Consider the following 807,689-nt stretch of genomic DNA (forward strand, 5'->3'; position numbering starts at 1 on the left):
GAAGAAAAACTATGCCATCACACATCCAGACATTCTCAGGCTACTCGTAATCAACACAATACTTAAAAAATGTGCAACTTTTCCAAGGAAAACGGGCACCTTCAAAACAGATGCTCCCAAACAATAATTAATAAAGAGACAATCTTCGATATTCTATAAGTAATCAGGAGACACGGGACACTTACATAAATACCACGTTAACTTCACAACCATTTACATTGAACTAAAAACTCGTACAGACTAGGAATGTTAACATTTTCGGTAACAGAACATTAGTAATTGGGTTATTTTGACCTGAACTTTAAACCACAGATTAGATTAATCCAAATATTTAATTCAATTAAAATGTAACTAGATATTACAACACTTACTAATATACCTATTCAGTGCTACGTACTGGTACTCGATTCTACACATAAAACATTTCTGAAACAAAGGGAAAATAAGTCTGCCTAGGAAACTAACGCCTCTACTTAAGAGTACAAGATCTTTACGTACACTATTGTCAGTTCAACATTTAATATACAACTGAACTGACATGACTATTGATTATATGGACCAGATTCAGAAGTGGGCAACATTGGACTAGAAATATGGTAAAAGGCTACAAAGAGCTGATAATTTCATACGTAAAATAAGTCTTTGTGATACACATCGGATGAAAAGCCCGGATGGGATATAATTACCTTTTTATGGTGGCTACTACTTATCATGGCATTACTGACATGACACGGCATTTCCTGTCACTTATCGGTTTAAGGTCCCATGAAACTTAAATTTCGACTTTGCTGGAAGTTATTTGATGGAACTGTTTCGAACAGTTTAGCTAATGTTGAAGTGCAATGGGTCAGACAAGATTACATTTCCTTAAATTATTCTTAAGATGATAGAGTTGCGTCATATTGTGAAAATATATATTTAATTAATTAATCTTGTCCGTCTAATCACAATTTAAAATTTAAAATTAAGATAGTTAAAATACCATGTGATGCTCCTTATCGAAACATTAAATCGAATGTTTCGATAAGAAGCATCACATGGTATTTTAACTATCTTAATTTTAAATTTTAAATTGTGATTAGACGGACAAGATTAATTAATTAAATTATTCTGCATTTGACTTATTTCGTCTGTCAAATACGACAATACTTGCAGCGATTAGTAACAGAAAGTAGCTAGGTTTAAAATCTCGCTCGTCTGTTACCATTTATCCTACAAATTGAAACAATAAAACTAGTTCAGAAAACAAAATGGCTGATTCAGGACTCCAAAAATATTACATGAATCAACTAGTCGCTCTACATACCTCACATTCCCATAACTTAGATAGAAGTCAAAACAAATCTAAATCTAAAGATGCGATTACATTTAATGTACATAGCAACAGTTTCCATGAAGATTCAACGATTTTGAAGCCCTGTCCAGGATAACAAATATAAAATTAACAAAGCTTCCATTTATACAAATATGGCTGAGAATCTGAATGTTTCACATTAATAACTCTAAGATAATTCCTCTGGAAACTAGGAGCTTTGTCCGTTTTGAGCTTTCCCGACGAATGGTTCGAAAGACGCTTATGAGTCAAGTTGACGTCGTACAGCCACGCTTGGAGTACGTAAGCATTGAAAGGAACTACATAGTCATGATTCATTGTCAGCTAAATAAAATGGACCCGCAACAGACACGAGTTAATAACGCTGTATTCAGACGTCATGCTTGACTTTAATACTGGAAAATATTGAAGTTTCAGCATGGTGCTTGAAGGAATAACACAAATCATTTATGTTCGTGCCTGAAACCAAAACATTGGAATTTATAAAATGTCAAGAAATTTAAAAAAGAAACACACAACAACCAAAATAATGGAATGCCATGAAGAGGAAATTATGGAATTTTAGAACACAGAAGAGAAGAAGAAAATGGAAAAATTCATTTACAAGTGGCCGTTCATAATCCTTCTGCGTCGAGGTGAAGGGAAACCAATAGAAAGTTTTCAAAATTAACAGAACATCAACAGAGCGAAACATTTGACGTCTTTCAAAGGCGAATCCATCAGTTCTGATAAGCAACTTGGCCCGCTTTTATTTAAATGAAGCATCTAACAGCACTGGAATCAAAGCAATCTACAGTAAACTCAATAACTTTTCAGGCCTTCAGAGGTTCGTTACACCACTTTGCTCCGAGACTGCATTCCATTAGCCCACTTCAATAAGTGTCATAACATTGATAACAATCCTGCAAAGATTTTATAGTTTCAAGAAACATACTTCATTTCTAAGGCTAATTAAAATACTTCGAGACATTCTGAACTTTTGACTCAAGAATTCCCGGATCACTACAAACAAAAACTGTTAGAGATTCGGAGCTATCATTTAAGCTAGTCGTTCGAATAAAACATTTATTTTTCAGCAACCGCATTGCATCATAGCCATTGAGTGAATTCAGTTTCTTCATAGCAGAGACGAAAAATGCTTATACACGTCTGGAAAAGCACATGCTTAAGCAGAAACACAGTCTAGGAGCAGATTTTGTAAAATCTACTTTAGAGTTCAATGCATACTTTTTCATATTTTCAGAAAGTTTATGAGGTATACTGCCTATAAGCACATTGTGTTCACTGATAAGTTGATTGAAACTGTCACTTCTCGGCACATCTCGGCTGGAACTCCATGACCCCCTCCAAGCGCTAAGAATATTTTCCCGATACAAGTCAAATATCACTCCACGAAAACAATAAAAACAACTTGTTTATTTATAGCAGTTCCTACCGGAAGCAGGCAAGTGACAGTTGCGTTCAAATATCAGTATTATTAAAAACTAAATTCTAGTGGATTAATAATTTTTCTCCTGCTAATATCAGAATATGTTTGAACAGCTCAAGATATTACGTTGATAGACAAGCCTACGTTCTTAACTGCCTTAGAAACAAACTGGCAAATAATATTGATATAATTAAGACTAATTCTTCAAAATAATGAAATGATCTACATAAACAAAATTTTGCCTACAAAATTCTTTCGGGGCCATACGTTATAAATTATCTTACCACGTCTTCCAGTCAATATGTTAGTAATTTAATCGTTATCAGAACAGTGTCAGTCTCTTCATTCTCCATCTTTCCCGATTTCGGTTTGGAACAAACAAGTACCGTCTGCCGGCAAACAGAGTGACGGCAATGTTAACTGGGGGCAGCCATCCAGATCTGCAGCTTGGCTTCTCCTCCTCCACCCCTTCAGATAACTTTCTCTCTTCTAAGACGGTTTCAGTGGGAGAGAGGGATTTTGCCCCTTCCCGAAGTTGAGGATTAATAAGGGAGTCATCCACACAGAAGGAAACTGAGTTGACATCCCTTTAAGTCCAAGTTTTAAGGCCGAATCATAACAGAATGTGACTTCTAGGCGTGTCAGAGCGAGTCATTATACTCTGTGTGCCAAGAGACGTGATTAACACTGGAACGAATACCTCACGGAGAGAATTAGAAATCTCATTTGAAATTACCATAGATTTAAACCTTCAAAGCTGAAGCTCGCCTAAATTATATTTAAGAATTCGGACCACACCTCAAAGAAAACAACACTTATCAACTACTACCAGTTAAAGCCTTGAAGATGGAGGCAGCATGATTCTTCGAAACGATTAATATACACGGCGTTACAACTCAGAACAACATCAGTCGAGATTAAGAACTTCTTCCATAGAAAATTTGAGATATTTACACGTACGACTTCGAGTGAACGCGTTCTGTTACAAAGATTTCCGGCTAAAGACAATTCAAATCCATTGCTAAACTAACTGAAATCTAAACACTACGATCTGAAGTCCATAACTTGGCGCAGAATTCGATAATAATCATACCGGTGCACGCGATGTTCCTTGCCATGACTCAAAAACGACAGATCACATAAGTGACCAAGCACGACGAAGTCAGACGTGTTGCTACGAGGCAGACAATTCGCCTTCTAGACACTGCAAGCGGATTTAAGGAAATATGTATAATTCTATAGCCTAAAACGTCTTTCAGATGTAGATAACGGTTGTCTGACGAGGGACGGAGTACGATACAATACACACGCGTGTATGGAACGCGTTTAAACAGAAGCAAAGGTTTCTCTATGACTAGTTTTGAACTCAATCTGCGTCGACAGTGTAACAAAATTGGTAACCCGTACACCAATTTGCGTTATACATAATTTATAAATACATTTTTTTTCTATTTTCTATAGCCTACACCAACGATCTTGACATCCATTTGGTGCAGAAACAACCCTTTTGCTAAAAATATCACGCTAAAGAATTCTGCGTGAGCAGTAACTTTTGATTTGAGATTACAGCTCCGGAGCGAACATTACTTTCATAAAAATTCGTTTTAGTAGACTAGGAGATTAAACGTGCGGACGAAAAAGAAATCTTACAATTTGGCGTTACTCCTATTCACTATATGCGAAGAACGCATGAAACATCGAGCATTATAACCACCGCAGGCAACAACAGACTGAGATCTGAACTTTCACGTGAATTCTACAATGCCAAACGATGCAGAAATTTCACTTTCAGCGGCAAGCCCGAGAAATACGTTACAGTGTAAATATTAGCACATCTACTCCGGAGTAGGCATGTTACTATATTCTAACTGCTGGCAAGTAGAAAATTCTAACGTATAATGTACTGATACTAGCAGAAGATAATACACCTAGATAAAATTCGTATTATTATAGAACGCAAGTATATGAAAATATTCTGAAAAATCTGAATGTGTCATTTCTTAAACAAAACTGTAATTACGTTAAAACCAGAATATTTTTCAGTGTGACGGAATCACCAGTTGCTTATAAAGTATAGAGAATATAACTCACGTACGAAATAGAACATCCAAGTCATTCAATTACGCTGATGAAAAATGTAAGATTTTCCTCCAAAAATGTCATCCAAGCAAACCTATTCATATTTCAATATTAGTCTATTACATTCCCTTTATTATTTGGGTAAAATCGGACGTAAAGTTAGTAGTTGATTGGACACAGAAAAAAGAAGCCTCCGGCCGTTGCAAATCGATTAAAACTGAGCATCAACCATCCAGAAGTAAACACGAAGAACATCTGTGGCTGACGTTGGTCGACGTTTCTTCCACCTCGTGGCTGTCCTAGTCGACGTTTTTGTCTGCAGGGCAGAGTGAAGTATCTGACTAAGGTTTTTCATAATCTCGACGTCTGATGACTGCGAAGTGAGTCATCTGGAAGGAGTTGCTTTTCTTGCTGCCTCGCTCCAGGGTTCCTGTCATGCTATACCCCATGTTGAAATCAGAAGTGGACACATTCGAGGTCAGGTACAGCTGTTTGCAGTGGAAAAACAGCATCAACATTATACCCTCAAGTATAATACACAGATTTCTCGATTCAAGATAACTAAACTCTGACACATGTATCACAAGCTGTTAGTTTAATTCTTTAACATTTTAAAAAATATTTCAATTCCAGCATGACAGATGGCGTTTTTTTAAAAACGGTGAAAAATTGACGGTTCATCGAATTTAAATTAAACTCATATAAGTTGCGTTGAGCATAAATAAGTTTTCCTGGAAGGACTGAGGAAAACCACCAAAAACGAAGTAGAAATGTTAATATTCAACTATGACGTTCGGTGACAACAACTGTGAATCGTCGAGTTTTGCGTTTTGTTTTCAGAAGATCATAGCGATCGTGGTGTTAAGTAATTTTATCCACTACTTGCTTTGGCTTAATGTTATGATGGGACTTTTTATAAGTACTAGATCCAAAATTTACAATGCATTTAATACATGTGTGAGTTAATCTTATAATGAAGTATATTTAATATAATCTGACACATGAAGATAAGAAAAATAAATTGTACAAAAACGTATTTATGGAAACAGTCACAATTATTTCAATTATAAACTGTCCTGAGTAAAATAATCACTAAAAGTTTCTAATTTTGTACCTTACATAACGATATACTGAAGTCATTAAACATAATATGATTTTAATAACAATATTAACTAAACATTTTACATAGAAAAATACACTGTTCAAAAATACATACAAAATTAAGTGGACTATAAAATATTTAGATTTTTCCTACTATTTACAAATATTTCTGTGATGTTAAGTCTATTTACTATAAGTAACATCGAATAGTAAACATTTTCATGCAAAAATGGTGGCTATAAACAGACGCAAATACACAAACATTACAGATGCACAAAACATTCTTAAAATTATACAGGAGTAGAAAACACTGCTCTTGAGGATAAGTACTACAATTTATTAGACGGCATCAATGTGTAACAACACAAATGAAGCGAAACAGTGACATGCAGCAGCACAAATAAGAAAATACAACAAACTGCAACATTCCACAAACATTCTTTAAATATAAAACGTTCATATGCACAAGTGCACTTAAATCAGTACATAGTTATATAGAATCTTTCTAGATACTAATTCCTTATTTTATAAAAGGAACGTCGTTAGTTTGGAGAAAATTCGTCAACAGAATGATTTTCCCGTTATTTAAACACAATAATTAGAGATACGATAATCTGTGTTCGCCTGCATAAGTGGATGCGTGCGATGCGTGAGTTTAGAGACGCTATCAGCATCTAGGGCGATTTGAGCTTCGATTGCCCAAAGCTGCAGAAAAGGTCCTGTTTCTGGGTGTTAGCAACATGTATATATTTGGGCTGTAGGCCTATTTCTTCCAGCTTAATGTATTTATCAGCATTTCATTTAGCGATGCTGCCAGCAACTCGGAGTATAAAGGACTGAAAGACAGGATGATTAAGGATTAGTGAATTAGAATGTATGTAAAAAGAAGCAACCTTAATTCAATTACCGGTACTGGACAGGTATTTGCCTGGAGGGAAGCAGGAAAAACTAAAAAACGCAGGCAGGACAACCGGTCTCTGGGCCGAGATGCGACGTTCGAGGTGAACACATTTCTCCATACGTTCATAATAAAATTATTCACGTTACGCTCCGTTTGATTCACTTCTCCCTCAGGAAGGCAGCCGTAAGTATCTCCGAAACGTCGGAAACACAGCCTACATCTACACGGTTACAATATACAAAGACAGTACACACAACACCACTGAACCGCGGAAAAAATTATATCTGCTGTGTACATATATATAATGTACAGCAATTAATATGAAATACGCAGTACTAATTAAAACGAGTATACATTATGCAGAAAGAGAGAAAGAAAGAAAAGAATACGTGACTTGAAGAGGTAAAAAGGTACATACGTTTCGAAATGTTTTCGTTCTAGGGAAAATTAGGTGCACATTTCATAAAAGGAACACTGATTTAATGAGAACTTGTGTGTAAGTCCATGAAACGAAGGGTTAGTATTTGCAGACAATTGAGAAAAGACTTTACAATTAAGCAACATTAATTATACGGGCAAAAACGTTATCAAACCATCTTCCAAATCAGCGAGACAGAAGCATTAATCACTGCAATGTTGCATTAAACAGATGCCACTGAACACTGTGTGAGACAATACGTAATTGAACATTAAGTTCTATATGGCATGGGCTTCGTATTAAAAGTTAGACAACAGTGGAATATACGTACAAGGATACAGAAGTCTTCAAATACAAACTTTCATTACGAGAGATTTTATCAGTTTCATAACTTTCCTTGTCATTTTACTCGACCACAAAAAAAATCAGTTTCAATGCCGAGAAGAAAACGCGAGCCTACTGTCAGTGCTTCAAATGAACTTTATTAGTGGTATTCAAATTATTTTTGAAAATAAAGGAATTTACGTCACATATAGCAACCTTCATTCATTCACCAAAACTCGTATATACAGATTATTACTTACTGAATATTTCCCAATGCAGAAGACAATAAATGAAATCTGTAAAACGATCAAAAATTTTATAGGCATTTATCACTTAGGTCTCTTTTCCTTCTTGCAGTAATTTTACAATGGATGAAATAATCTAATTATAAAATTTTAATGACATTGTGAATTTCATACACTGAGATTCTAATGGCGGCAAAGAAGCCGATGTTGATCTGCTGTGTTGTAAGGCTGTGTGGAATTTTAGAAACATACTGTTTCCATCTTCAGACACTTCAGCTCTAAAGGAAAAGGGAATGTGTTCCTCTGTAAAGTTGATTTCTACCTACAACTCCACGCGGATGTTAAAACCTCTTAAGACCTACTTCACATGCTAAAACGAAGAATTCCTAAGATATATTGAAATAATTTGAAGTAGCATAACCCGATTTATGAACAGTAGATTCATTGAATTGTATACAACTGACGTACTGTCCCATTGCACTCACATTCCTGTTCAATACATGACGAATGCAATATATCACGTCTAAATCCACACCGATGACCACAGTGAAGTTAATTTTGAAGAAGGAAGTTGAAAAATTATTGTATATAGCTGACAATAATGATTTTGATCGAGAATTATTACAATAAATTTTATCATCCTTCTTATAAATAGATCCAATAGATTCCTTCCACTGTTGTGGTAATTTTTCCTTATTGAAAATCGGATTTATGTTAGTCGATCTCAGAACGTAATACATTACCTCCATCCTTAATTCGCCTAAATGTGATCAATACCTGGTGACTTACAACCTAGCTGTATTTCAGTCCGCTTAAAATAGCTAATTCAATGAACATTCAGTACCTAGCAAAAGTAATTCTTACATATACTCAAAGCACTGTGGGAGTCTACAAGCAGATAGCCTTTCTTATACGTTGCCAAATCGATAATACAGACATTAAAACTTGTTACCTTTGAAATCCGTTATCGTCTCTCGTTTCCCCGAGATCGTCAGTTACAATGCTCCTCACAGACCTATTTAATTCTACGTTTACTTACCTCTGAAATTTACAGAGTGTCATTTAAAAAAACTAATTCAATGCGTGGTACCTTGATTACGGAACAAAATTCCAACAGTTGAAGGAATGTTTGGGTCCCTCAGCAGCAACTGCATTTACCCAACTGAATTTTCTACTTTGTCGTGCTTCTGAATGAATAGTCAAGGTCTAAAGATTTATCGATCCTGAGGGCGGTTTCTTGGCCAACACATTCCTTCGCCTAGTTCCACCCACGCTACCCGGGGAGATGCCACTGAAAGCCGTCGGCAAACAGGAAGACAGATGAAAGAAAGGAAGATGAAGCGATAGATATCTGCAGCTTACGTTCCGCGGTGAAGCAATGAACAGTCAATTGCTTAATCACTTTTTAAGACAGTGCAGAAATCATATAAACAACTTAATAATGGTGTATATATATATATATATATATATATATATATATATATATATATCTCCGGTCTCTCACTCTTATGGAATAAAACAGATTTAATATATACTCGTGTAATAATGAGAAATATCTACCAACATTGATGAAAGACTCTCGGGTTACAAGCCACGTCAGATGGCTGAATGGTAAATAAACCATATCTTCTGCCAACGTTTCGAGAACGATCTCTGCTCTCATCCTCAGGGCTGGTGCGCTACAAAGGATCAGATTTGTTACGCAGTAGCCCTGAGGATGAGAGCAGAGATTGCTCTCGAAACGTTGGCAGAAGATATGGTTTATTTACCATACAGCCACCTGACGTGGCTTGTAGCCCGAGAATTTTTCATCAACTTCAGTCGCCGCGAAACCTTCACTTTATACATCTACCAAAATGTCTGTTTCCGATCTATCTACCTAAAGAACAAACGAATGAAAAAGAACCAAACAACTAACCACGAAAACAAATAATTAAATTGATATACCAATTAATTGGTGATACGTGTACTGTGATCGTAATTCTGAGAGCCCAGAATAAAGCGGGTTACAGCCAATACATTTATCTCAATGATTTGTAATTATATTAAGTTATAAACCTTGATCGGATACGGTAATACTTCTGGATCACCTCCAGACACAACTGTGTTGTCTACTATTTCATCTCTGACCGATGTAAACATCAAAAGCATCACTTCAAACAATAAAGTTGATCCATTATATGAAAATATCTGGACACGACCTCCAAAAAACTACACTACGAAAAATTGTAATTAAGTTTTAAATTTAATATAATTTTACACCTGATGATGGTTTAATAAAACCGAAACATGTTGTAACTGTTCCAATTGTAAATCGATTATTCGATATGGAACACAGAATGATATTTTAATTATTTTAATTATCTTATTTTAAATACATTGTGATTTGACGGAATAACCAAATAATTTAATTTTAATTTATATTAAGTTATAAAAATACGTTTTTGGCGTTATAACTTAAACGCCAGATAGTTAGTATGTAATCTGTTATTTAATGTTGCTTTTAATACACTAAATAGAATGTCAAATAGAACGAAATGCATTCAGATTTTTAATTTACGACTTCGTCAGAATCATTTCCTGAGTGCATTTTTGAATATTTTGAAGAAAACAGTACTAATGCGCCACTGGCATAAGAACGGAGCTAACGTTTCACACAAGCACAGTATTAATACGCTTTCTATACAGAGTCCACGAAACTAAATGTGTGTAAAATTAACAACGGAATAAATGAACCTAACAGTGCAGAGATACAGACGCGGAATGGAATGGACAAATAGTGGACGAATGAAAGGGTAATGAATTGATACAGCATGTGCACATAAATGGACGAGCGGAACGTGGAAATGATGAAGCCGTTATCTGACATCATAACAAGGTTGAAATAACTGATGTCGCCGCATGCATGGAAATCACAGTACAATATTGGTGTTAACCAGCAAGTTCAACTGATACTTTTATGCGGATTATAAATTAGTGCACATTGAAATAATAATTATATTACCCAGTGATACGTGTATTTTACTATAATAGAAATTAATATTCTGTCATCCAGCATCATGCATGTCAAACCCGCTACGCTCTTCGATGTTTCATGCGTTCTAAATGGGCTCCAGAATTACGCATGGTGTGTAGCCCCAAGTTTCCAGACTTTTATAAATTTTAAGTTTAAAATGCTCTTCAAATAGCTGATTGTGTAATTAATTAAAAAGGATGGAAACATTTTTCAATGACATTCATATTTTTACGCGCTATGGACAAGAACAGGTGAATGAAAAATGCATCCTAAAAGTTAAAAATTAATTAGTAAAGATTGGCTCTCATAATTTTGCCCACACTTTAATAGTCCCTGGAAACGTCACCCTAATGCCTTCGGTGGGCATTGAAATTGACATGCAATGATCGAAATTAACGCAGTAAAACGGGCCCTTGAAATTAAGTTCCCATTACCTAAAGAATAAAACCATATAGGTTTCCGAACGAAGGATTTTGAGAAAACCACAATGATGGATAAAAATAAGACTTGAGCGTATAATTTACTTCTGACAGTCATAATGAATCAAAGACGTAAACAGAAGAAATGTGTTAACACACAACATTTTCTTCGATATTACAACAAATACGTTGGACGCAAATATGTTAGCTTATACGATTCCTTAACGTTGAACTTCAACAAGCAGATAATTTTGATTTCCTCGGAAAACTATGTCGTAAGATTTATTCACCAACAAGGTGCCTCCTAAGTTGTTGTGCAGTCTACTTACAATAAAGCATACATAAACAATTTATCTCACAAATGCAAAACAAGTTTCATATTAGACAACATATTTATTATTATTTTGACAAACATTTATAAGTAACAGAAATAAAAATAGTTATCAGGACATGGTGAAATCACTATTCATTATTCTTAAAACCACGCGAAAGAAGGAAATTCTAATTGGAACTGGAACAAGTACAACATGCATGTAAAGAACAGTCACAAATGAAGTTTGCAAGACATATATATTGTTATATTTCTACTTCCAAAGTAAAATGGACCTAAATCGAAGTTTAAGAGTCAAAGTACCCATGAGTATTTAGACTTCGTTTATGTTGTGCGTGGGACATAACCCTAAAATGGACGTGAAATTCAGAAACAATCTGTATGTCTTAAAGTGAGTCATTCTCCCTTCTTCTTTAACATCGATTTCTATTAAGTACTTCTTCTGTTTTATTTATTTGCACTTTAATGTGGCCTTTCATCAACAATTTATGTGTTATAAGTGAGCTATTAGCTGCCAGAAAAAGAAAAATGTTCACGGCCCCCTAGAGGCCGCGGCTTCAATTTTGGTGAACACAGGTTTAAAGAACACGGGGAAATAGTAACAGGAGTCATAAGAAATTAATTATAAATTACAGCAAGTGTGAAATGACAACGGTGACTACGTGTAGAAATTATGTACTTCATGATTCATCAAGCTGTACGTATGTGGTTTCGATACGACGCGGAATTTTGTCAATAAGTCGTATTCCCTGTTTTATGTAACGTATTTTCCCCCACCCCCACCAATAGACACCTGCCCCATCCAAAGAAACTACTGGAAATATCACGTTAAGCCTAAGAAATGAAATCGTTATTATTATTATAGTTATTCCTGCTTAAATTAATAAATTTGTAAAAGTAATTCAATCCACATAATGTTTTACTGGACTCTATGAAATATCTTGGTCAAATTGTGACACATCAAAGATCCAATGTGCCATTTAAAAATATCTGTGCCTTGTACACTCATTTCTTGACTGCCCCCGTAACACAGCAATCCACATCTTCTCAGACAGATAATTCAATCATGCATACAGACAAACATTTCATTCTAAAGTGTGTAGAAATCTAGCATGTTACCTTGAAATCAGGGTCAGGAGACATACGTTTAAAGGACCCAACAATATAAAGGTTTCCCGTACCCGTATCCACCATCTTGGCTTGTGTACTGTACCTGAAACAAAGACACATTAACCATCAGTTTGCGTCTTTAAAGGTTCATTCAAAATCCTTCTATTATCAGTTACCTATATTAGGATGTTATTGCCGTGACCCAGTCATGACGTTAATCTATCCGTGACCTCAAACTGACATGAGTGACCCCCAGATTTCTACAGATCGGCAGAAATACGCGTTTGAAACAAATACTTTCAAATGAACTTTAAAATTTCAAAGGTATTTATTCGGGAAAGCATCGTACTGATATCGTCGTGACTTTGTCATGACGTTGACCTGTCCGTGACCTCAAACTGACATGAGTGTTGTGACTCAGGTCACTACAGATCGGCAGATATATTTGTTTGAAATAATGACTTTAGAAAAATCTTTAAAATATACTTGTTTAATTTTATCAGTCCAATCACAATAAAATATTATTATTAAATATTAAAATATTAAAATATTACAATTAACATTTAAATATTTAAAATATATTAAAATGATGCTCTCTATCGAAATGTTCGATTTACATTAGAGCATCATCTTTTACACTACATGTTTCAGTTCCAATGAACCATCTTCAGGTGTATAATACATATAAACTCAAATGTAATATCCTATGTGAAATTCTTCGTCAGATGTCCATCAAATATCAGAAAGTTTTTCAAACACGGCAATACTTCCAAACAGTCGAACCTCCTCCACTCTTCATTTATGACCGATACAAAAACCCCTACAAAACGTTTCACCCATACAAGAACATGTTAAGCGCGACATACATTACGAAACGACCTTGAATGCGATATTAAAATACAATAGTCTGGAAGAGAAAAACTTTCTGATATTTGATGGACATCTGACGAAGAATTGCACATAGGATATTACATTTGAGTTTATATGGATTATACACCTGAAGATGGTTCATTGGAACTGAAACATGTAGTGTAAAAGATGATGCTCTAATGTAAATCGAACATTTCGATAGAGAGCATCATTTTAATATATTTTAAATATTTAAATGTTAATTGTAATATTTTAATATTTAATAATAATATTTTATTGTGATTGGACTGATAAAATTGAACAAGTATATATTCAACACAATATGACGCAACATTATCATCTCAATCTTTAAAATATAAAAGGCCTCTATTCGGCAATTCGATGGACGGATATTGTAGTGAATGTTAGATGACCGTAACCTTAATATTTTACGCATGACTATTTTTTAAGACGGGCTGATATTAGAAAGGGATTGTAATGCGCCATAACATTTGAAGAGGCCGGAATAAATCCAAGCTATATTTATACGTAAACCTATTTTTTCACATCACCATTTGACGCTAAAGCGCTACTAATCAGAAGAACCAAACCTCAACCAATTAAATTACAATGTTAAATGCAACTACAAGCTCTTCTACGTGTTAACTTGAACCCCTGCATCGGAAGTTGAAGTACGAATGGAAAATATCTAGCTTCTTTGCCCAGTGTCACGTGAAACAATGTGATGCTTCATCTCCGCGAAGCGAGGGGAAATATGCGACGTGACATTCTAATTTATCTCCTGTCAGATCCGTATACTTCCTGCACACACGCAGATTTTACAAAATCTCGATAAAACATTCATCCTGAAATTTACAGTTTCCGCCCAGATTGTTCACTACGTACTGGGTGAGAATACAGAAAACAATGCGTCAAATAATTTACAAGCATCTAGCAACAGATTAAATGTTCATCAGGAAGAACTTTAATTAGAACTCGAATTCGTGACCCGTGCGAAATTGCCTTTACTGAGGCACTAACAGAACTATGTTTTCTGCCAGAGGCAATGGCAGGGCTTTGGACATTTTGAAACTATTACCTTATACAAGCTAAACATTTAAAATAATATTTAAATATTTTGTTATCTACTCGTATATGATATTGAGACTTACTCATAATATCATTTTAAATCATTCCCTTTATATTCTTCCTGCTATCTTCCTATAACATATAATTCGTCTTCAGTATCATTCATTCCATTGTCATCTCCTTTGGTTTGCGTCTCCAATTTCAATTAATTTTCGTTTCCTATAGCGACTTATTTTATTTTTTTTCATTTTAAGTCTATTCGCTACACTTGTTTCATTTTTGCTTCCATTTTTTGTAATTATTTCCTTTCCTACAAGCTTATTCATTATCATTCCTTAAAATTTCATACAATTTCATTTTTTCTCACATTTCTCCCTGTATTTTGGCTTCTTTTACAATTTTTCCCCTTTCACCTCTTCTATATGATTAGTTATTCTAAATATAAAAATGCGTATATTCCATTTGTATTCATTCCGCTTAAAAATAAAAAATGGCAGTCTATTTATTATATTGATATTTACACAGGAACATTCACTCATATATTTGTTTCTTAACACATTCAGTTTTGAATAAATCGTGTGATCTTGCGTAGGTAATGAAGACGAAACAATTGCATGCGAAACTAATATTTCCTAAGTCCATAGACTGTCCTGAGTAACTTCTTCCCATGCATCTACAATCTCTATCCTCCTTACACTAGAGTTAATTTCAAACTTCAAGTTTCAAGCCCATACATAAAACCAGGCCAAAAGCTGTTTCCTTTTTAATAAAATGCTTAAACAGAAAATGAGCAATATAAGACTGAATGAAATCTGTGCAAGGTGTAGGAACATGCATACTTCTTCTGGGTTCTTTGCTCAATGAAAACTGGTAGACGTCTACCGACGTTTCAGAGGTCCTTGCTGCTTCCAGGATGATCTTCTTGGTGATGTAGGCAGCAAGCACCTCTGAATTGTCGGAAAACTTCTATCAGACTACACGGGACAACAACCCAGCAGGCAACCACTTTCAGCTTCTGGACAATTCTGATTAATGTATGACTTGAGGTTTTCACAAGCGGTGAGTATAAAGATATCTGTCTTCTGGGTTGTTGTTGATTCATCGTCCTGATGATGGAGGCAGTATGACCTCTAAAACGTTGGTTAAGACTACACAGCACAACAACCCAGAAGACAGAAATCTTCATACTCTGATGACGGAGGCAGTATGACCTCTGAAACGTTGGTAAACATCGACCAGACTACACAGCGCAACAACCCAGAAGACAGAAATCTTCATACTCTGATGACGGTGGCAATATGACCTCTGAAACGTTGGTAAACATCGACCAGACTACACAGCGCAACAACCCAGAAGACAGAAATCTTCATACTCTGATGACGGAGGCAGTATGACCTCTGAAACGTTGGTAAACATCGACCAGACTACACAGCGCAACAACCCAGAAGACAGAAATCTTCATACTTATCGCCCTGATGACGGAGGCAGTATGACCTCAGAAACGTTGTTTAACATCGACCAGACTACACAGCGCAACAACCCAGAAGACAGAAATCTTCATACTCATCGCCCTGATGATGGAGGCAGTATGACCTCTGAAACGTGTGTTAACATCGACCAGACTACACAGCGCAACAACCCAGAAGACGGAAATCTTCATACTCTGATGACGGAGGCAGTATGACCTCTGAAACGTTGGTAAACATCGACCAGACTACACAGCGCAACAACCCAGAAGACAGAAATCTTCATACTCATCGCCCTGATGATGGAGGCAGTATGACCTCTGAAACGTTGGTAAACATCAACCAGTCTACACAACGCAACAACCCAGAAGACAGAAATCTTCAATTCTGATTAAGTGTGAAGGTAGACAAATGTATAGTTTTGAGGAAAGACACATCTGAAGAGGTTAAAGTGGAAACTGAAGAAGCAATCAATCAAAAATAGAAGAGGAAAATACATAGCGGACTGAACCATGCTTCAGAAAGCTAGCACGTTTAGAATGATAACTGAATCGAAGCGAAAACATGTTTTATATTGATTAAAAGAAAGAGATAACACGATCTATTATTGGGGTATTAAACGATAGTGCAACGACAAATGGGATGGTTACGTGATCATGAATGATTAATTAAGAACTGGCTCAGGGAAAGTTCTGTCATATATGAATGTAGCATCGCAGATTTAGCCTTGAAAATCTGAGGAAAACACGAAAAATGTGTCAAAACGGTAGTTAACCGCGACATATACAGCGAAAAAGCGAAGCGAATACAAGTCACGATTAAATCAATGTGTCCCAATGCATATGAGAAAATGTTACGTAACAAATATGCACAAGATTATCTAAGGAACTTGATTAATATTATAAAGTCTACAACATGTTTGATTATAAAGAGTTACCCTATAGTAAGCACTCTGCTTTGCAGATACATGCTGAAATATCGGCCTCCTTCACTGAAATTCACCGTGGGTTTGCTAAGTCGATACAAGCAAATTCTTAGAGCCACGTAATACCTTCCATGTTATTTCGATTAATCATTCACGGACCAGCCTACCAGATGACTGACTCTACATAACCATTATTCTTAAATAAATAAAGAAGTAATTGAGAGTTATGTAAATTTATAGCCAGCTACATTTCCTCCGAGACTTTCAAACGATGGCAAATTTTAAGCCAGTGTGGATTAGGGATTAAAACAGTTCGTTTAAATGTTATCTATAAATGGAAGGTAATACTACCGCTACACACAAGAACAGCGTTATAAACGGCTGTAAGATACCTGTGCTACTAAGGCTTCATACATCTTAAGAATTACTCAGATCAGTTCTACGTTCATACACTTTTATCCTAGTATAAAAAAGCCTGCGTTCATCGATTAGGATTCTAAGTCTACTTCAATGTCAGGATATGGCGGTGAAAAAGATTCTCACTACTGGTAAAAAAGTGTTATCCAGTCCGTACAGACTAATCTATGTCCAAGACGTCCACACAAATTCATTTAAAACTCCTTTCGATAACCGACTGCAATGTTACATTAGTTTCACTGGTCGCTTGAATGAGGTGTTCTGAAATGATCCTTATTCCACTTTACATTTAAATGCACATAGTTTCGGAAGAGTGAACATAAATCCCACTGTCATCATGGTCACGTCCAACCGTGGACAGCGAAGTGATTTACGACTGGATTGTGTGCATTTCCAGCAGAGAATTTGATTCAAGAAACTGCAAAACAAAACGAACAGAAAATACGAAAAACGTGGCACAGGAATTATTCTTCTTCATTGGCTCGATAACAAAATAGGTCGCTAAGCAGCGCCATGATTGAAGTAATCGAACGCCAGCTATGTCTTTGTCAGACATGTTAAGGTCGGCGGAAAGCACTAGGATGATATTGCAGTAAAACTGTAACAAATAAAAAATAAAATATTTGACGAAACAATTTCTTACACTGCTCACTGTCTTCCTTCTATGAAGCCGTCTCCAGAAACCGACGTTTCGGCTCTATCTACTTTCACAAACTTCTGTGTTTTCTCTGTCTTCGTCTATTTATGGCTGCTCACTACCCCCATTTTAGTTTCATTTTCTCCTTACTTGTCGTCTTCAAATGCAGGTATTTCTAAGAATTTCTGTCTATTTTTTATATTTCTCTCGGCTTAGGTGCTTATATAGTTTTCCGGTAGAGTGTTCAATTGCATGACCTAGAGTTACGCAAAGTGGGGTTCTTGAGCCACCAATTCACCGCAATATTCACTTACATTATTCATAAACGCAAGTTAGAGTTCCATTTTCGTTTATTCAGCTTCGTGGTGTTACAAAAACCTCTGTCAAATGGGTGCAGTCCTTCTTGCCCGTAAGTTATCATGATTATTACTTTCATAATTAATCGTCATCAACAGTCTCAGTGACAATCAAATCCGAGATTAACTAAATAAGAACCGAAACTACAGAGCTTTCACGTAATGTTACAAATTAAGTGGACTTTTTATCGTAAATTACTTAGATATGTGTATTATGGTTTCGTGTCTTGTGTATTCAAATAATTATATCAAAACGGCAACTGTCGAGGTAAAAACTCCTCATTTAAGGCAGGGAAAGAAGTTTTAAACATTACCTAGGCAAGCGTCTGGCTTTGAAGGATTTAAACCCTTACCTTCTCTGACTCCAAAAGTGGATGAAACCTAAGAAATGAGAACTGTCTTCTACAGAAACTACCCAATATCACCAGTACCACCACGTTTCACACTCACTCGCTATGTAATCTGCACTCTCTCTGTCAGAACTTGGAAGAAACTCTGGGTTCGTAAACCGTCATAAACGTATTTCTTCACTATTCATATATCACCACTGCTTCCGAACGCAGCTGAACGCTGATTATGCATTTCTTTGCATAAGCAACATCTAGAGGGCAGTGAATGACAGGGGGAGGGGGGAATTAGACTGAGGGGTGGAGAGAGCTCGTGAAAAACAGCAAGCAGCCCGGAGTGTGTATGGGGCAAGGCTGTCCACACAGCCACGCGTCAAATGCTCCTTGCTTAGATTATTTAATGACGCTGTTTAAACCGCAAGTGTTACATGATGTTTCACGAACCGCGAGTTTGAAAGGATTTGGAATGAGGAGAGTGTCTCAGCTGCAGAGTATTTAATGATTCATTCTCGACATTGTCTCCCGAACATCACGGCTGAGTGGTTAGCACTGTAGCCATCATATTCAGGAAGGTCTCCGGTTCAAATATCGGTCTGAAGATCGACTTTCTTGAGTTTCCTTAGTCTTTCCAGGCAAATTATGGGATGGATGGTACCTGTAATTAAGCCAAGACCGTCTCCTTCTACTCCTTTCCAATTCACTAATTATCATTAATGTTCCTTCGAACGAACTATCTGCACCCATCAGAACTTCAATGGTTTTACTGCCATAGCAATACTGGGATACCTGTACAAATTGCGAAGTTGCTCGTTAATTTGAACGATGCAAAACAATTTTTAATTTGACTGGTTTATAGGAGATTGTGAAATTCGGCGTGGTCCTTACATACTACGTCATACTGGTACATTTTAACTTTTTGTTATGAAAACAGTAATAGAACATCTATGCTAATTTATGATAAACAGCAGAAGGACCATGCAACTCGTCGCCTCGATTTGAAATTTTATATGTTAATAGATCGATAACAAATCACACATTACGTTACTAAGCTTATTTGAAAAACTAAGTAGGTTTTAACTTGTATGATCTGAAGCTTTCACGATGACGAAGTATAATTAATTATTCTCGGGCTACCAGCCGTGTAAGGTGGCTTTGTGAAGAAAACACCGTTTGACGAAATATCTTTAGTACCCTGAGGACGAGGATGAATATGTAGGATTTCAGGTTTTCACGGTGATGAATTTCTGGGTTGTATGTCCATGTAGTCTGATAGAAATTTACCAACGTTTCGGAGGTCCCTGCTGCCTCCATCATCGTCCTGATGATAAGTTCTTTAAACGCTGTTACAAAATTCCCAGTTCTTTGATAAAATGTCAGAAGCACGTCGCAAAGAAACATCTGCAAATTTTATGAACTAATTTAAATTTATCAAAGGGAAAGAATCAACGGAATGGTAATATTTCTTTTCGTTATAAGTTCGTGTTTGATTTCTCCAGTAATTAAATGTTTCATGTAGGAAGGAAAGGCCCTTTCCATAAGTAACTCCTCTGCTCCTATTTTACGTTGATAGAAATTAGAACTTCTTCTTGTAGGTAATGAAGGTTTTTCAAAAAATGTTAATTATCCGTGTTTATAATCTTACAGTGAACCCACAAATTTCATACTCAAAACAGATCAGAGCAAAATTGTTATTCGCCACCCCATTTTATTGAAGAATTGGGAAAATTAATATTTAAATTAACAGATCTTCTATATAATATTTGTAAATTCATCTTCTGCCAACACAATGCGTCAGGATTCAGTTTTTAAGTGCGTTTGTTGAGTCGACTTAAATCCATTGTCATCAGCAACCATACACCGTAGTTAGAAACCGCTCAAGAAGTCGCGAGGAAAAACTTGTACGAACAAAGATCTTTACTGAAAGCAACAGAAACATGTTATGCCCAACTCTTGACGCAGATGGTAACTTTAGATACAATAATAAATCAGTCCAGCAAGGACCAGGGTCTCCTGAGTACTGCAATTACGTCTAGCTGCTTCGCTGGTCAGACGCCAGAAAGCTGCCTGTTTGACCTTCGTCGTCCAGGAATAGACGCTCCGTCGGGCCAAGACAATCGAGTTTCAACTGAGTTAACGAGGTTTCAGTTTCCGTAAGTGAAGGAAAAATTACATCTTCTTCTTCTTCTTCTTCTTCTTTCCGTTCCCCTCAACTTTCAACCTTCTCTCCAACTACCACCCCTCTACCTCTGCTTCACTTTAGCTTTTTCAATATTAGAGGCTAGTCTGTTTCACTTACTATAGAGCAACAACACACCAAGACGCAGTGATGATGTAGGACCTCGAATAACACAGTAGTTCAGACTGCATTCACGTACGATTCCAAACGCGTGAAAAAGTACCCTATGAAACACGATAATTATCACATAGAGTAGCAGTCACAAAAACCTTAATGTCAAATTTTCGACCCTAATGTCGTTTCAGATACCTTGTGTCTATATGACGAGACCCAAATAAGTATAAATTTAGTGATAAATTTTATGCAAAATGTTTACTTTAAATTATCGAAAAATTGTAAGATTTGGGGTTTTTATGGCGGTGAGTTGTAGCGCCGTATAATCTGGTAGAAGTTTGTCAACGTAAGATTTCGATCTATCATGACAAATCCTGTACATAAAACAATCACTGGACCCATTTTCTGCAATTTAAATTTCCACGTATTTTGCTAATTTTGAGATGCAATGCGATGTACAAGGCTACATAAGCCTATGGCTTTATGTACAAAGCACATTAGGGACAAGCATTATTTCTGCTCGTATATATACTGAAGTTAATCGACCAGAAATGCATACGCAGCCAGTAGGTGAATATTTGCAGGGGTCTGTGCACAATTTCATACTCTCCGTTGAATTCAACGGGCTGTTTACTACTAGTCTTCGGACTCTGTTCTCAACGCTGAGTCTACTGCGTTATTATCATCTTTTCACTAACCCGTATTGAATAAACCAACATGAAAGCTTATGAGGTAAAAGCTTACAAACAGCATAAATTTAAAAATGACCTCGTGAAATATACCTAATTGTTGGAGTAAAAGTAAAGTAAAGTTTGTCCCACTATACGCCATGTAGGCGTTTGGGGTGAGTGGAGGTATAGCTCCTCTCTTCCTTGACCTCGGCACTAGATGGGGGTGAGTGGTCAGCATCACGCCCCGGCCGGCTTTACCCCCGGGAAAGGACCCCGGTACCCATTGTAGAGAAGGCTGGGTGGGCCCCAGAGCCGGTCTGGACGCAGAGGCTAGAGGAAAAATCCTCTGCCCCCGTCGGGGAACGAACCCCGGTCGTCCAGCCCGTAGCTAGTCACTATACTGACTGAGCTATCCCGGCTCATAATTGTTGGAGTACGAAACAAAATATTAAGAAAACTATTATATTCTTTACCGTGTGAGGTTTTAATGAGTCCAGATAGCACGAATTAATTCAAAAATGTAACAAGTAAATCGCTAGTGGTCGGCCTTCAGACCAGTCTTCTGAAAACACCATCTCACGTCCGGAAATAATATTTCAGAGACCTCTGTATTGAAAATATTCGAATGTAACATTACTGCAGACACGCCGAGATTCAATTGGTATTTTGACGGTACAAACAAATTTCACTTCCAAAAATATTTGATGAAAGAATAAAAATTCTCATCGTCTTTTATTTGATAATTCTAATAACATTTAGCGATTAAAACAAATTACTGTGTTTCTCATTATCCTTTCCAATGTTAACTACGAGAGTGCAGGCTTTAGCAGAAGGAAACGTCTATAAATAATGGTTAACAAGGGTTAATGAGTATCTGGGTGTCTTAATCGTCTTCCACAGTGCTGAAAGTTTGAAATAAACTATTGCAGTTGTATGCAAGTGATATGTGTGTTAACGACGCGCGTTTTCCCAGAGGTTGTTAAGAGAATCTGAATGTTGTTATTATTGTTACAGTTATTGACGTAACGTTACAAGCATTGTATATGCAACCCAGCACACCTCTTCCGGGCTCAACAGGCAGGAGATTCTAATGCAGAAGCTCATATGCAGTCTTTGCCTCCATATGAAATGAATCGATTATTTTGCGGAATGACGGGAAAGTTTACAGATTGACTCAGAACAGCGTAACAACTACTACGGTACCTTTTCGAGTAGCAGTTGTTACCAAAATGGGAACATCCGAGTCAGAATATATTTATTCTCAAGAAAGACAATAATAAACCCCAATGGTGGATTCATATTTCACGGTAATATTATTGTACTACTGTCTTCTTTAATTTACGTTTTACAAATCTACTTTACGTAATACTAAAACGTTTCACTTTAAAAACAATAAACTGTCGAATTAAAACGCTCTTAAACGTCAAAGGCGATCTATTTTCTGAAAATATGATAACAACATGTTAAAGAAAAGGATTTAAGAATTATCATATGTATATCTACCATTCATCTAGCCCCCCCCCCCCCATTTGAACCAATCCTTTAACATTCGGAACACCAAACATTTCCCAGTAATTTATTCTGTAACTGTATGGGATTTGCAGTTCATCTCAAACGTTAGAAACCACCATGACGTCGATGTGACGTCACAAGCCAGACGTTAACAGACGAATACGTCTGACAAAATGAGAACTTTGGGTGAGACTGTACCGACATTATATTTCAAACAATTTATCTGCAAGTGTGTGCCACCTGGGATACGGAACGTGTATAAGGAAGGAGAACAGAAATATAAGTGTGTTCTTGTGCACTGTATTCCCAGAAGAAGGCAATTAAATTGACCACACACACAAAATAATATTAGGAGGAAAAATGAAGGATGGAATGCGCACAAAACCTTGAAGGAAAGAGACCAATCAGAAGATCTAAGCATTAAAATTTATCTTAGCGAAATAGGATGAAAGTGTGTGGAACAGATACGTCAGGCTCGAGATAAGAACCAGTAAGCACGGTAATGGACCTTTGATGATTATCTTCAATAGCTGAGCAACTATCAGCATCTTAAAAAGGACTCTGTTAGTACATGCTTCTTCAGTCAAAAGGGTAATCAGATATCTTACAGCCAATGTGTTTTGTATTTTCATGATTATGACTCCTGTCATAAAATATGCGACTACACGCATTCCTTAGTTTTCACCGCGGATCCTGACAACTTCATGAAGATTCATCTTAATACATGAGAATAACTACTGATTGTGCATTATGGTGTCTGCTGTGAGAAGAGATTATCAACAGTACATTTGTACTTACATAAGCGAATATACAGAACACAAAATTGCAACGCGTTTGCAAAATGTACATATTCACTGGATCACCCTTTCCGAAACAGAGAGATGTAACCCCCAGGCCCATATATTTTTTGTAGTAGAAGATTAAGAGCCCAAATTACGCCACATTAAATTGCAGACATACGATCTACAAGAAAAACCACTTCAAGATATAATTTTGGTTTAGTAGTATGTACTAACTTTTTGAAAATGCTAAACCACACGTTTAGAAAATTGATATGTTTAGAGGGACGGCGCGAACATTGTTACTTACATTATGGCCTCAAACTTAACGAATTTGAGAATCAGTGCACTGGACTACACATTTCTACGCTTGTCAGAATCTCCTAACAGCATATTCATTTGTTACCATACTTTTGCGAGGGACTATCCTGTACCGGGGTCGAGAGGCATGCAGAGGCTTGACAGGTTGATGTGTAACCAGGGGCAACGCAAGCAGAGAGAAGTGAGAGAGAGTCTAAAACGCTACCCACGTGGAGGGCCCATTTCATTCCATCAATGGCGAATCCAACACCAGTGTCTCTGTTAATGGAACGGGCTTTAAAACCACACCATCAGTCTGTTGATGTTATAAGTGAGAATAGGTTACCATTATTTATAGAAAGGTTACATTCACAACACGGTGATTCGCCTTTGTTTCCCTTCATGATATTCAATTTACGTGTAAGTTTGTAGCCTGACTAGCTTGAAGCGTTCTAGATAAGCTGGAGGAAACTGTAGAAGGGACACTTGAAGGAGACCACTAGAAAATAAACACATCTGGTTTATATAAATACGAATAAGTGGGATTTTAGGTTCTCACGGCGGTTAGTAAGATAGGAGTCCGTAAGTTTCAGACTGCTCATGCGCAATGTAGGTAACACGAAGTTCCATAATCCATCCACTCTTTTCATATGAACGCATGTAACACCGAAACCCTAAACAAATACCCGATTTCATCAAATATGAGTATTAAATTGTTGATAACCTGAGGATCTTTCACAAATTAATCAAATTAATTAAGGCACCTGTTAATAATGAATGATTCCTACATATTTTGACAAAATGAGTGGTTAATATGAAGCAATGGCTCACGTTAGCATACATAATTTCAGGGCATGTATTATAGCTGCTAATGTCGCTCCCACCTCACAATTTCGCGTTTACACCACATTATTACTGATTGGCTGTATGAAATCAAAATGTATGTTGTCGGAATTTTTCCAGTGATGTAACGTTCTTAACACACTTACGAAAATCGGCGAACTTGTTAAAAATGATGAAGTGTTATACACACAGACAGCTTGGTAGAATCATACGTTAGTTATTTAATATTCACAATAAGCTTTTTCTCACACCACAAAAATTATGACGAAAACTGACGAGCTCTGGAATATATATCACTAATTAAATAAATAAGCACATATTCTTGAGGAACACAAAAGTAAATCAATAATAACTGCATTTGAAATCATCATCTAGAGGGAAATTTACAGTATAAAATTAAGGAAAAAATATTTACGACTGTTTTTTGTTTGTTTGTCATCAGTCTTTCGACTGGTTTGATGTGGTCCTCCATTTTCGCCTATCTTGCGCCAATCTCTTCATTTCCACATATTATTTTCCAGCCCACATCCTCAAAAATTTGCGTCATATATTCCAATCTTTGTCTCCCCCTACAATTCTTCCGTTCAACTCTTCCTTCCATTGCCAAATTAACCAATCCTAGGTGCATCAGAATGTGTCCCACCATCCTATTTCTTCTTCTCGTAAGACTTCTTCCTTCGCCTATCTTGTCTAAGACCAGCTCATTTCGTGAAGACTGAAAACTGGCGGTTACATTTAGAATAACTTATTAAAAAAATATATTCCATTTTGGGAGAGGGTATGTATTATTACTCAAAAATTTATTCCCCTGTGCAACGTCTCCAGCTACCACATCAATCTTTTGACGTTGTTGACATTCACTACTAACCACACAGATAGAACGAGGATACTAAAAACTGTAGTTTAAAATAAGACATGAGAAAAATTGCGAAGTCAGAATTTATACCACTGGGGGTGAGGCTTACAAGAGAGATGTGTGGTTTTATTTACAACCCTGGTCCTCCAGGGTATAGATGGAGTTAGGTGAGGGATAAAGTACCTAGTGGGGCAGCACACTTTGCTAAATGCTGAATTGATATCAGGTATTAAGAGTGGTCCATGTAACAACGAACGATGTTCTTGCACAGACATTATTCATCTAAACTGTTAGGGCTATTCCGTAATTACACATGTACAAATAATTTATAGTAAGAACATTACATTATTTTTAAAACCAGCTGAGAGAGCTGCAGATGCAAACTACTTCCACGCCATTTGCAATTACGTGAGAGTTATGTGGTTCGCGACTACAGGAGAATGTTAACGAATTAAAGTAGGCTTTATAAAAATAAAAAAGATTGGACAAACTTTCTCATATGAGTAGCACGCGGTGCGATACATAACGAAGCTATGAACATGCTGTTAAATTGTGGGAAATCTGAACGAAGGCCAATTAATTACTACTGAAACTCAAGAAATGTCTAAACCTAAATAAAAATGTTCATAATGATTTATAAACGAATCACAATTGTTTCATACTTCAGGTAACACTTTACATGTTTATTAATTTTCAGATAAACGTTTGCGTATTTAATGACGCTTTACATACTGCGCAAGTTAATCAATGTTTGAAACGAGAATAACGGGGAATAATGAATTGTGTGTGGAAAGAATTGGTCATGGCCAATTATAAAGTACTACCCTAATATCTGCTCGTCAGGACTGAACAAAATACAATCTCAGCCAGGTTAAGTAACGTCTGCACGAGAAATAAATCTAGATCTACTAAATATGAAGCTTGAGGGGCACCAATTCAACTACACCTTATTAACAGAACACCGATGACTTCTTTCATCTTAGGATAATAGATGGAGGGACAGGATAAATAAGCCGGTGATTTTCCATCGTTGGTGAAATCCTCAAATTACCATTAAATATACGGTTAATGGCCTTTCTTTTTAAATGACAGAAAATTGCAAAATTAGCAGGTTATACTTATAACCATTAATCATTAAATATATTATAAATGGCAAGGTTACAGGAATACGGCAGAATATTTAAATGAAGGGAAAGAAACTTATTTGAGTCCCATCCCTTCCTTTCTCATTCGTCTCAGACCCTAACCAAGGCTCAGTATTTAAAACTGGATTGTGCTCCAGAGGGATATTGGCTCTTCGGGGGTGGCTTTTAAATAAACAAGAAGGGTGACTATAAAATATAGAATATAAATTATAAGATAGCTGGGCTGTAGCGCCGCGTAGTCTGGAAGAAGTTTATCAACGCTTCAGAAGCCCATGCTGTCTTCATCAATAGGTCTCATCGTCCTGTTGAGAGAGGCATCAAGCACCTCTGAAACGTCGGTAAATTTTCACGAGACTACACAGCGCAACATACCATAAAACAGGTCATTTTCAAGCTTAAAAATGTTGTCGACATGCGACATATACATATATGGCTAGTGGGATGACAAGGTTGCAGTGGGTGATGGGGTAATATATGGGCGACGGTAAATCTTGGTGGCGAGACCCCGGTTCAGTGGCTCTGGATTCAGATCCCTTGAGGCCCAGCAACTTCACACACATACGCTGACGGTATTGATCATGCCAGCAGACACTTGGTCCACGGAACGGACAGAAGAGAACAAGATGAAGAATTTTATGGGAATGTAGAAGAGGTAGAAGATGGGATAATATAAAGTTTAAGAAGATGAAAGAGGGCTTTCTTAGAACTCGTGTATGGCTGCTATACAGCTGCTGACGTTGCAAGGAAAGTTGGAGGGTGAAGCACATTGTACAGGAGGAGAGGACAAATGAAAGAAACAAAGAATACTACTAGAATATAAACCTAAAATTAGGTGAGGCATGAATATAGACAAAATTGAAATAAATAAAAGAGTAAATAACAGAGCAGGTAAATATAATAAATAATACGTACCATAAATTTTAAAACAAAAATAGATCTTGCATCAAATCTTACATAATAATTAAAAATAACAGCGGTATGGACTATTAATATGTGCCCTAATGAAGTTTCAATGGTGTAGATATCACAGTGATTTATTATCAATGAAATGAATGACATTCAATTAATATCTAACCGCATTCATGAACCCTAAATTGATATGATTAATTAAATGTTAAGCTCTCCTTGGCGCGTAAGTAAGTGACACGCATTGCAGACGGATAGGGGTGGAGGCATTCTTAACCTCGGCACTAGATGGGGGTGAGTGGTTATCTTCAAGTCCCTGCCGCTTTAACCCCCGAAGAATGAACTGGGGTGCGCAGTGGAGAGAAGATTTGATGGGCCCCAAAGCCGGTGCGGACGTTGCCGTAAAGAGAACAATCCTCCCAGCAGGGAATCAAACCCTGATAGTGCAGCCAGCAGCGTAGTCACTATACTGACTGAACTTCAGATGCCGCGCGAAAGGAAACAAAAGAGAAACACCAAAAGTTAAGAAGTAGAGAAAACGACGAGGAAATTACAAAGAAACACCCAAGAAGTAATAGAATTTCGTACATGAAACATAAAAACCAAAGACGGAAAAAATAAACGGAAGACAAGGATAATTTAGTAGGGAATGAGAAGAGTAAAAGGGCGAAAACAATTAAAGAGGAGATGGAAGGATATAAACATGACAAAGAGAAAATATTAAAAGTAAATATAAAGTATGACGATGGCAAAAAAAGGACGTAAGAGTAGCCCTTGGGATTACAGAGGGAAAGAGACCACGGCATGAGATAACTCTCTCGGAGACTCTTACAGCCTATTTAAACTGCCCACAAACGTCCGAGCGCCTTTCAGATAACGATAAAGTCCTTTGGAGAGACAAGAGCGTGGCAGGGAACGTTTACAGCGCGATTTAGTATTGCATTGTGCCTTTTAGAAACGACGCTGCTTTAGATGATGAACCCTGGAGACCCATAAAGAGATGTTCTCTTTATTATACTATGTACGAACACACACAAAAGCACTTTCCCTATAAAGAATGTACAAAACCTGTTCCTTACACAGTCACAGGTTGATATATATTTATGTCTTAACGCCTCTTCGCGGCGTCTCACTAAGCACGCGGCCAGTCTTCTCGCAGGCATGAAATATCTTAGTTCCCGAGAATAAGGCACCCATCTCAAGATACCCACGGCCATAAACTTTCCTCCCTTCCTGTTTCATTTTGCGAATACGTTCCATAACCTTTAAAGGTACACTGAACTCCAAAAGTGATGTAAAGGTTGGATGCAAATTGTCTTATCTTCATCTTTTAATCACCAATATCCTATATATCGACACGTAAATTTCTATCATCGATTGCATACGTCGAAGTTGAGAGTCTGGTTTAAGAATGATCACATCTACACCTCGAGAAAATAACGATTATGACCTCCGTCAAAATGGTACCCAAATTTGGTCTAAAATCAAACCTTCTCCAACTATCCGAATAGCTACAAACGAGAAGCCAACTCGTAAAAAACAAGCCAGACTGTCTACAGATCAGTAAAAGTCTTCGTTCCCTTCAGATTCTACGGATCTAATTTAAAGATATGCAGGGGCACAAAACACCAAGCGATATAAAATAATTCATTATACTGCAACTCGATATTTTGTATCATAATTATCGATACAAAATTATTTCTTGAGAACCTTCGATTCCATGTTAATATAATTCGGAGGACACAATTTTTAATGCATATCAAATCTAAAACTTCTTGACGATGGTGAAGAATCAATTGAATAAAAATTTCCTTGGATATTAACCATCGTCTAGTAAATATGAAAAGTAAAAACGACGTTTCGGAGATGGGACTCTATCTCCGTCTTGAGGGATTAGCTCTATCTCCGGAGATAGGGATTAGCTCTATCTAGTGGGCCCAACTGTATAGGAACCTGAAGACGGAGATAGAGTCCCATCTCAGAAACGTCGTTTTTACGTTTTATATTTACTAGACGATGGATAATATCCAAGGAAATTTTTATTCAATTAATTTTTAATGCGTTCGTTACGGAGTAATGAGCTGAATTTGAATTCACATTCCCTTACACAGCATCTCAGTGATAAACCTATTTTTTAACAGCACGAAACCAATTTAAACGTAGTGAGAAAGTTCTTTATTTCTCACACAAAACACGTGGAAATGCTCTGTCACCAATGTTGTAACTCAATTTGGCGATGTCTGAGGGGCAGAGGTTGCTGAATGTCAGAAAAGCAACTCCTCCTTTGCTTTTAGTTTCTTTTGAAGCGCGGTACCAAACTCATGTATGTATTCATGACGAATCTAACATTGGATTACCATAGTAAGTATGAGGTTTGTCGTGTTACTGTCTCTCTTCATCTCAGTTACCTTTTTTGCGTTACTTCTCCTCATGAATTATAAAACTTTGTGTTTCGATCTCTTCAAACGCTTCTCGTTTCCACTCTCGATATTTTTGCCTTCTCGTCGTGTACGTTTCCGTGTCCTCCCCTCATACACAGTGTGGCCTTATACATTCAGCAATCCAGAAGCCATTAGCGTTATTGCTAACTTTCTTACAGGCTTGAGTGTTTCTTCAGTTTGAATTTCCTTACTCGGACAAATCTGTGACCAGTCGTGATATTACATCTCAACTTCTGTAAATTACGAGCCCGTGCAAGTTGGTTTAGTGGTAGGCTACAAGGAGTTTCCCTCCGGGGGCTTCCCCGGTTTCTCCGTGGCATCCCATTCACACACAGAAGAAGGCAATGGCAAACCACTTCTGGATCATCTGCCAAGAACGTATATGAACAGGTCCCAGTCCGAGAAAAGGATGGAAGGATCCTGTTCATATGGATCTGTCGTCAGACAGAACACTAAATAAAAATATACATACTTTTTGTCGAAGGTTCATGTTCAAATCTTAAGAGAATCATATATCATAATATGGTGCGTAATTTTCCTCAGTTATTACAGTACAGTTTCCAAGGCGCCAGAAATTGTTGATTCTATGGGGTACATTGGTGTGTCACGGTAGCGCCCTGTATTTTCATTCATGAAGCACCAGGTTTGAATCTCTGCTACATTATCGACTATCCTAACGTGCTTGGTGGATTTCCTCAGTCACTCCTGAAGAGTACCTTTCCACAAACCATACCCGTCTCCCTTATAATCCTTACCACTGAGTAGATAAATTCATCCGATGATATAACGCCACAAAACAATCCAATAACGAAATAGCATGTCTGGAGATCTGTTGAAAATGACGCAGACATCGCCGAAAAGGAAAATGTCATAGAAGGATGTTCAACTTCATGTCGCTTTCTCTGCTGCACCATTTTGTGACACAAAACAATGACGTATTACATCTGTGTGGACCACGCACAAAAAAAATGGGAATGAAAAGTCGCTAATTACGAATCCAAATGTCATGACGAACAAACAAGAAGAATTGGGAAAGCGAGATGTCTATTTGCTTGCGAAATAAAACACCTGTGCCCATTTTTTGACATTTCAGAGAAGACAAAGCTGGCAAGGTGCTACTTCACTTCAAATACATGATTCCTGCATTAGTTAGTACGTCGATGAGTCAATTTAAACTCCGAAGAAGCAGAGAATTTCTGTTTTATCGGTGGATACAAAACTGTGGGAGAAACAGGAAACAAGGAAGAGTGGAATAAAATACGGAAGTCTCTGCAATGGCAGTAAATAATAATGAACGAAACAAAATGAATATCCGAAAGATACGACTCATGAAGTATTGACAGAGGTATGAATTACAAGTGAAACAGATTACAACAATTATTAACAATGAAAAGATGCAGAAGGAAACGAAAGACTAAACTAACCGAAGAAACAAAAATAGATAAAAGTAAGGAAGGAAACAAGAAAAATCAGAAATAACGAGCCAAATGTTCAGGTGATTAATAGAATATCGAATATTGGTATAGACAGTAAGCAATTTTAAAGGTCGGCCAATTTATATCAGGTGGTTACCGTCCCTGCTTCGTAATTGGGGATTCTTAGGTTAGAATATCGGTCCAGATGCCCGATAACCTGACAGATTTTTCGTTGCTATTCTCAGTCACTCCTTCTGGTACTTTAAAATAGGCCACTACTGCTGTTCTCTGCCTCCAGATTCATCATTCGTAATCACGCCACTATTATATAAAGCTAAATCAGCATCGTGTTATAAACAACGAATGGAATTAGCTTCTAACCATATGAGGAAAAAGCAAATATAAAGTTGACCAGAGAGAAGCAAATTTCATTACAGACTTCACAAATAAGAATACAAACCGACCACAGACTCTTTTGGCTTCGTATTGCCTCACTTTGTATGTGTGAAGCGCTCAAATGGAGCAAACATTTGTCTGTTGCAAAAGTTTCTAATCTGGACCTAGCATGATCCGGTCTCAGTGGGATAATACTGCCCACGACTTGCCTTCCGGGATGTGTGTAAACTGTATCTTTCTCCTCTTCCCACCAGCTCCCTCTTGGTACAATTCGTTCCGAACACAATTTCGCAGTCTTGGCGATTTCTGTCATAAATCTCGTTGCAAGCATTTTATTTATTCTGTGGCCTGTAAATAGCACAGGCGATTAATGAATTAGAAAAGATGCTAAAGAAAAGCGGTCGTAGCCTATTTTAGAATATTGTTCCGTAATTTTCCAGACCGGGCTGAGGAAACCCGCGAAATCCTTAGTCAGTACAACCGGTCTTCAGATTTCAACATGGGGCCTCCGAAGCACGAAGTAATAGTCGGTCGCAAATTTCGGAAGTAAATCGCTGAATTATTTAGCAATAAATAAAACATATCTGAGCAAAGCTTCGTGACTTTGAAGATCACGATCATTCTTAAAACGCTGACAAACCGCTTTAACGTAAACCAAATTTAATTGACGTGTTCACGAAATACCGCATTAGACCTTACCTCCAGTCAATTAAAATTACTCTAAATGTCCAATCACTATTCCTTTAATCTGTATTTTAGTACTATCCTTCCATCTATACCTAGGTCTTGCAACACTCCGTAAGACAGTTGCGTAGGTATTTTTCTGACGTTACCATGCGTGCTACAATTCCTGTCCATCTTATCCTGCTAGAATTAATTACCGCTTTAATACCAGGATAAGAGAACGAGTTATAAAGCTCAATACATCTTACAACGCTATACGTGTTGAAATTAAACACCACCTCTTCTTCTGATCTTCATGCATAAAGTATAAATTAATCAGTGTACCAGCTTCAAAATCTCCTTCTCAGCGAAATCGAATGCCGGTTTTACAGTCAGTAGTGAGTTACTTTATCTACTGACGTACCCCGGCAAACAGGCAACCGAATTTAGTGTTACATAATGTAATAAAAGGCAAACAAGAGCAACCAGGGCCTGAGCTTTCGGTGTTCATGGATAAATTACAGATGCTATGAAGAAAGTTACACCTCCCTCACGTTGCTTAGCGCTCTAAAATTATTCATGAAATAACAAGCACATTATTTAGGTCTGCACTAATTCATAACCTCTCACAGACGCCCATCGCTAAAATAAAATACGTGCAAAAAGCTATTCATACAGCGCAGAATTGGTAAGACTGTTTTTCTTCCTTGTAAGCAAGTATACGACATTGTTTTCCTTGGAGATGTAGAATGCCATTTAACATATACGAGTTCTTGTCATTTTACATTTTATGGTTAAATAATTATAAAACAAGTTATGCTTGTAGAACCTGAGCCAGCCATATCAGTATTTATAAATTCTACGTATTTTAGGAAATACATAAATGAACAATCACACAATCACGTATCTTAAATTATTTATATCATGACAATAGGTGCCACGGTGGTCTAGCGGTTAGAAGGCTGGCCTTGTAATCCTGGGGTCTCGGGTTCGATTCCCGGCGGTGCCCGAATTTATAACTTGTGTTGGGCAAGGCCGTGGTCTAGGCAACACGGAGTTTTCCTCCGTGGCATCCCAACAATTACTCCATTCACACACAGAAGAAGGCAATGGCAAACCACTTCTGGATCATCTGCCAAGAACGTATATGAACAGGTCCCAGTCCGAGAAAAGGATGGAAGGATCCTGTTCATATGGACCTATCGTCAGACAGAACACTAAATAAAATAAATAAATAAATTATTCAGAAATAGCCACGGTGGTCTAGCGGTTAGAACGCTGGCTTTGTAATCCTGGGGTCTCGGGTTCGATTCCCGGCGGTGCCAGAATTTATAACTTGTGTTGGGCAAGGCCGTGGTCTAGGCAACACGGAGTTTTCCTCCGGGGGCTTCCCCGATTTCTCCGTGGCATTCCAACAATTACTCCGTTCACACACAGAAGAAGGCAATGGCAAATCACTTCTGGATCATCTGCCAAGAACGTATATGAACAGGTCCCAGTCCGAGAAAAGGATGGAAGGATCCTGTTCATATGGACCTGTCGGCAGACAGAACACTACAAATAAAAAAAATCATGACAATCTGACGCTAAAAGGAGAAACATAATAACGAAATTATAAACGTAGAATGAAGCATTTGTGAAAATTCAGGCTCTAAAACTTTTGTTTAGATTTTGTATTTCACTGATATGTTTCTAGACACATTTACTAACACAGGTAGCATTCAACTTGTAACTCCTACACTCCAATTCTCAGAAAACATAAATGAAGAAAACTTTTACAGTCCTCAGATTTTGAACAGATGCAGACATTACACGATCGGAATTTTTGTCACGTGCTGAACTTCTGGCATGATTTCAGGCCCCAGCTGTTATTCAGTCAAATGTTTACACAACTGCAATACAATACTAGCCTTACTTCTTTCTCTGTTTCGCCTGTCCTTCCCTGATTTATAATTAATTTTGATATTTTTGGATATTTCAAGCATTAATTAAGATTTCTTGAACAGAGAACATTCTACTGAAGACCTGCATCAATAAACCTTCAATCCCAGTATTGTAAAATGCCCAATACCGTGCACGTCTTATATCAAGCAATACAACAAATGTAACACAATAGTTTAATATGGCAGTACAAAGAGAATTATACAAAAATCAGAACACACTAGCCACCCCAGGTTCAAAAGTAATACGAACGTTGAATGAGGCTATTAGAACACTTACTCTGGTTTCGATATATTTTGGGTTATTCGTTCGAACAGAAGCTGTAAATAAATTCTAGTTTGTACTGCGCAATGAAACATTTTCATTTTACCCCTCGAATGTCCTACATTACTTTCGATGTTTTAAAGCATAAATATTTTGTTGTTTATTGGGGGTAATGGATCTAACGGGGAAAAAAAAATCAGCAGGGAGCAACAGAAATCTCCCTTCGGAAGATACATTTTACGTTGCCGTTCCACGTAAAAAATATTTTTGCACTTAACTGGGATGAAACACACGAGCTAGGAATACTCGAAAATATTCTAACAACATATCACAGTGATATTTGTTAAACATTGTATTATTTTAGTTGACTCTGTCCACATTTAAATAAAGATTCTTAAGCTTTATTTCAATTTGGGAAATTCTTGATAGACTGAATGACTGTGAGAAATCTGTATCATGAAGTTAATCGGTTTTTTAGCCAGTTTGTGGCCTTCTCACATTTATTAAGCGCGCAAAGTTTGTCTTGTCTTTAAACAAATGGGCAAAAATTATATCTACAAATGAAATATAAATTCGCTCTGTTGCTTTCGAGGCCAGTTTTGTAATTCAGTGACTACTCACGTCAACAAGGGTATATTACATTGCAGTAAATGTAGCTGGAACATTTGGGAAAGGATTTCCCTGGTCTTTCAAGGAGCAAAGAACGAGTTCCAACGTAGTGTTCTATTAAGCTTGATGTTTTCCAAACACACTGCCATAGGCCTTTCATGCGAGATAGGGCACACTGCAAAACAATGACCTTGTTAATCTTTTAACATGGATCATATATAAACAGACGATGTTAAGTACTTACATTCCAGTCTCTCTTCACCGTATCTAATCTGACGTCTTGTAGTCTGTTGCTGACAACAATTTACGTGTTTCATTACATCATGTAACAATGTTATATTCATTTCCTTTGTCCTTCTTTATCCTGTTGTCTTTTCTGTGTGTCTCTTTCTTCTCTTCAAGAGACACATTGTGTCCTGGGTTTATGTGCACTCCATTTTCCAGTGTTTATCTGGCTCTCACGTTTTGTCTATTGGGAAATGTTCCATCATTTCTCTTTCATTTCCCTTGTGACCCCATTATCTTTACCTCTAATTTTTCCTGTCTCTTTCTGTTAACTTTCTTTCTCTTTAAAGTGAGAAAAATTCAACCACCAACTAGTAACTTCTAGGAAAATAATCTGATTTTAAGGTGGATAGTGTGCAGAGTCAACAACATTGAGTAAAATTGCTAAATCGATTGAAGAATACTTCGCAGAGAGTTCAAAAGCATTCTGAACTGGAGACAGCGAACTTCGTGGCTTTCACAAGAGTTTCCTTTAAATAAAACGACCGGCACAGCCATCTGTTCGATTTTCTCTTCGAACATGCATTACCATTTAAGCAATTTAAAGAAATTTGTTTAAATGGGTACATTTGGCTCCAGATAACTAATGGTGGTACTCCGTCTACCATGCAACAAAAGTAAATATATATTACTCTGACACCAGTTTTATTATTAAGACAGTGTTGAAATAATTTCAGTGTCTACTACACGTTTCTGCCATGAAGGCAATCTTCAAGTGATTAGTGATAGACTAATACCATCATTAGTTATCATGTTCGATATCAGGATCCCATCTTATAATATGTACTGGCTGTAGGAGTTCGTTCAATTTTAATATCTTCCCTGGATAATGCTACGGTTCATAATTTAGACACAAAAATACGTTCAACAAAGAATAAGACATGTGCACCTTTTCTGAAAAACGCAGGTTTGTTAACGGTTTCTGATTGCAATGGATGTACAAGGTCGAACGGGACATTATTTGTTTGTATGTGTACACAGCCTCCGCTAATAAAACAGATATATTTTTTTACTTATTATTTTCTCCAGAAATTTAGATTTTTTAATTATAGCGATAAAAATAAATCAAATACGAATACCAGTTACACGTTTTTATAACTAAGACACGATGTAGGCCTATTTTTCATTATAAAGAAAAAAACCGTACGGGATTTAGAGGGTTTTAGGTTTTCACGGCGTCGAGTATGAAGATGGCTGTCTTCTGAGTTGTAACGCCGTCCACTAAAGATTTACCGACATTTCACAGTTTCTTTCTGCCACCATCATCAGAGTGATGTTTTTATCACCCTGATGACGGAGGCAGAAAACACCTCTGAAACGTCAGTAAACTTCCTACCACTTGACACGGTCCTACAACCAAGAAGACAGTTAAGTGAGAAGACATGTTACAAATTTCACGGCAAAGTTAAACATACGAAAAACACAACCATTTATCCCACTTTTTAAACCACCCTTTTTTTGAATCACCGCTCCCAAATGTGACTAGGACCTGCTAGTATTCATTTTGCATCCTTCTTATTCAACACCATAAAACATTTTCACTCCCTTTTGTCGCCTACCTCCCGTCGTCTGTGCCATTCCCTGTGACCAGCGCACAAGCAGAACAACTGGCAGGTCCTCTTACGGAACATAAAATTCCCTACGTCTTGCGCTCGCCAGCGCACGGCTTCTATTGTAGATGGTCTTATCTCTTCCACCCCTTCCCGACGTCACTCCCTCTAAAGGAAGGTCTTGGCGTCGCACAACCCACACCCCTTAGGGTCTATTTCCCCGACGACTCCGTCCCCTTCCATATCCTCGTCTCTCATTTCCTATTTCCCAAAATTCCCGATATTCAGTGTTCCTGTGGTTCTCTCTCTCTCTCTCTCTCGCTCTCTCTCCCCCTCTCTTCAGCTTCAACTGCCCTCAGTAGCTGCAAGCAGAGATTGAATACGCAACAAAAACACCTATGGTCCCGCAAAATTATGATGTGAGGATGTACAGAGTACAATTTGTATCCGGAAAACACACCGTCTTTGATGTCAGGTTAAAATTCAGTGTTGTGGCGGTTTCTTATAAATACATGTAAAAAATAAATTGTAGTCTTACTTTAAAAAAACCTCACTACTTTGTTTTTTTACAGTTCTAAATCTTTTATTTTCTTAGTTCTTTGTTAAATTTTTAATTTTTGAATAATTTATTTATTCTTGCTTCCTGGTTTCCGTTGTTGTACTTTTTTTAATTTCAATCTCTTTGTTTTGGTCCTTTGATTTCATCTCTTGGCCTTGTCTTTCGGTTAGTTTTTCTTGGTTTATCTTTACTTTTAAGTTTTATTTCCGTGGCTTTAGTTATTTGGGTTTATGTTTTTGGTTTTACATTTCTGGATTTCGTTTTGTGACGTTTTCATTTTTCTTTTGATTATTGTTGCTAGTTTGTTGTTATACACGTTTTGTTCCAATTTTTTAGTTTTATGGTTTCTTTAGTTTACTTTAGTCAGTTTTGATTAGCAATCATAAACAGAAATTGTATTATTAATGTAAATATCATACTTTGAAATACTTAGCTTCTTTTATACAGGTTACCGACTTCATTACCCATCTCAACAACCCAGCAAACCGGACACTTAACAACACTTTCTCTGTCGTCATGTGCGAACTATCTCAAAGAACGCTTCCTACACGTGGTATACTGTGTGCTGTAAGTCCTATTTGCGAAGCGCTCGATAAGAAGAAGGAATCCTACCTTCTGGTTCCAGCTACTTCTACGACTTTGCAGCGACTACGACTCCACCAAGCTGGCGTCAGGGTCCAGTAAGAGGAGGAAGCACTTCGAGCCCACCCCTCCTCTGGGAACAGCAGCACCTGCACAAAGAACAATGTCATATGAGCACCTTCATAAAAATGATAGCATGAAATTAACAAGTCGAAACGGATGGCTCTCAGACGTCAAAAGTGCAATTCAATCAGGTACGCAAAACGGTGCCGTCTCAGCAAGCATTTAAGTTGTGTGTCAAACAGAACCTGACCCAGAAGCCCTGTAAATTTGTTCCTATTATCAGTTTTCTACAGCCCCACAGTGAAGAGACGAAAAATTATCTAAAGTACGCTGCCCTATTAAAACCACAATTCTGTGTTCAGATATTCTCGTCTGTCTTTCCTCATGTGATATTTTTACAATCGCTAAGCTTAAGCTTTAGTAACAATATTCATGTTAATAAAGTCAAGGAATTATAAGCATTTGTACATATTATTCAAAGACGACTTTAAATCCGTAAGATTTGAGATTTTCACAGCGGTGAATACGAAGATTTCTGTCTTCTGGGTTGTTGCGCTGTGTAGTCTGGTCGATGTTTACCAACGTTTCAGAGGTCATACTGCCTCCATCATCAGGGCGATGAGTATGAAGATTTCTGTCTTCTGGGTTGTTGCGCTGTGTAGTCTGGTCGATGTTTACCAACGTTTCAGAGGTCATACTGCCTCCATCATCAGGGCGATGAGTATGAAGATATCCGTCTTCTGGGTTGTTGCGCTGTGTAGTCTGGTCGATGTTTACCAACGTTTCAGAGGTCATACTGCTTCCGTCATCAGAGTATGAAGATTTCTGTCTTCTGGGTTGTTGCGCTGTGTAGTCTGGTCGATGTTTACCAACGTTTCAGAGGTCATACTGCCTCCATCATCAGAGTATGAAGATTTCTGTCTTCTGGGTTTTTGCGCTGTGTAGTCTGGTCGATGTTTACCAACTTTCAGAGGTCATACTGCCTCCGTCATCAGTATGACCTCTGAAACTTTTGGTTAACATCGACCAGACTACACAGCTCAACAACCGAGAAGACAGAAATATTTGACTTTAAATCCTTTCAAAACAAGCTAACTCATTTGTTTTACAATCCATTCAGGTTTTTAAAACCAATATATCTGTATAATTAAGCACAGACAAATACAGAATGTAAAAAGAACAGTACCTACACCAACACTTTCATTTCGTATTTAGGGGAATGAATGCTGACATTGGAATGCACTTTAGTAAGCGTGTAGTGAGATGTAGGGCGGCAGGCACTGATGCTACAACGCCACTAACGAGTCCATGTTTTGACTCATCCCCCACGGAATACAACACGCTAATATCTCTGAAACTCACATGCATCGTACTGAGACCACTAGCATATGAATACCAACACGACAAGATTTGCATGGTTGACTTATGAAGATCGAAAAAAATAAGTATAATTTACAATCTTATCCAATATTTATACTATAATAATAATAATAATGTGTAATAACTACACTAAATGCCATTACGGTAAATAACGGTGCCATGTTACGCAATAATAAATGAATAAACAATTTTAGCCGATAAATCTGAAAAGTAGAGGCCACTGGGAGACTTGGGAGTAGATGTGGGAATAATATTAAAATGGGACTTAAAGTAATATACTGTGACGGCATGGACTGGTTTAATCTCGTCTAATACGGGGACTAGTGACAGGCTTTTGTGAATACGGCATTAAACACTCGGGTTCCATAAAGCGCGGGGCATTTACTGAATAGCTAAGCGACCATCAGGTTTCAAAAAAGGACACTCCTCCATGGAGTTTATAAAATTACAAACACGATTAAAATTTTGAGGCTACGATTTAAAACCATCTGGAAGTGAGATTTTAAACATCTAGAAATTAAACATATAAGTACATAAATAATATACGATTATTGATCTATAACATCTATAATTTCTGCTAGACTCTATATATAAATTGCAATATGTGAATGGAAGTAGAAAATGTATTTCCTCAGCGTCTTGTTATTTAATGTGAGGCAAGCAACGTCACTATACAGCTTCTTACTTTCAAGCTGAACCTGGTTCTCCAACCAGTACACATTCGAGGCACACTATGTATGTGCTCTCCGTTTCTTCGAGAGTGCCTCCTGGCGGAATTCTGTACTCCCCTCGACAAGATCAAAGCCCTGCTGTTCACATCTGACAAAAGACCACAGCAAAGACATCGGATATGAGATTTATCTGAAGAATTCAGCAGAGATGTCTGCGAAGTGTGTGATAATGAGGTGTATCAGGGGTAGACAACATGCGAGACAGAAAAGAAGACGTGCACCGACATTCAGCCACCATCAGGTCTGCAGGGCGGCAAGCAGTCTTGTAGAAGTTTACCGACGTTTCAGAGGTACTTGCTGCCTCCAAAATAAGGGCAACAAGACTACACAGCACAACAACCCAGAGAATAGCCATCTTCGTTCTACATTCTTCAAACTCACCGCTCATAATAATCAAGCTACTTTTTACTCGACGCTATAAACTAACAGACTTGACAAGCGTCGTTCAATAAACACATATTCTTCTACTGACATACTGTACTTTGTAATGTATACCACAGATGATAATTTCATAACAAATTATGCGTCGTTGATCTAAGTTAATATAAATTAACAATTTGTATAAAAGATTAAGTACGCGAAGGCCTTCACTTCTATATAATAGCAATAATTCTTGTTAGCAGTTATAATGTATAATCACTGTGCTTGCGTAGAGACTCATTACATAAATCACAGATACTCTTAAAGACGCTGTGGTTGGCCACAGAGTCACTTGCAATATACAGTAGATCACCACAGTAAATTAAAGTAGCACAGTAATGAACCCCACAAATATAATAAGGCAGCATATTTAACTTCCTTTTCCAAGCACTAGGGTTAATAATACAAAATGTTACGCAATAAAGGGAGAAAAATACAAATAAAACGTTAAATGCATAATAATAAAAAATCTTCCACATTACAATCCGGCTACGAAATGACACAGAAAAGTATCTTCTACAGGCAGCAAACTGTTTTTAAAATTCTTAATGTGCTGCTTCTTAATTAAGAACGCAGCGAAACTCCAAAACTCTTATCATAGAGATCCACTGTCTACTATATGTATAAACGATCTTTAATTTAACACAGAACTAAGTCTCATACCAGGCTCGTACTTCACATTTCTCGATACCAAGCAAATGCTCTGAACCAGTTACACTCTCGACTCGTGTTTAGAAGGTTACCCATTCGAATCTGGACCGAGACGCTGACTAAGGTCTCTGGTGATTTTCTTTAGTTACCCCTGAGTATTCTTCAAATGTTAAAATTATGACTGGAAAGATGAATTCCGTACTGGGGAACGCAGTTTCCGCGTGTTATTTATATTTCGGCGTTCTGAATGCTCTTATATCTCTGAATTTATGCAGTGTTATTTTATGAAATTATAACCCTATAATATGAAGGTTTATAAAAATCGAAGTGGCCGTACAAACTCTGTAAGGATATCTAACGCAAATTTAATCAAAATTCGTTCATTGTTCCTCCAGTTTAAACACGCGGGCGGGCGGGTGAACATACTTGGTCTCCCCTAAATGGATTCAGTTTACACATTTGATGTAAAGAAAACATTATAAGTTAATTTGGCTAAACATTATAGAATTTAATGAAGAGTTGTGTATTTTGCACTAAGTAGGTTACGGTGTGCTACTTTCGAGAAAATCGATAACGATTTTAAGGTTCCGGAATGATTCAGAACAAAACAAATTTTATCTATACGGCTTTTAGTCCAAAGACCCAGGTAAAAATTTCATCGTAATTCGCTGATTACAACCAACGAATAAACACGCAAACTAAGCTGTGTACCCTTTCTCATAAGAACCTTGTACCCCAAAATTCCAACTGTAATTGCAGTTAACTTTAAAATTAAAATTGTGTGACGTACAGAATTTCCTGACGTGGCAATCCGAATTGGATTTCATTAAGTCTAACTGAACTGTTGCAATTCTTAATGAACGGAGAATGCAGACCTGGTCGATTTGAAGTTAAATCCAGCGAAATAGACCCTTCTAAAATTAACGAACAAACGGCAGCGGAAAAAGATAAATGAAGGTAGCTGCAAAAATCGAGCTATCAGAAGACTTTAACCAAAAGACTTAAATTCAAAGAAAGAAAGCAAGATCATAATGAAGTACAGAGCAAATAAATCACTACGCGTATAAAATGGGAAATATAGGCTGCCCCAAAAGCCTCGCAACTCAAGTTGAAGGCCATCTTTATCATACAAATTAGACTAAAATTATATTGAAGATTTCTGTCTTCTGAGTTGTTGCGCTGTGTAGTCTGGTCGATGTTAACCAACGTTTCAGAGGTCATACTGCCTCCATCATCAGGGCGATGAGTCTGAAGATTTCTGTCTTCTGAGTTGTTGCGCTGTGTAGTCTGGTCGATGTTTACCAACGTTTCAGAGGTCATACTGCCTCCATCATCAGGGGGATGAAGATTTCTGTCTTCTGGGTTGTTGCGCTGTGTAGTCTGGTTGATGTTAACCAACGTTTCAGAGGTCATACTGCCTCCGTCATCAGAGTATGAAGATTTCTGTCTTCTGAGTTGTTGCGCTGTGTAGTCTGGTCGATGTTTGCCAACGTTTCAGAGGTCATATTGCCTCCATCATCAGGGCGATGAGTATGAAGATTTCTGTCTTCTGGGTTGTTGCGCTGTGTGGTCTGGTCGATGTTTACCAACGTTTCTGAGGTCATACTGCCTCCGTCATCAGGAATGCATTAAGTCGGTAGCTTTAAAGGCAGACGCTATCTTTCCCCCTTCCTCCTTCACCCCACTTCCTCACCCCGCAAGTCTCAAGGTTACAGTCGTGGACTGTAGTGATGACAGTAGTAGCAGCCCCAGTAGTGAAGATGGAGGCAGTATTTTCCTCTGAAACACTTATATCAGCCTGCAGGTCCACACGGTGTCCAGGGGTAAGAACTGTGTAGCCTCAGTGGCAAATGGAACATTCCGCTTGAAATAAAATTCTAATTACAGCCCTTTATTTCTGCAGTCCCCTTGATATCATGTAAAGACAACCTTGCAATTATAACCTGAAAGCTCTATAAATGGACCTCAAGCAAGCAAAAGTACCGGAAATGAAGACAATTATTGGAAAAAATATCTTGAAGCCAAAAGAAGTTGAACGGAGAGGAGCAAATGTGCGAGGAAATCAGAAAGTTGCAGCAATAGAGATGGAATGAGCAACAGAAAAGGCTGAGATGAAAGTCAACGAGAAGTGAAACAGGGGAAAAATGAATGAAATTTCTCTCATGAAGCATTTGTCTGTACTGCGTCTTTCTCCCTTTTGGATGGATGCGGTACTTCCCCGGTAACTCATTTCCTCCGTCCCACGTCAAATGACGTGACTTCCCCCTAGATGGATAGACTTCCTGCCGCGTGACTCTACGATCCAGCGCTTGATTGGAGCGCTAAGACAGAAACACAAAGATCTCAGAAAAAGACGACGAAGATCGAAACGAAGATCAGATGCCAACGATCTGGCACCGAAGCCTCTAAACGACTTGGTTTGTTCTCGTCAACTGACGTGTGAATTTGCAAGTCTTCTCTTTTTCCATCTCCTCCTTTCCTTTGTACCACAATTTACCCCGCTGTGATTTCTCTCCTCATTTGTCTATGGCTTCGTACATCTTCACCTTTCTTTCTTATATTATTTTTGAAAAATGCATTTGTAATCTTCAGCCCTACACAAAGTTCACCTTCTTTGTTCTCATAACTACTTTTCTTAAGAACAAAATAAAAAAAAAATCACTGGCGTCATCTTTAATCAGGAAAACAAAGAAATTACGTCGCATTGCAAGACTTCCGAATGCCAATGCGAATAAACGAGAACAAATTGAATTACTATCATCTAGAAATTAAAATGTTTCCATAAAGTATAGCGCAATAAATATTATTATATTCTATTGCTCACATAAAATCTTTCCATAGAAAATATAAAATAATCCTCGGTACTGGTATAAGGTTTAAAAGTATTGCTCGCATTATTTATCTTCCTACCAATCCGCTCTTAATGTTAGATTCGACTGGCTCATGATAGAATCTAATAACGTACTTTTGTAAATACGGCAATGAACAGTCATGTTTCGATTTTAAATGCGTTCTACGCTGTCTTAAACACTCACACGGCTTGTTCATTAATAGTGGGTACCAAATAGAAGTGTAAAACTTTATGAGAATGATATTAATGTCAGGTAGCGAACTATTTTCTGTTCGATTAAACTATTTTAAAGTGATTAAATTTCGATTTGACCTCAATATAAAGTAAGGACTAGCTACAGGAAATTAATTTTCCAGGAAAAAACATTTGTTGCAGGCATTATAGAATCAATTTTCATGGACATACATTCTCCACTTTTGGAAATAAAACATGTAGAAGCATATGTATGATTTCTGGTTGATGAATCTCCCTGATGACGGAGGCAGTATGGCCTCTGAAACGTTGGTAAACATCTACCAGACTACACAGCGCAACAACCCAGAAGACAGAAATCTTCATACTCTGATGACGGAGGCTGTATGACCCTGAAACGTTGGTAAACATCGACCAGACTACACAGCGCGACAACCCAGAAGACAGAAATCTTCATATTCTGATGACGGAGGCTGTATGACCTCTGAAACGTTGGTAAACATCGACCAGACTACACGACGCAACAACCCAGAAGACAGCGATCTTCAGACTCTGATGACGGAGGCAGTATGACCTCTGAAACGTTGGTAAACATCGACCAGACTACACAGCGCAACAACCCAGAAGACAGGATCTTCATACTCATCGCCCTGATGACGGAGGCAGTATGACCTCTGAAACGTTGGTTAACATCGACCAGACTATATGGCACAACAACCCAGAAGACAGACATCTTCATACTCATCGCCCTGATGACGGAGGCAGTATGACCTCTGAAACGTTGGTAAACATCGACCAGACTACACAGCGCAACAACCCAGAAGACAGAAATCTTCATACTCATCGTCCTGATGACGGAGGCAGTATGACCTCTGAAACGTTGGTAAACATCGACCAGACTACACAGCGCAACAACCCAGAAGACAGAAATCTTCATACTCATCGCCCTGATGAAGGAGGCAGTATGACCTCTGAAACGTTGGTTAATATCGACCAGACTACACAGCGCAACAACCCAGAAGACAGAAATCTTCATAATCATCGCCCTGATGACGGAGGCAGTATGACCTCTGAATCGTTGGTAAACATCTACCAGACTACACAGCGCAAAAACCCAGAAGACAGAAATCTTCATACTCAAGCATAGATAGTTGGAGACAGGAACTACAAATTATGCGTTACTTCTTATGCTCTACATGTAAAGAAAGACTTAAATAATGACGATGTGCACAATAGGGAGTTGTCACACTTTTCCTGTGATTCTATGTTTGTTTTTCCTCTCGGCAAACTAACATTCCGCTCAGAGCAACCGATCTTGAAAACCTATCACGTAAAACGGGCTTCAGAATCAACAATCTAGTCTTTGAGATTAATCTCTTCGTCTTCTAGAAGGAACTTTAGTCACTGCTCGACCCCATTTTGGCTCGTTTATATTGTAAAGTCAAAGAGTTGGCAGCGCGCACGCATTGTAATGTCAGTTGGTTAGATCGAATTTCAAAAACATTTCGACGCTGCTGACATTGAAGCACGAAGAGAGAGTTTAAATTTGGAGCGCAGGGGCGTATTTATTTTGAAGAACACAAATGTCAGGGTCGCTCCTTAGGAAAATTTGCAGAAGTGAAGAACTTGTCGCTTATATATTATACCTTCTACATGTCACTTCCACATACAGGTCAGAAAAAATTAGCTTCAAGGAAACAGAAATAAAACAGAAAAGATTAAATAAACACCGGGAGTAAAATTTAAAGTTTTCACAACCTTTACGATGTCGAAGTTGGACCTCTGGTTTGCAACGCTTTGTGGACTTGCAGGTAGATACAAACGTTTCGGAGGAAAGTATTCTTTCCCCGAAGATGGAAACAGTGTGTTCTTCGGAAACCTTGGTATCTACCTACAAGTCCACACGGAGTTGTAAACTAGAAGACCAACATCAACACCAAACGTTTTGTGTCTCAAAGACAGGCTAATCCACTTCTTAGTCGGCCCGCATACAAGGGTGTCTGAATGCGCTCTATTCAGTAATTTTGAAATATATGTGAGTGGGTGTACTTTAAGTTGCAGGTCCCATTGTGCGAAGGAGTAGTATTCCAGCCACAACGCTGGTTGTGTGCCAACGGAACAAAGCAGCAGAAGTAAGCTGTTTCTCTATACGTCGTTCAATAAATCCTCAGAGTCTTTGAACGAGACTTGGTTCTGCTATATTCAGTTTCGTGGTGGACTCGAAATAAGAAAGGGTGAAGAAAATAGGGGTGCAGATGGATGGAAGCCAAATCAGTATTACATGTCCCAACAAAACACAACTCTTGACATGGGGTTGTATAAACCAGAGTAGTTTCGTGCTTCTGCAGACGAAATTTTATCATCTCTTTTAGCTATATAAGTAATATATTGCTCGAATTTGTAATCATATTTCACAGAAATCTCATTGTATCCGTGGAAAATTTAATGTGGAAAGTGGAAATCTCTCTTGTCAACTAGGCAGAGGTGGCAATTGTGCTTCAAAGTCATGAGACGAGGAGGAGAGGGAAACTGTAAATATCTTCCGAAGAAAGATGAAAAAAGCACCAAACTTATTAAAACGTGTTTGAAAATCACGTTTACAACAACTTATGTAAACACGTGAGACATGAATTGGGCGCTTAGTAATACAAGCGAGGTCTCACATATTAAAAACCTCTTTCATATGGGCACATTCCTAAGCATTGCAAAACGCAAAATTTAATTTCTTCGAATATTATTGCTAGTTTCATTTCAGACACAAACATTCGCTACGCGTGTGCAGCGAGAAATTCAATTTGGTTGATCTTTCTGCAAAAAACCCATTTGCGTGCTTACGATTCATGGAAACCTAAATGTAATATTGTGTGGATAGAAAAGCATTCAACATTGTCTTTCAACAATACTCATCATAAATCCACGAAAATTACTAATGTTCATTATGTAACTCTTTGTTGTTGATTTAACGACGCGTTATTAATTGCACAGGCATTTTGACAACAAATGACAGCATTATTACGATGACCGTTTATAACCTGAAATATTATCCTATCATTTGTATGTAGAGACTAAAAAAAAATCTTGAAAAAATCACAATCTGCGCAGATAGCATGCGAAACAAAAGTTACAGTTTCATTTAATCAAACTTTCATCAAAATTCCTTTTCTGCTACTGCTACTCCATTATATTTAAGTTTAACTTGGTTCTACTTCAGTTACAGTCATTATAACAAGCACAATATTAGCTAAATAGCGAAACCGCTAAGTCACAGCGTAAAGTAACGAAGAATACTTAAAGCTCGGTTATATAATGAAGCCGCGAGACAGAGTCTGTTAACATTTCAAAGTACTTTCTCATTACTCAGTAAACACGCAAGTAAATACAGTGGACGTGTGTGAGCGTCATTCTTTGAGTAGGACAGAGAGAGAATTCTCCATTTTCCTTGTCAGTAGTAGCTTATAAACCGGCTAAGATCTGGATTACTACGATTCAATTCTTGACAGAGGTATGACATTTATCTTCGCCACCTCGTGGCTCACCCAGTCTCCTAACCAACGAGTACATAGATTATTTACCAAGGGTTTAAGCTGTCCGGGTATGACCATCTAGTGCTGAGATCATGAACGTGTAGAGATATACCTTCAATGCCAGAAAAATCTTCATGACGTGCTGCTTAATTGTTTCTACATGTCGAATAAACCTCGTTAGTTACGACATTCTAACCGAACTGCGACAAAAATTGCTTACAAGTTAATTATAACAACAATAAAGCTATGACTAGGCTCGTCTGATACTAAAGTAATGACATTTTATCCAACACAGATAAAATGACGCCAGTTGGCGGGTGTTAGTTTAGTACACTAGGTAATAATCAAAACTTAATCATCACTAATGAGTGAATCAGTAATTTAATTCTGACTTCATTTCAAACTCCTTCAACTGATATGTCATACTAATACTGACAGAATAAGTTAGTTATTATTTGCTGATAATTAGTTTAACGCTCATTAGTACAGTCATACAGGCAATGGAAATGTTTTTGTTCCGCTGTGAGATACTCCAGTACACCATCGGGGTCGCTTTCCTCCCACTAACTAATTACCTAAACCACTAAGTTGTCCCATAAACTTCTCATATTTACAGCCAGTTTCCGTAAGAAATATCCAGTGTTATCGCGTTAGTGTTATTGGCGTTCCTATCTCTTTCATTTTCCAAATAGCCACCTTCCGAAATAGCAAATTCAATATGCATTGTCCTACCCACATCGAATCAAACTAAATTTAAAGATTATTTACTAACCGGTTATGGGCCCCACCCAGCCTCCTATCCAATGGGTACCGGGTTCATTTCCCGGGAGTAAGGCGCGGGGTGACGCTGACCACTCCCCCTCATCTAGTGTCGGAGTCAAGAATGAGTAGGAGCTATACCTGCTCTCCCCCCCAAGCGCCTACATGGCGTATAGTAGGACAGATTTACTTTTAATTTACCTTCTTTTGCAGTTCAGAATCTTTCGTCTCCTAAGAACTGCCTTTTTTATAAGAGACAAACTGGTCTCTCATGTTAAAGGAAAACATAGACTGAAGATGTTTGATAACAGAATAGTGAGGATAACATTTTGACCAAAGAAGAATGATGTGACAAGAGACTGGAGAAAATTGCTTAACACAAAGTCTATAGTTTCTACTCTTCACGAAGTATTATTATAAATATCAAATCAAGGATGGGGTTGATATTGCTTACAGCGCGCGTATAGATTTGAGAAATTGGTACAACATTTCGCTTGGACAGCCTGAAGGGAAAATACCATTTGGAAAATCTAGGCTAGACGGGAGTACAATATTATAATGAATCTTAGGTTTGGATGATGTGGATTGGATTAAACTTGCTCTGAATAGGGGCCGATAGCGGAATCTTGTGAACACGGTAATGAACCTTCGGGTTTGAAGCTGGGATCTCCTAAACACGGATTGTTCGTCCGTAATTGAATTCGGAATGCAATTAAAATGCATTACCGTCAAGATAACCTGAAAATGATTAAAAAAAACAATAGAAGACAAAGCAATTTTATTTTCCTTCTGACGAGTTATATTACAGGACGGATAGGATTAACCAAACTTCTGCAGTGGGAATGAAAATCCAATCAAAGTAGCTAAAACTGCGTTAGAAGTTTAATTAGTCAGCAGTTTGTAGCGCAGTTTAAGCCATGATTACTTTGCATGTTATTACCAGAGTTCTTTTTAAATTAGACAAAGGGATCTGCAGTTACCAGAAGCCACACATGAAACATAGGCAAACTGATCTTCCTGTAACTTCAACTTCCTTTAATTTCATCCATTTCCTCTACCTTCGAACACATTAGATCGTGATACTGCACTTAGTAACAATTCTGGAACGTTTTCACTGTCACCAAGGATCATGTCACGTGTCTATTTTATGTATCCTGAGTGATTATTAACATGTGTACAGAATTCAGAGGTTCCGTTATGCACAATATATTTTTTTAATCACTAACAAATATACTTGCTCAGGCGACATGTTTCACCCCACCGGATTATCTTCATGGCCTTACAGATAGATTTTGTCTCAGATTATATAAGTTTATCTGTAAGGCCCCAATGAGACTGAAACATGTCGCCCTAGTAAATATTTGTTATTTGGGATAAACAATATATTGTGTTATAGGATTTGAGACTTTCGCGTACAATCAATAAAATCTTCTCGGGCAATCAACCGCGTTAACTTCCGAGGTATACAGTCGCATCAGAACCCTGATGATGGGGACAGAGTTGGTTCCCGAAACGTCGGTTTACTAAGGTAACAAGTTAAGGCGGCTAATTGCCCGAGAAGATTTTATTGAATATATTTTGTATGATGGAACCCCTATCTATTTGTTTAATAATCACGTCAAAAGCATTACAGTAAAGAAACTTTACGGTACTCAAATTCGGCGACATTCTATACTCTTGTAAAACGGAGACCAAAAAACCAAGTAGAGTGTGGGTTAGCTTTAGCCTATTGGAGGCAATAAATATAAGGGCGCCGGTTTGGGGGAATGTGCTACTTTGCCTCAGTTTCTTCTTTTGCAAACTGACTCTCCTGAAAGTATAACTAACCCGATAAAAGAAAGAAACAAACAAACAAACACGAAACGTTTTTATGTTTTATTCTCCATTACGCGCCATACTGGGAAGTTCTTCCATAAATGTTCGCCAGGAGAAAGTCCGGGTGGGGGTGGGGAGGAAGAGGCAGGAGAGAGAGAGAAGAGAGAGAGAGGTGGGGGCGGGAGAAGGGGGCGGGAGAGGGGGGCGGAGAAGTTTACAACGACGCGGCGCCTACTTTATGTGTTTGTCTCTCGTTCGATATATACGCCAAAGAATTGCTTTTTAGCTTCCGGAAAATTGATGGTTTCCAATGCAGTAAAAGAACAGTAGTGAAGAAATAAAAAAAGAATTGAAAACTGGAATAAATTTTTAAATTCTAATATATTTATACGACTTCTAAATACAGATTATTTAATCTTTCAGTTTTACGCTTAATAACGTCGTGGAATTGAAGTGGTTTTCATTCAGTTTTTCTTTTCTGATCTGTGGCTTCTGGAATTAAGTTTCTACCAAAGCAATGAGATCGATATAAAATCCATTTGTCGGTTGAACGATGAAATCGATAATTAAACTCGTCCAGGTCGCTAAATAGAGCAAAAACTTCCATACCCTTAAAAGATACATATTATTTTGTTCCACCGGAATCTCACTATTCTGAGATAATAATACACGGTGGAGAGAGTGCAGCATAATGCATATGATGGGTTAATTTAAAAACCCCTCTCCGTTACAAAACGAATCTAAATCCCACCTTGCGGTCCAGTTACAGTAGCTTCAAACGGTTATGGTCTGATTCTGATCGCCAACATCCAACCAGAGCTGGTTTCGGTAAGTTTTAGTTAATTTAATGATGTTTTTTGTTGGCATATGTTATATACAGTTCAGTGGGAGAATTAATGTGTAAGGATGTGGAAGGAAGCTTTTAAGGCACTACCTTACCAATTGGTTACAATGGGGTTTCGTAGATTAATAAAGGTCATCAGAATCGAGTTTCAACGGGAGTCCAAGAGCATTTCGCTACATTCAATGGATGTATTTACATCCATTTCACGATGCAGTTACATAGTTTGATTCTGTATCCTTGAATTCTATCTGAAATATTATTAATATCAAATAAATTCAAGCATCCGTGGTGCACAGATTGAAACTCCTGTTACAACGCACGAGAAGCAAATTTAAGCTGAGATTTCAGGTTCTCAAAGCGGCGAATATGAATATGACTGTCTTCTCGTACGTTGCGTTTTGTAGCCTGGTAGAAATTTATCAACGTTTCAGAGGTGCCTGCCATCTTATTTTATCAGGGCGATGGGCCTCTATCATTGCCCTGATGATTGAGACAGTAAGCACTTCTGAAAAGTCAGCAAACTTCTACCAGTCTACAAGCCGCAACATACCCAGCAACTGTTGTCTTGGCAGAGTTAAATTACGATTTCTGTATCAATTTCACATTTAAGTATGATTGAACAATGAATATATTAACATTATATGGATGTAATTATAAATTTATCTTCTGCTCATCTCCGTCGTCCTTTCATTCCTCGACATTCTCAATCTGCAATTTCATTCTTATTTTACAAATTAATCTTCTCATTACCAATTTTTCACCTCCATCGTCTATTCTTATTCTTCTATTTGCCATTCCTACTTGTCTTCTTCTTCTCCTTCTGACGCCTACACGGTCACAGGGTAAGGAAATCAAACTCATGGACATTAAGGTGTGACATTATAAAATGATCAGTCCCTCATACACTGAGGATATAAAATATGAAAACGAAATGCATTCAAGGAACACACACTGAGGCCAATGTGCCATATTCTCGGCACAGGCTTTCTGAAACTGAATTTAACAGATCTTGTGGTAGGCAGAGCGGGCTGTAATTTATACTTTACATATTACTAGGTATTCTATTTTAACCCGCATTAACGCTCGAAAATTCGTTACCATGGAAACTCACAAACACAAACATGTTCAAGCGTTTTATACACGTTGATTCGCATAATTCTCATATGAATAATTTTCTTCGCTTGAGCGATTACAGCGCTTTTGTCCCAAACAATTTAACAGTATGGGTGGGAATCCAGTCTTGTCTCTCGTGAATTCTTTAGAAGCCAGAAGTTATAATTTTGATCGGTAGAGACCATCTAGCTTCACCGTCATACGATTAGCCAGTTTAAAACACCACGAAGCAAACCATTATTTTTTCGGCGTAATTAGTGGACCATTTTAAACAGGACTTTTTCATTTCCTTTAAATCCAGATACAACCCACGCCGTCTAGGCTGTATCTCCCCAAACTAAAATCCATTTATATACTTCTCAGATAGCCGGGGGATTTCTTTTTTCTTTAGCCCAAGTTGTGATCAAAAGAGTCCATAAGTCTACGACCCAAATACACTCGGTTACAAAGTAAAGTGAGCGATCCAAGAATTTATTAATTAATTTAATTTTAAATTAAATCTACTGTTAAGTGTAATTGTTCCAAATCATTACGTCTGGACCATAGAGTCACAATAACAAGGATTAATATCAGTCATTAAAATGTCCAAGAGAAAAATTCGCTTGTGCTTGACAGCCGATCTATTTCTAGATCTACAATTTACGTGCTTTCTATGTTTTAACGATACAACATGAGATAAATAATCATCTCACTGAATATGTAGATTGAACCGGTATTAAAAGTCATTCACAAAGATTCTGATATTAAAAGAATTTTTGTCAGGAAAGATATACAACTTGAAACTCTTGTGTCTGGCACATACAATATCAGCATCCTCTTCACAATATTGCGCTTTAATATAATCTGAAAGTCAGAATTTCTCAGGTATAGTAACCAGAACGATAAAAACAGAAATTATTTTGTTGCATTATACGTTTGACGTCCACACAGTGGTACCTCCGAAAGATAGAACGATCACACAGATTTTCATGGACTTTACGTCTAAACTATAAAAAAATATTCAATGCTTTATGTAAAAGTGGATTTCATTACAGTGCCAAAAGTGTCATTAAAACCCTCTTAGCAGCTTAACAGGCGTACACGACAGATTGAGAGGAGGATCCCCGTGTTTTAAATTCAGTTCCCTACCAGTTTAACACTAGTATTTAAAAGTTTCATTCTTGTCCCACATTTTTCCGAAGAGTTGAGGATGGACATGACTCTGACATTCAAACCATGCTTTATCCAAACTGATTGTTTCTCATATTTCATGAAAAGTTATTTCAAGATCTTTCAATCAAAACGAAAATAAACTTCAAGCTGTAGTTCCATGAACAATGGTAATTTCAGTGATTCCTGGCGAATTAAAATGTACGATTTAGACCACAACTGAAAATGTTACGGCAATATATCAATATATTCTATAATTTAATATCTCTTTTGGTCTACTGAGAAGTGGGCAATATTTCCTTAAAGCTGGCATTAAGGGTGATAATCAATTCTGATTATTACCAAATCAATTTCAAAATGCATTATTATTTAAAACAAATTTTAAGACAAATATGAATTCCAATCCCCTATTCAATCAAATAAAGTTTAACATCAACCCGTAAAAGATTGTTCCTGTCTATCTGTGTGTTTTGAAGAAACATTACAACAAAGTGAATTTTGAGCATTTAAATTAAACAAGGTCGTCTCTGAGAAGTTCAGAGACGGCCTAAAATTAAACAGGCTACTTCCGAGATAAAGGACGAAGGCAAAAGTAATATTTTACAATTCTCAGTCTATAACATAGAAACTATCACGTAGATATGTCACTTGCAAAATTAGAGCTTTTAAAAATCGAGGTTAAAAACAAGAGACAGGGGATATGGAACAAGGGCAGACAGACAGACAGACAGCAAGCCTCGTCACATGTTTAACTACCGAAGCGATATATTGTCGGCCTGACGCACTCAGCACGGATGTGCACGGGATGTCAGTCACTCAGTCGGATGTTCCCTGGGAGGACATCGATCACGCTCATGACTTAGCAGCAGTTTGATGCGTCCCGTCATCCAGCCAACAAAAAGCATTTCATCATTCCGACACCAGCAACACTCAAGACATTGACGACAACTTCAATGTGGTCAGAGTACCCAATAAAACACCCTGCAAACGGCTATATATCGTGTGACAGAACGTAGGCCCTACATAAACAAGATAATCACGCAGTAGATACATATGAATTATTCATCGTCGTAATTTCCTTACTTGTAAACACGTTCTGTCTACACGTTTCCAGGCTCCACAAAAATGAACGGTATTCGATCAGACCAGAAAGTATTCTTACTCCACCGCTTTTATCGATACGAACACATGATCGATCATACAGAATGCTTGTTTACAGTTAAACTATTATAATTACCACAGTCACCACACGAATAATCACGCGATAATACAGAGGCTGGCTCTTCTGAGATTTTTTGTAGTTCCCGTTGCACCCTGGTACTAGTCAACTTTCGTTACCTTTAAGAATACTTATCCAGAAATATCGTATTACCGTAGAATATGATCACATATCAGTTTCATAGTACTGTACATAAATTAATATACAGATACATATTATTTTAAATTTTATCGTGTAAAAGCTTGTATCTAACACAATTTTACCCGAAAAACTTTAATCTTAAGGTAGGGTCTTAAAGACAATAGTATATGACATTTGAAGATTTCTGTCTCCTGGGTTGTTGCGCTGTGTAGTCTGGTCGATGTTTACCAACGTTTCAGAGGTCATACTGCCTCCGTCATCAGGGCGATGAGTTTGAAGATTTCTGTCTTCTGGGTTGTTGCGCTGTGTAGTCTGGTCGATGTTTACCAACGTTTCAGAGGTCATACTGCCTCCGTCATCAGGGCGATGAGTATGAAGATTTCCGTCTTCTGGGTTGTTGCGCTGTGTAGTCTGATCGATGTTAACCAACGCTTCAGAGGTCATACTGCCTCCGTCATCAGGGCGATGAAGATTTCTGTCTTCTGGGTTGTTGAGCTGTGTAGTCTGGTCGATGTTTACCAACGTTTCAGAGGTCATACTGCCTCCATCATCAGAGTATGAAGATTTCTGTCTTCTGGGTTGTTGAGCTGTGTAGTCTGGTCGATGTTTACCAACGTTTCAGAGGTCATACTGCCTCCATCATCAGGGCGCCCTGATGACGGAGCCAATATGACCTCTGAAACGTTGGTTAACATCGACCAGTCTACACGGCGCAATAACCCAGAAGACGGAAATATTCATACTCACCTCTATGAAAACCTCAAATCTTACATATATGGCATTTGTACGTGAAGTAGCAGATAAAAATCAGAATCTCCTCAGATCCTTCGGAGCAAAAAATAAATGAGCCCGTAGTAATTAAATAATTTGGACGACCAATATACAAGTGGTCTCGGGTCGGAAGTGGCCCGATGGCTGCCAGGAAGACCACGCTGTACTAGCCTAAGAAACAAGCAGGGTGTTTTCCAAAAGGAAAATAGCCCATTAATGTACGATACAACTACTACAAATATTGGGAAGTGGGTAAGGGGGGACAAGACATCCAACACACAAAAAAATACCCCACGAAGATCTCAGGGGTACACGTCACCAAGGTCGAATGTTTATCTTGTACTGGGTTATTCATCAGAAAATGCCATGTTAACGGTTAGCAGAGCAAACTAAACGGGAGTATATGAGTAAAGTTTGCCTTAAAACACGACGCATAAGCCAGTCTGTCTTGCTCCATCATTTACCTCCACATTCTGTCCGTCACATCAGGCTCCAGGCGCTAGTAACTTGTTTTAGGGGCGGATATTGAGTAGGGGAGGTTCTTAGCCGCATTTGTGGTGCTCATTGACGTCACAGCAATATGTAAGTTGGAGTCAGCAACCGATCCATCATGCAAAATGACTTACCCCCAATATGGGATACACTTGAAGGTTAATTTACCCTCGTCAAGGGGGTAGAATCTGAAACACTGGTTACTATGTAAATGGGCTGTCCATCTTAAGCGAGGGGGCGGTAAAGTTTACGTTACACCCACAGTTAACCTTCATACTTCAGAAAGCACTGGATGCAGGCCGTACGTTATAGCATATGGCTCAAGAGAACACGTAACACAATGAACCGTTGTCACAGATACACGGCTGGTAACGTAAATGAAGTTACGTTTGCAGATGTGAGTCATATCCGTTAATACAACGTCAAAACGACTTTGGAATGTTGAGAATAATAAGTTAATTATCCCTTTCTTTGTTTTGGCCTTATTTCTAAAGTTCTCTCTTTTTGTCGAAAGAGGTCCTTGTTGCCTCAGAAACGTTGGTAAACATCGACCAGACTACACAGCGCAACAACCCAGAAGACAGAAATCTTCATACTCTGATGATGGAGGCAGTATGACCTCTGAAACGTTGGTTAACATCGACCAGACTACACAGCGCAACAACTTAGAAGACAGAAATCTTCATACTCTTCACCCTGATGACGGAGGCAGTATGACCTCTGAAACGTTGGTAAACATCGACCAGACTACACAGCGCAACAACCCAGAAGACATAAATCTTCATACTCTGATGACGGAGGCAGTATGACCTCTGAAACGTTGGTAAACATCGACCAGACTACACAGCGCAACAACCCAGAAGACAGAAGTCTTCATACTCTGATGACGGAGGCAGTATGACCTCTGAAACGTTGGTTAACATCGACCAGACTACACAGCGCAACAACCCAGAAGACAGAAATCTTCATACTCATCGCCCTGATGATGGACGCAGTATGACCTCTGAAACGTTGGTAAACATCGACCAGACTACACGGCGCAACAACCCAGAAGACAGAAATCTTCATATTCATCGCCCTGATAATGGAGGCAGTACGACCTCAGAAATGTTGGTAAACATCGACCAGACTACACAGCGCAACAATCCAGAAGACAGAAATCTTCATACTCATCGCCCTGATGATGGACGCAGTATGACCTCTGAAACGTTGGTAAACATCGACCAGACTACACGGCGCAACAACCCAGAAGACAGAAATCTTCATATTCATCGCCCTGATAATGGAGGCAGTACGACCTCAGAAATGTTGGTTAACATCGACCAGACTACACAGCGCAACAACTTAGAAGACAGAAATCTTCATACTCTTCACCCTGATGACGGAGGCAGTATGACCTCTGAAACGTTGGTAAACATCGACCAGACTACACAGCGTAACAACCCAGAAGACGGTAATCTTCATACTCTGATGACGGAGGCAGTATGACCTCTAAAACGTTGGTAAACATCGACCAGACTACACAGCGCAACAACCCAGAAGACAGAAATCTTCATACTCACCGCTGTGAAAACCTCAAATCTTACATCTTTGTATTTCTCATCGTATTCTTCTGTTTCCTTCCTTCCTTCCTTCCTTATTTACATTCTTCGGTGCGGTACTTTCCTTACTTCTCATTCACTTCCTTCGTACTAAATGAGTTACTTTTATACTCTTATACTTTAATTCCTTTTTTTTATGCTTGTGTGTTTCGCTCTTTCGTTCTCTTTGGTTCTTCCTTCATTCCTTCCTTCTGTCTAGCTCTTTTTTATTTACCCTTCTCTGTTATAATTCATACTGTCGGGACAAAATGCGTTAGTATTTCTCTCTTCATACACCGTTCGTATAACAAAGGCAGTGAGCGAGTTATCAACTAAATATCCCATAAAGGAAATCGAATACGGAGCAGAAACTGGGTTACGAGCTGCAGATGTGTATATTTGATAATATTTTGCAATAATCCCACTCTCCTCTGATAGGTTAATTCAGACTGAGTTTTTGAAAACGACAGTGAGAGATAATTGAACATTCAATCACTGTGTGTATCAATATATGCTTACATACATCGGACATGCATTCATTTAAATAATTTACAATCCGCTTGCCATAAATATACAGCGTCGGTATTAATCTGTAGAGTTGACCCGTCGTTTTATATTGAGATACACCAATCAATGTCAACGTGTTTTTTCTCGAATACTGCATTACCTCTATCGCCGGAACAAAGCCTGGAACTGTACGCTGGGTTCCATCCAATTAAAACGCCCGTCTGACTGTCTATTCAATGGCATAACCTGGAATTATTGTTCGTTAACTTCGCACACACATTTTCTTTCCTATTCTGCCCTGAAAATTTACGCGATAAGGATTCCTGTATTTCACACATATTCACGTCTAAAACGCCATCATACTGAACATGGAGGAACGTGTGTACTAATACATTCTTTGGCCTGCATGATATCAAGAAATTTAATCCTTTAAATTTGCTTTACAAGAAAATTGTCATACAAACTACGGGTTAAGCAATATGTGTTTATAATAACTACTGTTTAAATACGTAATTAAATTATGGCAGCCAACAGAAAAGCATAGAAAATGTGCGAATAATTAATTTCAGCCTTATCACTTGAGTTGAGCTAATTACAATTAAAGTCGAGGAAATTTCTTGATCAATTCCTATTGATAGTTAATGCCCTATGCTATCCCTTATTTCCACATTGTCAAAGGAAATAGTAGTATTTTAAAGACTACAATAAAATACATCCAAGGACTCAATGCAAAGCAAAGAGATTATCTTTCGGAGGCATTCCGCTGAACTAGACATCTAATCTAATTAAATGTTAAGCTAAAATGAAGACAGATTTAAGACGTGGAACTATTTCGGTTAAATTGCTGACGAAATGGATGACACATTAATTCTAAAATCCCGGATTAAATAAACGACAGCATGGAATTAGATCCCTCTATCTGTTAAATTTCGAGGTTAATACCAGTCTGAAACCCAGAGGGACAAGACCAAATGATTGTGAGGAGAATAAATCCCTGGCAGGTAATTTGGCAGTGATAAAACGTCACATCAGGACAGGGCCTAATCCTTGCTCTCAGAGCCACAACCACACTGCCTTCTCTAGGCAACTCAAGGATGGATATTCCACAATCCTGAGAATATAAAAGGCGCCTGATTGTGTTTCACTGGAACCCTGTTTGTGCCTGAAACAACATTTTATCGACAAATTATTACATTTTTTTGAATATGGATTATGAAGTGTAAAGATGTGCTTCGGCTGTTTAAGATAATTTTTAGAGAGATTGCCATAAAAAGAAAGTCTGGTATCAACAGTTTACTAACCACAGCAACTGAAAAATCTGTAATTATGAAAAAATCTTATGTACGCAGGCTAAGTCACATGTTATTTGTTACCTTTAAATTTTTGTCTGTCAAAATCCTACAACGTACAATTTAAGTTAATTAATTATGTACGTGCAAAAAACTACAGATTCACTGCCTTTCCATAATGTAAACTTCATATGTAAAGTATTTTGTTCTTTGACACTATAAATAAACAGACTGGTAGGCTTGGAAACATTAATGGAATATGCTATACATTTTCAACCGACACACAAAACATTCTGGAAAAGCATAAAAAGTACACTCTTTTCCGTCGCTAGCCTTAACGCTACGTTAAACATGAGCCATTTATTTTAAACTATATTCCCTTTGTTACAGTCACGGATACAAGGGGAAAGCTGTACGAACTGATTTTGTGACTAACTAAATGTCGGTGAAACGACGAAAAACTGGATTCAATGACAAAAGAGGTGCAATGCAGAGGGTTGTTTTGTGTTCGCTGTTTTTCAAAAGGCCTTTCTGTGGAAGTGTTGTGTAAATTATAATAGTAATATTTATAATAATTTACATTATATAAAATTTAGTCTCATATTTCTTTGATTGTGCTCACAGAGGCCTGGACTTTCTCAGTAATAACTGTAATTAACAAAATGTTCTATTTTACATATGTTGCTTCCATTAGGGAACTTTTAGATGTACTTTTATTATGGGGTACGGATAACTTGAAAGAGACGGGGAAGGAAAAAGAGAAGGAAATTACTTCAGGGAAAACGTAAATGATGAGAAGGGGTAAAGACGAATGTACAAAGAAAATTATTGACCTTTAATTATTAACAAGTTATTCAAGATGATGGTGACGACGATAACAACATACGACAAATTTGTATTTTGTGCAGTGATATAAGTTATATTTTACTAATTCTGGTATGGTGATTTTGAAAAAGTCAAAAAATTCGTAACACGCACAGTTTTTGTTGTCCCCTAATTTTTATTTTCGTTTAAGATAAGTGAACTTACGTATCACCTGTTATGCAGTTTGAAATATGGACGTTTCTTATCTGAGATTAAACTTGGAATTACTATTAGACCACATGCTCACATTGCGGTTATAAATGTAACAAAAACATTGAGAAAAATACAAAAACGAAAAGTACGTGTTATGATATTCTGACTCTAAATTCATTACACAGAACGTTATTTTTCCCTCACATAAACAATATTATCGTCCTTTCAATTAATGTGTATTTCATAAGCAGTGATGTGATTAAACATTTTATGCGCAGTTCTGCAGACCATGCAGAATGAATATAAAAAGGTAGTTTTCAATCATGTTATCAAAATCTCGTTGACTAATTTAATAATAATACCAATAACAAAATAAAAAGAAATAAATAGTTTTGTTTCAGGAAAAAACAGTGAACTACAGAGTTGATACACATTTTATAACTAGGAACTTTAATTTGTACTCATAACCTAATATTTACAAGCAGTTGTCACACCAGGGAAGGCGAGATGGGCGGAACGTGTAGAAATAGTGTAAGATACGAGAAATACTTACAAAATTTTATTCGAAAGCCTGACAGGGAAGGATCGCTTAGGAGAACTAGTCGTCGAAGGGAGTATAATATTAAAACATATTTTAAATAAATCGAATATGGATGTGTGAACAGGATTCAACTGACTCAGTAAAGGGATTGCTGTCGAGCTCTTGTGACTACGGTAATGAAATTTCGGGTTCCATACAAACCAGGGGATTTCTGGATCAGGTAATGACTAATAGTTTCTCAAGAAGATTACCGTTAACTATAACAACAATGCAGTATAAATCCATCAATTGCAAACAATGAGAGCAAAGGGGCAGTCGTTTCCCGTGGCACGGAGTCGCGGAAATATTTTATGTCACTGGACATTTTCCACTTAATCGGCTATTCATAATTTGTTTCAGGACCTGGAATGTTACGAGTCTATTGATTTCATACGATCAGTGACGAATACAAACAAAACTGTAAACAATGTCAGCAGGCAGCCAAAATATTTACATTTCACTATGATACTTGCAGCTGTATTTTTACAACTCATCACACGAGTGTCGAATTCAATTACCTAACCTGCATTTTTATTTCATATGAATGTAAAATTATGTTTCTATCACCAAGAGCATGGGACAAAATATATGGACTTCTGAATATTTGCTCAGCTACATTTAATGCTCTACATTGATTAGAATTTTTAGAAACGATTTGTGGTATCAAATAATATGTCAACAAAATAAGAACTTTATATAAAATATTACAGAAATAATTTATAAAACTCTGGCTTGTATTCCATACCGTATTATAGCGTCCGATGAATGTTTCTTGTGATGAAGACTATAAGCTTTTGGTTTATTGTAACAACAAATAAATTATTTAAATTGCTAAATATAAAAATAAAAGATATGACTACGTACCAAACAAACATATTACGTTTGTTTAGGTAAGATTCATGATTAAACACTTTAAAGTCCAATAGCAACAATATGCAGCACCTGGTTTAACATTGTTATTCTTAATTTTGTATTTGTTGGGTGTTTCTGTTATAAACGAGTGTCGTGTAATTAATTCCCAAGCCGATAAGATTTAACTGAAATCCTTTGATACATTAATTTAATCTGATTGTGTAAGCTAAAGCAGAAGTAATGTCTTTTGATCATATTAAACATATTATGGCGTTGTTTACAGAAAGGCTTTTAAGTCACATTTCAGGAAGGATGACAAGCGGTCCTGGAGGAAAAGTCAACTTTCAGTCTGCTCAAACAGTCACGAAACGTCCAAACATGTTATCATTACTGTAGATAATTTCACCTGAAGCTTACGGAGGTGAAGTTACTGGCATGTTTCAAAACAGAAAAAACTGTATATATCGATGTTATTTTTCTTGGTTGTAAAGACCAGTTTCCAAGAAACACGTTTCTGTATTCAGCCTTGTAGACATAAACAGCTGTTTCTCCGAATCTGTTCTTTTGTAATTATGAATCCACACATCATCACAATGCAAGGCAATATCGACATCTTCACAGCCCTGAGAAAATCCAGTCTCACAAACAAGACGCAGGCTTACTTGTAACTTCAGTATTGAAAGGTAATAAGTTATACGACGTGAGAGTCTAATTTAACTTACTTATTGAGACGATATTAATTCACATAGCAAACAAAAGTAAGTTAGGAACAAATCTGCGTTTACCCTCCTGACAAAATAATAAGACAGTTTATAAACATGTTTCGGATTTCCTGAGAATAATATTGTCATAGTTCTTAGTGTAGTTGGTATTTGTTTCTATGGCGAACCGATGTTTGAACGATTAAATTAAACATGAACACTTGCTTTCTTCATATTATAAGATTTGGAGTTGAAAATTTTACAAGGATGTTAACTGCTTCCAAATCTTTTTGCTAAATGCTCCATGTTTGCTTTTGAAAAAGGCAGTGAGAATGCACATACAATCTAAGACAAGCTGACCAATAACGTCCATCTATTTACGGGGCCTATAATGAGTGAGACTTTACCTCCACGCACCTATACGCTTCCTTAAAATGGTGCTTAGTCACAGGGGTAAGGTTAAGTTCATATCGGGTGCTCATGTAGTTAACATAGAAAAAGAGTTATTTGTGAAATTTATAAAATTTCAGTTAATATCACCTTTAAAAACCTATTTAAATGATCGATACTTAATCGAACACTGTTTTTCCGTATCGCAGCCTTACATTCAACCGACAACACGCGAAATCGGAAATCGCATGCCTTTTCCGAGGAAACTTCACATCCAGATCTACTACGTAATGGCACTATTAAATATAAAACAATAGAAAACTCGTTATCCATCACGGGGTGCCCGGAATCCATTCTGTGCCTTTCCCCGTTATTCAAATCGTCCGTTAAAATTCCAACCTCTATGCGTGTGTCTCCAGTTGAGTTTCCCTGATACCACAGAAAGCTTGCCCGCACATAATAGCACTCCATAAAACAATGGGAACATGTACTCCCCCTTCTTGTTTTATTATTCAAAAGTCTATTTGCTTTCTCTGTAAACCGAATAAACCTCTTCCAAGTGGACGCAGCACTCCACAGAGGAACTGCACTAACAAATTAACAACACAGAAGAAACAAGCGAGTAAGTAATTAAAAATTTACGAGTACAGCTAAACCAGAAACCAAATATTATTTTGTTTTATACAAATGATATATCCGAATTTGTAGCAGCTCCTAACAGAGCTGTGGACAAATTCATCGCCGTACCATTAAAAAGCATCTGTAAAAATATAACGAGAATTTACACTGGGGTCATAAAATATACTTTACAGCCTCGAAATATGCGACTTGATGGCTCAAAGTATCAAACTTTATTATTTATGAAAGTTACTGTAAAAAAAACCAAGGCTTAGAATTGAACTTTGTCCTGAATAACGTTATATGACATCTAATGAAATATTTCATATTAGAAAGTCACAGAATGAAGAAGGGTTCTCAGCTAAAAGTATTCATTGCCAGGACTTTTCCATCGTCTGTTCTTTAAAACTACGACGTTTCGGAGGCTGGTTCTGTCTCCGTCTTCAGGTTAGAGATACCCACTCTGTACAGTGACAGAGATTAGCTCTATCTAAGGGGCCCAAGAGAGTAGGTACCTCTCACCTGAAGACGAAAACAGAACCAGCCTCCGAAACGTCATGATTTTAAAGAACAGACGATAGAAAAAGTCCTGACAATGAATAATTTCAAGTGTAAACTACCGTCGTCAAAGTCCTTTAGAATTGAAGGGTTTTCAGATTCGCACTGCAAACAGTATTTGAAGCGAACGTCTGGTAGCCTATTGTTTCTATTACACGATTACACATGCAAAACAGAAAATTCCCTAAGACTCTTAAGTTATTCAATGACCCTATCAACTGCAAACAATACCTGAAAAGTGTTCTCTCAGGAATACACTGGCATTCCAAATGTGTACTTCACGCCACACCACGTTAAAGTAATGTGCTCCGAGATCACTGTTGCGTCTTGTGACAATGTTGTACGAATGCGATCCAACAATGGGAATCCCACTGTTCAGCAACAATAACGACAGACCATGCAAGTTGTCTAGCTCGGAAGGAAGAAGGCAGACTGAATTCCTAAATGCTATTTAGAAGAGCCTCACGTACAAAGGCTGAAAGTACAGCCTAGAATCTAATAAAACTGTCCACGGTTCTCAGGTGTAAAGTTTTCATATTAAAACGAGGTAATACGTATAACAACTCCGGTATGAATTAACGTGCAGGGCAGAATAAAACAGAGTTAGGGAACAAAGACTTGGAGAAGTCGTTTGGAATCCGCTCCTTGGGGTGTCGTCTTGGTTATGAACAGAAACTTTATTCAACGTAATGGGAAAAGTAAGAAGCAAGTTTAGGATTTTTCTTATCCTATAAAACCGTACGTGTAAGCCAAAACGTAAAAGAAAATAAAACATGCTACTACATGTGAGAAAACTTAATTTTAACGCAGAGTTTGTGTTATCGGACTTAGTTCACGGAACAGAATCTTACTGAGTACCTGATAGTAGCTCAGTCAGAGAGTAAATTTCAATTTGATACAGATGCTATACAGTCACTGATAAAACTTTCAAATGATTCTCGTTTTAGAATGAAACCTGCCCTACAGAAAAAGAACCATAACCCTACTAAACAATCAATTCATCGCTCAAAAATAAAATATGAAATAGCAAATAAAGCTATTATCGAAAGATAATTAATCAAATCGGTGTATTCCCGACCTGTAATCAATACAAAGTAGCTAGTGGTTTGGGGAGTGTCGGAACAATCAATCGCAAGTTTTTAAATGCCTATAATTACTGTTCTTAATTAATAGCCGAGTATGTATTTCTCGCATTCGGATTAATATCAGTTTTATGATATATTTAAAACCATTAAGCGTGCTATGTCTATGCGTTTATGATTGGTTTGAATGCATGTTCAAACTAATTCGATAGCGGAACTCATTACAAACATATATCACGTAGTCTACTAATTGCTGGCTCATACTTTGTCATGTGGTTTGACTTCCAACATGATGGAAACGTAATTTTCACGTGGTCAGACTACTAATGATCGCGTCTATGATATATACAAAAAAAAACACTCTCACGTCCGGTTGCAATGCCTGTGGCGTGTAGCACACGTCACACCATTTCGACACAAAATCACAGCAACGCTTCTGGTAGCAGACACTGAAATCCAACACTCAACACCAGTGCTTTTGAACTACGGAGCCGGATGGTGAAATATTTTGGACTCGTGAGAACACCCGTTCTTCGTCATCGCTTTTCTTAAAATAAACTCTACTAAAATTATTTATTCGTTTGTTTACTGAACGAGATGTCAATTAGCTCAGACAAAATATTACTGACGATATAATGATTAATGAATAAAGCACTGGAAAGCGCATAGAAAGAAGCAGTTTTGACCTAATAAAGGGCACTGTACCAACATTTGTCTGAAGGAACTGTGGAAAACCACGATTTATTATGTTTTTAATATGCACAAGTGTGATTATACAATTCAGACACAAAATCTAAGGCTGAAGTTCTATTTTTACTAAATTGCATGAAGATACAATACAAAATACTGTCCTTAAAGCAGAAAAAAAATGTTTCTTCAGCTTTTAATGACTGTATTTTCCCGTCTACCATTATTCTATTACATCTCGCGGTAAAGTAAAGTTTGTCCCACTATACGCCATGTAGGCGTTTGGGGTGAAAGGAGGTATAGCTCCTCTCTTCCTTGACCTCGGCACTAGATGGGAGTGAGTGGTCAGCATCACGCCCCGGCCGGCTTTACCCCCGGGAAAGGACCCCGGTACCCATTGTAGAGGAGGCTGGGTGGGCCCCAGAGCCGGTCTGGACGCAGAGGCTAGAGGAAAAATCCTCCACCCCCGTCGGGGATCGAACCCCGGCCGTCCAGCCCGTAGCTAGTCACTCTACTGACTGAGCTATCCCGGCTCATACATCTCGCGGTAGTATTGCATATTTAATGATGCATTAAAGGGTTGTCAAGCTATGAAACAGTTTTATAGCATTTATACAAACATATTTGTTCATGTATTTATATCTTTGTCTTTAAATAATCAAGGAATTTAATTTTTGTAACGATGCTATAAACCTTCCTTGCAAGTTTGTTGTTAGATATCCAGTCTGCAGAAGCATGGTTTGATGACGAGTCTGGCACCTTCATTCGACCTTTGTACTTAGCATCTTCCACTCTTATAACCGCAGATTTGCCCGTAGCTATAGTGAAGCAAGCATCCACCTTCACCACGTAAAGTAGGCCATATTTCGATGTTAAAATCATTATACAACGAATTACAGAGAAAATTACATATTCAAATACGTTTATTTGGAAATTGTAGGACTACGTGCCAGTACTCAGAAACTGAGTACACATTTCACGTCATTATATCAAGAATGACTTTGATGTATCGAACATCGATATTGGGATAAATTTTACTCCTACCGTCAAGTGTGTTTTACATTTCAACTTCAAATTATTGTGGTACGCAGATATGAAATCTAAATTAAAGCCAACATTCGGAAAACCCCATCATGGATACGGTTGCCAGGCAACAACTTGCCTCGGTAAACGACAAGTTTATTAATAATAAAACTACCAACAAACCTTTGTACCAGGTAGTTATTAATTAGTCACAAACCGGAGTGTTTACAAAGTACTGTAGCTATCAGACGTTATAATAAGCTCATAGACCTAACAAATTGAACATTTCCCATGCAAATATAAACATACTTCCCCATTTTTTCCCCTCTGCGTGTATGTTCAGTGTAACATACATTTGTATTTTCAGCTAATAACATTCAAAGTAATTAATATTCTCTGTATTAATCACGAGAGTCTAAATTTCATACACAAGTACGCCCCTTTCGATAAGCATCTACGTTCAATACATCACTGCAATTGAAATTAACTTATTAAAATGCGAGTGCAAGACCATGAAGCAGTCTGCTATAGTGCAGACAGCCTGAATTTCGTCATTAAACGTAAGTTATATAGAACACAGCTATAAATATTTATTCAGATCGGTTGGTTCCTAAAACAAATAAATACTTTAAAGTTTTAATATTAAAAAAGGTATTTTTTTAATTCAATCATTTTTTTATCTAAATCGAATTTGAACAGAACTCATATTTTTGATTTATTCTGGCATGGCTCGAATCCGTGTTTTCCACCAGCCGATCCTTGATTGGATACAATCTAACTACATGAACTTACACAGCTAGTTTACAAGAACCAGACAGAATTGTTTCAGTCTCAGTATTAACTGCAAGAAAATTGACAATACGTGGTCTCTGGTGTCACAAAATAACGCAGGATCAGTCTTCGGATCCAAGTAGTAATTCAGGTAGACGGTGGGGTTATTCAACATAGACACCTCAAATATGACTGAATTGTAAATAAATACCTAAGTATGATATTCAGAATGGAAAATCGAACTCTGTGAATTTATAGCATGCGTTACTGTGTTTATGATTGCATTTTTAATGGGTATACCGCAAACACGTAAAATATCGTGGGTCTAACAAATCGCCTTAGAAGTCAATTTAAATGTTACAGGAATATCCCGTACTACAGGCAGAAAACGATCGAATGCACACAATCGCTTTGAGATTTGTCAGTCGCAAGCAATCTGCGATATTTTATACCGATGATCTGGATTAGTCGTACTGCCATATTTTAATGTTTAAGCGGTAGATTTCTGTCAGAAATAAGATGGGGTCACATCACGAACACTTGTGTGCCAACAACATAATGGGTAGACCACACAGAGGTCACGCAATCTGCATGATCAGATGAAACGATCACGACAATTATCTGAAGCAGAATAAAGTAGCACTTCAAATACGAAAGAAGCGAAACATTCTGCCTGTACTGAACTACAAACTGTTTTATACACACAAGAGAACGCAAATAGTAAAATGAACTTAGAATAAAACTAGTAACTTACGACAAAAGTAACTCCAACACGTAAGAAGTAATAGTAACGAAAAAGTTAAAGTTTTTCGAAATATGATTCGAAAGGGACAAGAGGTTCAGGAAGATCGCGAGTAACATAATTCGCAATTGGAAAGGCTCACATTACGTGGAAAAACTTTGAAATGGTTTATTATTTAATGAGAGGATAGCATTAACAAAATTCTTAAAAACTGACCAAGAAAATATGAACAGGTATAAATAGGATCAGTACAGTCAGTCTATTTTATGTTATATCCCAGCATTTTCAATGATGAATGTACGAAAATCATCAGATATCTGGAGAAAAAAAAAACACTCTGTCACCGCCAACCTTGTTATGTGATATCGGTGGCAGTTGATATACTTTTATATTACATCAGCTCGTTTACGAGTCCAAGGGAATATTTTTCACGTCACTTCAATAACAGCTATAGTCTATTCGAGATGCCCTATCAGCGGGAAATCGATGTCTCCCAATCAGAGATATTCCAGCTGGAGGTTGAACAGAGTCGGGTATGACATCGGGGAGCAGTGAGACGGTGTGCGGTCTGAAACCCAGTGGTCACGCCAGGAGCTGCTGTAAACCGGTGGGATCAATCTGAACTAGCAAACTCGACCGGATACGGAACACAGCACGGCTTGTAACCATATTGCGTGCGGGCGTGAAGGAGACGTACTATGGAAACGACACAGCTGAACCACAACACGACGATAGCTGTGATTAACCTTGCATTCAAAGCCATTAGAGTAAAGAAATGTATACAAGGGCTTTGCTAGATGTGTAAATTACATGTTTGACTGAACAAATGACAGAAACAGAATTTGATCAGCTAAGAAAAATCACGTTAAAATAGCAAATTGCATATTTTTTCATAATAGAAGAACGAACCATGACACAAACCAAAGACTTCAATCGATATCTTCAAAGCCAATAGAACTTGAAGTATATCAGAATAACGAACCAAAATTACACTAGTTTAATACCGAGAATGTGTCTACGTAGACCTGCGTCTCCAGTGCCACCACATACTTCCGAGGAAAGTGCTTAGATGCAAGGACAAATTCAATTCTTCCTTGTAACTTGTATATCTTAAGAAGACATTACATTTCGGCTGGACGTGTCACGGGGCTTAATGATTAAGACAGTTAACAGTTATCTCCTGTATAATGAAAGTACTAGCGGATACTGGCTGAAACTGTTCAATACCAATTAAACTTAGAAGTTTGTATAGAATTATAAGTACCAACATAGAATGAACAACTGAGGGCCATAGGAGGTATTCGTAGTTCGATAAACCAACGATTCAAGAACCGAAGATCTTATTACAAGAAAGTATTATTTTCTTCTGAACCGGAACGAGCCCGGGACCCTCACTTTACGTCCTGAATCACGGTGTTTCGTTGGTGTCATTTCTTTACTTTGCCACGGAAACGTTGTTGAGCAATGTAGTTTTGCCAATAGAAGAAATTACATATAATTAAAACCACTACTTTATTAACCTCGCCATAATATTTAATAACGCTTTGCCTACAGAAGTTTATATTACTGAAGTGACATATACGATCATAATTGTTATGTACTTAATAGCATGAAAGGAGAAGCCAGGCAATATTTCAAATTACAGAAACTGAAATCTCTAAAAATAAATACTTAAAACACACGACGAACTCAATTACTTTCATGGGTGACCCGGATGAGGATGGAAGCGTTACCTCCCACGTCCATGCCTGGTGCATTACCGCTGCACCGAACTGTTCGGACCAGAATTCTGTTGCTGTGTTCGTCTGACTTCACAGTTTGAAAATTCTTTCTTCGAAGCTCCCACTATATCGCAGAAAAACTACTGAAGTTACTCAGCGGTGCAGAATCCATTATGATCAGCCAGTGAAAAAGAAATCACTCGCATTTTGTATAACCTGAAGGTTTATTAACGTGTTCACAAAAAACCCGACACTGGTTCCCATCCTGAGCCAGATTAATCCAGTCCAGATCCTCGTATCCTATTATTTTTTTCCATTTTAATATTATTTAAACATCTATGTCTCGGTTTCCAAAACGGAGTCTTTCCTTCCCAACAACTAAGCTGGAGGAGCTCCCTTGTCGGCTATCCGCCAAATGTTTTCGAAAAAATTAGTACCTACACTCCGTATATGAAAGCTGTTTCCTGTGAGTGCGCCATGTCGCTGTTGTAAGACGCCCACTTGTTACAATCACAACGGAATTGAAGTACAATATAAATATACATATATATATATATATATAGGTAATTACATTTGTATTTGGTACGAGTTCATCAAATACTTTTCTTCTGAGATAATTTCATCAGTGCGTTTGTCACAGGGGTTGGTTACACAATATTGAAATGCCTGTCAGATACAAAGTTACATGTCATAAACAACTGAAGTGGTTATCATATACAAGTCTGCGTGTTACATATTCTCTGATTTCGCCTATAACAGACCGCATGCACCCCAAGCCGATAACGCGTACGATCAGACCAAAACCTTGGGACATTTAGGGAGGAACAGAGTGAGAATTTAGCAAGGAATTGTGTATAACGATCAATAAATTGGGTTTGTATGAAGTTGTGCAAGCATAGTCGTGTATTAAAAGGGATGGGGTGCGTGGTTACAGAAAGGGTAGATAAAGCAAATTGGACTAAGGAAGGGATGGGGTTGGATTTGGCAGGAGGAGAAGCTAGGGAGTGATGACATCTACATTGTATTACAACGCTTATGGAATGACAAAATTATAATCAAACAACGTCACAATTAATATGTGTCAGCTGTACAAAGAATACACATTTTTTTTATATACACGGTATTAGAGAAATGTGGGAGGCGGGGGTGGATAAGGGTCATGCATAGTCGTGCATTATTAAAACTTTCACTGTAAAGTGTTAAATAAAATGTCAAGAAGATAAATTTATTAAAAGTTCAAAAGTTAAACTTGTATCTAAGTAAAATAGTGTACGGTGTCCAAAAAATCTAAAATTATAAAGTTTCATAAGGGTACTGACTCTCATCTTGCCTTCATGGGTTAAACGATTTAATGTCTGTACCGACCTCAAAATTATATTTCCAGCGTCTACCTCGTCTGTATTCCACTTTCCTACTTACAATGCTAGGTAATATTCGGCCACCAGTTTTCAATCATTCTATCCACATGGCCTCTCCAACTCCTTTTATGTTTACTAACTGGAAGTAAACCACGGCTTTTCAGCATTTACATTTTTGGCTTCCGTTATGAGTCTTGATATTTCTCATTTCTGCTAATTGTATTACTTTGTCTTTGCCTCGTATTTCATAGATATTTTAGCAGTCAGCATAATTAAGTATGATTTGAGGTTTTCACAGCGGTGAGTATGAAGATTTCTGTCTTCTGGGTTGTTGCGCTGTGTAGTCTGGTCGATGTTTACCAACGTTTCAGAGGTCATACTGCCTCCGTCATCGGAGTATGAAGATTTCTGTCTTCTGGGTTATTGCGCTGTGTAGTCTGGTAGATGTTTACCAACGTTTCAGAGGTCATACTGCCTCCATCATCAGGGGGATGAAGATTTCTGTCTTCTGGGTTGTTGCGCTCTGTAGTCTGGTCGATGTTTACCAACGTTTCAGAGGTCATACTGCCTCCATCATCAGGGGGATGAAGATTTCTGTCTTCTGGGTTGTTGCGCTCTGTAGTCTGGTCGATGTTTACCAACGTTTCAGAGGTCATACTGCCTCCATCATCAGGGGGATAAAGATTTCTGTCTTCTGGGTTGTTGCGCTGTGTAGTCTGGTAGATGTTTACCAACGTTTCAGAGGTCATACTGCCTCCATCATCAGGGGGATAAAGATTTCTGTCTTCTGGGTTGTTGCGCTGTGTAGTCTGGTCGATGTTTACCAACGTTTCAGAGGTCATACTGCCTCCATCATCAGGGGGATGAAGATTTCTGTCTTCTGGGTTGTTGCGCTCTGTAGTCTGGTCGATGTTAACCAACGTTTCAGAGGTCATACTGCCTCCGTCATCAGAGTATGAAGATTTCTGTCTTCTGGGTTGTTGCGCTGTGTAGTCTGGTAGATGTTTACCAACGTTTCAGAGGTCATACTGCCTCCGTCATCAGGGCGATGAATTTACCAGACTACACAGCGCAACAACCCACAAGACAGAAATCTTCAGCATAGTTAACTTAATGCTTATTAATGTGTCTATTTTTTCAAGAGAGAACATATGTCATTAAATACTGGTATATTGTCACTGTGTCTGTTGTGTTTGAGTTAGCATACTCAACTCTGGTCATACGTATAGAACAATCAGCTCAGCGGGTCGGTTGAAGCACTAACAACGCTGTGTAGCAAAACGCAGAGACGTGATAAATATCTTACTGGAACGAAATAAATTGATAACGAAGTAAGTTTCATTGAGAAGTGCGAATCATAATACACAGTTATAGATTAATTACTAAATGTTTAAATATCACGCCTTAAACACAAATTATTTAAGAGTTTCTTTAATAATATTGTTAAAATTTCAACTCGTTTCATTTACATGTCCTGTTAAGTATATTTTTAATTATGCGGGAAATAAATCTTAATTTCCTAAACACAAGATATATGTAATAAATTAACGGAAGGTGAGTCACGTAAAATAGTGAAGAACGCATCTACAAAATGCACCCGCTCAAAATTTGGTGTAAAAAGATTTCAGGTTTGTTATTGCAGACAAGAGGCTAGAACATTTAAAAGATATCTTTGTTAAAAGTAAATAGTTGTCATTGAACTGATAATTATGAGATTAATCAGTTATGTTAGCAAAGAGGAACACGGTGGGATTTAATCTGCCAATATAATTTTTTTAACTTCGATGTAATACACTGTGCCTCACAGTACCGTTACACCCAAACTGCGTAGACCGAACACAATATTGCACTGATGGATTCGGACGCCCTAGGGACGTTTAGATAAGCTATGGTGGAAGAGTGGGATAGAGTGGGTACAACAGGGAAATGTATGACGGTCACATGCATATTACATGGTTAGCTGTTCGCTCCCATCGCTCGCCCCTTTGCTACAGCAGTGATTCTGAATGGACCCTACACGGTAACATATGCTGAAGAAATATGACGCACCGTCAACACGGTAATTGTGTGGCCACTTGTACGCCATAGATTGCGTCGTGGATATACTCACTGTAATAGACGCCGTCGCCAATGCCGGAATACGTTCTAATGTAAACAGAGCTTTAAAATTGTTTTTCTTCTTCTTTATTTCTTATGAGAATGGGAGATTGTGATAAAAATGTATGAGAGAAAAGGTTTGCTCTGTTTCATCCCAGGAATCTCTGAAATTGATGACATTTATATTTGTTTTCGTTAGGGAAAAGATATTACTTTTTGTGGTCACGTAAATAAATTCAACAGAAACGTTCTGCAACACTTTTCCACCTGCGACACATCTTTATTTGCCAAACACACAACTAAAAAACCACAAATTATCGTGTCATTAAAGGGGGCACAAAATTATGTACAACTATAACGTTCGAAAATACAATTTCTTATAAAAATTTGCGGCACACCAGTTACGAATTCTAGGAAACAATTATGATGATGGTTTTTTTCAGGTTCAAATGGAAGCATGTATAAAGATGACATCCTTCTGAATATTGCAAAATGTAGTCTTGTAAAGGTTGACCGACGTTTCAGAGGCGTATGCTGCCTCCATCATCAGGACTGCCAACGCTCTGATGATGGAAACAACAAGCAGGAAGGAATTTTTTTAAAAATTTAATCTGTTCTAACATTATCATACTTGCTTCCTTGGGTAATAAGTAAAATGTTCTATTTGTTTATGCAACGTGATTAGAAGAAACAATTCAGTCAATAAATTACAATTCAAAAATTCTTAAAATTCTTAACAAATTTGATGTAAGTTCATTCTGACGTATATCAAGAAAGTGCATAGTAACTGAAGGGTTTAAAAATTTCTACATGTCTGATTAGAATTCTTCTACTGTGAAAGCGTCACTTAGAACGTTATTGACACTGCTTCATATTTTTTGCTCTTTTAAACGTTCTGCTGCAATGAAGGAATGAGGGTGTAGAAAGAGAGCAAAATAAAAACAAGATCCTGAAGTGGAGTGCAGGAAGAATTTTTCCCGCATTTTAAAAGTTCCTGTTTTCTTGAAAAAGTATGTGCTGGATTCTGAAGACGTAAAGCTGTATTTGTGCGTACGCTACTTGAGATTTTATCTTAAAACAGAAAATAGGAAGTAAAAAGTTTCCCGGAGACAAAAAAATAGAGTAAAATTAGGAAAGACGAGTGCAGTGTGTATATATAACACTTCTATTTATACGCGCACACTCACATTTAAGAGTCTGTTTTCCATAATCTTCTTACGGAGACAATTGTTTGAGAGGGTAAATCCCCTCTCTGCAAGTTCTGCTCATTCGTCTTATGGACTACTGCAGAAGAAACAAACACTGTATAAGAGTGTGGAAAGAATCCAAGGGCAAAGAGAAGCAGACAAAGTTTGTTCCTTTATTTCGAAAGTACAATGAAAATTCAGGTGTATTTGAAAATTAATCTTGCTACTGCGAGCAGCTACCGACATTACTGTGGATCTATTTTGATTGCACACATTACAACACTCCTTTCTAATGAAATAAATGTAAATCTCTTTCTAAGACACGGAAGGGTATGTGAGTGGCCCGGTGGTTATGTCAGTTTACTACTAAATATTCGCGGGTTTGCAGAGTTGCAATTATTTAAATCATTTAAGATATCAAAATGCTATAGAGAAAATAAAAATATTATTAAATCAGCAATAAGTCATTTTGCTGACATGCAGCTCAGAATCTCTTGCTTGATTGTTTCAAACTGAAAAATATAAAGTTTAAAATTACAGAAATATATCGATTACTTTGTACGCTTGTAAACCCTGGCGCATGACAGTATAATACTTTAAAATAGGCCACGACAGCTTCTTACAAATTATTTTCAATTAATAACTCACATATAATTCTATCTTTTGATGAAACAGAATCTATTACATGTAGCTGTCAAGCGTCGGTGAATAATAGAAAGTAAATCAATCATCTTGAATCAGCCACGCGATATTGTGCACTTAGTTCTATTTCGTCCATTCCTCGATACCCGCACACTATCGATCGCAGTATTGCCCCGCTGCCCGGAAAATCCCACGTTTTCCCATTTCTCTTGTAACTACGTCAGCTTTTTTCTGTTAGCATCACATTCTAACTCAACCCTCTTCACTGATCTTCTTCACCACCCTTACTTTAAGTAGGAAGTGACCTAATATCTCCCCCCGGGTCTCGTGTCCCATCATCAATACATCAATAACAGCTATCGTTCTATTCTTAGAAGTGTTATCCTATATAAGATTTCGATCACAATAAATTCTTACTTCGGTACAGGTTATGTTTCGCAGTGTTGTCAAGTTCATAAATGTTAACGCATAAACAATTTTTTATAAATAATCTGTAGATTATTATAAACATAATTTTATATACCAATGCGTTTATAATCAATCACCCAAAAAACTGAATACTCCTAGCATCAGTAATTTATTAGTTACCACTCCTGAATTGTGGGCCAAAATATATTTTCTAACTGCCGCCGTATTGTTAAGATATCAGATTCTCAAGGCTACTAATGTGGGATGTTGCACCGTGTGATCTGGTATAAACTGACCGACGTTTCAGAGATGATTGCTGCCTCCATCATCACAGCGATCGCTTTATTCATGTTTTCCGATTCATTATTTATTTATAATCCTTCGGTGGAAACTATACAGTCTGACCTACTGAGCAATGTTAAATAGACCATTAATAAATAAATTAATTAATTAACTATATTGTAACAATGTCCGTGATATCCCTCATGGTATTTATCTCGCAATAGATTAACATTAACATGCACATCCAACGAATCTGTTAACTCACATAATTAGAAGTAAATACATTACATAATGACTGCGAAGTAAATGTAGTGCATGTTGTGGTATATATATTGCAGCCCAGTCGCTCAGCCGTTAATCTATGCTTGGAATAATCCTCCCTACCCCACTCCTCACTTTTTACCCTGGTGTCTATTTCAGCAACCTCGGCATGTTCTGTTCTGCTACCACGCAGTATTATTCCGCAAGCAACAGCATTTGAACTCTTGGCGTAACTTGTTTGTCCCTAAACCCAAAACAGGCTAAATAAACTCACTCCTGAGAGTGTTCGTGGAAGTGTTTCTTAACTGGGAACGTGCGAAATCGGCGGGAAAACCGAGCATTTCTCAGAGTCAAGGCGTCATTCCTCTGTGATCAGCACAAATTTGCAATGAAAATAGAAATGTTTTAAACTCCGTATAAACGGATAATTACCACTGTCATAATTACCTTTGTTTTTAAGCAGCGAAAAGCCTATGAATGATACACAATTAAATACATATAATACAGCCAAAAGTTAAAACTGAATACACATAATGAATGTGAACTACGTCTCGTATGGAGAAAGTGTCCTCAAAGCAGACATGGTCTTTGCTGGAGAGAACCAAAAATCTGCATAAATTACTTTAAGCAATGAAGGACTGTGTCATAGCGCACGATTCATACTGAAAGAAACATCACGTCACAACCCAGAATACGACCATTAAAACTTATGTTAAATTGCCTTATTTAATTTAAACAGATTCTACAATTGTACTCTTCTTGGAGAACGAACCTAGCACCACAGATGTTGAGCACTGAAGGTCTCGGGCATTTATCTACTCGTCTTACAGCAAGGCAGGAAAGCCTATTTTAAAGGCTTTGTTTTTATTCCTGCCCGATAAAGCTTGTTCCATTGTCCTCTGAATCTTTTGTTTTTGTTTCTGAAGAGTTGGAACTACTGAGTGCATGAACAGGCGTGAAATGTATACACTAAACTTTGGATGGCATGGTGAGAATTATCACGCTTGACGTGTGTTCAGTGAGAAAATAGCGTCGGAAGAGAGAAAAACATTGGCAATTAAAGTTTTAAGACCGAAGAACGTGAAGTATATTCTGCTCTGTTCAGCATTACCTCACTTTGAAGAGACGGGGTTGGGGTAAAGACGGAGGCCTTGTCTGGAACGCTGTGCATGTACCACCAACAACCCCTAACACGGCCCACCCTAAATACACCCTCATTTCATATCACATTTTGAATGAGGAAAGGGGGGGTTGCAAAATTATAATGTACTAGCACTTACTAAAGAATTATTGGAATGACTTAATATAAAACAAAGAGTCAGTCGGTGAAGTGGGGATTGCTATTTATGCTTGACATATTTTATGACATAAGTAAAATTTATTTATTTATTTATTTATTATTGACTGAAAATGGGTTTATACCCGGTGGCAGTGACCTACAATAAGATACAAAACAATAAGACACAGCAAAACAATGAGACACAACAGAACAGTGAGATACATCAACACAATGAGACAGAACAAAACTAAAAAAAGGACACAACAAAAAAACAATAAGACACAACAAAACAATGAGATACATCAACACAATGAGACGGAACAAAACAATAAAAAAGGACAGAACAAAAAACAATAAGACACAACAAAACAATGAGACACAACAGAACAGTGAGATACATCAACACAATGAGACAGAACAAAACTAAAAAAAGGACACAACAAAAAAACAATAAGACACAACAAAACAATGAGATACATCAACACAATGAGACGGAACAAAACAATAAAAAAGGACAGAACAAAAAACAATAAGACACAACAAAACAATGAGACACAACAGAACAGTGAGATACATCAACACAATGAGACAGAACAAAACTAAAAAAAGGACACAACAAAAAAAACAATAAGACACAACAAAACAATGAGATACATCAACACAATGAGACAGAACAAAACAATAAAAAAGGACACAACAAAAAACAATAAGACACAACAAAACAATGAGATACATCAACACAATGAGACAAAATAAAACAATAAAAAAGACACACAAAAAACAATAAGACACAACAAAACAATGAGACACAACAAAACAACATATCCCACTCAAAATCAACCAACTCTTAGATTAGCAAGAATCAGATAAACAATAAGAATACAGAATAAATATATTTGCTTATTAATGATAATGTCGTTACATTCATTATAAGATGTAATTTAGCGCCACTTTTGAAGGCGTAAGGGGACTATAGAAGAACAACTCTACACATTCTTAACCACTGCACTAGATTAAAGGTAAATGGCCAACCAGTTAAAATCAGTTTCAAATACCTGATATAGTTCGAAATAATAATTTATTATACGTAGATTTTCGTTGAATAAATAGGGAGTCAAATATGTGCTACAACGAAGTTAATTTGTTAACATTTTACTCAACGGCCTGATAATGGAGGCAGTAAACGTCGTCCATTTCTATGAGACTACACGGCGCAGCACCCCAGAAGACATTCTTCTTTCCTGACATATTTGACCTTGCACAGGAACAGACACATTGGCTTCAGACAACAGCGACAACGGCACTTGTAGAAATACAATGGCTTTGGGACCTCAGTGCATTTCTAGATAACTTCATATATTACCCTTTGGAACACTTTTCATTCCACTAAACCTAGGTTCTGGAGGGTTTTATTTTATGTTAGCTCCAAGAGATTTGAAGCCCTGTATTTTTTCTACACACAGTCCTCAGCCTCCTTTCACCAAGACAACCCAGTACTAAACAACTTTCGCTGTATTTTGTCTTAGATTTTGAAATTGCGCGTTTCTCTTGCTGCTCCGTAAGTGTTTTTAGACTGTGAGAATGGTTATCTAAGACCCAGGGGCATACTTTAATAAATAACAGACGAAATTGTGATAAGTCCTCTTGTCCTCACGTGCCGTGAGGACACGGTGAGGAAATGCGGCTTATATCTACCACCATTAGACGGGCCCCACTACCGTACACCGGGGGGGGGGGGAGACAAAATCCTGGATATAGGAACGGTAACGAGAACCTGCGTGGGGGTTGAAATATAGACCATCAGCGTCGCCCCAGTAATGTTTCACTTTGAAGGGCCTAGTGAAATATGAGGCGTAACTTATCAGTTGCACTACTCCCCCCCCCACCCAACTCCTTCGTCTTTTTTTACTCCAACCATTTTTCCAACGTTATGTTATATTTTTAGATTACAGAAGCTCGGACTGTGGGCGTATATATATATAGCTAAAATATAAAATAAATAAAATCTTCTCTTGTAATTTTCTGCCCGTCTAGGTACCCACACTGCAGACAGAGCACATAAAATAGATTGTGTAAACGCTGTGGATTTTTATTTTCAACATGTCTCTTCTGTAAATAAGATAAGCGAGAAGAAATCGCCCTGGAAGTGAAGTTGTAGAGGAATTTTGTCGGCAGAAACCCACAGCAACATTATGCTCAGACATTTCTCAGATTTTATGGAGTCTTCAATCTGTATTTTATACCTTTTTATTTTGTACTCAGTCGCTGTAAATTAAATGACTAATAATGTTTCCCTTCTGTCCTATGTGTTTATATATTATTAGTCTCAACTTTTGTATTGACGTTTAAATTGTAATGTTAGAAGTGAAATGTACGAAATTTATAAACAATAACAACATACAGAGTGTCCCAAAAATCTGTGTACACACCAACAACTTTAGCGACCGCTTGTCATCAGTTGCTCAATTGTGCCACGGTGGTCATTTTGAACACCTACACTAGATCCGCTGATTCCGGAAGTGCAAAATGCTGACGTGTGTGTAATGGTTTAATTTATTAAAATTCCCTTATTTCAATTACTGAATGTGAGCGTACATCTTTTCGGGACAGCCTGTAGTTTATGTTACAAAAGATGAGACTCTCTGTCGAATTTTCAAAGGTAATCACGGTAATATAGGCCTACAAGATAACATTTTGTAAGCAATCGTTTTAAAGTAACGTCATAAACGCTGTGAAATTTATAAGAAACTCCAGGTAAGACGTAAAGCCTGTGATTAACATAGAGAGATTCTCGTTGGTAAAGTTTTCTTGGCGAATATCCCAACCTCAAGAGACGCGTAATAACCATGGTTCTGTTTGCAGCTGAACGAGCAACAAGGCAATAAACACAGGGTCTCATATAAAAGTGCGGCCAGACGGAAGGCCCAAGTTGTTTGCTTTCTTCAATACGTGACAGTCATATCTCGTCTTGTGGCCGCCGCATTGCACCATTAGATGCGTCTCGACGCCGTAAGAACGTTCCGACAGACGGCACTGACAGAAGGAAGACAGCCTAACGAGCGTCTGCAGTGTTCGACGGCGGAGACGCGATCTACAGATAACACAGCTATAATTAGAAAGCGGAAATTGTTATCATCAGAGCGAAGAAGTCAGGAATAGTCCGAAATGAGAGGTAAGGGGATGAAAGAAAGTATCTTTGTTTAATGTTTTGCACCATAATACTTTACTTGGACGATCCAATTTAAAGAAATTCATACAATTAATTTTATTAACATCTTTTATCTACGTTTTGATCTTCCAAGTGCTCACTGTCTAACAGTAAAACCCACACGTCTTTGCTTCCCCACGTCTATAACACATTCACGACTTCCTTGATCAGTAACAGTAGCTGGAAAAAGTTCCAAATTCAAATTTCCCACAATATATTCGTGGTAAGTACAGCCTATACTAAGCTTTGGAACTGCGTAGAAAGCAAATTCGTTAAAGGGTTTTAACATAATAGAATTACCACAAAAAGATAAGTAGGTTGTGATTGTTCAGGAAATCCTGCTTCACCACTTTGTACGATCTGAAAAATAACGAAGGAATCCAATCAGGATTATCAGACATGGGAAGAACACGGGCGGAGTCCACCGAGACACGAGTACAAGCAGACACTTTGAGTGTTCTGACGGTACGGCGTTTTGCTGTAACGTAATATAATAATGGGTAGACAGACGCTGCAGGAAGGATAATAAAATTATTCCATAGAGGGAAGAACTCTTGATATGACCTAACACTGAACAGGAGAAAGACTTAGGGGACTTTCCTGAATAAGCAAAAGCTCCTTTACTACATTTGTGAATTAAAATTTTCTGTTTAAATGGGCTAAAATATACAGAATAACAGAGAACGCTACATTTTACCTGTTCGTTACAATACCACATTATAAGAATAGGAGAAAGGAAAAGAAACATTGCAAAGCAAACCAATGAGTTCTATAATTAGAATTAATTTAACTATGAACATAAAAACATTTTCAGAATAAGACGAATTTTATTACACAACCAAAGCAGTTGAAAGACTTCCATAATTCCGCCTTACAGATCGACAAGCCTGTGTCTCTAAAAGAGATGTAGTTAGTTCATTTTGACGCCAACGTCGTACTGGTCTCGAGTTTGACGGATTCCTATAATATAAAACCACGCGGATATTACCCGAAAGCAGATATTTCACTACAGGATAATCGAAAGACGCCACAGGGCATTATAATCATGTCCGAATTGTTTAAACTGTCCCTGCGCTACAACACACTTTAATTTACTGACTTCATCCTAACCTAAATTACCTTCATTAACTACAAATGCACTTCGGCTTAAAATACAGAGGGTAAAATGGTCAAAGGATGGAGACAGAAAAGCGGAATGTGCATGATACTTCCTAATCCACAGTAAAATTAACTTAATCGAGGGATTAAGCATGTAAACGAAGAGAAAATGACATGGATTCAGGTCTTCAAAGCTGCGAGTATTAAGATGGCCGACTTTTGGGATCTTGCACCAATGAAGTCACATTATCGCCCTGATGGTTGAGGCAGCAAGGACCTCTGAAACGTCGGTAAACTTCTACCAGACTACAGGGCGTAACAACCCAGAAGACAGCCATCTTATCAGCACGTTCCATTTCGAGGCTGGTCCACGATATATCCAAAGAGCAGACAACAGACAGATGAATGTATCGACTACAAATGTAGACATTACTTCCACATGGCATGTAGGATGCACGGTATAAAAGTGCAGACGAGGTCTCAGAAATCACTGAAATGGGTTTTATTGAAGTTTCACAAAGAAATTCAGAGTTCTGTTCTTAGAATGCAAATCAATTCAGCGACCTTTTTCTGCATTTGCTCGCAGTGTTCCAAGAGATAAAGGGATGACAGAAATGCGAAAAAGTACGAAGAACGGATTCAGGACGTTTTCGCTTCGTTTTTATAGAGCATGTAAAATGATATCTATTTAAAATAAAAGGTTAGAATGTCCATTCGCTTAAACGAAGAACACATTTTACGGTTTATAAGAAACTTTACACACATTATTTTTAGGTGAATGTGAAATATCTGTCTCAAGTTCTCAGGAAGGAATGTCATAATCTTAAAGGTGATTTTTTTATAAGTTTGGACCTGGTCTTCAGATACAGCGTCCGACTTACGAGCACAACTCATTTTCAACTTCTGCGCACACAACGTCACATGCATTCTTACAATGAAACACCTCTAAGAGACCTATTGTCAGTTTGATGAAATCAACGAAAATATGATGGGTATAACATGCAACACATTTAATAAAATGAAATAAACTAGTTAAATAACTAGCAGCTTCTCCAGGAAGACACTGCATTATGGATGAACTCATTTAGTTATTTAGTAAGCAAATAAATTAGAATTTATTCCCTTCCGGATCTATCTCACGCATTAACATCCGTTTACATGAAGCAAACATTCAAAATGAAACAGCGTAACATTAACAGAATGATGAAGCTGCGCTGTCCAGGAAAACGAGAAACTACCAATGTTGATCAGGATGTAAAAAACTGAATCACTGGGCACTCCGTTATGAAACCATGATTATTTTTAAAACCCAATTCTTTCTGCAGGGATGAGTGTCGATCTTTTACACAAGTTTTAATTAAAATTCATCAGGGAGGGTAGGGATGCCGCCCTCATATTTACGAATCTATAATCCCCTACATGGGAGAAAGCTCTGAAATTGCCTGTAGGGATCTGTAAAATATTATTATTAGGTTTCTAAACACGACACAATTACATGACTGACGTAGAAAACAATATTTCATTTTTTTATAGTTTACGTGACAAATTCTAACTAATACATTCTTCCACAAACTTAGTAATTTGAAATGTTCCCAAATTAAGATTTGTGTTCAATTGAACTTTCTCGTTCATGTAGTGCCGAGAAAACATTGATCGTGAAACGAATACAATTTTCTAACTGTCTTATATACAGGTCTTTTCTAGATTATACAATTATTTTCGTATTATTAGCCAGGTCATACCAAGTCCGTCAGTACAGAGACCAGGGTTACCTAATCTTAGGACATTTATGTCTGGAGATTTTCTGCGCGACACTATCCTGAAGTCCAGAATAAAAGTGTTGAGAATGGCTGCGTTCCGCCGAAAGGTTTTAGGTGTGTCGCGAATTTTTATAAGAAACTTCATACTCGCAAATTATAGCTAAAAAGGCAGTATCTTATCTGTTGTAATTATAATTCATAATATATGAAAATATATCCACACTCACACACACTGGTTCATTATCGATAGTTTTATTTAATTTGTGTTATATTTTGTTTTCATATGCCTGCATTTGAAAGAAAATGTGAATATGTATTATTATCATATATACTTTGTATCTCCCTTTCGTGGGGTGAAATTCTGTGGTGTAACGTTGCGAGACTTTGTAAAGTTACACTGTGCCACAGGTCTGAAAAGATTGCAGAATTCTCTCTGGGTAAGAGACCAATTTTCACACATACAAAACAGGCAAATTCGTATTTTACAGGTAAAAAGAGAGAAGAAAAGGTGTAAAGTTCGAAGGAATAAAAGATCATTAGTGCAGACAAAAGCTGAATTTAAACATTTCCTTCCGCATTGCAAGCATTTTCTAAGCAGTTTATAAATTCTATCGATATTTAATGTAGATTGTGTTGGAGAATTTCAATACTTCTCTTTCCCTCAACGGAAGCTTCAGAACAACACATTCTTAGCACCCTCCCCCCCAAAGTAATAAAACGTTCGAGATTCACTGGCGCTCTGTAAACATGGTCCATGCCACTTCATAATGAAGTTGCTATTACAAGCGCCCGCTGTTATAAGGCCTCTTGTATCGACCATCGGGGTTTGCAATCTCAAGTAGCGTAAGAACACAGATCCAATCGCAGCTCGCAGCGACGAGCATCCAGCGCTTTGTCATAGAACGCGAGGGCGTGGGGAACAGAGGAGGCCAATTTCATACCTGAAAGATCCTTTAGATCTTGTGACGTTGTCTGTCCCCTGGTACCATCTCTCTTTCGCTCTTTTGAAAGCGTATTATTATATATAGAGAAACAGGGCGAGATAAGAAGTATGTAAGACAGACAGACAGACAGACACCGGAAGTCCTGATTAATTATTTTTTGACGCCATAAAAGGAATGAGCACAAAGGCTTTATTTAAACTGGTGCAATTACACATCCTACAAATTAGCATTGAATTCGAAAATGGTAATAGATTTTGGAAATAAACACATCTGTAACGTATTTTTATGTAATTTATAAATATAATTTACTCCAAACGGAGTGGATGCGTGGTCTAAGACGTTGGACATCTTGAAATGGACCACGACCGCTCATTATGAGTGATTACCTTAAATAAAACACTTATTTTTGTAAAATTACACGTTTAATTTATAGACTGAAAACGTAACTCTAAAAACAGTTTAATTGCAGCTTTGAGACATACTTTCTCTGGAATCAGTTAAGTACAGAGATTCGCTAGGTTTGGATGTCCGGCGTCTGAATCTGACTTCCGCAACAGACTGATTTTTTTCAATTCACCACCAAGTGCAGGCCAAATTTGGGGACTATCAACCCCCATATGCGATACTTATCTGGGGTCTTTCTTCCCAAGAATAAAGCACCTTCTAGTGCCAAGGTAAGCGACTTTTGAAGCCTTAACTCCACGGCCCCTATATGCCTTCATGGCTCTTTGCCTTGGAACAAAATTAAATTTGCTTTTCGCTTAAAAGTTTTATAATGCATAATTACTGAATCTCGTTATTTTTTCGGACGTTCATGTTTGAGAGTTATTTCACACGGATTTCTTGAGATCGCACTATCACATCTAATTTGTATTAGAAGCTTTCAGGTACTGTATGTGTCGAAACAAAACTCGATAAAAGCCTCACGATTAGTTTGGATATTTAAAATTTGTATTGTGTAAATATTTATCCACATTTTTAGTCATGAGGGCAGCGCACAATGGCTTTTAGCGGGTTTTGTTTCGATAAAGCTTCTAATGCAAATTAGATGTGAAAGTGCGATCTTAAGAAATCCCTACTACACTACGGAGCTAATGTATTTTAACAACGAAGCTGAGGGTAAAGGAGATTCTCTCCTTCAGTCTTGCGCGTGCCGCAGACAGACAAAGCACAGTGCCTCGAGCTGTCCAGATTTATTTTGTGGATTAGTGTGAGGACGAGACGAGCTACTGGATTCTAAGTCAGGCCTACAGCAAGAGTGTACTAAACCTCTCTATGTGCCCATACTTGTTAACACAATTTTAATATATTACTTATATTTAATAGAGTAATTCATTTAGTGTATATTTTATAGGCCTACTTATCTGTTAATATTTTTTAAATATATTATGAATGTATCCAATCATTTGTTTATTCCTTAAATTATTTACAAATAGTAATAAATATGTCGCGTGCTAAGCAAGACATTAAACTTAGCTAGTACTAACTTGAACCTTGTCAAGAGAGAAATATATAACGAAATACCCATACGTATCGACATTAAAATACAACATTTTGTTTTATGCCATAAGAATATGACAAAACTGCAATGATGAGGTCTCGGGTTCAAAATCAGCATCCTGGTAAATTTTAGGTGCTTTTCCTTAGTTACTTCAGACAAATGCTGGGTTAGTACCTTAAATTAGGCCACGACGCCTTCCTATTATTTCCTTTCTGATTCAATATTTATTAATTGTTCTATCATTTACGCTGCATAATCTGAGCGTCGTTAAATAAACAACAAACATTACAATCATATCTGGGGCACCCTATAACAAGTAGCTAGGTAACTAACTGTTCAACTAACTCCATGGAACAAGAAAGATTAATATTCACTCAGCTGGACAATCATTTCGTATCTTTATGATCTTCGAATGTTCACTGCCACAGGCCGTTATCATGGACCATAAGAACCCCGAACAAATTCTCATATCCTATTCGATAAGATCCATTTATTTTCGCATCTACTTCTAGGTTTCCAAAAAAGCGTGCTATATGAAAGGTACATCTTGTCGAAAATAATAATATATACAGTATTTAAATTATGAAGAAAATGTACCTTTATTCCACTTAAAGTTTAACCGCGTAGAATTTACCAGAAGGGACTGTCGAAATTCAGTAAACTGATGCCCTAATCCTCCACTGAAATCTATGTGAAAATAAGGAAAGGGGGGAGATATACGGATGGGCGTGATGCACGGGGGAGGGGGCAACTCAGAAAAGAGAAAGAAATTTTGAAAAATTACATACAAGCACTAAGCAATATACGGCAAAAAAAATTCTGCATGTTCCAAACCCTAGGGGAACGACGAGGGTTGAAATCTAAGTGGCACTAGGGTGAAACGAGTCTGCATAAGGGTTGGAAGGGAGTAAACTGCAAAGCAGGGAGAAGAGTTGAAAGAGATTTTAAGGAACCATTTATATGCGGGACAAGGTTTTCTTACCTAAATCAATAAAGAATGATGGATATCACTTGTGAATTCGGTATGTTTACTTTACGTATTCTTTATTCTGGCAGCTTTAGATGCAACGCACTTGACAGAAGAGAAGCAATTCTCGTCTAAAATTTAAAACTTCAACATGTGTAACAAAATACAGTGTGCTTCATTTGTCACGGTATTTTCACCTTCTCGCAAAACGAAGTACTGTGTTAAAAATTAGACCACCAAGATTTCAAACGGTAGGTATACACGCGAAATATTTGCGAGACAAAAAAATTGCTCAAGATTTCTGTTGTTGTGTAGTCTGGTCGATGTTTACCAACGTTTCTGATATCATACTGCCTCCGTCATCAGGGCGATTCATCGCTACTTGAAATCGGCTAAGAGAGGAACTGAGGAAAACCATATAGATCTTATATAAATAAACAGCAAGAAAGTGAAATTGCTATTTAATCACGCTTTTCCACCTGTAGAGAATATAAATCTACAAATTAAAGAGACAAATGTGAAGAGAGAGCAGATGAAGATTTCCAAGAAGACACCGTGGTATCTTTTAAATATCTCGATATTAGTCTGAGGAGAGAAAATAGAACACGAGAAATTCAAATAAAAGTACTTGATAGAAATGGATACAAATGTAGAGCGCACCACATATTCCAACCAATATTCTCGGTCTGACTGCGGTGTTGATTGGGACCCCTCAACAGAACTCTGCTAGCGATGACGTCAAAGGCACGCCACGTCCGAAGCAGGGTTTTTCGTATAACACGCAAGAAAATTGAACACAAGACGGAAGAACAGAAGTTAGAAAGTAAAGGAGGCTACAGATGTTTCTCTAGTAAAGAAGCTGTACAGAAGCAATGGAGCCTATTAAAGAAGAAGAGAGACAAAGCCGAATTTCAAATCAAGATGCAAGAAATCAGGGTACAGGATGACACTATCAGAACTCCCCCAGGAAGACCGCGATTTCAACACCTACCACAATTGAAAGATGCGTGGTAAGAAAACTTAAAAATTATCACGCCTTTTACAGTCTTAAAGAAAATCTTTTACACTATTCGGAAGCCAAGTTGATTTTGCTTTATGCAAAATATGATTAGCTAAAACTGAGTAATCTTTCTTTCCCTTGCTGCGTACAGAGCCGGCCGGCTTATAAGGGGACGTCCCTCCCAGGCGAATGTCAGGATGTATCCCCACTGTTTTCATGCACATAGCCACGTATTTTCTGTGCTCACAGGCTCAGTAAACCGTGTCATTTCATCAGTCGTGACGCACAATGACCATTCATTTCCCTACACATTAAAAAACTACAGTACAAAGAATGAACAACTCTCATTTGCATGCTTTGCAACACTTTAACTTAATAAAAATACAGGGAGTAGTGAGATTTTCCTAATTTTATTTTTATATACAAGTCTCCATGAAGCACGTGTTCAAGCATTTCTATGCTACAGTATATTATGCGTTTCTATTTCATATGTCGTAATTGGAAACAGAATAATAAAAGAAATACAATTAACATAGTCACGATATTCCGCAATAAAAATAAAGAAATGCAATTTCGACTCGTTTATTATAGGGGGCGGTATGAAGAAGTGACAGTGACCAGACAGGACTTGCAAATGTGTTGGGGTTACTGACGTAATAACCACGTATTGTCGGTGGATGATTATAGTTATTTTTACGATGGTTCAGACCCTTAATCCCCGAAGAAAGAATCTAATGTTGAGTACTCCTACTCTGCCTTTTAAATTCCGGATTAATATACACGACAATACAATAATAGACAAAACAGTTGCTTATTCTGCATAAACTTTAGTTCTGTCGAAAGTATATAGATGTTGGATGGATGTGCTTACTGCCTCCATCATCAGGGCGATGATCCCTGATGATGGATGTTGTAAGAACTTCTGAAACTTTGTTGAAATTCTACCAGACTATAAAGCAACAACTCAGAAGACATCCTCATATCTGACTGACGTTGTTAATACATTGACTTAATATATTCTATCACTGTATGGCCGTTTTTTCCCCGAAAATTGGCCGTCTTGACTGTGTACAGACACATGAATATCATTTTGTAAAGAATCACACAAATAAACTAAAAGCAGTAACGCAAGTGATATAACAAAACATGCGAACGTTCTCAAAAACAGTTTACACTTTCATACAGGAAACTTAGACATGTATGATATTTGGGTTATAAGAATGACCTATAACCATATTTTCTATTCAAAATACTCAAATACAGCCATATTTTTGCAAGTAGAATATTACGAACCTCTGAATTCAATTTTATATACTAATTAAGCATTTTTAATAATACTTTATTCTTTGAATAATAAATGCAGAAAATGTTTAGAGTCCACTAAGTTTGGTGCCTAAATGTATCTTTAATGTCTAAAAAATATGACTCGCATTTCAAACTTTATCTTCTACATTTGTAGGTTACTAAAAATATTTAGAAGCAACGCTCGTAAGAAACTGTCATGGACTTTAAAAACAATGAACGCCTGAGGTACGTGGATACAATTTCACCAAAACACAAGAACATGTTAACATATGTTCTGGCTAGTACTCTGGATATTTCTAAATATTGAATAATATTGGCCAAAGATTACAAATATTTAATTATAATCAATGTACATTAATAAAAGTAATTTTACACTAAAACCAACCTATTTTAAGCGTGTTAATTTAGTTCTTACTCAGTGAAATCTGAATAAATTAATTTACTTAAAAATAATTAATCACTGGTTAATTCCGTTCTGATATTGAAACTAAAGTCCAAATAATGTCGTAAATGCGGTCAATACAGAACATATTTTTCTGTTTAATTCTTAGTATAGTAACCGCAGAAAATGTACACGTAATGTATGAATGCCTCAAGAGTGTAACACACATATTCACGCTTTATAATCCGTTGGAAATATTCGGATGAAACGTTTGTGAGAACTATAAATTTTGTTTCTTTTCATGAAACGACACGCCAGTGGCCTCCACGACTCTCGAGTACAACGTGCGATAAGGGATGGTGGCAGGCGAGACTGAAGCAGCATGCTACACACAGAGGACACCACGTGTCGAGCCGTCATGCCTCTCACCTTGCTGGGGTACCCGTTGTATCTAAGGAGCTTCTTACAACATTTGCCTCTGTTCTCGTAGTAGAACATCTGGACCATGCTGGTGGTTGCAGCGTTGTTCGGGGACGCCGTCGCCAGGGGTTGCTGAGGCGATGGATGGCGTTGCTGCTGCTGCTGTTGTTGTTGTTGTTGTTGTTGCTGCTGCTGTTGTCTTCTGATCGGAATACAAAGACAGGAACAACAACCACCTCCCGGTAGGAACCAGAAGGAAGAACTAGGAGCTTCGTTCGAGCAACGGTCCTCAGGCGTTGCAGTCGCCTGTGTTGTCTGCCTCATACCCTCAACCTTTGACCCTAGGCCTTAGCCTCTGGGACGCTACTTATACTTTACAGGAACGGTAAGAGAAAGAGAGGAATAAAAAAAGACAAAGGCCAAGAATCTCCTACCACGACAAGAAGAAATCCTCTCCCTAATATCACTACTCCTACTTTCGTTAATTGTGTTTTGTCTTCCGGGACTCTTAACACCAATGATCCCAAAAAAATCTTCTTTCCCCCCCACTTTATATTCCCGTCTGTTACAGCCACATTTATAAGATTAATTTTACCTCGCCCTACCCCTTACGCGATCTACTCACTTTCCTTTTATAAACAAAAAACCATAACGTTGACGCGAAAGAAGGTGTTGTCGTTCTCTAGTGGACACGTCTGGAGTCGATCCCTGCTACCCAGCTACTGAAAATGTCTCCGCTTGTTTGAGCAGTTGCTGGCGACGCCAGCCGTCAGTGCGCTCACAGCTCCACTCACTGGTGATGCTGCTGCTGCTGAATTTGCACCACCGCCACTAGAATCATACGAATCACCTACCCAGCAGCATCCATCCCCTCCCCCCACTCACCCAGCTCCTTCTGGACCCTGTACTGCAACAGTGACCTAAGTGCAAACATATTTTCTTCTTCTTTCAACATTTTACAACTATTAATAAAGTCTTCTCGGGCTATCAGCTGTATTAGAAGGTGATTAATCACCGACGTTTCGAGGACCATCTCTGTCTTCGAAACGTCGGCGATTAATCACCATCTAACACGGATGATAACCCGAGAAGACTTTATTAATGAAATCCTTCGTGAAAGCTTCACATAATATTTTACAACTGTTTGCTACGCAAAATAAATTACAATAAGCATCAGTCGACTTAGTGTTATTCTTCTAAATTTAAAGAGTCTGTAGTTGGGATTACAGATTAAAGAGGGCGTGGGGTCTCCAAAACAAATGACAAATAGCCTACATTACGACAAAATGCACTTAACTTTAATTAAACAATATGCGAAGTAGGAGTGTGAAATTATTTACGTAAATGTGAAGTGTAAGCAATTCATAATCATAAAACCAAAGCGTCGTATCACCGTCTTACTGTCTTCGAGTGCTGTCGATTACCATAAAATACACCTACAATTTCCTGTCAGTTTCATCCACGTTGCTGATAATATGATTTAGTGATTAGTTATATTATTTAAAAGGGATAGTTGTACAATGCTCAAAAGATAAACTACATCAAGGTACTACCTTTGCAATCGCCTAGAGAAATTGAAGAAAACCGCGTTCACCATGTTAAGATTCGAACCGGGGATCTTCAGAATACTGGTCTACATCACGAACCTACTGTTGGTATTGTTAGTATAAAGAATACATGGAAACAAAAATAGATACGAGGCATTTGAAACGCACGATGATCTCCTTTAAATCTGACAGCGGGAATTTTAAAAGAGCAGAAATTCCTGGGGCATCCGTGCAAGGTGTTATGACTTTGGAACACGAAGTAAATTGTTTCAGTCGTAGTACTGAACTACAACTGGTCGGCGGTAAAAAGCTATAATTAATTGAACTCCTCTTCATGTTAAGAATTCATCCAACATGCATTTAGCTTTATGTTACATTGAAATAAATTGTTTATCAGATATTACTGTCAAGTATTCACTTATTCACCTCCTTAATGTAGATAACATTTCAAATTAAATTACATTACAAATCCCCAGCAAAACTTACAACCATTAATATTACTCTTAGTGTTCATTACGTTTTGTTCGCAATGTAAATTAAATTAAATTAAATTAAATTGGCTGTTCGAGCAGAAAAGGAAAAACACTATTTTTCACCTTAAGAGATTAACCTGCTAATGGTGGTTGGTCCACTTTTGCTTACATACTGTGTGAATCTTTCGTCTCATTCTAACACCCACACGTAACATATCATCTGTCTTTATCTAGAAGCCGACTGGATCAGAAGAGGGATGCTGTATGACGCAGGCGCGGAAAAGACGAATACGTGACAACAGCTTGTGAAAAAGAGAGAAAGAGGGCGAACGGATAACAGCAAAAAGGGAAAAGGTAACAGATAAAAGAGATGGAGACAGCAGAAGAATTCCACGCTGATACCATGGGGTAGAAGAGTGGAGACCGAGATACGCCTGAAGAGGAATAAAGTGGAAGGAGAGATGAAAACAGTGGCGTATCGGAGAGAGATTGTGATGAAGTTCGGACTTTGGGAACCCATAAAAACCAGGAAGTTCTTGACTAGCTGGGTGACTATCAGCTTTTCAAGAGGGTATCTGCTGCAAAAAATGTAAGTTCATTTGCAAGTAGAATATGAGGTTTTCATGCCGTAAAGCCGATAGCCATTCAACTAAAGCATGCTCCAAAGAAAGCTAATTGTAATTCAAAATGCAGATTATAAAATGATACGCATTTTTACACACTGCACATAACATGACTAATTCATAAAGATGATGGAAAATCTTATTTAAGGCGAAATAACAAAAACCTTTAAATTTTAAATTCGAACGTGGAATTGTGCGTTCCGTATTACACTCTTTAAACTTATTATAACTAGGCCGGTGCCAAAGGTGTTTCCTAAGTCCAAAAATTTTAATATATTGACGGACTTCTGGAAGACGATCTGGTACAGGTCTTGAATTAATAACCCACGTACAGAGTTTACAAACAGCGTGTGTTAAAATGTTCACCACATAATCTTCGTAATTAAAGATTATTAGAAAACTGGAAATTACTATTATACGCCACTGATTCGTAAGAAAAAATCATGTGAAAACGAGAGGAATTTTGAAGGTTGGATGAAGAAGATGTACGAATAACGGACATAGAAGGAGCAGAATGATATAAATGAGCGAATGATAGTAGCGTGTAGCATAACCACCTCTGTGGTTGTCCAAGAGCCGGCTAGGGGGTGATTCCCCTTCAAGAAGCAGGAACGGCGAGCGTCAGAGACAAAAGAGACGCGACCATCGATAGCGACGAAAAACATATATATCGAAAAGTAGAACACTGAATGAGGGAAAATCACCAAAATAGGAAATAAAATAAATGAAACGACGAATAGACGTGTATTACGAATAAAACTGGAAATGAAATACGAGTTTTATTTTTAGAAGGCGAGGAAATGAAAATAAATGGTTCAAACGGGATAAGAAAAATTGTTTTGTACTTCTTCCAAACCCTTCAACTCTATCAATCGATTCATTCTCGAATCCGTCTAGATAATTGGTGGGTTTTTATTGAAGTATCTGGCCGAATATAAACTCGCATTTAAAACGAGACGAAGTTGAGAAATGTGAGTAGACAGGATAGACAAAATAATGAACGGCCGATGACGGGAAGAATAACTCACAGTCACAGTGATGTATTCTTGGTGTGTACAGGGGTCAAGGGTACTACGCTTATATTAAAATAACAAGAGTGAAGTATGGAGTTTTAGTTTCTTTAGTAAAAAAAATATATAGTACTGCAGAAATGTATGCGTATGGATCAAGGTGTACGACGGTATTACATTAAAAAGGCGAGATCATAGTAGGGATTTTTAGTTCGAGGATGATCAGAACATTCGATGTTTCACTAAGCTCCAAGTCGAATTTACAAAGCGATAGTAAATTAAATTGCGGTGTTTGACCCAAAATGAAAGAAAATTATGTCTGAAACAGACGAATTTGCATACTTGATAAATGTTCCGAAAATTTATATTTTTAGGTATCATTAGTTTATATATATGTACATATCACAATCCTCTGCCATATTGCGCTTTTAAGTCAGGAAATATTCTTCCGAAACGTGGGTATGTTCATACAAGTTCACACAACATTCATCATAGAATCCCAACACTGACATTACAGACTTGCAGTCTCCCATTAAAATTGTCATAAAATGAATTATTCGTTAACTTACGTTTTGCGAAAACCCAAAGTTCCGGAAAACGGTACTGTTTCCGTCACCAAAAACACAATAACGACAGGTAAACAATAGTTCCACCTGAGAGAAATTAGCCCTTTATAGCCGAATTGTAACTACACAGTTACCAGCTGCTTTAAACATAAGTTAATTTGCATTTATGTATTTACGTGTTTCATTCAATTCTACGAGTAAAAAGATGCTACTTCCTTAAACGGCATTAACCAGTTCACCTTTGTAGTCTAGAAGTGCTGTACGTTCTTTGCGGCCGGGAAACACACGGTCAAAGGCCTAACTTATGTAAAAATACGAAGTCTGTGTATTACTTTTTACCGACACACCTTCACCACATTCCCCATTACCTAAAATTTTTGCAATACTTTATACTATTGTGACAGACGGATGTTTACAAAATACTGAAAATATATCACAAAGAAAATAAAGCAAAGAATTCATATTGAAAGTTTTCTTATTACGTTCCTGAAAGAAACACATGAGAGGGGCCCTGCAAAGTGTAATAAACTTTAACTCGAAATTGCGGTTGTTCCATTTTCTTTGCCAAGTTCAAAACTCTTTCTCATAAATAAAGCAAGCTTTGTTCAGACACTTTTTACAAACAGCCTGTCTGTAATATAACACATATAGACCGATGTTTGCTTTCCTTTCATTAGAGTTTTGTTGTCTTAATGTTACCCGTAAATATGTACTTTTCTTACCCGAATAAAAAAGATGAAGATCCATAACACAAAGCAACACGGAACACTGGTGCTATAAAGGCTACAGAAACAAATACTACAGAAATTCAATTCAAATCTCCACGTTTCTTAAGTGAATATATTCATATCAGCATAAAGCAGAACTTGTTCTTCAGAATTTTACAACTTTTGCATTTCATACTTGCAGTCTTCTGGACAAAATAGCGTGATGATATCAAGACAGCCGAAGCAACTGTCCTTCCGTCTTCAACACTCAGCAAGGAGGCAGCAAGTTCCTTAAAAAATAACGTCAATGTCTGCATCATTGGAAGATTCAGAACATACACATGTATTTATTTGTGTATTCGTATCATAGGTTATTTAAATACAATTCTCTGGCCAACATCTAGAACGACGGACGTATATTGGAGTTTTTATTAAAATTTACCTTGAAGAATAAGAATTTATCCAATTACGACGAGACAGAGTGGGACTCAGTGGCACACTAGCGGTTAAAAGTATTATTCAAGGCAACATCTCTCAGAATTTGTTTGGGGTGTCTGAATAAAACCAATATAAAGCTCAATATAGCCAACCTCGGGCCGACCAATCAACACGGAACCCCCCCCCCCCCTGAATAATTGAAGGAGGGGTGACGAATCGACCGCTAGGTTATCCGAACTAGACGTTAGTATCGTATTCATGGTGCTGTAATTTGTCAAGTTTAATTTTTGTAGCTAACACACGGAGAGATCCCGTTACACACAGCAGGATGCAATCAGCTTGGATCCTCGAAGCAATATGAAGGTCCCACATAATAACGCTGGTGGTGGTTAAGCCGCGGAATATTTACACCTAATAAAATGCCTAACGAATCGTATAGCGCCGCCAGCGGTATGATCCGTGAACTGAACACATAGCACAGCGGTACCTCGCAATGCAAACATTCGCATCTACAAAGGTCAGTACACACTGATTACACTGACTATTCAAGTTGAGTCATAGGCACTCGATGACTCCTTTTCGAAAACTCCTGAGTGTCGTTTCTAGTCCGGAAGCGACAACCAAGACTAAGGTTTCTTATATTTTTCTCGCGACTTACTTTTCGCTGAATGTGGTTCTAGACTAGCCACCTTACAGCATCTAATAGAGATCGTAAGTTTTCACACAATAAATTAATATTAGCATAAACCAAAAGCTGATGTGTCACATTAAATTTCAGTCCTGCTTGGTTTTCTTGGACATTCCTAATGGTGTATTCTAAAGCAAAGTACAAAAACAATGGCAACAAATAATTTTCTTGCATTAGATAATTTCTAACACGAAATGCATCGGAGGAACTACCTAAACGGACTTTACTGTAAGTTTTATTTAAACATATGTTAACTACCCTAACTAGGTTCATTGTTTTACAAAATTCAAAGGGAATTTTGCACAGTGGTTCGAACCTAACTAAATTATAGGTTTCTTGAAGCCTATAAACAGCTGATGTACAATCATTTATACTCTTATTTTCTCTGCATATATGATGAATGCAAAACATTCAGGGTGAGGTGTAAAAAATGACGTATCTGAAATCGCTAGCCTACGGTCTCATTCTGTATAAGCAGTTGACAGATTACGTCAAAATCCACACTGATGTTGCCAATAACTTTGTCTGTATTTGGTGTTAACCTTGACAAAAGGATAAATTTTGTGGGCAAAAGAAAATGGTGATATATCTTGATAATTGCCAGTTACGAGGTGCGATCGGAAAGTTTCAAGACTGTGTCAATAGCGGGCGAACCGGATGTAGTACGAGCTTCTGCCGCTAGGGGGTGCGGCCTACATTCATAGTGAATCAGTGTGCCAGCCGGCATCATCGAATTAGCATTTGTTTCTTAGTTACGGGCGTTTTGGTAGTGCATTACACCGACCTTCCTGCGATTTCGGAATGGCGTGTGCATCAAATTTTTCCAAAGACTCGCCAAAACGGCTACGGAAACCTATGAAATGCTAAAGAAAGCATTTGGGGAGTCCGCAATGGGTCGTGCACAAACTTTTGTGTGGCATTCACGTTTTAAAAATGGCCGAACCTCTGTCGATGATGACGAGCGTTCTGGACGACCATCTTCGAGCACAACGCCCGAAAATGTTATGAAGATTCGGCAGGCCATTCACGAAGATCGACGTCGTACCATCAACGACTTGTGCGACATTGTTGGGATAGGCTATGGGACCTGTCAGCTGATTCTAAAGGAAGAACTCCACGTGCGACGCATCATGACAACGCGCTAGCGCACACCGCCCTCAAAGTTCGGCAGTTTTTGGCCTCAAACACCATGGCCGTTATCCCGCACCCTCCTTATTCGCCGTGTGACTTCTTCCTCTTCCCAAAGATGAAAATTCAGCTAAAGGGAAGGAGATTTGAGACGATAGAAGAGATTCAGGCAGAATCGCAGATGGTGCTTGACAGGCTGACAAAGAAAGATTTCCAGGGATGCTTCCAGGCTTGGCAGCGGCGTTGGGATCGTTGTGTTCACTCCCAGGGGAACTACTTCGAGGGTGATGGATGAATTTAATACCTGAGATAAGTGTACGGGTTTTTATACGCGCAGTCTGGAAACCTTTCGAGCGCACCTCGTATATCCTTTTTCTTATAAATGGGGAGAACAACACATTCCTTCCTCTGTTCTAGAAATTTTTCTTATTTCGAATATAATTAAAAAATTATGATATCTGATCGTATTTTATTGCTTCCTGACTGGTTTAATTCTGCTGTAAAATGGTCAATACCCCGTGTTTATACAATAAACGTCTCAACAAGTCTTAATAACGGACTGACATAAAAGAAAATGAGGCCTTCTGCAATGACCCCGCGTCGTCTACGATGAGAATGGCAACTGTGATGTTTGCTGAAACGTCGGTTAACACGAAACTTTGACTCTGCTCTGACCCGAAAGCCAAAAATATACACTGAACTGCAGCCTTGAAATCCAAAGACATGAAGCATTTCAGTATGCAAAAGAAATTAGATTCCACTTATGAATATTCGGTAGCAGACCGGACAGCCGGCACACTGTTATAATGCTACAGCGGTTTTCTCTTAGTGCCAGGGAGGGGGGGGGGCTACTGCAACAAAAGAATTCAAATTTCATTCTAAATTTTTTACGTTTCCGAATAATGAAATGACTATTCACTGCATATCGAAAATGACATACACACAAATTGAATCCATGCAGCATTTTCATATTTCCTCTCCCCCTTCTGCCAAAGCGTAACCAGTTCTCTCAGGGAAAATGAGAGGTTGATTACATGTAAAATAACAAAACTCCATTTATTTTCAATCTCTCAACGTCGAAATTTTTTTATTGTTTCATGTACCTGGCCGACACACTCCGGCTGGTGTGAGAGGGAATCTATGATTACACTTCAGTTTCATTTTTACATGACAGTTTTTTAATTATTAAGCCATCGATGTTTCATTCGGATTTCACATTCATGCCCTGAAAGCGCACGCAAACACGATCGATATTTTTTTAATAAATTTCGCGTAATTTCTTCTTTATTTCTGGATGTGTGCCTACTAACAAAACAGCCATATTTTGAACGGTTTTTGAAACGAATTGTATTAAAATCATGAAACTGCCTGTTTACTGTTACAATGTTATGAGCATATAGTTACATTAATCAATATTACACCGCCGTGCCGTGGCGCTGCATAATTATAATTCTATTCATTAAACGGTATCCAAGCAACGAAACGTCTGTGGATTTAGGTCTCTTTTGCATGCGGTTATGATCTCCTAGTAACTAGACCAGAGATGCAGAAACTCAGGACGAAAAGATTTTACACACAAGACAGAAGGATGTGACGTCCTTCAACTGAAAATTCGGAAAATGTTTCTCAAGCTTTACAGAGCGTTAAATATTATTTGGGTTTCTGAGTTTTTGGATTTTTTCCATCGTCTGATGTTATAAAATACATTAATATTACCTCTGTATGAGGTATCATATTATTTCAGTAACAAAACGTGGATGAATGAGTTGATTCGTGTCATCTAGCGTGAAAAAGTTTGCCGAAATGTTTTGTACACATATTTTTAAATGCGTTCTTAGCCGTCTAGTGAAAATAACTTTCTATAGATGACGAAACAAAGTCGACTGTCTTCTGGGATGTTGCGCCGTTAATCTGGTCGAAACTGACCGACTCATAGCTTTCTTTTTCTACTGAATCTCCTTCCTTTCCAATATATTTTTTTTCAATGGTCCACAAGGTTCCTTATTTCTTCAAAATTAAATGTTTTTGACTGGACTTTAAGCCACTCTTACACCGCATATCCACATAGCTAGCGATCATTTTACATGCAATTGTATCAGTGGTTATTCTTTCGGCTGATGATGGAGTCACTGATGATGGAGGCAGTGCATATCTCTGAAACGTCGATCAGTATCTATGAGACTAGACGGTACAATACCTCCCAAGGCGTTATCCACAATATCCCTTCCATTGAACGCTATATAAACCAGACATATAAATGCGTTGTTAAATAAACTAAGAAACGCATAGACGTTAAACTAACAAGCATGACGCGCATCGTGGTCTGAAAACCGTTCATCTAAAACAAAGTCCCAGTTTTACTGCAACGTGTTTATACGATATTATTCCAAGCTGGTTTTCTATAGAGCAAGATTCTTGTTCAAAGAACTGGAGTTTAAATGAGCCCGAGGTACCTTACTTGGGTAGGAAATACAGCAATAAAAAAGGAAGACGAGGACGTCGGTTTGTACACAGAATGAAGGAAAACGGAAAGGAGACAACCAGGCGAGAGAGACAAAAGCCAGAGGCAGTTAGCAAAACACAAAGAGAAGTTTTGGGGACGGCAAGAGAAGGGAGACTTTTTGGAAAACGGGTCACAGTAATGCATAGTGACTAGGTGTAATTACGTTGAGCCGATAGGTGGCAGTGGCGGTGGTGACGGCGGTTTTCGGTGAAGGGGTTGAGTAGCTGTTCGTTACGAGAGTGATCAACCGAGCGGAAATTAGGCTCTTTTTGACGGCGCTCAGGCCGCAGCGTGACTTCTGAGCGGACCCTCGCCTACCCCACCGACGATACACGTACCCAGATTCTCAAAGTTGCAATTATACTTTCTGGGTGTGAAGACATAAATTTTTGTACACGGTTTATGAATGTCATTTGGAAATATTTGTAGCACAAAGCTACGGGTTTGTTCAGCGCTAGGAGCCTTCTTCTTTCAGCTTGGCAAAGAGGAGGTGATAGTTCAACGGTGATCATCTCTGTTTTATTGAATTTGTCTTTTTCCTTAGTTCTTTGGTGTCTTCGAATATTCTTACTGTGCCATACGTACTCAGTTGTTCTTTCATTTTCTCCGATCCTCCTGTATTCCTCTTTTGTTATAAGCTTCTTCATCTTTTTATTCTCACTTTCATTTACTCCTTTCAAGTGCCGTATTTTCCTTTCCATAAGTTTGCATCCTCTTCCAAAATTACGATCTCCTATGGCATCTGCAGTGATACAATACTTAGAAAGATAAACTTATGACAGTATTTCTCATTTGTCTCTGAATGTTTACCGAATGGACGAAGCAGGGAACCAGACACGTTTTATGAATTTTGAACTAAATGCATAATACTAATGCATTACAGGACATTCATATGTCTGTCCGTCCTGATGTTTCATCTCTAAAAATACTATTAACGAGTTCTGATTAAGTTTTTTTTCACTACAATTTCGTATAGTAAAATAAGGCGTTCGTCATTTACTAGACTCTAAATTTCTCCAATTTCTATCTCTGAAGTCAAAGTTAAACGCACAGAGCAAATATTAATCCAAATCAAATGTCACAGACGCCATCGCAGATTCCCTGTTGTCTGTTTCACTTCATTTCTAATTTGGTTACCATGACGACGTCGGTATGGAGTTGTATTACTGGTGTCTGGTTCCCCTGCCAAGAACACAATGCAACACGCTAAGACAATGAACACAGTAAACCACGGAAATTGTAGGAAACTGTCTTCTTGCGGGTCTGTCCGGAACTGCAGAGAGACGACAGAGTGTGTGTGTGTGTGTGTGTGTGTGTGTGTGTGTGTGTGTGTGTGTGAGTGTGTGTGTGAGATAGAGAGACAGAGACAGAGACAGAGAGCCGAGAGAACGTGTTAGTTGAGAGATCTGCTTCAATACGTATCCTACTCACATTCGATCAACAGCTTTAATATAGGCATAAAATAATCCCAAGATGGTAGTTATTAAGTGAATTAAGGCATTTCATTGTGTCTACCAGGATCATCTTTTCTTCGTCACTTCTTCTGGAATGGCTCTGGTCCCAAACCTGCATTATAGCCAAGGGTGCACATGTTCCCTTTTTGCGGGTTACGTTATCTTAGTATTAGCTTATTGTTTATCACCACCTATGGTCGAATTCTAGGAAACGTAAATAATCCACTCTTCATGATATGGTAACTATTTCAAAACACAATTTTGCATTTTATATGACCTACATAGTCTGATGTCAAATTTCAAAGATTTCAGTTTTCAATGATTAAAACTGAAAAAATAATATTATTCATTTATTAGTGGTTTATTTAACGACGCTTTCAGCAACAAACTACACAGAGTCGAATGACAGCATTATTAACGAACTGGAAGGGATATGGAAGGAAACGGACGTGGTATAATTGTAGGTACCATCCCAGAATTTGCCTGGAGGGACTGAGGAAAATTTCGAACAATTCAGTCATGGAAGTGGGTCTCCGCTCTGATACGTGAACCCGGGATATCCAGAATACAAAGCAGAAATGTTAAACGCTTCGTCGCGAAGTTATTTCCAAACGACTGAGAAAGAGAGGAATGAAAGAAGGAAAGAAAGAAATGTTTCACAGGGTCTCCACGAATAGGTCTAACGCGGCCGACAATCATGCCAATTAGGACACTGTAAGGATTCATTGTATTCGTCATGCTGCTCAAAGGACCGCATTTCTTCCCTGTAACTGATTGGAAGAAAAGCCTCTGCCAGCTATAATTAAATTGCAAGAGTGTTTAAATTCATTCGGCTTGTATTTTCTCTTTCGACCCACTCAGAATAATATCTCCAATTCAACGTATCATACAAAAGCTTTAAGGGAAAAAAATTGGTCACGTTTCACAATAATTAAAATTAAATTAAAAGTAGGTACAATAAAATGTCTAATACTTCTAGTCTCTACTGCTTACATATGCCTCAATTTCTCTAAGAGTACATAAGTACCAACGCAATTCCACTGAGAATTGAAGGGAAAATCTCGTCTGTTATATAAATCAGAGCCCCTTTGTTACTGTACGTTCATTAAATACAGTTTAGTTACATCATTAAGCGTTCAAATGTCAGCACAAGGGAACAAAAATTCCATCCCTCTTTATACACGCTTCATAAAATGACCTTGACGTCTTGGCCTTTGAGTCGGTCAGCATTTGGAAAAGAAATTGCATGCACTGGCTCCTTAAAAAGTGTTTAAACTTATAAATTCTAAGATAACTATCTTCTGGGTTGTAGCGACGTGTAGTCTAGCAGAAGTTTGCCGACGTTTCAGGGGTACTTGCTGCCTCCATCATCAAGACTATAAATAACCCATTCGCAATCATGGGAACATCAAATCCTACTGTTTTTGGCGTGTTGAAATTCGCTTACAATTCACCTACTTTTGATTATTTAATGGCGCTGTATCGACTGGAGGGTTTACAAATATTGACTGAGCGGGAAATATGATCGTGTACGGTGAAATAGAAACGAATCGGAAGTGAGTGAAGATAGCAATTTCAGTTTACTCTCTACCATTCGTTTTGAAGTACTGTGTAAATTCAAGGGGAAAAGAAGACAGCCAAGACAGGATATATCGAGACTCGAGCAGTGGACGCCCCGACTCAAAGGCGAGCGCGCTACCACGCGAGAAGTAACAGCCAGCATATCCGTTATTTGCTTTAGGGGACTAAGGAAAACCACCAAAAACCTCACAATAGCTGGTCTCCGTATTCGAGAGCTCTCAGGCAGGAATCGCAAATTTTCGGTGGACTTCACAGACCCGAAGCTCCCAGGAAGGCGTCAGTTGCCCGTAGTATGGAGCTGATGGTTGCGTAGTCATTACGGAGAGAGATGCTGGCAGATGTGAGGGCGGTAGGGATGTACGAAGCGGGAAATAACTCTGTTAACGAGGGATTTCATCAGAAGGGGACGTGCGCTGATTGCCGAGTGCTTGTCTGCAGGGATGGCCAACATAGTCGTTGCCGCCTCAGATCTGTAAGCTTCGTAGGTCATTTGCATCCTCGATAACTTTACTGGCGAATACTAGATCACGGAGTCTTCATCCAGTCACCTCACGAAATTCAACGCAGCACATGCATCGCACTGCGCCAAATTTCCTCTGCCATTCAATCCACGTTTCCATGAAGCACGTTAACATGTAGCGTCTGACTTGCATTCGGGAGTGTCCTAGCTCGAATCTCAACCCTGCTGCCAACTAATAGTCACTCAGACAGTCACGAGATTCCCAGAACTTTATCGAACAAGAAGATGAATTGTCATATTCACATAAATCTGCCAACGGTACATATTCTGAGTCAGATTAATCTAGTCCACACCTTGCAAACCTATTTAGTTAAGCTACACTTTAATATTATCGTCTCACCTAATATTAAAAAAGGTTGGTTTTAGTTCAGATTACCTTATCTATAACTACTTAGCCGATGCACAGAATGTCCCAAAAATATTTACACATATTATAATACGGAATATTAACCTTGTTATCAATCTCCGTGTTGCAATGGACGGTGGTCATTTTGAAAACCTAAGCTGCAATCGCTAATTCACTAAATGCAATGCTGACGACGTATATAATGGTTTACTTTATTAAATGTCTTCATTTCATTCACTGAATGTGAATCTTTTTAGGACATTCTATATATAACTTACAATTATTTTGACTTATTTAACTAGAACAAATTTTACAATATTAATTCCCACAATGAAGTGCAAGACAACAACCTGTAATTTTTAGTTTGTAATTCTTAATTTTTGTAATACATAATTCTAGACAATGGAAAGACACATATAATACTGCTTCAGAAAACAAAATGTATCCATGAGGGCACAACGATGATTCTTGGTGGCTGGAACATGTCACATGGAATTTAATTTCACACTTTTAACAATATTAGTATATTGTAAGTGACGAAAACTTTGTTCCTTTTTATATGAGAAAAGCTGTCATTTGGGCACCCCTCACAACACACTACAGTCCTATAAGACAGCTTAGCTAGGCGTAATGAATTCCTATAATAGTGTTATAGTTGGAAAACCTTCTGTGAAGAAGTCAGAAACAACAGTCAGAAGTTAAAGATTGAACCATACAATTCACACAGACTCTTCTCACCTTAGACTGAGGACCAGTGATTCTGTTTATCTGTGAAGAGACCAGGAGAAAGGACTACAAGTAAATAGGTCACCCCTGAGAACATTGAGGACATATATAACATACTGTCCCTCAGCTCAACAATCTAAATTAGGTCCCTTTATCTATGCTCATGCATTGCTGCCACTGGCTTCATGCAATACAGAAGGGCTGGAACGTTAGTGTCCGTCAGTTTGTGCATAAAAGAAGCTCGAACACATTTCAATTACATATGGCCAATATTCTTATTTCCTTGTTTGGTCTACATTGTCACGACACCCACTGTATCAGCTGAGTTTAAGCCGGAGACCTTCGTAGTTTTCCCGGCCCTGAGATCAGATCCAATAAAATCAAGGTTCGACACACGAACAAATGATAATGTAGTTCTGTTCTGTCGTCATTAAAAGTCTATCTTTAATAACAAGGAAGAAATAATTCTTTAAAATTAGGTAATACCATTCGGAGCACGTCTTGCTACTCCATATTCCACCCCATCCCTTGTTCTCCATCAGTTCCACCCTCTTCTTATATTCCATGTTAATTCTTAACTATTCCCCTTGCTTCCACTTTATAAGATAACAAAAATCAATGCTTTATTTTAATATGAAAACGCATAAAATGAAAAAAATATTCTGTCTTACTACCGACAGAAAAAGGGGCGACAAAAAGGGAAACACGAAGACGACAAAAAAAAGCGCTAATAAGAAAAGTGTTCGACCTACGTCTCTCTTCAGAATAGAAACGTTTTCTTAGTTCACCCTTCCCCTCACGACACTCCATTCCAGTTTTATATTTTCAATTTGTGGGAAAGGTGTGTGGGAGTGGCTCCTACTAAGTGGAAAAGGCACTTCACGACATCTCAGTGTAGTACGTAATGAAGGAGAATTTGTCCAACAGCAAGAAAAGACGATCTTAAATTAGCTGTGCATGCTGAGTCCCGAATATGCCCTAACCGGAAATTTAAGAACTTACAAACGATAACTTACATTCTGTTGCTGTATCCAGTGTCATCTGGGACTACCAGATTTTAGAGCCAAAATTCAGGCTGCTCCCATTGGCTTGGGGCAGGCTACACCTTTCACTTTCCGGCCTATAAACCTAACACCTCACACCCTATTGGCATATTCATCACCCTGATGACGGAGGCAGTATGACCTCTGAAACGTTGGTAAACATCTACCAGACTACACAGCGCAACAACCCAGAAGACAGAAATCTTCATACTCATCGCCCTGATGATGGAGGCAGTATGACCTCTGAAACGTTGGTAAACATCCACCAGACTACACAGCGCAAAAACCCAGAAGACGGAAATCTTCATACTCTGATGACGGAGGCAGTATGACCTCTGAAACGTTGGTTAACATCGACCAGACTACACAGCGCAACAACCCAGAAGACAGAAATCTTCATACTCTGATGACGGAGGCAGTATGACCTCTGAAACGTTGGTAAACATCAACCAGACCACACAGCGCAACAAACCAGAAGACAGAAATCTTCATACTCATCGCCCTGATGACGGAGGCAGTATGACCTCTGAAACGTTGGTAAACATCCACCAGACTACACAGCGCAAAAACCCAGAAGACGGAAATCTTCATACTCATCGCCCTGATGACGGAGGCAGCATGACCTCTGAAACGTTGGTAAACATCTACCAGACTACACAGCGCAACAACCCAGAAGACGGAAATCTTCATACTCTGATGACGGAGGCAGTATGACCTCTGAAACGTTGGTTAACATCCACCAGACTACACAGCGCAACAACCCAGAAGACAGAAATCTTCATACTCTGATGACGGAGGCAGCATGACCTCTGAAACGTTGGTTAACATCCACCAGACTACACAGCGCAACAACCCAGAAGACAGAAATCTTCATACTCTGATGACGGAGGCAGTATGACCTCTGAAACGTTGGTAAACATCAACCAGACCACACAGCGCAACAACCCAGAAGACAGAAATCTTCATACTCATCGCCCTGATGATGGAGGCAGTATGACCTCTGAAACGTTGGTTAACATCGACCAGACTACACAGCGCAACAACCCAGAAGACAGAAATCTTCATACTCTGATGACGGAGGCAGCATGACCTCTGAAACGTTGGTTAACATCCACCAGACTACACAGCGCAACAACCCAGAAGACAGAAATCTTCATACTCTGATGACGGAGGCAGCATGACCTCTGAAACGTTGGTTAACATCCACCAGACTACACAGCGCAACAACCCAGAAGACAGAAATCTTCATACTCTGATGACGGAGGCAGTATGACCTCTGAAACGTTGGTAAACATCTACCAGACTACACAGCGCAACAACCCAGAAGACAGAAATCTTCATACTCATCGCCCTGATGATGGAGGCAGTATGACCTCTGAAACGTTGGTTAACATCGACCAGACTACACAGCGCAACAACCCAGAAGACGGAAATCTTCATACTCTGATGACGGAGGCAGCATGACCTCTGAAACGTTGGTTAACATCCACCAGACTACACAGCGCAACAACCCAGAAGACAGAAATCTTCATACTCTGATGACGGAGGCAGTATGACCTCTGAAACGTTGGTAAACATCAACCAGACCACACAGCGCAACAAACCAGAAGACAGAAATCTTCATACTCATCGCCCTGATGACGGAGGCAGTATGACCTCTGAAACGTTGGTAAACATCCACCAGACTACACAGCGCAAAAACCCAGAAGACGGAAATCTTCATACTCATCGCCCTGATGACGGAGGCAGCATGACCTCTGAAACGTTGGTAAACATCTACCAGACTACACAGCGCAACAACCCAGAAGACGGAAATCTTCATATTCATCGCCCTGATGATGGAGGCAGCATGACCTCTGAAACGTTGGTAAACATCGACCAGACTACACAGCGCAACAACCCAGAAGACGGAAATCTTCATACTCACCGCTGTGAGAACCTCAAGTCTTACACATACTTTTCGATTTTCGATCAGACTCGAGTACATGTATCAGTAGTGTGAATGTTTTGTACGTAACTACACACTACACAGTTACTGGCAATTTTATTTAAAACTAATAATAATACAATCTAGCCAGAGGATGCCTATCATATCAATCATAACATAAAAATACAAATCTTCGTCTTCCATCTTCCGATTCTAGTGATAAATTCCTCATAATTACTTCTCTGTTATTTTCTCTTATATCTTCTCATTTTATGATTGTTTCCTCGCCAGTGTTACTCTTAGAGTCATTAGTCTACTTTCTCGTTAATTTTATAGTTCCCTCGATGTTTTCATCGATTTTATTGCCATCACCGAGTGTAGAGAATAAGCTACTTGGAATGAACGAAAATTTGAAACATTCCTGCGTTCTGCACTTGTGTCGTCAAGAATCTTAGCAAATTTTGGCACAATAAGAGGTTGTTAAAGACGAACATGAAGTCTGAACGTGAGAGGAAAGGCGATCAAAACACTCGAGTCGCCATTGTCTCAGGGACTTTCCTTCTTGATGATCGTCCACTTGGACACTGTCTGTCGTGTGTAGTCTTCAAATGGCAGTTTCAGACTCCCGCCGTTAAGCTATTCTTACTGCAGTTCTCGAACAGAATGATCAAGATTGGTTAGATTTTCTCGAAGTCTGTCTTTTTGTCTCGCCTGGCAAAACCCCTGAATGAAAACTCGAATACATACAACAAACTCCAGAAATGTCGTGTATGATAAATAAACTAGGGGCAATACCTAAAATAAAAGCAATTAAAATATCCCTTTACAAGATTTGGGGTTGTTGTTTAACGACTCTGAACCAACAGAAATGTTTATCATCGAATAGGCTTGGTAGATGTTGAGTGTAGAGTGTAGAGTAGAAAGACGAAAAACGAATATCGAATAGTAGTAAAAGGCTTCGACGTCGAAAGGTAAAGGAAAGTCCGAAGAAACAGAAAACGTCGCGTGCTGTGTCAAGATGTGCGAATCTTTAAAGAACTCCAGGAGAAAGGAGAGACAAGAATGGATGCTGCAGATTCGCGAACTTTTGCTTGAAGGAACTATCCCTGAATTCGAATGTTGCGACGTGAGGGGAGATAAAAATAAACCACCGCGAGCACACTAGACTCCGAAATTTTGATCATGTGCGAGATCCTGAAAAGCAACACAATCACAACATTTGCCTCTGCTGCAGAAACAGTCTCTGCATTAAATCCAGGAAACAAACAGTCGATTTCCTCTGTATTTGCAATTCAACGCGAGGCGTCGTGCTTTGTGGGTACGTATTTCACGGGAACTGTAGAATTCTACAGGGAAAGTTGCTGATGCTTAACGGCAGCAACCAAGAACCAGAGTCTACGTTCCCTTACTCTCTAACTAGATCTAGAGCGCCAATGACTCATTCTTTTTCATTAATAAATTCTGTATTGAATGCGACAAAGTACACTCTAAGTCTTTCAATATTCTGAGATCTGAGGCTTTCACAGCACCTGTGGAGATGCAAATTGTGGTCTTCTACGATTTTATGCCGCGTAGTTTCGTACGTGGTTACCAACGTTTCGGAGAAATGTACCGCCTCCATTATCTAGGTTGAAAACCTGTCTCTTAACTGTGTTGTTGTATGCTTTGTTTTCGTTTTTAATGTATATGGAACATAGGTTGTACAAAATTGTTAAACTGATTAATATTTCTGTCTTCCGAGTTGTTTTACCGTTTAATCTAGTTCACCGATCTTTCAGAGGTGCTTGCCGCCTCCATCATCAAGGAGACCCTGAAATCTTAGCCAATAAACTGTTATCGATTGTGGTCTTCCAGTTCGTAACGCTGTGACGTCTTGTGTGTGATTGCTAACTTCTCGGAGGAAAGTTATAACGTCACCCTGACGATGGAGGTGGAAACTTCGTCCGAAACGTTGGTACTAAAACAACAAACTAGATTACAAGGCATAAGATATTATCTACGATCAATACGTATGATACTCTTCCGCAGAAAATACACTGTACATTAATAGAAAGAAATGTCATTTAGCTTCATAGGCTAATGTAATCATTACATCTGCTTCAGGTATGTCCAAACCTTCCTTTCTGACAGAAATGTCTCATTCTACTGCGCCTCAATGGTATATTATTTACCCTCATAGCATCAGTTTGACAACATTCGTGGACATCCAATCCCAAAGCTCGATCTTTGTGAGGGGGGGAAGCCAACAGCCTAATAGGTGTTATTAACGATGATGTTTATAATAACTATTAAAACAGAAATTTACATGGAGCATAAGAAACATTTTCCATGTACGTGCAACTTTAGATCCCTAGAACGGAATCTCTACGCGTCCTTGATGTCTGAATCTCCACTATGGGTAGGCATAAAGTGTTTTTTTCACACATCATTAACCAGATTAGAGGCAATATTATTATCTGACGTCGTTAGCTTTGATGAAGGCCACAATATGTTGACTGAGATGAAAATTCACAAAAAGCCATTCCCTTAAGACTTCATCAATCATCCAGACACTGGCAACCATCGGCAAATCGACTTACTTTCATAATCTTAGTAGAATCAGCGTCAGGGCATGACAACAATTAAAGAACTAAACTGAATTGATCCCTTGATCAAATTAGTTGCTGATCATTCAGTTTAAGTTTCTCCTGTATCTTTTGTCCCACCAAATATCATATTTTCTTGGTATACTTAACGACGCTTTAGTAATCAAACAAATTATAAGATCAAATGAGGGAACATTTAAGGTGGTGGTCCTGGCATTTTTAAGGCATTTACCTGGAAGAACTGAAGAAAAACACAAATCCCTTAGAATATTCAGTCTCAACATAGATACAATCACAGGATGTCCGAAATCAAAAAACAGTGCCAACGATTGTGTCATAAGTTCAACTGAATTTCCAGTTTCGCCCTTACCATAACTGTCATTGTTCAGATCGTCTTTCGATAGTGTTATCAGCTTCAGTTGCGAATAAACGAAATACAGATTAAATTCGTCGCAGATAAAATTAAATAATAGCAAATGTCACCTACCGCGAAACATTACAAGTTTTATAGCACATTACTGCAGATAAGACGTACACTTTTCAAATTTTAAATATGAAAACAATTCCAAAGCTTTTCGACGGATAAACAATAGGTGTAAAGACAAATCCAGTGATACAGCAGTAGAGTTTACTTGGTAAACCTCAATGAGAGAAACCGTTTGGTAGATCTAGACATAGACGAAAAAATAATATTACAACGAATCTTGGATAAACACTATGTAAATGGGATTGAATAGGTTTTAAACAGAAAACAGTTGAGGGCTTTTGTAAACATGTTCATGGAAATTAATCTTCCAGAGGTCGAAGGAGTTGATAGAGAAGCTATTCCAAAAACTCAGTTTTCGGATTTAAGTTCATGTAAAATGTACTACCTCTACCAGTCTTTCACGTGACTTACATTTCGAATTCCGTCTATTCGGTGGCGGTATCTACTGAACTTTCACGTTAATATTTCGCTTTCTTATTTATCGATTTGAAATGTAACGTATTTAGTGACAATTTTTATCCCGAGAGAGCGTTAGAAACTCTCAGTACAACTGCTGCTGCATTCTGGTGGCTTCGTAAGATAACTTCTCTAAAATTAAGCTCGAGAGATGTCGGGATCTGGCACGAAGCTCATGTAAGTTTACGCAACTTTGTTGCTTAATTGCACGTGAAACATAATTATGCATATGTAATTAAAAAGTTTGTTTTTATTAAGCTTGTGTTACATGGCACTCACTGTCATTTCAATTGTTTCTGAAATTCTAAAATAATTCGTTTTAAAACGCTGAATTACAGAATAGAGAATTTTAAAGGGAAAATCCTAAAGTGTCCTTGGGGTTCAAGCTGGGTATTTCGAAAGTGGAAATGTATAAAAATACTTATTTACCTTGACTAACGTCACTTTCATTCAGAAAATCACGTCTCGGAGCATTTTTAAAATCTATCACACCACGACCAATAACTACTGTGGCCAGACATGGCACTAAACTCCCTGACGGGAAAAAGTCTGAATAAATTATCTACATGGTGTTCATACACTATATATAATTTATATGAGCCATACGAACAGAATGACAGATTACTTTGATCAGGGCACTGATGAAGGAGGCAGTATGACCTCTGAAACGTTGGTAAACATCGACCAGACTACACAGCGCAACAACCCAGAAGACAGAAATCTTCATACTCTGATGACGGAGGCAGTATGACCTCTGAAACGTTGGTAAACATCGACCAGACTACACAGCGCAACAACCCAGAAGACAGAAATCTTCATACTCTGATGACGGAGGCAGTATGACCTCTGAAACGTTGGTAAACATCGACCAGACTACACAGCGCAACAACCCAGAAGACAGAAATCTTCATACTCTGATGACGGAGGCAGTATGACCTCTGAAACGTTGGTAAACATCGACCAGACTACACAGCGCAACAACCCAGAAGACAGAAATCTTCATACTCTGATGACGGAGGCAGTATGACCTCTGAAACGTTGGTAAACATCGACCAGACTACACGGCGCAACAACCCAGAAGACAGAAATCTTCATACTCTGATGACGGAGGCAGTATGACCTCTGAAACGTTGGTAAACATCGACCAGACTACACGGCGCAACAACCCAGAAGACAGAAATCTTCATACTCTGATGACGGAGGCAGTATGACCTCTGAAACGTTGGTAAACATCGACCAGACTACGCAGCGCAACAACCCAGAAGACAGAAATCTTCATACTCTGATGACGGAGGCAGTATGACCTCTGAAACGTTGGGTAACATCGACCAGACTACACAGCGCAACAACCCAGAAGACGGATATCTTCATACTCATCGCCCTGATGATGGAGGCAGTATGACCTCTGAAACGTTGGTAAACATCGACCAGACTACACAGCGCAACAACCCAGAAGACAGAAATCTTCATACTCTGATGACGGAGGCAGTATGACCTCTGAAACGTTGGTAAACATCGACCAGACTACACGGCGCAACAACCCAGAAGACAGAAATCTTCATACTCACCGCTGTGAAAACTCAAATCATATACGTGCATAATGTTACTAACGTTAGAATTAATTCGATATTTCCATGACATTAAAATTGTCGGCACACTTCAGTTTAATCTGTAATTTCCTTACCGTAAAATGTCATGTAAAGAGAAAAACATAAATTGAAAACGCTTTTTTTCACAGAAATTTTGTTCTTCAACGAAAACTCTTTAATGGGCCGACTGTGATCTTCTTCGGGCCATTTAGAAGTAAAGTAACGGTGACAAATAAGTACTGCATTTTAATAATAATTTACATTAGTAGAACAATATTATTATATACCAAAAACGGTTCTTTAGATTATTTGGACGGAGAAGCTGGAGGTCAAATGTACATATAGGGAGTACAATCAGCAACAAGGCTTCCCCTGTTTCCTGTGAAAACGGGTAATTTATGACTCAACTGAGTTCCCCAATGTATTTGCATATATTCATCCTTATTTTATGAAATGCGATTAATTACCTTACCTTCGTGCTAAATATATTCTGCATTTTAATCCTTGCTATATATAGCATTGTTCAGATTAATAATATTGTGTTTCTACCCTATCCTAGCCTCAGTATCGCTAGTGACAGCTGACAGTAGTTAAATAATTAAACCAAATGTATTTCTGTCTAAAGCAGAAATCGGATGTGCCACCACGTCTCCTCACCCGAGACTATATTTATGTCTTCCAATCGATAAGATTGCAATTCCGTGTCGTATTGCCTAGTCTGTCGTTTTGTTTCGAGTGCCCCTTGAAATCCTCTAGCCTGTAATTAATGAATAATGTTCATTCTTTTATTTCCAGTGCAGTGCAAACACTTCGGTTCCTAGTTTCATGAAGGGCGTATTTTTTAGCATTCCGCGTGAGGTTAACTGTTTAATTTTCTGGAGAGCAGAGTCCTTCTTGGTGCATAAGTCAGCACCGGACGTCGCCTCGTAAGAATCTTAATTCTGTAAATACATATGTTGACTGTCTCAGTCATTGTCATTCACTTCAAATGCTCGGGAACCTTCTGTCGTAATATGTGTCTCAGTGTTAACCTGCAATGTGATCGGTAATCCTCCCACAAAAACATAATCTGAGTGGGACTATTTTCCTGTTGAACAAACTACTTAACGTGTCCGATTGTTCGGGAGGGGGAGACGGTAGTTTACTAATGTAATTGATACATCTATGTTAAACACACAGAGAAAGAATCACATGGCATAATTTGGGTCAAAGTTGGACACGGTGTTTGACCCAGGAAACTCTACGATTATAAGAAAATTGTGAAATAATAGGCAAGGATTTGGAAGGACTGAAGTAGGGCCTATTTTAATGTAGTACCCCGCAATTCGCCTGAAAAGGAAAGTAAATAGTATTATACAGTAATTCGGTGAAAAATAGAATATTTCGGACTGGTCCTCTTTGAGGTAAGTCGAGTTAAATACCAAAGCAGTTCTTGTGGCATTTACTGTGGACAAACTGGATTTGAGAGATGTACCATTTTGGCGAAGGTTAAGGAAGTTCTACTTTAATTCCTAAGTAAACATAAACTATATGAAACAGCAGCAAAGTGAAATGAAATATGAAATACAGCCCATCTAATACCTTTTTAATTATATGCATCGTCATTTAATATAGTGTGGTAAGACTGTTACTGTTCAAGTATCAAGATAAAGTGTCAGCCCCTAATCATTATGCGTGACCTGCATTGTTACGTTACCAAGTATAGTTGCATGCATATTAGAACGTGCCATGTTCAGCCTGTAGAGGGCACTGAATATCAGAACAGACCCCTTACCGATTAAAAAAAATGGCCACAATGCAATACTACCAACATTTTAAGCTCAAATATTCAACAAATAAAGAAGACGGTCTAAAATCTCCACTTAGGGTGTAGATAAATGGCCTTTTAAGCTGCAATAAATACAAGAATGTAATAAGAGTTAAAATCATGTAGCCTGCTTCAATGTTTACACATAGAATTATTTTGCAAACTATGATTTGCAATTTTGAATATCTGGTAGGATTTCAGGTTCTCACGGCGGTGGGTAAGAAAATGGTTGTCATCTGGATTATAGCGCGTGTAGATTGCTATAAGTTTATCAGCGGTTCAGAGGTCCCTGCTTTCTCCATCATAAATTATGTATTATCATATTCCATTATATAATGACTATATCTAAAATTCTATCGGATAAAGTTAAATCTGTTGTTGTATTTCATGTACCAATACCCTAGTTTCCTAAGATGTAAAAACAGTGCATTTCTTCGTCAGCGTATAACCAAGAAGTGAATTTACAGACTCTACACGATTCCTCAAATTCATCTCTTATCAGACTAATGAGCAGGACGACATAGAAACGGTAAATGTTTTATCTCTCATGACTTCATAACCGAGTAAAATCTTTGTACGTATTGTCCACGTTCAAATGTAATTTATCAGAACATTCGTTTGGTTAACGTATTGGAAACATTTTCTGGGCCCATGTTTTTCATTCCGTTGCTCATACTAGTTGGATTCCTAATGTTCAGGATTTAAAAAATCTGATTTTCTCTCTTGTGCGTGGCATTTTGAGAAGGCAATTAATAACATCTGTTACTCAAACTGTTATATGAAACAGCCAATTTGTATCCCTCCGAAAAGAGTGTTGCCAGAAAATTCGCTAAACAGTCGCGAATGCAGAACACCAAACGACACTCGATATCGATTCTAACTTCCACCGCACTACGTAGTAGGCGACCTGGGATGAAGACAGTGAACTCTGACGAAAATATGACAGCATCCCCGCAAGAGTAAGAAAATATTCTCGAATTCGGAGAAGAGTACGTAATTAAACTTGTTATAATTTGTCATTTTTGCTACAGTGATCAAACTGCAAAGAATGATAAAGGCGAAACAAGTAGCACTCTTGAGCAAGGTACATATAGATTTTTTAATTAGAGAAATTGAAGGCAAGGAAAATCATATAAAACATGGGGAATTATATAAAGGTGCATATAAAAGCGAATATTAAGTTGCAGAATTTGAGGTTTTCACAGCTGTGAGTCTGAAGATTGCCCTGATGATGGAGGCAGCATGACCTCTGAAACTTTGGTGGACATCTACCAGACTACACAGCGCAACAATCCAGAAGAAAGCAATCTTCGAATATAAAATTGTTGAATGAATACAGTTGGCTCATATGAGGGCCCAATGGCGGGCTCTTTTTAAATCGGTAATGAACTTTTGGGCCCTTAAATGCGTCACTTGTTAAATGAGAGACTACCAGCTTATAAATAATAAAGAGCAATTTTGATCCAAAGAGTCAGCCACGGAGACCAACGCTTCGCTTTATACTCAGCAAGCAAGAACGAGTTCAACGATTGGGCTCTCAGTCTTTAGGTTCGGAAACACAAATCCCACAGATGTCGCTACTGCTTCTGTTGCTGATCTTCCTGTAACTGAATGGTTTATTTAGTCTATCCACTGTTTTCTTCGAAATTATATCCCTGAGGGGAAGTTTTGCAAAGTTTGAACAATAGAGCCACTAGATATGTATAATTCCACTCTACTGTCCTCATTGCAATATTCCGCATTTTCGTATCCACTAAGAACACTTGGTATGCATAATGCACGTCTGTACATTAAAATTCAAATAAAAGGAGGTCGAGATGAAACTGCATCTGGTAAAAACTAGTTTTAGAAGCTGTCTACTGAACTCGCCATCAAAGAGTCTGTAATCCCGAAGTACACATAAAAGAGATTTCTTGTGAAATTTATACTAACTTATAGTTTCTTTACTCATATCCATTTACAGACGTGTAGCAATAATTGCTTTAAACAACCAACTAACAAACCTGCAACTTTGTTAATGTGCCCAAAATTTTATAACAGTTAAAACAATATTTATCTCCAAATCGTATTTACCTTGAGCCAACACCTATTAATATCTTGGCACCTAATTTTTTTAATATCCAGCCGTATAAGCAAAGTGTCTTATTCCTATTTTACGCTCCTTATTAAAATTAATGTAGATGATGATCAATCTAATGTACGTATAGTTACAATGTGCTCATAATAGTTTTTTAGAGGTGCGAAAGATAAGAAATAAGCAATGTCATTATTTAAATACAATTTGTTTAAAGTAACTGGCGAAAAACGGGCATTTTAGCTGCATATGACACAGGGTTTCCTATATCATAAGCCTCTTAGTTACCAAGAAGATGAGAGAAGGGTTTTCACATGCGACAGGATGCAAGACACGTGACAGATATTCCGAAATCAACAGTCAGATGGATAGAAAATGGACCAGATTTGGCTATCACAAGAATACATTCGTCTTTCATAACACTGGAAGGTCGCAAGCCAAACAAAACAGACATACGTCGTGTGACGTCAGGCATTATCCCTTTTGTCTTCCATAATACATGTGTTTCGATTTAACGTCAAAACAAACACACTGAAAGAAAACAAACGGTTAAGGTCAGCGATTTTAAAGGAATCAAGAATGGCAGACTTGAACTACGTAACGTTCATACACTTTTACTCTTTTTCTTAGGTTACGCCTTCAAGACAATTTGCACAGACTGAAGCTTAGAATTTTTATTAAAAGGAGCAAAATTTATAAACGCTATTTTACTTAAGTAAATATTACTTCTGCCTCTATCGTATACTTCCTTCAGTCTCCATGTGCGAGACAAGTAACTTTGCACCCATTTAAAAAAAAAGTTAAATAAATATAAAATTTTGATCTGAAATTCGCAAGAGAACATTTTGGAGACTTAGGCATAAATGGAAAGACAATATTAAAAGTGATCCTACATCCTGCGCTGGACTGATACTTGCGTGCTAATCATGTCGAAAGCGTTGCGCCGAGCATGGTAGATATTCCAACCAGCTTTGCTGTATAGCGTGCTACAATCACATTCACTTAGGACGAGCAGGACGAAATGCGTGGCGTTGTTGCTTGGCTCTTCTGTTTAGCAGTAAAAGCTAGCTCTACCAACATCTCGATCAAGTTAACGTTCAATAGAACAGTTTAAATATAATTCGAGATACCAATAAAAAACGCTGAAAATCAGGCTACGTTATTTATGAACAAAGATCAATCAGCATAGTACCTATTTTATGGGCCGGACGACAAGTGTTCAGTTCCCTGCAGGGAACGATTTCTCTCTTTACCACGACGTTGAGACCAGCTCTGATTCCCATCCAATTTGTTATCCAATAGAAACGTACAAGCAACATGCAACAGCAAATTTATTTTGGTGTCTGAAGGAATAAAAGGGACAGACATCTCTCGACAATTGGCTACCAAGTACGGACATTTCTTTTCCCACAATTAAATAAAATCATGAGATGATAAAGTTGTGTCATATTGTGATAAATATATATTTGTTTAAATCTTGTTAGTCTAATCACAATAAAATTCCTATTAAATATTAAAATATTACTATAATTAACATTTAAATATTTAAAATATATTAAATGATGTTCTCTATCGAAATGTTCGATTTGCATTAGATCATCACTTTTTACACGACATGTTTCAGTTCTAAAAGAACCATCTTCAGGTGTATAAAATTATATAAACTTAAATATAATTTCTTAAATGCAACTTTTAGTCAAACAAATATAAATAAAATCAGCTAAATCAATGTTACTGACGCAGACATATAAGGACGCCCATCCACAACGACGCGCGAACAAAATATGTAACATGCTCCAACAAAGACTCCTGGGAAATGCGAAATAACTACTGAGGAAACTGCTCCAAGACCGGGCATTAATGTTCCTCGTTCTCGGTGTAAGTCTCTGGTGCAGCAACCGTTTTTGCGTTACATTCACTTAGCACAAATGTAGTAAACACAAACGACGCCCACAGGAGGCCACTGCCTGACCTTGACCTAGCATACAACCAGGCCTTAGCGGTCTTGCCAATCACGCAACAAAAATATTTCAATGTTGCCCTACTTTCGAATACCCTTTCATGTTTTTTAAATTACATGCCATACGTAAAAATTTGTAATAACACCACAGAAATGGGATTGATATATTAGACAAGAAGAAAGTTACTAGGTGTCTTGTCCAAAAATGGCACGTAGATTACTCAATTAAACACGCCGTTTCCTTAAAGGCTGAGCATTTCTTTTGGCGTACTGTACATGGGTACGACTTCACATGCTGGAATCTCTTGACGTTAATCCAAATGCTAACAGCGAAATTGTCGGTCTGCTGGTTATGTGTCATAACGTCACATTCCCCGGTAACCTGACAGAAGACAGTCATTGTGTTGTTGGAGTATGAGATGATGAATAAAATGGATACGTCTATGTGCCCAGTAACTATTACATTAATATCTGTTATAACTGAACAAAGACTTGCACGATCTACAAGTTTTTTGTGTTTTATGATAATAAATGTGGATAATTTATTTTCCATTAAATTGCGCGAGGATCTGCAGTGTAAACAATATTATTTGGACTGGAGCCAGTTTTTTAATGGTGAGGTAATTCCAAGAATATTCCCAAAACACGACCCTCGTCATCTCACGACGCTTGGTGTTAATCGTTACAAATTTTATTTTATTCTTCAAAACGCAAAGATGAATCTTCACAGTCAGCAACACCTCTGTAATAACTTTGTTACACCCTTGTGAGGTTTTAGGCTCTGATTAAAACAAATGCATCTTTCAATTTCTCCCTCCATTACAAACCAAAAATTCACATCACAGATGCAGTCGCTTCAAAATGTGAATAAGAATCCCTTAAAGCTGAGGTTATAAAAAGAGCCTTAGAATAATAAAGCCCTTAAACCTGGATAAAACTGCCACAACTTTCAAAGTAATTGGAATTTAATTGAACTGCTCATAACTGAGATAATTAAAGGCTTGTGTTCAATAAACACACTACATGAAACATTGATCTGCACAGGCCTACGTAAGACAGTGTAATTAAAAACTGAACTAGCAGCTGTTTCTTCAAACGTGACTTAAAAAATCTAAAACTAAGTAGTAAAAGTGACACGAGAAGCATGGCTGTGTTATGGGATGTTGAGCCGTGAATTTTATGGGCGTTTCAGATGTACTTGCTGCCTCCATCATCAGAGCCTCGCAATCTCCCTATATTTACACACGCCGATACTTGGAACAAGAGATATACCGACGAAGTACTCTTGAACTGAAGTTTCGTTTCAAACACGTTTTACAATATCTGACAAAATTACTACAAGCAAAGAAGCATTAATTGTTTCCCCTGTAATGAATCGCACAAGTCCTATAGACGAGATTGATTGTTTGCTTTTATTCCATTTAGCTCGAGGGTCGACGTTAACATTTGCGGGCAGTAATATATCCAGACTCAGTAGCAAGGGTGGCCGATTGGAAGGGCTCTGTCCAGTTTCAAATCATACTAACGGCAAAGGTCATTTGTTTATTGCCTTTTTGTTTGCTTATACCCACACAACGAAGTTCATCTGTTTATCCACTGTGCGTCAACATTGCCAACCATATGATGATAAAGCGGGCACACATGGCATTATACACTAAAATCTAATTTACCTTTCTTCGTCGTAGTTGGCGTTTGGAAATATTTCTTGTTTGTCCGTCCTTCAGTCTTATAACCAATAATCTACAAACTCTGCTTTACTTCAATGTCAGAATATGTGAAATATTTACATCTTCACAAGGCTATAAATTTCGTAATTACAGAAATTTAATAATTTAATAATTTAAATTTAATAATTTTGTTGTGTGTAACGGTAGGATTTACATTTAATTAAAGAAAATGCGACACAATGCTAACCTACAAACTGACGTAACAAAAATTAACCAAACTTTTATAAGTGGCATCCTTGTGTAGTAGATTCTTACATAAGTAGTAATTTGTGGTTTATTAACTTAGTATTTGGCCAGTGTGATATGTAAGAAGACGATTGTATCACAGGATTTACCCGGAGAGAATTAATAAACGCACAAATGAACCCGTTGCATCGTTAAACACCTTGACACTCGGGAGTGCCTGGGATTCGGCGGACGAAGAGGACAACGAAATGGCGAGATAAATTCCGACGGGTTGCATACGTAAGTAAGGACACGGAAATGCTATTCCCCAAATATGAGGGAGGCACGCAACTTTGCAGTCTGACTGGGACATCACTTCTGACGGGAAACCACGCCCTGTGTCCATCACTTCGATTAAACGTCGCTGCATGACGTCACTACAGTCAAAAACCTTGTGTGTGGGAGCAAGATTTACTATTCTGTGCAGTGACACCAGAGTGTAATCAACTGTCTCGCCCGGGCCAAACTCTCAATCCTGCTAGGAACAGTGTGCGTTTAGATACGCAAGCTTGCATCCTAGCCGACTCTATACGGAAATATGTTGTTCCCGAAATGGATGTTGTCTGTCCTAAGCACTAACCCAGCATTCCCCTGTGAAAACTGAGTAAAACAGCGGATTATGGACAATTTTTTGCCTACTCAGAAGTGCCCTAAGACAAAAGTTTTATAATTAAAAAATTGAAAATGGCTGTCTTCTGGTTTATTACGCCGTGCAGTCTGGTAGAGGTTTACCGACATTTCAGAGACACCTGCTTCCTCATCATCAGGGATATTATGAAGACAGCAAGTACCCTTGGAAAGTCGGTAAAGGTCTTCCAGACTTCAAGGCGCAAAAACCCGAAATCTCAAAGAATTGTTAAAAACTATCAAAGAGGTGATCTGCCTGAACTGTTACCTGAAACAGCCTACTAACTCCCCTGCCACAGCCTTCCTTAGGACGAGAATGGTCGCCCGGGTGGTCAACATATTCATTCTCCATCATGAAATCCAAGTATACATTATCACATTTGTAAAATCATGCCACTGTAATCTACTCTGGAATCAGTTGAGTTCAATAACGTTCCCAGTCCATATTTATTTAAAACACATTTTGACAGTGTTCTGATATCCACGTCCAAGCCTCCCGGAATATCAACCAATATCAAATGTAACTAATTTCTATCCTTATATTCCACTGAAACATGACACTTACAGTCTGATTAACAATCAACCTGTAAATGGACGTTTCCTGAATTTATTTCTAGTCTATTCTATTCCGTCCACAATTCACCTCAGTTTCCTATATTTCTCTGTCCTAACAATGACAGATGTTCTATATAAATCACTCAGAATACTCTAGAGATAGGAAAATAGTTTTATTGACGTCCATACGATTGTACACAGACAAATAAGTTGTATAAGACAATTGAATAAAAATTTACTTGGATATTATCCATCGTCTAGTAAATATAAAACGTAAAAACGACGTTTCGGAGATGGGACTCTAATCTCCGTCTTCAGGTTTCTACACAGTTGGGCCCACTAGAAAGAGCTAATCCCTATCTCCGGACAAAGTAAAAAAGTGAAAGTCCCGGAATAAAAAGGCTACTTTGTCCGGAGATAGGGATTAGCTCTATCTAGTGGGCCCAACTGTGTAGGAACCTGAAGACGGAGATAGAGTCCCATCTCCGAAACGTCGTTTTTACATTTTATATTTACTAGACGATGGATAATATTCAAGTAAATTTTTATTCAATTGACTCTTCACCATCGTCAAGAAGTTTTAGATTTGATGTATAAGACACGGCTGAATTACAAGTCTACGGCATTTTCCATACTGACTTCAGTTTCCCCGGCTACAGGATTAAGCTACTATCCTTAATGCCGTTCGTTCAGTATATTGGCCTACTCGCTGTATGTGACAAATCCGATAAAAGCCTGCCCATGGCCAGTATAAATTAAACTTGTCTAGTGAACGTAATGTAACACAAGGAGGATTAATGAAGAGAATCCACTTTCACTCATTAAGCGATAAGGTACGAATATTACAGCCACTCAAACTGCAACATCTCTGAAGAGAAGCATCAAATTTTGTTTCCAATTATTTAACCTATCACAACGGTATCCATCAACACTCATCACTGTTATTTAGGCCAATTTCCGGCATCCTAGGTCATCTTCAGTGTCATTATAGATCGTGCTCACTGAACAGCATATAACACAAATGTACTATATTATAGCCTTTACTTGTAATGAATAACACGGTCTTAATTGCTATTATTTCTTTAGATTTCGTCATTTAAATTATATATTAAATAAAATACTGGATACGTTTCTTGGTCATATTCGCATGATACGTAATTAAAACACAAAACTGTTTCAATATAAATGTGAGTAATAGTTATTTTATTTAGGATTTGAGGTTTTCGCGGTGTGAGTCTGAAGATGGCTGTCTTCTGGGTTGTTGCACCGTGTAGTTTGGTAGAATTTTACCTACGTTTCAGAAGTCCTTACTGCCTCCATCATCAGGGCGATCCAGAATACACGGTGCAACAACGCAAAATACATCCATCTTCAGTTATTTTATTGTTTTACGTAATATTTTGTTCAAATCACAGACCGAATTAATCGTAGCAACTGAACAAAATGGCATTTACTGACGTAATTCGAAAAATGTAGCTACTGGTACGTTGGCCTGGTGATAGGTAATTTTTCTATCGAAATATGAAGCCAAAAACAGTGACATAAATTTGTGATATCTGTGTAATTTATGATACTCAATTCCGATTCCAAAATTTAAAATAAAAAGCCATCTACTATTGGACTTTTAGCTTGGAACACGCACAATTAACAACAAAAATTTGTAGTGCCAGAAATATGCACAACAGAAGAGTAGGATTTGAATGAGTTCTGCCCGAAATTGCTTGTTTATTTAACAGCTCAAGTTTTTGAAAGGGCATCAAATCATGTAATAAATATGGTTATGTTCCATATAATCGTCACCTGCATGACATCGACTGCAAAATTTCTAACCCCCCATTAATATGTTCTTCTTGTCTGCCGAGTATTACGACCAGTTTCCAAGAATGTGGAAAAGCGAACAATGCCCCCAGTTCACCGACTGAGCTGCCAATAATTGCAAACAAATGCTTTTACTGGGAATCAAAGTTATCCAGGAAGCAGTGAAATTTATAAGGGGTATTGTCTTCTAGAACAAGAAGGACGTTGCATTGCCAAGCACTAATAATAGAAGAGTTCAAAGGTCACTGAAGCCTACGTGTGCCGTAACAAAGTTTACTTTAAGCGGTGGCAAAGGTTTAGGTGTTTGGATATTGTCATTTTACATTCATACCACGTGTTCAAGAAAGATATTTGATATGTTTTATCCGTATTTTTATTCTTTAGAAAGAAACACTCATTAAAATTCATGTAGTTCTTTAATACTTGGGAATTTGTGGGACATCTAACTTGAAGCATTCTTTACGGAAAATCAAATAACTCTTTCTGAAAAAAGATACGTAAATAGTCAAAATTGTCACTTTTCCTTACAACCGTTGCAAATATAACTTGAATATATTCAAATCTCACCTAGAGTAAAATATCCGCAATGACCATGAATCGAATATTTTCACCAACTACTCTGAATTTCTTTGCAAGTTTCCTTGTCCTTCCATAATAATTATGATATAATTTATACAAAATGACTTATATAATGGCTGTCTCTTCATATCTTTTTGGGACATTCTGTATCTTGGCCTAAGAGTACAATGCCAGTTACTGAAAGCATACGTAGTATCAACAGATAACAACACAACAATTCACTAGTTAGGACATCTGTGCACACCTTAACAGTTTTGGGGGCGTTCTTTTCGCTTTTGGTTTTAGCATTTCAATTCGTTAATGATAACTCTTCTGTTCTCACTAATAAATAGCGTAATATTAGCGGCTTTAACCAGCAACAACATCCAATAAGAAATTTTCCTCATAATCAATCCAGCAATCTCTAATTTTAGGCGACATAAAACAAAACTTTTTTCCTTCCACCATCTCGAAAGTTGTAAAAGAACATTGAAAACTTTTACAACTTTTAGTATAAAAAGAGTTCGTTATTTACTAAAAGCTGCAAGCAAGTTACGCTGGAGAATAAGCATGACCGTCTTCGTGCAAAGTGAGCCGATTTTAACCCAAACTAAAATACACCAACACATTTTAGAAAACTTACCAAATACAGAATTTCATTGAAATCTGTTCTGCGACTATCAGGCCATAAAATGGGGACATAAATGTCGGAGCCAATTTTGTGAGTTGTTCCAGAAGTGCTTGCTACTTCCATTCGACAGGGTGCCCTGATGATTTGGGCAGCAAGCATCACTAAAACGTCAGTAAACTTCTACCAGCTTACAGGTCACAATAACCCAGAAGACAGCCATCCTAATGGCTAAAACCATTCATGTAAACCAGAGCAGTCTCCTCTAGCTGCAATGAATACGACGTTTTGCCAACTACTTTCTCACGAGCAACGAAATGATTCCACCTCACCTTCTCTGCTCGAGCCAAAGCTGGAAGGGTTCAACTCCAGATTAGCCGAGATCAATCTGTTCACATTCTTTTCCTCTCGTGTGCTCCCACTGTCTTTGTTTTGTCATTATTCATCTCCTTCTCTCATGTACCTTCCTATCTTGGTACACACAACTGAACGAAAAACGAGTGGCACGTCTCCGTTTGTAATCTAGTGAGATTCTTCGTCCCCCAAGAGATGATATATGCCACGCAGCCCCACCGTCTCCTCAAGACTGATTGAGCTGTCGTACGTGATACACAGAATACCCCCTCAGAAGTTTAAAATACACACCATTTTACGTACGAAACAAAGTCCCCAATTGTCTATCAATTGTGTTTTCTACACTCAAATGCGTCAACCCTTTCCTCAGTTTTATTAAAATATATATTATATTCTGTTATTTCACTTCTAAAATAATGCGGCATAATTAACTAAAATTTATCCATTTGAAAAACTGTATTTTTTTCTGAAAGGTTTTAGGATTCGGCCTTATGACCTCTTCCAGTTTAGAAATACTTTGGAATTATAAAACCGTTTAAACAATTTTTAGTACTCCTTGGACGGAGATCAGCCAGACGCAAGGCACCCACATGAGCAGGACAACAGAACACAGAAAATCGCCCACAGTATTCATGTCCTGAGTGGGATTCGAACCCACAATCCCACTGCATTTATGATTCACTACAGCATCAGACAAGAGAGAGAAATGTCAAATCCTTGCATTCTAATTGCAAATCGTCTTGCCTTTAAATCGAATTATATGAACATGAATTTACAACAAATTTGGGATTTCACATTTCCATGTCGGTGAAAATTTAGATTGTGGTCTTCTGTGTTGTGACGTTGTACAAACTAGGAGATAATTAGGTTCTACCTACACGGTGTTATAACCCAGAAGTAAAGTATAAATAATTCAAGTGTGTTCCTTTTAAACATAATTCATTATAGTAATCATACGAAACTAATTACATTCGTAGGAACATATGACATTTTGGAATAAATGTCTTCTCTTTTAAAAACTGTTCATACATCATGCGACATACCAGTCGTGGGAGCAGATATTTACAAGCCTAATTAAATCACGTAACATTATACAGGTATACGCCCTTTCAAATGCCAACGACGGGACAAATCAGCTGAATTAGTTCCACTCACCCTCTTTTTTTCAATTACACAAAGTCAGTTTCTTCAAAAATTAACAGTATCTATTCCCAGGAATTGTAATTACTAACAGCTGCCTCGCTGTGGGTATCACACGCATACAACGCTGCACTTCCTGCACCATCACTCATCCACCGAGGATGTCCTGGAATCAACGCATAAGGATAAGCTCAGCTTCCTGAGATTAACTAGCGTGCATATAAATTCACACAGAATTGTGAAAGTGCGTAAGCTGTACTAAGAGGCAGTTCGCATTTTATAATTCAGAAAGGAATAAAATATTTTTGTCGGGAAACCCGGAAGAAAAATAAAATTTTATTACAGCTAACCTTCAATGGTCATTTTACCAGTGGTTAATTTTTTAATTTAAAACAAATATTTCTGTCAAGCAATTGAATGTCTGGCTTACAAAACAGTCCTTGTAATCCACGTATAATACAACAGTGAATGAGGGTATTATCCTTAAACTTGATATAAAACATTTCAGATGTTTAAACATTTATCTGCATTTATTAAACTATGACATACATGTGTCAGTACTTGAAAATAATACATTCCATTTTTGATCAAAATCATTCAGTAAAAAAATACATGTGTAGGAGAAATTATGATAAATTATAGTCTATACTTGGAAAGTACATTACTATGCAAAAATATACCATTAATATGCTTGTAGCCCGGACGTGGTACATGTTCTGAAACACACGGTCGAAATAATTACACAGAACATTAATCAGCAACACGCCAGCGCCTATACGCTATGCCGCCAGGCATATTTAGCTAAAAAAACCTAGGATTCTTCATACGTAAATAGAATTAGATTCAAATGTGTCAAACAAGCCTAGGTCCGTGTTATTAACCTCAAAACGTTATATTATTGTATCATAAAGTTGCTTCAGAACAAATATGTATTTCCCTCCACTTATCAAGGACTTTACTGGACATTTATGAATCCGAATTAATTCTGAAATCACAAATATGTAATACACATAAGACAAAATATATATGACGTAGCAGAGGCCGATTCCACGGTTCCAAAAACCCGTACGCTGAGAACATCACAGCCAATAAAATGCATGCCTACATCTATCGAACTGGATTTGAACCCCTGACCCGTTACTTTATAATTTTTTATTTTTTTAAATACGTTTGTCAAGTTAAAAGTTCAGAACTACTTCATTGTCATCAATATCAGGTCCTTCCTCCATATTTAATACTTTAGTTGTTCAGAAATCAGGAGTCGCAATTTCGACCATCGCTCTGGTGGCCCATTACAGTTTTTGAATACCTGGATAATACATTTTGGGGAGGAAAAGGCTTAAATTTTATCGAAACACTTTAAGATAATTTCCCCTTAAATATTTATCGCATTTTATAGCGAAAAATTACATCGGTACCAATATACGATCTGATGCAGTTTCTTTAAAATCACTTGTTGGAAATTAACAATTACCACCATCTTTGTGGTAATCGTATATGCGATCTGGAAATATCTGCATGGATTATTCCGGTTCCATATTGTTACAGTACGTTTCATATCAAATATCAGCATAAACAGTGTTACTCGTAAGTCCATACTTTAGTATCAGTATTTATATTAAACTAAAATATTCCGTCATACATGCATGCATTAAAACAAGTTAAGGATATAAGAACCATTATATTTTCGTCAAAATGTAGCATTTAACTTTACTAATAGCGCTATGTCAGTAATTTATTTACTGTATTTTCTAAATTTTAAGACGCTATCGACTGTAAGATTTAGTAATAGATTTTCAGGAGAAAAAATGCTATATCGATTCTTAGACGTCACCAGATGTAAGACGCGCCCTGATTTAAGAAATTGTCAGATGTGAAAAAGTGTCAAGAAAATGGCGTAGCTAAATTATAAAATCAAATTAACCGCCATCGTACCTTTATTTAAATGTCATCAAGACACAGCCCAAACGACCTTGACCTGGTATATCAAAATCCGTGCCTGTCGGAAGAACATAAAATGAAAGAAAATAAAGGATACACTTTCAGTAACTACACTGATATGAAATATTGCTGACGGTACAGGTTAGGGAAGCGTGGACAAGGAACGCAAGGAAGAAGGCAGAACAAGATGAATGTTGTAACAAATGAGAACAGAACACGCGAGAAGGAAGGGAACTAAAGTCTGTCCCTGATTGAGTCTTACCAGAACAAAGGGAATCCATACAAATAAAGGCTTTCTTGATATAACTCTCTCTTAATTTACCTGCTGATGCTACAACTGGGAATATCCGACTTCTGTGTGTATCATACAAAAATGTCACACTTCAATTCTACAGGGCATTTCTTAGCCAACTAAGCGACTATCAGTTCCTCGAGGACGACTCTGCTACGTGGATTTAATTAAATCGCTGTAAGTATAAAACATTGCTTTAATAGATAAATAAAATCAGGCACTGATAATATAAGATAAGCCTTGTCTTTCCTTTATAAAAGTAATTTAATTAGGAACTTCAGTAACTGAGGTACGAACTTCGTCTTAATAATATTTAAACACTGAGATATTACCTCAAAAAGTACAAGTCTCCATTACAGGGATCATTTGGTTAATGTCGATTAGGGAAATGTCTGTTTACTCATAAATACACTCTGTGGGCAAAATACAAAGCTACTGGTTTTTAAAGCTGGTAGTGTACATAATTACAAGAGGGTTTAACGACGTAATTAAACTCCCACATATCTGGTACCTTTACCATAGACTCGTTCTGCATAAAAATTAGGACAGAGATTAAATTCGTTTAACGGGCCAGACAGAATAGGATTCAGTCTCCTACTGCTAAGGGAAGCAGAACCTGGATTCCAAAACGATGTTTTGGCAAAACAAAAGGCGAAAGAACAATTAAAAATATGTATCGTTTTAATAACATTCCCTAGACACTTATAAGACCCGCATGATTAAGTTAGCAAAGAACCCATTTCTGAGTGAAATGAGGTTTTCACGAAGATAGCCGTCTTCTAGGTTTCAGCGCCATTTCACGTTATCTGTTCTTCCGTTACAGCCACCTTCCCTCCATCTCCCCTGGTTCTCTATTTTTTTCCCTTTCCGATTACTAAAATTTGAAGCAAGTAATTTTCATCACAGAGCTATGGATAGACAAGCCATCAATCGCGCACCGCATTAAAAGATATGACAGCATTCAGAGAATTTTCACTTCTATAAAGACTTTTACAAGTTGAAAGATTAATGATTCTTTCAACGTTCTGAATTTTATATGACAATCGTAAATGGGTCACGGGGTAAAAATTATTTCCTTGGTCAGCAGACAAAAGTTTTACATTTCTATTTCCTAACCTAATACAATAATAAAAAGATAAATGGCTGTCATGAAAAGCTCGTGTCATTACATAGTCCAAAATAAACTTAGTAAGTAATTAAAAGTTCTTTACTGAGGTTGATACAATGTGTTAGGGTGGGAAAACCACACAACCAGGTCTCATTTCTCTGTCAGACTTTCTTATTACCATGTTTGACATTCATAACGCAAATTTTTTGACAGCAGTTTCATACGAAATGTGAAGTCTGCTAGAAAGGAATAACCTGATAGTACAAAACTTTTAAAGGCCATTAAATGCAAAATAATACTAAAACGTCTCTGCCTCCATCATCACGGTTGATGTGACAAGTGGCACAACTGGACGCGTATTTTTTCTTATTGCTGTCTTCACGTCATAGGATCTTACAGTAATGAACGAGGATTTGGACGACGTTCATCTGGCACGAGATAAGTTTCAATGCCAGGTTCTTAACATACAAATGAACAGTCCAACTCTACAATAGCCGAAACTTCCTTGACTAGCAAAACAACTATTAGCTTCTCAAGAGTGACTCTGCTCGAAGCAATTACTACTATATCTATACTGTATCGTAATGAATTAATTACGTGGTACTGTGTACAATTAAAAAAAGTAAACGTATAAATCTCACGTTTTGAAAATAATCCTAGACTGCTGTGAAGAAGGAACAATTTCATGTAATAAAAAAGAATTAAAATATTTATGAAATCTCTACTCACCTGTTGCTCGATTCCACCGTAGATTTCCTTCCGCTGTGTCCATCGATTTACTGGGCAATATTGTCTACACTCATGTAGACACAAAAATGATACAACTGATTCACGAACACAGTATCACTACTACACTGCACTGGGAAGCATCCGATCAACGGTGGCTACATAAAATACGAACAAAGAATTCCGTACGCGACATAACAGACAGAAAAGAATTCTAGATCCACGAACTAAAATAATTTTTAAATTTATAACTTTTTCTCGGTAAAATCACTTTCCGAGCCCTCACATTCCAACACTTTTAACTCTGATATTGTAACTACACTGCACTAGGATTTGCTTTGGGACATTCTTACGTAGCTATTATTCTTATTTGGCATGTTATGAATTGTACACCGCCTTGGAAGTCACACAGCTCTACACAACTACGTTGCCTCTTGGAGTCCACTTTTACTACACACGTCTCCAAATTTTATTTATTGAAACTTGGTATCTTTGTCTTGGCATATCCTCAGCAAGCAACCTTATCACCTGTAATAAAAAATAACAAGGGTTACTAAAACTTCCAGACACACTGTAGTCTACAAACCGCAGATATAAATCCTTTTTCATCGATTGTCAATGACCAGAGAGTTAGCATGTAATTGAATTAGCGTATCATCATTATCATTATTAAACTTCTGTTCACTTTTAAAGACTCAGAGTAAATAATTTGATATTGTGAATTAAAATTTTGAAGAGTTTTATCTATCATAATTGATGTATGAACATTTCAATTATCGATTCATATATCTTTCTGCAATTGGAAATACTACAATTTTAATCTATCTGTAAAAGAGTACCACAGAAATGTTCATAACTCCATAGAGCACAGTCCTTAAAGCATTAATATATGATGAGTTAGACAAAAAAAAAATTCGCGTATTTTAAAACCCAGTTACTTCAGTAAATGAAAAGAATTCCTGTCTAATCTCTCATTAGTTATGTATGTATTGAAGTACTCTGAAATATACATTGGCACTTCGTGACAGTCCGCTATGTCAACTTCAGACACAAATAAAATTTCAGTAGTAAATTTTAGCAAAAACAATGTCGTATGCCATTAATATATATCTCTTCAGAGTGACAGTACTGTATGTGCACAGACAGATGGACGAACGCGATGCGGGAAAAAATAAACGTCTCTCAATATCTACCAGACTCCACGAAACAACACCAAAAAGGGCACAAATGCATTTACAACATGCTCCTTTGTATTTTAAGCTACAAATATTTTCGAGGGAAAATTTCAGCAAGCAAGTATTATCCAGTTTTAATAAAAAATTTATTCCAAACCTGACACTAATTATTAATTAATTTCAGTAACTAAATTGTTGTTAGCAAAGCCTTCAATACACGCCTATCTGTGCACGCTGAATAAACAGCAAGAAACACGCAGACTTGCTTTTACTGTAGTTTTATTCGAAAACTAATAGCGCTTCGAACGCAATGCCAAAATTCTGTCACTGTTGTTGACGCTCTGTAATGAAATAGGTCTCGCGTACTCAATTGCACGCCTGGGGGGCACATGTTTAGACCTGCAAAGCTTGGACCTTGAAATTCATTCTGGGGCAGCAGTTAGTTCAAAGTAACTTGTAATAGTAACGTTACTCCCGAAATGAAATGTTCCTTGGGATGATAATCCGAGAGATTCGATCCGACTTTCAGGTCACGATATGTGAATACCATCCGAACTCATATCCTGCTGCCTATTAACCTTTCACAGAATCTTCTAGAAATGCACATTTAACACAGTTTCCTTTCTTAATGAAACAAAAACAAAATACGCTTACGTGATAACCATGTTCTGCATATGTTTCTGGTATCCCTGTATTTAATTCCCTTTCAACTTCTGAAGCAACTAACCGAATTTCACGAGACTTCACTAGACGCTGCACCACTGGGAGGCGATCCTGAACTAGAAATGAACGACCTTGTAAAGTACCAGCGACAATAGCTCCATTTAACACAAGAATCTAACGTAATGAATGGTAACAGAATAATAAACCTTTGTTCCTTTTTGTTTACGTAAAATGGCGCAAAAGATTTCTTTAACTTGCAGTCTGAGAGCGGTGACTAACAATAAATCATTGGCGCTTCGCATGCAAAGTACAGAGATACATGGAGACATCACAAACTTGCCCACGAATCATTTAGGGATATTGACTGCATGTCAACAGTTACAAACTGTCATATATTACAGTTTTAACTTAAAGAGAATCTGTGCATAAGAAAGACGTTATTCCCAAAAACATAATAGAATTACCAAAAGGCCAGGATGATTAAACAAACCCAAACGTCCGCAATCTAAATTTTCTACGTACACATGTTTGTAATGAGCCGGGATAGCTCAGTCAGTATAGTGACTAGGTACGGGCTGGACGACCGGGGTTCGATCCCCGACGGGGGCAGAGGATTTTTCCTCTAGCCTCTGCGTCCAGACCGGCTCTGGGGCCCACCCAGCCTCCTATCCAATGGGTACCGGGGTTCTTTCCCGGGGGTAAAGCCGGCCGGGGCGTGATGCTGACCACTCACCCCCATCTAGTGCCGAGGTCAAGGAAGAGAGGAGCTATACCTCCACTCACCCCAAACGCCTACATGGCGTATAGTGGGACAAACTTTACTTTTGACACATGTTTGTAAGCGATACATTTATTTTAATCTATCCCGGAAACTATTTACTTTCGATGGCACCAGACTTTGCAAACTTCCTATGAATATCATACGAAGTTATTGTCTGAGTGTTGTCTCGAAAATGTACATGTTAATGAGAAATGTGGTGCAGCACCTGTTGGCAGGCAATGTAATCGTACTTTATGTAACGCTGTGCCACTGATAAAACATAGATTATCCCCTCCCCGCCCCAATCTCTCACAGCACACAATACAAACATGCATCTGTTTTACGAGAAAACAATGATCCTACCACTCCCACAGGACAAACAGAAATATCACTCTTGCATTGCATGGAAGTGGCCAATTTACTATTGTCTTTCAACTACACTCACCTTTTATTATAATTCTCATGGCCCCAAAATAACGTCAAAATTCACAATTTTGTCATGGCCCATTTAGACAATAACATACAACCTCGAGATGTTGGTAATAAACAATTTGGTAGATACTATTGAAACGTCTAATTTTGAAAAATGGAAAAATCTGCTTCTTCACGAAACCCCACTTTAGACTTTATCCTCATCTGCTTGAATCAAGGTAATACTTCCACATCATACTTCTCTACAATAAACTTCTAATATTATTCTCTTAGCTAATTATCTCCCAAGTGGGTATCATTCAAGATTTGTGACCAAATTTCTGTACGCATTTCGTATTTCTCTCAAACCTACTACATGCCCCACTAATCTACTTCATTTACGTTCTCTATTAACTTTAAACAGAACGGTGAAAATTTAGAAGCAAGTCATTAATTAATTTTATTCTTCCCTTCCCTTCCAGTGTGTTCCGAAACAATTCGTATTCAAATTGTTCTCTGAATTTTGCATGAAGTTCCACGCTGTTTTACCACCAACAGCTTCTTCTAACGTGACACAATTCGGTACTGAATGTTGTTGGTGTTCACAAACACAGCATAAAAGTTACTGATACCGTGATTTATGATACGAGACAGTTCCAAATTCTCGTAAACCATTAACCCACTAAATTATTTTACATTTCAAAACAGAAATAACCCACACAATAAAACATTCAGTAATTATACTGTTAAGCAGATTTATGCCCTGCAGTCACGTTTCATTTTGTTTGTCTGAGGCTCAAATCAAGCAGAATTCATGAGTTCCCTTTAGATTTATGATCAACGGTCCTATGCAGATGGCACCACAACAAACGCTTACGTCAACTGCACAACATCTGCAATGAAATCGGATCCCAATCAGGCCGTTATTTGGTGCAATAATATACAAAGTCTAGCCACGTGGCGCAGACGGGTTTCCTTTTAAAGAAATTTCACGGATCCTCTCGTTTGTATCCGTTAAGTATTAAATTCTGAAATTATAAATCTTTTAGACATTTTTTATTACTCTTTAGTTGTAGTATCGCCCAATTACAAGGCCTGCACCTACACATAATACTAATTATTATATCATTCGATTCTATATAGTCTGACCTAACAAAAGTGTCACATAAATAAAAATGTTTCGGAAAGTTTGATTTGCTAATTTTTTAACACGACGTTTCGGAGCTATCTTTACTTCCATCACCAGGTAATGCTATAAAACTTGTCTTTTGGGTCAAATAGAGGTAGCTATCTGTCCTCCAGGGATAAAGATTAGTTAAATTCTATAAAATAGTTTACTAAGTATGCTCACCTTTTTAATATTTAAAAAGTCAGTTCTTACTTCAAAGAAAACGTACCATATATCCAATATTAGAATCACCTGATGATTACTGTTTAGTGAAGTAATCGATGCTTATACTGAGATTTGTACAAAACCCATAAATACACTCTGTGGGAAAATTATAGAGTTAAAGTACAAAGGTACCACTGTGCTTTAAATGGTTAAAGTGATCAGGTTTTATAGGGTTATTTATCAGTCAGGCTCTACGTAACGTTCAGAGACCGCAAGGAGTTCTTCCTTTTTTTCACCGTAACGGGCGTGTTGAGGGAGACACTGCAAACCCCTACAAATGTACAGAGGGTTCCTATTACTTCAGGACCAACTGCGCTCTGCATACTCAGGGGTGGAACTTTGCTACACATTAGCTACGTTCATACTGTACCTTACATCATCAGGACCACCAAACATACATATGTAGCTGGATTTGAGGTTTTTATGGCGGTGAGTTTGGAGAAGGCGGTCTTCTGGGTTATTCTGGTAGAAGTTTACCGATGTTTCAGAGGTCCTTGCTTCCCCCATCATCAGGGCACTCAATGCAAGGGTGAGAACGTCAAATCGTACCGAGTCAACCGATGTTGGTAAAAATTTAACTTCACACGAAAATCGACAAGCCTATCTACAATAAACAAAGGAAATTTTTACATCGTCATTTCACACTCCTCGTACTAGATTGGCGTAGAATTCGCATTTTCTAAAGACCTGTCTTAAATCCTAGAAGAGACATTTCCCCAGCCATTCCAAGAAAATCATAGAAAATGCCATGTAATACGTAAACTTCTACTGCTCCTTTCCCTGAAATATTATCATCGCTTTAACTACATAAGATATATGAACTGTAAGACTAGTTTATGACTACCATCAGTTTATCACCCGCGCTACAACCACTCATAAGTCTACCGACTCTCTTCTGTTTCTACGTAACAGAATGTTGGTGAAATATGTCTGTCCAACTGAAATTACGCCAAACACGGGAGAGAGCGAAGAGGATTCTATGCTTTCTGCACACACGCATTGCAATAATTCTAGCTTCGTATCTCAAATGACTTACGAGTTTCAAATACCCGGTTCGGTGTGACATTTCCTGAATGTAGAATAAAGACAGAAGGTTTTTGAGATAAACGCGCATTTGTGAAGATGTCTGAACTCAGACGAGATCATTGGCGAGCTGGGGAGTCCATGAGACCTAGATAAAATGATAGGACAGTCCACGCACAATGTCGCCTCACGACCACAAGTCACTTGTTTACACAAATCGATTACACAAATGTCGACAGAGCCTGACGCGAGGGTGTCATAAAGACGACAAGTCATAATTACACGTTATGTCATCGCCATAATTTTGAGACACTGCATTCTTTATGCCCAGAAGAAAAATAGTTCTGCAGGCATTGTGAGCTATTGCCCTATATCGGTCATAAATGAGACGCCTCATAAAATATGGTAGCAACATATATTTACTTACAACTTATGGCACTATAAAGTTCTTCTACCTCACAAAAGTGCTTCCTAAAATAACATCATTAATAAATTACTTTTCAATTAACAAAGTAATAATTCCAAAGACTAATATTTATATTAAATTATTCTTGCAGATCACACACTCACTGGTAAGTGTAAAATTGATTACGGTTTACTACTTCAACTATATTTTTTTATAGTATTTAAATAATATATGTTCTAAATAAAACTCACATCTAAGACATTTAGGGCAGAATAAATATTATAATATTAATTACAAACTATTATAATAAAATAATTATTATATTTGTTTACCGTCAAATCACAATAAAATAGTAAGATAAGATAATTAAAATGATTAAAATATCATCTTATGTTCCATATCGAGCATTCGATTTACATCGGAACATTCACAACATGTTTCGGTTTATCAAACCGTCATCAGGTGTAAATTATAAACTTTTAAACTCAAATTACAATTATTTATAGTTTTACAATTTTATACTATTATCATCTTTCTCAGTATATTTTTTTGGAAGTTGTGTTTAGATATTATTAATATAACATTATTGTTGAGGTGGTGTTTTGATGTTTTACCAGTCATATATGAAATAGCAATCGGTTCAGATGTGTTCAGAGGAGAGATCCAGAAGTGTTACCATCTCAGAACGAGGTTCGTTATTGATATTAATAATATCTAAACACAACTTCCAAAAAAAATATACTGAGAAAGATGATAAAAGTATAAAATTGTAAAACTATAAATAATTGTAATTTGAGTTTAAAAGTTTATAATTTACACCTGATGACGGTTTGATAAACCGAAACATGTTGTGAATGTTCCGATGTAAATCGAATGCTCGATATGGAACATAAGATGATATTTTAATCATTTTAATTATCTTATCTTACTATTTTATTGTGATTTGACGGTAAACAAATATAATAATTATTTTAATTAATATCACAATATGACGCAACTATACTATCTCACTATTATAATAAGTTAATAGTAGTGGCATTTGTGGTTCTGACGACAGTGAGGATAAACATGGCTGTCTTCTGGGTGGCTACGCCACGTAGTTCAGTAGAAATTTACCGACGTTTCAGACGTGATTGCTGTTTCCACCATCGATAGTCCTCATTATGGAGACAGCAAGATTTTCTGTAACGGCGGTGACCTTTTACTACAATGAGCGGCCACTTACGTTTGTTTAGAATGGTTTTAATCAGTCAGGAGTTCAAGTAAGAAAGGCTAAAATAAGTTGCATTAACATAATCATCAACCTTCGACAGACAATTTATAAAACAACTATAAAATAAAACCAAATTTTGTGTATACGGTCTGATTTTTAATTCGTATGGGAGGAACAAGAGAATGCTATAATATCTTGACAGGATAAACGCTTAGAAAACCAGAGAGCAGATGGAAAAATAATTTAGAAATCAATACGAGAGACATGCATAGTTAAGACATGCTTTGTCCTTTAAGCTGAAGACAGTGGGGTGAAGGCTTGTTCTCGCGGGTTTCAGTGCTAATTCGAGTCATTGGGGCGATTTTCCCGTGTTTAATTACTCGACTCGTGTACACAAATACCCGAGTACCTACTGGCATCTTCACTCTTAGTTAGTAAAACGGTTACTTAGAGTATTTAGGTAGTAGTTTTCCTAATATCTTTTGTTAACAGATTAATAATTAAGGTTACAGAAATAATTTGTTACTTACCGTATCGCGTACTTTGTTATTTTCTTTATGAATTCCTTAATATGTTGGATAGTTATTTACTTAATTACTCAGACGACTTTTAGTGTGTCAGTAGGTTACTTAATCAAGTTTTATGTGACTTTGGTGGTCCTCAATTGCATACCCCTGACGTACACACTTCTAAGCGGATAAACACAACTGCCTTCAGGACAAAGTCTATTTAAACAAGCAAGTATAAATTTCCCTTTAATACGTTCTATGTATATTTACCTCTTGATGGTTGAACAAAATTGCAAACTACTCTCTGCTGATTGGTAGAGTAGCAATAAAATTAACCCACGAAATTAACTCGTCCTCTCAACATAGGTAACACACATCCTCTGTTTCAGAGCCTTCGTTTCATTTATACTGTCAATACTGGGCACAGGCAGCTTTAAAGGCAAACAGACCCGCGTGGGATGGCTATTTCAGCAATATTGCTCGTCTCAAATTCGACCCAACCATCCATTTTGCAGTCCGCACACCCACACACGAGCTCACCAGTAGGACAACGCACCCCCAGGGCTTAATGACATCGTTTAACTGCAGGCAGCCCGAACAAGTATTTGCATCAGCCTACAACCATTTATGAGCTTCAAGATTAACGATTAAAATATGCAATATCACTTCTTTACAGCGTGCATTATATGCATGTAGTAGTTTCTATAGAAATAATATTACAGACCCTAGCGCAGCCTGTGACCCGTCAAAGATGAAGGAAATAAACTGAGTTAGCTGTCTTCTGTCATTACGCCGTGTAATCTGATGGAAGTTTACCAACGTTTCAGATGTTCCTGCTGCCTCCATCAACAGGGCAATTCAGAACACAGTCATCTTCTAACTCAGTGGTATTCAACCTGGGGTACGCGTACCCCCGGGGGTACGCGAAGACATCTTAGGGGGTACGTGAAATTTTACAAAATATATACTATTTTACGATAAACACTGAATAATCAGTAATGTAATTTATTTAATTTATTTTAGATGTAGATTAAATACTATGTATAACTTGAATTATACACCAACAACTCTGGGGGTACAAAGTTGAAGAGAATTTATATCTGGGGGTACGCGAACAAAAAAGGTTGAATACCACTGCTCTAACTCACAGCCGTGAAAAACGCAAATTCTACTGGGAATAAACCTATTTCGTGTTCTATTGCAGAATTATATTTTCAAGTGACAGTACAAAAAGTGTAATACGTCTTTATAAACTAAATTAAATGTAAGAAAACCTTCACGGCGACTGAAGTCGGACTCTTGCCAAAAGCACACTCCAATTTTTCGCCCGAACTTTGAGACTAGGGATACCTTAATGACTTTGATGTTCTTGGATGATGTGTGCGTCTTGTTTATCGTCAGCGAAACTCTCGTTCTTCGTCATCACTTCCCGCCCTGGAGGCCCAAAACGTATTTCATGTATACGCAAGTTAGACCAAGTTAACTGTGAAGACGATGCACAGGTCTGTTGCTAATCCTGTTCTTTCTTACAAAATCCGTGAAAGGAGGAGAATGAAAGAAAACAAGAAAATAATAAAGGAAGAAACAAAATAAAATGCTTTAAATATAGAGAAAACTTACAAGTTACTTGTATGTGATGTTAAGAATGAAAGAAGCACTGTAGAAATATTTATCGAGATCCAGAAGCATCATTAATGAAATAGAAAAATATAATAATCTTTATTTTCGTCTGTAATCGGTGCATCGGTATGTAGGCCTAAAATCAAGGACACTTTATAGCGGATTGATCATCAGTGCCCGTAAGATCATTGCACTGATACGAATTCTACGCCAAAATAAAGGTTTCTATTTGTCTTTATTTAATATGTATAACTTTTCTTACACTCAATTAACGGATATAAAATTTCCTTCTTCATAAGTATAATAACGTGAACGATTAATTTTTAGTTGAGAATTATTATTATTATTATTATTATATTACCACACACATGCTTCAAAAGCAGTCTTTTGTTCCTTTTCCCTGATCGATTACTTCGAAAATGATCTTCGTCTATTTCGACATACTACAAGCAAAGTCGAAACAATACTAATTCAACAACCGAAACGCAATTACGATCACTCTGATTATTTGTATTTAAGACAGAAAAGACACTTCCAACACGCTGCTTATTTTGGTTGAAAATCAGTTTGACATAACTTTGCCCATTTCTTTTCAGAAATGATTATTTATTTAACGACTATAAATAACTGATTATCGGTTTCACGAAGAATATATTTCACACAAACTTTGGAGAATAAAAATAGGTGGCGCCAATTCTGACAAAGATGGCTTCGATTGTTTTTATTGAAACAATTCAGGTGTTGTTGCAACATTTTTAAGGTTACAGTTTGAGAAACTAAAACACATGTATGTAAACAAATAAGGTATATTTGGTAGGACTGAGGTTTCCACTGCAGTAAGTCCGAAGGTAGCTGTCTTCTGGGTTGTAGCGCCATGTAGTCTGATAGAAGTTTGCCGACGTTTCAGAGGTCATACTGCCTCCCTCATTAGGGCTATGACTGCAAGGCGCTATCCAGAAGATAGTCATCTCAGGTCTATTTCTTCCACAACTCGATCCTGTGATGCCAATTACTTATATATGATATACATTATTCTCATAAGAAAATAAAAATATCTCATTATCAAAAACAAGTATCGAACTACATCAGTAATCGGTCACAATTCTCAAAACAGATAGCACGAGGGAACTTTGCATTCGTTTTGCAGAGTCTGTTCAGATAAAAATATTAATATCTACTGGCAAACAGACTTCGTTTTACTTTTATATAATCCGGCAGTATCTGTCTGGATACTTCTGAAATATCTGTTATCTATGTTATGGCATCGTGTTATCTCATAAATGGTTACCAACGTTTCGTAAATTCAATCCTAAATATGGAGGTCAAACTTTCCTCCTAAATGTCAGCCACCTGTAAGACCACACGACGTGAAACCCCTGGGGACCACAACCGCTGTGGAAACTTCAAATCTAAAATATTACATTTGTTATGAGGATCTGTTACAGTTTCTGAATTTATAAGATAGTGTAATTGCGTCATATTTTAAATATTGTGATAAGACGGATTAAAATAAATAATTGTTCTGAATTTATATATTGTAACCATTCACACACAGAAGAAGGCAATGGCAAACCACTTCTGGATCATCTGCCAAGAACGTATATGAACAGGTCCCAGTCCGAGAAAAGGATGGAAGGATCCTGTTCATATGGACCTGTCGTCAGACAGAACACTAAATAAATATAAATAACCAATAAGTAGAATATGACGACTAATCTCAGTACAAATATCTGATTGCATGGCGATTATAAAGTCGTGGCTAAAGATGAATGCCAAAGGAACGGTCGCATCTTATGATCAGATGCCACCACAACTTCTAACTAAAGTACACCCGTCCGCTCTTCGGGAGATTGTCTGATACGAATTGTGACATGCACCACGTAGCGACGCTCGGCGATGAAAATGTTAACAGCCTGTTTCTGTTCCTCTGCTGCACAGCTAACACAAAATAAACACACAAAACTTCTGTCACATTCAACAAACTCTACACTAAACAGTAGGAAACCCCATAAATGTCTGAGAAACTTGAACATCTTTCTTACGACACGCATTTTTGTTTTTGAAGTACGCATGTGCAGAACTTCGACACTGAACTCCACATTCAGCGTTATTTCGATTTTAGTGGCTCTGTATCGACTTTTGAGATAAGAATAATCGAAATGTGGTTATATAGAAAGAAAATGATCAAAGAAATATATTAAGTAGAATAAACTCAACCGAACAACCACATACACAATACAATTTAATGTATCGCAGAGTAGCCACGGTGGTCTAGCGGTTAGAACGCTGGTCTTGTAATCCTGGGGTCTCGGGTTCGATTCCCGACGGCGTCCGAATTTATAACTTGTGTTGGGCAAGGCCGTGGTCTAGGCAACACGGAGTTTTCCTCCGTGGCATCCCAACAATTACTCCATTCACACACAGAAGAAGGCAATGGCAAACCACTTCTGGATCATCTGCCAAGAACGTATATGAACAGGTCCCAGTCCGAGAAAAGGATGGAAGGATCCAGTTCATATGGACCTGTCGTCAGACAGAACACTAAATAAATAAGTATCGCAGAAACAAATACAATTTTGACGTGTCTTGTGACCAGGTCCAGGTCCACATGTTAAGAGGTGTAGCAAAAATCTAATAACAAAATAGCTGGGCATCGAGCTCATACAAAGTTCGTAGGAAGTCAGCATTAAACATGACAATACTATGTGATTCAACTCAATACACGCTTGTTATTTAGGTCGAAAATTTTACAGTTTTATCTAAAACTCCAAAGGAAGTTATTAAACACGGGTTTTGCCAAATATTTTCTATGGTTGTGAAAGGCGGCCTCCTATTTTGATTGATGAGAAACAGTTTTAATTGTTGAAATCAAAGTGTCCAAGAAAATATTTAGACGTACGAGGAATTTTTTCAGTACGAAATTCAAAATATTGTATAATGAAGAATGGCAGAATAATGGAATCTAGGAAGCTGTGATGTACACGTAACTCCTTTCAGAAATTAATAAAAGGATAAATTAATTTTGGTGGGGAAACCACTGGAAAATTGGCCACTGAGAAAATCAAGTAGGATCTGGGGGACAAATACCAAGAATCTTAGAGAAACACGTTATGAAGGTGACAGGTGGATGGAAGTGCTTCACCATCGTTTCCAGTTAGTTACACAAAAGTATCAAGTGCAGACCACAAATTATGAAGCTCGTTACACGCCCTATAACTTTCGCAGTCTCGCATTACTTCAGTTACGTGAGGATAAATTACTTTCCTCAACACCTTGTAGTCAGTTTTCGTTCTTAGCACGGCAGGAGTGCCTCAAATCAGGCCACAGACCCCATTCTTGTAACATCTATTTTTCAACATCACTTCATAGTCGTTATGTTCACTAGGCCTATGAGCGCGAAAGATGGATTAATATTTATGTCGTGGGAATAAATCCCCCCCCCCCCGGAACAACATCGTATGAGAGTATATTCGTCTTCATAAAGTTATAATAACAAAAGGATTATGAAATTATATGTGAAAAACTTTTCTTTAAATTATCTTTTTTCAGGGCATTGACTTCAAGAAGTATGAGATTAACGGGATATGTAGCACGCATGGAGTACTTGAGAAAAAGTTTTAGTTGAAAAACCTAAATTGAAGCGATCATTTGGAAAACAAGTACAGAAAGGAGGATAATGTTAAAATTTACTTTAAGGAAACACGTTGCGAAATGTAAGCTTCCCAAACGAAATCTACACATTAAGTCAGAACAATATTTGTATTCTCAGCAATTCTGTGAAAAAATTTCTGATGTATTAACTTCAATTTGAGAAATATAAAAGACGCTGATTTTGTGAGCTGTTATAAGTTATACAATTAACTTCACAACAAAGAAATTACGTCTACAACAAACATCCAGGAAAATGACGTACGCGAAACAAAAAAGAACTAATTTGAAAAATGTGTGCGCTGTCGCACTTCAAATAAGCGCGCACGCGCCGGGATTGTCGTCATAGTTCGCATGCAAAGCGCCAAACGATGCGGGCCAATAAGAAATGTATGAATGACGTCACAGCCGGCGCGGTCTTGTGTGTTACAGACATGGTGTCGTCAGTACGGAGCGCTCGGACGAACTTGCGAGACGTGGGCGGTTTGACGCTACCACCACCGCCAGTGTTTGAGGTCGCGACGCTGCCGACCACCTGCTAGTCACTTCAACTTCAACACTCCAGCGTGCTACATCGTCAGCTGTCAAACTTGTGTTGATGTTTCCACTGGTCCACTTCACGCACTTGATACAAATTATATGCAGTTGAGTTACGGAGACATTAGGATGTGTCCAAGAACAATTATTTAAATTACATGCGTCAGCACAATTAATTGTAGCATAACACGCATTTTAAGTGCGTAAGTGAAGACTTCACACGATAAACTATTATACACAGAGACAACGTATTTTAAATAATGAAATCACAAATTAAAATTACTGATTTATAAAATATTCCTGTACGTGAAGAAAAATTTACTGAGGAGCGGTGTTCTAAAATTTGTTCGTCTTGTCATTTGTGTATTAAAAGTAACAAATGCTCACTTAAAAACTAAATATCATATACGTGAGAATAAATTCAGTGTCGGTACGAATTTCATGTTGGACAATTTAAGTGTTAAAAACATTTCAACAAGATAATGTTCATCTATTATGAAGTGTTATGTGGTGTATAGATATTTATTGTCACATTCAAGACTGGAAGTGTTTTGAAGTAAATGAAAATTTCGTTCTTTACGACTATAAAATAATGGAAAAATAGATATTTTGCAGACAATATTCCACCTTCATAAAATCATGTCAAGTTGCTACATCAACTACAACAGCAAATCGTTGGCAATCTTCATGATCCTCGCATTCTTCTGTCATTCTACTGGTGAGTAATGGAAGAGAACTGTCTGTTTCTTTTCAACTTGAACTCTCTAGTACAAACGCCAACCCAAGTGCTTTCTTCAGGTAGTTCTTTCCATGTCTGTCTTATTATTCGTTCGAGACGTAAAAACCAGAGACAGTGCAGCCTTTTAGAGAGTTTTATTTGACTCGTACAATTAAAAATAAATTTAATACTTTCACCAAAACGAATATGTATGGATTTCGATTCTGTATATTCATTTACCACAGCGCACATACTTTTTTTTTCAATACAATTTACGTCATATTTATTTTTTAACAGTGCTGTAAGTCATTCATGTTAACTGTCACTTCTTAAACAAATCGATGAGTTCGGAATCCTTCAGAGATTACCGTGGACCTGTGTGTTAAATGGCGAGCTTCAATATCAGAGGTAATTCTGCGGCGACAGAATCAGTAAGCATTATTTACATAATGTCTTACCCACCTCTTTTGCTCAAACGTTTTCCTCAGGAACCTAGCAACTGTCTTGCTAACTAAAACAACAATCATTGCGCTTTTAATCTTTCACACTTTCTTGCACAGATACTGTTCTATAATTATTTTATAGCTAAAGAAACAAGCGTAAGACAACGAATTTCGGTGTTGTGAACAAAGGATCCTTAATTCGTATTCGTACGTTCCTAGTTCGAGTCTCTCCCACAATCCTGATATCCTAACTGAAACTTTCCAAGATTTTCCCCCTTTTCTGATAAAGTCTCTGGTACATTAGAACAGATCACTGCTCTTTTAAAACTTGTCGAGATGTTAGTTTGGAGATAATGAAATTAACCACGAAGATTTTTCGACAATTCATGCCATCTATTCTCTTTTCGCATAATTAATTTCCTTTCATCATCGACAATCCTCTAAAGTTATCATACTCATCCAACAACAAAAGCAAAGCAGTCCTCTTGTGGACAAACAATTAGCAAAGCTGTATCACTGTAAGACAACATGACCTTGCGTGCGCAGACGTCGTTTCGCGTTGTCGCACGCTGCAGTTGCGTGCGCGGCGTTGAAGGCCATGTCCAACAAATAACAGAGACTTAACTATAGCAATTCACTAATATTTTGAACTTCAGAAATAGTTCCGTTCTTCAGCAATATACTTATAATAGATTCATAATGTGGACCGTTCGAACTTTAGGGTTTCCTTAATGTTCCTCAGCCCTTTTGCAAAAAGCACTGCATTGTGCTCTTCAAAATGCCAAGTAGCGGTCTATTAATTATCGTAATTGGTAAATATGCCCTTTGTTTTACAACAGAAGTTCATTATCGACACGAAGCGTGTAGTGATCACCTGTCTTTGTGTTTATCTAGTTACTACGGAAACTCCAGAGTTTGATAAAACCAACTGACCCAATATCCATAGTTTTGTGTATATTCCACGTCGATGAAATGTGAAACTGTACAATAAGCGGTTTAAGTCCGGCACGTCTTAAATCACTCGCTCTGTGACTAATCAGATGACTAATTATACTTTATAAACCAGTGACTAGTATAATAACGATTAGTCGATCTCTGACTGCACAATTAAATGAACCTACTGGATACATTACTAAGTAATTAATCAGCTGGAAACCCAGCGTATTAATTATAAGACAGTCTAATTATTATCTGACTAATTAAATCATTCACAAACTAGCTGAATTACTATCTGATTAACTACATAATTCGTTAACTAACCACTCAGTTACCAACCGACAAACTCCATTAAATGAACAGACTCCACATTATTTATCCAATGAATATATTTCCTGTTGTTATGTAGTCCGAAGTTTCATAACCGCCATTATAACAGCACGCCATTGGACCCTGCACTACGCCATTTCATCACAGCCTAGTTCACACCCAGACAGCCGTACAGTCCGCAACCATGTATCCTAAGACCCTCTTCCAGCGGATTTATTACAGATAAATATCTGCATATTTTTATCAGAATAATACCATGTGCTTCATGATCTTCTTACTTCAATCCGCCTAAAAATTCTAGAAAAAGAAGTTATGACCGTCCTCTTTATGCGTGTTCATGTTCTATAATTTCTTTCTTTCCTAATATTCTCTCAGCACACTTGCTCAAAACCGTTCACCCTGATAATTAAAGCAGCAAGGACGTATGAAACGTCAGCAAACTTGTACCAGACTACGCGGCGAAATAACCCAGAACACAGCTATCTTATGCGTTATAATTAGGACGACGGAAAGTTTCCCGGTCTCATTCGTTAAAAAACAACGTAAGTTATTTGTGCGCATTGGCCTTATAAAAATTACAAACGGCTAGGACCTGAATCACCTTACGACACTTACATATGGTTTAGACCAGTGGCGACACTGCACGTTTCCCAGCTGTTGTTATATAACAAGAATAACCACCAAAATATCACACCACAAAGTGTTCTTGGACCAATTCCACGCACTATATACCGGGATGAATATCAGATCTGTGCCAACGCAGAATCCCGCAGAAAACACATCCAGTGTCAGTTACGGGAATATCAGTTTGTTATTTGCGAGCGTCCAAAGCTGAATCACCCCCCCCACACACACACACACACACACACACACACACACACTCCCCCTTTCTCCGTTGCTTTCAGACTGCGTTGCGCTACGACTAAAGCTACATCATTCTTTAAAATAATATACAGCGTGATTTTAAAAAAAATGCCAAATTGGAATAATCTCCTGACTCTTTGCCTTCTTCCATTAATATATTTCTTAAAATCTGTTTTATTTTTTTCTTTCTTCCCTTTCGTTGTAAACGTGTCCTTCTCCCTGCGTTTCTCCCCAATTTCCTTATTATGCCCCCTGTCTCCTATTCTGAAGCCCCGGTTTCGGATCTCGGCCTAGAGACCGGATATCCTAGCCGAGGTGGAATTCTTTCGTGGATCTCTTCAGTGCCCTTAAAGTTATACTGACGTAGCACCTTAAAATAGGCCACAACCGCGTTCTCCCATGTCAATCCATCATTCATATTCATCCCACACTTCAAGAAACAATATAAGCCTCTTTTGTGTTCAACAGTAACACAATTTATTACAGCATTGCTTTTGAGAATTACACTGAATGTATAGCATTCATAAAACTGAATGTCAAAACATCTTCATGGTGACTGAATCGAGATTTCTGCCAAACGCACACTCCGCCAGACCCCACTAAAAGCGACAATATAATCTCGTCCGCGTTTCTAACGACTAGAATCGACACCCGGCAGAAATTATTTTCAATTTTCCATATTGCACGAACGGCGGGCTCTCAGCGTCACAATTGGCACGCATTGGCAATTATATTAGGAGTAGATACACGGTACATGAAATTAGCCTACACGATTAACGCAGTTGAAGCGTAGTTAGATATAGAATCGATGGTCACTCCGCGTCATGTGCCACGGTCCTCAGTGTGAGAAACACTCCATATATTTAAAAATAAAGACCATAACCTAGGTAACGGCCGGACCCCTTCCTGGTTTACTTTTCACGTCTCCGGTCTGTCAGGTTTCGAGTCCCGGTTACTCAGTTTAGTGTTTCTTGAATACCCAATGTTGGCGGAAGCTACATTACAGCTCCGCCCTTAGCGATCTCCCTGTGGTTGCAGGGTGAGGAGTTCCTCTTGTTTATTCATGCTGCCGAATGTTAAGAGCTGATTTGATGTCACACTTCATTCACGTCATGGCAAGTGGGTACGTGATGTGATGGCGAACAAATTGAAAGGATGGTGATCACAGAAGCGATGGTAAATCACGTGTGTGCATAACACATCGCGTACTATACAACGTGTTTCAATATCGCAATGACGTGTACAGTGAAGATAATGTACGAGGTGCGATCGGAAAGTTTCAAGACTGCGCGTATAAAAAAAAAACCGTACACTTATCTCAGGTATTAAATTCATCCATCACCCTCGAAGTAGTTCCCCTGGGAGTGAACACAACGATCCCAGCGCCGCTGCCAAGCCTGGAAGCATCCCTGGAAATCTTTCTTTGTCAGCCTGTCAAGCACCATCTGCGACTCTGCCTGAATCTCTTGCCAAAGACTCGCCAAAACGGCTACGGAAACCTATAAAATGCTAAAGCAAGCATTTGGGGAGTCCGCAATGGGTCGTGCACAAACTTTTGTGTGGCATTCACGTTTTAAAAATGGCCGAACCTCTGTCGAAGATGACGAGCGTTCTGGACGACCATCTTCGAGCACAACGCCCGAAAATGTTACGAAGATTAGGCAGGCCATTCACGAAGATCGAAGTCGTACCATCAACGACTTGTTTGACATTGTTGGGATAGGCTATGGGACCTGTCAGCTGATTCTAAAGGACGGAAGCGGCCGTCAAAGTGGCGCAACCACAACTGGCTGCTGCATCATGACAACGCGCCAGCGCACACCGCCCTCAAGTTCGGCAGTTTTTGGCCTCAAACACCATGGCCGTCATCCCGCACCCTCCTTAACTCCGTGTGACTTCTTCCTCTTCCCAAAGATGAAAATTCAGCTAAAGGGAAGGAGATTTGAGACGATAGAAGAGATTCAGGCAGAATCGCAGATGGTGCTTGACAGGCTGACAAAGAAAGATTTCCAGGGATGCTTCCAGGCTTGGCAGCGGCGCTGGGATCGTTGTGTTCACTCCCAGGGGAACTACTTCGAGGGTGATGGATGAATTTAATACCTGAGATAAGTGTACGGGTTTTTATAGGCGCAGTCTTGAAACTTTCCGATCGCACCTCGTATAAACTACTGTGGCATTTGAACCGTGGTAAATGTAAGATACTTTGTTAGTTTAAAAACAAATGAAGAAATATGATTATCTTAAATTAATTCGGAATGGATAAGATAGATTAAAAAAAATTAAACGAAGTTTCCAAATGTGCTTTTTGAGATTTTCCACCCGATTACTGGTTTCGATGTTAATTTCTTGCTGATACAAATTTACTGTTAACAATCTAATCGACATTAAACATATTTCACAGTATAAAATAATAGGTCTATACATAGCCATATAGACAGGTTCCTACTTAACCCGAGGTCCGAGAAATGCTACAGCTGAAAGTTTAATTTCCTACTGTTTTATACAACTAACAGATTAAACGAAGTGTTACTAAGGGAAAATTGGACAAATATTTACACTTCGGATCAGCATTTCCTGTCCGAAAGCTTATCACAAGCCTGATGAGCCAATACATATCGTCGAATATCAGAGGAAAGAAATTACTTCAGCTAAACCCGAAAATATCTGCATTCACAATATCATTTAGAATATTTACTTAAAACATTTTTGTCATAATTCCTTTTGCACGAATATAGATATCAGTCGGGTCTGTTCTCCTTGATCAGGTTACTTGCAATATTTATTTGTTTAACTCTAAACTTTATCGCTAAAAGCCAATACGGTACATTCATATAAGAAATTATGAGACTATATTAAGACATGCACGTCTTATTCTAACCCAAAATGTGTGCACGAGAAGAATATAATTGCTACTGTGTACGTTTAGACTGTGTTTTGCTTACTCAAATCTCACAATTACCCACACTATGTCTTTACAGATTTCCCTGATACTTTCCTTTTCTCAGGAATCAATAAAACTCGTCCCTGGAAACGCTATACTTACTTTTAAACCGTCATCTTGTTTATGTTTCGCTCGTTGCTGTTCTCTTGTTATCTTCAATATGGCTGTTGGTTGCCGCGCTGCCAGCGTTACGCGATGCGGAAGTGTTCAGCAGTGTGTGAAACTGACAGACGGACAAGGAAAGCCTCGTCTTGTCTGTATTATACTTTATTCAATTTAATTCTGTCATCACTTCTCTTACGGTCTTGTGCGGACTTCTCATGTGTTAAAACCCAAAATCTGTATGAAAAGCGTAAATTATTTCTGAATGATAAATCGAATATTGAAATGAATAAGAAACGGCCGCAGCTTATTTTAAGATATTATTTTTTAATTCGCCTTGGGGCATGAGTAAAACCACGAAAAATATGTGACGATACTTTGCCTCAGGAATGCGATTTTAATATGGAAATTTAGAAAAACAAAACTGAAATTTTAACCACTCTACCTCGACGTTTGTCTAATTCATACATTCACACAGAACACATAACAAGCACACAGGTATCATGCATTTTTCCTATTTCTATTCGGGTATCAGCGAAAAGGCACACGTTCTGTATAAAAAAAAGTTTGGGGGTGCAAGATGGGAATGATACGTGTTTCGAAGTAAATTCGAATTCTCAAATTCTATATTCTTCTCAGAAAGAAATACGAAGGTTTCCAGGCGTTAATAACTGATTTTGCGTGATTCTACTGTCGGACTGAACGGGCAGGGGAATTGTCTTTTTGGCGTCGTCTTCAGTAACAGAATCAGAGGCAATCAAGCACGCGGCTGTGTGCAGGGACGGTCTGCTTCGTTTACATTCCCATCGCTAACCCCCAAGCGAGAGTACAGAACGCAATCTGCTTGCAGCTGGAATCTCATCTAAGAAGCTTTGTTTACCTCTCATATTTTCTGAAAGGGTAGGATCGGTGTTGTCCCATGTTTTTATGTAACAAACTTTACATTCGGACTCATATTTCCACATGTTAAAGGCACGAGGGTTTGAACCCTAACATACTGTGGAAATAATGACGAGTTGTTTATTTGGATAGTTAACTCGTGTATCCACACGCAGTTGTCATGCGTGAAACTGTCACGATATCTCCCGAGTGGTTAAGTACGACTTTCCTTAATTCTGTTTTATGCCTCTGAACTTCATGTAGAAAGTTCTTTCTTGGGATAAGTACAAAGGAACGTTCCAAGTGCAATGCTAATGGAGTACTGGTTGTTTACATCCTATTCTTCAGCGTAAAATCTCGAAATACATTACCCAAATTCGTCTTTCCTTTCATAAATTCTAGGCTTCTTTTTGAAAGAACAAATAACCTGATAGGACACAAAATATTTCAGGTAGTCGCGGTTGCGAAAATATCGGTGTTGGACTTTTAGGTTGTAACGCCGAGTAAGCCTTCTAGTAGATGCATTTCGGACAAAGACAGTGCCTCTGTCTTAACAAATGAGACGCAATACACCAGTCAATTTTTATAAAGTCGAAATAAAACATATTACTCCAAGAATGGTTTGTCATATAAAATTGTTAATTAATAAAATATTTATAACATTAAGATCCAAAACATTACTTGAAACCGTTTTCAGTGTGATGAAACTTTCACAAACTTCTTCGATAAAGCAGGATCCTTCTTCAGAAGTTAATAATCAGTCAGTCAATATGTGATCTGCGTTTTATCGAACCCGCAGATCCATTACCGATTTCACAAAAGTCCGCCACTTTATCCTCAGCGAGTCGTGTTCATTCCACATCCTCACACTCTATATAAGATCCATTTTAATATTATAGTCACATGTAGGCTATGTATCGCTAATTGTCTTTCCCTTTCAGATATTCTAAGTAAAATGCTGTTTTACTCTATCACCGAATTTATAAGGAAATACATGAAAAATCATTTGTGACTATATACAGTGTGGATAACTTCAAGAAATCTGTAAAATTATGAATAATACCTGTGTAAAATATGTAAACTCCATTACAGAACACATTTGTGGTTTTATTTAAATTACATTTCACGATACTACAACATGGACACGTTCCAATATGAGCTGCAGAAAACAGCATTAATATTTATCTGCAGGAGGTGTAGAGACCGGTAGGTTAATTACAGTATTTTCCTCGGTTTTAAAATGTACATTTTTACATTTTAAAATTTCTGAAATCAGGTTGCGTCTTACATTTGATTCTTTCAAACTTCATAGCCTCCATTTCCTGAAAATCTACTACAAAATCAAAATTGCGTCTTATAATTGGTAGTGTCTTAAAATCGAGAAAATACTACAGTTTTAATATTAAATGAGTCGTTTAGCATATGGATATTAATAACAAAACAGGTGGGAATAATTTAAAGTTGTTCAGATATTCTGAAACTCCGCTTGGGACGAAAAATGTATCACCAACACGGTTACATACGCAATATATTATGGCACCAGACACAATACCTCTGAGTTCGTAACATAATCACCTATATTTTTCTTATTTATTTTATTGCCGTTGAATATTTTCATAGGGTGAAAATCGAGTGAATGACCATCAGAAAATGTTATTTATATTCCAGGGTTAAAGCGCATGAAGAATAAAGCAGACTACTCATCTCTATCCGTTCCTGAATTTAATGACGTGTGCACCTTTTCCTACATACGTATATTTTCATGTAGTGGTGCTTAAATGCAGGGACTATACGTTCACGTTTACTATTTTACGACAGCAATAAATTGTCTCCAGGCTTCTAATACAGATAACGAATTAAAACAAATAGCTACACAAAGCTCAGAACACATCCTAGGGCTTTCCAGCCGTATTAGTTCCCTTCTTCCGCTCGATAACACTTTCTCTACTGCGTAAGCTAAAAAATCGAATAACAGTATGACTATGAATGATAAATTATAAAATGAGTAATAATATTGCAGCATTTTATCTGAGGATCTTAAGAAAATCACACTGTACTGTGATCATAGCCGATTTCTGATCTGAGAACTGAACCTGGGACCTCCTGAACATGAAGCAGTACTGTGGCTTTACCAGCCCTTTAAATATTCGAATGACAGGTTATTTAACGACCAACTAATAACATGCATAAGCCTATATTTAGACCGTCCAAAGAAAGAAGGCACTGATCACGAATTTACCACGAGGGTTTCTGGAAAATAAAGAAAAATCTTAATCTTACTCTGTTATCCGGTCGAGGGTCGAACCGATATCGTCCACGTAATTTCGTTCAGCCGAGAAGGAGGGAGGGAAACATGACGAGTTCTGTACATGCTCTGCTCAACATCACAATCCGAAAGAGCATTTTCCCGCTGATCACACAGAGTATAAGTATTAACAATGGGGCGAACACCGCCGCCCAGAACGCTGTCGGCCAGTGCATAATCCAAGCCTCAACGAGCCCACCTAACACGGAGTGCCGACACCAAGCAAACTGACGCAGCCAGCAGACAACACACCTACTCTCTCTACGAACAAGACAAGTCACCGAACAATCGGGTTCTGTATTCGCTGCTTGATAATTATGAAGCTGATAACCACTGTAACCACTTATCTGTTTATAAGTGGCAATAGACTACTACTAACTTTATGGTATATGGCATTTCTTGAACACACACTTCTATATTATTCTCTAATCAATGACTCGTCACTGAAAGGTTCAAACCCAAAAACGTATTTTTCATTTCCTATTTGAGTGCCACGTGTACCGACCACCTGGTTCTTTTTAATTTAATCAGCCGAACAAAGTTGGTGACGAGTACATATTATAACCTCCTCATTACTTTCTGTACATTTTATGACAATTCCTTCTCCTTCGATTCAAATATTATCGGCACTATGCTATCAAACACATGTAATCTGTGTTTGTAATAAATAGGTTACATAGAACCTTGTTGTAAATCGAATGTAAATTGAATCTCATTATACATTCTACAAGTTATTCTAAACAGATTGTCACTCATACAAGCAGAATAGAAAACAAATACTGAAAGTCATTTTCAGCCTCAATTGTGAAGCCTCTACAAAAAGGAATTTCAAAGGATGTTCTGTATCGGAACAAAATACAATCCTATCCCATTGTAGGAAAGCATCTCACTAGACGTGAGAAATTTCTATTTTAAACTACTCAGAATTGTTGAAACAGAAATCGATAAATTGTCGATAAGTCTGCCGAGGGCCACAGCTTGGACCTCTATCTATGTGGGTCAGGCAACAGCTGGGAAGAGGACTCTCCTGACGTAAACTTCTTTCTCCAAGGGATGAAATGGCAGGATATTACATTGACACAGGTGTCTCAAACGAGAGATCCCATATCATAGGATGAATAGAACATGTTCAAAGAATTGTACATCATGTAACAAAACTTGTACTATATGTGACTAGAATAGCAGAATACAGACGACTCGACAGCCAAGACATGCTACTTTTAAATCTCGGCGATCATAATTCAGTTGTTCTTCACATATGAGATATATAAAAACGGCAACATATTCAGATTCTAAAATACTCATTCAAAGTCACGTTAAATCCTACGTATTAATAAACCCAAAGGTTACAGTCACAACATCTAAGCCTATCTGGTCTGATAAAGGAAGTAGTAAAGATCCTCTGAAACGTCGGTCAATATCTGAAACATCTCAAAATACAGCCATCTTTAACAGCGCGCTTATAACAGTGTTTATTCCTTTGTTAGTCAGAGGTTAAGCTATTAATAAAAGTTGTCGTTATGAATTTTAGGATTGCATTAATATAATAATACACGTAACCACGGTATGAAGTAACTGAGAAAGTATCAACTGGCGAAGTTATTTAGGTATGAAGTTATTGCCAGCGGAGAAAACTATATAGGAAATGCTTTACAAGTTGCAGAGTAAATTATACAATCTAAAGACTAATGTTAGAATGTTGCGTCGTGCAATTTGGTAGACACTGACGGACGTTTAACATGAGTTTCCATGGATGTTTATTAAATGGCACTTAGAAACTGCTAATTATCCTGCATCTAGTATCAAAACTTTATGAATGAATTTAAAAGGACTCTTCTGGGGAGACTAATTGAAAGAAATAAAACCTCAGAATTGCCGGTCCTGAAGTAAAGACTCTCGAACAGGAGACCAGAGATCATTAATCATTCAATGAAACTGACGTTCAACCGCGGGTTTTCTTGCGAAGAAGCCGTAGTCAAAGACTCGAAGCAACCCACGCTGTCGGCTAGCAGACAACCTGAAATGTTAACCACACGTGCAGACAACATGACTGGAAAATGTCATGTCTGCAGTTCGACCATTGCATGTTTCTACCCAATTAAAAAGTAGCAACACTGGAGACACAATGCGAAAGCACGAGTGAGTACGTACTATACGCGATCTTCGATCAAAAGTGCATGTCAAACATGTACGAGGTGCGATCGGAAAGTTTCTAGACTGCGCCTATAAAAACCCGTACACTTATCTCAGGTATTAAATTCATCCATCACCCTCGAAGTAGTTCCCCTGGGAGTGAACACAACGATCCCAGCGCCGCTGCCAAGCCTGGAAGCATCCCTGGAAATCTTTCTTTGTCAGCCTGTCAAGCACCATCTGCGATTCTGCCTGAATCTCTTCTATCGTCTCAAATCTCCTTCCCTTTAGCTGAATTTTCATCTTTGGGAAGAGGAAGAAGTCACACGGAGCTAAGGAGGGTGCGGGATAACAGCCATGGTGTTTGAGGCCAAAAACTGCCGAACTTTGAGGGCGGTGTGCGCTGGCGCGTTGTCATGAGTTCTTCCTTTAGAATCAGCTGACAGGTCCCATAGCCTATCCCAACAATGTCGCACAAGTCGTTGATGGTACGACGTCGATCTTCGTGAATGGCCTGCCGAATCTTCGTAACATTTTCGGGCGTTGTGCTCGAAGATGGTCGTCCAGAACGCTCGTCATCATCATCGACAGAGGTTCGGCCATTTATAAAACGTGAATGCCACACAAACGTTTGTGCACTACCCATTGCGGACTCCCCAAATGCTTGCTTTAGCATTTCATAGGTTTCCGTAGCCGTTTTGGCGAGTCTTTGGCAAAATTTGATGCACACGCCATTCCGAAATCGCAGGAGGGTCGGTGTAATGCGCTACCAAAACGCCCGTAACTAAGAAACAAATGCTAATTCGATGATGCCGGCTGGTACACTGATTCACTATGAATGTAGGCCGCACCCCCTAAAGGCAGAAGCTCGTACTACATCCGGTTCGCCCGCTATTGACACAGTCTTGAAACTTTCCGATCGCACCTCGTATTTTCTGAACATCGGCAAAATAATATAACATTTTTTCGCTTTTTACCTGTTTTAAGATCCTACTTTAAATGGCGCCAATTATGGTCGCCATCTCAGAACTATACACAACCACGAAACTGGTATATCGATGAGGTAGATTTAGACGTATAACAGTGTATGATCCTAGAAGACAAAGATGAATTATTAGAGCATGAAAAGGATGGTCAGACAAAGATTTTGAGCCAGAACAGTTTTACATCAAAACTTTGACCGATATGATCAGCTTCTTGCGTCAAAGGGTTAAAATACGAGTATCCGGAATGTTTCTCTGGCCCACAGTCAGAGGAGAGCCTATTTCTGAGCCCAGTTTAGCAAATTACGGACGATGATTGAGTTTGATCATGGTGTTATGATGACCCGAACTGCGCACGTAATATAAAAACTGACTTTAAAAAGAACACTGTATACTTCTGTCTGCATACCTTGAACAGTAAAAACAAATACAGTACAACCAGACAGACGTTTTCATCTCTGAGCATCAGAAGTGGCTGTAAACTAAGACCATTAACTCGGTTACACACCAAAAGAAGTACGTTATTTCGCCTAAGACATTCCTCTCTGTATTCAAGGAAATGCTACGAATGCATGCAGGCGGAACTGGGTAAAGATTAAGCTCCACATATTCATGGACTCAAATCTTGAAGAACTTGAATATACAGCTTCAAAGTCCGGCCACTTTACCTTTAAGGAAAGAGGTTCCCCTAAGTATTCTTTGGGTACGGAACCAAATTAACCCTAGAACTATTCTAGATATGTTGGAGAATAATACGGAAAAAATAACAAAGCTACTACTTATATTTTCTACTGTTTCTTCTAAGTTTAAAGGGACTAAGAAGAAATGTATACGAAAGAAGGGAATAACATAAATTCATAAAGGATAACAAAAAGATAAATAAAATATTTCAAGAGCAGAAGACACGAAGGAAATCATTTCCCTGCGAATTTCTCGAGCCTTTACAATAATAATATAAAAATGGCTAATCAGCATATATTCAGATATTTAAAATATTCCGTTATGCAGCACGAAGGTTCATATGCTTCGTCACTGAAGCCCATCACATATCCAGAACCAGCTCGCATGGCGACAAAATTTCCTACCATCCGTCTTCATATTTCCATTCTCCTAGTCCATATCTGCCAAGAGTCATATATCATGTTTCTCTACAAACTTACAGTGCGCATTCCTTGTTTTCCTCGTCCGTTTGCCCATTTTTCGTACACTCAGATGTGATAAGGGGAGCGGGGGAGTAATTTTGACGTATGGGACCATGACGCGAACCGTCTAGAGGACATGCAATTGCCTCGCGGATCACATTCTAATACACAGCACTTCCTCCTTGTTATGCTACCACACTGAATTAGCTAAACGTTTATAAACTAACACCATGAGCGCAACTGAATTAATTCTTAAAATAAGAATTACCACAGTACTTTAAATTCAGTGGTAATTTGAACTTACAGTAAAGTAACTGAAATATATCAGTAAATAATATCATACTGACAGAATTTTGTCTCGGAGCACTGGACGTCTGATGGGCATTTTGAACTGACAGAAAAGTAATAAATAAGTCGAGAAATAATGACATAATAAGATGATTTATGTCTTGTGGTAGTAGATATTTGATGGAAATTTGAACTGGCAGGAAAATAACTAAAATAAATTGGAAAATAATGTCATATTAAGATGACTGTATGTTTTATGTAGGTACTGACAACCGACAGTGATCTCTATATTACAAATTTTTAGTGTTCACTTATGACAATAGCTCACGAGAGGGATGTTACGATCAAAAAAACAAAAAATAAAACATGCATTTGTTAGCAAATAAACATAATTTTTATATAAAAATGTAAATTCGCAAAATATGCATTCTGTAAATATGTTTCTTCATTGTAATGCATGTTGACGTTCGTTCAATTTATTAACATTCTACGGTAATTTGTTGTAAAGGTGTTTGTGCATTCTGTCACCAACACCTTGTGTATTTATCCCGTTGACAAAGGGTAATTAAACGAACTTTAAACTACAATGGCATGTCTCGTCTGTAATTTTCCCATACATAATAATTCACACGGTTCCCTTTCGCTTTCTCTACCTACCGCGTGTCATTTATGTTCAATTTATCACGGTTCATGCAATATTTGTGAAAATACGTGCAGTCCCCAGTGCAAACTTCGCATCACGTAGCCTACAACATTATAGCCTCCATATTAGCACCTCTCGTATTAATTAGTCTTACTGCTTATTACGTTCAGGAAGTAACCAGATACATCGTTGTGTAAACTGGGTCACTTACATAGTAAGGGACCTTCGAATTTCTTCCGGGAATCGACGTGTTTCAGATTAATACGCTTGTGTGTTTGTTTCTCGTATTTAGAAGATTCTGGTTCTCATGCCGGAGCTGAATAGGCCTATATTCACTTTGCTTTATGCTGTTTTACTCATTTATAAGAATCAAAATTCTGAGCTAATTAGTTTAATGAAACTTGCCTCCATTAGGTAACTATCCAAATCAGAGCAGCTTCCCAGATTTCTGAACGAAAATGCCTCTGGTCCTCACAAACAGGACAAGACTGCCTTCCTCAAAATTTATTTGCTCACTTGTTACGTATGTTCATGCCTGTATTTCCAAAACGTTACGAGCTTACTTTTTCGCTTGAAACAACCTGGTGATAATGCCTTGAAATACTCTTTATGGCGTAATCCCTTTTTATCCAGTTCACCGTGCAGAATTGTCTTTTAACTTTAATTTTGTAATTATAACAGTTAGTCTACATTAACTGGTGTGTAAGACTATGTGATAAGTTGCTTAAATATGTTTAAAGAGCAAGTAATCTACGGTATGTTAATGTAAGCTTTGGCTTTCAAAAGCATCCTCCCAGAATCTGAAAAAACCTATGGGAAGGAGCGATTCGTAACTATAACAGAATTTAGTATTTGTCTTAAGAGACTGAGCAAAACTACGGAAGAATTCATGATATCTGACCTCCGAGTCTAGCATAGAACCCAAGCCTCCCGGATACGAAGCCGGGGTATTAATTCTTCAGTACATCAAATGACGCGAAAGAAAAATGAAAAAGTAGATAATTATTACACCTGGAAACAAGAAACAGAAAAATTTTATTGGCAAGCGAAATATAATTTGGAGGTATCTGTACAGCTACGGTTATAATTAGTTTGAACCTAAAAGTAATAAAACACAGTAAACTGTCTGTAACGTGAGACGTTTTCTCAGCAAATGTTCATGAAAATGCACCCAGCTACTCGCTTCCAATTTTTGTGGCATCAAATAACGCTGTTTACAACTTCATGGAACATTTCTATCGAAACACGTACGTCTCAACGCTACATCGCTGTCAGACAGATACAACACAGCTGCCGACGGGACGCGCTCCGGGCTCTGAGGGAAAACATCACAGAAGAACGTTAGCTGTTACAATCGATGTTTCTTTTGTCGAGACCATCAAATGCTTCGATTTTTCAAATGACAGTCTACAATTTCAAATGATTCTACTGTTCATTATTAATAATCATACCTCACATATAAGCTTGTAGCCCAGTATTTAACACAACTGCTTCGTATTTGGAATGTCCTGGATTCAAGTCTCAGGTCTGTCTGTTGTGCTTCGTATTATATCCGCAGCTTCGTTTATTTCAGTTATAATTTATTTTAACTGGGACCTAATTATGAATCACCACGTATTTTAATAACAGCTTGGCAAATGCGTGCTGAGATATTTAACATCGTGCTTAAGCGTATATATTGTTAACTGAACACGATACGCGGCTTTCATTTCTAAATTTGTGGGTCCAATGTTTAATTCAAGGTGTAACTAAAGAGCCGCTACCATCCCAAATGTATCGCACTTGCACAAGAACAATAAAACAATCCGTAAAATCTCTACAACAAAGTTCTCGTAATACCGCGAAAAATAAACATATCAGTGTATAGTTCGCGACTGTAATCTTGAGACTTACAAGGTGAGGACGTGGGGTGAAGGAGGAAAGATAGCGTCTGTCTTTAACGCTTCGGACTTCCTGTATTCCTTGCAAGTCTCAAGTTTACAGTCGCGTACTGTACATGCAACTGGAAGAAAGCAGAGTAAAAGTCGACTTCAGCTTAACATAATTTTCTTTTTAGAACTATTTCCTCCTTCAGTCCAACTAATGTGGATTATTTTTATTATTTAGTGTTCTGTCTGACGACAGGTCCATATGAACAGGATCCTTCCCTCCTTTTCTCGGACTGGGACCTGTTCATATACGTTCTTGGCAGATGATCCAGAAGTGGTTTGCCATTGCCTTCTTCTGTGTGTGAATGGAGTAATTGTTGGGATGCCACGGAGGAAAACTCCGTGTTGCCTAGACCACGGCCTTGCCCAACACAAGTTATAAATCTGAGCACCACCGGGAATTGAACCCGGGACCCCAGGATTACAAGGTTGGATTACGTCTTATTAATTGTTTCGATATTCGTCACAGATGGCGTAACTAGGCAATTTTTTTTAGATAATACAACTTTTTTCTCGTAAGTGCTGAAAGACGTTAAAGCTTCTGGCATATGTCCAGGCGTACCAACAAAACTTAGTTTACTTCTTCCCAATATCAATGTGCGTCAAGGACACCAGCACGTTTCCTTCTAGCAAGAAATAAAACAATTTGCTGTTGCTTCAGAATACCTCTGTGACAACCGGTACGTATGTTACAAACCACTCATCTCTCGTACTTCAAAGTTTGGTTAGCACACAGTGCAAATGACCACATACTTAGAAGCAAGTTCCCCAAAACAACTTAATGCAAAATATCATGTTCTCACAGCGACGTATATGAAGATAACTGTCTTATAGGATTTAGCGTAATGTAATCTCGCACGAATTTCCAGACTTTTCAGAGGTAATTACAGCCCTGACCATCATGTCGATCAGATCGTCCTAGTTGTCAGCATACTGGCCCATTATTCTAATAGTCTTACAATCAAACTCGAGATGTTCTAAAACACTAGGCAGGTAAGGTAACCAAAAAACCATAAGGGACTGTCAATACCGAAAACCATTTACGTGATGGCGGGATTACAGTCAAATCTCGAAACGTTGTATATGATAAGTATACCTCGAATAATAGACTACATACTGCATATTACTGGTAAATAAGTCAGGTCTGTCTAACACATGCCCCTTCAATACATGACGCCAGGATCGAAGGATGAAAGTCAAGATCACACGAAAAGCATCTCTCGAGTCTCCATAGTTGGAATTACGTATGTCATAGCTTCTAGAAACGACACCAATTAAGTGTAAAGTTACCTACTGCGAATGCACAAGAGAAAATCGAATAATCGATACAAACTATTACTATGTTCTGCATGTTGCCTGTGATTATAAGGGCGAAACTGCTTGGCATCGCATGTTGACGTTACCTTTGACATTAAATATTATAAAATCTATATAATATCCAATGACACAAACATTAAAGCACGTTAGATAACTATGAACTTGTCACATTTGTATTACGCGGAAAGATGTATATTCTAATCGCAAATTAAACTAAAAACAGTTATTACTTCGTAATATTATTGTTATCACATTAACAAATCATAAAATAATCCGACTGGTGAACATGACACAAATCATCGCAATTAATTTGCTCTTACAAATACAAATAATTTCTATGGCGTGTGTGTGTGTGTGTGTGAATGTATTTTCCAAGAGAATTTTTATATAAAGTTTTCTAACGCCTTTTTATAATTAATATCGAAACAATTACAAACATCATCGCTCCAATTAATTTCCTCTACAATTACAGAATATTTAAATAGTTATAATAATTTTAAATAAAACTGTTGGTACCTTATATTAAACACCCCTGTGCTTACACATTGCTGGCACATATTTGACGCTACTCAGTTTGTTTAAATATAATACATGAAGGATAATATTCTAGGGCGAACATGGGTTGTACTTTCTTTGTCGCCAGGAAAAAATCATCTTACCGCTCGTCACTTCCCTCTACGCACACGCAGACCAAGTCAAGTTAAATATAAAGGTGAGACCCAGGAATCTCTCTGATTCTATTTATTGTGATAAAGTCAGAAAAAAGACTAAATCAGAGTTACGAAGAGACAAAAATTAAAAATTTGGGACTCAAGTTCGTTAGTCTTATTTTAGAGCAATTAAATGTTTCAATTATTCATAGATAATATAGCGTAGTAAATTTCTAATTAACTGGATACAGACGTAGCAGACGTTTTACCATTTATCCTGTAAAGAACAAACAAGGAAATTTGATGAAGTTTGATTAAATCGTGCCTCTAGCTGGTATAACAGATATGATGCAAAACATAAACACGAATGTAAACAGATTTGGACGTGGAAGAGTGTTATAAAATGACAAGCACTGTAGAATATGGAAAGTTAAATTCTCTTTTTACTAAGACTATAACAAACAATGCGTGATGGCATGAGAAACATTCTAGATAATACTTATGCCAATATTACAAACAATAAAATGCTATAATTTGATACGACTAAAATATATTTTCAAGTTCAATTCAATTTTCCTGTCGATATGTTTTAGCAGCAATTTAAACGAAACACATACGAATAGCAACGTGTTTTAAATCCTTGCATTATACCACCTAACCTCTGCGGTCAATTATAAAAGAATATTTCAATGTTAATGTCACTCAGAAATAGCAACGGTATAGGCGATAGTCACAGAATAAAGCTAACAACGTAAACTTATATTCGCGAACAGACGACTACTCATCAACTACAAATTACTCAAACTATTTTCCTCAGGCTGCCTGTGGGACTCGCGAGATATTACCATCAGATATGCATCTCCTGCCGTCCTCTAATTCTATTGCCCAATCCCGATTCACTAAAAAAGAATGTACAAAAATACAAATATAATAGTCGTCCTCTAATTTCAAAAAATTCGATCGGACTGCTCTATCACACACATTCTTTGGGTATTTTAAATAATTTTCTCGTGATATTCCTCAGTCTGTTCACTCCTAATCTTTAATTATAACACCCATTTCCTCACAACAGCCATATGTTTTCAGTTAGGAAACCAACGGAATGTCATTCCTAATGCACAACTTTGCAACACAACTTGAGCCCCAAAGCCATGGAAACAGACCTACAGAATACTGAAATGAGAAACTGCAGTTTAATTCTCGCCGTTCTGAAGCGGCAACTTCTCCGGCAACTGTGCAATGCGTATTATCTAAACAAAATGTTGCAGGCTAATGTTAGAACTGTCCTGTGTGCATTGCGTGGAATACTTGTATCAGAACACAAAGATGCAGAGTTTCAGATTTTAATGTCGCAATTGCTCTAACAATACTAAAAGCATCGTATTAACCACGAAGTCCATCTTGACATTATTTTCTCCATTCTTCACTTCATAAACAGAGACCACTTGACAGGTGATAAATACAGCAAACTATTTCGGGTCTTGTTTTCTTTCTTTCTCTGTACTTTCTAGGCGCGATTCCATCCCTGTATTGGTTAAGATCTCTTCGTCCGTCCGTCCGTCAATTGTAACAAATTGTTAACTGGTGAACAGACATCTATGAAATACGATATATCCGAATTTTGTGGAAAACTGTCCAAATTAGAACTTGGTTGGCATTTTGCACTAACAGCAGGCGCTCACGTAACGATCTGCACGTATTCTTGTGCAAGACGATTCCCCAGCCATTTACAATGTTCAATGGTCAGAGAATTTCTGCTTGGGGAATCCCCAGCGGCGGATTCTCGGCTATTCAAGAAGGTCAAATTTGGGTAATTACCGTACGGGGAAATGCTAGCCATGAAATTCTCCCAGCAATTTAGAATCGTCAAAGGTCAAATTATGAACGCGCCAGAAATGTTACGCAATGCCCATGTTTTCTTCTCCCCCTTCTGCTTTCTATGAGCTTTCTTTCTTCATCACTTAATTTCTCTTCATCACTTTGTCTTATGTTCGTCCTTCCCTTATATTTCTTTCACTATTTCGCTCTCTGTTTTGTTTTTCTGTCACTCTCACACTTCCTTGCTGTCTTATTAGTGCTTTCTTTCCCTTTCATCCTTCTTCATACGTTTTGCATATATTTTCTGTGTGTCCTGCTTTCTGCGTTCTTTTCTTATTCTTAAATATTTATAGACTTTTCTGTCTTTTCTGTGGGTAATATGACGACAATTCTGGATGATGTCGTCCAGTAGATCCAAATGTTTACACATGGAATGGCTCTAGTCCATTACTTTGAGCTACTATTTCAGAACCTCAGAACGAAACAAGGGAAGTGGTAAGACTTCCAGCCACAATAACTAGCCTCCACATTTGAATATCACATCCTGAATATGAATCAGGACTGCTGCAATTTCTCGAGTAAGCCAGAATTTTACAGTCCTGTCCCATAATACTGTGTTCTTTGGCCTTCGTTTTATAAATTGTTGAAGGGTATACGGGGAACTGCATACAATTTTAAACGTCATATAGTCACAAATCAAACAATAATTTTATATTATAATAGTTAACAGAGGGTAGAAGGTAGATCTTTATTTATTTAACGTAAAATATATAAAAAAAAACATTCTTCTCGAAGCAAAGATGTCCACATAATTCAAAATAATTTGAAAACTTGCATTGGGGAATTCTCATATTTTTAAATATACACTAAAAATTTAATTTTTTATTTCACTTAAATTAAACTGGAATCTGAAGTATGTAACTGTAGATTAAACATCTTAATTTTAACAGTTCGTTTCATGTGGATTTTAACCCATATCTTATTGAATACCGGTTAAGTAACACCAAGCTGTGTGTGATACAGCAAGACATAGATTAGTAACTAATTCTAATTTACTGCATATTTGATGAATCACCTTGTAAATTTTACACCAGAATAAGATGGTAGCCCCAATAGTATATCTTCCTACAGTCTCATTACTTTAATGTATCAGATTTCGAGTTTTTCATTAAAAAGGACTTTCACAAGACTACGGTAGTAATGCCCATAATTAAAAGCGAATTCATAGAGGGAACACACGTTGTTTACTTAAACACTGTTTGACCGGGTGACAGAATTCTTTTTTCCCCTGTACACACAAGACTAATTATACACATTTGTCTTCTTCTGTTTTCACTCCATAAGAGAAAGTCTGGCAATTAATGTGTTTCCTTCAACAAATGCTTTTACTCATATTAGAAAACTCCGTCTTCTACCTGACACTACATAGTTCCTAAGAGTGTGAGAATAGACCATTACAATAAATACATATCCTATATATCTTACAGTTAATGATAATCACCATCCGTTTTATTCTCGTCGCATGTGCACACAAATATTATCCAATAAAAATATAAAAATAAGGAATTTAAATATTTATAGACATCAATAAATTATAGCTTAGCTAGCTTTGATAAGGCATTAAACTTTTCCTTCATTGTCAATGTATTTCAATGGCCACGTATAACATTTCTTCCAAATGTGTTGTTTTAAATTTTATGTTCCTCCCTACAATTATCTGTCATGAAAATCATTCAGCGGTCAAATAAAAATATATTTATTATCAATATAATTAAATATAGTAATGTCGTTTATTTATGTATTACGTAAGGTATGTTTCCGAAATAATTTCTACAGCTTTATTCCATCAGCCTTCTATGTTATTCTTCAATCAATATTATATCTGCTGAGTCACATTAAATTTAATCAGCATTTTAATTAAAATGGCTCAGTAACTATTAGCTCGTACACACGCAAAAAAGTATTTTTCAACGCCATAAATAAATAGGGAATAAAAGCAAATCTCAACACGTTCCATTGCACACACGAATTTCTGAAAGACATTCAATTTACCCAGAATCAAATTTATTGATATTTGTATTTCGCATATTAGCAATATCGAACAATGATTTTAAAAAAAGTTGTACACATTATGACGCAGTCACTGCTACGTTATTTTGTGACAGCTGTTTCTAAGGAAATCGAATAAGTACGATTTCAACTTAGTACATAGCAGTCTTTGACTTTGTAGATAACAAGAAATAAGCCCCCTCAGGTAACTTCAACTACTGACGTTGAAATATTACAATTGAATAAGAAGCAGGATTGATGTCATACTTGTAGTATAATGTCTACCCAACATATGAACCGAGTAATGTTGAATTTCCTGCAATACATACTTGCAGATAAGGACGCTGTGTTATAAACTGTAGTCTACAAGAATCCGAATGCGGTTATAAGAACTGCATTGACATTTAAGAGGTTTCTGTTATTTATACTTCACTGTTTTTAATGATACCACACGAAATTTTTTCCGTAAGTTATAAAATTTTCTTATGAACTCACAGCATCAATCTGACAAGGTTTCTATGTGCCTAACGTACCCAGTTACGAGACAAGGAAACTTTCCTTAAGTGAATCACAAGGTGAGCAAGCCCGTACACAATAGCTTCAGATCAAACTTCCCTCTCGAGGCAAGCAGAAGTTAGTTTAACATAACCTCTCCCGAAATAGCTCCTTATGAAAAGCCCTTCCAGTACTTTGGCGAGCGCAGTACGTTTAGTTCATTAAAATAGTGCTAGAGGATAAATGAACTACTCTTTCTCTGTCACAAACAGCGCATTGGTACAGTTTCAAAACCCTACATCCAAATAGAAACGGACCGAGTAAAGAAATAATAAAATTAGACAGTACAATTTAAATTGAATGCCAACTGACATTTAACAACATATATTAAGTTTAATCTAAAAATAATGATTAGATAAACTGAGTGTCCCAACAGAGTGTTTATCACTCCTGCTTCGTATTCGGGAGATCCCAAATTCAAATCTCGGTCTACTACCTTCAATCAGGCCACGACCGCTTCCTTCCACATCCTTTCCAATTAATTATTCATTACTCACCCAAAAATTCGACTCTATATAATCTTGAAAATTGACAGAGTCGCAAAATAGGCCCAAATATACATAAATAAAAAATACACACTGAAAGGACTAGCTCTTTCTCTGTCATCAGGGTGTCTCTTGCCGTGTTATTCCTCAGGTGCCTAGACGCTGGCTTTAACAGCTAAGACCAGGATTTAATCCCAGATAACATGAAATGAGATTCTTGGTGGACAGCGTAACGCTGAAGGAGGTTTCTCTCCAAAGATTTTAAAATCATTCTGATGAGATGGTAAAGTTGCGTCATATTGTGATATAATAAATATATATTATTTTTTATTTAAATCTTGTCCGTCTAATCACAATAATTTTTTATTAAATATTAAAATATTACAATAATTAACATTTAAAATATTAAATGATGTTCTTTATCGAAATATTCGATTTACATTAGACCATCATTCTGATGCTTTTCGTGAGCCGGTCATACCGAAACCAATACATTATTTGTAGCACAAGAAGTGGAACTTACATCTCTCTAAGCTTAACACACTGAGAAGGCCCGGTTTAAAATCGTACCTCCTTGATCAAAATTTATTTTATACCAAGACAAAACAAAAACCGAATTTACAGCTATTCTCTCGTGTTTCTTGTTCCTTTGGGAGGTCATTAATTATCGTCACTGCTGTCTATTTTAACAAAGTGGCGCACATTAGTAACCATAAGTACCACCTGCTTTAACATTCGGTAAGTCTGTATTTTGCCCACAGATCTTATGTATGTGTTTTGTATGATTCTAAAACAGATAGCGATTATTTCCCTAAACAACGTTAACCAATTAATCTTCGTTGTGGAGACGAGTTGTATACATTCTTTGAGGCAGAAACCAAACTGTAAATTATTTAAATCATCTTCGTACTTGAAAGAATTAAATAGCACAGGATATGATACAAGTTTGTTAAATAATCTACACTGAAATGTAAAGTGCACTGAAGAACAAAACCTATTACTTTGAAAATACAAAAGGAGAAATTCCGACAGCAGAACTCTTTTTGCAACAGTACACCACGATACTCTGTCTACTATCATTGATAAGGAAATGTTAGCTCAGATGTTTGTTCAGTTGCATGTCCAGAATCACGACAGAACGTTGAAATTTTACAATTTTTCACCCCAAAATAAGGTTCGCCTCACTAAAGGAAAATGTTAAACACAAACTGGGAGACTTAACGCGTTTATATGTGCAATAAATGCAATATATAGGAAAGTTTATTGATTAGAGATGGTCTGGTACGTAGCACGCATGGGTTGTGTGAGAAATGCCTACAAATCTAAGTTTAGATGCTACGAGGCGCGTCCCAAAAGTAAGTTTCCCACTCGTCCCACAGCTAGCAAACCTTATATTGAGCGAAGCGACTGTGCGTACGTGATAGAGCAATGACGTAGCATGGCGCATGCACTAACGGTACTTCCCGCGTTCTCACAGTAGCATCGTTGCAGCTGTTGAAGATGGAGGTTCTTATTCCAGCTCCCGCCGACTGTGAAGTGCGGTCAGTGATAACGCTAGGCCGCACACGGCTCGACGGACAGCAAATCTCCTGCAGGAGTTCAGCTGGGAGGTGTTTAATCATCCACCCTACAGCCCGGACCTCGCTCCCAGTGATTTCCATCTTTTCCTACACCTCAAGAAATTCCTGTCCGGTCAGCGTCAGCGTTTTGAGAATGACAGAGAGGCGGAGATGGTTGTCACACAGTGGTTCCAATCCCAGGCGGCAGACTTCTACGACACAGGTATTCAAAAGTTGGTCCCACGGTATGACAAATGTCTCAATTCCGGTGGCGAATATGTTGAAAAATAGCTGGACACTTGCTGTATCTGTTGCAATAAATATTTCCATGAAATTGTGTTTTGTTTCTGTAAACGGCCCCAGGGAAACTTACTTTAAGGACGAGCCTCGTGTATTGGAGTCCCAGATGTGGACAAAAAGATAATTATAACATTAACCAATGAAAGGATTACCACTGAAATTAATAGATATGAATCTCACACCAGCAAAGGCTACTTCCATAACTTCCTTACTTTAATTTCCTATAGTCGATAGCAATGTAACAGGTTTGTACAATCGGTTAAACACGTGTAGTGAAACATGGAGAGATTAATACTACATGATAAACAGACGCACTCGGACAGTCGAGCGGTTTGAATAAGCATCGCTGGGGCTAAGGGGAGAAATGACGTTATCAACTGAATTACGAAATGAAGAGACAGAGCCGGGTGTGGTCGGTAACCTATCACTTATGAAACATACAAGCCTAGGTACGCCAGTTTAACCACAGGAATAAAACAGGCTACTAGGCTGGTCCGTAGACGATGTGACGATGTAACGATGTTGTGTCAACTGGTTAAGATGACATGATTATCACGTACGTTGAACAGGAAAGAGTAATGCATAAAACTTCAAATCAACCTGCCTGTGTCCTCCTATAATACACTGACAGAACTCAAACCGATTCCTTCCTTATCCTTTCTAATTCACTGTGCATAATAATCCTCTAATCTGGTTCATAAGTAATGTCTGTACTTTCAAAAGCTCGTTTAAACAATCTAGTTTAGCCTCTTCAGGCGAAGTTCAAGATAACACCGTATTTCTTCAGTTTTTGAGGCGCGCTTTTTTCACATTTTACATTTTTTTTTAAATCAGGGTGAATCTTACATTTGATGGCGTCTAATAATCTACATAGCGTCTTTTTTCCTGTAAATCTATTACTAAATAAATGTGCGTCTTTCAATCGATAGCGTCTTAAAATCGAGAGCTGTTTAACCCTAAAACAGTTAAAGAAAGATTATAATGGAAAATGCATCTGTCCAAATATTCATCGCATGAGATGATGTTCTCTCTCGGCTGTGAAAATGTCAGTGTTGGTTTTCTGGGTTGTAACGCCTCGTGGATTTGCAAGTATTAATCAACGCATTAAGGCACAATAGCCGAGATTTGTAAACCAAACGTCCATTATATGAAGTAGGAACCACTCGGCCATGACGCTCCGTCTTAAAGGTGGTAAGGTTTTATTAAATAATCAATAAATTAATAAATCACTTACGCAATCTATGTCGCTACCTCACGTTACGTCTCGAGTAATGCTACCTACACAAAGAGGCGCTATTTCGTTGTTTACACAACCTAATTGCCTGGAAGCGATAAACCCACACCTGTCAGCGGGCCGCATTGCCTCAGCAAGGCGTGTCGCGTTAATACAAGCCATACAAACCACACTCACTGCCTTGAGAAGGACAATTTTATTTCTAACGTGTTTCTATGTTAATATAGCCACGGAAATCCCCCCATTTTAATATCTCTGCTTCATTTTATTATCTGTCGCACTCTGGGGACAACTAATACGAAACAAGGAATCGAAATCTACTTATCGTTCCCAAAATAATGAAGGAGAAACTTAGGCACAGATATATTTGTTTTTTTGTGGTTTATTTAACTACGCTTTCTTAGCTATATTTCAGCTTAATGTATCATCTCGGTTTGAAAGCGAATAAAAAAGATTTTATGCAACTCCCTAGATCTAGGCCGATCATAATATAAAGAGGAATACAATTTGTGAGAAACAAGACTTTTGGGGTGAGGTTTCTTATTTATTTTATTTATCAACGCTTTCTCAGCTACGTGGGTCACACAGCGTCGAATGGCAGGACTACTGTAAATTAAGAAAGACGAAATATTCGGAAGGAACCAGCTGTTATTCGTCTGTCTGTATAATAAGCAAAGGTTTGGGTTAAGGCATGGTTGGTTGGAGATCACTTATGAATGTGGGTTATAAATGCTGCCATTTTGATGTAAAGAGATTTTAAACTTTTAAAATATTTATGACTGTTTTTACCACATTACATTTTCCCGTCATTCTTGACGGTAAATAGTTGTAATATAACGTTATTATTACGAATGTACAGTTATATTATTTGTATACGAATAAAATATAAAATCTGATTCGTAAAAGAAGTCATGTCCTTTTGACTTGTAGAGAGACACTAACATTTCGGAGGATCACACTATCTCCACCTTCAGGGCTAAAAACAGAACTTTTACTGCTTACTTCAATAACTATACTGAACACATCATGCAGCCTCAGATACCGGCTACATCCAAGTACCTGCTATTCTTACAGGTTTATAGATTTGAAATATTTTAGTGGGGAAAAAGCACAGAAAGGAAACATTTTTTTTATTTCTTAATTCCTTTTGTTTTAGTTTCTACTTCACTTCACAGAATATGATATAATCTGACAAGGCGGATGCCTGGCGTTATTAATTTGCACAAGTTCCATTTGGGAAAACACGGATGTTGGTGAACAAAAAGTCGCCATTGATTAAAATATTTGAAATCAAGGAACAGAAGGTTTCCCGCAGTATGCGCAAGAATTCAAATTATTCGTAAGTCCATTATAACATAATTCACATTCACAGAGATTGTATCAAGCCATGTTCATTTGCGAGCTACACTGACAGTATCGATTCAGTGCATGGTTTACTTAAACATTTTATTCGGTTCATATTTAACGAGACAAATTTTAAACCCCGTTTAGATGCTCAAATAAATACCAATCCCATATTTTAAATGACTCTAAATTAGGGTTTAGAACTTGTTTTAAAACAACTTAATAAAATCATTTCAATAAAATCTGTTTACGAATATTTCCGCTGAAAATTCATGACAGATTGGCAAAGAGGTCCGAATTTGTAGGTAGCATTTGCTATGCTTATAGCATAATTAAAACCACAGACATGTGTAGTCAATATTCGTATGACATTTTCATATTATTTCACATTTTTTATAATTTCACGAAAAAACAAATTCAGACCCGCTCCACTTCCTCTCTCATATAACAAACCAAAAATCATTTGAAATTAAAAGCGCTTTTTAAATTGCATATTTTAATACCGTTTAATGAAGTCGGAGTGACTTTGTGAATAGTGACCTGTCCAGTTTAAAGGAGTGTCAGGCACTCATTTGAAGCAACTATTCATTCATATCTTGAACTAAATGAGAAAAACCATATGTTACATCTCATAGGATATCCAGCAGGCAGGCCGAGATTCGAGTAGATGGCACTCCGATAAAAATACAGAATGTCCCAAAAAATGTATACACAATCATTGCATATGTCAGCACCTTTTATATTTCTCTCTCAGGTACACCGGCTTTACGGCCACAACACAGCTTTGTTCACATCTCCGAGCTTGAAGTATAAATAAAAATGTGATTTTATAAAATATTAAAATCCACCAACGTTGACCTAAGGATACTAACGTTAAACAAATCAAGCCACTTTACAAGACAATACGTAAGTAAGCGATCGAAAATTTATGATACACGAATACGCATTCATATTGCTCTAGCAAAGGCAGTAATGCCGACAAGGCTTAACGGCAGAAATTTTCTCTTAATTTTTTTCTCGCTCAAACCATCGAAAGATTTTCCAAGTTAATAAATTTATATATTTCATAACAACTCGACGGGATGTCAGTGACTTCTGGTAAAGTTGGTACTGTTAAAATTCAACAGTATTCAATAAAACAGTCCTATGTAAATGACCTATGAAAGAACTTAAACTTACCAAAATGGAGTAAAATTTCCAGAGAAAGAACATTTAAGGCAGATATAGTTGAAACCTGCATCAATTTACCTGAAAAATTGAAATCAATATTAGTTTTACACATAAAAGAATATCAGCGTGAGTCTTGACCTAATAGAACTTTCGAAAATACTAAATCTCTCATATATTTCGATGTGCTGAAACTTGTAGGAACATTTATTGAAAATGCAATCTATCTGCCTCTCCGTCCGTCTGTCTATTCATCCACACACCCATTTGAAAATTTATCATTGTAATCGCATAAACACGCCATTCCGCCCTATCCTGATCCAGTACAACACACTCCACAACGATATGCCATATTACAATATAATAAATTTTAATATTATACTTTCATGCACGCCTCTACCACCCAAATGGACTCTCGCCAATGAGATTCTTATAAAACAAATTTATTCATTTTCATTTCTCTATATGTACTACACATCTCACCCGTCTTATGTCCCTAAATTTAATCACTAACAATATTAGCTCAATAGTATTCGTCATTGTAATCACTCTAACAAATTACAACTATGTAGCTAATTCGGATAATAAATTCAAAACTCCAACTTTCAAAATTAGTGTGAGAATCAAAAATTTTGTGTAGTTGGAGACATGGTTAAAATTTAATGGCAGCTATACACTAAAATTAATCGCTACCAAAAGAAAGTAACCACAGTTTCTAAAGAAAATTAAACTAAAGAACAAAACACCCAACAAAAGGAAGCCAGGTATCCGATGGCTTCATATCACTAGCACACGCTTTGACGATCACAATGCAAATGCGAATCTTATTAGCAAGCTGCAGCAGACTGCTAATGACTTCTCTCCCTTCATTTTAAATTTAAATATCTTATGAATTACGCACAGAGTTTCAGACACCAAGAAAGACAGACCCTTCAGGCTAACAACTGAGATCGGCTTCGACAGTTCTGGATTCCCAGTGGAAATTCTATACTATTTAACTTAAACTTGGTACAGTTTAGTTACATTTACAGGAGGACAGGAAGATTCCACCAATAACAGTCAAAATTAAACGGATAATTAATTATTGATTCTTGGTTTACATAATGACAATTTTTAATTATTTAAAATAATAATGTAATCAAGGAACGATAAATTGAATGGATCTCAAACGAAACGACCATGGCGAATTTTAAGGTATCAACACTTTCCTGACACTTGCCTGAATGGACTAGCCAAAACTTCAGTCAGGAGTATCACCTCTGGTTTAAGATCTGAATATAAAATCTCCTGAACACAAAACAGACATGAACGCTACATCAAACATCAGAAATACTTTATTAATATGTGACCTGTATGTTTGTGGTCTATTGGCTTATTTTACTAGTTAAAATCAGGCAATTTGACAAAAAATCGAGTGAAGAATCAAATAAAACAGGGCTGAAATCTATTTGGAAAGATCCAAAGGAGAGATTGAATAGGATATGTAAAAATTAAAGAAAGATATAATAATACAGAACGACATAATCTATCTGCATAAGAATTGGGGTCCATAGTCGCTGCGGCGATGAGGCAGTAATCACCTCTAAAACGACTGTCAGTTTCTATCCCAGTAAACTCCTCAACACCCCAGCAGACAGTGATTCACACACTCTTCGCCGTTCGAATCTGATCTCTCGCCTACAAAAATGCTTATCAAAATATTACACCTTAATACCAGGTGAATCAGTCAGGTTACGATAAAATAAAAATTATGTCCAAGTACCACAAATTAAAGATGTATAGTACCGCAGAGTAAACGCCTGTAATGGGCAGGTAAATGACCAGTTTGGCATTACCCCCGAAAAGAGCCCAATCTTATTATAAAAGTGATACCAGATATAGTCGTCATAACTTTAACTCTTATGTGATTCTACGCTCATCTCAAACTAGTCTTAATAACCGGCCCCAGGATTTCTTCCGTTATGGATATACCTCACCTGCATGCGTTCAAACACGGATGAAACAACCAAAACTCCTGTTAATTGTAATGTTTTATCACTATTGCATTGTTTGCCTGATATCCCTTATCTTATGCACCCTTAATGGAAACATGTACAGGGAAATGGCGATCAGGCACTTTTCTGACAAACGATAATAGAAATTTCCTTTTAGCTGGAGCTGCCCCCTATTGCTTGATTTAGTGAAGTGCAAAAACAAATTCCACCATCTGCTTCTGGTGAATTACTGAGATAGTTTTGCATATTTGTTTTGTGTGCCCTTGACATGACTTTTCATTTTAATACCAAGGCGACTTACAGACACGTGTACATCTGTTCGCGCACGTGTGTGCACGTCTGAGATGCTCTACAGGAATTTCTGTTAGGGTGGAGTGTTCCTGAGTTACCGTTACATATCGAATTTTTGAAGCCTTCGGGAATATTGCCTCTGTTCAAATTACGACACTGTCTTGCAACGTAGTAATCAATCATCGGATTTGATCCCTTATCATCTCTAAACAATGGGAGACCTCTTTCTGTATGTTAACCCGAGCAGTCTACAACAACTTTCATCTAATAATTACTTATACCTCAAATCAGTAAAACATCATCCGATTTTCGCATTTTATTTCCTATAATTTACTTCCGTACACTTTTTAACACTTTTCGCTACTGTGAAAAATTCGTTTTATTGTTTATACAACATGTTTCTCCTACTATATAGCCATCATCATGTCTATACTTGAGTTACTGCACTATATTTGCAAAAAGAAACGCTATTCTGCTAAAATTTATAAACCCTTCTTTTTAAATTTCTCTGGAGTCGAAACGTGTATCTGTATAAATCAGTATATTATCATAGATATTAGGTTATTTATATTATTTGTATGATATGGCTTACCTGGAATCTATTGTATTGACAGTTCCATGTCTTGCAACGATGTGTATCTGTGTACCTGGTATTATTAGGTCTGCAAGTCTGAACGAAAGGAGAAGGAGGGGATGGAATTATGTGCTGCTATCTATAAGAATAATTCCGACACAGAATTTCGAAGATTGTGTTATTTCGGTCTTCTTAGTCAACAACTTAAATACAGACCTGATGATGGCTATATAGTGGCCGATACTCTATAAATAACAAGACAGCCCTTATATCTCATTCACCAGTTAATAAATCTATAAATGTGTTGGAAACAATCCTATATCGTGATGCCTCATGTCGAGTACAGCTGGACTGATTTTAATCAAATTTTATATTGGATGCACCTACTCATCTACGCTATTTACAAGATGTCATCTGAAGCTGTCATTCACAATCTGATAATTTAGAGTAATAGCAGAAAATCCCAACTGGGATGATCATGAATAGTGACAAGGTAAGAATCTGAAAGGAGGCTTTCTTTTAAGCTGACTAACCACAGCAGTAGACAGCGTCGTTAGATAACACCAGAATCAGTCAAGCTAATTTCAAGGACGGGTTCAACAAAAAGGAAATATACTATGAAAAGCAACTGGAGGAGTTTACAACCGCACTGATCGGCATTAACTGTCTATAATGGCTCAAGTTCTGTAGCTTTCAATGCATCCTCCTACCACCGAGTTTATTTTCTTTGCTGGCTGCGTGAAGCCTGAAGCCACGTGCCGTGCATATACGTACGTACGAGGCAAGTACTACCGAAGAAACGTTCTGTTATACTCACAACGAGGCAACGGATTTAACCTTGCCCATTTATTAAATCATACACGCCCAAAACAAAGTCACGTGTAAAAGTATGGCGCAAGGAATGGATGGAGGAAATGCCCTAAAAGACTAGAACATAATTATATACTTACATCTAAATATTTACACTATCCTAAAAAGGGGCAGAGCTTAATAACCAGTGACGATGTTCATGGGCCGATCCACGTAATATACTACACGGTGGTTAACACTTCTATTTAGGATTCTGAAGGTTCCCGGTTCGAATCTCAGCTAGGAGATCAACTAAAGCGTTTTAGTTTAGTTGCTACTGAAAGCAGTCCTCCCAGATCTTCGAAAATAATCGATATGACTATCTCATGAAAAATAACATGCTTCGAGTGGTCTAAAAAAATTGTCTTGGATAATACGATCAGTGTGATTACTTGATCCGAATAATACATGCGTATAACCATAATCGACTTAAAATAAAGCTGTATATTATTAATACGTTATATAATATTAAGTCTCCACTTAAACTACTGAATGGGAAAACTCTGTGAAGACAGGTTTCCAAAACAGAATACGGATCGAACCTTTATTTCTAAATTAATCTAAACTATTAAAATAATAAATGCTTAACACTATCAGCATATACTATTCACCCGTCACGAACACCGATGCCCATGTTAATTTTATGTGTAGTAAAGCCGTGTGGACTTACATGTAAATACTACCGTTGTGGAGGAACACACTGTCTCCATCTTTAGTCCTGAAGAATTGTACAGTGTGTTCCACCACAACATTGATATCTATCCACAAGTTCACACGACGTTTTTATCCATAAAATAAACATCTCAAATTTCACAAAGTAAAAACATCAACACTGAAGTAATGAATCTTTAGCCTGTTATGTATAAAATTTATTCTGCTTTTTTAGGAGCAATTATTTTTTATTTGCATCTGACGTCCTGCGTGTGGTAACGTAAGGCTCAGTGCCGCTTACAGCCAGTGTGTTTGGAGACACTGACTCTTAACATAGACGAAAGAAGTCCGAAAATAAAAGCTTTCGTGTCGATACAGCGACCACTAGTTTTCAAATTTTAAATATTTATTTCACATTCACCCAACGAATAGACTAATATATCAAAACGCATTAGCAAGGTTCAGATATACGTACACACAGGAAGTTGTAAAGCTCTGTGTAGCTGGTCGCTCCGAGAGAGAACTTTTACACCGCTGGCAAGAACTTATCTCGGAATAGATTTTATTGACAAATTCCTTCTCTGAGTAGCCTACACTCCGTTTTGATGCGTGTTATGACAGCTATGGATATCAATCACATTCACAATACCGGTACTAAGAAGTATAAGTCAGCATCCTCTATGTTTCCGCACGATGATGAATTATGCGGTCCATCTTTGTCACACTTGAAGCCTGTTTGCTCATCCTGGTACGGGACAGCGTGTGACAAGAACAAATGAGGTGTGATACGTGCATTTCCTTCTTCTGCCATCGGATCGCAAGCGACCAACTGGTTCATATGTTCATACGTTGATAACATCAGCCTGTCTTCATACACAGACGTCTACTGCTACAATCCAGACAGCGCTACGAACCGTAGTAAGGAACTAAGGTGCATTTTGATTCATTTTCCCTCCCTTTTATAATGCGAACACTCGCCAGCAGTAAACACCTAAGTTTCTACAAGAGTGAATTCCATGGTCGCTAGCATACGAGCGATCGATGCCTGTAGACTTTGCGTTGCGTGCCTACCTGAATGGCAATCGGGTCATCCACCCTGCGGTTTACCACTCCCCTTCTGTGAAGGGAATAAAACTGCATTGGGTAGGGCGAAGAAGTAACTGCACACAACGCACAGATAATTGCTTCAAAGTGCACTAACATACAAAGATAAGTGTTATAAATATAACTTCCTTCTCGTCATGTTAGAGCTTAGAACCCGTTCTAACTAAGAATTCCGAGATAATTAATTTTTACTACTATGGCAGAACTTCTTGGATGAGAGGTAAGCCCATATAAAAGTCTTTACAATCACAGACATGGATAATTATAGCCGCGAACAATATTCGATCCCGTGATACCAGTTTACTGAAACTTGTTGAAGTTTTCGTTACGTTTACTATAACACTCATCGAGATGAAGTTTTGTTGATATTTCCTTTGTGATTATGACGAATCTTATATTTCAATATCAATAAATGAATAACATTTCATCCCTTAAACTCTCCCGTTAAAACAGATTTTATTAATTAATCCAAGAATTAATTAATAATCTATCATCACTGCCACCAGCAGTAACTTCAGTTCTGGCCTGTTCGGTCTGGAGCGGATAGCTCGTCATACCTTGAACTGATGACGTATCGTAAAGAACGATCTCAGAATAACTACACTAAGGGAACCTATTGACGGTATTGGCAGAAACACGCCTCAGCACATAATTAGGCGTGTTTCTATTTCACGTGGAAGCGTCAAATATATACCTTCGACCCACATTTCTAAGCAGACTAAAACAGCAGAATACGTTTTCAGACCCCGAAACTGTCAGAGGCAACAAAATCAAAAATATAAATTGTCTCAGAACATAGCAACTCATCACTTGCATATGGTAGTCGTTTCAATTTCAGAACATGGACTATATATAATAAGCATCAGACAATGGATAATTACTTCTTTGTTTATTCAAAGGCTGCTTGTCAAATGCAGGATTAGCTTCGGATGAGAAATTTAATTATAATAATTATGGAGCTGGTAACTCTATAAAATATATCGTCGTCTTTCTCATATTATTATCCTTAATCTTCCTTGGAGGAAATTAGTAAAACCACAAAGAAGCAGTCAGGGCATCCATTTGATGGCGTCTAAAAATCCATATCTGAAAATGACATTCTAACACTAAAGTGCAAGTAAAATCTTCATGTCCATAACTCTAGTCATGGAACAGTAATCACAAAGAATATTTAGAAAGTATTGATACATCATTATGGTTTAACGATCCCCATATACTTGACAACAATTCGATAAAATGTGTAACTTTATAGTAATGTAATGAACCGAATAAGGAATGGAATATGAAAACAAATAAACCTACAACATAACAAAACGGAACTTGGCATTTTAGAAAGGTTTAATGCTTGTTGACATTTATGTACTACGTCGTATTTGAACAGCTTTAATGGCGTGTTTGTGACTTTCTTACACAAAGCGAAGAGGGAACTACCGACCCAGTGGAGATCTCAGAGTGTCCTAGTTTCGCGTCTCATAGATTACTGTGAAGCTTAAGTGGACGAGAGAATTAACTCAGAGCGCATGTCTAACTCATATCCTGACATCCAGGGATTATAATCTGTAGACTCCTTAAAGCGAACACCTAAAATAACCAAATGTAGTGGACAAAATCCAAATTCACATCTGACCGTATCTGAAGATTTTAGTATGAGATTCCTGAACAAAATTCTTACACAGCAAAGTGCTATAGTGGCAAGGCTCTTTTGGGATGTTGCACCGTGTAGTCTGATAGACACTGACTGAAGTTTAAAGGGGGATTACTGCCTCAGTCATCTTCGTTCTTATATTCTTTGCTTCTCGTAGCAACCATCAGCTGATTTGTCAACGCGTGAGCCTTCTCTTATTTCTCCACAAGAAATAAAAGGGAGAGTTACCGCGTGATTACACGTATGGGCGTGTCTGTTGGCGACTGACGACTTCCTCTCTCCGTCTTTCCTGTTTATTGATTATGACTGTTTCAACCACCCCCAATGTGACTACCAAGTACATCAGACAGTTCTTACATTATGGGTCCAGTAGAAAGGGCTGTCCCAATCACTGGATCGTCTCAAGAACGTGCCCCTTCATGTGAATAATAGAGCAGTTTTCAGCTACCGTGAAGTAGTGATCTACTTGACCAACAAACAATCAGTACAAAATGTAATATACCATCATCAGTACCCTTTAATTCCGTTCAATGACTAATGTCTTGTTCCATAACGGTCTGTCAGACACGGCGGATCACTGGCTGCAAATCTATGCAAATCACAAGGGTAATATAATATTTTCTCGATTTTAATACGCAGCCGTGAATCACAAATAGATTTACAGGGAACAAAGACACTATATCGATTCTCAGCCGCCATCAAACGTAAGCCGAAAACCGATTTCATGAATTGTAAAATGTAAACAAAATGCCCTAAAATATTAGAAGCACGGTATTCTACACTAATCTTCAGTGTGTTTGTTACTTACTTTAGGCCTAATTACCAACGGTACTACATCCCAAAAGACATCCATCTTCAACTATAAACTCACAATTTTCTGTTTATGAGCATCACAGCTACAGCTGGAATACAAAGGAGAGGCCTATAAACATGATCTTCTTTCGTGCGTTCCCCTCCTTTACAAACAAAGAAAATTTCTCACCTGTTTATAAGAATCTAACGAGTTTCATTATTGTTATTATTATTATTACCAGCGGCAGCTGTAACCCTTCTTCTCGGCGGAGATCGATATACGAGGTGCGATCGGAAAGTTTCCAGACTGTGTCAATAGAGGGCGAACCGGATGTAGTACGAGCTTCTGCCGCTAGGGGGTGCGGCCTACTTTCATAGTGAATCAGTGTGCCAGCCGGCATCATCGAATTAGCATTTGTTTCCTTTCTAAGCTCCGTCTGACTTCTTCCACTTCCCAAAGATGAAAATTCAGCTAAAGGGAAGGATATTTGAGACGATAGAAGAGATTCAGGCAGAATCGCAGATGGTGCTTGACAGGCTGACAAAGAAAGATTTCCAGGGATGCTTCCAGGCTTGGAATTTAATACCTGAGATAAGTGTACGGGTTTTTATAGGCGCAGTCTTGAAACTTTCCGATCGCACCTCGTAAGTGTTTCAGTACGGTCTTCGAAAGCACGCATTACAGCAACAGAATACTACAGAGTGGCACAGAATTAATTAATCAATTTAATGTAACTAGATTTTTTTTTATTTTATTTTCCCCTTTTTATTCTTAAGTAATAAAGTAACGGTTTGTGAAATTATTATGAGCTCCCATACAGGCCACCAGCATGCAGCAATCGTTAAAATGTTATTTCGCAAACAATTGCCCTATTTCATCACGCGGTAAGAATTTCGCAGAAATATTAACACCCAAAAGACTGCAGCGAATCCTGATGCTGGACTTACATCTTTTCCCGAACAATATTCAGTTGGTGCAACAATTTCTGCCAATAGATTATAGCGTGCTACTAGAATACTCCATCTCTGTCCTACAGGTGATTAAGTATGCGCCATTGTGTATGTCTTCGGGACAAAAGCAGAGCGCTCAGTATCATACGTCAGACTGAAGATTCCGACAGTCAACGCTGTACAATTAATTTCATGCACGTAACATTTGCGAAGATAAAATAAAACTGTCAAATTAATGTCATATTTATAAAAGAGATTCTTCCACTGTTGAAAATAGTCAATACTGTGCACGCTGGTACATACAAATCTCAGATTGTTATGTAAATAAATTCAAAATATTACTTCGGTCATCAGGCCATTTATCAACTGTTAGGCCTCTTCAAGCTAAAACTCCAATTCCTAAAATGTCATCGTAAAACTTAATTGTGCAAGATGTTCAAACTTCTCTTCTAAACTTTTGTGAAATATAACTCTGAATGTGTTAAGGCCGGTATCTCACGACATAATCTAAAAATTTTATGCAATATTTTGATCCTTTCAGTCCTAACATTCGTATTTTCCGTTCGTACTAAAAGAAAAAATAAAGTTTTCTCACTCACAATCAAATGCTGGGATTCGTATCTATTAATACTGGACACAGAAAACGGCCAAAGTCGTTTCGCCGTTACGTCTCGGCAACTTCTCCGACATGACTGTCGTGAGGTGTAGTCTAAACACAGTCCATAGGCGCACAGGCCTTATCTGAAGAATTAAATACACAATTGAAATAGAAATTTACGAGAAGGCGAGACTGATCCCTAACTCAGAGAATGACGAGAATTACGCGCTTGGCGTAGGCTATATTTTGCCCGTTCCCCCCATTTATAACTCACAATCAACTTCAGTCTTTCCAATAAATCCTGCAGTAAATTCCGGAACTAATGAACTAATAAATCAGGACGTCTTAACGGAAAGTTACTACAGTTTAAAAGTCACTACGAATACAGAAACATGTTTTTTTCCACATCTTGTAATTTACAACAAATGTTCACATTCTTCAGAAGGAAAATGCAGGAACGATACAATACATGTTGCATGCCCTGTGTTCATACTCGCACAGCAAGTTTTTTTTTTAATCTCTTAAAATTCTGTTTGATAACAGGAAGTCCTGTTAAATATTGTTAAGTTATGGTAGGATACAACCGAAGTCTTATCTTCTCTTAACCTTGTATTTTAAATGTTGTCGCCAAAATAAGATGGTAATCTTTCAGGTCCATCTGGTGTCAGACATCTTACGACAGATCCAGTGACGTTAAAATCTGCATTCTTGAGTTAACTAGTATGTTGAAACTTTACGTAACTTTCTTTATTCATGGTGACAACTGAAATATTAAGTAATGTGTGGGGGCTAAGAACAAATTTTCTTCCCACCTCGTTTCGTGAAGTGATGAGAATTTCTTCGCTAACTCGTTGATTAAACTGTTGTGGTTACGGCCGGACGTCACAGATATCAAACAAGATAATTGAATCACCCAAATATAGCGCCATAAAGTCATTTATGAGCGTCAACGCTGCTATTTATATATTTCTACAATGCAAACGTAGCTCGCAATTTCATTTTATGTGCTTTCAGCTCCTTCAAATTTACTGCAGATTTTACTCGGACTACGATGGATAGCACATGAATATGAATTGCAATTTTAAAGGAAAAAACTCTCTTAATACAACATTTCATCATCCACGAATATTCAATCTGAAGCAAAGAAAGTGTGTTTAAATTTGTCCATTACTGTCCTGTATCTAAGCATGACGCCATGAAGGCATGCATGGAATGTAAGATAATGCACGACGCACTTTAACGTTGACACGAGGTGCAGATCAGTGATCAGCTTCACGCTTTGCTCATATTTAATCCTGTTACTTCATAAGAATTTTGGGTTATCCAAAATCTTTCTACAAAGATAAATTTAAGCAAGCCTTCTAAACCAAAAATGCGCTCCTATGTGGTGGAATTTACATAAAAAAGACAATAATGGCATGAAATTAAAGAAGAATTTTAACAATGTATAAAAACGAAATAAATTAAAATACTCAGGAACTCGAAACAACAAGAAAGGAAGAGGCGAAAAAGTGGTCTTACTATGAACTTCGACTTAATCTTCAGTCCCTGCACTTCAGTTGATTTTCATATCTTAGTACAAAACAGAAGGAAAATTAATAATAATATTTGGCAGTAATTACTCAAGAAGATCTGAAGAGGCAATGGAAGTAAAAGGGAATAAAGAGAAACAAGCAGAATGTTATCACAACGGAAGCAGAAAAAGTGAATCTGTGAGTCAGAGGCATAGGTAAACAAGCCGGTACAATTATCTGCCCATCCGAATACCGAAAACAAAATAGGGGTTTAATTACGTGTTACAGCGCCGACAGCGCTTGTAAGCAGACTTAACAGAGAAATAAACTTTAAATATCTTCCCGTCATCTAAATTGGAGGACGACTGAAATCTCAGAGGGGGGGCATAGTTTCTGTATCACACCAAAAAGAAAAAAAAGGGTTCGTACAAAATCACACCAAACCCCAGGGCGGCCAGATTTTCATATCTTCATATAAATTACAAGCATTCACGAACTCAGCTTTGTTGTGAATAAATGTATTGGAGCCACAACAAACTTCATCAGACCGTAGCGTAATCAAACGAATTGCTTAAGGTGCTTTAAAACCCACACTTCTGCCGTATAAAGAACATCCAAATAGCTCATTGTCGTCGACAATCAAGTCGCTCGTGTTGACACAGCAGCTTGATTGAATTACGGGGTGCTGCGTTGGTGCCAGTCTCATGTTTGTCTTCTTGGTGAATCGACACTGGCCGCTCTGCACACAAACGACTCACAGCGATCATTAGGGCGTACAGCATGACGCGAGACATTAACTGCTGCGAGGTTTGTAGAGATGCTCATGAGGACAAAAGCTGCCCTATTGTAGCCGTCACCAAATTGCATGCTTTAAGGCCACGGAAGGAATTCAACTCTCTCTCTCTCCCACTTCTCCCCTTTCAGTGTGGCTCTAAGTCAATACAGCAGCGTTTCTAGCTTTGCTACTCTGCGAGTTCTGAGCTGTCATCATCAGCCTGGGCTCCGCGGTTCGTGTTCCAACGTTGTACTTTTTTCTGCGACCTTGAAGCAAGCAGTTTGGTGACGGCTACTTACAATGCCAAATTGTAACTATAACTGCAGATCAAATTTCAGTCACAAAATGGATCAAAACAGTGATCAGCGAAGCATTACGTTCATTCATTTATTCATCCATTCAAATTTGCGGTAAAACCCTATTCCGACACCACTTCATATCGTTCACATACATTTTTCCATCACCAGGTTGATCCTATGTGGCACAACTACCCAGAAGGCAGCCATCATTATAATCACACCGCGAGAACCTGAAATCGTACAGTTAGACATTCCCATCCCCGGGATTTAAAAGTAACATATTAATTGTCCATGCAATAATATGAACACACTTAATGGCTGTGGTAAGTAGGCTTCCTAGAAACTATTGCCTTATACACTCAGTTGCACAAACATTCATCACGCGAAAATCCCCCAGCCATCCCTTGTCAACACAGATAACAGCCCACAGGGAACCATCAATGGCTGACTGGTCATCTTCTCCACTCAGCAAACGGACTCTCGATGTTTATTGCCGGGAAGTCAGAGAGAGACAAACGGCTCTGACTTGCTCGCTGCAGACGAACCCATGTCGTAATTGCCTCAAGTCACGCACAACAACCCTTAACCCATAACCTTATAAAGGGCAATACCTAGCTGAAAAATATTAATGAAATAAGGGGAAACATAAGTCTTGTCGTACCGTAGAACATAAGATACTGAACGCAAGGTCGAAATTAAGTACTTCCATGAAATCTCACAATGTATCAGACCAACCACGAGCCTAGTACAAGCAGTCTTAAGCAAGCACACACTTCCATTCTCACGTCATATGTAGTGTGGTACAGAAAGATAAACCTAAATGTACCCATTTAGGTCTCCTTGCTGAGAATATTCCATCTTTGAAAGTTTAATTTCTCGCTCTTTGTACAAAACATCTGTTTCTTAATACATTTTAACGATACTTTATCGATGAAGTAGCTTATATAGAGCAGAATGCAAACATAACTGACAATAACAAATAATAAAATAACAGATAATGATGCTGTATTTGTGGTTGAAACATTGGTGTTCACAAAATTTTGCAGAGAATTTTATTATTTTTGTTAATCGCTCGCTTTACCATAAACCTGTATTTCATTCAGATATACACTGAAGTTATAATTCGTAAAATGGATTGCTCTGAGCCCATAGTTCAGTACAGCGTGTAACTACTTTCCAAATGGAACTAACACAATATACTATGTTTGTAGTTAAGGGACGGACACAAAGTTTTAGTTATTGTTTTAGATAATAAATCAATTACAGATTTATTGCTGTTAGCATTCGCTACGTACATAACATAAACCCACGTTTGCGTCATACTGAGAGTGGGTCAATTGAACACCAAACTTTGAATGTGTGACGATACTCTTCAAAAATACAACACAACCAGATTCTCATCTCCACACTCTTACTATATTCAATCGTTTAGAAATATCCTAGTTTAGATATTATTTATACGATCACTTATTAATAAGTTATGCAATTGCGCTGCAAAATGTACCAGTTATCACAATATCCTTCAGTATTTTAATGAGACCATCTTTTTAACGTATTCGAAAAAATCAAACGTATCATATTAAATGTCAATACATTTGAGCCTTTCTTTTTCATTTTATATTACAAAATATAGCCTATCTCCTATCGAATCTGTACTATGGGCTATGCCCCCGCGGTGGAAGTGATTTAGCCGTCGCGTAAAACTGACCTCTCCCCTTCATAATGTACCGAAGTTAAAGCTACAGAATATTTTATCGGCCAAGAATCAGTGATTATTAAGGGACCACTACACGCACAATATTAATTACAGAATAAATATTTTGCGATTTCCTATCCCTTACACAAATCATTCAACGCTGCGCAAACATCATTTTGCAATACTGACTTATAGGGTTAACTGAACTCGAAAATGATTACCAAAAAAACATAAATAAGTATTATCTTAAGTACTGGTGCTAAGGAAGAGAATAGAAGGCAAAGGACAAAAGAGTGATTTAAGAAGCTACGCTCTGATGATGGAGGCAGCAAGGACATCTGAAACGTCGGTAAACTTCTACCATGCTACAGGGTGCAACAACCCAGAAGACAGCCATCTTTAGACACGCTCGGTGAAAACCTCAAATTCTACGTTTCAGAGGTCCTTGCTACCACCATCGTCAGGGAAATCGTCGTGAAAACACCAATTTCTACTGGTGCAAGGCTGTTTCCACAATATATCTCAAACCGTAATCGCCGTGCAAACCTTCAATGCTGTTCCTAACTGCGCTAATCCGATAGTGTTCAATTAACATCACACGCGCAGAGGCTGGTTTAGACGTCCCTTAACCAGCTGTCACGAGAAGAATAATTAATGTACCAGAAGTACGAGCGTAATATAACAGAACTGTAAATACGGCAGTTTCGATAATTATTTTCTGTACTGCCTAGATTGCAGAAGTCAGAAACATTTATCTCCGAGCTCCCAATTGATACAGAAGAAGGATCACAGAGGAGCTGAGGTTAGTGGGAGACATAAAGAGGAGTTTTTGTGCGGAGACAGAAGACTGCTTCTGTCGACGTTTTGTTGCAACATAAAATGGACGTTGGTGTTAGGGCAGTGAGAAATGGATGCATTAACTCCAGAGCGAGTGTTTTTTCCACAAAATAAAAGAATGCCAGTTGCCTTGTAGCATCACTGTGGCAATTGTCTGCACCAGATATTACCACGAAATCTGTTTCAGCTTCCTCTGCGATAAAAGTAATTTGGTTTCTTTCACTATATTGTCCATAAACAATCCACAATTTGGTTTATGTTGTAAGAATGCTCTCTGGAGATTGTTCATATTACGTATATATAGTTAGTTTTCAAGTAGAACATTAAGGAGGGAAATAAAATACTCTTTCAAGCTCGTTAACCATTTAAACACCAATGGTAAATATACGTACCGCCTACTTAACAATCAGTAGCTCTGAATTTTGTACATATCGGTTTCAGAAAAATCTCAATGTAAACCGGGATCATTTCCTTAAATACCATTAACCAATTTATCTTTATAACTGTGAAGTGTTTTCTTTGCGGTACGGACTGAATCATTAAATAATATTTAGAGAAGTTTCGGCTTCAAAGGATTCAACAAACCCAATTCTTCTTGCAGAGAATCTAATAAAGCTGGGTCTGTGAAAAACATTCCAAGGATTCCTAAAGATTTTTGTGGAAAGTGAACTGTTTTTACACAAATTTCCTCTCATTCGTTTATTACCTGAAAATGGGAAGAAGGCCAGTTTCCGAAATAATATCTTTACACTATGATGAATTTTGAACTGTAGAACTATTTCATTTTCATGCCACAATTTATCTTGAAACTTAAAGGCCAAGATTACAGCTTAAGTAGTTAATCTATTTTAATTAACCAAAAGAGCTTTTATGACCCTGTACAAGAAAAGCGAGATGGCGGGCATTTGGGAATGACCTTTCGCCGTTATCTGCTTCAGCGGCTTAAGAGAACATTTTATCGTGTACCTACTACAAAAACTCTGCACGCGACAAATAAACCGAGATTTATCCATTATTAAAGGAAATTCCACTTGAACATGTCTAGCTGTTTAAAACTCTTTTTACTCAACTTATTTCCACCACGACACACGCTATGGCTTCCATATTATCTGCACGCTTTACCACGAAATAATTTCCTATGGAAAACATCGGAGAAACACATAAGGTGCAAAAAAATCTATCTTTGTTGATTTACAGCACAGTCTCCAAAATTAAATATATCAATATTTTCGTATTACCAAAACATTATTACAGTAAAAATAGCTTGTCTGCTGGTTTTTTCTCCGTGTAGTCTTGTAGAGGTTTACGGACGTTTCAGAGGTGCTTGCTGCCTCCATCATCAGGGCGAGGCAGCAAGCACCTCTGACACGTCGGTAAACTTTTACCAAACTACACGGCTAAACAACCCACAAGACAGCCACCTTTATAATAGCCGCCGTGAGAACCTAAATAGTCACCTTATTTCAATGATAAAATTAAGAAATACAGATTAGGCACGACTTGTACTACACATGGGCTAAGTAATAAGTGCATACAACATTTTTTAGCCCAGAACCTCAAGATAATATGATATCTAATTATAGATGACTGAATAACGTTGAAGCTTATCTTTACAGACATAGTGTAAAAGTGCTATCTGGATTTAAATAGATCAGAATGCAGTCCACTAGACTGCTGACGGACTCTTGTTAATATGGTAACGAATTTTGATGTTTCATAAAATGCAGAAAATTTGATGATTATCTTAACAATTATCGTCTATGAATGATTTCAGTAATGTCTTAGAATTAAAATATAATAGCTGGCAGCTCTTCACGATTCCGAAAGAAAACCCGTTTAAGAACAACCCTGACCTACAAATAATGCGGGCTATTATTTTCCCCAGTTAATACGTCGTTGTAGGTAAACTCACTCATCGTCCGTATGTTTGCCGTCAACCTAGTAACTCTTTTGCCAGATGATGGAAATGTATAAAATTTGCTGAAAATTTAATGGAGAATATCCCGCTTACATATAAACTTCATACTGCCAACCCATCAGCAATACGAACACGATGTATGCCCGAGGTTCGCTGGCACCGCAGTCATCTTTTTCCATAATTCAGATATACAAAATGGCGGAGGGTGATTGCATTTCGAGCAACGCAAATTCATTGAATGTTTGTATAAATTTTTTAGGGGCATCCTGTATACTATTATATTCAACAAATCCGCATCTTTTAGAAGAAATAATTCTATAAACCAATGAATGCGGTTACAATGTTAATGAAAATAAAATGATGGAAATTAGAAAGATGTCACACTTATAAACCCATATTATTGTGGAATACTTAACTCCTTTCTTTTATATATATATATATATATATATATATATTAAATTAATCAGTTGCGTGAATTTCAGCCTCGCACGCAAGTGAAGAAAATATCCCCTTCTCCCACTATCTTGTTCCCTTTTGCTGGTTATAAACGTCGCATGAGAAATATCTTAAATTAGGATCGTCTTAATCTCCAATCTAGCCTCGCACCAAAGGTTACACGTCAGAAGCTGTAGTAATTACACTCAGTGCATTAAAGTTAAGAGTTCGAAACCGGAATAAATTATTCTATCATTCTGCATAATACTGTGCATAAACCGAAGAAGGAGTCTCTAATGAACGTACCTTCCAAGTCACTTAGCAGCTTGATAAACTGAAGTTATTTCACATATTTTCTCCCGTCGCACATCAGAACTGTACGTACTGAAGTAATCCTACTGAAGTTCTAATTTATGTTTTAAGTACTTGTTTATTTATGGTTTATTTAACAACGCTTTCAGTAACTTCGAAGGTAAAGCGTGGATTTACAGAATGAGTAGCGAATATCGAAAAGGAAATGAAGCCATCGCGTCCTTTTTAAGGTAACGTACTATACGAGCTGTTTCCAAAAGGTCCTGAGCAAAGCCACGATATATCTCGAGGTAACCGGTCTCCGGGTCGAGATTTCAACCCGGAACCGCCCGAAAATTATACGATGAGTACTAATTCACTTCTAGTGGCGTCGCATTCGGAAAAAAATACAGAAAACAGCCCAAATCACATGGGTATATTCAACGCGTTCACTGAAAAGTGACAGTGCTTAGCGTGGAATATATCACCACAGAAGATGGAGGCAGTTATGTTCCTCCAAAACGTTTCTGCCTGCCACCAAGACCACTCCAAGTTATAACCCCGAAAGACGGACATCGACATTTTCACCGCTGTGAGAAACTCAGGCTTCATAAAGAGTGTTGTTATAGGATATGAAGTTTCAGCACTAACAAGCACGATATTGGACACTAATCTCAGCCACTTACACCCTCCTCCTATCCCACAATTTACTTCTTAAAGATCCAACTTAATCAATTATCGCGCCATTTAAACTGACTGCATCGAGACGCTATGAGGCAGTTACTTTAAACGCCCTTTGGGTTGAGTTCGTTAAGCGAGGACAGGCAGTTTTAATTTAACGACGTTATGCCGCATTAGGTGCGGCAGAGGGCAAACTTCAAGACGCAAATCAACATTTCTCTTTACAAAACACACCATGTGAAAAATGTGAAAAGATAATCTAGAAAAAGACTATCGATATTAACAACAAAATTGTTTATCTTGAAATTAGTCCAGATCTTCAACGTAAATCTCCCTATTTTTATCAACCATTTTTGTTTCAAATAATCTTATTGGCGTGCTGTCACTGTCTATTTTCTGATTCATTTCGTTAGTAGTCATTAATATTAAAATAACTATTACTTTAATACGGCTACAATGCATTCAAGCATCGTACCAGCCACATTCATATCTGACTGCCTTTAGCACATGGAAAATGCCCCAGTACCCATTGGATTGGAGGCTGTCAGGAGTCAACGTTACGGAAATGGTGATAAAAGAAACAATTAAAAAGCTGATCCCGGTAAACAGATCTCTGCTGTGTCGAATCTGCAGTCAGACTGCCTGAATAATTACGACACAAGATTGCCGATACAAGAAAAAACATCAAAAAACTTGGAACAGCTTTGAGTCATACTATAAATATAGGAAACTGCGAACAGAATGGAAATAAAAACAAGAAACCGACTGGCTACCCTCCAAAATAACTTAAATTAAGCCCTCCGAATTAATGTTATTGATTTAATTTGTTTAATTACGCAGGAAAAATAATTTCATAAAAGACTTCAAGCAAGGCATAACATTTAAGTACGTTCCCCTGCAGCTTTTACGGTTATTTCTGGGAACTGTTGCTACAGCCAAATAGTAGAAACACAGAGATCACGTTCACCCATTCTCCAGGAGAGCTTAGAGTAACTGGAGACACCAGCTATAACGGGGAACCAACACGCTTTTGGCATCTGCCTAATGAACGATAACACTATCGCACATTATAGGGTTGTACGAGAATTTCAGTGTTTACAGATAACAGTGGTATATGTTGAGTAATTATTAGCACACAACCTAGGTGTCTCACGAAAACGCCATTTATTTTAACGTCCCTGCTAGGGATTTTGTAGTTTGGAGAACAGGAAATTTCTCAGAAACTAGAAGCCAACAGAAATTATAAATCGTATTATAGGAGTTGCCTGTTTAGAAGCTGTATGTAGTACAAAAGGATAAAGTGCTTATGCTATAGGATTATAGAATTAAGGTGAATGTTGTTTAGTTAATGCGTATATTCCTAAAAGTGTGTTTATATTACACATACACTAGTAGTAGATAAACTCCTGATGATGGAGGCAAGCAGCAGCTATGAAACGTCAGTAGACTTCTACCAGACAGCACACTCCAGCATCCCAAAAGAGTCATCCCAGGATGTTTTCCAAAGTGAGGGCTTTACGGAGTTCCTATTTCTCCAAAAGACAGCAGCAAAATAAATCCGGGCATCTCAATTATCCATCATTTCAATTTCGTTTTACCACTTTCTTCCCTTATCAAGCGCCAACGGATAATTTCATCAACTGATATAGCGTCGTTGAATAACCAGCAACTATATAACACGATCATTCATGTATTAATTTCCTAACTCGGGCACTTAAAAGTGAACAAATTATTGCAGTTTTACCGCCTGAGAGAATACTGTGGTCTTATTTACATGTTATACGGTGAAGGCAAAGTTCCTAGGCCATTAGTATGTCTGGGATTCATCGAGGTCCGTCATAGCTAAATACTTTTTTATTTACAAAATATTACAAATATCCACACGACATGAAAGGTTCTATATTTGTTCATTTGGTCTAACATATTTTAAATCGGCAAAGCTAGCTCTGTTACCAACATAGATACTGAACAAGGGTAAGGCATCAACATCCAAAATTCCTTTATTCCCGACAAAGTTTCCTTGTCGCTCAACGCGCGGACAGTTTGTATAGTCCTACAGAGCCGATTTGGACATTTTAGTGAAGCCAATAATCGAAACTACTCTTCTAGGGATGCAATTTCGAACTTTCACCAAAATTCCTGTTATTCAACCGCCAACACAATTATGCAAACCGTTTGTGGAATTGGTTTACTTTGTTTCATTTGATAAAAGGTCTGGCGTACGTACATTCGGAATTACTGTTTCGGCAAATGATTAACCCGTTTGGGCTGAAGCGTCCAAACAATATCATATTTCCTAGATTTTAAGATGCGCCCTTTATTTAGTACTAGATTTTAGAAGAAAAATACGTATATTACAATAGAAATTTTCAATATTCAGACATAAAACTTCTTTGAATTAATACTTTCTAAATCTTCTATGTCGCTGTCTTTGTGTATGTTGTACCATAGACGCCATTACATTTAAGACAAGACTCAATTTCAGAAATTTTAAAATGTGAAAAAGTGCGGCTTTCAATTGATGAAATGTGGTATTTAAATAATTCAGTCCACAACACTTCCCCATTACAAGTTAATACTATTTAAGGAATTAATCACTGTTTACACAGAATCATACGAAACCCCCCAAAAAAGTACTACAGCTTTACTTACTGTTAAAGCAGATGGTGCATATGGTTAAACACTCAGCTCTAAAGGATTAAGTCGCTAGTCTACCATTTCAACTGGCGGTTTCTTTCACCTAGATCAAAATATTCTCAGCTCCTTCAATTTGTTTTCGTTTAATGTAAGATACCAAGTATCATACAAAACAAGGAGAAAAATTTGTAAGCTTGGTTATACATAAATTCCAAAGGTCACTTTATACGCAGTCTGTCGTTTTAGTATATTGGGGCGGATTATTACATTATTTCTGCAACAACTGATATTCAGTTTTGAAGATACCGAAGACAAACATGCGCTTGAAAACAATTGCGTAGATTTATTTTACGAGGTTTGAACAGCAAATTTCATAAAAACTTTCACAATAGGTAACCGGTAATGGAAGTCTGAGGCTTTTATCCATAAGTAATTTCCGTTTTACTCTTTTACAAAGCCACCATCGGTACAATGAACACCATTGTAAGCATAAAAGACTGATTCGAAGCCTTAAACCTTCTCCAAAGTAGGTTCCAGCCCGTGCCATAGTAACACAAATGTAGTCAATCTGAGTTAAGAAATACTGGTAGTGGTAATTGTGGTAGCACTTATAGCACATGAAAAAGGTTAAATAAGACATGTAAGTAGCAAGATTCCCCGGGCATCTACGGTTGGTAACCTCACGCCCACTCGAGTTCACAGAGACTGCATAATTTCCTATGCATGACGAAATCTTGTTGCAACAGATGCAGGCAGCAACTGAGGTCAGATCAGAACGTCACCAACTCGCACTCAAAATCAAGTATTTATTTACTTACTTGCATGATTATTTCTTTAAGTCTTAGTTTATTATGTCAGCTATTTATTTACTACCGTATCTATTTATTTATTCAAGTATGCATTTATGTTTGTCCTGTTTCTTTATGTATTGTTACCTATTTGCTTAACTACGTATTTACCGTTTTCTTATTTATCTATATACTTTTAATTTATTTATTAATTCAGTCACTTTCTTAGTAATTGATTTGTGTTTGTGTGCATGTATGCATACATAAGTTTACTTTAAATTTTATTAATGTTAATTACGGTAATTTATGTTTTAATTTATGATTTATTTTATTTATTAATATCTCATTCTTGTAATCCTTTTAATTTATCCGTTTATCATTTATGTATTTACATGTTTCTTCATTTATCTGTTCTCTGAGTTATTTATGTCCCTATTTATTCATCTATCTACTTGTTTTTTATTTATCCTATGAGTATAATTTAATAACTGGCTTGTTTATACAGAATTTACTCATTCAAAAAAATTATTTGAATACTTAGTAGGGCAGTAAATTATCTGAATATTTTACGGCTCTATGTCAACTGCAGAGTGCCAATTTATGCACAGAAATGCGTAAGCCACCACATTAAAATAGCGTGTAAACATTTTGTTGGCTTCTGCGCTGTTTGAATATGCGGACAATCGTTCCACAGCGATTAACAGAAGCTGCCAATGAATTAAGGAGCATCACAGCCTTAAAGACGAAGATACATTTTAAAATGTATTGTGAAAGGAAAAGATATTTCTTCGATCCCCGAATGTTTGCCGTACGTAGAAACTATAAAGTTTTGTACACAGTATTAAAATAATTCGTAGAATAATACCTAGAAACTTTGCAGAAAACAACAATGGTTTATGGTATTATTTACATTTCCAAACAAATTATAACCTGAGGCAATGATTACCGTGGCGCCGAGCTGTAGGCAGTCAACTCTGGGTTCCAGAGAAATGCCCAGTCTCGCCTCGATTACTGTGATACTTTGAGTCAGACTTAATTTTGAGGCAGTCTGTCAAGTACTGGCAGAGTAGGCTATGTTAAACAATAGGGAACTATAATCTAAGATGGCTGCCTTCTGGGATGTTGAGCCGTGTATTCTGGTAGAAGTTTACCGACGTTTCAGAGGTCCTTACTGCCTCCATCATCCACGTCGGTAAACTTCTACCAGACTACACGGCCCAATAACCCTGAAGACAGCAATCTTCAGACTCACAGCCATGAAAACCTCAAAATCCTACATCGTAATGTCTGATAATGATGGAATATTTTAAACATTTCATTATGATAATATGAAGCACTGTAGTTGAGTCGACTGGCATAAATATGCATTGTTACCCGATTTCAAGTACAGAGCATTTCGGTAATACGCCTCTTTGCATTTATTGACGCATGTTATGTTTAGTCTGATCTCCGCGTTCTAATAGCAGCTTTAAATTCAAGATCACGTTAAATCTTTCAAGAGTACAAAATAATGTATTTAAGGTTTCTCAGGGTCTGTATACAAGAACGTTTTATTTTCTTTCTTTATAAATGAACCTTAATCTGTTTAACCGACATATGTATTCAGATAGTCACTTGTTTATATTCCGTGTTCAGGCTCTGCGTGTCCCCCCCCCCCAAATCCCTCATATTGTGGCCTTAAGCAATCAAATTTACTGAATGGCCCAACGCTTCTTTCTAAACACCGTGTGAGTGTGTGTTTTAGGTCTCAAAGCCTATCCTAAGTCTTAGACACTTGAGCAGAATTCCTCTGCCAGGTTACTCGAACATTTTTCGACATTCATACTCCTTGGGCAGTGTAATAGGTCAGCCGCAAGACCTGTATCAACATAGGACGGACAGACAGACGAGGGCAAACTACCGTTCCTCGAGTGGAATTCAAACTCACGACCCCAGTGACCGCATTACCACCTATCTCGGCTTCCAAACAAGTAGAAATACGAATATAAAAACAACTGAATGTCTACATATTTGAAAAAGAACCTGTTTCATTCAACTAGACTTTCACATTTTCCACAGAGATGTGCATAATTTATTCAATATTTTTTTTCCATTGCAATAATAATTTTTCTTCTAATTTAGCTTACTGATTTTATTATTATTATTATCCCATCTATTCAACTTTATGAGGTATGTACTTCCATGTACCCGAGACAGACCTTGTCCCTAAGGTACATACGGCAGCAGCTATTTCCGAGATACATATTGTTTGTAGCAAGTGTCACATGTTATTATTATTTATTATTAGTGTTCTGTCTGACGACAGGTCCATATGAACAGGATCCTTCCATCCTTTTCTCGGACTGGGACCTGTTCATATACGTTCTTGGCAGATGATCCAGAAGTGGTTTGCCATTGCCTTCTTCTGTGTGTGAATGGAGTAATTGTTGGGATGCCACGGAGGAAAACTCCGTGTTGCCTAGATCACGGCCTTGCCCAACACAAGTTATAAATTCGGGCACCGCCGGGAATCGAACCCGAGACCCCAGGATTACAAGGCCAGTGTTCTGACCGCTAGATTACCGTGGCGTTGTGCCACATGTATTATATAATTTTATTTAACGACAGCGTCTTTCGAATGATGTATGAAGATCCCAAAATGGCGGTCTTCTTCAGTTCCCTGACGTCGTGTTCGCCCGGAATGTTGGCCAAATATTTCCTGAGCGACCTGGAGACAGTTCCTGTTGCCCCTATAACTACTGGGATCACTTTTGCTTGAACTTTCCACATTCTCTGTATTTCTATGAGAAGGTCCTTGTATTTCAAGATTATTATTATTATTATTATTACCCCATAATATCTTTCAATGCAATGTGCAAGACTATGTACATGTAGAATTAAGGTTGTTTACACTCACTGATATATTTTGCCCTTTTACTATTATTTATTAACTTATTTTTTATTTTCCGGATTCCTTAGGACTTATTTTGACTAGCTATAAACTGTTGTAGAGCTATCTGTAGTTCTTATTGTACTTCCCTGAATTGTTTTTCTTTTTGTAACTTGTGTGTTTGCTTTTCTCTCTTTGTTTCCCTTTCAATGGTTGCCTGTAATTTAATTTTTCTTTTTGTATCGTGCGGTTCAATAAATTGTCCCCAATTGAAGTATTGTTGTTATTAGATAATTAAATAAATCAACTGTAGAAGTGTTCCACTGGTAAACACTTCAGCCTCCCAACATAACCTTCACTCCCTTACTATTCTAAGAAATGTTTTCCTTGTGAGAAACGTTAAATGTGCCAATATTTCGATTACTTCCACAAGAACACGAATTTTGTGGCAGTGTACGGGACTCGGATACTTAGGGAAACCAGAGGGCAGTAATAAATGATTTTAATGAAAAAGGTTCATCGTTGCATCTTGGATCCTGGCCCAATGAACTGAACCAACACCAAACACTTATAACACTAAACCTCAACTCACGCCGATTGCCTTATCGACGACTTTGGAGCTCTGTCTTCAGCAACGCAACTAATTCCAACCGACACGTTACCACATGTGCAAAGTTATGCAATAATTCTACAGAGTAGGTGAAAAGAAATTTGAACGATGGAACTGGATCACCTTGCCCTCCCTTCCCCAGGACCAATTTATGTCTGCGTCCTTTTCATTCTCATTCACCGTCTATTTTAGTTTGTTTCCTTTCGTTCCAAGTCTTCGTTATCCTTATTCCTTCTCCACACCTTCCTCTCTTTACTTTCCCACCCAGAATCTTCTTGTTGAAGTTAAATTTATTTCAATTTGTACGCCGTCTGTGAAGATGGTAACAAACCAGCGACATGGAATTTGTACACCTGCTCGTAACCGCCCGGTTGTCTGGGTCAACTGTTATTCGGGCATCGATTCTGATACGTGATGCAGCTCACTGTCACTGTTGTGCTTACGTCAACAAGTATTATCTTTGATCGCCCTGCCAATGGTAAAAGCATCAGCACACATCTCAGAAGGTAGCATACCGTACAGAAGGGACTTCAGTATAAGTTCCATTTTACAGATATGAGAGAATAGAGATCCGGAGTCGATTTGATCTGCCTCTGCCTTGGTCCTATCTCTGGAGACCGTCTGCATATGCTAAACAATCTTCTTGCACACCTCGATTCAGTAGTCCCAGCTAACTTCTGATTCGTCTGTTTCAGTACGAGGTCTCTACTCGCCAATGCCCGCTGTCGAAGTAGCAGTACCAGTGGACATCCCGATCTCTGAGCCGCTAGCAGTGGTACGAGCACTGTCCCTAGGGGCACGTTCGCCGTCCTACACCCTGGCAACGAAGGGGGCAGAGCACATATTCAGCTTGAACAAAGCTACGGGAGCGCTACACCTGCATAATAAGATCAGACTGCGCACTGCACAATACACAGGTATGAATTTTCTTTGTGTTCGGAACACAATGCAAGAACGAGGCCTCTTCTAACATGGCAACAACAGCTCAGTCAGTAACATGACTGTCCACGGATTGTACGGATTTGGTTCGCACCCCGACAGGACTGTAGAAATTCTTTCCTTTACAGCCACGTGGAGAACGTTCTATGCAACACCCGCGGGGTTCAGTCTGTCAGTTTGCTGGTTCGTAGACCGCCCCTTCATCTGTCAGACCGTCGTTCAATTACTTACTAAGTCTGGCATCTACTTTATGTGACATTCGCAACTATAACAATCAAGTATAAAATTCGAATAGCAGAATATTTGAATAGCAGAATATCTAAGTTTTATAGGAAGCGATGTATCCCTTCACTAGACTTCAGTTTATCAGACGTGAACCAGCCATTTCAAGTTGAAGCTCGTATAAATAATATTTAAGAACTCAGTCCATACCGCAAAGAAAAAAAATATTTCCATCACAAAGATCAAACAGTTGACGCTGTTTGAGGAAATAATCCCTGTTTATTCTAAAAATTATATAAAAACCATAAATACAAAATTCCAGGCTACTGAATGTAAAACCATGTGGTACATATAGTTACCACTGGACGTTACATGGTTAATCATACCCAGGCATAATACGCCTTAATCTGCTGGGGTTCTTGGAATCGCTGGGTGCTAATCTCAGACAGATGAATCCATTCCACTCACTCCCACCCCGAGTTCCAAAAATCAATTTTAATATTATACTTTCCCCTACAAATGGTTCTCCTCAATGGTCTCCGCTCTTCAAGATTCCCAATGAAAACTGTGTACGCGTTTCTCTTCTCCCAATGCACGCTACATGCTCCGCCTATCTCATCCTCCTTGAATAAATAATGGTAATGATGATAATAAGAAGAATAAGAAGAGAAGTTGGAAAATTCAACATTAGAATATAATTGGGGAAAAGGTTGAAAAAGAATCAAAAAGAAAGAACACAAGAAAATACAATGCAGCGCACTAAGAGAAGCATCGAGATTCACAAACAAATCTTGGGAAACAATGACCAATGTACAATCATATTTTTTTGTACATTTGTACCAATTTCGAACGTTTCAGAAGACGTCGATTTTTCTTACTGTTTCCAAGATCTATTATTTTTATGTCCGAGCAACGCGACATGAAACTTCAGATCTAAAAATAGACATTTCTGCTGACAAATCGTCAGTCAACTGTTCAATGGTAAGAATTAAGTATTTGCCTTTGACATCAGAACCGCGGAGGCATTTTATTTGAGCATTTCCCTTTTGTAGGATTTATTTCTTTTTTGACGTAAATACGTCTATAAGGAAGGGTCATTCGGCAAAAAAGTGTAACAATGGTTACCTAGGAAACCTCATCTGTTTACTCGGCATTGTTGTTACCTAGGAAACGTTACATTACATTTACTTACATTACATTTCATTACATTACATTAAAATACATTACATTCAGCTACCACAGACTCATCTTAAGCGTAACTAATTCAAGTTAAATAAGCAAAGTCTTAATCAAACTTATCTCAATTGTAAAGCATGTATAAAGGAAATATTTAGGATAAAGCCAATATATAAACTTCCTTTCCGTATAGACGTATTTACGTCTAATTCTCCGGAACCGTGGTTCCACTGACAACTTTTTTTAAATGTTCCAATATCGTGCTCCATACAAAATACTATATTACTTTTTCTTTATCTAAACTACGATTTCATTGCTCTAAATTTTTTCACACTACAAAGTTTATCTCTGACGCCCCATCATCAGGGCGATAAATGGTTTGATTTCCGATAATGTGAGCTCTGACTTCTTTTGCAGGTCGCAAGTTATCGCTGGAAGTCAGGGCGCTAGACACGGCAGATGCCTTGCCTCTTATGGTCATCGATGTCACGCTTGTTGAGTCGTCGAAGTGCGAGCAGCTGAGTGCTCAGGTAGGCAAGATCGGCGTTCTAAAGACGGGTGAAAGAGAGGGTGGATAAATACCTTGTCGATTGACAGATAAAATGAACTTTAAAGCAGGCACAAATGTTGGCAAATGGATGGACAAATACAATTCTGGCTAGAAAGTCAGAAAAGACGAGTTCGCTCGGAAAACCTAGGTTGTAGATGGTAGAATAATTTTAAAATGTATGTTAAGGAAATAATGTGGAATGATGTAGACTGAACTGACTCGGGGCAGAGACAGGCGATGGGCTCTTGTGAACGTGACAATGAGCCTTCTGGGTCAATAAAAACCGGAGAACTTTTTTCCTAAATGAGCAATATCAGGATCTCAACGATTCTGCTCCAAGGGATTAGTTAGGGTGGATGGCAAGCTTAAGCAAATGGATTTAGACAGGGATTTGTACTGACGGATGACTGGAGTATTGAAGATTGCCTCATTGCCTTTTATAATGCTGAGTGCAGGCTGATGATAGGACTTGATTTTGACTTACAATGCCTGAAATGCATTACGACCTTTTCAGCAGGTCAGAACTAAGTGGCGCTTAATTTCCGTCAAAATCTTACTTCTCTTTTCTCGCACCAAAACTCAAAAAAAAAAAAAGTTTTTAGTTTCTCTCCATCCCTAACTTGACCTCATCTTCAGACTATTTAACGACTCCATATCAAGTACAAACGCCAAGTGATATTAAATTAATGTGTTGTAAATTAAAAGCATGGAGCAGTATTGTTACTTTTTCATCAAATATCTAGAATATCAATCAACATGAAGATATTTTGATTATATTCCGCGATATACAACTTTACAAACGGCACAGCGTCGTTAAACAACCCATGAACATGACATCCTGATACCAAGTACTGAGACAGCCCACAGCAGCACTGTTTGAAGCACCTTCGATTGTTCTAACTGCCAACATTTCTGAAATTAATATAACGTCATCAATTAACGTATATAGCAATTTCACATGGCTACATTTTTACGTAACCCATCACGTGATTTAATATAAGCATTTTATAAGTATTTCTGGATATTTACCAAACAGCCCGTTCTCGGTCATTCACAGCTTAAGTCGTTTGTGTGTTCTTCGGTTTTCCTCACACAACGAAAGACCTTTACTCACTGCGATGAGACCAGCTGGTGTGACAAGACGTAAACTTAACTGCAAACTATTATTACTTGATTTACATCAATTATTTATCCTCCGCATAGCAATTCTTCGGAGATACATCGCTGACTATAAATCAATTCCATATAAACATTTGTACAATCTACTAGCTAGTGGCTCTGCCTGGCTTTTGATCGTGATTAGTAGAAACCAGGACGGCATGCCTTAAGACGTTCACAAAAAGTCAACCAACGTAATTTTTACTCTTCTACGAACACTGTTAGGTTGATCACAGTTTACTCACTAACGGAGTTCATCGTCTCTCCAGGTATTAAGCCATTAATTCAGTTCACGTCCGATTCAACAACGGCAGAACAAGACATGCCATATGAGGGCAGAGAAATAAATAATGTCAAGGCCAATTATGTATGCTGACACATAAAGGACTCATCTGGAACACATGTGCTCCCCGACCTGGAATACAGCACCTCACTCGTTCTTTTCGAAGGAACTTTAAACTGCCTGAAAACTTTAAAATTTAAATTAGAAACATCCACGCGTTGCAGTAAAGCACTTTTCTCTTTTCGTAATCACAGGACCTGTGTTTCTGGAGAGCTATGAGGTACCAGGTGTACGAGAACCAAGGATCCACTGTACTGGGTCCTCTTGGACCTCCTTTCATGCCCAAGATATGCCCACACTACTCCTTCGCCTACAATCTTACTAACGGTAAGTACGCTCACTTCCTTCTGCACAAGGCAATTAAGTTCATGGTGAAGGCTAATTTCTGAGAAGCTGAGAGTCGCTGGATCCCCTCCCCTGTGTATCCCGATGATTCATTTCGTGTTCGCAAGGTTTCCTTAGCCAGATTAAGCCACTCCAGATCCTCAATCTTGTATTGTAATTTAATATTTTCTAGATTTTTAACGAGACCAGAAGTTCTGTGTTCCTATACGGACTCCTTAGTAACTTGGTTCTAAATTTATTCCTGTATTACCTCTGAATCACACTTCTACAAGCATGTTATACGTGTTCAATGTAATCTTTCACTGAAAAATATATGTAAAGTCTCCAAATCACATATAAATAGACTCTTTAAATGTTTTAAAAATAATTAACACATTTTGAGGTATTTGAGATTTTATATTCTCATGGCGATAAAGATGTCTCTGCTGTTCCGGATCGTGTATTTTCGGATGACGATAGAGACTGTTGGTACCTACATACAAGTCCACACGACGTCACAACCCAGAAGAACATCGTCTTCACCGCTTTTGGAACCTCGAATCTCACTTAACACAACCTACACAGTGTGTCCTTAAATACAAATGTTTTCTGATCGACAGGGACGGAGTACGCAAGTCTTGCCAGCGATGGCGTGTCCCTACAAAGCCGAGAACTCCTGGACAGGGACACCGGGCCGGATGGAAACGGAGCGTCAGGTCCCGGACCAGAACTGCGTGTCCACGTGACTTGCACCGTCAACAGGGGGCGTTCGATCAGCGAAGTGGGGATGACCGTCCGAATAAAGGTCTTGGACGAAGACGACAATCCGCCTATAGCTCAGATGAACAAACACGTCCTGAACGGGTCCCTCCTGAAGGAGGTACGTGCAATATGAATCTCATGTTTACGCGACGCCGTGTCAAGTGGTGAGGTTTTACAGCGGTAAATTATATGTGGCCGGGTGAATGATTATAACGAATCCATTATCCACCTCGAGCTGGTCGTTAAACTTTTATAACGTATAGTAACTTCCAAATTAATTTATGGTAAAACTAATGAAGAGTAAATTAATACGTCTGTGTGTTTTAATAAACATTTCAGACCCATGTCAACAAACGTGGACAGGCTAAAGGTTTTAGATCATATTCACACTATTATTCTCTGATGTCTAAAAATTTCTCGAAGTTTTACAGAAAGAATTGCTTCAACTTGTACAGAAGTGGTTTCCTCAATTAGCAATTTTATAATTATTATTTCTTTTGATCTTCGTAACATTCTGCTGCACTCCAGAACTAATTTATAAGGCAGATGTAAGTGAACAGCTCAGTGTGACCTTTTAATCCTGAAACGATTGCTACTTTCTGGGACGCCACGCCTAGTACTCTGACAGAAAACACGTCTGAAACTTTTGTAAACCTGTACCTGATTACACGGCGCTAAATGCCAGAAAAAAGTCGTCTTCATACTCGCTGCCGTGATAACCTCAAATCTCACTTAATAATCCTACGATGAAACGGTTCTCGATTTCTGACAGTATATTCGATCAATTGTTTTGCGTGTCTCGTTCTCTTTTCAGCAATTCTTCGCTGTTTCTTTTGAAATACATAAATAAAATTTTAAATTAAGTATCTCGTATCAAAAGTCTTTGTTTCCAAGAAATTCTCGTGTTTCAACATATAATAAATCTGGGTCACATACTGGTGACTGTCACTCCTAATCCTGATACATAAAAACAGCATACCTAAACCTCACTTCGCCGTTTAGTGAGCCAACTAAATTCGTAAATCGCAGTTTATGACTGGCAGTTTGGCTTTGCTATAGCTTTGACCCTCGCCAGACAACACCGGCGCTCATCCGACACGTCGGAACAAAGGCAAGCAGCAATGACGTCACTGCCGAGACAAAGCACTGACTTTTGAAAATGAATAGAAGTAAATGTTCTTTTTTTAAAAAAAAATCCTAACAGATCTACTTTTATTTTGCACCATCATGTTTCTGTATTCAAATCCTTACATTGGAATTCATCATTTATAGAAAACGATAAATTTCAGAGGAATGAAGTGGTGGAGTTGGTAATCCTGCGATAATTAACTTTCTACCCTTTCATTTTATCTCATCATCCTATATTTTATCAGTTTTCCTCGCTTAATCTTGACGTTCCAATAACGAATCTAGCAGATTTACCTCGCTCTATTTTGCGTATTTCTTAAATTTGGGTGGACTGCCTGACTGAAGTTTCTTCGTGGAATTAAATGAAATGTCAAATATACAGACAAAATTATATCACGAGCTTATACGTCCTGACAAACCATGGTAAGTTACAATCGCTTCTCTCTTTATTTCACGAATAAATATTGCTAACAAACAGGATATCTATGTTCTGTACCAAAAAAATTTAAATTCGTTTATATAAGTTCTTGGCTCGGTTTACATTATCCTTCCTTTCTTCTTTAGTCATGCATTCTTTTGTTTTCCAGCTCCATTCGCCTCCTCGCTTTTCCCTGTTTATCCGTATTCTTCTCATGTTCCTTTATTTATTTCTTCCGTTTATCCGTTGTCCTCGATTGGGTATCTTTCCATTTAGTATCAATCAGAAACCAGAACTGAAATCAATATCGTATGTAGCGGACAAGAGACCGAGTCATTAGCACTAATGATATAATGCATGCTGTTGTTATGTTAGCCGATTATAGCCGGTGTTATGGACCCCCCCCCCCATTTGTAACACGATTTATGCAACAACATAGTCAACAAAACAGACTGTACGAAACAAAGGTCTTCAGTTTTGTTTGTCCTTTCGACAAACAACACATACCGGTCAATTAAATATAATATATGCCTATATGATGTTTTTATAAAAGTTAATATACACTTCTTTTAACAACATGCAAATTGTAGCATGCGTCACTTTCCTAGAATTTAACAGGATTTTATCTACTTTGTTAATAGCGTCGACTTGCTTCCAGAGAATTTTTTTATATGTCCCATGGTTCGTCATATGATGGAAGTAATGCGACATGTAATGTGGTAATTTCATTCATTACTTCGCAGAAACCGATGCCTGGGATAAAAATTGAATTCCACGTAAGTGACGCTAAGTTTTGTTATTTTGAGGGGGTAATTAATAACCAAGAATAACTAGATTCAACCGAAAAGATATTTCACATTGTACGAGTGCGTTTAATGGGCCTTCTAGTTCAACTGCCACACATTAACTCACTCCAAGTAAATACAGCTTTCCTTCAGACACGGAATATTCATTTTTGTAATTATCTTGCTGAACTATTTCGGACAGAATTTTAAAGAGTGTCTTGGGTACAACAAGTAATTTGCCTGTTACAGAATTTGCATCTTAAAGATAAGAACCTTCTGTGACTCTGTGCCATACTGCCTTCATCGCCCTGATCGAGGCAGTACGCACATTTGAAACGTAGGTCAAATTCTACGAGACTACATGGTGCAGTAACCCATTCATACTCGCTGCCGTGAGAACCTGAAATTTCACATTTTGCAACTGGACTGCCAAAGAACTAAACTTTCATGCTGACAAACCAAACTGAGACCAAGATCGCCCGTAGAATAAAACAAAGGGCAGTGACTGTGGTAATGTACAATCTGCTAGGTCTTCCTCCTGTTTAAATGATTCATATAAATACGACCGATCTGCATTGGCTAACTGTGGTTAAATTAGGTACTTCGGAGCTTTACTCAAAGTTAATACTTTAAAATTAAATACGGTTTTCAGACATATTCCGACATTACTGACTAGACATAAATATATTTATTAAGACGACGTTTAAACTTTGTAAGGTATATCATTTTTGGCAAATCATGTACATTTTCTTTGCACGTGCGTGCACGATAATTCCCATAATACACTTCAGCACACGCCATGAATAAAATGCCTTCTCCACAGAGGATACATATTTTAAGGCAAATTATGGACATTTCTGTGCACGTGCTTGCATGATAACTCCCATAATGTACTTCAGCAAATGTCTTGCGTAATATGCCTTCTCTCCTATCCTTACTAATGATACAAATTTCGTAATTAAAATACTGCACAGTCATTTCTTTTCACCATTTTTATTCTAAAATATCTTAACATTTCTTACTGGGTATTAACATAATTTTCCATCTTCACATGACTTTATTGTAGGTTGTGATGTTTAGACACACGTGTGTCACAATCACGCAGTCATACCCAACAAGCCAAAACCTTTAGTTTATTATCTACATCAGTGGTCACAACCTGGGGTACGCGTACCCCTGGGGGTACGCGAAGGCATCTTAGGGGGTACGTGAAATTTAAAAAATATATATTATTTTATGATAAACACTGAATAATCAGTAATGTAATTTATTTAATTTATTTTAGATGTAAATTATATACTATGTATAACTTGAATTATACACCAACAACTTTGGGGGTACAAAGATGAAGAGAAATTATATCTGGAGGTACGCGAACAAAAAAGGTTGAATACCACTGATCTACATCATTTCTAGTCAAGTTTGAAGGCTTCTGACGTTGAAGCGATGTAATATGGACTTTATCCATCGTCTAAATTATAAAATTATAGAACAACGTTTCGGAACAGGATTTTAGGTTTCCACAGCGGAGAATACAAAGATAGCTGCCTCCATCATAAGAATGATGGAGGCAGGCAACAAGGACCTCTGAGATGTTGGTAAACGTCTATCAGACAGCATGGTACTACAACCCACAAGACAGCTATCAACGTTTCAGAAGGTGGATTCTACTTTCGTCATAAAATAAAATGCTGGAAAGAAGACAAAAACCTATCTGTCGGGGTTCCTGGTTGAGGCAGCTAAGACTTGGAACAAGTCAAGTATTCTATGCAGTTAGTCCATAAGGTACGAAATAATTAACAAAATACGCATCTTTTGGATATACCTACTGTAAGAAAAATTTCCCAGCTCACTGTGCATAATCAGTACTACATTCGTAAACAAAACAGCTTTAATTAACACTGTGTCTACCCATATCACTTTGCAATCACCCAATAATTGGTACTAGCCCCCTCTAGCGGACCCACCTGAGCAGGCACCCCTCACCTGAAGATGGCAGTGGATCCAGCTCCCGAAACAAAGTGATCTACTTGTAGAACAGAGTCCAAGAATCTACCAACATTAACTAATCCTTACTATCGCTTTCTTCATCATAAGATATTTTCACTCCCCTGTGACTCCAGTATTGATCGTGTGCGGAGGGTAAATCTACAACATTAAATTACTGGCACCCCCACAGCTCCTCGAGAGAGAGGGTTGAATTTCCTCGTCACAGTTAAGCGTGAAAGACACTTCGCCCAGCAATCATCAGAGGGATTAAACCATCTGTACGCGTTCTCATTACCAGAAACAGAAAACCTGGCAGGTTTTAATATTATTAGCTCTTGAAGACTAAATACTAATAAAGACAGAGGAATACCAACATAATACTCACGTCTTCTATTTTAAGAAAAGGAAAATATATGGATATGAGATTCAAACGGGATTACATCTCTTTCTGTATAATGCAGGGAACATCCCCCCATAGAAAGAAGACGCGATGGGGGAGGGGTGGATCTTAAACCTGACCAGTTAGCTGCCAGCAGGATATTTCAGACAATTAATGCTTTTCTGCAAGGAAAATATAAATAGAGTTAACAGAAGTATATGAGAACGAAATCAAGTTCTCTCGTGTCAGTCACAATGCAGTAACACCTCGTAACGAGAAATAAAAACATTTTCCTTGCACTACATAATACTGTGGAGTCAAATAAGTATTTGTGACTCACACGTGATAACTAAAATATAAGAAACGTGTAGGCTATATGATATATCCATTGTTCGCCAGTTTCATCATAACAGGAGAAGAGCTATTTCCTTTCAATTAAATTGTTTTCCTTTCTCGTTTCCGTGTTCAACAATTCTTACCAAGCGAAGCTGATTTTACATTGATTATCGGTACGATTAGTTAAAAACTTTGGCTCTCTGGTTAGTTCTAAATTCAAAGTCATCCGAGCCTTGTTTACAGAGTTTAAGATCAGCGGAGTACGCAGCGAGCGAGCGAGCAGACACAACAGGATGTTTCATTAATCCCACCACAATTTCTCTTATCTGTCCATAATCCCTCCTTTTCTCCTAGGACTATGCCAATGTCTGTCTATTTTTCACCCTTCTTATACATTTTCATTTACTTTCCTTGACGTTTCTGCTTCTTTATTTTTCTATTTCGGAATACTTACTTTGTCTCTGTTTGCTTTTCTCTAATTCTTTTGTAACTTGTATTTTCTTGTTTACATCTCTTTGTTGCATATGGGATCAAAAGGAACCGATTCGTGTCAAAGAATTGGCAACATCTGCTCCACAAGACACAATTACGATCCTAAAACTAAATCATGACCACAGCATCCTTAAAGTAGTCTACGATAAATTAAGATGGTAGACTCTGATGCAAAACTGTCTATAAAATGCACTCAACCAACCTGTTAACATATTTCCAGTTGGTACAGCTTAATGCAAAATTGAGAACACATAATCTTAGAGTGTCCATACAGAAAATGGTTATCCTTATTTTATTTTCATTTAAATTTTGCTGAGTTTATGAGGAAACGAAGTGATCTGCAAATCGACCGACACTATTAGTAACCAAACTTCTCGAACAGAGAGGCAAACTGTTAAAATAAATTCACGTAACTAATTGTGTTAAGAACACGGGGTGGTTCATCACTTATAATGAAAAATCCATCACTGGACACAACTCTGAGCCAGTTCCATCAACTTTGCATACTCACAACCAATTCCTCCCAACATCGACTCTAATGTAAGATTTGAGGTTTTCACAGCGGTGAGTATGAAGATTTCTGTCTTCTGGGTTGTTGCGCTGTGTAGTCTGGTCGATGTTAACCAACGTTTCAGAGGTCATACTGCCTCCATCATCAGAGTATGAAGATTTCTGTCTTCTGGGTTGTTACGCTGTGTAGTCTGCTCGATGTTAACCAACGTTTCAGAGATCATACTGCCTCCATCATCAGAGTATGAAGATTTCTGTCTTCTGGGTTGTTGCGCTGTGTAGTCTGGTCGATGTTTATCAACGTTTCAGAGGTCATACTGCCTCCATCATCAGGGCGATGAGTATGAAGATTTCTGTCTTCTGGGTTGTTGCGCTGTGTAGTATGGTCGATGTTAACCAACGTTTCAGAGGTAATACTGCCTCCATCATCAGGGCGATGAGTATGAAGATTTCTGTCTTCTGGGTTGTTGCGCTGTGTAGTCTGGTAGAAGTTTACCAATGTTTCAGAGGTCATACTGCCTCCATCATCAGAGTATTAAGATTTCTGTCTTCTGGGTTGATGCGCTGTGTAGTCTGGTCGATGTTTACCAACGTTTCAGAGGTCATACTGCCTCCGTCATCAGAGCGATTCAGTATGACCTCTGAAACATTGGTAAACATCAACCAGACTACACAGCGCAACAACCCAGAAGACGGAAATCTTCATCGACTTTAATGTTATCACCCAGTCTTTCATGCTAGAAATGTAAGAGTGAAGTAAACGTTTGAGATCTATTTTGATCAACCAAGGAACTCCCTTGTGCTGCTGCATGCTAACAAAGTATCTTTCTTCGTGGTTACGTTGCATTGTTCGCACAATGTTAAAAATTGCTACCTGAAGGAACAGTGAACTATAGCCGGGAATAAATTGGAAGGACCGAGATAACACTACACAATTTGTGGCATGTGGCTTTTCTCACCCGTTCCAGATGGTTCTCTGCAGTACTTTCAAGGTTTCCCCTAGAGAATAAATTCAGCATAAATAACTTTGGTAATATCCACAATGACGCGATTGCAGGGAAGCGCGATTCATACACGCACTTCTCGGACGGGATTCAAACTTTTTGTGTCTGTGTTTATAAATCAGTGGTCCGAATACCGCTTAATTTACGACTGGTTGCAAAGTTCAGTTAGCGTTTGGTGTGTGTGTGTGTTATCATAACTGAAAGCATATTGTTTTAGGACTATGGAGTTTTTCTTTTAGCGACAAAATAAGCTCCCTCGTTTCAACATGTTCGTAGAAACGTACCTAAGAGTAGAGCAGTAGACTTTCAAATCGAAGACTGATTGACTTACTTTCTACAGCAGCATCTGGTTAATCTGTCTTTGTGACTCGTATGACTGCACGGAAAGCTCTCTGACTGAAGAGGAACGAATATGTGACACACCTCCGACTGGTTGGCTTGAAATGAGTCCATTCCTTGACATGGCAAAATGAAATTCCCCTAGCACACTAACACAATATTGACTTCTAACTTTGGGTTGCGAGACTTTTGGGGTACTGTATAATCAAAAGTCTTAAACTTAGACAATCACAGGTAATCATTTCATCGACTTTATCTTTCTTGAGATGATAAAGTTGCGTCATATTGTGATAAATATATATTTGTTTAAATCTTGTCAGTCTAATCACAATAAAATTCTATTAAATATTAAAATATTACTATAATTAACATTTAAGATTTAAACAAATTTAAACAAATAAACAAATATTTATCTTTCTTGTTAAAATGTGGTATGAAAGAGGTGCAAAGGGGATTTCCCTAGAAAAATTGTGAGAAATCAGCCCAAGGGCAGTTTTTATATTTTTATGCTTGTCATTAACCCTTTGAAGCCGACACTCATCTAAATAACATTTAAAATTTTATTTCCCATCGTAAAAGGTGCTTCACCATTGCAAAAATCAATTGGTTGATTCTATATTGACAAATAATCGCTGTTCGTTCTTAAGACCATGTGAAATCTGTAAATACATTCTGCAGGCAAAAGCAGGTGTTACTCAGGAAAAAAGCTTTGACCCTGGTAGTTCGGACAGACGCGGTAGTAAATCTGTGACTAGAAACTGACGTATTCCATTTGAGAAAACTTTATGCACAGTTAATGCCTTACAATGTTTACAAAGCCAGTATGTTGCAACCACAACGTCCGTGGGCACTGCCAAGGTCAAATTTTTCTCCTGAATAATATACAGTATTTTCCACTTGAATCTGAAGTGTTAAAAACAGAAGAAAAATATTCAAATTGGATATACATCATAATATGCCTGGCGGGTTTTAACAGCATATTACGAGATAAATCGATCATGAACTTGGTGCATTAACTGAATTAAAGTTGCAATTATTGCAATAGACCAAATAGATTTGTAATCGTCCTTGGTGCTTTTTCCACTGGAATCTCCCTCATAAGTAAAAGCCAGTTTTGAGCACCCAGTCGATAAATTCTTCACGCTTGCCTTGTACAGCGTATTGGGAACATCTAATTTATTTTCCAGCTAAATAATGTATAAATGTCTGTGTTTCTTTAATCATGTAATCCAATAATATTTCTTTAAAATATTCACATTTTAGAAAGTATAATCATGTTATGCCGACTGTCACATTTTGATTGCTAGACCATAACTCAGTCGTCTAGTAGATGAAAGACAAATTACTAATATGGAGTTCTACATCTTTAGTTCATGTTGGATGACTGCCAAACATTATTCAATCGCTGACCAAAGCATTAAAGATCTAAAATATTTCTAGACGAAGATACTAAGATAATCTTATCATGTAGCAATACTGTCTGCAAAAATAAAATAAAATATTCTCTTCGATAAAATAAATCCACAAAAGCTTTTATGAAAAACGGTTACCAAAACTAGGCTGACAGAGTAAAATGGACGTCTCCCTTTGCCTTGTCACAAACATACCAATGTAAATACCTAAGCCAGCTACTGTATACCACTCCAGTTTTGGAAGACCAACAGAACACACTTTCCGCTGCATAATGTAATGACTTATTCGGGCCCTGTCTCGGGGTGTATGTTCTGTATCGATTGCACTGCAATGCAGTATTCTATCTAGATAGTTGACTTATTTTAAACTTTCATTATCAGGTTCACAAAATGACCTTGTCCAACTCAGCCAATTGTTTTCAACCGTACACACTCAGAAGTCCCAAGACTGCAGTCTCAGCGAACAAATACACAGTTTACTACTTTATAGACCTGGCAGGTTAGAAGCAAATCCAAACAAACAAGATTTGTGGATGTGTAGTAAAAGAAAGGCCTGAATACATAAATATGACAGAGTAGAAATATCCAATAGTAAATAACGTTTAAACGTACTATAGTATAGTGATTAAAATTTCTGATTTATATTTTGAAGTCCGTGAATCAATTCTCCAAAATACATTGTGCGAGTATCATATTATTCCCTCGAGTACATATCACATTTTAAATGAACGCGCATATTTTCACATTTTTCTTTCATATAAACGGTACATGCCACCGGGATAGATAACTAAATAGTCCCATTATGCAGAAGAACAGCCCTGAAACTTAACTTTCATGACTCTAATCTATTTTACGATGAATGGGCGTAATTTACAGTTTATATTTAGATTTGTGTTTTTTAAAAAATCGGTGTAAGTGAAAACGTCCTATGAAATTTTAGTACAGGTTATACAAAAGATAGAAAAGTAGGAGAATCAGCTCTTTTGTACCTAATATTCTCGCAGAAGTGACTGAAAAATGTTTGAAATTTAATCTCAGAAGAGTCGGCTTAAGTTCCCTTGAAGGTAGGAACAAGCCGCCATGTAATAACTTGCAACATATTTTGTTAGTTACTTATCATAAAATATAGCAACAATGCAGATACACAAACACATCACACAATTATTTTTACGTCATCTATTTAACTCCCTGTATATTCAAATACCGCGAATCAACACAGTTAGCAGCTAGCAATTTCTCTTGATACAACACTTGCAGTTACTGTGACATTATTCTGTTTTTAAAAAATTACCCTTTCATTAAACACAGTTTTCAACTTTTTCGTCCATTTCTCTCTCCTTCTCCTTTTGTCTTTGTTCGCTAAATCCTTCAAGCATTTCTTTCCTTCCTTCTTTCCCCCACTTTTTCTCATTTTTCTGCCTTTCTTCCTTATGATATTTGTAAATCTCCCATTAGCACATATTTTGCTTTTAAACTGTTATACGCTGCTACAAAACGCAGCGAACAATTTAATTATTCCGTAATTAAAGTGAAGACAACTTTAAGCGTAAATATCGTTCTAATTTAAACTGCTTCAAGTGGCTCGCACACAGTATGTCTGTTTACATTCATAATTGAAGATTAAGTGGAACAAAATCCTGACGTCACATTTTCATCACATGCATTTACTGCTTATTCTTAGGTCAGAGGTCAGAGTTAATGCCAACATGGCACGTGGCTAGTTTATCTGGTCCGGCATATGGATCAGTCCGCGAAAAGACGTCCATACGTTAACTATTTCTGAGGATGAAATTCACCTAAATTTAAATTTCCAGCAATTTCCGTTGAACCTCATATCTTAGAAGGGGCAGGACAACCTTTATGTAGTGTCAGGAAGGATTGTTTTCTCATCATGTCCGCGGGCCTTGATATTATATAAGTTATTACCATCAGTTGAAAAATACATTCCAAAATCGAGTCCGGCGCAATGAGTAACTGAAAGTATTGATATGTCAATGTTAAAACCACAAAATATCTTGGAATTCTACACATCAAGGATATCACAGTCGCTTTACGTTTTGTTCAGTAAACAAAGAAACGAAAGGTAAAAGTTTAAAGTTCATCTTAAGGATCATTCTCACCGATTCTATCCATATCGCTGACCACAAACGGGGGGAGGGGGAGAGAGACATGGTGCCACTGTGTCACGTTTCAGTTACAGCTGTCGTGCATCAAGGCATTCCACCAGCGATGGGAAGCTGTGACATGTATCTCCACCACACGATAGATTAATTTATGCTGATACAAGACTCTGTGGAATATTTCGACTAAGAGAATTATGTATTCAAAGTAAAAATTATCACTGTTACGATTATCTGCTGTAATTTTTATTTAATTTTATTTTTGCTTTAAGGAACACAGAGGCTGACGGGAGGAAAATGATTGGCGTACCTCAGAATATTATTTTCTTGTTTCCTTGTTTATTTCAATACGCTGTAACAATTACAATTGTTATATGTTATAGTGCTGATTATAACAGCATAATTAAAGTAAATCATGACTAGGAAAGAAAATTGGAGAAAGTTTCCGTGGCCAGTTTTAAGCCATCACATCGTACTTCGTCTGGAAGGACAGAGGAAAACAACTAAAAACCCTCATCTAGGAAAGCATGTATTCGTGACTGCACAGTAATGATGAATTTTACACGGCTCTTCATACCAGAAAAATATTAAGACCTCTGTCGTAGCACGGAAAACCACAAACTAAAATATATATGTAGTAGTCCTATTTGTAACTTTCAGGTACAGCCTTGTCAGTGATTAGTTACACCTGTCGTTCTCAAGCTGATGGCAACCAAGAACGTGGAACCGAATGCGATGAAACAGTCAGTGCCCGAAAGTTATATAATTATCATGCTGCTTGCGGCATATTACGTCACAGCCACTGTTTACATAAGACCTCTCTTCGTTTATTAGAACACTCAGCAGAATAGTTTTCCTCTTATAGTTTTGCGAGAAATGTCTTCTCAGTCTTTTTAATTGTAAGTTTACAGACGACAGACGGTCACTGATCATTTACTTCATGGTACACTGAAACAAACATAAAACGAATAGTAGAAAGAAAGATAAATAACGAAGGGCAGAAACGGAATGTAACAATTTTTCACTCTCGCGAAAAACATTCCTTGCCGTCTTGTTGGCAGACGATTGTATTGTTCGTCTTTTCTTTCAGGCAAAATTACGAGTAACTACACGCAACCTACATGACTAATTTGTTTAACCGGCAAAAAAATTGAAAGCAGAGCTCATATTTATTTTCAGCTGAGAGATGTTACGACATTCGGTACCAAGGCTTGTAGATAAAAATTATATTGAAACTGCTCTAAACAAAATATTTGTAGTTTGAGGTGTGAGGACTAGATTGATATCATTAAAAGTGTTAAAAACCTTTTATCTGTACTTAAGATAATAAATCCTTTCGCGTTTCTTAATAAGGAACTAATTCCACTGAACAGAGTCCATCTTGATATTACATTAGTCTCCTAGCTGCCTAAGAAATAATAACAAATTTGTAAACTATCATATGCGTGCTACATGCCCGCCCACATCCTCCTCCATGATATGATTTTTCTAACAATATTTGTAAATTTGTTGAACGGTCTGATATTATCGACTTTGTACTGAGTTAACATTTCAGTCATAAGATGTCGATCAATCGGTGTTGTTGTAGGCTTACTAATAGCGTATAGCTTTACATTTGCGAAATTCCTGGCTTCAGTTTTAAATTGGAGATCAGTCACTACAACACAAATTATTATTCTACTGTATCCTTACAAACCCATTCAGAGAGCGATCTCAAAGTTTCTATCCCCACTGCATTATAACTCTCCACGATCCTTATAGTCCATTCAATTCTGCATAATTTCTGCAGTTATTACCTTACTAAGTAACACACGATAGCAACACGTACATGATGGATACTAGTCGAAATTCTCATCAAACTCCAACTGATTCCATAATATAATAGGGATCAGTTGATTCAATCGATCAGAAACATGAAACAAAAATATGCAGTAAATCACCGTCACAATGAAAGGACTGAGCTAGCTGAATGGCATGAAACCTTCTTGGACTGAATCTCTCAGTCCTTGATGATGTAAGCAAAGTGGAAATTCAGTCCACACTGACACGGAAAACGCCAGAGAAAACATTATTATATTCAGTCACCGTGAACGTTTCAAACATTATACATAAAATTTATACCTTTAGAATCTATTTCTTTGGGATCAGACCTAATACTATCCTCCGTTTATGTCTGCCATCTATATCTTCAATGTAATTTCTTTCTTTGAAGTTTTTCTTGACAAGGTTATTTTCGCATTTCTTATCTCCTCCATGTGCGCTGCAAGCACAGAATTCATTCTTCTCTATTTGATTCCCCTACCAACAAAATCTTAAGCTCCCACGTACTAAGCTTTCGCCACTGCCCTGTTACACCCTGTCTCTGAAGTTCAAATTTCCTTTCATCTTAGTACTTTATTCTATAAAATCCCCAATATTTGTTCTCCCTCAGAATAAAACGGGAATTGGAAAAAGGACACAATTTACCTTAAGTTTTCTCTTTCAGAAACATGAATGCCTCGTAAGAATTCATCCTAATTTCAGACTGTCACTTTTTCCCTGCGAAGTTGCTACTTTCGGTGGGTTCGCTTTTAATTTGTGTAAAACCGCTATGCTAAGTGGTCATTACAGCATAATAAAAACAAAAAGCTCACATTTAAGGGTGTATAAAGGGTTTGGCTGGCAGCATCATGACAAGGGCGGAACTAATTACTCCGGAAACTTTACATTAACCCGCGTCGTCTGAACTCCCCACCCGTCCAAAGTCGTCAGCATTGAGCCACTAGTAAGCCTATGATATAAAAAGTGTCTTATAATTTAATAACCAAAGAGAAGCTGTATATAACTTGTGGCTGAATTAAGTGAATTTAAGTGGAGCAGTTACTGTGTTCTTCGCGATTAATATTCTACCTAGAAAGTAAGTTTCGCGATAAATTACTTTCGCTGCGAAGTAAAAAAATCGAAACAAATATCTGTATAACAAAGCAAACATTTAAGTTCATATTAATCCAGATATGATTCTTTAAAATATTTTGCGCCATCGACATTTTATTTTATTTACTTTAGTATTTAGTTTATTTAAAGACACTTATTAACTTCATATGCTGTGTTGCATCGAATGAGACGATGGCTTAAGAATTATGTATAAGAAAGGTTTGTAACAAATTTTAAATATAATTGGAACGTTTGAATCAAGGATCTGGGGAAAACCACAAAATCATCAATAAGGTCCGATCTATCTGAAGGCTGGGAATCCAACCTAGACCTAGGGGTGCTAACCACCTAACCGGTGTCCTAATAATTTTGCACTAAAAAATCTTTGCGATGATTGGGTCTCACGCAAAATAATGAGTATTGTATGCCTTAATCTTGCGATAACAAATTTAGAGCTGAATAACAACCAATATTTTGGTGTTTATTGTTCTGTAAATTGCAGTGTAAATCCAATTTACATCCCTTATTTTTTCAGGCGTTTAAGTTTCGAAACACTTTTTGTTTGCCAGCGATATTATACGAGGCGCGTCCTCAAAGTAAGTTTCCCTGGGGCCGTTTACAGAAACAAAACACAATTTCGTGGAAATATTTATTGCAACAGATACAGCAAGTGTCCAGCTATTTTTCAACATATTCGCCACCGGAATTGAGACATTTGTCATACCGTGGGACCAACTTTTGAATACCTGTGTCGTAGAAGTCTGCCGCCTGGGATTGGAACCACTGTGTGACAACCATCTCCGCCTCTCTGTCATTCTCAAAACGCTGACGCTGACCGGACAGGAATTTCTTGAGGTGTAGGAAAAGATGGAAATCACTGGGAGCGAGGTCCGGGCTGTAGGGTGAATGATTAAACACCTCCCAGCTGAACTCCTGCAGGAGACTTGCTGTCCGTCGAGCCGTGTGCGGCCTAGCGTTATCACTGACCGCACTTCACAGTCGGCGGGAGCTGAAATAAGAACCTCCATCTTCAACAGCTGCAACGATGCTACTGTGAGAACGCGGGAGGTGCCGTTAGTGCATGCGCCATGCTACGTCATTGCTCTATCACGTACGCACAGTCGCTTCGCGCAATATAAGGTTTGCTAGCTGTGGGACGAGTGGGAAACTTACTTTGAGGACGCGCCTCGTATCTATTGCAACGTTACCACAGATACTGTGTCAGCATAGTTCAGTCAATGGCTGGCTTCATGACGGAAGAATCTAGTCTGGACCCCAGTTCCGATTCATGTCAGGCTTGCGAACGTCTGCCAGGCTTTGAGAACCACTGTTCCAAGTAGTGAAAGAAATTAATTAAATTAAATAAACTGTGCTTACATGAGAGACAAACGTGCCAAACAGTTTCCCGATTGAGGGGTCCGTCCACACTAACACACAGCAAAATGACGAGACAGCATATTAGGGGCGAGAATTCCTCTATTTAATTAAAATTTGGACCCCCTCCCCAAACAGACAGTCTGTACAAGGTCGCTGTCATTTTGTGGTGGCGTGACTGTAAAAGGGGGGTCATACACTGTGTCACCAATTGTTCTAGTCCAGGAAACCATGGAATCAAACTCTTCTGCCAAAGCTTCGCAAATCTGCTTCTAATTTCACACATAGAAAGTTTTACCAGTACCGTTTTCCACATAGCAGGATTCAGATGTCAGTTCCGATCGTAACCATGTTTCCTAATTTTTGTAATGGAGTTTTAAAAACTTACATTATTCTTGGTATATTAATTACACTCTTAACCAAAACAGATGGCGGTCTTGTGGGCTACCGCGGCGTGTAGAATTTTGGCTGTGTGCGAACATTTCGGAGGAACATACGTACAGCCTACAACAACAGACCTTAAGCAAACTGTAGACAAAGACAAAATTTTCCTCCGAAACGACGGTGACTACCTGCCTACACGGAGTTACAAACCAAATGACCGACACCGACAAACGCGTAAACATAATTTTATTGACAAACTTCTACAGAATAAAAATAGACCAATTTACAGAACAAATTTGAAAGTTTAATTAATTATTCTTGTCCGTCTATTCACAATTTAAAATTAAGATAATTAAAATATCATGTGATGTTCCTTATCGAAACATTCGATTTTCAGTTAGAACATCTATTTCTTACGACATGTTTCGGTTCTTAAATGAACCATCTTCAGGTGTATAAAAATTAAAATTATATAAACTTAAAACTTAATCGTAATTTCTTATATGCAACTTTTTTGTAGTTGTTTATCAGTTAATAGTGATGTTCACTTCCAGATTTCATTTTTATATATTTGAAGTTGTTTTACATATGTGCGTCGTGTTTAAATAAACTTATTTGTTGGTGAATGTTTTTGTTGATGTTCTTACATCGGCCAAAGATGAGAGGTGTAGATGAGTTCCGATGTGTCTGGAAGTATTATCGTATTTGTTTCGATAAGGAACATCACATGATATTTTAATTATCTTAATTTTAAATTTTAAATTGTGAATAGACGGACAAGAATAATTAATTAAATATATATCTTCACAATATGACGCAACTATACCAACTTATAAATTTGAAAGTGTAGAATAATACGAAAAGTAGCCAAATTTAATCTGCTATAATATTTATCGAAGACGACCGTCTTCTGGTTTGTTGCGCCATGTAATCTGGTAGAAGTTTACCGACGTTTCAGAGGTGCCTGCTGCCTGCATCATCAGGTCGATGAGTCCCTGATATTGGAGGCAGCAAGCACCTCCGAAACTTCGGTCAGTTTCTACCACACTGATAACCTGAAATTTTACATATTTTGTTCGTGGAGGTTATCTTACTGTCATTCCGAGAATTGTCGACTAAGAAGAAACAATTAACGACGTATTTGTATTACTATGCTAACACTTTTACTTTTATAACCTCATGTTGACAGGGTATTGAGTTGGACGCGCAGAATCTACTGCTGACTGACAGAGATACAGCGGAAGTCAACAACTACCACATCACATTGCTTAACGACAAACACGGACTCTTCAGCTCTGAGTGTAACAAGTGGTCAGTTGGCGGAATGGAGCCTCATACAGTTATTCACTGCAGTAAGTAATTCTTACAGAATCGATTTTCTCATATCATCATACACTTGTCAAATCTTTGTGTCTGTAATTTAGTGGCAAGTCAGAGATCATTTACTAACGAATCACCGCGTCAAACTTCCAGTTACTTGTAAGGATGAAACAAGTGAGATTTAAGGTTCTCACGATGACGAGTATGAAGATGGCTGTCCTCTAGATTATTACTCAGTGGCGTTTCATATGTACTTGCATCCTCCTGGTGATGGAAGCAGAGAGCAAAACGGCGTAACCCAGAAGACAGACATCTTCAACATAAGAACAGTTAAAACTTTGTTTCCGCTGCGGAGGTTAGGCCTGTATGGCGTCAAACCTGACGGTAAAATAACCATAAATGTTGTTTGGGTCGGGATATTAACAGGACAGATGTGGTCTGAGGGAACTGAAGTAAACCATGAAAATTTCAACCGGGAGACTTTGTCGCTCGGCAGAGGTTTGAAGCAAGTTCAAAGCAATATTGCTACCCCTGTTTTTCGGCAAGGTGATTATGAATCGTGGATTTGGAAACATAGGAAAAGATGCCCTCATCGTATATTTAAGGTGCGCGTATGTAATATCGTCTAGTTAACGTTTTATGATTTCCTTAGCAACGGTTCTACGTTCGTTCTTAGAGATTCCGCAATGTATGGATTATTTATATAAAACTGTCTGAATTTTCGCAGTGATCAATCAGACACGTCCACGGCCGGCGAAAGCGGCAGCTATAGTCTCCCACTGATTGTAATTCATCGGACACGGTCGTTGCAGCGTAAGTGGAGTTTTCTGCAGTACGTGTTCTTGCATTAGCCCGCTGTAAAAATTGCGTAACATAGAATATAATTCCAAAGGACTCAGATTTGTACGGGAACTTACGCTAACCGCATGACCGAAAGTGTCATAGCCGTCGGAGCATGTCATTTAAGACAATGATTTTTAAGACGTGACTTTGGAAATGTCAGTCCTACCGAAAAAAGTCGACAGAATCATAACGAAGGGCTCGGACGGTATGAATAGGGTTTTCGCCAACCTCTGAAATCATTTCCAAAAATACATTTAAGTATCAATAAAGCTTTAGGTTTACCCATTTCGAATGTTCACTCGCCTACCGACTATTGGGATTGACAGTATTCCGTGGTTTTCTCAGTCCCTCCAGGACAATACCTAATTAGTAACTTTTAACAGAGCCTATATTACAACCACCTCGTTCAAACTCTCTACCTTTTCTCCACTCGTGAACAACTTTTGAGCACATTCGACGCCATATAATCCCTGTAGATGAAAGTTGAGAATTAATCAAAAACTGATCGAGGAACTAAACTTTGTTAGGCATTACCTTTCCGGATTATATATTTCAACCAAAGACGGTGTGTGGGATTTCCGGTAAAAATAACGAATGAAATTTGTTTCGGCTCCAGTGAATCAGTGGAAAAAGTATCGGATGTGACAACCTACAGAGTACCGTTCACGTACGAAATGTAGTCTGGTTAATTGTAAACAATCTGTAAAAAGTCAAGTCCTGGACGACTGTTTGAATAGCAAGCCTTGACGTCTTCGAGACACCAACTTCAAAAACAAGCAGGCCTAAGCTTACAATAAACTCATTACCTCGTTTCCTGGTATCTTCTTACGGCAAGATATCAGCTCCTAATAACCCGTTGTCTTACTTTGCTACATAATTATTAACACAGGCGGATTACAGACTTGCACCCTCTCACTCCAGTTGCCTAGTGACGCGAAGATAATGAAGTAACCAACTCTGGGAACATATTTTGTGTACGAGCAATAAGACTTTCACTTGTCATATTCTTCTTTCCGTAATAATGACAATAAAATTATTCAGATTAATTTCTCTTCAAATTCAGTCGTTTGAATTTATTTACGTCTGTGTTACAATAAGCGTGTCTTATTTAGAAACCTAATGATTAAAATATAAGTCCACATTTGGGCTCAGAATAACCATACAATAATTATTTTAAATTCCACGGGGTTAGGAAAGCTCAAATCGTAACTTTTATCCTCAGGTTAGTTTAATAACTACAAGACATTGGTCGATAATTCTGTCCACCTGAATACTTTCTGATGAATAAAATATATAATGCAATCATTAGTGCGTTCTTGTTTATTTCTGCTTTCTCCAGAGGTGCGTGCCAACAGAACCACGCCGCTGCCCTGGTCGTCCTACCACATGGTTCTGAGGATCAACGACACATCTCTAAGGCCAGGACACGGGACCAGCCACGTAAGTAACATCAGCTGTAAGCAAGAAGCGGCCGCCTTCTCGAATCATAATTAAAATATTTTCCCATAAAACAGAAGCTATTATAAATTTTATTAAAACCTGAAAATTATCCGTTAATGAATGTACTTCGCGTGTGAAATGATCACCAATTCCGTGTTTTAATACGACCGAACCTCAATATCCGACAAATAAATTCTACCTTACTACTAACCTAATGATATAATAACAGCTCCCAGCAGTAAAAAAATTAATTATGTATACGGAATCGTAACACAAGATGCTATTTATAGCATGGCTACGTTCTGGGAAAACCTTTAAAACAGGAAGAATAAATTTTCCTTCCAGAAAATCCCAAGTTATATTAAACGTAATTTATATTGAGATTAGTCCTCAGAATTGTGGGTGGGTCCAGAAAGAAGTAATTGGCTGAAAGGAAGGGGAAAAGAGGAAGTCAAAAGTAGATATCGCGCACGGGAAGAAAAGTGGATTGGTATTAGTTTCGTTTCGTTTTGTTCGCAGGATTTCAAGTTGTCAGTATAGATTAAGGTTTGCCTTCAATCTCCTTCAACAGGATTCTCGTTCTATTCTCGAGTTTCAACTGCGATGTTAACCTAACAAAAAAGCAGAATGTCCATTTCCACAACAGAGTGTTACCATTTATCGAATTCTCTAACTTGTTACTGTTATTGTCTCGCTTTAATTTATCACAGCTTCAATATCCATTTAAGTAATCTAATCACCTAGTTCCCTTGTATTTATCTTTGTAATAAACAGAGAGATCAGAAATTTTTATGTAATTCTTTTGGAAAGGCTAAATCCAAAAGTAGTTATTCTTGTGGGTAAGAAACCAGAGTTATCACGTTGAAGCAATAAAATAAGAATAGGAAATATAAAAATAATGTATATGGCACCAAGGAGGTTAGCGTATAAATATTCGGAAAGTGGTCCCACAGGATTCGAATCATAGACGCATTACCGCCTATCCTAAAGCACTTGGTGGTGTTTTTGTATCTTACCAAGGGAATTCTGGGAATAGGAGCCACCTTCAAATACGTCGGATAATTACCCTCACACCATTTATTAAATATTTCTATCTTCTTCGATCTATGTAATCTGTGCAGTATAATTAGCGTCATTAAATAATGTTAAAAATCTGTTACATGTCCTATTAAATTAAACTGGAGAAAGAATTAATACGTTTCTTTCAGAAGTGAGAAATGGTGCTACTCTACTGTAAATCAATAGTAAAACAATAAAGTCTTCTTCATGTTCAATATGGATAATTTTCAGGTATTTCATAACCCTGAAGCTTTTCCACGTTTTTAAAGCTCTCAATAGGAGACAATGTAATCTCAGCTTTTATTATTATTCTTGCGAAAAAATCGTACGTACACAATATATCACTCAGTTTTGGTTTTATACAAGTAATTTCCTAAATCCGTACACTTTTTTTTACCATTTCTCTAACAAAAACTTACAATGGAAAGGAAACTTAGATGGGCTGTCGCTATAGTACATTCGCTTCCAAAAACAAATTTTCCCAAACTATCACTACAGAATATTTCAAACGCAATATTATCTACAAATAAATTTACGAATGGCGTCCAATTACATGTTCCGTCCCCATTAAATCTGTCCAATCCAACATTCTCTTTTTCTAGCAATATAGGATAATGTTCTTTTTCGTCCTTTCAAGAAGTCCAAATCATTTTTCTCCGGTCTGAAATTCTATACCAGCTTCACTCCTTCGATCGTGGGCTTGAACTCCTGCTACTGACTTCACCATTCTGATTTTTCAGCAGATACAATCCTATCCCTTCGTCTCCTCCCATGAAGGTTCTCATCCAGACTGTACAGACCCAGAACTTGCATCGATAAAAATGACGAAGAACATCACTGTTTCTGTTCAAGCCCTGGCAATTCTAAGAACGAGCATCTCCGTTTCACAAGCATCACTATACCACTTTTATTCTCGGCATGGATACAGAATGTGACAATTTATGAAAGAAGAGTCTCGCCTCAAAGGATCAGAAATATCGCGGTCCAGGGAAATCTGCGAGAGACCATCCTCCTTCATTCAGACATCCAGAACATTCGTCCTAGCATCTTGGTCTAGATAAATTTTGGGGCACGCGCAGATGTGAACTTTGCTTTGCTCAGCTAATGGCTAATAAATTTTTGTAACGAGAAAAGTTTTCAGGATTGCACTCAGCATGAAGTCACGGCCTCAAATTCGAGATAATTCTTCTCTCAGTCGGCGTTATCATCATCGTCGCAAATTTTGCAGTTGCGCGTGTGTGTGAGTTACCTCCTTTCTTTTACAGGCAATATTAGACCATCTTGCCATTAATCTAGAACAGGGGTGGCCAACCCAAATGATCTTTCGGGCCACTTTGGAAATGCATCATAACTCCGCGGGCCACATATAAAATTATATATCCCCATATTAGATTTAGATACACTATAGACATTTTTTTGGAGTGAAAAATTGAAACATAATGAGTTATTATTATTGTGTTTACTATTATTCTTACATGTAAACATAGATAATATAATAATAATGATAATCATTATAAAATAAATATATTTTGTAAAAGTGTGATGAATCTCGCGGGCCGGAAAAATGTTCAAGGCGGGCCACATGCGGCCCGCGGGCCGCGGGTTGGTCACCCCTGATCTAGAACAATGGAGTTTAACGTCTATCTAGCATTGTATTTTAATGCATGGTTTATGAACAGTCTACAGTGAGTAAAGTCATAAACATTTCACTACAACGTCAACATATACACCCTAGTCTATCAAGTGTCGTTTTATGAGCTCAGTGACAGAGACCACGCACTTAGCCGCCTTTACCTCTAAAACACTAATCCGGTAACCGCCTTAATATAACAGTGTCACTAATCAAAATCAAAATCTACGCTGCTACGCCAATAAATAATATTTACGATTTAAAAATTATTTACAGTGAAACACAAACAGTTCTTAAAATCAATACACGTTTACTACAGAGACATAAATTGTCCACTTGTATAAAAAAACAGGGTTTTTTTCGAGTAGCCGTCTCTTAGTCCATTAACTCCAATTTAAAGTTCGCGGATGTCAAGAGCAGATGTTATAATCAGGAAATCAATCGGCTACAATCCCAAACCCCTCCCTGAAGCTAAAACCACTTTCAGCCCCAAACCCCATTCTATAAAAAGCCAGTTGTGGTAATTACCCTGCAATTACACCACAACACTACAGTGATGAAAACCATGGTTTTACCACATACACATTCAACCGTCTACCGTCTAATTAATCTGACGCGGAAGCCACAGACTGACAAACTTCCTGGTTTATTGGTTTCGTGTAGGAAGGTGTAATACTTCTGAGTCTCGAACGTTGGTACACATGAGAGACATACACTCAACTTCATTTGAGCCGCCTTATAAGATTTAAGGGCATAATTTATAAACCTCATCTACGCACTGTTACTTTATAAGATAATTTATTCACGCTATGTGAACGTCTGCTGTTATACATTATCAATTACGGCTATCGAAAAATTTATTAAAAATGGCTAAAGGTGGACGGGAGCAACCGTGGCTTATTTAAAAGCACTCTCCCGTAATTCGGCTTCGGATTTTCAGACAATAACGAAAAATCTCCAACAGGATAACTGGAAACAATAAATGCACACGTTTAAATTACCACTACATCCACGTATATGTACCACATTTCCGACGGTTTGATAATCTCTGTAACGTTTTCAGCTCTCTACACCAGACGCCGTTATCACAGAAACAATAAAACCCACAAAACAGTTGCCAGAAGCACCATTATATTACAACGCAAAACCAAGTTTTGGTAGAAATGACGTGAGAAACATTTTATATCTGTTGCTTGCACCATTAACGTTCAATAAAGATTTAAATCACATAGAAATTAATCTCTAAACCAATCGTCATAAAACTAATTCAAACACTTCGTAATAAAAATTGAATTCCATATGAGTTTAATCAGTTATCACGTGTAAGTAGATGAATGTGTTAACAAAATTGCACTGAATCTCACCTTCAGTTTTTTCATTACACATATTACAATTTCAAAGCAACGCTGAAAAGTGAAGGGGGGCAGAAAGTCGAAAATTTACTTGAAGATGGCTCTCTGCCCTGGTAATGGAGGCAGCAAGCACCCCTGAAACGTCGGTCAATTTATATCAGACTTTATTATGCAACAACCCAGGACAACGTGTTCTATTCATGAGCTTTGATGACAGTCGGTATTTTCTGTGTTATTCGTTACGCATCTCTAAAAGCTTCACGAACAGCAGCAAACGATTTCGAAACGAAGTTTTATTCGAGAATTAACAAATGTTCTGCTCATCAATAAACCGTGCTTGCAACTGCACAGCTTCTGCGCAACTGGAGTGAGCAGCGGCCTAGCAATCAGTGTGGCTTTAACTCGAAGGAAGTTAGGATGGTCTAGCATGCGGAAGGGGGGGGGGGACCTGCTTATGATTTCACTTTCTGTCGAAGTTCCAGGTTAAATTTTAAAATAGTACATCCTATGCAATAGATTTAGTTCTCAGTGAAACTGTGCAAACAGAAATAAAAACACCTACGTGTTAGGGGCTTGTACCGACGCAATAAACAAAGTGGATTAATTGTTTAATCGAATACTTGTCTAGCAATTTGTAAGCTCGGTTCAGTTTACTTCTGAACATGTACCATTTGTAACAGTGTAATGACGAAAGCGTCTAATTTGTTTACATGTTCTTGAACGGCCCTGAGACTAGAAATTCGTTTAGTAACTCAGATTCGCACAAAGAATTAAACTAGCAAAAACAAGTGACGAAAATAACACACGCAGAAAGTAAGTAGGTTGCTGCAACGAGAGGCGTCCGGTTCGACTCACGGCTGCATTACCCTCACCTAGATTTTTCTTGCCTTTCCTCAGTCTCTCCTGCGGAATGATAATACACTGCCTCTAAACAGGCCTCAATCGCATTCTTCCATATCCTAACCCAATAAAATATCATTGCTATATATAAACTCTGTAGCAGATTCCACGTCGTTAAAATTCCCAAAACATTAAAGATACGCAAATAACTACAGAAAATAAAAATTAATTAAAGTGCACACATTAACAATCCATTTAAAAATCTAATTTTATAAAAATAATTTTAATATCGGCTAACCAAAAGAAAAGTAATTAGTAACATACAACTTTCGTCCCTAAGTAAGATTTCGGGTTCTCGCGGAGGCGGTGGGACTGGCAGTGGCGGCTAGTATGAAGATGGCTCTTTTTGGGGTTATAACGCCGAGTAGTCTGGTAAACGTTTACCAGGGTTTCAGATGTACTTTCTGCCTCCATCATCAAGGCGATTATCGTCCTGATGATTAAGGCAGCAAACACCTATGAAATCTCAGTGAACTTACACTCGGCATTACAACCCAGAACATTTTCGCCCCTTTTTAAGTAATAACAAATAATACCTTTTGTATTCTATGATACATAGACCCACTGCCCTTTAAATACTTCCGTCGCCTTAAAGAGACGGTAAGTAAGGATTTATTTACATACGCACAGGCACAAAGAACACGTGCCGACAGGATCTCATGCAGCAAAATTCAGGCTTCGCTACTGAATCGTCCAACCCTTGAAATCGCGTACACCAAGGTCTTAAATCTACATAAAATGTCTCTTAAAAGTTGTTGGGGAAAACTATTCTTAGAGTACTCAAAATGAAACTGTCACATCATGTAAATAAATAAATACATACATAAATAAATAAAACCCTCTTGGGTAATCAGCAACTTTGTTGTACAGTGAAACTCCATCACTGTTTCCATTCCCAGGGATAAGGCTTTTATAATGTTTACGTAAACTACGTCCACGTATGCAAATGGTAAGTTTAAGAAGTTAGGAGGATCCTTGTACACAGAGCAGAGAAGCTGTAATACCACAGCGTAATGTTCTCCTGTAATAGGAGTACACGCAAACACGAATTAGTTCTGAACACATTTATTCAATTTGTTACAAACAAAGAGAAACCTGAATACCTCGTTGAGCGCTCACTAAATCGAGGAGAAAATTACAAAATAATATAATATGGATATAATAAACCATTTAGCTAATTTTCCGCATTTTATAAGGGCAGACAAGCTTTATTTAAATACCATGCACCACGGGGCGTGATACATTTGTTCTTTTTATGTCCTGTCATCAGTAATAAAAAATATGGCGGCCTTGCGAATTTGTAAGTTGTAAACATATTAGGCTGTGTACACAGAAAACGTTAAAAGTATTATTTTGACCTCAGTAAAACACAGACCGATGGTGCATCTGATGAAAAGGTATCTGTATTAATTACCTTACCTATAAACGTCAGTTTATATACAAGAGGCTTATCTAAGCATGCGATCAGAAGAGTCATAACCACATTTGCATGTAGGCCTCATTATTACGCAATAACCTCACATATTTGATCCTTTATTTTGTAGTTAAACTTAATGTTATAATCACAAATAGATAACATTAATACATCGTGTTGGAAAATGGAAATATTCTTAGCGAAAACAGTGCTTAATGATGATAATTATTTATGCAGGAACCTCGCTAAAAATGACAGACAACAAAGTTCACACGCTGCATTACAGCAAAAGGCTGTTTCGTACGTTTACTGACACAATAATAATTTTGAAAGTTACGTCAACGACTGTATTAGAAAATTAAAACATTCTCAGTGAAAATGTCGGCTGTTGATGTTAACCAAATATTCCGAAGTCTCGCTAAATTAATCGGAAATAATTAAAGATGGCTGTCTTCTGGATTGTAGCGCCGTGTAATGTGACAGAAGGAAAACACGACGCAACCCAGACGACAGCCATCTTCGGACCCACAGCCGTGGAAACCTCAAATGCTACACTAATATCTGCAATGAATTCTGCTGCAGGTGGATCTGTACCTGAACATTACCAGCAACGAGAGTCAGATAGCGTCCCTGAGCCAGAAGGCTTCGTGGACCCGAGACACGGCAATGCAGTACCCGAGGCACGTGTCAATCTTCCGAGGGGCATCTCCCTACGCGCGCCTTGCGCAACCCGACGCCATGCATGATCTAGTCCTTTCGCGTCCTGCACCTAGTTACAGCATCGAGACCCCTACAGAAGCCTTCAATGTGACCAAATTCGGAGGAATTGTCTACGTATCTAACGCCAACGCCTTGCTTGAAGCCCCAAGTACCCTCAAGTGAGTGTCATCTTGCCCAACAGCATCTTGATCTCCGCCTCAGCGTTCCAATACATTTAACACAAAATCATCCATACGTAGTACCCGATTACGACCGGATAGATCAACGAAAATGAGCGATCCGCTTGGGTATGGGTAACATAACGTTAGATGATAAAGTTGCGTCATATTGTGATAAATATATATTTGTTTAAATCTTGTCAGTCTAATCACAATAAAATTCCTATTAATATTAAAATATTACTATAATTAACATTTAAATATTTAAAAATATATATTAAATGATATTCTCTATCGAAATGTTCGATTTACATTAGAATATCACTTTTTACACGACATGTTTCAGTTCTAAATGAACCATCTTCAGGTGTATAAAATTATATAAACTTAAATATAATTTAAATATAATTTATAAAAAGTTGCATTTAAGAAATTATATTTAAGTTTGTATAATTTTATACACCTGAAGATGGTTCATTTAGAACTGAAACATGTCGTGTAAAAAGTGATATTCTAATGTAAATCGAACATTTCGATAGAGAATATCATTTAATATATATTTTTAAATATTTAAATGTTAATTATAGTAATATTTTATTATTTAATAGGAATTTTATTGTGATTAGACTGACAAGATTTAAACAAAAACATAACGTTAATAAAAAGGTTTACAACTCACGGTACTATTGCTTACAAATGTGGAAACTGTACTTCTTGGGGGGGGGGGGGTCATCCCCCCTCCACTTTCCCGGCGAATATAGTACAGTTCGTGACGTGAGGTTAAATTTCCTACAAATCGCCGCGTATACTGAAAACGCGTAAAACGGGAAACGTATAATAAAGGGAATTTTGTTTTTAAACTGGCTTTAAAATCCTCTGGTCATCTGCATCACATTCCCTGCCACGCCTGGAATTTTTTGAACTCATGCTTTAAAATTAAACCGCGTAAAGGACATTGATGCTGCTCATCAAACTGAAATAAAACGGCGGATAGCGAACGAACAATTACCAAGAATCACCTGTACTTTCAGTGTTCTTACAAAAACATTGTATATCTAAGCATTTGTTTCTATCACAAGGCGCAGTATAAAATTAATATAATTTAAAATAAATGTGGTTGTTGATCTCGGCTTGGAAACCTCCCCCCTTAAAAATAGTTGTACTTAATTATAATTATTGTATCGGATCCATGGCGAGTTTTAAGCCCGATGTTTACAGCGTATAGATGAACTCCCCATGAACTTTTTAGTTCTTCGGTAATCTGTCAGTATTGCCCATTTTTTCCAGTCTCATGCACCAACTTCTATCATTTCAGCCTTACGATCACTGTGACGTTCCCCGATAACATGTCCGACAAAGTGTTGATGAAGGTGGATATAACCAGTGAGGGCGAGACCGGAGCCTGCAACGACACGACGTTTTGGCAAAACAAGACAGATGACGACTGGATCCTGTGTTCAGAAAAAGACAAGTCGAAAACTTGTGAAGATCTCTGCGGCATTGGGACTGGTAGGGGCATCGCCGTTACTGAGGGCGAGTAAGTGTTAACTTACGTCCGTCCTACAGCCAGACCTCTATTTAAAGAAGCTCGGAAAGTGTATTTCGTACCAGAATACAATAACATCCTTATACATTCTTTGCGACATGCATTTATAGGCATTTAATCCGTCTTGCTCAATAGTTCCCACGTTCGATTCTAACAATCATCATACTATCCGCAAGTGTTTTTAATAGGGCTACATCTTGTTAGAAGTTAGCAAACATTTGACACGCTCGAGATTTCTTATACAGTTTAAACATCAAATGTCAAAATTTGTTAGTGTATTGACTGATCCGTTAGTTCATTACTTTGCCAATCACAAACAATTTTATAACCAGCCAAATTTAATAAACATCGATTCTTTGGCGTTCACACATAAGCTCCCGAATTTAGTTTCCTGGTTTGATCTTTGTCAACGCGCATCATCCAGATGCAAATCAAAGTACAGAGTGCCCTACGGCTATTATTCTAGACCTATAGAATTGATTATTATAGTTAAGATGTGAAATTTTAATATTATGGTTCATTGAAACTATTTATAATTCCAGTAATTTAAGTTATCGATTATACATTTTCAGAAGACCTCAAGAAGGAAGCAGAGGCTGTGTGTGGAGAACGGGTGTAACAAATTTACATCACGATCACTTGAACAAGGACTATGCTACATGCACTGCAGACAACAATACGTGTCCAGATTTCTTGTGCGACCCTCTAGAGGAACTTCACTATCACATCTGTCCACAGGACTGCACTGGTAAGTTCTGTCCAGATCAGGGGCAAATTGTTCTGCACGGATACGACTGTTTACGATCGTGAATGGGGGACAGAACTTTGGTGAATCTGTGTCGGGGTACGGATGTTGGAAACTGCTACAGACAAAGATAACGTAACCGCGATAATATAATAAAAATACACAGAAAACCATAAATAGGCAAGTTTCAGAATCTTAATATATTTCTCTCGTCGACGTAATCAATTTATTCATAACTTTGGCCTTTAACTTTGACCACTTGAATGTTTTCGGTCACACAGTTTCCGAGCCTTCCCATTCTAGACTTTGATAGTTTGTTTCCAAGTCATACTGGAAGACCAAAGTCTCTTGACCAATCATTATACTCTTCCCAAGGTCGTGTTCCACCAGCAGTTTTGCTGGAAGTTCTCAAACACATTTATTTTTTCTTCAACAATAAAATAAACTGAATCTCAATTACTGTTTCACACAAAATTGCCGACTTATTTGTAAGGGAGCACTGCTGCAATTAGTCCCGGTCAGTTTCAAACTTCGGTTAATTATCGGTCAGATAACTACAGTGATTACATATGGTACAAAAGCAATAAGTTTCGAATTTTAATATTTTTGGACATGGTACTACTGAATGATCACGGATTCAACTTAAAGTTAAAAGTGTCTGGTATTTCAGAGTGTATGTACATGACGCTAAATTCTTTCCAGACATGGTGACTGGAGCTGCTCTGTCGAACAACGGGGCAAACGACAACCGCGGTATAGCCAGCGCGGGTACGAAGTCTGTCTGTACCTGTGACCCCCATAACAAGTGCGCTTGTGCCCCTCTTGTTTCCGGAGGCAAAAATAAGAGGAGACGCCTCAACCCACCGACCACACTGCCGGCATACAGCAACACCACCACGGACACCTTATTCGCCCCGCCCACGAGAGATCCCTACGTGAGCACAGAGAAAGGTAAGGTCGCTCACATGAGGATGTTGATCGAGATTTTAGTTGACTTGCGCTGAATGAGATGGGAAGGGGGACATGGGTTGTGAGTAACGAGTTACGAAATGCACGCATGGCGTAACACTTTCACACGTTCGCCAGAAATCGCGATCAAGGCCAGTAACGTCGGAGCTGTCTGAGGATCAATGACCTTTCCGTTAGAACGTTGGCTCACGATCCGCTGGTTGGGTGATGACGTCATCGTGGGGGATTCCCCCAGTGGCGGCTATTTCCCACACGGGGACTGCTGAGGTTACGATGGTAACCATGGGAAATATTGTAATTATGGTAATCAGGGTAGCCTGGATTTTCCCCAAGTCACTTCCGGGTGATGGAAAGCATATTGGTCTTTATGTAAAGTGCCCGGTATTGCTGTTCGATACGAACTAAAACTGGAATGTTTCAACAAATTTTAGTAAACTTGTCAATGCCAAATTTCATAAAAATCTGTTCAGCTGTTTTTGTGTTATTACACGGACGGACTGAAAGACATGGCTAAACTAAAGCACTTGTGCAACTTTTACCTGCGAAAGCGCCTTAAAAAGTTATGAAAAAGAAATGAGTCGTTGCCTATTTCATAACGAAACACGATATTCTTATGAAAAAATGAGGCAATAATAAAATACCTCGGCAAGTTTAACTGGTAACCTCGCTGCAGCAGTCAAGTATAACTTTTATGAAATCCTTTGTCCCTCCGATAAGAAGAGAAGCATCTGTTTGTTTCGACGTAACACACCACCTCTACCGCTACCTCTGCTGACATCCTCATACACCTGCTCTCCCTCCAGTGGTAGCAGGGTTCAATTCAACAATTTAAAACATCTCGCAAACATGTTACTTCTTCTTCGTTTGCTCACTTCCAAACGATCTTTTCTGTTCCATTTGAACGTTCTGTTTGTAATGACTTTCTTCGGAGTAATCTACTTGTAAACTGATTTCTATACATTATTTCGTCGATTTCCCTGAGCTTGTTTTAAATAAAAAATACTCGTACAATATTTAATATCTAAAAGCAAGGCCGTACTTAGGGCAGGATGGCCGCCCTGGGAGCCTCGCTTCTTGGAAAGGAGGCGGGGAAACCTCATCTACAACACGATGCATGAAATACTAAAGTATACAATAGGGCAGAGTTCGTAATTTTTAAAGACATACTAATTGACCACAGTTTATTCAAATGTATTTATAGTAATGTAAATTAAAATCCAAGTGTACGTCATCAACGTAGGCCAGAAGCTTGTGTGTCCCATTCAGCATTAACTAGTTGACCTTTGTGGTGATATTATAGTTTTAAACCTTCATTGAGGTACTGATTAAAACAAAATATTATCGAGACTAGCTTCGGCTTCAAAGGGTCAAAGAGATTCTTTGATAAACAAGTCTTACATATATGTATTAGTTAGCAACTAGAAATTTACAATTTTGGTACGTTAAATAGCATTTGTAAGATTTGAGGTTTTCACAGCGGTGAGTATGAAGATTTCTGTCTTCTGGGTTGTTGCGTCTGTGTAGTCTGGTCGATGTTTACTAACGTTTCTGAGGTCATACTGCCTCCGTCGTCAGGGCGATTACATTTCTCCAAGTCTAAACTTCGACGACATATTTAATCACTGCCAGACTTACCTCTGTACGCTGTGTCACGTGCGTCAGTATGCCTGGTGTATCGTCTGTTCATCGTTAACATCCACTGCTAACATAATACACTTGGACAGTATTTTAATTAATAATCTAGTTACATTCCAATACACACCACAAATTCACTTGATTATGTTCACGAGCAAATAGCACAAAATCCGGTCTCTAAACAAAATGTACGTTCCACTAACGACACTATAATCCGCTGGTATGGCTGGCGTTGGTGTAGCAAAGCAGAATACGAGTCAACAGAATTACTATGTTCGTTCCTTGTTAAAGTCCTGTATCTCACAATACTTCTGTATTTCAAAATAACTTGTAAAATTGTAAGGCCTTTTTTAATTATTTTTTGTACATTTATACTCATTAACGTGGTCTTTGCGTAATAAATATATCATTTTCACCCCTCAAATACGATTACGATGGAATTGACTGTGTCAGTACCGACGTAACTGGAAGAAACTTCCCTAATCATACCGCATGAGTAGGTGAGAGACGCTAGCGCACTTTCTCATAAAGCGTCAGATGTATGAAACTGTGAAGTACCAACTGAAACCGAAAAACACACCAGATCAGTAATTTTTAGGAGTGCCATTTCAACAAAATAAATACGGAATGCAGGATGACACATAATAAAAAACTCTTTCTAAACAACTACTTTCAATACGATAACAACGTTCATCTTAGTATTTCATATTCTGTAGCGAATATGTGTTGGACCAAACTCAAATAAAGATAAGACCATTTGTGTACAATACAAGTACCTTAATATTGTTTATAACTTATATCAGTAACATATCGTAAAAGACGATTAAATGAATTTCTTGTGTGTGGGGGGATATGGGTCTGAAACTCGGTTTGAAGAGTTCGACAAGATGTGTTAAGGAGAATTTTCTGATCCAGGAGGATGTAGCTATCTGCATATTAAGAAGCTTCACAGCTTGTAATTTTCGACAATTATTAGATCTATTGTAGCGATTCACTGACGGAGGATAAATACAACATCGAATTAAACTCTGAAGCTGATCTGTTCCATGTAAGGAATTTAAAACACAAAATCCTCATCTTCTATAAAATGTTCATCGGGGCCAAAATTAACGTAAGCTCTTCAAAAGAGAATTTCTTTTTTCAGATGCTCTTCCCAAGTATCGGAAAAAGAACACGACTCGCGAATCGATCCTCAGACAATTTTCAGATGCAAGTACACAGACACATGATACAGTGGCTTTTGAAAGAAATCGCAAGGACAAACCCCAGGCTCCAATTTCAAGTAAGCAGGAACTCCCTTTATGTACAGCCACAACCACCCCTTAGTGTCCAGATCACACAGCCTGTCAAATGCATCAACATCTTTCAAAATGCAAGGAAAAGCGAACGGACTGAGTAGCGAGCCTGTCTGGTGAACCAAAATAAATTCATCCTGTACGGGTTCATAAAAGCTGATTACTATTCATCACTCTTGCAATTTTTCCAGTTTCTCACAACTCTGTAAGATGTTTAGTAGGGTTCCCCCAACGGGGGATCAGTCTGTTGCAAATCCCCTGTCCCTACAACACAGCACAACGGAAGAACACGTGTGACTGTTGAACATGACAGCGTGAGATTCTAACCTACCAACATACTGTTCGAACAGTCAGGGTCCTTCTTTATCGACTGCGCTGTCACTGTGATCGGCATCAACATTATTCATGGTACTGAATAGGGCACGAAATGGACCAACCCTGAAAGACTTTCCAGCTTGCCGTGGGACATGAGACCTCTTAAAATTAATTGATCTTTCATTCCTGTGCCAATACTAATACGACAATTTCCGAGCATTAACATTCAGCCTACTTCACGTCATTTGTTCTGACTTCAGTGTTACAATCCACAGAGTATCTGAGCATGTGCTCAAGGCTTGTGATGCAACCTGCGTGATATTCGCGGCACAGAGTTGAATCACAGTGCATCATACCAGCCTTATTTCTGTTCACTCACTGCTATGCAGGTACAATGGCCTCCATAACATTCTTCAGGAAACATTCCAGAATGTTAACAGACCTTCGAAAATTTCATATAATTTACTTCACAGCTCGCAAAAATACTCTAGTTCTGTTCGTCGTGTACCCCCCCCCCCCCCCCCACCTTCTTTGTGGCATGTTACTGTAGACCCCTATTTTCCCGTTTATTCTTTCCACTTAGATTTTTTAGATTATGTTATCACTGCTTGTCACCTCCCATGACATGTTGACTTGCATCAGTAAAGTGTATAGCTGTGTTACCAAAGTTTCTCGCACAATTTTACTAATTTTTTGGCCTCGATCCGCAATTGCACGGGCATCTAGATATTCCCTACATCTGGCGTTCGTATGATTCTTATAAAGCAAATTAGTTCGCATTATAACACCAAAGGGGTGGTATTTCCTTCGTTGCAGCCACAAACGAGGGGTCGTGTGGGGCAGCGTGTCTCATTGGAGTCGTCATAGGGAGCTTCTTCCTGCTGAGTTCAATCACCGGCGTCTTCATCTGCTGGAAATACAGGTCAGCACCTTTAAAAACTACACACTTATAAACTTTTGTATAGTTAGGATAGGCAGATAACATTAAATTATACAAATTCTCAATTATATTTCAATATGTTTATTCTTCATGTAGTTACCAATTAGCAAGAAAACACAAAAATTACAGGAACTATAATTAACCACAGAAAACTGGAAACCAAGTTTGATCGCAAACCTTCAGTTTCCTCAGTACGCCCACAAAATTACATGTTAATATCGATCTACAACTGACACCGTCAACAAACGAAATGGATGGTCCTAGTCTCTGGTCGAAGAATCAATGGCCACGATCTTCCCAACCTCTAAAACGCAACTCAATGACCAATTGTTTTATTGTCTTCTAAATCAGAATGTCTGGGAAAGGAAGACGGGATCGGAAATGTGTGGGTAGCGTCGCGTCTCTTTCCGGCGTCCAGTCAGACTACGTGGACCGGTCTCTTCAATCTGGCGACGCTCAACTCCTCAGCTACGACCCAACAGCTCCTATTCCTTCCCCTGACCCACGAACAGCGGTAAGTACAATCTGTTTACCCGTTAACCCTTCTCATTCACGCGTATGGTATCATCCCCTCGAGGAAAAAAAAGCTTGCAACTAATTGAAATATTCTCATAAAACTTTGTATGCTTCGGAGATCTCCATTTTATACCATAAATAATACCAACAAGGCGTCCATGCGAACTTCTAAGATGCGAGTGGTAAGTGTGAACTTAATGTAGTGTCAAATGCTGTGTGGATATAGAGATTCGCGAAATATACAACTTTTGGTACGGTATTTTTTTTCAGAATGTAAAATAACATGACCATCATGTGAAATATATGATGGAGCTGGAAACATGAAACTTGACAAAGATTTTAATAGGCCCACAGGCCTTAACTACAGATTTATAAGAAATATTTCTGTATCCAAAAATTACAAACGTGTAAAGTTTAGAATTTTCAGGTAAAAGAAATTCATACCACGTAGGCCTCCATTTTAACACAAATATATAAATCACTCAGTTCACTCACATTACGGGCTCCTTTCGTTCAGGGATGTCCAAAATATGCAACGATGCATTTATAACCGACAAATGTACACAAAAAACGTTATGCCATCCTAAACATTCAGTGACTCATATTCAGAACACAACACCCGCCACCTTCAAACACAAGATCGTTCGCCTTTAGCTCTGATACTTCACGTCATCAGTGTCAATGGTAAGTTACGTTTCTCAGTTCTGTTTATAACATCAGTCAGGAAATTCGTTCTTTTTGCAGCGGTACTTTTTTACGGAAATTCTTTCAACGAGATTTTTATTAAGTGAGTTTATTTTGAACACGTTGGGTTCTTGTTATCATGTCATACAGAGATGAAGATGTTTGAAGTCCACAAAGGGATATAGGATAAAAAAGTTAGCGACTAAGAAAAAGTTCTTCGTTGAAGCTTTCATATATTGAATTAATATCCCCTCAAAGAGCCAGTATATTTTTCTTTCTGAGAAAAAGTTATTTAATATGAGTGTTTGGTGAACGCCGATTTAAACACAGCCAGTCTGAATACGTTTGGTTTTTATGTACACAGAACTTCACTGAACATCGCGGGGAAGTAGCAACACTCATCCGTAACGGAGAATTTTATTTTTATTTATTTAGTGTTCTGTCTGACGACAGGTCCATGTGAACAGGATCCTTCCATCCTTTTCTCGGACTGGGACCTGTTCATATACGTTCTTGGCAGATGATCCAGAAGTGGTTTGCCATTGCCTTCTTCTGTGTGTGAATGGAGTAATTGTTGGGATGCCACGGAGAAACCGGGGAAGCCCCCGGAGGAAATCTCCGTGTTGCCTAGACCACGGCCTTGCCCAACACAAGTTATAAATCCGGGCACCGCCGGGAATCGAACCCGAGACCCCATGTACATTTTTTTTTCACGTGGTTTCCCACAATCCGTCAAAGTTTTGGTTAATTATATTCAAACAGATTTTATTCCAACTTCTATTCGATTAACTTTACCAACAGCCTATCCTACCAAAGGTTTTATAAACTGCACAGTTGAAATGTGTCGTTATATAACTCAATAATGAATCAACGTAACTTCACAGTTGTGGCCCATGTCCAATGGATTTAAATTGAATTTTGTTTCCAAAACAGGCGTCTCAACTACAACCATTGGCGAATTTAATTTTTGTTCGTATTGACCCAGTACGATCCCCAGTTATACATAAAAAATAAACGCATGTTAAATTTTAAATTGTCTATGTGATAAACTTAATAGCAACAGATCTCTACCTCCAATAAATCAACATGAAGTCGAATGAGACAGGACTGTACAAAATATTTTTAAGATCTGTTTACTCCAGACTGGCATAAAACTTTCCAGTCCTGTTTATTAGAACAATTCTCATTCGACACATGTTATGGTTTCGGTCAGTACATGCCCCCAGGCTTTTAAAGTGACACGTTTTTCTCATATGAAACAGGTAGAAAGGAAAGTCTCTTACTGTGATTTGAAACAAAAGTCCGGAAGCATCTGTAATCCAGCCACACAGCAGGACCTATACCAATTCCAGTCACGTACTGCACTTTCAATCAAAGTGCTACAGGCAAGGGATTGTGTGACTCAACTGGAAACTGATTCTAGCGATGGAATTTCTCTTAAAAGCACACATATATTAATCAATGTCACCTCTGTTTACCTTTGGTTACCATGACAACAATTAATGTTTAACACCTTGAGAGAAGAAACTCCTCCCATTCGCGTTTACAATTAAGTCTCTGCTTAACGAGGTGTCTTGGGACAAAACAAAGTGTGTTATGAGGATAACAACGTATACTGAATCTTTGTATGCGTACCCATGCTTCGTTTAGCAAATAAAAAAATCAACAGTGTCAACGCGACCCTGAAGATGCACATAAACTACGCGGTAATGAGGACGCCACATCTTGCAATGACTTCCTATTTCATAGTAAGAGGACAACCGGGCGACTCGACTGACGTGTGTTGGTCAATGGTCAGAATGTAGGCCCTCCTATTTCTGACAGAAAAAGAATAAATATGATATCTCCTTGGAGGTAATGAATTAGTTCCTAAAGCAAGAGCTGAGATATTTAGGAAATGGTGTCGAAAGAATTGAGTTTCAACTTATCTTGAAAAGTCTTCGAGCCCCACAATTTGAGAAAAGCTGAGTTAGAGTATTGATTCGGATTTCTAATGCCATACCCTGAGGACGAGAATTAAACCACCTGACACGGCTGGTAGCCCGAGAAGAAGTCATTATAATTAAATTATTCAACAAAATATGTTGGTGTGATGACAGCGTGAAAAATTAGGTCCATAGGTTGCCTGAAAGCAAAACTTAAAAACCCTACAATTCACACAGAAAGGAGTGTTTTCAATACGTATTTTTTCCATATACCTTACTCATTCCTGTCTTCGCAGCGCCATGCAGTAAACATGAAATAACAGACTCTTTACTATTTGTTACCAGCCTGACCCGAAATGGGAGTTCCCCAGAAGTCGACTGATCATCGAACAGACGTTGGGCGAAGGAGAGTTCGGTCGAGTTTTGCGCGCACGCGCTTTGGATATCGGTGGAATATCTGGTAAGTAGTAATAATAGCACAACTAACGTCAAGCACTGCACAAAATTAATTATTATATAATTTCGCATCTAAATATGCATCTAATATAACAGCTGGTCTTTTCTGTTGAATCTTTAGGGTTTATAGCCAGAAAGTCAAACTGTTTAGTCAGATAGTTAACATTGGTTCTCCGATATCACAGGATGCACAACTGTGGCCGTGAAGACACTCAAAGAAGACGCCAGTGCATCAGAATTGGCGGATCTGTTGTCAGAGTATCAGCTCCTCAAAGAAGTCACTCACCCGAATGTTATTCGACTCCTTGGCGCCTGTACAACGCCTGGCTCTCCTGTTTACCTCATCATAGAGTTCGCTGAATACGGCTCGCTCAGGTGTGTGTTGTAAATGCGTATATTGACAAACACGACCGCTACTTTTTCTGGAAAGGCCTTCCAAAGAGACGAGTTAATCGCAACTTATAAAAGACATAAATATAAAGATCTATATGTTTCATAAAAGAACCAACCAAAGCAATTAATACAAAATTAGCTGTTTTCAAGAATTATTTTACGCTTTCCAGCAATATTTTGCTTCGGCAGTGCCAGTATGTCGGGTGGTTAGTTGGCAAGTTTTATACCAGTTTTTATCGATTTAAACCTGTACACACGAAGTTTGAAGGGAAATAAAAAAAAAACAGGGTAATACTTTTGGAGTAGTTACTGAATAAAACTTAAAAGGCAGCCAGTAGTAGAATGCTGCTACTTTTTCTAGCAAAGCGCGTTCACAGATTGTCTTCAGACCACTTTCCTAAGTGCAAAAAATACTTTTGAAAAAAAAACTTTGCGTTTTATAGAGAGAAATACTCACTTTATGTTACAATTTTAAAGTGGCCTTTTCGCTTAAATAATTAATCTTGAAGGTTGCTCATCAGACAATTCAAGAACTTATTTGCAGTCTGCTAATTTATTTAATCTATTTCGAAATCCATTAAACTGTTAATCATCCAGAGACGACGCCTATCATGCTAATGCTTATTTTAGAGTTCCAGACACAATTACGGTCTACAAACACGGGCTTCAAGACTAAAAAACGAATCGGTCCGACGCAAGAAGACGTCATTAGTTTACTGCCTTTAATGTACCCTGGTAATGTAATTTACTCCAACAGCTAGCATCTTCATTACGAATGAATTGCGACCACCTTGAAAACGAACGGAGACACTTCGACGAAGTCCAAAACGCGAATAAAACAGCGGTATTTTATCTGACTTTAATAACGCCTCTTGTATCCGTACCATAAAACATGCACGACGGTTTATTAAATGTTTTAGTGGAATGTAATATGACTGAGACATCAGTGTGCATGATGAACGTTTGTAATGCAGAAACAGGACGATGCATAAAACGCTGAAGAATTTTTTATTTCATCACGTTCCTTGTGAACAATAGTTCTTGCTAAGACAGAGCCGCTAACATGCATGATATAGCGGTCTGAAGAGGATATTACTGCATTTGTGAATGGCTTTTACTGAATTCCTCTGCAGGAAACCGTGCCAACTTAAAAAAAAATGAGGTGAAAGGTGAGATTTCAGTTTCTCATGGTGGCAAGTACAAAGATAACAGTCTTCTGGAATTATCATGATGATGATGATAATGTTGGAGGCAGTAACCACCTCTGAAACTGGTCAATTTCTACAAGACTATAAGGCGCGGCCGCCATATTCATACTTGTTGCCATAAGAACCAGAAATCTCAAAACAACTCTCCATTATTTTATCCAATATATCTAATTTACTTAATGTGTTACCTTCATCATCGAGACTGACAATTACCCATATTCTTCTGTTTCAGGAACTACCTGAGGAAAAGCAGGCATCTTGAATCAGATGGGCAGATTCCGTGCTCCTTCAGCTTCAGTAATACAGCGCAGTCTGACTCGACAGAGGAGACGGAATACACAACCACTCCTGCCACTCCGAGGGACATCCTTTCATTTGCCTGGCAGATCAGCAAAGGAATGGCTTACCTAAGTGACATTAAGGTTAGTGCAACAGTCCACTGACATTACCAACTGTTCTGTAAAAATTAAATGCTTACCGTAAGCCGGAACATTTTATTATTGGGTAAAATTCCATTGGAAATCCTCTTTTCTTCTGTTTACGCTTCGTGTGCATTGATGGTCAAAAATACTCGTCTCTTCTTGACGTCTTCTAAAAACTGTCTGTTCTACGTTGTCCCAAAAAGTAACTGGGTGGTGTTTGAAAATAAATGTCTTTGTCTTTCCGTGTACTGTCACTTATGGCAGGACTAATCTGCAGTGTGACAGACATTAATCCAGAAAATAATAGCAATAGTTTGAAATAAATCCATTTTACATTTTTAAAGAAAGAACCCACTGTGTATTCACCAATTACACTGCTGTATACTGGGAACGACCCGTTCTTCAAGTGCCTGAGCACTGCGGGTCTCAACTTTTCGTTGGCTTGATCTATAGACATTCGGTAGGACTCCTTGGACGAGGGATCGGCCCGTCGCAAGGCCTCTACCTGTACACGGGACAGCACAACACAGAAAAACATCCATGGCTTGAGTGGGATTCGAACCCACGGTCCCAGCGACCGCGCGGCCACTGCGGCCCCCACACTGCAGTATACTTGCATGAAAGGGAGATAATTCTTAAATGAAAACAATCCAATCACTTCAACTAATAAAAGTATGTTTACTAGTCAACTAATGTTTTGCCCGTACATCCTGAGCATTCAAACCCATCACTGGATCCTACTAAGAGTAATACCTATCACTATACCATAGAGCAATGGTATTCAACCTTTTTTGTTCACGTACCCCCAGATATAATTTCTCTTCAACTTTCAACCCCCAGGGGTAAGCGTACCCCAAGTTGAATACCACTGTCATCGAGTACGTGGTTTTAATATAACCCTCTCATTAATCTCCATCTTCCAAACAAGGAATTTCTAACCTCACACTTCCTTTTCGCAGCTTGTTCACCGGGATTTGGCAGCAAGAAACGTTTTACTGGCTGCAGGAAGGATCTGCAAGATCTCAGACTTTGGCCTGACAAGAGACGTGTATGAGGACGACGCGTACCTCAAGAGAAGCAAAGGACGTGGTAAGTTCACGCATTAGTTTTCTTAAAATGTATACCACATTCTGTTTCACAGTATACAGATTTATATTTTTAATTTTCTTACTTAAAATTTCTACCGTAAGAATTTGGCATTACAAATACCTTGGCAAAAAGAGGTTTAATGTCACTCTTTTATTTGCCCATGAAGATTTATTTCATTGTAAATTTCCCACAAAGAAAAAACATTAGATTAAATCATGGTTCAATATCCTGTCAGCGTTCTGTATCAAAAGAGGAATACATCAACTCAAGAATTGTAATGCAACAGAATACGAACGTACGTCCAGCACAAAACTATCGATCCTGCATTTTGTGTTACAGTCCCAGTCAAATGGATGGCATTAGAATCACTGGCAGACCACATGTACACTAGCAAGTCAGATGTGTGGAGCTTTGGTGTACTAATGTGGGAGTTGGTAACCCTGGGAGCATCACCATACCCTGGTGTTGCAGTCCACAATCTCTTCCATCTCCTGAAGGCTGGTTACCGGATGGACAGGCCTGAAAACTGCTCCATCCAGTTGTAAGACATTTCTTAATCAATGCTAATATTTTGATGAAAACTTCAACCCACAAAAATGTTGTGTTACTTTGTTTGGAATTATTAGTCATCTATCACTATCCAATGAATGCCCCCCCCAAAAAAATTGCTCTAATATATTTTTTATTTTATTTCAAAACGTGTGTATTCAGATTTCAGTGGCAACATAACCTACTTTCATATGGATTCTGAATAAAGACCTACAGATAAGTAGGAGGATAATATTAAAATATATCTCAGGTTGTGAGGATGTGAAATGGATCAGAATAGGATTTGATGGCATGTATTTGTGATGACAGTGACAAACATCCATGTTCTATAAAACATGGAACTTCTTGATCAACTATAAATAACTACCAGCAACTCATGTACACATTGTACAAGAAATTTTATTAGTTTCTGAAATGGTGTCCCTTCGCAGGAATGTTCTCCATTATCAATATATATGACAATGGAATATATATTATGTTTCCAACAAAAGGTACAGAGTGATGAGAAGCTGTTGGAATGAAGATGCAAGCGAGCGACCATCTTTCAAGGACCTCACGGCTACATTTGAACGCATGCTGGAAGACGGGGTAGAATACTTGGATCTGAACCCACGTATTGTTCACAACAGAACATACTTTACCAACCCAAGGGACATACTGGGTAATTACCACAATCTCAAACTCCAATTGCTATGTATGATTATTTCTGGTAACAGATTTAAATATAGCTCAGTCAGTATAGTGACTGACTACAGACTGGACGAGTGGGGTTCAATCCCCGACAGGGCAGAGGACTTTTCCTCTAATCTCCAGCGTCCAGACCGGCTCTGGGGCCCACCCAGCCTCCTGGCCAATGGGTACCGGGGTCCTTTCCTGGGTGTAAAGCGCGGCAGGGGAGTGATGCTGACCGCTCACCCCACCTAGTGCCGAGGTCAAGAATGAGTAGGAGCTGTACCTTCTCTCCCCCCAAGCGCCTACATGGCTCATAGTGGGACAGCTTTACTTTACTTTTAACAGATTTAAATACCAAATGCGACAGATTCAATAGCACAAATTATCACCTAGCAGTAGAAAAGATCACATTTTAGAACTGAAGTGAAATTTCTCTCTGTTTGTACAGATAATAATGATGAAAATATCGGCTATGGTAACCTTAACATCCTGCAGACTGATTCTGTAAACTACCTGACACAACCTCAACATGACGAGTTCCATAAAGGCAGTTGCAAGGATCAGCAAGGGGGTGAGAGATTTGACCAAGTTGAGTCAACCAGTGAAGACTCACGGCTCCAGAGAGCGACTCCAGAGGATGAACAGCATTTATTAGAAAGCCATGGAAAGGAAACGACATTAATCACTGCAGGAACGACACATTCAATCGAAAACCAAAAACATTTATACCAGAATGAAATGTCTAAACATAACGAATCACCAAGACCAAGTAACGCATACCTGACACCCATCCGACAACCAAACGTCTCAAACGAACCTCTGAATGATACCAAAACTTTATCAGTGCGTCCACAATCTTATTTGAATATGGATGGAAATGTGAGCCTTACAAACACAGAACCTGATAGCCAGCAACAACAGGATCTGTTGTTTTTCGTGGGTGACAAAATGTCAAATTCCTGTCCTAATACTTCCAAAGTGACATACTTTTAAGTTATGAGACTGCCAACACTGACTTCCAGCTTATATAAATCTCCCTAATTCTGAATATATTCGTATGTGGTTTCACTGTGAAAAATACACATTCTATTTCATAATTGTAAGAACTTAATGTTAAAGAAACAGAGTATGTCATTACATGTATGGATTATGCAGTATGATCCTTAATTAAATTGATTAATTTTGGGGGACACTTCAGAAAACAAGGTGCCAGTTCAAAGCTATGATGATGCAGACCACTACATAGCGAATGCATCAATCATAACCACCAATCTGTTACATGGTAATTTATTTTTTCATTCAGGATGAGCTCTGAAGGATGTACGATATACATGGTATTACAAGGTCCTTTGGTTCTTGTTACCACATTTTGAATTCATCCCACCAAACTCATCCTGAGAAAATATGACAACTGTAAATTACCACAGTTCCAAAACAATAATCTGAACAGATATTTCGAAGATTAGTTCCCCTAGTACTTTAAATACTATTCTGTTAAGAATCATCCTGTATATACATGGCAACAGTACCATTTTAGAGGTAACATTTTTCAATTTAACTGAATTGACTACGTAATTTTTGCAGTTAGTACGATTCTCAGCGTAAACAGCAATTATTTCCTTAAACAGCATTAGCTGGTTGGTCTTTAAAATGGTGAACTGTTGAGTTACCTTTGTGGTACGAACTTGATTATTAAATATTATTTAGATAGCTTCAGCTTCAAAGGGTTAAATACCTAATTAAAAAGTTAAATAAATTTAATAACATGAAAATGTTGCTGTCATTTTTTATAAATATATTTTTAAAACTAAGCGCTGAACGTCTCTGAATGTGAAGATATTGTCCACATCCATCTTTCATTACATTTCATGCTGTAGCAGACCCTGCAACTCAGCATTATGGACACAACAATTCAGTAAAATGTTCAGATTCCTGTAACTTTTTTTATTTCACACAAAGAAGAATGTAAGAAATTAATGTTTGAAGACAAACTGAATTTCTGAGATAGCATAATTCCATGTGTACATGAATAAAATGCTGCATTTTCATTCTGTTGCTGATAATGAAGTACATATTAGTAGGTTCTTACAAAACTGACATATTTCTACACTAAGAGCAAACGTGATGAAATAACTATTCACTGCTAAACCACAAAATCTATTTCATATAACTGAAAGCCACACAGAGATGAGACAGCACTAAAAATGTGAAAATTATAATTTAGTAAATAATTAATTAACATTTATTCCCACTTTCATGCTGAATCTCCTAGATTTAAATTAAAATTATGAACTTAATTCAATTTTTAAACTTTCATTTGGATGCAAAAATACCTGGTATATTATTTCAAATAAAAGACTGGAAATGTTTTCAATTATGGTTCTATTTATTAGAATGAGAACATTATACACGTCTAGTGCACAGAAGAATAATTTAGTGTTCTGCCTCAAGAAACTCTTCACTGCTAAGAACAGTGCATCCCACTGTGACCTGCTATCAGATGTGACGTGGCATAAAGTTATTTTAAGTCACAACTGTGTTTAACGTTTCAAGAGACTGAAGTTCCGTGTGTCTACAACTAGTCAACATCCCTCCAAAGCCAGAAACAATCACCTGATCAAAACTGACTTCTAGTTTTGCTTGCTGGATTACAAAAGGTACAGATTTGTTTTCTGCTGTTGTAAACATAAACATAAACAATTAAGTAACTGCCAGGGGTTGTAAACAATACGCATTTGTGTGTGCGCGTGCGTGTGTGTGTGTGTATATATATTTTCTTCAGAATGACATGGAGATATGACAAGTGTCATGTAAAACAAGTGCACACATTCCTATTGTGCTTCATTAATAATTTGGTATTAAATAGGGGATAATTTCAGAAAGAGGCTTCCTTCCCACTTCAGACTTGAGACAACACTGCAAAAAGAACTAAAGTATGTCCTTTAATATTAAGAATTGGCAGCTGTTTAATTATGAAATGAATAAGGGAAGAATTATTAAGTAAAAGTTGGTTTTATGGGTTAATCTGACAAAATACCATAATCTTATTATTTTAAGTTTTAATTAATAATGTGGAAAACCATACGAGCTCGGTGAGTTTGAGTGTTTTATTATGATCTGGCAAGGTGGGGTTTAATTCCTGCATTGGACACAGAATACCTTTTCACCACACCAAAACAGCACTGGTTTCGCCATGCACGAAAGCAACCACAGCGCTTAAGCTGACAGTGCAAGTACATTAGTTTTCCATGCTCAAGTAACTAATGAGAAAATCATAATTTTATGAAAAGCTATTTATCATCAATTTCAAGGGATGGGCCAAGTCAATCCATTCACTGTAATTGTTGTTTGGCAGGAGGCAAACAACCTAACAATCATATAAAAACAATTTTTATAAAGTCAAGGTTCCCTTAAAATTCCTGGTCAATTTCTTCATCAATACAATAGTACCTCTTGTACTGTACCAAAACAGAAGATCCTCATGATGTTCAAAGTTATATAATAAGGGGTTTTGATTCTTCCCATAACCACAAACTTTCAGCCATAACAAACAAAAGACCAATACATACTTCTTTCAGGGACCTATCTCAACAACAATTTTAATTTATTGGGTAATTATAAAATGTTTTACTGTTATAACGTTGTACTATTTGTGACGATTGTCTTCTGAAGCCTTCTTTCTGTAGTTTCGCCATATTTTCAACCAAAGTTCCACAATACAAATGCCATTAACAAAATCTGCCAGCTGGCATATATTACTTCACTCATAGATCAGTATAATATTTTTTGAAAAGACTATGAATGTCTCTATTACTGTTGTATATGATATAAACAATAAGACAATGTATTATTGGTGTAAAATAGATTAATTCGGTTTCAAAATTATAATCTTAGTCAGTCACTTCTGGTTATATCAATATAATTTTTTATACATATCAATTATTTTTAATGTTAAAACATGATATTGCAAAGCAAATGTAGTAATTTGTAGTATGATAGTTTATATGCTTTTTTTTATCTGAAGTTCACATCTTCTGAATCAGACCCTAATAGTAAATAAGCAACACCTACAATAGAATAACACTGCAACAGTTTTAAACAAATTAAAATTCTGTAAAACATAAGTACAAAATAAAATTATATAAGTAAGAAAACTTACAATCACTGCTCTGAGTATATTAATTTGTGTACATGCTAGACAGTAAATATTTCTGAGATCTGGAAGACAAAGTTTCCAATACATTAATCTTAATTTTTAAGGAAATAGGAGATTCAAATCCCATATTACAGGGCTACCATTCTAATGACTTAAAGTTCAAACTAACAATTATTTCACACTACAGTATAGGATAATAAAATACAGTTTGCAATGTATACATACATATCTACAGAATGTTTTTACAAAACTTAACAATTATTTTCAAATTAAGAGCATTAGTAAACCAGTAAATTGTACTGTGGGTAAGATCATGAGTGTCCACATGAAATCTCCCCCATTAACAAACAAATAGAAAGTGAAACCTACGAAAGATAGAAACACGGGGTTTGCGAAACTCTGTAGAGCAACTTAGAAAGTTTATTTTCTTCATTCCAGAGGTCTTGTAGGCAATCAGTGGCGACACTGCAATCAACAATACACAAAACGGCATCTCCACAAGAGAGAGCTCAATGTGTAGTTTGGTTTTCCGAAAACTAAATCACCAATTACAGTTCAAAGAAATTAAAGTCATGTTTTTGAGAAGGATTCACCAGACAAGACCATAAAGGTGTGGTATGGCAAGTTTCTGGCTACAGGGAGTGTTTTGTGGCAGTCAGGTTCAGGCAAAGATGTGTGTCTGATGAAAAGGTGGAGCGTGTCATGGAGGCCTTTCAGAGAAGTCTCAAAAAGTTCACAAGGTGCTTCATAAACGACTTCGTTTATGTGTGTACAAAGTCCAAATTGGACCAACCAGGTGGCCATCCCGTTCTCCAGAAATAACCCCCCTTGATTTTTCCTTGTGGGGTTATGTAAAAGACAGGGTTTATGCCACCTCGATATGCGATGTTGCTGAACTCTGCAGAAAAATTACGGATGTCATCCAAATCATCACATGACATGCTGAACAACACATGGGCTGAAATCAAATATTGCTTAGATATCCTGAGAGCTACTAACAGAGATCATGTTTAAGCGTACTAAGTAAAACTTTTTGAGTTATTCCATAGAACGCCACAAACCACAGTTGCAGCTCCCTCCCAATTTAATCTGTTAATGGGGGAGAATTCATGTGGACACTGTATAACTAATGTATGAAATGAATCACATGTACCTGTAATTTGGCACACTTCATTTAACAAATGCTTTTGGGTACAACTCTTAATAAGTGGCTTAACTTTCTTAAACATGTCATGTCTGCTAAGGATAAAAGAAGTACAGAAACTCCTTAAAGTTTCATGGCTTTACTAACGTTAATCTTCACCACCATGAATCTCATTTTCCACTATGAATATGTGATCATTTCAGCACACAACATAATCTCCTTTATTTTTTACATCAAGTGAGACTGAAAATGTCATAGTTTTTCCTTTTAAACCCTTTGATAATGGTGTGCAGTTAAAAGAAAAATTACTGTGGAAATGATATTATGGAGAGCCTTGAGATAGTAGTACAAAATATTGACTTATCCAAGCAGTGAAGTTAAACACTTCTATAAACACAAAAATCTAGACTACCATTCATGTAACAAACCTTTTTACCAAAACATGAAAAATCATTTTTCTACAGTTTCATAGAATTTAGGTCAACCCCTGAAAGTAGAGCTTCACTGTTCTTAACTGGCTCTACCTTCATCTGCGCAGTCCCTGTAAGGTCTAAATCATCCAACAAAAATGGTAATTCAACATCAAGTGGTTCAGAACTCTCACACAAATAGTCTGTGGAGTCGCTACCACACATATTCCTCCCAAGCTCGTTACCTTCCTCGCTTGAAGTCAAAAGTTTTGGCAGATATCTTGTATTCTGAATGCCATTAACATCATTCTCCTTAACTTCCAGTTTCTTGCAATTACAAACTCTGACGCAATCGTACTCAGCTTCTTTCATAGCTGCCAGCAGAACGCAGCCTCTACTATTCAAATCAGACTTACCTCCTCTTAGTTTTGGTCCAAGTAACGTCCTTGCATAATCCATAACAGTAGGAAACCTACCGCCATTATGAATGTACCGTAACATCTTATCAAAATCCTTGGTTAGCTTGAACATTCGAAGATTCTTTGCCTCATCTGGAATATCACGTTCAGTACAGTACGGCATCAAGACAGAAAAGAAATCAGGTCTGGAGTTGCGTTCAGAGAACTTCTCCTTCAAGAAGTGGAGAGCAATGACATCCACATTCCTAAATATCCCTTCTTGGTTGCAGCATTTCGGTGGTGAAGAAACAACCATTACAAAATCAGCTCGAGAGAATGCTTCATTGCACCACATGAATGGATCCTAAATAGAAATAAACGAGATTATCTCAGTTATCGCTAATAACAAACATGTTTTACTGTAATGATAAACTATGATCTGAAGTAACCAAGCTAGTGAAGATGTGAACATTGCCATATGAGGTGTATGTACAGCTGAAAATGGACGTTCAAATAGCATTACAACCTAGAAAAGCAACAATAACATGCTACTAATCTAATTTCATTTATAGTCTCATATTAGGAACATAAACTGAAACTATTCTCTCTTGAATATATAAAATATCCAACAATATTCTTGTATCAATGTATTTATAGATATTTTCTTTGATACGTATGTTTATCAAATCCTCATAAAATTACATGATAGCTGCATATTTTGACACAAGATAATGTGAGAGATGCTTGCCGTTAAGGAAAGAAAGGTCCGGTATTTGGGCCATATCATGAGAGGAGTACACTATGAGATCTTAAGACTGATCATCGAGGGCAAAATCCAAGGAAAAAGATCCGTCAGTAGACCCCCAAAACTCCTGGATGAAAGACCTAAGAAGACGGCTCGGATGCGCCTCAATAGACATCTTTCAAGCGGCAGTCTCGAGGACGATGTTCACCATGTGGATCGCCAACCTTCGTTCGGAGATGGCGCAATAAGAAGAATGTGAGAGAAAGAGATGAAACAGACTAAATTACTCTATTACAAGTATACTTAAGCCAATACGTTTTACAGTTCGTACCTTCGTCTCTGAGACCTGAATATCCAGCTGATCAAGCAGTGCTTCGACAAAACAGACATTTCTCAAATATTCTGTTAATGTCACCATGCACTTTACATGAGCTGCATGGGATGGAGTGTAGATAATTAACACTACCGGTAATTTAGCATCTGCTGGGGGAAAGAAACAACAGTCACTGACATAACGTTGTAATGAACAGAATCAAACACAAAACAAAATCACCACTGCATACAGCTGTGTGATTATGCTATCACCTATAATGCTTATACTTTTTAATAAGATGACAAAAAACATAAAGCAAATCTAAAGGGTTCTGACAATGGTGCTACAATTGGCTCCACTGTTGCTTTGAACATGTCATCTTGGTTATTTGTTAAAAATCACAATATTTCAGAGACTGATCTGCCTCCACCATTAGGTCAAGGTATGAAGAAATGGGTGCCTACTCTGGTGGATACCTTAGACAAAGTTAGTCTCCATCGCTGGACATGAAAGAAACTTTACATTTACAGCTTATCTGTTTGGTTTTCGCCAATGGAACTTAAATTTGTCACAGAAACACACTTGTCGAATTGCAAAGATGGGAAATAACAATGTACAGAAAGTATTCAAGATGCTCTAAAACAAATGAACATAGTACTATATAATTCAATTCTAAAGGGTTTTGACGACAGTAAATTACACTTAAAATTATTCATCATCAGGATTTTTTCCATCATCTGTTCTTTAAAACCACGACGTTTCGGAGGCTGGTTCTGTCTCCGTCTTCAGGTGAGAGGTGAATGGTCTTATAATTTTTATTTTATCATTTAAGTATTATAATCTACTGACAGAACCCATACTTGGGTAGATAAGTTGAAATAATTGCACAATTTATATTGTCCAGTGACAGAGACTAGCTCTATCTAAGGGACCCAATAGAGTAAGTACCTCTCACCTGAAGACGGAGACAGAACCAGCCTCCGAAACGTTACGGTTTTAAAGAACAGGTGATGGAAAAAATCCTGACAATGAATAATTTTAAATAGTACTATACAGTTTATCAGTATCTAAATAATTAAAGACAGGATAACAACAGTTCATACAGCAGTTTATAACTTACCAACTACAGGATGATGCTGCCTCCTCCACACGCACAGAATAAATAAGAAGAGAGATAGAAGAATCAGACAACAAAATATGAGTGTCTTTGGAATAAAAGTACCTGTAAGTGCAACACACTGACATAAGTTTCTAGTTACCCTCAAATGCACAATGAAATAAAAAAATCTTTAGCAAAGCTTTTGATTAAACTTGTTTACTGCTTCTACATTTTGTAAAAAAATAATTTCTTCACAATTAATTCATCAATTAAATATTTAATGGTAAACAATAAACTGATTATAAATATTAATCTAGTAACATTCCTGGAACCTTGTTGTGATGGTGGGGCTTGAGTACCTCAGTGACCCCAAGAGCTATGCTGGCAGTAGCATAGCTACTGGTAGGGCCTCCTTAGCCAGATTGGTCAAGGGGAAGAGGTCAGACTAAGACAGGTACCCTGGTCCTCCAGGTTGGGGGTTGGTCGCAAGGCTAACAACCTTGCACCGTAAAAAGGAAAATGTTTTGAAACCTCGATCAAAGCCTCGGACAGAAGGACCGAATGGAAGAGGAGAATTGAGGAGGCCATGGACGGAATACGGACCAGAGAGCCATAGAAGAACATGCCTGGAAATTATTATGCCTAAATGTTATTATCATTTGTGGTACAAGACAAAATTTCTGTAATTCAAGCCATTATACTTACGTACAGTTATATATGGAGACTTTGCAATTTTACACAGACCATCAGTACAATTATTACTGAGTATGCACACCTCAAAGTGGTAGTCACCACTATGGAAAGCGTCAAACTTATAACTCAATTCATGGTTCTCATTTGCTCCTGGAATCACTTCTGAAGCCTGTAAGTTCATTTCTGAGCTTTCTACCTTGCTGAACACTTGTACTCTGTAGTTCTGTACACCAAAATGTGAAGGAGCCTGTTGCCATTTTGCTATGAAGACTGGTGACTCAGAAACATCAACATATAAAAATGGTGACCAATTTTTCAATTCGGTTCTTGGCGCTGAAAGAAGAAAGAGATAGCTCCATATCCTGGGAAACACCAAGTAAGATATGAAATAAAATGTACAAAATATCCAAATTTTGAACTTATATATATAGGATGAAGGGCAGTAAACGCATTACTGACCATTTATCACAATTTTCTGAACATAGACGGAATGCTGATGCTACTTCACGACACTTATAACACTACGTTTGAGTTAACATGTAGTGTTTCAAATAGTTAAGAATGTTTTCAAAACAGCAAATCAGTCATAAATCACATAATAAATGTTAATGTTCCACCAAAAATTGCTAATAAACAAGAAAAGTCTCATTTCTTAAATTACAAATTAAATACAAATTAAGCCATTATATATGCAACTTTTCAATTTTACACACCACACAAAAACATGCTGAGTAAGATTTGAAGGGTATACAAAATCCAAGTACACAATGACATAAATTTTAATATAAGTAAATAAGCATTTCGCAGTACCATTTAAATTCACTGCATCCTGAGATTATAAATCCAATTCACATTCCACTCTCTCTCTCTTTCAAATGCCCTTTATACATCACTCTCTCTTAATCAAGGCAGCAGACACAATATGCTTTATTGAATTAGATGCATCAATCAATTAATTATAACAATTACTTTAGTGCACTAACCCATACCTATGTGTTTATAAGAGGGAAGTTCTGTCACATATTTTCTGACTTCAGTATGCTGCAGTGTTTGAGCCTCATATTCAAAAGTAAAATATGTCTCCTCATAGTTTGATTTTGTCCAAAGACAGTCATAGAAAAGTTCTGGAATACTATATTCTGAAGACACATTAAATTCTCTGCAGAAGTGTTTGTTGTCATACCCATTCTGTTTGAACCTAAAACGCAGAGCTGGTGGAGAAAAAGAACATACAATATTATCATACATAAATTGGTACATATGTATTAAACATTGTTTGTACATTGCACTGATGTCAAAAAACCAAAGATCAAACTCAAACTGATACCTCCATTACAAATCTGTTCTTCCAAACAATCAACAATTCCAATTTTTAATTTCTAAAACATTTACAGCAGTACATTCATTAAAAAATATCAGAATTCTGACCAAATTAATAGATTTTATATTATGATAATGTCCATTCCCACGCAGCACCTTCAGTAAAGTGGCTTCCTGCAATATCCACTACAAACACCTTATTAGTTTCCATTACTACTGTTGATGAAAACCATTGTGAAACTGTCATCAAATTCATTGGATCCCTTAAACACACAAGTATCAACCCTATGAAGGATGTAACTGATTACATTTATATACTGAATTAGACTGGTATTCTTACATGTCCATCTGATATCTGTCAATGATACATTGAAGACAGATAATCTGTACCCTGACTCTTCATATGGATATGCCTTCAGCACCACTGCGCCAAGGTTATGAGACAAACCACCAACGTTAAATGACCATTTTGCACAATCTGAGAAAAAAATATGGTAATGGTTTTGCACTTCAGTCTCTCACAAGAACACATATTGATAATGGAGAATATGTTTCAAACAAAGTTTTCTGAACACAAATATGCAAGTTAAAACTTGTAAAGACAAATCTAATTTCTTGCTTTTGGAATTAGTTGTCAGAAGTATAACATCATACCATTCTTGTAAATCGCTATACACTACAAATAAAGCATATTCACTATATTACATCCCTGCAGTTGTGGACAATTCACTTCAGCCGCTCTAACAGGTATTAAATGAGGGATTACTTTTCTGGCCCACGTTGTGGATACAATAAACAGCACTATTAAATAAAAAACTGATGCATCCATATGATCTAAAGAAAACAGACTGACAAGGCATTACAATTCTCAGTTGATCAGCAGTAAAACATTATCTTACCGGACTGTAAGTATGACACCACCATACACGCTGAATTAGATGCATTTAGATGTAAAAGCTGTAACGAGAACAAAAATTTCCCATTAGCATATACTGCTGACCCACGGGTAAGTTCCGAATCAGTAGAACTGCTATTGTGTTCAGGGTTCACTGGTAATAATTTGAAGATTTCTGTCTTCTGGGTTATTGCGCTGTGTAGTCTGGTCGATGTTAACCAACGTTTCAGAGGTCATACTGCCTCCGTCATCAGGGCGATGAATATATCATATATTCATCGCCCTGATGACGGAGGCAGTATGACCTCTGAAACGTTGGTTAACATCGACCAGACTACACAGCGCAATAACCCAGAAGACAGAAATCTTCATATTCACCGCTGTGAGAACCTCAAGTCTTACATGGTAATAATTTGACAGTGACCATACTTCCGTATTACAATGGGGCCTTTCTTCAGCTAAAACCACCAGTTTAATATATTTTCTTAAAGTGCAGGCTACTATTCTATAGCATACTACACTGACAGCCTTCTTCGATTACATATTCATGTCTAAAAATAATGTAATAATCTTGATATTATTACACGTACCTGAGTCATGCAGGATACGCTATCATTAGAGCAGTAACTAAAAGCTGCAGCAGCCGATTCGAGGGCAACAATCGCGAAAATACTTAATACTCCCAACACACGAAAATACATTTTCACACCAGCCGTCATTTTGACAGGAAGTACGAACTGTTTCAAACATCTTCCAAACACATATCTCTAGACCCTGTTTTTTTTTTTCTTAACATTGACTGCACACCGTTCATACGCTAAACCCCACCTCAACAGATTTAAATGAATAGCGGGCAACGAACAGAAAACGTTGGCAGAGAATATGGTTTATTCACCATTCAGCCACCTGACGAGGCTCGTAGCCTGAGTATTTCATCAACGACATCATAGCAAGTTTACCCACAGATAATACAGTTTACCTCACTTCTTACATTGAAATGAGACTGCGGTCGGGCACGCATGTCAGAGGTAGATTCAAGAAATAGTAGGAAGATTGAAGTAAAAATTGGGATGTTTTGCCACTTTTAAGATTAAAAAGTGAAAATACTTCAAACACGTGTCTTACTCGTCCTAAAACTGTTTATCAACTGCTAACCATTTATATCTCCACTGTGTCAAGAGGAGGAAACCAAAACGCCAAAATAATCAAATTACGAAACTCTAATTTCTAATGCACTGTGAATGTTGTAAAATTCTTCGACACATGGGGACGTCTTTTTAACTTATTTAATGGGGGTAAAAGCAAACAATTGCCAACAGCAATACAAGAATTTTTCATCCAGAGAAACTGATGCTTTCTACAGAATGTTCTGTGTTGCAAGGAAGGCTCTTTATTATATTGTGTCACTATTTACCTCTCTTCTGATAATACCTTATGTCATCTTTCCAACTTTTATTCGTCTGTACATACATGTTTATTGCTCCTTGTTACCTTTTTACTGAAAAAAAGTCATTTTTCTGAAATACACTTTTTAGTCTTATAATTAAATTTCTTTATTTAATAAACATTTTTAAATCCCTTTCAAATATTATCATCAGTTTTATAATAATACTTATTCAAAAAAGACCAATAAAAGCTAATTCCATTACACTCTTGTGCAGTTCATGGTCTTTTTGATAATCAGATGTATCAAACAAATCTAAATATTTCTTCACAATATCACAATATTTAAAGTCCCTACATGGAATGACTAACACGCAAGTTCACATGACTGTAGAATGGTATTTACTATTCACTGCACAAAGCTTAAAGCTAGCAAGATGAAATCTAGTTTCATGGAAATTGATCAACCATGATATGAATGTTTGCAACTGAGACTGGAGATAGAAACATGCAGACCTTTAATAAGATTCCAAAACAGAAACTTTCTTCCTTCAAAATACAGGGAAAAATGGGCCCCTAGAATTAGAATTTAAGTTAAAACATAAGATGGTCTCTCCCAATCACATGAGCAAATTCAGTCCTCCTACAATGCTAAAGTGTCAAGATCACATACTGCTTGATCAGCATCCCTTCGCTTACTTAATGATTCTGGGTATAATGTGTCTGGACCTGACAGATCTAAATAATCCAAGGAAATTTCCATCGAGTCCTCGTAATTCATTTCTGCATGAGGGTTCATTTTAGAAACATCTCTTGACTGCTGTACCAATTTTGGGCTACTATTTGTTACATCTTGTGCTGGATGGATTAACATCTGAAGCCTTGTTTTTTCACTAGTAGAATTTCCCTCATTTTTCAGATTTTTGTGGCAACAGACTTTTAGTAAGTCATCACCTGCCAGCTTCATAGCCTTAAGCAAATTTATACCACTTAACTCCAAATCAGACTCACCTCCACGTACTTTAGGTCCAAGTAAAGCACATGCCGATTCCATAAAGGTTGGGAACTTACCACCATTGCGAATGAACCATAACATCTTATCCAAATCTTTGGTTAATTTGAACTTCTGAAAATGTTTTGCTTCATTTGGAATGTCTAGTTCAGTACAATATGGCAGCAAGACAGAAAAAAACTGGCATCTGTCAGAAAACTTAGCCTTCAAGAAATTGAAGGCAATAATATCCACATCTCTGTAGAGTCCTTGGTTGCAGCATTTTGGTGGAGAAGAAACCACCATTACAAAATCAAGATGAACAAAAGCATCATTATACCATTCATATGGATCCTACAAGAAAATGGCAAATTATAGATTATGTCATCTCCAAAACCAACCATCTCAAAGAACATTACTTTCAATCCAGATATTTCAAGAGTGCCACAACATACATCTGTTTCTTGACCCAGCACATCAGATCTAATCACAGCACAACGTTTTAAATACATTATCAGATTCCACGATGTAAGAGGAAAATTATCACGGTACCTTTGATTGTGTTTTTGGAATATCCAACTGGTCCAATAGTGCATCAACAAAGCAGTACTTCCTCAGGTACTTCGCTAATTCTTCCACAACTTTTATATGAGATGCATTGGACTGAGTATAGATAACCAGTAATTTAGGTGGTTTAATATCTGCAAAACAACGGGAATTAAGCACAGAGTTTCAGGCATAACTCATATCTACTTACCCACTGAAAGATGGAAATAATAAAGTTTGTCTAGAAGTAAACACAGAGAAAACTGAGTATATGTTCATTTGTTGTCACCAGACTACAGAACAAAATCATTATATGAAGGTAGTTACTAAATCCTTTGAAAATGTGGCAGAATTCAAATACAAATATGCCAGATTTGTTTTCTGTATCATTCTGAAAGTGTAAAGTTGTTTTGTGCTCATTCTGTATTTGGGACTGATGTTACCAAATCAAAATTAAATTAACGGGGAAATTAAGAGCAAGCAATTCGGATAAAGCCTACTACCATGCAGTTCATTTTCTGTCTGACGTCTAAAACTAAAGATTAAAATATATAAATCTATAATGTTACCTGCTGTTTTGTATGAAACCTGGTCTCTCACATTAAGGGAAGACCACAAATTGAGTGTTCAAAAATATAGTGCTTACAAGAATATTTGGACCAAAGAAGGATGGAGTGACAGGAGCCCAGACAAAGCTGGATAATGAAGAGTTAAATAATTTGCAGACTTCACCAAATACTATTACAGTGATCAAGTGAAGGAGCATGAGATGGGCTGCGCATGTAGCATACATTGGTGAGGTGAGAAATGCATACAATTGAGGGTGTTTTATTTTTATAGTTTATTTAATGACAGTTTCTCAGTAGCTCAGACTGTATAGTGTCAAATGAGAGGGTGTTAGTGAATTGAAAAGGATGAGAAGGAAGTGATCATGGCCTGAATAAGGAAAAACACAAAAAATCCCAGTCACGATAGCCACTCTCTGGGTCAATATTTGAAGCCAGGACCTCCTGAATACAAAGCAGGAGAGTTAACCACTTGACCATGGCATTTGGTGATTGAGAGTGTGGATTGGATTCATCTGGCTCAGCACAGTGACCAGTGGTGGGGTCTCGTGAACATGGTAATTAACCTTCAGGTTCCATAAAACAGGGAATTTCTTGACTAGGTGAGCATATTATTAGCTTCTCAAGGACTCTGCTCCATGGAGTTAGTCAGGTGAACAAGTTTTTGAACATTCCATAACTTACTTTTTGGCAGTTTGAATTTCTTCCATGAATACAGGATGACCGTCAACATACATATAAGACCTAAACTGCCAATGATACCTACTGCCAATACCTTCTTAGTAGAAACATCTGTAAGTAAAATTGTTTTCATCATCATCTCATTTTTCACATGATAAGTCACAAAAATCAGATAATGATAACCATCTGAAAGAAAGTTTCATCATTTTATGCCATAACAAAAATTAAGTACCATTTCCAAACAAATTCCCTCTCATTTCCAATTAATTATTAATGTTTGACGATATTATTATAGTATTTACATATAACAAATGGGAACACGTATGTCCAAAACAAAAATTTACAGTAAACACAAATTCTTGCAAATAAACAGACAATATGAGAAAGTTTACCTATAATTTTCAGTGTCTATTTCAAAGGTTTTACAGAACTTACAGTGAATGATGGAAGAGCATCTTCATAATTTTTCAAACACCACTACCAAGTTCCCTCCAGAAAGCTATAAAGTGAATATAAAACCCCAACTTCAAAATATTAAACAAACCAATGGCACTGCAACACATGCTGTTTAACCCTTCAAGCATCGCCTACACCATTCCCTTTAGAGATTGACTTTTTTTTCACAGCAGTTTCTTAAGTTTGTGGCTAGAACAACTTAGGACATTAAGCATGCTATGGAACGCATCACTTCATAGATGATTTATGATGTAAATCACAACTGAGAGGTTAATTTTCTTCTGATGGACATTAACTAAACATCTAAGCCAATTGTAATAAACACAAATAAGATATTTAAGAAAAATACAATTAGTAACAGGACAATAAGAAACTACAGATAAAGCCTCTAAAAGAAACAATTGAACATATCACATAGTTTTAACATGTATGTAGAGAAAAATTAAGGCTGCCCTGAGAACATATGACAGATAAACAACATACTAGATGACCTGGGAAAAGGGTATTCAGAACATAAAGCAAGTCAAAGGAAAAAGATAAACAACATAATTCTTTCCATGGTTGACAAAGATTTTCAGCACAAGCACTACAAGAAAAGTTGGTATAAGGTAGCACACAAATACCAGGCTTGTACCATTAATTGCTTTAGAAACATTCATTTGAAATGTATTCAGTTCTTCACAGTGAAACATTAAACATCTAATTACGACCATCATACTTACTGACAATTATAACAGGAGATTCTGACACAGGGCATGCACCATTTTCACAGTAATCATTAAGTATGCGTACTTCAAATTTATATTTTCCAGATGCAAGGATATATTCACTGTAGGTGTAACTCATTTCCTCTTGTTCTGTGCCAATGAATACTTTTGTTTCTTTCAATTCATCATTGTCATGAACCTTCAATTCATATTTTTGAACACCAAAACTTTTTGGAGCTTGTAGCCATCTTACAGTGAGAGAAGGCAAATCAGAAACATCAACATACAGAAATGGGGACCATTGTGATAAATTGTTTGTATTGGTCAAATCTGAAAATAAACAGAAGTGAGGAGTGAACAGTGTAAGCAGATAAAATTTACAAAGTGAAGGGCAGTGCAATCTATGCTGTTAAGTCATTAGGTACAGTATTGTTTGTAATAAAACATTTCCTTATTTCTTTAAAATAATTAAATTGTTAACATCCTTGATAAGCAACTTCCTTACCTAATTCACTATAACCTGGAAGTTTGAACCAATACTTCCCACCTTCTCTGTGAGATTCCATTTGAGCTTCATATTCAAAAACAAAAATTTTGTAATGATCAAGGTCATCTGTCCAACGGCAGTCATAAAATAATTCAGGAATACTGTATTGTGAAGACACTGTGAACCTTCTGCAGAAGGTTCTGCTTTCATTTTGATACTCTGTATATCTGAACCTCAGAGCTAGAAAAAATAAGAGACAAATAAGAGACATGCAAGGGAACAATGCTACAATCAAATATGATGATGCATTCAAAATGGTTTAATTTTCCTTAATAAATGTTCATGTGTGACATGACAAGTGCTAATTTCCATTAACACACAAAATCCAGCCATAATAACTTTACATGGCAAGTTTATGGACAACATACGTCATTTAGAATCACTTGTATCAAATATGTAAACATGAAAATTAATTATGCTTGATAAGATTTCAGGCTTTCATGGCAGTAGGTGTAGTATCATGTAGTCTGAGTCACTCATCACCTTATGATGAAGGCAGCAAGCACCTCAGAAACTCTGAAACATCAATAAACTTCTACCAGACCACCTGACACTACATTCCAATAGACAGCCATCTAATTATGCTTTGTTTGATGGAAAACTGACTGCATCTTTTCCAGGCTGTTAAAAATAGAAGGAGAAACAAACTACAGCAGTGTGTCGGTAGCTATGTCTTTGGGTGAAAAAACAAATCTATTCCAAGTCCATTGTTATCACATTCTTCTCTGAATAAAAATTTTCTTGGATATTATCCATCGTATAGTAAATATAAAACGTAAAACGGCGTTTCGGAGATGGGACTCTATCTCCGTCTTCAGGTTCCTACACAGTTGGGCCCACTAGATAGAGCAAATCCCTATCTCCGGACAAAGTAATAAGTGAAAGTCCCAGAATAAAAAGGCAATACCACACCATCCATCCATGGGACGTAAAAGAATAGTATGTAGAAATCAAAATTCATGAACACGATAAAGCCAAAAAAACAAAAACTCACAAAAGGTGGGAATAAATAGGGATTAGCTCTATCTAGTGGGCCCAACTGTGTAGGAACCTGAAGATGGAGATAGAGTCCCATCTCCGAAACGTCGTTTTACGTTTTATATTTACTAGACGATGGATAATATCCAAGAAAATTTTTATTCAATTGACTCTTCATCATCGTCAAGAAGTTTTAGATTTGATATACATTCTTCTCTCTTCCACAGAAATATCCATAACATAAACAAAATCAGGTTTAATCAATAAAATAAATTATTAAAAGAGTTACTTATTCATCTTCCATATAAAAGAAACTGAGGGTTTTGTATTTGAAAAGATAAATCTGGCAACATTCAAAAATGAAACCATATGAAATCTTATGTGAACAGGTTATTACAGCTGTGAAAATGTTGATGTTGGTCTTCTGGTATGTACATCCATGTTTAGATACCAGAGATAAACTTCACTGACTCCTAATCAGTGGAGAAGCCCCCACATACAGTCTGTGCAAAATAATTTTTAAAAAATGAACAAATTAAAGGCAAATTACTTACTGGTCCATTTGACATCTGTTAGTAAAATCTTCACAATAGCAAAACCTCGTGACTCTTCACACTGTGGAACTGCTAGGAGCTTGACTAATGCAGGATGAGTGGCAAGGGTAGTGCTAAATGTCCATGCAGAGCAAGCTACAAAAAATTAACAACTTAGTATTTTTCAGTGACTTTCAATACAATACGAAGAAAACTCAAACCACCAACAGCTTCTGACACAGAGTAGTAAAGCAATAAGCTACATTAATCTATAGTCTTACGGAGGGTCACAAAATGTCCTTGGGTTTCTCAAATCTACATAAATTTTCCTTTATCTTAACTCCACTACTATATTTTTGGACAACTGACTATTTTCACTTTCTTACTTCATAGTTTACTTCTTTTGTTATCAATAACAAACTTGTCCTACACATAATATTCTTACCACTTGCTTTAGTGTCCTCATTCATTTAGCAACATATCCTCATTCCAGTATTTGCCAGATTTTAAGATATCATAAAACAATTAAATTATGCAACAATCTACAATCTGGGAGTTTAAATTTGGATCTCACTGAATATAAAACCTTGGAACTAGTTTTGTTTTCCTCAATTCCAATATAAGCACCAAAAAATCTTAATTTTCATAAAGATTTCATCTTTGTCACAGTACAATCATTCATCCAGTAGACTCTGGAAACATCTTTTACTATCACTATCATCACCATCAACCTTTGAGCATTTATATGGTCTCCCCAAACATCTTCCATCCATTTGGTTGATAATGAAGAATTTGGAATAGGACTAACTGGTGCATTCAGAAAACAATATTTCAACTTAGCTCTGGCTAGTCATATATTTAATTCCTTCATTATGTCTAACTTTATCACTTACTATTTACCACTTATTAATTATAACAAAATTTCTGTCTCACCCCCACTCTTCCAGTATAAACAAAAATCAAACACAACCATACCTCCTAGAGCTTCTATCACACAGTCGGAGGCATTTGGAAAGGTTACTAACTGTAAAAAAGGATGGAAAAAACATCATATTTATACTTTCTGTGGTACAGACAATAATGTGAAATCTTTAACATTATCCGTAAATACTGTCAATGTGCATGAGAATATAAAAGTAGCATAAAGCACCAAAAGAATTATTAACCAACTATCTCAGATATTAAGTAAGTTTATGGATAATGTATTGAATATGTGTTTTCCAATTTAGGTTAGTCAATTTGTAAACCAAAAAATTTATGAACACAAAAGTCATAAAATCTGTTTTGCCAGAATATAATTAGAGTTTATTGGCTTTAATCAATTTGTTCAAGCTAACAATGACATCATTCATGCAAATTTGTAAACAGTATTAGTATCATCCACAAAAAGCATGTGTTTAGACTGAGAGTTAATGGTTGGCTGTAAATCATTTGCATATATTACGAAAACTTTCATGTGCCAAACACTAACCTCAATTTCACCTTAATTTAACTCTATTCTACGCTATTAATAGAAATCTTGACATGTATTACTTACCTGAGACCTACAGGTAACGCTTTCATCCTTGCAATACTCAGGCCTATCGTGATTTGATTTGCAACTTATAACAAAGTCGCTTGTAAATATAAATATAAATGTAAGTACATCTATTGTGTACCGAGCCATATCACATAGCGAAAACAAAAACGTCCACGAGTACAAAAGTCATTTCTGAACCTTTCCTCCTTTTTTGTGCCTAGGATTTTATAAATGCCTGCGATCACAGATTCCAACAGATACCATCATGAACATGTCTTGATCACGTCACAAAATACCACAGACGACAATAATAAAAAAACGGAAAATTCAGTTTATAGATGAAAGCTATATAAATAACACTTTAAAAAGGAAAATATATGTCCCTACATGGAATTATTTTCCACTGGTTATATGATTCAACAACTCCCTGACTGTTATACAGCAACAGCCGGAAAAGTGTATCATAGGAATACATACGAAGGCTTATTTGCATACTCCGTGCAGATTTCCACGCATTGCTTAGGGCGGCATAAGATTATCAAAACAAGCCCACCTAAACGACATTATGTACAGTGCTTTCTGGACACTGCTACTTCGCATAGTGTCAGTCCGATATCTAAGTTGCTACCGATAAAATATATAGTTCGTTTCGTTTATTAGGTAAAATCAAAAAGAAAGAGTTCATTCAAAACGTGTTGTGGCCTGAAGAAAATAAGCAGATATATGATTAGCATTCATACTTGGTAATTGGAAGGTCCCGGGTTCAAATCTCGACCCAGAGAGCGGGTATCTGCTAGGAGTTTTGTACTGGGACAGTACATGATCTCGTTTTGTAATGCTCTACAAAATGAGATGCTAAAACATAGTTGGAGCCACTTTCAAAATTTCATCATTGTTTGAATTGTATTTCTGGTTTATGAGATATTACATAAAATAACTGTAAAATAAAGGAACCTCCAAAACCATATGGTGAATTTATTTCATGTTCTTGCAGGATTTGTGCTTTGTTTCTGCAGAGAACAAATTCATACTCAGATACTGGAATTAGGCTATTTAATTATCTTCCCCCCTCCTACTATATAAAGTCTGAATCACAACAAAAGCAGTACAAACAGGTACTAAAAGAGAATCTTCTATCACACTCCTGTTCACAGAATAATTTACCTCAACCAAAAATTCTCAGCAATTATAACACACATATAAGCAATAGTGGTAATGCCTTCTTATGCAATTATTTTTGCAGTAATACTGTAAATCACTATCACTATATAAATTTGTATCACAAACAAATATTGTATTTGTGCTATGACATATTCTACATCCTTGGCTTAGGCCTATGAAGGAACTATGGAATAAATTCTATTCTACAAGGACCCTATTAAGTTCCTGTAATTTTATGTGCTACCAACATAAATCCTGAAGGTTCAGAATGCTTTGACAGATTATGAGTGTGACAAAGAGTCAGACTATCTACTGTGAATATCAGAATATGTACACATACATGGTTCCTTGCCATCTAGAGTGCTGCTGCACACAAATTCAGAAGCACTGCTAAAATAAAATGGGATATTTTAACAGGATGTCAGGTAAAAATACATTAATCTGTAAAAACAGCAAACTGACTATGTATTAGCTTTATAGGCAATGTTGTTTGCATCATAAAAACCCAAGATTTGAGAACACACTTAAAAGTAAGCTGCAATAAATAAAACTGAAACATATGTGAAATTATAGAATAAGTACAATACTATCAGCTGAAAAACATAGTCATGAAAGAGACTATGCACTATGAACATGTACAGATAACTGAATTAAACTCAGCTGCTGAAGAAAACTCCTAACAACACTATGTAATTAAAAATTTCATGAAACTGTCAACTAGGCCTCAAAATATATTTGGTACATGTCAAACATACACAACAATCTCATCAACTCAACTATTCATTACATTTCCCAAAAAACTTTCATGATAGATAGATAAATAAATAATAAATAAATATACATACACACATTCCATGAATTAAAGAGTCAGAATGACAACAATAATAATAATAAAACTGATATTTTTGTTTCAAGATAGTAGTAGTAATTTAATGATGACACCTTGCTATGGTAAGCTAGTAAGCTCTTTCAGAAAACCAACACAATAATGAAGTGTCTTAACTCAAACAAAGATAATTAGCTACTAACAGCTAAGAAAGCCTGAAGACAGCTGTAATTTGAATATACTTTCCTTATATTATATTTATCAAATATTTAATTGTGATTTTAATGTATAACAGGACTTAATTGTGAAATTTTACAATGTTTAGGATGATACATTTTAACATGTAAAGTTGAGCTAAACACAGAGCCACTGAAAAATGTCTGGCATAATACATTGCAAATAAATGCTAGTTAGTGATAAAAGTTGTGTTATGGTTACTGCACAGTGCTTTAAGAATGTACAAACTGTATTGTAGCGTGTGGACTACTGTCTGGGAGTGACAAGTGCTTGTCCACCTTGCAGAGGTATCGACAAAATTCACTATGAGACCTACATAAGTAGACAAGGAATTATTCCCCTGAACTGAATTCTGACTAGAAATGGCAATGAATGCATAAAACTGTTGCATGTGTTACCACTGCCACTACTACTGTCACTATCACTACACCATCACCACCCTCAAACCTAATCCAAGCAACTCAAGGCTACATTTAGGAAGGGGGTAAGATAGGCTTATCTCTATTTTTAAATGAGCCAAAAAGTAAGCTCTTGAAGACAACATTTAATAAGGAGGCTGAGGTTTCTTACAAAGCAACATAACTTATTTAAATTCAATTCTTTTGTTCTTTTTTTTTAGTGTGCAGCATCAAGAAGATATTGTCAATTACAGATGCAGCACAAGAATCTTAATAGTCAAACACAGTTCTGGTGTAACCCCCCCCCCCCCCCAAATAAATTCTCTGTTATAACCTTGAGCTTCTTTGAACACAATTCCTCACTGATAAACATCTACCACTCTCAGGTACTGATAAAATTTAAAGCAATGTAGAATTTCAGACATCCTCATTATGTGACTCATGACTAGTTGGGTTAGGAGGATCTCCAACAGAGTCCACACATTCACCATAGCCTGTAAGAGTTTGCAATGGTACATCTTCCACTTCAACATTGTTCTGGCATTTACAAACCCTTAATAAATCATCATCTGCTTTCTTAAAAGCTGTGAGCAAAGCTATTCCTTTAGTGTTCAAATCATACTTACCTCCATTTAATTTAGGACCAAGAAGGATACATACTGAATCTATAGCAGGAATAAACTTACCACCATTATGAATATGCCATAACATTTTGTCCAAATCCTTGAACAACTTAAACATTTTGAAATTCTTTGCCTCATCTGGAATGTCTTGAATTGTGCAATATGGCAGCAAAATATTGAAGAAACAAGGTCTGGAGCTACAACTGGAGAATCTTTCCTTCAAAATTTGCAAAACATCCACATTCACATTGCCAAATGCCCCTTCCTGATTGCAGCATTTGGGTGGTGAAGAAACAACCATTACAAAATCAGCTCGAGTGAATGCGCCATTGCACCATGCAAATGGATCCTAAACAGAAATAAACATAAACTAAATTAATGATTGCAGACCACAAAATAATACATTACAGTAAAAAACATATAATATATATTACTGTCTGTTATTATCAGTCTTCTAGAATACCATATTTTCCTCAACAAAATATAATCAAACATTTAAAAAAATTCACCACATTAAAAAAGGCTGGCAAAAGAACACAGCCTATTACAAATACACCTGTTTTGTACAGGCCTATGCACATTCAAATTCACTTTAGTACTTAATAATTACATAAAATAATTTATATGAAGAATATTTACATAATATAGACCGTTCAACTCATCAGTGGCTACAAATTTCAATATTTTCCTTTTTTCTGCATTATATATTCGGTACTTGTGGGTTATAGGGACACATCGCTTTAAAAATAGGTTAGGTTAGGTTAGTTGTCATTTATTGAAATAAAATATAATAACTTTCAAGTATATGTCATTTATCCACACACATTAACCTAACCTAACCTATTTTTAAAGCGCTGTGTCCCGATAACCCACAAGTACCCTATATTCTAAGCATTCTCGTTCATATAGGTTATGGTTTTTTTGTTTCAGCCAACCAAGCTGTGTGCCTAGCCCATTTTATAAATAGTACCACTACCTTTGTTTCTGTTTCTGGAACATCCAACTGATCTAGAAGTGCTTCAACAGCACAGTAATTCCTCAAGTACTCTGCTAATGCCACCATAGCTTCAACATGGGATGCACGTGATGGAGTGTAAACAATCAACACTGCAGGCAACTTAATACTACCTAAAAAAAAAGTGTATTCAGTTATTTGCGTTTAAAGTATATACCCAAAATATAAATAATAAAAATCAACACTATGCCATTAACTTACCATTTGGAGACCGACATTGCCTCCTCCACATGTGCGAAATGAGCAACAAGAGGGGAATGAGAATCACACAGCCAACAATACCAACTACCAAAGTCTTCTTCTCAGTATTATGAACACCTGAAAACACGTTGCTTTACATTTAATACCATAGCTGCCACTTCTGGGGCCATTCACATAATGCAGACCTTCAAAGGAGTAACAATTAAATTAATTCATGTAAGAAACATTATGTAATTAAATATGTAACGCCTTTATATTTCTGACAAAAGTATTTCACTCATCTTGTTCATCATTACTCCATACGGTGATAAAGAAATGGTTGAACATTCGAGTGGTAATTCAATAAATCCAGTGACAAATTCAACATGAATGGCCCTGGATCAGAAACCAGATTATATACATCTATAAATCCATGTTATAAACTGGGTACATGTGTGACTCTCTTTTGAAATCATCAACAATTACAACATGCCGAAAGCGTACATAATTTAAAAATGTGATTTTTAACTTCTACCCAAGAGATGTGGTATAAATAATATTTTTATTAATCCAAATTAACAGCTACTGCACTTACCTACAACAATGTCTGGAGATCTGGATATATGACAGATATTAGAATCACAGCTGTTACTAATAATGGCCAGTTCAAAGTGATACGTTCCAGGAACAGAGTTAGGATAAAACAAATAATGGAGTTCTGAAGCCATTGGAAATGGGCCTTCATAAGTTTCATTTTCCCTCAATTCATTATTACTGTATACTGCCACATTGTACTTCAAAGCATCAATCCAGGGAGGAGCATGTTGCCATTTTGCAGTCATTAATGGCAACTCGGAGACATCAACATACAAAAATGGAATCCAGTCTTGTATCCTGGTGAATCTTCCTAAATAAAGAAGAAATAAAAAGGGAAATTTCAGGTCCTCGAGGCAGTGAGTATGGTGATGACTGTTTTTTGCGATGTGCCATGTTTCAGAGGTGCTTGCTGCCTCTAACATCACAGCAATGAGAGGCAATAAGCACCTCTGAAACAGTCTCTACCACATGGTAGAGCATCTCAGAAGACACTCGTCTTCGTTGAGTACTCTGTCTGAAATATAGCATAAGACTGAGGCTGAAGTGGGATAGGATGGGTTGGGTATTAGTTTAGGAATACTGATTCTTTTTCTAAAACACAGTATCTGGAAGTTCTGATCGGATACAGATAGATAGTGTTCAGACACCAATAATTTGATAGTGTACCTTTTCTTACCTATGTGTTCAAGAAGTGGAATCTGGAAAACATATTTCCTGACCTCTCTGAAAGTTCGTTCATAGGCTTCATACTCGAGACCGAATACAGTGCCCTCATACTCTTTATGCAGCCATCCGCAATTGTATATCAATTCTGAAATGCTATAATTTGATGACAAACGGAACTCTCGACAAAAACTATTTTCCTTCTTCCCATGTTGTTGAAACCTAAAGCGCAATGCTGATTGGAAGGAAACAAACCATCATCAAAACAAAGCAGAAGCAGCGGTAAAGATAACAGTTGGTCATTCAACTGATTCTATCTTTAACCTACACATCCCCATGCACTTTCAGAAGTGGTATACAGTAACATTTCATTTCTTTACAATGAACATACAGAACAGTGCACACAGTTCCTCATAACATCAACAATTCTCAGTCTGAAATTCTGCATAAATTGTAATGTGCCATGTGAAATATACTAGTTGTCTCACAGCTGAACAGAATGATCACTGCACTGTTAACTTGCCAAAACCTACACTAAAACTTCATCTGTCTCTTCCAGAGGGCCTTGGAAAACACTTGGCTATAGCAGTATCAGTTTGCAGCAGGTTTCCATAACCATTTGTTCAGTAAAGATTCCTGTCATGAGACATAACCTCTGAAAGAATGTATATTTATCAGGCATGGCAGCTCATGAAAACATTTAAAAGTACCAGTATTCATAAATATGCATGACCAAACAACATTAACAATTGGTTAGCACCCTTGCTTCAAATTCAGGAGGTCCCAAGTTCAAGTTTTGTCCTGGAGACCAGCCATTGTGACTGAGGTTTCTCATGGTTCTCCACTGTTCCTCTAGGAAAATGTCACTAAAAATTACTATAAGATATTACTACAGAGAAGACTGAATACCACAGGAATGTGAAATTCACAATTCTTCTGAATTTAAGTAAATGATGTCTACTCACATGTCAACTTGATATCTGACAACGTAAGTTTGATGTTTGTTTGTACACGACCTGAGGTTATGTATTGATATGCCTCCAGTTTAGCTGAGCCAAGATGAATGTAAGAATCATCATTAAATGTCCAGTTAGCACATTCTGTAAGATATTAACAACTACCTTATAAAACACAATTAAAATGGTGACAGATTACAATATAAATCATTGTGTTAAATTTTTCTTTTGAACTTTGTCCATCATCTAAATGCTATAAAATTGCAATTCAGAAACTATATTTTACTTCAGATGTGGACGTTTCCAGCTAGTTCAACCAGGAGGCCCAACAGATGGGTTTTCTACATTGTAACACATCTAAAAATAATTACACTTTAATTTTTAATTAGTGCATTCATGAGTAAAAAATATCAAAAATATCTACAGAATGAATCACATAAAAGTATCAGACAGTATGTTTAGAATTCTTCAACAAATATTACAAACATATATATCATATATATATGAAATCAACTAGCTCTGAATTCTATTTAACTTAAACATTGTACTTTGATTTTAACTCACTCTAAAAGGAAATTAAACACCAAATGCCCAGAATATTTAAATAACCTACAATTTTGCTGAAAATATGCCCTAATTCAATACAGAAAAGAGTACAATGTCCTTACCTTCCTTTTGCTAATTTTTCATGTAAACTTACCTGACTGAGAAACTGGCACCACAGTGCAATTGAAATATGTTGTTGTATATGAGAACTGCAAATAAAATAATAAGTAAATTAGAATTTAACATAAAAAATTAATATTGTCCAAAGAAAATGTCATAACTATGGAACTCTATATTAGATTACAATCATATGGCAAATTTTAATGACATGTATGTCTGCATATAGTCATCAGTATTTTATTCTGGGAGGTGATGTTGTCAAGCAAAAGAATTAAAAATGAATACAATCAGATACAAAATCTGGTGACTATGCCATGTGAGGTCAGCAACTGCTACCAACATTACATAATGTTGGTACATGTTCTGATGGAAGTTTAAATATAAGACAAAGAATTTTACAGAAGGAATACCTTATGTCTCCATACTGTCATGCTTTATAGTATAATAACAGCATCTTTTACTCTGTGCAAATACTGATAATCCATATATGGTAGGAAAGTTCTGCCAAAACATAATACAGATACTCAAGATAAGGCTATAACATTTCATGTACAGTAATTAGTATAATAATTTTTTAATAAATATCAGTATCCTTTGAAAAACAAAAGTGAAAAATCTGAATGTGATAAACTGTACATAATAGATTAAATTCTTTCATCAATAAATAAAAACACTTCATTTATCAGACAATTGTTAGAGAGGAAATTTCTGAACTCTTGCTCCAAGAACTGGAAGTTAAAAATACTAAAATTTGTCTCGTGTTATGACAACGCGTGATAAATGCATTGTGACCCTGAATCATGGTTCACTGTGTTCATTTCTCTAAAACACTGCACAAGATAATACAAATGCTGTTACATCATGATGAGACTATATGGCACAATTAACCTCTGAAGTGCATGTTGCGTTTTCATCAGAACACATATTATCATCAGCGTAAAATCCAGCTGAAACCAAGTGTCCTACAAGTATAAAAATAAATATTGACACCATGTAGGCATTAGCCATGACGTATAATATTGCCACAATATTCAAAGAATGTTACATATTCATAACTTATATCCCGCTTGCTAACTCCATATTTAAGCTCGTAACATTGCTGTATGTAAAACTACAAACGACTTCCTGCTTTCAAGACTTTAAGTATAAATACACGATACTGTCAAACCACAAGCATAACCAGTATAACAGACAGAGGCATTTATTTGCAAACAAAAAAAACAAAATATCGACCACTACTTATCCACGATACGCATATGATATCGACTTTTAATAATTTGTCTACACAAGACAGCCATCTAGTGGGAAGACCTTATACCATATACTAACACGATACGACTCGATTACCGTGTGGTGTGAGAGATGGAAGCATGTTCTCTCGATATCTCACTGACAATTGAAAACCACGATTGCAGACGATGGATGCTACCTGCGCAATGGTACTGTCAATGGGGAAGAAGAGACTTTCCACGCTCTCTTTTCCTTTTATTAATTAACAATCACAACTGTCCATAAGATAAAACAGTTGTTCACAGACCGTTTTCTTGAAAAGAATACCTGAATGCCTTGTCCTTTATGTGACGTCCTGTCCCTTCCCCACGTTCCCCCATCCCAATAAATCCTCCTTTCTTGTGTCTCAAACACCTATTTGATCTGAACTGTCACACAAATTACGTCTTTGGTATGCCAAAATTCAATTCCAAAACACTATAAACAATAACACATGGCAAGGCGAAGAAAGTGTTCCTGTACTTACTTCATTAAACACAACGCTGTAAAACCGATCGAGGGTCCCGGGAACCCACTAGATAGGTAAGCCCCAAAGCCGAGTCTACACTTGACGGCAAACACACGTTCAAACCCCGTAGTCAGTCACCTTACTAACTGAGCTATCAAGAACGTTTTCTTAAGCAACAGGAATGACTGAGCCACTCATATGATTTATTTTGTGAATTTCTCTTAAAATAGCTGTTTTTAAAATAGACCTGTATACTAAAAATTCGACATAATACTGTAAATAAATTACTACAACTTCCAACATTCATTTAGAAGATTGATACAAGGAACATAACACATCAGATGACATTGTTATTTTTGAACGAGCCTGAGATGATATGAAGTCAGATTCTCTTCCACAGTGGTAACATCTCTGAGAAGCGAACTAGGGGCGGTTTGGAAATAATTGGCCGTGACATACAGTTAAGGGTAGACCTGAAATAGTTGCAGGGATCAATGTTGTTAAATGTAAAAATTGGCATCACCACTATTCGATTTGGTACTAGACCCCATGGACAATTATTAAATGAATAATGTGAATTTTGGTGCAATAGAAACCCTTTCACTAATGTAGATCATATGACAAGGCTTTAGTTACACGAAGGGTGACATCTGACGTCACAGATCATTAATAACATTATTATATTGATTACGTTGTCAATGTAAAAAAATGCACTCCGTTGTGGTTATGGGAATAGCTCTCTCGCTACCTGTGTCCTGCATTATGCACTTAATGACACTTGTCATACTGAAAATCAACTATATCACAAAAAACTCTTCAAAATTTAGAAGTAATACTTTCGTATTTCAATTTTGTTTTAGACAGGACGCCATAGGGATTTTCACAAAAATAGTGTTAAAGATGACTTAATAAAGGTATACATTTCACGATGAAATAATCTCGTAAATTAAAATTGCTTCATTTACTTTATAATACAAAAATCCGTTAAATTAATTCGAAGTTGACATTTGACAATAGCATTTGCGGACACAAATTCCACAAAGCAATACACGTGAATTCATCAGAGCTGGTTTTCAGGCTTACATGTTTACAGGTCATTGGGCCTAATCGTTAAGGATTATGATAATGGAAATTGAAATGAATCTGACTGAATAACACGCATTCCGACGCCACCTCCCTCAGTAGGGCCGTACAAACTAGCTTCACCTAAATAAACGCGACGACATCAGCAGATAAAATTACGCATCGCCTATTCATGTCTTGTACTTCCTGCGATGGGGCCAGTCCATGCCAAATTTCAACTGCAGCTGCATCTCATCATTCAAGAACTTCCTGCCGTGTAAGTGTAATTAACCCCTCCCACTGCAAAAAACCAAAAAAAAATTTGGAATTCTGATATCACCAGCAGTCCAACTTCCGATGCAGCCCCGGGCGCCAATGTTGTAAAGTGAACGGGGTTACGGGTTCCAAGAACGTGGAAGACAGCCATCTTAATGCTCTAAAACAGGTACAGAATTTACCTAATTATTCACATGTTAAAACAGCGTGGAATTCATCATATCTGACGAGAAATGACACAAATACTTCGCTCTTCTCTCCTTAAACAAAAATTCTCGTTCCCACATGTAAAATACGAGATCCTGGTGTAAACACTCGGAAGCAGATTTCAGAATTATCGATATATTCCATGTGTTAGCGTCCCATGGCCAGTGGTTTCCTCGATATTGAAAAACAACGAATGCATTAGCGTCATGTTGGTTAGTATTTGTTACATAAATGGGATAATTTTAATCTTGGGGGGTCCCGGGTTCGATTCCCGGCGGTGCCCGAATTTATAACTTGTGTTGGGCAAGGCCGTGGTCTAGGCAACACGGAGTTTTCCTCCGGGGGTTTCCCCGGTTTCTCCGTGGCATCTCAACAATTACGCCATTCACACACAGAAGAAGGCAATGGCAAACCATTTCTGGATCATCTGCCAAGAACGTATATGAACAGGTCCCAGTCCGAGAAAAGGATGGAAGGATCCTGTTCATATGGACCTGTCGTCAGACAGAACACTAAATAAAATAAATAAATAAATTATTCAGAAATAGCCACGGTGGTCTAGCGGTTAGAACGCTGGCATTGTAATCCTGGGGTCTCGGGTTCGATTCCCGGCGGTGCTCGAATTTATAACTTGTGTTGGGCAAGGCCGTGGTCTAGACAACACGGAGTTTTCCTCCGGGGGCTTCCCCGGTTTCTCCGTGGCATCCCAACAATTACTCCATTCACACACAGAAGAAGGCAATGGCAAACCACTTCTGGATCATCTGCCAAGAACGTATATGAACAGGTCCCAGTCAGAGAAAAGGATGGAAGGATCCTGTTCATATGGACCTGTCGTCAGACAGAACACTAAATAAAATAAATAAATAAATTATTCAGAAATAGCCACGGTGGTCTAGCGGTTAGAACGCTGGCATTGTAATCCTGGGGTCTCGGGTTCGATTCCCGGCGGTGCTCGAATTTATAACTTGTGTTGGGCAAGGCCGTGGTCTAGGCAACACGGAGTTTTCCTCCGGGGGCTTCCCCGGTTTCTCCGTGGCATCCCAACAATTACTCCATTCACACACAGAAGAAGGCAATGGCAAACCACTTCTGGATCATCTGCCAAGAACGTATATGAACAGGTCCCAGTCCGAGAAAAGGATGGAAGGATCCTGTTCATAAAGTGTCGCCAACCTCCTGTAAAGAGACGGCGTGATAAAGAAGGAGAAATAGGATAAAGCGCGGACAGGGTGTGATGTTGACCACTCACCCTCATCTAGTACCGAGGTTGAGAATGAGTAGGAGCTAAACCTCCACTCCCCTGATCGCCGACATGAGGCGTAACAGGATAGCTTTACCTTTTTTATATCAAATGTCGCAGTTGTAATTGATGCTGCTTAAGTCCTTTACGCACAAGCGACTTGAGGTGGGTATATATTTTTTTGAACAGCGCGTAAGCCATCGTTTCTTTTATGATTCGTAGTAGCAATTATTGTCAAGCTGCACTTAACAAATAGGAGTTTGTTTGTTAGTTCGTGAGTGTTGAGAACAATTGCATGTATATTTACAGAGCGTCGTAGGCAGACAGAGAAAGAAAGTATCAGAATAATAGCAGCATATATTTGTTTCCTAATTAGGATGAGGGGAGATTTTGTTTTGACTGCCTATCATCTTAGCTGGGACAAGGCATAATACGTAAGTCCTGGAGAAGAAAATGTTTCATGACCGCTGTAGGCCTAATTTAAGTTGTTGCAAGAAAACTGTCACGTCACCTCGCCTGAAGTAACAACTTTTAATATCCCGCCATCACACACGTGTATTTCTTAAACACACGGACAAACGCGTTATCTTATTAATTTCAAGGTTTTGAGATGCCTAAAGATGTGGTCCCCGGAGGGATGCTGAAGAATTAGAAACGTATGATTTATCTATAATCTAAACCAGTGGTATTCAACCTTTTATGTTCTCGTACCCCGAGATATAATTTATCTTCAACTTTGTACCCCCAAAGTTGTTGGTGTATAATTCAAGTTATACATAGTATATAATCTACATCTAAAATAAATTAAATAAATTACATTACTGATTATTCAGTGTTTATCATAAAATAATATTTTTTTTAAATTTCACGTACCCCCTAAGATGTCTTCGCGTACCCCAGGTTGGATACCACTGATCTAAACTACTGCTTCAAAAGATTTCAGAGTAATTTTAAGAATAAAATAATTATAATCCCATTCATAAAGCGTATTTTCAAAGTTTGCAGTCATAAACCTTATTTAAAGATTATAACAGTAAGAACTACGCATGAAAAATATCGTAACAGAAGAAAGAAAAAGAAAAATTGAAGATCAAAGGACAAGAGAAGAGGGAAAGAAGAGAGATAAATGGTGAGTAAGGGAAAGAGATAAAGAAAGTAAGAAGAGATTGAAGAAGAGTTATCTTATCTCACTCTAATGCAAATTTTCATTTAAAGTTTCTATATAATTTGCTGGAAACAAGTACAGAGAGACAAGTGGATCGTTTTTCGGTGCTAAATGACTTAAATGTGTATAAATTTCTTTGAGTTTGAGGCGTGGGAAGAACCAAAGAAAATTCAGGAAAGAGCTGATGGTACTGCTGGCTCTTGGATCAAACCGGCTGTGCATTCAGTCCTCCACGTCACCTTACCCAGAGCACCTGCTCGGTGCCACAACACCGGCCGTAGGGAGAACAGCTTAGCCTGTTCCAGACACCCACTCAATTATACTGAAGAATCCCCATGTACCGCAATTTCTGATTTATGAGTTTCAAGTCTGGATTCTCGTCTTTTCCTTATACTTTATACAGTTTCGTTCCTTGCTTTTATTTCCTTTGTATGTTCATTTTTATTTCTTTCCTTCTTCCTTCTCCCCTGTGTGTAAACGAATAGCAAGCAAGCTTCCCTTCCTTTCCTTTTATTTATCTGATTTACTTGCTTTATTCATACTTATTTCTTTGTTTTTCTATCTCTTATTCGCATCTATACTTAATTTTTGCCATTATCCCTTTTCGTGTTTCATTATTCTTCCGCCCTCATTGTTTTATTTACATTTTACCATAAAGATATAAAATTGATATAACATATCACACAAATAATTTGTCAAGCGAACATTATTGAATTAAATTAAATCAAGTGGGACAGTGTAAGATACAAAACGAAAATGGCATTTGTTTATAAAAGACACGTTTTAATCCTTTGCGACGTTGGCACACATGCAATTAAAATACTTCAGCTCATTTAAGTGCATAGTCCTCAGGGCCGAAAATTACAGACAACATATTGCCAAAATACAAAATAAACCAAAGTAAATTAATCAGGAGAAAATAGGGAATTATGGTTGTCATTAGAGCACACCTCTAGCTCGGTTTAAACATTTACATTATTGTAGGATGTCACTAAGTAAGTGCAAATGGATAAAATAAATATTCAACGCTGTATCTTTTGGGTGTGAATACCGTATAATTAGCTTAAACGAAGGATGGTGAGGTAGGCGAGGCATGTAGAACGCATAAAAATATAAAATACGCATACATTTTAGTCTGAAAACCTGGAGGAAAGAGACAACTTGGGACGCCGAGACACAGACGGGAGAATGATACTAAAATAATATTACAGAAACATGGTATAACGATTGGATTAATCTGGCTATAAACCAAAATAGGAACGTTATGAAGAAGATAATGAATATCCAGGGTTTTATAAAAGGCCGTCTATTTCTTGGTTAGCTGAGTGACTGTTCGATAAGGAATCTGTTCTATGAAATTAGCTTCAAATGGTAGAAGCATATATAAAAGAAATGTGGTAATTAGGTTCGTTTTGGGTCACAGCTCCAGCTGAGACGTTAATCACTTTCAACAAATGCCATTCACTACTTCTGACTCTCATCTTCGTATTTACTGTTAATGTGTTTTTGCAGTACACTTGCTGCAAGCGTTATTCTGCAGTGTAAGGTCGTGAGTAGTGGCGCCCGACTGTCGTCGCCTGCTGCCGCCACCTGTCTGCTCAGTGTTCGCTACATACCACACCGCATTGCACGAATGGTCTGCAGCAAGACACGACCAGACTAAATACTCACTTTGTTTATTTTGCCTGACTACAAAAAAATTGTCACTCACGTCAGGAATTGAACCCATAGTCTTTTCTTTCCAGTCAAGATCACTGGCACATTGTAATTAGCTTCAGCAACCATCAGTCTTTCCAGACAGTAAGTGAAATGATAGATTCTGAGAAGGTTATATATTATAGGGCAACATTGTTTTACAACTGAATGGCATACGAGATTTCAGGTTCTCACGACTGTCTGCTATTTTATGACATTTCTATGGTTTACGGTCTGTGCGCCCCATTATCGTCTGTGATCAAGAGAAACTATCCTGCTTACTCCGTCCTTGTTCTATGCTAGTACTCTCGAAAATTGTTCCCGAAAGGTAACGTAATTGTGCTTAGATAAGAATGCGGAGGTTTATAAAGTTTAATTGAAGAATATGGAGGATGAAGGGTCACCTACAAAGGCTTCCTCTGTTTCGTAATGAACACCAGAAGTTGAGGTCCAAGCGGCAGTGAAGTGTCGATGTTGTCTTCTTCCTATAGTGCGTTCCAGCGTTTTTGGCCGCTGAACTTTGTGAACTGGAACTTCGGAGCGAATCATTTAAGAAAAGTTTGCAGCAACCCGCGTACACTCCGCCACGGTATGTAAAGCAGGAAAGACGATTTCACTGCACTACACATCACTAGAAGACGAACACTGCAGAGATTATTAGATAATTTTATCTTCTTCACAACTCTTCGGCCCTCCTCCAATTCTTCCACTCCTCACAGGTCATCGCTCTATAACATATTACTCGATTCATCACTACCGTTGCTGCTGTCCACTCCATTATCTTCGATTATATATTAGTGACAACGCCTGACTAGGCGTGAACTCCTCTGAAAGCGTAATGAGAGGACGCCTTAAGTGTTAAAACATCACCAATATTTTAAAAGCGTGACCAAGCGCCACTACGCGTGACATACTGTAACGGCGTGACGAGATGTGGCCATAAGTGCCGAAACGTGACGAATATTTTCAAAACGTTACCTAATGTAACTAACTAACCTAACCTAACTAAAGCTGACCTAAAGTAAACTAACTTAACATAACCTAACCTACCCTAACCCAAAATAACCTAACACAACCTATTCTAACCAAACCTGTCGTAACTTGATCTAACGTATTGCAAATTAGCAGAAATTAACCGAGCCGTACGTAACATAACTTAAGCGTCCCGAAACGTAACTTAGTGACCACGCGTGCCAAAGCGTGACATAGCGTGACTAAGCGAGACCTGTGTTCACGTAGTGACAAGAGATCATCAAGTGTGTGTGCTTTCATTTCGTCCTTCTTTGATTAAGTCGTTGGTGGTTTCTGTCTGAGTGTTGTGATACGGGGCGTTATCAATGACCAGAATGGAGATTGCAACGAACAGGTGGCCTGTTGTTAACACAGCACAGTCACAAGACAACAATATCAGGCTTCTACACTGATGCACTGACACAGGCTGTAATGACCGACGTAAACTCCTTCCTTCCTTCATAGAGTGGTCCGCATACTGGGCACTCCGTGCAAGGTCAGCGGCCATAATCGGTGGATCCAGTTCTACCTAGTGCATACAAATCCACACGGCAAGAAGACCAACATCGACGCCTTTCTCTAATTTAGCATCTTCTGAGGAACACTTTAATTGCAATAGTATTTTGTAAGCTTTGGTGACGTCAACCTTACAAGACAAACAAGTTTATTCTTTTTTTACTTTTTATTTATTAGAATAACTTACAGAACAGTTTCACCGCTCAGGCTGAAAATGTCTGCCACTTTGTAGATGACAAATATCCACCATTTTTAGTGCGTTTGGCTCGATTTTGCGAAGTGTTTGTGGGTCAGTGTTTGCAACAGTCCGTTCAATATTACTTTCCAGTTCCTGCAAGCTTCGTATGGTGTTCGAATACACTCTTTCTCCGAGAAATTCCAACAGAACGAAGTTTAAAAATGCCAGTAGCTACCAGCAATGCGAACGGCAAGGAATTATTGGAGCAATACAGACGTGTTCGCACTGTGGGCCGTAGCTCCATCACGTTGAAGTCAGCAATGTTTTCAATTCGTAAAAATAGAGTAACAAATTGGGTCAGAAGATTCTTACGCGGTTTCGAGATGCTTTTTCCCCCCGAAAACCTGCGTAATGTTTTTTTATTCGGTACTTCCTTGTACGTGTAAGTATTACTAAATTTTTAACGAAGTAATGTTACTGAATGTACACACATTCTGGTAGCGGATTTAGCATATTTCCACCTGCACAGCTTTTGCGCATTTGGCGTGAGCAGCGGCCTAGCAAACAGAATAACTGTAACTCAAGTTTTGCAGGGGAGGTTGGGAGGGTCTCTTACACGGGGGTGGACCTCCTTCTGATTTAATTTTTGTATCATAGTGTCTGTTTTTGGGTTGTGTTATAACGGTGCACCTTGTAAGGTGACAGTGCAGACTGCAGAGAAGTACGAGGTGCGATCGGAAAGTTTCAAGACTGTGTCAATAGAGGGCGAACAGGATGTAGTACGAGCTTCTGCCGCTAGGGGATGCGGCCTACATTCATAGTGAATCAGTGTGCCAGCCGGCATCATCGAATTAGCATTTGTTTCTTAGTTACGGGCGTTTTGGTAGTGCATTACACCGACCCTCCTGCGATTGCGGATTTTCATGAACAAAGAGTGTGCATCAAATTTTGCCAAAGACTCGCCAAAACGGCTACGGAAACATATGAAATGCTAAAGCAAGCATTTGGGGAGTCCGCAATGGGTCGTGCACAAACGTTTGTGTGGCATTCACGTTTTAAAAATGGCCGAACCTCTGTCGATGTTGACGAGCGTTCTGGACGACCATCTTCGAGCACAACGCCCGAAAATATTACGAAGATTCGGCAGGCCATTCACGAAGATCGACGTCGTACCATCAACGACTTGTGCGACATTGCTGGGATAGGCTATGGGACCTGTCAGCTGATTCTAAAGGAAGAACTCCACATGCGACGCATCGCAGCCAAGTTTGTGCCAAGGCTCCTATCTGAGGACCAGAAGCAGAATCGTCTTCTCGTTTGTCAGGAGCTCAAAGATCTTGCCGGATCGCCGGATTTAGCTCCGTGTGACTTCTTCCTCTTCCCAAAGATGAAAATTCAGCTAAAGGGAAGGAGATTTGCGACGATAGAAGAGATTCAGGCAGAATCGCAGATGGTGCTTGACAGGCTGACAAAGAAAGATTTCCAGGGATGCTTCCAGGCTTGGCAGCGGCGCTGGGATCGTTGTGTTCACTCCCAGGGGAACTACTTCGAGGGTGATGGATGAATTTAATACCTGAGATAAGTGTACGGGTTTTTATTTTTATTTTTAGGCGCAGTCTGGAAACTTTCCGATCGCACCTCGTAAAATGGATAGATCTACTGGCCTCAGTTGTCGTAAGCTGAACTAATATGCTATGCCTTTATGTTTTGCAGTGATGTCACCAGTAGCAATAAACAAAAAATTAACCAAACTGCTGCTGTTTCGTGCTTTCCTGTGCTTTACGTTGGGTCTCCTCCATATGCATTCGTCCTTGCATCTTAGTTACTCATCAAGTTTCATCACATGCAGTGTATTCACTCAGACATTCGTCATTCTCAGAGCTAATTTGTTCCATCGCTTTGCTTTTTATTTTCATCTGTCCAGCACACGCCCAAGAAATAAGACACAGAGTAGTATGAAGGAATTAGCAATGACGTGTAGACATTCGGCGTGTAAATTCTGCCTTTTTTTAAAAAATAAGCTTTCTTTATAATTTACGCCTACCCTGTGTAGCGAGAACTGAAACATGAAGTTCGATGTATCCTAACCTTCACTGAAAGTTCAAGAGTAATTATATCTTCTGATCAAAATACTTTGTCGCATTGTATTGTACAGAGGGCCACAGACTAGGACTGTGTCAGACCGATATAAGCCAAAATTAAATTCGCCCAGAAACATCAGATTCGAAGCTAAATTTAAGATAACAGCAAGCGGACAGACGAACATTAACTCCCATGTAACCACGTGTTCACTTCATGCTATTTGTTATGAAGAAAGCATAAAACATTTTACTGTTAAAAATTTCTATTAGTCTGTGACATTTTTGACAAACGAACGCCATTATTATCCAATAAACATCCCGAAGGCGTCAAGTATAGTTCTGTTATAGTCTAAAAGCAATTTTTAAACCAGTGACAGTTTTACAAAATCTTAACGAGCAAATATAAAAAGGTGTATGTATTTTTTGATTAGAATGATCACTTCAGTAGGCTACTTGTTTTATTTATCTCACGTGTCCAATGGACCAATGAACAAGTAGCAGAAGACGTCACGTCCTGTAACAAGTCTAAATCTCAGGAGACAGGTTGTAACATTTAATTACTTTAGCAGTGTTGGTTGCCTGTTTCTTATGGAGAGGAGTTTCCAGTCTTACGCAGCAAGTAATATGAAAAGAAGAAGGAGATTATGATTATGGCGGCCACTATATTGACCACAGATACGTCGTTTTTTCTCGGTAACTTACAAAAAAAAATCCCCAATAATAGCTAGTGTTTTATAATGCAGAAACCGACGTAAATTCTTGGATTGACCATAAAAAAGACTACAAGAACGTTTGTACTGCGATTTAAAGTGTACCTGCGTTCCAGTAACAGGTCAGGTAATGCGAAAACGTGTCAATATTCTTTAAGTAACCAGATGATAGTAACTTTCTTTTGGGGATTTGAACGTGTAATATTGTAATTCGGTACTAAGTAAAACTGTAAATGAGAAGCTTTATAATTTGTGTTCTTCTCCATATACTATTAAGATGATCAAATTTAGAATGATGAGATGGGCATAACAAAGAGCACGCGTGGAAGAAATGAGTGCAAATGTTACGGCAAGGACTTCTGAAACGTCGGTAAACTTCTACCAAAATTACACTGTGCTTCGTATTTACCGCCGTGAGAACCTCAAATGTCTCTGGAATATTCAGTTGTAAAAATATTATACACCAACAGCTCTTTGTTAAAAATAGAACGTACTCAGGTAAGAAACCATTTGATGACTCGGGAAAGGAGGTGGGTTGTTGCTGGGGGTCACAGTTTTAAGTGGCGACATTCCTAATCCAGGAATTCGTAGTAAATGACTTGCATTGATTTAAAAATGGAAGCATACCCCAGAATAAGCTGTGTACAGTACCAAGTAAAAATCTAAGAATTCTGGAAGAGCAGTTGTACATCCATCCTCTTTTGTTTTTTAACAGGTCTAGTGGACATTAGCATAATATTTTCTGCAAATTTTTGTCAGTAAAGTACAGCTTGGATACAATAACCAGAATGGTCACATACTAATGAAATAAATTTATCGTAATATATTGCATTTGTGTAACATGGAGGACAGTGTTGGCGAAACAATATTTTATGCATCTAAAATGAACAGGGTCCGAGTTAAATTCATCAACTACTTCTTCCACATTTATGTAGTAAACGCATTAATCAGTTGGCACTGTGTCTGAGATGTTCTGAGTTGAAAAGAAATGAGATGACAAATTATGTGGAAGCGTGAAATGATCAAAGGATTTACTTCGGGAAGCATCAGTTACTTGGACACAGAAAGTGAATGCCAAAAATGGACCAGAAACGTACGGAGATATTAAGGCAGAAGCGAAAGGGACATATATTTTGTAAAAAGACGTTGGTTCTTAAAAAAAACGAGACTACAGAAAAACTGAGTACTGTGTAAGTAGACACTATTACATAAGTTGTTAGTTCATACACAAACTCCACAATTTTGTACTTTTCTGTTACCCTCAAGACACTAAATACAGTACTTCGCACAATATATGCCACATTAATACACCAACAAATAAAAACATCCGAAAATAATTCCATTTATCGCTACTCCCGCTTTAACGCCAGTATTGATGATAGATAAATTGAGGCGCTTTAACGGGGTTTGATAGTAGTAGTGTGCAGTGGGATTCATTTGTAGCATATCACATCAATATGACCATTAACTAACTTAACTCCATGGGGCAGAATCCTTTCAAAGCTTGTACTCTCATATCTAACCAAGATATATCCTGCCTTTTAAGAATTCCAAAATCTTATTACCATATTTACAGGATCCTAACCTTATAAGTTGAATTCAGTCCATAATATCATATACTGGAATCATTTGTTAAATATCTGTTTTAATAAATGATCTTCAAATCAACACCTAGGCCTTCCAAGTGGCCTCTGCTACTCAGGTTTTCTTATTAAAATTTTGTATACATTTCTTGTCCCTAACATGTAACTAAACCGCCACGGTGGTCTAGCGGTTAGAACGCTGACCTTGTAATCCTGGGGTCTAGGGTTCGATTCCCGGCGGTGCCCGAATTTATAACTTGTGTTGGGCAAGGCCGTGGTTTAGGCAACACGGAGTTTTCCTCCGGGGGCTTCCCCGGTTTCTCCGTGGCATCCCAACAATTACTCCATTCACACACAGAAGAAGGCAATGGCAAACTACTTCTGGATCATCTGCCAAAAACGTATATGAACAGGTCCCAGTCCGAGAAAAGGATGGCAGGATCCTGTTCATATGGACCTGTCGTCAGACAGAACACTAAATAAAAAATAATATGTAATAACTGGAATTATCCCCTGAATCGACCGTGTATGCCAACGGCTCCAATCACTCACAATTTTATATTTGAGCACACTAATATTTGGTGAAGATTACAAATTATGATCTCTCGTTATTTCAGCAAGATGGTAACATAACACGCTGCAGATTAAGTGCTAACCTGCACAATGAAATCCTGCAGTGAACGAGGACCACAGTAATTAACCGTCCATGAAGGTTTAATCCAATATACATCAAGAGAAATCTTAATGTTCTTGCCTTCAGGAGCTGCAACAGCCCAGCACACTAACGAGATGGTATTCCAGGGGCACAGTTAAAATTAATGATGTCCAACTTGATGTCTTAGAATCCATTACGCACACACAACAGGCATACTGCATTATATTTATCATTCTTCAGATCCCAGGTTTAAGCCTTTTGAAGATGATTTCAACACAAGACTCCTCAGTGCTCACTAAACAGGTAATTTGTCGGGTTTATGGTCAATAACTTTTCCCAAACCGCACTGCGACACAAAATGAATGATGGTGAAATGGCACCATAAGGAGCACATATTATCCATTTTATTGCTCACCAATCTTCTGCTTAGTTCATGTTATTCTATCCTACATTTAATTAATTGTAGCAAAATAGTAAAATCAGACACCTATAATAGCTGTCAACATGTAACTTTCTTAGTAGCGTGTAGACATACGACTTTAAATTTATCACGAATACAGTACTAAACAAATAAATATGGAACAATCAGTGTCATGGAGGAGGATTTCGGGTTTTTACGGCGGTGAGTCCAAAGATGTCTGTCTTCTGGGTTGTGGCGTCGTGTAGTCCGGTAAAAATTTGCCAACGTTTTAGAGGTCCATGCTGCCTCCATCATCAGGGGGATGAGTTGGTAAACTTCTATCGCACTACATAGCACCACAACCCAGAAGATAGCCATCTCCAGTATCATGGAGTTCGTGTAATTTGGCATTCTGAAACGTGCCTTCCCTGGTACGTGTACCACTAGTTGAAAATTAATGACTTAACGACACTCCAGACAAAAGGAATGTTCACAGTTCGACTGAAGTCGTGCCACTTTCAAAACATTAAGATTGCAAGAGAATAAGTCAGTCTTCGGCTCTAATTCAACTGGTTCCTATACCAATGTTTGTGATACTCTGACGTCCTTCAAATGTAGACAACCCACATTACGCTAATGAAAGAAGGGAAGTTGCCTTCCGAATCTGTTCTTTGTTGGTTATGTTTGTAGCTTATAAGCCTACGTATAGTACTCTAACATCTTAACCCCTGCCCGCCTTTCAAAAGAAAAAATATAAATCCGGGTTTTGGATTAATGCACTCAGAGAGTGGGATTTTCACATGAAAGCCGCCCGAAAAATAAAGGTGTACAGTTTGGTTCGTAAATATTAAAAAATTGTGACGAAGCCTGTGTTGTAACGATGTGATAGTTCTGTTGACGATTAAATATCGGATTTCGTAATTTTAGAAGTTAGTTGCTGTGAATGTTGAATTGTGAACAATTTGATTTATATTGGAACATGAGACAGAAAGAAAATGCCCTATAGAAATATCAGATTTTTACACTTCAAAACTCGTGGAGTGGTCGAAATGAGAGGAATGTGCTCAAGACCAAAACCAACTGCGAAGACTTCGAAGTAACCGTAACAAATCTTAAGATAACACAATAGCATTTATTTAATCTGAGATTTTGTTTTTAATTTAGACAGTATTCCCATCATGTCCCTGCTACAAATCATTGCTACAATTTGATAATTTTATTTAAATCACATATTGATAACTTGTGAAACACAGGTCTCTATTTTTATTGACATTGAGGAAGATATAAGGATACTCAATTATCATTTACATTTGATCTATAATGAACTTTCATGTTCAAGTAACAGGCCTGGGGCTTGTTTTCTGCTGTAGGCCTAATGGAAATTAAACATCGCGCGTGGTGTTCTTAATTATACTTCGCAAGATGTTGATCAGAGTTACGGGAAGATTAGCGAGTGAAGACAATTCTTCATTTCTTGTCCGAGCTCTGCACTGGCCGATGTGATGATTACCGATACGTGTTCGCAGAGGAGCAAGGCCGAATTTTAGAGATCGAAAAGCTATCGATTTACCAACAAACAAATGAAGAACTGCGAATAGAAATGACGGTCTATTATTATGTACGCCAGATTTAGTTCGAGCGGTTTATTCTCTTCCTAAAATTTACAGACATCCACTTCGAGACCACCAGTTTCAGTTTTTTAATGTTTATAATACTGTAACTTTTTTTCAGCAACAAGCTACGAAAGAGTTCTCACGCGTTTAATTCATAATTCGAATCTAGGATGGGGCACGTGCATTGAAGTAATGGAGATTTTGTCGAAAGTTTTAGGAGATACACGATGAATAAAGATGCTGGAGAACGAAGTGTTTAGGAAAATATTTGCGGAAGAAGAAACAAGAAAAATGACAAAATTACATAATAAGGAGCTTTGTCATGTGTTCTTTGCACAAAATGAGACTGATACTTATTAATGTGATAAGATCAAGGACGATGAGACGGGTAGGTCATTAATCACAGCGGAAGATAGGATTTTAGTTGAAAAACCTGAGAGAATGAGCCCACTTGGGATACCTGGGTGTAGACGGGAGAACAATATGAAACTCTGTCCTTAAAGAAATAGAATGTTAGAGTGTGGTTTGGATTCAAGTGGCTCAGGGTAAGGACCTTTGGCGGATTCTTGTGAACATAATAATAAGCCTCTGGTTTCTATAAAAGGCTGAGAAATCGTCACCTTTAGAAAAACGGCTCGACTCCGTACAGTTAGTTGGACAGAAGAGAGTTTCCTCTGAGCCTTCGCTCCATTTACTTATTTTCTAGTATCCTAGCAACGCACCATTGGACTGACTGATCACTCTTATCGTATACATTGTCTTAAAGCACTTATAAGCCACAATTAAATCAGAAACTCTCAATTAACTGAGAAACAATGTTACTTTTATACACGGATATTCTAAGAGGAAGTTGTAAACGTGCATGTCTCGTAAGGCAGGTGACTAGAACCAAATAAAATAAGGTGTGGGAGCACAAGAGCCTGCAAAAGACCAGGAGGGAGAAGCAGGTGTTGGGAAGTACAAGACGAGGCGAGATCATTCCTGCCGTCTGAGCAGCCTTCTGGCTGAGAAAACGTACAAAAAACACCTGCCGACGTCGTTACAACACATCGACTTATCCATTTAAGGAGCGATGTGGAGGGTACTTAAACAACCCTCTCTGTATAAGTTTTGAGGGCGAAAAGTGTGACCACACTCAAACGGCAAGGCAAAATGATCTTTATTAACAAGGACCGAAGTAGCAGAACTAAGCCGGATGGATGTTTATTCGAAAGCTTACATTGAGAACGCAAGGGTTAAGATCCTAATCACCAAATACAGCATCCAAACGGTTGACACTCCTCCTTCGTATTCTGGAGATCTCCGCTTTAAATCTAGGTCCGGAGACCGAGTATCCTGAATAAATTTTTCGTTGTTTTTCATAATTCGTACAGACAACGTCCGGAATGCACTTTCCACCGGAAGTTAGTACTTTTAATGGGTCTTGGGTGATATTTTATGTTGTGACAAGTATAAAAATGACTGTCTTCTAAGATGTTGCGCCACTGTATAGTCTCGTGGAAAGTGATAGAATGTTTCAAAGGCGCAATGGTCGGTCGGAAGGCACTTGTATTCATTACACTTAGTTAAATAATCCCTTTTTCAAGAAATCTTCTTCAGATCAACCCAGGACACAGATTCAACAACTGGCTGAAGGCTAGATCCCCTGCAGGGTTTACCTTGCTTTACCTGCCTTGTACCCCCACCCCCACAATTATCACTCATTTCATTAATGGTATTACAACCTCCGTTTGCGGTGAGTGTCCCCCTCCCACGATTCGAAGCAGTTCTGGGAAGTCGTGGGTTTGAGGTTCAACCCCAGTTTTAGGACAAGGTAACCAGGGAAACCACCTTAGAACGTACGGTTTGTACTAAATCAGCTTTCCTAAATATACTTGACAACTGTGAACGCCAAATATTCAGTGTGCTATTTTGTATTCTGAAATGTTGGTAAAAGTGAAGACCTTTACAGAGGTAGGTTGTTTACATAGTATACACTTTATACATAAACCGAAGTCTCTTATCTAGTCATAAAATCCCTCGCCTTTTATGGAATGTGTTCATTACAGTGTTCGCAAAAACCTGCCAATGGCCCCTGCACTAAATCAGAAGTATTCAGTTCATATTCTCACAACCAATTTCTTTATAATCTGTTTTAATACAATCCTACCACATATGTCTCAAATGATCTCTTCCCTTTAGGGTTTCGGAAGAAAATTTTGCATGCATTTATTCCCTTGTCTATCTTCTTACTCTGTAAAATTAGACAATTAAGGTATTTTCAAGGCGAGATTCGAAAGAAAAAATCTGAATACACTTATTCAGATGGATTTGGTTTTGATGTAAGAAGTGAACGAGTCTGAATTGTCTGAAACGTCGGTCAGTTTCTACGAGACTACATGGCGCAAGATCCCTTAAGACAGCCAACTTCAAAACGTAACACATGAGTACTACAAAGTTTAGTCTACGAGAACCAGATACAGTTTCTGACCCTTTTTTGTTGTTGTAACTTATATTAAACTTGCATTTTACCTCATAGCTTAAATGAATGGCACAAATAATGTTAACGTTGAGTTTTGACGTGTGAGCGTATGGACGCTAATACGGGATGCAGAGGAAACACGTTTAAAACAATAACACGGCTTTCTTAGCCTTTCCTATGATTAAACACAGTATCCAGTTTATCCTCTTTCTTTAAAAAGGACTCGCCGCTTAGTTCTAACTGACCTTACTGAGGCAGGATGAGATGATCACTAGAAGATCAATTTCAGATAGTCGCCGCGAGAGATGGGAACTCTCCCACAGTGGCTTGTAACTGATGGCTATAACCGCTGACATTTTCTTAGTCTGATCATGCACAACAAAAGTCTTCTAGTTTAACGAATAAAGGAATGTTGTCGCGGCCTGGAATAGATGAAGCGAGCTTTTGATATGATTTTCTACCAGAAAACAGTCGACCTAAAACATTTCTTTTTCTGAAAATGCCTAGACTTGTCCGCATATCCAAAGGCGTCATTGCGTGTTCACCAGTTTAACGCTGCAGTTCTCACTAATTTTTCATAATTTATTAGTGGCTGAAGTAAAACAGAGTTTTCATGGCAGGAAACACTATTTCTATATTATGGTCGAAATTATTTTCACCCCAGAAATACATCAATCGATACTTAAATGAAGATCTGAATCATACTTGTCAATTGATATAAATTGTTTTCATTTTATTTAACGATTCATTACATAGGTTAGGCTATAATCAATAGACAACAACAACGAACTGAAATGTAAATTATGAACTGGTAAGAATGGAGAAGGAAACGTTTGTGGTCCCTTATGAGAAAAAAAAACCATTTTCTTGATTTCCTAAAAAAACATGCGATGTACAAGGCATTCCTTTATTCAAATTTAGTCTGGAACTAATTTCTACCTTTATAAAACCTACAAGCATTTGTTGGCATTCTTGATCTCAAAAGTACGTCTTCCTATGAGAACCTGTGGATTGCAGTCCTAAGAATTGTATTTCGTAACCTCAAGTGCCTTAACCTTGCAGTGAGGAACATTTGACTCTACATATAAATAGCAAACCCAGGGGACGGACGGCTAGCCAAGAAAATACCGGCGACAAAGGCCGTTCCGGCCGGGAACATTTCTATCAGCGCTCCCTTTGAAGTCGAACTTGATGGAATGTTAGATTACCGGAAGGAACGAGCTTTTATAACTGCTAATCAATGCGCAAATGTGCCAAGATGCCTGGGGACTACGCAGTTGTCTGGGTCAGAACGTGGATCTTGAAAGACATGAGGTTGATATTCATAGGCCTAAATATTAATTGTAATCTGATACCCTGCGTAGAAATTAACTCCGATCTCATGATGTGGAACGTCGATATAACGCACCCAGTTATACCCTGAATTGGATATACCACGGGTTCCACTGTTTTTACAACAGTTTGACTTTTCTGCTTTCGCGTTCATCAACCGAAAATGGTTACCGGGTTTGATTACAAGTGACACAAAAGTTTATTTACGAATTTGCAGGTAAAGGCACGCAGAGTACACAATTAGAAATTTCTACTGCAAGTAGATTGTGTTAAATGTTGTATTACATTTAGAAACAAAATGCCACTAAAAACAAGCTTGACTTTTAACAAACCTTTTGATTCTCACTATTTTGTACTAAACTGATGAAAAATTGTGCACCCTAGTTTGGGAACCAATCATTCCAAATTTGTAATAGCAAAGTGCGTTTCGTTTCAAAGAGGATCATAATAAAGAAATCAGTATTTAAATATACTGTTTGCAGAACTCGTCTATAATTTTCCGGATGTTAAAACAAGATTAAATTTCCTGAAGTATCAGACTTTCAGACGGTATTTACCAAAAGCGAAGAAGTTAATTTTAGACACAGCCTACTATTTACATCAAATGCGTATTTCAGTTACTGCAACACTTATAGGAGTTCTATGAAATGCTGTAAAGGAGACCCTTACTTCAATTTCTTACGTTTTCTGACTGTTCTATATAACAAAACGTCACTTTCAAAAACATGGATGAAGATGATGATAATTATTATTACTGTACCGCTGATTACTGACGATTAATATTATCACTATTATCAAAAGTGTTCAGATTATCTCATTTTCATAGGCCGGCCTACTGTTTTCGACGATCCAAATTTCTTTCTTGAATTTCTTTGTAAGTTCCCCATTTCCTTCGTTTTATAAAAGCTGTCCAGTAGCCTGTCTGTTCTGGTCACCTATTCACCTCGTTCGCCGTTCCAATGGAAATATTTTATTTAATATTGCTCAACAAATTAATAAGTATATTGTGCGTGTGGAGATGTTGAAGCTAATGTAGGTGACCGAAGTCCATATGGTAGACCACCTACCATAGTAGGCGTATAGGGCCTTTGTTCAATAGTTCACAATTGTACACTTCTCTTAAAATACACCACTCAGAGTTCCATCGCCTGCATGCTACATGCTTAATCGATCTTACAACTTTTAATTTCATTGTCTTAGCAAGAGGCAAATATTTTATAATAAAATATAAAAAACAATCAAGCTCTTTTATCTGAGTTATGAATCCAGACTCCAGCTGCAGGCATTGATCAATAAAGGATTTGGTCCAAGATAATAAAAGGCGAGATAAATTGCGTTTAACCAATGTCGTAATTACGGGACCCGGGGGGGGGGGGGGGGTCCACAGTACAAAGTCTTGTAAGCGTCCAATAACAATTCGGTTAAAAATAAAAATGTTTCTCTGATCGGTATTAAAGGATGTATCAGAAACACCTTAATCTGATAAACTTCGTACGAGATATGCGTTTAGGTGCATTTGTACTAACAACGCACTGGCACTGGGATGTGTCAATATTACACGTTATCGGAGTATTTCATTATCACGGAAATGTACATAATACAACTCGAGGTATTTCAATGGGTTTCTTTCACGTCTCTCTTAGGTCAGTGCCTTTCGTAGCTGATCGCATTAAAAACAATTTTGTCTGCGAAATTTATACTTTATTCTCCAATATTGGAAAAATTATTGTTTTAATTTAATTTTCAAACTTCTGAGAAATGTTGGGTCCAAAAGTATGTGCATAAATAAATAACTAGAGAAAACTACAGAGTGAAGAACTTCATAATTTCTACTCGTTAGTGTTATTAGAGCGATCAAATCAAGGAAACGATACAAGGCCCACTTTCAAATTGATAGACGTGTGTGATCTAAGCTAAACCTAAGCAGATAAATACTAAGAACAAAATAAGGACGTGATTAAACATCATTCAGAAACTCAGCTATCAAGAACTTTGCCACATTAAATTGAAGCCGAAAGTTCATTACCGTCTTCACAATTCCGCCAATGGACCACAAAATCGTGTCCTATTTTTTTAACATCCATTTGAACAGAATCCTTCCACATGCGTCTACGTCTACCACACGATCTTGTGTTGAAAATGTATTTTTCATTCACATGCACACTATATGTCTCCACCACCCCATTTCTCATGATATACGTAAGTAAACATTTCCACATTTATATACTGTAATTATGTGAATGTCATATTAAAAACTGGTACTTACCGTAGTCTTGAAACAAATTACACCACGGCCCTGTGCACAAAAACTTTGTACTTCCTGCTACTATTTCAAATGTTTACACATTTTGTTATGTCCTATTCAGGTTAAAATGTTAAATAGCAAACCTAAGTATGGGACTGGATGGACGAATTCGAACGAGGCAGAGCCATAGGTAGGGTAAGTCATGTCTGGGTAACGCCTTCTGACAACTGATACATAAGCCCTAATTTACTTGTTTAACTGCGAAACGGTCGGTCAAACCATATAAGTTTACAGTGTTTATTACCGGTGTGAAGGCATGTTATCATTATCATGGGTCTGGGTTTAACTCACGTCAAGTTGTCTATGTTCGCACGCTAATAAGTGATGATTTCAGTTTACCACCTGTGATGACATAACCAGTTACCCAGCTAACACAAAACTCCATTACAAGATCCGAATATGAAGATTTCTGTCTTCTGGGTTGTTGCGCTGTGTAGTCTGGTAGATTCATCGTCCTGATGTCGGAGGCAGTATGGCCTCAGAAACGTTGGTAAACATCGACCAGACTACACAGCGCAATAACCCAGAAGACAGAAATCTTCATACTCTGATGACGGAGGCAGTATGACCTCTGAAACGTTGGTAAACATCTACCAGACTACACGGCGCAACAACCCAGAAGACAGAAATCTTCATACTCTGATGACGGAGGCAGTATGACCTCTGAAACGTTGGTAAACATCTACCAGACTACACAGCGCAATAACCCAGAAGACAGAAATCTTCATACTCAACGCTGTGAAAACCTTAAATCTTACAAGATTCGAATAGTTAGATCACGTTCTCGTCTGTGAAATTGGAACATTACGTAATTGACTGTTTTGACTCCACAGGTTAAGGAAAAAAAATCATACATTGAGGTTATCTGAGAATGACTCTGATCTTTAGAGTTAGTTGATTACTACTTCAACTCCACTGGTTTATAAAACGTCGAATAATATGGGAAGATAATCATGAATGGTGAGTAGGTAAGTATTTGGAAAGAGGCATGGTGGTCCATTTCAAATCACAGTCTATCGGAATTAGCTTGGGCAGACTGAGGAAAATCGCGTGCTTGATTCGAATCATCTCCAGAATATAAGTCTAAAGACTTGCCGTTGCACTAACCTGGTGTGTGTGGAACGGAAAAGGAATGATTTCTTTGGCGGTGATGCTGATGACAGACAAAGGACAGTTCATTTCTATCCAGGCAAAAGAAGTCCGTCACCTGGTTACAGAAACTGTGACTGAAACGTTTTATTGCACACTACCTAAAGCCCCGATGGATTCTCGGAATGTTACTTATATTAATTTCTCATTTTTCGGAAGGAATTCACGCCTTGTCTCTTGTTTCTTAGGTGAAAATGAATTTCCATTTATTTTAAAGGCTACAACTAGACACACCATTATAATTATACAACTCCTATGGCCCTTGAGAACCTACTAGTCGTTCATGTAGTATAGAAATTCCTCTACCATCATGGAGCCTGAAAAGGATTTTGTAATATATCAGTGTGAACCCTCAATGTAGACACGTGCGCCCTGAGACGAATCTATCCGAGTCTATACAGGACAACTCAATGAAAACATCTGGCTGCTGTGCCGTTTGAACCAGAAAACGCAGTGATCGAACACAGCGGAAATGCAGTGCCGTGCGACCAGCACAGCCGCCAATTACCTCACTGTAAATATTAAAAGAAAGAAAAATTACTTAACATACTATATAAAGCATATCATAGTGCTGAAGACCATTAAAATATGCGTCTTCACATTGATTTCAATTTGTTACTATTTTAAAACTTTCGCTACGTACTCCAGTGATACGGGTGGCCCGATAAGAGGACGGTCGTAAGCGCAGAGTCTAAAGCAAAATGCCAGGTGCAACCTAACTTGATATTGCCTTATCAACTTTTCATGTTGACACCTGGTACCCACTTTATCTTTGACTTTATCTCATCCGACACTAGACGCAAAAAAACCTGTATCAGTGCATAGGTAAGACAAGACGACAAACATAACCGATGCGTTCGGAATCAGTTAAATAGTATTTCTAAAAACGTGTTTTCCACTAAGCTCCTGGTTTGTGGCTGGTCCCAAACATAAGTATTTATCTTCGGTAACGTCTATACAGTACAATAAATAAGTGAATTTCTCCTATCAACATAAGCATTCAACGCTTTACAAAATACAACACATTAAACTAACTAACTAGATGGTTTACCGAACCCGAAGGTTCATCACCGAATTAACCAAAGCCCTCCACCGGACCCTGTCCTGGGCCAACAAAATCCAGTTTCCTTCAACTCCTATCTCCCATAGATCCCGCCTGAGATTATCCTCCCATCTACGTCTAGGTCTCCCCAGCGGTCTCTTCCCTTCAGGTTTCCCAACCAGTACCTGGTGCACACCTCTTGTCCCATCCATGCGCGCTACATGTCCCGCCCATCTCACTCTTCTCGACTTAATCACCCTCACAATACTGGGGGAGCAGTACAGATTTTTAAGCTCGTCATTGTGCAGTTTTCTCCACGCCCCATCGTCTTCCCTCTTAGGCCCAAATATCCTCCTCAACACCCGATTCTCAAACACCTGCAATCTGTGTTCCTCCCTCTGAGTGAGAGACAATGTTTCACACCCATACAAAACAATACAACACATTATAAAATAAAAATCAATGCAACTTTATGCAATTTACATTTATAATCTTTCAGAAATTTTGTAACACCTTGGCAAGATTAATTTAACTTTTTATTAATGATCTGTAAATCACAAGACAAAAAGAACAAGAAATTCCCTTATTGTTATCACATTTCTCTGTACAAATACTATACAAAAATGCTTCAGCATGACAACAATACACTATATACAATTATTAGTAATATTACACAAAATTTTCTATATTCAAGATGTCTGTTTTCAACAAAATATTTTGGGACAGTTCCCATTATTTCAGCACAAGAAGGAGAAAACCAAACATGTATTTATTTGAAACGACAATGATATTAATTATATTTTTGTTTCCTATGAGTTTGCATTTAACTCCATCTTATCCGCCCACAGATGGCAGAGACGTCAAAAGAAAGTTCACTCGTATCTGTGAACAGTTTTGTACCTAGACTCAATCTGACTAAAACACCACTGGCTCTGTATCTCTGAAAGAGAAAAAGGTGTTACATAAAAGAGTTTTCTTCAACAAAATTTCTTAAAAGACTGTTCCTTACTGAGGAAAGAAAATCAGTAACACGATTATGCAGTTTTCGTTATGTTTTGAAGGCTATTATGTTAAATTCAAGCAATTTGTTTCAGAGTTATCAAATTGAGCATATGCAGGCCTACTTTATACGAATCCTCGAATGTAACCAGCATGAAAAATTGCCTAAAATTGTGTTGTGCAAATTCAATATTAATACAAAGTTCAAAAGTCGACGCCACATTGCTGGTTTGTGTCTTACATCGCTGTATGTTTTGCATTAAAATAGCACAACACACACCCAGCACGTATAATTAAGGCTTTCGTCAAACACGAAGCTCAAATATCAGGAGCTATATTTCAACATATCTATGAAATCAGATTTAAACAACTGCCGAATAAGACCAAATCTGAATACTATTTGGTTGGTATTTTCAATAAAAGATGAAAAAGTGTGAGGCTTATACAATAGCATAATATTTATGAATAGCAGATATTTAGTTTATATAATGAGCTTCTCGTGAGGAGTCAAATAACTGGCTTAATAATGTATTTAGAGCTCAATTTTACAAACGTTGAGATACACTTTATGTTTCTAATTAGAGTTAAATTTGATATTTGTGAAGCACATTTTAGAGCCACGATTATGAATGGTTTATGCAAACCTAATCTGAAGCGCGTATATAAAAATGGACCTTCTTTAAAATTTACTACGTATTTTTCTCACTACACTCTTATAAAAGATATAACCTATGGTGTACGAATTATGGAATCATGTATTCTGTCCTTATTCCTCTGATGTCATTGTCTACACAACATACATCACGCAGGGTTCGAGGTTTTCATGGCGGCGCAAGCTTATAATGCCGAGTTCTAGGTTGTTGTGCCGTGTATGCGTGTAGGCAAATGTAATGCTTCCATTGGGGCGGAGACAACAGATCAGAACCTAAACCGTGTAACAAAATCAAGGCCTTATCAGAGCACCTGCAAGTTCATTAATAGAGCAGATTTACTCCCATTCCATTTTCCCCCCAAATTCTAAGAAAGTAATAATCTGCAGAAATTTAGAAATTCCCCATTGGTAGGAATTTGAATCCCGGATAACAACTGCACGTATAAGTAGAGTACATCGTTAAATGACGTCCCTTAAAATTCAAATTATTTCAATAGTAATAATTCGGCCACGTAAATTATAATAAATATCTCAATTCGACCTAATTGTAATTTATATAGTTCCCTAAAATTACGTTTTTGAGAGAGTATAAAATATTACAATTCATTGTGCAATTATAAATGTAACTTCGGTATAGAATCAATGCCACTAAATAAGAGAGTTTGTAATAAAATGCCGTTAGTACGCAGCAGTACCAAAGCCCTTAATGAACGTTTTTTTAAAAAATAGTTTACAGTTTAAAATTTGGTGCTCCTGAAATTTGACTTATAAAATTAGGAGGTCCAGTAGAATTTTATGAAATCTAATAACCGTGAAGAATGTGTAGAAACACTTTTCAATCTACTACCAAAATAACATACATGCTTCCATATTTTACTGTATTTGATAATCATCATTCAGTTTTTGGTGACTCAGCATACAAGCCAAAGTTCCGATTAAAACGAAACACACACTTAAAGAAGATATATATGTATGCTGTCTAACAGGTATTATCTTTGAAATGTGCTCTCTCTTCATACTCAGATGCAGATATTCGTTATCTTTTACTAGCTACAAATGTGAACTCTGAAATGCAGACGTATAACCTCTTTCTCATCGACACTTGGATAAATGCTTACGTGCCAATTTAATGTCGTCGTTACTGTTTCTTCGGAAGAGAAAACTACTCAAATCCATAATGACTATTTGAAATTACATTAATTAACAATATAATATAAATAAAGAAATCTCTATGAGGAGATAGAACACAAATAACGTGAACAGTTTCATATATAAGATTTGTAATTTATTTTGGATTTCTCAATAAAAATCAGTCTTTCTTTTATTCCGTGAAGACAGAATAACTTACAATTGCATCGTTTCGTTGTTTTATTTTCCCACTGCCCATAAGTCTAGTCAAGGCTACTTGTGAGCTAATATCAAAATGGCAGCAGTCATACCAGGAACGGAAAGATAAAGACCATCACTGACGGAAATATAATCTCAGGTTATGGCATAATAAGTTAATTTAATTGCGTCTGTAATCTGAAGGCATTCACTAAAGAATTGTAAATTCTTCCGAGATTAACATTTTTAAATGTTGTGAGACGTTAGCGAAATGTAAGACCCAACACAATCCTTTTTTACCACGCAATCAAAATATGTTTTTATAAGCGTGTGGAATACTCGTGTGGGTCAAACTGTATTAACGTTTCTGAGTTTTAGATAACAATTCTTAATTTTGAGCAAAAAAAAAATATTTCGAGGTTTCAATTCATACTAAATACAGTTACTGAATAATAGTGTAACAGATATTTTTAATATAAGTTCAATATATAAAATTGTGAAACTGCACTCTGAATCATTCATACCTCATTAATTGTTTACTTCCAATAAGTTTCATTCTAATTATCAGAACTTGCCCTGGGAAGAAAAAATGGCAATAGTAGTAGTGTCTAATGAAGGAAATGACTGGTCTTATCAAGACAAATCCCTAAAGTAATAAATGTGGTATTCCAGACAGAGAGTGAAATGGAATATGAATGTTTGAACCAGTGCATAATGTTAAATGGGGTGAAAACGTATTAAAATATATCAATGGGAGAGATTAATCAACCAAGATCAGTCAGTAATTATACAAATTTATTATCCATATCCTGCTAAAGCTGCAATGACCGTAAATAAAATAACACCCCGAGATAAGCTCATTCGTCTTTCTTTCGTCGAAGTTTTCCTTCAGTCTGGATGGTACGAGAAACAAGATCTACACAGTCCGCGAGGGACGGTTCACTGTTGTCCGCACTGTAATCTGCGCCAGCCACTCGCGACAGGGTCAGTATATAGGAGCAAGCAATTCGGAGGACGGACAACTTGGACAGCTTCTGGTTATGAGAGTATGCAGGGATCGCTCGTCGCAGTGTATCGAACGCAGCACTTATGGTATGAACTCTTGTCCGTTCACGAGCATTAGCCTCTATACGCCTTTCTCGAGTCATATTTTTGTAGTTCCTTTGTTGTCCTCCATTTTGACTAGTCTGTTTATTTTTCTGTTGATCGTTGTTGTTAGAAGACGTTGATGCTATTGAAGGGCCTGGTTTCTCTTCATCGTTCCCTTTGGAACCTCTTGCACGACCAAGCAAAGATTCCACACTGAACTTCGCACCACTACACGTCCGCTGCCTCAAACCTGAACTCAGATCCTCCACCTCCAACATGTTCTTGTCCTCACAGTCTGACAACGTCCTTCTTCCAACTGAGAGAGGATCGGCGGGATCGGTAACAGAGAAATCAACAGCCTCATACCTGTGAGTCCTGTTGACATTAGTTGAGGGGCATCTGACAAAGGTTTCACTTGCTATGGGACGGTTCAGAACCTGAGGAATCAGATCATGTCTCTCCGGTAACATTCGAGGATGCGATAACGCATATCTATCCACCGGAGTTAGACCCTTCACTGTAGCACCTGTCACACCACACAATCTCACGTCCTCAACTCTCCCAGGTACATCGAATCTCGATTTACTTGCATGAGCCGAAGTCACTGACGGATGAATTGATCTCTCTGAAGCGAAGACTTCGGGCCCATGCAAGATTCGGTCTCTCCTTTGAGGAGTTCTATCGTCGTCAGCATTGGACTCATTCTTTAAAACCAATGACAACGGTTCATCTTGCTGGTAATGCAGAATGGGTACGCGGTCATTATAAGGTTGAGAGACGTCAGATGAGGCAGGGAATGGTAAAGCTGTGACGGATGCCGAATGGCAATGCCTCGGTAAGGGTACCTGTGGTGGATGAGTTGGGGTACAGGACGGTGGCGGTGGAGATGGAGTGCTCACTGATGTCGAGGGACATCGTCTCACTTCCTGCGGTGGTGATGGTGGGGGTATCGTTTGCTGACTCCAAGGCCTGAATGGACTTGCAGGAACTGACTGCTGATTTATAGCTCCAGGGAGAGAAGAGACAGAGGAGCGTAGAGGCGGATGATCGTCTTGGAGGATCTGGGATGCCTTCTTGCTGCCCTCGGTGTTGATAAAATGACGTCTTTTCTTGTACGGTGGGAGAACATCGTCATCCTCGCTGGCAACTTTCCGAGGCTCAGCACATTTGCGTTTATTCTTGATACTGCGTAGACTGATGGGCAACACTTTGACCTCTACACTGTCTTCACTGACGTCTGTAGGTGAGTGAAGATCGTCTTCAGCCTCCAAGGGATCTTCCAGGTCTTCGCCCGAGCAGAACCCTGCGTCTCGCTCGATCTCCTCCGACATCTCACCACCTGGAATCGGAAAAAATGGAGACATTTTTATATTTTCACTGCCACTTGGATACACAATAATTCTGAATAAATATCAAATACATAATAAAATCACCCTTCCACTCGAGACGTAAGAGAATTTAACGTAAAATTACTGGCAACTCATACTATCGTGATTCACGCTGATTTTTAAAACACCAGATCTATAACAGATAAATTTTGATAAGGAAACCCAAATACACTCTCATGTACAAAACTATAAAACAAATGAGCTCCTGCGCGCGACAGATAATTTTCTCGGGGCACATCGCATTCACGTTTCCTAGTGGGATTAGGCCTGCCGTTCTTTTATGTACATCTTTAAGCAATAGAAAACAAGAGTAAATATTTAAACAAATAGGTTTAAATATATATATATATATATATAGTGCAATCAAAGAAAAATAGCATTTTCCGAATAAATCAACATTAAATAAAATGTATTAAATTCCTGGATTTAATACAAAACTAGAACCGGATAAGTTCGATCGCATGCTTCATGATTAAAGTAACGTATTAAAAAATGAGTAGACCGCCATAATTTTCATCTCCGTATATCGTGTGCTCAAACACGCAGATCGGCCGTGCGTTGTTTTCCATGGCGAGAGGCTAGAATCTAGATACCCGAATTATAACACCGCCCATCGTTTAAATTAAATAAAATTTCCGTAAATTCATAATTAATGTTCATCCTATAAACGCTAAAGCAAAATAAGTAAGAATTAAAATTACAAAGTACCAATAATTGCAAATATTTATAAAATGAATTAGTATGCAAAATAGAAATAATAACACGTTATGATCCTTAAACAAGCATCTGATTTTTTCAAAAATACGTTCACAGCGCCTAGACATCCCTAGTAATAAGATGGCTGCAGCAGTGGTCTGATGAGATATTTCTGCTGTATGTAATATTTTTTGAATAATTAGTACTTCGTGCAGAAGCTGGTTACAAATAACAAAACATCATGGAGCTGGTCTCCTGGGCGCGGAGTGGGGGTGAGGGGGGGGGATGAGGTGTGGTGTGGCAGGCGAAAGCTTTCTAGGAAACTGCGCCGTGTAATCTCTCAGAAGTTGACCGACGTTTCAGAGATAACTACAAAGAGCAATATCTCATAAAGTCGCCTTGTCGTCTTCGTGAGAATCTGAAATCTCAAATGGCTTGTTTGTTTGTAATAGCTTTTCACAACTGACACAGTTATCAGCACAGACTGAGAAAGCCCAAAAGTGGAAAGAAAAACTTCATTGTAGAGTGTATAAAAAACTGCACAGTCTGCCAGAAACTGAATTTTTCTCAGGTCGAACAGAAACTAGGATAAAACTGTACAAAAGTTAACTAAATAAGCAAGAACAGTATCTTGGATCTACACAGGAATTTCTTCAACGTCTTGGCCAAAAACCATAACAGATCTGTTAATACCATACAAAATGCTACGTAATAGTATATGAAGCTAAGTGTGCTGTTTACATATTTTCGTTTATTTAATGACACGTTTCCAACTGCACGGGTTATAAAACCTGGGCTGCAAAATATATGTGGAAATGAAGAGATTCGCGCAAGATAGGCGAAAATGGAGGACCACATCAAACCAGTCGAAAGACTGATGACAAACAAACAAACAAACAAAACAAAAACAATTTATTAATGTTATTCAGGTTTTGTCACTTACCCAATGGAAACAATATCCTAACCATTGCCTTTTAATAAATTCGGTGGAATGTGCTATGTTACATCTGTTTCGTAACTCATAAATAATTCTGAACCACTATAACGTTACGGCCCACAGTTGAACCGACCGCTATAAATCACAACGCCTGCATAAAAATTGACTGTTTTAGATTCTAGAATATCCGCAACATAACTCAGTTGTTTATCTATACGTATATCGATAATTTATCCAATTAAACACTCAAAAAATTTTCAGAATGTAACCAGACCAATCCTATTTCATAATGAAAACAAACAGATTTTGGAATATCTGACCCAACGGTGCACATATAAATTTGTATAAAAGTCACGGGCTCAACTGCCAAAAGGAGCTTTTATCACAAAATTTGGTTAGGGAAATAAAGTTCGATGAGTCATAAAAGCAAAGATGGAGTCATCATGTAGAAAATGTGCTACAACCCAGAAGACACCTGTCTTCGTACTCACCACCGCTGCTGCTGGTTGGCCCACTGTTACTCTCTTATCCTGAATTTTGTCCTTACTTTTCTCATTCACAGGTCGAGTTCAAAAAAACAGAAATGTGCCTGATATATTCCAAAGAAATCCTCTCCAGATGCCAAACAAGGCTTTAGAACATCGCGAACGAATACCGGAACAGCACCTTCAAGAAATCTAGAGCTGCTTCCTTCCCAATCCTTTCAAGTTCACCACACACTCATCCTTCCCTTTCACGAAGAGATGAGATTCTATGTTCTCGTGGCGATAAATATGTCGGTGTTGGTTTCTGGGTGTTAACGCGGTGTGGACTTCCAGTGTAGATACCAACGATTCAGGGCTGAAGATGGAGAGGGTATGTTCCTCCGAAATGCCTATATCTACCTACAATTCCACACGGCGTTACAACCCAGAAGACCAACATCGACACCCTATCGATTATTGAATGCAGCTGATCTGACACATGCAAGACAGATGTTGCAAAATCGATATATAATACGGGACTAAATTAAATTTTTAAGTCTGAGTGTAACCTGTGGAGAGAAGGAAAATAATATTTTTTAACTGAAAAAACTCTTATGTGGAAGAGTGGACGTGGGAGAAGGAAGTAATGAGAACGGGGAAACTAAATCCTAGAGCCGTAGAAAATGAACTAGATGATGAACATGCCGGAAAAAAGGGCCACGAACGTTTCTAACCACACTGAATTATCAGAACCCCCCCCCCTCGTGCAAATAAAACCCCCTCCGTTTAAATCCAGCAATTCGGTCTCCCCAACAAGCAAGCTAGAAGGTTCTCTAAACCAAACACCATCTGATCATCTGTCTGATATTCTGCCATTACGCTATATACATGAAGACTGGTCAGACGGTTTGATCAAACCGGCACGTACACGCGTGGTCACGCCATAATCACATCTAAAGTCACGATTTCACGCACGTCCCAAAACACACCGCAAAAGTGGGGAGGAGGCGAAAGTCGAAATACGGAGCACGATAAAAGGCGTGGAAGTTTATTTTACAGGGGCCATTAGTCACAATGTGAAAACGTGAACTGATACTGTGAGTAGGTAAAAACTTCGGATTTTTCCGAGAATGCTTAATGATCTAGGGGAGATGTGGTATTACTGATAACTTACATCGCTCATAACTATGACTTGAGCCCAACTCTCAAACTTTTCTCTAATATGCCACCAATATATCACTGAAATTCCACTTGTGAATTAAAGAAGACTGTTACCGTTAATTTTAACATTCTCGGGACCTTGCACTGAAGTACAAACAAATTTATGTTCTTTTGTATGATCTGAAGCTTTCACGGCGACTAAATATCATAAATTATTCTTGGCCCCAATGACGAAAACATCATAATTTCGAGAACCATCTTCGTCCTCGTGGACACGGCTGGTATTCGGAAGAACTTATAATAAATTTATTTTGTATCTGAACCTTTAGGAAATCGGGTTGCCCGAAGGATGTGGATTAAATTTACCTGGTTCCATAAAATGCGGGGGACTTCCTGGCTAGTTGAGTGTAATGGGAGTTTCTCAACGACTCCGTTTCATACAGTTAGTTACATAAGCTATTTATGTTTCTGGTTCCAAATTAAACAACGTCGTTTATTACTCGTAATTTTATATGATTTTTCAACCCGTATTCTAGGGATTTCATTTTCCGTCAAAGAAGATTCTGTTTGTCTTAAAAGAGTCATGGTAGTGCCCATCCGTGTTGTCGCTGACCGTCATACGAAACAGAAACGTAATCTACTGTGACGGAAGCCACAGCACGTGGGTGGTTGTGGCTTCTTGTCTTGGCTGTGTACGCACACACTCTTTAAGTCCGCTTTACTCTTCTTGGCACAGGAAACTATACACCTGTTCTTTACTTCATTGTAACGCAAGATTTTTCTAAGAGGCTTCCTGGGGCCACAGCCCATTATCTCTCATTACGAATGAGGTCTTCGGTCTTTCGCATACCCTTTCTTCGAAGATACGCTGTAGGGAGAGTAATTCAAAACAGGGTAGCCGTACACGATGTTTCTAGAAAGTAGCTACATTTTATAGGCATAGATATTCAGCTCGTGATGCATTTCTTACAATGAAAGGGATTCGAGCATTATTTCCGTACTCACAAGATCCCGACAGTGTGAAAAATTTTCCTCTAAGGACTAATTTTTATATTATTCTTCGCCTATGTCTAGTCACCCGCGGTGGCTACTTTATTTGATTATTTCCTACCAAAATTTTACAGTTCCTGTTTGTTGTTTGCAACATTCATCCCACTAAACTTTACACAAGGAGATCAAAGCGCCCCTTCTCCTGATATCGTTACTTTTCGACCTCCTTTCATTACTCAACAGCGTAACCACAAGTTTACTTGATCATACAAAAAGAGAGAACAAAGATCACTAAATCATACGCGTGACAATATTCGCCACAAAGAATTTTCAGAGTTCTTTTTATCAGTCAGTACCAATGTCCGATGGTACCGCCTGACGAACATTGTAGTGTCAATACATGGCTGTGATGTCAAGCTCAAACACCACACCCAGCATCTCACTCGGTTCAGACTAAATGCAGTGAAATCTGCGTAAAATAAAACGTGCACAAAACGTTTTGCCTGAATATGTCTTTGGCCGCGAAAGAAAAGTGACTTTTTTGCAGAGCGACCGTGAAACGAACTTTTTTTGCGTCTGGGTTAGGCCCGACTGCACGGGAAGAACGTGAGAATTTTTCGGCTGAATGCGCACTAGTAAGAAAAATATATATTAAAACAAACTGTATATTTTGTGTGAAAACACCTCTAAATTTCTGAAACTGCCTAACGCAGGAAAGGAGAGAATGGTATTTTTATGAAACTATTATACGGATCATCAAACTGGACCTTTCGGATTATCCCAGCTTCTTTTTAAACAAACAAAAGACCTGAGCTGTCTGCGAATGGTCTCTGATGAGTATTCTGTGGTGGAATGCAATGGTAAAGACGTGCTAAAATTTAACATAGAAGTTAAATTAATCGAAACAAACAAAAACCACGAACTATGAGCGTAACTGATTGCCAATGAGGTCAGTGACTGTAGAATTAAAAATACGAGACGAGAGACAACAATAACAAAACTTCCAGCACATTCAAAAGAAGTAGCAGGAAAGTTGGGCACGAACGATTTCAAAGCTTCGGAGTGGATGGCGAAAACGGGGTTCTGTTTTCAGACGTTGTTTCAGAAGCAGGTACGAAGCTGACTGCCTTCTGGGTTGTCTGGTAGAAGTCCAACGACGCTTCAGAGGTCCTTGCTGCCTCCATCAAAAGCTTCATTTCTGTTTTGATTCATACCAAATCTAAATCGTTCTATTCTTCTCGACAGATATCTGGGACATAAAATAACATGATGTATGGAATGGTTGTGATCAACTGCCTATTTTTCATTAACACCAGAATTACAAGAAATGGAATGAAAAATAAAGGAGTATCTAAAAAAAACAAGCCATATTCCGCCAGTCCTAGAGGAAGAAATTACCCATGAAAACTTGTTACAGCAGAAGATTTTTTTTTCCTCTAGAGAAAGTCCTGGCTAAGTACTAGCGTTCTAATTACGGATACGGGCAGGCAAACTTCTAAGAAATCTATTTTTGTATTGCATAAAGGAACGGGTCACATAGGATAGAAGCTGGCGCCTCCTATATGAGGTAGACACCCTCCTACCAGCAACACATAAGTAAGACATCTCGAAATTACAACTTCCTAGTTTCCACTACGAAGTAGCTACGACGACACATCGAAAGCTGTGGTAGGTGGCGAAGACTCAACACAACCTGACGTCTCCACGCAATTGCTGGGGGGGGGGGGGGGGGGGGGGGGAACTGACACAAATAGTCGGAAGTTCTAAAACTTGTATTACAAATTATATTTGCTCGTCAAATTTAAAGCAAAACAAAGTTAAAAACGAAAATGTTCTGGTGACAAAACCTCTGTCATGGTTATTAGGACCTACAGAACTTTTGAACGCCAATAAATGAAGCGATATTTTAGTTTTATTTGACGGAATAGGGTAATCAGTGAAGTTACTGGCTGCGAAATGAGCACCGTGGGTCGATTCTAGGTACGACCGGTGGGTTTCTCTCTTCGACATTTTCTCTAGACCGACTCGGGGGTGCACCCAATTTCTACTCAGCGGGTAGCAATATATGAGATTTTGTTTCATTTTAGGGTAAAGTAGTCGGAGGGTAACGCTAGCAAATCACTTCAATACAGTTCCGACGTCTACAATGCACAGTGTCTTGCCTCAGTATGTTTTATGGCTTAACATCACCTTCCAATATATTTGGTTATATGAGTCGAGAATAGCCACGGTGGTCTAGCGGTTAGAACGCTGGCCTTGTAATCCTGGGGTCTCGGGTTCGATTCCCGGCGGTGCCCGAATTTATAACTTGTGTTGGGCAAGGCCGTGGTCTAGGCAACACGGAGTTTTCCTCCGGGGGCTTCCCCGGTTTCTCCGTGACATCCCAACAATTACTCCATTCACACACAGAAGAAGGCAATGGCAAACCACTTCTGGATCATCTGCCAAGAACGTATATGAACAGGTCCCAGTCCGAGAAAAGGATGGAAGGATCCTGTTCATATGGACCAGTCGTCAGACAGAACACTAAATAAATAAATAAATGAGTCGAGAATCTATCGATAATTTATAGCATCCATCATCGACCATGGTAATGAGTAAGACTCGAATTCCGAAAGTATCCGGTTCGATTCAAGGATACGAAAGAATGATTCTGACTTTTGCGTGGTATTTCTCAGTCCTTTGAGGTAAAATTATGTTTTTTTAGCTCAAACCACAATCCCAAATCATACATAACATTCACCTCCCTCCTTACACCACACTTTCACATTAAGGTGTTGAAAATCATCGTTATATAAAGAAGCATAAACTAAATAAATCTATTAGTTTCGGTTCCTACTTCATGGCCGGATGGACCACACAGGTTTTCGATTAATTCACAAACATCAACAAGTGGACATGAGCCTGCATTTCAATTCGGTGAGACAATGGCGTAGACAACCACAAGAGACACCCATTGATACTGCTGTTAAGAGACAGGTCGTTCACTCCATTAGAATCCCCTGTCCCCTCCCACAACCAGCAGCAAATAAAAGTGACGGACGCGACATGTCCGAGTCCCCTGTCCTCCTGCCCCACTGTGAAACAGCGCTGCCGGTCATTTAAAGATCCCTGGCCTAGCCCGCATTGACGTAGCAAGCCGCAGCATGTCAAGAAGAATCTAGCGCCACTGTCAAGATGTAATTTCAAATTCAGGAGGCGATGAGTGCGATCACAAGTTCATATGGAAAGAGGTCAGACCAAAGACCACTATACAGCTGCACCTTGTAAACCAGGCCGCTGATGAACTACATGTTTCGATCATATATATACGAACTCCTCATAATGATCATAGAGAACATGTTAGAAACGTAGTACGTCGACAACACTAACGACCTGGAACTGAATTTTTAGTGTAAAAGTGACGGTGCTTTTATGACATGTTTATAAATGTGTTTCGATTTTAAGACGCCATCACACACTTGATTTTCAGGAAAATATGGCGCTATACCGATTCACAGACGCCCTCATATGTAAGACGTATCCCAATTTCATAAATTTCTAAAACATAAAAAACGTATGTCTTAATAACGAAATCGAGGAAATGCTACAATATAGATGTGAAAGACCTAGTTTCATTCACTCATACGAAACATGAAGCAGCCTTACAATTACACTTTGTATTTTTAATCTTTACCTTCCAAGACAACAGACAGGAAAATAAAAGATTCTAAACCAGATAATAGCATGCATCACACGTATTTGAATCTATTTTCTATTTCTTCGGAATGTGTCGAATCAATTATTTTGTTCTATAAACACGACAATCAAGTGTATCATTCTAACGGTGCATCGTTTTGCATACGGATTACAGGTATCCAGCTGATGCGATGATCGTGGAGGCAGATGGCGGTATAACAATGCAGTTGGAACAACTGAAGTTGGTGGATAATGAGCTGGCGAGGAATCAGAGAAAGAAGCCGGCTACCTACAGAAGCTATTGTACAGACAGATGCGTACCTTTCGGGTAAACTGTGGATAACTGACTCATGAAACTGTCGTTAGCATTGTTCAGTGAATACGTCATACACTTCGTGAGACTTCACCTTCTCACGACAGCGAGTATGAACGTGAGTATCTTCTGGGATTAAGCACGGTGTAGTCTGGGGGAAACAGAGACATTTCAGAAGTGCCTGCTGCCTCCACCATCAGGGCGATAGCCCTGCCGCAACACCCCAGAAGATAATAATCTTAAGGCACAGTCCTCGTTTCCACTTTATACTCAGCTGTTTCCAATCCTGTTTCTTCGCACTTAAACGAGCCCCTTAAAGTTTAACCCATTATGGAATTAACATGCAGACCTACTACTCGCTTTGGCATTCCCCAATTCTGCAGTTTGCCTACAATGTATTTATGGGTTTCACGTGATTCTCAAAACACACAGGGACCATGTCCTTAAACAGCATTAACTAAATGATCTTGATAATGGAGACGCGTTGTAGTCTTCTTTGAGATATAAAATGTTAACATAGTCCATACGAATAAAACCAAACGCGTCCAGTCTTAGAACGTGTCATCTTGATAAGGAATCACAACTTGTTCAAACAGAAGTTGCAGATCTTAAAGACATGTGTTATATTCTAATCAAATATTTATATTTCTTAAGGTCCACATTCTCACTCAACTAATTATAGGATTTGACACCCGGTGAGAAGACCATTAATTATGTTTACCAAACAACCTTCATACAACCCGGAAGTGAAATTGTTAAAACCTTTGGCACCTGATAATCACCATGGATTATCTGACAGGGCCAGACAACATCTGGTTCTTGTGACTGTGAGGTTAACATTAAAGAGATCCCAACCATCTGCAAGAATACATTAGTTCTCTTTCAGACGAGACAGACCTAAAGCTGTTAAGTCAAATGGGAGCTACAATATCTCAAACACTAGTGTGTTTCACTGTTAAATAGCCCAAACGGTCGCAGTAAGTGAACAATTACCCTCAATAATTCATAATTTATTTTGATTATAACCCTTTCCATGTTACGCACGAAGTATCTCGGTTAGAGACATTGACCATTCTGGTCTGAATTTATTTGGAATTTGACAAGATCATTAAAGAAATCTCTCCACAGTCTCTCTCAATGTTTCAAGCTTATGACTCGTCAATAACAGACGTTATATGATACATCATGTGAACTTCAACCAAACCAGCAGTTTGTGTTACAGGACTTAATAGGTGCATCTCGTCTGTCCTTCAGGTTCTCACGGCGGCAAGTTGATCCACGTTTCAGAGGTACTTGCTGCCTACATCATCAGGGTGATGAGTAAACCCAACCACCTAGTCTGTTCTTTGTTAGGCTCCTAGATTCCGACTTTTCTAGCGAGAGCGCCAAAAGCCATGAATTACATTCATTTGAGCCAGCTGTAAGCTGTACTAACTTACAAGCCTCGCTCCTTAGCGCAGACCTACATTTTCCTGGATGAGTAATTTAATAACACCTCTAATTTGACTGACACCTGCGCCATAAGTCAAGTAATTAGATAATTGCTACTAACTTCATTTCATTTCACAAGATATCATACCCTACCTATTTGAACACTTGAAAATTAAACCACTAGAAGGTCTATTGTCCTCCACAGCTACCTGCGGTGTGCAAACAGCTTAAGCCAGGGAGCGTGTTATGAGATAACTACAAATCTCCGAGAACCCCTGCTCTTGGAAAACCGGTTGTGAACGTGAAACCATATCTCAGTTCGCTCCAAAGGAAAGTACCGACCAGCATTTATGGTGTCACCACCTTCTACTATCCAGGTGAGTAACATGTGCTTCAGGGATAATCGACCCAAATCCCGTTGGCCACATGTGGCCAGCCGATGTGGCACGTGTACGTTTTTTTAAACAGGATTAAAATGTGGCTTGTATTGTCAGCACTCCTCGGAGAAATAAGAAATATAAATAAAAATTTTAGTAGCAAAACCCGAAGAAAAAAGGGCTGTTCAAGAATTCGTGTGTGAGATCTGGACTACATTAATCTGACTGAAGGTAGTGTCCGATAGCAGGATCTTAGAATATTTTCATTAACATAACTCAAAAAGCCACTAACAGCTGCAAATGATGGCATAAGACAGAAACAACCCTTTCACTGCTCTCTCAGGCACCAAATAAATCCAGACCAGGAATCGAGATATCTTGTTCGTAGCGTGGAAAAGGTTAATATTATCCTCACTTTCCCAGTCCTCTAGGTGTTTTTCCCCATCAAAATTTTACATGCATGCACTTCTTTAAGCATCGTAACTAGACGCTCAGTCATTTTCCTATCCTGACAATAACAGATGACACACGTCAAACCCTTCATGTAAATAATACTAATAAGTTTGATTAAAAGCATAAATACTTTCCATCATTTCGAAATACTTGGAAAAAAAACTACAAATAGGTAGTATTTTTTTTCGAACCAGAATTGTTCCACACTCGAAATTTAAGTCGGATCATCCCGAATGACATTTACTGTGGCAACCTGGAATTCACTGATTACAACGTAAATGGACACTTGCTTTACAAACCCAACACAGAGTTTATGGGTACAGTTTGCATGTCGTGTGATTATGGTCCATTTAACCTCGGTTTCCCCGACCGCCACAACAACAGCAGTAGTCGTATGGTAATCGATCGAGAGACCAGGCACTCTCTCTCTCCCTCTGACACCACTGTGGGGTACCATGCTGACATCATGCAGATCCTGGCAGCCACCACGACGGTAACAGCAGCAGTTGGAAAACAAAATCACTGCACTAAAAATACCACGCATTCCGGAGTCTAGTTTACATTCTCGTACTTGAGGGAAATGAAGGAGAAATTACATGGGATAACCTTTTTTTCATGGGGACAGAACAAAAACAAACAAGGACAAAATCTCATTTCACGCGCCCAATAAAATTGGTTATTTACAAAGTTTGACATATCTGTGTGGTCCCTGAGGACCGTAATAAATTTGCTTTTCAGTTCAACGTCCTACAGATGCCAATAAGGCCAATAAGCATAACAAATGTTAAATCCAGGGTTCTCGTGACATTATAAATAATGTAATATTCACATAAATTATCTGTTGGAAAACCTAAAATTTTCCATTTTGAACAGAAATAATAACATTATGATGGATCTTGTGAGACCATCTGTGATGACTGGTGATGGACAGAATTTAATGGTGTTTTTTTTTAGTATACGTTATTGGCTGTTTTCAAACTTCGGGTTCTACTATCAGTGTATCAGTTAGTAGGTTAGAGTTAATTGTCCTAAGAAGGTAAAAATCAAAAACGTAGTCACAAATGTTGAATGTTTTCAACACGTATATCCCCTGCGTTAACACCAAATTTCATGATGATTATGGAGGACTGAATATCAAGTCCTTTCTACAGTGGTCTTCTACTTGAAAATGGGTTTTTTTAAGGTTCGTGGCAGGATACGAGGCAGATCGCGTGTATCTGATTAGTTCTTTGGTCACCACGTGACTCACGAATTATTAACCGTGTAATGTGCCACTGCTCTGAATAACGCAACAAAGTCAGCAGGTTCATGCACACGAGGTGTTGAACACAACATCTCGAAAATTGTACATTTCTGCTTCAGTGGTGCAGGCATATACGAATTTCAGAAACCACGCAAGTATCTGCAGTGATGAATTACTGTTATAGAAGCGTGGTCATCTTCTAAAGAATTACGTTTCGTGGAAAAAACATAAATATAAACCATACTGCTACGCCTATGAAAGAAATGTAAGCGAAGTGATTTGCATCCTGACTGTAATGTATAAAATATGTTTAAGTTCATTCAGGCGCGGCTTACTCAACGCCCTGCAAGCATGTCTGAAACGTCGGTAAACTTCTATCAGACTACATGGCGCAACTGCCCACAAGACAGCCATCTTCACACTCGTTGCCGTGAGAACCTTAAATCTTATCTATTCTGAAAACAATAGTACCAAGCTTTCCCCGAATTTAATTTGGTCTTTGAATGCAATTCTGATTTCTTAAAGTTCCCAAATATTTTAAGGGTATAATGATGAGCTAAAGACTTTATAACGACCTGGAGTTTTAGTAAGATCAATTTAGACTCTGTTAATGCACATAAGAAGCTGATCACTTTACAAGCCGACGTAGAGATACAGAACAGGAAAATTGGTATATTAGTATTATGTTGGCACCAGGTACCACTTGGCTGATGTGAAATAAAGAAATATCAATGTGGAATAAATTATGCCTATTCATGCTTAAAATAATGAAAACTAATAAATCAATCAATTCACGTCTATCGTTTCAGTCAGTCTTCTAAGAACTCGGTGGTTCAACATTTAGCCTTATTACTTCTATCCGCAAGATTTGCTTTAATGTAATCATTCCATCTCCTTATCGGTCTTCCATGTGACCGTTTTACAAGAAATTTCACCGTATCTTCCATCCAAATAACATATCTAAGACAGCGAATTTACCGATTACGATCATATATCTGTCTACGTATTATACAGTATACTATGACGATAACAGAACAGTACTTAATATGATTGGAAAATGCATACAAGCAATAAAATGCACCAAAAATTGCAGTCGTCAATGAACGATGCAACTTGGAGGGGCGGTTAGGGATAGAACAAATGAACCCAGAGGTCAAATGTCGTAGACCAATAAACTTCGTACTTCGACGTTCTGGTCAAAGACGAAGGCCATTACTTTACCAAGCCTTATCGTCTTCCGCCAATTCTATGTAAATCAGCGATTTCATTCTTGTTAACGAGCAACGTGAAAGCTAATGAGTAACTGTTAAAGGAAACCACTAGAACACATTGAAAAGGCATTTAATTGAATCCAGAATCTCATTAACGACTGAGCTGCAGAGATCGAAGGGTACATTTACGTTCGAGGGATGAAATAGTTAGTATCATAGTCTATCTGAATGACTGAATAGTTAGTTGACTGACTGAATGTCCAAGTAACTAACTGACAACTACAAAGGCATTTATTTACATCTGCATACCGACAAATTACTCTGCATTTAGCTTTTAGAAAGCATAACGAGTTTCATTAGGTTCTGACTAAAAATCCAAAGTATAACAAACAAACCAACAGGAAGTCCATCTGACTGTCAGAATGCAAATCCTCGAAACTATCGGCCGGATTTCGATTAAATTTGGTGTCTGCGACCCACACTAAATCTTCTACGACTAATTACCACCACTTTGTATGACGCTCATACTACATCTATATCGATTTTTCAAAGATCGATACATGGCTTACGTTACGGCATCTGTAATTTCAAGCCTGTTTCATTATGATAATCTTCAATGAACAAAACGGGGTTTAATTCCAGATACTGCTCAGTTTGGTACTTGTATGTGCGATAAATGCAGATCAAAACGAGTACGCGTAACCAAACTGGAGTAACGATGTTGGTCTTATGGGTTCTAACGCCGTGTGGACTAGCAGATACTACCGTTTTGGAGAAACATGTTTTCTCTAATTCCATCATGTTTCTCCGGAAAATACATGTACCTACAAGTCCACGCTGTTTGCTACCCAGAAGGGTAGCATCAACATCTTCACCACCGTGAGAACCTCAGACAAAAAACTAAAGTACTCTTTCCGTTCTTACAACATTCGTTATTTTCGAAAATATTCTTACGCTGCGTATGTGCTCCATCTCTGGTTCTGTCAGCCGCAGAAACAATACCAACGATCCTGTCAGGGACCTAATCTGTCTGCCCGGACGGCAGACAATTGTGTCAAGGAGCACGGAGAATCGAGGAAGAAGCAACCTCAATACATAAATCTACGTTGGCTACGCCCGTGTATTGCCTTGGCTCTGGCATAATTACTCTAGGGACGTACAGACGGTCCTACGACATAACATTTGCAACACGAAATATCTTAGAGATCGAGCTAACAACTATATTATTAAAGTTCTCCAAATAAATACGACATAAATGTGTAAATGAAGAATATGTTCACAGGCTGCATACTTTTAAAGTCGACAGGAGACTAAAAGAAAAATTCTTTTAGTCTATGTAAGTAGATAAACAATTACAATTGCAATAAGTCTGAACTACAGCTTGGAAATTGGGCATGAGGAAGGCACAATGCCTCCAGAAAAGAAATCCTTTCGGCGAAAAAGGATCACGTAAGAAATTGTCCTAAAACGTTGATTTCTGTATGCAGAAGTATAAGGATTTGTTAGCCACCCACGCGGTTTCTGTGTATGTTACACGCATCATTTTGTCAATTCGTCCGAACAAACTCTCCCGATGATCTGTCGCCACCAGACGGTTGTGTACAATCATCTCTGGTTTCACCTCAATAAACTACTCACTGGCAAGATTTCTGAACATAACCAGTTCCTCCCACGCCACACTACACCAGACGACTCGGGAAATGTTCTATTGTGACCTGTTTATCTGTGTCGTCCAGTCACAGTTGCGCTGTATTCGCGGCTTGCGGTGGTTGTCGTGGTGCGTGGTGTCCCATCGGGTCGATTCAGACCACCCCCTCCGTAATTCTGCACAGATACTAAAACGTCAGTTAGCCTACGAGACCGCACTGCATCGCCATGCACTGACAAACGCAGGGGTGGACATCCTGATTGTTCACACTCATCCACCTTTTTATTTACCTATTAAATGTGATGTCTGTATTCGCTTCGAACTGTCAGAACATCCACCAGAACGCTCGTTAAACGCGAATCTGTCATTCGAATTTTGTTTTAATCTAACGCGCAAAATATCTTCCTTCGACACCTTCTCACATCGTTAAATAATTGTAATACTCAACACGATCCCATGTTAAGTGGGCCCCTTGTCACCAAGGCAGACATCTTCAGGTCTCAGACGGCTCAAGGTATTAAAAACTAGCCTAGAATTTCGGTTCAATAAGCATGCATGCAGTTAATTAGACCTATCACATAAAATTCAAAAATACTCAAATACGACACAAAAAGATAAAAACTTATTCTCCGCTTACTACTTCACATAAGCCCATCATCTTTAAACGCCTCATATCTGTGTGAAAATATGACAAACTGCTTAATCAGGCTAAGGAGCTGATAACAAATATGAATACAATGGAACATGTAGTACGAATATTTATGAAGGAAACCTTCTCTTCCCAACAGTTTCCTTTCTTAAGCAGGTCAGTTCCATGGCATTACAAAAGTAATGAGCTTCTTGCGGTATAATTTCTGAGTTTCAAACAACACAGAACTGACCTATAATCGTAGATCAAGGTACTGTTAGCTATCTTGCAGGAAATGTTATATATACGAAACCCCTTAGTCACGCTAAAATCGCTAAATATTCTGACTGATTCAGTGTCAAGAATAATACGAAGATGCCGAAACGTCGACAAACGATTTTCTCACCTCGAAACACGTCTCAACAATTCACTGTCAAATAATGAAAACATCGCGAGCGCAAAAGGGAGACAGCTAACAATATCTAATGGAAACGAACTGTACTGTGCAAGCAAGCAAAATGAATTTCTGAATCTGACTGTCGACCTCTGACACCGATGAAGATGAACATCGCCATTCTGCTGTACTCTTCATATCCCACTTGCTGTCAATCATACACATCACTGTCATACTACCGTGTTGAACAGTATCGATTAATTCTGCATCGATACCTTTCACATGTGCGTGTTATTTGTGGAAGAACTGTTGTAAACTACAGAGAACTTTGGTATTGTCCATGTGTTACATTCCTCTATTTTACGCGTAAACAACTTGAAACAATGTCGTTTTGGTATGTACTATTCATCACGAGCAAAACGTGGACAAAATTTGCATCGATTAGGCTTTCAGGAATGTTTAATTCAAAAATCTCTTCTCGTTTTAACTTCAATTCAAAGCGTGTGGCACAAATACGGCTACGATCACATGTGAAGTGAAAAGGAACACGCCTCTGTGCTGAATTAGGCGCCATGCCGTTGACATGCAAGAGTGAATGGAAAATAACTCCACGCGTTCTTAGAACCTTGTCACTAGATGGAGCTGAGAGGAGAAGCTAAACGCTCCGGCCGTTTTACACCTAGGAAAATAATTCCCCAGTGTCCACTGAACAGGAGGCTGGGCGGACCATAGAACCAGACTGGGCACAGTGGCTCAGAGAAAGATGCCTTCCCAGCCTGGATTCAAACCCGGAACATTTAGCCCGTAGACAGTCACTAAGATACTGACTAGGATGTCCAGTTCATCTCTCATGTTTAGTTCTCTGTGGTATGGCCGAAGAAGTCAGATGTTACATGTATTATTGACTTCGGGAAAAACGAAAGAACAAAGCAAGACAGTTAAAATAGACACAATTCAATCTTTGCAACATAATTCGCTGGCGACAGGGTTAAAGGATATAAATTCAAAAGTTAAACGATAGGTAGAGTTTCCTGATTATCCGAGTTGGTTGGGAAATAACTTTGTATTTGCCGAATAAACGATATATTTTATGAAAAATAATTCCCATTTTATAGCCCACCAGCAACTGAAAACTGAGACGGTTGAAGAAAGAATTTGCGGAAGGAAGAAGATTCTATACGTATATTATTAAAATGTTCTGAAACTTGAAAGTAAAGAACACAATTTGTAGTAGAAAATGGCTTATTTTCAATGAAGACGTAGCTTATAAGATTAATAAACTGTACTAAAGCTGTCGAATTAAGCAATGTAGGTAAATACTTGTTTTACATAAAATGCAAATAGGAGAATAAAATCAGTAATATATAAAAGGAAATATGGAAGGGGGAGTAGATTTATAATTATAAGAGTAAATATTGTTTTATAAGAATATATCGCTACTAGATATAATTATATTACAGCCTTAATCAGCAGAAACCCGCTGTTTGGCACACAACAGTCTTGTATGTAGAGAAATCGATAAATGACATCGATTGACTGGTCGATTAATAAAGCACCAGAATTCGGGAGTACAATCAAATCGGCGACACTGATTTGAAACAACAAAAGGAGACGCATGAGAGGTAAGGGAACATAAATAAATAAATAAATAAAATTACCCGCAAAGAAAATAGTTTAATGGATTACTGGAGAGAAACGAGTGGAGTGACACGACACGCGGCTAATTCATGCGTCACCACCGGACCGTGACTATCACGAGGTAAATCACACGCTCGGTGGCCCATCCGTTCAGCATCGCCGGCCTGATCAACAGCGTCAAACAACTGGTACAAATTAATTTCAAAGCCCATGCAAATACGAGCAGGAGAGAAATTAAGATTTACTGATGTCGAACAAAACTATGAAACTGGAACGATGCAGATTCTGACGTAAAATTAATCGTTTTATTCAGATTTCCGTGCGAATTTCGATGGGTTTACGATCTATACTCACAGGATTCTTTCCTTGTTTTTCTCAGTCCTTCGAAACGAATTTCGACACAGGAACTTCAAATATGCCATGACAGTCTCCTCCGGTATCCTTCATTTTAATATTATCTTACCAGCTATGCCTAGGCTTTCCGACCAGTATTCTGAACCATCTCTAATCTCCCCAATGCGTGCTACATGTCCCGCCCAGATATAATTTTGTAACTAGACGGGGAAACAAAAATTATGAAGTTCACTAGGATTGTCTCGCTCTCTAGGTCTAAATATTTCTCTCTCGACTTTGTCCTCAAACACATTCAATGTGTGTTAAACCGTCCAAAAAACCCTCAGAGGCCTGCATGTAAAGGCCCCGAGCCAACGATAATTCAATGCTAATACCCAGCAAACAGCCAGACCAAGGTTGGAATAATCCCTGTATCGAAGTAGTGCGTCGTAAATGAAGAGACTGATTGTCTGCGGTTATCTGCTGCTGCTTACTTGCACCTGGCCAGTACAGATGCACCAAGGAGCACTTTTACCTTAACCTGCCCTGCCTATAGTGTAAACACTGACAAGCGTGTGAAGATACTCGCTACTCAAAATTCACAAATTACGTTGGACTTTCAACTCTCTGATCGACTTGACACATTGGATTAAACAGGGACTTTGGCCGCGAATTTTAAATTCCTTTTTCCCCAATTTTCTTTTTGCAATCAATGCAGTTCTACATTCGATGTCCCTCTTCAGGGAGCTAAAGATGGACAGAATACTTGTCTCTTGACAAGATATAAGATTAAAATGGGCTAGACATGCAGTAGGAATGAGAAGACGAACGCAGAAGAAACTAAAAGAATTAGCACAACACGGGTCTTAAGGTACAATTTGGCTGCACGCGACAGAGACAAGCGACCGAGACAGGCGACAGAGACGGGAGACGGACACATCGCAGCTTGTCGCCACACACTTCTGAGGTGACGACCGAGACATGCGGCAAAGTGTTTGTTTCCTTTGTTTTGTTGAGACATACGTGCACATATTCTGTGAAAAATGAGTACACAAATGCTTCTAAAAAGGTTACTCGAAGAATAAGAAGAAGATGATGTGTTGCTGTGTTATTTGTTGCGAAAGAAACAAAGAAAACCTATGAGTTCAATATTCAAAACCAGACGTGAAGAAGGATCTTTCTGTCTGTTAATAAAGAATCATTTATCATTAGAAGAAGATAATTTCAGGAGTTATTTCAGATTGAATCATAAACAGTTTGGTTACGTACTGACGTGCTGCCTGAGCCCGTCGCGAGACACTACTGGTCCGAGAGCGGTCTCCTGTGCTTTGTCTCTGTCGCCTGTCCCTGTCTTTGTCTCGCGCTCGTAATTGTACTTAATACGATTGTACAGAGAGCAGACAGGAAGCGACCAATCTCGGTCTCGTAACTCTGTCGCCTGCCTCGGTCGCTTGTCTCTGTCGCGTGCAGCCAAATTGTACCTTTAAGGTTGTGAGGGTGGATGGTGGCTGGAAACGGATCGTGTCTTTTGGTATTACTTGTGACGAATCTTCGGGTTTTGCTACAACAAAGTCGAGTGCAGCCCATTTCAATTTTGGTTTAACGCAAGTCATAACACCTTGAGAGAAGGCCCAGGATTAAACCTACTTCATTACTTGGTTATGTTAATGCTTTTGATCCGAACCAAATTTGTCATACGGGCATAAAAAGCAATTTTTGTGCTGTTTAATTAAATGTGAATGAATATACGGTAATTACCTGTAGAATCTAACTAGGCTCTCAAGCAAACCAATAAGCCGTACACGCTTTGTGAGAGCTACAGAAGCAGTTAAGAGCCATGACAAGTTGTAACAACGTTATGCAACATTTGACGTCTTATTTGTATTAGACCAACAATATCACAGACACAAATATATAATTTTCTTCCCATCAAGAAATAACCACTAGCAGTAATGAAAAGGAAAATGTAACACAAATCACTTATGAACCATGACTAACAATAATTCTTCCAGTTATTACATTATTTTGCATTAGCATTTCACATGGACGAAAGCCATCACCTTCCACATACGAAAAGCACAAGTGGATTCATTCCCTATTAAAAGCTTTACCTTGCCTGCGTTATCTCTAAGTCAGTGACAAAGACGACAACATTAACAGCTATACGAAGTATTCTACAAAGGCATAAAGAGTGCAGTTAACACACCATCTACTGCAGCCTTTTCTCAAATCGTGATACAAGATTAACCCTTTAAAACCCAGTGGTAACTATATGTACCATCTGCTTATAAACAATCAGAAACTCTTCATATTGTATATATGGGTTTCGTAAAATTCTCAGTGTAAACAGCGAATATTTCTGAAAACAGAATTAACCAGTTGATATTTGTAATGGTGTGTTTTCTTTGCGGTACGGACTGAAATGTTAAATATTATTTAGACGAGCCACGGCTTCAAAGGGTTAACTTCACAATGCAGCCGCCTTAATCCCTGAGAATTGGCCCAGTATTTATTATGCATTAGCCTTCTTCGAATCTGATTAAGTTAAACTATTTTATAGAGATTAATGATGGAGAAAACTGCATAATGAGGATCTTCATAGTTTGAAGGTGACTTTTCACTAAATTCTATAAGAATAATCATATCAAGGAATAGGAGATCGGCAGAGCATGTAATACGCATGGAGAGATAAAAAGTGATAGTGGAACCACGGTTCCGGAGAATTTGACGTAAATACGTCTATAGAGAATTGACGTTTCCAAGGTAACATAACAATGCAATTACACTTTTTCGTTACACTTTTTGCCGAATGACACTGACCCTAAAATATAGACGTATTTACGTCAAAAAATTTGTACATAATTTTGGTTGGAAGTTCTGAAGGAAATAAAACTCTTAAGACCTAGGCTCAGACGGTAAGTTAATATTGAGACAGATCTTAGGGAAACAAGGTAAAAGGGGGTGAAAAACCCTAAATCTCACCAAGAAGATTAATACTGCAAAGAAATTCAACACCGATTAATTGATTCTCAGGTATTGACTCTCGTAAAATCTTGAAGTTCTCTATCCTGTTACGACTTCGAGAAGGCTTAATAAATTTCAATCCTTCGAGGGAATCCACGAGAAGGCTACTTTTAAATAAGGCTATGGTCACTTCCTCCAAATTCATGTGTATCCTGACACACCGTAAAGGTTGATTATGCAACACTTGGAGTCAACCAACCAGTAGAACCATCCAACCCACATAACTTAAGAGCAGGACTTCGAACTAGAGAAACAAACAATTACAAACTAAACCATCAGCACGTAAGGCCAAACAAACTTTTACAAAGGAAATACAAAAACCCTTTAACAAAAATAGACACACATCACTGGGATGAGCTAAGCTATAAAAAGTGGAGCACTTGCCGGTTCAAATACCACGTGTACCGCATGGTGGAGACCAGCTGGCGACTGCAGCCCCCAGCGACTTCCTACTTCCCACACCAAACGCTACGGTGCACGACACGTGGCCGTAAAAGACTCGCTCGAGACATAAGGGGGAGTCGAGAGATATTTTAAATAGTCTTTAATTCCTAAACAAAACAAATCACATCTTTCAGCTGCACATGGGGTACTAAAACCTCCCCCGCGTCACAGTTTACAGCCGCCAGCCATCCGACAGGGGATTTGAGGGAGGCGAAAAAGTTCAGTGACTTCCACGTCAGAGCTGAGTAATGAGAGAAGGACAAGACTGTATTAACAGAAAATGTTTCTTTCATCGTAATCGTGGCCCTCTCTCCCATGAGTGCTACATGTCCGACCCATGTCATCCTGCGTGATTTGATTCTACTAACAACATACGGTGAAGACAAACACTTACGAAATTGCAAAATGCAACTTACTCCGGCCTCCTGTCACATTCGCGAAGGTAGATTTGAAGTCTGTCGGCAATAAATTAATGCTAAGACTAACGAGGCATGCAAAATCACAGAAAATAGTAAGAAATGTCGACGTTTTGGGGGTTGAAATCTAAGGTTTTTACGGCCTGAAGAGGCTTTGGGAACAACCTAGGAAATTATGGCGCCACAACCCAGAATATAACTTTTGTTACCATTAGTGATTGATGGTCAGTTGTAATAAACAGCTTTCAGAATTTTTATATTGATCTACTTCAACTGACAGCTCACCTTGAATTAGGTTTTCAGAAAAACTTGTCTGTATTTAGGTCTACATCTATCCAATACTCATCGTTACATAATTACTTATTACCTCAATCTGTCTTCTTTCTTTTTCGTACAATTATTTGTTGTTTCCTATCTGCCTCTACTTCTAACATTTTCCTTCATCCAGTCTTGTTTCTTTCTGAATACTACACGTCTTTAAGAAAGTTCAATCTGTGGTATTATTCCTCCGATTAATTCACACTTCCCACATTCCCAAAAAGAAGAAAATAAAGTTTGTTACGGCCTTCTACAACGAATATAACCAACTCGCGATGTAAGAGGAAGGGGTGTTGCAAGGACGCACGGAATGGACCCGCCAAGTTGACTCCCTCATGTTTGTTGATCATTTATCTCAAGTTCGGTCCAGATGCTTCGTCACACAGACAAAAGAGAGAGAAAACGGGCGTGTAAGACTGAAGACGAGAGAAATGCGCCCGAGTCCAGCCCCATATTATTAAAAATCAGTGCGAAATAACATTTCACGACCCAGTCAACTACAGCAACGTTTTCAAAAAGTCTACTTCGTACTCCATAGACGGTCCAAAGGTTTCTGAAGCAATTCGATTCTGTGTTAAAAAGGTTAAGTTATCCCTGTGCTAAGACGCCTTCAGGTTAATTAATATGCACAATGAGGAACTCCACAGTTTTCACTCTTTACAAAATATTATTCGGATGATGAAATCATGTAGAACGCATGGAGGGAGGTAACAGTGCCTGTAAGATTTTGACTGGTAAACCTCGACGAAGGGGACTTCTCGAAAGACGTGGGCGTAGATGAGAGGATAAAAATGGATCTGGGAAAAACTGTGTTGGATGTTGTGGATTCAGTTCTAGCTTATGACAGGGACCGGTGGCAGGCTGTTGTGAACACGGTTATGAACCTTAGGGTTCCACAAAATTAGGGTATTTCTTAACTGGTTGAGCGTACTGTTAGCTCCTGAAGGACTCTGTTCTGGAGTAAGTGAAGTTAGTGATTTACTTTACTGGACTGAAAGGAAGGACCTACTGGTGTTTCAGCATTAGCCTTATTTTTTAAGTGTTGAGGGGTTGGAGAGAAATTTCAAAGAATTTACACCGCGCTGATGTGATTGGTTTGTGATCAAAGACGAAGGGAATTTCTTCGCCCCAAATTGTACATGAACTGACAACTTATCGAACCTAGATCAACAGAAGTTGACAATCTGGACGCGGGGAAATGTACCAAAGGACGAATAACTTAATGAAGAAGTTGAAGTGACAGGACGTGTAGCCATAAGCACTCTCTGATAAAGAATACGCAGTAAAGTTGAGTGAATAGTTATCAAAATTGGAATCTCGCGGGACAAAACTCTTGCCGAAAATTGCAACACCGGGAAAATAAAGATAAACATCTGATATCTATAATGCAAGAATTTGAAATCTATTTCGACAGGTGAACGATTTATCGATACAGAGAAGAGGACAGACTGGCAATTGTGGCGAGATAAGAAAGTGGGTAAACAACCATGTTCCTGTAAATATTTGTGCTCAAGTTACAACACTTCTATATGAATCTCAACACCTAATAAGTTCTTACTTTCCTGCTTAAATACCAATATTCAACAGACGTTCATCTTCAGTTAGTTTATTTTTAAACAAACGCCAGTTACTTGTCTATGATCCCTGGTAATATCTTAGAACGACCCAGGACACTCAGAAAGAGTGGCACAGTACCAAATTTTACATCGCGGAACTATTATAAATCTGAAGCTAAAGCTAAGATTTATTACAATACTGAAAATATAAAGTCACTGGAGTACACTGACATGCCATATCACACAACAATGTATTCCAAAAGGCCACCGTTGTACTATAGAGATCCGAGGCCAACGTTGCACAATAATGCCCTTGGGTCATTAATTTATGAATGTGATCTGAGGCCATTCTTGGTAATAACATGTAACAATGAACTTCCCATTATTATCTAACAGTGTTTTAACAATGGGACTTCGCTCGTACTCGGGTCCCATTGTTGCACAACAATGACTTATGGGCACCTGTTTGCTTACCTGTGGGTGAAAATGGGGACTACACAAAGAGGCAGGGAGGCAGAAGACAGTCGGGCCCTTTATGTGTTCCTTGCTCATGCCAGAGCGAAAAGAACGCCTAAAACTGGCCAAGTTCAGCTGATTTGATTTTTCTTTCTGGAATCTGTCAGCTATCGTGTCCGATGCGTCTAAGAACCAGGTCAGGAAGGCATATATGGGGCGTGGAAGTAATGACAGGCCACACGTATTAGCACGTCAGTGATATAGGAGAAAGCTACTGATTACACGCTGCCTCGAGATATCGTCGAAGCATTCGCCCGACAGGCCTGACAAAAAGACAAAAGAAAAGTCCGTAATTCTCGGTCTCTAGCCCGGATTCGAACTGGATAAATACGTTCGGAATGAGAGCATGAAGCTAGTTCAGCAGACTTGTGAGAACCAGTCCTTGCCAGCTTTCAAATGTGATGAATGTAATAAAATGTCGTAATAATCGGACACAATATGTCATCAAGTTTCGTTACATCTCGGGGTTACTTTTCTTCTGAACGCCCTTAAAAATGTGACTATTTGTGTCTCATGCATCCAATAGCTGAACTTACACCAAAATCAAATGAATCCGACCAAGGGAAATATTTAGTTCATGAATGAGACAAAGACGATAAACAATAACTTAGGCCCGTTACATAGTCGAGCGGACGCTCCGTCCTCCGCTTTCCGCATGCGGATATTCAAGTTTACACAGTGCCGCGGAGGTTCATCACTTTGTCGTAGAAAATGGATGGATACAGACTGAAAGTAATCGCTGTGTACCACATATATAAAATAGAAGATATTATGTACATCCTTTAGTTGCTCAAAGAAGTTTGAAAAGTACTTTCACGCCATTAAACATGGATTTGCGTGAAGATAGTGATAAGTAATTTAACTATTTTCGCATGTCAATTAAATCCTGTGATGAACTCATAGGGAAGCTGGAATCCAAATTCGACCTCCATAATTTACAATTAAGTGTCGATATTCACATTCATGTTGACTGAACAGTGCACTCTTCACAAATGAAATGATCCGTCGCACGTTGTCCGCTTGACTGTGCAAGTTACAACTTGTTCAATGGAATTAACTGACGTGGAGACGGAAGGGCCACGCGGACGGCTCCTCCGCAGTCCTTGCGGGATGACAAGACTAATAATTCATGAATAGGCAGAACGCGAAGGACAGAGGAGGGCGAGAAACGAGGAGTAAGCATCGAAGAAGAAATGGTGATGATGAAAATGCTCCGAGAAATTATAATGTGAATAATCATTGCACAAGACGCGTCTCAAGCCAAACGGCGTCGCAAGGTTTCGTGGTATTTGAATCAAATGCCATGGATAAAGTGAATGTTCACCTCAAGCTGACTACGACGCGACAAACAGAATATAGACAGAACTTGACACAACCAGGGTCATGACTAGAACGCGGTCGTTCGGAGGGGATTCGCCTAGAATTCGATCTTTCACGAACGATATTTTTCTGATTTGCTTGGAAAATAAAAATTTGTTTACCACTGCAACAGCATTTTACTCAGCAGAATAAACAGTTGAATGCAACTGTTGTTCTAATCTCCAAAATACCAGTCGCCAATTAAATCCTAAATAAGCTGATAGCCTAAACAACTTAGAGAATGCGAAGCCAGGACTTGAGTGTGTTGTTTTGGGGGTCTATTAAAGTTACCACAATCAACAGGAATCACACACAGCTCCATGACGTACGCATTCATCACTGTCGCAATTAGCTTCAGACTGTTAAAAAATGAAGTACTGGTAAATAAAGTGAAAAATAAATCCAAAATCGATATATCAAAGCAGACTGTCGTAAAGTGAAATCAGACATGAGGCACAGAGAGAGACGAGTGTAGTTTGACGACGGACGAAGACAGGCGAATGAGACGGCAGCTAACTTTAGAGATGAAAGGAAGGAGCTAGCGAGACTTGATTCTTCCTCCAGATGAAAAGAGAGGCTGCAGTAAGATGTGGAGGGGGTCCTCGGCAGACTGGCGCCACAAGTAGAAAACACATGGTACGTTCTCCGATGTTGCCACCACCTCCATCCGAGTCTCCCAAACACAGCTCCAACCAAGGACAATGAACACCATGAGAACCTTTCCCCAAGATAATTACACCCTTCCCCAGCGATCACAACTGAAGTGTAAGTCCTACCTGCATAATGCACCTGACTTCTGGTCTTCGATTTTAACACCTGGCCTCCACGTTGCGCCTTTCCGTCTTCAGATTGACAACGCGAGGCTGAGACAATAGATCCTGATGACGTTGAGAAAGTACGTAGTACAGCGTGGAAATTATCAAGAACAAGCAGAGTTGTAGTAACAAACGTCTGAAGACAATTGCACTGCGTGAGGATCTTACCATTATTAAAAATAATTCAAGTTAAAACTTCATAAAAATTTGCAATACCCACACTTTCATATGAAAGAAAAATTTGGGTTAAGAACAAAGAATCTTGGCCGTAGGCGAGACTGCAGTGCAACTTTCAACTTTCGGCATGAGCTGAGCCGAGTGTATAACTTCACCCAACGTTTCGGCAAACATTTCAGTTGCCATCTTCAGAACGAATGTGATGACTGAGCGTTTTTGGAAACTTCATACAGGGAAGACAGTACATGGCAAGTTGGATTTGAAGATGCACCATGAAGATAGCAACTGTAATGTTTGTCGAAACACTGACAAACTTTCAACATTCGACGCGGCTGATTCCCGGAAGCCGACGGTGTAAACGCCAAATATAACAACGGAGGCATTCACGAAAGTTGCAGTTTCAAATACATCAACCAATTTTACCGGAACAAAAATTCTGGTTTGATATGTGCGATTACAAATATGCCGCAATCGTTTGTCTGCATCAGGTAGCTGACAGATGCACTAATTGAGGCAACAAACCAGGTTGCGCCTGGCGGTGACGTGATGGAAATTTTGCAACTTGCACACGTGACCATCAGCGATAACAAGCAGCTACCTGCCGAACAGCTGTTAAGTTTATTCTCAGGAGGCGAGATGGAGACGAGATGATAAAAGGATCTGACCTAAATAAATGAATTTCGGAGGCGGGCAATTAGAAAATTATGGCAATAGTCTTCAAAGACACCGGCCACCTGTCCAACTAATGAGATTCTGAACGACATCTGCCACCTGCTCGGTGACAGGTCGTGTGTCAAAATGCGGTAACCGCTTGATGTCTGGCCAGCTGCAGATGCAGGAACTATGGAGTACACATTGTACTCCAACATGTGAATCGTACCGACAACTTTGGGCTTCAGACATTAATATTTTTCCTTGATCGAACACAAGTTTGTATTAATCATTTATTTTTTAATTCTAAACTTGTGTTTTCATTTTTATAAATCCCCACAACTTCCTTCGTCAATCATATGTAACCTATAATTATCCTCTGATCAACGTTTCAGCAGCTCAAATTATCTTTTTTCATCGATATTTTGCAACAAAATTTTTTGTGTGCATACTACTTACTATTAGGCCTGCCCACTTTACTAAAAAATACTAATATAAACTGTTAATTTCCTCGCTATGTAACCTTTTCCACCCCAATGTAAATTCATTCGTATCTGGATCAAATACTATACGCTGCACTACGAAATGCAAATATGTACAGGATTGCAACAGAATTTAGAAAGTCGCTCCTACGTTATGTTGTCTGCAATGAGCAGATGCGTAGACTCTACGCCTACTCAAAGTAGCCGTGCTGTAATGTCTGTCGGCTTCGAAAGCCACACGATTGCACCTAATACAGTTTTTTAAGTTCAGATCCTTGTAAAGAAGAGTCAACATCGGGAGACGCAACACAAGGAATCTTACGTAAGGAACTTCATATTACAGCGGTCGGGAGGACAGCGTCGACGTGTGTGCGGTAAGGCGTAAGAGAGTCACCACGCTGTTAAAAGACATCCGAGAACATTTCGATGAGTCTTAAAGTTAAATGTTTTGGTAGGGTAAAATAAATTGAACTGACAGTGACAGAACTAATGTCGGATTCCATAGTCAGTTTGTTGGTCGGTTGGTTAGATAGTTCATTAGTTAGCCAATAAAAATGACACAGACGGTCAGCATGTCCATGTTGGTCTTCTAAGTTGTGATGCGGAATGGACTCGTAGGGAGATACTAACGTTCCAGAGGAACACATCGTCTCAAACTTAGGTGTTGAAGTCTACACAGCGTTTCAACACAGGAAACTGAGACATCTTCACCGCCATCAGAGCCCCAAATTTCATACAGTGGCCCTCTATGTGGAGACAACAACACGGAACATCCGGCTGTTTCAGTGTTCCACAACCTGTGGACCGCCACAAGGTTTCAGGTCAACCGCGATATTTTATAAGAACAGTTATAGTTAGGAAATGCCAGTATCTTATCTTTCGTAATTAGAATCCGTAACATACATACACCGGTTCATCATAGAGAGTTTTATTTAAGAGTGCTGTGTTTTATTTTCGTATGTCTGCGTTATTGGACTTATTTTTAGTTTATTTAATGACGCTTTGAGTAGCTCAGACGATATAGCGCCGAATGGCAGAATGATATTAATGAATTGGAAAGGATGTGGAAGGAACCGGTCGTGGTCCAATTTAAGGCACACCCCCCGGCATTTTCTTGGAGGAACTGAAGAAGACCACGAAAAACATTAATGAGGATAGCTGGTCTCCGGGCTCAGATTTGAAACCGGTATCTCCAAAATACAAATGCATTCGTGTAGGGCAAGTATTTATATGTGCATACATATTTATGGCCATGAATAGTTTAGTACCCCCTAATCCTGACGCGACATCTTGTGTTGTGTCATGTGTCCTTGACAAATTAGGTTGTGTCGCGGGTGAAAGACGTTTTCGGAACACTGAGCTACTGGAATCTCCGCGCGTCAAAAGGGTGAACTTGCTGTGTTCCCTAGGGCAGTGGTATTCAACCTGGGGTACGAGAAGACATCTTAGGGGGTACGTGAAATTTAAAAAAAATATATATATATTATTTTATGATAAACACTGAATAATCAGTAATGTAATTTATTTAATTTATTTTAGATGTAGATTATATAATATGCATAACTTGAATTATACACCAACAACTTTGGGGATACAAAGTTGAAAAGAAATTATATCTGGGGGTACGCGAACATAAAAGGTTGAATACCACTGCCCTAAGGTACAGAGCACTGATCCACAGTTTTTGCAAAATGACAAATATAAATTTATGTATATTAACTTCTGTCGGATGTTAAATTAATAAGTAAACTCCCAAACCAAAAGAACAATGTCTTATTAGCTTCATTAAGAAATCCAGCTCGAAAGAAGTTCGGCCATTACTGTTGATGTTTGCCATTTCCAAATATAACCATCTTAAAGACATTACGCAAATCAAAGATAAATTCCACAAAATCTAATCTATTGTTTTTGGTAATACGTCCTACGTTGTCAATTGTAGCATTCATAATCGAACTGTCAACAAGTTACAACGTATCGATTACTGGCATTACTTATATCGCTGAATAAGGGCAAAAGACACAAATATTATGTTCAATATGAAGTGTTCGTAAAAAATATATCCATTACCATTAATTAAGACCCAATAATGATGAATACAAACAGCTGGAAAAGCTGTTGCCAGACCGAACACTATTGTTGGTAAATAACTGGCCTCTGCGTATTCATATTCAAATTTGACATTGTTTATTATCTACAACCGTGACATTATGATTCGTACGAGAGTTTACTAGTTTCATAGAAAATTGTGTTAAATAGAAGATTGTTAAAAATTTATAAGTAATATAAATTCCACTTCACTTCCGATATTATAATAGTGGATTTAGAATACCAGAGCGGCAGAAGGAAACAAAAGAGCGATTTAGTGGGGACGGAGAGCATGTGAAGATATAAAATGGAATGTGGTAACAGATCCTTCGTCAGAGTGGGGCCGTGTGTTTCTCTGTGCTTATTTGTGGGTGGCTGTCATAAACCCCCGGCTTAATATGCCAGTTTACACACCTCATAGCGTCACTGCAAGACTGGTATATCTCCAATTCGTGATTCATACAAATCGTAGGTTGCAAAAGAAGCCATCTCCCTGCACAATTTCAAAGAACCGTATACTTCAGTTAACCCTGACCGCACATAACATGGGCCATGCAGGCCTAGTAAGAACTGCTGAGAGCGTCGTTAAACAAACAAAACAAATATTAAGCTACCGCCATATAACAGATTCGTTCTTGATAAGCCAAGTCCCTCATCTAGCTAAGAAATTGCACCCATGTTATAGAATCCTGATGTTCATTACCGTGTTCAGAAAAGCCCACCATTGGCCCATGTTCTGAGCCTGATGAATCCAATCTGTACTTTCTCATTTTATGTTATCCTCTCGTCTTCTCCTATGACTCCAAAGTGTTTCTTTTTAGTTTTTCTAACTAAACATTTGTGCGCATTTATCATCTCTCCTGTGTGTATTACATACTCCACTAGTCTTATCCAACACTCTAACATTGTTTTGCGAAAGGGTAAAAATTTTAAGCTCGTGAATGAATAAAAAGAGATTGTCCATAAATGATGAGGAATTGGAGTTAGCCCGTTGCTGCACCAAAGTTTGCACTTCGCCACATGGAACACCGTGTCTTGGTTGAAAACGCAACATACGCGTTTACGCAACTGCGTATTCGACTAGCAGCAGCTCTTTTTTTGTCTTACTTAAATGATTCCTTTCTTTCTGTATTTTACACAAGAGCTTTAATTTTACATGTCCGGTGCTTCACACAGTATCCATCGGAGCTTACGCTAAGCAGACCCGGAACGGTCACAAGATATTCCCCGGCAATTTCAACTTATTTAATATACTGTCTCGCCTACAATTCTTGGCCAGGACGCGTCGAACTTGTGGGTCGTGCTCTGTCTGGGTCATACAAAGCCTCACAAAATGAGTTACGTGCTAGTTGACCTTACGTGACTTCCATCGTCCATAGTCCGGCGCTTGAATTCAAGCTCATCTACAATCGGGAAGACAAAAGATCGGCAAACAATGGGTGTATAAAATATGGCCTAAGTTCCATATTTCAGAGGGGGTAAGTTCTCACGATGTGAAACAGCGAGAAAGTCTTGGACGTTTCAGGGGAAGAGACACAAACACATGATACCGATGTAAGATTTGAGGTTTTCACAGCGGTGAGTATGAAGATTTCTGTCTTCTGGGTTGTTGCGCTGTGTAGTCTGGTCGATGTTTACCAACGTTTCAGAGGTCATACTGCCTCCGTAATCAGAGTATGAAGATTTCTGTCTTCTGGGTTGTTGCCCTGTGTAATCTGGTCGATGTTTACCAACGTTTCAGAGGTCATACTGCCTCCGTCATCCGAGTATGAAGATTTCTGTCTTCTGGGTTGTTGCGCCGTGTAGTCTGGTCGATGTTAACCAACGTTTCAGATGTCATACTGCCTCCGTAATCAGGGCGATGAGTATGAAGATTTCTGTCTTCTGGGCTGTTGCGCCGTGTAGTCAGGTCGATGTTAACCAACGTTTCAGAGGTCATACTGCCTCCGTCATCAGAGTATGAAGATTTCTGTCTTCTGGGTTGTTGCGCTGTGTAGTCTGGTCGATGTTTACCAACGTTTCAGAGGTCATACTGCCTCCGTCATCAGGGCGATGAGTATGAAGATTTCTGTCTTCTGGGTTGTTGTGCCATATAGTCTGGTCGATGTTAACCAACGTTTCAGAGGTCATACTGCCTCCGTCATCAGGGCGATGAGTATGAAGATTTCCGTCTTCTGGGTTGTTGCGCTGTGTAATCTGGTCGATGTTTACCAACGTTTCAGAGGTCATACTGCCTCCGTCATCAGAGTATGAAGATTTCTGTATTCTGGGTTGTTGCGCTGTGTAGTCTGGTAGATGTTTACCAACGTTTCTGAGGTCATACTGCCTCCGTCATCAGAATATGAAGATTTCTGTCTTCTGGGTTGTTGCGCTGTGTAGTCTGGTCGATGTTTACCAACGTTTCATAGGTCATACTGCCTCAGTCATCAGGGCGATATTATGCAAATAAAACAAAACGTTTCAAACTATACGGCATCAGAAATCGCCCTGATAATGGAGGCAGCAAGGATCTCTGAAACGTGGCTCAACGTCTGCCTGACAATGTGGTACAACAACCCAGAAGACAGCCATTTTCGTTTCTTACTGGTCGCTGTGAAAACCTACAATCTTACAAACTTGAGTATGCAGAAGCTTTCGTGCATATTTTTTAGTGGCAGAGAAACACCAGTTAATGGTATCTAACTTATGCGTTTGATGCAACAAATATGGCTCCAGTCAGACTGCCTCCACAGCCCCATTAGACAGTAGAAATCATGCGCATCACAGATTTCTGCTTAAAACAATCTACAGAGCTCACATTTTATACATCTGTGCTTTTTGTTATTCTTGGACCATGTAACGTTTCTTCTATACAGACATTCGAGCATCGACTTGTACGTCTCCGCAGGGTGGCATTTACAGCGGGAATGTAAGTTCACCCCCACCCCAACTTCCTGGAGGCTTCTGAGAAATCTCGAACATGAATAATAGGTTGTTCTTGACGAAATAAAGTTGCAGGAGAATATCTGGAGATTAATAAATCAACTTTCATGTCAAAAGTTTAGTTAATTTGTAAATTCATGCAAATGAAATAAATAACAGATTTGTTTACTGATTTGTTGGTACAAATCCCATAATAACAAGCCCTGATAATGGAGGCGGCATGGACCTCTGAAACGTTGGTGAAAATCTACCAGACTACACGGCGCAAAACCCCAGAAGACAGCAACATTCAACTCCGCTAATTGACAGCCAACGGCAAATAAACATGGAACTGGAAACGAGGTATTTTAATCTCGTCGACACAGATTTCATTACGCCGTAATGAGTCTTGACTCTCCTCCCAAATCTCTGCAATTTATATCACATTATAAAATGACCTACAGATCAATAAATCAACCATGATGAAAGTAACTAATGTAATACACTCCATGAAATCAACCCTGTGGTGCAATAACTAGCACCAATTAAGATTCTTATCATCAGGCGTTGCGGTAAAGCGGGTAACACTCTGCATCGTATTCGGTAGGTCACGGCTTCAAATCTCGGCCTGCAAACTGGCTATTGTAACATAGTTTTCGCAGTTTTTCCCATTCCCTCGACGAAAATCCGGCCACGACCCAATATTCACTCTTCGCCCAATCATTCCACTCTATGTAACTTGTCGATAAATAAACCGGAAATAAAAAAAATCATAGGTCTAAATGAGATTTCCATCCAGGGGCTCAGAACGAACTGCGATTTACCTTAACACGAAGGCGAATCACAAAGAAAAATTCTTTTTTTCAATATAGTCTTTGTCAAATCCTTGCGAGTTAATTCTTAAATCCTCCCACGCTCAAAATCTTTCGCCCTATGTGAAAGCACATGTTGTAGTAGGCCTTCGTGAGAACTACACTTTCAAACCTCGGAGCAGTTCTTAACCGCCCCCACCAACGTTCAACTTAACTGCATCAAAGATGTTCGCCATATGTTATGGACCAAAAAGAAAGCATGAGTCGTGACACACTTCAGCTTGATTTGTCAGTGCTGGGTTTCAGACGCTGACTCACTAGGCTCAACATCTTGTTAGCGGCGCTTTCATGTAATAATGCGCAAACATGCCCAATATATTTTACTTATTATAAAAACGAGCGCAAGGCAAGCGTGGAACACATAGGACTTTACTTGACATCTCCACTCCACAGTGGTGATTTTAGCTAAGCTTGTTACGGCTTAGTTTATGCATCAGGACGCAGTACAGGCATTCAAATCACTTTTCAAAAAACATGCTCCTTCTTTGGGAAAGTGTTTTAGTCCACCAAAGTCTTTCATCTAACACGAATAAATATCCACCAAAAATTCCAGCCACACGCCACGAGATACGAACTGACTGAAAATTACGATTTCTGGACTCAAAAGTGTTTGCCGAAATTCTGCGAGAGTAGTCGGCAAACACTGTTTACTTACAATCTTTGTAGGTGTGTGCGATCCTTATAGACATAAAACGAAATGTATATTTTGAGTTAGGATAGCTGTTAGTACGACGACCAGCTAACGGCTGAATAAATGCAATTCGATTACGGGTGAGGGCTGGAGTTTTCTTTGCCTGAAGTCCAGAACGTCTATGGGCTCTGCCAACCTGAAGTGTCTGTAGAGTACCGGGGCTATTTACTCGGTGGTACAGCAGCCAAAGCACAGCATGAAGATAATCACCGGCTTACATCCAGGGTCAAGAGTAGTTGAAGATTTTCCTTCGCCCATCCTTAAAAAGTGCTTAAGAACGGTGACGATAATTCTATCTGAAATTCATTTGGGGATCTTAAGGCCTTTTATAGAACATCAAACTTACAAACAAAAGGCTGCAAGTTATCAAGATCTGAAAGCGGCGAACATGAAGATGACTGACTATCTTCTCATCTGTTGTGCTGTGTAGTCCGATAGAAGTTTACCGACGTTTCAGAGGTGCTTGCTGGCTCCATCAGCGCGATGAGAGTACGTTACACATCACGACTTAGTTACCATTCCGAATAAAATAATATTCCTCTAATCTATTATCGGGTTGAACGTGAGCCATCACAAAACAAACCGAGTAAACCGGTGAAAGCCAGAGAATGTGGAATAAAACATTAGATTCCAGCTGCGAAAACGTGACGACTTGGATTGAGACGAGCGTTCGGGCAGCATATAAAATGTTGAGATTTTGATAGATGAGCGACTATGCCTTCTCAAGAACGACTCCGCACCATAGAGTTGGGGAAAATACAAAAATAAGCCACTTTATAACCGATTTTGCCACCGACGAACGTTAAGGTCAACATCTCTAGAAAATAGTACAACTGCTCGCAGCTTGAACGATCAGGTGAAGGAACGGGAAGATGTAATCTGAAAGGCAATTTAAACACGAATGTGAACAGAGCTCCAAAACGAGTTAAAAGTGGCGTGAAGTGGTCATATAACGTCACGACTAACCTCCCACACTTCAGAAGTGGAACTGCGATAAAGATTCACGGCCATAAAACTGTGGGGGATACGCAAACATGCCGCTGCCTTCGGCGAGACTCGAACCTTCTGCTGACACGCGGACCTACAAGCCGTGGATGAAAAACGTTATCCATATTTTACTGCAAGAAACGAGGCTGGCTTGTCTAACAAGCTCAGGTGTCAGAGCTGTCTGCACCAGTTGCTTGGGCTTTTAATGTCCAACATTTAGTTGTATTTTAAATCAAATACGATTTATATTTTAGGGCAATCATTCGTGCAATGAAAAATCGGTTACGAAACATGAAATCTTGTAGTCAGACCGCAGGTCTAATTATGGCAGTCCAGACACCCACTTTAATAGACATATTTATTCATAAGTTCAAACAAAACAAGTGGTTCTAAGTAAAAGGTTACTACAGACAACTGAAGGTTGCCATAGCCTATGTTTAACGACGCTGGAAATCAATCTTATCCAGATCCATGTTTCTCAAATCGTGAAGCACAACTGGTGGGTGAGACACGAAGCTGCAGTGTAAACAAAAGTTTAATTTGTTTCTAATTTTATTTAACGACATTGTATCAAACGTGAAATGTGACTTGCTAATAATAACCTGCAGATGTGTTTCAAATAAGGTACAAGATAAGTGAAGTGAGTTTTGGTTTTATTTTATTTAACGACGCCTTATCAAATCATGAAGAATATTTCGTCAGTGATGCATAAAAGAATTACAAATTGGACAAAAGACAATTATGTTTAATTACACAGTTTTTACTTCACGTACTGGTACTGCACCAACTGCACAGACGCTATGGACGAATACAAGAAACGAAAGAATAATTATTAATGATGCGTTGAAAATTTTACAAGAGAAATAACGACAAACTTTACGCACATGCCTCGGAGGAATACGGCGTAAAGCTTCGGGGACAGAAGTGGACTGAGATCTGTTCGGATGAATCTCACTCCGTACTGGAGATTCAGACGATGAATTCGGAACGGCCTGAAAGGAAGCGTCCCATGCACTATTTGAAGGTACTTTACTACCATATATCTGGAATATTTCTTCGTTTATAAAAACAGCAGCCCCGCTTATGACACAAAACGTAATGGAATGGGGCAACCCGATGAGAAGATAATAATGGAAAGGATTTTAAAATAAATACGATGTGATGTGTAAGATGGATTCAACTGCGTCGCGGTTTACATGGTGCTTCTTGTGAACAGGGTAATGGATTTTATAATTACACAGAAGGTGGGGAATTTCTTAATCAGGTCAACGACTATAAGATGGATTCTGTTCGTTAAGTTTAGTCCTATATTTACAATGTCTCAGAATAAAAAAACAGTATCCGTAACACGCATTAACCTTGAATCACTGTATCTGTTTCTTTTGTTTTACCATACAAACAGTTGTTAATACAAAAACTTGATTACTCTTATTTCAACACTTGTGACGGGATAAATAAACGCAATTAGTAAAGCTCCGACCACATGTTGTTATTGCCAGGTGCATTGTATTATTTATAACAAATTGTGTGTTATTACTACCTGTATTTGCACTGCAGACATTTCATCTAACGATAATGACGCAAAATGAAGTATGGGATATTGCTGAAAAGCAACGCAAACATTGCCCCAGTGCGTGACTAGCTACGTTTATCAAACTATTTTCTTCATCTTGATATTAACGCTAATTCTCATTTATCTCACGGTTAAATATAAAGACTAGCTGTCATTTTGTCATCAAGACAGGGAAGGAGTACTCAAATTGGGTACAGATCTACACCGAAAACCTCATTGGACCTCCCCATATTCTGCAGACAAAAATACTTCTTTACACACATACACCTGTTGGAAACCCAATAAAATTAAGAAATATTACACATTTCCCTCTTGAGATTCGTTACATCATTATCATAAAATTTGACGGCCGAGTTCATGTAAGGAGTCGTCCGCATAATACAGGGTATACACAAAAGAATGGTGCAACTGTGACTGGCGACTCATTTTTGGACATGTTGGAAAGCTGGTTGTTACCCCAACTGAATACCAATTATGACGATTACATCCTACAACTGGACGGAGCTCCTCCCCATTTTCACAGGAATGTACGAGTGCTTCTCAATCGTGTTTTTCCACAGCGCTGGATGGGATGAGTTTGATTACCGTGTGGATGTGTGTCGTGTGACCCAGGGTACACACATTGAAGGATTGTAATTAACGCATGAGAAACTTGGACAGTTTCCGCCGCTGACGGTGTATGCTGTGCCCGTGTAAGGTAAGAAATAATTATTTTATTAATTTCTAACGGACGTCGAACGCACATATTCGTCCCGACTACGCCACTTTGATCTGTATACGAAAGATGGAAATAAGGGCAATACTTACGTGCTGGTGTTGATTTGATTTAGCCAAGCCAAAGTTCAGCTAAGTAGGTGAAAAATGGCTGTTAGAAGGACAAAACTGCTCCATCTTTCCAGACTTCCTAATGACACCGGTTCGATTTGGTTTCCATTGGCTTTCAGCACATGCTGTGATGGGGTTAGGGGTCATGACTAGGGTCAAAACGTTCTAAGACCGTGTCCTGGCGCCAACTGTGGCGTCCTTTAAGCCAGTCGCTCGTCACTGAGCTTTTCGATCGGAAACAAAAAGAAATACAGAAATGTGTAAACATATAACAACAAATGACGGCGCCACGAGAGTGATAAATATCTGAACAAACACATTGAATGTCGTGATTTATAAATACCAGGGTACAGGCTCGCACAAAGCGTTGTAAACCGAACAGATATCGGGATTTATTTAATTAACATGAGCAGCAGCGGCAAAGAAACTATTATTATGCCGCGGCCAATTTTTTTCTATCTTCCTGTTTATTATATTTGTTCTGGAGGCTCAGTTTTAAACCCGGATCAAAGTTTTGCTTTTGATTACACTTCACTCACTTGGAGCTGCCCGTATAACGAACCATCTTTATTTGGCAATGATGTTAAAATGTTTTACTTTCTTACTGTTGTCTTAACTGCATACTGTTAGCGGTATTATGCATTAAAATTTAAATCGCAGTTGAAATATTTTACTTCTTTTCTGTTGATTGTCGTATTACAGTTTCGATATTAAATTTACGTCGAAATGCTGTATTTACTGGACAATATGACAATACAACGTAAACCGAAGACAAACATACATGTCCAAAGCAGGATTCGAACCCATGATCCCAGCAACAAAGCGGCCAAGACCACACTGACAATGTGACCGGCAAACATGGCACTGAACAGATCTTGCCAGTACTTTCCGATGATGAGCGATTTTTCAAACATTCTGTAACTTCTAATTAATCATTCCGGAGCGGATACTTTTTTTAACACAAAACGCAGATGAACGTTTGTTTGCGTGCTTTTTCCACAAAACTGTGTTCCCTGATTGCATGTAAGTTTGCACATGGCTAACGAACATCCTTACGACGTTACGTTTGAAGAAAACACGGCTTGGATAAATTGCTAATGTGAAATGTCCGTGTCTCTAAACAAAAGGTAATGAATGTCAGATTACAGACAGTGACTTGTACAAAATCTGAAAGAGCAACCATCTCAGTGAACCTAGAAATATTTTCAACGTGAGTGGATTTATTACTGAAATGTCAACATGTATGAATAACTTTTGCCAGAAAGTTTGTTTCACGCAAAGTACCTTATCGTATGTATGTATATATGTGTGTTTGTTTGTTTGTTTATGGTTTACTTAACGACGCTGTCAACAGCTCCGATTATATGCCACCGAATGATAGGATGATCAGTGAATAATGAACTGGAAATGACGTGTAATGAAGTAGTCATGGCGGTATTTAAGGTACCATCCCGACATTAGTATAAAAGTATTAGGAAAAACCACGAAAAACCTCAGTAAGGATAAGCAGACTCAACTCAGATTTCAACCCTAGACGTCCCCAATACAAGGTATGAGAACTGTCAGTGGATCGCGACGTTCGGTCTACCTGAGCAGGGCATCGCATTCTCTTCAGTTGAGCAGATTAAAATTTGAACGTTACGACAAGACGTATTCTGTAAAATTAGATCTGAAGTTTTCAAACTCTGTGTTACGGAACGTTCTTAAGCGGTCGACAGTCATTCCGCTGATTAAGAAATTTTCCACCTTCTACGAATCCCGAACACTCACCATCGCGCGGCCACTGGACCCTATACGGAGCCAGTTTAATCCAATCTATTCACAAGGACTGGGCGACCGGAATTCGATTCCTGGTAGAGGCAGGACTGTTTTTCGTCACCATGGCCAGTGCGGTTGTAGGACCCACCAAACATCCCAACCAATGGGTAATCGTCTGTGGGCTCTTTCAGGATAAAGTGGTCGAACCATGAAGACGATCACTCATGCGTAAATAATACGTGGAGCTGTTCCATTTTACACCCCTATACGTCTTCATGGCACATGACTAACGTTATCTTTACTTCTGAGGTACCTTATAAACTGGATGACTAACCGCATCTCAGACGAAGCAGCACGCAACTGTATGCTAACTAAACGAGTCTGGCAAGCCAAACATTTGACAGATGTACAAATACTCGGTGCTATTATCAGTTTATTTGATGTTATAAGCGTGTGTACAGACGCCACCAGGGGTATGAGTCAAGGTCATCCATCGCGGAGAGCACATGCTCCAGGGGGAGACACTAAGGCCACCCTTAGAGGTTATCGAAATCACTGACGCCTCGGAACGATAATAAATAAAACTGTCCAATTAATAGTTACAAATGTATGACAAAGTACAGCTGCTGCCCCAGGCTTATCTGCAAGGCACTTTCACGCATGTTGAATGTTTTTTCGTAATGGAAAAATTGTAAGCCACACTATGACAGTCTGTGGATTAACCTGGTGATGTAATGCAGCAATTTTCCTGTATATGTGCGAATGGAATAGCGGCAGATGCCATAGGTTGTGTTAACACATTATTTTTGCACACGAGCTTACATCGTCCTTTGAATGGTTATATACAGTTTCTCACGGCGACAAGTACGAAGATGGCTGTATTCTGGGTTGTAGCACCATCTACTATGGTAGATGTACAGACAGATGTTTCAGAAGAATCTACTGTCTCCATCATCTGGGTCAATATCTACCAGAGTACATGGTGCTATAACCCTTTGACTGTTTGAGTGGGATTATTTTCCTTCATTTACCTACATATTTATTTTCGATGTCGTTTTTTAATAATCTTTATTATCTATAATTTCCTTAATCCTTGTTCCTCTGTTTACAGTGGTATTCCATATTACGTGCCGTATTTGTCAATGGAAGAAATGTTTTGTATCTGCAATAAATAATTTAACTAAAATCTAAACTTTATATAACATTTCAAACTTATTTCTTTTATAATCAGAAATTTCACAAAAAATTCTTACTTTTACAACGTACAAATGGTATCCCATACATATCACCCATCCTACTGACTATACTGAAACTTTTGGGGAAATTCCAGGACACCCTTTCTTGAGATGCATGTAGAAAAATCGGGAGTTAACATGGCAGATGATTTACGGAAATATAAACATGTGTGGTATGACTGCCAACATATTAAAGTCTAATTAAAATCGATGTTGGATAACATCGGAGATAGCAGGGGTCACAACAAATGTGCCACTGAGTTAGAAAAGGAGTTTATTCAACATCTGCAAAGTCATCCTCCTTCAATTTATCATATACGTAACGGGTGATTCACATTTTCCAAAAAGAGAGCGAAACACAGCCAGAGACCGCTAAGAGCTGCAGCATCGAAGTCTCGCGAAGTGGAGTTCTGCCGTTGGAGGCACTCGGAACTGAGACGTGCTCTAGTTATTGACAGTCTTCATTAAATAAACTGAACTGCAAGCAACTTCACGTGCTGCTGAGCACTACAACATTAACAAAACGTCTTTTCTGATAAGAGGTAACAATACGGTACCACAACGTTACGAACAAACTCGCAAATACATACACTTTTAAAATATAAAAGTTCATTTCAGTAAGGCTACGTGTTCTTCTCTGATGTGTTGTGGCTTGGTGGGTTATTTTGACAGATTTTACACAGGACTACGAATTAACAAACAGAAATACCGTCGATCTCTTCGTATCTTAAGTCTACCAGAAATGCCTTCGAGAACCCAAAAATTGACAAATCCCGAAAAATAAAATAAACAAGACAATAAATAATTTTGCGGGTGTTTCTTCTTACCGATTTGTCAGTCCTTTTCTGCGAGGATTCCTTGTTTCATCTTTCCTGTTCAAATGTAATTCTGTCGCAGAAACTGATTTGCTGATCGCTGCCCGTTTGATCTCCATGTACATTGCAGAATGTGAAGGATGTGTTATTGAAATAAACGAAATCAATTTCACGAGTGAATAACAATACAAAAATCGACTTTTATTTTTATTTGCGGCATATTTAACTCCTCTCTCAAAAACCCAATTACTCTACATGTCACAGCACGTGATAAATGTAAAACTAGTTCACAATAAGCCGATGGTGATAACAAAAACTAACAAATTCTGAATGGCAAGTATCACAACAAATCACAAGACCATTCCACCAAAACTCTTCAACTGTAATGCTCTTGGCTGTGATTTGTTACTTTGTACATTTATTCAATACAATTGTTTGTAATTAAATATGGCGTTGTATGCAGCGGGCTTATGCGGAACTCGCTAACTTGAGATTAGCAGGAAATCATAAGTTACTGATATCTGTTCAACAGATTCCCACATTCACTGCATTCAAAAATTTAACAAAAACGAAAAACAAGTCTCACAAATCAGGTTTATTGATTTCGTAAATGAAATTTTAATGTCTAAGGGACAGTTTTGGTAAATTGCTGGTTAAATGAAACACAGGTTGTAAAGTAGCACACATACTTGTGTTTTAATTTTTGGATTTATATTCCTTTACCCCTCCAGGACAAATTAACCTAATTCCCAGGGCATTCGGTAATTGTAAGAAATGCGAAATGAAGTACCTCTGTTAAAGAAAAGACGCTGAAAAGTTAAAACACCGACGATACTGAACGATTCTGTCAGCCAAGTCAGTTTGCCCAGTCCCTTCTCCCCTTCCACATTTTTTTGCCAGTGTAGGCCAATCGTGCGTAGTCTGAACCCCAGTTACAAATTATTTAATCAACCCTGTCTCCCCCCCCCCCACCCACCCTAGTGGGCACATCTGGATGGTCTGTAATGTGACGGCGACATCGGTACTGCATCTGGTATAATCCATTGTCAGGGCAGCCCAACAGTACACGGGCCACGGGCCGACAGCTGAATCATCAAGAAGCAAACCGACCGGGCTTACAATAAACTGGATGACATATTTACCTCAACAAGAATTAACATATGGACAGACTGTTGCCATGGTTACAGTACCAGGTGCTAGAAACAATAGACTTCACCTGGTTGGACCCTACCGAAGTATCGTGAACAGAGAGAGGGGCTCTCTTTTTGTGACCGTGTGTGTGTGTCCTCTCACTTCATGGAAACATACTTCCCCGACATAATCCTACATGAATGGTCGTCACTTCATTAAAGGTTTCAGCGCCTGGGAAGTGACCGAATCTGTGAGCACTGACTACCAATTAAGAGACCTTCCCAAATATGTTCTTGACACTGGTGACATATACAGCTTAACACTGTTCGTGACTTTTCAGCAATATAAATTATAAATTACCACAGAAATACACTAAAATAATCCTCTTTAATAAAAACCAGCATGGAATGGGTCAAATGTATACGTACAGGCTATAATTAGTTTTTCATAATATAAATATGACCAATATTTTGCATCTAAGCAATTACATAAATTTTAATTTGCTAACTATGATTTGATTCGGGGAACTAAATTGTACAAGGTAAACCATTCAAGCAATCCAATTATTTCTATTTGAGTGGAGCAGTAACACAGAAATTACATCATAATAAGGCACCTTATATCTGCCGTAGCATTATTTCGCTTTATAATGTTCATCGGAAATAGTTAAAAATTATTTTAATTTCCAGGAATCAAATTATTCATTATTTTCCTGCAGAGATGTATTCAGAAACGCATGTTTTATACCAACCAATCAATTTCCTTAATTTATATGGTAATTATATTTACATTTGAAACATGCTCACTTGCTAGCGTTAATGATACATTCTGAGAACTAATTAAACGTAAAACGATGATCAGTTTTGGTGTTACCAAAATGTAATGCGCAGGTACAAAATAAAAATTAAACAGTACGTTTATTTCGGCACGGTGTCATGTAATTACATTTCTGACCTTCATGTACAAATGAACTTACATCATAGAAGGATGGATTCAATTAAGCCCCCCCCCCCCTTTCAATGTATTGTATAATGCTAGCAGATTTTCGTGTTAATGAAATAATACGAAGTTCACTTTGTGCCCATGAATAACCTTTCGAGTTAAAGTAAAACTTGCATCATTCAGATTTCCATTGTGTAAAATACGGTCCCTACTAACAGATTAACAAACACTAAAATTCAGTAAGCAAGTAATTAGTAACATCCATCTTTTCCGTAAAAGAAGCGCGGCCAATGGACCCAATACTGAGTCAGTTTAACCCAGATCACATCTTTATAATCGATTTCCCTGAATGGCATTTGAGGTTCTCACGGCGGCGAGTATTAAGATGGCTATCTTCTGAGTTGTATCTCGCGCAGTCTGGTAGAAGTTTCCAGGCGTTTCAGAGGTAGGTACTTGCTGGTTCCATCATCAGGGCGATGATCACCCAGAAGAGAGCCATCTTATTATTTTCTTATATTTCACGTCAACATGATCTTCCATTCTCTGAAGCTACCATTATTATTACTATTACTACGACGGTGACATTAGTAATAACGACAATGCCAACTGCAAAACAATAAATGTAACTAACCACTGTGAAGACACTTGTAGTCAATCTGCATTCGCTAGGAAACTGACTGAAATCAAGACTAATTTATTTTTATATATTCCTCGTTTTCCTTGGGCGAATGTCAATACAATGCCCCAAAATATAGGGCCTCCGTCTTTAGCCACAGGCTTCTCGATTTCCAAATTTAATGTAGTTCTTCCCATATGCAACTTACGACAATCTACGTTTCTAGGCCAAATTATTAGACTTAACTCGATATAAGATTTAATCTGTTCGCTGCTTCTCCTGTGTGAACAAACTGCAGATTTCTTCTGTGTTGTCACACACTTCCTTAATTATAACCACGAAACAACTTGGCTTAAATACTGTACACTCTTAGTCATATAATGCTCATACTGACGTCAACAGAATAGTTCTGTAGCGTCAGACTTAGTGTCACCTACGTGAGAAAAGAAAAGGATAATTATTTAAATAACATAATTTTAATGCAACGCCTGAGAACTTCCAAACTATGCTACAAAGACACACTGCTGAGAAAAAAAAAAGACTTCATTCTCGACCAAATCGATGGTGTTAGAACAATCGATAAAACAGTCGATACCTTAATTAACGACGTGAATAGCTTTGACCAGTATGACAGGAATTCGATGCACACCGAGAATATTGGAAATTTTTGACTTTTCTTCCCCACATCCACAAATGATGAGCCCACCCAATATCGCGTGAACGATAAAATTCTACTGCTCTTCATTTTCCGAAAATTATCATAAAGCACCAATAATGTCGTTATAGGTTAGAGGGAAATTCACTTAACAGTGACATTACTATAGCAAGGTCCAAAATCCACAACCAAACTATTACAGACAGAGCCGTTTTCATTCGTGGGGGGGACATAATTTAAATATATCAATAAGAAACAGGATATATATTGTTTAAATCTTGTCCGTCTAATCACAATAAATTCTTATTAAATATTAAAATATTACAATATCTGATAAACATCTGATAAAAAATGTACGCTAAAATAATATATAGAAATTGTATTTAAGAAATTGTATCTAAGTTATTATTGATTTGAATCTTTATATAATTATTTACACCTGAAGATAGTTCTTTTAGGAACTGAAACATGTCTAATGTAAATCGAATATTTCGATAAAGAACATCAATTAATATTTTAAATATTTTAAATGTTAATTATTGTAATATTTTAATATTTAATAAGAATTTATTGTGATTAGACGGACAAGATTTAAACAATATATATTTATTATATCACAATATGACGCAACTTTACTATCTCAAGAAACAGGATATAAGACTGTGGTTTGGAATCATCTGGCAGAGGACAGCACCTTCGGGTTAGATAAAAGATGGAGAATTTCTTCACTACAGAGAAATTATTAGTTTCTCACGATAGACTTCGCTCCACTTAGTTGAGCAGCTATGAAGTAAAATATACTATAATTATTTAGTCATACTTCATGGCTTCAAAAATCTTTCGTTCGTGATAACATTGTTTGTGAGACGAAACACTGTAAACATTTATCCATAAGACGATACTGTTCTTCTGGGTATCGACACCATACAGTCCCCAACGTTTCGGAGAAATACACAGTCTCCATCTTCAGGGCTGAATTGTTAGAAAAGAGAGAGACCCGTTCAGAAACCGATTGGCGTACAGACCGAAGAAAAATTAACCATCTCTGTGTACTTGTGTACTGAGTGAAGTTTTTCTACAATAAGCCAATTGTGTTGTGTGTCCACACCTGGATAAGCCAATACCGCAAACGGTCTGCAATTCACGCTACACTCCTCTTCCGGGTGCTACCAGGTCGGCCCTCCAGATCAGACACGGGATGTTCTCATCTCAAACACCTGCCCAGCAACCCTCATGATCTCGCCCCTTCCTTCCTTCCGTCCTACTTCCTCCCCTTTCTTTACACGTGCCGTGCGCCAGTCACTCACCCCATGCTAAAAACAGATGTGATAATATCATAGGGGCGTCCGTCAGAACACCAGTTCGATTAGCCGGGGAACTGCGTTGGGGGAGTGTAGTCAGACAGCGCGTGTCTGTCGTGGCGACGCGACACGACGTGATTCGGGTAAAGAAATGTTTGTCCGTCTGTCACACGCTTCATCTCAGAAACTCCTAAACAGACTTCGGGTAAATACGATACAAGGGAAATAATTTCGATGCGCGGGCATATCTATATTTCGGGATATAAGCTTCACTTCACAGAATGCATTTCCCAAATGTTATTTTTCTCAAAAAATACTATGGTCCCTCAGACAGTTTTGCCCCACAATTGCTTCTCAGCAAAGAATTATACAAAACTGCTAAATTTGGTGTCCAGATACTTTAAATACCTTGCATGCAAACACTATTTTCTACGTAGTCAAAATGGTAATGTCAAATTTCAGCTGTTTTCCATAATTTATTGTTTGCAAAATACAATATGGAGCAAACCTTTTTAACTGTCCTACATGCTATCCCATCAAGGGCTACAATGTTTATTCCCAGCATCTCCCATAATGTCAATTATTAATGAAAACAGATAGAAACTGAATGAAAAAACTGGCAGTACCTTTAATAACAGTTTGCTAATTTCATTTACAAAAAAAATCGCGAAAACAAGTGACAACTAATCTCGGCAGAAAACACAACAGATAAGTTGGCTACTAGCCACCGCGTAAGATAAAGCCGCCATAAATGTGAATGTGTGAAAGGAACTGGTCCTGAACCCTTAAACAATACATTTAAAGCATTCCAGCGACTATTATAATTAGTGTTCTCAAACACAAACCGTGTGATAAGAAGAATGTTAGTATTTATGTCTGTCTTCCTTACTCATTATTGGATCCAGCACAAAAGAAAGACGACGTACGAAATACCTTGGGCAGCGAGCCATGATGAGTTATGGTTCAGATAGAACAGGTGTAACCACTAACATCGATTCATACATCTTTCCAACTCCCTACTGCAGTGGGATTGTTATAAAGGAAAATCAACACATTTGTGCATTCAAGAAACACCAGCCTCTACAAGAACTTAGACGCTGTAAAAAAAAGAGAGAAAAATCATGTTAGAATCACCATTCTTTGCATTTCTCCCATACCTGGCAGGACCCCGCCACGAAAGAGAAACACATTCTAACTGTTGTACCTTATAAATCATACTAAATGCCAAGCAGGAAGTTTATAGCTGACTGAATTAATTTACAGCTATTCTGCATATATCCAACGCACGTCATCAATGAACATCAATCAACACTAATATAACACATCCTATCGGTGCATTAGGCCTACTCTTTGTATGTTAAACAAATCAGCTTGTCTGACTCACGCAGGGTAAATTTAAGTTTAAGTGTTCGCTGCCAGATTTCCACAGTTTTCCAAGCGAATGCAATGTCTTCTGAAAGAAAGATTTAAAAAAACAAGGACGTACTGGTTGGCTCCCCTGCTTAGCGTTTTCGATGTCGCGGGTTCAGATATCGGCCCAGTGACCTGTTGTCCTGCCTGACAGGGTTTCTTAGCAAAAATCTGCATATCGATTTATAGGTCTATTAGGCTATGGCCTTGTAATCCTGGGGTCTCGGGTTCGATTCCCGGCGGTGCCCGAATTTATAACTTGTGTTGGGCAAGGCCGTGGTCTAGGCAACACGGAGTTTTCCTCCGGGGGCTTCCCCGGTTTCTCCATGGCATCCCAACAATTACTCCATTCACACACAGAAGAAGGCAATGGTAAACCACTTCTGGATCATCTGCCAAGAACGTATATGAACAGGTCCCAGTCCGAGAAAAGGATGGAAGGATCCTGTTCATATGGACCTGTCGTCGGACAGAACACTAAATAATAATAGGCTATGACCACATTCTTGGACATCCTCTCAAATTTATCATTCAAATAATTATCGTAAGTCTATTATTTGACTCTACGGATTAAAAACGCATCGTTTAAGAAATTAAGAACTTGACAAAATATAAGACAAAGGATTGCTTTGACCCGTAATTAGTTTCATTTAACAAACTGCATGATTAAGCGGTCGATTATCTTACTTAGAAACCTATGCAATTGTTACCTGTTGAAAGGCTTTATTTCAGAAGTCACCCAGAAGTTTTAAACCTGTCTCTATGAGCTGCAACTAGAATACAGATTACTATTAACTTCTATTAATTAAGTAGTACAGGCAATCCCCATAAACTAATTCCAGTCGCAGAGACAGGCCCGCTACTTAATGTACAAATTCTACAATTTTCGGGTCAACTGTCAAAGATCAAAACCAAATAAATTGGTTCTTAAAATACAGTTTTTCAGTGAAGAGAATAAACGGGAAAGAGTACGTTCTTTTCGTTCACTGAACACAATTTCATATCCATGGGGAAAAAAGGCCAAGATTCAATTCTCAAAATGCTTACTACATTCCAGTTGAGAATACATTCCCTTTTCCATCTAAAATCTTCAAGATTTTTTCCCCTTGGAATGGGCGTGAAACTTCGTCCCTCGTAACGTAAGATCATACTTTGAGGGTTTCAGAACACGAAGCTGTGGACAATATTTGGATTAAAGATGGAGTAATTAACAAGAGATTGGGATAAAGAGCACAATATCACAATCCTTACCATTCATAAAATATTATCAAATTACGTTGGATCAGATAGGACAGGCAAGCAGCTCCCAGAGAGACTACAAATACACAAAACACACAAAATTATAATCGGAGAACTTAAAGGAAACAGATAAATTGAGATACTCGGACGCAGACCGAAAGGTAATATTAAAATAAATATTTGTTTAAATCTTGTCAGTCTAATCACAATAAAATTCCTATTAAATATTAAAATATTACTATAATTAACATTTAAATATTTAAAATATATTAAAATGATGTTCTCTATCGAAATGTTCGATTTACATTAGAACATCACTTTTTACACGACATGTTTCAGTTCCAAATGAACCATCTTCAGGTGTATAAATTATATAAACTTAAATATAATTTCTTAAATGCAACTTTTAGTCAGAATTTTTAAGAAATTATACTTAAGTTTATATAATTTATACACCTGAATATGGTTCATTTGGAACTGAAACATGTCGTGTAAAAAGTGATGTTCTAATGTAAATCGAACATTTCGATAGAGAACATCATTTTAATATATTTTAAATATTTAAATGTTAATTATAGTAATATTTTAATATTTAATAGGAATTTTATTGTGATTAGACTGACAAGATTTAAACAAATATATATTTATCACAATATGACGCAACTTTATCATATTATTAAAATAAATTTTATATATACAGGATTTGAGGTGGGTTATCGGTTCTGGGAATAGTGGTCACTGACAGGCTTTTATGATTACGGTAACGAACTTCCGGATTTTATAAAGTGTCAAATTCTGGACTGCCTTAGGGCTATGCTCCATGGAATTAAGTAAACATAAATATACAAGATTCAAAATTTTGTATTCTAGCCGGAACACGGTTTCCTTACGTCTATACCACGCAATATTCAAACAGCAAGAGAAACACATTTACCTATACCTCGTTAGGAGTCGAACAGCCAAAACCAAACTGAGAATTTCTCTTGTGGGACCTGTCACTAAATTCAACGGGTTAACCAAAGTGCAATAACTCGTTTAGGATGACCGTGTGATTTCCCACCACAAATGCATGACATTAATAATGACATACAACAAGAAATAAATACACACAACAAAGAGAGACTAGTTGGTAAATGGCGACAAGTATTTTATTATGCATCCCGAGAGTACGCATGGGTGACGCATCAAGATATATTATGTACAGAGTACAAACACACGGATACATAGTACATAAACCGCAGTGGAAAAGCGATATATGTCAGCTTCTGAAAACAGCGCGAGACATTAAGTTCTTAAACATTAAAATCCGCCACTGGTGCAAAGCTTAAAGGCCAGAACTGATATTTATAGACCTATTTAACGACATTTAATCAACTTCGCATTTTATTTTATTTTGCAAAAGACGACTGTAAATGATAATCTGGTAAGAATACGGGAAAATAATTGTTGTCTGTTATAAAGTACATTCACATGAAGGGAACACAAAAAAAAAACCGTTTCAAAAATTTTCAGCCCCGAAGATGGAGACAGAGCGTTTCTTCTACCGATAAGTGTGAACGGCGCCCAAAGCCAGAAGCAGATCATCATTCTCACCGCCGTGAAAACTTTATATTTCACAAATGTGGTACTTTTTTACATTTGGGCAGGTGGAAAACTTTAGTGCAAATGGACTTAAACCCTTTATGGTCGGTTTAGTTCCTCACCGTACCCGTAATACTCTGTGGCGCCCATTCACAAACAGGACGGCCCACACAAACTGTCTCACCCACCTCTCGTTACCGATGCATGTCTGAAAGTACTTTCTGTTTACTGTACGGGCCAAGCCAACCCCCCTCCCACTTTTCCTCACCACATACTGTGCAGCTTTGATGCAAGAAGTGGACAGAAGTTTGGAATCGTGCCTACCCATACTCTACATTCAGTGGCACTCGACTGTCGTCAGAATGTAGACACCACTAAAACATTTTGCTTATGATTAATATTATCACTTTATTTTACATGGCAGCGGTTCCATATTGAGCTCAGTAAAATGATATTAGGATGGGAGGACCAAGAACTGCTGTGACGTATAGTTTCGATGTAGGCCGAAACTGTGCAGAAATCTCTGACATTATTTCTTAAATCTGTCAGTTGAATCTGCCGCGTATTAATTACAAGAGGGCGCACCCAGAACACGTCCACTTGTCCTGAACTGTATTCGTTTACTCGACATTGTAACAACTGCTGGGATTATTTATGCCAGTTGTATTTAGGGCAGAACTTGTAGACTTGTCCTGTATTACATTATTTGTTCAGTCTTATTTTACAGCCATTAATTAACTACTGGAGTTATTTAGCGTCATATGCGATGTAGTAGGGTAAATTTGAATGACGTATTAAGAGGGGTGAGGAAAGATGCAGTCATAGTTTACTCTAAATATATTTAAAATTCACCTGCAGGAACGAAAGAGAAATAAATTAACTAACTAGATGGCTTACAGAACCCGAAGGTTCATCACCGAATTAACCAAAGCCCTCCACCGGACCGTCCTGGGCCCACAAAATCCAGTCTCCTTCGACTCCTATCTCCCATAGATCCCGCCTGAGATTATCCTCCCATCTACGTCTAGGTCTCCCCAGCGGTCTCTTCCCCTCAGGCTTCCCAACCAACACCCGGTGCACACCTCTTGTGCCATCCATGCGCGCTACATGCCCCGCCAATCTCATTCTTCACGACTTAATCACCCTGACAATATTGGGGGAGGAGTACAATTTTTTAATTCATCATTATGAAGCTTTCTCCAGACCCCATCATCTTCTCTCCTAGGCCCAAATATCCTCCTCAACACCCTGTTCTCAAACACCTGCAATCTGTGTTCCTCCCTCTGAGTGAGAGACCATGTTTCGCACCCATACAAAACAACAGGCAGAATTATTGTTTTGTATATTTTAATCTCCAAGTTCTAAGAAATCAGACAAGAAGACAAAATATTTTCCTCATAAATATAATTTTTATTTACTATTGTTGTTCTCAACGCATCTCCTTCTTTCAGACCGTTCTTGATGGAAAATGACTCAGATAAATATTTACCTATACGAATTTTGCTACAGGTTTCATTTAAGCACATTTTTATTAGACTCACTAACTTCTTTGATATACCAAATTCAATGAGAATATTGTGTAACACTTCTCTCTTCACAGAGGCATAGGTTTTTTTTAGATCTATAAATAATTTATGTACTCCCATTTTTTCTCTAGTATCTGACGAATGCAAAAGATCTGATCAATCGTTGATCTGTTACGTCTGAACCCACACTGATGATCCCCGATAATGTTATTCACATATGGAGTTAATCTCGCCAGAAGAATGTTTGATAGAATTTTGTACGAGGTAATTACCACACTCACAGAAGGGGAAAAAAACACGAAAATCTCAAGACCCGGACCTCCCAGCCGAGCCCCAAAAACAAAGACCGCTCATACAAAAATGACGAGAACTAGCTTCTACAGAGCAAAATATGATCCCTAATGATTAATAATACGATGATTAAAGTAATAATAATAATAAATGCTACTACTATTTTACGAAGTAGGATTTGAGGTCGTCACGGCTGCCAACAATAAGAATACCCTTCTGGGTTGTAGCGTCATGTAGTCTGATAGAAGTTTACCATCGTTTCAGAGGTCCTTGTTGCCTCCATCATTAGATACTCTCATCGACCTCTGATACGTCCGTAAACTCCTACCAGACTACACAGCTCTACAATCAAGAAGATAATTATCTTCACCGTTTAAAGAACTATAAAATAACAACATTAGAGGAACTATTAAGCTCAGTGACGGTATAAATTCACTACAGCGCACTATCAGATGCTTCCTTTTTGTGGAGGTTATACTTTATCACGTTACGAAAAGAAGTGATTAAATAGACTATTGGCAGGAACGGAAACTGCTAATATTCGCAGTTTACCGATGTGTTCATACAGCATAAAACATTCAAGTAATTCAACCACAAAACAAACCCACACTCTAGTACATTCCACCACCAACATTATCATCCTTTTTATTTGCTTCTGAAGTACAAACAGCCGTGTCGAACGAGAGGGAAACACAAACAAGCGTATTGTATTGCAGTCTGTTTTCTTTGAAATAGAAAATAGAACGAAATCAGTTGGAAACGTTTCATTTAAGTGGGCAAATAAGCGTGATCTCAAGTCATGTGATCTGTAGCTTTCGCGACGACTGAATTCAATGAAGTCTTCATGGGCGATTAACCGCGTCAGGTGGGCGTATAAAACCGACGTTTCGAGAGCCGTCCTCGAAAGGTCGGTTTCATACGCCCACCTGACTTTTCACATTAGTTAATTTAAAAAAAGCTGTTTTCAAATATTAATAACAATAGCAACCAACTGATAACGAATAATCTCAGTTCTTGGTCTATAAACAAAACTCAAATATATATATGAAATAATTCAGAGCAACATGATTAATTTAATAAACATTTTGATTAATTCCGACAAGGCAATTTTTGTATGAAATAATTTAATAACAAACCGCCATAAAAAAATATTAGAAACCCTTCTAGTACAAAAAAATTATCTTAATTTCAATATTTCCAATAAGTAGCTTATGTTTAACAAATTTACAAGCGAAATTTGGTCAACAGAAACCTGGAAACCTGGCGTTAAACGCTGACAACTTTCTAAGAAATCCTGTGTTACCTTCTTTAAATGTGAAAGAATTCAATGCTGCAATTAATTAAATAATTCTGTGTCAAATTTAAATTCTTCAGTCACTATGCCGACAACGGACAATCACCGCCTTTCCAACAGACCGGAATGAGACCGCGACACACAACACAACTGTACTAAGAGGTGCCTATCAGGCAGGTTATCTGGGCTACATGTTATGTGACATGGTACTAGCACTCAAGAACTTGATAAGTATATATATGAGGCGCATAATTACGACAAGAGATTTTTATTATAACACTGCATACACTTTTACGGAGCAAATTAAGATAAAGCTGACTCTACAAATGTGCAAACCGTAATTCAGTTAAAAGCTTATGTCGACGCTGACAAATAAAAATACGATTGGTCCGTGATTTAAATTCAACATTCTGTAACAAACCAGTTGCCTTAAATTAATATGCGTAATTCAAGTATCGCAACGCGTGCATAACAAGCATTTGTTAAATATATGACCATGAATTATGACCCATTAGGCCTAATGTATAGCATTCAAATATGATGATAATCATCGTCTGGACAGAAGAAACAATTTACGTCGCCTGTGACTCACGGGAAGAACACGCACCAGTCCTGCCGACGTCAACAGATCGCCGGCCGACCACGCAACGCAAGTCACGCCCCGAAAGACACAAATTGTAGACCCGGTAGAATCATTAACGTGGAAAATTAGAAGAATATTCGAGGATGATATGAGAACGTAATCAAGAAACTGAATCAATAAATTTTACTGGCTTACAAAAGTAAGGCCCTACATCATAAAACGCGTTTATCATTTTCCAGATAAAATTCCACATGACAAAAAAGAAATTATAAAGCGAGTCATGCAAAATCACGTGACACTCGTTAATAGTCTCAAGCTGGAAACAGTGGAAAGGCGTAAGAAAAAAAAATTAAATAGCATGTGACCAACGCATTGACTTCTTGTGTGTAATGCCATGTTAAACGGGTCATTAATGGCACGAAAATCTCCATTCTTTACATGATTACCGACTGCACACAATTCGATAATTCTGACATTATAGTGCGGTGCGTACCTACTCTGATAAAATAGACGTAGTAAAGCAAAACGTTTGAAGCCCAAGACACACAGGATTATTATAAAGCAGATTAACATCAAACTCTTCTAATACAAAACCTTGTTTTAAAGAAATATCTGTAGTTTAAAGACCGACGAAATCTAAACCGATTAAAATAAAATTTCATGCGATTTGAATAGACTTTTTAAATATTTCAAAATCATTTATTGTCGCCCGTCTATTTTCCATGCAGACTACGCTGAAACACCTGAGATTCTGGGCGATGGATCGATTATTTGCTTTCTAGAACGAGTATTTGAGTAAAATAGTTTTGATTCGCCAAATTCTGCTTTTCAAATCGACTAATTTAAACCATCGAAATACAATTCCATTATTAACTCTTTAGACATAAGTAACTCTTCTGAAAAGGTAACCAACCTTACACTTGATAAATCGGATGAAATTTCAGTCCGAAACGAATCTTTGGCTAATAATAATTAGCCAAAGATTATAATTAGGCCTAAACCTTTCACGTGCTAAAGTTATGAAGTAAGTTAGAAAACGTTACACTCTTCGAAACTTAAAAGTGCCCCCTTTTGCACGGCGCCACAGTAACCGAATTTGGAGTTCACAATAAATACAGACTCTGAGAAGAAACTATTAAACTACGCCCCAGCTACGTATTTAATTTTCTTACGAATAATTTACAAATTACATTTCTTAAAAGTGTAGTTACCATCAATCTTATGACTCGTCATTATAAAAGATAACATTTTTTAAACCATGTATATTAAAATAAATCTTATACTTAAATAATGAAAAATTCTTACCTTTTTGGAAGAACAGATTCTATCCAGGTGGCATTCAGGAACAAATTGATATTGGCGTGGGGCACTTCTGACGAGCGATTTGCAGTAGATTGACGCTGAACAGAGGAATCCATCACATGCTTCAATGGATGTAAAACAGACATGGACAGAAAACGAATGACGTATAGTCGGTGCACACACTTTACACAAGACCACAAGAACACACACACTTCTTTTATATTTATATTTTTAATCGCTAATCGGTAATTCCTAGCAGTTAAATTTAAAACGTCGGTATTTCTAAGTGCTGCGGGTTTATTATATGTTGGTTTAAGACATCGTGTAATCACAGATGTCCAAAAAATACTTTTTCTTCAGATGAATTAACGTAAAATTTAGGTAATTTGTTCAAAAACGACATTGAACAAAAATTGTGATCTTTTAATCACATGGTACTTGTCATAATTTAAATATCATATATAGACTGTGAAACTGTTTTATTATCATCTGTCTCTCCGATCGCATAAAACTGCATCGACCTCACGCGCTAGATGAGCAGAAAGTCTGTAGGAGGAATGCGGAGAGCGGAGAACTGCTACGCTCTCGACCTGTCATGTGCCGTAGACCAAGCGCGACTGAACCTTTCTGACGACCCGGCGCCGGGGAGTTTTTGGGATGTACATTCAGTGCTGCCACTACTAAACAGTGTTGAAATGAGTTGGGTGGGGGGAATGTTGTGATGGAGTGGGGAAGAATGGGTCTGGCTGGCGACCAGAAGACATGTTCTGTTAGCGGCGGCAGGCAGGCGGCATGCCTACTATTCCCCACCCCAAGCCAACAGATGTGCCGCACAGTGAGGAACACAATTATTCGTTTAAAACTCTTCCCCCCGCCGTCACCACCCAGACAGACAAGCATGTACTTGCGACGCGGCGCTAATTTCCGTAACAGAGTAGTCACCAACATCATTATTGCAGATTAAGCAATTTCGCTGTCCACCTTTCTACTCCGGAGAAGTTTTGTACTGAGATTTCAGGTGCTGTCTGATAGAAATCGGTCGTCGCCGTGATGACTGAGCCATCATCTCTGAGGCGACGGTAAAACTTCCACCAGACCACGCGGTTCAATATCCCACAAGGCAGTTCCGCCATGAGAACCTGAAACCTCACCAGCCAACGACAAAACCTGTTATTTGCCGATCATCGCCCTGATGATGGAGGCAGCAAGTACCTCTGAAACGTCGGTAAATCTGCCAGACTACGTATCAACCTAAAAGCCAGCCATCTTCAAACTCACCGCCGTGAAGTCCTGAAATCCTTTTTATTCTCCGATTCTTTACGTGTTAGCCAGGCTAACACGATTACCATAAACTCCCCCACTCTCGGTTCCGTCCACTTCCATTGCCACGTGTTCTTATAAACACAACTTCCGTGTAATTTAAAGTATGCATTCACGTGTAAAGCTGAGCAACTGAAACCGAGGCCTGTCCGAAAAGTAAACCGAAATCTTTAACACTTCTGCAGTCATTAATCAACGCCAGACTATGTAATTTCATGGTCGTTGTTTTTAACCGTGTAGGTTTGCGGGGAGGGAGAGAGGTCGATCAGGTCGATGTCAACTATTATCGACTCAGCTGCACTTCAGTCGCAGATTTCTTCCTGGACGACAGGCGTGGACCTATTCATCTCGCTGTAATAACGTGCAGTTCGAGGCACCGTGCCACCAACACAAAGAACATAATTAAGTTTCAATAAACACCGAGAGATTGAAGCGTATGGAAACTACGTTGTGTCAATGAAATTGAAAGCACTGGTTGGTTTACCACCCAGTGTTTAACAGATGGAAAAGATACGGTCACTGCCAGACTTGAAGAGGGTTGATATTGCTGGAGGGACCCGGCAATGAACTTTCGGGTTGTATAAAAGTCGAGAAAATTCTTGTTTAGCTGAGATGGGTTCCTCTATCTGGATTTGCTTACTGAAAAAATAGCCAATAGGACTCTTTTTCTAATTTAAGACTGAAATTCGGTTGTAGAACGGGAACTGATCAGAATATTTTCTTAACAAGTTACTTGATTTTAATGAGTGCGTTTAGTAATGTGTATGGATTGAGAATTTGTGTTATAATCTAAACTTAAATGTAAGGAGGGGGGGAACTTATTGCTTTGTGCTGTTAAACATTTTCCTGAACGGATTCCTTGCTTTTGACAATTCAAGTAAATTATATAAAACATTCTTCCGTCCGACTCACCGAACTGTGTGTTTTTTCTGATACAACAGTATTGTTTAACCCTTTAAAACACGGTGGTAACGATGTGTGCCAAATTCTTTTTGAATAATTAGGAACTCTGCGTTTTGTCAAGACTTTACGGATTTCTTACGATTCAGAATAAACAGCGATCACTTCCTTGAACAGCATCAAACCAGTTGATCTTCGGTCAGCAGAGGCGTCTTTTTTTTAGTATGAAATAAATTCATAAAAATTATTTAGTTGTGCTTCGGTATTTCTAAATGACGTATCATATTTATAATTTGAAATGTTTTAAAAGCTGTCTTAATGACATAAAAGTTTGTTAATTGTGTATATATACAGTGGAATTATAGTACGCTACAGACGTATAGAGCGTTTAATTAACCTTTTCTTCTTCTTCTTCTAAAACACGAATAAATTTCGTTTGTTAGAAATTGCCAACGCCACTATGCAACAAGGAAAACAACTCTTAGTAACGAAAACTGATACCAATTGTAGACCATACTTACAAAGTAATCATGAAGAAACTTTGATTGACCAACGACAACTCTAAAAGTTTCGAAGCCAATTAGATTCTTATTAATCGGCCGATGATTCTGCGAGGGGCAACAAATTGCTTTGGAATTTTGATCGAACAGAAACAACAAATAAAATTAAAGGTTAGTATTAAAAGACGTTTTTATTCTGGAATATTGTAATCTGGTAGATATTGACCGACGTTTCAAGGCAGTAGACTCATCAGCAACGTCGGTCAGTATCTACCAGACTACACGGCATAAATCCCAGAAGAGAGCTAACTTTCGTCGCCGTGAGAACCTCAATCTCGCAAGTTCAGTTTTTATTCAAGAAACGAATGAAAATTAACAAGGTGAGAACCATCTGTTCATCTAAATTAATCAGCTGATGGTCATTTCTTGTAAGCAGCTGAACCAAATAGAGCTTTATAGAGGAAATTGACAGTAATTCATCTAGTCGAGAAATTCTCCGTATTTTATGGCGCCCAGAAGTTAATTAGCGCGTTCATAATAATCTGCTACTCGCACTCGTCTTGAGCCAGATTAACTCAGTCCACATCCCCTTATGCTATTTCTTTAAAATTCGTTTCAATATAGTCCTCCCATCTACGCCTAGATCTTCCAAGTGATATCTTCCCTCAATATTTTCCAACTACATAATTTATCTGCCGTCAGGAAAGGAAAATGAAACGCAATTTCGCGATTTTCTACCGCTCAGACACTGGATTCGGGGTTAATACGAATTCTTGTTCCTACGCACCTTATACCACATGAACTCGAAAATCAGCAAAATTATCATCTAATCCTTCCTGTCTGACTTCTCCAGCTTGGAACAAAGAGTGAGGAATGGCCTTAACATTTCCCAATTAAAATTTCCTTTCATCGATGCTTCATCATATTACTAATAAAGCAGCACACTTCACCAGCTGACACTCCCCGTGACGAAAATTCATTTCGTACAGAAAGACTCCCCTTGAACAAACGCTTAAAAGGGGTGCCAATAGCCTTAAAGCCCAAAGGATATTAGAAGATCGTATGACGTCACTGCATGCTGTATGTGACATTTCGTACTGAGGGTATCAGGGATAACTCCCCCAGAGCTGAGTCAGTGCAATACTTGTCATGTGGAGGATTACGTTACTTGGCTAATTGCGGCAGGGTCAGTTCCAGATGACGACATTTTATAAAAATTTAAAAATCAAAAGCCTCGTAATCGACACGGTTAAATCCAATTTTGAACCAAATTAACTTTTATAAGGTGACTGATCATTTCTTGTTTTGTCGTGGTTAACGGTCACTAAGTAAACAGACAGACTGACTTACTGACTGGCTGTGAGCTGGAATACAGATATCTAAACTCGTAATACCAAAGACCCAGTGCGGGCTTTGATATTTTTTCATTGAGTCCGGAACAGATCGATACCGCACACGGATTTTTGTTCATATGTTACCGGATTTTCTCTGGGATTAAAGTGTAAAGAGAGTTGATTTAATAATTCATCTACATCTGAAGAATATAATAAGGTAGAAGGTTAATTGACAAGACTGTCGGACAGACGGACACACAGCTATAAGTACACGATACGTAAATTCATATAAATTCACGTCTCCATAAAGCAATCCAACCCATCAATTAAAGTTAATATAGACTACGTGAAGTAACAGTTTTAAGATGCTAATTTTCACAAATTAAACATCAATGCGGTGATTAAATCAAGGAGGTGAAATAATCGGATATGTAGCACTGAGGAACAGATGAGAAATCCACACACATATTTGGATGAAGAACCTAAAGGAAAAACTACTTAAGAGACCTAAGTTGAGATGGAAGGATAATACTAAACTGGACCTTAAACAGGGTTTCAGGATGTGAACTGGATTTAACTAGCTCTGTGACGGGTTCTTCTGAATATGAACCTTCTCACACAAAACTCTGCTCTATGAAAAAATCAAATTGGGAATTAATATTTATTTATTTTATTTAGTGTTCTGTCTGACGACAGGTCCATATGAACAGGATCCTTCCATCCTTTTCTCGGACTGGGACCTATTCATATACGTTCTTGGCAGATGATCCAGAAGTGGTTTGCCATTGCCTTCTTCTGTGTGTGAATGGAGTAATTGTTGGGATGCCACGGAGAAACCGGGGAAGCCCCCGGAGGAAAACTCCGTGTTGCCTAGACCACGGCCTTGCCCAACACAAGTTATAAATTCGGGCACCGCCATGTTGTCGTGGTTTTTATTCTCCATGCCAGCAGAGAAATGTCCTTGGCATAGAATTAATTTCAATACCACATGTTTTACGGTTCATCGTTGCAGTTTTGCGTCACATCACAGGCTATTACGTACTTTCATGACAGCATGGAAGAACTCATGAGTCCGATTCATTTTAACGGTGTAGCAGGTTGTAATTAAAGTTGACGTCGGAAAAAAATGGCCATAAGTCAAACACACACATATTAATCCCCCCAGGTTTCATATAAGGCAGGCAGTAACATGGCGCTGGCCAGAACAACTGAATGCGAGGGGTTGGATTGGGTACGTAGCAGATGACGCGTGTGATTGGATTTCCAGGCGCGCTACATCATCAAACAGTCAAGTATGTAAACATATGGTATTAGTTTTCATAGTGAATTCTAGTCTGGCGTATTAACATCGTAATATTTTGAATTCTGTGGTTTCTTATTAATTTGTTTTAAATTCATACTTTTCTGTTATTCGAATTTGTAGTTATATCATTCGTCCTTCGTCCTTCCTTTCCAGTTTACATATTTCCTTTCATTCTTTCATTTCTTTCTCCTTTCCTTATTCATTCCTTTTCTGTGCGTTCGTAATTCGTTGTATTTCCATAACGCTGTTGACAGCCTAAATATTAAGATATTAAAATGATTTTTACAATATAGAATTGTCGATGCAAACTTCTCAGAATCCTGTCCTTTGACGGGGTTTGGTTTGCAATATTTTTTTTTCGGAGGGGGGTTGTTTAACGACACTTTATCGGTTGTAGAAGTTATAATGAGTTTAATCTAAAATAATCGTAACCCGCAAAGTCAGAATGATGTGGAAGAGATTGATCGCGGTATATTTAAAACTCTAATTCAGTGTTTGAATGGAGGAAAACTATGAGAAACAAACCCGGGATCTACCGAACAGGAACACAGTCCTAAGCACTGAACTGCGTTGTTAGCAGTGCTGAATCTTAGGGTTCGATTACCAGTTAGTTGATATGTCTGAATTTCTATAAAATTAACACATGTTGCACGTTCTCTGAAAACAAGATGCCTAGGTAATAATACATAACTCATACACTTATTTAGGGATAAACGCTGAAGGTCAGTTAAAGCACAATTCTGTCTGCACCTAAGTCTCAAAATGGTTGGTTTTCTCGGGGTTTCCCAACTATTTTTGTTACTTCTGTATTCCTCACTTATGTTTCTATGTCCCATCCATATAATTTTTTTGGAATTTTATTTTGTAAAGTTGTCTTACTGTAAAAGTAAAGAAAACAGTGACAACATTTTATTGTATTTCCAATACATTTTTTGTACGAAGCATTTTGCTAAGTTGATAATAAAATAAAAAGCTAAACAACGCATAAATTTAGCCAGTTCAATTATTTTATCTGAATTAACTGAACACACAGGAAAACTAAGGTTTGGAAAATTAACGCAATTGGAAAACACTTGTACTCAAAAATAAGGGAAATATTTCCACACTTGTTGATTTGAGATCGAAAAAAATTATCATCTGGAGTGTTTTCCTTCTTTTTTTATTGTAAATGAGGTTAATACGATTTTCCGGAACACGTCCAAATTATTATAGGCGTTTGATCTCTGTTATCTGCTAGCACCAGATGGAAAATTGAAACTTTCCTTGCGTGTCCGGTCCACCAATCTTCCGCGGTCAGTCTCCCAAGCGGCACGGCCGCCACTCCTCTTGCAACACTTGCCGCGTAACGCAGCTCGACGCACTCCGTCTTCTTTATTATCGACGCTTTCCAAAAACGCCATGTGCCAAAAATTCCTTGCAAAGCTTGCTGCCTCATTATTCGCGCATCGCCGTAGCATTCTGGATTTTATTTATATAACTTACCTAACCCCACGGAGCAGACACTGATGATAGTCGCTCAGCCCGCCACTGGACATTATCCTGCGCCTCAAGAATCCACCCCAAACTGTTTAACATCATCCGACCATCTACTTCTAGGTTTCCCACGTGACTCTTTCTTTCAGGTTTTCCAACTAGAAATTTTTACGTACGACTGTGTTTTTAAAACGCCTTGCTGATTGATGTGCGCGACTTACTTTCGATTTATTTATCACGCTGTCTCAACTTATAGTCGTAAAATTAAAATTATTAGAATTGAGTTAGGCTACGACCACGCCATTTTTTTGGAAGGACAGACGAGAGTAAAAAAAATTTCGTTACGGACAAACTGTTCGTGTGCCAGATTCGAAATGGATACGTCCGATATACGAAGCAGCACAACTGCAAAAATTGTGAATGTAATTTAAAGAAATCGAGCCATTTGAAGTATAACGGTTAAGAATGCATATGAAGGAAACGTCACTACTGAAATCTGGGCAAAGTTTTATGTTTCGTTTTTATATTGATGTTTGGTTTATCCATTAATCAACCAACTTATCCTTCGGAATCCTAAAATGTTCTACAGCAACTGCGAGTGTTTTCATAACGTATTTTGAATTCCATAAACGTGAAAATCCAATAAAACTGTCAGATTTCGAGTACTTGAATAATATCCTAACTGGGAGTCATGCTCTCCCGTGCAATAATTGTCCACTGCACGGTGTGGCGCTCAGACAGAGCGAGCGATCGATCGATCGATCTGCGCCCAGATTAATTCTGAGAGGATGAGAGGGAATAAACGCGGGTTAACAGGGCGGCAGAGGTACAGCTGTGGCGGAGGGCAGGGGGGGGGGGGGAACTAATCAAAGTCATCACAAAGCCGCAGCTGGTCACACTGAGTCACAGGGGGGTTAACATAAAGAGAGCAAACACCCAAGGGCCAGCATCCCCCATCTGGAACAAATGGAGGATGTGGATGGGGAAACATACTGCCACTTTTGTGGGAAAATTCCAACACATTCGAATGTGAAGTTCCAATTAAAACGACAAAAGATGAAAAACAGGCCCGGGGGTGGAAGGGATGCAGCAGTGGTATGCCCCATCTCAAATTACTGCCTTACAAAGACAGATATAAACAACCAAAACGGGATGTGTCTGAAACTTCAGTAGAACTACCCTGCATCAAATTTTGTGAAAATCCGTTCAGTCGTTCTCGAGTCGTTACATAGGGACGGGCAGACATGACATCTTTCAGCTGCGAGCGAGCCTCGAAGCACCATATAAGACTGTTAATCCGCAATTAAGGGCACCTCCTTGTTGGCGAAAAGAGAATCCCATCAGATGACTCATTGGTCACAACAGAGCCAAGAAAAGTGTCAGACTATAAGCCCAAATATTAACTTGTTCATCATCAACCTTAACACAAAATCTGAAAAAGCTGAAAGTTCTAGAAAACACACGCTAAAGTACTTGTGTCAGCTGTCCAACTCTCTCGTACCTCTGAAACGTCGGTAAAAGTCTACCAGACTGCACGGCGCTACAAACCCAGAAGACAGAATCTTCATTCTCACTTCAATTCATCGAATATTATGTTCACACATGACCTCCTAGGCCTTGAAGCCACTATTTACGGCATAACGTCCAGTCCCATAGCACCACGCCATTGAATCCTTCGAGACCCATCCCAACACTCAGCATCTCTCCTTCCTTCTGGTTTTCTGTAGAAAAGCAGCTGGTCCAGTCATCGTCGTCACGTGAATACAAACGATTGTTGTGAAGAGGGGAGTTGGATCGGGCTTCATTACTTCATTAAATCGTTGTCATGGACACACACTGCAGACCACCCCCGTCACACAAGAAATATCTGCCCGGGATGGAACAATAGGCATGGTGCCTACGTAGGCCTGTCGTACTTTCATCGGCTTAGCCAGTGGCGGTCCATTCTCCACTGGGGTATGTCACCTGTTTTGTGTTTATGGAGTTCTACACGGTGTTCCGAAAGGAATGAGCCATTAGAACAGACCGCAATTCTGAACCATTGAATTAAAGTTTATTTAAATTTGTCTATATGGCGTTTCTTAGAAGGAAAAAAAAGCAACTTATTAAGATTTCTTTTCGAGGGATAACAAATTATCTTTACCTAATTTTAAAGATGTTATTATTACCACTGAATCTTTCATAATTCAAGGGTATTATAGTATTATGTTCTGTGCTGACATTTTGTCAATAACTTCACAGAATCGATCATCATTTGTCCATATACTCGCTCTATAGTAGCTGTCACCAAATTTCATCTTCCAGACCACGAAAGGACTTCACCCGTCCCTCCTTCTGTGCGGCTTCAAATTGCAAGCAGATCGCTTCTAGATTTGCTACGCTGCGAGTTCTGATTACAAATTTGGTATCCGTTGTTTATATTGCCAAGTTTGACAATTCTGTTGTGACAATGAAGGAAACAATTTAATGACGACTACTGTAGTAAATGTTAACTTCACTAAAATAAAAGGCTCCGAAAAAAAGGACGTACGTTGCGACTTTTTTATAAAGATGTCAACAATACAACATTACGAGACCTCCTGCTATGGCTGCATTCCTAAATTCTCTCCCTCCCAAATCACACTCGTGGAAGACCCGTCTTTTTAGTTCGTGTTGTCGTCCTGTCAAACCGAAACGTCGAAATATTAAATTTCCTAACGCTGTCGATCCTACGGTAAGTAAACAGAAAAACGAGCCAGGTGTTTGACGACAGATCTGAAAACCGTGCCGACCGGAGACCAGACTCGCTACGAAGACAGGAGGAGGAATCCGTATTAATGTAGGTTAAGTGGTCAAATAAGCTGGCAACTATCGATACAAAGGAACTCTCGACGGATCCGCATCTGTTTCTGTTACCGATTCCACAGCTTCCTGGGTTCAAGTGGCATGAAGGATTAACAGCCTCATCTAGCGCGCATATTCTGGGAGGAGGGCGTACAGTTGTGATTTAGTGTTACGCTACTCTGAACTTAGCGACTAAATCAAGCCATGGCTCAGAAAATCTTATAATTTACTGGTCAAGAAATTCCCTGCTTTTATAGATTCCGATAGTTCATTATCGTGTTAACAAAATACCCCCGTTAGACCATCATCCTGAGCCACACGATTTCCGACTCCACCTTCACACTCAATTTGTCCCAACTATGTCTAGATCTCCCAAGTGGGCATTTTCTTTGAGATGTTTTGATAAACATTGCATATTCTTTTTATTTCCATAACCACTTGATGTTTCTGATGGAGACGCGTTTTCTTTGCAATGGGGGATTGCATTATTAAATATTATTCAGAAAAGTTTCGACTTCAAACGGTTGAAGGTAAATCTTCTCATTCTCAAAACCTTCATTTATTAAAACGGATTATAGTACGCTGTGTTTTAAGTAAAACACTTCATAAATTACACTAAATACACTAATAAGACTGAACATCAGTACCGTGTTAAACAAAACTCATTTTCCTTCTGTAACTTTGGTGCGGTTTAAATATCTTTAACAACTTCCTTGTAATTATCAACTCTGTGGGGAATTTCACTTATTGTTTCACTTGTTATAAAAAAATATAAAGCGTGGGAAAACTTGCATAACTTTCAAGAAAATAATTATTCTAATTTGTCGTGGCTGTGGAATTTCCTGTATAGGTCATATCATTTAAAAAGGCAAGTTTTCCAATGTTTTAAGTACATGGTGTGCTGAAAGAACGGATTTTTCTTTGTTATAATACTTTTTTCTTACTTTTGTTGTATTGATTTGTGAAAGCCATTTCGTGTGCACAGCTCAGACAGAAACTAAACAAAACATTCTTATAAGAGACTAGCTAATTTTAATTCTCAGTGTTTTTAACTGGCTGTATAAAGTCAATTTTTACGTGATGGGGTAACCTGTAGAAAGCAGTCAACACTTAGGCTTATAGAAATTCTTGCACCAATCCGATAACACTGCACAAAGTCAGAAGTGATTCATCGTATTTTTGTTAAAGTATTTTGAAATAAAGTTCTATATCTTAAATAGGTATTTCATATAAAGCAGAATCTATCAATTTTTGTTCGATGAACTGCTGTTGACAATAATTTGAAAATATGATTTAAACTTCATAAGAAGTATGAGTTATACTAAAGCGATTTGAGATATCGGAATTCTATATACAGCTTTCTTAACCATATAAAATTGCATTTTGTGTACATATACAGACGGTATAAAGGAGTCACCAGTACCTAACTTCCAGAACATCTTATAAGTAAGTAAACTTAATTCGACTTCAGACAATGGGAAAAGGGTATTTTTGCACTACAATGAACATTGTCATGCCTGACAGCGGGGACTGTTGTGCAGTTAGCATGCATGTGACTTAAGTTCGTGTGTGAAAGATTCGTTCAACATGAGAGGCGGCGTTGTGCACAGAATTATGACCTCGTACATGATTTTCTGTGCTGTACTCCCTCCTTACCATGTTCCTCCTACATTCTACATGACAATAACATTACGTCATAAGACAGTAACGCAACCATATGTTAGGAGGCGGAGTTTCAAAAGTTATAATGTGCTAATACAATTACCGTTTATATAATACAGCATTGCACCATTATAAATTATTCAGTTTCAGTACATTGAAAAATGTTGAGCCATAAATGTATATAAATGTGAAAAAATCAGGTTCACTACATTGTCAAGCCGGTACAACTGTACAACGGTTTGGTTGTAAAGCCCGAAAAAAAGAAAGAAACACTCAGAAGACCGAATAATAATATTAAAATGGTTCATAAGGACATACGTTGGGAGGATGTCGACTAGATTAATGTTGCTCTGGATAAGGACTAGTGGTGAGCTGTTGTGAACAGGAAAACGGACCTAAGAGTTTTATAAAAAGATGAGAATATGGGTTCGATTTCGGGTAGGAGCATAAGTCCTCTGTTCACCACCTCACAGCCCACTAGCTTCGTACTAAGTGCTCATTTTGGGCTCTTTTACCAGGGGTAAAGTGGTAGAACCACGAAGCCGTCCAGTCTTAGTGCCAGGATGAAGAACGAGTGTCGCTTCACGTTCACTGTACGGTTTTGTGGCGTAGAACTTAGGAAAACGAACACATCTACCGTTCACTTCTATTCGTAACTATAACTCGATCTACGTTCGTAGGGTGCGTCACGGTTATGCCCCGATTTAAATAAAATACAACTGTAAAATATACTCGCAACACCTGTATCGACCACTTATAAAAGTGTAAATTGTGGAAACAAACATGAAGTTCGCTTCAATATGATGTGCTTCGTCTCATGTCTGCAGTTTTGTTCATTTCAGAGTTACAATTTATTTAAATCAGGACCTAATTTGTGACTCGGTCGAAACGATGTTGGACCGACATCGGCATACGGACCTGTGGTTAGGAACCTGTGGCAAAGTGGACGGGGTTAACAACAAACTTAGTATCCGGTTCATGGATAAAATTACTGGACACTTCCAATGCCAGCAAGAATGGTTACCACGCCTTAATGACATGATCAGCGCCACAGTATACCATTGTGAAGCTGAAAGCAGCAGGCGACTAATAAAACTTTATTTAATTTGACATAAACTACTAACAATAAGAAACTGTTTGCACAGAACTTATAACATTAAAATATTTGCTATTGTGTTTTATGTCACAGAGTTGCTTTATCTAGTCCAGCATAATACTAAACAACATTCCCTCTATAATTTTGTTTTATAATTCACATATTCAGTCTCCAATTCATAATTCGTGACGTATATCCAATCACCTATGCGTTTTGTCAGTATTAATTAATGAAAACAAAGTTGGTGAATTATGTTATGTCTCACCACAACAAACAACCAAATACAATCAAAATTATGGCTATAGATAATCATCGGGGTTTATGAGTAAGCAAATTTGATGATGTACTGCTGTAAAATTATTCTAAACAGGTTTATGTATTTGTTTCATCGGCGTATAAACTGGTTCCCGTTCTCCCTTCTGTGTAACATACGTCCGCAATGTTACGCTGTTATTTATGTCAGTTATATGTTTACACAGATGTTTTCTTGTGAAATTATGTCGCCACTGTTCCGACGGCCATTACTCGTGGTACAGCAGCACTCGGCCGATAATGGACAAGGACGTCCGAGGTTTTCACGACTTTCGAGGGGGAAAGGGTTATAAAAATGGGCCATACCCTGATTTCCCTACGCTATTCTTTTTGCGCTCCCTGGTTTATTTCCATAGAGGATATTTACCTTTCATCCAGCCGCTGTAGGTCACCAAAAACTCTCTAGTTCTCTTGACCTCATAGCTCATATTCACATATACCATTAGTAAGTGGCGTTATTGGCCACGCAATTCCCCCGCCAGAGCCAATGCTTACCCACTTTCCCACCTGTGGCAAAACAAAACTTTGTTTTATGTGGGACAAACCGGACCTTACCATAGTTCGGATCTACAATCACGTATTGATAATCTCTGCAGACCATAATCTTCATCTACACAATCTTTCCACCTCATTTTACTTATTGATTTATTATTAACTAAACAACGCTGTTAGTAGCTCTGGCTATATTGCGTCAAAATTTTGGATAATGATTAACAATAAATTTGAAAGGATGTGGAAGGAACCCGAGGTTACCCTCGAATTGTGCCTGGTAACGTTGAGGAAAACCACGGAGAAACAATTTCCGTAAAAATTGCAAGTCTCTTGACTGAGTCTGAGAGCACGGGACCTCTCAAACATGAAGTAGTATGCCGCGAAGTTGTCTCGGATACAAATTACGTGGTCTGTGCTAATATTTCTGCTTTATTCTGTTGTCCTGTGTTCATGGAGTCTACCAAATACCTAAAAGGATAAATATTTTCAGAAGTTAATTTATAAATGGGAATAGGCCATGAATACGAAATTGAATCATCAGCAAATCCGAGATTTTCTTCCGTGGCCAAGCAATACTTCTAGAATTATCTAATATACGAATCAGTTTTACAGCGTAGGTTCCACGAAGCGCTGTATTTCTCTCATATCAACAGCGAGAGCATAGAACATTACCACCCAGGGTGTAACGGGTAAGTCTGGAGGGCATACCGCATGAAACTAACGTGATATATTAACAGTGCAAAACGCTCGGTTCGGCGCGTCGAGGTGTGTCCCGCCAGCGACGAGATAATCCTTACAGATCAAGGATATATTTCTATGCGTTTCATATTTTATTGTTATTACTTGCATGTGTAGGTGCTTGGCGCCGTGACACCTTACAGCTGTTGGCTCTACTGCAACAAGTCAGTATGGTATTTCAAACAGAGTTGTCAAAATGTTACAGATATTGAAGATGTATAATTACGTAACGAATAAACAATATACAGGAATTTCTAAACTAATGCAATGTCGCGAAATCCTTCTTCAGAAGCTAACAGCAGCTAAGACAGTCAAGAAATGTATCTAGTAAAGGATCTACATCTTAACTAACCCAACGTAGAAATACCCTCCTTCAAAAGCCTATACTCTTATCTTATCAAATAGAGTCCTAAGTTCATTACCGTGTGAACAAAAGCCCGGTCCTGTTCCTTATATCTAGCCACATGAATTCAGTCTATATTACCACAATATTACTTTGAGATAAATTTTAATATTATCCTGTCATATACAATTATGCTTTCCTTTTATGTTTCCCGACTAAAATTTTGTTTGCTTTTCTCATCTTTCACTATTGTAAAAACATAAAATTTCTGGAGTATCCCGTAAGTGCGAGGTCATAGCAAAACTCTATAATTTGGTAAAATAACGAAAAATATAAACAAGGTACAGCAGTTGCAAATCATGTGTTTTCAATCTGAAGACGGGTGTGTTCAATAGATTCTTGCAATACCTGAGACTCATTATCGCTTGCCGCCGTCATGTCAACGTGGCAACATCGCGTTTGCATTTTAATATATATACGCGCAGTATATTATAAAAGTACTTGTACTCCAAGCGCTGGGCCGGAGATGAAGTCACTGACGACAGAGCGCAAGACAATACGATGCTCGGTTGTTTTCACAGCGCTCATCACGAGCCACATGGCTCACATTATTCATTATTTCGCATTGAACCCTGTTGAAATTCAAACATTCCAATAGAAGTTATGTCGAGACGTCGTTGTGATTCCACCCAAGTTTCAATCACACATTGCCTGATATTCATTTGAAAATCGACAAACCTGCGTGAATTTGTCACAATTAACACAAAAAAGGAATCAGACCAAAACGCTGGAGTACACGTATGTTTTAAAAGCATGCTCTGAGATTAAGCATATCCTGTCGGCCTTGATAATTTATTTAAGATACACATTAGATCCGTGTGTATGCGTGTGTGCGCGGCCTGTTGTAATTTAACACCACAAGCGTTATCATGTATATCACTTTCTTAAAAGAATTATTCCCCAAACTAACATTTAAGCAACCAATCTTCGTAATAGTGACGTGTTGTATTCTTTTTTAAGTATGAATTACATTTTAAGTTGTATTTAGACGATATTTAAACAAAATAAAAAATCCGCCATCTCTTTCATCTAGCTGTCAATATTTACTACACTAACACTTCACTGTCATTCTATCCTTATCAGAACGACGAGTGGTTATCGCCTGGGTACCTTCTAACAAGATGCACAGAACCAATATCAAAGCAACTTAAACTACATTTATATGCTTGGGTTTCTAAAATTTTCGCTTTTTTAACTAATAAGGTCGAAGCATCGTGGAATGTGCGCGGAGACATTTTCGTATCCAACGATGCACCAGGAAGAGCTTAGGCTAACCGCACTTCAACTTTTATCTTTTTATTATGTTAAAACTGTGCAACTACCGATAACCGAGAGCTTTCTAGACTCCATGTATGGAATACCTGCATTATTTATCATGATAATGGCCCATTCTTCGAGAATTTTAACATTGTTGGCAGGTACTTCTGCATGCATACAGTACGTCCAGTTAACAAACCTCATACATCAAGAAGAATTCAGATGGAACAGTAACAATACAAAGACACTCATACATACGAATACACACATGGGAGACAGGGGTGTCCAACTGTTCGGCCTTCGACACAAATAATAATGGATATTTCTGTAATGAAATTAGAACAAGATTCGTCTGAAAGGAATAGTTGATCTTGTTACACACCATGTGGACAGAAATCACTACCGGATATATGCACGTGTTATTCCACGTTTAAAGTCTGAACCTCTAAAACTACGAAAACTCCCTCGGACGTATTATAAAGATTTTGTGGGAGTTCAGTAGTGCCTGTTCAAAAACAAGAAGCCAAAACTTCATACACATATGATTTCGGCGTCAGATGCATTACGGCCGTTTTAATTTTGTCCGCATTTATTTTCCTCCACGGGCATTACTCGTGCTGCCCACAAAAACCCGCTTTAATCACCCTAAGAATATTAGAAGAGAAACAACATTGTGGTTAATACGGTTCATTGCAGCTTCATATTTGTTTATGGGAAGTATTTTGAACTGCATGGCCATGTTAAACACCCCTGCTGCAGACAACGGTGTATATAAAGCATAGGAAATATCGAGTGCATCTACTCACGCCTGTAGAATGCAATGGTGTCTAATAAGACCACTGTGTGCAGGTACACCTCATCTGGAAAAAAAAATAAGACAGCAAGATTAATGTCTGTGTCCATGCGTTCAAAAAACGTTTCATGACATCTCAAACGCATCTTAGTTTATGTAATTATGGCATTTAAATCATTTCTCTTTCCCATTCGTTCAACCTTAGTAAGCTATTTCTAGCTTGGTATCAATTGATATATAAATCTATCATCCCATGCGTGCTGTATGCCCCGCCTATCTCATCCTCCTCGATCTGATCTTAATAAACATATTCGGTGTTGTGTACAAATTATAAAAGTCATCATCTTGCAGCTCTCTACGTCCTCTAAGGTCCACGTATCCCGTTTTCAAACACAAGCAAAATCTTACCCCTAAAATAAAACAAGTTAAATCAATAAATCAAAAAACTCTTAAAAAAGTCTAATCCCTAAACTGGAAATATCTGTAGCATCAGCGAAGTAAATCTAAACTTGCAATGAAAAAATTTAGTCATTAGCTGTTTCTGGCATTAAAGAAACATTACACCAAACGACGCTGGATGGAAAGCTCATCGTCTCGTCTAAGATGACATTTCAGTGCCCTTGACACAAATGTTTTGAACGTGTACTTATAACTGTGCCTAAACGCAGTTTAGGTACAGACTCCTTAACAGAAGCAGATCAAAACCAAACGAAAGTGTTGTTAAGCCCACAGACAGGAAGGCGAATTTACCCAGTACTCAGAGGGCAATAAATGTAACGAACTTCAAGAATCCAATACAGTGTCCTCTTCGATTTATTGGTTCTGCCTATGGCTTTACACATTTTAGATATCATAAAATAATTAAAACATTTTCAATAATATTAATATACAAAGTACAGCAAGAATATTAAATACCGATATTAAAAACAGATATGGAAACGCCATGTGTGTTACACATGTGATGAAATATTCGCATATATTACGAATGCTAAAACGGTATGGATTTAATCAATTATTAACATTCGAGTTGTGTAGGGCCTATGGGCCTAAATGAATTGCATTTGTATCATTAGTGGTTAGGGGAGGGTTAAAGCAGATTCTCCCACGGGATTTGAAGAGAATATTTGTCGACAGATCTGTAAACGTTGTAATGGAACTATAAATTCATTAATTCAGACCTCTCTTTATTTGATAAACCACAAGAAGTTTCCGGAGAAAAATGTTTTATGGAAAGCCACTTGTAGACTGTATGTGTATTCTTCATTTTGAGAAAAGTCGCCATTACTCAAATAGACCTGCCCCTTTCCTTGTTATGAACGAGATATCTCGTCTCGTTTAATCGAGTCTTCATTAATGCTTGTCACTGTCGAACATCTCTTGACACTTTTAGCTGTTCTATATGTTTCTGAACAACTAGTTGTTACGGAAATGTGCAGAAAATGAAGGTATTTCAGCTGAAAAGAAAACTCGTTAGAGAATTAATAAATACGAGAAATATCGGAGACCAAAACGTCTACCTTAATTTTCTCTATAACTATAGTTAAATCAAGACTGGAAACATGTATTCCATACCGGAGTACACTGAGTTTTCACAGGTATTCTTTGCATCCTGGATTTTACGACCGCCGCCATATTTCATTCGAAACTACTGAAAGCGTCGTTTAAATAAACCGTAAGTAAATATATAAATGTGTTCGCGGGTGTGAACTACATTTTAGTGTCCAATCACGTTGAAAAAGATTGAGGTAAACCTATGTAAGAAATTATCCCATACATATATCCTTTTTGCATTACACATCAAATACCTCTGTCTGAATCGTCACGCAAGTGAGCAAAATGGTTTACCAAGTGAAGAAGACGTGAAATAATAATAAACATAATCCACACATTTCTCTGTCGAGTCTCACAGGATGTGGCCTAATATTGTCTTTCTTTTCGGAGTTTGCGTGCGATGAAGGAGCTCACGGGGATTCCCTAAGGGAAAATAAGTAAAATTCTACCGGTTTCCAATACCCAGGCGCCAACACCGTACAATAAAAGAAAAATCACTGACATTCCCAAACAATTTCAGACTCCCTCAAATATGATAGCATGCCTCAATGACCACGGCAAAAGCTTTTATTTCCTCCCTCAAAAATACTGAGCATTATCAAATTATCCAAAAATATAAGGCTGATAGCCCGAGGTCACTGAAATGAAAAGAAGAGACGGACTGACGGCATATTTTGCCTACATGCTTGCACATAAATATTACCTCGAGGTATCATCATCTTCATAATCATCAAACAAATCATCATACCTCTCACATCACGCAACTGCACGACATCCATGGCAGTGGTGATACTCAGCGCGGAATGAAGGAGCAACGCATATAAACGCGTTCTTTTTTTATGCTGTAAGTTTAGCAGTTAAGAGGGCCCGTGGCAAACTCCCACAGACATACCAGAAGGCTGTTTTTGTTTCCACTTCGACGCAATTGGAAGAGGAAAACGTTTTAGTAACCCCGTATTATTAACATAAAAAGTTAACTTCTTTCAGTTTTCTTTTAACATACTGCAGAAGTGTCAATGATAACACACAGCTTGAACGTTTCTTAGGTTGTTGCCCCGTTTAGTCTGGTACAAGTTTACCGACGTTTTAGAGGTACTTTGTGCCTCAGTTATCAGAGAGATGAGTCTTGATCAAATACCTTTGAAACGTCTGTAAACATGCATCAGAATACACAGGTCTACAACCCAAAGACGTCCATCTTCATTGTAGCCACCACAGAACCTCAAAAGCTGCTTCAAAGATTGTGTTTCAGCTGCACAGGTTACAAATACAGCCTAGTATCGAATGGTCGAAACTCTTGCTTCGTATTAGGGAGATCTCTGGATCAAATCTTGGCCCATATATCGGCTATACTGACTGAAAGTGTTAAATTTTACACTAAAAACTGAAGGGCATGCTTACATTATGGCATTCCATTCTCTCTAAATTAGATAAAGATTATAGATTTAGGCACACAAACCTGTATCGTCTAGAAATACATAAAATCCCGGGCCTATAAGAAAATTCGAACCGCATTTTCGAATCAAGCTCGTGGTATGGACGTATGGACAATTCCGGCTCCGTCCAAGAAGGTTTATTACAACCCTAAGTAATGATTCACTGTTCACAATTAATTCTGAATCGAAATATGCCAGGCCAAAGGAATGGTAAACCGTTAACAAAATAAAAAATAACAGTTGATCAGAGGAAGATTTTGTATTGCACTGAATCATAAAGAACACAGGACAGGATACTTCATGCTGACACATACAGTTCATTTGTTGAAAGAAATGAAATGGTGCAAGTTTCAGTGGCTGACCTAATGTTCAATTAAAGATTTTTCGATGCTGATGATAAAGCTGAGAAGTTTTAAAACGATATAAAGGTATATTACAAAGAAGCTAGTTTTCATAGAATCTTTGCCGACTAAAGGAATTCTGAAGACTAGAATCCCTAAATGTTGGTTGGAAAAAGATAATGATGTACAAGACACGAATACTAATTCTGAGACGCTACCTACGACCGAACAGAGCTGGATCAAAAACTAAACAAATGCCAACGTTTATTTATAAGTTGCATTGTTTCTCTTAAAAGTTGTGTCTCTGGCGTCACGTAAAAATTATATCTATAAGCAGCGCCATTATTACAAACGACAATAAATCCACGCAAGGTAAAAAGTAGCATTGAAATAGTCTTAAAAATAAAAGAAATACAAAGGGAAACAAATGATAAAGAGAGAGACAGAGAAATTACATTATGTCGACTTTAAAACTCAGTACGGTACATTGGTCTGCGAACTGAAGTTCTGGACAGACGTTTGTTTTAGATTACCATATAAAAAGGGGCCTTTGTATGGGCCAGACCTTTAAAAATATAATCGAAAAGCTTTACACTGTATATACCAAAGTCCGTCATGGGAAATGATCCTATTCAGTTTCATTCAGGATATACCAGATCTACATTTCCTAAGATATGGTTTAAAAAGTAACATGTCCTTCTAGGCCTTCAACGTGAACGCTCTCCAAGGCTTTTTCATCAAAAATTCTGTGTGCACTTCTTGTCTCATTCTCTTTCAGTCCCATAACAATAAAGCAGAGGCCGGATAATCGAAAATCACTGTTAACGCAAATTATGTTTTATTACAATTATCATCATCGATGTAAGTAAAATACGAACTTACACATAGAAAAGCACGTATTTACATTGCAAAACAAGAATAAAGTACTAAACATTCTTAAAGTCTTCTTATCACAAAGTCTTTAATTTTTGTTTGTGTTCTCTGTTGGCATAATTTTACAATGTATAATGCTCCGAGTAGTTAAAAAATATAATTAACTTATTAGGGGCACTGAGACCACGGATAATCCACTCCAAGTATAATTGGGCCCCGGGTAATCGGCGTTCTGCTATACTAAGTGACTCGTATAAATCACGTAGCTTAGACCTCATTACGTAGTATTCTCCACTTTCCAACAAATATCTGTGTTCATTTGTATCACAGGAGGACACGTCCTGCTTATAAGCAGTTCATTAGAAACGTGGGCCTACGTCTTTAAACAAGATATCCCGTACATATTTAATGAGAGACAAACCAGACAACAACATTAATTGAAACTTTGAAAAGTTCAACTTAATATATCACATTGATTTTATATTGGTTTACACTTCAGTCAGCTTAAAATAATACGGCTTCATAATTCTTTCCACCTAACGACAGCAAAGCTTTTGAATTGCTGTTAGATCGTAACATTCCGGTTTCTTGCCGGGTGCATAGAAAAAACAGACTCGATCAATTACATGGATTTACATGACAAAAAAATAGGAGTAAGAAGAAATTTCGTTTTGAAGTATAAAACAATCCTTCCCTTTCAGGTCCTCTATCGAATTTCGATACTAGCAGTTTTACGTTTCGGTTCAATTTTGACCTCGGAATTACAATAAAATTACAACATAAAAATAAGGACAGAAACAAAGGAAACAAAATTGAATTGTTAAATTGTCGATCATGACTTTCTGGAATGTGATTTACGGTGGAATCGCGAGCAGCTTATCCATCTCTCTGATGATGAAAACAGCAAAGTCCTTTGAAACGTCGGTAAACGTCTACCAGACTATACGGAGCTACAACCAAGTAGACAGCCATCTTAAATATCGGTACGACATTGTCGACGCTCACAAGAAGATTTCAGTTGCATAACCTGTACCAAATGAGCACAAAATAGCAGCCAGACAGAATAAAACACACACTTGGAAGTCGCATTTAACGTTTCAAAGAAGAATTCGCAGAATCTGAAACTTTGGATAAGACCCTGATGACGTCAACGACCATGGCGGATTGAAATCGGCAAGAGTTCTGGCATTCGTAAAGCAAAGAAATATTCGTTTTCTCAGAAATTACTGTTCTCTTTAAGCGCTAGTAACATACACAGCATATGAGCGGATTATTTATGTTCCTATGTGACTTTGTAAACACATGACGGGAAAATATTTCGACACGGACCGCGGCTATAAACTTCAACAGCCTAAACTAATCGAGTGTCGTGCTAAGAAACCTCTGCTCTCTTATCTCTCTTAATGAAGACATTATTAAGCTGCTTAGCCGGTACCAGTGGTCACGCGGTATGGGGCTCATCACTCGGACACTGATTGCATATTCGAATCTCACCCAAGCCACGGATGTTTGTCCGCGTCTTTCTGTGTTGTGCTGTCCTGTGTACAGGCAGAGACTTTGCGACGGGCTGATCACTCATCCAAGGAGTCCTACCGAATGGCTAAAAATATTAAAAAAGCTCACACGTGTGAGGAAGCCGGCGTCCTTCAAGACTGCAGGTGCGATGATGATGATGATGATTACATGTTGCCTATAACAAGACCGTAGCTCCTCTGAAAGGAACGGACCTCACATTATTATTAATTTGCGATGCTGTAAAATTACGTTATCACTATGAAAGGGTCTCCTGTCCTTCAATTTCTTCAATATGTGCAGTGTTATCAATAGCCTTCAGTTCCAAGCTCCTTATGGTCCTTCGAATACATCTCAATGGCTCTATCTACACAGGATAACTGCCACAGTAAAGATTCATCAAATAACCAAGAAGCTTCACGGATTATAGCGAGTATTGAGAAGCTAATCTAGAAACCTTTCCTGATGAAAAATCGGTAGTCGAGAAACAGCGTCTCAGTGTCGCCAGCAAGAACCACAGCGCGTCTCGTATCTTCGCCATCAGCACGGAATTGCAACAGCGCTAATTAATTAATTACTTTCATAACGACAATCATTGGGGTTAATGACGCCACTGATAGATGAATACAATTATTAATTATGATTCAACTGGTCTTGGTCTAATTCACTCCCTAATTTGTTAGGCACATGACGCCACAACACAAAATGTTTCCTCACGAAATCGAACACGAATCCCATACACGGTCATAAATGTATATCTGCATATAAATCTTTGCCATGTAATAATACAGGAAGATGAAAACAAAATAGAACAGATGTTGGATAAAACTATCGGTGATGAACGTGTGTGTGTGTGTGTGTGTTTTACGAATTCTGATTATGACTTGCGAATATACAGTTTCTCATAGGAATTTGCTGCACACCGGTTGGGGATCACCGGTCTAATTAGCCAATAGCCAATCGATTCATTAAAGACAATAAGACAAATATGAGAATTCTCTACTTTCTGGCTATTTTAGAAGAAAAAAAACATGGTCTCCTTTGAAAACATTTTCTCCAGTGTAGATAAATAATTTTAGTTTAATTTTATCTCAATTTCTTCTCTTCAGTATATTCATGTCAGTTTTAAATATTTTATCAACGTTTTCCAGCCACAGTCTCTTTGCTTTTGGCAAAACCTCGAATAGAGGACTTTAACTCAATGGTTTCGCTTATTTCCTTCGACATGGTTGTGTATTAGTCCGCCCGAATAAAACAACATGGTTACATAGTTCTGAGACACAGAAAGTTACTGACTACATCGACTAACGGGGCTCGATTTCCGGCATCGAAAGGGATATTTTTCTTCGTTACGGCGTGCGGGTACCGAGGGTAAAGGAGCCAGAACATCAAGTTGGCCACTCACCTTTATTTAGTGCTATGGTTAGGAATAACGGTAACTTTACGTCAGTTCCCCATACGCTTTCATGACACGATGATTAGCGACAAATTTACTTTTGAAGATATCCGTCTTTTGGGTTGTTGCGCTGTGTAGTCTGGTCGATGAATCGTCCTGATGACGGAGGCAGTATGACCTCTGACACGTTGGTTAAACTCGACCAGACTACACAGCGCAACAACCCAGAAGACGGATATCTTCATACTCACCGCTGTGAGAACCTCAAGTCTTACAAATTTACTTTTGACTGTACTAAGAACTTACAAAATTCAAGAAACTCCTCCTTTAATAAAGCATCCAAAATTATCAATTTACGAAATCATGTTTAGAACAAAACATGTTAATACTGTATCAGTACCATGGTTGTTGGTGGTGACAGGTAAATAATGTGAGCCTTCTGAAGATACCACGAGGCCTGACATGCGACCGTCTCGCTCTACATCATAAGAAGTGAACCTATTCATTGTCTTCGTCCTGGATTGTCACAAAACATCTGATAAGGGATTTAACGAACTTTCAGTATCCTAATACGGGTTTTCCAGTTGAGAGTACCATTCAATCAGTTCAAAAATGATTGGGTTCTAAGTTGTTCCACGACGTAAACATTCTAGCTGTTATATTTACAGAGCGTTTCCCATGAACTACATCTCAACAAATGATAACCGATTCTTACTTTGTTCGAGAATGGTAAGTGTTCAGCGTCAAAAGGCTAACAGAGTCAGGTCATTATGTCAAACATTGATCTTTGTCTGAACTATATTTTAGATAGGCAGGGATTTGAACCAGGGACCGAATAAGGAAGAGTTCTAATCACTCAGCTGCTACGTTCGGTTAGGTTGATTTTAAAGGCGTAGGAAATGAGAATGTGAACTGGTGAAGAAAGGGTCCAGTGGTGAAAATTTAAAGAATTCTCTGATACCATAAAAGGCTTGGAAATTCCTTGACCAGCTGAGCGACTAATAGTTTCAAGAAAGACTAATCCATGAAGTTAACAGGCCCACAGACCATCTGGTCATACACTCCCTGGGTGCCTTGCTCAGCACGTATGCAGGCCGGGAGGTCCCACGTAGTTCTGTCGGAAATGAGAGGCAGATAGCTCAATGGCCAAAGTGGTCTGGACACGGACCCCCCGCGGGGCTCACGAGAAATTAAAGGGGGCGAAATGAATTAAGCACCTGTCTAAACTTGTGTTTTTGTGAGGAACCCCAACTTGTTCAAGACTCGTTGGCAGACAGATTAGTCCTATCGTTACCAGAGGGAAGCGATTAAAATATCTTACTGTCGCCAAAGAGGTTCCTGTAGATTTATGATGCGTCGTAATCCATATTGTTTGTGCACTTTTATTTTCTGGAGCCATGACAATTTGGTCGATGAACTGACGGGTTACGCACTAGATTCATCTTTCAAATCGTCCGTTGTTATTTTTCCTGTGCTAATGGTTTAATATTACTGGATTAGTATTTATGTAACGGAGGTGACAATAACGAATAATAAATAATAATCTTTTGGGGTCGGTTGTGGTTTTAAATTATGTCAAAGAACGAAGAAACACATTTTCAGATAATCAGAATATGAATTGCCGTTAAAATTACTATAGGTTAAACACAGGAGACAGAACTGTACAACAAATTCATCTGCGTTTTGCAGCATCCCAAGAGATATGTGGCAACAGTGCTGACAGGAGCAGGTGTTAGATCAAGTAATCGCGGTGGATAATGACTACAAGTCGTAAGTCTGTTTGTTCTCCTGTTATCCATTATCCCTACAACTCTTCCGAGCAGCTTTCAAATTTTTAGCGCAACTCGTCAAATGGTACGAGGACAGTCAACGAAATAAAAAAATATTTTGTTCTAGTTCAAGTATTCTGACAAATGGACGACAGACAACCATCTCCCAATGTATGATTTTATTCTATACGTTTTCTGAATTCTTAAAAGAAGAAAGGGAAATGTAGAAATGTTTTTGTTCCATTCAGTGTTAAAAGGTATTTAAAAGCGTGATAACGCAAGGATATATGACACTTCCTTTGGTTAAAAGACTACTTTTTTTTCAAACTAAACAGTAGCTTAACTGAGCTTGTTATACCATTAGATTTTCAATCTCAACCTTGATTCGGGTTTTATTTTGTTCAGATGTGAAACCGCCTTCCGATAGCCCTAGACATAAAACTTAAATGGTACTATTATACTTAACTCGAATTTTAAAATATCACTAATGACGTAGTCTAGTGGCTCCCGCTGGGTGCGTACTGTGTTGATACAGACAGAATATGAATATGACTTTCATCCAAGATGTTGTGCGGTGTAACATTTGAGACTTTGACGTAATATTTGTCTATCCTGCACCTGCAAGCAATTTTGTTTAAAACCATCCTCCTAAAATGCAGCCGATGTATTCGGCATAGGGACAAATTAAATCGAGCCATTTAAAATAATACGAATGAAACAGAAGTAGTTTTACTTTAACGTACAAAAAAACTATTTTTTGCTTGTGACACTAAATGTCTCGTCACCTTAAGGTTTAGGCCAGCTGTTTGACTGGTGCGGTGATGTTATTTGTGTCCCACGTAACACACTGGCGCCAACTGAACGACATAATGACAAGTGGCGATCTTACATGAGATTCTGGATTAAAGCGACGTTGTAGTCGATCTCTGATGTGCCGGGCATCAACATTTTGGACGCTGATTAAAAAGGAAGGGAAAGTTAGAGAATGAAAGACAGAACAGCTACGAAAATTTCGGAGAAAATCAAGTCGGTGGGATTTTTCTTTCTAAAAAACTGGCCCGGTCTGACGACAGGTCCATATGAACAGGATCCTTCCATCCTTTTCTCGGACTGGGACCTGTTCATATACGTTCTTGGCAGATGATCCAGAAGTGGTTTGCCATTGCCTTCTTCTGTGTGTGAATGCAGTAATTGTTGGGATGCCACGGAGAAACCGGGGAAGCCCCCGGAGGAAAACTCCGTGTTGCCTAGACCACGGCCTTGCCCAACACAAGTTATAAATTCGGGCACCGCGGATCCTTAAATATCCGTTTATTGCCGCTGCTTGGCATCCAGTGAAAACCAGCAACCAGAATCAAAGTAACGACGGGTTGGGTTAAGATCTGAAATGGTTTATTGGCGCTGTCAGTGTAAAATGAAGAGCGAAGTAATATTATTCGTTATTCCAGTGCTTAGTCACGCTGCAGTCACTACAGCGTTCTAGAGTGCGTGGACCGCTGTTGAGATCACGCTGATTCGCAGGTTATTCAAATCAACTGCCGCACTTTTTTATGATCCCACCGTTGCGGTACGCCATAAACACTTAAAAAAGAAGTAACACAGTCTAAAGATTCCCTAGTTTATCTTGCTGCTTGCGAGAGTACTCGGCCTTTGCCTGGGATCTTTTCACAGTCAACTGTACTCAAATAATGAAACTGTTTATCATGAAAAGTCTTATGAATATAATAAGCCAGTACACCCGTTGACCAAAACAATATTAAGGTACCGTAAAATGCGAAAAGGCATGGCATCACAAGAATTTTATATTACTACCATGGTTGAGTTAAAGATCGCTTTTAGGCAAGTGTTATATACTGCTTTATGCACAACGAAAACAGACTATAGTCGTCTAACGATAAAGAACAAAGTCCTTCTTGAAATGCTGATAGCACTAAAATCCACCGCCTTTCATGGCACTAGGAGTAATTCATAAGATCCAGTCTTTGTCCCTATCCAGATCCAGCTGAATCTAGTCCACATTATATTTCCTTAAGAACGATTTTAATATTATCCTCCTATCTATGTTTGATTCTTCCAAGTCTCTTTCAATCATATTTTCTGACGAAAATTTTGTATGCATTTCTGAAGGCCCCCATGCGTGACACGCCCCTTCCAACTCACTGGTCCTCTTTTAAAACCGCTTACAGTTTAACTCAAAACAGCCCTAAGATCACTTCAATCATAGTCAACAATTTAGTTCCTACCGAAAAAACAAACAAAAACATATCACGTCACCATTATAAAAATCAATTAGTTAATTTTGTTTAAAAAAATAAATGCTGTTTATGTAAGATTTGAGGTTTTCACAGCAGTGAGTATGAAGATTCCTCTCTTCTGGGTTGTTGAGCTGTATAGTCTGGTTGATATCGTCCTGATGACGGAGGCAGTATGACCTCTGAAACGTTGGCTAACATCAACCAGACTACAGAGCGCAACAACCCAGAAGACAGAAATCTTCAAATGCTGTTTATTCTGAGAAACATAAGAAACACATAAACTCGGGGCAATATACAGAATTATTGGATATTAAAGCAGGTGGTGCATATAGTAACCACTGAGCATTAAAGGGGTTAAACGTTATTCATCCTTTTATTCTTATTTTCTTATGAGTAGCCATTGTTAAAATAACATTCTGCAGGCAAAACATGTGCCCTGTGGAAGGCATGTCGAATGCAAACAATAACCTCTTCTCCATGCGCTACGAATGCAACCCGGGATTTCAGTACACAATTACGTCTATTATCGTGCTAACATCTGGTGCCCCATTAAGAAAAAAGAAAGAACGATTCTTAATTCAGCAAAAACATATGGTAAATGGCTCTATCCGTGAGGTGAATGCCCGGTAACGAAGCTTCCAATACGCGACTTTCAGAAAATATTTCTCTGTCAGAAGGAAACCTTATTACGTTGAAATACGTCTATTCACTCTACGTACGTATTGCCAACTGGTGACCACGTCAACACAAAATGCAAAGCTACACTCGTTAACATCTGTAGTGCTGAATGACCATCCGAGTCACACCCGAGGTTCACGAACAGGGCCTCGTGACTGGAAGGAGCGGGTACACACAAATTATATTCACGGCAAAATATAATATTTCCAACATGCCAGCAAAGAAAATTAAGCACAGTTAAAGCAATCGTCTACCCTGAAATTCGCAATTAATTGACAGACCTTTAAGCTCTGTTGGTCTTCTGGGTTGTAACAGAATAACAGACACCAGAGTTTCGGAGGAACATACTGTCTCTATCTTCAAAGCAATTTTGCAGAGTTTTCAAATACCCCCAATCTATGGGTTCTTCTATCAGTATGAGAGACCATGTTCCAAACCCAAATGAAACCCCAAATTACCACTGCAGTCGACACTGAATTAATTGGCAACCTTCATATAAATAGCCTTAAAATATATACACTATATAAACATATATCAGCCTGTAAGAACGACTGGCAATCGCTGCATATGGGACATTATGTAAAAGACGTCCTTATTCAACTACGAGTGCTCGTTAAAATTGTATTTTGCCATCTTGTAGCTACAAAACGATATTTTTATATTGACTGACTGATAGAACTTTTAGCCACTCCAGGGCGTTAGAAATCTAAACAAGCTATTAGCTATTGGTGTAAACCTGTCTTTCAGGTTTAATTCACATGTCAATTCGCCTCAATGGCAAGGAACTGTGTGTTCAGTCACCTTACATTTCGCCAACAAACAACAATCAACTTCCACATATACACGCCCAACTGTCAAATTACGACGAAATTCACAAAGTTAATATAGGGTTCTTTTGAATTTACTGGATTACGCGACACATCACAATTTCCAAATTTTAGAGCAGTTTAGGAGTCTGGGAAAATGTAACACGAATAGGGGAAAAAATATGGGACGAACCGTCTGACTGAATTGGCTATGAAATTGTAATACGAGGTGCGATCGGAAAGTTTCAAGACTGTGTCAATAGCGGGCGAACCGGATGTAGTACGAGCTTCTGCCGCTAGGGGGTGCGGCCTACATTCATAGTGAATCAGTGTGCCAGCCGGCATCATCGAATTAGCATTTGTTTCTTAGTTACGGGCGTTTTGGTAGTGCATTACACCGACCCTCCTGCGATTTCGGAATGGCGTGTGCATCAAATTTTGCCAAAGACTCGCCAAAACGGCTACGGAAACCTATGAAATGCTAAAGCAAGCATTTGGGGAGTCCGCAATGGGTCGTGCACAAACATTTGTGTGGCATTCACGTTTTAAAAATGGCCGAACCTCTGTCGATGATGACGAGCGTTCTGGACGACACAACGCCCGAAAATGTTACGAAGATTCGGCAGGCCATTCACGAAGATCGACGTCGTACCATCAACGACTTGTGCGACATTGTTGGGATAGGCTATGGGACCTGTCAGCTGATTCTAAAGGAAGAACTCCACATGCGACGCATCATGACAACGCGCCAGCGCACACCGCCCTCAAAGTTCGGCAGTTTTTGGCCTCAAACACCATGGCCGTCATCCCGCACCCTCCTTATTCGCCGTGTGACTTCTTCCTCTTCCCAAAGATGAAAATTCAGCTAAAGGGAAGGAGATTTGAGACGATAGAAGAGATTCAGGCAGAATCGCAGATGGTGCTTGACAGGCTGACAAAGAAAGATTTCCAGGGATGCTTCCAGGCTTGGCAGCGGCGCTGGGATCGTTGTGTTCACTCCCAGGGGAACTACTTCGAGGGTGATGGATGAATTTAATACCTGAGATAAGTGTACGGGTTTTTATAGGCGCAGTCTAGAAACTTTCCGATCGCACCTCGTATTTGAGATTTTACTGTGGCGAAGAAAATGACCTTGCTCCTCTGGGTCTTGGCGCCATGTAGACCCACCAATAGCAGCCCTCTAGTCCAGCTGATAAGTAACATTCCCCCCGCACCGACCAGGAACGACTTTCCCTTGCTGGGATTTTCTCGTCATCTGTGGACAGTACATGCCAAGTGTCAGTTACTGTGTCAGTGTCTCATCTTAGTCAAAATCGAAATGTGTCAACAAACTTAGCAAAACTTCCCAAAATTAAATTTCATGAGAATCTGTTCAATGGTTTTCGAGTTGTTACACGTGACATATAGTAGTCGGGGCCCAATTTGAGGAAGGCCCACTATCCCAGAATTTTCTGGAGGTACTAAGGAAAATCAAGACAATTTTCAAAGTCTCCGGGCCATGATTTGAACCCGATACCTCCCGAGTCTTAACCACTCGACCGCGAATTTAGTTAACGTTACGTATCACGCAAATTGGGGAATTCAATACCAAAAACTAAACCTGGCCTAAAATGAATTAAATTCGTGCACTTGTTTCTTAGAAATTTCTCACGCCATAAAATCTGGCATTTCAACTGACAGTTTATTCTAATTCGCAAACTTTAAAGCTCTCTGAATGCATGCGTATGAACGGCAACTTCATCCAGAATTCCGAAAGCCGGCAGAAAACAATCTCCTACCATCTTGCACGTCTGTACCTCTTTCTCTATGTCAAATCGTCCCAGATATCTCATAGTCACTTTTTATCCGTGAGCCGACAGAGCTATCTGCCCTGCAGGCCAAGAGGCCATGCCAACAGCACCGTTTCTGTTCTGTCTAGCTTCTGATGTATATAGCAGTTATGCCTGGCGCCTCCCCCACCAGCTGGAGACAGTCCCCCCTCCTCCTCCACAGCATCCCAGCGGGTGAGGGAAAACATCTGGTAACAAAACGACCCTTAGAAAGCCTGACTCGATCGCTTGTTCTTGTCATCTGGGGATGGGGTCGGAAGGCGTGGCTAAAACTGACACCTCGCTGCCTTTGTGACCCGTGCCTACGATTTTAACGACCCTGAGGAACTCGAATTCCTTACGACGACCCCAACATTCGACCTTTTTATCCCTTCTTTTTTTCACAATACCTCGTCGTTCCTCAACCTGCTTTACTTTGGGCGGATGGACAAGGCAAGAGACTTGGTAAATAATGCAGTTCGTTCTGCTTTATTTTTTCTTATTCTCTCTCCCTCTTGAGTGCCGGTTCGTTAAACTTCATGGGGAATGGCAAGTGAGGTGTGAATCATCTCCCGCTCTTTTCTCTTTTCTGTGCTAAACCATTTTTATCTTCAGAACACACACCGGTCTGTCACAACACCCGCAAAACAACACACACATGCATTTCACTTCATTGGACACCGTCGATGTCTGAATTATTCAAAACGGTTTGGAAACAAAACAAACCGAAACAACGTCGTCCCCCCCTCCGACGCATTTGCCCCCCCTGTTTTCTCGTCTTTTTGCGCCAAATAGGGAGACGGGCGGAGACAAGGTTCCAGTAAAAGAAATCAATGACACACAGATGTCGATCCAACAAATCAAGTTTCACGCATACATTGAAAACCATTAGCAGACTACAAAGGAAGTTGCCCAGTCAGTGGCAGGTGGAAAACCATTATTCTTTCTTTTTTATCATAGTTAGCGCCGAAGTACACGTCGTAAATTTGGTACGCTCGAGTCTTGATGAAACAGTCAATTTCAGTACAAATTCGTTCATTGTTTTAGTTTTACAGTGTAGGATAACGTGATTTAGCATGAAAACGCCAAAGGTGAAATGCTGGATGTGTGGCATATTTCGAAGTCAATTAATGGTACTTAAAATTGAGTACGGTAATTTAAAAACGTAAACCAACACTGCTCATGTCTGTGGCTAAGACTTAACAATCATGGCACCTCAAGACGTTCTAGAAGCATAATCAGAAGAACAAATGTCCATTAATTCCGTGGGTGAGATTTCAGGTTTCAGCCCTGATGACTGAGGCAGCAAGCGCCTCTGAAACATCTTTAACCTTTTGGTAGACTGCACGGCGCAGAAACCCAGAAGGCAGCCATCTGAAAGTCTGTGTTCCTTAAACCGAATATTTGACGAAATTAAAAAATCAGCAATTACACAAAAGCAATTATAAAAGCGCCCGGCTGCTTTTAAAAGGGCTCATTATTTCGCCTGCACATCTCAAAGAAATACAAACAAAATACAGAGCTCTAATATTTTCCATTATCATAATCTTATCTCCAACACTGCTGCTAGCACAAATTTTAACTCCATGGAGCAGAGTCCATCTTAAGAAACTGATAGTCGCTTAGTTCCTCAAGAAATTTCCCACTTTTATGAATCCCCAAAGCTCATTACAGCCTTCATAACAGCTAGTCTCCTGCTCCTATCCTTAGAAAGATGAATAAAATCCAAACCTTCCCACCCTATTTCACTAAGACCCACAAATAGCCCTCTCGACTAAGTACGAGTAGCATTTCTGCTTCATATTTGTTAAGTTCCGGTCATAGAATCCTGTCCAGAAACAGGTAGGATATCCCCATGTTTTTCGCTGTTTTTCTCAGCTCCTTTTTCGGGGGGCCTTCCCAATGCATCATTTACTTCGACGCCGTAATGAATGCACTTTCCGAAATTTAGTTAATCAAACAAACAAGACATTCGGTTGGTAACGAATACTGTGATAATCCTTTCATGGTATTCTTCAGTCCCTTCCAAAGCATAATGTAACAGACCAGTGTTCCTAAAATTGTTCACATGGTAGCACACTTAAATGTTTCGCAGACATGGATAGACTGAGTAAAAACACGCATAATATTTTTCTACACTAACATTCTTCAAAGTCAGTTTTTCTGTTTATGTAATTGTCGTAAAACATAAGCATTACATATCACAGAAAAAGAAGAGACTGTGTATTTAAAATCTTAGGGAGGAACAATTAATTAAAATACATGAAGAGAACATTAAGATAAAATTGCACTTACGTAAAATGCTGTTTGTGACAAATATAAATAAACATTAAAAAACACATCGAGGCAATTAATAATTTATCAAAGCGTGGCAGAGTCCGCTGAAACAAAGTTGAAATTAATTTCACTGCTGTTGGTATACTGTTGACAGCATATCGCGCAAAAGAAACACATTTTAATTACAGCGAGTTCTTTATTCACTTGCGTGGTAGCTATGATACAGAAAAATGCGAAACAAATCGAAAAAAAAAATAAGCGTCTATAAAACGGTTGAATTTCTTTTCGACAAACAATTACAGATATTTATTCACGCAAAGTGTACGATACATAAATTTGTCTCGTGTTGTGGTAACATTTTTAGCGGAACTGATCCAATTACACTCCATCAGCTCCAGGCAATGGTCCGACATTTTATTTTTACTGACCGCGTAATCACGTTAAAGTTAGAATGGCGTAAATGAATAACTGGTATATACTGTTCTTGAACCGCTTTAAACCAAAGGTTTCTGAATGAAAACCGCGTAAATGCGAATATAAGAAACTTGAAACACACAGGATGACAAACACCAACCTCAAATCTTACTCGACACTAATACAGATTATGACGCAAAGCTGCTAAAAAGCCTAACCTTTTAACTATCCTGCTCTGATACTATTGCCTAAAATATTTATAGAATAATTAAGATCTGGACTGGATTAATCTGGCTTAGGTCAAGGTCCAGTGGGGAGTGTTCTAGTGATAACAGTAGTAAACCTTAAAATTCTGTAACAGGCGAGCAATCATGGACTAGCTTAGCGACTATCAGCTTCTCACAAAAGACTATTCAAATGGAGTTACTTAAGTCACTTCACTCTAATTTATCTCTACCCAGAAACTGTCATGTCTTAACTGTATCCGCATGTCAGAAATATTGAAGGCACGTGTTCCGAAAAAGCCTTGTGTAACGACAACTCATTTCTAAAACCAGAGTGTTAACATCATATGTTTTGGCTTGTATCATAATTATCTCTGTTTGTTCTGTTTTGTCTCTTTGTGTCGACAGATCACATGAGTAGAATGATCTTTTACATCAGCTGTTTACATTTAGTGAAATTTGTGCGTAAATCCGTTTTAAATTAATCGAACAGTATTCCGTCATAATTAATTAAATAATCCAGTGGAAAATTGTTCTTTTGATCTTTGAGGACGCTTAATTAAAGTATGGTGTGTTCACGAATATATGAATGATAGGAAATACGGGGTATACAGAACTATAGTTATGCTTATTGTTTCGTATGGGTTTGAAACTTGGTCTCTCACGTTACAGGAGGAACAAATATTGAGGATGTGCGTGAATATGGTGCTGAGAAGAATATATGGGCCTAAGGGGGACGAAGTGAAGGGAGAATGGAGGAAACTGTACAATTTTCCCTCTTCACCAAAAATTAAAAAGAGATGGGAGGAACATGAAGCACGCATGGGAAATAAGGAAAGCGGAAAGAATTTTGGTTGGAAAACTAGAAGGTAAGAGACCACTCGGAAGATCTAGACATACGTATATGGGAGTATAATATTAGAATTTATCTTAGGGAACTATGGTTGGATTGTGTGGACTGGATTCATCTAGTAGGCTCGTGTAAACACGGTTACGAAAATTCGAGTTCTGTAAACAGCATGGCCGGTAAGGGTAATAAGGTGTCCCCTAGGAGGAATTGGCTGTCGGAACTCGAGTCTTTGAGATGTGAATATTAAAAAAAAATTCTTCCACCATCTTCTTGGTCTTATTCTTGGTCCTGTCCTGTAGGTTTAGTTTCATGCTTCCTTCCGCATTGAAATTTTAAAAACATTTAGGCCCACCCAACGATGATATATCAAGAACGGCATCTAACGCCATCTTCTACTTTGGTAAAAGTAAGAACACAAACAGATTAATGCAGACTTTCATCGTAAATGTGTCCTGTTTTTGCCACTAGAAACGTGTTTGCCTTTCTCTCGTTTAACCTAACCCGCAACATTATTTTGAACTAGGCAGCTCAATAATATTTCTTGGACACGCTCTACATAAATTTGTCTAGGAAGTGTTCGTTAACACATTTTATTCTAGACTGAGCTTTGCTTAATATCAAAATAACAGGGGCAGTATTCAACAAATGTCAACAAACCAATTAGACCTATACAACAACATACATTACATTGATACATTTCCATTAAAGCCTCTAAACAGTGCTCTCGCAGTTTCCATTACATATCCCTTACAATCAGACACTGAAAATGCTAAAATCGATACCTCTTGGACAATTCGTAACGCTGACGTGGTTTAATCCCGTTAAATAGTTATATTTAATCAAATTAAAATGAGTTTCAAATTTAGTACATTAAATCGAATTGAGATACACACGCTAAATTCTACACCAAAACTGGGCCTATCTCTTTTTTGTTTATGAATGTTAATGAAATCGTGTGTGAAGGCGTGGGAGAATTCATTTGGCTCAGGACAGAGCCCATGTGAACAATGTTAGTCTATTAAAGTAAAGTAAAGTAAGGGGAATTTCTTGACGAGCTGAGCTACTACTAACTCCTGAAGGAATGTCTTCCATGGAGTTATATGATTCTATGATAAAAGCACTATCAAGAGGTGAATGGTCAGGTTGTCTCTACTCTCAGGACAGCTATTTGAAATAAGATTTGACGAAGTACGACAGAAACAATTCTCTTAAAAACACATACTCGTAATATATTCGTCATGTAAGCAAAAATGTAGATAGTATTAATCAATCATTCAATCAATCAAAAATTTTCGTTGTAAACTTGTACACTGTCAAAAATATAACAGATCCTCTGACCCACTACATATTAAATGGTAATGATATTCGTTGGTATCTCAATTTGTTTCTTTGGCATCAATCAAACAGTCAATCACTTCTCATGTCTGAGAACGATGAAAACTATTTGAACACAACGAAATTCTGCATAACAATGAAAATTATAATGGTGTGAATGCCATGATGTGAACGGTCGATTGCACACACATATCAGGGCCAGCGCTCAAAAAAGGACGGCGAAATTGATGTTCGGGAATGCTGTTAGACGAAGACAGGAGAAACGTAATAAAAAAAAATCAGGGAGTGCTATAGAAATGTTGGAGCTATGTAGCATTGAAAGAGCGAGAGAGACGGAATATGGTTGCTACTGTTCGGATGATACAAGCCAAATTGATGCCTCCGAGAAAAAGTGGTCTACGTTTAATCCATCTGCTGAAATAATTTATCGTATGTCGGGTTCCAATTTGTATCACTCCATACTAATAAGAAATTTATCAGATTCCACTAGTTGAGGTCGAACGTATGCAGCTGTCCTGACAGAACTGATTATGAAGAATGTGGGATCGAATGCTGCCACGTAATCATCATTAGCTTAACAAAATATCATTTTTAAATATATTAATCAATGTAAAGTTTCATAAAGGACGTTATTATATCCAATACAACATTTTAAGCGATATTTAGATTGCTGTCTTCTGGGTTGTAGCGCCGTGTAGTCTAGTCGCCCTGATGGTGGAGGCAGCAAGGGCCTTTGAAATGCTGGTAAACGTCTACCAAAAGACTCTGAAATCCTACTTAGCAATACAATCACCGACATGAATGTCGTTCAGAGCTTAACTGAGTCAATTAGAGCGGATGGAATTTGTCCAGGGCATGTAAAAGTACGTACAGCTGTCCGGCTATGCGGCATGTAGGCACTTCGTCAATGCAATACGGCCATAAAAATGGTCGTGTAATTTGAGAAGCAGCATTGTGCACTGATTTATTGATGAGATGATTTATAATAAGGTTGTGACTTCGTAAATTTCTGCTCTGAATTCCGATTCCCAATTAACCGTTTATAAATAAATGGTAATTATATGTTCCACCTCCTTTAATATTTAATATCTGTTCATTCTGTCTACGGAGTGTTTGTGGATTCTGATTGGATTTTTAGAATAAAGAACGATTATTCCCTTAAACAACCGTAACCAATTAAAATCTGTAACGAAGAAGTGCTGTGTTCCGAGGCAGGAGATGGATTTTTAAATGTACAATTTGCCCAAAAAGATTAACGCACACATTCAATGAATTTCCAGTACCACTTTAAAATTTATTTATTTATTTATATTCCGAACTATATAGCGTCGAATAAGAGGAAGCTAGAGAATAATTAATCGGGAAAGGACGCGGTCGTGACCTATTTTAAGGTCTATCCCGGCATTTGCCTGGAGGGACTGACGAAAACCACACCTTTGTTTCAGAAGTACAATTTCATACACAGACGCTGTGAGCCTTGACCTTTCCGGACTATTTTCCGACAGCTTTCGAAACCGTTTTCGACTTTGGCAGAACTCGGGCGAGGTCAGCCCGTCCCAAGGTGTCCACCTACACAGGACAACACACCACTGAGAAACGAGGACACGTCCATCCTCTGGGCTGATTTGGAACTCAGGATCCTTGTCATCGAGCGCCGATGATACACACCTCAAGACGTGAGGTACCGTCGACTGGCAAATTACGTTACTTCAATAAATACAATTACGCTCTTCAACGTGGATGCTAAATCGGCACGAAAAAATTGGTTGTTTAAATGTGTGCTGTAGAATGAAAGAAAGAAGTAAACAAATGAAGGAAGGAGGGAAAAATAAGGAAGCTTGAAGGAAACAGACGGTGGCGGAAAGACAATTTTTTTTTATAAAAGTGGGCGCCCTTGTAAGACGATCACGAAATTCTCGCTGTATCATCATCTCTTACAGCTTACTTAAACTAGAACGTGACTTGTGTCGTTCTTAGTCTGAACGCTCGGCCGTCTTCTCTCTCTCTCTCTTCCCTCGATCTCTATACCAACACCACTGGTTTGTCCAGCTGGCGCCAGCCGATCGTCATAAATAATTGCGCGCACAGATACGCCGAGAATGTTTTTCTCTGCTGCCAGATGGTCCATGGCTGGCCGACCGGACAGAGAAGCTGCGACTTCTTAGCAGACGATAAAAAAAGACGACTTAAGATGGCTTCGTGACATCAGAGTAGCTATCGCCGAAATGGAAACCTCACATAGAGTACGGCTTTAATGTGTACAAAGGCAGAGTACGACCCGGCCTGCATGACTGGGCAGTAAAACTCCGGCGCCAGGAAACGGGCGACTCTGCATTCCGGGGACACATGGGCCTGGTCATTCAGCTTTTAAAATTACTAAACTTCCGTTTCTGAATGCAGATAATCCTATCATTTTATATGTACACGTGTCCGATTTTATATGCTACCTTTCCTTCCCTTTCGTTCTCGTCTTTCTCCGTTTATTTATTTTACCCTATTCCTCACGCCATATCCCGTTCTCTCCCTCTCTCTCTCTGCTCTGTTTTGCTTCTTCACCATTTCATTCCTCATTTCTGTCTTTCTTTACGAGCAACTTATTAATTTATTCGACGTCAAGAATTTTTTTAAGTTCCGTGGAACTGGAAATTGAGAACCAGCAGCTAGTGAGCTGAAGCACCTTAAAAAAGATAAATTTGATGTCCACAACTGTCTGTGACGAATTATCAGATTTCTTCTTCAGCTCTTTAGGTTAAACGTGTGTTTCGGCTTTTAACCTGTTTTACTGATCAAGAAACGACCATTACGTCCAGTCTAACTTTTTAATATGGAACCTCTAGAAACAATGGAGGGAGTTTGATCAAATTCCATACGAACGTTAAGCAATTACGTGCTGTCGGTAGTTTTTACCCTTCAATTCTATACAACTCCTGGTAATTAATACGAAGGCGCCATTTATTGTAAGATTCTCAAGTTTCATGCTAATAGGCCTCTAGAAAATCTCTTGTAGTATTTTTATGTGTCGTGGTATAAAGTGGTGCTCCGTAGTTGGTGTGCCGTTGCAAGGTTTCAGGTGTGCCAAAAATTTAAAAATACCCACAAGGTTTCGGGAGCTGGTTCTGCTTCCGTCCTCAGGTGAAAGTACAATTTAATCAGCCGAGTCCACTGGGTTAAAATTAGCGTTTTCAAATTAATCTTACTGATTAGGTTGTAAGTTTCACCTGGTGACCAAAAAAACAAACAAACAGAACCAGTTCCCGAAACACTGTAAATGTTTTAAACTTATAAACAAATGGGGCATTTCACAAACGTACAGTTAGGTATATGAAATAGCAATGAACGCATTTGAAAAATATTTTTGGGCAGACATTCTCAGTCGATGTTTCTTTCGGAAAGAAAGCAAGAATATAAATGCCCTAAATGCTAAAATGTCTTATCACGAAAATCGGAAACCTCTGTCGATAATTCCAAAATCATTAATACTTCACCATCACTAAACTTTAATGTACGCATGAATATGTAACTTTCCTGTAAGGGCATCCGACATCAACCAAATGCGAACAGGTTTGTTACCCCATTTCATCTCATTCACGTACCACATCTGTCCCGGAATGCTGTAATCATACCGCACTGGTTAGCTAAGTGAGAAGACCCCACAGGGCAGTCATGATGAGTGAGAGAGTGAGTGAGAGAGAGAGAGAGAGAGAGAGTCGTGGCTGTCAGAGCGTGACATGCACTGCCTAATCTACGCTACTGAGAGTAACCCGGTGTCCTACGTGAACGAATAAATGCGAGCGGTGCGAGTTGCGTGGGTGAAGCGGAAATATAAAACTTGCTGTTTGTGTGGCGTTGTCCTATGTTACCGCGAAGCGACCAAAGACGAGATCAAATATTTTATATATTTTCGCGCAGGTCGCTTCGCTGGCCAGTAAAGCGCATGCGCAGAAAGACCGCGTGCTTCTATTGCAGTCTCTCACGCAGGACACAACAAGCGATTCCCTCATGTCATATGACACCCCATGCTGCTTATGCAGCTCGCACAGCACGCTTCTTATCGCTTACCTAGGACATTGCCTAAGTGGTGAGTTGCAGGTACAGCAATCTGACGTCAACATCGGGGGTGGGGGTGGGGGGTTATCTTCCTGAAAACACGGCAGTTAGCACGACCGAGGCCTCTAGATACTTCGGTAGTAAGAAACCTGAAATAAAGAGACCACTTGAAAAAATTAGGAGTGGACACAAGAATAATATTAGAATTATTCTTATTAATGGTATATGAGAACGTTGGATGGATTCAACTGGCCATTGCAGCCCTGCCCACAGCAAATGCGGATATCCTGGTGTGGAAGCCACAAATATTTTCCGTGTCCACATCTAAAAACCCGCAGGAAACCGAACACCGCGGTTGGGAATACTGAAAACAAATGAAAACCACGGATTCGGTGCTACTCTAGAATTGAACAAAGAGAAAGGCAATAAAAAGCAACAAAGAGGGAATAAAAGACAGGAACAGAAGAGTATGAAGTAAGAAAAGAGTGAAGAGAGAGCTACGGAATATTGGTGTCCAAAATGAACAAGAGCAAGGCGAGAAAAAATGAAAGAAAAAGGCGGAAGATAAAATCAAAAAGGAAGATATAAAGAGAATGAAAGGGAAGAATAAAAACAATAAACAAAGAAGACAAATGGGAACAAACAAACGAACAAGGGAACACAGAAAGAAAGCGAAAGGAAATGATAAGCCTGTATGCTATCGCTCATCTCTTAGGTGCCTGAAGAAAAGCTATAATTCTTTAAAGACATTCATGGGCTCAGTGATCGAACAGTGAACCTCCGCTACCAAATCCAAACGGATGCGACATATCTCAGATTATCGTAGTCTTCCTTCGCCTCTGCATGTGCATATCAGGACGGACAAATCAGTCCGTCGGGGCTATAAATAAATGCCCTATCACACGGCGACTCGCTTTTATGCCGAAATGCTCACACGTCACCGGGCCCAAGCAGCTCCTTGCCATCGGCACTAATCAAGTGCGGCTGTGACAGCTTTTATGACGTAACAACTTTTCCCAGCCGGTGCTGTTCGAGGCTGGGCGCCAGCTCGCCTTCCAGGCGCCTTCTATTTACTTCATGCTTCAACATATTCTTTCTTTTTTAGTTTAGTTTCTTCGCTACTGCTGCTATTTCTCTTTCCGTCTCCTCTCTTTAACTCGTTTTGCTCCCTTCTTTGGCGTTTGTGTCCGGTACTAAACACATCGAACTGCTCAATCCAATAAGTTTTTCTTTTCGACGAATCGTCCTTGTCCCCCGTCTCCTCGCCCCTTACAGGGTTGGCGACCGAAGCGAACAGGGGGCGGAGGCCCTAGTATTTTATATAGGCTGAAAACATAAAATTCTGAGAAATTTGTAAACCTGGAATAAAAACTGTAGAATGGAGAAGTGGGTGCATATTTCTGGAAGAGATAAATTGTGATTCAACCCTCTCTGCAGTTTACACCAATTAATTGTCACTGAATTAAAGTTATGACCGCGTTAAGGCCGACGGCTAGAGAGCTACCACCTTTAAAGTCGCATTACCCTATCCCGTTTCGTCCTATCTGGGGTACCAAGATTAAAAATTGCCCCGCAATCACCTTTGTATTTTTCGAATGTGACCAGTTTTAAAAGACTTGTGCTCATGGTTACGAGTATTCCATGAAGAAGATTCCTCCTTCAATACCAACAGTTATTCAGGTGGTCAAGAGAGACCCGCGTTATATGGAGTCAAGCTTGTTCATTTCCGTGCTCACAGAGTCTCGGACTGTACCCTGTTCTGATCCAGATGAATCCATTACCAAAAAAAAAAAAATAAGGCCATTTTAATACTGAGCATCTATTCTACGTCTAGGTTTCCTAAGTGGTATCCTCCATTCAGGTCTTCCGACTAACAATCCGCGTGCATTTCTTATCACACTCTTTGTGGTAATAAGTTTTACACCCCGTCCAACCACCGACCTGGGGACTAATCCATTTCGGCTGCCACATCCAACAGTTACATTATTTCTTTATAAACCCTATCCATGTTACTGGACAGTTCCCATATTCCACTCTTCATGTAACCACTGCGTTCCATTAATATAACGAGAGCCGTGTAAATGCCCATTACGGTAGCAAGCCTGAAAATACAGATGGGGCATCATGTCCAGTGACGTCACAGTCGGCGACTATTACCGAAAAAATGATGAGATGGTGTGGATAAAGTCAACAGTGGTCGGGGGCAACGCAAACATCCTTGACATAACCAGGATTCAACATTACCAAGTGCAGGTTGGCGCCAAAGAACCGCCATGCCTCCACCGGAGGTAAAGAAGTTCGCTGCTAAGCCATCACTCAACTAAAAACGTAATTATCCGTCGTAACGCCTGAGAAAATAGCAACTGAACCACGCCCGTACTCCATATGACTCTAATCTCGATCTTTCTGGATAATTATCGACTGTCACTCCCACAGTTCATGTTTTTTCAGTTGTTTTTTAATGTGACCTCAACACAAACAACAAATTAAAAACAGTTCACAGATCATAAACAATCGGCCAGCAAGATTCTCTAATAGCGTCTTCTTTCAAGAGAATGTTTTATTTGGTATTATTTTTATTATTAGTGTTCTGTCTAACGACAGGTCCGTTTACTCGGCAGATGGTTCAGAAGTGGTTTGCCATTGCCTTCTTCTGTATGTAAATGATGATGAATGTGAAGTAATTGTTGGGATGCCACGGAGAAACCGGGGAAGCCTCGGAGGAAAACTCCGTGATACATGGACCACGGCATTGCCCAACACACGTTATAAATTTGGGCATCACCGGGAATAGAACCCGGGACCCCAGGATTACAAGCGTTCTAACCGCTAGACCACCGTGGCGGTCAAATATAATATATATAATATAAATTCATTTGAATATATAATAAATTGTCTGATGATAATATTAAGAATAAGCCCAGAAATTAGTCAACTTTATATATTCTATAAGGAACAATGTTTTATACAAAATTTACACTTCTGAGTCGTTGAGGGTATCATTCGGATTCAAGCTGGAAACAGAGCTTCTGATAGTTTCTCAATTAGCGCTTTACTATCAATACTTTTTATATTTAAAGACTACACCATTCTGTACACAGTACAACGAAATGGCGTCCAATCATTTGCTATTTTGTTAAAAGTGCAAAAACTTAACACAGTCTGAAGTAACGTACCTAAGATATCATTTATGACGTATAGGCTTCAAATTTTATTACATACATTCACTGAACCACAGTGTGAAAACATTGCAGTATCGCGTATCATGAACTAAAAAATTTATATTTGTTATATTCTACTATAACATCAATATTCTCCCGACAGAAGCTACACGAAAATATAAAATATTAATTAAGGTTAAAGTATAAACCTTGTTCAGATGAACGAAACTGCAACGCTCATTTAGCCATGACTAACAATACAAATGTTTCTAGCTGTTAATGCTGCATAATCTTTGCTTTTAATCAAATGTTTCACAAATCACTTAAGAAGCAATCAATTGAGTTGTCAACCCACATGTCTAAATAGACTGACCACGCGATCTTGTAAGATACATAAGTAAGTAACCATGTATCCTTCGTTCTCGCCTGTCAGGGAGACCAAATCAGAAGAAATGTTGTTACCAGACTGATATCATTGCGAAGCAACATTTAAGGAAAACGTTAAGTACAAATTTTCTTGCAAACCAAAACAGTTGCATATAACGAAATATCCACCAGTTCTTATCCTGAGCCAAATGATTTGAATCCATACACTCTACCCCTTTTATAGAAATATACATTATTTAATCTGCTGTTAACTTCTCAGTGAACGCAATTTTTATTTTCCGCCATCGTTCCAAACTACATTTTAAGTCTGCTGCATTTTCGAAATATTTCTTAGTTACCTTTGTGCCTTGCAGTCTGGTGACGAGACCTGAAGAAACATGTACCAGTGTCCTCTGTATCTACTTCTAGATCTTCTTTCTAATACAGTCTGATTTTCTCTTTACAATTCTTGTGTTTTCACGCAATGAATTGCAATCAGCACAGACCAGAAACTGACGTGTTCCATTCATAACAAAAACACAGGAAATAAATGTACACAAATTTGGCCCGAAATTCGAATTAGCATTCGAGACACTCACAAAGTAGTTAAACAACCACCCCTCTGCACAGTACTGCAACCCAACTCGATTTGAACTCCACCTTACTACCTGCATAACAGCATCAGATGCATGATTGGTCGGTAACACATTTCCTCGCTTGCAACGTAATATCAACGATTTCAATAAAGACACCAATCAGAACTCATTTATGGAGCTATCGCCAGACGAATTCAAAGATTTAATAGGGCAGTTGAATGTACACAGAAGACACGTGTAGGAACGGATAGTGATACACATTTTCGTAGTGTTACCTATTTTAAGGTTCAGTAACTCGGCATTTCATCCACATAGTGAATTTACGAAACAATTGTCTTATCACATTTAATATTTACAATGTCATACAAAATAATTATATAATTTTAACAGATAACAATCCGTTGCAGATCGGACCAATGTTTATTTGAAATTTTCGAATCAAAATGATCATCTTGTTGCGGGACATCCTGAAGAATGCACTTACTTTTAACATATGTATTGTATGCATGTTTTATATATGTAAAGTAGTCATACAATCTGTTCTTTGCGCTTAACGAAATGGTGTCACATCAAACATCTAGAATGACATGAGTGTTCCTGTTAGAATCTGACGCCCTGTAATTAATAAAAAGTCTAAGTGTTACGTGTTAATGACCAGAACCTTCGCGTGAAATGTATTCCTGGTGGAAGGATTACAAGGAGGTTAAATATGCATATTTATCTATGTTTGGTTGTCTTCTGGGTCGCCCCCAACACCAGCGCCCTGATGATGGAGGTAGGAATTGGTAAACATCTACCAGATTACATGGCGCTATAACCCAGAAGACAGATATCTTCTAAATTTACTTCCCCTTACACAACTTTGTACACGTCGCCTTTCAACTTATCTCGAATTCCGTAAAGCATAAGGACAGGGTACCAGCCAGCCATAAAGAAGCTAATAGGCGCTTGAATGCAGTCCCGAAACACGCTCAATAGAACGAATAAGCCTATACATACATCTGCTTATTCTCATGACTGCCGTCCCCATTACCCCACGTAAAACTAAGAAACAAGTATGTCCACTGTATTCGACAATGACGTTCTTTGAAGTTGCAGACAACTCGTTTGAAAAGTTGACGGGAATAGCAACATTGTAAACATGAGCCTACTTGGTGAAATTCTTTGAACAAGTGCCCATTATAGAATGAACGTGAGGTAGCAGTCTGGGTAAATATTTAGGCGTTGCACACGGTGATTCAAAAATCCCTGTGCACCTTTAACAGCACAATATATTTCTTATGGTCAACTTATGGCTATGGTAGTAGTCAGGGGCATACGGACACACACCATTCAAGTGTGCGCGTGTCTCTGCACAGGGACTTTCGAATCACATCCCACACCCATCATATGTTCTTACAGAAGCACTGGGACCTTCGAATCACCTTGTACATTGGACAGCATCTTTAAATACAGGCGCTATATTACATTCTATTAAAAACAGATACAAATCCTGTAGTTGTTCATATTGCACGTAGTATGAGAGGATGGTCGTGAAAGAACGATGTCTTCTTTAAGTCTCATCACGGAACTAAGTATGACGAAAAATTTCACTTACGGTATCCGACATTCACGTTGAAGATCGAACTCGGTACCTCTCGATAAGGAAGCAGGACTGCCAACCATTCAACTACAAAGTTTGATTCTCTGATTACACAACATCGTTGTTTCGACTGACAAGAATTTGATGTCGTCGTGTCATCTATGTGCTACTGAAAGTGGAATGATATGACAGAATCCTTCCGAACATTAAATGTGGAAATATGGACTGAATTAAAGGTCGTAGTTTTGCGGTTTCGTCACCAGGAGGTACGCGGTTTGAATTTTGGTTAGGGCGTCGAATGAACCGAATGCATCCAAGGCAAATTATTGTCGAGAGAACGAAGGAAAGGTATTGGCCCATCTTAAAAGTACCGTCGTACCCTTCATGATAGAAGAATCTGTGTGTAGCGTGTAGGATGCAGCTGCCATTTCTAGGCGGATCCAGGTGCTGCTAGCAGGTTCGGGTCTTCCTGGAGCACATGCCCAAAGGACTATAAAAATTAATACGACCTAAAACAATAAAACTTTATAATTTTGGTACTACGAACCGAAGAAAAATATTAAAGTTGCTAATTTCTCTGTTGCTAAACGAGTTTAAAATATGCGTTTAAAGGACGTACCAATCCCTCAACCCCCTCCCAAAATAAAAGAAATTTACGCCGAATAAGAACCGCACTTGGGCAAAAGTTCTGCTTACAATAAATGTTACATTCCTTATATGAAAGAGCATTTAGCATCTGCTTTGCAGTTAATAAAATACAAAATATTATATTTCAAACTATCTTTCACGCTAAGAAGCTACACCATTTTAAAACCGGTCCTTCTTTCTCGCAGACAAATCCTCCTGATGATGGACGCAGTAAGGAACTCTGAAACTTCGGTCAACTTGTACGAACGTCATATTGAGAAGCAACGTTGATCATCGGACTTGAGTCCAGACTTCAGAACAGCGGGTTTCTGACCCGTACAAAACGGAACAGATGCCAGAAACATGGCCGAACGTTTAATCGATAGGCCATGGCTGGAATGAGAAAATAAAAACAAGTCATTCTTCAAAATCGTTTTACCGAGTTTCCTTTATCCATTCACTGGCGTCATTATAACAGCCACGAACTGGCGAACTGATAAAACTAGGTACAAACAACGTCACTTCCTTTTTTCACACCTTACTCCTGAATTCCCCGTCATCAACAACGCCAGAGATCTTACAAATTTGTGAGTTTGGAACACCTTAAAAATTATTTTAACGTAATTTCTCATGTACGTTAATAGGTATTTACAAATATAAGATTTTTAAACAGCGTGAACTTCCTTGGAAAATATTAAAAGAAATATGACAATCACAAAAATTATGCGTACTAGTACTTCGTTTCTTGATTATTACATGTGACTCAGTGTGACTCAGCATGCTAATGGGTATGTTAACGTGTTACAAACACATCTACTAGTAGCCTATACATAGATTTACAGTACAGTCTACACACGTCTGTTATACACCTGCTGATTGTTATCAACAAATAATGTAAAGTGTGTATTGTTTGATAATGACTTAGTGTGTTATGTGTGTATATTATAAAGGACCGAGACAGGATACTTAAATGTAGACTTAAATAGAAAGACTACAGAGCAATTCTTCAATGCCCTAAAACATGTCAAAGCCAACGGAGAATATTTGCAATAAGCTTAATCATCTGTATTTACTAGCAACGGAAACTTTTACAGATGTAGGCAATTTTTTCCACATCCGGCAAAAGGGAAAATTATTAATTCACGCGTTCAATTGCGCAACACACCATAAAACCATACAGGAGAAATGATAGCGGTAAACATCAATCTTAGTACCATACAAAAACGCATTTACAAATTCGTTCTTTCTGATTATTTATACTTAATATAATTTGCTGTTCACTGCTTTCAATAATCCATAATTGCATAGCCGTCACAGCAGAGGCCTAGTCAGTCATAAATTACGTCCTTTGTACAAAGAGTCCCAAAAAAATCAATGAATGCAATAGAAATTTCAATAAACTAAACCAATACATACGTCAGAATTTTGAACTTAGTGAACCAGTGAATCTAGTGAAGGTGTTCAAAATGACCACCATCAGCTTCGTGGTACAGATAGCGGTGAGCAGCTGACTGCTAAGCGGCTACCGAAGTTGCTGCGTGTATATCTATTTAGGACATTCTGTATTTCGATAAATATTCGTTATAAATATAAGTATTAGGTGTTAATGGTCTTATACAGGATGGGTGGGAAGTAAGTAGGCATTGTGAAATGGTTATAACCTCTATATTTCCGATGCAAAATTAATGAAAATAATTTTTATATGTGCCTTTTTAAATGGGAATGCCAACTTACTTCCCACCATTCTGTATATGCGTGAGGAAATAGTACTACGAATAACCTTAAAAAAGTTTGAGGCCTCTTATTCTCAAACAGTTTGTGTGATCTTGTCGTGGTCTTGCCATGTCCTTCACCCATCCGTGACCTCATTTTAACATGAGTATAGTCAACCGGGTATTTACGGTTTGGGGGAAATAAGCATGAAAAGGTATGACCTTGAGAATTTTAAAGATCTGTATCTCGCAAACTACTCGGCCGATCTTGTTGTAACTACCATATGACCTTGACCTATACATGGCCTCATTTTGACATGAGTATGGTTATCCAGTTATTTACCGTTTGGCAGATATAAGCAGATTTAATATATGACCGTGAGAATTTTAAAGGCCCGTATCTGGGAAACTAGTGGACCGATCTTGTCGTGGCTTCCATATGACCTTGATCTTTACGTGACCTCGTTTTGATGTGAGTATAGTCAACCAGGGTTTTACGGTTTGGACGAAATACGCGTGAAGCGATATGACCTTGAGAATTTTAAAGACCCTTATCTGGGAAACTATTGGGCCGAACTTGTTGTGACTTCCATATGACCTTGACCTACACGTGACCTCATTTTGACTCGAGTATGGTCAACAAGGTATTCACCGTTTGCCAGAAATAAGTGTGAAAAGATCTGACCTTGAGAATTTCAAAGACCAATATCTGGGAAACTAGTACGCCGATCTTGTTGTGACTACCATATGACCTTTTCCTTTGCCTGACCTCATTTTGACATGAGTATGGTAAACCAGGTATTTACCGTTTGGCAGAAATAATCGTGAAAAGATATGACCTTGAGAATTTCAAAGACGAATATCTGGGAAACTAGTGGGCCGATGTTGTCGTCACTTCCGTATGAACTTGACCTTTACGTGACCTCATGCTCGCATGAGTATGGCCAACCACGGATTTACGATTTGGTAGAAATAAGCGTGAAGAGATATGACCTTGAGAATTTTAAAGACCTGTACCTGGCAAACTATTGGGCCGATCTCCTCGTGACTTCCATATGAACTTGAACTTGTCATGACCTCATTTTGACATGAGTATGGTCAACCAGGTATTTAAGGTTTGGCAGAAATAAGCGTCAAAATATATGACATTCAGAATTTTAAAGACCTCTCTCTGGCACATAACCTAATCTAATCCAACACACTAATCTGACCTGACGCAAACTAAACTAATCCAAACTAATCCAACTTAACCGAAAGCACCCTACATAACCCTACCAACCCTTACCTAACCTAACCTAACCTAACTTAACCTATCCTCACCTAACCTAACCCAACCTAACGTAATCTAACCCAACACAATGTAGGCACTGAGTATATATTGCGACCTATACATGACCTTTACACATCCATGACCTCTAAATGTCTGCAATGTCACTGAGATTCGTACAGTTCTCTATGTACAGGGTGGGTGGGAAGTAAGTAGGCATTGAGAAATGCTTATAACCTCTATATTTCTAATACAAAGATACTGAAAATAATTTTTATATATAACTTTTTAAGTGGGAATGCCTACTTACTTCCCACCCACCCTGTATTTTATGTAATAAATTTATTCAGTCAAGACGCAGGAATGTACAAGAAGGATATAAAGGCAGACTAACGTTTAATGTAAAAGCAACAGATACTTCTTTCTTATTATGCGTTCACCTTATGCACGAATGTACCCAGAATCGTATTTGTCCTGAAGCTACGCCGTCTACCAAATATCTCACACAGAAAGCCCGAGCCAGCGAGTAAATTACCAGAGATGCGGAAATAGAAATTTACTTCCGCCATCATTTCCATATAAAATACGGCCTTCTATTTTCGGTTAGCCTGCAATTAAGATGAGACCGCCCTGAGACTACCGACCGACAAGCAGACTCACGGACATGCACAGAAACACTCAAACAGGGTGAAATGGCCAATTGTCATACGCAGAGAGGCAAAGTAGACGTGACAAGAACAGCGCGAGGGCTATATTAAGGTATTTTTATGACATTCACTGGAAGGACTGAGTAAAACCACAATAATCGGTGCCAGGAATACGAAGATTCGAACCCACGATATCCAGAATATGAAGTAGAAGCAGACATATTACTAATTTCAAAGCGACTGTCATTGACAAATTAATAATATGTTACGAGTAGATCTTGTCTGCCCGACCATAATGAAGGTAATGAAAACTGAGACAGAGCATAAAACAAGACAAACAATTATTTATCTCATTATGGTTATAATTATAGTATGAGGTGATTCGTGCCACAACCAGATGGCCTCCGCGGCACACCGGTTGCGCATCACTGTATTAAGCAACCAAAAAGCCAAAGTTTGGGTGGAATCTTTGCGTGATACCAAGACACACTCCCTTGATCCTTGCTGGGTTAAATCATTCCTGCGTCCTAAATGCACAACTGGAATTGGAAAACGGTGTTTATAAAACGAAACTGAGATTGGTGTCTTGGCTGAAGGCCTTGCGCTGAAGCTATTACCGCTAGTAGGAGTGAGACCCATCCGGCCATCAGGGAAACTTAACATTTTACACGTAGCTCAGAACAAGTGTTGGCCAGTTTCACCATCGAGACAGAAATTCTACTCGCCAGACATTTTCTTCACAAAAGAAACCGACATGGACTGTCGCCAGGAAACAATTGATTACAAATGACCAGCGCAGTCGAGAAATGAGTGAGTCACTGTTTATGGCAGCCTTTAGCATCTTACACGTGTCGATACATTCGAAACGAAACGTAGCCACGGATGATTCACACAGCGACGAATAAAAAACCAGAAAATTGTATTTCGATCCAATCTTTTTCCTTTATCCCGACATTCAAACAATTCAGTGTCGCGTTAACACGCCAGTCACAGGTCGACTAAGGAATAAAAAGCGGGAAAACATATTAAAGAAAAAATGAAGACTATTCAGTCGTCGGCCTTGACTTCTCGTTCGTCATGGACAAGCAGACGAGTGGATTTGTTGAGACTTGTGTAAAAGCCACAAACGTATAGAAATATGTTGTTTCTACATCGTGCCACGAAGAGGTGTGGAGGTGTGGCGCCACTCATTCTTGACCTCGATACCAGATGAGGTGAGTGGTCATCTTCACCTCCTCCCCTCCTCCCGATCTGGCCAACCCGTAGCCGTTGAGGAGTCATTAAATACCCCGTCTTTTATGGAACCAAAAGATTCATTACCGTGGTCGAAACAGGTTATAATTTTTTATCTTTTCCATGCGTGCTATATGTCCCGAGAACCTTGTCCTCTTCGAGCATTCTAATAGTATTCTGTGAAGAGTGCAAATTACGAAGTTCCCCATTTTTTATTTTTCTACTGTCTTCTGTTATTTCGTCTCTCGTAGGTCTGGATATTTTCCTCTGTACCTGTTCTCATGCAGCCTTAATGTGTGACCTTCATGTGACAAACGCTTCACATTCATAAGATTAACAATTTAAAACATAGTTTTGTATAATTTACTTTAAACTTTAGGTTTTTAGGGCTATCATCATCATAATTATGATCTTCGCCTTAGTCATTATTATCGTTATCAACTTTATCCGAAGTGTCTAAGAAGTATCAGGGACAGCTTTCATAAATGGTAAAATTAATTGGCCTGTTACGCAATAAGTAGGCAGTCCTTGCAAAATAATGATTTACTGCAGAAACTCGAGCCCTCTCAGAACGAAAACAGACAAGATAATTCAAGAACTCTTGCAGATTAGCCAAGAAACAAGGGGTAAAAAGCATTAAACTCTGACAGAAAATAATAGTTGCAAGTATTTCACTCATCAGACGCAGAGAAATGAATGCTAATAAACTGTCCCAGGACACACACCTCATGACGACGGCCTAACAGCTTCAAATCATATACTGCCCTTTTTGTTAATAAAAACAAGAATAGTTTTGATGGTAAGGAAAGTAGCCAAATTATGTCAAAAGACGCTGTCAGTAGCTCAGACCAAATAACGTGTAATGATAGGATGGCTAATGAATAATGGATGGGAAAGGATATGTAAGGAAGCGGTTGTGGCCAATTTCGTGGGGGTATCCTGGCATTTGTCAGGACAGACTTAGGAAAATCACGAAGAACTCTGAGGATAGCCAATCTCCAGGTCAAGATTTTAACTAGGGACCTCCACACTTTTAAGAGAACTACGATTCCTTACCTGGCTGTAACATTCGGCATAATGCTGATGTGATGGAATTTCTGTTAGGCTATAAGGAAGAAGTCATTTATGAGTGTTAACAATTCCATTTATGGAAGCAATAAGCAGTGAGGTTTTTCCGAGTCCGTGTCTACGTACCTATTCGAAATTAAATGTGACATCTGCAGGGCCTTACAGGAAGTGCATGAACTATGACATGGAGATACCAAGTCGTCGTTTCTAATTTTCCAAAAGAGAGCCGAGTATGTGTGGCCTTGACAAGTCTTCCAGTTGGCGTTATCAAGGGTTCAATCTAAAAGGTCGTGTTCTACTAAACCAGTATCATTATTTCCGCCACAGTACATTGTAAGGCGAGAGTCTGAGTTGTTTTGAGGTGCAGTGATGTTTGGTAAGAAGGTGTCAGAGTGGCAGGTGCAAGTCTTGGGTTGGGCGGGAGATGAACTTGGCGCCAAGAGTGTAGGGGTCACTGCGGGGGGTCTACCCCGCGCCAGACTGGAAATCCCGTCTCCCACACCCGGCGGACCGACAGTGAGCTGAACAGGTTCTTAGGAACCTCACACTGCAGAATCCCCGTGTGCTGCTGACACAGTACCAATTAAATTACTTCTTTCCTCGTAGGGATATTTTGCAGGATTTGGATCGTCCGTGTGTTCTGTTATCGGATACGGTATTATTAAATTTTCGTTGAGCCAAGAATGGACCAATCTTTGAAATAACAGAATTTTAAAACCATCGGCCCATCCTTCCTTCCATTGCATTTGTCCAGTCAACAAACAGAGAGGGCAGATGGGGACTGTACGCAAGTGTGAAACGTCGGTTGGTTTCTGCGAGACCGTGGTGCAATATCCAACAATTCATCACAATTATTATCTTTTTCAAGAACTTGCACGTTTATTTCTGTTCTTGTGGTTAACTGGAAAGGAATTTGGGAAATGTCAATTAATACTCATGGATCGCGCAATAACTATTTTCGAACATTTATTGAGCGTTACAAGAAATCAGAAATTCATGTGTCTCAGAAGACAAGCAATAAATACGCCACTCATTCGCGGAGATCGTGACTGGGCGATTACCCTGATGATGGAAGCAATAAGTACCTCTGAAACGTCGTCAGTTTTACGAAACTACATGGCGCAATATCCCGAAAGACAGTCATTTTCACATTCACTTCCTGGTTACAGCACACAAACTGCAGGATATTAACATCTGCATATCGGATAGCGTTCACGTCGATTTCCTGCTCAGTGCATCTACACGTTGAGGTCTTTGGTTAGGTGAACTCCCCTTAACAGACTATAAGACTAACGATGATACAATGAAAAGATGAATGTTGATACTTGTAAACACAAAACATGACAGTCTCTTGTGTGTAGAATATTTATCATTTTCAGACGTGCATTGGTGTGAATTTAATTTAGAGATAAAAATATTTTGTAAGATTTGAGGTTCTCACAGCGGGGAGTATGAAGATGGCCATCTTCTGGGAAGTTTCGCTGTGTAGTCTGGTCGATGTTTACCAACGTTTCAGAGGTCATACTGCCTCCACCTTATATTTACTATAATTACTACTACATCGCTCTGATGACGGATGCAGTAAGTACTTCTGAAACGTTGGTGAAAATCTACCAGACTACACAGCGAAACTCTCCGCAAGACAGCCATCTTCATACTCGCCACCGTCAGAACCTAAAATATCACCAAAACTATAATGGATCGGCACAGGCTTCCTATCTCTGTTAAATATTTTATTATATTTGGATGGACAAATCGGATTTCTTTAGGAAACTCTCATAACCATACGAAGTTAAAATTATGCTCAATTCCGATGTGGATGTGAAAACACAGTAGCGTTTATGAGATATGAGAATGGCGTTACAACACAGTAGGACCAACGTCACATTACAGATTTCCAAGATTCTGCACTCAGATTCCTGCAGTATAAATTGGAGTTGCAGGCCGGCGCCCAAGTCCGTTGGACACAAATCCCGGTCCCAGACAAGTGAACAATGACGTCTGTGGGCCAACCTACAAAAGCGATTGCGATACAAAAGGAAACGAATAGAAGGTGCTACTCCAAGTAACGTATACCTCCCCACCATAAAACTTTTCACTTGGCGCTCAATAGGACAGAATTCTTCCAGATGAAGAAGACAGGAACAGGTGTTGTCTATTCTCGGCCATACTTTGACCATGAAAAAGACCCGTCTATCACCAGTGTTATTAGTTGAAGATAGGGAAATGTGATTCGTTTGCTTTTGAAGGCGGTCTGTGAAAAGATCCAGGTTGGGTCCGACAGCCTGAGACGTGATAAAGACGTGTTCTGATTTCCTAAGTAAAATTGCATTCTGAGGATTTCACCGTATATGGAGTGTATGTCAGAGGTTCTGAACGTGGCTGTCTTCTAGGTTGTAGCGCCGTGTAGAGCCTGGGGTCCCGGGTTCAATTCCCGGTGGTGCTCAAATTTATGACTTGTGTTGGGCAAGGCCGTGGTCTAGGCATCACGGAGATTTCCTCCGGGGGCTTCCCCGGTTTCTCCGTGGCATCCCAACAATTACTCCACTCACACACAGAAGAAGGCAATGGCAAACAACTTCTGATCATCTCTGCCAAGAATGTATAAATGTATGAGCAGGTCCCTGACAACCTGAAGAGGTTGGAAGGATCCTGTTCATAATATATGGACCTGTCGTCAGACAGAACACTACAAATAAAAAAATAAAAGAGAGCTCCATGCTGCCTCCATCATCAGGGGTTCTTAATTTTTCTACCAGATCTGCGAACCACAATCGACTCACAGGCCGCGAGGTATAAATGAGTGAAATTTGCTGAAACGCCATCACAACTTATTAAACAAAATGCTGCTTACCAAATTATGTATACTGTTGCAAAACAGGTTCACCTACTGCTCGATTATTTTCTATAACAAAATCGGTCATTACCGAGATAATTGAAACCGCTTCTGCTATAGTAAGCTTTCGATATCAGGTTTAATTAATCCTGTTGCGATTCACAGCATCCCTTCAAGTGTTCATCAGTACGACGCGTCACACTGCTTGATGTAACGTTCTTAATTAAGGACTAAGGAGAAAGTTCCTCGTGATAGAAAATACGAAACTGCTAAAAATCACCACACGACCCAAGAATACACGCCTGTCGGTTTATGTTTCCATAAAGATCGTCCAACTTGAGCCCATACTGCCTACTACGGGGTTCACATCACGTCTCAGGAATCATTCAATTAGTCAAACTTGTAGAACAGTGATACCGGTATTGTTTCTCAATCAGCAAATCAGGACGGTTAATGAAACCAGTCGGTGTTTCAAATGAAGAAGAGGAAATGTATTTTCCGTGAGATCTTCGTCAATAACCTCCAAGTCAGACATTTTATTAATCTCTTTACGCTGTCTTTATAAAATAAATCTTTCTTCGTAAGATTTGAGGTTTTCACAGCGGTGAATATGAAGATTTCTGTCTTCTGGGTTGTTGCGCCGTGTAGTCTGGTCGATGTTTACCAACGTTTCAGAGGTCATACTGCCTCCATCATCAGGGCGATGAGTATGAAGATTTCTGTCTTCTGGATTGTTGCGCCGTGTAGTCTGGTCGATGTTTACCAACGTTTCAGAGGTCATACTGCCTCCGTCATCAGAGTATGAAGATTTCTGTCTTCTGGGTTGTTGCGCTGTGTAGTCTGGTCGATTTTTACCAACGTTTCAGAGGTCATACTGCCTCCGTCATCAGAGTATGAAGATTTCTGTCTTCTGGGTTGTTGCGCCGTGTAGTCTGGTCGATGTTTACCAACGTTTCAGAGGTCATACTGCCTCCATCATCAGAGTATGAAGATTTCCGTCTTCTGGGTTGTTGCGCCGTGTAGTCTGGTCGATGTTTATCAACGTTTCAGAGGTCATACTGCCTCCGTCATCAGAGTATGAAGATTTCTGTCTTCTGGGTTGTTGCGCTGTGTATTCTGGTCGATGTTTACCAATGTTTCAGAAGTCATACTGCTTCCATCATCAGGGCGATGAGTATGAAGATTTCTGTCTTCTGGGTTGTTGCGCCGTGTAGTCTGGTCGATGTTTATCAACGTTTCAGAGGTCATACTGCCTCCGTCATCAGAGTATGAAGATTTCTGTCTTCTGGGTTGTTGTGCTGTGTAGTCTGGTCGATGTTAACCAACGTTTCAGAGGTCATACTGCCTCCGTCATCAGGGTGATGAATCGACCTGATGACAACAACCCTGAAGACAGATATCTTCAAATCTTTCTTCATTCTCTTCCATTATGGTGCACAAAGAATTTTAACCCTTACTGAAAAGCTTATTTTATTTCGTAACAGAGATAAAATACATTATTCAGTAAGCTGCATCGGCATCAGTAAGTACACATCCCACATTACGAACGTACTAATGCTGTAAGGATTTGACAACGATATTTTTTGATCTGCGTTGCTCTGGTACTTTATTGTTCCTTATATGGCAATTTTATACCGTGCTTTCCGACAACTGATGAAAGGGAACGAGAGGTAGGAATAATAACATGGAAGCCCAACAACGCGAGATCAGACACGTTGACTTCTGAACCACTGCTCATGAGACAGGTTTCCTGCAGATACCACCTGAACACTTTTCAACTTAATCTGTGCCTGTTTTCACAATCTATTTACCATTTCTAAGAAATGGTGGGGCCCAAGGCAGGCATTGACTACATATTAACTAATGTTAGGTTCAAGAACCCAATAAAGAAATGCAGTAAATCTGAACATATCACGTTTACTAGAAAATGAAAGAAACTAAAGTAACACATGCGAATGGGCCAAATGTAAAATATAATTCCATTAAAGTGTATGCAACATATAGATCTTTCTCCACGCACCGACGGGAACAAAAGCCTCTGGTTCGAATATATAGCTACATAAACCACAAAGAAAATGCCAAAAAATAATAATAAGTCAATAAATAAATAAGCCAGAACCACACGAAAGGGAAACCAATGAGGACTTTCACAATGTGTACAATTCACAAAATATTATTGGGGTGATAAACTGAATAAGGATAAGTTGGTCGAAACGTACAGCACGCTCGGAAAGAGAAGAGAAATTCATACAATTTTTTTGAGAAACGTAGAGAAAGACAGACAAATAACGCAGGGAAAATAAATAAAATAAATTAAAAACAAGGAAAATAATGCAATACACAAGCAAATGAAAGAATTAAACACACGTACAGACAAGGAAAGAAAGTGAGAGACCAGAAGAAACATATAAATAAAATAAAAGAAGCAAATCGGATTTGTTTATTCCTTTTGCAAATGATTTGTGATTAGGCAGTTCAGTTGATAAAAGCGGACTGCAGTATTTTAAAATTCAAACCGGGTGGTCATGACGGCCATCTGATGTGTAAGCGTATACACAGGAAGAAGTGTTTGTGTTCGGGCGCGCTTGAAGGCACTCTGGTGCTGGCGCCAAGCCGGCCCTTTGACGTCGTCAGATTGTAAGGCGTAGTGTTGGCGGGATGCCTCTCAGCCCGTCCATGCACTCGATCATCAGGCCAAACTTCCCAGTTTTATCAGAACTGTACACCGAAAAAATACCCCTAGATTAAAGAACTTACCACCCTCATCCAGCTTTCTAATGCATAATAGAACTACACATGTCCTGAACGGCATTATAAGCTACTGTCCACAGATCACGAGAAAAACCCTGCTGGGTGAAGTCGTTTCTGGTGCGCTGCGGGGGGGGGGGGAATGTTACTTATCAGCTGGACTAGAGGGCTGCTATTGGTGGGAAGTGTGATACGTCAGAGTTTTACGCTACTACACAGACTGAGAACATCAAGCAGTTAAGAGTAGCGTGTAGCGAGTGAACCTCTAATGTGTTCTGTGGGTGTTGCGATAATATTATAGATTAAATCGCTGTGCCGCTGTGAGGTAATCTTAAAGCTGTACCCATTACAACACATAAAAGCCTGTCGTCTGTTGTTCGTTCAGTGGTTGTGGAACGAATGCTTTTAGGATGGGTCGTCACTCACCGCGATATCTTGCGCATGCGCGTATATCGAATTCCTAGCAGGTATTTTCTCCTGATTTGTGAACTTGTACGATGGCATTCCGGTGCATTCCATTTTGCAGTAACGACGTTAACAAAGCATGTTTTCCGATATCAGGGAACATGAATTTGTGATAAAACCACTAGCAATGGAAGGATGGTTTATCAATCTTTTCTGATTCACAACTGTTGGTTTTCCGAGGACCAACCTGTCTTTTGAAACTCTCATTATCACTAACACGTCAAAAGCCGAAACTAGAGCAAAGCGGCATTACGTAAAGGCAAGTCATTGAGTTCCTATCCCCAAACAGTACCATAAGTATGTCCCATGTCTTTGACATGGTAATCACAAAACTTTATAATTGCCAAGATGTAAGCTAATTAATATGTACGACATAGGGAGTTGCCTTTGCATAATGAAAGCCTGGAGAAGTTCTAATTGGATTGTCCCGTTAACAGGTGGCGCTACTGCGATGCTGGACTTACAGGAGCTAATATCTCTGCCTGTCAGGGCTGCACAAAAAGCACTAGAGTATTTCAAACAGTGTGCTCCATAAGTGTTAATAGTGAACTAGAAGGTTCAGTACTCTCAACATGAAATCAAGCCATTTCAGTTCACATTCCTTACAAATAATTTCGTATCCAGTGCGTCATACCAGAAGGGCGTATTAGCGAAATGACCTTATAAGGGAATACATTCTTATGCTTATTTGCCTTGACAAATGTGAGTTGTTAGTGTTCAAAAGCCCAAATGTCTGCATAGAGTAGCAACAGCTTTATGCTCGTCTGGCATGACATGCACCCCACTATTTTAAGTTGTTAGATCAAATATTTTCAGTCGTTCAGACGTGCTGATACGCCTTTCTGACTTGTCCTCGACATTATTTTTCCAGTTTCTTCCAAGGGACTTATCTCATTCTTGCATTTTCTTTGACAACACTGTCAGTGGAATATTTAGCTAAACAAAGTTTTCTGTTAACCTTGAATAACTGCGTTATTTTCTCCCTGGCTTAAGTAAAATAGTAACAACGGGTTATCATTCCATCATGTGACTAGGTTTCATGTCACTACAGAGACAACAAAACTTCTGTTTGCTCTATCTGTAGCAGTCAAACAAGAAGCAGATTGACAGGGTGTTACGTTGACAAGTCGAGAGAAAGAGAGAGCTCTACAAGACAGCAATGTTGTTGTCGGTTCATCTAAAAATGACTGTCCTAACCTGCATCAACAGCGCGTTCTTGCCAGTTGGCATTCTCCACATATCATCAGAAAAATTAGATTTATGGGCAAATTCTGGCTTTCAGATCTCTATTGCTTTCTGTTAAAAATCACGTCAGAAATTCACTGAAACCAAACACCCCAAAAAAGAGAAAACTATACTTAAAACAAAATATAAAATTGTTAAAGCCATGAGAGTGTATGAGAGCACTAACGAAGACTGACTGGTTTAACTCTTACATGCACAATATTTTAAACAGTCTAGAATAATAATTTTATTTATACGAGCAATTCACAATGAGAGATATGCTTCGGCAGTAACAAGCAATCACGACCCTGTGATACATTTTGTTAAAATGGAAACTGATAATCCTGCATCTTACTCGTGTGTTAATGTTAAAGGATCCTTAAAAGACGTTTGTCGATTATGGTTCAGATATTTATAGCCTAGGTGAGATTTCAGTTTCTCACGGTGGCGGACGCGGTGATGTGCAATCTGGTAGAAGTTTATCGACGATCGCCCTGATGATGGACTCTGAAACGCTGGTAAACGTTCACCAGATTACACGGCACAACATCCCGGAAGACAGTCATTTGAATTTATAGCGTCGATTAATATCATACGCACACATGCATTCTTATTTGTCTCCTATACATTTCTACATGATTTTGTAACGTTCCTTCTTCGCTTTGAACTCGGTCATCTTCAACAGTTCAACATTAACAGCTACTCCCAGTCATATTTGAATAGCATAGGAGCACAGTGGCGTAAAATGCTACTATATCCTACTCCTGATATAGGTTATTCCATTTTACAATAAGTGAGGTCTGTTTTAAAACGTCTTGAAAATCTTTGGATGGGTAGAGTTTCCTTCATCTTCAGATAAGAATGACGATGGGGCACCTCTCCTGTTGGATCCGGCAGACAGTGCTACTCCTGATCTTTGGATCTAGGATCTATCTAGTTAATGCATCATTGCCGTCAACCTACAACTTTGATCCTAAGATTGCTAAAGAACATATGTAAATCATGTTTCGTCTAGTTTTCTTGAACTGTTATAAAATTTTGGATATCAAAATAATTTCCTATTTAACATTCTTCATGCCACAAGTCAAGATCACTTGACACAGCCACACATTGGAATGTAGAGCTATGGAAACAATTTTTATCTTACTGACGACAATTACCATTTTTTCCAAGTCCTGAAAGGAAGGGATCACTTTGGAGACCCGGCCATAAATGACATACACTTTTTCAATCACACTACTGATAATGCGTCCTAAAGAAAGAGGCCCAGTGACGGCCTCTTGCGAAAACGGTAATGAACCATCCACGTAACATAAGCTTCGTGGTGGATGGGGGGTTATTGACCACCTTGAACACAAAACTCTCAAGAAGCAAGATGGTCATAAAAACTACGATTAACCGAAGAACCCTGAGTTATGGATGGAAAGAAGAGTGCCCATGACCATAAGAACTGGGTAGGTAGCAACGGCGAGAGTTCTCACGGGTAGTGTGACTTCAGAATACCGAACCCGTGACTAAGTTGGGCGTTGAGCCAAATAGCAAACCACACAAGCCAGTGTGGTAGTAGTAATAGTAGTGGAGGAGGTATATAAAGAAAGGGTCTGCTTTAGGAATGCCCACTTCCCCACTCAGCATAAAGTAGTATAGAAAATAGTAAGAGATCCAAAGATAGCGATGTCGTTAACTGCGGACTGCAGCAATCTTATGACACAGAAGCTTCAGTGCGAGTACAAAACAGATGAATAGGTTTACGAGTCTGAAATATTGCTTCCAGGTCAGCCTGTGTTGTCGGAACACATTCCCTACCCTCCTTTAATCAGACAGGGTTATCACGTTACTGGGAGTCACTCTTGACTTTTCATTGTTTAATTTATAGTCAATATGGCGGGAGAGAAGAGTTTAGAATAGGAACCTGAAAATATATACGATAAAAAGGTGCTTGTTTCAAATACTAAATTTTTAAACAATTTTTGTTTAAACAGGAAATAACGTGGCGACCAGAAGATTGTTTCTGGCTGAAACTTCGATTCATAAACCACTGCAAACAGACACAAAAATTGAATGTGGAAATCTTTTAAACATGCCCACAAATTTTGCATGAAGTTCGAGAACACGTTTGAAAAGAAATTAAGAATGAAAACCAGTCTTACTAAGGTCGGAATTGGCCGATCTTCTTGTTACCACCAAGGCAGCCAACTGGACACAGTTTCCTTACTGTTTTAGTTCGTTCATCCCTTCACAAGTTTTTCGAGACAGCTACAAGACGAATCATGGATTTATGAAAGGTATGCTAGGCGCAAAATATCTTTGAGACTGTGGACCAACACAGTAAGAGGGGAAGATGGAAGGGATAACGGGGTGGAATACGCTATCGTTTCCCCTCCACAATGACAATGATTCGAATTTTACTTATCACTGTTATAACCTGTGTATTTGAAGGGACGACGAAACAAAACGTCCCCTGCTGTAAAGTATTAAAATAACGAACAGGAACGAAGGGGGGTAGCAGAAAGAGTAAAACACAATCCCGACAACTGCCTGGAGGGACTGAGGAAAATACGGACGAAAATCCTTAGCAGCATGACTGGAACCACCTATTTTTTGGGTATAAGATAGACACGTCACAGCTTGAGCTAATCTGCTCAGTGACTGGCTTTGGATTGTAGAAGGCAGTTAGTTACTTCATGCTACGTTAGTTAATGTCCTGAACCAGCGTGCATGAGAGACGCGGAAGGGGAGAGAGAAAGCAAGTGTCTGATCGGAGAGGGGGGCTAAAGCAAGTCCAGGAGCCCCACCCTGGCTGGCGCCACGAAAGGTTGACTGTCCACACACACACACACACACACACACAGGAGGGGCCGACATGAACGCCAGGGCCTAGAGACCTCGGTCTCGCTCTTGTCAACTTGTTCAGTAGGTCATTCTATAACCACAGACGAGGTTTCAGGTTCTCAGCGGAGAATACGAAGAAGACGGCCATATTCAGCATTACATTTCCTTCAAGATTACTAAACAAGATATTCTCTATGACTGCTGTTTCTATCATGCCATAGGAGCGACAAAATGTCTGTCCCCGGGTCGAGGTTAGTAAACAGATCCTCCCAAACAAGACGCAAAATTCTTAACCAATGCACCAGGACCTGAGGTCAAAGTCTCAGGAGATAACACCAAATTTCATGAGAAACGACTTGTAAGGCACTTAACTGTAGACCATTTCCTGCTCAATGCTCCACTTTGTTTAGTTTGAAGCAAGTCCTGCTGTTGTCATCAGCGTGGTATTTTAATGTAGTAAGCCATAAACATGACCAGACAGGCTCTTAGCTAAAGTCCCTGGTTCATAATCCATTTCAATCACCGTTTGTCTCATACTGATAATTGCTGTAACTGTGCAATGCCTGGAGGCACTGCTCACTTATAGTTCTTATAATGAATGGTCTATGATTAGAACTAACTACAGCAGACTGTTCTCTGCCTGCTGAAAGCTTCTGCTCCAAGACGGAAAATAACTTGCCTTAGTTTTAATGTGTTCTCTGGCTACATGTCTGCGTGTTAATTGTGCCGATGAATGATGGTTGAAAGTGACAATTATCTGCGGAGAGGGTCAAAAGGATTATTATAATTCCAAGGGGAAGTAAAATAGAACACACGTAAAACATTATTTTACAATCTCACATCTGTATTGAAAGGAAGGGAAGAATTACAAGCCCAGAAATATCTGACGTGTGTAAGCCTAGTAAATTGTAATTTATGGCTTAATTTAGTTGAACGAATAGGTTTAATGCCTGTGATATCAATATTCATGCAAAAAAAAAAACAACTTCATGTATGTGGTGTGTTTTGTAATTGAATTTACACTTTCCTATTCTGTGCGGTTATTGCAAATGGGCCGTACTTACACAACCATTTTTGTTTCTCGTTGTTGCACCAAACTTTTGGAGCGACATACCGCCCGAAGGTTTATTACCGTATTCACAACAGCACGCTACTCGTCAATGCTCTAAGCCAGAACAACCTAGCCTCACACATTACTTCTTTAAGATCTGGTCCTCCGGCACCCGCTTCGATCTTGAAAGTTTTTTCTCCCTTACAGGTCCTCCGATCAAAATTTTGTATAGATTTCTCATTTTTTCATACGTACTACATGAACCGTCCATCTCACCTTTGATTTTATCATCCTGATAGGCCTAATATTCGATTAAAAGCATAATTCACTTAATCTTCTACCAGACTACGCGGCGTTACAACCCAGAAGACAACCATCTTTTTAAAGAAGCACAGGTGTTACTAAGTTGGTATCCCTGGTCACTGTTATCGTTCACGTGGCACGTGCTGTCGCACATGGTACATCTGCTGCAGCTACCAATACATATTTCGCAATTCAGTGAAACAATGGCATATTTGCAAGTGTGTTTCTGATACAATGAGGTCGTCAGAGTTATAAATCAACTAACTGGAAAACGTCTGTTCTTGGCTGGCTGAAATATCGTAATAAAACTGATATTCTATTTCTAAAACATATTAAAAATTGCTGTAGTATATTTCCATAAGACGCATTTGAATCCGACAGACACTGGCCGACGTTCACGCTTCGGTCATTTTATCCCCGTGGACAGGGAACCACGTACACAGTCCTACCCCTTGAACACGAGGACGACTGACGGCAGAACAGGCCTAGACATGCTGACTAAACTAAATATTAACAAAATGCTATTGGGGGGGGGGGGCGGATAACATCTAAGATCGAATCTGTCCATCCTACACATCAACCACCTATTACTTCCTTCCTTTATCTATCTGCTCTCTGTTTGTCTCTCCCCCATCCATCGATATTTCTTCCTATCTTCTTCATTCCTTTCTCTCTTTACAATAAACGAACACAACATATGCACATAAGAAAATAAAACGATTAATAAACCTGAACCTAAAACATAAGTATATTGGAAACTGGGAATATTTAATTCAAAGAATATTGAAATAATATTATATTATGCAATCTTGCAGAATCAGAATCGTGTCTGCCTGACTGTCAACTGAAAGCAAAAAGTTTAATATGTTTTCTTATTGAGAAACTAAAATTAACAGGCCGTAAAAATATGACTTACGCACACAAATAACAGACGATTACAACTTGAGTCACTTTAACACTTGGTTTAAAACCTTATGTATTATGCACATGTAAAATAATTAACGGTTTATTCCCACTGCGCACGTCTTTTTCCCGACACATACCCTTTCTTGTAGACCGACGATCAACACCTGTCACGACTGGCAGACAGTCGGGTAGCGAGCCAGGGCAGCAAATCTATCATTCAATAATTTAACAGGCAAATCAGACAAACAGCAGCAGAGGAAATCGGTGTCTCCAGCTTGTTTCTACCCATATCAATAACTTCGGTGCTTGATACTGAGGTGTTCTTGACTGATTTCTTCTTGGTTTATTCAACAGTTTCCAACGATATGGGTCGTAGCGTCGAATGGTAGGGCTGTTTTGTGAAAGATGCATTGGAATTTATTTTATTTATGTAGTGTTCTGTCCGACGACAGGTCCATATGAACAGGATCCTTCCATCCTTTTCTCGGACTGGGACCTGTTCATATACGTTCTTGGCAGATGATCCAGAAGTGGTTTGCCATTGCCTTCTTCTGTGTGTGAATGGAGTAATTGTTGGGATGCGACGGAGAAACCGGGGAAGCCCTCGGAGGAAAACTCCGTGTTGCCTAGACCACGGCCTTGCCCAACACAAGTTATAAATTCGGGCACCGCCGGGAATCGAACCCGAGACCCCAGGATTACAAGACCAGCGTTCTAACCGACAGACCATCGTTTTGCATTGGAATAAATAAGCGGATGTGGCCTACTGATCCTGTTAGATGCCGAAGTATAACTTCGTGTGGCTCAGATCAGCCTATAGAAGCAAAACCCTTTACAGATATGCAGAAAATCGCACATGTTTATCAGAAACATGACGTAAGCACCAAATATCAATTGTAAGCCTCTCAATTTATCAGCGTTTGTTATGTTTGTATGGATAATTTTAGATGTTATACGACATAAATAATTTCGCAAATATAAACAACTTGTATGAATTACATTGAATTAAATAATAATACGTAAATAAAAGCTGAATATACTTCATCAACGAAACGTCTCTTTTCGATATTGAGTATCAACATACACAATACAAGCACGTGATTACATAAAAAATAACAAAAACTTTTTCTTACTTCACACAAGCTGGTTGTGAAATTATGCTGGTACCATGTGTGGGCCTCTGCGCGAAGACATTAAGATGCTATGAGCAACAGAAAGAAATGCTTATATGTCTCCTTGGCGTCGATTTATATTACATATCTGCAATCGCACCTGTAATATTCATTCATTCGGACCAGGCTGACCTATCGATATTTCAAATCCAAATCACTGTCATACCCCTCACGGGATATGAAATTTTCAGCAGCCTCCAATTTTAGATACTGTGCATGATATGGGGGCGACTGGTGTCAGATGGAACAGCGAGTACTACGTTCCTGATTGTATGCAACTTGCATCACGCCAGTGGCTGCCGTACTAAACACTGGTGTGTTCAACAGAGGGGAAGGCTGAAGGGAATGAGCGATAAGCGAAAAACTAGGAACAAGACAAAATGGAAGAGAGAGCTGAAATGAAACTAGAACAAAGAATGGACAAATTAGGAACAGCGAGAATGAAGAAATAAAAGACAGAGTCTGTGAAGATATGTAAATAATGCAGTTAAAAAATAAATGGAAATCAAATAACCAAAAAAAAAAAAAGACAGAAAGGATAGAAGAGAGACATAAGTAATAAACAAAAAAGAGAGAAGAACCGAAATAAATGTAGAGACAAAGCACAATTAGCAAAACAGTGCGTCGTTGAGCAACGCAACACGAAAGGAGATAAGCATCACCACAAGGCGACCGACCACATCTGCTAGTTGGTAGCACGTGTTCAGGATTAATATGTTTAACCTAATTTATTTGAAGCCAGGAAGCTAATGCCTCACAGGTGCAAGGGGTGAAAACAAGGCACATTCCTGCTTATCGACATGCACGTTCTGCCCTCCGTGAGGTTTTAATCGATTCATCTGTTAATCAACGAATTAATCTGACAGGCAAACTAATCGATGAAGCAGTATGAACATCTAACCGTAGCCTATTATTACTCTATAAGCGCTTATATTAAACATATATATGTTTGTATGGGAAGAACAAAGATGTACTAACTGTTAATTATTGGTTAGCTCATTTAAGATATTCATTCTCATGCTTTTATACATGAAGCTAAAAAACTGGAACCCTACAGCCGGAGCGGCTGGTTAACGGAACTCAAATATAAAAGCAGGAAACAAAGGTATTTTACAAATTTTTATGGAACCCGAAGGATAAGAACCGTGTTTACAGGAGTTTGCACTTGGTCCCTATACTGAGCCAGATGACTTCAGTCAGCACCCTCAAATATTTAACATCCGTTGTAATAGTTCCTTCGATCTACGCCCAACTTCCCCCATAGAATAAGAATATGGAGAGGGGGGAAAACAAAATAAAAACTGGTTACCATTTGACATTTGACCCTAGGTATCGGAGCTCATGACATCGTAGGAAGCCCATGTGATTGCATAGGCATGTCTGTGGTCCCCTCAGGGTGAATTCTGCAATCAGAAACGCATATGGGCCAAATATTCATGCAAAATACTCTTCATTGTAGTCCGATTTTAACCAAAACTTGAACGTGTCAAAAAATATCTGTAAAATTTTTTCAATATTAAATTCATGAATATCCGTTAAGTGGTTCCCAAGTTGTTAAATGCGGACAGACAGACCGACAGATGGCTAGATATGGCGAAGGCACCTAAAAATTAGATAGACCTCCCTCTTGGGTTTTGTCGGCACGTGGTAGGTAGGCCGTATAACGCACAGGTGTTAACATTATAATAGGGAGACCCGCAGATGTACAACACATTGAGCTTATCCATTAGCCTACAGGTGATGCAGACACACGGTCAGTAATAAAGCGTTGCTTATTCCTTTATTACGACGAAAAGGCTGACTTGTCCCGTACCGAAAAAATGGAAGGCTTATATTGGCCACCCAACTTTTATATGCATCTTCACATATTTCAGGGGACAAACCGTTGCCTAGAATTTTATACGCACTGTTACTTGTCAATTTATGAAAAAAAAATTAATCACCTGCGGTCGAAATACTGATACAAACCTTCCAAATGATTGTCACAATGATTATGTTATGTGTCTAGTCAACCACACTGAAGATGGAAACGTTTCAGATATGATTATTGCCTCTAGTACTAGATAACTAGTCTTGTACTACAATTACAATATTACTCTGATGATGGAGCCAATAAACACGTCTGAAACGTGAGTCAATTTCTACCAGACTACACAGTGTAATATCCCAGAGGACAGTCATCTTTATACTCGTCGCCGTGAGAACCTGAAATCTCACCTATTAGTTTTGTATTATATGCCTACGATCGAATAAACAACCAACATGACTTTGCACAGCTTAATTAATTTTCTGCAAATTAATATAGATAATACTTCATTGACAAGAGTTATAATCACTAAAGTTCTAATGTGAAGATCCGTGGCAATTTTTGTTTCCTGAAAGAGGTTTTTCTTATAAGGAAACAACTGCACCGGAAACGTTTTGTAACTTGCATTGTTCTCGTAGTTTTCCGGAATATAATTTAACCCCTTTTGTCCAAAAAGAAACAGCATTTTAAAACTCTCCTCTGCTTCATATAAACCGTAGAAGACAAACCGGAAGCTCTGAGTATCGATCTGAACCTAACAAATGGTTGAATGTTTCCGGTTCCGGAGAGAACATACGCCTCTGCTAGATGATGTGAACCATGTGGTACAAATGGTCGCCCCCCCCCCCCCCCTTCTCCTTCCTGTCCCACTTCAAGACATTACAACCCTCTCACGTTGTGAGCCAGAGGATGTTCTTTCTTCAACAACTTTCTTTTTTGTTTCTTGTTTTTATGGGTTCTACATCTGCTCACACGGCTATATTTGGCTTATAAGTAGGTTTTGACATCAATTGACATCAATTATTTTCTACATATTGCAGACTGAGATTTGCTCGTGTTTCTCGTCATAATTTAACGTTAGTTTTCGTGTCATTTCCTGGAAGGAACATGTCCGAAGATAACTAAATGAAAAAATAAATAGTTTAACCCCAGGCTCCTTCAAAATAACGCTAATTCGAAGCACTTAAGTTAAAAGAGACATGATGGTACAGGGAGAAAGAAAGGGCTGGCTGTCAATCTCAGCGATGAATAAAAGTGTAAAAAATTGGACTTTGTCCAACGTCTAATTATAAAACTATAAAACTGCGTATTACGTTTCGGAAGCTGGATTATGCTACCTTCTTCAGGTAAAAAAAAGGGGGAAGAGGACAAAGCCCATCCATTTTGGACCCTTTTTCAGCCAGCTTCAAACCTGGTCCGTAAGCAGAATCCAGCTTCCGTAACGTAGTATTATAATTTTATAATTTATACGATGGACAAAGTACAAGAAAAGAAATTGCATATTATAATGCACCTTCGTCGAATCATTGAGGTTTCGATTAAATAAAGATTTACGTTGGACTGTACAGTTTACATTTCAAGCCGATTAGGATGTGATAGGAAGACAGAGAACATTACGTAAAGAGGAGATCCATTAATTTGTATTCGACAAAAAATATCATTAGGGCGATCAACTTAAGGAGTCTTAGCTGGGTGACAGGTGTAGAGCTTACAGAGAAAATAAAAATGCATACAAAAGTTTAGTAGGAAAATCTGAAAGAAACTGCTAGAGTCAGATGGGGTGTGAGGTTGCAAACTTGATATAACAATCTCAGGACATGATCTTACGGTAGTCTTGTAAAGAAGAAAATAGATAACAGGATTGTACAGAAAGCAGGATATTTCTTTGCCAACTGATAAACTATCACATCAAGAACTCTATGGAGTCCCTTATTTCTTTTCCTCTGTGTAGTTTCAAGAGCTGCCCATGACTACTAAGAAATGGTAAAATGTTTAAATTCTGAAACAGGTCAAGTCTTGTTTGTGAAGACAAACTGCGCTCCAAACTGTGACGTATCACATTTAAATACGCATACAATTTACACTGCGGTGGCGCCTGTTTAACCTGCAGTGTATTTACTAATCGAAGTTAGCCAAAGAAATACTGTGGTTGGGTTCTAAAAGGAAGAATATACATAGGAACAGTCTCAAACACCACACACAATGGCAACGCATAAGACAAGGTAAATCAACATCACTGGCTAGAAGAAAGAAGGCAACCAGAACGAAGCTAACAGAAATCAGACCATGGAATAGTTTTCAGACTTTGATTACACGTCGAAAAAGGGCGTGAGAATGGTAAACTCTGGCTTCTGATTATTTGGGTGAAAGACTGTTATTTTCCCCTCGTGAAGTAATGATTACCGGCGAGTTACGAGTAGGAACTACACACACTTAAATCACGTCCGATACGAATCTAAATACCAATGCCCTACATTCTCTTTCCAAATTGTTTAAAGACGTCTGTTTTCTAATGCAAATTAGAATTTAAGAGTCGGAAGCTTATGAAATTCAGTTCTCCTCTCATAAGCAGGATCACGAACCAATGTGCTCCAAGAATAAAAAAGGACCTTCTATAAATATTTATGTAACACAAGTCAAATATTTTACTGCGCTAAGAGAAGTCGATCACATAGGCTGCATAGTTTAAGGAGCGGAAGAACTTAATTTTCTCAGACAACGTTGTCGCTGGTCTAAACACACTCAGAGAATTGGTATTAGCATTTTTAGGTGCGTTCCCTACCAAGAGTTGCAAAGATGCGTTTATTAACTTTGTCATTGTACTTCTGTCTACCCGTCTGTAAATAACAACCCCAGAAATGCTGAACGGATTTGGAGTAAATAAGGTAATAGAGAGTTGTATGATAATTTGTCGACGTACTCCAATATTCGTTAGAACAGCGAAAGGGTAATAGGAGTTTTATGTAGAGAAATTCTAAGTTAAAATATTTGCTGTGTACTATTAAGTTTTAGGCCTAGTATATTTATCAAGTTTATTTAATTGGAAAAATTCTGACCCCGCCATACATGTTGAACAACACATTTGTCCCTGCCAGTTGAAGGCATGAATCATTATGCAGGCACCTTGGTTGCAAATAGCGGTGAGTGGTTAGCTTAACATTCCGGCCGCTTTATCCCTGTAGAAAGAAGAACCCCTCTACTCCTTAGACAGCAGGCTGGTTGTGCCCCACAGGACGGTCTAAATACAAGGGCAACAAAACAAATTCTGACCCTGTCAGAAAGTGAACCACTGTCGTCTAGATCAGGACCAGTAACTATACCAATTAAATTACCCTGTCTTTGTGTCGTTTCTTTTAAATTTTAATATCGTAAGAAAAAATATTTGAGGTTTTCACGGCTTTGAAGATAGCGTTGTTCTCTGTTATAACGCCATATAGACTCGTAGATACAAACGATTCGGAGTAAAACACTGTTTCCATCTTCAGAACTTTGGTTAAGAAATATTACGTTATTTCAGATTACTGATGCTCGTTATAATAGTTTTCTTGTGCTAGGACCCGGTAACATTTGAGACCTGGGTACTATTTACATTTTCAGGACTTCAGCCTTAAAGATGGATACAGTATGTTTCTGCGAAACGATGGTGTCTACCTACTAGTCTACATGGCGCCATAACCCAGAACAACAACATCGTCGTAAGAAAAAGAAATGGCATGCATCTAATTTTGTTACAAGGCAAGCATGTATTTCCACTCCTGTTTCCCACAGCAATGGCTGGAATTGTATTCCGCTGATCGCGTGCTCTGTAGGGGAGTAGGCGAATTAAAAAAAACACAGGACAATATGTCTTGAGGTATTGTATAGTAGGACCCATTAGCTACAGAAAACAGCTTGTTATAGAGATGTCACGATCACTGAGAGGAAATGAGCAAAAGTCTGAAGTATTATCACTATTATTTTCTTGTGAAATAAAACTATATCCTTCTATACAAGAATAAAAATATCATAAAGATGGTAGAGTAACATGGAGCTTCGACTAGCATTTATAATGCAATATTTTAATTTTAAAAAAGTAAATAAATACTCTGTTTCTATTAAGTAAGGAAAACAACTAATGTAGCTAAAAATATGACAATTTGAGACCTGGTCACCATTTACAATGTCTGTGTTAGTACCAGGCTATTATTTGAATAATGGCCAACAATAACAAATAATAAGAGACAATATTAAAGTAATAACTTTTGAGTGGCATGGACAATATGGCTTATGGATTGCCGGAAAATTCGAGGTAAACAGAAAAATTTCCCAGTAGCAATAATCGAACGCACTATCGAGATACCTCGAAGTCTAACTCTTTCAAATATGAAGCAGGAATGCATTACTGCACACCTGTATTTTAAATGCCGTAAACATAAAGAAAAAATAAATTGGAAAAGATGTGGGAGAAAGTGAACCTGGTCTAATTTAAAGCACTGTCTCGGCATTTACCTCGATAGGCTGAGGAAAACCACAAAAAATCTCAGTTAGGATAACCGTGACCTCCATCACACCAAGCAGAACTAAACCACTCCACTGCTCGGCCCCCAGTTAGCATTTCAATTAGCCTCAGAGCAAAACAGTACGATGTTAAACAAATCAAAATTAAATTATCTTACACGAACTGCCTTTGGGCACGTGATATGATTCCGATATATATATATTTTTGCTGTAATTTAATTTTTTATTCGTGAGTTTTCGACGAAGCTCGGTGAATAGTTGAAGAGTTTCGGGGTAGACCAAGAGCACCTCCCCCCCTCAAGCACCAAATATTTCCATGCATACGGCAAGGGACTGTCGGCATTACACAAGACGAGCGAAGTAGCACAGGGCATCAGAAATGTTTAACTCAGCCGTGGGAACAAGGAGCAAACGCAAGGCTGGTGGGTGGGATGTATGTCCCCGCGGGCAGTCAGGCGAGCCTCTGTAGCTACTATTACTCGTCTTAGAAAAATGAAGCTAATGGTCGCGTTGGGCCCTTTACAAATCTAATTGATCTACAAGTACATCATACTGAAATCTACCGCCGCGCCGAGCTGAATTTTCTCGCTTCATCATTCAATTATTCCAGATATTAAAATCAAAAGAAAATGCCAAGGATACAATTCAGCAATGAACTAAAATTTAAGCACAAAAGCGGAGTCCTGTCTATTTCTTGTACCAATTTAATGTGAAGTTGCTCACAAAACACTGCAATATCTTCTATTTGATTCAACTCTCGCGTAAATCGACTGGTAATGCTCAGAATTTCTGCTTCTTGTTCGGGAGGTCCCTGGACACAATCCCAGCCCGCAGACCGGTTTACTGCACCTGAAGTTGTGGTTGTCCTCAGTTACTACATATCATGATGGGATACGTAGCTACAAACTGTCCGTTAAATTATGGCACATTTCTCATGTTTTTTTTTTTACAAAGTTCCAAAACTAATGTATGTGGTGAACAATCATAGGACAACTGTTTTGTAGAGATTAGTTTCATTTGTAAAAGTTCCTCACATCACAATGAATTAAAATACTAAAGTGATTAAAATATTCCTTATAGTTTAATGACCAGGTGCAGCTGAAAATTAAAATATTGTGGAATTTTCCTATACTTTGAAATGTTGAAAATATTCATAACTTCTGAATGGTATGACATATTTTCCTGATATTTTTTTTTGTAAATGATAGCTGTAAGTGAACTTAATAACTAGTGAAAAAATGGGAAACTTTCAACCAAAAGTTTGAGACCTATGGAAGGTTTACTAAAATAGCATGGTGGTCTTAAATTTTTGGTTGATACTGTAGTTCAACACCCACAGCATCCTGCCACTAGACGCTGTTTAAACTATAACAATTACCAAGAGCATGAAACAATCTCAAGTAGGTCCGAATATCTTCTTTGCACTAGGTCTAATTTCACATAGACCAATCTGCTCCTTATTTCCCACTTTCGATTTTATTTTCACAGTAAAAAATTGCTTTTCGTACAAAACTTTACGGGTTACAGTTTTATGGAACAGTCGGTGGGTTAAGTCTGTAAATAATAGAGAATATCTAACTTTCCATAAAGCGTTGACGACACTGAAGGACGCCACCTTCGCTGTCAACTGCCTCTCTTTAACAGCCATACTGGCGAAACTACCCAACACACCCTCCACAGAATTATGCATTATATGAGATGATATCTATGATAATAAGGGCGTTTCTTCTTTCTATAATGCTAATATTGAACAGCTAAAATTCAACGTGCCCCACATTTTAAGGCCGGGAGAACGTTGAATGGATATTGTACGGATTATGCACGAAATTCTTTGGCAGTTCCAGAATCGGAGACATCGAAACTATTTCTACACAAACATAAACAAGAGAGAAAACACGAACAATAACAAATTACACTTCATCAATGGCGTGCCTTTTTACATATAATCAATTAAACATATAGTGTCACGGTAACACAACGAACAGAATCTACCATAACCGTACGTAGCCCCCCTGTGGTTGACGCAGTGGCTTAATATACTAAATTATCTAAGGTGGCCTAATTATCTGCCTGTTAGCCTCACTGTGTGACTCACTATCACTCAATACATTTTTTGAATTGCCTTGTTCTTCCGAAAGTTTGGTATGTTTTGTATCAACATTCTTATCTTTTTTATAAGGTGATTAATATCTGAATATCAGAGTTAACTGAAGACACTGAGTTGTAGGATGAATCCATTTCTTATTCAGAACAAAATTAGGCCTGTGAAGCGATCAATCAGTAAATTAATACAAATGTGTGTTCATTAATAACAAAACCATAATATGATATCAATGTAGAAATTTAGCTCAAGTTTCTTTTTAATGATGCAGTACGGGAATGGGAATAAATTTTACATTCTGGAATGAAAACAAAAAGTGCTTTAAGACTGCCTTAAACGTTTGATGAAAATTAATCGCACATTAAAAATACAAACGAAAGTTCGGTGTTTTGTAATAGAAACTTACTAATAAGGCCACGCAGGATAAAGACTCCTGCGCCCACAATGGACCCAAAAGGGTCTTTAGTGACTGACGGCTGCTTTGTATAGTACAACTTTTAACGCCCACCGACCAAGCTCGATAATACTGACAATCCCACGCTGCCTAGGCACTAACAGATTGTCAGCGGTCTGCTGAGGTTGTTACGCCATGTGCAAGTACTTAGTTTTGCAAAAACATTCTTGCCTCCAATTTTCTGGTTGATCTATCCTAACTCACCGTGAAGGTGGAGGCGGTATGCTCCTCAATGACGTTCGTAGGTTGAAACTACCAGAAGACTACGCGGGGCAACAACACCAACGTTGATGATATAGGATTTGAGACTTTCGCGGCGAGTACAATCAATAAAATCTTCTCGGGCAATCAGCCTGTTACAGGCAACTTTCAAGGTATCCAGTCGCATCAGGACCCTAATGATGGGGACAGAGTTGGTTCCCGAAACGTCGGTTTACTACGGCAACCAGTTAACGCGGCTGATTGCCCGAGAAGATTTTATTGAACACCGACATATTTGCTAGGCATGGTCTATCCTAATGTCTGTAGTTCTTTCAGAGCAATTGGGGTTGGTAGTTGAGATAGTCACGAACTATTCTCCTTTGTTCTATGCAATTTACAGCACACACGACTAAATAATTACCTTAGCAACTAATTCAAAGCTCAGTAATGGCAAGTGACAATACAGTACGCCTTCATTAATCCTCGACTTTGATCCCGTCGTTTTTCATATCCGTCGGCCATTCTTTAACACCACAGCTTCCATATCCAGGTATCGAGGACTTATGAATTACGTTCCAGCAGACAGCTTACACGTTAAGACTTTTCATACTTAATCACGTTCATATTAAACCGATCATAGCCCACTGGTACGAAAGTGAGATCTGGATTTGCATTCGGAAGGTACGTCTACCAGGTTCAAATCTCGGTAGGGGTATCGTTTACCTTGACATCTTCAAGAGAATGTTGGGGTATTGCACTGAATAGGTCATAACCGCCTTCTTCCTAATCCTTAACTCCTGACCGTAATCATTTTCACTGCCTTATTCGGCGTAGAAGACCTATGGCATATGCAGTACAAATAATGGCAAAGTAACTTAAAAATCCACTTCTTCTTAATTATCTTTTAAGTTTCATGCGATTCTAAATTCGGAATTAGTGCGAGCTCTTTAGATGTTTGGCAGGAGTGTTTTTGGATTTAGGATGGACTGATCGTAAAGCTTCTGCATATTCACGAAAACACAAAATAAATTTTCAAAAATGGCATTTATCTGAATGCGTTTATTTACCCTGTTCGTTCCTCGGCTTAATGTCAACATGTTAACTTCAGCTCCAAAAATACGCCCTCCCGTTCACCGGACATCATGCAACTGAAAAGCAGAGGCAGTCAAGGTGCATGGCAGAGTGGTGTTAGCCATTTTCAGTATACCGTCACAATGTGACATCTGACGAACCTTTTCACTGCTTCCTAGAATATTCTATAAGGTTATAGCCACCCCACCCTACCATCATATCATTTTACAGCATATTTAGTCACACGTAGACGTAACAGAAACAGGGAAATTCATATCTGTATTCCATTTTTGATTTGGCAATAGCCCAGTCCACTAGAGAATGGGCTATAAATTAGTTCGTTCCATCGCCAGCAGGACGCTCTAGTTTATATGACACTTTACAGGTTCTGCTGTTAAGCCTACAAAAACATGTGACATTTATCTCAGATAACAAGTGGCTTCTCGTTTGCCGATATATATTTTTTAGCTGAGAGTAGCAAAAATTCCGGTTGGTCGGGCCATTATTTCAGCATCCTGTCATTCCATCAATATTGTCATAAAACTACCACTTTAAAACTCCCCAAACCAAATATCTGGACGTCAATACAGCAAGCGGTAAGCAAAATTGTATTTCACCCAGCAGCATGTTCAACATAAATTCAAGGTCGTCTTTAAAAAACTTCCATTTTTGGAAAACATAAAAACGTGAAAGACGCTTTTCCCCAAATTGTAACTGAAGACAGCGATGGATTTCGGCCGTTTTTTCGCTATCGTTACACAAAAATTTGATGATAATGCCCAACAGAGCTCGGTACATCACCAGTCGCCATTGTGGATAGACAACTAATTCTGTTTTGGGTAGCCCACGTAGCAACACGTTTTACCTTAGAAGGACAAAACTAACAGCTCTTGATTTGCCGTCTGGGAAAATAAAAGTCCAGGTCGAAAGGGAACCCCATCGTAAATCGCCATTTCTGCATGGTCGCTGTTATTACTCGTGTGCCTGCTAGGCAAATCACGTAATTTTCGGCAAAGATATTCCAGCTAGGAACGTCATTGCTGTAAATTACACGTGCAGTTTGTTGTTGTTGCATTTTTAGTAAGAACAGGGTGTCCTTTGAGGATACTTTCTCAAAAACGGGAAAAGTTTTTAGACGGATCGTTTTTAGATTAGTACTGTTTTCATTTGTTCTAGTGAAATGCATATATTTATTTATGTATGTTACTGTTGAACCATTAAAGAATTTTGTTGTTAATATCGGAATTATATTTTTTACTATTATTTTTTTAGTGCATCCAAACTATAAAACTATTCTGTACAGAAAGCGAGGGGAGGGGGCGTCTTCGGAGACATATACGCTGAAGTCATGAATCTGTTGATGGCGGGGCGTATAATTCCACCAAGTGAATGGCAGGCTAGCGAGATGGAATCCCCATTCTCCAGAAAGGCAATCCAACTAAGCCACTGTACATGGCCGCTTTATAATCACTAAACGTAACGTAATGTAGTCGACTCAGGAATATGGCAACATGACAAATACATTAGTAGATGTGTTATCAAAGCTAATGTGTGTAATTTTTCCGAATTGCGAATGTATTCACTAACGTCAACAGACCTGTGTTTCAAAAATTTATGTATTTCTAAATTTTCAAATCCACATACAATTACGATGAAACGTCAAGGAAAAACATATACATTTATTCATGATATGAATAATAATTAACTAGTAAATAAAGTGATTCACAGATTGGTTAACAACGAAAGAACGATAAACATGGATTGCTATCACTAGACAGACGGTCGTATTCACACAGTAACCAGACGGAAACAAATACGAAACCACTCAAAAAAAGTCAGAAAATATTTTCCATTCTCGAATCGGTTATTTCCCAAATCACGTGACGGACAATATTAAAGGTTTGCGTGAGAAACATGCTGACCCCTGATACAACCGACCTATTAGAATGGTTACGGAAATAAACAGTGGAACGAAAGTTTCTTATACGTTACTGCTGGTACAATGTGGACCGTTTACAGATCCAAGCAGACGCCGGGTGATGGCGCCAGTAATCTGGCGGCTAGACTGAACCGACGCGCTTTTTAACCAACAACCATGCATTCTCAACGAAATATTGGCGGCATCTAATCTTTGCGTGATCCTATCCGGGTTTTTCTTCTTAAATTTGGGTTAAGTCTCCAGAAGATTTCTCCCCCTCTATTCTCTTTTATTTTTTAATCGTCTGGTGAAAAGTGAGATCTGTAATACTAATTTACTGTTCCCTCATCACGTTCATACGAAATAAAACATCCTGATTTCGTAGACAGGCGCTGAATGTCATTTGAATACAATTAATTCCTAAACTCTTGTTCGATACTTCGTGACTGCGTGCGCACGTTGAATTTTGTCTAATAAGAATGGCAAGAATTCGTGTTTTCCAGGACGGTGACTCCGGTGTTCTGTCACGGATCATAAATTCTGCTCGCGCAGGTACGAGACAATGAATTGTTATAGGCCAGCAACAATTTCAGAATGCCTTAAAATTTGTATGCACCGAATATCGACAAATAGTAGTGCGAGAGAGAATTTCAAACAGTGGTCAGACTTTCTGGTAGTCCGAAAGCTCGCCAATGTACACGATATTTTTCTGAGATCCATATTAATGGTATCCTTCCATCTCAATCTCGGTGTATTCGCAACAAGCACGTGGAGCATTTCTGATTGGCGTCTTACACGGTCAAACGTGAGTGGATTTTTTTTAATATTTTCCCCCCAGTCTCATTAGATAGGTATTCATCATCACTGAACCACTGTCCAATGCAACAAGAACACGGAATTTATTCACACTAGAGTTCTGACGAAAATGTTATTTTCAAAAAGATTTTTTTTATTTTTCTCTGTTTAGTCAGTGACAATGACAAGAATGAATGGATATTTATCTCCTTTATCCATGGACGCTTTGATGACTATGTGCTCAAGAGCAGGGAAATTCTTGCCCTTTAAAGATAGTTGTCTTCTGTCCTACCTTCTCTTTTATTCTACCTCCCACATTCCTTATTACTGCGCCATTCTAGCAATTCTCAGTTCAAAATCGCTCTGTAATCTGTTTCGGGATTTTTGTTAAACAAACCAAACCATACGTTTCAAGAACTTCAACAGCTAATTCCAGGCAATTGCTACTGTGTGTTTAAATGAGACCGTTAGGTCGAAGAACGCATGGTTAGACGTGTGACAGTTACGTGTAATTTAACGCGAAAATAATCCTCCTTTTAAAACTTTACAGTCGCCGGCAGCCAAGTAATGGCATTTTAAAGTAGGTGGATATCTCTTTGTAACTCTAAAAAAAAAAGCTGTTGACCTCTTAGCACCTATTCGTATAACAACCTGTTACAAGAACCACCCCGCGCTATGAGGGTGAACCTGTCAAAAGGGTTCCCTTGTAATTTGTTGGAACGTTTGTGGTCGATGTGTGTTGACCCAATGTGGCGAGATGTATGGACGCAGGCGAGAGCCATTAAGAACAATAAAATAACAGCATCCAGACCCGGGTACGGCCTGAACAAAGACTCGCTCCTATTTTTAAATCTCTGCCGGTTAGCATTAATCTTGTGGTTATAGCGTGTTCTGTTGATCCTTTCCAACACCAAGTCAGCTCCAACACTTGCCAACCTTCAATTGTTTAGACGTCTAATCCAAGTCTCGCCTGCTTTCAACTGGTTCTCAACGAGTCGAACTGAATTGTTTAAATATCGTAAATATTCCTTTAAATTCCGGGGCCAAAATAATACAATTGTAGCAGGATACTGGAACAAAAGTAATCGAATAAGCTAGCGACTATTCACGGAATTCTAAAGACTTTGTTCGAAAGCATGATAAGAAAGAATGAAAACAGCAAAAGAAGGGTAGAAAGGAGATAAATCAGGTGGGGAATGAATGACAGAAGACAGTGGACATAATCACTGCACCTCTACAGGATGTCTACAAAATAGCGGACGACTTGAAGGGCCTGTAATTATTTATTTTAACACACACAAAAACTTATATTCTACAAAATATATATACAACATTTTTTTTTTACATATATTCGCCGATTTTTCGTATGTGTTATAAGTAAATAATTACAAGCCCTTAAAATTGTCGTCAAATTTATGGACAGTCTGTACATGTAGCCGACTTAAAGAACTTCCATGTTCCTCGATTGCCATTTCTGGATAATTATAATAAACCCAGCGGAATAATATCGGCAATAGCTTAATTGATTCCTGGTCTTGACTTTCGTCCAGATTAAATGCTTTTCTCTGCTATTCAGTACACATTATAATGAACAGAAGAAGTACCTATTCTGAAAACTTCTGCACTGATTACACGTAATTAACTAAGAGTGAAACTGAAGAGTGAAGAGAAGGAATCGAGTGGGATATCTTCATTCAATAATGAAATGTGTGGGTTCGTATCAAGGCTAGAGAGGAGTGACGTGTGAATTCAAAAGCAATGTCTAATTGTATGCTAATAACACGAGGTCAATAATTGTTTTATCGGGCGAATATAATGTTATTATTCACGACTGCTAAACAGGAGCTGAGTCCCACATTCACCACTCGAAACTCTCAGCGTAACTCAGTTACTATGCGTAGGAATCTAGAGATGGAAACAGTTGTTTCGTCATAAGTTCTGTGAAGACCTTATAACGCCTACAAGAACATTGCTTGAAACTCTTTGCTGTATATGCCAATTACAAGGCCAACAAGACCTGTGAAGTAGTAAGGGCCTAATTATACGACGTAGTGATTCATTCTGTGTAAAATTTCCAGTAGTACCTAGACGTACACGTTAGGAATACAGTACACGTCCTGTTCCCAAATTTTATTCCTAAAATTTGTCACTTCAAAGGTTCTTATGAGGGACAGACATAAGGATATGACGATACCTTCCGTCTGTACGTCTTTATAAAAGCCGTAATTTAATTTGGTATTCATTCTGCAAGGACTTGCGAGCGATCATAGAACATTGCTGTTTTCAACACAGAACTTACACATTTTCTTTCGGTCACGTGTGGGTCCTGTGTGATAATGATGTGATTACATGACAATGGCATTTCACACAAGATAGACAAAGTATGTTTTGTTGCCGAAGATAAAGCCTTTTGTTAACGTGAAACTTTCGACGCATGTATGCTAATAACCTTCAAGTTAAAACAATTAAAAGGTTGTTCAAACAATTCAACGTGAAAAAGAGTTTCCTGACAAAAACAATTCCGACCAACTCTTGCACATAACCGCTGACTTCAGCTACCAGATGCAGAACTAGGGTGAGGCGAGCCGGACTTTCATCCGTAAATCTTAATAATAAAGGTTTTCGCGTCGACAGAGGCCAGGAAATATATTTATATTAACCATTTTTAGTGTTGCCATTGTGAAAAGTATTACGAACTGCATATAAGCAAGAGGCTAACTCTGTATGCTTGTTATCTGAATGGAAAATATGTCAAAATTTGTCGTCACACTTTGTTTCTTGTTTCTAAAATTTCGAAAGGGGCCGGGTCCTTTCTGACTTGCCCCAGCCGCTCGACTTTTTGAGATTTGAAGTCCTGATTTTTCTTTTGTGAGATTCAGAAACTCATCACCCTTATGATGGAGTAAACAACACCCCTGAAACGAAGGTCTATTTATACGAGACTACACGGCGCAACATACAAAAGTCTTCTTCGTTAAGTAGATAAAAGAATGAATCAATAACATAAAAATATATGTGTTGGCGTTTTATTTAATTAATTTCGTTCCGAGTTGATTTCTTGAGGCATTCTCGCGTTTGCTTATTTCTCTCAGTTATCGTGGGGAGTTTAGAATTCTTTATGCGTATCCTCGAGCAGAAAGAGATAAACACGCTGACCGTTACCACAAGAATGTCTGTAATTACCGACACCAGTGCGGGGAGGGTTGGTACAAAACCACTTAAAAATTAACCAGTTCCCAGGCTTTCATAGTAAGGCCAAAAAAGTAGGGCGGAGAACGAAAGAACGTAGGTAGGCACATAATTGATTTGTTTTATGTCATTTCCACGCTATCACTTTTAAAATATGGAAGAAACGTTTAGAAATAAACAGCGTTTCTGAAACAAATGCCTCTTGTCCACTTTAATGTTTAAATGCTATCATCTGGAAATCAACACGTTGAAGGAAATAGAACACAAAAATACATCTTAGGGAACAGTAAGTGTTTTATTTTAATTCATTCCATGGCGACATGTTTGGACCAAAACTGCGTATGACCGGGGGTCAACAGATATTGGAGCACCTTATCGACCACAAAATTTCTTCTCTATAACAAATAATACGCATAATGAAAATGTAAATCACTATCATCGGCAGGTATATTATACATATCGAAACAGTGACGAGAATAAACGACAGTGTAAAAAAAAGACGCACCCACACCAGTCACAAATTTACCGTTCGACATCTGTGCAGAAATCAAAAGAGGTCGGGGGTGATTTCACCCGTTATGGACGAGCTACAGAGTAGGTTTACCGAGCCATGCATAGGCCCACAACACGCACTTCTACTCACACACAGAGTTCTTGGTCTCAGTTTATATCGAGCTAAAGAACGACAATGCCCACTCCAGTATATGACCCAGGTGATACTCAACTCGTATTATCGCTGATCTCAATTGATGAATAAATTATACCCCTCACGCAGATGAGAAAAGTAGACCTAGTTCCTTCAAACTACCCTTAGGAACCTGCAATTACTGCCGTCTGTGTCCCCAGGCACACCTAACAAGTAAACCCACATATTTTTATACGATAAAGTGAACTTCCTTTCAAATCTATATCAAAAACTAACGATTTTCGATGAAAATAGTGAGAAGAAGTTTCATGTAATGTTCGAAACCCCCAGACATCTTGGAGTATAAATTTACATAAAATACTGAGCACGTGTCCTCGAAATGAAGGGCTGTCAATCTAACCCTCAATCGGGTTCCATGAAACTACGTGTACAGTGGACGCAAAATAACTCCGAGTTAGAACTACGCCTCAGGAAGAGGAGAGGGGAAGCAAGACAGCAAAGAGTCTGTCTGTCTGAGAATATTATTTTACTAAAGACCTTTTTACCTTTCAATCTCTGCACTATCAGTGGCACATCTTAGGGCCTGTGAATTAATTTCAAAGAAGTTAATGAAATGAGCGCGTAATGAGGAAAATAAATGTATCCGATTGCTTGAACGTTTCGTATTGCAAAGTATTTAATAGATTTCGACTTCATCTGATGCAATGTGAAGGGTCTAAAGTAAACGTTGTCAGAAAAATCTAACTTCACAAGATACTGACTTAATATAACCACTGCTTTCCACGGAGTTCAAATCGAATGCGAGCAATTTTATAATTTTCTACTCGAACAAAGAAAGTTGGTAGGCCTGCACAATTTCTATTTTATGTCGATTCAGTAAATATTTTTGAAGTAAGAACCTACAAGGAAAAAAAAATTCTTACGCAATTTATCCAGAATACGATTACCTCTCCAGTAATCATCAATCAAAAGAATTACATTTTGACAATTTATGTAGTGCCAACTCCAACCTGAAATTAGGTCTGTTCATTTAGACATAGATTTCTATCAGGTACATTAAGATTCTCCATCGACTAGACGGGTCCATTTGAGAGTTCTGCCCCAGAATGTGCCTTCGGGTAGAACGAGCCCCACGCAATATCCACACGATCAGGAACGCCAGGCATTCAGCCGAACCTTCAGGCAACATTTCTCCCAGCTGAAATTTATTTCTACGTCCTTCAGTTTTAAACTGTAATTTAAGGAGACAGTAACTAAAGTTTTTAATTTCACGGGTTCTTTAGTCGTGCCAGTCTGTAGCATATTTCAGTACCCAAAACTTTTGTGCGGCATTGTAACAGTGCGCAGAACTCTACAAAAATATAAACCCGAAATCTGAATACAGCTAATGCTACATCAAGCCAATAAACACGATTCCAAGTCATCGGCACCATTCTTCGTAACATATGTCCCCAACATCCATCTTAATATTATACACCAGCTCATTTCCTTCTCGGGGATCTGTTCCTCAAGAATTTTCTTCGGCAAAATTCAGTAAGCATTTCTTGTATTCCCTCTCCTAACTGCAGGCACAATCTGTCATAGTCTTTTAGATTTCACAACCGTAACAATACCAGGATACCTATATAAATTACGAAGTTCCTCATTTTATAATAATTTGTATTTCTTGCTGATTTAATCTTCTTTAGAACAAAATAATTTCCTAAATGCTTTGTTTTCAAACTCTAGTATCTGACGCACTCCACTCAAATTAATGAAACAACGTTCGTGCCAACACAAGAAACAATATTAGAGAATATTTTTAATAGGTAGTACAGATTTTCTCAGAAACGATATTAACCCTTTGAAGCCAAGGCTCGTCTTAATATTTAATTATTTAGTTCTTCCCTCAAAGAAAACACAACACTTCTCTATTGCAAAAATCAATTGCTTAACGCTGTTTAAGAAAATAATACATTTTTATTCTGAGAATCATGAAACTCATAAATGTACTCTGTGAGAAAAATGCAGAGTTATTGAATGAGAAATCATGTAATACGCAACAGACAACTTCATACGTCGTATGACATTTGTAAAAATAAGGCACAAACACACTAAATCACAACATGGACTGATCCCGGATTCGAGAATCGAGAACAAAAACTCGTCTTGCATCACTGATCTTGGTTTACGAAGCTCTCTTTCTCTTCTTTACGATAGGTAAAAGCCTAATTGGGCAAATGTGCTGGAGGTTTTGCCAAATGCTCATCTCCCGGAACGCTAAAACTCTCTTCGCCCAACTATTTACATCGCATTAGAAATTTACTAATCCTTTTGATTAAACCGACTTAATTGATATTCAGTTCACAGACTTTCCCCACTGTATGATTAGAAACCGATTTGACGGCGATCCTTTGTTTTTATTTTTGCCGCCATCTTCAAATATAACCGTCACGTTTATCACACAAGCAAACAGAACAAGAACATTCCAATAGTGAAAGGAGAAAGGAGAAAATTCAAGAAATTCTATTTTGTAATTAGGTATGTCTTAAGTGAGTTCACATTATTCCTACTAACCAAAATATCTTCGGTTCTGGCATATCATTAATCACCTAAAAAAATTATTGTACCTTAAGATAACTATTCCCTCAAAGACACAGACTTACGACTTTATGGAGGACGCGAACACACACCAAGACTGATGAGGGCTTATCTCTGAAAGGCAGCATGTCTCCTTTAAGACGATGTGGTGATAACTTCAGTACTTCATTGAAGATAAAACATGAAGAAGTTAAGGGTGCAGGGGTTATCCTCAGAAACAGAATCACGCAGAACGTCGACAAATATCAGTATCATTTCCACGTCAAGCGAAGACACCATCACAACTGGATAAGACGTTCCCTTCTGGATGCACTGCCATGCGGATTTACTCCCTCATTATGGAGGCAGCAAGCACCACTGAAACGTCGGTAAACTCCTATCAGACTGCACGGCGCAGCATCTTAGATAGCCGTCTTCTCACTCTCATTTTGTTGTGCTCTCGTTTGATAAGGAGTTATGAAAATATTGTTGCAAAGTAGAGCTCAGAAACAGTGGATTCTCATGGTTCCATACCAGCGTCTTCTGATTTCTTTAAGTGTCTGTTTAACTTTCAGTAAACGAAACTAATTGGGTTTTTCTGTCCTATCTTTTCCATTGCCAATTACCAGTTGGTATTTGAGGAGACAGTTTTGTGGTATGTGGTTACAATCACAGCAGGTGTTAACAACTGTCAAAATAATGACTTAATCGTGACCCACGACTTTGAATGACACATCATGCAACCGATATCTGTCTTTTGTTGCTAATTTGTTACCTGAGACAAAGTTGAGGCATCTATGGTGGTTGCAGTTTAAAGAAGGGTGCAGCTAAATAAGATATGGGGGGATAAGACGGGAGAAGATATTTTTGTCAGCATTATTTTAAATTTTATGACAAATCAATTTTGAATCCATACATTACACAGTACTCTCTTAACTCTTCAGTTTGTTAATGAGGTGAATAAATTCATAACGTTTAAAGACCGCGTAGGTTCTAAATTATATATGATTTCAGGTGCCAGTCTTGATCTGTCATACACAAATTTATTTGCAACTTCCACGCAATCATTGTCCTGTATACTTCCTGAAAGACAGGAACAAATTAAAAATATGCCTTTCATAGCAACACGGAGGACGAATGAAACTTAATTCATTTTTATTTTGGTGACGATCTTTTGGGTATTTATGCCGCTGTTGCAGTCAGTTAATACTACTTGCAGCTCGCTGGCGGCGTTTTGGTCACAACTGACATATGTCTCGTGTCGGATAAATGCCAGCTATAATTCCAACATTGTGTGTACATAGCGTGACATTCCTAAGCTGTTACAATCAATGCTCCAACTGGAGGATGACAGGTCTTCGCTTTACCGACACCGAAGTGGCGTTTCTCCAGACAACACACATGCGACACATAACTTAACTTCTCTCAGCGCTCATAATTTCATCATTATTTGGAGCCATTCAAGAACAAAAATGGGCTAGAATTCCTCTCACCCATCCTCAAAAGAGCTTCGAGGATAAGATGTGTAGCGCGCGTGAGGAATAAGAGTGATATTATTTCCCAACAGCAGTACTTTGTAGCTCAGTTCTTATATCGGGAATATCTTCAGTTTACAGTACATGCGTTTGTTTTCCTTCTACCCTCAAACTAGTAATATGGCGAAACGCACAATTTTGACCCAGCAACTGCAGAGCACGTTATGACACATCCTTCGAGTACATTTCGACCAAAGCCGCTCAGGATTTACTACTCGAGTTATGTCTTTAGACATGGGACTCGTTACTTTTTAAAAGCTGGAAATGCCAAGTTCCAGACAGATGGGACTACCACGCCACACGGAATGGATATTTTAAGCTTTACGGGTGAGATCTCAGGTCCTCACCGACGTTTCAGAGGTCCTTGCTGCCTCCATCAATAGGTCAATGATGAAGGGGGCAGCAAAGACCACTGAAACGTTGGTAAATTACGAGACTACACTCAGAAGACAGCCATCTTCAAAGCAGAGAAAGTAGATAACTAGACTGTAACAAAAAATTAATTAGAATTTCTGAGCTGTTTATGTTCTATACTTTCAGTCAAACCTCATACCAATATGTGTACGTAATTCTTACTTTATACTGCACATTTAAAAGAAGCAATAAGGCAGTTAAAAAGAAAACTAACAAAAGTGATATCCTTATAAAAAATGATGTCCCAAAGAAAGAGATGGATGCATAAATAGCCTACAGAGAATGTTAAGCTTCTCTCTTCCTTCGACCCACGCACGAATGTCATGTCCCAAAGTCTTGTTGCATCCTCCCTCCACGTAATTAACACATGAAGCCACAAGGCAGAATGCTGTTACTACACATGCGCTCCGGAAAGTTCCTCTAAAGGCGACGTAAGTGCTCACGGATCAAGCACTCTCTCAGGGATGAACAAAGTAGAAACACTGCCTTCGAATATTTCTAGCCCTACATAGATCTACCCTGTTTGGCCGACTTCTGCAACTACCTGCAATGGGCATATGTATTTAGCAGCCAGCTTCTGAGTTCACAACATTCTTAGCCCCTTTCATAAATAAATAAAGAAAACGAAAGTAGGTTTATGAGGTGAGACGTCAGGTTCTAAGGCGACATGCAGATGTGACTGCAACAAATTATCTTCCAAAAACCGACTTAGGGTGGAGCCTTACTAGGCTACACCAAAATCTACTAAGCTTAAACAATTTGAGGCTCCCAGTGGCCCACGGACTACCGATTGAGTAATATTGTTCTAAATTATCTTATCTAACGATTATGTCACAGGCAATTCAAAATAAATTTTATTTAATAACTTCCTAATGCAACATATGATTTGTATTACGCGGATGAGTCATCATACAACTTCCGTATCTTACATCTTAAGCATAAAATGACGAACCTGAATTCGATGCCAGGTTGTAGTAATTTGATTTTAATGGTTTATTGCAAACGTCTATCGACACTACATCAGTATTAATGTTCCTAATGACAAGAGGAAGGTATCTAACCTATCAGCAAACTTCTATCCACGACTGTACTTTATGCATGTGAATTGATGTAAATAACAGGTCTGTCTGTTAGTTGAAATGTATTATAAAACACGTTTTATCACCAGGTCTTAACAAAGCATGTAAGTTCAATATAATGGAGGGTATTTTAATCCTGTAGCACCGTATCTATGAACTCTTGCATAATATTATTGTAGACCATGAGCAGCTCCTTCCAGATGCCTTCCTATTTGCAACAGACTACTACTATTTATGAATTAATAGCTCATTATTCAGTTTAACGTCATTAAAATAATCCAGAAGGCCGATTAATAATACGAGAAACATCTTAAATTTAAATTTACGTCATCAGGACACTTCCGAGGCAACAGTTGTTATCATTCCATGTAGAAACTTCTATAACAAAGTGCATAATGATAAGCATACTGTATTCATAAACAATTAAACAATCAGGTAGTATAACTGAAAATTTCAACACAGTTAAAGTCAGAGCCCAGTATATAAACCCCTAACTTGTTTCATCCACCTATCTTAACATATCAAATCACGTCCGGTCCATCAAAATCTTGCACGTGTTACGGCCCGTAAAATATTAGACCTACTGCCTGCTTAAGTTACGTCGTTCTGTTCGGCTAAAAAAGTGTTTTCCAAAACACTAAAATTCAAACCATAGGCTACAAAGTAATGATTTTATCACGTGTTTGTTCAAAAGTAAATAATTTTATCTCATTTAGACCTAAGAGGAATTAAGCAGGTGAAACGTCTTTGATATTACATAAGAAGGAACATCATGGTCTACGCAGATCACCCAATAATGTTAGGTTAATAAAATATAAGAGGCTATATCTGGGATAGGAAGGCAAAAAATGTATACAGAATTTTGCCGGATAAATATCTAGGAAAACAGTTACTTGGAAGACCAAGAATTAAATGTGAGGTAACATTAAAATGGATGTTAGAATATTAAGACGGTAAGTTTTGAGGACTATGTTGTTAGCGACGTTAAACCTTTGGTTTAGCAGACAGTTGCTTAAATTACACCCCATTCTGGACGGTGCCAGAAAGCTGTTTTTCAAATAGGCATATGTCTCACGCACGGAACGTGGCCATCCCTGACATGTGTTTCCCACTTGAAACATGCAACACACATTATTTATTGCGCTACGCACGATTATAGCCTTTAGGTATAGTGGTTGGTGGGAGAGACCCAACAAAGACACATACACCTGTCTGGTGAATGATGAATGCAAAACAGACCGCCAGGTGGATCAGCAGGTGCTCATTGTTGCCTCTCGATGAAACAGAAATTGTTCCTCTAGCATCTGAACAATTTTAATGGAACAAGAACAATTTAAATTATTGGGGAAACATTTTCAGAGCATTATTACTCAAATATATATTTATATTCACTGTTCAATCGCTAATCTATTTTTCCCCACTGTTAATATCGTTTCTCCCTGACGTGAATAGTTCTACTTACACCACGGAATTAACCTACTTTCTATGTTCTATCTGTGGAAATTCGTATATACTATATTCCTTGATTCTATAGCTATTAATATTATGGATTGATATTAAGCTGAGAGTCTGAGTTTTGAGCGATATTTTTACCTGCTTTCTACATGTCTGCGGTCCTCATAACTATTTAATTGCCGCTTCGGAAGATACCTGCCATTAATAACTACACTGTGTAGGCACTGGCAGGTTTATGCTAGAAAAAAACCTTGCTTCATTTTAGAGCTTTTGTTCATAACTAAGAATTTTGTATCAGTGAAGTAGAGAAATTGTTTCTATGCTTAAGTATTTAATTCAAAACTGATCGTTTCCACTTTTAGCAGATGATTCTTTATTTACATTTCGAGATTTCGATAGCTCTTACGGAAAATCCTTAAGTGGTAACAGAAAGGCTTAGACACTTGTATTTTTCATCTTTGTCATTCTTCATCACTTCGCTGTTCTCTTAGTGAACCATTTCTAGACACAGGCAATCATGATTAGTCTACTTCACGTCTATTGCGGGCCATTTAACTCAATTTGATCAGATGTAGATCTTTCAGCAAACTTCGATGTTCTTCTTTTCAGCTTAGTAAGAGGTAAAGATTATTCGTACAATTCTATTCCAGTCTCCAACGAACTCTACAATTACGGCCATAAAACACGTTCTCTACGCAGTACCCGGAACTTTTCTGACCAAACTTTGACGCCTGTCATGACACGTGGTATTGCTACTGACTCTTTCGACGATATTCTGTGCTACTCAGTACACAGACCACTTATGTTCAAATGAAACAAATTACCACCTGTACAATTATAATGTGTATAAACAGACTGCTAATACATGGAAATGGAACTGCGGGACGTACGTACACGAAAAGGCCACGTGCAGATGTCACTAGACACGCACCAGCTGACACCCGTGAGTCACGAGTCATAGTGACATTTGTGACCGACATGACCTCCACTGATAATTAAGATTACTTCAAACAAGACTAATTAAATGTCTCATTTCCGTCCTACTTTAGCTTAAAATTCACAAACAAGTTAATTTAAAAAGGGCTAGTGGAATTATCTCAACAGTAAATTAGTGTTATATATAATATTTATCGCCTTTCTATTAGAAGAATCAGTGAGGATAGAGACATCTTGGAAGTGTAAGAGATCCTTCAGTGGGTCCTTAAAGCTGAGATCACAAATGTGCTTGGCTATTGCTGTCTTCGGCTGAACGGCATCCTAGCAAACCACTGGAGTGGCCTCTAAAACATTTTATCGGATTTCTGGGCGTTACGTATGCAGTAAGTCAGAAGACAGAAATTCGACAGTCTTAAATTTATGCATATCTTTGCATTTATAGGCTATTATACCAGTTTAATTAACATTAAAGCATGGACAGTAAATATACGCTGTACATAAAGTAAACCCATCATTGTAATGCAATACGAAGGGTGCATTTACCCCTTAATTCGCCTTCTGACTTCTGCAGCTGACGTAGTCGTCCTGAAATATGGCCTCAGGATTGTAACCATCTAGTAATCTGTTGTCACCCAGATCTTCGTATTCCGAAGTTGGCCGTCAGGTTATTCTGCGATAAGTTTCGCCCTTCTAACCAGCTTATTTATTACTTTTCGGTAAGGTCGGTCAATGTCAAGTTCTGTATTTTCGTTTCTCTTCGTCTAACAAATTGTGCGTCTTATGAATTTCAACTCTAATGTCTTTAGTCCTCATGTCTTATACTTTGGTTTCAATGCTGTTGATTTCACAGCCACATGAAAATCATAGGATGGCACAGAATATCAAATAGGACCCTGTAGGCGTACATCGAACTGAAATTTTCTTCAGGAAAATGTAATGTGAGGTACTCGCTGCATGTTTTTTTCAATTCCAAGCTGTCGAGAACGTCTGTCCAAATTTAGGTCGGGGGGTAAAATTTGTGAGACGCTAGTAATTACCGACAAGATTGCCACGGCCCCTAAAATGCAGATATTTGACACACCACCAGAGGGTACCACGCATCGGGATGACACTGCATTCTCGCGAGGATTTCTGTAACTAACGATCTCCAGGTTCAGCCCCCTATTCATACCATCTCCTCTCACTGCATGTTCTCCTAACCTTCGTGGAGCACATGGCTTCTTCTTGGGGCAAAGGGCTCGGAGGAAATTTGTGGAGGAGAAGAAAGAAAACACAGTCGACATGCAAAACAAAAATGACATACGTCTCGCTTATGTTGTACAAAGCACAAACTCCACGATTAAACTTGCATTTAGTAAATCACTAATTTTCAAGCTTTTTTTAATTATTCGCCTGCTAAATAACGAATACTGTAATTTATTTATACCTCTGCCATTCCATATAAAGACATAACATTCGTTTACAAATAAATTTATGACAATCTTAGAATCATCCAAGAACTCCTTCTTGCTTGTCATATTATATAACTATTTGGTACATGCTGGTATGCGATCGAAATACATTTTTACCTGTGAACTGAATGAAGATTTCACGGCGACTAGCATTAATAAGATGTTCTCGGGCTATCGACTTTCATTGACGGGATCTATCCCCCATCATCAGGTTTTTATGTTGGGACACGGTTGACAGCCGGAGAAGATATTAACATTTTTACTTGATTTCAAATCTTTCTGCTCAAATTTTACAAAAATCCCACAGGAATCAACCAGACCTATCTATACCACAATCAGCACTATTTATGGCCTTCACACAGTTGTACAAACATCAACACAATTCATTTTTATTTACCTATAAAAAATGTTGGTGATGGAAGTGGATCCAACCCCAACAAGAACGGAGGAAAAGGAAGAAAGATATCGCAATTACAAACAAACAAACAAACAAACCTCACTGGTGTCACATCTGCATGCTGCTGTTTCCTAGCCGTGATAATTGCGACGGGCTGTTGCTGCATTTGGCTTGTTCTCCCGGCTTTATGTTTTGTACTAGGGTAGTAACATACGCGAGGAGGTTAAATAGACTTACGGAGCAAGGCAGATACATGCCTGCTGGCCAGCAACAAGAAGGGGAAACGAATATCTCAATTCAATGTAGGCATACATTCACAATCTACTAAGAAGATCCATGGCAACAGACACATAAGATAAAACCATTTTAAATGGCAGCATCCCAAAACATGACGAGAGCTCGTATCAGCCAGTCAGGCTGACACTTAAAATACAAATAGTTTTAGACAGAACCTAGAATACGATCTTATGAATCACTTTCTCCCGACACGTCTCAACGCCCAAATGTCCTAAATGGCCTCTCCACTTTTGGCCCACCAACAGCATTTTCAGGCTTGCATAGGGCCTATTTGAGGTTTATTGTTATTCCATCTATGTTAGTCCAAATGTCCCGCCCACAGTGTTAATCGATCTAAAATACGTCTATTCTGTCACAAGCGACGTACGACAGAAGTTGAATATTGAACAATTAATATAACAATTCGATATTGTGGAATCGTACAAGAAATTGTCGAGACATTTAAATTTTGGCCAAAGTCAGCCAACAATAAGGCCATTATTTTTCCCCATGATGATGGAGGCAGCAAGCGCCTCTGAAACGTCGGTGAACTTATACCAGACTGCACGGCGCAACAACCCAGAAGACAGCTGCTACCTTCCCACCCACCCCTTCAACAACAAATCTTTTATCTTTTTATTACTAAACATTGTCTCCCGGAAAAAAAATCCATCAAAGACATTTAGGCCTAAGAAGGAATAGGGGGAGATGGAGGATGTTGAACCCATATACTTCACCCTTTTACCTTCTCGTTAAGGCCAAGAGCCCAGTCTATTAAAATTCTCAATTATTCCACCTATATATTTCCATTTGATGCGAACCTCGTTATCCAGCTACATATTTGAGCATCCTACATATTTAATAAGGTAGTTTTTCCAATTATGTTACTTCAGATATTATAAAGACCAGATAGGCCTACACGATTTTAATTAAGTGGATAATTAATTATCTTATTCTTCTTCAGCGTTTATGGATTTGACGTTTTGATCTGCACAAATTCAGAATTACTTCTGAAATTACGAATCTGTTCCGAGATGTGGTAGGAATCCTTGACCTTTTATGCGTGATAAGTTCAACCCAAGGCCTCTAGGATCCACACGGGGCAGCACAAGACTCAGTCAGAGACAGCAGATAAGCAATAAATTACAAAATATCCGTCCCTATCTAACCCTGACAATATCCGACAGCTCACACCGCCGCCACTACCGTTCGACCGTGCCATCGTCTCGAAATCTATATTTGTGTTATGCGGAAAGCAAAACCTTTCAAGAGTACGGACAGCATTCCTTTGAGATTGTCAACAGCCTTACTGTTCTTCAGTCCCCTGTTACCCTGGTGATATCGGAACTGAATTGTGATGTGGTGGTGCACTTCGCTGTTTGGCTTTTACCTACGCAATTTTATTTTTACCGATAATCAGGGGCTGGTAGTCGCGAAAGGATTTTTCAGTGCATTGGGCACATCTAGAACGTCCGTGTGTTTCCCCAAGCTTCTAATATGTAAGTGGATCTACGGCAGGGTGATAACGCGGCTGTATTTTTTTTAAAGTATTTAGAATGGAGATGACACTGTCTTATCACGCAAAGATCAAATCGAACTGTATTCATTTTTGTAAAAAACTGTTTCATGATACGACATAAAGACGTAGTATTTTAATATTTTAATGTTTTCCGTCAAATCACAATTTTAATAAGATAATAAAATATAAAATATTTAAAATATCATTTCACGTTCCGCATCGAATGATCGATTTACAAATTGGAATGTCTCTTACGACATGTTTCGGTTATATTTAACCGTCCTCAGGTATAAATTAGATTGGCAAATTTAAAACTCGAATTACAATCATTTACAATGTTATGCAGTTTATTGAAATGTTCTTATCAGATTACTCTTATAGTACTTAGAGTATTAAACCTCGACCCGACACAGTAATACTTCTAGATGTCTTCCGCCAGACACGTCATGTCTCTCTCAACTCATCACCGACTAATATTGAACATCAGATGAACCACGCCATATAAAAAACAATACCTTCGTTCTAATATATAAGAGTAATCTGATAAGAACATTTCAATAAACTGCATAACATTGTAAATGATTGTAATTCGAGTTTTAAATTTTACCAATCTAATTTTTACCTGAGGACGGTTAAATATAACCGAAACATGTCGTAAGAGACGTTCCAATTTGTAAATCGATCATTCGATGCGGAACGTGAAATGATATTTTAAATATTTTATATTTTATTATCTTATTAAAATTGTGATTTGACGGCAAACATTAAAATATTAACCTAATTCACAATATGACGCAAATATACTACCTTATAAAGACGTAGTCCTACAACTTTTAAAAATCGAATGGAGTAATTACGTAGACCTGCCCTTAACTACCTCCATGGAACAGAGGCCTTCATGGGAAGCTAACAGTCGCTCATTTAGTCAAGAAATTTCTCTCATTTTATGCATTATTAGTATTCATACAAGCCCAGTGCGTGTCCCTCTCTAAAACCAAATTCTCTCAGTCCGCTACAACTTTTCCCCGCACTTCTCTGAGACCAATTTACAATATCCTTGCCATCTACGTCCAAGTCTTCCAAGTGGTATCTTCCATTCAAGTTTCCTGACCTCAGTCTTGTACGGATTTGATCACCGGTTCCATGCGTGTTACATACGCCGCCCATCTCATTCTCCTTGGTCTGATCATTCCAGTAATATTTCGTGAGTTTAAATCTACGTTCTTCAGTTATAGTGAGAAATGTTTCACGTCCCAGCTAAACACGGAAACGTCGTCCTGTGTTCGCCATTTTAACGTTTATTTCTGCCATAAAAGCACAGCATAAGATGAAGAACAAAAGATAGTAAGAAAATGGACTACATAGACATCCTCTTTCCAAATTACAAACCTTACCACGACATCCTAAAGGAAAGTAAAGTTTGTCCCACTATACGCCATGTAGGCGCTTGGGGTGAGAGGAGGTATAGCTCCTCTCTTCCTTGACCTCGGCACTAGATGGGGTGAGTGGTCAGCATCACGCCCCGGTCGGCTTTACCCCCGGGAACGGACCCCGGTACCCATTGTAGAGTAGGCTGGGTGGGCCCCAGAGCCGGTCTGGACGCAGAGGCTAGAGGAAAAATCCTCTGCCCCCGTCGGGGATCGAACCCCGGTCGTCCAGCCCGTAGCTAGTCACTCTACTGACTGAGCTATCCCGGCTCATTTACCACGACATCCAAAATGCATTAATTATATCTTGCGTATAAAATGTTAAACAATTATATAAAAATAACGCATTAATTATATTTTGTAAACAAACTTTTAGGTCTGCACCGATTAATGTCAGCGACCGTAATTATTCACTTTTACAAAATGGCGAAAAAGTGTAAGATTTAACTAACCTATGGCTTTAACCATCGCTCTGAATAGATTTGACGAAACGCAAGTTAAAATAATGTAGGCTCTGCGCCTACAGGCCTACCTGCTGTTAACAATACGCTTATAACTGTAAGATAATGCAACAATCAACAAAATTCTGTATTACTTTGAAGACAGTTGTATTTGAGGTTCTCCTGCCAGACTACAAGGTAATAAAACCCAGACGACAGCCATTTTCATTCAAACCTTAAAGACACGCCTCCCCGGGATGCTCTATTGAATTTACTAGCTGCAATCTCTTCGTCCATTCTGCGATCCTGGGGTCGCGCAGTTTCGGGAGGGCAACAGGCGAGCCAATGGGAAAAGGCGTGTTCTCGTCTCGTCCCCGTAACCCTTACGTAATAGCAATATGATGACAGCACGTGTCACACAGCATCCGCCGAATGGACCAGAATGTGTGTTGTGGCAACAGTGAGGTGGAGACGGAGGGCGAGTCATTACTATCGAACCATGTGGACAGTAGGAGATTATGAAGTCCAAGGAAAATTAGGATAAGGTTAGCGGCGCTGCGTGTCATATACCACCATTTGCATCCTGGTTTCCTAGTATGAAGCGTGGAACTGAAGACTCAACCTACACTCGAGATGGAGGGTGCTGCTGCTTTCCAGTGGCGATGTAGCATCCTTGTACGGAACGACGAAAGACATGAATTCATTTCATCCAATACATTATTAAAATATCAAGTACGAACTTTCGATAAACGAAATCTACTTATTGGGAATAATTATTGTGACGCTGCCAAATGGTATATATACGTATTATTATGTAAATTACTGATCGTTGGGCACAGTTCGTCAGCAAAACAGAACAACTTTATATGGGGATAACAGAATTGGTGAGTAGGTACCCAAGACCTTTAGATTACTGGGGCTCGCGTGTTAATGCTCCGTTCATATTTTCATCTCCCATTACGTTGAAACGCAAAGTTGTGACTGAACACCTGATGATCAGTGTCGTCGGCCAAATGACAGACAGCGATTCTTTCCAATTTTGTAGCCAATTTCGTAGACGTGTCTGAGATTTAAGGTTCACACTGCACGAAACATATCGATTTTAATCAATGTTAAGTCACTGCAACCCTGAAGAGGGAGGTGATACGTCTATCCAAAATGTTCGTAAGTACCTACAAAAACTGCATGGCGTCATGCACCAGAAGACCACAATATAACTGCTCAGAAACGCAGCGTAGCAGGGCGGTTCCACTGCAGCGCGTTTGTCATTGGAGATCGATAAAATATCAAAATTAGTTGCTATGGCAAATTGCATTCAACAGCCTAATTATTAAATTATAGAAATAAAATTGGATTACGAAGTTCGCAAAGAATGCGTAGATATTGAATGCTTTCAGTGGTATTCTCAGTGAAAATGTTTGGGTTTCATCGCCCTAGAACAGGAGACGTTTCAGCGGATCGGACACATTTCTGGTAGTTTCGTTCTATAAAGACAAGGAAGGCTAAGATTTCAGGTTCTCAGGACGCCGAGTATGAAGACGACTAACTGTCTTTTGAAATACTGAGTCGTGTAGTGTGGTATAATTTTGTCGACGTTTCAGAGGCGATCGATTTGATGATGAGGCAGCAAGCACCTCTAAATCGTCGGTAAACTTCTACCAGACGACACAGTTTAAGACCCCAGATGACGGTCATCATCATTTTCATCGCCGTGAGACCCTCAAAAAGCTCATATTTCTGTGCTTTCCTTGGTGTCTGCGTAATCGACTGATATCCAAATTTTGTCCATTTGTAAACAAACGGATAAACACATTGATTATACGGTTATGTCAATATAGACATCACAAATAGAAAAATATGACAAATGTCTCAGGAACGAATTGCAAGCTCAGTTAAAAATGAGCACAATGATAAGGGAATGAATGCAGCCAACATTGATTTCTAAATGTAGACTTAAACGTAATCTAATTCCTTCCATCTTAACAAAACAATACGTAAAAGGTAGGATTTATTTAGTTGATTTACTTTCTAATGCAGGCATAGGCAATGTAGAAAAAATCATCTTCTGATTAATGACGTCTCTTCGCCAGTTGGAAAAACGGTAATCAAAATGGCGACGATATCCTTCCCCACTACACACTCTCCGGCCATGTTATCTCATAGAAGTGCGGTGTGGCAAAATCATACGCGAATACACCAGGCAAGTAGGAGAATACTAGAGGTATAATTTGTTGGTTCTGGTTTCTGGTCTGCTCGGAAAACTAAGAACATAAAAATGGACGAACTCTACTGCAGACAGCAAAATAAGACTGCTGTCTGCAGAAAGACATGAATACAATAGTTTTTGGTTTATTTTGTTTATATAACGTAACAAACACGCACAGAGGTTCACAATTATTGTCTGCATCTTCAAATAGAACAGCGAGCATCTGGAATGTGAGACAACCGAATGTGAAAACGCATGGTTCGATTTCGACCAACCTATCAGTCTGATGAGTGGTGATCTAACAGAAGTAATGAATATGAAAAGTCATAAACTTGAATGCGGATTCTGCCTAAATTTAAGATACTACGGAATATTTTAGCTTTTACTAGCCCGAACTTGTGTTCTTGTGTTCGCTCATAACTTGAATATGGTTAAGTAACTTGGGTTTCTCATGGCAGCGAGTACGAAGAATGCTGTATTCTAGTTCCTAGCGCATTCTAGCCTGGTAGACGTTTACCAGCGTCTCAGAGGTCCCTGCTGCCTCCATCATCAGGGCGATAGCCAGAAGATTGTAAATTATCTTATGTTGGACTAGCTTCAGATATACTTGTTACAGTTAGGTCTATATTTTTAAAGGGACATTTGGCACACGAAAATTCAAGTCACATTCTTGCATATTTTCTTGTACTTCTCTCGTTTTTCTGATTTTGACTGATGATTTTTCTTTTCGAAATTTCAACTTCCCTTTGTACATACACGTAGTAAAATCTTCTCTCCAAACAAAATACTACTACGGCAAACACAAAAAAAAATTGGGCCTGTAAGCGATAGGCTACTTTGATTGTGATTTGCTTCGAAACAGTTCGGCTTCTGTTTGAAAAGCCCTCGCCTCTTAGTAGATTTTTACAGACTGTTTCCTCAGAACCTGACAGTGACTGAGCTCGTTAAGATATTTCCTACCTTTCATGGAGCTGAATATTGTTTATCGCGTTCAAAAGAACCTCCCACTGGTCCGTATCGTGCGCCAGATTAATCCAGTACACATTCTCGTGTTTCTTTAAGATACATTTTAGTATTGTCCTCCAAAGTCGTTTCAACATTATTATTTTCGAAGTTGCTGGACTATGCCCGTTAGGCGTAGCCATAGTAACCATCGAAGCAAGTCCAACACGGAACGTAAACAGCTCGATACAGTTTGTGTCACGAAGTCCCACGCTAGTGTCATATCGATATAAAATTAGGTCTTTCATCATCATCATCATCATCATCATCGATGTTGTTACTTAAGTAATTGTATTAACAGGTGACCCAAACTTGGCGTCTAGTTTTTTGGTTGCGGTGTTGTGTATCAGTAAAAGAGTTAGCAGATGCCTTATTTTAGGCTAGCTCTGATTGTGCTAGGCCAGTAGCCTATCTCTAAAGGTACAATTTGGCTGCACGCGACAGAGACAAGCGACCGAGGCAGGCGACAGAGACGGGAGACGGACACATCGCAGCTTGTCGCCACACACTTTTGAGGTGACGACCGAGACATGCGGCAAAGTGTTTGTTTTCTTTGTTTTGTTGAGACATACGTGCACATATTCTGTGAAAAATGAGTACAAAAATGCTTCTAAAAAGGTTACTCGAAGAATAAGAAGATGATGTGTTGCTGTGTTATTTGTTGCGAAAGAAACAAAGAAAACCTATGAGTTCAATATTCAAAACCAGACGTGAAGAAGGATCTTTCTGTCGGTGGTCAGTGGTCGGTTTTCTGCTACTAATTCTACCAATTGCTCATCTTGGTCACCTGTAAATTTAATTTCTGCCATTATTTTACTCAACAACACACGTGCTGCCTGAGCCCGTCGCGAGACACTACTGGTCCGAGAGCGGTCTCCTGTGCTTTGTCTCTGTCGCCTGTCTTTGTCTCGCGCTCGTAATTGTACTTCATACGATTGTACAGAGGGCAGACAGGAAGCGACCAGTCTCGGTCTCGCAATTCTGTCGCCTTCCTCGGTCGCTTGTCTCTGTCGCGTGCAGCCAAATTGTACCTTAATAGACACTGACCATGGGAGGTTATGATAACATTTTAGCTCGGTGGAGAGTAAGAAACGATCTGTAAACTCCATAAAAGCACTATCCGAGATTAGGATTCGTTTATTTTATTAAGTCCGTAATTAATTATGTTGGTATGCAGTGTGAATTTGCAATGGGATTAGCTTTTGATCAATAGATTTATATCTGCAATTGACGAATACCAGGTTGAGTCAGGAACACCAAATTATAAGGAACGTACTTGTACACTAGAGCACTTGATCTCTTATTTAGGCAGCGGAACTATGCAAGAAAGCACCCTTAAGAATCGAAAAGTTATTTCACTTAATTTGTTGTAGATAGATCTGTTTCTTTCAGACAACAAAAATAATTAGATCAAGAAAACAACTGGTATAAGAAACATATCAACTCAAATGTAATAAAAGGCTATTTAAAAATCTGTGAATCTAGTCGTCGGGTTCTCCTAGAATGTACGGGGGTTTCATGATGTATCTAGCAAAGATTAATTAGTATTCTGATTCCAAATACGCCTGTAGACTAATTCTGAAATATGGACGTTTATTTTTAATCCATAACACGAGACGTGAGAAAAAATTACGTGTCTGACGTGCATCCATGAGAAGTACTTCGCGTGGCTAATCGAGATACCTCTGAACGCTTACTGAGCTCCTGGCAAAAGAGTGGAGACAATGCGAAGTAGATGGGATTCTGCATACTTGCTTACAGTACAAAACAAAATGGCGGAAACGGATTGTGTAGTGAGGTGACCAGGAAGTATATATATATATATAGTAAATCGCTATTTTTAACTAACAATACTTCACAAATTTAGAATAACAAAAGTGTGTTTTATCGGTGAATTCACAAGCTGGTTGAATAAATTAAATAAGTACGAGAATCAAATGAGTATACAAATAAATGCACACACATTCACTCACTAACTTCATTGCTAAAAAAGAGTACAGTTTCAGTTACAAGAAAATACGTTCTTCAGTAGAATTATTATTAAATTTAAGAATTACCTGCGGATAAAGACAACGCAAAGGAAACCGCGTAAACTTTTCATTTCGATTTTCCTTCTATATAAGTGAGAGTTTCCGTTGCCATAACTATTTGCACATTCCAAGGTCTGTCTTCATCAGCAAATAAATAGAAATTAAATAAATTATTCTGGAAAATCCAGGTCAAATAAACAACTTCATTAACATGCCGTGTTAATATTCCCTATGTTTTGGCGACGCCAGCGTCTTAAATCAAAACGCAGCGGCAACACGACGTGAGAGCCAAAACACGATGCTTCACACGGGGCTGGACTATAAATAAAACAGGATTGCTTCTTCCCGTTAATACAGATTCCCCCAAACCAGACCACCAAATCACCCGACAACCGGCCAGCGCCGCGTTAACCAAGAGACCAACAACTGAAAGGAGGTTTAACGTAGTGTTCCGCTAACGCTGTAACTAGTTACCAACTACTCGATCCTGTACGCCTATTAGGGGGAGTCGCATTCTGTACGACTATGGCAAGTCTGCTGCCCGCACCGCCCCACCCGACAACCTAGTTGCATGTATATAGAGCCTGTTATCGATTACATTGTATATTCATTCATTCGGAATATTTCCAGGGAAGAAACTTTCCACTAAACATCAAAATATTACTATCATTGGCACGCCAATTTCGCCCTAAAACTCAGCATGAAACCAGGAAAACATGAACAACAAGGAATACAAATATCCATTTTGTCAGGCATTCCGGATGAAAACAACTGATTTCTTTTGTAAAATCAAAAGGATGTTGCAGATGGATTAAAACTGTTAACAAAATCCATGGCGCAAAGCGCTTGAGTAATCTCAATAGTCGCTCAGCTGGTATATTTCGATGGCAATCAAATAATGGATTATTATCGTGTTCTCAAAATCTTGCCATTGGGGCATATCCTGCGCCAAATTAATTCATTACCTCTGCTTGAGTTTCATTTTAATATTGTATTATCCTCCCGAAACAGATTTCTATCCTCACCGGAGAATTCATGTGAACGTTGGTCTTCTTTTTAAAATTATTACGGAATTTTCAGAGACTAAGAAATTTGTCACGCGGACGAACCAATGAACGAAGTCTTTTGTTAGATTTCAAGTTCTCACAGCGACAATTATAAAGATGGACCATCTTTTAGGATGTTGAGCCGTGTAGCGACCGATGCTTCAGGGATTTACTGCTACTACTACTACTGAAACGTCGGTGAATTTATACCAGACTACACTAGACACCCGGCCACGCGAAGGGCGCTGTTTCCAGACAAATCTGCTATTCACAAAGGTCAAATATAAAATTGTGGCGAACGTGTAATAAAGAGCTCTTACGTTACGCGAACAATTCCCAATACGTAACAGAGAAATATACAAACTGTAGGCCTAAATGATTTGCTCAAAAGTACGTTACTAAATTCTCGGTTTACGAACATCCAATTTCGTGTTAACACATTCCAGAGATCGATATACTCCTTTTCCGATTTGCGTAATGGATTTCAGCCAAGATTACGAAGATGGGAAAGAACGTAGCACGCATGACGAAAACGAGAAATGCGTATATAATTATAACAGAAAACTCTGGAAAGATGAGGTCACTTCTGGTACCTTAAGAATAATATATAAAAAAAATTTGTTTTTGAAGGATTGGATTGATTTGCCTCAGGACTGAACGAATGGTTGCTAGCTCTTCTAAACAGTAACGTTACCTTAAGGTTTCATAAAATGGAACAATACGCACGCACGCAATAACTTGGCAATAGGTTAAGTGATAGATAGAGAGAGATAGGTAATAAATAAATATATAAATCGGCGTCTGGATTCGCGCATTTTCTTCATCATTAGTTTCCTTACGTAAGAGGAAAATATGAAGTTCAAGTAGGTAAGGAAAGAAACATGCGGACGGTTCCCGACGATGTCCAAAAGAGCGACGTAGAACTAATTCACCTAACAAAACCGTAGAAACCGATGGGCTGTTCACTATTAATAACAGGGCAACAGGAGTCTTTAAGAATATCATAGACGAGTTCCTTGCACGGTGGCCAGCCAGATACTACAAAAAGAACTGATGAGGAAGATATCAGCTAAAGCCGACTAAACCGAAGCTAATCGCTTTATATTAGGAGTACAGAAGCAGCAAAGAGATCGACCGACCAAGCAAAGCCCAACTGCTAATAAAGCAGGAACGAGGTAGCAACTAATATTTCGTTTCAGAGAAATATATCTTAATGTTAAAATATTCTAAACATTTATTGATTCTCGGCCTTAAGGGGGGGGGACACTGACCTCTGTAAATCACCGGGATATTGCCCTCCTTTCATTCTAACCCCTCCCAATTCATAAACCACACGCGTTTCTAATTTCTCATTAGCTATTAAATCCGATAAGTAGGACTAATTGTAAAAAAAAATTCGGATGAGAATACCGACATTTTCCGAACAACACTTTATTTCTGAAAGTAGGTTAAATATTTAGCGAGAGACCGACTAAGTAGGATTTGAGGGTCGAGTTAACTGTCTTCTAGGCTGTAGCGCTGTGTAGTCTGATTAATGTTTACCAACGTTTCAGGGGTAGATGCTACTACCCCTTAATGATGGCAGTAGCTCGGAAAATGATATAAGACGCAGAAAATATTAAATCTGAAAGGCCGGATGTCGATGGCGATATTTTAGTTAAGTTAAATCACGTCATCTTGTAGGTAAACGTAATGCTTTTGACTTTGTAACACAATAGAGAATGATGCGTTTAATGTAAAATGAATTTCTTCTAAACTGTTGATGCAGGCATTAACACATCTTGATTAGGTCTTACGTCGCTGTAACTTGACGTTACTCCTACTCAGATAATGTGTTTTAGCGCATTTGCCAGAATATACGTAACGAACTTGTGCAAGTCCCATAAAAATCTAACATTTTATTACCTTAAATGTCTCAACATTTTAAGAAATTGAGTTTTAAATGTAAAAAAAAATTAAATTTTACAAATGTTATAAATTATAATAAATGTAAATCTTAAAAATTTCTATGTTGTTAAATTCCAAAAAGTCAGAAATATTCTAAAATTTTGACAATTATTACATTTTGAAAAAATTTAAATTCTCAACTATTAAACATTGTGAAAATTATCAATGTTATTAAAATTTTCAAAATTTGAAAACTTTCGATACTCTGAAAATGCTTTATTCTGTTGTACTGGGTGTGGTTGGGTCGCCAACCATCGTATAGGACCATGACGGGTAGGAACGTCTTTTTTTAAGGCAAGTCTGTAAACGTGACTTTATGTTATTACAGATTAAGACACTTCATGATATTTTTCGACAGCTTTAAACAACCTGGACCTCGCATGGACACATCTTGACAGGTTAACTCTGGTATACACACATTCGGGGAGGTTTAGTAATGTTTGGACATGTTAGGATCATCGCAATGATGTATTTTTTTCAAGTCTTATGATTTTGGTGCTCTTTTATTCTCCTTATAAAGTTCTGTGTGTGTGTTCTTCCTTTCGCATGCACACGTTTGTATCAATACGTCCAAATATTCTGCAACTGGGGTAAATTATATGTTCTTTTATTCCATTGGCAGAATACGAGCAGAGAACTAGACAAATCATATTCCGAAAATAAAGTTTAATATAATTAATTAAGTAGCGCACTGACGTGCTGCTTGTTTAATCTACGCACTTCTGAAACCAAGACATGAAAACTGCATCTTGCAGTATAAGATTTTGATATTTTACATACAGTATTTTGTAAAATTGAAACTCTGTGTACTTTTCCTACAGCTCGAGAAGGAAAATAGCACCTTTGTTCCAAGCACAGCATGCTTTGAGGTCAGAAATAGATTAAAATTCTGTAAAACTGCCCTGACTTCGTGTCCCGGTGATGACGGCTTCTTTAACTCGGAAACAAAGCACCAAAGATTAACGGGGCTGAGACGAAAGTTGTTTGTTTCGACGGGACATTACAGGACCTCAGACCACCCCGGAAGTAGTTACAAACCAGAAGATTAATACTCACAATGAGAACCTCAGACCTCAGACTGTATACCCTTGTTGGTAGTCTGTGCGCTAGTGATGGCGAGAAACATGTTGCTTATCTCTGCACACCTCTTGCCTTCCTGGTTGCTACAGCACAGCTGAGCTTGTTCCCGAAGCACCACTGCAAACGTCGTTTGTCGTCGTCGTGTGCAAGCAAGGTAGATCGATCTCAGATACCGTACAGCTCGTTAAATTGTGTCATAATTATAATTTTGCCTTCCAGACTGCTGCTAAAAAGTACACGTTTTGGCAAACCTCGACGTTGGTTTCATGAAATAAAAATACCATCAAAGTTCATTTCGATTTTCCGTGGCCTGGTCGGGATTTATTGTGGTTCAATAACCCGGTTCATCTAAATCAAACGTTGGGCTAGCACTTTGTAATAAATCACGACTGACTCCTGTCACAGACATCCAATCATCAGATTTTGATATGTAGTTGAAAAGGCGTCGTTAAATGTCTAGGAATCCAACCAGTCAACCAAAACAAAAACTTTGAAATGAAATTCGAATGCAATGGAAGGAAACGTGGCATCCAACTTCCTTTTATAACTATACTGACTTTGATCCACACCTCCTCCGATTAATCGATCAGAATAGTTGATCTAAATTAATGGTATACATCCTTAACAGTTGATACAGCATCATAGAATACTTTATTATCAACTTATTTATCGATGGTTAATCAATTATTTATGCTGCGTAGCGTCGAATGAGGTACGAAGGCGAAATGGAGGTGTAGTAATTGTGGACTATTATTGAGCCGGCCCCAGGGTCGGTCTCGTCATGGTGACGACGAGAATAATTCCTGAGGATGTTCTTTCGGGTTGTCGTGTGGACTCGTCTGTTTGTAGTAAACACTTTCGCCAAACTTGAAGATGGAGGCAAATTGTTTCTCGGAAAAATTGGTAACTTAACTGTGAGTCCACAGGACGTCGCAACCTCTAGTCTCACACAGAAAAACTGTGTCGAAACACAGAAGTAATTGAGATCAACGAAATTCTAAGTTTAAAAAAACTAAAATGTCGCTTAAACCTCAAGCGAGAACGAATAAATGAATGCATCTGTTCTTGTTGCCCTACATACTGTATTGATCTGCGTAAAGGCTGGTTAGTACATTACTTCTATTACTTCCTGATGCCCTAATCCACAAAATCGAGATCAACACCCTTCCTATTTTGACTCTTCATTGTCTGCTTGATGCATGAGAATCAAAAGACGCACCTTTTATCATTTTCTGTTTTCCTACTGGCATGAACCGTAACTTAATAGTGAGCGATCTTCTGATGGGTTTTTTAATTGCAGTAAAAAGAAATGTTAATGAGATTTCAGGCTGACACGGCGGCGAGTGTGAGAATGACCTCTGAAACGTCGGTAAGCTTCCACCACAGTACAAGGCGCTGCAACCCAGAAGATAGCCATGTTCGTTCTCACAGCAGCGAGAACCTCAAATTCTGCATCTACCCCTCTGAAACGATAATTTTATTCACAAGTTTTCTAATCCCGCCAGAAGCTAGCATGGGGCATAGACGTTACAGCAGCTTACGTAAAAAAAGTCCTCGTTTTTTACGCATCGAACAGCCGGCCCCTGGTGTCTGTTAAAAAGTCAGATATTCTTTGTCCATTCCTTCACATCCTGAATCGATGATGATGAATTAACCTGCCTGAACAAACCATTAGCCCAGGAAGCGGCGAGATTCGCGGGGGGCAGTTGCTCCAAATAGCAAGCAAGTACAAGCATGTCAGAAACACGGAACATACGTTTTGAATTACCTCCTGACTTTATATAATACCTTGGTTCTAGTAGACTTTTAATAACGAACTATCGGCATTCCTATCCAATCATTCATTATATTTAAAAAATCTACAATAATCATAATCATTTGTCATGAATAAACACACCTTAGTTTAGTCCAAATGATTAAGACACATACGACTTTATTGCATCGTGACGATTCACCACACTACATTTTATACGCAACAAAATACAAGATTTTCATATTCATACAATTTTCAGTTACAAAACATACACGAAGAAAATAAAAATAAGCCTTTGATTGTATGATAATTGAAAACGGTTATCTGAGACTCTTTCACGAATTTAATTGAATTTTCTTCCTTGCTTCTTTGACGAGTTGTGTCAGTCAAACTGACGAACAGCTCTTTCCTATTAAGCGAATAGCAGATGCAAGGAGGTTGTAGGACGCTAGACTGAGCACGACGATACAGCAGTCCCCCGGGTGGCGTGATGCAGTCACCCGCCATAACCAGACACAGTACGGGATGCGGAATACGTACACATTGCCGTTACACCAAGTAACGTGTGCCAATACAGAGCTGCTAAAGTTCTCCCAAATTTAAAATAATTCGCAATCGGAAACTGAGTAGTGAAATTACGACACACGACTCATTTTGTATAGTGACTTGTTTTTTTCGCAGATTAACTGTTAAACACATGATATAGATTACATTTCTGCACATTCATTTCTTAATTTAAAGAATGCTATGCTGGTCACTGCTAATCGTCTGAGACAGGCCTACACGACATTTTGGGAGTTGGCTGACCATGAAATTAACTTTAAATTCCAAATAAACTATATGGAATAACCTTAGCATGACCTTGACATTCCCAGGCCTACCCTTCATCATAAAAATGCCTGAACTTGAAATGCCCATGAATTGAAATTGACATTGAAAGGCCTCAATTTTGCACAGCCTTGGCCTGAACACATTAATTTGAACTAACCACGACCAACCTGGACAGGACTTTGTCCTCTCCCAGGCCAACGGTTTGGCTGAAAGTCCCATGTCATTATAATTACCTCGAAATGACAATGCAAATTCTAAGGCCTCTAATCAGCATATCATTGGCCTGATACTGGTGTGACCTATGCATGACCTTCACCTAACAGCCTGACCTTGATATTATAGTTACATTTTATGACACGACAAAAATATACAGAATGTTATAAAGTACATTGCCATTGCTTGTCACCGTGATGGATTTTATTTTGGAACGTAAAATGTAATCATAAAAACTTGTGTTCATATTATCAATGTTGATGTCCGCTCTTCAGAAAAAATACTGTAGGTAACATAGTTTTTAAATGTATTCAGTTATAAAGCGGATATCTCTCCTTATATGCCATGCCCCACCCTAGAAAACAGCAAGTCCTACAAAGAATCTGTGCTTTGCTATTTATCAGAAAAGATGACAGTGAAATTGTGATCTCATAAAACTATGGCAACTTCATTCAGTTTTAACATCAGAAGACAAAGGGGTAGGATATACATACTTTTACACATTAATCACCCACGCACTAAACTAAGAAAACATTCAGCCAAATTTCTCGCATTATGCAAGTGTTTTAACTACATTATTGCTGTAAACAAAATGGTTATAACAACACTAATAAAAATAATAAACATCTGATTCTAACTCACAGTATCCAGGTCCCAACCTTATGGTGTTAACAACCATGTCTACTGGATATCATGACACCAAAGTAGAGGAACAGAGGAAGAAGACGTGGATCTGTGGATACTCCACGAATCCTGCAACACACATGAAGACTGACATGTAAGCAGGGGTTCACCACATTCATACAAGAAAGAGCACTAATCACTTAAAACACTAAAAGTCATCTACATGTAAACGCCAACACTGATTCTTTATTGTGTTTCTGGACATTTCATACTTGAGCAAAAATTATTTAAGTTCTCAAGCTACATAACCACCCGCAACACCAGATTCATGTTCAAACTAAATAATTTACAACCTGGGGTCTTAAAAATACTGTTTCTGCAAAATAAAATAATTAAGAAAATTGCCAAAAACTTTTCACTGCATGATCACCAGTGTAGTAAATTGAACACTTCAATATTTCTTTTTGGGTACTTGTGGGTTATTGGGACACATTGCTTTAAAAATAGGTTAAGTTAGGTTGTTAGTTGTCATTTATTGAAATAAAATATAACTTTCAAGTATATGTCATTTATCCACACACACATTAACCTAACCTAACCTATTTTTAAAGCGATGTGTCCCGATAACCCACAAGTACCTCTTTTTGTATTTATGAGGTTTCAAAAAATACTGGAACCTAAGAACAATGAAATGTCAGGAGGCTGAAGAAATTTGTATAATGCAGATTTCTATAATTTGCAACTTTCAGTTTCCATAATAGGCAGTGAATTTCTTGATCAGCTAAAGGACTATCAGATTCTCAAGAAAGACTCAGATCTGGGGAGTTTCTCACTTGGTTAATTGTTTTGTCTATTAAAACAATCATTTTTGACTTTCAGCCTTCTACCTACAAGGTGAAAGGATAATCTGGCCAAATGACCACTGGATCTTCAGCTTCATTATGAGTTCTAAATTATTAGCAATTTATTCAAGAGATTCTTCAGGAAATTAATTTTCATCCCCTGAACCATCATCAGAAGGAACACTGAATGCATATTTTTGCATATTGCAATCACTTTCTTTCTAAAATGAGTCTTTTAAAATAACTCATACCATACAGACAGAACCTGTTTGCAAAAACACTGAATATGAGTAAATTATTACACAGCCAGACTGCGGTTCTCTGTTGTAAAGACAAAGGAAACATAACCTAAAATTCCTTTACTTTGAATAATTTAAATACTAGAGCTGTTAGTGTTGACAACACATTCTGATCCAGCCTATCAGAATTACACATCAATTAGGAGCTCAGCTTGTTTCTTTGCTGTGAGGAACTCGTTTTAATTTTATATAATTACTGATATACTGAAATCAAAGGTTCAGTCATCCTAATTGGAGATATTGGAAATTTTTTAGATGCAGCTAACACAATATTTGTTAACAGTTAATTATTTTCTGGCAGCTCATGAGTCTGGACAGTGGTAGTGCTGCGCAAGGGAGAAAACTGAGAATAGTTTTTCAACACATAACATTATAAATAAATGAAAAATACATTTACATCAGGAGAAAACACATACCTGCTCGACAATGTTTTAACTGTTTGTAAGTCTGGAAGAGTGTGGCCATGATTTTTTACATCACTTTTTTCACTCAAAGACAATTGAGAAAAAGTAATTTGCTGTAAATATGATACACTTCCTTTGCACATTGTTATTATCAGAACAAAAAATAGTCAGCACACAAAATTATTGAACACTCATTAACAATAACCACGAAACAGACTGATTCAGAAACCAGTCTAAAACATGTGATACCAGGCAAGCGTGTTTACTATAAGCCGGTTGTGGTGACTGCAGCCCCGATACACGCTGTACCAGTGAACTGCCCTTGACTCCACTGCCCACCGAGCTATCTACTTTTGACAGGTATTATTAATTATTTAATTAGCAGAAACTATTCTGAGTTACTCTTTCTGACAAGAAAAATCTTCATTTGTAACATACTTTTCAAGCTTATTTCTTTAATTCATCAAAGACTCAATGTTAATATTAGTCAAAATTGTTTGGTTACGAACATTTTTGCCAACAAGACCTGTATTAAGTGAGATTTCAGGTTCTCATAGCAGTCAGCATGAAGATGTCTGTCTTCTGGACTCTTGCACTTTGTAGTCTGCAAGTTCAAGAGATGCTTGGTGCAAGCACCTCCGAATCATCAGTAAACTTCTACAAGACTACACTTTGCAACAACCTAGAAGACAGCCATTTTCAATACCTAAATTAAATCATCATCAGGGATAAAATTCAGTTAACTCTTGTTAACAATGCTCTTATGAAATCACAAATTGGTACAGCAGAATGCTAATCATCTGTAGTAAATGGGAGAAACAGACATTACATGTATTCACATTAAAAAATTGTCATTGGATGCAGTTAGTCAAATTGCACTCTATACAAGACAGGGCTGTGAATATTTAAAAATACAAATATAATTACATATAACAGACAAGCCAGCATAGCTCAGTCAGAATAGTGACTGGCTATGGACTGTACGACCAGGGTTCGATCCTCAACGGGGGCAGAGAATTTTCCTCTAGACTCTGCGTCCAGACAGGCTCTGGGGCCCACCCTGCCTCCTATCCAATGGGTACCGGGGTCCTTTCCTGGGGGTAAAGCATGGCTGGGGCATGATGCTGACCACTCAACCCCATCTAGTGCCGAGGTCAAGAATGAGTAGGAGCTATACCACCTCTCCCCCCCCAATCGCCTACATGGCGCATAGTGGGATAGCTTTACTTTACTTTCCTTTACTTATAACAGACAACATGAGATAATAGATAACTGGGCCAAGTAGTAAAACTTCCATCAGACTGTACAACACAACAACCCAGATGACAGCCGTCTTGCTTGATATTTGCTGCCATGAGAACCGGAAATCCAATTTATTACGTCTATTTATATCATCTGTCCCTTTCTTACACTCACAACCCATTTCAAGGCTAAACTAGCTAATTATTACATGGAGCAGATTCTAATTACATATATTTTATTTCGGTGATGACAACTTCAGTCCAAGGAGTCACTAATAGGACAGAACTGATAACAAATTTCGGTTCCAACAAATAACGATACACGACCCAAGATTTGCTCTTGAAGGACGTAAAATCACATAAAATAAACACGATATGTATAGCTGCTACGATTTTAAATGATCGTCCTCTCGCGATACCTTACGGAATTTTACGGAAATCATGATCCACACCGCAGAAGAAATGAAGAGGTATGTATATACAAGGATCACTGATAACTAAGATAGGGCTGATTTACATACATCGTCACGCACATATTGTACTGCCATCTAGATGTGGCAGACATATTACAAAACGATTTGGCGGTTGCAGGCACTGCCAACTACTTAGTCGATAAAAACGGTAACTACTATCCAACTTAAACGAAAAAGTTCACGAATTAGAAATTTAGTCATGGCTCTTTTTATTGAAATGTCTGATTGAAAGCATCTAAGCAAAATGTTATATTTCGCCACTCTCTACATGTTAGGCAGCAACAGAATAGAACAGAATTTTTTTACATTTCATAGATCCTTCTAATTAACATTCAACTACAGTATGATGTCTTTATCTTTACGTGCAGTGTTTACATTACATAACCTAAAAGTATCTACACGATTGTCTGTATCAGCTGATAAAATTAATCTATGTCGTATTGTTTAAGATTACATTTCTCATTCCTGTTTAAGTGTAGAAACAGAGGTAAAATACAACAAAATTTTTGAAAATCGTAGTCTGATGTGGAATGACATTGTGTCATGAACAGAGCATTACATGAAACTTGCCACAGGATGGGCAAATTACGCATCCTTGTTACTAACCCCGAAGTGCATCAAAAAGCCATAGAACTTTTACAAGAGAGGTACGTATATCACCTCGTAGCATATTTCAACCATTAAGCATTTGCCTGTCAAATAAAAGGCCGCCATCAGATATATTTACACTTATCAACTACGATCACCCAGGCCGTCGTGGGACCAACCAGACCTCACACATTTTCTAGCATTTATAGTGATTTTTTTAACTTTCGCTCCTTCTTGGGCCATCGCTTCTCGCCTGAATACACTTACCCATTCAGTCCATCATTGTTACCGATCAGAAGCAACAATGGTACCTTAAATAAGGCATAACTACTGCACTTGAAACAGTGTGGTCGAACAAAATACAGGACCACACATCGCAGTTTTGATGCCCTGAATTGACAAGACTTACAGGAAACAGTACTCTGTGTGGACCACGGTTTCAGAAAAAATTCTCTTCACTTCTCTTGTAGATCTAGAAATCGTTTGAATAAACTGAGCCTTGAATAACACCAGCATGCAGAAATACCAGTAGTGTGTACAGTGGAGGCTATGCATTGAATATTTAGCATGGATTATCCACAGAGTTAAAGCTGTACATTCATTTAAACTCAATTATATATATAATTAAAATAATTAACTTGACATAATAACAAATGCAGAAGAGGGATTCCAAGACCCATAAATAATATTTTTATCTTTCACAATTACATTACAATCTGAATTATTTTAAAATTTTGATTTTACCACAGCTGTATTATCCTATATCTAAGGGAGCTTTGTAGGCCACATCGAACACAGGCCCGTTGTAGAGATATCCTGTGACAGACAGCAGGAATGCAGCTAAAATAAGCCTTCTGAATTGAACAGTCTTTTCATGGGTGGAATAAAAGGGATCCATAACAGACTTCTAGCCTATAGTAGGATCTGTGTATCATGATTTTAATAATGGAATTAATATTCTTATTTTAATCAGATATGAAGTGGATATATGTACAGAGCTTCCCTACCCTACAAGGGAACAAATATTACAAAGAATCAGTGGAACTGATGGTGTACTTTGGTGTTCCAAAGTAAAAGTGGATAGTGAAATGTTGGATAAAGCAGGTAAACAAGTACTGTAACAGAAACTATTCCAATTTTGGCATTTGAATGGCATGTACAGTAGTACCCAAGCTCTACAGCAGGTAACAGGTATAATTTAGTTTAACTGGCTTTACTGTAACAGTGTTCATTTGTCCACTATATACCTCATAACTTGGTGACAAAGATTTTGGATGCTAGAGTACAGTCATGGTGTTAATATCATAGTTTTCCCTGTGATACATATATCAAGTTCTTGCAGGACAGCATACCAGCACATTTTTATAAAATGCAGCAATAATATAAATAAAAATTATAATACTGATCAAGAGAGACATTTCACAAGGAAATCAGAATTGTCCTTTTAAGTATTTTATGGGTTTTGTTGAAAGACTTGAATTACATCCCTCTACCCCCAAAAAAATAATTATTGTAATCTGTTAATTTCATGACAGACCTCACTACCAATGACCATTATAATTATTATGACCCTCAGACTTGGCCTTCACTGTAAAAATGGAAAATTGCTATCAAATTTAAAATTATATGGGATAATTATGAACTAAACCAATGACTTGTGTGACTGACTCAACATTTCCAGGGCCAACCCTGAAGGTGTTAGCAACAATGTCTGCTGGATATGACCACATTGACGTCGAGGAACTCAAAGCAAGAGGGATCAAATTTGGGAACACTCCTTATGTCTTGAGCGCTGCTGTGGCTGAGGTAGCAGTACTTCTTTGTTTGGCCACAGCCCGCAGGTTACATGAAGGCCGACTCAAGATAGAAACGTATGTGTTAATTCACCATTCTATTCTGAATGAACAAGAAAAAACATTACTTATTTTGAAACCATGAAAATACAGTTGTATTTAAACACTGAGAGCAACAGCAAATGATTCCATATACTCTGGTAAAAGTTTACTGATGTTTCAGAGGTCCTTGCTGCATCCATCATCAGATTGCCCTGATAATGTAGGCAGCGATCATTAAAACCAGGTGTTTATTTTGGCAATATGCAAAGATATATCAGCACATTTTTCATAAACAGGAAAGTTTAAAAACACCTCACAACACTTTCATATAGAAAAAACACTGGTTATACATATTTTTAAATCCAAATATTCCCATATTTATTATAATAATAATAATAATTTCTGTTTTCTTTGTAGTAATAATTGGGAGTCATATCGTCCTCAGTGGCTGATGGGTCAGGATATTCAGGGATCTACAGTTGGCATTGTTGGCTTTGGTGGAATTGGACAAGCTATTGCCAAACGTCTCATACCTTTTGAAGTGAAGCAAATTATTTATTCTGGTCATTCACCTAAACCACAAGGTAAGCAAAAGGATGTAGTGAGAATACAATTATATCAGATATTAACAAAAAAGTGTAATGTCACATACTACTTAAAAATTATTTTTAAACAATATTATTTTCTATTAAAAATGTGTAGCGTATATATTTTTGTTTAAAGTTGGTGATTTATTTTCCTCACTCATGAAGCATATCTGGTTTTGAAGAAGAAAAACCAGGTTTTAGAACAGAATAATCCTACTGATCTGTGATTTATAACTTTTGTGGTAACTAAATTCAGTAAAGTCTTCACGGACAGTCAGCCATGTCACGTGGTTGTAAAAACCAACATTTTGAGAGCCATCCTATTGATTCTGTGCACAAGTAATATATTGTCAATAAATGTAACTCAATTAAAATTAAAGTATATAACTTTCTTACAGTCAAAATTTTATTCCATACATATTGAAGTGGTCCAGTAGGCTACTAAATCCTTTAATTTTTCTTTCCAGCCAAAGAATTTGGAGCAGTATTTGTTTCATTTGATGAGCTATTGAGGCATAGTGACTTTGTGATAATAGTGTGTCCACTGAATGAAGAAACTAAAGGAATGTTCAATGAAGAAGCATTTAATAAAATGAAACCCAATGCTATTTTAGTCAATGTTGCTCGTGGAGGTAAGTTAATTTGTTCCAAAATGCAGAAGAGAACGCCTTAAATCCTTCGATTATCTGATATTTTGACCTCTACTGTTGCGGTATGTTACCATATTTAAATGGGCAAAGAGTTAAGTTTGCCTAAAAAAAGAAGTAAGGAATCAGGATTGTGGTGTAGCTCTTTTGCCTGCCATGAGAACCTTGTAAGATTGTATATATATTTGGCCACGAGTTCCCATCGTAATGCAAAGTTTTGTGTCTCAGGAATTGTTGACCAGCCAGCTTTGTATGAAGCCCTCAAGCAAGGAAAAATCTTTGGAGCAGGACTTGATGTGATGATTCCTGAACCACTACCAACAGACAGTCCACTGCTCAGTCTGCCTAACTGCGGTGAGTACAACCTTATTCAGTGTGAACAGAAAATAAACTAGCAAATTATAATAAAGATACTTCATTTAACATTTGACTGCCAAGTGGGACAATGATTTTCCATCATATTTAATTTATTTATAGCTTATATAAAGAAGCTTTTTCAGTATCTTATACTAATAGCGTTGAATGAGATAATGACAGTTAATAATGAACTCGAAAGGATGTGGAAGGAATTGGTCATATCGTCATTGAAGGTACTATCCTGGCATTTTCCTGGAGGGACTAAGGAAAACTACAAAAAACCTGTCAAGATAGTTGGTCCCTGGACTGAGATTTGAACCCAGAACCTCCTGAATACGAAGCAGGAGTGCTAGCCACTCACTCACGACATTCAGTGTTTTCCCAAGATTTTTTAATGTTTTTTCTTAAATATGCTTGAAAATGATCACCCAGTGGTCCACCAACAATGCAATAAACATTCTGTGCAGTGCTGAGGCTGTAATATTACATTACATGCTTTATTTTCAGTATTACTCCCACATGTTGGAAGTGCAACTGTGAAAACACGGACAGCCATGGCAGTTTTGGCAGCAGAAAACATCATCGCAGCCCTTGAAGGCAAACCAATGCCAGCTCCTGTGTGATGCATTAAAATGTGTTATGCTAGGTGTTAAGTGATTATGTATTTGAGAAGAATATCAGAGGAACCATAATGTTGAAGAGTCAAAGAATGATACTGTAATTATGTTGTAACACATGAACATTCAGAAGTGTTATTACAGTTGAAATAATTAAAAAAATAATCTATTACATACAAGTCTTTCACTTCAAACAGAGATTTCCACAAATTATGTCAAAGAAATAACATATTAAGTAATAAATTGAGGTATGGTGGGATTCATTTAATGACAACACAAGATACAAAATATTTGCTTACCAAGTATACTTCGTCCTTAAAAAATACTAACACACCTTGATTAATGTTGGTCCCATGTTCATGTGATGTCAGTGTCTTCATGTCATCATCATATGCTTGTCCTTTTTGTTGACCAATTTCACCCTAGGTCAGAAAGGAACTATAGAAAATATACAGTATATGGCAAATCAGTCTATAACAATGAAAATCTATACCTCAAGATAAATGTATATTTTTTTACAGCAAAACTTGCTTAGAGATGACAAAGAACCTTATTATTTATTCATTTTAGACAATATAGGTACTTATGTATAGATTAGAATGATGTATATTGTTAGTAGACATTTTCACTTTCCTTTCTTCAGCTTTCTTTTTTTGTTCTCCTTTATTGTAGACCATTACAACATTCTTCACGTATTTTATCAACAGTCTCTGTTCATCACACATAATTATTCACTCTTTCAGGATAAGATTTAATCCAGGTTGTGTATGTGGCAGGTTGTACTACACAATTACTTACCCAGTTTCTGCGACTGTCTAGTTCTTAGCAGGTATCTTGAGAATAAATCCATGTGATAAAAAGGAAAAGGTCAAAGGTGAAGAAAGTACTACAGAAATTAATATACAGAGACATCTGAAGACTTACTACAGACATCAATAACAATTTAATTCTGAAGGTTTGCAACAATGGTGTGTGTTGTTGAAGCAAACTACTTTCTGGACATTATCCAGTCCCAGATTTAATAAAACACAGCGTTTTGGATACTGGAATTTATCTCCATCTTCAGGTAAAACCTACTCTGCTGGGCCCATCGACAGAGCTAGTTCCTATCTCCAGACCACAGAAAGCACACTCTACTAACAGTGACCATTTCCGATTTGAAATTCTCTATAAAAAGTTAGTTTTTACAAACAAAATATATTTCAAAGTTCAAATGACTATATATAATAAACAGAAGAAATTTTAAGAGTATATTTTCTTTAGAAACAAATCTAACACCTTCAAATCTGTTATATGAAGACAAACATCTTTGTACATTTCTAGTTATATCCAGAAGATAGTTCAGTCAGCATGGCAAGATCAATCACTGTTTATGTTATGGTTCATGATTCTGCAACAACCATTTTAAGGTCACTAAGGAGAGGTTCAATGTGCTGCTCCAGTAACAAGATTTGACCAGTGTTGCAAGAAACACTGCCAATGAAACTGATTACTAGAGGTAATTTGTTGATCTGAACAACCTGCAGAAAGAAAAATGTGAATTAACAATTATGCAATACAATAGAGGGCACAAGTAGAATTTGAGGTTCTTACAGCACAGAGTACGATAATGGCTGTCTTCTGGGTTGAAGCACTGTGAAGTCTGATAGAAGTTCAGAGGTCCACTGATGGAGGCAGCAAGGGTCTCTGAAAAACTGGTGAACTACTAGACTACATGGTGCTAAAACCCAGAAGACAGCCATCTTCATAATGGGGTAAATACATGTTTTGTATATTTAATTTGTGACACTTAGGGAAGTGGATTACAAGATGAGGCAAGCATTCCTGAACATACATAATTATTAAATGTAAAAGAGCCACAAAACCCCCATAAATAGTGTTAGAAGAATTTTACATTCTTTGTGAAGTCTCCTTAATAACTGATTTCACATTATAAATTGCTGAGATTGAATTAAAAAATAAACTTGTAATATATGATGCACATCAAACACCAAGACTGCACACTTAGAAACTACAGTAGAGTGTAGACCTACCTGAAATGTTGAATACATGCAGATCAAGGTCCTGTTCTTTCCTAATCCCAACTTGCCACCCTGATCTGTTGCCATCCCAAATGTTGTGAGGAAACTTGGTCTCATTGCAAGCTCTGGAGCCTTATCATTAGTAACTGAAATACATCCATCAATCTAAGAAAATTATACTTCACTAACCAAAGGAAATAATCATTTTTGCTAATTCATTTTAAGTGATTCCAAAACATGTATACTCACAGTATTTTGGACATAGTTGAGATGACTCAAAAATTAAGCCACTTGGGGCACTGCCCCACTTACAATATAAATCTAAATATTATCATAGTTTAGGTATGTACAGTATATACACTCACACATACAGATGAATATAATATATAGTTTACATGATAAGTTATTCACAGAACATGTTTCTAATTCAATATGTACACTGCAAAAAACACAACAACAACTAACCACTTTCAGCTGCAGTCTTCTCTGAGATGATATTAAATACAAATAAAATAAAAACAAGACACCACCACAACTATTTCTCCTGACTTGGTTATCACCAATTTAATAATTCTTATTACTGACTGATCCATCAGCCTATGGCTGTCATCAAAATATAGGATCTCTTGAAATTCTTCTGCAAAATTGCTGGTTCTTCAAATACATCAAACACACATTTTATTAATATGTAGTATTAAGAAAACAAAAGTGTATAAGAAGCATAAGAAATTATAAGCACAAGTTAACTTGTACGTTCTGTGTAAAAAAGTTGAAATTTATCATGTGCTGTGAAAATTCTCCTATAAAACACACCACTGAACATTTTAACAAAGAATTAGGTAGCCATAAAATGGTTTAAAAAGAGTAGATTGTTAAGATACACGTGTGTTGAAGTTTTTGGCTACAGCGCAGTGACCACCCTGATATCAATATTCATAAATGATTATGTCCATCTGCTTTATCCTCATCTTTTACTTTATTCCTGACAAATTTCATAAGAAAATTTTAATTATGGAGCAAGCAATTCTGTACTCTAACTTTTACAGTAATAATTTCTTTACATTTCTGGAGAGTTATACTACCATATCTTAAAATTTGTTATTGGAAAGCCTTACACTTGCCTTGCTCTTAAGCTAAGTTACCAATGATTGACATCTCTATATTCAAAAGATGTGCCAAGACAAAACTTTGCACTCAATAAAGAACTCAAGCACCACCCTAGGCCACTATATTTGTTCTTATTATAGATCAGTCTTACAATATAGTTACTGACCACTGTAACCTACTTAATACACCACATTATAAAGTTGTTAAAACATGTTGATGCATAGGTGTGTTGCTTTTCTGCAAGTTACACGGTAAAGATATACAATGCACACAATTGTTAATATTCTATCTACCTTTCAAAACTGGAACGCCGTCTCTGTCCGTTATTAAGATACAGTGAAGGCCATCTACCCTAAAAGTAATAAGAAACAACAGCGTCATTCTTCACAATTTCACCAAGGTGCACCAATCCAAAAACATTACTGCAAGCGCTTCTGCGTTAACCCAAGTATATAACAGCATTTATCGGAAGTATTTCTGGCATTATATCCAGCACATTTGAAATGGGTGGGCTAACAATATTCGTAAAACTACAAAGTTTCTTTCAAAATAGGTTAGAATAGAAAATGCCTGTGCTAATACAAGCCTTGGGCATAAAATACTCAACAGTATACTTTAAATGCTCCTTACCTACATAATAACTGATTCAAGTATTTCTTCATATCCTAAAAAAGGACGGTGCCGTAAATTAGTAATTATTCAAAACAAAATTCAACATTTCATTTCGTCAACAGAATCGAAAGTTCTTTCACAAACCTCAGTCATAATTGCTTTTTTCCAACTTCCTTTTTTTACAATAACACCAACAAACCTCTACGATATATAATTTAAGTCATGCAGAAATCTAATTTCAATAACCCAAACAGGTTGTCACATAACAATTTAACAGCACCGAATCAGATATCCGCAACTAACGAAAGCAGTTGGCAGTAATTTATTTTACAGGCTCTGAAACATAGATACTGCGCACAATGCGCCTGATTAGCTACAAACCAGTACCAACTGCCAATAAAAAAAGATTAAAACACCTTACCAACACATTAACCTGAAATGTAAAGGCCGCCATTCACGATCGCTCCATTCGTCCAAATGGCGCGGTGTCGCTCCAAAATTATACCGTGAATGCGGAAACTGAAGTCCATTGGCGTGGCGTGGTGGGCTCGTTTGGATATTCTGTGATTGGCGGAAACGTGGTCCATTCTCATGCCAGTCTGCCACGAGCCTTTGTCCAGTCAAGTCGAAACTTGCATAATGTCGGGGCGTGATTTTGTTATTGATGTGATTGATAAATATAGAGAGTTGCCATGTTTGTGGCAGGTAAGTAGTGATGACTATCGCGATAAAGCTAAACGAAGCTCTGCAATGGACCAATTGTTGGTTTTATTTAAAACGAAAGATCCTGCCGCCAACAAAGAAACCGTGCAAAAAAAAATAAATTCACTTAGAAGTTGCTTCAGAAAGGAGCATAATAAGGTAAGGCTAAAGGAATACTATAATATTAATATTATTTCCACAAAGTATGGTAAGAATAAAATATTCTTGTTACTTTTGGTTGCTTATACAACTTGAGTTTCATATGATTTATTAACAATGATGAAAATGACTGATTAGATCTCATAATTTCTCAGGTCAAAGCCTCACAAAAATCTGGTTCAGGACAATATGAGGTCCATGTACCTAAATTATGGTACTACGGCCATATGCTGTTTTTGGAGGACCAAGACATACCAAGAAGGAGCCAGTCGGTTGATTCAATTGTAGACGGCATGCCTTTTGACTATGAGATTGAGGTAAGTAATAATAATAATAAGGTCTAAAGTAACTTATTTATTCCAAATAAACATACTTGCTTTATCAGTACACAAAGCACAAAGGGAAACAAAACATCACTTTTCTCAGAGCTAATATTGTTCAAATATTTTGATGATTATTATTGAGTCATCACATTACTTTACATGTGGTTTCCTAACTACTCAAAGATTTTTTATTGCCAATATACTGCCCCCTCACCGTTGAAATACTCGCAAAACATTTCCCTTACTAATTTTGCTGCATTAGTAGCGTTTCCAGTGGGTGTGTTTTGCAGCGGTGTTAATGTTGACTCCGTGTCAGTGCAATCATCGCTTTCTTCCTCAAAATATCTGGAGCTTTCTTTGCGAAGGAAATTGTGTAAAACACAACATGTTAGCACTACAAGATCTATCCTCTCCAATTTTAGATTTATGTTTGTGTTAAAGATCCTAAACCGACTTGACATTATGCCGAAAACATTTTCCACAATCCTCCTTGCCCTAGACAAACGATAATTGAAAATTTGCCGTTCTCTGTTTAATGTTTTTTGGCTATATGGTTTCAGAAAATCAGCTCTCAGAGCAAACGCTTCATCGCCTACAAAAACATAGGGCAGCTCAATTAAACTTCCACTGCATGTGTCTTGCCTCGGAATCTTTAGTTCATGGTTGTTTAGTTTTTCAAGGAAAGATGTGCTCCTTATAGCACCACCATCCGATATTCTCCCGTTCGTGCCCGTTTCACACCAAATGAATTCATAATTAGCATTCGCACATGCCATCAATATAGTACTGTGAAAGTGTTTGTAATTCCAAAAATAAGAACCACTTCCAGGTGGTGATGTAATCCTAATATGCTTGCCATCGATCGCTCCCAGAGAATGAGGAAACTGACATTTTTCTTCGAAACCCCTTGCGATTGTACTCCATTCGCCTTCACTCTCTGGCATCTGAAACATAAAAGTTTATTTTCAGAATTTCGAAGAGAATCCTGCAGATACAGATGACAGCCAAAGCACATCATCCAGTGTTCCCTCGCGACCCTCAACAAGTGGCTTCAAAAGGCCGAAATCTAAAGCGGACCAGGTTTTAGAGAAAATTGCCAAAAGGATGGATGAACGTCGCAATGATTCACAGCAGCAAATTACACAACCGTACGACTCTTTTGGTGACTATGTTGCTGAAAAATTAAGATCAATGCCGCGAGCAATGGTACCTATAAGCCAAAAACTGATCAGTGATGTACTTTTTTATGGAGAGATGGAAAAACTCGACATGTCATCAGGGATCACAATCACTACCAAGGAAACATCCCAAGGAACTGCACGCACAAATGAAAATCCTTGCTAGGAATTCGTTAAACGCACATGCGCAAGATATCGCGGTGTGACGACCCATCCTAAAAGCAGTCGTTCCGCAACCACTGAACGAACAACAGACAACAGGCTTTCATGTGTTCAAATGGGTACAGCTTTAAGATTACCTCACAATTGCACAGTGATTTAATCTAGAATATTATCGCAACACCCACAGAACACATTAGAGGTTCACACGCTACTCTTAACTGCTTGATGTTTTAAGTCTGTGTGCAGTAGAGTAAAACTCTGACTTATCATACTTCCCACCAATAGCAGCCCTCTAGTCGAGCTGATAAGTAACATTCCCCCCAGCAGGGTTTTTCTCGTCATCTGTGGACAGATGCCAGTAAAACCAATGTCGCTGCTGCTGAAAACGTTTAATTTATTATTCACACAGGCCAAGGAATTAACTCATCAACACATACTACATATGCAAATCTATTAAAGAAAATATTTAAGATTTATGGCACCCCTACAGACAATATCCCTTCAGTCAAACTCTGACAACTATTTAAACAAAAAATTGACATAAATCACAATAAAAGTTTTAAAATCCACAAAACAAGGTCAAATTCTGTATGTCCAACAAACATTGGTTTCAAGAAAACAATGAAATAACTCCTACCAAATGGCAAGCCCATAAAATTTGATAGTTGCCAATTGTTTCACAGTGCAAACAAAATATTTTGAAGACCACATAAAGAAGTCAGTGTGCAATGGGAATAACTGCACTTCAGGCTCTCTCTTCTGCTTCTACTGCTGTATTCATTCTGGCCTATTTCAACCAATATTAATCAGCCCAAAGGGCTTGTTAATAGCATATGTTGTCATGTAGCGTAGAAAAAGTTGATCAGCATTTCAGAGGTCCTTGCTGCCTCCATCATAAGAGTTATGAGTAATAGAGGCAGCAAGGGCCTCAGACACAATGGTAAACTTCTACCACACTACATGGCACAACCACCTAGAAGACAGCCATCCTCTGACTTCCTGCTGTGAAAATATGTTGTCAGCATCAACATTTTTGCAACACAAATTGCAAAATTACACTTTTGTATATTTAATTATAATTAAACACAAAACAACTTAAAAATAAAACTTAAAAACCTACATCTTTATTCATGTATACAGTTCTAGGAAACTACTCACACTCCCAAAACTTGTGAAAAAGTTTCAGCAAGAACATGTACACATACACAGACAATTTCAGAAAAATGAGACAACTGCAGCACTGCCAATACATGATATGATTTTGAGAAAAATCAATCTCATTCTTTTCACATTCAGTAGTTGTTATTCATACCACAACAGACTGTGTATCACATACCTTTGCATCACCTCTGTTCACTTTGAAGATTATATGAAACTTATTTCTCTCATTGAACATCAAAACACACAAGCACATGAGAGTGCCTTTCTACCATTTTCTGAACAAGACAAGTATTTTCAAAACTCTTCCTCTAACTATTCTGATTATTTCAACAAACAGTTTGTTTTTGTTAACTGGAATGTACAATTATAAGGAGTGCCTAGACCCAAGAAGGCTTAAATGAGAAAAATAACAGGTATCTGAACATTGGAATTTTGTTGTACTTGTCTACATAATGTTTAAAATCTCCTACTCATTTGTATCACTCCACTTTCCTTTAAAATTAGTGAAGCTGCAAACCAATAAACATTTGGGGCCAACAAATCAGATCAACAAATTCACAGGGCCTAGAAGACAAGTGATGAAGTGACTGAGAATGAGGAGTGTGAAAAGTGTGGAGTACTTCAGCATGTTTACACAAAGGCCCACAAGACACTCATACTAAAATTAAAAAATTTAAAAAAAAAAGAAGGCGGCAGCACATTATGAAGTATTTCAGTTATAACCATAGGTTAGACTTTGTTAAAATGTGAATTTTAACTTGGCAGAAAGTAGAATAAGTGTCTATCATCTTGCAACACAAAAGGAAAAATGTGCCAAGAATGCACTTTCAAACTCCAGCTACTAAAATTAAAAATATGTAAAGATGGCAATACAAAAGCCAAAATGTGAAGTGAGAAAACATATATATGCCACTAATAATTACACATACAAAATCTGTATAGTTCACTATGTTTTTACTTTTTACACTACAGTTGTCTCATTCTGTATATTCCAATTTACAATCCAACCTGAACTAACAATCATATACTGTCACTAGGAACGTTTCTACATAATAAGATGAACTCCTTGGCCATTTCAAGGAGTCTGTGCAATAACAAACACTAGGGACTAGACAGACAACTTTATAGTGTGCTATAATTTCAAAAGTTGAACATGGACAACGTTATAAACAAGTCTATCACGTTAAAAAGGTAAATTGGCATTTAATACAGTTCAGTGTACAATGCCAATGCACACATCAGGTGTATCATTAGCAAAAATATTCCTAATACCTACTGCCCCTGTAGACATGTTTTGATAAAGTAAATATTACTGTTTTGTGTATAAAGAGGACTAATTTAACTTTCTTTAAAATATGTGACCAGCAGCTTAGAAGTACTTTCATTTTGTAGCAAATCATGCTATAAGACTAAACTACACAAAAAATATCAGGAATTATACATTTTATTTGATGTCTTTCTTTAATTTTTTTAGTTTAGCTTCAAAGCATGTTTTGCCCAGTTCTAATTTAAGTATGAAAATAAAACACTTGAATAATTACATAAGGAAAGTCAAACTTTGTTGCACATTCACAAATATATGTGTTTATAAGACACATTATATATAATTACTTCCAAAGGTAACATAACAGATTTACCTCAAATTTTAAATTAGATTATTCTAACCATGTTATTATTTACTTAGGCCAGGTTATTTTATAAAATTTTATAAGTTTACTGTCACTTAGCATGACATGCAGCATTTTTATTGACCTCAACAATATGTATTATCTATTCACCAAAAATAATATGTAATTAAAATACCAAGAAAATAAATGAAATTTATGTGTTGACCAGCAATAATTTCTCAATGGTATGTGACCTGCTTAACTGAATGAGATTGTAAATAAACTTCACCAGAACACTAATGGCAGAGAAAAAATATTTGTTTGGATAAACACAACATAAAACCTAACATGACAGTAGTTTTGTTATAAAGCTGCTGTGAGTTGTATGATCTGAAGCTTTTATGGTGATGAAGTATAATGAATCTTTTTTTAGGCCTGAGAAGAACATTAAACTGCTGTGAATTATTCAACTTGAGAGCTTTTTCAGTTTACTGATATTCCAAATCTATGTAAGTATGACATAACCATACTCAACAGGATTACAGAATCTGATTAACAAACAACAGAACTTCAATAACATGACAAAAGTTGGCAAGAGACAGGTTGGAAGAAGCAACTAGTATGACAACCTTGCCTTTAAACATTCCTCTCATATTATGTGTTATGACAGTGAACATATGCACAGCCTCTGTGAACCCCAAATGAGGTTAAGGCTCATTCTAGCACCATGACTCTTTAAAAATATTGTCTTATGATTGGACATATAAGGTACTTCTAAACCTGTCAACATTGTTATGGATACAGCCTGGGGCAAAATATCCAGTGTTCATCATTGGCAATGTATGCTGAAAGCTTGTGGATGCCATGATAACACATAAAAAGAGAAAATTCCCTGAGGTTTTCATCAGAATATTTAAGATTTCTTCCCATACACAGTCTAAGGATAGAGTACCTTACAAATAAGTTTCTTCTGTTTTACAATTGGAATCAAGACAAAAATCACATACTTCCAACATTTTTCATTGCATTCAATATGAAATTATTTAATTAAACCTTATACAAAGAATAATGTTCTTTCACTTGACTGAGAATTCTGTAAAGGGTTTATTGTTTTTTTAAATTCTTGGCTGAAACAACAGATTCCTCTATACTGCCAGAGACTCTCTCTAGATCACCAGTGCAGCCCCCATGTATGAACATGCTTGGAATTTCAGTACCATAGTAGACTTTATTGTTCTTAGCTACAGCTTCATATTTCTTCAGTTCTATATATTCTTTAGTAAGAAGCAATCTGTTAGCTTCTGCTTCTTTTTGAGTCTGGTAGAAATCAGCATCTGAACGGCTCTTCTGTCTTGCCAAATGGATTTCATCTGTAGGGGGGTAAAAGTAAAAGAAATTACAAGAATATGCACATAATGCAGGTTATGAGAAACCTATAGCTTAATTAAAAGCAGAAATTACACACAAATAAAAATTATTTCAAATCAAACCTTATCTTCATACAAAGTACTGAAAATAAATGAACAGCTGTGGGATGATGGACTGAGAAGAGAGAAAATGTAGAAGCACTATCTGAGTTGGTTATTTAACATGATTCATATCTTAGGTTATTACTCAGGCTAGCACAAAGTGGACTACATACATAATAAACTACATGGAGCGGAGTCCTAGAAGAGTTAACCCTCATTCTACAGAATCAAAGCTCATTACACATTCACTACAACCTGTCACTGGGCCCTATTCTAAGTCATATTAGCATTTAAATTTTTCATCTAGTTAGTATGGCAAAAACGTTCCACCAATCCCAAATATAAGGAGTGATTAACTAAAACAAAAACAGTATATACACATTTACCTTCAATTTGTGACATCCTTTGCAAAGATTCCTTTTCCATAATCTTTTGGTCAAACTGAATCTTTGCTACCAGTGCTTCTTTCTCTGCCTCTATAACTGCTTTCTTACGTTCTGTTTCTGCATCTTTTTCAACCACCTTCTGGTGCTGAATAGAAATCAACAGCTTTGTTTTCTCACCTTCCCTGCATACATAATACATACATGAATGACATTTTAATTACTTGTGGACTAAAGCTGAATTTCAACCTACTTTATTTGTCAAATATGAGAATAAGATAAGTGGAACATGTAGCTAAGGAAACTTCATTCCAAATAATTCAAGGGAGCACCAGACCTAGATGGGATAGACAATATCAATAAGAAATCATGGGATATTTCAATGTCAGTCCATTAAAATGCATAATCAAACATGGAATACAAATCATATTTGCTAGCAAAGGTATACTATAGTGTATTTAACAGGAATTACAATTACAACTCACATTAATTCATAATTCTTCCTTATGGTCTCTGGAATCTTTGGTTTTGTAACCCTAACAGCCTGAATATACAGCCCAGGAGCCATTTCATTCAAGTCACGTTGCAGTGCAGTTTTCAGGTTCTCATCAATTTGATCAAATAAATCTATGTAAACCTGAAACAAATATAGTTTTATCAATAGTGTGCAAGAGAAACAGATCCAATTTTAAAAACGTGGCAATATGTTTGCCAACAATTTCCTTTTATACAATAGTTATACAGTATTTATTAAAAGTACTAAAATGATAATATCTAAACATAAAGCATAAACATGATAATATTTATGCCAATTAATTGATTTCAAGAGGAAACTTCACCAATTAAACTGTATGTTAAAAACAGAATAACTAAACTGAAAGATCACAATATATACTGACTATACATGTATAGTCATTGATGAAAGTATAATGCTTCTCCATATCTTCCTAGAGGTAAAAATAATCAGTAGCAACTCCATCTTTTTATGCAGTTCACAAATCATTCAATCCACAGAAAATTGGGCAGTTAATTTTATTGTCAAGAGCTATACCTACACCAAAGTTTGCTTAATTTTTATGGAAAATACAACTTACAACAAATCAATAGTTTACCTCTTGCAAGTTGTGAGAACTGCAAAACTGGTTAAGCTCATGGTGAACTTTGTTGAAAATTAAAGTTCTGTCATAATCTGCAGTGTAGTTCTTAACAATATCAAACACTGTAACAGAAAATAATCTTCACTTAATCTTACATCCAATATTCAATTGCTGTTGGGTAAAAATTTCCATACGAAGTACCGTCTACATACTTAAACAAAGAACATTACACTGTTCAAATACAATCTGCAGATAACTACCTTTCACATGTTAGTCAGGAAATTTTATTCCTTCCACCCTCATTACAACTAATTTCTATGAGATCCTAGGAATTTTAATCCCACACACTTAAGAAAAACATAATTTTCAATTCAAGTCATATTCCAATCAGTGACCAGTCCTAAGAGTTCTTTAATTATCACAGAATGTAACAACACACCTATGCAAATATTACCATTTTAATATGTACATACATACCACTGTTTGGACTAAGAATATTGACAACTTCAATGCGATCGAAGTAAATCATAACTCCTCCACTTGTTCCACAGGGTACATTTTTTACTTCATCAGTCTGAAGTGTGACCTAGAGTAACAAAAACATTTTTCTGCCAGTTAATTTAAATTTTCTGGACTGGATTTATCTGGTTCAGTACAGCAGCCAGTAGCTTTGGATACAGTCCTGCATCTTTTTGTTCCATGAAAGGCAGGGAGTTTTTCTGCCAGATAAAAAACTATTAGCTTCTCAAAAGAACTCCTCTGTGAAGTTAGTGTCCATTACAGATAAGTTCCAGAATTTCATGACTTCTTAACTTACTTGTACTGATTTGTGACTTGTGATGAATGGAATCATCATATGGTATCCAGGATGACTTATATTCTGTAGCAATGCTCCTCCCTGTTTAAAAAAATGTCATTACCTTCTTGCACTTATAAGAATAACGACACATAAGTAAAGATAAACTATGATAAAAAGCACAATTATTAGTGTTTAAAGAATAACAAGGCAATGTAGGAAAAATATACGAACTCTGTAATATACTCCAACATGGCCTTCATCTATACTGTGGAAGGAAAATATAAGATTCATTCCCAAGAAAATAGCAATCCCAGCAACAATAAACGATACATCTGCCATTATTCAAGCTGAAACGGGAAAGGAAAAACCATTTCAATATGAATACAGTAATACAACATGAATGACACTGGAAGGAATGTATATTGAAAAAATCAACCGGAATGCTTCACCATTAATTTATTTGCATCACTATATTCATGTCTTGTGTTCTCAAGGGCCAAAGAATTAAGTATCATAAACATATAATCTCGATTACTTTCTAAATAATAATGTAATGAATATACAATTAGCTTAATGACTTTTCGTTTACATTTTCGAATAGCCTGTGATTCAGCCAACACACGAAAGCTACTTTGAACATACCAACAAAATGAAGTTATATCTTATACTTAAAATATAATTTGTGGATGTCATATAACAATGAAACAGATTGAAAACCGTTACGAAGTGTATTTTGAAGACACAGAGTTAACAGCTGCCCACATGCATAGCGCCATAACCACTCGTACCATCTAGCCAGGGTAACCAATTACGAAATTCCCCACATTTCCTCTGAAAATCAGCTGAACATTTTTAACGTAGGCTGATTTCTGGGATGTAAACGCCATTTAGTCTGGTAGAAGTTTACCGACGTTTCACAGGTACTTGCTGTCCCTACCATTACGACGATGGCTTATGACTTATCACCCTGATGATGGAGGCAGCAAGTAACTTTGAAACGTCGGTTAACTATCAGACTATACGATGCTACCACCCAGAAGATAGCCATCTTCACACTCACTGCCGTGAGATTCGAAAGTCCTAAACAATGGGTACATTTAAGTCTTCTGACGTTGAAGCCAAATACGTATTTGCCTGCAAATGCTCATAAAATAACCCCCTTCCAGTGAAGTCAACTATTTCCTGGTCATTCCAAATGTCTGATCATTCGTTTAAGCTTTATCAACTGCACTGGTTATGTAACGTCGATGATAAACCGATTCACAAATGATGTACATGAAAGGCTGTACATGACATTTAGTGGCTTGTTTTTAGGTATTATGTCATCCTAAAACAGCTAAGGAAAAACACGTAAAACCTGTCACAATAGCTGACCTCCAGGCCGATCTCTGATCCTGGGACCACTAAATAATAAGCAGAAATACTAATCACGTCCACATCGCTCAGATGGACGTCCTCATCTATCTGAAACTTTGCACCAACAAAATTCAAAATCATTTCCACAATCTAGCCATGACGTAATAAAAGAAATTTAATGGCTGGACATCATCTCCGAGTTTTATAAAGTTGCTTCTGAATTACGACGTCTTTTGGTACTCTAAACCTATCTTCATATTCCTTTATCCTTAAGCTTATGACCACAAACGGTTTCAGGACTTTAACAACTTTAAAAATAAGTGGTACTTACGTACCACCTTCTTTAATAATTAGTAACTATGTGCTGTTCGTGAGAACATATAATGCAGCAGTGATAAACTTCAAAATAAACAGTGTTCGTCTATTTACCACGTGCTTTGTTGTTAAAAAACAAAAATAAACATTTTCAGAAGATTCTGTATATTACTAATAAGAAAACTTGAAGTATTAATGTTGTGTTAACTGTGGAATGTAATTTTAATCTTTAATTAAGGAATATACAGCAGCCTAGTCATATCGTCATTTTGGCATGGATGTTTGGCATCAGTTGTGGGAATGTTTATGAAATGTCATGTCATGTCATAAGAAAATAAAAATCGAAATAAATATGGATGGCAGAGACTTTCTTTCCACATATGAATATAAGTTGATGTTGTTGAAAAGAGAATGAAATCGAAGAAGAGTAGCTGATGCCAAGCCTGGAATCGGTGCTGATGACATAAAAGTGCCTAAATGGTTTTCTTATCAAAGGTTCACATGTTTCGTTGGAATCAACAAGCCAAGGGAAAAATATATCGAAGGGAATTAAAATGCCCCCAATCTTACAAAGTTTCAAAACCCATTTCGGTCTTCCATGCTATGGTCTACAGTTAAGTTTGTCCTCGAAGGATTCAGAGCGAGGTCGTCATCCACCATCTTAGCTTACGTTTCTTTCTTCTTGATTAACCACTCATTATAACAAAAGATTCGCTGAAGATAACTAATTAAGTCTTCAACAGTACTCTACGTCATGGCGAAAAATTACAGCTACAACAGGCTACATGTTTGTGAGTAGATGCTTTGGTGTAGACATCGAGTGTTTGTCAACACTGTTCGCAGACAATGTTCAGAAAGATCGTCGTCATGGTCTGCACTGATGAAGTTAATTTTATAAGACACTTTAATATTCTTAGTTTTGTAAGATTTTAGAGGGAAATTTTCTCCGTAAAGTAACTACCTAACTAGATGGCTTAACAGAACCCGAAAGTTCATCACCGAATTAACCAAAGCCCTCCACCGGACCCTGTCCAGGCCAACAAAATCCAGTCTCCTACGTAGAGTAACTTAAGACAAAAGTATTTAGTAATGATAAAATTAGATGCTTTTACCAACACCGAGAAAAGAAAAGTATCTCTATGGTTTGTGGCTTCCTCCAAATAATGAATGCTTTGTGTACTGCTGTTTAACGTTTTTAATTACACAGCAGAACTGTGACAGTAACAAATTCCCTGCGATCGTAAAAATACTGTTATAGCGAGTTCAATGGAGAAGTGAGATTCAGTAACCTTGAATGCGAGATATTTTTCTGTGTATGTATATTTGTGAATAGATTAGTGGATTTTCTCATTGTTTGGTAGAACAACACACAGCGTTTAAATCAAACACACATGCCGTATAATTGCTAAAAACTGAGGATAAATTTATGAGTAGATTTAAATAATGAATGGAGATTTCTTTCAAAGCTCCAAGAATGTTCATAAAATTCACTCATTTGTAGAGGGTAACATCGTAAATGTGTTAGTCATATAGACCTATTCCGCACAGGACAGGCATACCTCAGAAATATTTTTCTGGGGGTCTAGCAGTTTTTCTTGATACGTGCAACGGACATGAAAAGTACGTAATTGTATTCTACACTGCCTATTTCCTTGCTTCTAGTTTATACAAATGGTCAAGGCTGGTACTCACCTACAACGCGCAGGCCGCCTGCCTGTAAACAAGTCTTACAGAACCACTGCTCTACCTCCGGAAGTAGCCTGAATTTTTTTTCCAAGTGTTCGATAGCTATTGCGAGGTCGGAATTCGATTATATTTCCGACAATACCACTAAGGGATAAACAGAATTTGCAATATATGAGTGGCTTAATAGAAATTCTTACATGGGACAGAGCTTTTTTTTAAAATATACCAGCTTAAAATAAAATCCAAAAAATTAATATATAAATATTGTAGAAAAACAGTCTCGAGTTAGGAAAATTTCTCAACCAATGAAGGTTTGTACAAATTCACAGATGAAACAGCGTGCCTCAAACAATAAGACGTGAATTGTTATGTAATTTTCAATAGCTGGTCTACAAGTTCGGTCATGCGGAAATGAATTTTTTATTTCTTCTCTTGTTACAGGTTTTTCCATTTTCTCCTCTTGAACCAATGGTGAACGCAGCCACTCAAGACTAAGTTTCAGATTGTAGCACTTTCCTTATATTATTAATAAAGAATTGAATTTCCAACCTCATGAATCTTAATGTCAGCAAAACCAGTTATTTGTTTTGCTGGGAAAATGAACAAGATTGCTTTTGAGGAAAAACTTTCTCGATTACTATTAAACATTTGAGAGTTTTCCTTAATTCTAGATTTGTTTTCCCTTAACATGGGGTCTTAGTCATGCTATAAGCTTTTCCTTTCCACCTTTTTACAGTCTTCTGGTGATTAGCCAAACGAGCTTAATAAGACACAGACATTGGTATAACAGATTCTGTAATTGGTATTAATACAAACATTTTCAAATAAAAAGATGTGGGTTCACAACTTAATTTTCAGTTTTTGTTAGATTACATCTTTTAAAATGTATAATAATGTTATTCTTTCATCAGCAGTAAAATCTTTAGGATAAAGGTTTCCATGCTGTACCTTAACCTGGACATCCTACATTACATTTTACAAATAATATCAGTCAAGTTCATAAAATACCTGTTCATGCACAGTTTGCAGTAATAAAAAGCACAGAATATAAACAGGGAAGTGTATTTTTCAACAAAAGAAAACAATACAAAACAACAAACTCATAAATAATTTTAAAAGCAAATATAGTCAGTGACGTATAATTGTTTAATGCCCCTTGTGAACAGGGAAATCAGCATACCACCCAAAAGCACCATGGTGGCCGGTGTGAGCCCCATAGTCTACGTAGTCATGGCCATCACCACCCCCTCCATGTGCCCCACGCTGGAAGCGCCCGCTTTCCTCAGCATCATTTTCTGCTTCACGTGGCTGGAAACCTGCTTGACGGGCAACTCTGATTAGGGGTGCCGAGAAGTCTGCCACTTCAACAAATTGAACGTCATCCAGGGGAATAGCAATGAAGCGGGGGCGTGCATTTACAATGGCACAAAGTGCCACACACACAACACTGAGGATTAGCTGTAACAAATTAATTAAAGCACGTATTTTAAAATACTCAAATAAAGTTTGTGCTTTTGTTTATCTCAACTTCCTGCATCAACGACCCGAGTTAATATGACTGAGTGTAACATTTCTGAAGAAAGAGAGGGAAAAAAGTTGTCAGTGGAACCACGGTTCCGGAGAATTTGACGTAAATACGTCTATACGGAAAGGAAGTTTATATATTGGCTTTATTCTAAATATTTCCTTTATACCTGCTTTACAATTGAGTAAAGTTTGATTAAGACATTGCTTACTTAACTTGAATTAGTTACGCTTAAGATGGGTCTGTGGTAGCTGAATGTAATGTAAAGTAATGTATTTTAATGTAATGTAAGGTAAGGTAAGGTAATGTAATGTAAAGTAATGTAAGGTAAGGTAATGTAATGTAAAGTATTGTATTTTAATGTAATGTAAGATAAGGTAAGGTAATGTAATGTATTATAGGTAACAACAATGCCGAGTAAACACGACGTTTCCTAGGTAACCAGGTTACACTTTTTCGTTTCCCTTTTTCGCCGAATGACCCTTCCTTATAGACGTATTTACGTCAAAAAAAAACCAGGTAAATTTTTAAGAATAGCGTCGTTATTAAGGAACCAGCAAATCCATTTTACACTGATGCCCATTTACTTTGCGTCAGTGGTTCTGAATATTTTTTAATTCACGTATCTGTAAAAACAGTAGTGGGCTCTGTATTACATTATACACAAATCATAGCAACAAGGTAAAAATATATCGTACTCACCCACTGACCATCCATAACAAAAATAACAGCACACGAAGAATACTAAATTACCAAACACTTCTCTTTTAATATACCGAAATAAAAGTAATCATACCTAGTGACTGCATAAAGCAGAGTAACGTTTAACACAAACTATCTAGTTACTAACAGGAAACAAGAAAAATGCTAAGTAGTATTTTTTCTAGCCGTGGTAAAATGGTGTTATTAGAATTTGTAGACTAGTAAAATTGCATTTACGCTGATAAGCTGTTCCCTCAAAAGTTAATTAAAACAGGCGACCGTCAGGTAGTAGGAACACTGATTTGCGTGATTTATGTAATTACTGATGGACTGTGTACACAGATGAAGGCATTTAGTAGAAAGGAAGATCACAAGGCTATTGCATTATTTGCTGTTTAAAATGGCGAGTGTAGGAATGAGTTAATCTTCCGGACAAAAACTGTGACAAATTTATAGCAAAATCTCTTATAAAAGAACACAATCGGGTGCAGTGTTGATTATGTCACTGTGGTCTATCTGAAATCCTTTACGGAAGAACCTTAAACATTACCACTAAATACATATAACACTTCTTGTGTGTTTAGATCTTAATATTTATGAAAAGTAAAGACTCCTTCGAATTCAGCTTTCGGAATTTATTATTCAGGTTCGACCGAAGCGCCAAAACCGAGATACGCAGCTGTAATGGCTTGGTAGTGACTTACCAGTTTCATGTCGTCTAGCGTTGTTCTGCTGTGGTTGCTGGTGACAAAAGCTGCCTCTTTATAGGCACGGATTTCTCTTTCGCTGCCGGGTAGAAACCAGGGCACCTCGCCTCGTACCGCTGATGCCTTTTTTGTAGTCCACCTTTCCATTTCCACAGAGACAGCGGTGACAAGGCGAAATCTTCGAATCGTCTGCTTCCGAAAAATAGGGCAAGCCAACCAAACTACTTGTCCACTGAGGCAAAAGTACGCTGCATGGTCAGATACCCAACATTACGACAATAACGCGTTTAAATAGTTTCCGGGAGGTACCCGATTCTTATCTCCCACATATGCCCAAAGATATTTTTTTAAGTCCCTAGAGAAGAACAGCGAGGTACTTCCTTAAAATAGGCCACTTTCGCTTCCTACCACATCCTCCTCGTTTCTTCATTCAATGCTACATAATTTCAGCGGCTGACACAGCCTCACGAAATAACTATCAAATTCGATATTTCCGTCACGTATCTCCAAAATAATGCTAAGGTTGTGTTTGGTATTCAAGGATCCTAATTAAAATTATAGCTCAAATTTAATTTTATTGCATTCTGATCGATAAAACTCCGAACTTTTTTGGGTGAGGCAAACTATGATACTTCAACTTAAAACAGGCGCTTTTACACACTGACATAAAACACTGAGAGCGTTTAAAAACACTACGTTTTACGATCAACAGGCAATTAATATATTACGTATCTTCTCGTATTTGTAACTCATCCCGAATATAAGAGGCAGTTACGCGTAAGCACTGATCGAACATCCTTCAGCTGTTTACGGATCTAGGAGCCCACGGTTGGTGATCGCTGCCCTACGTTATACGAAGTCCAGAATTTAGTAACATTACACAAAAATCATTAAGCTGGACTAGTTTTATTTGAAGCTTTTCGACTATACAAATTTTTACTCTGTTCGGTTACTGAAATCAGGGGGGCTTGAAGTTCTCACGGCGGTGAGTACGAAGATGGCTGTCTTCTGGGTTGTAGCGCCGTGGAGTCTGGTTGAAGTTTACCTTTATCAGAGCGATGAATCATCGCCCTAATGACTGAGACAGCAAGTCGGTAAACTTCTACCAGACCACACGACGCTACAATCCAAAAGACAATATTCTCCTCCAACATTGTTGAGTCCATAATTTCAGTCTTCCACAGATGTTATTACTATGAAATTTCATGAGGTCATGCTTTTCCATTTTCACTGACCCCATAGCCTCAAAATAACTAATCTACCTTAAGCAGTAATTTATCCGTCCTTAGAGATACAGAGTCTGCGTTTAATTTTCTGAATTTCTTGGACCAGTATCGTGGCTGATACAGTCACGCTTCAGTTAAGCTATCCAGTCTTCACTGTTACATACAAAAAAGAGAAGAATGTTTAGTTATTTGTATTTCAAAATGGATAATACCATTCTTCTTTTTTAACAAACAATATCGATATCTTGACATATGGCGGATCCACCAGTTTTTTAATTCTGTTCTTGACATGAACTGAGGAGACACACATGCATATGGTGGGAGGGAAAAGTTCCCGGAGAAACGTCACTTGAAACCCCGAGAAAGAACAGAATACGATTAAGATGATATCTTGAGGGAACAGGTTGTGAGAATAAAAGGTGGACTGAACTGGCTCAGGATGGTGTTGATTATCGGGCTTTAGTATTAGAAATATTAAATCTTTATGAACTTCAACCAGTCACTTCTAAAATTAAAGATTTCTATTATAAACAATTTTCTATGTCTGTATTAGTCTCTACATGCATCAGTTTTACTAATTAAAACAATAAATATGTCAATATACAAATTACATTTTAATAACAAATGATACATTGCATTTATCATTACCTGCTAAGAAGTAATGACGGGAGAATAGGGTAGTCAGGGAAAGATTTTTGGTAAGAGGAGAGAAGCAGAATGAGATCCAGAATGATGTGCCAAGGGGGTACAAGGAAGAGGAGTGGGATGCAAGACTGAAAGACATCATTTCTGGTCTACTGTCCTGTCCTGTCCTGATGGTGGTAGTTACATGTGTCTGTCTCACTTAAAAACACTCAAGCAAACGACTGGCGCAAAATAAAGTGTAATGTTGGGATCAACCAAAAATGTTTGTTTATTTATGAACTTTTAACATTTTAAATGCAGTAACACTAGATATATTATATTTCCGTGTTTGTTTCTGCTGGAAGATACATGTCATTCACAGTAAGAAACACCAAAACAAGAGAACATATCACAGCTCTATACAAGTATTTTGACCAAAGTTCATGAAGTTCTGTGTCACAGTGAATAACATGTTACACCGCATATCCCAATATTTCATACTCTCAAAGGTATGGCTGCCAGCCATGAAAGAGGCGGCTCAAATTCCCTGGGTCGCGGGCTTGCTGTAATAATCGATTCACTTGTCCACCAACGCTAGTTGCTGTCCCCTCTTCTGTTCCTTGCAGCTTCTGTCGCAACCTTACTAACGCTCGCTCTGCCATTCTATTCACTTCACCCGCAGTGGCTATGTAAAAATAATCATTTACATTCATTCTCTGTATCAGTCAGTGCACTACTTACCCTCCTTGGAAATGGCAACTGTAATCTTTGCCAAAACACTGGTTAACACAAAACACTTGAGATGGCTCTCATACTGGGATACTGGGAACGACCCGTTCTTCAAGTGCCTGAGCACTGCGGGTCGTTGGCTTGATCTATAGACATTCGGTAGGACTCCTTGGACGAGGGATCGGCCCGTCGCAAGGCCTACCTGTACACAGGACAGCACAACACAGAAAAACGTGGACAAACATCCATGGCTTGAGTGGGATTCGAACCCACGGTCCCAGCGACCGAGCGGCACAAGGCCCACGCCTCAGACCGCGCGGCCACTGCGGACCCCGATGGCTCTCACAGGAAAGCCAAAGTTATACATTGTACATAAAAGGGCCCTAACAGAAGTTGTCATGACAACAGAAAGAGTGAGGGGGAAATAATATTCACATAAACTATATGACATGCAGAAAAGTGATGGGAACTTGTCTACAAAGTTAACAAGCAAATGCACAGTCATATGTCAGAATGTATTTACTACTATTGGAAACATTTCTGATGACTTTTTACCTTCAGGTTCACAATAATCAGCATCTGCTTTATGTGTCCGCTCCTGGATGTTATAACCTTTGCTTGGAGATATTGTCCAAGCATACAGAGGATCATACAGAAGAACTTCCAAGATGGTCAGAATGGTTTCCTGGTTTTGTCTTAGGACAGACATTGTTTTCTCGCAACACCTAATGGAAAGGGAAATTCCATACACAGAGCCTACATATATGAAGTCAATTAAGATTTAAATAATAGTGATACATAATTATTTCAAATAAATTCCTACATCCCATGAGAGAAAGCTACAGTGTTTTGTACTCTTACCCACATAAAATTACAATAATAATTTAGATACAGATGTTCAATCAAGTACTAAGTAAGATTTGAGGTTTTCACAACGATGAGTATGAAGATTTCTGTCTTTTGGGTTGTTGCGCTGTGTAGTCTGGTCGATGTTAACCAACGTTTCAGAGGTCATACTGCCTCCTATTCATCAGGGCGATGATATGACCTCTGAAACGTTGGTTAACATCGACCAGACTACACAGCGCAACAACCCAGAAGACAGAAATCTTCAAGTACTAAGTAATTTAGTTAAACACAAAATCTTCACACATTTGTATGGTTTGAATCTGAACAAAGGACATTTTACAAAAATAACACAATAAATATCTTATCAATGTTAAATTTATGTTAATTCACAACACTGTGCCTTCTTAAATTATGGTAAGGAAATTATAAACACACACATTTATTTTCTGTCACCAGAAAATATTATTAGCGTTATTTATCTAACTACAATGTTTGATTATTGAGATATATTTTGCAAACAAAGATCAAAAATTAACATAAATTTGTCCTTCTCCTTCCACGTTATGAAACTGTGACTAGGAGATCACAGCTTCCTGAAGTTACAAAAATATGTATGGCCACTTCAGAAAAGGAAACACGCTGCAAAAAATGTCACCTTTATAAGTTATGGTACAAATAAAGTAAGCTGGAAAACAGGGAAATCAGTGTAAAAGTAAAGTAAAGTTGTCCCATTATACATCATGCAGGCGCTTGGAGGGAGTGGAGGTATAGCTCCTCTCTTGACCTTGGCACTAGATGGGGTTGAGTGGTCAGCATCACGCCCCGGCCGTGCTTTACCCCCGGGAAAGGACCCCGTTACCCACTGGATAGGAGGCAGGGTGGGCCCCAGAGCCGGTTTGGATGTAGAAGCTAGAGGAAAAATCCTCTGCCCTCATCAAGGATCGAACCTGGTCGCCCAGTCTGTAGCCAGTCACTATACTGACTGAGCTATCCCTGTAAATTGCAGGGACTAGACTATGTCTGAAATTGGTCATTTGTCTCTGTATCTGCAGACCCATAACAGTGGTATATAGATACCACACTTACAAACAGCATAAGAAATACCTACATTCCTACCATTAACTTATAAGGAAGGCAATTTATGTAAATTGTGTTTTGTAATATATTATTCAATTTTAAAATTGCACTCTTGACATATCACACCAGACTAAAAAAATGAGCCAAGAAACTGATGCTAATGTAGTAAATATTTAATGACAGAGACATGAGATACATTCGCAATAGTTAATAAAAACATGATGCAGTACTACAGTTTTGTATGGTTAATTATAATGTAAGACTGATAATTATTTATTCCTTTCTAATTTGTTTAATTTACATAGTATAAAAGTAGCAGGCTTTCTAACTGGGACTTCAACCACAAACTTAAGACATGTCTTACGATACAACAAGGGTTAGGGTGTAAAAGCAATGTTACAAATTTCAAACTTAGATACCAAGATATTTACATTTAAATTTTTTACATCAATATGCCTCAATTTTCATGCCTCTGAATTTCAGACATCAATACAGGCTTGATGATATTCTTTAAGAATACTTTACATTACAGGTGGATATAATCATCATGATAGGTATTACCTTCTGAAAACTCCTTCTATTCCAGACACACCCAAGCCATCTTCTACATCTCTTGTGAGTCTGAAGGGTACAGTTTCAGGAGTAGGCAGAATATGGCCTTGCTCAAAAGCAATTCCTATAAAGTTAAGAGAAGCATTGCATAGTAACAGCATCCAATGTCATCTTTATAATACTGGGATACTGGGAACGACCCATTCTTCAAACGCATGAGCACTGCAGGTCCCAACTTTTCGTTGGCTTGATCTATAGACATTCGGTAGGACTCCTTGGACGAGGGATCAACCCGTCGCATGGCCTCTACCTGTACACAGGACAGCACAACATAGAAAAACACGTACAAACATCCATGGCTTGAGTGGGGTTCGAACCCACGGTCCCCGCGACCGAGCGGCACAAGGCCCACGCCTCAGACCGCGCGGCCACTGCAGACCCCCCCCCCCCCCATCTTTATAATTAACAAACTAATCCTGTTTTATTTGGAAATATTGCTGTGGTCTGGTAGCCTCCTTGCATATGAAATTTCCTACTCAAAATCTGTAAAGTAACTGGAATATAATGTCAACACAGCACAATTTAAAATGATCTGAAGATAATTCTTACATTTCAAAATTGCATTAGACATCTCACTGAATAGTTGTCTGTAAATCCATGAAAAATGTCACATTATTCCATCTTTTGCAACTTACCAAAATCAATATGAATCACTTCAGCTGTAGATTTGTCCACCAAAATATTCACAGTGTGTCTGTCACCTAGTCCCAAGATATAACCAATCATGGATGATGTTGCCACACTACAAGAAAAATAAAGTTGCTGGGATGCATTTAATATAATAATGAATAAATTTCTACAAAATTAAGTTGCTTATAGCAAACATGGGCATAATGAGATCTAATGAAGTAATAATTTAATGTAGTATCATAGAGTTCAGAGCAGACACCTGCAGAACTATTTTGCTCATATTATGCAAATGAAAAAGCGCAGAGTACGAAACACAGCATTACACATAGCATTCAGACTACTTAATGGGAGACTAACAACAAGAAGGTAATGGGTAAATACTCAGGAAACCAACTTAAGTTATAAGGCTGCATGAAGAAAGTAAAAATGGGTTCATGAAGTAATGACCACAGAAGTGGAAGAACCTATTCTTGAGACTGCACAATGTTGGCAGAAATACAGATCATGGAATGTGCCCTACATGTAATAAATAAGAAGGCTGGAGCCACATACTAGAAGGTGTGATGAAACTAGAAGTTGGAGAGATGAACTTGTAGATAAAAGATTCATAACTACTGACCCAGAAAATGGAATCAGGATACCTACAATTAAAGATAATTAAAATTGAAGAAAAGCTGAGCTATATTTAAACAGGTATAAAGAGAAATGGATAAGATCGATGATTAAATATGAGAAGGAATAAATCACAAACTGGAGGTAGCAGAGACATGAGATAACAGGATAGTTTAAATGGAAGTACAGAATGTAAAATGGTAAAACTAAAGTAAAGATATTTAGAGGTGGACATTGGACCAGTCTCATCAAACATTGTAAACTGTAACTAACAGGCTTAATAAATGACAATGCACTGATTTCCTTACCTGTGAATATAGGCAAGTCTTCGCTCAAACCAAACTCCAGGTGTTGGGAAATTCTCCAAGAAGAAGTAATGGAAGACTGGATTAAATGACTTGCAGATATTAATGTAAGTTTGAAGTTTCCTTTCATTTGAGCTTTGTGCCACATCCTATCAATATTAAAGTCAATATGTTAATTGTTTATAGTTTTTCTTACTGAAAATATATTAGTGGAAACCTCTAGTATAGCACCCATCTTTAAGCTACACTCACTCACCACAAATGGATTACAACTGAACCACATTCAAAGGATGTCACTGTCTGGCTCTTACCTACAGAATGACCAGGTTTCAGCAGTGATACAACAAAATATTCGAATACCGCGTTTAGTTTTTTTAATTCCCCTTGTACATACCATCATGGCCTTCCTGCAGGCCTGAGGCGTGAGGTTTTGAGGATAATATCTGCGATGAGCACCATTAGGCCCTATCAGGTATGTGGCCATTGGCTCAGTATTCTGACACCATTCCAGAACTCCACTTCGCTGTGACAGAGGCACCACCTGTAACAGTTCGTCACTTCCTTTATTACAAAACATCCAAAAAGAAAATGATAAAAATCTATTACACAATATACATAGCTAAATTAAAAACTTTTGAGACAAAGGTATTCTAATAATGATATCCTTACTCTAGCAATTAAATTTCTTTAATGTATTCATTCCTTTCCATTAACCCCTATAAAACAAACACAAGGCTAGAAGAAAATCAACGTTCAATTTAATGATATTTAAATCACAATATACCTACAAGTCTGAAAGGCCAGCATTAGTTAGAAAGGACTCTAAAAGATAAAAAAGAAATATCATGCAGTAATAAAGTGCATTATCACTCAATTTCACTGGAATTTACTTACTTTGTAAGTTCTGATAAGGAGCTTTCTTTTCTGTGTTTCCTTATTGTTCTTCAGAAGTGTGTTTAATATACTAAACACTTGCTGCATCACAGCATCTTGACGAAGATCATCTTTTCCCTGAAATCAGAATGCATGTTATAAAACTGTGACTTCTATCAGAAAATATTATTCATCTCTCAACTATTTAGAAACGAATTTATAAACATAAATTTTTGAATAAAAATTTCAATGTCATGTATTAAAATATTTTAAACTTCCCTTCAAATCACAATGCCTTCTGAAGAGACATTACATGTTGGGCATTTAAATGTATCAACTTTGAATGAATACCATTCTTATTAAGAGAGATACAGCTCCGTTGTTTGCACATCCCCAGTCGAAGGAGCTAAGTTCTATTTTTTCCCATATGTAAAAACACATATTTTTCTTTTTTGTACAAGTAACAGTAAGTACAAACTCTACCTTAACCAGTTGTGGTCTTTCTATTCCATCTGTGCCAACACATCCTACTTTCTTTGGTGCATTCACTCCACCAACAAGAGAAAAGGTCTCAACATATCTGTGAATTCCTAGAAAAGAAAACAGATTTTATTTTATCTAGTGAAGAACAGTATATGGTGATAATTTATCAAAACTCAGATTGAACTGAGAAGTTAGATGGTTGTATAGATTTTCTCATAAAGTCTTGCATGTGGAAATGTGAATTTCAAAGTGGGTTTTACTTAATAAGAGTAGTTTATTTTATTGTAGGGTGTTCTACAGGTTATGTCATAATAGTTTTGACTCTTCTGTTGCACATGTATACCATAAGCAGAGCTAATACCTACTATGGAAATTTTCTGCAGGATGCATAGAAATGTGACTGACACTAACATAGGTCAAAAAGATAACAAAATAAGTGGACTAAATCTGAAGCATTGTGACAATGATGTCAAAACAACATATTCTCTGAAAATTATCCATCATCTTTATTTTCTGTTCCAGTGACTGGAATCTGTTTCCGTCTGTTGGGACCAAATGATAGAGCTAGTTAGCCCTACCTCAAAAACGTTTGATTCTTTAACAAAAAACAAGACAATGGATCATGTCCAGACAGTTAGTTGTTTTAAAATAAGGGGAAAGGGTAATCAGGTAAAGTGAACAAAGTCAACACCTCTAAAACTAGTGATTCAGTGAAGTACATTTAGCAGAGTAAATTCCTGCATATAATTTCCAAGGATACATTAAACTTACCAATAATGTCATCATACTGGCAATTATTTTTTACTGGTATTGTCAGAGTAGGCACAAGCACCAGGTCATTGTCTTCTAACTGCTTCAGGAGGGTCCTCTCAATAGGATATGCTAAAATTAATACAATTTATGTAACAAAATTGAAATAATATGAATAGACACATCTTGACAAATTTTTAAAAACTGGCAAACTTACATTATAGGTTGTGGCGTCTCACAGTAGAAACATGAGTAAATCCCAGGCCAATCAATGTGATATTTTTAATTAACTCAGTTTTTCTCCTAACACTTTGACATACTGTACATATTAACATATTTACAAAATAATGAAAACCTACCCAGCCAATTAGGACTGGCACATTCTTGTAACTGTAATTAAGAATATCAGCCTACTTCATCCTACAACATGATGCAGGTATCTGTAGAGAAGTCCTCATAATTTAACAGATTAAACTCTTCAGTAACTTACATTTACTTTTGCCTTCTACTTCACAATATGCCAGCTTAATAAGTGCTGTTGCCACACCCTCCATCTGTGTCAGAATGGCCCTGACTTCATCACATGCATTTAAGCACTGCACTATGTTTCGAGCACCTAGCACTCGAGGCTAACAAAACAAATACAGCACAAGGTAAAAAGAAAAAGTCTATACAGGCTGCTATGAATGTGAAAAGAAACCTTTAAAGGTAATCTACTGGTTTCCAAACTTTATCACAATAAATCTCCTTCAATATGTAAAGTCCACCTAAGGAAAAACAAGTTTTTGAGTATCTTTCTTCTCATACATCCAATTAATTTGGTCCATCTCCAAGTACCGCAACATTGACCTCATTGACCTCTGAAATGTCAGTAAACTTCTACCAGACTACATGGCACAACCCAGAAGACAACCATCTTCAAACTCACCACTGTGAAATCCTGCAACTTACAAATCAAACTGCATATGAAATATACCTAAAAAAATGGGTAATGTGCAATATAATACTGGTATAATGAATCAACTTAATTGCTGTCATAAACATTTAGAGAATCATTAAGTGTGCTTTGAAAATTTCTGTTATGTCTGTGCAAATACAGTCATCAGTTTGGGATCTGACATACCTCTGACTTCCTTTCATTCTGTCTGCCACCAGTAAAATCTTGATCTCTGTATGAGTTGGCTAATGCAAGGATTATAGGTAGTGTATGGTGGGGATGCTCGATAGCACAGCGTTCTGTGTAATGAAAAAGAGACTGTCAGTTTCTTCAGAGTTACTGCCTTATAGCTATTAATACACAAACACAAAACTTAAGACTTAAATTCATCAGACTGATCAACAAAAGAAAAAATACAATAACTATGTGGAATACAGAGTGACATTCATAGTCACCTATCACTAACTGCTATGCATACATCATCAACTACTACAAGGGTTGGGCCATTGACCCGTCTTAAAGAGTGCATTTTTTAAGTAGTGAGTGACAAGCCCACTGCCTCTGCACAATTTCTACTCAATCCTGATTTGTCTGCTAAAGCCACCAAGAAGAGAATCAGAACCTCATACAGGATTATTTCTTACATGATCTCAGAAAACTTACGTAACAATGCACTTAATTCGCTGACAAATGGGTCCGACATGCTGTTACTTATCCGGGGTGCTAACTGTGGTAAGACAGGCAAAAACTTGTAGCTTGGAATGCGATGTAAATGTTGCCTCAGCACCTTACAGACCTCTTCATGTGTAGTGTTCTCTAGCCAGAGAGAAGTCAAGCGAAAAACCTGCAAGCTATGCTGGACCCCATGTTCAAGGCTCAAGAGGTAATACCTAAACGCAAGAAATAGCTTTATGTCCTAAAATGAGTTTTTACAAGAATCTTTATTTTATGTGAAATCTTTATAATAGTTTGAACTGTACTTGTATATATGTATTGTATTATTATGACTTATTCCACTTCACATTGTCATGTGACTAATTTATGGAACCATGGAATGTAATAAATATTTCACTGTAAATTAAAAAGAGCCTCCAACGCAGACAGACCTACTCACTTCAAGGCATCTATCAGGTATACATTTTTTTCCTTCTCCCTGTTCTTCATCTCTGCCTCATCAATTTTGCTCATTTTCTGGCACATGTGTATCTTCCTATTCTCATCCTTTGTCTTATTCTTCTGTTGTTGTAGTTTCTCTGCCTCCTCCCTGGCTTTAGTCATGAACTGCTGTTTTGATTCAAATGCAGATGAATTCAGTATTCCCATGAGTTGCTGATACTCTGCATCCACAAACCGTGCCAGTGAAGAGTATGTCTCCAAATGGCTCTCCTCACTGTACTTCACTCCATCTAGGACGTGCAGGGCTTTCTTGAAGTAACGATCAACAATCATCTACACGTGGAACAGAAGACAGTCCATTTATACCTAAACTTTAATAGTGAAAAATATGTTTAAATCAAAAATATTCTAACATTATAATTTTCAGAAAGGTTATTCTTTGAAATATATTTCCAACTCACAGTCTTTTATTCTCATGTTTGCAAACAATTTTCTAATAAAATTGTAAATATGTCTATCTTTTGGGTTGTAGTGCCATGTAGTCTGGTTGAAGTTTACTGACATTTCAAGGTCCTTGCTCCCTCCATCATCAGGGCAATGATAGAGGCAGCAAGGACCTCTGAAATGTCGGAAAACTTCTACGAGACTTCACAGCGCAACAACCCAAAAGACAGCCATCTAAATGTGAAACCTCACTTAATATAACATTGTTTAATCCTATGTCAACTTCTTAATTCAACTAACATTCCACCCCCTTCTCCTTCAATAATAAAGGCATGCTTGGTTAACAGTATAATTTCTTGTTGTTAAAATAACACTCTATTTACAGAAATGCAAATTCCTCAGTTATAATTTCACTTGCTTGGATATAAAATGATTCTCATTAATGGTGTTAAACTTGTACGGTCTTAATGAGAACACAAAAGACAATTTTCATGTACCATTATTTAAAATCATGTCAGCATGGACACCTATATTTCACTTCACAAAATTTAAGTATATGTCAGTATGACTTCAATGTCAAAGTGAAATATCAAACTTTACCTGAGAGTTTTCAGATCTGGTTTCAACCATCCAGTTGCCATACAGTGTAAGAGCAGAGGAATAAAGTAATTTATCCTCATCAGTTCCATCACCAATCAAAGACAGTTCACCAAGGAGTGAACGAAGGATACACCTCCCAACTTCATGATCACCTTTCCCCCATGATAACTGTGCTTGCTCTAGCTTCAACTGTCCCTGAGCAACTGATGACAATCTTCCAACTTGTGACAACATACAAAGACAACGATATCCTACGTGATGCCAGCCCTCAGTCCGTGCCAGTTTAGCTGTGCTAAGTTGAATATCTGCTAAGTATACAGCTAACTGCTGTTTCATTTCATCATTCCTCTCTACCAGCACTGCATTATGTAACAACACTGCCCGCTGTGCAAGGATTGGTTCTATGTATTGAAATTCACTGAGATTAAGCTGCCCCTGCTTATTCCACTTATCCAGAACTGTTTCTACATTATCAACCTCTCCCGACTTCCAAGCCGACACAAAGTCTTCTATCTCCTGCAATGTTTGAAGCTGTGACAGGGCATGATAGAGATTTTTGCTACATTCCAAGCTTGCATGTGCTAAAGAATCTATAACATACTTTCTCGCTGCTGCCACCGCTCTTTCAACACTTGTAAAATCTAAATCACGCATTGCTTTCAGTGACATGTAGTGATGTTTCTCATACTCTCCTTTTGCTATCAGTGACTCCAGGCCACTAGCAACATCTGTTTCACTACCACATAATTTTTTACTGTTCTCTGTGGATAACAGATTCCACTGACCAAGTCTCCATCCACATTCATATTGGTAATCCTCATATTCAGAATGAATCCCACCAGTCAGATAAGAATTTTGAATATGATACAGACCAAGCCTCTTCAATGCATACAGCATACCTAAAAGAAAAAGATGTATGGTAATGTAGTACATATTGTCACCTCTAATGCTATACACATCATGTTTCACTTTGATACATATGAAAAGGAATTTCCTTTCAATCCACCACTTTAAAAAGAAAGATTAACTGAATACACCACACTTCAAATGCAAGAACAAACACACCTCCTGTTGCATCTTCATTCCCACTGGACAGCAAAAAGTCATATGAGAGAAGCACATTTTGCCAATTACCAGTTAGCTCATAGTGACTAATACGTGATTGAGGATCCAATATATGTGAAGAGCCACACCCATATACAGCATCATCATCACCAATCTTCTTGTAAGCCTTTATATAAAACATCATAAATCACAATTTAATTAACATTTATGGTACAGGTATGGGGAATTTAAACCCCATACTACGGGGCTGACAGCCAGAATTTAACTCAAGGTTAACGGTTTACTATTATGTTAGTATAATGCATGGTCTGTTAGGGTGTCTGTAAGCCATGGTACACACCCAATAAAGGTTAGTAAACAGTCCACACAACAAAAAAGCAACATCTCCTAGGATGGCACATATGGAGAAAGTGTACTGCAATAAAAGTTGTACACATAACAAAATACAATAAGGAACACTATTAGTATTGTGCAGTAACATCTTACAGTGTTTGCAGCTACCAGTTAATGAACTGTTGTAAAAATTTCGACAAGGGAACCACAGGTAAAATCTATGATTATGAAGATGACTCTGTCTTCTCAGTTGTTGTACCATGTAGTCTGGTAGAAGTTTACTAATGTTTTATCGATGCTTACTGCCTCTTACACATCGGTACTCTTCTACTAGAGTATACTGCACAACAACCCAGAAGATAGCCATATTGAAGGATAACACAGTTTACACTAAAAAATATAGTACATGTAACGATTTATTTTACCTCTTTCAGTATATTTTGAAGTGTCTCTCCATTTTGTGCACTTCTGTCACAGATGTACTCTAGTGATGAGAGAGACTGGCCACCAGCACAATCAATGTCCATGCTTTCCCTGAAACACACCATAACACAATTCAATCAGTTGTCTCAAAACAGAGTAAAATCTGACATTTTGAAAACTGTCAGATCTTTATTCTGTATCAATCCAACTGATGGCCTATTGCACTTTGTCACCACTAAATACATATATTAAATATGAACAAACATGCAGCACAAATATAACCTGAATATTGTAGATGTTTACTAGAGGATCTTTTGCAACACCTAAACACAAGCATTGATATAACTGCAAACCAGTTAACACTATCAATATCAGGGTTGAGAATTTTTCCTGGGGAAGTCAAAATTTCATACTCACAATTAAAATGTTAACTGCACATGACAAGACTCAACAATACAACTTTTCCCATGAGTTTATAAAATTTGGTTTTTAACATGTCCTATATAAATTATAATTGTAAATATACAATACAGGAGATTATGATATCTCTCGAAATTTAACACATCAAATTCAAATCCTACAATATTTATAATGTAAATAAGTATGTTTAGATGAGCTAGTAGTAACAATATTTGTAGATAATTATTTGTAATGTGCATGGCACTGGTGCTTAGACAGCCCACTGCTGATTTCATGGTTAGTGAATCAATGCTGAAAGAAAATAAATTCTGCAGTAGATGGCTGACTGTGGGGGGAGAAAGAAAACCCCCTCCCCCCATAAATTAAATATAAACTGAATAGGTTTTAAAAACAAATCTTCATTAATATTATGAATCATAAGTTTGATGAAAATGCAGTTCACTTACTTTAGAATAAACTTCTCTTCCATCCAGTACACTTGTTTGTCCATCATTTCATTAATGCCTGCGTGAAAATTAATTCTGTTATAACTTCTACCTTCTTCAAAGACAATAATAAATAAGAACATACCTGCTGTCATCACACCACAGTTCAGCATACAAGATTGATGTAAAGTATGCAGAACAAAACTGAGCAGCCTGGGCAACATGTAGATAATTCAATTCCAAACATTGAGAATTTGTGCCTTCCTTCCTGTAAAATTACAATTATCAGCAACTGTAATGAGGAAACAATTTTTCCTTCTTCTGCAACGGTTACTATTGCTGTAAATATTAAATGAGATGTGGAGGAAAAACACCAGAACTTTACTTTTAAGGTATGACAGAAACATGTCCTGCACATCCAGCTTGAACACTCTCTTCTTCTTATTTTACAGGGGGAATTCCTCAGATGCTTAGGAGAGGATTACGTACGCCTAACAAACTAAAGCATGGTATACTAGTGAAAACAGTGTGCTACCAGAAGAATAATAGTTATTATGCCAGGTAATTAGTATGTTTAGCATAGTGATAGCTTCAATTTGCGGACATCACAAAATATAATCTGCTCATTATGCACACATTCACAACAAAGGTCACCGTATTTACTTCTACTCTTTCGATACTTTTCCCAAGAGACTGCTGATGAATCATTATTTGCATAGACACTTTTGTACAAACTATCACCCTACTCATATCTGGCAGAGAAATTGAATGTTGAGCCTTTACCAGCTGTGTAATGGTTCATGTGGTCTACCTGCCATGTGTCACTATAGCATAATGTAGTGGCTATAAATTGTGAGTTTGCACATATGCAAAGCACATTTAAGATTGTAGTATCAAACTGTCCTGTATCTTACCTTTCTTTGGGCTTCAAACATTTCTGAAGTCGTGCAAAATGTACAACATTTAGCATACACTGTACAGATGCTCTATTGAAACACACCTGCTCCTTACAATCTAAAAACAACAAACAATAATGTCAACTAACATTACGTGTTAACAACATTTGCATATGCAGAATATTCTTTACTGAGTTTTTACTGGAGTTTGTATACATGTTACAGCAGTGAGAACATCATAACATAAGCTTCCATTACACAGAAAACATCAGACAAAACATAAACATAAAATTAATTATTATTCATATAGTGAATTTCCGTAGGAAAAACAAAATACAGAGTAAAATAGGTTTTGCTAAGAGCTTTAAGTGCACTTCTAATCAGCTGAAAATTACGCAGTTATATTTAATGCCTTCTTGAAGGGACAGGCTTCCACATGTGTTCAATAAGAATACTGAAAACCTTATGCAAATGTTTTGAAGATCACTTTGTACCCAAGAATATAAAGCCTGCCTATACAAACATTCTGGAAGTGTTTTTTTAATTGCAAACTTATTTCAGAAAAATGATGATTTAAAGCAATGCAGTAATTATTTCTCCTCAATGGCACTGTAAATCCCACATGCAAAAAGCTTTATTGGGGGAAAGACCTAAATGCTTGGAACATAATATTAACCAGTCAATTAAATAAATGATAGAGTATTATTGGCATAGAGCAGTGCAATAACTCATGATGTAATTTGGAGCTTGGGTTAATAATGTGGTGAGAAAATGCATGCATACAGTAATTAATTTTCACTGCATTTTACATGCTAAATTCCAAAGATTTGGTTTCTTGCAATTTATATTAGCACCCTACAAGAATGCTGCCTTTTTCATGCAGAAATAAGCATAGTATTGTCTTACACAAAAACACAAGTACTGAAAACTCACGTCTGAGAACTGGCAATGGAGAAGTGCTATGTCCTTTGTCCAGTTGGACACAGGCCTCAAAGTGACTCCTGAAGAAGTAGCAAATGGATCTATTCATGATGATGTTACAGACTTCACTGCCTGTGCTTAGAACAAGATACACTAATAATGGCAGTATTTGCTCTGCAAATGATACCTGCAATGAAAAGTACACCAACTTCAAAACAGTTTGATTATATTGCAACATTACTCACATACTGTAAAGTTTTATGTAATGTTTTCTTATTACTAGGAGTATAAAAATCCACCTCAATCTACTCCTACCTCAAAAGAATATTCCAACACCTTGCAAGGTTGGAAGAGATCTTGGGAATTGATGAGACCACAAATGTTAGTTATCAAGAGGTCCAGGGTTCAAATGCATGACAAAAAACAAAAATGTAAAAACAGATGTCAGTATGACAACCAATCACCTGAAGAAGGGAGCAGAGCCAGCTCGCAGAATGTCATGTATATCATACACACCACAAACAAAGGGCAATGGGCAACAATATTTGTATAATGAATCAACTATCACATACATTCAGATCAATGTAATTTCATGCTTTACCTTCCTGACTTTGTGATGTACAGGTAAGGTACACCCATAACAAATATGGATTTTTAACTGGCCACATCTGACATAGTTCTTTCCATGTGCCTTCCCTGATCCTTAACTCTGACAACATTTAGACTGCCAGGAACACCAAAAGCTATGGAGCTCACAAGATGAAAATTCCTAATGCCAACCACCATCTTCCCTGTCGCTTAATCAATCCTACTCTACAAGTAATTTCCAGACTCTTGCCTGGCAGACAGGGGCTACAAAGGCTAAAATATTGGACACATTCTAAAGAAAAGTGTTACCCCCCTTTATCAATTTGTTTGAGTGGTAGAGTTGTAAACATTTCTTTTTTTGAAAGCCACTCTTCTAGAATTGACTGGCATGCTTATTTGTGGCTTGCAGACAGACTGATTTGTAACATAATAGTACATCTCTGTATCATGCTTACCTTTGCACTGCAAACAGGAACTAACTGTGAGATAAAGCAATTTTCCTGTGGGAATGTTTTCAAGATAGTGCACACCAAAGAAGTGACCCATTTCTCATGGCTACATTCTTCCACAGGACACCACAGGCAATCTACATCTACTGTTTCATTGAATTTGTCCTCATTTACAGTCAGTGATGAATCATGTCTTGTATTTCTGTCTGCCTTGAATGGTATTATATACTGGTTATCAAATCCACTGGTACCTGCTAAAACCAAGTAGTCACAAACACATTTATCTTACACAAAAATCCATATGTTATTAAAGATGTGCTAGCAACACACTACGAGTGTTAACATAACAATATGAAATATGAAAATTCTTTATAATTTGAATCTGAAACAAGTACTATGAAACTTAAACTCAAAGTTAACTAACTTCTGATAGTAGAACCCAAGGATTCAATACCACTAAAATAAAAGTACACCATATGACATTGTGTTCATTTCCTTAAAACCTATCCTATGTGCCCAGCCCATTGTAACCTCTTAGACTTCATTGTCTTAACAATAACAGATGACCTATACAAAACACAGTTAATCAATATGCCCATTTACTTCATTCTTCCTAGGTCCAAGTATTTTCCTAAGCACTTCATTTTAAAATGCTTGGAATGTATGTCCTTTCCCCAGAGTAAGAGACCATATTTCACACCAATGAATATATATAAAAACTACATCTTTTGAGTTCTATATTTTCATTAAAACTCAGGTCCTTAGAAGAAATACTGGGAGTGGCTTTATTTTAAAATCTCCATCAATTAATTTCTTACATTCAACTCGCAAAGACATAAAATTTACCTATGACCTGTTGACCTTCTCGAGATGCAAGGATCTTATACAGAGCTGCACTAGCTGCTTCCACCACGATGATGTTCTCATCGACTAGAAAGTCCACCAGAACACTCAAAATGTGAGCTGTGAACATCAAAATGGAGCTGTTTCCAAACACATTCCCTTGTAATTCCTGGCTTTCTTCTGGCTTCAGTATCATGGTGGTCAGATTAGCAGGTCCAAGTTCACCCAAACATCTTGATGCTTCTTGCCTGATCTGAGAATTGGGCATTATTAAGCATGAATTCCATTTGTAACACCATCCTGATCACTATACAACTGTTACAAATGTCAGCAGCTACACTGTTTAATAAGCTAGTGTTCCCAGAATGACGATTTCAACTCTCAGTAAACTATAATGTCAGTGCGGTTTAATTATTGAAACTGGATAAAAAACCTAATTTATTGCTTTAACACTCCTGCAGTTCTCTGTTCAGTCACCAGAGAGGACCTCAAATCCTACAATGTCACATAGACTTGCCTCCATCTTCAGCTATCTTAATGTGTCTGCTGCATAATATAGTACCACAACTTATGATTCATGTAAAGATAAAGAAACCAGAACTGTTATACTCACCCTTGAATCTGGTACAGATGTTAGTTCAACCAACATGCATATCAACTGATGAAGCAAACTCTTGGCACAATCCTCAGAGAATCCTCTCATATCATTCAGTTCCTTGTACAGCATATTCAACTCTTGCTTTTTTTCAGAGAGCTGTAAAAATTACATATATAGTAGTAGTGATTTTAAAAGTTCCTTAAGCAATGATGCAAAGAGGGAAAAACTGAGGAGGTAGTAAGATTGACAAAAAAAATTAATAATACCTGAGTCCTCAGATGCTTTAGGCCTTCAGCTCTACATCCAAGGTTCTTATTGCCAGCATTTAGGAAATACCTAATACTCTCTTTAAGAGTATCCATCCTCTTCGCTTGTACTATTGTGGTATATACCTCATGCATTTCTTCAAATATCACATCTCTTGGGAATGGATCCAGCATCTCAATGGCTGGTGATAAGTGCTTACTGTTCTCAACAACAAGAAACCTGAGTAGTGCTCTACTCTCTGCACCCAAATCACAACTCAACTTCGCAAGTGGCACAAGAATACCCACAATCACCAGAAGGAATGTCTTTACAACAGAGGAACAAGCTGGGAAGCATTTACTGCAAAACATCCTGTAGAAGTGGCATGATGCAACAGCCAAAGAAAATTCCTTCCTTTGGTAACTATGTTTTATTAAATGAATAAGAGTATGTGAAACATCTCTGATAACAAATGTGGCCATGTCACTAAGCCCATCTCCTTTGACACCTAGTTCATTTACCAAGATATCAGCAAATGTAGCATAATGATGGAGAGACTTTAGTTTATCTTCAAGCGTTGGTACTTGATGAATATCAACTGCAAGGCACAAAAGTATCTTCTGTATGCAGTCTGAACTTTCTTTAGCCAAGTATGCAACAAGAGAGAGCTCTGGTTTTGGAGAATTCTCCTGCCAAAGACAGAAAACAACATGGAAATAAAATTAGAGGTTTCTGACAAAGGTCTGTTACAACATGTAAAACTGTTCTTTTGGACTTTGTCCATCATCTAAATTATAAAATCACAACATTTAAGACAATGCATTATGCTTTCATCATATGACAAACACAGAAGAGGAAAGAAAACCTACCTGTTGGGCCTCCTGGTCAAGCTAACCTCAGACCTGGACCTGGTCCAGGGACAAAGCGTTCATCATAAAAAACTTGCACGTTACAAAACAAAACAGAACATAATGTAATCTGTACTCTTCACCGAATATTATCAGGTTAAATGAAAGATCATGGGATGGTCGAGGCAAAATGGGAAATGAATGGTTGAAAAACCTCAATGGGATACCATTTTAGAGTCATAAAATATGAGAAATATATACAACAGACTTTACAAAAATAAGTATGATAGAGCATAGTGGATTTAAGTAGTTCAGGATACTGTCCAATGGTACACTTTACACTTTCATGTTTCAGAAAGCAAGGAATGTCTACCATCAACAGTTCATTGAAGGCCCTGAATCACTGGGACTGGCTAGTTACATAAAAATATGAACAATGAAAAACCTTGACTTACCTGTAGATACAGAAGACTTTTTGTAATTATGGAAATACTGAAGTATGGTAAATCAGGATCAAACAAGATCTCTTTGCTAACTCCACAAAGTTTACCAAAGTGTTCTGGATCAAACAGAAGTCTCATTAAATGGACAATAACCCTATCCAGTTGATGGTTCAAGTGGTAAGTTATTCTGTCCTCAGGAAGAATTTGTTGTAACTTTGTATACAGACGTTTTGCAATTCGCACATCCATGTCTTTCAGACCATCAGAAAAGTCAGCAGCAAAACATGGCACACAGCAAGCAATAATACGGGGGCAGCATAGCTCCGCTAACTTTGCCATTGTCTTGCCAACTTTACGAGATACAATCTCCAAACATTCATCATCTTCCCTTTGCAGTAAAATAGGAACAATCACCTCCTGGTACTTGGTGAAAAATTCAGTATCTGATATGCAATCAAACAGTACCCATGGAAAATCCTGTTAAGCAAAATTATAATAAATAGTAGTTGTAATGAAAATGTTCATGAAAATTTACATCTAATTACTTTCAAATTCAACACATTCCTGAAATGTACTGTAATTCAAATTTCAGTATTAACAGACTGAATTACTTCACTTTCATGCATGTTACAAAATGACATCAGAGTGACAAAGAAACAAGGGCTGCAGAAGTTTGTTGGCCTAAACTTGTTCACTAAAACCAATAGAACTTCTATGAAAACAGAAACAGCATAATCCAAATAGGCTATTGGGGCTCAGAAACAGAAATTTAGTATTTGTGGAAAACAATAGAGATATTTCAGCACCATCATTATAAACCTAGCAGCAGTAAAGGGAGTATTCGTGTTAAGAAACCAATTCTAATAACTTTTCTAATGATAAAGATACTGTAGCATAGAATCTTCTTGTAGGTTCTGCTGCTAGATTATGAATACTGAAGGCCAGACATCACTTTCTGTGTGCACTGAATTACTATTTGTTAGTCACTGCCTCAAAAACATCTATAACAGAAATATGGAAGATGAAATTACTCTTATTAGGTGCTGAAACTTCATTGAGAAACATGTTTAAGATATCATCATAACATAATTTATGCTATTATGTAATTCACTTACATTTATTTTCTAATGTAAAATAAATTTTTTTTAAAAAATACCATACATTGTATCCATTAAATTCTTACAAACAAAAGATTACAAGAAATAATTACCAAAATATGAGTTTTGAAACATAACAAGGCATAACAATGCTCACGCACTGACTGACTCTGTGAATGGCATAAGCAAATGGATGTAATTTGAAAATAATTATTTGGTGCTGTGATTAGCAACAAATGGTTAATTTGAAGTTGCTTATCATGGAGAGGAAACTAGTCTTCCTAAGTGATTAATCTAGTATCAAATAAAGATTTATAGAAGAAGTACAAGAATTCAATTTAAAAAATTAGAATATAGTATCTACTATGGTACCTGAAGTGCATACTGTTGTTGTCTCCAGTGTACTAAAATGTAATTTAGGTTGGTCTCCATTAACTTAGTGATATTAGGTAATTTCAAGCTCTTACCCACAAGCACAAGTACTTTGCGAACCAAGTCTGGAGAGAAAAAAAAACACATTATATTACATACATCAAATATGTAAAAATCAGAAGAAAATTAATACTCTCTCTCACATCTTGTAGCATGACATCACATTCAGCTACTGTCAGCAATATGAAAGAATTTACATATTAGCATAGGATAAATTCCTAGTAACTTATAACATAGCACAATGGTAATGTGATGAATGTCAAAATTATGTTTTTAATTACAGACCTACATATTAGTCACCCTTCCTCACCTATATTCAAGTTCTTCTCCTTCACAAGCTGCAATACAGAAAATAATGCCTTCTTACGCCAGAATGGACTAACGACAATAAGAACAGCAAAGCAATGCAGTGCACTAGCAGTTCGGTTTACACTTTCATCAACCTTTTCCTCCATTGTTAAATCACCCTGTACAATGAATAAATAAAATATATAGAGTAACCAACTACAAACCATTAATACTAGACTGGGACATTCTGCTATATATACTATTACAAATTTCTAGATATGTACAGCTGACACAAGATATTCTTATTTATTTATTTAGTGACTTTTAATTGAAATGTATGCATTTATACATTCTGAATTAAAACTTATATTTTAAATTAACTGTAGTGGATTCATTATATTTCTGCATCATCTGTCTGTTACGTTACAAACCAGGTTACTTGTTTTTCATCATGTTTTTATTATATTAATCACAATAACACAATCAATTAATTGACAAACAAGCATTCTATTAAAAAATGTTACAGTTGTACTGTACCTCAACAATGAAGGATGATATAATTATAACACACAGTTTATCAAACATCCTCTTTTGCCATGCAAGACGATTTGCATTATGGCTTGCACCACTCTGGTGGCTGAAAAGAGTACCAATGTATTTCACTGCTGTCATCCTCATTTCATGGAATGGACTCTTGATATGAATTAACACTTCTTCTGCAATTGGTGTTACTTCACCTTCTACACCATTAACAACTGGTGTTCCAGACTCCCATGTGGCCCAAATAACATTGGGATCAACCTGCAATATTATCACAAGTTTTCAAAAACAGGAAACATTAAGTTAGTTCAGCACCAACTCTACAGGATGTAAACAAAAATCTAAACCTATTTTTTCACAAGTGTAATAAATAACTGATAGACCACTACACCATATTTACTGTGTATAACATGCAGTTTTCTTTTTCAAATCTCATTTGTAAGTTTTACTACCCCTCTACACAAATACAAGCATGAGGAAAATTGTCAAATCAGCATTTTGCATACCTTGTTCATGTCACAATTTGTTGCAATAAAACTCCCTAAACTGAAACATCAAACTACCAATCTTAATAAGTCTATTAAATTTTCTATAATGACAGTGTCAATCAAACATCATGGCCAAGTGGTTATCACTAATGCTTTGAATCTGGGAGGTCCTGAGTTAAAATCTGCGCTCAGAGACTTACTATCCTGACAGGTCCTTCATAGTTGTCCTCAGCCTATTATCTGATGCTATACAGTCTCAGCTACTTACTGGGAACGACCCGTCCTTCAAGTGCCTGAGCACTGCGGGTCCCAACTTTTGGTTGGCTTGATCTATGGACATTCAGTAGGACTCCTTGGACGAGGGATCGGCCCGTCGCAAGGCCTCTACCTGTACACAGGACAGCACAACACAGAAAAACACGGACAAACATACATGGCTTGAGTGGGATTCGAACCCACGGTCCCAGCGACCAAGCGGCACAAGGCCCGCGCCTCAGACCGCGAGGCCACTGCGGACCCCCAGCTACTTACATCATCATTAAATAAAACACAAATAAAAAAATAGATGACACTGTCAGGGACATACCACTGCTAGCTCACCCAGACACTTGATATAATGAATGCTGACTTCAGGGCCATACTTCTTTTTAAAATTAACATTCTTCTGGAAGGCCTTCAATAAGACCTTTGAATTTTCTCTTGATCCTGTGTCTTGTGCATGTCTGAACACACCTAAATTATAACACGGACAACAAATGAGAGGTTGAATATAGGGACAGTTAAAATTTGTAACACTATTCTCTACATAGAATGTCATACTCTGCACATCACTGGCACTAGGCCATTGTCTAAGTTTTTACATTAAATTAATGACAACATATTCTATAGACTGTAATGACTGGTGCATAAGCAATGTTTGCTATCCAACTTATTTCTGTGTGGCTTGGCCAGAGAGAAGTCCAGATATCAAAACCAAGAACCACTGATTAAACTGAAAATAATATTTTAAATATTCTTGTGACTTCTTGGTAAAAATCTGCTCAAAATGTAACTATACAATCATATAAAAGCATGAACACTGGAGCATTCACTGAACATTAACTATGTAACAAATCATTTTCATTAAATTATTTTTACAATAAATTAATTTCAAGTCTTTCACTTATAAGAACAAAGAAATTAAAAATAAGAAATGATTTTAAGCACTCAGTACATGAGCTTTCAAAGTGGTACATACCACAAAGAAGTTGCAGAATGATAAGAGCCGCTTCATAATCCAAATAATGTTTTCTACATAAGGCCTGAATAATCCTAAGAATTGAAGATACATGAACTTCTCTGAGTTCTGGACAGCTGAGAGCTCTTCTTGTCACAGCAACAGCCTATAAGGACAGGCAAAACATTACATAAACAAAACACAGAAACATTCATGCTCCAAGTCTCAAGCTGCAAGTATTAATCTCACTTTCATAATCACACTGACTTCTAGAAGACATCAAAAAAAGGGAAAGTGTTGGCAAGAAAAAAAAGAGAGGGGGGGGGGGGAAGGAAAGAAGATCCATTGATACATATAAAATTTAAGCAATGCTAGAATAAGAAGCTGTGCACTCATGATAGTTCTGGTGAAAATTGTAATTTTCACATTTGCAGATCTAAACACTGACTCCTTCATAAAACACAGTATTTAAACTTCTACTGAATAAAGGACTGTAATAAACATATGAACACAGTTGTCAGAAAATGTTTGAGTGGGGAGATTTTTAAGATAGAAAATTAACATAGCTGCGCTACATTTTGGTTGAACAACCTGAAGGGAAGAACCAGCAATGGGAAGAGATTATTACAGCAGAAAATAGGGTGGGAAAATATTGACTATATTCACCTGGTTTCTGGTTCAGGATAGGGACCAGTGATGGGCTCTTGTAAAAACAGTAGTTAGTTATTTATATTTATAAGTCATGTGCCATGTGTGATTCATTTACCATTTGAAAATAACGAAGCGAACTAGCTGGTTGCTTGTCTTCCAGGAGGAACTGCAGCAGTCGAGTCAATTCTGCACTACATTGCTCACTTAACATTTTACCTGTAAGAGGAGACAGTGTGGATTTAGAATTTATAGTTCAAGATCTAGAACTGCGCCTTCACCTGAACAGTAGTTAGCTGCTCAAGAAATTATATGCTGTTATAGAATGAGAGATGAGCAAGAGAGTGTATACAACTTACTGCATCTAATACTTTGCTACAGAAATTAATTAATTAATATATAATATTTATACTGTGTGTGTGTGACAACTTATACCAATGTTGCAGTAGTTGACAGATGTCTGGCAGAAGAATCTTCAAAAAAATCCACAAGTGTATGGTTGCCTATAACTTGGGAATGTAAACATACCATGTGATACAGAATGCTATGTACATACTCGGCATCACACCATCAGAGCATGATAGGATTGTGAATGTATGGGAATTAATGTCATATATGAAAATTTAGGACTCAGTATAAGGCACAAGACATACAATCTCTTCTGCTCGTGTATGCCATAACTACAACCAGATGATTCTGGTCACACATTGAAGTAAGTACTTGATACTGAGATCCTGACACTGCATATAGAAATATAAAAAGATGCAGAAAGACAGACTTTGACATGTTGATTCATGATAGCATGGTTAATAATTACACTTTTGGTTAATCAGGTAGTATGCATGCTACTGCACAAATCAAAAGCAGTTATCTGCAAATTCGCAAAGTCTGAAACAGAAAGATAAATGTCCAAACTGAGATCAAGATTTTACCTCAATGCTATCTCAAAAAATTGACTTATACATGCCTAGTTAGTATCTAGGTGTAATGAAGACAACTTACCTGTGTAACAGCAGCTATAGGAGCACAATACACCTACAGCTTCAGTCTGCACTTTTTCTTTTTCTGTTAAATGTCTCACATCCAGGAGGGAGGATGAAGCTGAGATCACAAAAAAAAAAACATACTCATTCAAAATGACTGCATCAAACTTGTAATTCTCTTGTGATACATTATTCTGATTTGTTATCAAGGTTAGCCACAGCACCAAATTTTATGAATCACACATGGTTTTTGAGATTAGTTAGTTGCTAATATGTGCCTCTTGTATTTTGTCCATTTTCATCTTGTACAACACATATCACCTGCTACAATATTAATCCATATCCTGCAATCATATGGTATCTAAACCATCTGACAAAATACTACTGAAATTAAAAAGAGTTTAAATCTCAGCACAAGATTCAACAAAGAAAAAAATGGATAATCTATGAAATATCACAACTTAATTCAAAAATACAAACCGAAATAGAATTTAATCAGTAAACCTTAGTAATGACTACCAATATTAACTTCCATAAATTATGTTACGGCAGAATGAAGAACAATAGTTCCTTTCTTCAAACTTTAGACTCAAATTAAATACAAAGTTTGCACATACTTACATAATAAATACATTTTATTAGACACAAATTACTATGCATTATCATTTCTGCATAAAGTAAAATATAACTACCATATTTTATAGATGATGATGATGTGTATGCATCCAATTATAGAGGAAACATTTTTTAAAAAATGGCTACTATACCTTCACAATACACAATTTTAGGGAGCATTTATCAAGGAGAAAGCATGTTATATAAACTGGAATATACAGCACAGTACTAACAATCTTTGGCTTATACATTAGCTACTTGGTACTGACTGTCTGAAGACATTCTGAATTCTGACAAATGCTTCAGTCCATTCAGAAGTACACTACTTTACCAGCATAAAGTATGGTAGAAAAACAGAGCTCAGACAAATGCAGGCACACATTATCATACAGTACATGTATCAGCAGCAGAACACACAAACCAACATGATTCAATGCTTTAAGAAGTAAATATTTTAATACCTGAGGTCACAAACTGATATCTCACCCACTTAATACTATCAAAGCTTTTATTTAGGTTCTTACACAGAAATTTTATATTTTCGTACCTTCTTCAATGATGCTGGAGCCCGAAGAGTCCATAAATACATCATAACAATCTTCTTTCATAGTAAACTGTAATTTGTTTAGCTCTACAACAGAAAAAGTGAAAGCTTCCATCAGTACAGAGATAACAGCAGTTCCTGCTCGTACAAATAATTACATTCCTGGAGAGAGTTTGTAAAGTTAAATTTCATAAAGGAAGTCAATATTCCCCATAAGCACAATGACATAATTCAGGGTTACATTCCAGGATAACCTATATGTGACCAAAATAAATTATAAATCAACCAATTTACTGCCTGAAACAAAAAATATAAAGAACGGAAACATTAGATTATTAAGTATGCTTTAAAAATACAGCACCAACACATAAGAAGGAGTTCAATTCTTAAAAATCACTTCAAACAACAAATACAAAATTACTCTTAATTATTTAATTTAAAATAATAGTGAATACATTACAGTTAGTTAAGTGTGATCATCAAAATAAAAGAAAGTTCAATTTCTAAAATTATTCTCTTCTTTCTATTCTTCTGAAGAAATAAGAAAATGTTCAAACAGTAATAAGATGGCTCTGAGCTGGGATGTTACAATGTGTGGTCTGGTAGATACTGAGCTATGTTGAAGAGGAATTTACTGCCTCCACCTTAAGGGTCAGTATCTACAAGTCTGCATGGTACAACACCCTAGATGGCACACATCTTCATACCTGTTGCCATGTGAACCTCAAATATTTCCAAACAGTAATTTAAAAATTTACTGAATGGTCTTCATGATGCCAAGATGTTGATTTTAAAGTTATTTGAGTGAGTGCTGGTCAGGTACTGAAACGCAAACTCCATTCTAGAAATAAAGAAGAGATCAATATACTGTACATGAAAGTTAAGTAAGTCCCTGTGACATTTGTAGCCTAGGAAGTCATGTGCTGTACTACTAGCAGACTAAAAAATGTTGTGTTTGTTTTAATTTAATGTAAGCTTTATTGCAAATAGTTTATAACACTGGAAATTATAAAACAGTCAGTAATGACAAAACAAATAAATGAATGATATTACGGACAGCAGAGAAGCGACAAACAACAAAATGTGAGAAATATCTTTGTACTTAAGACCAATGTTCTCCACTCAGGAACAGGGGAGGTTATAAATTCATATAATATCACTTGACTACAAGGCCGCATACATCACAAGTATTCACTTAACTCTCACACACAGTGATGAAAATATTCTACTTTACCCATGCTGATTTCTTCTTGTGAATGCATCACTGTAGTTACTTTGTACACAGCATCCAGTAACTCTTTAGGTGTCAGCTCTTGTACAAGTCTCAATACATCTTCATGAAGCTCAACCTCAAACAGCTGTCGCACCTTGTGCAATACACACAAGACAACTGATAAGTTTGTCTCCCGTCCAGTTGTCACAAGAAACCCCTTTGCAAGTGAAGCCAACTGAGCCATCATTTTCTGAACTGCACCAGTAAGACTGTAGGATTGAATAAAACATCAGCTATGCCAAATATGTATGATTTGAGGTTTACACAGTGGTGAGTATTAAGATTTCTGTCTTCTGGGTTGTTGCGCCGTGTAGTATGATAGATGTTTACCAATGTTTCAGAGGTCATACTGACTCTGTCATCAGGGCGATGAATGTGCCAATTGAGTGGAGAGGGCTAGGTTTATACGGACCAGACAATGAATAGAGTAGTTTGTCCCTAGCCAATGCTCCCATTGTATCATGCTCGTAAGGTTCTTTTACATGCTGTAAATCTATGTCATGGGACCGCCAGCTTTACTTCCCCTCCGAACGAAGTTGTGCTACGGATATTTATCACCCTTAAAAATCCATCAACCTCAGCCGGGATTGAACCCGCAAACCTTGGGTTCAGTGGTAGGCATGCTAACCACTAGTCCACCCAGTGCTACAGACAAACATATCACTAATATGTAAAATAGCTTTTATTGATGGAACATTTTGTACTGAAACAGATAACCTTTACGAATACATTTTTATATAAAAAATGCATTTAAATTGCAAATGGAGGAGAAGGCCTCTAGTAGAGACTGAACAAGCAGACGTAGACAGTAGACAAGAAGTGGGTCGCTCTGATGATAAACGCAGGAAGCACCTATGAAATGTTGGTTAACTTTACAGGACTACGCAGCACAATATCCCAGGAGGCTGTCATCTTCATGGTCCAGCATAATGCCAATCAAATCAAATTTTGATTAAAATATGGTTTCCTAAGTGAAATATTGTAATCCCATATCAATTAAGTGGTCTTCAAGACCACATTAATTCATGTCACATAAGTAATCAGAACTTTACACAAAATTACTGAAAAAATAAAACATTACGCTTACCTAACCGTAGGAAGATCACATGATGTAATTACATTCCACTTCAGCATCCATGACAGTGTACTTAAAACAAGTAAACACTGAGAAACATAATCTGTAAGTAATTTCAGCTTTGTGGTATAATCTCGGGGTACTACGACCCTTTCTGTGATCAAAGAACAATCTCTTTTCATTAGTTCTTCTAGCTTATCTCTTGCTGATACAATGGTTAGTTTCGCACTAGTATTGTTTTTCTCATTCACGCAAGATGAAACTTTACTGCAGTTTTTAAAAAGGAGACCCATCTCAAAAGAAGTTATCATATAGTCATCTTCAATAGAATTTGTGATAAACTCTTCATTACGTGTGTTATCACTCATGCAACTGTCATCAACTTCACATTGTGATTTAACAACAAGTTCAACAAGTAACCTTGACATGAATGAAGGTGTAAATGGCACCAAGTTCAATTCAGTAAGTCCTAAATCTCCTTTGTTTGGTAACAGCCAATCTAATAAGGCACATCTCAAAGATTCAGGCTGCTGGCTAGCAGTCTGATAAGGTGCTTTTAAGCGAACGCTGTGAAATCCTTCCAGAGTTTCTGGGAGATCACAACACTTTAAAATCACCTGGAGTGTTTGGAGGCTATGTTCTGAGAGTTGGATCGTTCCATTCAAAAACATGTAAATAATATTTGAAGGTAGATGAGTTTTCTGATGTAGTATCATTGCTTGTAGCAACTTATGGCTGCTCTTCTCACTCTGGTTTAGACCCACAGTTCTGCAAATCAGAACGCACGTAATTATTTTCCTAGCCTTCTTTTTCAACTCCTTACATTTGTAAGCTATCTGTATTTGTCTGTCAACAATAACTTTTGAACCAGGCTTATCTTCACAAAAATCACACAAATGATACCTACTACAACACTGTATTTTTCAAACCATACTACAAAAGAATCAATATGGTGGGCTGCGAATTTCTTTGTGCAGGAACAACATGAGACGAACTCAATGCACAGTTCAGAAATTTTGTCTGATAATACTTATTTGGACAATATGTCGATTCTGTTAAAAAATATTTGTAATAGCATTATTTTCACACAAATTAATATTTTTGGTTTGGCAGTAACTCATAAACCAATGTATCTGTTTATATAAAATTTGATGAAATGTGTACTAAACAAACTTTAAACCAACAGATTATTGAAATTACAGTGAAAGACATACCACACAATGCAAAAATCAAAATCATACCATAGCTTAATACATTCAAGTGCCATATATAGCTTTTCACCTGCAGTCACTCACCTCAATGTTGTTTCCCAAATTTTTAACCACAACAAACTGATTTCCTTTGCATTCAAGTGAACTTGTTTCAAACCCTGCTCCACTTTCAGCAATGACTCACAACATCTGAAACATCATAAATTATAAATTGTACATCACAGCGGCTTGTTGAGAAACACAATGAGTACTATAGGGAGCACTAAGATCAGGCTACGGAAGTACTGATATAAAATTCATCAGTTGTAAGAAAATAATCTAGTCTAGAAAAACCTTTGTTACTTTTAAGCCGCGCTAATTATGCTCATTTTTAACAGTTATCATGCACACTACATCTCCACTAAATTTCTATTTGGCAGCTCATTAATATTTGAATATTTACTGAATAACCTGCAGCCTAAAAGTCTGATAGCCTGCTTTTATTTGACTCTTCACTATAAATAAAGGAAATTCATACTGGTGTATGTAAAGTTATATAATGGTGTTGACATCACAGAGGTATGTGCAGGATTTGGTATTAATTTCTCTTGTTGCTTATGGCTGTGAGAATACTGTACTGAATTTTATTTTATTTCAGTTTTATCTTCAAAAATAAAACTGGAAATATTACTTTGGTACAGACAAAATATATAAAAATAATACCACACAAATGCCTTTTTGTTTACTAATATCTAAATAACTACATTTCCCTATACTGATAAAAGTAACAAGAATGTTTTATATAAAATATAACACACTTACTGACATAAGTATCCCATTACTATGGAATCTTTGCAGGTGCTCTGTAGTTCTGTCACTTGACGTAGCAGTGCTACAAACTCCTGTTCCTTCAAGACATTTGGGTACTTGGACAAAAGCGAGCTCATTAATGACAGCCTGTTACATGCAATATTCAGTATTAGTATATCAGACACAAGCTAAAAAACTGAGAAACTGAAATGGCAGATTTTTGGTATGGCAATATTATTTTAAGGTAAATTAACTAAAACAATGACAATGCTTATAATACTCCATGGTCCAGATATGTGTTTCTTAGATTGTTCCAATAAAATAGTTCCTTTACTTTCAGAAGGGAAATTACATATACAACACAAGTGGATCAGAAGTGAGTATCTGGAAGAAAAGAAAGGAACACGTAAAAATAAATTTTAGGAACATAAATACCATTTTAGATGGGGGTGTATGATCTGAAGCTCAAGAAGAATTCATTATTTTTAGATGGGGAATTTGCATATTATGATTTCCTTAACGAGCTTGTGGAATGATAAAATTTGGGAACCACCGATTTAAGACAAAGTATAACTTTAAACAGACTATAAATTAAATTCTCAAATTTAGCATACATCAACGTTGACAGACATGCAACATGTACAACTGAATAAAAATTGGATGTTTCAAAAATATTTTCATCTGTAGATCCTTTCTAGTATTATATACAAATTTTATATCAAATAAAATAAAAAGGCATAACAATGACAGTAGCATACATAAGTTCCCTGAATATGTGGAATAATTGTAGAGACTATAGATTCACATGGTAAACCAATATGCCAATTAACTTGTTTTGTGACAATGGTTCAAATTTCACACACCACATGGCAGTAAGGTACTAAGTGTGTGCACTATATATTTTAAATCTGAGTATTCATGAAGTGACTGTGCCACAAACACATCAGAGAAGGTTCACTGAATCATGGCTTCAATACAAAATAATAAGTAATATCACTGTTCTCAAACACTCTCTGTCTGTTTTTTAATATACATCATGAGGCAAAATATAAAAAGTGCTTACCAAGGCCAAATGTCTTGTGTTCCTGGTGCACTCAGAACTTCTATGATGGTCTGGATTCCTGCTACAACTCGTCTCCTTTTTGGCATATTATAGGACATACTCTCATTCAGCACATGTGAATTTGTCACATCCAGGACACTGCTGTTACCTTCAAATACCTGTACATAGGACCACACACTGGCCAGCCACTTACATACCCAGATCAGGCAATGATTTTTCTATTCATCAACAAGAAAGCCTATGGTATTCATTTAATACATCTCAGAGATAGTCTGCAGAAAACTTTGCCTCCTACTCTTAATACAGCTGAAGAAAATAAATGCAATAACCAGTAACAACATTCATCCAATCAAGCAAATAATAACTCATTAAAATAATAACATCTAATATAATACATAAGGAATTTGAATGTTGAAAAGAACAGCACCAACAACAAGTTAAAGAAGAACATGACTGAAAAATACTTCATTACTTTTAATAAAAATATTATAATAAAAGGAGACTGCAAACAACTAAATATATTTCACCATTTAGCTTTCAATTACTTCATTCAAAAATATCAAAATTTTGGCAAGTAGTATAAATAAAGAGACCAATTAAAATAAAAGAACATAATGTAATGATTGAACCCATTTAAAAATACATGCATGATTTACGTACAAACTAACTACACTTAGCAAGTGCTATAACAAGTGTAGAAAACTGAAGACAATACTTGTGTGTCAGAACACGTATCTGCAATATAAAATAACATATAGAGTCAGTGGGATGGTCTATCACTACTCACAAATGCACGCTTCAAAAGACCAAGAATCCTCCTAAGTGGGGAGGTCATGGCCCGAAGCACCATAGATAATCATTATATAAATAGTTACATTGATGGAAATCAATTCTATTTACTGAATGAAGTCATGAACTTGACCACTCACTTTTAGAAAGTGCCAACACATAAAACGCATGGAGCTTTGATTCCATGCACCACATATGCCTTCACTTGTTATTTATTTATGGCTTACTTACGATGCTGTCAGTAGGTCAAATCAAAGAATAATTAATGAATCAGAAAGGAAGTGGTTGTGCTTAAGCATGGGGACTTTACTTTTATCTTATCAAATTCCAAAATGTGTCACACTTCTTTGAAACCAACAGAAAATTAATGTGTACTGGTATTATTTATATATCTAAATACTACAGTATTCCTGCAAATCATCAGTTGCAGAAAAGGTGAGATTTCAGGCTCTCACAATGGCAAGTATGAGGATGACTGTCTCCAGGATACTAAAACATGTAATCTGGTAGATACTTACTGCTTCAGAGCATTTCATAAATATCAGTCAATATCTAACAGACCGCATGGTCAACATAACAGAAGACAGAAACCTTTAATTGCAGACATATTTAGAAACTATGATGACCTTTCATTATGCCTATAGGTAATACCTGCTTGCAGACTTCAACAGCCAACTGCAAGAAGTTTTCTCTGAGCACTTGTATTTTGCACTTGCTGCGCTGAACATTGTTTATCTCTGTATCTACCAAGCGGTATATAGAATTCAGATGGCTTTGCCATTTCTCCCAGCTGTAGGCATAAGCTGCTCCCTCACCCTGCCTCGTGCCATATGGGTGATGAAGATGCATTTGAAGCAAGAGGAAGTCAAACAACAAACCCTACAGAATATTGAAAAGTTACAATTCATGTTTTTCCAGGCTTGATAACCAAGTATTATGAATTACAGTTCATTACACTACAAATTGAGAGAAAATTCACACTGAAAATCTCATCACCCAAGAGCTAAATGCAGAGTATAGAGACAAATTTCTCGGTTTCTACTATTTCTACTGCAATTAATTCCTTTTTGAACATTTACTCATTATCAGTAACAAAAACAACCGTTCACTAACACAGAATCAACTGCCATGTAATTAACAGTATGTTGACAAAGAAATCATATTTCCCTCCATATGGGATTTACCTTCTTATCATAGCGATCTTCTAGTCGGTTCTCATACAAATTAATGACGTATTTTGTTATATCTTCACCAAACTTGCATGTTACCATTCTACACTCCTTGGCTAACTGTAAACAAAATCATAATAATTTATCTTTTCAATATTAAAGTAATTCAATTCATTATACCAGTATTATGCTGGACATTGTTCACTATCTCATGTGTGATATACATGGTATTCATCACATTACAGATGTTGGCTCTACTTCTGTCAGAAGTACAGATAACTTCCAAACACTACATAAGTTAACTAAATGTCAGACAATGGACAATTGCTAATATAATACTAGCATGGATGCAGGATATGAATAAGCAGTCTTGAACAGCAGATAATTAGTGATCCTAGAGCTTGGTAGTGAACTAATAGCTCATATAAAGAAAAATAACATGTTATGAAATGTTACAGAAGTGTTTTACATGGGTTTAAAATTTCATGTCACATTAAGGAAGAAAAAGTAGACTGTATTTGAGAATATGGTGCTGAGAAAAGTATCTGGACCAAAGGAGCAATTAAGTGAGGAGCTTCATAATTCATACTCCACCAATTTGAACAAGATGATCATATCACAGAAGCGACATGATGGGAATTGCATGCATGACAGAAATGACAAATGCATATAAAATTACTGTTGGAAAATAGGAACAGAAGAGACCATTTTGAAGACCTAGGCATACATGGGAGGACAATATTAAAATGGGTCTTAAAGATACAGGATGTAAAATACGTAAGTCATTCACTCTTGAAATGTTTTGTGTAGGAACAGCAGGAGCAGTGCCCTGATAACTATAACAATTTAATTTATGTTGCTTTACCTGCTTGGAAACTGTTATTGCAAGTTTAAGCAGAGATGCTTGTAATGCTGGCAATTTGTCAAGGTTTGAATCCTTAAAAGCTCTAGCAAGAGGAGGAAACCTGTAAAATTATAAATTCTTGTTAGGTCTTCATAATTATAAAGAATTATAAATTTACAAAATATATAATTTATTCATTAACAAAGTCTCTCAATTTAAAACTGAAAACTTTTCACAGATCAAACTGGTACCGCTTTCACATGTTCCAGGAAACCATTTCTGCTCACGATGATTTTAATTTTAAAAAAAGATCAAACATGTCCGAACGGATTAATGCAAACATGATAATGCCAGACTGCAGGAAAAGTCTCCATAAATACATATAATGTTACGCATTTACTCACACATCCTTTTTATAGTATAATTTGTATACTTACAGTCCAGTGCAAAAATAAGATAAAATACCACTTTAACTGTTCAAAAAGTGTCACTTAATAAGGGTACAAATGCAATAAAAAAAAACTGACAGGTTGATATAATTGAATTACCTCAAATACCAGCAAACGTTTATCATTCTTTTCAGCCACATATACTGTATACACATAAATTTTAACATAAAAGAGGCCGAAGTATCAAAACTATTTAACAGATATGTTTATCAAAGTATCAACATCAAGTAAGATCTGTCACATAAACGGACATACTTCTTTCTGAGCTGGAGTCCCAAATGTGACTGAAGGGTACCACACTTAACAATCCAGTATAATATTTCTGCCACTGGAGCCTTATCCAAACCAGTGGGTGGTTCCTCATACAACATAAAACACACATCCAATAGCTCTGCAAATGTTAAGATACAATTGAATTAAAGTACAAGTTTTTGTACGCACACAACAGACTATAACCATATGCAGAATTAAAACCAAAATGCATCTTGAAAATACAAATGGTATCCATGTAACATGCAATTTAAAATTTTTTCATTATTTTCTGATGCAGTTGCAAACAACAAAGCAGATTATCCATGATGGATCTACTACATACAGAAACAGTTGAACCAATTCCATTAGCAATTATATCACATTATTTTTTAGACAGAAACAAACCCTGAAGATGTAGTACAACTTTAACTACCTCACACTGAATTCACTTGATCATTCCATAAATGAGTTTCTTTACCTCAGACCCACTAACCTGTGAGCTACTAAAGAAAGTCATTAAATAAACTATAAATAAAACATGTTCTTTGCGTATACATTTACAATTCTGGCATAAGTTGTGTTCATTACTGAATGTTATGTTTTAGCAAACAATACAGTTGCCATTTCAAGGTCAATATCTCTAGGGATAACAGAAGTTAGAAAGCTCTTATAAAGATCTGGCCATCAGAGTAGAGTGGTATCCATTGATTCAGGGAAAGAGGTGAAGAAAACAGTTCACAGACCAGATTTTTCATAACATATTTTCTTAACCATGTGGCCATTACATACTGTACACAACTGGGTAAAACAGTAATGTTATAAAGCTACAAGCAAGAATAATTATTGCATTGTAAGAAAATATTTTTAGGTTATAAAACACATTAACCAGGAAAATTTACTTACCATTCCAATCATCAGAGGTCATATCTCCCCAATACTTTCTAACTCTCAATATTTCCTTCAGTATTAACAAGTATGTGCGGCCAAAACATTTACGAAGATACACATCATTTAAAATTTGCAAAATGCAAAACATGACATTTGAACACTTTAATTCTGGAACACCTAAAAAAGGATAATATTTTAAATTCTCTGGACTAGGTCTAATAAACATAATAGTGCAATGTAAATTAGAATGTAATAAAGATGCATAGTTAACAAATAGCAACATTCCACTGCCCAACTCTCAATTCAAATTCAAAACAAAACTGTTATAATCCTAAATAATGTTTCATAAAACAAATGTAATGATAGTTTCAGATTTACAATAGCAGAAAGGAGAGAAGAAGCAATGGTGAAGTACAACGTATTTTTTTTATTTCACATATTTAAAAACAGAAATTATCAAGCCAAAGAAGGCTGAAGGAGAGGTCAACAAGATTCAATAAAGATGGCTGTCTTCTGGGTTGTAGTGCCATGCAGTCTGGCAGTAGTGCACTAATGTTTCAGAGGTCCTTGCTGCCTTCATTATCAACACTATGGCAATAGAGGCAGCAAGACCACTTGAAACAATGGTGACCAGACTACAAGGTGCTACAACCCATATTTGTACATACTATTATGAGAACCCACAAATAAATAACACAATATATCAATTAAGTTCCAACGTTCATCACAATGAGAAGCGGTTACTTCTAAATTTGAAGTCTTTATATAATGTCAATTACAACTAAATATGACACGCTGTACTTTACACCAGCATTAATGCATAGTTCTGAAACATGGACAATCAAACAAAATGACAGGAGTAAAAAATAAGCAATGGAGAAAATAAAAAAGAATTAAAAATCAAACAGAGAGTAGCAGAGTTTACAGATTTTCATGCTTGTAGGTAAAAGTCTTCAACTGTGCCAAAGATAACACTTTGGGAATATTAAGTCCTCTTTATGATTCAAAGTGCACTTTAAACTGTGGCTCTCCTCTGGTGAACATAACTCTCATGATCACTGAATCATTGGGTGTAATAGAATCTCCCCTATGCATGCTCCCACCTCGGAAATGGATTCTACATTCTTGCTTGGATGGACAAAAACCAGGAAAGTCATCACAGACCATAGATGGATATATCAGATGCAAACAAGCAAGGAAAGAAAGAAAGAAAGAAAGAAATGTGTCAGTCCCTCATCAACAATACATCCAGCATACTCATATAATAACTTTACATGCCTTTGATTGCCTTTGTAACTACATTATCAATTAATGCTGAACATTTAAGCTTCATATTTTCTCTATTTGTTTGGGAAGATGATGATGATTGTGGCTTCTGCTCCTCTGCTCTGAATCGGTCTGCTTCCTGAAGTAAAATAAAATAAAATGAAATACCAGTAGAAGAAATTTAAAGAAAATGCCAGTAAGTTAAAAAGGCCTATTTTTACCTTTAAAATCAATTTATGCACCGAATGGAATAAAGAATCCCACGTTAAATTATTTCCACTGTCACTCCTACCCAAAATCTTTGCTGTCTGTGAGTCCATCAAAAGTTCTGAAAGTCGTTCCATACTTTTCTGCAATAAAAAAAATTGTTGGCAATAAATTACATTTTATGTTTATAAGAAACCAGACCAACACAATACTGTGATGACATACACTCATTAACACAGGGCACTAATAATGATCTGATAAAGATCAAATGTGTCTATCCAATACAAGTTATGTACTGTTGATTTAAATGTAATGAAAGCTAAATGATCAAAATCTGACAGTCAACTGCAGCTACAAAGTAGGAGAAACTAAAAGATGAGCCCAGTTAGTGGTGAGTGTTGAGATTCACACATTTAGTAATTTACCCCCAGAAAAAGAGTACCTGGTACATTCATTATTGATTATTTTTAGTAAATAAATAATAATTTGTTTCTTTCAGCTGACAGGACCTGCTGAATGAGTATGCCTACCTTCCTCTCCGTAACTTTATTGGAATCACAACCAGTGCAACACTCCATTAAGTCTCTTTCGATGGTACCCATGGCTCCTAAATTTTCTGAAAATAACACAAACAATGTAACCTCCCAAAAATTCATAGAACATTAAGATTTAATACATTTCTTGATTAAATTCAGGATAATAATTCTGCCCTCATCTTAAAATCAAAATATAAACACAAGATTTTATTAAAATGTATACAGATACTAATACAATAAAGAGGCACAGAATATTCATGATAGGTGGTGGTCTTCTAAGCTGTTTTGCCAAATAGTCTTTTGGCTCATACCAACATCTTGGAAGAACATGCTGCCTCCGTCCTCAGGGACAACATAAGAATTATTAGAAAGTGAATGGTGAAGACTAGAAGGATCAAGCCATAGGATAAGGAGGTTGACAAGGCTACATACAGGCAAACAGGTAAAAGCGCTTTCCAGAACACCATGACAGATGGCTGGGTTGCATGCAAGATGGTACAAACAAAATGGTAACTCTATAGATCCAGAAATAAGGTAGGATCAAGAGAGAATCTTGGAGAGTGTTATCTTACATTGTTTCAGTGAAAACCAATCCTCTCTGCTGATGATGTCAGGATCAAGCTTCATCAATATCACATCCCAGATCCTGTCCATGCAATTGGCTAACTAAACTAGATGGTAGAGGCATATATGGACAATGGAATGGTCAGTCTGTCATATGTAAATCTTCCCACTCACTGTTTTCAGTAAGCCAGTCTTCACGCTATGTTTAGATAGCTTATATGATTTAGGTGATCTTGCTGAAGGGAAAGAAGGCAACTGAAGGATCCGCCCTACGTGTTTTCTTTTTCTTTTTGTTTTGTGATAGACAGAGGACAGAACTGCTGATCACTGTAGTCATTTGGTATAAATATTAATTTTCAAAAATCCAAATCAGCATAGAGGTTTTTCTGGTAGAAGATGGTCATGGCTGATCAACCTTGCATTCACAAAGAAATTAAGAGCTGATTAATCAAGAAATGTCTGCTATCATGCACTTCAGAATCTTCTGTTTTCCCATCTGCTATTTAAAATTATAAATATTAAAACATACAAACCAATATTATCTGTCATTACAGATGGGAGTAAAACTTGGTCTCTCAAACTAGGGGAAAAGCAATGACTATGGGTATTTGAAAACAGGGTGCTGGAGAGGATATTTTGACCAAAGAGCAAACTTCACAATGAAGGCCACCACTATTTTCACCGTTTGTCAAGTATTAGTAGGATAATGAAATCAGGGAGGATGAGATGCACAGTGCACATAGCATGCATGGTGGGAGATGAGAAGTTCATAAAAAATTTTGATTGGTAGCCTGAAGCCAATCAGAATACCTACACAAAGAGAGAAAGATTTGAAATGTATCAAAAACAATTAAGGTAGGAAGGTGTGAACTGGACTCATCTGCAGCAGGAATGGGACTGGTGGCAGGCTTTTGTGAACACGATAATAAACAACTAAAACAGGCATCTTAAGCATAGCCTACTTCGTTCCAGTGAAAATTAAGTACGAGATCTACGTACTTATCAGCATTAAATAAGAACCACTTACTACTATGTACGTATTTGTTTCACTGTTAAGCTTGGAAATCACTACTTCAACTTAACAGAAATATTTAACCACATTTATATAGGTATCAATTTCGTACGGACACGTTTTCGCAGCTATGATATTGAGGGGCAAACGCTCCGAGCAAAGTTATTAAGAGTTTACACACTGAGAATAAGATAATGCACGCATTGCACTTCTGATTGCTTCCCACATTAGGAACAAACACGATAACATCATCCACACAATTACAAAATACATAAATTGTGGTCTACAGAACTTCCAAACATAAACCGCCATCAAGTTAACCAGCAGCCAGTTCGGTTATACGAGCCAACATATAACACAAACGCATGAAATGTCCCAAACACTACTAAAAGTTTTCCCTCCGCACCACTCGCTGGGACAGATGTAATTTTTCATGTCATTTTCTAGATCTAGATTCATGGAGTAGACGTGAAATGGTATTTCATAAATTATTTAACTGTTTTTAATTTTTATGTTGATACTGATGACTTATTTACATGAATTTTTAAAGGATCTCCGGACTCCATCTGATGGAAACAAGTGTCAAATCACGAATTACCAATACTAGGAAAATTAATTAATTGGAAAGAATATGGAAGGAAGCAGTCGTGACCCAGTGGAAACATCGCGGCTTGGACAGACTGAGGAAACACCATAAAAACCCCAGTCGAGGTAAAAGCTGACAAATGATTAAAAATATATTTGCAGAAGTTGAACTACGCCCATAAGTAAAGTGACCTTCACAATAAATCAAACTAAACCAATACCAATACGAGTCAACAACAGTTTCATCGAAAAGGTTAGATTGCCCCCGCCGAAAGGCACTTAAAAGATCTCTGGCATGACCTGGGAGAGACGACTGAAGGACTGACATATGACCAATGAGCAATATGCATGCATTCGTACATTTCTGTAGGCCTACTCGTGTCCTCGGGCCAGACCTAGCATATTTATGCATGCAAAACAAAAGTTGCAAAACCACACACAACAGACCAGACACGTTCAAAGACCATGCTACAGACGGAATGCGGCTGTAACTACTTACACCAAGTACGTCATAACGCTTCACATATTGCGACTACACTATTTCTGATCTATACACTGGATACCTGTAAACTAACTCTTTCTTCAGGAGCTAATAGTCTCTCACATATAAAATAAATTCCATACCATTTGTGGAAACCAAAGATTCATAACCGTCTTCAAAGAACCTGTTGCTGATCCCTACTCTGAGTCAGATGGACCCAGTCCAGGACTTCACACCCTATTTACTAAGATCCTTTTTAGTATTATACTCCAATTTACGCATAGTCTTCGTGATTAAAATGTATTATGTGCACATCTCTCATCCTTTTCACCCATGTTACCAATCCTCCCACCCAACTGTTCTTAATTTGATCACACTAATAAAATTTGGTACACATACAAATTACGAAGTTAGTTATGGAATTTAAACAGTTTCCTGTTATTTCTTCCATCTTAGGTCCAATTACTCTCTTCAGCACCCTATTCTGAATAAGGTATGTGTGGGTGTTAACTCCAGCAAGTCAATATAGGGCTGAAAATGTCGTTTGTGGATTTAGAAGAACAGTTCGTCTCAAGAAGTAATTTTGTACTGGTTGTAGTTTAATTCGTTTCTTTTGCTTTTGTAAGTGTTCATTTTCCGAGTGCTAATATCTTTTTCTCCACTGTGTCCGTATTATCATTCATGTGGTAATTTTGGTCAGCACCATATTCTGGAACGCCCTATATGCTCCGATATTATATAATGGAAATTTACCTTGACTGTCATATGATTTTGCTAGCACCTCACAGTGACGAGACGTCCTTGAGCGTCCTAGATTTGCGTAGGCTAAACCGGTGTAGCGATAACAGACTTGAAAGTATGATGATTATAATGTTATTTTCGGATTCTTGAAATATAAATTGTAAGCTTCCGGGTTGGCTCGCATTCAAGATGTCATCTGTAACCTATGCTTTACATTAAGTTGAAATTGGCCTTTTCTCATCGCATCGTACAAAAATGTGTCCATTGCATAAAATACACTCAAACCTAATTAATGTCTGTAACTTTCACGTTAAATATTTTGATACAGTTAATGTTTTTCAAAATACTTCCAGGTTGATAACGGGTCGATGTGGATCAGAACCCTATTCATGAAATACTTTTAATGTGTACCCCGAATACGAAATTCATTGAAAACCGTTGGGTAGTTTTTGAGGTAAAACATGCAGACGAACGAAGGCACTTTACTATTAATATATTACGTGTCTATGTTAATTAGTCTTTTCTGATGACCGAAGAAACAAACCATAATGTATATTCTTCGAAATACCAAGTAACTTGCCCTTACTGCATTAAAATTCTAATCCAAATTCTATTTTCAATACAATCTTCGCAGTAGTTATTAGGATTACTCCTTTCTTTAGAACTCACTTTAACTCTCCTGCATCCTTCCATTCAATGTTGACAGGAGGAAGAGGAAAAAGTTGTCTTAAACGCTGTCGTATAAAGATATACGGTGGTGTGGAGGTGTTATTCCATGCATCCTTAACCTTGGCAATGTATGCGTTGACGCATGCCTGAAAAGAGTTGAACGGAAACAGTTTCGCATGCCTCATTGCACGTGTTCCCAGCCTGAGTGGGTTTTGTTTCAACACGCCGTGCGTCTCGCGTCTACTTCCACTACAAGATGACGTCTTCGGAAGAAGAAACTTTGTTGTTTATCGACATTTACAGGTCGTTTCAACTATTATGGAACCATTCATGTAAAGTTTCTAAATAGAACCTCTTCATAGACTTCCAAATCCTTCAGAATTCCAAAATTCCGTTTCTTTAAATAAGCCTTCATCCATATGCGTCGCCGCGGTTGCTCTTTTCTGATTCTTGCACCTGTGATAACTAAATATGCTGCACTTATACTGATAAGTAAAGTTGCGTCTGACATGTTCCTCTCTTCTGTTAACAAAAATGCCTGACAAATGGCAGCGTAGTGTTGACAGCTAGGGGCATGCCTTTGACGCATTCAACAAAGGCATGCCCTAAACGAGAGTTGAATTGAATGTTGAAGCGCAAGTTGAATTCCTAACTATGCAGGCGAAAACAGGTTTGGCTTACATCTCGTCTTCACATAATTAGTCATAATTCTCTGAATGGCTTATCACAGCTATTTGCTTGACTATAAATATAGTACAGACAGTCTACCAGCAATCCGTCCTTTAATGTTGGTCTGTGCCAGAAGTGTGTTAACGTTCATTTATTTCTAGTTAGCATTTCTTCGTGTTTTAAAGGCATGTTTAAGAATTGTTTTGAAACTATTATGGTTAAATGTAGCGCATTTAATAGTTCGCTCTGAAACATGTATGGAGCTGCCGTCAGGGGAATATTTCCAATCACATGCCACACACGTGCTTGTTCCTTACCACGTGCTGGAAACGTGTCTCTTCGTCTAACTAGCCAATCACATTGCTCGACTATAATCATGGGTGGGAACGCTACCAGTGCCAATAAAACAACCAGGTTTCTAGAGCTTTCTAGAACTGCTTGTCGAAACCATATTTAAGGGAAAGAACATGATCTACTGAACAAGCCATACGTATATAAGGGGCAGCGCATCTAAAGGCGGCATTATTGAAGTTATTGATTTCTGCTACGAGTGTGCAAGAAGGCGCACCTACGCATTCCAACTGATTATTGATCTAGGATCTGCTACCTTTTGAGCGCCAGCGTAACAAAGCAATTGCTCGTCTGTACATCATAATCCTATATTTGGTACGTTTACTGTAAATGAATGTTCATTTAATATTAAATGAACGAAACTGGTACTGGCAGCACTAATAATTCCGTTCCTTTTGCAGGTAAAGGAATATTAAGTATCTGAAGCAGCAATGCCATCGAAGGGAGTGTTTCTGGTGAACAGCCCAAATGTGAAGTATACAACTGACTTTATTGAAGCAGATTATGATTATCAAATTACAAAAGTTGAGTCACATGGAGATGTGCTTATGGTAAGCTCCAAATAATTTTCTTTTTCAGCTGCTAGAAAGATGATTTTTAATTCAGATGACTTCAATCAATAAGCTTTAGCATGCCTAGAAATTTAAATATGTTACTATTAATTTAACATAATCAGTAAAGTCTCATCAGTATAATGTAATTTATTTCTTGAAAGAAAAAGATGGGCAGAGCAGTTTGCATACATTTGAGAGATGTGAAATGCATTTAACTTCATCAGACATTCAGCAAGACCATTTGTTCTAGAATGTGTTCTGATTACATGATTGGAGGACTAACTTGTTCCTTCACAGGCTCAAGTTAAGAACTGCAAGTTGGAGGACTTGACTTATGTTCTGTATTACATGCCATCTGTTCACTTGTTTGGATCCATAAACTTCCATTGCATTGTGTAACAAGTTTGATGATGCATTAAAGGTGGCAGATATCATCTTTGTCAAATTCATGTCTTGTCTGTATTAGGTTTTCACAAAAGTTCTAGTGTGGTTGCTTATACATACACATTACTACAGGCTATCCTAAGCTTTCATATAAATACAGCATTTTCACAACAGAGCTTCAATAGTTTTGAATTGGTAAGCATCTATTTAGACATACTCATGAGTCATGAACAATTGTCTGAAGTATGAAGAGCAGAGATAGCTCAGCCAGTACATTGACCAGGCTACAAGCTGGATGGCCAGGGTTCAGTTCCTGACAGGGAAGAATTTTTAATTTTGCCACAACATCCAGACCAGCTCTGGGCCCCACCCAGCCTCCAATTCAGTGGGTACCAGGTGTTCTCCTTTGGTATAAAGCAGCCAGAGCATGAAGTTAACCTCTCATCTCCACCTAATGCTGAAGTTATGAATTCATGGAGTATACCTACACTGCTCAATAGTTCTGCTGCATGATGGAGAAACCTGTACTTTATTATTGTGTAATCTGATTAATTCTTAGTGTTTCATGAGTCACAATTGAATATCCATACGTCATTTAATTATTGAAATAAGGTTTCATTTGTATTTTATTTAATTTCTAACTTTGTTTTCATGATGTCTGCCTATTAGTGTAAACAGAATATTTAAGTTATGGATGGATGGACAAACATGAAAATAAGAAGTAGATATACTACACATACAAATACATTGTTTTGTAATATATTGATACAGTTACATTGTGTGGACTAGCATAATGGCTCAACAATGCCAACACAAATTCCACCATCTATAGACACATTTCTATGATCCACATTACTATAACATGTTTTCCCATGATACACTTTCATGTTATTTTATCATCCTATTTTGATCTTTCAATTGACTGCCACAACAAAACTCTCTGTTGTGTTGGTGTGTTTTGCCCATACAGCTTATGTGTTCAAGCCTTTGACGTAACTGTTTAAAAATATTAGGGGAAAAGCATGATTCACAAAATTGCTCATAATTCAGTTGCTTCCTACCCTCTTAAATATTTCTTTTGTCCATTACTTTTCTCTGCATTAATTTGCAAGTGGTTTCCTTGGTATGTAAAATTGTAAAGAAAGTATTCTTATAACGTTTATTTATTTTTGTTTAACTCTTATTGATTCAAACAGGCAACGCCAGTGACGACAAAACTGCATATCCAAACTAAACGTCAACTTCCTAAGTTGGGACTCATGCTTGTTGGATGGGGTGGAAACAATGGCTCCACTGTCACTGCAGCCCTTCTTGCAAATAAGCTACAGCTCAGCTGGGAAACCAAAGAAGGGGTGCATAAGGCTGACTGGTGAGACAGACTACTGCTTTTGTACTAAGAACTTTCAATAAACTTCATCCTGAATTTGGTTGGGTACCATGGAAGTTAAACTACTGCTCCTCATGAATATAAAAATAAACATTCTATAGGTCAGTCCTTACCAGTTCACATATGTAATGTCTCTGATAACTTCAATTTACCCTAATTCTTGCAGTAAAAGCACTGAATATTCTTATAAAATTACATTATTGATAATCCACACTATTGCTGCCTGTTGTTGCAGGTATGGCTCAATCACGCAAGCCTCTACAGTTCGCCTGGGTACTGGAACAAATGGGCAAGGTGTTTACATCCCTATGTCCCAGTTTCTTCCAATGGTGAGTCCTGATGATATTATTGTAGATGGCTGGGACATATCATCAATGAACTTGTCTGATGCCATGAAGAGAGCCCAAGTGCTTGATGTGAATCTTCAGCAACAGCTTCGTCCTTATATGCAAATCATGAAGCCACGGCCCTCCATTTACTTCCCAGACTTCATTGCTGCTAATCAGGTATAAACTTTGTTCAGAAACTTAGTTAATAACATATTAATTTATATGGTAGCAGGATAAATCCCATATGTGTGAGGTAAGGGTTAATAAAATTTACAGTGAACGAAACGTTCCCTCTAAACTCGATTTGCTTTGACATCAAAAAAACTACAAGAAAAGACCAGTTTTATTCCCCTCTGCTCTGGCTCTTCTATGCTTCATCATTTACAGAATACGGAGAACTATCTTATGTAAGGGACGTGAGACATAATATGCTCCATAACAAACAGACATGACCTTACTGACTTCAATAGACAGTATTACAACCAATCTTCAAACGTTTGTTCCCTTGTTGTCCTTCCCTATCAAAACATACTTTAACCAAACATCTCAATTACCCTTTCTTAGGCTTCCCGTGCAGATAATGTTATTTCTGGGACAAAATGGGAACAAATGGAACAGATAAGAAAAGACATTCGAGACTTCAAAGACTCCCACAAGTTGGATCAGGTGATCGTTCTGTGGACGGCCAACACAGAGAGATTCTGTGATGTTCTTTCAGGCCTCAACGATACAGCTGAGAATCTCCTGTCTGCAATCAAAGCAAGTGCCAAAGAAGTGTCACCTTCAACTTTGTTTGCAGTTGCCTGCATCTTGGAAGGGGTAAGAACTCTCCAAACTCTTAGTTAAATCTCCGTGAAACTCTTCCACCACTCATCTTAATAATTTCACTTATTTCTGACATGTTAATCTTCCTGTTTGTATGATGCAGACAACCTACATCAATGGATCTCCACAGAATACATTTGTTCCTGGTTGCATTGAATTAGCACGGAAACACCGTGTTTTTATCACTGGTGATGACTTCAAATCAGGACAAACCAAACTGAAGTCAGTTCTGGTAGATTTTCTTGTCAATGCAGGAATAAAGCCTGTCTCCATTGTCAGCTACAACCATCTTGGAAACAATGATGGAAAAAATCTCTCAGCCCCTCAACAATTCCGTTCTAAGGAGGTGAGTAACTGATTTATTCATTACAGCAAATGCTTTCTAATGCTTTGGTTTCTATCTTTAAATTGTGGCAACTGTTCTAGAAGAAGGATATGACATGACAAAAGTGGGTTGCCTTCCATCTGAAACATTTATGACAGGTTTTGTACTGTTGAAACATTCTGTACTCGTTACAGATTTAGCTTGAATCTGCTAATTTTATCATTATATTAAATCAGTGAAGTTGTTAACACCTTTCTGACACTGAATGCATAATGCCCAACCATTTGAGTCCCGTATTGCATGAGAATTTGTGTGTTCACAAATATTTTTTTTCCATATTTTCAGATTTCAAAGAGCAATGTGGTAGACGACATGGTGAATTCAAACAGGATTTTGTATGGCCCTAATGAGAAACCAGATCATTGTGTGGTTATCAAACATGTTCCTTATGTTGGTAAGTTCTTAGGAATTGTCAGTCATTTATGTTGTTTAGAAACTGAGGAATGTGAGAGCAGAAAATTTAAAAGGAAAAGATGTTTAAAATGGAAAACAAAGTGTGCATAGATTACTCCATCAAATTAGTAACAGTACTTATGTGCTATTGAAAAGTGTTGTCCAAGCTCCTACGATGATACTGTCATGAAGTGGATGTGCACTCGGTTTGTAATATATTGCCTCCTGTACCTATACAGCAGACAGGCTATGCATAAATAAATTTGCTTGTTTTAACCCTCCTTCCCCCCCTAGGCCCATTGTTACCCGTTTCCTTCAATTGCCCTCAGTAGCAGCAGAACTATAAACAGAAGTAAAAATATAAACTGTATTTACCAGTGTCTGTTTTTATAGGTGACAGCAAGCGAGCCATGGATGAATATACATCAGAGATTCTTCTTGGTGGCCATAACACTTTAGTAATCCATAATACATGTGAAGACTCACTGTTAGCTAGTCCCATCATCCTTGACCTTGTGATTCTGGCAGAGCTGTGCAGTCGCATCCAATTCCGAAGGGCAGGGGAACCGGATTCAGAGTACTGCAGTTTCCACTCTGTTTTATCCATTCTCAGCTACCTGTGTAAGGTCAGTACATGACAAATAACAGTTGGGTTAGTTGGTATATTTGTAGCTTCATAGATCACAGATTTATGACAGTCTGCTTTTTGCAGTCAGTTTTTATTGTATTTTACTATTGTATGTTACCAGCATTTTCACAAAGGATTGTCTGGCATGCATGAAGCAGGCACAATTAAATAAGAACCTAACTTAAATGACCATACTTATAGTTGGTACCTTACTGTGGTGAAGTTTACAATTATGTCTTTCCTTCATTGTTTGTTTCTTGGCTCTACAACCCAGTTGTGGGTTTTCGGAGGTTTCTTGGTCTAGAAGTGTGCATTTATGAGTAGTGAGTGACCAGCCCACTGACTCTGCACAATTTCTACTCAATCCTGATTTCACTGCCAGAGCCATCTAGCAGTGAAGCAATGAATCAGGAGAGACTTGGGTGAGAAATGGCCGCTGAATTTTGCTTACGAAACATTTCGTATCATGCTCGTAAGGTTCTTTTACATGCCGTAAATCTACGACATGGGACTGCTGGCTTTACTTCCCCTCCAAAGGAAGTTGTGCTACAGATTTTTATCACTCTTAAAAATCCATCGACCTGAGCCGGGATTGAACCCGCAAACCTTGGGTCCAGTGGCAAGCATGCTAACCACTAGTCCAACGAGGGCGAAGTGTTTCCTTCATTAATATTTATTTGAATATGCAAAAGTGCAACATTTTTATCCTGGCACTGCTGCTGCTCCTTTTCTATCAAAAATCAGGGATATTGTGGCTTCACACAAAGTCTTATATTTTAAATGTATGCTAGAAGAAAGTAGTCTGGGGAAGAAGAGACTCCTCAAATCTGAGGGAGGAAAATATACATTCTCTCAATTTTTTGTCTGTATTTTAAAACCAAGTTTGCTCATTGGTTGGTTGTGCACACACAGGCTTCATAGTTCTCAGTAGTGATTGCTATATGGCAAAATATTCTATTTTTTACCATTAGGCAAATTTTATAATTTTAATACTGGTGATGAAAAAGTTAAAAGAATGTGGTTATGTAAATTCAGTAGTTAGGTGTGGCAGTTTCCCCAATTTTCAGTAACATAATTCCTGCATTTAGCTAGGAATTACTGTAGTACAATCAAAATTAGACATTACTGCATCATGTATTTGCATCTTAATAAAGGTGAAAGTGTTTCTCCATTGTCATCTATGATAAAGATTCTGGTACATTGACTCAACTGCAAACAAATTGCACTAATAATTAAAATGACAAAGTTGACAGTTAGTATTTCCTTTCAGGCTCCTTTGGTTCCTGAAGGAACACCAGTTGTGAATGCTCTGGCAAAGCAGCGCTCCTGTATAGAAAATGTTCTCCGTGCCTGTCTGGCACTACCTCCTGAGAATGATATGCTTCTAGAACACAAGCTGCAACGTCCGCTGATAGCCTTTGGAAATTTATGTACTGTACAGAAAGGAATTGAGATGCATAATGGGATGTCCATAACAACTGGCACAGCAAGAGATGTACCCAAACAACTGGTTGATAAGATTCATCAAAATGGGACAAAGAATTACACACAAGGATAAAACTATAAAGATGCTATAAGAATTTGTAATGAATATTATACATTGATCTCATTGATGACTAACAAGATATATCTGTTACAATTTCCAGACATGAAAGTTGTTCCCTATAATGTTAATTCCACATAGCATTTATGTACAGATTTTCATGTTTCAGTTGTGCATGACATTTATTTATAAATTTACTGTGTACACTTTTCATTCATTCTGTGTAAAAAACCCTTTTTTTCACAAAAACATAGCTTTCACTTTAGTTTTGAATTGTATAAGGCAGTATGAAGATTGTAAGGGACTTCTCCCTCTTTTTTTTTATCTTCCCCCCCCCCCCCCCCACATGACAAGGTGAACAGCAGAAATACTGCATTTATGCTGCTGTTGGTTCAGAGAGCTGCTTAGTCATTAGAATTTTCACTGACCCAGAACTGAATTGTGTGATAGGAACAGTATTTTTCATATCTATGTTATGATTCATACTGAAAGTATTTTAAAGATGTGAATATTTTAACATTTATATGTAATTACTTAAAACTTGTTGATGTATACAGTGTTGTATATGAATTGTAGTACAATTCAGCATATTCTTTGATCCACTTTTCTTTTAGTGCAAGTTAAATGACTTGTTACTTATCCATGGATTACAGAATGTACTTGATGAAAAATAAATATTCTTAAACCTTACAATTAAGTATAATCATTATTGACAGCCTTTGTAGTGATCATACATGCTTTGTCAGTGCTCTGTACCTTGTGTGTTATTGTGAGTTGACACTGTTTTTCTTGCTGCCTGATTTCTACAGTGACAGCCAGCAAGGATAGCTGCAGTAAGTGCAACAGAGCCTTCCATGACAAGCAGAAATCTATTTATGTTGCTGTTATGTTGCATGAATTATTACATAAAATTTCATGCTTTCATTTCCAGGTTTCAGTTGTGCAATATATAATAATGCATACTGGCATGACAACCCTCTATACACGACATTAGTTTATTTAGTTGGCGTATAAGATATTAAGCACCAATAGATTGTCAGCACTTCGCTGTAAGCCATATGCTAGATTTCATCTCACTTGTTTGAACTTAAGTGAAGCAGAAAATTCTTTGTCACAAGGAGAATCTATTTATAAATGTGCATCATATGTTGAGACACTTCATTCTATTGGAGATGAAATTGCCCATATTCAACAGAAGATCTGCATCCACCTTGGAGTTACTGAAGCAAATATGTCTGGAAATGGAGTTCATATGGTTTTCAAACTTTCTAAATACATGCAACATGTATGTAAAGATAAAGAATACCTTAAGTGCCATTTAAATTTGATTTCTGCCGATATGCCTGCATCTTCAGTACATGCTTCTAAATCACCCATCTACAAGTCATTGCATCAACATCAGATGGTACTGCAAATATAAACATGCATATTACACAAAAACAAATGTAAATTAGTCTAAAACAAATGAAGAATATAAACACTCATATTAAGCATTGTTTTTGCTAAAAATTCCTGAGAACACCCATATTTAATTTGCAGCTATTGTGCATTTAGCTGAAGAACTATGTCTCAATGGAGATGGCAGTCTTCTGGGTTGTTGCGCCATGTAGTCTGGTAGAAGTTTACCAATGTCAGTAAACTTCTACCACACTACATTGGACAACAACCCAAAAGATAGACATCTTCAGACTCACTGCTGCGAAAACAAATCCCATATGTCTCAATGCACTGATCATGCTGAAGGAACAAAATTCTCTTATTTGCCTTGTAAACCGCATGGGTACCAAAAATGTCCGTACCAAATGATACATGACTGAAAATGGAGCAGTGGTGAATGATACTGACAACGGAAGCTGAACTTCAAGAAAAACCTGGCCCAGTGCCATTTTGTCTACCACAAATCCCACTGGAGTGAATGTGGGCCATGATGAGACGACAGAGATGAATTCCCTTTGCTATGCCATGGTTCAACAAAAGCATACTCTAGCTTTGACCAAATTGAAGCATAATCAAACTGTCTAAAGAACAGAAATACGTAATTAAATGTAATTGAGAATTTCCCATACACTTTTATCTAATGTTAAAACTGTAACACAACGGATAAATACATTTGGCATGTTTTACATATAAACTAAATGTGAATCATAGAAAATACAACTAAAGATAAAACACTGAAGGGAAAACGATTTTGAGTAATTGCTACTGAAATAGTTACTGGAAATATAAAACTGTAAAGCAAAACTGACGTTTTAACTTCAAGATGTATTACTTAAAAATTTTGCTAATTACGTTCGGATAGTCTTAACTCTCGTAGATAAACACACACACACACACAGCAATCTGAGAATAAATGGCGTTAACAATTATTCACAGCCTTTACCATCTTAAATTTTTAACCTGGAAAGAAAATGTACGAATATCGATATGGTAACTCATCCCACGGAAAATAACATTAATGGTTAATTAGGAGGTTAATTTCTTGCGTATAAAATTAATTTCTATTGGGGAATTCTTCACAATATACTATGTATCATTCATACATATGACTAATAAAATATTAATTTAACAGACGTTTCACATAGATACTTATTTATGAAATAATACACGTGACGACTACGGCTGAAAATAATAGTTTCCGACATAACCTACATAGTACAGTAATAAGATGGTTGTCCATGATCCGTGATATACATTGATGACCATCGTTTGTAGACATGTGACCATGATGCCCATAAATTTTAAGTATTCGCGATTTCGAAACTCTATGCTCAGAATATTTCATGTTATGGGCAATGAAAGCACAAATTTCGCTTACAAGAGACTTCATGTTCTTGCGGCGACGGTTATGAAGATGACTGTCTTCTGAGGTGCTGCCTTTAAATATTTAGTTCAATAAAGGTGTAGTCCGTGACTCTAGATAACAAATTTCAGTTATATACTATGTGTGTATTTACTGTGTGTCTTAGACCTTCCGTATAAGGTTGCCACGTGTGGGGGGTGAGTCCTGTGTAGTGGATCTATTTATAAATATTTGTGTTTAAGGAAATTTAAGTTAGCTAGTTTAAACCCTAATTATTTAGCTTCAGAAGTTAATTTGTTAACTTCACGTGCAAGGGAAAATTTTTCGGTACATAACATAACCTCATGGTATTTGTTACATTTAACAGAACACTAAGATTTTCGAACATCCACAAGATTTCCTTTTAGTATACTAAGCTTCCCTTAGAAACAATGTTGTGTTTCATTTGGATTAATAATTTTTAATTCTGTATGCATTTACCAATACTAATGTCTGTCTTTGAGAACTGTGCTTGTTTCATTATTTCAGAACTGGAAATAATTTTAATAGATTGGCTGACGTAGGCCAGCAATGACTCGCTTTGCTAGAGCTCGAGGGTCCAAATCCTCCAATGAAAGGATTCCTGAAGAGGCTACATCATGGAATCAAATGAGACAGCAGCTGCAAGAGAAACATAATGTCCCCAGGAAAGACCAAACAAAAACAGAAGAAAGAGAAAAATATATGCAATGTGAGGTTAGTGGTATTGACAGAGGTGAGTGGGCCATGTTTGAAGAAAATTCAAAAATATCGGGTCTCAACAGTGATGAAAAAAGGATAAAGAAGCGCAAGAATTTTGTTTCTGCAGATTCAAGTACAGAAATTTCTGAACCAGAAAAAGATTATTCCAGAAAAAAGGATAAGTTACATGTGGTTCAAAAGAAACGTACTGTGAAAAAGTACTTGAAACAAATAAAAAAAGTGTCTGATGATGAAAGTGTGACTGATAAAGTAGAAAGTTGTGCTACACAAAGAGAAAAACAAAACAGTGAAGTTTGGAAGGGAAAACAGGGTTTCATAATCCATGGAAAGGATTTAGAAAATCAACATGGAACCAAGGTTGGTAAACCAACATCACAGGAGAGGAAACAAAGGAAGAACAAGCAGTCAGATACAGAACCACCTCTTTGTGAAACTGACAGAATAACTGCTAATAGGAAAGATGTATTTCAACAAAATCAAAATGAAAATTTTAAAAAGAAATTTGATGGGAGAAAAGGTAATGACAAATCTGTTAAATGGAGCAAGTCAAACATACATGCTGTACAGATGTACATAAATGGCAAGGAAATAGAGGTTGTTAAATTTGATGGATTTCCTCTGAAAAAAGAAGATGCACAACGTCTTGAAGAGTTGCGTCAGAATTTACTTAAACAAAGAATCCCAAGGAAAGAAATTGTTGCTGTCATGAAGCGAGAGCGGCGCAAAGCAGAAAAGTTATTCGCCAGAGAGAGAAAGAAAGTTTGTTTTCACTGTCGAAACTCTGGTCACCTATTGTCACAATGTCCAGAACTTGGAAGCTCTAGTGAATCAGGAACAGGAATCTGTTTCAAGTGTGGTTCAACAGAGCATACTCACTTTCAGTGTCAGGTCATCCGCACACAGGACTTTAGATATGCTGAATGTTTTGTCTGTAAAGAACAAGGCCACATTGCCCGTCAGTGCCCTGATAATCCACGTGGCCTGTATCCCAAAGGTGGTGCTTGCAAAGTCTGTGGAGATGTTACCCATCTTAAGAAGGATTGCCCAGATCTGATAAAGGAAAAAGAACAACAAACATTAACTTTAGGAACACTTAATAATAATTCCTTAGATGCTCTAGAAGAGGAATTGAAAGAAACAAATTATACCCCAGAACATAACTTACTGAAGAAGAAAACATGTGTGAAATTTTAAAGGAATAGCACTGTGATGATGTATTTAAAACTCTTTAGCATTTAACGACTTAATGTTAGTTACTGGAAAACTTCTTACAGTGTTTTAATATGCATAGTAGAATAGACATGTAAAATAATCTATCCTATGTCATCAAATTCAGAGTTTCTGCAGAAGTACAAAAGATTGTACAAACACAGAAGAAAGTATCTTTAACTGTGTCAGTATGATTAAACATTTGTCACTTACAGGAACATCAAAACACTATGCTAGCACTGTAGTGTACTAATTTTAGGAAGAATTATATTGTGGATTGGTAAGAACTCACTATATGTTATATAATTGTATTAATGTTATCAGAGTGTGGTGCAGTTATGTTTAATCCAATTGTGGCCTTCATATATATTTGTACCATAAATGAAATTAAAATGGTTTCCAAGAGCACAAGATGACTGACACTAATTATTCTCCAGTATGAGTTTGATCCCACTCAAGATATCCTTCCTGCTTAGGTTTGGCTTAAATTTATTTGGTTATCAACTTCAGAGAAACCTATGCTGTAATCTGCAGTTCTGTCTGAAAGGTAATGGGTATGTGGTTGCTGGTGAACACATATTCCTTTAAAGCAGAATGGTAGTAAATACACATACCATTTATTTCAACAATCAGTAATGCTGCTGTATTTTATGGGTTCTGTATGGTTCTCGGTGCAGCTATTATTTCCTTAAACAGCATAAGCAGTTAATCTTTGTAATGGTGAAGTTCTGTAATTTATTTGTGGTACAGACTAAATTATTAAATATTAGTGAAATGGTCTTTGGCTTCAAAGGACTAATATACCAGAATAATGTACACTGATACATCACTGGTTTAATTGGCACTTAGGATACTATTCCACCCCATGAGTTTTTGCTTCTTGCCTGTTACCTCATATATGGCATGCATTCACCATGGTGTCATATCTGATTCATAACTCGTTTATCACGATTGAAACTAACCTCATTTGCCATCATCAACAATAGCATAAATTTTTTAAACATCTATGATGGCATACATATAGAATGTGTTAATGAGAGTGTTTTCCATACATCAGATAGCAACAATATACTGTATTTCATCACACAATGCATTGTTTTTTTTGCACCACCCAAAAAAATTGTAATAACTTTGGGTGTATGATTTACATGATTTGTGAAAATGGCCCTTCATGGAAAATACATCTATCTGCATGACATTTCTAGAAAACTGAAACTGTCTCCAAAAATCTGTGTGGCATTAACTGGTAACAAATGATAGCTTCATTATTTTAAAGTCTAAATATATTTATTAAACTTTGTTACACAATGTAAGACATTTTCATAAGTAAAACATCAATCATCAAATCCACAGTACAGTTCTTTAACTTTAAAACCCAGTTTTCAACATGTCACACCCAACATTTCTTTTTGGCCAGACTGTGCTAAATACAATGTCTTCCTCTTCCCTAATGTTTATTTGCAGCCTTTTGCTTACACCAGCAGAACATATTTTATATGGCCATGTTAAATTCAAGATTTGCAGCTTTACTGCCATTATTAGCATACCAAAAAATTTCAGTTAAAATGCTGCACTTTTACTTGAATACTTTGCTCTACTTTTCTGTTTCTTAGTAACATATAATCTTCACAAAAATTCCTCTTGACACTACATAGTCATGACCCTGCATCCAAATTGTCATTGCTACAAATATGGATGTCTTACTGCACATAGCTCTGTATGACACCATAGCTGGGATATTCCATACTGCATATTAGCAGAAGCTGCTGTTGCTATCTGGTTTAATTCCTTCTGTTGTTCATTTCAGATTTTGGTGACATTTTTCATACATATGACTGGAATGTTGAAATATATAGAAGTGCTTTTTCTATTTCATAAGAAAAAATGGAGCGTGTGAATTATGCAAGGAAATACAATAGATTGTGATCTAAGCTCACCCAAGATGATTGGAAGCCACAGCTCACAGTTCAAAGATTATAGATACTACTTCTTAGTATCTGACTTAAATTTCTAAAACAAAAAATTATGGCAAGAGGCAGCCTTCTCCTAAAAGCACAACATACTTCTACCTACAATAGTCTTCACTTATATATACATATTATAATACCACTGAAGCTTCAAATAAATAAAAATCACATTCGTTGGAAAAACAGTGAGATTAGAAGTTCTCGTGGCTCCGAGTAAAAAGACTGCTGTCTTCTGGGATATACCACTTTGTCGGCAGCAAGGACCTCTGAAAAGGTGGTAAACTTCTACCAGACTACACAGCACAACCCAGAAGACAGCCATCTTCAAACTCACCACCGTGAAAAACTCAACTCCTACATACCACTTTGTAGTCTGGTTGATACTAACTGACTGACATCTCAGAGAAGTTTACTGCCTCTAACACCCTGATGATGGAGGAAAAAAGTTCCTCTAGAATGTCAGTATCAACAACACAATATGGTGTTATACCTAGAAGACACTCATTTTTTTTAACTCTTATTCAGGTATTCAAGAAATAGAGTGACAGTCTTGAGAAGAACTATGTAATATACAAGAGCAACTTCACAGATGTATGCAATGAAAATTTGAAGAAGCATTGTTGTACATAATGCTATTGTCATATAAGATATCACACACACAATATGTATATATGCTATAACTTTCCCATTATATTTAATTAGGAACACAGGTATTTTAAAAATAATTTATGAATGAAAATCTGAAATGACTGAACAAATCATAAGCAATCATAGCCATTCTTTTAAGATCTGTGAAATTGGCCACTTATGTGACTTATTTTACACATACTTATTTAATTGTTACTTTCAATATACAGTAAGCATACAAATATTATTCTTTGCAGTAAGTGTAATTAAATGTAAACTTCTTAAGAGAAATATTTTCAAGAAACCTAATATTTTGTTATGCTATAGAGACTGCAGTGACATTATACTGTTATGTAATTCTGGGAAAGTGATTGTGTTATCAGTCTTTTCAGGCACATACTAGAATCATTATAAAATATTAGAAAACTACTTTAATTTACAAAACACCTGTGACGGTTATATATGAGAATGATTACATATAGTGAATTTGGAGAGTAGAAAGCATTAGTAGCCTATTCGAACACTATCCAGATATCTGCCTGGAGAGTTGAGAAAAACTATTGAAATCTTGAGGATAGCTGGTGCTTTGCCACGATTCAAACCAATTATTCTCCAAATGCTTGACAGAAATTTACTGCTGAGCTACTTGCTCAATGGTATGTTAGATGAAGTGTAAATGATCATAATCTTATGAATGTGAACCTCATGGTATATTGATAATAAATTTTATTTTTCAAATTTTGTAACTACTCTGTATCATATATGTATACACCATATTCTTTGCTAAACACTGAAAGTCATATTCTTATACAACAGTAAAACATATGTAAAAAATATTGCAAAATAATATCTAATTAAATATTTGTATGAGGTTTTAACTAAATGAATTACTGAACAGGACAAATGCATGAAACATCTGGAAAATCACTCTGTGGTTGCTTACTTTAAAGAAAGCGGGGGAAATACAAAATATTCAGTGTTATTATCTGATTAATGGCAGTGCCAGTACTTGAACCACACATTGAAAATGCTGGTGAAAGAAATTAGTTCTCTCTCCATCACTGCAAAGATTAATTCAGTTTAGTTATGAAGTGAATTACAAATGCAAAATAAAATACACTTCCTGCAAACTGGTTTATCAGCTTCAAAAAACAGGATGTTCATTACTACTAATAAATTTCCTAATATTTTGTAAGAGATATTGGTAACTTTATCTCTCCAACTCTGAATAAGGTAAATACTTTCGATTTAATCTATACACTATTAAAGTGCAGTATAACCTAGTGCTAGCAGACCAATTCATTTAATACCTTTAAATCAATATAAAATAAGGTGCAGTATTTAATAAATACAGAGCCAGGATAGTTGTGAGTATAGTCACAAAGCTATGGGCTGGATGACTGAAGTTTGATTCAAAGTAGGGCAGGAATTTCTTTTTCACATCAACTGGCTCTGCAGCCAACAGCCTCCTATCAATGGGCACCGTGGTTCTGTTATCAGGGGTAGAGCAGCATAAAGCTAACCAATGCAAACTCAACTCTATTTAGTGCCAAGGTTAAGAACATGTGGATCTGTATGTCCACGCTCCCATGCCTACATGGCATGGTACTTAGTTAAGCACCATGGACTTGATACTTTTTATTTCATAAATACAGCAATTAATAGAAAAAATGTACTTCTGTAACAAGCAAAACACTTTTTATAACTAGCCTTCATTTCCTTGGAATTATTATTTGCAATGCCAGTGGTGCAACAAAACAGCAAACATACATTCCATTCCAACTTCCCAATAAATTTGTGTTAATAAATAAACTAGTGCAGTCTCTGTGCTAAAGGCAGTGGAGGGCTGTATGAGATCTGCTGGGCACTGGTACGTATTCATACATATAATCTACACAGCTAACTAAAGTGAAAATTTGCTGCAGTGACAAAAAAGCTTTGTAAATCAAAAAATTCATTCCTGATAAACTGTAATGAAATGCGGAGGTTTTTATAATAAAAAAGAAAATTTAAATGTGTTGTACGAGTTTATGATCAACTTAAAAATGTACAAGTAGTTCCAGTATCCGTTCTAGAGCTATGTTTGTGTTAAAAACACTAAAAAAGACATCAAGCAGCTACATACCACAACATAAGAATGAACATCAAAATAGAAAATGTGTTAAAATACTTCAAGGTGTTTTTATGAAAAATAGTTTAACAACGTATGGTTTGCAAGCTGGAATAGTAGTACCATATAGATAAGGAAAAAGACAAGCAAAGTGGGTACACAAATTCTTTCCTTTCTCCATGTAACTCATATATTATGCTTCCTTCCACAGTTACATCACTTATGAAAAATTACCACACAGAACTACAAAACTTTTCCCAATCATAAATCTTTAAGCAGGTTTATGACATGTTGAAAACCAGCTGATAATAATTTGATATCCAACTTCTTCATACTTCCTGTTATTTGTCATAAAAATGCCAAAAAAGAAATTAGCCAAGGGCATGAGGTAAAGACTAGACAGCACCATCTACTTACCTTTACAATGGGAGCATTATATATGTATATACTCTGCACTTCAAATTTAATAAATCTCTACAAACCAGTTAAAATATACCTAATGTTCAGTTATACAATCACAAATAGAACCAAACCGCTAATTAGTAACTGCCATCACTAACAAAATTTACTTAGAAAACTCTCACTTGGAATTATGAACACATTGCATGTGGTGTTAAAAGTACAATGAAAGAGAAGAAAATTATAAAACTTTTGCCAGGTATTAGATAATTTTGTATGCAACTGCACAAGACCATCAATTACAGCACATTTGTTCCATTTAAGAATTATCAGCATTATTTTGGATCTTGTTAACAGCACCTAATTACAAAAACACCGAGTGCCAAATGTGGTTTCAATGATTTAAGTGTTTCTCAACCCACTGCTGAAAAATGATCCATTTCTACTATTAAAAAATGGGTTCAAAGCAAACTGATCTACAAGCTAAGAGACTTAATTATGCTACCTGACTTTTCTGTAGGTAAAATACAACTAACTCCATGATAAAAGGTATACATTGAATACTTGCAGTATGATGCAAAATCTACCTACCAAGTTTAATGCTTTATTTCACCTGAGTGATGAGGCACAAAAATCTCATTCAAATCAGCATCTTAAGCCATTTATATTACGTGTTCAGTGTGTTTGCCCTCAAACATTCTGAGTATTAGTTTCAGTCCTTGCTGCTGAAGGCCTGTTGCTTTGAGAATAATCATCAAAAACTGATTCTGTCCTGCAAAATTTCTTGACAAGGCTTAAAATTGTGTGCCTGTCTGGTCCAACTTTGATGCCAAACTTTACCTGGAATGACCTTCTGGGCTTTCAGATGATCGAATGTACTCTTTAATGATGAATATTTGCTGCTCGGTACTGTACAGAATGGAATGAAAACAAATGGCATAAGTATTACAGTGTGTCAGCAAAGTTTCTTCATATTATGATCACTTTTTGCAGAGAAAATTGAGTTTAAACTTAATACGTTCATTTTGGATCACTCTGTACAAGGTATTCAACTGGTCAACAAATTTCTTGGTTTCATGGAACCCAAAGAATCATATATATTCTATGTACAGTTTACACCAGCAATCTTACCTGATACCAACCTGCTAAAGAACAGCACTGATAAAATAATCTGGTAGCACAATTATTTCTCCCTTGGTATCGATGACAGTATCTGCTATATGAGCTCTCAACGTTTCTGAAGAGTTCCCCATATGACACACTACATAAGATTACTGACATGCTGATGAACATCAAGAAAACTATTCATTAACACAAACAGTTCACTCAGGTAGATAAAAACAGCGAAGTATTTACATATTTGTTTATGCACAATGGTAATACTATACAGTATTTAATGACGCACCACTTCACAAAAATAATGAACATCTTGTACTTTTATAAAGTTTCTCAGTGATATGGCAATCATTGAAGAATAAAGGATGAATCCTCATATTGGCATTGAGTTTGCTGCAACATCAAAGAAAACATTTTATAAAATATGTAAACAGTGTGAAAAATATGTCTATGGAAATTAAAAGTGGTGAACTAATAGCTGAGGAAATAAATTCAACAATAAGATATAAGTACATTTAAATGATAAACAAAGGACACACAACTGAGACATACATTTTAATGTCCTTCATCACAAAGCCTCTGGCATCCAGTAAAATACTCATAATATAGTCAAAAAGCTTGTTTGTACACCACATATGGCTTAAGTAGGATTTGAGGTTTTCATGGCGGTGAGTCTGAAGATGGCCGTCTTCTGGGTTGTTGCGCTGTGTGGTCTGGTAGAAGTTTATCGATGTTTCGGAGGCAGCAAGGACCTCTGAAACGTCGGTAAACTTTTACACATACGGCTTGTTTTGAAATCACATAGGTGAGGTGTTTACTGCCACCATTATTTGGGTGATGACTTATTGCATACACACACAGATTTATTATATTTTGTTAATTATGCAATGCATAAAAAGTATTTAATGTATAACTGTAGTCTTAACACCATAAATATTTTGCTTCATGTACACAAATGTTGTATAATGATCCACAATGCATTTGTTTTATGCATTTTATGCAAAGCATTTATAAAACAAACTGAATGCTGAACAAAAGGAAAGACATGCTCCAATTTCAATCCACAAATACAGCAAAGGGATCTAAAGATTATGCCAGAAGTCAATAACATTTTATGTAGATGACTGGTTGTCATATCATTAATTTATAATTCATTCTGGTCTGCTTGCATAAGCTCTTTCCAAAACTTCCCTCCAAGATGGGGGTTGTGCAGTTGGGCTCGTAACCCACCCACATAAAAATCTGTCTTACTCATACACTTATTGACTGAAGGATGGCTTAAAAATTGAAATTAGAACAATCACTGATGCCAGGAACTGCTGTATTAACAATTAACAAACCTTCAGTTTTGGTAGCACATTCTATAATCTGCACCAAACATCTTCCAAATTCCTCAATGATGAAACGTTCTGCCTCCTCCTCGCTATTCTCCATGCGCTCTGCTTCCTCTGCCTGCGCTAGCAAACACATGCATGTTGCATCAAGCACCTCCTGTGTCATGAAGTTGAATGGTTGCCTATAAGTGAGATACAAAGTAATGACATGTATTATTAATCGACTTTGCTGCTCATTTCAACTTCAGTATATTCCTCCAAAGCACTGATATCTACCGACAAGTCCAGACGGCATTATAACCAAAAAGGATGTAGGGGGACGTTAGCACTGTCCATCTTACTGCACAATATTTAGACACACGTGCTCATTTAATTGTCATAAATGAAGGGTTAAGCTAATAAACTGCTGCTAAAAGTGACCTGACCTGTATTATAAATGCAAAATATCCAAAAACATCCACAGCAGATCATAAGATTCTATTACAATGAATAACATGGCATTTAGCTGCAGGATTTTACAAAGAATATATGATGAGCATAATGATGAACACATGATATGTTCTATCCATATCATATTTAAAGAAATTATTTTAAACTTTATGGCATAACAACACTTTAGATAATAACATCACCTGCTTGCCATTCAAATCCAGGTGGCTGAATAATCATGACAGAAATGTTAATCCAAAATATTGTAGTAACTGAAATATTAACATCGTGATGATGTAAATAAGCAATATAGCAGTAGTGTGTGTGCGCGCGCGTAGAGAGAGAGAAATTTAACTTAAAAATGATTATGCAGAAACTGAGTGTAAATTTCCAGAAATTGGCCTGTACCTTGTTCCACTCTGTGCTGGTGGTGGTGGTGGTCGAAAGGCAATATCCTGTATCTGGGCTGAGAGCTTGTTTTTAATGGCTGTCTGCTGCTGAACACGAACTTCAGCTGCTTCTGCTAAATCTCTTAATGTATTCTTGTCACAAGTCTCCTCAACATTCCGGCAACCCACACATTTACAGTTGTTGGAACACGGTATCTTCGCCTAGAAGTTTTTACACATTAACAGAAACACTGTTCCTTAAATGATCAAGAGATGTCCGACTTGATTCAAGATTCAAATTTCAGAACTAAAATTAAATGTTAAATTTTCAATGTTTTGCCATAAAAAAAAGGGGAAACATGGGATTCATGAATGTGTAAATGAATAATACAGCAGGTACTTCAATATTATCAACATAGTATAAAATTACTTTGCATAATGAAGCTGCCTATAACAACTAAATTACAACTATAGAGTTCATTTGTAATAATGATTTATAATACCTCATAACATTCACAGTAATTCTTCAGACATCCAGAACGCTTGCAATTACAACCCTTATTATGTCGTCGTTCATCACCCACAATACCTTTGCCAATTTTTGGCCTAAAAGCATTGGGATTCCTTTCAAGGCAAGACTTGATGGCTCGCTGTCGATCCTCTTCATGTTCCAAATTATTGAAACAATTATTACAATTACACATGTGGCAAAATTCACCATTGGCAAAGCAATCACAATATCTGGAAAAAAACAAAAACAACAAAGAAGTCAACACACAATAATTTAGCACAGGAATGTCCAGATAATATGAAAAAATCAACTCTGGACACTTGTAAATATCATTTACACAAAAATCTTTTTTTAAACTACTTTCCTAATCAATATTTGGGAGTTGGCTTTTGGAGAAGATGACACAGTTTCTTTAAATGATATTTACATGCTACCATGTGCTACTGCCCAGAATAGTGGCATCCAAATTCTTCTTGTCAGACTTCTCAGACTAGCCAACATTAAAATTTTCTGAGCACGATCATCTAAATTCACCAAGTTCAACAATGTCGACAGGAAAGAATCATAATCTAACTGGACATTTTCATCATGCTCTCTCCAATAGTTTTGGCCAGGAAACTTTCAGTTCTACTGCACATGAAAACAAAAATGGAAAAGAATTCTACGTGTAAAGCTTATATATGTCAAAACTGGCAAAAGTTTTCATTCCAAATGCCATCTTCACTTTCACAACTTCCATTTCCTTCATGTACCCATATGCAAAATAATGCACAACTACAATGTACACATATTCTGTTAAACTTCAGAACTAAACGTATGCACTGAAAGCTATAAATAAAGAAATTCTAAGACAAAAACATAGGCAAAATGTTAACGCATTCAATTTTATGATGTCAGATTCAAGAGAGTATAAAGCGGTACTGGAAATGAACAAAGAAAAAAAAAAAAACCAAATTCCAGGATATTATGTACAATGTATAATGTACAGTTAGTTATACCTGACACGTATATTTTAATACTTTACCAGCTTCACATAAAATTTTTGTTTAATTTCTTAAAACAGTTGTATAGATAATATTTAAGGGTGTGGGGTATTTGAGAAAATATGGCAATATGACACAAAGATCCTAATCAAATTTGATTAAAAGCTGAACACAAATATTCCAGATAGTTTTCTGGAATACTCACAATTTGAGACACTGAGACTTGGTACAATTGCAAGGTTTCCTTGGCCGGATACCATTTGGCTCTAATGTTGTCCGTGTTGCTACACTTGGCCTGGACTGATTGTGTGGTTCTGCACTGGCCGCACTGTTACTGGATGAATGACTAACAGTGTTGTGTGTGTTGAGGATACTCTGCTGTTGATGGCTCTGATTTTGTAACTGCAAGTCCAGAAGTATATGTAATGAACAAACAAGATTAACACCAGTTAATACCAATTCAAGAAGTGAAGGCTGTAACACTTCGGTTTATTGCTTTCCAAAAATTCTGGTCTTTCCCTAGGAAGGGCAAACCTAACTTGCATCTCTATATGAACTTTCAAAGTACAGCAGAATTAAAAGAGTTTCCATTTATGCACTGCATAGAAAACATGATTTTGCAGAGAGAAACAAAATCACATCACTGGAAAAATTAAACATGCTCTGTTAAGAGGACCTATCAAGCATATGCATGAAATGTGTGTTCCACCCTGTCTCCCTGGCCTAAAATAAGATACCGCATTCATGTTAGCTCTCCTTGTCAGAGGAAGTTTTAAAATCGTAACAGTAATCCTCACTCCGAAACAGCAGCAGAAGAAAAAGTGATAAAACAAACTATGAAGATATGACAACAAATTTATCAGAATGTTTTGTTATTAGGAGCAAGACACATAGACAATAATGCAAAACTGTGACTATTTGAATGAAACAAGGATGATCAATAACTCTATCCTAAACTATCTTCCCTGAAACTATGTAAAAGACAATTATTCACATTTCCCACCTGGTGAACATACTGAGCAGGAAGCATTACGTAACTGCTGGTACCAGACGGTAAGATTGTGGCCCCCGATGTGATCTGATTCACAGCAGAAGCTGACAATGTCGCAATGTTTGATCCAGCACGAAGTTGCGTTACAGGTGCAGATGCCGGGATTAATATCCTCTGTCCAGTTTGGCCAGTTGACTTTGGTACAACCTTTCATTGAAATAAATACAGTACTATACAAAAACATAAATTTGCAACAAGAAATGCAGGCAGCAAAGAGACAATAAGCACAGTGCAAACATCATGAAACGAGAATCTAACAAAATACTGTGTAAAGATCCCAGTGCTTTAACTAATACTTTCTTTCTTTGTGATTCTATAGTTCTTCGAGAATCTAGGCTGCTTCCTTATGGTAAGTTTCAAAACTGTTTTAAGACATGACAAAATACTCTCAGGTAATAAGCCATATCAGTTCTGGACAGACTCAGACTTCATAATGCGCAGTCACTGTAATCAGCTTTCATTTGTACTACTCGACTTTTACTTGTTTTTCAGGAAGACATGATCAGAATTCAGTTTCACTGTATTTGTCATTCCATCAGAATGTCTTGGGTACATTTGGTAAAAACATATTTAGCAGTAAATTTATATTGAGCATTTTTACCTAGTTTTCTGCAGAAAATGACACTTTTGGGTTACACAAACCAGGATTGCTACTTTATTTAAAAACCTAAATTGACTGTCTAATTTGCGATGCATCACCCATCTTATCCTCCTTTGATTTGATCACTGTAACAATATTTAGTGAAAAAACAAATTATGAAGATCTCAAAGAATAAGTTCTCATGCACCATTTCACACATGCTGTTTCTTTATGGCAAGGAGCTGTTAACATCCTCACCGAACCCCTACGCTTGAAGACCAACCTTCGCTGGCTGCTCAAAACTGCTTATAAATATATTCATTGCTATCTTTCATATCTGAAAATCATCTCCTCCATCAGCAATGCAAGCATGTGCCATGCCATTGCAATATGGAACCACCACTACACATGGCCAGTCCTAGCTTATTAATACATTATTTAGCATCAAATGAGATGTGAAGATGAACACAACAGGTGAATTAAGAGGGTAAGCAGTCTTACTGTTTCAAGGTATTATTATAGTTATCACTTGACAACACTATGAGCCAGGTTAGCTCAGTCAGTATAGTGACTACCTACGGGCTGGACGACCGGGGTTCGATCCCCGACAGGGGCAGAGGATTTTTCCTCTAGTTTCTGCGTCCAGACCGGCTCTGGGGCCCACCCAGCCTCCTGTCCAATGGGTACCGAGGTCCTTTCCCGGGGTTAAAGCCGGCCGGGGCGTGATGCTGACCACTCCCCCCCCCCCCCCCCCCCCCTAGTTCCGAGGTCAAGAGATGCTTTACTTACTTGACGACACTGCTCTGAGCAAGAGTCAGGAAAGGATCCACCCCAGAATACAAGTCAGACACACAGAACAGTGTTAAAAAGAAAATACATTTGTAATTCTTACCGTACGAACAGCTGGACTAGCAGGGGCTATTGGTACCATTTTGACAGTCTGTTGCTGACTTCGCATAGTAGAAAGGGAAACAGGCTTGCCTCCACTAACAGCACTTACTGGCACAACAGATGTAGTACGAGATTTCCCCGTACTCATAACTGTTGAAGTGTTACTTCCTGAAGAGCTCACTAATCTCACATATTGCAACTGTACAAGATAACAAACACCATTACATTCCTTAAAATGGTTCTAATTTAAGTACTTGATAATATCCTAATTATGTTTAAATTATTATTATACAAATATACATTCAGTTCATATGCATGGTCAGGCAGGTAACTTCAGGTTAGGTTAACCTTTCCTGGCATTGCATCATGACTTGTGCATGATCCAAGTGGCTGTGCATTGCAGTAGCATACCACTAACTCTGGAGTTAAAGTCTTGCCAGCAGCCCCCATAGTACAGGTATTTAATCCCCCTATTCCCACATGACAAAGATTATAAAAATCAAGCACCCCTCAAAACTGTATCAAGATCTTTGACATTCTAAGAATTTGTCATTATATTTGTCCTTGTAATTTGATTACTTTACAATATGTAATAAAATATATTCATTCAAACATGTAGCATAACATACTATGAGAAATCTCAAATCCAGGAATACAAATGAAGATCTCACTGGTTCATGTAGTAGTAAAATTGTAGTATCAAGCATTTCATTGTTTTTGAGCATGTTCACAGCAAAGTTGCAAAAATGTGCCAATCAGTGCTGCCATGTCATCATGTCCATCTGCCACATGTAACACATTAAAAACTGCTGAATGTATTTTGATGAAATTTGGTATTGGGAAATTTTACTAAGATTTTTTATTTAATTTCAACTGTGGTTAAACAGGACAGAAATAAAGAAACTTCAAATGACGACCTACATGTGTTTTTGAGTACAGAAGCAACCTTGAAATAGCATGGGAAAATCTCAGACACCCTTCCGAAAAACCACACGAGACACATCCCTTGGCACCATCTGAGTCATCACCGAGTCTGACAGGCACCAGACACCATTCACATAGGCCAAGTGTTTGGCAGAATAAACAACCTCCAGTAACTAATTATAGGCGATGGCAACCACTAATTGAAAATCCAAGAGGCAACAATAAATCAAACATGCTAGTACTGCTATTCCAAAGTTATTTTCTTTCTTCACTGTCTAATAAGCAGTTGTATTATAAAACAGGAAAATGCAGCACCCCCATTCACTGTTACATTTCAATGCAATGATGTACCTTAACATAATATATAGACTTTACTTTAGTTTCTTTAAATAAATGTAACTTTCACATGTTAGCAACATTTCTGTATTCCTCTGGAAGTGAGAGCACATCATAAGATGAACACCCTCCACAGAAACCTTAACCAAGAAGAACTTCTGTGTTTAATTAGCAGAATTATTCCCCTGAAAGTTTACCTGTCTTCCACCTGGCATCTGAAGTTGAGCTATACTGCCTGATGTTCCAACTACATTCTGAGTGGCTGGTATCCTTATTACTTGTCCAGTTCCAGAAGATGATGTCAGCACTGTACCAGATTTCAAGGCACCCTGGAAAATGAAAAATATAAAAACAGTACAGAATTATGTTTTTGCTAATGATATTTAAATGTAATGCAAAGAAGTTATTTCAGTTTGAAATTCACACAATTTTTATCCATTCTTGAGTAAAATTTAAATACCCACCTTTAAAGTGTCAACATTAAATTTATCTCAACAATATTTCACTGTTTACATTTCTCACCTGTCGAATTATGACTTTCTGGGGACTAAGAAGTGGCTTTACAGTTGTGCTAACAGTACCACCTATTCCTCCTACAGCTGATGCTATGGATACTGCTGATTTCAGTTGCGTCACACCACTCACAGGAGCTGGGAGTATCTTAGTAGGAGATTTTACAACAGCTGAGGCTGGCATCATTGTTATTTTCGCAGGGGACTTCACAGGAGAAGACATGAGTTTGTTTACAATAATACTCTGTAAGAACACAAAGGAACAATTTATTAAAAATGTCAAACCACATATCACAAATGAAACTGCATAAAAAAATCACTAACTTGTTTGGTTGGAGATGATGGTAAAATCTGCTGAAGTTTGGTTGGCGACAAGAGACCCATTTGTTGAGCTTGAGCTAATGTGATTGCCTTTGTTGGACTACCAAGAAGAGAAACATTACTTTGGCCAGTTCCACTACTGATGATCTTAATTGGCTGTCCACTGCAAAATGTCTCTCCAGCTTGGGATGTCGCTAGCATGATAGGCTGTCCTTGTTGTCCATGCTGATTCCCAGTTATAATAACTTTTGCAAAGACCTTAAACAAGAGAGATAATGGAAACTAAACTCTAATTATCTCAGTGATGGTTTTCTTGGTTGTTGATAGAATTTGACTTCAGTTTTGTGTAGAGGCTATAGTGGACCAGCAGAGACCAATATTAAATTCACCTGACACTTTTGTTCTAAACCCTCATAAAAATTTGAATTAGAATTACATCCTGATAATGCATTTTGTGCAAAGAACAGAAAAACTGAAGAAAATATGTTTGAAAGCAATTACGAGAATTAAGGAAGTTATATCCTAACATCACACAGTACAATATGTAAAACTGTTCTTTTGGACTACATCCGTTGACTAAAACTATAAAATATAAAAAAACTACAGTGTTTCAGAAGCTGGAATCTGTTTCCATTTTCAGATAGAAAAGGGGAGAAAGATGACAAAGCGAATCTGTTGGGCTACTTGGTTAAGCTAGCCTCAGACTCAACAGAAATATCATACAGAAAATACATTTGAGTTATAAGTTAATACAGATTAGAGCTTATTTCATTAAACATTTGCAGGAAAGGCAAATTCATTCAAATTATTCTGAGGACAAAACACTCTTCACTGAGTAGGAAAAGCACTCTCTGCAGATGGGAAGTTGCTGCAATAGTAATAAGACAGAAAATATCTGGAAGCCTTCTCAAGCAGGTGAGTAAAAATTTCATATGTGAAAGAATTTGAAAATACTGGTTCTTTCAAAGAGTATGCAAAATTTGGATTTTAGTAGGCATGGAAGATGCAATGGAAAATTCACTAATGCATATTTGCCAAGTTCATACAAAACAAAATACAGTGCTGTGGTTTAAGCTCTTAATACTGAAGATTACATTCTTTGAAATTTACACATAATATGCAGTTGACATTCAGTTGAAACCCTTTGGCCAACACATACAAGAACAGACCAACATTTCATTCATGTTAATAAACTTTAGTCACTGTTCATGATTTACACAGCTGTCAGGGAGTTACCATCAAGATGAAGAATGCAACCTGAATTTTTCTTGTATGACTTCATTCCTGACCCTTTGCTCCCATCTTGAACTTGGTCTCCCTCTCAGGTGCTTTTCTTTCACTTTCATGTTAAAAACTTTCTTGGAGATTCTCTCTTTGTTCATTCTTAAAACTTGTCAGAACCAACTTACATTGTTACTTGCCTTCAAAAGCATTTACCTTTAAATTCTCCCTATTTATTTTTCTTACTCTTTCATATGGTTTCTTCTTCTGTACTTAAATAAACTACAAAATTAGAAAGTTCCACAGCAGTCAAGGATATCACTGAAGGGAATGCTTTGTACTTTCAACCAGTTTTTGTAGTACCTTACACTGGGCAATTGCTCTTTCTACAGCTACTTAATTAATCATGACTTTACAAAATTTATATTAACTTATGGCTTTTCATTAGATTGAACATTCAAGAACTAAACTGTCTTCAAACTACATAAAAAGCAAACTATTCAAATTGTCCTTAATGTTATATCTACCAACAGATTACTTTTCTCAACATACTGATCTTTGCTGGTCTTGTAAAACTTCTAAAGGTCAAGAAAGCTGGGGAACTTCAAACATTTCTGACATGTAATTTCTTTTTAAATTTTCTCCTGTTTTGTAATATTTAGTTTGAATGAATCAATATAAATATAGAAACTCGCCAGGTACATTTATTGTTACACAGTATCAACTAGTAATTCATTTGATGTGATAAACAATATGCACAACTTTTTTGCAACATCAACTTTCACTCTGAAAAAGTAACAATATATGAAAAACTGCATGGCAAACCATAAACAAATAACTACTTTTAAAAGTCTGCTTTATGATCTCAGGTGATTACAAATAAATTATTTTGAAATAAATTTGCTGGACTGACTTCTTTTCACAATTTGTTTATACTAAAGATCATATGAAAAATCTATTATGTGTAAGCAATTTATGAAATCCTAAATTTCAATACTTCATATAAATATAACTGGCATGAAAAGCCAAAATAAATCCAGTGCCCCTTTCCTCTTTTATATTTCAATCAACATGATACACCTTAAAAATAGTAAATTTAGAGCATTCACACTCTTATAACCAATGAAATGGTGATCTCTGAACATAAAAAATAAACACAATAGTGCATAGTTCACTTTTTACTATTTGGAATTAAAAAGATGAGCTCATTTCAACAACCAACCACCACAGCTATAATGATGGTGATTATTATTACTAACATTCCTCATCTGCCCCGCTGTTCCAGTAGCTGGACGCTTTGTGGTTGCTTGGAGAGGTTTGATTCCTTGAAGATTTGCAGTTGTAAGATTACCAGCTGTACTCGATGTCATAACTGGCCTATTTAGATTAGCAGGGCGCAACTGAACAATGTTTCCATCTGCTGATTTGGCTGTAACTAATGTCTGACCTAACGATTGAAACTGAGGCACCGAAGTAATGGCAACATTGCTAGACATTCCTGCAATCTTTCCCACAATTTGCCCACCACTGACTGTCACATGAGTAGGAGCCAAACTTGGTGAAGTGATAACACTGGCACTTGAGGCAACAGGAGACTGTATTACAACAATTGAAGAACCTGGAGTTTTTGAAGCAACTGTTGATGTGAATGTAAGGTTATTACTGACTGATGTAAATTGTGTAGCTGAAATTTCTTGCTGTTGTAATGGATCCTCTGCTTCAGGGGATGGTGAAGACATTCCAATCTCATGCATGTCCATGTCTTCCACCGTTGTCGTGGTCTCCTCCATAATTTCAGGTAAGATAGCTTCAGGTGAATGTGCCACAACACTTCGCCCATGGTCTTCACTCACAACAGTCACCACAGATTCTACAGTTTCACCCACAGCTAAGCTGTCTGCACCACCTTCTAAATCCTCTCCTAATGTCTCCTCAACTCCAACTGTTGAGTTAAGACGGTCCAGTTCTGCCTGAATGTTGACTAATGTCTCCAGATCCGATGATATAAATTGATCACTATTGTGTGGCAAAGTAAGAGCACTCAGATCTCCATCCCCTAGAGCTCCAGCATCCAATCCTAGAGTTTCCACAACTGCTCTTGCCCCTCCTAAGGGTTTTGTTCCACCTATTTAACATAAAACAATATTTAAAGCATATTAAAAACGTTTTATTCTTCAGCTTCTAAATCTTTTACAAACTGAAACTATTTCAAGGTCTACAGAGGGTAGAGAAAAAAGCATTCTACTGTTCACTTGAATACTTTCTTGTGACATTTACATGACTTTGTAATATTCTTCACAGAAAAGACAAAACATTTCACAAACCTACTATTAATTCATTAATTACTGTCATATACCAGTCATTCCGAGGTCTGCTAGACTGTCTTATACAACGTACATTTAGCATTAATTTGAAGATTTGATTACACAGAACTATCACTTTCAGTGTACCACATCCATGTTAAACGTTGTCGTCGCTCAAATATTCACAGAAAATCTCTCTCAACTAAGCTGAAATCGCAATACAGTCTATATTACGACAACTTTCACGATACTAAAGCTCATCATGTAAGCGCCATTTACGCAAGGCTAACAACGCAGCCGAGCTCAAATGACGCGCCATTTTCTGCCAGCAAGGCAGGGAAATTTGAAACATTACGATGAACTATAATCATTTACCACATATTTATGACCAATAAGTCACAGCTTAATATATGTAGAATGTATTTCACTCACACATACTGCAGTAACATTCTCATTCAACCACATATTTTTCCTTTCAAGGGAAGCTAACCTCTAGAAAGAGACCTAAATTTCAGCGCTAAGATGAAGCAAGAAAGGGTGGGGGCATGTCGAAAAGCTACGAAAATTTGCAAAACTAATGGCCAAAAATCAAACGTGGTTCATTATAAACCATCATTGGTTAGTGCTTCCTTTAATATGCAATTTAACTGGGAGTGATAGCAACATATGTCCTTTTTACCTGTATCTGGAGCTGGCATCCTGTATTTGTTCAAAATCACGCGCCCACCATTACCGTCCCATAATGCACTGTACCGCCGCGTATGAAAAGGCCCAAAGGTCGTTGTTCTTGAAAATGTTACATTTGATTCTATCGAATTCGCTCACTCAAACCGTGTTATGAATTTTTAGATTTTATAAGTATTGTGCCACATCTATCTTCAGTTAACCAATAAAAATATAAGATGTCCAGGAAATATCTAATTTGCGCTATTTTGCAGCTTCCGCGGTGAATAACACAGTAGCCAATGATGACACTTTTCTGTGTGATCAGATCCAACAATAAATATGGCGGTCAACGTAATGAGTGTGAAGCAGCAACTAGCTGTTTTAGCGACAGCCGGTGGCTCTCACAAAGACCAAGCAGAAAAGTAAGTATTCTCTATATAAGTAAACACACATAAATTACACCGGGGACCCCTACCGGTCTGAAGAGAATATATATAACGAACAATTTGAGTTTGTTGCTCAGAACATAACCTAACCGACATGATATAAGGATGTGTTGCAAAATAATTATCGAAAAACTGTATTTTTTAGGTACCGATCCATCTTGGATGTTATTTTGACATCATCAGGAGATGATTTAGCTGAAACTTTGAAAGTCTTCATTGAAGCAAGTATGACCAGCTTTCTTATTAAATTTACCTAATTCTTTATAAACATCCAGCTTCAAACGTTTATCAAATATTTCTAAAAAGGAATACTGTAATTCTTTTCAGTTGTAAATGAGAATGTGAGTTTGGTAATATCTCGGCAGATTTTGACTGATGTAAGCACCCAGCTCACAGTGCTCCCTGATGCTATATCTAAAGCTGTTTCACACTACACTCTAGACAAGGTAACTAGTTTGTATTATTAAAAATCACACTTGTTTATTTTGAGTGTAGCATCTAACTTCAGTGCATTCAAACTTTTAAATCATTACTGATTATCTGCTTGATTTTCCATGTTTATGTTAATGTCCCATAAGTTTGTTTTCTAATTGTTGATTAGGCTACATTATTGCTATAAAAATGGCTGAAAACTTGTCTGTTACACTAAGAATAATTTTATGCAAGGTACAACCTCGTGTGATCTCTTTTGAAGAGCAAGTAGCAAGTATTCGCCAGCACCTTGCAGATATTTATGAACGTGAACAAAGCTGGAGAGATGCAGCCAGTGTTTTGGTAGGAATTCCTTTGGAAACTGGACAAAAGTAAGAATCTTTTAAACACTTGATGTTTGTTATTACCATCACTTTCACACACATACACTATTTTCCACTTTCCAAATGTTTGTGAAACTGCACGTTTCAGCCATGCAAAATCAGGGTGCTTGTCACCTCTGAACAACAGGAAAATATGTTAAGAACACTTTCAGGATTCTGGCAAATGAAGAATTTTTCATAGCTCATAATTGCCCCACAGTTTATGTTTGAAGGTCTTTATATGAAAGTTAACCCATTATAAGGGGGAATAGCTGCCAATAATGTATATCAATCTGGTACCAATTTCTAAAAGAATGTAAAGTAATAAATAAAACAAGTTACTTCTTTCAGTTTTCCCTCATCATTTTCTCTGTGCAAAGTGGAACAGATTTTAAAACTATGCATTTAAATGACTGTACTGTACTGTACTGTACTGTGAATGGTCTGCTATAGATTATGGCACTCACAAGACATGCAACCAAATCATTGTTAACATCTCATGCAGACGTTAATTTAAAACGATCTGCTTCAGTGTCTGTTTATTGGTGCCACCAAATAGTGTGTGTATACCCACTGAATGGGAACTGTTTGGACATATGTTAAAGGCAGGTTTTCCTTTGAATGATTTTTTTTGTGTCATAGGCAATATTCTGTGGACTACAAATTAGAAACATACCTGAAGATTGCAAGACTGTATCTAGAAAATGATGATCCAGTGCAAGCAGAGGCATACATAAACAGAGCATCTTTATTGCAGGTAATTACTACTTTCTTTTTGCAAAATCATGTTAAAGTATTCATTTTATATATACACTTAGTAATAAAGTACTTGTGCTGCACATTAATTTTCAGGCTGAATCCAAAAACGAACAGTTGCAAATATATTACAAAGTGTGTTATGCCAGAGTATTGGATTATCGTCGTAAGTTTATTGAAGCTGCACAGCGCTACAATGAACTGTCATACAGGGGGATCATTCATGAAGACGAAAGGATGACAGCATTACGGAACGCTTTAATATGTACAGTCCTTGCTTCAGCTGGTAGGTAGTGGTACATGAGGCAAACAATATTACTTTTATCTGAAAGAGAAAGTTTTGGGAGGCAAATTTGTTTCTGCCCAACTGAATTCAACCACATTTTTATGCCATTTTCATGTTGGACAGGTCAACAGCGCAGTCGAATGCTTGCAACATTGTTTAAGGATGAAAGATGTCAGCAGCTGCCAGCATATTCCATCCTGGAAAAAATGTATCTTGATCGAATTATCAGACGATCAGAGCTTCAGGATTTCGGAAACATGTTGCAACCACATCAGAAGGCTTCAACTACAGATGGTATCAAAATAAATATGGCATTAGACCACATACGATTAACATCACTGCTACATTCATTACCCTTGCAGCAGGATTTAGGGTTTAGCTAGATGATGTACGAGATCTTGAAATGTTTGCCTTTAAAAAGAAATCTGTGCTGTTTGGTTCCTAGTATTTCCTGATACCAAAACAGCTATATGAATTATATACTACTATTATTATTAAATAATTTACTAAAAAGAGATTGGTTTAAACATGCTCATCCCTCCATTTCAGGTTCCACCATTCTAGAACGGGCTGTAATAGAACATAATCTCTTATCAGCCAGTAAGCTGTACAACAACATCACATTTGAAGAGCTAGGGGCACTCTTGGAAATTCCTCCCATTAAAGCTGAGAAAATTGCAAGTCAAATGATAACTGAGGGGAGGATGAATGGTTATATTGATCAGATAGACTCCATTGTCCATTTTGAAAGTAAGTTGCTTATTTTCCATAAGTTATTAAATGCCATAAATGGTCACTTGTTTTTAAAAACTTTAAGCCCATCTACAAGAAGCAAACAATACTTCATTATTTTTGCAGACTGCACTGTGAAATGTATATGCATGTTCTAATATGTTTGTGACATGAAGTACATCAACACAGCAAATTCATCTTGCTTTCACTGCATAAAATATAGTTCAGAGGGTTTTGAAATTAACTTGCCTTGTAGTGTCAGGTTGTAATTACATTAAATGCCATATTAAACTATTAAACAGCAGTGATTTCAGTCCCTTAACCCTTCCCTGGCTCAAGCACCAAAAAACACCTTTCTAGGATTTGTTTGGGGCCAAGGAGCCCAAAAGTACCTTAATTTTCTAGCACCTTCTGCAGGACTGACTTTTGGTGCTAACACAGTTATGTCTGTTCTGTCAAGAAGGCAGTGAGTGAAGAATCATATTTTTGTGACATGATATGAAATACAAGGCTGTAGATTCATCATGTGGAAGTATTGCATAGGAAGCCTGCATCCACTGGTAATTTCACAAAATATCACTATCAGGTGATTGAGATTTCTGCTTCATATTCAGGATGTTCCAGTTTAAAATCTTGGTGGTTTTCCTCAGTTTCCCCAGATAAATGCCAGTATAGTTTCATTAGGCCATGACTACTTCCTTCCATATCCTTTCTAGTTCATTATTCACTATCATCACATCATTCAACATTGGGCTGAATAACTGAAAGAATGGTTTAATCAAAAATACAAGGAAAAAAGATACTATCCATTGGGGAAAATGTACTTGTTTCAGGACGGGAAGTATTGCCAACATGGGACAAGCAAATCCAGTCACTGTGCTATCAGGTGAACCAGATAATTGAGAAAATAACTAATAACGAGCCCGAATGGATCAGCAAAGCCATGGAAGAGCAAATGGTGCACTGAATGAGCCATGCAAAGTACTTTGGTTTTTACCATAAGCAAATCTGTGGCAGTGATACCAATACTCTGTATTTAGTTTGTTGGAAAAGTAAGTTCAGTATTTGAAATATCATTGTGTGCCACAATTCTCAGTATATTTGTTGTTGTGTTATACAAATAAAAGCTAATGTTTCAAATCAAGAAATTTTTTATTGTATTTACAGCTCTCCTGTTCAAAGCCCATTGCATGTTTCACTTATACTTTATTTCATAATTTTCTGTAGATAATTTTTCCCCATAGAGAGGCTTACTTTGTTGTGCACACAAACAAATTCAGAATCAATGGGAGATGTTTATTCATCAAAACTTAAAAATACAAAACAATTGGAAACATACACGCTTACAACCTTCTACTACTTACGCACCATCCTTTCTCATCTTGTTAGCATGGTAGTCACTCCAGATCATACAGCATATGAAGACAAAGTCTCCCTTATTGACTTGTCTACAATCTGTACAGATACAGTTCCTAATAGAAACTAATGTTCACTAATACTGAGGAAATTCAGGTCTTCCTCAGGGAAGGTGGTTGTCTTCTACAAGGCAAAACAAATGGGTCTAAAACGTGAGGCAACATTAACTGCTGGTCATGACAAATGAGTAACAAAAGGAAAGCTCCCCATGGTCTTTACAGATCAGATGTTCCTAATATTGGTCTATTGCACATCTTATAAGTGTTTATTTCACAAAGATGTTCATTTGTTTTGTTCAAAGATGTGAAGATTGAAGAAAATATGGTACCAATTATACCACCAAAGCTTAAAATAGTGGTTTGACAGAATCTCTACATGCAAAAGCTTCTTCCACTCAATATTTCTAATGCATATCATTAGAGTAACAGTTCATCTATACAAGCTTCCCTTAAAGTTAATCAGATGGTTCTCCAAAAAAACAAAACAAAAAGATTCCTATTTCTTTGAAATATAGAAGTTTGTATACAACACACCCTGAAGCAATTACTACTCACTGGAACGCAGTATATTTATTTACTGAGCAGTGGTCTGATTACTCTGAATTACATGTTCAACCTTCCTTTCCACATTGAAAAGTAAGCCAGATGATTCAATTAAAATAAATGCACCACATGTTCAAAAAAGCCATGACTATAACTTAAAAAACTTGTTCCTCTAAAAACAAATTGCCATGATGTTTAAATACTTTACTTTCTTCAAGCTTCACAGCATCTTTAAGTCAAAAGACCACAGTATGAAATGCATTAAGCCTCCAGTTCCAGGGCTGCACCAATCTTATGGCCACCTTGGTTGATATTCTTGCCATCAATTAACACTGACAAATATAAAGAGACTCCTGCAAACAAAAATTACTTCATTATTTTGAAAACATAAACAAAGAAAACGTGAAAAAAAACCCAGCTATTTCTGTTGGACTATTGCGATATGACACACTGCAACAGATGCAGCATCACTGACATTAGTCCAACACTCTAGCCCTTATGCAGCCCAACTCTTTTTTGACAGTGTAAGAGCTGGCATAGCTGAAGGGTCACTTGTAGTTTAACAAGAAATAAAGCTTGTGGTATAATTAAGTGTAACAGTAATAGTCAAATAGAATTAAGGAATGATGTATCTAACTTCAAGAAAGTTCCATATAAAACTCTTATATCACAAAACTCATTGATTCCATGGGGTACTACATTATCATCTATGTAAAAGTGCTGCTAGTGGAAGTTAAAGAAAACTTTAATCCCCTGTAACTTTCTATGTAAAAGTTGTAGTGCATCCCTTGTTTCAAGTTTTACCACATATATACATGTACTTTACTGTTTTAAAACTCTGTTTAGAACATTTCATACATATACCAACAAGAAGTCTTTTTTCTCATATAATTTTTAGAAAACATGCAGTGGGTTAATAAACTCACTTTTTTAAAGAGTGATTTCATTCAAAACATTCATTTTCTTGAAAAATATAAAACAAAATCAGGTACAATGATATAAAATTTAAAAATTTGAATGAAGATGAAGGACCGACAATTATAAAACCTTGAGGAAACAAATGTACAATATTTTCCAATGCTGCAATAGTAAAAGTATCAGGAAATGCTATGCAACTTTTACTACTTAGTAATCTGAAATTAAAACAACTTTTTTAAGTATCAAACTTTAAAACTGTCTTACTTTTTATTTTGGGCTGTATATTGCATCAATCATTCATGCAAACTTGTAATATGGATCCTACCTTCACGAAGCTTTTGCTGGTATCCAAGACCTATTTGGCTCAAATTGTTGACCTTGGCTCTGACTGAAGTATCACTGCCCAGATCATATTTGCAGCCAATTCCAAATCTAGTCTCATTCGATCCTGCAGTCCAATTTAAATCAATAGCAGTATCTAGCTTTGGATTCACTTTTTGGTAGATGGCTCCACCAAAGTCTTTACCATCATTCCTGCCATAAAATATTAAAGAGGTGAAAAATACATACTGAAGAAAACACATCACATCATATGATAAATAAATTGTAAAATATAGCTACTTACACATTAGTATGAAGGATGAAGTCCCCAGAAGAATAACCCAATGCAAAGTTACTTTTTGTAAGCTTAGATTTTTGAGAGTCAAATCGTGACTGATAACCAACCAGCCAGCCTGAAATTTGTTACAAAACAATTAATGCAACTTTTATATTCATATGACTGCTTAACTTCCCTAATCATATGTACCTTCACTTTTTTCACGTACATTACTCACGTATGACAAAATAAGACATATAAAACTTCACAAAGGGCCAATATACATCATAAACTGAACATAGCAATTCAAAAATTGTAGACAGTTTACCAAAGGTCACAAATATTTCCTTTCTTCCTTATATTACAAATACCAAGACATACAACATACGAAAATCCTATATTCTCTTCTGAAAGTAATTTGCATGTATATTACTTTCATAACATTATACAGCACATGAAAATCTCGAAAGAACTCCATGAAATTCAGTACTGCAACAGTAAATTACGTAATTCTCAACAAGCCTCTCACCGTTGTAGCCCAACACAGCAGAGGCTAATAAGATAGGACCAGCTGTATCCAAATCAACATCAACATTCAGGGCAGTAATATCATTCCTAAATTCAGTCTTGATGCGTCCTGTCTTACTTCTGCAATTTAAAGGAAACCTCATATTAATACGTGTATATCCAGCAATGGATTTACTTATATTCTTAAAAAAGGTATTGCTGAGTAAGATCCTCATGCTGCCCATTTTCATTCTGCAAGTTAAGGAAATTGTCTTAAATACAAACATAGTTTATATGTTTAAAACCAGGTAGTACCTGCTACAGTTGTTCATACTGTAAAGATAATGATGACCTTACCCTGTCTGGGGTGCAAATGAGCTGTCAAATGATAATTTCAGTCCCTTAGCAATATAATCCTGAATAGAAATTTCTGTGGCCAGCGTGTTATCTGTATTCCACTTCTCTGAGAAAGTAAGACCTGTAGAACAAACAGTCAGAGGCTACAAAAGACATCACAGTATGTATTTCCACAAACCTTCTCATGTGTACACATGTACTGTGTTTGGAAGTGAGCAATGTTGTCTACTGGTAATGTTACATCAGCATGTTTTAAAAATGTTGTAGTAAAGTATATAAATGTTTTTTAACCTTAACATATGTATGGCACTTAAATCTCATTTATGAAAAAGTATTACCCTACACAGAATTTAATGGTTAATTATTACCAACGGCACTTTCCAACTTCCAGATTCGTTTAAAAGGCTTAAAATTATTACAGTCTGTCTTTTGTTTGCCTAATTATGAAATAAAAACTATACAAAATCCCACTTTACAACCAACAATAAAATAGAGCCCAACCTATTTAAGATGAGAAAGGCATCTCAGTTGGTATAGTAACTGACTACAAGCTGGATGATTGTGGATCAATTCCTGACAGGGGCAGAGGATATTCTTCTAGCTCCTACTCTGGGACCCACCCAACCTGTCCAATGGGTACCGGCAGTCCTTTCCTCGGGTATAAAGTGTGGCGAGGGCATGACGCCAACCATTCAACCCCCAACTAGTGTCAAGGTTGAGAATGAACAAGAGCTATCTCCAACACAGAGATGACTGACATCATAAACGAAACAGTCAACATTTTACTAGCTTAAGCCAAGATACTGTTCTCTGTAGGTACATTTTCTTGTTTCTGTATCTCTGTGTATGTAAGTACTTTATTCAATAACCTGCAACTGTTTTCAAACAAGTGTATTTGCATACTGTATGTTAGTTACTCATAGAAAATGCGAAGAAAACACTTTCATAACAGACAATTGCTATGTCAAACAGTGAAAAAGGGGTAGATAAGTAACTGCTGTAGCAGAATTCTTGGAAGTTTACCTGTTACTGTATATGGTTTACTTATTCTCTGTTGTGTTCTTTCCATTTTCAAATCAACACCCCTCCCAATAACAGGTTCATTTACTACAACTGCCTGGATATGGAATGCTGCCATTTACAAACACCACTGACCACAATTAATAACCAAACTTCCTCCCCCAGAATGGTTTGTAACCCAAGTATAAATAAAATGTTATACATTTCAAACTTCTACAGTATTATTAAGATAACTTTAGAGTAATAATTTAGTGTAATGATTTTAAGATGAAGCACAATTCAGTCACACTAAACACAGGTTTCAACACTACTTATATTTTTGAAACAGGTCACCTCTTCTTTGTAGTATACCTGCCATGGGAGGAAAGGTTCATGAGGGGAAGAATGAACTTGAGGGACCTGTTCATAATGGTGTCATGTGAGAGCCACGTTTTTAATAACACTTGAGTTTTAAGATGACAAATCAAGTCCCAATAGATCCATGGTTAGTTAGGACTTAAACCATCACTACACACAGTTGGAAAACATGAAGTGGAATTCAGAGGATGATAAGCTCAGGAGGGAAAGGAAAAAATAGATATTGTGTTATCTAGAAGATAAGACATAGAGTTTGAAGAATTCAATTTGTTTTTACATAAGACAGCGACCAAACTTTCATCACATGCAAGGACAATATACAGCAGAAGATATTCTAATTAAGACTTCAGGAAACATTAATTAACATCCACGTAATAATGGGACATTCACTTTGAGAGGCTACTGAACTATATGGTGTCTAAAAAACAACCATCTTTATACCTATTGCAACTACAGACTTTATAATTCGGGGCATGATACCTATGCTATAAATATTTATTCCACTGTTTTACAGGCACTTTTCTGCAGAAAAGAGATGAAAAACGTGACCCCCACTCCTAGTAGTCCTATGGAAATGGTACTAAGCATTTCACAACACCCTTCTTAAGGTATTGATGAGATTATCTTTTTCAAAATGATATTAGCTGGTGTAAAAAAAATGCAAAATATGTGCACTGCTGTGCTATAATGGTGTGCATTTCCACCCACGAGGCTTTCACTCTGCCAACTCATGTTGTTTCATGCCTTGTTTATCAGGCAAGAAGTGCACATAACAATATTATTCAGCAATGCCAACATGCTATGGGCAAATGCATATGTTACTGAAACTGGATGCATATATAACAGTTATCAGTCCTACATGTAACCATTGCATTAAATAAAGAAATAGTAAATCACTGTAACATACCATAATCAGACACTTTGTATTTAGTCTCCAATGACCCAAACACCTTTCCAGTATCCTGGTTTGAAGAACCACCTGATGAAAATTCAACACCAGACTTAGTTTTTGTTTTGCAATCCAATTTTAGAAGCCCAAAATGATAACCCTTGTTGAAAACATCACGGGCATTTTTCCCCAAGTCGTTGTATGGTGGCGGCGACATTATCTGAAAAACAGAAACGTGTTCCTATACTTTCACTTATCACCCTGTAATGTATATACCTAAGAAATGTGTGCCACAATTATACAAGTGATATGATGTCAGTACAGTGACAGACAACAGGCTGGACAACTGTGTTATGATTCCTAGCAGGCGCAAACATTTTTTCTCTTAGCTTTCACATCCAGACCTACTCAGACTCATATCCAATGGAAACTGGGGACCCTTTCCCCAAGGGGTTGACATATCAGGGCAGAAAGCTGAACACTCAACTCTATTGAAAAGCTCAAGAAAATGTGCAGCTAAACATCCAGTAACCCATAAATCTTGGCATGGTACTTAGTACATACCAGGTGCAAACTTATGGGAAAAGCCCACACAGCTCAATTAACTTCATTCTCTGATAAACATGATTGATCTTTGCAATTCTACGGGAGAAAGAAGCAAACCCAATTTTCAATAATTAATAATGTTTTCAGTGTAATCATACAAAAATTATGGTTATCAATACAAGGCCAGTACAATAATATAATCTGTGAAGCAGGTGAATAACAAAAAGACTCCAGTGTAATCTTCTTTCAGCTCCCAAAAATAAACACAGTTTCAAGTTTGTTTGTGTTATCCTTGGGCACACTACTGTCCTTAAAATGCTGGCTGATTGTGCATTACATGTATTAGTAAAAAAATAAGAAAACGGCTGGCTGAATACTCCATTACCATCACACCTTCTCATTCTACCAAATGCAACATATATGTCCAAGATAAATAAACCGCAGTTTAGAGAACTGGCAATTTTGAAAGAAAATACACGGGCTTGAATAAATCGGCCATCACAGTTCTTGACATGTACGCTATAAACTTTACTGACTCTGTACAGCTTGGTTTGTGGTGTATAATATTTGGCTGCAAATTATATTAACATACCTCGTGCGATGATAAACAAAATATTAAAACGTATTTAAAAATGAGATGACATAATCTGCAGCACTCGCAGAGGCTTTTAAAATCGTCACCCCTTTAAAATGTGTTTTCATTACAAACACAGACGGCCACAGTTTTCCCGGTGTAGGGTTTATTTGGCACACAGAACACACATTTATTATCCGACATACTGTCCTCTCACATTACCCTCGCCGGCACGTAGCCAGCTAGCCAGCCAGCACGCAGATACGCATCACTTTGCAGAAGATTCAAAGTGAACGCTGACGTTCCCCATACAATTTTTATACACAAAAATATATACGTTAAAAAATGAGCTGGTTACTTACTAGGTATTTATCAAATATACACTACTCAATTGGAATTCTCAATTTCTCTAAACCTACACACCAAGAAGATGTGCAAAGGGACTTCGCACTTGCGCAAGAGACCTTTGATACACATATGGGATCGAGATTATGTATCAGTTCAGTTTTAAAATCAATAACGTAAATCCAATATTTTTAAATAAATACTATTTACTTTGTTTAATATGTCATAATTTATAAATATTTTAAATATATTTAAGAATAACTTCCATCTCAAACCCAAATCACCACTATACAAAACTTAGGTGGGGGATAGGTATAGCCTGCTGAATATGTTCCGTTTCATTACTGCATGGTCAATACACCACCCAGCGGGAGATTCAAATGTACTGTAAAATTCGATTAGTCAGCAACACTTATAGTACGCTATATGTGCAGGAAACGACAGTCAAGACGGGAAGTAAGAGACAGTGCATGCACCAACTTCCGCTTTTCATTGAATAATGTTGGCTGAAATCAATACATAACACGGATAACTTCAATAACAAGTCTTTGCATACCAATTTTATTGCTTATGATAGAGAAATGGAAAATATTAAATTACCCATTAGTCAGGGTTCCTTAATGCCAAAAACCACACTTCCATTAAAAGGGCACGTGTCTTCAGATATATTTTCTTAACGCGTTCATTGAACCAAAATATGGTCACTGGATGTGTGCTTTCCACCTTATTTGTGCGATAACGTAATTTGGTAGTAATTTTTGAAAAAAGGACGAATTATTGACCGAAAAGCGAGATTTATAACAAATACCAGTAAAACAGTAATCAACAATGGTAACACCTACGATCTTTACCTCATTCATGTTTCTCATCAGAAGTAATTAATGTGGGATCACGAAAATGTAAACAGTGAATTTTTGCGTGGGAGATGGAAATAGATATAATAATAACAACAATAATAGAAACAAAGTGTACGTTAAGGATTCTCCATCTTGAATAAAGACGGGCTACTTTCAATAAAGGGAAAGAGCATGTAGGTTGGCTAGATTGATGGGTTTTGTTGAACTCTGTATGTCTGATGTTATAAAATACACAACGCTTGGAGGACTGGATCTGTCCTCGTCTTCAGGTGTAGTGAAGCTGGCACCTACTCTATGGCGACCATTAAAATGAGTAGGTGCCCCCTTTACTACACCTGAATAAGTCCTCGAAATGATGTATTTTATAACATCATACGACGGACAAGGTCCAAACACTCAACAATCCAGATTATTACACCACGTCAGAACCATTCAGAATCAATTAACATATAGGCTAGTTACCACACAATTCTTGTTACTCGGTAAAAAAGATACAGTGGAACAACGGTTCCGGAGAATTTTACGTAAATACGTCTATGCAGTACGGAGTTTATATAGTGGCTTTATTATAAATATTTCCTTTATACATGCTTTACAATTGAGATAAGTTTGAGTAAGACATTACTGCCTACCTTGAATTAGTTACGCTAAAGATGGGTCTGTGGTAGCTGAAATAGCTTATAAAATTTTTACATTTTAGAGTATCAACATATCGTGCAAACACCATATCTATACAAGATTTTGATCTAGAAGTACTACATTGAGGATTTGACATCAACATTAAGCCAAACGTTTCCTCCATAAATGTGAGAAAGCTTTGATTTTCCTCCTTCTTTAAATTAATGTTAAAATCTTCTGTCAATGTTATCGGCATTGTATTAGGATCTTCTGTGGCCATAACTGAAAACATCTTTGTATAATTTCTCAAATGACTCAAAATAAATCTCTTATACAATCATCAATAGGTGTGTACATCTTGTACATAGTATGACCCAATAAACTAACGCAACAATAGATTTCTTAATAATTCGTATATAAGATAAGTACCTGTGACATTGTAAAACGTTTTTACCAGCACAAAATTATCTAATATACGACGCACTTCTTCTACAAGCGATTCACAGCTCAGCTCTTTCCGCAATAACGAAAGCGGATTGTTGACGGCAGTAATGTAACACAACAATGCCGAGTAAACAGATGACATTTCCTAGGTAACATAACAATGCATGCAAGCTGACCATTGTTGTCAGTCCATATTTACAAATTGTTGATATTTCCTAGGTAACCATCTTACACTTTTTCGTCACACTTTTTTGCGGAACTAGAGCAGAGCGCTCCTTTCGGAGCTCCTCGGGGGGGTTAGTTGCGTTTTAAAATCTTGAGTAAGAAACTAAACCAACCCCCCCGAATGGTGGGTTAAAACACTTGACTTCGGGGGGTTAGTTGCGTTTTAAAATCTTGAGTAAGAAACTAAACCAACCCCCCCGAATGGTGGGTTAAAACACTTGACTTCGGGAGAGTTGGTTGCGTTTTAAAATCTTGAGTAAGACACTAAACTAATCCCCCCTTCGTCATTGTTGTGTTGGTACAACAATGCCGAGTAAACAAATATAACGTAACATTGTTTGATGACGTCATTTTTTGACGACAACGGGGAATCAGAAATTTTTATAGTAGATGACACTGACCCTTCCATATACACGTATTTACGTCAAAAACTAGCAAACACACTATTTACGCTTGAGTTAATTTCCTTGAAGAATATGTGGCAAGTATCTGATATATGTAACATCATTTGCACATAATACTGAAGGAACATTGCATGACTCGTATTTTGTATTGTCATACATTTTTTCACGGCAGGGGTAACCAATTTAAGTCGCTGTGCGTTCAAGTGGTTTCTTCATAGTCAAACCTTAAAAACCTTACCTTTTCTTACTTTATATTACACAGATGAGAAAAGCCCAGATAGCTGTGTATGATTTTTCTTTTTAACTGAATAACAGCCATCAACGAAGACAATGTAGACGTTTCTCGAAAAAGTGAAGTGGGGACAGGTAATGTGTTTACATCTTAAAGTGAATGGATCAAGATTAAGTCTAAATTAATGCTATTTAATTTCTCAAACATTTCCTTTGCACACATGGTCATACTCCTTCAGTTAAGGACCGTCGATTTGAATCTAACTGCACACGGAAGATAAGCTGTGACCAAAATAAAACGGAGTTGTAGACTGTTCGCGAAACTTCCTTGCAGTTTGAAACACGAATTTAAATTTAGTACGTTGGGCAAAATCCAATAGAATGCAATTTGCATCGGAGTAGTTATAAAAGTAGGCGTATTTGAGGATGTATCAGCATTACGAACTTACACCGTAGCCAGAGTGGATTAACAATACGCCAATCAGTCCCCGAGTATAAGAATGGCTTCTCCTGATCTGGTGAGTTCACTTACATTCAAGAAACTTTATTTATACTACGCTGACACCGCTGTGAGATAATTTAACACTTTAAAATCTCTGCTTAAACTAATCTCTTAAAACGATCGTTCTTATAAAAATAATTATGTTTAACTTGGAGATTATTTACAAAGATAAGCAACTTACAAAGAGTTCTATATATGCAAATACATATAGCATATGTGACAAAACATGCTTTATCTTTGTCCATGGATACATGCACGAATAATTTGATAGCATCTAATCTAAGGCGAAAGTAATTCTAGCGGTTCGTCTGCCAATACTAATATATATATATATATATATATATATATATATATATATATATATGTTTTATTTAGGAAATTTTTAAGTAACAGGCACACTACAGATGCGGCTAATACGTCTCACTTTGATGCTATGTTTGATAAAATCAGAGGCTTCAATTAAATGTTGGTAAAAACTGTCTTGTATATTTTAACACTCTGCCACTGCATCAGTTCATTAATATCTTAATTTTTATTTGGCCATCAGACACCACATAAATGGTTCTCTTACCTCATTACTACTTTCTTTCGTTTGGACTTAATCAGTCGTCTGTTAGAAAGTCTTACAATTCTTAAAACCACGAAAAAGTTACAGTCGAATTACGGTTCCGGAGAATTTTACGTAAATAAGTCTATGCAGTAAGGAGTTTATATAGTGGCTTTATTATAAATATTTCCTTTATACATGCTTTACAATTGAGATAAGTTTGAGTAAGACATTACTGCCTACCTTGAATTAGTTACGCTAAAGATGGGTCTGTGGTAGCTGAAATATCTTATAAAATTTGTACATTTTAGAGTATCAACATATCGTGCAAACACCATATCTATACAAGATTTTGATCTAGCAATACTACATTGAGAATTTGACATCAACATTAAGCCAAACGTTTCCTCCATAAATGTGACAAAGCTTTGATTTTCCTCCTTCTTTAAATTAATGTTAAAATCTTCTGTCAATGTTATCGGCATTGTATTAGGATCTTCTGTGGCCATAACTGAAAACATCTTTGTATAATTTCTCAAATGACTCAAAATAAATCTCTTATACAATCATCAATAGGTGTGTACATCTTGTACATAGTATGACCCAATAAACTAACGCAACAATAGATTTCTTAATAATTCTTATATAAGATAAGTACCTGTGACATTGTAAAACGTTTTTACCAGCACAAAATTATCTAATATACGACGCACTTCTTCTACAAGAGATTCACAGCTCAGCTCTTTCCGCAATAACGAAAGCGGATTGTTGACGGCAGTAATGTAACACAACAACAATGCCGAATAAACAGATGACATTTCCTAGGTAACATAACAATGACCGCCACGGTGGCCTAGCGGTTAGAACGCTGGCCTTGTAATCCTGGGATCTCGGGTTCGATTCCCGGTGGTGCCCGAATTTATAACTTGTGTTGGGCAAGGCCGTGGTCTAGGCAACACGGAGTTTTCCTCCGGGGCTTCCCCGGTTTCTCCGTGGCATCCCAACAATTACTCCATTCACACACAGAAGAAGGCAATGGCAAACCACTTCTGAATCATTTGCCGAGTAAACGGACCTGTCGTCAGACAGAACACTAATAATAATAATAACATAACAATGCATGCAAGCTGACCATTGTTGTCAGTCCATATTTACAAATTGTTGATATTTCCTAGGTAACCATCTTACACTTTTTCGTCACACTTTTTTGCGGAATGACACTGACCCTTCCATATAGACGTATTTACGTCAAAAACACTATGTTTCTAAGGAGGAATCTCTGTAACAAATTACTGTCACTCTCCTATTCTCCTGCTTGCAGAGCGAAACGTCAAATGCCCGCGATCTTTGTGCCTTGTGTAAGCAGCCCACTAAGCATCAATGCGGAGGATGTGAAACAGTTGCCTACTGTTCAGGGGAGCATCAGAAGGAACACTGGAATCAGCACAAGGATAAATGTAAAACTTACAAAATTCTTACGAACGACAAAGTTGGAAGGTATAGTCACATGAACAAAAGAAATAATGTCGTGGAGACTTTGTAAAACAACTGGAATCACGTCATTATTACCATTGAAATACTTTCTACGTCAGCATCGTGCACTATACGTACTAATACAAAGTGGTACAACTTTCTTCTTCCATCGGGCCAATAATAGTTTTTCTGTTGGGCCCAAAGACCTCGAAACCCTTCCTGGAACTATTTATGAAAACTAATAGCAAATTCTTGCTAAGTTTTTACAATATTTTTTCAGAAATAACAAATAAGCATAGCACATGCTAAAATATAAATCCTATTGAAATGTGCACGAAGTACTGAAGTTTTGTCCAACCAAAACAACATAAAATGACTCTAAATACATCCAAACGATTTCTATATATTCGGTTACCTGTGAGGGGCAACTTAATAAAATTAATGGTAAGAAAATGGCGTATTTAGAAAGTAGTTCCAAAATTGTTTTAGCCTGAGGCTCAGTCGATGTGAATAAAAATTTCAAGTCCCATAAACCAGTAAAATAACTTCACACTTGATTTAACAATCACAATTACTGATGAACCTTAATGTTATCTTTAATTAGTTTTCTAATAAATATTTTGCTTGTAATTTAATGCGATCTTTACTTCATAATTTGTATGTATTATAATTACGCTTGCTACTATTCTCCTCCTATCGATCACCTTCATGATGTACGGTAAAAAGTGCAGACTAAGCTCCTTTTTATGCAATTTCTTCCTCTTTGATATGATGCTGTCTCCTTCAGGTACGCTGTGGCCACCCGAAACCTGGAGCCAGGAGAACAAGTCTTGTCGGAACTTCCTGTGGTCATCGGCCCAAAACCTGATACCTATGTCATGTGCTTGGGCTGTTACGCCCCCGTCGATGGCTCAACATTGTGTTCGCGCTGCGGATGGCCAGTCTGTGGCCCCAAATGTGAGGATGCACCGTGTCATGCCGAGGCGGAGTGTCCAGTGTTCAGAAGTGCAAGAGTTCGTTTCCAACCTGTGGAAAACTGTATGGATGCATGCCCACAGTTGAACTGCATTGCTCCACTCAGACTTCTTCTTGCCAAGGAGTCGAACCCGGAACGCTGGGAATCGGAGGTCAAGTTCATGGAGGGTCATAATGAGGAAAGGCGCGAGACTCCTATCTGGAAAAACAATCAGATCAATGTCGTGGAGTACCTCAGAAGTGCTTGCAAATTGACTAACAGGTACGGCGATGTAAAGACTTCTTTCCTCTTATTGCCCAGCCACGATATTAAAAATGGGTGACACAATTTTTTTCTACACTTTTTCGTGTAAAAATGTCATAAACATCTTATAACCAATTCTTTATTATTCGTCATAATAGATCATACATAACTCCAAATAACATTCCTTCTACTACTATACATATTATCTTCTGTCTCTAAAAGAACGTTATTCGTGAAATGGCAACTTTACGCAGTTTTAGTTTCAATTTTGGACATATACTTCTTCCACCTCAAATTCTGTTAACTGAAATATCTCTCATCTAGATCTTCGGAAAACATCACTATATTCTGTGTTTTTAAATTCAGTCTTATAGATAAAATCCACAATTTAACCCTTGGAAACTTCTTTACTTTACGTCATGATCGCATCCTTCCTAGTTTTCAATTTCACCATTCACAGTTAACCTGTAAATCTAATATGGCTGTCTTCTGGGTTGTTACGCCGTGTAGTCTGGTAGAAGTTTACCGACGTCTCAGAGGTGCTTACTGCCTCCATCCAGACTACGGTGCAACATTCCAAAAGACAATATCTTCATACTCCCTACGTGAGAATCCAAAATCTCATCAACCTACCATTTGATTCTAAATAACATCTCAGTACATGCAACGCCATTAAATGGTGTACTGAACCACAATCGACACTGAATGTGCCACAGAATAGGCTAATAATAGGAAATTATGACGTCGAACTGCTACGTTCCTTTAGTCTTAAAGAAGAAGTGTTCTAAATTTGTCCAGGCTCAAAGACGTGTAACATCGCCTTCAGCGGGCCATTCTAGTTATTTTATCCATGCTATTACTGAAGTCAACTTACTCCTTAACTACACCGTCTATCAATTCAGTCCAGTCAAATTTAAACGTAGGCCTATCTCACTTCTATGTCGTTTTCCACGCGTTCGTTTATCAAGGGGATTTTCTCCATGAGGTCACACTATATAAGTTTCATTACATTATATAATTTTACGTCTAATTTTGGCGTTTTTCAGGTTTGAAGAAGATCTTATCCACACGGCGTGTGGTATTCTGGATGTAAATAGTTTTGAAGTTCGCTGTCCAAGCGGGTCCACAGTCCAGGGTTTGTACCCTCAAACTGCCATCATGTCACATAACTGTGTACCCAACACCAGCCACTGTATCGTAAGCACGGAAGGCAACAGGTATCCGTCAGTTTCATTACTGTGATAATTCTCACCATTTTCATGGAACCCTTTCCTGCGCCAGTTCAATCCATTCGCATCCTAACAAGTGGGAACCTTGTAGGAGAATTTAAAGAATACTGTGTGCGCCTCATATATCTTCAACATGCACTTTGGAGAAAGTGTGTGAATATGTGGATTGGCTTCATCTGGCTCGGCATAGTGTTCAATCTTGTAAACACTACAATGAACATCAGGATTACATAAAACGCTAGGAATTTCTTGTCTAACTAAGCGACTGTCAGCTTCTCAAGATTGACTCTCCTCAGTGGAGCTAAATATGATGTGATAAATTCCTACCTCCACTGGTAGAATATGGCAAAATTAGGCATTTAATGTTCTCAATGCGTGCACAGGAACGACTCTGACACAACAGCTTAACTGTTTTAACTTTGTGCAAAGAACGTAGAGGAAACACTACACGAGTGTAACACTACAAAGTAGGCTTGGGGCACCAGTTTACAGAACCCTTTAATGCTCCAGGTTGATCCTCCGGACAACAGTGAAGGTGGAGAAGGGCTCCGAGATCCATACTACGTACACCCACACCTTGAACCCGACCCTCTTGAGGCGAGACCACCTCAAACAAAGCAAGTTCTTTGACTGCACTTGCTTTAGGTGTTCTGATCCCACGGAACTCGGCACTAACTTCAGTTCCCTTAAATGCAACAAATGTGATCCAGGGCTCATAGTGTCTTCAGACCCTCTGGGTAAGTTCATGTTCCATACGGATATACAGTAGGCTGCAAACACGAGTGGCTCCGAATTAAGCATGACACGTTTCTAGGAAAAATTTGCAACCTAAGGTGAACGTATGCTGGCTTCAAAGTGTCCACTCGCATGTAACAAATCCGCTGTATGGCCTTGCAAAAATAATTTTACTTTTAAATTCTTACATAAAACATTTAGGGTAAATACCAATCATAAGTTTTTTGTTTCAGACTCTCTCGCGCAGTGGAAGTGCACTCACTGTGAATTCAGCACGCCAGGATGCGCTATAAACAAAGTGTACTCCGTGATCCAGAGTGATTTGGACCAGCTGGAGTACGTGGACATGGGGGCCGAGGCGGTGGAAAATCGCGAGGCTCTACTGCGAAAGTACAGATCCGTTCTGCACCCCAAGCACGCCTTCTTGACGATCCTGCGGTGTTCCTTGTCCCAGCTGTACGGCCGAGCCGAAGGCTACGTCTTGGAAGACCTACCAGACATCCTGCTCGAACGAAAGATTGAGATCTGCAAGGATGTCCTGTCGGTTGCAGACGTAATCGAACCCGGACTTTCAAGACTAAGAGGTCGGTCATTTTGGGTTCAGTTCTTATACTTCAATGACCCATAAGTCTGCTACGGCTATTATAACATTAAACGGTTAGGTGCAAAAATATATGCCTAGAGATTAGTCTGTGTAAATTCGTAAGAAACGTTTGGATTTTGTAATTCCCTCGGTGGTAAATACGTCAATAGTGGTTTTCTCATTTTAAGACTAAATGAGATACATTCCTCATCCACCTACAAGGCTCCACGGCGTCACAACTCAGAAAACTGCAATCAACAACATTTGAGTCCCATGAACGGCGTTGAGGTTTTTGACTACACTGACCATGAGCTCCTCAAGAAGAACCCTGTTCTTAGTCGGCTGTTCAAAACAATTTATATTACAAATGTGTGATTTCAGGGATGACTCTGTATGAACTTCACGCACCAGTTATGCTGTTTGCCCGTAGCCAATGGCGGTATAAGGAAATTGACGATAAAAAGTTGAGAGTCCGACTAGAAGAAGCTGAGAAATATCTCAGCGAGGCAGTGGCTATTCTGAAATTTGAACATCCATCCTCACCAGAAGGAATAATCGCAGCGATCAGCCAGCAATCTCTGCAAAAACTTCGTGAATCTATTGAATCTCTTCCCCAGTCATAAACTAGTTTGTCAGAAAAAGAATTTAGTGTCCGATAAAGTGACACCTCAGAAGAATCCGCCACTTAGAAATCTCATGTTCCTGTGAACCCCTCACTAGGAGCAAGCTACTAAAATTAGTTGTTCTCGTCTCTAAAAATAATTCCCACTGGGAATAAACGAAGAGCGCACCAAATACGTTCGAACATTCTTTCCACTCCCTTCTCTAAACTAACTTAAAATACAAACTGTATTCTGCAGTTGAATAACAAAGTATAAGGAGATGTTAGAACCTAGTGCAAATGTACCTAAAGAGTGATTGTGTACTTTCAGGTACGACCTTATACTAATACAAATTATACAAGCCCACATCAACCTAAAGCAGTAGTCACGTTTACAAACAACAGTTTTCACACAACAAATGTATAATTCTATATCCACAGCAACAGAAACTTCTGACAAACAGAGCTCCAAGGACCGGAACCCGATATTTCCCTAATACAAAGCAGGAACATTAAAAATTCGACATAGGTATTAAGTTTTAGTTGGTTAATTTTGAAACATTCATATTTTCCTGTTAAATTTCATGAGGTTTAAATAACGGATCAATGTAACTTTACATCGTAAAGCGATTTTAACGTTATAGACCAGCATCTACAACATTTTTGTTTAATTAAAATATATTCTTAACAGTCGTTTGCCCTTATGATTAGATAAAGTACAGGCATGCATTTTTATATAACCGTTCTCCTCAGCAGCATTGAACTTTTGCCCTTCTCGCATTGCCTAATTCGCAAATCATGTAACGAGCCGTATATAAAGGTTCCGAGGGTCACATGCGACCCACAGGTTGCCAACCCCTGCTCCAGTGAATGTGTAGTGATCCTTGTTAGTGATAAGATATCGAGCTGACACGTTATTAAGATTGTGTAACTTGTAAGAGAGTTCTGTTTTGTATAAATTCAATTAAATTTCATAGCCGAACTATAAAATCCAAAGTACAGAAGAATATCACGTCACAACGCGATACGAAGACGGAGGCGTACAATACTAAACACAGAAAAATAAACTTAGACATGCTATTTGCTAAGTAGTAATTTAATATGTACCTAAATACTTCCTATGTATATAATCCTGTAATCCACGATGACATAAATTCAGATTTAGTAATAAAGATAAAATCTTACACATAACGTTAAAACTGTTTGTTCGCTTTTAACTCGAGAACGAATAGACCAATTTGCACCAAACGTGGCATGTTTATTCCCTGAGACCAGGAAGAGAATACAGAATGGTAAAAACTCCGAAAAATGAACTGATTTCGAGCCCAGTAAGGGCGGTTCTAGTAGCCCGGAAAGGAACGAAATTGTTTCGGCGAGATTATAGGAACCAATGTCACATACCCGAAACCTCGGCGAAGATGTTGGGTTTAGGGACGAATAATACTTTTTTTCCCTTTGTTCTTCAAGGATACATAACAAACGATCAGGCCTGCGGTAAGCTTTAGGGCAATAAGACCGATAAGAAATGTACGCAACACTGCAGGTACTCTGCTAGCATTAACATGTCTGTCTCCAAATAATAAATTGCACACTTCACAGGTTCATACAATCATTTCACCTCGCCACTTACAGACAACGTACAAACTACAAAGACAATTCCATCAAGCCCGTATCCCAAAGGTACTTCTAACAACAAGTCATCTGTATTGATGTGCAAGATAATAAGACTTAAGTTAAAATTAAAACACAGGTTTCGATTAAAATAGCAGCCATCAGACCTGAGCTCAGGGGTTCGGGACACGGGGCCAAAGAAACAAGGATATGTCTGGCACACAACAGGAAAGGGGGAAGTTTTCTTATTCTAAGTACAAGCAACTTCTTATATTAAGTCTTGTCGATTTCACGCGCCATCCTCTTGTGATGATAATATTGTGCACTATTTATATTGTGTTTCATAACTAGAAAATGTGCTTTTAAATTAAGTCTATTATTTTATAGGACGATAATTTGTAATTCTACTGCCGTCCTTACATGGACCAAGTCGCAGTGAACTGTTCCACAACATAACGACCGCGTAACATTACAGGAATTATACCAGCAGGTAAACAAAACATTTTACTTAGTGTAAGATTTCAGGAATTCACAGCGAATTCTTATATAATTTGTTAATACTCTCTTCTGGGTTCTGCTGCCGTGTTATCAGTGGAAAATATTTCTTACATTTTCGACAAACACACTGCCTACATATTCAGGGAAAAGTGGGAGGTGTTTATATACGGAACGGGATAATACTGTTTGCATTTCGAATTTTCATATACTTAGATGTGACAGGATCACGCATCATTAGAATCTAATAACGCTTCTAACTGCACGAAATATCTGAGTATTAGAATATCTTTCATATATGTCTCCAACTGAATAATAATTTAGGCCTGCAGAAAGTTACAGACGCCAAGAAGTGTTTGAACTTTTCGTTTTTTTTTTAAACTGATACTTAATGTGTGCACGTGATACATGTCATGTTCTGAGGCGTAAGTAATTTGCACAAGGCCACCAGTACGGTGGTCCGAAAAGCTGTAACACTGAACATTATTTTTTTGTAGTCAATATGTTTAAGTCTGACCCCAGAACAGAAAACAAAATTAAAGAAATTCTGGTTTATTTAATATACAACTGAAAATAATTTGTTTGGTGCCTATTCCAATGCTTGCTTTTAAAATTATTTAACGATGCTGCATCAACTACGAAAATACGGTTAAAATAGTGATATCACTCAATAACGTTTTCATAACTGCTAATTAATTACATAATTTAGAACTTCTCCCCTCTCTACGTAAACGTAACAGCTCAATGAAGTGATTCCGGCCAAGAACAAGATAAAAAGAAATCGAAATGTCAAATTATATACATTTACGTCTTGCCGTATTATTTTTAAGCGATGTTTCCGACTCTCACGGGCATATGTGCGTGTGTTACATGTTGGGGCACTATTTCTTCCTTAGCCCAGTATTTACAACGTTAAATACGCTTGTAAGTTAAGTGTGCAGAACTGGGATAAAAGGTAGTGTTTTTAATATAGTTTTATACTTACAGGTATACTGGACACAAGTAAACACGCGTGTATACGTACATGCATGTGCGTGAGAAGGGCGTTAAAGGGAAAAATCAATGATGACGCTTCCAAAATTTGTGTCACCTCACCGTACTTCTTTATGCTATGAGTCACTGTCGGTTATTTATTTTTAGTAGGCCTACTAAATCCAGTAATGTAAACTGACGCTTCAGTGTTTACTTTCTCTCGCATTATGTAACTGGCATGCATATGTTACAAATTGGAAGAACGGCTCTCACACACTTGGTAAAAATTCACTAACTCGTCAGAAGTAAAGCCTTTTGTTTCAACACAACCAACACTGGAAGTAACCAAAGCCAATTCCATCCACCCTTAGTATCGACTTCCGCAATATCCAAAATTTCATATTAATTTCCTTTTCAAGCAAAAATCATGACGACGGCCTCATAATTATCGTAATAATGAATGTCGATAAGCGAAAAAGTTCCTCGTTAAGAATTATCATCCATTCCCCATTTACCCAATCTGTAGCATCCAAATCTTGAACTAGGGTCTTTAAACAGTTCAGAAAATTATCTGTTTGTGTTCAAATGTACCAATATGGGGCCCCCCTCAAACTTTGAGATTATTTTATGTACTTTTTAGATTTTATTTTAATAAACTTACTGAAAAATGTTCAGAAAAGGGGGTGTAACAAGTTCTAACCAGCGCTTATTTAAATTTTGTGGAATACTTGAAAAACCTGAATATTATTATGAATCATGCCAATAAGTCAGTATTACATTTTGCATGAAAGCGTTAAGTACATACAGCTACTATTAATTTAGACCTATTTTGTAAATTTCCATCATTCCCATTTACACATTTTAATACAAATTTTTAAGAAAGTAATTTTGTCCACATAGGCAAACACTTGCTTTTCCCCAGCCCCTTCCAACCAAACATACAAAATCATCACAAACAATTCTTTAGTTTATAGACCATCATTATACAACCTGAAAAACAAATGGAATGTGAAATAAATATTTTTCACAACACTGATCACTTTGCAGACTTCTCTAAAATTGTAAGATTTGAGGTTTTCACGGCAGTGAGTATGAAGATTGCTGTCTTCTGGGTTGTAGCGCTGTGTAGTCAGGTTGATGTTAGCCAACGTTTCAGAGGTCATACTGCCTCCGTAATCAGGGTGATGACGGAGGCAGTATGACCTCTGAAACGTTGGTTAACATCAACCAGACTACACAGCGCAACAACCCAGAAGACAGAAATCTTCATATTCTGATTACGGAGGCAGTATGACCTCTGAAACGTTGGTAAACATCGACCAGACTACACAGCGCAACAACCCAGAAGACAGAAATCTTCATACTCATCGCCCTGATGATGGAGGCAGTATGACCTCTGAAACGTTGGTAAACATCGACCAGACTACACAGCGCAACAACCCAGAAGACAGAAATCTTCTCTAAAATTCTATTTTAAGAAATAAGCCTCAGTTTTATTCATATTGTCACAAATGCTTACTTTAATGGAATTCCAGAATGGAGAGAGACATGAACAGCATTGGGGCAGGCAACCAGTGGGTGGTGTGTGACGAGTGTGTGACTGTACCTTACTGAAGGCCCAATCACCAGAAAAGCCACTGGACAAAACACAAGATGCTCTGTAATCCATACATCATTCAGCGCTCTGACACACTTGGAAGGTGAACAAAACAGTCAATATGAGAAAAAACTTATTAGATAATTGTAAATTGGATTTGATTATGAAGAGTAGGATCAACACATGTTGACTTATTCATTCTTGGGTTATCTGACAACTGTTTTAAATACAGATAATACACAGAATCCAATGATCATCAATGGTAAGCAGACAGAAAGATGAAGGGATGTGACACTGGCCAATGCCAAGAAATTATCGGGTTATTTACCTGTAGAGGCACTCAGGAAAACCTCCAAGAAAAAGGCAGAAGTGCCTACTAAAGATCATTACAGAGTAACTCAGTGACATTTCAGGTTCGCACAGTGGTGAGAATAAAGTTGGCCAACAATTTGCAACGACCAAGGAGACCGCATTCAGGGTGTTATTCACTTACCAAGATGATAGTTAACATATTTATCAGTATACTTAACAATGTTGTGTTAATAATTTAGACCCAATCGAATGCATAGAAAATTATACCTATCGACTGAATAACAGTAAATGTAGTCCCTCTATGCAACTTTCTCCAAAATATAAAAATAGAATACAGCTTCTATCTTCAGACAAACGCCTCAATAGTGGGACACCATGCTATCTCATGAGCAAATTCGTCTTGTAAACACATCTGTTGCAGTTCCAATTTTACTCAACAGACACAATTTTTTTTAAACAAATCTAAAAGGGATGCTATTAGAAAATAACAACTTCATGTTTCCCACAGATATCTGGCTGCATCACGTGATATTAAACCAGGAGAAGTAATCCTGAAGGAGAGGCCACTGGTGGTGGGTCCTCGAGTGGACTCTAACCCAATTTGTCTGGCCTGTTACAAGCCACTCCCCCTGAGTCAGCAACCCCGCTGTTCACTGTGTCTGGTGGCTCCAGTCTGTGGTGTTCACTGCGAACGCAGTAGAGCACACAATGACACAGAATGCAACATCCTGAAGGAAGCAGCAAGGAAGGACCAGTTAGTTCTGCCAAATAACAGCCAGATAGTACTGCCTTTGAGATGCCTATTACAACTTCGAAATTCATCTACAGATTCCAAATGGACATCATTCCTAGAACTAGAGTCACATGATGAGAAAAGGAGGGGCACCCTCATATGGAGGGATCACCAACTCAATGTAATAGATGTAAGAAACAATTATCTTTCAAAGTCTGCTGCTTTATTGAAAGAACTGTAAATTTATTGGGCCAAAAAATGACAAGAAGACCAGCACAGAAGCCCTAGGAAATGCCAGTGAGAAGATTTGCCTAAAAATAAATGCAGAATTTACAAAGTATATGTTCATGCCTTTCACCAGAACACAAGTCAAAATCATTATGTAGGCCTAAATATATTTATTAAATCCATAAAAAATGTGTACAAGTTCAAATGTTTGGAAGCCAAAACTGCTTTCACAAACAAATTAAGAGCAGATAAAATTCAGGGAATACATGCTACAGTTCAGTTATGAATAATTTGTCTGGACATCCCCTATAACAATGAAAACACTAAGAAATACTAAACTAGGTTTCTTGCCTGCTGTGTTGAATGTGTCTCTAACCTTGAAGGAAGTACTGATTGAAGGTGTCACAGAAAAGGATGGTGAGGATAACATTTTGACCTAAGAACGATTAATGAAAAGGTACATAATGTGTGCTCTTTGACCAAATATTGTTGGTGAAATCACATTAAGGAGGGAAGACAAGATGAATGGGGCATGTAACAGGGATTGGAGAGATGAAAACTATGAACACAATTTTCGTCAAAAAACTAAAAGGAAGAGATCACATGAAAAATCAAGACAAATACAGAAGTACAATATTGAAATGGATAAAAAAAATGAGTGTGAGAGTATGGACTGGATTATTTTGAAACCCTTATTTTTCTGGTTCACATATTGATTGGCTTCATACTTCAGTAAAGTTCTTGCACAACTGGATTCCTCAGATTTCTACCTAGGGAATTTCTAAGCATGTATCCGCATGAATTTCTTGTGAGGCCTAAACATCAATAGGAGGATACTATTAAAAATATCTTAAGAAGGTAAGATATGAAGGTGTGGATTGGGACCAGAATATTTAGATTCTATAAAAACAATTTATCAACTAGCTGAGTAACTACTAGCTTCTGCCCAATGTAGATAGTTTGTTGTAATACAACTGGTATAAACTCTAACATCAATAATTTTATTGAGTGACTAGCATACTAAGTGAGATCTGATATTTTCATGGTGACATGGTAAGTATAAAGATGGCTGTCTTTTTCAACACAGCATGGTGTTGTTGTTGTTCAGGTGCTCCAGTCACATGGCCTACTCACACTGGCAGAAGACACAGATTGTGTGCAGAGAATATGCGCAATTCTGGACGTCAACAGTTTTGAACTTCGTGGTCCACCAACAAAATCAGGAGAGAGAGAGAGACTGAGAGGGGTGTACCTGAAGGCAGCACTCATGGCCCACGACTGTGTTGCCAATACACATCTGGCTGTGGATGACGATTTCCAGATGACTGTTCATGCCAGCATAACAATACCACAAGGACATCCCATTTACTTTAACTACACAAGTGCTATGCAGGTACACATGATTACATGAGCAGGCATAGCTCAGTCAGTATAGCGACTGGCTACAGACTGGACGACTGGGGTTTGATCCCCGAGGGGGGGCAGAGGATTTTTCCTCTAGCTTCTCCTTCCAGACTGGTTCTGGGGCCCACCCAGCATACTATCGAATGGGTACCAGGGTCCCTTCCTGGGGGTAAAGAGCAGCTAGAGTGTGATGCTGACCACTCACCCCTATCTAGTACTGAAGTCAAGAATGAGTAGGAGCTATACCTCCCCCATCCCCAAGCGCCTACATGACATATAGTGGGACTTTACTTTTTTACTTTTAACCATTATGCAACATAAATGATGCTCCATCCAGTAATTTAGGTGTTATTACCAGTGGGCAGATAAACAATCAGGCTGACATGATAAATTTTCAATTTATGTATCAGAACATACCTAAGTGGTCTGAAATATATTAAATTTGATGTGCCTTACGTTAGAATGCATTGTCACTAGCAGATACACATGCATCTCAGAGTACATGATTACTTTCTCATTAAAATACCAACCTAGAATAAAGTCACCATTTCTCATCATTGTCTGTACTGATATTAACAGCTCTAAACCAGGTAACAAACCAACTTAAAGTTTTTAACTTTCCATATTCTATAAAATATATACTAACATTTTGCTTTAAACATGTTTTAACAATTTAACCACATTGTAACTTGCCTGTCATCATCATACCTTTCTAAATAGACAGAATTTAAAAATGTTTGTTCATACCATACTGATGCTTTTGTTTCTGTTAGGGAACCTGGGATAGACAAATGCATCTACGAGAAGGCAAATATTTCGACTGTACCTGTAGAAGATGTTCTGATCCCACTGAATTGGGGACACATATGAGCTCTATTCACTGTGTTCACTGTTACAAAGGTTTAATCACATCAACAAATCCCACAGCAACTAGAATTCCACAAGAACAAGCAAAACAAATGAACAGTGCATGGGAATGTAACAGCTGCAAACATCGATATCAACCCAACCTCATAGCAACAACAGTATCATTAGCACGTTGTCAACTTAATGACATTGATAGAAGTGATGCTCCAGCTATGGAAGACCTTTTATGCCGACTGCTAAGGACATTTCCACCACAGCATTTTGTAATATTAGAATTGAAACAGGCTCTAGTTGCTACATATCGTGACATGATTCTTCAACAGCCGAATCCTTCAAGAAAGATTTTAAACAGAAAGATTGAACTCTGCCGAGACATGCTCCCAGTACTACAAGTGGTTGAACCAGGAATTTCCAGGCTACAAGGTATCTAATCACATTCCCTCATGTTTTACAGTATTCACAGAGCATTTTAAACTATAAGCACTAAGTATGCCAAGAAAAACAACAAAAGATATGGGAATTTTAGACCAACAATCTCCAAACATTCTCTGCTGTAACTCTATATTAAGCAAAAATATGACTTCTAAGCCCTCAGACTCAAAATTTCAGGCATTTTTTAGCATTAGAAAGGAATAATCCTTCATAACCATTCCAAAGAATTCTGAGATCCTGAATCAGGGTTCCTTTCTTAGACTTACATATTAGGTACATATGCACATCATACAGTCTTTACAATGGGCACAAATATAAATATTTAACACTTGAACTTTCATTCAAAAGAATGAATGGTGCAGGACTGTCATCTAGTTCATTGTTCCAGGAATTGCGCTGTATGAGCTACAGAACCCCATAGTGATGCTGGCAATGAGAGAAATGGACACTGGGGACACTTCTTCTAAAGACACACTCAAGAGGCTCAGAGAAGCAGAGGGCTATCTCCGTGAAGCAGTCACACAACTGCTGTATGAACCAACACACTCCCCTGAGGGTCAACTGACCAGGGTCGCAATGCAGGACCTGAAAAACCTACGATATAACATCCAGAACATAGAGATGATGATCACTGAGAATGGGAGTGAACACATATCAAGAGTTACACCTGGAACTTCTAAGAAAAAAAGAGGACAGAAAAAGAAAATATGATTGCTTATAAATATAGTTTCAACAATTCAGTTCCCCACAAAACTGTTCATATATCACTAATCAGTTTCTTAATTATAGTTTTTTTTGAGTTGGTACTACAGAAGTAACTTTCCTCTGAGAATTCTAAGTAGCCCAATCCAAAACTTATTTAACCAAGTAATGTATCCTTGGAATGCTGAATAAGGATCAAGCGCCAAAGGGAGATCCTGCACCAGGAAGTTTGGAAACAATATCATAAGACTGTAGTCAGAATACTTGCAGTTAATTCTCCACATTCAAAATAAACTTTACTGAACTTGGACCATCACATAAACTGATACACCCGTCATTTAAAAAATATAACTCCTTTCTCTTTTTTTTCACATATGAATACAATTCCTTCTAGAAAGAAAAATACTGTACCACAAAATATTTACATTCCACACATCCTTCACTGTATAAGCCAAGGATGTGGAATCCAATATACATAAAACTACCGAGAGCAGAAGATAAAAGGTACACTTTCAATGCTCACTTAAATACTTTTACATCACGACTTGTACATTTAATGTTCGACAGAAACATATCGAATACCTTGATTACTGCACAGCATGCACCTTTCTAATAATTAGCGAAGTTAGTATTCGACATATGAAGATCAAGTTTATGTTTTGTACCTCTATCACGTACATTAAAATATTTGAAACTTAATGTTATTCACAATGAAACAGTGGTGAAAGTTTAATTTATTCGAAAAGGAGAGTATATTAAATCTGTTAAATATATCTCTACAAGAGTCTCTGTTTTCAACACCTACCAATCATCTGCATGAATTGTTCTAAAAAAATTTTACACGCAAATTTCAACACTAATTCCCAACCTCACAACCTCATCAACTACACCGCCACCCAGATTGTTTATTGGTATTATCTGTGGTACTTGACGTCACGCAGCATGGATAACCAAATGACACAAATCGATTCTCGTTAGTCAAGCTTTACACAGGTGACAACGGTTACTTCCATAGATTATTGTTTCCCTGAATAAGGAAACATAATTAGTCTCCGAAACGTTGGCATTCTACTCAACATTAACACGGCTGATCGCCCGAGAAAATGTTACAATAGTCACACACCGTAAAAGTATTGTCTTATATTCCTAAGAATTTTCGGATTAATCTGGCTCAGCACAAATTAGGGCCAGTAGCGGGCTCTTGTGAACAAGTTAATCAACTTCCGTGTTCCATAAAAGGCGTGAAAATTAATGACTAGTTCAGCGACTCAAGTTTCTCATTATTGACTGATGTATTACACACGCAGGAATTGTGGTACAGTCGGATCACCAGTGTAATATACACCCAACTGTAGTAGGGCCGCATCTGCACGCTCAAGATCTGTTAGAAGGCAATGGTATCTGAGGGGTGGCAGACATGACAAACATTATTTCCCTATGGTGGTACTTTGTAGCTGTCTCAGTTCCTACACTGGTAAAGTTGTTGGTTCACACAGTATATGCATTTGTCTTACATTTACCCAGAAGATACTGACATGCTGAGTTAACCAAACTGACAGGAAGTTAATCACAAAATCCCTATTCACATGATCCTTTTCTTGAATGTGGAAGATGTATGAATAATCCTGACAATGATAGGAAAACAGACTGCTGGTTTAAATGAAAGTTGACAGTCACTCAGCAAGTCAAGAAATTTCCCACTTTTATGGAACTTGCAGTTTAACATCAATATTTACAAGAAACTGCAACTGCCACAATAAATATGCTGGAAAGGACCAGGTTTATACTAATTTTAATAGCTCTAATGTCTAATATTATTTTGATTCTCAACTTGTCAATGACTGTAGGCCACAGTAATACCTTGCATATGTATACGAAATGTCCCGAACAACAGTAATTGTACTGTGATGGGACACACTGCCCGAATGAAGATTAAAGGCACAAATTAAAATAAAAATCACATACTGGACTAATCAACTAGTATATTGTAATATTACAGTTTGGTTTCAGTTGGGTGACTGGATAATACATTTAAAACACTAGAGTACTTAAATGAATGGTCCCTGCAATACAGCACTTGAATACAAATAATACAATACCATTAATCATGAGTATTATAAATTAATTACAAATAATAATCCTATCTGCTAAGTCCACATGTAAATTAGTTAAAATTAATTACTGTAAAAATATATATCTGCAAAGACAATGACTTACAGGATATAATTATATTATTCATTAATTAAGCCAACAGAATTTACAACCAAATCATCACAGCTGTTCAGCAAACCACCTGTCATAATTTGGTACAGTATCTGTCAGTACAATCCAATCATGGGATCGCCCATAAATCATTAGTATGTGGATCACCAACACACATATTAATTCACATGCATAGCCTCTCAAAACATTCAGTAATTCCCAACAAATAATACTGTATATGTCAACCTTATGTAACAGTTTTATTTACTCTGCATGTAAGTGCATCAGCCACTACAAAGGAAGGCATTTTTAATACACTTCTTGGTTGATTGTAATAACACTTATAACATAAACATTACATTCTTTTCAGAAGTTAAAATGATATGTATTCAAGGAGCATGAAGCCTTATACAGCTCACAATGTTATTATACAATAAAGACCTGTTATCTTCATCATGCACAGATCTCTAATTCACCTTTCAATGCCTGCCATAAACACAATTCAAAGCTGAACTGCATAACACATATTCTGCAGTAGTTACAATTCTATCTTCAAATATCAGAGCACTTCTCACAATTGAAGCTAATAACCAATCTATAAACACCCTTATAAAATACCCAACTTCATAAAGAATATCCTTATCATCTTCAAGTTCAGCTTTGAAGCAATGATATGGCAACCAAATTTATGGACGGCCCCAAATAACATATTAACATGTGAGTTTTTGTTGCTGATTTTGATACAACAGAAAGTAAAACATTAAGAAATAAACTCACTGATATAGAAAAAATATTGCTTTACCCTATGTACAGAATACAGTAGCAGGTAAGATACAATGGGAAATTTTTGTACAGAAATCAGTAATTACTCTAGTAGCATCAAGTCATTTTGATTGTGTGTAAATAAGTGGGTGCTTCTGGGAAAAGAGTGAAGATAAAAATACCTGGTTTATGATACACCATAATCATTCTGGCAATTTATATACATTATTCAATAATACATGACACGCACATTGCACACAGCACTGAAGGAAGTTCCACTGAAGTATGAGGCTTGGGAAGTCATGTGCTGGACTAGTAGCAGACCAAAAAAGTGCTTGTTCTAATTTGATGTAAACTTCAATGGTAATAATTTACAGGACTGGAAGTTACATAGTGGTAAGTATTGATGAAACAAATAAATGAATAATGACACTATGAACAATTTTATCTCATCACATACAATGCAGTTTCTTCTGGAACATTTAAAAACAAGTCATACACTATTAAACTTAAACAATGTAATTTCCATCTGGACATTTAACATACACAGTACAATTTCCCTTAATAAGAACTGTCAATTCAGAATTGAGTAAAATAAATGAAAATGGTTATTAAAAGACATCAGTCTGGCAGAAGTTAAAACAAATACAAAGAAAGCCATTAATGATAAGAATTTAACACATAATTAAGAATCTTTAGCTAATAATTTTAACTCAGACATGAAGTTTGGTCCTCAACAAGTAAATCCCTTCCTTAGGTATTGAAATTTATGCACAGTATAACCAAATGCATCCACATTAAGAATAAATACCTGATTCAATGAATAGAGTATTTATGTATGTTGAATTCTTCTCGGGCTACCAGCCACGTCAGGTGGTTGAATGTAGAAAACATCAACATTTTGTCCTCATCCTCAGAGTACAGAACTTCTGTATGGAATGGAGAAAACACCAGTGTTTCAAGAACCATGTTCGTCCTCATCCTCAGGGTACAGAACTTCTGTACCCTGAGGATGGCGACGAACATGGTTCTTGAAACACTGGTGTTTTCTCCATTCAAACACCTGACATGGTTGGTAGTCTGAGAAGAATTCATTAAACTTGGTCACCATGAAAGCTTCAGATCATAGAATATTTATGATTTATAACAGTATTCTCAGTCCATCTTCATAATTATCAATTCTGAGAAAAGTAATAATGGTACTTCTTCATGTAATACTTATGAAATTGCAACATCAAACTGTTAATAATGATGAAGACAGACCTGCCATTCAGAACTTTCAAGGTATGTATTAATTAAAAACACAGCATGTTAACTCCTGTAATTTCCAGTTTCCGAAAATGAGTAATATCAAGTGACACAACCGTATATTGCACATGGAAGACATTACGAGAAAGCAGTGATATGGGACTTGTAATCCTTGTTTCTTGAAAGCTTAGCATTTTATAAACTGTTTACAAAAAAATAAAATTTGCATTTTAAGACATAACATTCTTCCTTGCATGTAGTCATACTTACCTAAAATTGCTTTACAGAAGTATAACTAAGGAATAGGATGAAGGATGTTGCCTTATAATCTCCCAGTGTTAAAACATTTTGAAAACTATCCATTTACCATCCTGAAGAGCTGAATAATGTGCACTCTTCACCCAATAATATTAGTACACACACAAAGGGGAACAAATGGATGAGGCACACAGAGATGAGAAATGTGTATAGATTGTGGTTGTAAAGCCAAAGGAAAGTACCTACACACAGAAAGGAAGATAGTGTTAAAATGGACATGTGGTTCAGGAAAGGAATGGTGAAGAACTCTTGTGAACATGGTAATGAACACTTGGTTTACATTAAAGGCAAGGAATTTCTTGACTGTCTGATAGAAAATTTCTCAATAAAGATTCTACTCCATGGAGTTAGTTAAGTTAACATCTAAGGGGGTAAAGGTAATCTGGCTATTATACACCTTAGCTTGAGCACACCACTTCCATAAGGTAAAAGTAATTAACATTACTATAATTACTACAAATTGTGCTGAAATTTCACACCAAAACAGAAGATGCTTTACATTTGGATCAGAATAATGGCAGACCTATTCATTCACTTTCATTCCTTGTAAACAACAGTGTTAACACACAACACTTGGAAGTTTGTTATTTGGCAATTACCTGCTTTGATTATACTGAAGTGTCATTACACATAAAATAATGTACAAATGTAGAGCCTCATGAAATGCATGAATCAACAGAACCAATCTAATGGGGTAAATGATAAATACAAAATAAATTCAACTACTTCTTATAACAAAAATCACTAGAAAACTTATATGAGCCATTCAGAACATTAAGGAACTACAACTATGCACCAACTTTATTTTAAAAAGAGTATTTCAACTAAATACTGTATTGATAAAGAATTTGTTAAGTTCTTTGGTCAGTGACATCAATTTTCAGAGCACATAATTCACTAACTCTTTTATGGTACAAATATCATATTGGAATATACTAATTACTCCATAACACCAATTTACTGTTAATTTACTCACATGATGCAGTTTGGCATCTGTACAGCCAACACAAATACAGGATGACTGCGCAACACAAAATGTCCAATCTGAGACCAAAAATTCTTTTCCTGAAGTAACCTGTTACTGTCCACCACAGGTACTTCTGACAGGTCAAAACTATAGATTTATGATGTTACATTATATATGCTAGTTACTATAATTACTTAAATAATGAAGACAGCAATCTTCAGACTCACTGGCATGAAAACCTCAAATCCTACATATGTAAACAATGTTAAAAGAAAAGATTATACATTATTTTTACTAATAACAGCTTCTACTTTATACGCAAGAATAAATCACATGCTCATTTCTCTGTAGCTGTGTTTAAAAAAGGCCACATATGAAACATGTATGTAAATACAATTACTCATTAATATAATATTTAGGCCATTCTCAGCACTCAGATAATATAGAAAATAAACATAATCAAATGTTATACGAAGAACATAACCATTACAAAAGTACTTTTTCTCTAATACCATTCAGTATTTATGTAACATCCAACCCCACCCTGTCACAATGCTTCTAGATAAACTGTTACAATTTGCTTGTACTTGTAAATTTACATAATCAAAAGCATGATTTACTGACAAATTTACAATGGAACCATAAACAACTATTAAAAAAATCCCCCACTTATTTGTATATAAATAACAAATACTGAAGTCCATGACTCAATTAGATAGTATTAATCAAAAATAAGTGACAAATATATTGAACTCTATGGGGTAACCTCTCATCCCATAAAAGCTATAAATTTCAAATTCAATAAATGATTATAAAATGGAATCTCATCAAACAATTCACTTGAGCCCATATATAAAGGATTAATGATTATTCTTGTTGGTTCTTAACAGTCACTTTCAAACACTTATTATAGCTCAAAGTTATTATTTTGAACAACATGTTTTAACCTGACATCTAATCAGAAACATGGCCTATGAGGGTCAAACAGGATTTTAACTATTGTGCTAAGATTTTATACATTCATATGTCAAATATATTTACTAATGTATTATGTTTAAACACTGTACCATAACATGTAAACTTCAACAGCTTGCCAAATTATAATGTAACAAACTGTACTGTACTTGAAGATTGCTTTCTTCTGGGTTGTTGTGCCATGTAGTCTGGTAGATATCCACTAACATTTCAGAGGTCATGCTGCCTCATCGTCCTGATGACAGAGGCAGTATGATCTCTGAAACGTTGGTGGACATCTACCAGACTACGCAGCACATCAACCCAGAAGAAAGCAATCTTCGGAGTCACCGCTGTGAAAACCTCTAATCCTACATGTACTGTACTTATTAAATACATGTGCAGGATGTATCAGACAGTTCAAATTAAACTCACAATACAAGATACAATGGTATAAATGACAACTTCAAGATTATTTACGTTTATTGATGTGTTCTGTCATTCTAATAACTTAAGTACAGTGTACATTTATTGTTTGCTATTTATTTCAATGTGAGAATATACAATTTTTTACTATTAATATCCATACCATAATGAGAGCAAATTTACTTCTTTTTGTGCTTAAAACTTTAGGAAGATAGAAAGGCATTTTTCTGAGGGTGGGGTGGGGAGATCATTGAATGTATACAGCTTGTTTATGAACTGTCAGCTGCATATGGATTTCTGCTACAAGTTAAACAGCTGGAATAAGCACTTAATAACAACATTTATAAGGGCTTATATTTCTTTCACTTGACCACACCACCAGACTTACAATGCAACAGGGAAAGGGTGAAGGAAAAATTGCACTACTTTCAAAGTGGACACACTAATGCTAAGTGTACTCTAAAACATAAACAATGAAATACATAAATAATGGTATTATTGGTATAAAAATAAGAAAAAACTTAATACTGAAGAGATGTACAGCACTATTAAGTAGAAGTAACTAGGTACTATATATGTAATGTGATACTTTTGCAACATTATTTCCAAATGCTGTCATCTGTTACTCAAAAAACAAAATTTGTGTTCTTCCCTGGATTTAACAGGACTTCTACTCAACTGTTTATCACTTAAGTAGAAAAGAATCCTACCAAGTTAAAAAATGCACATAAAAATCTTCACCGAAAACTCTTAACATAAAGACATATAAAACTAAATATATATCACATAATTACACACACAAACACACTGACTTTTGACAGTGACTTTAAAAGCAAGCATAATGGCCTTATTTTCAAATTAAAATAACCAAATTATACTTTTGACATAGAGTAGTTCAAATCAACCAATCTTAATATCATGATGCTCTAGAACTACCTTACTCTAAGACCAGCCGAATACTGTATCAAGGGTGGCACCATCCATAGTGGAAACATCTTATGAGGAAGATCATGATGCTCCAGCCTGACTTAAACCACTGGCAAATTAGCAAATGAAATGACCATCAGCACTGCACAAAACGAAACTGACAATGTGACACATTTATATCAACACAGAAGAGTGTTTACAAGACATATCAGAGAGTAATTTAACATTAATATGGGAATATGTATCAGTAATTGGCAAGCAATTTAATATCTTATCAGTTACACAGTAGTTTAGGGATGACCTTAATGACTGAAGAATGCAGACATGAGCAAACAATGGCAAGCAAAACTGGAGAACTACAAGAAACCCTTCTAAATAGCCACTTTGCCAGTCACAGCTCCCACAGTGGATTTTAAATCAGGGCCTCTTTCTTGGATGTTTCATGAACTAGCCACAAGGTAACAGTGTTAACTAATACAGTTCAGACTTTTGTTTGAGGTTTGTAAAAATGACAGTATGGATATAAATTCTGAAGCAGTATGGCTAGGGATAAAGTTTACTTTAACCCTTATGCTATGACATTCAACTTCAGCGAAATATCTGTAAATTACCTTACATTGCAAAATTCGTACTTCGTTCATAAGAAAGAATAATCTTCTTCTTTAGTTGTGACATTCAACTTTACTCTCAGAGCTATAAAAGCAAATTCTTGTTGGTCTGCATAGTGCTGCCTAGCTGTTGAAGATTAGTGTTTTGAACACAGTCATTCAATTTCCACCATAATCCTGACAGAAATATGAATGAGGACTGGAGTGGTTTAGTATTATTCTATCAGGTAAATAATGAAAAAATACATTGTAAGGGATTCTTTTCAAGACCTCACAATTCACACAAATTGCAGTAAGCCTCACAACAAAAACATAAGCCATTTACAATAAAAATTCACATAATTGTCCTGCTATATGATAAAAATGGCATGAACCACATAACTAGTAGCCACACTAATCCAAGAAATATATTTGCATTACTTGCTTACATTCTTATTCTTTAGTAGTTAGAAATGCTCTCTTTCTGATGTATGGTCACCGAAGTTCCTTGCTTAATATTTGATCAGGATACAAGATATGGCACAGATGACATTTCCAGAATAATTGCACGCACAAAATATGGTCCATTGTAGTATGTTCAGAAAAGAAATCCCAAACATAACTTTTGTATGGAAGGTCAACAATTATTGGGCACAATGGTTTACGACCACCCTGTATTACACTTCAACTGATTACTGAGATACATCAATATCCTCCAATAAACATCAAACAATTATAACAACGCCCAAAATGAACATTATTGCATTTAAATTTCCATACACTGTTTTTCTCCTATTCTAACCTAAACAATTCAATTAACATGTCATATGTAAACAGGATAAAACCTTCCTTCTTCAAGTTTTAACATGAATTGACTGTTTACAACCATAATGGTTACATGGGCACAAAATGTACATTAAAGATGGGACATGGCCAATAGGTTGAAGGATGTCACCAAGTGACAGCATGACAGTCTCTATCACATTGAAATAAGCACCATATCACAAAATATGTTTTTTACAGAACTGCTTTGGTCTTTTTGGGTCATGTGTTATACCACAGTAGCAACTGAGAACAAAATAATAAAAAGTACTAAAATAACACAGATAAAACATAATTTATACATTGTACTTGAGGTGTAATAAAAAATAAAAATATACTGAGAACATAATGTAAAGAGTACACTTCAGTATACAGTTTAATATAAAAGATCCATAATGTGCACAAACTTAATATTAACAAAACAAAGAAAAAATAAATGTTACAAAAATACATACTGATAAAGAGTCCAGGTGCTTGCATAACAAGGGTAAAATCAAGTTGTTGCAGGGGAAATCGTTCAGCAGGGTGTTGAGCGTCAGCACTGAGACTCAGATGCTCCAGGCCATGACCACTTTCTTGAAGGGAACAAACACTGCCCGGTCCGGATCACTGCAACCCATGCATTATGCCCTTTCAATATCATCTTGTTTCAGATTTTATCAAGTTACTCAATCTTTATTTCTATGAAAACTGTTTCTTGTCCATTAGGAGAGGTTCAATACTTGGTCCTCTGCTTTTTCTTAAATATATAAATGATCTGCCCTAAAACCTATACTTTTTGCTGATAATATGACATCCAGAAATTGACTGTTTCCAACTTTGCATTCATTGTGTCTTTGCTGGCTTACCAACAAAATAGTGTTAATCTAATTATAGGGTATGAGGATAAAACAATTAAAGAAGTAGAAACCACTAAATTTCTTGGCCTACAAACTGACAATAACATAAGCTGGAAAACACACATTCAATAAATTATCCGCAAACTAAGCACAGCATGCTTTGATATGAGTGCTGTCACATCACATATGGAAACAGAATTTTAAAATTAGGATATTTTGCTTATTTAAATTTGATTAAGTCACATGGATTTAAATCAGTCACAACTGTGTGATTTATATTTGTATTAGAAATGAGTATTGTATTTGTGCTATAACATGTTCTACATCCTTGGCTTAGGTGTACAGAGGATCTACAGAATGTAAATAAATCCTATTCTCTATTCATATAGAAACTCTACAACATTAACAGATAGCTATTACAAGAGCAATAAACAGTTTGTAGAAACTGGATGTGTGAACATTTCCACATTAAATGACAACCTGCAGATAGTGTCCTCTATGTTTAAATTAATTTCTTTGAATATGTACCGTTAATTTTCAGAACCACTCTAACAATATCCAAATTATATGAAATATAAATGTGACTGTCTAGTTCTCCAATATTAGGCTTGATGAATTCTGAAATCTCCTAGTTTTTGTAGAAGAATAACATCAAACATTACTTACCAATCAAAATACCTACGGCCTTGAAAAACACCATCTGAATCTCCCATATCTTGTGGTAGTTCAACACCAACATGGGGTTCAGCTTTGCCAGAAACTAAGCCAACATATCGGACACGTCCAACCATTACTCTTCCCTCACTTGTGATCACTTTCACGAAGTACTCAAGTTTGAGATCACGAGGAATTTTGGGTAAAAATGGCTGAGCAGACTGTGGTGGCAAAAACTCTGCAAAATTAGACATGTTAAATAATATGTGTTAATAATATAACTTTCATTTATTTATTTTTGTTTTCCATGCCCGGCAATGCCCATTGGATGTTCCGGTGTTAGTGAGAGTAGTGACTACACAATTATACTCAAACCTGATTTGACTGTAAGAGCCATCTAGCCATGAATTAGGAGAGACATGGGTGAGAAATGGCTGCTGATTTTTGCTTACGAAACATCTTGTATCATGCTCATAAGGTTCTTTTATATGCCGTAAATCTACGACATGGGACCACTGGCTTTACATCTCCTCCGAAGGAAGTTGTGCTATGGATTTTTATCACCCCTAAAAATCCATCGACCTCGGCCAGGTTTGAACCTGCAATTCTTGGGTCCAGTGGCGAGCATGCTAACAACTAGTCCACCGAGGGCGGCAACATTTGACTTAATAATATTATATTATAATAACATGATTTCATATTGTTTCATCTACTACTATATTATTTTTACACATGAATGCCCACACACACACATGCACACAAGTAAAAAAAAATGTTACTACTTATTTATCATGAGCTGGGGCAGCTCGGTCAGTTTTGTGTCTGACTACAGACTGGATTACTGGGATTTGATCCCTGGCAGAGGCAAAGAACTTTCCTTCTAGTTTGTGTTCACACCAGCTCTGGGGCCCACCCAGCCTCCTACGTAATGGGCACTGGGGGTCCTTTCTCCAGGGGTTGGGTATGACATTGACCACTCAACCCCATCTAGTGCTGAGGTCAAGAATGAACAAAAGCTAAACATCATCTCTCCCCAAATGCCTCCATGGCATGTAGTGGGACAGTTTTACCTATTCATATCAGAATACCAGTTCTATTAACTGCCACATATAAAATGGGAGGAAAGTTTTTAATCAGATGCTTATTTAAAACTTCCAACTTTCTGAAACTTCATTACTAGATTAAAATAATTTCAAATTCTATACTTCTTACAAGAAAAAATAATTACCACCCACAGTGAAAGACTAGTTACAAGTTCACAACTTTCAAAAGCACATTAGTCAAAATTTAATGTAGGCAGTAAAAGAGACTTCAGATGTTATAAAAACTGTGACATTTTATACCATAATGGAGTATTCTGCCTGCAATAATACTCTGTGTGTCACACGAGATTGCAAAATCAGTTGCATCAAAGAATTTCAGGAATATTTTCATCAAATAATCTTCAAACTTCTTCATTGTATATAACAGGACAAATCGATTTCACACATAAAATTCAGAACTAATGATACAAAGAAAATGGAAGTAGTTATTTCTTACACATTTAATTATAATTACACATTGTTGAGACATGTAACATAGGAAGAAAACTGCTGAAGATTACTTTAAGGCACTGTTACAGCAAACAACTGGAGAACACACAATCACACCATGTCATTGCCTTGTTATACCTCGAACAGGATCTGAAAGCTTGCGGTTCTGCCTGCACCGTCCAGCTCGTGCCCAATCCGTTCCTGTAAGTATTGAATCAATAGAACGACGTAGGTATTCTTCAGCCTCATCAATGAGCGAGTCTGTTGAATCTCCACTGTCCAATTCAAAGTCTGATCTGAGATCCGGAAGTGACTGTCCAGGATGGCGTGGGCGTTGAAAGGAAGACACTAAAGGACATGAAGTGAGTTAATCAGAAACAATAATAAAATCAAGAACACAATTCCAGCCTCATTTGAAGCCCTGAAGCACAAATCAGACAAACTCCTTCCTCTACAAGCCACCTACAAAAGCAGTGGTAGTTCCTAGACCTGTCTGGATAGCCAGCCCAACACAGTCAATGAGGAAGAATATGGTTGGGTCTGTGGTGAAAGGTACAGGGCAGGTAGGAAGGAGATGGTGGCCCTTTCTGTGTTAAAGGTATTTCCCCAGTGTATACCTGGTGCAGGTAAATAAAACCATAACAAGTTTGTGTAATGATAGCCACTAACGACGACAGACTTGAATCAGACACCTCTCAAATACAATCTCTCTTTCACTGAGCTGGTCCATTCAGTGTCTACATGATTACCTCAGAGCACCTTCTAAATGCATTAATTTCACCTAGCATGTAACTTATCAGCATTTTGAAGGTGAAAGCATAATTTGGAAATAATCTTTTAAATTATTATTTTTACAAGTTCACTTCAAAATTAATTTTTATACCCCACTGCTGTTCCTAATCATTTGATCTTCAAATTATTAAACAGGTACTGTCATATTATAGCTAATATTAGGAAAACAGGTCTGAAGATGTGGAATGGATTCATCTGCCTCAGGATCAGAACCACTGGGAGGCTCCTGTAAATACAGTAAGGAACCTTCAGGTTCCACAATAGGCAAATTTCTTGACCAGCTGAGCATACTATTGAAGATGGCTGCCTCCATCATCAGGACGATCATTGCCCTGATGATGGAGCCAGCAAGGACCTCTGAAATGTCAGTAAACTTCTACCAGACTACACAGCACAACAATCCAGAAGACATCCATCTTCAGACACACATCGCCGTGAAAACCTCAAATCCTACATGAGCATATTATTACCTTCTCAAGACAAATAATGCTTAATGAAAACACGAAAACACTAAGGAATGAAGAGAGTGAAAAAACCACCTGATAGCACATGGTGACGAACATGTTATGATAGCCGAACACTGCAATGTTACGTGTCAGACAGAAACTGTTAAATTTTGAAAGACCAAATGTGCAGACTGTTACAGTAAGTAACTAGATATAAACCACACCAAAGTTTTTCAGAGATAATTTTTTTCTTGCACCATAGTGTTTTCATGTTTCAACAGCAGCCCCCCAATTACTATCAGTAATCTTTGTCATTAGTTCTGTCTTTCATACCTTGGAAGGTGACTCTGTTCCTAGCCCTGCTTTTGGTAGTGGGTAACTTTGTACTCTTGGTACTTGATAATCCAGAGTATTGAGCATCACGTGCAGCTGCCCAGTAGCTGGCAGAGTAGAGATTCACATCTGAGTGAGGAGTTGTATATGATGGTGAAAACTGAATACTTCGTGATAGATGACTATGGGTTGGGGACGAAGGTACTGAACCCCAAGTTGGTCTCTGAGTCATGGAACTACTGCGATACATCTCTGGTGAGGGCTTCCAGGAATGTCTCCTCCGCGCATCAGAATACTCGTATGACGCATGTGCAGGAATACATGTCAAGGATCCCTGATACCGTGGTATACTAGAATAACATTCCGTATGAGCTTTGTTTGTCATACCTCCATATTGCATTAGATTATTATGTGTACAGCTGCATAATGACCAAAAATCTTTGCCATATTCTCTGGAATGTAGGTATCCAGGAGACACTAGATTATCAGCCATGTGACCCATTTCTGTATTTTTCATATATGAATAAGCTCGGGGATAATTCCTGCATAACCCTGGAGCAACATTAGTAACTTGATCTGAACTAACTGGTTCTACACCCTCTTGACTCAAATGATCTGCACTTCGAGAAAGTTCTGGGACCATGCTAGTGAAATTAATATCTGACAAAAGGGTGCGTCTAGCTTCCTGAGTCTTGTCTGATAATTTGAGTGAGCATTTACTGTGTGTTGTCTGCTGCATAGGTAAAGCAAATTTGGATGGTAGAGTGGTGAAGTTGTGGCACACTTTGTGTGCTAGGTAACTTTCAGATTTCCAGTGAGCAGGAAGAGCTGTAATGTCAGTTTGTGCCTCTGACTCCCGCTTGGATGAATTCCTTTCTACAAGAATTGGTTTCATGGGAAACTTTCTGTATTCCTGTTTCCCATTCTTAGGACTCTGTCCTGCTGGAGAAGTGGCAAACTTGACAACTAGTGGTCTTGGACTGGTTAGAGCTGGTCCCAGAAGTTGACTCTTACTTCCTTTGAGAACTTCTCTATGGATGATAGGTTGGTAAACCAAAGGATTTGGCATCGTATTTCTACGTGACACCCGACCAGGAATTTCACTTTCATCTACAACGCCACACTTTGAAATATCTGTTTCAACTAACACAGATTGCATCCACATCTTAGATAAATTAGACTGAATTTTGTCATTAACATCATCATTTTCATCTCCAATCATTTTGTCTCCTCCATCACCCTCCAAAGCATCTTCTGTTGCCTCATCAAACTGATCTGTTTCAGCAAACTTGAGGAGAACTGGTGTTCCACTGGGTTGCCATGCTTCTGTATCTGTGATAGATACCAAGTCTTCTTGCAGAACACCCAATTCTTTGGTTTCTTCAGTAGTAAAAATGAGTTCAATGTCATCCAGTTCTTCTGACTCATTATCTGACTCTCCTGCTGTCTTGCTTTCTCGAGGTGTTCCAACCTCTTGCTGACTTGTTTCACTGCAAAATGATTGATCTTCCTCTGACATAGACCTCATGTTTGGTTCTCTGTAATCAGATTTTTCTTGTGAATCACCTTTCTCTTTTTCTGACTGATCCTCTCCTAGCTGTACAGATGTTTCAATTTCTTCCACAGTACCATCATTTACTACCTTCTGAGGATCCTTAACTTCTTCACATTTAACTGGATCCATGTATTCAGTATCAATTTCTATTCCCTCTAATTCTGCTTTAGCCAAAACTTCTTTAAGCTGACCTACATATCCTGGCACTGTGTCTTTGCTAAGAACTCTTTGTCGTAAAATGTGATTTTCAAGAGACAGTTTCTCAATGGTGTCAACATACAAGTTAGTGTCAACGTGAGTCTGAACTTTGTCTCGAAGCAGCTTTAGCTCCGCACGGGTATTGTCCAAGGCAACACGAAGAGATACTACTGTCTGATGGAGAGCTCTCACTGTTTCCAGATTCTGTATCTCTGGAGGTAGTTGAGCAAATAGTGGCCCACACCTACTAATATCCATTTAGTTGCTGTATTGGTCATGTCGAGATTCCAGTGGGAAACCCTTGAGTACACGTCAGTGGAAAAGAATTATAGCATCATCAGTATGGTGTGCTAGATCAGAGGAACCAGAGAATGAAGTTGATTTATGACAACAGAAACCTACATTGTATGCTGTATCTCTTGTCATTAATAATTAAACATCTGGTCTGGTGATAACCTGAAAACAGTGAAAATTTTCTGCTTAAACACCTGTTGACACAATTTTGATCTGTATGCCCTTAGCATATACAGCAGTTACAATATTCAATTCAGTTCCTTTATTAGAGTGTTTTCCAACAGCAAAGAGATTACGGTAGGCAAACACTAATATGAAAGTACAACAATAAGATACAAATTAAATAAAAAGCAAATAATCCACCGAGGTAAACACTAATATAGATATATAATGCTAATAAAATACAAGGAACAAAATAAAAGCAAGAATTAAACTAAAAACAAATAACCAAGCTAGATCATCAATCTAGACAACCTATCTAGATCATTTCCCTTCTTGAGAAAGTGCCCTCAAAAGAGACAACGTTTATGCTAAATACGTCCAAAGATTTACATACATCATTTGCAGCGATGACATACATATTCAGTATAACAATAAAACAAGGTCAAGCATGCATTAGTCCACAACGAATCAAACAGTAATGACTGAACATTTTAACCAAATTGTATTACACATAATTTCTTTCATGTGACTTGGCTATTTACTTCATATATCATATTAAGTCAATGAATAATAGGAAAAAACCATAAGATCTTTTCTTTCCATTTAATTAAGGATGGTGAAAATTTAAACAGTTTTTCATGAAAAGGAAACAACTGATGTCAATATTCTCTACATAGCCCATGATGCAAACAACTTTTATACAAATATAATTCTTATGTGCATGTTTAATCACAATGTTCTTTAGAAACACTGAAAGACTAAATGCATTCCTTAACACAATCTGGATAATTATACAAGCACAATTCATTCTCATTCTAGGAAAGTGTAAGATAATAAAATCTAGTTACCATAGCTTAGCCAACACACTACAGCAATTTGGAATCACACAAATCTGTCCGTAATACAATTAATTAATTTACTGGTTACTGTTTGCATCCACATTTCCTTAAGTAATCTTGTATCTTACAACAGTGATGCGCATTACACCCCCATGTGCAACAACAAGCTCCTATACGCTCCCAGGGATAATAATCAATAGCCAGTTTTAGACCCTACATTACCCAACAGCCCAAAGGTGTATTTCTCTAAGGTAGATACATATTATATGGAGTCACATGCACAATATAGTACATCAAAAGTAATGTATGGGGGACAGTCATTTTACCTCAGTTAACGCAATAAATTGCATTCTTCCTGCTCTTGTGTTCTTTAATGGGCTACAATTTTGACCTCCTATCCACCACTCCTGTCAACAAATTGAACAAAAGACGGCTGCGCAGCTCGACAAATAGAAGAGAAGTGAAGATCGAAAGGCGAAAATATGAAAATGTGAATGGAGTTTTCACGCTGATTTTTACGAAATTGAAGCATGTACACGAATAATTGTGTAATTAATAGTGTCTGCAGCAACCTATGTTTTCGCACCTCCATATATGTTCAAAAACGATGGAAATCAAAAAAAGTTCACTGGGTGGGTAATGAATCTGGGACTGTTATAGGTTATGAAATTTAGACAATAAATGTGGAAACTATAATTGTAGCTATCATATGAAGTGGGTGTAATTATATAAGCGAAATTATAATTTAAAATGTAAAATTAGAATGTTACATCCTGTGCAGCATGCCTCCACAAGGAGTTACCAAACCGAACATAGATTATTCTAACCTGTCTAGCTACTTAACTTGTTTAAAGTCTTTGTATTATGTTAATTTCAGTCGGTCTTAGCTAAGAAGATATATCCAGTAGACAAAGCCTTAGAACATTTTGATGACTTCTATAAAACAGTTTTTGGTAGGAGATGGCCGTCTATCCGCCTTGCTCTTCTTTCACCACATAAATATTGTGCTGTAATCAACAATTTTGGTGATTCTGACATGGCAGTGTCAGACTTACAGGTAATATAATTAAGTGTTTTGATTCTAATATACTGGACATCATAGTGCTATGTAAGAACTACTCCTTAGTATTCCAGATGTCTTAGGTTCTGATATAAATAGTGTATGCTGTTGTGAAAGAGTTATTAAATAATCCACTGAATATTTTTTTGTATGTTGTTTGTTTTAAGGAATGTTGATACACGTTGTATGAATATATAAATATATCCTATGATTATTTATAAATGTTGCAGAAACTTTCTTAAATGCCACTTGTTCATTTAAAATTTTATTTTGGTCTGAAAGTAGTCAGTTTCAATGTATTAATTATTATACATTTTACAAATGTTAAAATGATTGCTTATTATAATGTTTTCTAGAACATTGGTGCCATGAGCATGAGAAGGCTGTTTGAATTGGAGAAAGAAACCATCAAGCAACAGAAACAAGAAGACAGAAGAAAGAAAGATCTAGAGAAAATTTTCAAGCTTGATAGAAAATTGGAACAAATGATGGTTGCCAAACAGCAAAAGGAACTTGAATCTCTATATCCACACAGGGAGAAGAGTGAAAGTGCCTGTGTGCCAGCAGATATTCTTACATTGAACAAAAGTAGTTCTGACACATCCCATGGATCGTCAGTCAATATGAACAGAAAAGTAAGTACAAGAGACAGAAATAATAAAATATTTCTAAATAAATATAGAATATAAAAAGGTATAAACAAGTGAAGCTACTTCTATAATCTTGTAACCATGAGAATTTCAAAGCAGAGCAATCAGCTCACAAATGGCTGCCTTTACCCCCAGAAAAAGTGATGTCAGTATTGACTGGATAATAAGAAGCTAGTTGGGTCTAAGAGAAGAGAGAAAAATCCCAGTACCACTTTTTGGATCAAGCTCCCAAGCCAATCAACCTCTTGCTGTTTACATTTATATTAACACTGTCTAGTCTTTTCCTTGTAAGTGATCTCAAATGAAATACAAGGGCATTTTTATCCAATATTTGAGAAAAGATTATATGATTTCATAGTATATGTATGGAAAGATGTGAAGAGGTGGATTTATGATAACAATTGTGTAAAAGATTTACATTTATCTTAACAGGATCATGCTGAGGAATGTGGAGATGCTCTCATTGAGAAATCATTACACTCAAGTCTCAGAGATGCTGATTTTGATACACAGCGGCTCATTGATCCAGCCAGCGGACTGTCAGCGGCTGCACTGTATGAATATGTGCCAGCTACTCGTCTCAAGGGCATGGAAGACTGGATTGTGGAATCACAGCATTATCGCTACTACAAGAAAAACACTGACTTTCCTGTTCACATAGAAAGTGATCATGATTTTATCTTTCCTGATCATCTTCAGGTGAATTTTATGCATAAGTACCCAAATATTTTGTAATTTTGCAATAAAATGTGGCTTTATACCTTATTTAAAAATGTGTAAATATAACCTGCTTTGTAGGATTTGAGGTTTTCATGGCGGTGAGTCTGAAGGTCCTTGCTGCCTCCATCATCAGGGCGAAGATGGAGGCAGCAAGGACCTCTGAAACATTGGTAAACTTCTACCAGACTACACGGTGCAACAACCCAGAAGACAGCAATCTTCATAACCTGCTTTTCTCAAGTCATGATGTGGAGTTTCACATAAAATGATAGTCCAAACTATCCCATTACAGACCCAAGACCAAAGCATTTGCAATTTTTCCAGTTTTTCCTATGCATCTTCTACAATGTGTGACATCCCCCACTTATGCTAACACTTTCTGAGAAATATATATATATATATATATATATAATTCTGTGGGACACGTATGTTAAATAAAACATTTTCTGAAATGTTATATAGAACAAGAATTCCAAACCAACACACATTGTGTTCTCTGCTTTAGGTGTTAACATTTGAACGAGGAAATGTCTCATCATTCCCAGCACCAAAACGTGGTTCAACTGGTGTTCTTAGTAAGTCCAGAATACTTATCTGATACTAATTGAATTAATAATAAAAATAATAAGTATGGTGATAATTTTAAATGACACGCATCTCAACAGTTTGCATTCATCCTGATATAGATTACTACTTGTTGGATGGTGGATCACTGTTGCCAGTCTTAGCACTGGGTGTGAATCCTGGTGACCGAGTGCTGGACATGTGTGCTGCTCCTGGGGGAAAGTCTCTGCTGATGCTGCAAACACTTTTTCCAGGTTTGTACTGTCTGTAAGATTCGTATATTGTTACATGCTTGTGTAACAATTCAAATTAAGGAGGTCTGTTACACAGCTAATTTTCTCTTCAATATTCCTTTCATCACTTCTTTATACAACGAGAAACAGTCTCAGCTTCAGGACAGACAAAATTTTTAATCATAATCATCATTGTGATTATTATTACCATCATCGTAATAATTATTGTTACTTATTATCACTGCTATTATTATTACCTGATCATCTTTTCCAGCACTTCTTGTGTGCAATGATGTTCAGGAATCACGTACCAATAGAATCCATGCAGTAATTAAGCAGTACCTTTACAGTATGGATAAATGGAAGAACAGACTAATTGTTACTCAGAGAGATGGCAGAGACATAGATGAGTACAATATTTACAATAAGGTAACTTTAATTTCTTATGTGTATAACTCCATAGTAATGAAGCACTTCTTAATCTTGGCTGTTTAATCCAAGTTTGATAAATTATAATATTAATATTAATATAATATTAATAACATTCTTTAACTCCCATTTAGAGAATTAATCTTTTACATACTTTTCATTTTGGAAGTAGTATATTATGTAAATCAAATCATATCATTTTCACTTAGCACTTAAAATTCTATATAAATTTGATCTGTTTGTTAACACTTACCAAACTATGAAGATATCCGTCTTCTGGGTTATTGCACTGTGTAGTCTGGTCGATGTTAACCAACGTTTCAGAGGTCATACTGCCTCCGTCATCGCCCTGATGACGGAGGCAGTATGACCTCTGAAACGTTGGTTAACATCGACCAGACTACACAGCGCAATAACCCAGAAGACGGATATCTTCATACTCACCGCTGTGAGAACCTCAAGTCTTACTTACCAAACTCCTCACAAAGTAAGTCATGATCTGAGCAAAGTGTCCAGTGCTGTTATTACTCCTCCATCCTGCTTATAGATACTGTGTTCTTGATACAGTAGAATTAGTATGAGTTGAGTATTCTTCCAACTTCCAATCCCTTGTTGGCAGAATCTTTGTGGGCTGAAAGGCAATGTATAAATACTGAAAGTAAAATTTGATTCATGCATATACATCTTGGAATTTTGTAGGGCTTGTAGTATTCTCATGGTAAAGGTAATGATGCTGGAATTATAATTTGACGATATTAAGCAGGTTATTTTTAAAAATTAAATTTCCTCATGAGAAAGTTTAGAATGACCTGAAAATTCTTAATTTTAAACTTGATTACATTTGATTCATACAAGGTTTTTGTTCTGTACCAGTCAAAAATATTGCCAGTACCATATATTTATGTGTAAATATGTGCATTAAATTACTGTGATTTTTTCAGATCTTAGTTGATGTTCCTTGCACCATAGATAGACATAGTTTACATGAAAATGAAAATAATATTTTCAAACCAACAAGAGTAAAAGAAAGACTGAAGATACCAGAAATACAGGCTGAACTTCTAGGGTATGTAACTATTCAATTTATCATTAATTTATATTTAGTATGTTTACTGAAGGACTGCCCCACTATTAGTTAAAAATGTTTATTCAATTCAGGCATGCTGTATAATTTTACATACCAAACACTGTTGTCATATTATTTCATATGTACACAAAAGTTACTTTTGCAGTCATGCTCTGAAGCTGGTACAACCTGGAGGGACAGTGGTGTATTCGACATGTTCTTTGTCACCAATCCAGAATGATGGTGTGGTGCATATGGCTCTTCGTAAAGTGTGGGAAGAAACTGACATTCAGGTTGTTGTTAAGTAAGTCAAAGGGCAGTTAATTATTTTGGGCAGTGGTAATCTTATACAAGCAGTGCAGTTCAGACCAGCCATTTTTAATTGCATTCACTCTAATGAAATCAGTAATTTTGTTTTTCTTCAGGATCACATACTGTAAACGCTGTAATATATACAGGCTCTATGTTCTTTATATTCACAAATTTACTATGTGTGGTCAAGCTCCTAACAATACATTATCACAGATTTTCTTCAAAGTTTCCCGTGGTGCATTATCATGAGTTTCACATAGTTCATGGTATCTAATCTAAGTGTTATGTCATCAGTTCATTCCTCTGTCTTGTACCATCTAAATTTTACAAAGTTAGCAGCTATTCTTTTTGTATTTTTGCTCACCAATGCGTCATGATGTCAGCAGTGTGAAAAGACAAAAGATAATAATTCACAACTCATGAAAACAATATGTGCATACATTTATCCAAGTCAGTGAATTTTGCTATTCACAGGTATCTCAGGAACATATTCCTTGTGAGTAGGACTAGGTTCTCACAGACCTGAATAAAGGATCGGTATCTCCTGTGTTGTAGTGCTGTGTAGTCTGGTAGAAGTTTACCAGTATTCAGAGGTACATGTTGCCTCCATAACTTGTCATCCTGATGATGGAGGCAGCAAATTTAGTCTAAAAAATAAAGGAAAATATATATACTTACATGCACTTGGATGAAATATTATATTCATATCTAAATTCTGGCAATTAGATATTCTGTTATCGTTGGTTCAACATTTGAGACTTGATATTGATGGTTTGGATATTGGAAAATTTGCAGGGACTGCATTCTCCAGTATATGTACACTGAAACTGACCTTGCATTCCACAGGGACATGACAGCTGCTCTGGAGCCAGTGAATTGTATGTACAAGTTGGGACAGGACCTGGGATTGAAGTATGGTCATTTGGTGTTGCCTTTTATTCCATGTAATTTTGGACCAATGTATTTCTGCAAACTTGTCAGAAGAAAGTAGTTCACTGGCTTTATACCTTAAGCAAAAATAAATGGTTAATAGTATTAGAATATTGCAAAATAATTGTAGCTGTTATTCAAGACACTCTCTTCAAAGTTCAAACTCCCACCTGTTACTTTCATCTTGCTTTCCTGAACATTGTCCCGATATCACTGTGCAGTATTAATTGAAATTCAGTTATGAGGTTCATGTTCAGTCATCCTACAGCACTAACCTGACCCAGAACCATCAATACAGCATATAAAGAGATGTTGAAATGTATCTTAAAGTGGTTCAGGAAACAGAGTCATTGTTTTATTGTACAGGAATGAAGCATTTTGCATATTAGCAGAACAAGTTCTATGCTATTATTTTTTAAAGCATACATGTTTAGAATTCAGGAGAATTTAATTAATTATTTCTATAAAGAGCCTGGAAATGACTTGAATATGCACAAAAGCAAGCTTTACTTTTATGCGTGTCAAACACATACAGAGAACTATAAAATAAACAAACAAACTACATGGTATGCAAAGTTTTAAGAATACGGAGACCTGACAAAATAAATACATATTGAAGGTGTCGAGAAAATTTATATCTAAGAAATGTGGCAGATGATATTTAAAGAAAATATCACAATTTACATCTTCACAAGACCATTATATCAGTGAAAGAAATTTCACCACTGACAGAAAATAAAGAGGTGATAATATACAGGTGTATACTTAATGTTCTGAGATTTTCAGCTTTGCACCATACACATCTTTGACAGTGCATGCAGGTGGTACATACAGCATGCAAACCTGGAAAAATATCAGTTTCTTCCCAAATTCTTAAGCTACTTCTCACCTTTAGTCCTTTATATATGTTTAACATCACTGTGCAATTAAACTGCTGCTGAACTGGATAAAAAGTTGCTATTCTTTGGAAAAACTGTAATAATACAAATCTGTTGTTAGAATAGGCCTGTAATGGTAGTGGCAAATTCTAGTCTAAAATCCAGTCATGACCTTGCAGTAAAACAGAATTGTTCTCTCTCTCCTGTTCACATCAGTGCTTGTATGAAATTACTATTTTGTGACCACTAACTGAACAGTGAATCAACTTGCTTCCCTAGTCTGGCATACATGAAGATATTCTGTGGCGTATAAGCTACATACACAGTGCATAGTCTTACACCTGATTCCAAGCAAAGCATTAGACCATTCAGTGAATAAGAGAAAACATGTTTTATATTCCTATAATTTTAGTAGTAAGCCAGCCTACTACTAGCCAGACTGAAACATTTACCACTGCAGTGGTATAATGTATTATATTTAGTAAAGTGAAATACCAAGATGTATTAAGGAGCAAATTAACCGTGAGAGCCAAATGTGATACCTCTGCGTACATTTTGTAATCCACCCTCAATGAAGAATGGGAGAAATCTAAGAAAGTAAACAATATTCTGGCTTCTGATGAGGGCTTTAGTTTTTTTCCATAGAGTAATACCTTATTTGCTGTAATTTGGAATTACAAAATGGTTGAATATGAATTGGTAGATTTTGCAGGACATGAAAATTGCAAATGTCATACTCACCACAGTCAGAATACTCAATCTTGATGATAAAAATGTCACCTGTGCTTCAGCACCATGCTATTAAAACAAGATAGGGAGTGGACAACTCCATATATTCTTCACCTTAACACTAGCTATAAGTGCTCAGCTTCAAATTGGGTTGCTTTACCCTGTAGTCAGAGTTCCCAGTGCCATGAATAAGAGGCTGGGTAGGCCCCAGAATCAATCTGAAAGTGATGGAAAAGACAAAAAATCCTATCCATACCAGGAACTGATACCCAGTCTCTTTACTGACTGAATTATTCCAATATATTTTGATAACAAAAGGAGGCAGGCTAAATTGGTTAAAACCTACATAATTATCTAGTTACTAAAAGTATGTCTTTTTGAACTACTATCAAACTGCAACACAACATCTGTATATTATCTTAGAAACTGAGAATTTCATCTTACTGAAAACACGTATGGACAGCAGTATAAAATGACAGGACTAACTAGTCAAAGTTTTGTAATTCTGTGGTCAAATGATACAGATAACCTGCTAGGTGAAACCTTCAAACTCATGCTGTAAATGCTAAAATTCTATTCTCTCTTCCATTCACCCATTTGTGCAGATCTTTCCACTTTAATAAAACTCAACCACACAAAATTATTGAAAGAAGTAGGATGAAGGATGACTGGAAATGTTGAAGGAGAGCCATCTTTATTCCTAACTCTCTCATACATTCACACTGGTTATTTTTGTAAATTATGTTCTAAAACTGTTTTGAATACATTTTAACATTTCTTGAAATACATGCCAATTATCTAGTCAGTGAATATAAAAAAAAATAAATAAACATACTTTATACAGAGAATAAGTCAACAACAGGCATCATTACATTTTTGTGTCCTCATCCTCATCTTCAGTTGCCTCCTTTTGTTCCACATCTTTAGAAATAATGGCAACATTCGGATTGTTCCAGGGTTGCTCTTGCCCACTACCAAACACTGTGTATACCACTGATTCTACAATCAGGAATGCTGCTGCAGAGTTAAGGATGATACCCCACTGCTCTCTTGTGTGCTGAAAGAAGTATTTGCAATAAAATCATGATACATTCAAATACTAAAGAAACTGTAGACTATAATGCAGCACTCTATGAAATTCTAGTAAATGTCATAATCAGACAAGTATTGAAAGTCTACTTGAAAAGCTTTGCAGGATTAGATCAGTTTAATAATCTGTAGAATGTCATGTGTCAGAAACAATAACAAGTGCCAGAAGTCCTAACACCTATAGTGAGAAGTGAGGGCATCTTAATACATCAAGATCTGTACAGTATTTTTCACCAATTACAGAGAAATTTAATTTAACTGAAGAGATACTGTTAATACAGTAGTAGAATCTCAGTAAATCTTAATAAAAGTGCAGTTAATTATTAACTCAATCATATTTCATATGTTAATAAAATAACAGATTCTGGTCTTCTGGATTATTATGTTGCAAAGTGCTGTAGGTGATTATAAACATTTTGAAGGATCCCATGACCTCCTTCATAGATGAAATTTTCACCATGGTGAAAACCAAATTTCACAATATAAAACATGACATTTTTCTCAAACAAAATAAAAGATTTGTTGTTTTCTCATTACTCATTATGAATTTCTTGACAATTAGAAATTCAGATTTCCAGTGTGTTTGACTTTTATGTAAGTCAATACTTGCCCTGACATAAACCATAAGATAGTCATGCATGCCCACAGTACGTCAGTAACTATAAGGAAGCCATTACCAAGCACTGCTTGCAACATGCTCATATGTTCCATCCTCTTAATATTCACTACATCTTAGTATTGCTAACTCTGTAGCTGCTGCTCATACAGTCCCTGCCAGCAAGGCTTAGGGCATGGGTTTGAGTGCCCCATAGGGCAACCAGCTGAGCATGCCTGCTGTAAAAGATATTAAAGAGATATGATACTAATTATAATAACTAAGCATACATACATTTGTTTTGGTGAGCTGTCCAACAATGATTGGTACAACAATTCCTGGTATAGTGGCGACAGTATTTGTGATTCCCATCAGAGTTCCTTAAACAGCATAACAATTCATGTGTTAGGTGCACTGGGCAACCAAAAATATAAGAATGTAAATTTTTTTAAGTAAATTATTATTTCAGAACTAATCAGCCTGGTTTTTAAACAGTTATTTCATCCACTATTGATATTTTCATTGTCATTCTTCCTAATACAATATGTGCTAAAAATATACTTCAATTTCCTTTCTGTTGCATATAGAATCATAATCAGCACTATACTGTACTATCCAGATTGTTCATGTCTTTCTGCAGATTTACTTTTTGTCCTTGTCTTTGAGGTTAAAATATGCTTTTATTACAACTGGTTTTTTAAAATGTTATTTAGAAAAAACCCAAACCTATGAAAATCCTGGGACTGCATATGTCCTTGTAAGACAAATCCAATTTTTTACTACTAAACTGGTACACTGTGAAGTACAGCAAATGAAATGAAGTAACATGATTGTTACAATAACAATAACAATGACAAGTCAAGAGCCATAATTCATACTGATGGATTATGTAACATTATTAGAATGTGTATTAATTTCAACTGATTATAATCCAGATTCGGAAATATTAAAAAATAAAACTATGAAAAATTAAAAACAATAAAACACTTCATATATTAGGCTTAGATCATATTGCAAATATGTTCTAAAAACTGCAAAATCTGTTTTTGTGACAGAAATGTTTAAAACTAAATATTCTTGGTTTGCTTTTTGTGTCTAAAATGAAATAATAATTATGAATACCCACTTCAGTAGCAGTTCCAGAAATTTCTTTACTCACTAATTTATGCACACTCACAGTCCCTGAATACATATAAATTTATTACCTGCAAATCGAGGAGCAATGTCAATGTGATTGCTAAGAAATCCAGAAAACATGCCACCCATTAAGGTTGTGCCCACAGCCATGAATGCAAAAATTAAGCCCATCTCACAATGTAAAAAGTTTACAGCCACAAGGCATAGAGCTGGTAATGCAGATGCTGGAACAAATTTAATTACACATATTTAGTTTTGCAGATGATTAACAAATACATTATTATACTGAATTTTGAGGAAAAAAAATCTTTTGAATCCTAAAACCATTTCTCCAGTCCTCTATGAAGAAAGGCTCCAGAAATCAATATCCTGTATAGTCTAATTACCTTAAATGTATTTATTATTACTGCCATTGTTGCAAAGCAGGAAACTGTATCTCTGTGGAACTGGGGCTGCTAACAGGCCCACTGTCCATCACCAGATATATAACATGAAGCAGCAGTGGAATGATAATGACAGAGGAAAACAAAATGAACTCTAAAACACCGGTTCCACCGTCACTTCGTCTACCACAAATCCCACATGGACTGCCCTAGACAAGAACCTGGGCATCCACAGTGAGAAGCTAGTAATTAACTGCCAAAGCTATGGCACAGCCCAATGTATTCATTAAAACACTTTGTTATGAAAGAAAAAATAAAATAAACTTGTAGATAACTATTGGTTATTTTGATTTTTCTTCTGCATTTTAACTTCATGGTAGGAAAAGGCTGTCAAGTCTGTTAGAAGTTCACACATTCATTTCAGCTTTCCCCAAGAGCTCCAGAAAATTAATCGAGTTTATTCTGCCAGAAGAAAATCTGACACTATTCCAGATTTTGGACAATGAAAAATATACCTCCAAGAATGTTATATCCTTACAAACAAAAGTTAAATACATAAATTGAAGGTTGAGGGCTCATAGTCATGGCTCAAATTTATACAACAGAAGTGTAAGTGCACTTCGAGAAATTTCGACAACCTAAATCTATAACAAAACTTCAAGCTTACATAGCATACCATGCCATAAATTAATACACATCTACAAATCAATATTGCATGTACACTTACCCAAAAATGTAGCAATTTTCCTGGCTGCTGTAACAGTTAATATCTTCTTTCTAATCAGTTTACTCTGACATCCACTTAGTGCCAGTGAGAACAGCCACAATGTAAAAAATGGTAATGAAGAATAGATGGTAATCTGCAAAATATAAAATATTTGAACTTAAGGTAACATGTAATGATTAGGAATTTCCATTAACTAAGTAAGATGTGAGTGTAACTGAAAAACAAATACCAAGTAATCCATAAATCAATCAAAAATATTTTGAAGTCTTTACTCTTCATGGTAATTTAAGTTTCATATTTATCGTAATGGCTGCTATTGGCAAACGTGTTCATACAAAATTCTAAGTTCCAGTCCCCAAAAATTTGAAATGTAAGTCACATCAATGCAATTTCATACAATGCACAGTATGACCTCTGAAACATTGGTAAACATCTATCATACTACATGGCGCAACAACCCAGAAGACAGAAATCTTCATACTCACCGCTGTGTAAACCTCAAATCTTACATGTGATTTAATCATCATGCTAATTTACCAATCATGTTCTTTTGAGTTTTCTGTATTTATATATGTATGTTGCCAGCAGTATTGAGTTAAAGAAAACAAAACTACACTGTACCTGGTTCATGGAGAGTCTGAGGACTTGATCATAGTAAATAGGTGTCTCTATTAGAAGCATGTACCATCCAAAATTGCTGAACATGTGAGAAAACAGGATGGCATAGAAAGGAGATGAAGTCCACACATGTTTCCATGGCACTGATAGTTTCTGAAAGTAAAAATTAGAAGAATGTTGCAATGATGTCAATGTTTTTCTGAGCTGTGTGACACCACACGAGAACCTAAATCTCACAATATTGCATTATTTTAAGTTACTCCTTTAGTTATAATTTCACATTACAGAATATACATAACATTATCACCCTGAATTTTTTGCCTGTTTTTTACATTAATATAACCTTAATTATCCTACAAAGGCAATTTAATTCTACCAAGGTAAACTTAATTTTTTTTATTTATTTCGACAGATATCAGACACATTATTATTCTATAAACTTGGTAATCATGGTTTAGTTCAATGTTTATTTCACTGTATCATAGCAGGACTCAACATCTTCACTGCCATTTGCTATAGAGGGATTTGCTGCATACAGGATATATCACTGCTACTGGTATGCTTATGACCACTTTTGGTGAATCATCCTAATATACAATATGATATAAAAAGACCAATCCTTGACACATTACCAGTTATGAGCTATCGATATATAATGAAATAACAATGGCTACAAGCCTATTCTTAAAATTACATTAATTTTTCTCAAAACTGCATTACATAACATAACATTATACAGTCATTAGAGAAATGGTAGATTTTTTCCAAACTTATTTCACCTTTGGTGTTACTTCTTCCTTATCTTCACCAAGAGAACTGGTGATATAATCTCGTTCTTCATCTGAGATATATGGGTTTGTTCGTGGGCTGTCTGTCATTAGCAGCCACCACAGCAAACACCAGATGCTGGACAAACCTCCCATGATGTAGAATGCCGCTTCCCAGTTAATATAATCCACTATAAGTCCAGTGAAGAGAAGGGAAAGCACAGTACCAATGGCAGTGCCTGTTAAAAAGCAACAGCAAATGAAATTAACATTTATTAATAAAAGTGTACCTATTAATAAAAGTGTACCTATGTGCATGTATGTCACCAAACCAGACAATTAAATATATCACAAACATATTTTAAAATGTGAAATTTAATCCACATGCAGTGATGTTGAATGCCCTTTCAGAATACAGCATGAAAAAGCAAAGGACATTGCAAGCGACCTAAGAATCCATTACACAATTCTTCGTGACACTGGAAGGTGTAAAGTTTGTCGCAAATGTATTACTTCTTACTATAGCATACAGAGAATTATGGCAGTTAAATAAAACCAGTTACCTGACTTCTCTTTATATGTATTTATATTAGCATTACACATCATAACCATTTGAATTTAACAAGAAGCAAATGTAAAGGCTGTTGAGTGTTTGATGAAAAAATACCATCTTGTTATCTGAATTTATAGAACTATTAAGGCAGGAATGCAAACAATTTTCATATGTAAGCTTATATATGATTCTACATTGTTATTTATCATGTCATCAATAATTTTAAGTATCAATAAGAAATTTTGGGACAATGAAAGTAAATGGAAACATTCTGATTTGTCTGCAGCCATTACCACAATCACAAACAACTTAAAAAAAAATTCAGAGGAACAAAATATTCTGGTAGATAATGTAAGAAATTTATCAATTAGGCATCTTAAATACTTTAAATCGATTCATTAACCATAAACCCAGAGATTAAATTAGAAACTTCACACCTGAAATCTAATACTACCAAAATCCTGCTTTTCTTATGACTGTCCTAAGGCACACTCTGTGATATTGTCTCCTCAACTTCTTCTTGGATATATAATAAACATTCCAACATCACCGTTTTGCCACAAACTTGATAAATTTCAAGGTTACAAAATGGGAGAGAAAAATTTCTATTCCAACCTGCATAAATTATTGAAGATATCAGACTGCGTTCTTCAACTGGTGCCCATCTGGAAATCATTACATGCAATGCTGGAAATGAAAATCCCTGAAACAAAATTACTTACATTTAAATCATAATTATTTTTTTATTATAACTGATAATACAAAGATGGCTTGTTATATTGCATACACATGTAGAACAGAAATACAAAACACTACAAATGTTTTCAAATTTGTTCTGACAGATCTATAAATAATGTGATCAAACCAAGAACAGCAATGTGTGATAACTGGAGTCTTCCCTTTCATATAAAATAATCAACCATCTACATGTTTGGTAAAACATGTTTCCATAAAATATACATATAGCCTTACAATAATTTCTATGAAAAAAACTCACAGGTAAAAATGATGTGAAAACCATTGTAAATTGTTTTTAAACTATTCTATTATTAAATATAATTACTGCTAAATTTGTACTGCAGTATCAACTGTAGTTATGTTTTGATACATAACAAACTAAGGCCTCATTAAAGTGTGATTCCTATAGCTCACACACAAATATTTACGTCAGTAAAATATATACCAAAAATCAAACAATTCAAATGCACTGTTGAATCCTGGACATATTCCAAAGAAATCGGTTGCCCATTCTACGAGGCGCGTCCTCAAAGTAAGTTTCCCTGGGGCCGTTTACAGAAACAAAACACAATTTCATGGAAATATTTATTGCAACAGATACAGCAAGTGTCCAGCTATTTTTCAACATATTCGCCACCGGAATTGAGACATTGGTCATACCGTGGGACCAACTTTTGAATACCTGTGTCGTAGAAGTCTGCAGCCTGGGATTGGAACCACTGTGTGACAACCATCTCCGCCTCTCTGTCATTCTCAAAACGCTGACGCTGACCGGACAGGAATTTCTTGAGGTGTAGGAAAAGATGGAAATCACTGGGAGCGAGGTCCGGGCTGTAGGGTGAATGATTAAACACCTCCCAGCTGAACTCCTGCAGGAGACTTGCTGTCCGTCGAGCCGTGTGCGGCCTAGCGTTATCACTGACCGCACTTCACAGTCGGCGGGAGCTGGAATAAGAACCTCCATCTTCAACAGCTGCAACGATGCTACTGTGAGAACGCGGGAAGTGCCGTTAGTGCATGAGCCATGCTACGTCATTGCTCTATCACGTACGCACAGTCGCTTCGCGCAATATAAGGTTTGCTAGCTGTGGGACGAGTGGGAAACTTACTTTGAGGACGCGCCTCGTACTATGTAAATGCATTCAGTATAAGTTAAAACACTTGTCAAATATATATATAAAGGAGGAATGACTGAACAGAGAAATATGAGGTTTTACTTACACCACCAACTCCTTCAATTATTCTCATTGCAACCAGAACCGACCAATGTATCATTACAGCTGGAGGAGTGAGAAGTGTGGGAATGATGTTGAGAGCTACTGAAGCAAACAGGATCCATTTTGCACTGAATACTTCTGCTGCACGCCCACCAGGTACCTGGCTCACCAAGTAACCAAAGAAGTAAGAGCTTAAGATGACACCGTTTACTTCTTCACCCCACTCAAAAGGACCATCCTGAAATAAAATTGAGAAGTTCTAGCTCGCTTACTGTAAGATGATGAAAACGGAACTGGAAGAGAGGTGTGCGCGTGTGTGGGGCACACAGAATATAAGTATAGAATAAATTACTGTAAGTGACAGGCATAATATTGTGATAGTAAGAATGGAATTTAGTTGAAGAAATCAAAACAGGATGCTCACCTACCAGCAAAGTTAAGCAAAGCTAGACTATGCTAGGCTAAGCTAACCTATGATATCCATCTACACGCATTTAATAAGTAGACAGTGTTGTAAGGATTTTCAAGAAATTTGGAATGGATATTATTTCACAAATGACTGCTCCAAACTCAAGGCTTTATAACTTCATGTGGTTAATAATGCCAATGTGACAACTGATTGAAACCATGGAGTAGAATGATTATGTAATAACCCATGATCTGAGCATGTGCATCACCAACACGTTCGCAACTGATATCAATTTGGATGCATTTAATAGATATGAATAGCCAATGCGCCTTGCAGTAATGAAAAGGCACCCCAGTATTTGTTCATGTTATGCACTTTGTGGGGAGGGGGACATACTATGGATTATTATATTTACTATAAAGAACATCAAATAAATAAAAAAATAAAATAAAACAGCAGTAACAAAATATTAGATGATAAAGAGTTTGAACAACTAAAATCAATAAGCAGACCTACATCAATATTTATGCTCAGAAATCCTTACTTGCCCACATTAACAAATACGTGGACATGACTTATCATAAGATTTGTTTGTGATGTTAGATAAATGTGTCAAGAATGCCTGGAATTGAAACTTAAAGAAACACTTGATATACACATGAAGTAAACATGTGATGTCAATCTGTTTATGTGATCTGCTTGGGGTCATGCCAGCAACCCACATCATGATTACAACACTCCCCCCATTGTTATATTTTTAGCATTTGAATTAATATAGTCCAACTGATTGGGGTGATCTCAGTTGTGAATTTAGGTTTGTTCATATCTCATGTTGTATCCTTCAGAATTAGTAAAGGTTGCTTATTCCCAGAATATGTCATATAAATAGCCAAGGTTATGTAATGTTTAATTAAATGAATGGGACAAAATTAAATTTCATCAACAAAGTTCAGTGCAGAAAGACACCAAATGCCACAGAAGTCTGACAGGTAATTTCTGTAATGAAACATGACGGACTGACAAGACCTCTAAATTAAGCTTGTAAAGACACTGTTTAAGAATAAACAGCACAAATGCATTTAGGTTATTTATAAGTGTAACTGAGTTTTGGAAGGTTTAGAATAGATGAAAAAATGATAGAAAAAAATGTTATGTAACCATGCAAACTAATTGTGAATATTTGAGTATCAATGGTCTACAGAACTTGAAGTGAAGTCTAACACAACTCTGACCATAACTAGCAACAGTGCCTTTCATCACTACTATTTTTTAAAAATAAACTGTACTGAAATAATTAAACTGCGTATTTAACAATGTTCCCATTAACTGACATTCTATTTTTATCACCATGGTATAGTGATTGTTTGATGCACTAAATAGCTGCAAAACAACAATGGGCATTAAAACAGTTATGGCTGAATAGCAATCAGACAAACACAGGAAATGTAACTTTTGAATGAAAGGATTTTGTACGACTTATATATTATACGTTATTTCCATGTTGTGAACAATGTTTATTACATTACGGTTGCTTTATTTTATCTCGCACAATGTGACAGTTGAAATGATACTGACGTATGTTGGGCATAAAATATTTTATCCACATCCCAAAAACTTGTTTACCTCTGATTTACAGAACCCGTTCTCTAACAAAACAGTTTTGTAAATATCTCTGGTATATGCTATATTTCAAAAAAACTTTACTGTGACTAATTTTTAAGGAAACTTACCTTACTAGCTGTGTCATCTTGCACATCACTAGGGCAATCAGATTGTGTTATATTTATTGGGCCAGATTTCTCTGCAGTATGGTTCCTCATGCCAACAATGGCTACACTCAGGTTTACCTTCAGCCCATACACGATAGCCATAAGTATGAAACCGAGTACGGCAAATACATAGCGGATCTTCACATAATCTGTAAAAAATGGAAAAATCACAGTAACGATATTGTACCCTTCACATGGGATGGAAGGTAAACGTGAAGTTCCATAAAAAAGGACTGAAGAGTCTCAGAACTGTGCTGAACGTGGTAGTGAAGAGAAGAATCTAAATTTAACCACAATTATATGAAACCAGGCCCATAGTTTCTCGGTGATAAAGTGGAAAAAAGGATTCCTTTCATCATGGATAACTGGCACTTCAGACACACAATGTTTTAACATAACTGATGCATCATTAAGTCTGTCGTCATTAAGATAAGATGACAAAATGAATGCAAATTTGACAATGCCCACTACTATCAAGTATGAGAAAAAGTGGAAGCAATGGTTTGGAGTAAATATTTTCTAACGTGCTTATGATTTTGTGTATCTCATTAACCTTGCATTAATTTAGTGCAAATACCAATTTAATGTTGAAGTTCCTTACAAAACATAGTCAGATATTATTCCTCACATGTTACATAATAAACACATTAAGAAATGCTGAAAAGAAGAAGAAAAAAGAAAGAAACAAGCATGATAAAATCATTTTTTTTATAGTTCTTACTCATCAATAAAATTCCATTTAAACCCAACAGTAATTTCATTGGCAAAAAAGTCCCATTTAAAATGCAACGCTAACTATAGCAGTATTTGCAAACTTTGTTGTAATCAATACAAAAAGGCAATTGAGACAATCTTTATTTCTTAGGAAGAACTTCCAAAACAGCTTTACAGCAGATGCTGAAATCGTTATTTTAAGAACGCCTGTTCAAATAACGTCTCTCTTTGTTTACTCTCTTCTGCAGTTTTTATTAATGGGGCAATATTTCCTACTATTTCTCTTTGTATTAAATACTAGGCAGAGTTATTTGTGTGGTAAATCAGTTCAATACCATTAAAGGAATACACAAACAAATGGGATTCGAACCAGTACTCCCCCGAGTTCAAGCTAATACCATACACAAACTGTGAAGAAAATTTCTTCATGCTTCTTCAACGACCGGAGAGGTCACCACTTTTGCTTAAACCATTCTGTAAGTTTAATTTTGTATTACATTTAAATGTGCATTCAATTCTACATGTGTTTCTCCTTAGGTCAGTCTGAAACTTGTTCATTCACCGTATATTTAACTTGCAAGAGGTTACAGTTCATGGATACAAGTGTCAGAGCTCTTATCATATTTTGGCACCTGTCAAGACTATTATGCCCCATGATGCCACATTATCAGCAGTTGTTTAGATACAGCAAAACACGTTATGAAATATGTTTGCTTGTCCACCAATAAAACAACTTTAACATTAAAACAAACTCTTGCCGATAACAATACAGCGAACTTTAGACAATGATTACATTGAAGCTTACTTATCTTTAAAAAAAGTCTTAAGAAAATTAGTAAGATTAATTTGTTAACCAGGTCTAAAAATTCTCACGAAGGATGCGGCCGTGGCCTAATTTAATGTACTATCCTGGAATTTCCCTAGCTGAACTAACGAAACCCATTAAAACACTACCACGATCTCCAGGCGGAGATCTGAACCCCGGTCCTCCCGAATACGAACCAGGAGTGCCAACTACTCGGCCGCGACGTTCGGTCGTCCACACACCGAAAAGTGTTCGAAGTGGTGCAGTGGAATGACGACCCTGATGCAAACACACTCACATATCGCCCTCTCAACCCGAATTAGACGCACATAAAAACATTATCTTTTCGCAATGCACCAAGTGCGTACTGGAACTTGTCCATCGTAGTTTATTCATATCGCGTGGGTTTAAATATAAATTACTACGTAAAAAAACTCGAACCGTCGCTCCAGTTCCTAACGGATAAGGGGCAAAGCCACATATAAACACATCTCAATGGAACTTAAATAATCCTTTTGCTGGTATTACTGAACGAGAACATGAGATGACTAACAAAGCGAACCTTGCGGTCAACTTCTAAAGGAGATATTTCATAGTCCCTACGTCAAATGGCGCTAAACTTTCAATGGGGCTGCAATTGTTTTCGTCCACTACAATTGATTCATAATCATCTCAGATCCAACATTAGACCGTTCTTATAACCTTAATAGCTGACGACTGTGTGTATCCTACGACGAATCGACAACTCCCTGCTGACCTGGTTGCGTTCTGGAGATTCCCAGTTAAAACCTTAACAGAATCAAAAGTTGCTTTCACTAACAACTTTTTGTGTTTTTATCAGTAATTTCATATTGAGGAACAAAGGATCAATGTTCCTTTTCTATTTAAGTTAACATATAGAAAATCATTACTTCCATTTTCAAGTGCGTTATATTACAAGCCCTCTTCATGATTTGCAATGTCTCCTTACCTGGAAATAAATTCATGTTAGGTCACACTACAAGCCTTCTTCGTGACTTAACGCATCTCCTACCAGCACGTATCAATCTAAACTGATACACCGGATGCAGAATTGAAGACATATGGCGGAGTCGCTTATCTTTTGGAAATTACTATAAAACTGAGCTACCTATATACCGATACAAGTCAAATGCGTAGTCAGAAAATTAAGCTAGGAACTTGAGACCAATGGCAAGATACGTGTTGCTACGTCAGAGCTATCACACATCTCGTGAAGCAGTGATAGACGCAGGGGAAAACCGAAGAACTCTGAGGGAAACCCACTCCAGTTCGACATCGTCCACCACGAACTTCAAAGGAAGTTTCCAGAGTGTAAAGAAAGCAAGCCAGCCAACCGACTGAGCTACGGAACGGATATTTTTAAAATAAAAACGACACTGATTAAGTGCCCTTTTAGTAATATAAACTAAACTCATTTATTTGTGGTTTATTTAGCAATGCTGTCGACAGTTTAGAGCAGGGGTCGGCAAACATTTTTTCTAAAGGGCCAAATAGTAAATATTTTAGGCTCTGCGGGCAAAGAGACAAACTCGAGGATATTTATATAGGTAAGCCTACTTATGTAACAAGAAAAACCCAAGTTTTAACAAATTTATTGAACAAAATGTAACGTCATAATAATAAGTAGACTACATTTGAAATACAGCTCTACTAATGAGAAGAATGGAATTGCCTGTTATGAGATATCATTTCACCAAACTGAGGTTTAAATTCAGTACTCCCTATCATCAAAATTGGCTGTAAATGTTCATCCGTTAATGCTGACCTGTACTGAGATTTTACATATTTCATCTTTGAAAATGTCTTTTCACACAGATAGGCGCTGCCAAATACAGATATAAATCCCCGAACATATGATCTTAATTGACCGTATTCATCGCTTGGAAGACATTTATAGAATTCTGTTAGATTCTTCTCTTGAAATTTGCTTTTTAGCATATCATCACACTGCAGATTAATCACTTCCAATTGAAGGTTAGGTGGAAGCTTCTCAATTGTACGGTCAAATGGATTTTGAAATATGGAAATGTCTTCTACATTTGCATCAAGATCCGAAAAACTCTGCTGGAACTGTAGTTTGAGTTCAGAAAATATATCCACTGCAAATTTGTGCGGGAATGGAGATTTCACTTCTTTTAATTTTTGACAGCATGGGAAATGCACAAAGCAGTTAGAAATTTCAAAGAATTTAAATATGTAAAATCCGTTCTTAGCTCGCGGGCCGTACAAAAAGAGGCGGCGGGCCGGATTTGGCCCGCGGGCTGTAGTTTGCCGACCCCTAGTTTAGAGTATAATGCGTTAAATGATCAGATAACTAATAAATGACACGGTAGGTAGTGTAAGGAAGCGGTCGAGGCCTAATTTATGGTAGTCTCCCGGCATTTACCTGGTGGAACAGGGAAAGAAAACGAAATTCTGCCAGGATATTCGTTCTCCAGATCGACTGCATACTGTAAGGTAATCTGCGACATCTCATTTAGAATGATGATTGTGTAACAATTTTAATCATGTTATAAGATTTATTACAAACCGATTTTATATAAAAAACACTTAAAAATGAAACTATAATACATGCCACTGTGTGCGAAGACAATGAGTGACTAAGTTCGGAAGAACTCGGTTCGATTCTCGCTCGAAAACCGACTAACCCAAGTGATTTCTTATATTACTTTGCCCTCCAAATAAGGGACATTATTTGAAATTTGGTCATGACCACTTACCTTTCTACTTCCACCCTCAGACTCACTGATCCTAATCATCTTACAATCGCTCCCTTTGCCACGTGTATCACACTATAGATTACACAGGCCTGCATACCATTTTCGTCGTCCGTCATTGGAACAGCGCATTTACTGGATTCTGATACGCCTAGAACTGTCACGAAAGGTTGGAATTTGGGTACAGATAGCAAATGTTTATTTTACTTAAATGTCATAAGGACACCTTATCTGCACGGGTGATATGAATCAAGGAAAAACGTTTACGAAAATTTCTTCGCACTTATCGTAGCCTATTAAATAAAGTACGATATATTTATCTAATTAAATTCGAACACGTCTGTTTCGAACACATGTCGAGTTGGTAATGTAAGAACATAAGACGAATTCGGAATTGTAATTAAGACATTAACATTACCTTTTTTGCAACAAACTTTAAAAGGCAGAAAACATATCTAATAGACAATATTATAGTTTATAAAATTTACGGAAATTAGTATTTTGTAATAACAATAATAAATGGAAGGAAGAGACTTAAGTTATCCACGTCTTGATCCACGTTAAGAACACATTACTATCCACGACCTACACCAATAAAATGCATGACATCATTTTGATTTTGGTCTGTTTTATAGAAATGGCTGTTAAATATAACACGTGTAGTTCCTTTAATGGGTATATTTTTTTAGTGTTACCTTACAGTTTGGCATAACCATGATTTAATTCAACAGGAAAATACTGTCAGGCTGATTATGACGGATTAATTTTGAAATCATGTCGCTGTTCACCCAATAATTTAACATGTGTGACTAAGTTCGTATTGTTGTATACACCAAATGAAAAGCAAACACTAGGCCTATTATAAACAGACATACATTCATACATATACAACATACCACGAACAATAACAGAATGATTCGATAAAAAGACTTCAGTACAGTTGTGTTCCACCCGTTGAAGTAAATTGATTGGTTGAAATGGACCGAAAGTAGACGATCATAATCAGATAACGGCCAAACCCACTAGAAATACGCAAACGACCTTGTTGTAAGATAATGGTTTACACATGTAGGCCACTGCCCACAGGCAGGTCTCAAAGTTACAGGAAATAAATGCAACGTGCTGCAGTTTGTAAGATTATCGGTTATAAAAAAAGTTCTTTCAACTTCCAAAACGTTGGCCTGCATTACTTTCTATCAAAAACTCAAGATTTTAAGTAGAATGTGAGGTTTCTACGGTGTTACATCCCAGAAGACAGTCATCTTAAAGATTTTAAAGTTCCCAACATCACTCAGCTCAGTTGGCTGCCGTACCAGTTGGTCTTCGCCGACCGCAGTTTTCGGTAAAGTGGATCATACAGCCAAAAACGTTAGGGCGCTGTTCGCTACATCTGATGTAACAAAAGCGAATTAAGAACTGGTACGTATAAATAGAAAAATTACAACATTCCTTACATTTGACAATTTACACTTCTGCGCCAGCCCCCTGTCTTGTGTTTGTTTATCAACGTGCCAAAACAAAAGTGGCATTACCTACCTGACAGTCGTCTGGAACCTGAACCCGAGTCCCTGACTGGTACGTACATGTGGTTCTGTCCTGGCTGAACCACCAGACGTTCTCCCTGACCAACCATCCTCCACTGTTAGCAGTGACTGAGCGAGCAGCAACCAACTCTCTATACCTAATCCTGTGGCACCGCGCCTTGTAATGTAACAGCTTGTTAATAGACGCCTACTGTTGCGTCACGTCGTTTTTCAGGAATAACGACAAATAAAACGTGCATGAGTGCACACACACTTTCAGAGAATCGCACTTTCTTGGTATGAATAACCGAACCGACGCGTAGTAGCGCGTTATAAGTTCTTGGTTTCAGTGCAGTTCTATCCCTCAACCGAAACAATTTTACCATATCTAGCCGCATTTATCTCTGTTAACAGCGGCTGTATGTTTGCTCACATATCACGTCAATATTGTTACAAGTACGAAAAACACTGTCATCTATTCAATTCCAGATTACTCTCGTAACTACAGGCTTCTTTGGTGGTCATGCGTTCAAATGCAACAGAAACAACCCAAACTTAGATTTTCACTACGCGACAGCGCGAACCCAAAAACACAATTTTTACTTTCGCAGAAAGAACGAAAAACATAACTTCATGTTAGTAAATTTACTGAAAATTGAACAACAGAGGTTAATGGCTGACAAACATCGTCCTTCTTTTGTCTTTTAAATGAAATTATTTAATGCCCCGCGGAATGTAGATTTAACGTGCCTGTCTATTATGTAGGTTGTAGGACTGCGATGATGAGCAGACGGCCAACAGGTATGTGGGCTTTCAAGGCACGTCTACCAGCGCATTCATTACTACAGCTGACGCAAGTGTTTCTGAGAATTATTTCTGTCGAAACGTGATCAGATGAGTGTTCTAAACCGGCCAATACAATACAATTTACTGAAACCAGATTTATTTAACGGCGCGTTAAAAACCGTAAGTTTACATTGTGTCAAATAGTAGAATGAATTGTGAATGATAAATTAAAAAGGATACGAAAGGAACTCGTCATGATCCCTGAAGGGACTGAGGAAAAAGCAAGCCAGGATTGCTGGATTCCGGCAGGAAGCGGGGAAAGTTAACCACGCAACCGCAACACCCCCCCCCCCTCAAAAAATTCTGTTTAAAACGAGCGGCAATGTGATTTCATACAATGGAGTACACAAAAGTGCGAAACTTGAAGGAAAGAGGGTAGGTACTTCAACTTAATTTTTAAAAGCACCTCACCATAACAAAACGCGCATATAGAAAGAGGGGAAACAGCAGGGCAGACTAATGATGAAACTTCCGAGTTAGATGATCTCAAATTCACGAAGAAGAAGTGACTAAAATAGAAAATAAACATTTACAAGCGTAAACGACAAAATAGTAAACAACATTTGATGGATCGTTTGCAGATAACATAATCGGGCAGAGTATCCAAAGTGATCCCATACGAACTACGGCATCGACTTTTGGACACTTCTGCGCACCTGGCACGCACCTAATAAGCTTCAGAGTTCGTGTATAAGGTATTCAGTTACTTCTAGCGTCAATCAAGCACCACCCACCTTCATTGAAACCATCTTCATAAAATATGGTTGGTAGGTGCCGTCATACACATTAACGCCGACCTATCCTAAAGGCTAATAATGAAAATCGCATGTAGTTTAACGTAAAGTAAAGTAAAGCTGTCCCATATACGCCATGTAGGCGTTTGGGGTGAGTGGAGGTATAGCTCCTCTCTTCCTTGACCTCGGCACTAGATGGGGGTGAGTGGTCAGCATCACGCCCCAGCCGGATTTACCCCCGGGAAAGAACCCCGGTACCCATTGTAGAGGAGGCTGGGTGGGCCCCAGAGCCGGTCTGGACGCAGAGGCTAGAGGAAAAATCCTCTGCCCCCGACGGGGATCGAACACCGGTCGTCCAGCCCGTAGCTAGTCACTATACTGACTGAGCTATCCCGGCTCATGTGTAGTTTAACGTAGATTTGCATTATTATAGAAGGGACACAGTGATTTCGATTCTCTTAATGTCAGGTGAAATAACTATTTTCGAATATGTATCTTTCCTTAAAAGTGATTTCAATGTCTAAGTTTAACACACCAGAGTGATATTTTTAATCTTCTGCAGGCGTTCTTTCACGATTAAATACGACCTATTCTAAACTGTGATGTAATAATTAACAAGCACTTGAACATCGTCCTGATGTCGGAGGCAGTATGACCTCTGAAACGTTGGTAAACATCGACCAGACTACACAGCGCAACAACCCAGAAGACAGAAATCTTCATACTCACGTCTGTGAAAACCTCAAATCTTAACAAGCACATCTTTCTTAACAATAAACAGTTCGTGTTTATGTACACCAAGGTATCACCGTTTAAAAACACTGCTGTGAGGATAAATACTTTTATAGTATTAGATTCACTCAATCAGTGCGATCGGCTAATGCACGTTTCTTGTTGGTCATATCCGGCTCACAATCCGGACTTGACACATCCCTGCTACACACACACGCGCCACATTCAACGCTACGACACAAAACGTATTTAAGTAATTACGGAAAAGAACGAATTCCAACCTATTAAATCTCATCTGCGAAATTCCAAAGTTTATTGATGATACATTACACGTTTCACTCAGATAATTTAGTCTTGGAAGTAGGGTCAGTGCTCGGAAGCTGGGCGCGTGCTGCAGCCAAGGTGATTTAGAGGTCACGAAATTAAACGAGAAAGAAAATACAATTTTCAATGTAACGCTACGAGACTTTCCGTAAATTGATCGAAAGTAACCGTAACACATGCTAAAGATGCCCTTTTATAAACAGATATGCAACAATGATTCAATATTCAATTCACTTGCAAGAAGAGAATATGTAATGACTTGTAATTTTAAACATAGCGGAATTAATTCTGTAGATAATTTTAAAGTTTTACATATAAGAAAATCGTTTCTTACGTAATAACGAATGTACATTTCATAAAGTTCTAAAAAGCAAACGGAGTATTATCTCATAAATGGTTAGGAAAATTATAAATATATGAGGTTAGGGTGTCTATGTTAAACAATTAAAGTTCCAACTTTTGTGAAATGGTCACAATAATCACAAATTGCAGTACAGGCATCAGACTTACGGAAGAAGCATCGTGTGCGATGCACTGATGTTCCTTTCTCGGGAGTCAGAGGTTTCCCATCCATACTTCGTACTTTCAGTCACAAGAAGCAACTCAGCGAGAAGACACTTCTGATATCACACGGTGTTCTAAGAACGAGACCAACCAAATACTATTTCGCCCTATTCTGTCCTCCCACCCCCAACTGTAACACCGCGCACGCGTCTGAAACGCCAATATACCCAAAACGTAGCCCAGGATCCTGTCACTTCAGATGTCACAACATGCAACAAAATATAATAAGGACGTCTTTAATTCCGAATGAAATCAGCACATCTTACAGTTATTACGTCAACTCTTGAGTTCACAACGAACGACATCGTACATAAATACTGAATTTAAAGGTGCATTCGCACACACTACAATAAAATACGGACTGAACTGGCCAATTTACAAATAAATTCTAAAGAAACTTTTATGTTTGCTATATTTCGGGAAGAATACATGTATCGCTACTAATTCTGGCCCTAATGCCAATTCTGATTACGACAACCCATTTACTATAGGAACCAAAGACATATACATCAGTCACTCATGACTATGTTCCAGTACACTGCTCTACCTCTGAAGAACGTATTCATACAATATCTTTTTAGCATGTTATTAATATGGAAAACATGACACAACACGGCTGTTAATGGTACTTAAAACACGACGTCTTACTATTAAATACTACGGTTAAGTGCTCCAGCAAGTCGCAGGCTTCACTGAAATGAATCCAACTCCACCGTTCCCTGAAATGTTATTTTTAAACTCAGGCTTGCATCAGATACATTTCCAGTTGCAGAGAAGATGAAGGGAAACACGCTACGGCAGAGAAAAATCACTAATTAATAAACTAACATGGAGTATAATCATTCTCGAGAAACTGACAGATTTACAGCTAGTCAGTAAATTCTATTCTCCTCGAAGATTGCTGTTTTCTGGGTTGTTGCGCCGTGTAGTCTGGTAGAAGTTTACCCTGATGATGGAGGCAGCAAGGACTTCTGATATTTTTAATATTTTCGCTTCACTCAAGCAACTCGAACCGCTCGCATTTAATCGCTCACGTAGGGCACCGAGTAAAAAGTTCCCTGAAGAACGTAAAATGTTTAGTTCGCTATCAAAGTATATTTTATTTTATGAACATCTATGACCACAGAAAATTGGAAAACTCAATACTGACAGTTCCAATTTTCTATGTTTTTTTTTATAATTGACGGAAAACGGTAAAAGTTGTCATTAAATTGGGGGAGTGGTGGCTAAGCTCCACACATTCATAACCTGCTATTTGATGGAAGTGAGTGGTCAACTTCACACTTCAGCCGCTTCATGTCCCGTTCCCATTCATTGGATAATATGATATCTGAGCAAAAATCAGGATTTTGACATGGTTTTGTGTCGTATTATGCCACAGGTCTTTTCTTTTCAGCCTACTTTCCTTTCGCAACTTTTGTAGCTCGTCTACATAATATTAAATAATTCAGTCCATACAACAAAGAAAATACAACACTACACCATGATAAGAATCAACTGGTCAATGCAGTTAAAAGAAATATTCTGTTTATAGCGAGAATCATACGAATTATAAATACAAAATGAATTGATTGTGGAAACAGGTGGGACATATATCACATGGATTTAAAGAGCCAGGGTAAACTAGGCTTCTGGGATCAACATACTGTCTGTGATCCATGTGCGCCCCCTTCAACTTTTAAGCGAGACAAAGTTTCATGAAATCTGACATGAACGTTATGTCATTGGACGCCATCTTTATTATTTCTAACAATCAGTAATATTAACATGTACCAAACGTCATGGGTTACCACTCCTGTTTATTTTGGAAGTCCTGGGTATAAATGTCGGCTCACTGACCTGCTATCCTGACACTTTTTCATGTTATTCCTCAGTTATTCCAGGTAAATTCAAGGATCATACCTCAAGACATCCCATGACAGCTTCCTCCCCCAATTCATTATTCACCCAATGATATATATTCTGAGCTTCTGACAGCATCATTAATTAAAACAAATAAATAACAACATATAACTTTTATGAGGCAAGGGTGCCACCAACACACTTAATTTATGGTCCTAAAATGATGTACGGTAATATCTCAAAAGTGCAACTTCTGTTAAGGTCTTTTAAATATAAATGTATGAGAAAGAGCCCTTGCAAAACTGTCTTTTGCTTTTTGCTTGACAGCAACAACTAATGCGCCACTGGAACTTGGCATGTCGAATCTGGTATAGAGATAAATCACAAACATATCTACCATTCCATTCTATTAATGGCATGAGACGAAAAAGGGCTAGGGGTTCCACTAATACTTTAACTAACTAACTAGATGGCTTACCGAAACTGAAGGTTCATCACTGAATTAACCAAAGCCCTTCACCGGACCCTGTCCTGGGCCAACAAAATACAGTCTCCTTCAACTCCTATCTCCCATAGATCCCGCCTGACATTATCCTCCCATCTACATCTAGGTCTCCCCAGCAGTCTCTTCCCCTTAGGCTTCCCGTCCAATACCCGGTGCACACCTCTTGTCCCATCCATGTGCGCTACATGACCCGCCCATCTCATTCTTCTCGACTTAATCACCCTGACAATATTGGGGGACCACTAATACTTTGGGAATCCAAAAACATGCATGGCCAAATTACCTTGTGAAATATGAAACATTTGTATGAAAGCTTGAGATTTTAGAATGGTAAGATCCAATTAGTATTGGAGCTTGATGTAACAGTATATTCAACTTAAAAAGATTCTATATCTGCAACATCATAGCAACCCTGAAAATATAAATGGTACTTTCCTGTGAAACACTTGTACACACCTATAAGATTACATGACATCACAACCTAGGTCACAATCCAACATCTTCACTGGTGAAAATGGACATATAATTACCAATTTGGATTCCTCATTATCAAGCTATAATAATAATGTTAATTCCATCCATGAAAGCAGAAGACTGACTTTTTACAACCTTAAGGTTAGTCTTCATTGGTGTTTACTTGCCTGAAAAATGAGTTTGGTGCTTAACTGGAATGAGTTATCATAATAACATGTAAGCATATAGCTCCATATCTGTTGCACTTCAAAGGAACCAAATGATGACAGATCATAAAGGCCTAATGTACAGTATAATTATGCCATACTTTCAGCATTTGTAAATGTACTTTGTAGATACATAATTACATGACAGCTTAAAAACACTTTATAAGCAGAGGCTTCTTCGAAGTCCACAATCATCTCTTCATTAAAAATGGGTAAGGTCATGGAAATAAAATGTTTGGATTTTCTTTCCATCAAATTTCTGGGAGCCCATACTGTGATGAGGAAGCACTTGTATTTCTCAATTAACATAATTTAAACATACAGGAAAGGTTAAACTTTCCTCAAGTATTTTGTACAAAATGTACTCTATTAATTCTATATTTCAAATTCTACAGATTGATCCAAAGTGAAGAAAAGGGCAAGATGAAGTTGCTTACCTCAAAAATAAAGGCAGGTTCACAGAGTTCTATATCTCCTTAGATTTGTTTCTTCAGAAACTCTGGATCCATCATGCTTTCTGCATGTACTACTAGGTCATAAGGTATGTTCCAAAAGCTGCTGTTCTCCCAAACCAAAAATAAAATACACTAAAGCCTTACTATGCCCATTATGGCATGAGGGACACTCCACTCTTCAGCTGAAATGGAAATATCACCTTTACTTTTATAACACATTAATTATTCTTTATAATTTTAAATGCTATTGCTTTTATATGTGATTGTTTCGCATTTATATTTCTCTACTTTAAAAAAACACCCTTCTTACATTAGGGTAACACATAAAATCTGTCAGTATAATAATAAAAAAATATGAGTAACTGTGAACAGGTGGGTGAGAAACAACTTGTTCAACACCACCAATACAAGTCATACAATTCTCCTCTTAATTTAAAAGATGCACTTTATAACCCCAAAAGCATCCCAAATCCCTCCCAACGCAGTTACAAACAGACAAACTGTAAAAGTCAATTACAAGCAGAGTAATTCCCTTAGTAATATGTCCAATATACTGCATAAAACATTATATGAAAAGCAACAATTAACAGTTACCATATGACACAAATCTTCCCTGCATTTTGCTTAAAGTTTAGTTAGGGTTATTTGCTTACAGAGCATAAGAGAGATTTTGCTTCTATGTTTTTGGGTCCTGTGGCAAATGCTGACAAAAATCAATACACAGCACTTCACATATTCTTTTCAAGTTCAATTCTGACTTTGTGGTATGCAGGATATTAGGTATTGTATACAATAATAAAAAAATCCACTCCAAACCTTTCCTAGAGCAAGTTGTGATTTTAAGATGAAAGTAAGAATAAATGAAAAAATAATATTCTTGGGAGAATATAATGAAGGAAAAGTATTTGACTGAAAGACATACATCAAATAATGAAAATGTATGTTTATGTAATAGAATAATTATTACCATTTTCATATCAGTCATATATCTATATATGTTGCTATAGACATTTTCTTTTGTGGTAATGAAAGCCATAATACATTCTGATGATGTCTGTAAATCTTATATTGTGTTCACATTCTTACATACCACCTCATTTTGAAAATCACAGTTCCCTCTCATTAATATTGAGTATTACCAACTAAAGACACTGGTAACATATTATTTCATGCCTTTTAATTTCTTAAATATAAATCAATCTTTCACAACCATCACAGAGTAGAGTAAGAGATCTAATCACAAATACATAACATATTACAACAGAAGGAATTACACTAATTCATTTCAAGCATTTAAGAAATCAAATTGTGAAAACATGAATTCAGGAACCTCTCCATGTCACAGAGTTTAAGCTGGATCCTGATTCCATCAAATTCTGGTCTTTGCCTTCCACATCGTATATTTTATCAAATCACCATACATGTATGATAATTTCTGCATACATTTTTAGTGTCTTTTTCAATAACATTTTTTAATACCACAAATGCTCATCCACAACGAAAGTTGTGCTTTTGCATAAGACATACTTGCATTCAAACACACAGAGGGGGGGAAAAAAATAAAAAATATAAATATTTAAGAAAATTAACATACACATCAGTTCCTATCAACAAACAAAAGAAATACTTTAAGGTGCATACTACAATCATTCAGTTTTGAAGTAAACAAACAATCTGAGATAACAATTATGATGCAACACATCCTTAAAATGTGTGTCTGTTAGGGTGGAAGAGAGGAGGGGGACCCCCTCAACACACACACACACAAACTTTACTGAATGAACCAAAACATTTTATGACATAAATATTCCACAATTCTAATACCCACACTCCTGTATGTTGGTCTCACAACTACCAGTGGTAAGAAAAACAGGGATATTTAAAAGAATGATTATAGCAAAATGCAACTTCATTCAATTTTGAATGCTCTTGCCCTGCTGATGAAAAAGTTTATAAACACTCAATTTGCAAATGATAGTAACATACCAACTTACTGACACTGTAGTATTACTGACATATACACTGAGTTAGATCACTTAGCCACTAAAATGTTGGAATGCAATACAAATGTGATACCCTAACCCCATGGCATAATATTTCATTTCATCTACACAAAATTAATTCATATTTGAAAATAAGTCTCTGAATAATAAAAAAATGTCTACTATATATGCTCTCAAATATTAATACTACTCCAGTTTCTCATCAGATGTAATTTCAACCTGTACATCACCCAAACCAGGGACATCCCACAATAAACAATGTATGCCAATGGATTAAGTTATTACATATGTTTTTACATTCTGTGAAATACAATTCTGAAATTATTTCATTCTTCATTCTTCAGACATCAGATTTCTTTCTAAATAAGTCAGTTCCATGACATTAAAGTAAAGTGTAATATCAAAGTAAGTAATATCAACAAATTCGCTTCTGAAAAGCAAGGTACAAATGCAGGAATCTATTAATTCAGTTATATATTCTTGTACAATGCTTCTGGAATTCAGATGAAGCAAATATTTCCTGTAACAAATTCAATAGGTTTTTAATATTTTTAACAAGAAAATAAAATATCTTGGAAGGAATACTGTAAACATATAGCATTTATAAATCAAATTTAATGTGTGAAATTTTTTCTAAAAAAATAAATCAAACATACTAACCTCAGTTATACAATATTAAACATCATGTTAATGATTTATACCTTAAGTTCTAGTACTATAAAAATACAGTAACTTTAGTTCACAGAGAAATTTAAATTTTAAAGTTTTTTTAGTTGGCAATGATCTTAGGAAATGCAACACACAGAATTAGGCTGACACCATAGATATATAATACTAAATTAGGAAGGATCCTAAAGAAATTAAGGAATCTTATATGGGGACTCCATTTTATTCATAATCAAGACTGGTATGTCTTTCAGAGTTTAATCACATAACAACAAACACCACTGATGCTCTGGAATCATGATTCATGTTACTACAGTTGAAAGACATACCACTGATACATGTACACTTTAAAATGTATTGCTCACAAAAATACTGACTAAATCCATGCATCAGAGTTCTTTTTGAGAAGGTTACAGACACTTTGTTAGTTAAAAAATCCCACTTCCTCATATACCTCACAAACCAATATTAAAAAACAGGCATAAGACCAGGAAAAACAAATTACAACCTATGATGCATGTGCAAGCTCAAAACAAGATCCATTGGACAGTCATCTACAAAGGGGACATATTTCTATTCCAAACAAATGATGACATAAAGACATACATAAATGGAAAAATCGTTTTTTGATGGAAGCCTCTGTTAGAAATTATCATATAGATCAGGAGTTTTAACAAATCTGTATCCATGAATATTGTATTTTATTCTGTTCCACACACAGGTAAGTTCCCACTTCATGTCAGTATCAGGAACAAAACAAACACAAAGTAAAACCTTAAATGAAGAATCTTTATTTACAAAAATAAGCGAGCTGGGCACATATTAACAAAATACCAAGTAAAGGAAGGATATCCTTAAAGTGATAAACATTAAATGTAGATACAAATGGCTGATAATCTGGGACAGTATAAGAAATTCTGATGTCTGAAAACAAATTAAAGTAATATGATACACTTTTCTGCAACAAGTTCCTTGCCACAATTTGCATCATTAAATGATAATTCTGCATTTTTAAATGTATGATCATAACCCGTAACTGCCAACAGATGCCTACAAAGATTATATGAGATGCTGTTCTAACATACATGAGTCTTATCTTACAATGGGGCAAGAAGCACTGTCATTCATGAGAGATCGCTTGTGAAAGATTTGGGATATTCATGGCTGAAAGAGTTCAGATTATGGTCTTCTGGACTGTGACACCATGTAGTCTAACGGTTATTATCAATCCTGTGTAGCAGCATACTGCCACTATCATCTGAGTAGACATGATATTAACTGCTCTGAAGGCGGAGGCAGCGTATTCCTCCAGAACACCAAAACCATTTTCAAGATTACACCATATCAACCCAGAAGGCCACAATCTGAAATCAAATCAGTCTACTGTTCAAGAGAAAACCACCATTAGCTGGAATGAAGCTGCAGTTCAAATTTGGGTAACATAAAACTATAACAACTGTAATACAATCTAATTCTAATACGCTAATAAAATGTAGTTAAGAAAAAGGATAAGCAATCTTCACAGTATAATGATTGCTCATCCCCTTCCATATGTGCACAACTTGAATTCACAAGACAGTCCCACCAACTGCAAGGCATGGGAACAATACTGAATATTCTAACATCAGTCTATAAATGAATTTTAACTGAAGCTTGTCAGTATTCAACTTCCTAGTAAAGGAGACACTATAATACCACATATTTTATTTAAAAAGAACCACTTAAAATCATCCCCTTCACCGTAACTAGAGTATAATTTGTGCAAAAGCACAAGATACATCACAAATGCTCTAAAACAATTCAACTTGGTATTCATGCATTCCACAGTCTCTCAATGTGTTGCAGCTGTGTCTCTGGTCATAGGAAGTCAAGACAAGATTCTGCAATTGACATATGGGTCCATAGCTATGACAAAAACATGTTCATGATGTTCTTGAACTCAAGAGCAAACAATCAGAGCAAGTCATTTTGACATTTTAAAAACAGCCAACTTTTCACATTTGATGTAGAATAAGATAAATATATCCTAAGAAAGAAAGAAAGAAAAAGAAAACAAAAAACAAAAAACTGTCTCACTAGTTTAGAATTGAACATGTAACCTCACTGGAAGTCAATTTTGTGTTACATAAATCCACACTTTGCCAAAATACTGAGTAAAACCAACTCTCAAAGTATAAAGTAAATATGAACACAGAAAAGAATACTCATTTCTAGACTGTACAGCACAGCTGTTGTCATTGTCAAATTACAAGTCTGCTATTACACAGCAGAAACAGAACTTTTTATTTATAAAGTGACTACATTATTTCAGAGTGCAATACTCTTCACACTTAAGCAAAAATAATAAAAAAATCATACAGACTGTGAGAGTACTGCACTGAGAAAGCATAAAAAGACCACATATCTTAATCCAAATTTAAGGACTAGAATTTAATTGGCATTAAATAAAACTGTAACACCCACTTTTACAACACTTGATAACATTTCTACATATCAAGCTCTCAAAAAAGTGAACTAATACTTTAGTCAGTTTCCAAATGTGTACACTATTGTTTAACACTTATAAATGTGTCATTTGGCTATAACTGCACTTACACCAACACTGTAATGTGTAATCAACTTTATCACAATCAGTATAAACTGTAAGGTTTCAAAACTCTGCAGGACTACTTCCCATAGTGCATCATAATCATTGTTTAAAGAGTCTGGGACATACAGTAGCATCAAGTATTAATAACCTACAGAACATAATATCCTTGCCACTCAAAAATGCTACCGAGAGAAAAATGGTGAATTTATTTAACTTATAATAAGTTCAATTTTGTTTATGGACTTTGTTTATTATCTAAATATAAGATTACAAAACTGCAGTGTTTCGGAAGCTGAACGCTGCTTCCCTCTTAATGAAACTGGGAGGGGGAGATGACAGAAAACCAATCTGTTGGGTCCTCTGGTTGAGCTAGTTTGAGACTTGGAGGTATAGGTCCTCCTTAATCCGTGGACCCAACAGATACGTTTCCTATCATCTTCCCCCATTTTGCCTGAAGACAAACAGAATACAATTTCTGGATGATAACTTTACAATTATATATTTAGATAAAGTCTAAAAACGCAGTTTTACTTATTATAACACACCATCACCTCAAACTTCAACCTTAAACTTCATTATCACATAATTTCTGTGGCTCAAACAGGCAAGCACATTCCATTAATACCATGCTCACTTACCATGCCAGAATCTGGCTAAAGCACTCCATCAGCTGGGAGTGGCAAGTTCAACAAGAACTCTAGTGTAGAGTTTACCTAGATTCAGCTCCTTCCTGTCATACTGTAAGTTGCTAAGGCCATCTGTCTTGAATCTCTTTCTTCCTGTATTGAGGAACTCATACCGCTTAGGGTTCGCGTGCTGTTTACGATGGGCAAGCATCTTGTAGCGAGCAATGTTCGCAGGGTAACGGGAGATGTGGTAGCCATGGTGCCTTACCCTGTTGGACATGTCATCATCCTCACCACCCCAACCCCAGAACAAATTGCTGAACCCATTCACTTTTTGGAACTGAGTTTTTGTCATGGCTGACACACCACCAAAAATAGCTTGATATGGAAGTCTGTTGTAAGAAAATAATACACATGTATTAGAAAATGGATTAATGCATTATGAAGTTCATTAACTGAAGGTCTAAGGGTTCCATGTACCACATTTTCAAAATATATTTAAAAAAGTCAATAATTTCAATAACTACATAAATATAGCACTAATTATGTATCATATACTTAAGTGCAATTAAAGTACATTTACAATCTACTTAATAATCAGAATCTGTGATGTGACTAAGCACACCAAAATTTTTAATTTACCAACAGTCAATTAAATTTACATACAGTACTATCTTCATGACACTGTGCTTATGCATAGGTACTGACTTGTAACTATATTCATAAATATATAATTCTGTCCTTTCGTGCTTCACTTCTCTGATGGCAACATACGTGGATACATAACAGCAAGCACATTTTGAAAACTCAGGGCAGTTCAAAAGGAAATGACTGCTTAGCGTGAGGTTGAGAATGGAAGCCAACTCAATCTAAATGTTATGGAAGTAAATGTATAAGAGAGTTAATCTTTGAATAGGAAGTGGCACCGGGGTGTCACACCAGGCAAAGGACTGTAACAAGGAAGCATATTTTATCTCAAATTCCCAACCTCACATGTACAAGACAAAACATAAAGAAGAGTAAGTTATTTTAGCAACAAAAGTTACAACTATTACTGCATCAGTCACTCAAAATAAATAAAATTAATAAGAAATAACAAACATACAGTGTGATATTTCTTCTGTTTCTCCATGAAAAACAATGGATAGCCCTAAAATAGTCTTGATAATCTGCACCAATTCATAGTTAATATAATTAATTAAGTATAAACATGTGATCAGAAAGAAGATAAAAATAACAATAAAATCTTATAGATGCAATTATTTTCTTATGAAACTATATTAGCAATCATGTTCTATGATATTTTGTTAAACTCACTTGTATTTGAGCACATCCACAGCTACTGACATATGCCTTGGCTGCTCTGGACAAGTGTATAGGTTTCGATCATCTTCAGGAAGAAGATCCACATCATGAAAGATAAAACAATCATAGCTGTACAACTTCAGTGCTTCAACAAACCCCACATTCATGAGCATGGCTCTGTTGAATGGGCCATCACCTGCAACAGTAAAACATAAAGCATTCCATAATGCCACTCTTAAATCACCGCACAAGTTCTGGCATCAGAGTTAAGAAAATTAAAACTAAATCAGAAGTACTCCACAAGTCATTTTAATGGTGTGCCACAACATATAAAATAACTTTTCAGACTTCTTACACACTCTTTGCACAAAGGGAACATACTGATGACACTATTCAAAATGAGAATATGATTCATAAGACATATTAAGATACTTGCCTCCTTGTTCTATTACAAACATCCCATAATCCAGTTGCTGACGCTGAAGGAGAGGGTGCAAGTTTAAAAGAAACGTGCTAAGATGCTCAGCTCGATCACGGTAGGGTACTATTATAGCTACTCTGTCCCGTGCTTGACATTCTTCTGGATGATAATGACCTCCTGGTTCCAAAAGAGGGAACATTTTTTCCAACTCCTCAAGTGATGGAGAATCTTTCAATACTTTGATTGGTCCATCTGAAATATATGAGTTCAGATCTTTCAACTAAAGTTTACAGAAGAGTGATACAATTTAGAATCTTAAATTAAAATCATGATTCAAAACATAAATATGTTTAGGATTTCAGGTTCTCATGGAGGTTAAAACAAAGACCAGCTGTCATCTGGGTTGTAACACTGTGTAGTCAGGTAAAAGTTTATCAAAATTTCAGAGGTCCTTATTGCCTCCATCACCAGTTGCCCTGATGATGGAAGCAGCAAGGACCTCTGAAATGCTCGTAAAATTCTACTGGACTATATGGTGCTACAACCCACAAGACAGCCATCTCCATGCATATGTTTAACCTTCAATTGTAATCTTTCAAGGTCAGTAAATGTGACTAAATTTCTGATGAAGAGAGTTTAATTTCAAAATAAATTCCTACACAACACTAACAAATAGTTATCTAAATAAAATTATAGAAAAATCACCACACACTCATAACATGCTTGTCTCAGCCAATCAGAACTTCGGTTACAAACTGGGCAGTCAGTCTTAGATTGTGTAGCAAATGCCTCTGTTTTGAGTTACAATTCATAACACAATATCCAAAGATATGATTTCATATTTCTGTTTTTATTTCTGCTGAACAAAAAAGTATTCTCATATCAAAACTCTAAATAAACATATTTCGGTTCTCACAGTGATGTATTCTGGGAAGACAGTCATCATGATAACACAATTATTTTTCCTTAAAGTGTCAGATAAGTGTTGTATATATCAGACTAGAAAAAATCATAAAAATGTTAACCAAACCAACTACTGATTTTGTAAAAAATAATGAACAGTGAACTGAAAGACAATTCTGTGTCTATATCTTTCTGGCCTTGGCATGCATGGCACAGGATGACACAATCCACTTCTAACGTGGAAACACCAACTCAAACCCCTTCATTCTTATTAACACAGTCACCATCAGCAAGCTTCATGTCTGCTTTCTATCTCAGCACCAACATTACTAGTGCTAGATTTGAATGACCTCTGATGAGAACTTTTAACACAAAAAGTGCATTATACATGATCTTCATGCAACAACAAAGCAGTGTTGTGGAAAAAGGATCACAGATATGCATAAACCTGATATGACATAGTAAAAAAAACCCTTCGGTTTCAAATTAAGCCCCAGCAACCACAGTAACGTAAACTGCAACACATGTGAAGGCTTTGGGAACGAGGGAGTATACGCAATGGTAAGTTATGCTGCAATCTTTAAACACTTAAAAAAATTAAATTCTGCCATTAAATTATGGAATAATGAAGGACAAAAATTATAAACTTTCCTAAGTTAAGCTCCTCATTTTCATCAGGATTTCTGTCTTTTCCACATTTTAAAGGTTTATTTTTCATAAAAGAAGAAAAAGGTATTTCTTCCTCTCCATTATCATGTCTGAGTGCTGACAACTTTCTCTCTAGGGGAGAAAAGAAAGCACTGATGCATGTTACTCAAACTTGTGACAATAAAAACAACATGCATGCACAAATAAACCTGATTACAAGCCTGTGTACACCAATAACCAGTAAATAACAACAGATAAAGTGCCTAGCAATTTCATTATGTATAATACTTACTTAGATTTGGAGGGATTGGTGGGCAGAGGGATTTCCCTGTAAAAGGGACGGTCAAACTGGGTGATGTTGTTGGGTTTAAATCTGATGGTAACGAAATGTTGAGTACAAGACTAGAGGCATTCCGAACTGCATTCTCATGTGTGTGGAGGAAAGACAAGTTCTTAGTTTCACCAGAAATGTTCTCAACTGGAGACAGAGTTCTCTCCACTGAAACACGCATGCTTCCATTAAATGATGAGTTGTGAGATGGAGACAACAGGCCACGTGAATGGGAGATTAGACCCCAACGACTACGTCTTCCAGAATATGTAAAATTCACTGTGAAGAGTGGTTCAATTTGTCGTGCTTCAAAAATAGTAGTAAGGAGGAATTGCAAGGCAATTAGAACAGCCAGCACTATCACCACCTTGCAGAGGTGGGAATGTATGTGGAGACATGGCTGTCGTGGAACATGCTGTGTAATCCTGCTCCATGCGGACAGGCATCGGCAACGCATGGCACTTCATCTGTCCATGCACAGCTGCATTACTGCACTGGAACATATACACACAGACACTATAATTTAGTAAACTGTACTTCTTGACAATATCTTTACAATGTTAGCAGCAATCATAGTTCAGAAGATCAGTGGTTCCAAAATTACACAGTTCCTATACCACTTTCATGAGATCCCTACCATCCTCATTATTCCAAACTATTATACTTTTTCAATAAAGTTTTCTTGAGCAATCAGCCACATCTCATGGTTGCAAAAGACCAAGACGTTTTTGAAATGTCGGTTTCACGTAAAATTGCACAGGAAGACTTCATTGGATTTAGACACTGCAAAAGCTATAGATCATACATTATTAAGCTTTTTGTTAAACTTGATAAATTGAGCTGAGTATGATATGAAACCTTTCTTAACATTTCACACACTGTGCAACCCTCAGTAATCTTAAAAACACAACATGCAGCTAAAGCATGTAAATTTTATACTCATTCTATAATTCTAAAACAAAAAAAGTTTATTTAAAATAAAAAATGCCAATGCAACTGGTTGATCTTGACATCAGCCACAACTTCTGGACGTCATGCAGAAATTACGGAATATTCCAAAATATGTCCCATTTTACATGAAGAATATGGTCTTAAATCACAACCCTCATTTTGTGTGCATGTGTGGGAGGGAAGCAAAATTTGTGAGTAAAAGCAAAGCATGCATAATAGTGCAGGTGCATGATGATGGAAACAGAGGCTGTAAACAAGTACAAACGTGACGATTTCTGTCTTCATACTCATCGATGTGAAAACCTCAAATCATACAAGTACAAACGTGCCTGATGGTACGTATGTACGGAGAGGACAACAGTGTGAGTAAAAGCATGCATGGCAACAATGTTATCAGAGACTGACTGACAGTAAAGACATCACCTACAGGTTTTGAGCATTAATGACAATAACCAGACACTGATGACAATGTCTGATCTCACTGCTCCACACTTTATGTGAAAATGGCATCATTAAAACTAATGATGTTAAACGTTATGCTATGTGACGAAAAACAAGAATGCTAAGCAAGAAGAAACTACAAATGTCCAGAAGAGTGAAATCAAGAAACAATGGTAATTACAAAATCAAAGAATAGCAGCATGCTACATAATATCAGGCATGTACATATAGGAATGATTTATCACAGAACAGTTGGAAGCTTGTAATATCATTATTACTGTCATCATGAAAACAATAAGCCTTCATAGCTCTCAAACATAATCTTTATTCAACACTGAACACTTTTCCCCAACATCAAAATAAATTAGTCGTAAAACTGGCAGTCCTAAAAATAAAACCTCGATAAGCTCGAGAATTATGAAATCGCTCCCAATAATAACATAGACAAAACCTGTAATCACTGATGCCAGCCAATATTTCACGACTCCTGGAATGTTATAACATAAATAAATGTATACAGAAAAAGAGAATATCAGCAGCAGGTGATAACAGATTCTGCGTAAAAAACAATGTATGTCACACATGAAATTCACTTCAGAGATAAATAAAGGATTCGTGCAACAGGTGTGTTAAGTAAACATGTCAGTATCAGAAGCCTACCTCTTTGCATGGAAATATTCCAATGTTATTTGTGGCAAGGTCAAGTTCCTAGTGCAGTATTTTTCAAAGGTAGTGAAATGAGTACAATTTATTATTGTATTTCTTTACTGAGTAATTTCAGAACTTTCCTAGTGATCTTTTTTTGAGTTCAACAGATGCAGGTCTACAACCTGAAAGAAAATTATTTTAACGAATTAAATAAGGAAGTTTCGTATAAAAGTGTTTACTGTAGCTGCAATGACCAGGGCAGTTCAGTGGCAGTGTTAGTTTTATGTTCGGGAAGTAATAGGTTTCAATCTCATTCCCAGTTATACTTATCAGATTTTTTATTTCCCTTATCTTTCCAGGGAATTTCCATGATAACACTTGAAGAGGACCACAATCCACTCAACACTTCCATTCCCTTTTCATCACACAGCTCCATTACAAACCTTCCTTGCCTACAATTTTCCAAACTCACAATCCTTCTATAAACAAGTATAGATGACTAACTAATGGTCTGGTTGGTCATGTCGAAATATCACCTGAAATTTTGCTCGTCTACAGAGCCCATCTAGTAATGATTGTCCAAAAAATTTCAGCTGCTGATACGCTGTGCAAGGGTGCGAAAGAAATTGCTCAAAATTCGAATGTACATTTAAAAATCGCGCCACCGCGTGACAGTAATGGCTCGGTATTCACCATGCAACGGTGTGCGTGGGCAATAAAGTTTAGATAAGTTAATAATAAAAAGGAACCCCACCCTCTTCTCAAAAGTAAGAGACCTAAATGTCCACTGGCAATAAACAATTTAATCAAAAAATAAAATAAAATGGAGGACTGTATCACAAATTTCTTAATAATTCTTATATTAGATAAGTACTTGGGTTATTCTGAAAGGTTTTTAACAGCTGTTCTTTCCGATTGTTGACGTCAATACTAATACAACAATGCCGACGAAAATTATGACGTAACGAATATTGTTTCCTCCATAAAGGAAATGTAACCGGGCATCCGACTGTAGTTTAGTTTTCTTAATTAATTTTGTAAATTTAATCTTCTCTCTTCATCCTTTTACCAACTGATACCCTTACCTCGCTCACTGTTTCTTCAAGAGGAAGAGAGCTCGATGTCCACCGGCAAAATAAGATGGAGAGAGTTAAGGACAGTGTCAAGAATTTCTTAGTAATTCACAGAAGAAAAGTACTTTGGTTATTGTGAAAGACTTTTAAAAGTACAAAAGTATCTCGTCTACAACACACTTCTCCTACAAGCGATTCACAGCTCAGCTCTTTCCACAATGACGAAAGCGGATTGTTGACGCCAATATACATTAATATTAATAATGCGACAATGCCGAAGGAAACTATGACATAACAATTAGTGCAATACGGTTTATTCAATCTATTATACTGCAAGCATAAGAAATGAGCCTTACGGTATGCTCAGTCAATATTGTTGCAGGTGTGGTTTAAAAATTCCAATACTTATTACATTGCTTTACACGCAGGTGCTCATATAAAAGCTGACCATTTACACATTCTTTTTAGTTAAAAATAATACAAAGAGAATTACTCTAAGATATAATTTGGTTACATTCCAACCTAACTGTAAAAAGCATAAATTAATATTAAATATTTTCTCCAAACTCACAATCCTTCTATAAACTAGTATAGATGACTAAAGGCCACTTGAACACAGTGGTTCCCAAACAAGGCGGCGCAAATAAAAATTATGAAAATGCTTCAAAACTGAACTACCAACTGAACAAACTGTCTGTTTTCTTACTTACCTTAAAAACGTTAAGTTAGCAGCAATTATGCAGTCCAGATGTCTTAAGGATACGCAGTCTCAGAGTTTAATCGCAAGACGTGTTATTTTTAATAAAACTGCCCCCCCCCCCTTTGCACTATTATGGGTATCGACATGATTGTTGGCGGTTTGAATTAAACAGGGCCAAATAAATGCATAACCAACGTGTTAAAGCTCTGATTATTACAAACTGCTGTGGTCTCAGTTCATGTAGTAAAACGTGACGTAGCAAGACGTAAATTGTGCACTCGTGTAAAGATAGATTCGTGGCTTATAAAGCAATCTAAATTTTTTGAAAGTGATACGAATATATTCAGCGCAATCAGTTCTACAGTAGACGGTTCTCCTGCATAAAAAAGGGTGAATAAATATCCATCGAACTTCCTGACTTTCGGTTTTACTTATTAACTCGTAAACGGGGAAGAACTTTCACTGCGAGAAATTTGCGTGAGCACTTGTTATGAATCTCTTGCGAACAAATCATTAAAGTTCTTATAAATACAGGTACTAGAAATCCGTAAACGGCCAAACATAATGAGAACTGTAGTCACTACCTTGACAAAAGAATTAAGCTATTCTGAAGTGTCATACTTAATAGTCAAAGCCTCGTGGTAAGAGTAGACGAACACAGCATAATTTCCTTGAGAGAACGGAAAAATAAAGAAAAAATTAATAGCAAATAAATGTAATATATACGCACACTACAAAAAATGTCCCTTGTTCCTCAGACTATTAAGATTAACGTAAAACACTGTATGGTGCGCGAAATATTATTTTGTATTTCAATGATGGCGTCAGGGAAAATGTTTGGGAACCATTGCTCTAACAAAGGTTCTGATCATGGCTCAAGACAGTGTGCTTACGTGCAATCTTCAAAAAGATCTTAAATGGAATATTTTCGTCCTAAGAATAAAACATTTTTACGAAATGGATTCTTCTGGGACGGTGTGCTTTTTCTGATAATAACCGTGTATGTCTGGTAACAACTGACCCAACATTTCTAAGATGTTCACTAACTCCATCATCAGAGCGCGTCTTAATTCATCCTTAAAAGTTCCTCTGTGCTAATGACAATACAAGAACGTGTTTCGAACATGGCAGGATGATAATCAGACCTCAGTTAACACGCATGAACAAATGCAATGTTTCACAACAAAAGCAAAGTTATTTCCAAAGAAATTTCTCTCTCCTTTACATGTTCGATATAATCGCATAAGAGACCAATTCACGCTGGAGAACCCAATTTATTGTTCAATTTTAATACAGTTTTATTCAAATTAGGAACTGTAGAGATAACAGTTGACATTCTGCTTCCAAATCTGGCTCACCACTAATCACTGAGCAGTACAATGTACCCCTAAATGGAAATACAGAAACATGTTTTATGCAGAAGCAACTTTACTAGATCTCTGGGTGTAAATATTCACAGAAAAAAAACTCATGATCAAATTCCATCTACACGTCTGTCCACACCAATGCACTTCCTGTCACACTGTCACAACACAAAACACTGAAAACGCATCTCGTATCCATCACCTTCTCGACAATACGCCACGAAGAATAAAATTGAAAGAGCATTTATATCAATTGAGACGTGCCTTTTTCTATACTTTGGTCACTTCAATTGCTCCGATTGAGGACTGCAGCTGCTATTGTAACGACCCACTTTCATGCTCCAAGGGACTGCCAGTTACTCTACAGACCACAAGTTCCAAGCTAGCCGTAAACACTACCAGATCTACTGCCAAATGAATACTGACATTCGTTATTTATGACGGTCAAGTGTTTGATAGCATTCATTGGCCAACTGCAATGAAAACATCTGGATTGAAGAAAGGGTGGTTGCAAAATGGCAGTAAAGGGGGCGGTCTATCTTCCCCGCGGACTCATCAAAGCAACAGAGCTGATAGGTCGTAAGACACGTATTTAATTTTACAATATCCAACACACTCACAATGCAGAGTCTGCTGAACAGCATCTGAACTGAACACGAGTTAAATTTATTTAAAAAAAAATGTAATAGTTTAATTTTTGACATCAACGCTGTTCACATTCCGTACGAATCGTACACAAAATTTAAATTCTTACAATAATTCCGTGTCATTGCTATTACTATACTGAACGCGTGTAATATTAAATTTCATGATAAAGTCACCCGCTCGCCTGATGGCAGTTTATTTTGTGAGTTGGCAAGCTTAAGTTCACAACGTACATGCATGAATTTTATTTCAATTTGCTCTAATTTCCTTTTAAATTAGTGTTAATACGTTGTCAGTACCTTTCCAAGGGCAGTATCGTTGGTCGCCATGCATTAACGAAGCCGCGATAAAATTACCCAGTATTTGCCATACCAAACGCACATTTGTCGGATAAAGAAATGTAAAATGATTTTAAATGTGTAAGGAGACAAAGAACTATTTACAAAACTTAAAAATAAATGTAATTTAAGTTCCGACATTGTGCTACTTCGGGAGGCGAAAGAGTGAATATTATTTTGTTTGGCGAGAATGACGTGTCGTAATTTGTCTAAGAAAACTCCACATAATGAGAATCTAGCAGAACACTGAGCCAACCAAGAAATTACCATGTTCACAAAAGCGTGCCACCGGTCCTATCCTGAGCCAGATGAATCCAATCCACAATCCAAATCCCATTTCTTTACGATCCATTTTGATACTATCCTCCCATTTACGCCTAGGTCTTCCGAGTGGTCTCTTACCCTCAGGCATTTCAGCCAAAATTAATTTGCGCATTTATCATCTTGCCCATGCGTGCTACATGCCACACCGATCTTATCCTCATTGATGTTATCACCCTAATTATATATGGTAAATAATACAAACTATGGAACTCCTTTATATGTAATTTTCTCCGGAATCTCGTAAATTCATCCCTCTTAGGTAAGTAAATTAGAACTATGTAAATTCCTTGTCTTACTTAGACCTAGATATCGGACTCTACCTGCTCTCCCGTAATATGGAATTCTCTAAAACGGTACACAGAGATGCCAAATCCTTGCGCTTAACTAGTCATCATACCATGAAGATGTAGAGTGGACGTATGGAGGTACAGCTCCACACAATCTTTGCATTGGATGGAGATGTGAGTTACACGCAGCTGCCGAAGAAATTTCTTCCACTATCCATTGGATGGGAGGCTGCTCAGCGGCGAAGATAAAATCTGTCTCTGCTGGGAACCTAAATAATTTCATCGGCAGAGTGCAAGGAACAGCAACGATGTTGAAATAGAAGAAACTAAGCATTTTATTGTAGCTTCAGAAACAATTCTTTCGCGTTAGTACATGATTTGTGGACGTAACACACAGGTGTAAAATACAATATGCCACAAAACAAAATTCACTCCGTTGTGGCCCTCTTTTTCGATTTCCGCCCTTATAAGACAACACTTGCACCATAAAATAATAAAAGAAAGATTCCACTAAACACGAGTCACACGTTTGATATGTTATGACGGAACATGTTCACGTAGTAATAACGAAAGTAGAAACACATCGATCTGGACGAACCTAATTACGAAAATAACACACATCTGGTGAATTAATGACACAGCAATCAGAAGAATTCACTTACAGTATAGCACGCACAAGCACTCGTTCCAACACTACTACAAAGCCGAATGATATACTTTCTTACATATGCCCCTCCAATCTCTCACATGAATGATCAGAACACCTGCGCTAAGTAACTCTCCACCAAAGGGGGTGGAACTTTGGGGGATGCTTGACGTAACCGCGGGTATTTCGGACAATATTTATCGACATCAGAGAGTCTGTTAAGCTAATTACTGCAAGCGGACCATACTTTCCACACTGCTCTAACGTCGCTGAAGTGAAATCTTCACTGATCGTCCGAAGATATAACTAGGTTCTATGCGGTTACGTAATTCACATAGCGTAGGTACAATTCAGGCGAGAAGTCTTTCAATGAAGGTCTAAAGTTTCACATCGTCACACGTAGGGCCGTGAATAGCAGAAACAGCATAATTTAGCTTATACGCTCTCCTAAGTCTTATTTACAATCAATTTAATACATTACGCTTATAATTTTTTCATTTTCCTCTAACTTTTAATTTACTAACAGAGATCCAAATGCTGAACTTTTGAATTGAATTGAATTTGCATTAAACAAAAGACATTCAGAGAAATTCTGTGCAGAAATAAAATAATTTATGATTATCTTGATGATATTTATAGACACCTTGAGCAATTCAATGAAAAAAAATATTGAAATCCGTTCAGTCACATCGAGTGTGAAACAAGCCTGCCGTCACATGAAATATCTGACGATGTGAATAGGGGAATACGCAATTTTGTGAAATGCACCTGTACGCTATCAACAAGCAGTCGTCGCCTTGAGAATCTTAATTTCCTGACTAACGGTGTGTACACAATAAATTGCGAATGTGTTACAGCTGAAACGCTTATGCAACAACTGTTCATTATACAGCAGCAGCCTACTTCGCCTTCAGAGAGTGGTTTATTTAGCGTGAAAAGCTTAGAATACACAAAGGTGCCCCAAAAAGAAGTATACACAACTCCAATGAAAGAAATAAAGACATTTTAATTAACCAAACCATTACATACATCAGCATTGGCACTTATTGAACCAACAAGTCTTGAGCAGGTGTTTGAAATGACAACCACCCATGTCTTCCGTGAACACAACACACGGAGATCGATAACAAGGTTAACATTCGATATTATAATGTGTATACATCTTTTGTGACATCCTGTATTACTGTTGACGGCGGTTTTCAGGGTTGTGACGTCGTGTGGTCATCAACGTCCTTCTGAAACGATAACAACCTAAAATATACACGACGTCACAGTTCAGAAGCCCACTGCAGACAACTTCGCCCCGTGTGCACCAATCTCAAGCACATACTCTACCAAACGAAAGAATAATGATGCCTCAAGGACGTAACTGGCTATGGGGCAGACCGACGAGGTTCGAATCCTGTCATTTTCATTCTTGATATGAGGCCCATGTCACGCAGAGTAGAGCACACATCCGAATTACATTACGGCTATTTCAAATTAAAGTTGCAGATGTAACTGCCACTTAGAAGTTCCGGAAAGAAACAAGGACAGAAACTCAGCGCCCAAAAGTAATGTTTCTTCCAAACATTCACACACTTAAAGCACGGGAGTTAGGGCCTATTACATACTTTAATAAAATAACTGTGCCAATGAAACGAATGAGTAGTTGCATCAAGGCATTAGCATGGAAAAGTAACTTACTCAAAGCAAACGAGTACAAGTAGCCCATAGCTGGTGAGCGGATTGACCCTACGCTCCGACGTGTCCCATGACTGACTTCTATTCGAGCTGTGAATGTCTGAATCGGAGTTTCTATAATCAACTTCCCTCTGTATTTTATACGAATATGGCAATACAAGGTTGCAAGAGACGGCTACCACTCTCCCTCGACGTTACAGTCAACAAAACGTCATCAAACAGCATGAATGACATAAAAAGCATGACAATGAAGAGTTCAGTAATACGAAATCCTTATGCCAACAAGAAAACGGTGCGGGAGGGATTACGCCCCTCGTGAATTACTGATATGACCTGTGAGAGACATTCACAGCCTATCTTAAATAAACTGCAAACAAATCAGACTTTGATTTGAAGTTTTCACAGCGGTGAGTATGAAGATTTCTGTCTTCTGGGTTGTTGCGCTGTGTAGTCTGGTAGATGTTTACCAACGTTTCTGAGGTCATACTGCCTCCATCATCAGAGTATGAAGATTTCTGTCTTCTGGGTTGTTGCGCTGTGTAGTCTGGTAGATGTTTACCAACGTTTCAGAGGTCATACTGCCTCCATCATCAGGGGGATGAAGATTTCTGTCTTCTGGGTTGTTGCGCTGTGTAGTCTGGTCGATGTTTACCAACGTTTCAGAGGTCATACTGCCTTCGTCATCAGAGTATGAAGATTTCTGTCTCCTGGGTTGTTGCGCTGTGTAGTCTGGTAGATGTTTACCAACGTTTCAGAGGTCATACTGCCTCCATCATCAGGGGGATGAAGATTTCTGTCTTCTGGGTTGTTGCGCTGTGTAGTCTGGTCGATGTTTACCAACGTTTCAGAGGTCATACTGCCTCCGTCATCAGAGTATGAAGATTTCTGTCTCCTGGGTTGTTGCGCTGTGTAGTCTGGTAGATGTTTACCAACGTTTCAGAGGTCATACTGCCTCCATCATCAGGGGGATGAAGATTTCTGTCTTCTGGGTTGTTGCGCTGTGTAGTCTGGTCGATGTTTACCAACGTTTCAGAGGTCATACTGCCTCCGTCATCAGAGTATGAAGATTTCTGTCTTCTGGGTTGTTGCGCTGTGTAGTCTGATCGATGTTTACCAACGTTTCAGAGGTCATACTGCCTCCGTCATTAGAGTATGATGATTTCTGTCTTCTGGGTTGTTACGCTGTGTAGTCTGGTAGATGTTTACGAACGTTTCAGAGGTCATACTGCCTCCGTCATCAGGGCGATGAGTATGAAGATTTCTGTCTTCTGGGTTGTTGCGCTGTGTGGTCTGGTAGATGTTTACCAACGTTTCAGAGGTCATACTGCCTCCGTCATTAGAGTATGATGATTTCTGTCTTCTGGGTTGTTACGCTGTGTAGTCTGGTAGATGTTTACGAACGTTTCAGAGGTCATACTGCCTCCGTCATCAGGGCGATGAGTATGAAGATTTCTGTCTTCTGGGTTGTTGCGCTGTGTGGTCTGGTAGATGTTTACCAACGTTTCAGAGGTCATACTGCCTCCGTCATCAGGGCGATATATGACAGTATGACCTCTGAAACGTTGGTAAACATCGACCAGACTACACAGCGCAATAACCCAGAAGACAGAAATCTTCTTTTTATAGTGCATATCTCAGGTGTGTTTTAACGGGATATGCGAATGTCCTTCGTATTTATAAAACTATTATTTACAGCAAAACAAGCTTCTGAGGATAATATTCTGTCAAGGGGCATATGAAGAAATTAACGTAGCATACGTTTCGCAATTTGTAGTCTTAACGTAACGATAGTATCTGGATGCCAGACACAGATTGGTAGAACACGTGGTATGAAATGGGCAGGAAAATAAATTACAAAGTTTTGGCAGGAAAACCTCCTGAAAGGTATATAGGATTGGAGGTCACTTTCTCATAAGATGGCTGTCTTCCGGGTTCTAGCGTCGTGTAGTCTGGTAGAAACCCAGATGTGAGCCTTCGGACTACGGCCGCGAAAACCTCAAATCCTACCACCTTCTCATACTTAACAGCTATTTTGAAAGGTAGGCATTCGGTTATCGCTTTTCACTTGTTATCACCATTTCAATAAACAGGTTGGTAATTGAATGACGCCACTTTCATTTGTAACAGATACAATGGCGTAGTTCTATGACTAAACATCAGACTTTAAGAAACCTAACCATTTCAGAAATAGTTTTACACATTTCTATCTGCATTTTGCACACACACACACACACAAAACGCGAAGGCCATTAGTAGGGGCAGACAACTGCCTGGTTACGTGCACAATTCCTGCTTCCTGAGATAAAAAATAGGGAAATAACAAGTGAGACTTTTAAGCAGACCGCGTCATCGGCCTGGGAAGCACCGAATTGTCTGATAACCGACCTGCTCTTGTAATAAGATAAATACTTTTCTTCTTTTTCCATTTCCTGAAAATACACGAAGGTGATTAAAATATTATTTGTGGGCCTACCCTCAGTCCCGATTTTTTATTTATTCTCGGAGAGAATGCATTTGTTAATTCGAAACGATACAAATCATTCATTAGAAATGAAGTAAAGTAACTATCATTAATGCGACAAAAAATCCTAACTAACTGTGTGTACAATCAGCAGCTTCTTAACAATGAATTTACTGCAACGCACAGCTACTTAAACGTCCCAATCACGCCTTCCTTTTCTTCTAGTGGTGGCGGCGGCTCTAGGTCACAAGGTCAAGTTGTCAGACCTGATCTAGTGTCATTAATGTTTTGAGTAATGGTGCAGACCTATACTTTAGGCCAGGGGTTCTCAAGCCGCGTCCCGCAGACTTTGTGCGGCCCATGTGCATTTCAGTACTAACTTATCAAACAATCCCTGATGATGGAGGCAGCAAGTACCTTTGAAATGTTGGTAAACTTCTTCCAGACTACACAGCGTTACAACCCATACTCGCCAACGTGAGAACGTCAAATCCCGCAACGAACAAAACAAAACATGAATTTTAAGTGAATAATAAAACGAAGCCAGAACAGCTCAGTAAGTATAGTGACTAAGCTACAGGTTCATGGAGATTTTTCTGTTAGCTACTGCGTCCAGACTGGTTCTGGGGCCCATACAGCATCACCACGTTTAAGAACAAGGGGAGTGGAAAGTCCAAAGATTAAATTCTGGTGGGAGGATATTTTGGCTCGGAACTTGATCTCAGCATGCATGCACTGGGACGATAATTAATCAGACTTCGAGGCGTGGAACATGAGATCGGAAGAAACATCTGGTTTGTATTTTGCAGCTCCTGTAACCATGGAGATGAGAAGAGATGATGCTGAGTGGGACAGTGTAGTATTGATCGCAGGTTGATACCCCGCTCAGCTCTGGGGCGAGTGGTGGATCGAGAGCAATATACACACACATACAGGGGCATGCTCTGCATGTTTCAAAGGCACTCACTCTTTATTTAATAGTGAAAGATGTTCAGCACATCACTGCGCACATCGTGACTTTATAAAAAATTCACATGCGTATAACAGCAAAAGAAAACTATTCTTATGAGACCCTTGAAGCAGTGACACTCAGCAAAGGATTTGCTGTTCTTACGGCGAAAACATCGATGTTAGTATTTTGGGTTGTAATAAAGTGTGTAACGTTGGTATCTACCAACAAGTTCTCACAGCGTTACAACCCAGAAGACCAGCATAGAAAGTTCAAAGCGAGGGTTTTTATTTTTCAAGTATCGGATACTTTTTGCAGACTAATACCAACAGCAAAAAACAAGATATGGTATTCGTTATACTTGTGAAAATAATCTCTGACACAAAACTAGTGTTTTTCGCGGTCCAGCGTGAACAACAAACACAATTCGCGATTTTTTCCTAGTAACTAGACAACCTTAACGACCAAGCTCACACGCATCAAAGAGAACCAAGGCCACCTGGAAAACATTACAATGAGAACCGATGCTACGAGCGGAATATGTTATTATTCAGGTGCATTGTTGCAACACTCCGAACTGAGGTCACTGTTGGCTCACAACAATAACCTCGGATTAAACTGTTGTGACAACGACCTTGCATAACACTGTCGTCTTTAATACTAGGATCACAGTTTGTCTGTGCTGTGGTCATTAACAAGTTAACCCGCTGACTTCAACACCTGTGTTGTGAATCTAGAATTTGTGTCTACTCCAAAGAGAACACATTTTCAAACTTGCTCTCATCGGTTTCTGGCAGTGGTAACTGTTCTGCTGTGGCAAAATATCTGTGAAGATTATTTAACAATAAGCAATTATGTTTAACACCTCTAACTTTAAGTTAAAATACTTGAACACAGAAGTGTGGAGATTAGATTGACTAACGGAGATAAAGTATGTGAAGAAAGATAATAACCACATAACAAGGAGTTTCATAGTTTGTCCCCATCACCTAGTAATGTCAGAATAAATCATGTTGCACACATCAAAGAAACTACATATGCATTCAAAATGTTTTTCTGGAAAACTCCATGGAAAGACAGTGCCAACTCCCACTGGAAGAAACAACACACCACGCATATACAAATGTAATTTAGAAAGTATCCAGAATTATTCTTTCTTTTGTAATTAATTTTCTCTAAACACTTACAGTTGTATCACTTTTCCTAATAGCCTGCCTGCTTCTCAAAATGCTTAGTTCACCATAAAAATAATTTTCTGGTTGAGTGCAGAGCCAGTCATGCACTGCTTCCTTAACTTCACCACCTGCAAATCAACAACCTCTCACAGCCTCTCTCAATGGTCCAAACAGACGAAAATCAGAAGGTATAAGGTCTGCACTGTAAGATGAATGGTCAAGAGCTTCAAATTTCAGTTCCTTAAGAGTGATTTTCAAATTTCCTTGGTGTGGACAGCAGAATAAGGGTAGGCACTGTGCAACAGAACACCACCCTGCATCAATTTTCCTCTAAGTTTTTTGCAGTCACTGGCTTAAATCCATCCTGCAGCATGTCACAATAATGTACACTTGTTACTATGGCTCCCATTTTGACATTTTTGCAGATGATAATGAAGCAGTCCATGACTGACTATGAACTCAACCAAAAAAGTTTTTTATCATGTGAGAAACCTTGTAAGCCACTGGACTAAGTATATTGAGGAGGGAGACTACAATGAAAAGTGATAAAACTGTAAATGTTCAGAACAGATAAATCAAATCAAAAAGAATAACTGCAAACAGTTTCCAAATAACACTTATATCCAACTAATGCTAAATACCATCTGCCACTGAATCACTATAATTAATAACCTACCAATCTACATTTCAAACACACTGTAAAAGAAATGGCCATTACTAGTTGATTTGTTTATTTAGTCTATGCACAATTACAGTCCCAAACCAATGCTATATGGGTCACAGCAAAGACAGTTTCCTTACAGTAGTGAAGAACATTTCAGGAAAACTGTTGTGTTTTTAATTTATAAAACAGTACACTAATCCAAGAATGTAGATGACCCTACATCCTGAACATTGGCTTGGAAAGAATAACAGTTAAAATAAATATGTTCCTCACCGCCACTACATTCTAGGAAAAAATAAAATTTATTGAGATAAATCTGCCTAATTCAGAATTTGTTAGTATTGTATGTAACCAATATACATTTCACCACTCAAGATGTTTATAGTGGCCAGAAATACATTTTCATGCAAACAGCTTAGGCACATTAGTCACACAGTTATATAAAGACTTCAAAATTACCATCATCAGCATATGAATGGGCATGCATCAGCATTCACAAAAGGTTTTTTTAACCCAAGTAGCTTGGCATTTCATGCATCAAAATCAACCTGCCAAATGTGTGTGGAATGCCAAGAACCAACTAAAATGTATGCTAAAGTTAATGTGATGAGTAAATTATAACTTCTTTACAATCACTTGTAAAAGTCAAGTACTCATCTGAACAAGTATTAATTTTAAAGGTCAAGCACTGACAAATAAAACACTTCTAAATTTGGAAAAACTTAAGAACTGGTATCCAAAATCTGTTTCATCTCCTGAACTAAAAACCAAAACCCTCAAACATGAAAGGTTATCAATAATCATACCTCTCATTTAAGAAACAAGCAGAAAATAATAAAACACTAACAACATTTACTCTTTATAACACAACCGAGCCAACACAAAATTACACATGAATTAAAATACAGCTAACCAAACAATGTACCCACAGCAGAAACCTGATATTTGCATATCCAGAACCAATAAATGGCAGTATGAGTTGTCCAAGAATTACTTAAATATCAAAAAGTTAAACTTCTACATAAAAAAGGTAAAAACTTGAGCATGTTTAATTACAGACCAATTTCATTGCTAAAGAATTCTCTAAAATATTTGAGAAAAATGTAAAATAGAGTACGTAACTTGTAGGATTTGATATTCTTGTGGCAGGGTGTATGAAGATATCTGTCTTCTGGGTTGTGGCATTGTGTAATCTTGTAGAAGTTTATCAACATTTCACAGGTCCTTGCTGCCTTTCAACTTGGATTTCTGTTACTAAACCTAACTAATCTACTGTTGATATGAATTTAGCTATAACTACTATTAATTATTAATTTTTTTATAACAGACTTCCTTAGTGGAAGTCCTCTAACCATCATAAACTATCACAGTATTCCAATTTTGTTTGTTGTTACTTTTCCCACAAACCACTCTGACCTAAAGTAAACGGCCACCATATAACAAAAATAGCCAGAGAAAAGTCTAGCAGCCTTGAATATGGCATATTAGGCAAAACAGTTTATAAAAAATACTAAATGTGAGTCACAATAACTATCATCTTTAATGGCATGGCAGGATTATTAGACCTTGGTAAAGATGGGTACTGAGAAATTGTATCACACAATGCTTGAGTCACATATGCAATACTGATGCATTAGTGAGAAAAGTTTCAAGACAGAATAACATATTCCAATAATCCATCAAACTTGATGAAAACATGTGAGATTTGATGTTCTCACAGCAGTGAAGATGATGACGTTCTGGGTTGTGATGCCATGTGGATTTGCAGGTAGAAACATAGTCTCCATCTTCACTGCTGTAGTGAGAATGTTGGGAATTACATGGAACACTTCCCTAAATCCCCATTTCAACCCTCAAGATGGAGACTGTATGTTTCTCTGAAACAATGGTATCTACCTATGAGACTACACAATGTCACAACACAGAATGACATTTATAAACACACTTCCAACAAACTATTCAATAGCACTCCTAGGTACTTCGACTACGAAATTCGAGCAAACTTACGGCATGCAAAATGATTTACATTCTGTTGGAATATTTGCAACATTTAAATTTACCTTTTCTCTCATTCCTTTCATAATTTCACTTTACTGTCATTTTTTAGAATGTTTCAAATGGTCAAGGTCTGACCTTTCTGGGTCAGGAGAACTATTAACATTCCCATTTAAACTCAGTAAATTATACGTAATGTTCATTTATTAAAGCCCTGGCTAATCATCGTAAATCTGAACGCTACATCACTACCTTATTTGTGACTTCATTCACTACTACAAGACTAGCATTTTATGTACACTCGCCGGTATACATAGTTATAAACAGTTCGTTATGAAACATACATTTATAAAATATATAAACACTTACATTTTCCAAATATTCAGCACACTCCAGCCCCATGCAGATCTGTATCTGTCAATCTTTATCACGAAAACTCACATTTTGTACTTTAATACTTTCACTTCGTTCATTACGAAGTGTTCCACCAGAGGTGCAACTGGCGAAAGATTACAGATTCCACAGATGGACGTATGATAGCTCTTAGAGACAGTCTCATAAGACGTGACACATAACAGTACCGTTTAATTTCGATCTTGTGAACACCATAGATGATTGAAAGCAATGCGGCGATAAGCGTGGCAAATTTCTTGTAAATTATTATTATTGTTCGTAAGAATAAGAAACTTATACCATGCTTCTTTCAAATTTTCTTGAATAGTATGCTGCCATGTATTTTCCCTTCATGCTTTCCAATTTAAGTACAAGATGCAGATATAACCTTCATGTGGCAAACACTAACCTCTGTAAATATAAAAAAAGGAGTTTATTATAGTCAAATAAGCTATTTAGTAATCTTCCCCCCACTAAAAAGGCCTGAATCACAATATAATTAAGATTAAGCTAGCACTAAAAGAGTCTCTCCTGTCTCAGTGACCTCAACCAAAAGATTTTCAGCTATTATAAATACATATATGCAATAGCGGTTTTGCTTTTTTGTCCATTATCTGATACAAAAATCTACCCTCACCCTCAAGTGTAGGAAAGGGGGCCATCTGCTCTGTTCAGTCTGTTGGAGCTAACCTTACTGGTCCAATGATAGAAGTTGTGTATTTTTAGAATATCAGATGATGGACAAAGTCCAGAAACTCAGAAATCCAGATCACTTCCCAGTCGTTCACTCACTTTTTTGTGTGGCATGCTGTTATTGTGGATTTCATATTAAGTGGGGCACTCCGTACTAAATTCAGTTCTTTGTCACCACCAAGCATTTTACTCTCTCTCTCTGTAGTCACCACCTTAATTTAAAATGTCTTAATTATTTGCTACTTATTACACACATTTTTGATTGGGAGACCACTTCATGGTCTATGAAGGGAGCCATAACACTGCAAAATGCTGTAAAAACAACAAATTTAGACCACCTAACAATAAAATGTTTATTGTAAATTATCAAGACTCATTGTAACAACGAAGTTCACAATTTTAAGTATTGCTTGTGAGTTTACCACTTATTTAAAATTAATTGACTAATAATTATGTAACAGATAAATATAGAATAAAATATTTATAAAAACAGAATATTACAATCTTAGAAAAACTTAACAACATTCACATACTTGATACAATCACTACACCATACCTTTATAACTAGCTCAAGTATACACAATATAGCAAGTAGGAACAGCAAATAAGAATGACAGTGAAGTCTGGTGGAACAGAATTTCTATTCATATTATTCACATATAAAACTGAAGCATAATGAGATGAAAGGCATATAGTTGAATCCTGAATAAAACACATTTGTGAACTGAGAATGTTTCTGTTTTCTTAATTAACCTTTATCATTCTGCAAATAAGATAAATTGCCTTGAACTGTAACTCTTCTGCCTGACATTACCAGTCAAAAGAAACCTCTCTCTTATCATCTATCAGGAATTTAAACCATTTTTATTTTTCAAAGAATGGAAATTATGAACTGCTACATTTACAAATAAAAGAACTTCATAACAGCATCAGCTTATAAAGTGTTAACTTCATATTGGTGAACAAATAGAACAAGTTGTCTGTGTCTGAAATGTTCCACTATCAATCAGACATAAATAATAACAGTTTCAGAACAGCCAATAATATTATATAAAAATATAAACAGTTTGTTTAATATGATTTAGTCCTACTCATAGGTATATATTATGGATTTTTGACAAACTTACACTGAAATATTTCAGATGGATATTTTTTATTTACCGAGTGTTAAAATAAATGCACATAAGCCTGAAAATTCTCAAACACAAACAATTAAAACAACCAAAAAATGTTTTTCAAGAGAGCCCATTTATCACGTTTCTTATTATTTTTAACAATTATAAGTCATAAAATAGCATATATTATTTTTTGTTTAAATAAGAAAATTCTTAAACATTGAATGTACATTTCTAGTGCCAAAGAATGATGGCTAAAGAACATCTTTCAACTCCAACTGGGAATCTTAAAAGATATTCTACTAACACATTGATGTATGACAGGTTATTACGTAGAAAGATTTTTTCTCTTACTTGCAGTGTGTTATATTTTTAAAAAGTATGACCCATGTAATACTCCATTATTATACTGTTTGTGAACATGGAAATGAGCGGTATGTTCAAGTATAACATAACATAATGTGCATTTGCAAAATTTTACAGTAAATGTTTAATATTACAAAAATAATGGATTATACTGATCCACTAATTTATACAGTTATAATAAGTAAACATTCACAAACATGTCATTACTGTATTATGAAGCATTAGCTGGCATACCTATTTATAATCACAGACTGCAGTATATAAGTTGTAATATGGAGCAAAATGACAGGTATGAGTCTTCATTTGTAACACAGAATCTCAATGTATTTTTATAATGAAGTCTGTCTTCCTTTCATATGTAGGTTATTGAACTGTTTTGATATGTAATGCTCTGTTCTGTATCATGTATATACCATTTATTTAAATACAACAGTTACAGTATTAATGGAAATATTTGGATGGTTTAAGTACAACATGAACATGGGCCTGTGCACCAACAGTCAGAATTATGTAAACAGTTCATTTTAAATCTCTGTACTTCAATTTACAAACAGCATGTTTATATACCCATTCACATTTCAAGACACACATTCACACTAATAAGCTGAAACCTTGTACACACAACCATGGTGTGGAGAATCCACTGATACAACAACATAAAATCTGTCAGTGTCAAAAATCACAGTTCCATGCTCTGAATATTAAGTGAAGCAGCCATGGGCAGGAATGCAAGAATGTGACATCATTTGGTGGATAAAGTGAGCCAACCTGAGATGGATGCTGCTAAGACCAGGGAAAATTGCTGGAGTGATTGTCTTCCCATCCACTAGTCACATTACTGCTTTGACCATTACTGCTGGCAAGGATGTGCAGATGGTGCTGTGGAGAATTGATAACTGGGTTCTGCTTTTGTGTCAGACTACTTGTTATTCTGAAATAAGCAATACAGTAATGATCACTGGGCAAACACAGCCAGTTCAAATAAACTATCTTTAAAGACAATAAGGTTTAAAAAGTATACCAAGTCCCAGAAATAGCTTTGATTGTGGCAAAAGCACACTTATCTTCATGTTGGTGACATTTAAATATCTGTGTGACTTAACTAAGGTTGGTACCCCCTTCTTCATTTTGCTCACCTACATATAATAGTATGTTATGCCTGTGAACTGCATGCCTGCAACAGTAGCAGGAAGAATTCATAACTTTTCTGTAATATCTTACATTCTGTATTAGTGACAAGGTTTGAGTCTTAATATGCTGTTTGATGTCATGTCTTTGTACTTTTTCTTCTTATTATATTAATGAATGAACTTAGGGCACTACTTGGAATTTAATTTGACCACATAGTAGTAATAATAGTAGTGGTGGTGGTAGGTATGATGGTGTCAGTAGTAGTATCAGTAAAATGACAAAATCTGAACTATTTCTTCTGTACATTTATATAACATGCCTCTAATTAAAAATTCAGAAATAACAACCATTTGTAAGGAATAAAGAAATATGGAAAATATGAATGTAGATAAACAAGGAGCACTTATGGGAGAAGAGAAATGGATCAAGAAAGCTTTGTCATAAGATGACCCATGCTGGTACAAACCTCAATAATTTTATGAATAAGGAAATGTTATTAACTGTTTGCACAGCAACCACATTTGAGCCCAATTATAAGATTCTCCTAAACTGAACATTACCATTAATATATACAAGATAACAAACCTTGTAAAGTTAGAGTTTAAGTTCTCAGACCTGTCATCATCGAAGCAAACCTGCAAATAACAATCACAAAATATTCTTAATGATTTAGATAGTAAGGAGATAATCCATAGGAAAAATGGACTGATACTTTTTGTGTCTACCAGTTAACAGGGAAGTCTTGGTGTGATAGTGGTTCTTATAATTCATGCTTGGCCCTCTGAACCAAAACGTTTCCATGGTTCTACCCAACATGACCTTATGATAGTCTCTATCACTTTTATCAGGTGGACAAAAAACATTTATTGTGAATTAACAAGACAAACACAAAATTTCAGTCAAAAATGGATTTTTGTTGTTGTCACCAAGACATAACTTAGGAGACTACATTCCACAGTTTCACTGCTACAGAAACTTAAAATCTCACAATTTTTATATTTACTTACCCAGGAGTTTCCATTTTCAGTCAATGTCTCTGATTCTGGTGACAGATCAATTAATAAGGTCTTACTTTCACTCATGTGCTGAAGATTACTACTACTGTCTTTAATTTTGTTGTGCGAACCTGTCAGGAAAACCAGCCACATGAGTTTATGATTATGCATAACAAAATTAATATTGCTAAAACACTTCATTCAATTTTTTAATGTAATTGTTTTAATCATTATGTGATTATATTATTATGTTAAGATATTGTTTACATTCTGTGCTTGTACTTTAGATAAAGGATCCAACTCTGGTTTATTTACATTGTTTATTTACTTGAGTGTTATTTAATGATCAACAAACTTGTAATATACAAATGAGATTCCAGAGTCAATCTCTACTTTACCATTGCACCAACCAGAAATACCATCATGGGAAACAGGCCTATTTAAAGCTTATTCTTTGAAATGGTATGCAATATCATAATATTTCTTGTACATCCATAACACAGTTTTGTACAATATAAAATAATTATATTACAATTATCCTAGAGATTGCCAATTGTCTAAGGTAGTCTATATTTGATATACATAACATTTTGATATGTAGATCCACTCTCTTATTCAAATGACTTTTTGTCAATATAATGACTGCCAGGTTTGACCCTACCATTATCACGAATCTCTAAATAAAAATAAATAAATAAAATATATCTGTATGACACTCACAAATCCAGAGACTGGTATAAAGCCAACTTCTGAACAACTGTGTACATCAAATATGCCTCAGAAACTGACAATGTCCAACATAATTGTGATATAGTGAACCACTGTTACAAAATTGTAGAAAATAATACAGTTACTGGTTTCATCTGAAATTATGCAGCATGTACCCCCTTATCCATTTTATCACTGTATTAACTGATGTAAAAAATATATTCAATAGCCATTTGAAATATAAAAAGGTTTACACAATTTCATTAAAGCTACATATATATGAATTTTAATTTGTATTGAAGATTTGAATATAATCCAAGCAAACCGATAATTACTTGATATTTTCTTCACTTCATGACATGACCTAAGTTCTTGATTCCTCAGACAGGAGGTCTCTTGTGATATTTGCCATAATTCATAGGCTGTATTGAAGGATTGTGCCACTGTTAATGTGATTGTTTGTGCCTGTTATTGAACAAATATTTATATTAGTACTATTAACATATTATAACACTCTGCAATAGTAGCACCTGTCCATACACTGTGTAATTTTACTTACAGTCCCTGTCTCTGCATTTACGGAGTAAATGTATACTAATTCAAAATTGTTCAGGTAAGGCAGAAGATGTACCTGCCATCAGATTTATATATAAAGTGCCTTACCAAGAAGAAGGCATACAAGCCATCCCCATTGCCTCGATGGAGATAATGAGTTATCTGCTGATAATATTTTGAAACAGATTTTTAATTCTCATGTTATTGTTTCTGAAATGATATACATGATATTTATTTCTATGATATGGCTTTTTTAACAAAACCATTTAGTGACTATGTTGTGGCATGTAGTCTCCTCATCACCATATGTATAGATGATCATCACATTCTCTTTTAATATGACTATATACTACTTTTAACTAAATTCATTCATGTACTAGGTTTCTTAGACTCTCCTTACATCTCTATACATCTCAAAAATAAAATGGTATTTCTGTATGCTGACATATATGTATATATATATATATATATAAAATGTACATGTATGCATTTACTTTGAATTTCCTGCATCAATGGGTAACACAAAGTCAAAATGTGAAAATAAAGGGGAGATATAAGGAAATATCACAAATGAGCACATGTGTGTGTGTGTGTGTGTGTGTGTGTGTGTGTGTGTGTGTGTGTGTGTGTGTGTGTGTAATGTTTCTATGTAAGTCAGCAAGAACATTTATGCACTTAAATCTAGCATTATAAACCAAATGTCCAGTATTGCTATCTTAAGTGCCAATCAACGGATCATCATATTCTGAAGTAGTTCAATCCAATGCATATTATCACAATCCTGCCAAGAGCATGCACTTCCTGGTACATTCATTCACTTCTCTTCATTATAATTAGTAATGATGCTATTAATCCTTGTCAAATCTATAACATATGTTGAAAATTACTATAAACAAAATAAAAATGTGTAATAAATGAATGAATTATTCTCAAAGTGTTCTTTTATTGTCAAGCCTGCAGCTGTTTTTATGCAACTAGTTTTAATATAAACTGGCTTTATATAACCTTTCTGTCATACTAAACATGTTTACTTACACATCTTGCAAGCTCCAACAATGTTTCTTTCCTTTTGCTTAGTAATTAAAAGTTGACAGCTAGTATAATACACAGTGATTTCCTGTACTGTTTACTTATATGTCAGTTTATTTGTAAGTAAATCTTATTTTCACTTACAATTTTTCTTTTATGACAAAGAAATGCATGACACTCCATTGTCTCATTGGTGTTTTTAGCAATGAAAGCAAAAACACGATCATGTGCAGCATCAGCAGAGCAATTAGAAATCCTAAAAGCAGGAAACAAAATAATTAGTTACTCTAAAAGAGGTAGGTTCTGAAAAAGGAGATGATGTCATTGTTGGTCTTCTGGGTTGTGACACCATGTGGACATTGCTTCAGAAGAAGATACAGCCTTCATCTTTAGGGCTGAAGTTGGTATCTACCTCCATTTTCATATGGTGTTACAACACAGAAAACCAACACTGACATAATTGATTACTTGCATATACTTTTATACATCATGTTAAAATAAGATTTGTAGAACTTTGGTTTTGAAAAGTTCTGAACTGAAAATATTTTGGCACTTTAAAATAATATTTTAATCACACCTTGCTTTTGTTTGGCGAAAAAGATCCCAGAACTCTGTCTGTTGTGACATGTTATCGCAGCAAACCAAGTTACTATATGTGTTTTGGAGTACAGCAGTATATTAAAAACAAAATATTGTAGTAAAGAAGATTGGTCAAATCAGTCCTTTCACTCTTTCTTATAGTACACACACCAGAACATGATTCATGCATGTTTCAACATGAAACTGTAGCTCTAAATTTACAGCATAACTAAACAAACATCCAGATCATCCACTTTCTGTTTTAAACAAGTTTTACTACTGTAATAAACCTTATTTTTTACCTGTGTCATATGGGTGTGAAACTCAAGTCTGTCATCACAAGGGAAGAACACAAATTGAGGGTTTTATGAGAATTATTTGGATCTAACAGGAAGATGTAAGGATCTTCATAATTTGTACTCTTCACCAAATATTAAAAAAAATAAATTAAATCCGTGACGTAACAGCCCTCTGAGAGCCAAAGCCGACTAGCTGGCTGCTGGCCTCACGTTCACATGCCTAAGCAGAGGTGAACGATCATCCGACCAGATATAGGATGACGTGTGGTCAGCACGACGAACCCCCAGCCATTGCTAGTTTCCATGGCCGGCTTACACTACTTATTGTAGCTCCCCAATTTCCTCACGATGCTGGGTTGGCACCGGTCCCATACACTGGTCGAAAGCAAATGAGAAAATTTCTTCTCCCCCGAGACTCGAACCAGCGCGCATTCTGTATCGCCGGTCCGAAGCATGATGCCTCAGACCGTGCGGCTATGGGACGAGACTCACCAAATATTAGGGTAATCAAATTAAATAGATTGATACGATCAAGACATGTAGCATGCACAAGTGAGATAAATGCACACAAAACTTTAATTAGAATCCTGAAGAAAAACACCATTTTTGTAGACTAAGGTATACATGGGAGGATAATATTAAAATGGATCTTAAACAAATAGGGTGTGAGGGTGTGGACTGGATTCACCTTTCTCAGGATAGGGTCCAGTAGCAAGCCCTTGTAAAACATGGTAATTTCTTGACCAGCTGAATGACTATCAGCTTCTCAAGAAGCACCCTGCTCCATGGAGTTAGCAGTAGTAATATTACTAGCCTCTTATCTAATGGCACCAGGAACTTTGCCTGGAAGAAAAGTGATCATCATGATATGCTGCAGAAGTTTTTATTTGTACTACTACAACTACTACTATTACCACTATTACTACTGAGGTCAAGTTTTATAATAGAGCTTTTTGCTACATAGTCAGAGCTACTAACAGTGTCTCATTTTATTTATTTTTGGTTTATTTAACAACAGTCAGTAGTTCAGACTAAAATAAATACTGTCACAAGATAGGACAGTTAATGAAGGATGAGGTGGAAAAGGATTTGGAATGAAGCAATCATAACATAACTCATGGCACCATCCTGACATTTGCCTAGAAAACCTCAGTCGGGATACTCGGTCTCTAGGCTGATACTTGAACCCAAAACCTCCCAAATACAAAGCTGGAGTATTATTCACTCAGCTGCGACATTCAGTTACTAATGGTGTCATTAAATAAGCCAAATAAGTACAACAAAGTCAGAACAAAGAGTACCTTTATGGCAGTAATGAATTCTGAGTCATAATAATGTTTATCTTACCTGTATATAGAAACCTCAAGATGTGTATCTTCCGTGCCCAGATCAACGACTTTTATACCATGGAGGTCCACTGACAATTCTACTCTCTGTAGTTTCTTTCCACTTACATTGACCTGAAAAAAGTTTTTTATTGCTTTAGTCAACTGGTTGTTTATAGTGGTTAGTATACCAGCCTAATATTCAGAGAGTTCCAGGTTCAATCCTAACTGCAACCACTAACATCAAAATAAAGGAGCAATAATATATTCTTCTTCTTCTATGGCTTTCCGGTCCATATTCGGTCCATGGCCTTGATTGAGGTTTCGAAACATCTTCCTTTTTACGGTGCAAGGTTGTTAGCCTTGCGACCAACCCCCAACCTGGAGGACCAGGGTACCTCTCTTAGACTGACCTCTGCCCCTTGACCAATCTGGCTAGAGAGGCCCTACCAGTAGCTATGGTAGGACCTTCCTAGTCAGATCAGTACAAAGACAACCAATCATCTTCATACGAAATATGTGTGTCTGTTATGCATCAGTAATTCACGTTCTGTGATAATGTTTGTATGACTATATATGTGCATTATATTTAAATTATTAAAACAATTGCTATAGTTACGGTGTTGAGGAATTCTTGGACCTATGGTTTGCACCACTGATCATAAAGCCACTGCCGCCTATGTCTAACATGTGTTATGACCCACAGTGTACTGTCCATAGACCAGGAGAAAAGCCCTGAGGGGGGGAAGTCGTTTCTGGGGTGGTGCAGGGGAATGTTTACTATCAGCTGGACTAGAGGGCTGCTATTGGTGGGAAGTGTGATACGTCAAAGTTTTACGCTACTACACACAGACTGAAAACATCAAGCAGTTAAGAGTAGCGTGTAATGAGTGCACCTGCTCTGTGTTCTGTGGGTGTTGTGATAATATTCTAGATTAAATCGCTGTGCTGCTGTGAGGTAATCTTAAAGCTGTACCCATTAGAACACATGAAAGCCTGTTGTCTGTTGTTCATTCAGTGGTTGAGGAACAAATGCTTTTTGGATGGGTCATCACTCACCACGAAATCTTGCGCATGCGTGTATATCGAATTCCTAGCAGGGCTTTTCTCCTGGTCTGTGGACTGTAGTTCTTGATGGCCTTTGTTGTAACATGAGAAAGTTTACTAGTTTCTTTGAATGTAAAAAACAGAAAACTATATATCCCTGTTTAATGTTATATTTAACAGTTACCATGGGTCCCGCTAGTACCACCTATACCTCACATAATGGACAACATCCAATATAATATTTGTGCAATATAAATACAATATTGCATTTAATGTTAACCTTGAAGATTTCAGGTTTTGTGGCTAAACATGCAAAGCTACAAAGTCCAATCCCATGCAACAGGGATTATGTAACATTTTATAATCTTCTCTCACCATAGTCATGATAGTGTCTATGGCTTCCGCAGTAGCTTCATCGTTACTAGGAGCTTCTACTAATACACTCCCCAAATATTTGACCATGAATGTGACACCATCTGTTAGAAGCTGTGATTCACAGTCCTTGTTACTTGCAAGAGCCCATTCTTCACTCAATTCTGTACAGAAAGAAAACAAACAAATTTAATAACTATTACCTTCGTAACTTAAATCCATGAAAGAATGAAATCTTCACAGACTCAGAATTTTTCAGGAGTATGAAAGCAAACAAAAATTTTATTTCTTTTAGTACAATGACTGATAATTGATTGCAATTACTAAATGAGGTTCTACTTATTACTTTTGGTTGGCTGGTAGTCTTAGCACTAACTTTATACTACATTTCACCAAGACCGGTTCAGAGGCCATTAAATATATTACAGGCCACAATGATATTACAGTTTTCCAAGCTGTTTTATTTAATTATATATTAATAGTTTATTTAGTTTTAAAACGAATCCTGGTGTTTAAATGTTTCAATGTCACTGTGACTTGAGTAACGACTATGGACATCTGCAAATTTCAGGTGGTTATAAGTGGATGGTACGCGTCGGATGCACGTGCAGATTTGACCAGCAGCCATCACTACAATCTGCTATCTGTGACTACAACAACGGCAGGCTGAATCATGCCTTCTTTTTATACTGATAGCTCATGACTCAATACTGAAATATCCCGACTTACGATTACACTTTAAATCAGCAATTAAATTTTCAGTATTTCCATTTGTCCCAGCTTTTGTCCTGTCTCTCTGCCATTGAAAATTTTTAAATAAATGTGGCGAGAGAAATTTTACTTTTTCTTAAATTATAAATGTTTTCAAGTTACTGTAATTTTAAACTTTTACTCTTAACGAAAGTACGCAGATACATGAGTGTGTGCATAGAAAAACTTCATTTTAAGAGATAAACTTGCGTTTCATGAGTATATGGTTTGCGATATTTTATCTCGAAATAGTAATTGTGATTTTGTGCATATTCACGTGTGATGATGGGTTAATAGATGCAAATGATAGATTAAAATCACAAAAAAGTATCGAAACTGCTCATTGTAATCTAATCTCCGGGAGACCTTCCTACGAATCCGTTTAACTGGACTCACAATCATCTCATCAGCCACAGTGTTTGGTCGAGACAATGGACAGGAGAGGGTAAGGCAATATCTCACATATTAGTCAATAGGCCTATAATTAGACGGCAGTCTTACGTTAATTCACAATAATAATAATGGATATGGTTGAATTAAAATTCTTACGAGAAGGGGCAGCGGAAGACGACGTATTAACGAAGCACAGATGTAAATTACTTTAACCTAGTAAATCAGTGATTATCGATAAACTCTATATTAAATATTTGTGTCAGATATTGAGAAAGAGGGTGATAAACGTCTATTCTGGTCGGTACAATAAAAGGGTGAAGGGCTGGGAGACGACTATGCAATGTCGAATTTTATTTACCATGCAAAATTCTTCATTTATAATGGCCTGATAACGATTTGTTCAAATGGCAGAGTCATTCATACTAACAGGTTTATTATACTGGGTACTGTCCATTTACTGTAATCTGTTTGATTTTTCGGTACATGTCATTCGGGACTTGGCTTTACTCCCGTCTTGAAGAGAATGATTTTCATTAATAATTTTATTAATATCCTATTTTAATATGAGTGGCAAAAATTGGGATCGAACTCGGGTTCTTCTCAACGCTAACAACTAAAACACGTTATTTCTCAAATGCAAAAAACCGTAATGTAGATATTCTTGCGAATGGACAGCAGACAACTTCAATAGTATTAACGATGAAGAAAATGGTAACAATTAAGCCGCTTACCACAGGTCAACAGATCACCGATTAAAAACATTGAATTATACCACTTCTAGTAATGCGTGCTACAATAAAAGTGAACATGGCCACCAGACCCTTACGCGAGAAGCTTTCGCACCCAAACGTCATCGAGTGCAGGCCAAAACTTCGCGCTTTATGTCTGACCCGCTCGAAAGCTTTTGAGCTGTGTAGCCATTCTGCCCTTAGCGCCGTAGTTCTAAGTTCCTGAAATAAAACCTTTACCTTCTGGTTACTAAATAAAAATACAAAGGTGACTATTCTAGCAGCATGACAGCCACACTAAATTTCACGAAAATCTGTCCAGTTGTTAAAAATATTAAGTAGGACAGACATACGAGCGTTATTGAAAGTAGTAGAGATTATGCACAGACACAATCACACAGTACTTACTAACGTTTTACGACTCATTTACACAGAACTTTCTGTACTTCGTGCACGAGTGTGAAACCTGCTTAAGTTTTTCACGGCTATTGAAAACTTTAGAAAATTTCCTCACAGCCTCTTTCCTAGAAGGAGACGTTCATATTCTATGCGAGTGCCAGAGTTTGGAGTTCAGTACAGAAAAACAACTTATTTCTGCAACCTAGTTACTTCAAAATGAGTGTGCCTAGCAAAATATGAGAGTTTTGTCGGGAAAGAAAATTTAAATAGTATGTAATTAATCACCGAAAAAGGCTCTATGGACTCAATTATTTTATAATAATAATAATAATAATTATTAGTATATGTGGATGTCAGATCACACTTTGAAGGGGAAATCTCAATCTTGACACTAAAGCAGACTACTATTTAGCTTCACGTTACGGCTAAATTAAATTAAAATTAGAGTTAAATATAATTCTTTAGTTTACCATGTTAATAACGACAATAATAATAATAATAATAATAATAATCATAGCAACAAAACAACAATGAAATACCAACAGCTTAACTTCAAACAGACCTACTGTTTTCATTACGTAAAGAATGTAAATAAAAGTGAAAATATTCACAAACTAAATCACTTTAACAGAACTGTAATACGTTTTTCCGTACCGTACTGCATGTGGACTAAGTAACTTAACACTGTGAATTTCTCACCGACACATATACCAGGAAAATTGTTAATTAAATTAACGTTGCTATGACAGAATGAGCAAAGAAGCCATGCAAAATGTTCCTCGTGGGCTGGTGAGGAGTCTGACTACAAGATGGCAGGTGAACGATGACACCGGCGACGTGGATGACGCACAGAGGCCTGCGAGAGCAGGTAGGAGCACGGGGGTAAGACCGAGGAGGAATCTTCCTCAGCTGCACAATGGTTTCTTTCAAGAGATACTGGGCCGTGTGTACGGCGAATTGGAAGTGGCCGGCTTCACTTTGGAGCAGGAGCATGCGGGAACCCCGAGCCAAACCAGCAACATTATGAGTGTCCAGGTCCTCAGCACTGACCACTCCCACATGCATGTCATCTTGAAGTCAATAAACTTCGCGTCACCAAAAGCCAGGGTGAGTATGAGGTGTTGGTTACCTCTTAACACAGACCAAATGAAACTGTGTGGATAATTTTTTTTACCAAAATACGGTATGCTGGACTTTAGTATCATATATGAGTAACTAGGTTCACGATCCAACTTGCCTCATCCCTGAAGGAAAGTCTGTTAGACATTGTACTTTGCTCTCCAGTCATTCAAAAGTCACTTCACTGGTTTGCCTCTCGTGGCTCCAAGGCCTTCGATATCTGGTGTTTCTGCAGAACACATCTGATTGTTACATTTTCAAACGCTTCTCTTGAATGATAGCATCTGAAGAGCTGATACACTATCGTCTTTAGATGATCAGTATCATTATTTTGACAGACTAAAATTTCATTGATAAAGGAAGAAATCGATTCCGATACTTTCTTATTAAATTGGGGACACCAATATACATATTGTTGTTTCTTAACAGACCTTAAGGAATAACGAAAATCAACGTTATTTCTGAAAACTATCGCAGTTTGATCGTTATCTGCGGTACAAAGTTGCAAAGTTCAGTCTCAGTCAATTATCTCCTTATTATCGATGTATTCTCCAACTGCAGACGAAAACTGGAGTGGGCTGTTATAGCAGGCTATTGTAATAGCTTGTTATCTGTCTATAGACGTATCAGTTACATGTTTCTTCCATTATAATTGATGAATTAGCCCTGCTATGAGTCAGTCTCTATTATTTTTAACCAATTTCCTTCAGGTACTCAACTTCAAGGAGTTGTTCAAAAAGGAGGCCCTCATGTATTCGACTGTAATTCCTTCTCTGATCGCCATGCACCAAGATAATCCTCTGACCGTGTTCCCGATAAGCTATTATAACAGCAACGACCTCATAGTCCTGGACGATCTCGCGTCGCATGGTTACCGCACAGGTGACCACAAGGCAGGTCTGGACGCTGCCCACTGCAAACTAGTATTTGCAGAACTGGGTCGCTTCCACGCTGCAGCCTATGCGCTCAAGAACTCTGAGTCTACACACGCAATCGATGCCTTGGATGAGGTCAGTCGAGAGGTACAGTTCACTAAAGAAAGAAGTTCAATATACGAAAATGATTTTGCACAGCTTGCAAGCAGCACAATCGACATCATCCGTAAAAGCACAAAGGCTTCACGCTATGCGAAACAGATAGAAGAAATCCTAAATAACACTTACCATCACTTGCTAAGATTTCTGAAAAAAAGCGAAGTGTTTTCGACCCTAATCCATGGAGATTTGTGGACAAACAATATAATGTTCTCCTACTCAGAAGAACAACCAGTTTCTGTCAAGTTTCTGGATTTCCAGACGTGTCGTTATGGGTCACCGGCCCTTGACATTAACTATTTCCTTTACACAAGTACCACGGAAACAGTCAGGGATAGGTACATGGATGATTTCATGAGAACGTACCACCGGTCTCTCGTACGCACTTTGCGTCGGCTGGGGTTGAACAGCACAATGAACCTCACGGACCTACGTCGAGAGGTCGATTCTACGTCACTGTATGGGTTCCTGGCGGCACATCTCATTCTTCGAGACACATTTGTAGACTCAGATGTCGAAGGAGATACAGATGTGTTCTCAAAGAGGATCGAAGAGATCGTCGTGGATTTGGGTGAACAGAATGTGTTTTAGCCTATGTTTTAGGAACGTGAAAAGCTGTTACATAGATATCGTAATGCAATTATAAAAAAAAATTGTTGTGAAATTTACAACAGGCCTATATCATGAGATAACAAACAAAAGGAAAATAACCTTAATGTTACTAGAATATGATTTAGGCCTGTCAACACACTTCATTAATTAAAAATTATAAATTATTCCAAGAAAATTATCATAATGCAGATAATGACAATAATCATTCACAGATAATAATAACCATACAAGTAATTTGCTAGTTGACAATCCACCTGTGTTATATATACATCGCTTCTTTATTGAAGTCTGTACTGTTCAAATCGTGTTAAGGCGGGCGGTTTATAAATCACACAAATGACAAGTACTACATAGTCATAAATTACTGTTAATTGTATTTAATTAAATATTCACAATATTACAAAAAATGAATCAAAGGAGGTGCATGTTTTAAATTATGCACAATATTATTTGTAAGCTTTAAGTATATCTGATTCCGATTAATTTTAAAAAGTAACCTATGTAATATGATACTTCTTATATCTGTAAGAAATGAATCGTGAAACAATTTTTAATCTTATTTTACTTATTCTTTGAGTATTTAAGAAGAACATAATCTAATCTTATCCCAATATCTGAAAGACTTTGTACTAAATTAAATTCTGAGCATATTTCCGGGAGCTTTAACACTGTTACTTTTCAGAGGCAACATTCCTGTCCCAGTACACTTGTACTCGCCAGTCTAGGATATGTAACTCTAGAAACAAAATATTTAATGCGCATTTGATTATAAAACATAACAAGTTTGTTGCAAATGTCGAAGTTTCACCCATACCATTACCGATTACATCACGTCATATGCACGAGCTTGTGTGACATTTTGACCTATGTAGTATAAAAGTGAACTCATCCAAAAGAAAATAGATTAATCTGCCACATTCCACTGGACAAAAGCAATCATATGGTCACCAAATTATCACGTGGCCATTTATACAACTTACGAGAACAAGTTTAAACGAGATGAAGCGTATATAAAATGTAAATAGATGGCCTTGTCTTAAATATCTCATGCCATTTAAATATGTTATCACGTTAATTCTGGCCACAGACTATTGCGTATTAGTAAATACAATTAACTGTATACAAACCACAATGACAATCAACTTTCCATAGCTAAAAGAAAAGTACAAACAACGTCGGTTACGCTGAAATTTTGCTTTAGTGTCTTAAGCGACATTCCTGGGTTTTATTTCCTGTCCGTCCACGCTGGAAACTATTTACTTTCTCTAATCGTATTATCAACGGAACACAGAGATTCTTGCAACTCCTAACCCCGAACGGCACCTCAAAACAGGTCAGTTGGGGCCTCCCTAATCGACACTAAAACATAACTTGTTTGTTAAACCTTAACAGAGCAATTATGAAAAAGAAAATACAATTGGCGATAATGAAAAGGAAAACAAGAAACAAACTAACAGAATGTGATTCTACAGTTAATTCCGAAATACGAACAAACACAAGGTTATACTGTTGTTGCGGGACTGTATGACGCACTATTTTATTTATTATTTATTTAGTGTTCTGTCTGACGACAGGTCCATATGAACAGGATCCTTCCATCCTTTTCTCGGACTGGGACCTGTTCATATATACGTTCTTGGCAGATGATCCAGAAGTGGTTTGCCATTGCCTTCTTCTGTGTGTGAATGGAGTAATTGTTGGGATGCCACGGAGAAACCGGGAAAGCCCCCGGAGGAAAACTCCGTGTTGCCTAGACCACGGCCTTGCCCAACACAAGTTATAAATTCGGGCACCGCCGGGAATCGAACCCGAGACCCTAGGATTACAAGGCCAGCGTAATGATAGGTTTATTTTATTTATTTAGTGTTCTGTCCGACGCCAAGTCCATATGAACAGGATCCTTCCATCCTTTTCTCGGACTGGGACCTGTTCATATATACGTTCTTGGCAGATGATCCAGAAGTGGTTTGCCATTGCCTTCTTCTGTGTGTGAATGGAGTAATTGTTGGGATGCCACGGAGAAACCGGGAAAGCCCCCGGAGGAAAACTCCGTGTTGCCTAGACCACGGCCTTGCCCAACACAAGTTATAAATTCGGGCACCGCCGGGAATCGAACCCGAGACCCTAGGATTACAAGGCCAGCGTAATGATAGGTTTATTTTATTTATTTAGTGTTCTGTCTGACGACAGGTCCATATGAACAGGATCCTTCCATCCTTTTCTCGGACTGGGACCTGTTCATATACGTTCTTGGCAGATGATCCAGAAGTGGTTTGCCATTGCCTTCTTCTGTGTGTGAATGGAGTAATTGTTGGGATGCCACGGAGAAACCGGGGAAGCCCCCGGATTAAAACTCCGTGTTGCCTAGACCACGGCCTTGCCCAACACAAGTTATAAATTCGGGCACCGCCGGGAATCGAACCCGAGACCCCAGGATTACAAGGCCAGCGTTCTAACCGCAATGTGAGATTTGAAGTTCTCACGGCGCAGAATATGAAAATGGCTGCCTTCTGGGTTATTGTGCCGGGAAGTTTAGCGTCGTTTCAGAGTGTTTGCTGCCTCCATCATCACATTGATGATGAAGGCAGCTCACGAAACACACACACTTTGACCTATGTAATGTTTGTAAATAAACACATGTTTGGGACACCCTGCAAATAAAGAAATTCACACAGCAGCATTACACTGATGGCTGCTGTGAACTAAATACCGAAATGGTATAATGTCGAAGGGGCTACAACGAAACGTAAGATAATTGTCTTAACTTAACGCGTTTAAAAGCGTTATTTAACACAACTATACGTTTTTAAATGGTATGACAATGAAAATTACAGAGAGCTGTAAATAACAATTTTATTTCAAGAACGTTAATTGAACAGGACATAAGTACATCATACCGCAATTGCATTGGTTTGCTACATACACCCGGACTTAAATTCTGTAACATCCAATATGGCTATCCAAAGAGATGTTTTTAGAGGTGTGCGGTAAACATTAGGTTCTATATGATGAGCATAGAACGCGGAATTTGCATGGAAATAAAGGTTTTGCAGCTGGGGTCAGCTGATTTTGCCGCCCGAAGTCACAGTCAGCTGCGCGGAGATCGATATTAGCCGCGAATGAGTACCTGGGACGCCTGATCAAATCCCTTGTGTTGGATGAAAGTGGCAAATCGTATACAGCGAGCGGGAACTGAACGTCCTGTAACCACAGTCATTAAACATATGCTAGCAGCTTTGAATTTGTTTATGTACTGGCTGCATGTTTTACTTTACATTAGATCAGGAACACAGACTTAGTGAAAATAATAAATTTGTTTCTTAACTTCAAACTCATATAATACCGTCTTAAGAAAACTATACAGCTCTGAAGATGAAGGTAGTATATTCGTCCGAAACGTTGGTGTTTACCTATAAGTCCACGTGGTGTTACAATCCGTAAGACTAACATACACATGTAGACTATAACTGAAATCTCATGCAATCTGAAATAATCAGGTTGTCTTGTTTTTGAAACAAACAAAAAATAGTTATCAATCGGAATTTGTTAAATTTAATTAGCACTGACTATACAAGCAGTTGCGCTGACAGGACTTCCCGCCTTCCATCGACCTGGACAGAAGAGAATACATTTTCACAATGAACACGCATCTTGCAAGAATGGGAAATTTCTATTTCAATTTCTATAACGACCTTTCACCTCTTACAACTTTTGTTCTTTTCTGACCTGGAACTGATAGAATTGTTATCAGAAGGAAGAAAATCCATCAGTGAGAACTACGCAAGTGAGATTAAAGCTCGCCTCGCTTTTCACACTTTTACTTGTGGTTAGATTAATTAGTTGTGCCTTTCACCTCTGGACGCTAACGCATTATGGTAAAATGCTTTAAAGAAAGGAAAACCGTGTCCTCCGTTATCCTTGGAGTTCAATTCAATTAACACTCACAAGCGAAACACTCTTACCGCAGAGGTCGGAGTCTGTAGTGTAAAATTCCCTTAAATCGTTTGTTAGAAGTCACTTTCCGAGAATGATCGAGAAACTATCGCCAAAGTCTATCGATAAATTGATTCTTGGATTATTTAACTGTGCTTTTCCAACTGCATAGGTTGTGTAACATCAACTGTGAAAGATAAATTTATTAAACGCTAAAAGAAATCTTGACCTATTTTAAGGCAGTTCCAGAATTTATCTTGAGAGGCTGAGGAAAACTTCAGGCAGGATAGACAACATCCGGGCAGAGAATCGAAACCAGAAAATGCTGATACGAATCGATTCCAAATGAAAACAACGCTACCTATCAGTACGATCCTTGAAATTTGTATTATAACATATTCCTCAAAATTAAGAAAGTTTAAGTTAATATTAAACTTAAATATACGACGACCAAGGAACATCTATGTGTTTTCTTTATAACTGATGCATAATAACACAACCAAAACCAAATTTAATAAAAGCGTCTAGGGCTTCAATACGTAAGTTTTTCTTTTATTAAATTAAAAGCCGTCAAGAACTCAGATTTATGTTTTTAAAGGTTTGATTCTGACCGACGTATTTGTTTCTTATACTGCATAGCTTGCACATATACTACGTTCTGAAGACCCAAATTCCCTCACAGCTCACAAAGACAATTTTCTATGCTGCTGCGTTACTACTGACTGTATCTAAAAATTAGAATCTGGAGCCTCTGGTTTAAATCTAGTACCAGTTTTTGCAGCTTCACTGTAAAATGTGTCTTTTGAAGAAAGCACAAAAGCAGTTACTCGTCATGAGAACGCGAATACTCAGGCACCGGATGATTCTAATTTTAAGGATTACGAAAGCTGGCGAGTTTGTCTGTTGTAGGAGTTTATAAAGCGAAGTAATCAAATCTGTGAGGCTAAACATTGAGCTGCCGCCTTCGCTTGTTAGGACCAGTTTGCTTCTCTGTGTTGATTGGGGCGGATGAGGTTCGGAAAGTCAAAGTGACGCTGCGGACGAAAAGGAGGTAAGATTTGAAGAGAATAACAACCCCCGTCCATCCATCAGATATCCCAGAGCGTTACCAGGCAACGGGCTACCGCCTTGCTTCCATGGCAACCGGTTGACACCCTTGTATTACTTCACACACAATGCATCAATTTTGGGGGCTGTAAAGACTTGCTGTAAGAATTTTCATTATAGGTTACTGTGTTCGGCAAAACACTCACCTATCAGACAAAGCTGGGAAGAGATCCAAATTTAGATGGGAGGATAATATTAAAATGCACTTTATACAAAGAGCGTGTGATTGTGGACTGGATTCAACTGGCTTATGAGAAGTTCAAATGTCTGGCACTTGTGAATACAGCAATGATCCTTCGGGTTCCATAGGATGTGGGGAATTTCTTAACCAGCTGAGTGACTCAAATTCTCCAGAAGGACCTTGCTTGACCATTCAGTTACATCAAAATACATACTTTGGCTCAAAAATTAATTAATATTTATCAAACTGGTGTATCAGATGACGTGATTCGTCTGTTGGATGATTTATCTGAAAAAATAGATTATTAATAGGGTATTAAACTTTTTTTTACTGTGCTGTAAACCTTTAAGTATTCATGAGACTGGATGCTACAGGAATCAATTCACTAAACAACGTATCACATGTAATGTGTGTGCACTTCACTGCCGTATCAATGGATTGGGACTGGTATCATGAACAACATGTGGCTAAAACATCGATATGTTGCAACTATAAATAGATGTGGAAACTTTAATTTAATCAAACCATGGTTCTATGATTAGAATATTAAAACGCAGTCACTACGCCAGGGTCAAATTCCTTTGATGAATGACCTCATACCACAGTTGAAGTTGCGGAAATGTGTGTAGACATCACGAGTATCAATAAATACAGATGCACATGGCAGATATCAATATTTCACTGACACAGAAGATGATCTCATTTCCTGTAACATGCATCTCTTCATTTTAAATACAAACTTGTCGGCTCTTATCATAAAAAATTGCAAGATTCTGTTTCTGACAATTCTTACGTGGGCCTACTTCTAGATCTTCTCATGTAACGGTTTTCAAAAAGTGTACACAAATGATCTAAGCGGTTTCAGATATTCGAGAAGAACTAAGTTACACAACTTAAGAATTAAAAGGGGTGAAAGAAACCTGCAACACGCGGAAGAAGTGTTGTGACTCCAGTTATATGGCAGTAAAATGGCGACCGAACCCAAAAAGCATGTTATGAGCTCGAGTCCCATTCCACAAAAATTGTGACAACTGTTCAACTGAGTTTTCGTGAAAAGTCCCATAAAAATCTTCCAAGTGCTGTTTAAATTCTCTTTCTGGGGTTGAGTCGCCATTTTACTGGCATGTGGACAGTTGCGGCCCTACTGACCATTGATAAATTTACGTCTCTTCTCCAGCATACTACAAACAATTTTCGAACTTCTTACTCAAAGAGTTTAAGTTTAATTTCTGTAAGCAGTTTAGTCTTTGTTCAATAAATATTTTAAACCGCTTAAATCATTTGTGTTCACCCTTCATATTTTCACATATTACCACAAGTCTTCAAATCTGTTATTTTACAATGTAATCAGTCCCATGTAAGCTACTCGAATATTCATCAGCCTAACTTGAATTACTCGTGAACGCCAAACTGCAATGCAATGATTTCCAGTCAACTTCGGATAACTTCTCAAGGATTCCAAGTACGAAACAGGAAGCACAAAACAGGAAATTAAATACCCCAAGGCCTTTACAGTAAAAACCAAAAATATTGGCTACTGCCACTGACAGGTTCTACGTACTGTTAAGGTTGAAAAAGCCATCTTCACATATTACCACGAAATTTGAGCACCCGAGTTATAATTTCATTTCCAAAAATAAAATCTATTGATGTTTACGTATTAAACATGCGAGAATAGCAAAAGCAGTTTGTAAGCGCCGAACGGAATTATAAGCGCCATGTAAGTTGAAGCGACGTAGCCAGGTTGTATGACTATACGAAACCTTTGCCTCAGAACTTCACAAATAGTTTCACAGATACCTAATTTCAAAACAAAAACTATCAGACCCTTTTAGAAAGTTTTGATCTCTTTCCTTCAGTTAATAATTATTATCCTAAGCCAACTATCTTCTGGGTTGTAACGCCGTGTAGTATGGTAGAAGTTTACAACGTTTCAGAGGTCCTAGCTGCCTGCCTCCATCATCAGAGGAACAGCAAAAGTTTTTAATAATATATAATAAACTTATGTCAATTAAAGTTTGTACGTGTAACATAAAAAACAAATTTTCTAAAAAATGGAAAAGAACTTGTTAGCACAATCTGCCGTGAAAGTGACGATAACGACTGAAGTTGTCTATTCACGAGGTCGTCTGGCTATCAGGAAATGTGCCCATTGGCTATACTGTCGACTACACTACACACACATAAACATTTTTATACGAAACAAGGTACTTCTGGCGGCATACTACATAACCGCTAATTATATTTTGTTAAAGCAAATTCTCCCTTTTTTCATTAACCCCCCCCCCCCCCCCCCCGCAACCACCTTGTTTGCCTAGTGATTCGACAGCAATTACGAATACGTCCAGAAGATTTATATACAAAATTCCATCTTGTTATTATACAGTCCTCAATGACGACGTACATTGGAACGTTTGTGGATGACGAGTCCAAAGGTCCTTATCAAAAAGAAATCTGCCGTAGAAGTATTATGTACCCTTCCCGCCTATCAATAAGCAATTAAAGAACGCAGTAATAAAAAAAACCCACCAAAATAAATTACGATTACGGTATAACAAAAGCAAGGTTTTTCCGGGTAAAAAGGGCATCAGTGTAGCAACAACAGCAGAACAACGGACTACTCATTTCACCCAGCGGAAAACGCGATTTAAAAAATCAAATCATATCGAATCTCTAAAAGGATCATCTGTCCGTCAAGGAAGTGGCCACTGTATTTCACGGTTGAAATGAAACGTGACAAAGAATCTTGGAGGTGAACGTCCAGAGGCAAAAACACTGAACCAGAATATGAACAACGGTCCTTCCGCTGCCAGATTTGCTTGCGAAACGCGCAGACAAACTGAGTGTGCATGTATTACGTAATTCTTATACAATTTACTTTCGCAAAATGACATTGTCACATTCTTCGGATGGCATAACGTTACGAGAGATTCAGAGTAACAAATGGCCCGTCGACCATGTGCGGCTGGTAACGAGTAGACTCCTTCAATTCAAAGACGTTTAAAATTTATGTTTTCTTTTTGCGGAAACATAGCTTTATCGTTGCTTTACTAGTAAACTATTAGCAAACACATCTAGTCTTCGATATATATGAATTTAAACTGACAAAAGTGAAATTAAATAGGGGCATCATAATCTACAGTTTAAAACTTCACCCTTCTTCACATGAATCCTGATTGAATCATCCCAATACAGATGCAGCGATACAATCGTTCAAGAAGAAGTTTGAAAGCGAAATTGTAAACAGCACACGAATATTCTGTTTGGTAGAAGCACAATGGTCCGATTATGGCCAAAGCGCCTTTGCATAAAGTGAAAAAGGTTCTGATATATTGAAGATACTAGCTCAGTTTCACAATTTCTCTTCAGACTTTAATCCTAATAACTAACAAAGCATACAGACAACTGAAATCGCTACAAAGTAGCTATCATTACCAGGCTAAATAGTCTATAGTCCAAGAATCAGTCATATCTGGAGCATCGTCATAGAAGTATATATCATCAAAATTACTGATTTAAAAGAGATAATTCTTACGCTTATTTGGAATGACAAATGTGAATTATTAGTGTTCATACGCCCAAATGTAGCTGTCTGTGTATAGCAGCATCAGCATTACGTCCTTGTGGCAGAACAAACATCCCACCGGTTCATGTTGTTAGAACAAATCCTTCAATTATGCAAATACGTTGATACGCCCTTCTGGCATCATGCCCTCAATATGTTACTGGCTGTCCAGTCACTGAGGGGTAGGCCTACATGCAGAGAAAGCGAGAGACGGAGACTTAAGCATGCAGCGTCCTCATCTCAAAACCAGGAATGATGAAAACTGTAGTAGAACAAAGGCAAGAACATTGTGTAATAAGTAAATAAAATTTGAATTACAATTAAAGAGGAACAGTGCGCAATATAAATATTTTTATGCAGTTTCTCCCAAATGCCCTGAATTCATTTAACTCTGGGAAACATTTCCCACAATTCTTTGTTTTATTGATTCAATAGTTATTTGACGAGACAGTTTCAAATGCAGAGGTTATTTCAAAGGACGCGATAATGGCCTATCTGAAGATACCATAACGACTTTCATATGTATTCACGGCTTATTAACGATACTGTTATTAGTTCACATTACACAGCGGCGAATGCTAGGATCATTAGTGAACAATGAATTGGAAAGAATATGAAAGGAATAGGTCATAGCCTAATTCAGTGGCATTCAACTTTTTTTTGTTCGCGTACCCTCAGATATAATTTCTCTTCAACTTTGTACCCCCAAAGTTGTTGGTGTATAATACAAGTTATACATAGTATATAATCTACATCTAAAATAAATTAAATAAATTACATTACTGATTATTCAGTGTTTATCATAAAATAATATATATATTTTTTAAATTTCACGTACCCCCTATGATGTCTTCGCGTACCCCCGGGGGTACGCGTACCCCAGGTTGTGACCACTGGCCTAATTCAAGGCACTATTTCAGCATTTGCTTGGAGGGACTGACAAAAACCAGGAAAGAGGTCATTCAGGATAGTCGGTCTCCGGGCAGAGATTTGGAGCTGATATGTTCCAAATATGAAGGTGTATAAACCCTCGGCTGCGTGGCATTCGTAGGAAGAAAATGAGAAAAGTCACGAAGAACCTCAGTCAGGACAGTCAAAAAATGGCTGAAATTCAACGGGTACCTCCGAAATAAAATTAATTTTCCAGCGACCCAGGTCTGCTGAGCAGTGTTTTATCTGCATGGTGGTTAGCCCAACTGTGGGGAAAATGTGATAAATTGGTATAAATAGTGGCAACAACACACACACGCAAACATTCAGCCTAAAACTGTGTGCATCTTAAACCACTAGAATCGGCGAATGATTTTTCGAACCCGGTGTTCACAACAAGTTACTTGAAAATAAGTGTTTTGGCACATTCGATAAGTTGTAGCATGTACTTGATATGAAGTTCAACAGTAAGGTCGAAAAGTGCGCAAGTTCAACAGCTTGGATTTCACATGAAATATTACAGAGTTAAACTCAGGGCAATGTCTTAGTTACATCATAATTTGTGATATCAACAGGCGCCAGTCTAACGGAATTAAGTAGTGGGGAATACAGCACTAAACACTCATCGTGACTGTAAATGATCAACGCAGACGCAAGTACTCTATAAAAAAAATTTACAGACTATTTGTCCGACCAGTTTTGTTATTCATGCAATCTACTTCATCGCAGGCAGAAGAAGCTATGACGTTAAGGGCCATAATACGAAAAGCATAATAACTAAATAAAGCTAAAGAATTACTACACGGCGCAAAATCCCAGAAGACCATCATCTACCTTGTTCTCTATTTTGATGCATCGAGTTTTTATTTACGAGCAGACGTACTTCCATGTATCCAAGTGGCTGTAGCAACAATCCAAATTATCCTCTGTGGTTCAATTCTGATTAAGTTTGTTTTCTAAATTTACGATGAAATAAATTAAATATATATATATATATATATATATATATATATATATATATATATATTAGTCATATCAGCATATGCTATCACTTTGCTTCAAAACTGATTAAAACACTGCGTTTAAATTTTCACTGAATGAAAATTTTTACAAAGTTGTAGTAGAATAGGAGACGAATTTCAGACCGTACCTTTAAGATAATCTTTGATTCGAAAACTCATATTGTGAGAGAATATCTGTTTAAGGTTCAAATGGATTTAATGATAAAGTAGAGGCAATAATATTAAAAATACTTTCTTTGTAATGAGAAGGAAACTGCGTTTACTATACTTCAAACCTATTTCGTCCTATTATTACTGATTTATACGGCAGATATCTCTCGATGGCGGGGATTCTCACTTTCTCCATAGCATAAATAAACGAAATCTCCAAAGATTGTACACGAATTTAACGAAGGATTGTAAATAAGTGGAGAGTTATCAACCCATTATTGTTGTAAGATACAATGCTTCGGTATTTCCCTTAAGAAACTAAAAAAAATCCAAAAATTCCCTCAGTAAAGAAAGCAAACGTGTTCTTCAAGTTACGAGCACGCATGACTTCAGGGCATAAATATGTGTATGTATGACTTATTCTCCAATGGAAGGAATTGTTTATTTTCAAACAGGAAAGTCTGCCTTTGTTGATAGGGGCACCGCTCTGCTGAACACGCGTCGTGTGTGTGACAGACCGAATGGCGGAAGGCTAATTTTAGCTCGCCCGAACTACTTTACATGCTTGCTTGGGGACTTACATTCACGTGTTCTTCCGTTATCTTTCCGATTAGATTTCACGCCAAAGCTCCAATACCAGCGAAAATACTACCCAACACCGTAAAGCACATTTGTATTTTGTTATTCCTTAAAACGCAGACACTGGTACAGCGATTCGCAAAATTAGCAGCACATGACTAATGTCCGCGTTGTTCTGTGTAATCCTAGGCAGAAGGGGCCATGTGACACGCAAATCTTCATCTCACCCGTCTTAACGAATGGCGCAGTGTTGACCTGTAGTCATAAGGTTCTGACCTCGACCGAACTGATCTCGTTTCAAGATGACTGATTGTCTTCTCAGATATTACGCCGCGCCCTGATGATGGGAGGCAGTAAGAACCTCTGAAACGTCGGTTAATTTCTACGAGACTACATGGTGCAACATCCCAGATGACAGTGACCTTAATACTAGCAGCCGTGAGAACTTTAATTATCACTTCACCTCATTTGGCCCACCGTTTTATCTGTAATTTAAACAGCATCGCCAAACAACCTAAAACGAACGAATATGATATACTAATACATCGCAGGGTGATTAAGTCGAGAAGAATGAGATGGGCTGGGCATGTAGCGCTCATGGATGGGACAAGAGGTGTGCACCGGGTATTGGTTGGGAAACCTGAGGGGAAGAGACCGCTGGGGAGACCTAGACGTAGATGGGAGGATAATCTCAGGCGGGATCTATGGGAGATAGGAGTTGAAGGAAACTGGATTTTGTTGGCCCAGGACAGGGTCCGGTGGAGGACTTTGGTTAATTCGGTGATGAACTTTCGGGTTCTGTTAAGCCATCTAGTTAGTTAATACATCGCAAGCAAGATGACACAGAGAGAATAGGTAATAGGATATCCATTTAAACTGCAGGTGCATGGAATTCTTCTTCTGGGACCATGAACATTGATTATGTCCGAGTGACATGACCATAGCATAATAATGGGTCATGTTAAACAATACAGCATCATTTCTCATTTAGCGTACTGACCTGTGGTCAAACAAAAACGCAACTGAACTGCAAAACCTTGCACAGTGGACAAAATGAGCTTTATCTCAGTTTCTGCACTTCTTTGTTACATCTCCAGGATGAATAAATCGCATTTAAAAGTAACAGAAATTCAGTGAATAAACTTAGTTAAATACGCACCAAAAACCTTGGAGTCGCTTGAAGTGGAAACCTTTTGTAACATTTTTACACCTCTGTATACAGACCGTGGTGTTTGAAAATAGTCCGCATACCTCAAATGTCTTTGCAGTTCTATTAATAGCATCGTCACTGGCAACTACGCGATATTTTTTTACTTCTGATTTCACTTGTAGAAAAATACTTCTCGGTACAAATACCGTCATTATCGCCCGCCGAAATTCACTAATAATCTAACGGAAAGCCTTTGGAATCTCTTATATGGAATGATCCACAAATCGAATCCAGAGAACGGTTTCACTCTTCAAAGTCTACCAGGCACAGAAGTTCAAGGTCTGTAAATGCTACTGCACAGTAAAGCCCTTCGCTTTAGAATCGATATTAACATACGATTTAAAACTTTTCTCTTAAAGCAGGATATTAAATCTTGTTGCACACATACTTCTTGGCTTTGGTAATCTGAAATGACTGATAGAAGAGCATCGAACTTGGTTCAGCTTAGTTTGCCCTTAGTATGAGAACGCAGAAATCAATCTTAAATCGTCGAAGTCTACGTATGAAAATGTTAACCCTGTCGTGTTAATTATACAGCTACTGTAAAGTGTCTGTACTATTTCTTTGTGGTTATTTATCTCAGAAATTAATGAATCACGACATATTTGCATCGTTAAATGCATTAACTTATGTGCGCGAATAGTTTTGAAGTGAATCCGACGATGATTATTTGACAATTGCAACACATCGTTTTGAAATGGCATAAGCAACATTCTAAGTAATACGATAATACTTTGCTGCAACAGACACAGTAATCGTTTGTACCAAGTGACAGAGTATTAAAAAAAAAGAGCCGAATATTATAACATTTCGGTGTACTCACTTTTGTGTTTGGAGTGGCCCCTCCATATGGCCTTCAGGAAAGACATGCTGGCTGTCAGAAGTCTGCCGCTGGCACTACGTACGAAGTCTAGCGATTCCGTACAGCATCTGATCTCGCTGAACATCCAGCCAAAGGATCCAGCCTTCCATCTGACAGCGTGTCCCCCACCACCTGCTTTCCACAACGCTGCCAACATAACCATGTTTTGTTTTAATTATTTATTATTTTTATTTTAGACTTATGTTATCTAGCCTACGGTTCACTTGCACCATTTCTAGACGAAAGTTTTAATTAGTTGAAAATTCCAAACAGAAACATCCATTTAAAGTGATTACAACTCGCACCTTATAAGGCAACAGGGGTCACTAAAATAAAATATTAGGTGATTATTACCAATTTTAAAATGACTTTACTGCTAAGACAGAATTTCTTAAGTGTTAGCGTAAATGTTGCATCAAACATGATTTGGAATGAGAGATCATGATCCGATTAGCTCAGAGACAGAACAAAAAGAGTTCTGATAGGAACAAGCAACAAATTGCATTCAATAACAAGACTTAATGGTAGAGCTCGGAGTGATTTGTACTTCACTTTTAATAAGGCGTGGTAGAAAATGAGTTGAGATTTTCTTACACTTCGCTCCAAGCGTGATTGTGACTTTTAATTCTATGGGGATAATCCTTGGACGTTGATAGCATTATTTCCATCATTTGCTTAAGAAAAAATATGTTGCCATCTAATCATGTGGTTGTAAGAAAACTCCAGGATTTCCGCCAAAGAGAAATTAGGGAATCTAAACGAATCAAAGTAAGGAATAGCTTTATGATAACTTATTCCGTGGCTTGTATTTTAACGATGGTGATAAAACGAGTAAAAAAAGACGATATCCAGACATTTCTGGTCTTGTCAGGAATTGTTACTGCTGACTGAAGACATCAGTTCTTGGCTGTTCAGAAAAGTAAATACGATCTATATTAATGACTGACTGGTCTCCTTGGCTCCGCAGTTCTTATTGAACCTTGGCCGCCTCACTCATTCTTTTTCCTTCAATATCTTTTACACCAATGTTAGTAGCTTTCATACATCTAAGACATGTTTTCAAAGGCCCAAGTCCGAGGCCCTTTTTATTGCGAATAGTTGTTAGCTCTCCGCCGTACCTCTGGAATCACACCTTGTGAGCTGCACGCGACTTCTTATTCAATAGTCTATATGCGCTTTCTTTTAGAATTGAGGACAACTATGAAATTATCCGATCTAACCATACTGTATAGTAGCTGGCACTCAAACGTAATAAGTGTAAAACCACCATTCTGGATTCGAAGCCGCCACATCCGGCCTGAGTTCGAGTCTTAGTAAAAGAAAAAAGAAATCTGCTAACTTGCCAGAGGCTTTTCGTGCTCATCTTCGGTTTCTCCCCGCAGTCGCTGCAAAGTACCTTAAAAAGGTTACGACGGGTTTATTCTGCATCTTTACAAACTCAAAGTTCATAATAATCTTGCCATTTCTAATTCACCTTTGTCGTAAGATAGCATTGTTGAGAACCAAATATCAAAGAAGAATGTATTTTCTGAAGAGTGAAAACCACAGGATTCTAAACAACAATGTTACAAGTATGAAAAATCCATAAACTTCTTGTACTAAAAGAAGGGCACCTTCACTTGTTTCGTTTTACTGTGGAGCCACAAGGAGTGGAAATAATGGAAATAGTGGGGATCTAAGGATTGAAAGAAGAGAAAATTGTCTTCAAACATCTCGGCCAAAGATGCTGGGAAAGACAGCTAGTGGGCACAGTGTATGTGTCAGGATAAATGTCTCGAAATGTGACATCTGGTTCTGCATATCAACTGTGAACACTGTAATTCATACAACGTTCTTTTAGGGTTTGACGTAATGGAAACCAACTTCTGACGTAGTTCTTTTTTACATCTGTTCAGTTTTTAAAGCACAGTGGTACTGTACTCACCTACTTTTACATTCAACAACTGAATTTTGCCCATAAAGTGCATTTATGGATTTCCTACGATTCTCACAATATATATTTCCCTAACAGCATCGACCAAAATTTTTTTAATAGAGACCTGTTATGTTTTCTTTGAGGTGAGAACTCAATATTCGTACTTAAAAGAGCAAAAACTTTAGTTACATCAGACATTATTTAAGGTCGAGGGAATGCAACTGGTGACCTATGTCATGTTTCTGACGAAACAGCCGACAACTGGAAGATCAGCAAGCAACGTTCCGACAGCAAGTAGTGGGGAGTAATGTTTCTTATTCCAAGAAAGTGCACGCTCTCACCTGGCTGATGCAATGGAGTTTATAGGCCACACACCACTCCGCAGGCTACAACTACAAGTCTGCTATGTCATTAACTCCGTTCTTACTGGCTGGTGCAATTTGACTTCCAACATACGTCAGAAATACTATCAGCTGCAGTGAAAACCTTTCCTACTGTTAACATTCGCCAACATTCTTAGTCTTTTGAAGAATCTGTCTAATACGATGGAATGTAAACCAGACGCTGAAAACATAAGTCACCGTGCCATACGATTTATCTGTAGACGATTTAATGACACTGTAATGAACAAAAGAATGAGATCACTTGGGAGACCCAGGCATAGGTTCCGAGGTTAATATTAAAATGGACCTTAGATACATAAGATATAATGGTGCAGATCGGATAAGAATAAAATCCGAGGGTAAACTTAAGTGAATAAGGTGGCAAAACTTCGAGTTCCGGAAAAGAACGATTTTTTCTAGTTGCTGGTTAACTATCAGCTTTTCAAGTTCTGTGTCATGAGTAACATAATCTAGTCTGATGATATTATTCATGGCAAGAAAGCAGAAGGTAGGCTAATAGCGAGGTAACTTCACTTCTAGTGGTATAAGTATCTGTCAGTCAGTTCCAAATTTACTGAGGGAAAAAGATCTTCCTCTTTCTCCTTGTATTGGTTCTACAGTTCTTGAAGGACCTTGGCCGCCTCACATATGGGAGCTTTCTTAATCTATTTAGACATTTGGTACGACTACCTGGATGAGTGATCAGGCCGTCGCTAGGCCTCTACTAGCACAGGACCACACAACACAGAAAAACGCTGACAAACATCCATGCCTTGAGTGGGATTCGAACCCATGGTCCCAGTTTCCAAGCGATCAAGGTCAGGTCCTAGACCGCAAGGCCACTGTGAAGGTCAAGGACTGTCCTAATAAAATAAGGACCGAAGTTTAACCACATGCTTTAATGGTCATGGACCAAACGTGAGTGGAAGTCGTTATCCGTTTCCTGCATCCCAAAACACCATAATTATCATCCGATATCTGTTATATGCGTTAGTGGGACAGGATTTGAAAGAGTGTAACCAAAGGTTTCAGATTCAGTTTCTAAAATAAGTCTCTGTTAAAAATATTCTAAAGAGTACTTGGCCAGAAGTATCAGAAAAGGAACACAGTATTCTAAGCTAAGATATTACTAATGTACTGCCATCAGCTGAGTTGCACTACGTAGAGACAGAATATAAATAGATAACACTGTTTGTCAACATGCAGTCAATACTTTATGACGTAAAGAACTGTAGTGTAACTGATAGCAATTTTGTCATGAAAATTGTATGGAGATATGTTACAAATGTGCTGATTTAATACGTATTGATCCTGCAGAACACGCCTCCCATAGACCTAACACACGGTTACCATGGATGTACTCAGTAACACTGAACGAATATAAATGTCTAGACCCACTAGAAAATGTAATTCTCATAAACAAATTTTTGTGGCAAATTTTCAACTCCGGGACTTATAAGCCAAATTAGCAACTGAAGCTGGGCCCTTTCCCGTTTTAAGCACTTATTTTTAAACATACAAACGCACATTTCTCTAATTGGCTATTGAAGAAGGCGTATTAATGACATGTAACGGAAAATTTCTTGCAAACAAGGGATTATGAAATGCTAAAATTCAATTTTTTTGTTTTCTATTTTGCCAGCGATAAGGGCACTTGGGCCTGTTAGGAGATTCGAAGTGGTCGGACAATCTTATATCCGCTCTTTCAATTTCCTTTATATTTCTGAATTTATGATAAAATGATATCTTTGATATTAGCGTATTATCATGCTTTCCAAACAGTTTCCGCACTGTAATATGCATTTTTCAGCATCTCTTACAATATTGCGTTCTCCTTCATTAAGTAAATAAATGACATCTTTTTGAGGCAACAACACGTTTTCTTAGGATTTTAATTTCTATGCACTTTTTTCCAAAATAAATTCAATGCATCTTTAAAACCTAAAAACAAGTACGTAAATGATGTTTTCTTGCTTTATTCAAAGACGTTTTATTAATTACATTTTATTGCATCAGCTAGATGGATTATCGCGAATAATGCATGTAAAAGACGGGAAAATGGACTGTCTTAAGATAGCATCTCAGCAACTGCGAGAAGTGGGAGGAGAGAAACTTCCGCCTGACCGGGCCGTAATTCAGAGCCGAGATCTCTCCAATAGGGAGTGGGACTGCTAACAACTACGCAGAAATTTGTTTCTAATATGGATGCAAACTTCTAAAAGTCTTCGTTACTTCTTAAAAGAACATGTCTGGCATATTTCCAATTAAGACCTTCGAACTACTGGCAAGCTAAGTCTTGTCCTCACACATTTCTACTTGTCACATTGATAAGACACATCATTCCAATCGCTCAAGAAAAAATAAACATCTGTATGATCCTGGAATGGAAAATTCCTTAATTATAGAACTTCGATTTACTGGTACCTCGATGTTCTTCTGTTCGACCGACGTGAGTACTTGTAACGATAATTCACATGTTTCATGAAGGCCAATAAAAGTAAAAATTTCACTGACATCAAAACAAAGGAAACGCCTAAAGTCCCGAAATGCAAAAACCGGGCAAGGAAGTCAACACATTCACATATTGACATATAGAGAGATTTCTGCCTAATTTAGATCCGAATCGTAGTATAACGTTCGACGTACAAAAAGGAAATGTCTCATTATGGCTGACGTTCTAAATTGCAAGTGGAACAACGCCTATAGTAAATTAATTCACAGATTTTGGAACCGGTCTTAAAGAGACATAGAAAGTAACTGGTTCTCTTCTTATTTTTATTTGTTTATTTTTTGTAAAATCGCTTTAAGTAAAACATGTAGGGTTAAATTAAAGATGCTATAAACACATCGATAATGTATACCATTAATAGGGTTTCTAGTGAGATTAACCAGAGCTAACACAGTTAGCGATTTAAACTCTACGAAATGTATAGTAGGCCTAATGTCAGTACAAAACTTACAACAAGTACGTGATCTGAGGTCAGCAGAATGTTTAATAATATCAACACAAAACTTTGATTCGAGTTCGTAATTTCATGAAAATGGTTAGTTGCTGCCATTTTATGCTTACTACTCTAAACGACGCACGAAGAAGTAATAATGGAGTTACTCTGACGTCAGTTCACTTGGTTCAAGGTTTCTTGCGAAAATCTTAGATGAGATGACGATTGTTCTGAAGTGAGGTCAATTCACATACGTCTCATAGAAGATGTGTAAAAAAAAGCATTTTTATTATTATCGTTCCTAAGAGGTGAATAGTTTATCACCAGGACAACACTAGTAACATAACAGAGCCCCTCCTTCCCCTACTACTACTACTATTACTATCACTCCCCCCTCCAGCTGTACACAGTTCTCGGAGAATTTAGGCCGTCTCTTAATGGGGGGGTTTCGAAACTATTTCTAGACATAAGGTCTACTACTACTACTACTACGATTTCTACCTACCAATGTAGTAAAAACTAATTTTAAAGCTTTGGGGTGTCAAAAGACAAGTAGGATTTGCAATATTCAAGCCCTGAATATTCTTGTTATTTTCCTTTTTATGCGTGTGTGTAAAATGTATTCGTGTAGTTCCAGTTTCGTGGTTAAATGTAGGCTTACCCACTCATGTTTCTGCAATTAATAGTACAGAAACACAAAACTCCGAACGATCACTTGTCACATCGATCAGGCGCACATTGCAGAAAGTTTAGCGCGGGACAATTATTCTTTCGTATCACATAAACGAGATATTATTACAGAGTACCTGAATGTAACAGATTACAACTCTGAGTAACACGCTCACAGACGGTACTCACCGATAGTCTTTAATTATAACCTTTCCTATTAAACCGAATTCACCAAATAAAAAGATTCACTGCCAATTTTGTAACTGCTAGCGGCCTGCACCGTTCACATGTGAATAAAAAGGCTTTATAAGATAAAAACGTCGCGGCATATCTCATAGCTGATAAAACACATACTGTACACTATCACTGTGTATCAATTACAGACTTAAGTGTGTTTGAGAAGTCTTTAATGAAACTGTTCGCACAGTAAGAACTCAAAGCTGCTGATTCATAAATAACTGAACGTCGTTGTACAATTATCTACATTGATTCGGTTTATGAACTACTGAAATACTGGTGTGAGGAAATATACGTCAGTGTTAAGTTTCCGTATAAAGTGAAGCCGAGTTTACCAAACAGATGCCTATCGACACGACGTCGACAACAGGGGTCGAACGTCGCGACGCCTATCGTCAAGAAGTTGACATAACATACTAAATACAGGAATGAGTTTCGGGATGCCATACAATACGAAAATGGCAAACCGACTCCACGCGACGCGACACCGACACTAGATTCCGAAACAAAGAGAAACATAGGAACGCCATACCATAAGACGCTGGTACCTCAACGAGTGACGCGTGATAGTTGTCAACATTTCTTTTTTTCATTCTAACCCAACGCAACACAAACTAACCTAATCGAACATGATCTAAACCCAATTCGTCACCAGCTATGTTGAGGAAGACGAATTGGTATCTTCTAACCTCGTTAATTTTATTAACCAAACATTTATGGTGAAAAACACAAATTATGAAGATACTTATTTGTAATTTAAACAGCGTTCCTATTATTTTTTTTAGGCCCAAATATGTTCATCAGCACCACGTTCATGAACACCCTCAATCTATGTTCATCCCTTAGGGTGAGATATTTCACACCCACACAAAACACCACGTCAACAACCACTAATAAGAATCCTGTAAGTTTTTGAACAATTTTTTTAAGGAACTGCACATAAATACAGGGAAGTGAAAAGGGCATCAGAAAAACTTGGCAGTTATGGAATCAGGAAATACTTTGCTTTATTTCTGATGAGATGTTATAACACTGCCATTAAAAGAGTACACAATGCATGCACACGTTTACAATCTACCCCTGAAGAAGCCAATGCACTTCATTGTTGAAGCCACAGACACACCACAAACTGAAAGCTCACAGCCCAGAGCTGTCAATGTATATACTTGCTTTCAGTTTCAGCACCAAGACACTATAAATCTCAATCAACAGCAACACAATTCCAAGGTGAAAGGTATTTCTGTAATAGTTTTTCCTAATTTAAACCAAGATTGGCAATCAAAACACGAACTTAATATTTTGAAATATCACATTTTGGTTCATATACCAACTGCACCACCCTTCACCAAGCAAAAGATTAAATGACACAATCGTAATTTTTTATATGTGAAATGTCATTTGGACTTGGATGTACTATGTACATAAAATGTTAATTTTTAAAAGAAAATATATTAATAATATTTCAAGCATAATATAAGGTGAGTTTCATAATTACTTCCTTTACTATAAAAGAAAGTTTAGTCACACAAGTTAAATTTATTTCGGTCATCCATGGATATATCTGAAACGTGATAACAAATTTCTAAAGAAATAAATAAATCAATCAAATTATCTGAGATGGAAATATCAATAGCATGAATGTGCTGGAAAAACAAAATAAAAAAATGTAATTGGGGGAAAAAAATTATTCCGAAGAAAAAGTACAGAAGCAATAACATAAACAAGAGAGTATCTCGAAATAAGCATTTCAAAGTGTGAAAAATATCTGATCCAGCAATTATTATTCGTAAACTGTGACTTGCGACACAGAACTAGTACAGTAACAGAGTTTCGTTTCGGAAAAAATTTTGACCTCTATCAGGGCGTATCACTGGTTAATTTAATGACATAATGGGACACTTATTAGCACGCTAGTGCATTAACATGGAAATTATGTATCATAATGAAACTACCTGTTTCAACATGATGTTAACTTAAACACAGAACTATCCAACCACAGAATTAAGTTTGATATTCATGCTGTGATGTCCTCAACAGATTAGTGGAACTGTCACACATAGAAAGACAGAGGAAAACCAGAATATTCCACAGACACAGCGACTCTCTTCCCCTATATAAACGACATTTCTTGCACTTCGGAAAATTATCAATATTATTTCCCATGTTTTCTCTATTACTTCGTAAATGATGTGAGATGGGTGACTGGTAAAATGATTTTTATCTGAAGTTCCTTCCTAGTCTTGATCCTGAAATATTTATTAAATCAATTTCATTTCAAATTTGTCTACAATGGGATTATAGTTTTCACAAGACCATACTAAAAAAAATTGTTTCTAACACATACTTACTCAAACTCAAATATTATTAGCGCTATGAACTTCTTTCGAGCACAGAAGTTCGAAGTTTATTTTTTAATTATGTAAGATTTGAGGTTTTCACAGCAGTGAGTATGAAGATTCCTGTCTTCTGGGTTGTTGCTACTACACAGCGCAACAACCCAGAAGACAGGAATCTTATTTTTTATTCTTATAAAGCCCCTTTTATGATTCACATTTCGAAACTGCATGTGCGATGGAATTCAGAGTTTACTCACACAATACAGTTTGTTCTACACTCACAATATAATAATTTCTATTGATTTAAAACTCTGTTCCTCACTGCAATTGGTGTGACTAAACTGGCATGTATAATAAATAAAGGGACAACTGAAAAGTGAAGGGAAGCTGTAATCACTGCTCAGATATTTATGGATTGTTCCAGTTGATCTGAAAGCCTACAAAAATAAATCTGTTCCATGTAAGATTTGAGGTTTTCACGGTGGTGAGTATGAAGATTTCTGTCTTCTGGGTTGTTGCGCTGTGTAGTCTGGTCGATGAATCGTCCTGATGACGGAGGCAGTATGACCTCTGAAACGTTGGTTAACATTGACCAGACTATACAGCGCAACAACCCAGAAGACAGAAATCTTCAAATCTATTCCAATTTTTTCCAGAAATCCTATTTTAAGTACCAACATTTAACATTTAATAATTTCTGATAAACTTGCACGTTTTTTATGATTAACACCGATGATGAGAGCAGGTGATGCAAATGGGGGGGGGGGGAAGTAATAGACAGGAGGGAAATAAACACTGACAAAACTATTAAATCACTAGTTCTGGATGTATGGGAAATGGTCAACTTAGCCTTAGCTATTACAGTAAACTTCATCATTTGCTAGTGTTTATATTTACCAAACTACAGCAGGTGTGGAAACATGGTATATGAAATATATTAAAAGATTACAGAACCATTATTACCTCAATATCAGATGAAATTACATTCCACTAATAAGCATTCTTGACAATGAGTATTATCACAACACGATACAAAAATTTGAGTGGTTAGACTTGAGAATAAAGTTTTATATCTTTTGGAATGCATGGGCACTGGGGAAATATTAGGATGTATATTCTTCTTAAAAACTGCAAAAAAAGAACAGACTTTCTTAAGAAATTGTTTATGCAACTATCTAGACTGCTGATATAACTTTAAGGAATTAAACAACATATCTAAGAGACTCATGCCACAGAATAAACATTTTAGAAACATAACTGGTATATTTATCAACCCATTCCTTCCAATTTTATTTAAAACACTGATAATGGGAGACATTCAAATTGACAATCCACCCCATATTTATACTTTACCCCTGTTAAAAAAAAAAAAAAAGAATCAGTCCCTCTTCTTACAATGAAAGGAAAGTAATTTCTGAAGATAATCAGGAACTTGTTATCTGACAACTTACCATATAAAACATTTCAGAAACACACACCCAACACAAAATTTAACATGTTCCAAATTATTAATGTGAGAAAAACTGCAGAATGGACTCAAGATACTAACAAAGAAACATTTAAAACAAAACATAGCTCACCAAATCATTAACAGAAGGTGTTACACTCAGACCTACATCTTTACCCTTCCTCATATTGGACCTAGATGACCTTTCCGTATTCTCAGACATCTTCCCAACCACTTTCTTCTGATCGGTTAATATACAATCTTTTGGGTTATTAAAATTAAAATAGACAAATTAAATTTATCTCACTTCCTATAAACATTTTCTACCTTAGCACCAGGCAAAACTAAAATAAATTTTTAGTATGGGGAAAAAAAGAGAGAGAGAGATAGAAGAGACAGGTAACAGTTTTAGTGATATGTGTACTGTTCATACTGTGAATCAAATTTAATTAATATATAAAGTCTTCTCCACTGTCTGCGAAGCACCAACTCCTGCTTTTAAGAGGAGTGAAACATGTGAGCATGGATGTAGTGAACAAGACATGTGACTAAGCACTAAATAATGTGGGAGAAGAGAACTTTCACCGTGCATCATCAATAGTTAACAAAGTGTAGCAATCTTTAGCAAAATTCAATTCAATTTCATATTAAGTTTTTTTAAGTAAATTCCACTCATGTCCCCTATCATGTCCTTATGAAATTCAATAAACTACCTTGAAATGTACGTGTACTTAACATCACAAGAACCAGACATACAAGTTATGCTTCAGATTTTACGGATAAATAGTTTGTACTGAACCAATTAATTAATTAAATTTCATACACTAGTGAAAATTCCTTCTGCACACTATGAATGGCAGAAATTTCATTTTTAAATGAAAAGGATGCTAAATTGTCTGACAGGCATTATGTAATTGTTTCAGCAGATAACTTTTAACTGAACTGATTGTCATAACTAACAATTATTAAAACATGCCCAACTGACAATACAATTCTCTAAAACGAGTGGACAAAAGTTTTAGGATACATTTTAAGCAATATAAGTACACTAACATATGCTTGCTTAAACAGACTAGAATTTAAAAGATCATGAGAACACCTACTTTATACAAAATGTTTTTTTTCTTCAAAATTACAGACATAACACATGCCAAAACCAAATTTCAAAATCACAAGCTTATACTTATCATTTTTGCTATTAACCAAAGCAGATGAAAGAAATCTAGGCACCCATACAAAAAGAAATTAACCAGACTTTGATTCACTACTACGACTTCAGAACTACGTGGAGATGCGATATCCACTGATGAGAAGATCAAATCAACTTCTGCGCATGTGTGTGTGTGTGTTGTGTGGTGCAATTATGCCAGTACCTGTTCTGTCTATCCAAAACTATTTTATTTCTTTTAAATTTAAATTAATAACTGTATGCTCCACAATTAACAATATTATTTGAACACATCAAACTGATTCCTATACTCAAAATTGTAGAATTCCAACAAGGTGGTCAATCCAGTACTCATGGGGATAACCAGCAGAATACATTGCAATTAAAACAGCAGTGTCTTACCGTCATCACCAAGATTAGGTATACTGTGAAGCTGAAAGCAAGTATAACCATCCATAAAATCTAAAACTGACCCAACCCCAACAAATAGTGAGGTCTATTTGTTTCAAATACTGTAACAAAACTAACCTCAAAATTAATTCAGTTTCAGTGAAAATGGCTTTCAGCTCTGTACAGGTTGACTACTTCTATATAGCGTACTGTATTATATAACAAACTTCAGCAGAAAGCACGATTCACAAATCACTAGGTCACACATGTGGTAAATGTTCCATATATACTGTACTCTGCTCTATCATCACAAGAAACAGTTCATATTTCACATGAATTCCAACAAAGTTTACAGATATAAGAAAAAATAAAAATAATATACCTACATTATACAATACATTATCAATATTGTTATACAAATTCCCTGGAAATACTGTGACAAGAAGTCCCGGCACTGTACAATGGAAGTAAATACAACACAGGAGAGTAACACCCTCTAACTAGAATCCAACACACAACATGCCATTCTACAAGAAAAGGGGCCATTGTAAATGCACACTGAACTGTCCATCAAATAATACACTTATCATACACGAACAAACTAACCACGAAAATGAGCATTTTTTCCCCCAATTTGAAAATCAGTTCAAGTATAAGATTGAATTTAACATAAAGCATGATGTTTTTAATACTCTTATCCATACAGATTCTTTTAGACATTTTACAAACCATGGAATTCACATACGGCACAAACTCATGACACTCTTTAAGAGGAACAAAATATTGTGTACAAAGACTGATAAACAAAATGGACCCTTTTCACATAGAGATCATATACTGTACCTTGCACACCAAGCACTTGGCAACTTTTTGTACAGCTGGCATCATTATATTGTTATTATTATAATAATAACTAAATCATATAAATGCTTGCCAACAACAAGACCCTTACATTTACAATAGGCTAGCAAATTCATTGGAAAACTGTATCTGAAGTCCTCATACTTTACGATGTGCAACTTCCCCGCAGGCCAGCAGCAGGCAAGAGGCTCATACATGACAGGACCCAAGACTATGGTTACATGAGGAATAAAAACATATGTACACATGGAAATAGTCAATCCTCAGACCTTTGGTGTTACCCACCCACAATTATACATATTCAATGGATCAAAGATTTAATGAAATATAAAATGGAACTGGGCAGATAATAACTGACAGTGTATCAGGTAACTACAAACCTTACACCATTTACCACACAACAAATTATTTAATTATTTACGATGTCTTTCATTACAAATTTAATTATGTGGCATAACTTTTATATTGTTTCACTTCTCATTCTACTGATCTATACAATAAAATGTGTCTCATTTACGAGCATCAGACAAATGGTTTTGATACTTTTGCTATCATGTTTCAAAAAATGTTTGTATATTGTACTGACAATGCAACATATCAGATAAAGCAAAGAAGACTCAAACTATTTTAGAAAATTATTAAGTTAGTATATATTAAAAAAACAATATGACTGTTTTCGTTTATATTCAATGCACATGTTGTGTTATACGTACACTTCACTATTGATAGAGAACTGCACCAGTCAACTGCACAGATTGCTGGGCGACACGTGGAGACTATATTTTGGGCTTCACACCTCCACTATCACACACTTGAATTCTGATAGCCTCAAAAAATATCCCAGCACATAAAAGCAATCCATTAATCAAAGCCCTAATTCCTTATATAGTTACTTTGTATTGTCTTTTAAAATCTATCACTTCTTTGTTTCAACTTAATTACTCATCCTCCAACCCTGACCTAGGTTAATCACTTCCGCGTGAGGGCAATGGTAAAGCCGAGGGATAACCGCGTTGTCTAGGGGGAACCAAAGTTTCAATGACACTGTCCCTAAATGAATGCTAAAGACTTCCCTATCAACAAATACTATTATAAAATTAAGATCCACAGATGGTTAAGGTGTGATCCAAAGTACAGATAAATAGAAACACCATTGAAGCTATTATAATATATGTTAGGCTTCAGTCAACATCTAATTTCATTACATATCTAATTCTGATTTTTCATGTCACACTATTTTCTGTTGTTCTGTAAGCAGAATCATCTTAGTTTGGAAATATTTTATAGTGGTGTGCTGACCAGTCAAAGCCTTGCTGGATGCTAATGAAGACTGTTCCAAAAGAGTCATGTTACATATTATGTACCCAAATCCCGAACAACTGTTAAAATGTAAAATTTGTTTCACTGTTTCAATTTATTTAAATTACTAAATTCAAGTGTGTGCCGAATGCTAGTTGGCTGCTTTTCACCCTACATCAACCACTACACAAGCACTCACTATTCCTTCCGACCTTACTCACACTCTGCTTCCTGGCTCATTTCCTGGGACTGCCCATCAGTATGACTTGAATGCCCACTGTCAGGGCCCTGATGTCACGCACTCGTCTCCTGTTCACCCCAACCCTCACTATCATATTCACTCTCAGATGCTGAATCTGAATCGGAAAATTCAACAGCCACTCGACGAGCCAAGATGGATGCAACATCATGCAATGCATTCACACGTTCAACTTCCTTCTGTTCATTTTTCTCAACCTTCCTTAGCTTAATTCCTAGAGAATGAAACAAAACATATACTATAAACCATATAACATCAACAAACAATAAAATCACTTTATCACACAGACATTTGTAAAGATTTACATTAAATCATAACCTACCATCACGGATAGCCTTGAGCAGATCACTCCTTGGATCAAAGGCAGGCGCTGGTGGATTGGCCGGTTTATTACGAACAGGATTCTCTGTCTTTGGAGGAGAATGTTTTGGTGGTGATGTGGATATTATCTACAAATGTAAAACAACTTCATCGTGTCAGAGAACAACTACAAATTAAAACGAATAAGAACATAAATTTCACAGAAAACCTAAAAAGAAAAAATAAATTTATCACACATCAAACAATTAAGACATATAATAACATGTCTGATAGAGCAAACATAAATTTGTTCTGAATAAGAATGACAAATTAACATGGGGGTTTAATGGATTGATATCATGATACTTGTAACACTATTTAAATTGTTTACTACAACATGAAAAATATTGTAGATGCTGCTGGGAACAATCAAGGTACATAACCGGCTAATGGGAACAGTGTGTACTCTTAGCTGTGTCTGAAAAAAAAGGACTAAAGAAAATACTTTTATTAAGGTCATTTTGATATAGAATATTTATGTGTAAATAACATAAAAAACATAATAAAAGTTTAAAAGTTTCTGACAATGGTGTGACTCAATGTGTTTGATTATCCTGTAGGACTTTATCAATTATCTAAGACTTTTTTAAGTACAATGCTTTAGAAGTCGGTTCTACCACCACTGCAGACGGATACAAAACCAACTTCTGACATACTGTGGTTTAATAACACTTGGCTGGTTGACAAGCCCAACAAAATAATTATACACACCTAAAAGATGAATCCCTCATTCTCACAATGGCCTTTCAGTAAAACAATACATGCACAAAAAACTTAATGGACTCTTACTACTTTACAATTATAATTTTTGGTAATACTTCTTTATAAACTCTATAATAAATGCTGATATAGGCCTGGCCTATGGGTAAGTAAAGTTTGTGTCCAGACTACTTGTGCTTCAGCTCATCATAACCATGCTGCAGAGGACGCAGGTGACTATTGCTGAGTAAGTACACAGAACTCTACAGACACATCATCAAACCCTCGAGGACATGGCTCCAGGTGATCTCACTGCTTGGGCTCATGAATCAATCCACATTTACAGAGGTATATAAGAAAGAGCATAATCCCAAACCTGAGTAGTCTAGATGCACCTTATGTGTACTTGGTCATTTACAGTGTTCTAAGGAACACCCCCCCCCCCCCCCCAACTACCTGATTATATTCTCAAGAGAGCGCTTCATGGATGGAGAATTCCAATCCATGAAGTGCCACCACGCCCTGTTAATGGTCAAGGACAGAGGATGATGAGGAAGACCCCCCCCCCCCCCCCCCCCAAGCACAAAATGAAAATGTTCTTTAGACCTACGTAACTGTTTTGAACAGGATTCACTTTCACAACAAACAACTTACTTGTTTCAATGGTGACTTGCCCACGTCACCATTCACAAGTGGTGGAGATATAGGTACAGGAGGTGCAGGTTGTGACAATGGACCATTAGGCAGAGTCATTGGTGGAGGGGGCGGTGGTGGAGGAGGGGGAGGAATGTTGCATGGAGGAGAGGTGGAACGCTGTTGGGCTGTGAGGGTTGGTGGTGGAGATGGTGCAGTCTGCTGCTGATCTGGAGTAGGGGGCGGAGGGGGCAAGTCTGTCTGAGGCTGCTGTTGAGGTTCAGGAGTATTATCTCTGCTCAAAGACTGATAATGTGGAGTGTTGTGATTTGAGGGTGGGGTAGGTGTCGAATGGGTTGAGGCAGGAAGAGGACTTCCCGATCGACTGCCACTCCTACTCCTGGCTCGTAGATGGGAAGGCAATGGTCCATTTATGCCAGGTGGGGAACCAACAGTTTCAACAGGTGGAGGAGGTGGTGGAGGCAGGGTTTCCCTTCCAGCGCTCATGCTCCGTCCTCGAGTTGGTGTATTTGTGGTAGATGATACAGTTGGTGTACTGAAAGAGAAGATTTCATGTCAAACAAAACACAATTAAACACAGGTTTCTTTCTTTTATCAAAATATTATTATTACCACAATTTACATAACTGTGAAGTAAAATTTATGCTACACAAGAAACAATGCCTGTAGTGTAATTAAAGATGATTAAATGTACAACCCAAATGAAAAAGAAGACTGATACAAACAGCTTGCACTAAATTACTCTACAGCGTTGTGAAACCACTTTCTTTAAAACAGTATAAACTAAACTGACTACTGTCACTGATAACAAATGGTTCTGATAAGCTTCCAAAATCTCCCTGGCAACTGTTCCCTTGGATATCACTATTCAACTATGAGTTGCAAATGAGCCAAATTCTTGGCGACTGAAGAAGCAATGTCACACTGGATTTAACATTCTCACAGCGATGAAGATGGCTGTCTTCTAGATTGTAGGACCTAAGAAATGTTAGTAAAGTTCTACCAGACTACATGGTGCTACAACCCACAAGACAGCCAAGCAATGTCACAATCTCATCTTTATGTGTAAATATTTCACTTTATTCCACAAAGAAATATCTCCCGGCTTTCACAGGATGAAGTTTTATTGTATTCTATTTAGAAACTGAAATATGATATCAAAATTCTGTGTATCTCACTCACCTATTGCTGGAGTTGTTGGTACTAGGTGGAGCAGGTGGTGGCTGCGAAGGGCGCTGCGAGGTGGCCCGTGTTCCATTGCTACGACTAGGAGTATGATTGTTTGGCGTAGGGTAACTGTCCCCAGCTACAGGTTGACCCTGTGCATAGTGCTGCTGATAAAGAGATTCTTCACAGCCCACAGGATAATTGGCTCTGCAAAATAAGGAACAGGGTCAAGAATGCACATAAAATGGGCATTCAGTATTTCACTTTCAGGTGCAGCATATTATAAGGAACTCCTTTTCTCTTTATTCTTTTAATATAAATTATTTTGATAACAAAAATGTGGGATTTCACAGTATTTGTAACCAAGCCATGCCTTCATCTCACAACTTACCCTTTTGATAACAACATAAAGTGGTATCATAAATTTAACATAACATGCACTCATCAGACACAATGAAAGAAACTAATTACTTTCACAGTTTTTTATTCACAAATATAACATAACCTCTACATTTAAATTAAAATAAGGGTAAATATGCCTTGTCATATAGCCCAATAAATATGATACTAATTTTCATTCATTAACTAGCTTCTTTTATCCTACCTATAATGGGATTCTGTAGGGCTTTGAGCATGTCGTGGGCTGTAAACTCCAGAGTTACTACTGTAAACCGAGTCAACTTGGTCAGGATAACTTCGGCGCAATTCAATGCTGTTCGGTCTTGGTGGCCGAGGTTCCAACATCCCCATTCCCATGGTTAGAAGTGTTTCATCAGGCTGCTGAACAGGCTAACAAACATAACACAAAAACACATGATGAATACAAACACTGAAATTATGTTATCACTTTCTCTAGGATTGCACAAATGGTGTAGTTTTGGTGACTGTACTATTTGACCAAGCACAAGGCATGAATTACACAACATGTGTTTCAAACACATGTGATACACAATCTGAGAAGTTTTTGGGAATAAAAATACATACTCTGAGAAGCTGCTGGGAATAAAATACAAACTTATATAAATATTTGTTTGCATTTCTAAAAAAACTATTGAATTCATAAGAATATCAGACACACTATGTTATTTTGAAAATTAGACAGAATGTCGCAATCCAGACTTGTTCATACCATACATACTTGAAACCTGTCCCTGAATTAATTATTCAGATCAGAAACTGAGGTGGTAACAGCGTAGCCTCAACATATGACAAGAGTAGCAAGCATCAACAAACAAATTATACATGTGTGAATTCTCCCTGTCTCTCTCTCTCTCACACAAACACACATGCAAGAATGTACATGCACGTACACACCATAAATTTTATGGAACATAAAATTATTTGCAAAAATTCTTTAGCAAACCTAAAGCTGGTAGGTGCAACCTTATCTTATTAGTTTTCTACCATGGCATCTTTTGAAAATCTTAGTTTCCATACATTCAGAACAGTCATATCTCTTCATGGCCCACAGTAACATTCATGCAACCTCTTTCATATGAAACTTTTAAGGCCTTCTCAATAGTTTCCTTAATTTCAGTTCATTCAATACTAGTTGCAGGTACTAGTGCATTACATATGTTATATGTTGTGAACATATAAAAATAAAAGTTTACTAGACTGGCCATAAATACACACACATTTAATTAAGTCCTACTGTAACTTAGTATTACAAGACAACATCAGTGACCAATAAAATGCTGGTACTTTTCAGTTTTCAGGTCTGACAAATACACTTCATTGTTAGTTTTGTAGAAATGATTTCTCGAGGCTGTAATGAGTTTAGTACCTGTGGTGTTCTATAATGAATGTTCTGTGGCATTATATACTCCCCGTGCCCCACCGCCAACTGCCGCTGTCTTTCCCTTGTATTGTGTGGTTGCCGCACTCGCTTCTTATGCCGACCACCTCCTCCTTCATTGCGCGGACGGTGAGGCTGTAATATACATCCAGAAGCATGTTATAATTTATTCTTCACAGTGATATTATGAATAAGAATTTTGAAAACCAGCTTCACTGAATTTTAACATTCTTTTTCTTTCAAGCATCCAATACTCCCCTTGACATCAGGTCTCAATTTACAAAACTGTCTCAGCATTCTTGTGCTTTCCATTTTCTGTATATGGGACAATCATATATTTTTATGATCTCTTACTTCTCAGGAGGTTTTGCAAATTATAACAATTAGAAACAACTGGAAACCAAGACAAATATAGTCAATCACATTTTGAGTAAAGTGTCAGTATACATTAGTGGTTAAATGCAAACCTTAAATTGTGTTAGTTAATGAACACAACTAAGACTGCCAAAAAGTAATACACACACACACACACAGAGTGTTAATCTTGTATAAATGTCTCCAATTTCATACAGAGCAAATTTGAATTTTCTCAAAACCAAGTGAAGATCTGAATTCCGTCAATATACTAGAAGTCAGACCACACGATATTCATGACATGCACTGGTAAGACCCACTACACTTTCTGAATATAAAACAGCAATCACAATGTACACAGTCACTTTCATTTCCATAACTTGCCTCATAGTATGAACCCCCCAACAGCAATGGCTACAACAAATAAATAAACAGCATTTAATGTCATGTTTCCATAGCATCAATACATAAAGTTCACATATAATCACTTGTAAAACACACAACATATACCTTTTTCCCTCGATCATGCATCATTCTTTCTGTATCTTTGAGCATCTCTTGTCGCCACAGGTCAAAGAAGTAATTGGCATCAGTATAAAATTTTAAACCATCTTTACCATCCTCCCTGCAGAAATTAGAGGTATTTTAAAAACATGAAATACCAAATGTGTTATGCAAAAACACAGTTTATAATATGAACAATTAACACTTATCCTTCTCATTCAGATTACTGTATGATGATAAAGGACTTCTAAAATTCTTTTAAGAAAGACTCCATTTTATATTCTGTCCCAAGAATTAAGGTAGAGAGAGTACCATGTTGTAAAAAAATCTCTTGCATGCTTGCATAAATTTCCTTTAAATTTAGAAACCACCTTCAAAAACTAGGAGCCAAAATATATAAAAATTGTAATAATATTTTTGGCATGTTGTTAAAAAATAAAATACTGTTTTCACAAATAATCCCAAAAATAGCTTTTAAAAGATATTATATGGTGCAATTTTGAAAATGTTACATAATAATATGCAAAAATGCAGAAGTACCAAAAAATTTGCAGAAAATTCTAGGCACTAACAAAAAATTTCAGGTGGTGTGGCAGCCTGACAGCCAGAATTTCTGCAAGTCAGTATACTGCCATCTCATTGATAATATCTTTTGTGCCCTATTAGTAAGGTGCTTCCAAAGAAAAAAGGACTAATCAAGATGACTACAGCTTTTCACTTCGTCTTCTTGTAAGCTATAATATCCACAGTGTTAATGCCAATGGAGAAATGCTTTAGAAGTAACACCTTCATACACCCTATCCACTTTTACGTCTATTGTATAATACTCTACACCTTAGTAAAAGGTTTGCGGAAATTGTAGCAGTGAACAATAATTTATACAGAATTCTGTAGTGTGTCACCTGGATTATGTCTGTCTTCATACAACATATTATAACACTTATCAAAATTTACAACTACAATTCAACTACAGTTACTTTTTTATTTAATTTTCTATCATCTGATGTTCTTCCATGTTTAAGACAATTAAATGTGGTGCTGGACACATCATAATGTACACAATACATAATTTTCAGGCAAAATATTCAAACCAACTGCATGTAATGTGGCTAACTACATCAACACATAAAGTTAATTAAATTTTACATGACTGCTTTTGTGTTGTACACATCATGAATTTACTAACCTGTATGAATTCAATTTGTCCAGTGGTGGTGGTTTATCACAAGTTTGGTATGTTTCAAGCATGGCAGTAGGCATGGTATCACGTGAAACTACTTGTTGGTCAAATACTACTGAGCTCTTGAACGCTTTTCTCATATGAATATCTTGTAGAGAAACTGTAAAATGAACCAGGATTATAGCACAATTTCAACAGGCAACTATCCTGCACATAACAATTTTGATTGGCTTGTATACAATTATGGAAATACTTAATGCCCAAACTTCTGCTAATATAACAGCAGTACAAAGATTTTCATCAAACTGGAGTTCACCCATTTTTCTAATGCATTATTCACATTTCTGTACACTTCAACAGCTTTAATAATGATACAATAAAATTCCATTATTAAAATAACTCAAAATAAATACAGAACAATGAAAAAGTTAGCAGCCAAGTTCTTATTTTTATTTTTTACACACACCTTCTTCAACATTACTGTCAAGCTGAGTAACTTTCACAGCTAAACGATCAATGCGAGTCTGCAGAGAATTTGCTCTGGCAGTCAAGCCATGCGCTTCTCGTGCTAATTCTCCGAACAGATCTTCGGCATGGCGACTCAAGCTTGACAACTGCCGCACCGTGTTGGCCAGCGTACCATTAGTGGCTGCCTCCAATTCTGACGGAAGGGGAAAATCTTCTGGTATGGTGCCTCGTGCAACATGCACAGGCTCCACCACGCGTTTTGGCAGCGGCATGCTGGTCAGCACTGTACAATTTCACGACATGACCTAGAACAGAAGACGATTGTATTCAGGTTTAATATGTATTGATGCCAACCTTGTACGGTATACCTGTTCCGCTAAGCGAGTAAATATAAGAAATGCTAGTACAATGACAGCAATCAAAATACCGCGCAACAATAAAATAGACAGACAAGAAACAAGGCCATAAAGGAAGTGAAAGTAAAATTGTCAATGTGCATAAACATCATGTCACGAAGGTGTGTTGGGGTACAGTAAGAGTTGCACCCAGCTTCATGCTCTGACTGCTTTACTACCACAGAAAGACGCAATGATACTCTACGGATAAAAGGACAGGTGAAAACCACAGTGGATCTGGATTTAGTGGCAGAGAGAAAATTCTCTGCCCATGCCAGGAACAGAAACCCTGTCATCCAATGATTGGTCAATCACAGTCATAAAACACTCACATTGGCAACTTCTTTACTTTCTTTCCAATATACTCATTCTATTATATTTTGTATTTCTCTATTATGCACGCATGTTTCTACAGCAAGAGTGGACTTTCCCATTACACAGTTATATGCTAGACATTCAATGTTTGTGGTTCATCTGATGTGTCTAATGAAGGTATACCACGCATACATCTTTATTTTTTTATTCTTGCAATAATAAAACCAGACTTGTATTCACAGGGTCCTGAACATATCAGACTTTGTCACAGTTTAGATATATTTTATTTCCAAAACTTTACTTCTTCCATGTTGTAAATCTGATCTGTTTTTAAATAAAATATTAAGAAGCCAACTGTAGTAAGTGAGCATAAAGTCACTGAGACATGTAAGATTTGAGGTTTTCACAGCGGTGAGTATGGAGATTTCTGTCTTCTGGGTTGTTGCGCTGTGTAGTCTGGTCGATGTTTACAAACGTTTCAGAGGTCATACTGCCTCCGTCTTCAGGGCGATGAGTATGAAGATTTCTGTCTTCTGGGTTGTTGCGCTGTGTAGTCTGGTCGATGTTTACCAACGTTTCAGAGGTCATACTGCCTCCGTCATCATATTCATCGCCCTGATGATGGAGGCAGTATGACCTCTGAAACGTTGGTTAACATCGACCAGACTAGACAGCGCAACAACTCGGAAGAAAGAAATTCACTGATGAGACATACACAAAAGATTCAGTGTGTAATGTGCATTAAACTATTAATGCAAAACACATTAACAGCTTCTTTACAATAAAGCCCACTTTTATTCCCATTACTGGCATCACATTCACTCTGTAACCTTGCACCTTTTTTTAGTCTTCTGTTACATGACACTACAGATGTTATCTGTGACTAATATCATTAAATGTGATGGGCCAGAACACCACACATGTATTTCATTTTCCATGTTCCAACTATCAATGAGACAAAATAGAGAATGAAACAAAATGAAACATTAGAGAATTTTAAAAATAGGCGAATCATTATGGTTAATATAAATGTGAGTGTATCTGGTTCATACAAAGCCACTCTCCACATTGCTGTGATGAAAATGAAAGAAGCACCAGACACTGAGGCAGCTTATAAAATTCAGGGACAAACTTGTTTTCTTTAAAAATGAAGGTCACATAAGTAAATTAAATATATCTTCCGCTTAATATCCTCCTGACTGAACACGATGAATCTAGTTACCCAACCACCTGTTAAAAATTTCTCATGCTGTTCAGTTCCCATACTGCACTTTGGATGACCCCTGTCACTTTCTGAAATCTCTCTCTCAGATATGTTTCAGTTTGTGAACAGACAATATTCCAAGTATAACTTGTAGGTATGTTTACAATCTACACCCATACAAAATTTTAAATACTTTGCTCCAACAGGCCATTAGTTATTGCTGTCATACTGGGAGTTAAAATAAAATTTTCACATAACCACCATGTTGTTTTACATTCCACAAAATGTTGTCTCTAGAAAAGCTGCATATATTAAATGATCTGTACTCATGTAATTTAAAAACCCTACATTATGTGTCACAATTGAAGCAATCATATCATAAGTTTGCACATCCTCTGTGCGGTTATTACCAATTGCAAGAAATTAAAAACAAGCTCGGAGTGCCTTCAAATGGCATGATGTACATACCAACTTCCGAAAAAAATTTACCAAATTGAAAAGGGGGAGATGCACATACAGACAGCATGGTGCATTCATAAGCCTACATTTCATCAAAACATGGAACAACAACAAAAGATAGGTTTTACATTAAGTTGAAGTACTGAATGTATTACAACTATTTTGAATTCAGGAACAGACGTTGCGCATATTACTGTTTCCTAACAAAAACAATCACAAAACAATTACCATATGACTGGTGTTCTACTGTAAATGGTTCCCCTTACTAAGACTTCGTAATCGCCTCTAAAAGTCGTCAAGTTACCATGTTTGTAGCTTCTCAAATCAACAGCAGTGTAGTTTCTTTCAAACAGATAATAAAAATTTCTATGTGCAAAGACAAAAGATGTAGGGGAAACAAACACGGTTGTGGTTTCGTTTTGTCATCCTCCTTCGTTACATAATTGATTCAGGGCAGACCAAAATGCAGTAGATGCTGCTGACTACCCGCTCTGGAGAGATGAGTCACCCAACAGCGCTTTACTCACTGCCGCTATGATCAATACCAGTTTGAGTGGGCAGCTCAGACCGGGCCAACGCGTCTAGACCGGGATGTCGACGTCACCGCCACATCTCCAATTCCAAATTGATTAGTTTCTCAAATACATATCCGGGGTCGTTCAACAAATCTTGTCATGTGTTCTGTCTGGCAAGGCACACGTCATCTGTCTCAGAGGTCCTTTAAACTCACAAACCCAAGAGGCCACACCGAGGCGTGTTTCCTCACCCATTACCAACCAAATGACGCATCCGGAAACTTAAATGTGTGTCTCTTCCATGGGGGACGGGACGTCGGTTAACGTGTGGTTCAGTGTTACGTCGAATGGAGACGAGACAAGAGGAACAACAGAGGCAAATTCTACAAAAAAAAATTTCCAAGTATAAAACAAGACGTGATCTCCAAAAAATGGGTCTTGAAATCTGAAAGTACTCCTTAAACATAGTGTGTCTTATTGAATAAAAATTTCCTTGGATATTATCCATCGTCTAGTAAATATAAAACGTAAAACGACGTTTCGGAGATGGGACTCTATCTCCGTCTTCAGGTTCCTACACAGTTGGGCCCACTAGATAGAGCTAGTCCGGAGATAGGGATTAGCTCTATCCAGTGGGCCCAACTGTGTAGGAAGCTGAAGACGGAGATAGAGTCCCATCTCTGAAACGTCGTTTTTACGTTTTATATTTACTAGACGATGGATAATATCCAAGAAAATTTTTATTCAATTGACTCTTCACCATCGTCAAGAAGTTTTAGATTTGATATAGTGTGTCTGAACTATCAGTCATCAGAGAACAAGCTCGGGATTTCCTACGCAGTGTAATAAACACATGAACTTATGTCAATGACATATTTTGTCACCACACCCGCTGTTGTAACGGAATGTCTGGGTTATCATTGGTTATCAGAGAACTAACAACTGGGCCCAGTCTAATCAAGAATGCCAACATCATCCTTTCACTTTTCAAATACTGCGTCAAAAATTAAAGTGAAGCTGCACCTTTTTAACCAAAACACTGCCAAGAGAAGAAGGAAGTTCCTCCAAAACGATGATAATCTACAAGACTACATGGCGTCAGAGCAAAAAATATAGCAATTTACATTTCACCGCATTGAGAATGTTAAGTTTCTTTACTCTCATACCTCAAATCGGTGTACTGCTGGTTTACGGGAAATTATAAACTTTTACCGAACATGGTTTTATTACCTTCCCAATTACTTTTTGCTTTTATTATATTCCGGAAGTGACAGCAAAGACCGAAGGATTTGGGGAATGGTTGGCATAAGAATTGATCAAATCTCGAGAAAAATATAATCATGTAGGTTTGTCTACTCGGCTATGGTTTTCCTCAGTTCTTGGAAGAAAGAACATTCTTGAAGTAGTCCATAATTTGTTCTTCCTCCGTCCCTACAGTCTAATACACGTGTATACTACATTCGCCATAAATTCTACTACGACAGATAACCAATCCATTTGTTAAGAGTTTCCGTTCTCAATTCTATTTACAGATAACATTTGCAATCCATTTCTGATTTGTCAAATATTTATTTGTTAATATTTCTTACCATAACTTGAATTTTATCGGTATCTTATGTTTTCCAAGTCTCACTTATATACACATACGATTCAGGTGTGTCACAAGCGAAGGAAATCCTAGTTTCTTACAAACCACAGCCTCATACTTGCATTGCGGCTTCTCTTATCACACAATGTGGGCGAATAGGAAGAACGAGTTGTTTATAATCCTACTAGAGTTAATATAAATTTACGTCCAGATGTTCAAGCTCTCTCCCTACGTAACAGATCTGCTCTCCTTCACACAAGACCAATGTAACATCCTGAATTTTTGACACGGACAAACCCGTTGTAAACCTCACCCGCCCCATAATCTGCTCACTACAAAACGTCAATTGTTACAAGCTCAGTACATACACATTAATACAACACTGCAACCCACATCGCCAACTGATACTCCTATGAGTATAATACGGCATCGATAATGTTAGTGTACATAGGTCAATCAACACGTGGGATCATTTCAGATGATTAATCATCCAATACTAGCAGTACAGAAAACAAGAGGATCAGGGACTTCGATTGATGGCTTCCTTTTATCGAATGAGGCTGTATCCCAGCAGGGAAATGGGTAAAATGGTGGTTCGTAAAACCATACAAGTTGCGATTCCAGGATAAATGACCGGATTACTTACCGTATTTCCTCCATTTTACAAATCACCCTTGATTTAGTAACAGGTTTTTAGGAGAAAAAAAAACCATATTAAAGTAGGAACTGTCAATATTCAAACATTAAACTTCTTTGTATTAATACTTTCGGGACCTTCATGGTTGCTATCTTTATGCTTACTGCCCCAAGACTACTAGTATCATGGACATGAAGATTTTCCTTGCGCTAATTTTTCGGCGTCGAAGCCACCAAACGCGAGAAGCATCCTGAGTTCGTAAATATAGAAATGAGAAAGAAATGGCTCATAAAATCTAGGAAATACAGCAATAATTTATATTAAACTAATACGAAAAATTTTGGTGGGGTGAAGGGCGCGAAAAACGGGGAAACTCCAAGAAAATGTGAAAGTGCAACTGTGGCCACAAAAGACCCAAATAAAAAGCTCGGATATGTAAAACCAGTCTGTTAGAGAGATACGTGCACTCATCAAGAGACCTACCACGCGACAGGTATCACAAGCGATCGCTTTATAAATTAAACGGCAGTCAAGCAACGAAGCAGCGGTGAACATAGGACGTTTTTCCACCGTAAAACAAGTCAACAGAGCCGCCCCCCACCCCGCCCCCCGGAGGGGGAAAGATTGCGAGAAACTGACGATGAACGAAGCAGAGGTTCGTACTTTCCTGGTGTAACAACTTTCATTTTCAATATACTATAAAATGTATGTTTTATAGGCCAATATATACTGCAATTTTGTAAGATTTGAGGTTTTCACAGCGGTGAGTATGAAGATTTCTGTCTTCTGGGTTGTTGCGCCGTGTAGTCTGGTCGATGTTTACCAACGTTTCAGAGGTCATACTGCCTCCGTCATCAGGGCGATGAGTATGAAGATTTCTGTCTTCTGGGTTGTTGCGCTGTGTAGTCAGGTCGATGTTAACCAACGTTTCAGAGGTCATACTGCCTCCGTCATCAGGGCGATGAGTATGAAGATTTCTGTCTTCTGGGTTGTTGCGCTGTGTAGTCTGGTCGATGTTAACCAACGTTTCAGAGGTCATACTGCCTCCGTCATCAGAGTATGAAGATTTCTGTCTTCTGGGTTGTTGCGCTGTGTAGTCTGGTCGATGTTAACCAACGTTTCAGAGGTCATACTGCCTCCGTCATCAGGGCGATGAGTATGAAGATTTCTGTCTTCTGGGTTGTTGCGCTGTGTAGTCTGGTCGATGTTAACCAACGTTTCAGAGGTCATACTGCCTCCGTCATCAGAGTATGAAGATTTCTGTCTTCTGGGTTGTTGCGCTGTGTAGTCTGGTCGATGTTAACCAACGTTTCAGAGGTCATACTGCCTCCGTCATCAGGGCGATGAGTATGAAGATTTCTGTCTTCTGGGTTGTTGCGCTGTGTAGTCTGGTCGATGTTAACCAACGTTTCAGAGGTCATACTGCCTCCGTCATCAGGGCGATGAAGACAGAAATTTTCATACCGCAATTTTATTATATCGGAACAGTCACGCCTATTATTATTTTGCTGTAAAGGTTATTTGCAAATAGCGGTAAAACAATGTAAACTCGGAGGGATGCATAGTTTTCTCGTGGACTCTATAACAAAGAATGGTGTACCATGGCTCTTAAGAGCTGGACTACAAATCACGTTGTAGAAAAACGTCTACAATATAATCTTCTACTCGCCAGGTCTCTGACAACATTCTCGCGCTTAAAGCCCCCGAGGGAACCCCACGCCCAAGGCGATTAAGTAAACAATTATACCGAGAAAATATATAGAGCTATAAAATAAATAGGAGCGAATCACAAATAACTGGATACCATACGCGTGTACACTATTTCTCGAAAAGCAAATACGTGCTTCCTATAGGCTGCTTCGTTTAAACAGTGTATTTCTCCACGTCTGTGATATCCGTTATATTCAACACACCGCACATGTTTGCTGGTAATTCGCCACTCTTTCATTAACAGAAAATTTAACGAAATATACACACGTGTGTACATATCAAACTACAAATATAAAACATCAAGGAAATCCAGTATGTGACTGCATACTATAATACAAAATCTTTAAACAGGATGACGACAGAGAAGCGACGTTTTATACAAATCCTTTAACGATGCTGTATTAGCGACTAACTAAATCCTCACAACCGACGGTTTAACTTCTGGTCCTCGTACGAAACCCACGGTTACTTGGTGCCCGTGTTTCTATTAGTCTATGGGTTCCTTTTAAAAAAAACTGTTCAGAAGCACCAAGACCCAGCATCCGAAGGACAAAATTAATGCTTCTGGAATGCAACTGACGAGTTGAATGTCTGTCCGTCCGTTTCCGGAATTAACTACGGATACAAATGTATACATAATTATATATTAATAATACTAACAAATTTCCATAAAATACCATTGAAAAACTTACTACCTTGGAGGTTTAACTGCTTGTCTTCTATAGAACAAGGCAGCAATGCAAAACTGTAGGGTGGGAACAGTAGCTACATTCAAAGTAGATGTATAAAAACGGTCTTGCGATAAATCATTAAAAAGCGCTAGGAATGTGGAACATAACACGCAGCGACCAAAGTAAAAGATTCTGATAACTGAGAACTGATGAACTATTGTAATTTGACGCAAGAAATGCATATGATACATCAGAAACGCATCCACCAACAGTATACGTGCTATCGAAACTTACAAGACCTTAAACACTTTGTCTTAGCGTTATATTCAAGGACCGTGGCCCATTCCAGTCATAAAAACACAAGAGACGTAGGATAATCATGTCATGGATTCGATTCACTGACCTAGCTACCATGAGTCAGTTGATCTCGCTTGCTACAACCTTACAGTATCCATGTGGTGGAATGATTCCGTAACTTTAATAACAGACGTACAACAATTTAGAAACGTTTTACCAAATACATGAAAAAAATGAAATACAGTACATGAGAAAAATTTTACCCAAATATCGCAAAACAAAAGCTCAGCCCCCTTATTCAGAACACTACTAGCTAGCAATTCTTATATTAAACCGTGTAATAATTTACAATTGTAATAACTTACAATTTAGCTGTATCTTAAAATGTGCATATATACAGAATCTCACAAAAAGTTGGCCGCTTATCAGTCAGTTGCTCAACGCTGTCAACTAAGCCACGAAACTAACAGTGGTCACATTGAACACCTACACTAGGTTATCTGATTCACTTTAGTGGCAATGTTCATGTACGTAAGAGTTTAGTTTGTTAAAATGTCTTTATGATTATGATTCGCTGTTTTTTTTTAAATCTGATTCAAGACACAATGAATGGTGAGGTGAGTCTGCCTTTAACGTCTCATTTATGATGAAACACCTACGTGGAAGTTGTGACGACAGGTTAGATTGATACTGTACTGTCACTCTCTAGTGTCGGAGAAGTTGCCGCCGAGTACGGGGAAATGGGCAGGTGGCATGATTAATTTCACGTCCTCCTACCCCTTCTTCAAAGCTTGAGGCACAATTACGCTAACTGGCCGTCGGAATTACGAAAAGGAATTGTCTACTTGACAGTATTACGCCAAGTATTATAAATCCTTTACTGAACCAAATAACGGAGAAACGTAATAATTATTACGTAAAAGGAATAGTTAATCATTTTGTATTGTTCTCTTTCCTTGGACATGTACCTTTGAATCTTCTGAACCCCAGATTCTCAGGTGCTTAGGATGACCGGATACGAATAGAGGCCTCATCGCTGATAACCATGTTCAGAAACAAAATATCGTCGTAAAGCTCCAAGCATCTTAACAAAGGCACTAAATGGACGGCTAAGCTATCAGATTCAGATCCCTGCTGCTTTTAATTCTCGGGCTATTGAATAAGGACGAAGTTCCAGATGCGCATTTGCAAAAAACAAGTCCGCAGACGTCTGTTGCACGACTTGTATATTTATTCAAATATTTTTCGTAATGTATCGTACGAAGCTGCTTTTAAATCAAAATACGCGAAACAAAACTTTGCACCCTAGTAAATCCACTGCTTCATGTCTAATCCGCTGCCAATAAATCATACGCTTATCAAAATGGCATGAGTGATTTACAATATAAACACATGTTTAACGTATGTTAAAAGGCTGCTGACGCCTTAAAGCACATTAAACGCGCTAGAGACAGGTACCGTTCACTCTCGAGTGCGCAAGACAGCGGCTAACGTCAACTTCCGGCACACTTCAGCCACGTCCAAGGCGGGATTGTTCGCGTTTGTATGAAGACTCATTTGAACTGTTGTAGTGTCTTCTACACAGTGTATAGATAGCCTACAGGAGGTGTTAAAGCTCAAACTATCGCCATTCTTGGCTGAAAAGCATGATGGACATGTACATGGCAGTGACTGCTAATCGAGACAGTTCCGATCCCTCACGGCATGACAACAAAATCACTACAGTTCCTTACCTAAATGGGGTACCATAGTAATACGCATTGCAGAAGTTCAACGAACTCCCGAACGGCAATTATTGTATAGGGAGGGAGACTATCTCAGCAATGTCAATTCTTTTACAAGAAACTTTGGATTGTTACCCAACAAGCAGCAGAATGTAACGGCACCAGCTTTAAAAGACACAGGAACCGAGCGGTCAGGTACAAACCAATGACCGGAAACTGTGCGACACAACTTTTGCTTGCACTGAACCGAAATTCCAAAGCCCACCAAATATCAAGCATAAGCAAATAAATTTATAATTTTTACAGCGTCAGTGAAGAATGGCGATTTGAATATGCTTGTATTAACGTACAGTGCTCGAAACAACCAAGATAATTATTTTAAACTGCGCAAGAGTTCCAGGTCGGTTTGAAGACGTAATCTTTATTCTTAATAACAACCGCCTCGTACTATACACGCAATTTCTTCCACTGGCTACTAACTATATTCAAACGTTCATTACATCATGTTTAATTCAGGTCTGCTCCTAAAACTGTCATCGTTTATGAGAGTAAATTCACTTACACGGAACTTTATGTCACATATTAAGAAATGGATCAGTCGGGATACAACCAATTATTACGATGGCCAAGCACTTCATAACTATCCCAGACCCTCGGTGAAAGTTAAAAAAACAAACACTGTTTTTGTCGACCTTGTATTCATCGTACAACTTAATGCCTGCATACTCGATCTTTCTTCTCGTCTTTCAGTATCATTCTCGAGTTCTTCGATAAATGGTTCAAATAATACAAATAAACACTCTCAGACAATTTAACACTCACGCTGACATGTATTCATAAGCATATACCAATTCAACACTCGACTGAAAAGATAAACACAGTGAAACTACCAAACGAAGAAGAACAAGTTTTATTCGTACTTCAACACAGGCCTCTAGACTGAAAGACCGACAGAAGGAACGAAACTTGAATATTCCCACAAATCTATCAACGCACAGGTTTCAATGAGACTTCCGTTTCATTCCCTCTCACTATCCAAACAGATTTTGCGCACATTTAATTTAACAAGAACAGAACAAACACACCTCTCAATATTTAAACGTGTATTATTTCGAAGATGGCTGTCTTCTGGGTTGTTGCGCCGTGTAGTCTGATAGAAGTCCTTGCTGCCTCCATCATCAGGGCAGACAGCCATCGTCAGACTCACCGCCGTGAAAACCTCAAATCCTACATGTGTGTTATTTGATAAACACACAGGAATTACAACTCTCTCCAACAAGAACCTGGCAGTGTTCTTGTTGAAGCAAGGCACCTGGTTCGTTGTTCACGACCGGCCGGTCATTCACTGTAACAGTCCACTACAACTCCTACATCATCACAATGCCACAGCAAGACAAGTTCTCCGCTTCTCTAAAACATCTGCGTTGAATATTAAAGCGAGAATTCAGTTCCTTGCAGTCCGAATCTCGAATCGTGTTATGACTTATCTTTTATCTCCTTCATAAAAAAAATTAAAAAACTTCAGAGTCAACTTTATGCTGACTGAGATACCAGGATCTCGCGGCGGAGATTATGAAGGTGGATGTCTTCTGAGGTGTTGCGCTGTGTCGTAGAAACAGACCGACGTTTCAGACGTACTTACTATCTCCACCATTAAGGCGATGACGATAGAGGCATTACGCACCTCTGAAACGTCGGTCAATTTCTACGAGATTATGCTGCTCAACATCCCTGGAGACATTCACCTTAAACTCTTCACAAAAAATATTAATACGGCATTCAAACGAAGGAATATTAAGCATGCACCAAGCATCACAGAAATTACAAATAGTACGCTACACACAGTATTCTGGTCCGAAAATCTGAAGGGAAGATACAACTTAGGAGTCTACGCGTAGATTACGACGATACTATCAAAGTGAAATCTTAATAAGATACGAAGACGCGGACTATATTAACCTGGCGCAGAATAGGGGCCAGTGGTGGGCTCTTGTGAACACGGTAATGAACCTTCCGGTTCCATAAAGGGCGGGGAATTTCTTGACTAGCTGAGCGTACGATTAGGATTTCAAGGACCACACGAAACAATAACCCAAAAGAGCTTCATACTCGCTGCCGTGAGAACCTAAAATCTCACCAAAAAATAAGGGATGAGAAGCCAAACACAAATTTCTTGTTCCAGAATTTTAAAGATCTTATCAACCAATAAACCACACATCTCCAACTTACATAAACATTAAATGCACATTTGATCTGCACCCCCGAGGCCTTACTTCATACAATGGGAGTTAAAGAACGCGCAGTGGAGAGCTGGAATCTCATTCATACGTTCCTGAATCATTAAACACTCAAAAATCAGTTTGCCAGTTTAATTTGTTGCAGACTATTTGTTTTTCCACGACTTCACTGGGCGAGGGAGTGCAAATCAAAGCAATTCAGCTTTTATAGTAACACACAATGGGTTTTTCGGCAGTCTTGTTTATTCTTCATGATATTGCTTGTAAAAACCAAACTCCATCAGGCGTCACAGACAAGTTGTAACTACTTATCGTAGCGCTTGACAGCAGAGCCTAATCGGCAGCGGAAATTAAAGCACGAAGTGTGTCGCATCCTCTTTTCTTCGCATGGAAAACAATTTGCTCTTTTGAGAGACGAGATCACACAACGAAAAATGAGAACAGATGTAAGCAAACTGGGAACGGGATAGTTATTTTATTAAATATCTGAACTGTAAAACTTCGGCTTTCGGGAATGAGCCTCGTCGAAAGTTGAAAATTATCCGTTTCGACGAGCAAAGCAGTTACCATTTTTTAAAGAAATTTTTTCAGTTATTAGGAATATATGCCACAGAACAACAGAATGGTTAGTGAATAATAAATGTGAAATGATGGAGAACGAAGCGTTGTGGTATTATTTATGGTACTACTCCGGCCTTTGGTTGGACTAAAGAAAACTATGGGAAACCTGTCAGGATAGCTAGTCTCCAGGCCAAGATTTGAATTCAGAACCTCCGAAATACGAAGCAGAAGTGCTAACCATTCAGTCGCGAGGGTCAGTCCCTCCTCCACCCTGCCAGGCGGTCAGAAACCAGAGGAACAGCTGATCTCAAACACTATTCTATTATAATACAGCAGAATGAAGATGACTGCCTTCTGGGATGATGCGACGTATAGTCTGTTAGAAGTTCGACGACGTTTCAGAGGTGCTGACTGCCTCCATCAGGGCGATGAGTTCTCTCAGTCTTCTTAGTGACATGTTTCCCTCGTCATTCGTTACATTACTCTTCTTCATTAATAATTATCTTATTTCAATACCAACTAATAAGACCAAAAAATGTAAGTCATTAAATACACAGAAACAAACACTTGATTCAGATCCTCACACCTGATCCGTACACAAAGTGCTATCGCAGAGTGTAACAGATCACGCGACGTGGGTATTTAATCGGATTTATCATATAATCCCCCCCCCCAGGTGTGCTGGAAGACCGGATATTGAATATTTGAGGGGTAAAGCCAAATGATACCTCCTCTCCTCTTCAACTGACAGTCTACGAAGGGGAGAGGTTTCTTTAGTTTCACCTGTGCGCATGAAATCGATACGAAAACATACAATAAAAACTGTGTCCCGATGCGCATCGATCTCTATCTTCGTGAAACAGTATTTTGTTGGATGGAGGATTGTTTAAAATAAAAAGCATGCAAAGCAAAACAAGAAGGTCGTACTAACTGCAAAATGAAGATGGAGAAAATCTGACATCGAAACCAGGTACACGTGAACGCTATTCTTACTTAACACGATTATTATGCGACTGGAGAAAAAAAAAGGGAGCTACACGCCGGCTGTAACAGAATTTAACAAGTCTGGAAAAGTACGCATGGCGTCACAATTCTGCCGAAATGAAAAACGCATATATAAGCAAATAAATCAAACGGTGATATACATCAAAATGTTTCTATACAAAGCTTTACTCTATACAATGCAAGGACAACTGTCCGTGATCTCTACAGCTTTTTCCAATCTACAGGCAGTTGGTTTACGTATTGCTGTCGAAGTGGATAGGAAGGTATTTGTACATGATCTACAAGTACAGCAGCCTAGAATATAGGCGTGAAAACCCAGCCTACGGCCATCTACGATCCTACTTAGGCCTTAAGCATAGATGCGGCCCCATATGGAATTTGCACGAACCTCATTATTTGAATGAACGTTTTCTATATAATAAATGTCGTATTCAAATAACTATAAAGTCACTGCAAGTACTGCAACGCTTTGTAAGACAATGTACACTACTGACAAACAATTCATAACACTTGATCTTCTTGACTTAAAATTGAATGCCAATTGTGCCTGATACTTAATGTATCATAAGTGGCAAAGAGGGAAAGAATTATGAGCTAATATTCGAAACAAGTACAACATACAGAATGTCTTAAAAAGATGTATACACATTATAATAAGTAATATTAACCTTGTTATCGATCTCCGTGTGCTGTGTTTACAAGGGGAACCTAGTTTAGTTTACACGTAACAGATGACACCGCAATATCTTTTCCCATGATTCAGACACGGAAAATGGCGGAGGGTCAATTGAGTTTCACTGAAAGTGTGTACATATATTTTTGGGTCACCCTATATATACCACAAAACATCTCTCAAACAACTCGAAAGTTCTGCATTATGGGTTCAAACCCAGGAGCATTTGTTCATTGGACTTAAAATATATGGAATAAAATGCAGCAACGTTCACATTTTACATTTTATAAACTTATAATCAGTGTTCCACGGCGGGATATATGCCGTGTACAGACAAAGGCGGCTAAAATAAACTTCATATTCTGAGCTTTGTACGTAAAATCTGTGCCCGCAAACCACAACTTCTTACCTTAACTGACCACAGAAGCCCAACAGATGGACTTCCTGGCAACAAATGACAGTTCTCAATAGTACAAACTTTTTTATCTCAATAACGCCAGTGAACTACCAGATTACACAGCGCTACAGCCCAGAAGATAGCCAGCCAACTTCAAGCAGTATTTTATTAGAAATATGTGTGATTCATTGCTGTGGAGAATTAATTTCTTCAAACTGGACAGAAGCATAGAATCATGTTAATTCGAAGCGTCCAACCGAAGCACATAAGACAGAACGGCCTTTAAAATAAATGTCAAGTAGTCTAAATTACAGCAGAATTCCGAGTAGTTCAGAATCAAGGACGCTAGTTTCCTTAAATAGTTATCTTCTAATATCTCGCAACTTTCTGCGGGGTGTTCACTAAACGTAGTCACTTCCAGAAACGGACCAATATGAGTACGAGTGTCTGAACTGTTCAGGAAAATGTGAAATTGCTGATGCTTCGATACATCTCGAAAACGTCACATTAATATTATATCACGTCTTGAAGAGAGATTCACATACTTGAAAGCTACAAAGAGGAAAAACCTTAAATAGCACAAACCCTGTTTTCGTTTAATTTAATACTAATAACGTTGTCTGGCAGACATATTTGAAATCGGAAATTCTTGTTAAAATCGAGAATAACGCAGTAATTTCTTTTAACGTATCGACAAAAAGTCATCTCTTTAAAATCATTCATTAGAATTTCTGAAATGTATCAAATACTTTCGATATTCTTTCAGGCGAAATTTCTAACAATGAAGGAAATACTGGTGTTTCTTGCATTTATTTGATACGAGCCCGTTTTCAGGTACCGTACATGAACTTAGATGATAAATGTTATCTTCGGAAACAAATAAACGACTTACTCATATAACCTGATTTGAGATAAGCGGTACAGTTACACATGTTACCTATAATAGTTCCAAATTTGCGTCGTGATATCTTATTCCTATTATGAACGGCGCTGAAGAGACACAACATATTAAAAAGATACAGACAACTGAACTACCATCGACCAATATCTACATGGATGGGATGGTATGAAAGCAGATGCTGAAAATCATTTTCTCCATCAACAATTTTGGGAACTCTTATCTTCTGAGATGAATACATTATTTCAACATTAAAAAAAATAAACATGCTATCTACACCAGCAACGTAAAAACACGATACTCTTTGGGACCACACGACGTGCAAACGGGTGAACGTCACTATCAACGACTGGGCGTTAAAACTTGTCGCGTGTCTTTCTTGTCCAGCGCACGTGGAGCTCACGTGCAGCATCAGCATCGTATTGTATTATATTCCCTTGTTCTTCCGTATCTTTCAGGCCCTGCGTGCGCGAATTCCGAAGACGCTACTGTCCCCCTCATTGTGCGGCACTCCAAAATACGATGAAAAAAAGTAACGTCGCTTTCCTTCCACAAAGTTGAGACTGAGGGTTAGTTATGAAACGAACGTGGCATATTTTGAGGCATTATTTTGAAACTCGTCGAAAGTCACAAAAGTGTCAGAACATCTGTCTTGGAAAAGAGATTTAAACACGGTATCTCGTGGATAAGAATCAGTGTTTACTCCTACGTAATTCAACAAAGTTTAATCAGCTACTGACCTCACCTGGCACCAATGACAGTGACTGGAGATGATGAGACAAGACAGAATTGAATGAGGAACGGGGCAAACCGGAGAAGACGGATTCCAGTAATTACTGCCACACACAAATTCCGCACTTGCTAGCAGGAGAGGCCTGCGTTTGTAATCATTAATAAGCGAACGCTGCAGGAATCTGGATATTTCTTGTTATACATGATACATTTATTTAAACTGGTCAAGCGGAACAGTCAGTGCCTCCCGTCGACCGTCAGGAATAACTTCGAGGTCCTCCTGATGAAATTCGCGCAACTTGTATTTGAAAACCGCCATTCTGCAAAGATCTAACTTGAGACCTCTTTCTTCCTCAAAAATCTGCTCAAAGGAAATAAAGGCTGAGTGCTTGAAGGCAGATCAACAAAAGCGTTAGGGAACTATTAAGCTCAATCCAAACCACGTAATAAATCTTACAGGATTAGTGCCCGCCATTTCCAGCTTTCATAGTGCTTCTTTCATGTGTCATGAAGATGGATCTAAAATTACAAAAGAATGACACTGACAATCGCTTTATAAATTACTGGGACCAGAAATAGAACGAACTATATCCGGCTTCAACACATCTTTTCTTAGTTTCCAGTGCCTTGATAGTTTTCGTTTTATAGCCACGTGTGACATACCGTACAAGTTCAAACGCTCAGCTTATAAAGCAAACAAAACACGAAATGTTTCTAAACTGTTCGCATAAGCAGTTTAACCCACATCACAGTTACATCTGGAATCAGAAATATAACTTACACATTACACTTTTAAACAAATATACATGTTCCTTCGAGCTAACTTGAATACATTCATGAATAGGAATGCTTTATAACGGAATTCCTCTTTACAACTTCCGACCATAAATGCCGTAACGAGTGAGAGACAAGTCTTAAATTAACCAGGTCTGAAAACACGATGGTGATGTTGAAATATCAAGTAATAAAACTGGGTTGTCAGTCATCAGTTCTGCCGAGAGATCGGCAAAGATCAAAACAGGAGACAGAAGAGTTCTGTAATGACGTATCAAAATACAGAACACAGCCTCACAAGACGCCACGTGAACCTTTACAACAGGGGGTTTCAAGATTTTCCAGCCCTACGGCTACATTTGTCTTTGCTTATATACTACAGGGACGCAAGATTAGAAACGCAAATTTGTTGAAACCATAAAAATTTATTGAAAATGTTACTAACGTACTATCACAAACAGTTTCACACAAGCCCACTGCTTAATTTTCTTCAACAAATGCCATTAGGCAGATACCTTATAATGCTTTTTCTTCAGCAATCTTTCAAAAACAGGTTTAATTTATGTTGCTTTTTATTCTAATGTATCAAGTGTTCATCAGTAAGATGCATCGTATTTCTTGATTTGACAATCTTCAATATGCTGTAGACTTTCTCACAGCGAAATGTACTGCCAAACCTTGACATTAATAAAGCCAGTTATTTGTCAATATTTTCCACTATACAGCAACACAACATTACAAAACAAGTATGTGGGCTATGTTCTTCAAGGCAATGAAATGCTGAACAGACTGGTGATGTGATAACGTGTAACCTAATCAAACCAAATTAAGTCCTGTTATCAGTTATCTATGGTTTTACTCAATCTCTCCAGCCTGAGTGATGAAACTGTATTTTCAGATCACACCCTTACCTAGTCACCATTCATAAACACCCTCCAACGTTAGCATGATTTGAGGTTCTCACGTCGTGTAGTCTGCTAGAATATTACCAAAGATTCAGAGGTCCTTGCTGCCTTCATCTCCCTGATGATGGAGGCAATAAAGACTTCTGAAACGTTCTTTAAACTTCTACCATCCTGCACGGCGCTACAACCCAGAAGACAACTATCTGCCGTCCAATCATAATCAACACTATACCTGTCGTGCTCGCAAAAAAGTAATACAATTCTTATTTTGCATAAAGTCCTTTCTACTGGCCATCACAGATATAACCACTGAGGTTTTAACATTTCCGCTATTTACCTATCAATCAAGGGCAGGAAATTCGGCTTTACCTCCCATAGGCCTGTCCGACCATAAGCAGGTACGCAGGATACAGAAGACACTTTATCAACTGCAGATAGTATTCCCCGTCTTCTGATATGTGGGAAAATCCAATTAGTCAAAAAATATTCTGTAAGCATTAGGCAAACATCATTTGTTCCTCAGACTTGGTGGGGCAGCCATGTGAGAAAAATAGCTTCCTTCCATCACCCCAGTTCCGAACAACTAGAACAGGATATTACATAAGTGACACCCACTACAAGCAATTGCTATGATCCATCTCCAGGAAGTAACTTTTTACTTTTCCCTTGTGCCCCAAATTGTTATACTGAGGATCAAAATACCTATGAATGCAATTTGTTCCAATCTTTTTATAACTTCCCAAAAACAGAAATACTATACTGGCTAAGGTCAAGTATGGGTAGCCATGAACATGACAGCCTTCTGGGATATTGCGCTGTGTAGTCTCCTATACTTGACCGGCGTTTCGGTGGTGCTTCAGCTAATGATGGAGGCAGTAAGCACCTTGCAAAGTCTGTAAATTTTTACAAGACTACATGGCAATATCCCAGTTGCCTGTCATCTTATCTTCACCACTGCCAGAACCTGGTTAGCCATGATAATTCAAACTCCATTCCACTCACACTCAGCAAACTCCAGTTCCATTCCAACTAAGGTCAGATGTACCAACTTGGTGGAGCGTCATTACAAAGTGATGGGTAGAGACTGAGTGACTGAAAGGTATCAGAATTTTATCTTCAAAACAGAGTTTTAATGTCTCTATCCAATGTATAATAGGGGCTTTTTCCACAAGGCGGAAGGTGAATGGTGAAGGAGCATGACAGTAACCATTCTGTCATTTCTGACATTTAAACTGGCCTGCTGTGGATATTCTCCACGACATAACAGTTTGCAAAGTCCATGAATATGAAACCACCAGACTCCAAATAGTTTTATAATGCTTCATACAATGTAATGCTATGAGACTTTCTAGATGTTGAAATTTCCTACATACACTCAACTAACTATTCTTTCTTTTACATATTCTATACAAAACAACCTGCTGCTGGAATTCCATCTGGTGTGTGATACCAAGGAAAACCTCCTAGAGATAAATGCAAACAAAATAGATGTGCATCGAGACAATCAGAATAAAAATTATAAAAATACAGTCAAATATGCAAAAAATAGTTGAACTTCCAGTATCTAACCAGTTACTTGCTGCATTGCTAAATTTAGCTAGTGACACATTAACGAACACAATGCTCATTCACAATTCTTTTTTACAATGGCCTGTATACCACCAGTCTCCCCACTGAAGCATCATTAATTGTGTGGTACAAGTTTCTGTCAACAATTCTGATGTCATCAATTTCTTCCAGTACTGTTTCTGAGAACTCAGCAGCTCTGGAACATGCACAGATTCCTGAATCCCCAAAAATTGCTCAACAATTTGTTCAGCCATTAAAACTAACTGTTTTGTGGCTATAGGTATTTGTAAAAAGTTAAGTGAATCTGTCCTGCTATACACCATGTAGGCACTGGGGGGAGAAGTATAGCTACTGCTCATTCTTAACCTTGGCACTAGATAGGGGTGAGTGGTCAGCGTCACACCCCAGCCACACTTTACTCCTCGGAAAGGACCCCAGTACCCATTAGAGCCAGTCTGGATGCAGAGGCTACAGGTAAATCCCATGCCCATGTTGGGGATCGAACCTCAGTCATCCAGTCCACAGTCAGACAGAGCAATCCCAGATCATGTTGTTTCATCAAATGGAATGACAACATAATCTACAAATCAAATAATTTAGCTACAAATTCTCTGAAGACTGAAAGCACATGGTCAAGAAGTTCATATTACCCATATTACACAGTATATGAAGTGTTCTTGAAGACTATCACACTGTTTAAATGGTCATGTTAATGAGACACAATTTTTCGGTGTGCTTGTTTCACTGTGACCAAGGGAATTTTGAACATACCACAAAAATTTAACACACTCATACATTCACAACAGCATGTGTTATATCAAACTGTGCATGGCACATAATTGATTGTGTGCTGAAAGTAGGTTCAAACAAAACACAAACATATCTAAAGCTGTCTCATTGTTAATGCCAAAATTTGAATAATGTTGCAATGATATATTTTCTGATAGATTTTTCATGTCAGTCACACCCAACTTAATTCAGATGCATTATCTTTAAAACATCATGCAAGAAAAACAAAATAACTTTCTTGAAATGGCAACCACATAAACAAGCAGCTCTGGAAAATGATTCACTGTTAAAATTTAAGTTTTTGTGCCTTTTTAAACCATTACTGACAGTCTATGTGATCTGTACGTCCAGCCTGTATGGTCCAAGTCTTTTTATTTCTAGTTTATCTTCATATAAAGTGCAAGGCTCCTCTAACAATTTTACAACACTATTCATATTGATACACTTTACCCTCATGCATGATTTTAATTAAACACATTTACAAGTCAGCCCCTGTAGGTATTGTGCCACACTACACATCATTAGTTTTTGTTTTTTCAATCGAATAAACCAACTGCTATTACTGCTACTACAAGGCTTACACTGTGTACTGATACACTGTTTCAGAAAACAAAGACAACAGAGATGCATGAAAATCAAGCTTATTACAGTGCATTTAACTTTTTAAGACATGACCAGATAACTGAATTGGTTACTCACTATCTGCCACTTAGTTCTGCATACATGTACAGCCTAGATTTACCATTACTGCTTGATAAGGTTAATTTCAAATGTCAATCTCATTTCAGTACCACTAAATGATTAAGCTCAAAGGGTGGTAATAACTAATGTTCAAAATCTTACCAACAGATTTTAAATAATTAAAGCATCACATAAATTACTGTCAGTTATCACAAGCAGTATCATTTTTCAGTTTACATATCCTGTAAATTCAGAATTGTGCGACAATATAGACAGTGCAGAAATATTGCTGCTATCAATGAGATCTGAGGTCCTCCCAATGGTGATGATGTCAATCTTGGTCTTCTGGTGTGTAACACCAAGTTGGTCTTCAGTCCTGAACATGGAGGCAGTATGTTCCTACAAAACACTGGTATGTCTCTCCAAATTCACATGGTGTTACAATCTACAAAACTAACGTTGACATGCTGCTGTCAACATGCTGACATGAATCAGCAAATTCTGGTAATACTTCAAAAGCCTGTACTACACCTAACCATGTCATATCTTATCAAATTTATGGTTGATATGAGATGCTAAGTGTTATTTGCCATGCTTTGTAGTTTTAAATTTGAACAATGTTTCCATTGACTAGACTTGGATCTAGAACAGTTTCTCTTTCTTGTTAAAGATACAACCAGGATGGGATATTTAACAGCGGAGTATGGCATGCCACCCACTTTAATAAGCAAGCTGCATTAAACAATAGGGCCAGCGGCAATAACCCTTAATCCATTGGAATCTAAAGTCAAATGAGTTTACTCAAATCAGTGTTGAAAACCATAGCATTTTATATATTACACACAAGTATATATAACTCAAAGATGTTATGATGAATTGTAATAATTCACACACAATTGTCAGCAATGTGATTTTTTCTTAATACCAGTAGCACACTGGAGAGTACTCAAAATAAAGTTCTTGGGATAATTTTGAAAATCTATTATTATCAACGTCAACAATTTATTACTTTAAAATGAAATCGTACTTAGACTCTCGACATACAATGCCCAATATGACATTTTCATCAACATACAATTAATTTGTCAGAAAAACTATAAAATCATTCAACATGCCCTCTTTTTTCTCCAGATTCGCAACACATTGCAGTTAATTAATGAAAATGGTAAGGACTGATTCGCCTATTACATCCAAAGTTCAGGAAGTGTCAAGGCGTGTTTACGAAATTAAAAGCTCAAAAGTAAATACTTACCAGACATACATATATCTACTCCAGATGTTAATCCATTTCTGAAGCACACAAAATGTTAATGCACTGTCATCATTTAGTCCTATTAATTTCAAAAAGTACAAAAACTATATCCACAAACATACACAATGGCGTTATCCATGTAGGCCTAGATCACCGCCTCCTTCAAGTGCCCATGTTTCGAACTTGTTGGAAAATATCCGTACAGGTTATGCAATTGTGTATCATAAAACAGTCTCACACGCCGGATAGAAAATTCATCCATAGGAATACAGGCACCGAGCCTTACACCGCATTGGATAACGTTGAAACACTGACTTAAAAACACAATCATGGCCGATGAGGCTGAACAGGTATTGATTATTTTTCATAAGAACTTGAACAGTTACCAGAAAGTAAATAATCACACCTATCAGAATGTTTTCTGAAACCAACTTTTACGTTTTAAGTTCAGTTATAATGCGACTGAACATACTCATTGTACAGTGATTGCACGTAATGCTAACCTTAAACTGAAGACCAATCATGCCAACGACTTACTATGTATTCTAGGTGCCTGCTATTACTGTTAAGGAACCTTTAGATCTCGTCCGTCTGAGTTTAGATGAGCGGATATATGTGAAAATGAGAAATGAAAGGGAGCTGAGAGGAAGACTTCATGTAAGTTTACGTGGTATCGTAAAGTATACAAGTATTTTATATTTGGGGTTAATTTTTACGACGCTGCAAGAGACAAGAAAGTATCCATTTCAACTGTCGAGCTTCTGTAACGATGTAAATTATTTTTGTTTTATGACGGAACAATCTGAATATTGTAAACCCCAGCTAACTTGCAGATTTAGATACTACCTTTGCACCTTTTCTTATTCTTCCCACTCCAGTCAGTAGTTGTGGATGTAGCATTTCTGGGTAAGTAGACTGATTTCCACAGTATTGTTCATTTGAAACTTAATTAAAATGTTAGAAGGCAGATAGGAAAAGAAAAAAACTATTTTTTTTTTACAATAACCATGTTATTTGTTCCTATATCCTAAAATGTTACTGAGCTATGTAAATAGACTGTGTAACATGATTGTGATGAGTGTTACCTGAACTGAAGAGAATAGAATAGAAAATAAAATAAATGTATTTACATTCCATAGATTCTTCATAGGCCCAAGCCAAGGATGCAGAACATGTCATTGCACAAATACAATACTTGTTTCTAATACAAATATAAATCACATTGCAAAAAAGAACTGACAAGAAAGTGTCACATGCTTACATGCATTTATAATTGCTAAGAATTTTTGGTTGAGGTAAATTCCTCTATGGAGTGGGATTGAGATAGGAGATATTCTTTTAGTCGTGGCTTAAACTTCATTATATTATGATTAAGACCTTTTATAGTGGGAGGAAGATTATTGAACACTTTCTGTTTGCAACACAAGCTTTCTTTCTGGCAAAAATGTCATTTCTTGTGACTTGTTATGTCAGTGTTGTTGTTTGGACAGGTAGCTGTAGTTATTTCCATTGGTTAGTAATATTAACAAACATACAAAATCTATAAGAATAGTTGCAGGCTTTTGGTGGAAGTCTTGGTATCCTGTTTTTAATCTATCAGAAATTTATGGTGTCTCTCGTATAGTACTCTGATCTGGCAGTCAGATTATCAATAGATTAAACTGTGCACTGATGCCAGAATCAGTTCAAAAATACACCTTGCAAATACTTGGAGAATTACAATCTTTGCATGATTTAAAAACAGTATTCCTACAAAACTGAAAAATATTAAAAGTTCTGTTGCATGTGATGTGTTCAAGCTACAATCAGTTATCCTTTAGGTTCAGAAAAATCTACAGCTGTTTACTCATTTAATAACATGGAAATTCTTATTTCCATATATTCTGTGTTTAAGTTTCAAATGAAAAGTAGACAAGTTGTGTGAAATCCTTAGACTCTTTTTTTCCAAAATGTAAATTGAAAGAAGTCACTATAATTACTAATCCAGTGATTAAGATATCAACTTCCATTGAATATAGTTCTTTATATTTAAACAGAAGATTTTTCATCTTGAATTTCAGGCATATGATCAGCATTTGAATATGGTACTGGGAGATGCAGAGGAAACTGTTACCACGGTTGAAATTGATGAAGAAACTTATGAAGAAGTGTATAAAACCACCAAACGGAACATTCCCATGTTGTTTGTACGTGGGGATGGAGTGATTCTTGTGTCACCACCAATGAGAGCTGGAGTGTGACAGTTTTGTAAAAGTGTAATGTTTTATTTTCATTGTGCTGTATGATTGTAGTTGACTGTTTCATGCTCTTTTTTTTCTGTCAATTTCTATGAACAACTAAAGAAAGCATGTGCCTTCTGAAGTATTTTTTTATTTCTTAGTGCATGAAATACTAAAGGATAGATATGTGAATCCTAACAGTAGCCCATGTTACAATAAAACAGATTTTTTGTTCATGATACTTCTGGTTATAGCCTTTCTAATATAAAATAAGTAACAAACAACTATTAACACTATAAAAAAGACACTATTGCCATACATGTTTCAACCTCAAGAGGTCATCATAAGTGGCATCAAGGAAATTAATTCATTTAATCAAATGGTTTAAACTGGATTTAGAAAATAAATAATGAATAGGGTATTTAACAAAAGTATTTCAAGCGACACTGCACTAGATGTTGTTATTCACAAGGGTTGAACTCTGCACTTAGCTATTGATGAAGTTATAGTGTTAATAGTTGTTTGTTGCTTATTTTATATTCTAATACACTACACGGTATGCAAAGTTTTAAGATTATAGCTTTTCTGTTCACTTCTTTTGCTGAGAAAATGAAGGAATCCACTTCTCAGGTAGAAGTGCCCATAGGGTGATGATGAGAATGATAGGTGATCTACATCTAACATTGGTAGCTTGATATTCTTCCCATTCACCAATAAACTGGGCATGTCAGTAGCAAAGTATGGGGAAAGCCTAACGAAAATTCTATGCTAAGCTCAGGTAGTCTCAGTATAGTCCTCTGTCATGGGAGATTAGTCCTTTTCAATTAAGCCAGTGTTTTTAAACTGTTACATTCTGTGATCTGTCAACCAGTAATACAGGGCCCATGGTGTGACCTAGCCATGATATGGAGTAATAGAAGCACCACAAAAATAATACATGTTGTAAACGTTTAGTAAGGAGATACTTAGTGAGAAAAGACTGAAGTTAGCATTTCTGTTAGTAAACTAATGTATATAAATTGTAGTACCAAAAAAGCAAGAAAGGGATATGCCTAGAGAATGAGCAGACCCAAAGAAACCTAACCTTTTACCCATATGGAGACTACAGGATGGAGAAGAAGAGTTAACAAGCCACCATGATACATCATGGTAACAGCAGGTAAGTCTAGGGACCTACTGGTGCGACACGCCGCAGGCGGCTAGTCACGCCAGTGGGTCCCTAGCCTAAGACTTAGGAAATCATAGTCAATGTAGAGATCATAAAATTGGCTGGAAGAGTTAAGCTGCAACCAAAGATCACGGGGAAATTGATGATAGCTAGTCATGTACACATTTAGAAGTAGCCTCAAAATTAAGTATAAGTAGATAATAGAAGAAAATTGAACAAAAGAATTATTTTAGATCTTATGTTGTTATAATATGAATTATTAGAAAATTTAGCTTGGTTAAAGACAGTATGTTACAATTTACATTAATTAGTATTAATAACTATAATTAACAATTACTTTATTGAAAGATGCAAACTTGACCTTTATCTTATGTGGTATGACAAGTTTGCAGTCTTCATTTATTGAAACACAATATAGTTCACTGTTTAAAGAAATATGACAGTTCACCCAATTTTTAAATGAAGATATACTGCTATCATGGAAAAATGTGATATATTCAGCCATTTTTCAGTTGTGGTATACAGCTCTCAGAAGAAATATTATGTTAGTATTGGCTCAGTTTTACGAAGAAGCCATTCGTAAGCATTAGTGAGACCCTGCCATAACATTTCTGTCCCAATAATCTCACGGACCTTGGCATGATAATCATTTAACCACAGGAGCTGAAACATAACAGTTTTATTAAATCAAGATAAAAAGAGAAAGATTTTTCAAAATAAGCTTTTAAAAATATAAATTTCTCACCTGCTTCTTACTCATGATGTCTGGGTTAATGAGGTTACTGTCATAGGGAACCAGAGTCACTGGTTTGAAAGTCAGGTAATTTGGATCACTGCCCAGCTGAAAAATAGAAAAATAAATGAGAACTAACATGCCAGTTACACTTCTTGCTTAAAGTTGCTTATGTTGAATTGAATTTTATGAACTTCGAAAGCTTCAGAATTAAAAGAATTAAGTTCCAGTTGTTTCTGTTTTTGAGTGTCAGTCATGCAGTGGGCATAAGCATAGAGGCTTAATGATGGTTTCCATAAGTATTTTCAACACATGTATGTAATAATTTGTCTAATGAAGTCTAATGTTTGAAAGTACTGTATACATGAATTTTAAAATGTGTCAGGAGTTTTGTATGAATTAAAACTACCATTACGAATGGAAATATATGGTCATCAGAACAGGTGAAAACTCAGTGAAATAGTATAACAAATATTTTGCTGAAATTTTTTCAGATTCTGAGGTCTTACAAAATGAAATTTCATGAAACAAATAGTGTTCATGGAGTACAGAGGGTGGGCATGAACTATCATACATTTTAAACTTGTGAAAACATTTTTAGAAAATGTTACTGTTGTGTATTGCAAAGGACAGTCCTAAGATTTTTAGTAAGATGGGACAGTAGGAGCAAGGATCCTGGGGATATACTTACTATCCAGCTAAATTATTTATGCTCTAAGAGGCTTCAGAAGAATTAACAGTGTTAACAAATGTTCCTCCAGGAGTCTATAAACCACAAGTGAATAAGTAGTGAATATTTCAGCATAATCCAGAAGCATTCATATGCCTGACAATATTGCACTTATGTATGAGGTTGTTCTGTTTGACAAACAAACAAAAAAACTGTCACAGGCATTGAATATAAAAGAACCTTGCAACCATACTGAAGGATGATTTCATTTTCCTTACAAAAATGTCAGACGAAGCACATTCCAAGCTCATGTGTTATGTTAACAAGCTGAAAAATATCCTGAACAGTTTCACCAAAGAATTTTACAAAGTGAACATATCAGTGTTGTGTCCATTTTAATTTTCAGTACTTTTCATAGAATGTTTAAATGTGAAATCTTGCGACTCTACTTTTATTGTTCTGGTTACTTGATTATGTTAATTTGTGTTACTTTATTGGAAAATATGATTTCAAAATTTTAGCAAGCAAACTTTTATTATACTGATTATTTGATCATGTTTTACTCACTGTAACATTTGCTTTCACAACAGTTACTATGTTCTCCAGCCTGATTCCAAATTCATTGTCTTGGTAGTATCCTGGTTCTGCAAAAATTTTGTAAATAGTCCGGATTAAATTAAAGATTTTAGTAACACATATTATTAGATAGAGTTGTACCATGTAGTTGCAAGAACAGAAGTGCTTTTGTCTTCCAAGCTAATTATGTATTTAATGACACTATATTAGTACTAAGAATATGTTTGCTAATTAGTGATAACATTGAGATGTGTAAATGATGAATTTAGCAGCAGATATGAGGATGTTAAGAATAAAAATAAAAGGTTACAATTTCCAGTTGCATTTAGAAAATCATAAACGAGTGCTAACTGTATTATAAAAATTTTATTTTCAGACTTAATAGTACTTACCTTGGGATCCAAAGAAATGTTCGTGGTAGGTTGTGTTGAAAGCTGCAATAAAAGATGATAAATAAGTAGACTACAAATTATACTGACTCGTGACATAGTGTTAAACACTGAATAAACTTCCTTAATACACTGCCATTTTTGGTTATTGTTATAAATACTTCATACATGGTAGGATTAACTGACCTTCATGAACAGCAAGACAAAAACCAATGCCATGAGTACTGCCATGACCATAATTCAATCCAAGGCTGTATAAAGGTGCCCTAATCAAGATCTCCAGTGATGAGAGTGTCTGACCCTCAGGGAATATAGTAGAAGCAATATCAATGCATCCCATTAGTAAGTTGGTATAGATTTCACGTTCTATGTTTGTAGGTGTTCCAAGGTGTATTGTGCGTGTAACATCAGTGGTACCATCTGTCAGAGAGCAACAAAATTGAATATAAAGAACTGGTTTTCTGATCACTTATATCTTATATTTATTTTATATCCTTCACCTCTGCCTGCAGAAAATGCAACCCCTCTTGCATTTCTGTCACTATTTTGTTACAGATTCATTTTGTCTTCATATCAGATTTCTTCTAACTCACTAAAATTTGAGGTTCTTATGGTAGTGGTGAGTGCAAAGATGGCTGTCTTCTGAGTTGTAGTCTGGTAGAAGATTACAAATGTTTCAGAGGTCCTTGTTCTTGCCTCCATCATCAGGGCAATGATGATGGAGGCAGCAACAAGAATCTCTGAAATGTTGGTAAACTTCTACCAGACTACAGACTACACTGTGTTACAACTCAGAAGACAACCATCTTCCTTCAACCCCTTTCTTCTGTCTCCTTAACAAACTGGAAGATATCAGTTACCTCTCTCAAATATAATGACCCTGGGTTTATTTTCACTCCTATAACTATTAGTAGAATTATTGTTGCTCCCATGTACCATATCTTCCTATATACTGCATCTATGACTGCAGTCACTGTGGCACTTAACAATTACTTTATCTTCCAAAAAGTGAAAATTCTGGCCTTGTAATCCTCAACATTCATGCCCATACTATACACTATCTTGATACACTACCCCTGTCTACCTTCTGCAACTGACAGGCTTATTAACTTTTTAAAGATATTCTTAACCTTATAGCCACTTAAGAAAGGTTCTGATATCATGCAGTGTACCACTTGAAGAAGTGCTCATGGGATTCATATTAATTAAACATTTTCCTTCCATACGTAATTGAGTGTTAGTAAATACTGTACCTAAGTATTGCCCTCCTGAGTCTAGCATAAACACACTAGTATCATCAATAACTCTGTTTGTTTCAAATGTGGGTTCATAATGTGGAAGTGCAGCATTGGGACCAAATGCAGCAATAGTACCAAAACTGGGTCCAAGACTCAGTGATTGTGCAGTCCGTAATAGTTGTAAGGTACTGACAGCAGACAACTCATCCCATATTTCTCCTGCTGCTACCTAATAAGAAAGCAATAACATATATAAATATTAATATTTGTACATGTGCTTACATTTAGTTTTCACACTAACACATTGGTAGTAAAACCTCAAGTTTGACATTACTAATATCAAATCCTACCATTCTGCACAATCCTGAGCCCATTTTATCCATTTCCCATCTGCAGAGCCTACTTCCCTCATCCATCTTAATGATATTCTACAATCTCTTACAAATTTTTCCAAGTGGCCATTTTGTAAGTTGTTTCCCTAAAAATTTTGTTAGTATTCCTTTCCTAGTCACATTCCAAGACTATCATAGCCTCCTGAATTTCACTATTCCAACAGTACAAGGTGGTCTACTTAAATAATTAAGTTCCTAATTTTGTATTATCCTAAATTATTAATTTACTCCATCCTTCCTAAATCAAAACAAGTATTTTTCTGAACATTTTGTTATAAATTACTTGTAATTTATGTTCTTCCTTCATACCCACAAAAACAACTAGCAGATTTGTTGTTTTAAAGGTCCTCATCTGCATTTTCTGAAGTATGTGGGATGATAACCGTTTTGTAACTGAATAACATGTATGGGCAAAGTATATTCTTCTCATAATTCATTACAAACCTCAATTATATTCTGCTTTCCCAGATACCTAAATTTGTAAACTGTCACAAAACATTTGTTATTATTATTATTTACTGATTATATTATGACTTTGTTCCATTTACTATAACTCACCCCTTCTTCTAGAATACTTAAAAATTGGCACAGAGCCACTGCATCTCGAATGTGTGCATTCTGCATTCCCTTAGCTTCTATATCACTCTTGCGGTCTTTCATCAATAAAACTGGTGATACAGAAAACACTGCCTTTCCTTCCGGCACCTAAAAAGTGCATCAATGCAGAACTTGTTTAAAATATTTTTCAGATAAAATTATTCAAATTATTGAAGCCTCTTATCAACACAAGGTAAAACTACATGGTCAGATTTCCAAGTTATAAAATGCATTATTCATGACAAATCTGTTGCACCTCTTTATCACTTAATTAAACATGATGCATTAACCTTCTCAACTGTCATTATTAATTGTGCTACCCTTTGAGACTCCATTGTAGTCTAGAGCCTTCCAGCATGCCTATGCCAGCTTCCCTTTTTGACATGATAAACTTAAGCATTCAGTGACTGAATCTTCTTCTCTTCTTCTATGGCTCTCTGGTTCGTATTCGGTCCATGGCCTCCTCAATTCTCCTCTTCCATTCGGTCCTACTGTTAGGTCTGTCTGTCCGAGGCTTTGATTGAGGTTTCGAAACATCTTCCTTTTTATGGTGCAAGGTTGTTAGCCTTGCGACCAACCCCCAACCTGGAGGACCAGGGTACATGTCTTAGTCTGACCTCTCCCCCTCGACCAATCTGGCTAGGGAGGCCGTACCAGTAGCTATGTACTCAAGCCCCACCACCACGACAAGGTGCAGGTACCATTAAGTGAGGCAGTGACTGAATACTTTTTTAAATTAAGGTTACCTCACCCTAACTCCCACTTTCTATCAAATTAATATAATAGTTTGTAAATGTATGCAGTAATGTTTTCAAGGAACACTACTCTCACACTGTAGGTGAACCATCCATATTACCCAGTTCAAAAGAAGTATAACATTTATAAGATAAAATTTATAGTACTATCAAGAAAGATATCCAGGAGTGTCACGTAAAATATGCATTAACAGTATCTGATATCTCTGTAAGAAGTCCATTTTGAAGTTATAATAAATTAGAGTAAATGTGTCCAGATGACTCCTTAATATTAAGGGTTTGAGTCTTTCTCCCTGAGTTCCTAAATCTCCCTCTTTCCCATTGTCAAATGGAGTCCCCAAATACAGGACTATACATATGAGTGCTTTAATATTAAACTTAAATTGCTCTTTTATGTAAGTCTAACAGTATTATTTACAATAAATCTGAGCAATTTGTGCTACTATAAGGCAAGTGATAAAAATTACCTTAAAATAGTGTTTTGACATTCTCAGGAACAACTTATCAGCAGTGTTATGTGTTCTTGTTTCAAATTAAATATTTCATTATATGTATTTTTAATATAAATTACTGAATATTTCATCCATTGAAAAAGGAGAAAAATTATGTCTCACTGTGTTTGCACTGTGTTCCTTAAATTGATATGACAATTCTTGAAAGAAACTGACCATTTTGTATATCAAGTAGCTTGCACCTCGTGCGTAACTAAAAGGATATGGCAGCCAGACTCTGTCTCCATCTTCATTGAAATATTGGAGATCATTCCATATATCTGTGTAATTTTTAATCCTGCAATAAAAGTTATAGTTTTGTTGTATTTCTGTGAAAACAACAAGCCTTTCTAGACCCCTTCATGTACACACACATTAAAATATGTACAATTAGAAGAAAAATAAACACATAATTTAAACTGTTTGCAGAGCAGTTGTGCCTATTAAATTTCCACAAAGAAAAATAAGTTGTGAATATTGTTTTAATCCTTACATATAAAGTGGTAACTTATTATTAATTATTAAATAACTTACCTGACACTATTTGCTTCATTATTGCCATTGGCATTTAGGTGTGCTACAACTTCTGCTGTAGACTTCCCTGGTGGTAGATATAGTGTTGCCCATGTTGTTCCAACTATCAAGTATGATTGGAATACAGGCGTAAATGGAACATCAGCTCCTCTTAGATTCAGCAACCATGCAATTTCATCCAGGGCCGTTAATACAAGGACACTGGATTTGTTACTGTCTATAGATTGACGAACCGCAGCAATTTTCTCCTGCCATGATAATCCTGAAGCATTTAAAATAAAATTTGTATAATACAGGATTAATTATTTTTTCCTTGTGACTTTCAATGCATTTCATCACTGCCTAAGTACAACTTGAAGAATAGTGGGATATAAAACTTTATATTCAACTTGCCTGCATATGCAGTGTCTAATATGAAGAGAGGGTCAGAAGGATAAGGAGGACGTCCTTCTTCAGAACCCCAGATCTTATCCACCAGGTTATCTAGGTAAAGCTCCAGCTTCAATCCTGCTTTTGCTATAATACATTAAAATTGCCATTTTAACATACCTAAGGTACGGTGAAATTTCTAGAGGCCCAAATAGTGCTTACAGATTTTGGGCCTTACCACACTGTTAAACATCACACACCTTATCCCACCCAACACCAGACTGAAAATCCCCAGAAACATTCACATTTATGTGTCTCTGTGATGCATATTTTGATCATTTTGTAATAATTAATTCTGAAGTGGAACATGCCAGCAGCCTAATCCATGATGGCTCAATAAGATCGAAAAGTCGTACATTTTAGAAACAATAATTGTAACTTCCTTGTCCTAAGTAAAGGAATAATGTGTCCCTACATTTTAAAATGCTGAAATTTGCTTTAAACAAGAGGCATGGTCCATGAAAGGGCTCATGGGAAAATATACTATTGTCATTCATAATGTTGTTGTTTTTATAACATCTCTATGACAATTGTTAAGGATGTTGTTTCTAAAGTAAACCATAAGAAATCTTAAATTTCAGGACTCAATTGGCAATTGGGTTGTGATGCCAGAGTCAGTGATAGGGCCTTACTCCAGAAGCTAAAATTGTGCATAAAAGCTAAAAAGATGTCAACAGAAAAGCAAGAACCAAGTTACAAATGCAATAAAAAAGTAGTCACTCAAATTTAATAAGTTAAGCTTTGTTGTGGTTGAATAGAATGACGATCAACACAATAAATCATAAAATCTCACTTATTTCTTAACCAACATCATGCAACCTCTCAATAGAAGTATATGGACAGACATCAAAAAGGTTTAAAAGTAGTTGGACTTTCAATTTTACTTAGAATCTTAATTTTTGAAATACTGACTTGATTCCATAAATAAAACATCAATACAGAGCTTACAGAAAAAATTATCCCAATTAGTCCATTCTGTATATGAAATAATTCTGGGGTCAGCCGAAATAAGGTCTCCAGGATGTATTTGCGACAGTAACCATTCTTGTATGCTCGGAACCTTAAAGAGAGAAATTATCATTATTACTACCGTCATCATTATAATCTTCACCAGAATCGATGTGATCATCGTCTTCATTATTATCATGTCATCGTAATTGTCTGTCTGTTCAACAACTGACAAACACCCTACCACTTGATTGTCACGTCTAAAGTAAGTTATAAACAAAATTAAATTCATACACGAAGAACACAAAATTTGATATATTTTAATAAATCAGAATTTTTGGGGGCGTTATACTTTTTATTCTGTATGTCCTACGTGGTAAGTCTGAGGATCAAAATACGAATGGATAAACATGGTGTATGTGCTTACGTCGCTATAGCCAGACTTCATGAGGATCCAATTACAGTCGAGCTGATTTTCAGCTTGCAGATAATAACGACTGTCTGTCCAAAGCGCGGCACTGTCCAGGGTGATCACAGCATCACCGGCGCTTCCACTAAACCCAGATATGTAACCACGACGCAGATCGTGGCTGGCGACGTACTCGCTCTGAAACCAAGATGGTAAAAGTTTACAGACATTCCAGAGGTCCTTGCTGCTTCCATCATCAGGGCGATGACTCAACCCATAAGACAGCCATCTTCGTTACATTTTTTGTTAGATAAACCAAAAAAACATATTACATGAACAAACAAATGTAATCCACAACAGCTGAGAAAGGACATTCTCTGAGAATATCTGTCCTGACAGGCAGTTTCACACTGAAAAATTACATATGCACCTGGTGGTCATCACCAGACGTAATGATGTATGCAGATAAGTTTGCCTGAATCATCTTCTGTCGTAGACGATGGAGACGTTCTGTGGTGTCCACGCGGCTGGCAGGGAGCGTCTGTTCGGGTCCGCAGGCATATCTGTCGAACAGGGTCTTGGCATCCTGACTGCGTGCTAGGGTTATATTTCCAGCTTCTGGAGGGGTCTTGCAGGCCGCCAAACCCACCAAGACTGTTTAAAAATCAAATAGTTGCATTGAACTTACACAAATAACTCCATGGAGCAGAATAATTGAAAAGCTAAGCCGCTCAGCTAGCAAAGAAATCCCCCTGAATGTTTATTACCACGTTCACAAGTGCCCGCCATACAAGAATAAATTTGTTATGTATATAGTCGGGTTAAAATCTAGAAAATTTATATTAAAAGCACAATAAAACCCGTGTTTTATAATAAACAAATCATGTTAAACCAACATGGATAAAAAGCAAATTTCATGACATAAACTTTAAAATGTCTTTTACTTCAATCCTCCGTAAAGTTGGATTTTCATAATATATTATTGTATTATTCTCTATTGCCCTTTCTCCTGTGTTGTGTAATTTACTGTTATATATATATATATATATATATATATATATATATATATATATATATATATATATGTAACTGACTAACTCCATGCAATATAATCCTAACTGAAATGTTTATGTATCCAAAAATTCCGGGTTTTTATAGAAACTTAAAGCTCATTGGTGCATTCAAAATAATCTGACGGTGGTCTCTACACAGAACTAGATCAATCCAGTCCACATCCGTATTCTTTAAAAGACACTTTAATTTTATTATTGTCTGCTTCTCCCAAATCGTCTTCTCACACTTATTTCTGCCATAGCATTTTCATATGCGCTTCTAATATCTCCAATGCGGGGTGCAATTCTAGCTCGCCTCCTCGTGGCGCACCCTGGATAACGCTAAATGAGCTAGAGGAATTGGCTGCCGGACTGTTAACAGATATCCTGGCCAATACACCTGAACTCTTCTACATCACCTGAGAACGGTTCTTCTCAAAGCCATTTGACTCTAAATCTTGGAAATATCCGTATTTGCCAGTTAAATGTGGAAGGAATAAACAAATCTAAATGTGAGTTCCTTTCACAGTTACTGCTAAACAATGATCCCGATCTGGTAATCCTTCAAGAAACTCACGTAGAAAACGAAGAACAACTAAGAGCTAGAGGAAGAATTCCTGGATACGAATCTCCCATGCGAGCTACATGCCTAACACATCTCATCCACCTTGAGTTGGCCACCGTAACAATATTGGTGAAGAGTGCAAATTATTAAGATCCTCATTACACAGTTTTCTCCAAGGTAAAATATTTTTATACGTACCGTATTCTCAAAAACCATTAATATTTGTTATTTCCCCAACGTTCAGAGAATAAGTTTCACACCATAACACAACAGGTAGATTAACAATTTTATACAGTACCGGTACTTAAATATTTGCAGTTTTTAGTAAGAAACGAGAAAATAATAATTATGTATTTTAATCTTCGATTATTTTACTGAAAAATTACGAAAACATTTTATATTCTGAAGAAATTTGTACCATTCATTTCCTCTGTTCTTGTAGCACTATGTTCTGTAGTACTGTTTTGGCTAGTTCAGTCAATGGGTATTAATGTAAAATAGTCCTGTCCTGTATGTAATATACGCCGGACTTTTCCATAAATATAAAATATTTTAATGTGTATAAGTCAAAATTCCTGTTTCAGCAGTTGGAAATCCTATAAGAATTTATAATGGAGTACTTGGAAATTTCTATCTCAACGTTTTAATCTGTTTACGTGTTGGCTAAACAGAGAATACTGAATTAGTTCCCACATCAGGACGGGAAACTTTGTGAAAAGTAAACGACCTCTCAGATATTTATATAATGACTAGTAAACATTCTCAGAAGTTGGACTATTATTGGTATTAGATATGCAAGTGAATCATTTCCGATTATGTTCGCATGGATTCCCTGCGTAGCCTATACGAAGTCATAAGTACCATGTGTTTTGCCCAGTTATTCGAAAATATTTGTTTACTGAGGGTAAACTCTGTTATGTGTAGATAAACATTTATTTCGACACAAATGAGATAAACTTGAGGATAGTAATGCTAGGTGAAATACGCTGCTTTAAAAGGCACGATTCCATTCTTCCACATTCTTTACAAATCGTTATGCATTAATCATACCATCATTCGACGCTCTATTGTCTGAACTACTAACAGCTTCGTTAAAGCATAATTAAAAACTAACCCCCATAAATGTCGGTATCTTGTTCTGATCCCTACACATAAGTAAACTAGTTCTAATTTTGTTTCTCATGTATAAAGCCGTAAAGGACCAACTGTGTGACATTGCAAAAAAACAAAGATTTGTCAAAGCATAAACGTCCATAACTCATTGTTTTATCAAGTTATTTTTTTATCTTGAACATGTTTAGATTTTATGAATACTGAACAATACAATCAGATTAGATTACATATAATGCATGGGTCTACAACAAATTTACTTATCTTTTAAGACTGCCAGTTTTTCAACTAGGTATTTACGTAAAGTAAAAAGTAATATTTGTGGCAGCTTGGATTGCTTTTGTATTTCAATTATTCAAAAATTGAATTCGAGAACCATCTATTAGTTTCATCTTGTCTGTCTCTCTGTTGACACGTAATAAGCCCAGACTACCTGTTTGATTTCGATCAAATGCGGTATGGAGGGTTTTTTTGAATAATTTTATTTATGCTTAGTTTAGCTCTTTTTAAGGACTATTTTATTTAAGCACCCTATGAAATTTTGTATCATACGAGTTTATATGGAACTTAATGTTCGACAATTGCATTTATTTAATTCACTTTAATGTCAAATGTACCCAAGGGTCTAATTGAACCGTTACGTAAATATTTTAACATAATTTATCACGTTAATTATATTGTCATTATTGGGATTACTGTATGTTTTATTGACATTAATTAGTTTTAAAGCCTATATTACATTACTATACACTCAATATTTTCACTTCACGTAAAGAACATCTTACACTTTCCAATATATTTTGCATGTTTTCTACTTTCCTAACGACGCTACATGAGCTGTAAAGATTCGGTAACATCAAATAAAATGTAGAATGAAGCTAGTAAATGATTTTATGGGAGAAATGTAAAATAAAATTATTATAGCCAACATCACTGACAGTAATCAGACAACCACACACTAATTCGTTACATTCTATTTCAGATGCCTTTCCTATTTGGAAATTTACCTTTGGAGTGTATCTCTACCAGATGTATCTTCACCAGATTCAAATAACAATAACAAGTGAACACTGTAACAAATGTTTTAATATATAAACATAATGTTCCGAGATAAACTTAGCATACAACACGTCACACTTCACACCGCTCAGCCTCCCATTAAATAATCAGTTCACGTCTTACAGAAAATACAACGCATCTCTGTTACAAAAATTAACTGGCTAATGTAGCTCAGAGCAGTAATAACTGTTTATTCTGATAATCATTCGAAATCCATAAATATGTTAGTAGGCAAAATTCAGTTGTTAAATATTACAGATCCAGTCTAGCTTAGCTTCCATTATTAATTTCTCTAACAATGTTCTGCGAAGAGTAAAAGGTGATCGTGGACCTTCTCATAATGTAGTGATATCAATTCACCAGATAGTAAATTTATCTTCGATTTTTTTTCTCCTGAAAGCAGGAGACTTAATTTAACATCGGTACAAAACAACGCACAAGTTCATACATTTTAATATACACATTGCTCCCTAATTACAAGTAGGTCTAAGGTTTCTTGAGTAATCGTGGACGCGTATTTTTTGTTTATTATATCCTTAATTTCAATGCACGCACTTCAAGAGAACTTTTAGAATACGCTCGCATATTTTATGATACAAAAAATCACAAAATACATTTAAATGTCAGATGCTCTTGAACGGGATTCAAAATATTTCAAAAATACTTGAATTCCACTTCTATTGCAATATAGAAAGTTCTAAATTGCGCATTGTAACGGAACTGTATAATAATGATTACAGTACAGAATAAATAAGAATGTTTATATTTTTAAGTGCCTTCTATTATCGCGATGCCAGATTGTTTGTGTATCTTATAAGCCAGGCTTAAAAGTTTAGTATATAGGCAGCATATTTGTGACTGCAATCACGTACCATACGGTAATAATTAAAGGACAGTTTCGCTCACCCAGAATTCGGAGACAGAGCTTCAGCATCGTGGAGTGACACATTAATGAGGTGTATATAGATACTGTAGTCCTTAATATAGCTGTGTATGATAGCTACATCGTTTCTCCTATCTAGCTTTTAAACGGATCCCCTATCACTTGAATAATGCTGTCACATTACCGTTAATCTCCATAACAGGGGTCGGTAACTTGGGCCGAAGCCACATGTGACTGTGGTTCTAAAATAAGTTATTTGTTTCTTAATTAACTCCATGGAGCAGAGTTCTTTTTCATGAAGTAATTCTCCGTCTCTTATGGAATCAATGGTTCATTACCATGCTCGTAAAAACTCATCAATGATTCATATTCTGAGCCAGATACATCCAATCCCGCGTAATCCTACTCCCTCAAGATCCATTTATATTTATCCTACTTTCTTTGATTAGGTCTCTAAGGTATGATCTTCACTTTAGGTACTCTGACCATAATTCTGTATTCATTTCTCATCTCCATGCACGCTACACATTACTAATACATTTCTGTGCCCACTTGTAAGAGTATGACCTTTGAAAACAAGACCCACATTTCATTTGTAGTGTTTTACTTTAACACATTTAAAATAAGCATTTAAATAAATACAGAAATACTTTAATGGTGTTAAGTTAAATAATTACAGGCTGCATTTTGATTCATATGCATTGTTTGTAATTGAATGGGATAGCTATAAGCAGAATCTTATCTGTTAAATCTATATCTGATTCCTTATGTAACAATTAACAAGTAGATAATCATCTCATTCACATAACACCACAAAGAGAAACTAAAGAAGCTCTCTTCGCCATAACCTGATTCTTGGAATTTCAGAACTACTTAAAAAGTATCTAAAAGTATTTAATAAAATTGGCAAAAGTTGCCACAGAGTCAACATACCTTGCTAAACAGATGCAATTCATTGCATGATATGCACAAAGGCTGTCAATGTCAGTGGTCAGAAATGTAATACGGTACTAGAAACTCTTAAAAAAATGGCATTAAACTTTATTCTGAACATGACCATTGTAAACATTTTTGCATCATTTTCCACAATAAACAGCACATGCTAACACATCATTGACTTACACGGAGAACTTGGTACAATAGGCGACTTCTTTCAGCTGTTCCCATCCAAAAATCAGACAGGCAGAAAAATAATTTGGCCAATGCGACAGATTCACCTCACTTGATCCTTCATTAGAAAAAAAAATGTAGGATGAGTGAGCATGTGTGCAGAATATTCAGAAAAAAATATTGAGGCAGACGGACAATATCGTATTCTGCTGTGGCAAGAAATGTTCACATACAAGACTGAGGTAATATTAGATAATCACTGTATGAGATGTGGTTAAAAAGTTCTGGCACCAAATTAGTTACATTATAGGACATTAAACAGAATTTAGCTTAATGAAGAATCATTCTCTATGAGTAGATTAAAAATACTGTACATAAAAAATGTAGAAATTAAACCACATTTATACAGAATTCTCCCTGTGGATCACAAAGATATGGAAGGGATAAAAGATCTTGAAGTCATGGTAAGTTAGAAGTAGTGATGTCAGACACAGTTCTAATCATGTTGGGTCATATCCAAACTTATTTATTTGAGGACAGATTATATACAAGATTACAAACCTCTCAGAAAGTCATAAAATCGCTAAGTGTAATTCACCATTCAGCAACACATGCAACTTTGAAGTAAAAGCTGATTTACCTCACACTTTGCAAATGTTTATCAATCAGTCAGTATGATGCTTTGTACTGCAGATAATGATCATTTCTTTGGTTTACCAGCCACAGACACCATTTGAATATCTTCATTTAATTAAACTTGGTTCAATATCTACTTTTCCATGTTATTCTGTAAACTTACCTACACGTAGATAGCATCTTATCATAAAATCAGAAGCAGTTGGAACACATATTTCTCCTTTCAACTAGGATATTTAGCACTGTTAAGTTCAGTATACTACACAGATAAGATACCATTCATGATTATACACATGCATGTTGCTTCAACATGCATTAACATTAGTATCCTAATCATAAATTGCTAAAATTAATGACATCACAAACTCATGAATTACTCCACTTTTCTAGAAATATCATGAGCACATTGAATTATCTAAAAAAAATTGGTCACCACAGCTTATGTATTAAGATTAAGAACAGGAGCAAACTAGGCACGGAAGTTTTATGTTTTCATCACCATTAAAAAACTATAGAATACACCAAACTAAATACAAGAAACAAATCATTTCTGACCAGTGCTAAGCAAACAAAATGTTTAGCAAAAGTACACAAATACAATTTCAACGTATTCAAATTGATAATTCAAATGATGTTCACAAAAATTTGCCATTTTACTGGACTGAACATATTACAAGAAAAATTGATTAATTTATAACATGATTAAGTAGCTAACCCACTAGCTTAATCTGTAGTAAAAAAATCACATAAGGGGAGAAAAGGAAAACCAACATGAAACTATGATAAGGCTGCTTGGAAGACAAAGGAGTACAATATTAAAACAATATTAGTAAATTGGTCTGAACTCAGGACACGACCCAACCTTTGAGTTCTATGTACCTGGGCAGACAGCATCTGTTAAGACAAAAATATACTCATTAATTTTTATGGCTAGGATTCTGAAAATTCACATGATGATAAATTGTATATAAAAGTGGAGACCAAAAGAACAAATTAAAATCTAAGTCGTATTACTGAAATAAAGTCAGTTTGCAACAAAGAATGAAGAGATTACTAATTGAATATGGGCTTCACAATTAAAGGCAAAGGTAAAGTTGTCCCTGGACCTCAGCACCATACTTTGATATAGACCTACAAGAATTTTAAACCTCTGCACTAGACAGAGATGGTGAGTGGTGAGCTCCATACTGCAGATGCTTCAGAGGCCCACCTATTGGACAAGAGAAGGCTTGGAGGGGCATAAGCTTGGTCTTTACATTATGATGAAGAGAAAAATCTGTCCCAGTTGGGAATCAAATCCTGGTTATTCAGTCCACAGTCAGTCACTTTTCTCGCTGAGGTCTTCTTGGCTAAAACCATTAGGTCAGACTGCGAGTTTAATCCTCAAGAGACTAACATTTCACGGCTAAATCTGGTTTCCAAAATTTGTTACAGTGATGATAATATGAGCAGAAGATAAAAAGACCCCTGAAAATCCAATGTGCTTTACCAACACAAAGGACATAACCTCTTATATACTGAGAAAAATTCAAAATGAGATTTATTTTGAAACTTTGATATAACAAGAATTTTTAGAATTTGGAAAAAATGCTTGTTTGAACAGTTGATCATAATATTCTAAAACTACCGAAATATGTAATATTCCAACCTGTCTCCTAAATACTAATTAAATATATCACAATATGACACTGGTTTAAAAAAATAATATGACCAGGATAATACAGAATTTATTCATTCTTGAAGTGGTTATCTGACAGATGTACAAATTAATACTAATTAAGCATTCTCAAAGTCTTCAGAATTATCTGAATCATAAAGTAACAAACTGTTATTACAGTTGTCTTTTACAAGTAAATGTCCCACCCACTACTTGCTCTACACCCAAAAGTCCCATTCACATTCTATCCATCATGTGCTGTATGTGCATACATATGTAAAAGCTGATAGTATTTTGTCTTTATTATTCAAAATGGTGAACAATGTCAAGGGAAATTTATAGTCTTCCTATTTTGCTCTTGGCAAAGCTCTCCACTTCAAGCTTCAGATTCAAGTCCGAGCACTTCCGTTCCATCACTATTTTTTTTTTAAGTTAAGTACTTGAGGTTGGATGGTTTTGTAATTTATGAGTTGGTTGATTTTGAGTGGGATGTGTTGTTTTTGTTGTGTCCTTTTTTTATTGTTTTGTTCTGTCTCTGTGTTGATGTATCTCATTGTTTGTGTGTCATATTGTTTTTGTTGTGTCCTTTTTTTATTGTTTTGTTCTGTCTCTGTGTTGATGTATCTCATTGTTTGTTGTGTCTTATTGTTTTTGTTGTGTCCTTTTGTTTATTGTTTTGTTCTGTCTCATTGTGTTGATGTATCTCATTGTTTGTGTGTCATTGTTTTTGTTGTGTCCTTTATTTATTGTTTTGTTCTGTCTCTGTGTTGATGTATCTCATTGTTTATTGTGTCCAATTGTTTTTGTTGTGTCCTTTTGTTTATTGTTTTGTTCTGTCTCATTGTGTTGATGTATCTCATTGTTTGTGTGTCATATTGTTTTTGTTGTCCTTTTTTTATTGTTTTGTTCTGTCTCTGTGTTGATGTATCTCATTGTTTATTGTGTCTTATTGTTTTTGTTGTGTCCTTTTGTTTATTGTTTTGTTCTGTCTCATTGTGTTGATGTATCTCATTGTTCTGTTATGTCTCATTGTTTTGTATGTTATTGTAGGACACTGCCACCGGGTATAAACCCATTTGCAGTCAATAATAAATAATAATAATAATTACCATCAAACAATCTTTACATAAACAAGAAGTACAACTGCAAAATAATTTTAAACACCCATTCACTGGCCTATAAACACATCTCTGCTGTCACATGAAGGCACAAAATTAGCTGGTACCTGATGTGTTCAGCTGTTGGAAGTAAGTTACGTTTCCTCACTTTGTGACATAACAATATCATATTCTGGAACCCACTACAGTCATAGTTCACTTTTGTCGGACTGCCAGAGAGCAACGGAAGGTGTAGAAATATCACTCGTTACAGTGTTTGTAGTTAAAATTATCAGCAACACATGAACAAGCTGTATTACCAAATAACAACATGCAAACAGTTACAAAGAAATGGTTTAAATAGGTGGTAAAGGAACAATATTTGGGTTTTTCATTGTAGTAGAGAACACCAGACAGTTTGGAGGGGTGAGCTATCACAGTTATTCTTCATCTCAGAATATAGTAAATGAAGTTAACAGCTTGAAGAGGGATGTTAGGTCAGGCACAACAGAAGCACACACCTCTTAAAATAGGAAGTTTCATAAATGTTTTTCAGCTTGATAATTTATAAAAGAAACTAACAAATAAGAAAACATAAATAATGTTTGTTATTAATAATGTAGTGAATTAATTTTAGTTAACATATGGTAAATTAGGAATGTAGAGATTTGAAGTTACATAGAATTAAGTATAGTAGACATTTGAATTTGCTAAAAGGTAGGAATGTATTGATGTCATTTCCTGGCATTGAGTAAAGCAGCAAGGCTAGCTCAGCTTAATCTCAGGGGATGAGAAAGAAAAATTAACCGGAAATGCAGACGTAGCCATTTGGCAGTCAGCAGAAGTATGGGAAAATGCGAACGAACAGTTGATGAGGGAAGTGGGAGATGGATAACGGTCAGAACCGCCGGAACTTTGAAGATTTATCGTTCTATGCGTACTATACTCGGAGTCATTGCCTCAGCGCTTACCTGTTATCAGTAGCACGATCAGCTGCCCCTTGCCCATGGCTTCAATTACCTCCTTGTATCTTCAAAGTTCCAGCAGTTCTGACCGCGATCTATCTCCCACTTCCCTTGTCAACTGTTCGTTCGCATTTTCCCATACTTCTGCTGACTGCCTAATGGCTACATTTGCATTTCCGGTTAATTTTTCTTTCTCATCCCAAGAGTAAGGTGAGCTAGCCTTGCTGCTTTACTCAATGCCAGGAAATGACATCAATACATTCCTACCTTTTAGCAAATTCAAATGTCTACTATACTTAATTCTATGTAACTTCAATTCTCTACATTCCTAATTTACCATATGTTAACTAAAATTAATTCACTACATTTTCCCCATTTGAGGGCCTGCAGTGGCCGCGCGGTCTGAGGCGTGGGTCTTGTGCCGCTTGGTCGCGGGGACCGTGGGTTCGAATCCCACTCAAGCCATGGATGTTTTTCTGTGTTGTGCTGTCCTGTAAATAGGTAGAGGCCTTGCGATGGGCCAATCCCTCGTCCAAGGAGTCCTACCGAAAGTCCATAGATCAAGCCAACTAAAAAGTTGGGGACCCATAAAGGGTACTGGAAAATGTACAAACATTGTTAAACCGGAAAAAGAATTTCCCCATTTTTAAAATGGAAAGTGTCCTCACTTTCCTTAACATAATTAAATTCACTACAATTAATATAAGTTTTATTTAAACTCTGCATATTCATATTTTAAAATATTACCTGAATGCAGAGAAGCATGCCATTTGATGGAACAGTCTACCCTCTTTTCCTTGACCAAAGCTGCTTCAACTATCAGCTTGGCTAGCATGTCACTCAAGGCAACAGTATAAATCAAATCAACTGATTATCCTGAAGACAGTGACCAAACATTAAGTTAACTGCTGCACATTAATTTGTTTCAAATTTCTTTGTTTTATACAACTGCTAAATTAAATTCATACACGCATCTGGCATTTTACAAGTAGAATAATATTTTTACAACAGCAGTAATATTACCATCATGTGTATACAGCTACACCTCTTAGTGGTGGGGGGGGGGGGGGGGGAGAGAAAGAAGAAATTGTTCCCTGATAGTTATTAAGCACCATGTCATGCAGATATACGGCATAGCTCTACTCATGCCACAGCTGCTTTACCATCAAGAAAAGGGCCTCTGAAACCCATTGTATAGGAGGCTGGGTAGGCCCCAACACTGGTCTTGACATGGAGGCCATGAAGAAATGCTTTGCCCCTGCTGGGAATTAAACCCCAGTCACATTACCCATACACTGACTGAGTTAACTTGGCTAGGGGGGAATGGATTATTGCAACTCCTACTCTCATTCTGGGACATGCTGTAGATTCTGGAATGTTGACTTTATCCTTGACTAGATGGAGGCACTGAGGACCACCACAGAGGACTGGGAACTGCTTCCTATAAGGGTACCCCCCCTCAAAAAACCTGTTTTATGCATTTTCCACAGGTATAACACTAACAAACTAACAATACCAATTACCTTTCCCACTTCAATAAAGACCTCATTGTTAAGTCACATTCGTTCTATCATAGTTACATTGTATTTGCTAACATCTTAGACAACCACCATTACTAAGCTCTATTAAAACTAATTCTTCACTGGCATCTCAGAGCGTAGCCTCAAGAGCTGGAGCTTCCTCAGGCAGCACCAATTTCACGTCAACAGAGTGACTTTTGGAATGTGTAGAAGAATCAACATGACATTTTGCATGGCTCAATAGGTTACCTCGTTTGTTAAAAACTTTGCCACACTCAACACAACCAAAAGTACCTTCCTCTGCATGAGTCTTTTTGTGTGTTGCCAGATACCAATGGAAGTGGAAGCTTTTTCCACATATATCACATGTAAATGGTTTGTGCTCACTGTGTGATTTGAGGTGTTTCTGGAGCATGGCTTTGTCACCATAACTCTTTCCACAAATTCCACAAACATGGGGACGATCACCTGAGTGAGAACGCCTATGTTTAGCAAGATCAGCTCGACGAGAAAATTCACGCCCACATTCACTACATGTAAAACGTTCACCAGCATGTACCTTTAGGTGAATGTTTAGGTTTGTCTTCCATTTGAATGACTTTCCACACACATCACACGTAAAAGGAGCCTCCTGTGAATGAACCCGTCGGTGGTCTGAAAGATGTGATCGTACACGGAACCTCCGTCCACAAGTACCACACATGAACGGACGTTCACCCGAATGTGTACGCATATGTGACTCAAGATTCCGTTTATCCCCGAAAGCTTTACCACATGTGATGCATGGATATGGGCGTTCACCAGTGTGTGTTCGTCTATGTCTTTCAAGTTTCCCACGCACGCTAAAAGCCTTGCTACAAAACTCACATGAGAAGAGTCCTGCATGAATGCGTTGGTGTAGTGTCAAGTCCCAACGAAGCACAAAACTTTTGCCACATTGTTCACAGCTATGAGGACGTACCTGAGTGTGCACCCCCATGTGAGCATTCAAGTTACTGCGGCGCATGAATGATTTGCCACACTCGGTGCATGGGAATGGTTTCTCTGGGCGGGGAGGATTAATGCTCTCACCTCCAACTGCTGCTTTGTATCTGTCAAACATAATCTAAGGTTTAGGATTTTCAAGATTCTGTTACATACTTATCATAATTCTCCTCAAGTATCCTTAAAAATGTATATCATCAAAGTATGAATTTATTTTCTGGAGTGAAATAATGAATATATTATCCTTGTTCAGTCTTCTTGGTTTCTGTAACTTATGGGCCTACACTTATGCATTATACAATACATTTTCATACCAGCAAAAACTAAAGGGAGTTCATGTTGACTGTGGTCTTCTGGGTTGTGATGCCATGTGGTGAAGTGATTTCACCCTTAAGATGGAGGCAATACATTCCTCTGAAACATCATTAACCACCTACAAGACCACACAGCATCACAACACAGAAAACTACAACCAAAATCAGAACCTCATACCACACAAAGGTAATCCATACAATCCTAAATGAGTTTATTTACTGCTTCTCTCATCCCCTCAATGAACTGTATGGATATCATACTAAAATAGGCAAGAGACTTCTTCCTTACTGTCCAACAACAATAAAGAATCATCATCTGCAGAATACAGACACCAGATGGGTAGGAACAGCAGGAATAATTAATTTTCTTCAGAACTTACTTATTAGTGTCAATGAGTATGGTCGTCTGTTGAGGAATGGCAGATTCCAGCCCTAGAACTTCTTCTGACTCAGATGGGAAGACAAGGGTTGCATTTTTAGTGCTTGTATCTGGCTGAACCTCTGCTGTAGCACAAAGTACATCTGCCTTTGTTGCTAAAGTGTTGGGCTGCAGTTCTTCTGTATAAGCCAAAGTGGGAGTCTTGTTGCTTGCATCTGATACCTGTTCCGATGTGTACGTCAGGAGGTGTGATTTTGTACCACTACTTGTGGTATGTTCTGCTGTATAAGCAAGGAGGGTTTTACTAGTCAAAGTAGGAGATTCATCAGATGCATATGACAGCATATGACTCTTCGTTAGTGCTACAGGCTGTAATTCTCCTGTAAAGTCCATACTGTGAGTCTTGCTAAGAGAAACCGGATGTTGATCAGCTGTATACACAAGTGCATGTGCCTTTTCAGATGAATCTGAATGTGGTTCTGCTGTGTAAGTCATTGTCTGTGGTTTATTTATAGCATCTGTTGTGTACGAAAACGTCTGGATTTTTGACACATTAATAGGCTGTGTTTCAGTTGTGTAAGTAATTGTTTGGGTTTTTGCAGCAGTTACAGGCTGTGTCTCTGTTGCGTAAGTTAGTGTATATGTTTTGCTAGAAGAAACAGACTGAGGCTCTATCGTGTATGACAGAGTATGAGCTTTGGATGTTGAAACTGTTGGTACCTCATTTGTAAATGTAACTGTGTGAACTTTATTTGCTTCTGTTGAGAATGACTGACTTTGTGATTTGGATACAATACTTTCATGTGGTTCCACTGAATATGTAATTGCTGGAGCCTTTGCTACAGTTGATTGCTGTGATTCTGGCACATCTTTATATTTCAACTCTACCATAAGCAAGATATCCTGACAATCTTCTCTAGAATGCTGCCCAACAGCTTCGGCATCAACTTTGCTCAGTACAATTACACTTCCATCATGCTGGACAGTCAATGTATTCCCTGCATTCTGATCAGTTTTCCCAATATCTTCAGGCCACACACGGGTTGGCCGGGAAGCCAATAATGGCACAACACCCAAACCTGTGTCATGTACTATCCCATTCTTCTGAGGATCCACATCATTCTGAAAATAAACAGAAGACAATATACTAAAGTGATGACAAAACAGTAAAAAGAAACATCATGCATTAAAACACACCATTAAACTGAATGTGATACTGTTTTATATATGATGCTTTCAAAAAAATATTAAGTATCTGGACTCAATACTTAGCATGTCATCACAAAAGGAGGAAAAGTTATTTCTTTAATAAGTTCCAGAAACTAAAGCCTACTTTATCCAGAAGGTGCCATCTATATACAATGGTGAACTAAACTCCTATATTAATGCTCATAGAACTACGTACCCACCTTTGTGTAAACAAACACAAGAGTAGATTTCCAGTGCCTAATATTCATCAAACATAACCACAAAAGTTAATGCCACCTCCATTTTTGCAATTTTCAACATGTAAAGGAAAACATTTCATATAAAATCTGTAAACAGATTTATAATTTATCACCACCAAAATCTGATATACACATTTACAACAATTCTAGAAGTGGGATATTATCTTAAAAAAATGATCATGCATTCTCATATTTAAATTGTAACCACAACACAATTTCTGTAAAACAGTGAGGCAAACTTTATTTTTCATTTTATTTTAACAATTTTATAATTGTTCTTACAATATGCACAAGAAATTACTATATTAACCTGTCTAATATATACAATACACACAAGTGAGAAACTACACAATGTAATTCACAGCATGCTATTACACACTGAGGGGCTAAAGGAAGAATCACATGTTGGCATACAGCACATCTATAGCTGCTGCAGCAAAAATCAGGGCTAATGTACTTAGAGTGTGGAAGAATGAATAATACAAAAATAATTTAAAGGTATATTAACCTGCAGAGCTGTAGCTTCAGCTCCAGTTCCTTTAAGAACTGGAAATCTAGCTTGCAATACTGACTCAAACTTGAACTCTGCAGCAAGACATTGTTCAACCAGATCCATGCACACCTCAAGCTTGGACACACATGTGAAACACACCTGCTTTGGCTTGCAGTCTTCTTCTCTTACCTAAGCATATAACAAGTAACTGTTACAGTATGACAGATGACTATCAACATTGAGCCACTTCTAATAAGAAACAAAATTCTAACCCCATATCAAGCTTTTGTTATCATACATCATGCAGTTCACAATGTCCACATTAAATGACAACAAACTAGAAAGGTCCTTTTAAAAGAATTAAGCAGTTACATAACTTTGGATTCAAGAAAAAAATCTGCATTATATCCATTTCCATTCTATAAAGCATGATGGGCCTCAGTTTACTAAAAATCCAGTTCCAAACAAGAGCTAAAATATTTAATAAACATTATAAAATAAATGATAATTTTTCATGTAAATATCATAGTATTGAGAGAATGTTTGAACAAACATATAACACTGCATCATTTTATATATGACTGTAACTCTTATGACAAGTTTGATGAAAAGAGCAATGTTAGAGCACCACATCTCTCCAAGTAAAATAGAAAATTGTGAAAATCTACATAATCAAAATACTCAAGTTATCAACTAATGAGTTCCTCAAACACCATTTCTGGCTTGCGTCTGCTAAATGCAAATAAAAAATTATCCTACTTGGTCTTAGACCCTTCACATATTCAAGCATCTTACATCTGTAACACGACATAGATACCGTACTTATAAAAAAGAAATATTCTCAACTCACAACAATTGGTAAACATTTCTTAATTTTTAAATCAATTCTTTCTTTATCGCCTTCTTTTCCAAACATTGGAATGACAACCTCACTAACACTAGCACACAGACGACAGATATTTGGTGCAAAAGTTATAGTGTTATCACACCACATAGCTATGTACACATACAGAACACAAGGCCCATAACACAGTTATTTAATATCTGAATTATTAACTTCCGAAGACACCATGTTGAATAGTTTGACTAACGGAAATGTATTACTCTCCACAAATAGTTTCTGCACGGTTGGAAAACTGTGATCACAGAAATAACATAAGATCCATTAGCAATCACAGGTAACAGAGCGTCGAACATAAGGTGCTGCGCCCTATAAGCCACATTACAAAATTAAAACGGCGACGTGACAGCAAATAACGCGGTATCAAAGCCAACTATACTTCACTTTCAAATCACTACTCACACAGAACCCAAATTACAAACACATACCTCATTTTGAAGCACATATATCATCACTAATAAATGGTCAAAAGGAACTAAGGAACAAATATGACTATTATCAAAATAATTTTTTCACAACTTTCACAGAAAATTACCCAATGAAAAACAGGAGTTCATTTCATGCAAAACACTTCTATTCAAACCGACGTAGAGATGGCACTAGCAGCAGGACACACTCATTGAAATCCAGAGTTGGTAAACTGATAATTCACAATCGAAAAATTATCAACGTAAGTGCCGACCTTAGACACTGACAAACCCTACCGCAGCTAAACCTGAATAAAAGATTCAGAAGTTGGATTGCAACGACCTCTATATATCAGGAATGAAATGCGGAGAGTCAATCTTGTAGCAAGTAAATCAAATTCTGTCAGTATTGATTTTTTCAAGGAGCTGCGTTCTATTCGCGAGACAGTTGATGCTATTGAAAGTCGCTTCGAAGTATAGCATTTCGGAAGGCCGTAGTAAAAACACCTGTGCCAAAATAAATACGGTTCATCTGAAATACAAGCAATAATAATTTCCTGCGTTACATTTGAGAATACCGAGTGCATCGCACAGTGAAATTGTGTGTAGGATAAATCTTCAGTGACGTACGCAAAATCAAATCTAGGAAAACTTGGGAACAAACGCATATTAGTGTATAAGTCATTCCACAAGACGTACCAACAGACTCTAATGAAATTACTTTCAACATGCCAAGCATTACGAGAAATGTTGTAAGTCTCTAAAATAATCACGATAAGAGCACACAGACGTAATTGTTCTACAACACACACACGTGTGTAAAGTTAATATATATGTTTCGTTTCTATGTGGAATTCGAAGAATGGCATCATAGTACTTTCTCCATAAAGTGTAAAAATAAAGGTTTATCAAATATATATAATATGTTTGTGTACCGACAACATATACAATTCGACAGTCGAAAGCATATCATCCAAAATCTTTACGTCGAGGATGATAATGTAACTTGCAATGTCAACAAGTAGCCCCGTTACAATCCCTTATAACAAATACCTATGCAAGTGATGGGCAGACATTATTTATTTATATGTGATACCAAAGGTGATGCAGGGCTCAAACACAAACGCAATCTACCGGATCGAGAACTGAAACATAGCTTCAGAAGTTCGAATGCAACCACATCTATATACTCTAGCGCATCAGGTCTTAAATGCCTGTATTTCAATGTCTAAGGTCTGAAGTCAGCATGTGTCAGGACTGATTTTTTCACGGAGCTGAGTATGTGTTCTACTCGTGAGTGAAAGGCTGCTACTGAAACTCGTTTCAAACTACTGAATATTGGAGGACCGTTTTAAAGACACTTGAGGAGCTCAAAGAGCACAGATCTTCAGAAACATTAATATCCTGCGTTACTTCGAAAACTACAGTGTGCATCCAACAGTGAAATTGAGTGTAGTAGGACATGTTTAAGCAAGATTGAGTCTTAAGTTTCCATTAATAACACATACCTCTCATCACACAAAATTTCCTTGATACACGGCAGGTATGAGCGTGTAAAACTAAATAATATGCATATATTTATATTTTCCAAGACGAAGAAAGTGATGGTTGTAATTTCTGAATTAAGTGTAAAATAAAAGTATACAAATAAACTAATGAAGTCTGCATACCAACCAACATGTATGCGTCTAAAGAAACAGGGTCACACACGACGTCAACAGGTAACCAGTGCAAATTACATAAGTCTCTAAAAGCACAATTACATGTGATGTTCGCACTACATTCATTTCGAAATTTGAAGGATTCAGATAAAAGTGTATTTTAAATTTACGCAAAAAATAATCATGATCAAGGTGACCACCTCCAGACAAATTGCATGACGCCAATGCGCAGCTCCTTCTGCGCATATACCCACTAACCTAACCTAACCTCCCTAGGACGGGGTATGCTGAGTCAGCAGAAATCGGAATCCTGCGCATCATTTTCACGAATATTGAAAGGATGGTCAGAAATTCCTGAAATTTTGAATGAACGTCATGCCACGTGTAAGTCAATAAAATTCATACTCCATTATGACATAAATATTGTAGTGAAGCCGCACGGAGACACCAAAGTCGCGAAGTGGAGCACCGTGAAATCGGCAACGACCACTTAAAGTGTACTTTATTTATGCATACACACGTTTGCCATATTTACTTAGTAGTGTCTACATGTGCGTAAATACCCAACGAGACGCCCAAATTTACAGAATTAAACCAAAACAATATTTAAGGTCATAGGTCAGAGAGCGAGTTCTGCAAAGCAAGAGCGCGGCTCACTCGCACGTGACGTTTGGCGCATAGAATAAATCATATCTAAATTCGCATGCCCGAAATACACGTAACTGAATGATTTTAGGTCCCTTCAACAATTTAATGCCCTTCCTGAGATTCGAAATTCGTCAGAAATCATTTACGACACTTGGCAAGCCTGGAACACGACGTACGTAAAACGATATTCCAATCCAGGACTACGAGATGGCAAGGAGATACATCTTCAGATATCGAACAATCTTCTACGTAGATACCCAAGGACATACAGAACTCAAACACTGGCGCAACCTACCGGATTGACCACAGAACCATAGTTTCCGAACCTCGACTGCAACCTCTATATAGCCGCGCGCATCACGTCTTGAATGCCAGCATATCAATGTCGAGGGGCCGCACGTCATCGTCTGCCAGTATTGATTTTCTCACGGAGCAGAGCGGTTTTCAGTTCATGAGTGAAAGTTGCTACTGATATTCGTTTCGAACTATACGATTTAGCAGGACCGTATTAAAGACACTTGAAGTGCTAAAAGAACACAGATCTTCGGAAACGCTAATATGATGCATTACATCGGACACTACCGTGTGCATCCAACAGTTATTTTGAGTGTAGTAGGACGTTTTCAGTGACGTAATCAACATGGAGTCGTATGTTTCCATCAGCGACACATAAATCTCAAAAATCAAGCAATCCTTGAAACACGGCAGCTTTGAGCGTGTAAACCTAAATAATATGCATATATTTATATTTTCCATGACGAGTAAAGTGATGGCTGTAATTTCTGGATGAATTGTATAATAAATGCATATAAATAAATTAATGGTTTTTTTCTGTGTCGACAACAGAAGCCTGAATACCAACCAACATGTCTGCATCTAAAATGACAGGGTCGCAATCGACGTCAGCAGGTAACCAGTGCAAATTACCTATGGCCTTATATCAAGTACAATTACATGTGAAGTTAGCACTACATTCATTTCGAAGTTTCAACGATTCAGATAAAATAGTATTCTAAATTTACGCAAAAAATAATCACGATCACACGGTGACCACTCTGAGACACCTTCCGTGACGCCACTGCGCAGCTCCTTCTGCGCATATACCCACTAACCTAACCTAACCACCCCAGGACGAGGTAGGCTGAGTCAGTATAAATCGGAATCCTGCGCATCATTTTCACGAATATTGAAAGGATGGTCAGATATTCCTGAAATTTTGAATGGACGTCATGCCACGTGTAAGTTAATAAAATTCATACTCCATTATGACATAAATATTGTAGTGAAGCCCCACGGAGACACCAAAGTCGCGAAGTGGAGCACCGTGAAATCGGCCACGACCACTTAAAGTGTACTTTATTTATGCATACACACGTCTGCCATATTTACTTAGTAGTGTCTACATGTGCGTAAATACCCAACGAGACGCCCAAATGTACAGAATTAAACCAAAACAATATTTAAGGTCATAGGTCAGAGATCGAGTTCTGCAAAGCAAGAGCGCGGCTCACTCGCACGTGACGTTTGGCGCATACAATAAATCATATCTAATTTCGCATGCCCGAAATACACGTAACTGAATGATTTTAGGTCCCTTCAACAATTTAATGCCCTACCTGAGATTCGAAATTTGTCAGAAATCATTTACGACACTTGGCAAGCGTGGAACACGACGAATGTAAAACGACATTCCAATCCAGGACAACGAGATGGCGAGGAGACACATCTTCAGATATCGAACAATCTTCTACGTAGATACCCAAGGACATGCAGAACTCAAACACTGGCGCAACCTACCGGATCGACCACAGAACCATAGTTTGCGACCCTCGACTGCAACCTCTATATAGCCGCGCGCATCACGTCTTGAATGCCAGCATATCAATGTCGAGGGGCCGCACGTCATCGTCTGCCAGTATTGATTTTCTCACGGAGCAGAGCGGTTTCCAGTTCATGAGTAAAAGTTGCTACTTATATTCGTTTCAACTATACGATTTAGCAGGGCCGTATTAAAGACACTAGAGGTGCTCAAAGAACACAGATCTTCAGAAACGCTAATAAGCTGCATTACATCGGAAACTATCGTGTGCATCCAAAAGTGACTTTGAGTGTTGTAGGACGTTTCCAGTGACGAAATCAACATGGAGTCGTATGTTTCCATTAGTGATACAAAAATCTAAAAATGAAGCCTTCCTTGAAACACGGCAGCTATGAGCGTGTAAACCTAAATAATATGCATATATTTATATTTTCCATGACGAGTAAAGTGATGGCTGTAATTTCTGGATGAATTGTATAATAAAGGCATTAAATAAATTAATGATTTTTTTCTGTGTCGACAACAGAAGTCTGCATACCAACCAACATGTCTGCATCTAAAGTGACAGGGTCGCAATCGACGTCAGCAGGTAACCAGTGCAAATCACTTATGGCCTTATATCAAGTACAATTACATGTGAAGTTAGCACTATATTCATTTCAAAGTTTCAAGGATTCAGATAAAATAGTATTTTAAATTTACGCAAGAAACAACCACGATCATACGGTGACCACTCTGACACACCGTCCGTGACGCCACTGCGCAGCTCCTTCTGCGCATATACCCACAAACCTAAAATAACCACCCCAGGACGAGGTAGGCTGAGTCAGCATAAATCGGAATCCTGCGCATCATTTTCACGAATATTGAAAGGATGGTCAGATATTTCTGAAATTTTGAATCGACGTCATGCTACGTGTAAGTTAATAAAATTCATACTCCATTATGACATAAATATTGTAGTGAAGCCCCACGGAGACACCAAAGTCGCGAAGTGGAGCACCGTGAAATCGGCAACGACCACTTAAAGTGTACTTAATTTATACATACACACGTCTGCCATATTTACTTAGTAGTGTCTACATGTGCGGAAATATCCAACGAGACGCCCAAATTTACAGAATTAAACCGAAACAATATTTAAGGTGATAGGTCAGAAAGCGAGTTCTGCAAAGCAAGAGCGCGGCTCACTCGCACGTGACGTTTGGCGCATAGAATAAATCATATCTAAATTCGCATGCCCCAAATACACGTAACTGAATGATTTTAGGTCCCTTCAACAATTTAATGCCCTACCTGAGATTCGAAATTCGAAATTTGTCAGAAATCATTTACGACACTTGGCAAGCCTGGAAAACGACGTACGTAAAACGACATTCCAATCCAGGACAACGAGATGGCGAGGAGACACATCTTCAGATATCGAACAATCTTCTACGTAGATACCCAAGGACATGCAGAACTCAAACACTGGCGCAACCTACCGGATCGACCACAGAACCATAGTTTCCGAACCTCGACTGCCACCTCTATATAGCCGCGCGCATCACGTCTTGAATGCCAGCATATCAATGTCGAGGGGCCGCACGTCATCGTCTGCCAGTATTGATTTTCTCACGGAGCAGAGCGGTTTCCAGTTCATGAGTAAAAGTTGCTACTGATATTCGTTTCCAACTATACGATTTAGCAGGACCGTATTAAAGACACTAGTGGTGCTCAAAGAACACAGATCTTCAGAAACGCTAATAAGGTGCATTACGTCGGAAACTATCGTGTGCATCCAAAAGTGACTTTGAGTGTTGTAGGACGTTTCCAGTAACGAAATAAACATGGAGTCGTATGTTTCCATTAGTGACACATATATCTAAAAATGAAGCCTTCCTTGAAACACGGCAGCTATGAGCGTGTAAACCTAAATAATATGCATATATTTATATTTTCCATGACGAGTAAAGTGATGGCTGTAATTTCTGGATGAATTGTATAATAAAAGCATATAAATAAATTAATGATTTTTTTCTGTGTCGACAACAGTCGTCTGCTTACCAACCAACATGTCTGCATCTAAAGTGACAGGGTCGCAATCGACGTCAACAGGTAACCAGTGCAAATTACTTATGGCCTTATATCAAGTACAATTACATGTGAAGTTAGCACTACATTCATTTCGAAGTTTCAACGATTCAGATAAAATAGTATTCTAAATTTACGCAAAAAATAATCACGATCACATGGTGACCACTGTGAGACACCTTCCGTGACGCCACTGCGCAGCTCCTTCTCCGCATATACCCACTAACCTAACCTATCCACCCTAGGACGGGGTATGCTGAGTCAGCAGAAATCGGAATCCTGCGCATCATTTTCACGAATATTGAAAGGATGGTCAGAAATTACTGAAATTTTGAATGAACGTCATGCCACGTGTAAGTCAATAAAATTCATAATCCATTATGACACAAATATTGTAGTGAAGCCCCACGGAGACACCAAAGTCGCGAAGTGGAGCACCGTAAAATCGGCCACTTTATTTATGCATACAGACGTCTGCCATATTTACTTAAATGTGTCTACATGTGCGGAAATATCCAACGAGACGCCCAAATTTACAGAATTAAACCAAAACAATATTTAAGGTGATAGGTCAGAGAGCGAGTTCTGCAAAGCAAGAGCGCGGCTCACTCGCAAGTGACGTTTGGCGCATAGAATAAATCATATCTAAATTCGCATGCCCCAAATACACGTAACTAAATGATTCTAGGTCCCTTTAACAATTTAATGCCCTACCTGAGATTCGAAATACGAAATTTGTCAGAAATCATTTACGACACTTGGCAAGCGTGGAACACGACGAACGTAAAACGACATTCCAATCCAGGACAACGAGATGGCGAGGAGACACATCTTCAGATATCGAACAATCTTCTACGTAGATACCCAAGGACATACAGAACTCAAACACTGGCGCAACCTACCGGATTGACCACAGAACCATAGTTTCCGAACCTCGACTGCAACCTCTATATAGCCGCGCGCATCACGTCTTGAATGCCAGCATATCAATGTCGAGGGGCCGCACGTCATCGTCTGCCAGTATTGATTTTCTCACGGAGCAGAGCGGTTTTCAGTTCATGAGTGAAAGTTGCTACTGATATTCGTTTCGAACTATACGATTTAGCAGGACCGTATTAAAGACACTTGAAGTGCTAAAAGAACACAGATCTTCGGAAACGCTAATATGATGCATTACATCGGACACTACCGTGTGCATCCAACAGTTATTTTGAGTGTAGTAGGACGTTTTCAGTGACGTAATCAACATGGAGTCGTATGTTTCCATCAGCGACACATAAATCTCAAAAATCAAGCAATCCTTGAAACACGGCAGCTTTGAGCGTGTAAACCTAAATAATATGCATATATTTATATTTTCCATGACGAGTAAAGTGATGGCTGTAATTTCTGGATGAATTGTATAATAAATGCATATAAATAAATTAATGGTTTTTTTCTGTGTCGACAACAGAAGCCTGAATACCAACCAACATGTCTGCATCTAAAATGACAGGGTCGCAATCGACGTCAGCAGGTAACCAGTGCAAATTACCTATGGCCTTATATCAAGTACAATTACATGTGAAGTTAGCACTACATTCATTTCGAAGTTTCAACGATTCAGATAAAATAGTATTCTAAATTTACGCAAAAAATAATCACGATCACACGGTGACCACTCTGAGACACCTTCCGTGACGCCACTGCGCAGCTCCTTCTGCGCATATACCCACTAACCTAACCTAACCACCCCAGGACGAGGTAGGCTGAGTCAGTATAAATCGGAATCCTGCGCATCATTTTCACGAATATTGAAAGGATGGTCAGATATTCCTGAAATTTTGAATGGACGTCATGCCACGTGTAAGTTAATAAAATTCATACTCCATTATGACATAAATATTGTAGTGAAGCCCCACGGAGACACCAAAGTCGCGAAGTGGAGCACCGTGAAATCGGCCACGACCACTTAAAGTGTACTTTATTTATGCATACACACGTCTGCCATATTTACTTAGTAGTGTCTACATGTGCGTAAATACCCAACGAGACGCCCAAATGTACAGAATTAAACCAAAACAATATTTAAGGTCATAGGTCAGAGATCGAGTTCTGCAAAGCAAGAGCGCGGCTCACTCGCACGTGACGTTTGGCGCATACAATAAATCATATCTAATTTCGCATGCCCGAAATACACGTAACTGAATGATTTTAGGTCCCTTCAACAATTTAATGCCCTACCTGAGATTCGAAATTTGTCAGAAATCATTTACGACACTTGGCAAGCGTGGAACACGACGAATGTAAAACGACATTCCAATCCAGGACAACGAGATGGCGAGGAGACACATCTTCAGATATCGAACAATCTTCTACGTAGATACCCAAGGACATGCAGAACTCAAACACTGGCGCAACCTACCGGATCGACCACAGAACCATAGTTTGCGACCCTCGACTGCAACCTCTATATAGCCGCGCGCATCACGTCTTGAATGCCAGCATATCAATGTCGAGGGGCCGCACGTCATCGTCTGCCAGTATTGATTTTCTCACGGAGCAGAGCGGTTTCCAGTTCATGAGTAAAAGTTGCTACTTATATTCGTTTCAACTATACGATTTAGCAGGGCCGTATTAAAGACACTAGAGGTGCTCAAAGAACACAGATCTTCAGAAACGCTAATAAGCTGCATTACATCGGAAACTATCGTGTGCATCCAAAAGTGACTTTGAGTGTTGTAGGACGTTTCCAGTGACGAAATCAACATGGAGTCGTATGTTTCCATTAGTGATACAAAAATCTAAAAATGAAGCCTTCCTTGAAACACGGCAGCTATGAGCGTGTAAACCTAAATAATATGCATATATTTATATTTTCCATGACGAGTAAAGTGATGGCTGTAATTTCTGGATGAATTGTATAATAAAGGCATTAAATAAATTAATGATTTTTTTCTGTGTCGACAACAGAAGTCTGCATACCAACCAACATGTCTGCATCTAAAGTGACAGGGTCGCAATCGACGTCAGCAGGTAACCAGTGCAAATCACTTATGGCCTTATATCAAGTACAATTACATGTGAAGTTAGCACTATATTCATTTCAAAGTTTCAAGGATTCAGATAAAATAGTATTTTAAATTTACGCAAGAAACAACCACGATCATACGGTGACCACTCTGACACACCGTCCGTGACGCCACTGCGCAGCTCCTTCTGCGCATATACCCACAAACCTAAAATAACCACCCCAGGACGAGGTAGGCTGAGTCAGCATAAATCGGAATCCTGCGCATCATTTTCACGAATATTGAAAGGATGGTCAGATATTTCTGAAATTTTGAATCGACGTCATGCTACGTGTAAGTTAATAAAATTCATACTCCATTATGACATAAATATTGTAGTGAAGCCCCACGGAGACACCAAAGTCGCGAAGTGGAGCACCGTGAAATCGGCAACGACCACTTAAAGTGTACTTAATTTATACATACACACGTCTGCCATATTTACTTAGTAGTGTCTACATGTGCGGAAATATCCAACGAGACGCCCAAATTTACAGAATTAAACCGAAACAATATTTAAGGTGATAGGTCAGAAAGCGAGTTCTGCAAAGCAAGAGCGCGGCTCACTCGCACGTGACGTTTGGCGCATAGAATAAATCATATCTAAATTCGCATGCCCCAAATACACGTAACTGAATGATTTTAGGTCCCTTCAACAATTTAATGCCCTACCTGAGATTCGAAATTCGAAATTTGTCAGAAATCATTTACGACACTTGGCAAGCCTGGAAAACGACGTACGTAAAACGACATTCCAATCCAGGACAACGAGATGGCGAGGAGACACATCTTCAGATATCGAACAATCTTCTACGTAGATACCCAAGGACATGCAGAACTCAAACACTGGCGCAACCTACCGGATCGACCACAGAACCATAGTTTCCGAACCTCGACTGCCACCTCTATATAGCCGCGCGCATCACGTCTTGAATGCCAGCATATCAATGTCGAGGGGCCGCACGTCATCGTCTGCCAGTATTGATTTTCTCACGGAGCAGAGCGGTTTCCAGTTCATGAGTAAAAGTTGCTACTGATATTCGTTTCCAACTATACGATTTAGCAGGACCGTATTAAAGACACTAGTGGTGCTCAAAGAACACAGATCTTCAGAAACGCTAATAAGGTGCATTACGTCGGAAACTATCGTGTGCATCCAAAAGTGACTTTGAGTGTTGTAGGACGTTTCCAGTAACGAAATAAACATGGAGTCGTATGTTTCCATTAGTGACACATATATCTAAAAATGAAGCCTTCCTTGAAACACGGCAGCTATGAGCGTGTAAACCTAAATAATATGCATATATTTATATTTTCCATGACGAGTAAAGTGATGGCTGTAATTTCTGGATGAATTGTATAATAAAAGCATATAAATAAATTAATGATTTTTTTCTGTGTCGACAACAGTCGTCTGCTTACCAACCAACATGTCTGCATCTAAAGTGACAGGGTCGCAATCGACGTCAACAGGTAACCAGTGCAAATTACTTATGGCCTTATATCAAGTACAATTACATGTGAAGTTAGCACTACATTCATTTCGAAGTTTCAACGATTCAGATAAAATAGTATTCTAAATTTACGCAAAAAATAATCACGATCACATGGTGACCACTGTGAGACACCTTCCGTGACGCCACTGCGCAGCTCCTTCTCCGCATATACCCACTAACCTAACCTATCCACCCTAGGACGGGGTATGCTGAGTCAGCAGAAATCGGAATCCTGCGCATCATTTTCACGAATATTGAAAGGATGGTCAGAAATTACTGAAATTTTGAATGAACGTCATGCCACGTGTAAGTCAATAAAATTCATAATCCATTATGACACAAATATTGTAGTGAAGCCCCACGGAGACACCAAAGTCGCGAAGTGGAGCACCGTAAAATCGGCCACTTTATTTATGCATACAGACGTCTGCCATATTTACTTAAATGTGTCTACATGTGCGGAAATATCCAACGAGACGCCCAAATTTACAGAATTAAACCAAAACAATATTTAAGGTGATAGGTCAGAGAGCGAGTTCTGCAAAGCAAGAGCGCGGCTCACTCGCAAGTGACGTTTGGCGCATAGAATAAATCATATCTAAATTCGCATGCCCCAAATACACGTAACTAAATGATTCTAGGTCCCTTTAACAATTTAATGCCCTACCTGAGATTCGAAATACGAAATTTGTCAGAAATCATTTACGACACTTGGCAAGCGTGGAACACGACGAACGTAAAACGACATTCCAATCCAGGACAACGAGATGGCGAGGAGACACATCTTCAGATATCGAACAATCTTCTACGTAGATACCCAAGGACATGCAGAACTCAAACACTGGCGCAACCTACCGGATCGACCACATAACCATAGTTTCCGACCCTCGACTGCAACCTCTATATAGCCGCGCGCATCACGTCTTGAATGCCAGCATATCAATGTCGAGGGGCCGTACGTCATCGTCTGCCAGTATTGATTTTCTCACGGAGCAGAGCGGTTTCCAGTTCATGAGTGAAAGTTGCTACTGATATTCGTTTCAACTATACGATTTAACAGGACCGTATTAACCCGTCGACGTGGTAGTTTAAATACCCCGCATATACTGCTGTCGTGCTGTTCCTGCGGTAGTATTTTTTAAATGCCCGTTTAAATTTTGCTGTAAAATACTCTTTTTTTCATAACTTTTGAACTATATGAGATATAATTATGAATTTTTCACTGAAATCCTCTTAAAAGATGGTTTTATAATCTTACCTTATAAGATGAGATGTGTGAGCAGTGGAAGCAAGTCGATTAGAAGTTTAGTTTCAGAAAAAAACGGAGTGTACAACAGCCGGTTCTTTGAATAGTAAGATCTAAGTGTAGGCTTTTGCACAATGCCCATCAACATAAATAGAGCCAAAAGAACGTAAATTTTGTCTACTGTGACATCTTGCCTCTTCCTAATCCTAGAGCGAAATGTGAGAGGATGGGCACTTTTTGATATTTCTTGCTGAGCATATCTGTTGGTTTGATCAGCAATGTGCTGCACAAGTGCTATATCGAAAATATTTTCGAATGAACTCACGACATCTAGTTCAGCAGTGTCGAACTGGGGACCACATACATTACAAAATGCTTCTCGTGAAGCAGGAAATGAGTCTATATTTTCCCACAAAATCTTGTTGGAAACCACACCTGCATGTACGATGTCGTCCTGTCGACCACGTCTACCATTATCACAATCACTATCGCTAAACTCGACAGTTCCCGGTGTCACAAACTGTGTATAATCAATGTCAAATACACTATCATCGTCCGAACTATATTCACTTATACTATCATCTTCTAAAACTTCATTTAAAACTTGTATTTGGTCTAGCTCCGTCAGAGGACAACTAGTCGAAGGGAGAGAGCCCTTGTAAACTACCAGGTCAGGCGTTTATTTTTAGACTGTCCCTTGCAGGTCATTGGAATGTCCCACTGTTGCCACATGTATACACATAGAGCTTTATTTCCACAACTGGCGAGAACAAACCACATCGCGCTGGCGTTATTTATTCCATACTTATGGGCGTTTTAAATTAGGCTTTGAGGCTCGCGTGTTTATACGTAAATCCACAAGAACTTTAATTTAAATGCCCGCGTGTGTACACGTAAAACCACGTCTGAGGGTTAAAGACACTAGAGGTGCTCAAAGAACACAGATCTTCAGAAACGCTAATAAGCAGCATTACATCGGAAACTATCGTGTGCATCCAAAAGTGACTTTGAGTGTTGTAGGACGTTTCCAGTGACGAAATCAACATGGAGTCGTATGTTTCCATTAGTGATACAAAAATCTAAAAATGAAGCCTTCCTTGAAACACGGCAGCTATGAGCGTGTAAACCTAAATAATATGCATATATTTATATTTTCCATGACGAGTAAAGTTGTGGCTGTAATTTCTGGATGAATTGTATAATAAAGGCATTAAATAAATTAATGATTTTTTTCTGTGTCGACAACAGAACTCTGCATACCAACCAACATGTCTGCATCTAAAGTGACAGGGTAGCAATCGACGTCAACAGGTAACCAGTGCAAATTACTTATGGCCTTATATCAAGTACAATTACATGTGAAGTTAGCACTACATTCATTTCGAAGTTTCAAGGATTCAGATAAAATAGTATTCTTAATTTACGCAAGAAATAACCACGATCATACGGTGACCACTCTGAGACACCGTCCGTGACGCCACTGCGCAGCTCCTTCTGCGCATATACCTACTAACCTAACCACCCCAGGACGAGGTATGCTGAGTCAGTACAAATCGGAATCCTGCGCATCATTTTCACGAATATTGAAAGGATGGTCAGATATTCCTGAAATTTTGAATGGACGTCATGCCACTTGTAATTTAATAAAATTCATACTCCATTATGTCATAAATATTGTAGTGAAGCCCCACGGAGACACCAAACTCGCGAGGTGGAGCACCGTGAAACCGGCCACGACCACTTGATGTGTACTTTATATATGCATACACACGTTTGCCCATATTTACTTGGTAGTGTCCACATGTGCAGATATACCCAACGAGACGCACAAATTTACAGATCTACACCAAAACAATATTTAAGGTGGTAAGTCAGAGAGCGAGTTCTTCAAAACAAGAGCGCAGCACTCTCTCACGTAATCTTTGACGCATAAAGTGTAAAATAAAAGCATATAAATATATTAATGATTCTTTGTGTTTCGACAACAGAAGCCTGCATACCAACTAAGATGTCTGCGTGAAATGTGGCAGGGTCGCTCACGACATCAACAGGAAACCAGTGCAAAGTACTTACGTCCGTACAAGTAAAATTACATGTGATGTTGGCAATACATTAATTTTAAAATATGAAGGATTCAGATAAAAGAGTATTTTAATTGTACGCAAATAATAATTACAATAAGTTCCCTTAAGAGGTCAATAGGTAACCCCGTGTAAAATCCTTATAACAAATAACCTATGAAAGGCACTGGCGGACTACATAATCTTTATTATGAGGTTATTCAAATATTTGGTTGTTTTAATTTTCCGCAGTCGATAACACATACACGGGGCCCATAGCTGGTCTAAGAAGCGACGTCACTGCGCAACACTTTCGACGCAGGTACCCCACTAACCTAACCTAACCCAACTCAACCAAAACGCCGTATTCTCCAGTCACAAAAAATGGCGTCCTGCGGAGGTATATCATTATTAAATGGATGGTCGGATATCATTGAAATTTTGGTTGGACGTCATGCCACGAGTAAGCTTATGAATTTCATACCAGATTATATCATTACTCTTGTAATAAATCCACAGGATCACACCAAATTCGCGAGGTGGAAGACGTGCAAAAGAGTGGACGATCACCTTATCAAAACGTAATAAGGCACACACACGTTTGTCAATAATTCCTGAGCGATCTGTCGAAATGCATCACGAGACAACAAAATTCGAAGAATTTTTGTCGCCAAATATACAGATATTTTATGTGGTCATCGAGAGTCGTAGCACTTCCGTACGTAATGACTCGCGTATCGAAACCTTCACATGTAAAAGAAGCCGTTACGACTGGCTCAAATACTATGTAAGTGTATGATGTTAGGTGCTTTTGTCGATGTAGTAACCTATGTGAGAGGCTTGAACTGAGAAATGCCATAAATAACGTTCAGTGGTTAGTATGAATGCAATTCGACGTACAGATGGCGTTGGTGGTAAGACACTTCTATTACGAATCAAGAGATGGCGCGTTGGTAATACATGTATCGAAAAGTTTACGTAGTTACTCATGGACATGCAGAGTTTACACACTGACGCTCTTTACCGGAAATAACGCCGAATCAAAGCAAGGACATTCGATTACGTCCAGTAAATTAGTTCTTAAATGCGTGCAATCAATGGGATGGCTGATAGTGAGAATCCGATAGTATTTAGTCATGGACCTGTGCTTTATCCCACCCAAGCCGCGGAGGCCTTCAGCCGAAGCGGCCCCTTCCACTCTGGGTTCAAACTCCAGAGAACCAACCAACCAAATGCCTTGGACAAGTTGCCTGACGGGATAACCTCCCATCAGCAGCAGCAACAGACCCTAATTTGAATGGTCGAGGCTCCCGCCACGACGGAACCCCGTTAGCGAAAGCAAAATTCCCGTTTCAATTTTATGGCTCTGTTCACCATTTCCAGCAATGCGTTTCGTACGTAGGAATGGTGTTACATAGAAAGGGACGATGTCTTACGATTGCGCAGGACTCCGCCCTCAGTAGGCTTTTTCGTTGGTTGGTTGGTGCTTTATCCTAACACAACCTACCCCAACCCAACGGAACCTAACTCTTCTTTACGAGATGTGTAGGATGTCTGTATTTTAATGTTGAAAATTTTAACTTCATGAGCTCTTTTAGCAAATTTTCGAAACTTTTAAAATTCCACGATATTTCTTGATATATTCGATTTTTAATTTTGAGGATTTTCTAATATTTTTAATTGTTACAGACAATGCCCATTTTGGAATTTATTTTTTAAAATCCTTAATGTTGACCAATATTTTTTAAATTTTTGAAATTGTTTAATTTCTAAATTTTCAATTTCCAAACTTTGACCCAACTATCTCACACAACCTAATACAAACCTAACCTAAGCCAAACTATGTTGCAATTATCATGAACATCATTCCTTCACAGCCTGGTACTTCAATGTACATACCATCACATTAACAACATTATAGAGATCATTTTCTTTTGCTCTAATTTTTCTAGGAAAGTGGAAAATAACATTTACCCTTGCAACTTAAAATACATTCTATTTACTGCATGTTATAGTTCAATACACATACATGAATCTTACTGTGATACTTTCCATGCAAATGCTGCAAAAAATTAATATTATGTAGTATCTATTATCGGCAAGGAACAAAAACAGGCAAGAGATCTTTCACAGACGTGAAGGAGGATTTTGTTACTAGCAGACTTATGAAAATGCAAACACTTACTACATCTGCTGTAGTTTATGCAGGTATAGTACATAAGTTAATACATACTGCCATCTGTAATTAATTTATTTATAATACTTTTAATTTATTAATAAATGGTAAATACTGCATACTACATAATATTCTTAGGTAAGGAACAAATCAACAGCAGGTGTAGAACCATCTTTCCTCCCTACAACCACAAGCAACTACTGCTGAATCCACATCTACTCTTGTGCTTTGTTGACAATACACAAGATTGACTGACATTTCTCTAATAGAACTGATGCGATGGAGAAAGTAGAACCACTCATTGAATCGGTTTTCTAAATTAATTTATTACCTGGACATGTGTCTGCATAACAGCAAGTAGTACATCAAATTTTTCAACCCATGTTGCTTGTGAAAGAAGATATTCATGATTAGCCATCACCTGTCTCTGCAATTCTCTTCCAGGAGAGTGATTCCTAAAATTATACCAAAAATAACTGACTCTAAAATTACTCTTAAAATTATTTGTTGTCAAGACTGTTTCCATCGTCTGTGACAGAGACGAGCTCTTTCTAAGGGACCCAACAGAGTAGGTACCTCTCACCTGAACACGGAGACAGATCCAGCCTCCGAAACGTCGTGAATTTTAAAAACAGACGATGGAAAAAGTCCTGACAACAAATAAGTTTAAGTGTAAACTACTGTCGTCAAAACCCTTTAGAATTGAATCTAAAATTACTGTACAGTTTAGTACACACACACACAGATCAATGATTCACAGAAGGTGAAAAACATTTTAGGAAGATGATATACAAATAAACAAGTCATTGTAAATGACTTGTTATACTGAGATGAACAGAAATACTCTTGAGCACAATGAACCTTCAGTCAACTTCTTCAGCTGTTCTGGTAGCTAAACCTTGCAAAACTGCCAGAGACTTACCAGAAGTATCATTCTGTAGAAACCGTTTATAAAATTCTGTATTGATAAAACATTACTGTTATAAATAATCTACACTTAATCTAAACTACACCTTTGAACTGATATAACACATTTAGTTCTATCCACAAATTGACAACAAATTAAACTGGAAAACACATATTGAATACATTATCCCTAAACTAAGCTTGGCATGTTTTGCTAGGACAGTTGCAGCACTCATGAAAACAGAAACTTTAAAATTAGTTTATTTTGCTTACTTCCATTCCATCATGTCATATGGAATAATTTTCTGGGAAAATTCAACGGACAGCAAAAAAGTATTTTACATTCAAAAGAGGATCATTAGAATAATGGCAAGCACTAAAAGGAGAGACTCTTGTAGGAAATTATTTTAGAAGTTTAATATTCTTCCACTACCAAGTGAATTCTTGCTCAACAAATTTCAAACAAATACAATTATCCACCATATAAGAACAAGGTGCAAATACAACCTTCATGTGCCGATTTCTAACCTCAATAAATATCAAAAAGGGGTTTACTATACTGGAATTAAGTTATTCAATAATCTTCCACCTACTATAAAAAGTTTAAACGATATAAAAATGTTTATGCCAGCGTTAAAAGAGTATCGCTTATCTCACTCCTTCAACTCAGTAGAACAATTTATAAATACATATAAGTAATTACGATGATGCATCATAATTATTTTGCTGTAATACTGTAGTTCCAAAAATCTGTCAATAGCTGTTACAACCATGTATTTATATTTGTACTAGAAACATGTATTTGTGCTATGACCTGTTCTACATCCTTGGCTTAGGCCTATGAAGGTTCTATGGAATGTAAATAAATTCTATTCTATTCTATGAATCCAATTACTCTCTCCAGATGTAAGATAATTTAGTCTAACCTTATTCCAGCCAAGTTTATTGAATCTCTAAGTTCACAGAACTATTTTTCATACATAGAAAATGTTTACATTTCATTTATGATAAACTTTTCTATTCTACATCATTAACAATTTAACTGAATGGAGTGTTCCACTTAAAATAAACTATAACTTCTATACATGAATTATTTCATTGCAGCTGATGCAATGCTTGAAGTTGGTATGACCATAACATTTTGTGCGTCTGGTTTAAGCAGTGACCTAGCAACTAGAGCAACCTTAACATGAGTGTCATGGGGTAGGCTAGGGGGAGAGTGATTTATTTTTTGTTACATATTACTGTTGTCAGATTGCATTTTAAATGGTAAAGCCTGTACATATCCTGTTAAATAATAAGATAATTGCAGTTACATGAACACAAAACTTGGTGAATGATGCAAAGAATTTATCAGCTCTAGCAAGCAAGGAGAAATAATGGTCAATAAGAGAGCATAACCCTTTGAAAAGGAAAGGAAAACTACACTAAAGATTCAAAGAAAGCATAAAAAACTGGCAAATTGAATGTTAGAACCAAAGCTAATAAATGGACCGTTAAAACAGCACTTTAACAATGCTGAATTTCATTCCAACATGTACAAACAACTGTTGAAGATGTCTTTATAAGATGTGTTACAAAATATGGACCTCAGGTTGGAAAAGTAGTTACACAGAACCCTGATGATTTCAAACGAGAACTATATTTGTAAGCGCAAGTTTGGCCTATGAAACCAACAATCTGTTATTAATTAGAAACTGTTGGAATTGGTTACAATTGTGAGTATTTCTATAATGCACTGCCCAAACTATAAGATTTTATGGTGATAAGGAAACGTATATGGCATGTTGCGGGCTTTTAAGATCTGTGCTTTCCTAAGTTTACATGCCGTCTAAATGTTGTAATTAAGTTAATAATACTAAGAACACAAATCCCCCTGTAAGAAACTTAATACAAAAACTGTGAGAAAAAGGCATATGATACTTGGATACGTTTGATTACCAATTATAATTAACTTCCTTCTTCCTGTATCACATGTAGGTTACACTCCGAATTACAAAATGAAAATACTTATTGACAGTTCACGTAAAATTAAAATACCCTAATAAATTCTATTCCATTCTATAGCACGACTGTTACACTTTTAAATTGTAGCACTGAATACTTCAATATCCAACATAATAAAAATCCGGTTATCCGTGCTCGTGTTCGTTCATTCATTCGTAAACTGAGTAAAGATGGTCTAGTGCATCAACAACACCTTACTTCTTCCCACTACGAGTAACCACGGATTTTCCACGAATTGAATCATAACAGTTTTTTCGATATATCGTTTAATGTTTAATGTTGAGTTAAGTGCTGAAGATTACTAGTATTTCTCTAGTGTTTTCGGTTTCCAGGAAGGTATTAAGAATATGAATAAAGGCACATGATTGACAGTTTACCAATATGTCAAGTGCTCAGTCTCAGCCTGTCCATGGCAGTGGATCAGACACTGGCAGAACTATTAGGCAACAGATGCTTCACTTAGGATTTTATAGTGACTTAATAATGAAGAAAAATCAGTGTGCATGTATTATTGTAAAAATTTTCACAACTAACTTGTATGCAATAACAAATCACTGGCAGTGTATCTGGTCAACATGTTTGCCCATAAAATGTCTTTGAGATGTTTGTGTGTAATAGACTGTGAAAAGCAAGAATATACACTTTGAATAGAATGGCAGGAGTATCCTCATACCCTCTGTATGATATCAACGAATTTGTCAGGAATTTACACAATTTGGGAAAGGCTACATATAGTGCATTAGAAAAGTTTGCTTTGGTTGTGTAAATGTCCACCTAGTCAGAGAAATAACTCCATGGCCTTGTGAAGTATCTTCAGCAGGATATTTCTGACATGGTCTCTAAAATATGGGAGGGTGGTAGGAGTAAAGTTAGAACAACCACTGCTGACCTGACTAGATAAAGTGGCACCTTTATCTATAAATATCTTAGAGCTGTGATGGCTTATGCATAGTCATATGTTATCCTGTGGTGTTGATTGTATAATCAGATATATACTAGTGAATGTGTTTGGCAACAACACCCAAGTTTGGTTGTCGATGGAAGGCCATGCATACTTCAGAATGTGACAAGAATCATGATATAACTCATGTGGAGCAAGGGAACTGTAGACATCAGTTTCTTTGTGGCAGTGTTCTGACAAATTCAGCATATTTTGCTGTCAGAGGTGATGCTGAAACTGATTTAAATTAGGCCATGTGGTCCTACTGTAGAAATGAGAAGGAGAAATGTTATCAGTCCTGTGGGAAGGTTGGGAACGACTCTTTGATGTGCTATAGGTAAATCGAATGTATAAGGTCTATCAGTGGGTAGAAAAAATTATGGCATGCTGAAACAAATAACCATCCATAAGCTCACATAGTATTACCAGAAAGTCATTTGGAGAAACATAGGAGATCTGAATGATATGAAGATGGCAGTACCAGCAACAGTCTATAAAGGCATATTAACATGAGAAGGCATAATATAATATATATTTTTCTGGATGTAAATGTTGATGCTATTAGCTGTGACAGAAGATAAGCAACCGCACCCACATGATGAATTCTTCTTAGGCTACCAGCCACATAAGGTGGCTTAATGGAGAAAACACCAACATTCAAGAACCATCTTCATCCTCAGAGTACTGTAGTGTAGTACTACAGATGAATTCATTATACTTAGTCTCTGTGAAAGCTTCAGATTATAAGCCATGTTATAAATGAGAAGAACACAGGATGCAACTCAAAGTCTCCATACAGTGATTTAGAATAAATGTCCAAAGAGAATGTTCAGATGGACTACAAACTGCAGTGATTATGCCTGTGAGTGAACTTAATGTTAGATGTGGCAGAAATGTAGTGGAGACCCAGTAGCAAGCTGCTGGAATTTCAACGGGGAATCAGAATGCAACCAACGAAACAGCAGGATATAAAATGCGTCAAAGTAGCGTGTGAGGAGAATATTCAAATTTAAGAGTGCTTGTCAAGCATTAAAACTTGCCAGTATGAGGGTGCAGGAGGCTGCCATGAAGAGAGACATCCAGCCCAGCAAAGATAGGCAGTATTAGGTACCATTGAACTTAACTATATTTATTTTTTAACTTATTTCCATGCATGACTTTGAAAACCTTTTTCTCATCTTGCTTTTTTTTGATAACTTTCCCATCTCTAAAATGCAGCTTCTTCCACAGAAATTGCACTAGGACCATGATTTTTTATAGTAATTGAGTAAATCATATTCAACAAAATGAAGGCTGACTTTTTCTTTAAAACAGAACAAAAATGTTAGGAATGTTGTGTCTTTGTAATTTTATTGTAAGAATGTTAAAAAAAAGTCAGTACTTGTTGAAAGAATATTTATGATTATGCAGAGGTATTCAAAACCAGAAATTCAGGACTAAATATTAATATCTGAGAAATAACGTAAAAATATCAGTGGGATTTAACTGAAAGTGAGTGCAGTTACATGTCAAATTTTGTGTATAACATTTACTCTGTAGGAAATAATATTTTCCCCTGTGTCCCAACTTTATGTTTATCATACAGGAATAGAGGATTTAGCCCCCCCATATACATCAAGGCCGCTGGCTGGACTTCAACTCTGGGTTAATTTTTTACAAGGTTAACATGCATTTTTAAACTTGCAGATCATGATGAACAAAGCTATGTTTGTGTGTCTTGCCCCCCCCCTTGCAGTCACAAGATAAAATGTTAAAATTGTGAATCTCATGATATAGGTGATGAGATTTCAGAACATTGCTTTGATTTGACTGTGTGAACAACCAACCGTTAGTTTGCTTGTAGACCTACTTTGCGGTGAATAGTTAAAATGATCTGACCTTGTTGGTAGGTGATTTAATCTAAAAGAGATGGCACTTATCAAGAATGTATAGTGACTGAGTATGGACTGGGTGATTGGAGTTTAATCCCTAGCAGGGGCAAAGGAATTTTCTTGTTGTCTTTGGAGCCCACCCAGTCTCTAGTCAGTTGGGTATCAGATTCTTTTCCTCTGGGGTAAAGTAGCTTGGGCATTTGTAACTTAATACTTTCATTTCGATATCGTATGATAATATTCAGAGTGCAAATTAACAAATAATAGGGTGAAACATCTTTCCCAACTAAAGGGTCGAGTTCTCTTAATCCACCACTATTCTGTAAGTGGTCTCTCATGTGAAGGGAATGAAGTGGATTGCGGGTGTTCGAGAGCAGGGTGCTGAGAATATTGGTCTTAAAAGGGAGGAAGTAACAGGAAATTGAATCAAATGGTATATTGGAGAACATCACGATTTGCACTCATCACCAAATATTATCAGAGTGATACAATCAAAGAGAGAGAGATATGGACAGGAAATGTACGTATGAGAGAGAAGTGAAATGCGTACGCTTTAGATGATGCTGACCTTTATGAGCTCTGTGGGTTTTATTTCAGGCGCTTCGATAATGATAAAGTTAAAGTATACTTTACTCACGTCTTCATTCTTTATACAGTTTTGTAGAATAACAGATTTTTACAGACGGCGAAACAAAACGGTATTCCGTAAGCATTGAATGCAGAGGGGCCAAATCAGTCTTTGTCTATTCCAACATTCAGTAAGTTATCTCCATTATTAGTAACAGTACTATAAGTAGTCTATAGTAAGTTCGAGTCAGGTCACATCCCAAATATTTTCCTAGGTTCAATTTTCGTGTTTTACATAAACTTGCTTAGAAGACTCCATGAACGACCCTGGATTTTGTATTTCGAATAAGTTAAACTGATTCCTTTCTGACCTCATCTCCGCGCCTCAGTAGACCCAAATGATTGATGAGTTAAAAAATAACAATATTAAAAATTCCAATGTTATGGATTTAGTAGGCAACAAACCAAATAAATGTTGCAGCCAACGTGAATTTAGATATATAGCTTGTAGTCGACACGTGATTCGTTTTAATCTACCGTCCCAAGAAATAAAAACACGCACAGGTACAGTAGTTGTAAAATATATAAGCAGACAATAACTTGTTATAAGAGGCAGTGGTGTATTGTGACCGCCCAATGTAATGACGTCACAGCTGACCTCATTGTCCGTCGCGTAAGGATGCGGGAGATCACATCGCAGCTCACAGATAAAGACGCGACCCGCTTCAAACAGCAGTAGAGCTCTGCCTGCATCTATGTAGAACTGTTGGTCTTTAGAATGTTGCAGCGTTTTAGTCTCGTCATATTGGCACTAGCCGTCGGTACATCTGTCAAGGCCGGTAAGTACGCATACAACTGTTGTCGGAAAGCTGTTCTGCGTAAACTTGGGTCTACTTCTCGGAAATGACTGTGTTCCCGATGTTCTCAAGAAATGTACAGTGTTGTACGAAACATTTTCATTCTGAGAAAATATACTTTACGTTTGATGCTGTATTTAGGAACGGTGCGAGGGTAGGGTGTTACAGACAGAACCGTCACTTCCCCCAGAACACCTGGGATAAAAAAAAAGTTTTCTGACTAAATTCTGGAATAAGACGAAAACGTGTGTGTCTAAAGTCTGGGATGGAACAAAAAAAATGTAGCCCAGAGGAAATACATTACCCTATTCTAGAAAAGAAAGGCCAGTGAATATTGTACCAGTCAGTAACTTACGCTAGTCTGTGCAACATATTGATTTTCGTTAAATTTAGGTACTAAGTATCATAGGTTCATCTCGGAACTTGTGTTAAAGCAGATTGAAATAGGGTTAATCTACTAGACCAACGAATGCTGTCATTAGTCCGTTTAAATATTTGCGAGTCCTGGAAAACCAGTGAGCCATTTCTGTTTATAAAATAGTGATGCTGTGCATGTGTACTCGTATTTGTTTTATAGTAACACGTTCGCATGCTATCAACGAACGTAGAAAATGTAGACATTACAGTTACTGTCCGTCAGAATGCCCTTTAACGTTTGACTCTCAACCACAGTGGTAACTTACATGTGTCATTTACTATAACATTCATAAGTCTACATTTTGTTCACAGTATATTTATGAGTTTCATGGTTTTCAGAATAAACAGTGATTATTTCTCTAAACAGCATTAAAATGGCGATGTATTGTAATGGTGAAGCGTTTTCTTTCAAGGTAGGGACTGAATTTGTAAACACTTTGCACGAGTTTCGTGCTTCAAAGGGTTGGTGGTGCAATGAGGCTTATGTGTACGAAGCTCATGATTTTCGATCTTAAAAGCCAGCCAAGAGCCACTGAACTACGAGATTGGTTCTTAAGTATCTTTAACAGATGTTATAACCTCTGTGCCAAAATATCGATAATTTCTGGATATTATTTTTTCAATAACCATCGTAAACATGTGATACGGTATACTCTAAGCAACACTAACATCAAGATTTGTATAGTGTTGGTGTCCTGAGAAATTTCGCTATCACGGTAACAGAATTTCTATCAATGTGATATAGGAAATTCGCCCTTTCTCGGGTGAATGATGTTCCAGCTGAGGAAAATGTCCCGATTGATCGGACCTATCAGGAAAGGTGATAGATGAGCGCTGGTGCAATGATGATTGGCAGGGGAATCTCAGATATTAAAAAAAAAAAAAAAAAAAAAAAACGTCGTAATGCCGCTTGGGAATGATGTTGGTTTCTGACCGTCCCTGCGTTCATAACTCTGTTCACGTATCGACTCTACTACTGTTAAATGAGCAACTTTTTATAAAAAGAGATAAGGGTTTTAAAGCTTACCTGGAGAAACAGTGAATATGACCCCCCCCCCCCCCTCAGTATTCGAAGCCATATAATTCGGAGAAATTAAAATATAAAGGAATCATCTTCATACACTTAATGAAACATTCGTACAAAAATCGTCGTGTACATTTTTTTTTATCGTAATGAGTCAAAGACTTAAAAACTGATTCCATCTTACAGAACCGTTCTTGAATAGATTATACCGAGCTCGTCGAGAAATTTTCTTGTCGAACAAAAGTCAGAGGCTTCGCAAATTTTACACCATTCAATCTTAAACCCAAACCAAATCAGTCCAGATCATTATCCTTCCACTTACTTATAGGCCACTTCACAGTAGTTCTTCAACCAACATTTTGTATTCATTTCTTGTTTTGTTTCACCCATGCAATATACAATACTAGTGCCCAATGAAATTAAATTCCATGCTGAAATGTTATTAAATCTGAGAAAGCAGTGGGGGTTATCGCAGCATGATCAGTATTATGTTGCCTACAGCCTTTGAAGCGGAACTGTATTAATTGATATCCTACTGAGTACGGTGAAGCATATTCATTGCAGCTCGAGAAACTCTTGGTATGTTGTATGCAACCTTGTCATCGTCACATAACAGTATAGCTCCTGGGTCTGGTTCAAATAATAGCATTTAAACTTTACGGGCTTCCTCAGGTCATTATTTTTTTTTTCAAAGAAAATTGTATTCGTAGTTGCGCCCATCTTTTACTTATAATACAGTAGGGCTCCTGAAACAGGTTCCACCGACTTGATTTTCTCGGGGATTTTCGCCAAAATAACCGTAGGTTTTCGTTATAAAAAATTTATTCAAGGATTTCTGGCATTTATGCATAAAAAACAAATATTAATGATGCGATGGTCAGGGCAGATTTTAAATAGATCGGGCTTACGTGGAGGGCTTTGGTTAATTCGGTGATGAACCTTCGGCTTCGGTAAGCCATCTAGTTAGTTACGTGGAGTGGGGTAACGTGTGAAAATAAACTTCAGTCCTGGGGTGGGTCGGACCAAATGTTCCCTGGAGCCAGGTGAAATTTTAAAATTCGGCCCGTGGAGTCCTGTGCCTACCAGCGCACAGAGGAACAAGGCATCACCTTCACAACTAACGATGTAGGTTTGTCAAGAAATTGTGCCATGGCTACATTAACCTTGGATAGAAACAGCGTACAGGCGAACTTTCATGTATTAGAACCCACATCCGCCAATATAAACAATGCTTTAGAAAGTGATTATATTTATTTTTGTTTATCATAGTCACTGATAACTACTATTATGAATAAACTTTTCACCAAATGCTCGAGTGTTCTCGTTAGGAGCTGAATATAGACAACCACCGTTAACTTCAGTACGTGTGTCCGTGTAATTGTCTTTTAACACCACATGTCTCTTAGGGCTGTACTTTGTTTTAAATTTCAGAACAGTGTAATTTTGCGTGTTGTGTATGGGTATGAAAAACATGGTCTCTGACGTTAATGGAAGAAGACAGTCTGAAGGTGTGTGAGAAAGTGTGCTTAGGACAATGTTAGGACCTAGAAGGGATGAAGTGACAAGAGCCCGGCGAAAATAGCTCCTTAGTTTGTCCTCTTTCTAAATATTGATGACGCTGTTGAGTCAGAAAATCGAACATGTCTGAAGTGTGCATCTACATGAACAGCAGGAAGTTGCCATATCTGTGATTGACCTTTGAAGCCAAAGCTCATCTGAATGTTATTTGTGAATTTGATCCGTACCGCAATGAAAACGCTACACTTCTCCATTGTTAAGATCTTTTTTGTTAATGTTTAAGGAGATAATCGCACTGTACTCCAAGACTCAAAACCAATAAATATATTTTGCGGTCAAACTGCAGTCTTCGTCGATTATTAAAGCTGGTGGTGCACATAGTTACCAGTTGGCTTTTACGGGATAAAATATCCGTTTATGAAACTGTTAAGAACGTTCCCTCACTTGGCTGTTTATCGCCCAAGAGTGCAGGTCATGCCCTTACAGAATATGATTTGCATATCATTTTACTTTCATCGTTGCTTACTTAACCCAGTGACCTGTATCGTCTACTTATACACTCATTGGCGTATCAGTGTGACGTCTCAAATAGTTATTTTTCCTTATAGGCACAAAATCATAATTATGATGGAATGAAACAGATCTTACGCGTTCTCAGTAGTATAATTAGCATTCTTTAAATCTTTAGTTGCTTGTTGGACGGACAGCATTTTGAGACATTAATAAATTATGGAATGTATTTCAAATAACGAAGTAGTCTCATCGGGTGGTCAACGTGCGAGAAGGTAGGTAGTTTCCATCGAACATACCAACCCCTAATGAAGCAGACAGAAACAGTCTCCGAAATTTTGGAATGTAAGTGACATTTCAGGCTCTCACGGTGGCGAGTAGACGAAGATGCCTTCTGGGTTGCTGCGCCGTGCAGTCTCGTAGAAATTAACGACGTTTCAGAGGCGATCACTGCTTCCTCTGATGACAGGCAGTAAACACCTCTGAAACGTTAATCAATTCCTGCGAGACTACATGGCGCAGTAACCCACCAGGCAGTCATCTTCGTTGGAAACTATCTCCATTTTTCATGCCCGATCGCCAGAGATAGCCTCGTTGTACCCAGTTGCCGTGAAAGCTCCAAATGGTATGTAGTTCAAGTATCTGACAAGATTTGCGAACTCTGTACTTATCTACCACATGCCAGTGAAAATTCTCCCAAAAGCAGCATTCTGCTTATAGTACAACTTATGGTGTGATCTAGTCAGTGACCGAATGTGTGCTTGAGTAGTTAGCCCTCCTTTTTCATGTTTTATTTATTTGTGGTTTATTTAACAATACTTGAAGTTTCTCAGTCTATATGTTAGGAAGCTGTGGTTACCTAATTTAAGGCACTATCCCGATATTTTCCTGAAGAGACTGAGGAAAACCAACAAAAATCTCAGTCAGGGTATCCAGTCTCTTGCTAAAAATTTAACCCGGAACCTCCCGAATATGAAGCAGGGGTGCAAACCACCTGGCCACAATGTTTTATTTATTCGTAATATATTAATGAGGCACAGGACAATTTTGTCTTACCATCTTCTTCGGGGTATTCTTGCAGAACCACCTCAACATTCTATTCTCCTGAAGGCAGATTTCATTGATATGTTGAGTTACTGAATTGTGGCTTCTTTCTTTTGTCTGTATTGCCATATTCATAGGCTACTTACTGTGTAGGTGATACATTATGTTCTCTTGGTGGTGAGCATGAATATGACTGTCTTCTTCATAGTATATAGTTATTTTTCTTGTTTTTCTTGAAGTGTTGAACTTGTTACAGATGAATGCAGTCCAGAACAGTGTGTAATAACAAAACATTACAATGAGTTAGGATGTACACCAGTATTTGAAGAAGGTTCTTGCTGCCCCAACAGATTTGACTGCAGTAAGTAAACAATCAGAAGTTTGTGTATGCAGAGACCCCCATTTTACACCCTAAGATGATAAACCTCTTAAAATTTACTGAAGCACTATGTTTATATTTTTATGCTAAAAATATGAAGCCACATACATCATTTTATTATATCTGTATACAAATATGCTCTGGACCATAACTGTATGGCTTCTGATTTCCTGTTTTATCAATACCTGAATGATATGACTGAATTTCTCAAGATAGGAAACTGAAAATATTCAGAGTACAAAGTATATTGATTAATCTGAATATCTCATAAGCAAACATCATCAGGAATTTCTTTCAGTCTTCTGTTATTTCTAAAATCAAATATTTATAAATATTATGCCAGCACCTGTCTGAAGTAAGAGCAGAAATCTCTAACAAATCCACAAATTTAACCATTTTTCTCATACTACTCGTATGTGCAATGCCATGTAATGTAACACAGTTAATACTGAACACAACCTATCATACATTTTTTAAGTTCATGTGGTTTTCAACAAGATGATCTAATAGAACCCTAACTCAGACAAGTTCATAATATATCAATATATCACTTGCACTGACCAGAGCTATTTTTCTGCTGGTACGTTGTCCTAGTACATATCTCTTGTTTATAAAACACAAAAATAAAAAATAGTTTCTAAAGAAAAGATACAGCCAAGATGTAACTGTGATGGTGACATTCGCATGTCAAATTCAGTTCATCCTTTATTAATATTTTAAAGCTTTAATTGTTTCAAAGAAACTAAAAATATATGATCCTCTTACCCTTATCAAATCTGAATATCCCCTAACATTAATAATTAGTAGATAATTACTGTAGTAAATTTATACCAATTCAGTGACATAAACCGTAATGTAGAATATTGTGTGTCATCTGCACAACTGTCATATTTTAATCTTAGTCATTAATCAAAATAAAAGTCTCACAGTTTGAAAACTTTCAGGCTCACTATTTGGCCGAGATTCTCGAAAGTGTTATTATAAAGGAGTAGCATATGATGTACACACTGAACTGCATCCAGATGCAACAAACCGTTGCACAGTGGGTTGTCGATGCAATGATCAAGGTAGCCGGTGAGTGAAACATGCAACCTCAAATTAATTTTAATGAAGTTCTCAGGGGAACATGTGGATGTATGAAGGATGAAGAGAGTTGTGCTTATCATCTAATATTGCCAGGGTTATTAATCCAGAAGGTTGGATGGAAAAGAAGTTTATGCAAAATTTTGGTTGAAAACTTGAATATGAAGGGACCACTTGGTTCGTCTAAGCACAGATGGGAGGATATTGTTAGAATATAGCTTACAGAAATATTAACTGGATAGAAGAATTAGTGTGCTTTCATGAACATAGCGAAGAACATTTAAATATCATAAAAGAAGGGAATTTGTTAATTAGTAACATACAAACTGTCAGCTTCTCAAAGAAGGTATACTTCCTTTCATATCCTTTCCAGTTCATTACTCACTGTCATCCTCTTATCTGATGCTGTATATATAGTCCAGATACTGAAAGCATTGTTAAATGGAAAAAAACAGGCAAACGTTATTCTAGAGATCTGTAACTTTGTCTGTTGAATGAAGAAAGTGTTGAAAATTAACATGCATATGTATTAGATTTCAGTTATATTTATTGAGCCCTTTCTTGTTGCAGATCACAGTTGACATGTGTGAATATTGAATGCCCTGAGCTGTTCCAAGGACCTCTGTTTAATTCTGATTGTTTCCATCAGTACACATTGGACCGTTGCTGTTCCACAAACACCTATTGTAGTGAGTTTATGTGTAAATTTTCTTTCTGTAAGATGTAGCAACTATGCAAGAATATTTTATGTAACAGGGGTACCCCAAGAACAAATAAAATTATATATCAGCATTCTTGTAGCCTGTTTAGCATACCATATCTTCCTCATTAATTTTATTTTAAGAAACATGTACATTTTATAAACTTTCACACACAAAATCAGACTACTGTAATACTTTTCATCAAAATATCTACCAAATTATGTTAAATCTGAAATGAAGAGATTTCATTAAAATACACATATTTTATAATTTCAGGACCAAACAACACTGAAAATCTTCAGATTCCCCCACTGCATGAATGTCAGTATGGTGGCACAACATACAGGGAAGGTCAAATGATCTATCCAGAAGATGCACCTTGTAAGCAGTGTATCTGTCAGAGGGGATTTAATGGTAAATGTTAAAAGCGTGGATAATGCAATTAATTCTAACGTTATACTATTCAGACAAGCATATTGATGTGTTTGCTTGAAACATCCAAGTTTCTCCCATTTTTAGTTTTGCAGAATATGGGCATTTAAGAAAGTATGCAGTTAGCATGACCTTCAGTGACATAACTAACCAAGTTTAAAACCTCTTGATTCAAGTTATTTCTGTGGCACATTACAAACACATGAGAAATGTGTTAATTTGAATATTGGTTAAATATGTGTGAAGTGACAAATCGGTCTTGTATTGAACTCACTAGTACACAAGTGAACTACCACTGTTTGTCTTACAATTTATGTTTGTTTAATGTTTCTACTATACACCATTAGTACAGATTTAAAACCGCACAAACTATGAGCAGACATGCTGTACTTTCAGAAATCAGTAAACAATTTTAGTTGAACCACAGTAAGAATGACCAATGGAATGAACATATGTAATTAGTATTGCATCGTTATTGAAATATTCAAATCTGTCATAAAATTAAAAGTATTAGCCATTTAAAAGACATGTGGTTAAAGAAATCAAACTTTGTATATCATCAGAAACATTGGCTGGACCATGGTGCCAAGAAATATCTTGTGGAATTGAGCTACATTACAGCAGACGAATCAGTGATGGCTGTGTTCCAGTCTATTATGGTCGTACAGGCTGTTGTCCCATTGACTGGCGGTGCCGTAAGTAGAGTGCTGTTCTTAATGCTGCTTGTTTTGGGGTAAGACACTGGACATTCATCATGAGGGTTTTTGGTTTCATCCCTGGTCAGATGTGTATTTTCTGCTCCCATGCTGAAGCCTTCACATATACCAGAGATAAAACTTTGCAAAAGTGAAGTATTCCAGGCTCTTGGTTATGATCATGTGGTAATCTGTAGGTCCCCTGTGCTGGCCGTCATCCTGTCTCTGGGAGTAACAGAATCAATGCTATAGGTGGCTCCACCTCAGAAATGGTTTATACACTTCTCTATGGTTAGCAGGCTAGGGTTAGCCATCATAGATCATTTCTGGGGACATTAGATACTGAAATAATAACAAGCCATAACTATTAATACTATAGTGTTTAACCTACAAAGAACAGTGGCAATATAATAGCAAATAGCAGTTATCAGTAACAGGAGTTCAAATTCTCTTGACCTTCAGTAGTGTTTGGTGTGTTTAAAAAAATTATATTTTGAAATATGTTTGAGGTAAAAATTCTGAATCATGTAGTTACATGATCCTACATACATCAATTCACCAGTGTCAATAGTTGCTACTCTAATTGACTCGGGAAAGAAAAGTGTCTGTATACAATACAAAAGAAAACCAGATTTGAAGAGATGGTAAATCTTGAATGAATAAATGAATGACCCTAGTATCATGACCATCTTTGATTTATTGTGCAACCCCTTTAGAATGATATTGATTTGTTTCTTGTCATTCTGTAATGCTTGTATAAATATAAAGTTGGATGTTGGGAAGACTACTGACTATGAAACAGGTAACATCACAGAAAATGTAATCATGACTTATAAGTATCATCTCAGTATACATAATGAGACCAAATATAATTAATCGGCAAATCCGATCAAAAATTTTTCCACATGACTTTGGAATGTCAGATGCTCTGTAATATGAGTTGTTACACGGAGTGAGGAGGCTTGTACAAAAGGTACAGAATGAGGAAGATGTTATCTATCACATTCAGATGTGTTGCTTCTATTGAGCACATAATGTGTTTACGAATAAAGGGCCTTCTTTTACCATGATTGTATTTTATTTTAACAGCGGATGCCAGTGACTCTATAGTTGCTAGTGTGAATATAACATCAAAAAATGCAGGTAAGTTCAGTCTCCTATACTTGTTGTAATTTATAATCGACAGTAGTAGTTCATACATTGTCTGTGAATAAAAAACTGAAATGGGAGCTGAAGTTCCACATCATTTTAATCACTTCCCTTCATATACAATTTTACCTTTATTGACCTTCTAAGCATTTGTATGTAACATCTTATTCTGTTATTTGTAAATTTTCTGTCTGTGATATTTACATATGACACTATTTTACTTCCCAAGTACTTAGAGCTCTCTACTTTTCTTTTATTTAATAATGTTACATTTTCTTTCTTAAGTTTTGTAATACAATGTGTAATATTATAAACTGAACCCAATATAAATGAAAATATTTTAAAGACCAACTATTGAATTCTTTTCATTTATATGTTATGTGTTTTAGAGCACAAATGCAAGTTTGGACAGTTGGAACTGAGAATTGGTGACAAGTTGTCTGGTATTTCCAACAGATGTGTGCATTGCAGCTGTGTAGTGCCACCATTAGTGTCATGTACACAGAAAACTCATACAGAATGTAGGGAGTGATCTACATGTATGCAATATGTCTTAACATTTTTGGTTATAATTCATTTCATAGATATCCACATATTTTCATTACTAGAATATTAATTTTAAAAAAAAGAAAACATTGTTTCAGAATTTGTAATTTATAGGTTATAAACACATTGCAGTAAGCAGCAATAATAGCAGAAACATGCTTTAATCAAATACAGAATTAATAGATAAGATAAAAGTTCACATAAAATCTGTTTGTAATAAATAATCCTCAAGTACAAAGAAGATATCACAAACACTATAAAGTGTATTATTTTGAATGGTATTACAACAAACTTAATAAAATAACAGGATTGAAATTTATTTTCTTTTGTAAGTAAAATACATGTTACATAGGTTGACTGTTACATAAACATTTGCACTGTAAGTCTACTGTCCCATATTTACAAATCCAAAACCTCTTTCCCAATTTATTTCTCAATGCAGCACATCCTCTCACTTGATCCATGGAATAATGTGGCCATCATTGTGGTCTTTTCCCTTTCATTTACCAAATGCAATACTGTTTTAGAACTGTGACTATACATAGCCAAGTAAAAAAAAAGTTGCTTCCCAAACAATAATAAAAATAAACACTTTGTATCATACTGTATCAGACATACTGTTAATAATTACTGATGAATATCACTGTTATTACTTCATATAATGTTATTGAAAATGTTAAAATCTTATCGGGAATTATTCTCTCAAGGTTAATTCCATTCATAGACAAACTTGTTGGATATCAGAATGAATTTTCAAATATTGTGTTTGTCAGATACTGAAGAAAAAATGGGAGTTTGATTTCAAGTCCACAGTTCATCACAACCCAGAAGACTAACAATGGCATTTTGACTGCCATGAGAACCTCAAAGCTTTCACAGTGGGAGAGTACATAACCTATTTACGTGATAATTATGCACGACTCCGTTTATTCTTATTGATATTAATGTTTGATGCATTCCTATTTAGAATGATGGTTTATCATCATTGCTTTCCAACTTTGCGTTTGAATACATCATTACAAAAATCCAAGAAATCAAGCAGGGATTGGAACTGATTGGGACACATCAGCTTTTGGTCTATGATGATGTTGATTTACTGGGCTATCTGATAACTTACAGATTTAAAAAATGTACTGAACTAGAATTTATATGGACAAGAAATGTAGTCTCCAACAGTGGGTGTGGGAAACAGATTGACAGTGTTTGAGAACAGGATGCTTTGGGGATTATTTGACCTGAGAAGGATTAATGGGAGGAATGAAAAATTGCATCACAAGGAGCTACATAATTGTACTGTTAACCAGATTATCAAATCAAGGAGGATTAGATGGGCAAGGCATATAGCTTGGATGGAAAAAGTAAAAACAATTTTGGCCATGGATGGGAAGATAACATTAAAACACACTAAGGAAATATGTTAGAAAGGTGTGGACTGTTTTCATGTGACTACGGGTAGGAGCCAGTGGCAAGCTTTTGTGAACACATAATAGGCAGGAAATTTCTTGATTAGCTGAGAGATTAACAGATACTCAATGACTTGCCCCATGGAACAGTTGGTTAGTCAGTATTTCAAACACCAGTATGTACTGTAGGACAGGGGTGGACAAACAAAATGTCTTCAGCCAAATGCCCGGGAGAATTCAAAAAGTATCTGCTTAGAGAAACTCATGAAAACTGTAGCTTAGCAAGTTTAATACTCTGGCCTACAAGAGCTTGGTATCAGTGTTGTGGCCTGTCATGTGCAAAAATACATGCCCATATTCTATGAAGCAAACAGTATGCAAAATATTATGCCAGCCACATTTTTACCTGAGGGAATGATTTTCATAACACAGAATTGCCTATCTCCAGAATGAGTCACGTCTAACAGGCTTTGATTAAACATTGAAGAATTTGAAAATTATGTGAAATGTAAGTTATTAATTCAGTAGAAACACATGACAATCATCTACGATCAAATATGTACTTGGCATGGTGAGAAGTTAATTCTTTTAAACAGAGAAAATGTTATAGCTGATAAAGTAAGCCTATCTTACAAGACCAGTATATTTTAGATTTGTAAACTTTCCTGTACTTACCTCCAATGATTATCATATTCTAGTATGCAAGAGTTCTGTATGTATATATATATATATATATATATATATATATATATATATATATATATATATATATATATCGCTCTCTCCAGTACTTCATGACATGGTGCTTAGGCAGTGGGGTAACTTTATCTTCCCTTGTACATTATCTTTGTTTTCATGTACCACTTTAAAAAAATTAATCTTTGATTTCTGTACTTTGGAATATGTTCATAGGCACAGAGAACACATCAGAATAGTCTTGGAAACTTTAAGATAAAGTATCAACTGCAGCTCTTGTTGGTTGTTGTAAATGTTACATAACATGAACATACCAGAATGAGATAGCCATAGGTCACATAAAATTTTGTTTCTCCGAAACCTAAGATATGACCTTTTTCCTTAAGTTATTGTTTCTTAAGAGGCATATTTTAATTTAGTCTGTCATATTAATGTAAAAACAGACCTTGTTCATATTGAAGTGAGTATTTATATTCTAGTTAAAAGCACTGAAGAGTCCTACAAGAATTTTTGGGTGCATTTACATCCCTGCTGAGTGCCTATTAGAATCACTCCTTCCATCTCTTTGGCCATAAGCATGGAACAGCTCCAGAAAGACTAATGGACTTTCATGAAACTTAATGTTGGAAAGTTTAATTAATCTGTTGATACATCCCATTCTTGGTTAAAATCAGACAATAATGGGAACAATGGGGACCTTGTATATGAAGACCGTACATTTCTGCTCATTGAAGTGAATAAGTTAGGATGTTGCACCATGTAATCTAATAGGTACTAACTGACAAATCAGAGATGACTACTTCCATCATCAGGTTGATAGCAATCTGAACTGTTGATCAGTACCTACCAGACTACACAGTGTGACATCCTAGAAGACAGCCATCTTCATGTTCATCTCTATGACAACCTGAAATCTCACATTTATTATAGTTACCTTGACTAAATGGCAAGAGGTCAAATTCTGGAAACTCTGCCATTTATGCTATGTGTACACTTCCTGACTTGTTATACATTTTACTACAATTTATACAACTGTATTTTAAGTACAAAATAATTAAAATATATTACAGTTTTTATAGAATACATCCAGATTATAAGTACATACGTTATTCTTTGTTTCAGTCTTTTTCAGCATTCCTTCAAAAATCAACTCTGTAGTCAAAAAAGAAGTATATATAATAAAGAAAGAATGACTCATACATTTTAGATTTTCAAATGACATTCAGGCTGATTCATATCTTTCTTAGTGCAGCCGGATTCAAATGATTCATACTATGCTACCCAATGTTCAGATGTCCCTGCAAATCAGTAGTTTTTAAATTAACACAAATCCACTTACACTAATTTTATTACTTATTAGATGACAATGTAAACCTTGTGCAAATTACCTAAACATTTCCTCCTTTCAAAATCATGGATTTTTTCTCTCTCTGAAATTTTCAATGTGGCATTATACTTTCATTGATTATACTCCACTATATGAGTGATGCTGGGTAGCAAATGTAAAAGAGGAGAGAGGAGTGGTGCCAAGGCTACACAACGCAATCAGATAAGCTTTTGGCCATACACTTAAATGTTAACAACATCAACACTACCAGTGCTGTGCATGATTTAATTTATAATGTCCATGTTCATCTAAATTTAATTTTATTAATGGTATTCATGGCAATGTCCAGAAGCCTCATGCAAATTTCCACATTGAGGATGATGATGAATCAGAAAAAGTATACCTTAAATGCAGTCACAATATACAGCACAACAAAAGAGTTCCCATACTTTTATATAAACAAATGTCCCCATCATTCAAGAGTTATGTATAACATTTGGTTAATATTTCATGCTGAAGAGTACTTTCATTCTATTGAACAAAACTCTCGGAAGAGAAATAAAACACTGCTATGTATTAAACATTTTTGCAAGTCTCAACAAATTTAGTCCAGAAATGAATCACCTATAAATTTTTGCCGACAGGATGGCTAGTAAAATTTGACATCTTCCTAAGAAATTTCTCCGTTACTTACTTTGGCCAAAACATGACAACAGTACTGAAAACCAAGATACCACAATATAATTTCAAGGC

General features: G+C 37.4%; 29 protein-coding genes and 5 long non-coding RNA genes across 104 annotated transcripts; 14 read left to right on the forward strand and 20 right to left on the reverse strand.

The window, feature by feature from the left end:
* Positions 1-2,417: 2,417 nt before the first annotated feature.
* LOC110831042 (uncharacterized) lies at positions 2,418-91,965 on the reverse strand. The gene is made up of 4 exons (XM_022066591.2): positions 91,141-91,965; positions 38,830-38,948; positions 12,716-12,809; positions 2,418-5,329 (listed from the first exon to the last, which is right to left on the reverse strand). The coding sequence occupies exons 1-4, from the start codon at positions 91,453-91,455 to the stop codon at positions 5,183-5,185; spliced, it is 675 nt and encodes a 224-aa protein (XP_021922283.2). The 5' UTR covers positions 91,456-91,965; the 3' UTR covers positions 2,418-5,182.
* A 52,360-nt stretch (positions 91,966-144,325) lies between these two features.
* Positions 144,326-247,362, forward strand: Ret (protein kinase receptor Ret oncogene). 2 transcript variants are annotated; one of them, XM_087358778.1, is made up of 21 exons: positions 144,326-145,144; positions 199,034-199,255; positions 201,093-201,205; positions 202,921-203,053; positions 203,671-203,930; positions 220,585-220,747; positions 222,898-222,998; positions 229,936-230,231; positions 231,547-231,768; positions 232,350-232,525; positions 233,225-233,473; positions 236,271-236,408; positions 237,553-237,658; positions 238,028-238,190; positions 241,147-241,261; positions 241,443-241,632; positions 243,091-243,280; positions 244,240-244,369; positions 244,709-244,910; positions 245,410-245,579; positions 246,039-247,362. In XM_087358778.1, exons 1-21 carry the CDS (start codon positions 145,066-145,068, stop codon positions 246,581-246,583), a joined length of 3,963 nt encoding a protein of 1,320 aa, XP_087214904.1. In that variant the 5' UTR covers positions 144,326-145,065; the 3' UTR covers positions 246,584-247,362. The 2 variants fall into 2 exon arrangements, with proteins under 2 accessions (XP_087214904.1, XP_087214905.1); XM_087358779.1 differs by lacking the exon at positions 236,271-236,408.
* Positions 247,363-247,955: 593 nt separating this feature from the next.
* LOC110831033 (uncharacterized) lies at positions 247,956-257,638 on the reverse strand. 3 transcript variants are annotated; one of them, XM_022066565.2, is made up of 8 exons: positions 257,354-257,638; positions 256,768-256,825; positions 256,209-256,346; positions 255,538-255,759; positions 254,561-254,881; positions 253,877-253,978; positions 252,775-252,923; positions 247,956-252,062 (listed from the first exon to the last, which is right to left on the reverse strand). In XM_022066565.2, exons 1-8 carry the CDS (start codon positions 257,480-257,482, stop codon positions 251,349-251,351), a joined length of 1,833 nt encoding a protein of 610 aa, XP_021922257.1. In that variant the 5' UTR covers positions 257,483-257,638; the 3' UTR covers positions 247,956-251,348. The 3 variants fall into 3 exon arrangements, with proteins under 3 accessions (XP_021922257.1, XP_021922256.1, XP_087214906.1); XM_022066564.2 differs by having other exon boundaries at positions 252,775-252,926; positions 257,354-257,637; XM_087358780.1 differs by lacking the exon at positions 257,354-257,638 and adding an exon at positions 257,166-257,308 and having other exon boundaries at positions 252,775-252,926; positions 256,768-256,917.
* A 492-nt stretch (positions 257,639-258,130) lies between these two features.
* Positions 258,131-274,257, reverse strand: LOC110831030 (uncharacterized). Of its 3 annotated transcripts, none has more exons than XM_022066555.2 (14): positions 273,881-274,256; positions 273,027-273,081; positions 272,336-272,470; positions 271,384-271,605; positions 270,706-271,017; positions 270,132-270,248; positions 269,892-270,043; positions 268,979-269,264; positions 264,173-264,307; positions 262,599-262,820; positions 262,109-262,423; positions 260,934-261,041; positions 259,690-259,838; positions 258,131-259,491 (listed from the first exon to the last, which is right to left on the reverse strand). In XM_022066555.2, the coding sequence occupies exons 1-14, from the start codon at positions 273,998-274,000 to the stop codon at positions 258,790-258,792; spliced, it is 3,030 nt and encodes a 1,009-aa protein (XP_021922247.2). In that variant the 5' UTR covers positions 274,001-274,256; the 3' UTR covers positions 258,131-258,789. The 3 variants fall into 3 exon arrangements, with proteins under 3 accessions (XP_021922247.2, XP_021922249.2, XP_021922250.2); XM_022066557.2 differs by lacking the exon at positions 273,881-274,256 and adding an exon at positions 273,403-273,870; XM_022066558.2 differs by lacking the exon at positions 262,599-262,820 and having other exon boundaries at positions 273,881-274,257.
* A 23,675-nt stretch (positions 274,258-297,932) lies between these two features.
* On the reverse strand, positions 297,933-468,165 carry net (atonal bHLH transcription factor 8-like protein net). Of its 5 annotated transcripts, XM_022066566.2 has the most exons (4): positions 468,065-468,165; positions 466,526-466,636; positions 374,254-374,307; positions 297,933-302,819 (listed from the first exon to the last, which is right to left on the reverse strand). In XM_022066566.2, exons 2-4 carry the CDS (start codon positions 466,560-466,562, stop codon positions 301,249-301,251), a joined length of 1,662 nt encoding a protein of 553 aa, XP_021922258.1. In that variant the 5' UTR covers positions 466,563-466,636; positions 468,065-468,165; the 3' UTR covers positions 297,933-301,248. The 5 variants fall into 5 exon arrangements, with proteins under 5 accessions (XP_021922258.1, XP_021922261.1, XP_087214908.1 ...); XM_022066569.2 differs by lacking the exons at positions 466,526-466,636; positions 468,065-468,165 and adding an exon at positions 401,699-402,010; XM_087358782.1 differs by lacking the exons at positions 374,254-374,307; positions 466,526-466,636; positions 468,065-468,165 and adding exons at positions 348,416-348,620; positions 357,838-358,465.
* LOC110831047 (uncharacterized) lies at positions 363,023-404,819 on the forward strand. Its single transcript, XR_002543462.2, has 4 exons — positions 363,023-363,180; positions 392,253-392,449; positions 395,211-395,446; positions 404,351-404,819. It is a non-coding gene; the product is annotated as an uncharacterized LOC110831047 (long non-coding RNA).
* A 153-nt stretch (positions 468,166-468,318) lies between the features above and the next one.
* Positions 468,319-469,769, reverse strand: LOC147872121 (uncharacterized). The gene is made up of 2 exons (XR_015537862.1): positions 469,523-469,769; positions 468,319-468,399 (listed from the first exon to the last, which is right to left on the reverse strand). It is a non-coding gene; the product is annotated as an uncharacterized LOC147872121 (long non-coding RNA).
* A 164-nt stretch (positions 469,770-469,933) lies between these two features.
* On the forward strand, positions 469,934-474,569 carry LOC110831039 (glyoxylate reductase/hydroxypyruvate reductase). The gene is made up of 7 exons (XM_022066582.2): positions 469,934-470,413; positions 471,328-471,458; positions 472,036-472,225; positions 472,607-472,773; positions 473,244-473,408; positions 473,652-473,777; positions 474,288-474,569. The coding sequence occupies exons 1-7, from the start codon at positions 470,310-470,312 to the stop codon at positions 474,401-474,403; spliced, it is 999 nt and encodes a 332-aa protein (XP_021922274.1). The 5' UTR covers positions 469,934-470,309; the 3' UTR covers positions 474,404-474,569.
* A 723-nt stretch (positions 474,570-475,292) lies between these two features.
* Lamtor3 (Late endosomal/lysosomal adaptor, MAPK and MTOR activator 3) lies at positions 475,293-478,509 on the reverse strand. The gene is made up of 5 exons (XM_022066601.2): positions 478,282-478,509; positions 478,156-478,190; positions 477,819-477,877; positions 476,431-476,564; positions 475,293-475,917 (listed from the first exon to the last, which is right to left on the reverse strand). The coding sequence occupies exons 1-5, from the start codon at positions 478,288-478,290 to the stop codon at positions 475,780-475,782; spliced, it is 375 nt and encodes a 124-aa protein (XP_021922293.1). The 5' UTR covers positions 478,291-478,509; the 3' UTR covers positions 475,293-475,779.
* A 129-nt stretch (positions 478,510-478,638) lies between these two features.
* LOC110831041 (uncharacterized) lies at positions 478,639-482,522 on the forward strand. The gene is made up of 3 exons (XM_087358728.1): positions 478,639-478,998; positions 479,154-479,315; positions 480,291-482,522. The coding sequence occupies exons 1-3, from the start codon at positions 478,729-478,731 to the stop codon at positions 480,663-480,665; spliced, it is 807 nt and encodes a 268-aa protein (XP_087214854.1). The 5' UTR covers positions 478,639-478,728; the 3' UTR covers positions 480,666-482,522.
* LOC110831037 (erlin-1-like) lies at positions 481,036-490,621 on the reverse strand. 5 transcript variants are annotated; one of them, XM_022066577.2, is made up of 8 exons: positions 490,541-490,621; positions 487,409-487,524; positions 487,196-487,276; positions 486,856-486,964; positions 486,394-486,500; positions 485,767-485,918; positions 485,285-485,466; positions 481,036-484,799 (listed from the first exon to the last, which is right to left on the reverse strand). In XM_022066577.2, exons 2-8 carry the CDS (start codon positions 487,514-487,516, stop codon positions 484,534-484,536), a joined length of 1,005 nt encoding a protein of 334 aa, XP_021922269.1. In that variant the 5' UTR covers positions 487,517-487,524; positions 490,541-490,621; the 3' UTR covers positions 481,036-484,533. The 5 variants fall into 5 exon arrangements, with proteins under 5 accessions (XP_021922269.1, XP_021922273.1, XP_021922268.1 ...); XM_022066581.2 differs by lacking the exon at positions 490,541-490,621 and adding an exon at positions 487,966-487,989; XM_022066576.2 differs by lacking the exon at positions 490,541-490,621 and adding an exon at positions 487,820-487,959.
* Positions 490,153-492,508, forward strand: LOC147872122 (uncharacterized). The gene is made up of 2 exons (XR_015537846.1): positions 490,153-490,468; positions 490,976-492,508. It is a non-coding gene; the product is annotated as an uncharacterized LOC147872122 (long non-coding RNA).
* On the reverse strand, positions 491,581-493,564 carry LOC110831045 (uncharacterized). The gene is made up of 2 exons (XM_022066600.2): positions 493,466-493,564; positions 491,581-491,992 (listed from the first exon to the last, which is right to left on the reverse strand). The coding sequence occupies exons 1-2, from the start codon at positions 493,472-493,474 to the stop codon at positions 491,681-491,683; spliced, it is 321 nt and encodes a 106-aa protein (XP_021922292.2). The 5' UTR covers positions 493,475-493,564; the 3' UTR covers positions 491,581-491,680.
* Positions 493,565-495,589: 2,025 nt separating this feature from the next.
* On the reverse strand, positions 495,590-536,596 carry tefu (Serine/threonine-protein kinase tefu). 5 transcript variants are annotated; one of them, XM_087358658.1, is made up of 46 exons: positions 536,548-536,596; positions 532,490-532,575; positions 531,974-532,102; positions 531,765-531,891; positions 530,502-530,663; positions 529,602-529,737; positions 528,919-529,018; positions 528,069-528,173; positions 527,536-527,763; positions 526,096-526,253; positions 525,045-525,179; positions 524,328-524,432; positions 523,045-523,800; positions 521,919-522,166; positions 520,688-520,771; positions 519,545-519,643; positions 518,661-518,761; positions 517,916-518,060; positions 517,265-517,410; positions 516,188-516,451; positions 515,673-515,829; positions 515,303-515,427; positions 513,846-514,310; positions 512,563-513,231; positions 512,312-512,452; positions 511,702-511,951; positions 510,862-511,109; positions 509,831-510,005; positions 508,916-509,015; positions 508,147-508,269; positions 507,159-507,267; positions 506,401-506,566; positions 505,336-506,234; positions 504,290-504,624; positions 503,839-504,065; positions 503,362-503,474; positions 502,729-502,867; positions 502,260-502,370; positions 501,489-501,595; positions 501,027-501,143; positions 500,527-500,673; positions 500,136-500,281; positions 499,221-499,327; positions 498,535-498,649; positions 496,603-496,772; positions 495,590-496,003 (listed from the first exon to the last, which is right to left on the reverse strand). In XM_087358658.1, the coding sequence occupies exons 2-46, from the start codon at positions 532,559-532,561 to the stop codon at positions 495,822-495,824; spliced, it is 8,943 nt and encodes a 2,980-aa protein (XP_087214784.1). In that variant the 5' UTR covers positions 532,562-532,575; positions 536,548-536,596; the 3' UTR covers positions 495,590-495,821. The 5 variants fall into 5 exon arrangements, with proteins under 5 accessions (XP_087214784.1, XP_087214786.1, XP_087214785.1 ...); XM_087358660.1 differs by lacking the exon at positions 536,548-536,596 and adding an exon at positions 535,156-535,174; XM_087358659.1 differs by lacking the exon at positions 536,548-536,596 and adding an exon at positions 534,608-534,638.
* Positions 536,597-537,612: 1,016 nt separating this feature from the next.
* Positions 537,613-544,688, forward strand: Inos (Inositol-3-phosphate synthase). 2 transcript variants are annotated; one of them, XM_022066550.2, is made up of 9 exons: positions 537,613-537,882; positions 537,969-538,118; positions 539,702-539,874; positions 540,128-540,398; positions 540,786-541,040; positions 541,150-541,392; positions 541,717-541,825; positions 542,218-542,450; positions 543,723-544,688. In XM_022066550.2, the coding sequence occupies exons 2-9, from the start codon at positions 537,999-538,001 to the stop codon at positions 544,008-544,010; spliced, it is 1,692 nt and encodes a 563-aa protein (XP_021922242.1). In that variant the 5' UTR covers positions 537,613-537,882; positions 537,969-537,998; the 3' UTR covers positions 544,011-544,688. The 2 variants fall into 2 exon arrangements, with proteins under 2 accessions (XP_021922242.1, XP_021922244.1); XM_022066552.2 differs by lacking the exon at positions 540,786-541,040 and having other exon boundaries at positions 537,614-537,882.
* LOC110831029 (uncharacterized) lies at positions 539,243-546,950 on the reverse strand. Of its 12 annotated transcripts, none has more exons than XR_015537843.1 (5): positions 546,376-546,575; positions 545,760-546,013; positions 545,302-545,403; positions 542,200-542,441; positions 539,243-540,390 (listed from the first exon to the last, which is right to left on the reverse strand). It is a non-coding gene; the product is annotated as an uncharacterized LOC110831029 (long non-coding RNA). The 12 variants fall into 12 exon arrangements; XR_002543443.2 differs by having other exon boundaries at positions 545,795-546,013; positions 546,285-546,575; XR_015537842.1 differs by having other exon boundaries at positions 546,285-546,575.
* LOC110831028 (uncharacterized) lies at positions 546,728-549,158 on the forward strand. 4 transcript variants are annotated; one of them, XM_022066554.2, is made up of 2 exons: positions 546,728-546,862; positions 547,324-549,158. In XM_022066554.2, the coding sequence occupies exon 2, from the start codon at positions 547,366-547,368 to the stop codon at positions 548,728-548,730; it is 1,365 nt and encodes a 454-aa protein (XP_021922246.1). In that variant the 5' UTR covers positions 546,728-546,862; positions 547,324-547,365; the 3' UTR covers positions 548,731-549,158. The 4 variants fall into 4 exon arrangements, with proteins under 4 accessions (XP_021922246.1, XP_087214828.1, XP_021922245.1 ...); XM_087358702.1 differs by having other exon boundaries at positions 546,768-546,893; XM_022066553.2 differs by having other exon boundaries at positions 546,852-546,992.
* Positions 549,159-553,347: 4,189 nt separating this feature from the next.
* Positions 553,348-567,550, reverse strand: LOC110831067 (protein lin-54 homolog). Of its 6 annotated transcripts, none has more exons than XM_022066634.2 (12): positions 567,429-567,548; positions 565,706-566,571; positions 563,229-563,483; positions 562,915-563,148; positions 562,590-562,721; positions 561,134-561,331; positions 559,614-559,808; positions 558,816-559,012; positions 557,620-557,857; positions 557,136-557,338; positions 556,305-556,480; positions 553,348-555,357 (listed from the first exon to the last, which is right to left on the reverse strand). In XM_022066634.2, the coding sequence occupies exons 1-12, from the start codon at positions 567,445-567,447 to the stop codon at positions 555,338-555,340; spliced, it is 2,733 nt and encodes a 910-aa protein (XP_021922326.1). In that variant the 5' UTR covers positions 567,448-567,548; the 3' UTR covers positions 553,348-555,337. The 6 variants fall into 6 exon arrangements, with proteins under 6 accessions (XP_021922326.1, XP_021922325.1, XP_087214792.1 ...); XM_022066633.2 differs by lacking the exon at positions 567,429-567,548 and adding an exon at positions 566,771-567,041; XM_087358666.1 differs by lacking the exons at positions 553,348-555,357; positions 567,429-567,548 and adding exons at positions 555,416-555,718; positions 567,182-567,303.
* Positions 567,551-567,598: 48 nt separating this feature from the next.
* CSN4 (COP9 signalosome subunit 4) lies at positions 567,599-572,298 on the forward strand. Its single transcript, XM_022066637.2, has 9 exons — positions 567,599-567,837; positions 568,007-568,086; positions 568,189-568,307; positions 568,528-568,664; positions 569,298-569,412; positions 569,508-569,697; positions 569,821-569,991; positions 570,247-570,447; positions 571,263-572,298. Exons 1-9 carry the CDS (start codon positions 567,755-567,757, stop codon positions 571,394-571,396), a joined length of 1,230 nt encoding a protein of 409 aa, XP_021922329.1. The 5' UTR covers positions 567,599-567,754; the 3' UTR covers positions 571,397-572,298.
* On the reverse strand, positions 571,712-578,659 carry LOC110831069 (non-selective voltage-gated ion channel VDAC2). Of its 2 annotated transcripts, none has more exons than XM_022066638.2 (7): positions 578,516-578,659; positions 577,052-577,253; positions 574,768-574,888; positions 574,433-574,551; positions 573,931-574,039; positions 573,631-573,839; positions 571,712-572,740 (listed from the first exon to the last, which is right to left on the reverse strand). In XM_022066638.2, the coding sequence occupies exons 2-7, from the start codon at positions 577,248-577,250 to the stop codon at positions 572,649-572,651; spliced, it is 849 nt and encodes a 282-aa protein (XP_021922330.1). In that variant the 5' UTR covers positions 577,251-577,253; positions 578,516-578,659; the 3' UTR covers positions 571,712-572,648. The 2 variants fall into 2 exon arrangements, with proteins under 2 accessions (XP_021922330.1, XP_021922332.1); XM_022066640.2 differs by lacking the exon at positions 578,516-578,659 and adding an exon at positions 578,172-578,350.
* A 2,914-nt stretch (positions 578,660-581,573) lies between these two features.
* Positions 581,574-590,267, forward strand: SmydA-3 (SET and MYND domain containing, arthropod-specific, member 3). 2 transcript variants are annotated; one of them, XM_087358695.1, is made up of 7 exons: positions 581,574-581,795; positions 583,648-583,823; positions 584,587-585,036; positions 586,065-586,235; positions 586,758-586,984; positions 587,216-587,566; positions 590,165-590,267. In XM_087358695.1, exons 1-7 carry the CDS (start codon positions 581,778-581,780, stop codon positions 590,170-590,172), a joined length of 1,401 nt encoding a protein of 466 aa, XP_087214821.1. In that variant the 5' UTR covers positions 581,574-581,777; the 3' UTR covers positions 590,173-590,267. The 2 variants fall into 2 exon arrangements, with proteins under 2 accessions (XP_087214821.1, XP_021922373.1); XM_022066681.2 differs by lacking the exon at positions 590,165-590,267 and adding an exon at positions 587,947-589,357 and having other exon boundaries at positions 581,581-581,795.
* LOC110831074 (uncharacterized) lies at positions 582,484-614,817 on the reverse strand. 4 transcript variants are annotated; one of them, XM_022066649.2, is made up of 6 exons: positions 614,703-614,817; positions 611,329-613,537; positions 609,896-610,105; positions 608,238-608,463; positions 598,325-607,341; positions 582,484-584,973 (listed from the first exon to the last, which is right to left on the reverse strand). In XM_022066649.2, exons 2-5 carry the CDS (start codon positions 613,337-613,339, stop codon positions 607,281-607,283), a joined length of 2,508 nt encoding a protein of 835 aa, XP_021922341.1. In that variant the 5' UTR covers positions 613,340-613,537; positions 614,703-614,817; the 3' UTR covers positions 582,484-584,973; positions 598,325-607,280. The 4 variants fall into 4 exon arrangements, with proteins under 4 accessions (XP_021922341.1, XP_087214795.1, XP_021922342.1 ...); XM_087358669.1 differs by having other exon boundaries at positions 592,764-607,341; XM_022066650.2 differs by lacking the exon at positions 614,703-614,817 and adding an exon at positions 614,386-614,603 and having other exon boundaries at positions 592,764-607,341.
* Positions 592,803-598,292, forward strand: LOC110831081 (SET domain-containing protein SmydA-8). Of its 2 annotated transcripts, none has more exons than XM_022066685.2 (5): positions 592,803-592,944; positions 593,662-594,076; positions 595,223-595,507; positions 596,292-596,808; positions 597,206-598,292. In XM_022066685.2, exons 1-5 carry the CDS (start codon positions 592,898-592,900, stop codon positions 597,526-597,528), a joined length of 1,587 nt encoding a protein of 528 aa, XP_021922377.1. In that variant the 5' UTR covers positions 592,803-592,897; the 3' UTR covers positions 597,529-598,292. The 2 variants fall into 2 exon arrangements, with proteins under 2 accessions (XP_021922377.1, XP_021922378.1); XM_022066686.2 differs by having other exon boundaries at positions 597,193-597,332.
* Positions 614,818-614,865: 48 nt separating the features above from the next.
* Positions 614,866-620,464, forward strand: l(2)10685 (5-methylcytosine rRNA methyltransferase l(2)10685). 2 transcript variants are annotated; one of them, XM_022066651.2, is made up of 10 exons: positions 614,866-615,008; positions 615,254-615,433; positions 615,793-616,071; positions 616,519-616,785; positions 617,312-617,381; positions 617,493-617,624; positions 617,878-618,032; positions 618,974-619,098; positions 619,253-619,402; positions 620,257-620,464. In XM_022066651.2, exons 1-10 carry the CDS (start codon positions 614,907-614,909, stop codon positions 620,399-620,401), a joined length of 1,605 nt encoding a protein of 534 aa, XP_021922343.1. In that variant the 5' UTR covers positions 614,866-614,906; the 3' UTR covers positions 620,402-620,464. The 2 variants fall into 2 exon arrangements, with proteins under 2 accessions (XP_021922343.1, XP_021922344.1); XM_022066652.2 differs by having other exon boundaries at positions 619,265-619,402.
* A 2,160-nt stretch (positions 620,465-622,624) lies between these two features.
* On the reverse strand, positions 622,625-641,324 carry MFS3 (major facilitator superfamily transporter 3). Of its 8 annotated transcripts, XM_022066659.2 has the most exons (11): positions 637,743-637,879; positions 636,210-636,363; positions 631,911-632,098; positions 629,776-630,009; positions 628,432-628,519; positions 627,276-627,502; positions 626,500-626,649; positions 625,879-626,011; positions 624,837-624,992; positions 623,926-624,011; positions 622,625-623,004 (listed from the first exon to the last, which is right to left on the reverse strand). In XM_022066659.2, the coding sequence occupies exons 3-11, from the start codon at positions 632,049-632,051 to the stop codon at positions 622,816-622,818; spliced, it is 1,404 nt and encodes a 467-aa protein (XP_021922351.2). In that variant the 5' UTR covers positions 632,052-632,098; positions 636,210-636,363; positions 637,743-637,879; the 3' UTR covers positions 622,625-622,815. The 8 variants fall into 8 exon arrangements, with proteins under 8 accessions (XP_021922351.2, XP_021922347.2, XP_021922345.2 ...); XM_022066655.2 differs by lacking the exons at positions 636,210-636,363; positions 637,743-637,879 and adding an exon at positions 640,876-641,324; XM_022066653.2 differs by lacking the exon at positions 636,210-636,363 and having other exon boundaries at positions 637,743-638,046.
* Positions 641,325-644,405: 3,081 nt separating this feature from the next.
* LOC110831077 (beta-1,4-N-acetylgalactosaminyltransferase bre-4) lies at positions 644,406-671,534 on the reverse strand. 13 transcript variants are annotated; one of them, XM_087358708.1, is made up of 6 exons: positions 670,618-671,534; positions 653,866-654,398; positions 652,038-652,274; positions 651,614-651,797; positions 650,309-650,688; positions 644,406-644,593 (listed from the first exon to the last, which is right to left on the reverse strand). In XM_087358708.1, the coding sequence occupies exons 2-5, from the start codon at positions 654,359-654,361 to the stop codon at positions 650,337-650,339; spliced, it is 1,269 nt and encodes a 422-aa protein (XP_087214834.1). In that variant the 5' UTR covers positions 654,362-654,398; positions 670,618-671,534; the 3' UTR covers positions 644,406-644,593; positions 650,309-650,336. The 13 variants fall into 13 exon arrangements, with proteins under 13 accessions (XP_087214834.1, XP_087214842.1, XP_087214833.1 ...); XM_087358716.1 differs by lacking the exon at positions 644,406-644,593 and adding an exon at positions 645,572-648,444 and having other exon boundaries at positions 650,384-650,688; XM_087358707.1 differs by lacking the exon at positions 644,406-644,593 and adding an exon at positions 645,572-648,444.
* A 128-nt stretch (positions 671,535-671,662) lies between these two features.
* Positions 671,663-705,657, reverse strand: LOC110831065 (low density lipoprotein receptor adapter protein 1). Its single transcript, XM_087358725.1, has 9 exons — positions 705,528-705,657; positions 699,391-699,576; positions 680,859-681,019; positions 679,459-679,571; positions 677,378-677,489; positions 675,985-676,114; positions 674,954-675,072; positions 674,532-674,581; positions 671,663-673,746 (listed from the first exon to the last, which is right to left on the reverse strand). The coding sequence occupies exons 2-9, from the start codon at positions 699,512-699,514 to the stop codon at positions 673,599-673,601; spliced, it is 957 nt and encodes a 318-aa protein (XP_087214851.1). The 5' UTR covers positions 699,515-699,576; positions 705,528-705,657; the 3' UTR covers positions 671,663-673,598.
* Positions 681,921-686,449, forward strand: LOC147872123 (uncharacterized). The gene is made up of 3 exons (XM_087358705.1): positions 681,921-682,050; positions 683,875-684,232; positions 684,955-686,449. The coding sequence occupies exons 1-3, from the start codon at positions 682,037-682,039 to the stop codon at positions 685,867-685,869; spliced, it is 1,287 nt and encodes a 428-aa protein (XP_087214831.1). The 5' UTR covers positions 681,921-682,036; the 3' UTR covers positions 685,870-686,449.
* Positions 705,658-706,557: 900 nt separating the features above from the next.
* Positions 706,558-742,658, reverse strand: SCAR (wiskott-Aldrich syndrome protein family member 3 SCAR). 2 transcript variants are annotated; one of them, XM_022066628.2, is made up of 11 exons: positions 742,508-742,658; positions 720,518-720,824; positions 720,058-720,211; positions 718,878-718,992; positions 718,752-718,781; positions 718,002-718,148; positions 716,820-717,004; positions 716,231-716,422; positions 715,049-715,583; positions 713,658-713,784; positions 706,558-713,549 (listed from the first exon to the last, which is right to left on the reverse strand). In XM_022066628.2, exons 2-11 carry the CDS (start codon positions 720,789-720,791, stop codon positions 713,371-713,373), a joined length of 1,938 nt encoding a protein of 645 aa, XP_021922320.1. In that variant the 5' UTR covers positions 720,792-720,824; positions 742,508-742,658; the 3' UTR covers positions 706,558-713,370. The 2 variants fall into 2 exon arrangements, with proteins under 2 accessions (XP_021922320.1, XP_021922321.1); XM_022066629.2 differs by lacking the exon at positions 718,752-718,781 and having other exon boundaries at positions 742,508-742,657.
* A 48-nt stretch (positions 742,659-742,706) lies between these two features.
* LSm3 (U6 snRNA-associated Sm-like protein LSm3) lies at positions 742,707-744,967 on the forward strand. The gene is made up of 3 exons (XM_022066632.2): positions 742,707-742,857; positions 743,057-743,164; positions 744,568-744,967. The coding sequence occupies exons 1-3, from the start codon at positions 742,837-742,839 to the stop codon at positions 744,745-744,747; spliced, it is 309 nt and encodes a 102-aa protein (XP_021922324.1). The 5' UTR covers positions 742,707-742,836; the 3' UTR covers positions 744,748-744,967.
* A 1,248-nt stretch (positions 744,968-746,215) lies between these two features.
* LOC110831090 (Aminopeptidase P) lies at positions 746,216-758,944 on the reverse strand. Its single transcript, XM_022066699.2, has 14 exons — positions 758,748-758,944; positions 754,486-754,709; positions 754,074-754,253; positions 753,647-753,758; positions 752,663-752,785; positions 752,270-752,531; positions 751,913-752,033; positions 750,451-750,597; positions 749,516-749,729; positions 748,449-748,682; positions 748,266-748,307; positions 747,865-747,941; positions 746,640-746,735; positions 746,216-746,557 (listed from the first exon to the last, which is right to left on the reverse strand). Exons 1-14 carry the CDS (start codon positions 758,788-758,790, stop codon positions 746,435-746,437), a joined length of 1,998 nt encoding a protein of 665 aa, XP_021922391.2. The 5' UTR covers positions 758,791-758,944; the 3' UTR covers positions 746,216-746,434.
* A 1,395-nt stretch (positions 758,945-760,339) lies between these two features.
* On the reverse strand, positions 760,340-791,670 carry LOC110831091 (uncharacterized). Of its 7 annotated transcripts, none has more exons than XM_087358675.1 (5): positions 787,196-791,670; positions 769,343-769,516; positions 767,388-768,508; positions 766,671-766,800; positions 760,340-764,731 (listed from the first exon to the last, which is right to left on the reverse strand). In XM_087358675.1, the coding sequence occupies exons 1-5, from the start codon at positions 787,388-787,390 to the stop codon at positions 764,543-764,545; spliced, it is 1,809 nt and encodes a 602-aa protein (XP_087214801.1). In that variant the 5' UTR covers positions 787,391-791,670; the 3' UTR covers positions 760,340-764,542. The 7 variants fall into 7 exon arrangements, with proteins under 7 accessions (XP_087214801.1, XP_087214800.1, XP_021922394.1 ...); XM_087358674.1 differs by having other exon boundaries at positions 760,340-764,786; XM_022066702.2 differs by having other exon boundaries at positions 764,700-766,800; positions 787,196-787,319; positions 789,712-791,670.
* A 2,165-nt stretch (positions 791,671-793,835) lies between these two features.
* LOC110831095 (chordin-like protein 1) lies at positions 793,836-803,829 on the forward strand. The gene is made up of 8 exons (XM_022066710.2): positions 793,836-793,994; positions 798,782-798,886; positions 799,849-799,978; positions 800,558-800,676; positions 800,965-801,102; positions 801,684-801,815; positions 802,905-802,958; positions 803,354-803,829. Exons 1-8 carry the CDS (start codon positions 793,934-793,936, stop codon positions 803,494-803,496), a joined length of 882 nt encoding a protein of 293 aa, XP_021922402.1. The 5' UTR covers positions 793,836-793,933; the 3' UTR covers positions 803,497-803,829.
* LOC147872124 (uncharacterized) lies at positions 801,683-805,657 on the reverse strand. Its single transcript, XR_015537848.1, has 2 exons — positions 805,589-805,657; positions 801,683-802,157 (listed from the first exon to the last, which is right to left on the reverse strand). It is a non-coding gene; the product is annotated as an uncharacterized LOC147872124 (long non-coding RNA).
* Positions 805,658-807,689: the final 2,032 nt, after the last annotated feature.

Source organism: Zootermopsis nevadensis, unplaced genomic scaffold, assembly GCF_977971745.1.
Source record: "Zootermopsis nevadensis isolate Lab colony 2312 unplaced genomic scaffold, Znev_1.0 Znev_ptg000030l, whole genome shotgun sequence".
Lineage (NCBI taxonomy): Eukaryota > Metazoa > Arthropoda > Insecta > Blattodea > Termopsidae > Zootermopsis > Zootermopsis nevadensis.

Bases quoted from the DNA above. Each gene is read 5' to 3' on its own strand.
- LOC110831042 (XM_022066591.2), bottom strand. From the start codon at position 91,455: ATGAGGCAGACAACACAGGCGACTGCAACGCCTGAGGACCGTTGCTCG. The intron at 38,949-91,140 runs GTGAGAGGCATG...TTCTTTGTGCAG, and splicing joins ACAACGGGTACCCCAGCAAG to GTGCTGCTGTTCCCAGAGGA. The intron at 12,810-38,829 runs GTAGGATTCCTT...TCTTTGTTTCAG, and splicing joins GAAGTAGCTGGAACCAGAAG to GTACAGTACACAAGCCAAGA.
- Ret (XM_087358778.1), top strand. From the start codon at position 145,066: ATGTCAAGTTGCTACATCAACTACAACAGCAAATCGTTGGCAATCTTC. The intron at 201,206-202,920 runs GTAGGCAAGATC...TCGTAATCACAG, and splicing joins GCGAGCAGCTGAGTGCTCAG to GACCTGTGTTTCTGGAGAGC. The intron at 238,191-241,146 runs GTAAGTACAATC...ATTTGTTACCAG, and splicing joins CCCCTGACCCACGAACAGCG to CCTGACCCGAAATGGGAGTT.
- LOC110831033 (XM_022066564.2), bottom strand. From the start codon at position 257,482: ATGACGGCTGGTGTGAAAATGTATTTTCGTGTGTTGGGAGTATTAAGT. The intron at 256,826-257,353 runs GTACGTGTAATA...TTCTCGTTACAG, and splicing joins GCGTATCCTGCATGACTCAG to CTTTTACATCTAAATGCATC. The intron at 253,979-254,560 runs GTAAGTATAATG...TTGCACTTACAG, and splicing joins GTCTCCATATATAACTGTAC to GTACTTTTATTCCAAAGACA.
- LOC110831030 (XM_022066555.2), bottom strand. From the start codon at position 274,000: ATGGCTAATGCCTACATGGTGTCAATATTTATTTTTATACTTGTAGGA. The intron at 272,471-273,026 runs GTAAGTTTACAT...AATATCTTACAG, and splicing joins GGTGCCAGTTTCTCAGTCAG to AATGTGCTAACTGGACATTT. The intron at 270,249-270,705 runs GTAAGTGCAGTA...ACGTGTTTTCAG, and splicing joins ATCTCCAGACATTGTTGTAG to GTGTTCATAATACTGAGAAG.
- net (XM_022066566.2), bottom strand. From the start codon at position 466,562: ATGGTTGTTAACACCATAAGGTTGGGACCTGGATACT. The intron at 374,308-466,525 runs GTGAGTTAGAAT...TTTTTTTTCCAG, and splicing joins AAGGTTGGGACCTGGATACT to ATGAGGTGTACCTGCACACA. The intron at 302,820-374,253 runs GTGAGTAGATGC...TTCCGATTCCAG, and splicing joins CACCATTGCATTCTACAGGC to GTGGTGAGATGTCGGAGGAG.
- LOC110831039 (XM_022066582.2), top strand. From the start codon at position 470,310: ATGAACAGAGCATTACATGAAACTTGCCACAGGATGGGCAAATTACGC. The intron at 470,414-471,327 runs GTACGTATATCA...TATTTTAATCAG, and splicing joins ATAGAACTTTTACAAGAGAG to ATATGAAGTGGATATATGTA. The intron at 473,409-473,651 runs GTAAGTTAATTT...TTTGTGTCTCAG, and splicing joins AGTCAATGTTGCTCGTGGAG to GAATTGTTGACCAGCCAGCT.
- Lamtor3 (XM_022066601.2), bottom strand. The intron at 477,878-478,155 runs GTAAGGAGCATT...TATTACTTTTAG, and splicing joins TTGAATCAGTTATTATGTAG to GGTAGATGGCCTTCACTGTA. The intron at 476,565-477,818 runs GTAGATAGAATA...GATGTATTTCAG, and splicing joins CGGCGTTCCAGTTTTGAAAG to TTACTAATGATAAGGCTCCA.
- LOC110831041 (XM_087358728.1), top strand. From the start codon at position 478,729: ATGCCAGTCTGCCACGAGCCTTTGTCCAGTCAAGTCGAAACTTGCATA. The intron at 478,999-479,153 runs GTAAGGCTAAAG...ATAATTTCTCAG, and splicing joins TCAGAAAGGAGCATAATAAG to GTCAAAGCCTCACAAAAATC. The intron at 479,316-480,290 runs GTAAGTAATAAT...GTTTATTTTCAG, and splicing joins CTTTTGACTATGAGATTGAG to AATTTCGAAGAGAATCCTGC.
- LOC110831037 (XM_022066577.2), bottom strand. From the start codon at position 487,516: ATGGCAGATGTATCGTTTATTGTTGCTGGGATTGCTATTTTCTTGGGA. The intron at 486,501-486,855 runs GTATGTATGTAC...TTTCTGTTACAG, and splicing joins TATTCTTAGTCCAAACAGTG to TGTTTGATATTGTTAAGAAC. The intron at 485,467-485,766 runs GTGAGTTGTAAT...TTATGTATGCAG, and splicing joins AGGAAGAATTATGAATTAAT to GGAAGGTGAGAAAACAAAGC.
- tefu (XM_087358658.1), bottom strand. From the start codon at position 532,561: ATGGGTACCATCGAAAGAGACTTAATGGAGTGTTGCACTGGTTGTGAT. The intron at 512,453-512,562 runs GTATTATTAATT...TAATTTTTACAG, and splicing joins TAAAGCATCTGAGGACTCAG to CTCTCTGAAAAAAAGCAAGA. The intron at 511,110-511,701 runs GTAAATTTTATG...ACTTGGTTTTAG, and splicing joins AGAAGGTCAACAGGTCATAG to CAGGTACCAGTGGATTTGAT.
- Inos (XM_022066550.2), top strand. From the start codon at position 537,999: ATGCCATCGAAGGGAGTGTTTCTGGTGAACAGCCCAAATGTGAAGTAT. The intron at 539,875-540,127 runs GTGAGACAGACT...CTGTTGTTGCAG, and splicing joins GGGGTGCATAAGGCTGACTG to GTATGGCTCAATCACGCAAG. The intron at 541,393-541,716 runs GTGAGTAACTGA...CCATATTTTCAG, and splicing joins AACAATTCCGTTCTAAGGAG to ATTTCAAAGAGCAATGTGGT.
- LOC110831028 (XM_022066554.2), top strand. From the start codon at position 547,366: ATGACTCGCTTTGCTAGAGCTCGAGGGTCCAAATCCTCCAATGAAAGG.
- LOC110831067 (XM_087358663.1), bottom strand. From the start codon at position 566,852: ATGCTAAATGTACGTTGTATAAGACAGTCTAGCAGACCTCGGAATGAC. The intron at 559,013-559,613 runs GTGGGAAATGTG...CTGGACTTGCAG, and splicing joins CTGCTCAGTATGTTCACCAG to TTACAAAATCAGAGCCATCA. The intron at 555,719-556,304 runs GTTTGTTAATTG...CCGACGTTTCAG, and splicing joins ATGTGCTACCAAAACTGAAG to AGGTCCTTGCTGCCTCCGAA.
- CSN4 (XM_022066637.2), top strand. From the start codon at position 567,755: ATGGCGGTCAACGTAATGAGTGTGAAGCAGCAACTAGCTGTTTTAGCG. The intron at 568,308-568,527 runs GTAACTAGTTTG...ATTTTATGCAAG, and splicing joins CACACTACACTCTAGACAAG to GTACAACCTCGTGTGATCTC. The intron at 569,992-570,246 runs GTATCAAAATAA...CCTCCATTTCAG, and splicing joins GAAGGCTTCAACTACAGATG to GTTCCACCATTCTAGAACGG.
- LOC110831069 (XM_022066638.2), bottom strand. From the start codon at position 577,250: ATGTCGCCGCCACCATACAACGACTTGGGGAAAAATGCCCGTGATGTT. The intron at 574,552-574,767 runs GTAAGGTCATCA...TTTAAATTGCAG, and splicing joins TCATTTGCACCCCAGACAGG to AAGTAAGACAGGACGCATCA. The intron at 572,741-573,630 runs GTAGGATCCATA...TTTTGTTTGCAG, and splicing joins CCAGCAAAAGCTTCGTGAAG to GAGTCTCTTTATATTTGTCA.
- SmydA-3 (XM_022066681.2), top strand. The intron at 583,824-584,586 runs GTATAGTCACAT...TGTCTCCTTCAG, and splicing joins ACGAACGACAAAGTTGGAAG to GTACGCTGTGGCCACCCGAA. The intron at 587,567-587,946 runs GTCGGTCATTTT...GTGTGATTTCAG, and splicing joins CGGACTTTCAAGACTAAGAG to GGATGACTCTGTATGAACTT.
- LOC110831081 (XM_022066685.2), top strand. From the start codon at position 592,898: ATGCTCTGTAATCCATACATCATTCAGCGCTCTGACACACTTGGAAG. The intron at 592,945-593,661 runs GTGAACAAAACA...TGTTTCCCACAG, and splicing joins CGCTCTGACACACTTGGAAG to ATATCTGGCTGCATCACGTG. The intron at 594,077-595,222 runs GTAAGAAACAAT...GTTGTTGTTCAG, and splicing joins ACCAACTCAATGTAATAGAT to GTGCTCCAGTCACATGGCCT.
- LOC110831074 (XM_022066649.2), bottom strand. From the start codon at position 613,339: ATGGATATTAGTAGGTGTGGGCCACTATTTGCTCAACTACCTCCAGAG. The intron at 610,106-611,328 runs GTATGAAAGACA...CATGTCCTTTAG, and splicing joins GAACAGAGTCACCTTCCAAG to TGTCTTCCTTTCAACGCCCA. The intron at 607,342-608,237 runs GTAAGTAATGTT...CATGGGTTGCAG, and splicing joins GGCCGTAGGTATTTTGATTG to TGATCCGGACCGGGCAGTGT.
- MFS3 (XM_022066653.2), bottom strand. From the start codon at position 637,839: ATGGTTGGTCAGGGAGAACGTCTGGTGGTTCAGCCAGGACAGAACCAC. The intron at 630,010-631,910 runs GTAAGTTTCCTT...ATTTTATTTCAG, and splicing joins AAGATGACACAGCTAGTAAG to GATGGTCCTTTTGAGTGGGG. The intron at 624,012-624,836 runs GTAATAAATTTA...ATGCTGTTTAAG, and splicing joins CATTGCTCCTCGATTTGCAG to GAACTCTGATGGGAATCACA.
- LOC110831077 (XM_087358708.1), bottom strand. From the start codon at position 654,361: ATGCGTTGCCGATGCCTGTCCGCATGGAGCAGGATTACACAGCATGTT. The intron at 652,275-653,865 runs GTAAGTATTATA...CATATATTTCAG, and splicing joins ACCAATCCCTCCAAATCTAA to ATGGACCAATCAAAGTATTG. The intron at 651,798-652,037 runs GCAAGTATCTTA...TTACTGTTGCAG, and splicing joins GTTTGTAATAGAACAAGGAG to GTGATGGCCCATTCAACAGA.
- LOC147872123 (XM_087358705.1), top strand. The intron at 684,233-684,954 runs GTGAGTATGAGG...AATTTCCTTCAG, and splicing joins TCGCGTCACCAAAAGCCAGG to GTACTCAACTTCAAGGAGTT.
- LOC110831065 (XM_087358725.1), bottom strand. From the start codon at position 699,514: ATGTTCAGCGAGATCAGATGCTGTACGGAATCGCTAGACTTCGTACGT. The intron at 677,490-679,458 runs GTAAGATAAACA...TCCTGCTTTTAG, and splicing joins CTTGAGGTTTCTATATACAG to GATTTCTAATTGCTCTGCTG. The intron at 675,073-675,984 runs GTAATTATCGGT...TTTTCCTGACAG, and splicing joins TGAAGTGAAGAAAATATCAA to GTTCGCACAACAAAATTAAA.
- SCAR (XM_022066628.2), bottom strand. From the start codon at position 720,791: ATGCCGCTGCCAAAACGCGTGGTGGAGCCTGTGCATGTTGCACGAGGC. The intron at 713,785-715,048 runs GTAAGTTGTTTG...TTACATTTGTAG, and splicing joins GCAAGTCACCATTGAAACAA to ATAATATCCACATCACCACC. The intron at 713,550-713,657 runs GTAGGTTATGAT...TTCATTCTCTAG, and splicing joins GCTCAAGGCTATCCGTGATG to GAATTAAGCTAAGGAAGGTT.
- LSm3 (XM_022066632.2), top strand. From the start codon at position 742,837: ATGGCCGATGAGGCTGAACAG. The intron at 742,858-743,056 runs GTATTGATTATT...TATGTATTCTAG, and splicing joins TGGCCGATGAGGCTGAACAG to GTGCCTGCTATTACTGTTAA. The intron at 743,165-744,567 runs GTAAGTTTACGT...CTTGAATTTCAG, and splicing joins AGCTGAGAGGAAGACTTCAT to GCATATGATCAGCATTTGAA.
- LOC110831090 (XM_022066699.2), bottom strand. From the start codon at position 758,790: ATGTGTCACTCCACGATGCTGAAGCTCTGTCTCCGAATTCTGG. The intron at 753,759-754,073 runs GTAAGCACATAC...TCTCTCTTTAAG, and splicing joins TGAAGTCTGGCTATAGCGAC to GTTCCGAGCATACAAGAATG. The intron at 749,730-750,450 runs GTGAGTTATAGT...CTTTCTTATTAG, and splicing joins TAAGTATTCTAGAAGAAGGG to GTAGCAGCAGGAGAAATATG.
- LOC110831091 (XM_087358671.1), bottom strand. From the start codon at position 787,390: ATGGAAACAGTCTTGACAACAAATAATTTTAAGAGTAATTTTAGAGTC. The intron at 769,517-787,195 runs GTAATAAATTAA...TTATATGCTTAG, and splicing joins TTATGCAGACACATGTCCAG to GTAAGAGAAGAAGACTGCAA. The intron at 766,801-767,387 runs GTAAGTTCTGAA...TATGTTTGACAG, and splicing joins ATACTCATTGACACTAATAA to ATACAAAGCAGCAGTTGGAG.
- LOC110831095 (XM_022066710.2), top strand. From the start codon at position 793,934: ATGTTGCAGCGTTTTAGTCTCGTCATATTGGCACTAGCCGTCGGTACA. The intron at 799,979-800,557 runs GTGAGTGAAACA...TTCTTGTTGCAG, and splicing joins TGCAATGATCAAGGTAGCCG to ATCACAGTTGACATGTGTGA. The intron at 801,816-802,904 runs GTAAGTAGAGTG...TTATTTTAACAG, and splicing joins TCCCATTGACTGGCGGTGCC to CGGATGCCAGTGACTCTATA.